General features: G+C 37.9%; 14 protein-coding genes and 1 long non-coding RNA gene across 23 annotated transcripts; 7 read left to right on the top strand and 8 right to left on the bottom strand.

The window, feature by feature from the left end:
- Positions 1-88,060: 88,060 nt before the first annotated feature.
- On the bottom strand, positions 88,061-93,476 carry LOC131687046 (uncharacterized). The gene is made up of 5 exons (XM_058971082.1): positions 93,035-93,476; positions 92,865-92,969; positions 91,892-92,608; positions 88,513-89,901; positions 88,061-88,449 (listed from the first exon to the last, which is right to left on the bottom strand). The coding sequence occupies exons 1-5, from the start codon at positions 93,474-93,476 to the stop codon at positions 88,337-88,339; spliced, it is 2,766 nt and encodes a 921-aa protein (XP_058827065.1). The 3' UTR covers positions 88,061-88,336.
- Positions 93,477-123,955: 30,479 nt separating this feature from the next.
- On the bottom strand, positions 123,956-661,465 carry LOC131689136 (uncharacterized). 6 transcript variants are annotated; one of them, XM_058974000.1, is made up of 7 exons: positions 661,400-661,465; positions 648,557-648,960; positions 647,691-648,456; positions 570,691-570,704; positions 500,101-502,442; positions 482,537-483,597; positions 388,295-388,582 (listed from the first exon to the last, which is right to left on the bottom strand). In XM_058974000.1, exons 5-7 carry the CDS (start codon positions 502,038-502,040, stop codon positions 388,350-388,352), a joined length of 3,234 nt encoding a protein of 1,077 aa, XP_058829983.1. In that variant the 5' UTR covers positions 502,041-502,442; positions 570,691-570,704; positions 647,691-648,456; positions 648,557-648,960; positions 661,400-661,465; the 3' UTR covers positions 388,295-388,349. The 6 variants fall into 6 exon arrangements, with proteins under 6 accessions (XP_058829987.1, XP_058829983.1, XP_058829981.1 ...); XM_058974004.1 differs by lacking the exon at positions 388,295-388,582 and adding an exon at positions 123,956-124,141 and having other exon boundaries at positions 647,691-648,960; XM_058973998.1 differs by having other exon boundaries at positions 647,691-648,960.
- LOC131689137 (phospholipase D1-like) lies at positions 477,288-477,953 on the top strand. Its single transcript, XM_058974005.1, has 2 exons — positions 477,288-477,660; positions 477,718-477,953. Exons 1-2 carry the CDS (start codon positions 477,521-477,523, stop codon positions 477,929-477,931), a joined length of 354 nt encoding a protein of 117 aa, XP_058829988.1. The 5' UTR covers positions 477,288-477,520; the 3' UTR covers positions 477,932-477,953.
- Positions 605,901-606,320, bottom strand: LOC131687045 (late histone H2A.3, gonadal-like). The gene has a single exon (XM_058971081.1). The coding sequence runs from the start codon at positions 606,318-606,320 to the stop codon at positions 605,901-605,903; it is 420 nt and encodes a 139-aa protein (XP_058827064.1).
- Positions 661,466-716,677: 55,212 nt separating the features above from the next.
- LOC131687044 (ceramide phosphoethanolamine synthase-like) lies at positions 716,678-717,811 on the bottom strand. Its single transcript, XM_058971080.1, has one exon. The coding sequence runs from the start codon at positions 717,809-717,811 to the stop codon at positions 716,678-716,680; it is 1,134 nt and encodes a 377-aa protein (XP_058827063.1).
- A 19,138-nt stretch (positions 717,812-736,949) lies between these two features.
- LOC131689464 (uncharacterized) lies at positions 736,950-738,155 on the bottom strand. The gene is made up of 2 exons (XR_009305401.1): positions 738,012-738,155; positions 736,950-737,354 (listed from the first exon to the last, which is right to left on the bottom strand). It is a non-coding gene; the product is annotated as an uncharacterized LOC131689464 (long non-coding RNA).
- A 3,505-nt stretch (positions 738,156-741,660) lies between these two features.
- On the bottom strand, positions 741,661-743,186 carry LOC131692342 (angio-associated migratory cell protein). The gene is made up of 3 exons (XM_058979327.1): positions 742,945-743,186; positions 741,994-742,891; positions 741,661-741,936 (listed from the first exon to the last, which is right to left on the bottom strand). Exons 1-3 carry the CDS (start codon positions 743,063-743,065, stop codon positions 741,735-741,737), a joined length of 1,221 nt encoding a protein of 406 aa, XP_058835310.1. The 5' UTR covers positions 743,066-743,186; the 3' UTR covers positions 741,661-741,734.
- A 6,618-nt stretch (positions 743,187-749,804) lies between these two features.
- On the top strand, positions 749,805-804,483 carry LOC131690179 (Y+L amino acid transporter 2). 2 transcript variants are annotated; one of them, XM_058975752.1, is made up of 8 exons: positions 749,805-749,935; positions 787,227-787,873; positions 797,449-797,667; positions 797,751-798,021; positions 798,084-798,204; positions 803,162-803,365; positions 803,429-803,578; positions 803,656-804,483. In XM_058975752.1, exons 2-8 carry the CDS (start codon positions 787,552-787,554, stop codon positions 803,890-803,892), a joined length of 1,524 nt encoding a protein of 507 aa, XP_058831735.1. In that variant the 5' UTR covers positions 749,805-749,935; positions 787,227-787,551; the 3' UTR covers positions 803,893-804,483. The 2 variants fall into 2 exon arrangements, with proteins under 2 accessions (XP_058831735.1, XP_058831734.1); XM_058975751.1 differs by lacking the exon at positions 749,805-749,935 and adding an exon at positions 786,884-787,074.
- Positions 804,484-825,366: 20,883 nt separating this feature from the next.
- LOC131689738 (zinc transporter foi) lies at positions 825,367-860,884 on the top strand. The gene is made up of 6 exons (XM_058975032.1): positions 825,367-826,243; positions 839,611-840,133; positions 859,328-859,657; positions 859,724-859,878; positions 859,941-860,547; positions 860,606-860,884. Exons 1-6 carry the CDS (start codon positions 826,067-826,069, stop codon positions 860,869-860,871), a joined length of 2,058 nt encoding a protein of 685 aa, XP_058831015.1. The 5' UTR covers positions 825,367-826,066; the 3' UTR covers positions 860,872-860,884.
- A 12,454-nt stretch (positions 860,885-873,338) lies between these two features.
- Positions 873,339-874,524, top strand: LOC131689549 (cytosolic Fe-S cluster assembly factor NUBP2 homolog). Its single transcript, XM_058974737.1, has 2 exons — positions 873,339-873,639; positions 873,847-874,524. The coding sequence occupies exons 1-2, from the start codon at positions 873,529-873,531 to the stop codon at positions 874,510-874,512; spliced, it is 777 nt and encodes a 258-aa protein (XP_058830720.1). The 5' UTR covers positions 873,339-873,528; the 3' UTR covers positions 874,513-874,524.
- A 71-nt stretch (positions 874,525-874,595) lies between these two features.
- LOC131688753 (probable ATP-dependent RNA helicase DHX35) lies at positions 874,596-909,433 on the bottom strand. The gene is made up of 5 exons (XM_058973240.1): positions 908,470-909,433; positions 906,637-906,854; positions 876,092-876,572; positions 875,727-876,029; positions 874,596-875,665 (listed from the first exon to the last, which is right to left on the bottom strand). The coding sequence occupies exons 1-5, from the start codon at positions 908,501-908,503 to the stop codon at positions 874,641-874,643; spliced, it is 2,061 nt and encodes a 686-aa protein (XP_058829223.1). The 5' UTR covers positions 908,504-909,433; the 3' UTR covers positions 874,596-874,640.
- LOC131688754 (ceramide phosphoethanolamine synthase) lies at positions 883,378-906,778 on the bottom strand. The gene is made up of 2 exons (XM_058973241.1): positions 906,637-906,778; positions 883,378-885,489 (listed from the first exon to the last, which is right to left on the bottom strand). Exon 2 carries the CDS (start codon positions 885,296-885,298, stop codon positions 884,156-884,158), a length of 1,143 nt encoding a protein of 380 aa, XP_058829224.1. The 5' UTR covers positions 885,299-885,489; positions 906,637-906,778; the 3' UTR covers positions 883,378-884,155.
- A 20,341-nt stretch (positions 909,434-929,774) lies between the features above and the next one.
- LOC131689696 (cytochrome c oxidase assembly factor 4 homolog, mitochondrial) lies at positions 929,775-930,215 on the top strand. The gene is made up of 2 exons (XM_058974949.1): positions 929,775-929,913; positions 930,080-930,215. The coding sequence occupies exons 1-2, from the start codon at positions 929,839-929,841 to the stop codon at positions 930,188-930,190; spliced, it is 186 nt and encodes a 61-aa protein (XP_058830932.1). The 5' UTR covers positions 929,775-929,838; the 3' UTR covers positions 930,191-930,215.
- LOC131689695 (peptidyl-tRNA hydrolase 2, mitochondrial) lies at positions 930,201-930,649 on the top strand. The gene has a single exon (XM_058974948.1). It carries the CDS (start codon positions 930,201-930,203, stop codon positions 930,591-930,593), a length of 393 nt encoding a protein of 130 aa, XP_058830931.1. The 3' UTR covers positions 930,594-930,649.
- A 10,740-nt stretch (positions 930,650-941,389) lies between these two features.
- LOC131688876 (long-chain fatty acid transport protein 4) lies at positions 941,390-975,631 on the top strand. Of its 3 annotated transcripts, none has more exons than XM_058973467.1 (11): positions 941,390-941,643; positions 954,711-955,017; positions 960,197-960,582; positions 963,463-963,564; positions 964,064-964,214; positions 973,871-974,072; positions 974,141-974,333; positions 974,414-974,492; positions 974,555-974,824; positions 974,892-974,982; positions 975,052-975,631. In XM_058973467.1, the coding sequence occupies exons 2-11, from the start codon at positions 954,821-954,823 to the stop codon at positions 975,358-975,360; spliced, it is 1,980 nt and encodes a 659-aa protein (XP_058829450.1). In that variant the 5' UTR covers positions 941,390-941,643; positions 954,711-954,820; the 3' UTR covers positions 975,361-975,631. The 3 variants fall into 3 exon arrangements, with proteins under 3 accessions (XP_058829450.1, XP_058829451.1, XP_058829452.1); XM_058973468.1 differs by having other exon boundaries at positions 941,390-941,647; XM_058973469.1 differs by lacking the exon at positions 941,390-941,643 and adding an exon at positions 941,725-941,743.
- The last annotated feature ends 5,462 nt before the right edge of the window (positions 975,632-981,093 follow it).

Genomic DNA, 981,093 nt, shown 5'->3' with positions numbered 1-981,093 from the left:
CGTGTCATCGCGCCGTGCCGCTGATTTCGGTTCAAAATTGTCGACGCTGACCATTTTTTACGGCGGCGCACGCCTCTACATCAATGGGAAAACGGTAATAAAAAGGTAAGCAAAATTATATAACGAAGAAAGGTGATTACATTGTGAAAAATATTAGAACTGCTATCTACGATGTTTATGTTAGCTGCCGAGAAAGAAATATTTATTGTCCGGAGGTTTTCATTGAACAAATTATTCTTGTTTTTTTGTTTTTGACGTAAGTGACAATACATGATTTATGACTTTTTGCCTTTCTCTCATAAAGAAAGGCTATGGAATCACTCCAAAAATCGATTTTCCAACCGAGGCCCTGAGGGCAGAGTGCCATATACCATTCGATTCAGTTCGTCTAGATCGAAAAATGTCTGTGTGTATGTATGTGTGTGTCAAATAATATCACTTAATTTTCTCAGAGATGGCTGAACCGATTTGCACAAACTCAGTTTCAAATTAACGGTATAGCGATCCCATAAGACGCTATTGAATTTTTAGTTGATCGGACTTCCGGTTCCGGAGTTACGAGTTGAAGAGTGTGGTCACACAGCAAAGTCCCATATAAACTGGTAACCCTATGATGTCCGAATGATGTAATACATATTCAAATACGTTCAACATTACTTGGATTTGCGGGTCTAGATCACTAATGACCAATTAAAGTAGTTTTGACCACATTGGTCACCTTTGGCGGATCTTGATGTTCCCTGGGAACTCGTCAAGTTCCCGAGCTAACACCTATTTTCCAGCAAACCCTTATCCGATATTTACAAACTTGATTTCAAATGAAAGATATAACACTCACATTGACTGCTATTGAATTTCATTCAGTTCTGACTTTTGGCTCCGGAGTTGTAGGTTGGTTATTGCGGTCTCATAGGAATTTCTCTTATAAACCGGTACAATCGTTATACCTCATAGGTTTAAAATCTATTGGAATGAACATCAAATTACTTTGATTCGCAGGCCTAGATTACTGGTGGCGAATCAAAAATTATTGGAATGTATTGTCCACTATCGATAATTCCGGAATTCTTGGGGTTTCGGGCAAATTCCAGATCTAAAGCCACTCGTCACCGAAGTGGCTTTAGATCTGAACCAAATTTCACTAACCTAGTCTCACATGGGAGGTATAATATGAAGTTCTGTGTTAAACCCTCCATATACCCCTCCACCTCTTACCGCTCAACCCGCCCCATGTCTCACCCCCACTCTCTCAGACCAACCTCCTACATGCATGCCCTTCATCCACCCCGTATACTAAAATAAGTTAAATCGTCGCTGTTGTGCTATCTTATGACAAGAGCCATTTAGCACATTTCGAGAAAAACGATTTTTAAAGTTTGATATTGAATATCTTGTAACTTATAAATGGTAAAACCTATTTATAGAATACAATTGATGCTTCTATCAATTCTGTATTGATCTTCCAAATATTACGAAGATCGGTAAACTACATTGCGAGTTTTTACTAAAAATGTAAACAAAAGTCGCACTCATACATGTCATAGGCGTGTATTGATGACAAAATTTGTATGGCGTGTCATAATAGTGCATGGAAAATTTTCCATAGAAAAAAAGCATCAATTACAAACTTTTATTCATATCTTTAGCTTAATTTGGTCTATAAACAATCGGTTAGATGCATTTTTAAGGAAAAGAATCAGTGAATCTAGAAAAAATATTAACTTTTGGTTACAGTGTTGCCAAAAATGCTATATTTCCAGTTAAAACTTAAAATGTGTTTTTCTAACAACTCGTGTATTTTTTCTTTTGAAAATTTTTATCCCATTGTGTTCCTCAGACATTTTTACATATAAAAACCTATTTTAATCCACCTAGCGGTGCAATTGTGCCTTTCTCAATCATGAATCACGAGAATGTGTGCGTTGTTTATATTCATTAAAAACTTTTAAATGCATATATTACATTTTATTATTGTACTTCACATGACAACTATATACAGGAAATTAAATCATTATTCGAGATCTAAAATTTTGAAAAAGAAGAAACAGCCACGGTAATATTGAACTGAAAAAAGGTGCGAAATCGGCAAAGTCCCAAAAAGTCGATTTTTAGAAAAAAAAATTTTTCGAAATAACATAAAATCTCGACGTTTCATGCATTTTAAAGATGTTTGTCATCAAAAATACGAATTCGATTTCTGAAATTTCATGGGGTCCTTCCTTTGAAAAAAAAATTTGAGTTCCAGCTTATATGGGAATTTCATATGTGACGTGACGATTTAGTCTATATTTCCGGACCCATATAAGCGATCCGTATGAAATTTTATACACATCTGTGGGGATATTATAGCTATCATTTGGGACTAAGTTTGTGAAAATCGGCCAAACCATTTCCGGGAAACTGATGTGTATTCGTAAATTTTTAAAGATGGCCGCTTTTCCCGGGCACTTCCGGAACCGTCTATGGTGGTTAATGTAGTCAACGAAAGTTTGTTTGGCTGTTGGTGACCTAGAATAGCAAATTTAAGTTGTTTGAGAGACATTTTAGCGAAATTTTTACCTTTTTTGCTTTCATCGGAGTATCGGTTTGAATCACAATTTGCTATGTGATCGCACGCCACAGCCTGTAACTCCGGAACCGGAAGTCGGATCGGGATGAAATTAAATAGCCATTTACGGGGACGCAATACCTTTCATTTGAGACCAAGTTTAGTCGAATCGGTCTAGCCATCTCCGAGAAACCGATGTGACTGTTATTCTGAATTTAGATACTTCCGCCGGGGCTTCCGGAACCGATGATGGTGGCCAATGTGGCCAAATAGACTTTGAATGGATGTTAGTGACCTAATACTACAAATCGAAGCAGTTGTGGTCATATTTTGGAAAAATTTTCACCTTTATACATTCATTGCAGAATTTCTTAAAATCGACATTTTCTGCGTGTTCGTACTCATCACCCTGTAATTCCGGAACCGGAAGTCGGATCCATTAGAAATTCAATAGCAGCCTATGGGAACGTTGCACCTTTCATTTGGGACTAAGTTTGTGAAAATCGGTTCATCCATCTCTGAGAAAAGTGAGTGAGATTGTGTTCGCGTACACACACACAGACGCACATACACACACACATACATACACACACACAGACATTTGCCGAACTCGACGAACTGAATCGAATGGTATATGTCACTCGGCCCTCCGGGTCTCCGTTAAAAAGTCGGTTTTCAGAGCAATTGCAATACCTTTCTATTGAGAAAGGCAAAAAGGTGCAAAATCGGCAGAGTCCCAAAAAGTCGATTTCAAAAAAAAAAAAAATTTCGTGATAACATAAAATCTCGACGTTTCATGCATTTTAAAGATGTTTGGCATCAAAAATACGAATTCGATTTTTGAAATTTCATGGGGTCCCCCCTTTGAAAAAAATTTTGAGTTCCGGCTTATATGGGAATTTCATGTGTGACCGGACCGTTCAGTCTATATTTCCGGAACCATACAAGCGATCCGTGCGAAATTTTATAGACATCTGTGGGGATAATAGAGCTATCATTTGGGACTAAGTTTGTGAAAATCGGCCCAACCATTTCCGAGAAACTGATATGAGTTTGCTAGTTATGAAAGATGGCCGCTTTTCCCGGGCACTTCCGGAACCGTCTATGGTGGTCAATGTAGTCAACGAAAGTTTGTTTGGCCGTCGGTGACCTAGAACTGCAAAGTTAAGTTATTTGAGAGACATTTTAGCGAAATTTTTACCTTTTTTGCTTCCATCGGGGTATCGGTTTGAATCACAATTTGCTATGTGATCGCACGCCACAACCCGTAACTCCGGAACCGGAAGTCGGTTGGGGATAAAATTTAATAGCCATTTACGGGGACGCAACATCTTTCATTTGAGACTAAGTTTGGTTGATTCGGTCTAGCCACCTCCGAGAAACCGATGTGACTGTTAGTCTGAATTTGGATACTTCCGCCGGGGTTTCCGGAACCGATGATGGTGGCCAATGTGACCAAAGAGACTTTGAATGGCTGTTAATGACCTAGTACTACAAATCGAAGCAGTTGTGGTCACATTTTGGAAATTTTTTCACCATTATACATTCATTGCAGAGTTTCTTAAAATCGACGTTTTCTGCGTGATCGTACTCATCACCCTGTAATTCCGGAACCGGAAGTCGGATCCATTAGAAATTCAATAGCAGCCTATGGGAACGTTGCACCTTTCATTTGGGACTAAGTTTGTAAAAATCGGTTCATCCATCTCTGAGAAAAGTGAGTGAGATTGTGTTCGCGTACACACACACAGACGCACATACACACACACATACATACACACACACATACATACACACACACAGACATTTGCCGAACTCGACGAACTGAATCGAATGGTATATGTCACTCGGCCCTCCGGGCCTCCGTTAAAAAGTCGGTTTTCAGAGCAATTGCAATACCTTTCTATTGAGAAAGGCAAAACATCTAAAACTTCAATAAAACTTGAGTAAATCCCAAGATACAGTGATTTGAAGCAAAAAACTCATAATTTCTCATCATGTTTCTCGCTATATCTTAGTAACCAAGTAGAATTTATAAATTCTGAAAACGCCACTTTGTAGAGATTTTTCAGACAAGTAATGTGGCATATCTAACTCAGTTTGCCCCAAAATGGCGTTTGTCATAAGATAGCACAACAGCGACGAAATGATTCCCGACACATCCTCCCCCTCCTACTAATTGTATCCCGTCCCTTCTCCACCATGAAGTTAACATGAAGACAACATTGAACTCACGCTGATTAAGCTATATTAATATTATATTTTTGTTTGTTTCAAGTGTGTCAGTATCGACATGTTGCTTATCAGGTTCGTGACAGTCGTGCACTTATATATGCTCATCAAGTGTAATAAGAATGAAATAGACATTTCTACAATGTTGTATTGAACATAACCAACTATTAAATCATAGTTTGGATAAATGAGAAAGACAAAATTGCACCACTAGGTGGATTAAAACAGTTTTTTTGGTATTCAACAAATAAAATAGATCAAAATGGTAAGTGAAACGAAAGCAATTTTATGAAAAAATCTCCCCAGATGAAGAATTCGAACTTGAAACCCTTGGAACTTGAGCTCAATGCACAAACCCTTATGCTATCTCTGGGCTATGATGACGTCCCAGGAAAAGCACATGATTATAGCATTTACGACAGTGGCTGTACCCTGTCTCTAAAACGAGATCACACACACACAGCCACAGCTGCCACCCAACACATTTGATCTATTTAATTTCCTTGTTAGATATCAAGGCTCGGATTTTTATTGGTGCATTGGGCCGGAGTCCCAAGGGTTGCAGGTTCGAATTCTGCCTCTGCAATGTTTCCAAATAGGCAAAAACGTGATCAATATTAGTTTGGTGATTAATCCCCCTAAAATTGAAAAGCAAATTTTGGTTTGATCAGTTATGAAAATAAAAAAAAATCTAAAAATTCAACAAGAAGAGTTATTTCGAGAAAAGTGGTTTTCAGAAGTGTTAAATAGAAAACTCCACAATTGTTCATTAAAATCATCAGATAGACACATGGTCTGTGTTAAGCCAAAGAAAACAAAGTGCGGTTTTGAGATACATGCTCTAAAAACGTAAACGGAAGTAAATAAGTGTTCCTTATCTTGCAATGTTAATGGTAAGTTATCTAAAAATGCATTATAACATTAAAAATGTTGTAAAAAAAATCGTGGCGCTCAGTTCGGTTTGGCTTAACGCAGGTCACATAGTCTCTTCAGCAAAGTTGTTTCTTATCATATTTCCTACAATTTTTCAGAACACACTTTTATCAATTTTCATAAATGATCAAACAAAAAATTGCTTCTTAACTTGGGAGAATAATCACCAAACTAATATTTTATAAAACGGGAAATCTATCTATATCTTCTATCTTCTATATTGGTTGGGGATTATCTGCCCGACAGATGGTTCTTCTGAAGAAATTGTGTTTTCCTCATATTTCGTTGAAAGTCGCAGCAACGCGCGATGGGTATTAGCTAGTCTATATATAGAAGTCAATGTTGGTATGTATGTGATATATGGACTCCCAAACGGCTTATCCGATTGCAGTAAAAATTTACACGTAGTAGACATTTGTTAGTGAGCGTGTTTGTATGCCATTGGTTGGCGATTGTGTGCCCGCCAGATGGCGAGACAAATTGTGTTTTCCTTCTATTTCGTTGAAAGTCGTAGCAAAGCTAGTATTTTATACACAAACTTTACTGAAGACGGTATAGCTCGAAAATCATTTTTGTGGTCAAATCTATTTCGATCACGTTTTTGCCTATTTGAAGACACTGTGCTCCGGGGAGATTTATTCACATAATTGCTTTCGTTTAACTCACGCCATTTTGATCTGAATTCCCCGTTGGATACGATCAAAGCCTTAAATAAGATTTAACAGAGTATTGAATTCAAACTCTATTTTCTTTGTTATTTATTATTTATTATTTATTATTTATTATTTATTATTTATTATTTATTATTTATTATTTATTATTTATTATTTATTATTTATTATTTATTATTTATTATTTATTATTTATTATTTATTATTTATTATTTATTATTTATTATTTATTATTTATTATTTATTATTTATTATTTATTATTTATTATTTATTATTTATTATTTATTATTTATTATTTATTATTTATTATTTATTATTTATTATTTAATATTTATTATTTATTAAGATGATTAAAGACAGATTGGATATAGATATTCTTTAACATTTAGCTAATATATTCAGAATATTTTGGGTTTTAAATTAGTATTAATGATCCATTGGATCCATCATATCGACAGAATTTAACGGCGATGATACCTCTATTTTTGATTTTTATGCCATTTTGAAGCATAGAAATCCGCAATATACTGTGATATGCTGGTTGTTGCATAATATTGATATATTTTATTTTGCAAACTTTCATTTCTTCGCCTTTCTTATTTACATTACTTCTTATCTTACCTCTGATTGCTATTCTCTCATTTATCTTACATTTCTCCCATGTCACCTCGTTTTTCTCAAATTTCAATGATTTGGCACGCATCGTATTTATTATATAAAATATTAATATATAAATTTAAATAAGTTTGCAAATAATAATGAGTTTTCAATTTTACTAGCTTTATTATTTCAATTTTATAAATTTTGTTAATTTATTAGACTTAAAATTTTTATTTTCTTTATTACCTGTTATGTGCCTGTAGTGGTGCCCGAGTAACTTTTCAAATTTTAATCGTTTTCTTTCCATAGCTTGTAAATTGATAATAAATGACATCTCAGAACATCATCAAGCATAGAATTTAGCTTGTGTCAACGGTTATCACGAGATCGAATATACTCTCTGGGCATGCGTCGAGTGCTGTTCTGCCAGATCTCAACTAGTCGATTCCCTTCGGGCCCGAGGAAGATCACCCAATGTCCTGGTTCGAGATGTACTGGCAAGCCGCGATCTCATTTAAGGTCCCTCATATACACCGTTTTAAAAACAATCAATAGCCAGATTTAACTGCCCCTACTATTTTCTTACCATTCTAAGAAGTGCCCTCTTTCACATACCGTACCCCAACGATGATTTGATGCGACTCCAAGACGAGACAAAACATCTCTGTCGAATGACCCAACAAACGCGAGATCTACAGCGCAACATTACCTGCGCAACGCGGTGTGTTGCCGATCCGCATCTGAGCCGTACTACGAAATCGTCTGGAGGAGGCTCGAGGAAGACCGCCCGGCGTACCAATACATGATGCATCCGTCCGAATCTGTAATCATTACCGTTGATTCCCGATACCGGAAACTAACAGCTTATATCTTCCCCTCCCCTGTCAGCCTTGTCTACCCTCTCTTCACTGTCTCTGATACACAGATGTAGGACTCTTCTAGATTTCAATATTTAATCTCGTTAAGAAATGCCCAACAGTACCACTACTTAAAAATAGCCCCTAATCTTAATAAAATTTAACCACTCCCTCTAGTTATTTTTAGTTAATAAGCTTGTCAAATGTTATGCTAAGTTAATAATCAATTGCTCCAACAATCTCCATTCTAAAAATCCTAAAGTGCATTACTATACAAAGAACACACAAAATGACCCGCCCCCCTAATCTTACGAATATAACATTATCCCCTCTTGTATATGTATAAGTCAGTTGTAATTTTTTTTAGTTTCATTATATAAACAAAATAATATTGAAATGGGTAACCCCCTAGTTTTAAGAAATTCAAAATGTAAAACAAATAAAAAAAGGCACTTTTAAGCTAATGCAAACGTGCCTTATCAAATAAACGAATTTAATAAAAAAGATAGCATTTGGGGGGATAAGATTGATAATAAGAGGACGGGTCGAGCTTGTGTTTAAGAGGGGTTTTCCGTTGCTTACCCCGTAATTCATTATTATTTAATTTTTCATTTTCGAATTTTATTATTTTAATAATAATGTTTTGTCCATTTCATTTTTAGTTTATTTAATTAATTTAATACACAATATTATTTGTTTTTTATTACCTATTTCAGTCTATTTTATCAATTTTCTAATTTTTATATGATATTATAGTTATATTAATTTGATTGTTCTATGATTTTAATATTTTAATTTTTTTTGCGTCGAATAAAGAGGAAGCTCAGTACAAGGCTAGCGGCATGCTCTGCCCTTAAATCAATTAAGAAGGTGTCGTAGATTAAAAGATCGCACAAAACGAGTTTTCTATTGCTGTCTGAGAACCCAAGCAAAGTCTAGTGGGCAAAACAGTGCCTTGAAAAGGCTATAAAATGATCCGTTCCCAAATTCACAACCACCGAAACACTATAGAATGGTCTCAATTACCCAAACATCGTGGGCATGAGGATATTATTGGCTTTTTACTTGCCTTTCTTGGGGTTCCTTGTTTAAACTAATCACACATTAATATTTTTTTGTTTTTGTTTTTGGATCCGAGACGTTCTAACTTCGCTCGGAACTGTCATTTGGAACTCATTCCTAAAATCTAAATCAACATAATTAACGCAACAGTCTTAAAGTGATTGATTCTACACTCTGAGTGCGGAACACAAAATTTTTAACATCCCCATAGAAAATTTGACAGTTCATAAATTTCCCAGTCGACCGACAAAATCGGGTGCTTCGAGGTCGACAGATTAATTAACCGACTAAGTTGGGTTTCGTCGGTGATTTATTAATTATTAATCTGTGTGAATCTGGTTCCAGTTTTAAACTATCAAATAATCGATCGATATAATTGGTAATAGACCGATTTGAACAGATTTCGTCGGACATATTCAATCGGTTGTCGCGTCGGTAGACGTTCATGTTAAACCGCCATAAGAGTCGGTCAATCGACCGATTAATTGGTGGAATAGTCAGCTGATTGTGCAGACGATTTAGTCGGTGCGAAAATCGGGAGGATTTTCTATGGGGAGGTTTCGAATCCCATATTTAGACTGCTGACAGAGTGATTCCGATGTGAGAAACTGGGCTCACTCAAACTGCGCTTGGAAGCTGGTAGCCGGATTTACTAGCAGCCTTCGACAAAGTTGTAGAGAATTAAATTATCTTTCCTCTTTTCACTTACTGTGATAATACGATGTATACAGTGCCACCTAGTGGCGAAAATACGAACTAGGGAGTTTTCTCCATGTAAATTGTTGAAAAATTCCATACAAACTTCAGGCACGTTGGTCCGGTAGTAAGACTTGTCCGATTTGCTTCAAATTTGGTGCAAGTACTCCTGGTGGGACTAGGAATCGGCTCAGGGGTGGGCCGATTGAGTTTTCAAAAATTCATCATTTTTCTGGGCAGTCTAGTCGGCATGTTATCTAACTCGCTTATTGAACCAAAAGGCATGCAGGTAAGCTAGATGTACTCGGCGTTCCGAGATTCGACAAACAAGTGCTTCGCATCTGAAGTTTCGGTTTACAGTTTATCAATATGCTTCAATATGAACTGAAGATGATGTTGAACAAAAGTTTAAACAGATTCCAGCGCATCAAAGTGCTCGATTTTCTATAAGTCAGGTTCATCCAGGTCAAATTTGTCACCGGGGTCAAAAAGGTCATTTGAACAGTCATGCTTAGTTAATGAAACCGTTTGTATGTATGTGTTGGGAACTAAGACTGGAACCGACAAACATCTACTCGCTAAAACGCCTATTTGCACCCTAGGCCATAACGACACACGATGAGTAGTCGTTCGAATAAGCTTATTTAGCTTCTCATTATTGCAGTAGGAATAACAAATGGACAGCGTTGGTATGTGTCATTAAAGTTATCTGTGCACTGTGTAGCCAACAGCGTGTAGCTATGGGGTACGATGTTGTATTGCACAAGTATGAGGTTGGTTGAACACAAACACATCATTTGGGAGCTTTTCGCTCACAATTCGAGAGCGAAAAAACATGAATTTCCGCTCCCAAGATTCGTTTTGGGTGTAGTATCGAGCTTTACAGGTTTCTACAGTAGAGGACAAAACAATTGAATACAAAATGAAGTATGCGGAATTGATAGATTTTTTTAATGTGGAATTGATAGATTTTGTCTTGCAGATTTACCGCAAACCGGGGTGATATTGATCACTTTTCGAAGTAATCATTACATATTTTTAGACGCAACACATTTTTAAATATTTTTAAACATTGTACTGATGTATGGAGAATAAGATTGGATGGTTTTACCTCAAATTGTCCGCTTACAGCTATTTTTCCAAAAATGATTTCAAGTTCAAGTTAGTTTTCGTATTCCGGGGTGACTTTGATAACCTGCATGTTCACCCACATTACGTTATTGATGTCAATGTTTTTCATTCAAATGTTTGTCTAAACTAATTCTGGAAAGATACTCATTGGTAAATAGATGTTAATTGGTATTTTGCAAAGTATTTCAATGTACTGTAAAATTCAAGTAACCAAAATTCGTATAATTTATTCCAACAAGAATAAAAGATTCTGAAAACCTTTAAAACTGCTAAAATGGTTTTATTTCAGTGCTTTATCAATGTACAAAAAGTTCCATCCATTTTAACACGATGGAATATTTTATACTAAAAACATGTTGCGAATTTTGGCTTAAAGTAATTTGAGATAATTCCCATCTAGCTTCACAAAAAATGTATTATGTTATAATGTTATTACTAACGTCTAAGATTGAAACCCGCAAGCACATATAGCTTGCCAAACAAGATATTTTTCAGAAAATTTTGTTATGTATTTGCATTTTATTTTTTTATTTCGATTATACAGGTTTTAACCATAAGGTCATTCGCCATTTCGGGTTAGAGAAATCTCTTATAAAAAGTTTCTAACCCTATGTGCAGGGTCGGGACTCGAACCCAGGTGCGCTGCGTACAAGGCAATCGATTTAGCAATACGCTACGCCCACTTCTCAGCATTTTAGTTGTATAGAAGCATCTTTTCGACTAATTTCAGTAAAAAAATTCAGATCGGTACAAGAACTGTTTGAAGGAATATGTCAAACCGTAAACTTGTGATTTTGTAAATGTTTGCGATAGATTTTCTGCATGCTGACTCAGATGACGCAATCTTAAAAACTAAAATCTCTTGTCAAATTTATGTTCACGATTTACATAATCGTCAAGAAAGAGAGAAAAATATATAATCGTAGTTTGACTGAATAACAATCCTAAAACAGTGTCCTGTTTATGTGAAAGCAAATTTAAAAATAAGAATATAATCAAATTGTATGACATTTTTATATTTGTCGAAGAAACAAATAACAATTTCCGATCGTGACCAGTAAGATAGCTGTACCGGTGGTGACATGAACGTGAACTAGAACGCAAGCGAAGGCAAGAGCTAATGTATCACCACCAAGAAAAATGATCTCAACACGTAACAGTGAAATGTGTCATCGTAGCCTGGCAAAGAGATAGTAAATAAATGTTTTTGTTATATATTGTATCAAAATAACAATTCGGTCCCGAGAAAATCCAAGGCGTCATTTTTTGTACAGAAAACCATGAAATGTTCTGAGCTTTTTGTTCACAAGGTATAGAAATCACCAAACCGTAATGAGAAACAACTATCATCGTAAACACCTGTGCTTGGACTTACTTTGGAGTTACTTCCAAACTGTTTTTTAATTTTTTTAAGCAGAGATATTTCTACGCAAATTATATGTTCAAAATAAGATAATGTCGAATTTCGTCAAAAGAAGTTGTTAACGCACATTCAAGCGTCTGTGGAGGTGTCGGATCTGTCTTTGTAGGGAAACTGTTCGGTCACGGCGGAGAGAAACTCGCGGGTACGATTTTCACTATAACGGTTTATTGGACGGACTAAACGATAACTGGCGGACTGGCGAATACATTATAATACGAATTAATAATTGACGACTAACATGTATCGCGAACTAACTTAAACGTACAATATATTAACGTTAAGAACTTATGATGAACAAACAGTATTGGCTAACTAACGATAAAGTGTAAACGTAAGAACGTGCCTGAACTGCTGTGAGCTAAGCTTTTATAGTCATGCTGTACCCTTTGATGACTGTAGATTAGTTCAACCGGAAACCCTTTTCTGATCGGAAACATATACTGACGACGATATATGACTGACAGAAAGGCAAAATATCCTCACTACCACTACGCTGAATCAATCTGATCTAAAGGGCATGCCGATGGCACTTATGTTGTGGGTACAGTGAAACCCTGTTACTGTGATGATATTGAATTGGACATAGGCGCAAACATACCGCCCGCCTTGAAAGACGTTACTTTCAACACTACATATTGCTAACCTGACTTGTATGCTTAACCTTACTGCTAATATATTTCAATGTGAATGCTGTACTTATTTTCTATATGCTGATCATGTGATCAATTGACCGAAGTCGCACTAAAGTTGCCTGCCTTGCGATCTGGTCCTCGATGTTCAGTGGTGTACCATGGGCGTCGAGGACGGGAGACTTGAATTCGACTCCGTCAACTGCTATGCAGCCGGCGTCGATAAGACAAGACCCGAGCGACTCCGCTGGTCTCACCACTCGTGGCTGCTTATGTTGATGCTGATGATTTTGATGGTTATATGCTGGACGCTGTAATCATTGGACCACGTTGCCAATGTTAGCTGTGACGCCTGCCGTATCCACACGGTAGCGATCTGATGACCTCGCATGCTATATGTTGAACTCCGCTGGGTTTCATACTGGACGGATCTGGATGAGTTGATGATTCAAGAATTCACTCGCAGTTGATTCCTTTCGTTGGCCTCCTCCACCCCTCGCAGTGAAGATCCATGTACTGAATCGACAGTGATTACGTAGTTCTGCTGTTTGCTCTTGTAGGCTGATGTGTCATAATCTGCATCAGTACCTATATGAGAAGGCGGATAAATGTCTGTTTTCATTACTACTTATCATTACATTAATACTTATCTCGGGATTATGTTGGGATGGCAGTCCTAGTCACTTCAACCAGAACCGCGCCATCCCTAATTGCCTTGTTGCTGGTACCTCGAAACCACTTCTAGCGTGTGGTTATAAACTGACAAACGTTGGCTGTGCTTGGTACTGGACGTTGTTTGGTTCGTGGCCATCGTGTAGATGCAGTGGAGGGGTGGAGCGGTAGCAATACTCCGATGCATCTGATTTGCATGCATGACTATTGACTGGTTACTGCCGCTGCTGGCCTGATTGATTGTGTGCACGCAGGATTATTCGGCTGAAACGGTTTCGTCATCGGTGATGCTTGTACTGGATGTTGTTATGCTGGATACAATTGGTCGCTCAACTTTCAGGTGTGATGGCTTGTTGACTTCATGAAACGAACTTCTTGTTGTTCAGTGGGTCTGTCTCGCTGATAGGATGACGTTGGTGTCCATGCTTCAGCGGGCTAATGCCGACTAACTCCGTATTTGATTTTCTGGTAATCCTGTCCAGCTGACTGGCTGATGACATTATATTCGCTGGAATATAGGAAAGGGTGCTTTTTAAAGAGTAAAAAGTTATAATAGAAGGACTTCCCTGGAACGGAGGCTTCGTGGCCTCCGCAGTCACCCTCGGTGACGTTGACCGCTGCGACAACGTTAACGAAACCTTAATCTTTAATGCGAGAGTGTTTCTCCTTTTTCTGCAATCGCGTCGGTTGTTTACAGATCTGCGATGTTTCAAAAAGGGCTTCGACTGATGATGATTTCTGGAGTGTATACTGTCTGCAGAAACAGTGTGACGTGGTGGTTCGGCTCGTTTCTCGTTGTTTAGACGTGAAGTTTCAAACGTATTGATATGCGAAGAGGTTCAATTAGAGTGTGTAGAGTCTGAGTGGTCCAGGCTTGGCTGAACATATACTCCAGTGTCACTCACCTGGACAAAATTAAACGAAGACTGCCTCTTCTGAATACCCGATTGCGATAGATCTCGTTGATTTCCTTTCTGTTGATTTTCCTGCGCTCGATGGTATATTGTTGTGCTACGACGATTTCATGAAGGTTCCGATGGTATTGACCACGAAGAGCTCCGAAGACTTGTTGCTGTATACGATGGTGCTTGGATTGGCCGGAACGAGCTCCGGCGGGTCTCGACCCCCGGACTCAATCCCAACGTTTCCTCTGTGTTGGAATCATCAACAGTAACTTGTTGATGCGATGTATACGTTGGCGGTATTGGGGGTGCATTTCCAATTTACTGGAACTCAGTCCAGCTCCGGTACACATCATGTGCAACGGACTGCAGGGGCATTCACAGCCGAAATGGTTCGACACCGAACCTGGTTGAATTGCGCTAAATTCAACCCGTGAAAATGCACCAGAGATGGGTGAGGACAAATATCACCAACGCTGTAGTACCTTCTGCATTATTCTAAACCAATGTATACGACAATAAAATTGATTCTATTTGCATTCTGCTGCGGATGGTTTGCTCTGCTGCTATTCAATTGTTGTTCCGATGTACCACGATAAGTTTCACGAAGGCTCCAACGGGTATGACCACTGGACTGCTGATGGTTACCTTCCGAAGAGCTCCGAAGGGTCTCAACCCCCCGGACTCAATTCCAACGTTTCCTCCACGTTGAAATTATCAACAAGCTGATTTGCTGATCTGATGGACCGATGGTGGTATGGGGATACATTTCGTATTTACTGGACCTCAATCCAGCTCCATTGCTCTCCATGCGCAATGGACTGTAGTGGCTCTGTTAGCCGTACCGATTCGACGCCGAACCTGGTTGAACTGTGTTTAATCCAACCCGACGAAATGCATCCGAAGTGGGCGAGGACGAATACCACCAACGTGTGGTACTGCAACATTGCAGCTAACTGTAGAGTGTCATAGTGGTTCATCCTTGAACCCCCATGCGAGTTTGGTACTCGGTCAGGTAGAGAAATATTGACATCAAGCACGATGAACAAACCATGGGAATCGAAGAGGAAAATATAAGTGGGTAGCATCTACAGTGTCCAGCATAGCTGAACACATACTGTATTTTTACCTGGACGAAACAGGCGTTGCACGACCTTTTCACGACATCTGACTGAGCTGGGAGACTATAGCTCAGTGGATTGCAGAAAAACTGCGATTTCACCAAATGTTGGAAGGACTGCTCCGAACGTATGTCATATGTTGGGGTGGCAACACCGATGTAAGTTGGTTTCTGCGGGTACGGTCCGAAGCTACAGTTCACTCCGGTTCATTTTGTCGGTGCATCACAAAGATTGTGACGAAGAGGTTTTTATATTACTCCTGCACTGTTTCTATTGATAGTTTGCTTCTGCAATTGCTATTTCACTCGAAAACGATCAACCCCGATGATTATGATAACTGAGCAGTAGCACAAAATAATATGTTGGCAGGTTATGCAACCCCGGCTGCCAATTTATTCCGTAGTTCACAGAGAAACAGACAATATTTTGCGGTACTTTTTACTGTTTAAGGCAAACCTTCATTCCGATTGCATGTACATTTCCGAATATCAGTCACTAACGATAGATTATCACGTCCCGGGAAACAATTAAACTGGCACAAGTAAACCATTTGTCGAATTTAACTCGCAACAATTTATATTCACTTAAACTCAATATTTATCCAAATATACAAAAAATTGACGTTAATTTCGCCCGCATCTCACTGACGTTTCACTATGCGGCGGAGACGGATTCTGAAGTCGGACGATCAAGACTTTGGCGTGAACCGAAAAGGTGGGCGTGTTTTCATACTATTTTTTAGCACATTTTTCAAACAAAATTGGGTTGTTTTACAGAAATGACGTATGGAGAATGTTTCACTGGCACAGTATTTAAATTCAAAATGGCGTCATAGCCATTACAGTTCACTTAGATCGAGCATTGAACAATTTTTTGCAGATGATTATTGAGTCGGTAGGATATTTCTTCACTCAATTTTGTGTAGTTTTGATTAGCAGTTTTCGGTACTGCTGTCCGTATTTGATTTCGCCGCAATTATGATGGCCAAGTATTGGCACCGAAATGCACTCAATGAAATACGATGTGACGCGCATCGTCACAGAAGTGGCTTCTTTTCGCCAGTCGAATTATAATTTCACTGAACCGTATGTCGTACTAAATTTTCACTGAACCGTATGTCCGTAAAATACCGCGAAACATCCGACACCTATTGAAATCCGGCTCGAAGGACCAAAAATGTTAACGCACATTCAAGCGTCTGTGGAGGTGTCGGATCTGTCTTTGTAGGGAAACTGTTCGGTCACGGCGGAGAGAAACTCGCGGGTACGATTTTCACTATAACGGTTTATTGGACGGACTAAACGATAACTGGCGGACTGGCGAATACATTATAATACGAATTAATAATTGACGACTAACATGTATCGCGAACTAACTTAAACGTACAATATATTAACGTTAAGAACTTATGATGAACAAACAGTATTGGCTAACTAACGATAAAGTGTAAACGTAAGAACGTGCCTGAACTGCTGTGAGCTAAGCTTTTATAGTCATGCTGTACCCTTTGATGACTGTAGATTAGTTCAACCGGAAACCCTTTTCTGATCGGAAACACATACTGACGACGATATATGACTGACAGAAAGGCAAAATATCCTCACTACCACTACGCTGAATCAATCTGATCTAAAGGGCATGCCGATGGCACTTATGTTGTGGGTACAGTGAAACCCTGTTACTGTGTTGATATTGAATTGGACATAGGCGCAAACAGAAGTCTCTAATCTGGCATGCGATTTACGGATGAGATGAAATTTATACGATCGGCTGTTGTGATGACAGCACCTTATAAACATTCGGAAGTAATTGGAAGTCACTTGATGTTGAAGAAAGATAGGATTAATACACTTAAAAATAGATTAAAAATCAGTTGTTCAAATTTTTTGTCTTGAGTCGGAGTAGAAGATAAAAGTTAGAAGCTGAAGGATGTCAGAAAATGTTATCATTACTGTTTGTAAAATTTTAACTCCGGTGGTCATTCGCCTAACCCACTTAAATAAGAGGTTAAGCAGGCTTGCCAATTGTAGTTTATGGTTTTGTGTCTGGGTTAATTTTGATATACTTGGTCGACCTTTAGCTCTTTAAGTTGCAAGTCTGCATGAGTATGAACAATTTCGCGTTAGGATTCTAAATTTTCGGGTTCGAGTCATTTAATTTTGCAATTCTCGGAATCGTGTTTTAAATTTTTATATCCTTGGATACAGCTTGAGTTCCGATATTTTACATTTTCTGGTTCGCAACATATTCGGGTTTTAAAAAAATGTAATTCGATCCTTGCTACTGTCTCGTAGGAGAATTAGAGTATCTTTAACCCTCAAAATGACAAGGGATCTCAGACGCCCAGCTAGTTACTGTTCTCAAGTTTCAATGCACTTGTAATTTGAAATACAAATGAACGAGCGTTATCGGGCCTTCGATTCTCTCACTGGTTTTTGATTTCAATGGGTCTTATGAGCGATACTTCTTGAAGTCACCATTTTAGCTTGCCTTTTTGAGGGTTAAAAAGGCTGAAAGCCTAATGTCTAGCGTGGAATCAAATTGTACCATATTAATAAACCTGTGGTGGATGAAATAATAATTTTCTCATAACTGTAAAAAAATTCGTAGCAAATAAAAAAGTATGTAGTATCACAAGCAATGTAAACATTTATAGCACACCTTCAGTAACAAGGTCGAGAACTGCTGCTCTACACAACTTTCATCTGGATCACACTAACGCCCCTCTACATCAAAATTATACTTCGTAAGATCATTCACCGAAGGTACTTCAAGAACATTATTTGAACATAAATCAAACAAAGAAACAATTTCACACCTTAACGAGCTACAATCATCGAAGAGGTCACACCTTGATATTCCTTCCAATTACCTACATCATTATCCTCCGGGCGGCACACGGTAAAGCGTCAAGCCAGTAATAGCGCCAGTTGTGAATTCAAATCATAACTGAACACGTAAGCTATTCCACGACAAACGAGGTCAAACTCATTTGAATTAATTTCGCCTAAGCTGATTACGCCTCGAACGGCGCAGACAAATATTTGCCACAGAAAAATTAACGAAACAGTTTAGCCAAAAAAAACCTGTAGGTAATAACGCTACGGAGAGCGAAATTACCCGAAAAAACCGACCGGCATTCCGAATGAATCTCAGCAAGCAAACGGAACTACGCGGTTTTGGTGTTGGTTCGCTGGTTGGTTGACTGGCAGCTACCGAGGCTTCTTCTGCTTTCTGTGCAGTGAATTTATAAAGAACGCGATCATGTTTTTTTCTTCTCATGACAACCGCCGCACCAAGATCGGAGCCACTCTTTTAATTAAGCAGAAGGTAGACCTCCCCTTCCTCTTACCACACCGCACAACGAAAAGTGTCAATTCGAATTCCGTTCATCCGTATCTCCTGAACCGTCACGAAACGATCATAAATTTCACCAACACATCATTTTGTGGCATGTTTTTCTTGCTGCAGTTTTGTTTCGTTTGCACAAACCATCCCAAGCCAAGATTCGCCCATTCCGAGACCCAGGGGTAGAATGTTTTATGAACCTCGGCTCTATGTATGGCCATTAAAAAATATTTGCAATAAGTGAGTGTCTCCCAGCTAACCGCGCCAGTGGCGCGACAAGCCGGCACAGAGCTCACCGGGGCACCTGGAAGCAAACAAACAACGTTCCCATGACTTGATGACATGAAAAATGATTTGTATTCCCGTGTCTTTTCGCTGCTCCGTTTGGGGCTTGTCGCAATGTTCCGACATGATGGGGATGACGACGGTCGTATGTGGAGTCCGTTTGGTTCACATCGTGTCCACGCACGGTTGACTGGACGGGACTGGACTGGACTGGGAATCACGGCGAGGTGCACATTCTAGGTCGCTCTACATCGGCGGGGTAAACAAGCGGTCATTAGAACCGGACTGGCATCAAACGTGTTCAAGCTATGCAAAGCATCCCGCTTTGATCTAGAACAATGAACACCATGCTGCAACAGGGTTCGCTTGTATGCTCCGACGTCTGGGTAAATATTGAAACCGATCTTGCTTGATCAAAGACATAACCCCTTTTATTGTTAGTGCGGCGGCCCATCAACACACCGACCGATCGTCGTCATCGTGGCTATAAGAATCGGAAGATTTAGCCAACTTCAGAAGTTATTCCGCGACATTGTCGCCGTGTGGGCAAGTGTAGTGAATGAGTTTTAAAGAATAATAAAAAAAATATAACCATCACTCCACCAGCCATCATCCACGACATCAAAAGGCTGGCGGCCGCCATTGACTGCCGTCGCGGATCGAGATGAATGCCAGCACCACACTGATTTGATACTGCGGTGGTACATGCAACGACCGAGCGGTTGGTCGGTCGGTTGGTTGGAGGAGCACGCCACCGATCTTGTTTCCGATCAGTAACAAATCTTTTTCTCGCTTCGCTGCACAAACTGAATAGGCGCCTGTTCTGCTAACCCGCGTCCCCGCGGCGGTTAAGTCACGAGCTGAGCTGAGCAGGCTGTACTGAAACGGCGAACCGGGGGCATCTGCGTGCTGCCAACACGGACAGGGAAGGGCCAGACCGTGATCGGATTTATGGGATGTTGTATGCGTTTAATGTTTCATGAGAAGGACCGAGATTTCGGGGGGATATTACCACGGCGCAGAGAATATTACTGCTAATGCCAGTTTTTTTCCTGGTTCAAAAAATATATGAGTTGTGTGAAACTATCTAGTTTAGCAAGCGATTTCCATCTGTGATAGAAGGAATTTATCGTAAAACACTTGAGCTATTTAACGCAAAATATTTAAAATAACACAAAATTAATTTTTTTAAAAAATGATTGTTGTCAAAAAATGAATTAAATGACCATTAGTCAGTTAGTAACCAAATGCTTCTGTAGTGGCTGAAGCTGACCTTTCCACTTAACTGCTATTGGGTTGATTTATTCATGAATCAAATCACGATAAAAAATCACATTACGGTCTAATTAATAAATGAAACTAGAAAGGAAATGTGTCAGCTTGGGTGCATAGGAAGCATGAAGAGGTGAAATTCTATTTAACGCAGTTTTTGTCCGTGCATGGATGCTTCCGGAAGTACTTGCATCAGTTTGGACATGCTTCGGTACCCCTTTGCCCGGAGCGTGCGAACGTGCAAGAGACACCGGAATACGTGGTCTTCGAATGCCCTACGTTCGGAGAAGTTCGTAGGGGTATGCCTGGTGTGACAGTTGACAATGTCGTCGAAGAGATGTGCCACGACGAACATAGCTGGGATGCTGTCAACAGAGTGGTTACGAGTATACTCTCCAAGTTGCAGAGAAAGTTGCGAAAGGACCAACAAAGTAGCGCCATTGGCAAAAAGTTGCTGTGAAGCCACAAATTCGGTGTCTAGACAAATTTCGCCGTAGGAAACGAGAGAGGAACCAAAGGGCTTAAAGGAGATGCGGTACTAAATGGCACCGGACAGGGAGCCAAAGGACTCAAGAAGTTGTGGTGCTAAAACCAAATAAGAATTGGTATCAGGTGAACTTTCTTCGTCGGGGAACTCTCTGTCGGTGTAAACTAGGTCCATCGCCGGCGACCAGTTGAGTAATATGCGACGTAGCATCGGGTTCGGGTCGAACCGGACGTTAGGCTTCATAGGAATCGCCGGACCTACCTCGACACCCTACTGGGTAACTCGTGAGTAGGGTAGATCAACCGACTGGATCGTGTCGAATAGCTAGCAGTGAGTCGTTGGGGCGCCAGTGAAGGCTAGATCCACCACCGGGGACTAGATCGAGTAGATCGGAACGAAGCGTGGAGATGAATGGCTCACGGAAATGAACATCGGTATCGGGAGGAATCTATCGCTCGGATTCGGGAGAGCCACTTTCGCCGGGGAATTCTCCGTCGTAGTAGGCTAGATCCGTTGTCGGGGACTAGACTGAGTAGTTCGCGAACAAGATTTTAGTGAAATCGAAACTGAATGGCTCTTCAGGGAAATGGGGAAAACTGTAACGAGAGAAGAACCAAAGAGCTTAAAGGAGTTGCGGTGCCAAATGGCACCTGACAGGGAGTCAAAGGGCTCAAGAAGTTGTGGTGCTAAAACCAAAGAAGAATTGGTATCGGGTGAACCTCCTTCGCCGGGGAACTCTCCGTCGGCGTAAGCTAGATTCACCGCCGGAGACTAGACTGAGTAGACCGCAACGAGACACCACTAGTTGCGGGTCGTCGCGGTACCAGCTAACCGGACGCCCTACTCCACCGGAATCGCCGAGCTGACCTCGACACCTGGCTGGTTGGTTGGCTCAGTTTCGGGAGAACTTCTCTCGCCGGGGAATTTTCCGTTGGAGTAGGCTACTTCCATCGTCGGGGACTAGACCGAGTAGTTCGCGAATAAGTCAGGAGCTCAACGAGTGTGTGGTGCGAAGAGGGAGTTGCGGTGCTGCATGGCACCAGGGAGCCGAGGAATTCGATAAATTAAACGATACAAAGTTTGCCACCTAGATTGTCTTCGTAGGGGAAGCGCACAGAGTCTTGAACCACAGCTACCTTTCTGACTGCCATGCAGAAATGCCAGCCTGTGTGGATGGCCGAGAAACGGTGGTGTGTCGAGGAGTGGTGCTGTAAGTCTACTGAAGGAATCTGTAATCATTACCGTTGATTCCCGATACCGGAAACTAACAGCTTATATCTTCCCCTCCCCTGTCAGCCTTGTCTACCCTCTCTTCACTGTCTCTGATACACAGATGTAGGACTCTTCTAGATTTCAATATTTAATCTCGTTAAGAAATGCCCAACAGTACCACTACTTAAAAATAGCCCCTAATCTTAATAAAATTTAACCACTCCCTCTAGTTATTTTTAGTTAATAAGCTTGTCAAATGTTATGCTAAGTTAATAATCAATTGCTCCAACAATCTCCATTCTAAAAATCCTAAAGTGCATTACTATACAAAGAACACACAAAATGACCCGCCCCCCTAATCTTACGAATATAACATTATCCCCTCTTGTATATGTATAAGTCAGTTGTAATTTTTTTTAGTTTCATTATATAAACAAAATAATATTGAAATGGGTAACCCCCTAGTTTTAAGAAATTCAAAATGTAAAACAAATAAAAAAAGGCACTTTTAAGCTAATGCAAACGTGCCTTATCAAATAAACGAATTTAATAAAAAAGATAGCATTTGGGGGGATAAGATTGATAATAAGAGGACGGGTCGAGCTTGTGTTTAAGAGGGGTTTTCCGTTGCTTACCCCGTAATTCATTATTATTTAATTTTTCATTTTCGAATTTTATTATTTTAATAATAATGTTTTGTCCATTTCATTTTTAGTTTATTTAATTAATTTAATACACAATATTATTTGTTTTTTATTACCTATTTCAGTCTATTTTATCAATTTTCTAATTTTTATATGATATTATAGTTATATTAATTTGATTGTTCTATGATTTTAATATTTTAATTTTTTTTGCGTCGAATAAAGAGGAAGCTCAGTACAAGGCTAGCGGCATGCTCTGCCCTTAAATCAATTAAGAAGGTGTCGTAGATTAAAAGATCGCACAAAACGAGTTTTCTATTGCTGTCTGAGAACCCAAGCAAAGTCTAGTGGGCAAAACAGTGCCTTGAAAAGGCTATAAAATGATCCGTTCCCAAATTCACAACCACCGAAACACTATAGAATGGTCTCAATTACCCAAACATCGTGGGCATGAGGATATTATTGGCTTTTTACTTGCCTTTCTTGGGGTTCCTTGTTTAAACTAATCACACATTAATATTTTTTTGTTTTTGTTTTTGGATCCGAGACGTTCTAACTTCGCTCGGAACTGTCATTTGGAACTCATTCCTAAAATCTAAATCAACATAATTAACGCAACAGTCTTAAAGTGATTGATTCTACACTCTGAGTGCGGAACACAAAATTTTTAACATCCCCATAGAAAATTTGACAGTTCATAAATTTCCCAGTCGACCGACAAAATCGGGTGCTTCGAGGTCGACAGATTAATTAACCGACTAAGTTGGGTTTCGTCGGTGATTTATTAATTATTAATCTGTGTGAATCTGGTTCCAGTTTTAAACTATCAAATAATCGATCGATATAATTGGTAATAGACCGATTTGAACAGATTTCGTCGGACATATTCAATCGGTTGTCGCGTCGGTAGACGTTCATGTTAAACCGCCATAAGAGTCGGTCAATCGACCGATTAATTGGTGGAATAGTCAGCTGATTGTGCAGACGATTTAGTCGGTGCGAAAATCGGGAGGATTTTCTATGGGGAGGTTTCGAATCCCATATTTAGACTGCTGACAGAGTGATTCCGATGTGAGAAACTGGGCTCACTCAAACTGCGCTTGGAAGCTGGTAGCCGGATTTACTAGCAGCCTTCGACAAAGTTGTAGAGAATTAAATTATCTTTCCTCTTTTCACTTACTGTGATAATACGATGTATACAGTGCCACCTAGTGGCGAAAATACGAACTAGGGAGTTTTCTCCATGTAAATTGTTGAAAAATTCCATACAAACTTCAGGCACGTTGGTCCGGTAGTAAGACTTGTCCGATTTGCTTCAAATTTGGTGCAAGTACTCCTGGTGGGACTAGGAATCGGCTCAGGGGTGGGCCGATTGAGTTTTCAAAAATTCATCATTTTTCTGGGCAGTCTAGTCGGCATGTTATCTAACTCGCTTATTGAACCAAAAGGCATGCAGGTAAGCTAGATGTACTCGGCGTTCCGAGATTCGACAAACAAGTGCTTCGCATCTGAAGTTTCGGTTTACAGTTTATCAATATGCTTCAATATGAACTGAAGATGATGTTGAACAAAAGTTTAAACAGATTCCAGCGCATCAAAGTGCTCGATTTTCTATAAGTCAGGTTCATCCAGGTCAAATTTGTCACCGGGGTCAAAAAGGTCATTTGAACAGTCATGCTTAGTTAATGAAACCGTTTGTATGTATGTGTTGGGAACTAAGACTGGAACCGACAAACATCTACTCGCTAAAACGCCTATTTGCACCCTAGGCCATAACGACACACGATGAGTAGTCGTTCGAATAAGCTTATTTAGCTTCTCATTATTGCAGTAGGAATAACAAATGGACAGCGTTGGTATGTGTCATTAAAGTTATCTGTGCACTGTGTAGCCAACAGCGTGTAGCTATGGGGTACGATGTTGTATTGCACAAGTATGAGGTTGGTTGAACACAAACACATCATTTGGGAGCTTTTCGCTCACAATTCGAGAGCGAAAAAACATGAATTTCCGCTCCCAAGATTCGTTTTGGGTGTAGTATCGAGCTTTACAGGTTTCTACAGTAGAGGACAAAACAATTGAATACAAAATGAAGTATGCGGAATTGATAGATTTTTTTAATGTGGAATTGATAGATTTTGTCTTGCAGATTTACCGCAAACCGGGGTGATATTGATCACTTTTCGAAGTAATCATTACATATTTTTAGACGCAACACATTTTTAAATATTTTTAAACATTGTACTGATGTATGGAGAATAAGATTGGATGGTTTTACCTCAAATTGTCCGCTTACAGCTATTTTTCCAAAAATGATTTCAAGTTCAAGTTAGTTTTCGTATTCCGGGGTGACTTTGATAACCTGCATGTTCACCCACATTACGTTATTGATGTCAATGTTTTTCATTCAAATGTTTGTCTAAACTAATTCTGGAAAGATACTCATTGGTAAATAGATGTTAATTGGTATTTTGCAAAGTATTTCAATGTACTGTAAAATTCAAGTAACCAAAATTCGTATAATTTATTCCAACAAGAATAAAAGATTCTGAAAACCTTTAAAACTGCTAAAATGGTTTTATTTCAGTGCTTTATCAATGTACAAAAAGTTCCATCCATTTTAACACGATGGAATATTTTATACTAAAAACATGTTGCGAATTTTGGCTTAAAGTAATTTGAGATAATTCCCATCTAGCTTCACAAAAAATGTATTATGTTATAATGTTATTACTAACGTCTAAGATTGAAACCCGCAAGCACATATAGCTTGCCAAACAAGATATTTTTCAGAAAATTTTGTTATGTATTTGCATTTTATTTTTTTATTTCGATTATACAGGTTTTAACCATAAGGTCATTCGCCATTTCGGGTTAGAGAAATCTCTTATAAAAAGTTTCTAACCCTATGTGCAGGGTCGGGACTCGAACCCAGGTGCGCTGCGTACAAGGCAATCGATTTAGCAATACGCTACGCCCACTTCTCAGCATTTTAGTTGTATAGAAGCATCTTTTCGACTAATTTCAGTAAAAAAATTCAGATCGGTACAAGAACTGTTTGAAGGAATATGTCAAACCGTAAACTTGTGATTTTGTAAATGTTTGCGATAGATTTTCTGCATGCTGACTCAGATGACGCAATCTTAAAAACTAAAATCTCTTGTCAAATTTATGTTCACGATTTACATAATCGTCAAGAAAGAGAGAAAAATATATAATCGTAGTTTGACTGAATAACAATCCTAAAACAGTGTCCTGTTTATGTGAAAGCAAATTTAAAAATAAGAATATAATCAAATTGTATGACATTTTTATATTTGTCGAAGAAACAAATAACAATTTCCGATCGTGACCAGTAAGATAGCTGTACCGGTGGTGACATGAACGTGAACTAGAACGCAAGCGAAGGCAAGAGCTAATGTATCACCACCAAGAAAAATGATCTCAACACGTAACAGTGAAATGTGTCATCGTAGCCTGGCAAAGAGATAGTAAATAAATGTTTTTGTTATATATTGTATCAAAATAACAATTCGGTCCCGAGAAAATCCAAGGCGTCATTTTTTGTACAGAAAACCATGAAATGTTCTGAGCTTTTTGTTCACAAGGTATAGAAATCACCAAACCGTAATGAGAAACAACTATCATCGTAAACACCTGTGCTTGGACTTACTTTGGAGTTACTTCCAAACTGTTTTTTAATTTTTTTAAGCAGAGATATTTCTACGCAAATTATATGTTCAAAATAAGATAATGTCGAATTTCGTCAAAAGAAGTTGTTAACGCACATTCAAGCGTCTGTGGAGGTGTCGGATCTGTCTTTGTAGGGAAACTGTTCGGTCACGGCGGAGAGAAACTCGCGGGTACGATTTTCACTATAACGGTTTATTGGACGGACTAAACGATAACTGGCGGACTGGCGAATACATTATAATACGAATTAATAATTGACGACTAACATGTATCGCGAACTAACTTAAACGTACAATATATTAACGTTAAGAACTTATGATGAACAAACAGTATTGGCTAACTAACGATAAAGTGTAAACGTAAGAACGTGCCTGAACTGCTGTGAGCTAAGCTTTTATAGTCATGCTGTACCCTTTGATGACTGTAGATTAGTTCAACCGGAAACCCTTTTCTGATCGGAAACATATACTGACGACGATATATGACTGACAGAAAGGCAAAATATCCTCACTACCACTACGCTGAATCAATCTGATCTAAAGGGCATGCCGATGGCACTTATGTTGTGGGTACAGTGAAACCCTGTTACTGTGATGATATTGAATTGGACATAGGCGCAAACATACCGCCCGCCTTGAAAGACGTTACTTTCAACACTACATATTGCTAACCTGACTTGTATGCTTAACCTTACTGCTAATATATTTCAATGTGAATGCTGTACTTATTTTCTATATGCTGATCATGTGATCAATTGACCGAAGTCGCACTAAAGTTGCCTGCCTTGCGATCTGGTCCTCGATGTTCAGTGGTGTACCATGGGCGTCGAGGACGGGAGACTTGAATTCGACTCCGTCAACTGCTATGCAGCCGGCGTCGATAAGACAAGACCCGAGCGACTCCGCTGGTCTCACCACTCGTGGCTGCTTATGTTGATGCTGATGATTTTGATGGTTATATGCTGGACGCTGTAATCATTGGACCACGTTGCCAATGTTAGCTGTGACGCCTGCCGTATCCACACGGTAGCGATCTGATGACCTCGCATGCTATATGTTGAACTCCGCTGGGTTTCATACTGGACGGATCTGGATGAGTTGATGATTCAAGAATTCACTCGCAGTTGATTCCTTTCGTTGGCCTCCTCCACCCCTCGCAGTGAAGATCCATGTACTGAATCGACAGTGATTACGTAGTTCTGCTGTTTGCTCTTGTAGGCTGATGTGTCATAATCTGCATCAGTACCTATATGAGAAGGCGGATAAATGTCTGTTTTCATTACTACTTATCATTACATTAATACTTATCTCGGGATTATGTTGGGATGGCAGTCCTAGTCACTTCAACCAGAACCGCGCCATCCCTAATTGCCTTGTTGCTGGTACCTCGAAACCACTTCTAGCGTGTGGTTATAAACTGACAAACGTTGGCTGTGCTTGGTACTGGACGTTGTTTGGTTCGTGGCCATCGTGTAGATGCAGTGGAGGGGTGGAGCGGTAGCAATACTCCGATGCATCTGATTTGCATGCATGACTATTGACTGGTTACTGCCGCTGCTGGCCTGATTGATTGTGTGCACGCAGGATTATTCGGCTGAAACGGTTTCGTCATCGGTGATGCTTGTACTGGATGTTGTTATGCTGGATACAATTGGTCGCTCAACTTTCAGGTGTGATGGCTTGTTGACTTCATGAAACGAACTTCTTGTTGTTCAGTGGGTCTGTCTCGCTGATAGGATGACGTTGGTGTCCATGCTTCAGCGGGCTAATGCCGACTAACTCCGTATTTGATTTTCTGGTAATCCTGTCCAGCTGACTGGCTGATGACATTATATTCGCTGGAATATAGGAAAGGGTGCTTTTTAAAGAGTAAAAAGTTATAATAGAAGGACTTCCCTGGAACGGAGGCTTCGTGGCCTCCGCAGTCACCCTCGGTGACGTTGACCGCTGCGACAACGTTAACGAAACCTTAATCTTTAATGCGAGAGTGTTTCTCCTTTTTCTGCAATCGCGTCGGTTGTTTACAGATCTGCGATGTTTCAAAAAGGGCTTCGACTGATGATGATTTCTGGAGTGTATACTGTCTGCAGAAACAGTGTGACGTGGTGGTTCGGCTCGTTTCTCGTTGTTTAGACGTGAAGTTTCAAACGTATTGATATGCGAAGAGGTTCAATTAGAGTGTGTAGAGTCTGAGTGGTCCAGGCTTGGCTGAACATATACTCCAGTGTCACTCACCTGGACAAAATTAAACGAAGACTGCCTCTTCTGAATACCCGATTGCGATAGATCTCGTTGATTTCCTTTCTGTTGATTTTCCTGCGCTCGATGGTATATTGTTGTGCTACGACGATTTCATGAAGGTTCCGATGGTATTGACCACGAAGAGCTCCGAAGACTTGTTGCTGTATACGATGGTGCTTGGATTGGCCGGAACGAGCTCCGGCGGGTCTCGACCCCCGGACTCAATCCCAACGTTTCCTCTGTGTTGGAATCATCAACAGTAACTTGTTGATGCGATGTATACGTTGGCGGTATTGGGGGTGCATTTCCAATTTACTGGAACTCAGTCCAGCTCCGGTACACATCATGTGCAACGGACTGCAGGGGCATTCACAGCCGAAATGGTTCGACACCGAACCTGGTTGAATTGCGCTAAATTCAACCCGTGAAAATGCACCAGAGATGGGTGAGGACAAATATCACCAACGCTGTAGTACCTTCTGCATTATTCTAAACCAATGTATACGACAATAAAATTGATTCTATTTGCATTCTGCTGCGGATGGTTTGCTCTGCTGCTATTCAATTGTTGTTCCGATGTACCACGATAAGTTTCACGAAGGCTCCAACGGGTATGACCACTGGACTGCTGATGGTTACCTTCCGAAGAGCTCCGAAGGGTCTCAACCCCCCGGACTCAATTCCAACGTTTCCTCCACGTTGAAATTATCAACAAGCTGATTTGCTGATCTGATGGACCGATGGTGGTATGGGGATACATTTCGTATTTACTGGACCTCAATCCAGCTCCATTGCTCTCCATGCGCAATGGACTGTAGTGGCTCTGTTAGCCGTACCGATTCGACGCCGAACCTGGTTGAACTGTGTTTAATCCAACCCGACGAAATGCATCCGAAGTGGGCGAGGACGAATACCACCAACGTGTGGTACTGCAACATTGCAGCTAACTGTAGAGTGTCATAGTGGTTCATCCTTGAACCCCCATGCGAGTTTGGTACTCGGTCAGGTAGAGAAATATTGACATCAAGCACGATGAACAAACCATGGGAATCGAAGAGGAAAATATAAGTGGGTAGCATCTACAGTGTCCAGCATAGCTGAACACATACTGTATTTTTACCTGGACGAAACAGGCGTTGCACGACCTTTTCACGACATCTGACTGAGCTGGGAGACTATAGCTCAGTGGATTGCAGAAAAACTGCGATTTCACCAAATGTTGGAAGGACTGCTCCGAACGTATGTCATATGTTGGGGTGGCAACACCGATGTAAGTTGGTTTCTGCGGGTACGGTCCGAAGCTACAGTTCACTCCGGTTCATTTTGTCGGTGCATCACAAAGATTGTGACGAAGAGGTTTTTATATTACTCCTGCACTGTTTCTATTGATAGTTTGCTTCTGCAATTGCTATTTCACTCGAAAACGATCAACCCCGATGATTATGATAACTGAGCAGTAGCACAAAATAATATGTTGGCAGGTTATGCAACCCCGGCTGCCAATTTATTCCGTAGTTCACAGAGAAACAGACAATATTTTGCGGTACTTTTTACTGTTTAAGGCAAACCTTCATTCCGATTGCATGTACATTTCCGAATATCAGTCACTAACGATAGATTATCACGTCCCGGGAAACAATTAAACTGGCACAAGTAAACCATTTGTCGAATTTAACTCGCAACAATTTATATTCACTTAAACTCAATATTTATCCAAATATACAAAAAATTGACGTTAATTTCGCCCGCATCTCACTGACGTTTCACTATGCGGCGGAGACGGATTCTGAAGTCGGACGATCAAGACTTTGGCGTGAACCGAAAAGGTGGGCGTGTTTTCATACTATTTTTTAGCACATTTTTCAAACAAAATTGGGTTGTTTTACAGAAATGACGTATGGAGAATGTTTCACTGGCACAGTATTTAAATTCAAAATGGCGTCATAGCCATTACAGTTCACTTAGATCGAGCATTGAACAATTTTTTGCAGATGATTATTGAGTCGGTAGGATATTTCTTCACTCAATTTTGTGTAGTTTTGATTAGCAGTTTTCGGTACTGCTGTCCGTATTTGATTTCGCCGCAATTATGATGGCCAAGTATTGGCACCGAAATGCACTCAATGAAATACGATGTGACGCGCATCGTCACAGAAGTGGCTTCTTTTCGCCAGTCGAATTATAATTTCACTGAACCGTATGTCGTACTAAATTTTCACTGAACCGTATGTCCGTAAAATACCGCGAAACATCCGACACCTATTGAAATCCGGCTCGAAGGACCAAAAATGTTAACGCACATTCAAGCGTCTGTGGAGGTGTCGGATCTGTCTTTGTAGGGAAACTGTTCGGTCACGGCGGAGAGAAACTCGCGGGTACGATTTTCACTATAACGGTTTATTGGACGGACTAAACGATAACTGGCGGACTGGCGAATACATTATAATACGAATTAATAATTGACGACTAACATGTATCGCGAACTAACTTAAACGTACAATATATTAACGTTAAGAACTTATGATGAACAAACAGTATTGGCTAACTAACGATAAAGTGTAAACGTAAGAACGTGCCTGAACTGCTGTGAGCTAAGCTTTTATAGTCATGCTGTACCCTTTGATGACTGTAGATTAGTTCAACCGGAAACCCTTTTCTGATCGGAAACACATACTGACGACGATATATGACTGACAGAAAGGCAAAATATCCTCACTACCACTACGCTGAATCAATCTGATCTAAAGGGCATGCCGATGGCACTTATGTTGTGGGTACAGTGAAACCCTGTTACTGTGTTGATATTGAATTGGACATAGGCGCAAACAGAAGTCTCTAATCTGGCATGCGATTTACGGATGAGATGAAATTTATACGATCGGCTGTTGTGATGACAGCACCTTATAAACATTCGGAAGTAATTGGAAGTCACTTGATGTTGAAGAAAGATAGGATTAATACACTTAAAAATAGATTAAAAATCAGTTGTTCAAATTTTTTGTCTTGAGTCGGAGTAGAAGATAAAAGTTAGAAGCTGAAGGATGTCAGAAAATGTTATCATTACTGTTTGTAAAATTTTAACTCCGGTGGTCATTCGCCTAACCCACTTAAATAAGAGGTTAAGCAGGCTTGCCAATTGTAGTTTATGGTTTTGTGTCTGGGTTAATTTTGATATACTTGGTCGACCTTTAGCTCTTTAAGTTGCAAGTCTGCATGAGTATGAACAATTTCGCGTTAGGATTCTAAATTTTCGGGTTCGAGTCATTTAATTTTGCAATTCTCGGAATCGTGTTTTAAATTTTTATATCCTTGGATACAGCTTGAGTTCCGATATTTTACATTTTCTGGTTCGCAACATATTCGGGTTTTAAAAAAATGTAATTCGATCCTTGCTACTGTCTCGTAGGAGAATTAGAGTATCTTTAACCCTCAAAATGACAAGGGATCTCAGACGCCCAGCTAGTTACTGTTCTCAAGTTTCAATGCACTTGTAATTTGAAATACAAATGAACGAGCGTTATCGGGCCTTCGATTCTCTCACTGGTTTTTGATTTCAATGGGTCTTATGAGCGATACTTCTTGAAGTCACCATTTTAGCTTGCCTTTTTGAGGGTTAAAAAGGCTGAAAGCCTAATGTCTAGCGTGGAATCAAATTGTACCATATTAATAAACCTGTGGTGGATGAAATAATAATTTTCTCATAACTGTAAAAAAATTCGTAGCAAATAAAAAAGTATGTAGTATCACAAGCAATGTAAACATTTATAGCACACCTTCAGTAACAAGGTCGAGAACTGCTGCTCTACACAACTTTCATCTGGATCACACTAACGCCCCTCTACATCAAAATTATACTTCGTAAGATCATTCACCGAAGGTACTTCAAGAACATTATTTGAACATAAATCAAACAAAGAAACAATTTCACACCTTAACGAGCTACAATCATCGAAGAGGTCACACCTTGATATTCCTTCCAATTACCTACATCATTATCCTCCGGGCGGCACACGGTAAAGCGTCAAGCCAGTAATAGCGCCAGTTGTGAATTCAAATCATAACTGAACACGTAAGCTATTCCACGACAAACGAGGTCAAACTCATTTGAATTAATTTCGCCTAAGCTGATTACGCCTCGAACGGCGCAGACAAATATTTGCCACAGAAAAATTAACGAAACAGTTTAGCCAAAAAAAACCTGTAGGTAATAACGCTACGGAGAGCGAAATTACCCGAAAAAACCGACCGGCATTCCGAATGAATCTCAGCAAGCAAACGGAACTACGCGGTTTTGGTGTTGGTTCGCTGGTTGGTTGACTGGCAGCTACCGAGGCTTCTTCTGCTTTCTGTGCAGTGAATTTATAAAGAACGCGATCATGTTTTTTTCTTCTCATGACAACCGCCGCACCAAGATCGGAGCCACTCTTTTAATTAAGCAGAAGGTAGACCTCCCCTTCCTCTTACCACACCGCACAACGAAAAGTGTCAATTCGAATTCCGTTCATCCGTATCTCCTGAACCGTCACGAAACGATCATAAATTTCACCAACACATCATTTTGTGGCATGTTTTTCTTGCTGCAGTTTTGTTTCGTTTGCACAAACCATCCCAAGCCAAGATTCGCCCATTCCGAGACCCAGGGGTAGAATGTTTTATGAACCTCGGCTCTATGTATGGCCATTAAAAAATATTTGCAATAAGTGAGTGTCTCCCAGCTAACCGCGCCAGTGGCGCGACAAGCCGGCACAGAGCTCACCGGGGCACCTGGAAGCAAACAAACAACGTTCCCATGACTTGATGACATGAAAAATGATTTGTATTCCCGTGTCTTTTCGCTGCTCCGTTTGGGGCTTGTCGCAATGTTCCGACATGATGGGGATGACGACGGTCGTATGTGGAGTCCGTTTGGTTCACATCGTGTCCACGCACGGTTGACTGGACGGGACTGGACTGGACTGGGAATCACGGCGAGGTGCACATTCTAGGTCGCTCTACATCGGCGGGGTAAACAAGCGGTCATTAGAACCGGACTGGCATCAAACGTGTTCAAGCTATGCAAAGCATCCCGCTTTGATCTAGAACAATGAACACCATGCTGCAACAGGGTTCGCTTGTATGCTCCGACGTCTGGGTAAATATTGAAACCGATCTTGCTTGATCAAAGACATAACCCCTTTTATTGTTAGTGCGGCGGCCCATCAACACACCGACCGATCGTCGTCATCGTGGCTATAAGAATCGGAAGATTTAGCCAACTTCAGAAGTTATTCCGCGACATTGTCGCCGTGTGGGCAAGTGTAGTGAATGAATTTTAAAGAATAATAAAAAAAATATAACCATCACTCCACCAGCCATCATCCACGACATCAAAAGGCTGGCGGCCGCCATTGACTGCCGTCGCGGATCGAGATGAATGCCAGCACCACACTGATTTGATACTGCGGTGGTACATGCAACGACCGAGCGGTTGGTCGGTCGGTTGGTTGGAGGAGCACGCCACCGATCTTGTTTCCGATCAGTAACAAATCTTTTTCTCGCTTCGCTGCACAAACTGAATAGGCGCCTGTTCTGCTAACCCGCGTCCCCGCGGCGGTTAAGTCACGAGCTGAGCTGAGCAGGCTGTACTGAAACGGCGAACCGGGGGCATCTGCGTGCTGCCAACACGGACAGGGAAGGGCCAGACCGTGATCGGATTTATGGGATGTTGTATGCGTTTAATGTTTCATGAGAAGGACCGAGATTTCGGGGGGATATTACCACGGCGCAGAGAATATTACTGCTAATGCCAGTTTTTTTCCTGGTTCAAAAAATATATGAGTTGTGTGAAACTATCTAGTTTAGCAAGCGATTTCCATCTGTGATAGAAGGAATTTATCGTAAAACACTTGAGCTATTTAACGCAAAATATTTAAAATAACACAAAATTAATTTTTTTAAAAAATGATTGTTGTCAAAAAATGAATTAAATGACCATTAGTCAGTTAGTAACCAAATGCTTCTGTAGTGGCTGAAGCTGACCTTTCCACTTAACTGCTATTGGGTTGATTTATTCATGAATCAAATCACGATAAAAAATCACATTACGGTCTAATTAATAAATGAAACTAGAAAGGAAATGTGTCAGCTTGGGTGCATAGGAAGCATGAAGAGGTGAAATTCTATTTAACGCAGTTTTTGTCCGTGCATGGATGCTTCCGGAAGTACTTGCATCAGTTTGGACATGCTTCGGTACCCCTTTGCCCGGAGCGTGCGAACGTGCAAGAGACACCGGAATACGTGGTCTTCGAATGCCCTACGTTCGGAGAAGTTCGTAGGGGTATGCCTGGTGTGACAGTTGACAATGTCGTCGAAGAGATGTGCCACGACGAACATAGCTGGGATGCTGTCAACAGAGTGGTTACGAGTATACTCTCCAAGTTGCAGAGAAAGTTGCGAAAGGACCAACAAAGTAGCGCCATTGGCAAAAAGTTGCTGTGAAGCCACAAATTCGGTGTCTAGACAAATTTCGCCGTAGGAAACGAGAGAGGAACCAAAGGGCTTAAAGGAGATGCGGTACTAAATGGCACCGGACAGGGAGCCAAAGGACTCAAGAAGTTGTGGTGCTAAAACCAAATAAGAATTGGTATCAGGTGAACTTTCTTCGTCGGGGAACTCTCTGTCGGTGTAAACTAGGTCCATCGCCGGCGACCAGTTGAGTAATATGCGACGTAGCATCGGGTTCGGGTCGAACCGGACGTTAGGCTTCATAGGAATCGCCGGACCTACCTCGACACCCTACTGGGTAACTCGTGAGTAGGGTAGATCAACCGACTGGATCGTGTCGAATAGCTAGCAGTGAGTCGTTGGGGCGCCAGTGAAGGCTAGATCCACCACCGGGGACTAGATCGAGTAGATCGGAACGAAGCGTGGAGATGAATGGCTCACGGAAATGAACATCGGTATCGGGAGGAATCTATCGCTCGGATTCGGGAGAGCCACTTTCGCCGGGGAATTCTCCGTCGTAGTAGGCTAGATCCGTTGTCGGGGACTAGACTGAGTAGTTCGCGAACAAGATTTTAGTGAAATCGAAACTGAATGGCTCTTCAGGGAAATGGGGAAAACTGTAACGAGAGAAGAACCAAAGAGCTTAAAGGAGTTGCGGTGCCAAATGGCACCTGACAGGGAGTCAAAGGGCTCAAGAAGTTGTGGTGCTAAAACCAAAGAAGAATTGGTATCGGGTGAACCTCCTTCGCCGGGGAACTCTCCGTCGGCGTAAGCTAGATTCACCGCCGGAGACTAGACTGAGTAGACCGCAACGAGACACCACTAGTTGCGGGTCGTCGCGGTACCAGCTAACCGGACGCCCTACTCCACCGGAATCGCCGAGCTGACCTCGACACCTGGCTGGTTGGTTGGCTCAGTTTCGGGAGAACTTCTCTCGCCGGGGAATTTTCCGTTGGAGTAGGCTACTTCCATCGTCGGGGACTAGACCGAGTAGTTCGCGAATAAGTCAGGAGCTCAACGAGTGTGTGGTGCGAAGAGGGAGTTGCGGTGCTGCATGGCACCAGGGAGCCGAGGAATTCGATAAATTAAACGATACAAAGTTTGCCACCTAGATTGTCTTCGTAGGGGAAGCGCACAGAGTCTTGAACCACAGCTACCTTTCTGACTGCCATGCAGAAATGCCAGCCTGTGTGGATGGCCGAGAAACGGTGGTGTGTCGAGGAGTGGTGCTGTAAGTCTACTGAAGGAACTAACTACTAAGTAGTTGAATTAAAGTGGGTAGTACCAGGAAGGAATCAGGTTCTGGGCAAGAGCAGTGGTTTATAGCGGGTCGGGTCGTTGCCCAAACCCGTTCCCTGAGACGTTGGGTTTTGTACATTTTTTCTTAGGGCTTTTTCTGCTTTTTTCTGCTTTCTAAAATATAAAATTAAGATAGAAACACACACACGCACAATACAAAACAGATTTCAAATCTTTTTACAGAAGCCGTTATTGATTCCCGCTAATTTCATGCACTGAGCCGCAAATCCCAAATGTCGTTATTGATTCCCGCCAATTTCATGCACTGAGCCGCAAATCTTGAACAGAAAGAATTGTGATTTCAGTTGGTTTCAGTAAGTCCACAAATCTTGTCAGATGTCTGGAGACTGCATTTCAACACAGGGAGAGAAGATGATTGTTGAGATTCATGCCCGTGGAAAAAGTTTTGCATCTCCGTGCTAGTAACCAGGACCAATTGAAACAAAAATCTTCCACCAGGGGAATGTGTTGTTTGGCAAACAAACTATCCCTTATTAGCGCCATCAAACCACTCAAAAAATTAAATTTGAAGATCTCTTTCTTCTATATCTGTGAGTTGTCAAAAATGTCAATGTATAAACCCGAAGATATATTACATACTTTTCACATCTCAGACCAATGCTTTCTTTAATTAATCCAGTGGTTTATTTTGCAATGTGAAATATACAACGCTTGGCAAAATTAAATTATAACCAGCTGACGACCTACACCCACACCAATCAAGTCAGAATCGCATCCAGGATAACAGCTAAGCCCGGAAATAGCACGAAGTCCGAAGCATCCAACGAGAATCGAATCCAGCGCATCTCCCTCACCGACGCCTACGACAATAACACCAACAAAAACAGTCCTTTTCAGGACCATCATCATTTTCATAAAGAATTATTTGGAATTTGTAATAAACATGTTTTGTTTGAAAATTCCGAGGAGTTTTAATACATTTGAAGTCCTTGTGTATTCTACATATCTCCTGTTATGTCTTAGGCATTACTCAAACAACTTTTGAAAACACAATTAGTTTGTTGTATGTAAGATTTATTTTTCATAATTTGAGGAATTTGGTCACGGTTTTCGTAATTCACCCAGTTCACGAAATCATCAAGTTTTCACGAAAATTAACGGATTTTATCCGAGTAGATACTATGCAATTGTACATAAGATTATTGTATCTAGTTATTGAAGGTCAAGATCTATTTTCCGATAGAATTAAGCTCTATTCGTATTTGATGTCCTGAATGATATTGGCATCACGTATCAATGATTTATGAGAGAGAATCTTGGTCTAAATTCTTGATCCATTTAGCGAAGATTAAAACAAAACTGATTGTGCCTATGCTGAACCTTCCACATGTAGCATCACACACTGAGTGTACAATGTTTTGAATTTCAGACAAAATTAACATTAGGCGGTCGTACAAATCGACATTATGACGCGACTGTTAGAGCAAATGAAAATGCTACATTGTTTCTGGAGTGTTCACAGTAACGTAATGTCTAGAAAAAATGTCTTCGCAAAACTTTTGAACGATATCGGTACTGTGACTTTTTGAGCACAGACGGGCGAACATGACAACGCTTGAAATCAGTCGCTACGGTGTTATTCCGAGATGGACCACTTTACGCTCTTAGTTTCGTGCATTGCAATTGTATAAATTAAATGGAAACAGTATCAAGTGCTGTGCAAAGATAAACAATCCGAAGCGTAATCGTAATAACTTACGTCCGGAAGTCGCCATTTTGGATTTCAACATGGCGTCAAACATAAATTTCTGGCACCTACTCGTCAAGACCATTCCGAAAATACCCAGTCAGTCTAGATTCTAGACTGTGAACTCTGGACTCTTCACTTTTCACGCTGGATTCTGGACACCGGGTGCTGGCTTCGACATTCTGTGCTATGGACTCTGAACTCTGAACTATGGTCTCTGGGGTCTTGATTCTGGATTCTGGAACCCGAACTCTAGACTCTAGACACTGACGACTGGATTCTGAACTCTGTAATCTGCACTCGGGACTCTGGATTCTTGACTCTTGGCTCTCCCTTAGGGACTCTGGATTCTGCATTCTGGTCTCTGGACTATGGACACTGAACTTTAGATTCTGGACTCTTCACTCTCATCGCTGAATGGTAGACTTTTGGCACTGGCCTCGAATTTCTCTCCTCGGAGCTCCGGACTCTGGATTCTAGTCTCTGTGCTCTGGATTCTGAGCTCTGAACATTCTGTGCTATGGACTCTGGACTCTGAACTATGGTGTCTGGCGTCTTGATTCTGGACTCTGGAATCCGAACTCTAGACTCTATAGTCTGACGTCTGGATTCTGAACTCTGTAATCTGTACTCGGGACTCTGGAATCTTGACTCTTGGCTCTCCCCTCGGGACTCTTGATTCGCGTTCTGGTCTCTGGACTATGGACACTGAACTTTAGATTTTGGACTCTTCACTCTCATCGCTGAATAATCGACTCTTGGCACTCGCCTCGAATTTCTCTTCTCGGAACTCCGGACTCTGGATTCTGGCCTCTGTGCTCTGGATTTTGAGCTCTGAACATTCTGTGCTATGGACTCTGGACTCTGAACTATAGTCTCTGGGGTCTTGATTCTGGACACTGGAATCCGAACTCTAGACTCCAGACTCTGACGTCTGGATTCTGAACTCTGTAATCTGCACTCGGGACTCTGGATTATTGATTCTTGGCTCTCCCCTAGGGACTCTTGATTCTGCGTTCTGGTCTCTGGACTATGGACACTGAACTTTAGATTTTGGACTCTTCACTCTCATCGCTGAATGATGTACTCTTGGCACTGGCCTCGAATTTTTCTCCTCGGGACTCTAGTCTCTGTGCTCTGGATTCTGGGCTCTGAACTCGGGATACTGGGCTCAATGGATTGAAAACTCTGGTCTCTGGATTGAAGTCTCTGGTCTCTGGATTCTAAACTCTGGTCTCAGTATTCTTGTCTCTGGACTCTGAGCTCTAGATTCTGGACTTTGAACTCTGAATGTTGCACTCTTCACGCTGGGTTGTGGACTCTGGACTTTCGCCTCAAGATTCGGGCTTTGGCTCTGCCCTCTGTGTTCTGGGTTCTATGCTCTGGAGTCTGGACTCTTGCCTCAGTATTTTAGGTTAAGTACTTTGGGCTCTGGAATCTTGTTCTCAGAGCTCTAGACTCTGACCACAGTAATTTGGGTTGAGGACTCTGAGCCCTGGACTCTGGACCCAGAATTCTCGACTCTGTTCTCTGCACTCTGAACTCTGGACTCTGGATTCTGAGCTCTCACCTCGAGATTCTGTGCTATTGACTCTGGACTGTAGACTGTGGTCTTTGGGCTATGGACTCAGGGTCATGATTCTGGACTTTGGTCTCTGAACTGTGAACTCTGGACTCTAATTTCTGGACTATGCACTATGACTCTCCTCGGGACTCTGGATTCTGGATTCTCGTCTCTGTGCTCTGGATTCTGGGCTCTGAATTCGGGACACCGGGCTCAGTGGATTGAAGACTCTGGTCTCTGGATTGAAGACTCTGGTCTCTGGATTGAAGACTCTGGTCTCTGGATTGAAGACTCTGGTCTCTGGATTCTAAACTCTGGTCTCAGGATTCTCGTCTCCGGACTCTGAGCTCTAGATTCTGGACTTTGAACTCTGGATGGTGCACTCTTCACGCTGGGTTGTGGACTCTGGACTATCACCTCGAGATTCCTTGTTACGAACTTTGGCTCTGGCCTCTGTGTTCTGGGTTATAGGCTCTGGAGTCTGGACTCTTGCCTCAGTATTTTAGGTTAAGTACTTCGGGCTCTGGAATCTTGTCCTCCGAGCTCTGGACTCTGGCCACAGTAATTTGGGTTGAGGACTCTGAGCCCTGGACTCTGGACCCAGAATTCCCGACTCTGTTCTCTGCACTCTGAACTCTGGATTCTGAGCTCTCATCTCGAGATTCTGTGCTATTGACTCTGGACTGTAGACTGTGGTCTTTGGGCTATGGACTCAGGGTCATGATTCTGGACTTTGGTCTCTGAACTGTGAACTCTGGACTCTAATTTCTGGACTATGCACTATGACTCTCCTCGGGACTCTGGATTCTGGATTCTCGTCTCTGTGCTCTGGATTCTGGGCTCTGAATTCGGGACACCGGGCTCAGTGGATTGAAGACTCTGGTCTCTGGATTGGTCTCTGGATTGAAGACTCTGGTCTCTGGATTGAAGTCTCTAGTCTCTGGATTCTAAACTCTGGTCTAGGGATTCTTGTCTCCGGACTCTGAACTCTAGATTCTGGACTTTGAACGCTGGATGGTGCATTCTTTACGCTGGGTTATGGACTATGGACTTTCGCCTCGAGATTCCGTGGTAAGGACTTTGGCTCTGCTCTGTAGTCTGGATTATTGCCTCAGTATTTTGGGTTAAGTACTTAGGGCTCGAAAATCTTGTTCTCAGAGCTCTGGACTCTGGCCACAGTAATGTGGGTTGAGGACTCTGAGCTCTGGACTCTGGACCCAGAATTCCCGACTCTGTTCTCTGCACTCTGAACTCTGAGCTCTCGCCTCGAGATTCTGTGCTATTGACTCTGGACTGTAGACTATGGTCTTTGGGCTATGGACTCTGGGTCTTGATTCTGGACTTTGGTCCCTGAACTGTGAACTCTGGACTCTAATTTCTGGACTATGCACTATGACTCTCCTCGGGACTCTGGATTCTGGATTCTGGTCTCTGTGCTCTGAATTCAGGACACTGGGCTCAGTGGATTGAAGACTCTGGTCTCTGGATTGAAGACTCTGGTCTCTGAATTGAAGTCTCTAGTCTCTGGATTCTAAACTCTGGTCTCAGGATTCTTGTCTCCGGACTCTGAACTCTAGATTCTGGACTTTTAACTCTGGATGGTGCATTCTTTACGCTGGGTTATGGACTCTGGACTTTCGCTTCGAGATCCCGTGGTACGGACTTCGGCTCTGCTCTGTAGTCAGGATTATTGCCTCAGTATTTTGGGTTAAGTACTTCGGGCTCTGAAATCTTGTTCTCAGAGCTCTGGACTCTGGCCACAGTAATTTGGGTTGAGGACTGTGGGTTCTGGACCCACGATTCCCGACTTTGTTCTCTGCACTCTGAACTCTGGATTCTGAGCTCTCGACTCGAGATTCTGTGCTATTGACTCTGCATTGTAGACTATGGTTTCTGAGCTCTGGGTCTTGATTCTGGACTTTGAACCAAGAACTGTGGACTCTGAACTCTAAACTCTGGACTATGCACTATGACTCTCCCCGGGACTCTGGGTTCTGGTCCCTTGGCTATGGAATCTAAACTCTCGATTATCGAATCTGAACTCTGGATTCTGGACTCTGAGCTCTAGAATCTGGACTCAAAACTCTGGGCTCACTATTTTGGGTTAGGGGCTCTGTACTTTGGGCTTTGGATTATGTGCTGAGGACTCTGGGCTCAGTATTTTGGGATAAGAACTCTAGACTCTGGTTTCTGCGCTCTGGACACTAGATTTTGTACTCTGGGCTCTGGCATCTGAGCTCTGAGCTCTGGGCTCTGAACTCTGCGTTCTGGACTCTGAACTCTGCACTCCGAACTCTAGGTTCTGGACTCTGAACCCTGTCTTCGGAACTCTGGGTTCTGATCGCTGCGCTATGGACTCTGGGCTGCATTCTCGACATTGAATTCTGGATTCTGGACTCTAGACTCACCTCAGTATTTTGGGTTAACCCATTCATGCCCATCTTGTTTGTGGACAACAACTTTTTCAAACAGCTATAACTTTTGATTAAAGAAAGATTTGCTCACAAAAACAAGTAAGGCTAATAAATGTGACTATTGGCTTTCATTTGAGTATTAACGGTTACAAGGATCAGCTCTAGAACTGAAGTTATTGCAGTTAGTCTGATTGAACTCCGATGGAGCAGTGCTGCCAGGGATAGTTTACGTTGACGACGGAAAATGTTTTTTTCATATATCTTCGTTATGTTGCAATATTATTGAAAGCTGATAAAACTTATTAATTTAGACTGTCGTTGGCTACGTTTTCTACGTAATTGGACTATTGTAATTATTCTAGGAGAACCCCACCGTTTTACAGGAAAAATAGTTTTGAAACCCTACATGCACTAGAAAAAAGTTGGGCATGAAAGGGTTAAGGACTCGCGACTCTGGATTCTGGTCTCTCTCTCTCTCTCTCTCTCTCTCTCTCTCTCTCTCTCTCTTCGAGACTCTGGAGTCTGGGTTCTCTCCTCGGGATTCTGGGTTCTGGTCTCTGGGCTATGGACCCTATATAAAAATACACTGAAAAAAAATTCTGTTTGGACAAGGAAATTTTTTTTCAAATAACTTTTTTTCCTTGAAAGTGCCCAACTTGAATTTTTGGCGGTAGGTAAGGAACATAATTACCTATCTTGGAAAAAAATTCATCCAAATTCAAATGGGTTTTTTTGTAAATCGACTTTAAATTTTTAAAATCGATTTTTTTCAGAGTAGAAGTCGGTGAGGAATTTTTTCAATATTTTTATTAAAAAATTTGACTAATTTTGTGAAATAGCCATAGCCATTTGAAAAAAAAAATGTTAAAAAAGTTTGACCCTTTTCAAAAGATAGTCTAGATTATTTTTGACAAAAAGCAAAGTATGCAAAGTGTTTTTTGTGACAATGTCTCCATGTACAGAAAGTTTCATTGAAATCTGAGAGGGTGCTGCCAGTTCTGAATACGATTTAGCGCGAAATTCATCAATACATATATCATAATCCTTAATTCGACCTCTGAGCCCTGTCACAATGTCGCTGAACCCAAACGTGACACCATCATCCGGGTCTGGATTTTCGTTAATCTTCGTTGATGTCCAACATAGCTCAAATTTAAGGTCACCCTTCTTCCGCTGGGTGTCAGTCGGGAGAAACCATCTGCCACACCGCCTCTTCTGCCTGCTAATCGTGAATGAGAGCACCTCCTGTCCGTGACTGGAACGCGCGAGGTTTAGCAGATTGATGGAATGTCGGATTGTGGCGGAATGGATGGAATGCGGTGAAAAAAGTTGCATCTCCAACAAGGTGTTGCTGGTGCAAAGAAGCAAGGCAGTTGGATGATCACTGACTGACAGTATTTAGCCGGCCGGCCGGCTGTTGGTGGTGTCAATCGGCTTTGGCGAGACTTAGGTGGGAACGGAATGCTGAAGATGATCGCTTTCCTGCAATGATGATGAAGATCGCACGAAAGAGAGTGCAGTGATCTACTCGGGAGCGGATGTACGTTCTTACGCCTTTTTTCCACCTGGCTCAGTGCATACCGATATACGAGTTTATCGTCTTAGAACGGCACCTCGCGGAGGAGTGGAAGAAATGATTAAGGATTTTATGTGCTGGCGAAGCTATGGATTTAGGTGCGCACGTTGTTCTTGGCGGGTTGGTGTCTGCTTGCTTCGCTCACTGGCACTGGCAGGGGCAGATAATTGTAGCGGGTAATGAACGAACTCTTCGCTATCAGTCAGTGGGAAAAAGGTGCAAAGGAAAATCGCTCCAATCAGAATGGGCCTGAATTAAGAAGTGCTGTGCTGGAGGAAAAGGAAGTGGGCATTTTCGGGATCACTTAGATGATGTTTCAAAACAGAATCGAGAGGGCGGTAGAAATTAAAACGAGGAGGAAGAGAAGAATTTCGATAATCGTCTTTGGTTTTTGCTCAAGGGGAAATGTTTGCTTTGAAGCTGTGTTCATAAAAATCGAATAAAGGATCGTAAAAAGCACAATTCAAAGGTTTCTGCACCTAGCGATTATGAAATCCGGCTGTAGGGAGCTGAAGAGTTTTTTTGTTTTGATGAAACGTTGTTAGATCTCCATTAATGAGTGCATCCCACATTCCCTGGGAATATGACGAACGAATATGCCAATCATTCGATGCTCATTTGTGTCTATGGTCGTTAAAAGTGTTTAGATAGCATTCGAAAATAAAAACAAAACTGAACAAATCATTTTAGATGAAGCAATCTGCCAAACAAGTTCGGTTCTGTTTAAGAATTGAATAAAAATCTGCTACAAATTTCTACTGAGACATGAATACAACTTAACCCACCTTTTGTCAGTGGGCAACTTTGTTGCTCCCCCATGCGATGGCCTACAATTGCCCCCCCCCCCCCCTCCTCCCCCGCAAGATGAGCTGCTTGTTTTAATAAGCATCTCCATCTGCAAATAAAGCAGCAACGGAGTACACAGCATCAGCGCCGGCTGACTGTGGGCCATACAGGGCGGACGGGCCGCTCATTTTGCGTGGTCTGCTCCAAATAACATTAATTGCCATTAAAAGCTCGGTAGGTGCACCGGAAAGATGGACGGCCTACGCTGTGTGGTTTGTCGTAGTAGTAGGTACCCCAACGGTGCGTTAGGTTCAGTTCAGTTGGCCACGGCGGCACTGTGCCAAAAGTTATAATGACAGAGTCGCGAAAGGAAAACCAGACCACTTTCGAGTAAATGGGCTTCCCCCGGCAGCGAGAGGAGCGAGCGCCGCCAAGTACCTATACACATACCCGTGCAGAAACAAAAATGCATATCTTCAATCTGAGTGCTGGTGGTTCGCATTTCACCGAACCCAGGCTGAAAGAAGCACCCCAGATCGGGCAGTAAACGGAAATGAGTAATAAAAGTGCACTCTTCATTTGAATGGGTTTAATTAAGGTGCAGGGAGCCGGTAAACTTGCCAGAATTGCCAAATGTTGCCCGAAGTGTGCTGAAAGAAAACAGTTGGACCATGGCGCGGGAAGTAAAATAATTGTTTATTTTTCGGTTCACGATGCGCTCCGAAAACAGTTTCGGGCAGACAGTTTATGACGCGTGCTTTTCTCTGTAACAGAGACTGTACGAAAGCAGACGTTGTGCTCCAAATTTCTCCCAGTTTCTCCGGTTACTGGAACAAAGCTTTAGGGACACTGAAATATGCTATCTATCTTGAATTTAATGATGATTACCGGAAAATTGGTCCTAATTTGTGGAATTTTACAAAGAGATCTAGCATCCACCTCCACCCGCATTATTGTCTTTGGTTCTCGCAGAAACAATCTGTTTTTTTTCGCAGGTTCACCGCTCTTTGACTACACTTCCTCCCCGGTATGGCATGACGTTGGTCTTATGCAAATTAAGTGAAGTCGGGTAGAGTAGTGTAATTGGAAAAATGTGCAGTCACCACCATCATCAGCATCTCGATGATTATCATCAGCGTCGGCTCCCGTTAAACCGGCGACGGTGATGGTTCAAGTCGTCAATCATAATCTTGATTTGCGAGTGGATTTATTTAAAAAAATGGAACGCATGCGGCAAACAAAAAAAAAGGAAGATGGAACTAAATAAACGCAATTTGATGAATGAAGGCTATTCTTGGTTTTCGCACAAATGGATCCAAAAAAAAGACATAAACATACAGTCTCGACAAATGACTGTAAGTGATCGAGAAAAACAGAGCACGTTTGAAGTCGTGGTATTTGGATTTTATTTTGCAATTGTTGAATTTAAATTTAGCGCACACAAATATGCATATGTGTTTTACTTTTTATTATACATTTATTCCAACTGGTGGTGTTTGTCAGTGAGTGCGCGGTTCGCCACGAAGTTGATGACCTCGTCTTTGATTATCTGATGAGCATCCCTTAACCCTTCGGAAGTCGCGCTCAAATTACTCACTGAACGAGCAGCTGCTGGTGCTCTGAGACGAATTCGCTACCCGACCAGGAGAAAATTACTGGCCAATAACCCATGCCTACTATTTTCTGGTATCAAACCAAAACCTGGTATTAATTGATTATATTATATTATATAATAATCACTAATAAATAATTAAAATATGTTGAGCAGCATATGCCCCCCCATAAATTTTGCCGCTCGGGGCGGCTGCCCTCTTCGCACTTCCCCCCTCTCCTAGCGCCACCACTGCTTTGAAATACCAATAACGACACCGACCACGTCATTACACTCATTGGGAAAGGGAAGGATTATTAGTGCAACACACGTTGTTATGGATACCGTGTATACCTCTGCATCTCCACGTTTGCCACGGGAAGGAGTTTTTGTTAGTAGGATGGGGTAGAGTTACGCTAATCTGGATTCAGCTTGATGAGTGATACGATCTATGCAACTCTCAAAAGTTTTATCATGTGTGTATTGCTCTGGGCAGCCAGCTGCCTAGAATTTATGATAGATTTATCGTTTATTGAACTAATTTTGAAATGCTCAGTCTGTAAAAAAATACCTTCAGCTCCGAACACTCGAGAGTCGGAAGTTTTGCTTACGTTGAATTGAATCAAGTGACAGCTTAACGTTTTTATTATTCCTTGCTTCTTCACTCCGGCGAAATACGGCATTCCAAAAACAATACAATATAATGAAAAGCGAGTACTTTTAGTGTCTCGAGACATTTGTCTCTATATCTATGCAATTAAAAGTTATGTAATACACGCATCATTTATCGTGTATAAATTTTGGAATTATTATTAATGATAATTATGTATTGGATTCTTCTTCTTTCACCGCCAAAATAATTTTTATTTGCTATTTTGCACACAAAAATGAAAAAAGGTCGATAACGTTTCTTCAACGTCAGTAAAGTAAAATACTTTAACTTTAACTTTTAACAGGCCCGTAGCCAGGTTTTTGTTTCGGGAGGGGTTTTATACTTGGTGCATAAACGTGTTAATTGTAATGAATTGAGATAGTTACTGGGAAAATTCATTTAATGTAATGCTGAAAAGTTCTTAGAGAAAATAGTTCCAAAGCTAAGGCAATAGACAATACGTTATCTGATACAAAAAGCCTATAGCACATCGACGAATTTTTGCTGAATTGAATTTGATTTTTAGTAATAATTTACAAGCTACAATTTTTACCATTGGAATTGGCAAACGTCATCTAGTGGAGGTCCCTATCACGCAACTTGGAGCCAAAGAATTAAAGCTGTCCAGTGCAGATACGATATGCGTTACGTCAAGTGCTTTGGAACGATCCACTGAACCTGCCACTATTCGAAGACCGTTGTCGATTGTTAGAACTACACACTTTAGAAGATCGCGTCGCAGGCCACCTTCACCTGACTGAATATGATGCTCCCGATCTCCTATCACACATTACCCTCTACGCACCAACCCGTGTCCACCGTCCTCGAACACTGCTTCAGACTTAAATGCGCAACCACGCTGCCAACAGACCCATACTGGATATGACCGGTCGCTTCAACGATTAAAGCGACATTTTCGACTTCGTCATAAGTTCTACACAGTTTCGTAACCTTTTTTGCCACTTTATTTCTTTTTTCGTTTAGTTCATCAAGACTCAGTGTCAGTTAGACTTCAATTATTTAAATACAAATACAAAAGAATGTCGAAAATCGCTACAAATCTTCTGATCAGGCAGGCGATTTATAGATGCGGAACGGTTGAACTCCTATTTAACTCAAATTTATAATATTTTTAAATGATAATACATTAAAGACTATTGCTGGCAATATTATCGGACAAGGGACAACAACTAATTATTTATCTATTTAAATATTCAGATTTGTTTACAGAGCCTATTTTTTATGAAATTGGTATCATTAGAAGGGCCAATTTTTCTAGGAAATTCTAGGATCCTTGAAAATTTAGAAAAAAGCAGGCCAGTAATTTGGCTTGCTATCTTGTAGGGTGCGTACAAAAACCAATGAATGCTACAAAACATGAATAAGCTCTATTGACTCACCATCTTGTAAAACCGTTGGGACTCGATAAAATTATCTAGGTTAAGTAAATATTATATTTAAGCACACGAAGCTTATAGGTTTTATTTCGAAATTCATGGATTTTTGAACAACGCAAAAGATATGTTTCAATAAATTGTTGTACTAAACTAACCGGAATTTTATCAACTAATCGACTGTGCACTAATCGAAAGGAAATTCCTTAGTACTGATTACTATTATTTTCTAATTTGCGTAATGTGATGCGATACCACAAAAATAATTAGAAACTAACAACTATGGGTGAGCTCACTAATTTTAGCATCACATTTGCTTCCGACAAATCAGAGAAAACACATCGCACTTGGTTCTCCCGTGCCGAATGGACTTTCCTTTGAATTTCTGTGTTTTTAAATTACTGAAAAATACCTTTCTGGGACATGCTTTTTTGCCTTTCTCAATAGAAAGGTATTGCAATTGCTCTGAAAACCGACTTTTTAACGGAGGCCCGGAGGGCCGAGTGACATATACCATTCGATTCATTTCGTCGAGTTCGGCAAATGTCTGTGTGTGTATGTATGTGTGTATGTATGTATGTGTGTGTATGTGCGTATGTGTGTGTATGTGACCAAAAATGTCACTCATTTTTCTCAGATATGGCTGAACCGATTTTGACAAACTTAGTCTCAAATGAAAGATACAACGTTCCCATAGGCTGCTATTGAATTTCTGATGAATCCGACTTCCGGTTCCGGAATTACAGGGTGATGAGTACGAACACGCAGAAAATGTCGATTTTAATAAATTCTGCAATGAATGTATAAAGGTGAATTTTTTTCCAAAATATGACCACAACTGCTTCGATTTGTAGTATTAGGTCACTAACATCCATTCAAAGTCTATTTGGCCACATTGGCCACCATCATCGGTTCCGGAAGCCCCGGCGGAAGTATCTAAATTCAGAATAACAGTCACATCGGTTTCTCGGAGATAGCTAGACCGATTCAACTAAACTTGGTCTCAAATGAAAGGTATTGCGTCCCCGTAAATGGCTATTTAATTTCATCCCGATCCGACTTCCGGTTCCGGAGTTACAGGTTGTGGCGGGCGATCACATAGCAAATTGTGATTCAAACCGATACTCCGATGAAAGCAAAAAAGGTAAAAGTATCGCTAAAATGTCTCTCAAACAACTTAAATTTGCTGTTCTAGGTCACAGACGGCCAACCAAACTTTCGTTGATTACATTGACCACCATAGACGGTTTCGGAAGTGCCCGGGAAAAGCGGCCATCTTTCAAAATTTAAGAACTCACATCAGTTTCCCGGAAATGGTTGAGCCGATTTTCACAAACTTATTCCCAAATGATAGCTATAATATCCCCACAGATGTCTATAAAATTTCGTACGGATCGCTTTTATGGGTCCGGAAATATAGACTAAATCGTCCGGTCACATATGAAATTCCCATATAAGCCAAATTTTTTTTTCAAAGGGGGGACCCCATGAAATTTCAGAAATCGAATTCGTATTTTTGATGCCAAACATATTTAAAATGCATGAAACGTCGAGATTTTATGTTATCTCGAAATTTTTTTTTTATAAAAATTTACTTTTTGGGTCTTTGCCGATTTCGCACCTTTTTTCAATTTTATATTAATGTAGCTGTTTTTTCTTTTACAAAATTTTAGAACTCGAATAATGATTTCTTTTCTTGTATATAGTTGTCATGTCGTGTATAATAAAAATGTAATATATACATTTGGAAGCTTATAATAAATATAAACAACGCTAAAATTCTCGTGTTCATGATTGAGAAAGCTACAATTGCACCGCTAGGTGGATTAAAACAGGTTTTGATTGAGATGCGACTTGAGTGGAAATGCAGCTTTTAATTTTTTGTATGTCATAGATATGCATGAAACGTCGAAATCTGGTGACAATGCGAAAAAAAAATTATTTTGATTTTATTTTTGAAAATTCAAAAGCACCCGAGAAGAACACCTTTACAAAAATCACGAGATGGTACATGATCCGCCGTTTCATACATTTCTATGAAATTTTGCATCGATTTGAAATTGCCTTTCCAAACTCCAATATTTTCCAAGTCCCACAAAGGCCCTCCACAAAAAATTGTTTTTTTTTCGATGTGACACTAGATCATGACGTTTCATAACCATCTGAGCCATTTTTGCATCAAATCTACGAACTCGATTAATTTATATTCTTGGTGTTTTTACAGGGGTGAAAATTTTCGCACATCGACCACTAACCCGCCACTTATTGTGTCTGAGCTAAAATTTAGCATAGTGACTTTTTTCGAAGTGTCTGGTTATAAAATTCGACTGGTACTTTTTTGCCATACGTGCCATTGGCACTGTCATATGCAGTCTCCTGAATAGATGAATATATGAAATGCGCGGGAGTCAAACATGAACGAACTTCGGTCGAATCTTTTCGAAATCGGGTCTTTCGGAATTTTTACAGCTTCCTATCATCGGAAATAAATATAACGCTTGGTGAAGGGTTGAACGGCAGAGGCAAGTCGAATTCGACGATTCAATCGTCAGTTCAGTAAACTGATTTGGACATTCAGTCTACCGGAACAATGCTCCGTCCGTCGCCTTTAAATAGCTAGGGTCTACTGATTTCCCAAAGTCGACAGAAAAAATGCTCCGTCCGTCGCCTTAAAACACCTAACTTCGAATGATAGTAGAGACAAATCTGCAGTGAACTTTTATAATTTAAAATTTCACAAAACTATAGTGCTCTGTTGGTGTTCCATACTGATGGCTTCGCCCGAAATAGGCTAAAAAATTCATTCTTCAAACTTCATGTCTTTCATGTACCTTGGAATATAGATTACTTTTCGGTTAAATTGTCTTACAGGTACAGTGAAACCCCGTTTTTATCAGCCCATTGTTGAATTTTGGGGTGATAAAACGGGAACATTGACATATATTTTCCTTTCTTTTTAATAAACCGAAGCTCTTAAAATATTTTTCTTTAGTCCCTAGATATAGCCTCATAACCTTTTCTGATTATTAGTTTAAATTTTCCTGACAGCGCAAAATTTCGAAAAAAAATATTTTTTTTTATTTTTTGTATTTTTCGGATCTCTAAGGTAAGAGAAATATGCTCACGAAAGGATTTACTCGAATTCAGCTTGGTTCATCTGCTAGAGCCCATCAAACTACCAACTATCAATTTTCCTATGAAGCTGATAAAATCGGGTCAAAAAGCTGATAAAATCGGGGGTAGACAAAATCGGGGGCTGATAAAATCGGGTCTTCACTGTAGTTAACTTTATGTTCACCGCGGCATATTCGCTGAGCATGCTGCTAGCGTAGACAAATGACGCAAGGGGCGCAAAACTGAGTCTCCGCCAAGGGCGCCAGAAGACCACACTACGGCTCTGATCATCATCAAGATTACAAGAGAGGTATAACTTCTTGAAGAAAGCGCTTTTTGATTACAGGTTTATTTTACCGTAATTTGGAAAACAATTTCAATTTAAGTTGTTGTGCCTAACGTTGTACGTTGTGCGGGTAACAAAGACGTGAGGTGGTTTCGAAAATGGTTTATTCAAACCGAATTGAGAGGATCAGAGCGCAATTCCGAAAGCACTCAAAAAGATAGAAGAGATGCTCTTGAGGCGATTTAGATTAGCTGATTTTTTCCTCCTCCGTGATTACTGATCATCTCTCTCATTTTACTCCAAAACGAACAAAAACAGACCAAGTGACTGCCATATACTGAGTTCGAAATGATTGGACTTATAGATTCAACCAGTCACAACATTTTAGTCGTTGCAGTGTTTTAAATACGGAACAAATTCCTCACATTTGAATGAAATGAAGTGCCAATGAAAATTATATTGTGTTAAAATGACGCGAAAACAGAAACTGTCGTCTCGGTTATATCGTTCTCAGTAAATTGGAATATATTTTTGCCTAGTACGCTTGAATGTGATGCCTAGTATTTATACTAAGAATACAGAGTGCACAGACCTACTACAAAAATTCAAATTGGGAACGATGCAAAAACATTTAAATTTAAAATAGAGTTGCCAATATCGAGTACTACATCTGAGTTTTGTTAAACGTGACAATCACTTGTGATGAAGCGTTCACTTTTGGAAAGTTTTAGTGCTCAGTCGTACATAAAACTTTTTTTATAATTCGTTTAGGGAACTCGGTTCAATGTTTTAGTGAATTTCCTCAATGAATATGCTGGCTGTAGATTTTGAGATACTTGACGCAGCTTTTGCCGTTGTCAATATTACCATTCTACCGAACAGGTACCACAGATTTGGTAATTGTTTGTGTTCAGCGATTTGTGATCAGGAAAGAATAAGGAAAGTGCAAAGAATACTATGTGAAATTGTACTTTCGCATTATGTTTTGTACTGCATTTCTCCCAAATGTCAGTGTAAGCGGTATCCGATCATGTAACTGAACATTGATTTTCTCCCCATCCATATATGCAAAGCTCTTAATTATAGCATTGTCATACACAACCATGTGTTTTAAATTATTCTAAATGAATGGTTTCGCCTGGGCTGATTTGTTGAACGTTATGAGCGCTGAATACCTGACATGGTAAAGCTCGATAAAGGCGACTATCGTCTAAGTCTAACCTCTATTTTCACCTTCAGAAAATGTTCCTCATCACGAATACTCGGTCTTATGGGAGTCATCAATAATCACATTATTTGACAGGAGCACCACTTCTTGCTTTTTCGGCTCACCTATAGCGACAGATTACTAGGGTAAGAAGTAGGCACAAATCCCCGACTATGTACGGGGAACGTGCCATTTGAGCCAATATATTCTGAAGAAGTATAAAGGGCGAACACGAAATTATTGCGACACATTCAACAGGGCATAACTTTTTTACCATTGGATAAAAATCAACCAAATTTTGCACACTTTCTCATTGATGTGTATTGTTTACATGCTGTCAAACTCGAAGTCGTGTTTTTCGATTCAACGAAAATAGAGGTGAACCAACGCGAGTCGAGAGAACAAATTATTTCCAAACACTTGGAATTTCCCGCACCGGCAGTTGGGAAAAATGTTGAACACTCACCATTCAACCGTCTCCAGAGTGTTGAAGCGGTTCCAGGAGCGGTTAACGTTGGACCACGGCAAAGGAGCTGGAAGAAAACCGGGACCGGAGAACAAAAAGACGGAGGGAAAGGTGAAGCGGATGATTAAAGCAAATCCCAACGTCTCAAGTCGTGATTTGGCTAAAAAGATCGGCATGTCGCAGAGCTACGTCCAGAATGCAAAGAAGAGAGCTGGACTACATACATACAAGGTACAGAACTTCCCAAACCGCGATGAGCGGCAACAATCGACGGCTAAAACTCGGGCACGGAAGCTCTACGAGAAGATGCTGACAAAATATGGCTGCTGTGTGATGGACGACGAAACGTATATAAAAGCCGATTTTAAGCAAATTCCGGGGTTGGAGTTTTTCACCGGCAAGATCAAGTTCTATGTGGACGACAAATTTAATAAGAAGAAAATGTCGAAGTTCGCCTCCAAATATCTCATTTGGCAGGACATCTACTCTTGCGGACTGAGGAGTGAGCCTTTCGTGACAAAGGGCACAGTAAATGGCGAGATCTACAAATCTGAGTGCCTCGAGAAGCGCCTTTTGCCGTTCTTGCAGCAGCACGACGAAGCTCCGCTATTTTGGCCAGATTTGGCATCATGTCACTATTTTAAAAGTGTCCTGGAATGGTATGAGGCCAATTCTGTCCATTTTGTTCCAAAGGACATAAATCCGCCAAACTGTCCGGAGCTGCGCCCGGCGGAGCAGTACTGGCAGGGTCGTCGAGAGCCGCGTCGGTCCCCAAGGCTTGTATTACTGCCGGACCCATTTAAAACTAAGCCTTTAGTTCAGCATGAGTTAATACCCCTTCAGCCATGGGAAACTCGTAAGTCCGTGGCTTCTATTAGTCTCCGGTTGACTCATATTGCCACATCCACAGATAGCGTGCCAGACAGATGAATTTTGACAGCTTCTTATTCCGTGTATTCGTACCTCGTTTGTGTCATCGCCTATATATACAGACAGAGGTACTGACTTCATGTTGCCACATCCAACGATATATTTCGTTTCGCGAAACAAACGCTTCTGCTTGATTGATGGTCTGGAACATAATCAGCACGCTATGTCCAACATGGTGAAATTGTAGGGTGTAAATATTGGCTATCTTTAGTTCTATTTGTACTTTTAACAATAGATCTTAAGGAACGTCTCGAAAAGTAAACAGGAATACAGTTTGACTACAAGAAACCCCTTTCTAATTGCAGATTTTATGTAGGTTTTGTTAAGGGGGTCTTCTACTCTCACGGTTTCAAGAAATCGATTTTTTTCTTTATTTGATTTCAATCTATATCTCTCAATGTCAATGTGATCAATGTTACGACTTATTTGGCAGTCAGTATTTTCAACCAAGGATTTTTCATATTACAAGCTATGGAGGTGATGGGAATTACCTTAGAGACTTAAGCTGAAAGATGTGCTACTCGACTCGACGGTGAACGTTTCACTCGCTCTGAGCGCAAAGTGGGTGTCGCGGCAAAACAGGCCCCAATTCAACAGAGGGAGCAAAATGTGGACAACCAAGAACATTTTCATAATGAGGAAGGTGAACTCTACGACCCTGTTATAGTAGATTAGCTAGTAAGGCTACTACAATCGAGTTATACACCGTACTTTATCTTTAAACGGGTTTTCCCAAAAGTAGGTTTTAAAAGGTCAAGTAAAACTTTTCATAAAAGTACTGGCCGATTTCAATATTTTTTTCTCTAATTGTTGAGAAATCGTACAGCTATGTTTTCCCGAGAGGGATTTTCAAAATGTCAATTTGTTCCATTTTCATAGCCCCTAATAGGCCAAAATAACGCATGTATTGGAAATTTTCACAAATCGTTACATAACTTTTACAAATTATAAAATAAATTGGGTTTTTACAGACATCACACGCATCTTTGGCGAGGCCCAAAATCGCCGTTCTAGCTCAACACAATGCATTTTTAGGAGACAAATTCCTTGAATGTGCTTTATAGCACAATACAAAAATACAAAAAATATCCATTTTAATCACCGGTTAATTAAGGTCAGTCTACCTTCGCCCAAAGTAGAAGCTAAAAATCGGTCCGTTATAGATACACGACAAAAATGACTACAGACGAATTGTGTTGCTATTGATTGCACCAAATGCACCATATCAAACATTAAGAAGCACAGTGGTTTGATTCGCAGAACAACGTGCAGCACACCAACGAAAGCTACCACGTTAACAGCATTAGCCCCGTATATATAGACAAGGGCTCTAGAAGTATATACTTACACGAATTATCTTCACACACCCCTGACATCTTTATTAACAAATTTATGTCAAGTTACGGATAAGTGGCCTCCATAACAGCTGAAACTTCGCATTTTCACGGCTATCCCTAACGTTGTTCTTTTGGTGAGAATGCTTCCGTATAAACCAACTCCTTCATACGTAACCATTTTATGCGGATCAACCGAAAATGGGACGTTTCATCAGACAACACAGGTTATGCATCCATGGTAGATTCCTATGCGTCAATTCTGCGAGACACTGCACCACGGAAAATATTGTACAAAAGCAGCTAAGAAAAACCCGCCTACTATAACCGTAAACATCACACCATTATCTTATGCCAAACCACAAACAGCTGCAAAAGCAATATCTACGGATCTGGCAGGAACAAATATTCACTCAACAACAATCAAACAAGCAAATAAGCGACCGTAGAAGAGGACGGATGCGTTTCATTTTTATATGCTTTCATCATATAACAATTTACTAAGGTGAATGATTACAAAGAAACTACTATTACTGTTTTTATTGCTCTTTTATGAATACCGGACGTGTTCGCCCATCTTCCGGGTAAAAACGCGGGTCCCCAAATACGATCCGGGCCCCAGGGCAATTGCCCTGGCTGACCTCCCCTCTCATCGGGCCTGAGTACTGGGCAATGATGAAGCGGGAACTTCGGAAGAGCAAGAAGACAGTCAAATACGAGAAGGACATGTTAAGAAAATGGAAAAAAAACTGAGAAACTGGTACCGGATGACACTGTAAAGACTTTGATGGAGGGCATCAAGCGAAAATGCGTTCAATTTTACACTCAAGAATCAGAATCAGAATATATTGGCTCAAATGGCTTGGACAGAAGCATAAACCACACTGATTCGTGACCACTGGTTTTCGTTGTTGGAAGCAGCAATCTTCCTCAATTTTTTCTCAATTATTTGATCACACCAAACGAGGTACAAAATTGTTAAAAGTCGTTGATAATAATGATTTTTAAAACATTTCGGGAGGGGCTTTAGCCCCCTAGACCCCCCCACCCTCTAGCTACGTGCCTGGCTTTTAAACCGCTCGTAGAAATAACCGCATATGTGAACAAACGTCAGTACAACTTAGTTAGTATTAAGCCTGCGTCAAATAAACGAATTGGGGAAAAAATCATGAACAACAAGAATATTTGTTACATACTTTAGTTTTACCGAAAATTTACTCTATATTTCATCAGCAATTTATTGACCCCTAATTACCGGCAGCTGAACCACCTCTATTTTTGAGCAATATTCTAAACCCGGTAGTAGCATCTCGCTTTGAACCTGAACTTGACGTCAAACTATCTTTGTCGTAAACGAAACGTCTAGCTCGAATCCTCACTCAAACAATCCACACACGAAAACAAACAACCACAACTTGGCTTATTCACCTTAGCCGGCCGTCCGACGTCCGGTTGACTGATCAGTCTCAATCATCCCAGTTTTCCAAAGGATCCCCAGGTGAATGGTAAACCTTGGTGAACAAAAAAAAAGCATACGGCCATACCCGTTCGCTCTCCAACCCATTTGGCGATTCATTAAAGTTTAATGATTGTTTTATGAGTTTTCTCCCCGGGTGCCGGGCGCGCGGAGGTAATGTGTATAAGAAACATTCTCAAGGTTACCCGCGACGGGTTGTGCATGTACAACAGACTTTTAAGAGCTCCGCGTTCTGCTGTTCCTTATGGATGGACAGCTATTTGAACTGGAATGGCCGTTGTGCAGAAAACTTGATAAAAATCAACAAATAGCCGTCGTGCACGCTGCGGGTCATTTCAGTTCGCGGAGTTAAACAATGGGATGGAATGGATGTGGTCTTTGAGCACTTTTTTTACGAGCTGGTTCTGATGATGGGAACATTGGTCAACAAACGTTGCACAGAACCAGTCCGAAAGGTGAGTGACATTGTTTTGATGTCGACATCGCTCGACACAAGGAACATCCGATTCGGGTTGACCTATAGTGTAACTGTAAAAACCTGATGACCGCGAAAAAGTAAATGCAAATTTGTGGTTAACCCATTTTTTTATAAGTTGCTCTTAACAGGCAGTATTTCGAGGATATCTCACCAGAAAATAATCTCCATTTTATTGGTGTGCTGTTAGCACCTTTCCTCGAAGTTATTTACGGCTGCCCGAATAAACCAGGTTGACTTGGTTTGAACTGCGAATCGCGCATGCAACAAAACAGTATTTATTCAGGTTTGCACAAACCACCGCTTGTATAACCGAAAGAGGGCTCTTTGATGGCTCAGCCAGTTAATCCGACAGGTTGCGTAAAACAATACATTTTACGATGAACTCACGGCATCAACCCCTGAACCGGAGAGAGATTCATTTCTCTCCACAGGAAAAAAAATAACAGTCGACGCCCCCTCTGGCACACTCTGACCGGTCGGTGGCGAGTGCGGGAGTGGGCGCATTGAACTGCACCATCAGTGCGCTACCAATTGTTGAAACGCACCCCGCACCCGAAGGCGAACAGTAGCAAGGAAGCGAGTAATCTAAATATTAAAATCCTTTTCCTTTTTGGAGTTCCCCGTTGCCCGAAAATTAGACCGGAGAGCATCGAAATTGATGCGGCGTCCGGTCCCCGTACTACCCAACCCAGAAGACTTTCTGCACCGCGGCCAACAGATCATGGCCCGGTAATGAGACGGGGTAGCAGCAGTCCAAGGCAAAATACCACTTTAAGCTGGCATCCGTTGTCTGGTTGGTTGGGCTTGTAGGCTTCGTAATACGCGCTTGACCAGCCCGGGGGTCAAACTGGATGCTTCTTTGTGAGGAGCCCTAGCGCTTCAATCAGAATCTATGAATGATCGGGAAACAACAACGCTTCGTATGAATGGAATCACTGGGTAATGGTCTTTGACTTTTTTTTTGTTTTCTTCAAAAGAAACATGAATTGAAAATAATAGCTGAATAGCTGCGTAAAATGCTAAATAATCAAATGTGTATGCTATTATCGGTAATTATAAGTTGAAAAGATTGGTTCGCGGTTTGGATCGGAGTGCGTCCAGCTTCACACATGGCCCTTGCGAGTGGCCGGTCGATTACATGGCTATAGGGCTTCGAGGTGCGATGGGTATTTCGTAATATTCATTATGTTCATAACGATCAAAGGAGATGCAAATTTGCTGACTTTGAATTGATTTCATTTAAGTTATTATTGAAGGGTAGAAATAAAATCCGCTTGAGAAATATTATCTAACGGTTTTGGGTGGTGTTGGATCTCGTAATTGAAATAGGCACTATATTGAACTGTATTGAATAATATGATCAGTTTTATGTGTAAGGATGATATTTTTGTTTGAGATTTGTTTTTTACGCAATCCACGGTTTGATTTAGAAGCAAAAACCATTTTATTCTATTCCACATAGCTATTGCCTTTTATACTGAAAACAGGAGGTGGTTGGTCAGTAGGAGCATTCGTGAAACTGTTTTAATGGATGCCGGTAAATTTCGAAAAGACTGGAAACATCGTAACCTTGATCTCGTGTAAGAAAGACGAAGAAAATTGTTTGACTCTACAACTTCCTGTATCCAATTCAAGCGGGTCCTTTGCCGTACGTAAAACCCAACTAGAGATAGAAGAACTGCTTCAGTTTTGAGGGCGAATAGTCTCTGATTCACTCACAAAAATGTTTCGATTCATTTGATCGATTCACTGACCCATTTAGCAACACTGAAGAAATATCTGTTTAAACTTAATTTGGAGATTATTTTTATTAGCGTATTCTTAATATCAAAACGTACTCGTGACATAATTCACAAAACAAGTTTTCGCAAATCAGTCACACGTTTATGATCCAGTCCATGTGGTGATGCTGCTCCGAGTAAAAAATCCGATAATAACAAAAATCGTGACAAAGATCCTTAAATCATGAACATAAGTCGCACTAGTCGTGAACAAATTTCAAAAATCGTTATAGTTACAAATCAAAATATCTAAGTAAAACATTCTAAACATTATTCTCCCTTAGGAATTTTATCATATTTCCCTCATTTTTCTCGCATTGCACAGAGTTGCTCACAGACTAGCCGACTCGAAATCGTGCTTCCTTCTACCGTCCTCGTATTTTCCTGCAGTGGAGAATCACATGGCGGATATCTACAGTGATCCCACATCAGTCGCACACCGGTGGGAAGTTTTCTTTAACAGGAAATCGTGTGTCAGCCGGGTATGCCCTATTCGTAGCCGGGAACTCGCTGTTCGGCCGAATTCTCGTGGTCCACTGTGTCGAATTTGTCGCTGATTTCGGATAGCTGTTTTTGTTTGATTAACGGCGTTTACACCCGGAACGGATATATCCAGTGGAGCAATACCCCTGGCTTATCCTGCGAGTCAGTCTACTTTTTCGTTGCCGTAGATACCAGCATGACCCGGAATCCAGCACAGCTTGATTGGATCCACGGGTGCTGGAATGTGCAAGCTTCGATTTCTGCTAGACAGCTAGCCGAATCTGACATTATCAGCAGGTCTCTGGACGTGTGGTACGCAGTTAGCGCTGTTCTTTTTGCGAAAACCTCGGCGGAGAAGACACTACATTGCGGCGGAAGGCCAACCGATTGTTGATAGTGTTCTCCAAATACTCCCGCGCCCACTGTGTTATCGTCTTTGGAACCATCGGTATAGACGACAATTGAGTGACTGAAACGATATGTCAGCATCCCCTGAACAATTGGACGAACAATTTCCGAACGGTCTCCAGCTTTCAAGGGCTTCTTTACTTCCCACATGATCTGGGGTTTGGGTTCGTACCACTTTCGGGCGGTTAACCGCGTGCGAGTACAAATGTTGGGAAAAGACGCTCCGACCCCCTCTGTCAAACGACCGGAAGCTCGATGCACCAAGGGAAGATCAGTATTATCCTTACTTTTACCATCATGCGGATTACCAATCGTGCAATGGTTTGAAGAACGAGTTGATCGAACGGCAGAGTACCTGCTTCAGCCATAATGAGCTCGTGACACATGCTCCGGATGCGAATCTTATCATCCTGCTTACGAGCCCGATGCCGTAGAGCAGTCGAGAGATAACAATTGCTGACACGATTTGCAGTAGAGACGCACGATGACCACGAGGTAACTTGGCACCGATCATCTTCAGGATACGCAGCCTGGATTCGCACGGCTTCTTCGTCATTTTACGATGCGCTTCAAAGTTGAGCGATCGGTCGAGAGTATCACCGAGAGTTTTCAGCAGCGTTTGTGTCGGAACGGTTACACCATCTACCTTTATCGCTTGCGTGGGTTTGCAGCGGGCATTCGGGCTGCAACAGAATATGCTGAATTTCGTTGCAGATATCGTAAATCCAACACTACTCGACCATTTATCGACGGTTTTCACTGCGGATTGAAGTTTTCGAAGGAGTGACTGGTCTTTCTTTCCCCATACTAGTAGTAGAATGTCGTCAACGTACAGCAAGATCCATACGGAGTTCGGAACCACGTGAAAGATAGCTTGAATAGCCACGAGAAACAGCTCAACCGAAAGCACTGAGCCCTGTGGAACACCATTTTCCAGCGGATATGCTGGCGACAAATGTCCCTCCACGTTGACCTGAAACGTTCTTTCGGCCAGAAAACTGTTCATGATGTTTATCATCCTTCCACATATCTGCCATTTCCGTAGTGTTCGTAGGATGCCATATCTCCAGGTGGTGTCGTATGCCTTAGACAATTCAAGCGAAGCCATCAGTGTTCGAAAATATCCGGTAATGATCTCTCCAACCCCGTAAAGTATGTGTCAGTGCCCCGGCCGGACTTAAAGGCATGTTATAATTTGTCGAGACGCCCGTTCGACCCTAGTTCGGTGGTCAACCGCCGGTTGACTATTCGCTCGAAAACCTTCGCCATACAGCTCGTTAAGGTGATTGGACGGAAGGCAGCTGGACCTGCGTCACTCGAGTTTGGCTTTGAAATTGGTCCGAAGATTCCAGTTCGGCAACAGGGTGGGAGTACGCCATTGCGCTATATTCTGTTGAAGAGTTCCAACATGGCAATTTTCACCGAAAATTTCTGTCATTGAAGCATTGGATAACCGATGCAGTCCAGTCTTGAAGAGCCACTTCGTCCTCTATCGAGCGCCCACAGCAGCTCATTCAGAGTGAAGTCAGAATTGTATATAACACCTGACGAGAAGTTTATGCGATTTCGCTCGGTCTTTTCCTTCCTCATCTGGAAGAATGTCGAATAGCTGGAGGTTGCAGATCTTACGCTGTAGTGTTGTGCCAGTTCTTCAGCTATTTCTTATGGTTTATCCGTGTAACCACTGGACCGTATAATGACAGTTGGGCGATGCTCACGTTTCCCTCTCAACGTGTTCACTGCGTACCGCATCTCTGAAGTAGTTGAACTTGGTGATATCTTCGCGACGAAGTATTCCCATGATCTTTCTTTGGCATCATGGATAGACTTTCTCGCTGCCGCCGGCGATTATTGAAAGTTTTTCAGTGCATCCGATTTTCAAGGGTCCTCTGCGGTCGTCAAATGGTGGGATAACAAAATTCTCACAAGTTTCCTATCTCATGCCTCCACGCGAGTCTAAGTCTATTGATGACATTTGGTCCTTAGACCGGCGACGACTGGGTGCTATCAGCCTTCTGCCAATAGTAGCAGAATGAGAGGGTGCGAACAGATCTAGTCGAGAAAACATTGCCGTAAAAATGAATAGTTGATCGGAAATTAGCCCCAATACGACTAATCTGACTAGTATCGATGATCACGGGTCAATACGTATTGAAAATTCGCCGCGTCTGTTTTTATGAACCTAATTTCAAGCTCCGTTATTGCTAACAAGCATCAGGTTAACAATCCTTTATATTTCCCTTCAGTGTTCGTTATTATCGCTCGTGTACTTGTATTCCAAAAAAAATCCGATATGGAAAATAAGAAATACTTTCCATGATTTATAACATCTCGCGCTATCTTTGCCTGTATAATGTGTTATCACTCGGTAGTTTTCAACCCAATAAATATATCGTAGAGAAGAAGTAACAAATTTCGTCTAAATACTGTTTCAATAAATAGTGATCCGGCCCATTACGCAGATAAGTTTAGCTTACCTAGGCAATACTCCCACGGTCGGCTGTGTGGAGTTCAAATTGCTTTTGTCTAGGGAACATAGAATACTCTCGGTAGCCGGCTGCCCAGAGTTTAAAAAGAACCAAAAACTAAACAAGATCTTTTCTTTTTCGAGTCATCGTCCACTCGCAGACTAACTAAACAACTACCTAATAAAATATGCTTTATAGGTCGCATCGCTTGCTTGGAGCGAATCCTAGACCTGATACCCTTCCAAACTACCAACTCCGCGACACCTATGGAAGAGTCTGATGAATCGTCGTCCTTCCGTTAAGTAGGTGGAGCATCAACACTTCCTGCCTACCTTATCCTTTATCCTTCCCCGTGAACGATGAAGATGGGGGCGGCCGGCAATGATGGCTATCATGCTGTTGAGGTTTTAATGTGGGTAGGATTGGTATGAATTCCTACTTACCATTTCCTAAGCAACTCTTATTAGATAATCAGCAGTCAAACATGATGAAGTCAGTGTGCAATCCGCCAAAATCATCGTCACAACGCAACGCAACGCAACGCATCCGATTTTCAAGGGTCCTCTGCATCTTGCTCCTCCGATGTTCGGCCTGATCCTTGCCAATACGTTATTTGTCCTCGCAGCCTTCTCGCATACATAGTAGACATGACATGACTGGTATAATTTGATCGATCGTCGACCATCACAACCAGGTGCTTCAGCGGACACATCAATGGAATTGAGTGTCCGCTGACGTTGATTACGACACCCTGGATTTTTTTTCGGTGGCTGACCAGCACTGCGTCCATCTTCTGGTGAACCAGCTGTAACTTGACATCAGCCATCCAGGTTTCCACCATGTCTATTGTCTCTGCCGTCAACATCTTCACTTCCTCAAGGGTCTCCCCGCTTGTCGTCAGGACAACGTCAAATGCAAATCCGACTTTGTTGACTCCCTTCGGCAGTTTCAGTTTTAACACTCCGTTGTCCATTATATTCCAGAACGTTGGGACGAGCAAGAAGCCCTGAGGCACTCCCGCCGTGACCCTGCCCCATGGTCGTCTCGTAAACCAGTACTCGTTTCTGGGAGTAACTTTTCAGAACCTTGCACAAATAATCCAGGGCCCGCATTTTGTGCAGCGCTTCGTCGATAGCTACCCAGCTGGCACTGACGACAGCGTTCTTCGCGTCGATTGTTACCACGGATCAGTAGCGATTACCCCCTTCTTGTTTACTTCGATGCTTTCTCCGCGCTCGCGATGAATGTGCGGGTGGCGTGCACCGTCGAGATCCGAACTGCCTCTGCGATAGTCCGTTCTCACTTTCAGCATAGTTCGTCAGCCTGTTGAGGTTGACCCTTTTCAGAAGGCATCTCCTGGTGACTTTCCTGGTTTTGACAGTAACACCAGCTTCTGGATCTTCCATATATCCGGGGAGGAGCCTTCGTCCTGGGATTTCTTCATACCTATCCCGAAAAAGTCCGGAAGCGGCAGGATTGCGGTCTTCAGTGCCACGTTGGGGACACCGTCCGGACCGGAAACTTTTTTCGCCTTTAGCCCTTTTGCCACTATAAGGTGCTCATCGTAGGAGACTCAATTTTCACCAGCATTTACACCGTCTGTATCGACGCACGGTGTAGGCGGCCATGCGGTTGGTTCGTGCTTCGGGAAAAGATTCACCACGAGAATTATCAGTTTGTCGCGCACATTTCAGCTGGCGTCTTTAGATTCTTGATCTTGGCCATCACGACACGGTAAACGTTTGCCACAGGAGTTAGCATCTACTTCTCTGCACAGCTTCTTTCAACAGGTAGTGTGGGACCTGTCACATGCCAAGATGGTCACTGATGTATTATACGACAGATTTAAATTAGCTCTGGAATTAGCACTTCGACTTCGTCTCATCAGAATCCGACACTAGCTTAGTGACAGGACTTAGCTAGCGCCGGATTGACGCTAGCTCCAAAAAACGGAAACACAATGTTCCTGAGCAAACCCCTAGGGAACCTGGTTGCAAACCCCGTTTTGCGGCACATCAAATATCATGATTTTGTAAAATAAGCACACTGAACAACATGTTGAGATCATTTTGGCGAAATGACCACACTCCGGGGTATTTCAGGAACCGGGTTCCTTCGGCAAAGTGGACACTTTTGGAGCCCTTTAAAGCCCTGTCTTGCGGCATGTCAAACTGCATGAATTTGTGAAACAAGTTCGCTAAAATACATTTTGAGCGTTTTTGATCTAATTGGCCACACTCCAGGGTATTTCGGAAACCTAGTCTCTCCGGCAAAGAGGACAATTTTCGACTGGTTGCAAAACCCGTCTTAAGGCAGGTCAAATTTCATGATTTTGCTAAGCAAGTTCACTGAAGGACATTTTGGGTGTTTTTTGTATCTAATTAACCACATCCTGGAGTATACCGAGAATCTGGCTCCTCCGGCAAAGAGGACAATTTTTAACCAGTTATAAAACCCTCCTTGCGACATATCAAACTTTTTAATTTTGCAAAATAAGTCTACGGGAAGTTTATTTGAGTTTTTGGGCGAATTGGCCACAACTCGGGGTATTTTGGTAACCTCGTTATCCGGCAAAGGGGACACTTGTGAATAGTTTATAAAATCCGTCTTGCGGGGTATCAAACTTCATAATTTTGCGCAACCAGTGATCTGGAGAATTTTTGTGGGTTTTTGGTCAAATTGGATACACTCCGGTATATTCCAGAAATCTAGTCCCTCCGGCAAAGTGGACATTTTTCGACCAGTTTTAAAACCTGTCATGCGATGTGTCAAATTTTATGATTTTGCAGAACAAGCACACTGTAAAATATTTAGAGAGATTTCGGTCTAATTGTCCACAACCAGGGATACTCCGACAACATAGTTCGTCCAGTAAAGAGCACATATTTCAACCCGTTATAAAACCCGTCTTGCGGCATGTCCAACTTCACAATTTTGGTCTACTTTCATGTTGTTTGACACGCGACACAAAACTGGTATCACAACGGACCGAGAAAACTTTTCTTTTCAGGAAGAACCAAATTCAGGTGAAAATTCGGGTTCGGTGCAATTTGAACAATACAGGTCGGACTCGATTATCCGGGGATTTGAAAAAAATCTCACCCCGGATAATCGAATCAAACTTTTTTTTTTGCGTTATTTCATGAATTTAAGCTTTATTCGTGGAGAAATTGGAAATAAAATGACCAGGGCAAATTTTCCTATTATGGTAAATGTACCTATTTTGGCCCTAGTCGATTTTTCTGACTTTCAGGGTGTGATTAGTATTTTCAGTTGGTTTTCATTTATTATTCATATTGGTAACGAGTTAACGATATGTATCAGTTGTTTATAGCTATTTGTACAAGAATTCTAAGATAAAATTTTTAATAAGGTGTATCTTTTGCAATAAAAGTCAAACTCGATTACCCAGGGCTTAGATTTTCCGAGGTAACTGATTCGATTACTCGAATACCAGGAAAAATAAAGTTAACTGGGGGTCGTCTGTTTCTTGGCTCCAGTTTAGTTTACGTGGAGTATCACATAGCACAGCTAACATGTCTAGTCATTCTAATTAGAAGAGTGCGTGTTGCGCACCCACAAAGAGATCATTGTCCTTGTCCTTGTAGCATCATTTAGTTGACCAATACTGGATTGTCAGCTAATAACTACGCGTGTAGTCTTCGCAAACTGTCCCACTCATACTTGTCACTAGCGAAGGACTACCAGGTTCCCGGGTGCCTCAGCGAGAAGTACTGCTGGCGTCCTCTTTACATAGCCTATCATCCATCTTTGCTTGAGCGACCCTAGAATTGAAATCACCTCCAGTGACGGCCGGGTCTCTTTTCAGAATCTCGTTAACCGTTTCTTGACCAACTTTTTTCTACCGCGTATAGGGTCCCAAAACTATTATTGAAGGGGATAATGGGAGAAGAGCAATATTGTTTGTGTCAAAGTCTACTGGATTTCAAAGTAGGATATTCATCAGAACATTACACCGGATTCCAATGATAATAGGACCATGATTCTGTCAGTATCTGGAATAAAGCATAATCTTCAGCGGAATTCTATCTTGAGAAAGATTCCACTAGACATTTAAGAAGCTTTTCTCTAGAACCCTGCATCAAAATTTAGAGAAAAATCCGTAGAAATACGGATAAATATTTAATCGAAGTTCTGAAATAGATTCCATTGGGATGCTAAGAAAACTTCGATTAGAATCTTGAAAAGTATCCCAAACAGAATCCTGAGAAGCATGTCATCATTATCCCAAGAGATAGGCAGAAACCGACCGAGCAATGTAGGTATAATGACGTTTTATATGGCCTACAGTAACCGATGTATTACGAGAAAAATGTTCTTTTACTGTAAAATTAAAAAGTTGCATATTTGGCAATATTGGCATTAAAAACTTTTCATTTTTTTGAAATTCCTAAACAAATCTTAAAAACAAATATCTCGCTGATTGATTCTAGTGCAAACAGTACCAGAGATATAATCCGAAGAAAAACATTTTTTTTAAACAATTTGTTGAAATTAACCGTTGTGTCCAACAAAAAAAACACCTATAACAGGCCAACGAGGGTGCCAGGGTACCCACAAATTAAAATGCTCATAACTATGGCTTCCTTCAACCGATTTTGACACTTTTAGATGTTTTAGATTCAGGAACTCGTCCACTTTTGGATTCTGTTACATTGAACACAATGAATGAATCTGGTTCTTGGTAATCCGGATTTTCCGGAGTAATGTTCCAGTACTAGGGTATGATTTGTAAATTTATATAATGCCCTAGCAAAATGAGTATCAAAACTCTTCAAATTGTCTCGGAAGTCTGTTATTTATTGTTGCGGGATCCTATGGTAGTTTGAAAAATGGAATTGGAGTGGAATGGCCATTCACGGCCCTACGGGAGCCTGCTCCGGAATGTCTGTTTCGGGGGGAAAACACCAAATGGTTCCAATACCACGAGGTACAGCCTATTGATGATATGCCAAGAATTTTGATACCCATATTGCTAGTATTCCATTGAAATTCATAAATAGTATCTAAGCACTGGAACATGCTTCCGGAAATCCGGATTCCCGGGAACCGGTTGGAACAACGCAATTCATTTTTACCAAGTCTAAAAGTGGATGAGTTCTTGAATCCAAAACTCCCAAAAGCATCAAAATCGGTTGGAAATTGCCTTAGTTATTGGCATTTCAGTTTTGGGGGTACCCGGGTATCCACGTCGGCCTGTGACATAGTAAAAAATTCAGGAGCCCCTCCTCACTCCCTTCTTACTATATCAAAAACATTATTATCCCAAAAGCTTGACTTAGTGAAGTTCTAAGATGTCACAAGGTTTCAATTTCCAGCTACGGATAAAACATCGGAATTTCATTATTTGTAACCTAAAAAGGTATCCGGGTACCGCGTCGGACACATAACAGTTTGTTAAGTGTGTTCCCATGGACTGAGGGGCTGTTTAAACGACACAATAATTTAGGTTATTATATATTATCTCTAAATGAACAATTTCTTCAAAACTGGTTCCAATCCATGATGGTCGATTCCAAGTTTTGTTTTTTTGGTCACTTTGCGCGGAATAACCCATATATCAGATATTTTTGAGGTAGGTTAAAATTTGAGAGGAGGTTAACCCTAGACCCCCCAATTTCCCGAAAAAAAACGTTCTATTGACTGCAATGATCGAATTAGCACTATAATAAGACATTATAGTTGAAATTTGATTTTTTTTCAAAACACCCGGATAATCGAATCATTTTCCCCGGATAATCGAATCACGGATAATCGAATCCCCGGATAATCGAATCCCCGGATAATCGAGTCCGACCTGTATAGCTTAAAATATAGTAATATATGCTTTATTTGAAAAATAATGACGTTTGACATGTCGCAAGGTGGGTTATATAACCGGTCGAAAAGTGTCCTTTTTCTTTAAGGAACCACTATTTTTACAAAATCAAGACAAGGTTTCAAAAGGGTCGAAAAGTGTCTTCTTTGCCGGAGGAGCCAGGTTCCCGAAACACCCTGGTAACGTGGTCAAATAGACCAAAAGCCCTCAGAATATCCATTCGTGTACTTGTTTTTCAAATCATGAAGTTTGACGTGCAGCAAGACGGGTTTTGTAATCAGTCGAAAATTGTCCTCTTGACCGAAGGGACCAGATTTCCGGAATACGTCGGAGTGTGTCCTATTAGACCAAAAACTCTCAAAATATCCTTTAGTGTACCTGTTTCGCAAATTCATGCAGTTTGACATGCCGCAAGACAGAGTTTCAAAAGGGTCCAAAAGTGTCCACTTTGCCGGAGGAACCTGGTTTTCCGAAATACCCCGGAGTGTTGCCATTTCGTCCAAATTCTCTCAAAACGTCTTTCAGTGAGCTTGTTTTGTAAAATCATGAGGTTTGAAGTGCCGCAAGACGGGCTTTGCTACCAGTCGAAAATCGCCCCTTTTTATCGGAGGAACCAGGTTCCCGGAAGATCCCGGGACAAACTCCAATTTGACCAAAAACCCTGAAAATTGTCCAGTGCACTTGTTTTGCAAAACTAAAAAGTTTGACACCCCGCAAGACGGGTTTTATAATCAGTCGAAAAGTGTCCTCTTTGCCGGAGAAACCAGGTTCCCGGAATACCCCGGGTTGTGGCCAATTCGACCAACCAACCCTCAGAATGTTGGTCAATGCGTTTGTTTTACAAAATTATAACGTTTTGTGCGTCGCAAGACTGGTTTGAAGACCGCTATGAAAGTTTTTAATTTTCGGAAAGGAGGGTAACCCCAGTACTTCTAACACTATATCCGGAACTACGGTCAGTTCCGGAAAGGTGGCCTCGGTTTCTAAAACTGGACAAATTTTGTGATCATTTCATGGACTTGTTAACTTTTCTCGGTGAAAATGAAATAAATATGTTGCGGTGACCATAAAATATCGTAAATTTTGTGAACGTTTCCAAAAAACCGCATCAAATTTGGTTGGAACGCGGCAGAGAACCATTATTTTGAAATTTAACATTTTCAATGAAATGGGTGTTGGGGACGTAAGAGTTAAAGAGCAATAGATCAACTGAAATCCCAAAACTTAAAAAAATGCATTATTATATGAGTATTACTCGTACCTCAACGATTAGTTGAATAAATAATATTTTTTTCTTGTATTCGAGAACGGTTTTCTTAAAAATTCGTTGTTTTAAGCTCTAAAAATTAAGAATTAAAAAAGGAACGAACGAGAAAAATTAATTACGATCAATTAAAAAAATGAATACAATCGGTTGGGTACTTTTTCCGCAATCGTGATCACCGAAAAAACATTTTTGGAAAAACGTTATTTCGAGATAATCGAGTTTTAAATGTCACGTTACCACTGCTCTTGGTAGACAAAGCGCACTTGGAACCGCTGTGACTTATGATATATTTCTTGGATTCCTATAAAAATTTGGGAAAATATTCTCAAGGAGTTATACTTTCAGATAAAATAATAAAAAATATCGAGTTTTTGAAAAATAAAATGGTATGTAACCCCTTAATGGAGAAAAAATAGTTTTTACCAAAGTTGTTCTCCACTAAGTAGAAATATAGTATAGTACGACAAAATTGTTTGCCCGGCGCTTCTTATCGAATACGAATACCCCTAGGTCGCACTACCCACGTAATCAATGGTGTCGTTATTGGATTACAGAGAACGTCCTACAAAGTTTGCTCCCTATTCAACTTTCATTTACCACGTTGCAGAAAACAATTAAATTTTAGTAATGCACTTAAAAACTATCGTTAGGATCATATGTGTCTGTTGATTTTTATTATTATAAATAAATAAATAACATAAATAAATAAATAAATAAATGAATAAATAAATAGATAAATAAATAAATAAATAAATAAATAAATAAATAAATAAATAAATAAATAAATAAATAAATAAATAAATAAATAAATAAATAAATAAATAAATAAATAAATAAATAAATAAATAAATAAATAAATAAATAAATAAATAAATAATTAAATAAATAAATGCCGTGCTGAGAATTTTTAAATAGTTAATCAAGGTGTACAAAAATAAATCGAGTTAGTAAAAAACGTAAAAATACGTTTGAGATCCCTTCTCAATATGCGATACGCCGACTATTTAGCGATTCCCAGCCAATACGATACCACCAGACACTGTCTAATTGATTCAATCAATCATCCATTTCGAAAAGCAAATGCCTTTTACTAATCGATAAACCAACAACTAAGTAACAGGCCGATACGATCGAACCAGCGAACGATAAAAGCAAGTTTGCTACACTAACTAATCGTACCGCAAAATTTATGATTAAAGATCAATTGTCACTAGAGCGACACATCGAAACGGAACCGAGCGGCCACAAGCGAACCGAGGCAGTAAGCAGCAGGGCCCGCGCAAACCCGACATTTTTCATTCCATACATACTTTCCTTCCGCCCGCCAGTGGTGGCTTCGATCCGAAACCAAAGCCATATCAAAAGCGATCGGACCAACGAACGCAACGGACCAACCGCCGACGACCGATGCGATGGGTAACATGCATAGCTAATTAATGAAATTGCAAGCTGAAAAATGAAAAATGAAAATGATACACCAGCGGAGAGCCCGCAGCGAGTAACGCAACCGGGAAACCGCAGAAAACAAACACACAGCTCTAATGATGGGTGGGTGGGTTGGTTGCCTGTTTGTGCCGGGACGATGGCGAGCGAAAAGTTAGGGGAAGCGGGGAAGGGGCTACGTTTAAAGTAAAAGTGATTAAGTAAGACTGGCGGCTGGTGAAAATTGGCGGTTGGATCGCGGCACTGCAAGAGGAAACCGGACTTCGTTCGGGGTGCCATATTTTCTCGAAATTTGTTTGATTTGCGCAGGCTTTTCGCCGTGGGTATATTTTAACTGCGCGGAAAGGTATGCTGGGATGGATGGTTTGGGTAGGAGCAGCCTGCTGTCAGCTCCGGTAAAAAATACTTTTCTTTTCAATTTACACGCTCCGGTTTTTTTTCTCTTCCTCCGTTTCATTTTCTCGTTACGGTGAAGCTGCACTGCAAGTTGCAACAATTTGCGCACAAATTGCACACCACACCCAGCCGCGAAACGCGTTGTGCCACCCAGCGAAATGTGGGAAATTGAATAAGATAACCCAATTTGCCTGCTACTTCGCCGCGACAAGGAAGTTTTCGACCCGTCCGTTGAAGCGAGTGCTTTGTCTTGTCGCTTGACCGATGGATGAGCGAAAAGGTCAACCTTGTTTCGTGGCAAATAAATTACATTAGCTCGGGCAGGTAGCTACCATGACGCACGAGTTCTTCGCTTCCGGATACTTTGTTGCATAGCGGTTCAAGGAAACAACAATGTGATTCGTTAGCTAAATGAACAGTCAAGTCTAGCGACGTCCCTCGGTAACCTACTTCTTGAGGGGGACCGGGTCAAATTCGCCGCTATCGCCGCCGCCGGTAAGATTTCACCCAGGTAGCATTTCTGTCGAGATGATAGATTTGTACCACCCAGTGTCCGATATAATCGGAAGTTCTATGCCGCGAGCGCGATCATAATGGTCATTAATTTGCACACAACTCACTGGACATCACAGAAACCGGCGCCGCTGCCACTGCCGTTGGCTCAGTGATTATCTACGCGTAACGCCCCCAACTGTCAATAGGACAAGGTCCCTTTTTCGCCGCTTCGGCATCGAGCACGTGATGCGCGGATGGATATCAGCGACCCCGATCCGGTGACCTCTAAGCCCAAGGGTGCGAGTCGTTGCCGTGTGCACTCAACCCATTCAACAGTGATTGGTCTGCTTGCAGCGGCAGGCATCATCGGCTTTGGCGGCTTGCTTTAAGATTATACCGAACCTATTCAATTACCAATGGACGCGCGAAAGGCACTCGCCTTTCCGAAACGAATCTGACATGTTGGGTAGAATGTGCGGGGCAGATCGACGCGTGTGCTAAAACGTGTCATTACGCGGAGGGACGTGTATAATGTGGGGTTATTTCATACCACTAAATATGATGCTTGACAGGCCAATGAGGTTGAAACAGGGAAAGAGCTAGGATTTCGAATGGTGATCCACTTTATAAAATATTTGTTCATGTTATTTGTGAAAGCTGTTTTTCGAAGCCTCCTTACCAGCGTAGTAGTCGGGGATTGTGGGTAGGATTTGGAAGGGATGATTTAAATATTGGGAGAATAGATAGGATGAAGATATAATTCGTGAAATACTCTGAATATCTGTATCTGCATGTTGTTATAACCCGAAACAGTACAATATCAGTTCTTAATCTTGTAGAACCAAACTTTCGATTTTTGAGTGAGTTACATCAAATTTATTTTTAATACAACTCCTAAATTTTTACATTCACCCGCTTATCCGAGATTAGGTGTAATCGTAGAGCAAACTAACTTAAACAGATATCCGTAGTATGTTTTTGTTATGGATTACATCTAATCTTAAAATGAATGAGTGGGTACTGTCAGAGACATAACAGCAATGAAGTAGAATATTTATGGGTTACACGAGCGTAAAACACGAAAAATTAGGCATGCTTCAGAATTTTTACTTGACGAAATAAAAAGGCGAATCTAGATCTTTTAAAATGAAATTTAACATACTAGTTGTGAAGCACAAAAAAAAATTGCGAGTGATTTTGACACAAGATGGCGGCTGTGCTGCATTTTCCCGTAGGCACGTTTTGCCTTTCTCATATAGAAAGATTATGCAATCACTCTAAAAATCGTCAACCTAATCCCGGCCGGGAGGGCCGAATGTCATATGTCATTCGACTCAATTCGTCGAGATCGGAAAATGTCTGTGTGTATGTGTGTATGTGGAAAAAAATGTCACCTCTGTTTCTCAGAGATGGCAGGACCGATTTGCACAAACCTGGTCTCAAATGAAAGGTACAACCTTCCTATCGGCTGCTATTGAATTTTTTGTTGATTGGACTACTGGTTCCGGAATTATGGGTTGAAGAGTGCGACCACACAGAAAATTCCCATATAAACTGAAATGAAAAATTCTCAAAGGGGGGAGTAGGGGAAAATTTCCAAATCGAATTTGTATTTTTGATGCCAAATGTCTTTAAAATGCATGAAACGTCGAGATTTGATGTAATCTTGAAAAAAAAAATGTGGGGGAAAAATTGACTTTTTTGGATTTTGGCACCTTTTTGCCTATCTCATACAGAAAGGTTATGCACTCACTCTAAAAATCGTCAACATAATCCCGGCAGGCGATTTTTTTTACTTTTTTAGGCGTAGGTAGGCGTATCCAGTGAGGGGTTGCTACTTTAAAATTGAAACTAGTTTAAAATTTCTTAACCAGTTGAAAATTTTCAGCAGTGTCCGGACCCCCCGGATCCTCTTCCTTGATCCGCCGCTGGTTTAAAACGATGTTTCACTGTCGACACATAGCATTTTAAGATCGTGGCTGTCGATCCATTGTATGTATGTGCAAATCGTACTGAATATGTAATATACATTTCCACCGTTGTGTGGAATGCCATGGAATCGTAGTTTGGACAAATGAGAAAGGCACAATTGCACCACTAGGTGGATTAAAACAGGTTTTTGTGAAAAGGGTCCACGGCCGTAAAACTATCCCCCGTAATTTTTAAACTAGCGCTTAATACTATTTTTTTCGATTCCTTGTAAGTATTTTTTCGAAATATTGATTTTTTGCGAAATGGTCCTCTTTTTAGTGAAAACATGCTAAAAATGTCATAAAAATCGATACAAAATGGAAGATCAAAAAATAACCAATAAAAGATAAAATCCTACGTACGTCGCTGGAGAAATTAATTTTAAATATGCTGTGAAAACTCCAAAACAATCACAAATCATTTGTTCAAGTTATGTTTCCGGCCAGCTCACAAAATTTGGTTTAGAGAAAAACGTGGTTAAAGTTATACGTGGTATACATAAGAAGCGTTCCGGTAGAATTGAAAATTTTAACAATGTCGCCGTCGATTTTTTGGTATATAATTTTCAAGACTCTAAGGTACATTTTAGAACATAAAAAAATCTATTTTTTTTAAATTCTACCGTGGTGTAACCCCTTAAGTTTAACCCTTCTAACTTGTGCGGCAAATTATTATCGAAATCTTCAAGTAAGTCGTTTGGGATTATTTTTATTCAAACTCGGAAAAATATAATCGCGTTTATCAATTAACTCTTGGCATTAAAAGATTACAATTAATAACTTTGTGAAAAATAATCTATCACTCAGACTGGCTAAACGGGGGTAAAATAGCTTTGAGTCCAGTAACGTTTATGACATGACGTGGCGAGAACTTTGAACTAAAACTACACCCACCTAAGCTGCCAATGGGAAAAGTAAGTTCTAGTTTTAAAATTTTCAGTTTTATGTTAAAGAACTGTCAAAATTATGATTCTAAAACTGACCCACTCTAGAACGGGTCATTACGTCGTTGCTGGACACGAAATTATTTTCTCCAATCTACCGTATCTGAATAGAACGGCGGCGTTAGTAGTTTTGAAGTTCGAAACAAACCTATTCGAAATAATAAATCTAAACCCTCTTCTAGAGATGTGATTACAACCGTGCTTTTGAAACTCATATATTAAACGCTAAGCTTCTATACCATAAAGAATTTGATTGATATAAAATATCCAGCTAACCCCGCCTTTCAGTAGGCGCAAATCTAGTTTAGTCCGCCCGTGCTTTAGAAACACCTACAGAAACATGCTGTCAGATGCCTTAGTTATAGAAAACGCATCACGTATATACGAAAAATGAAACGTGTGTGACAATAGGCTTATTACCCTACGTACCTACAAACTGACGAAAACATCAGATACGCATTAGAATTACCGGTACTCGTTCGTGTATGCAAAGTTTCAAATCGCACAGCAGGACACTGCCAGTACAATTAGCATCTGTTTTCTTTCTGTGCGCAAAGTTCATCGTGCGCTCTATGCGCTACTGTGCGATTTGAAACTTTGCATACCACGAATGATTGCAAATGCGTCCGCTCCAAACTAGCTGCTTAATATAGTTGCAGAAGAAAAAAAAATACGTTTATAGTTGAATGAAAATTTTTGTTTTCAAAACATGGGAGTAAGTTCGCAAATTGATTTAGATGCGTTATTTCGTTTCATGAAAATTAGCTTAAGTTAACTAACCATTAAAACGCTATCTAAGGCCTAAGCAAATACTTTTGGCCGTCTGTTTTGTAGGTTTGGGACACTGTGCGTCGGCATTTGCACACACTCTTTACCCAAGTGACTCAAAAAGATACGGAGAACTTTTAAATAGAGGTTCGCATGTCCGTTTGAATTATTTGTTGCTCGCATGCCAAACGAGCAACCTTATGATTATATTGTCCGGGCAGCCTGGAACCCGAAATATACGCACACGGATTAACTGTTACCTACCTAAGGTCTACCTAAAATCCAAAGGACTATATACTCCTGATGTTGCTCGCTTGAAATGCGAGCGACGAATGATTGAAATGGACAAGCGGCACATCTATTTATAAACTCTCCGTATTTGATTGAGTCACTTAGGTGTGGTGTGGGTGTGTGCAAATACCGACACACAGTGGTCCCAAACTCAAAACAGATGGCTAAAAGTATTTACTGATCGTAGATGGCATTTTCATACATCAGCAAATTTTCATAAAAAGTAATAACGCATCTAAATCAGTTCGCGACCTTACTTTTCTTAAGAAGGTATCTCATGTTATGCAATCACTCTGAAAAACGCCAACCTAATTCCGGCCCGGAGGGCCGAGTGTCATATCCCATTCGACTCAGTTCGTCGAGATCGGAAAAAGTCTGTATGTGTGTATGTGTGTGTATGTGTGTATGTGTGTGTATGTGTGTGTATGTGCGTGTATGTGTGTGTATGTGTGTGTGTTTTTTTTATGGTAAGGTTAAAAAAGCTTCAAAAGCCTGGCCTGTAGTGTATTGGCACTGTGTGGGACTCACGACTCACGTTCGTGCCTAACCACTAAAAACATTCCTTACTTTTTACGCCTTTCTTCCCCATGGAACTACGTCATCGTATTACTTCGTGGGGGGGGGGGGGTTCGTTGCGCTTTTGTCGCACCTCTTTCTGCTGCTCTATCTCGGAGCCTCGCTTGGTTCATGGAGTGACACGACCTATGAGCTTTGATTTAACTCTCGGTTCCTCTCCTGCTTCTTGTCTCCATCCATTACGTCGCCGTTTATTTCTCGTCCCTGTGGTGAGCCGTTTAGGTGCTGATTCTCTGAGCCATTCAGCTCATGTTTCCGTGAGTCATTCAGCTCCCGGCCTCATCAGGATCCGCTTGGATAGTGCTCAACGGTGGACTCACCCTACTCCGACCTATGGTTCCCTGACGGAGGAATTTCCTCCGACACCGATACCCGCTTTCTTGAGCCATTTAGCTCTACTAAAATCTTCCAGCTTTACCGCTTATCCTACTCCGATTGAGAGTTCCCCGAATTTCTTTCGTTACCGGTGTTTGTTTCGTGAGCCAATTAGCTCCCCTTTTCGTCACGATTCTGTCGGGTAGTCCACGGCGCCGAATCAGCCCTATCGTGAATTCCCCGGCGGCAGACCGCTCCCGATACCGATGTACGTTTTTGTGAGCCATTAAGCTCCCCGCCTCGTCTACTCGGTCTAGTCCCCGGCGGTGGACCTAGCCTACTCAACGGCCAGCCAGCAGATGCTGAGGTCCATCCAGCGATGTGTGTATGTGTGTGTATGTGTGTGTATGTATGTGCGTATGTGTCAAATAATGTCACTCATTTTTCTCAGAGATGGCTGGACCGATTTGCCCAAACTTAGCCTCAAATGTAAGGTGCAACCTTCCCATCGGCTGCTATTGAATTTTGGATCGATCGGAATTCTGGTTCCGGAATTACGGGTTTCAGAGTGCGGCCACACAGAAATTTCTCATATAAACTATAGGAAAAATTAAAAATAGAATTTTTATTTTTGATGCTAAATGTGTTCAAGGTACATGAAACGTCGAGATTTGATGCAAACTCGAAAAAAAATTTGACGACGATTCACTTTTTTGGATTTTGGCACATTTTTGCCTTTCTCATATAGAAAGGTTATGCAATCACTCTGAAAAACGTCAACCTAATCCCGGCAAATTTTTTTTCCGACTCGCATAAGGTTTCTGGATTTTAACAGGGGCGTAGTTGATGGTTTACGGAGAGGGGTTACACCCCCACTCTACTGTTCACTCTCCTCCTTTAAAAATCTCCTTAAATCACCCCTCAGACCACCACCCCATCTAGCCCTCATACCCCTCCCTTTCAACCCCATCATCTTTAAACCACCACTATATCACAAAGCATACCAATTTAAGCTGGGGAGTCGTTCGTTCATGAGACTTTCGCCCCCCTCACATACCCACCCCCGCATGACAAAATGAGTTAGTAAGTTTTTTTGTTTCAAGTTTTTCACCGTCGACACGTAGCTCATCAAGTTCGTGGCTAGCATGCCATTGTGTATAAGTGCAAAGTGTACTAAGAATGTAATGGACATTTCCACAATTATGTTGAACAGGCTCCGGCTTTTTACTCCGTGCCATAGTTTAGAGAAATGAGAAAGGCACAATTGCACCGCTAGGTGGATTAAAACAGGTTTTTTTCTTCAAATAAATAAACAAATAAACCATATTAGGCAGTTAATTCGGAGTAACTTTGCTGAAGATACTTTTTTCCCATATATTTTGCAGGCGATAAAGGGTAGGGGTACCTTGAAATCCGTTTTCTGCCGTTCTCTCTATACAGTAAACTTCCACTATTAAGGTCTATTCCAAAAAGTTTTGGACATTAGCGGATTGCATAACTTTCTCAAACACTTCAATAAATTTTGATGTCAATTTCGGGGATAAAAATTTTAGTAAATAAATGCTTTTTTTTGCAAAATGACTTTTCCAATTTTTTGAAACTTTGTGAACCAACAATAAATGCCATTGGATTAGTTCTAATGTGCACTGCCCATGATCGCATATTTATCCCGTTTTCTATGGGATTTTCTATGTTTATGAGACTGATTTGCTATCATGGGCAATATAAGTAGGTGAAAAATAACGATCGAGACCTTTTGGTCACCCAATCTTCTTTGTATTGTAGTATTCTCAATATTCCGCATAAAACTTCGGAGATTTCATAACTTGCCATCTAAATAAATTAGTATATTTAGTAAATTGATGTGATTTACTAGTGCCTGAAATTTTATAGAATATACCTATATTACAGAAATTCATTGTATGGACAAAATGTCAAAAAACTGGTTTTAAGGTACCTCTACCAATACATGGATACATATCCCTAAAATAAATTGAAAGGCCAACAGCCTATTCAGGAAAGTTACTCCAAATGGTTGCAAAAGAAAACTATTGTTTTTTACTGAATAAAAATAACCTTTTTAAAATTAGAAGTGCCCCCTTAATAAAAATTAAGATACTAATCACTTTTGAAGCGTAATCCTGTTTCAGGAAACTTTGCAGAACGGAAACGATAACAAAATCCAGAAGATACGTTAACCGTCTTTTTAGGGTTTGGAACAACCGTGCGTATCTAAGAAGTGACATCAAAACAAGATAGTGTGTTCCTGTAAGTTGTGTATTTCGTTGGTGTCTTATGCTTTCTAGAACAAGCCTGTGTGATAAAAATTCATTGTATATATGAAACGTAAAAACGGGTTTTAAGGTACCCCTACCAATATATGGGTATTAATCCCATAAATAAATTAATAGGCAAACAGTATCGTCAGCTAAGTAACTGCAAATTAACTTGTAGAAGAAAAAATATTTTTTCATTGCAGAACGAAAAAAAAAACCGCAAATGGGAGTACCGCCTTAAGCAAAAATTAATGTGGTAATATATTCACACTTGATCAAGTTTTATGAAACATTACTCAAGACACTTAAACACGAAAACAACACCGAAAGTCAGTTAATACTTTTGACCGTCATTTTCGTTTGGGACCACTGTATGACGTTGCCGAAAATCCACAGCATCTCCGGCTTATTGTACCATCTGGACAATACAGTCAACCTGTTGCTTGTTTGGCATGTGAGCATCGACTGATGTGAAACGAACACGCGGGAGCTATATAAATAACCTATTCCGTATATGATGAAATGAATAGTTGCTCCGTTTTGACGGCTCTATCTGAAACAGGCGACGAAAATTTCGCATTTTCTTCGTCGTTTCGAAAGATTTTATAAAAATCCGTTTTTTTTCTATATTTATAGTAGTCGTATCTTTTGAGAAAATGAACACAGACCACGTGTATAATGCACGTATTTCCGGTCAGATCGTGCAAAATTTTTAAGATTTCTTTCAGTACAATGGAAGTTATTCGCATTTAAAAATTGGGAAAATTTCTCAGCAGAAATTTTTGAAACGTACACACTTAGAAAAAATGAAAATTACATTTGACGCAAATAACATTGCGACATATTTTTCCGTCTGATAGCGCGATTTTACATGTTTTAATATGTGAAATAAAACATTGTGTCTCTTTTGATGTAGAACACGGTTAAATGGATATGGAGAATTGCGAACAAGACGCATTTTTACATGTTCTTGAATGTAAATTCAAGTGAATTGTGACGCTCCTTTTATGTGCATCTTGCGAGATGTAAATATTTTTAAGTGTGTAGTCCCATTATTGAATCATTCGAAGTATTCAGGCTTTTGCCAGGGATGAAGCGTGAAATTTTTAGGGTATGTAAATATATATTTTTGTAGTTGCCAGGTGGAAGAAACAAGTGAATTACTCCTGAATGGACCAGCGAGTAGAGAAGACAAACAGAATGGAGATTGGAAGATGGACAGCCTGTGCGGGTTAAGGCATATTCTGATGCAGATTAGTACCGTGAGTTAATATCTCAGTCCTTTTTCAATTTTTTGGCCCGAAACTATTGAAAAAAACATTTTTTAGTTTGTTTCCTTTTAGGACAATAACACATCCAAACCCATGCGACTTGCACGACCCTATAGGTTGCCTTATCAGATCTACCAAAGTTTGCAGATGAAACTTGGGATGGCAGGTTGCTAGCGGATTGACAAAGTACCAGATCATGTTGTGTGGGGTGCTGTCCCGGTTAACAATGAGGCGAACGAGATATTTGCAGATACGTCATTTAGTAGGACAACTGTCATTTTGCTGGTTGAGTTTAATTTGGTTTTTTTAAATTTAAAAATCATAAAAGAATAATTAAGGTTTAAGAATAATATGAGTGTACTCGTAAAGACACCCGCTACCAATCAGAGTCGGAAAATGTTTTTTTCATTTGCCAAAATCAGGCGAAAATGACGAAAGAACGAAGCTTCTTTCCATACCACTAGCACTTTGCGAAATCGAAAATGAGACAACAGGCTAGGACAAAGCAAGCATGTAGCAGAGCGTTTTCATTATTCGCTCCACACGCTCGTTTTCGCTTTGAGATTCAGAATGATATTGGTACATTCGATATTGAACTTACTGCTGGGGAAACGAACATACACTAGCAATGATATTTATTTGTCGGTGCTCGATTCTGTAGATTTGCGAGCTAATGATGGTATTGTAAGACGGAAGCCTGATCGGTGTGCATATTTCTCATTTTAACTATGTTCTAGTTGCATTATTAGATGCACATTGCATTAATTTCATTTAATGAATGAGAGTCGCAAATTACTGACCATGCATCAAAACGAAATTGCAACTTCGGATTCTCATAGGAAAACGAAAGTCGCTGCTGCTGCTACTCGTTTTCATAGAATCGAGAGAGGAGGGGACATCGCCTTTATTGTTTTATTTTTTCATGCAGTTAGCAACGAAAGAGGCAGGGAAAGGACGAAAATGAATTCTCTGAATTTCGTCGTTCATTGAATAGGTATGAGAATTTTAAGCTCTGCTACCAATACATATGAAAAACTGGCACAATTTTTCCAAATTAAAGATCCCTATTTGAATATTTCAAGTTTTATCAGATGATCATACGAAGTAACGTGACTCATGTTCGTGATTTAAAGAACTGAATCACAATTGTCGTAACTTTTCTGTAATATTTCAATCTTAAACGCAGAGTAATATTACTCATGTCTAAGATTTTAGGTGCTTTATCACGATGTTCATGAAATCAAGAGCATTGCCACGAGATTCTTATTTCTCAATTAGGACTTCCATTATCGTGATCAACCCAAGATTTTGACACGATTTACAAGGTTTTTTTACATTCCAATTAACGTGGTTTTTTTCTGCAAACCTAGTTTGCAATTTAAAGGCTTTTAGAAAAAAATAAGGGAGAAGGTGTCGCACTTAACACGGTTTTTGCAAAATTATTTCAAGTTCTCTTGAATGCCAATAACTAGAAACATTTGTGGAAAAGTGATAAGATGGCTCTTGAAAAAGATTTGTAACCCGCTCCTTAGCAATATGGGTATTTTAGAAAAGGGTTTGATGAGATCGATGTTTCACGCCATTTAAAAATCCAAGATCCATTCGTACGGTGACTCTCGGACCAACAAGACAATCTCCCCTGTTTGTGTAGTGTAACGCTATAGAGAATAATGCAAAACTTGCTAGTTGGCTTTTTAGGTTATTGTGCGCTCGCCACCTCTTCAAGGTTATGACATGTTTCACTTTCTTTTATATGAGCGCGTTAACCGTTAATCGACCATCAAAGCAGTAGCCATTTTTCTCTTCATCTGAGCTGCTTGGATACCGTTATATAAGATAAGTACCTCTGTTATATTACCTTCCTCATTCCTGATTCTCCTACCAACGTGCACTAGGCAATAAGCATGTGCAAAAATTACTGCTCCTGATAATGCTTCGCCTCAAGGCGAGATGGATGTCGAAAAAATATCGGCTCTCCGACTCAAGCTATGTCCATGCATCCAAAAAATAAAATCTCAAATATTTTTAAATCTTTTGCAGATTTCTCTGAACAATATTCGGCTATGACAAGAATATCAAAAATTCGTCCTGATAAGAGTGTCCCACATCAAATTGCATCATGGAAAAAACGCTGTAGAAAATAACCCATTGAGTATCTTCTCTTGAAAATTTGGGTAAAAGTAGTTTTGAGTGTATTGTTTACATTGTATTTTCACCACTGTCAGTTTTTCGAAAATTGGAAAAAAATGCGTCACCCGAAAAGCAACGTCGCGAATTGATTTTTGGCAAGCACCTGGATAATCCTCAACTCTCTTACCGGGACATCGGAAAACAACTCGGAATCGTGCAGTCGACGGTGATTCCAAGTAACAATTCTGGTTTTATAGCATACTACAAGTGCATTCTAAGTATAAAAGAAGGGCTTCAAGAGTGCCATAAAACCTCAATTGTTACTAGGGATTCGTGTGATTAAACGTTACTACCAAACTCCAAGCATCGATCGGAAAGAGAAATGCGGTCAGCATTGACGTTCTAATAGTGTAGTGAAAGCGTTTAAACGAAATCCCACTGCTTCGGTCAGGGATGTGGCCAAAAAGTTGAATCCAGTAACCGGGAGGGACTGCATACGTACAAAGTACAGAAGACTCCAAACCGTAACCAACGGAAAAATACGGGGGAAAATCACGGGCCCGGACACTGTACACCTAGATACTGACGAAGCCTCATTGTCTCATCATGGATTACGTCATGGCGGATTTTCGGCAGCTTACGAAACTACTGTTCTTCACTACCCAGCACAAGTTTGATGTTCCGGAGGATGTAAGGGAGCAGAAACTTTTAAAGTTTGTCATTAAATACATGATTTGGCAAGCGATCTGCTCATGTAGCGTGCGATCTTTTCAGATACATATGTTCTAAAAGAGCCTATTTTTTTAATCAACATTGCTCATAACTTCGGACCTGAAAGTGCTATCTAAATTTGAATTATTATTAAATTATGAAAAAAATGTCTCATCGTGCTTTCAAAGTTTTATGAAGACACTGTTTACGAGAAATAAAAAATGAAAAGCTTGTGTAATTTTTTTTAAGAAACACCTTAAGCTGTTAAATTAAAATAGCTATAAAATAAAAACCCTTGACGATATGATTATGACGTCTTCGGCAAAGTTGCATAGTTTAACTTTCTCTACAATGTTGCTGAAGACTGCAATATTCTATCTCCCCACATTCAGAAAAAAATATTTGGAATACCCTAACAATAAGAGCCACCCTAATACCATCTACATCTGGAAATGGTCTATTCGACACTGATTATTTGTTCAAGAGACATCATAGCTCTGAAATTCAAGATTAAGCTACTATTTTACCTATTTGTCATCCTAAATTATTGTGGATTCAGACCATTGTACGTCAACTAGCGGTGAGGGTTTCTCCATATAAATTGTAAAAAATCCCGTTCAAACTTCTAATATGTTGGCCGGAAGCTAGACTTGTCCGATTTGCTTCAAATTGAAGCTGATACTCCAGGTGGGACTAGGATTCGACTTGGAGATGGGCTGATGAGGGTCATTTTTTCCTTGTCTTTATAGTGTACAGTCTACTATTGGATCAACGATTGATATTCCGAGTCTTGTCAAATAGTTCAAATGCAAATATTTAGACCATTCACAAAAATTCACAATATATTATGAATTAGTAAGTTGTGATTAGATAGATTTAACCCCTTCATGCCCATCTTGACAACAAAAACAGCTGTAACTTTTGATTGGAGCTAGATTTCCCCACAAAAACAAGTAAAGCTAATAAATATGGCTATTACCTTTCATTTGAGTATTAACAGTTACAAACATCAGCTCTGAAAAAAATTGGACATGCAAGGGTTGAGATGAATTCTAGATGTAAACCTAATTGTACTTTTGGATTATTATTAAGTAGTCCTGAGGAAAACCATAATAAAGTAAGCTGAAACGTTAATTGCGACAATATTTTTAATATCATCATCATCATCATCATCATCATGAAAACTCAGTCAGCCACCAACGAGACTAATCACATTCAACGCAAGCGGCTAATAAAGTGAACAATAAACAGTTACTCGTTGTACGTTTAATCACATTCAATTGTTCAACCAGCAACGACGAACCAAACAAGGTGCAGACAACAAGGAGGAAGGCATCACTTTGTGTATCCTGGTCGCATTGCTGATTATGAGTATGACAGTGGTAGATGTTCGTATGATGACATTGCAACAGGCCTGACCAACGTGCCTCAATGAACACAAATACAAGCTGCGACCAATGGTCAGACTATTTGTTGGATGTATCAAATCCAGATCACCACGTACCCGTCCTATGAACAGACTGCACTCCACCGAAAGCCTTACTACTTCCAAGGATAGTTCATTAACATCAATCAAAATTAGTTCATTTCACTCTCTTATAGTGCTTTAAAGATATTCGGCGGTCTAAAATGTGCTTAGGGTCTTGAAAATCAAGTATCAACAAGTGAATTCGAAATATTCAAATTTTCAATTCTGTCGCAACGATTCTTATGTATACCCTGAACGTATTGGAACAATTTATTGCGTTTTTCCGAAATCACCTGAGCGGAAACATTACTTGAATTATTCATGCGTCTTGTAGAATTAGAATACCTCAATACCCCAATCTCTATTCTAGAAAAGAATAAACCGAATTCAATTTATACTTCAGACGTTTCCAATAAAATCCGTTTTTGGTTTTATTTGTTGAACGAGCATTGAAGTTATTCATACGATTCTTTGTTTTATTTCTTGCTCAGTTTACAACGAGTGCCAAACCAGTACACATTGAGTGAGTGCTGCACCTAATACCTCCAGACTAATAGCCAGAATCGCAAGCGGAAAAGTATATAGCAGAGAAGCGAACGCACAATCAGAATCCATAAGCACTACAAGCAAACAAGGACACCCGACAGGGCTACAGCGATGAGGACACAGATGGATACGTTTAAGAAGGAAGTTGTAGACCAAATGGTCTGTGTTAGGTCAGATCAGACTAAGTCGCAAAATCTAAAAAATGAGGTAATGATAGAACTGGATAAAGAATTTATTTAACTATATTCGACTTTTACCAGATTCGAAATGTGTTATAATTAGCAAGAATTACCGCAAAAATAATTTAGAAAGTTAATAAAGGATGCTGCGATTCAAACTTTAAATTAGTTTTTCTCGAATTCAATACAATGTCACTTAGTCCGGTCTGACTTAACATCGACCAAATGACTCCCAACTTTTAATTGCCATTGCTGCAAATGGTTCCCCGCCAATGATAATAACAAATGCTCCAATGCAATTGAGGTTTTATATGGGCATAATATTCGTAAGTTTATTTTCAAAATTCAATTTTAGAAGTCAGTAGATGATGGAAGGCCTAAAACAAAATTTAAAAGAATTAAAAATACTACATGCTTTTATTCTGTCTTTCAACCATTTCTTGTTTTTTTGTTTCACCTGTACAAATGAGCATATTATCTTTCATTTTATGGAAGCATTTTCCTTCCACATGTGTCTTACACCCTTCACAATTGAGACATTAACACCCATATTCGGAGGCTGTATTTCCTTACTAAATGATCCTGCGTTCGGGTGTGGTTCTGCTGCGTGTCACTTACCCATCAACTATCTTCGACAACTTTTAACAACAGAACAATTATGCATACGGTCGACTAAGCTGGACACGATATCTCAATTGCACTCCATTCCTTCCCCCCAACAGCACTTTATGACATATCGATGAATTGCAATCCATGGCCAAGGGTCTTAATTATCCCTTTCATAACTTCATGGCTGTTATCAAACAAGATCATAAATTCTACATTTCCTCCCAGAGTCATTCCTTTCCCGTGCCGTGGTGCGGCATCAGTGCGATTCATTTATAAGACAATTACCGATAAATGACTTAATATTGGCTCGTACCGCCGCCAATCAGCCGGCCGGGCGATGCGATCAAAACCCGAACCCGAAAGAGCGGTGGCGGCTGCTGCGGCTTAGCAGGGGTAAAGTTCTCTACGTTGTTGCCTGTGTTGGGCAGTGCACTCGGCCGATATGCACCGGCGATGGATGGCCGCAAGTAATGTGGTGCTATTTTTAACATCCTCATACACGCGATCCAGGAAACCCTGAATGATGCCTTTGTCTTATCCCCTGATCGCGCAGATCCGAGCGAGCGGGAGCTCAACCTTAAAAAACAATACAATTTCTGGATTGCGGCAACAGAACAGTTTATGATTTATTATTACTTCTGCTAGAACTTGTATTTATTCCCGCTGCGGGTCCCAACGGGCAGCGAAAATATGATAACCTGCAACAACGTGTCGGGGCAAAACGATACGATGCGAGAAGATGAAAACGGAAAATTTCGTAAAACAAACATCGATAATCGGGTGGTGGTTGGTTGGTTGGCAGTGGCGGCGCGAGGTGTTTTGGCGCTCGGGGCCAAAAATTAAATTTGCCGCCTCTTCAATAATGAATTTTGAAGAGTTCGATTATTTTCCACCTATTCATATGAAACAAATATGATAAAAGTATTAGAAAATGCCTGCATAAAAATCTTCACATTTTATTGTCAATATTTTGTTATTAATATTTATTGTGAAGCCATCACTTGTTTATATATTATTAAATATTTAAATCTTTCTTACTTTCGCTTCATGCAAAAGTTTTACCCTTTTTGGCTATTGTCAAATTGAGTTTGTTACCATTTTTCAATTGATACCACACCCCCCCCCCCCCCCCCCCCCCGAGGGATAGGCGCGTGAGTGAATAATTCTGAGGATGGCTGAAATTAAATAGGGAAGTAAGCTGAAACGTAAACGGAAAACTGTGGTTTTGATTAATTATCACCGAAAAATATCAACTGAAAAACGGTAACATTCATGAACGGTGACTAAAACCTGGAAACAAAAATGGAAGCTGCATTGTATAAATATTTCCGGCTTATCTATTAAATTTATAATCTTAAATTTACCTGAAATTGATTACTTAGAACAGTGGTTTTCAATCTGTTTTCGTTCAACGTACCTCTTTCTGAAATTTTTTGCCATCATAACCCTGTCAGAAAAAAATGATTTTCAATTGAACGAAAACATTAACTTCACAATCAGAAACCTGTTCCTGAGCACTCTCAGTAAGTATTTCAATTTATGACACACTGAAACGATATATGAAGACAAACATCCGACGGGAACGTATCAGGAATCAGAATATACTGGCTTAAATGGCACGTTCCCCGTATGTAGTCAGGGATTTAGACTGTCTTCGACTACCTTTTCCATTTTTGATTCATAGCAAAAAAAATCGTGTTTTTCGGGACCTTCAGCGTTAAAAACTTTTCTGCCCGGTCATTTTTAACCAATTTTCAATTTCTGTGTTCTGGAAAAAACGAGAAATGACCTTCCCAACAGTATGTGTTACGTTCTTTAAAATACTCTGATCATAACTTAACTGGCGCCATTCTCCATTTTCTACTGTGCTGCCGCGTATTGAACGCAGAATTCTTCTCTACAAACCGAGCAATCGATAACCTACTTCCTTCAACATCCAAGCTTCATGGTTGTATAGAGCAACAGGGAGTATCAGTGATTTGAATAAATCAAGTTTTGCGCGAGTTAAGAATAAGAGTTTGTGATACTCTTTTTAAAAAATACAACTACACTACTCTACCGTTCCACCTCGAATGAATTTATTTCAATTAATTAGCCCTAACTACAGTTCAATACTGCTAACTCTGCAATCCTCGCGGTGGTGCCATCCATCCGGTCACACGTTGCCATCGATTGGGTCGCACGTTGTCGTCGTCTAACAAAAATGCCTAGCTTGGCGATTGCGATGTTTGCCGGTTGTCTCGAGGAACTTCGACGTCAGCACCTGAGTCGCGTGGCTTCATCGTTAACTCGTCCTTCCTGAGAGATGAGGTTCCGTACGAATCACTTCTCTGATTGTCAAACGTCTAATGTTAGGTTGGATGTCTGGTACTGGATCTTCGACTGTTGTGGTCCTGGCTGCAGGTTGTATGTTTATGGTAGCTGATCTATGGATGAGAAATCTAAGGAGAAATGCTATACCGATTAAGCTAGGTAGGGACATAATTCCCCCGAAAATGGATAATTTTGGCCACTTTATACTGTTCGTTGATAGTCGGATAACATCCAGCTCCTTCCTCGTTTCCAGATGGAGTTTATGTAAATGGTCCAGGCTGATGTTTAGAATCTCTTGATGCATATTCACATCGATTCCGTCTAGGGGTAATTGTATTGGGTTTCCCGGTAAGGTTTTCACTCTTGAGCTATATAAAATATTATTGATGTATAACTGACAATTTCTGAAGAAAACGATGAATGGTCCGGTCAGGTTTCTGTTTGTTAGGCCACAATTTGATGAAAGGGTGAAATTTTTCATAGTGTTTATGAACAAGTGTTGGTTGTCTAGAAAAATAACTTCTTCTTCAACTGGGTTGGTGGTAAAATTACAAGTTGCCTGTTCTCCTTTCAATAGCTTCGGTATGCAGGTTGAATTGTCCAAATTGATTTCGTTTGCGTCGAATATAGTAGGTTCGACTGAGTTTATGGAGTAAATCTCGTCTTTGTGAGTTAGATAAAATCGATGATCTATATGAATTTGCTTATTTTTGTGAATGATTGGGTATAGACGTATTTTGTTGAATATTCTCGGGTCGAGTTTTGGCATTTTTATTATGAGTGCAATTTCCAAACTGTTCGTTGCCACTGATGTCGTCGCATAATTCATTGCCTCCAGAGCAGTATGAACCGTTATATTTTCCCTAGCTAAATCATTGATTAAAATATCAATTTCACGTTGGCTCAGAATTTTTTCGTTTACTATTCCTAATTTAGCTAACAAAATTGTATCAATTATCTGGTTCAATTTCTTTGATAAGTAGTTTAAATGAAATAAAATCTTAGTGGAATAAGTTTCGGCTGATCTTGTGTTAAACAGATTGATTGCCTTTTTCGTTTCAGACATTGCTTCCTTCAATTGTAGGTTTATCTCACGGTTAATCCTGATCTGCTCATTATTGTTCATAATTAAATTATTTATGGTAGAATTGATGATTCTCAAATCATTGGCATCTGGACTGCCAGCTATAAATTTCCAAACTGTGCCTAAGCTATCCCAACGTTTATGACGTCTGATAGGGTCTATGCTTTTTAATGCAAAATCTATTTCGTTAAATTTTTCTATTATTAAGTCGGAAAATTGATTTCTGCTAAAGTTTTCAAACTGATCTCTAAGGCTTTTTACTTGCATTCTAATAGTCGTTAGATTGAAGTGATGAATGTAATATGTGTGGTCAAGTTTGATCCGTGCCTCGCCTTGATCGAAGATCACGACTGGTTGACGTCCTACGTCCCGTAAGTCGAGTGTCACATCTTGTGTCGATTGAAGTTGGTTTGGTTGAATACATAATAGCAGTAGTAGTCTGAAACGTAGAAGTAGAAGTCACGTTTTATATTTTCCTAATTTTCAGGTCGTCTTTGTGGATTCGTCGGTTATCGTCAGTCGTAATTGTGCTTTTGTTAACTTTCGAAATTTTTATTTTTTTGAACCTTTTCTTGTGTTTAAGTCTTTGTCGGGTCGTCTCGTATGCGTCTTGATTTTCTTCGATCGGTACAGGTTTCTTTTTTTTATTATGGTGTTCCAACGCATTTTTCTGGGTTCGTAGTAGGTTTCTGTAAGTCTTTTCGATAATGTCCGGTGTACGAGGAGAGGGAAGAATTATTTCCAAAGGAGTGAAATTTGTGGAGGAGTGAATAGAAGAATTATATTTCTGTACGGATAGTTGGATCAGGTCTGGAGTTGAGAGATTCGGATTTTCAGTTTTTGTTATTCGGTAAATTTCTAGGAGCGTTGAGTGGAAACGTTCAACGGTTCCGTTCATTTCGCTCCGTCCGGTGGCGGTTACATATGGGTTGATTTTGTGTATGTTGTAAAAATTAACGATCTCTCCCGTCATAAAGGATTTTTCACCATCCATCACAAGTGTGTTTGGTGCTTTGTACTTTAAGAGAATATCCTTTATTGCTGGTATGAGGTCGACGGCTGCTCTTGATTCGATTTGTGTGACTTGAGCGAATTTTGAAAATTTGTCGACATATGTCAAAAAGTGAAGACTCTCTAAAAACATAATGTCGATGTGCGCTATTTCAAATGGAGCCTTTGGAATTGGTGTTTCTTGTATAGGAAACTTTATCGGGTTTCTATCATATTTGCACTCATGACAAATCTGACAGTTAGTGATAAAATCTCCTACCTTTTGAGCTAATTTTGGAAAGAAATAATTTCGAAATATTTGCTGTTTATTTTCCTGTGCACCTCTGTGGGCTCTGTAGTGCTCAGTGCGGATGATATTCCATTGGTCATCTTCCTCTGTTATGTCTTCAAGCATATTCTGAGTGAAACGAATTGTTAACAGATTTTGTTGTCCGAAATGTCTTTTATAGACCTCTTGCATTTTTCCCATTGTGTTCTCATCTGTTAACAAACCATTTACTTTAGAATAGTTAAAGTGGTTTTTTAGTACCTGTAATAATGAATCATCGTTAATTTCATTTATATAAATTGTAATTCTTGTGTATCCTGAAAATGGGGTTTCTGTTATTGTTTTATCAGGTCCTTTCTTTATTACCACTTGATGACGAAATACGTTGATTGGCGATTCGGTCGAAGGTATATAAAAGTCGTCGCTATTTTCGGCTGAATGTTGGGTTGCTGATAGGGAGCATACAATTCTGCTTAAGGCGTCTGCCACCACGTTTGCTTTTCCTGGCTTATACACTATTTCATAATCATGCTCTTCTAAATATGCCTTCCATCTTTTGAGTTTTGCATTTGTATTTTTTGGAGATAAAGCAAACGTTAACGGTTGGTGATCAGTTAGAATTTTAAACTTCGCCCCGTATAAATAGTTTCTAAATACTTGCAAAGACCAGAAGATCGCTAACATTTCCTTCTCTGGCACAGAGTATTTTTCTTCCGTTGAAGACAAAGTTCTGGAAGCAAAGTGAATCGGTTTGTCTTTGCCGATGTCACCTTGGGATAGGACAGCACCTATAGCGAAATCAGATGCGTCCGTTGTGAGAATAAAAGGTTTCCCATAGTCTGGGTAAATGAGAACGTCAGACGATTTTAATACGTTCTTCAACTTGTCGAAGTATCGTTTTTCATCACTCGAGAGCGAAATTTTTCTATTTGATGAGGGATTTCTTTCCCCCCGAAGAAGGTTTGTAAGAGGTTTTGCGATTTTCGCAAAGTCTTTTACAAATCTTCGATAATAACTCATCATTCCAAGGAAGGAACGAAGCTCTTTGAGATTCTTAGGCTCTGGGTACCTATTGATAACTTCAATTTTTTTGGTGTTAGGTTTGATTCCTTCAGCACCGATAATAAATCCTAAAAATTCTATTTCAGAATGCAAAAACTCGCATTTGTCCAACTGAATCTTGAGATTTGCATTATTTAGTGTTTCTAGAATTATTTTAAGATTTTTCAAATGTTCGTTTAGGGTCTTTCCAAACACGATGACGTCATCGATGTACACATAGCATATTTTCCCTATGTGATCTCTTAGCACGTCGTCAATTGCCCGCTGGAAGATCGCAGGAGCGTTCTTCAAGCCGAACGGCATTCGAGTGAACTCATATTTCCCGTTGTTGATGGCGAAAGCCGTTTTCTCGATATCTTTCTCCCTCATTTTAATCTGGTGAAATCCAGACGCTAAATCAAGGGTGGTGAAGTATTTTTGACCCTTTAGTTGATCTAAAACATACCCAATCTCGGGCATTGGATATTTATCGGGAATTGTCTTCTCGTTCACCTTCCGATAGTCTATCACCATTCGGAATTTTTTCTCTCCTGAGGCATCGGGTTTCTTTGGTACAACCCATACTGGTGCCGTCCACGCTGAACGAGATGGTCGAATAATACCATCTTCCAGGAGTTTGCTGATTTGCTTTTTGACCTCGTCTGCATAGGCAGCAGGGTAAGGATATACCTTCTGATGAACTGGAATATCATCGGTGGTATTGATTGTGCACTCAACGTTTGTTGAGCATGTTAATTTTGCATTTGTTTCATGAAAAACTTCTTTTGAGCTGTCGAGGACAACTCTTAGTTGATTCTGCTCCTCTTCAGTAAGATGAGCTGTTCGAAAAACGCTATTGGAAGTACAGTTTGTCTGAGAATATTCGCAGAGAGGAATGACAAGTTTCTGATTATCAGAATACAAGGTCAAAGTCCTATTAGGAAAATCAATATTTGCATTCAAGTCATTCAGTATTTCTGTCCCTATGATTCCGTAGAAAAATGAATGGAACTTATGTAACAGAAATTTAGTAACGTAATTAATTTTCGGATAAAAAAAAGTTTATATCTATCGCAGAGGTTGCGTTAAATTTACCGTTAGCACTAGTGATGCCTTCGGCATTGAAATCATACGGCCTGCTGTCCTTGTAGGCCCAGGCAAGTTTTGGATTGATTAAGTTAATGTTTGCTCCTGTATCTACTAAAAAGGGGAACTGTCCACTAGTAGTCTTCAAGTTGATGTAGAGCAATATAGGTTTCACCAACTTGAGTTCCATTCTAAAAAATGGGTGGCTGTAGCCTCATCTTGCTGCGGTTCTTGTTCTTGCGTATCTAATTTAGGTTCCGGTTCTGCCGGTGATTGCATATCATAATATGGATATGAATCGTCGTAATAATCATATTCGTAATTATAGAGATCTTCTGTTCGATCTTCAAAAATGGTATCGATAGGATGAGCGTGCTTTTTGAATGGGTACGGATATGCTTGCCCCGATATCGGCGGTGGTCTTTTAAGATTCATTGGTGGCCTGTTACCATAGTCCACATTGTGTGTTCTCATACTCTGGTCAATATCCATCGGCTCGGGTTTCGGTAATGGTTTCGCAGCCCAAGGCCGTGGGGGTGCCTGGAATGGATTAGGCTGGTACTGAGGTCTGGTTTGGGTGAAAGGATTGGCTTGAAAGTGTTGCCTGCCAAATGATGGCATCTGTGAAAAATTCCTTGGGGCTGGAATTGGTGGAGATGGATATCTCCTTGGAGGTGGTCTAGGAGGAAGCCTATTGATTTCCAAATCCCTTGGTTTGGGAGTTGGGGTGAAATGTTCATTTCGAAAGGGTGCCGATCTGGTATCCATATTGTGGTAGTCTAGGCAAAACTGATACGCCTGGTTTAACGTCTTTGGATTGAATGTTTTTAGTAAATGACACAGAGGTTTTTCTAACCCTCGAATAAATGCATCTATTGCTTTTTCTCGAAAATAGTCAATGTGTGAATTAGCATGGAGGAACAGTTTTTCCTCCGTTTGAATTTGAGCTACTATGGATGAAAGTAGTTCGTTCACCCTGGAGTAGTAACTGCCTAAACTTTCATTGGAGTTCTTTTTAATAGTTGTTAGTTCGAAGTCCAATGTTTTTATATCACGCTTATCCCTGTAATATAGAAGCAACGTCGATTTTATTTGTGCCCAATCATGCACAATGTTATTCGAATTGAGAATATCGGCTGCTTCGCCTCTAATTTTTCGTCTCACGGAGCGTTCAATTAAATCAATTTGAGCTTCCGTGGCTCCGGCATCTCTGTACATGCAGAAAATGCCCTCAACATCTGTAAGCCATACTAATAGTTCTGTTGGCTTACCATCAAAATTTTGTAAATCACGAATGAAATCTGGTAGTTTTCCTAATTCAATAAATTGTTGCATGGTCAACTGTGCAGCCGCAGGAATTGGGGCTGGGTGTTCCATTATTTTTTTGAAGTAAAAGTTTAATCTAGATTTTTTCTTACTAATTTTGACGGAAATTTATTTTTAATGAAAATTGATAATTAACACTTTTTCACTATACACCTGTACTCTGGATTTTCTTGGATTTTTTTGTCACTAACACTTAGAATGATAAAAAATTATTGGTACTTACATATAGGACCGTGTCCTCGGTTCGGCCGGCATGAGTTAATCCGGTCTTCTTTTTGGCGGTCCACCAAGTGTCGGGGGAGAAGAGGCAGATATTTTGGGTTGCTCCGTTTTGCTCTGCTGTGTTGCATCCACTACTCCGGACCCTACTATCAATTGGGATAATCCACGGTGTCCTCGCTTCTCGCTTTGTGTCGGGTTTTTTTAACTTGTATGTGGCTCCTTGGACCACCACTATTTAGATTTTTGCACTTTTTTGCTTGGCTCTAGAGACCAGGTTGTAAGATTTTTTCACAAGTCACTTCGAACACTTATACACTTCCCGGCACGAGATGGATCTCGCCGGAGCCTCCAGTTAAGAATAAGAGTTTGTGATACTCTTTTTAAAAAATACAACTACACTACTCTACCGTTCCACCTCGAATGAATTTATTTCAATTAATTAGCCCTAACTACAGTTCAATACTGCTAACTCTGCAATCCTCGCGGTGGTGCCATCCATCCGGTCACACGTTGCCATCGATTGGGTCGCACGTTGTCGTCGTCTAACAAAAATGCCTAGCTTGGCGATTGCGATGTTTGCCGGTTGTCTCGAGGAACTTCGACGTCAGCACCTGAGTCGCGTGGCTTCATCGTTAACTCGCGCATTCTTAGGCTATTGGTTTTTAGCTGACTACGCAAACCATGCTCGCAGCAACAACGTCCCTTTTTCCTTTGTGGCTAAAATCGTTATCATATGTAACTAGTATTTGAAGAAGCAGCAGAGGACGAAGGCGGTATGGCAACGGATCTTGGAGAATGCACAGAAGACGATAGGATGCCGGCCCCTGATCTCCAAGAAGTCAAAGAGGAGATCGGTCGGCTGAAAAACAACAAAGCTGCCGGTGTAGATCAACTACCCAGCAAGCTATTAAAATACGGTGGTGAAACACTGGCTAGAGCGCTACACTGATAATCGCCAATATTTGGGAGGAGGAGATTCTTCCGGAGGAGTGGATGCAGGGTGTTGTTTGCCAAATCTGCAAAAAAGGTGACAAGTTGGATTACTGCAACTGCCGCGCGATCACACTACTTAGCGCCACCTACAAGGTCCTGTCCCAAATTCTTTGCCGCCGATTGTCACAATTTGCAAGGGAGTTCGTGGTGCACTCCCAAGCGGGATTCATGGGTTCCCGTGCCATCACGGACTAAATATTCGCAATTCGGCAGGTTCTGCAGAAGTGTCGCGAATACAACGTGCCCACACATCATTTGTTCACTGATTTCAAATCGGCGTATGACACCATCGATCGAAATCAGCTATGGCAGATAATGCACGAGTACGGTTTTCCGGATAAGCTAACAGGATTAGTCAAAGCGACGATGAAGCGGGTGATGTGCGTTGTTCGAGTATCAAGGACACTCTCGAGTCCCTTTGAATCTCGAAGAGGGTTAAGGCAAGGTGACGGTCTATCGTGTTTTCTGTTCAACGTTGTGTTAGAAGGTGTAATAAGGAGAGCGGGGATAGGCACGAGTGGCACGATATTCAGGAAGTCCGTCCAGCTTCTTGGCTTCACCAACGACATTGACATAATGGCACGGAAATTTGAGGCGATGTCGGAAACGTACATCAGACTGAAACCAGCAGGATTGGACTTGCCATCAACGTTTCGAAGACAAAATACATGAGAGGAAGAGGTTCTAGAGACGACACTGTGAACCTCCCATCCCGTGTTCGGTTGACGGTGACGGATTCGAGATGGTCGACGAAATCGTGTATTTGGGCAATCTGGTAACCACCGACAATGATACCAGCAGAGAAATTCAGACACGGACTTGGCGGGAAATCGTGCCTACTTTGGACTCCGGAGGACACTCCGGTCGAACAAAATCTACAAGACGCTGATTAGCCCGGTGGTCCTCTACGGCCACGAGATCTGGACTATGCTCGTGGAGGACCCACGCGCCCTTGGAGTTTTCGAACGAAAGGCGTTGCGTACCATCTATGGTGGCGTGCAGATGGAAGACGGAACGTAACGCAGGCGAATGAACCATGAGTTGCATCAGCTGCTGGAAGAACCATCAATCGCGCATACCGTAAAAATAGGAAGTTTGCGGTGGGCTGAACAACGCTTGATTTTATCCTATCCGGTATCATACGAATCAGCTTAATCAGTTTTGTCGGGATACCACGCTCAAGCATTATCTGCCACAGTTCGTTTTGTTTTACTGTGTCGTATGCCGCCTTGAATACACAGATGGTGAGTCCGCAAATTGTTTTCCCGGAATATATCCAGAGTTTGTCGCTGGGTAAACATTTGATCCGTCGTTAACTGTCCTTCTCGAAACCCGCTTTGATATTCGTCGACAAAGCATTCAGCCAACGGGCGCAGTCTACCCAACAGAACACGAGAAACTACCTTGTAGGCAGCATTGAGGATCATTATTCCTCGGAAGTTTACAGCCCTTCTCCAAGATTGAGCATATGAGGCCATTCAACCAATCCGAAGGCATTTTTCCTTCCACGCATATCATCCCAATCACGCAGTGGATTGCTTCGCACAGCCAGTCACTCCTAATTTTTAGAAGTTCAGCCGGGATTCTGCCCTTCCCAACGACCTTATCGTTTTTAAGCTTTCGCATAACCTCCCGTCTAGGAATCACTGAACAAAAAGAAATTGCAGGTTTGTTTACCCCTCGCTAATGGCCGGGTCTACTTACTCAAAAAAAATCTTCGGTCGAACAACGTTCGCTACCGCACGAAGCTAAACTTCTATAGAACACTTATTAGACCGTTTGTCTTATCTACTATGCTGGTACCGTACCCGCAATTTAATAGCAAAGAAAACACCTCTCCAATGGAATTAAAACATTGAAAATACAATGTATTCTTTATGAGTTGGAGGCAATAAAAGAAAAACAAATAGTTCACAGAAAAGTTCAATAATTCCGTAACAATTGAAATTTGATTATTCGTGTAGAATGAGATATTCTTAACCATGGACCAAGTCACCTGTATATGATAATGCTCCCTGGTTTAATCCCAACAAATTAATCAGCATACTCCCACTACTACCTTACAATATGTATATAGTTTTGTTCTATCGCATCCATCATCCCGATCCTCAACCTATTTAATCGTCAATAGTTGCCAAAATGAAATAAATTGATTTTTATCGTGATTAATGAAACTTGAACAATTACTAAAACACTATAGAAATTTATTGAGTAGGAAATGCCGCCCCCTGATTTTGCGCTCGGGGCGATTGCCCCCTTCGCCCCCCCTTAGCGCCGCCACTGTTGGTTGGTTGATGGTTTGCTGGAGGTGGCGGACGGCAGCAGCTGCTGCTACTACCGCAGTCGGAACGATTTTGTTGCGAACCATGAAGATATTAACTTTACAACAAAAGCATCACAACTGTAACAATGCTTTCCGTACCCGAGGATTGCAGGCTCATTATCGAGTTAGTTGCAGTTGGGAGGTATATGTAGGTACCAGCCACAGACAACCATCATGGAATCAGAGGATCACCGCATAGTGGATCGCTGAGATTGTAGGAAGTGGGGTGCTTTATAAGGTCTGTGCTATGCAATGGTTGGGTGTGTGCGAGTGTGAGCGGCAAAAATACTATTGTTGTTGTTTGCAGGCAATTCAATTAGGCATTTTATGAAAATTGGAAACAAAGTTGTAATTGTTTCTTATTTGAGAAGGTTAATTGGATGACTGAACGTTTTAGCTTTATTCAATGAAGAAAAAGAATATGAAAGAAATTTGATTTTTTACATGTTTCAAGAGTTCGTTTCAATACAAACAAAACCGGTTAGTTTTCTGTAAATTATCACATTACAAATGCTAATTTAAAATGGATTTCAAGGCTATTTACATTTTAATCCAATATTCATAATAACATACAACTCAAAAAATTTTAGTATATTTTCAACATAATATATAAAATATAAGCCAAATTAGCAATGGAATTTGTGTTTCGACTTCGTCTCATCAGAATCCGACACTAACTTAGTGACAGGACTAAGCTAGCGCCGGATTGACGCTATCTCCAAAAAACGGAGAAACAATTTATGTTTCTGAGCAAACCCCTAGTCATGACGAGACGAAGTCGAAACACAATAACTATGATAGTATTTGGTTTCTTTGATGTTAATTCTTTCAAATGGCCACTGAAGAAAACTGGGCGGATTTTTCTACTAGGATTCTTGCATATTTTTTATCTTTTACGAATCTGTATTCTGTATTAGGGGCGACATTATGGAACCATTTCGAATCGACTTTTTTATACAAGTTTGCATACAATAAACCTTTCGTTTCGAGATGCGCAATGCCACCTCAGATCAGAGGCAGCGCTCGAGAATTTTTTTTGTAAAAATAAATTATGAATGGCTGCTCTGACCAATATTTTATTTGTATTTGCTTCATTAAGACACCATTGCAGCGTTTCAAAGCCGCAATGGTGTCTTAATTCTAAAACTTACTACTAACAGTCAAATAATTACACAAAGTGTTTAATTATAATAACAATGAACTAATAAAAACAATGATGTAGTAGATAATGAAGGTATCAGTCAAAGTTAGCGGTCCATTGAAGGTTCTGGAACATCGAAGACGCAAAGTTTTTCGAGACATAGTATAGTCGAAGACTGAAGCGACCCGGTTGAAGATCCTTTGTAGGCCTGTAATGGCTCCATGCATACTATAATTAGTGCGCCGAAATGGTAATCGGAGCATAAGTTTGCTACGCGTTGTTCAAGATGCGACATTTATGTTAAGCTGTTCCAAAATGGCCGGGGCAATCCAGATGACCTGGCAAAGCATCAGCAATGAACAAAGCCCTTGACGTATACCTTCGAACAAGCAGGGGTTCCAAATGAATCAGCTGGCACCGGTTTTCGTAACTGGGTAGACGAACAGAATCTCCCAACGGCAGTCTACGAAGCGTAAGTCGTAAAAAGCGCCGTTGCACGGACTTAATTCTCTCAACAACGTTATTATACTTTGGGTTCCAAATTTCATAGCAATACTCAAGAATAATTATTGTCCGCGACAAAGGGCAATACAGTAATTTAAGACAATAAATATCCGTAAAACTTGTGGCTATCCTGAAGATGCATCCCAGCATTCGGGATGCTTTTCTAATTGTATAGGAGACATGCTGTTTAAACGTAAGCTGCGAATCTAATATCACTCCTTAATGCTTCGCGTGACTAACGCGTTCAATTTCTGTATCCAGTAGATGGTAGTTAAAAGAAATTGGGTCTTTTTTTCGTGAGAATGAGATCACCGAGGACTTCTTCGGATTTACACACATGCGGTTCGTGCTATACCAATCAGCGAATGTTCCAAACTCCTGTTGGAGTAATCTGTAATCTTCAGTAAAGCGGATGATTAGAAACATCTTGCGACCGCCTGCGAAGGGCAGGCGTGGAGTTTTCAGAACTAGATGAACGTCGCTGGAGTAAAGCAGAAACATCAACGGTCCCAAGTGACTTCCCTGGGGTACTCCTGACTATGAAATAAATCCAATGACAATCACAATTTCTCGATCTGTAAGATAGGATCGAAACAGCTGCAGCAAACTACCGTTGATGCCATGTCGCTCCATTTTAGTGATTGCTATATCACGGTTCACTTTATCAAAAGCGGCAGATAGGTCTGTGTAAATAACATCGGTTGGAGCACGACGTTTCATACTCTCTGTTATGTAGAATGTTAGGCATAGCAGGTTAGTTGCAGTCGAACGCTCAGACGTGAAGCCATGTTGATCATCACTTAGGTACTGCTTGCAGTGAGCCTGAAGAGGTTCCATAATCACCAACTCGAACAACTTCGAGACAGCACTCAATGAAATCACAATATATACGCGAACGGAGGTCTTAGTGGAATGTACGTAATGTTTCAAAGATTTTCTATACAAACACTGAAGAAGATTACAAGTAGTAATCGAAATACCGGTATCTGTTAAATAGTGAAGTGCAAGTGCATCTAACTATAAAAACATAGTGGAATTAAATGGAAGAAAATCTTTGAAACATTACTCAATGAAATGATTCCGCGGTAGTGGTTGACGTCTCGCTTATTTTCTTTTTCAAAAGTACTGAAAGGAAACCGTCGGGTCCGGGATTGAAGAACGATTTAAGCCGAGAACAAGCTCTGGTAATCATCGTTTCGTTGACATCGAAATCACTTAGAGTTTAGCTCACGGACGGAACTGAACTAACAGCCAGTTCAATTAGATCAACCGTTACGGTCTCATCTGTTTGCGAATTTCTCCGAACATAGTCTGCACATATCTTGGGATGTGGTAGCAGTGCGGCCAATGAAAGTCATAGACGACGGCAATTCAGCAATCCTTGCGCTGCTCATGCTCATTCATATATTTCCAGAAACGGTTAGGGTGTGACTTGAGATTTCGCTGAATGTTTTGCTGATATCGGTAAGAAACAATCTTGACTGGCTCTTTTATAAACATGGTTGAGACTGGCGTAATAGTTTCTAAGGGGTATTGTGCGATACTTAGGAAACCTTCGCAGAGCAGCTCTCTTCATAGATTTCAGCCATCGAATCGTGCTCATTTGCCTACGAGGAGCGCTTTGTTGATAATGATAACTTTCTTTGGGACGTTCCTGTCAATTACATGATTCAAAACGTTGGAATGTTTGAATTGCGCTATCAACATCTATGCGAAACTGCGCGGTCATAATAGGCACATTACCTTATCACAAGAATTTCCCATCATATCTCCGATTCGAGTGAATGCTTGTTGTGCCGAGCACGTATACAATTTGTTCGTGTGCAAGTACTTCTCGAATTTCTACGCAGGATTGTATCCCAGTTCATTTCCTATAGGAAATGAACCGAGGAGCAATCTAATGTATAAGACCGAGGAGTACTTGCACGCAAATAGAAATTGTACACGAGTGTTTGAGCTCAAGCTTGTACATATCGAGTTTGTTGTTTTGTTTTTAAACCAGTGGCGGATCCAGGGGGAGTGTGGTCCTCAGAATTCAAGTTTTTTTTATTCTTCAATTTTACTTCATTTTTCCATTTTTCTTTTTTTATTGATTTTCAATTATTATTTTTCCTATTTTCTAACTCCTAATTTCATAGTTTTCAATTTACTATTTATAGAATATCAGTTTTTCCATTCTTAAAATTTATTCCTCCATTTATTCATTTTTAAATTTTCTATTATTCAACTTAATATTTTTTTATATGAATTTTTGTTTTTCGATCTCCCGATTCTGAATTTTTTAGGCTTCTCTTTGCGGTTTTCCTATTTTCCAATTTTTGACGTACCATCTAGAAAATTTCCAATTTTAAAATTCCCATTTTTCATAATTCTATTTGTCCTTTTCTCCATTCTTCTCTTATTTTCATTTTAATTTCTCAAATTGTCGCGTTTAAATTTTTCAATTCCAACTTTCCATTTGTCACTATTTTTATTAAGAAGTATGGTTTTTTTTGTTTTAGTGTTTCGGATTCTCCTCGTCAGTAACTAGCACCATCTGGGTGTCCAGTTAGACTATGTATCTGAACTAGTACCCAAATTAGCACTAGTTAGACACTAAATTCCAAAAAGTCACACGTCTTGCGTGAACACTAAACCACTGGCTTATACCGAGTGATGTCTCGATAGTAAGCACAGAGGTTCTGTTTGCCGACGAGGAATATGAACCGAAACTGTCTTTTGGTATAAGTACCAAACGCCTGGAACTTATACCAAAAGACAGTTTCGGTTCATATTCCTCGTCGGAAAACAGAACCTCTGTGCTTACTATCGAGACATCACTCGGTATAAGCCAGTGGTTTAGTGTTCACGCAAGACGTGTGACTTTTTGGAATTTAGTGTCTAACTAGTGCTAATTTGGGTACTAGTTCAGATACATAGTCTAACTGGACACCCAGATGGTGCTAGTTACTGACGAGGAGAATCCGAAACACTAAAACAAAAAAACCATACTTCATGTAAGGCATGTGCCCTCATGCACAAAGAAATTGGTCTTGTCCAAAATTTTCCCACTTGGGAATTTTGCACTATTTTTATTGTTTATGTTTCATTTCAAAATTTTTAATTTTTTAATTTTTCAGTTTTCATTTGAGTAATTCCACGAAGATCTGTCCGAAAATCTCTAAATCGTGACCGTCCATCTTAGATTCCGATAAAACTTTACATGTTTAACCGGCATGGAAAACTAAACATTTTCCGTAGTCAATAAGATTTTTTTGACTCAAGCGCATTTTTTAAAAGGACGTAGACGTTTCTACGTGCAATAATTTCAATTTTTTTTTTGCTCGATTACACTATTTTATACAGTAAAACTACCTGAGAACGAGTAACAGGGAATGAATACTTCCGCACGAAAAAAATATACACTGAACAAATTTTTGTGTCACTACTCACAAAAACAAAAATTCATGATAAAATTTCAAATTGCAAAAAAAGCTCATTTTGCTATTTTTAATATTTTGTCAACGAAAACCTAAAAAGAAAAGAAACATTTTGAATCTGATTTCATGATGGAGAAATTATCACCAAAAGAGTTTTTCTAACAATAACTTTATACATGTTTTTAAATTTCATACTAATTGTCATACAAAACTGTAATTTTGTTACAGAATATAATTCTAAATATTATTTAAAATCAAAATGCATTTAACAAATATCTTGCAAAATGCGATAGTTTTCGAGATATTTGGAATTTTGCTCCAACAAGAACAATTAATTCATGTAATTAAGTCCTTTTTAAAAATTATTCGCATTATTCCCTCATAAATTGTCAAAAGTCTAATTTTTATCATTTTACAGACATAAAAGAAACTTTTCCAGTGTTTTTGGATCATGGAGAAGCTTTAAATAAAAAAGTTTTCCTAACAACAACTTTTGACAAATTTTCATAATTCATACTATCTGCAGTCAAAAGTAAAATTTTATTTTTGAATATGATTTCAAACGCCATTTTAAATAGAAATTCGCATTAACAAAAATTTTCTGAAATGTAGTAGTTCTCGAGATATTTTAAATTTTGTTTTAACAACCCAATTATTTTGTTTTATTACGACCTTTTCAGAAGTTATTCGCGTTTCTCCATCAACAGCAATTAGTTTTTCGTAAGGCCCATAACTTTCCCATTGACATCAAGGCGATATTGTAAAACATTTGAAATCAATATAAAAACAATCAAAGTATTATTCAACCATAGGATCTGATGATTAAACTATATAGTTGAAAGTTTCGTTAGAATCGACGATGGTCATATTTTGCGATCTGTCGGTTTCTCGGAATTCCTCAGTTCCGATTGTGAATTTCCACTCTTCAATTTTTGATTCATATTTTTTTTGCAATTTTCCACTTTGAGGGATTCCATGAGAACCCGGCCGACCGCAAAATATGACCATCGTCGATTCGAACGAAACTTTGCAAGTGTGTTCACTGTATGAATATCCATGATATTCTCTGGCAATTGGAATATTTTGATGCAAGAGCAATTTTTCAAAAGGGCGTAAACGTTTCTACGTGTATGAATTTCAAATTTTTTTTGTTCGATTACTGTATTTTATGCAGCAAAACTCTCTGAGAACAAGTTACAGGGAATGAATACTTCTGTCTGTCAAAAATATACACTGAAAAAATGTGTTATTTAAAAAAAAAAACAAAAATTTAAGATAAAAATTTAAATGGCGAAAAAACCCATTTTTTAAAAAATTTTATATTTTGTTACCAAAAACCTAAAAAGAAAAGAAACATTTTGAATGTGATTGCATGATGGAGAAAAAATCGGTAAAAAAGTTTTTCTAACAATAACTTCGTATATGTTTTTAAATTTCATACTAATTGACATACAAAATTGTAATTTTATTACAGAATATAATTCTAAGCACCATTTAAAATCAAAATGCATTTAACAAAAATCTTCCAAAATGCGACAGTTTTCAAGATATTTGAAATTTTGCTCCTTCAAAACAATTAATTTGTGTAATTATGCTCTTTTTAAAAATCATTCGCGTTACCCCATCATAAAATGTGAAAAATTTAATGTTAATCGTTTTAAAGACGTAAAAGCAACTTTTTTAGTGTATTTGGATCATGGATAAGCTTTCAGTAAAAAAGTTTTCCTAACAACAACTTTTGACATATTTTTAATAATTCTTACTATTAGCAGTCAAAAATACAATTTTCTTTTTGAATATGATTCTAAACGCCATTCTAAATCCAAATGCTCTTAACAAAAATTTTCTAAAATGTAGCAGTTCTCGAGATATTTTAACTTTTGTTTTAACAACACAATTATTTTGTTTTATTACGACCTTTTCATAAGTTAGTCGCATTTCTCCATCAAAAATACTAGGAAACTTTCCTGCAACTTTCTTTTTGTCATGAAGGCGATATTGTAAACCATTTGAAAGTTACATGAAAACAACCAAAATATTGGTTCCAATATTGGTTTTTTCTTCAATTTAAATTTTTATCATAAATTTTGGTTTTTTTGAAAAATGACACATTTTTTTCAGTGTATATTTTTTCAGACAGAAGTATTCATTCCCTGTAACTCGTTCTTAGATAGTTTTGCTGTATAAAATATAGTAATCGAACAAAAAAAATTTGAAATTCATACATGTAGAAACGTTTACGCCCTTTTGAAAAGTTGCTCTTGAGTCAAAATAATCTTATTACCTGTGGAAAATATTTACTCTTCCATGACGGTGAAACGTGCAAAGTTTCATCGGAATCTAAGATGGTCGGTCACGATTTTAATGATTTTCGGACGGATCTTCGTGGAATTCCTCCTTTGCGTTATTAAATTTTTCATTTTTCAATAATGATATTTTGCAGTTTTATATCCGTCCATGTTTCATTTTGTAGGTATTTCTTTTGTTTTTGAAATCCCCATTTTTCCAAAATACTTTTTAAATGCGTTTATAAATTTAAATTTCCCGATTCCGAATAATTCATTTTTCTATTTGGCAATTTTTGACTTGTCTGTTTTCAATTTACTTTTTTCGAACTTAATTTTTTTCCCATTTTTCAATTTGCTATCGTGTTCCAATTATCCGTGTTTCAATTTTTTATCTTTCCATTTTTCAATTTGCTCATTTTTCTATTTTCAAATATTCCAGTTAAAGCTTACCCTGTTTTCTTTATTCTTCAATTTTACTCTATTTTTTGATTTCCTATTATTAATTTTCTTGTTTTCAAATTTCTAACTTTATAGTTTAAAATTTACTATTTTTTGAATGACAGTATTTGCATTTTCAATTTATTTCTTCCATTATTAATTTTTTGGTTTGCTCTTTATCAATCGAATATTTTCTATACCCGGTTTTTGATTTTTTGTTTTTCAATTTTATATTTTTAAGTTTGCCGATTTTTTATTTTTTCAGTTTTCAACTTTCCATCCTTAAATTTGCTATTTCCATTCATTAAATTTTCATTTTTTAATTTGCCGTTTTAATTTTTTCAAATTCTCCATTTTCCATTTGTCATTTTGATTTTCTATATTTCATTTTACAATTCTCCGTTTTCAGATTTTCCATTTCCATTTTTCTAATTTGTCATTGTCATTTTTCCAGTTTACCATGTACCAGTTTTTAGTTTGTTTTTTGAATTTTCACTTTTCGATTCAGATATCTTATTTAATTTTTGAAATTGCATCGTTCAATTTTTAATATTTAATTTTTTTTAAGGCTCTTTTTCTTATTTTTGCATCTTTCAATTTGACAATTTGCAGTTCTATAATTCTCATTGTTCCATTTTTCAGGTATTTGTTTCTTCTCTTGGTTTTCTATTTCCCAATTAGCCTATTTATCTTTTTTCATTTTCAATTTGTCATTTTTTCAAATAACCATTGTTCTAGATATTTTTTTTATTTTTGTGTTCTTAAATTTTATTTTTTTTAACATTGTTTCAGTTTTCAATTTTCGGATTTCCAATGGTTAATTTTCAGGTTTTCCAATTTCTAATTTTTGAGTTCTCAATGTATCTTTTACGAGCTTATTTTTTATATTTCATTTATTCAGTTTTTTTTAATAATTCGTTTATCAAATTTCCATTTTTCATTACTCAATTTGCCATTTTTCTATTTTTAAATTATCCAATTTCCATTTTTCTAGTTTTGAATCCTTTAATTTTTCATTTTCAAATTCCCATTTTTCGAAAATCTAATTTTATTTCCTTCCACTCTGTTAATTTCCATTTTTCAATTGTACAGTTTTTGATTTACCATTTATTAGCTCTTTTTCCATTTTTAAAAATTCTATTTCCCCTTTTTCAGTGTCTATGTCTATTCTATCTGGATTTCTGAATTTTACGTTTTTCAATTGCGCTAGCATTTTTTTTTTAATTTGGTTATAGAAGATTTTACCTTAGGGTGATTCGCCTCTTTTTCGGGTTAGAGAAATCTCTTTAGAAAAATCTCTAACCCTATGTGCTGGGTTGGGAATTGAACCAAGGTGAGCTGCGTACAAGGCAATCGATTTATTAACTTCGCCCTTTTTTCTTTTTTTTTCAGTGATCCTTTTTTCAATTTGCCATTCTTTCATTTTTACATTTTTGAATTTGCCATTTTTGCATTTTTATTTTTTTCAATTTCCATTTTTTTAGTTTTCAATTTACAATTAGGGTTGTGGTACCGGTAATACCGGTACCGAAAATCCCGGTAATACCGACCCATTTTTGGTACCGTAATACCGGTACTGAACAAAAGCCAGTACCGGTATTTTCGGTACTATACAATTTTTTATGACAAATATGTTAACTCTGTTTCAAAATACCGGTCTGCAAGTTAACGTTTAATTATATTAATTTACCTTCTAGATAAATCGTTGAGATAACACCTTTGTGTGGGAATGAGGTGGGGCCATCATCATAATAATTCTAGAAGTTAAAGTTTTATTAGCGACATTCTGTTGGTTTCCATTATTCACTGGGTGGCGCGTAATAAGACTATGGTCTAAGTCATGTCTGTATTTGGTTTGGTCTTAAACCTTTATCTATAAAAGAACGAACAGCGATTTAGTAGCTAACAGTTTTAGACTTGGTGAACTGCTTCAAATGGGGCGATTTGTAATTATTGGCGATCGGAAAATTCAGCAAAACTCCATAGTTTACAGGAAAGCAAGGAGCCTTGATATGCATTAGATAATAGTAGGCAAACGACATAAAGGTCGGAACCAATTTTCAGAAAAGCAAGGTAGGAAATGTGATTAACCTGCTCGGATTTACTGCCATTCTCGCTTTGATTTACTGTTGTTAATAGGGTTTCATACATTTACCATCTGTTCAAATCGACGAAAGTCGCACCACTTAGCAGTTATTGATTTCAAAGTTATTTATTGATTTCGAAATAAAAGAAGGTGCCCTATATGAAAAATATCTTCTGTGAAATAAATCTTGCGATTCCGAAGCAATTAAAAACAATAAACATGTTTTTTGATCAGCACAAATAAATCATCTGAGAATAAGATCATTAGTTTGAGCATTCAATTTCAGTTTCAAGCTTTTTACGATTTTTTTAAAAAAATATTCGAGTACCGGTACTTTACCGGTACTACCGGTACTGAGGGCTTCAGTACCGTAGTACCGGTTCTCGCCAAAAAGGGTCGGTACTGCGAACCCTATTTACAATCTTTAATTTTCCATTTTTAAATTTCAATTTTTTTCAAAGTACATTTTTACGTTCTTCTCTTAATTTTCATTTCACTTTGTCCAGTTTTCAATTTACCCTTCATTGGTTAAACAAATTACCGTAAACCGGGGTGACTTTGATCACTCGAAACTTTTTTCGTAGATCGCTTATTAAACCAGAATAGTCGACCGAATCATTTTAATTTAGAATGATTTTTACTCTAAACATATAAAATACTGATATGTTACACTTTTTGAGTATATTGTTCGGTTTTGGGGTACAAAAACTTCAAAAAGCCGAAATTTGACTTTACCTTATTTTTACGAAGCTTCGTAAAGTATTTTTTATAAAACAAATAAATCTCAGATTTGAGCAAAAGTAATAAATTACAAGCGAGTTTTTATTTTCCTTTAGATTGGGATATGCCAAATTTAGTTTTAAGAGATTGTTTATTTTAAATACATTTTTTGTAAAACTAGTTGGCAATTATTTTGAATTATTTTAATCTAAAATTCACAACATTTTTTCTATTGTTCAATATTCCAACATGTTAAAATGGATGAAACTTTTTGTACATTGATAAAGCACTGAAATAAAATAATTTTAGCAGTTTTAAATGTTTTCAGAATCTTTTATTCTAGTTGGACACAAATTATACGAATTTTGGTTACTCGAAATTTAAGTACATTGAAATACTTTGTATAATACCAATTAACATCTATTTAACAATGAGTATCTTTCCAGAATTAGTTTTGGCAAACATTCAATAACTTAATGTGGGTGAACATGCAGGTTATCAAAGTCACCCCGGAACACGAAAACGGACTTCAACTTGTGCTCCAGCCTGTGAAGTATAGTAGAAATTTTGACCTAAAATAAGGGCCTTTTTGTTTGTAAAAAGGTAGTGCTTTCGGTTCCCCCTTTGCAGAAGTAGCCAATCCACCACAGCAGGCGTCGGGAAATTTGTGTTCGATTTCGCTTGAGCGAATGTGTATTAGTGATCACGCAAATAAGAGTGATTCTGATTAGTGGCTCTCACTGACCGGTGCAACCAGTTTGATGGGCCGAATAGTTATTACACCTAGATTTACATAGACGAAGAGTTGAAGAGTGTTTTACTATCTTATGACAAACGCTATTTTGGGGTAAACTGAGATATGCCACATCACTTGTTTAAAAAATCTCTACAAAGTGGCGTTTTCAGAATTTTGACATTCTGCTTGGTTACTGAGATATAGCGAGAAACGTGCTGAAATTTTTTCAATTTTTTGTTTCAAATGACTGTGTCTGGTGATTGGCTTAAATTATCGTGATGCATAAAATGTTTTTATGTGTAAAACTATTTGAGAAACAAAATGGCATAATCATTTTCAAAACAAAAATACACGAGTGTGAGAAAAATAGATTTTTATATTTACACTGAGAATATAGCATATTTGGCAACACTGTAACCAAAAATAACTATTTTTTCTAGATTCCCTGACAAATTTCCTTAAAAAATTCATCTCACCGATTGTTTATAGACCAAATGAAGCCAAATATAGGAACAAAAGTTAATAATTGATGCTTTTTTTCTAAGGAAAATTTTCCATGCTTGACACGCCATATAAATTTACACACCTATGACACGTGTGAGTGCGACTTTTGTTTACATTTATAGTAAATACTCGCAACATAGTCAACAGATCTTCGTAATATTTGAGAGATTAATACAGAATAGATAGAAGCATCAATTGTCTTCATTGAATTCTTTCTACCATTTATAAGTTTCAAGATATTCAACGTCAAACTTTAAAAATCGTTTTTCTCGAAATGTGCTAAATGGCGCTTGTCATAAGATAGCACAACAGCGACGACTTAAGCCTGCCATAATTTATTTATGAATGTTGGTAGAGCAGAGTACTTTAAAAATGTGTTGAAAAATTGTGTTTTATTAGAAAATATTGTGAAATGCGACAATTTTGGAATTTTAGAAATAATATTGAAAAAATATGAATTCCGTTCCGTCCTTGACTAAACGTTCTTCACGTTCACAATTTTCGAACAGAATCTGAGATTATGTTACCAAGTCCCATACAAAAGATGATGCAAGACGCGTCGCGTAAGAGAGACAATTGCCGTTTAATTTTAGATAATTGTTTTACTTACAACGGTAAAAACTGTATCTAATTATATCAACAACAGCCCGCTAAAACTAAATTCCCCCAATTCCGCTTTCGACCAGGAAACGCATACCAAACAGTTACTCGCTTGACCTAGACCCCTAGACCCACTAACCGGACAAGAGAGAGAGAGACTGCGAGACAAAGAGATGAAATGTTTCCATCGTCGGAACGGCGGCGATGGGACTTCCTGCCTCGACTTATCTGCACACCTTGATCTGATCAAACACAAACCCCTGACATGGCGGTGCCGGCCCACAATTCCTTTCAACGCCTCCACCCGCGAACAATGTTCAAATTGTTACAACAAAGCTTACGAAAAGACCTCCACAACTCCAAACCGACGCCGCGCGGTCCACCAACTGACGGGACGCGCATACCGGATGGTAGCCAAAAGACCTTATTAAAATCACAAACTCATTGTAGTGTAATTTATTTGCTATTAGGAGTTATGCTGCCCGATAGAGATTTGGCGCACACTGCGCTGCTGGGAAGGAAATTATGCCGCCACCGACAACACCCTAGCAGACTGATCGAGCGTAGCTCCAAACCCACACAAAACCCACCGTTTTTTGAGGAACGAGGCGGAAGGACAGGAGGAAATGACCGTGTGTTGTGGAACCGCAAATTTGCATACACAGCGCTTGTAGAGCGCCCGGGGGGTGCTGTTGTTACACACTTTGGCTAGTCATTGCTCGAATCAACAAGCGAAGAAGGAAAGCGAAAAATTAGGAGAAATGCTCACCGGTCGGCGGCGAACGCGGCCTACGATGCCGCTTTCAGAGGCAAATCGCAGCGCGAGTGGCTGCGTGAATGGGTCGCTATGACGACGACGACGCGACGGTGAGTGCTTTATCACCTTCCGAAGGTACAGTCCTATACAACCGGGCCCACAACAGTTGAACGTCACGGTAATTGCAGAAACGATGATAAGCTTGATAAATTTGATTGATTTGTGACGGGCGGATTGATCAGATTGTATCGGCGGAATTTGTTACAAAAAAAAAATGTATGCATTTTTTGTTTGTGCATATCGCATACCGCAGACCAGTTACGTTCAATTAATTTCATATCAGCCAACTATTTAAGCCCATTAGCACTTTGTTCCTTTGAAGGGCGTCATCGGAGACAGCACGAGCCGCAACCTTGAACTGCTGCGCCGGCTTCGCCGCTGGTTTGTGTAAGTTCTCGGTATGCATAATTTTTTTTTACACCGACAAGGTAATAATAATATAACTACTTCCTTGTTTACATAAACTCGAAAAGCATACACATTACTGGTGCGGTTGGTTGGCTGACTGGTTGGCTGGCTGACTGGCTGGCGGCAATTTCGCACTGTCAACAGTTGCACAGTGCTCTCATTTCCGTTCCCAGGGAACACCGGCGTTGGTTGGAAGCTATCATCATCATTTTTACAAGCATCATCGTTTCGCGCTGGCTGCGTCTGCTGCTGGCCTGACTGACTGGGTTGGCTGGTTGGCCGGTGTCGTGTAACGAAGGTGTCCCATTCGAGTGGAGTTGAGGGTGCGTTCTGTCGCTGGATGTGTGACACTCGTAAATGGCTATAGTTTAGCTGCTTTTGTTTTTTTCTTATTCTCAAGACATATTTTTTAACGACAAGCTGCGACATGACGTGATGTGATCGAAGGAGTCGCTGAGGGCAAAACAATGCAGTGGAGTGAGAATAGCAAAGATACCCGATCAACGACTGATATTTGCGCGGAAGATGAAACAATCTCCATCTGTGTGTTATAACGGCATTTGTATAATTGTTGTTTAAGTTGCAATCGTAAGACTTACACTGTCTTGATAGTGGAACTGTAAGTATAGAAGGTTAAAGCTCCACATTGTAATTTCTTTTTATAATAAATTTATCTGGCACAGTCTACAAGCACATAGAAATCTGATCAGATAAATTAATATTAGCGTAATGAGTCTATTTTAACCCCATTAGGCAGAGTGCTGCACTATTTCGTTAACTGTTTGCCTTCAATTGTTAGAACGCCCATAAATGGGTGTCAATGTTTTTGCCAAGAGACATGCTGGCGAACTCGAGTGATTCGTAGTTATGCTGCCTAAGCTCGACCCCCATCAGCAGAGGACAAATATTAAGCCCATAAGATATTAAACCTGTTCTAATGACTCTGCCATCTTTAGTTTTCCGATCTGTATATTTCACATCCGCGCTCTCACTTGAGTACTATGGCTCTAATTTTCATAACTTTACCTACCCAGTAATCTTTAGCTAATTGAATGTTGTTAAAATGTAAAAAATAATATCTCGACTATTGAAGGAAAGCATTGGTTCAGCAGCCATACTTCCGTAAAAAAAATAATTTTGTATTGAAAAGTTACTTAACACTGCACAGTGGCTCAAAACAGCGTTTAGAGGTACTTAATTCATTGGAGTCAAAACTGTTCATATTAGCGATTTTACATATTCTACAATGTTTGTGTGTGTAAAAAGCGCCATGTTTTGGCAACATTGTTGTTTTAAAAAATTGATCATAGTAGGCTATAAAAAATTTAACTTTTGAACCAAAAGAGATAGCGCTTGGCCGTCTTCGACAAAGTTGTAGAGGAGGGCATTTTTATAAATTTTGCAGAAGACATGTTGTCTCTGTCACTCACAGTTATTGAGTTATAAGATATTTTCTATGATGCAGTCCTACAATTCTTATTTTTACTTAAAACTTTTTTGTTTCTGATTTTTCGCGTTAACAATGTTCGAAGGTATTTTTTATCATCACAAAACACACAACTTTTTCTAAGAAACAAAATAGCTGTGAATGCTGTGTAAAGACTTATGGCTGATTTTGATTTTATTTTAACCTGTTTTCGAACCCGTGTAACTTTCCTATCGGCAAAAACTGTAATTATACTATCAATCATTCCAATAGGACTAGGTTTCACCTACAAAACGAAGGCAAAACCGTTTGTCCATAATCACCCGTTCAGAAGTTATACCCTGTTGAAAGCTGTATGTCTGGACCTATTGAAGTCGTGCGTATGGTTCACTGAACGAGTAGGCGCTGGTGTTCAAAGACGCTTTCGCTTGTTTTTCTGGGTGGCGCGCACTCTGTGTACTAGTGCGTCTGCTGGAAGGTTAACATCGATATTGCATGATGTTCTAACGGGTTGCCATTTCCGTCCGGGTTGCCGTATGAATGTTAGCTTTAGAATAAAGAAGATGCACAAAATTGCTGCATTCACCATGGTATGAAATATTTGAAAATATTCAGCCGGTTAATAAAGCGATTATAAGGAAAAAGTGTATCTTTTACCTGATCTTCAATATCCAGAAACTAAAAATCATTCTATTCACTGGAAAAGTACATCACCCGTTAGAAAATAATTCAATATCGGTGTTAACCTTCCAGCAGACGCGCTAGTACACAGAGTGCGCGCCACTCAGAAAAACAAGCGAAAGCGTCTTTGAACACCAGCGCCTACTCGTTCAGTGAGCCATACTCACGACTTCAAGAGGTCTAGACATACAGCTTTCAACAGGGCATAACTTCTGAACGGGTGATTATGGACAAACGGTTTTGCCTTCATTTTGTAGGTGAAACCCAGTCCTATTAGAATAATTGATAGTATAATTACAGTTTTTGCCGATAGGAAAGTTACACGGGTTCGAAAACAGGTTAAAATAAAATCAAAATCAGCCATAAGTCTTTACACAGCATTCACAGCTATTTTGTTTCTTAGAAAAAGTTGTGTGTTTTGTAATGATAAAAAATACCTTCGAACATTGTTAACGCGAAAAATCAGAAACAAAAAAGTTATAAATAAAAATAAGAATTGTAGGACTGCATCATAGAAAATATCTTATAGCTCAATAACTGTGAGTGACAGAGACAATATGTCTTCTGCAAAATTTATAAAAATGCCCTCCTCTACAACTTTGTCGAAGACGGCCAAGCGCTATCTGTTTCGGTTCAAAAGTTAAATTTTTTTATAGCCTGCTATGATCAATTTTTTAAAACAACAATGTTGCCAAAAGATGGCGCTTTTTACACACACAAACATTGTAGAATATGTAAAATCGCTAATATGAACAGTTTTGACACCAATGAATTAAGTACCTCAAAACGTTGTTTTGAGCCACTGTGCACTGCCATTATTGCTTACAGCCAGACAGGCATGACTAATCCATGTGAAATTCCTCGTGCATACAGTCGTGTCTCATGTCGAAGCACATAACTCGCGATATCTACACTGTCACAGTGATTGTAACGATTGGTAATGTATGTTTTTCGGCATATCTGCCGCATAACGTGTCATTACCTTCTGATGATTTCAAAAGCTTTGGCAAAAATTGGCTTTAGCTCCTTATGACAAGGGGTACTAATACTCATCACATCATTTGAAGCAGCTTAGACATCAATCTGAGAGACTCTGAACTGATGAAGTACGTAAGTAGTACCAATCTTCATATTGTGGATGTGAGAAACCGACCAACTTTTGCGAAATCTGGGAGAGAGAAAGTGTTAGAAATAACGCTTTGCTCTGAAACATTTTCGCATCAGCTGAGAAAATGGCAGGTTCCAAATGAAACTGAACCGTCGCGATCCGATCATGAATATATATATTAGGGTGGGGCAAAATGATCGTTTTTTCAGCACAGCACTTTTTTGGTTCCTTTTGGGGTCCCAAACAACTGTGCAAAATTTGGGGTCGATTGGTGTTGACCCGACGTAGCGCATTGTGTTTGAAATTTGTATGAAGATTAGTATGGGAAAACCTACATTTTTCCATTTTTAATTCTATAGACTACAATTCTTCCTTAAGTATGCAAACAAATAGATAGAAGTGTAGTCCAGGATATGCTGAACAACTATGCCGAAGGATGTATAGTGTTAGAATGTCCCTAAGCCAAGTTATAGCTGTTCAAAGTTCGATACATCGAATTAAATGCCAAAAATCATTTTTATTGCCAACACTGCCGGTGTACCAATGGTATTTCATGTAGCATTCCAAAATAACATTATATATTTTAGTTTTACCACATTGGTATGTTTGGATGAATTATTCAAAAGCCTTAGCTCAATTTCATGAGCGTAGGTAGCTGAGCAATAGGGCGTAGTGGGGGGGGGGGTCTTTAATATGTAGAAATTCGAACTGAAATGTTGTCGAGTTGGAATGTTCAGATGAATTATTTCAAAACAATTACTCAATGTCCTACGCATAATAGTAACGATGAAATAAAACATACTGTATCCCTTTGCCTTGACTTTTATCAATAGAAGTTACGTTACAGACTGAATCAACTGATGTCGAGTTGATATGTCAGAGGATTATATTTCGGTTTAATAAGCATTATGATTTGATAGCATGCTCATTTCTATGCTGTTCGATCACGAAGCGTGAAGCTAATTTCTGGATTTCAATATGAAATCCACCAGATCCCTACAACAATTTTTGCTTCAGGTGATCGAACAGCATCGAAATGAGCATCCCATCAAATCATAGTGCCTATTAAACTGAAATATAATCAATGCAATTCTCTGACATATCAACTCGACATCAGTTGATTCAGTCTGTAACGTAACTTCTATTGATAAAAGTCAAGGCAAAGGGATACAGTATGTTTTATTTCATCGTTACTATTATGCGTAGGACATTGAGTAATTGTTTTGAAATAATTCATCTGAACATTCCAACTCGACAACATTTCAGTTCGAATTTCTACATATTAAAGATCCCCCCCATCCCCCCACTACGCCCTATTGCTCAACTACCTACGCTCATGAAATTGAGCTAAGGCTTTTGAAAAATTCATCCAAACTTACCAATGTGGTAAAACTAAAATATATAATGTTATTTTGGAATGCTATATGAAATACCATTGGTACACCGGCAGTGTTGGCAATAAAAATGATTTTTAGCATTTAATTCGATGTATCGAACTTTGAACAGCTATAACTTGGCTTAGGGACATTCTAACACTATACATCCTTCGGCAAAGTTGTTCAGCATATTCTGGAATACATTTCTATCTATTTGTTTGCATACTAAAGGAAGAATTGTAGTCTGTAGAATTAAAAATGCAAAAATGTAGGTTTTCTCATACTAATCTCCATACAAATTTCAAACGCAATGCGCTACGCTGGGTCAACACCAATCGACCCCAAATTTTGCACAGTTGTTTGGGACCCCAAAAGGAGCCCAAAAAGTGCTGTGCTCGGTTGATGTGGCTATGATTACGTTTTTCCATATAACAATGCCCCACCCTAATATATATATATATATATATATATATATATATATATATATATATATATATATATATATATATATATATATATATATATATATATATATATATATATATATATATATATATATATATATATATATATATATATATATATATATATATATATATATATATATATATATATATATATATATATATATATATATATATATATATATATATATATATATATATTTTCCGATTATCTTTCTTTTATTATTTTCTTTTTGATTATATTGTTTTGTTTGCATTACATTTCTAATTTAGTAAATTGGGTGTTCAGCCACAAGTGGTGACTTTTGATCCCTATTGTTTACATGATTCGGTTAATTATTATTCAGATATAATATGCATCCGCAGTTAAGTATTTTTTTCAGTAGGATGTTTTAAACCTGCTTGTCTTGGGAATAAGGAGCTAAACAAATCTTATAAACTAACTTATAAACTATAAAGAGAGCTAATCGTTGCAATTGAAGATTGCAACGATTTTTGTCGGAAGTTGCTTATAATACTGTTCGTCATAATTTCTAATGTTTCTTTGTTTGCAAGTCTGTGCAACTCATTTGTGCTAAACCAGGGAGGACGCTTCAAAATCATTTTCAGAATTTTATTCTGAATCCTTTGAAGCGTTTTCTTCCTAGTAGCACAACAACTTGCCCAGATTGGAACTGCATGTAGCATTGCCGGTCTAAATATTTGTTTATAAATTAATAGTTTGTTCTTTAGGCAGAGCCTAGAATTCCTATTTATAAGAGGGTATAAACATTTTATATATTTGTTGCATTTTGTTTGGATTCCTTCAATGTGATCCTTAAAAGTGAGTTTTTTATCGTAAATGAAACCCAAGTATTTAACTTGGAAATTTAGTGGAAATTTTCCATTTTTTCAGGTAATCATTGATAATATTCAAGCTTCGACTGCAGATAATACGAAGACTCCTCCCAGTGGCTGAGATGCTAGTATCATCACAGAAAAGTGACTTTTTACAGCCTGTAGGTAGATTTGGAAGATCAGAGGTAAAAATATTGCATAGTATTGGTGCGACGCTTGATCCTTGAGGGACGCTTGCTTTAACGGGTAGCTTATTAGATTTACAATACTGATAAGAAACCTGTAGGGTACGGTTAGTAAGATAATTTTAATTATCTTTATTATGTAAATTGGAAAATTGAAATCCCACATTTTGGCAATAAATCCATTGTGCCAAACACTGTCGAAAGCTTTTTCGATGTCTAGAAGAGCAACTCCAGTGGAATAGCCCTCTGAGATATTTGCCTTTATCATGTTAGTTACTCTCACAAGTTGATGAGTAGTTGAATGTCCAATACGAAATCCAAATTCTTATTGATATGTGACATCGTTCTAGTTAGGATGATTTTTTCAAATAATTTACTAATAGAAGAGAGTAAACTAATTGGTCGATAGCTAGATGCTTCTGCTGGGTTTTTATATGGCTTCAAAAAAGGAATAACCTTGGCATTTTTCCATCTTTCAGGGAAGTATGCTAATTCAAAACATTTGTTGAATATTTTGACCAAATATCTCATGGTGATTTCGGGAAGGTTTTTAAGAAAAATGTTTAAAATTCCATCATAACCTGGAGCTTTCATATTTTTTTAACTTTTTCAAGATGGATTTGATCTCATCATAGTTTGTTTCAACAATATCGTCTAGAGACAATACTTGATTTGAAACGTTTTCATATTTTTGTAAGACTTCGGTTTCGATAGGACTCACAATGTTGAGATTAAAATTATGCACGCTTTCAAACTGCTGAGCAAGTTTTTAAGCTTTTTCTTCGTTTGTAAGAAGTATGTGGTCACCTTCCTTCAAGGCTGGAATTGGTTTCTGAGGTTTCTTAAGAACCTTAGAAAGTTTCCAGAAAGGTTTATTGGCTTGATTTGTTCAACCTTTTTCGCGAAATTTTCATTTCTTAAGAGTGTGAATCTATGCTTAATTTCTTTTTGTAGATCCTGATAGATACATTTCATAGCAGGATCACGAGAACGTTGATATTGACGTCTTAGAACATTCTTCAAGCGTATTAGAAGTTGAAGATCGTCGTCAATAATAGGAGTATTAAATTTTTTCTGTGTTGTTGGTACTGATAAATTTCTAGCATCAACTATAGATATACTTAAATTTAGTAATGCCGTATCAGTGTCAGCTTTATTTTGTAAATCAAGGTCATGATTAAAATTATTCTCAATATAAATTTTGTGCCTTTCCCAATTCGCTTTGTGATAATTGAACACTGAGCTAATGGGATTGGAAACAGCTTCTTGAGAAAGTAAAAAAGTTACTGGAAGATGATCAGAATCAAAGTCAGCATGTGCAATCAATTCGCTACAAAGGTGACTTTGATCTGTCAAAACCAAATCAATTGTTGATGGATTCCTTTCAGACGAATAGCATGTAGGACCATTCGGGAACAAAATTAAATAATAACCAGCAGACCAACCATTAAAAAGTAGTTTACCGTTGGAATTGCTTTGAGTATTATTCTAGGCTCGGTGTTTGGCGTTAAAATCACCGATTATGAAGAATTTCGACCAATTTCTTGTAAGTTTTTGTAAGCCTCCTTTCAAGAAGTTAATTTGCTCGCCAGTGCACTGAAAAGGCCAATAGGCTGCAGCAATAAAAATGATACCAAGATCAGTTTCAACTTCAATACCCAAACGATCACCTTGGTGTCAAGAGACGACGTAACAGAATATTTGATCCTGCGATTAACCGCTATTGCGATTCCTCCGCCGAAACCAACAATTCGATCAAATCGATGAATAACAAAATTAGAGTCACTCTTCAATTAAATGTTTGGTTTTAAAAAAGTTTCGGTCACAACGGCTATATGCACATTATGTATCCTCAAGAAGTTGAAAAATTCGTTTTCGCACGTTTTTAATGAACGAGCATTCCAATTTAATAAATTTAAATGATTATTTAAAGTCATTGTTAAACTTTAATTTCATTACAATTTTGTTAGCAAATTCCAAACCCGCTTGAAAAGCTTCAAACATGGAGGTAGAATTTAACATGGCAATCATCATAGGTAACATAGAGTCTTGCATGTATTTTAATTTTTCTTCCGTTACGCTACCTAGACCCATTGGACTAAAGGAAGCATTGGGTGCAAACGATTTTGTGGGCGTGGTAACGGTAGCCGTTATTTTGGCCTTGTTACCTGCCACTAAAGCTTAAGATGACACACCATTGTAGGATGGTGTGATGGAGGTAGAAGAAGTTGTTAATCTATTTTGAATCGGATTAACACGTGTGGACGTGTTTTCTTTAAGTGTACCTGAAGAAGGTACATTTTTTTTATTTGTTGTTTTTGTTGCCTAGAACTAGAATTTATATTTTTTTCTCGAACAGAACAACCCCAGAAATTCGATTTTTGCTACAATTAGCGCATTTGAAACTTTTTGTGGTTTTTTCACCGGACAAGTATTTTTCGTGTGCGATTTATCACCACAGATCATACATTTGGAATCCAAATGACAATTTTTTGTGCTGTGTTCAAAGCCTTGGCATCTACGACACTGGGTCAGATTTTGAATTCTGCCCCCATGTCGTCTATAATGTTCCCACTTTACTCGCACGTGGAACATAAAAAGTGATTTTTCAAATACTTTCAAATTATTAACCTCATTACGGTTAAAATGAATTAAATAAAGCTCTTGGATAATTCCAGAGCGTACTGGCGTGTTATCGCCGCTAGCCTTTCTCTTCATAAGAATAACTAGTGAAGGAGAAAAGCCAAGTAAAATTTTTAATTCGTTGGATATTTCATCCAAACTTTGACCTTGTGGTAGCCCTTTCAAGACAGCCTTGAATGGTCTAGCTTTCTTGAAATCATATGAATAAAATTTATATAACTTCTCCGTAAGATACTGGAGTAGTCGTTGGTGGCCAATCAATTCTTCCGCTGTAATTCGACATTCTCCTCTTCGGCCAATCTGAAAAGAGACTTTCACGTCCGGAAGGAACGTCGAAAGCTCAGTTCGAAAGACTTTGAAGTCGGAGATCATCACTGTTATAGGCGGAGGTGATTGCGTTTTCTTCTCATTGGCAGTATGCGAGGAAGTTTAGAAATTTCATCAGCTTCACATTCGCATAAAACATCGAATGAGTTGCTGCAGTCAATTGAATTTTCGGGTGGAGAAGATACCCTTTTCCGTTTAGCTTTAATTTTTGGCACACGGTCTTTCTGGGAGGACCCAGGCATGTTGGAAGAATTAAATACTTCTTTAGGCTGAATTGTTCTAGAAAAATGTTTTAGTCTTGAAAAAGACTGATTGAGTAAAAAAGTAGGTAGTCTTGAGAAAGACTAATTGTCGAAAAAACATAGGTACTCTTGAGAAAGACTGTTGCTGTTGAAAAACTCTAGGTAAACCAGGAGCTATCAAGATTTATGACCGGTTCGAACGAAGGTTCAAGCCGGTATGTCGACCATCTTAATGTCACGCTAAATGCGGTAGCATATCGTTATCCTAAATCTACAAATTGTAACCACTTTTTGGAAAACTTGGCGACTAAATTTCATGGATATTTTCCAACAATTAGTCAACTAGACGGCTTGGAAGACGTTGTTGATACGACAAACTCGTTCATAGTAGTTCATTCTACGAAAAAGCTTCGTACTGTTAAATCGACTGGAGGACCCCTTGGTACAGAGCAGCGCTTACCAATCTTGCTACCGAATATATTCCGAAAGCATGGTGCAACGTAACTGTTAAAACTTATTCCCAAAGATGTGCACATCAGGAGCGTTAGCTTAGTCGAATATCCATTGCATAAAATGCTCCACGCATGTCTGAGTTGGCAATCCACGATCACTCTGCTCACGATGCTGTTTACAACATTGAAAAGCGCTTCTCACACAAGCAAACTTACAGTCTATTCTGGAAGGGACGCGTGTTTATGGAGTATCTGCATGTATATCGGATTTGATGGACGCAATGCTTAGTAACCGCATTCTTTGCTCATCTCTGAGACAGTGGAGTATTTGCGGTTGTCCTCAGGGTGACATTCTGTCACCTGGTTGCCGATGGCTAATTGAGGAAACTCAATGAGCTTGGATTGTCAACCGATGGGAATGCTGACGATTACCAAATAGTAATTACTTGTTATTGCAGCGGAACAATCTTTGACTTAATGCGACAAGCTCTAAAAGCTTTCAAACAGTGATGTCGAGAAGTTAAATTATCAGTTAACCTAAACACAACTTCAATGGTTGTTTTCACAAAGAAACAACAAACAACTAGGGTTCATCCCTTGCAGTTCTACAACTCTGAGCTACTGTATGCGGATCAAGCCAAGTATAGTGTAGTTATATTGGATTCCAAGCCGAACGTTATATTGGAAGTGCAGACGAACTTTTGGAAAGGCCTGGGTTCTCAAACCCAAATATACTCAGGCTTTCTTTACGCGGGGGATACAGGCCGCGTAAATGAAGACCGCGTAAATTCAAAAATCCGCGTAAATGAAGACCGCGTAAATTTAAGAATCCGCGTTAATGTAAATCTCATTAATGAATACCGCGTAAATTTCAAAATCCGCGTAAATTCAAAGATCCGCGTAAAAAAGCTACGTAAAAAATACCGCGCAAAAACAAAACCGCGTAAAAAAACCTATTGGATGCACACGATAATTGCACACCCAATACTGTCATACGGATGAGAGATGATTGAGATTTTATTTTTTGAGCCCGACCCGAACCCGATAGCTTTACAATTGAAAAACTCGCAGCCGATCCGAGCACGAAATTATAAAATTTGAAAAACTCGAACCCGACTCGAGCCCGAAAATTTTAAAATTGAGAACCCGAGGCTGAAAATTTTGTAAATCAGAACCTGACCAGAACCCGAATATTTAAAGTTTGAGAAACTTGATCCGAACCCGACTAGTTAATACGGAGAACAAACCAAAAATCTCGAAGATCTTGAATTTTTAATACTCGAGCCGAGAGCGATTATTGAGCGTCGAATTTATAATATTCTGAAAAACTTCCAAATCATCGATATCTGAACAGGAAAGAAAGATAAATCGGCGTCTAACTCACGAAGAAACATAAACCTTCATGATGATTGTTTCAAACAAGTTTGCCCGTCGAAATCAACCAAAATTTGTAATTCTTTTATCGAAAACCATTCCTGTAAGACCAGTTTTGCATAATTTTTACATATATTGAATTAAGCTATGATAATTGGCAATTTCGAATTCGACAGTTTACACGACGTCACCCGCGTTACGGGTTGGTACGGCCAAACTTGTGTCGAAGTTCATGTTTCGTAATGAAAAATTGAATCACAATTTTCCGACAAATTTCCTTTGATTTGGTTTATTGATGATTGGCAAGAAAAATGAAAATGAAAATGAAATGAAAAATAAATTGCAAAGAGATTTAAAATGTGAAAAACTTTTTATTGATTGCCCTCCCATGAGCGTTCGATTGGAAAGTAAAAAATTACAGGCCGTTTGTGCATCTGAAGAGAAAAAATTTATACATGCATAAAAATAGCACCGATTGAGCATCAGAAAATATGAAGAATTTTAGCGCTTAAAAGGTGACAAAATTGGTTACATGTGTCATCCATTCGTATCACGAAGTAAAGTGAATTGACCTTACTACAGAAGGCAACTCGGTGTAGTGCATAGACGTAAACAGCGACAAGACATTGTTGGGCTTGATTTGCTCATAACCCAAACCCGAGAATTCCATATTTGAAAAATTCGGACCCGACCCGAACCCAAACGTTTAAAATTTCAAAAACCCGAACTAACCTGTGAATTTCTAATTTGAAAACCCGGAACCCGACCCGACCTCGGCCCGAAACCCGTCGGGTTCGGGTTGGTACTGGGTTTCGGGTACAAAAACTGGAGCTCGACCGACCGTTAATACGGACTATCATGTGCATACAGAATGCAGGAATCATTGGAACAGATCTTGCTACCAATCATACTCAACTGTGGTCACAAACGGTTACCTAGGGTGAAAAAAATCTTGTTACCAGTGGAATTACACTCACATGTGGTTTTCCTTACAGAACATTCCATGTGAAGATTCCATCATGAAAGGAATGATTGTCTGGCTACACGGAGAGACAACAACTAACGCAAGTGGCCTGTTATACTGACGGTGGAAAGACGTGCTGTTGCTGGTGTCTACTGTTCTGAAATGAGATTGGAACAGTCTCACTCACTAGGTAGATACTGTACCGTATTCCAAGCAGAAATCTTTGCGATTATGTACGGGGTACAATAGGCCCTTCAACAGAGTTTGTCCGGCAGAGTTTAAGCTTCTGCTCCAATAGTCAGGCAGCAGTTAAGGTCCTTAGCTCAGACAAATCAAGGTCCAAGCTAGCATTGTCAACTCTGTATACCTAGTCTGGGTGCCCGGACATTCCGGTATTACTGGATATGAATGTGGTGACGAATTGGCCAGTGCAGGTGCAAGGGAACCGTTTTATAAACTTTTGCCATATATGAATTTCTATTCATTCACCATCGGCAGCTACCCGAACCAGGGAGGGAAGGGACTTTACGACATAGTAGTAATCAAATTTGAAAGAACCGAAGAGATAAAGGGGAGAAGATGGGGAGAAGCAATTTACAGTTGACCGTGCTTTCTTCAACGACTACATACACTGTACCGGCTCGAATCGGCTACGGCCCGGCGAATCTTCCGATAGACATACCTGGAAGTAGAGAAGGAAAAAAAAAACAAATGTAAGCAAGATTTATTATTTGTTATTATTGTTATAAAATTTTATTATGAAACATAAACGTAGAAATAATGATCACCAGCAGCAGTATCGACGTTATTTTCTTTTCTTCATTCACTCTCTTATCGTTTTGTTTTCGAGCTTAGACTGTATTGAAACCGAAGACACCGACGTAAATTGAATAGGTGTCTCATTTAATTTAGGAATCCATTGTTAATTAGCTGGGAGCATTTCTCAATTGCGGACAAAGAGACACTAATTTAATTGCTTTAGAATTGATTTTGAAACTGTAAATTTATTAGAGAATGGATTAATTCACTTGGCTTATTTTGACTCCGATGAAACGTTATATCGGACATGCACAGTCTGGGTGATCCCGGGATCTAGCTCAATTTCAAGTACCATACAAGATGCACAAATTCCTCCGGCATAGTCTAGATTTCAGGGCCAGGGTCCTACATGAAACAGAGAAGGTATTGGAAAGATATAATTACGGTTGTTTTTGCGACCCTCTCCGATCCACGATCGATAGTTCCCAGCGCATCTCTTCACTGTAGTTAAACGGGAGAAATAGAGAGCCAGAGAGTGCTCGTTAGGTCTCTCGTTGGGATCAATTTTCAAAGGTCGCCTGAACTTGGCACTTACACGCGTTCCCCTTCGCCTTCGACGACGACGTGCAAGACTAAGGTATTCGAGGGCCGACCAGTGTCAGCGTGACACGTATTCACTTGCGTGTGCGGTCTGATTTTCAAGAATTTCAACACGGTACCTAAACTACACCTCACCATACACCGTCACCAGTGGCCATTCCACAACCCGATGCGATAGTAATTCGATACAGGTTTGTTGAGTTCCCCTCTGATGATCTGCGCTTACGGATAGCGGCGACATATTTCACATTGGTGGCCTAAACCTCAACTGAAATGGGGGGCGACCATGGCAAACGGTCGGCAGCGTCGGTGGCGGCCAGGACATCGATAACAACAAAGCAAAAACAACAGAGACTTGCACCGCCCGCCATCCAGGAGAAGCTGGTGGTGTGTTATTCTTGGTACGACTGAAACAAAAAACCGCCGCGTTGACGGGCTTTTCTGTGTTGATCGCAGTGGCTGAAGGGGAAACCACCCCGTGAGCTTGAAAATTCTGAGAGAATCGAGTGTGAGAAATTTGTTTGCCTCAGATTTGCAGCATTTTATTAATCACTAACGGTTTTTCATCAACACCAGTTCAGGAGTGTAGGACTACGACGATGGGTGGATTGGGAGTCGAAAAGATTTACAGTCTAAAGAAGAATATATGTTTGAGAATTAAAAAACGTTCTAATTGAAATATTAATTGAATTGGAGATTTCAGAAACTTCTTAAGACAATAATGACTACTATTAAAAAATTACAAAAATCACAAAAATTACAAAAATTACAAAAATTACAAAAATTACAAAAATTACAAAAATTACAAAAATTACAAAAATTACAAAAATTACAAAAATTACAAAAATTACAAAAATTACAAAAATTACAAAAATTACAAAAATTACAAAAATTACAAAAATTACAAAAATTACAAAAATTACAAAAATTACAAAAATTACAAAAATTACAAAAATTACAAAAATTACAAAAATTACAAAAATTACAAAAATTACAAAAATTACAAAAATTACAAAAATTACAAAAATTACAAAAATTACAAAAATTACAAAAATTACAAAAATTACAAAAATTACAAAAATTACAAAAATTACAAAAATTACAAAAATTACAAAAATTACAAAAATTACAAAAATTACAAAAATTACAAAAATTACAAAAATTACAAAAATTACAAAAATTACAAAAATTACAAAAATTACAAAAATTACAAAAATTACAAAAATTACAAAAATTACAAAAATTACAAAAATTACAAAAATTACAAAAATTACAAAAATTACAAAAATTACAAAAATTACAAAAATTACAAAAATTACAAAAATTACAAAAATTACAAAAATTACAAAAATTACAAAAATTACAAAAATTACAAAAATTACAAAAATTACAAAAATTACAAAAATTACAAAAATTACAAAAATTACAAAAATTACAAAAATTACAAAAATTACAAAAATTACAAAAATTACAAAAATTACAAAAATTACAAAAATCACAAAAATTACAAAAAATTACAAAAATTACAAAAATTACAAAAATTACAAAAATTACAAAAATTACAAAAATTACAAAAATTACAAAAATTACAAAAATTACAAAAATTACAAAAATTACAAAAATTACAAAAATTACAAAAATTACAAAAATTACAAAAATTACAAAAATTACAAAAATTACAAAAATCACAAAAATTACAAAAATTACAAAAATTACAAAAATTACAAAAATTACAAAAATTACAAAAATTACAAAAATTACAAAAATTACAAAAATTACAAAAATTACAAAAATTACAAAAATTACAAAAATTACAAAAATTACAAAAATTACAAAAATTACAAAAATTACAAAAATTACAAAAATTACAAAAATTACAAAAATTACAAAAATTACAAAAATTACAAAAATTACAAAAATTACAAAAATTACAAAAATTACAAAAATTACAAAGATTACAAAAATTACAAAAATTACAAAAATTACAAAAATTACAAAAATTACAAAAAATACAAAAATTACAAAAATTACAAAAATTACAAAAATTACAAAAATTACAAAAATTACAAAAATTACAAAAATTACAAAAATTACAAAAATTACAAAAATTACAAAAATTACAAAAATTACAAAAATTACAAAAATTACAAAAATTACAAAAATTACAAAAATTACAAAAATTACAAAAATTACAAAAATTACAAAAATTACAAAAATTACAAAAATTACAAAAATTACAAAAATTACAAAAATTACAAAAATTACAAAAATTACAAAAATTACAAAAATTACAAAAATTACAAAAATTACAAAAATTACAAAAATTACAAAAATTACAAAAATTACAAAAATTACAAAAATTACAAAAATTACAAAAATTACAAAAATTACAAAAATTACAAAAATTACAAAAATTACAAAAATTACAAAAATTACAAAAATTACAAAAATTACAAAAATTACAAAAATTACAAAAATTACAAAAATTACAAAAATTACAAAAATTACAAAAATTACAAAAATTACAAAAATTACAAAAATTACAAAAATTACAAAAATTACAAAAATTACAAAAATTACAAAAATTACAAAAATTACAAAAATTACAAAAATTACAAAAATTGCAAAAATTACAAAAATTACAAAAATTACAAAAATTACAAAAATTACAAAAATTACAAAAATTACAAAAATTACAAAAATTACAAAAATTACAAAAATTACAAAAATTACAAAAATTACAAAAATTACAAAAATTACAAAAATTACAAAAATTACAAAAATTACAAAAATTACAAAAATTACAAAAATTACAAAAATTACAAAAATTACAAAAATTACAAAAATTACAAAAATTACAAAAATTACAAAAATTACAAAAATTACAAAAATTACAAAAATTACAAAAATTACAAAAATTACAAAAATTACAAAAATTACAAAAATTACAAAAATTACAAAAATTACAAAATTACAAAAATTACAAAAATTACAAAAATTACAAAAATTACAAAAATTACAAAAATTACAAAAATTACAAAAATTACAAAAATTACAAAAATTACAAAAATTACAAAAATTACAAAAATTACAAAAATTACAAAAATTACAAAAATTACAAAAATTACAAAAATTACAAAAATTACAAAAATTACAAAAATTACAAAAATTACAAAAATTACAAAAATTACAAAAATTACAAAAATTACAAAAATTACAAAAATTACAAAAATTACAAAAATTACAAAAATTACAAAAATTACAAAAATTACAAAAATTACAAAAATTACAAAAAATTACAAAAATTACAAAAATTACAAAAATTACAAAAATTACAAAAATTACAAAAATTACAAAAATTACAAAAATTACAAAAATTACAAAAATTACAAAAATTACAAAATTACAAAAATTACAAAAATTACAAAAATTACAAAAATTACAAAAATTACAAAAATTACAAAAATTACAAAAATTACAAAAATTACAAAAATTACAAAAATTACAAAAATTACAAAAATTACAAAAATTACAAAAATTACAAAAATTACAAAAATTACGAAAATTACAAAAACTACAAAAATTACAAAAATTACAAAAATTACAAAAATTACAAAAATTACAAAAATTACAAAAATTACAAAAATTACAAAAATTACAAAAATTACAAAAATTACAAAAATTACAAAAATTACAAAAATTACAAAAATTACAAAAATTACAAAAATTACAAAAATTACAAAAATTACAAAAATTACAAAAATTACAAAAATTACAAAAATTACAAAAATTACAAAAATTACAAAAATTACAAAAATTACAAAAATTACAAAAATTACAAAAATTACAAAAATTACAAAAATTACAAAAATTACAAAAATTACAAAAATTACAAAAATTACAAAAATTACAAAAATTACAAAAATTACAAAAATTACAAAAATTACAAAAATTACAAAAATTACAAAAATTACAAAAATTACAAAAATTACAAAAATTACAAAAATTACAAAGATTACAAAAATTACAAAAATTACAAAAATTACAAAAATTACAAAAATTACAAAAATTACAAAAATTACAAAAATTACAAAAATTACAAAAATTACAAAAATTACAAAAATTACAAAAATTACAAAAATTACAAAAATTACAAAAATTACAAAAATTACAAAAATTACAAAAATTACAAAAATTACAAAAATTACAAAAATTACAAAAATTACAAAAATTACAAAAATTACAAAAATTACAAAAATTACAAAAATTACAAAAATTACAAAAATTACAAAAATTACAAAAATTACAAAAATTACAAAAATTACAAAAATTACAAAAATTACAAAAATTACAAAAATTACAAAAATTACAAAAATTACACAAATTACAAAAATTACAAAAATTACATTAATTACAAAAATTACAAAAATTACAAAAATTACAAAAATTACAAAAATTACAAAATTACAAAAATTACAAAAATTACAAAAATTACAAAAATTACAAAAATTACAAAAATTACAAAAATTACAAAAATTACAAAAATTACAAAAATTACAAAAATTACAAAAATTACAAAAATTACAAAAATTACAAAAATCACAAAAATTACAAAAATTACAAAAATTACAAAAATTACAAAAATTACAAAAATTACAAAAATTACAAAAATTACAAAAATTACAAAAATTACAAAAATTACAAAAATTACAAAAATTACAAAAATTACAAAAATTACAAAAATTACAAAAATTACAAAAATTACAAAAATTACAAAAATTACAAAAATTACAAAAATTACAAAAATTACAAAAATTACAAAAATTACAAAAATTACAAAAATTACAAAAATTACAAAAATTACAAAAATTACAAAAATTACAAAAATTACAAAAATTACAAAAATTACAAAAATTACAAAAATTACAAAAATTACAAAAATTACAAAAATTACAAAAATTGCAAAAATACCAGAATTACAAGAATTGCAAAAATTTAAAAAAGGAAAGTATACAAAAATTACAAAAATTGACAATATTGACAAAATTGACAAAATTGACAAAATTGACAAAATTGACAAAATTGACAAAATTGACAAAATTGACAAAATTGACAAAATTGACAAAATTGACAAAATTGACAAAATTGACAAAATTGACAAAATTGACAAAATTGACAAAATTGACAAAATTGACAAAATTGACAAAATTGACAAAATTGACAAAATTGACAAAATTGACAAAATTGACAAAATTGACAAAATTGACAAAATTGACAAAATTGACAAAATTGACAAAATTGACAAAATTGACAAAATTGACAAAATTGACAAAATTGACAAAATTGACAAAATTGACAAAATTGACAAAATTGACAAAATTGACAAAATTGACAAAATTGACAAAATTGACAAAATTGACAAAATTGACAAAATTGACAAAATTGACAAAATTGACAAAATTGACAAAATTGACAAAATTGACAAAATTGACAAAATTGACAAAATTGACAAAATTGACAAAATTGACAAAATTGACAAAATTGACAAAATTGACAAAATTGACAAAATTGACAAAATTGACAAAATTGACAAAATTGACAAAATTGACAAAATTGACAAAATTGACAAAATTGACAAAATTGACAAAATTGACAAAATTGACAAAATTGACAAAATTGACAAAATTGACAAAATTGACAAAATTGACAAAATTGACAAAATTGACAAAATTGACAAAATTGACAAAATTGACAAAATTGACAAAATTGACAAAATTGACAAAATTGACAAAATTGACAAAATTGACAAAATTGACAAAATTGACAAAATTGACAAAATTGACAAAATTGACAAAATTGACAAAATTGACAAAATTGACAAAATTGACAAAATTGACAAAATTGACAAAATTGACAAAATTGACAAAATTGACAAAATTGACAAAATTGACAAAATTGACAAAATTGACAAAATTGACAAAATTGACAAAATTGACAAAATTGACAAAATTGACAAAATTGACAAAATTGACAAAATTGACAAAATTGACAAAATTGACAAAATTGACAAAATTGACAAAATTGACAAAATTGACAAAATTGACAAAATTGACAAAATTGACAAAATTGACAAAATTGACAAAATTGACAAAATTGACAAAATTGACAAAATTGACAAAATTGACAAAATTGACAAAATTGACAAAATTGACAAAATTGACAAAATTGACAAAATTGACAAAATTGACAAAATTGACAAAATTGACAAAATTGACAAAATTGACAAAATTGACAAAATTGACAAAATTGACAAAATTGACAAAATTGACAAAATTGACAAAATTGACAAAATTGACAAAATTGACAAAATTGACAAAATTGACAAAATTGACAAAATTGACAAAATTGAATAAAAAATTAACAAAATTAACAAAACTGACCTTTGCATTTCGTTATTATTGTGTTATTGTATTCTGATCGGGTTATGGGGAGAATGTGACATCGGCCATGTCCAAATGAAGAAAGAATGAATGTTAGTTCGATACCCGATCAGAATGAAATAACAAGATTATATCAGAACACATTTTTTGTATTATAAATTAGGTCTCGTTAGTAGTTTAAATAACAAAAATTTATAACAAGTAACAATGCGAGATATAGTTTTGAAATATTTCTGTTATGTGTTTCTGATCGGGTACCTACTGAAAACAAGAAATCTTCTGCAATTCCACGTGTGTGATAATGCTATGTATAATCTGATCTGGGCAGCCGACAGCAGAGAATTTTCATATGGCATAAAATTGAATGTTGCTCGGACGCTTCAAAAACTTCACAAACTGGAAAACGAACTCAATTTGCGGGTTGAAAAACGTGTCTACACTGGATGATAATTTATTGAATCTATTCTCTTTCTACGAACATAGACTAAACAGCTATCGATGGGATGTTCAAAATTAGACCTTGAGCATTTATCTTGTCCTACCAGAAGTGTACAATATATTTTATTTAATCGAAGAATCATAGCGTAAAAACAACATTTGTAGGGAAACCAACTAATTTTAATTTGGTAAACCTTTTATTAATTAGATTTATTTAATTTTTGTTCATACCGCAAAATACCTTGATTCCGTTTTAGCTCTATCACATACCTTAAGCAAACGCTTAGTACCACATATTATGTGATTTTTCAACCACATCAACCCACCACTCACCGTAAAGCACGGACATCAAATCCGTTTTTTATTACCGGAATCCCGCCACATTTGCCAGCCATCAATTTGTATTTGTGCGATAAACAACTAAAAAATGGCATACAATTTCACACATTTTTTGCTCAATTCCACCACATGAAGCGGACCTACCGATCGACCGACCGACGGTTAACAGCCCGTATCGGAGACGGCGAACCAAAGAGGGGGAAAAAGAAAAGTGACCCCGATTCGACCACCCAAAATTGTTATGTGCGGTTTTGAGGGTCAAAACAAACCGTGTGTCGGTTTCAATACCGCATCGAACGTGCAAAAAGGCAACAACAAATGGCATCAAAACAAATTTGCTTCCGAAGGAACGAAGCGGCGTGATGGGATGAAAATTGAAAATAAAAGTTGACCTTAAAAAATGCGGCCGGTGGTGTGCGCGGAAATGCTCAGCAAAAAATTAGTCTTAACTTGCACGGCAGCGAGGGTTGGAATGGAGGAGCTAACGGTGGTGTTAAGGTACATTTCCGGGTTGAGCGTACAGTGAGCATCCATGTCAAAAATCTGGCTTCACCGTGAATTCAATCTACCATATGGTTAGTTGAAATAACGCTTTTTTACCTTATTTTGTTGTATTTAGTATTATTAATTCGGAGATAGTTATTTTTTGCGGGAACTCTTTTGTAAACTACGCTCAAACCAAAAACAGCTGCTTTCATTCATTTGATAATAAGCAGTATTCAGCCAGTGCCTTGAACGGAAATTCAATGTATTGAGACTGAATTCGGTAGGAGTAGAAAATTAAAGCGCATTGAAGTACCTTCGGTTGAGTTTTGCTTTTCAGCTCGCAATAGCAGAATAATCGGGAAAGCGCAATCTGTTTGTTAGATTATTTTTTTCTGCGGATTTATGCCCATCCGTGATTGATATTGATGTCCGTCAAGTACCTTAGACCTTACGAATTTTATCTCTTTCATTGACTTTCTAATTCTGTCTGAGACCACGGTTATGGCTTCGAATCAGTGCAATAAAGCAGTAGGGCTGCGAAATGTTACCACAGCCTCAAATAGCTTGCCAGACTATGACTTTTTTACCTAATGGTTCAAAACAGTTCAACACCGGCCCTTCTCTTACTATATTGTAGTCCCGACGAAACCTACGTGAAATTCCTCACGTAGGTTTTGTCGTCCATGATTACACACACACCAAAAAAATCTGAATTTTCTCGCTGACGTAATTGCAAACATGACACAATTAAACAAGCCGCAATTCACTAAATGACGAAAAATAACCGTGTTCCGTGTAATTTTACATGAAACATAAACTTTACATGCTCAATGACATAAAATTACACTTACTACCATTCAGAACAAATGCCATATGTGAAGTAAAATTACGTGCTTTACGAAATTCATCGTCATGTAAAATTGGAATCAAACGTAAAACTAAGTCATTTTTTAAGCTCGTATATGTCAGAGTCAGGAGACGTAAATTTACACGATTTTTTCTAGGTGTGCAGTTCAAATTCCCGTCGTATCGCACAACATGCGTGTTTTTGACTTGAACCATGATTCTTGTTTTGAACAACATTTTGGCTACTTCTTCTTCTAGTAGGTTCAAGGACTCAAACGGGCTTTATCACGATGAACATTTGACTTGGGAATGCAAACATATTGTATCACATCCCGCACTGAATTCTTCTTTTTTGTTAAGGGTTTCAGTGTGAAAAAAACTTTTTGTGCGAATTTTTTTTAAAACTTTGCGTGAAGCGAATTAGTCAAAACTTTTGTACATTATACTATAGCATTTCAATAACATGCTGTAATTTTTCTTTGCAATATTATCAAAAAACAACTCGGTGACGAAGCTTTTTGTAGAACGTCTCAGGAAAACGTGATTTACCATTCCATTTGCCATTCAAAAACTACTTAACCGATTTCTTTCAAACTTTGCATACACATTCTATATAAAAATACCTAACCCCTACGTTGAGTTTATGAAATAAATTTTCAATTAAGGGGTATTTTTATTCATTTCAAATAAAAATCACTATTTTTCACGAAAAATTGCGTCTTTTTATGAGTAAACATCCCTTTAAATGAAAAATAATTCCAAAAACTCAACGTAGGGGTTAGGTATTTTAAACATAGAATGTGTATGCAAAGTTTGAAATAAATCGGTTAACTTACTTTAGTGTTTCGGATAGCTTAAGTTAAGTAGTTTTTGAATGGCAGATAACACCGCAAATCAGGTTTTTTCTACATTCTCCAAAAAGCTTCGTCACCGAGTTGTTTGTCGATATTATTGCATAGAAAAATTACAGTGTGTTATTGAAAGGATGCACTATAATGTACAAAAGTTTGATAAATTTCCTTCACCCAAAGTTTTAAAAAAAATCGCAAAAGAGTTTTTTTTTTCATGTTGAAAACTTTAACCCCCCCCCCCCCCCCCCCCCTCAAATAAATTCCGCGATGTCAGGTAAGTTATTTTGAGGATAATTTCTTGTTGATTCGAGGGTTACCGAAAGTAAAACTTACGGATACTAGGTCATCTTCAAAGGATTTTAAATGTCCTACAACAATTGTCAGAAAAGTGAAAATGGTTTGTAAAGAGAAATTTAATTCAATTCCAATAAGCCAATTCAATGAATATAGTACTATGCAAAAAAACCGACTGCGAGGTAATTCGTGAACAATTTATATTGAATCTCAATACAGAACCAAAAATAACGGATTGTTCAGGGGAGCGTCCTAGAGGTCCAGACTCCTCCCGAAATTTTTAAATTTGTTGAGAATTTTAAAATTAGTTTCAATTTTATGTTAGCCTCAAATTTAAAATCATTCCAAACCACAAAAACTGATTCCAATTAAAAAAGGTTACTACGAACAGCAAAAAAAATACTTGCAACTTTACATCTTGCCAGATGCACACGTCAAATGTAATATTCATTTTTTCTAAGAGTGCGTCTTACGGATTGTACAATGTTTATTTCAAAATCGAAATTTCGGACCCTCCCCGAAAATATTTTTTTCCAATGCCAGCATTGATCAAACAAGCTCACACTCCCATTGGACGCTGCGGACTTCAAGCTTCAATACGATATTTTAAAACAGCATTGCGCATTTAACCCATTCATGCCCATGTTGCTTGTGGACAACAACGATTTTAAACAGCTGTAACTTTAGATTGCGACAAGATTTGCTCACAAAAACAAGTAAGACTAATAAATTTGACTATTGCCTTTTATTTGAGCATTGACTGTTACAAGGATCAGCTCAATAACTGAAATTATTGTAATTAGTCTGATTGGATTCCGATGGAGCAGTGCTGCCAGGGACAGTTTACGTTGACGACAGAAAATGCATTTTTCATATATCTTCGCTACGGTACTGTATTTTTGAAAACTAATGAAACTTATCAATTTAGACTGTATTTGGCTACGTTTTCCAAGCAATTGGACTATTGTATATATTGTGGGAGCATTGTGTTGACCATTGGAAGGTAAAAATTATGCAGCTTCTAGCACTGCAAGGAAAGCACCTATCTTTATGAATAAAGGCTTTTCGCGTTTTTTGATCTCACCGTTTTCAAGGAAAAATAGTTTTGAAACCATACATGCACTAGAAAAAAGTTGGCCATGAAAGGGTTAAGGGCTAAACAGTGCACTGAACGCTGTATTTGAACACCGCAACCGTTATATCTTTATAACTGCACTCTGTTGAGAAACATGTCCCAGTAAACACCGGAGCAAACTATTCTAAAATGGAAGCAGTATTTTCAACTTTGGGGTAGTAGTGTCCGATTTTCGCAAATAATCGATTAGATGCTAATCGAATAGATAATCGATAAGCGAATAAGATCAATACTCGAGTTGGTAGTAAATATTAGTTTGTCCACCATAAAAAGTCGCTTGTCATTTAATTCAGCGATTTATACATTTGACGTTAGCAATCTCTTCATGAATTTCCTCGAGCCGGCAGGGGTTCCTCCAGACCATTTCGTAGTACGACTCAGATTTTGGTCGGCAACACATCGCGTTGCGCGTGTTATGTTGTGCTGTAGGTCTCGTGTTTGTTGGGTCATTCGACAGAGATATTTTGTGTCGTTTTAGAGTCGCATCAGACCATCTGGTGTACAGTACAGGCGGAAGGGGGTACTTCTGAGAATGATAAGGAAAATAATGGGGGCAGTTAAATCTGGATATTGATGGTTTTAAGGAAGGTGTATACGAGGGACATATAGAGGAGATCGCGGCGTACCAGTACATCTCGAATCGGGACATTGGGTGATCTTCCTTGGGCCCGAGGGGAATTCAATAGTTGAGATCTGGCAGAACAGTACTCGGCGCATGCCCAGACAATATGTTTGATATCATGGAAACCGTTGCCACAGGTGCAGATACCGCTATTTACGAGCCCAATACGTCGGAGATGAGCGTCCAGCGTGTAGTGATTGGAATGGAGCATTGCGAGGGAACCCAAATTAAGGTAAGCTTGTACGATCTTAGGGTGCTTACAGAGTGGCCGCGAGAAGCTGAGCAGGGGCTGGCACTGACATTAAAATGCGAGATGCGAGAAACCCCGAGATAATTGAATGTTGAAACCTGAGCAATAGTTTGACCCATTAATTGAAGCTGTAGTTGCGCTGGTTCACGCTTCCATTAAAATACGACTAGCTCAGTTTCCTCCGTAAAGAACTCGATACCCAGCTGGAGGGCCCAAGCAGATAAATTGTCCAAGGTATCTTGCAATGGTCCTTGCAGATCGTCAGATTTGGGTCCTGTAATAGAGACCACACAGTCACCTGCAAGCTGCCTTAGCGTGAAGAAATTGACAAGATATTAGTCATCGTCATTCACGTGAAAGTAATGGAGAAGGGGGCTTAGACATGAGCCCTGGGGAAGACACATGTAGCTAATTCGTGATGTCGATAAATTACCATGTGAAAAATGCACATGTTTTTCAGACAGCAAGTTTAGCAAAAAATTGTTCACAGTCGATGAAAGACCATGCTGGTACATACAGGACAGTATTGCAATCGGTCGATACGAGTTGTGGTCGGAAGCTGGTTTTCCTGGTTTTTCGGATGGCGATGACTTTCACTTGCCTTCAGTCATGAGGGACAATATTACCCTCAAGAAACTTATTAAATAAATTCAACAAGCGTCTCTTGGCAGTGTCTGGCATATTCTTGAGCAAGTTGACTCTGTCTGGCCCTGGGGCTTTATTGTTACATGATAAGAGAGCAAGTGAGAACTACACCATCGAAAACGGTGTTTCGTTCGCGTTATTGTGAGTGGACGCGGCGCGGTAGATCTTCTGTGCTGGGGCGGAAGCCGGACAAACCTTCTTGGCAAAATCGAATATCCAACGGTTTGAACGTATATCCAACGTTAACGCTCTCTTTGGTATTGTTTCGGTCTCGTGGGCGGCGGGCCGTATTCCAAAGAATGCTCATCGATGTTTCTCTCGTTAGTCCGTCGACGAACCGGCGCCAGTAGCTACGTTTTTTGGCTTTCATCATACTCTTCATGCGCGTTTCCGCCATCCTGTACTGTCGGTAGCTAGCTGGCAGCCCGTCGTACCAGAAGGTCTTACACGCAGCGGCCTTCTCCGCGTACACGTCTGAGCACTCTTTGTCCCACTATGGATTGGGAGGACGTCCACGTGAGTTCGCATCTGGTACGCGTTTAGTCTGAGCTTGAAACGCGGTATCGAGAACCAAACCAGCCAGGAACCCGTACTCTTCCTCCGTAGGAAGCTCTTGAGTGCACTCGATTTTGTCGGATATCGCGGACGCGTAGCTCTTCCAATCAATATTTCGTGTGAGGTCATACGAAACGTTGATTGTATTCGGTGGCCCTGAACCGTTAGCACTATTAATTATGATAGGCAGATGGTCGCTGCCGTGAGGATCAGAGACTACCTTCCACATGTTATCTAACCACAGCGATGGCTAAGGCGCTCGGACGCGCTTGAGGGGCAGGAATCCGTGTCATTCCACCCGTGTTCAAGATGGTCATATTGAAGTTGTCGCAAAACTCATGGAGTGAGGTAGATCGATTATCGTCATGAAGGCAACCCCATGCCGTACCGTGGGAGTTGAAGTCACCTAAAAATAGCCTCGGTGCGGGGAGGAGGTCCGCAATATCGCAAAGCCGTCGGTGGCTAACTGAGGCTCTAGGGGGGATGTAGGTGGAAGCAATGCAAAGGTCTTTGCCTTTAATTCTGGTTTGGCAAGCGACAACTTCAATGCCTGGTGTCGAGGGGAGGTCGATTCGATTGAAAGAATAGTATTTTTTTGATTATGAAAAGTACTCCTCCGTAAGAGTCTTCTCGATCCAAGCGTTAATGTTAAAATTGTGGAAGTGTAGGTTTATTTTTGAAGTGATATATGTCTCGCATAGTGCAAATGCATCGCATTTCAAGTTATTTAGTAAGATTTTAAACGAATCGATTTTCGGGATAATGCTTCTGCAATTCCACTGTAGAACAGAGATTAAATCCGTGACCTCGTTCGATGAATTAGCCATCAAAGGATACAATTGCTGAAAGGAGAGGCCATTTCGCAGTGAACTGCATCAAGGATGTTTTTACTGCGGGGAGAAAGCTTATCAAGATGCTTTTAAGGGGGTCAGTAATATTTAATACTGTAAGAATACGGTCCCATGTGTCATAGAAATTTATTAAGCCAGCGGTGGTTTCTTTCTCTGCTGAGATATGGGAACACTTGGGGTTTTTGATGTTTGATGGAAGTGCTCCTTTCCTGAGCTCAGGTTTCTGAGTTGCTTCGGTTTTGCACCAGTACTTTCTTGAGTGGTTATTTTAGGGGGGCCATGAAGAGACACCTTCTGGCCTTTATGGCGAAGCTTGGGAGAGGAAATGTTATTCCTTTTCCATTGCTTCTTGGCACACCATAAGGTGTCCGTCCTGGGGTTCATCACAGTCGCCTTCGTCAGTAGACAAGTTGGTATCGATGTTCGTAGAGAGAGGTGAAGTAGCTATCTTAAGTATTTCTGCAAAAGATCGCTTAGAGCGTACCTAAAGGGAGCTTAGATTCTCCTCGCGCTGTTTGTACACAGGACATGAAGGGAGATCATGTGGGTTTCCCCTACAGTAGAGACACTTTTCGACATCCCTTCCACAGGATACATCCGCACGATTCCAATCGCATTTCCCACAACAGCCTTTATTGTTACAATGGGAATCTGTGTGTCCCAATTGTTTGCAATTAGTACAGTTCATGACCCGCGGCAAAAAGAAGCGAACAGGTCGACGAACCTTGTCAATAGGAGGTAGTTGGATAGAGCAGAATCGGCGAAGGTCACTCGATAAGATAAGCACTCCAGTATCTTCACTGGCTTAAGCATGGGCTCTTTGAAACAACCAGTCCTATATTTCAGCAGGTCCTCGCAACTCAGACTCGAATCGGAGACTACCCCGCAGACTTCAACCCTGTTAGCTGGAATATACACCCTGTACTTCTTCGTAAAGGGCCCGTAGCCAGCAATATCATTTGCCTGATTTAAACTGTTAAAAACCACCCGAAGCTTATCAGGGCGAATTTTTGATATTTCTGTCACGGCCGAATACCGATCCGTCAGAACTCGAGAAATCTGCAATAGATTCAAACACTTTTTGTCTTTGGTCTGAAAGAAGATCACGAAGGGTCCGGCGGCCGTGCTTGGATATACTTTGAGCTGGGGAGCCTATTTTGGTCCATCTCACCTTGAGATAAACCGCCGTTAGGGGAAGCCATTTTTGCCCGGGCCTATCGCTCAGTATACTAACATACACGTATGAGAACCAAGAAGGGGAAATAATACTTAACTTTTGTATGTAATGGTTACTAGAAGAACATTGCTTCACTTGTCACTGACCGGCTAACGGTACTCATAATCAGAAACACAAAAGAACGGAAAAATACTGATGCGCAAGAAAACCTTGAACGCGGATTAGCACTATACTTTGTCATTATACACTGCACGGACTGGCAACAAAACATTTGTGTCTTGACCGAGCGCTCGAAATTGAATGAATGAAACTAATGCTTTTGTTACAAAATTTGGGGCGAATGCCGCTGGAAGATGGGTTAAGTAGGTTTTATAAGATATTGTGTGCTAGAAAGTGGAATCAACGCAACATTTTCCGATAACGCTAACGTTACATTCATCGAAGTGCGTTGACGGTGAACGATGAAATCAACGTCGCTGATTCAACGGCAAAAATATCGATTCAACGATATCGCGTTGAAACGATAACGATGAATTCATCGCATTAACAACCCTGGTCCCCGACATTACCCACCCCTAGTTTTTCAATTTGTTTTCGAAAAAATCGAATTCAATACAAATTACAGCGCAACAGGATGAAGTTTGTTTTAAGTACATTTGCATCGGCCTTCAGATAAAAAATATCGGAAGATTTTTTTAGAGAATATCGTTTAATGAATGAGTCTGAAACCATATAACTTTTGCATTACTAAATGGCTTCCTAAAAAATAAAAAAAATCAGTCTTCACGTTTTATCTATAAAAATTTCCCAGCTGCTTGATGAAATCGGATCTATTGAAAACTTGAACCTTGTTCATGCAAGAGTTCCTTGTGATAACTTAATACACTTTACACAGATCTCACACGTTAAATTGTTCGAAACACTAGTCTTTGTGATAAAAATAAATATTTGGAATCAATTCATGGCGGGATTAGATTCAGGGATCCATAGTTATGTACAACATTAAATAGAAATTTACACACCTCCTTTGGGTTATTGACAACTTTTGCACACGGAGCAATTACAGTGCATCGGGGAATCGATTGCCTTTCAACTTAGCCACACTCAAATTACGAAACGTGGGCAAACTTTTCTTTTGCCTCCTTACTTGTTTGTCGACTGATTGAACTGGAAACATGCCGCTAATTTTGCATGTTTTTATGGTTGCTTAAATTTTTTTTGGCTGGAATCGGTTAACGGGAGACGACGAGCATGTCCGGGTAGTAAAATATGTGTGCGTGTTTGTCTGCTTGGATGTTGTATGTGTGTACGGTCGTTATCACGATAATGATCAGGAAATCAACAGTTCGGTCGAAACAAAATGTTGACGTAATTCGATGGTTCGTTATTATGCATGTGGTTTATCATGATATTCGACCGAGGCCTCCGCGCAGAGCGAGATTAAAGCAAAGTGGATAAATGTGTCAGTGTAAGCAATCAAACCGAACCGATCCCATCCGATAGTGCTGCAGCACACAGGTCGCTCAGGTGTCGATTTAAAGCTCGGTAGCGTACTCAGTTGCAAGTTTGAATATCGTGAATCGTTGAACTTGGAGGTAAATACTTTGACGCCCCCCCTCGCAACAACACTGTAACTGTTGATTTTGCCAAATGAATGCTGGGGCTTTTTTTGGCGCTACCCAGCTACGGTTGATTCGACCGTTTTCACAGTTCCACCGAGCGACTGAATGGCGCTAAGCCGATTACTGGTTGGTGATGGCACTGATTGCTGCTTGATTGTTTTTTTTTTGTCGGGGATCGGATTTAAGTTTATTTTGAGATTTATAATTATGCAAACCAGATGATATCGGTTTCGAATTAAGCTTTTCGCTTAAGTACTGTTACTTCAGAGCGTACAAATTGCAAAGCTTCGCGAGTTACTCGGTGTAATAACAGGGTAAGCGATTTAAGAGACCTTGTTTCATCACGAATTTGAACTAGATTGCAGAATGTTACAAGCGTCACGTAGACCTATCCAAATGTGAATATGAGCTATCCCGCATTGGCAGCTGCAAAATGACACGTACGGTAGGTGGTCTAGCTTTCGTCTGCGTCTAGAGTAGGTTTTGTCCAAAGAGACAAATATCAGAAATATCAGACGACAATCTGGTGAACCAATCCGTGTATCCTAGATTGTTATCTTTTGAATTAGCAGCCTTTCAAGATGCTCCTCGGTTCCAACATTGCATTAGCCACCCTAACTTTTCAGAACATTTTCTTCGTGGCGTCTAAATCGTGCCTAGAATTCTTCAGAAAGGCAAAGTCAAGCCGCCGCACAAACAATATTTTATGTCTTGTTGGAGGGATATGACAATCTCGCCGCAGCGCACCCTCCACCACGGCAAAAACCGCCAGTCAAGAATGCACCCAAAGGCAACACGATTCCGCTAATAGGTCGGAAGATTATACGAAGCAATAAATTTATCCTCAATTAAGAGCACAAACTCGCCCCCGCAGCACAATCTTTCCACCCACATAAACGGTCTTAGGCCCCCCAATCCGAGCACCACCCGACTACTGCCAGCCAGGGCAGTAGAGGGCAGATTCTCGACACAGGCACGTTCTCAACCCGCCAAAGAGCACAAGCGTGATCGTGGGGGCATGTCACTGCATCGTCGAACCGGGGGGCCAGCCAGCTCGTACGGTGGCGTATGACATATAATGTCAAATAATTTACTTGTTTTAATTGCCCTCATATCAATCAAAGAATTAATTAAACGTGCTTCGGAGAGTTCTGAGCGGGCAGTTTAATCCGAAACAAGACGTGCCACACCTTCGAGGCCGGAACCGTTAAAAATGTAACTGCGGCTCGACAAGTTGGTCCGGTCGTTTTCGTCGGTCGGCGGCCTGCTGACCGACCATCGACGAGATCGTACCGGCGAGACTCAGGACAGATCAACATTCCGTTAGGTTTGGATTGGGCTAAACGGTTTCCAGTTAGTACTGTTGAAAGCGAAAGCTTTTGATTTAAGGCAAAATATAAAGATTTTCCTTGCAAATTGTGTTATAAATCAAGTTACAATAGTTCAACGTACCAACGAACGAGAGGTTTAATTTTGATTCCATTTTTAATGATCCTCAGATCGGATCTCGGAATCTATTCAGTTTTCAGCTTGTTTTCGGAGATTAAATACTTTCGAGAAACTTGTACTTGTAAACACTTTATGTGGAAATTCCGGACGAACCATTACTCGATAAGTATATTTTCTTCTTTGTTGATTGCCTATAACTATAATTGGACCAGGATTGTAGCTCGAATTACGTTTCGACAGTCTCTTTACATCATTTTCTTTTTCTAATTTATCGAAACTTATATTACTTCAATAGAAATTTTCATAGAAAAATCTTGTTGTAACGATGAAACACATTTTGTTCAGGCCCGTTTGTTGTTGTCCACTTATCTAAACTAAAACCTGAATTCAGTCATCCAATAAATCAGTTCGGTACTCGGATCAATTTGCACCCTGCCCCAATTGTTCCGACATGGGTCTCTGTCTCTCTCGCTCTCGTGTTGGCAGCACACTTTCGAGCGCGTGGTTCCCAATTAATTTCCAGCCAAATAACAACAAACAATACCCAAAGGGGTTCATTTTCTTCGAACCCGCCACCGTCCCGCCCCGGCTGCCCTCGAAGACCAGAAATGGGCGCGACCAAAATGGGCAATTCTGTGCGATCGAAATTGATATCGAAAGCTGCAGCAAATAAAAGCAATGCATTTTAACGACACTCTCGCGGGTGGAATGTACCCTTTTTAATTCGCATGTTAAATTGATTACCAGATGGTGTACGTAAATACCGGTTCAATATTGACCTGGCGCGACAGACGGCGGTTTTTAGTGTGGAGATCATTTCGGTTGAAATGTTTTCCAAAATAGGAACCTTTAGGGGAGATGGAAACGAGTGTTGAAATTGCGAGCCTAGCCTGCCTGCAGATGAATCATGCGAGAAATGTCGTAAGAGTATTGTCAGTGTTAGGTCCGATATTAGTTCCAGGTTTTTCGATCATGCAGGATTGTGAAAAGCCATTAGTTTTGGAACAGTATAACGATACAAACCCAATGATTCAACACATTCAATGAGACGATTCAATTAAAACTGTCTATCAATATCAGAAGGATTCAACACACTGTACAACAAACAACAGATCGTTCCATTCGTTTTCGAGCTCTCCATCGAGACAGAGGTTGTTTTTTCTAGTCCGTAGTGCTGTGTGAGGCGATAAAGAATAGTTTTAATCCGCATTCAAGGTTATTTTGCCAGTTCGGTTCGGTCCTCAGTCTTTTGTTCGCGTGTGAGGATTAAACAATAGCCAGCTGTATAAGCTGGATCGGTTCGTCGTTGGACACCAGTTTAAAGCTAAGTGGTTTTTGTCTTTTGTAACACATTTATTGCTTTCTTCCGTCTGCGCGGGCGCTGACCCCGTGCGTTGACGTTTTCTATGGTTCCCTCTCCGGATGGTCAAATGGAAGTTGAATCGGGTTCAACTTCTAAGGCTCCCCCCCGGCCCAAATGCTATCCAGAACTCTCAACTGGTCCATTTGTGGTCTTCTTTCGGCCCAAGACTAAATCACTGAATCTTCTTCAGATTTCTAGAGACCTGACGGAACGGTTCTCGGCTGTGACCGAAATTTCAAAGGTCCGCTCGGACAAGATAAGGGTGTTGCTAGCCAACTCAAAGCAGGCAAACGATATTGCTTGCTGTGAGCACTTTACGCGGGATTATAACGTGTATATTCCGGCTGTAAGAGTACAATCCGAAGGCGTCGTAACCGATGAGAGTTTGACGTGCGAGGATCTGCTGAAGTACGGGGTTGGCCGATTCAGAGACCGCTTACTTCAGCCAGTTAAAATACTTGAGTGCAAACGTTTGCACTCAGTAGTAGTTGCGGGGGATGGTTCAAAAACGTACCCCCAATCAAACTCTTATCGGGTGACCTTCGCTGGTACCGCTTTGCCAAATTTCGTCCTCTTGCACAAGGTTCGTCTGCCTGTGCGTCTGTTTGTGCCGCGGGTCATGAATTGCACAAAGTGTAAACAACTGGGTCACACAGCCACCCATTGTAGCAACAAGGCCCGCTGTGGAAAATGCGGGGAGAATCATCTAGATGATTCGTGCAGTAGGCAAGCCGAAAAGTGTCCTTACTGTGCGGAGAGTCTGCATGATATCTCGGCATGTCCCGCGTACAAACTACGCGGGGATAAACTGAAACGTTCCCTTGCGGGACGATCCAAACATTCTTTCGCAGAAATGTTAAAGAATGCTACGCCACCATCCTCAGCAAACATCTATACTCACTTGCCTCCTGACGAGGGCGAGGCTGGTAACCCACAAGAGGGAACATCTACTAGGGTGCCTAGAATTTATCGGAAGAGGAGGAACACTTCCTCTCGTAAAGTTCCTTGTAAAGGCCAGAAGGTGTCCCTTGAGGGGGCTCCGAAAGTCACATCTATTGGAAGTGTTGCAACCAAACCGAAGCAATTAGCTCCTGGTCTCGGAGGATTAAGCTCAGAGAAGGAGTTCCCAGCACTTCCAGGAACATCAAAAATCCCAAGTGTTCCTTTGTTTGAGTTCGAGAGTAATCACAGCACTGGAATTATAAAACTCTCGGACATAGTGGACTGGATAATAAAAACTTTCAATATTACTGATCCTATTAAAAGTCTTATGTTAGCTTTTCTCCCTACAGTGAGAACATTTTTGAAGCAGTTGACTGCTAAATGGCCCCTCCTCTCAGCGATTGTATCCTTCGATGGCTAACTCATCGAACGAGGTCACGGATTTGATCACTGTTCTACAGTGGAATTGCAGAAGTATCATCCCGAAAATCGATTCCTTCAAAATTTTAATAAATAATTTGAGTTGCGATGCATTTGCATTATGTGAAACTTGGTTAACTTCCGACATAGAACTCAACTTCCACGACTTTAATATTATTCGCCTGGATCGAGACACCCCCTATGGAGGAGTGCTTTTGGGGATCAAAAAGTGCTATTCCTTCTACAGAATTAACCTTCCCTCGATAACAGGTATTGAAGTTGTCGCTTGTCAAGTAACAACCAAAGGAAAAAGCCTTTGCATAGCTTCCATATATATTCCACCCAACACCGCGGTTGGGCACCAACGGCTACAAGACATCTTAGAATCCCTGCCAGCACCGCGACTAGTTTTAGGAGACTTTAACTCTCACGGTACAGCATGGGGTTGCCTCTATGATGATAACCGGTCTTCCTTAATTCAGGATCTTTGCGATAACTTCAATTTGACAATTTTAAACACGGGTGAAATGACACGGATTCCTGCTCCTCCAGCGCGCCCGAGCGCCTTAGACTTGTCCCTTTGCTCAACATCGCTGCGGTTAAATTGCACGTGGAAGGTAATTCCTGATCCCCACGGCAGCGACCATCTGCCGATTGTAGTCTCAATCAATAACGGTTCAAGGCCATTGAAATCAATCAATATTTCGTATGACCTCACACGAAATATCGATTGGAAGAGCTATGCTGCCGCGATATCCGACAACATCGAATCTACCCAAGAACTTCCTCCGGAGGAAGAGTACAGCTTTTTGGCTGGCTTGATTCTCGACAGCGCGAATCAAGCTCAGACTAGGCCAGTACCCGGCGCGAACATACAAAAACGTTCTCCCAATCCCTGGTGGGATAAAGAGTGCTCAGACGTGTACGCAGAGAAGGCCGCCGCGTTTAAGACCTTCCGGAACGACGGGTTACCCGCTAGTTTTCTACAGTACGCGACGTTAGACAAGCGAATGAAGAGTTTGATGAAAGCCAAAAAACGCGATTATTGGCGCCGGTTCGTCGACGGATTAACGAGGGAAACATCGATGAGCACTCTTTGGGGAACAGCCCGACGTATGCGAAATCGAAACAGTACTAATGAGAGCGTGGAATATTCAAACCGTTGGATATTCGATTTCGCCAAGAAGGTTTGTCCGGATTCCGCCCCGGCACAGAAGATTTACCGCGCCGCGTCTCCTCACGATAGCGCGAACGAAACACCTTTTTCGATGGTGGAGTTCTCACTTGCTCTCTTGTCGTGTAACAATAAAGCTCCGGGGCCAGACAGAATCAAATTCAACTTGTTGAAGAATCTGCCTGACTCTGCCAAGAGACGCTTGTTGAACTTATTTAATAAGTTTCTCGAGGCTAACATTGTCCCACTCGATTGGAGACAAGTGAAGGTCATCGCCATCCAAAAACCAGGAAAACCAGCCTCCGACCACAATTCGTACCGTCCGATCGCAATGCTATCCTGTATCCGGAAGTTGTTCGAGAAAATGATCCTATCCCGCCTCGACAATTGGGTCGAAGCAAATGGCTTACTGTCAGATACACAATTTGGCTTTCGCAAAGGCAAAGGGACGAACGATTGTCTTGCGTTGCTCTCAACTGAAATTCAAATGGCCTATGCTAGCAAAGAGCAGATGGCATCAGTGTTCCTAGATATTAAGGGGGCTTTTGATTCAGTTTCGATCAACATTCTTTCAGAGAAGCTGCACCAGCATGGTCTTTCAGCGACTTTAAACAACTTTTTACTAAACTTGTTGTCGGAAAAGCACATGCATTTTTCGCATGGTGACTTATCGACATCACGATTTAGCTACATGGGCCTTCCCCAGGGCTCATGTCTAAGCCCCCTTTTATACAATTTCTATGTCAACGACATTGATGAATGTCTTGACAATTCCTGCACGTTAAGGCAACTTGCAGACGATGGCGTGGTGTCTGTTACGGGACCCAAAGCTGTCGATCTACAAGGACCATTACAGAATACCCTGGACAATTTGTCTGCTTGGGCTATTAAGCTGGGTATCGAATTCTCCACGGAGAAAACTGAGCTAGTTGTATTTTCAAGGAAGCGTGAACCAGCACAAGTACAGCTTCTATTAATGGGTCAAACTATCGCTCAGGTCTTCACAGTAAAATATCTAGGGGTCTGGTTCGACTCGAAAGGTACTTGGGGATGCCATATTCGGTATCTGAAACAGAAATGCCAACAAAGGATCAACTTTCTTCGTACAATAACCGGAACATGGTGGGGTGCCCACCCAGGAGACCTAATTAGGTTGTATCAAACAACGATACTGTCGGTAATGGAATACGGATGCTTCTGCTTTCGCTCCGCCACGAACATACATTTCATCAAACTCGAAAGAATTCAGTATCGTTGTTTGCGTATCGCCTTAGGGTGCATGCAGTCGACCCATACGATGAGTCTCGAAGTGCTGTCGGGCGTTCTCCCGTTGAAAAATCGATTTTGGGAACTCTCATATCGATTGCTCATTCGATGCGATATCTTGAACCCGTTGGTGATTGAAAATTTCGAAAGGCTTGTTGAGCTCAATTCTCAGACCCGTTTCATGTCCCTGTACTTTGACTACATGGCGCAGAATATTAACCCTTCTTCTTACAATCCCAACCGTGTGCATTTCATAAATACTTCTGAATCTACTGTTTTCTTCGACACATCCATGAAAGACGAGATTAGTGGAATTCCGGACCACATACGCCCACAAGTGGTTCCAAACATTTTTTATAATAAATTCCGAGAAGTCGACTGTTCTAAGATGTTTTATACTGACGGATCAAACCTCGAAGGATCCACTGGCTTCGGTATTTTCAATCAAAAGTTCACCGCCTCCTACAAACTCAGTGACCCTGCTTCAGTTTACGCCGCAGAACTAGCTGCCATTCAGTATACCCTTGGAGTCATTGAAACATTACCCGCAGACCATTACTTCATCGTTTCGGATAGCCTCAGTTCCATTGACGCTATTCGCTCGATGAAACAAGGCAAGCACTCCTCGTATTTTTTGGGGAAAATACGGGAGCTACTGAGTGCTTTATCTGACAACTCTTTCCAGATTACCTTGGTATGGGTCCCTTCTCATTGCTCCATTCCGGGCAATGAGAAGGCAGACTCCTTAGCTAAGGTGGGTGCCTTAGAAGGAGACGTTTACGAAAGACCAATTTGCTTCAGCGAATTTTTCAGTATTACTCATCAGAGAACCCTCGAAAGTTGGCAAACTTCGTGGAGCAGTGGAGAGCTGGGAAGGTGGCTACATTCGATAATCCCTAAGGTATCGACGAAACCTTGGTTCAAGGGGATGGATGTGGGTCGTGACTTCATTCGTGTGATGTCCCGACTCATGGCAAACCATTACACGCTGGATGCACATCTCCGGCGTATTGGGCTCGTGGATAGTGGTATCTGCGCTTGTGGCGACGGCTATCACGACATCGAGCACATTGTCTGGGCGTGCACCTAGTACAGTTCCGCTAGGTCTCGGCTAATGGATACCCTGCGGGCCCGAGGAAGACCAACCAACGTCCCGGTTCGAGATGTGCTGGCAAGCCGCGATGTTCTCTATATGTCCCTTATATACACCTTTGTGAAAACCATCAATATACAAGTCTAACTGCCCCTTGTTATCTCCTTATCATTCTCAGAACGCTCTTCCACCTGTATCAAACCATCTGTATCGAATGAGCCAACAAACACGGGACCTACGGCACGAACATAACACGCTTAACTCGAAATGTAGCCGATCCACATCTGAGCCGTACTACGAAATCGTCTGGAAAAACCCCTGCCATCTTGAGGAGGACCACCCGGCGTCCCAGTACATGATTCCCCTGATGAAGGCCACCCGAGTTTGTAATCCATCCGTTGATCTCACGATGCCTGAAACTGAAATAATTTTCTCTCCCTGCCATCTTTGTCTACCCTCCCTCCCCTGACTCTTATACCCAGAAGTAACACCCCTACCCCCCCCCCCCCCCCAATATCATCACGAAGCATTTAGCTCTTCTTGTCTCTTCTAGTTTTAACTATTATATTATATAATCTCGTTGAAATTGCCTGACTCTACTACCCACAAAAATAACTATAATTACGAATCTTTACAAAATTCAATCATGCCCTCTAGTTATGCCTAGTTTTAAGTTAGTCGTAAAAAATTGTCCCCCTTAATTAAACATTATTTGCTCCAATAATCTCACTGATAAAAATGTCAAACCATATTGCCACAAAAACTAAATGACCCCCCTAATCTTACGAAAACAATATTATCCCCTTGTGTAGATATATAAGATAGCTATAAAATCGCATTAGTTTCATTTAAAAAAAAATCAATATGTAATCCCCTAGTTTTAAGCAATTTAAAATGTAAAACAAAACAAAATTGGCACCTTTAAGCTAACGCAACGTGCCTTATCAAATAAACGATTTGAATAAAAAAAAAAAACAGATCGTTCCAAAACAAGATCTTAAACATGACCTACGAAGAACAGCTCATGTTGTAAAGAAGGAAAATATAATGATAAACAAAATACAAAATGAACTGTTTTTTTATCTAATAATTTAATTGAAACGGCTCAATGCGTTAGCACAACTGAGCCGTGAATCTTTTAAGTTTTTACAATATAAGTAAAAATAAAAAGAATTAAGAATGTTTATCTGCCAGATCTTGTTAACGCAGTTGGCTGCTGCGTGTTGAGATCCTTTTCCTTGGCGGTGAAGCCGCTTGGGGGTCATTCAGTCTGCCTTCTCGCGCGTTATCGTTCCCGTGCATATCATCATCGGTACTGCTTTCTTGCTGTTCATGATCTGATGTTCTTATTTGTTTCTTGTTCTTACGGTTCGCTGTTGTAAATCCGTCTTCATCGGAATTTGCTTCTTTATTGGCGATGCTAGTTGTTGGTTTAGGAACTATTAAATTCGACCACGTGTTACATGTTGTTCTTTGCAATGAAGTTTTCGGCCTGTGCTAAGCTTCTAAACTTGATCAAAACACAGTTGTTTACGTGATGTAGCTGAATGTACGTAACTTCAGTGAGAATAAGCCCCATTTCCACTTTAACCAATTGTTCCACTTCCTGAACTGTGGGTCTAACACGAGTTTTATTAAAGTTGATCGAAATCGTGTTATCCCGTAGCACGGGCACTTTTATTTCATTTGGCAAACTCATTTCACTCCGCAGCCGGGGCAACGATACAATTTGTATGTGCACTGACATAGAACAATAGCTAGCTTGATTCACTGGTGCCTATAGCCTGCTATAACGCAGAGATTTTTTTTGTTGCTTCTGCTTTGTGCGATGTTAGAAGATAGACTGATGTTTGGAAACATAATATAATATTAATCATAATATTCTTTAATAATTTTAAATGGGGACATTTTTCGGAGCAGATTCAAAGTTTCTCTACAACATTTAGGTGTGAAGTTATGAGGAGTTTTTCGGCTAATCAGTCGTAAACTGGCGTTCTACGCATAATTGTCCCATGTATATAGGGAATCCTATAGAACATGGGACAGTTATGCTCATAACGGCAGCAAAGTAGATGGCGAAACAACAATATTGCTTTTGCTTCCAACAATTCAATGGAATTAGTCCCCCTTTATCAAGGATTAAAAATATTTTTGTTTCTTGTTCAGTATAATGTTGTGGGTTGAAAGTTGATTTTTCAATTAAGCTAGCTTCACAACGAATTGTTAGCATATATGAGAGCATCGGGGCAAGTTCGATGATTCTACTGTTGCTTCTTAAGCTAGTATCAGCATAATGAAATAACTAGCTAATGCAATGCGAACGAATTCTAAGAAAGCGATGTTTTAGATTTTTGTCAGTCTTCGGAAGAAATTACAGTGTAGAACACAATGTACAGTGTACACACACGAGGCGATAGGAGTCACGCCACAAAAAATATTTAGGGGAAGGTGGACTAAGACGGACAATGTGGGTAAGATGGACACCTTGTGTTTTTCACAAATTAGAAAAAAATCAATTAAATGTACTGAGACTATATCATTTTTAGAAGATTTCAAATGATTCTGAAAGATATTGATATTCTCGAATATGCCAATTATTGAATATTTAGGCAAAACAATTTTCTTTCTCGAGAGCACGCTTATGGATAGGGGAACCCGGGGCTATTCGGACCTACTTAGCAAATCGCCCTGTAAAAAAGTTACCGGTCATAAGTCCTAATTGTTAGTTTGAAACCTCAGCTACATTTTGGTTCATTTGCACCACTCAATAGCAGCATTAGGCGAGGATTTGCAAACCTCTACCTTTGTCCAGCCTTTTACAATGTAGAGGTAATTCGGACCTCCCTACGGGGCAATTCAGACCGTCATTTTTCTTTAATATTTTTACAATGGAATTATATTTACCTATGAATTAGTTTTAAGAGACACTCCTTAAGAAGCAAAAAAAATGCTTAACAAAAACCTAATCTGGTCTGTCGCAGCTGTCGATTGGCGGCCCGTGTATTTTCTTTGCTGTGGCGTGTGCAATGGTGTGCGCGGCCGCAAGCTGCTGAACGGTGGTCGACGGAATAGGGGGTCCGTATAGCCCCGAGCGCTCATATCGCACAAAAGTGGTGAGCGTCTCGAAAATCTCTGTTTTCACCCAAACAAAAATCATTCCATAAAATAGGATCCTCAAGCTTTACAAAACACTTACCTTTTATTTTTTCACTTTTATTTGTTGCTTTAATCGCGATTTTTCCATTATAATGATTTTTGTTTTGAGAATGGCAAAACAACGAAACACGTTGTATCTCCTTTCTACAAAGAACAAAAAATCAACTTCAGCTCTCAAAATTAATGTTTCAGAGTAGCGGTTTCACGAATATGTACGATAGTTAGAAAGTCTTGCTATTTTCTGAGAATTCGAGGGGGCCCGCATTACCCCCACTGTCTTAATAGCCCCGGGTTCCCCTATCTTTTTTACGCCAGAAAATACCGATTTATAACTGAAAACTGTTGATCTCCACAAATATTTCTAGCTTGACATAATGTACTGGTTATTATCGTTTTAATGAGCCGTTTTTTTTAAAATTTGGTATCATGATGGGTATGACGGACATAGTAGCGTAGGAAAAGATAAACACATTTTTGCTACGCGATTACGAAGCAGTATGCCGTGAATGGCATACCCTTGGGCTATTCTTTTATTATGGCAACATTGTGATGTACCGACAGAAAACAAAATGTATTGGTCGAGTAGCGTCTCACTTTGCCCTTGTTCTGTGTTCATCGTTACCAATACCGCATGTCCATCTTACTCATATCAGGTGCCCGTCTTTTCCATTCCAGTTTTAAAATAATGTATGAAAAATGTCGAAAAATGTATGAAAAATGTCGTATACCTAAAAATCTTGATTTATAGCAAGAAAACTATTTTTCGGGACTTTCCGCACTAAAAAATTTTCTACGCTGTCATTTTTAAGCTGATTTTTAATTTGTTGAGTATTTTGGAAAAGAGAGGAGATGACCTTTCCAACATTATGATATGGTCGGTGTTAAGTCAGACCGGACTAAGTCGCAATACATTAAAAAGTGAGATTATGAGAGCACTGGATAAAGAATTTCGTTAGCTACATTCGACTTTTACCAGATTTGAAATATGTAACAATAAACAAGAATTACGGCAAAAAATAATTTCCAATCATAATGTAAAAGATGCAGCGATTCAAACTTTAAACTCGTTTTTCTCGAAATCAATATTTTGTCACTTAGTCCGGTCTGACTTAACACCGACCATATGTTATGTTCGTTTGTAAAATAATATTATGTGGTTTTGGGACAACAATCTGAAAACAACTATTATTCTGCGATTTTTTCATGGAAATTATGAAAATTACTCAACATTCTTCTTAGAAAGTGAGTCTGGTTCAATAAAAATTTAGAAAATTTAGAACATTTAATACCGCATCTAAGGACCTATTTATCCTCAAAATCCGTTGTGAAATGACAGATTTGTAATTTTTTCCAAATTAGAAATTTGCTCGCATGAACCCTTAAGGGGTTAGTAAGTCTTTGTCGCGCACTATAAAATTCTACAATTACCTCTTCCGTTTCGTTTTTTCGATTTGAACTTTAAAGTTCACATACATACTTTTGACTGTACAAGTAATTAAGCAAAAAAATGGGTTTTTTGAAAATTTCATATGTGTAAAAAAAAGTTCATGCGAGCAAATTTCCAGTTTGATAAAAATTAATAACCCTGCCAATGTTATTATTAAATGTTCTTTTAAAAATTTTATTAAAACAAAGACGTTTCTGAATAAAAATGTTGAGCAATTTAATATTTTTCATGACAAAATCGCAAAATAAAGGTTGATTTCATATTGTTGTCCCAAAACCGAATAATACTTTTAACAAAGGAAAAAATAGCATACCGCTGAAAAAGGTAATTTCTCCTCCTTTCCAGAACACCCAAAAGTTTAAAAATCGATTGAAAAATGTCAACGTAGGAAATTTGTTAGTATCAAAAGCCCTGAAAGCCAGTTTTTTCGTTATAAGTCAAGATTTTGAGTGTTTATTTAATTGATCAAACGTGGTTTTGTTGTATTTGACTAGACCTACAACCTTCAAAAGATCACTTGAAAAGTACATTCATTTTTTTTATTTTATGGTACATTTATGGAAATATTGTAAAATTTTCTTATAAACATATACCAAACAAATTTGTATTTGTATAAAAAAAGTCCAACTGACAGTTTGTCTTAATGAACTATACTAAACTAAGGTAAACTAAACATAATTAAAATAGTGACAATACACGACGACGAAACTGCGAAGATTATATGACGAAGTGAAAAATTTCAGCAAACTCGTTGAAGCGACGACTCATTGCTAAAATTGAACTATTGGCAGCGTAGTTAGTGCTGCGCATTTCAGAATGCAGCAGGGCTCGAGGGCGAAGAGAACGGGTAGGCGCGTAGAGGTTGATTTGCGCTAGTAGCTCCGGATCATCATATTCAGCCAGCAGAATCTTTGACACGAAGGTAGCTTGCGCTGCATGTCTCCGGCGTGTTAAAGTATTAAGTCCTAAAAGACGACAACGGTCCTCGTATGGTGGCAGGTTTAATGGATCGTTCCACGGAAATTCACGTAACGCATATCGTATGAATTTACGCTGGACTGCTTCGATCCTAAGGCTCCACGTAGCTTGATACGGGCACCAAACGACGTTTGCAAATTCCAACTGCGGGCGAACCAATGAGCAATAAAGAGCCTTGAAGCATAGAGGATCCCGAAATTCGTTGGATATTTTGAAAATAAATCCCAGCAAATGATTGGCTCTGTCGATGGTCGCTGAGACGTGATGAGTATACGTTAGCTTATCATCAAGAATGACTCCTAGATCCTTCACGTGGTCAACGCGTTGTAGTAGAGTTCCTGCGATGTTATAGTTGAAGGTAACCATATTTCTCGTTCGATAATAGCTGATGACAAAACATTTTGCAACGCTAAGGACCATCATATTTCTTACACACCAGCTATAAAAGGTGTCAATAAGATGCTGTAGCTCACGGCAATCGGCTTCATTCCGTATAACAAGAAAAAATTTCAAGTTGTCGGCAAAAACAGCTTTCCTCCACGGCTTAGAACGAAAACCGCATCGTTCACGAACAGTGAAAAAAGTAATGGACCTAGCGTACTACCTTGAGGAACTCCGGAAGTGTTGAAAAAGGATTCTGAAACAATATCGCCAATTTGAACAACGAATTCACGGTGCACAAGGTAGGATCGAAGCCAATGGCAGAATCTAGTAGAACACCCTAGCTTATCAAGCTTTGTTAACAGTATCTCATGATTAACTCTATCAAAAGTTGCCTTTAGATCAGTGTAAATAGTATCCACCTGCAATTTCTTAGACATTTGTTCCGTGCAAAATGACGTAAAGCAGACGAGATTCATCTCGACTGAACGTCCTGGGAAAAATCCGTGCTGAGATGTACTAATGTAGTGTCGACAAGCAGAAAATAACGCCTCGTTGATAATTCAAACACTTTAGATTCGACTCCTAGCGAAATGATTCCGCGATAGTTCGCTATGTTGCGTTTGTCACCTTTCTTGAATACCGGAACATAACTGAGCATTTCCAATCCTCAGGAAACGTTTGCTGCTGAAGCGATAGGTTAAAAATATATGCAAGTGGTGTTACAAGTAAGTCCGAACATTTTTTCAATACAGTTGAAGGTATAGCACTGAGGCTGGGTGCATAAGATGACTTGGTTTTCTGAATTGCAGATATAACCATTTGTTCAGAGACAGTAAACACATCCAAATCAACAGCACAAGCAGGAACGTCGCGAGAGGCATTTTCGAGTTCGTTTGCGGTTGGCGAGTCAGTTGAAAAAACACTCGAGAAGAGTCTGGCAAACAGCGTACATTTCGCCACAGTTGTCGTAGCTTCTTCGTCGTCGTAAAGCATCCTTGATGGAAGTCCAGTTTCTTTTCGCTTCGTGTTGACAAATGACCAAAAAGCTTTCGGGTTTCGGCGTAGATTATTCTGGATGCGGTTTACATAGCGTTTGTACAGAAGCTTGTTGTAACAACGATACTCATTACTGGCTAAAGTGAACATGCGCTTAGAAAGAGGACACCGTCGATTTGTGTACGCATGTAGGGTTTTTGCTCGAGTACGTTTTAGCTTTCGAAGAGTGCTGTTTGACCAGGGCGGCTTGCTAGGAGGCTGACATTTAGGCACTGAGGTCTCAACACAGTTCAGTAGTAGTCGCTTGTAGATGGCAACTGCAGCATTAACACTCACTTGGGCATGCAGTACACTCCAATCAATTTGCGACAGAGAACTGCGCAGCTTTACAAAATCAGTTTTACGAAAGTTGAGACGGTCGACAGAAAGAGATTTCAAGCGCGGGATGAAAGTTGTCAAGTGGAACAATCACGCTGGATGCTTCATTGACGGAACATACAGGTATAATAGTTTCACTCAAATGTATATATAGAAAGAACAGCTCATGCTTAAAAGGAGGAAAATATCAACATCACGTTTAGAGTAATAAATACAGATATTGTTAATACGATAATAAATAAATTAATATAAAACAAAAAATACATTTGTTACTAAATAATGCATATTTATGCATTTCTCTATTACGGTATTCCTCTAACACTTTTGGCCAAAAAACTTTCGGTCCAAAAGCATGCGCTCTAATGGCCATTCTAATGGCCTTTCGGTCAAATGATCCATTCAGTCAATTGATACTTTCGACCAAGTGACACTCGTCCAAATAGTGTTTGGCCAAACAGCAGGCCAAACTGGACATCGTCGAACCTACTGACGCCGAGAATCCTTTCTGAGTGGGACTCGGCCATACGACGACTAGTTTATTAGACGAGCACTAACAAAATGTTCCGCCTCTGACACATGGTCCCCGCATTTGGAAAAATTCAACACTATCCCCTCGCTCGCCCCAGAAAGCAATCCATGCTTTAGTTGCCTTTTCAAGTCCTGCTACGCCATGCCGCTCTGTGGCGAAAAGTAATTGATTTTTCTTCAAATTTTCCACCATTTTGTTTAGAATTTTAAGTTTCGAAAACTTTGGGTCTTAGAAAAGATAACACTAGATTACTAATTTCCCAAAATTGTTGCATTTTCATCATTTTTTATCATTTTCGTGATAAAATGGCTCGAAGAAATCGAAAAAGCCCGTTGAAATTTTTTTTTGAGTAAATTTCGCGTTATCGAAAAAAAAATTTTCCGCAATTTAAAAAGAAGTATCTTGACTTCGTTTCAAATAGCTTCTGATCTACTGATAAAACAGTTCACGAATCCAGTAAGCATTATAACGTAGCCTTCTGTCTTCTTTAGATTTGCATATAGGGCAGTCTTTAATAGTCGTTAAGCCCAATAAGGTAGGTACATCACTAACATTCGAAAATATGTGGTCGGTATTAAGTCAGACCGGACTAAGTCGTAAAAAAATCACAAAATGAGATAATGATAGAACTGAATAAAGAATTTCGTGAGCTACATTCGACTTTTGCAATTTTTGAAATATGTAACAGTAAACAAAAATGATGCAAAAAATTAATTTCCAATCATAATGTAAAAGATGAAATCTATATTTTGTCACTTAGTTCGGTCTGTGTTTTTAAACACCGACCATGCATAGTTGTCAGATGACCACTGAAAACCTGATAAAATTGTGCAAACAAGTGATAGATACGTCATACACAATTTTCCAGCGATTGACGATTTGCTGGTGAAGTTTTTGGAACTAAAACATAATTTTAAGTTGAACACAATGGCTGTTGATTCTAAATATTGCGGTATTGATACACCTTAAAGCTGAAAATGGATTTTGGACGTTCAAAAAAAATTCTCGAAAATTGGAAGACAAAATTAATTGATATAAATTGGTGCTCGTACGTTCATCGGAAACGAGAAATTCGAAAAGTATCTTGAATTATCTTGTCTTTTACCCAGCCTTTTACAAAACATTCAATTATAAACAAACTGGTAGGTATTTAAACAAAATTGCGTCGTTATTTGCACCAATAAAATACTTAAAAAATTATAATATTCCAAGATGGGTCAAAGAAATGAATGAATTAATAAGCTTTCAAATGAAAAAAGTAAGGGCATCGCTTAAGCGGTTCTTGAGATAAGACATGGTTTCGAGAAAAACACGAATAAAGTACTCACACCAGCTTAAACCAAAATTCATTTATTTATTTAACTTCAAGAGGGAGGCCTAGCTGGGGCGGTCTAAAACATTGATTCCACCCATGTACGCATAGATTCTAATAATATCTACTAAACAACACGTTCCATGGCGACATGACCGGTAACTCTAGTGATATGAGTATTCAGCACGTTAACATACAAACGTTTAAGATCTTCGCGATAGTCCACACACACCAAAGCCCTCGGTCTTGCAAACAAGAAAACATCCCGGTGATTAAGTAATTGTTTAGCACTAATAAACTAATAAAGCGGGAACCTACAAACGCCCATGTTCGCGCGATAATGAATCCGTCACGTCCAGAAAACTCTACCTACGATCCTAGGTTCGTGCCTTAAGTTGGACCAATAAATAATGATTCTCATATCCAATAGACAAAACGTTCCATGGCGACATGACCGGGAACTCTAGTGAGATGGGAAAGCTTACTCTTTTTTAGTATCCGAACTATGTATTAAAAATTAAGTATAAGATTCACGGTTCGCCCGTCATTCAAGAATACACGCGAATATGCGAATGGCCACGCGGTTACAAAATCGAATTTATGTACGCGAAGTTACATACATGCTTGCGTACTCGACAAACACGTTAACATACAAACGCTCGAGCACTTTGCGATCATCCATGGGCGCCTACCGCCACGATCTCGCCAACAGGATCACTTTCCAGTGACGTTTTCGCACTTCTAAATTTACAAAAGCGGTCTCAAGCGTGACCCTACAAATACCTGTGTTCGCGCTACCATGAATCGGTCACGTCCGGAAATCCCTACTCTCGGCCCTAGCAGCCTAGGTCCATGCCTTCAGGTGGACCAATAAAAATGGCGACATGAGCGATATGAAAAAAAACTCACCCTCTTCTAGCATCTGATGTTTGTTTATAGTCGAAAACTGAAACTTAAGTATCAGATTCACGGTTTGCACGGGATCATCCAAGAACACACGCGAATATGCGAATGGACACATGATTATAAAATCGAATTTATACACACGAATTTACACGGTAGTCCACGCGACCTACAAATGCCCACGCGATTCGACACCTTAACTCACAAACGCACGAGCTTTTCGCAATGATACACAATGATGATGCGATTGCGATCCTCCACGCACAACTATGCCCAAGATTTGGCAAACACAAAACGCCCCGATAATTTAGTGAGCGACTTATAAGGCTTATAATCTGATTAGCGTGGTCTCAAGCACGCGCAAATCAACGCTCATCCCCACGCGATAGTAAAGTCCTACGCCTGCACATCTGAACCGTATACTCAATATCACAATCAGAATCACGGCTCGCTGCAAGTAGCCTTAACCTTCCGGTAGTCGCGCTAGTGCACTGAGTGCACGCTGCTCTGAAAATCTAGCGAAATCGTCTTAGAGCAGCTGCGGGTGCTCGTTCAGTGAGCCATTTATCGTCTCGTCTGCAAGTGATACTGACGGGGAGCCCTTCAGAGACCCAGGCTGTACAGCTCCAGTGGGATAAGTCTCGAAAAAAAATAGTTTTTCTGTGTGCGAATTAAGACGACGCCATTCTGAAAACTTAATGCTTTTGTCAAAATTATGTTAACGATTTAGGTTTGAACATGCATTGGTCAAGAGCAAATATTTAGCGGTAGTTTGACTGAGTAAAAATTCAGAAACAGAAACTGTCAACGGCCTTTATCGTCCCCATGTCTAGACTTAGTAGACTCTCTGCTTCTATACCCGTACCAGAATGCAGCGAACAACAAAGAACAGTTATTTTATCTAGCATGTCAGGCCGAATGCACGTTAGGCATAATGGACGATTGGCATAATTCGCAAAAAGAAATTAAAATAATCGTATAGATTTTTTCGATGCATAAATTTGGAGGCTTATTTTTTCGGGTTAGAAAAATCTGTGCTATATACAGACTTTTAGAAGTTTCAACCTTAAGCTGGGTCGGGTATAAACAAACACTATTTTTTTTCAAAATTTCCCAAGCGGGAGAATTTTTGGAAAAGACCAAGAACATTTTTCGTGCATAAAGACACAATACCCAATATAAAAGTTTGGATCTTTAGTGCTTTGGATTCTTCTCGTTAGTAACTAACGCCAACTTAATACTAGTTAGACAAGTCCAAACCAGCATCAAATTGGGACCAGTTAGATACTAAAATCCAAAAAGTCAGATGTCTTGCGTGAACGCTTAAACGACTGGCTGTTACCGAATGACGTCTCGTTAGTCAACGCAGAAGTTCATGTTTGCTGATGAGGAATATTGAAACGAAATCGTCTTTGGGGATGATATCCTTAGGGAGGTGGGCACAGCGCTGTTGGTAAATCGATTGCCTTATACGCAGATCACCTGGGTTCAATTCCCTACCCGGCACATAGAATCAGAGATTTTTTTTAAAGAGATCTAACCCAAAAAAGAGGCAAATGACCCTATGGTTGAAACCTCTATAATTAAAAATATATTATCCTAAGGTGATGTTTTTATTAAATTTGGACCACTTTTGAGGTTTTGTCCGATTTTTGTATGGAGGGTGATCACTGCGCGATACATTTTAAGTTTCGGCAACTCATCACCGCACACGGAAAATTCTCTCTCGCATCAGACAGTGTGCGTAGGTAACATCAGACAGTTTTCGAGGTAAAAAGAATATAATAATTGAACTGAATAATATGGGAAGAAATCATTGTAGCAGCCATACTTGTGTAATCGTTGAATGAATAATGAAACACTGTATCATTCTTCATTTCATGAGCTGTTCTTCAGGACAAATATTTTGTTCTTGGAGAATTGCAACGAGCATATATGCATCAAAGTATATGCAAATTTTGCATACCTAAATATATATACCCCATGCTAAGCGTTCTTTTCTTTTATTTTAGAAAAAAAAAGTTCTTCAAGTTATACAGGATAGTACAGAGCAATAAAAAGTATAAGCGATTTGTATCGAGTGAGTTTGAAGTGGTGGAAATTCTTTTCGCAGCAACAGCGACAAGCACCTTCGAATGCACTAATGAACATCAAAATAGAAAGTGTAGCGGTCTGCTTCAATCAGTCTAACGTCACAAATGAGTCCGATGTCTGCAGACTATTTTGACATGCAACGTCATACAATATAGCTTAAGGTTCAACTGAGAACGCCTTAATAAGCAGCCATCTTGGAAAACGAAAAAAGCACCCTGGAAAAATCTTCATGAAAATGAGTCAATCTATTCGGGGCATTGGTAGAGTATTAGTGATTGATTTTCATGAAGATCCTGGCAACGGTGTGAGAAAAAACTTCTTTTTTCGTTTTTCAAGATGGCTGATCTTCCAAGCTTTCTCAGTTGAACCTTTATCTGTTTCGCCGAAAAGTCATGTTCTAGCATTATCTGTCACATATCGTTACATTGCACTGGATTCGCAAACAGTTTTTGAGTCAGCAAGTTGTATTCCCAAATTTTAGCCAGGACTCGCCATCTGGACCGTTGAAGATCGTAACTTGCGATACTCACCTATGTATTCGCCTGTAAAAGATTCAGCCAAGGAGCGCAATTTGCTAAATAGAACACGGAAGAGGGCCTGATAGGTGGTATTGAGGTTCGTCATTCTTCGATAGTTATTATACTCGAGTCCTTTCTTGTAGATTCGGAATGAGGTCGTCCAACTAGATCAAAGGCATTCCGTCTTCCACCCAGATAATTACAATCTCACAGTACACAGTGAGTAAAAATCGACCCCTGAGGCACTTAATTAGCAGCCGTCAGATTTCTATCATAATTTATATATCAGAATCTATGGAATTTAATTAGAAAGCACTGCACGCATCAGTGGCCGGAGTTACTGGGATTAGTTGTTGTTGTTGTTTATTGTTAGGTTTTAACCCCGAGGGTCATTCACCTAAATTTTCGTAATAATTACAATTATTTTATAAAAAAAATTATATTGCTATTGTTTTTGCGTTCGTAATTCAAACTTCGGCCGGAAGAACTTCCATTAATCGATCTCCAGAAAGAGTATCCCATGCTGTAAAAAAAGAAAGTAAACAACGGGTATGTTTCATGGGAAATAATGCCGTGCTGGAGCTCGCTAGGAGATCGTCGATGTGGTGATACAACTTTCAGATCTGTTTAAATAGGTTGGTGTCCTTCAGAGAGTTGAGAAGAGCTTTCTCTCGGGCTGGGTCATTTGACAGATCGTCTTCAATGGAATCGATGTCATGGGATCGGCGGAGCTCCTCTAGCACGCGGCAACTGAGAATCTGAGGTGACAGGTATGACATGTCGATGGATCCCCGCCGGGCAGGAGGTTGGCGTGGGTTATTTTAGTGTGCCCGGTTCTAAGGCGAGAGAGTACACGTTGTTGCGGCTTTGGCATGCCAGCCGGTCGGCTTGGGTGTTGCCGTTAATGCCGCTATGTCCGGGGATCCAACATAACGTAGTTAGAGGATCCAAAACGTCTTCAATTGCTTGGACGAAGGGATGACGGGCTATCCCTTTGTCAAGTGCGTTGAGCACTGAAAGCGAGACAGAAAAGATGACTAGTGGAATATCAGGGGGCTTCTTGAGAGTGGCTAACAAGATAGCGGCTGCCTCAGCTGAAAAAACTGGAAGTTTGCGGGCGAGGTCAATATCAAGACCATGTACTCCGAAACCGACCTGATCGTCCAATTTGAATCCATCGGTGTACAGTTTTAGATGGTTGCCGTATTTGCTAGCTAGCTTGTTGAATTCCGCAAGAATTACACCAGGTGGATGTCCAGCCTTGATCTTTTTAGTCAAGTAAAGGTTGATGTTCGGTCCTCGATCGTACCAGTTTCGTCGGAAAACTCGAGGCACATTGGCGATTTCTGCTAAGTCGTTCCTGGCAGTGTTCAACAAGAAACAATCGTTTCCAGTGGTTTTCTCTAAGAACGCAACAGCACGTTTGATGATGCTGGAGGCTACAAACCAGGGGAATGGAAGCAGGCCCGATTCGACGTACGAAGCTTCCGTAGAAGAGCTGGGTAGGAGACTAGAAGCGGAACGGATGGATCCGTTGTATACCGGAGCAAACGTGCGTACAAGCAAGTCGGAGGAAGAGCTTGTGAGCTCGATTCCGTATAGAATTTTGCTGGTTATTAAGCTCTGACTTATATTAGGGAGTGCGTGTCGATTAGTCCTGCGGTGTCGGTTACTTATCGCACGAACCATATTGGGATTTAAGTACCAGGAGTATTCCCAGTATTAGGCAAAAGCGAAACTTCGCCCACAGATGCGTGCAGTGGACCAAACCAACGTTTGATTTCTAATTAAATTCCGTAACTTTTGATTTACAAATTGTCATAGGAGTCCGACAGCCATTAATTAAGTGGAGATACTCCGGGTACTTCCCCAAGCGCTCCGACCCAGTCGTGCTGCCACCCAGCGATCAGTTCAGTCGTCCCGGCTCTACGTTCAGAAGTTGTGAGAGCGTCTTCTGAACTCCCTTCTCAGGCCAGTATTGTGCTTTTAATGACTATCTGCTCCCTGAAATCCTTTTGGTTTCTAGCATGCCATCTGGTACATCACGTCCTTGCAATGTGTCGGGACGCTTGGCACGTGCCGCTGACGGTTTGCGGTTATACTACCAAAACGTCAGAGGGCTAAGGGCGAAAATCGACTACGATATTTTCGTTCTGACAGAAACTTGCCTTGATTATCGTATTACGTCGATACAGCTCTCCGGGGATTCTTACGCAGTTTATCGTGCGGATCCAGATGCGTGGAACAGTATCGATGGTCGCAGCGGAGGTGTTTTTATTGATTTGGCCTAATACTGAAAGTACTCCGGGTACTCAAATGTAACTCCGGCCACTGATGCGTGTAGTACACCAAACTAGTTGCGTTTGGTTTCTAAACGAGTTCCGCAACTTTTAATTTATAAATAATGATAGGAATCCGGCGGCGACTAATTGATTTCCTCGAGGGTCGCTTTTCACTCTCTGTGCAGTTGATTGCTTCGTAAAGCCGGTAAAGCCTTACCAATAATTGCACAAAATAATATTTCCTTTCCGATCTGTGCATTTGCGTCGCTGATGATGACAAATGCAATCATGAACGGTTTCAAATTTATGACTGCTTTCCAGCCAATAATGACTGCAAAAGCTGCATCCAGTACCTCAAGAGCAACAACCGGCACCATCATAGAATAAAAGGTTACTGCGCAACGCAAAAAGGTTTTCACGTGCATTGGCATGCGGAGTGTGCATGATTTGCTGAACACTAACAGCATTCCCCATCGGCATCGTTAATGCAATACATTGTCGTCTCGACTAAACGAATCAAACAAAACAGCCAAAGCTCGCTATAACGTGAATTCACAACTTTTTTGACGTGTAAGCAAATTAAGGAAGAGGTAAAAAAAGGCGAATTAAAATTGAACTGGAAATTCAAAACACATACAGCAACACGATTGAGCCAATTGTCGGAACCAGTCATTTTATTCAGAGTTTGATACTCATTTCGAAAAAAAAAAACTCAACTCGGATTATTTTTGCACGATTTCTGCTATGGTACGGACCCTGTATTAAGATCACCTCGTAATCAGCTCACTTGGTATCAGTTAACATATCTGTGGCTCGTTGAATGGGGTGTTTGTTTCCATCCGGCATGAGAACAAACCAGTTTTGCTTGACTAACCTAGCAGTGCTAACGCACCTGCTCTATATGAAACGAACGATTAATCGAACTCCACCCGATCGCATCTCTTAATTTTCTCCCGTTTATTCTATTACTAGCTGGATCGAACCTAAACACAAGTTCCCAGAACTGCTGGATAAGGCTTGAAAAGGCAGAGGCAGATGTGTACTTCTTCACAGGCCTACGAATAGCATGATTAATCGGTATATGATCATAAGTTACATAATATATCTTCCCTCCACATCCCTCATTCCATCCGGCCGTAATGGTTTCAACCGTTCCCAACGGCGATGTTTTATTTTTTCACTTTAGTACTTAGTCCTACACAACGCACCAAGTGTACATTCTACATCGATCGTTGCTGTTTTCACGGGCAAATCTTATAGCTAGCCCAAGGCGATCCAAGATGCTCTTGAACGCATCGTCGACGGGACCGATCTTTCTCCGGGTCGAATGTGTTTTCGTGTGTATGTTGTGTATGTGCGTTGGAGAAATGAGATTCTTGCTGCCCAGTTTTTGCACTGGTACTTTCAAAGAAAGCAATTTTTGGTTGGGCGGGGTAAAGCTCGGTTCCGGTCAAAATAATAATGAATTTGAAGAGTTTGGGGTCGGGGCAAATGGCAAACTTCATCTGCGAATGAAAAAGTAAGAACCATTTTGGTTAATGGGCACCGTTGCGGGAGAAGAATAAATGGCTTTAGTTGAACGATCTTCACTTGTTCTTATTTTTTTGAAATGGGTATGAGAATAATGGCCGTTGAAACGATAATTCAGAATGAATTCGAAGTCTTTAGGTTGATGATCTACCATAAACCTGTGGTAGGAACGGTAACCTATTTAATAATTGTTTCTCAACTTCACAAAAAATCGGCAGGTTGATATTATGAAAACCGTTCCGAAAGTAAACGACAGATTAAAAAATAATTGTGCTACTCAAACACCGACCAACAGTGCGGGATAATATTTTGACAGCACACGCCAACAGCTTACCCCACCACCAATCGCAACGTCATCGGTACGGGCGGTGTGTGAGAAGTGCCACGAGCTGGACACATCACGCGCGGAATCAAGCGAGGTTCGATGGCCAATATGAAACCGATATTGGTGATTGCGAAACAAGAGGGACAAATTGAAACTGCGTGGGCTGTCGAGGCGTGAAAGTGATCATGAATTGGTGTTGCTCGCGCGGACCGCATTAGTTACGGACTCCGGATCGGCTTCAGTACATAAATTAAATTCAAAAAAAAATCTCGCATACATACACACCAACATTGGCCGTAGGATTCGATTCGCTTCAAATGAGTTTAATGTTTCGGTTCTGGGCGTTTATTTGTTTCAAGCTCGTGGAATTATCTTGATTTGGTTTGATGGTCGTTTGCGAAAATGTCGCTCATTTACCATATTAATGAATTGATGTGAAAAATCAGCTGCCACGGAATGTTCCAAGAATCAGCGCGATTGCGCAGGAAACAGACAAACAGGTTCGCATTTACATTCAGCGGTGCATCCAATTAAAATAAAAATCATAAAACCGAACCGTAAATCAGGTGCCACAGTTTTTCGCGAACGGTGATGAGTCAAATTTTGCACACGTCTGGAAACGAGTTTACCAGGGCGTAGCTCACTTGCGTGTTAAAAGCTGCGACTGTGCGATAAGCATTGAATTTATTTGCAGCTCAGTTTATTGTAGGGACGGTTGTTATTTTCGGTTTCGGCGAAAGGATTCAGAGCAGCTCCCTTCAACCAACCAATAATAAAAAGTCCTGAGTGCAGTTCATGGTTGCGGAAGAGATTGTTTGGGTTGATTTTGGACGGCATCTGTCCACGCGAAAGTTTCAACTTTCACAAAACAAGCTCCCGGCGAGAGTTGACCCTACGGTGGAGGGCCCAGAGCAACTTGTTTTTTTTTTGTTGCTCGTTGGTTGAGATAACTTCAGGAGTTTTATCTGAGGTCTGCTATAAACCTGTCAGGATACGCTTATCGTCGCAGCGAACGGCTTGACAGATTCAATGTACTTTTTTATCTCCAGGATGTGCGGATGCGAAAGTACAGTTATTCCATCCCAAAAATTCAGGTTAAAATTTAACAACGTCGCTGAATATATTTCAGTTTGGATTTTGACCAAACCAGCTCTCGAATATAACTGGGAACCGAGATGGCAGATGAAATATCTTGAAACCACTCGGGATACATATCGAGGACATGTTTCTAATACTGCAATAATTTTTTTGCCACAACCTATCATCGCTTTGGACAGTGATTTCAAATGAACCCGATGAAGTGGTGGGCACTCGTTGGCCTCTTGAAATCCCTGCTGACCCATGCAATCGCCATTCAAGCTCCACTTAGCATATATCTCGGCACAGCGACGCACCGAAAGTGGATGTCAACTACTTTTTTGCCTACCACCAGTACCCTGCCCTGCAATGTATGGTTGCAACTTTAGATTATTTTATGGCACCAGTTTCGTTGCTGTTAGGCTGCATTCCAGAATGGATTCGTCATGGCAGACGCAGACCGTATGAAGAAAGTATTATATGAATTCCAAAGACCTTGCGGGGTGGATTGGTGCAAACATAGTGCAGGATCATGTTTTTAGCACCCTATTTCATGTTAGACTACATGACATATATTCAGAATATTCTCTGATGAATCAACTTCAAGCAAGAAATCCTGAAACACAAATTTATTGAATCAACACCCAAAATAGTGGTCGAAATTTCTGTTTTTAGGTTTATGATTGCATGGCCAGAATTTGCTTGAAAATATTTTTTTTTTAAATATCAAATCGACAATTTTTGACGGTTCACTGTATTTCCACCAATCTTGTCCAAATTGAATTCATTATCTTCCGTTATATTTATTGGAGCAATATCGCTTTGCATGTCTCAACAATTTGCGGTTCTGTTGATCTTTATCGCATATCCAATTTTCATATATCAGTACGTACGCGGTACCGTGCTAACTAGACTAACCACGACCCGCCATCGATTCTTCGTCGGGAGCTACTTGATCTAGTTCCCAACGGGGGATCTAGACTACACAAATAGTAGGTACCTCAGTCGGTTCGACTATTCCGGATGGACTGTAGCTTCCAGTTCGCTAGTGTCTCAAAGGACATTGGTCCCGAATCCAAAATAGACGGTCAAAAGTATTCGCCGATTTCAGATGACGTTTTTTTTGCAAAGGAGTTCCCAGCAAAGTTTTATGAAACTTGATACCACATCCTGTGCAACCTTACATTTCCTAAGGGAGTATTCCCATTTTTGGAAATCTGTTTTTTTTTTTCATTCAACGATAAATAATATTTTGCAATAATCCTGTGCAACATAACACAACATGCGCCGCATCGTGGAGCAACGCAACCACAGCCATTGTGTTGATCGCTTTTAATTGTGAAAGTGTATTAGAAAACTAAAAAGGGCGTATGTCTACATTCACCGCAATATCGAATTCCATTGTACTTACTTATAGCAGGTCGACTTATGTAGGTGAACATACCTGTGGAAGAGAAGAAAAAGAAAATGTTAATCTTAATCCTATTAATTCCTTATTACGTCTGAAAAACTACAAACAGGATGTTTCGGGAATTAAAATTATTATAAATATGGACAGTTCGCTACACTGATAATATAAATTCGTAAATATTATGAAATTGAACCTGAAATACACGAATTCATTCGTCGTTTTCTGCAACGAAGTATTTTCGTGCATTGTAAATAGTAGGCTTCGTTCATTTCATAAACAAGAATGGCCGCTTGGTGAACGAAAGCTTTCGTAAATTTTACATATTTCGTATACACTGCACGAATGTTATTGTTGATATCGACATTATTTTTCGTGAATTAAACGAAATGTTTGGTTTATTTTAATAAACGTTTTTCTATATTACGCCCGATTTCGTTGGTTTCACGAATTCATTTCGTTCATCATAGAAAAGCTTTCGTATTTATTAGCATATTATTTTTTTCAATCGATCTTTTGGGATCGATGTTTGACAACACCAATTTTTTTTTAATTTAAAAAAATCGCTCTGGCGAAATCGATTTTATTGTGGTATGAAGAAATGGTCGTCTGATGTACGAAAGATTTCGTAAATGCTACTTATTTAGTGTACATTGAACGAATATTATCGTTGATAGCGACATTATTTTCGTGAATGAAGCGAATAGTTTCGTTTATGTATATTACGAACGATTTCGTTGGTCACACGAATTCGTTCATCTTAGAAAAGTTTTCTCATTCATTGGAATATTATTTTTTTTCAATCGATCTTTTAAGATCGATTTATGACAACAACGATTTTTTAAACTAAAAGTATCGATCTGGCAAAATCGATTTTATTTAAACCTGCTCGCCTCTATAGAGGACTAGAAAGTTTATGGTGTGAAGTAATGGCTGCTTGATGAACGAAAGTTTTCGTAAATTTTACATATTTAGTATACGTTACACGAATGTTATTCTTGAAAACGATGTTATTTTTCGGGAATGAAACAAAATGTTTCGTTTATTTTAATAAACAGTTGTGAATATAACGAACGATTTCGTTGGTCGCATTCGATCTTTTAGGATCGATGTTTGACAGCACCGACTTTTTATTTTTAATTAAAGGGATCGATCTTGTAACATCGATTTTATTTCAACCTGCTCATCATTATTGATGACTAGAAAGATTGTGGTGTAAAGAAATGGCCGCTTGATGAACGAAAGTTTTCGTAAATTTTACTTATTTAGTGTACACTGCACGAATGTTATCGTTGATAACGACATTTAGTGTGCATTGCACGATTGTTGTCGTCGATAACGACGTCATTTTGGTTAATGAAACGAAATGATTCGTTTATTTTAATAAATGTTTGCGTATAATACGGACGAATTTGTTGGTTGCACGAATTCATTTCGTTTATCTTAGAAAAATTTTCGCATTTATTACCATATTTGTTCAATCGTTCTTTTAGGATCACAACAATGATCCATGACAACAACGATTTTTTTTTTATTTTTTTATCTGCCGAAATCGATTTTATTTCAACCTGCTCACCTCTATTGAGGACTAGAAAGATTGTGGTGTGAAGTAATGGCCACTTGATGTACGAAAGTTTTCGTAAATTTTACATATTAAGTGTGCATTTCACGAATGTTATTGTTGAAAACGGCAATATTTTTCCGGAATGAAACGAATTGTTTCGTTTATTTTAATAAACGGTTGTGTATATTACAAATGATTTTGTTGGTCGCACGAGTTCATTTCGTTCATCTTAGAAAAGTTTTCGTATTTAATAGCATATTATTTTTACATTGCTCCAGCAGAGAAAAACTCAAACTTCTCCATACAAAACCAACGAGCAGTTCGCGATGGCTCAACTGGATCCGAACTGCTCCGGATTATGGATCAACTGGAATCGAAAGAGGTTCAGGAAATCTTCCTCAAACCGGAGGACACGGATACGGTTACTAAATAGACCGAGATCGTCGTGATGATAAACAATTATTGACCAATATTCTACCTCTCTTTTGACGTTGACGGTTTGACGAATGATGCTCGTAAATATTACGAAAACTTTCGTATATAGCAGTGAACAATTCGTTTGCCTAATAAGCCAACGAAAGTCGTTTGGTGGTTTTCACGAAAAACTCGTAATAAAAAATAAAAGTGTTTCAATTGAACTACGAATAATTCATCATATGTTCGAAAAAATTCATATATTTTATGAAAATTGTCTGTACGAATCTAATTCGCAGCGATTAACGAATATATTCTTTCAGTGTACTATATAAGTTGATTAAATGAAATTTTTTGCCATGCAAAAAAGTTAATTCGGATAACATGGCCTCAGATGTAAAACTGTGATACAGTAAAGACCCGTTTTTATCAGCCCCTTGGCGAATTTTAAGCTGATAAAACAGGGACATTGATAAAATCGGGACATTTATTTTTCTGTCTTTCTAATAAACCGAAGCTTTTAAAATATTCTTCTTTGTTCCTTAGACATAGCCTTGCAACCTTTTCTGATTATTTGCTTTAAGTTTCCCTTAAGGGAGTCTGACAGCGCAAAATTAAAAAAAAAGCTTTTATTATTGCATTTTTTCGATCTCTAAGATAAGAAATATATTCCAGAGAAAGGATTTACTCAAATTCAACTTGGTTCGTCTACTAGAGCCCATCAAACTACCCACTATCAATTTTCATATGAAGCTGATAAAATTGGGTCAAAAAGCTGATAAAATCGAGGGTAAATAAAATAGGGGGCTGATAAAATCGGGTGCTGATAAAACCGGGTCTCCACTGTATTTTTAGTAATTTAAAAATATTGTTCCAGTAAACAATCTATAACTATCTCCGCTAAGATACCATTGGATATGTTTAAAACATTGAAATAAATTACCTATAGGATAAAAGCAATGTGCCGATACCTCGAAAATAAAAATAGATAGGGTGATGAGCCCATTTTCGCCATGTTTCTATTATCACCTTATCCATTTGAAGCCGTTGGTTAGAGCAGCCTCTGCCATCTTTGTTCAACGCATTGAGCCAAATGGTAGCGCAACAATAGGGGCTCTCGATTCGACTTTTCATTGCGCTCTAACACTAGAATTTCACTGTTTTCAGCGCGTTTGTTTTATTATCTTGGTTCTTAACAACGAAGCAAAGCTGTTGATGCCAATTTGTACGCATTTCAATGATTGTAGGCCAAGCAATTAATGAATTAGTGAGGTACCCTGCTTAGTATGGTTAAAATAGGCTCATCACCCTATTATGAAAAAATATTGAAATTCCATCTTATTGCGCATTCTTCGAAATGGACATAGTTTTTGATCCGTTGAAAATAATTTTTGACTCTATTGTTCCCTATAATTTTGTCTCAGACATTTGAATAACAGCTGTGCATTGAAATTACTTGCAGTTTTCTTACACTTTTGAAATATTTGTTTAGCATTAAACACGAAATGTTTCTAAGAACCAGAAAATACGCTTAGCAGAGTGATTTAACTAGAACTGTAGAGTTTGGTTCTCAAAAGAATCACTCACTACAATAGCAAACGACACCGTAAATGTCAACCATTAAACCACTGCTTAAGGCCTATTTCAGCGCACTACGATTCTGATTGTACTGAAACTGTCGGTGCGGTTGTCCTCGTTTCTTCCTCATTCAAGATTCAAAACGATTTATTAGTTAAATTATTCATTAGATGGATAAATTAATCGTCGTGGAATTTTGAAACATCTTCCAACGCAACTCTGCGCAGCTATGCTGCCGTTCTACGCATAACTGTCCCATGTATATATGGAATCTAATAGAACTAGGGTTCGTCGCGGTGCGGATATGGGCGGTAAATGGATTGTCCGCACCGCAACCGAAAAAAAAATAACAAAATCGCACCGCTTACCGCAACCGCACTTTATTTACCGCACCGCACCGCACGGTAATGCGGTAAATGCGGTAAAATTTTTATATTTAAAAAAAATAGTGTTGGAAAATTGTTCATTTGTGTAACAGTATATAATAAAATGTTATTTTTATTCACACAAAATTTAACTTTAAGAGACTCCTCAGAATGTAATGTTTATGAAAAAATCAACTTTTGCATTTTCTATTAATAAAATTCTGTTCATTTTAAGGCAAACATTATACATTCAAAAACGTTCTACTGCAGTAATAGGAAAACTTTTATTCTTGCAACCCTTCAGTTAATTGAAAAAAGGGGAAATAAAAATGTAATAAGAAATGAAGTTGCATATTTTTTACTTTAAATTTTCATATTTTCAATGCTTTCGACATATAAAAATAAAATGTATGATTTTCGCATTTACGTAGTAAAACCACCTTTCATTCTTAAAGGAATTTCACCAACAAAAATTTAATGTCGAAATACCAGTACTTCTATATAGTAGCGCATATATTCCAATACAGTGAAATAAAAACATATTGTATTTCATCAATAAGAACGACGCCATATTTGATGAAAAAATTGCTCTATACATTACATCTAATCAGGTGTCCGGTCTCAACCGGTACAGAATTATTGAACATTAGAAAAACTGCAAAAAAGTATGATTTGTAGCATACAGCAGAAATGATTTTTAAAAATAGGAGGTTTTACGGATAATATACCTCAAAACTCTAACTTCCGCATTCTTCAAGAAACAGATGTATTCTCATTCAAAAACTAAGATTACTCCCTTTAAAAATGTATGAAGTGTAATTTTCCTAAGGCTAGTTCGAAAGTTCTAACATTTAATGTATTTTCCTCTAATATTTTGCCAATAAGCCTAAGGCAAAAACTTCAATTGCAGTGAACGGGAGTCAAACTATGTGGTATTTGGCAAAAAAAGCTTCAAAAAAGCTACAAAATAGTCTTAACTGAAAAATATTAGGACTTAATTTAGTAGAAAATTATAGTAAATTTGAATGGAAGTACGCGAAAGAAAGTTATGTAGCATACTTTTTGAGATAGAGTCCATTAAAATTGACTGTAGAAAACTTCACCTTGAATTTACACAGCAATCAATGAAGATAGAAATACGATGTTGATGAATGAATGATAGAATAATCATCCTAATTTGGACCCCTCCTTATTTTGGACGCTTTCATACATTTGTATCCTTTACTGCCAATTATTGCAAATTCGTTTGGTTTGATGAAGTTAATTATATTCTTTGGGTTGTGTTTAAGTCCCAGCATAATTAGTTCATCTCTAATTCCTTTAAATTAGTCAAAATTCGCAATTGAAAAATTGATATCGAAAACGATTCATAACTCCACGATTACCAACAGAAATCGGGAGAAGTGATGCACTTTTAAATTGGATTTAAGAGCACATTTTTTTTGTTTTGAAATGATCTAATAGTTTCGTCTCTATTTGGATCTTGCATTTTATGTATTTGAAATAGTTAGTTTGTGAATTTTTACTTAGAAGTATGAAATAACTTGTCCAAAATAAGTCGTAAAAATAATAGCGTCAAAATATTTCGGACACAGCTAGATTTTCTTTCGTAATAGCAGTCTGTTTATCAATTTAGAATAATCAAAATTATCACTTTATCATTTTTTTTGCGGTGCGGTTGCGGTAAAACCGCGCGGTGAAAGCTCTTTCCCGCACCGCATCTGCGGGAAAGTGTCTCACCGCACCGCAAAATCTGAATACCGCGTGGTTGCGGTAATCGGCCTGCGATGGAAACTGGATATCAGATAACGCAAAATCAGCAGCGATTTTGACAACGGGAAGATACTCATTTCAGGAAGTGATTTATCGCACAGATAAAGGCTTTATAATCGCCAAAATCAATGAAGTCCATTTCTGATCCCTTTTCCCTATGTGGCGTTTAAAGAGCATCAGACAATCAAGCGGAGTGATGGTAGCGGTTACGAGGCACTGTATGACCAGGATTGTATTGGACCAATTCAAACGTCAATCCAACATTTCGAGTCAAGTTTCAATTCATTTTGAGCAAAAAACAATGAAATCTTTCCTACAATGAACAATACAATACAACAATGAAATCTATTCTACAACACGTATAGAAATTTGGCCAAGCAAGCTGTACAGAAAGTGGAAGAAGATGTCGCAATTCGATACACAATCCTTGTTTGGCAAGCGATCCGCGCATGGATGGACACATCTACATGAAAACCTCTAAAGGTGACTCCTGGACTTCTTGAGGTCTCACGATACTTTCGCGGTCAGATTAGGCGTTTTCCACTACGCCGTCGTAGTCTGGTACAGAACTAATTATGTTTGTTTGTTTTGTTTGTTTGTTTATTAAGGTTTTAACCCCAAGGGTCATTCGCCTTTTTGATTTCGTATTCAAAGATTACAATTCATAAAATAATAGTAAAAAAATAATCAAATATTAATGCTGCATTTCTGGGCGCACTGCTTTCCGCTTCTCGTGTTTATCTTCTTTCTTGGTGGTGAGCAATGGTCAGGTTTACCTACTTTCGCTTGCTGCTCAGTTCGTCTGCCCTCTCCCTCGCTCGTGTTTACGTCCATGTCTTCATCGTTGGAGCTTTGTTCGTCGCTGTTAGATTCTTGGTGCTCTTTGTGTTATCGCGTGACTCTGGTATAGCTGTCTTCCTTCTTGTTTATTTCTTCCTTGCGTACGTTAACTATTGGCTTTGGGATACCGTGGAATATTGTTTATCCGGTATGCATTTTTTGACCGGCTGTCTGTGGTGTATCAGTAGATGTCCAAGACTGTTTGGTGGTGTGGGTTGTGGTAGATGAATTTTCTTTAGTTGATTTGGCACATGGCTTTCCGTAGTGGGCCTTTTTTTTACAAAACTGGCACGTGGGCGTCTGTCCAGGGTATGTGCAAAGGGTTCTTTTTATGTAGTTAACACCTTGCGATGATCTGGCCTCGAAAGTTAAATAAGACGGTATAGGTTGGTTCAGTCGCATTCGCACAACCCGAACATCGTTGGGAATGCCAGGGAAAAAGTTTCTCCATGTGTCATTAGAGACTTATTCCACTTCTCCATACTTCGACATGAATCTTTTAATATATTCCGTGCCAGTACGAGGTGCCAAATCATGGAGTTTTATTTCAGTTAGATCGAGATCCATATACACAGGGATCTTGGTTTTGACGTTTTCATATTCGACGTCATGTTGCATGTTGTTCTTTGCTACGAAGCTTTCTGCCTCGGCTAAGGAGCTGAACGTTATTAGTACTACATTCCAGGTGTGGTGGGGCTGGACGTGTGAAACCTCTGTAAGATCAAGTTCCATTTTCACCTTGACCAACTGTTCCATCTCGCGCACTGAAGGTCTAAGACGGGTTTGCGAAAAATCAATCGCGATTGTGCTCTCCCGTAATGGGCGAAATTTATTTTGTTGTTCACTCATTTCACTTGAAGTTAGGTGCAACGGAACTTTCCTGTGTCTATATGTTACACGTACACGTTAGAACGACGCGGCGCGGATAGTATTTTTTGTTTGTGTGCTGTTCGCAAGCGGTGCGCTATTTGGCTTCTGATCTGTACGAGATGAGGAAGCAGATGGAACTAATTATGTTATTTTTGTACGACACTCCGCCTTATCAAAAATAGTTTTGGCCGTCCGAATCAGGAATCAGAATATACTGGTTCAAATGGAACGTATCCCGTAGGTAGTCGAGAATTTTTGCCTCACGGCAGCGTGTATTCGATGTGTTTCCTGTTTCGACTGTTTTATGTGAATGGTATTGAAATGAATTTTTTTAACTTTAATTTTTATTCATTTATGTTTGGGTTTTAACATTGCAGTTTAAGTGATATAGCATTTGCTTTTCGCCTTTGGTGAGCTTCGTTGGTACCGTAAACCGGGGTGACTTTGATCATCGGGGTGACTTTGAGCACTCGAAACTTTTTTCGTAGATCGCTTATTAAACCAGAATAGTCTACCGAATCATTTTAGTTTGAAATGATTTTTACTCTAAACTTATCAAATACTGGTTTGTTATACTTTTTGAGTATTTTGTTCGATTTTTGGGTACAAAAACTACAAAAAACCGAAATTTGCCTTTACCTTATTTTTATGAACCTTCATAAAGTGTCTATTTTTTATAAAACAAATAAATCTCAGATTTGAGCAAGAGTAATAAATTACAAACGAGAATTTATTTTCCTTTAGAGTGGGATGGACCAAATTTACTTTTAAGAGTTTGTTTATTTTAAATACAATTTTTTGTGAAACTAGTTTATACAATTTTTTGTGAAACTAGTTGGCAATTATTTCAAATTTTTTTAAGCTAAAACTCGCAACTTTTTTTATTGTTCAATATTCCAACGTGTTAAAATGGATGAAACATTTTGTACATTGATAAAGCACTGAAATAAAACAATTTTAGCAGTTTTAAAGGTTTTCAGAATCTTTTATTCTAGTTGGACACAAATTATATGAATTTTGGTTACTCGAATTTTACAGTACATTGAATACTTTGTATAATACCAATTAACATCTATTTAACAATGAGTATCTTTCCAGAATTAGTTTAAACCAACATTTGAATGAAAAACATTGACATCAATAACATAATGTGGGTGAACATGCAGGTTATCAAAGTCACCCCAGAACACGAAAACGGACATCAACTTGAAATCATTTTTGGAAAAGTAGCTGTAAGCGGACAATTTTAGGTAAAACCATCCAATCTTGTTCTCCTTATATCAGTACATGTTTTAAAAATATTAAACTTGAAAAAAATGTGTTGCGTCTAAAAATATGCAATGATTACTTCGAAAAGTGATTAATGTCACCCCGGTTTACGGTAGTTGCATTTCTGTTTGTGGCTGATTATGAATAATCTGCTAATAGTTGTGCTAGTGAATTATTGAACTAATTTTTGTGTTGCTCATATTAATAGGTTCGAGTAATTTCGATGTTTTACTATGTTTATTTGTTTTCGTACCAATATGGGTATTGATTTTGTACAGCTGTACTTTCGAAAGGTGTAAGGCTAATTATTGTTATTATTTATTTTTTTACTTTGGTCTCTTTCTGCACTGACACCAGAGAGGCGACTCTACCATCAAACCCTTAGACTTGCCACTTAACTACTGGCGCCGCGGCGTCGTTCAATGTAACTTTTGTAAATCACGTAGTCGTCATCTATTAACAAGTTGAGTTTTATTGGCTTATTGCTAAATATTTTTCCTAGATTTTTATAGTGTAAAGACAATGATTAAATGAATCGTCGACATTGTAGTGTTGACGTTTAACCCGCCTTACTCCATCAGTCCTCATTATTGACGGAGACACTCTTCAGTCTCAAACAACGTCTTGCAACAATTAACGTCAGATTACATCATATCGGGGGAATAGCGCAGCTGGTAAGTCCATTATACTGTACGCAGCTCACCTCGAACTCCCAGAACCGCATATAGTTAGTGTGCGAGGCTCTTTGCCTCTTTCGGTCAGACCGGTCAGAAATGCTAAATTTTTTTTAAGAAATGATAAATCTTTTTAAGATTTGTCAAAAATGGTCCAATTCATAAAATTCAAAAACTCATGACTCATGAATGAATCAAACCCAAATTCAAATAAGCATAAGTAACACTCCCGGTTCGTATTTGACGTTGCATGTTTACAAACTGATAATTTTGAAACTAATTCAACTAATTATAAATTCGATAAGGATTCTCGTCAGTCGGCTGCCCAGAGCAATCAACACATAGTAATACTTTTAAGCGTTGCATCGTTCGTATTACTTTTCAATGTGAATCCATGTTTTAGTAACTCCGTCCCTTGGCAAACGCGGACAATTATAGTTACACATGGTCTTCGTATCAACGTTTGTTATACTAATATTCCCTTCCTTCCCCGATGACGGCAATGACATGGCCGTCACCGATATTGGCATTTCAAAGAATAGAACTCTCTAAACGTGCTAACAGAGGATGAATAATTACTCCTAGCCCATGCGCGTTTTCCTTGATTCTCTGTACAATTTCGCTTGTTATGGTCGATAGTGGAATAGCAACTATAAATTGTAGGGTCATCATGCTCATTCTCAGAAGGGGGGAAAATGGTATACACTAATTTGTACCAAAAGGCACAACACCAAGCTTAGCTAATGTTTGATTTTCATGTTTGAAATTCATCTCACCAGTATCTGTGACATCAACCACTGATGACATAAATTAGAATCACAAGAATCCAATGATGGGTCAATCAAATTGAAGGGGACCTGGATAGTCTGCTTAATCTCAAAAACTGACGACGAACAACCACGAAACGGAAATTACTTCTTGATACACCGAAAGCACCATAGCTTCACACTGAAAGGCTGAGTTTAGTAAGAGTCACGACTTAATTCACTGCGATAAATTTATAAGAAATGTATCCTCGAGCTCACGCCAGCATTTATTCTCTATCAATTATTATTTCGAACAGATTAAGTAGCTTACGATTATGAAATGATTGCCGAGAACCAATTATAGAACTATTACTCCTATTTTAGCATCGTAAAAAACCAATTTGCCAACGGCACGATTCATATGTTATGATTTATTATTATTGAATGGAATTTTTATTGCATATAACGCAAATGTGGTTAATTTCATTCCCGTCATGGTTTTATTTGTTCAGGAATCAAATCAATTTAACGTTTACCTTGTTCTTATCCATTGGCATCGCAGTGATCATGCCAGTACAACACTAGAATATACGAAAAGTACAAATTCTAATAATTCCCACCGAATGTATCGAATCTACCCTCCAGCCTCGGGGCAGTGATTGACCCTGCCAAGTACCGAACTACACGATCGTAACCTTTTCCGGCATTCCTATATCGACGGCACTCGCGATCCGATAAAACAATCAATCACCGATTCGCTTCAAGAATTAATCAAACTCGCGCTGGCTCCATGATCTCGGTGAGTACATAAAACATCATAATTCAATTATTGACATGCAATTTTCACCTCTCCGAACAACGGCAACATGGCACAAAAGGTGATGTGATATACCTCGATGGGTTCGGAAATCGGAAAACATAGCACCACAGCGACCACGATCCCAGGCTGGCCAGGTTGATCGCCGGAAGGAAATTTGCATGCGATTATCACCTCGCTTGCAAGCGGCACTGTAATGAGGAGCGAAAATGTTACTCTCACAGGAGTTCGTGGTTGCAATTTGTGATTGATGCCTTATTGTTTCTTTTTTCCATCCACCGAGACGCGCGAGCCCCGGAGCAGCCACTTCCCGGCATCGATGCCGTGCAACTGCAGCAGTACCGAGAGCCTTTTTACATTATTTCATGTTTTATGAATATTTAATCGCATAACCTACATCTTTGGTTTATTTTCAGCACGCTGCCAGAGAATCACCCTGGTTGCCGCCCGGGCCCGGGCCTGGGATGGTAACGCAGGGAGCCCTCGCGCATTCATAGGTTTGCCGTTTGCTCACGCTCATTCATCATAATCGATTTCCTCCCTCACACTCGCGCCTAGTCATCGCCAGTCGCCAGTATGTAGCTGGTATTGGCCAATACCGGTCGCCGATCGCTGGGATGGTTCCATGTTTGCCCCTGCTCCCCCAGCCGTGGACCCTGAGCTCCCTTCGCTTCGACGACTCCTCCGAATCGAGGTCGTCAACAAGCGATGGACCAATCTATTTAGGTCTGGTCGCAGTGTATATTGATGAAAAATTGAATCCATTTAACCGCTACCAGCCGCCGCCATTCCCGGAGCTCTGGCCGGGGAGAGCGGGAGCATCGGATTGGTTCGACTTGCTGCTGTTCCCATTTCGCGCTGGAGACATTAATCTCTCTGACCGAGCCGGAGGACTTTGTTTCGTTTTTACTTTTCGCGGCGCGCCGGCCGATCGGTAGTTCGACACATCCTCGGACGATCGTCGGGCTGCCGGAAATGATCAGCATGTTTTTTGCAGGCAGGCTTTTAAAATGGCTCCGTCGACTATCTGATTGGAAGCGGTAATAAATAGGGACGGTTTATGGTGAATGGGATATTCCTGGGGATAAGGGTTTATTTCCAAATGAGATGAGCTACGAGTTGTTAGAGGGATGTTGACAGTCCAGGTTTGCAGGCTAAAGTGAGACTTTATTGCTGTGTTCTTTAATGTTGTGTTCAAGCTTTCCCCGCAAACCGAACTTAACACGCTCCACTATCACTTCAAATATCCATTCATACACACACATTCAGTATTGTTGTGGCAAATGCGCGGTTTCCGTCTATTCGCCGCTGGCGAAATGTTTTTCAGGTTTCGCCTTTGTCGATGGCTTCTCGATTGCGGTTCCCATCATCAACCGCCACAGTTCAGCAAAGGTGGCAACAAAACACGAAACCATTTATTGCTTCATTTATACAAAAAAAACCTCCGTATTGATAGCCGAGTGCTTTACTCCTTCGTCGAGGGGTTTTAAATACCCGCTGTAATGGTTCCTTAGCTTGAAGCTGTTCGACGGTCACTTTTTATTAGCAGCGTATGTATTATACTTTAAATCACCAGGCCGCCGCTTTTATTCAGAATATCCCTGGGGGACTATCCGCAGCGATCCGATAGGTGACGATGAGTGCGGTCCGTGTGCGCGGGGGGTAACCAAAGCTTAATGAAAATGTTAAACTACTCTTCAAGTTCTGTTGTTGGAGTCCTCAAGCATCCAAGAGCGGTGTGGCAAATTGACAATGAAAACCACGACCGCACCCTTAGCTTCCATGCCCGCTCCGGCCACCGGCAGCCGACGCGCACTGATAGGAAATAAGAATCAGCCTTCCAGTCAGCCAGTCAGCAAGCGACCGACCGACCTTCCGTGGGTACGGGATTGGCAGCGATGGGCCAGTTTCTTTTTGCTGAGAATCAAACCGACCACGACGGTGCGGCATCCACGCCAGAACCTACCGGCGGTATTGTGTATAGTGAAATTAAAGCGTAACACTTTTATTTACTTTTTACCTTTTACTTACCGCCCCAAACGATCAAACTCGACCGCCGTGTGATCAATGGAGCGTGCTGGATCGGAGGGTTGACGGAGGAAAGGGTGCTATTAAATTATTTTCAGACGCGCGAGTTTGCAAACTGCTTTCGAAGGGGGAAAAACGTTTGATTACACTTTAGGAGTGCACGGTCCATATCGGTGATGACTGCACAGGTGATGGGAACCGCCTCGAGGCTGTGCAAAGAAGCAGTTCAAGGGCTTAAGGAGTGAGGTGAAGTGAAGGTTGGTTTAACGCCTTATTTGCGATGATGTCATCGACTGATCTGTGCGTGCGTGTGTGTGTGTGTGTATGTGAGCGGTTAGAAGCCATTACACAAAATGATGTCGATCACCTTGCACTCGCGGTTACAAACGTGAAACTTAGCTGTGAAAAAGTTACTAAAGGGATACTGTAAATAACTTTTAATGTAGAAAAAATTTAAGCTTTTAATATAGGGGTCCCGTTTCAAAATGTCGGCAGCGGTAGCCGCGACAGTTTTTGAACAGTAATAATTTCCATTATACATAACAGAATGAATTGACGGGTCAAGCTGTTTTACCAAAAATATGTTCAGCAATGTAGTATTAAAATTTGGAGAATGCATAACATTCATTATTATCCAAAAAATTTAAAAAAAATTAAAAACCATTCAAAAACTAACTCGGAAATTATGAAAATTGTCAGCTCATCTCGGTCAGAGCCGTCAATATGGTGCACCAACCGAACACTTAAATGATGAATAGTTTTAAATGTAGAATCAGTTTGTGTCGTTACGTGCTACTAGCAGAGGCCATCATTTTTATTTCTGATGGCTGCACGGCAGCATACACAGACCGAAGATCGTTCGTGATTAGTTCCCACTAATTTCATGCACCGAGCCGCAAATCATGAACGGAAAGAATTGTGATTTCAGTCAGTTTTAGCAAGTCCACCAATCTTGTCAGATGTCCGAACACTGTATGTCACCACCGAGAGAGAAGGTGATTATTAGAATTTATCTGCGTAGATTAAATTGTGCGGCTCTCTGCTTGTAACCGGGATAAATTGGAACCGAATCTCCCACCTGGAGAATATTTTCATTGCCAAACAAATTAGCCGTCATCAGCGCTACCAAAACAATCAATCAAAAATTCTTTTCCTTCACCAACTATTATTTTTATTTCCGATGGGTTCAAAGATGCATACATATGGAAAAACCGGATTTCAAAGCACCCGACCGAAGCTCCTTCGTGGTTGGTTCCCGCTAATTTCATGCAGTGAGCCACAAATGCAGGGTGCACCACTTGGATGTATCCTATTTCAACATTGAACAACTACGCCATTATCCAGCTGATTTTGATAGATAATCACAAGTCTGAAACGTCATCTAATGATATGAGTCGATTTACACCTAAAGAACGCGCTAAACTGTTTGGGCCGGGTTTGGGTCGACCATCGACCACGCACGCTACCGTTGGATTTTGGCCCACTTTGTCTGTCTACAAAAGCAGAAAAAAGGTCTGAAAAACTTGTATTTTCAACCTTGCCACACCGCAGCTGCTAAAATCAAGTTCTTGCAGAGCAAATTCCTAGGACGCGTTGTCTCAAAAAATGGTGATTTGGAATGGCTTCGTTGGAATCGTTCTACGGAACTACCAAACCTTTTTTCTGTGAGGTTACTTGAAAAGTGAAGTTTATTCTGGAAGACCTAACAACCTTGATGAACTCAAAGCTAATATATGAGCTAAAATTGCTGTGATTAAGACGGAAATGCTGTCCAATATCATGTAAAATATCCGCAAAAGAGCTGCTTTTTGTGTATTAATGTGCATTATTGTATTATTGTGGGGGTGGTCCTTTAATCGACGTTCTATTCTAAACCTAATTTATAATAATTGGCATAAAATATACTAAAAAAAATGGTTTACTTGTGAAAATTTGCTGAAAAAACGGCGAAGTTGTTTTATGTTGAAAAAGGATACATCCAGCTGGCGCACCCTGTATTGAACAGCAAGAACTGTAATTGTAGTCGGTTGCTATTAGTTAACCTTGTTGGATGGCCGTAGACTAAAGTTCAACATCGGGAGAAAGGGTGATTGTTAGAATTCAGCCGGCTCAGAGAACTGAATGTAATAATTAGTTTGTACAGCACCGTGATAGTATCGACGGCCGATTGGAACAAAAATCTCCCACTTAGAGAACTTTTTCTTTGAAAAACTCATCAGCTCTTATCAGCACTATCAAACGGTCAACCAAGAATTACATTTGAACATCTTTTCCTTCACCAACTATTATTTTTATTTCCGACTGGTCTAAATTAGCTTACACCCGAAAAAACCCGATTTTGAATTATCTGACTGAAACACATTCCTGATTGGCTCCCGCTAATTACATGCTCCAAACCGCAAATCTTGAAAAGTTTTTGTTCGAAATTTCTTCTCCTTGATAATGGATGTAAACTGATTTCATTCGATGACCAGCCCATTCGGCTTCGAACACAAACTGAACTAAGTACGGGGATAGTATGCGAGTGCTGCAGTATTCGTGTGTTGCATTCGTACTGGCTACACCACACATACGCTCGCTATGCATGTATGCGGTAGAGCTGGAAAGCTGAAGGGAAAACCAATCCCACTCGTTTCATGTCGGTCTCCAGTTTCCTATCGGCCAAATCCACCGTCTGCTGAGAAAGAGCTACTACGCCGAAGCGTCCGAAATATTGGAGCCGGCAAGAAACGCAGCCCATGGATAGAAACAAACCAGGATTATCCCTCATCAGCTGCATCTGGCTATTCCAAATGACGAAGAGCTGAACAAACTGCTCTCCGGCGTGACCTTTGTCCAGGATGGTGTGTTGTCTAGCATCTTTACCATTCTGCCAACAAAGAATCGAAAAAATAAATTTTTCTTTGTTGGCAGATGAAACGATGCTAAGAAAAAACTGAACCTTGCACTTGCATGAAGAGTTTTGATTGGGTTATTCCATTTTTCTTATTAAATTAATTTAAATCAAATTAAATTAATTTTGATTAATTTTTGATTAAACTACAATTTTCTTGAAAACAACACACCTTTTAAAAATTCTAACAATTTTCAGTTCCACAAACATTCGTTTTCGTGGAAGCTTTCTTCAATATTTGATTCTTTCAAACAAATTTTATGAAAGCTGCACTCGTTTCTTTTATTTTTTCAATTGATTTAGTTTATCGTTTTGCGAAAAAATGAGGAAAGTTAATGGTATGGTATGGCAATAATTGTACTACATCAAAGTTATAGTTTTGTGAAAATACATTCCTCAAAGCAAAAGAAAACAGGTATTAATTTATAAAAAGTATTGATAATTGGCTGAGTAATGGCCCTTTCCCCGAAACCACTTTTATTTTACAGACTTGCGGTGATCACAACGGAAATCTAGCAAATCAACTAAAACCCTGAAACCCATAAAAAGCCATTAGAATAGGAGAATTCCGATTGGTTAAAAAAAATTCTGTACAGGAACATTTTTTTTCGAAAGTTATTCTACTGGAACTGTAAAGCTAGAGCTCGGAAGGACTCCCAGTCATCACTCACTACGATTGCAAACGAAATGTCACCCACTAAAACACTGCTTAAGGTCAATTGCAGAGGGTCGTGATTATGAATGTGATATTCATTGTACGGTTCGGATGTGCGGTCGTAGAGACTTCCAGATCGCGTGTATCATCGCGAAGGGCTCGAGCGTTTGTGCGTTAACATGTTCGATCGCGTATGTATGTTTGTATGTCGCGTTTCCTAGCGTGAAATTACAATCGCGTGTGTTCATGAATGATCTAGCGCGGAACGTGAATCTGATGCTTAACGTTTTGTCAAGTGAATATGAGCGTGATTTTTTATTGGTCCAACTGGACATAGGATGCTGATTTCTGAACGAGACCGATGCATTATCACGCGAACAGGGACGTTTATGGGTTCCCGCTTTAGACCTTGTTTATTATTGCTAAAACATTCGCTTAATCACCGATGTGTTTTCATGTTTGCGCGGGTTTTGGTGTGCGTGGTGAATCTCGAAGGTCTGAAGCGTTTGTATGTTAACGTGCTGACTACTAGAAGGGAGTGAAGTTCCCCATATCACTAAAATTCCCGGTCATGTTGCCATGGAAAGTGTTGTCTAGTAAATATGAGCGACATATTTTGATTGGTCCAAGTGAAGGCATGAGGTAAAGATGCTAGGACCGAGGATACAGACATCAGGACGTTACCGATTCATAATCATGCAAGCGGTGGGTTAATGCTTGTAAATTTATAGGTGCTAAAACGGTCACTTAAGGGGGGCGTCTGGTGTAGTGGGCAAAAAAATCGATTTCATTTTTATCCGCTTAATTGTTAGTTTTGAGCTTCTAGAAGAGTCTCTCGCAATCTCGGTAGCCACGCTGAGCTTCTTTTGTTTTAAACAGCCATGCATTCCTCGTGGGTATTTGCTATAACACACGCAGATTTCAATTTATCGGCAAAATTTCTCGAGAAACTGACAGCAATTAAATTACAGTATAAACAATACACTCTAAACTACTTCTACCCAAATTTTCAAGAGAAAATACCCAATGGGTTAATTTCCATAGCGTTTTTTGTGTGATGCAATTTGATGTGGGACACCCATTAATAGCGTTTTTCTCAAAACAACATTTTTAAAATTGGCAAACACGATAACTCAAAAATTATTCAACGCATTGACTAGATCCTTATGAGAATTTACAATATGTGTAACCTGTCGATGAACCACAGAAAACTAAATAATTTTTTTCTCCATATTATTTTGAAGAAAAGTGAGTGAATTTTATAGAAGAATATTAGATTTTTCGGTTTTCATGAAGCCATTTTCCGTTATTCTTTTTTTGGTATTCTTTGTTTTAAGTTCATTGGGTGACTTAAAATCTAAGCTTTACAAATCTCATTGAATTTCCTGTGTCAGATAATTTTATCAAAAGTTATCGTGGCGCTCCTCGACGTAGAAATGGTTGGACGTCTACTCTTGGAACGCTCGTATGTGTGGCTCTGCGTGACTGAAAATATTTTTTTCGTGCACAATGAATATATATATATATATAGATCTTAACATTACACATTAGATCCATTGTTGCATTGCCTCCAAAATCGTAAAACAAAATAACTATAGGTTTGAGCACTTTACACCAGACGCCCGCTTTAATAACCGGAGTGTTTTAATGTTGGCGAGATCGCAGGCGTAAATGCGTATGCAGATGATTACACCCAAGTAGCAATTAAAACATGTGAAGAAATTTAAATTAGCGAAAGATGTTTTGTAGAAGGCTTATATGCGGTTTTTATGTTTAACAAGTTCGAATTGTTTCAGACAAATAAGATACAACATGTATTTGTCCTACTGCGGTATTTGTAAAGGAATCTGAAACAAATCAACATTACTGTATCGATTTTGTTGGCTATTTTCGGCAAATTTGAGACTAAGAGAAACGAAAGCAATGAAATTGAAAGACGGATAGGTATTCTAGAGCGAATCAGTTATAAACTTAGAACGGAAAACTAGAACTAGGCAGGTTCATATGGGCATGATCGAAAGGAAATGTGAAGAATTTTTTGCCTTCTGCAGAGTAGGAGTTGGGCAGTAGTAACATACAAATCAACATTATGTTCCACAGTGATACCACAATAATCTTCAAAAAACAAGTTACGCTGGTACCATTTTTTTCATTTGATTCATAAGTTTTTTATGAGCTTATTTTACTGCTTGTAGAACGTACGGATCAAGTGATTTCGTTCAACGATACTACATAAGAACATATTGAACACATATTACAACCAAGTAATCTGTAAGTTGTGATTGAAAACTGTTGCGCTTGATTCGAGATTTCGTTTCATATGCGAATATTTAACATTTCTCAGTTCAATTTTATTCTTTATATTTGCCATTTATTGCGCTGGTAATTGACTGGTGGCTAGAGATGCCAGGTGTACAAATTTTCAATATGCTGCACAGATTTCTAAAACTGCAGACTTCCACAGTTTTCTGTTTAATGCACAAATTTCCAGCTTTCTGTTATAATGTTATAATTTCTCAACTTTTATTTCGCGCAAAAACTAAAACAAGTTGCCACTTCTTGTTTTAAAACTAACTTGTACTCTTTTCCTAATACAGATTTGCACAGAACTTTATATAGGCGGTGCCAGATTTCACAAAATATTAACTGGCATCCCTGCTGGAGGCCGAGTAATAAACAAAATAGTGCGTCGTTCTTTCAGGTTCCAACGATGTTTTACTGCGATCTCAGAAAAATTTTAATTCTGCCTAGGAACATATTGAACATCATAAGAACAACCACATGTTCTACATATGAAATCAAAAACTTGTTATAAAACTGTAGCACTCGATTTGAAACTTTGCTTCGCTTAAATGTGAGCATTTTTCGATTTTCGTCCTAGTTTTTTTTCATTGCATTGCTCACAAGGATAGAGCAAAACTTTTAATACCATTTGCCGCGCTGGTAACCAATTGTATGGTAAGCAGTGATGTACCAAATCGGGTTTTTATAATTTTGGGGAAAAAACCCAAGGTTTTTTCCCGGTTAAAACGGTTTTTTCGCGGGAAGATTGGGTTTTTTTGCAATTTTGTGATATATTAGTAATTGAAAATTAATGTATTGCTATCCAAACACTTTTATTTTATTTATGAGCATTGTTGTCATAAAGTTTTGCATGTATATGAATTCTGAATGGTTTTCCTCGATTGAATCATTGCTATAGCGGTGATCCAACATTTCTTTACAAATATTGTGGTTGAATAAGTGATAAAACTTTTCAACACGTTTTGGGCTAAGTCGATTGCGTTTCTTACTGTGAATCCACCTAAACGTACTAAACATTTTTTTCTACTGTTGCTGATGTAGTTGATGTCGAAAGAATTCGGATTGCGATTTTTGGTTCATACTAATGACGAATGTCAAGGCCACTCGCTTTCTGCATATTACTCACTTACTTTTCACCGAACTAAATAGGTATTTGCTAAATTTTGTATGAATACCTACCTCATTTAGCTAAAAGTATAGCAACCCCTAAAATAAGAAACAAGCAGAATAAAAGTAGTTTGGGCATCACACGACTATTCTAATTTTCACTAGTTTGAGTAACAATGACTATTGTTTCCAGTATTATATGAATCAAGTTGAAATATGGAATGGACCGAAATTAAAGTAGCAGGAACAGAAAATGCTTCGTAAAACCCGTTATAAATATAATAGAATGTGAAAATTAGATTTACAATTTTAAGTTTAAAAATCGGCCAGGAACTTTTCGATTATGTCCTACAGAATTAGAAACGAAAAAAAGTATATCCGGTTCTTAAAAACGACTTGTCTTTATACAACTTTTAATCTTGAATGTAACGTTGTGCGGAATTTCCCGTGAGCGAATTATACTGGATGTTCATCCTTGCCGACTTTTTCGGGTGAGAATATTCTAAGTGATTCTCATGCTCAAGGATCTCTGTCCGATTTTTACGCTTGATGTTTATATTCGATTTTTATATACTAAGATATCTGGAGTGGGTTCTACAAAGTATGTTTTATCCTTGCGACTTTTATTTTCGGTCTCTCAAATGTAAATGCAAAAATCTTTAACCCTCCGGAAGTCGCGCAAATGGCCCACTGAACGAGCAGCCGCTGGTGCCCTGAGACGATTTCGCTAGATTTTCAGAGCAGCGTGTACTCAGTGCACTAGCGCGACTGCCGAAAGGTTAAAAACATTAAATGAACATCATACATTCGATAAAACGAAAAAACCCATATTTCGTCCGGGTTAAAATGATTTGGGAAAAAAACCCGGTTAAAACCCAAAAATAAAAACCCGGGAAGAAGGAATTTTTCCCATCGGTACATCACTGATGGTAAGTAATAAATAAAATAATATAGTGCATCGCTCTTGCAAGTCTGTATGACGGTCTACAGTGATATTATAATCAGGCATTTCACGAGCCAGGTGTTTGACATTTCACAGAGGGGTTTGACAACCTATTTGTTTTCCCGTGTTTTGCAAGATTACGCAAACAGAAAAATATATCCACGGAATGTCGTTGATCCTATTCATTTGATGTTAGCTCGAAACGTCAATTTGAGTCCCACTGATAAACGTCAGAAGAGATATACAAAAATATCAGCTAATCACAAACGATTCATGGAATGTCTAATAAGAACATAATGATCAACATAAGAACTACTCATGTTCCACATAAGTAATCTAAAACTTGTGTATGAAAAACAAATCGCTCGATTCGATATTTCGTTTCGCTCAACCGCGCATATTTGTTCGTTTTCAGCCGATTTTTATTATGAAATTGTATCACTAGGACTTAGCAAAACAATTGAAAACAATTGATGCAGTGATAATTATATGTATATTGAGTAATAAACAAAATAGTGCGTCAAGTACCTACGATGTTCTACAGTGATACATACACAAGTGCCATTTGTACCGATGCCTCACCGGCCATGTTCAATATATAGGAAAAAAGCTATCAAAACATATATAATTGTTTTCAATTCATTACATTGAATTTTTTGCATGAATTTCTGCTATGTGTTTTAGGAATAGAAATTTAATTACGTTTTTTACATTTTGGTGCATTCACGGGTGCGTATTTAAAACAGAATTATTGGAATAAATTTTATAATTCTACAAAAATTGCTATTTTCAGAGGCGCGTTTAAATATTGGAAGTAAATTTCCATGTTTCACAGTAAATATACACTTCGTTTAGTATTTTCCCTCTACTGAAACCATGTTGATTGCATAATGTGAAATATATTTTCTTGAGTTTACATATTCAATATGGATTCAATGGTGGGATAAATCTTTTTTTTGTAATTCGACTATCATTTGAAAATAAACTTAGCTAGAACATGTTTCTATGAAATCGTGTTCAACTTGTTTTTGTAGTAAACTTTCTGCCATTGCCGTGTTAACATGTTCTATTCCGCAACTTTTGGATTGTAAATAATACTGCTTGTCAAACATCCTGGGCAAGTGTTTAATCGTGTATATTGATACTGCATGAGAATATATTATAAAACAAAACTTGTTCTATATCGCACCTCAACGTGCGCTTTTTGGGTCGTACAGTAGGTAGTGATTTAGGTATTCAAAATAAAATTCTTTGTTCCACATCTAGATAAGAATACTTCATATCAACAAAGTGTGCTACTTGGGCAATTAATTTACGTTTGTGACCAGGTAGGTGTTTTCGCGAAGGCCACGAGCGTTTGTTCGTTTGGAATGGAAGGGATTGTGAGTGTATATGAGATTATTTATGTATGTGTATATAATTGTGAATGTTAGTATGATTTTAATGTAAGATATAGCAATAAACATAACATGCCGAATAAAGAACCTGTTTTAATCCACCTAGTGGTGCGATTGTGCCTTTCTCAATTATCCAAACTATGATTCATTAGCTGGTTTTGTTCAATAAAGTTTAGGAAACGTATTACATTCTTATTATACTTAGTACGTATCCCTCGACTGCCACGAAAGTATACGCTGAGTCACTTTAACCCATTATGTCCTAGCGTATGAAATTTCATACGCAAAAACAACACATTTCAGGATCATAATTGTTATACAATAAAGGCGTTTTCAAACTTCTGGTCTTTTGTGAACGTTGAATAATACCCTATAGTTTATAATGTGTATGCTCAATAATCTTTTTTTATAAAATTCCATTATATTTTCGAATTTCAAAGTTGGACAAAATTCAAACCAAAATATGAACAATACATTTTATTTATTTTCTCTTCCAAATCACTCATTCTTGTTTCGGATTGTAAACGAATGGTCATGAGAGGTGTGAAAGATGTGGCTCAGTGCGAAAAAATGGAAGAAATTGGTGAAACAATTGCGAAAATTCTGCTGGTAGTTTAAGGTATGAAATTTCATACGCTAGGCTGAATCTTTTTTTCCTAAGGCGAAATTATTTTTTCTTTAGGACCAGGAGGTGATTCACAACATTCACGCTGATTTTAACGTTGAATCAGTGCATTCCAGGCTAACGAATGCTTAATACATAGCAAATCATACCTGATTCCACCCAGAATATTTTTTATATGAATTCTCGTAAGAAAATGTTCTTTTTCTTCAAATAATTACAAAGTTTGAGGGAAAGATGGTTTGATGCAACGAACCAATCATGAGACGAAACGACACGAGAGAGGAGAGAAGTGTTAAAATAATTCAAAAAAGCTGATAAATGAATGATCTCGCAAGGTTGAAGATATTATTCGATTTTAAGTTGAATATAAAGATTTTAGCAGAATTTTCTATGTAATGATTTTATGATACTCTATCAGCCCAGCGTATGAAATTTCATACGTTAGTTTTTTTTCGCAACAAAACGTTCCAAAGTGGATATTTCATTTTTCCCAAACTTAATTCGGCATAATATGAGGACTCACGAAATATTTTATAAATTACCAAAAGTTTTAACATAGCTGGGTTATAATGGGTTAAACAAAAAAGAAATTGTGAGATGTAAAAATTGAAATATTTTAAAAATATCAAGATTAAAAATTTAAAAAAAACGAAGGACTGAAAAATTAAGAAATTAAAGATTTAAAAAAATATGTGAAAAAAGGAATTGAAAAATTCTAACGCCAAAAAATTTAAAAATTTTGAAATTGTGTTTTATTTATAAATTTTACATATTTAAAGAAATGCAAAATTTGGAAGCCAAAAATTTAAAAATTTAAAGCATTCTAATCTTAAAATCAAAGCCATGTGAAAAAAAAATAATCTAGGAAGTTTAAAAACAAAATGATAAAAATAGGAGTACGAAAAAAATTAAAATTAAGTTCTCAATACTAAAAAAATAAATATTAAAAAAATTGAAATCGAAAATTTAAAAAGAAACAAGAAAGTTTACAGGCTTCAAAATTTAAAAAAATTTAAGATTTAAAATTAATCAACATTTAAGACAAATCAAAGAATTTGAAAATTTAGAAATTAATTCAATTTAATTGCTCTCATACTTTACACAGTAAATTTGGAACCACAAAAAACTCAAAAAGTGAGTCACTCGCTGATTAGAATAAATTTCATTTGTTTCCATACAACCTCGAGTCGGTCTAATAAGGAAACAATATCTAACATAAAGGTTTAATTTTTTATTCCAAAAAGTCAAACGTTTTGTGTGAACACCTGAACAACTGGCTGGTGCCGCGTGATGTCTTGGTAGTAAGCGTAGAAGTTCTGGTTCTGCTCACTGACGCCAATTTGGTGCTGGTTTGGACTTACCAAATTAGTATTAAGTTACTTATACCTAAACTAATAATTAAGCCGAAATTTTATTTTTAAAAATGTTAAAAGTCGCTGTCAGGAAAACTTTCATATTGATAGCGTCTCCATTCACTTGAAAAATCTTTTTCGTGTGTAAAACGATAAACATTTGATTTGTGGTGGTTCATGATAAAGAAATACAACAAACTTCACATAATTTCACGAAATAAAACCCAAATATCTCGATAACAATCACACTTTGGAAGATTATAGCAAAAAGCATTTTGATTTGAAAAGACATTTAGAAACGTATGTTATGATGAAATTATAGTTATGTCTTTTAATTAGTATGCATTTTAACCCTTAAATGCATGGAACTCATTTTTCCTTGGTACTCATTTTTTCTGGTTGGATACAATCTATACCTCTTGTTAAGGCTTTATACCACGGAATCCGGTATGTTGTCAAATGGCAACAGTATGCATTTAAGGGTTAAAAACATGTTTAAATTTATCGTCAGAAAAACTGCTTTACTGATAATTTTCATGATGCAATTAAAATTTAGGTTTTAGTTGACAACAAGTAAGATAATGAAAAATGGGGTTTTCCGGCAATTTTATGTTTTAATAAAAACTTGGGTTTTTGTAGCAAATGTGACAACTTTTTTCAATATATATTTTTTACGCAGAAGTATTCATTCCCTATAACTCTTTCGCGGATAGTTTTGTTGTATAAAAAAGGTAATCAAATATTTTTTTGGATGATGCATGCAAAAGTTCTACGTCCTTTTAAAACATTTTTCTTGAGTCAAAATAAGCTGATTTGCTGCGAAAAAGGTTTAGTTTTCCATGCTAGTAAAACGTGTAAAGTTTCATCGGGATCGAAGACTGTCGGTCGCAATTTTTAAGATTTTGGGATTCATCTCTTGTCAATTAGTACAATCTTTGCTATAAGCACTTGCCTTATATTGAACTATCCCAAAAAAGTAGTGATCTCAGCCTATAGTTCACGGTCCCTAGGGGGGTAGTAGTTGTTGGGGGTCCGCGAAGAAGAATACCGTTTCAAGATCGATTTTGGAGTGTTCAACATTTTTTTGTAACAGACTGGAAATAATATATTGATAGCATACAAATTAATATCGATTGTGATTTCTAAGGGGTCCATGCTACGGAAAAGGTTGAGAACCGCTGGATTAGAAGTTCGAGTACACATGGCTCAAGAACGCAGAGGATCTAAACGGCCTAATGTACGTAGAGAATGATCAGGCACGTAGCCAGAGGGGGGGCTAGGGGGCTAAAGCCCCCCCCGAAAATTTTCAAAAATAAATTTAAGAAACAACATGTTTTTCGGTGACTCTTAAAAAAATTGAATCTTGTTTGGTTTCAACAAATTAATGCGAGAATTGTGAGGAAGATTGCTATTTCGAACCACCGAAGACAGCGGTCAGGATATCTACTCAGTATGCTGAGTGTGATAAAACAGTTCCCTTCATATTGTGTGACTCGTCGGAAGACAAACGAAACTGTTACTTTAATTCTTGCTGTGGGGATCTGTCGAATGATTGAGTCGCAGAAGTAAGAAGTAGTGCTCCAGCCAAATACGGAGGCTATTGACTTCAGGTCTTTTCGCATAAGATCGATCTTATGCGAAAAGACCTGAAGTCAATAGCCTCCGTATTTGTCTGGAGCAACATTAATGATGTGAAATATTTGCTGAAGGTGATTATGAAGGTTATGCTTACGAATATCGCCTTTAACGAGTTTAACCATGTCAGGCGTTCAGTGCTGATGCCATTTAACAAATTAGCCCAGGCGAAACCAGTCATTTTGCATAACAACTTGTAACATGTGGTTGATCCTCATATATATGGACGATGAGAAAATCAATGCTCGGCTACAAGATCTGATACCACTTACTTGCACCGTGGCTATTAAAAGATTCCTGTCACATTTGGAAAAAATGGTATTCATTATAAAGGACACATCTAGGAAGTATATTAAATGGTGTTTTTGTGGTGAAAATCTAGGTGAACAGACATATTTCCTCCAACCTGACCCTGCACGTAAAAACTGAATGCGATAGTCTCCAAAACCATTTCCTGAAAAACAAACATTTGCCAAATTTTGGCTGCTGTTCGGATAATATTGACGACAAAAACTGCGTCTAGTATCTCAAAATCAACGGTCGGCACCATCATTGAGGAAGTCGACACTCGTGACCCGTCAGAAATTCGCGAACATGGACATGGCAGTAACCACTATGATGATAAGGAAGTGTACGAGATAGAAATGAACACCACCGCGACACTGTTGGTTAGGAAAAATATTTCTCAGCCTAGTAAATAGTTCTCCACATGCAATCGCTAGTTGTTCGCACGAGATCTGTAGGACAACCATTTACGTTTTATCACTTTCATTGTTCACATCATGGAAATATATTGAAGACACAAGGCTTCATTTAGCTAATGCATTGAACCGAATAAAATAAACGAAATATATAATAAAATTGCAGAAGTTTTATAGAAAAGTGAGCTCAAAAACTGTCCCAAAATGAGAACTTTATCGCTAGTGGTTGTGTCTAACAAAACTCAGATATTATGTTATATATTAGCCAGAATAAAGTTAGTTAAAGCATAAGCAGATTGAATTTCTGTAATAGGTTAGTGCACTGTACGCTTAGTAGAAACATCAGGCATCTCACTCAAGCGTGCTAGACAAAAACATTTCCGTTAGTTGATGACAATATAGTCGAGAAGACAGTTTTTGTTTTCGCGTCATTTTAATGCAATAGTATTTCTGTTGACACTCAATTTCATTTTATGCGGAGAATGCGGTCCGTATTTAAACATTATTAGTCCGCAAAGTAGTGATATTTTAAACAATCGAACAATAAGCAAGAAAAATGCCAAAAAATAAACAAGCCAAAAAGTGGTAAAACAGCGGTTTTTCTGAGGTGTTCATCAACCCAAGAATTGTATACCGTCGTATATTACTAATGTTGTTCACATACAGAAACGTACATAGTAGCGGTAGGACTATCTGTTGTGATTTTATCCTTACTTTTCAACGGATGTCAATAGATGCTAAACCACATATTAGTCAATCAATCATAATAAACTTAATGTTGTAAGCAGCAGCATTTCTGTCTCTTTCGATGGTTTCCAATTAATGTCCATGTAAGTCTAAAAACGACGTGACGATACAGTGAACAAACATCAGTAGCCTATCACGGAGAGCGACTAAAATGTTGTAACTAGTTGAGTCTACAGTCAATAAATTGGGATTAATGTTTCGATTTCATGTTTTCGTTTTATTTGTGTTCGTTATGGAATAAAATGAGAGAGATGAGCAGAGATCACGAAGAAAAAGAGAGAAAAAATAATAAATAAATTGAAATCGACCCAAGAGCAGCTGTTCTATATTTTCTGGGCACTCAACTACAGAACAACAGAAATCATCAAAGAAAGTTGGCCTTACATCTACGTTACTCTTCGACAGAGGTGAAGTAAGTGCGATGTATACCCGTCCATATGTCGGAATAAAGAGATGCTGAAATTATTGAGCTTGTTCATATTTATAATATTTCTTTTTTTTCAATCTAAAATTTTATTTGAAACGGCTCAATGCGTTAGCACAACTGATCCGTGGGTCTTTTAATTTTTTTTACAATAAGTAAAAATAAAAAAAATTCTAAGAATGTCGGTCTGCCAGATCTTGTTGACGCAGATCTTTTTCCTTGGCGGTGAGGCCGCTTGGTGGTCATTCAGTCTGCCTTCTCTCACGTTATCGTTCCCGTCCATGTCGTTATCGGTACTGCTTTCTTCCTGTTCACGATCAGAGGTTCTTATTTGTTTCTCGTTCTTATGGGTCGCTGTTGTATATCCGTCTTCATCGGTATTTGCTTCTTTATTGGCGATGCTAGTTGCTGGTTTGGGAGCGGTTGTCGTGGTCGTTGTACCTGCATTATTGGGTAATTGGATCGTTGTTTTAGGTTTATCTGAAGGTATCGGTGGCTGCGTGTTAGAGTTGGCTGTAGTAGATGAGTTTTGACTAGTTGCTTCGGCGCATGTTTTTCCGTAGTAGGCTGTATAGTTACAGAATTGGCATGTTGGGGTCTGCCCGGGATATGTAATTAGCGTTGTTTGCTTATAGGTCACGCCATCCTTCAGTGATTTGCATTCGATAGTCATGTAAGAAGGTATAGGTTTAGTCACTCGCATTCTCACAATACGAACGCCATTGGGAATGCCGGAGAAAAAATTTCTCCAGGTGTCATTCGTAATAGATTCTACTTCTCCATATTGCGACATGATTTGTTTGATGAAATCCTCCTTCGTGCGCGGGGCCAAATCATGGATACGCACGTCCACCATGTCGTTTTCCATATGCACGGGGATCTTGATTCTGGTGTTATTAAATTCGACCTCGTGTTGCATGTTGTTCTTTGCAATAAAGTTTTCAGCCTGTGCTAAGCTTCTAAAGGTGATCAAAACACAGTTTTTACGTGATGTAGCTGAATGTAGGTAACTTCAGCGAGATTAAGCTCCATTTTCACTTTAACTAATTGTTCCACTTCCTTAACTGTTCGTGTTATCCCGTAGCACAGGCACTTTTGCTTCATTTGGCAAACTCATTTTACTCCGCAGCCGGGGGCAACGATACAATTTGTATGTGCACTGATATAGAACAATAGCTAGCTTGATTCACTGGTGCCTGTAGCCTGCTATAGCGTAGCAATTTTTTTTGCTTCTGCTTTTTGCGACATCAGAAGGTAGACCTTCTAGTTCTTTTGGTAATACATTTAACAAATTTCACGTACCGTCAAGTCCCCAGTTACCGTGCGTTTAGGTGGATTTGACGTGACTTCAAATCCTGTTTTTTTTAATCAAAATGAAAACCGCCCTCATAGTCACCGTAAAAATACCTATCTAAATACGTCACAATTTAGAAATAATATAAAACTATTACCAACAAAACGAGAATAAGTAGTTGAGGACATTTGTTTGGCACCAGTGCACGTTATATGATCAACTTACGGTGTATTTAAAATTTTGATTCAACTTTAGTTGGAATGTTTCAATAAAACGATGAAACGAAAGGATTTGGGATCTCTCCGATGGATTTAGGGAGCTAGTTCTTTAAATTTCGTGATTTTGAAACTGCACGGTGAACGACACATGCACGGCGACTGGCGATTTGAAGGAAAATTAGAAGATATTAGTAATCAGTGTTTTCATTCGATTTGTAGACAATTTTCTTTAATCAATTAAATTGTGGGCAGTTTCCTTCAGTTGATTTAATCATTTAAATTTATATTTTGATCCTATTGATTACCAAAAATCCTTCCTAACTGGGGTTCTAATCTACCCGACCAAGGCTAGTCTTGAAAATAGTTTCATTTAAATAGAATATATCAAAAAATTGTGTTAGCATGATGCCTTGGAACTGGTAATACTCGCAGAACACCAGACAAAGAAAATAGAAGTTGAACCGTCTCTGCGCATCTACAAATCGCTTGCTAAATCAGAAGATTTTGTACGAATTTCGACATTCTCTTCGTTCGAACATTTTATGGATATTTTTCTACTCATTTCGGTTTAGCATCTTCTACGCCTTTTAAAGGTGTAGCTTGGAACACCTAGTGTTTTCCAGCACCGTCAAGCATTGTCATATTCGGTTAGCGCATAAATACTGTGAACTCTAGAGTATACTTTGTTGTAACGAGAGTAAGTACTATAACCTTTCTTGTGACAATGAACATATTTTTAGGATTGTCTTTGATTTGGAATTGATTTCATTATGAACTTTTCAAAATTTAATTTAGTTTCTAGTGACTATATCAAATTGTCAGAATTAAAAGCTTTATGCAAATTTTTTTAAGCCCCTCCCGAAACAAAATCCTGGCTACGGGCCTGAGAATGATGGATTACTCTTCACGAAGTAATACTTTGACGCAGTTTTCTTTAGAAAAAGATAGGAAGAAAAATTTTTGTTAAGCATGAAAATGAGTTTTACACAGTGCCAATACGCTAAAGGCCAGGTGAACGAAGCTTTTCAAATGTGATCGAAAATTCGTTTATTTATTTTTTTATTTGTTGTAACGTCACCAACAGACCCCTGAGCCCCAATTGTGGTTACTTAAACTACATAATCACCCCACTCCTTCTTTTGGTTTCATCACGTCCTTATAAACCTTTCGAGTGATAGCTATTTATTTTCAAAACATTCTACTGCTGACTTCATCATGTCAAACTTCCGAAACACTTCCTGAAAATGAAATTCTATTGCAGCTTATCCACACGACATCGCCGTTAAACGGTCGTGCACCAAATGGTCGCCGGTTTCCATCAGAATTTCACCTGGTTGGCCGTTGGTTTTCCCCGCGCTTTGAAGAACAACAATGCATCAGCTCAGGCATGCAGTAGTTGGTGGTTCATCATAAACCCCATGCAGACCATAAAGATCGGCAGTACCCACTAGCTCTATTTAGCTCCGCGCGCTAGTCTATTGTGAAGTTGAGTAAGGAATCGTGCGCGAAGCGAAAAAAAAGGAAACTGCACTCTGTAATAGGAGAAATAATCAGAGTGAAATGCAAATAAATTCATGCTGGAATCCCGTAGTCGGGCTGATTCGTGTCGATTTTTTTTCCATCCCTCAACCGATACCCCTCTAGCAGCGGGGGATGATCACTGCAATCTCACGCTGGCCGGTTGTTTGTCCTCGGCGTTTTGCCCTGGTGCTATCAAAATATATTATTTTTTAATTCAACTTCTTCCCATTCGAGCTGAATAAACATCAGCTGAACGATGTGAACCGCGCACGACAGCCTCTTAGTCTGGACCCGAAGAAAAAGCTCCGGAAACTTCTTGGCCCTCGGTACCTAAACCACTTTGATGCCGCGTTACCAGGCTTTGGCGGCGCTAGGAATGAACTCACTAAAACGGTGCATTTCATTTCCAGCTTTGCTTCGTGACAATCCGACAGCCAGCTGGGTCTTTTGAGCTACGGACCGTGCTCATCGAGGAAGTCATAATCGGTGAGGGCACCCCCGAGACAACAGGCGCATATGTTACACATTCCGAATCAGATCTTCCCACCACCACCGGGCGGCGTGGGGGCTGCTGCTGCAACTGTTGTTCGTCAGCTAGTGGGGCTCAAACCGCGAACAAAAATGCAATATGACAGCAATGAGTAGCTGCTGGTTGGATGGCTGGCTGGCTGGTTGGCGGGCGATTTGCGAGAAAGTTTGCTACACTTCTTCGTCAGCCCCGTTCAAGCTGTGATGCGACTGGCTAAGCTCTGGCAGCATCCCACCAGGCTCCTCCGGACAATGGAGAACTGGAGCGCATCGTAGTGAGATTAAGTAGAAAGCGATCACAGGCAGACAACCGTGGCAGGAAATCGCCGTGGGATGTCCCCCGGAGAAAATCGAAACACGACGTGTATGTTAATGGCCAAGTTTACTGCTGTCTTTATTGGTTTGGTGGAAATTTGATGGAAAAAAATGGCAGGATTCTTCAAAACAAACTATTTCAAACCTCCTAGTGGTGCAATTGTGTTTTTATAGTTTGTAAACACTAGGATTTCCTGGCTAGTTATACAGTGAGCATTGGCGCTTAAACCAAGGCATACATTCCACCCCCTCTCCCAAACCGCTTTGTTGCTTTTACACTGTTGATTCTAAGTTCGCCAGAAAACGTCGAAAACATTGCATTTTGGCAAGGACAAGTGGCATGCATACCGTATGACGGTATGCACATGTCACTTCCAAGTGAACAATGCTGGTTCAAGTCCAAGTGAACAAGGCTGGCTACAGTGTTGCGGATACTCCCCAAAACGCAAATTAAATAATGAGTATTCTTAGCAACGGCAATTTTGAATCATTACAAATCAAGCAAAGGCGTCATGTAGAAAGATGAAAGATGGACTTGGTTGTAATAGACACAACGGTTTTGCCTTTCTCAATAGAAAGGTATTGCAATTGCTCTGAAAACCGACTTTTTAACGGAGGCCCGGAGGGCCGAGTGACATATACCATTCGATTCAGTTCGTCGAGTTCGGCAAATGTCTGTGTGTGTGTATGTATGTGTGTGTGTATGTGCGTCTGTGTGTGTGTACGCGAACACAATCTCACTCACTTTTCTCAGAGATGGATGAACCGATTTTTACAAACTTAGTCCCAAATGAAAGGTGCAACGTTCCCATAGGCTGCTATTGAATTTCTAATGGATCCGACTTCCAGTTCCGGAATTACAGGGTGATGAGTACGATCACGCAGAAAACGTCGATTTTAAGAAATTCTGCAATGAATGTATAATGGTGAAAAATTTTCCAAAATGTGACCACAACTGCTTCGATTTGTAGTACTAGGTCATTAACAGCCATTCAAAGTCTCTTTGGTCACATTGGCCACCATCATCGGTTCCGGAAGCCCCGGCGGAAGTATCCAAATTCAGACTAACAGTCACATCGGTTTCTCGGAGGTGGCTAGACCGAATCAACCAAACTTAGTCTCAAATGAAAGATGTTGCGTCCCCGTAAATGTCTATTAAATTTTATCCCCAACCGACTTCCGGTTCCGGAGTTACGGGTTGTGGCGTGCGATCACATAGCAAATTGTGATTCAAACCGATACCCTGATGGAAGCAAAAAAGGTAAAAATTTCGCTAAAATGTCTCTCAAATAACTTAACTTTGCAGTTCTAGGTCACCGACGGCCAAACAAACTTTCGTTGACTACATTGACCACCATAGACGGTTCCGGAAGTGCCCGGGAAAAGCGGCCATCTTTCATAACTAGCAAACTCATATCAGTTTCTCGGAAATGGTTGGGCCGATTTTCACAAACTTAGTCCCAAATGATAGCTCTATTATCCCCACAGATGTCTGTAAAATTTCGCACGGACCGCTTGTATGGTTCCGGAAATATAGACTGAACGGTCCGGTCACACATGAAATTCCCATATAAGCCGGAACTCAAATTTTTTTTCAAAGGGGGGACCCCATGAAATTTCAGAAATCGAATTCGTATTTTTGATGCCAAACATCTTTAAAATGCATGAAACGTCGAGATTTTATGTTATCACGAATTTTTTTTTTTTTTTTTAATCAACTTTTTGGGACTTTGCCGATTTCGCATCTTTTTTCAGTTCAATATTACCGTGGCTGTTTTTTCTTTTTCAAAATTTTAGAACTCGAATGATGATTTATTTTCCTGTATATAGTTGTCATGTGATGTACAATAATAAAATGTAATATATGCATTTAAAAGCTTTTAATGAATATAAACAACGCACACATTCTCGTGATTCATGATTGAGAAAGGCACAATTGCACCGCTAGGTGGATTAAAATAGGTTTTATTGATACCTTTTTAGAAAAATAATCCAATATATTGCCGCATTACTTTATAGCTGAGCAAGTAAGCAAATACATCAAAAGCAAAAGCTACAAAAAAAATAAAATAAATTTTTGAAGAATTATTCTTTTGTTGTGCATGATGCAGTTCAAGATCTTCGTTACACGGAAAAAACAATAGTTTCCAAAATCGTGAATAAAGTGCCATGAATTCTGGAATGATTACGTTTTTACGGGGTACGACAACAGGATCATGAACAAAATAATGTGTTTTATTTTTACTTGGGGAGACGACCGGAGTAAGATTTATAGGATTTTTGGCTTTTGCGGTCTGATTAATTAGAACGGGTGATTTTACTGCCCGACGTTTCGGCCACTGGTTATGGCCTTTTTCAAGGGAAATACGTTTTCGTATTTCCCTTGAAAAAGGCCATAACCAGTGGCCGAAGCGTTGGGCAGTATAAATCACCCGATCTAATTAATCAGACCGCAAAAGCCGAAAATCCTATAAATGTGTTTTATGATTATGTTCCATTTTCATTCAAAAACGCCTATATAACGCATTAACCAGTGGAGATGTAGTAGTACGAGCCAGCTTAGGTAAAACAAGTCTACCTCACACGCAACGTAAGTTATCTCTATTCTCCTCTTCTCGAGACTAAACCACAGATACACCACAGACCTATCACCACAGGAGATATTTGTTTTTCTTTTGTGAACTTCAGTGACGGTTTCTGAGATACCATTACCAAATCGATTTTCTGTAGCTAATTCACAATTTTATGAACATTATTCATTAAACCAAAGATAGATTTTGGAACATTATTCAGAATCCGGCTATGCGACGTGAACTGGTTCATGATTTGTTACATCTTGAACATGACCTGATTTTCGTGGTTTTGAAGTAGTTCACAAAATCAAAACATATTTTCTCGTGAACTATTTCATGAAACCTGGAAAATTATTCATGATGTAAAGATTCATGAACAATTTTCCAGGTTTCATGAAATAGTTCGTAAACTAACTCGTGATTCTTAATATATCAGTCACGATTCAATATCCGTGCTCTTGAAATAGTTCACAAAATCACAAAACGTTATTCATGTATACGTGAACTGATTCCTGATTTCAAGCGAATTAGTCACATTTCATTCTCATGAAATAGCATAAAACTATGAAATAATTTTCATGTATTCGTGAACTAGTTCATCGTTCATAGTCATGACTTACCATTCAAGCTCATGCAATAGGTCACTATTAATTATATATACGTGAACTGATTTATGATTCCCAGCGGCTTACCATTCGTGCTCGTAAAATAGTTCACAAAATCATGAAATCTTATTCATAGAAATGTGAATTTATTCATGACTCCTAATAGAATAGTCACACCTGACCATGTGTGCCCGAGAAATAGTTCATAAAATCATAGAATATCGTTTATGTGTTCATGAGCTGGTTCATGATTCCTGGTATAATTTGCACGACTATCTATTCGTGCTCGTGAAATAACTCACAAAATTATAAAATATTATTCATGAATTCGTGAAATGGTTCATGACTCGTAGTACATGATTCACGATCTACCTGGAGTGCTTGTGATATTTAGAAATCATTCGTAATAATTTTCAATTTAATAAAACTCTGCACATGGTCTTGAAATTGTACCGTGAATAATTTAACAAAGTTTGTCATGAAATGTCATAGTTATGCCCAGCCTATAGCGCCTAGTTTTAGGTGCGAGCAGCAGATATAAGGATACTATTAGAACCTCAAACATCATAATTCATTCGATTTCGGGACCGAAAGCGGAAACTGTGCTGAGCACCAAAATTATATTATAGAGTCACAATTCGTGTTCGTGACGTAGTTCACAAAACGCGTATTTCACAAAGATATCGCGAATCAATTACGCTTTTGTGATCCAAATAATATTGTCACTTCACTCCAAGTAAAAGATCCGATAGCAATTGAATATGAACATGAGTCACATTATTAAACGTGTCAAATTCGAACGTAAACTAAAGAATAAACAATCACGATAACGTGCCTATAAATTACAAAAAAACGTAACTAAGTTCCTGCAATCATGAACATAAACCACTGTAATTGTGACAAAAATATTACGATAACGTGAATAGACATTACGAAAATCGCGAATGAGATCCTGAAATCATGAACATAAGTAACACTACTCAACTAGAAAAACTCAACACGAAAGTCGTGAATCAAATATCACGGAAACATGAACATTAATTACGAATATCGTGTCTAAATCCCTGAAATCATGAACACAAATCGTGCTACTCTGCCATAAAAATCCGATATTAAACTCATGAATAAAATATCACAGTAATGCGATGATAAATTACGAAAATCGCGACAAAGCTGCTGAAATCGTGAACATCGTTCTAGTAGATATACTACAAACCAGTGTATCCCCAAAGTATGAACAAGGATCATACCAAAAACTAAACATGTCCAGGGAACAACTACAGTAACCCAACCAAAAATTTCAATGTAATATATATGTACAGTTTTGCGCGAACTAGTTTTTTTTAACACACAAAGTTTCATGAATACGAGGTTTATTATTCATAATTTCAGACACTTGGTCACGATTTTCGTAAATCGTTCAGTTCACGAAACCGTACTTCTTACCCTTGTGCTATTTATTTTAATAACGAAAAATCGAACGATTTAAAGTTTGCAATGACTTCCATTCACTAAACATAATCCTGTCGCAGTTCGTTTATTTTTGACTCATTATTTGAACCAAGGCTACAAGAATTCATAATTTTTCGAGATCAAGTATTATCCATTGTTTCTTGAAAATACATTCAAAACCTAAAGGTATTAAAATTAAATTAAAATTCGATAATAACAATAACAATCGGATCAACGGTTCAAAAATTACGAATTTTTTATAAATTCAACTTTGAAAATTCTCGTTTTTGCTCCAGCCTAACGTGGAAAGTGACACCCTAATCACCAAATAAAAAAAATCGCATCTAATTATTTTCGATACGGAACAGTTCTACCAAAAACTACGAAGAGACCACTTTTTCATGGAATTGTAGTCCGTTGTAGTAATGCGTATGATAATACGTATTACAATCGTCATAAAAAAAGTATTCAGGCTCCACTGCTCTTCTTCATGAATTCAATAAATCATGATGAATTCATCACAATCTTGGAAATATCATATCAGTCATTAGCAGGAGTCATTACTCCTAACAGGTTCAGTGGGTTCAGTTATTGAGTCATTGAAAAGTAATGGCGTCATGGATATATTCGGCTACTTCACAATGATTGCTACTACTGACCATTTAAAACAACAGACGTGGAAACGATATGATAACGTGGAAACGAGCGTTTATATTTTCGCGTGGAAACGTCCGTTTATATGTTCGCACTTGAGACTGCATTTATAATTGTGAGTTCATCACCGGGTCATTTTTTTGTTTGCGAGGAACCGGGCGTAGGTGTGTGTGTGTGTAGTTGATTGCGAATGGTTCGAGCATTTGTATGTAAACGTCGTTCATCGCGTGGGCGCTTATATGTCGCGTGTGATACTGTGTATTTAATGTTGCGTGTTAAAGGAATTCTGTAAACCATGTGAGCAATTGCATATTTGCGTGGGTCATTGAATATTCGCGCGAACTGTGAGTCTAATGCTTAATTTTGTTTTTGTTCTAAGAGTGTGAACTCCCCCATATAACAAGAGTTGCAGGCAATTTCACCCCTGCAACAGTTTGTCTAGTGTCTATGAGCGTTATTGATTTTTTTTAACGAGAAGGCATGGATGCTGGGACCGAGGGTAGGGGTTTCCGAACGTGACCGATTCATGATCGCATTGGAACGGGCGGTGATAGAATCGTACTTGAGAGCGCCGTTATAAATATACGTAAGTACTAACAAATTGACATGATCACGATCGAGATCGCGGGCATATGTGAGCGCGGATGATGACCAGATTTGTACTATCACGAAGAGCACAAGAGTTTCTACGTTAATGTGCTTGATCGCGCGGAGGTTTTCATGTAACGTATGCTAGCATGAGTATAACTTCGGGTGTTTGAATTCGTTTGTATAACCATGCACCCATTTGCTCGTTCCCGTAGGCCGTCATTTTGAGGTTTTTAATTTTGATGGCACTGTTCAGATGAAGAGAGAAAGTGAGCTCACTTATCTCACTGGAGTCTGCCTAGTGTATTTACGGTCAGTGTTTTAGGATGGAAGCTCCTAGTCTATTTGTATATTGACAAGACAAATAACTTTCTGGAACCTGCTGAAGCTCTAACCATGACATTTTAGAGGTTATGTGAAAAACGATTTTAGAAGTCATTCACAAATAACGGTCTATAACTTCGAGTGTACTATAACGAGTATTAGTCTGCAGTAAAGATGATCGCAAAAATAGATTCTTTAATATTTGTGAAATTTCATCTTGTTTTACATACTTAAAAAAACTTGTAGCAAACATCTCATTTCATGGGATTATAAAACATTATACAATATACAATATAGAGGCAAAGGTAAAAACCGGTTGCGCTGAATGATAAACTTTTGATGACGAATTCTTCACCTTATTACAAGTTATTTTAAGCGTACCTTTAGATCCCCCCGATAGTTATATATGTACCGAAAGGGCTTATATTGCTGAACAATATGATATTAAGTTTAGCTACTACTACCTGATCCTCTACAAAACTGTAGCTCCTTAAATTTTGAGAAAAAACCCAAAAACTAACGTAAATCCTTAAAAAGAAAAGATAGCGAGTTGAAAGGTTCCGCCAAATCTGAGAATCTACGAGAAGATTTGACAAGATCTGAGAAGATCTGAGAGGATCTAAGAGAAGATCTGAAAAGATCTGAAAAAATCTGAGAATAGATCTGAGAAAAGATCTGAGAAGATCTGAGAAAAGATCTGTGACGATCTGAGAAAATATCTGAGAAGATCTGAGAAAAGATTTGAGAAGACCTGAGAAAAGATTTGTGAAGATATGAGAAAATATCTGAGAAGATCTGAGAAAAGAGCTGAGAAAATTTAAGAAAAGATCTGAGAAAAACTAAGGAAGATCTGAGAAAATATCTAAGAAGATCTGTGAAAAGATCTGAGAAGTGCTGAGAAAAGATCTGAGAAGATCTGAAAAGATCTGAGAAGATCTGAGAAAAGATCTGAGAAGATCTGAGAGAAGATCTGAGAAGATCTGAGAAGATCTGAGAAGATCTGAGAAGATCTGAGATGATCTGAGAAGATCTGAGATGATCTGAAAAGATCTAAGAAAAGATCTGAGAAAAGATCTGGGAAGATCTGAGAAAAGATCTGAGAAAATCTAAGAAGATCTGAAAAGCTCTAAGAAGATCTCAAAATATCTGAGAGGATATGAAAAGATCTGAAAAAATCTGAAAAAATCTGAGAAGATCTGAAAAGATCTGAAAAGATCTGAGAAGATCTGAAAAGATCTGAGATCTGAAAAGATCTGAGATCTGAAAAGATCTGAGAAGATCTGAAAAGATCTGAAAAGATCTGAGAAGTTCTGAGAAAAGATCTGAGAAAAGAACTGAAAAGATCTGAGAAAAGATCTGAAAAGATCTGAGAATATCTGAAAATATCTGAGAAGATCTGAAAAGATCTGAGAAGATTTGAAAAGATCTGAGAAGATCTGAAAACATCTGAGAAGATCTGAAAAGATCTGAGAAGATCTGAAAAGATCTGAGAAGATCTGAAAAGATCTGAGAAGATCTGAAAAGATCTGAGAAGATCTGAAAAGATCTGAGAAGAACTGAAAAGATCTGAGAAGATCTGAAAAGATCTGAGAAGATCTGAAAAGATATGAGAAGATCTGAAAAGAACTGAGAAGATCTGAAAAGATCTGAGAAGATCTGAAAAGATCTGAGAAGATATGAAAAGATCTGAGAAGATCTGAAAAGAACTGAGAAGATCTGAAAAGATCTGAGAAGATCTGAGAAGATCTGAAAAGATTTGAGAAGATCTGAAAAGATCTGAAAAGATCTGAGAAGATCTGAAAAGATCTGAGAAGATCTGAAAAGATCTGAGAAGATCTGAAAAGATCTGAGAAGATCTGAAAAGATCTGAGAAGATCTGAAAAGATCTGAGAAGATCTGAAAAGATCTGAGAAGATCTGAAAAGATCTGAGAAGAACTGAAAAGATCTGAGAAGATCTGAAAAGATCTGAGAAGATCTGAAAAGATATGAGAAGATCTGAAAAGAACTGAGAAGATCTGAAAAGATCTGAGAAGATATGAAAAGATCTGAGAAGATCTCAAAAGAACTGAGAAGATCTGAAAAGATCTGAGAAGATCTGAGAAGATCTGAAAAGATTTGAGAAGATCTGAAAAGATTTGAGAAGATCTGAAAAGATCTGAAAAGATCTGAGAAGATCTGAAAAGATCTGAGAAGATCTGAAAAGATCTGAGAAGATCTGGAAAGATCTGAGAAGATCTGAAAAGATCTGAGAAGATCTAAAAAGATCTCAGAAGATCTGAAAAGATCTCAGAAGATCTGAAAAGATCTGAGAAGATCTGAAAAGATCTGAGAAGATCTGAAAAGATCTGAGAAGATCTGAAAAGATCTGAGAAGATCTGAAAAGATCTGAGAAGATCTGAAAAGATCTGAGAAGATCTGAAAAGATCTGAGAAGATCTGAAAAGATCTGAGAAGATCTGAAAAGATCTGAGAAGATCTGAAAAGATCTGAGAAGATCTGAAAAGATCTGAGAAGATCTGAAAAGATCTGAGAAGATCTGAAAAGATCTGAGAAGATCTGAGAAGATCTGAAAAGATCTGAGAAGATCTGAAAAGATCTGAGAAGATCTGAGAAGATCTGTAAAGATCTGAGAAGATCTGAAAAGATCTGAGAAGATCTGAAAAGATCTGAGAAGATCTGAAAAGATCTAAGAAGATCTGAAAAGATCTGAGAAGCTCTGAAAAGATCTGAGAAGATCTGAAAAGATCTGAGAAGATCTGACAAGATCTGAGAAGATCTGAAAAGATCTGAGAAGACCTGAAAAGATCTGAGAAGATCTGAAAAGATCTGAGAAAATCTGAAAAGATCTGAGAAGATCTGAAAAGATCTGAGAAGATCTGAAAAGATCCGAGAAGATCTGAAAAGATCTGAGAAGATCTGAAAAGATCTGAGAAGATATGAAAAGATCTGAGAAGATCTGAAAAGATCTGAGAAGATCTGAAAAGATCTGAGAAGATCTGAAAAGATCTGAGAAGATCTGAAAAGATCTGAAAAGATCTGAAAAGATCTGAAAAGATCTGAAAAGATCTGAAAAGATCTGAAAAGATCTGAGAAGATCTGAAAAGATCTGAGAAGATCTGAAAAGATCTGAGAAGATCTGAAAAGATCTGAGAAGATCTGAAAAGATCTGAGAAGATCTGAAAAGATTTGAAAAGATCTGAGAAGATCTGAAAAGATCTGAGAAGATCTGAAAAGATCTGAGAAGATCTGAGAAGATCTGAAAAGATCTGAGAAGATCTGAAAAGATATGAGAAGATCTGAAAAGATCTGAGAAGATCTGAAAAAATCTGAGAAGATCTGAAAAGATCTGAGAAGATCTGAAAAGATCTGAGAAGATCTGAAAAGATCTGAGAAGATCTGAAAAGATCTGAGAAGATCTGAAAAGATCTGAGAAGATATGAAAAGATCTGAGAAGATATGAAAAGATCTGAGAAGATCTCAAAAGAACTGAGAAGATCTCAAAAGAACTGAGAAGATCTGAAAAGATCTGTGAAGATCTGAAAAGATCTGAAAAGATCTGAGATGGTCTGAAAAGATCTGAGAAGATCTGAAAGATCTGAGAACTCTATGCTATATGCCGAAACGCAACTAAATATGAGATCTGAAAAGATCTGAAACGATCTGAGAAGATCTGAAAAGATCTGAGAAGATCTGAAAAGATCTGAGAAGATCTGAAAAGATCTGAGAAGATCTGAGAAGATCTGAAAAGATCTGAAAAGATCTGAAAAGATCTGAAAAGATCTGAAAAGATCTGAGAAGATCTGAAAAGATCTGAGAAGATCTAAAAAGATTTGAGAAGATCTGAAAAGATCTGAGAAGATCTGAAAAGATCTGAGAAGATCTGAAAAGATCTGAGAAGATCTGAAAAGATCTGAAAAGATCTGAGATGGTCTGAAAAGATCTGAGAAGATCTGAAAGATCTGAGAACTCTATGCTATATGCCGAAACGCAACTAAATATGAGATCTGAAAAGATCTGAAAAGATCTGAGAAGATCTGAAAAGATCTGAGAAGATCTGAAAAGATCTGAGAAGATCTGAAAAGATCTGAGAAGATCTGAGAAGATCTGAGAAGATCTGAAAAGATCTGAAAAGATCTGAAAAGATCTGAAAAGATCTGAAAAGATCTGAAAAGATCTGAAAAGATCTGAAAAGATCTGAAAAGATCTGAGATCTGAAAAGATCTGAGAAGATCTGAAAAGATCTGAGAAGATCTGAAAAGATCTAAGAATATCTGAAAATATCTGAGAAGATCTGAAAAGATCTGAGAAGATCTGAAAAGATCTGAGAAGATCTGAAAAGATCTGAGAAGATCTGACAAGATCTGAGAAGATCTGAAAAGATCTGAGAAGACCTGAAAAGATCTGAGAAGATCTGAAAAGATCTGAGAAAATCTGAAAAGATCTGAGAAGATCTGAAAAGATCTGAGAAGATCTGAAAAGATCCGAGAAGATCTGAAAAGATCTGAGAAGATCTGAAAAGATCTGAAAAGATCTGAGAAGATCTGAGAAGATCTGAAAAGATCTGAGAAGATCTGAAAAGATCAGAAAAGATCAGAAAAGATCTGAAAAGATCTGAAAAGATCTGAAAAGATCTGAAAAGATCTGAAAAGATCTGAAAAGATCTGAGAAGATCTGAAAAGATCTGAGAAGATCTGAAAAGATCTGAGAAGATCTGAAAAGATCTGAGAAGATCTGAAAAGATCTGAGAAGATCTGAAAAGATCTGAGAAGATCTGAAAAGATCTGAGAAGATCTGAAAAGATCTGAGAAGATCTGAAAAGATCTGAGAAGATCTGAAAAGATCTGAGAATATCTGAAAAGATATGAAAAGATATGAAAAGATCTGAAATGATCTGAGAAGATCTGAGAAGATCTGAAAAGATCTGAGAAGATCTGAAAAGATCTGAGAAGATCTGAGAAGATCTGAAAAGATCTGAGAAGATCTGAGAAGATCTGAAAAGATCTGAGAAGATCTGAAAAGATCTGAGAAGATCTGAAAAGATCTGAGAAGATCTGAAAAGATCTGAGAAGATCTGAAAAGATCTGAGAAGATCTGAAAAGATCTGAGAAGATCTGAAAAGATCTGAGAAGATCTGAAAAGATCTGAGAATATCTGAAAAGATATGAAAAGATCTGAAAAGATCTGGAAAGATCTGAAAAGATCTGAAAGGATCTGAAAAGATCTGAAAAGATCTGAAAAGATCTGAAAAGATCTGAGAAGATCTGAAAAGATCTGAATAGATCTGAAAAGATCTGAGAAGAACTAAGGAAGATCTGAGAATAGATCTAAGAAGATCTGAGAAAAGATCTGAGAAGTGCTGAGAAAAGATCTGAGAAGATCTGAAAAGATCTGAGAAGATCTGAAAAGATCTGAGAAGATCTGAAAAGATCTGAAAAGATCTGAGATGATCTGAAAAGATCTGAAAAGATCTGAAAAGATCTGAAAAGATCTGAAAAGATCTGAAAAGATCTGAAAAGATCTGAAAAGATCTGAGAAGATCTGAGAAGATCTGATAATATCTGTTTCACTTTCTAACTTTTTCTCTTAAGAGATAAATATTTGTTATCTTCGACAAAGTTTCTCAATGTAAGTTTCTCTACTTTGCCATATTAATTATAAATTGAAAAGTATTTTTTTTATCTTATCTTTATCCTGTTAAAGTGGTGGTATAACCCCTTCAATAGGTGTAACCAAAATCTAAATCCGAATATAAAGTTTTGATTTTTTAGGCTAATGAAAATTGGAGAAAAGAAAATCTTAATTCAAACTCTGAATTATTCCATAATATATTAAAGACTAAACCGTGAAATTTTCTCCTTTCACAGTGAAATTTCACACTTGAAAGAAAGAGAAGAATTGTGACCATTGGTTTCTCAATTTTGCCCGTAAACTATGCATATGTTAGCCTTAATTGAATCTCATTATCTGCATTTATTAACAAATAAATTTACATTATTTAGGCGATACCACACCGTTTTGACTGCGGGCTCTCGTAATTTCGTAAAATCGAAACACGGAGAAAGTATCTTCCACAGGCATTCATCGAATCCAATCACCTTGAGCCAGAACTCGCCGAATGCGAATTACCAGTCGAAATGCGTTCAACAACAACAACACCAACAGCCATAACAACCGTAGATTCTATTCGCACCGGCATAAAAACCACGATGGCCATTAAACGTGCGATAATAAATCACCTGGCTGGAACGTTTACAGCCTCGTGTCATCCGAGCGTAATTTAAGTTCGTTACATCAAGAGCACGGATCTCAGCAGGGCGAAAGGTGCCTCGCTCTCTCTCTTTACAGGATCCGGCGACCGGCCGCCGAAATCGATTACTGGTCAGTCGGTTTCAGCGCAGAGCATTGGTTGATGATTTTTACGTCCCATTTGCCATGTCGCCAATGTCGGCTTGTGCGCACTGGTGACCGCGAGCGGTAATAATAATAAAAGTATATTTCATTTGCACCGCGGTACCCCGCTCTGTGGCCATTTCGACCGGTTAAATGCTTTGCTGAAACTCACCAGTCAACGATATTATGACGACGATCGGTACGGTGGAAGTTCGCGGTTTTCGTCGCTCGTTTTCAGCGTTGAAAGAAGAACCAGCATACATGTTTCCGAAAGGCTCAACGGATGCTTTAGAGCACTATCCGTCATTCACTCTGCAGCGGTGGGAGCACACTTCGGCAACCGCAGCGACCGGTAGAAGCACCCGGCAGAAGGTACAAGCAAGATGCATCTTCTGCCTCGGATCTTAATGGAGCCTGTCGTTGGGTAACAATAACTCTAAAAGAGAACTATAAACGGACTCCGGTACTACGGATCTCGGAGAGCCATTTCTTTTGTGTATCCATGTTATTTTTACGCCACGTTGTGGTTGCATATTGTTCAGATATAGCCAAAGATGTACTAAACTTTTAAATACTTTCGGTGCAAGGAAAAGTTACCTCACTGGAGGTTATAATGTAATTTATGTGGCCACAAACAAAGGTACCGAAACACAGCATCATTGGACACTGCGAACGGGTTAATGTATAATTTGTCTCATCATCAGTTCTGGTGCTTGAAGAAAGACGTTCTTCAACGAAAAAATAAGAATGCGGGCAAGAAGGAAACGACCATGAAATTACTAGCATCAATTCGCAACGTCCACAACTGGTAAAGCTACAGAATCCAATTCGGAAAGGTGTTGCAACTTTATTGACAGCAATCGCAGAGCACACGGAAGACAACAAATCTTCTTAATTACTCTGATTTACAGTAAGCGCGCCAATACATATCTCGTTCCACTGGGACGTCGATTTCCTCTGCGAACTAGATCAAGGAGATCAATAGTTGTTCTTGTACTTTTTTTTCTCCATTCACCTCAGCGTTCAATCCTGTTGTAGCTCAGCCACCTTCCAGACGAGCATTCCCTATTTGATGGTTTAAGCCATTTTCCAGCACACAAGCGTCAGGGCTACCGCTAACTGCTATCGGGACATAATCAGACGCTGGAGCTTCCACCGGTGGTCGGGCTTTGGGGGACTTCTGCTATTATTTTTTATTTGCACCAATGCCACAGAATAAGACGAAAGCCAATCGAAACTTCATTAGTGATTCGACCAACGACGATTGTCCGTGTATCGGTGTACAGTATATATGTCCTTATCGCTTCCCGGTCGTCGGGTGGTGCACAAATATAAAACATTGTTTTGCCATTATTTTAAACATCTTCGCCATCACTTGCGCAAGGGAAATCATCAGGGAAGTTCAGCCTGATAGGAATTGCTATCCAATATTCGATTCGTTGCGGAGTATTCGAAATCGTTTCAATGATACTTTACGGATATACGTTATCGTGAACTTGGAGAGCGCAGTGCGGGAAAAATGATTAGGAATCAGCAGATTTTGTTGTTTAAAGCCTAAACAATTAAGAAAAAGATCGAAAAGACCTGAAATGATCTAAGGGAAAGTGAGACCAGAGCTTAGAATATACTATAAGATATTAAGAAGATTTAAAATAATCTCTGCATCGGAAGATCTAAAGAGATCTAAGAAAATACTTCTCAGATCTTCTCAGATCTTTTCTCAGATCATCTCTCAGATCTTTTCTCAGATCTTTTCTCAGATATTTTCTCAGATCTTTTCTCAAATCTTCTCAGATCTTTTCTCAGATCTTCTCAGATCTTTTCTCAGATATTTTCTCAGATCTTTTCTCAGATCTTTTCTAAGATCTTCTCAGATATTTTCTCAGATCTTTTCTAAGATCTTCTCAGATCTTTTCTCAGATCTCCTCAGATTTCTCAGATCTTTTCTCAGATATTCTCAGATCTTTTCTCAGATCTTCTCAGATCTTTTCTCAGATCTTCTCACATCTTTTCTCAGATCTTCTCAGATATTTTCTCAGATCTTTTCTCAGAAATTTTCTCAGATCTTTTCTCAGATCTTCTCAGATCTTTCTCAGATCTTCTCAAATCTTTTCCCAGATATTTTCTCAGATCTTTTCTCAGATCTTTTCTCAGATCTTTTTTCAGAACTTTTCTCAGATCTTTTTTCAGATCGTTTCTAAGATCTTCTCAGATCTTTTCTCAGATCTTATCAAATTTCTCAGATCGTTTCTCAGATCTTTTCAGATCTTTTCTCAGATCTTCTAAGATCTTTTCTCAGATTTTCTCAGATTTTTTCTCAGATCTTCTCAGATTTTTTCTCAGATCTCCTCAGATATTTTCTCAGATCTCCTCAGATATTTTCTCAGATCTCCTCAGATATTTTCTCAGATCTTCTCAGATCTTTTCTCAGATCATCTCTCAGATCTTTTCTCAGATCTTTTCTCAGATATTTTCTCAGATCTTTTCTCAAATCTTCTCAGATCTTTTCTCAGATCTTCTCAGATCTTTTCTCAGATATTTTCTCAGATCTTTTCTCAGATCTTTTCTAAGATCTTCTCAGATATTTTCTCAGATCTTTTCTAAGATCTTCTCAGATCTTTTCTCAGATCTCCTCAGATTTCTCAGATCTTTTCTCAGATATTCTCAGATCTTTTCTCAGATCTTCTCAGATCTTTTCTCAGATCTTCTCACATCTTTTCTCAGATCTTCTCAGATATTTTCTCAGATCTTTTCTCAGAAATTTTCTCAGATCTTTTCTCAGATCTTCTCAGATCTTTCTCAGATCTTCTCAAATCTTTTCCCAGATATTTTCTCAGATCTTTTCTCAGATCTTTTCTCAGATCTTTTTTCAGAACTTTTCTCAGATCTTTTTTCAGATCGTTTCTAAGATCTTCTCAGATCTTTTCTCAGATCTTATCAAATTTCTCAGATCGTTTCTCAGATCTTTTCAGATCTTTTCTCAGATCTTCTAAGATCTTTTCTCAGATTTTCTCAGATTTTTTCTCAGATCTTCTCAGATTTTTTCTCAGATCTCCTCAGATATTTTCTCAGATCTCCTCAGATATTTTCTCAGATCTCCTCAGATATTTTCTCAGATCTTCTCAGATCTTTTCTCAGATCTTCCCAGATCATTTCTCAGATCTTTCCTCAGATCTTCTCAGATCACTTCTAAGTTCTTCTCAGATCTTTTCTCAGAACTTCTCAGATTTCTCAGATCTTTTCTCAGATCTTCTCAGATTCTCAGATCTTTTCTCAGATCATCTCTCAGATCTTTTCTCAGATCTTTTCTCAGATCTTTTCTCAGATATTTTCTCAGATCTTTTCTCAGAACTTTTCTCAAATCTTCTCAGATCTTTTCTCAGATCTTCTCAGATCTTTTCTCAGATATTTTCTCAGATCTTTTCTCAGATCTTTTCTAAGATCTTCTCAGATATTTTCTCAGATCTTTTCTCAGATCTTTTCTAAGATCTTCTCAGATCTTTTCTCAGATCTCCTCAGATTTCTCAGATCTTTTCTCAGATATTCTCAGATCTTTTCTCAGATCTTCTCAGATCTTTTCTCAGATCTTCTCACATCTTTTCTCAGATCTTCTCAGATATTTTCTCAGATCTTTTCTCAGAAATTTTCTCAGATCTTTTCTCAGATCTACTCAGATCTTTCTCAGATCTTCTCAAATCTTTTCCCAGATATTTTCTCAGATCTTTTCTCAGATCTTTTCTCAGATCTTTTCTCAGAACTTTTCTCAGATCTTTTTTCAGATCGTTTCTAAGATCTTCTCAGATCTTTTCTCAGATCTTATCGAATTTCTCAGATCGTTTCTCAGATCTTTTCAGATCTTTTCTCAGATCTTCTAAGATCTTTTCTCAGATTTTCTCAGATTTTTTCTCAGATCTTCTCAGATTTTATCTCAGATCTCCTCAGATATTTTCTCAGATCTCCTCAGATATTTTCTGAGATCTCCTCAGATATTTTCTCAGATCTTCTCAGATCTTCCCAGATCATTTCTCAGATCTTTTCTCAGATCTTCTCAGATCATTTCTAAGATCTTCTCAGATCTTTTCTCAGAACTTCTCAGATTTCTCAGATCTATTCTCAGATCTTCTCAGATTTTCTCAGATTTTTTCTCAGATCTCCTCAGATATTTTCTCAGATTTTCTCAGATCTTTTCTCAGATCATTTCTCAGATCTTCTCAGATCTTTTCTCAGATCTTCCCAGATCTTTTCTCAGATCTTCTCAGATATTTTCTCAGATCTTTTCAGATCTTTTCTCAAAACTTCTCACATCTTTTCTCAGATCTTCTCAGATCTTTTCTCAGATCTTCTCAGATCTTTTCTCAGATCTTCTCAGATATTTTCTCAGATCTTTTCTCAGATCTTCTCAGATTTTTAGATTTTCTCAGATCTTTTCTCAGATCTTCTTAGATTTTTTCTCAGATCTCCTCACAAATTTTCTCAAATCTTCTCAGATCTTTTCTCAGATCTTCTCACATTTTTTCAGATCTTCTCAGATCTTTTCTCAGATCTTTTCTCAGATCTTTTCTCAGACCTTCTCAGATCTTTTCTCAGATCTATTCTCAGATCTTTTCTCAGATCTATTCTCAGATCTTTTCTCAGATCTTCTCAGATCTTTTCTCAGATCTTCTCAGATCTTTTCTCAGATCTTTTCTCAGATTTTTTCTCATATCTTTTCTCAGATCTTTTCTCAGATCTTTTCTCAGATCTTTTCTCAGATCTTTACTCAGATCTTCTCAGTTCTTTTCTAAGATTTTCTCAGATCTTTTCTCAGATCTTCTCAGTTCTTTTCGCAGATCTTCTCAGAGCTTCTCAGATCTTCTCAGATCTTCTCCGACCTTCTCAGATCTTCTCAGATCTTCTCAGATCTTCTCAGATCTTCTCAGATTTTCTCAGATCTTCTCAGATCTTCTCAGATCTTTTCAGAGCTTCTCAGATCTTTTCAGATCTTCTCAGATCTTCTCAGATCTTCTCAGATCTTCTCAGATCTTCTCAGATCTTCTCAGATCTTCTCAGATCTTCCCAGATCTTCTCAGATCTTCTCAGATCTTCTCAAATCTTCTCAGATCTTCTGAGATCTTTTCTCAGATTGTCTCGGATCTTCTCAGATCTTCTCAGATCTTCTCAGATCTTCTCAGATCTTCTCAGATCTTCTCAGATCTTCTCAGATCTTCTCAGATCTTCTCAGATCTTCTCAGATCTTTTCTCAGATCTTTTCTCAGATCTTTTCTCAGATCTTTTCTAAGATCTTCTCAGATCTTTTCTCAGATCTTCTCAGATTTCTCAGATCTTTTCTCAGATATTCTCAGATCTTTTCTCAGATCTTCTCAGATCTTTTCTCAGATCTTCTCAGATCTTTTCTCAGATCTTCTCGGATCTTCTCAGATCTTCTCAGATCTTCTCAGATCTTCTCAGATCTTCTCAGATCTTCTCAGATCTTTTCAGATCTTCTCACATCTTCTCACATCTTCTCACATCTTCTCACATCTTCTCACATCTTCTCACATCTTCTCACATCTTCTCACATCTTCTCACATCTTCTCACATCTTCTCACATCTTCTCACATCTTCTCACATCTTCTCACATCTTCTCACATCTTCTCACATCTTCTCACATCTTCTCACATCTTCTCACATCTTCTCACATCTTCTCACATCTTCTCACATTTTCTCACATCTTCTCACATCTTCTCACATCTTCTCACATCTTCTCAGATCTTCTGAGATCTTCTCAGATTTCCTCAGATCTTACCGGATCTTCTTGGACCTTCTGAGATCTTCTCAGATCTACTCAGATCTGAAGATATTAATCCGTTTGAATAGGCATAAGATTATCTGAGAAATTCTAAGAAACTCATAGACGGTCTGAGAAGTTGAGGGATTCAATGATCTGATTGGGTTAGAAAAAACATGCGAAAAATAATTAGGAAACTTTGTCCTTTTTAACCAGGCACTACCTCGGAACCAACACCACTAAACCTGCCTCTTTTTTACCTGCGATCATGTACTTTGCCTTGGCTGAATTGATGACTAAGCCTATCCTCGCTGTCTCCCTCTTAGAAGGCACGAAAGCCTCTTCCACTGCGCTACGCTCGATTCTAATTACATCAATATCGTCCGTAAAACCAAGAAGCATATACGACCTTGTGATGATACACCAGCTCTTCTGATAGCTCCTTCAAGAACAATTTTAAACAGCAAATTTGAAAGTGCATCGCTTTGCTTCAGTCTATATAAGATCACAAATGAGTTTGAGTTCTCTTCTGCAATCCGAATACTTCATTTTTAACCATCCAACGTCGCACGTATCAGACTAATCAGTTTCACCGGAAAACTGTGTTCTGACATAATCTGCCACAGCTCATTTCTTTTCACTGAATCGTACGCCACATCAAAACCAATGAACAGATGGTGGCTCTGGAAGTTGTACTCCCGGAATTTGACTAGGATCTGCCGCAGGCTGAACGACATGATCAGCCCGCACGAGACCAACCTGGTAGTCGCCGACAAAGGACTCCCCCGAGCGGTCTCAGTATACTAAACAGGATACGTGACAGTATTTTGTACGCTGAGTTCAGATGAGATATCCCCCGTGTAATTAGCGCACTCCAGTCGGTGCTCTTTCTTGTAGATGGGACAAACGGGGTCCATCCAGCCAACTAGCAGGCAATTCTTCGTGCGTCCATAGTCTTGGAAGTTTATTGCTCACATGAATATGAACAGAGTTCATTGCGAAATATTATCACACCTAACGTCGCGAAGATATTGCAGTTCTTTGAAATAAATAATAAATAAATAAAAACAATTCGGTGTGAAAACATGCTTTAATCATTGCTGACATTGTAAGATAGAATTGAAAATAAGGAAACGTTTTCTACTATAACCAATTTTGTGAAGATAAATAACTATCAACAGAGTTCTGAGAAATTGTCTCGCACATGAATACGAACATGTTTGTGTCATATCAATAAATAATGATTGCGTAAATTTCAAGTCACACTTGAAAATAATGATATGTTCTGTACTACACGAAGGGTCGCCGAGAGGGGAGGGGGACGGGATGTTTCCCCCTGGGCCCAGAGTTATTCAGAGGGCCTGAACTTTGAACAGAAGCAATGTTTCTGTCAAATATTATTTCAGTGGCAATTTATTTGAAAATCCCATAAGAGTTTCAATATTGGTATGATTTAATTTCCTCCAATTTCTATCATAAAGTTAATCGTGAATTACACCATAAAGTTTATACTGCACGGAATACTGATCAAAGGAAAACTTCGAAACTTACAACTCAAAAACGATTTTAATGCGCAGAGGACAAAAAGACATAAGATATTTTTTCGTAAATTTTGTATTAGAACACTGAAATTTATTTTTTATCTCATATTTAACTATAACTTCCTCATGGATTTTGATCGACTCTTCAAAAAATTTTTAAGCGTGTTTGAGTTCCAGGCTCTCGAAATTGATTTTGATTAGTAATTTACCAAATAATTCGAACTTTGCTATCTGTTAGTGGGTTTCAAAAAACAGTAGCTTACTTTTTGGCTTAGGCTATACGGTTAAAATCAAACCATTAGTCCAATTGCGATTTTTTATCATTCCAGGACGATATGTGACTTCTATTTCCACTTCTTTCAATCCGTCGTAACTACTAAATGAATCACAAAAGAATATATTAAAAATAAAAAAGACAACTCAGTAACCTTTTCGTAGGAGAAATTTTATATTTTTCATATAATCTAAAGATTCTATTGTCTCCAATTCTTTCTTTTCCATTGTTTCATATTTCCTTTTTTGGTTCTTTTCCATTTCAACCAGGTTTGTCATGCTTTTCTATTTAATCTTATTTTTCTTTTATTGTGTATTTTGCTCCAAATTTTCTATTTCTCTTTTCACCATTTTAAAAATTTGTCCCATTTTCTTTTGTATTTGTCCCATTCTTTCCGATTCGTTTCATTTTTTCATGTTTTTTTTTCATTTTATCTATCGTTTTATTCGTTTCCTTTTTCCGTTTCGTCGTCGTGAATTGTCACTAGTTTAATTATGTTTAGTTTAGCTTAGTTTAGTTTAGTTTCATTTAGACAAATTAGTCAGTTGGACTTTTTAAATACAAATACAAATTCGTTTGTTCAATTGATTTGACTAACATTATTTTATTTTTATTCACTAAACTTTTGTTTTTAATTATTTTTCTATATTCTTCAATAAGCCTATATTAGTATTTCTCAATCCGCCCTCTTTCCATATTTTCCATCTTAGGTTTCTCGTATTTACTTAAAATCAGTTTTTATATTCATTTTTTTTTGTTTTTTCGCGTTGTGATTATTCATTTTCTCCATTTATCAGTTTTGAAATTTATGCTTTTCTTTTGTGGTTTTTTTCAATATTCTCCCGTTTCTCTTTATTGCTGTGTTCCATTCCCTTTAAAATTTTCCTTTTTACCCATTTAAACAATTTCCACGTTTTCTATTTTCTTAATGTTTTCATTTGAATATTTTTGCCGTTATTTTATTTTGATCTTTTTACGTTTCGTGAATGTTTTCTGTTTCCTATTTCATTATTTTTTTTTATTTTTACTTTATATAAATTTACTTATTATTTGACCCATTAACTTTCTATTTTTTTATTTTCCTTTATGGCAATATTCTTCTTATTCCCATTTTTCTAGTTTATTCATTCGTACTTATTTAAACCGTTTGCTTTTTATGATTTCACTTTTGCCTATTTTTGGGACATTTCTACTTGTTTCTGTTTCTATTTTTTCTAATATCCATTCCGTCCAATTGTTCCCATTTATTTCTATTTCCAATATTCTGAATTAGCTCGTTTAAAAAAGGACTTGTCTACTTTTTGATTTTCATAGTTATTTAAATTTAATCTGTTTATTCCTTTCTTGTTCATTACCATTTCTTCTATTTTGAAACCCTTTTATCACTTTCCCATTTTCTTGTTTTCATTCTTTCCATTTTTATTTTGATTCTGATTTTCATATTTCAAACATATTGTATACTACAAAATGTTTGAAATATAAAAATCAGAATCAAAATTTTATTTTTACGTCTAAATCAGTGGATCTACTTTGTTCATTTCTATATTTGTGTGCTTCTTTGTGGACTTGTTTTCATATTTTTTTTATCTATTAATTTTTCCTGCTTTTGCCGTTTTTCCTATTTTTCATGTTCATGATATTTTTGTTCATTTTTTTTGTTTACCTTTTTTCACTACAGCAAGCATTTTTTTATTTTGCTATTTCTTTAAATTGTTTAGACACTTTCAAATCTTAACTTTACCATTGTTTAAATTCGGTCCATTTTGTGTTGTTTCTACGCTTTGGACTTTTTTCTGTTTTTTTTATATTGGTAGGCATTCTTACTGTTTGCCTATTATAATTCTTTTTCCATTTCCATCTTCCATTTAATGCCATTTCTCTTTTTTCTCGTTTTGTTCCATTTTACCGATTTAATAGGTTTTTCTCGATTGTTCCTTTTTTGATTTTCTCTCATTAAATTTTACCTCCATTGAAAGTTCTTATTGTTTTTTTTTAATTTATTACATTCCTCTTTTGCTAATGCTATTTCGCAATTTGATCAAATCTTCGCAAAATCGACACCTGGATAATTATGAAAATATTAATAAGTCAGCTCCTTTCAAAACCACTGAAAATTACGTAGATATATTTGAAAGGTTTTACGATAAAAATTTAATCAGCTTAAACTTGTTTTTCTTTGCACGATATTTAACAAATCTGGAAGACCCTCATCTGCCTGCATACAGAAAGATGCCTCTTTATTTATTTTGATATTTGTTCTTCAGTTATAAAAGTGTCATCCAAGCAAGAGAAATTTTGCTCGCATATAACCTGAATCCGAACTACTAGCACGCCATATTTGCGAAATCGTTAAAAGTGACCTAATCCATTGTCCATTGTGATATTTTCAAGCATATAAAGCTGTCGAAATTCACACCAAAATATATGGTTTTGCAGGCTTTCTGTACTTGTGGTTTAAAAAGCGACATTTTTATTGCGACCGAAAGTGTGCATGAAAAACGTCTGGTACCTTTCATGAAGCAACACGATTGTTCCACGCTATTTGGCCGGATTTTGAATCCTACCATTACGGAAAAAGAACATGTAGTAGTATGACGTCTACTAGGTTCAGATGGCGCTGAACGACAAGACCCTTCCAGCACACTAGAGCTCGACCCAATCGAAGAAGATTGATTTATTGTCAAGCGGATCCTGAAGAAGACCCAAAACCGTCAAAGTAATCTGGCTGCGGTGAACGAAGTGGACGAGGTGGCTTTACAGAATTTGATGGGAGTAATTAAAAGACGCCCAACTGGAATTTTTCTATATTTTATACTAATGAGCTGATTAAAAAAAATATTTTAATAAAAAATTAATCATTGTGGGTTGACCAAATTTTTTGAAACGCTCAATCGCGGATGCTATCATTTTAACGAGAAATATTTTGGTTAACCCATTTTCAGAATTTTTTTTAGGTCTTAACTACACGGAAATACAGAAAACAGAAGGTTGACAGTACTCGGTGAAAGAGTTAACATTCCCCCAGGAATCGATTATCGAAGCCTGTGAACTTGAAGTAACCGTTACTGATATTCCAGGTGTTGCTTCCTACGGCTTCAATAGCGAGATGGAGCAGAAAGATAATCGCGGCGATGAGAATATTCCAACCGACGATTATTTCATAAAGTCCGTGCTTGACCAACAATCTGCAAACTACCTAACCACACACACACAGACACCAAATCGAGAGAAAAAGAATGTGCAGTTGTTAGAGAAACTAGTCGAAATAATCCAACAATTTTTGGGCACCTCCAGTGACGCCTTACAAAACAGAAAAAGTTCTCAGGCAGACGTGTACTTGCGAACACTAAACAACGATTTTTGAAAACTGACAGACCTAAAAAAAAGAGTAGGTATAAGGATAAAAATGATTATAGGAAAAAGAAATTGAAAGTCCTTGAAGAAAGTTGCCTTCAGAAAGGCGTATTGAATAATCAGCAATTGGAGCTCCTAAAATGGAACATCGAAATATTACAAACTACAAATGATTTAAAAAAGATAAAACTAAGCAGAGAAGACGAATAAATACTCATCAAGTAGATGAGTTAATGCAGAATCATCTACTTTAGTTATTTAAAAATTGGCGGAGGCAACAGAATTCAGGACGAAGAAAAAAAATGTACAGTATAGAATGCAGAGACATGAGATTGCGAAAGCCGCAACCAACAGTCGTGGATTTCCTCCAAAAATAACTAAAAAAATCAAGCGAAGTAGTACTAGTTACCAGACTTTTATATATCCACAAGCGAACCTTTGGCAGTACTGGCATTCCCTGCATCTACCATCATCAGGTTAAAGCCCTTGGCCAAATGCAACATGCGCTTGCAGCGAGGCTGTGCAATCATCGTGTAACAACAGCAGCCAGCTTATAACTTCAATGAGTCTCCTAGTTTCTTGTTCTGGTTGTCGCCAAAGACGACCCCGCACTAACCAACCAAACCATTCGGCCATGCGGGTCCCTCACCCAGCACGACAGCGACCCTTTTGGGTCGGGCTAAGACCATGAACGTGAACATGAGCCCGTGGTCGTCTTCGTCGTCGTCGTCAGGTTTCGAATCTCCACTCGTCGCATCTTTAAATTTGTTTCATTATTCTTTTTGCCATCGTTTCGCGCTCCATGGAACCAACAACCGAGGACGGAGAATGGTCTAACATACATACATTCATACACATATATCTATATATATATTCTTAACCTTAGAGCATAGATAAGAATTCATAGATTACTTATTCTATTCGTGGTCAGCTTGTTGCAATTGCGACTATAAGCTCGCATCAATAGCAATAACACAACCGACAACAACAACAACAACGCCATCAACAGGTTGGCCTGTTGCCAACAGCAGCCCAGCAGTTGGCACGGTTAACAAGAAGACTTCGACTAAGGAGGGGGGAAGAACAAAAACAACGGACGACCTATAATGGCTCCGGAGATGGTGACTCCTTTCGTGGCGATCAGTTTGCTTTCGGCTGCCATTTTCCATCCATTCTCTGGGGATGGTTGCTGCCTACTGGGAGCTGGCCGGGAATTACGTGAATCAGGCGGATTAACGTGCACTTTGAAAACTGTCACATTCATGATAATTAATTTTGGAACAATTAATTTAACGAGTGCTGTGTATGGCGAAACTTGCGAAAAATTCAAAATTTTAAGTTGCATTATAATCAAAGAACCGTTTGTCGCTTCTGAAAGTTTCTGTTGCCTTCAGTGTGTTGAATTTTAACAAGCCCTGTTTCTGGACGATCCCCAACTGAAAAGACACGGTTCCAGCATTGGACACATGAAAGTAGAACTTCTATCGAACAGTTCAATAGTCAGTACACTAGCATTCGGTTAGGAGTGTCATGTTATTGACCACAAGTGCTCTTCCCAAGATTCCAGGGTTGAAGCTGATCTAAAAAAAAACAATTATCACAACATCAGCTCTGTTTGGGTGGCTGACAGCAATCCAAAAACTGTTTGAAAGATTGTCACTATAACCTTTACAAAAATCCAAAACGCACCCTCGAATTCCCCCTTTGGAATCTCTAATCCGATCAGAGCACCGCGACCAACAGCTTCGGTTCTTTTCCCTCGCTGCCCATGTTTTCTCCCTGGCGAATTTATGTCTAGCTATTTATACTGTTATGGGCAGCAATTTTTCCTCGAGTGCTATTGCAAAAGAAATCTCACTGCAGCAACAGCATGCCATACAGACAACCTCTTCAGGTCCGCGCAGAAGAACCAGCTTTTCTTTATCTTGGAGCTTCTCCCGTCCGCATCCCATCGATTCCACCGCCCTACCACTCGTGATGCCTGCTTCGATAGTCTTAGATCTCAATTCATGCAGAATCACTGCTATTCATCATCTCATCTATGCCCGGCACACACGGCTCCTGCAGGACTTAAGCGAGAAGAAGTCACTCCTCCTGGGTCTCTTGCAGGCAATATACAAAAATAAAAAAAATCAAACGATATCGTTGTATTGCACCAGCTTTAAATATTCTCGTTGCAGCTGACACCCCCCGTCAACGGCAGCAGTGTTGCCAGAGTTTCCATCAACGGTCGCAGCTTTACCTTGAGAAACTGATTCGAAATTCCCGCGCACACTGCCCACACCCATCAAGAAGCTGATTAGAAAGCGAAGCATTCAGAGGAAGACCTTGCGCATTGGAACCGGACACCGGACACACCAAGAAACCATCACCATCGGATTCCTGCTCGGCTCGAGGCCTGCAATTAGTGACAAAAGTGCAGGAATAGCACGTAGCTTTGCGCGTCTTACCGGTTCCATTTTTGGACAGGACAAGCGCACAGCAGGAGTACAACCGACCAGCAAGAGTTGGCATTCCAAGTCTCGATAGTCTGCAGTCTAGTCTAGCTGAGCTGAGCTGAGCTGAGCCGAGCCACCCCGACACGACCTGTCGGTCGATACAAAAGTTGCCTCTCGATCATCGCACTCGTCGTGAATGTAGTAATCCTGCGGGATAAATCGACGACTCCACGGTTCACGTGCTCACGAGACGCGCAGAGCCGAGCGCAGCGATGCGTTTTTGAGAATGTTAGTCAAGTGGAAAATTGAATAGTTTCCTGTTTCCAAGCGAAACTTTAACACCTTAGAAGGGGAATGATGGTTTTGCCTTTCTCAATAGAAAGGTATTGCAATTGCTCTGAAAACCGACTTTTTAACGGAGGCCCGGAGGGCCGAGTGACATATACCATTCGATTCAGTTCGTCGAGTTCGGCAAATGTCTGTGTGTGTATGTATGTGTGTGTGTGTATGTATGTGTGTGTGTATGTGCGTCTGTGTGTGTGTACGCGAACACAATCTCACTCACTTTTCTCAGAGATGGATGAACCGATTTTTACAAACTTAGTCCCAAATGAAAGGTGCAACGTTCCCATAGGCTGCTATTGAATTTCTAATGGATCCGACTTCCAGTTCCGGAATTACAGGGTGATGAGTACGATCACGCAGAAAACGTCGATTTTAAGAAATTCTGCAATGAATGTATAATGGTGAAAAATTTTCCAAAATGTGACCACAACTGCTTCGATTTGTAGTACTAGGTCATTAACAGCCATTCAAAGTCTCTTTGGTCACATTGGCCACCATCATCGGTTCCGGAAGCCCCGGCGGAAGTATCCAAATTCAGACTAACAGTCACATCGGTTTCTCGGAGGTGGCTAGACCGAATCAACCAAACTTAGTCTCAAATGAAAGATGTTGCATCCCCGTAAATGGCTATTAAATTTTATCCCCAACCGACTTCCGGTTCCGGAGTTACGGGTTGTGGCGTGCGATCACATAGCAAATTGTGATTCAAACCGATACCCCGATGGAAGCAAAAAAGGTAAAAATTTCGCTAAAATGTCTCTCAGATAACTTAACTTTGCAGTTCTAGGTCACCGACGGCCAAACAAACTTTCGTTGACTACATTGACCACCATAGACGGTTCCGGAAGTGCCCGGGAAAAGCGGCCATCTTTCATAACTAGCAAACTCATATCAGTTTCTCGGAAATGGTTGGGCCGATTTTCACAAACTTAGTCCCAAATGATAGCTCTATTATCCCCACAGATGTCTGTAAAATTTCGCACGGACCGCTTGTATGGTTCCGGAAATATAGACTGAACGGTCCGGTCACACATGAAATTCCCATATAAGCCGGAACTCAATTTTTTTTTCAAAGGGGGGACCCCATGAAATTTCAGAAATCGAATTCGTATTTTTGATGCCAAACATCTTTAAAATGCATGAAACGTCGAGATTTTATGTTATCACGAATTTTTTTTTTTTTTTAAATCAACTTTTTGGGACTTTGCCGATTTCGCATCTTTTTTCAGTTCAATATTACCGTGGCTGTTTTTTCTTTTTCAAAATTTTAGAACTCGAATGATGATTTATTTTCCTGTATATAGTTGTCATGTGATGTACAATAATAAAATGTAATATATGCATTTAAAAGCTTTTAATGAATATAAACAACGCACACATTCTCGTGATTCATGATTGAGAAAGGCACAATTGCACCGCTAGGTGGATTAAAATAGGTTTTTGATTGGTGATTGATGGTCCTACACTTGACCCGCGGAGGGAGAAGGAGAGCAGCGACAGTGTTGCTCTTTATCGTACAAGAACTCCGTGCGGTTTATGCAGGCGAGTTTGGAATGGGTGACCGCGAAATCAACACAAAGTGATGGAAAACGCGGCATGGTGCTACTTTAAGTGAGGGTTGATCACGATAAAACTGGGACACATTAATTTTGACAAATTCAATTTTCAATTGAATATGTTAAAATTTAACGAAATAGCGCTATAAATTCTATTTTTTATTTCGATTGTAGAGGTTTTAATCTTAAGGTCATTCGCCTCTTCGGGTTAGAAAAATCTCTTATGAAAAATTTCTAACCCTATGTGCGGGGTCGGGACTCGAACCCGGGTGCGCTGCGGCATAAAGGCATAAATTCTATTTCAACGCCGGCTTTTGTCAGATTTCGTGACAGGACTGAAAATTTCCCCTTTCAAATTTGCTATGTATGATCTAGTTTAGCTTTGAAAATGCTAATTGTTGATGAATTTGCGTCATTTAATCACCAATCGATTTAGTAAAGTCATCCTAAAATTTATTTTTGCAACTGTATTGATAGCGAAAATGCATTTCGAATTATAACGATGCTGCGATTCAAACTTTAAAAACGTTTTTCTCGAAATCAATATAATGTCCGGTCTAACTTAACACCGACCAATTGTTCTCTCAGTTTGAGCTGCGGAAGAGCAATGTTCGTCGATGCATACTGGAAGGATTTTGCCGTTCGCAGGTCCGATCGATGATTGCACAACAGATAGCGAGATGCCGAATTGCTGAATCATATCTTGCGTATTCATTTCATAGGATAATCAACCCGAGTCACTAGACAAATCCACCAGCAAACGTCCTTATTCGAACGAACACATAAAGTAAAGAGAATTATATTAGAAAAATCCTTGTATTAACGTGGTTTACCTTTGAGCTTATTAATGATCCATTCTGTGCCTTTATCAGTGAATATTCCATAAATTGTTGAAAGTGAAAATCCACAAACCAAAATTTTTCCAAAATTATTAAAAAAAATCAGCGAATGTGGCAAACCTGTCATTTTGAAGAAGGTTATCTAAAAAGATGAGGGAAACATTTCGTTTGTTGTACAAACGACGGTTTTTCCGATTATATCGCAAATTTGATAAAAGAGGTTGCCGCGTTTCAAACGTGCTCATTTGACACGAGCTGCGGAAGGAGAAAGTTCGTTGATGAGTTCTTAAAGGATTTCGCCGTTCGTAGGCCCAAGCGATGATTGCAAAACAGATAACGAGATGTCGAATTGTTGGTTTATATCGCTCATATTAGGGTGGAAGTTATTTTTGCGATGCTGGAGTTTTGTCCATCGCCGATAAAAAAAAAAGAATTAAGGTATCAAAAAAGAATTTGGGCAACATTTGAGCGAAATAGGACCAACACGATTGAAGTTTTATATAGGAATCACATGCTTGTATGAAAATTCATAGCTTTTTTCACAGTGATTGAAAATTTTTGAAGCTTTATAAAGTTAGCGCATGGTTGTTGCCATAAATGCTGCATTTTCAATGTAACCGTGAACGTGTTTTGTACAAAAACCTTATTTTTTTGTTTCGCTTATTATACACGAGGATCTTATTTTTTTTTTCAATTATAGAGGTTTTAACCTTAAGGTCATTCGCCTCTTCGGGTTAGAAAAATCTCTTAGGAAAAATTTCTAACCCTATGTGCGGGGTCGGGACCCGAACCCAGGTGCGCTGCGTACAAGGCAAACGATTTACCAATACGCTGCGCCCACTCCCCAGAGGATCTTAATTCTAATACCCGTTTTAGGTCGTTCTGCAAAATATAACTTTCTATTTTACGACATCGATGCAGAATGTCATAGATGATAAAACTGAATGGAAGCATTTTTCAATTTCAATAAATGATCCACCTCGCGAATAGTCGGTCGAACAGAACATAATTTGAAGTTCACCACCACCGTATTGAATCTGAGAAGTGCTGTTCCGCCAACTTCACTGACGCTGGCAATAATAATAGCAATACTTCCTTTATTTACAAGACAATGTATACTTTATTGAGCTGGAGTTAGTTATCGTTCACATTGCCTGTTTGTAGCTCTAACTCGGGCAGAAATGGAAAGTAAATTGATTTTCTCTCAAGTCTGTTCGGATCTTCTTAAATAATTTTAGCTTCTCTTGAAACTTCTCATATCATCCCAAAAGGTTCGAAAAACTTTTTCGATCTCTCAAATCATATCAGATCTCTCAGATCTTCACAGATCTTGTCAAATTATTACATTTATGTCCTTTCAACGCCAACATTCTCATATCTTCTAACACAGTGTTTTTCAACCGGGGGTGAATTCACCCCCAGGGGTGAAATATTCCGGGTAAATTTCAACTTTTTATCCTAATATTTCCATCGAATTATTGACTCTATAATATAGAGACAATAATTCGATGGAAATATTAGTATAAAAATTTGAAATTTACCCGAAATAATTCATAATCTGACGTACCCCTGGGGGTGAATTCACCCCCGGTTGAAAAACATTGTTCTAACAGATGTTCAGATCTTTTCAAAATTTCTCGTTACCGAACTACACAGTATAGGATTCTTCTACATCTTGTTAAGGAGTCATTCGGGTTAGAAAAATCTTGGGTCTTTAGAAAAATCTCTAACCCTACGCGCGGGATTGAGAATTGGGCCCAGGTAGGCTGCGTACAAGGCAATCTATTTACTAGCTACGCTATGTCCACCCCTTGTCAGATCTTCTTGCATTATCTCAGATCATCACAAATCCTACCGATCTCTTCCGCACTTCTCAAATGTTGACATATTTTCTCATATCAACTTTAACGTTTTTTCGAACTCACATAAGTTCATTATTTTCTCAAATCTTCCTAGACTTTTCAGCATTTTTACGTATTTTCTCTGATACACAGCTAAATTTTCAAATCTTTTCAGCTCTTCACTGATTTTCTCACATCTGGTCCGCGTAGACCTTCTCATATCTTCTAAGATTTTCTAAGAACTTTTCGGATTATTTTGCATTTCTTCTCCAATTTTCATGCGTTTTCTCACATCCTCTAACCAGATTAAATCAAAACTTATCGCAAATTCTCAATTTTAAAAAAAGATCAGGTATAAAATTTATTTTTGATCTTACAGATTCACTGAGATCTTTCAAGATGTTCCTAGATTTGTAGGTAACCAGAATTTTTTCAACTGTGGTGAGATCTGCCTACATCTTCTTAGATCATCTCAGCTCTTCGCACATGATTTATAATTCTTCTTAGCAGGCGCGGATTTCTTATACAAAGAACGAAAAACCAAAAAAAAAATCATTTATTTTCTTTCAGATTTTTTTGACCCACTAAGACCATCTCAGATCTCACAAGTTTCCAGATGGTCTATAACTTTTCCAGATTTCCTCAGACAAAGTTAAATCATTTCACAGCTTCCCTCGATTTTTAACCATTCAAAATTTTTGGTGGGTCTTTTCAGATCTCATATTTCTTTGAGTTTTCCCAAATACTCGCCAGATCTTCTATCAACTTCTAGAATTTCCTCATATCACCTAAAAATCTTTAATATCTTCACAAAATTTCCAGTTCTTCTCAGATTTTCTTAGGTATCGTCAGAATACTCGCAACTTTTCAGAGTTTCGCAAATCATGATCTCGAATTTTCTAAGATATTGTCAGCCACACCCAACAATTTTATATTTTCAGATCTCAGATGTTCTCAGATCTTCCCAGATCTTCTCAGATCTTCTCAGATCTTTTCAGATCTTTTCAGATCTTTTCAGATCTTTTCAGATCTTCTCAGATCTTTTCAGATCTTCTCCGATCTTTTCAGATCTTCTCCGATCTTTTCAGATCCTCTCCGATATTTTCAGATCTTCTCCGATCTTCTCAGATCTTTTACGATCTTTTCAGACCTTCTCCGATCTTTTCAGATCTTCCCAGATCTTCTCAGATCTTCTCAGATATTCTCAGATCTTCTCAGATATTCTCAGATCTTCTCAGATCTTATCAGATCTTTTCAGATCTTTTCAGATCTTTTCAGATCTTCTCAGATCTTTTCAGATCTTCTCAGATCTTTTCAGATCTTCTCAGATCTTTTCAGATCTTCGCAGATCTTTTCAGATCTTTTCAGATCTTCTCAGATCTTTTCAGATCTTTTCAGATCTTTTCAGATCTTCTCAGATCTTTTCAAATCTTTTCAGATCTTCTCAGATCTTCTCAGATCTTCTCAGATCTTTTCAGACCTTATCAGATCTTTTCAGATCTTCTCAGATCCTCTCAGATCTTTTCAGATCTTCTCAGATCTTTTCAGATCTTTTCAGATCTTCTCAGATCTTTTCAGATCTTCTCAGATCTTCTCGGATCTTTTCAGATCTTCTCAGATCTTTTCAGATCTTCTCAGATCTTTTCAGATCTCCTCTGATCTTTTCAGATCTTCTCAGATCTTTTCAGATCTTCCCAGATCTTCTCAAATCTTCTCAGATCTTTTCAGAACTTCTTAGATCTTTTCATATCTTCTTAGATCTTTTCAGATCTTCTTGGATCTTTTCAGATCTTCTCAGATCTTTTGAGATCTTCTCAAATCTTTTCAGATTTTCTTAGATCTTTTTCAGATCTTCGCAGATCTTTTCATACCTTCGCAGATCTTTTCAGATCTTCTCAGATCTTCTCAGATCTTTTCAGATCTTTTCAGATCTTCTCAGATCTTTTCAGATCTTCTCAGGTATTTTCAGATCTTCTCAGATCTTTTCAGATCTTCTCAGATCTTTTCAGATCTTTTCAGATCTTTTCAGATCTTCTCAGATCTTTTCAGATCTTCTCAGATCTTTTCAGATCTTTTCAGATCTTCTCAGATCTTTTCAGATCTTCTCAGGTCTTTTCAGATCTTCTCAGATCTTTTCAGATCTTCCCAGATCTTCTCAAATCTTTTCAGATCTTCTCAGATCTTTTCAGATCTTCTCAGATCTTTTCAGATCTTCTCAGATCTTCTTAGATCTTTTCAGATCTTCGCAAATCTTTTTCAGATCTTCGCAGATCTTTTCATACCTTCGCAGATCTTTTCAGATCTTCTCAGATCTTTTCAGATCTTCTCAGATCTTTTGAGATCTTTTCAGATCTTTGCAGATCTTCTCAAATCTTTTCAGATCTTCTCAGATCTATTCAGATCTTCTCAGATCTTTTCAGATCTTCTCATATCTTTTCAGATCTTCTCAGATCTTTTCAGATTTTCTTAGATCTTTTCAGATCTTCTCAGATCTTTTCAGATCTTCTCAGATCTTTTCAGATCTTCTCAGACCTTTTCAGATCTTTTCAGATCTTTTCAGATCTTCTCAGATCTATTCAGATCTTCTCAAATCTTTTCAGATCTTCTCTGATCTATTCAGATCTTTTCAGATCTTTTCAGATCTTCTCAGATCTTCTCAGATCTTTTCAGATCTTTTCAGATCTTCTCAGATCTTCTTAGATCTTTTCAGATCTTCTCAGATCTTTTCAGATCTTCTCAGATATTTTCAGATCTTCTCCGATCTTTTCAGATCTTCTCAGATCTTTTCAGATCTTCTCAGATCTTTTCAGAACTTCTCAGATCTTTTCAGATCTTCTCAGATCTTTGCAGATCTTTTCAGATCTTCTCAGATCTTTTCAGATCTTCTCAAATCTTTTCAGATCTTCTCTGATCTATCCAGATCTTCTCAGATCTTTTCAGATCTTCTCAGATCTTTTCAGATCTTCTCAGATCTTTTCAGATCTTCTCAGATCTTTTCAGACCTTCTCAGATCTTTTCAGATCTTCTCAGATCTTTTCAGATCTTCTCAGATCTTTTCAGATCTTCTAAGATCTTTTCAGATCTTCTCTGATCTTTTCAGATCTTCTCAGATCTTTTCAGATCTTCTCAGATCTTTTCAGATCTTCTCAGATCTTTTCAGATCTTTTCAGATCTTCTCAGATCTTTTCAGATCTTCTCAGATCTTTTCAGATCTTCTCAGATCTTTTCAGATCTTCTCATATCTTTTCAGATCTTCTCAGATCTTTTCAGATTTTCTTAGATCTTTTCAGATCTTCTCAGATCTTTTCAGATCTTCTCAGATCTTTTCAGATCTTCTCAGGCCTTTTCAGATCTTTTCAGATCTTTTCAGATCTTCTCAGATCTTTTCAGATCTTTTCAGATCTTCTCAGATCTTCTTAGATCTTTTCAGATCTTCTCAGATCTTTTCAGATCTTCTCAGATCTTTTCAGATCTTCTCAGATCTTTTCAGATCTTCTCAGATCTTTTCAGATCTTCTCAGATCTTTTCAGATCTTCTCAGATCTTTTCAGATCTTCTAAGATCTTTTCAGATCTTCTCAGATCTTTTCAGATCTTCTCAGATCTTTTCAGAACTTCTCAGATCTTTTCAGATCTTCTCAGATCTTTGAAGATCTTTTCAGATCTTCTCAGATCTTTTCAGATCTTCTCAAATCTTTTCAGATCTTCTCTGATCTATCCAGATCTTCTCAGATCTTTTCAGATCTTCTCAGATCTTTTCAGATCTTCTCAGATCTTTTCAGATCTTCTCAGATCTTTTCAGATCTTCTCAGATCTTCTCAGATCTTTTCAGATCTTCTCAGATCTTTTCAGATCTTCTCAGACCTTCTCAGATCTTCTCAGATCTTCTCAGATCTTCTCAGATCTTTTCAGATCTTCTCAGATCTTTTCAGATCTTTTCAGATCTTTTCAGATCCTCTCAGACCTTTTCAGATCTTTTCAGATCTTTTCAGATCTTCTCAGATCTATTCAGATCTTCTCAAATCTTTTCAGATCTTCTCTGATCTATTCAGATCTTTTCAGATCTTCTCAGATCTTCTCAGATCTTTTCAGATCTTTTCAGATCTTCTCAGATCTTCTTAGATCTTTTCAGATCTTCTCAGATCTTTTCAGATCTTCTCAGATATTTTCAGATCTTCTCAGATCTTTTCAGATCTTCTCAGATCTTTTCAGATTCTCTCAGATCTTTTCAGATCTTCTCAGATCTTCTCAGATCTTCTCAGATCTTTTCAGATCTTTCCAGATCTGTTCAGATCTTTTCAGATCTTTTCAGATCTTCCCAGATGTTCTGAGATAATCTCAGATCTTTTATCAGATAAACTCAGATTATCGTATCTTTTCAGGGATCTTCTCAGATCTTCTCATCGATCTTCTCAGATCTCATCGATCTTCTCAGATCTCAGAGATCTTCTCAGAGATATTCTCAGATCTTCTCAAATTTTCTCAGGTGTCTTCTCAGATATTCCTAGAGATCTTTTTCGGAGCATCTCAGAGCTTCTCTGGGATCTTCTCAGAGATCTTCTCAGATCTTCTCATAGATCTTCTCGGAGACATTCTCAGATCTTCTCATTGATCATCACATATCTTCTGAGAGATCTTCTCAGAGATCTTCTCAAAAATCTTCTCAGATATTTTCGCAGATCTTCTCAGATAGCTTCTCAGAGATCTTTTCATAAATCTTCTCAGATTTTCTTACAGATCTTAGCAGATCTTCTCAGATCTTTTCATGGATCTTCTCAGATCTTCTTAGTGATCCTCTCAGATCTCAGAGATCTTCTCAGATATTCTCAGAGATCTTCTTAAATCTTCTCAGGTATCATCTCAGAGATCTTCTCTGATGTTCTCAGAGATCTTCTCAGAGATCTCCCAGATTTTCTCAGAGATCTTCTCAGATATTCTCAGGGATCTTCTCAGATCTTCTCTGAGCATCTCAGAGATCTTCTCGGATCTTCTCAAAGATCTTCTCAGATATTCTTAGAGATCTTCTCAGAGATCTTCTTAGATCTACTCAGATCTACTGAGAGATCTTCTCAGATCTACTCAGATCTACTGAAAGATCTTCTCAGATATTCTCAGAAATCTTCCCAAATAATTTCTCGGATCTTGTCACATCTTCTCAGATATTTTCAGATCTTTTCAAATCATCTCAGATCATATCGTATCTTTTCTGATCTTCTTCAGTCTTGTTACATTTTAGATTTTCTCCTATCTTCTTATAATTTTAACGTAGAACTACGTTTTTGATTTTGATATGGGGGAACACCTTGCAAATTCAACCAAAATGAAGTGTAACGAAAAGTGGTTAAGTTTTACAGTTGTGCTTCCCTAATCAGGGACGACTTATTTAGGCACCCGGTATGCTACGCTTCTACGAAGAACGTCACCATCGACTTTTTGAATAGTAGCATTTCTCGTGTGATCTCATTCTTCTATCGGAAGCCGGTTTGAGAACAACAGCAGCAATGGATCTGTTGGGTGTTAAAATAATCGCTCAAATACGCGGATACACGAATAGTAGGCACGTTTGGGTAAATCTTTCCAACTTTTTTTTGACGGAAGACATATTTTTTTTCAAAATAGAGACAAACGATGTAAAAATGCATGAAGTACTTGCAAACACACACTCAATTCAGTTCGGTAATTCCCGCAGTAAAGCAGTCAACAACAGTCAATAAAATTAAGGTAGCTTTATTTTATCCATTTTCAGCGATATATTTTCCGAGTTTCAACAAAACAAACATCACTTCTACTGAGATCTCGGTAAAAGATATGGGAGCTGAGTGCTCAACTGTGTAAAACTCGGTGAAAGTTGCGAAAAAGCTGGGATTCGGTAGAACAAAATTAAGTATGTATGTTGTATCCACTTCATATAGTCAAATCCATGTGTTGGGTTAGTGCGACGGTTGAGGTTAATAGTTGTCTTTTAAGTTGCGTTAAACTTTCTGTACGCACACATTCTCAATCCATCTAGGTACATGAACGCACATACAGTCAGTGAGCTTTTCATTGGCCTTAAATAACGCATTTGATTTTAAGAGAACCCGGCCGTATATTTCAAGACAGTAGATGCTCAATATTTGGTTATAATTAAATTCCAAATACACTAACACGTTAATTAATGTTATAATCAAAATATTGTATACTAAAAAGCTTAGTTCTTCGTTGATAGTTCGTACAGCCCCATTCGACTGTCCCTTGTAATTTTTAGATCTTCTCCAATCTTCTTGAATTTTCTTAGATCATGTTACATCTTCCTGAATTAATGAGACATTTTCAGATTTATAAGCTCTGGTCTGATCTTCCCACATCATACGAGCACCGAAGCTTTTTTTAAGAGGTTGAAGTCTCCACGAAACAACATACAGTTGTTTTCATGATGATAATCGCAGTCCCATTCATTCTCTACGATTCTCAAACGACAAATTATTATGACTATGACGCTAAAGTGTGACATAACTATCCAATCAAATGATCTGAAAACGATAATTTATTCCAAACGATCCCGACATTTGCAAAGTCCAAACAAGTTCCAGCACTTAAACCGTAGTCCAATGATCCAGTGCAGTAAAACCCAACTGAAACAAACCGGAGGCAAGCTCAAATCGAATGATATTTTGTGAGAATCTCGAGAACGGGAGGCGGGAAAAATTAAACCCATTAACGTTACACCTGAAGCTTTTTAGTAATTTAAATAAATTCAAAACACCCGCGGCCTTTTAATCAAAAAGTCGAAAATCCGATTTGCTTACTTCTTTCAGACTTCCCATATACATAAACGAACGGAGCGGCAAACCCCGATGGAGGCGGCCTTTTTCGCCAGTTTGTTTTTTTTTGCCAAACTCGCACAAGCTGGGAAGCATGTTGCTCGCAGATGTACCTACTCCTTCGAGAAGGATACCATTGGTTGTTTCTAATATGGATTAACGTCAGATTGAATCTAATGCTTACACGCATCCGCACATCGAGAGGTGACACGATTTCCGCCCTGTCTGCTGAAAACTCCAAACGAACTTTAATGATTGGCACACGACGTTACCTGAAACGAGAAAAGAGAAAAGGAATTGAAATTAATCAAACATAACCCAAAATGATGGAAAAGCTTTGCGGTTTAGTGCTGCGCAGAAATATAAATCAAGCAATTAGCATAAAATCGAATCGAGATTTACTATACTATACGGTAAGCTTGCGGCCGCCGATGTTCGTATCTTTGAAATTGATTCCCCGGTTCGATAAGCTTATCAATCAGGGTCGGATATTACTTAGGCTTAGCATAACTAAAATGATGAGTTGAAGTTTCGGACTTCGGTTCAACCGCGAACATGCTTTCAAGGTCTTCCGCCCGCCAACCTCAGACTCCCATTCATTCCCAATCACATTCGTCTTGGACTTGCTGAAAAATTTCCCAGCTAATCAAGTCGAATTTGCAGCTATTATGGCAGCTTTTGCGTAGGAAAGCATTCATTCGCCGTAGTTGCGCTCCATCAATCATCGCCCGTTTATACAATAGCTACCTGAAACAACCGAGCTCCCAATTAACTCCGCACTGGGTACAGCCTCCGTAGAAGGAAATCGTCACTTTTTCATCGCATTACTTTTTTTTTCTCGTCCGCTTCTTACTCCCAAATCCCGTGCTGAATAGACAATAGCAATAGAAACGAAGAACCATGAAGTTCTAGGTCTGTGTACCATGCAATAATCAGCTCTAAGCCACCCGATCCGATCCGAAGCAGGGCGGCAGGCGCCGGCGGTGCGGTTCGGTGCTTCGCTAATGACCGCAGGTGTATATGTGTGACCTTGAACACGCGTTGAAATGATTCGTTCGGCTTCCGGTTTCGACCGATTGCGGTGTCGAGTTTGGCTATAGATGCTCTTCAGCTTGTTGGCTCAAATCGCTAAGAAGCTGTTGAACTCGGTCGGATGGCTGGGGCCATCATACCCCACGAATGGGGGGCGAGAAGAAGATTAGGTAATGAATCTTGCGTTGCCGCGTGCCACTCCCCACCCGCTTGTAGCGGAGAGGAAATCCTGCTGTAGCTCTAAATGCTAATGAGCCCCTATTGCGCCTGTAGGTACTTGTGCTCTGCATATTCCCCCGAGTGCCGGCCTCGCAGGTCCGAATTGGACCAAGGTTTTCCATGGGTTTCATGGCGCTTTTCATTCTGCTGCGATAAGGGTTGTCATTGCTTGTATGGTATGTAGTATCGATGTGATAAAGGGTTATTTGAGGGAGCGTTTGGTCTCCAATCTAGACTAATTCAATGCTAATCGGATTACTCAGTTGACTGAAGTTCCACGGCTCAATTGTTAATAGTTAATTTAATTTCAATTTTGTTTAAAAACAACATAAAAATTTTATCACGTCTGTACTTAAGCCGCCACTGCATGAAAATCGTGAAACTAATTGTTATTTTAACTCTGAGTTGATCTCAGTCCACGGTAGTTTATTTAATTCTGCACCTATTAATTAGGACACGCACGGATCGTAATAACAAAACAACAAAAAAGTTATCTTCCTAATTTATCTAGCCCACACCTACTCGCAGTTCTACTTCAATTTGATTTCTCAACCAGACACAAGCGCTAAACAATCTCTTGAATTAAATTGTTCCGTTTTAACACCTAAATGTCAACGCGGTTCGTTAAATGAAAAGACGCCAATTTATTTGCTAAATATGCTATCGCCTCGGTCCCCCTAGCACCCTAGTTCACGCATCAGACTGTACTTTTATGTTTCTGTTTTAAATGGAGGTTATTTTTCATTCTACGCCTCTACGCTTCTTTGCGGGGAATGCGTTGCAACGACTAATTTCCGTGGGGCGTTTTCTCATTTGGCGCGAGAACTGTTGGTTGTGGGTCTCAGAGGTTGTGATTTTGAGCCAAATAGCTGTAGCGTTGGATTCAAAAAGGAGACTGCAAAACGAAACCCAAATTACATTTGGAAAAAAGGAGGGCGCAATTAGGTCCTGCTCTCTTTACAGGTAGAGATTACGGAACGTTGAAGTGTTGTTGGGGCGGCTGAAGGCTCCAAGCTGTTTCGCCGAATTACATTTACATTTACATTTCTTACAAAAGAAACGTATAGGATTCGCTCAAACTTTGACAACTTTTTCCGAGACCCGAGTCTCACATACCAATCGACTCAGCTCGATTGTTTCTATTGAATGTGTTTCTATCGAGGGAGAATCATCAAAAAAGACCATTACCGACTTGGCCGTGGTACTGTCGGATTCTTACTGCATAATACAGTTTGTATTATGAGAAAACCATAACTAATTTCAAATGTTCAAATCCTTATGATGAAATCCCGTCGAACCGTTGCACTACGAGGAGGCAGGTGACCAAAAAACGAAAATTACATAAACTCCAACTTAATTCAATTCTATTCAGAGGGATTCCATGAGAAACCGGCCGACCGCAAAATATGACCATCGTCGATTCGAACGAAACTTTGCAGGTGTGTTCGCTGTATGAATCTCCATGATATTCTCTGGCAATTGGAATCTTTTGATACAAGAGTAATTTTTCAAAAGGGCGTAAACGTTCTATGTGTATGAATTTCAAAAAAAATTGTTCGATTACTGTATTTTATACAGCAAAACTATCTGAGAACGAGTTACAGGGAATGAATACTTCTGTCTGAAAAAATATACACTGAAAAAAATGTGTCATTTTTCAAAAAAACAAAAATTTATGATAAAAATTTAAATTGCGAAAAAACCCATTTTTTTAATTTTTTTATATTTTGTTATCAAAAACCTAAAGATAAAAGAAACATTTTGATTGTGATTGCATGATGGAGAAAAAATCGGTAAAAAAGTTTTTCTAACAATAACTTCGTACATGTTTTTAAATTTCATACTAATTGACATACAAAATTGTAATTTTATTACAGAATATAATTCTAAGCACCATTTAAAATCAAAATGCATTGAACAAAAATCTTCCAAAATGCGATAGTTTTCGAGATATTTGAAATTTTGCTACTTCAAAAACAATTAATTCGTGTAATTATGCTCTTTTCAAAAGTTATTCGCGTTACCCCATCAAAAAATGTCAAAAATTTAATGTTTATCGTTTTAAAGACGTAAAAGCAACCTTTTTAGTGTATTTGTATCATGGAGAAGCTTTCAATAAAAAAGTTTTCCTAAAAACAACTTTTGACATTTTTTTTATAATTCTTACTATTTGCAGTCACAAATACAATTTTCTTTTTGAATATGATTCCAAACACAATTTTAAAATGTAGTAGTTCTCTAGATATTTTAACTTTTGTTTTAACAACACAATTATTTTGTTTTATTACGACCTTTTCATAAGTTAAACGCGTTTCTCCATCAACAATAATAGGTTTTTCAAAAGGCCCGTAAACTTTCATGCAACTTTCTTTTTGACATCAAGGCGATATTGTAAACCATTTGAAAGTTACATGCAAGCAACCAAAATATATTTCAACCATAGGGTCTGTTGATTAAACTATATAGCTGAATCATATGTTGGTTGTTTTCATGTAACTTTAAAATGTTTCACAATATCGCCTTGATGTCAAAGAGAAAGTTGCAGGAAAGTTTACGGGCCTTTTGAAAAACCTATTATTGTTGATGGAGAAACGCGACTAACTTATGAAAAGGTCGTAATAAAACAAAATAATTGTGTTGTTAAAACAAAAGTTAAAATATCTCGAGAACTGCTACATTTTAGAAATTTTTTGTTAAGAGCATTTCGATTTAAAATGGCGTTTAGAGTCATATTCAAAAAGAAAATTGTATTTTTGACTGCAAATAGTAAGAATTATAAAAAAATGTCAAAAGTTGTTGCTAGGAAAACTTTTTTTATTGAAAGCTTCTCCAGGATCCAAATACACTAAAAAAGTTGCTTTTACGTCTTTAAAACGATAAACATTAAATTTTTGACATTTTTTGATAAGGTAACGCGAATAACTTTTAAAAAGAGCATAATTACACGAATTAATTGTTTTTGAAGGAGCAAAATTTCAAATATCTCGAAAACTATCGCATTTTGGAAGATTTTTGTTAAAGGCATTTTGATTTTAAATGGTGCTTAGAATTATATTCTGTAATAGAATTACAATTTTGTATGTCTATTAGTATGAAATTTAAAAACATGTACGAAGTTATTGTTAGGAAAACTTTTTTACCGATTTTTTCTCCATCATGCAATCACATTCAAAATGTTTCTTTTCTCTTTAGATTTTTGGTAACAAAATATAAAAAATTTTAAAAAATGGGTTTTTTCGCAATTTAAATTTTTATCATAAATTTTTGTTTTTTTGAAAAATGACACAACATTTTTTTCAGTGTATATTTTTTTCAGACAGAAGTATTCATTCCCTGTAACTCGTTCTCAGATACTTTTGCTGTATAAAATACAGTAATCGAACAAAAAAAATTTGAAATTCATGCACGTAGAAACGTTTACGCCCTTTTGAAAAGTTGCTCTTGAGTCAAAATAATCTTATTACCTGTGGAAAATATTTAGTCTTGCATGACGGTGAAACGTGTAAAGTTTCATTGGAATCTAAGATGGTCGGTCACGATTTTAAAGATTTTCGGACGGATCTTCGTGGAATTCCTACAGAGTGTTTAAATAAGCTATAAATAAGGAAATCTTAGCAAACTCAAATATTTAAATGTTAGACTAGACTGGGTAATACGGATGTTTGAAGATGAAAATTGTGAAAAGAGACATTCCACGTGAGTTTTTTGGACTCTTAGCATCTCTATTGAATTTAAAATGAAATATGCTCAAATATGTCATGTGAAAACTCAAAAAACTCTGTATGTATATTCATTGTAATGGTATGAAATAACGAATCAGAGTCCAAAAATATTCACCAATTAGATCCCAGAAAGTCTCCCAAAGACCTTGTAACCTTTGCGCGTTTTTTAATCTATTAGCAAAGTTACAATAACAATTACAATTAATATGAAGAACAAAGTATTGTTTTGTGTCTCGGTCAAAGCCTTCGGCATTATCAGTACAACACTCCGTATATGATGGAACTGGATATGGGTGCGTATCATAAGCTCAAGTATCAGAAGGATTTCCAGTTTTTCAATAAGATCACATTATTAAATATAACAATTGACACTGATACAATAATAAAAATTCATCGATACTCTTTAGCTTTCTAATGATCCTACCTACCATAATCCAGCTAACTTCGAAGGACCCGGTCAAAAATTAGCTGCGCGAAACCGCTCATCAATCATTAGCTCCTTCGCAATTTGCGCAATACAGGTCAAGTTTGACTATGATAAATTGTCCGAAATGTATGTCACATTAGAACGCCCCACTTCACCTGCACACCTTGATTGATGTTTTTCTAACAAATTTTCAACGGTTGTGATTCAAATAAAATCCACCCCTACACCCCTCCCCTAATGAGCCGCCGGAGAAACGAGTGTACCTATTTTCTCGTAGCCCAATTAAGCGTATTTGCTATTCTTTACGTCTTTGACCCACGCCATCAGCATCATCATCATCATCATCATCAGCATGATCGCCGCTGACCTCTATCCGGCCTGTTTTGGAAGGCGCAGTGACCGTGTACCTGACAGCCCGCCGCCTGCCTGCCTGCCTACCACCGTGTATTGATGGAGCTTAAACCGCGGTCATCACCGACACCGACCAACCAAACGGCGAACATCTCTCGATCGGACGCGGGCAGCACATCAAAATGCCAAATTAAAAAAAAAAAGTTGAACCAAGAAGAGAAATCCGATTATTCCATTTCGGCGTAATGAACCATCACACACAAATTACCCTTATTTACTCATTTAATTTTTTGCTCCGAGCGAGTCGCGTGACGCGTCGCAGCTCCCCGCACCATCACTAGGCTTTATCTCATCCAAAAATTTACATTACGCCACCATCAAACGCAAACTTTTCTTATCGCGTCATACTTTTAGCAGCGGGATCGGGGCATTGTCCACTCAGCGGACGCGTATTGTGATGTGGTTGGTCGTGTATCTTCCGATTCGGGCTGAGCTGTGAAATTGTCTAGTTTTTGGCCACCGATTGCATGGCGATGGTGGCTTCGCTCGATAATTATATTTATTGTTTTTAAAAACAGGTATTGGAAAACATAATGGCAGGCCACTTGACCGTGAATCTGGTACGGTATAGTATCAATAAATCTTCTGACAAGAAATGAAATTAAAATCTGTTATCAGTTTGTGTCAAAATTAGCAGCACTTGCTGTTGACGTTTGTGTGCTAGAACGGAACCATTATTACGAGATCGCACTTCCTTCTTGGTTGCTCGGCCGATATCGATATCATTGGCGTTGATCGCAGAGCAGTGGAAGAGTCGTTAGCGCCTTTGCAAATGGAACAATCTGACTGAGTATAAACTCCGACAAGACAAAGTACATGGCAGTGGCAGCTGATAGAGAGCGAGGAGGTGATGGTTCCGAGATGAAAAGCAATTGGGTGGGGTACGATGTTGTTGACGAATTCATATATGTTGATATACTTATAACATATGTAATAACAATGTCGACTTCGAGGTAAAAAAGTGTGTTGCGCTGTGAATAGAAATTTATAGGGTCTGCGTAGTCAGCTAAAATTCTGTAGCCATCAGAGGCGCGTAAATCTAGTTCTATACAAATCGCTGATACTCCTCTGTATGACCATGAGGTGCGGGCGTTGAAGAAAGCAGACTGTCGAGTACTTGGAGTGCTTGAAAGAAGAAATCTGCGTTCAATACTCAGCGGCACAGTAAACAATCGACAATGACGCAGACGGTTGAACAGCGAGCTATAGCAAGTTTACAAACTTGCTGACATCGGAAACCTGTTAAAACACAGCAGTCTACGGTGGGCTAGACATGTAACTCAAATTTTTGACCGAGAACTTTCCATCTACTTCTGGACTACTGTTTCATTACATTTTTAAGAGGTTTTTACTCATTTTTGAGCTCCTACCTATTCCCAGCTTTGATTAATGTCTTTCTCAACGAAATCTATATCCATTTCCATGAACCAATTGAGAGTTGCTTCGGTATAGTGCGCCGATGCTAAATGCAACCAAAATATTGGAAGTGTACTATGCTTCTCATATAAATTAGGAAACCTCTTCTGTCACTACTCAGATAAATCCGCATTTATATATACGGTAGTGTAAAAAATAGTAGACATCAAAACTGCAGGAACGTATTGCTTGCCAAATCAACACTTTTAAAGCAAATTTCTCCAGGACAATTTCCGACCCGTTATAAAATCCGTCTTGCGACATGTTCAAATTCATCATTTTGCAAAACAAGTTCACTGGATTAAGTTTCAAAGATGTTTGGTCGAATTGGCCAGATCCCAGGGTTTTCCAGGAATCTGTTTCCACCTGGAAAGAAACCGTTTTTTTCAACTTATTTCAATGCTTTATTCTAATGGAACTAAACGGAAAACATCTCTTGTTAATTGCAACATTCCGCTATGTCACTCAAAAACTTTGTTTTTGCTTTATTTGTAACTTTAAAGTGTTCTCCAGCGCACTTGATTGGCAAAATCATGAAGTTAGACATGTCGCAAGACGGTTTTTGATATGGGTCGGAAATTGTCCTCCTACTCGGTGGAACCAGCTTCCTGGAATACCCCAGAGTGTAGCCAATTCGATCAAAAAACCTTCAAAATATGAGGAGATGGCTTTTCGCTCACGGTTTTCATACGACAATTACTATATTTCGTCTAATACCAACGTTTCGAAGGTCTACGCCTTCATCTTCAGGGCAAAAAACACGGTATCAGTGTTATTTAGTCACGTTATTTTGGACATTTAAACAGGTAACACAAAACGCATATCTACAACAGAAGATCACATCCACAATCCAGACTGAGCAATGTTGTAGATATGCGTTTTGTATTACCTGTTTAAATGCCCAGAATAACGTGACTAAAATAACACTGTTACCGTGTTTTTTGCCCTGAAGATGAAGGTGTAGACCGTCGAAACGTTGGTATTTGACGAAATATAGTTATTGTCGTATGAAAACCGTGACCAAAAAGCCATCTCCTCATATTAAAAATAAAGTGGTCGTCCTTCCTACCATCGAACCTTCAAAATGTTCTCCAGTGCACATGTTTTGCAAAATCGTGAAGTCTGACATGGCATAAGATGCAAGACAGCAAAATAGCAATTGCCCCTACATAGAAACAGTCCGTCTGGTCATGTCTGGGAAGCAAGACCTACGGTCCCGATCCAGAAACTTGTCTGAATCTAAACACCAAGTCTGGGCATGGCTTAGGTCCAAACTTGGTAAGGAGAAAGAGGATGGGTTTGATCCTAGAACTAATCCGGTTCCGGAAACTGATCCAGATTAAACTAGTTAGGATTCATAGACTAGATCCGGAGTCGGGGTCTGGGATAAAACCTTTGGTCACCATATCAGACGAGTTAAAACTCAGGGCAGCCATACGGGTACTCCCTTCCCCGCCGATGCAAGCTTAACTTGACTTTACTTCCCACTCGAATGGGCCTGCGCTTTTCGGCAGTGAAAAAAGGTCGCGTTCAACTTCTGTAGTTAATTAAAACCAACCGGGTCTTTTTTGTGAGAAGGATATCACCGTGCGCTTCTTTAGATTTACACGCATGTGGTCTTGTTTTCATTTCTTTGGTACATTAACCACTGCGACGAGTGTTTTGATCTACGACAATCTGCAAAGAATGGAAGGTGATTTTTATCGAAATCTTCAATCTTCGGTTGAGCGAATCAGACGAAATATAGTGAGATCAACCGCGACGGACAGCCGTAGAGTTTTCAGCACTAGATGTACATCATTGAAGTACAGCAAAAACATAAACGATCCAAAGTTCCTTCATGGAGGTATTCTTGACGTTGAAGTAATTTTACTTCAAAATATCTAGAACTAAACCACTCCAAACCATGTTCTTTGGTCATTACTTGACTCAATTTTTTCCCTAGTTGATCGAATCTGAGTGTATCGTGCTGAATACTCTTTATTCAAAACACAGTTCGAAATTTGTTTAAAATGATGCAACAAACAGAATGGCAGCATGTACCAGTTTCAAAGTTAACTGTTTGAAATAATAAATCAAATCGCTCTGCTTGAAATGTGATCGTTTCCGTTCCAATTTCACTTTGAAACTCCTATATAGAAACCTACGCTGGCGATTTTTTTCTGAGGAGTTTAGGCGGCATAAAAATGTAATGCTTGCAGACCTGTGATAAAAATAAAAACCATTCTTGGCTACTTCTAACACAACATGATCTCTTCACTCACCAAAACCTCTAACTAACCCCCAAATTTAAGTAAGCACAAACCCAGTTGAGTTCACCCGTACTTTAGAAATACCTACAGAAGCATGGTATCAGATGCTTTACTGATAAACACGCATCTCGTATATCCGAAACATGAAACATGAGTGTCTTTAGGTTCATTACCCTAGGTACCTACAAACTGCCAAAAGCATTTTGACATGAGAGTTATAAGCATAAAATAAATTATTGATTCCCAAATCTAACTAACAAGTAGTACACATTAGACCGGTAACAATTTGGACTTTTTCGGAACATTGTTGAATAAAACAGTAATTGGCCTTACATACCATTTGTCAAATATGAGCTTTTGTCGAAAACTCTAGGTCACTCACAAGAGTTTTCAAGTTTGTATGTGAAAATATATGAAATATAGGCAAAAGAAACAATAAATTCAGTAAAAAATTCCAGTATCGTCTTATGCATCCCATAATCTGTAGATATACAGCTTAACATGTAAGAATCAATATTGCCGAAGACTGCAAAATGATCCGATTTTGCAGTAAAAGGATATTCTCATTTAAAGTTATGTGTTGCCTCTCTTTCTCGCACATGCTTAGAATAGGAAATATTTTTTTGAAATTTGGTCTTCAAAGTTAAATAACTTTGTCGAGGAACCTTTTATCAATATGCTACCTGCAATAAATCTGTTCATTATAAAATAAGCTAAGCGACCAAAAGTTGTGATGTATGCAGAATTACTGTGGAATTTTTTATTTGATTATAAAATTTTATTTCCGAGTTTACACATATATATATATATATATATATATATATATATATATATATATATATATATATATATATATATATATATATATATATATATATATATATATATATATATATATATATATATATATATATATATATATATATATATATATATATATATATATATATATATATATATATATATATATATATATATATTTAACTATAGAAACTTGAAACCTCTTGTGGGTGAACTAGAGTTATCGGAAAAAGCTCATATTTCGCACATGAGTCGTGCATCCATTTACCACTTGAATTATCAGTGTTCCCAAAAAGTCAAAATTGTTGCCGGTCTAGTATACATTCGCCGCACACTGACGTATACTGAACTCAGTCCAAGCCCACCCTACCAATCAATTTTGCAAATGATCGAGTGTACACGACTCGAGACAAACCGTTGCATTTTATAATCTTTCGTTTCAAATCGCGCGAACGATAAGCTTCGCACACAGCAAAGAAAAAAGTGCAAATTCGAACACGGTTAACGACGTATAACCGCTTATTTTACCGTCCGGACGTTATAGTCATAATGTTACTCGTTTGGCAGACGAGCGACGAATGATTCCAACGGACACGCGGCATTTTTTTGACGTAGGACTTACGTCTTTCTTTACTATACTGGGTGTCATTTCAAAATTTTCAAAACGGATGCGTTACGTACACTTTGAACTCTAATAACTTTTCTCCTACTAAAGGAATTACTAATTTTGTTTCATAAATCGAAAGGAAAACGTTCAACGCTTGCTATTGATACCTTGTTTGCTATGTAAAACTTGTTTAAAAAGTTCAAAAACTACTTTTAATGCGAATCAACATTAATGCTAAAACCTATAAATATGGGTGTCACAGTTTTTCTTAAAGCCAGACGTGTGTAAGCCACAGAGCAGAACACACGTACGTGTGCTGCTCAACGAGAAGCTGCATTTTGACCACCAACCAAATCATAACTACTGCCTTATCGCTGCCAACCAAGAACAGTCGTCGCCCTGCGTGAAATTCATTGCTCTCAGAAGTGGACAGAGTTACTAATTCGCAAGTTTGTTGGAAAATACCAATCTGGAAATACCAATCATGCCTAGCGGGAAACGGCGAAATAATATTCACAACAAACGGTCCTTATTAGGACCACAAAATCGTTCTCAGAAGAATTACAATTGAAATTTCCATTTCGTGCTTTGGAAAATAACTTCCCTCTTATCGGGTTAGTTATTTTCTATAATAATATCCGAAAAATGTGCGATAAAACCAATAAACTGACCAATTGGACGGAAGCAATAAAATACCTACAACAATTTGAGTCAGAAAAGTGATATTAACGGAAAAATGCTTCGATCGTTTCTAAGTGTTTGGCAGCGGAAGTTGCCGATTTGTTTTCCAACGTCAATTATTTGCGCTGTGCTGTACGGAACAGATTTTTGCGTAGATTGTGTAGTAGATTCCGTAGATTTTACCGTAAATTTTGATAGAAATGATTTTGTAAAAGCATTAATTAGCCGTGCTTTGAATGGTGGTTTTTGCAAATCTTTCTAGAACATTAGTGAATGTGGAAACCCTGCTACTAAGCGAATGCCACGCCAAAATGAATGATGAAAATATTTTCATTTGTCGCACAAAGGGATGGACTACCATCTGCACTAAGAAGTTTATAAAAGAGATCGCATTCCGATATACAATGCTCATTCGATGTGAGCTGCGAAAGGGGAATGTTCGTGTATGTACGCATCTGGTGTATGTAATCGTTTAGTATCACCAAAAATAGTTATCTGCAAACCGTTCTTATTAGGATGAAAATATAATGGAGAAAGAATTTATTTAGAAAGCTCCTTTTAATAACTTGGATTGAGTTTGCGCCTGTCAAGTGTGCTGTACTTTATCAATGACACATATAAACCAATGTTTATCGAATTAATCTACAATGCAAATCTTTCTAGAACATTAGTGAATGTGGCAACCCTGCTACTAAGCGAATGCCACGCCAAAATGAATGATGAAAATATTTTCATTTGTCGCACAAAGGGATGGACTACCATCTGCACTAAGAAGTTTATAAAAGAAATCGCATTCCGACATACAATGCTCATTCGATGTGAGCTGCGAAAGGGGAATGTTCGTGTATGTACGCAGCAGAAGCGAATTCGGGCAAGGTTCGAATCGTTAGCAAGGATTCTCGTCTGGTATCACCAAACATAGTTATCTACAAACCGTTCTTTTTAGGATGAAAACATAATGGAGAAAGAATTGAATTAGAAAGTTCCATTTAATAACTTGAATTGAGTTTGCGCCTGTCAATTCTTCTATACATTTACCAGTGATTCATATAAGCAAATGTTTATCAAATTAATCTACAAACCCGAAGGTTTTTGCAAGTCCTAGAAAATCAGTGAATGTGGCAAGCTCATTCGACATGAAATTTCCAGTAAACATTCATTCAAAAAGTGCATTGGCTCAAATTATCCATGAATGTCATATGATATGCCCAAGTTTAGTCCTACGTCAACACCGCGGTTACGTCCCGGACATTACCCACTCCTAGTTTTTTTGTAAACACATTTATTCAGATCATTACACTATTTACAATTCATGGTACATACATTATACGAAACAGCTTAAAACATAACCGAGTGCCTCAGTTGACAGATCATTTTCTGCATCTGAAATATAATTTACATAAATAATAAATATCTTTAGAGCCCTATATTTCACGTCTGCCCTGCAATTTTTCATTTCTGGTAATTTAAGCGTACTAAATGTTATCCTCTTTCCCAAAATTCACTCCAATCGTGGAAGAAGATAGTCCCATAGATGTTTTATTCTGTTGCATTTTGAGAGCTTATGTTCTAGGTTCTCAACTTCATTTGGACAATACTGGCAACATGGACAGCATATTCGATTATATCTATAGAGAAGCGCGGCACAAGGGATCTTGTTATTCACTAGCATGTAATGCGTTGAGCGTTCTTCAGATGTGAGATTTTTACTCGTAATGTTCGTCCATATTTTATTACACAAAATATTTGGATATAACTGCATTACTTTTGGGGTTTGGAGCTGCCCTCTATAGTGGTCTTGAAGTGATGCTGGCGATGGAATATCCTCAGCAATGTATGGAAGATGTTTGGCGATAAATTTCAGACAGGGATACAGGGATGCACAGTGGTCGGAAACGCCTAAAACGTGAACTTAATTCACTAGAGGCCAAACCATCGAATATATTCACAGGGTGTCTTTGAAGGAATTGTTCGTATGAATATTCCCCACAATCCGATAACAATTGAAATTAGGCATGGCTTACTATGATCGAACTAAAAAAATTAACTTTTTATGGTGACGAGATAGAAAGTTGGTGTCTTCGACGAAGTTTTAGGAATGCTCATAGTGAAGAATTTTGCAGAAGAACTTGAGTTTGTAGGAGTAAAGGTAATCGATTTATAAGGCGTTTTCTATGGCAACCCCCTTAAATCTAGTTTTTTTTAATATAACTTTTTTCATTGTGACTTTTCGTGTAAACTATGTTCAAGACAAATATGTAGATAACAAAACTACATAGTTTAGAGAGTTAAAAAAGTTCGTGAATTTTGGTTTGCACCTTTCTTTCTTATACGTAGTTGAGGTTGGTGTAAAAAAATGTAAAAATCTTGAATAACTTTGAAACAAATGAGTATTTTTACATACAGTCTTCGACAATATTATGTAGTTTTGTTACCTACACATTTGTCTTGAACATAGTTTACACGAAAAGTTACAATGAAAAAAGTTATATTAAAAAAACTAGATTTAAGGGGGTTGCCATAGAAAACGCCTTATAAATCGATAACCTTTACTCCTACAAGCTCAAGTTCTGCAACAAAATTCTTCACTATGAGCATTCCTAAATTTTTGTCGAAGTCATCAACTTTCTATCTCGTCAGTATAAAAAGTTATTTTTTTAGTTCGATCATAGTAAGCCATGCCTAATTTCAATTGTTATCGGATTGTGGGGAACATTCATACGGGAATTCCTCCAAAGACACCCTGTGAATATATTCGATGGTTTGGCCTCTAGTGAATTAAGCTCACGTTTTTGGCGTTTCCGACCACTGTGGGCTGGTATTCCCGAGGGATCTGGGGGATTTTTTAGCTGACCTTCAAAAGAAAGAGCGAATAGTGTATGCTCCAATACTTTGATGTATCTGGAACATAGAAGTGCCTTGCATTTATGCATAGGAATATGCAAATTTAGTCCTCCCCTTGATATAGGCAGAGCCAATTGTTTCATTGGTACTCTGGTTGGATGACGGGCCCATATGAAATTTTCAATTTGGGAGGTCATTTTAGCCAGGTACACATTTGGAATACTAATCGCCGATGCTAGAAACCAAAGCCTAGAGGTTATATACGAATTTACCAAAATAATCTTTTGATGAAGAGTAAGTGTTCTTGGCTTATATAACCACATCAATTGTGATGTCTTTCTGATTGCGTTTTTCCAGTTGAATTCAATCGTTTGCTTCAACGAATTAAAGTAAGCTACTCCAAGAATTTTTACTGATTCTTTTATAATTAGCCATGAGAGAGTTCCATAATTACATTGCTGTGCAATGTTCATGGCGATCGTTTTTATAGGTTTTAAAACAGCTCCTGAGCATAGACCATACGCTAAAAATACTTGTTTTACAGTGTCTAGCTTTTGTTGTTCGTCAATTATAATCGAGATATCGTCAGCATAGGCAACTACCAATTTGAGGGGATGATTGCAGATAGTAATCAGTTTTTCTAAAAGCGGATGTAGGTACAACACAAATAGGTGCATGCTAAGGGGATCACCTTGTCGCACGGAACAATTGATTGGAAACTCAGTGGTTATGTTTCCATTTATTATCAAGCGAGAGTATGAGCTGCTGAAAATCTTTTCTTGGAGATTCACGAAACTAGGATTAAATTGCATACTTCGTAATGTATTCAATTGAAAACTTCTGTCCACACGATCAAACGCATGATCCAGGTCAAAGGAAACTAATTTTGCTGTTTTCCGTTTGCAATTAAGTTGCACTATCCGCTCTTTGATTGAGTGCACAGCCTCAAGTATGTTTCTTTTGGAATTTGAATATTTTTGGCATGGGTTGAGAATATTGTTATCTTCCAGTATTCTCCCTAATCGCTGTTTCAAGATTCGCACTAAAAGCTTGTAATCAAAATTCAAAAGAGAAATTGGTCTATATGCTTTAATGCTCTTATCTCCATTTAAAATCTCACGTATTTAATTGAGTCTCCCAGGTGCCGGCTCCGCCTAAGCAACCAGCGATCCACGTTTGACGAGTAACTGCAATCATGCTGTAGCTGCTACGGCGTCAAAAAACAAACTGTTGTTTTTTTTCTTCTATATCATGCCTCATACGTGTGTCGTAGTTCATTTGATGACAAAGAGACCGCTAATAACGCTGGTTGGCTCGGTCGAATAATACGGACCAATCATGGTGCAGATATTTACTGCATTCACAAAATCCATTATTTCCGTTATTTGCACTAATTGTACATTCTACGGGATTAGTTGAAAATTTTAAACGGGGCCCCTGTATTGAAACTCTGGAAGGATTCTATTTCACAAATACAGTATAAGGTGCCTAGTAAACTCAAGATTCTTTTCGGCACTAAATTTGCGCAGAAACTGGTCATCTAGCAATATTGTTTGATTTGGTTTGGTTTGGTTTATCAAGGAGTGATTATAAATCATCTAGCAAGGAATTTTTAGGTTGCGGACTCTAAACCAAGCTTTTCACTAAAAAAACGACGGAACCGTCACAATAAAGTGGATTTCGTCCACAGAAATATGATTCCATCTAACTGCCCAAATTGAAGAATACAGTAATGATTCGATTATATCACGCTTATATATCCATATATGTATGCATTTATCTGTGTATATACATATGTATAAGCACGTATCTATGCATACATATGTCAATCAGTATGTATATATTGTAATGAATATATATGCATGTACTTGTGTATTGTTTTATACATATATACATCCATCCCTATATATAACTAGGCGTGATATAATCGAAACATTACTGTATTGGGAAATTATCAAGCGGAAGTTAAAGAAAACTGGAAAGACTACGAAGGACACTGCACAAATAGCTCGATGTGAATAAATTATGTGTCCGAATTTGAAGTGAAGTAAACTTCATTTATTTTATGGTAAAAGATCTTTTAATTACTGTGAGTCGCGAGGAGTATGCAAGTAACTTTATTGGCAGAAAGCACTGGAAGGCAATAGCCAATTAAAATGATGATTGAAGTTTCATTCTCTCGAAATTCACATGATCTTAAAATTTTTAAAATATGTCAGACATTTGAGGCAAAATAAAGGACACTTCCCAAACTCGTCAAAATTAAGGACCTGTCCTTTAGAATAAGGATGGTTGACGAGCCGAGATTCACACATACTTTAAAACTATAAAAAAAAAAAAAAACTATTAGGTTATGTGATGCAATTGGTATTCTGAATGTACTTGTAGGCTTAGAGCATAATAAAATAATAATAAGAGTTTTCCTCGACACCACAAAACACCAGGACAGTTAATTAAAAACCAGAGCATGTCCTAGTAAACCAGAAAGTATGGTCACTCAAAATGAATTATTCCGTCGTCGTCCGTCGAAAGTGGTCGTAAGTATGTCAAAAACGGAATCTTACTGTAGTTGAATCATATTTTGATTATTTTCATGTAGCTTTCAAATGGTTTACAAAATCGCTTTTAGGTCAAAGAAAAAGTTACAGAAAGTTTTTTGAACCTTTTGAAATATCTATTGTTGCTGAGGGAGAAACGTGAATAACTTATGAAAAGATCGTAATAATTGAATTGTTAAAACAAAATTCAAAACCTCACGAGAACTACTACATTACGGAAAAATTTTATTAAGAGATTTGTTTTAATTATAAATGGCATTTAGAATGATGTTCAATAAAAAAATGCATTTTTGATTGCAAATAGTAAAAATATGGTAAAATTTGTGTTTAGAAAAACTTTTTTATTGGAAAATTCTCCATGTTCCAACTACATTTAAAAAGTTTTTTTCCATATCTAAAACGATAAACATTTGATTATTGATAGTTTATGATAAAAAATGCAGACAACTTTTTAAAAAGGCATAAATTCACGAATTAGTTGTTTTTGTTTGAGCGAAATTTCAAATATTTCATCAACTAACGCATTTTAGAAAACTTTTGTTAAATGCATCTTGATTTGAAAAGACGTTTAGAATCATATTCTGTATGGGTCAATTAGGAGGTATTGGAGGCTGCGGTGGTGACCACGATACTGCTGGGAATATGTGATGACATCATCACAGTTCCTCGATGGCGGAGTGGTTAACGCACCAAACTAGAGACTGGGAGATTGCAGGCTCGATTCTTGCTTGAGGACATATGTTTTCTCAGTGTTTCCAAAGTTTCTTCATTCCCACCGTTCCGGTCATTCTTTCTCTGTCTGTTTTCCAGTGGACACGTTAATAAAAATCCATGAAAAAGGAAAACACAAAGACTCACCTCCAAGACAAGGAATATACATATTCTGTGTTTAAATTATGGTACTGTATGTCAATTAATATGAAATTAAATAACATGTAGGTATGTTAGAAACTTTTTTACCGATAAGTTCTCCATCATGCAATCCATCTTTCTTGTCTCATTAGGTTTTTGTTGATAAAATAAAAAAAAATATATGTAGAAACTTTTACGCCCTTTTGAAAAACTGTGAAAAATGTGTAGTCTTCCATGCCAGTGAAATGTGTAAAGTTTCATCGGAATCAAAGATGGTCGGTCAGATTTTAAAGATTTTCGGACGGATATTCGTGGAATTCCTTTACTTGGATCGACAATCCTTCCCAGCAAGACAAAACTCTTACTACTCCATATACATTGGTACAACCAACTCAAAATCTTACCGAAACAGCTATCTTTCACATTTCTACTTCGGCTAACGAACGCGAAAAGAAGTGAAAATTATGATGTTGCAAAGCACTGGAAAAAAACGTAAAACTGAACAACAACCGCACAAAACCGGACAACTCGACAAGAAACGGGAAGAAAACATCAAAATGTATAACATGAAGAACAGCAAAACGATGATGAAGATGATGATGATAGCGATGACGTTTGGCAGTGAATAGAAAGAACCAGAAAACAACTAACTACCAAACAACAAACGCCAAACGAAGCTGAGGCAAACGGAATATAAAAATAATGATCTTGCAAGGTCGTTCGTTGAGTAGAAACCATAAAAAAATGCAGGAGGAAGCGAACAAAAAGGTAAGTGCCGATGGTTCGGGAATAAATATCCGACCGGAAAAAATGTATGTGTACCACAGTACCGCCACACCGCAACAAACAACGGCAATGACCGGGCTGGATGTGAAGAGATTTTGAGTTGAGGAACTGACTTTTCAAGCCTTTTCTTGTTGATGTCAATGGAGACTGACGGAGAGTTAGTTCTTTTGGGACACTATTTCAATGCTGGAGAGGCAATGCCATTCGTCATACACGCGTTGTTGTCGAAAGCGTTCTGAAAGAGCGACTCTGGAGAAAATTTAGAATAGGACGTAAGTTACGATGAGATATTCTCTGTGGGGTCTTTCTCTTCTGTTCATTACTCCGTTGTTTCAACATTTACTGCTCAACTCTTTGCATAATATTCTAGTAAAAACCGACGGCTTTCGATATGGTCGGTGTTAAATCAGACCGGACTAAGTCGCAAAACATAAAAAATGAGATAATGACAGCACTGGATAAAGAATATCGTCAGCTACATTCGACTTTTGCCAGATTTGAAATATGTAACAATAAACTAGAGTTATGGCAATAATTAATTTCCATTCATAATGTAAAGGATGCTGCGATTCAAACTTTAAACCTGTTTTTCTCGAAATCAATATTTTATCACTTAGTCCGGTCTGACTTAACACCGACCATATGTACTGGAAAATTCGTGATCCAATAATCGTCGTAATAATCGAAAGATAAAGTAAACAAATAGAGGCTCTCAATCTTACTTACGTCCTATTCTGCATTTTCTCCAGGAATATTTTTTACTTATCTTTCATGGACGATTATGTCCACAAAAACATAATATTAAAACATTACAGCGGGATTTCTGCAATGAGAGATTTTGCATTAATGTCACAGATTTATATAACCACTGCATTATGCGACGTAGATTCTTTTCAGTGGATCACAGATTTTTACAGACTATTGTTCTGATTCCAATATATCCATATAGTTTTTGGCACAGATTCTCATATTTTTTTAGATATTTTGAACATCACAAGTATGGAGTACAGATTTTAATATTAAAGAAAATAACTTTAAATTTAAAAGTTATAAGAACAATCGTTGAACTATCAAAAATGTGTGACACTTGGTATAGGTTCCCGATCAGAATGTTAAAACAGGACCATAACATAATGCTCGTTTTTCAACAAGTTTGGTCAAAATAATTTATTCAAAATTCGGATACAATATGCTTTTGACGCAAAATTCTACGGTTAGCGCGAATAACTAAAAATATTCAACCGTTATCGTTTTGAGAACCTAAAATATTACAAGACTCAGAGTGGCCGTCATCGAAGCTCATCGTGACTACGATGACAAACTAAACCCGTTCGAGACCTAATTCTCAACCGCAAACAGACCTCGTGTGCCTGTGGATTGGAAAACGACGGCACTGCTCTCCTGCCGGGAGTGAACGTAAAAACACATGTGAACCACCAACCACAGTTGCCCAGCGGCGGGCCAAACATGGTCCCCATAAATCAAATCGATCTATTTAAATGGGATTAATTGTCGATATCGAACGGATCGAGCTGCTGCCTGTTCGTGTGTCGTTCCAGTTTTCGACTTGGTTCGATCGACGACTTTTAACCCGCGCGATTGCGATTTTGGAAAGTTGAAAACATCTGCTTTCGAAATGGTAAAAGTAGTGTCGTGAGTTCCTGGATGCGAAACAATCGTTTGCTTTTATTTCCCCCCATTCGATCCGAAATGGTATTATTGGGAGGAAAATGGCTCTGCCCAAACAGGCTTTGGAGATGGCCTTTGTGATGGAATTGAAATTGAAAGAATCCGATCGTCGTTTGTTTCCTGCTGGTTTATTTTCTACCAGGCGAACAATAAGCAGACGATCGATATGCCGAAAATGAACGGGGCTTGCCTGTATTCGGTAATTTCTTTGATCTGATAGTCACTTTTTTGCACTGCTTTTGGCGAGTAGATTCCTAGGTAATTATGACCAAAATGCCAAACGTAGTTCATTGCCCCATAACAGTAAACTTGTATTTATGAAATTTACTTGCATCGCGTGGTTATTTTGAAGAAGCAGCGAATAGATTTAAACTATATGTAATCAAATCGGAACTTAGTAACGTTTACTTCCATTCCGTTTAGATCACAGCAAAGTAATACGGCACTTACCTCTTGTTATAGAGCACATTAATCGAGTGGATTCATGATGGTACCGAAAAACTTCAAATCATCTGCGTATAGTGGTTTGCTGGAAACAATGGTGTTGCAAAGTTCGTTAACCTTCCGACAGTCGCGCTAGTGCACTGATTGCACGCTGCTCTGAAAATCTATCGAAATCATCTTAACGCAGTTGCGGCTGCTCGTTCAGTGAGCCACTTTCGCAACTTCCGTAGGGTTAACGAGTAATATAAATATCAAGGGGCCCAGATGTCTTCCTTGTGGGACACTAGATAGAATCTCGAACAGGATAAAGTGAAATTCTTCAATGCTTACGAATGCTAAGCGTCCGGTTAAATAAGAGTACATATATCTATTCTGTAACCCAGAAGAACAGTCTTAAAAAAGTTGGATCTAATTTAAACTTCCAATAGAATGTTAAGAGCATTGAAATTACATCTATTGAAATCAAGATAGAGGTTTTCTGGCATATTCTGTGCGAAGAGTGTCCAAAGTGTCATATTTCAAAACAAAAGGTCTGTTACGAGTTTGAATTCTTGAAATAGAAAACAAGGTTGGGAGTCTGATGAAAGCCGAAGCAAAGAAATGCATTTGTAATTGCCAGGTCCTGTGCAGAAGTCGCCCGGCCAGAAGAAAATGAAGTAAAATCCGGCGTCTCTAGATAGCAACCCTATGTATCTCTTAATTCTTCTTCTGCACAAATACGCGTGCGAGTAATTTAATATTATTATGATTTATCAAATGTGTCTAAAACTACTGATCTCGCCTGAAAATGTGATAAAATACCAAAATATTCGTACTGTTCACGGCGGTTTGCTACAATTATTTTCCGGCAGTCACATTTGTCCAAAAACTTCTGCATTCTATTAATTCGGTGAACTTGTGTAAGTAATAGTAATTTGAAATGTCATGTGAAAAGGTGACTATCGATTGTTGATAGTTTCAATGCTTGGCTGTATTTAGCACATATATCTGATAGAAGATTTTTAACAAATTTGATCACTGCAGAGAATTCATAATATTTTTTCCGCCGTGTTAATGATTATTTACGAAGAAATGAGAAAGTTCGGATACTCTCTAGCGGAATTATTGGACAGCTTCTAAACTCGGGCCATCCTGCGACCTTTTCAACTGCCAGAAGGCCATTTAATAAAAAAGCTTTCATGCGCCGACTGGTGGGAGAATTACGCTTTTGGAAAACTATGATTTCGAGGTAATTGTGTTTAAAGATTCAAGTATAATCCACACTCCCGTAAGGGAGCGATTTGAAAAACGCTATAACTTTGCTTCCACTGCTTGCTTCTCTATAAAAATTTGGGATAATATTCCTGACAATCTATACTTTAAGATGACAGAATGATGTTTTTATTTATTTTTTTTTATCAAGCTCAATATAAACAAATTAAATATATCGACTAAAAAGACGAGAATTATACGATGTTCACGATTTTAGGATCTTAGTTACGGATTTCGTAATGAAATTACTCGTTATCATGATATCAAATCATTTTAATTGGACCAGTTTGATAAACATTATTAATGCCGTATGCCTGCTATGATGAAATCGACCAAATGCGACTTTCGTAAGTCTAACAAACGTTTTTGCATGTCATCAATGTTCTACACCGCACAAAATAAGACCGTATTTGTCCTGAGCTCCATTTGTTGCTTCTGCGATTACCACATCTCAATAGCTCGCAAGTGACCAGAAAAATTGGTTAGAAAAGCACGATTCCTAACTTTTTAAGGAGAGGAAACAGCGTAACATCTTCCTCTCATCAGTATCAGGCACTGATATAGTACAAGATAACGTTATAACGCATTAAAAACTAGTCAACTAGATTCCAAAACGAGAAACCGTTTATCCAGACCAAACTTTTACGAAGTTTTTTGATTGAATTCCCCTAATGAAAGTCCGTTGTAAATCTAAATATTTTGAAAACACTCGTTCCCTTTTACTTCTACTCAGTGTCGTAGCCATGGAAGGGGGGGGGGGAGGATTTGGGGTTAAAACCCCCACCAAACCAAAATTAGTTGGATTAAAAAAAAAAACAAATTAATTGATTCTGACAAATTTAATTAAATATTACACAATCATATTGTTGGAAGCATACACGGAAAAAAATCCGTTCGTAAATTCATGAACAAAAGATCATGATTTCGTGAACTGAACGACTTACGAAAATCGTGACCAAATTCCTGAAATTGTGAATAATAGACCTCGTATTCATGAAACTATTTGTGTTTCTAAAAAACTAGTTCACCCCAAGTATATACATGGCGTTACATTCGTATGTATGGTTGGGTTACTGTTGTTGTCCCCTAGACATGTTCAGTTTTTGCTATGATTCTTGTTCATAATTTGGGAATACAAAGCCGACAGTCAAACGATGTTCATGATTTCAGGAGTTTATTTGCGATTATTGTGATTTCTCATCACATTACCGTGCTATTTTATTCATCGGATTTTTCTGTCAGACTGGCGGGATTTACGTTCATGATTTCAGGATCATAGTCACGCATTTCGTAATTTCTATTCACGTTATCGAAATATTTTAGTCATGAGTCGAGGGATTCATGTGCATGATCTCAGGATCTTAGTCACGATTTTTGATATTTTTATCACGAGTAATGTGATTTATGTTCATGATTTCAGGAACTTTGCCACTATGCTATATTTCACCCTAAGGAAGAAAATTTGGTAAAAACCAAAATTTCTCACTAGGGTGAAAATTTGTTGGTAAAAACCAGTCTTTGTATAGGAGGGCACAAATCCTTATTTCATACTATGTTGAGTTTCGGCTTCGCCTCATCAGAAACCGACACTAACACATTGTCGGAATAGATTAGCGCCGGCGCTAATCTATTCCGACAAAACACACAAGTTTTCCGAAGAGACCAGATAGCTGTGAATGCTGTGTGAACTTATAGCTACATTTGATTTGATTTTGGCCTGTTTTTGAACCCGTGTAACTTCACTATCAGCAAAAAATGTAATTATACTATCAATTATTCTGATAGGACTACAAAACGAAGGTAAAATTGTTTGCCCATAATCACCCGTTCAAAAATTATACACTTTTGAAAACTTTATGTCTGGCCCTCCTGAAGTCGCGTAAATGGCTCACTGAACGAGTAGGCGCTGGTGTTCAAATACGTTCAAATTTGCTGAGTGACGCGCACTCTGTGAGTGACAGAGACAACATGTCTTCTGCAAAATTTATAAAAATACTTTCCTCTACAACTTTGTTGAAGACAGCCAAGCGCTATCTCTTTCGGTTCAAAAGTTAAATTTTTCCTGTAGCCTACTATGATCAATTTTTTTTGAAAAAATAATTGCCAAAAGATGGCGATTTTTATACACACAAACATTGTAGAATATGTGAAATCGCTAATATGGACAGTTTTGACTCCAATGAATTAAGTACCTAAAAACGCTGTTTTAAGCCACTGTGAACTGTGTTGATGAAAATCGTTAGATTTGTCGAAAATGCTCAAATTTCATATAAGTTTGATAAATTATTGATTTTTAAGTTCAGAAACAAAATTATCCTAACAGGTGCCTTTCCTAATGTCTTTAAAAATCAATTAAGTCATAGTATGAAACTACAAAATGCACTTTTGAAGTGGAATAAATGTTCGAAAACTTTCCTAACTGGCAAGGTCACATAATATCGAAAGTATCAGCTTTGGAGTTATAACATCCTCGAGGAAGCTTTTCAACATTAAAAATCGCATCTTTTCAGTTAATAATTTTTATGATTAAATCTTCTGGAAGTAATTATGGAAAATGAACTCTTCAAAAATAGTAAGAGACTTGGTGTCTTCAGCAGAGTTGTTGATGATGTCATTTTAAACAATTTTATTGAAAATCTGAAGGCTACATGAATGCACTAAATCGAGATATAAAACGCTATTTAATACATTTTCTTAAAGTCAGTTTTTTAACTTGAATTATATTGTTTATACAAATTGTTTGTTCCCAAAATCGTGAATAAAGTGCCATGAATTCTGGAACAATCACGTTTTTGCGTTACGAAAACAGGACCATGAACAAAAATCATGTGTTTTATAATTATGTTCAATTTCCATTCAGTAACGCCCGCATAATGCTTTTATTAGCGGAAACATTTGTTTTTGTTTTGTGAACTTCAGTCATGGTTGTCGCCATGTCACTACCAAATCGATTTTCCGTACGTGAACTAGTTCACAACTTTATGAATATTATTCAAAAAACCAAAGGTTAACTCATGATGTTGTTCATAGATTAAGGAACATTAGTTCACAAAATCGAAACATTCTGGATATTTTCACGTGAACTAGTTCACGAAACTCGGAATTTTATTCACGAATCCCTTCAATCCTCGTGAACTAATTCATGATTCCTAATATATTAGTCACGATCCATGCTCGTGAAATAGTTCACAAAATTTTGAAATATTTTTCATGTATACGTGAACTGGTTCCTGAATCCCAGTACAAAAGTCACTACTTACCATTCATGCTCGTGAAATAGTTCACAAAATCATCAAATATTGATCATGCATTCGTGAACTAATTCATGATTCCCAATATATTAGTCACGATCCATTATCCATTCATGCTTGTGAAATAGTTCACAAAATCAAGAAATATTGTTCATGTATTCGTGAACTGGTTCATGATACCTAACATAATAGTCACGACTTACCATTCGTGATCGTGAAATAGTCCACGAAATCATAAAATATCATTCATGTATTCGTGGATTGGTTCATTATCCCTATTATACGTCTGACAATTCGTGTTCGTCAAATAGTTCACAAAATTATGAAATATTATTCATGGATTCGTGAACTAGTTCGAGGTGAACGCAACGCTCACGAAAAAAATCGATAACACACACTCACACACAACGAGGCTTTGTTAGTATTTGGTTTCGTATCAAATTGCTGCTTACGAATCTCACAAAAGATTCCCTTCTTCTCCATCTTACACCTTACATGCCCCCACCCACCCATCCATTTAATGCGATCTCGTCGGTGCTGCTGTACTGCACTGTATTTTGTTTTGCTGCTATAAATAGCTCATGACCTGAAACTTCTAGTAAAAAAATCCAGTTCACAACTTTATGAATATTGTCACCACCAAAGGTTAACTCGTGATGTTGTTCATAGATTTAGGAATATTAGTCCACAAAATCAAAACATTCTGGATATTTTCTCGTGAACTAGTTCACAAAACTCGGAATTTTATTCATTAATCCTTTCAATCCTTGTGAACTAATTCATGATTCCTGATATATTGGTCACGAAATAGATTAGCGCCGGCGCTAATCTATTCCGACAATGTGTTAGTGTCGGTTTCTGATGAGGCGAAGCCGAAACGCAACATAGTATGAAATAAGGATTTGTGCCCTCCTGTACAAAGACTGGTTTTTACCAACAAATTTTCACCCTAGTGAGAAATTTTGGTTTTTACCAAATTTTCCTCCTTAGGGTGAAATATAGCATAGTGCTTTCGCATAGGCCTGCTAAGCCAAGACAAGTTTCGGCTTCACTTGTGTCTCATCGGCATAAACAGAACTTCTGCTCGAACGGGACATCACGTTTGATCAGTCGTTTGATTGAAACACATAGTGTGTTTTAGTTTTAAGGGATTTGCGTCAAACCGGCGCTAATCTATTCCGACAATGTGTTTTTTTTTATTCATTTCGTTTATTTGATAGGCACAAATGCGTTAGCTTGGCGGTGCCAAATTCTTTTGTTTTTACATTTTGGATATTTTAAAACTAGGAGGTTACAATGTTGAAATATTTTTTTTAAAAAAGAAAAATTTTACAGCTATCTTAAGACTAGAAATAAGATTCTATATACAAGAGAGGGGGCAAAAGATTTTTTTTATGAAAAAATTTTAAAACAAGGAATTCAATAGTAATAATTTTTAGGAAATATTTACAGTTATCTTAAAACTAACAATATAGTTTGGTACACAAAAGGGGGAACAAATATTTATGAGAAAATTCGCAGGTGTTTTAAGACTAGGGATACAATTCTATTTACAAGATGAGGGACAATAGTTTTAACAAAGAGGTAAAATTACAACTATCTTAAAACTAGGAATACAGAATACAAATTTAAACTTTTTTAGCGGAGACTTATGCTTGGTCCAGATATTCAGAGGGGGGCTGTAGAAGCAGTTGTATCAAGGACAGGGGAGAGAAAGCGTAGATGGTGACCGGGAGAGAAGAGCAAAACTTGCAACTTTCGGGCAAACGGGAGATCAGCGAAAGATTACCACCTCAGTCTAGTAGGTCGGATTGGCGGATGGTATTCTTCGGACCCGCGGGGAATCCTTCAAAAGTCATCGGACCTTGAGTCGCTCTCGCTTCAGTTTCCGTAGTGGTATGTGCGACGGCGGTTACATAGTTGCAGTCTGGAGCTGATCGGTCCCACAAGGCAGGAGAAAGCTTCTAAAACGAGAAATAAAAAGAGAGGGGCTAAATTGGGATATTTGTCGTTTTTATGAAAGTATAAATAAGGGACATATAGGGGAAATCACGATTGGCCAGTATATCTCGGACTGGGACATTGGGTGGTCTACCTCGGGCCCGAAGGGAATCCTTTAACTGAGACCTGGCGTCCAAGTACCCGTCGCATACCCAGACAACGTGCTCGATGTCGTGATAGCCCTCGTCACAAGCGCACAGACTACTCTCCTCAAGCCCAATACGCTGCAAATGCGCATCCAAGGTGTAGTGGTTGGACATAAGTCGGGACATTACACGAATAAAATCCCGACCCACATCCATCCCCCTGAACCAAGGCTTCGTTGATACCTTTGGGATAATGGAATGTAGCCATCGTCCAAGTTCACCATTGCTCCACGAGGTTTGCCAACTGTTGAGTGTCCTCTGACGACAAATACTAAAAAATTCGTTGAAGCAGATTGGTCTTTCGTATATGTCACCATTTAATGCGCCCACCTTTGCTAATGAGTCGGCCTTTTCATTGCCCGGGATAGAGCAATGAGAGGGGACCCAAACAAAGGTAATTTGATAAGATTTTTCAGATAACGTACACAAGGACTCCCGTATCTTGCCCAGGAAATATGGGAATTGCTTTTTGGGCTTCATCGCACGAAGAGCCCAGATAGAGCTGAGGCTGTCCGAAATGATGAAGTAGTGATCTGTGGGCAGAGTGTCGATGATCCCAAGGGTGTACTGAATTGCAGCTAACTCTGCGACGTAAACTGAAGCGGGATCATTGAGCTTGAATGAAGCGGTGATAGTATTGTTGAAGATACCGAAGCCAGTGGACCCATCGAGATTTGATCCGTCAGTGTAAAACATTTTGTCGCAGTCGACTTCTCGGAATTTATTATAAAATATATTGGGGATCACCTGCGGGCGTATATGGTCCGGGATTCCACGAATCTCTTCCTTCATGGATGTGTCGAAGAATACAGTAGAATCAGAAGTATCTAGGAAACGAACACGGTTGGGAATATATGAAGAAGGATTAATGCTCTGTGCCATGTAGTCGAAGTACAAGGCCATAAATCGGGTTTGAGAATTAAGCTCGACGAGCCTCTCGAAGTTTTGAATCACCAACGGGTTCAGAATGTCGCATCGGATGAGCAATCGATATGAGAGTTCCCAAAATCGATTTTTTTGCGGAAGAACGCCCGCCAGCACTTCGAGACTCATCGTATGGGTCGAGTGCATGCAACCCAAGGCAATGCGCAAGCAACGATACTGGATTCTCTCCAGTTTGATGAAGTGTATGTTCGCAGCGGAGCGGAAACAGAAACACCCGTACTCCATCACCGACAATATCGTTGTTTGGTATAACCTGATCAGATCTCCTGGGTGAGCACCCCACCATGTTCCAGTTATTGTTCGGAGAAAATTGATCCTTTGTTGGCATTTCTGTTTCAGATACCTAATGTGACATCCCCAGGTACCTTTAGAGTCGAACCAGACCCCGAGATATTTAAATGTGAAAACCTGGTTGATCGTTGCACCCATTAATAGAAACTGGAGTTGCGCCGGCTCACGCTTTCTAGAAAAAACAACCAACTCAGTTTTCTCCGTGGAGAACTCAATACCCAGCTGAAGAGCCCAAGCAGACAAATTGTCCAAGGTATTTTGTAATGGTCCTTGCAAGTCGGCAGCTTTGGGCCCTGTAACAGAGACCACGCCGTCGTCTGCAAGTTGCCTTAGCGTGCATGAATTGGCAAGACAATCGTCAATGTCATTCACGTAGAAATTGTAGAGCAGGGGACTTAGACATGAGCCCTGGGGAAGACCCATGTAGCTAAATCGCGATGTTGTTAAATCGCCATGCGAAAAGTGCATGTGCTTTTCAGACAACAGGTTTAGCAAAAAGTTATTTAAAATTGGCGAAAGACCATGCTGGTGCAGCTTCTCTGACAGAATGTTGATAGAAACTGAGTCAAAAGCCCCCTTAATATCCAAGAAGACTGATGCCATCTGCTCTTTTTTAGCATAGGCCATTTGGATTTCTGTAGAAAGCAACGCAAGGCAATCGTTCGTCCCTTTGCCTTTGCGGAAGCCAAATTGTGTATCTGACAGTAAGCCATTTGCTTCAACCCAATTGTCGAGGCGAAACAAGATCATTTTCTCGAACAACTTCCGAATACAGGACAGCATTGCAATCGGCCGATACGAGTTGTGGTCGGAGGCTGGTTTTCCTGCTTTTTGGATGGCGATGACCTTCACTTGCCTCCAGTCATGAGGGACAATGTTACCCTCAAGAAACTTGTTAAATAAATTCAACAAGCGCCTTTTTGCAGTGTCAGGTAGATTCTTCAGCAAGTTGAATTTGATTCTGTCTAACCCTGGGGCGTTATTGTTGCATGATAAGAGAGCAAGTGAGAACTCCACCATCGAAAACGGTGTTTCGTTCGCGGTATCGTGAGGAGACGCGGCGCGGCACGTTTTCTGTACCGGGACAGAGTCCGGACAGATCTTCTTGGCGAAAGCAAATATCCAACGGTTTGAATATTCCACGTTCTCGTTGGTACTATTACGGTTACGCATACGTCGAGCCGTACCCCAAAGAGTGCTCATCGCTGTTTCTCTCGTTAACCCGTCGACGAACCGGCGCCAATAACTGCGTTTTTTGGCTTTCATTAGACTCTTCATTCGCTTTTCTAACGACGCGTACTGTAGATAGCTAGCGGGTAACCCGTCTTCCCGGAAGGCCTTATATGCAGTGGACTTTTCCGCGTACAGCTCTGAGCACTCTTTATCCCACCACAGGGTGGGAGACCGTCCATGGGTATTCGCGCTGGGTACTGGTTTAGTCTGAGCTTGATTCGCACTGTCGAGAATCAAGCCAGCCAAAAACCTGTACTCTTCCTCCGGAGGAAGTTCTTGAGTGGATTCGATTTTAACGGATATCGCGGTCGCGTAACTCTTCCAATCAATGTTCCGTGTGAGGTCATACGAGACATTGATTGTTTCCGATGGTCTTGAACCGTTAGCAATTGAAATCACGATAGGCAAATGATCGCTACCGTGGGGATCAGGGATCACCTTCCACCTGCAATCTAACTGTAGCGATGTCGAGCATAGCGATAAATCCAACGCGCTTGCAAGTGCTGGTGGTGTAGGAATCCGCGTCATTTCTCCCGTGTTTAAGATGGTCATGTTGAAATTGTCGCAAAGATCTTGGATTAATGTTGATCTATTATCATCATGAAGACAGCCCCATACCGTACCGTGCGAGTTAAAGTCTCCCAGAACTAGCCGCGGTGCCGGTAAGGATTCCGTGATATTACAAAGCGTTCGGTGCCCTACCGAGGCTCTAGGAGGAATGTAGATGGAAGCAATGCAAAGGTCTTTACCTTTGATTAAAACTTGACAAGCGACAATTTCAATGCCTGGTGTCGAAGGGAGGTTAATTCGGTTGAAAGAATAGCACTTTTTGATCCCCAAAAGTACTCCTCCATAAGAGTTTTCTCGATCCAGACGGATTATATTAAAGCCGTGGAAGTTGAGATGTATATCAGAAGTTAACCAGGTTTCACATAATGCGAAAGCATCACATTTTAAACTGTTTAGTAAGAATTTGAAGGAATCGATTTTCGGGAGGATACTTCTGCAATTCCACTGTAGGACAGTGATCGAATCAGTGACCTCGTTTGATGACTTAGCCATCGAAGGATACGATCGCTGAAAGGAGGGGCCATTTAGCAGTCAACTGTTTCAAAAATGTTTGCACCATAGGGAGAAAATGTATCAGAATGCTTTTAAGAGGATCAGTAACATTGAAAGCTGTGAAAATTAAGTCCACTATGTCAGAAAATTTCATTAGTCCGCTACTGGACTGAGTATCTGTTTGAAAAAAGGGAACACTTGGGGTTTTTGGTGTCCCTGGAAGTGGTGGATACTCCTTGTTAGAATTAAAATTTCCAAGTCCTGGAGCAACTTGCTTCGGCTTTTGTGCATCACTTCCATTGGATTTATTGATTGTAATTGGCGCACTCTGAGTGGACGACACCTTGGCACCCTTACGAGGCAATCTAGGGGAGGCTAGATTTTTCCTCTTCCTGGACTCCCCTGAGTTAACCAAAGATGTTCCCTCTTGTGGATCGTCAGATTCTTGCTCAACGCCAGCCAAAAGAGCAAAGGAATTTTCGGAAGGGACAGATGGCGAAGCATTCTTAAGAATTTCTGCATAAGAGCGCTTCGAGCGTTCCTTAAGGGAGCGCTTAATTTTATCCCCGCGCTGTTTGTACGCGGGGCATGATTTAAGATCATGCGGAAGGCCCCCGCAGTAAATACACTTTTCAGTTTCTCCACCGCAAGAGTCATCCTCATGTTCTCCCTCGCATTTTCCGCACCTTTTCTTATTGCCACAATAGGTGGCTGTGTGGCCCAGCTGCTTGCAATTGCTGCAGTTCATTACCCGCGGTACAAACAGGCGAACAGGTAGACGAACCTTATCCAGGAGGAGATAGTTGGGGAGGGAAGACCCGGAGAAAGTCACCCGAAGCGAGTCTGACAATGAATAAGTTGTCTTATTATTCTCAGTTTTTGCGGAATACAATTGCTTGCATTCCAGAATCTTCACATGTTCAAGTGAGGGGTCCTTAAAGCAACCAACTCCGTACTTCAACACGTCTTCGCACTTCAAACCCGGCTCGGCGACGACCCCGTCGATCTCCACAGCTAAACAAGGAATATACGGTTTAAATTGCTTTGTAAAACGCTCGCTGCGTGCAATCTGGTTTGCCTGGTCGAGGTCATTCACTAATATGCGTATCTTATTAGCTCTAACACGTGTTATCTGAGCTACGGCCGGGTAGTTTTTAATACGGGGAGGACTGGGGGAATCAGGGGAGGGAGTAATTTCGGGTTTATCCGGTATATCCATGGGAATATCATTCCCATCCAATGTTACTTCGCCCTCGGCCATTTAGGCACGAGGATAGCACGTGGTGTAAACGAGAGATGAAAAAAAAAGGAAAGGGATCTAAGAAGTAGCGACCGATCGGGGGAAAAGGAAATGAAAAAAAAAAGATACTTAGCTTATTTAGCGGCTTGTCCGGTTATTCCACTATTCACTTCACCAACCTAGGCACCGGCGAACAAAGCCAGCCTCAAACAATGGTTGACCTTCACAACGTATATATAGTGATTTACTCTATGCACAGCACAAGAAAAACTATCTGCTTCGATCGAGAGCTCAGACGATTGTGACAATGTGTTAGTGTCGGTTTCTGATGAGGCGAAGCCGAAACGCAACATAGTATGAACTTTGCCACGATTTTCGTGATTTCTATTTACGTTGTCGTGATATTTTAGTCACGAGTAGAGATTTATGTTTATTTATGTCCTTGATTTCAGGATCTTAGATACGATTATTGACATTTTTATCACGAATAGTGTGGTTTATGTTCATGATTTCGAGATCTTAGTCACGATTTTCGTAATTTCTGTTCACGTTATCCTAATATTTTATTATAGAGCTTATTTTTGACTTTGACAGGTGACAAGACGTTGTTCGAGGCCCTAAAAGTTTTCTTATATCTACTGCTCGTACCTATTACTGGCCGCTAACAGCTGAACATTTCATGAAAAAGTGCATGGAACAATAATGATTCCACGAATATTACCCCAAATTTCATTACCATTCATTTCATTGCCATGTTGCATGAAATTGAAAATGATAAGGAATATATTTTAAATATTACAAGCACACAAAATATATCGTAAATCATGTACTATGAATCATGAACTAGTTCACGAATTCATGAATAATATTTCATAATTTTGTGAACTATTTGACGAGCACGAATTGTCAAACGTATACTAGAAATCATGAACCAATTCACGAATACATGAATAATATTTTATGATTTCGTCAACTATTTCACGATCACGAATGGTAAGTAGTGACTCTTATGTTAGGTATCATGAGACAGCTCACGAATACATGAGCAATATTTGATGATTTTGTAAACTATTTCATGAATGGTAAGTCGTGACTATTATACTAGGATTCATTAACCAGTTCACGTATACATGAAAAATATTTTATAATTTTGTGATTTATTTCACGGGCACGCATCCGTCGCTAGTTCACGAATACATGAAAAATATTGCATGATTTTGTGAACTATTTCACGAGCACGGATACAAGATCGTGACCAATATATCAGGAATCATGAATTAGTTCACAAGGATTGAAAGGATTAATGAATAAAATTCCGAGTTTCGTGAACTAGTTCACGAGAAAATATCCAGAATGTTTTGATTTTGTGGACTAATATTCCTAAATCTATGAACAACATCACGAGTTAACCTTTGGTGGTGACAATATTCATAAAGTTGTGAACTGGATTTTTTTACTAGAAGTTTCAGGTCATGAGCTATTTCTAGCAGCAAAACAAAATACAGTGCAGTACAGCAGCACCGACGAGATCGCATTAAATGGATGGGTGGGTGGGGGCATGTAAGGTGTAAGATGGAGAAGAAGGGAATCTTTTGTGAGATTCGTAAGCAGCAATTTGATACGAAACCAAATACTAACAAAGCCTCGTTGTGTGTGAGTGTGTGTTATCGATTTTTTTCGTAAGCGTTGCGTTCACCTCGAACTAGTTCACGAATCCATGAATAATATTTCATAATTTTGTGAACTATTTGACGAACACGAATTGTCAGACGTATAATAGGTATAATGAACCAATCCACGAAAACATGAATGATATTTTATGATTTCGTGAACTATTTCACGATCACGAATGGTAAGTCGTGACTATTATGTTAGGTATCATGAACCAGTTCACGAATACATGAACAATATTTCTTGATTTTGTGAACTATTTCACAAGCATGAATGGATAATGGATCGTGACTAATATATTGGGAATCATGAATTAGTTCACGAATGCATGATCAATATTTGATGATTTTGTGAACTATTTCACGAGCATGAATGGTAAGTAGTGACTTTTGTACTGGGATTCAGGAACCAGTTCACGTATACATGAAAAATATTTCAAAATTTTGTGAACTATTTCACGAGCATGGATCGTGACTAATATATTAGGAATCATGAATTATTTCACGAGGATTGAAGGGATTCGTGAATAAAATTCCGAGTTTCGTGAACTAGTTCACGTGAAAATATCCAGAATGTTTCGATTTTGTGAACTAATGTTCCTTAATCTATGAACAACATCATGAGTTAACCTTTGGTTTTTTGAATAATATTCATAAAGTTGTGAACTAGTTCACGTACGGAAAATCGATTTGGTAGTGACATGGCGACAACCATGACTGAAGTTCACAAAACAAAAACAAATGTTTCCGCTAATAAAAGCATTATGCGGGCGTTACTGAATGGAAATTGAACATAATTATAAAACACATGATTTTTGTTCATGGTCCTGTTTTCGTAACGCAAAAACGTGATTGTTCCAGAATTCATGGCACTTTATTCACGATTTTGGGAACAAACAATTTGTATAAACAATATAATTCAAGTTAAAAAACTGACTTTAAGAAAATGTATTAAATAGCGTTTTATATCTCGATTTAGTGCATTCATGTAGCCTTCAGATTTTCAATAAAATTGTTTAAAATGACATCATCAACAACTCTGCTGAAGACACCAAGTCTCTTACTATTTTTGAAGAGTTCATTTTCCATAATTACTTCCAGAAGATTTAATCATAAAAATTATTAACTGAAAAGATGCGATTTTTAATGTTGAAAAGCTTCCTCGAGGATGTTATAACTCCAAAGCTGATACTTTCGATATTATGTGACCTTGCCAGTTAGGAAAGTTTTCGAACATTTATTCCATTTCAAAAGTGCATTTTGTAGTTTCATACTATGACTTAATTGATTTTTAAAGACATTAGGAAATGCACCCGTTAGGCTAATTTTGTTTCTGAACTTAAAAATCAATAATTTATCAAACTTATATGAAATTTGAGCATTTTCGACAAATCTAACGATTTTCATCAACACAGTTCACAGTGGCTTAAAACAGCGTTTTTAGGTACTTAATTCATTGGAGTCAAAACTGTCCATATTAGCGATTTCACATATTCTACAATGTTTGTGTGTATAAAAATCGCCATCTTTTGGCAATATTATTTTTTCAAAAAAAATTGATCATAGTTGGCTACAGGAAAAATTTAACTTTTGAACCGAAAGAGATAGCGCTTGGCTGTCTTCAACAAAGTTGTAGAGGAAAGTATTTTTATAAATTTTGCAGAAGACATGTTGTCTCTGTCACTCACAGAGTGCGCGTCACTCAGCAAATTTGAACGTATTTGAACACCAGCGCCTACTCGTTCAGTGAGCCATTTACGCGACTTCAGGAGGGCCAGACATAAAGTTTTCAAAAGTGTATAATTTTTGAACGGGTGATTATGGGCAAACAATTTTACCTTCGTTTTGTAGTCCTATCAGAATAATTGATAGTATAATTACATTTTTTGCTGATAGTGAAGTTACACGGGTTCAAAAACAGGTCAAAATCAAATCAAATGTAGCTATAAGTTCACACAGCATTCACAGCTATCTGGTCTCTTCGGAAAACTTGTGTGTTTTGTGATGATAAAAAATACCTTAGAATATTGTTAACGCGAAAAATCAGAAATAAAGAAGCTATAAGTAAAAATAGGAAATGATGGAGTTCACCATAGAGAACTTCTCATAACTCGATTACTATGAGTGACAGACATGTTTTCTGCAAAATTTATAAAAAATACTTTCCTGTACAACTTTGTCGAAGACAGCCAAGTACTATCTTTTTCGGTTCAAAAGTTAAATTTTCTGTAGCCTACTATGATCAATTTTTTAAAAAAGTAATATTGCCAAAAGATGGCGATTTTTACACACATAAACATTGTAGAATATGTAAAATCGCTAATATGAACAGTTTTGACTCCAATGAATTAAGTACCTCAAAACGCTGTTTTGATCCACTGTGCAGTGTGGCAAAGAGCTATAGTTTTTAGCCGCATTTGAATGACAATATCTCTTCGGGGGTGTCGATATATCCACTCACCGTTTAAATAAAAAATCTAAATCCCTCCTTAAAATTTGATCCTTCTGCCAAATCTAATAAACATTTGAGAAAGTTTGCAAGGCACTTCTTTTCGTCTGAACAGAAGCTAGGGTGGTTCTAATTTTAGCAAAATCTAAAATTGTACTTTTTAACGGTTTGAGATAGAGCTTGACTTCCTTCGATGAAATTGTAGAACATGTTAGACAAATTTGTTAAGAAACGCCAGCTCCATCTTTCAAATTTTCCATTGCACGAGAAATCCAAGTTGAAGCTTTAGGTGTTCCTTTCAAAACGGTTTTATTTATATTATCTTTGGTTTTTTTTATTTTACAGTAAAGTAACCTTTGAACAACTCTGAATTTATTCCAGGGCTCATAATTTGTTCATATACAGTAACTACTGTACTGTTTCCGTTTCAAAGTAATGATAACTTTTACATGAAAATATAATTTTCTTCGATTATGGATAATCAAAAATGCCAAATGCGATATTTTCATATCTTGCAATTTTCACTCAAAAAAACTGTTTATTTTTAGTAAAAAGTATATATTACTTTTTTACGTTTTAACGACATTCAATTAGCTAGAGATTACTGGGCAGGGAAAGTTACGAAACTTAGAGCCATAGTACTCAAGTGAGAGCAAGGATGTGAAGTAAACAGATCGGAAAACTAGAAGTGGCAGGGTCATTAGAACAGGCTTAATATCGTACGGGTTTAATTTTTGCCTTCTGTTAATGAGGGCCGGTTGTCACGGTAAAGATAGATACGTCTACCTTTATCAAGGACACATGTTAGTGAACTCGGGTGATTCGTAGTTATTCTGCCTAAGCTCGACTCTCATTAACAGAAGGCAAAAATTAAGCCCGTACGATATTAAGCCTGTTCTAATGACCCTGCCACTTCTAGTTTTCCGATCTGTTTACTTCACATACTTGCTCTCACTTGAGTACTATGGCTCTAAGTTTCATAACTTTCCCTACCCAGTAATCTCTAGCTAATTGAATGTCGTTAAAACGTAAAAAAGAAAATGTGACTAACATAGTCGAAATAAAAAAAAAGGAAAAAAGTATATATTACTTAACGAGAGAAGCTAGAGGTTCGATATATTGAAAATGTTCTCCTTCAAAATATCTGAAAGTAATTCTTAAGTCACCTTAACGAAAATTCAAAACTGCATAAGTTATTAAACCATTTTTTAAGAAGCACCCAATTTTTTTTGGTAAATTTCTTGTAAAAATGAAAAGTACAAAACATGGAATTCCAGTGTTTTCGACAAAGTTTTTCCAAAATTTGATTTTCTTCAATATTCCCAAAGAATGCGAAACTCTATCTCGAACTAGTAAAATTTTCTGATTTTAATAAATTCAGAATTACCCTATTCACTATTTAAAATAATAGAAGAATCTTGAAAACAGCAAAATTTTATCATGCGAACGAAACTTGTCCTTTATATTGTCCACCGTAAAAGCAACTTAAGCATGCTACCAAGGATGAATGCACGAAAACCCAACAGTGATGATCCGGTTTTGTCAGCCCCCGATTTTATCAGTCTTTTGGCTCGATACATTGTCAAATACGCAACAGCCTAGTATGACGATAATGCATGAAAACAATGGTGTGCTTGACGATTATTGTGGTAACAAATTTAATCCCTTTAAAAAGATGCAATATATGTCGCCGAAACGTCGGATATACAGTATATAAACCGTGTTTGACATTTTCTCCAGACTGAAAGCCGAAATATATCCTCAAACTTTACCCATAGTCGAAAATCTTCCAAAAAAAGATAGAGTTTACATGTCTTCAGCAAACTTCTCTAAATTGTCGTTCTACAGCTTCACCGAAGAGCGTATGGTTCTATCTAGAATGATTAAATAGTTAAATTTTGGTCTTAGTAAAATTAGAACTATTCTATTTGTTGTTATAACAAAAAGAAGGGGCTTTCAAACTGGGCAAATTTTTCCAAAAACATAATACGTCTAAGTTGTTTAGTTATAGTAAAAACTTAAGATTATTGCTAAATTTGCATTCTGGGTCACTGTGCATTATAGTATTTTGAAGAAACTTAATTTTTTATTAGCCTACAATGTGCTTTAGGTCCTAAAATGATATATCAATAGATGGAAGGTGACACTAACATAAAAATGACTAAATTTTCAATTCGACTGTTAAATTGGGACTACACTACCAAATGTGCATCATTACTTCTTTAATATTCTAACAAATATGATTGGGTAATGCCTTGGTCATAACCAGAGAATTGACTGTTTTTATGATACTCATTTCATACAAAGTAGAGCCATTCTTTGAGGCAGCTAATCAGAACATAATTTCTAACAGTTGTTTTGATAATTGGCATTGTCTGTGGTATTTATCCAATTTTCCAGAGATATTATGTTGGTTGATAGTGGAAGAAAAATATTAAAAATAAACTAATAATAATGCTTTCGTTTTTTGGAGCTAGCGTCAATCTATCACCAAGTTAGGGTTGGATTCTGACGAGACGAAGTCAAAATGCAAATTCCATTACCAATTTAACGTAAAGTTCATTTGAGCATTCGAAATTTTATACATGAGATATTTTCATTTTCAAAACTATTTTAGGCGGTGTCTTTGTGTTTCTTAAAATTTTTGATACATTTGATGATAGAATTGAGATATCATTTCAGTTGGCTTACTTTAGAAAACCCGGGGTTATCATGGATTAAGTCTAAAGACAAGAGTTCGTTTTCGTTTTCTCGTCAGTGAAAGAGAGATTATGTGCTTACATTCAGAGACATCACTCTTAATTAACCTGTTGCATTAGGCGTTCACATATCTTGTGTAAAATGTCTGTATGATTGTCGCCTCCTTGGTGCTAGTTTAGATTAATCGTCTAACTGATCCCGAGTTAGTGCCAGTTACTGACGAGCTGCAGTCGAAACACCGAAATCCAACTTTTCTAGTCTGGCAATTTTTCGCTTTTCTTTAACATTTTACGTAAATTTTAGCGAATTCCTGAAAAGTGAAAATTGAACTGCTTGCGTTAGAAAGTTCCCACAGTGTTCTCAAATATGACATTTTCATTAATGAGCCATTATAATCTTTTCAAAATAACCCTTCTAAACCAAGATGTATCATTTCCATAATGTTGAATGTTCGACTCTGAATATTCCCTGGATACAGCTCTTCATTAAACTTAACCTCAAACTGTCTCCCGAGACAGCAATAATTTCTAAACTCAACTTAATAAATTCAACTAGACTTCACATAACTCCTCTACTCTTAAATTAAATTTCATCTCTCACCTTCAGATTCCCAGCAAGCGATGCTAAACGGCAAACTATTTTCTCCGCAAACAGCCTCTTCCTCACGAGGCAACCAACCAACCAACAAACTAAATGTGTCCGGGGGCAGCACACGGGAAAAACAAGCTCCAAAATTTGCTAATTGCTTAGAACAGCATCGCCACAATCAATTAGCCACTTAGCACAATCGGTTCCCACTTGTTGCAGTTGCGTTGTGGTGCGATGTACACAGCCACAGCAGCACAGCTCAACCAAGCTCCGCTCAGATACCGCTAGCCTAGGTAGGATAGGAATGCAGCCCACAGAGCGAAGAGAACCCCGCGGGAGGCCCAACCGAGCAGCAGCAGCAGCAAACAAAACGCGCCTGCGTACCCGCGTTCGATCCGACTAAGGTCACTGCACAAACCGTTTAGCTTTATTTTATTTTTGTACACTTTTACCCCTACTGCACATAACTTTTTTTTTATTTGATATTCTTATTTTTCTGTTTGCCTGTTTGTTTTGTATCAATTGCACCCGGCTGCAGCAGCCCCGACGCGTTTGGTAAGCTGCGACCGTGTTATTACCGATGCATTTGTTTATCTTCCACGCGCTCCTCCGCGCAGGTTGCACCTTTTACTCTGTTGCACTTTTTCGATATTTTTCCCCCGGTTCCCGGAATGCGCTTCCTTATTTTCTCATTTTATTTTTTATATCAGCAAACTTTATTTTTTTATTATACGAGCGCGGCTAAAAGGGGTCTCCGTATATCGTGCTGAAGTCTTTTTTTATTGTATTGGCACTCTCAATGTTCCGTGCACCGTGTCTTGTTATCGGTTTCTGACTTCTTGAGGGGTACCACAGCCTGTTTCGTGCTGCTAAAGTTCTTGAGTGCGCGCTAACAACGTCGGCAGCGCGGCACGAGACTTGGCCGAAAGATTGCGCGCACAACTCGCCGCGCAATCGAAGAACGAAACGAAATGTTGTGCCAGGTCGTGTCTCAGAACATTGCCCCCGGGACTTGGACACAAACGTGTACGTACACACCAGCAACCGCACGGAATCGTTCGTTTTCCACCTCCTCGCTTCGACCCACCCCCGAGCCACGGGAGCTGATGAAAAACTTATTTTTAGGTTGGTTACTTTTTGCACTCGAACTTTATCGAAATCAGCGAATCTACATCACTTTTTTGTTGTGTTCTTTTTTCGCGACCAGGCTATTCAGGTTTGCCCTTTTTTCGCACCTTCGGTTCGACGTAGCGGATCAGGCCATCCAATAAATCACTTCGTTCAGCGGGGAACCTTTCCAACAATAATCAGCTTCGAAAACTTTAGAGCGAAGCGATCTTCCCTCTCAGCACCCGCTATCACACTTACGAACTTTCAGCAGAAGTGTAACAGTTTATTGTTTCAGTCGCGCCACGGCCTTTCACGCCCGGAAAGTTGTTTATCATCACTTGTGATATTTATTGCTTTTTACATTGCCAGTTTACAGCAACAACAGCCAACAAAATTGTCGCCGGCTTTTGGTGGTTGGTATGACGCTTCTTTTCTCGTAGGTACAAGTTTTTCCGGTTAGGAAATAAAATAATCACAAAACCGATTTTTCAAAAAATGTTCTAATTTTCTAACAGCCACACGCGGGAGCAAAATCGCGAAAGACCTGAACGCATTAGACGACGAACCGTTTCGCTTTGACGATCAGGAGGACGACGATGGTTGTTCGCGCTCGCTCATCCGGCGCAGCATTCTGATGAATACTGACCGAGCATCGCGTCAGTGAGGCACATTAAAATCGAGCCAATAATAAAAAGAGTGTACACAGAGCGGGCGGCATGTATACCGCAGCGCAGCCACCGGTAAGCTCTCGCATGGCCCAGCCCGAGCCCGGGTCCGTGTGGCACAAGACGATGCTCCTTTGATCCGCGGGGTCCACCTTCCTTTCTTTATGCATGAGGATGACGCAAAACCGGCCGACGATGGCGACGACGACGACGATGAGTAGGTACGGGGTGGGTGGCGCACACGGGGGCTTATTCTCTCACCCTCTGTTATTTTTATTTTGTCTTTTTCTTGCAATATGTTTACGCTCTCCGTATTGTGCTGTGTATGTAGGTACACTTCTAACTGTTCGACTTTGCGATTGCGGCTGGGATTTGCGCAGATGAGCGTGGGTTAGGAGAGAGAGCAATTTTTTTTGCGGAGGCTCGTGCACCTCGGGAAAGACGCTAATCTCATCCGAAACTCCTAGAACGGGAGAGGATTCGGGATAATCGGTTTGATTACCTCTTGTTTGGCGCGGAGAGCTTTCGCAAACCATCTTGGAGCTTTTGCTGAATCGGAGGTGCAATTTGTGGAACGGGTATAAGTTCGTACATCGTAAGGTAGTGCTAGTTTTTATTTAATTTTTTTCACTATTTGTGTTTTCCAGTAAGATAGTTCTGCACTGCGAAAATAAATTCGTAATTCTGCTACATATACTTTCGTTAAATTTGAATTTTTCGTTTATTCGACGAATCATTCGTAAAAGTTCGGTTTCTAGTGTTTCGCATTCTTCTCCTCAGTAACTGACACCAACTTGAAGCCAGGGGTGGCATTACGCATCTCGATTCGATCAAAATTCTATCGACTCGACCTTGTTTCGCATTATGTATTTCGAACCGAGCTCGAAAGTAAATTTTCGTTCGAGTTATCTTGAAGAAGTACTAGATTATCGAGAAATTTTGGCATTACTGAACCATAACAATCGAACTCGAAAGCGACTCGAGTCGAACGTATTTGCTCGATAGTTTTATTGCTGTCGACTGTCGTTCGAGATTATGATTTGTGAGTTTATTTCGGAATATTTAGAGGATATAAAATTACCAAAAGGTGTAAAAAGCTCCCACGTACTTTGAGTTACTTTATGTTATATCTATTTTCCTGATAATGAAACTTACTTTTTTGGAAAAAGTCATACTAAATATTGATAATAAATTATCTTACACCAAGTAATAATAAAAAATGTTAAAACAAATCGATGGAACAAAGTGAAGACATCTTGACTTGTCTAATCGCTATTTAATAGATGTATAGAATTACAATCATTCTTGATTTCAAAGTGGTGATTTAAACAATTTTATATTCTAATTGATGCATTTGTTCCTGACTATACCTCAATTGTTTTCAATATCACAATATTGCCTTGAATTCAATGCCATAATGTACGTTTTATACACCAAGAGAATTAAGGCCCAAACGCAATGGCGACGGAAGCGGAACGGCAACGGTACGCGGAATTGTCGCGGTTTGTACTAAATAAAATCTGCGACCATTGCCGCGTATACAAAACGTAATGAACATCAGCGGTTAGAGCGCGGTTAGCGCTTGACATTTATTTGTTGACAAATTTGGACCAAATCAAAGCGACTTTCCTTTTACAAAGCTCATTGCAGTGAATGTCTGCTTTACCAATCGTGGTCGGTCCTCTCGTTTCCTTAATTAATACAGCAAAGATGTAGTAAATAATGGCACAACACTACCAAGAACTACAATGCGACAACCTTGTTCACGGATTCTAATACAAAAATTGGTTTAATCATTGCATGCTCGAATAATATAAACCTGGTTCAATCATGTGAAATATTTTTGTTAGACTGTCCTTGATGCTTTCACTGAAGGGGGAATAGATTAGATATTTGGTGATTGATTGCAATCGCTTCATCTGCTGCGGGGTCCAAATGTAGATTTGGATAAAAATATAAATTATGCAAATTAATGCATGACATCTATGTTTTTTAAAGAAAAACGGTTGTCAATTCTACCAAGTGGGTGCTATCGAAGGACATAGACATTCACATCACATTTTTCAAAATAGCTGGTCATACAACTTCTTTGCTGCGTTTGGGGAATCCGAACCTAAACTGATTAAAATAATGAAGAACGCCAATAAACAAACGAACCATGAAGAACGCCATCGATTCGAAAGCATCCAACGCACCGACTTCAGATCTTTTGACCAAACCTGTAACATTGAGAACATTAGAATCGCAGGTTTTATTATATTCAAAACTTTCTACCAATGACCCAACCATGAACCGGTATCTTTGATATACTGCTGATAAATGGTTTACGTATCGTATCCGGTAGCGGGTTTCTCCTTTTCAATCAATGTCAATTGGTTTATCCTGGCTAACGCTTGCTTTGTGCACTTGCTTGCAAAGTGGCTTAGGAAGTTGGTCTGTGCATCCAAATGGTTTTTCGCGTTCGTCAGAACGTAAACTGTGAACAAAACTAGAGTAACAAGAAACGTAGCTGTCTAGTAGATAAAATAACCACGGGTCCGTAGTGTACCCACCGACGTGCCAAACAGAACAAATAATGCGCCAGTTGTCCTAATTGTTTAAATTAAAATACGTTGTTATACTAGTGGCATCTGTATAATGGTTCGTGTGGTAGACGACGATAAATCAACAGTACGATAAATCCAAAGTGTATTGACGTTGTACCAGATATGCTAGAACGAACAAACTATTTTTTATTCTTGTTAAACAATCGTTTCTTATCTTTCCCAGCTTTTTATTATCTTTTGTATGCACTAATTCACAAAACTGTTCGTTAAAATAACAAAAACTAACAGAGCTCTTTTCTAATGCGTACAGTTTCAACAGTGAATTTCGTTCATGTTTTTCACGCCGCCATCTTTGAATTTCATCGGGTCCATTAGTACGGCACACGAAAATTGCTTACTTGGGTTCGATTCCCAAACCCGCACATATGATTGGAGATTTTTAGAAAAAAGCTTTTTCTACCCCACAAAAGACGAACGACCCTCAGGTTAAAACCTCTAAAATCGAACGAAACAAAAAAGCTGCTATTAAGTTCACTATCTGCCCAACCTAAATATCCGCAATACAATACGTTAGATTCCACTGAATATGGAATCCGGTGAATTTGAATTAAAACAGTCTGTTTACCGCGTTTTCGACTGCCGCTCTTTTTGAATTTTTTCAAAAAAAAACGCGGTTTTGTTCTTTTAGTACAACGCCGCGTTTAACGTTCTGCCATCATTGCGGACAACCGCATTGACTTGCATGTATTCAAAATTATAATTGACAGCCGCTTTCCGTTGCCGTTCCGCTTCCGTCGCCATTGCGTTTGGGCCTTTAGGAGTTATATCGTCATTTGTATTAAATGCATGAAAATACAGAATATTATCTTATATAGCAAAGAAATTTGAATCAAATTGAATTACTAACAAATTTGAAATGCATCAACCGATTGAAAATTATGCCATCTACAATGTCTGGAAACACTTCATTTTGATTGTGTTCTCCCTATCTCTAGTTGTGTGCTATAACAGAATAATTAACTAACAAGTGCACGGACAACACCGCAAACACGAAAACGCATTTTAGTCTTGACTATTTCAACTAAAAATGGCTATTTTAACGAACTAGCTTTTAAATTTTTGCGTCATCAATTGCTGAAAAAAATTGTTGCTTTTGGAAGCTTTACGTTTCCTGAAAAACCCTGAAAACCAAAATTTCAATGCAAAATTACGCATTTTTATTGAAAAGGGCAGTGTTCGCTATGATTATTTTCAAAAAGATTTGAAAATAATCATAGCGGTTTCGAAGTTGTGTTGTTTTAAACAATTATTTAGATATTAAATATGGTCTTTAATCCAAGAATAATTGTGAATAACTCATTCTGCAGATAATACATTCCATCATGCGACTGAGGTCCGAATAAGACACTACCAGCTAGGCATTTTGATGTTTCGGTGCATCAACTTAAACAGCGAGATATATTAAAATTTTGTGGTAAGAAGTTCAAGAATACAGTTATATCAAACTAAAATAATGCCCAAGCATTGAAAAAGGTGGCGAGGGAGAGTGAAGTGAACAAATTATGAACATGCTTGGGTCAATTTATTTACCACTATCACTATTTATATTAAGTGAATTTGACGCTCATCGGAAAAAAACAAAACAAACTGCAATTTTGTTTACACTGAAAAAAATCTTAGGTGGAATTAAAATTATCATACGATGAACAAAATCATTACACGTTTTATGTAACGAAGCATTTTCGTACATTGTAAATAGTTCGTTTCGTCTAATGGCATCTTGATGAACGAAAAGTTGAGTAGTTTTAATATTTAATGTACGGGTTATTCCATGTCAAATTTCCAACCAAAATTTTAATTCCCGCCAAAAAAATTTTCTTGCATTCTTAGCACAAAATAATTACCATCTTTTTTTGTTTTTGCTGAATGCGATAGATTTTTTTCAAGTTATGAGTTTTTGAATTTTATGAATTGGACCATTTTTTAACCACAGATAACTCGGAAATTTTTAGTTGCACGAAAAATTCATTAATAATAAAAAGTGCGTTTTCGAATGAACTCAAAAATCTGATATAGTTTTTTTGTTATTTATGTTATGAATTCTGCAAATGATAGAAACATATTGAAAAAACAAGCTTGGACTAATAAGTTTTTTATTCAATGAAAATATTTATAATTATATTGAGAACCTTATTACTTTAAAAGATATTTCAATTAAAGCTGGCCCATAACATGGCGTTTAATGTAAAATTGCCCTTTTTAATGTTATATTTGTAATATCTCGCAAAACATTTTGAGATCCACTGCAAAAATTTTACACAATATTTCTAACATGATTTTTATTTTTTAAAGAAAAAATAAGCAAAAAATTTGATTCAACTTTTAAAAAAATCCCAATTTTTCCGGCAAGCTCATGCGAAAACGTAACTATTTATATTTAATATTTTTCCATGCACCAAATACTTTACGAGCTATCAGCGATTGAAAAATGTTCAATTTTTCTAACTTCAAAAGTTGAAAGCTCATACCTTGAAGTAAATATTATATTCAGCCATAACAAAAAATGTCAAATATTTTTAGCTGAACAATGCAAGAAAGAAATTTGGAATGAACTAAAATTTTATTTGTAAATCTGACGTTGGTTGGCGCCTACGGTGCATAAAAGTTATCATCGATGTCTAAACTATTTTTCGTCAATGAAACAAAATGATTCGTTCATTTATCAATTGTTTTATATAGTATAAATATTTTTGGAAAGGGTAAATTTATTTTTCGTACATAAAAGGAAAAAAAATCGTATTTCCGTATTACATCGGATCTTTTTGGATCTATGTTTGACAACATCTATTTTATTTCAAAGAGCTCACCCCTATTGTGTACTAGAAAAAAATGTTATATTTGCGAAACTTAACCAAATATATTTCGATAACAAGCAACTAGAAACTAAAATTAAAACAATTTCTATATATTACCAAAGTTGGTTTTATGAAACTTATTGGTAGCATAATTAAAAATATTTTTCTCAGTGTATACTCTTATTTGACAGTTTGCGCTCGAACAGGCAGTCGAAATCTAGTACCGCAATCTAACAAGCTCGAACGCTTGGTCGAATGCGATACGCAATGCCGCAATTTAGTCGAAACGACTTCAAAACGTTTCGAATCGAGTCACTCGAATCGAGATGCGGAATGCCACCCCAGTTTGATACGTCCGAACCCGAACTGAACTGGTGCCAGTTAAACATTATATTCAAAAAGTCGCACGGTTTATGCGAACGAATGAACAACTGGATAGGTTCCAAGTGATGTCTCGGTAGTAAACTGAATCCTTAAAAACGCGTTGGTTAAGTCTTACCTTTCTGGCTCCAAGTTGGTGTCAGTTACTGACGAGGAGAATCCGAAACACTTAAAAACAAACTTTTATGTTGGGTATTGTTGCCTTATGTGCAAAATTAAGTCCAATATAACAAAAATATTATAATTGGGGAAAATTGTTAGCTTATAATTACTCGGCATTGCTCAGATATGCACAGTTTTTATTTTCTAATTGAAAAAGTCGTTATATTTATTAACTTGTTAATGACCATATATTTTCCCTTAACACGTTAAACATAGTTTTGCGACATATATTTTTTCCGAAGGAAAAAAAATTGCATGAACCAATTCTCGCAAGAGGGCACAACACGTAACTTAGAAATGTTGGACGTATTTCACTCGTCAGTAACCGACATCAACTTGCTGTCAGTTAGACTATATATCCAAACTACCACCGAAATTGGCGCCAGTTAGACACTAAATCCAAACAGTTCACGCAACGTATGCGAAGGCCTAAAGTAACTGGTTGGTACCGAGTGATGTCTCGGTTAGCCAAACACAGAAGCTCTGGACCGCTTACGAGTATAGGAAAAAATTCTGTCTTTTGGCATGAGATCCGAACGCCTGTAGGTATGCAACACATTTTTTCCTATGAAAAAAATGGACGAACCAATTTTCGCATCAGGAGACAACACCTATATTAGAAAAGTTCGCTTCCCAATGCTTGTCAGCGACCCAGAGCTTCTGTGCTTGGCTAACCGAGACATCACTTGGTACCAGCCAGTTACTTTAAGCGTTCACATATGTTGCGTGAACTGTTTGGATTTAGTGTCTAACTGGTGCCAATTTTGATGCTAGTTTGGATATATAGTCTAGCTGACAGCAAGTTGATGTCGGTTATTGACGAGTGGAACACGAAACATTCAAAACCAACTTTTCATAATTTTGCACTCAGTAAACAATTCGTAGTACTGAAAAAATATTTTCATAAAACAACTACGAATAGCTTTCGTACAACAAACTTTCGTAAATATACGTGGTTTTCGTACATGTGAGAGATCATTTTCGATCAACGCAACGTTTGTATATCGTACAATGACCACACGCAAAACTCATAATCAAACTTTGTTTACCTCGCAGTTGTGAATCTTGTCAATTGGCTCAGATCACTACCAAAAATATCGTCCACTTCCGGATCAGATTCGAGTTATATCTGAGGAATTGGTTTGGCGCTTACAGGCATGTAGCCAGCGTGGGACTAGGGTGCTCTATCCGAATTTTTGAAAAATAAATTCATGAAAAAATATGTTTTCCAGCGACTACTAACAAATTTGTATCTCGTTTGGTTTGAACGAAATACTGATAAAATGTTAAAAGAGATGGCTATTTAGAAATACCAAAAGTCACGATACTCAGTGTGCTTTCTGCTTCTGCCCGAGCCAGTACGAAGCGAACGACAAAACAGTTGAGTGCCTAATCGGATGAATAAAAGAAACTTTTATTTTAAGTCTAACTGTGGTGATCTGTCGAGATGAGTGAGTCGCAGAAGCAAGAAGTGGTGCTCTAGCCAAATACGAAAGCTATTGACTTTCAGCTCTTTTGCACAAGGTCGAACATTCGTGACGTGAAACATTTTCTGAATATGAAAATGGAGGATAGGCTTATGGAAGTCGCCTTTATCGAGTATGTGCCAGGTATTCTGTGCCCATAGCGCTCAACAAATAGACCCAGGCGAAACTAATCCTTTAACAGATCAACGTATAACACGTGGTTGTGTATACCAACGCTACAATCAAGATCCTGATATATATGGACGATGAGTAAATCAATGTTCGGCTACAAGATCTGACACCACTTACTTGTACTGAGACCCATTATTCCGTGTCGACCTGTGAACAAAGTTTGAACCGGTGCCATTCATTCGTTTTTAAATGTGTCGATTTCCTTCTGGCTTTATTGGACTCGTTCGAGTTTCCAGTTTACTGGGTCAGATCGGGTGAAAATTACTTTCTGTTGCAACAACGTGTACCAAATTAAACGTTATTAATTTGTTAACAATTAATGATATTCGTATATCCCTGATTATAGACAGTATATATCTTTTATATTTGACCAAAAGATATATCCAGGCGAGTTCCTGAAGCGGGTTCCAGCTGGAACCGATTCGAAAGTGGTTAAACAATGTATTCAATCGTGGCCATATGAATATTAATGACATGCTGAATACAGTCACAAGGTGTTAGCTAAAATCAGTGATGGTGATTGATGAAAATATTGTTGATCTAAAATGATGCATATCAACGTTGAATGTTGTATACTGAACCAATTGTCCTTGCTTATCAGGCCATTCTATTTGTAGTAGGCGATCAAATCCAAATACATAACGCGCCAAATAGATCTTTTCATTCGTCAATAAATGCTGTACTACGTGTTGTCAGAGGCAACTCAGCACTGAGTGAAGATCGGGCCAATATGGATATTTTCTCATCGCAATCGATAACTTTCAATGCTTGATGAATGAATCAAATAGCATTCGTTGCATTTTTTTGGGCATGAAAAGGAGGATGTTTTGGCATCAATAGTACTATCCGAGGCTCTAGTACCATAAAGGCCCGTAACTATATGTTTCAAATGCCCTTCTTATGCATTAAAGTGCCAAAACTGTCTCAATCACTTCGATTGAATTCGAAAAATATTATGAATCTCGTGCCTCACTTCTGAATGGATAAGAATCGAACATAGTGAAGCATACTCAGATTGAAAAATGATCACGCGGAATGAATGAATGGAGGGAATGCAAACAAGCGAACTTGGTTACGCATTTCATCAATGCTGATTTGTTTGCACCTTGAAAATAGGTTACCATGGAAGGTTTTCATCTGTATACATATTCGTGCATCGAAACCATGGATTACTATCAGTTTTGATTTGGTGATGAGTGTTCATTTTGATGAAAATTGGCTTCACTGGCTAAAATGGCTGCCGTCGTTTTTGATTCTTCTTTTTATTTCATCGTCAAAATCAAAACATTGCATTAGCGCCGCAAGACAAAATCGTTTGTAGCTTAATTGTCTTATCTCAGATTGCTTAAAAATTGTATCACTGTTTGTAAGCATGTTAGCACATGCTGATGAATAGATTCTTTTCACGGATTTTGATTCGTTTGGGAAATTTGTACCTTTTTATTTTTTTTCCTTTTTTATTTCGACAATGTTAGTCACTTAGCTAGAGATTACTGGGTAGGGAAAGTTATGAAAATTAGATCCATGGTACTCAAGTGAAAGCAAGGATGTGAAGTAAACAGATCGGAAAACTAGAAGTGGCAGGGTCATTAGAGTAGGCTTAATATCGTACGAGCTTAACTTTCGTCTTCTGCTAATGAGGATCGAGCTTAGGCAGCGTAACTACGAATCACCCGAGTTCACAAATTTCGTTCTAGCCGCACACAGATGCTGAATATAACCCGAACATACCCGAGCGTAACCGAGCCTTTGTTGTGATTTTGGCATCGCTTCACCTTAAACGTCTTTGGTTTTGGAGTCAACTTCCTTGTTAGTAATTTTGGAAACACCTGTCACCCTGGGATCAGTTCCGGATCCATGTCACCTTTAGAAGAAATGAAATTCATTTCAAATGTCATATTTAGGAACTACTTCCCAATATTTCAAATAGTATATTCGTGGTGAAAATCCGGGTGTATCTACCACCACAACTATACCATTTATTTCTATCCGGCCCTGCAATACAAACTATAATGCACAGTACCATTACACAGAGAAATATTTAAGGTAATTTAAGGTAATATTGACGGCAAAAGCTGTGTAAAGCACCTCCAAATCAACAGCCAGCACCAACATTGAAAAAACCCCCAAGAGGCTGTAGACGAGGAAAAAATATTTCCCTCGTCGTAAGCAGGTCTCCGTGCACGCACAACATCTGCCGGCAAAAAAAAACTCTTATTAATTTTGCTATATACATTATGGAAATTAATAAAACGGCTTCGATTAGCTAACACATTGAACAGAGCAAATAAACGAATTATACAATAAAAACCACTGAGCAGTAAAACTCTCCGAAAATAAGCACTTTATCGTTAGGGATTGCTACTTTTAATAAAACTCGAATATAATGCTATAGTGAATATTATGAGAAGTTGTTAAAAAATACACAATATGAATTTCTGTATTAGGCAAAACATTTTAATTTGCAGATAACAAGTCCTACGTCCTGGCTACGATCCTGAGTACTCTGACACTCCGAAACCTCCATTTACGAAGTCATTTGTACGTTATATGCAATAATTTTTTTATGAAAATTCTAATCAACATTTTTTCCGTTCCTGCTTTATAAAAAAGTTCGACTGTTATCAGTGCAATGGCGTAACCAGATGTTATGGAGTTCAGTAAATAGTTCAAATTTGTGCTATTTTAAAATGCTTATGCAACAGAAATAATGGAATTTGTGGAACCAACGTCATGCAATCACTACCAAACCTCAGTAATTACTTTCGTACTAGTAGACCGGCGAACTAGCATATTATTGCATTGCTTGCACCGCTCCATTACATCACAATGTGCAATGGCTCGCGTAAAAGAATTAAGCCTGTTGGGAAATTAATCAGTTCGTGTTTTGTTGTCGTACTGTAAGCAATAATCGGTCCTATCTGACCTATCTGATACCAGTTCAAAATAACTTTGACTGTTTCTTGACCTTCCTACCTATAAAGGCTTTTTTAGGATACCAATATAAATTTTTATTTATTATTTCTTCATCTAACTTAAAGTTTGAAGTTTCCGTTGGATATCCCATCAGTCATTTTTCAATGATTGGTGTCATCAATGTAATCAAATTAACAATAAGTTAAAAATATTATGCACATTAAATTGTACATAATGAAAGCTTAACTTCTATAGAACAAACATTTTAACATATCTTACATGCTAAATCAATCGCTTCTGTCTATTCTAAAATATATCAATAGATATAGTACAGTAAATAAATTCTTAAGGCTCTCAAATACATTAAAGGTCGATTTGGGCAACTAGAAGCTCTTCAACAAAAATGGCTTTGAATCTTTTAGTCAGGGTTTCCATATCTACCAAACGACAACGATCGACATAAGGTGGCAGATCCATCGCGTTACGCAACGGTAAAGGCCTTAGAGCGAAACGTAAGAACATGGCTAGCACAGTTTCGATCCAGTTAATCCAGATGTCAGTGTAAGCAGCTCAGATGATCAGGAATCGGAAATCAGAGTATATTGGCTCAAATGGTACGTTCCCCGTATATGGAATGTGTACCTTGCTGTCTATTCTTATCATCCCCTGAACGGAAAAAAAGAAGAGGAAAGAGGGAAGAAATTGAAGGCCGGGGAAAATGACAGCACAAAACCAAACAGTAGTTAAATTACACTAACAAGCAGCTCGAATCGCCTGCGAATAAGCCTAAAGCTCTTTACCGCACAGGATTAAAAACCTTAATATGTTACTAAGTTTCAGTCGTTCGAACCCAATTTCATCTATGTGATAACAGTTCGAAATCTCAATTGTGTCGCTGCTGAGCAGTTGCATATCTGATGATATGAGGTTTCGTAGTCGGACTCAGGAAGATCACATAGAAATGACTCAGCGCGCTGAATTGTATCCATGTGATTGAGTTTTCAATGGCCGATCACAACCCTGACTAGCACGCCACACTGTTATTTCAAAATTGTACGGGTTTTTTTCGAAATCACAGCGCACGGTTTTGCCAAAAGAGTTGTATTTGACGAGAGGTTTGTAGATTGCTCCAATAGTTGCAGCGTTCGGGTGAAGCCCAAGATCGGATGTTTTCCTTTTTCAACTTGTCGAAATTGGCAAAACAGGCTCAGGACCAACAAATTCAATCTCTGTACCCGCTCTGGCCAATTTATCGGCCCAATCATTGTCAGTAAGACCGGAATATTCGGGCACACAAACGGGGTTGATAGTACTGTCAATAATGAGTTCTTCTATTTGAATTCGACAGCTTGGACCTTGATTTGTCCGAGCTAACCCAAGTAGCATTTCTAGTTTTATAGCACAGCACACTGCATTCTAAGTTTTGATAAGGGCTTCAAAAGTGCCATAAAACATCAATTGTTACTAGAGAATGGCCTTGCAGTCTGAGTATCGAGTGGAAGATTTCTGCTTGGAATACAGTACAGTGTCCACTAATCGAGTAAGACAGTTCCAATCTCATTTCACGACAGTAGACACCAGTACCAGCGCGTGTAACAGGCTTCCTGTTTAAAGTGTATGTGTAGTAGTTTGATATTTAGAATGGCCTCAAGGGCAGCAGTCGGAGTTGTAGTGAAAGCACCATCCTTAGAAAAGCTCCGACTGGACTGTCACCACCTCTCCCCTCTACCACCATGCAAGGCATCCATTTGACAGCATTGGACGTACAGTTGTCGTGTAAATCCAATAGATTTATTTGGGCTTGAGACCCCAGGTCTTTCCAAAAGTTCGTTTGCACTGCCCGAAGGCCATGCACGATTTCTTGACTCTGAACTCAGTGTGAGCAGACCAATTCAGTTTGGAATCCAATATGTATAACTCAAAGGTATTTCAATTGATCTGCACACAGTAGCTCAGAATCAAAGAACTGCAAGGAACTAACCGCAGTTGTTTCTCGCTTCTTCGTGAAAAGAACCATAGAAGTTTTGTTTGAATTAGCTGATAATTTAACTTATCGAAACCTCTGTTCGACAGCCCTTAATGCATGAAGTCAGATAGTGTTCAGATGCAAAGTCCAGTAATTAGTATTTGATAATCGACAGAAAAAAACGTGTAGGTTGGAGATCCATGCTCATTGAATTTCCTCAACAAGCCATCGGTAACCAGCTAACATAGCAAATGTAACAGAACGCCACCCGGAGGACAACCGCAAATACTCTCAGCCTGCATCAGTGACGAGCAAACGATGTGGTTACTAAGCATTGCGTTATCCCTTGGCATGGCTACTAGTTTCAATTCTGTTAATCCAGACGTCAGTGTAGTGTAGGGCCCCAGATGATAGAATTGGTTTCGCGCACGTAACGGACAAGCGAAAAATACAAATTTTGGAAGCAATATGGATCGGTAAACCTCGGGCCTATATTACAATAAAGCCAAGGTTTCCATTTACCAGTGCTGCGATATGCAAAGAGTGATCTCCGAAAGTTATTGAGAATTTAGTCGGACAACAAGGTCACTGACAACGGACAGTCTCTCGAACCAACAGTCTAACCACTGATTTCGCAAAGACCAGAAGCTAAAAACACACCTCGCGATCACAGTAAGGCAAACGAACAAATTATGCCCGCTTGGCTTCGTTATTTCCACATGCCAGTTACAGAAAAGTCTCATTACTACAACAGTCAGCGAGAGGAGTGAACAACAAAAAATAAAGTGCGCCCATTAATGGAAAAATACTGCCATGATCTACTTTGCGCAAACTTACAGAAGACTCATAGTGCGTAAGGTGGAACCAGGCCTGTACGCAGAAAATTCTTAAAGGAGGGGTTTTGATTTCTCTGTTCCTTGAATAAGAAAGGTATAGAAACTCTCATACGTTCCAGTTTTTCCGGGTTCCGGAGGGCAGAGTCTTGTGTCGACTTGACCAGACAAATTGAAACAATGTCTGATATTGAGCCCACTGGCACATGGTAGTGCCGGATGCTTACTGTGGTAGTTTGTAGTAAGTCTACCGACTAAACCTAAACCTTTTGTTCTTCCCAATCCTCATCCTTCCAGGGCCACCGTTTGGTATTACTTCGGGATGGATTGTGCTCTTGCTCTTTTCATTTTACGTTGATCGTTCGCGTTTTTTTTGCATTTTGCATTTTTGTAACAGGTATAACTGACCTATTCAGGTCAGCTTCAAATATTGTCACCTGCCGCGACACGAGCAGGTACAGAGATGCCGAACATAACGACTTAAATATCTTTATCAAAGTTCCTTGTCCTTTTTGGCGATCCTGCTTGGGCGATCACCTATGGCGAAATTTCTCTAAAACAGGATATTCAGATTTTTTTTCGAGTTCGAGTAGAAGGTTCCTTAACTGCGGTTGTTAGCTCGATGACCGACCTTTGCTGTATAACCGATCTACACACAATTGTTGTTAATATCGAAACATGTTGAGACATTTTACAAGAATGATCAAGCTCAAATGACATTGTATATCCAAACAGCTCGAAGTAGAAAACTTTTATTCCTGTTCAGGAAGTTGAGGAATTTTCAGAAATAATTACAAACTCTCATGGGAGCGGATTGAACCACCAACCCCCCCCCCCCCTTGCCCACGGGCCTGGGTGGAACAGTCGTTAAAAGCGAACTAGGAGCTCGATGTTACGGTAGTGATCCACATCCAATTACATTATACAAAAATGTATTACCGATAATGTTTAAGATGCTATCCGATGCACAAATCCGTAAAGTGTTGAACAACATGCAACACGACGTCGAATACGACATTAAAACTCTAATCTATGTATATATGTACATGAACATTACTGAAAATCGCCAACATGAATTGGCACCGCGCACCAGCTCCAAGTACATTAAAATGCTTATGTCGAAATATGGAGAAGTGCCACTGAATCTGTCACCCCAGGAGAAACTTTTTTACCGGCATTCTCAACAGGGTTCGTGTGGTGTGCTGTTCCTTCCTATTTAACCTTCAAGTGCTCATCCGATTTTTGCTCAAGGAACCACCTCCATTCAAAAAACGTTAAGCACATACCGTGGGCAGACACCCACGTGCCGGTTATGCAAACAGATGGCATACTACGGTAAACCATATGCCAAAAACTCTAAGGAAAATATATCTCCTACAACACACACACACTGATAAACAGCCTTTCACTGCCAAACCACAGACAACAGGTCAAACAAAATTTCTCGATAACTCTAAGCCAGCATCCAGAACACCCAGCGAAGAAACAACCAAAAGAGAAGACGGATACACGAAGGTCACTCAAAAACACAAGAAGTACCAAAAAACAACCACAAATGAAAATGAAAACTGCTCTAGCGACAACGGCATGAACATTAGAGTACCCAGAAAAATAACGAATTTTTGAAAACTCAATCGGCCCACCCCTGAGTCGATTTCTAGTCCCACCAGGAGTACTTGCTCCAAATTTGGAGCAAATCGGACAAGTCTAGCTACCGGACCAACGTGCCTGAAGTTTGAATGGGATTTTTCAATAATTTACATGGAGAAAACCCACTAACTCGCTTTTTCGCCGCAAGGTGGCACTATATGCATCGTATTATCGCTGTAAGTAAAAATAAGAAAAATGATTTAATTGCCTACAACTTTGTCGAAGACTGTTAGTCAATCCGGCTTTGGTAAAAGAAGTTATTAAACTTTTAACGAAGTGATGTCTGAGTCAGTTTTGCATGGGGCCTAGCAGCGCATAGTTGTGGATCGGTACTCGATTACCACCAACTATACATTTTTGTGAGATAATGGTTACATTTAGCTGAATAGTATATTCACAAGAATTGTAGTACATAATACGAGTTATGGTTTGGTTAGAAACTTAGTCTGTTATAGATCGTTTAATGAGAAATCGCTTAAGGTTAGCTACATAAAAAAATTTGCAGCCAACCGAAATGACGAAGCAAACACCATTACAAAACAGAGCAAACAGTAACGGTCCGAGATCCGATCCGGACCAGCTGAAGACGACTACTTTAGCATTGTTATGCCAGCAAAAACATCACGCTTGAGAAGTGATTAGGGAACAGGTTACAGATGTCACTTGATGTACTTCAAGATTCATTTGATAAAAACGCAGTTGAAGGAATGCCGGTTCGTTTTTATAACCGATTAGACACGGCAATAAGCACACCCTCACCTCATTTTATAAAAAAAAATTCCAAAAGATGCACTTTTCTGCGTTTAAAACTTCTTAGTAGACACTTAACATTCATAGTTCAAGATTACGAAATTGTGTGATTTTGACCGAAAAAAATATGTTTGAACATTTATTTCAGTATTCTTAACGCTAAAAGTGAATAACTTAAGAACAAAACAAAATTATTTACACCATTCAACTACACATTAAAATGTACACCAAAATAATCTTTCTCATCTCCAGAGCTTTCACCATTCATTCAAATTCAATCCGAACGAACCACAATACAGTTCAGTAAAACGCTTGCCTTCACCCCAACCGAATGAATTGCCGCTATGGATACCGAAGCAACAACACGAGGAAACAGAAACAGGAACGAATATATCCACACACGCTTGCATAAGCACGTATCATTATAATGATGAACAGTTGTGAGTATCATTGAGAGAGAGGATATCAGTATTCTCTTCTCTCTTGAATAGTGGTTCCTCTTTGCTTGATTGATTATTTAGTGAAATTGGTTCAAGAACATACAAGCTGTTGAACCATTCAGATTCATTGTGTAATGCTGAATCTGAATATAAAATTCTTCTGGCCATATTAGCGGTTTTCAGCGTCTTTCGCTACGTCAGTTAAGAACATATGGCTTGTGAAGCGGACATTAGGCAACAGGTACCGCTTATTTGATTCTGCTGAGGTTTGAGGGTAAAAAATTGAAGAACTAGTTCAGTTCACGATGCATTATAAATTTAGGGAAATCGTGGATATTCAAACATCGATATGCATTTATCAGTTTTTTGGATGTTGGTTCCTCAGACGATTCAGCCCAACACATATAGGTTCATTTTTTTCTAACATTGTATCTCTAGCTAACGAATATTTGAAATTTTATAATCGTGAACCAAAACGAAGTGGTTATAAGCTTGGTTATAAGTTATTCGCATTTAACAAGGACAATATATGTTTCAAACTATGATGTACTACATTCTTTTCCTAAACGTTGTACAGACAGGTTAAATGTTAACAAATATAATATTAACCACAAATTCGATGAGCAAGATTTATGACTCCTGATTAAATTGGATACCTACTAACGGAGTGTCTAAAATGTACGGCATATTGTGGAATATTTAATAATCAAAAAATTACTTCGAGCTGCGTCTAAAGTTGAGCAGGAATAGCAAAATTACACATGCCTTTTAATCTTTGGGAAGAAATTAGTATCCCGCTTTAATGCTTTAGTGATCTGAACAGATTAGTTCGCTGCAATTATTCCGAGCTTGGCGAATAAAGTTTTATTCGGAATATCCTCCAAATGAGTCTTGACAGTTGACTTTAATGCCTTTATTCTAAGTTACCCGAGATTTTTATTGCAACCAGGCAACCAAAAATGTTTTCAAATTTTGTTTAAATGGAAAAAAATCACACTATATTTTTTTCCTATTCCATAAACATTATTATCCTATCATTCAAAATTTGTCAACTGGTTAATAAAAACAATTTAACAAATTGCATTCATTGATATTTAAATAAAACATGATTTACGCAATTGGTCGGTGTTAAGTCAGACCGGACCAAGTCGCAAAACATCAAAAAATGAGTTAATGATAGCACTGGATAAAGAATTTCTTCATCTACATTCCACTTTTACCAGATTGAGTTGAAAAAAAATGAGTTAATGATAGCACTGGATAAAGAATTTCTTCATCTACATTCCACTTTTACCAGATTTGAAATATGAAACAATAAACAAGAATAATGGTAAAAATTATTTTCCAATTATAATGTAAAGGATGCTGCGATTCAAACTTTAAACGCGTTTTTCTCGAAATCAATGCACTGTCACTTAGTCCGGTCTGACCTAACACCGACCAATTCATAGTCATGTGAAATTAAAATTAAATCTAAAACATTTTTGATGCTCGTATATGTCAGGAGCAGAACACGTAAATTTTTACGATTTTTTCTAGTTCTGTGTAATACTAAAAAAACCCCTGAGTTGAAGTTGAACAACGACTGGCTTATGAATATTTAAAAATATATTGTATTCCATAAGACAAATTGTTTTTGGTTTAATAATTGAATGTCTTCCAAAACTCGTTGAAATGTAATATGCAAAAGTATTCTGCGCATTAACGTTTTTTTTCAGAATTGATAATTTACTTTTTCAAAAGTTACAAAAGTTTTTCTGTGATCGTTTTTTCTGGTCAAGTCTACCCACCGCGGGAGCCTTGACCAAGGCTTGGGGAGCAAGAGAATTTTAAAATATCAGAACAAAAAACAATGGCATATAACATGCTGTTATCTTTTCTTCCCATGTTGTTGAGGTTCTTAGTACTAGTTAAAAATATAAAACGATTGTATTTCATGAGCTTTGATTTTTTTTAATGCATTGCTTTTTTGGATTAACTGTACTGATTACATTGCAGGTTCACGTGTCACAAAATCAGCCATAAAAATCATTAGTGTATCTATCTGTGGTGTCCTTGAAGGATTGATTGAAAAAAATTCTCTTCTTTTTGGAAACGGGAACGATTTTTCCAAAAAAAAACACCATTTTCACCTGAAAAAAATTATTAACAAATCCATAACATTAATATGAAAATTTTGACGAAAAAATGGAATCGTTCAAGGACACGGCAGTTAAATTACGAACAAGCAAAAATAAAGTTTTGAAATCCGTTGCAAACTCTTTCGGCACTCGTAGTCACCGCAAATATCGGGATAATCGCGTTTAAAGTTTCAAATATAAGCGTAAGGGAGCAAGATGAAAAACGAAATGAAGAAGATGAAAAATTAGCTGATGGGATCGAAACAAATATAAAAAAAATTAAGTACCAAATGGAACACGTTATTAATAATTGTTGAATTTCGTGCTTGGTAAAGTCTCCACATGTTCTCTTAACCCTATTTGTATTTTCACAATTCGACATATTCAATAGGTTGATGACAAAACTAAAAAAATATTGCATATGAAAAGCGCACAGAATATCTCGAATAAAAATAATAAAAGACAACAAACACATTCTCGTTATGAGTGCTGCTCTCCGCGGCAGCTGGGCGGCATCATTTTTCGTACCTACATTCGCACCCAGCAAGCAAAGAGAATCTGGGTGCCTATGTACAGCTTGCTATGGAGAACGAATGATGCATAGCAGTTGATATCTCTTCGAATGGGAGAGAGAATGAGCAACGGGTACTATTACGCTATGCTCATATACCTACACTATAGAACAGCAATGATTCACCAGCCTCGGTGGTGGTGAACCAAAGCCGTCAACTCCGCAGCTCAGTGGTGAATGGTTCAATAGGGTGTATGTTCGTGAAGCGAAGAACGAATGAAGAGTGTTCGTTCTTTTTCAGCTGATTCGTTTTCCAAGCTCTGGTGGTCACAGCACACTGAAGTTGTTTTTTTGTCAACAGTGTAATTCACCGCCTGCAGTAGTCTAATTTACCCATAGAGATGAATGCACCCCCGGTTAAAAACCACTGGACCAGCTCTCAAATGAATCGTTCTCCATGCCGCTCGTGGCGCATGACACATACAGACATTTGCTAAAAACTCAGCAAAAGCTCCCCCTCTCTCCCTCAAATTTCCCCCGCCCTAGTTATTCAGCAGAATCTCCACTGCCTGGGTGCCAAACATTCGCTCATTGTTATGGCCGCTCACGTACAAAGCTAGCGCAAGGAACGGCTTGGAAAACGAAAAATCTCGCTTCTCTTCGGAAACCCCCAAGCGACGAACCCGCATAACTTGTAACATTTGATCCGATCGCATACGTTAAAGAAGAGAGAACAAGAGCAAGAAAGTCGCTCTTTCGCCACTAACATTCCTCCAGTGCGCGGGGTATTTGAAATATGGTCCGACCTTGCACTGAGATTTCCGTTCTCCACAGCACTTATGCTTATACCAAATGGAACCCGGGAACACAGGAGGCCGCGCAGAAAACCATCATAAATAAATCGCCGCTCGGGTCACTTGGCGAGGTCCGGTCAATTTTGTAACCGTGCCCAGTTTTGGAAACCGGGACTGTCGAAATACCCTGAGACGAAAATAATCTCAGCTGAAGTTGTTCCTCTATGTAAGCTGGCTGGCACAGGAACAATCTGACTGCCGTTGGAATCGGAAGCCGACCGGTCGGTGGCGGGGAGATGCGGCGGACGACGTGATTGTAAACGTGAAAGAATTGAACAGTCAGGGACGATTGGCGAAACCTCATGCGTTCTGGAGGCTGAAGCCAGCCGCTTTAGCCGCGGTACATTTTTTTTTCGCAAGAAGGGAAAGAAACTTGCGAACCGTTACTTTTTCAGGTTTTCTTTTTACCCTTCCACGTGCAGCTGGAAGCCGTCGTGGGCTCGTTGACTCGCTTTCCGATAGGTTTTGCCGATTTCTCAGGAACATAACTGGTTTCCATGTTAGATGACATTTGGGAAAAGGGTAGAAGGCAGCAGAATCAATGAGGTCAATCGAATGCTGTTTGTTTTACATGCAACGGGGCACGATTTATTTCCACTGCCGCTGTCGGACCGGGGAACCGCAGATTATTTCGGAAAAATTAGGTTCGTCTCTTAAAATCAGCTCTTTTCGGAGAGCGGTTCATATTTTTTTTTCTGCGACTTTCCTACGTTTGATTGCTGCGTGTAATCAGTCGAGTGCTCACTCACAATGGAACGCTTAATAAGAACATAAACATCGTTATAAAAGCAATCGTCTCAGCATAGATCTTCTATTTCTCTCTGCCTGGTTCCGTACTGTCTCTAAATTCTTTCGCCCTTCGTGTGTCTATAGGTAGATATATGGCAATAGAAGAACGCCTCTTTCCATCCATCTGCTTCGTCATCGTGAAACGGACTAGTCATGGTTCTTCGGGCCGGGGAACTGGCGGTCATCCATGTTCGGACACAGTTTTTTTTGGTACAGTTCACACTCCCACTAGGCCAAAAACGGGCCAGTATTGACCCGGTCGGCCGGTGTTCATGAGGCGATGGTACTTCTAGCAACTTGGTGGATGTTTTTTCTATTTTTTCTACGGTTTTCCTGTTCTTTTTGTTTTTAAAACAAGTCTCTTTCAACCTTGACTTCAAACAAACGGAATTGGTACTTGCGGAAAAGCTGTTCAAATATGCGTGATTTTAAGCTACTGGTGAATATTACGCAAACTGTTTCAGTTTGATGCTGGTTGATTCAAGTAGTGTTAGTGTTTGAGCCAGTACCGCCTTTACGCGTGGGTACACTGGAATGGGGCCCCGGGATTTTCGAGTCCCCGTACTTAGAATAGATAACATCATACTAAGAGATTGTTAAAGACTATCTAAACACGTGTTGGATTATGTGCGAAGTCAATATACTCAAGTTGGATGTTTTATCGTTGTGCGCTTCGATCATATATCAGGAACTACGTCCTGCCGCTAAGTTAGTGTCGGATTCTAATGAGATGAAGCTGTAAATCAAATTTCAGAACTAATGTAGTTCTATGCTTTGTGCCCTTCACGCACAAATGGGCTTCTGAACAATTTTATCCGATTTCTGTTTAAAATGCATCTCGAGGACGGATTTCAGATTACTAGAAATATAATCAAGTTTCTATGGGATTTTACGACAAAATACATGGAGAAAACCTACTAATTTACCTTTTCACTGCTAGGTTGCATTGACAGGTAGTTATACTTTTCCAATTTTGTTCAAATTTGGAATAGAAACTCCTGGTAGACTAGATCATCTCTATCACCCTTGTCACCAATAAAAAACCCAAAAAATCACATTCAGATCACGGTCAAACGTTTGGCCCCTTTTCCGAGTACAACGCAATAATTGAGCATGTGGCCAACCTTCTGTTAATATTGAGTAACAATTTCTCAATATTTGAACATCCAATTATCTTAAATCCTTCAGGTCCAAACGAAGTGGACAGAGTTTCTCGACCTTCAAATTGAACAGTACTTCACCGTATAACCTTTGCTGTCTATATCACTTGCACAAAACTAGTCGTTATTAGTATTCTCAGTAAAAAGTCCTCAACGATATACCCATCATCATACACCACATCACCATAGAGCAACCCTTCGGATCGATCAGTGGCAACATGTGCCACCGCCACGTAAGCTATCCGTACGCTGCCGGCCGTATGTTTCTTCAGCGCAACACTATGCTCCTGACCTTGACGTATTTCTTAACAAATGTACAAATTCATATCGAAAAAAACTACGAAAACAGAGTTAGAGTACCTTTCCGAAGCTCATAGTGAAAAAGGTAGCCATTTTTTGGATATTCCTCCCTATCTGCTCATGACAACTATCTACTCCACAAACCTGCAAAACGCGAACGGCAGCCAAACTCTTGTTGAACATTGTCTGCGGACATCCATTTAATTTACCTGAAACCGAGAAAAGAAGAAAAATACACACTTTAGTAAGAGAAATGATAATAATGAAAACAAATCAATGTTCTTTTTTTGGCACAGACACGAATCCGCACTTGCAGCAAAGTGAAAGAAAAACAACAACTCTTCAAGCCGGCAGCAATAATAAAGATCATTAGGCTAATTTTCGACAGAGCACCTATACCAACCTATGTTCATGTAGGTATACCGCAAAGGCTGCATCTGCTGCCACATAGAAGCCGCGTCGAAAAAAGGAGTGCCCCAGGAGTGCAGTGCCTCTCAGCAGACGGACCTTTTGAACGCACGTACTTACCCACACACACGCGCGTATACACTCACTTAACGTCGGCGCCTTGCCATCATTAAGTATAATTACTTAATTAATTAAATTGAAATTTACATCGAGAAGCCGTGAGATTTTTTTCTGCTTTCTGCCTGTGCTAATGGTGTCTGATCTGCCGATGCTGCTGCTTTAGGACCCCCGTTAGCTGGATATCCGTCCAACGTTTTGTTTGTTTGTTTTAAATTTTGAATATTTGGAAGCACTTGAGAACGAACTTGAAACCATCGCCGGTTTGCGTGTTTTTTTGTTTTCGGGTGTACATACAATGATGGTTGAGCACGAGTCGAGGGGCTACTTAGGGCGAGGCTCCAGCCAGCAGATTGACTGGAAGGTTGCCAAGTTGAAAATCAATTGATTGTTTTCTGTTTGCAAAAACCAACCAGGTCCCACAATTGGCTCAAATTGAGAGCTGAGGATCGTCATATTGATTGAAGCACGTGACCAAGCTATCGAATATCGTGTGTTATCGTTGGCAATCTTCAGCTGTTTTTGTTTTTTTTCGCGTACAGGTGTGTTCGTCGTAATAGTGTGCTAAACGGTTGCTTTCGATGATTCAATTAACATACAGGTTAGCGATGATTTGCATTATAACCTTCGCTGTACAAATGATTCAGCGAAGTCTATTACTCATTCACCTAGCAATGGTCACTGCGACCGGAATATAAAACAGTGGGACGATGCAGTGGCATAGGCATGAGCGTGGCGAGGCAAACCTTTGAGCTAAGATAAAACTATACGGATCATTTCACGTCAGAATTACAACTCAATTTTGAATATTTTCGATTCTCGCATTTTTTAACAACAAATAATCGACACGCATTTTCAATATGATATTATTTTTCATTATATTTGAACTTCTGAAACACGCCAAATTAAACTTTTTTCAACTAGTAATATAACTCGTGAACTTTTCGACGTATGAAAACTTTCTACAACTAATAAAAATGTGTTTCTGTAATTTTAATAACAATTACTGAATTAATAAATTATGTAATTGTTATAACCAATGTCAATGTCTTTCAGTTTGGATCATTTTTTGCCACTCTTTTATTTTTTGTGAATATTTAGAATCATGTCGGGAAAAAATTCAGAGTGAATCTTGAGATACTTTACAACTGCGCTATATTAGTCAAATAACAAGTGGGCAGACATCTCATGTCCAGTCATTATACTTTAGTTGCACATCTCCGCCGTATTGGGCTCGCAGAGGGTAATCATTTTGCTTGTGGTGACGGTTACCACGACATTCAGTATGTTGTTTGGTCGTGCACTGAATATCGTGAAACCAGATCACAATTAGTAATTCTTTACAAGTCCGAGGAAGACCAATCCATGTTCATGTTAGAGACATCCTGGCTTACCGCGATACTCTATACAAGGAACTTATCTATCATTTTCTAAAAACAGTGTCTGTCAAAATTTAATTAGATTCATCTCCTCATACTCTCATCCAAGGCTAATCATTCACCAATTGAAGTGTCCTAGAATGTTCAGTTTTATTTTAAGTTCAGACAATAGCAAAAAAATGACAATAAATGCACTCGAAATACAAGATCATCATGAAATACAAAAATCTAAGAAAAAGGCAAACATTAAAGTGATTATAGTTTTAGTCAAATTACTAGTATAGTTAACATTAGTCTTAAGGATTTTTGTTACATGCTGTGTAAAAAAAGAAACTTCGACGTAAAAGCTTTCGCAAATGCCGTGTCAAATAAACGTAAGAAAAAAAGCATGTAGCGTTGTTGGTAAATCTATTGCTTTGTACACAGCTTACGTGGGTTCGATTCCCAACCCGGTACATAGGGTTAGATTTTTAGCAAAGAAGATTTTTATAATGCGATAACAGAGACAAATGATTTTAAATTTAAAACATACACAATCAGTATTAAAAAAAAAGTTAAATAACACAAAAATCCAGCGAACTTGTAAATAATTTTTAATATTTGAAAATATTTTTCATGCGGCGGTAATAGTTAACTAGTTATCAGTGATTGAAAATATGTACAACTATACAACATATGGTCGGTGTTAAGTCAGACCGGACTAAGTCGCAAAACATAAAAAATGAGATAATTATAGCAATGGATACAGAATTTCGTCAGCTACATTCGACTCTTGCCAGATTTGAAATATGTAACAATAAACAAGAATTACGGCAAAAATTAATTTCCAATCATAATGTAAAGGATGCTGCGATTCAAACTTTAAACTCGTTTTTCTCGAAATCAATATTTTGTCACTTAGTCCGGTCTGACTTAACACCGACCATATATACATAATATACCATCCATTAAAAAAGCTGGGTTGATAATTTTTCGCTGAAGAGCGCGAAAAAAAAACGAATTAAAGTTTGTGTTGTAAATTTAACCTGGAAAAACTCTTCAAAAGTATACAATCATTTCAATAAGTACTGCTGTCCACTTCTACCCTAGTCAGACCTACACTCGAGCTAAGTGCACGACAACTAACAGCCTTTCGATCTAGAGTGCACTGTCGCGAGAACAAAAGGAAAAACCGATTTAATCCACCTAGCAGTGAGATGAGACATTTCTTACACATTTCACTATTGGATTAGTTTGCAGAACTCACGAGAAGTAGGCACCCAATTAGAGGTGGGATGAAAACAGTTTCTAGTCTTGCACGAATAAAATCTCGAATAAACTGAATAAATCATAGAAATCAACAAAACGACCGAAATAAGAAAGTAAAGCAAAAAATGAAACAATAGGTTTTTAAATTCATAAAATAAGTAGAAAAATTAATGGAAATCATTATAATTTTGATCCAAATACACGAATCAAATTAGATTAGGTTATTACATAAAAATTAAGATTATATTTAGAAATAGTTATAAGATTAATAGAATAAATTGACTCATACTAACAAATTGAATGAAATAAAACGAATGACTGAACATGAAATGCATAAAATTAAAGATACGAATAAAATGAATCAGATAAATCAAATGAATCAAATGAATCAAATGAATCATATGAATCAAATGAATCAAATGGATCAAATGAATCAAATGGATCAAATGAATCAAATGAATCAAATGAATTAAATCAATCAAATAAATCAAATAAATCAAATGAATCAAATGATTCAAATGATTCAAATGAAATGCATCAAATAAATCAAATGAATCATATGAATCAAATGAATCACATGAATCACACGAATCACATGAATCAAATGAATCAAATTGATTTAATTCATCCAGTAAATACAATGAATCAAATTAATGAAATGGATCAAATGAATAAAAAGAATGGATCAACAAAATGAATAAAGTAAAAAATAAATGAAATGCATTAATAAAACAAACGAATCAAATAAATAAAATGAGCTGGAGTGATAAAATGAATAAAAAGAAGAAAATGAGTAGAATTAAATGCATTGATTGAAATGAAAAATTGAACAACAGTAAAAGGTTATAAATTAATATAAAGAAATAAATTGAATCAAATAAATTATTTGGATGAAATGATTAAAACTGAAAAAGTAGTCAGATTATTAAAATGAAGAAACTGAACAAAATGAATAAACTGGAATAAAATAATAAAATGCATACAATGAATGATATGAGTAAAATGCACAAAAAGAATAAACTGATCAGAGTGAATCCAAAGAATGAAACGAATAAAATAAGTAAAATGAACGCAGATGAACAAAACGAATAAAAAGATGCGGAATGAAATTATTAATTAAAATGAAATGGTCATATATTTGAAGCCAAACACATTTTTGAATAAAGATAATGAATAAACCGGATTGTACGAATATGAAAACCATTGCATCAGAAAATTTTGAAATGTTTTTGAAAATCCCATCTTCTGAGAAAAGGCTAATAAATATGCAATGGACTTTCTAGGGCTTCCATCTTTTTTTGGTTTTATTGTTTTTGTTTTCATGCTTCTTTACTTGACGAATTCAAAGTTTACTTTTTGGTCACATATTCCCGAAAAAAGATTTATGTGCAGAACAGAATTTACTGGTCCAGTATTTTAACGCGCAATTGAATATAGTAAAGTGAGACAAGGTCACATGTGCTTTCAAGCCCCTTGAACAGAGAACGACAGAGGGAGAATGCGATTCGTGAATGAGTCAGGTAGATATTTCAATGTTTTTATTTGCATTGAAGTAAATAGTGTGAAATGTCTAGGCTATGTCGATTGCATAAAAGCCGTGTTTGTATTGTTTCGTTCGGAATTCTCGTGTAGGAAATATGGATAAATAAGTCCTATACAGACCAATATTGTGAAAAAGAAATGGTTCAAACTACTCAGTATATCCAAATATGGACGACGATAAGTTAGAAGACACATTGTAGTTGCATCCCCCATCGAGAGTGGGTACTTTGGGGACTTCTTTTCCTGGATCTAATTTGTGGATATTTTTGGTCTTTGATCCGTTATTTTTCATGAAAGTTCGTACCAATACAACGAATGTGCAGCTGATACAACTCATGGTTCATTCGCCTGCGCCATGTTCCGTCTTCCATCTGCACGCCACCATAGATGGTACGCAACACTTTTCGTTCGAAAACTCCAAGGGCGCGTTGGTCCTCCACGAGCATGGTCCAGGTCTCGTGGCCGTAGAGGACCACCGATCTAATCAGCGTCTTGAAGATAATCAACTTCGTGCGGCGGCGAATTTTGTTTGACCGGAGCGTCCTCTGGAGTCCAAAGTAGGCACGATTTCCCGCTATGATCCGTCTCTGAATTTCTCTGCTGTTATCATTGTCGTCGGTTACCAGTGAGCCCAAATACATGAATTCGTCGACCATCTCGATTTCGTCACCGTCAATCCGAACTCGGGTGGGAGGTTCACATTGTCGTCTCTAGAACCTCTTCCTCTCATGTATTTTGTCTTCGAAATCCTGGCTTCAGCTTTAAATCTTTGAGCATATATTTCATTCAAAATTCAATAGAGATACGAATAGTTTAAATATCGCACGTGGAATGTCTCTTTTGAAATTTCCATTGTCATACTTTCATATTACCCAGTTAAGCCAAATATTTTTCTGATATAGCCATGAATTTCCTTAATTATAGTGTAGATACAGGCTTTGAATACAATTGAATTAAAGTTAAGTTGATGTAGCAGCAGACAAAAAATAGTTTTGTTTTCTCAAACCTTCGCAATTACAATTAATAAATATTTCAGATTGGCAGAAGATCTTATCACACAACTTAGAAATGCATACAGAAATAGCTAGATAGATGCGATAGAAGAGAGACAGAGAGAGAAGAGAGAGAGAGAGAGAGAGAGAGAGAGAGAGAGAGAGAGAGTGAGAGAGATGGGGGGGGGGCGTGTGAGAAACGGCAAATGATGGTTAATGCAGTGACATTATTTTTATAGTATATTATTATGATATATTGATTCTTACATTCTTATCATAAATAATGTAAGTAGTAATTTTTGCTCCATAACCAGTATAACCTAAATCTTGCAAAAGAGCTAAATTTTCGCTAGATTTTTGGGCTTCAAACATACAGTTGCTTTCGGTGACGCCACAAGTATAATTATATTAGAAATCTTTTATCTCACTACTAGGTGAATTACTTGTTGATCTGTGTATTGATATACCATCCAACATTTACCTCATGATTGAACGCAATGCCTAATCCAAGGAATAAATACTAAAACTCACTGTTTCTTTATCAACGCATTATTTTGTCTTTGAAGTGAACTTATATGTTGATTTTTGAGAAATAGTTCTTTTATTATAAAGGTAATTCACAAAATGTTCTCAACATCGAATTCCTTGAATCACGTAGATGTGTTTTCATACCCCGATATTCAAAATCGGTTTAGTTTTGCCCCTAAAACACCAGTAAAGCAATACTCTGTATGAAACAATCTCATTTTTAATTGGTGGAAATTGGTAAGCGAGAACTAAAAATACAAAATGTCTAATATCTCCGTCGCTCGTGCACGGATTTAGACAATCTATAGCTTGTTAGAAAGGTATTTTTACAAGTTTTCTATTTATGTGCAGTTTGTGGGACAATATTGTATTGTTCAAAAGTTATTTGCGAAAAACCTGCCGTGTTTTGACAAAATCGCCCATATCTCAGAAAATAAACAACTTATCGAAAGTCAAAAATAATAGTGTCAAATGGCAACGTTAGGCCTTTCATTGGAAACTAATTTCATTAAGATCGGTTCAGCCATTGCTGAGATAATTACATGACATTTTGTACATACATACATACACACACACACACACACACACATACAGACATTGTCTCAATTTGTCGAGCTGAGTCGATTGGTATATGAGTTTGAGCGAATCCTATACATTTCTTTTGTAAGAAATGTAAAAATGTATTAATTTGTGCCATCTTGGGTAAATTTGAGAAAAAGCGTTGTCACGACCTGACACCGTGGTCGTTGATCTAAAATTGTGTTATATACAACCGAGATTTCGTATAGTGGCATTTTTTCTGATGGTGAAAATGGAGCTTAGGCTTGCGGAAGTAGCCAATCTTCAGTATTCTCACCTCCGCGATGCAGTACTGAAGTTTTGCAGAATAAATTAATACACGTTATTGAAAGTGACAAAATTCGAATTAAGATGCTCGTGTATATGGAAAATGACAATATAGAGATAAAACCACATGACCTTTCACAAGGTACCTCTCCTAATCTAATTGCAACATGTTCATCGCAATACCAAGAACTAGAATCCATTTTATCTGATACTCGAAGAAACTTCTTCCGGGATATTCCTAGCGGTGTTTTGGGGTGAAAAAGCGGGCCGAAAGGCCTATTCCATTATATTTTATTATAAAATTGAAAACTCACGGAACTACTATTAAGTAAGACCCATGAAGGGATAAATCCTGTGTACAAGTACTGTTATCAGACAGGAAATCTTGCGCGAAAGACTCTTAGGAGAATGCAACTCAGCCTATTGCCCTGGCGTTCACGACAAACTAATCCAAAGCAGAGTTTTTAATACAAATGCCTGAACCACAAACTTTTTCCAAATTTTGAGGCAGCCGATCAGATCATGATGACAACTACAGAAGCTGCATCTAGCACTCCAAAATCAACTGCAAGTAACGTCGGCGAGAAAGAAAATAACAATGACGACGGCTATACACTGGTCACTCAAAAGTACAAGGTCTGAATATCTGGCACCCCGGCAACCTTAACGATGATGGCCTCGACATGAAAAACAAGAGGGAATTAGATGATCCCCATGATGCAATAGGCAATCAGACAAACGTTTTCGCGTCGCGAAAGAAAGTTGCGTGTACGAGATCCAATAGATAGACAATAATATTGATTTTAGATTTTTTTTACATATAGTAAACATATCAAAGGCCCACGGCTCCGTTAAACTACTGCCATGAATCATATCAAACAAACGAGTAAAAAACCAAGTATTACAGCACCCATACTGGAACGCGTCTAATATCGCTATCACGTGAATCAAGTATCCCACGATATATGAACTCGTCGACAACCTCGTACCGTACCCCTTCCGTTTTTAACTAAGACCCAACACCGATGGGACCGGCACACTATCTACCAGCTGCCATTTACTCTGTTTGGTTGGTGTTTAAAGTCAGTTAGAATATCGCAACCTTCCTTTTAAAAAGCACATACGCCTCTTCCACTGCTCTGCGATCGACACCAATGATGTCGATGTCGTCCGCGAAGCATGTGAGATCTCCTTTCTTTGCAATCAGGTCTTTGTATCGTAACTTAACTAGTATTATGTTGAACATCAAGTTCGAAAGTTCGTCGTCACCATGCCCAAACGAGTCAGATGCCTCTCCGATTAAACGAACGCTTGATTTGAACTAATCCAATGTTATTCAAATCAGCTCAATCAGACTTGTCATTTGAAACAGTAATTCAAATAACCTGCATGAATCACTGCACCTTTCGTTTTGTTTTCAACGGTTTTGTCAGTCTTTCAATAATGAGTAGAATGTATTTTACTATTTGTCTGACGTTTCGGTTCTGTTTGACACCATTTTCAGGGAGTTAAATATTTCAACATATTAGAGAAATATAGTCTGTTTCTAGATTTGGCAACGTATTTATAATTACTGTAGCGCATCCAGTTGCTGTGCTAGGTTTTAATGAGTATTTTGGCGGATATGATCCACTAGGAGGTTGACTGCAGCCTTTTATCCCTCTCTGCGGGCTTTGTCTTCTTCGACAACATAGGTTGATTGTCCATCCAACCAATACCATCCTAGCTGTAGTTGAGGTGCTCTCTAATGCTATATTACTCCTTAAGCAGAAAATTGGTTTAAAACCGTCTTTATGCATGAAGGGCACAAAACCTAATAATAATTAGTCCAGGTGTTTGCGTTTCAGCTTCGTTTCTTCAGAACCACGGCACTCTTATATCATCATTGGATGGTGAGGGAGGTAGCATCGTTTTTTTTCATGACAAGCCAAAGACACATTTACCTTACGCATGTTTCCAAGTTCCACATACTCTGCCATGCATCTGTTGTGCTAAGAACGAGGTTACCTAAACCTGACAAATACGGTTTCAGCCTTGGGAAGTGCGTTGCTTTTCCGGCAAACAATTATTAGGAGACCCTACTTATTCACCAGATCCGAAGCGGGATAATACTTATTCCAAACCCACGGCCACGGATGATTTTGCAATCGTTTTCGAGACTATTTAGCCAAATTCTGAATCGGTCAATATTACTATGCTTTGATTGCCGCAAATTTCTACAGTATCAAATTTGTTGGATATTTTCAGCAAATAAAAGACTAAGATGAATGAAATCTGCCGAAAATAGCCAACAAAAGCAATAGGGGAACATGCGGGCACTTGACCAAGCGCGAGATCCAACAATTATCCATAACGTGTTCTCTTTGGTTCCCAAAAAATTTTTAAAAGCATTTTTTAACTTGTTTTGATCGCATCTAGTAACGACTGAACTCAAACACGCTGGGTTGAGTGGCGGTCACGCTTACCACTCAACCTCTGGTGTCGTCTCTGATCAAAATTGGGCCTAACAAGAAAGCATGTTTGTAATTTTTTTGCAAAGGTTTTATTAGTATAAATACAGATAAATATTCAGCTAAGCTTTCGATTGACAGTCTCGGTGGCAATAAAAATGCCGATTTTCAAACCACAGGTACAGAAGACTTGCCAAATAAGATATTACCGTCTGAACTTCGACAGAATGATTTGCTTGAAAATATAGGCCACTTTTCCCTTACGGTTGCCATTACGCTGGTGCAATTAATTCGGATTCAGGCGATACGTGAGCAAAACTTCGCTGTGTTGCTTCTCCACGTTGGGTGACACTTTTATAACTGAATAGCAAATGTCAAAATCAAAAAAGAGGCATCTCTCTGCATGTGGGCAAATGAGGGTTTTCAGATATCCCTATGATATTGAAAGAAGCAAATTTATCAATAGTCCAAATTTTTGATGGATTTGTTCAGATCTTTGTCTGGTTCCACCTATAATTTGCTTGTCTACAACATTGCCAGTCTCTTAAAATAAAGTGAAACTGAATTTTTTCGGTTTCGGGGAAAACTGATATAGGTGATTATTGCGACTTTTTCATTTATGTATTTAATACAATATTGTTTAAAAGAACTCATGATTTAAACCTTGCACAAATGACAGCAAAATGGAAATGAATTATTCCAAAAAAAAACAAAAAGGGCATTCAGTGGAGAGAAGAGAGAAAAACAAAAAATAAAGAGCAAACAAGGAATGAATAATAGTTAAAATGAAACCAAACGGGACGGCTGAAAATGGCATTTAAAACAATTGAAAAAGATTAATAATATGTATATCGTCAAAAAATTACCGATATAAAAAAGCAAAGAAAATCGAAAGCGGAGAAACAACAGAAAATGGATAAAATTAAGACAATGGAAAAATTAAACTTTGCATTTACGCTAAATGTTTGCAGAAATGGCAAAATGAAACAGGTTGTATAGCTGAAATAATCAAATTAAACGAAAGAAATGATGAAGAAAATTAAACAAATTAGAGATAAAGGGAAAATGGTTAAAATAATGAAAAACAAATAAACGGAAAATTGAAAAATAAAATGAAGAAAAGGAAAAACGGCAAAATGAGTAGTTATTTTAGGGGGCCATAAAGAGACACCTTCTGGCCTTTATGACGAAGCTTGGGAGAGGAAAGGTTACTCCTTTTTCTATTGCTTCTAGGCACAGCAGAATATATTCCCTCCTGGGGTTCATCACAATCGCCTTCGTCAGTAGATGTTCGTAGAGGCCGGTGGTGTAGCTATCTTAAGCATTTCTGCAAAAGAACGCTTAGAGCGTCCCTGAAGGAAACGCTCAAGATTCTCCCCGCGTTGCTTGTACGCGGGACATGCCGGGAGATCATGTGGGTTTCCCCCACAGTAGAGACACTTTTCAACATCCCTTCCACAGGAATCATCCGCATGATTCCCACCGCATTACCCACAACGGACCTTATTGCTACAATGGGAGGCTGTGTGTCCCAATTGTTTGCAATTAGTACAGTTCATGACCCGCGGCACAAAGAGGCGAACAGGTAGACGAACCTTGTCAAAGGGGAAGTAGTAGGGTAGAGCAAAACCGGCGAAGGTCACCCGATAAGAGTCTGAGTTGACGTATGTTTTCTTCCCGTCAGCTGCGACGGATGCTGAATGCAAACGTCTGCACTCCAGTATCTTCACTGGCTTAAGCATGTGGTCTTTGAAACAGCCAGTCCCATATTCTAGCAGGTTCTCGCAACTCAGACTCGAATCGGAAATGACCCCACTGACTTCAATCCTGTTAGCTGGAATATACACGCCAGGGTTGCCACATTAAAATCTGTAATTTTTTGTGAAAAAATCTGGAAATCTGCATCGCGGGAAAAAAGTTCTATATCGAAAATCTGTGTTCAAAAATTAACTGGGACCTTCCCAAAATTTGGCACTTTCGTTCGACGGCTTATTGGTTTCTTAAAATCTGAACTTTACAGGGTGCCTTTTAAGTGTTATTTGAAATTCTGATGGGCTGAGTACTACATATCTACAGTGAAAATCTGTAAAATCCATATTTTAGCCAAAAATCTGTAATCTGTATATATAGAATCTTGGTCGTAAATTATCTAGAAAAATAAAATACAGAATAATCTGTATATGTGGTAACCCTGTATACACCCTGTAGGGGAACATGGGGAGACTTGACCAAGCGCAAAATTCTGTTTTGGCTATGGTGTCTTCTATTCGATTCTTTAAAAATTTTCAAAAATATTTTTATACTTGTTTCGATCCCTTAAGGTAATTTTAAAAGTTTGGAATGAAAAATCTTTTCCTCACAGAAAATATTACCTGATTAATAAATTTGCATTAATGGATGTAATTTTTTATCAAACTTTGTATGGACATATCTACTTGACTACTAATTACTATTAATGTACTAATATACCATCTTAATATTTGTGAAGTAGTGAAATGATTTTACATAAATTGGAACAATGGAATAGTTATTACTAGAATTTGAATGACATTGAACGCAATAACTAATGTTGGGGAGACTTGACCAAGATTTTATGGGGAGACTTGACCAAGTGGCAATTAGCTGAAGAAAGATACAAAATTCTTGATATTTATTATGCTTTGGTATCTACTGTTAATGTTAATCACGCCATAAAAAAATCCCACCTCAAACATAAGTCTTTATATTTTAGTATTAGTAAACAAAGTTAGCAATAGTAGGACTGATTTCGTGATGTGTGAATATGCAATGCAAGCAGTACAGTTAATCCTTAAACAGAAATGCATTAAAAAAAATCGAAATTTATCAAATGCAACCCTTTTATATGTTTTGCTGCTGCCCAAAGATCTTGACAATATGGAAAAAATAATTACAGTATGTTATAAGTCATTATTTTTTGTTAAGATTTTTCAAAATTCTCTTGGTCAAGCCTCCCCGCGCCTTGGTCAAGTCTCCCCGCAGTGGGGAGACGTGACCAAAAAAAACGATCTCAGAAAAACTTTTGTAACTTTTCGCAAATTAAATTAAAAATTCTGCAAAAGATCATGAAGACGCACAATAACTTTGCATATTATATCTCAATGACTTTTGAGGGATTGAAGGCCTTTTTAGAGATTTATGCAGTTTTAGCTGAAAACCTGGTCAAGTCTCCCCATGCCCCCCCTACTCCTTCGTAAAGGGCCCGTAGCCAGCAATACCATTTCCCTGATTTAAATTCATACTTAGTTGCGTTTCGGCTTCGTCTCATTAGAAACAGACACTAACTTATTGTCGGAAAAGATTAGCGCCGGCTTGACGCAAATCCCTTAAAACTAAAAACACACTTTGTGTTTCAATCGAACGACTGATCAAACGTGATGTCCCGTTCGAGCAGAAGTTCTGTTTATGCCGATGAGACACAGTGAAGCCGAAACTTGTCTTGGCTTAGCAGGCCTATGCCAAAGCACTATGCTATATTTCACCCTAAGGAGGAAAATTTGGTAAAAACCAAACGTTCGATTGAAACATAAAGTGTGTTTTAGTTTTAAGGGATTTGCGTCAAGCCGGCGCTAATCTATTCCGACAATAAGTTAGTGTCGGTTTCTGATGAGGCGAAGCCGAAACGCAACTAAGTATGAAATAAGGATTTGTGCCCTCCTGTACAAAGACTGGTTTTACCAACAAATTTTCACACTAGTGAGAAATTTTGGTTTTTACCGAATTTTCCTCCTTAGGGTGAAATATAGCATAGTGCTTTCGCGTAGGCCTGCTAAGCCAAGACAAGTGAAGCTGAGATTCTTCCAGATCAGGATGAAGAAATACGCTAACAGCTAATAAAACACATCCGCCTGAGGTTTTCCGGCTGTTGCGAGGACATCGATCGCATCTGAAGATTTCACAACCAGGGCCGATCACCTGATTTGATGGAGCCGAAATTTCGTGAGTGCATTTATATCGTAGCATTCATTGGAGCAAACCAGGTGGTATGCGTTAGCATTCACACCACCTACATTCTAGTAGTAAATTTGCACCGGCGACGGAACTACACCATTGCGTTGTCTGGAAGATAGATTGCATGACCGACTCTTCAGTTGATGAATGCTGGTATGACTGTACAAGTTGGAAAACCCTCTTTCCACTGCTGAGAGGATTCGTGGCTTCCGGATTGCTTTCTACGGTGCGTCTCGGTTGTTGAAAATCATCTACTCAGAATACGTTGAAATTCGATGAATTCACGGAACTAAATCCCATCAAGGTAGGTTACCGCGTTAAGTGACAATACTCGAAGCTTAGGAACGATTCCAATTTTGGACGAGATGAATTTTAGCCCATTCAAATCGGCGTCTTTTTGATTAGTTTTTTCACTTCAACCGGATCGTTCAAAGAAAGGCACAAGAGCACCGATATCGCCTATATATTAGCTCTTGTGTTGGAATCTACCTAGTAACTGTGGTGACGAATCACCAATTGATTGCCTTCGACTTACTCACAGCGAGAGTGTCTGGTGCTTTTGGAATCATTGCGATTAGCAGGGTAAGTGCAATTCTACACCTAAGTCTACCGCCAGATCAGTAAAGATGAATAAAAAAAACTCACCAGAGGTGGCCACCCTGGGCAATATTTTAAACCTGTAAGGCCCAGCACAGTGGCGGATTTCCCTGAAAACCGTGTCCACTTAACCAAAGATTACTCAAAAAACGGGCAAATTCGGGCAGGATTTCTAAAATGTTCCAAATGGCGAATCCAATAAGGAACACAAATTGCCTTAAAACATAGTGACAATATGTGTACAAAAAAGTAATTTAACGAAAACTTGTGGTGAAACCGGCTGCTACAAAAGCGTGAAAGTTGTTGACATTTCTTAAAAAAATACAAAATATCTTTTGACGTCAATACATATAAATAAAGCACATACCGTCAGTATAACTTTCCATTAGTTTAAGTTCGAAGCCGACTCTCTTATCAAAAATCCAACTACACTTGAATAATACTAATATTTCAAGCGCTTCATTAAAAAATATGTGCAAATCGCGACGGTTTAAGCTTTTTGGGTGCAGCTCAAATAAGACAATTTTGGAGCGTTTCACTTAAAATACCATGTGGCAGCATCATCTGAAGGACAATGTGTGTACTAGAACCCAAAGTATTACCATGCAATTTTCGACTTTTGGCAAGGTGCTTGGGGAAGTCTATTGCGATTCGTTCCACAAACGAGAGCCGCTCAGTTGGTAAATCTATAAAGTATTTAGTACGCTCGCACACAATTACCGAGCGGGTCGATAGAACCAATATTTGGACAATTTGGTGGATTGATACTCGATACTAATAAAATCGACATTATTTTGCTAATTAGTATGACCAGAACTTCAAGAAACCTTCGTGTTATTCCCTGTAAAGCGAATTCCTTTTCTGAAGATACACAACATTATAAAATTGATTACTTGTATTTAGATTTAAACGTATTTCTATCGATTGGAACAAAAACATTGCATCTTACACCGAGAATGGTAACCCCTTTCATCCATGAAATAGAGCCGCTTTTGAAAACCACACCAACTCGCCACAAAGGCTATGTCCTCTTAACTCAAGTGGGTATGATACATCGTAGATACTCCAACGAACCCCACCAACGCTAGCAGCTGGAGGCAGCAGACAGTCAGACGATAAAATTTGTAACCAATTCAGAAAAAAATGCCCTAAGCATCCGTCTGATTTCCGGTCAAGCCCCTCTTTGTGACCCCGTTTACGCTGTATCTCGATGTTTACAAACACACTAATCGATCACATCACCCCAGTGGAACATCATCGTCCGCTACATGACTCATCCGAAATGTGCCGTAATCGACCAGAAAGAATAAGGCAAAGTTTAGATGATTCAAACCAAACAACAGTTCGTCGCACCTTTCCGTTAGAGAACTCCAAAGACGCAATGTTTCCTCATTGAAGTAAATCTTAAATTGATTCTCTTTGCACGGCCATACCTTAGAATTTTATAATATTGCGTAGCACTTCGAAGCAAAAAAAACCGTATTTCTCTCAAACAACAAAATCAATTACAGTTACAGTTTTACCTGAGATTTCCGAGTCATGATTTAGGACGGCTCGGTTAAAAACAAGAACCTAATAGATCGCCACCTCCCGTTACTCCCCACTCCGGCATAGTTCGGAACGCGACCCCATCAAGCCCCCGGCCCGCCCGAATAAATCAACTCCCCATGACCGATGTGCCAAACAACGGAACGGTATCGAAACGGATGATAAATGTTGGTTCTAGATTTCCTACAAGCTCTTGCGCCAGTCGCTGAGATTATGTTGGGCTACGACGAACGACTCGCGACGCGGCGGTGTACAATAAAGCACCCGCGGCAATACCCGGCGGAGATGCTGGATGGCGCGGAAATCAAACGAAGACGAACGGATCTCCACGGAGCAGCTCGTTTGGGAATCCGAGGCAAAGTGGCTGTGACGAGTTGGTTGGATGACCGAATTTCCTAGTCTGTTCCAGGTTACGATATCTCCACGATCGATTATCGACAAGTGTTGCAAGTGCAATAAAATTGTTTTTTTTTCTGCTTTCCAGTGTCGTTCCCGCGGCCGTGAACAAACCAACTCACATGTTTCAAAACGGTGTTGTGCGTGTTATGTGATTGGAAAACTACACCGATGCTGTGTGTTAGAGAAATAATAAAGGGTCTAATGGAATTTCCAGGTGTAGACAGGAAACGGTCGTACCACAGATAAGGCGTCTGTAGATCAGTGGAGTTAAGATGAACATGTCTAAAGACAGACAGCTAGGGCGGTATTTCCAGGTAACATAAAAAACATTATATTGTCCTGGTAGAATCATGAACAGGCAATAAAATAAATAAATCTATGAACACGAACGATTAATACCTATTTGAAGGAAGATATAATGGAAAACCAAATTTGCCGTTAGATAAAACATTTCCTCTTACGAGACAACCATACTTGCTAGTAAACTCAACTCTTCGTTATATTTTTATAATTTTCCACAGCTCGCTCGATGCGAAGGAACAAAGTCTTGGAATAGAGAATAAATCTTAAACGAAACAATCGATAAAACGGTTTTCCAATAAAATGTACAAACACGGCAATTTATTAACTTCCATTGACAACTGACTGTAGGAAGATGCCGTTTTCGCGACGAGAAAAAAATAAAATAAAATAGTTCTTTACTGATTTGTTTTCTTCATTCTGAACGGTAAACATTGCACGATGTCCCTCTGGCGAAATTAAACCACAAGTTTGGTTTTGTTTCTCGAACCAAAAATGTTATGTTGAAATTCCACAAATTCACAGAATAACTTCTTTTATATCATAACTATGACCGGTGGACAACGTTCCGTAACCGAACTTACCTAATCCGGATCATCTCATTTTCTACCTCGTAATGGTCGATCCATGTTTAAAACTTTTATCATAATTTTACCCCTATTATTTATTACCCCGGGAACTGAAAAAGAGTATCAAACTTGACAGTTAAACAACTGATAGATCTCGCAGAGAGCAAACGGCGCTCAATTTAGCTATTAAACCAAGCAGGGAAAAACTGTAAATTATCGCAACACTTTCCCCGGGCGAAGCGAGCGAGTTCGGTATCGCATTGCCGAGCATAGCCCCCAACTCGGACCACAAAAGTGAGTCGTGAATTAATTATCATATTTATTTGTTTAGCATTTGCACACGATTTTCCATGCCTCGTTTGCTTTGGTGGAAGCAAATAGGGTTAATGTGCTAGTAATGGACCCCGCAGTAGACGGTGCTAACAATTTCAAAGAATTTGGATAAATCCAGTTGTACTTTTAATGTAATATTCTATCAATTGATGATACCAAGTCTTTCAAACAATATAATGCAAATTTAAAGCATTTCAACTTGATTCCTTTAGTAAAATTCAATATTTCGAACTGGTATCCATATCCCTATAATGGACCCGTTTTCCTATTATGGACCCAGGGTCGAATATGCGCATTATGGACCCGGGTCCATTATACGCATATCCAACAATTAATACATAAAATTGTATTTTTTCAGTTTTCTGGTAATACTAAGAGTCATTTTGGCACAGCATTATAAGAACAATATAAAATATGAAAAATAACAAAATCTTGTTGAAACCTTTGACTAATTAATTAATTTTTAATTGATCTGATGCTGAATTCAAAGGCAAACATGACTTTTATATCAAGTGATGTGATTTTTATGACGCTTATGAGTAAGGCGATGAGGTCTGCATTATAGAAAGTCTTACACAAGTTTGCGAAAATTGTAATTGGCAATTGTCTGAATCGATTGGTGGTCGAATTATGACAATCCATCAACAATACAGTGGAGTAAAGCATTTGCAATATTAACGAGTCGGCTCTAAACAGTGTCTAAAGACAACGAATATTTTGTTATTTAATAATATTTTAAGATACCAAATACAAATTAAAAACGACACAACTTCGTGCATCATTTTGATCAGTTCATACAATTGCTTCTACATTCATGTATGCTATATCCGAAGCGTTTTGAAGAAACCGTAAGTATTTTAGCTGACAAGGCCCAAGATTTACATGATTTAATCCCCAACTATTTAATTTCTACTATTTCCCTGAAAAAGGTTGTAGCTTTAGTTTTGTTTTATTCAGGGACGTAACAATAATGGACATGAAATTGCCTGGATATATGCAATTTATACAAAATTTCGAAATATATTATCTTATTTTAAAAATGAAATTAATTACAGCTCGTTGATTTCAAGAAAGTTATTCGAAACAGTAATCAATGCTACATTTTACGGTATTTATTTTAGTATTCCGTATAATCAAATTTTAGTAAAGCTTCTCGAACGTTTAGCACCACCTTTTTTCTAAATCAATATATTTATTATATTACTTTTCAATAGAAGGATATTAGTGAATAAATTGCAATCATTCTGCAAACCTGTGCACGACGAACTTACTAAAGTATTACTCCAGAATTTAATTTTTCGTGGTTATTAGATAATCTTTTCGGGCTATCCATGTCACAATTTTATTTTCTTCTATGGTGGAAAGCGTGGACCTTTTCTTATTCCTTCAGGCAAGTTTTTCCATATACTCCGCGATACTTCACAGTAGAGCGTGATACATCAAATTGCCTGCACGCTTTTTTTTGATAGAACATGGTTCTAGTCACTCGAATGAACTTTTGCGTGGCAGCCTTCATGTATTTGTACCTACTGTTATTAGTTTTTGTCTATTGATTGGTGTGGAAACCACAATTTTTATTGATCCAATACTGAGAAGCTGCAAAATTTTCAATTCGATGGTTTCAATCAATCTTATACTGAATCCTCAGAATGTTGATAACTCTTTTTAATTCTATTAGTTGATATTACAAGTTTCTAGTTATATTAATGTGTCAGGGGTCCATAATGCGCAGATACCTAGTTTCACTTGTTCCCATAATGGACCCCCAGAATTTCAATATAAATTTTGATTTTTTTAATTTGTTAGATGTACATCGCAAAAGATTGTGTTAGTGTTAGGTATTAACCAGTAAAACAATATCTTTTTCACGCGCAGTTTATTTACATCAGAGCGAAGTATTCTTTTTATAGTAGTAAAACAATTACTTACAAACCCTGTGTCATGCTGCACTGGATTGAAATTGAGTGCAAATATCAATTTTAAAATGAATTATGGTGACAAAACACATTCTAATTTCTGTCTAAGTCTTAAAACTGTCCTGTAACCAACAGTATACGTTAAAAACAGTTATTAATGAAGAATAATTGACAAAAAAGCGTGAGGGGGTCCATAATACGCAAAGGGTCCATTATAGGCATACAAACCCTAGGTACTGAGGAACCGATTTTTGTTTTGTTTTCGACGTTCAGCAAAAACCGTGGTTGTTCAGTGGGGAGGAAGTTGGGGTTGGGGCATATACCACGATCGGATTGATTCCCGGTGGTTTGCTCATTAAATTGTTTTATGTTCGAACCAGGCCGTGGCTTGCGGCGAACCGGTAAGCGCGGTGGCCAGGAAGCCGGGTTGTAACTGTCCGATCGGTTGTCGGTTCGCGAAATGAATGAGGCGCGATTGATCTGTGATTGACGAAATGATGAAGTACCATACCACCGGTACAGCGCTGCTGCGGGGTGAAATGTTTTAGGGGGAGGGGGTAAACGCGGTAACCCACACGACACTAACCATTTTAGGAAAGCAACGGAGGAATTTGTTTAGAAGTTTCAAGGTTGCTTAAAATTAAATTTGAGTGCATTTAAATTTCTCAAATCCTGAAATGAAATAATTTTCATAGCTGTCTAATTACTCTGGTGCAGGGGTTTTCAATTAACTTTTAAATATTTTACATAAATAAATAAATAATATTTATTTCGAACGATCTTTTCTTTCGATCGATATCATTTTGACCTTCACAGCATTTGGATACACTGTATTCGTCATGCCACTGATACACTGGACGAACGCATTCGTCATGCCTTTCCTCTTTTGTATAACGGTTTTTTTATTTTTTCTTGAAACTCTTCTAAACAGTCCAAATTTAGAGCAATCTCGGGAATCGAACTTTCTTGTTTAACGAAATTTTTGTAATCAGCACATAGGTCCAAAAGAGCCAAAAATAGCCATTTTTATACTACTCCCGACTTTCCATCACAAAAAAGCCAAGAATGACAAAGATCCATTATTTTGCATAAAAACATGAATTATTCATCAATAATGAGCATAATCAATGTTCTTATAGGAGGTAAAACTACTTCAATCATAGATCCCTAATACACCCAAAAAATAGCCATTCTAAGCAACAAATTTTTCAACTTTATATTACCACTGTCGAGTATTTATAAGTATTAGTTAATTCAAAATCGTGAAATTACTCAATTGAATATAAAATACTAGCTAATGCCCATCGCGCGTTGCTGCGACTTTCAGTGCAATAGGAGGAAAACACAATTTGTTCCGAAGCGCCATCTGGCGGGCAGATAATCTCCAATTAATAGCACACAAACACGCCCCATACCAAATACCTACTGTGTGCAAATTTTTACGGAAATCGGTTGAGCCGTTTGGGAGTCTATAAATCATATACATACAAACTTTGACTTTTATATATATGATAGATAGATAGATAGATAGATAGATAGATAGATAGATAGATAGATAGATAGATAGATAGATAGATAGATAGATAGATAGATAGATAGATAGATAGATAGATAGATAGATAGATAGATAGATAGATAGATAGATAGATAGATAGATAGATAGATAGATAGATAGATAGATAGATAGATAGATAGATAGATAGATAGATAGATAGATAGATAGATAGATAGATAGATAGATAGATAGATAGATAGATAGATAGATAGATAGATAGATAGATAGATAGATAGATAGATAGATAGATAGATAGATAGATAGATAGATAGATAGATAGATAGATAGATAGATAGATAGATAGATAGATAGATAGATAGATAGATAGATAGATAGATAGATAGATAGATAGATAGATAGATAGATAGATAGATAGATAGATAGATAGATAGATAGATAGATAGATAGATAGATAGATAGATAGATAGATAGATAGATAGATAGATAGATAGATAGATAGATAGATAGATAGATAGATAGATAGATAGATAGATAGATAGATAGATAGATAGATAGATAGATAGATAGATAGATAGATAGATAGATAGATAGATAGATAGATAGATAGATAGATAGATAGATAGATAGATAGATAGATAGATAGATAGATAGATAGATAGATAGATAGATAGATAGATAGATAGATAGATAGATAGATAGATAGATAGATAGATAGATAGATAGATAGATAGATAGATAGATAGATAGATAGATAGATAGATAGATAGATAGATAGATAGATAGATAGATAGATAGATAGATAGATAGATAGATAGATAGATAGATAGATAGATAGATAGATAGATAGATAGATAGATAGATAGATAGATAGATAGATAGATAGATAGATAGATAGATAGATAGATAGATAGATAGATAGATAGATAGATAGATAGATAGATAGATAGATAGATAGATAGATAGATAGATAGATAGATAGATAGATAGATAGATAGATAGATAGATAGATAGATAGATAGATAGATAGATAGATAGATAGATAGATAGATAGATAGATAGATAGAAAGAAGATAGAAGATAGATAAAGAAAATAAGGCATTTTGCGGTAAGAAATGCTAAGGTCCAACATGGTGACCACATTGCATAACAAAACATGCATAGGTGCTTTTATGATGTAGAAATTGCCCAACAATTTATTTTTTTTTGGGTTTTAGTTTTAGGAATTTCATGGACTTCCACTAAATAATTTTTATAAATTATCAACAGTGATAATTTAAAGTTGAAAAAATAAATGACTATTTTTTTAGTGTCTTAGAGATCCACGATTGACAAAGTTTGACTTCCAATACGAACATTTATGATGCACATCATGCATGTCAAATTCATGTTTTTATGCAAAATGAAGGGTGCTTTAATTGTAGAATTTTTTGTAGTGTTAAAAATTCAATAGTAGCTTAAAAATTGCCATTTTTAGCACTTTTGACAATTGTGCTCACAATCTCAGTTGGCAAAAAAATTTCAAATAAACCAAACTTAATTCAATAAACAAAATATATAACACTTTTGATACATTTTATCGGAATAAAACTTTGATAATTCAATCATGGAAAATGGTAATATTTTCGAATGACTTGTGCCAGCGATTCCGGTTGGAATTTCAATGAAAGAAACATATACTTTCTGTATATATTATATATATATATATATATATATATATATATATATATATATATATATATATATATATATATATATATATATATATATATATATATATATATATATATATATATATATATATATATATATATATATATATATATATATATATATATATATATATATATATATATATATATATATATATATATATATATATATATATATATATATATATATATATATATATATTCAAAATCCGGTTGGGGCATTATCGCACCGAAAAAATACCATTCTACTATGGAAGCTTCGATGAAACCCTTTATTTGAAGTCTACGGTGCCTTGCCATATCAATAGTTTTTGCCTTTCTTATACAAGATGCTAGGATCATGGTTAAAAACCTCCCGAAAGGTGATAGGGGATCATATTTGGAGAAAAATCGTCACATACCCTTAAATCTCAACCGTTACAGAGTTAGTGAAATTTCCTGTTAATAACTTGTTGTTCCTTCATTAGCCATTATGCAGAAAGTATACTGTGTATTTTCTATTTTTTCGCTCCATTCAAAAGATGAGAAAATTTCCTATTGAATGCATTGAATGCCTTACTTGTTTCGGTTAACGAGTTTAAATAGTATTGTAGAACTAATTTATTTAAAAATTGGTCGGTGTTAAGTCAGACCGGACTAAGTCGCAAAACATCGAAAAATGAGTTAATGATTGCGCTGGTTAAAGAATTTTTTCAGCTACATTCGACTTTTACCAGATTTGAAATATGAAACATCAAACTAGAATTATAATAAAAATTATTTTCCAATTATAACGTAAAGGATGCTGCGATGTAAACTTTAAACTCGTTTTTCTCGAAATCAATACACTGTCACTTAGTCCGGTCTGACCTAACACCGACCAATTAGCGTTCATTATCGATATTTCGTTTCTTTCTCGAAAATTTTGAAAGTTAATATAATAATTTTATTAATTCGATATGTTCGTCTGGGAAAGCTCCATGTATGTATATTAAATCAGCAACAATTTGGACTTTTTTCCTCGATAAAGATATTTAACTGAGAAGGTCAACCGATTTTCTGGAAACTTCTTATTCTAAGTGTGTGCGAAAAAGAGAGGCAACGCATAATTTTATATTATAATATCTCATTAGTGCAATATCAGATCAATTTGCAGTCTGCGGCAATGTTGATCTTTCCACCTTAAATTATATATCTGTAGACTTTTGGGCTGCACAAGATAAAATATAGGCATTTTTTTGCTTAATTCATTATTTTCTTTGCCAGTTTTTGTAAAAATGTATTTTCACATGCAAACTTCACAATTCTTGTGGGTTTGCCAGAAGCAACCATAAAGTTCCTATTTGGCATGAGACTTATGAAGCGAATCACCTATCGATTGAACAGTGTTCCAGAAAAAGTCAATTTTTGTGCCGGTCTAATGCATATATGGCGAATTTCGCGCTAAATTGTATTCAGAGTTGGCAGCACCCTCCCAGATTTCAATGAAACTGCATGTGAACATGTGAACTTTGTTACAAAAATCCACTTACCATACTTTGTTTTTCCAAAAATGATCTGGACTGTCTTTTGAAAAGGATCAACCTTTTTTACCATTTTTTTCAAATGGCTATAGTTTAAAAATGACAAATCTTACAAAAACAGTTGCAGGAGTGATTTTCACAAAATTATATAAATTTTTTAATGAAAATATTTTAAAAAATCTTGATCGACTCCTACACTGAAAAAAAAATATTTTAAAAATTTAAAGCGAATTTACAAAAAAAAACTCCATTTTTGATTTGGATGAAATTTTGTTCTAACATAGGTAATTATGTACCATACCTACCGTCAAAAATTAAAGTCAAAGTTCAAGGAAAAAAAGTTATTTTAAAAAAACTTATCCTTGTCCAAACTGATTTTTTGTTCAGTGTATTTTTATCGAAAACTAAACCAATGAAAGTCATTATCATCTCAGAATACGATTTCCCAACAACTAGTTGCCTGAAACATGCGAGAAGTACCAGTAACGAATTTGGTATATATTCATAACAAACTTGAATGAGGGCAAAGATAAAGCATTTATCTTTACCCTCATTCATCGATATATCGAGATTTAACTAAATACCACTTGGCCAAGTACGAAGAAGTATCTTGTCTATGTACCCGGCCGGGAAGTAGAGATTGATGGTGTAGTCTCCAACAGGGATCCTAATTGCGAAGTATGATGTTCGCTCCTTCAAGAACCCTTTGCTTCGGCCAGTGAAAAATCCGCTTCGCAAGCAATTTCGTCCAGGAAAAATCAAATAGTATATGAAAACAACTTATATTCCATTAGCCTCATTTCGAACCTTTCGCCGAATCTGCTCTTCCAAACTTTGATCTTTTGGATGGGGTGAGTCTACCTGTCCGCATTTTTGTGTCGCGAGTTCTGAACTGCCGTCGTTGCAAACATTTGGGCCTACAGCGACTTATTGTAGAAACAAGGCACGCTATGGAAAATGCGGAGAGAATCATGAAAAGTTTTCCTACTATGGAGAGACTCCGCATGATCTCTCGACATATCCCGCATATAAATTATGTGGGGACAAAATGAAACATTCTTTTAAATAACGCTCCGATAAGAAATGCAAAAGAGCGCTACGCCACCTACAACGACTAATTTCTACGTTTCCTTGTATATTAAAGAGCGACAGTCTGACCATCACATTGTGGGAACATCTTTCTCGTAAAGGCGTGAGAGTGTCGCTTGAAGGGTGCTGTTACAAAACCGAAATAAGTTGTTCCTGATCTCGGTAATCTTAGAAACTAGCAGGAATTTCCACATGGGATATCAACACCCCCAGGTGTCCCCATATTTAGTTCCTACATTTTCCCCCAGGTTTTACACAATACATTTGCACTACGATCAAGGGTCAGTCAAAAAGAGTACCCGACGCAAACAACCGTGAACAGTCTCCTACTTCGTGGTGGGCAGAGATTGCTGAGAATTGTACGCGAAAGGGACTTTTGAACGTCGAATCGCCCGAATGTTTCCCAATATACGCGACGCTACAAATGCAAATGAAAAACTTGTTGAATGCTGAAAAACGCGATTATTGGCACCGGTTCGTCGACGGATTAGCGGACGGATCATCGGAGAAACAATGTAGCTAGGGCCACCGTTGTGTATTCGATTCATCCTATGATTGGAATACACGGGACGTTCGCCATATGATGACAGCTATGCATAGCTTTTATGCTAATTATTATACTTATCTGAAAAATGATAGCAGATTACCTTAGTTTGAGTTCTTTCGCAGTGCTCCATTCCGGGCTATGAGAAGGCGGACACTTGGATTAGAATGATATTGAGAAGGTGGATTTAGGCATTAGAAGGTGATATTTATGGAAAATCGCGTAGCTTCAACGAGTTTTTAAATATTTCTTCTCAGAGGACGCTCGAAAATTGGCAAATTTTGTGGAGTGATTGAAGTTCAGGAATCCCAAAGGTATCAATAAACCTTGGTCCAAGAGAATGGATGAGGCTCATGACTTCATTCGAGTGATATCTCGGGTCGTGTACAATAATTATACGTAGAAGGCCCATCTCCGGGGTATTGGGGTCGCGGAGAGCGGTCTCTGCGCTTGTAGTGGCGGTTATTGCGATATTGAACATGTTGTCTGGTCGAGCGCTAAATGTTCTAGTACCAGATTTACATGCTATACCAAATTCGTTACTGATACTTTTTGCATGTATCAGGCAACTAGCAGTTAGGTAATTGGACTCTGAGATGATTATGACTTTCATTGGTTTAGTGTTCGATAAAAATACACTGAACAAAATTCAGTTTGGACAAGGAAAAGTTTTTTTAAAATAATTTTTTCTCTGAAAATGCCCAACTTGAATTTTTGACAGTCGGTGGGAAATATAATTAACTATCTTGGAACAAAATTTCATCCAAATCAAAGATGGGTTTTTTTTGTAAATCGACTTTAAATCGAATTTTTCAATGTAGGAGTAGGAGTGAAGAATTTTTCAATATTTTTATTAAAAAATTTGACTAATTTTGTGAAAATCACTCCTACACCATTGTTTGTGACAAAATTCTCATGTACAGAAAGTTTTATTATAATCTGAGAGAGTTCTGCCAAAATTCGTTCGAGTTGGCGCGAAATTCGAAATGGCTATCCTTATAATAAATCTAAGGTTCCTGCTGGTCAACGACACGACTGGACACTTGTATTTCAAAACTGTATCGCAAATCGGACTACCCCTCAGTGACTCAGGTAACTCATACTGTCAAATATGAAAATTGGTTGAAAAATGTATGAAGCCTGCAACACTGAATAATCTGTTGTTATTTTTTCCAAATAAGGTTAACCTTCCGTAGCAACCCCTGGTTACGTAGGAAAAAAAGTTTTGAAACAAAACAAACCGTTAGTGGTCCAAAAGCAACTCAATCGAAAAATAGGATTGTCGTAAGGATTTGTATATTGGAACCATGGTAAGAACCAAAATATGAGCTATTGTACTTACAGTTGAAATAAAGAATCCGTTTTCTTTGCAGATTATCGAAGAAATATCCAAGGGTGGAATCACGTAAGGTGATAAGTGATTATGGATGAATCTTACTTTTCTATACAAAAGGGTTTGCATGCATATAGATGTAAAAAAGTATTTTTCAAACACAATGATGTAGCTGACCTAGAACGTCTGCCGGCGGAACAAGCGGAATCCAAAATTAGCGATGAACTGTAGGCGGTTTAAGATTACGAAAGCTATCTATACGAATACGAGAAGTAAAGGCCGTCCGCATGAAAATGTTGGCATTGCGAAAATGCTACAATCTTCGGATGTTTTTCAACGAGAGTCTATTATGGCGTATGGGTGAGAATGGACGAGGACTGGTGGAACATTTCAATGTAGATGTATGTTTGTGCTGTGTGTGATATCGTAGTATATGTAACTATTTTACGACTTAGGCTGCCATCAATAGGCTCGATAAATTCAAAACCGAGCCAAAAATCTTTGTCGTATTTAAGGATTGCTATCGAAAGTGTCGCAGTAAGTTTAGCTCCAGTGTTCTGTTGGAATTTGTATTGCTGAAAACAAAATCAGCGCCGTTAGTTGTGTTACCAAAGGAGATGACTTGGTCAGCGTTGTGCTTAAGGATGCTCTTCAGGAGCGGTTCATAAAGGTAGAAGAAATTTCCCGTCGTCTGGCCGTTGCCGAAAGTGCCCGTTTGCTGATGTACTTCCTTTCGTTCCTGCAGGCGACCCTCATCGTCCGTCTCAGCGATTCCATTTCAAAGAAAAAACTGAAGGACAAACCATTCGATTTCAGTATGTTGGACACCTATGACATTCTGAATCGGGCCCGGTATTGGCTTGAACGAAGCGATTTGGTTCGCACCGTGCAGTACATGAACTTGATCAAAGGTGCATCACGAAAAGCTGCACTTGATTGGCTGGACGAGACACGTATACTATTGGAAACCCAACAAGCTACCAACACTCTGATGGCCCATGCAGGTTCAAGTGGTATTCGATTTCTGTGAAAAAATGTGTACATCCTCCCTATGTTATTACATGAAAGAATTAAAATTCAAATATTGTATCGCGTATGTATTGCTGAAATCTTTTTCGGAAAACAAATCTACATATGCTTGACGAAAATAAATAAATAAATTAGAAGCCCGTGGATATGAGTGCAGGGCTGGCGACTAAGAGATGGGTTATTATTCAGGACTTGTTTTAATGATTGTTTAGCTCGGCCAAGCACACTGGCTCTTAGAAATGCTCAGTAGCCCTTTTGGGTAGGTGTGGTCTGTTCGAGTCGATCCAGATGGACGTTCAGTTCAAGCAAACTTTATGGGGGATCGTGGATAAATATTTCTCGTGTGCTTTATGGGTAGAGATTCTTTTTGCGAATCTCTAAAGCCCTTGACAAAGCATGGTACTATGAAGCTTGAAGTTGCCAATTTTTTCGTTATACATTTTAAATCTAAATTTTTTGAAAATTGCGATGTGAACAATTTATAGACTATCTTAAAAATATTTAACAATTTTGGACAAATTAAACGAGAAATACAATTAAAGATCAATGGAACGATGAAAAAATAATGGAAGTTGACGCCGTACTTGACCTCATCCCAGTCAAATTTATTATGGGAGCGCATGTGGTTCGAAAGCTATCAACCTAGTCCGTTTAGTTCTGGTTATTATGTAACAAGTTCTTTATCAATGGTTATTATTGAAATTAAATCAATCACACATAGAAACTCTGTAAATGCGGATAATCTAGCTCAACAAATCGAAGGAATCCTGTATGGCTTCAGTAAAGGCCGAAATAGTAATGACATCAGGTACCACATATGTTAAACTCGGAAAGCAGCGGTAGAAATAGTTTGCAGACTATGGTCATGGATTCATAGATCAATACTTCACCGTCAATGTCATTAGCGGCGAATCATGGTAAACCTTTTCTGCTCAGTGATGACTTGCTATCCTCGATTGGACTTACATTACCTTAGTTATTTTATTTGTTTCATAGTGGTTCTAAAAAAGAAAAATAAGTAAATTACATATTTTAGTTAACCAGTGCCCGCCCAGCGAATCCCGCAAATGGTCATCGGGTAGGGTTATTTGTGGACGGCGATGGGTTAGATGCAGAGTAGCCATTGTCATACGACACGATCGGATTGTAAACCAATTCCACACTTATTCCAAACACTCGTTCAAATCCGCGGTTGCCTTTGGATAGTTTTTGAATGGTAGTGCATTCAACGGTAGCGGTAAAAATCAACTTGAGAGCCTTATTACCATTCAAATAGAAAAAAAGTTTGCTCCTTTATTTACAACGAATAACATGGTTGCTATGAAAGCAGCTGAAAATAATAGGTAAACAAAGCAGTGTTGTTAAAGAAATTTATTTTCCGACCTTACCAAGGGGTTACTCGATGTACTGGTAACTGGCGGTAAATGACTCGGACACTTTTTTCTTCAAAATATTTCATTGAGTTTCAGGTCGTGTCGTTGTGCTGGTTGTGGAATCATCTCTGGAAAACTATTTAAAATTCAACCAAGGTCCCTAACTACGGACACATTTTCAAGAGATTTTCCAGACCTGGTGTAGAATCGGTTTGTTTTATGTGAAAGACATTGGGATACACTGATTTTCAACCGGAAACAATTACACACTCATCTAGTTGTCACTGTAGTTCAATGCAGTCCGATTCAGATCGTATAATGAGAAACAGTTTGAGGTTATCACCATAGATTAGTTTGCTTCTTTGGGGAAGAGAATAGCGAATGTCGTTGAAGAACACAGAAAACAGCACGGATTTGAGATTACTACCTTGGGGCACTGAAAATTCATCGAATCGCCATTACAAACGTTTTTAAGAGGATAATATAGGTGGTATAATAGGGACATGTTCTGAAGAATTACTGAAAAATGCCTGTTCTACAACTTTGTAGAAAATATATACTTTCTATCTCTCACCGTTGAAAAGTTCGTGTTGGCGCCATCTATGCAGTGTACTGTGAAACTAATATGTTATAAACAAATAACAAATAACACTAGATACAAGTACTTCCAAGCACACTACTCAGTTAGACCTAACCATCATACCCCAACTAAATTTAAGTTAGTTATAACCTCCATGCGCTATTAAGCCACTGTTATCGGACATACAAGTCAAGTTTTCAATTAGTGTAGTGCACCCTATCGGAGTAAATGCGAACTAATGGGATACTCATATAAATTGTCTATTCCATACACACTTCAAGCACGTTAGCCCAAATGCTAGGCATGTCCGAACTGCTCAAATTTGAAGCAGACACCTGGTGGGACTTTTAAATCGTCATTCGCTAATTTTTTTGTATTAGGCGCATATTTCTCTATGCTATATTCCTCCCTAAAGAGGAAAAAATGGGGAAAAACCAATCTTTCTCCAAAAGGCGAAAATTTTTGGTGAAACCACTCTTTGTACGTTAAGGGAACAAATTCTCGTTCTACGAAGTGAAGTTTGACGTGAAATTGGGAGCCTTGGAGCTTATGTATCGAGGTGATAAAAGAAGAATTTAGACAAAAAACAGCAGGAAAAGTTCAGAGTCAAAGCAAAGGCTAGAATCGTTGAAAAACCGTTTCCATTCCAAGTTCCCAAAATACTAAATAGATTCCGGAACTCAGTGAGTCACCCTTAATCTGCAAGATTTTAATTGGTATCACACTCGTAATCATACTTGAAATGCCTATATGTTTCAAACAAGGAAGTCATTTAGTACAACTTTTCTTTCGTTTATTCTTCAACGATCTCTGTTAATGCATGGTGATGTCCTGAAAATATTTAGTTCCAATACATGCCATCTGATGGACTTCAAGATGGAATCGTCAATATTTTTTTTTAATTTTTTTTTAAAGACCTGTTCGTCTGTTAATTAAACGTGTAGTCACCTTTATCTGCATTCCCCATTAGGAGAATTTAGTGCTTAGATTGTTTAAAAGTATAGGTTAGAAGGATTTTCTCTGTGTATCCTGGTAACTTCGCTGAGTATGATGTCCTCGTGCATACGTATGATTACAAAATTGAGATATAAATACGCGATCTGACACTAGACAGTAAAGCGGAGACTATTAGATATAGCGTATCACAATAAAGCGTTCTCAACAGTATCCTTGTAGATAGAATATGGCATGTCAAACCAAACCTGACTCAACGAACTCAAATGCATCATTTCTATCCTTGCTCAGACAACGTTTTGTACGCAGCAAAGACAGATCCGCACGTGCCAATAATATAAACACACGACACCTTACTCTAGACAGCTGCTTCTAGAAAAAGTTCATTAGAAGCAATCAAAGCCACCACAAAGTTTTAACAGTTTCGTAAATACCTAATGCACACTGAGGGAAACAGTGGCAAAATGTAGTGAAATTCAATTAATTCTAATACTATTAGACCAAAATAAAGACATTCTCAATTGGCCAGTTTTAAACAATCTAATTGCATCTAGTTGGGCACATTAGTTTAGTTCGGGGTTTTGAGGTAAAATATGCTATTTGAAAAATATCAGTCGAGTTCAATAAAAATGGTTCCATTTTGTTTATCTCAGTCCGTTTCGCTAACCTTTCTATAATTTGAACAAAACTTAGACTAAAATCAAAACTTTGTTAGAACGGCTTAAATGAGACTGTTTCAAGTAATTTTAAATATCTGAACTCATTTTAAATGTTAAAATGTATTTATGATTATTCATTAGGGTAGTAAATTATAACTAGAAGCTTTTGAATATTTGGTTCGCTGAATTAAATTCTATCAAACTGAACACATTAAAGTTTACCTTTTCTCTCGGGGTTTTTTCAATGGTCCTTCTTCGTTCATAAATTATTTCGTAAACTTGACCGAAAAGTGTCTGTTTCTACTGAATACTTCGTTTAAAGTCCACTCTTAAATATTGCTCATTTAAAGAGTATTTCTACGTTACGTCAAAAGATTATTGCACATTTAACCGAAGATATTTTTTCCTGTACACTATATTTATATCACACCCACAATATTTTCTTGCGACCGATCTGAACGTTTCAGAACAAGCCATCATTGCCTCCATTGCACCATGAAAAAAGCCGCCAATAACTCTCGCGGACAAATACCTTTTCACAGGCGCATGTCCCATAAAAAAACCAACATCATCGCCAGCTGCAAAAATTGAATATCATCAAAGTAAAGGATTATTGCAACTGAATAAAAAGTGTGATTTACGAGAATGTTGACTCCTCTCATTCATTGGGTGATCAATCCCTCACACGCCGGCCGTTTAAGAAGGTGCCGGCTAAGAACCTCATTAAGGTATAAAAATCATACTTATTATTTATCACCACACCCCCCTCCCGCAACCCGGGCGGCCCGGAAAGAAATCCATTTCTAGAACGTCCCAATCCCTACGGTCAATTCTAGCTCCCAGAGTGCCCGAAGACTCGCGCCGGGCATAATCAATCGGCCTGACCCCGCAGCTCATCGCTCTTGTGGCCGGGAAGAAATGGTGTTCAATTTTTATTGCGGCAGCTGCTGCCGTCGATGCGCCGATGCGAAATGAATAAGTGCATAATTACCTCTGGAGGTTCGGCTCATCCTTGTTGCAGCGGTTGGTGCCGGCCAACAATGTATTCAATCCCCCCGGCTTGCGGTCATGGTGCGTCAATTTGCGCCGGCTAATGATGGCGACTTTGGTAAAAAAAAGTAACTAAAGATCGGATCCCTTTCCTCTTTTCCCCCGTTCTTCCGGAGGGAACCCTTGCGCGGGGTAGGGTTTTAGTGGCGAATGAGGGCTCTAACCTTTGGCGAAAAAAGTGCTTTAGTTTATTGCACCCTGCTTCGATGCGAACCCGCTTCGTATAGAGTCATCTTCGTTAGTTGCTTACTTCTTTGGCTTTGGTGAGACTCTTTTCATCCGGTGGTTGAAACGTGCAGCAATGCTCAGAAGGTTAGGTCTCATCTATTCGGTTTAGCATTGTCGATTTAGCACTTCTATTCGTGGAGATGCCTTGAGTGCCTGCCGGGATCAGAAACTCATTTTTTCTGTAATTTATTGTACACGATGCAATTGGCGAGGATTTATTTTTTTCAGGGAGTGAAATCAATGTTGGTGCAGCAGGGGAAAAAAACGGCGAGCGAATTAGCATCACCTGGTAGGAGCTTTGATGTTTTCTACAAAGTCTTCTGATAAGTTCAAATTGAGGTGGATGAGGAATCATTCCGGTGCGGGTAAAATTTGCTTCGTGTGAATTAAAATCACACGAAGCAAATTTTACCCGCACCGCATTATTAAGCTGAAATCTAGGGTGAACGCCGATTTCTCGATGTTCCCAAATTTTTTGTTCTTCGCTTGGTAAGATAGCCATAATATGAAATCAGTTTGCTCACACGATTCCATATTTTTCCGGCCCCATGTGTCCATTCTTTCTTGATTCTTTACTCACTTGAACTTTTTATTTCTAGATTCCATAATTTCTCGATTTTTTAATTGTTCGATTCCGTTTCCACGATTATTTGATTTATTCTTGACTTCCATAATTCCACAATTGAAGGTTTTACGATTCAAGCCTGTGTGGCCAAGCCGAATCGCAAATTCAAAACTACATAAAGTTGAGTTCATAATTTCTTAAATCTTTAATTCTATGATTTCATATCTTGGTGAATGTACGATTTATTTATTATTGTAAGCCTTTTTTCTATAATTCCGCGATGAAAGGACTCATTGATTCCAGGATACTGCGACCTTGTGGTTCTATGATCTCATGATTGCATGATTCTATGATTCCATGATTCCAAAGTTCCATGGCTCCATAATAATATGACTTCACGATTCCATTATTGCATTAATCCATTATTCCATTAATCAATGATTCTTTAATTGCATGGCTGAATGATTCTATGACGGAATGACTACTCGCATTCCCGATTCATTGATATTTTTCCCACTCCTTCAATCATTTAGAATTTTTTTTAAATATGTCAATCTATATAATTTTTGTTAATTTTTAATTTTTTTTCAATATATAGTATTCTTTATATTTAAAAAAAAATCCGATAGCTTTTTTATTTTTTTGAGCGTTTTTAATTTTTTAGTTATTTTTTTTTGAGTTTTAGTTGATTTCTCAGATTTCTTCGATCTTTCGATACTCAAATTATATTTTTTTATATTCCGAATTTTTTTTTTTGAAATTCGACATTTTTTATTTTTTAATTGTCTTGATTTTTTAATTTTTTTGATTATGGAATATTCGAAACTTTTTATTTTTTTGTTTTTTTTTCTTTTTTATTTGTTAGTTTATTTGTTTTTTATTATTTGCGATTTTTTAGATGTTTTCGACTTTGGATTGCTTCGATTTCTTAGATTTTTTATTTTCTCCAGTATTCCGATTTTTTTTTAATTGGAAGTGGTCAAAAAAAGATGCAAAATTGAAATCGACCTTCACGGAATTGAACCAAATTTGGAAGAATTGTTTATTTAGGGCTAATATAAAACAAATCCCAAATATTTGTGTCACCTCTCGGATTATGGAAGCACCCTCCGTTTTGATAAAATGCCAAAACCCTTAGTTTTCGTTTGATCATATCTCCGGTTCTATTTACTCTAGAATCAAGCCGCAAGATGGCTTTTGAAGAAAATATTCAAGGAGTCTAGAAAAAATATTAATTTTTGACAACAATGCTGCCAACTATGCGATTTTTCAGTTAAATATTAATTTTGAAAATTCTAATGCCATCGTGTTCCTCAGACATTTTTACATGAAAAACACTGATAATCTCAATATAATTTGAGCGCATCCTGCGAAACACCGTTCTGAAGGAAAAAATCTCAGATAAAAATCAATTTTTTTTGGCCAAAATTAATAAAATCTTCAAACGGTCATAAAAATCGACCCTGATCTGCTAGAAGCATATTAAAAACCTGTTTTAATCCACCTAGCGGTGCAATTGTGCCTTTCTCATTTCTCTAAACTATGGCACGGAGGCTTTTTATGTTCAACATAATTGTGGAAATGTCGATTACATTCTTAGTACACTTTGCACTTATACACAATGGCATGCCAGCCACGAACTTGATGAGCTACGTGTCGACGGTGAAACACTTGAAACAAAAAAATATCATTATCTGCTTGCTAACTCATTTTGTCATGCGGGGATGAGTATGTGAGGAGGGCGAAAGTTCCATGAACGAACGACTCCCCAGCTTAAATTGGTATGCTTTGTAATACAGTGGTGGTTTAAAGATGATGGGGTTGAAAGGGAGGGGTATGAGGTGGTGGTCTGAGGGGTGATTTAAGGAGATTTTTAAAGGAGGGGAGTGAACAGTAGAGGGGGAGTGTAACCCCTCTCCGTAAACCATCAACTACGCCCCTGTTAAAATCCAGAAACCTTAAGCGAGTCGAAAAAAAAATTTAGGTTGACGGGATTAGGTTGACGTTTTTCAGAGTGATTGCATAACCTTTCTATATGAGAAAGGCAAAAATGTGCAAAATCCAAAAAAGTGAACCTTCGTCAAATTTTTTTCGTGTTTGCATCAAATCTCGACGTTTTATGCACCTTGAATACATTTAGCATCAAAAATAAAATTTCTATTTTTAATTTTTCCTATAGTTTTTATGAGAAATTTCTGTGTGGCCGCACTCTGAAACCCGTAATTCCGGAACCAGAATTCCGATCGATCCAAAATTCAATAGCAGCCGATGGGAAGGTTGCACCTTTCATTTGAGACTAAGTTTGGGCAAATCGGTCCAGCCATCTCTGAGAAAAATGAGTGATATTATTTGACACATACGCACATACATGCACACACACACACACATACACACACACATACACACACACATACACACACATACATACACACATATACACACACACATACAGACTTTTTCCGATCTCGACGAACTGAGTCGAATGGGATATGACACTCGGCCCTCCGGGCCGGGATTAGGTTGACGTTTTTCAGAGTGATTGCATAACCTTTCTATATGAGAAAGGCAAAAACTGTTTTAATCCACCTAGCGGTGCAATTGTGCCTTTCTCATTTCTCTAAACTATGGCACGGAGGCTTTTTATGTTCAACATAATCGTGGAAATGTCCATTACATTCTTAGTACACTTTGCACTTATACACAATGGCATGCCAGCCACGAACTTGATGAGCTACTTGTCGACGGTGAAACACTTGAAACAAAAAAATATCATACTCCATTAGCCTAATCAGCATTAGATCAATGTTATCTGCTTGCTAACTCATTTTGTCATGCGGGGATGAGTATGTGAGGAGGGCGAAAGTCCCATGAACGAACGACTCCCCAGCTTAAATTGGTATGCTTTGTAATACAGTGGTGGTTTAAAGATGATGGGGTTGAAAGGGAGGGGTATGAGGTGGTGGTCTGAGGGGTGATTTAAGGAGATTTTTAAAGGAGGGGAGCGAACAGTAGAGGGGGGTGTAACCCCTCTCCGTAATCCATCAACTACGCCCCTGTTAAAATCCAGAAACCCTATGCGAGTCGAAAAAAAATTAGGTTGGCGTTTTTCAGAGTGATTGCATAACCTTTCTATATGAGAAAGGCAAAAATGTCCCAAAATCCAAAAAAGTGAATCGTCGTCAAATTTTTTTTCGTGTTTGCATCAAATCTCGACGTTTCATGCACCTTGAACACATTTAGCATCAAAAATAAAAATTCTATTTTTAATTTTTCCTATAGTTTATATGAGCAATTTCTGTGTGGCCGCACTCTGAAACCCGTAATTCCGGAACCAGAATTCCGATCGATCCAAAATTCAATAGCAGCCGATGGGAAGGTTGCACTTTTCATTTGAGACTAAGTTTGGGCAAATCGGTCCAGCCATCTCTGAGAAAAATGAGTGACATTATTTGACACATACGCACATACATACACACACACATACACACACATACATACATACACACACTCATACAGACTTTTTCCGATCTCGACGAACTGAGTCGAATGGGATATGATACTCGGCCCTCCGGGCCGGGATTAGGTTGCCGTTTTTCAGAGTGATTGCATAACCTTTCTATATGAGAAAGGCAAAAGTAGTTTTACATCATTTGTTACTACTTCACGAAAAATTATGTGTGAGCTCAGAAGACTAAAGTTGGTTTTTTATTGTTGTGCGTTTGTGATTTTATATGGGAAATAATTTTTAATATTTAACTGAAAAAATCGCATAGTTGGCAGCACTGCCACCAAAAATTAATACTTTTTCTAGACTCCTTGAATGATTTTTTTTCAATAGCCATCTTGCGGTTTGATTCTAAAGGAAATAGAACCGGAGATATTATTAAAAGAAAATCAAGGGTTTTGGCAATTTGTCTAAACGGGGGGTACTCCCATGACCCGAGGGGTAGTTCAATTGACACAAAAAATTGAGTTTTTATATATTGACCCTAGATGAACAGTGCCTCCAAATCCCTGTTAATCCCTGAAGCTCTATTACACGTACCTAGATCACTTCGCGTGGAATGACTCATATTTTTTTTAATTTTTGTATGAATTTTTTTTTTAATTTTTGTGTGTATTATTTTTATTTATTTTTATTTTTTTTTCTATTTCTGATTTCTTCAACTTTTTTGATTATTTGATAATTTCTAGATTCCTTTCTACGAGTTACTTTCAAGTTAATCGATATGAATCTTTTCTTTTGTGAATTCTTAATTACTTTCGCTTATGCTACAAAAATTTCCGATTTATTCAGTATTGCCATTTTTTCAAGTATTTATATTTTGTTTGTTTGATTTCTTTTTAAAATTTGACGACATCTTCGTTTTGTATTTCGTTTTTTTATGCACGTGTTGATTTTTTTTTTCGACGTGCTTGATTAATTCGTTAATTTATGTGATTTTTTCGATTTCTTTCCATTTTTTCAACTATTAGATTTCTTTTTTCTATTTCTTGGATATTCTTTGCTTCGTTGATTTTATGATTTTCTCGATTATTTTGATTTAATTATTTGTTTGACTTTTACAATGTTTTGATCTCATTGATATTTGTTTTTTGTTTGATTTCAATTTATTAAATATTTGTTCAATATTTTGTAGACTTAGTTTGTTTTTTTTTTGTTTTTAATTTACTTGATTTCTTTTCGATTTATTTAATTTCTAATTTTTGATTTTCTCGATTATTCTAATCCATTTTTGACTTATTCAGCATTTCCTATTTTTCATTTTCTCTTTACTTTACGATTTACTTAATTTATTTCGATTATTTTCATTTTTTTACGATTTCGACGCAAGGGACTAGTTTTTTTCATTTTTTTGCTTTTTTCAATTACATTGCTTGTTTTGAATTCTTTGCTCTACGCGATTTTTTTTCAGTTTTCCATTTTATCAAATTGTTTAATTGTTTAAATTTCACAGAACATTTTCATAAGTTTTTTTAGTTTACTTCTTATTTTGCTGATTCATTTTAATTGTTTTGGTTTACATTTGATTTAAACAAAATCCTTTGATCTCACCTTTTTATTTTTTCGATGTTTCTAATTTATTTGATTTTTGTAATTATTCATTCATTTTTGCATTTTCACTCGCTCACATTTTGTTTGATTGCTTCGATTTTTTACTAATTTTGTGGATTTTGTTCATTCTTTCTTTTTTTATTAATTTGATTTATTCTTTCTTTTATTTTCTTGACGTTCTTTATCTTTTCTTTCTTACTTTTTGATTTGTTTTCATTTATGTGATTTTTTCGATCTTAATTTTTTAAACACCTATTTTTTTATTTCTTTGATTTTTTTGACTTTGTTGATTTTAATGGCTTTCTTGATCTTTTCATTTTATTATTTTTTTTTATTTTCCCAAATTTCGGTTTTTTTTTTTTCGATTTATTTCAATTTATTGAATATTTTCCCAATCTTTTAAAGACAATTTTTTTCGTTTCTTTATTTATTTTATTTTTCACGATTGATTTGGGACTGGTGATATCGAACGGGGAAAAACGATCGAAAATGGTGAGTGAAGCTAAGCAATATTGTGAAAAAATTCCCCCCAAGGGCGAGATTCGAATCCGCAACCTTTGAGACTCCGGCCCTGATGCACTAACCCGCCGGAGTCTCAATGTTCGAATCTCGTCTCTGGGGGATTTTTTTTCACATGATTGCTTAGCTTCACTCACCATTTTCGACCGTTTTTCCCCGTTGGATAGCACCAATCTTAAATAAAGTATTGGCGCTTAAGTCAAAAACCAAAAAAAATGAATTGTTAGTTCGATTTATTTGGTTTCTATTTTCGATTTTTTCAGATTAATTCAATTTTTACTTGCTCGATTTTTTATGCTCTGTATTTATTTCCCCAATTTTTTAGAGGTAGAATTTTTCGTTTTTTTATTTATCTATTTTTTTATGGTTTTTATTTTCGATTTTTCCCGATTCATTCAATTTTTGCTTTCCAGATTTTTTTAGTTAGTCGACATTTCAAATTATGCGATTATTTCATTTTTCCTATGTCGACTTCCGATTTTTTTTATTTTTTATACATTTTCCTTTTTTATGGTTTCGAAATACGTATTTTTTTAGGTTTCTTAGATTATTTTACTTATTTTGAATTTTTGCTTGACGTGATTTTTTCGGTCCTGTAATTGTTCGAATTCCGCCGTTTGCTTTCCAGTTTATCTATTTTTTAAATCAAGCAATTCATTTTTTGTTTTGTTTTTCCTGATATTTTTTTATATTTCAATTTATTCGATTTATTTGATTTTCTTCGATGTATTTGTTCATTTTCGCATTTATTTTTTGTGTTTAAAAAATCAATTTCTTCAACCTTGGCCCCAACCAATTTTTGCATTTTAATTTATTATTTTTATATTATTGATGCGAATTTTTAAATTTGTTTGATGTTTGATTATGCTTTTTTATTCATTCAATTTTTTCGGTCTCTTTCGATTATTTTCAACTCTTTAAATTTTTATCGATTTCATGTTTTATTCCTTTCGGTATGGCGTATGTCGTAGTTTGTGCACGAATCTTATAGCTGCTTTGAAGGATTCCGAGTAGGCTTTGGCTAGGGATGGATGTAATTTTTCACCTGTCACGTTTTTGCACGAGTAAAAATTTCTGTTGGACAAATACAAAATAGTTATGGAAATGGTTCATAAAGCTGAACTAGCCAGTAAATAACTGCATCAATATATTAACCAGGAAGCCTGTGCCTGAACCTTGAAGATCCTTCGATGTCCTATCAATGATAGTAAGGGTTTCTTCTGCCTACTTATTGCCAACAGAGGAGGAAAGAAGGCTTTTCCGGATTCGTTTGTAGTTCAAGAGGTTTGGTCCAACTGTTGAGTCCGATGGCCGGCGCAACAGCGGTGAAGGCGCTTTACAGCTGTTATATCGTCTTAAAATCTTTATTGGCGCGAAGCATTCAGTAGCAGTCGAGTACGGCACAATAACGGAAGCATTGATGGTGACAGTGGCGCTATCGGAGTCTACGCCAGCTTCTGTCAGCTGAAACAGGTGTGTCAGCTCTGGTGTTCCATCGCTGGAAGTGGCTCCGTCCGAAGCTCTCTGATTCTCAGTCGCTTTGACGTAGGACTTTTTGGGACCCCAGATTTATTGTTGGTGAGCTCGTTCTGATTTTTTTATTATATAAATAGTGTTATCTTTATAGTTATCTAATTCTTTTCAAATTGGAAGCGCTTTGAAGATTTATTGAAAAACATTTTTTTGTTTTTTTGTTGTTGGTCTAAATCCAGTGAGAAATGTGTAATGTGTGTCGACCACATGTATATTTTCAGAGTTACATGCGGCTTAAGTCGAAATAAAAAAAAATATTTTCAAAAAATTACGAAAATTATTCTTGTCAAACTTTGGTCGCTTGAAACATCAATAAATTTATATTTGGTTTACACATTTTGCATAGAGCGAGTAAAGGCGCTTTAACCTAGGCTTAACGAGCCAGGGCAAGGTGTAAATATCTCTGTCCGATCCCAAAGGACCAAAGGAGTGACATTAACCTTCTTAGCCAAGTCACTCCCAACGATTTATCATATCCCCTTTAAACTGAAACGGTCGGTACGGTTGTCCTTGTTTCTTCCTCCTTCGAGATTCAAAAGGACTCTGCACAGTAGGCCTGGCCGTTTTAATATTTGCGACAAATTACATAAAATTTGCTTCAAATGTTAATATTGACAAGAAAAACACTAAAGTGTAACTGCAGTGTTTTCCAGGATGCTTTTCAATACTGGCTGTGTAAGAGTTAGAATAGAATAGAATAGATTTCATGTTTTATTCCTTTCGTTGATTTTTATAATTTTCTCAATTTATTCATATTGTTTATTCTTTATATTTTTTGACTTTTTTTAATTTATTCCAATCCATTAATCATTTTTACGATTTTCTGGACTCTTGATTTTTTATGTTTTAATTTATTTTGATTTATTTGATTTTTCTAACTTGTTTAATTTCGATCTTCTCGATTTTTTGATACCTTTTGATTTTCTCGATTTTTTAAATTTTTTCGATATTTTTTCTATTTAATTGACATTTTCTTAATTTTTTATGCTTTTGACAATTTTATTTCTTTAAATATTTTTTTTTATATCTTCGATTGTATTCATCTTTTTTATAATTTTCTGATTATTTCGATATGCTAGATTTTATTTTTTTTTATTTTATTAATATTTACATTTCTTTAAATGTTTTGATTCTTTTATTTCTTCGATGTTTTATATTTATTTAATGTCATTTGATTTTTTTCGATCTATTCGTTTTTATCCATGTTTTCGATTTATGTATCTTCTCTCGATTTTTTCGTTTTTCTCGATGTTGCAGCGCAGCCTCATTTTCGGCGAGTTTTAATGTTTGTGTTTGTAATTTTTTGTATTTATATTTCTTACTTTTAATTTCGTCGTTTTTTCCAATTCTTTCGTTATTTTTTTGGTTTTTGCATTTTGTTCGATTTTATTTTATTTTCTTTCAGATTTTAAATTTTTATTATTCTTTTTAATTTTTTTATATGATTTTTGTTTCGTTTTCGATTTATATAATTTTTGTTCATCCTTTCTTCAATTTTTAGATTTTCTTCGATTTATTTGATTTATTTCGACTTTGTCAATTTTCGGATATCTTCGATTTATTTTAATTTTTTCGATCAATTCTGATTATTCGATGTTATCAATTTTTCTTTAATTCTACAGTTTTTTGAAATTTCCGATTTTTTTATTATTTTGCATTCTATGATTTTTTTTACTTTGTAGTTCGTTGAATTTCAGGTTTCTATTTTGTTTTCTTTTATGGATTTCTTCCATGAATTCGATTTATTTCCACGCTTGAATTGTCGGATTCATTTGATTTTTTCTTGAATAACTATTATTCTTCCAATTCTTTGTAAATTTTTCGACTTTTTGGTATATTTTAATTTTCAGTTTTTTCGACCTTTTGGTTGCTGTCGGTTATTTCATGTATTATTTTCATTTTTACAATGTTTAAGATATTTCGAAGCTTAGTTTCATTCGATTTTTTTTTCTATTTTTCGATCAATCGATTTTAAAATTATTTCTTCATATTATGTTTTTGAATTTTTTACTCATTTCAATTGTTTAGAATTTATCGATTTTTAAAGATTTTCCAATATTTGCGAATTAAGCGATTTTTATTGTTTCGATATTTTAATTTTTTGATTTTATTCAATTTTTTCAGACTCACCTCATATTACTGTTGTTTATTTATTCTTTCCATTTTTTGACTTCTTAGAGCTCATTAACTTGTTAAATTCTTTTGACTTTTAATTTTTTTCGATTTCATCGAGTGGTTTTAATTTTTTCTTAATTTTTTCGAATAATGCGGTTGTTTTTTCTTCTTTTCTTAATTTCTTCAATTGTATAGATTTTTTCGGTTTCGTCAATTCTTTAGTTTTTTGATCAGTTCGATATTTTTTTTTATTTTTTTCGATTCGTCAAGTGTTTTGTATTTTCCCGTATTTTTTATGGAAATCATCGATCGTTTTCCTTATTTTTAAAAATTTCAATTTATTTGCTTTGTTTAGAATTTTTATGTTTGTTGATAGACTTAATTATTTTTCTATATTTACGATGATACCGATTTCTTAATTTTTTTCGTATATTTGATGTTTCGATTATTTGTCGTACTCTATTTTCTTCGATTCTTGTTCAAATTTTAAATTGTTTGAATTTTTTGAGTTTTGCGATTATTTTGGCTATTTTTTTATTTTTTAATTATTTTATTTTATTCTCAATTTCAATTTCTCTGTTCTGTAGCGTAGTTGGTAAATCGATTGCCTTGTACGCAGCTCACCTGGGTTCGATTCCCAACCCCGCACATAGGGTTGGAGATTTTTTCAAAAAGAGATTTCTCTAACCCGACAAGCGGCGAATGACCATAAGGATAAAACCTCTATAGTCAAAATAAAAAAAATCATTCAGATTCTTTCGCTTTCACCGAATTTTTACCTAATAGATTTTTTCCATATTGCTGATTTAATTTTTTTCGATTTTTCAACTTATTCATTTTATTTAATTTTCGATTCTATTGGGCGTCTAGATTTTCCATTTTAGTGACATTTGTTTCTCAAGATTTCAGATATCATAATAATTGGTTTTGTTTCATTTCTAAATGAAAAATCCATAGCCACGGAAATTATCCCGAGTCCTACAATAAATCCTTTCCTCCGATCAACCAATAATTGTCAATTGCCATAACTCACAAAGAAAATAATCGTTTCTTGGGTATCAAACAAAAAACAAACAAAAGCGGACCACTTCCGCTTTTCACAGCCCTCGAAACTCCAACAATTGGTTCACAATCGCAACATCAGAGTCGTGATTGAAATTGACGTAATTATATCATATTTTTATTAAATAATTTGATCGGTTCGGCGTATTTTCACTGCTACTCGAGCACTGACCGCCTGCTCTGCTCTGTGAAAACATTCGAAACCTTCGACCGCTTTGTTCTACATTTGCCGAAGCAGATTTGGAATGAGCTTTATGAATTGATCGATTCGCTCGATGGTGGCTGGGATGCTTTTGTGTCCCGGTTTGATTGGCACACGAGCCAAACATAAAAGTGAGCTCTCGATTCACGACTACGATCTGCGCTTCACGCGATTCATCAATAAAATCTGTACGAAAACCAAACCACCAATGCTTTCGGATTTTTTTCCTCCATTGTGGACAGCTAAATACATGAAAGTGTGTTATTTTTTCCTGCTCGAATTGTTCAAATTACCACCAAACCCCGTCCGACGCGACGTCTAGATCTACAGAGCGACAGCAACGGCTAGCCAGTATTTAGTATCTATATATGTATATTGAAAGAGTTTAGACCTGTTGCAAAACGGCACACGACTGAAATCACTTAAACGACACGATTTAAGATGATTGCATTCGGTTCGGGTGAATGCACCACATGAGCGCTGCTGCCAACTTCTCTGCCAAAGTACTCACAGGATGAAAGGTCTACCGAGGCGTGGTGACCTATGGGTGACAGTGACAAATTGTGCGCCAGATTACGCGAGTGCACGGAGTCAACGAGATGAAGCACGCCAAGCAAACCACCGCTGCGCGGCGGCGTGCGCCCAGTTACAGGTATTATTACACCCAAAGGCGTGAGCTTTCCAAATGTCGCGTAAGACCCGCGCGAGTGTCAATCGGATTGCACTGGATACTGGTGAAATAATTGTGTATTTTTTATGAAGGGATAATGATCACTTTTTCGGCTGTCTAGGATATTTCGAAATTTAAATGTTTTATTTCACAAATTTGTGTTACATTTGATGAGTTTATTGGATGCTAAAATTGACCTTTTTGTTATAGGCTTAGGGCAGGTCATTCAATAAATCTCTGGTTTCCCAACTAAAAGAAGCTGCAGATACCCTAAGTACAACTGTTCCAGAGGTTGACTGACATTGCTTATTCATACATATTTTATCTGCCAATCCGGTTCAGAGGGCTTTAGTTGGTAATATGTCACGCATATTAGTTCAAGTTATTCAATTGGTCAATAGAATTGATGCAAATTTGGATTTCAAAATCGTGTCCATGATTACGTCAGGTCAATCAATAACTAGTTTTTTCACCACTATTTATTCTGGGTATTTATGCAAACTTTTCCAACACCATCTGAGTAATCTATAGTCTAGATTTCAAAACCAACGCTAAGGAAAACGGTTTCACTCGCAATCATCCAATACTGGAATTCGACTATGATAAATCGTCTGTTATTCTCCAACGAGAATGTATTGCTGTGTGTACAGTTGTCAGCGTAGCTATCGAACTGTTCCATTCTTCTAACTTTCCATTGATGAAACCAATTACGGTTATAAATGAGCTATAATGAGCCATTGGCCAGTAGGGCATTGCAAAATTTTTTTTTGTGTTCTCAAAGGCCCCCCCTCTCACATTGCGACAAATGTCAAAGTAAGCTCAGATGCCAAATTTCACATCATTTGGACAATTCTAGACTCCCGCCCACTTCCTTGAAATTTTTGAAATTGGTAATATGGGAAAATATGGAGGAAAAATATATTTAATAACTTTTGAAGTAGCAATCAGAAAATTACAATTTATACCTCTTTTTAAAGGAAATAACCTTAGTATTTGAATGGAGACATTTTTGTTACTAAAAAATAAGCGAAAGTAGGGTACTGGGCCATTTTGGCCCCAAAATCCCCTATCTTGAATATTTTTTCTGCTCCGTAATGCTAATCATACATATTTTGCAGTTTTTCTAATGTGAAAAAATCTCAGAAATCAAACGGAATCTTTTTGACTTTTGTCCGAATACGAGAAGTTGGGGTTATAGGACCTTTTGTCATTCTTATTAAATTTTATCATTTTCTCTATCATTCTTCAATCAATGTTAATAAATTGTTCATTGTTGGCGGTTGTTGATATAATTACATGACATTAGTGCACATATATTAGGGTGACAATAAAACGACCATTTTTGAAATCACTAATCTACACCCCCTAGCGTCGTTCCAAATCATGAAAAAATGACACTGTCCAAATTTGAGCGAAATCGGTTAACCCTAACCCTTCCCCCAAAGAGCTTAAAGTTTGTATGGGATTTTTGGCCAAAATGTATGGGGAAACACTCGCAGTTCACAAAATCGCCGCTAGAGGTCGCTGTAAACTTCCGATCACTGACCTAGGAAGGAGTTAAGCTTATGAAGATATGCTGAACAAGTTTGTCGAAGACTGCAAGACAATCCAATCAACCGTTAAAGAGTTATTAACGTTTAAAGTTGGATACTGCTGCTTAACATTCGCAAAGGGCGTACTCCGCTTATCTCATGTAAGTGAACCACGAGTGAAGGTGGGACAAAGTTAGGAAAAACTCATATATCTCTGAAACGATAAGATATAGAAAGTTATGATGTTCCACAAAGTTGTAGAGGAATAAATGGACTTTTTGGTTTCACTGGAAAGTTTCAGGATTTCTCCGCAAGGTGGCGGTAGTGAGCCAAGCAATTTAATGGGAATACTCCTATCTGTACAACTTTGTAGAACATCCAAATGCTCTGTAGATGGAGCATTTGGATGTTCTACAAAGTTGTAGAGAAGCAAAAAATATTTTCTTTTCTCATTTGAAAAATGCAGAATTCTACCACATGGTGGCGCCAGTGATCAAAATTAATTCAAGGTAATACTCCTATCCATACAATGGTAAGAGCTAGTGCAATCTGATGTTCTGCGAAGTTATACAGTATTTCAAAGGCTTTCGTGTCTCGTTATTAAAATTGGAATAAGGACGCATATATACTGTGTGTATGAAGCTTAAGGGGTTACATACCTTTTTTTTTATTTTTCAAAAAATCGAATTTATTATTACTTTATCTGAAAGTACAACTCCTTGAGAATATTTTTCCAAATTTTATAGAGATCCAAGAAATAGATCGAAAGTTACAGCGCTTCCAAGCGTGCTTCGTCTACCAAGCGCAGTGGTAATTTTAAACTCGACTATCCCGAAATACCGATTTAAAAAAATGGTTTTCCCGTGATCACGATTCCTGAAATACCACTCAACCGATTGTCTTAATTTTTTTTTTTAAATTGATCGTAATTAATTTTTCTCATACCTTAACAATTCCTTTTTTATGTTTGTTTTGTAGATGAGAATTTTTTAATATAATTTACAAATCCTAAAACAGCGATTTATTAGGAAAAACATTCACGAATGCAGGAAAAATATTGCGGGTTATTCAACTAGGTCGACTAATTGAAACCGACTAAAATTACAATTATTTTGTTCAAGATGTGTGGTTCGCTGCACGAAATTAGCGGTAACCAATCACGAACTGGTTTTAGTTGGGTGTTGTAAAATCCGTTTTTTTCGGCTCGGTGCATGAAGTTAGCAGTAAAGAATCACGAACTGGTTACGGGCGGGTGTTTAAAATCCGGTTTTTCGTCGTGCATGCTACTCTCTAACTATCAGAAATGAAAATAATTTCCTCTGCTAGTATTAGGTAACGACACAAATTGATTCATCCACCAGCCGTGTACAGTTCACAAATATTTTTTTCCGGTATTGTACAGCCCTTGGAGAACCCTGTACGCTCTAAACAGCTCTACACAAGAAATTGAAATAAAACTACATTTAAAATTTCTCGTCATTTCAGTGTCCGGTTGGTTCATCATATTGAAGGCTCTGACCGAGATGAGCTGAAACTTTTCCCCATTTCCAAGTAGTTTTTTTCGAAAGATTTTTCAAAACAGATTTTCGTTATTAATGCATGTCATACATACCTTAATATTTTATACAACATTGTTGAACTTATTTTCGACAATTTCCGAAAATTGATTAATTCCATACAGTATGATATGAAAAGATATGAGCGTTCCAAACCTTACACGACTTTCATCCCGAAATTTTGAAAAGGGCCCGTATATTAAATGATAAGTCGTTAGCCACGACAAAAACGGAACAGCACTTCATAGTATAATGGGTTCCGCCGCGGTACAATTTTCGAAAAAGTACACTTTAATTGGCTTACTTTGGGGTCCTAGAAATAATGTCACTGTTGAGTAACTTAGTACTTTGGAATGGACAGGACTCCAGAATGTAAATTTAGCAGGAATTTTATCTTTTTGCTAAAATTAAATGATTTAGCCTTACAATATGTTTGGCAAAGTTGTTGTACTTTACAAGCCCTTTATTTTGCTTTAAACAGAAGCTAGGGTGGTTCTAACTTTAGCAATATTTAAAATGAAACTTTTGAACGGTTCGAGATAGAGCTTGACTATTATCGATGAAGTTGTAGAACAACACATTTTAGCCAAATTTGCTGAAAACACGCAAGCTCTAGCTTTTATACCTTCCATTACCCGACCAATCCATATGTAAGCTGTAAGGTGTTCCTTAAAAACGGTTTTATTTCTATAAAAAGTTTTCATTTTACGCTAAAGTACCCTATGGACAGGGGTACAAGATTATTTTAAGGTGCATAATTTTCTTTAAAACTCCAACTACCAAAAATTTGTCGTTTGAAAGGTATGAGAATTTTTTGACGTAGTACTACGTCTTTGTTTTCGATATGGGGCAAATTCTACAAAAATGGTATGTAACGAAAAGTGGTCCAATTTTAAACGCATATAATTCAGCCATCTCACGATAAATTTTCAATTTTTTTGCACAAATCGACCCGAAATACTTCTAAGAATAGATTCCAATAGATAAACTCAAAGATTTTTGATATCATAGCATTAAAAAATTAAATAATATACAACCTTGTCAAAATATCGCGCATTAACACACAGAAGATAGCGCTTCCCAAGCCCTGTACGACAGATTGGTGTACCTAGCGCGCTACGCTTCTATGAATGACGTCATCATCGACTATTTAAAGAACGAACTTAGCCAGACACGCTCAGTTCCCTGTTGAACGGCTGGCGAAGCAGATCACTGCGCTGTGTTTTTTACAGCCAGTGTAGCTGAGTTAGAAGTCCGTTACACTGGCTGTGGAGGGACGCTACGCTGTGTCGTCCAACAGGCGACAACTCCAACTGCTTCCTAAATGCCACTGTAATGTTGCCAGTAAATTTTTGGTTTAACTAGCACATGTATTTGCTACTTGCGCTTGAAATTAAGTAATGTAGTGGTAGTAATAAGCTTCCCATTTTGGTTTAAACGCAAGGACAGTTTTTAAAACAGTATTTGATTAATTAGTTTAGCTCATCTAAGCAATTTTATCAATTCTATAATTTAAAAGGAATTTTACGGAACTTGGTGAATTTGGCCCCACTTGCAACTAGTTTAAGTGTTGCATAACACAGGGCTGTTTTTGGAACAAAATGGCTTATCATTCAGCCCTTCGCTATGCAAATCACGATATTATGACAGATGGGCTAAGCGCAGCCGTTCCTTTCAATCGGGAAAGGCCGCGTGGAATTTTGGTGAAATGCGCTAATAGTGTCGTGGTGGTACTAGTAGTCTCTTTCGCTCTACCCATCATCATCAGCGTTGACTCATTCTGCATTGTGCGCTTGGGTTCAATGTTTTGGGGCGAATGTGTTGGTAGGTAGGGGAACTGGCGGTAAAATTAACACGTTAAGCAAAGTCATTATTTTCTAACTAATAAGTGAATGAGATATTACAATCACCTTATATGTTTCTTGTTAGACATGTTTTGTACATATCTGGTAAAAATACTTCGTCATAAACACATTTTTTTCAAACATGATTCTTGATTTCTAAACATGTCCAAAAATGAGACATGTTAGCGAGTGAGTAAAATGAACATGTGGCGGTGGTAAAATGAATAGCTTCTGGTGACCTGCAAAATGTTCAGTATGTATGCAATGCGCAGCGTTGGAAAGCATTTTCAAATCAATGCTAATATCCCATCAAATCATGAGCTTTGCATACACACAGGGCATTTTGCAGAAAAAAAATTATCACGGAAGAATTGAATTTTCATGACGTAATATTAACCATTTTACAATCCTGTGGCATCGAAACACATCTACAAACTTGGGGTTATCCATGGGTGTTTGAACTTTTAGGATTTGTTTGAGAGCAACTAGAAAGCTTGGTCTATACATGAGATGTGATTATATTGTCTAAAATTTGATTTTTCTTCACCGGTTCGGGTGTTTTTTTCCACACATTAAGTACTAAGAAAATAAATATTTTACATTAAGTAGTATAGTCCTACGTCTACAATTCGTGCAACCTCATAGGGCTGCCCCCTGTAGTTTTTACAAAAAAAATATAACTTTTTCATATAACATTATCTTCGATTAGGACACTTAACATTAAATACCGTTGTTGTCATATGATATAGCATGCTTTGTAGTATAGATCGCAAAAAATGGCAAATACAATATTTTTTACGTCTTGCAATATTTACTCATAAAAGAGTTTATTTTTAGTAAAAAGTATATATAACTTTCTAACGAGAGATGCTAGAGGTTCGGTACATTGAGACAAAATGCTCTCCTTCAAAATATCTGAAAGTGTTTCTTACGTGATCCTTATGAAAAATTAAAACTGCAAAAGTTAAAGAAAACCATTTGTTAAGAAATATCCTATTTTTTGGTAAATTTCTTGTAAAATGGAAAATACATGGCATAGAGTTCCAGTGTCTTCGACCAAGTTTTTTAAAATTTTATTTTCTACGAAGCTCTATCTCGAACCATTTAAAAGTCAATTTTAAGATTTTAAAAAATTAGAACCACCCACATTAAAACGCTAGGTTTTATTATTCAAAAGATATAAGACCTTATAATATCAAAAATAGAATTTTTGTAATCAACTTTATGAACTTTTAGAAAATAACGTATTCGTTATTTTTTGCTCAATTATAACTTTAGTAATGACCTTAGTTATACTTGAAAAATAATTATTATATGTTTGCCCCAACGAGTGATATTGTTATTGTTGGCGAAAAAGTGCTCATAACTCATCAGCAAAAATAGTTAGATATAATAGTTGCCATGAAACAAATTATTTTCCTTAAAACAATATTAAAGTTGTCTGTCGACTACTTCACTTTTAAATCAATACCGCAAAAGTTATTTGACTAAAACAGTTTTTCTGTTAAACACTAAGAAACACCCTAACCTTCAATTTTAAAATAAAAGTATAAAATGAAATGTATGATAGGTTGAGCTCACATGTCTTCAGCAAACTTTTCCAAGATTTGTCGTTCTACAACTTCGTTGAAGGCCTCATTTGGCTCTAGCTGGAATAATTAAAAAGTTATTTTTTGATCTTGGTACAATTACCCTATCTGTTTTTTCAACAAAAAGAAGAAACCCACAAACTACGAAAACTTCTCCAAAGACTTATTAAGGCTAAGTTGTTTAGATTTAGAAAAATCTCAAAATTCCTGCTAAATTTACATTCTGGACCACTGTGGAATGGTAATCCTTATTTCTATGACCTCACATGAACTACAATTCCAAAGTACACTGAAACCTCCATTTACGAACTCTTTTTTTACGTAATGTTCGATTTACGTAACTTTTTTACGAACTAAATTCGAAATAACGAACTCTTTTTTTACGAACTAAATTCGAAATAACGAACACTTTTTGGAAAGTTTGAGTTCGTACATTACAGCATGAAGTTATATACTTATGTATTCTTAGTTAATTGTTACTCATATAAGTTGGGTATTTTCGAGATAGGGTTGACGAGTGCATTACGGAAATCGATGTCTTGAGCCATTTTGGAATCCAAGATGGCGACTTCCGGTTTAGATAAATTCTCTATAACCACAACAATATGGGTATTTTCGGAATGGGGTTGACGAGTGCATGACGGAAATCGATGTCTTGAACTATTTTGGAATCCAATTCTCTATAACCTCAACAATATGGGTAGGGTAAGGTGGGGCAAATCCGACCGTTGGGTAAACCCGACCCCGCTCTGTTACCGAAAATCAGAAGCACTACACGAACTAATATGAATGTTGTCGTGTAGAGCATCAAAAATAATCATAATGGTGGTATGACAGCATTTTATTAGTCTACATTGAGATGCTGATACGACAAAAAGATTGTTTTTATAACATTTGATTTGACTTTTGTGCCTCATTGACTACATGATATTTCTGATTGTTAAAGTGATTGCATAATAAATGTAAGTGGATTTAAATTCTTTGATTTAAGTCCTACAAAGTGCATAGATGAATTTAGTTCAACCTTTTTCATATTTTTTTTTTATTGCATCTTAATGAAAAATGACGCGGTGGGGCAAATCCGACCTATAAATATTGGGGTTTTTTGCTAAGAAAATTCGTATTTATCAAACTGAAATATATTTTTATTGTTGTTATTTATTATTGTTATGCAAAACGGTTCATAAATACAAACGAAAGACACAAAAACATGATGATTATAGTATTCGTCGAGCAATTGCTATGATGCAAATGGGAATATCATTACGTGCTACTGCTCGTGAGTTTAGCATTCCAAGATTGATATTGAACTCAATTTTCTTCATATTACAATTTTATAACACAACATTCATTGATTTATCATTGAAAAACCAAAAAAAATTGAGTAATATCTACACTAAATAAACCAAAAACATAGGGGGTCGGGTTTTTGAAAACAGCAAAAATGAACATTTTTGTAAAACGCTGGTATCTCAAGATATTTCAAAGATCCAAATAAAGTGCTATATACAGAAAGTTTCCCAGGAGTTTAACCTTTAATTTGGTATATAAAACGACTTGGTATATAAAACGACTGTAAAATGAGCATTTTACAGCCAAAACCATTTACCTGGTCGGATTTGCCCCACCTTACCCTATTTTCGGGATAAGGTTGACGAGTACATGACGGAAATATAACCCATATTGTTCGTTATCAAGTATAATGCTTAACCGGCAATCCTCATATTGAACTTGGAAAAGTTTCCAATTGTCAATTTTCATCATCTACTTGTCAAGCCCGTTCCAAAAATACCCATATGGTTAGGGTTATCGAGAATATTCCTCAACCGGAAGTCGCCATCTTGGATTTCAAAACGGTTCCAATTGTACATTTTCAGCATCTACTTGTCAAGCCCGTTCCAAAAATACCCATATTGTCAGGGTTATCGAGAATATTGCTCAACCAACGAATATTAATAAGAATGTGAAGCAAACTTTTTTTACGAACTAAATCCCAAATAACGAACACTTTTTTTTACGAACTAATTCAATTTACGAACCCCCGGCTTGGTTCGTAAATGGAGGTTTCAGTGTATTGATTTGAATTGTTCAGTTTGGAAGTTTTGTGTGGTATCAGATACGACGAAAAATTGACCATCGGGTCTTCAAATGGGCGTAGTATCCTTTGCCTACTACCAAAATATCAGTCCTGTTCTCGTATAACCAATATCATTTGAATTGGGTTCGCAGCACATGGAGCGCTCTTAAAGTTAGTCAACAGTTAGTTAAAAACATTAAAAATGCTATATAAATGAGTGCAACAGGAGAAATATAAATGGGGTTACGAAGAAATTTAAGAATATAGGTTTTATCATGGCATGATAGTCTTAAGAAAACTTTGTAACATGTTATGTACAATAAACGAATTCTGCACAAGAAATAGGAGTAAAAATTCGAAAAAATTAGAAAACTTTCAAAAGGTGTATTAAAATATATTCATACTCTACGCTGTTTGCACCACTAAGCGGCCTAAATTCTATTTTTACAACGAGACACGAAAGCCTTTGAAATACTGTATAACTTCGCAACATTCAAATGCTCCATCTCTTACCGTTATACAGATAGGAGTATTCCCTTTAAATTGCTTGGCTCACTACCGCCACCTTGCGGAGAAATCCTGAAACTTTCCAGTGAAACCAAAAAGTCCATTTATTCCTCTACAACTTAGTGGAACATCATAACTTTCTATCTCTTATCGTTTCAGAGATATATGAGTTTTTCCTAACTTTGTCCCACCTTCACTCGTGGTTCACATACATGAAATAAGCGGAGTACGCCCTTTGCGAATGTTAAGCAGCAGTATCCAACTTTAAACGTTAATAACTCTTTAACGGTTGGTTGGATTGTCTTGCAGTCTTCGATAAACTTGTTCAGCATATCTTCAAAAGCTTAATTCCTTCCTAGGTCAGTGATCGGAAGTTTACAGCGACCTCTAGCGGCGATTTTGTGAACTGCGAGTGTTTCCCCATACATTTTGGCCAAAAATCCCATACAAACTTTAAGCTCTTTGGGGGAGGGGTTAGGGTTAACCGATTTCGCTCGAATTTGGACAGTGTCATTTTTTCATGATTTGGAACGACGCTAGGGGGTGTAGGTTGCGAAAAAAATTTTTCATATAAATCATTGTCACCCTAACATACATACATACCCTCATACACACATACAGGCATTGTTCCAATTTCCCGGGCCTCGGAAAAAGTTTTCAAAGTTTGAGCGAATCCTATACATTTATTTTGTAAGAAATATGAAACATTGGCGAACTTGAACCGTCATTGATTAAATTGACATTATTTTCCATTATCATAGTCGCAGGAGAAAGTTGGGTCCATTCGGCACGTTAATCGAATGGGATAACTCCAGTATACCCAGCGGTGTTGACAAAAGCATATTACAACCGAATAACATACAAGCATCTGCTCGGCCCTCTTTTTAACCACTTAGGTGAACGAGGACGATCCCGTGTCCCAGTTGACGTAGGTGTTTCAGCAAGATTGTGCCTACAACTTCGTATTGCCACCATAAACACACCACCCACGATTCACGGTGGTGGTGGTGGTGGCGGTGGCGACCGCGCGGAGTTGCTTGAAGCAACTAGTAGGGTCGTCCCTACAGCACACAAATTAGCAAGTGCAGTTGTTGGAGCGGTATGGTTCACCACGGGGAAGCTACTTTCGCGAGACCGCTTTCGTTAGGCTCGCGCAGTCTCGGTGTGAAATCTATGACAAATGATCACCTTGTAAGACGCAAACAAATGCAGTCGTTTGACTGTAGCGACAGTAAAAAAAATTAACTCCGCTAGTGAAGCGTATACAGCATGCTGGCAAGATGTGGCTGGATCGTGCTGTGTGCTCCACAATTAGTGCTACGCTATTTTCCATGACGCAGCCCAACATTGTTTTGACCAAAGATTTTTCAAAGCTGTAATTTAAATTACAATGTTTACTAAGCGACATTGAAAAGGTATAATTTTCATGTGTTTTTTTAAATATGGATTATGACCAACTTTTGTTGAGTAACAGTGCTGGAAGTGGTGACCTCGGATCGAGCGATTTTTGCAATGCTAATAGCTAGGGCATAAATCAGTATTAATTGATAAAATACTAGTTCCCGTTTGAAGAGAGTTAAATGCTGGAATCCAAATTTCTACTGAAAAGAGTTTTAACTTTTTTCTAGCAAGTGCACTATACAGTATAAATAATCTGATGTCATTCTGTACAGTCTAAATTTACATCAAGTCACCAACGTGATTTTGTGGGAAGCCAACAATTGTGTCTCTACTGATCAAGTTTCAAACTGAGAACGGGAACGACACAGAATAGCGTAATTTGCCCCTCAAATGAAGTTATTGATACAACCCACACCGCGCGCATGCCTTCTTTTTTCTATTTTCTATGTTCATTCTTTGATCGCGCATGAATAAATTCGTTTGTTATGCAACCCCAACATCAGCAGCATAACGTAGAGTAACGAGATCAAACCCTAGGAGCATCATCCACCATCAAGACGAGTGGCCTCTTCGCACTGCAGCCACCATTCATCACTCACACCGTAACCCTTCTCCGATGCTAAGGGTAACCTCGAACACTTCAACCGACAGAATGACGAATGATAATCGGGTAATCGTTGAGCTTCAATCTGTGAAACACCATGCCGTAGCGCTATCGTTCTGGCTTAGATACGATCCAGATCCCATCGTGATCATATTACATCACCAGCCAACCGTCGTCGTCTTCGTCGTCGTCATCGAATAGGCTCCGATGCCAAGGAGACCGTTATCCGGCGTGATCTGAAATCGAGCATGACCTCCGAGTGCAATGGAACCTCTTATCTAGTCATACCACTAGCAAAAGAAACAATTCCCTTTCTTGTTACTGGAACAAGAAGAACATGAAACCGATAGCCGGGAAGTGGAACTGAAAGAATGCTGGTTGTTGGTATGCTTGCAGGCGGGACTAAAGCCCTTCAATCAACTCAAGTATCACGGCCGGCCGAAGGTACTCAATGACAACTCAATCAAAGGTCCCTTAAGAATGAACTTTCTCTCTCTCTCGTATACACACGCCGCGTCGCGGCCGTCGCGTCCTGAGCCGCCGAGCGACAATAATTAATGTCGGACGACGATGGTGAAGGAGTTAGTTCTTGGAAAATCACCTAACCATAGGCAGCGTGGCTTAGCACTCGACAGTTGACCCGTTGATGAACGAAAGCGAAAGTGTGCTAGTGGCGCGGTAGGGAACAAAGATTGACGTCCCTTTCGATGGTTTGTTTTGTTGAGTAATCAATTGATTGACGTTGTACATATCACTCCAGGAAGTGAGATGCGGGTTTCATTGAGCAATAGTGAATTGAATAGTATAAATGGTATCTAATATGTTTTTTAAAGAATTTTATGTTAAGAAAAAAAGCTTGGTAACAAACTGTCAATACAAACTGCAAATAAACTTTCTAAGTTGATACTTTTAGGGAATAGAGAGAAATGCTTAGATGAAGTATTTCATTTTTCTTTTCTCTTTCGAGAGTTGTCGAAAGGGCTCTCCGTCAGAATCACACACCACAATTGCAGACGAGACAGGCAATGGCGCTCACTAAAACACTGCTTTAGGCCAGTTACAGCAGGCCGTGATATGTACGGTACGGTTTAGGTATGTGCGGACGTAGTCTTCGCGATCGCGTGTATCATCGCGAAGGTATCGAACATTTGTACGTTAACGTGTTCGATCGCGTGTGCGTTTGTATGTCGCGTGTGCTATCGTGTATGTAACTTCGCGTATATAAATTCTACATTAAAACAGTGCGTATATTCGCGTGTATTCTAGAATGATCGCGCGCGGACCGTGAATCTGATACTTAATCGTGTACGGTTCATATTCAAGTAGAAGTGGGTTCTTCCATATAACTAGTCATATCGCCGTGGAACGTGTTGTCTAGTGGATATGAGCTTTATTTTTTGATTGTAATAACTGAATGTATGGACCTAAATTTCTAGAATAGAGCGCAAAAATTTCCGGACGTGACCGATTCATGAACACGCGCGTTTGCAGGTTCACGTTTGTGACCGCTTTTGCAACTTCGTTAGTACTAAAACGTTCCAATTATTACCGGAGTTTTATCAAATTTGCGCGATCGCGGGCGTAGATGATCGCGTGTGTAAATTCAATTTTGTAACCCTGTAACCATTCACATATTCGCCTGTGTTCTTGGATGGCCACGCGGACCGTCATTCTGATATTGAGATTTCAGTGTACGGATCACATTCTGACAAGGAGTCAATTACCCCATATCACTAGAGTTCCCGGTCATGTCGCCATTCAACGTGTTGTGGATACGGTATTTATTTTTTCTTAATTTTTCAATTTTTTTTTTTTGTTTCTTTTTTTACCTTTTTTTATTGACATGGACCTAGACTGTTGGTGCCGAGGATAGAGACTTCCAGATGTGACCGATTCATGATCACGCGAGCGCGGGAGTTTGTAGGCGAACGCTTGAGATCGCGTTTGTAAGTTTATGAGTGCTGAGACGTCCACCTTATCACCGCGGTGTTAACATGTTTGCGAGATCGTGGGCGTAGGTTGCTTGGATAATCGCGAGGGGCTCAAACGTTTGTATGCTCACGTGACTTTGTAACATATTTGCGTGTGTTCTTGAATGGTCGCGTGAACCGTGAGTCTGATATTAAATTTTCGATGTGCGCCTCAGATTCTAGTTGAGGTTCCTAGACTTCTAGGATCGAGGACAGACTTCCGAACGTGACCGATTCGTGATCGCGTGCGCGAGAGCATTTTTGTAGGTTTTGAGACCGCGTTTGATAATTTATGAGTGTTAAAATGTTCACTATTACCGCGGTTTAATCATGTTTGCGAGATCGCGGGAGTCGGTGTGCCTGGGTGGTAGCGAAGAGCTCAAGCGTTTGTATGTTACCGTGTGCTCACGTGTGCTCGTGTGTATGTAACTTCGCGTGTATACACGCGATTCTGTGATAGTGGTACCATTCACATATTTGCATGTGGTCCTGAACGATCGCGCGAGCCGTGAATCTGATAATAAATTTCAGTGTACGGTTGCTAGAAGGGAATGAGTTTTCTCGTATCAACTGTAGTTCCCGGTCATGTCGCCATGGAACGTGTTATCTTTTGGATATGAGCGTCATCTTTGACTAACCCAGCTGAAAGCGGATGTAGAATGGCAGTATAAGACTCGAAGAGAAGAGATAAAAGACAATAGATGAGAGATGTAACAGATTAGACAGGTACAAGATACAGCTGAAGTTATGATCATCACATGAGAAATATATATGAGTACTTCAAACACTACTAATACTTAAAAAGCTAACCACCACACATAGCACATCCTTTCTCAATATTTATTCAGATAACTCTATTGAATATATTGTGCCTCGATGATGTTTACAATACCGTCAATCCCATCAACCTGCGAGAGGGAATATTTCAGACCGTTTTACATAAAAAAAACATTTTTCCTGGTAAACGTTATCTAGCTTTTTCAAAAAAGCACGTTTTGGATCTATCTTTTCGCACTGTGCTACGTTCGTAAATTTATAAGTGCTAGTTGTTTAACTCCGCTACTGAATGACAGATCTTAATAGTAGCACGTCCGTAATAACCTACGAACTTGGAACTATTGAGAACCAGAGCTACAGGTCCAAAGACCTGGTAAAAGAGGATGGTTGTGATGATCTGGGCCGCGGCCATCACGTAAAGCAACAAAGGTCGTAACCCCAAGTCCAAGGCGTGAAGCGACCCGTGTCGAGGGATGAGTGGTCGAGGAGGTGAAAAAGATGCTCGATCGTTAACGGAGCCTGTGGGGTACCTGGGCAACCCTCACAGTAAGCGTCCCTTACCACGTTACTGCGGAGCTCTGGCGTGCCGGACCTTTCTTTTTCGCGCAACTCGTGGGAACCCCTTTGCCAAAGGTGGTTTAGCGAGGTCTCTCGCCAAACCACCTTTGACAAAGGTGTTCGGCACCTCCGTTTTTTGGTTTTTATTTTTGTTCGCTTCGCTCATTGTTCCCAGTGGGGTAGTGGAGCGACGGGGACTGCATCCGACAGCACCAGTGACTTCCCAGCGGTGGTAGGAAATAGCCCTACCAACGCGCTGGAAGAGCCACTGCCCGCGATGCTTAAAGTTGTGGAGCAACTCGATAGCATCATCGAGTTCGCAAATGCGAAACAAAACATCAAACTCCGCAAAGCTGTTCAAGTCGCAAGACAAGAACAGCAGGCATACGTCAAGATGGCAGACAGTGGCCTCCAAGAGGGTGGAGGGAGAGAAGGCCGACATTGGAACCCACACAGGATCCTTCCCCTTACCCTTCTATGGAGCAGCCAAGTCGCTCCAAGCGGCGGCTGAGTTCCCCTCGAAGGCCAGAGGCAAGCGCAACTTGAAGCGACCTAGGAAGTCACCAGGCGAGGGTGCAAAAAGCAACGCCAAACGGCGTATAACCGTGACGGCCAAACGCGATGTAAACCGGGGTGCAAATGACCCCGCCGGGCAGAAAATAGGTACCAGCAACTCGGCGCAACCGGGACAAAAGGGCGAAAGCCCCTGGAAGTTGGTCAGTAGGAGGAAGCCGACGCTGAACGCACCTCGACCCGCACAGAAGGCCAAGAACAGAAGCGAGGCCTTGTGGGTAAAGACTGACAAGGACAAATATGCTGTCGTCCTAAAGTCAATGCGAGCGGCCGAAAGCCTCTCGGCCCTCGGGCAAGACGTGCGCAGCGTGAGACGCACCAATACAGGCGAAATGCTCTTGATGTTGAAGCGAGGCGCACAATCTAGTGCGTTGTATAAGGCCCAAGAGGTCCTGGGTAAAGGCACCGCTAAGAAGCAAGCTCGTAACCATGCTATGGGTGGACCTTCGTGTCCCTTCGGTGAGGCCAATAAGAGGAAACCGTGAACGTCACACAGGTAAATCTTAACCATTGTGCAGCTGTCCAACAGCTGTTGTGGCAGTCGGTCTCCGAGTCGAGGACAGATGTCGGCATTCTATCCGACCCGTACAACATCCCTGCCGACAACGGTAATTGGGTGTCGGATGGGTCTGGGATGGCGGCAATCTGTGCAACGGGATGGTTCCCGGTTCAAGAGATAATACACTCCTCCGTCGAGGGTGTTGCGATTGCCAAGATCAATGGTGTGTTCTATTGTAGCTGCTACGCTCCACCAAGGTGACCCATAGATCAGTTCAACCAGATGATCGACAGGCTCTCGTCCGACCTAGTGGGCCGGAAACCGGTAGTCATAGCGGGAGATTTTGATGCTTGGGCAGTGGAGTGGGGCAACCGCTGTACAAATAGCAGGGGCCAAGCGCTACTGGAAGCGCTCGCGAAACTCGACGCTGTGTTAGCCAATAATGGCTCCGCTAGCACATTCCGTAGAAACGGGGTGGAGGCATGGATTGACGTAACATTTGCCAGCCCGGGTCTGGTTCCAGGCATGGAATGGAGGGTAGACGAAGGCTACACCCATAGCGATCATTTAGCAATTCGCTTTAGGATCAACAATCCAATCACTTCGACATCGAAGCTTTCACCGCGGCCAACACTGGAGGCCAACACCGACAGCCTATGCACGAGTGCGACACCGCTATGTCGAGGAAAACCCTGCCAAGAAACGGCAGATGCCCGGTATACTGGAGGAGTTCCGAGATTGCAGCTCTACGATCAGCCTGTCTCAGAGCTAGACGTAGGATGCAAAGAGCCCGCACAAAGGATGCAAGAGAGAACCGCCGTGAAGTGTTTAGAGCTGCGAAATTGGCCCTTAACAGGCCATTAAAAGCAGCAAGAGAAATTGTTTCGACAACCTGTGTGAGAGTGCCAACGCGAATCCATGAGGTGACGCCTACAGAATCGTGATGGCCAAGACCAAAGAAGCTCTCCACCCCCCAGAACGGTCTCCGAACTGGTTGGCGACGATTATCGAAGTACTTTCCCCGTCTCGAGTCACAAGCCACTGGCCACCTGCACTACGAGACAGTGTGGGCGCGACCGAAATGGTGGCTCCGGTGACGAATGAAGAACTACCCGGACGGAGTTCCAAACAGCGCTCTCAAGGCAGCAATCATAGCGAACCCGAAGATGTTCAGGCTAGTTATGCAGAGATGCCTTGACGAGTGCCGCTTCCCCGATAGATGGAAAAGGCAGAAATTGGTGTTGTTGCCGAAGCCCAGGAAGCCGCCAGGCGACCCATCGGCGTACAGACCAATCTGTCTAATCGACACGACTGGCAAATTACTTGAGAGAATCATCCTCAACAGGCTAACCCCGTACTCAGAAGGCACGGACGGCCTGTCAAGCAACCAGTTTGATTTTCGAAAGGGTAAGTCCACGGTGGACGCTATCAACTCAGTGATAAAGACTGCCGAGATAGCGATCCAATGAAAAAGACGAGGCATTCGATACTGTGCGTTAGTGACACTTGACGTGAAGAACGCATTCAACAGCGCAAGCTGGGATGCCATCGCGCTCTCATTACATCGGCTTAGCCTATCGGTGGGTCTGCACCGGATCCTGGAAAGTTACCTCCAGAACCGCGTACTGCTATACGAGATCGATGCCGGTCAGAAAAGGGTTCCTATTACCGCTGGAGTCCCGCCCAGTATTATGAAACCTCATGTATGACGGGGTTCTGAGACTGAAGTTCCCTCCTGGGTTCAAGATCGTCGGCTTTGCCGACGACGTAACTTTGGAGGTCTATGTGGAGTCAATCCCTGAGTTAGAACTAACCGCAGAACACGCGATCAGCACGGTGGAGGAATGGATGAGCGCGAGAGGCCTGGAGCTCGCTCAGCATAAGACGGAGGTAGTTATCGTCAACAACCGCAAGTCGGCACAACATGCGGTTATCCATGTGGGAGAAGCCGTGATCACTTCACAGCGGAGGCTGAAGTCTCTCGGAGTCATCATAGACGACAAGCTGACCTTCGGCAGCCATGTAGACTATACGTGCAAGAGAGCTTCGACTGCTGTTGCGGCATTATCGAGGATGATGTCCAACAGCTTAAAGGTGTGCGCCAGTAGACGTAGGCTACTGGAAGGCGTTGCCGTATCTATACTCAGGTACGGCGGCCCGTCATGGTCAAGAGCATTGAGGGTAACCAGTTACCTACAGAAACTGGAGAGCACCTACCGCGTGATGTGCCTCAGAGTGATATCTGCTTACCGCACGGTATCACACGATGCATCCTGCGTGATAGCGAGCATGATGCCAGTCGGGCTGGTCATCCGGGAAGATGAGGAGTGCTTTGAGCTACGTGGCAATAGAGGAGTCCGCGAGCGCTCCAGGGTTGCTTCGGTCGCCAGATGGCAGCATGAGTGGGATAACTCCTCGAATGGTAGGTGGACCCACCGGCTGATACCTAACATATCGAGCTGGGTGGGTAGACCCAACCGCCCCCCCTCCACTTCCATTTGACACAATTCCTGTCAAGCCATGGCTGCTTCCGACAGTACCGCTACAGGTTCGTGCACGCGGAGTTCCCCGTCTGCTCTGACTGCCCAGGTACCCTTATTCAGCGGATGTATCAAGCGGCGAAGAAGTGGAACACAGTCTCGACTGCAACCACCCAGATTCCCTGCAGGCTACAGGGAATCTGGCGCACCGAGCAAAAGACGACGGGTACAACTAACTACTGATTGGTTAGTTGGAGCGGAAAGGGCCGAGCGCAAAAAAAGTGAGTGAATGGTCTGTTCATGCTGAGGCAGGTTTGGCGCAGCGACTGGCAACCGCGTAAGGGGTAAGCCCAGCCATCCCGAAGCAAGGCAGAAGAGTGTGTGTATAGGCGTATATGTGGACTACCTCATGCCAAGATGGGAGGGTCGTAGCGTAGTATGTTGGGACTTCGCTATTGATACCTCGTGACGGAGCAGAGGAATGAAGGGTGAGCATCCAAGTCAGCCTCACACGGAATGTTAGGGGTGAGCACAAAAGAAAGCCTCACATGGCGTGACAGAGGTGAGCACAAAAGTATGCCTCATGTGGAGTATTAGAGAGTGAATCAGGGTGTGACAGGGAGAGCACCCAAGTAAGCCTCATACAGGATGTATGAACGCGTGAACGAGAGTGAGTGAGTACATCAAGTACAGCCATCCCCCTAGAAGTAATACAGAGAGGTAGTCCCTGGGGGGAAAAATGGCGGTGCCCAATGGAGTTTAGTCGGTAGTACCCATGACTAGGTAATACCGACTAAACTTCATTGGGCACCGCCATTGTGTCACCATGAGAGCCCGACACTCCAGTGCACCCCGTGTGGTAGCTTGGCATCTACTAATAGCACGTGTACTGGGTTAGTGCGTAAATTGTATTCTCCATAGTAAAAAAAAGTGCTAGTTGTTTCATTTCGTCATATGGGTTGGGTATTACAATGTAGCTCAACCCTCCGGAAGTCGCGCAAATGGCCCACTAAACGAGCAGCCGCTAGTGCGCTACGATGATTGTGCTAGATTTTTAGAGCAGCGTGCATTCAGTGCACTAGCGCGACTTCCAGAAGCTTAATAAAAGAGGAACTAGTCCTAACCAAAGTTTCTATGTGATACAATGTAATGCTGCTTTAGTACAATTCCACGAAGATCCGTCCGAAAATCTTTAAAATCGTGACCGACCATCTTAGATTCCAATGAAATTTTACATATTTCGCCGTCATGCAAGACTAAATATTTTCCAAAGGTAATAAGATTATTTTGACTCAAGAGCAACTTTTCAAAAGGGCGTAAACGTTTCTACGTGTATGAATTTCAATTTTTTTTTGTTCGATTACTGTATTTTATACAGCAAAACTATCTGAGAACGAGTTACAGGGAATGAATACTTCTGTCTGAAAAAATATACACTGAAAAAAATGTGTCATTTTTCAAAAAAAAAACAAAAAATTATGATAAAAATTTAAATTGCGAAAAAACCCATTTTTCTAATTTTTTTATATTTTGTTACCAAAAACCTAAAGAGAAAAGAAACATTTTGAATGTGATTGCATGAAGGAGAAAAAATCGGTAAAAAAGTTTTCCTAACAATAACTTCGTACATGTTTTTAAATTTAATACTAATAGACATACAAAATTGTAATTCTATTACAGAATATAATTCTAAACACCATTTAAAATCAAAATACATTTAACAAAAATCTTCCAAAATGCGATAGTTTTCGAGATATTTGAAATTTTGCTCCTTCAAAAACAATTAATTCGTGTAATTATGCTCTTTTTAAAAGTTATTCGCGTTACCCCATCAAAAAATGTCAAAAATTTAATGTTTATCGTTTTAAAGACGTAAAAGCAACTTTTTTAGTGTATTTGGATCCTGGAGAAGCTATCAATAAAAAAGTTTTTGTAACAACAACCTTTGACATTTTTTTATAATTCTTACTATTTGCTGTCAAAAATACAATTTTCTTTTTGAATATGATTCTAAACGCCATTTTAAATCGAAATGCTCTTAACAAAAATTTTCTAAAATGTAGTAGTTCTCGAGATATTTTAACTTTTGTTTTAACAACACAATTATTTTGTTTTATTACGACCTTTTCATAAGTTAGTCGCGTTTCTCCATCAACAATAATAGGTTTTTCAAAAGGCCCGTAAACTTTCCTGCAACTTTCTCTTTGACATCAAGGAACAGTTATTACTCATTAAAAAAAGTACTAATTGATTCCCTGACTGACATGAAGAAACTAATGATGAAAATCAATTAAAATATACAAATCATACAGATATGTAGCAAAAATAAAAATTCAACTTAAAAGAGCAAATTTCGTTTTGCTTGTTATGTGGCATGTTACAAAATAAATTAAGCCCCCACAATATTTCACAATTTCTACATTTCACTATTACAATTTACATTGGCCAAGAATATCATACTGTCCGCGGTGGCTATTGGGTTGTCACTAAATGACCAAGTTATCACGCTGTGTTGCATGAATTTCCGTTCAATAATTTTACCACAACTATTCCTCAATATTGCACAACTGGACTTTTGAATAATACTAAAATAATACCGCTAAATAATGAGCCGAAAAACTGAAACACAAAACATACTTAATGCGGATCACGCAATAAATTGTGCTTAACCCACGTTGAACGAGTGTCCTTTGTCACAGTTGTCGGGGGGACCGCACGATGATAAATTTCCAGCCTTTTTCTCGGCGATTGTCTTGAGCGCTCATTATATTACAAACTGTAAAAACTGAGCAATCTCCTACATTTAAATGGACACAATTGTCTCGCTGATAAATGACACTTCCTATTTTTAAACAGCACTAATTTATTTATTGGTACAACCTCCCTCGCCACCTTCACCGCCGCAGATTCCCCCTCCAGGATCCACCAGTCCCGAAGTAGTTCACCGATTGTTGGCGGCTGATGGGTTTACGTTTTTGCTATCCTGCCTGGTAATTAATTTAATTTAGAATCTATTTAACGGATCTGCCTTTCTTTTGTCGGTGTTTGTGAGATTTTCCACCAGCCGTGGATTTATTTTCCTATACAGCAGTTGTATCTGGCAGTGCTAAAAGGCCGCGCGGACTAGATTTGCTTGAAAAACGGCAAAAGAGTCCTCCTGCCGATGAACAGTCGCAGAGTAATCAAGCTTCGTCGTACTGGTTCGTAACTGTTTCGCTCTAATTATGCGACTTATGGACGGGGATCTGCGCAGCAGGGTAGTGAACTGGGAAAAGGGTTAGGTGAGTTTTTATTTAATTACCTGTATAATTCTTTTTCTAACGAGCGTGAATGTTGGTTGCTCTCGGTACTGTGTTGAATCTAGTTAGTCGGGTTTATAAGCATTATTCTAGCTTCTATTAAGCTGAGATTGATTACCTTGAATAATCCAATAGCAACATTTCAAATACTGTGATGGACACATTTTGAAAATTGACAAACTGATACTCGGTTTCTCAAGCGATGAACCGACTCTTACTTCGAGGTGTCAAAAGCCAATTGTAATGCCATTCACGACCTTGATAATTAATTATTTATAGCTAGTCGAGTTTACAGTTAATCCCCGGGTTGGGCACCTTCTCTGCTGGTCTGGTACCCCCTGGGCAATGGCTGCTTACACTTTGCAGACCGCGGCAGCACTCCGATGGATGGTCACGCCAAACCGTGTTTTCAACTAGCCCAACCATAGCGTATAAAAGAACACCAATCAGCTTGTTGCCAGACTCCACCCTATCGGTACGATCGGTATCTAGACGAGCACCAGAACGAAACGGTGCTCTGGCGAGCCTGAAAGCGCACATAAATCAACATCAATTTCTAATCAAATAAATAAGCCGAGAACGATCAATCTAGCGTGTGTTCTGATGAACCGAAGGGTGCAAGTGTGAAGAATGAATGTACGGCTGAAATGTGAATGATGCTCGAAACTCAAAGAACTGATTTGTTGAGGGGAAAGTTTTTCATGAACCAAGCAGTAGGACGACAGATTCCGAATAATCCATAAGCGTCAAACATCAATTAAATAACACTAAATCACTCAATAAAGTTACATCGCGGTGTAATTGTTATATACCTTAGAAGGGCGATAACGGGTGTCGTAGGTTCGTACGTCTCATTCGTTCCGAATGGGGACGCATAGCATCCATTGTTATTGGATCCATCGTGTCTTTTGTTCGAGAATTTCTTCTTTCGATGACACCAAGAATGGAGACGTATGAAAACGTAATTCTGATTTTGGTCACTGAACTATTCGTCAAATGATTGATGACCACTGGCAATCAATTTCAAGCCAACAAGTGTTAGAGAATCACGTACTTGGTTAATCCTTTCTTTATGTACACGAATTTTCAACTGTAGTATCAAATGCTTGTTGTTGAAGAGTGCAAATCTGATAGAAAATGTAAGATTGGCGCATATAACTCACAACGCCATATGCTACACTAAAACTCCGGTTTAGTCCGACCCACTTACAGCCACGGGAGGTGGCTTACCTTTCGCACATCTGCTCGAATTCGTGCGCCACACACCCATCATTAGTCTCGTCAGTTTGGCAACTGAAGGAGTTTCCAGCTCGTCCCGTAGAGTCCAACAATCCTGAAATGGCCCACAAATGTAGCTCTGCAATCAACTGGCCTGCAGCTGTGAATTACGCAAATGCCCCATCGCGAATGATGCTGCGAAAAGTCGACGACTTCTTCATCCTTTCATACCGAGTCTCTGATGGTTGTAACGGAGTAACGATCATTCGACCACATTTAGTTGAAGGAGCCTGCCTACGAACTTATACAATTCCAAAGAGACAATTGCACATCAACCTACCTACCAACCAACCAAGCTAGCTACTCAAAAGAGCAGAGCAAGCATGCTGTCGGTTCGGGTCTCGTGAACAATTAACAACGCTTGCGATGATTGTCACTCGTCAAAGTGCATCGGTTCAAGGCACTCAACCCGCACTAAAACAGCAATCAATTAGCAACAAGAGGTTCGCCCGGTGAATGATTTATTTAGATTATTTATCCATGCTGTCGGTGAATCATCATTCCTGCTGCTGGGAGCTGAGATGACTATGCTTGAGTGAGTTTCAAAGCTGCTACGGTGTAGCCCAGTCCAATGTTTGGCATTCATTTTGCCGTAGCACTACGGCTTTGAAAATTCAACAGGAATGATGTGTAACTGAAAATGATTAGTTTCTAAGAACTTATAATTATGTCATTTCAGAACAAATTTTCGATGTGTTTGCACATAACGCTTAGAAATACTTCTAAGAAATGATTTAAATAGATAAAATTATAATTTTATTTATTATGTGGTGTTGAAAACTGGAAAAAGTAAATCACACATGGGCTCACTGGGCTAGCGCCAGAAACTGCGAAGTTTGGGCCAGCAATTAGAATAGATATGAAATCATATTAGCTTACTGCATTGAAGGAACAACGAAAACTATAAAAAATGAGCGCTCCTATTTTTTCAGTTACAATAAATAGATGAGTGGGTACTAGAGTGACAGGAAAAAAATGACCCCTCTGCGCCTACCCCTGAGTCGATTCCTAGTCCCACCAGGAGTACTTGTTCCAAATTTGAAGCAAATCTGACAAGTCTAGCTACCGAACTAACGTGCCTGAAGTTTGAATGAGATTTTTCGACAATTTACATAGAGAAAAGCCACTAGTTCACATCTTCGCCGCTAGGTGGCACTGTTCGCATCGTATTATCACTGTAAGTGAAAATAAGAAAGATAATTTAATTCTCTTCAACTTTGTCGAAGACTGCTAGTCAATCCGGCTTTGTTAAAAGAAGTTATTAAACTTTAAGCGAAATGATATCTGAGTCAGTTTTCCATAGGGCCTAGCAGTGCATGATTGTGCATCAGTACTCGATTCGCACAAACTAGTCATTTTTGTGAAATAACCGTTAGATTTAGCTCAATAGTATGTTCAGAAGAATTGTAGTAAATAATAAGGGTCATGTTTTGGTTAGAAATTTTTAGTTCCACATTGTACCGCATAGAGGGCGCCAACACTAACTTTTCAACGGAGAGAGATAGAAATTAGGTGTTTTCCACAAAGTTGTAGTACAGGCCTTTTGCAATAATTCTTCCGAACATCTCGATATTTTATCTCTCTTCTATGAAAAGTTAGTGTTGGCGCCCTCTATGCAGTCACAGTTGGAACTAAAATTTTTCAACCAAAACATAACTCGAATTATATGGTATAATTCTTCTGAACATGCTATTGAGCTAAACCTAACGGTTATTTCACAAAAATGCATAGTTCGTGGGAATCGAGTACCGTAAACTGGGGTGACTTTGATTAGCGGGGTGACTTTGATCACTCGAAACTTTTTTCCTAGATCGCTTATTAAACCAGAATAATCTACCGAATCATTTTAATTTGAACTGATTTTTACTCTAAACTTAGAAAATACTGATTTGTTATACTTTTTGAGTATAATGTTCGGTTTTGGGTACAAAAACTACAAAAAACCGAAATTTGACTTTACCTTATTTTTACGATGCTTCGTAAAGTGTCTATTTTTTATAAAACAAATAAATCTCAGATTTGAGCAAAAGTAGTAAATTACAAGCGAGTTTTCATTTTCCTTTAGATTGGGATGTACCAACTTTAGTTTTAAGAGTTTGTTTATTTTAAATACATTTTCTTGTAAAGCTAGTTGGCAATTATTTCAAATTATTTTAAGTTAAAAATCGCCAAGTTTTTTTTATTGTTCAATATTCCAACGTGTTAGAATGGATGAAACCTTTTGTACATCGATAAAGCACTGAAATAAAACAATTTTAGCAGCTTTAAAGGTTTTCAGAATCTTTTATTCTAGTTGGACACGAATTATAGGAATTCTGGTTACTCGAATTTTACAGTACATTGAAATACTTTGTATAATACCAATTAACGTCTATTAAACAATGAATATCTTTCCAGAATCAGTTTAAACAAGCATTTCAATGAAAAACATTGACAATGATAACTTAATGTGGGTGAACATGCAGGTTATCAAAGTCACCCCGGAATACGAAAACGGACTTCAACTTGAAATCATTTTTGGAAAAACAGCTGTTAACGGACAATTTTAGGTAAAACCATCCAATCTTATTCTCCATACATCAGTACATGGTTTAAAAATATTAAACTTGAAAAAAATGTGTTGCGTCTAGAAATATGTAATGATTATTTCGAAAAGTGATCAATGTCACCCCGGTTTACGGTACTGATACACAACCATGCACTGCTAGGCCCCATAGAAAACTGACCCAGACATCACTTCGTTAAAAGTTTAATAACTTCTTTTAACAATGCCGGATTGACTAGCAGTCTTCGACAAAGTTGTAGGCAATTAAATTTTATTTCTTATTTTCACTTACAGTGATATTACGATGCGAACAGTGCCACCTAGCGGCAAAAATGCGAGTTAGTGGGTTTTCTCCATGTAAATTGTCGAAAAATCTCATACAAACTTCAGGCACGTTGGTCCGGTAGCTAGACTTGTCCGATTTGCTTCAAATTTGGTGCAAGAGCTCCTGGTGGGACTAGGAATCGAATCAGAGGTGGGCCGATTGAGTTTTCAAAAATTAATTATTTTTCTGGGCAGTCTAGTGGGTACTGTCAGATATATGACTGGAATGGAAGGTAGAATGCCTTTTAGGATGTCAGTTCGAATGCAAGAATTTTACGTGCTTCTAGAAAACAGTATTAAAATTTGCGGTATTCAAGCAAGGCGAAAAGCTTCGAATTTTAATATAGATTCGACAACCAAAAATGTTCAACCTATCTTCTCATCTCGGTTAGAGCAGAAGCTAAAAAATAGTTCAGCAAATATGGTACCAGTTGAACAGTCAATTCTACCTACAGGCCTGTCATTGCGGATTCCACAAGCAGTACACCTAGAAATATAATGTTTCAAAAAAGTAGTAGTCCCACTGCGGGCAATTCATGTTAAAGTTGATTATTTTTCAAAACGTCTCATAAGACTAGTTATTCGTGAAATGATAGTTGCTAAAAGTGCAAATGCAGTTCAATGTGACAGAATTGATCACCCTACAAATACACCATATGAAGCATTTCGTGCTGATTACGTTCAAGAATATTAACCAAGCTGAATCGTTCGTTTCATGAATCAACATACAACACACTACCGAAAATGGCAACGTCAAATACAGTATTCCTGTGAATATAAAGAATGACACTATAGAAGTTCGCTTACATGATTTGGCTTCGCCTACTCCTGATGGCGTGATTAAAAGATACATGCAAAGATACACGGAAAAAATGTTCCCAAACCCGTGATTAAAGTGTAATAAATTCTGGAACTGTCACGAACAAAACTTGTGTGTTTTGTAAGTATGTTCGATTTCTCTTTAGTAACACCTGCATAACGCTATTGTTTGTGAGCTTATTTGTTTTTGTTTTGTGAACTTTTATCACGGTTTCCCCCTTGTCATTACCAAATTGATTTTCTCTACGTGAACTGGTTTACAACTTAATGAATATTGCGTTGCGTTGCGTAAGCACGGTATACTTCGTAGATTGCAGATTGATGACTCTCATTTCCAGCCAGACTACTTGAGGTGCATTGTTTGGGAATAACAATTGATCCTGTTCAAGCGAGAATTTCGCCTGAGAACCACCATTGCGGGCCATGGCCATCTTTACCGTAACTGTGGTACTTACTTAACGGAAGGCCCCGACTCAGTGACACTCTCATAAGTACCATGGATTGGGTAGTGGGTGGGTTGTTAGTCAGGATTCGCCTCAAACAAGCGATGCCACTGAGAATATATTTTCGTGAATAAAAAGTTTGAATAGTTTATTGACTGCAGGGTACGTAAATGTTCTAGATGTGAAGGCGTTTAAACTTTGGGTAATCGATTATCGAGAATTGGTTTCATCGAAAACAACTTGAGCTCAGGGCAGCCGACTGTTGGGAGTGTTGTCGACAATATAAAATGGACCATAAACAATGAGTTTAAAAGTGGTATTAAGGACCATTCATAAATTATGTCACGCAAAGATTGTCCAATACTAAGTTTCTCTCATATTTCCACGCTCTTCATCCCCTTGGTGTAATACGAACCAAATTATTTCAGCTTTTCCTTTGGAATTTCCTATATACATCGTACATCAATCCCTTTTTGAGTCACTATTAGTCATAGCTCTTCCCCCTAATAGCTTGGCAGAAATTATAAATGGTCCTTTATAGGTATTATTTTGTTTATTTGTTTATTTATTTGTTTATTTGTTCAATACATCAACAGGCATATCAAAGCCCCAATGATGTTGACTTAAATACTAGTCTAATTTCTAACAATCAAGTACACAAAAACAATAGTCATACAGTAATTAAAAACTAATAAAAAGATCGAGTGTTGTTAGCTAATTGATTAAATAGTCTGGAAAAACGTATACGCAGATTTTGTCGAGAAACGTTGAAATCAAACGTCAGGCAGCTGGTTAAAAATTTGTTGCAGACCAGTGATGGCTCCATACATACTATAGTTAGTGCGTCGGAATGGTAATCTGAGCATAATGTTGTTGCGTAGTGTTCGAGGAGCGACGTTTATGTTGATTTGTTCCAGAATAGCTGGGGCATCTATACGACCTTGCAGAGTGTCAGCGATGAACAAGGCTCTTGCAGTATTCCTTCGAACATGTAGGGGCTCTAGTGCAATTAGCTGACACCGGTTTTCATAGCGAGGTAGTCGGGAAGGATCTCTCCACGGCAATCTACGAAGCGCGAAACGTAAAAAGCGACGCTGAACGGACTCTATTCTCTCAATGCCATTATTGTAGTTTGGACTCCAAACTTCAGAGCAATATTCTAGAATTGATCGCGATAAAGAGCAGTAGAGCGCTTTGAGACAATAGATATCCGTAAAATTTTTAGCTATTCTGAAGATGCATCCCAGTGCTCGAGATGCTTTACCAACTGCATAGGAGACGTGCTGTTTAAACGTAAGTTGAGGATCCAGAATCACTCCCAGATCTTTAACGTGACTGACGTGTTCAATGTCTGTTTGTAGTAGACGGTAGTTAAAATGAATCGAATCTTTTTTCCGTGAAAACGATATTACCGAACACTTCTTCGGGCTCACGCACATGCGGCTCGTGTTACACCAATCAGCAAAGACATCAAGCTGCTGTTGGAGAAATCTGCCATCTTCAATTGACCGAATTAGGCGGAATATCTTGAGGTCATCTGCGAAGGACAATCGTGGAGTCTTCAGAACTAGATGTACATCATTGAAGTATAGCAGAAACATCAACGGTCCCAAGTGGCTTCCTTGAGGTATTCCTGACGTAGAAATGAAGGGGGCCTAACAATCTCCTATGATAACCGCTATCTCTCGGTCTGTGAGGTAGGATCGAAACAACTGCAAAATGCTACCATTTATTCCAAATCTCTCCATTTTTGCGATTGCGATATCGTGATTTATCTTATCGAAAGCGGCAGATAAGTCGGTGTAAACAACGTCGGTTTGAGCACGATGTTCCATACTCTCTGTTATGTAGGATGTTAAACACAGCAGGTTAGACGCTGTTGACCGCCCGGACGTGAAGCCGTGTTGATCGTCACTTAGGTACTGCTTACAATGAGCCTGAAGAGGTTCCATAATCACCAGCTCGAACAACTTTGAAACTGCATTCAATGAAGTTATTCCACGGTAGTTATTGACGTCTCGCTTATTACCCTTCTTGTGGACAGGGAACATGTTCGCGTATTTCCAGCAAGACGTGAAAACTCCTCTAGCAATAGATGCTCGAAAAATATGAAGAAGCGGACTAATCAAAGCTTCAATGTGCCTTTTCAGGATAACGGAGGGGAACCCGTCGGGTCCCGGATTGAAAGATGACTTAAGCCGAGAGGAAGCTCTGGTAATCATCGTTGCATCGACATCGATAGCACCCAAAGCTTGGCCTACAAGTGGAGCTCTGCTAGCGGCGAGTTCGATGTTGGAAAGAAGGTCTGCGATACTGCGATGATTAGCTTTACGGAAATTGTAGGAGACAGAAAGCGGTAATATATCGAAGTCATGCACCGCAGAGCTATCAATCGTGGCGATCAGTGGAGGATGATGTGCCACTGGTTTTACTAGGGAAGAGGGAGCCGTCACTATTGATGTGGCGGAAACCTGATCGCTGACAAAACAAAGCTCGAGATGGCGGCTATTCTCATTGGAAAAAGGATTGATTTGTAGTAACGTGGCTGAGCTATAGCTGTCAAGTAGCCTCACTGCACATGGGTGGAGAACGGAACGGTCCGAATCCGGATAAAGAAATCCATTAGGGGAAGATTTCCATGAAATGGCAGGAAGATTAAAATCTCCTAGTACCATGATCTCATCATTATCACAAGCATGTTGAGATTCTGTAACTTTATATTTTCCACCTCGTTCGAGTAAACGTTGCGATATTACAATGAAGACGCGAAACAAAAAAAATATCGATGCTGCGTTCTTAAACGATATTAATATCATACACGAATCAAACACACTCCGTCTCCAAATAGTACGTACTTATTTTTAGCTCAGTACAATTGATTGACCATTTAATGGACTAAAAGTAAACCATTAAAGATGACAATAAAATATTTGTTCCTCGTGCTGAAATGATTGCCGCAAATAGGTTATTGGTTTTGAATTGTTCTTGCGAATCGTCAATTCTTAACCCTCATACATAATTCAAAAGTCACCATTCACTCAGACACGACCATGCGTATTTCCCACGCGCATTAAAGACCCAGTTGATTCGTTTTCTAGTTGGTCAAATAAACACTAAACAAACCAATAAATTAGTTTGCTCAGTCTAAACAAATGTCAGCTCGTTTGGCATCAACCGGCGGATACGTGTTCCCTTACAATGCCATCAAATCAAAGAACATTTAAAATCACATTCAGCAAAACATGTGCAATTCAGAATATAATGAAATAAAGTCGAAAAAAAAAATTAGTTGCATAACCAAGGTGGTTCATTTTCAAAGATAGCACTGATGAATCACTTTATAAAAATAGGGACGCGGACGAAAATAGCCCACAACTTCATGAATATTATTCATAAAACAATGGTTGTCTCGTGATGTCATTCATAGATTTAGGAACATTATTTAAAGTCTGACTGTATGACGTGAACTGATTCATGATTTATTACAACTTGAGCATGATCCGGTTTTCGGGGTTGTAAATTAGTTCACAAAATCGAAACAGTATATTTTTTCGTGTAATATTTCACCATACTCGGAACAATATTCACGAATGCTTTCAATCCTCGTGAACTAGTTACGATTCAATATCCGTGAAATCGTGAAATAGTTCACTAAATCATAAAATATTATTCATGTATTCGTGAACTCATGATTGCTAATATATTAGTGACGACTCACCACTTTCACTCATGTTGGTGAAAAAGTTCACAAAATCATATTCCTGGATACATGAACTGATTCATGATTTCTAGTATAATAGTCACGACTGACATTACGTGCTCGAGAAGAAGTTCACAAAATCATAAAATATTCAAATATTCGTGAACTGGTGCTTGATTCCTAGTATGTAAGTCACGACTCACCATTCGTGCTCGTAAAATGCTTCACAAAAGCCTGAACTATTGTTCTTGGATTTGGGAACTGCTTTTTGGTTCCCAGTATCACGTCTCACTATTCGTGCTCGTGAAATAGTTCACAAAATCCAATAGTATACAATCCAAGAACTTAATTCACAGTACATTATTCACGATCTACCTTGCGTGCTTGTGATATTTAGAAGATATTCCTATTCATTTTGAATTTTATGCAACTCTCCACATGGTCATGATATTTACAAGTAAAGTATTCGCATAGCATAGCGTAGCATATACGATTGCACAAATCGTGGGTGGCTGTATAATGATCAACTAATATTTAACAAGATATCCACCATACCGTGTCGCAAGAAAAACATTTGGGATTAACGCCTTTTCTTCATAGTGGAAAAGCATCACAGTGCACAGTGATGCAAAGCTGGCCAAAATTAAAAATATGAAATTCAATTTTTATCATCAAAAATATTTTTCTTGTGGTCCGAAATAGTTAAATTAAAAACCTGCGAAAAATTGTGATGTTTGAGGATTTTTTTTTGTGTTAAGATCTGATTAGAAATGAGTTATTTTCAGGTTTCAAGCTTCTAACTTCTAACTTCTAACTCATAATTGAATTTAGAACATATTCATCACAAGTTAATTCCCAATATCTTTAAAATTCATGCATGCTACCTTAATATGCAACGAAAATAAACTTTGGGTTAATAAATACTTGAAAATTTGGAAATTTTAGCATTTTATGATAATGAATACCGTTTCAACATACAACCTTGATAATTCATCATAACTTTTACTAAGGAAGGAAAAATCGGAAAAGGACGCCATTAGTTGCATTTTATAGGAAATTTCATCATCCTTCAGAATATTATAATGGTGTATTACGCCGTTTTGCGCCAAGCTTGATAGGTAACTATTTTTCGTCAAAGGTTTGATGAAAAAACAAGAGAAGCAAGAATTAATTGCAATTACGCATATTTCCTATCGTATTAATTTTGCATAAACCAAGCTGGCGCTGCAATAAGCTGCTTCGATACATTCTAGAGTACAATATCCGACTGCGTCCACAAGTTCATGATGCGTTTTACTGTTTAGTATGTTGAAAAATCCTACTATAAATATGTTTAGTAATGTTTTCTAATTAAATAATAACATAAGATGAAACGCGTCTATGGCCTATAATTATTTTTGAAACTAATCAATATTTCGAGGCTGTGGAGGTAATGGACGCGCATTTGAAAGCTACCCTTTGTTCGTTGACAGATTGAAAGAAACAACATTTGGAGGAGTGTTCAGATAGAAGCTTACCGCAGAAGGTGTAAAATATTCTTTTAAATTTTCACTATTGAAAGAAGCTGTTTTTTTCTGATTGGTGCGAATTTTCATTTTTGAGGATAACTTCGAATAATAATAGTAAGAATTGATGGGTTTTATTTATTATAATCATTTGTTTACTTGGTTATATAGAAATATTCTTAAAAAGAAGAGATGTTTTACATGACTTATATAATATATCTATCACAGACGAAAAAATGGAAGTGGTTTAACGATATATGTATAAACGGATAGAAAGCACAAACGATATTCGCAAAGATCAGGAAAATGCCTGAAATTTATTGGTTTTGAATAATATACCGTTCAACCAGATTGTAACACCAATCAAAACTAACCTTCTCTATGTTGGCAGGAAATTTCATATTTGTATGTTAGGACCACCCTAATCAATCCAAAACCATTTTTTATGAAATCGTATATACCGAATTATCCAGAGTACTAAAATAACCTAGTTTAGTGATTTCGACAGATTTAGAGATTTTGGCCAACTTTTGTTCTGAGTGGCATCACTGTGCAGTGTACACCTGGCCACGTCCTTACAATCGCCGAGGAAGGGAAGGAACGTTAGTTCAACATCTACTTGCGAAAGTGCAGGGAACCCATACTACTTTCATACAGATTTCAGGAATAGGAGTTTGGGTTAGTAGGACGGGTTATTTATGAAGAGATTATTCAACAACATTTCAGTGCAAAATTAATGTAACCTACCTTGTTTAGCCTATTTTTTTTTCATAAAACTTTTATTTGACACGGCATTTGCAAAAGTTTTTTTTACGCCGGGGATTTTTTACATAACATATTACAAAAGTTCTTAAGACTATCACGCTATAATAAAAATTCACTTTCTAATGCTAACACTGAGGATAATCATCATTTTGAATATTTTTATTTATACTCTATTTTCTTGAATTTCATTGCAAACCTATTGATAGTTTTTCTGTAATCTTTGTTTATTTTTCTTTATTTATATCCTTTTATCTAACTTAACTAGCAAGGGGAAAAAAACTAGAAACATTGTGGGAATAATTATATTTGAATATTTAATGTTTTCAGGAAATAGTAAATGTGGCCATGTATGTGAGATCTCGTAAAGCGAGGATATCACGAACAGGAACATAGGGTGGTTTTCTTCTGGCTCGTAAGAAGTCTATTAATTGGGATCTGGCTTCACGATATTACCTTGTTTAGCCTAGTTTAGTATTTACAGTAAGAAAATTATTTGGATAAAAAATATAAACATTGAAAAAATAACATAAAACAATTTCACCTGATCTTAATTAATTGAGGGGCAAGAATTCTCTTCCATCATCAGTAAAATCGTTGTATCCACTAGTCATTTATAGATGGCGCTACGCGGAACGAGCGGGTGTATTTTTGGCGGCTAGATCTACGCGCGTGCATTGCAAAGTTAGCAGAACGTGATGAAAAAATCGCTACGTATAATCTATCTATTCTCACGATATTCACACCTATTTACACTTAACTGTACAGAAGAAATGACTATGTGAAGGATTGACTTCGATTATCCATAAAACACATTATATACTATAGGGAAACTTTGGAAAATACCGGACGAACAGAAAGACACGTCCGAGCGGTTCCTCAAAGTTGGCTCATTCTGGTCATGAAATTTACAAGTAAAGTATTCCACAAAGTTAATCCACTGGGTATTTAGTGTGCGTGGAGAATACGGATGGTCTTGTCTGGGTGAATGATGACTTTTGAATTATGTATTAGCGTTGAGAATTGACAGTTCGCGAGAAGAATCTAAAACCAGTAACCCCATTGCGGCAGTCACATCAGCACGAAGTACAAATTTTTAATTGTCATGTTTACTTTTAATCCATTAAATCATCAATCAATTATATTAATTCTTCTCATAGCATTGAGTACTTTCATATGCTTTGGAATACTACATGCACTATATAATTGTCAAGTTCATCATGTTTCTTCATGAGTATAAAAATATTATAGCTTGATTATTGACGAAAAATGTTCGCGAACATCTGATTTCATCCTTGTTTCTTGCCCTGACAGGTTACTAGTGTAAACTTTCTCAATGAGGGTGCTGGCTGATTATTTTGAGATTCTTGACGCAGCTTTTGACGTCAATATTACCTGAACAGTAACCACAAATTTGGCAATTGTTTGTTTTTCAGGTAATGGCATTGGAGACTATGGATGTGCAAATATGTAATGTGTGTAATAAGGAATAAGTGACATGAATCTTTCAATGGCCACGGTGCATATAAGTGGTTGGTTTCTCCTGCACACCTAGAAAAAATAGTGTAAATTTACGTCTCCTGACCCTGACATATACGAGCATCAAAAATGACTTAGTTTTACGTTTGATTTTAATTTTACATGGCGTTTAATTTCGTAAATCATGTAATTTTGCTCCACATACAGCGTTTGTTCTGAATGGTAGGAAGTGTAATTTTATGTCATTGCGTATGTAAAGTATATGTTTCATGTAAAATTGAATGGAACACGCTAATGTTCCGTCATTTCGTAAATTACGGTTTGTTGAATTGTGTCATGTTTTCAATTACGTCAACGATAAAATTCAGATTTTTTTGGTGTGTGGGCTAATTTTTTGCACAACATGCACTGAATGCCTGACATGGTATAACTTGTTAAAAACGACTTTGGTAAGCATAACCTCCATTTTCACCTTCAGCAAATGTTTCAAATAACGAATTTGGTTAGAGCACCACTTTTGCTTCTGCGACTCACTCATCTTGACAGATTACCTCAGCAAGAATGAAACTGTTTCTTTTACTCTTCCGACGAGTCACACAATATGAAAGAAACTGTTTTTGTCACACTCAGCATACTAAGTAGGTATCGTGACCGGTGTCTTTGATGGTTCGAAATAGCAATCTTTCTCAACATTCTCTCATTAATTTGTTCAAACCAAACAAGATACAAATTTGTTAAGAGTCATCGAAAAAAATGTTTTTACTTAAAATTTTCGGGGGGGGGGGGTATTTTACCCCCCTAAATCAACGTGAATGGTTCCTTTCTCATCAAAAAAATTTCAATTCTGTGCAAAGTATTTTTGTTTAAAATTTTGAACACCATAAAGCTCAGTTTTTTGGTCAACATGTTTTTTTTCGTAAGAAAAAAAAATCTATTGGGAAACCAATCCGTTCAAGTACACCACAATACATTTTTCTACAATAATCTCTTTAGTTTTTAGATTTCTGTTGAGCGGTTCGGCCTGGAGAGCGTTCACCGCAAACCTCTGCCAAAAACACGCTTCGGGGGATGGGCCGTAACACCGGCAACCTTGATTTTTTTTTAATTGAACTTGTTTTTTTTCTATCTCTGATAGTGCTACCAACGAGCTGTCTTTCGCTTTTTCAAATAAAATTTTCATAAAAAACTGTAAAAAATTACGAACTTAGCTCACTTTTTCGCCACAACTTTATATATAACCCCTTAAACAATTAGGCAAACATTTTGCTGTTTTCTTTCGGTTATTCAAATCTCGAAATTTAATTCAGATTACAGAATGGTACCGTTAAATTAAGAATATTACAGTTTTTTGATAGCCTCGATAAACCGCTATATCTAATATATCCATACTATCGCTAGCTCAATCTCTGTAAGTAATGGACGGTCTCGTTTGAAACGAAGACCACACACATTCGAAAAGGGCCGTATCAGTTCCCGCATAATCAGTTCACATCGCACTGCTGCAGCAACTGTAAGAAGGAATCAAAGCTCAGATCAACGTGTGCGATTAGTGTGGAATTCATGAAGGGATTAACGGCCGAACGTGCGATTTAGCAATCGTTCATTAAACATTCGCAAATCCCGAGCATTGCAGGCATCGCTGTAGATTGACCGGCGGTTCTGATCTTTGAATAAGATCAGCAGCTCCCCGTCGAGTAGCTCAGGTGCTGGATGCAACCGGGAGGAAAGAAGACGCAACCCCGGCCCTAATGATAAATGTCTATCTGGTGTAACATAAATCCTCCGGTCCGATATCGGGTTGATCAAAGAATATCACGCGAGTCATCCACCCGGCGTCGGTCGTCGACGTCGTCGTCGTCGTAGTCGGCAGCGGCAGCGGCGACCGTCAGTCAACAGACAGGGCCGAAAACCGCTACCATTTTCTTCATCCTGGTCGATTCCGGAACTTCGGGAACGTGCGATGTGCAATCGACGATATCAAATAACAAGAGTTTTTACTTAGGTCTTAAGTCCTTTCTTTCCCGATTCCGCGCGGTGCGGTTGCTTCAATTCTTGACAGCTCGGCCGGCTACTTATTTTCAAGACAGCGCCCGTTACGCCGCGCAGCAAACGGAAAAATAATCTTTCCAACGCGTTTCGCAAACATCTCATCTCTAAGATATGATTTACTGTCAGGCCGTCCTCAGCGATCCTGCCTATTCAAGTCTGACATTCGCCATTTCGCAGAAACGGCTCTTAATTGATTTTCCTCTCTATCAATCGCTAATCTGCTTTTCCAAACGATAAACTCTCACGAAAAAAATCTACCAGCAATTGAGTTGTTTAATTGCCCCATTGGTTTCCGCCTGCGCTGTCCCGGCCTCGGGGAGGCCGCTGACAATTGGTTGAGTTGGCGGGGGGAGGCAAGAGGATCGTTTTGAAATTCGAACGGTTGGACGCACTCGGAATGCATTCCATTCTATCGAGAAAACCTTGAAAGCCTCCACAACCGGCAAAATCTTCCACCTCCTTCACCAACCAGCAAGGCTGATTATACGTTCGGCCCTAATCAACGTCATCATCTTCCCGCGCATGCCGGCTTGAAGCTTGATAGAGAAAATGGTTTAAAAATAGCATATCAGTCCCCGCGGAGCTGCCGGCTCTTGAAAGTCTTAAGCTGCAGTCTCCTCGGCGGCAAAGTGACTGGAAAAACCCGTTCCATCTCGGTATCTCCAAATAGTAGCTGCACGCGGCACATACTGAGAGCCACCGCTTCCAATGTGACCGTGCGCCAGTGCGCCCGCGCCGGCTGCTACTACCGACTGGGACAGGAAGACTCCGGCTATAGTGAGGGATGGGCGCTGTGACGACGGCAGCGACGGCGGCGATGGCAGCCCTGCAACGAAGATAATCGTTCGCGGCGATGAAAAATCGGTTGATCGCTGATTAAATTGTAATTTGCTGGTTTAATGGGGTTAGACTAACCGCGCCGGTCGTGTGCGAACATGCGACTTTCGATGCCATGCCAGCCATGACATGTCTGTGCGCGCCAACCCTTCCGACCGACGCCGACGGATGGCATGCCGATGGTCACTTAATTTGGTCGACCCGATCGTGCGTGTGCAATATCCCTAGAAATCGAGTGGGAATTAGCGGTCTAGTTTTATCTATAATTGTAGCGATGACGCTAAGCGCAGTTATAGTCGGATGCGAGCTGCTGAAATAGGGTTTTTGGAGTGCTCGAAATGGGCTTTCGAGTCGATAAGATGTAGGTGAAAAAAGGATCTAAATAATATGGAATTTAATTTGCTTAGATTTTAAAATTTCAAGTTCAAGTTGAAATCATAAACTAGAAAAACGGATCCTGGTCCAACATTTAAGCCTAGAATAAATCTAGCATAACACAATTAATAAGGTAGTAGGACAGTTTATTAGAACTTTTGCAAAGCAACTATTCTTATAGAAGGCATGAGCGGCACTATAAGGAGTTATGTCACGCTTATGTCAACTGCCCGTCACAAGACTATTCGGGACCCCTGGGCAATCTTGACAACCGAGCCAAGTGAACGACAACTAGCAGACTTTCGATCTAGTGTGCGTTGTCTCGAGAACAAAGAAAACATTGTTTGCCTTCTTGCCATCATTAGTAAAGTCGACTAAAAAACTTAGCTTCGATCCAACGTGACTGTCTTTGACTTCAAATTTTGATCAATGCGACCCAGTTTTAGTGAAATGGAATATCTTCTTAAGGTGAAAATGCAACTTAGGCTTACAAAAGTCGCGTACCTTCATTATTATCATCACCACAATACAGCATTAATAGACGAATTTCGCGCCAACTCGAATAAATGTTGGCAGCACCCTATCAGATTTTAATGAAACTTTCTGTACATGAAGACTTTGTCACGAAAAGCCACTTTGCATACTTTGTTTTTTTCCAAAAATGATCTGGACTGTCTTTTAAGAAGGGTCAAACTTTTTTTCATCAATTTTTTTCAAATGGCTATAGTCCAAAAACGACAGGAGTGATTTTCACAAGATTAGTCAACTTTTTGAATAAAAATATTGACAAAATTCTCCATCGACTCCTACACTGAAAAAAATAGATTTTAAAAATTTAAAGTCAATTTACCAAAATCCCTATCTTTGATTCGGATGAAATTTTGTTCCAAGATAGGTAATTATGTTCCCTACCTACCATCAAAAATTCAAGATTTTTCAGTGTATTTATGTCGAAAACTAAACTAATGAAAGTGATAATCATCTCAGAATCTAATTTCCCAACTGCTAATTGCCTGACACATGCAAAAAATATCAGTAACGCATTTAGTATATATTCATAACAAACTTGAATGAAGACTGGAAGACTGGAAGACTGGAAGACTGGAAGACTGGAAGACTGGAAGACTGGAAGACTGGAAGACTGGAAGACTGGAAGACTGGAAGACTGGAAGACTGGAAGACTGGAAGACTGGAAGACTGGAAGACTGGAAGACTGGAAGACTGGAAGACTGGAAGACTGGAAGACTGGAAGACTGGAAGACTGGAAGACCGGAAGACTGGAAGACTGGAAGACTGGAAGACTGGAAGACTGGAAGACTGGAAGACTGGAAGACTGGAAGACTGGAAGACTGGAAGACTGGAAGACTGGAAGACTGGAAGACTGGAAGACTGGAAGACTGGAAGACTGGAAGACTGGAAGACTGGAAGACTGGAAGACTGGAAGACTGGAAGACTGGAAGACTGGAAGACTGGAAGACTGGAAGACTGGAAGACTGGAAGACTGGAAGACTGGAAGACTGGAAGACTGGAAGACTGGAAGACTGGAAGACTGGAAGACTGGAAGACTGGAAGACTGGAAGACTGGAAGACTGGAAGACTGGAAGACTGGAAGACTGGAAGACTGGAAGACTGGAAGACTGGAAGACTGGAAGACTGGAAGACTGGAAGACTGGAAGACTGGAAGACTGGAAGACTGGAAGACTGGAAGACTGGAAGACTGGAAGACTGGAAGACTGGAAGACTGGAAGACTGGAAGACTGGAAGACTGGAAGACTGGAAGACTGGAAGACTGGAAGACTGGAAGACTGGAAGACTGGAAGACTGGAAGACTGGAAGACTGGAAGACTGGAAGACTGGAAGACTGGAAGACTGGAAGACTGGAAGACTGGAAGACTGGAAGACTGGAAGACTGGAAGACTGGAAGACTGGAAGACTGGAAGACTGGAAGACTGGAAGACTGGAAGACTGGAAGACTGGAAGACTGGAAGACTGGAAGACTGGAAGACTGGAAGACTGGAAGACTGGAAGACTGGAAGACTGGAAGACTGGAAGACTGGAAGACTGGAAGACTGGAAGACTGGAAGACTGGAAGACTGGAAGACTGGAAGACTGGAAGACTGGAAGACTGGAAGACTGGAAGACTGGAAGACTGGAAGACTGGAAGACTGGAAGACTGGAAGACTGGAAGACTGGAAGACTGGAAGACTGGAAGACTGGAAGACTGGAAGACTGGAAGACTGGAAGACTGGAAGACTGGAAGACTGGAAGACTGGAAGACTGGAAGACTGGAAGACTGGAAGACTGGAAGACTGGAAGACTGGAAGACTGGAAGACTGGAAGACTGGAAGACTGGAAGACTGGAAGACTGGAAGACTGGAAGACTGGAAGACTGGAAGACTGGAAGACTGGAAGACTGGAAGACTGGAAGACTGGAAGACTGGAAGACTGGAAGACTGGAAGACTGGAAGACTGGAAGACTGGAAGACTGGAAGACTGGAAGACTGGAAGACTGGAAGACTGGAAGACTGGAAGACTGGAAGACTGGAAGACTGGAAGACTGGAAGACTGGAAGACTGGAAGACTGGAAGACTGGAAGACTGGAAGACTGGAAGACTGGAAGACTGGAAGACTGGAAGACTGGAAGACTGGAAGACTGGAAGACTGGAAGACTGGAAGACTGGAAGACTGGAAGACTGGAAGACTGGAAGACTGGAAGACTGGAAGACTGGAAGACTGGAAGACTGGAAGACTGGAAGACTGGAAGACTGGAAGACTGGAAGACTGGAAGACTGGAAGACTGGAAGACTGGAAGACTGGAAGACTGGAAGACTGGAAGACTGGAAGACTGGAAGACTGGAAGACTGGAAGACTGGAAGACTGGAAGACTGGAAGACTGGAAGACTGGAAGACTGGAAGACTGGAAGACTGGAAGACTGGAAGACTGGAAGACTGGAAGACTGGAAGACTAAAAGTCTGAAAGACTGGAAGACTGGAAGACTGGAAGACTGGAAGACTGGAAGACTGGAAGACTGGAAGACTGGAAGACTGGAAGACTGGAAGACTGGAAGACTGGAAGACTGGAAGACTGGAAGACTGGAAGACTGGAAGACTGGAAGACTGGAAGACTGGAAGACTGGAAGACTGGAAGACTGGAAGACTGGAAGACTGGAAGACTGGAAGACTGGAAGACTGGAAGACTGGAAGACTGGAAGACTGGAAGACTGGAAGACTGGAAGACTGGAAGACTGGAAGACTGGAAGACTGGAAGAATGAAAGACTGAAAGACTGAAAGACTGAAGGACTGAAAGACTGAAAGACTGGAAGACTGAAAGACTGAAAGACTGAAAGACTGAAAGACTGAAAGACTGAAAGACTGAAAGATTGAAAGACTGAAAGACTGAAAGACTGAAAGACTGAAAGACTGAAAGACTGAAAGACTGAAAGACTGAAAGACTGAAAGACTGAAAGACTGAAAGACTGGAAGACTGGAAGACAGGAAGACTGGAAGAGTAGGTGCCCAAAGGAAATGCTTGATGGCGTTTTGAAATCCAAGATGGTGCCTTTAGGTTTTGCAAAATTCACTCTAAACCTATAAATAAGGCGATTTTCGGAATGATTTTGACGAGTTGGGACCAAAGGCACATGTTTGACGTCCATTTAGAACCCAAGATGACATCTTCAGGTTTAGTGAAGCTCTATAGCCCAATCAGGTATTTTCGAAATGGTTGTGACGAATAGGTATCAGAGGTCGATGTTGTTAGATTACGACAGATTTGAAAGACGGAGGATTATTAATAATTTTTGTCATAGTTTGTGGTAAAAACCCTATAAAACAACTAGTCATATGATAAAATAAAAATAAATCTATACACCTCACATAAGAAAATCAGTAATTATTTTTGTGAAGTTGTGTAACTTATACAACTTCTACTCATTATAAATGAAATTTCAACGGTTGTAGCTGACGAAAGATCGCGTGAATCTTTTCTTGTGTACATTATTTTCATTTTACGGATGCAAAGTTTGCAAAATAAACCCTTCCAAGCTTTTGCACTGGAAGACCCTCTTAATGGAAATATATTCCGAACAAAAAGCATTGGTTACGAGCCAAGGATAGGAACATATGATAAGAAACTACAGGCATCAATTTGTCAAGACCATTCAGAAAACTACAACATTGGATGTGTTATAGAGATTTTGACTCCAAAACTGTGTTAGATATCGACCTCCAACATCAGCTTGTTAAGTTTTTTTAAGAAGATACCCAATTTTCGCTAAATAAAATTCGGCTGACACATTCTTTTGGAAGTGGTCGAACTGGAGCTGTAGAGCTCGATTCTCGGATGGACTCTCTGTTAGAATGGCTCATTGTAATTGCAGGCCGTGACTCTGATGGTGATATTGAGTGTACGGCTGAGATGTGGGTACGTGAAGTTCGCATGATCGCGTGGGAACAAGCGTTTATATGTTAACGCCTGAGCCCATGCTTTTAAACTTATACGTGTTAGAACGTTCACTTAATTTCCGGGGCGTTTTCATATATGCGAGACAACGGGTGGAAGTAAGGGTGGATGATCACGAAACCTTCGTGCGCTTGTATGGTCACGTGTTTGATAGCGTGGGCGTTTATATGTCGCGTGTACTAGTGTGAATGTAAATTCGCGTGTTTAAATTCTATTTTATGACCATGCGGTCATTAGAATTACATTCGCGTAAATTCTTGAATGTTCGCGAAGACCGCAAGTCTGACGTTTAATTTTGAGTGTACGGTTCAGATGCTAGAAGAGATTGAGCGAACTAACCAACAATGCAATTTGCGTAAGACACAGATTGTTCGCGATGTTTTCCGATCCGAAAAGTTACTATTTTGTATATTTTTTAAACAATTATTTATAACAAAACGAAATAAATAAGTGTCTTGTGTCGCGGATCCCTAGAGGGCAGTTAAATAGTTGCTGGGGGTTCGCGAAGGAAAGCATCTTTTCAGGGTAGATAATGAAAATTCACGCTTTCGGATAATTATTTGAAAATCAGTTTTTTCGTTACTTAAAAATCGAAACTCACTTCAATAATTGTGAACCTTTCGGGATAAAAGTGTAAAAATTATGTTATTTCGTTCCGAAAATTCATTCATTTTTTCCTAAACTTTCATATGAGATCCTATACTGAGCTGTTGGAAGTATTCTACTTCATAAAACACCATAGCGCCAAAAATTGAAGCCAAGTCAAACATGGAACACAAAGTAAAGCGTAACGCTTTGGCTTGTTACATCATAGTCATATACTAGAGAATGATGCAATTCATTTTCAGTGAAAATTATTCTTGTTATTAAACGCAATTCAAGAGAACACCAATTGACATTTTCAAAACTATACCCTTATATCGATATACCAGAAAGGTCTCATCACACAAGTAGGTAAATGTTCTCTTTTCTAATCAAATTAGACGAAAGCATCGTGACTGAAGCAAAAAAAAATCCTTCGTAGCCGAGAACAATAAATATTAGCGGAAAAATAATTTCGCTAATCATACCAACTCTGATTAACACCTTGGTAGGTATAAATTTACTCCCGTTAAACTTGCCTTGCTGCCTTCCTCCCATTCTTATTCGCCTTCTCTGGCTACCACAAGTCCCTGTTCACCACTACTGTTGGGGGCGTTGGAGGTCATGATTTCTGTTCGTTCGGTTGTTCGTCCATTTGTTCGTTTCGTTTGTTCGGTCAGCATCCTCCTTCAGTTCCTCCTAAAATTTCGCTTCCATTTCTCCAATCCATAATGAATATTTTCACGGCCTACAATTACGCATTCGCGTGCGCTGGTTCTGCGTACCCCACACCCCAACCATCGACCGAGACCCAGCAGCTACGATCGACAATAAACAAAACTCGCGGAAATTGGAATGTTTACCTTTGTGCCCTGCAGACACTAGTTAGAGCGACGGCTCAACTCAATTTAGGGCTAGGATTGGTGGTTAGCGAGTGAGAGAACACGCAAAGTTGAACTGTGCGACTTCGAAATGGTTCGAAGAGGCGCGATAGAGGGCCAACCGCGTGCACGGTCCGATGAAGGGTAGGTACGAATCTTCCGGGATGACGTTCGCAACTCGCCGCAGCTGACGACGACGATGCTGTTGCTGCTGCTGCTGTTGCTGTCGTGTCTCGAAAGGTGAAAAATGATGCAGATATGGTTGTAAATCGAGCTTACCTGTGAATAAATAAGAGAGGAGAAAGAAATTATTATAGACTAAACAACAACTAAATGCAAACGCCTCTCGTGGACAGGGTGGAAGTTAAGGAAGCGCGATGAAAGTAGATGTGGGGATTATTGGTATTTCAGAGTGTTTTAAGACTGGAATAAATACAAATAAGTCGTAGTTCTGCTACACAGATAGAAGAAGATTGGCGATAAACTTGTGTTTGATATTTAAAGACCGTGACCAAATTGAAATAGAATAATTTGGAATCTTTCAAAATATTGAAAAGCATTAGACAAAACAGTCAATCACCTAGCATCAGAACTATTGGATATTTACAGCACCGCAGGTCTAGGACAAATTTATAACATCCTTAACAGTAACAGCCGTGTACTTGACCTATGCTTTGTTAGTTTAGACTTAATTAATGACTGCTCGATTTCTAAAGTACCATCCCCGCTTGTAAAGAAATGCCGCCACCATCAACCTTTACAGTTTTCGGTTCGCGATTGCTCGCCCATCGTCTTTCGAGATATGTCTTAATTTATCTATTATGATTACAAGAATGCAAATTTCCTCGCTATGAACCAATTCTTGAGTAGCATCATCTGGAGCAATGTCGTTGATGGGAGAGAAGTCAACGAATCTGCAACCGTTATATCGAACGTTCTACTATACGCTACAGACCATTCATTTATTTAGTTCAACATCAATTTTATGATAACACTGAATCAACAATTTGCCTCCACAATACTCGATTTGCAGCTGCAGCTCTCCAACGTCGATTACGCCCAACACTCGCCAAATCACGTTCCACCTGGTCCGCCCATCGTGCTCTCTGCGCTCCTCGCCTTCTTGTACCAACCGGATCATTAGCGAACACCATCTTTGCAGGATTGTTGTCCGGCATTCCTGCAACATGCCATGCCCACCGTTTCCTTCCAGCTTTGGCCACCTTTTGGATACTGGGTTCGCCATAACTCTCGTGGTTCATCCCTCGCCGCCACATACCGTTCTCCTGCACACCTTTCGAAAACTCCTAGCGCTTGCAGGTCCTCCTCGACCATGGTCCAAGTCTCGTGCCCGTTGAGAACCACCGGTCTTATAAGCCTTTTGTACATGGTGCATTTGGTGTGGGGCATATACTTTGTTTTGGACGCATTTACCACCAGTCCGACCTTCGCTGCTTCGCGTTTCAGGCGGGTGTACAGGTCTGTCACCGTTCCAAATGTTCGGGCGATAATGTCCATGGCGTCTGCGAAGCATACAAATTGGCCGAATTTCGTGAAGATCGTGCCCCGGCTGTTGAGCCCGGCTCGTCGCATCACACCTTCCAGAGCGATGTTGAATAGTAGACACGAGAGTCCATCACCTTGTCTAAGTCCCCGTCGAGATTCGAATGGACTGGAAAGTTCACCCGAAATCCTTACGGGAACGGGTTTTCGTCCATGATTTTCCATAGCTCTACGCGGTTGATACTGTCGTATGCCGCCTTAAAGTCGATGAACAGGTCACGCGTTGGGACCTGGTATTCACGGCATTTCGGGAGGATTTGCCGTACGGTGAAGATCTGGTCCGTTGCCGACCGGCCATCGATGAAACCGGCTTGATAACTTTCCACGAACTCATTTACTTTAGGTGATAGACGACGGAAGATGATCTGGGATAGCACTTTGTAGGCGGCATTCAAAATGGTGATCACTCGGAAGTTCTTACATTCCAAATGGTCGCCTTTCTTGTGAATGGGGCAAATCACCCCTTCTCTCCACTTCTCCGGTGGCTGTTCGGTTTCCCAGATCCTGACTACTAACCGGTGCAGACAAGTAGCCAACTTTTCCGGGCCCAACTTGATGAGTTCTGCTGCGATACCATCTTTGCCAGCTGCTTTATTGTTCTTGAGCTGTTGGATGGCATCCTTAACTTTCCTCAGCGTGGGAGTTGGTTCATTCCCGTCCTCAACTGCATTGACGTAGTCAAATCCTCCGTTGCCTTGGTCATCTGTACCTACATTCTCCTCGCCGTTCAGGTGCTTGTCGAAGTGCTGCTTCCACCTTTCGATCACCTCACGGTTGTCCGTCAGCAGGCTCCCGTTCTTATCCCTACATATTTCGGCTTGCGGCACGAAGCCTTTTCGGGATGCGTTGAGCTTCTGGTAGAACTTCCGTGTATCTTGAGAACGGTACAGCAGCTCCATTTCCTCGCACTCCGCTTCGTCCAGGCGGTGTTTTGACATTAAAAATGTCTTACTCCACTATCTGGGGCTAGGTGTCATTTTAAAATCTAAACTATCTCCCATGTAACGAAACTATGTAAGGTTTGCACGCTTATAACTCCGATATTACTAGATGGATTTTAATCATTCATACACCAACCGATTCAGAAACACCTAACTTAAATATTGATAATAATTCAATATCTCCCCAATAAAAGTAGACTTTTGGAAATTGGTAAAATTAAAAAGTTGACGAAAAACGGGAAAATTACCATTCGTGAGGCAGATTTCTCAGACACAGCCGTCAAGAGAGGACAGCTTAGTTGCTCAATGAAATACGAAAAGTCATAAATCAAGCAAACTTATTGAAAAGGTCCTATGTGCAAATGAGAGCTTCTCTTTGTTTACTTTCTCTTCCGCTAATAAAATGGTAGCATTTGCGTTTGCTGCTTAACTCTTTGCATAATATACTAGTCGAAATCATACTCTACCAATATGTACTGGAACATTATTGGAAAAATTAATGGTGAAGCCATGATAATCGAAAGAGGAAGCAAACAAAGAGAGGCTCTCTTTTGCACATAGGTCCATTTCAAAAAGTACGCGAGAAATAGAAGCAACGCATGTCCGTTTAAATCAGTTGTTGCTCTTATCCCATACGAGCAACATCGTCTCCGGGCGATGCAATAAGCGCTATCGATTTTCGGTAACATTGGCATTTGCACACACTCGCATCTAAGTGACTAAACCATATACGGTTAGTTTATAAATAGGGGTGACGCGTACCCGTTTGAATCAGTTTTTGTTCTTATGTCGAACGGGTATGATCATGGCTGCAGTGTCTGGGCACTACAATAAGCGGTAGACGCTATGCATTTTCGGCAGCAGTGACCGTGTGCGGATTTTTCGGGTACCAGCACGGTGTCACAGAATGATTTGCAAAGTGGGTGGGCGGGGTGGTTTGGATTTAATTCAATACGGTGTGTGCTGCATAAGAGTGTTGCGTTTGAAAAAAATATATTTATTTTTATGCATGCGTGTGCGTTGTAACTTGTTAATCCATGTATACGGCGCTTTGTAGCTGCGTAGGGTAAAGAGCCTATTGGTTTTCATGTTTCATATTTCGGTTATATGTTTTTTATCAGTAAGGCATCTGACAACGTGCTTCTGTAGTTATTGCACTGTTCAGCAGCGTAGTATTTTATATAGGAGAGTACACTCAGGTTTTTTACGTGGATTTTGAAATTTACGCGGTTTTCATTAACGCGTTTTTTTTAAATTTACGCGGTGTTCATTTACACGGCCTGTAACCCCTGCGTGAAAAATCTGAGTGTAATTGCATCGGAAACAATCACATTCCCAGCAGAACTTTTTGTTTTCTAATTTCAAACACTTTTGTTTCGTACTGCACACAACGGAAAATTTTAAAACAGAACTTACCGTCCCAGCAGCAGTTGAAGCGGGTGTTCTTTTTCGATTCAAATTCAAGCCATGTCTTAAGCGTTACTTGACTTAAAATGGTTTTCCCAGTTTATTCAGTCAGAATATCTGTCCTACCCTATGTATTCAAAACACAGTTCTAATTGCGTTTTAAAGTATACAACAAATAGAACGGTTGGGTATACTAATTTAAATTTTAAAATAAATCTGTTTTAAATTATGAAACGAACCGCTGTACTGAAGATATAATTATGTCAGTCCTATTACCACATAAAACACCTATATAACATAAAACGCTGCAGAATTGGTTTAATAATACAATGTTTACACTACAGAGTTATAACACGTTTTAATAATTAGCAACAAGAAAAATGTCGCCAAGAGAGCATAAAAACCCGTTTTAACTGGTAGTGCGAACGTTGCATAACAATGTAATTTATCAAATAATTTCATTTTTTCCACCACTAATCGATCAAGAAATACTTAAACTTAAGATTGTTTACTTAAGTTCATTAGTACATTATTGAAAATTTAAATGGAAAATGAAATTTCATATTTCATGGAGAATCTGTATATTTCCGTTGGCGGCCGTGGGCTTCCTCATCACAGCTCTCAATATGGAACTTTTCTTTTGAATATATTTTCTGGACAGACCAGCCTATTTTTACTAGATGGATCAGCCAAATAATGCCAATCACCTAGTGAGATACTTGATTAATTAATAGATTACCGTTAAAAGACCTTCAATAAACTATATTTTGATGGGGAGGGTATATAGCAAATTGTAACATATGAAAACAGGCGAGTGAACAAGAACGTCGATATGTGTGATAGATAAAATTCATTTGCACGCTCTTGAAAAAAGACATTTTTAATGTCGCCGTGGTCGTGTCCTGTACACAACCCTTTAAATTTTTTTCTCCCGGAAGAGGCGTGTCTGCTGCCTCCGCTTCTGTTCGTATCGTTCCACATTCTGTCGGGTTCCATGCTGCAGCTTGACCGCTCGCGCTGCTTTCTTCTCCTCCAAAACCGCTCTGCACTCCTCGTAGAACCAATCGTTCCGTTGTCTCCGTTCCTCGAACCCGACAATGTCCTCAGCTACGTTGTTGATGGCTGCTTTTACTGTTCTCCAGCAGTCCTCTAGAGGGGCCACGTCGAGCTCTCCCTCGTCCGGTAACGCTGCCTCGCTATAGACCAGTACGTACCCGAAAAGTTAGAAAAAAAACTCCCTGGACAAATAGAACATTGCAACGTTTGAAATTTTCCCATAGGTCTGCTTTGAAAAAAATCCTCGAAATTTCACACGCATCCATTGAAAATTCGTTACATTATTTCTAATAGGGGTGGGCGTAGCGTAGTTGGTGAATCGATTGCCTTGTACGCAGCGCACCTGGGTTCGAGTCCCGACCCCCGCACATAGGGTTAGAAATTTTTCATAAGAGAATTTTCTAATCCGAAGAGGCGAATGACCTTAAGGTTAAAACCTCTATAATCAAAATAAAAAAAAAATTATTTCTAACGACAGATGTAAACGTCGTTTAAACAAACGTCTCTCTCGTATCCATGAACAATAGACCTCTCCACATTTTGAAAAAGTTTTGAAATATGCATCGGTCAGCTCAAATTTTTGTTCTAGGTGTGAATTTAAGAACTTTCGCCAAAAATGGCTTAATTTGGACATGATTTAGAGGTGTCTCCAATCAAAAATCGTGTTTTTGCTATGTTTCCATAGGAAGATCACTTACACTCTGAATTAGTACGCTCTACATGCCCACATATCATCAAAGGTTGTTCCTTAGACATATCTTAACATGTTTTAACAGGTGAATATAGCTCCAATCGCAATAGAAAATTTGTTAACTGGATTTTCATATAGAAAAATATATCAAAACCAACGAAAATTAGTAATATTTTTTCTTGGTTTTGGTGTTCTTTTATATATAAAAATCCAGTTAACAAATTTTCTATTACGATTATAGCTATGTTCATCTGTTAAAACATGTTAAGATATGTCTTAGGAACAACCTTTGACAATATGTGGACATGTAGGGCCTATTGAATCAGAGTGTAAGTGATCTTCCTATGGAATCATAGCAAAAACACGATTTTTGATTGGAGACACCTCTAAATCATGTCCAAATTTGCCATTTTTGGCGAAAGTTCTTAAATTCACGCCTAGAAAAAAAATTTGAGCTGACCGATGTATATTTCAAAACTTTTTCAAAATGTGGAGAGGTCTAATGAACAACGTACTCAAAATCACCTAAAGTCCAATCCAAAGGCCTTTCGGGATTATATAAATAATCAAAGGAAGGAGTCAGGTTTACCGTCGGTCATGATACGTGATGCAAATGAGGCTTAATCCACCAAAGATATTTACGATTTATTTCGTAAGCAATTCAGCAGTGTTTTTAACTGTGATAAACTGAACTCTTCACAAATCTCTAGTGCTGTTCTTGGAGTTCCATGTGGGCTCCCCATTGGTCAACAGCTTCGCATCACTTCTGATACAGTTACAACTGCATGTAGAAAGCTAAAAAAAATCATGCGACGTCGGTCCTGATGGGATCCCGGCGATTGTTCTAAAACTGCTAGTCTCGCTACACCTTTATCGTACCTCTTCAAGGACTCTCTGCGATCAGGGATTTTTTCTGACTGTTGGAAGCGATTATTTGTTTTCCCGGTTTTTAAAAAAGGATGTAAACGCGACGTGCGCAATTATCGCGGAATTGCAGCCTTGTGCGCTACATCCAAACTATTCGAGTCAATCGTCCTAGAGTTTGTCAGTCACAACTGCCATAACATAATAGCTGAAGAGTAACATGGATTCATTTCGAAACGATCTACCAGTACAAACTTAGTTTCATACACATCCTACATAACTCATGCACTCCAACAAAGACATCAAGTCGACGCGATTTATACAGACCTTACTGCAGCTTTCGTCAAGATCAACCACCGTATTCTGTTGCCAAATTTGAACAGCTGGGTTTTAATGGACCTTTTTATAGTTGGTTACCTATTTGGTCGTCAAATGAGCGTTAAAATTGGAGATACTGTTTCCCTACCATTTGCTGCTACCTCCGGAGTTTAACAGGGTAGCCGCCTGGGACTCATAATCTTTCTGTTATACATGAACGATATTCACCCTTTACTAAAATGTGTCAAGCTTTCGTATGCCGACGAGCTATTCACCACCGTAAAATGTCTCGATGATGCAAGACTTATTCAATGCGATCTAGAAAACTTCGCCAAATGGTGCAGCTGCAATCAGATGATCTGGAATGCATCTAAGTGCTCCATAATATCCTTTGCTCGTAAGCATTCATCAATTATTTTCAATTATGAACTTTATGGTAATAATCTTCGGAGAGACTCTTCTGTTAAGGATCTAGGTGTAATTCTTGACTCATACTCATACCTTGTTTCATACGTCTCATCAAAAGCTTCCAGAACACTTGGCTTTATCTTTCGTACAAATGTGCACTGTTTAAAGTCTCTCTATTGCTCTCTAGTACGCTCGATATTAGAATATGCATCAGTGGTCTGGGCACCATTCTATCAAAACAGCATCAGCCGAGTCGAGACCGTTCAACGCAAGTTGTTACGATTCGCCTTGCGCCATCTTCCCGGGAATGACACGGTAAATTTACCCGCATACGAAGACAGATGTAACTTGATCGGTCTAGACTTGCTCAGTTGTCGTCGCAATGTCGCAAAGGCTTTATTTGTCTCCGGTTAATATTCAAGGTAATATCGACTGCTCCATATTACTTCAACAGCTGAACTTCAACATTCATCGTCGTGTTTTGCGATCCCATACTTTTTCCAGCCTTCCTATTGCTAGAACTAATTATGGTCATAACGAACCCATAGCCAGTATGAGCCGTATGTTTAACCAACTCTCTGATGCCTTTGACTTTAATTTGTCCCGAGCCACCATAAAAAAGAAGTTTTTTGAATTCATATTCACTGTCTAGTTGCTTTCGTTTCAAATATTTTTTGAATTATGTTGTAAGTAGTACTTAAGTAAATTTCTCTTTTCGAGTCAGTGTTATACATAGTTATTAGGTAGTGAACTTACTTGTATGTTCTATCATTGTATATTATTTATATTCTATGTATTGTATAGTAATTAGCTTTTTTGTCATTAGGGTTAGCATATTGCCTGTTGACAATGAAAAGATGTTAAGGTTTTGTGCCTACTAGAAAACAGGTGAAAATGACCTTCACTCCAGCGGGCTTTTCCCTGCTTCGCAAATAAGCAAATAAATAAACAAATAAACACGTATCCGCCGGTTGATGCCAATCGAGCTGACATTTATTTGAACTGAGCATAGTTTAATAGAAATACAATGGGATGGATTTGTGGTCCTGGGCAATGAAGCAGTGCCTCTCCTTAAAGTTGTAGCAAAGATCGTGGAGTATGCTAGATCAATAGAAATCGAGAAGACAACCCTACGACGTTCCGTGAGAATTGAAGCCTACTCGATGCCGTGAAGAGTTTCGCAATACCCCAAAATTGTCGATCATCAACGAGCTCTGCACTAAGTTGAGTCTCGGGTTGAAATGTCACATGAGATTTTTGATGTTCCTGGAAGCACCAAAAACTCCTTGACTTATCTCATATTTCTAATTTCAAGAACTATTTACTTCGCTTGCTCGAGCTGGCATATTAGGTAGTCTCTAAAGAGAAGCTTTTGTAAGAAATCTCATCTCCCTATAATTTTTGGGAACATGTCTCCACATGGGGATCATCAGAATCACACTCCTCAGCCAAAAGAGCATAATGATTTTTCGTGGTGAGTGGTAGTAGTTCTTTTTAATATTTCTGCAAATTTCTTGGACGCTGTTTGTACACGTGGCGTGGTTATGTGGAATTTCCTGTCAAAGGTTACTTGACATGAGTTTGAAAGGATACACCATTTTGTCCCGTCGAGTGCGATTGCCATTCAAAATTTTTGTTCGTTAGAGCAAAGAGTCACTGAAATAGCCAACGTTGAATGCACCATCGATCTCAACGTTGTGAGCGGGCATGTAGACACGGTAGTCCTTCATAAAAGCTTGTCACTAGTAACGTAATCTGCTTTCTTTAGTCAGGATAACACAATTCTTAGCTTATCTGGACGCAGGTCTTTCGAAATATTTAGAGTATTTAGTGAATTGTCTATCATCCAAAGGGATCAGCGTTCAATGTGTATGATTCAAACGGGGAATCAGTGTCTGATACTAGGGGAAGATCACTCTAGAAATGTATATCAAACATGCATCGGATTTAAAAAAAAATGCATCATTTTTATAATTATATCTGATTGAGCTGAAATTTTTTCATAGAGGGGCTAATAATTTCAAAGTGTGTCTAGTTATAAAATTCGATGGTTATTTTCCTTTCATAAAAACTATTGGCATACTAATTTACAGTCTCTTGAATAGATGCTTCATTGCCTACCATTGCCTACAAATACCTAGCGTCAACTGATTTCATGCATATTTTTGGCTGGAATTTACATGAAATGAGCGACAATCAAACTCGAACGAACGTCGGTCGAATCTTTCACAAATCAGGTTTTTCTGTATTTTAACCAGTTTCCAAGCATCGGAAGTAAATCAGTCTTATTCTGCATTAAGATGGATCGATTCTTCGTACGAATGTAATTTGTATTCTTAATAACGGCAGCAAGAGTAAACGGAAGAGTCAGAGTCGATCGCACTACGTTCGTCCGAAAAATTTCGTCGTAATGCAGAATAAGGCTGAATATACCGACGGTTGGTAATGGTACAAATATTCAAACTAAGTCTTCGAATTATTATGTGATGAAAGCGGGTTGGATTCCCTAATAAATCGTCAGTTCAATCAGGCACGTAGCCAGAGGGGGGGCTAGGGGGCTAAAGCCCCCCCCGAAAATTTTCAAAAATAAATTTAAGAAACAACATGTTTTTCGGTGACTCTTAAAAAAATTGAATCTTGTTTGGTTTCAACAAATTAATGCGAGAATTGTGAGGAAGATTGCTATTTCGAACCACCGAAGACAGCGGTCAGGATATCTACTCAGTATGCTGAGTGTGATAAAACAGTTCCCTTCATATTGTGTGACTCGTCGGAAGACAAACGAAACTGCTACTTTAATTCTTGCTGTGGGGATCTGTCGAATGATTGAGTCGCAGAAGCAAGAAGTAGTGCTCCAGCCAAATACGGAGGCTATTTACTTCAGGTCTTTTCGCATACGATCGATCTTATGCGAAAAGACCTGAAGTCAATAGCCTCCGTATTTGTCTGGAGCAACATTAATGATGTGAAATATTTGCTGAAGGTGATTATGGAGGTTATGCTTACGAACATCGCCTTTAACGAGTTTAACCATGTCAGGCGTTCAGTGCTGATGCCATTTAACAAATTAGCCCAGGCGAAACCAGTCATTTTGCATAACAACTTGTAACATGTGGTTGATCCTCATATATATGGACGATGAGAAAATCAATGCTCGGCTACAAGATCTGATACCACTTACTTGCACCGTGGCTATTAAAAGATTCCTGTCACATTTGGAAAAAATGGTATTCATTATAAAGGACACATCTAGGAAGTATATTAAATGGTGTTTTTGTGGTGAAAATCTAGGTGAACAGACATATTTCCTCCAACCTGACCCTGCACGTAAAAACTGAATGCGATAGTCTCCAAAACCATTTCCTGAAAAACAAACATTTGCCAAATTTTGGATGCTGTTCGGATAATATTGACGACAAAAACTGCGTCTAGTATCTCAAAATCAACGGTCGGCACCATCATTGAGGAAGTCGACACTCGTGACCCGTCAGAAATTCGCGAACATGGACATGGCAGTAACCACTATGATGATAAGGAAGTGTACGAGATAGAAATGAACACCACCGCGACACTGTTGGTTAGGAAAAATATTTCTCAGCCTAGTAAATAGTTCTCCACATGCAATCGCTAGTTGTTCGCACGAGATCTGTAGGACAACCATTTACGTTTTATCACTTTCATTGTTCACATCATGGAAATATATTGAAGACACAAGGCTTCATTTAGCTAATGCATTGAACCGAATAAAATAAACGAAATATATAATAAAATTGCAGAAGTTTTATAGAAAAGTGAGCTCAAAAACTGTCCCAAAATGAGAACTTTATCGCTAGTGGTTGTGTCTAACAAAACTCAGATATTATGTTATATATTAGCCAGAATAAAGTTAGTTAAAGCATAAGCAGATTGAATTTCTGTAATAGGTTAGTGCACTGTACGCTTAGTAGAAACATCAGGCATCTCACTCAAGCGTGCTAGACAAAAACATTTCCGTTAGTTGATGACAATATAGTCGAGAAGACAGTTTTTGTTTTCGCGTCATTTTAATGCAATAGTATTTCTGTTGACACTCAATTTCATTTTATGCGGAGAATGCGGTCCGTATTTAAACATTATTAGTCCGCAAAGTAGTGATATTTTAAACAATCGAACAATAAGCAAGAAAAATGCCAAAAAATAAACAAGCCAAAAAGTGGTAAAACAGCGGTTTTTCTGAGGTGTTCATCAACCCAAGAATTGTATACCGTCGTATATTACTAATGTTGTTCACATACAGAAACGTACATAGTAGCGGTAGGACTATCTGTTGTGATTTTATCCTTACTTTTCAACGGATGTCAATAGATGCTAAACCACATATTAGTCAATCAATCATAATAAACTTAATGTTGTAAGCAGCAGCATTTCTGTCTCTTTCGATGGTTTCCAATTAATGTCCATGCAAGTCTAAAAACGACATGACGATACAGTGAACAAACATCAGTAGCCTATCACGGAGAGCGACTAAAATGTTGTAACTAGTTGAGTCTACAGTCAATAAATTGGGATTAATGTTTCGATTTCATGTTTTCGTTTTATTTGTGTTCGTTATGGAATAAAATGAGAGAGATGAGCAGAGATCACGAAGAAAAAGAGAGAAAAAATAATAAATAAATTGAAATCGACCCAAGAGCAGCTGTTCTATATTTTCTGGGCACTCAACTACAGAACAACAGAAATCATCAAAGAAAGTTGGCCTTACATCTACGTTACTCTTCGACAGAGGTGAAGTAAGTGCGATGTATACCCGTCCATATGTCGGAATAAAGAGATGCTGAAATTATTGAGCTTGTTCATATTTATAATATTTCTTTTTTTTTTCAATCTAAAATTTTATTTGAAACGGCTCAATGCGTTAGCACAACTGATCCGTGGGTCTTTTAATTTTTTTTACAATAAGTAAAAATAAAAAAAATTCTAAGAATGTCGGTCTGCCAGATCTTGTTGACGCAGTTTGCTGCTGCGTGTTGAGATCTTTTTCCTTGGCGGTGAGGCCGCTTGGTGGTCATTCAGTCTGCCTTCTCTCACGTTATCGTTCCCGTCCATGTCGTCATCGGTACTGCTTTCTTCCTGTTCACGATCAGAGGTTCTTATTTGTTTCTCGTTCTTATGGGTCGCTGTTGTATATCCGTCTTCATCGGTATTTGCTTCTTTATTGGCGATGCTAGTTGCTGGTTTGGGAGCGGTTGTCGTGGTCGTTGTACCTGCATTATTGGGTAATTGGATCGTTGTTTTAGGTTTATCTGAAGGTATCGGTGGCTGCGTGTTAGAGTTGGCTGTAGTAGATGAGTTTTGACTAGTTGCTTCGGCGCATGTTTTTCCGTAGTAGGCTGTATAGTTACAGAATTGGCATGTTGGGGTCTGCCCGGGATATGTAATTAGCGTTGTTTGCTTATAGGTCACGCCATCCTTCAGTGATTTGCATTCGATAGTCATGTAAGAAGGTATTGGTTTAGTCACTCGCATTCTCACAATACGAACGCCATTGGGAATGCCGGAGAAAAAATTTCTCCAGGTGTCATTCGTAATAGATTCTACTTCTCCATATTGCGACATGATTTGTTTGATGAAATCCTCCTTCGTGCGCGGGGCCAAATCATGGATACGCACGTCCACCATGTCGTTTTCCATATGCACGGGGATCTTGATTCTGGTGTTATTAAATTCGACCTCGTGTTGCATGTTGTTCTTTGCAATAAAGTTTTCAGCCTGTGCTAAGCTTCTAAAGGTGATCAAAACACAGTTTTTACGTGATGTAGCTGAATGTAGGTAACTTCAGCGAGATTAAGCTCCATTTTCACTTTAACTAATTGTTCCACTTCCTTAACTGTTCGTGTTATCCCGTAGCACAGGCACTTTTGCTTCATTTGGCAAACTCATTTTACTCCGCAGCCGGGGGCAACGATACAATTTGTATGTGCACTGATATAGAACAATAGCTAGCTTGATTCACTGGTGCCTGTAGCCTGCTATAGCGTAGCAATTTTTTTTGCTTCTGCTTTTTGCGACATCAGAAGGTAGACCTTCTAGTTCTTTTGGTAATACATTTAACAAATTTCACGTACCGTCAAGTCCCCAGTTACCGTGCGTTTAGGTGGATTTGACGTGACTTCAAATCCTGTTTTTTTTAATCAAAATGAAAACCGCCCTCATAGTCACCGTAAAAATACCTATCTAAATACGTCACAATTTAGAAATAATATAAAACTATTACCAACAAAACGAGAATAAGTAGTTGAGGACATTTGTTTGGCACCAGTGCACGTTATATGATCAACTTACGGTGTATTTAAAATTTTGATTCAACTTTAGTTGGAATGTTTCAATAAAACGATGAAACGAAAGGATTTGGGATCTCTCCGATGGATTTAGGGAGCTAGTTCTTTAAATTTCGTGATTTTGAAACTGCACGGTGAACGACACATGCACGGCGACTGGCGATTTGAAGGAAAATTAGAAGATATTAGTAATCAGTGTTTTCATTCGATTTGTAGACAATTTTCTTTAATCAATTAAATTGTGGGCAGTTTCCTTCAGTTGATTTAATCATTTAAATTTATATTTTGATCCTATTGATTACCAAAAATCCTTCCTAACTGGGGTTCTAATCTACCCGACCAAGGCTAGTCTTGAAAATAGTTTCATTTAAATAGAATATATCAAAAAATTGTGTTAGCATGATGCCTTGGAACTGGTAATACTCGCAGAACACCAGACAAAGAAAATAGAAGTTGAACCGTCTCTGCGCATCTACAAATCGCTTGCTAAATCAGAAGATTTTGTACGAATTTCGACATTCTCTTCGTTCGAACATTTTATGGATATTTTTCTACTCATTTCGGTTTAGCATCTTCTACGCCTTTTAAAGGTGTAGCTTGGAACACCTAGTGTTTTCCAGCACCGTCAAGCATTGTCATATTCGGTTAGCGCATAAATACTGTGAACTCTAGAGTATACTTTGTTGTAACGAGAGTAAGTACTATAACCTTTCTTGTGACAATGAACATATTTTTAGGATTGTCTTTGATTTGGAATTGATTTCATTATGAACTTTTCAAAATTTAATTTAGTTTCTAGTGACTATATCAAATTGTCAGAATTAAAAGCTTTATGCAAATTTTTTTAAGCCCCTCCCGAAACAAAATCCTGGCTACGGGCCTGAGTTCAATAAACATCCAGTCTTGCAGAAAAATCCGTCGCCTTCAAGTACCTGGCGTCAACTTATTTCCCAAAGTCTTCTTTCTTCATTCGCAATCTTAAAACACCTGACTTTGAATTATATTAGATCAAATCTGCCTCGAGCTTAAATTTAAAATTTAGCAGAACTATAATGTTTTTGGCGCTTCGTATGGATGGCATTACTTTCCGACTGGATTGGTTAGACAAATGCCGCAAAGGGCGCTAGACTGAAATTATGCCAAGGGCCCCTGAAGGCCTTGTTAGGGCTCTATCCATAACACCCGGTAAAATTTTTGATGGAATACAGTAAACGTTCAATATCCGTTTACTTCTAAATTTTGCCCTTTTAAGTCACTAGTGCAAATCACCTGCCAAACTAGTTTTTTTTATTAATTGTGTTGACTAATTCTCTTTAATTATTTGTATTTGGATTTGTATTTAAAAATTTGTGTTCAACTGACAATAAGTCTTAAGGAACTAAACTAAAAATAATTAACCTAACAGCAAACGGTGACGAAATTGTGATGAATTGGTATCGAAGCCGAAGTGTTCGGCAAACCCGTTGAAGCGAAGAACCATCGCTATAATTGGACTATTGGCAGCGTAGCCAGCGTTACGCATTTCGATGTGTAGCCACTGGCGGCTCCAGGGAGGGGCACGTGCCCCACTTATTCAACAAGAGGCTATTTTGGTAAAACGATATTTGCAATTTCCTACTTCAACATGCTAATATTTTCGAAGTGACCAACAAGGTAATCAGTTTATTTTGTTCTTTGTAACACCTTTGTTAACCCAGTAAAAGACAATTAATTAAATTTGTTAACAAAAGTAGTTTCGAATTTGTTAATAACAAGCAAAGTATAGGTGCTTCTAGGGTTATGGTAATACCCGTAACGAAAATCCGGGAATCTTGACGGGCTCGTTGTTGCCCATCTGCTGTACGACGTGTCCTGTCGTGCGTTGCGTTTCTGTAAAATATATCAAACCTAGACATAAAACTTGACAAGAATTTAAATGCCATGGTCTCCAGGAATCTTTCCGGAGATAATGGAAGCTAAACGACACACTCATCAGTAGAATGAAGCAGTATAAGTAAGCACAGTGGTTACACGGGACGTCAAAAAGACATTCGACAGTGCTAGTTGGGTTACAATCACCGATTCGGTGCACAGACTGAGAGTTCCCGAGTACCTCTGTAGCATTATGAGGAGCTACTTGTAGAACCGCCAACTGTTCTACGAAACTGACGCCGGAAAAAAGAAGTGTAACAGCGGGCGTTCCTTACGGTTCCATACTCAACCCAACTCTTTGTAATTTGAATTGTTCGGCGATTAGCAGCAGCAAAAAGCGACTACTGGCGAGCGTCTCCACATTGGTACTCAGATACGCAGGATCTGCTTGGGTGACGGCACTGCAGACGAAGAGGAACACACCTCGGCTAAACAGCACGTTCAAGCTGATGGCCATGCGGGTGTCTAGCACGTATCGAACTATCTCGTCAGAGGAAACCTACGTGATAGCTGAGACGAGTTAAATCTTCTACTCGAAGAAGATAGCGAGTGTTATAGGGATCGAGACACGCGAGGAGTCCGTTATCAAGCCCGAGCTGATACCTTAAGCAACTGGCAACAGCAGTGGGATAACGCAGTAAACGGTAGATGGACCCATCCGCCAATTCCATACCTGTCGGTGTGGGTGAACAGAGCGCATGGTGAAAAGAACTTCCACATGACACAGTTCTTGTCTGGGCATGGCTGTTTCAAGAAGTATCTTAATAGGTTCGGCCACACGAGATCGTCGTTCTGCATTGCGTGCGGTAATGCAGAGTAAACGTCTGAGCACGTGTCCTCGAATGCCCGCGATTCGCGCACTAGCAAAACGAAATGAGAACCATTGTCGATGAGGACGTTAACATGAACAATATTGTCCAAAGAATGTGCGGGGACAAACAAATATGGGACTCCGTGAACAGAATAGTTGTTCAGATCATGACAGCGTTGCAACGAGAGGAGCAACGTAGCAGTACACGGCGTCGGGCCGCCGAGGCACCGATGAACCGGAAGTCACACTCTAACCAGAATCACTGGATCGTCCTTGGCACTCGACTACTCAGTCCGTTTAATAGAGATAAAGTAGACCAGCAGGTGCGACCGGAGTAGGCTAGATCCACCGCCGTGGAGTAGACTGAGCCGATACATCGTCATTCTCCCCCCGGAATCGCAGGACTGACTTTGGCTCCTAACCGACCAGCATCGTGGTAACGGTTACGAGAGAACTTTCGGCGTCGGGAAATTTCTACGATGGAGTAGGCTATGCCCACCGCCGGGGACTAGTTCGAGTATATCCTGAAGTAGCGCCGGCAAATAGTTGTCGAGGCCCTCCACCCTGAATCGGACCAGGACCGACCTCGGCACCGGACCTCGGTTTCGCAAGATCTTCCACTGTCGGGAAACTATTCGTCGGAGTAGGAAAGATCCACCGTCAGGGACTATTCCGAGTAGTCCGTAGAGAATAACCGGCTTGAATCGTTGGGGCAGCAGTAAACCGGACGCAATCCTCCACCCGAGATCGCCGGACAGAACTCGGCATTCTTCCGGACTGCATCGAAGCAAGATTAACGCGTGCGTCAATGGTTGCGGGAGACATTCTTTCGTCGAGAAGCTCTCCGCCGAGGTAGGCTAGTTCCACTGTCGGGGACTATGCCGAGTACCACCGAACGCGACAAACTACCAGTATAGGGTCGTTGGGGCACCAGTAAACCAGAAGGACTGATCTGCCGGTTATGAGACTAGCAAACTAGCACGGCCAACTAGACCTAGAATCAAGTGAATTGTATGAGCGCAGCCTCCCCCCGAAGTAGTCATTTCAAATAGAATTCGGGGAATCAGGAAAATGTCAGATCCTTAGTGGAGGTTAGAGGAGTAGGGTTCAGAGTTATCTTTTCTGTTCAGATTGCCTCACTCTGGCACACGATGGATGAAATAACTCGAATTGGATGAGTATGGTCTAACTATTGAACGTGTGCTGGGTCGGCGTAAAAACTTTACCAACAAGTTAAAAAACACACACACAACTGGACCCCATTGTCGACCATTGAAGCAACCCGTTGCTGTTGTGACAGCTGGCTAGATTTGGCCATAACGTAATTAAGCAATCATATGACTGCTGATGCTGATTTTCTTGCCACAGGTACAGTTCCCTTGCCAAACCATTTGTTTCGAAAACAAACTTTATTCTGTTAGAAACCGTGAGCAGTTGTAAAATCTGAACCCCTGCATTAAGTTGGTTTTCACACAAGTTCCATCGTCGATCACGACACATCCACCAAATTTTGTCAACCTGGCCGTACAGCTAACGGGTTCAGGCTCTGACCGGTTTCTATTGTTTGGGGCTACTGTTGTGTTGTTTATTTGCTCGGTGACATTTGTAGCCTTCTCGAAAACGGATTCACCACACAGTTCAGTGTTCACTTTTTTCGCCATAGTGGCATAGATTTTTAACGAATAAACCAAAAATCAATTGTCCTAAGTGACTTCCTTGTGTGAAACCTATCGGTATTTCAACTAGAAGTGAGCCTAATGTACCAACCCTTCAAAGGCTGCATTAAGGTATTGGATTTCAATCAACTATGGTCAACGAGTGAGAAACGGCGCTTCTAAATAGACTGATCTTTATTTAATGTGGTTGAATCACCACTTGTACTTGGACTCTTGGACTTTCTGGTTTGTTTTACGGATATGTGCTTTTCGTGGAACGAGAAATTCGGCTTAATCAGTGAAATGCAAAAGATGCCAATTTAAAGGATGTCTTCACCGAATAGACGTCAACTGACTGACAGGACTGTATTTGTTTGAAAAAATGGTACCTTCGCAACAACTCATGAATCACACAAGGAAGCAATATGGGCACAGTACTGTACATGCTGTTCTTCAAGGACGAAGAATTTATATGTGGTTGGGGCAGAAAAATTGGATCATCACATCGAACAGAATATCAATTTATTTAATCAGTGAAAGTAAATTGAAAATTTGGTTGCGTAAAATTGGAATTGATTAACTGGAATACAAAAACATTCACCATGTGTTGTTTATGTTAACAACATCAGTAGTGAAATGGACTCCCTGACGATTAGTAGAGAAAAAAGAATAGTGATTGCATTCAAGGTGATGTGATTTGTATTTGTCTAACTATTTGCCAATCTGTAAATACAAACCGTGTTAAGAAATAAGTTTCCAAAATTCGTCACTATTTTGTCAGAAAGGTGGCAGCCGGCTGGAGCCGCCTATGTGTGTAGCAATATCCGAGGGCAAAGAACTCGGGTTGGAGCGTGGAGGTTGATTTGTCCAAGATGATTAGGTACATCGTACTCAAACAACATAAGCTTTGATATGAAAATGCCTTGTGAAGCGTGTCTGCGTTCTTGCAAAGTATGTAGTCCTAATAGCCTGCAGTGGTTCTCATATGGTGGCAGGTTCTGCGGGTTATTTCAAGGCTATTGACGTAAAGCATATAGCATAAATTTGCGCTGGACAGCTTCAATCCTTTCACTCCACGTTGCATGATAAGGGCACCAGCCAATGCTTGTAAATTTCAACTGCGAGTGTACCAGTGAGCAATATAACGCCTTGAAACACAAAGGATCTCGGAATTCGCTGGAAATTTTAAACATAAAACCCAGCAATCGATTCCCCTTGTTAATGGTCACTAGAGTGACAAGAAAAAAATACCCCTATCGGCCCATGCCTGAGTCGATTCCTAGTCCCACCAGGAGTACTTGCTCCACATTTGAAGTAAATCGGACAAGTCTAACTACCGGACCAACGTGCCAGAAGTTTGTATGGGATTTTTCGACAATTTACATGGAGAAAACCCAATAACTCCCATTTTCGCCGCTAGGTGGCACTGTATGCATCGTATTATCACTGTAAGTAAAAATAAGAAAGATAATTTAATTGTCTACAACTTTGTCGAAGACTGCTAGTGAAACCGGCTTTGTTAAAAGAAGTTATTAAACTTTTAACGAAGTGATGTCTGAGTCAGTGGGGCGTAACAGTGCATGGTTGAGTATTAGCACTCGATTCGCATGAGATAACTATTTTTGTGAAATAATCGCTAGATTTAGGTCAATAGTATGTTCAGAAGATTTATAGTAAGTAATACGAGTCATGTTTTGGTTGGAAAATTTTAATTCCCTCATTTTACCGTATAGAGGACGCCATCACTAACTTTTCACCGGAAAGAGATAGAGATTAGGTGTCTTCCACAAAGTTGTAGAACAAGCATTTCTAAATAATTCTTCCGAACATCTCGATATTCTATCTCACTTCTATAAAAAGTTCAGCTGAATCTAACCATTATCTCACAAAAATGTATAGTTGGTGGGAATCGAGTACCGAAACACAACCATGCACTGCTAGGCTTCATTCAAAACTGACTCAGACATCACTTCGTTAAAAGTTTATTAACTGCTTTTAACAAAGCCGGATTCACATGCAGTCTTCGACAAAGTTGTAGGCAATTAAATTATCTTTCATATTTTACTTACAGTGATAATACGATGCATAGAGTGCCATCGAGCGTCGAAAATGCGAGTTAGTAGGTTTTCTTCATATAAATTGTCGAAAAATCCCATACAAACTTCAGGCACGTTGGTCCGGTAGCTAGACTTGTATGATTTGCTTCAAATTTGGAGCAAGTACTCCTAGGAATCGACTCAAGGGTGGGCTGATAGAGTTTTCAAAAATTCAGAATTTTTCTGGGCATTCTAATGGTCACTGATAAGTGATTGATATAAGTAAGCCTTTCACCAATAATAACGCCTAGGTCCTTTACGTGGTCAACTCATTGCAGCTGAGTTCCAGCAATATTGTAGTTGAAATTAAGCACATCTTTTGTACGATGAAAACTGATGACAAAACATTTCGCAAATCGCATTACTAAGAATCAACATATTTCTTTGACACCTGTTGTAAAATGTATCGATGAGACACTGTAACTCACGGCAATCTGCATCATTCCTTATGATAAGAAATATTCTCAAGTCATCAGCGAAAAACAGTTTCCCTCCACGCATTAGAACGAAAAGCGCATCATTTACGAATAATGAAAATAGTAACGGACCTAGTGTACTACCTTGAGGAACTCCGGAATTATTAGAAAAGGACTCAGACACGTTGTCACCAATTTGCAGTGTACAAGGTAGGATCGGAGCCAGTGGCAGAATTTCGTGGTACATCCTAGTTTATCAAGCTTTGCTAGCAGTATCTCGTGGATAACTGTTTCGAAAGCGGCCTTAAGATCAGTGTAGACCGTGTCCACCTGGAGTTTCTTGGATATTTATTCTATGCCAAACGATGTGAACCTAACTAGATTATATTATTATATTTATCGAAAGCATAGTCCAAACACTATTTACCGGTCCTTTCTCAATCGCATGTGGAAATAGTTATCCAAAAAGTTGATGAAAAACTGCAGTTCTAATATAACACTAATCCAATGCCACTTTATTTCTTGCCCTAAATGATATACTGCCCCCCCCCCATACATCCCTGACGCAAAGGGCAGCGCTTCGTAGAAAAAGTGCAAAATGTACCACTTTGTAGCACGGTTGTCCATCCACCTTCTGCCAGCCGTGAACACAGTCGGAAACAAAGTCAGCCAGCGACACTCGGAATCATTTGGCGCACCGCAATTAGCGATAAATTTATTAACCTTTTCACGCCCATAACTCAAATTTTACGACATAATAGTTCGAAGTTTGCCTGCCAATGCGCAGTTAATTGTCCCCTGGATTGGTGTTATTTATTCTGTTTTCTGTTTTTGTTTTATGTTTTACTGCCAACGGCAGCCGCTGTTTTACAATGAAACTTCACCTTCTATGTATGAGATAGTGCGGATTGGACGCGATTGCGATTATACAACCCTCTCGGATGGCGTGAATTGAACAGCCAATAAATTGTCATACAAACTAGGGAGCCCAATCAAACCAGCTCCTCCATCCAGGCTCTTGACTGGGGCGCAATCTTTGCTCGATCCGTCGAACCACCAGCCAGTGCAGTGGTAGTAGGTATTTACAAATATTCGAATCGATTGTATTGTTGTTCACCGCGCTAAATTGGTAGCACCGCAGTCATGCGGCAGCGGTTTCGTTTGTTCCGAGCGGGCGGGCTCAATTGAACTATTTTGAAGCCGCTACAGCAGGAAAGGAGGTGATTGCCAATTGAAAAACCATATAAGCAAATTGTTACAGCGATTCGCGTGGCGCAAAAGAATAAACTAACAAATGGCCAAACCGGGACAGGGGGGTTTATTGGCACTTGGTCATATATTGTGCTGTTAACACCGAATCAGTCTGTTTGTACTAGACTTTTCCATGTATCGTTTAAAATAGCGGAGTTAGAATTTCCGAAGGCGGCGCATTTGCAGTAGACTTTCGTGTGCTGCAGCAGCTGCGAGAACTTTCCACAGTCACATTCCTTTGCCGCAGCTTCCCATTAGTTTGATTAGCATTCCTTTCATCTAGATTTTTCCGCTTCTCCATTCCAAACGGAGCGGCCATTTATTTTCCTCGCTGTTCTTGTCTTATTCTATGCTCTGCAACTATTTATGATTTCAATTAGAGACAAACCTGGCATAAATCAAAGCTGCATCACTATTTTAAGAATTTATTAAATTGATGTAGAATGTTACCATGCCGAGTTCTGGCCATAAAACCAGCGAAGAGCAGCTACTGGTTGCGCGGTAAAATGACAACGTCGGAAAAGTATTAGACAAATGGGGCGAGGGAGGAGGGGAAGTATTCCGGTTAGCGAAAACAGGGAAAGAAACAAGCTCACATATTTGTCCTAACGAGACGGATGGCTTCGCCCCGGCGGTGCAGGGAACTAGTTGTGCAAGTGGTTGCGGCTGCATAGACGGTTCCAGTGAATGGGTAAAGAGGTGGTACTCTCCTAATATCTTATTCAAGTGCCCCCTGTGCCTCCTTGGAGCCGCCTATGATTGTGAGGAAAAAAGACAAGGTCAGTGCAGCCGATTGTTCGCTTATTGTGTACGTACTAATTGTATTTGTGGTCTTTTTCCAATTCTTACTTGCAACCATTTGATTTGAAGAAAAGAAGCAATTGGTTGAGTCTATTTTGGAAAATACCCGGTTAATTAAAACAGTTGATTTAGTACGAAATTATTAAATCTCAATCCATCGAATGTCCAACCGATGGTACTCGACGTACGAAGAAAAAGTGAACAACTCAAACTAGTAAATCTGAGGTAGGCAACACTGTTCCCACACCATACCTAGCGTGCCCTTGCCCGAGGACACACATCCATCTTTCAACCATTTATCACTGTAATGGATAAGAGAACAAGTTACCCTCCTCCACCCTTCTTTCAGTTTGGAAGATATAGCCGGATCTTGAGTCCACACAATCTCGGCCAAACTAGCTGACCAGCCGGTGTGCGTCGCCGCCACCATCGAACAACGAGGCAATGAAGATGATATAATTAAATCGTAATAAAAGTAAATTTTTCACACAATTGGAAACCGTACAGTCTGATGGGCCGTTGGAATGTTGGTACCTCGAGGCTAAACGGTTTTCGCTGGACCCCCCTCCCTGACACCACCACCACCATCATTCCGGTTGGATGACAAAAGATCGATTCCGATTGCCCCAACCTGCAACCGCTGTACCCGCGATGGCATGTGTGAAAAGTAGTGTTCCAGGGGACAGGTACCGATAAATAGTAAAACTGTTCTTTTGATTGCTTTCGAGCAACGCCAGACTAGTGAAGATGTTTGCTGTTTTACTTATTTTTTTTTGCCGCCTATTATAGAGGGGCCAAACAAGTCTTGTCTCGTCCCCATACTTCGGTTCATCACGAATTGATAAATGCGATGTCGCACCTTCTGATAGTGCTACTGTGCTACCGGAAAAGCAAAACAACTCCACCGGCGACCTGTGCACGAGCGACGACGGTAGCAAAACTTGGCTAACTGACAAGCGGGTTCATTTCGCCGGCTGGGCTATATCGTAGGAACTGTTACTATCGCCGATAACATGAAATCGACCTTCGAGAAGTAGAACTGTGGCCGACGGCACGTCCGCCGTCGCCGGTAGCCGTTAGATTCCGATCAATCATGCTCTGCATGTTTCCGGTACTGCCAACGTGATTGAGAGATTTGTCGAACTTTGAACGATGTACTCGAATTGAACTTAAAATAAATTAAGTTAAGAAATTAAATTTCATGGCTTCAAAAATCTAAGAACCAAGAATTAGCGCTTAAGCGCTGTGGGCTTCTAGAAAAAAGGAAAAATATTAAAAATGAAATTTCTGAATTTCTTCATTGCGATTCCCCAAAAGAAGAAAATAAATTTCGCAGAAATGTTGATCACAAATTGTCACATTTGTCACAAATATTTTCCAGAAATTTCTGGTAGCTCCAATTAATAATACGACTTCCTATAATGAAGTTGAAGCTCCAAGTGAACTTATGAGACAGGTGAAATGCATAAAAACGAATGAAAAGTTTATTGCCAGTTTATGTAGCTACTCTCTCAGATGCTTATAAACTAACTTTCAAAAAACTTTGAGAAATCACAATGAGGAATTTTCGAAACAATGACAATCGTTTTATTTTATTTATTTGACTCATTTAACTCAGTTTCCTTATTTTGTTTATTTTTCTTATGTCACTTATATTTTTTAATTCTCTTATTTGCCTTTTGTAAAAATATTACTAATTTTACTCATTTTACTAATTTTTCTCGATTTGCCCATTTTACTCATTATACTCAATTTACTCAGTTTACTCATTCTCTTTACAAATTCTAAAATTTGTCAAATTTATTTAAGAAACTTTACGAAAATTTACGAAATTTTACGAAACTTTACGAAATTTTACGAAATTTTACGAAATTTTGCGAAATTTTACGAAATATCACAAATTTTACAAAATTTCACAAATATTACGAAATTTCACAAATTTTACGAAATTTCACAAATTTTACAAATTTTACGAAATTTCAGAAATTTTACGAAATTTCGCAAATTTTACAAAATTTCACAAATTTTGCGATATTTCACAAATTTTATAAAAATTCACAATTTTACGAAGTTTTACAAATTTTACGAAATTTTACAAAATTTTGCAATTTTCCGTGATTTTACAAAATTTTACAAAATTTCACAAATTTTACAAAATTTCACAAAATTTCACAAATTTTACGAAATTTTACAAATTATACAAAATTTCACAAATTTTACGAAATTTCACAAATTTTACGAAATTTTTCAAATTTTACGAAATTTCACAATATCTACGAAATTTCACAAATTTTACGAAATTTCACAAATTTTACAAATTTCACAAATTTTACGAAATTTCACACATTTTACGAAATTTCACAAATTTTATGAAATTTTACAATATCTACAAAATTTCACAAATTTTACGAAATTTCACAAATTTAACGAAATTTCACAAATTTTACGATATTTAAAAAATTTTACAAAATTTTACAAAATTTTACAAAATTTTACAAAATTTTACAAAATTTTACAAAATTTTACAAAATTTTACAAAATTTTACAAAATTTTACAAAATTTTACAAAATTTTACAAAATTTTACAAAATTTTACAAAATTTTACAAAATTTTACAAAATTTTACAAAATTTTACAAAATTTTACAAAATTTTACAAAATTTTACAAAATTTTACAAAATTTTACAAAATTTTACAAAATTTTACAAAATTTTACAAAATTTTACAAAATTTTACAAAATTTTACAAAATTTTACAAAATTTTACAAAATTTTACAAAATTTTACAAAATTTTACAAAATTTTACAAAATTTTACAAAATTTTACAAAATTTTACAAAATTTTACAAAATTTTACAAAATTTTACAAAATTTTACAAAATTTTACAAAATTTTACAAAATTTTACAAAATTTTACAAAATTTTACAAAATTTTACAAAATTTTACAAAATTTTACAAAATTTTACAAAATTTTACAAAATTTTACAAAATTTTACAAAATTTTACAAAATTTTACAAAATTTTACAAAATTTTACAAAATTTTACAAAATTTTACAAAATTTTACAAAATTTTACAAAATTTTACAAAATTTTACAAAATTTTACAAAATTTTACAAAATTTTACAAAATTTTACAAAATTTTACAAAATTTTACAAAATTTTACAAAATTTTACAAAATTTTACAAAATTTTACAAAATTTTACAAAATTTTACAAAATTTTACAAAATTTTACAAAATTTTACAAAATTTTACAAAATTTTACAAAATTTTACAAAATTTTACAAAATTTTACAAAATTTTACAAAATTTTACAAAATTTTACAAAATTTTACAAAATTTTACAAAATTTTACAAAATTTTACAAAATTTTACAAAATTTTACAAAATTTTACAAAATTTTACAAAATTTTGCAAAATTTTACAAAATTTTACAAAATTTTACAAAATTTTACAAAATTTTACAAAATTTTACAAAATTTTACAAAATTTTACAAAATTTTACAAAATTTTACAAAATTTTACAAAATTTTACAAAATTTTACAAAATTTTACAAAATTTTACAAAATTTTACAAAATTTTACAAAATTTTACAAATTTTACAAAATTTTTCAAATTTTACGAAATTTTATAAAATTTCACAAATTTTAAAAATTTCACAAATTTTATAAAATTTCAAATTTTACAAAATATCCACAAATTTTACGAAATTTCACACATTTTACGAAATTTTATAATATCTACAAAATTTCACAAATTTTACGAAATTTTACAAAATTTTACGAAATTTTACAAAATTTTTCAAAATTTTTCAAAATTTTTCAAAATTTTTCAAAATTTTACAAAATTTTACAAAATTTTACAAAATTTTACAAAATTTTACAAAATTTTACAAAATTTTACAAAATTTTACAAAATTTTACAAAATTTTACAAAATTTTACAAAATTTTACAAAATTTTACAAAATTTTACAAAATTTTACAAAATTTTACAAAATTTTACAAAATTTTACAAAATTTTACAAAATTTTACAAAATTTTACAAAATTTTACAAAATTTTACAAAATTTTACAAAATTTTACAAAATTTTACAAAATTTTACAAAATTTTACAAAATTTTACAAAATTTTACAAAATTTTACAAAATTTTACAAAATTTTACAAAATTTTACAAAATTTTACAAAATTTTACAAAATTTTACAAAATTTTACAAAATTTTACAAAATTTTACAAAATTTTACAAAATTTTACAAAATTTTACAAAATTTTACAAAATTTTACAAAATTTTACAAAATTTTACAAAATTTTACAAAATTTTACAAAATTTTACAAAATTTTACAAAATTTTACAAAATTTTACAAAATTTTACAAAATTTCACAAAATTTTACAAAATTTTACAAAATTTTACAAAATTTTACAAAATTTTACAAAATTTTACAAAATTTTACAAAATTTTACAAAATTTTACAAAATTTTACAAAATTTTACAAAATTTTACAAAATTTTACAAAATTTTACAAAATTTTACAAAATTTTACAAAATTTTACAAAATTTTACAAAATTTTACAAAATTTTACAAAATTTTACAAAATTTTACAAAATTTTACAAAATTTTACAAAATTTTACAAAATTTTACAAAATTTTACAAAATTTTACAAAATTTTACAAAATTTTACAAAATTTTACAGAATTTTGCAAAATTTTACAAAATTTTACAAAATTTTACAAAATTTTACAAAATTTTACAAAATTTTACAAAATTTTACAAAATTTTACAAAATTTTACAAAATTTTACAAAATTTTACAAAATTTTACAAAATTTTACAAAATTTTACAAAATTTTACAAAATTTTACAAAATTTTACAAAATTTTACAAAATTTTACAAAATTTTACAAAATTTTACAAAATTTTACAAAATTTTACAAAATTTTACAAAATTTTACAAAATTTTACAAAATTTTACAAAATTTTACAAAATTTTACAAAATTTTACAAAATTTTACAAAATTTTACAAAATTTTACAAAATTTTGCAAAATTTTACAAAATTTTACAAAATTTTACAAAATTTTACAAAATTTTACAAAATTTTACAAAATTTTACAAAATTTTACAAAATTTTACAAAATTTTACAAAATTTTACAAAATTTTACAAAATTTTACAAAATTTTACAAAATTTTACAAAATTTTACAAAATTTTACAAAATTTTACAAATTTTACAAAATTTTTCAAATTTTACGAAATTTTATAAAATTTCACAAATTTTAAAAATTTCACAAATTTTATAAAATTTCAAATTTTACAAAATATCCACAAATTTTACGAAATTTCACAAATTTTACGAAATTTTATAAAATCTACAAAATTTCACAAATTTTACGAAATTTTACAAAATTTTACGAAATTTTACAAAATTTTTCAAAATTTTTCAAAATTTTACAAAATTTTACAAAATTTTACAAAATTTTACAAAATTTTACAAAATTTTACAAAATTTTACAAAATTTTACAAAATTTTACAAAATTTTACAAAATTTTACAAAATTTTACAAAATTTTACAAAATTTTACAAAATTTTACAAAATTTTACAAAATTTTACAAAATTTTACAAAATTTTACAAAATTTTACAAAATTTTACAAAATTTTACAAAATTTTACAAAATTTTACAAAATTTTACAAAATTTTACAAAATTTTACAAAATTTTACAAAATTTTACAAAATTTTGCAAAATTTTACAAAATTTTACAAAATTTTACAAAATTTTACAAAATTTTACAAAATTTTACAAAATTTTACAAAATTTTACAAAATTTTACAAAATTTTACAAAATTTTACAAAATTTTACAAAATTTTACAAAATTTTACAAAATTTTACAAAATTTTACAAAATTTTACAAAATTTTACAAAATTTTACAAAATTTTACAAAATTTTACAAAATTTTACAAAATTTTGCAAAATTTTACAAAATTTTACAAAATTTTACAACATTTTACAAAATTTTACAAAATTTTACAAAATTTTACAAAATTTTACAAAATTTTACAAAATTTTACAAAATTTTACAAATTTTACAAAATTTTTCTAATTTTCCGAAATTTTATAAAATTTCACAAATTTTAAAAATTTCACAAATTTTATAATATTTCAAATTTTACAAAACATTCACAAATTTTACGAAATTTCACAAATTTTACGAAATTTTACAAATTTTACGAAATTTCACAAATTTTACGAAATTTCACAAACAAATTTCACAAATTTTACGAAATTTAACAAATTTTACGAAATTTAACAAATTTCACAAATTTTACGAAATTTCACAAATTTTACGAAATTTCACAAATTTTACGAAATTTCACAAATTTTACGAAATTTCACAAATTTTAAGAAATCTCACAATTTTTACGAAATTTCACAAATTTTACGAAATTTCACAAATTTTACGAAATTATACAAATTTTACGAAATTTCACAAATTTTAAGAAATTTCACAAATTTTACGATATTTTACAAATTTTACAAAATTTTACAAAATTTTACAAAATTTTACAAAATTTTACAAAATTTTACAAAATTTTACAAAATTTTACAAAATTTTACAAAATTTTACAAAATTTTACAAAATTTTACAAAATTTTACAAAATTTTACAAAATTTTACAAAATTTTACAAAATTTTACAAAATTTTACAAAATTTTACAAAATTTTACAAAATTTTACAAAATTTTACAAAATTTTACAAAATTTTACAAAATTTTACAAAATTTTACAAAATTTTACAAAATTTTACAAAATTTTACAAAATTTTACAAAATTTTACAAAATTTTACAAAATTTTACAAAATTTTACAAAATTTTACAAAATTTTACAAAATTTTACAAAATTTTACAAAATTTTACAAAATTTTACAAAATTTTACAAAATTTTACAAAATTTTACAAAATTTTACAAAATTTTACAAAATTTTACAAAATTTTACAAAATTTTACAAAATTTTACAAAATTTTACAAATTTTACAAAATTTTTCTAATTTTACGAGATTTTATAAAATTTCACAAATTTTATAATATTTCAAATTTTACAAAATATTCACAAATTTTACGAAATTTCACAAATTTTACGAAATTTTACAAATTTTACGAAATTTCACAAATTTTACGAAATTTCACAAATTTTACGAAATTTCACAAATTTTACGAAAACAAATTTCACAAATTTTACGAAATTTTACAAATTTTATGAAATTTCACAAATTTTACAAAATTTCACAAATTTTACAAAATTTCAAGGATTTTACGAAATTTCACAAATTTGATGAAATTTCACAAATTTTACGAAATTTCACTAATATTACGAAATTTCACAAATTTTACGAAATTTCAGATTTTACAATATTTCCCAGATTTACGAAGTTTCAGAAATTTTACGAAATTTCACAAATTTTATGAAATTTCGCAAATTTTACGAAATATCACAAATTTCACGAAATTTCACAAATTTTACGAAATTTTACAAATTTTACGAAATTTCACAAATTTTACGAAATTTAACAAATTTTACGAAAACAAATTTCACAAATTTTACGAAATTTAACAAATTTCACAAATTTTACGAAATTTCACAAATTTTACGAAATTTCACAAATTTTAAGAAATCTCACAAATTTTACGAAATTTCACAAATTTTACGAAATTTCACAAATTTTACGAAATTATACAAATTTTACGAAATTTCACAAATTTTAAGAAATTTTACAAATTTTACGAAATTTTACAAATTTTACAAAATTTCAGAAATTTTACGAAATTTCACAAATTTTACGAAATTTCACAAATTTTACGAAATTTTACAAATTTCACGAAATTCCACAAATTTTACGAAATTTTACAAATTTTACGATATTTCACAAATTTTACAAAATTTTACAAAATTTTACAAAATTTTACAAAATTTTACAAAATTTTACAAAATTTTACAAAATTTTACAAAATTTTACAAAATTTTACAAAATTTTACAAAATTTTACAAAATTTTACAAAATTTTACAAAATTTTACAAAATTTTACAAAATTTTACAAAATTTTACAAAATTTTACAAAATTTTACAAAATTTTACAAAATTTTACAAAATTTTACAAAATTTTACAAAATTTTACAAAATTTTACAAAATTTTACAAAATTTTACAAAATTTTACAAAATTTTACAAAATTTTACAAAATTTTACAAAATTTTACAAAATTTTACAAAATTTTACAAAATTTTACAAATTTTACAAAATTTTTCTAATTTTACGAGATTTTATAAAATTTCACAAATTTTATAATATTTCAAATTTTACAAAATATTCACAAATTTTACGAAATTTCACAAATTTTACGAAATTTTACAAATTTTACGAAATTTCACAAATTTTACGAAATTTCACAAATTTTACGAAATTTCACAAATTTTACGAAAACAAATTTCACAAATTTTACGAAATTTAACAAATTTCACAAATTTTACGAAATTTCACAAATTTTACGAAATTTCACAAATTTTAGGAAATCTCACAAATTTTACGAAATTTCACAAATTTTACGAAATTTCACAAATTTTACGAAATTATACAAATTTTACGAAATTTCACAAATTTTAAGAAATTTTACAAATTTTACGAAATTTTACAAATTTTACGAAATTTTACAAAATTTCAGAAATTTTACGAAATTTCACAAATTTTACGAAATTTCACAAATTTTACAAAATTTTACGAAATTCCACAAATTTTACAAATTTTACGAAATTCCACAAATTTTACAAATTTTACAAAATTTTACAAATTTTACGAAATTTTACAAATTTTATGAAATTTCACAAATTTTACAAAATTTCACAAATTTTACAAAATTTCAAGGATTTTACGAAATTTCACAAATTTGATGAAATTTCACAAATTTTACGAAATTTCACTAATATTACGAAATTTCACAAATTTTACGAAATTTCAGATTTTACAATATTTCCCAGATTTACGAAGTTTCAGAAATTTTACGAAATTTCACAAATTTTATGAAATTTCGCAAATTTTACGAAATATCACAAATTTCACGAAATTTCACAAATTTTACGAAATTTTACAAATTTTACGAAATTTCACAAATTTTAAGAAATTTTACAAATTTTACGAAATTTTACAAATTTTACAAAATTTCAGAAATTTTACGAAATTTCACAAATTTTACGAAATTTCACAAATTTTACGAAATTTTACAAATTTCACGAAATTCCACAAATTTTACGAAATTTTACAAATTTTACGATATTTCACAAATTTTACGAAATTTTACGAATTTTTACGAAATTTCACAAATTTTACGAAATTTTACGAAATTCCACAAATTTTACGAAATTTTATAAATTTTATGAAATTTCACAAATTTTACAAAATTTCACAAATTTTACAAAATATCAAGGATTTTACGAAATTTCACAAATTTGATGAAATTTCACAAATTTTACGAAATTTCACTAATATTACGAAATTTCACAAATTTTACGAAATTTCACAAATTTTACGAAATTTCAGATTTTATAAAAATTCCCAGATTTACGAAATTTCAGAAATTTTACGAAATTTCACAAATTTTACGAAATATCACAAATTTTACGAAATTTTACAAATTTTACGATATTTCACAAATTTTACGAAATTTTACGAAATTTTACGAAATTTTACGAAATTTTACGAAATTTTACGAAATTTTACGAAATTTTACGAAATTTTACGAAATTTTACGACATTTTACGAAATTTTACAAAATTTTACGAATTTTTACGAAATTTCACAAATTTTACGAAATTTTACAAAATTTCAGAAATTTTACGAAATTTCACAAATTTTACGAAATTTTTGCAAATTTTATGAAATTTCACAAATTTTACAAAATTTTACAAATTTTTCAAAATTTCAGAAATTTTACGAAATTTCACAAATTTTACGAAATTTCACAAATTTTACAAAATTTCACAAATTTTACGAAATTTTACGAAATTTCACAAATTTTACGAAATTCCACAAATTTTACGAAATTTTACAAAATTTCAGAAATTTTACGAAATTTTACAAATTTTATGAAATTTCACAAATTTTACAAAATTTTACAAAATTTCACAAATTTTACGAAATTTCACAAATTTTACGAAATTTCACAAATTTTACGAAATTTCACAAATTTTACGAAATTTTACAAATTTTACAAAATTTCAGAAATTTTACAAAATTTCAGAAATTTTACGAAATTTCACAAATTTTACGAAATTTTACGAATTTTTACGAAATTTCACAAATTTTACGAAATATCACAAATTTTACGAAATTTCACAAATTTTACGAAATTTCACAAATTTTACGAATTTTTACGAAATTTCACAAATTTTACGAAATATCACAAATTTTACGAAATTTTTACAAATTTTACGAAATTTCACAAATTTTATGAAATTTCAGAAATTTTACGAAATTTCTCAAATTTTACGAAATTTCACAAATTTTACGAAATTTTACGAAATTTTACGAAATTTTACGAAATTTTACGAAATTTTACGAAATTTTACGAAATTTTACGGAATTTTACGAAATTTTACGAAATTTTACGAAATTTTACGAAATTTTTGAAATTTTACGAAATTTTACAAAATTTTACGAATTTTTACGAAATTTCACAAATTTTACGAAATTTTACAAAATTTCAGAAATTTTACGAAATTTCACAAATTTTACGAAATTTTTGCAAATTTTATGAAATTTCACAAATTTTACAAAATTTTACAAATTTTACAAAATTTTACAAATTTTTCAAAATTTCAGAAATTTTACGAAATTTCACAAATTTTACGAACTTTCACAAATTTTACGAAATTTTACGAAATTTCACAAATTTTACGAAATTTTACGAAATTTCACAAATTTTATGAAATTCCACAAATTTTACGAAATTTTACAAATTTTACGAAATTTTACAAATTTTATGAAATTTCACAAATTTTACAAAATTTTACAAATTTTACAAAATTGCACAAATTTACGAAATTTCACAAATTTTACGAAATTTCACAAATTTTACGAAATTTCACAAATTTTTCGAAATTTTACAAATTTTACAAAATTTCAGAAATTTTACGAAATTTCACAAGTTTTACGAAATTTCACAAATTTTACAAAATTTTACGAAATTCCACAAATTTTACAAATTTTACGAAATTCCACAAATTTTACAAATTTTACGAAATTTTACAAATTTTACGAAATTTTACAAATTTTATGAAATTTCACAAATTTTACAAAATTTCACAAATTTTACAAAATTTCAAGGATTTTACGAAATTTCACAAATTTGATGAAATTTCACTAATATTACGAAATTTCACAAATTCTACGAAATTTCAGATTTTACAATATTTCCCAGATTTACGAAGTTTCAGAAATTTTACGAAATTTCACAAATTTTATGAAATTTCGCAAATTTTACGAAATATCACAAATTTCACGAAATTTCACAAATTTTACGAAATTTTACAAATTTTACAAAATTTCACAAATTTTACGAAATTTCACAAATTTTACGAAAACAAATTTCACAAATTTTACGAAATTTAACAAATTTCACAAATTTTGCGAAATTTCACAAATTTTACAAAATTTCACAAATTTTAAGAAATCTCACAAATTTTACGAAATTTCACAAATTTTACGAAATTTCACAAATTTTACGAAATTATACAAATTTTACGAAATTTCACAAATTTTAAGAAATTTTACAAATTTTACGAAATTTTACAAATTTTACAAAATTTCAGAAATTTTACGAAATTTCACAAATTTTACGAAATTTCACAAATTTTACAAAATTTTACGAAATTCCACAAATTTTACGAAATTCCACAAATTTTACGAAATTTTACAAATTTCACGAAATTCCACAAATTTTACGAAATTTTACAAATTCTACGAAATTTTACAAATTTTATGAAATTTCACAAATTTTACAAAATTTCACAAATTTTACAAAATTTCAAGGATTTTACGAAATTTCACAAATTTGATGAAATTTCACAAATTTTACGAAATTTCACTAATATTACGAAATTTCACAAATTTTACGAAATTTCAGATTTTACAATATTTCCCAGATTTACGAAGTTTCAGAAATTTTACGAAATTTCACAAATTTTATGAAATTTCGCAAATTTTACGAAATATCACAAATTTCACGAAATTTCACAAATTTTACGAAATTTTACAAATTTTACGAAATTTCACAAATTTTACGAAATTTTACAAATTTTACAAAATTTCAGAAATTTTACGAAATTTTACAAATTTTACGATATTTCACAAATTTTACGAAATTTTACGAATTTTTACGAAATTTCACAAATTTTACGAAATTTTACGAAATTCCACAAATTTTACGAAATTTTATAAATTTTATGAAATTTCACAAATTTTACAAAATTTCACAAATTTTACAAAATTTCAAGGATTTTACGAAATTTCACAAATTTGATGAAATTTCACAAATTTTACGAAATTTCACTAATATTACGAAATTTCACAAATTTTACGAAATTTCAGATTTTATAAAATTTCCCAGATTTACGAAATTTCAGAAATTTTACGAAATTTCACAAATTTTACGAAATATCACAAATTTTACGAAATTTTACGATATTTCACAAATTTTACGAAATTTTACGAAATTTTACGAAATTTTACGAAATTTTACGAAATTTTACGAAATTTTACGAAATTTTACGACATTTTACGAAATTTTACGAAATTTTACAAAATTTTACGAATTTTTACGAAATTTCACAAATTTTACGAAATTTTACAAAATTTCAGAAATTTTACGAAATTTCACAAATTTTACGAAATTTTTGCAAATTTTATGAAATTTCACAAATTTTACAAAATTTTACAAATTTTACAAAATTTTACAAATTTTTCAAAATTTCAGAAATTTTACGAAATTTCACAAATTTTACGAATTTTCACAAATTTTACGAAATTTTACGAAATTTCACAAATTTTACGAAATTTTACAAAATTTCACAAATTTTACGAAATTTTACGAAATTTCACAAATTTTACGAAATTCCACAAATTTTACGAAATTTTACAAAATTTCAGAAATTTTACGAAATTTTACAAATTTTACGAAATTTTACAAATTTTATGATTTTATTTTATTTATTTTACAAAATTTCACAAATTTTACGAAATTTCACAAATTTTACGAAATTTCACAAATTTTACGAAATTTCACAAATTTTACGAAATTTTACAAATTTTACAAAATTTCAGAAATTTTACAAAATTTCAGAAATTTTACGAAATTTCACAAATTTTACGAAATTTTACGAATTTTTACGAAATTTCACAAATTTTACGAAATATCACAAATTTTACGAAATTTCACAAATTTTACGAAATTTCACAAATTTTACGAATTTTTACGAAATTTCACAAATTTTACGAAATATCACAAATTTTACGAAATTTTACAAATTTTACGAAATTTCACAAATTTTATGAAATTTCAGAAATTTTACGAAATTTCTCAAATTTTACGAAATTTCACAAATTTTACGAAATTTTACGAAATTTTACGAAATTTTACGAAATTTTACGAAATTTTACGAAATTTTACGAAATTTTACGAAATTTTACGAAATTTTACGAAATTTTACGAAATTTTACGAAATTTTACGAAATTTTACGAAATTTTACGAAATTTTACAAAATTTTACGAATTTTTACGAAATTTCACAAATTTTACGAAATTTTTCAAAATTTCAGAAATTTTACGAAATTTCACAAATTTTACGAAATTTTTGCAAATTTTATGAAATTTCACAAATTTTACAAAATTTTACAAATTTTACAAAATTTTACAAATTTTTCAAAATTTCAGAAATTTTACGAAATTTCACAAATTTTACGAACTTTCACAAATTTTACGAAATTTTACGAAATTTCACAAATTTTACGAAATTTTACAAAATTTCACAAATTTTACGAAATTTTACGAAATTTCACAAATTTTACGAAATTCCACAAATTTTACGAAATTTTACAAAATTTCAGAAATTTTACGAAATTTTACAAATTTTACGAAATTTTACAAATTTTATGAAATTTCACAAATTTTACAAAATTTTACAAATTTTACAAAATTGCACAAATTTTACGAAATTTCACAAATTTTACGAAATTTCACAAATTTTACGAAATTTCACAAATTTTTCGAAATTTTACAAATTTTACAAAATTTCAGAAATTTTACGAAATTTCACAAATTTTACGAAATTTTACGAATTTTTACGAAATTTCACAAATTTTACGAAATATCACAAATTTTACGAAATTTCACAAGTTTTACGAAATTTCACAAATTTTATGAAATTTTACGAATTTTTACGAAATTTCACAAATTTTACGAAATATCACAAATTTTACGAAATTTCACAAATTTTACGAAATTTCACAAATTTTACGAAATTTTACAAATTTTACGAAATTTCACAAATTTTACAAAATTTCAGAAATTTTACGAAATTTCTCAAATTTTACGAAATTTCACAAATTTTACGAAATTTTACGAAATTTTACGAAATTTTACGAAATTTTACGAAATTTTACAAAATTTTACGAAATTTTACGAAATTTTACGAAATTTTACGAAATTTTACGAAATTTTACAAATTTTGATTTTACTTATTTCACACAATTGACTCATTTTACAGATTTTACTTATTCTTTCTCATTATACTAATTTGCTCATTCCACTCATTTTATTCATTATATTAATCTTACTTATTCTGCTCATTTCACTCATTTTACTTATTTTGCTCATTATACTCATCTTGCTCATGCTGCTCGTTTTACTCAATTCACTAATTTTAGTTTACTATTTTTTTAATATAATTTTTATCATTTTCATTGCTCGATTCGCTCGTTTCATTCAGTTCACTCAGTTCATTCAGTCCATTCCGTTCATTCCTTTTATTCCGTTTATTCCGTTCATGATTCGTGATTTCACACGGAATTTAACAAAGAATTTCGCCAGGAATTTGACTAGGAATTTCGCACGGAATTTCTCTCGGAATTTCGCATATAGTTTCACACGGAATTTCACGCGTAATTTAGCACGTAATTTCACGCTGAATTTTATTTGAAACTTCGCACGGAATTTCACACCGCATTTCGCGCGGATTTTCTCACGGAATTTCGCACAGAATTTCGCATGGAACTTCACACGGAATTTCGCACGGAAATCGTTCGCTCTATCCAGTGTTAGACTGGATAGAACGAACGATTTCCGTGCGAAATTGTAGCTGCTTCGGTGTGTGATCATGGGCCTCTTCGAACTTGTTAGGCTTGACCTTGAGCTCATTTTTCAATATACGCCGGATGTTGCGGACGGATATTTTCAGTTCTTTAGATATTTGATTGACACTTCGTCGTGCATTTCTACAATCACAAATTTTGGCAAAAATCCTTAATTATCTAAAAAAAGTTGAATTTTTGTGTTTCGACTTCATCTCGTCCGTAACTTAGGGTAAATTGAACAATCAATCCAAACTAGCACCAAATTTGTCTCAATTGGACAATAAATCGAAACAGTAACACAACTTGTTTGAAGGCTTAGAAGAACTGGCTGGTTCCGGGTGATGACTCAGAAAGGGATCACAGAAGCTCTGGTTTTCTGATGGGAAAACGAACTTGAATTCTTGTTTTTTGACCTGAGAATTAAATACCTGGTGGGATGAGACGAATTTGAAGCTTGACGTGCTTTATGGCTGAACCATATAAAACCCATAGTAACCCCAAAATTCAGGGAGCTATGATCACACCAATTTAATTGAAAATGATCGATTATTGTAAATCTCAAACATGGTTCCTTTTCGTTAAATTTCCTGCTACAAGTTATTAGCGCAGTGATATTTGAATTCCAGTTTCATGAACCTGTGACATTTCACTTCCATTAAATGTTAAAACGTGTTTATTTATAGTAGTTCGAATTTAAAAAAGACCGCCCGAAGCATCAGAAATTACCCAACTTTCCGGCAGTCGCACTAGTTTAGTCTTTAGTCTTTGAACTTCAGCGGCAGCCCGTTTAAAGACGTACTAAGCAACTTCCGGAAGGACAAGACCTTGCAAACTATCGACATAATTCAGAAAAAAAACAAAGAACGAACGACGAAAAAAATAATTGGCTCCGATCGTTGCGACAAAAGCGACCACACGTTCCAGGAGTTAATTTCCATAGTAACTTTAGAATTATCAACATAAGATTATTCACTCGTCGTACCATTCTCGCTCCGTTTTTCTCATTTCAATCATTTCCGCCGCTTACGAAACGGTTCATTATCAAAGGAAGCCCGTCTCACGGTTACGACAAAAGTAACTCACGGGGACAGGAGGGGGAACTGTTCAAGGCCGTTTTTATCTTCACAGTACTTATTTTAAAAAATGTATTCCATCCGCCAGTGATTGCCACATAAATCAAAACCGTTGGTCACATAAATTCTTGCGAAACAGAAATAAAAGCACGATTCGCAAGTTTGTTACCGGCTGACCAGTTCATCGTCGTCGCCGTGGCAGCCGTCGCCATCTTTGCCGTCGCCGGGAACCGGCTCATCCACTTTGGACCGCGTCCACGGTTTGGCCAAGCAATGTCCCCATGCGAGGCCAATTCAATATGACAAAGAGGGAACATAAATATGTCATATTTTCCCTTCCAGTGACATATTATCTTCAATCCCGTGGCACTACTCACACATGGAAAACTCGCATATATAGATTACGGCGAGTTTCTTGCACGACTGCGCGACTTGATGGAACATATTTCATACAGTCAACACGTTCAGTTTCTGACGTTCCGCGGAGGTTACAGACCTGGCGAGATTTCCGCGGATGCAGCATTCCGAACGTGAGATTATTTTGTCCCTGGACCGACCGAACCCTACAAGGATTGCTGCATTTGAGGAATGAGCTGCCAAGAATAGCAAATGTGCATATGATCACGAAAGGATTCCCCGCCATTGGAAAAGATACGAACGTACAAAACAGTTCAAAACAAAGCACCACCCACAAAGCCAAACATGGGGACCTAATTTCTCCGTGCTGCGTCGGTACCGCGCTTCGTCACCGTGTGGCACCCATCAATCTAAATTATCGCCAATCAGTTACAATGCATCGACAAACATGCAAAACCTTGCAAACCGACCTAGTCGAAACTTGAGTCACTGTCAAACGTCGAAGTCAGTCGTTCGGCGGTCGCCACCAATTTGCCCTGATCGGTTGATAGAGCTTTGTCTTGGCTGTTCAGTAGCGTCGCCAGGTTAGCCATTGCCTCCTACCAACAATGTTTAGATGTAGATGCGGTTTGCCACGCTTCGACAAACTGGCATTCGCTGAGGTAGGTAATTGTCTCCTTCGAAAAGTGCCTTGACTTATTTCGCTCAACGTCGCCAGCGCTGCCGACCTGGAGAAAGTATTGCAATGCGGGATGGGGAACACTCGCTGCACAAATTAACGAATCAATCTCAGGTTGAGCATTCCAACCAATGGTAATCGATATCGATCTCCTCCGTAGGGAAAACTTACGGGCGAGTGGATTATTTCACCGGAGACATTCAGATCTCGTGAGCCCGAAAGTGAAATTGACACTCCGGCCGGAACCCGTGTACAGTTTCTACGATTTCGCTAAGATTAGAATCATCATTTTCCCTTTCGTTCGCCTATTCACTCCAATTATCCTAGCTTCGGGATTGATCACAGTATGCCGAAATGGTCGGTACTTTTCCGTCAAGTACACCATTTGAAAATCGAACGAATTACACAATAATTCATCCCTGAAGGTTCGAATCGAAGCGAGCTGGCTTCGCTGCACGACGTTGACAACGAAACAGGAAAACATGAGCCTGAACAATTGACAACAGACAGTGCCTTGCCCCGCCCAAGGCGGACTTGCACTTGGCAACGTTCTGGCGGTAGGCAATTGGGATCATGTTTTCGGAACGAGACATTTTCTCGAGATGTTTTGGATTATGGTGAATCGGTTTGGTTGCCGATAAGAAAGTAGGAGCTCAGTTCAGTGATTCATAACACTGTTCGACAAAAAACCAACTTGAGTATGCTGTGAGTGCATATTGCTTTTCGGAAATAATGATTAAAAATGGCTTTTCCCGTTTGCCTCTAGTACGTCAGGATAAGTTTTTATGAGCATTTGCAATATTTTTCGGCTTTATAAATTATAAAAATAACCACCTAGAAAAGATTTAAAATTTAGCAAAATAATAAAAGTAACATTAGTACCTATTTTTGGTGTACATTAGTGAGTAGAATGGCGTAATTAAATTTGGGGACAGTCATTTTCTTATTTAAATTTTGTACACAAGTTTGCTTTTCAGTCAAGAATATTGCAATATATGTTAATAAACAGTTTTTTACAGCCAAGATCCATAATATCGGCACCGTCAACTTTTATTTATTTAGTTATTTCTTTATTTTCGGAATACATCATTGAGACACCTATTAAAACATTATATTTATTATTAATAACTTATATCTATGCTTGGAAATGTTAAAATCAAACACTGAAGAAGCTTCGTTAAATCTGCGGCAACATCTTTCCATTGGATTATTTTGTCTATATGAAGTACGGTGTCTAGGGACCCACACCAGAGTAGGGTTACGAAGAACACGGGGAGACGCATACAAATTAACGCCCGAGAAAAGATCTGGACTGTCGATATTACCTGACAGCAAGGTGAAAACAAAAACTCTTTGCAGGAAGATACGGCGAGTCGCCAGAGTCTGCAGATCGAGTAGCTTACATCAATCGGCATAAGGAGGCAATACAACTGGATCATTCCATGGAAGTTTTCTGAGGGCGAATCGCGCAAAACATCTTTGTACACGTTCTAGTCGGTTACTTTGAACGGCATGGTATGGTGCCCACACTTGCACAGCATACTCCAGAACACTTCTGATCAGGGCACAGTTAAGTGTTTTTAGTGCCAAGAAATCATCGAAGTCCGCCGTGTTCCGCTTTAAAAAGCCCAGCATTCCGAAAGCCTTAGCAGTTGTCGCGGTGATATGGTCGGAAAAGCTCAACTTCCTATCGAAGAGCTCTCCCAATTCACGGATCGAGTCGACACTTTTAATTGTTCTTCCGTGTAGGCTGTATTCATAACGTCCTGCAGTAAGCAAGCGTGCACCATTCTTAAATAATACAAACATCTTCCTGAAAAACTACGGCGTCAAGTGCCGAAGCGATAGTTCGGAAGATTTTAAGATCGTCTGTGTATAGCAATTTCCCAAACTTGATCCGACTACAGATATCGTTAATAAAAAACCTATTTTAATCCACCTAGCGGTGCAATTGTGCCTTTCTCAATCATGAATCACGAGAATGTGTGCGTTGTTTATATTCATTAAAAACTTTTAAATGCATATATGTATTACATTTTATTATTATACATCACATGACAACTATATACAGGAAAATAAATCATTATTCGAGTTCTAAAATTTTGAAAAAGAAAAATCAGCTACGGTAATATTGAACTGAAAAACCTATTTTAATCCACCTTGAGGTGCAATTGTGCCTTTCTCATTTCTCCAAACTATGATTTAATAGCTGGTTCGTACAATATATCATTATGGAAATGTACTTATTACACTTGGTAAGTATATATAAGAGCACGTTTTTGCATTCATCGCGGTATCGGTTTGAATCGAAGTTTTCTATGTGATCGCACTCCACAACCCGTAACTCCGGAGCCAGAAGTCGGATGGAGATGGAATTTAATATCAGTTTCGGGGACGCAACACCTTTCATTTGAGACTAAGTTGATCAAATCGGTCTAGCGATTTTCGAGAAACCAATATAACCGTTATTCTGAATTTGGATACTTCCGGATCCGTCGATGGTGGCCAGTGTGGCCAAAGAGACTTTGAATGACTGTTGGTGACCTAGATCTACAAATTCAACAGTTGTGTTTACATTTTGGAAAAAATTTCACCTTTTTACATTCATCGCAGAATTCGTTAGAATCGGGATTTGCTGCGTGATCGTACGTATCACCCTGTAATTCAGAAACCAGAACTCGGATCCACACAAAATTCAAATGCAGCTGATGGACCTTTCATTTAAAATCAAGTTTGCCAAATCGGTTCAAAAAATTCCGAGAAACCGATGTGGACAAATCAACAAATTTTGTTTTGTAAGCATACTCTTCAACTCGTAATCCGGAACAAGATGTCGGTTAAAAATGAAATTCAATAGCAACCTATGGGAATATTATACCTTTCATTTGAATCTTAGTTTGTAAAAATCCGTTCAGCCATTTCCGAGAAACCGATGTGGACATTTTGTTAACAAATCTGCACATACACACATACATACATACATGCATACATACACATATACATACACACATACATACACACAGATATTTTGCGATCTCGGCGAACTGAGTCAAATGTTATATGAGACTCGGCCCTCCGGGCCTCGGTTAGAAAGTCGGTTTTTGGAGCAATTGCATAAACTTTCTATATGAGAAAGGCAAAAGAATAATATTTGATTAGCTTAATCAGCATGATTTCAATGTTATCCTCATGTGATTATATTTTGAAATGTTGGTGGAATGGGTTTGAAAGTGGAGGGAATGGGTACAGTGGGAGTGGAGGATGCGTCAGAAATCCTTCATCTTATTTCGGTATACGGGGTGGATGAAGGAAATGCGGGCGTGAGGGTGGTCCAAGAGGAGGGGAGTGATGAAGGAGGGAGATGTAAGGGCAAGGCGGGGGAGAGGGGCGGCGACGCAATACTCAACTACATATTTTGCCTTCCATTTGAGACTTGGTTTGAGAAAATCGGTTCAGTCATCACCGAAGAACCGATGTGACTTTAATTGTAGAATATGCCCGGAATTCCGGACTTCCGGAATCGTCGATAGTGGACAATATATTCAAAGAATGTTTGATTGGCAATCAGTTATCTAGATCTGCGATTAGAAGTAATTTGGTGACCATTTCAATAGTTTTTAGCCTCTGAGGTATTACGATTGTACCGATTTATATGGGAAATTCCAGTGTATCCTTACTAACACCCCTGTAACTCCGGAAGCAAAAGTCAGAACCGAATGAAATTCAGCAGCAGTCAATGGTATTACTGTATCTTTCATTTGAAATCAAGTTTGTAAAAAATCGGTAGAGAATTCGTTGGGGAATGGGTGTGATATTAGCTTAGGAACTTGGCGGGTTCCCCGAGGGCGTCATGAACCGTCATAGGTGGCCAATGTGGTCAAAGCTGCTTTGATTGATCATTAGTGATCCAGACCCGCAAACTAGAGTAATGTTACATCAATTTTAATATGTTTTACATCATTTGAACATCATGGTGGTACCAGTTTATATGGGAATTTGCTGTGTGACCGCACTCTTCAACCCGTAACTCCGGAACCGGAAGTCGGATCAACTAAAAATTCAATAGCAGCTTATGGGAGCGTTATACCTTTCAGATGAAACTAAGTTTGCGAAAATCGGTTCAGCCATCTCTGAGAAAATTGTGTGAGTTTAAATGACACACACACACATACACACATACATACATACACACACAGACATTTGCCGATCTCGACGAACTGAATCGAATGGTGTATGACACTCGGCCCTCCGGGCCTCGGTTAAAAAGTCGATTTTTACAGTGACTGCATAGCCTTTCTTTATATGAGAAAGGCAAAAAGGTGCGAAATCGGCAGTCACAAAAAGTCGATTTTTATAAAAAAAAAAAAATTCGAGATAACATAAAATCTCGACGTTTCATGCATTTTAAAGATGTTTGGCATCAAAAATACGAATTCGATTTCTGAAATTTCATGAGGTCCCCCCTTCGAAAAAAAAATTGAGTTCCGGCTTATATGGGAATTTCATATGTGACCGGACGGTTTAGTCTATATTTCCGGAACCATATAAGCGATCCGTACGAAATTTTATAGACATCTATGGGGATATTATAGCTATCATTTGGGAATAGGGATAGTTTGTGAAAATCGGCCCAACCATTTCCGGGAAACTGATGTGAGTTCGTAAATTTTGAAAGATGGCCGCTTTTCCCGGGCACTTCCGGAACCGTCTATGGTGGTCAATGTAGTCAACGAAAGTTTGGTTGGCCGTCGGTGACCTAGAACAGCAAATTTAAGTTGTTTGAGAGACATTTTAGCGAAATTTTTACCTTTTTTGCTTTCATCGGAGTATCGGTTTGAATCACAATTTGCTATGTGATCGCACGCCACAACCTGTAACTCCATTTACGAGGACGCAATACCTTTCATTTGAGGCCAAGTTTAGTCGAATCGGTCTAGCCATCTCCGAGAAACCGATGTGACTGTTATTCTGAACTTGGATACTTCCGCCGGGGCTTCCGGAACCGAGGATGGTGGCCAATGTGGCCAAATAGACTTTGAATGGATGTTAGTAACCTAATACTACAAATCGAAGCAGTTGTGGTCATATATATCACCTTTCATTTGAGACTAAGTTTGTCAAAATCGGTTTAGCCATCTCTGAGAAAAATGAGTGACATTTTTGGTCACATACACACACACACATACACACACATACATACATACACACATACATACACACACATACATACATACACACATACATACACACACAGACATTTGCCGAACTCGACGAACTGAATCGAATGGTATATGTCACTCGGCCCTCCGGGCCTCCGTTAAAAAGTCGGTTTTCAGAGCAATTGCAATACCTTTCTATTGAGAAAGGCAAAAAATAAAAATAAGCGGGCCCAGATGACTGCCTTGCAGGACACCTGTGGATGTTCTGAATGTGCTTGAGCGCGTGTTTTTTACACTCATGAATGCCGAGCGATTGGAAAGATAATCATCGTAATCGTCGTAATCAATAGAAGAAAGCGCTAGATGGAATTCTTGTATTTTCGTTCTCATTCCTATCACGTTCTGGTAGTAAACGGAAAGCAACTGCTCGTAATGTGCAACAACTTCGGAAACAGGCGATAAATAAGGTAAACCAGGCGATGTAACTAGTTGGGAGGGGGGGGGGGGGGGGGGTGGAAAGCAATGGAGGTCAACGTTGCTAAGTCAGGCGCATTAGATTTCCAAAAATCTTTCTAGAATCCGACTTCTCTTCGAACTCACGATAAGCAACCCCCCATGTTGGCGCCGTTATAGCCTTATCTTTGAAATCCGTGGGCATGCCAACTTTGTAGAAAACAAAATTCAGCGTTCTGGGATCTCTGTTACGAGGAACCAACTTAATGACAGTGATGTCTGAATTTCCGAGTTTATCCACCGATTGCTTGGTGACACTTTCATCATGAACATTCTACGAAATTCCTGACAGGTACAACCAAAACTTTTTACCTTCACGCTTCACAGCGGTCGATGATGTCAATGAACCGGCGGCATCAGTACCATAGCAGCTTAGAAGGATTGGAATATGTATCGTCGTTATCTCTTTCTTTTAGCAGAATTAAAGGAAAATTGCCGTGGTCCAGGAACCGGCGTTTTTGGTACAGCGTCGATCAACGCTTTGAAGTTGGTCCGAATTTCCACCTTTAATTCCTCCAATATGTCGTTGCGAATTGTATTTTTAAGTTCCTCGATCACCATTTGGTTTGTGGACTCAACCAACACTAATACGTTACGAAAACGTGCTTTGTCCATGATATTCTTGTTACACATCTAAAATAAGTTAGACTTGTTAACAACAGCGGCAAATAATTACAACAGCATTACAACCATCGGAAAAATTATCAATGGAACTCTCACAAAATCCAGGCATTTTACGATATGTGGTAGTGTAAGAGGTTACTAGTTGGAGTGCTCAGTAATAGATGGCGCCACTTACACCACACAAGCTCCGCTAGCGAATGACGGATCTCAATAGTAGCATGTCCGTAATAACCTACAAATTTGGAACTATTGAGAACCAGAGCTACAGGTCCAAAGTCCTGATAAAGGAGGATGGTTGTGATGATCTGGGCCGCGGTCATCACGTAATGCAACAAAAGTCATAGCCCCAAGCCAATGGCGTGAAGCGACCCGTGCCGAGGGATGAGTGATCGAGGGGGTGAAAAATATGCTCGATCGTTAACGGAGCCTGTGGGGTACCTGGGCATCCCCCACAGTAAGCGTCCCTTACCACGTTACTGCGGAGCTCTGGCGTGGCGGACCTTTCTTTTTCGCGCTACTCATGGGAACAAATATGAGTGAAGCGAACAAAAACAAACAAAAACCGGAGGTGCCGAACCCCTTTGTCAAAGGTGGCTTGGCGAGGTCTCCCCCCAGTGGGGAGGGTAGTGGAGCGACGAGGGCTGCATCCGACAGCACCAGTGACCTCCCAGCAGTGGTAGGAAATAGCCCTACCAACGCGGTGGACGGGCCACTAACTGCGATGCTTAAAGTTGTGAAGCAACTCGATAGCATCATCGAGTTCGCAAATACGAAACAAAACATCAGCAAGGATCTGAAGCAGAGCCTTCTGGTGCTCCGAAAAGCTCTTCGAGTCGCAAGACAGAAACAGCAGGCTTACGTCAAAATGGTAGAAGGAAGAGAGAAGGCCGACAGAGGAACCCAGACAGTGGCCTCCAAGAGGGTGGAGGGAAGAGAGAAGGCCGACATAGGTACCCAGACTGGGGCCTTCCCCTTCCACTTCTATGGAGCAGCCAAGTCGCTCGAAGCGGCGGCTGAGTTCTCCTCGAAGGTCAGGGGCAAGCGCAAGACGGCGTCGAACTTGAAGCGTCCTAGCAAGTCACCAGACGAAGGTGCAAAGGTGACACCAAACGTCGTGTAACCGTGACGGCCAAACGCCGTTTGGTCGAGGTAAACCGGGGCGCAAATGACCCCGCCGGGCAGAAAAAAGGCATCAGCAACCGGGACAGGGGGCAAAAACCCCTGGAAGCTGGTCAGTAGGAGGAAGCCGACGCAGGACGCACCTCGACCCGCAAAGAAGTCCAAGGGCAGAGGCGAGGCGTTGTGGTTAAAGACCGACAAGGACAAATATGCTGACGTCCTAAAGTCAAGACAGGCGTCCAAAAACCTCTCGGCCATCGGGCAAGACGTGCGCAGCGTGAGACGCACCAATACAGGCGAAATGCTCTTGGTGCTGAAGCAAGGTGCACAATCTAGTACGGTATACAAGGCCTTGGCCCAAGACGTCCTGGGTGAAGGCGCCCAGGTGAGATCGTTAGGGGCGGAAATGACTCTCCAGTGTAAGAAACTGGACGAGTTCACGACCGCAGATGATGTCGTCGCTGCCGTCACAGAACAATGTGGCGCAGCAATTGAGCGGGCCTCTGTGCGCTTGAGAGCGGCATTTACTAATAGCACGTGTATTGGGTTAGTGCGTAAATTGCATTCTTCATAAAAAAACACCCCACAAGCTGATGACAGGTATATTTTTGGGTACGAAATTCACGTAGGTACAAGATTGAAGGAGCGCAAGAAAGAACTGATCAAACAAATATTTTTTGAAACAAAAACCCGAACTTCTTTGAAAAAGAAATTGAGTATGATTTTCGTGTTCAGCGACCCAAAATGATATGTGAAAAATAGAACCATTTTAACTTGGTGCTTAATGACATCAACAGTTTCCTTCGGATTTTCGTAATCTTAAGCTCAAAATTCACGTGAGAAGTTTGTCTGTTTGATAAGATTTTAAAAGATATTTTTTGCCGAATTATTTTTTTTATGAAAAATCAACTAAAAATGAGTAATTTTACAAAAAAAAATACTTTTTTTAGTTTAGTTGCTCTTAACCCTAAATTGTTGATATTGAATCCAAATATGTAATACATTTTTGGAATGGACACATCAATACCTTTCGAATGATGAGTTGATTGTGTAAATCGGAAGATTTGTTCCTGAGATAAAAGTGCTCAAAAACACGTTTTTCGAAAAATTCCAAAAACGATTCTTTGAAAAAGAAAATAGTTACGATTTTCATGTTCAGCGACCCAAAATTGGCTTGAAAACTACCTTTTTTCTTAACTTCATGCAATCACCCCAAAATTTGTAAACTAGTGTAATAAACCTCGCATTCATGAAACTATTTGTATTTTCTAAAAATCAGTTCGTCCCGAATATATACATAGCGTTACCTTTGAATGTTTGGTTGTGTTACTGTTGTTCTCTGGACATGTTTAGTTTTTGTTGTGATTCTTGTTCATGATTTGGGAATACATAGTCGACAGTCAAACGTTGTTCATGATTTCAAGAGCTTAGTCGCGATGTTCGTAATTTCTATTCACGTTATCCTAATATTTTAGTCACGAGTAGAGAGATTCATGTAAGATTCAGGATCATTGTCACGATTTTAAATATTTTCGTCAAGAGTTGTGTGATTTGTGTTCTTGATTTCAGGATCTTAGTCACAATTTTTATAACTTCTGTTCATGTTATCATGATATTTTATTTTAGAGCTTACTTTAAAATTGAGTATTGTAACTAATATTCATGATATCAACAGTTTCATCATGGTATTCGTAAATTCTTTTCACCTTATCGTGATCTATTATTTTTGGCTACTAACGGTTTTTTACTCGGAATAACGTGACAATATGAACTGGATCATCAAAATAAGACTCATTCGCGATATTTTGTTCTGTGAACTACATCACGCACACTATTTGGGATTCTCAGTGCAGTTTTCATTTTCTGTCCGGACATCACAATGAACTTTATCATATGAATAACAATGTTCGAGGTCCTAATAGTTTTTTGCATGAAATTGTAAATGATTGGGGATATCTTTTAAATATCTCAAGCATGCAAATAGATACTAGATAGGTCGTAAATCATGTAATAGGAATCATGAACCAGTTGACGAATATATTTTGTTATTATTTCGTGAACTTTTTCACGAAAACGTTTGGAAAGTTGTGACTATTATGCTAGGTATCATGGACCAGATCACGAATGCATGAATAATATTTCATGATTTCGTGAACTATTTCACTTTTTTTAGTAATCACGAGCCAGTTCACGAATACATGAATAATAATTTATGATTTCGTGAACTTCTTCACGAAAATGAATGGTAAGTCGTGACTTTAATGCTAGGTATCATGAACCGGTTCACGAATACATGAATAATATTTGATGATTTTGTGAACCATTTAACGAGAATCGTGACTAATATATTAGGGATCATGAATTAATTCACGAGGACTGAATGGATTCATGAATTTCGTGAAATAGTTCACGAAAAAATAGGCAGAATACTTTGATTTTGTGCACTTGGGTTCCTATATCTATAAAAAAATCATGAGTCAACCGTTGGTTTTATGAATAATGTTCATAAAGTTGTGAACTAGTTCGCGTACTGAAGTTCATAAAACAAAAATATTTCTACTAATGAAAGCGTTAGGACGGCGCTACTAAAGGGAAATTGAACATAATTATTAAAGCCATGATTTTTGTTTATGGTCCTGTTTTCGTAACATAAAAACGTGATTGTTACAGAATTCATGGCACTTTATTCGCGATTTTGGGAGCAATTTTTTCCCTGTAATAATAGAGAAACTTCCAAAAACAATATTTAAAAACTTGATGTCTTTAGTAAAGTTGTAGGGAATGCTATTAGGATCAACTTGTTGAAAGCATATGAGCTCTGTGTATGTAGCATAGCAAGATATAGAATACTATTTACGAGATTTCATTAAATCAAATATTCTTCAATATAACTTTTCAACAATCAATAAAAATACGTCTTGCCATTCTAAACTATCTTACAGAAGGTCAAACAAATATAGGAGGCACCGTTAACATAAATAACTTAATATATCCCGATAATCTGAATACAAAAAGTATTCATGTCTTCAACAAAGTTGTTTCTCATGTAATTCTCAATGACTTTGCGGAAGACAGCAGCCTCTAAGTAGTGTTTCTTGAATAGTTGTCTCTCTATTATTAGTTCTAGGGGGATTAATCACCAAAATATTGTGCGGAATTATGTTATAGATACGCTGTACTATGTTTTAAAACTTCCAAGCAGATACGAAGTCGACGGTTTCGAAATTATATGATCTTGACCGTAAAAACAGTTTTACATTGTTCATATAGAAATGTTATGCAATCACTCTGAAAATCATCAACCAAATCACGGCCCGGAGAGCCGAGTGTCATATACCAGTCGACTCAGTTCGATAAAATCCTGTGTATGTGTGTATGTAGCAGAAATGTCATATCTGATTCTCAGAGATGGCTGAACCAATTGCACAAACTTAGTCTCAAATGACTTAGTTCTCATCGACTGCTATTGCTTTGTGTTGATCGGAGTTCCGGTTCCGGAGTTACGGGTTGAAAAGTGCGGTCAGACGGCAATTTTTCATATAAACTGGTACCACCATGCTATCAAAACTTATTTAAAAGGGTGCAAAATTACTTGATTTTGTCAGATCACTAATAATGATCATGAAATTCTTATTACTTCAGCACACCTCCATTTTCGAACTACCTAAAACGCAAATTTTTCCCTACATCAATTAGCTTCAAAATTCCACATGATATCCGCTGAATCATTCGTATTCGAACAAAATCAAAACAAAACGATCAATTTGCTCCCGAATCATTCCAATGATGTCACTGTATGACCAGTACTTTATACAAAGACACAGCGCTGTAAGGAAAGTGATGGATCGCTGCCGGCATGATGCCCTGTTCCCTTGTCATGTGTGTCAGAGCACAGAAAAAAGAAAACAAAAAGCGACACAGAGTTCAACGAAAATTCCGCCCAGACAGAGACAGAGACAACCGGAATTTCGTTGGCAATCGCAATCGCCATTTGGCCACTGATTCAATTATTTTTTGCTGCTGTTGTGTTCCTATCAAATCGGGGCGTTGAAGTCGATTAGTTCGCTGCTACGGCCGCCATCCTGCTGAAGCAACGAGGGAAGGGAGACCACGTTCATCGCGGAATTCATGTAAACACTGGCAACGATCAAGATTGATTGCGTTGATTAGATTCTGGCGAGCGCGCGAGCATTCAGAGACGGGACGCACGACGGCATCGGTAGCAACCCGGGAGGAGGCGGGAAAGTGTCGCGAGGGCGAAACATTTTTCTAACACACCGGATATCTGATTGAATGATTACCTTCACTAAAATACGGGGCAAACTACAACTGACGGATGGTCGACGACGGTGTGCGCAGATTATTTTCTGCGGTTGAATAGAAACACTTCTGCTTGGTTTTCGGAGGCATGATGTCGCCCCAGGTACAAATTGACATAATGAGGCTGATGTGATGAAATCTGATGCTGGGCTGTTTGATGGGGGGCATCCAGGATGAGACATACAAAAAAACAAACATGAACCTTGTTAAACGTAAATAGTTGCAAAATCGAAGATGGTTTAGGTAATTTCGTAACCGGTCCGGCAGATTTGGTGTCGTGGTCTGGAGTGGTCATAGCATGAATCGCTACCATGTTACGATGACTGATTGTATTCGCTTGAAGTAATTCCGGGTGCTAATTGAGCCGATTATGCCGAAATTACATATAAGGGCAGTTATGTGTTGCTAAATTATTTCCGCCCTGCTGTTTTTTTACCAAACCGGATAACGTGGAGTTAATACAGTGTGCACAAACGAGTGCTTTTTAATTCTTAGTACTAAAGATCCGAAATGTTTTTCATTTTTCATTTTTTAAAAACCTTTGACGAATTTCACGCCAGCTCGAACAAATGTTGGCAGCACCCTCTCAGATTTTAATGAAACTTTCTCTACATGAGAAATTCGTCAGAAAAAGCCACTTTGCATACTTTGTTTTTCCAAAAACGATCAGGACTCTTCTGAAAAGGGTCAAACTGGTCTAAAAATCACAATTTCTACAAAAATGTTGTAGGAGTGATTTTCACAAAATTTGTCAAATTTTTTAATAAAAATATTGAAAAAATTCTTCATCGATTCCTACACTGACAAAAATCGATTTTCAAAATTTAAAGTCGATTTACAAAAAAAGCCCAGAGGAAAAAAAGTTATTTGAAAAAAACTTTGCCTTGCGCAAACTAAATATTTTTACAGCGTATTTTTATCGAAAACTAAACCAATGCAAGCCATAATCATCTCAGAATCCAATTTCCCAATTGCTAGTTGCCTGATACATGCATAAAGTAGCTGTATCGGATTTGGTATTCGTTTGGCATATTACCCTGGTTACCTGTACCTTACCTGCATCAATACTCATTTTACCAAATAACAGCACTATAAAAAGCAGCCTTAAAGCAGTCTACTAATAACAGTTGTGAAGAGTAGTTCTAGTAAAATTATCATTATAGATCAACTGTATAAATCAAAGTTAAACAATATAAATTGCTGTGCAAAGATAAACAATCCGAAGTTTAATCGTAATAATTTACGCCAGGAAGTCGCCGTCTTGAATTTCAACATGGCGTCAGAAATAAATTTCTGGCACCTACTCGTCAGGACCATTCCGAAAATACCCAGTCAGTCTAGATGTTCATATTCTGTGCTATGGACTCTGCACTCTGAACTATGGTCTCTTGGATCTTGATTCTGGACTCTGGAATCCTAACTCTAGACTCTAGACTCTGATGTCTGGATTCTGCACTCTGGATTCTGGACTCTTTGCTCTCCCCTCGGGACTTTGGGTTCTGGTCTCTGGACTATAGACACTGAACTTTAGATTCTGAACTCTTCACTCTCATCGCTGGATCATGGGCTCTTGGCGCTAGCCTCGAATTTCTGTACTATGCATTTTGAACTCTACACCGTGGGCTCTGGTGATCCTTAGCTCTGAAATCTGAACTCTAAACTATGGACTCTGAACTTTAGGCTCTGCACTCGGGTCTCTGGATTCTGGACTGTGGGTTCTCTCCTCGAGATTTTGGATTCTGGGCTCTGGACTCTGAACTCTGGGCTCTGAACTCGGGACACTGCGCTCAGTATTTTGAATTGAGGACTCTGGTTTCTGGGCTCTGAACTCTTAGGATTCTCGTCTCTGGACTCTGAGCTCTTAGATTCTGGACCTTGAACTCTGGATGCTGCACTCTTCGCGCTGTGTTCTGGACTCTGCACTCTCGCCTCAAGATTCTGTGTTATGGACTCTGGATTCTGGCCTCTGAGTTCTGGGCTCTATGCTCTGGAAACTCAACTCTTGCCTCAGTATTTTGGGTTAAGTACTTCGGGCTCTGGATTCTGGTCTCAGAGCTCTGTACTCAAGCCACAGTAATTTGAGTTGAGGACTCTGAGCTCTGGACTCTGGACCCAGGATTCTCGACTCTGTTTTCTGCACTCTGTACGCTAGACTCTGGATTCTGAGCTTTCGCTCGAGATTCTGTGCCATGGACTCTGGACTGTGGTCTCTGAGCAATCGGCTCTGGGTCTTGATTCAGGACTTTGGACTCTTAACTGTGGACTATGCACTCGGGACTCTATATCCTGGGCTCCGAACTCTGCGCTCTCTCCACGGGACTCTGGGTTCTGGTCGCTGGGCTATGGAATCTAAACACTGGATTATCGAATCTGAACTCTAGATTCTCAGTATTTTGGGATAAGAACTCTAGACTCTGGTTTCTGGTCTCTGAACTCTAGACTCTAGGTTTTGAACTCTGGGCTCTGACATCTGAACTCTGAGCGCTGAACTCTGCGCTCTGCACTCTGAACTCTGCACTCGGAATTCTGGATTCTGGACTCTGATCTCTGTCGGAACTCTGTATTCTGATCACTGTGCTATGGACTCTGGACCTTGCATTCTCGACACTAATCTCTGGATTCTGCACTCTAGACTCACCTCAGTATTTTGGGTTAGGGACTCGCGACTCTGGGTTCTGGTTTCTCTCCTCGGGACTCTGGACTCTGGGATATGGGATCTGGAGTCTTGGTTTTCTCCTCGGGATACTGTGTTCTGATCTCTAGGCTATGAATCCTGAATAAAAATACACTGAAAAAAAAACAGTTTGGACAATGAAAAGCTTTTTCAAATAACTTTTTTTCCTTGAAAGTTGAAGAAGAATTTTCTCAACATTTTTATTCAAAAATTTGACTAATTTTGTGAAAATCACTCCTACAGCATCTTTTTGTAGGATTTGTCATTTTTAGACTATAAAAATGGGGAAAAAAATGGTAAAAAAAGTTTGATCCTTTTCAAAAGACAGTCTAGATAATTTTTGGAAAAAAAAAATCGCAAAGTGGTTTTTTGTGACAAAGTCTTCATGCACAGAAAGTTTCATTAAAATCTGAGAGGGTGCTGCTAACTCTGAACACGATTTAGCGCAAAATTGGTCTATTTTAATTTGTAAAGTTTGTGTTTGATGTTTCTGTATGTGTTCAATCATTATATTAGCAAATATTTTTTCAAATTAAACTTCAACCCGAAGGTTTTTGCAAAACCTTCAAGAAAATTAGTGAATGTGGCAACCCAACTACTAAGCGAAAACCACACAAATAAGAATGATGAAAATATTTTCATGTATCGTACAAAAGGTTGGTCTTCCATCAGCACCGAAAAGTTGATAAAAGAAATCACCTTGTTTCAAACAATTCGCGCATGGTGTTCATTAATCATACTGAATTTTCATTGTAAGTGTGGTCGCGTCTTGTGCACAACCCTATATTTTTTTGTAAATTAAATTAAAAAGTATTTATTCATAAAAATGTTATTACGATTTAAAATTGAAGGCTCAAATTATTCACAAATAATGATTGATTCTGTCAGCACTGCTAATGTACCTACATTTTAATACGAAATATCTCAAAACATATTCATTACAGACACTTGGAATCTTTGAGAGATTTTTTCAGGAACACAAAGTTCGAATACAGTGATCGACGAGACTATGACAATTTGTAATCATATACCATCTTTGTTTACCTCAAATATGTAGTCCCAAGAAATAATAAGGAACATTGTACTGGGATATCAACCACTTCATTGTAACTGTTTCACAACTCCGTCAGAATGTATACGCTTGGCAAATCCCAAGTGACTAAGTGTATATTCCAATAACAAACTCGACCTGTTTTCACACTATCCTGAATCGATCCAGCGTTGGTTGCCAACCACAAGCCCTTTTTCTTCCCACGACAGCTGATCCAGCATACAAAGTGCCAAAGAAAAACACTTTATATCCGGTGAAGTATTATGTTTTCCACCCGTCAACTACCGGGAAATTGCGATTTTTTTTAAATCTATAGGAAAGCTGCAACAACCGTTTCACTGCGCTCGACTGCACTCAACCCGCTGCACTTGAGGCTTGATTGCGCGCGCACATCGTCCATCTCATTCTGTTTCACTGCAGGCTGATGCTGGGATTGGCGTACGATTGATGAGGTAAATCAAAACAGACTCTTCCCTACGGGAAACGGTAGTCGAGCTGCCAGGAAAATAGACGAAGCCTGAATACCACGGCACCGATCCGGAGCGCACTTCTCCGGTGCTCATTGCTAGCGATTTGTTGCCTTCCAGCAGGAGCGCGTGCAGTCGGATTAAAAATTCTGGGAAAATACGAACCGAAGTGTTTATGTTCGCTTGCTTGATTCCTCAGCCTTATCCAGACTTACCGTCATTTGGAAGGAAGGATAGATGAGTGGGTGTGAATAGCGTTGTAGATGAAATAGTAAGTATGGAAGGCAGCAAGCTACGGACGATGCTGTAAAAATATTGCTGTAAAAATGAAGTATAGTTCAATCTTTGCCAATCCCCCGGCGAAGATGGAACTCGGTCGATTGGCCCGCTCGAGAAAATATTGAATGACGTGTATAAATGTTACATTCGAGAAACAAAGGATTTTATTTTTTTACATGCGTCAGTTGCCTTTTCAATCCAAGATGAAACATTATCCCTACTCAGGATAGATTTGTTGAGGTATACTTAATCAGGTTGGGCTGGTATTGATAATGGACGGCTCAAGGAATGGATTTTTGTCTAATTGGATGTGGAATATTTTTGTATAGCATAAATGAAAAAAACGGCCACTCTAATATTGTTAGCTTGGCTTGTTGTTGAACTCTCAATCGAAGAAATTCAACCAACACAAATTGCGCTGTAATCTATGTACTTAGTGGAAGGCATTAGGATTATTTTCTCAGACTACGACACCCACATTCCCAAATCAGGCGAGCAGTGTAATCCATTTCTCGAAAAAGCTATGCTTTCTCACAGCTGGCCTCAATTTATGGCTGTCTTTAATCCTAATGAATGCAGACAACACTATTTCGCAGTGAATACTTTGTGTAACACCAGAAACGATAATTACAATCCAGGAAATGAAATTTCTCCGCGAAGTTCCAGCCCCCCACGGTACGGAGGGTGCTGCCACAATCCTAGAGTATAGTGTCCCGGGAGTCAATCGACAGTTTGTTGTCAAATTCCGCACAGATTCCCATATATATTCTAGCCTACTAAACGTTATACGATCGACAAGTCGCACGGTGGCATGGCGGGATCCAGCTTCCAACAGAGCTACTGTCGCCATATCGTCCATCCACTCTCTAAAACAGCCAACCACTGCTGCGCGGGATAAGTGAAAAAGCAAATCATCCGGTAAATAACATTTTAGTTGGCGTGGAATTTTTATATCTCTCATTAACCCTAATGAAGAACAAGTACCCATCGACGCGCGGGAAGAGAACCCCATTCCCATCATCCCCCCTCCCAAACGAGAGAAGGTGTTGCTGGTTCCACGTCAGCCTAGAAGGTGCGTTGGTCATAATGCCAGCAAACAATCACATCAAACAGCGACACGCAACTAGCGTCCCAATAACAAGAAAACCGATCGAACGTGTAAATGTATTTAGAGAACAATTTGAGTGCTTCTGTCTTACCCATCCAAGACACGGTGTCCTTATAGCTAGCGTGTGCTTTATTTAACATTTAGACGAAGTGCGTCGATCTCTTGGGCTGATAGTTTGTTGAAAACGCGATATGCACTGGCTGGTTAAACTGGCGAATCGTTTAAGGTGGCAAGATCACTTACATGCTTACTGCTATTTAGAGGCCCATGTAGCATTATTGTTATTGTTATGACACCCGGAGAGGACGATTGTATTTTCAATGCACCGCCGGGTTCCAATCGAGTCCAGACGGTCGGTGGTTAGTTGGAAATATGAAGCCGTGTGGGGGTACAAACAGTAACTTTGCTACTGATTACTGTGAATTGGGACGATGTAGAGGCTCTATTGGGTGTTTCATACACAGGGCTTTCATCTGTCCAAGCAGAGTAGTCGATTCGGATCTTACGACCTGTATGATGACAGTTCGGTAGGGAGTGCGAATGGAAAATGGATGTAGCCTGTGTGTCGGTATAGTTTTAGGTGATGTTTTAGGAAAAAATAAAGAAATGCATACAAGACACGACAGTTTGACACAATTGAAATTATTGTTTTTTTTTATTTCGATTACAGTGGTTTTAACCTTAAGGTCATTCGCCTCTTTGGGTTAGAAAAATCTCTTATGAAAAATTTCTAACCCTATGTGTGGGGTTGGGACTCGAACCCAGGTGCGCTGCGTACAAGACAATCGATTTACCAACTACGCTACGCCCACCCCCGAAATGATTGTATCATCTCATCTAATAATAATGAGTAAGGTAATTGCCGGTGGTTAAGTGGTAAGCTTGACCGCCACTCAATCCAGTGGATCTGGGTTCACTCCCAGGTCGTTCAGATTTTCTGAGGTGAAAAATCTGTGATCATGTCTTCCTTCGGAAGGGAAGTAAAACCGTTGGTGCATATGCTGATGGGCCTAGGATCCTAGGTAGATCCTAGGATCCAGATGGTGGAGTCACCTCTTTGGCGTCGGTGATTGACACTCCGTGCGGACAGAGGTCGACGGAAAATAATCAAAAAGAAAAAAGTGAGTAAGGTAATGTATCCAGAAATTGACAACGTTGTTTACCATAAGCCATACTTTGATGTCTGTGTTGTAATCAGGGTTATGAGACTATGTCTAGGGACTAAAGATGAATATTTTAATAGACTCGGATCGTTAAAAAAAAGAAAAAAGAAATTGTTGAAACTTAGAAAAAATATTGTTACTGAAAAAATCAATATCTCGTTTATAAAATTGGTAATAAGTTAGTCCCTAAAGAAAAAATTGGTACTTATCAGAAGAAAATTTCAAAATTTTTGGGAAATTCACTTCAAAACTATTCTACTGAAAAAATATTTTTTTAAGGGTCACGCCAAACCAAATAAAGGAAATCGCCGTAAAATAAAAGCCAATGACAATAGTTTAGGAATTGTCAATAAAATTACCCAAACATGATTACTTTTTAATTTTCAGAAGGGCTTTATACTTCTATTTTTATTGTTCAGAAGAAATTATTTTTATTTCAAAAATGTTGAGACAACCCTATTTTTACACTGACATAAAAATTGTCTGGCACTTACGAGATATAAGAACTAGATCTTCAACAAACAATCGACTTTTGACCCTTGGACAGAGGTAGTTTATACGCAATCATTTCACGTAAAGAGTCACTAGGATACAAACGATGTACCTCTTATTTTGTAGCGTTTTTATAGTACTATCAGACGGTCATTACATTGATTGTCACTTTTTGCCACCTTCGGAGTTATTTACCTTAGAAAATGTCGAATTTTGAGCAGAAAATCGTCAATAGCTCTGTTTTGTGCAAAAGTTAATGAATTGAAGAAGAAGAAATGTGCACATTTGTAAGAGCTAACTGTTATTAGAAGTCGACATTCACGAAAAATCATCCTCAAAGGTTTTATATTAAAAATACTGATTTTTTAAGAGTCACTCTAAACGAAACAAGAGAAATAAAAACCGTTGAAGATAAAGTTTCGACATTTTCAACAAAATTACTCAGAATTGATTTCTCTATATTTCTTTAGAAGGTTGTATTCTCCTATCTTTTTTCATTCAGGAGATAATATTTTTTATTTCAAAAATTGAGAGGGGCACCCTAATTTTGTTTTCCCCAAAATGAAGGGCACTTATTGCAGAGAATTTGTTCCAAAGACACGGAAAGTCTAGCACTAACGGTTTATAAGTTTTGGATTTTCAACCAAAAAAATCTATTTGTGGCCTATGGTGCAGTAGGCTGATGAAAAGGGATATTCACTAGAGTGCCAAAAAATTTAAGTTCTATGATACCCCAGCGGAATTTCGAAAGTAGGGTAATTTCGGAAGAGATGCCTCACATTTCCAAAAATCAGTGCTGCATAAAAGTAAACCATACAGTGGATGATTAAAACATTTTCATCAATTTTTTTCTTGCGAGTGTTGTCCTACTAGAGCTGTTGAGCTAGGGTCTCGGAAGGGCTTCCCGTCTGAATCACTCACTACAATTGCAGAAGAAAACGGAAATGTCACCCACTAAAACGCTGCTTAAGACCAATTGCAGCGGGCCGTGATTCTGAATGTGATATTAATTGTGCGGCTCAGCTAGGGACCTCGCGATCGCGTGTATAATCATGAGGGTCTCGAGCGTCTGTACGTTAACATGTTCGATCGCAGTGTACGTTTGTATGTCGCGTATGCTAACTTGTATGTAACTTCGCGTGTATAAATTGGATTTTATAACCGTGTGCCTTTCGCATATTCGCTTGAGTTCTTGGACGATCACACGCGGACCGTGAATCTGATACTTGGTGTACGGTTCGGATGCTAGAAGAAAGTGAGTTCTTCCATATCATTAGAGTTCCCGGTCATGTCACCATGGAACGTGTTGTCTAATGGATATGAGCTTTATTTTATGATTGATCCATCTGAATACATCGACCTAAGTTGCTAGGACGGAAGGTAAAGATTTCCGGACGTGACCGATTCATGGTTTCGCGTTTGAGACCGGGTTTGTAAGTTCGTAGCTTTTAAAACGTTCACCTTATTACCGGGGTTTTATCAAGTTTGCACGATCGCGAACGTAGGTGTGCATGGATGATTTCCAAGGGCTTAAGCGTTCGTATGTTAACGTGTTTGTCACGTGTGCTCGCGTGTGACTTCGTGGACCGTCATTCTGCTATTCAGTTTTCGGTTCACATTCTGACAGAGAGTGAATTACACCATATCACTAGGGTTCCCGGTCATGTCGGCATGGAACGTGTTGTCCACTGAATATGCGAGCTTTCTTTTTTTTTTTTTTTGATTGGACCAATTGAAGGCATGAACCTAGTCTGCTAGTACCGAGGATAGAGATTTCCGAGAGACAGATCCATGATGGCGTTAGCGCGGGAGTTTGTAGATTTACGCTTGAGGCCGCGATTGAAAATATTATCATGTTTGCGAGATCCAGGAATAGGTTGCCTGGATGATCGCGAAGGGCTGAAGCATTTGTATGTTAATGATTTTGTCGCGTGTATGTGACTTCACGTGTATAAATCGATTTCATGGCCGTGTGGACCTGAATCTGATACATAATATTTAGTGTACGGTTCAGATACTAGAGGAGGGTGAGTTCTTCCGTAGTAGGGGGGGGGGGGGGGAACCGAGGATATTTGAAACGGAGGAGAGTTGAAACAGTGCCCATAACTAGCGAAACAGTACCGTTAGGGATAAAACAATAATGCATTTTGCTATATTTTTTTTAGGCCTGCTAAGCCAAGACAAGTTTCGGTTTCACTGTGTCTCATCGGCATAAACAGAACTTCTGCTCGAACGGGACATCACGTTTGATCAATCGTTCGATTGAAACACAAAGTGTGTGTTTAGTTTTAAGGGATTTGCGTCAAGCCGGCGCTAATCTATTCCGACAATAAGTTAGTGTTGGTTTCTGATGAGGCGAAGCCGAAACGCAACACAGTATGGAATAATGCATTTGTTTTATTTATATCGTGCCCACAAATCCTCCAATATACGCCAACTACGTTACATAAGTGGTTGAGTATGTACGGTAAACAAACTACAAAAAAATTAGCAAAAGTAAGTTTTCGTTATTTCCTTCAAATTGGTATAAATAGGATATTAAGTGATGTTCGATCACGAAAATATCACTATTATGTAGTCTAAGCGTTAACATTTATGAATTGTATGCGTTTCTTTCTATCTTTGGGATTTAAAAATTGTAAATAGTGGATCAAGCTTTACTTCTCGACCTAGGAGAGTGAAAGACCTTGTTTTGACTCTCCTCGATAATGAACGTTCCCGAACAAATAATAATAATCAAGATTCTTCTTTACTGAATTGACAACAGTGATCAACGTTCTCAATTTATTAGATCTAGGTCATTAAAAACCACGGAAAATGCATTCATTCTAATTGTTTACACATATCAGCTTCTTGGAAGCTTGGAGCGAAGAGACCATAATCCAAAATGAACTAAATACTACCAACACGGATAGCAAATTACCTGTTTTCATGAACCCGTACCACTTTTAGTCATAAATAGTATCACTGGTCATATCAACCATTTTAATAAATGTAGAATGTTCTAGGGGAAGTGGTTGGAAAATAATACATATGAAAAATGGGTATCAAATTTCTTGATTTTACAGTTATAGTTAATTAGTGGTTAGCTAAAGTAACTTACTGTTATTACTATTGGAATAAGTGCAGAAATTCTTGCATTTGTAACCAAAATCTAACATTAATTTTCAAAACAAGTGTCTGTTTTTACATAGATATACACTGTGAAAAATAATGATAAGAATGTCATTTTAAAGAATTATCTTAGCGTGAACGAATAAAAATGACACAATTGTAACATTTTATGCTATAGAAAACGTTTTGATAATATTTAAAGAAATTGGTTTCTTGTTTCAACTCACATTCATTGTTGTTTCAACTTCAACTCGGTATGAGGAGAGTTGAAACAAAGAGAACACTGTTATAAAAATCAATATATTGATGCTTTGTTATTGATTTGTACCAGTTATTCTAATGTAATTTTAAAAAGCATAAACAGAAGTAAGTAATTTAAAAGTAAGCAATCATCTGATGGCAGTTTTTGTCAATTTTTCTAACAAAAACAAAAAAAAATTGTTTCAACTCTCCTCGGTTTCCCCTACTTGAGTTTCCAGTCATGTTGCCATGGAACGTGTTGTCTAGTGAATATGAGCGTCAAATTTTCATTGGTCCAACTGAAGGCATGCGTCTAGGTTGCTAAGACTGAAGGTGGAAACTTCTGGATATGACCGATTCATGATCGCGCTAACGGTAGATTAATGCTTGAGATCGCGTTCGTAAATTTATAGGTGCTTAAACGTTCACTTAATTACTCGGATATTTTAATGTTTGCGAGATCGTGGGCGTGATTATGAGAGGATGATTGCAATGATATGTTCACGTTTGTGACCAGGTTTGTGTTATCGCAAAGGCCACAAGCGTTTGTACGTTTGAAATGGGAGAAATTGTATGTGTGTATGAGAGAAGATGCAACTGATTGTGTTAGTGTTAGTATGAATCTAATTTCAGATATGGTAGTAGAAGGAAACATGACGTGCTGAATAAAGAAAGAAAGGTTCAGGGATTAATAAGAAATGTACAAATTCACCAATATTATTTTTGGTATACATTAGTACTCGAAAGCTAGACTAATAGAAGCGCAACAGACTCATGAAGTAGACGATAATAACACAGGTAACATGCAACCAAACTACTTGAACTTATCTAAATACCAGCAAATGCTATTTATTTGCGATTAACGACAATTGCAGAATTTCATCATGCTATGCTGAACGAAAACTGATGACGTGCGTCGGTAAATTAATCGTACCTTAATTTATCCAATCCCATCTTCCCGAATGAATCGAATCCAATGCAAGAATTGAACACCGGAAAAAAGTGCCCAAGGAATCCAAGGAAGGAAAAAAAATGCACGCGAGATGATAAATTACCCACTCCTCCATCATATACGCCAGCTTTGCATCCATTCCTTGACCCAGCTGTCACTAATACTCAGACGAACACATATACCGATAGACATACGATTAGCACATAACAATTGTACATTAGTACTAAAAACAACAATTATTGCAAAACGACCACTAATAGGTTTCTACTTTTACGTGAATTTAATAATAATAGCCTGTGCACGATGACGAAGTCGACCGAAAAATCGACACACAGTTACCCCCACTGCGAGCCGTGTTTACCAACACTGCCATTAAACTGTGGAATACTCCAGCTTGGCGAATATGTTTTTTTTTTTGGGAAGGTTGACAGTCGTGAAATGTCAGCAAACATGACAACAAAACGTGGTTGCTCAAAACTATACCAGGGAGCAGTACAAGCATGTTCTGACCAAGTATAACGCATGCATGACTCGTAATCGTACTAATTCATCGCAATAATGGACTTTGGACAAATCCTCGGTCCAACAATTTAAATAAAACTATGAATCTTAGTGAATTTCACTTGTTTTCGTATTGTTGTCAATTTTCACTCCAAGCATTCCGTCGCAGAATCGGCATATTTTCTATAATTTAAAAAATACTATTTTTCGTTCTTTGAGAAATATGTGCATCGGACAGCAATTGAATAATAATCGTACAGAGAGTTGAAGAGTTTTATAATTATGTTGTATAATATTTCAAAATACATAGTTTGAAATGACTAATAACATTAACCCATTATAACCCAGGGGTTTCAAAAAGTGAACCAAATGCAGTGATATCTTCAATTCCACCAAAAAATGTATCAAAGATTATGGGAAAAATAAAATCACCGCTTAAAATGGTTTTAAGAATGAAAATATCTCGTGCAAAAAATTTTGAACACTTAAATAAAAACAACAAATTTTAAGTTGTTTGACATATTTCTTCGGATTTTCTGATCAACAACACTTCTTTTACACCTGTAAGAACGTTTTGTTACATAATGGAATTATTAGCACGAATTCCAACAATAAAATTCAATTAAATGTATTGCTTACTTTTTAGCCGCCATTTGCCCCAACTATACACGGTTCAAAAATGTAAACAAAATTATAAAAAATGGCAGTTGTCTTGTTTCACAATGAAATATGAGGTGCAATGATCCCATTAGAGCAATAATAAAGCAGTTAGATGCCAAAATTCTGCGGTAAATACGCGTTAAACGATGGATAGTTCTGCGTATGAAATTTCATACGCTGGGATATAATGGGTTAATTCTTATAAAAGCTACATCATCTAGACACCCAATCTTATTGCGTACAAATTAACAAATTCTATCATTTATCTACACACCATTTAAAATTCGATACATTATGAACGTTATTGGCATACACTGGAACCATTGAAACCATTCATTCGTAAAAATTTACTTATATTTATATTAAAATGTTTTATATCCGCCATTTTGAATTTTGAAAATCTGACATCAAAATCGTAATCTGCGCCCCAAAAAAACGTGCCACATGCCTTTGCAGGTCAATCAAAACTATTTTCGACTTTTGGTCAGGTTTTTAGGGAAATCCGCCACTGTGAGTGGTCCCGAACAAAGGTATGTTCTGACTCTTTTTCATGTTTCCGTAATTATTTTGAAATATGTCTAGTGTTGCCGCGCAAACGAGATTATTATTCATTGCCATTCATAATGTAAGAAATGCATCAATGCATCGCGTAGGGAAGTTTGATGTTGATCTTAAAATCCCGAAAATGGAATGATAGAACGCGGAAAATCGGTTACTCTGACTATTTACCGACCTCCCGCGCCTAATTTACATAACCATGCCACATGCGGTCCAACTAGCTAGCTTTGGTTTTTTCTTCTCACTTTCTCTGCAATTATGATGGTAATAAAATCTTAGAAAACGTTAAAAATGTAACCACACATTTGTGAACCCGTACGGGACTGGACTAGGATTGTAAACAAAAATCTGTAATTTGGTCAGATACGACAGTCTTGAAGAGACAAGTCCAAATATATAAGTAAACAAATAGGAAACTAGCCCTTTTAAGGCCACAGGGAATTTACGCCAAAAAATAGGAGAATAGGAAAAAACGTTAAGACTAAAAGGGACATTTTTTTCCGCGACGATATATGAATCGCGCGGGCAACACGTAGCTTTAAGATAACTATTGTAAATATTTTCCAATAAACCAAGTTTGAAAGTGGCACAACTCCAGAGTTCTTAAACAACAAGAGGAAACCACACCAAGGAAAGTCAACGGTGAACCAAGGTAAAACTCCCTTTGATAGGTTCATAAACCACATCCGATCTACTTTAAGATCTTTCGCATCATCGTCGTTGCACCGTTGTCCCCTGCCGTGCTAAAATCGTATCCTCCTTGTCGTCGTGGCAGCGCTGAACTTGTTTTCCTGAAAACCGTCTCTCCGCGTCGTGACAGTCTAGGTTTGAGACTAAAATTCCGGTTCGGTTCCGACAGCATAAGTCATTAAATTGACTTTACGCTCGTCCGGACAAGCCGCAGACTCAGGTGATTCGCATTTAATGCCAAAAGATCCTGACTCCTGCGTTGCAGAAGACAAAGAGTTAAGTAGCCGGGAAACTCTAAGCTTGTTCATTGACCCCACTCCACGCTTTTTTAAACTTTCTTACTTCAAATCCTTGAATTTGAAGAATACTTCACCTTCCAGTCCCTTGCTAATTATATGTCGTTACAATATAAAAAAGGAAAAAGATTGACTCACTATAAATCGTTAATAAAAAAGGAAAAAAAACTAAAATTAAGAACATTTCAGGTAAAATTAGGGACGCTTCCCAAACTCGTCAAAATTAGGGACATGTCCTTTAAGGACGGTTGGTAACCCTACCCAATTAGCCAAAACCCATAAGCTATGAGATTCATTATAACCGAACTTAGCGCAATAGGAATCCGCGTAGTAAGAGGCCCGACTTTACTTTGGTGTAGTACCGTTGGGAAAAAGGCAGGAAGAAGAGTTCGGAGTATTTTGAAAAGTTAGCCACGAAAGTGTGTCCCACACAGTATCACACCCGTTTTCCGATTTCGACAATCTGAATCAAATGGTTGTTGTTGTTGTTTATTCGTGACTTTAACCTCTGTGGGTCATTCGCCATCACTGAATCGAATGGTAAATGAAATGAGATCGCTGATTTTCAGAGTGATGGCGTAGCTTTTCTGTATGAGAAAAGCAAAACATTCGTACACCGATGCAAATACTATGTTTTTGTAACGTTTTCGTGGAACGCATTATAAATTTTCGAATAACAATTTCCAACAAATCGCACTCTCGCTATTATGTAGAAACATTGTGCACTCGATCCACTGCAGTACTATCCTTTTTTCGCTAATTTATCTAAGGTGCAAATCGCAGTCGCTTTTGAACCAAGCTGATCGTTCGAAATATGTACCGTAAACATTTCAACAAAAGGTCCCGTTTATAAACATCGCACAAAACATCCGAATACATAGAGATAGGTGTATGAATTTAACATGTGCACAACTTCCATATCGGGTGTGCGGTACCGTTTCGCTAGAGAGTCTGCCACAGTCCTATATGTTTGTTTATACCACGGCACCAGTGTCGCCGTTTCCGCAACACAAACCATACCGTTCAACGCATTGCTCCAGCTCTACTGTCGTCTGCAGCCACCTCGCTGTCTTTGTTTTTTTTTCTAAAGGTGCAAAATAAGGCATAAAAATATCATTTAAATCAATTTAGAGTCAATTTCTGCTACTTAACTACAAGGAAATACACTTATTATTATTGTAAATATCCCGTACAGCTGAACAAATCTCAGCCCCCTCCGGTAGTAGGGCAGAATGGCGTTGGAGGGACGGAATGGAATGGTGTGAAAATATTTTCACACCATCATCATCACCGCCATCATCTGCATCGTTCGCCCGGGAGAAACCGTGTTATGCACAGCCAGGCAACTGGGCCGGCTGACAAGCAGCTCTCACACTAACTGCACTGCGATGCAATTTCTGCGAACCAGTTCGAATTGCGCGAATTGCAATCGGATGAGAGCGCGCGAGTTTATCTGACTCTGGAGGACACGAGAATTGGTAGAGAAATTAAAAAATAAAATAAAAGCATGCCCCGTTTTGATGCCTGCATCTTTGCGAGCTCGAGGACGCCAAGAAAACAGTCGTCGCTAGTACGAACTGGTGGTACTAGGAAAAAGTAGTTCACCGGTTCCCATCATCGGTTTCGGGCAACAAAGGATGCCTGGAGGTAGCTGATGGTAGGGTAATGTGATACATAATCTTTTCCGAGATTTTAAAACTCGCTGTGACAGCTAGACAGTGAAGATCGAGCGATTTTCGGGCGAAATGGCAAACCATTGGTCATGATGTTTGCGCAGCTGAGCTAATTCGGATCGAAAGTAGCTAAGCGATGGATGGAGATGGTCTACAGTCTGTGGTATTTTTCCTTTGTTCTATTTTCATAGTTACTGACTAATCCAGAGTCAAATCATGCATATAGCTTTATTTAAACGACATTAAACTAGCTAGACATTACTAAATAAGTCGGGAAATGTACAGCTCTCGGGCATGCTACACGAGACTCCAACCGTATGGGTTGATGAGGTGCCTTCAGTGGCGTAGCCAGGGGGGGGTTTTGGGGGTTAAACCCCCCCCCCCCCCCAAACCAAAATTAATTGGATTGAAAAAAAAATTGATGCTGACGAATTTAATTTAATATTCCACAAAATATTTTTGGAAAAATATTCTCTGATCACTACATTGATAACTGTGTTTAGAGCGTCATGAGAACTTTTGGAAAATTATGGGAAGGGGATTTTGTAACTTATCTCTTAGCCAAAATCCCATAGTTGTCAAATTTCTTCAATGTAAAATAAAATAACTGTCTGAATTATTATGAGCTCATTTTTGGAAAGATGCTTCAAAATATGGATTAGAGACAATTTTTCGAATGGGAATCTAAATTTGAATAGGTTGATTGCATATAAAACATAAGCTTGTTTACCGAAAACTTACATACATTTCAACATTTGCTGAAAATGTATTTTTTTAGATTGTGTAGAGTTTAGACAAGAATTCAATATGGGTTACAACAAGAATAACATTTCAGAAACTAGTTGAAAGCTGATGTAATTTTGTCTCTAGCAGGTCAGGATCGGTTTTATGAGCATTGGATTTTTGTTGTATTATCAACTATATGAATAGCCTCTTAGCAGGATGCAATGAATGGCGTACTAAAATTTTGTGTACTACGTTCTAGTACTGCAAGTTGTGAGGTTGACTAATAAAAAAAAGTAAAATTAATGCTCGATAAATTTTTAACGGTCACGATCACATTCATTCGAAACTGCCAAATTTCGATGTTAAGTAACATTGAAGAATTTCAAAACGTAAAACTGTTCATCTGCTGATAGAAAAATTTTGACGGTTAATCCTCCTAGAAGTAATTATAGACAAGAATTACTCTTCAACCAAGTTTGGGTCGAGACTTAATGTCTCCAGCAAAGTTTTCGAAAGTGCTATTTCAAACAACTTTGTCAAAGACATAAATATCCCACATATTCAGAGTATCGAAATATAGTAGTAGAAAACCTTTACAACAAGCTATTCTGAAATTACTGTATTTGATAAATCTCTTCTGCGGTAATTAAATAATAAATTCACATTGCGTTCAAGGTGCCTTTGAAGCTTACAAAAAAAATAAGGGAATTGGATATAAAACAAATAATTCCCAGATATTAAAAGGACTCAAAAACACAAAGAGTGATTCCATTTTCAGGAGCTAGCATCAATTCGGCGCAAGCTTAGTCCGCCCACCAAGTTAGTGTCGGATTCTGATGAAGTCGAAACGCAAGTTTCAGTTCCATCCATCCATAATTTAGTTATAGGTTTTGTGTTCTCAACTCGCAATGATTGTTTCAAACAATTTTATCCGTAGCGCAGAAAAAAATAGTTTTCACCTAAATTTTTATTCACTAAGAAGAAATATAGCAGGCCCAGTCCATTTAAATCCCTATATGTTGAATTCATGTAGCCTTCATGTTTTCAACAAAATTGTTTGAAATGACATTATCAAAAACTTTGCTGAAGGCACCATGTCTCTTAATATTTTTGAAAAATTAATTCACCATAATTACCTCTATGAGAATTAATCACTAAAATTTCTATATCAAAGCAGGCGCTGTTTTATGTTGATAACTTCCCGAAGTTGTCAAACCTTCAAAGTCAAGGATTATTATATTAGGTGATCTTGAACGTTGAAAATTTTTTAGATCATTTATCGCACTTTAAAAGATCGCAATTTTCGACTTCATTGACATATTATACAAGAAAATAATCTATAGAGGTTTGAAAACTGTTTCATGTTGATCCTTCTTGTTTTTAGACTGGAATGTCATCTGTTAGACTACTTATGTTTTAGAGTTTTCAATAATTTATCAAACTCATATTAAATTTTAGCATTTTTTCAAAAAAAATGCGATTTTCATCAAAACCCCCTCCAAACCAAATTTCTGGCTACGCCACTGGGTGCCTTAGTTCGACTTCCGCCGTAGAAGAAAAATGTTAGGTTATAAAGATATTACACCTGTTCGTATGTCCCAGCCGCTTCTAGTTTTCGTATTTCACTCTCACTTGAGAGCTATCCCGATCAGAAGATCATGCGAAGAACCCAAAAAAATTACCAACCATTTATACATCTTATATGCTTATGATGTTATTGTAACAACTAAGGAGACTGAATTTACAACACAGTTTAGAATGAAGGTTGTGCTTTGCTCCGACTTTTTTGAAAAATCCGACCAATATTTAAAAAGAATTTGTTTAACCAATTTATTTATTTGATAGGCACGAATGCATTAACTTGACGGTCCAATTTTTGTTTTCATTTTAAATGTTTTAAAGCTAGAAGAAAACAATTTTGGTATGTTTATTTTTGTATATGATCCAAGATTCCACGAATCTCTTCGTTCATGGATGTATCGAAGAATACAGATGAATCGGAAGTATCTAAGAAACGGACATGGTTTTGGCATCATACGAGAAGAGATTGAGACTCCGTACCATGTAGTCGAAATACATATACTCAAAACGCGACCCGTATGATTTACATGCAAATAAGCTTGATTTTAATGCGTAATATGTATGCGTTCAAGTGTTATTGATCCGGGACAAAAATGGATTATGCTGTTATTACACCGTAGAAACTTACACAATCCCACAGTTAGAAATGTATTGATGAATTCAACGTTATCAGAGTATTTATTTTTTTTCAAAAGTTGCCCTACTGGAGCTGTTCTCGGAAGGACTCCCTGTCACAATCACTCACTACAATTACAGACGAGACAGGCAATGTCACCCCCTAAAACGCTGCTTAAGACCAGCGGGCCGCGATTCTCAATGTGATATTCATTATACGGTTCAGATATGTGCGGGCATAGGGATTTCGCGAGCGCGTGTATCATCGCGAAGGACTCGAGCGTTTGTAGGTTAACGAATGCAATCGTTAACGAATGCATGTGACTTCGCGTGTATAAATTCGATTTTGTAACCGTGTGGCCATTCACACTTTCGCATGCGTTCTTAAATGGTCACGCGGCCCGTCATTCTGATATGACGTAGCATTATATGGGGGAGTTTTGTATTTTGTGATGGTGTGTGACGACAGGGGGTAGGGGATCATGTCATGCTACCTAGCCTTAAAGGGGAATAACTAACATCGTTTTTTATTTTTTTTAATTTTATGGGGACAAGGGGGAGAGGGGGGCGGAGAATTACTGTCAAGCTACGTAATTACCAGGGGGGGGGGGGGGGGGTATTTAGAGGTTTGTGACGAAATGCTACGATGGGGGAGGGGGGTGTTTAAAATCACTCAAAAAATGCTACGTTATTTATGGATCGTCCCATAGCTAAACCGTTCACTTAGTCACCGAGGTGTTCTCCTGCTTGCGAGATCGTGGGCGTAGGTGTGCGTGGATGATCGAGAAGAACTCGAGTATTTGTATGTAGACGTTTTTGTCGCGTGTGCTAGCGTGTATGTAACTTCGCGTTTATACATTATTTTTTATAAACGTGTGATCATTGGCATGTTCACATGTTCTTGAATGATTGCATGCGAACCGTGAATATATTTAATTTTTAATGCATGGTTTAGATTCTAGAAGAACGACTTCTCCCATTTCACTATAGTTCATGTCTAGTTTTTTTGTATTGGTCCAACTGAAGGCATGAGATTAGGCTGCTAGGATCGAGGGTAGAGATTGCCGGACGTGACAGATTCATGATTGCGCGAGCGGTGGGTTGATGTTTGAGACCGCGTTAATAATTTATATGTGCTAAAACGTTCACTTAATTACCGTGATTTTTTAATGTTGGCGAGATCACAGGCGTTCGCGTTTGCGATCAGATTTGTGTTATCGCGAAGACCACGTTTGTACGTTTGGAATGAGAGAGATTGTTAGTGTATATGAGAGAATAAGTAATTTATTGTTTAGAGAGTGTTAGCATGGATCTAAATTAAAATATACGATAAAAGAAAAAATAACATGAGAAATGAAGAAAAAAGGAAAAAAATAATTAGAAGCGAAATTGATCGATATTATTTTTGGTACACACAAGTAGTGGAAAAGCAAAATACTACAAATACAAAAAAAAACAGACTAATGAAGTAGAAGAAGAGAACACATGTAACATGCAATCAAACTACTTGAATAATGTCAGCAAATGATACTTTTTTACCGTCAACAACAATTTCGTTTTAAGAAATGAACGATTCACGTGCGTCGGTAAATTAATCGTACCTTGATTTATCCAATCCGATCTTCTCGAATGCACGAATCGAACACCGGTAAAAAGTGAATAACGAATCCCAAGAAAGATTACCCATTATTCTATCATATACGCCAATTCTGCATCCATTCCCTGACCCATCTGTCACAAATATGACTAGAACATAACAATTGTAAACTAGTGCTAAAAATTACAATTGAAAAAGCAGACCAATAAATCGCCGTGCTCACAAACACTGCCATTAAGCTGTTGAACAATGTCTGCAAACACAACCCATAGAAAAAGTCAATCCAGGCTGTTGGCTGACCGTTAGTTTGGGCTGATGCAAAGTATGAAAAAACACAAAACATAAAAAAGACCCATAAGCCTTCTCGGTCTCCTCGGTGCACCACTATTTAAAACTGATGAACAAATATGCTTGATGTTGTTTGCAATGCCGTCACCTTTCTATATGAAAAAGGCAAGAAGGTGAAAATTTTTACTGAACGGAATTACACCAGGAATACCACCATGTTTGCATGCACATGGTGTAATTCCGTTCAGTACATTGAAAGTTGCTAAACTTCATAAACTCTCCCTTTTGTTCCTTTCAACATTTTGAAAAGGTTGGAATGTTAGTCGTTACGACAAAAAAGGGAAAAAATAAAAAAGAGATCCTAATTCGCTGCTGGCGACGCTAGTATTAATAGGAAAAGGGAGATTTGAGTGCCTTTTTGAATTCACCTTGCTCATTCACGGTAATGCACCACTTTCGGAGCGATTCGGTACAACACTGAGTTTATGGGTTGGTAGAATGATGTTGATGTCGTGGTCTGAGCTAGTTGGTTTGCATGACAAAGTTTTGTGCTCACTGTGGGCATTTGTGATACGTGCTACATTGACTTCGGCACAGGGGATTTATGAGAATGAGTTGAGCGAGAACCAGCAATGCCAGATTGTCGCAACGTCAATTCCGTAGATTTGCCCTGCACGAAAAAAAAACAAAAGAACACCATTTTGGGATTGTGTGGCAAAATCCAATTTCGAGTTAAATGCACTGGTATTATGGGCCGGAAAGGAGGGAAAAAACTATTGGATTAAATATCAGTTCGTTTTGTTTCACTGAATTGTACGCTGTCTTGAAATCCACAAACAGATAACGAGTCTATAATTCGTTTATCCGAAATTTATCTAAAATATGTCAAACATCTGGCCCGGCGTTGATCATCTGCTTTTGCTTTCGCCGTCGAGAGATTCAGCAAACTTGTGTCTTGTTAATCTTATTCAGTCCCTTCCTTATTGTATGTGTGCTTTCTCTGATTGTTTGTCCGTTCATTAATAAACGCTTTTCCTTCTTGTGTAATTGATGGCTTTACCAAACATCCATGCGTCGTTGTCCTTATTGGTAAAGCTTTCCTCTGACTCTGCGAGTACATTTTCATCGTACCCTCATTTCTTTCTTTGAAGTAGCTCACCACATCGCTCCCTGTTCGACTTGTAGCCGCTGCAAGCATTCGGCTTTTACATAGATAGAAAACTTTCCGTCTTGCAATATGCAAGTTCAGGAAGCGTACCAATTAACATGTGAATTATTCGCCTTTCCCTAGGTCATTTCTCTTTCATTAACTGCTGAGGAATTCCACGAAGATCCGTCCGAAAATCTTTAAAATCGTGATCGACCATCTTAGATTCCAATGAAACTTTACACGTTTCACCGTCATGCAAGACTAAATATTTTCCACAGGTAATAAGATTATTTTGACTCAAGAGCAACTTTTCAAAAGGGCGTAAACGTTTCTACGCGCATGAATTTCATTTTTTTTGTTCGATTACTGTATTTTATACAGCAAAACTATATGAGAACGAGTTACAGGGAATGAATACTTCTGTCTAAAAAAAATATACACTGAAAAAAATGTTGTCATTTTTCAAAAAAAAAAACAAAAATTTATGATAAAAATTTAAATTACGAAAAAACCCATTTTTTTAAATTTTTTATATTTTGTTACCAAAAACCTAAAGAGAAAAGAAACATTTTGAATGTGATTGCATGATGGAGAAAAAATCGGTAAAAAAGTTTTTCTAACAATAACTTCGAACATGTTTTTAAATTTCATACTAATAGACATACAAAATTATAATTCTATTACAAAATATAATTCTCAGCACCATTTAAAATCAAAATGCATTTAACAAAAATCTTCCAAAATGCGATAGTTTTCGAGATATTTGAAATTTTGCTCTTTCAAAAACAATTAATTCGTGTAATTATGCTCTTTTTAAAAGTTATTAACATTTTAAAGTTACATGAAAACAACCAACATATGATTCAGCTATATAGTTTAATCAACAGACCCTATGGTTGAAATATATTTTGGTTGCTTTCATGTAACTTTCAAATGGTTTACAATATCGCCTTGATGTCAAAGAGAAAGTTGCACGAAAGTTTACGGGCCTTTTGAAAAACCTATTATTGTTGATGGAGAAACGCGACTAACTTATGGAAAGGTCGTAATAAAACAAAATAATTGTGTTGTTAAAACAAAAGTTAAAATATCTCGAATATTTTAGAAAATTTTTGTTAAGAGCATTTCGATTTAAAATGGAGTTTAGAATCATATTCAAAAAGAAAATTGTATTTTTGACTGCAAATAGTAAGAATTATAAAAAAATGTCAAAAGTTATTGTTGGGAAAACTTTTTTATTGAAAGCTTCTCCGTGATCCAAATACATTAAAAAGGTTGCTTTTACGTCTTTAAAACGATAAACATTAAATTTTTGACATTTTTTGATGGGGTAACGCGAATAACTTTTAAAAAGAGCATAATTACACGAATTAATTGTTTTTGAAGTAGCAAAATTATAAATATCTCGAAAACTATCGCATTTTGGAAGATTTTTGTTAAATGCATTTTGATTTTAAATGGTGCTTAGAATTATATTCTGTAATAAAATTACAATTTTGTATGTCAATTAGTATGAAATTTAAAAACATGTACGAAGCTATTGTTAGAAAAACTTTTTTACCGATTTTTTCTCCATCATGTAATCACAATCAAAATGTTTCTTTTCTCTTTAGGTTTTTGGTAACAAAATATAAAAAATTTCAAAAAATGGGTTTTTTCGCAATTTAAATTTTTATCATAAATTTTAGTTTTTTTGAAAAATGACACATTTTTTTCAGTGCATATTTTTTCGGATAGAAGTATTCATTCCCTGTAACTTGTCCTCAGATAGTTTTGCTGTATAAAATACAGTAATCGAACAAAAAAAATTTGAAATTCATGCACGTAGAAACGTTTACGCCCTTTTGAAAAATTACTCTTGTATCAAAATATTCCAATTGCCAGAGAATATCATGGAGATTCATACAGCGAACACACCTGCAAAGTTTCGTTCGAATCGACGATGGTCATATTTTGCGGTCGGCCGGTTTCTCATGGAATCCCTCTGACTGCGAACTGTGTTCTTCCAATAACGGTTTGTCCGTAATTTCCCTTCAAAAAGAATTTTGACGATTGGCTTATACGCCCCAAATCAAATGATTGTCGAAGTCTTTTTTAGCTGTGTTTATTTAATAATATTCCGTGTCCAATAAGATTTATATACATTTGTTCTCCATCGGTCTCTGCCCGCACCGCCTATCACGGACACCAAAGAGGCGAGTCAGCCATATGGACCCTCAGCCTATTTTCAACTATCGAGGTTTATGATAGGTTTCATCATCCTGTAGAATGCAATCAACTTTCGTCAGCATTTTCATGTACAGCTCCGGGATCGTTCTTTAGTCAACTTATTTTTTTTTTTTTCGTCAAGATTTGGAGTCGCCATCTACTTGTAAGTCGTCAAACTGGCACGTTTTTCAGCACGTTGCATGGCTGTAGATGACACTCTCAGCTTGCTCGCGACACTTGAAACAGCTGGCCACTCTTTTAGTTGTTTTTGCGGCCTCCGGTTTTCGATTTTCCCCCGATTTAGTCTTCCTGACTGTCGACAAACATTTTTCGAACACTTTTACATTCAACAATTTTGTCAATTCGACGTGCAAGCAGTTCTGATTTTCGCGATGCACGAGCAAAATTTTGCTTCACAACTGAAGAATAAATGTAAAAATCAAACAGTAGATATGATGCTACATACATACATTTTCAAAATGAGGGGTGTGCAGTAGGGTGGGACAAAAAATAGAATCCTGCTCCGAGAAGCTTTTTGGGTACTTTTTGGGTCCTGAAACAGCTGCGCATTTTTTTTTTCTAGCACCACTGTTGTTGGCTATCCAATTACATACAATTTTGTTTTGACCTGCTCTTATTGTATCTAAATCAATGATCTGAACTATTTGGTCACTTCACAAGAGTTTTGAGGGAGTGATCCTATGAAAATTGAAACTCAATCTTCAGAGTATCAGTTGATTTTTGTTTAATAACTCTTTCCCCAAGCATCAGATCGTTTCGCGGTCTTCGAGTCTGTGTTTTCTTGTTTACACAAGTCACTGTATTTTTAGGAGGTAGTTAACGACTCTTGGAAGCGGTATTTTGTAAAGTCGATTTCTCCACACGAAATCCCATGTAAACTTTAAACCGAGGGTGCAAAAATGTAGTTTCACCTACAGACACTTTATTCACAGACTTGCGGAGAGAAAACAGTAAAACTAGCAATTATTAATGTAAACTAGCATCACGGAAGATCCCCATAAGCTTTGCATGGACTTCCTTCTATACTTCCCCTCCCAAAACCCTCATGCTCGTTTGGCTGCAACCTTTGACACTTCGCTAATCTGTGTATAAAGTGTCTGTAGTTTCACCAATCGAGTCTAGAATTTGCGCAGTTATTCTAGAACCCAAATGGAACCCAGAAAGTTGCTCGCAGCAAAATTTTATTTTTTTCATTTAACCGTGCCCCACTCTAGTGTACAGGTTATTTTAATACACAATGAAAAAATGCGTCAAGTTAAAGTTGACCGATTTTCGATCGTAACACCCTTTATTATTATTACTACCAGGTATGCGGATATATTAGACAAGTATAATTGAGATGCGTTCTGTTAATTTCGATTCCAGCAATAAGCAAACCCAACCAAACCAGGAAGACACGGTTATCACCCTATTCTGTGTAAAATACCTCATAACGGTTGCGATTTCATGCCTAATTGCAGGTAAACTTCTCATTACATTATTATCATTGCCGCTCATTTCCCTTAATATCCGCGCACACATAATTTACTGCGTTGAACTAACAAATTCGACCCATTTCCCTGACGGTTCCGAGAGCTGAAACTTTCGCTCAAACAGATGACAAATGTAGCAACCTTCCCTTCGTGTTATTTTTCCCAGCCCAAGCCGAGCGTATAGGACGACGAGATGTTCATGGCAAATTGGAGCACTAAACCTAATCTCCTAGCATATCTCCACGCCGTCCATACCCTATGCTGGACTGGACCAAGATCTCGCTCATATTTATCACCCATAACGTCAAAAAGTTTAATTGCTCATTCGACACAAGAAACCCGCTCCTGCTCCTGCTGCCAGACGGGGTGAGCTTTCTCGTTTTACACACGCACAACACAACACAACACAGCACCACACAGCCAAGACAGAGCTGAGCTGAGCGGGTGAATCCGGTTCCCGAACACGATTTGACATTTTCACTCTCCCTTCGGCCATCAGGTCCAATAAGGCGCGTCGGGAAATGGATTGGCTCCTCCGGTTGTCAGCTTGTCGGTTTGGCTGGAACGCGCAGGGTTGAAGTGGGCGTTTAGGGGGACTTCAGAGCTACGAAAACTTTTTTCAAGCTGTCAAAACATTTGATCACTTTTACAATGATATTCGGCAACTACTACCCAGTCACCGTGACAAGCAGAGACTTAGCAAAAGTTGAGCAAAGCGAAATTGATTCTGGCAGAGTTTCTGCCAGTATTTTGGGCGATTTGTGCAAAAATTCTGGCAAAAAATTCGCTAAAATGCAACAACTGTTTCTGACAGAAGCGGTTAAACTAACCGATGATGTTCACTTTTAGCCAGAATCTAGCCAGGAATGTACGGCCACGATTTCTGTACGCTTCCTGCCACAACTTTGTCATATGCTTTGCTTGATTCGTGCTGAAATTCTACCAGGTAGAAATTGCCAGGATCTTTGCACGGTTCCTGTCACAATTTGCCAGAAAACCCGAGCGAAACCGAGTTCGCCCTAGTTCAGCTAACCCGACAGGGTGCGCGCAAAAATTTGGCAGGGCTGCTAAACCAAGACTGACAGAAATCTGGCAGAACGGTCTCTGTCAGAAAATTGTTGACTCGGTACTCTTACCGTTTTAAGCTCCAGTCGAACAACACCATCCATTACATCCGCAAGCAAACTTCAAAACAATGAGACATTTAACTTATCATTAACCTTACAAGCTAAAGACCACTTATTTGCTTTCGTTTGATATTTGTGTTCCCAAAAATAATTAGATGTGGCTGTTGCTGGTGCCATGTTGGATGCGATAGGGATTTTAGAGCATTTATCTCTAAATGGCGCTTGGTCCTCTTTGGCTTAACACAGGCCATATGAGCACAAAATCAATAACTGCATTAGTTATGAAATTTGCATTTTGACTTCGACTCATCAGAATCCGACACTAACTTAGTGACAGAACTAAGCTAGGGCCAGATTGACGCTAGCTCCAAAAAACGAATTCAATCCGGCGCTAGCTTAGTCCTGTGACTAAGTTTGTGTCGGATTCTGATGAGACGAAATCGAAACGCAAATTCCATAACTAAATTAAATATAGGTATTGTGCTCTTGACGCGCAAAAATGATTTTAAACAATTTTCTTCTTAATGTAAAAAATTGTTTTACCTAATTTTTTCTCCAAAAAGTAGAAATATAGCATAGTACAAGTTTTTATTATATTATCTTTTCCATTTAATATACATTTCTTGTAAATCAATAATAGATTTATTGTGTCAATTAAGCTCATGCATTGATCCAAGTTAAATTAATGAGTTCATAAAAACATAGGTAATGAAACAATTTCCAATATAAGTCACCCCCGGAAATTCAACCCCGTTTCTAGTGGGAGTCCAGCTGCAGTACCTTTTACATACTTGTTGGCGCGCGAAGGAGTCCCATGTGCGCAACACCACGTCAGTCTTCCACCCGAATACACCTCATTTGCCTTTACTTGGCACGGCGCGGTGGTATGCAGTATCGGCAATGGGTACGGGGTGCGGTCCTGGGGACAACATGCTGATTTGCGTGATCATTTCGTGTAAATCGTCCGCAGCTCAATGCCACAGCCAGTCGCGGTGGTCGGTCGGTTGGTCGTAGGGAAGGAAGCCTACCCGGAGTTGCAACCAGAGCGAGAGTGATTATTATTATTATTAATATTATTATTCTTAGTGGTGTCGTATCGCGTTATTGGGATAGGCTCTCGAAACCGGCTGACTTAAAGTGTCGTGTCCTCAAAAAAAAAATAAAGCGTTCACCTACTCGGAACCTGACAGCGAAAATCAGGCTGCCTTCGTTTTCTACACGAGCTTCGGAATGAAACCGAGATGGTCCATATAAAAGTCATAGCACCTTTTTTGCATCTTCGGTTCTGCGCGTATGGGTGCTCGTGTGGCGAAGAATCAGCCTCCGCGCGGAATGTACGCAAAAGTCAAGTTTGGTGCTGATTGTGGAACAGTGCAGCTTAGCTGTCAGCAATTAAGTCATTTGTTTGCTATAAAGATTTACTGTGGCTTGGTCCGTTCCTTCTAGCTCGTTGTACCTGCGTTGAAGAACAACAAAAGCCACAGAGCAAGTACCCTTCTGTGAGTGTATTACTTGAGTCCAAGTATCACGCAAGATCTTGAAAAATCTACCGAAAGTGGTTTATTGATCAATGGAGGTGTAGCACACACGGTTGGTATTTTGATCGAGTGGATTTGGATAGATTACAGTTGATAGGGCATGTCGAGTCTCGTTCTTAATTTTATATTTTACTGTAACAAAGAATTATCTTTCTGTACGACAAGATGGAGTTGAAAACTGTCTCCACATGACTCGTACGATTTTCATGCATTTTCTATATCGAAATCAATATAATGCGCATTATGCATAATTTGCTCCGCGCCTTAACGTTGCTTGAGTGCATAGCTCAAATTATATTCCGTGACAATTATTTGTATTTCTAGCCAAACATGTCAAATAGGCCTAAGTGAAAATGACAGTTTCTCTTTGTTTACTTTCTCTTTCGCTAATAACTCGTCCGTTTATACGTTTGTTAATTAACTCTTAGGATAATATGCTAGTCGAAATCAGCGTTTTTCAGTATATCCTGAAACAATATTGAAAAGTTTTATGCTGACGCCGTAATAATCGAAAGAGAAAGTAAACAAAGAGAGGCTCTCATTTGCACCATTTGGACCATTTGACATATTTATCGAGATTTGGTAATTAAAAACTAGGCTTTGCATCTCTCTTTCAGCATTGCCTCGATTTGCTGGTTGACAGCAACGATCGAACGTGTTAATGCTATCCAACTATTTGTAGCAACATCTGAAGAAACTCAATTTACATTCGTCAGTTCTGAGACGACTGAGATCCTTGGGGAATGAAAATTGGCAGAGGGGGAGGATATGAAAGGTTAAACGATCTTAAAATGTAACTTGTTACTGTGTTTTAATTGCCGCAATGTTCTACTGTATCGATTTTGTTGGCTATTTTCGACAAATTTGAGACTAAGAGAAACGAAAGGAATGAAATTGAAAGACGGATAGGTATTCTAGAGCGAATCAGTTATAAACTTAGAACGGAAAACTAGGACTAGGCAGGCTCATATGGACATGATCGAAAGGAAATGTGAAGAATTCTTTGCCTTGTGCTGAGTAGGAGTTGGGCGTTGCACCCAAGTCTACCGCATGGTCTATGGTAGAACATAACTCATCATCATGTTTTACCGCCGACACCGGTGATCCTGTAAATGTAAATAGAAAATCTTTTTTAATTAATAATTTTAAACGACAATTTTGAGCTGCATCTGCTACCTTCTCATTTTGCTTACAACAAAAGCTAAAAACTGCTCCACCGCTACCAGCAAATAAATCAATCCATGTGTCGCTTTATCTGCACAGTAGAAGCAAAATATGATGTTCAGCTACTGTGTCGAAAAAAATGAATGACGATTACAAGCAGAAAGTGGCCTATTGTGGTCAAAATGTATTCCTATTTACTTTTCGAGACGTTCCTTAAGATCTATTGTTAAAAGTATAAATGGAGCTAAAGATAGCCATTGATAACACTGATAATATATATTCGTAAATATAATAAAATCGATCATGCAATGCACGAATTCATTCGTCGTTTTCTGCAACGAAGTGTTTTCGTGCATTCTAAATAGTAGGTTTCGTTCTTTTCATAAACAAGAATGGTCGCTTGATGAACGAAAGCTTTCGTAAATTTTACACATTTAATGTACACTGCACGAATGTTATCGTTGATAACGACATTATTTTTCTTGAATGAAACGAAATGTTTCGTTTATTCTAATAAACGTTTATGTATATTACAAGCGATTTCGTTGGTCGCATTCGATCTTTTAGGATCAATGTTTGACAGCACCGATTTTTTATTAATTAAAGGGATCAATCTGGCAAATTCGATTCTATTTCAACCTGTTCATCATTATTGAGGACTAGAAAGATTATAGTGTGAAGAAATGGACGCTTGATGAACAAAAGTTTTAGTAAATTTTACCTATCTAGTGTACATGGCACGAATTTTATCGTTGATAACGACATTATTTTTCGTGAATCAAACGAAATGAATCGTTTATTTCAATAAATGTTTGTGTATATTACGAACGATTTCGTTGGTCGCACGAATTCATTTCGTTCATATTAGAAAAGTTTTCGTATTTATTTTCCTCTTATTTTTGAATTCGATCTTCTAGGATCGATGTTTGAAAACACCGATTTTTTTAATTAAAAAAACAGATCTGGCAAAATCGATTTTATTGTAGTATGAAGAAATTGCCGCTTGATAAACGAAAGTTTTCATAAATTTTACTTATTTAGTGTACATGGCACGAATGTTGTCGTTGGAATGCAGTCAAGCTGGAAAAATGTCGAGAAAATATTCAATATCCATATATTTTGCCGAATATCTACAATGACATTTGGATCATTCGTTATCGAGCACTCAGTCGAGAGTCTTTTGTTGTCGGTCCGTACACTCTATAGCGACAAATAGTGTTAATCCGCGTTCAAGGTTATTCGCACACTCTACGCCTAGTCGAGGTTTCAGTATTTTTCCCTTCTTTTGTGTTTCTGTTTCTGAATACCGTTAACCAGTTAGTGACCAGTGAAGCAACGTTCTTCTAGTAAGCCGTCTGGATACCGTTACATACACAAGCTAAATATTAGTTTACGTTTGCCCTTCTTGGTTCTCTTACCAACTTGCACCGGGCAATAGGCCCGTGTAAAAATGACTTCCCCTGACGGCGTGGTGAGATGGACGTCGAAACAAAATCGGCTCCCCGGCTCAAAGTATATCCAAGCTCGGCCACCGGGCCATTCGTGATCTTCTTTCGGACCAAAGATAAAAAGTGATTGAATCTGTTGCAGTTTTCTCGAGTTCTGACGGATCGGTTTCGGCCGTGACAGAAATATCGAAAATTCGCCCTGATAAGCTTCGGGTGGTTGTTAACAGTTTGACTCAGACAAACGATATTGCTGGCTACGAGCCCTTTACGAAGGAGTACAGGGTGTATATTCCAGCTAGCAGGGTTGAAGTCAGTGGGGTCGGTTCAGATTCGAGTCTGAATTGCGAGGACCTGCTAAAATATGGGACTGGCTGTTTCAAAGACCCCATGCTTAAGTCAGTGAAGATACTGGAATGCAAACGTTTGCATTCAGCATCAATCGCAGCTGACGGCAAGAAAATATACATCAACTCAGACTCTTATCGGGTGACCTTCGCCGGCTCTGCCCTATCCAACTACCTTCTCTTTGACAAGGTTCGTCTACCTGTTCGCCTCTTTGTGCCGCGGGTCATGAACTGTACTAATTGCAAACAATTGGACACACAGCCTCCCATTGTAGCAATAAAGCCCGCTGTGGGAAATGCGGTGGGAATCATGCGGATGATTCCTATGGTAGAGATGTCGAAAAGTGTCTCTACTGTGGGGGAAACCCACATGATCTCCCTTCATGTCCCGCGTACAAACAGCGCGAGGAAAATCCTAAGCGTTCCCTTCAGGGACGCTCTAAGCGATCTTTTGCAGAAATGCTTAAGATAGCTACGCCACCTGTCTCTACGAACATCTTTACCAACTTGTCTACTGACGAAGGCGACTGTGATGAACCCCAGGAGGGAACATCTTCTTCTGTGCCTAGAAGTAGTAGAAAAAGGAAGAACATTTCCTCTTTCAAGCTTCGTCGTACAGGCCAGAAGGTGTCTCTTCATGGTCCCCCTAAAATAACTACTCAAGGAAGTACTGGTGCAAAACCGAAGCAAGTCGCTCCCGGTCTCAGTAACCTGAGCTCAGAAAAGGAGTTCCCAGCACTTCCAGGAACATCGAAAACCCCAAGTGTTCCCATATCTCTGCCAGAGAAAGAAAACAGTGCTGGCTTAATAAATTTCTCTGACATTGTGGACCGTATTCTTACAGCGTTAAACATTGCTGACCCCCTTAAAAGTATCTTGATATGCTTTCTCCCCGCAGTAAAAACATTTTTGATGCAGTTCACCTCCTTTCAGCGGTCGTATCCTTCGATGGCTAATTCATCGAACGAGGTCAAGGATTTAATCACTGTTCTACAGTGGAATTGCAGAAGCATTATCCCGAAAATCGATTCGTTTAAAATCTTACTAAATAATTTGAAATGCGATGCATTTGCCCTATGTGAGACATGGCTCACTTCAGAAATAACCCTACACTTTCACGATTTTAATATTATTCGCTTGGATCGAGAAGACTCTTACGGAGGAGTACTTTTGGGGATCAAAAAGTGCTATTCTTTCAATCGGATCGACCTCCCCTCGACACCAGGCATTGAAGTTGTCGCTTGCCAAACCAGAATTAAAGGCAAAGACCTTTGTATTGCTTCCACCTACATCCCCCCTAGAGCCTCAGTTAGCCACCGACGGCTTTTCGATATTGCGAAACTCCTCCCCGCACCGAGGCTAGTTTTAGGTGACTTCAACTCCCACGGCACGGCATGGGGTTGCCTTTATGACGACAATCGATCTACCCTACTCCATGAGCTTTGCGACAACTTCAATATGACTATCTTGAATACGGGTGAAATGACACGGATTCCTGCCCCTCCAGCGCGACCGATCGCCTTAGATCTATCCCTCTGCTCGACATCGCTGCGGTTAGATTGCATGTGGAAGGTAGTCTCTGATCCCCACGGCAGCGACCATCTGCCAATCGTAATTAATATTGCTAACGGTTCAGGGCCACCGAATACAATCAATGTTTCGTATGACCTCACACGAAATATTGATTGGAAGAGCTACGCGTACGCGATATCCGACAAAATCGAGTGCACTCAAGAGCATCCTCCAGAGGAAGAGTACGGGTTCCTGGCTGGCTTGATTCTCGATACCGCGATTCAAGCTCAGACTAAACGCGTACCAGACGCGAACTCACGCGGGCGTCCTCCCAATCCATGGTGGGACAAAGAGTGCTAAGACGTGTACGCGGAGAAGGCCGCTGCGTATAAGACCTACCGGGACGACGGGCTGCCAGCTAGCTACCGACAGTACGCGATGGCGGAAACGCGCATGAAGAGTTTGATAAAAACCAAAAAACGTAGCTACTGGCGCCGGTTCGTCGACGGACTAACGAGAGAAACATCGATGAGCACTCTTTGGAGTACGGCCCGGCGCTTACGAAACCGAAACAGTACCAATGAGAGCGTGGAATATTTAAACCGTTGGATATTCGATTTTGCCAAGAAGGTTTGTCCGGATTCCGCCCCGGCACAGAAGATCTACCGCGCCGCGTCCCCTCACAATAACGCGAACGAAACACCGTTTTCGATGGTGGAGTTCTCACTTGCTCTCTTATCATGTAACAATATAGCCCCAGGGCCAGACAGAATCAAATTTAACTTGTTAACCCTTTCATGCCCAACTTTTTTCTAGTGCACGTAGGATTTCAAAACTATTTTTCCTTGAAAACGGTTGGGTCACGAAACATGAAAAGCCTTTTTTCATAAAGATTGGTGCTTCCCTCACAGTGCTAGAAGCTGCTCAATTTTTACCTTTCAATGCTCAATGCAATTCTCCTAGAATATTTACAATAGTCCACTTACGTGGAAAACGTAGCCAAAGATACTCTAATTTGATAAGTTTTACCAGTTTTCAATAATATTGAATAATAACGAAGATATATGAAAAAATTATTTTTCATTGTCAACGTAAACTGTCCCTGGCAGCACTGCTCCATTGGAATCCAATCAGACTAATTGCAATAACTTCAGTTCTAGAGCTGATCCTGGTAATTGTTAGTACTCAAATGAAAGCCAATAGTCAGGTTCATTAGCCTTTCTTGGTTTTGTGAGCAAATCTTGCCTCAATCAAAAGTTATAGCTGTTTAAAAACGTTGTTGTCCACAAACAACATGGGCATGAATGGGTTAAAGAATCTGCCAGACTCTGCCAAGAGACGCTTGTTGAATTTATTTAATAAGTTTCTTGAGGGTAATATTGTCCCTCATGACTGGAGGCAAGTGAACGTCATCGCCATTCAAAAACCAGGAAAACGAGCCTCCGACCACAACTCGTATCGACCGATTGCGATGCTGTCCTGTATCCGAAAGTTGTTCGAGAAAATGATCTTGTTTCGCCTCGACAATTGGGTTGAAGCAAATGGCTTACTGTCAGATACACAATTTGGTTTCCGTAAAGGCAAAGGGACGAACGATTGTCTTGCGTTGCTCTCAACAGAAATTCAAATGCCCTATGCTAGCAAAGAGCAGATGGCATCAGTTTTCCTAGATATAAAGGGGGCTTTTGATTCAGTTTCTATCAAAATTCTTTCTGAGAAGCTGCACCAGCATGGTGTTTCACCGACTCTAAACAACTTTTTGCTAAACTTGCTGTCTGAAAAACATATGCATTTTTTGCATGGTGATTTATCGACATCACGAATTAGCTACATGGGTCTTCCCCAGGGCTCGTGTCTAAGCCCCCTTCTCTATAACTTTTACGTGAATGACATTGACGAATGTCTTGTCAATTCCTGCACGCTAAGGCAGCTTGCAGATGACGGTGTGGTCTCTATTACAGGTCCCAAAGACCATTGCAAGATACCTTGGACAATTTGTCTGCTTGGGCCCTCCAGCTAGGTATCGAGTTCTCCACGGAGAAAACTGAGCTAGTCGTATTTTCAAGGAAACGTGAACCAGCGCAACTACAGCTTCAATTAATGGGTCAAACTATTGCTCAGGTTTCAACTTTCAAATATCTCGGGGTCTGGTTCGACTCTAAAGGAACCTGGGGATGTCACATTAGGTATCTGAAACAGAAGTGCCAACAAAGGATCAATTTTCTCCGTACAATAACCGGAACATGGTGGGGTGCCCACCCAGGAGACCTGATCAGGCTGTACCAAACAACAATATTGTCGGTGATGGAGTACGGAAGTTTCTGTTTCCGCTCCGCTGCGAACATACATTTCATCAAACTAGAGCGAATCCAATATTGTTGTTTGCGTATTGCCTTGGGTTGCATGCACTCGACACATACGATGAGTTTACAAGTGCTGGCGGGCGTCCTTCCGCTGAAAAATCGATTTTAGGACCTCTCATATCGATTGCTCATCCGATGCGATATCTTGAACCCGTTAGTAATTGCAAATTGAAAGGCTTGTCGAGCTCAATTCTCAAACCCGATTTATGTCCTTGTACTTCGATTACATGGCACAAAATATCAATCCTCCTTCATACTATCCCAACCGTGTCAATCTCTTTCATGCTTCTGATTCAACTGTATTCTTCGACACATCCATGAAAGACGAGATTCGTGGAATCCCGGATCACATACGTCCGCAAGTGATCCCAAGCATCTTTCATAGTAAATTTCGAGAAGTCGACTGCAACAAGATGTTTTACACCGACGGGTCAAACCTCGACGGCTCCCCTGGCTTCGGTATATTCAATCAAAACCTCACCGCCTCATTAAAACTCAATGATCCTGCTTCAGTTTACGTCGCAGAACTTGATGCTATTCAGTATACCCTTGGGATCATTGATACTTTGCCCACCGATCATTACTTTATTGTTTCGGATAGCCTCAGCTCAATCGAGGCTCTCCGTTCAATGAAACCTAAAAAGCACATTTCATATTTTCTTGGGAAAATCTGGGAACGCCTGCGTGCTTTGCTGTAAGATCGTACAAGATTACCTTAGTTTGGGTTCCCTCGCATTCCCATTCCAGGTAATGAAGAAGCGGACTCTTTAGCTAAGGCGGGCGCTTTACAAGGTGACATATATAAAAGACCAATTAGCTTCAGCGAATTTTTCAGTATCACTCATCAGAGAACCCTCGAAAGTTGGCAAACTTCATGGAGCAATGGTGAACTGGGAAGGTGGCTACATTCGATAATCCCTAAGGTATCGACGAAACCTTGGTTCAGAGGGATGGATGTGGGTCGGGATTTCATTCGCGTGATGTCTCGGCTCATGTCCAATCACTACACGCTGGACGCACATCTCCGGCGTATTGGGCTCGTGGATAGCGGTATCTGCGCTTGTGGCAACGGTTATCACGAAATCGAACATGTTGTCTGGGCATGCGCCGAGTACTGTTCTGCCAGATCTCAACTATTCGATTCCCTTCGGGCCCGAGGAAGATCACCCAAACCCCTGCCGGTTCGAGATGTACTAGCAAGCCGCGATATTCTCTACATGTCCCTTATATGCACGTTCCTCAAAACCAGCAATATCCAAATTTAAATGCCCTATCTTTTCTCTTATCATTCCCAGAAGTGCCCTCTTCCGCCTACCGTCCCCAACGATGGTTTGATACGACTTCAAGACGAGACAAAACATCTGTCGAATGAACCAACAACATGAGATCTACAGTACAACATCACACGCGCAACGCGGTGTGTTTCCGATCCGTATCTGAGCCGTACTACGAAATTGTCTGGAGGAACCCCTGCAGGGCTCGAGGAAAACCGCCCGGCGCCCCAATACTTGATGCATCCGTTCGAATTTGTAATCCTGGCCGTTGAATCCTGATGCCGGAAACTGAAAGTTTATATCTCCCCCTCCCCCTCCCCCTGTCAGCCTTGCCCACCGTCTCTCCCATGTCTCTGATACACAGATGTATGACTTCACCCCCTTCTCCCCTTGAATATCTTCTCAACACTTATGTGCCCCCCTATCTTCTAGTTTTAGTTGATCAATATTTAATCTCGTTAAGAAATGCCCAACAGTACCACTACTTTAAAATAGCCCTAATTAATTCCCCCTAACCTTGAACCACTCTCTCTAGTTATTTCTAGTTAATAAGCTTGTAAAATGTTCCGCTTAGTTAATAATTATTTTCTCCAACAATCTCCCTTCTAAAAATCATAAAGTGAATTGCTATACAAAGAACACACAAAATGACCCGTCCCCCTGATCTTACGAATATTATATTATCCCCTCTTTTATATGTATAAGTTAGCTGTAAAGTTTTTTTTTAGTTTCATTATATAAAACAAAATAATATTGAAATGTGTAACCCCCTAGTTTCAAGAAATTCAAAATGTAAAACAATGAAAAAAGGGCACCTTTAAGCTAACGCATACGTGCCTTATCAAATAAACAAATTGAAAAAAATGACATTTGGATAGATAGACGATTTCTGGATGTACCGCTACATCATGTAACCTGTTAAGTATTAAGATCTGCTTCCAGCTGGAACTGCGGTTTCATTGAGCAGGATTGTATCGAGCAGAGTATTCATGAAGCATATGTGCAAACCATTTCAAAAGCGCAGCATTACATCTACATTGAAAATCAGTTCTTTATTAGTTTAGAGCTCGGTAATCCAACTGTGAAGAACCAGATTGCAGGGTACTTGTTGAAGCGAATAATGAGAGCCTTCCGCGAGAAAAAGGTGTTCCGGGTGTACGTAGTTATGCCACTTCTTCCAGGTTTCCAGGGTGACGTCGGGGGTGCTAGTGGAATCTCGTTACGGGCTATAACTCACTGGAACTATGCGTCTAAATGCAGGTTAATATGCCTTAAATTTCTCTGAAAATGTTCTTAAACCATAAGCCACTCTTTCAGAGGAAAGAACTCGATACTTTCTCGATTGAGCTCGGCCGGTATTAGGAATCCTTTTGAGTACATCTCCTTCCACAGTTTACGAACGCACTCTACACTGAACGGAGTGCTGGTAACTGAATTGATTTACGTCCACTCCAAACTACTGATTGCCGACGATAGAGTAGTTATCTGCGGATCGGCGAACATTAATGACCGGTCGCTGCTTGGAAAATGAGACTCGGAGGTGTGCGTTATGATAACCGTAAGTAGGCAACATCTTATAAGTGATAATTTCCAAACTTATTTGCTTTTAAACCATTTTCAGGATGAAAGCTTCGAAGAAGGTTGTATGAATGGTGAATCTTACCCATGTGGAGTGTACGCTGGGAAGCTGCGTAAATACTTGTTCAAAGAACACCTGGGTTTGCTGGAAACTAATGTCAATCGAAGCCCGTAGATTTAACCGATCCGGTAATCGATTCGTTCTGGAGCGGTAGCTGGCGCTGGACTTCTCGCAAGAATACACGTCTCTTTGATGAAATCTTCCTCTGTATACCGTCCGATAATGTGCAATCGTTTGTGATGTTGAAGAAGTTTCTTGAAGAGAAGAGCCTAACTCTAACAGACCCGGAGGGAATTCAGAAAGCGCTGCAGAGGATCGAAGGAAATTTGGTGGATTTTCCGCTAAAGTTTTTGTGCAACGAAGTGCTGACACCTCCTGGAACCAGCAAGGAAGGCATTATGCCGACCTACATGTGGACCTAAATGCGATCGTACTCTAATCAGTGTCTTTTGGCCGCTTGTTAGTGTTTATTATTTAGTTAGATTTTTGTTCATTTTAGTTAAGGAAAGTGACTACACCCTACCTAGAGGTAAAGGGTAAGTTCGTTAAAAGCATTCCTTCGAGAAACGTACAATTTTAGCTGTTTACCAATCAAGCACAATTAAAGTACTGTAGACAAACAGAAAATAAAGTTTGACTTTTTATTTTAGAGCCTATTTCTCTGTTATCCGATAGTAAAGATCCACTTCTTCATGATACCAACTTAATAGGGGCTTTTAACTAAGAAGTGAATAATAACCGGAGCTCAACTCTGTCAGTTTTTTTACTCTAAGCTATTGTGTTTGGATAAGGTTATGTTGGGTTCCAATCTGAATATTTCTGCTCATATTGAGTTCGGAATGAAGAAAGCGTTCATCAGTCCGGTTTGAACCTTCGTTCGATTCGGTTACACAACTTGATAGTTCCGTGGTGAACATCAATTTACTTCGACTCGCAGGCCTAGATCACTGATGGCGAATCATAGATTATTGGAGTGTATTGTCCACTATCGATAATTCCGGAAGTCCCGGGGTTCCGGGCAAATAGGGATCTTTAATTTGGAAAAAAAATGTGTCAGTTTTTCATATGTATTGATAGCGGGTGTCCTTACGAGAACATTCATATCATTTTTAAACCTTAATTGTTATTTTCTGATTTTTAAATTAAAAACCTGTTTTAATCCACCTAGTGGTGCAATTGTGCCTTTTATGTTTCGTGAATGAAACGAAATGTTTTGTTTATTTTAATAAACGTTTGTGTATATTACGAACAATCTCGTTGGTCGCACGAATTCATTTCGTTCATCTAAAAGAAGTTTTCGTATTAAGTAGCATATTATTTTGGCTTTGCTCTAACAGAGAAAGCTCAAACTCATTCATACAAAACCAACGAGCAGTTTGCGATGGCTCAACTGAATCCGTACTACTCCGGATTCTGGAACAACTGGAAGCGAAAGAGGTTCAGGAAATCTTCCTGAAACCGACAAACACGGATACGGCTACTAAATAGTCAGACCGAGACCGTCGTTATGATCAACAATTATCTGACGTATAGAGACAATATTGAAGCTTTTTGACGTTGACGGTTTGACGAATAATGCTCGTAAATATTATAAAGATATTCGTATATAACAGCGAACAATTCGTTTGCCGAATGAAGCTGTTTCGTTATAATCCAACGAAAGTCGTTTCGTGGTTTTCACGAAAAATTAGTAACAAAAAATAAATGTGTTTCAATAGAACTACGAACGATTCATGATATGTACGAAAAATTCGTATATTTTATGAAAATTTTCTGTACGAAACTAATGCCTAGCGATTTACGAATATATTCTATCAGTGTACACAATACAATTTCACCATGTTAGACATAGCGTGCTGATTATGTTCCAGACCATCAATGGAGCGGAAGCGTTTCTTTCGCGAAACGAAATATATCCGCACACTGTTAAAAATTCTAAATCCCTTCATGGGTTGGAAGTATTATTCCTGCTATTGTGGCACGTGCAGATTCTATTTTCCTTACCCCTAACCTTACCACTTTCCCAATCCTTGCCATCAGGGAAATTATGAAAAACAAAAAACGATTCATGGCAAGGCACAAATCTCCGATCTATATGGGGAATGTGCCTGATTCCTGAATACCCACAAATTAAAAAATTTGTAACTATGGCAATTTTACCCTATTTGGATACCGCAGAAAGAGAAGCTGTTGAAATTCACCTGTCTGGCACGCTATCTGTAGATGTGGCAATATAAGTCAACTGGAGTCCAATAGAAACCACGGACTCACGTGTTTCCCATGGCTGAAGAGATACTAACTCATACTGAACTGGAGGACTTAGGTTTAAAAGGGCCAGGCAGAAATACAAGCCTTGGGGCTCGACGCGGCTCTCGACGGCCCTGCTCTCATGGGAGGGGTTTGAACTCCCAAAACCCTCCTCTTGTGCACGGACCTGCAACCCAATAATTTTCACGCCCGGGGTTAGCCCCCCGAATTACGGAAATTCTCGTGAACTGAAAAGTAGTACATGTAATGATCTTATTTTTTCTAGACAACATGGGTCAATGAACTGGTAATAAAGTAATGTATTTTTACTTTAAAAACAATGTTAATTTGGAAATGCGCAAGTTCTTTCCATTTCCAGTAAAAATGCAAAATATGGGTTAGCCCCTTTTGGACGCCAACCATTCATTTGTGCTTCAGTCTTCCCAAAAGAGATAAATAATAGATAAATAAATATGCTCACGTTGAACTGCACGGGCGACAGCAAGTAAACAAACCGAATATCTTATGCACAATCCTAGAGAGGGCGTTAAATGTTGTTTTGTTAGCCATCGCAACAACCAAACTATGGTAGATGCGGTGTGAGAATATTTTCGTGTGACAAAATTATTTTGCTGTGAGTCTATTTGGGGGTAAAATTCGCAATATATTTTTAATAGTATGTTTTTTACATGTTCAATCAGAAATTGTTAACATCGAGACAATATTGTTTGCACCTAACCTTAGACAGAACGTCGCCACAGGCGCCATTTTGTTTTTTTTTTTCGTCATGAAAAAAATTGTAAATGATGACGAAAATATAAGATTTATATATTGTTGTTGATATAATGGATTGAATGTAGGTATAATCCGTAAACTCAAACAACATTGAAACCACCAACCTATTCGGTCTAAAATGAAGAGACAAAAAATAATGGTTTCCTTTGTTCTTCAGGCAATCCATATAAAATAAAAGTTACTGCTTTTGTCGTTCGCGTTGCGCTAACTCAAGTTGAAGCAGAAGCTGAGACTGAGTATCGTAACCATTGTTTCGGTGCTTAAAACAGATTATTTTTAGATCACTTCTTCATGCAGCAAAAAAATTAATAAATGGTTTTAAATGTGCAGTCAGCAGATACTTTAAATTAAAATAAAGATTGATATCATATCTTTTTGAATTTTCCTATCAAAGAATGACTATTGCCGTCAAAATCGCAAAGCTACGACGAACTTAAACCTGACATATTCCTTTTAGTTCTGGAGCATTGCACCAGAGCACTATCTAATCGAGAAACATTGGGCCATCGTCAAGGAGGATCGGAAAAAGACTCAAAAAACGGTTGGACTGCAAGAAGCAGTTTAATTTTCAAAAAGGCAAGCTAAAATTGCGACTTCAAGAAGAATCGCTCATAAGACCCAATGAAATCAAAAGCCTCTTTTTTGTCGTATTATCAGTGAGTGAATTGAAAGCCCGAAAACGCTCGATCATTTGTATTTCAAATTACAAGTTCACTGAAACTAGAGAACTGTAACTACCTGGGGCTCTGAGACCACTTGCCTTTTTGAGGCAAATACGAACGAAATGGGCGAAAATATAATATTTCTAAAACTAAAAGATTTCTATGTCCCAAAATATTGCATTAGTCACCAACCAATCAGAAACAAAAAAATCGGAATTCCTCAATCAACACATCACATTTATCGCAACAATATTTCCGAACAAGCACAGCAAAAAGTTGCTCCACAAATAATTTGAGTTATCTTATCGGTACCGACTAGTGGTGTGGTCATGTAAGCCTAATAGCCCTACCATTTGCCTCCTAACCAAAATGAGCTGGTGAAGTTCAATGCGAATAGGGTGCTGAATGTAAATATTATAGCCACGCCCTTATTGTCACCTTACCTATTCGTTCTAGAAGCTTCTGTTATCTCTGTTCAACGCTTTGGCTCAGATAGTGGGATGAAAGTTAGTGTGCTCAATGCGAATTTTCGCTTTTCCTAAATACGAATTCTCACGACATTTTTGTTATTATGCCATTCCTTAACAGCAAGGAAAATATATTGATACAGTTTTCATCATGGCTGAAATAAGCAAATCACCCTTTATTTTGATGGGTACCATGGGGCAGCTGTTCGTCAGTAGTACCTACTCATTGAAAAATGATAAGAGCAGACATGCCTGCTGCATCCGAAATAAAAAAAAAAGCAAACAAGCCTCTTCCACCGCTGATAATGATAAGCCCAGGCACTTACCTTGATTATTTTCGACCTTCTGCTCGCCGGAATAAGCCGCGACTGAAGTCATCTCGCCATCCGGAACATCTCCTGGAATTGCCTGTTCATTTCCAGCGATCACTGAAACACTAACGTTCGAATCTTCGATCTTTTGATCAACACTATCCTCCCGATCACTGTTGCTATCACCGCTGGTGCTTGAGCGTTCAATTCCAACAATGATTCTCTCATGAATCAGTTGTATTTGCTCTGAATTGTCACCGTCAAGCTGCGATTTGACCAGTTCTTCAAAATCACTATCCACACTATCCCCCACGGCTGCCAGAAGATCCATGTCTTCGTCACAAACATCCCCAATATTAGACTTTTTCTTCTCTTCCTTATTCCCCTCCTCTTTCAGATCTTCATTCGTCTGTTCCATTGACACGTGCCCTTCAACCGCCACCTCCAACGGGGGAATCCCCGACTTTAGAACCTCAACACCAGGATCCACCTCCATCGCCACAATTAATTCAGAAATGTTCGCACTGAAACTCTCGTTATCATCAACGAGGTCGTTCATCAACTGATCTAAACGCTTTTCGGCATCTCCCGGTGAAACAATCTGCTCGGTTCTGTTTGGTTCGGTGCGAGCTGTTGCTGCTGTTGGTAGTTCCGAAGCAACACCGTTCGCCTGCACGCCTGCGCTCTTATCAGCCGCAATGATAGTAGTACCTGGCTTGCTGCGCATTTCACCACTGGCAGCTGGTTCAGTTTCTCCCGCTTCGATGACATCACATTGTTTACTATTGATCGCTGCTTCTTGTACCGCCGTACCGGAGGACGGAAAGCTACGATTGGGTACCGGCGGTGGATTCCGAGACAATTGATGGGGTGGTGTGGGATTTACGAGTTCGGTTTGAGTCACCGGGAAGGAGTCAAAGTCGTCCGAAGGTAGCGAATCTGGGGTCATAGCCGGCGAGGTAGGACTATCTTCAGCCCAAAAGTGGGCATTCCGTTTGATTTTGGGCTCACGATGCTGATTGTTGTTGCTGTCGTTGAACAGAGTTTCCTCGGCCGTGTCGATGATGACAATGGGACTGGGGATAGAAAAATTGTCGTAAATATTATACTTCAATGATTAAACTTGTAATGTAAAACTATTTAACGTTTAAAAATTTCCATAAAACATGGTCAATTTTCATATAATTGGAAACTTTTTTCAACAGAAAATATTAATATTAACGAGAAAAATTTACTCCTTTTACTCATTTCGATTCTGAGTGATCATTCAATTGTATGTAGTAGATAAGGAACGAATATAGGCTGAATAGAAATGAAGGTATGTGGTGCGAGTTTCTAGCAGTTTTTTTCATAAAATTTCCATATCATACTATTTTTGAGATCTTGATGACAAATAGTGTATAGCGCATATAAAGATCTTAAAATTCTGAGATTTGTGAGATTTTTGGGCTGCGGTTGGCACAGTCACGTGAGCGACTGAAAATAAAAGTCGCAGAACATGCTTCGTAAAACCCGCTTCAAATATATTAGAATATAAAATAACGGATATATACTTCAAGCATCAAAATCGGACAGGGACTTTCCTTTGTAGTAATACTACGTGCACACTACGAGTTAAAACGTGTTTTAACGCTATCTTGATGGCATTTTTCTTGTTGCCAATTGTTATAACATGTTTTAACTCTGTAGTGTGAACATGGTATGAGAGTTGGATAAAAAAATCTTCAGTACAAAAACTGGAAAAAAATATATCCGATTCTTATAAAGCCGTTTTTGTTAGCCGACTTTTAATCTTGAACATCACGATATACGGATGCTCCTGCTAACGATTTATTTATTTTTAACCGATCCTTGCCGAGTTTTAAATGTGAACATTTTTTAAGCAGTTCTTATGCTGAAGCATCTCTGTCCGATTCTTACGCTTGATGTTTATTTCCGATATTTGTATTCGTATATATTTGAAACGGGTCAGTGGCGGATCCCGGGGGAGGGTCTTGGGGGTCCAGACCCCCCCCCCCCGAAATTGTTTAACTTCTTGAGAAATTTTAAAATAGTTTCTATTTTAAATTCATTCTAAATTCAAAATCATTCCAAACCAGATTCGACCACCAAAATTGATTTTAATTAGATGAGGGTATTACATATTACGTAGGGGAACTGTGGGTAAGACGGACAGGTTGGGTAAGACGGACACATGGTTATTATATAACATATATAGTTAAATTGAATTATATGAGTACTCTCTCTTCATGGATATCCTTGAATTATGAAGCACTCAGTAGGCCTTGAATATTGTTAAAAGCGAAAAATGTAAGTAAACATTGATAATCAGTAGTGCATCTTCGTGCGGATGTAATTTTTACGTATCTGATTTTAAGGTTTATCGAGGAAAAAATCAATTTTTTAGCGGATTTTTTCTTTTATTTCGAAAATGTAACTCTTAAATGAAATCTTCGTGGAAAATAACAGGTAAGTTCTTATACGAGTAAATAAGTACAAGCGTTTAAAAAATATGTGTACTGGTGGGGCAAGACGGCCTGTCTTGATTAATTCTATTGATTCATCCTTATATGAATGTCTCGCGTGTAGAAACGAAATTCTAGCAGTCAAACGTGGAGAACCATCCAGTTAGCTGAAGTCTCACATGTAGTAGACCGCAAGATGTACGTTAATGTGACCGAGGCTGAATACGAAATTCCTAGGACCTGGAAAAGGTAGAAGACTTTGTGCAGGTCCCATATTCTGGCTATGTGTAACCGAGGAACTGATGTTACCAATTGCGTATTTAATATGTAACTTTCCAGTTTTGTATAAATAATTTGTCTGATCATTGGAAGTGACTGTATAGCTCTCTTTATGACAACGGAAAAAATGATATTAGAAAATACATCATTTGCATCAACTTTAAATTGAACCCCAAAACGTTATTTTTCACCTCGAATTGAACATATATATTAAGAAAAACCACAAACTATCCAAAACATCCGTTAGAAACAGTAAATTTTAATATTTTGTATTGTGATCATCCTTTCGGCGACATGTCCGTGTTACCCCCACCATATGTCCGTTTCATCCGCAGTCTGGAAAAAGTTCAGATATTTCTTTGTTTTCTATTTCTTTCAAAAAAGATACTTGTTGATTTTTGTAACATAATCCCTCTGGGCACTCGAAAGCCAACATATGGAGCTACAACATAGAGTATTTCATGTTGAAAAAAACATGCTTTTACTATGTTTTATTTGAGTATAACCTTAACATGTCCGTCTTACCCCCAGTTCCCCTATTGTACAAGGAACATTTCAAAATCGAAATTTCGGACCCCCTCCGAAATTTTTTTCTGGATCCGCTCCTGAAACGGGTTATACGAAGCAAGTATTGGGTAGACCATTTTAAATTTTTTTATGCACCATTAGCCATATTTCATTTTACAGCAAAGATATTTAAGACATCTTGCAATGAACAGAAATTAAATTCATTTCGAATATCGGATCGCTTGACAAGAAAGTTAGCACCTGATTCCGACGCATTTTCAATCAATCGGATTCGCTTGATTTTCAAAACTGCTCGAATCAGACTAGGCATCTATATCGTAGGAAGAAAGCGCCTGCAGAGCAGGCAACCGAGTAACAAACCATACATCTAAGAATGAACCAACTGAATGATAACGTGTCGGCTACATGCAACAATGGCACAAGTCTAAATTTTCACTCTCTAAGATTTTGATGGAGATTAGTATAATGTTTAGTACAAAAACCTATTTTAATCCACCTAGCGGTGCAATTGTGCCTTTCTCAATCATGAATCACGAGAATGTGTGCGTTGTTTATATTAATTAAAAGCTCTTAAATGCATATATTACATTTTATTATTATACATCACGCGACAAAAAAATTTTTTCGGGATAACATAAAATCTCGACGTTTCATGCATTTTAAAGATGTTTGGCATCAAAAATACGAATTCGATTTCTGAAATTTCATGGGGTCCCCCCTTTGAAAAAAAATTTTGAGTTCCGGCTTATATGGAAATTTCATATGTGACCGGACGGTTTAGTTTATATTTCCGGACCCATATAAGCGATCCGTACGAAATTTCATAGACATCTGGGGACTAAGTTTGTAAAAATCGGCCCAACCATTTCCGGGAAACTGATGTGAGTTCGTAAATTTTGAAAGATGGCCGCTTTTCCCGGGCACTTCCGGAACCGTCTATGGTGGTCAATGTAGTCAACGAAAGTTGGTTGGCCGTCGGTGACCTAGAACAGCAAATTGAAGTTGTTTGAGAGACATTTTAGCGAAATTTTTACCTTTTTTGCTTTCATCGGAGTATCGGTTTGAATCACAATTTGCTATGCGATCGCACGCCACAACCTGTAACTCCGGAACCGGAAGTCGGATCGGGATGAAATTAAATAGCCATTTACGGGGACGCAATTCCTTTCATTTGAGGCCAAGTTTAGTCGAATCGGTCTAGCCATCTTCGAGAAACCGATGTGACTGTTATTCTGAATTTAGATACTTCCGCCGGGGCTTCCGGAACCGATGATGGTGGCCAATGTGGCCAAATAGACTTTGAATGGATGTTCGCTTAGGCAGTGTTGTTATCCTTTCAGCTGGAAAAGGTCAGTTATGTTTCCTGTATTCAAAAAAGGAGATCGGCGAAATGCTGAAAATTACAGAGGAATTACATCGTTGTGTGCTCTCTGCATACAGTCAAAGCTACATTTCTCCTGATCAACAAGGATTAATCCCAAAAAGATCAACCTCCACGAATCTCGCTCAGTTTGCTTCATACTGCTTGCGTAACATGGACGCTGGTGCTCAGATCGACACTGTACATACCGACTTTAAATCAGCATTTGACAGAGTTGATCACGCAATACTTCTGAAACGGTTGAAATTATTAGGAGTGTCTTTTGATCTGATTCGTTGGCTCGAATCATATCTGAGAGATCGAACACTTGTAGTAAAAATTGGATGTGTGTTCTCTGCCCCATTTTCGAACAACTCGGGTGTTCCTCAAGGAAGTAATTAGGGCCCACTCTTATTCACACTCTCGATCAATGATCTAGCAACAGTATTACCACCGGGTTGTCATATATTCTACGCTGATGATGTTAAATTATACATGATCGTCAAGTGCATCAGGGATTGCTTAGCTTTACAACAGCTCTTGGACACTTTCAATGACTGGTACTCCTTAAACTTGCTTACAATTAGTATTCATAAGTGCAGTGTAATATCGTACCATCGCAAGCACAAACCAATTTCATACGACTACTGTATTGGAGAACAGCGTCTTGAGCGTGTACTACAAGTGTGTGACCTTGGAGTCACTTTGGATTCTGCACTCACTTTCCGACCTCATTTCGACTATATTATTAACAAGGCAAACCGCCAGATGGGATTCATGTTTAAAATTTCTAATGAATTTAATGACCCTCTCTGTCTCCGTTCACATTACTGCGCATTGGTACGGTCAATATTGGAATCTAACTCCGTAATATGGTGTCCGTATCAAGCAACATGGATAGCAAGAATTGAAGCAATTCAAAGAAAATTCATTCGACGCCTTCCGTGACAGGACCCTATTAATCTTCCGCCATACGAAGACCGCTGTAGATTATTAGGTCTACACACGCTTGAAGCGAGAAGGAGAGTAGCCCAAGCTGTTTTTGTCGCTAAGATTTTTCTAGGAGAGTTAGATACGCCGGAATTGTTGGGTCTCCTCATCTATGCACCGAAACGTGTACTCCGTCAAAGAAGCTTTTTGCTGTTGGAACACAGGAACTCCCTTTATGATAGCCATGATCCAACTCGCTTCATGTCTGCCACATTCAACGAAGTGTTTGCGGATTTCGATTTCAACGTGTCATTTACTACCTTTAAAAACCGGCTATTGAGTAGTTTCTGACTTACCAGATATTTCCTGACGACATTTTAATCTGTATTTGCTGCTTTTGTTTATATTTTTTTTACATTGTTTATTTTATTGTATTAGTTTGTTTTTCTTGTATTTATTTCTGTATTAATTGTGTATTGTGTATTCATTTGAAAAGATATGGGGTTTTTATGCCAATTTGAGTATAGTTAATGTTTCACTCAAATTGGCTTTTCCCCATCCCTTCATATTCATTAAGACCAACTAGGTCAGATGAAAAATAAATAAATAAATAAATAAATAAATAATTAGCATAAGAACTTAATTACAAGTAATGCAAGTGGAGAAAGGACTCCGGAGTAAATTTCTAGGCATCGCATTAACGTCGAGAGATGCAGGTAAGTGGAATTGATGAATGTATTTGTTACTATTATTAAAAAGGCGAACGGTTATTTTTCATATTTGGTCTTTGCGTAAAAAGTACTCAAATTTGACATTTTCGTACCGTAACTCAAGACCAGGACAGAAAATATTCGAACCGAACCTATGTTCGAATACTTTCAAAGCGCGAAGCTTTGCGTTACTGGTTCGTATTCACAAGCTTCGCATCACAATCGCTTACCATCGTAATTGCGGACATTTGGGCGATACTTTTGCATGCTCTTCGGCGAGGACAAATGAAGCTTCTTGTTCATTTCATTGATGTTCGGAAAGATATGTAAAAGCTTTTGCGTAGTTTTCGACGAACACGAGCTAAGCTCTTGGTTCGTGTGATCGATATTTTTGAAACAGTTACACGGAGCTTCGAAGCGATGTTCGCGAACACAGAAAAAAGATTACCTCGAAGTATTTCAGAATCGCGAACACCGAAGGATTATATCAATTTAGCATCGCGAGGGCCATCGCTAACATGTTCGCTGGACGATATTAGTTTTCTTTATTCAAATACATACCTACTAGTTATGCAAAAAAAGTATATTCTAGACAGAGGCCTTGTATTAAGGGTGGAATAGGTGAAAAATAATTGTGACAATGTGTAGCTTATGGATGCTGGGGTTAACTGAAAAGTGACGTAACAAGTTTATTTAAGATACCCTACTGATATATTACCAGTAGGGATAAAATCAAGATTTCGTGACAGGGCGGGGATAAATTTTCAAATGAAATAAATTAGGGCTAGAAAATGAAGTTAAACACAATGTACACAACGTATTGAGTGGCTCGCTTATCTTAGTCATGTTCCTGTGTCAGTTTCTTGAGGATCCAGTTATGTCAGTTTCTTGAGGATAAAGATATCGATATCCATTCAAAGGAAAAAATCGATTATCAGTTAAATAAATAACGTCATGATGTGTATGATGAATCCTAGAAATAAATAGGGAATGTCAATAAACTCGACCATTCCCGATTCATATTTGGCAGTTCTGGTCTTGTTTTCGACTAACAATAAAACCATTTTGATTCAGAAGTATGTTTTAGAAGGGCGCATGTTTTTTCGTGCACTTATTTAAAAAAACGCTTTGAATCCATCTACCAGTGTGATGAGACATTTTTATAACTGTTTTCGAATATTATATCGGTTGAGAACTTTTAGAACATAATATTTCGAGAAATTTTGAAAGTGAAATTAAATCAGTTGTAAAGTTATAGAAAATAGCCTTTTAAAATGAACGGACAATCGAATTATTACTAATACTTTATGAATACATTATCTAAGTTCTTCATTCAATGCAATATGTATGCAAAAAGTTAAAAACTGGATTTCCCTTGAGAACTGGGCCAAAAAATCGAAAAAAATGTGTTGGCGATCCGAGAACTAGAACAGAAATTGTAACCCTTGGACCTCTGAAGTGCATGCGTACAAAATGCTATAGTCTAATGTTTGTTTTCATTCATTTCATTTAATAATTTTCAGTTGAGCAATTCTGTCGCAAACTGCATTGTGGAGCGAGGGTCATAACTTCCTAAATTTAAGTGTTCCTATTAATTTAGTACACTCTCTTTAACATAAACTACTCTAACGAATGAACGAATGGGAGTAGGTTCGATAAATTTTGAAAGAAGCCGTTAAATCAACCACTTAACCACTTACACCACCGCAAAATTAAAAAAAATCGAAATTGATCTTGATTGATTTTATTATTCCATATCAACATTTGAATAGGGCTAATAAGATTTGTGAACAAACTTTTGTTTTGCTGATTTCTCTTAACATTTGAAACATTTGAAATCGGTTCTACCAAGGGCAAAGATGTTGATTCATGTGTATTTTTCATAAAATTCAACTCTGTAGCGGAAAAATGAGCGAAATAAGTTTGTTTACAAAAGTCTCATTAGCCCTTTTGAAGAATTACTATTGTATTGATCTTAAATATGATGCTTCAAAATAATATATCAAAATATGGAATGCGACAAAAAGCGAATAATAATGGAAAGACAGTATTCGAAAAAGTTCGAGTTTAGAACGACTTTCATTCTACTTGGAGTTATTTATTTCGCTTCTCATTTTCCGAGATTTCCCTTACATAAAGCATTTCGGCTATAACTGATTCAAAAAAAAATACAGGGGGCCCTAAAGATTTCTTTCTTTTATTTTTTATTAGTAAAAGTCAAATAAGGGAAGATTACATCATGGAGAAGATAAACCAAATTTTGTCCTTTTCAGAATTGTTTTTGGATTTCCAACAAAAAAAATCACTAGAACATTGTTTGTAAGTTCTTTGCGTTTCTCCATCAGTAATTAGTTAACAAATACAATACAAACAAGTTGGAATATCCTTCTCATTATTAATCACAAAACACATGTACAGGAGTCAGGAAAAAAATTTCATAAAAGTGGAACATGTAATAAGTTTGACATTTCATTTATTAAGTGAACAGGTTCTGTCGAAAATGTTTGAAAATAAATATTTTGTCTCTTGTGATTAGGTAATCAACCAATAAACTTATAAAACAATATTATAAAAATCATTTGGAAGCTTTCCTCTTGGTTTGGTACAGATGCCAAGAAATTATAATTCAATTAATGACAATAATAATGGATTCAAGTATGTAGGTATTTGTTAATAAATTCATTTGGTAAAATTAAAAATAACGTTTAACACATAAATCATCGCATATTATTGAGTGAATATGACTAGCCGATTTAGGAATGTTGCGCAAGAACGTTAGAAACCGCAACAAGTTGAAAACAAAGGCCAACGGACTACGCCTAACTACCCCTCAGTGGATGCAAATAACTGAAGTTCGCCGTCTAACTGAACTCAGACGTCAGCAGTGAGATTCCATCCGAAAATTGTTCTTTTTAGGAAGAATTTGTTTTAGATAGGGAGATTATTAAGAGAGGGGTAATGGTTCTAGCGTTAAAAAACACTATTTGCGATTTTTTTTAGAAAATTTGGGCGAAGCGAATTGATCAGAACTTTTGTACATTATAATGTATCATTTCATCCAAAAGAGTCATTTCACCAAAAAACATTTTTTCACGCTGAAACCCTTACCCCCTTAAACATACTTTATACATCTTCACCTAAACTCCTTGGCAGGGAAAATATATTCCGATTGAAGAAGAAAAGACGAGTTTGCAATCAAAGTAGCTAGTAAACATAATTGTATTCCGAAAAAAAGAATTTGAATTTCACTACCACTACGCTCATTCAAACTCGTGGCTCATAAATTGGTAAGGTATGCGACGCACCTAATCCCTAAATACTAAATTATAATCTTAAAATAATCCATTTTATTTATACTCAAAATAAGATTTACAGTTTATGATTTTAAGACAGATAGTCACGTAGCGAACATGTTCGAGGTGGCCTCATGATGCTGATGCTTGAAGCGATATAAAACTTCGATGTTCGCGATTCTCAAATAAACGAGGCATTCGCTTTATATGTGTTCACCGAATATCGCTTCGAAACTCTGTGGAAATGTTCCAAAAACGCAAAAACAACGAGCCAAGAGCTTACCTCGTGTTCGACGATGTGTGCTTCTAAGGTTAATGTAAACTTTTTCGAACATTGTAAAGAGCGAACTAGATGCGAAGCTCGCTTCGTCCGAGCAGAGATAAGTTTTACCCCTAAATGTTCGCAGCGATTGTGTCAAACTCATCGATTGCATGTGGTATGCTTGAGAAGGTGCTTCGTGAAGCTTCGAACAGTAATCAATTCATTTTTCGAAATTTTCCTGCCCTGTGCACTGTTTTAATTACGCTGAAAAACAATATTCGAAAAAGGATTCGCTTTCTAGATAGCCGCTCTCCCAATCAAGTGGTACAACGATAACGTCGCCAAATAATTAGGCGTGTTTCGAAATTCAACATTGCTCAACAATTGGTCATTGATGACCAAATTGTTGAGTTAAACATGGCCGCCGCGATTTTTTTCGGTGAGCAAAAGAGAAAGTTTTGCTCTGTTGTGATACAAAACTTCGGATGCAACATTGCACGTTGGAGAGCTGCGACACCCATTCCCCTCTCGCTGCTGAGCGGCAAAGAGAAACTAAAATAAGCTGTTACCAGTGATGCCACATTTTATATTATTTAGCGGGAATAAAAAAAATCGCACTACTTTTTCAGAAAATTTGTACCGAAATTTACAGCAATAAGTTAATGTAAACGTTTTGCTAGTTGAATAATATTTGGTTAATTTGGGTGTTTTATACATCAAACTTTCCAATCTCACTTTATTTTTCCGTCAATAATAAATAAAAAAACACTGAGTTCTTAGTGCAAAAATCATTTGTTCTATTGTTAAGGTTTCAATAATAAGTTCATTCGCCAGCAAACCATTTGTTTGGAGTAGTCAAATTACAAAATATATTTGTATTACACACCAAAGAAAAACAGTTTCCGTAAATTTATATATCCTATATACACTCTCAATATTACTAGGTATTAGAAATGTCAAATAAAACTATTGTTTTACCATTTTATCTCCAAAAATATGTACCATGCTGTAGTTTCCTTAGACATCATTTTAATCTGTACCTATACAATTCAAATAATCTGCAATAATAGAAACATCTGTACTTTTGGTAGCACTGCGCGGTACGCATACAGATCTGTCAATCGCGCTTCTCATTCGTTCTTGAAATGATGGTGGGGGCATGCAGTCGGCTGAAATAAATTCCCATTCTCACAACATGTGGTCGGCACCCAGGCATGCTATCTCTTTCGCTTCTTTTACCTGTTGTATAAGCTTCTTTCAAGAATGCGTGTACCACCGTCAACGAAGTTTTGGCGTCAGTGTGCTCTTGGGCTCGCATCTGGTAGGATGGTTGCTAATTGATGCGCGCAGTTGTATGATAAATAGGGCATTCAAGTTTTCATTGCGCTCAAATACAGTTTTTCACTATTCTCGGGTTATTTTTGCTATTATCAGTTTCTCGGTGATGGTTTGGCCGATTATCACAAATGCCTCAAATTAAAGGTATGTTTTCCTGCTACAAAAATTCGTACGGATCCGTTGTATGGTTCCGGATAGGGTTCGTCGCGGTGCGGATGTGGGCGGTAAATGGATTGTCCGCACCGCAACCGCAAAAAAAATAATAAAACCGCACCGCTTACCGCAACCGTACTTTATCCACCGCACCGCGCGGTAATGCGGTAAAACTTTTGTATTTTTAAAATTAGTGTTGAAAAATCGTACATTTGTGTAACCATATATAATAAAATGTTATTCTTATTCACACGAAATTTAACTTTAAGAGACTCCTCAGAATGTAATGCTCATGAAAAAATCAACTTTTGCATTTTCTATTAATAAAATTTCGTACATTTTAAGGCAAACATTATACATTCAAAAACGTTCTACTGCAGTAATAGGAAAACTTATTTTAGCAACCCTTCGGTTAATTGAAAAATGTGGAATAAAAATGTAATAAGAAATGAAGTTGCTTGGTAAAGTCAAAATACCAGTACTTCTATATAGTAGCGCATATATTCCAATACAGTGAAATACATAAAAACGATTCATAATTCCACGATTTCCAACAGAAATCGGGAGAAGTGATGCACTTTTAAATTGTATTTAAGGGTAAAAATTTATTGTATTTAAATGATCTAATAATTTTGTCTCTATTTGGATCTTGCATTTTATGTATTTTTTTATTTCGATTATAGAGGTTTTAACCTTAAGGTCATTCGCCTCTTCGGGTTAGAAAAATCTTTTATGAAAAATTTCTAACCCTATGTGCGGGGTCGGGACTCGAACCCAGGTGCGCTGCGTACAAGGCAATCGATTTACCAATACGCTAGGCCCACCCCACTTTTTATGTATTTGAAATGGTTAGTTTGTGATGTTTTACTTAGAAGTATAAAATAACTAGTCCAAAATATGTCGTAAAAATAATAGCGTCAAAATATTTCGGACACAGCTAGATTTTCTTTCATTATAGCAGCCTGTTTATCAATTTAGAATAATCAAAATTATCACTTCATCAATTATTTTTTGCGGTGCGGTTGCGGTAAAACCGCGCGGTAAAAACTCTTTCCCGCACCGCATCTGCGGGAAAAAGTGTCTCACCGCACCGCAGATTTTACGTTGCGGGTGCGGTAAATACCACGCGGTTGCGGTAATTACCGCAACCGCGACGAACCCTAGTTCCGGAAATATAAACTGTTAATCGTCCGGTCACATGAAATTCCCATAGAAGATGGAACTAAAAAATTCAAAGAAATCGAATTTGAATTTGGGATGACAAATATCTTTAAAATGCATGAAACATCGAGATTTTAACCAAACCATTTTTGGTGTTTAGATCATATGGGCATCCTTCCTATACATTATGCGAACATTATCCTGTTTCTCCTATCAGCTGATCAAGACGACCCAGCTCAAACCGCTGATTACTGGTTCAAGTTATCGATTTGGTCTTTTCTTTTACAAAATTTTAGAACTCGAATATTGATTTCTTGTATATAGTTGTCATGTCATGTATAATGAAAATGTATTACACTCAGGTTTTTTTTACGCGGGGGATACGTACCGCGTTAATTGGAAAATCCGCGTAAAAAGCCGCGTTAATTCGAAAATCCTCGTAAAAAAACCGCGTTAATTCGAAAGTTCGCCTAAAAAAACTCTCAACACAAGACTTAGAATATTTTTAAAAGTTTTTTTTTGCACGGATTTCGCAATTAATACGGTTTTTGCAAAAATAAGTCCTTTTGAATGCAAAAGACTTAGACTTTTTCCTACAAAAATGCTGAGTTCTTTTAAATCCAAAGAACTTAGAAGAATTTTGGCAGTTTGCGCGGATTTCGCAATTATCTCGTTTTTTGCAAACAAAATATGTCTAGTCCTTTTGAATGCAACAGACTTAGAAGATTTTCGGAAAGATGGAAGAGACGGGTCTGGACTCCTTATGTCCCGCACCTCAACAATATGGGTATTTTCTGAATGGTCTTGACGAGTAGGTGCCAGAAATTGATATTTGACGCTATTTTGAAATCCAAGATGGCAACTTCCGGTTTAGAGAAATTCGCTGTAACCCAATCAATATAGGTATTTTCGGAATGGTGTTAACGAGCAGGTGCCAGGAATAAATAAATAAATAAATCAGCATCTTCAGCCCAAGGTTGTCCATGAAAAATTGATTTTGGAAGCCATTTTGAAATCCAAGATGGTGATTTCCGGCTTAGCGAGATTCTCTACAACTTAACCAATATGAATATTTTCAGAATGGTTTTTAACGAGCAGGAGACGAATGTCGATGTTTGACGTCATTTTGAAATTCTAGATGGCGACTTCCGGTTAACCGAAATTCCTGAATGGAAAATCTGGGCGATCATCCAAAACATCCTCGAATATAAGATCTAATCATAAACCAGCGAAATGTAAAATATTTTTATGTGTGTATCCTGAAGAGTGCGGTGAGAATGGAAATGAGAGAAGAAAGAGATGTATGTAATGTGAGTTGGGGTTTTATTTGATTCAAATTAAACACATTGCTAAAATTCAACTGCTTTATTAAAGCTATTTGTACATCCCATACTCATTGGGTTATAGCGAATTTCGCTAAACCGGAAGTCGCTATCTTAGATTTGAAAATGGCGTCAAAATCAATTTCTGGTACCTACTTCAAGACCATTCCAAAAATATCCATATTGTTGAATTGCGGGCAATAAGGAATCTTCCAGACCCGCGTCTTCCAGCTTTCTGAAAATCTTTTGTCTTTTGCATTCATCGTAAGACTAAAACAAAATGGCCGCCAGCATAAAATATTACCGCTACAAAGCTTGGCATGGCAGATCGGGACGATCGCATTGTATTCAGCTGAATGTCATAGGTAAGACGTGCTCCTGTGATCAAATTCTCAAATTTTGGTCTACGTGGTTTATGAATGGCCCCTTGTCTTTCTGGTCGTGACAATTTGGTGTATACAGTGCTACCCAGCGGTGAAAACACGACCCATGGGCTTTTCCCATGTAAATTATCAAAAACGGTTCACCAGAAGTTGCAATCTTGGTTTTCAGAATTGCATCCAAAATCGATCTCTGGTATTTACTCGTAAAGCCTGTTCCGAAAATACCCATATTGATTAGATTAGAGAGAATTAAGCATTTGCCACAAAGATGGGTTAAAATAAATAAAAACAATTGAGGCGAACGTTTCAGTGGCATTCAATTTTTGAACCACAATATAAAATTAATTCACTTCGTAAATATTCTATGGGCATACTTTTTCGATCGATCTGATTCTTTCTATAACACTCAGCAAATGATCAAAAAACTTTTAAGCAGGTTTTCACTTGTTCAACAAATATTTTGGTTGTAGTACAGAACCTACGAATCAATTGTCGACAACCGACCAGTGACGGCAACCGACCAGTTTCCCCTACTTACTACGAAACTATATGAAGTGAAACAAAGAGAAAAATATTAGCCTTCGTTAGGTGTAACATTTTTGTAACAATTAATTCAAAATTATTTTAAGCCATATTTAAATGTTTTTGAAACCAAATTGTTTGTTAGAAATTCAGAGTTTGGTAAATAATGTCTTTGATGCGGTTGGCCAACACGAATCGGTGCCGAAGTGGATCATGTGTGGTCTCAATAATACTGTACAAAGATAATGTGGTCAATCGCTAAAACTGATTCAAAACCTTTATAATAATTTTTAAAGCATGTAGAAAATCACAACTAAAATAATATTGAAACTTCATGAATCCAGTACTAAAACTTAGAGTTTTTTCGGAAGCATTTTTAGTAGATTTACTGATATTAATATATACTGGTGACTGGATTAAAGTCCATATAAGTTCTAGAATATGAATTGACCAATTTTACACAAACTCGAATTCAAATTCCAATTAGTTCCAATTAAAGTTAAAAAATTCCTTTCGACAAAAACAACACCGCATTTAATGTAAAATTTGTGAATTTTACATTCATCAAGCAGTGACCGCTGGCTTATTCTTTGTTCTGGAACTCTGTGGACTCTCGAAAGTATTTTCAAAATAGCATTGCAACTATTGCGCTTTTTATCTGTTTTGCCTATACAACTTCAAGGCACCGAAGAGAGGCAGTAAAGCAGTTTTTGCATGTCGCTAAATATTGTATTTAAACACTAAAGTGTGTTTTTAACTACGCATGAGACCTCAATATATTTCACATTCTCGTGTTCGATGATTTTTTTAAGACTGGTCAGAAAACGTAGAAAAACATCTATGGTCCCTTAAGTGATTGGTATACATCAGCAACATTGAACGTATTATTGTTTGAATTATTTTCCAACAGTAAATATGCTGTTTGTTTAGGCTTAGGTGCTTTTCTGATCTAACAGGTAGGGTGATAATAGAAACAAGGAGAAAATCTGCTCATTACCTTATATTTTCATAAAAATATACAGGCATTTTCCAACGTCAACGAAATAAGCAGATTGGAAGCTACACCATTAATTTTGTTCTACCGACTCCCACTTTTTCCGTACCTTTTACCAAGTTTTATGCAGCCGAGCTAACCAAGATCTCAGTACAAGTGACGTTTGTTTAGCTGAAACTCGGAAAATATATTACTGAAAATCAGTAAATTGAAGCCACGTTGCTGAACTATCAATTGAAAAAATTAACTGACCGTTCAGCTGTGCGGAAAACACCGAACTGAAGATGAGATATTCAAATTTTGAATCTTCAAAAGCGCGAACAATTTTGAAGAAACTACTTACCACCGAATCAAACTTAAATTATAAATGCTAATAACAGTTTTGGTTTCATCTCAATTAATGCCTGAAGCATTGAGACGAGTACATATAGACCTTTTTAGTAGACCCAACACGAAAAAAACTCAAATAGCTATATAATTAGCTGTAGGAAGCTAAAAAATGCATTTAAAGTATAGTCCATAAAGGAAGAGTATTCTGATTGCAATTGAAAAGCAAGATAGTGAACTTGTTCTTTGTTTATTGTCTTATTTTCAGAGTGCGCAACTAGTGTTTAGGATAAGCAATTTATTAATTAAAATGTACATAAGATGCGCATAAGTTACCCAGGCCGAAAATAGGAAAAAACGACAGGCGCAAGTCCAATCATTTTCTAAACTGCTCACTCGACTGACACGCAGAAGTGAAACTTATTCACCAGCAATTCAATACTAGCGCATGCCAAATAACTGGTGTATTGGTATGTGTACTTTAAAAGTCTCTTTCCTCTCGACGCCGTTTGTTGACCAAATCATCGGCCCTCACCGTACGATGGATTGTTGAGCTGTCTGATGTGATGATCTCTCTCTCGCACAACATAATCAAGCTTTGTTTATGTTGCACACTGGTGTCACAGCGCGTCGCTTTACTCTCCCGCAACAAAAAGTCATCAAAATACCGATGAGTTGTTGGTGGATTTCAGAACGCGGCTATTGTAACGCAAAACAGGTATTTAGGCGTTTGACTTCATATCACTACGCATATTCGTAAGTGCTCGAAAAGCAGCGCTTTTAAAACATCCTAAATGTAAGCAATACACATTACACCCATCACTGCATGTTCGTCATTGCGTACAACATTACTGTTTGTTTGCAGCGGTACAGTTGTCCATCCTGCATACTGTACCGCATGGAAACGCCGTGAATGCTACGTAATATGCAAGCTTGTATGCAACCTGTGGGCGCAAGGCTGATTTTGATTCAAATATCAATTACGAAGCAAAAAATTATGCAGCGCGCATAGTTTGAAAAGCAAGCATGTTTTATGTTCGCGATTGTTGAACATTTAACATAGGGAACGGTGAATTTTACCAATATTTTCATAATTAACTTTGAGATAGATGATCTTTTTGTACATAACAGAAAAAAATGCAGCTTGTTAATATAGATTATACAGGCATATTTCTAAAACAACACGTGGAAGTATACTATAAGTTTAAGTGATCAAACGACCTGGATCGAACAGACAACCCGTAAATTGTCCTGCATGTTCCAATACACTGATTTTCTCTTCCACACCAACACACAGCTTAGCAGAAGATTTAGCAGACTTTGGCTTCAAAAATTTTGATTTCTCAAGAATATTTGAAAGGAAAATTATTTAAGTCATTCATTCTCTTCATCCGTTTTTTAACGGTGTCCCACATTCGTTTAGTCACCTTACTATTTTAATTATAATGAACATATTGAAAGATCGTGAAATAATTTCACTGAACTCGACAAACAATCGAACAAAACTTAATTTTCTCATACCCATTAAAAACCCCAAAAACCCCGCACTCACCCGCTCTGTTGATTCTCCAGTGAGGAAAACTCCTCCTCCACTTCCCCGATCGGTGGTAGCAGCGTTGTCGACCAGTGGAAGTTAAAGTACGCCTCCGATGGGCCACCGTCCACAATTTCCGGCGGTCCGAGCTTTTCACCGTCCTCGTCGCTGTAGTTATCGAAACCGCCGAGATCGTCATCGCACTGCCTCTGCTGCCGTTCCCTTTCCATCTGGGAAGGTTCGTAAATTTTTTCCTCCTCTTCGTCGCTGGAACTTTCGAAATAGTTTTCCATTTCACCCACCCGGTTGGCGACAATTTTGATGCACTTTTTCACCATCACGGATTGGTCGGCCGGTGACGGAACCAGCTGATTGTCGTTATTTTCATTTGCTTTTACATCTTCGATCGTTACGATTGTTGGCTGCGGTGGAGGGGGTGTTGATTTTAAGGGACTGGAAACTTTCGGATGAAAATCGATCAATCGAGGAAGGTTTTCATTGCTACTAGCACTTCGAAGGGGTTGCTTGTCCTCTTTCGAAGGCTCACCGGTGCTGTTGGTACCGGCAGGGGTTAAGGCACACTCGTGAATGACTTCGGTGGCTTCCTGTAGCCAGCTGTGAATGGTGTTGAACTCATGAGGCAGATGGGGTGGAATTGGCGGTAGTTGAGCAATTTTCGGCGATTTTTGACGTGGTGGCGGAATAACGTTGGCTGCTGGAGCAGCCCGCTTCTTCAGTTCCACTGCAGCGGTACCGGCTTGACGCGGCAGAGGTTGTGGGGGAGCCTTTAAATCAATGTTTTCGTACACGATCGGTTCATGTTTGCTGCTGGAGGTAGTCACAGTGACGTTCTCGTACGGCTGAGGTTCCGTAACGGCTTGGATGGTAACGTTTTCGTAGTTTTGAGGTTGATGGTCACTGGCATGGATCACTATGTTTTCGTAATTTTTGTTCTCATCCACCTTGGCGATGGTGATGTTTTCGTATTCGTTCGAAAGCGGTTCGGGTCCCACTTCAAGCTGAACCACGTTCACTGCAGCAGGTTGAAAGGTGAACAAATTGTTTTCCAACTTATTTTCTAGGTTAAACTCTTTCTCCAAAAGCGTGAATGGCTTAAGGGCTTTCGCCAGTTCTAAACTGCTTGGGTTTGAAGAAATGGTGTAGTCCTCCGACGAAAGACTAGAACAGATTGAGTACTTATCTATGACTGTGGAAATTGTACTGGCAGTGTCGTCGGATTCACTGATAAGGTCACTAATATCATCTGAGAATAGGTTTGAGTATATCTCCGCACCGGGAGGGTGAATAATTTCTACGATTTGCTTCGTAGGCGGATCAACGATTTGCAGCTCCGCACTTTTTCTTTTGTTCAGTTTCCGCGGCGGTACTGGCGGCGGAGGTGGTGGAACACTTTTCCTCTCCGGAATATCTCCATTGTCATCGTAGAAATTTTGTACTTTTCCTTCACCATTCCGCACGAGCAGCTTAATGGCCAAATTACTCTCCTTCAAACACTTGACGCACTCGATTCGGGTCATCCGTGTCACACTGACTCCATCAATTTCAAGAATCTCATCGCCCTCCCTGAGGTAACCCCAACTGGCCTGCACTCTCGAAGCGGGACTATTCTCCGCACATGACTGAATAAACAGTCGCTGAATTTTCTCATTATTTTTCGTCCCTCCCTGAAACTTAAGCCCGAAGCCTAACCTTTCACCGGGCAGCCGGTACACCAGTACCACTTCTGGTTCGGTTCCTTCCACCGCTTGGCCATGGTTGATCGACAGCACCGTCACAAACTGTGAATCAACGGTTGCATTCGAATCCACCGACTGCGGCACGCCCCCTGTCGGCACTTCCTTGATGTCTACATTCGGTAGCTGACTGCCCTCTCCTTCTATTCCCAGGGTGGCAGGCTGATTATTATCAACCGATACGACGGTTACATATTTCTCCATGTTTTCACTTTTATTTCTCCCGCGCTACGACGAGCGCGCAGAGGCCAACCGTCACGATCTAGTTGCAGTTCAAAGGCACTGACTGACTGGCGGCGCTGGTAGCTGGCAGCTGGCATGCAGCAGCAAGACTAGCAACCGTGTTTGACGGTGAGTTTTTGTTTTCTTCGCTGGTTTCGGTGCAAGCTGCATCCAACTCCCGGCTTCACCCACTCGACGGCTGATGATTGCGCACTAAATGCTCATAAATTATTAATTAGATTGTTACATTTTTGGAATTCATCTCGTTCGACTGGTTTAGCCGTAGCTTGTGCCGTATAATTCAATTCACATTCACTGCTTATGGAGGTCGGCGATTAGATCAAACAGCAGCTTCCTGGTTGTTTTTCTTCTACAGCGAGCAATCTGGAAGAAAGTAGAGAGAGAATTGTTTTAGAAACGCAGGGCAGGCAAATTGAATCATTGGTGTGAGGTAGATAAATGATGGTACGTAGGAGAGATACCACTTTTCGGGGCAGAGAACTTTTCGAGAGTATCTGATATTTACCGTCAGAGATAAATTTAATGTCGCGGCAAAATACAAAGAAACAATAAATCGAAATTGTCCATTTTTTTTGGACTGGCAAGCAATCTGCAGCTGCGGAAAACGAAGGTAAATTTATATCACAATCGGGATTATGAACCAGGGAAGGGAACTTATCACAAAGAGTGCCCTCAAAACGTCGACTACCTCTTTAGACAACACTGTGGTTCTTGTTTTTTGCCTGATTTGATATCGTGCCGTTATGCAAAATCAATTTTTGAGTTGTATAGAGCTATCAAGATAAATTTTGTGCTCAAAGACTGCAATACGTCAAACTGTCCGGAACTTCAGTTAATAGAAAGATACTGAGCAATTACGAAGCTGCCGCTAAAAAATCAGATGTAGTTAAAAATGAAATGAAAATGTAATAAGAGTAAAAGAAAGCTGGGAAAGAAGCGCATGTGCATGCCTATTCCAATTGACCATGCACGACAATAGAGCTGACATAATACAATAATAATCGCCGAAAACCAAGTAACAATATACCAATAACATTTCATTTTTTTAAATATACTTCATTTACGATCTCATCACAACTATGTTTTTAAACGAATGAAATTCAAAAAAAATCCTTATTTTTAAATTAAAGAGCTTGAATGTGAGCAGTACCACGTTCCTGAGGTGATGAAACTGGACATAATGTGGCTTTGGAAAAGCCACATTTTGTTTTTTTTAATAAACATACAGCTTCGCTAACAAAAGGCTTTGAAATCAATTAATATTGCCGTGGCTTCAGATGATTTAGAATCAGGATGATTCATTTTCAAGGCTTGGCGTTTCTTGCTGCAAAATAGGGAATAACAATTCTTTCGTTGTTGAAGTGTCTATCGCCGTAATTTGTCTTTGTGTTTGACATTAATCTTCTTTAACCAAAACTGAAATCAACACCTCAGCGCTACCGTCAGCTACTATCATCGCGGGGCCCCTAAAATGCTGGGGCCCCTAACCCAGTCCCAGTGTGCCTATGCGTAATGATGGTACTGCCGGAGACAGAGCATGCAGTTTTACATCGACTGATCTTCAAAGTACACGGGAGTCTTGGCTCTAACATTCTCGAACTCTATAGTGTTCCATATTGTTTGTGAAAAAAGGATTTGTGGGCCACCAGAACTATCGAATCCAATAAGTACAAATTTTGTACATGTCGGAACTGAATTGCCGGAACGTAATATTTAATATCCAAGTGATTTTGTACAAATATCTCACTTCTCAACGAATAAACAAGTCACTTTCGAAATCGAAAGACTTTTATGTCAGTTCGATTAGACCTGTAAATGGTAAATACTCATCTGACGAAGATGAGGTAATCAACGGTCTTTTGACACACACTTTCCAGGCTGTACGGAGTCATATGGCACGAACTGGATACACGCAATGCTTAGCAAGCGATATCTGTGCTCTACGTCAAAACAAGTAGAGATGTCGGATGTCCTCAACGTTGTGTGCTGTCACCACTTCTATAGAACCTTGTTGCCGATAGCTTGTTGAGGAAACTCATTGAACTTAGGTTTCCGACATACGGGTTCGCCGGCGATTATTATATAATTATCACCGATATTTGCATTAACACTTTTTTTTTATTTGATACAGCCTACCCCTAATGTGTTGTTGGTTGTTGATGATTGTCGAACGTTCGTACCAAAAGATGCCCCGAATCCAAAGAAATTTGAGAAAGGTGTACAGGCATTATAAAAAACACTCACTTGACAGCTAGACAGAAAGATTTCAAAATGGTCGACTTAGTTATAGGTCTAGTTGGACTAAGCTGATAGTAATATACCAACACAAAATAATATCTAAGTGCGCATCAACTTTGCTTTCGTATGTTTTATTATTTTTATGTTTAAGTAGCCAATATAACATTAATGTTGCTCGGAATTCTCAAAATATTAGTACCTGTAGTACCTCATTGATTGTTTGTTTTCTGGGGAAAGTAAGGAGTAATTGGGCATTTATCCTCACTATCCCTAATGCTACATTCCCAAACTCCAAACAGGAAACCAGGTTAGTTGCTTCAAACAAACATGTCTCAGAAAAAACGGCGATGTAAGAATAGAAACTGGCATCATACGAACGGTTTAACAGTATTTAAAGAGTGGTACGATCAATAATTTTTCTACTCAACTTAAGGGAATTTTGTGTTGTGCAGTGATTTGGTTGTGACATTTCTCTCTTCAGTTGTAAAAATGGAATCGAAGCAAGAGGTGCAACGCACAGTGGGAAAAAATAGTTCTAAAACGCAACTGGATAGAGTGTTTTAAGGTAAAATGGCCTGAAAAATTTATTGTTGCTATTTACAACGACCGCACGGTAAGCTATCATGTTCATTTTGCACCGATTCCCCTTTTTGTTTGAGTTTATATTCAAGACTAACTATATAACCCGGAAGAAAGTAGAATGCGGCTCACCAAAATTAGTATTTCTTATGTAAAAAAATCGAAAAATCCACTGAAGATAGTTATAATAATCTCAAGAAACGTGTATACGCATTTTATTATTATTATTATTATTATTATTATTATTATTATTATTATTATTATTATTATTATTATTATTATTATTATTATTATTATTATTATTATTATTATTATTATTATTATTATTATTATTATTATTATTATTATTATTATTATTATTATTATTATTATTATTATTATTATTATTATTATTATTATTATTATTATTATTATTATTATTATTATTATTTATTTATCAATCAATTTTATCCCAATTCTTCTTCCATGAAGTTTGAAGTTAATTCTTGCTCTATATTTCAGGGAAAGGCCAAATACGATTATTAAAAAGTGGTAAATTTTATGTACAAATGGATAGGTTATCATTTGAATATAGTTAGAATTACCGCCCGAAACGTGTAAACCCGTTTTACCCCAATTCCTCCCGTAACTCAAGTATAAAGTTAGACATGGCTCTGATCAAAAGTAGTAACTCTTAGACAAAAATATCAGAGGATTCGATTGAAAATAGTTAAAATGACCGCAAGAAACGTTTCAAGAGAGGACTCACCAAAAGCAGTTTTTCTTATGCAAAATTGTCCAGAGAATCAATTGAACATACTTAGAATTACCGCACAAAGGTGTGTACCCCAACTCTTCCCATAATACAAGTGTGAAGTTGTACCTTATTCAACATTTCAGAATGAGGCTGAAAGATGCTGGTATTTTGCGTTAAATATTCCAGGTAATCGATTGAACATAGTTAGAATGTACCTCCATTTTACCACAATTCCTCCCATAACTCACGTAAAAAGCAAAACCTGGTCCCACGTTTCACAAAGAGGCAGAATCCGACTGATCAAAAGTTGTAATTTGTATGTAAAAATGCCGTGGAATCGAGTGAAGATGTTTATAATAATCACACGAAATGTGTAAACCCATTTTACCCCAACTCAATATTGAAGCTAATCCTGGGTGTATTTCTCGGAAAGGGTTTTCTTAAATAACAAATATTAGTATTGATATGGTCAAGGCTTCTGTCTGTCACGTTACATTTTTACGCATATTTCATAAGATAAGTCAGCAAAAACGATAAAACCAGATTCTATCACAACTGCACATTATTAAGGTCACTAAACCGCACATTTTTTTCCACAGAATGTTTTTTTTTTCTATCATGAGCCGTTTTCACTTTATTGTCATTTTGATACGTCTGTCACGTTACACGATTTTCGAGGAAGAATATGGCGAAATCAACGTCTGTCTACAGATAGGAAGACTGGATCGGAGTGAAATCAAAAGCCGGATGCCGCGTGGTGAGAGTTTCAAGCGGAACCAGTGGCGGATCCAGGGGTAGGGTCCCGAAAAATTTTGACTTCTTGAGAAATTTAAAAAAAAGTTTCTATTTTAAATTCGCTTTTAACTCCACATCATTCTAAACCAGATTCGACCAACAAAACTGATTTTAAATAAATGATGGGTATTTCATATGACGAATTTCGCGCCAACTCGAACAAATGTTGGCAGCACCCTCTCAGATTTTAATGAAACTTTCTGTACATGAAGACTTTGTCACAAAAAGCCACTTTGTTTTTTCAAAAATGATCTAGCCTGTCTTTTGAAAAGGGCCAAACTTTTTTTACCAATTTTTTTCAAATGGCTCTAGTCTAAAAATGACAAGTTCTACAAAAAATGTTGTAAGAGTGATTTTCACAAAATTAGTCAAATTTTGGAATAAAAATATTGGAAAAATTCTTCATTGACTCCTACACTGAAAAAAATCGATTTTAAAAATTTAAAGTCGATTTACAAAAAAAACCATTTTTGATTTGAAAGAAATTTTGTTCCAAGATTGGTAATTATGTTCCCTACCTACCGTCAAAAATTCAAGGCACTTTCAAAATAATTTGAAAAAAACTTTTCCTTGTCCAAACTGAATTTTTTTTTTCAGTGAGTTTTTATCGAAAATTAAACCAATGAAAATCATAATCATCTCAGAATCCATTTTCCAGCTCCTAGTTGCCTGATACATGCAAAAAGTATCAGTAACGAATTTGGTATATATTCATAACAAACTTGAATGAAGACTGGAAGATTGGAAGTTCGGAAGACTTGAAGACTGCAGTACATTTATTCCTCTCAAAACTGATAAATTTTATGAAACAATTGACAAACTTTTCTAAATGTTATTTTATGTCTGATGGAGCAGCAACACAATACAAAAATAAGCAAAACTTCGCAAGCTTGTGTAGATTCCAGTCAAAGTATGAGTTAAGCGCAGGATGGAATTTTGTGGCAGCACCCCATGGAAAAGGACCCTGTGATGCTATTAGTGGCACTTTCAGGCGAATGGTAAAAAGAACCAGTCCTGCTCGCGACTATGGAAATGCCATAACAACTCCCCGAGAGTTATATAACTGATAAAATATCACAAAATTAATTTTCTGCTACATATTCAATGAACAGTACAACAAAATATCAGAAGAACTCGAAGAGTTGTATAATAACGCCAAAATAATATCAATAAACTCAAAAATTCCACAGTTTTGTGCCTATTCCTGGTGGCAAAGTAAAGACGAAAACGTATTCTAATTCAGAGGATGAGCCAAAAATATATTCCTTGTTAAGAAGTAATACAAAATAGCATGCATGAAGATTTGAGCCAAATGTTAAATATAAAAATAAATAAATAAGTATGTAAAATTCAAAAGAAAGAAATGTCAAGAAAGTTTGAATTTAAGTAAACGAATAAAGCAATGATTTCATTACATCAAATTTATAATATTTTGGTAGTACATTTTTCAGTGAAATAAACAAGGATAAGTTTATAAAAATAAATTAATAATTGGCGGAGTTATGGCTTTTTCCTTTTTCATTTAAGAGGTTTGCGGTGATCACGATTGAAGACCAATAGATCATCTAAAATCCCAAAATTTAAAAAAAATCCATTAGTATATGAGTATTCCTCGTACCTTAGCGATTAGTTGAATAAATAATATATTTTTTCCTACATTCGAGAACGTTTTTAGTAAAAAAATCGCTGTTTTAATATGAAATTAAAAAGGAACCGTTAAAGTACGAGTTAAAGTTAATTACGATCAATCGAAAAAAAAAATGATTGAGTAGTTTTTCGGCAATCGTGATCACAGAAAAACCATTTTAGTAAGACGACATTTCGAAATAATCGAGTTTAAAATTTCAAATTACTACTGCTTTTGGTAGACGAACTTCCGAACTATTTCTCGGATCTCTATAAAAATTTGGGAAAACATTCTCAAGGAGTTTTTCTTTTTTATTCATTTCGATTATTTGATAGACACCAATGCGTTAGCTTGGCGGTGCCAAATTCTTTTGTTTTTACATTTTGGATATCTTAAAACTAGGAGGTTACAATGTTGGAATGTTTTTTACAATAGAGAAACAATTTTACAGCTATCCTAAGACTAGAAATACGATTCTATATACAAGAGAGGGGCAAAAGATTTTTTTTATGAAAAATTTTAAAACAAGCTATTCAGTTTGATATACAAGAGGGGGAGTAATAGTATTTTACGAAATATTTTACAGTTATCTTAAAACTAACAATGTAGTTTGGTATACAAAAGGGGGAACAAATATTTATGAGAAATTTCACAGATATCTTAAAACTAGGGATACGATTCTATTTAAAAGATGGAGGACAAGTGTTTCAATAAAGAGTAAAAATTGCAGCTATCTTAAAACTAGGAATACAGAATACAAATTTGATTTTTTTTTAACGAAGACTTATGCTTGGTCAAGATATTCAGAGTGGGGCTTATTTCCACATCAGTGTGACAGCAGTTGTACTTTCAGATAAAGTAATAAAAAAATTTCGATTTTATGAAAAATGAAAAAGTATTAACCTTTTAATAAAAATATGCTTAGTTGCTAAATTAGAGTATATCTTCTCATAAATTGAGTTTTATTGGATTCTGAGATGATTATGACTTTCATTGGTTTAGTTTTCTATAGAAATACACTGAAGAAAAAAATCAGTTTGAACAAGGTAAAGTTTTTTTTCAAATAACTTTTTTGCCTTGAAAGTGCCCAACTTGAATTTTTGACGGTAGGTAGGGGCCATATTTATCTATCTTGGAATAAAATTTCATCCAAATCAAAAATTGGTTTTTTTTGTAAATCGACATTAAATATTTAAAATCGATTTTTTTCAGTGTCGGAGTCAAGATTTTTTTCAAAATTTTTATTCGAAAATTTGACTAATTTTGTAAACACCACTCCTACAACATTTTTTGTGGCATTTGTCATTTTTAGACTATAGCTATTTGAAAAAAAAATAGTGAAAAAAGTTTGGCTCTTTTCAAAAGACAGTCTAGGTCATTTTTGGAAAAACAAAGCGTGCAAAGTGGCTTTTTGTGATAAAGTCTTCGTGTACAGAAAGTTTCATTAAAATCTGAGAGGGTGCTGCCAACTCTGAATACGATTTAGTACGAAATTCGTCATATTAGGTATCGTGCAATAAACAATTCAAAATCGAAATTTAGGACCCCCTCCGAAATTTTTCTCTGGATCCGCTCCTGAGCGGAACACCTACTTTTCTATCCTAGTGTACAACCGTGCATCTAGCTAAACAACGATTCGGACTGTCAACTTTAAAGACACGATAAGCAAAGCAAGTCGGACGGAGAACGATTGCGGAAGCTGTGCTTGTGAAACAGGATGACGAAACCTACGTCAAGATAAATTTTGAACAGCTGCCTGAACAGAAATATTATACATCGACTGGAAGAGGAAAAGTGGCAAATAATTTCAAACACATTAAGCTGTCGAAGTTTGCAAAGAAATACCTCGTGTGGCAGGCCATCTGTTCCAGTGGCTTGAAGAGCGACATTCACATCGCAACCGGGATCATCAACCAGGAAATTATTGTGCTGGATTGCCTGGAAAAACGGTTGCCTGGAGTGGTATGCAGCGAACAACGTCCAGGGGATGCCCAACAACATGAACCTTCCCAACACGCGCAGAGCTCCGCCCAATAGACAATATTGGGCAATCGACAAGCGGAACCTCGAGAAGACGCAAAATCCAATTGTCAGCGAGATGCAGCTCAAAGCGAACTGGCGTTCTGCGGTGAGGAAAGTGACTAAGGAGGCTTATTAAACTTGATGGAAGGAGTCAAATGAATGTCCCGGCGATTCGTATTCGCTAAATGAATGTCCCGGCGATTCGTATTCGCGATTCGTATTCGCTACGCTTCGGAAGCTTAAGCAAATATTTTTTCTTTATTCTGTATGAATTGAACTTGCAAAAAAAATATGACCTATTTGCACACATTCTTGTTTGGCCGATTTTTGAACACCCTTTAGGTTCGAAATTAGTTTTTGCCTAAAAAGTAGCATAAGTCTCCACACAATATATCCAATATTTACATTGTGTCACAAATCATCTGTATGGATATGCTTCACAGCAATGCAATTAGTATGTTTATGTTTATTACCTTCACCAACAAGCCCCTTGGCCCCAATGGCGGTTGCTTAAACTAATTACATTTTAAAATTGACAACATTTTCGCTTTTATAGCATTCCGCGTCCGGTTGAAGTCGAAGGCCGTCGCCACACTGTTAAAAATTCGTTGGAGTCCGGTTACAGCGCTCTGGCAACCATAGTATTGACAATAGAATTCATGGTGTAATGAAAAAAGTCGAATTGACGATGTGCATCCAAATGAGATTGACGTACGCAATGGGATACGATGTTAGTTCCACCAATCCGTCAATAATATTGATCGAGTAAGCACCACTAATAATCACCGATCATTGCTACTCGATTACGCTCTGTCACCGCGAATTAACATACCGCACCGTCACGATGATGCGCGCAACAAAACCAAAAATATAACACGTTATCAATGTAACAAACGCAATAGAATCGATGTACGGTACGATACGGTGTGTATTTAGCACACTACCCCAGAAACGGATTAATGACGCTTGATTTACTCCAATTATTGCTGCCGGCATCAGTCGGTGTGGCTAGGCACGCTGGCTGGTGCTAAAACAAGTGTGGCTGTGTGAGAGAAGAGTGCACCGCTGATAGCGATGATGATGACGAGACGAAGTTGGACTCGCGATCGGCGCGATCCACATAAACAAGTAATAAAACAATCACGGCGGTATCAGGCAGCAATGAACGCGGAGAAGAAATAACAATAATTGAACCAATAATTGGAATATATTGTGCGTAATTGGAATTGGAAATAATTAACTGGGTGTGTGTGGTATATGTGCGGTGCATTGAAGGAGGATTCAAAGTGAACGGCGCACTACTGGAACACAAAAACTGTGCTGGCATTCACTCAGAATGGGTTTGATAAACAGCAGAGAATAGGGAAAGGAAAACGTGAGGGAATCGAAGACGATCATAGCGATGATGGGCCAGTCAATACCGGTAGCGATCGAATCGGGCGGTGCTGACCGCATCAAAGTAGGCGATTGTTATTGCTGTTTCCCTTTCGGAAGGTCGTTTCAAGGCTGAACAGTACCTGCCTATAAACAAAATTTGATACATGATTTTTTTGTTTGCTTCACTTTCCTTTTCGTACAGGTATCCGTGTCAGATCGAAGGAAATCGGTGGTGGTAATTTTTGATATTAATTTTTTTTGACAATCCGGTGCTAGGTTGCATTTAAAAATATGAAAAATCTCCTATGTAAAGAAGTTATGTAAGGTTTGCACGGCTATAACTTCGCAATTTGTCGACGAATAAAGACCTTATTGGAATATTGTTAACAATTTGTTTTCTGAACTATAAGTATATTAAAAACGACATAAAAGTATTGTAAAATCAATCAAATTGTAAAGTTTACAGAAAAATAAAGAGATGTGCACGAGATAGGGCCATGGTGTCATTTAAAATGCAGCAATTTCCAAGAGCGTGCAATATAATTTGCTAATGAATGTCTATTTACCAAAACCTTTAGCCCAGTCCATATTTGAAAAGTATATAGTCTTGATTGAATCATATAAATTCGTTGCACTGTTAATGGCACCGTCATGACGCGTAGTCATGTCTATTCACGGCCCATTAATTTTTTTTTTGTTTTGAGAATCCGAACTCGAGAATTTGAATTGATAAAAAAAAAACCTTACGAGAGAAATCGAAACTCAAAAATTAACCGTTGAGAATAAAAAAAATTGAAAAGGCCTGAACCCGATTCGAACCTCAGATAGTGTGATTCAACCTAGGAGTGGTAAATTTTTCTATTTGGCCAACTATCGATTTGAAATCGTAGGAGTATCGATAAAAGTAAATTCACGAAAAGATGACAGTTCGGGTTTGCCTAAAATTCTAGGGTCAAAGACTTGCCACTCCAAAAAAGATAATCCATTCGTGTTTGATGACTCATTCATGTAGATTTTTCTCCCACTGTTGCTGTGGGTCAAGTTGTTGTTCACTACTGACGGGTGACGGTGGTAGCAAACCTGTTTTCGATATTTTACTGTTTACACCGCCAAGCGGGTTAGCATAGCAAAAAAAAAAACAAATCAAATGTGAACGAATGCACTTGTACACGGCGGCCTTAGGAATTGGGACAAGTCGGTGACGACCAGTTCCGAGAGCGCAGGGTAGAAATCCGACCAACAACCCGAAACAAATTGTCGATAGCTCGTAAATCGGCGGACATCAGAGTCGTTGGTAAGTGCGCATTACTTTCGGTTAGCCTGAAGAAGCTCATAAGAAGTGATCATAAATCAACATCCGCTTACGAGTGGAATCAAGTCGAGAAATTTCGCAAAGGTTGTTTGCTCTCGAACGAGACTTCTGCCCCATAGGGCATCCATCCGACGACGTCGTCGTCGTCGGTCGTTATGCTGGGGCTTCGGCACATAGTGCATAGCAGGAAAATCAATAGTTCAACTCGGTGGCAATCAGACTCTCTTCTTCGGAAGGTCGGGCAGAAACTAGTCGTTAAGAGGAGAACTTGAAATGGATTAGAGCGAGGCTTGGCGATTTTATGACTTTTGAAAGTGTGTCGAGTTGTGTGTTCGGTCCGTTTCGACGCGACGGAGTTTTGTGACCGCCCGACGACGGCCCGCGGTGATAGTTCAAATGGTGATTCCGAGACAGAGATGATCGCTGATCGTAGCTGTCTTGGAGCCACCAACTAACAATCGTGTGCTGGTGAAAGTAGAAGTGATAACAATTTGCATAATTTAGCGGGAATTTGAAATCGGTTGGTATGTTGAGGGCTAGACTTGTGAAGGTTGCCGGAAGTGTTAGGTCAAATGCACTTATAAATGAGTATTCAGTATAATGAATTGAAGCTTTTGATTGACGAAGATACAAAACAAATATTTCAATCCGCTATTTTTCTCACTGGAGAATAAATCAGACCAAACCATTTATGCTGCTGCGCATAAAGCTTATATGTAAGTGAATATTACTAAGTCGGAGATGTAACGCTATATTCTTGAAAAATATAACATTTCAAGTGTTCGAGATAAACTTTAATATGAAATAAACTGGCCTTCAAACAGTTTGATTACTCAAAGAATGATGAAAAATTTTGTACTTTTCCTTTCTGTAGATCTATTACACAAGAACAGAATGTTTCCAGTGAAACCTAAAACGAAACACACCCAGTACAAAAATAATTTTATTTTATTAATCTTTTCTATCTAGCAGGGAAATTGAAATAGTTCAAATTTATTGGGTGGTTGTTATGTGTGACGTTCAACTCACCATTTCGATCGTTTTGACGTAGGACTACTTCGTTGTTTTCGATATGGGGGTGCACTTTGCAAATTCAACAAAAATGATATGAAACGAAAAGTGGTTCAGTTTTTTACGCTTATAATTTAGTCATTTTACGATAAATTTTCGAAATTGTTACACATATCGCACAGAGATACTTCTAAGAACATATGGACCCAAGAAACAATTATGCTGGATAATGGCTTGTCCAGTTCTTGTTCGGCTTGTTCCTTCGTAATAAAGGCTTGTTCAGCTTTCGTTGTTTGCTGGGGATAAACCCATAAAAATTTAAATAATGTATAACATAGTCAAAATACCACGCATTTGCACAAGGTACCGCTTCTCAAGTTCGGCACGATAGATTCATATACTTAGCGCGCTACGCTATGGGTAGGACAAGCTCAGTTGCCTGTTGAACGACGAGCAGGCAACTGCGCTGCGGGCTTCTACAGCCAGTGTAGCAGACTGTACAATCTCGAACGCATTATTCAATTGTAAGGTCGAGCTTCATGTGCAGACACGGTTTACATATGGGATTTTCGATTTATAGGCACTGGTGTAGTGGAGTGCACTGGTTTTGCACTTTTTTGCACTTCCGAGTAGAAGTGCAGAAAACTGGGTATGTTCCATTGACACTTCTGCTCGGAAGTGCAAAACCAGTGCAGTCGACTACACCGGTGCGTCGCCATCGAAAACGGTAATAGCGTCGTGGTATTAGTTGTCTTCTTCGCTCCACTTATCATCACTAGCGTTGACTCATTGTGCTCGGTGCGTATCTTCCACTCGTGTACGGTACGATGTACTCACACAGCTGTTTGATTCGAGCATTGTTCAACTGTACACCGTTCGATTGGGTTCAACGTTTTATTTTTCCTTTGCTGTGTCAAATAATTGTAAAAAAATGTATATCTAATTTGTTTGCGGTTGCATGCGTGCAGCAGATAGCAATTTCGTTGTGCAAAGACTTTCTTAGCAACAAATATACGCGAATCGATGGAAAGCGCAATGAAGTTCTATAACTTTTACGTTCGTTTGGTTCCTCGTGATTCATTTCCGCTCAGCCTGTCCTATTTTGATTCTGATAATACAAACTACAAAGCTTATTTATGAATGAATACACTTCCACTACACTCCTGTATAATAATAATTGCTTCGATGTATGATAAAAACCGCTGCATTCACTACATGTATATGTGTACTTTAAGAAAATGACAATAAAGACAAAAGAAATCTAGAAAGCTTGTTCTATATAAGGTGAACATATTAGATTTAAAACAGTTTCACATATTACAGTTTCACATATTACGGTTTTCGGTCGCAGTTTTTTGTCTTCTTTCTTCAGATCTTCTCAAATAGTTTTATCTTAATTCGATCACCTGCTACAAATAAAATTACCTGATAAGCAAGAAGGATTGGTTCAATATGTAACATTCGTTGTTGATTGGTTAATAATAGACCGGCAACTTTTTTCGGAACACTGCTAAATCAAATGAATTACCACTTGAGCTACAAGCCATATACCAAATATGAGATTTTTCCTATCGCTCTAGCTCACTCACAAGTGTTTAGAAGTTTCCATGGTGAAATATACGGAAAATTGAAAATAAAAAATCAAAATTGAATAAAAACTCCTATAGTTACTCTGAATACCCTCAAAACTTCAGGTGGTGTAGCTTTTTCAATAACGACCAACTTTGTTGAAAGTTGCATAATCATTGGAGGTTACTGGACAAAGTTATTTAACTTCGAAGATTAGAAGAATTGTTGAAAATGTCCTATTCTACGCATGTGCGAGAAAGAGATGCAACATTTAACATTATATTAGGTCATCTTTTTACCAGAAAGTCGGATCAATTTGCGGTCTTCTGCAATATTGATCTTTTCATCTGCAGCTATACATCTGAGGATTGTAGGATACATAAGATGATGCTGGCATTTTTTACTGAATTTATTGTTTCCATTGCCGATGTTGCATACAAACTTAAAAATTCTTGTGAGTGAACCAGAAGCATCCGAACAAGTACGTGTGGGGATTCTGGAGCCAATTACCATTCGATTGAGTGGTGCTCCGAAAAAAGTCAATTTTTGTGCCGGTCTATTGGTTATACTTAATCTGTACGAAGAAATATATTTGATTTAGGCTGTCCTTTCTAGTTTTTGTTGAATACCACCAAAAATCTTTACTGTCAGGATGTATATTTAGGACTATTTACGATGGTAGAATATACAATAAGTACAGGGTGGAGAGGATTATTGATTGAAGTTGTAGTCGTAGACATAACCAGTTCAGAAGAAAAATCTGTGCTAATTGAATTTCATGATATTGTAAAACTTAAAATAAAATTACATACAAGGCTCGTTTGTGCTTTCTCATAAAATGCTAGGCAATTTTGTCAGATAAGCATGGGAAATTCATTCACGTGCACGGCAGTTGATAACTGTTGATAACAAAGTAGCCTAAACCTTGTGCTCTTTGCTAACCTTGAATAATGAACACTGATACACCATTTAGAGGTATTGTAAGGAAACACCTATCCACCGTTTGACGCCAATTTATACTGAGCAAACTAATTTCTTTGTTGTTTAGTGTTAATTTGGCCAACCAGGGAACTAATCCACGGAGCATTTAATGTGTGTGGGGAATACGCGTGGTCTTGTTTGAGTGAAATGATGGCTGGTAAACTGAGATGAGAATTGAAGAATCAAGAACCAATTAGCAATTTGCGTTAATCATATCTACACGAAGAGCAAATGTTATATTGTCATATTCATTGCTTTACTTTTAGTTCACCAAATCATGTTCATTATATTAATTGATCTCATTGTATTGCATTCTTTCATATACTTTTAAGTAGCAAATGCACTATATATGCATTATAGCTTGATTATTCCAGTAAAAGGAGACAAAACCAGGAATCCCTTCTTCATTTCTTGTATCTTTTGCATATTATGGCTTTAATACATTGGTGTATCAACTTGATATATTAGTTTCCTCTCGTTCTAACTATCCCCAGATTTCTTCTAGTAATTAGGACAAAAACACGGTTGTGTACAATTATCATAACAACGCGTGAGAATATTAAATTAATAAAAATCGGTTTCTTATTCAATTCTTATTCGTGGAAAAAGAAAACATAAATAGTTGTTGTTTCATTGCTTCCAATAATACCAAAGTTGGTGAGATGGATGTCGAAATAAATTCGCCTCCCCGACTGAAATTGTACCCACCGTCCGTAACCGGGCCATTTGTAACCTTTATCCGGACCAAAGACCAGAAATGTTTGAATCTATTGTAGATTTCTCGAGCTCCTATGTCGAAAATTCGACCGGATAAGCCTCAGGTGGCAGTGAATAGTTTAAATCAGGCAAATGCTGTTGCTGGCTGCGATCTTTTACGAATGAGTACAGAGTATATGTACCAGAAAACTGAGTTGAAGCCTGTGGGGTCGTCTCCGATTCGAGTTTGAGTTGCATGGATCTGCTGACACATGAAGTTGGCTGTTTTGAAAGCCCCACGTTTAGCCAGTGAAGATACTGGAGTGAAAACTTTTGCATTCAGCATCAGTCGCAGCTGACGGGAAGAGGACATATGTATCAATTCAGACTATCGGGTGGCTTTCGTCGGGACTGCTTTACCCAACTTCCTCCTCTTTAACAAGGTTCGTCTATCTGATCGCCTTTTTGTGCCGCTGTTCATGAAATATATGAATTGCAAGCAGCTGGGACATACAGCCTTCCACTGTAGCAATAAGGTTTTATGAGGGAAATGCGGTGGGAATCATGTGGATGATACCTGTGGAAGGGATGCGGAAAAGTGTCTCTACTATGGGAGAAATCCGCATGATCTCCCGACATATCCCACGTACAAACAGCGCGAGGAGAAGCATAAACGTTCCCTTCAGAGCCGCTCAAAGAGATCTTTTGCAGAAATGCTAAAGAGAGCTACGCCATCGGAACATGGTAGCATCTATACTAACTTGTCTGCTGATGAAGGCGAGTGTGATGAACTCCAGGAGGGGGGGTTCTCCTGTTGCGCCTAGAGGTAATAGAAAAAGGAAGATCATTTCCTCTTCTAACCTTCGTTGTAAAGCCAAAAAGTGTCTCTTCAATGTGCTCTGTCGAGGTTGTAGGACGTTGAAAAAGAGTAATGCCGATTGGACAGCGTATTTATTGGTCATAATGTAGCTTCTGTAATAAGATTTACGGTTAGATAACATAATTTTATCCACCGTCTCTACTTACAATTCGGTGTCCTTTCAAGGGTTATGCCCTCTTATTTAATCTCAATTGCTTTCAAAGTAACTAATTAAGACAATTATAATTAATCATAACCATTACCTTTTTAATAAGTTTTCTTACTTTTTAGGATCTTCTAGCAATATAACTAAATTTTAACTCTTTTGACTGCTTCACTCTATAATTTATTTTCAGCAGTGGCGGATCCAGGGGAAGGGTTTTGGGGGTCCGGACCCCCTCCGAAATGTTTTAACTTGGTGAGAAATTTCAAATTAGTTTTAATTTTATATTAGTTTTAAACTCAAAATCACTCCAAAATAAATTTGTGCACCAAAACTGATATTCATTATATAGGGTTATTGCGTATTACGAATTGTACCATGTTCATTTTGAAATCGAAGTTTCGGACCCCTCCCGAATTTTTTTTCTGGATCCGCTCCTGATTTTCAGGTTTTTTGACTGGTTTTCAGGTTCACTTTCAGCTGCCGTTCAGCTTAACGTTATGCGTGGAATGTCGCCGTGTTCCTCTTGACACTGACGCGTTCCCTTTGCCAGGCAGTATTGCCAGCTCAACGGTTTCTGCGCTGACAGTCTTCCTCGGATGTAGTCCGGAGTCCGCCGGAGCTCCCCTATCCTTGACGTCGAGCAAAGCCAACCGCGACACCGGCCAAATACTACTCTTGTAGCCTATCTTCACGACCGCTCGTCGACTTCTTTCATCCGCATGTTGCTTCAGGCGGATTATTCGCCCTCGCTCCCATCTACTCCGTCTCGTCGGTTCCATGACCATCGCTAGGTCGCCTGGTTCCAGTGATGGTGTCTCGCTGAACCCCTTCGGTTGACGGCAGATCACCGGCATACCCAGAAGACGTTTAATTGATGCTGGGTGTGCTTCCAGGAATCCCTCGGGGTTTGTCGACGAACTGCTTCACTAAACTGCCTCCTTCTTGCATCTTTGTCGTTTATTTGCTTCATGTTGTTCGAACTTAACAACAGGAAGTGGCTCAAGGTGGGAGCCTCGGTCTCCTCACTCTCCAGTGGCGGATACGTCAGAGGTCTTGAGTTTTCGGCACTTTCAGACTCCACGACCCACATTTGCAACCCCTCGTCGTCAAGGTTCCCCTCGAAGTACGCTTCCATCATTGCAGCTTTCACGGACTGTACTAGGCGTTCCCATGCTCTGTCCATGTGTGGCGCTCCTGGTGGTATGAAATTCAACTTCGTTTTGGCCCTGGTGAACTTTGCGGACAGTCCCTGGCTTATCTGGTGCTGCAGTATTCAATCGACACGTTGGAAATTCGTTCCGTTTTCACTAAAAAACTTGGCAGGTGGCTCACCCCGGTCGACGAATCGGCGGACGCACAAAATGCAGGACTCTGTTGATAGTATGTATGCAATTTCTAGGTGTATAGCACAAATCGATTCACAAGCAGCGGTTCTAAGTAATCCACCTCTGTGTAGATGAAAACTCGCCCGTGATGGGCTAAGCGGGCAGGTGGCAGTGGCACATTGTAAGGATCATCAGATGGGCTCTTCGTACATTGCAGGACGGGAATTCTTGGCCCACTTTCTTGACCGCCAATCGAAGCCTCGGGATAGGGTACAATTGGCGAACTTCGTTTACGACCATTTCGGTATTGCCATAATGAAAATTGCGGTGGAATCGATGCCCCAGGAGTTCTGTGACGCGCTGTCTGCTGGTTCTTTGCGACAGTCCAATCTGCTTCCGGGAGACTCAGAAAGTGCGGTCCTTGGAACAACTTGTGTCGCGGTTGAAGTACGATCCACTGCCCCATTTCGTTGCTTCTCCAGCAGATTAGATTTGAAAGGCACACACCGCCATTCGCTTACCGAAGTACTCTACCAGACACGAACTGTCGATAGTTTCGAGGGTCGGCATTAATTCAGGATAGCGCTATCCTGGAATCGGTCCAGAAAATGTTCTTCGAAATTGGGACTTCGGGGTCTTCCTTAACAAATTTTGACCACCGTACGCCCAGTGCACACGCCTACAGTTCCAGCCTGGGAAAAGACTACGATTTCAGAGGATTTTGCCGCTACTAAGCTGCACTGTGGTTTATTGTGTTCGTTGAAAGTGCGTAAGCAGATCGCGCAAGAATATGCCACTTCGCTTGCGCCGACAAACACATGAATTTCAGCCTAGTGGTAGGTCCTTCTCGTGGCCTGGGGGAAGTAACAACAGGGAATTCGGATCTCCGCAACATGGTTAATCATCTCGATCCACCTCTGCCACTTAGACTAAATCGTCTACTTGTTGGTTCCAATTGGTGCCTTCCCGCTACAAATCCTGGATCAAGACCATTCTGTGGATGATAAACGGCGAGAGTAACCCTTGCGGATCAGTCAGTCGAGTCATGCCGCAACGTAGAATCCGCCTCTTCGTCGGTCGGGTTGCCGTTAGAATCAGCGTTTGTACCTCGTCGCTCATTTGGGTAGAGAAACTCTGATGGGCTCCAAAGCATACCGGGCACTCTCTCGGTTTTCGCCCGTCGATCAGGTTCAGCTGCTTATGAGTTCCGTCTGCTACTTCCGCCAGTTGCTCGAGGACCATGCTGCTATTTGACCGCCAATTGTGAAAATTAAATCCCTTTGGCCATGAATATATCGCACGTCACTTACTACCTTTCTCGCCTGCTCTACGGATCCGAAGCTCGACAGGTAATCGTCAATATAATGGTCGTGGACAAATCGCTTTCGATGCCTCAGAAAACAGCTCAGCGTGATGTACTGCTTTCTGGTTTTTGACGAATCTCCGATGGGCAAGCACGCCACAAGAAGTACTAGGAATTCTAGTCTGCCTCTCGGATACGGATACTGTCGAAAGTGGAATAGTACGACAGGAAGTGAAGAGAGTTGATCCGGACCTTTGACAAAAGCGGTATTGAGTTAGACTCCATCGACGCAGACCTTTCCCGCTTTCGTAGGGTTTATTACCGCTCCCACCGGTAGGTACCATATCCTTCTTGAATTTGCTGCGTCGATCTCCGCTTTCGCAGCCTTGTGCGCGTAACCCTTTGCTTCGCATTCGCACATATGTCGATGGAGGTTGTCTTTTAGTACCGGATCGCGATCCATTCTGCGTTCGAGACATTCTAGACGACGTACCGCCATCGCATAGTGGTTCAGGAATTTTACATTATCTTCTTTCCACAACAAACCCGTTTTGAAACGGTTATTTACTCGTCGGGGTGTAGTTTCCAGGATAGTTAAGAGCTCGTTGTTCTTCCTTAGTCGTTGAAATGATTGACGGATGCACGGCTACTTTTTCGATGGCGAAAAACTGGTTCACCGTATCGTGAAATTCTTCGTCGCAATCGCATCTGTTTACGTGGAAATTATAAGCTTCGGTGCTACCGCTTTCTCGTGGACCGTAAACACACCAGCCCAATCTGGTTTTCGCAGCGATCGGACCGTAGGCCTGGTTCACTTCAAGTAGTAGCGCGAGTCGTAGGTTGTCGATTCCTATGAAGATCTTAGGCTTTGCGTTATGGTAGCTGCTAATCAGGATCCCTCTTAGGCGCGCGTATTTCGTCGCTATTTCTTCCACCTGGAAACTCTGAGTCGGCAGATTGAGACATCGAACTGTTCTTGCGTTCACTATCTTGTGCCGTTTGTATTGCCCTTCGCTTGCGATCTCGAAGGTGATTCGTTTCGATTTATTTTACGTGCGGGAAGTATTTCCCGTACAGTGTAGACACAAAGGCCCAATGATACAGTCAGACCATATTCCATTTGCGTCAGATCTGATCCCTCATCCAAGAATGCAAAGGTATCAATCGAGACGTTACTCCCATGTAGGGTACCGGAAATTATCCGAAACAGCGTCTGACAAGAGAGTGAAGCAGCGGATGATGACGGAACTGACAACCCTCGATATAACAACTACTACGAATACGGCAAGCCCTGCGTCCTTGGATGAATTGACCATTTCTTACAAATCCAAAGCTCGCGCAATTCACCAACGGTCGTCGACATGCAGCACTTTGAATGCAATACACTCGTGCACTCGATGACCAGTTGTGCTGCAGTGTGCACAGTCAAACTGTATCGCTGCGCCGGTTTGCCACGCTCCTTGACTGTACAGAACGGTCTGCTTATCCCATGATGTGATAGTTCACGAATGCTTTGTTCTTCGGACGATCTCTTGGGCTGTTCCTACTAGACTCAAGTTCGAACGTTACTACGCTAGACGCGTCCTGCACTACCGACGTCATGCAATCGCCGAAGATTTTTAAACCGACGACTTGAAAACTACGCTTATATCCTGCCCACACCATCCTTTCATTTTAGGGAAGCTCCGCGACGAGTTCCTGTAGTAGTATATGATTCGATAAATGAGCGCGTTCATTCGGCGCATTGATGTGGTCGCATAACGCTTGCACCGCTATCCCGAAATCAATGAGACCATCCAATCTGTCGGACCGTGGTGCTGGGATATATCGCACCTTGCGTAGCAGAGAGTTGATCAGCAACTCAGGACGTCCAAATCGCATACAAAGTGTGTCGATCACTTGGAGAACCGCTGCTGGTAACACCAAACGACTACGAACTGCCTCAAGCGCTAGACCAGACAAGCATCGTTGCAGGCGAAGCATGTTCTCGCCATCCGAAAAAAAAACCATAGGTTTCTGTTGTGTATTTTGAAATAAAGATCGGCCAATTCGTTGGGTCTCCAGATAATTAGAGAAGTTCCATTGTCAGTGACTGCCGTGCCGCTAACTGCTGCTGCGTTGGGCCTTCCGGAGTAATAGATTTTTAACATATGATCGTAACGGTGTATATGAGAAATTCCTATGTTACCCCAATAACCAACCTGTAACTCCGGAATCAAAAGTCAGAACTGAATAAAATCCAATAGCAGTCAATGGGAGTATTATGTCTTTCATTTGAAATCAAGTTTGTAAAAATCGGTTTAGAGTTTGCTGGGAAATAGGTGTGATATTAGCTCGGGAACTTGGCGAGTTCCCCGGGGGTATCAAGATCCGTCATAGGTGGCCAATGTGGTCAAAGCTACTTCGATTGGTCATTAGTGACCTAGACCCGAAAATCCAAGTAATATTGAAGGTATTTGAATATGTATTACTTCATTCGGACATCATAAAGTTACCAGTTTAAATGAGAATTTACTGTGGGACCGCACTCTTCAACCCGTAAATCCGGAACCGGAAATTCGATACACTAAAAAATCAATAGCGTGTTATGGGAGCGTTATAACGTTCATTTGAAACTAAGTTTGTGCAAATCGGTGTAGCCATCTCTGAGAAAATTTAGTAAAATTATTTGACACACACATACATATACACTGCCATTTTGCGGTCTCGACGAACTGAAATGGTCGGTGTTAAGTCAGACCGGATAAAGTCGAAAAACATCGAAAAATGAGCTAATGATAGCACTGGGTGAAGAATTTCTTCAGTTACATTCGACTTTTGCCAGATTTGAAATATGTAACAATAAACAAGAACTATGGCAACAAGAATTTGAAGCTATTCAATCTCAAACTTTAAAAGTCGTTTGTTTCGAAATGTGCTAAATGGCGCTTGTCATAAGATAGCACAACAGTGACGAACTATGTTGATTCAACAAATACTTTTCGACACGCAATAGAACATTCTACCAAAACACTTGCCATTAGACTATTCCCGTTCCAACCAAACGAGCTTGCAACCATTTTCCCCTGGAGGTAAACTTTTCTTTCACTTTACCACTTTCGATTACTGTTTATTTATTAAACATGTGTTGTGGTTACATCATCACAGGCTACTGGATGCCTTTCGGGCAGTCAGTCCGTGCTTCTCCCCGAATGGCGAACTATGGAATTTGGTTCAAAACAAGAGCATCGCGAATACTGGAAACAATTGCCGCCGCTACCATCGACCGACCAACCGACCGGTGCGGTAATTCCAAAGTGTATAAATTAATACCTATAAACTGTTGAATAATTTCGAAAAAAAGGAAAAGTACGAAAAAGGGTAATGAAGAAATTGGGCGTACAATAGCAGCAGTGATATCCGCACACCGTGATGCGGTGGTACGAGGAGGGTCTTCTATTTGAATTTCCATTTTACAACCGACCACGTTTTAGGCCTTCCATCCAACTGAAGCGCATCCAAGTGTGATGCGAGTTGTATGGCAATCAAATGGATCTCGCACACAGACACACAGATGCTACTATTTGAAAGCCCGCATACAAATTTATAATGCCACTTCAAATTAATGGCCGGTATGAGATTTCACACATGCAATGACAGAAAAAAGGCTTTTCATCTTCCAAAACGGAGGGAAATGTTCATGGCTTGTGGCGATGGAAATGTTAGCGGAAATAAATTTAGATAATTGACATGCACGAAATACATAATTGCGTTTATGATTATATTAATAATAAATTAGAAACACGCGTGCGCAAACAATGAACTCACTCCACGGATCGACAGTAAATAATTAAAAACTATTGAAATATTACCGTTGAGTGTATCTTGAAACGCGATAACCAATTACCGTCGGCGTTTGTGCATCTTCGCGCGTCTAATTAAACAGGTGAGTATGGCAATCACCGATCAACCGTATTTTATGGACGGAAAAACCTCGACTTAAAACTCGCTGATGCTGTTACCAAATCTGGCCGTGGAGACTGCAACGTGTTGGTGCCCCAAAAAAGGTGCAATACAACACAGCAACAATGGAACTCGAATCTGATCAAAGCAATTCACAAGAAAGACTTTGATTTTTCACCTTGCCATCACTGTCCGACGGATTGAGGAAAAGGAAACTAATTACAGCATTGGAAATGGAAGTAAAACAAGCAGACAGGCTGGCTAACCAACAACAAACAAACATGCAAACCATATGCCGCGCTTGTGTACCTGCGATGATTGGCTCAGATGTAATCAACATCTTCATGGGTCCCTCATCGTTACAAGTGTGTTACGAAGAATGATTGTTGTTGTGAAAAACAATCATACTCCAGTAAGTTAGCCTAACTAAAGCTAAGCTTTTAGATTGATCGTGCCAGATAAGGTAACTTGTTGGTTACGGTAGAGTGTGGATGGCTGCCGTAAAAGGAAGCCACTAACTGCGTTTCTCTTGACTAATTTGCTCAGTCATGAATGAATCGTTTTAGGATAGTGAATAGTAGAATTACAAAGGCTGTGAATGCAAAGTTTCACGGTATTTGTCAGTCTCGGGAAGATTTTTGCCCAAATACAGAGCAATGGAAATTTTCATACAGCCTTCGCAAACCTCTCTGCTGCGGTGGAGCCTACTTTTTCACAATATTAGGGTGCTTAGCCTCTCCCGTACCCGATCCAAAATCAATCCGTATCAATATTTGTCCATTCCATTGATCACGTTTGAACAAAATGAAACGATTAAATCAATTCGTTTAAAACTTTAACTCGCCAGTTCAAATTAGTAACCTGGAAAGAGGAAAATGGCAAAAATGGGTTCCATACCCTAGCTCAACTACTGCCACTCACGATGCAATCACCTCCCCATTTCGCAAAATCTAAGGCGAGAGAGTTAGGTATCACCTCGGGTAACACCTAGCTTATAAATATGCAAAAAGACCCATGCGAAGTTCATGGCCGCGATATCAAAATACGGTCCGTCGTGACCGTTCCATCTGTTATATGAGTAATGAACGTGACTTTTGAAAAAATGAACAGGGGTTGAAGTGTAACATTTGGGTCATCGGGTTCGCTGCCTAAATCCATAGGTCTTTTGTAGTCTTCTCTTTCAGTGAACGCTTTCCAATTGTGTGTAGTGCGAATGGCATTGTTTGATACTTGGATGTTGAGTTAAGGTTATCGCGTTAACTACAGTGAAAAAAATTATTTATTTAATTGGCTTGAAAAATGCTTGACCTCTCCAGAATGACGAAAAAAAGTTACGGTACGGTGCACAGTGTTTCCAAATAGGCAAAAACGCGATCGATAAAATGATTTTTGAGCTATAGTGTCTTCAGCAAAGTTTTTCTATAAAATACTAGCAAACATCCATCGCGCGTTGCTGCGACTTTCAGCGCAATAGGAGGAAAACACAATTTGTTCCTAAGCGCCATCTGCGGGTAGATAATGTTCAACCAGGGGGCGGGTCATTTCGCCGAAGGTCATTTTGCCGAAAGTCATTTCGCCGAATGGGTCATTTCGCCAAATGGGTCATTTCATCGAATTAGCCATGTCGTATCAAAAGTAATTTCAATGGTTAAATAATATTAAGGGTATGTCACAGAGGAATGAACACGCTCAGAAGAATGAACGACTCCGCAAAATTAACAATTTTAATACCTAAGCAATTCAGGATTATATTACTGCTATTGTAGCAAATTTATTCAATTGAATAATCATTCCCGAAATTAAATATAAAGTTCTATTTACGATGTTTACTACAATCAGATGGAGTCCAACGTGGTTGTAAAACTTTTTGCCAAAACATTCTCTAGAAAATATAATGTCAAAGAAATTTCCCTAGTAATTATAATTACCACACAAAACTATTCTGCTAACAATTTCAATATCCGGAAATAATTCTTCAGAATGTTCACCAGAAAATCAACCCCGAAGTATATTGCCCTTGATTAATATTTTAAAATTAAATCACATTTATAAAAAGCATAGATAATTAAAGAAAATTAAAATAAAAAAGTCAGTTTGGCTTTACCATTTTTCGGTTATTACACTGCCCTTGCATGTGCATGTCGCATGCGGCGAAGCCAGTGTGATGCGGCCCAGCCGCATAACCGAGGACAAGGATCCGAAGCGGCGCAAAGCCGCTGAGTATCCGCAGGACGAGGTGGCCGCCGACCCGCCGTCGGAAGCGGCGGCCTCTCGCAAGCAAACCTGTGACCCACTCGTTTTCCCGGATTACTCAAACATAGGGGTTTCTTTTAAATTTAAGTCCGACGGAGCGGAGCGATGTCGGACAGCACTTGACTTGAAGCGATGTGGCGTAGCCACATTAAGCGTCGCTGTTATTTATTTATTCCATTACAGCGGCAAATATGCAACGAAAAAACTGTCGTAAATATTCCAAACAAGAATATTTTTAACTTTTTGCAAACTAGGTAATTCATTACGCCTACGCGACATCGCTTTTATTCGTGTGCTGTCCGACATCACTCCGATCCGTCGGACTTGAACTAATTGAAACCACTAAGTTTGAGCAAACCGGGCGACGAGTGAATCAATGCTTTGCGGGTCAGCGGCCACCTCATTACAACATTTTATCAAATTGTGAATAAAATATCATAAACAACATACAACATAACACTTAGTGATACCATAGTTACCACATTTGCCTTTCGGCTATCGTTTCTATATTATTCCTAGCGAGCCATGAAAAGTTCACTTGAAGAAAATTATTTTCGTCTCACGTTCAAAACGAAATAGATCGTATAACATTCCTCACAATGGAAGCCTCACCGGAAATTTTGAAAAGTTCCAGAGGAGGCGATATTCTTTACTGGAAAGGCTTTTTGTACTGTTTAAATATGTAAGTTAAATACGACTTTTTAAATGTCCAAAAGTGTTAAAAATGTTTCGTTACTTAGACGGACGATACTTTCTATTGGGATTGTCGGAACCGAAACAGACGAAATGAAGAACGCAGTAGCTGCACGGCAAGAGTTGTAACGAAGAAACGTGGAACGGCACATGTTGTCATGACAACCGGATCAGATCATTTTCATGCACCGGATCCAACAGAAGTGGAGGCGATTAGACTGCGGATATCAATAAAGCGCCATGCGGCAAACGATAGTGGTCCACCAGTGAGAATTGCTAGAACTGCCGCAATTGGGTTATCAAAAGAAGTCCAACTGCAGGTTTCTTCGAACGCTCAGAGGAAGCTTGTGCAACGAGCGCGGTCAAAAGTGTCTCGAAGTGCTGATGACGAGAACTCGGGAGATTTGATAATACCTGAAGAGTATCAGCGGACCGTCGACGGAGATCAATTTTTCAGGGGAAAAGTCAGTATCGAAGAGGGCCATGCCATATTATTCGCATCAACCGAAGACATAAAAAGACTGCATCAAGCTCGATACTGGATCGCAGATGCAACGTTTGATACTGTCCCCGGGGATTATAGACAACTATTCTATGCCATATTATTCGCATCAACCGAAGACATAAAAAGACTGCATCAAGCTCGATACTGGATCGCAGATGCAACGTTTGATACTGTCCCCGGGGATTATAGACAACTATTCTCCATTCATTCAAGTATTGCACCAGCACACACGCATACCATTCCAGCAGTTTTCGTGTTGATGACCAATAAGACGGAGGAACTTTACAAATAAGTTGTCGAAAAGCTAACAGCTGTTGCATCTGAGATAGACATTGAGTTAGCTCCAGAAATGATCCTGACAGACTTCAATGCTTTTCATCACGAATATTCTGATGCTTCGCAAATTGGATGCTTTTTCCACTATAGCCAGAATATTTGGAAACACATCCAAAAGCTTGGTCTGGTTCCAGTGATTTTGACAAACAAAAATGCAGCACTTTTGTTTAAAAAGTTGCGTGCTTTGTCTTTTTTACCATCAGAAGCTATTTCTCTCATCCAGCAGACAGCTCCGACAGATATGGCTCCGCTAATAAAGTATGTAGAAGAAACATACGTTCTAGGCCGCAAAAAACAAGGAAGATCTGGAAAACGAAACCCACCACTTTTTCCGCCCCAATTGTGGTCCATTTATGAAAACACAAAAAATGGACTTCCGAGGACAACGAATAATGTTAAATCTTGGCATAACCGCTGGACCGCATTGGTAGGAGGACGACATGTTAGCAGTATTCGAATTATAAAGGAGATGCAGTTGGAACAAAAAGCTGCAGCAGGTCGCGCTGTTACTTTTCTGGCTGGAGGCGGTGGTATAATAAAAAAGCACGTTGAACTGAAGAACCAAAAATTGAAGAAAATTGTACTCAACTACCATGAATATGAATTAATGGATTACATCAATGCTATCTCAAATACAATTTAAATTGTATATTCATTAAAAAGATTGTGCAAAATATTATCTCAATATAATATATTGAACCTACGAATTCTCAAATTTCAAATTACTTCTATTAATTTTTTGTTCTTTTTTTGAGATTTTTTTTTAATTTCTATTTATGTTGTTTGGTATACAGTTACCAGCGAACTGGTTGGACCACTACATCACGCCACTACTAACAAATTCAATTTTTTATTTGGGACGATCGATAGTTGTCAAAAACTAACCAAGGAAGATGGTATTAGTGTAGCATGGCATTGAAAACATGTTTGATCATTGTCTTTAATTTTTAAAGGCCGATTGATATGCGGTTTTAACAACAGCAGAATCCAACTAGCGTAGTAGTTCTTTGAAATTGGTATGCCAAGTATGTATATTTTTACTATATGCCTTGTTCATTGTCCAAAATTTGCGTATTGAATCAATATTTGATCGACTCATATTGTTTTTTGGATCAAAAGATTGAATTTACCTTTTATTTATAACCATTGAAATCGTTTTTGGTAAAATATCAGTCAATTAAAATTTAAATCGGCGAAATGACCTTCGGCGAAATGACCTTCCGCGAAATGACCTATTCGGCGAAATGACCTTCGGCGAAATGACCTTCGGCGAAATGGCTTTCGGCGAAATGACCCAGACCCCTTTTTGGCACTAAACTTTCAATAACTCTACAAATGTAAGAGAAAGAAAGACACATTTATTATAAAAACTGTACTTTTTTATGACGAACAAAATCTTAGAATATTTTAAAAATTTAAAAAATCGCTACATTTTTTTTAAACTTCAAAAAATCATCAATATTTTGTAAAAAAATGATTTTCAGGGGCGTATCATAGAAAACTCCACAAATGTCTATTAAAATCAATAAATACCTTCATTGTCTTATTATATTACCCACGATTTTGCTAAACAAAATTTTATTTTTATTTTCATAAATGATCAAACAAAAAATTGCTTCTCAATTTTAATCAATAAAATGGGAAATATTTTATAACCAAACATATCTGTTGATCCTATATTTCAAAAATCGTTTTTTTGCGATCAAAAATTTTTGTTCTCGTTTTTACCAATTTTGAAACACTGTGCGGTGGATGGATAAAGGAAATTAAATGTTTTTCTCAAAGTAAAATTTAAATGGTCCAAATACGATTTTTCGTGATCAAATAACGATTCTACTTGAAATTTGGTACTTTTTATAGGAAAGAGTGCCTCTCTAGCACTCTAATTTTAATTCTTGAATTTTGTATTGTTTACTTTTTAACGACATTCAATTAGCTAGAGGTTACTGAGTAAGGAAAGTTATGAAAATTTAGAGCCATAGTACTCAAGGGAGAGCAAGGATATGAAATATACAGACCGGAAAACTAGAAGTGGCAGGGTTATTAAAAACAAGCTTAAAATCTTACAGACTAATCTTTTGTCTTCTACTGGCAGGAGTCGAGCTTATGCAGCATTTCTACGAATCGCTCAAGTCTACCAACATATCTTACGGCAAAGACAGGCTTCTCCCTCTTTACCATGAGAACCCACAAAAGAGAAGTTACGTAAGATCACCACGCGTCAACGATTAGCATCAATGCAATTTCATCTCTGTTTGCCATTCGAATACCGGGGTAGATTTTTATTAGACTATTGCCATTGCTCTGGCAGGGGTTGGTAATTTTTGAAGACCAGATTTTTTTTATTTTGTCCCAAAAATTGCTCTACTATCATTAACAAAAATTGGACAAGACATAATATGGAAAAGCGACCTGCATACAAAAAGCACTTGTTTCTTAAAATAAGTATACTAAATTTCAAATAGGTCAGTTGATTTTATTTATTTTATTTATTTATTTATTTGTATTTCAACATACTTGTAGAGTAAGGGAACACCCTTATAAAATTTCTACAATCGGATTCCACGTTGCTCACCACAATCTTTTTCATATGAAATAATAAAATGATATGCTACAACTAAGCACAGATATGTAAACTCTATTCTTAACTTTATTGCTCAGCCCACTCAAGTTAGATCCCTTCATTTTGCCAGGTCATACATTCATGACGGAATCTTGCTGCTGAATTGACAGATTAGATTCTAATTGGAAGAAGATTCTACTGGATTTTCGTGAAATCATATATAACACGGAGAATGATCGTGTAGTCGTACCTCTACCGCATCATCCTCCATATGCACGGGTACATTAACATTAACGTTATCGTATTCAATAAAGTGTTTCATGTTGTATTTGAAGATGAAGGTTATATCCCGAAAGCATGACGAGATTCATTATTATTTTTTAATTTCAAAGCGGCGCTAAAGAATCCAAGAGTTTTGGGCCTATAAGCTTAGATTTTTTTCTTCTAACAGATTTGGAACTGATAATCTATCATCACATCAGAAACGTAAGCTTAGTTGAATATCCACTGCACAAAATGCAACGTGCATAACAGTGTGGGATATTGACGAGCACTCTGCCTCACGATGTTGTTTACAACATTAGAAAGACACAAGCAATCTAGCTTGGGTGTATTCCTGGATATTGAGAGTGCTTTCGACAATGTGTCTGTTCTGGAAGCGACGCACTGTCATGGAGTATCTGCATGTATGTCGGGTTGGATAAACGCAATGCTTAGTAACTGCATTAATTGCTCGTCACTGAGACAGGCAGAGATAAGGAAGTTGAGTATTTGCGTTTGTACTCAGGGTGGCATACTGTCACCTTTGCTATGGAACCTGGTTGATGATATTTGAAAACGTTTTATTTTTTATGTGAAATTTCTGATAACTTTGAAACGAAAATAGTTCAGTAGTTGGCGAATATGAACAAATCGTGCGCCCTAAAATAAAGTTCAAGTTGTCCTAACGTTTCCATAAAGCTTCCCTAATAAAAAAAATTATGCACGAATTTTAACCCATATAATCCAACGATTCCACATATTGTTTGGATTATACCCTGAACAGGTCGTTAGGCTCTTGGATCATAAGATGCATATTAGGGTTTCATTTAGATTACTATTGGTATGGAAAGTATGGAAAATAGAGCATGCGTGTCACCAGTAACTTTATCTAAAATGTCTTATTCTACAACTTCATTAAAAACGAACCGTTAAAAAGTTTTTGATCTTGCTAAAATTAGAACCACCCTAGCTTCTATTTAAATAAAAAGGAAGGCCTTAAATCAACTTTCCTAGACAAATTGTAAGGCTAAGTTATTTAATATTCGCAATAGGTTAAAATTCCTGTTAAATTTACATTCCGTACCACAGTTCATTGCTATACTAAAAAAAGAATTTTTTTTTAACTTGGACCATTTTCTTTATTTCTTCATTGTGAACATTTAGAATTTGTTGGGAAGATAGTCTAAAGATTTCGGAAAGGATCTCGACATAGTTTGCAAGATATTTCAATTATAACTTGCCTATCACTTGCCATCTATTATAAAGCTCGCTTTACACAACCGAACAATCCAATTGCAATTTTTTGCCTAAGAACTTGAGCACTTAACGATGGATGTTTCCATGATTACTTTCATGAAATTCAGCATCCTTTTCAAATTGATAGTTCGGTAACTGAGCTCAGAAAGCAACTCATAATAATTGCACAAGATATCACCTATTTTATGTTCGAACTATTTTTCTGACCTGGCTGGCAAATTTCTTCAGTACTTGCTGTTCCGCAAACAACTTGAAAGTTGAAGTGCCGCTTTTTGCAAGATCCACACCATATAGCCATACAAGCGAACCTCGCTAATGTAATAGCTGCTGGTTTACCGCACGCCAATCTAGGCACAACGAAGAAATTCGAGCCATCCGTAGACGCTGCCAAGGCGCAACCCGCGAGAACAGCCTTGGCGCGATGTGGCGCTTTCAAGATGTATGCATAGTAGATCGATATCTAAACTCTCATCCAATCTCATGCCTATTACTTGTACCTACCTACACCTACCGTGGTCGTGGTTCGGTGTCTCACTGGCGTGGCGTGGCAGTGTTGTTAGTTATACGAGTAGGCTACACCAGATGGTAGGCGATAGTTTTTCGGTTAGTGGTACGCAACTTTCAACAAAGGGGCCTGATGTGGATGATATAACTCGACTGGACTCTGCACTGCCACTAGGCTCGTCACTTCTCACCTTAGCAGGTGGTAGTACCGATGTATTGGTCAGGCGGGAGGAGTCTTACAGAGAATTATCAGAAATGGAAGCTATTGTGTTCAATTCCCGATTCTATCAAGTATCTTCCCGGAATGGAAATTTTCTCGATGGACCCTGGTTGTTGATGGAATATTCGAAATATATCTGGTTACGTTCTTTTGAAGGAAATGCTATGTCTGCAAATTGAACCAGTCCGTTTTTTTTGTTAACTGGTCTTGTCATGAGTTAAACTATTAACTATCTTCTAGATAAATCGTTCAGCTCACACCTTTGTGGAGGTATGAGGTGGGACCATCATCATCATTTCTATTTGGAATTTCTTCATATTTAATTTTCAAAACAATGTGACAGATAATAAACAAAGTGTTTAAACAATTGGATTTTCGTTTACAGAACCTATAATGTTATTTACCAAAAACCTAAAACGTTAAGGTTAAAATTTTATTTGAAAAATATGTGATTTCCACAAAACCTCACAAAAGAGAATGGATTTTTTAAATGACTCCTATTCCTTCCTAAACTTTTCCCGCTAATTAGGTACTCCAATAGCGATTTGCTTAACTGATCTTTTCAATTGTTGTGATCTTTGTAACGAAGATTTATTGCGCTTTGCAAACGTTTAAATGTTTCAAATTCAAGTTCTTGTATTTCCCTTCAAAAAAAGTTGCGAAGACAACTTTTATTTTTTTCTATTTCTATCTCATAAGTTAATTCATAAAGGTATTATTTCAGTCACCACCATTTCTGTCGGTTTATTAAAAATATTAACACTAACTGAAAATGCAATAATAAAAATATCTTCCTGATTTATTAATAGTTTTGTGACAATATTATAGTGAACAATAAAGTATGTTGCTAGGATTTAGTTAGTGCTAATTTGGGTACTAGTTTAGATAAATCGTCTAACTAGACATCCAGTTGGTTCTAGTTACCAACGCGATGATTTCGAAACACAAAAATCAAACTTAAAAATTTCTGATTTTTAATGAAATAATTGGACAAAAATATTTACGGTTTCTAAAAACCTGATCAGTTCAGTTATAGTTGATAGATTTCATGAATACACAAGATGCAGGAGAGTTGTGTCATTTAAAATTTAATTTTGTGTTCACAAAAGTTACATTAAATGACGCAATAATCATTGCTGATAGAAGGTGAACATTAGAGATGGTCGGGTTCGGGTTCTGTAAATTTAAGCTTCTCGGGTTCGGGTCGGGTTCCGGGTTTTCAAATTTGAAATTCTCGGGTTCGGGTCGGGTCCGGGTTTATGAAATTTTGGACTTTCGGGCTCGGGTCGGGTTCAGGTTTTTCAAATTAGAAATTATCGGGGTCGGGTCGGGTTCGGGTTTTGAACAAAGCAACCCATCCATTTCATGACACTGTTTTCGTCTACACACAAAACGCAGTCTTTTTTGTAGTAGTGAATTATACTTCGTAATACGAATGAATGGCACATATAACCGTACCAAATGTTAGCACCTCTGAATCGCTAGAATTCGTCGTATTTTCTGGTGCTCAAATATTGTATTTTTTGATTCTTGCATAAAATTATGTCTCTTCAGATTCGCAAACTGCCTGAATTATTTAATTTTTTAAACGAACATTCATGAAAGATCATTCAATAATACGTGTTTCACATCTAAAATCTCTGCGTATTATTTTTCATGATAATTAGTAATAAACCAAGTCAACAGGAATTTATCGGAAAATATCGGTTCAACTTTCTATAATGGAATATAAATTTCGACAGGTACTTTAAAACCGATACTTAGGCCGCGGCGACTTGTTCTCTACGTAAACGGTTTTGTGGGGTACATTCGTACCCCCGAACTAAAATCGCTCTAGTATGTCTAATTTTTATTAAATTTATAATTAAATTGGATAGTTTTATTCTAAAATCATTCGTAAAGTAACCTGTTTAAAAATATTCATGTTTTGACTATTTAAGTATGTAATATTTAATTTTGTATAGAACAGTCAAGAAAGTCCTTGAAATACGTCAAAATTCCCTTGATTCTTCATATTGCTATAACTCCGGTAGTTTCAAATCGATTTTGACCATTTATACGACGTTGTAAAGCTTATTAAATATCTTTTTGAACATTTTTTTTTCAAAAACTGGTCAAAAAGTATATTTATTCCGATGCTTTTTTGAAAACCAAATGCCAACACAAACGTTAAATATACAGCAATATGCAGTAACAGAGATGAAACAGGAAGGCGTTGAAGGAATAGGCAGAGCCGGTGCATTGTACGTGTATATAAAGTAAGTATGTTTCAGAGCCTGGGCAGCAGAAGATAATGAATCGAATGATGCGTCTTGCATACTATATACAAATCATATTCACGAATGTGTTTTGACTCTTTCATCCGCAAAAGCAAAAATTACGATACCGATCCAAACGCATTTTCTAGTTACTTTGCTATAGTGCTTTGTTATACCAAATAACAGATACTATTATTCAGCAGAGTTGGAACTTATACAATTTTTCACAAGTTTCTCGCTTACTATGTATCGATATTTTGCTTTTAAAAAATATATAATTTTTTTTGAATAATGTACACATGATAAAACACTAACGCTAACGGTTTTGTGGGGTACATTTGTACCCCAAAAAACTTTAAGCAAGCACTGTTAAATTGGTCAAATGAAACAAATAGGTTGTACCTGCATTCACGTAAGTTTAATAATCAAATTGGTTTATGATAAAGATTTCTTGCAATTAAAATAAACTGTAATGGAAAAATAAGGATTTGGACTCACAAATTTGGTGGTACTTTGGTGTCATTATGGCAGCTCAAAAGGGCACATTATTTTTTTTAAAAGCAGATAGTTTAGGCCAAATTTATTTTGTAGAGACTGTCTTTGTTCCATCAGACCTAAACCTAGCTTCACTTCCGCCAGGTTTCGTTGTTCATGACACTCATATGGTGATGGGATAATAGCACCATTATCAAATCAGTGGTACATATATGATACAAGCACTTTTTGTCAGATTGTTCCCGGGTTGAGCTGTTGCATGATCCGGATTCCTTCATGAAAATACATGAATTTCCACGAACTTAACGAAATGATCGCAAAAATTTTATGTGTTCGGTTGAAGCCATTAACGGATTTTTAAAAGTTTGGAGTCGTTCCGAGAGCTTCATTGGAGATGTCGAAGCATTTCTATTGGCGCGCATACCGTATAATCTGAAGCATAAAATTACTTAGATACCCAATCATAGATCGTCCTAACGCTAATGATGGGACATCAAGAACACGTCAGAAAATGATTGATACCCTTCGATACAGGTTTGACCGTTCCAACCAGTAACGTGGGTGACGTCATGTAAACTGTCGAATACGAATTGCCAATTGCCATAGCTTAATTTAATACATGTAATAAATTATACGAAACTGCCTTGCAGGAATGGTTTCTGATAAAAAATCAGAAATTTTGGTTAATTACGACGGGCAAGATTGTTGGAAACTATTAAGCTTTCTGTTTCCCCATGAGTTGGCCGCCGATTTGACTTAATTTCCGGTTAAGATATCAACGATTTATCAAGTTTCTCAGCACGTTACAAATTTTACGTCCAATAATAGTAAATATAAATGCGGATTCTACTCGGTAGTGATTTGTTTTTCCATATGCAGATATAACTCAATGCGTATGGTGCTACTTCAGATTCGAGTGAGTCCAGCTCGGGCGCCTCGAATTAAAAATCTTCGAGATCTTTGGTTGATTCTCCGTATCAGCAAGTTGGATTCGGATCGGGCTTCTCAAATTTTAAATTTTTGGGTTCGGGTCGTGTTCGGGTTCTCAAATTTTAAAATTCTCGGGTCGGGTCGGGTTCGGGTTTTACAAAACTTTCATTCTCGGGTACGGGTCGGGTTCGGGTTTTTAAGTTTTAAAATTTTCGGGATCGGGTCGGGTTGGGGTTTTTCATATTTTATAATTTCGGGCTCGGGTCGGGTAGGGGTTTTTAAATTTTTATGCGCTCGGGTTCGGGTCGGGTTCGGGTTCGAAAAAATCCATCTCTACTGAACATGTTTAGAATTGTTGTATTTGTTAGAGGGACTCATCTTATTTAACGTTAGTGAGAAAAAGTCCCTCATGAACAAAGATATCCCGTTTTACAATAAAAGTCATAGTTTGGTGTGGATATTAGCCACATATTCTAATAATAACATCCCAATAGAATTTAGATGCAAAGAAAAGGAATACACATTTTTCTCTCTTTTCAAAATTGGATAAGTTCATGTTACCAATCCGTCCCAGTGAAAATTCGTACATCAAAATAAGACCCATATCTTATTGTTTTAAAAGCGTAGTAGATTGTAAGTCGAGTCATATATGTTTGAAATACAACTACAGCTTCTATTGAGGAATCAAACTATCGCACAGGTTTTAACGTTTTAATATTTCGGAGCCTACTTGGACTCTAAAGGACGTCCCATTAAATATCTGAAACAGAAGTACCACCAAAGGATCAACTTTCTCCGTACCATAACCGGATCGTGGTGGGGTCCCCACCCAGGAGACTTGGTCAGGCTGTACCAAACAACGATATTGTCGGTGATGGAGTACGAGTGCGAATATTCATTTAACTAAACTGGAGAGAATCCAGTATCGTTTTTTTGCATATTGCCTTGGGTGACATGAAGTCGACCCATACGATGAAGCGCAAAGTGCTGGCGGACATTCTTTCGTTGAAAAATCGATTTTGGGATCTCTATTTTCGATTACTCATCCGTTGCGATATCTTGAACCCGGCAGTGATTGTACATTTCGAAAAGCTAGATGCTTCCGATTCCACTGTATTCTTCGACATATCCATGAAGGAAAAAAAATTGAAGGAATCCCGGATCACATACGACCGCAACTAACCCCAAATATGTTTAAAATATTCTAAACTGACGGATCAAATCTTGACGGGTCCACCGGCTGCGGTATCTTCAATGAAAATATCACGGCTTCACTCAAGCTCAATGACCCTGACCAGTCTACGTCACATAACTAGCTGCTACTCAGTACACTCTTAGGATCATTGATACATTGCCCACAGATCATTGCTTCTTCGTTTCGGACAGCCTTAATTCTATTGAGGCTATCCGTTCGACGAAACCTACAAAGCGCTCCCCATATTTTCTAAGGAGAATATGGGGTCTTTATGCTGTTTATCTGAAAGATCATACCAGATAGCCTTAGTAGAAGTCCCCCTATATTGTCCCATTCCGGGCATTGAGAAGGCGGATTGCTTAGCGGCTTAGAATTCGTCATCTACAAAAAACCAAGCTGCTTCAATAATTTTTTCTGTATTTATCGCCAGACACTCGAAAGTTGGCAGAACTCGTAAAGCAATGGAGAACTTGATCGTTGGTTACATTCTATTATCTCGAAGGTGTCGACGAAAACTTGATATAAAGAGAAGGATGTGGGACGGGATTTTATTCGTGTTATGTCTTGGATCATGTCAAATCATTATACACTAGACGCTTATTTTCGGTGTATTGCACTTGTAGAATGCGATCTAAGCGCTTTCGGAGATGGTTTTCACGACAGCGAACATATTGTCTGGTCGTGCGCCGAATATTGTGGTGCCAGGTCTCAGTTATTGGATTCTTTTAGGGTTCGAGAAAAAGCACCCAATGTTCCGAGTCGGGATGAAATGGAAAGCGATCTACCCTATTTGTCCCTCTTGTACCTCTTCCTGATTCCAATTAATATACAAATATAGCCACTCTTTTTCTCTTTTTCTCAGAAGCATCTGTCTATACTGCCTTTGTAGTTTCGACTCGCACCAGAGCGAAACTTCGTGAACGCCTTCCTGTTCACTACTGTGCTGGTAAAACTCGAAATTTAAATCGAAAACGACCTGAAAAACTGACCCATTTCGAAGGATTTCCTGCGTGTCCGAGGAGGACCACCAGATAACCCGCTGCGTACTATTGTGGCAGCTGTCATTAAAGTCGTCAATTCTGTGCTGGCCATAAACTGAACAAGCTGATTGCTCTTCTTTACGCCGTCATCATTGTCCACCCTCCTTCCCCGTACGCTTTCAACCTGACGCTGGGCTCAACCCCCCCTAAAAATGTGTTTCTCAAGAAAATATGCCTTCTTTTTAAAAACTTAATTTGAAACTGTTTCCTTTTGTTCTTTTTATTTTCATTAAAAAGTTAAGAAAAGCAAAACTGTATTTCTATCCGATCACTGTCACCAATGAGATAAATGTGTGTTCTGCCTGGGACGTCATCATAGCCCAGAGTTAGTATAAGGGTTTGTGCATTGGGCCGATGTTCCAAGGGTTGCCGGTTGGAACCCTGCCCCTGTGGTATTTTTTTCAAATAATCAAACTCACCATTTCAATCTGTTTTATCCTATTGAAAACACCCAAAAAAGTCGTAAAAAATGTTTCTTAGTTTTAAATGTGATTAAACTTAATATTGTAACCTTCTACTTTTAAGAAATTTATAATGTATAACGTGAAAAATTGGCACCTTCAAGCTTCACTGTACCGTGCCTTACGAAATAAACAGACTGAATAAAAAAGCATACCGACAGACCCACAAGCTGCATTTTGTGACGCAGTAAATGTTTCCCCACGTCGAAAAAAGATTTCCACATGCAAGTTGTAACTTTTTTCTACTGGACAGACATCAATCCAATTTTGCACAGTTTCGCTTGGAACTTCATTGTTTTCATGTTGTGAATTGCGTGAAAGCGTAACAACATTTTTTTTGATATAGGCGTATTAAAAAATGTTGTGAACGCACATGGAAAATCATACGTCGTACGATATACATATATCAATGCTTACTCCAATCAAATACCAGAATAAGAAGCTTTACACCTGAAGTTTAAAGTGATCATATCAAAAAATAAGATCTTCGCCGATTTCCAAAGATACATATTCTCAGATATCCTAAGACATAATCGGATATAGTTGGATCATCTCAGATCATCTAAGATTTTCCTATACATTCTCATAGCAATTGCAGTCATCTTCAATCTCCTCAAATTTCATACATTTACATAAACTAGGGTCGCTACTTGAGAACTACACTCTGTTTCTTTGAGAATTTTTCTTATTATATTTCTACATAGTCTCCTCAACGGTCGGACTATATCTCAATGCGTTGATTTTCTGCGATACTGTTCTAAGCAACCTGCTGATATTCGAACACTGTTGCATTTTTGTTTACCTTTGAGCAACTGCAGCACTCATCTTGCACAAAGTATTTTCATATCCAACTCATTATGTAAAACATGAATCTTTTATGGTTCTGATATGTCTATCGCTTTTTCAATACCATGCACTTTAATTCGACTATCGGCTAAAACCAAATCATGTCGAAGTTTGTCTGCTTTATATCATATTAAAATTCATTTCCGAAACTCGAACTGTTTCGTAGAAACCAAGAATTATTTCTACAAATTTCTATTTCACTACGTGTTTCCACAGAAAATAATTGGATAACAGCCTGAATTTCTATTTTACCAACTGTCACGAAATAAAAATTTGAAAATATAGCCCAAACTTTAGAAATCGGGTTGAAGTAACCAAAACAGAACACGTAATACGGGGCTATATATGAAGCTGCGCACTTTTTGTTACTTTAAGTAGGCGATGCAGGACACCTATTCAGTGGCCCTGGTATTCTTAAATCTTCTGCGATCTTCGCCAATATTCTCAGATTATCTCAGCTCTTCCCAGATTCTCATACTTCATTTAGTTTTCTTGAGAAAATCTACAAATAAAGAACAGATCTAAAATGATATGGATAGATCAGATCTGATCTTTCTTTTTAAATTTTCTTAGACCTTCGTATATCTTCTCAGGCTTTCTCGGATCTTCGCCTATGTTTTCAGATATTTTCCCATCACCTTGAATCTTCTCCGACATTCCAAGATCCTCTTCCATATTCTCAGAGAATCTCAAATCTAAGCAGATCTTCTCAAATCATTCCATGTATTCTCATATCTTTTAAAAAAAAATTTCCGATCTTCTCAAAACTGGTTAGACTTTTTTGTACATTTTCGTATATTCGAAAGCCTTCTCCTAAATTCTAAACTCATGAAAGATCTTCTCTGATATACTCTGGATTTCCGAAACGTTCAAAAATGTTCACAGATTAGCCCAAGCCATTTAAGAACTATTCAGATGAAGATCTTCTAAATAATTTTTATATGTTCTCAGTTTTGAATATATGAGAACGTATAAGAAAGTCTAACCAATTTTGAGAAGATCGGAGAAGATTTTAAAAGATATGAGGATATATGAAAAGATTTGAGAAGATCTACTTAATCTGTGATTCTTTGAGAATATGTAAGAAGATCTTGGAATATCGGAGAAGATTTGAGTTGGTCGGAGAATCTGTGAAAACATATGCGAAAATCTGAGAAAGCCATATAAGATATTAGAATGTCGGAGAAGATCTAAAAAAGCGTTTCATCTTGATCTATTCAGACCTTTTTAGATCTGTTCTTTATTTTAAGATTTTCTAGAAGAATTACAATAGATCTGAGAAGGCTTTTTATATGTTCTCAGATCATTTCATACAATTTTCGCAAATATTCAATGACCTTTTCAGATCATCACAGCTCTTTTTTTCAATCTTTCCACATCTGCTCAGAACGCCTAAGATCCAAGATCTGCCAATACTTTTAAAGACCTTCTAGTGCTATTGCCCCTCGTTATTTTCGTACAAACCTGAACAGTGTAATGTTGAATATTTAGTTCTGATTTTCGAATCGAAACACACACATGTATCTAAATTAAATAAGCCATTCCATAACGGACAGCTAATCCAATTTCGGCACTGACCGTTGATTGGTTGGTTGTGTAATGGACAGCGTCTTCTTGCCCTTGTATAGAATCGTACGAGGACGGAGCCGAAAACATTAGACCGCGAAGTTGGATAATTCATGCGGTTGTTTGGTACCACTATTGCCAACAGCCCAAAAACGGATTGACCGCGTGCCTGGGCACAAATATAAAGCCTAATTAAGAGTGGATTGGTTGCGGTAGACCACTTAAACCCAATCGATTGAAAGGTCACGTCGGTCACAGTTCAACGGGATTCCCATTAGCGAAGTAAGGTTGATTTATTGCAATGTTTAATATAAATCGTGTTTCGAGACTTTATCTACGATAAGTAAATCATGCACATCGTTTATCACCCGGAGTGGGTGGCAAACACTCGCATGCCACTCGATTATTTATGAAAATAAATGCAAACAGGTATTTGTATTAACCGACAGCGACTGAAGGAATACTTTCACTACACGAACTTATCTCGTTCATCCTTTCGCCGCCATCAAAACAGAGTGCATAAAGACAAATCAAAAGTGAAAATGAAAATCAAACGAAAGGTAAAAAGGGAAATTTTCTAATTACAACCTTTTTCGGCTAGTAAATTGAGGGAGTAGAAAATCCCCGCAAGTCTGGTGGAACGCGAGCAAAACGAAGATCCTCAAAGCGCGCTCGTGATAAACGGACGATAGGCGGGAGCAATTGTAACAATCACCACAACAACAACGAGAACGGCAGTAGTTGAAGCAACATAATCACCTACTTCATTATCTTTCCTACGGCAGGGTGACTCCCATTGATACGATACGCGCGAGGTGATGATGTTTATGGTGGTATGGGGCGGTAGTGGGCGTTAATCGATTTCTTACACTAATTAACACCTGCGGTTCTCATTCCTGTCTGGATCATCTTGCTATACTCTCGAATTAATTGAGTGGAGATAAATTTGCATGCAGTAATTGCTTACCGAATGGAGTAACCTCGTTATTAGCGCAGCTGAACGGATGCTGAGCGTGGATGCTGGTTGTCCAAGGCGGTATTATTACCTACAGACATACGTAGTGTGAGCAGTAGCACTTGGTTGCGCTTGTTGCAAGATACTAATATATTTGTAATTATAAGTCAGTCCCATGTGGACAAGGGATAACGTAGGACATGGGACAAAGCTGAGATTATGAATAGTATAGATCTTATATTACAAGATGATAAAAAGGCCAGAAGAAAAATAGTATCATATTATTCGAAGCAGGTTCAAATTATATATGTACTTAACAGACATCTTTACCTTCTCGGAATTTGCGTAGGGCATTGAGTGTGCCACGTTCAGAAGGGCGTGCGGAACCGTCGTTGAACTTTAGAAGGTCACCTAAATTTAGCCATTGACAAGCCTTCCGGATGGCTAAGGGTTGTCCAATTCATATTTATTATATTCATGATCGAAAATTAATAGTTTAATTTATAACCTTAAGGGCCTCTTTTTGGGTTAGAGACGTCTCTTTTATAAAAATCTCTAATCCTATGTGCAGGGTTGGGAATCGAACCCTGATGAGCTACGTATAAGGCAATCGATTTACCTACTACGCTATACACGCCACAAAAACCAGTAGTTGAAATAAGTTGTAAAAATGATAATCGTAAAATTTGTAATTCGAAACCAATGAAAAACAACATAATTCAAACGAATCAAGTTTTTACTGTGGTGTGCTTCCAAGGTACAATCTAGGTTTTTTCAATATGTTTCACTTGTACAAATAATAGCACACGGAATTCTCTCACCGAAGACGATGCTTCGATATGTTGATGATTTTTTTTCTTATTCCTGCAATGTACCGTTAGGTTTGGTATCTTCCCAGGTAACATGTTGCTAGAATCATTCGCGCAATTAGCAGACATGTGCAAATAAAAACTACACGGACGCCTACCGACTCCACCCTAAGTCCATCCGGAGACGAATGGTCAACAACAGTGTTAACGTCGCCCCTTTTCATGCTGTTTATGCTAATCGAGCTAACCATTGATTTGAACAATCCAACAAACAAAAAACAAAAGGCAGACCACGAGGATATAAGATAGAAACATTACGTCTAATTTTGTGCCCTAATAGCAGCCGGTGGTACTTTCCAGTCGGCTCAGTCACGTTCCGCGGGCAGTAGCAATCGTATTCGCATAGAAAGCATAATTCGCAAACGTTTAATTAACAATTAGCACCAGTCCGCGTCGATACACAGAGCGCCCGAAGTAACGCACGCGGTGGCCTCTCAACATCAATCGTGTGCCGAGCTGACAAGCACGGACAGATGATGGTGGCGTCATTCTGAGATAGCAGTTTCTATAAACGGTAAAGAAATTTGGTAAAAAATTCTCATGGTTGTTTCTCCTGATAACTTGTCGACGAACCGGTGCCAATAATCGTGTTTTTAAACCAGATTTTTAGGGTAAAAATCTGGGATCGTAAGTCCGAGTTAAAAATGTTGTAATTTTTAACTCGGACTTACGACCCCAGATTTTTTATGTAATTCGTTTATCTAACACGGCTTGATGCGTTAGCTTCGCGGAGCTGAGGGTCTTTAATCTATTTACAAGAGGTTGAAAAACAAAAATAGAAAATAGTTTGTCCAATTATATCCACCTGCGCGATTTTTTCGGTGTGGGAAAATCTTATTTCTCTCCCCAATTGTATCTTGTAGAGTCATTATAGTCTATTTTGTTGCCATATACGGCTTTGCTCCCAGTTAATAGTTCAAAGCAATCAACGACGGATTTATAAATTCATCAACGAAAAAAAAGTCAGCGATTGAAAAATTAAAAATTCCAATAAACTGCACAAAAATTGACCCCGCCACATTTCGCCATTGGCGTCAATAACAAAATTTTCACGAATTATTTTACGTACTCCACAATTACTGAACCATGCGATTCAAGGTAGGCGCACACTACAGAACTCACGGCACTGCTTCTACATACCGTATCTTGATCTGCAGTCGGAACATTCGTCGGAAGAAAGTTTCCCTCCCCTAGCGGCGATTATTATCGACTACCGACGAGGAGCGTGTAGTTATCCATTATCGCACACCGCGACTAGACGGCGTACTTCGATAGGTTGGATTGCTTTGGAGATTGCGGCTTCGGGGCTATGTTGCTGAAGGTTTCCCGGAAACATGTACTTACAACTTGTAAACATGCCCTCATGGTAGCCATCGATTGGTATAGAGCAAACCGGGGGGGGGGGGGGGGCGAATTTTAAATACGAGGTGATCGTGATGGTGATTCTAGTCTAGCTTTGCTCTCGATCAGCGTAACAATCAAAGCCTGGCTGCGGCGGCTTCTGATTGGAGTCACTAAATATAATATTTACAGTCATCCGGAAGCAGTGAGCCGTCAATATGTTGCATAATGATTTTTTAATATTTTAGGACAACATATAAGCCCTAAGATTTTTTTAAAATTTTGATTATTTATATATACTTAAGGTTTATCAAATGAGTTCAATAAAGATACCTAATCATCCCAGAACTTCCTGGAGTGTACTAAAACAGATCTCTTGGAAGTTTATGGACACCATGTATCATATTGTAAAATCAGAAAATTATGATAATAAAAATACTGAAATCAACTGATACTCTAGGCGATATATAAACATCATGAAGTACAAGTTTTTAGATCTACAAATTCTAATTTTTTTTTTTAAAGCGCACAAATTTATATACATATTTATCATGAAATCACTAACTGCCAGTGGCGTAGCCAAAGGGGGGTTTTGAGCGTTAAAGCCCCCTCCAAACCAAAATTTATTGGATTGAAGAAAAAACTTATTGATGTTGATTTATTTAATTGTATTTTAAAATACATAGTTGTTAAATCATGTAAAATACCTACATGAAAAGATTCTAATAGAAACTAATTTCGGCATTCTGAAACTAATCATAATGGTCAGATTTCTAATCAATCATGACATGAAAAATGACGTTTTCCGTTTGTCTCTAGCAAACCAAGTTTAACGAGTTTAATGAGCATCTGATTTTTGTTATTATTAATGGTATCACGTCATTTCGAAACCGCCAACTTTGAAGGTTTGGCATCTTCGAGAAATTTTACAACGTGTGAAAGCACCTCCTCTGATAAAAAATTTTTGGCCTTGAGTCCTCCATGGAGAATTTTTTGTCAGAAGTTGTCCTACTGGAGATGTAAAGCTAGGTTCTCGGTCCCCGTCAGAATCACACACTACAATTGCAGACGCGACAGGCAATGGTGCCCACTGAAACACTGCTTTAGGCCAATTGTAGCGGGCCGTGATTCTGAATGTGATATTCATTGTGCGGTTCAGGTATGTGCGGGCATGGGGACTTGGCGATCGCGTGTATCATCGCGAAGGGATCGAGCATTTGTACGTTAACGTGTTCGATCGCGTGTGCGTTTGTGTGTCTAGTGTGCTAACGCATATAAATTCTATATTAAAACGTGTATAAATTTTATATTAAACCGCCTTTAGCATATTCGCGTGTGTTCTAGAATGATCGCGCGTGGACCGTGAATCTGAAACTTAATTTTTCGTGTACGGTTCAGATTGTAGAACAATGTGGGTTCTACCATATCACTAGAGTTCCCAGTCATGTCGCCATGTGTTGTCTAGTGGATATGAGCTTTATGTTTTGACTGGTATAACTGAATGTATGGGTCTAAGTTGCTAGAATGGAGGGTAACGATTTCCGGACGTGACCGATTCATTATTGCGCGCGTTTGTGGGTTTGCGTTTAAGACCGCACGTTTGTTACTTCGTAAGTGATAAAACGTTCACATTGTTACGTATGCGTAGATGATCGCGATGAGCTTAAGCCATCGTTTGTTTGCGTGTTTGTCGCGTGCGCTCGCGTGACTTCGTGTGTATGTGCCACACGGACCGTCATTCTGATATTTAGTTTTCGGTGTACGGATCACATTATGACAGGGAGTGAGTTACTCCATATCACTAGAATTCCCGGTCATGTCGCCATGTGTTGTCCAGTGGATATGAGAGCTTTCTTTTTAATTGATTCAATTGAAGGCATGCATCTAGATTTCTGGAATCGAGGATAGAGACTTCCGGACGTAACCGATTCATGATCGCGCGAGTGCGGGGGACTGTAGGTTCACGCTTGAGACCGCGTTGGAATGTTTATGTGTAGGTTGCGTGGAAAGTCGCGAAGGGCTCAAGTATGTGTATGTTTGTTTGTCGCGTGTATGTGACTTCGTGCGTATAATTTCGATTTGTATGTCGCCAAGGAAAGTCTAGTTTAGAGGATGTGAGCATCATCTTTTTGATTGGTCCACCTGAATGCATTGGACTTACGCTACTATAGCCGAGAGTAGGGGTTTCCGGACGAAACCGATTCATGATCGCGCGAACACGGGCATTTGGAGGTTCACTCTTGAGACCGCGTTTGTTAGTCACCGAGGAGTTATCCTGTTTGCGAGATCGTGGGTGTGCTTGTGCGTGGATAATCGCGAAGGACTCGAGCGTTTGTATGTTGAGATTTTATCGCGTGTGTTAGTATGTATGTAACTTCGCGTTTCGCGCCTTCAGAGAGAATTGGGCCGTAAACCCATATTGTATATTATTTGACCGTGGCAGTGGATAATAAAGGTCGCCAAGTTAAGTACTAAAATTGATTACAATATAGCATAACTAAAAAGAAAATAATCGTATCCCAAGTTTCTGTGATATTATCACTGTAATACTGCTTTGGTGGAAAAGCAACCGGACCACATCAAGGTACAGTATCAGTTGTGAAGCACAAAAAATATTTTTTTTTTCAAGTAATTCTGCCACAAGACGGCGGCTGCGCAACCTTTTCCCGTAGACGCGTCTTTTTGGAAAAGGCCCACGGCCGGAAACCTAACCGCGGTAATTTTTTACCTAGCTTTTAAAACTAAAATTTTTCTAATAAAAATGACAATAGCAAGCGATGGGATATAACAATGGCAAGCAATGTACATCGGCTTTTTTCGATACATTGATTTTTCACGAAATATTGTTCTTTTAAATGAAAAAACGCTGAAAATGTCCTAAAAATCGGCACAAAATCGCAGATTAAAAAAAAATGCAACGAAAAAGCAAAAATTTCAAAGCGATCAAAAATCGTTACGTTACGTTTTCGGCTAACTCGAAAAAATTGGTTTCGAGAAAAACGCGCTTAAAGTTTCCAGTACACTTGGGGTATACATGAGAGGCGTTGTGATAGAATTGAAAATTTGGACATTTGCTACCGTCGCCTATGGTTTTTTGGTATATCATTTCCAGACCTTAAAGCACATTTTAGACCAATAAAAAAATCGTTTTTTTAATTCTACGGTGATGTAACCCCTTAGCGTAAGTTATTCTAATATTACTGTGTATGATAAATCTTCTCTGTCGTTAATAAACAATAGAATTCACATTTTCTCGAAGGCTTGCGTTTCTGAAGCTTAAAATAAAAAAAAATTGTTGAGAAAAATGTGATTTATGAAAATTTCGTAAATATCGGTATATAGCTCGATATGTTGCATACATATCTTCAACAAAGTAGTTTTAAATGACATTTTCAACAACTTTGCTAAAGACACGAAGTATCTTATTTTTTTCTTTCATTACTAAAATTATTATATCAGAATACGCGATGTTTTATGTTAAAAAATTTCTTCGAAGTTTTAAATCTTTCGGAATTTTGTTATTCTAACTGTAACAAAAGTTTTCGAACACTTTAATAGTACATATTCCTTAATTATTAAAACATATTTTAAAAGAATGGTATCTATGGGGGTTTGAAAGTTGTTCTATATTCATTCTTCTTATTTATAGAATATTTTATTAAAGTTACATAGAATTCTAGCATTTTCGAAAAGTTAGTGAGGTCATGATAAATGAAACTGTGAGTTTGTAGGAAATTATGAATATTGCAATATGTCTATTATCGTGAACTGAGATTGGGCTAATCTCATTCGCTTGGTAGATACTGCACCGTATACCAAGCAGAAATCTTCGCTTTTGTGTGTGGCGTCAACAGGGAAATTGAGGTAAAAGAATTGGCCTTTGCTCTGACAGTCAAGCTGCCCTGAAAGCACTTAGTTCGGCAGATTCGAAATCGAAATTAGTAATCGCATGTCGAACTAAAATCGAAGAACTTAGCATTTCAAATACTATCTACCTTTTAGGGGTACCCAGTCATTCTGGTATTACTGGAAATGAATGGGTGGACGAATTGGCTAGAACGGGCGCTGGGACTGATTTTGTTGGTCCAGAACCAGTTCTACCACTGTCGATAAGTTGAATAAAGTACAAGATTCGCTCTTGGGTCGCATCCGAGCATGCCAACCATTAGCGTAGCCTACAAATTAGATCATATTTTTGTGTTTCAGTTTCTTCTCGTCAGTAGTTAACAGCTGGCTGGGCCGCTAGCTAGACACTAGATCAAAAAAAAATTACACATAACTTATGTGTAAACGACTGATCGAGACTGATGTCGCGGTTTGCACAGAAGTTCTTTTTTACTAACGCGAACCAAATTGAGCTGAAACTGTTTGTGGCTTACACGTCAATGTGTCGGTTGTCACGGTAAAGATGGACACGTCTATCTATACTAGGACACATGCTAGTGAACTCGGGTGATTCGTAGTTATGCTGTCTAAGCTCGACCCTCATTAGCATAAGACAAAGATTAAGCCCATACGATATTAAGCCTGTTCTAATGACCCTGCCACTTCTAATTTTACGATCTTCACATCCTTGCTCTCACTCGACCACTAATTGAATGTCGTTAAAATGTATAAAAAATAATAGTAATGTCAATAATGTCTAACAGACTCCAATTTGGAGTTAGTTTGGATATACTCTAACTGATAGCAAGTTAGTGTCAGTTACTGACGAGTGGAACACGAGACATTAAAATCCAACTTATTTAAGATAGGTTTTGTGTGCTTAAGCGCAAATTGGTACATCCATTTTTTTTGTTCCTTTAGGAAAAATAAAGGTGCATACTCACAGGGGTTTGGCTCTAATTCCAAAAGACAAGAGTTCGGTTCCCTATACTCGTCAGCGACCCAGAACCTCTGTGCTTGGCTAATGGGGACATCATTCGGTACCAGCAAGTTGCGTAAAGCGTTCACATATGTTGTGTCAACTCTTTTGCATTTAATGTCTAACTGACGACAATTTGGTGTTAGTTTGAATTTAGTCTAACTGGTAGCAAGTTGGTGTCAGTTGCTGACGAGAGGAACCCGAAACATTCAAATATAACTTATTTACACTAAATCAAAATAAACAGCTTCCTCCAAATCAATTTGAAATCCACAACATTAAATTCTACTACTTCAATTAAAGTATACACTATGACTAAACTGCTGAGTTTCGTTGGAATGCTTTTAAGATGGTAATTTTGGTTTTTGAAAGATCATAAAAGATCTGAGATGATCTTAGAAGATCTGAGATGATCCTAGAAGATCTAAGGCGATATGAGAAAATCTGAAAGCGTTAAAAAATTCTGAAAAGATCTGAGCAGATTAGAAAAGATCAACCTAGTTCTGCGTATATCTAAAAAGGATGAAAGTATCGCTGAAAAGGCCTAACAGTACTTGTGATAACCTAAGAATAACTTGTTATATACAAGTAATCCGGTTTACGCTTCTGAGAAGATCCTAATACGTTTCAAAAGATCTAGAAGGATCAAATATGTATTGAAAGGATCCGAAAATATCTGATAAGATTAAGCAAGAAGTCAGTAGCGTTGAAAAGATTTTTGGAGATGATTTTAGAAGATTTGAGACGACCTGAAAAGATCTGGAGCTTGCAAAAAGATTCAAACAACTCTGAGAAGATCTTAGCAAAGCAAAAAAGATATAAATAGATCTATGTACATCTGAGAAAATCTGAACAGGTTTGAGAAGATCGAAGGACTGAGAATTTCTAAAGAAATCATCAAAGGTTATCTAAGAAGAGCTAAGAAGCTCTTACAATATATTAGTAGTTCTGTGTACGCTTTGGTCGTCAAATGGTGAAAACTGTAGGCCGGCGTCAGCTGGGCAGCATCGCCTTCTGAAGTAGTAGTGAAATGAGAAGACGCGAGTTAACATGGACGCTTTAAACTTACCGTAGACAGAACTAAATACCTGTCGTAGGTCTCAGTTATGTTGGATGGCGGACAACAAAGAAACCCCACACGGAAGTCCTCCGACGAGACAGGGGCTTCTCGCAGGTCCAAGAAACATAATGTTTTCCACGCGACAAAAAAGGACTACAATTGAAAACTTGAAAAATGAACCTACAATTCGCTTGACTTCCCATTGAAGGAACTTTGCTTGGCGGTGCAGAAAAGTGAACATCGAGCAGCTACATTTTATCAAAGCGGTGGAAAAACAAAATCGGCTTTATAGTGCTGGGTAAGATGCACCAACGTGTGGTCAAACGGTAGGCGATCAGCGAAAGGATGTGTGTAGTCAGCATCAAAGGCAATTTCTACAACCACAGAATCATCAACGTGCATTGCCCGCACAAAGCGAGATCGGAGGACGAGAAAGCTTCATTTAACGCACATCCAGAGCGTGTCTATGACGGCCCGTGGCGGGTTGTTAAGCTAGTCTTCGGCAACATGAGCTCCCAAATCGACCATGTTATAATCGAAGGAAAATTCTTCTCCGACATCACAAACGTTCCCACCTACCGCACTGCGAACATAGATTCGTATTACTTTCTGGTAGTGGTCTGCAGCTGAGCGCGGTACTCTATATGGTAGAATTAGGGGGAATAGTATGTCACATAGGGTTCTACATCTACAGAAAGGATAGTAGGTCGGATTGCTGCAACTACCGAGTAATCACATTGCTGAACGCGGTCTAGATGATGCTCGCTTTGTAGCCGTCTATCACCGTTAGCAAGGGAGCTGCATATGATACAATCGATTGGGATCAACTATGCCATATAATGTACGAATACGGGTTCTCGGACAAACAAACACGACCATCAAAGCAGGCACGTAGCCAGAGGGGGGACTAGGGGGCTAAAGCCCCCCCCCCCCGAAATTTTTCAAAAATAAATTGAAGAAGCAACATGTTTTTCGGTAACTCGTAAAAAAATTGTATCTTGTTTGGTTTCAACAAATTAATGGGAGAATGGTGAGGAAGATTGCTATTTCGAGCCACCGAAGACATCGGTCACGATATCTACTCAGTATGCCGAGTCTGATAACACACTTCCTTTCATATTGTATGATTCGTTGGAAGAACAAAAGAAACTGTTACTTTAATTCTTGCTGGGGTGATCCGTCGGATGATTGAATCGCAGAAGCAAGAAGTGGTGCTCCAGCCAAACGTGGAGGCTATTTATTTCCGGAATTTTTGCATAACCGAATTTCATGATGGGAAATATTTGCTGAAGGTGAAAATAGAGGTTTTGCTTACGAACTTCGCCTTTAACGAGTTCTACCTTGTCAGGCATTCAGTACTTATGTTATTCAACAAAATTTGATTCTCATATATATGGATGATGAGAAAATCAATGTTCGGCTACAAGATCTGATACCACTTACTTGAACCGCGGGCGAACGACTAGGAGGTTAAAGCCCCAATAAACAAACTTAACTTATTTGAACCGTGGCCATTAAAACATTCCTGTCACATTTGGAAAAAATGGAATTTATTATAAAGGACACATCTAGGAATTAGACGGGCAGGGTCAGCTAGGATTTCGTCCTAGCTGACCCTGCACGCACAAAACGCAATGCGATAGTATCATTGTACACGTTACATCTTTGCACATCCAATACGATTACCTGAAAAACAAACAATTGCCAAATTTGTGGCTGCTGTTCATATAATATTAACGGCAAAAACTGCGTCTAGTTTCTCAAAATTAACAGTCAGCATCATCATTGAGGAAGTCGACACTGGTGGCCCGTAAGGGGACAAAACAAAAATGAAATCAGATATTCGCGAACATGGACATGGCAGTTACCACGATAATAATACGGAAGTGTACAAGATAGATGTGAACTGCCACCAAGACGCGGTTGGTTATGAAAAATTTTTTTCAGTCAGTAAACAGGTCAATCGCACGAGATCTGTTGGACAATCATTAGCGTTTTATCATTTTCATTGTTTACATCGTGGGAATATATTAAAGACTCAAGGCTTCATTCAGCTAATGCATTGAACCGACTCAAATAAACGAATTGTATAATAAAAATCTAGAAGTTTCATAGAAAACTGAGTACAAAGACTGTCCCAAAATTAACATTTATGGCTAGTGATGGCATCTAACAAAACTCATTTTATGCTAGATATTGGCCTGAATAAAGAAAGTTAGTTAAATCATATGCAAATTGGATTTCTGTAATAGATTAGAGCACTGTACGCTTAATATAAACATCAGGCATCTCACTCAAGCGTGCTAAACAAAAACATTTCAATTAGCTGATGACATAGTTGTAGCCGAGACGATAGTTTTTTTGCCTTTCTCATATAAAGAAAGGCTATGCAATCACTGTAAAAATCGACTTTTTAACGGAGGCCCGGAGGGCCGAGTGTCATACACCATTCGATTCAGTTCGTCGAGATCGGCAAATGTCTGTGTGTGTATGTATGTGTGTGTGTATGTGTGTGTGTGTCATTTAAACTCACACAATTTTCTCAGAGATGGCTGAACCGATTTTCGCAAACTTAGTTTCATATGAAAGGTATAACGCTCCCATAAGCTGCTATTGAATTTTTAGTTGATCCGACTTCCGGTTCCGGAGTTACGGGTTGAAGAGTGCGGTCACACAGCAAATTCCCATGTAAACTGGTACCACCATGATGTTCGAATGATGTAAAACATATTAAAATTGATGTAACATTACTCTAGTTTGCGGGTCTGGATCACTAATGATCAATCAAAGCAGCTTTGACCACATTGGCCACCTATGATAGTTCATGACGCCCCCGGGGAACCCGCCAAGTTCCTAAGCTAATATCACACCCATTCCCCAACGAATTCTCTACCGATTTTTACAAACTTGATTTCAAATGAAAGATACAGTAATACCATTGACTGCTGCTGAATTTCATTCTGTTCTGACTCTTGCTTCCGGAGTTACAGGGGTGTTAGTAAGGATACACTGGAATTTCCCATATAAATCGGTACAATCGTAATACCTCAGAGGCTAAAGGCTAAGGCTAATGACTATTGAAATGGTCACCAAATTACTTCTAATCGCAGATCTAGATCAATGATTGCCAATCAAACATTCTTTGAATATATTGTCCACTATCGACGATTCCGGAAGTCCGGAATTCCGGGCATATTCCACAAATAAAGTCACATTGGTTCTTCGGTGATGACTGAACCAATTTTCTCAAACCAAGTCTCAAATGGAAGGCAAAATATGCACAGCTGAGAATTGCATCAGAGCGCCTCCGCCCCCCCCCCCCCGCCTTGCCCTTACATCTCCCTCCTTCATCACTACCGTCCCCTTGGACCACCCTCACGCCCGCATTTCCTTCATCCACCCCGTATACCAAAATAAGATGAAGGATTTCTGACGCATCCTCCACTCCCACTCAACTAACCCCCCATTCCCTCCACTTTTAAACCCATTCCACCAACATTTCAAAATATAATCACATGAAGATAACATTGAACTCATGCTGATTAAGCTAATTAAATACTATTCTTTTGCCTTTCTCATATAGAAAGGTTACGCAATTGCTCCAAAAACCGACTTTCTAACCGAGGCCCGGAGGGCCGAGTCTCATATAACATTCGACTCAGTTCGCCGAGATCGCAAAATATCTGTGTGTATGTATGTGTGTATGTGTGTATGTATGTATGTATGTATGTGTATGTATGTATGTATGTATGTATGTATGTATGTATGTATGTATGTATGTATGTATGTATGTATGTATGTATGTATGTATGTATGTGTGTGTATGTGTGTGTATGTGACCAAAAATGTCACTCATTTCTCTCAGAGATGGCTGAACCGATTTTGACAAACTTAGTCTCAAATGAAAGGTGTAACGTTCCCATAGGCTGCTATTGAATTTCTAATGGATCCGACTTCCGGTTCCGGAATTACAGGGTGATAAGTACGAACACGCAGAAATTGTCGATTTTAATAAATTCTGCAATGAATGTATAAAGGTGAATTTTTTTCCAAAATATGACCACAACTGCTTCGATTTGTAGTATTAGATCACTAACATCCATTCAAAGTCTATTTGGCCACATTGGCCACCATCCTTGGTTCCGGAAGCCCTGGCGGAAGTATCCAAATTCAGAATAACAGTCACATCGGTTTCTCAGAGATGGCTAGACCGATTCGACTAAACTTGGCCTCAAATGAAAGATGTTGCGTCCCCGTAAATGGCTATTTAGTTTCATCCCGATCCGACTTCCTGTTCCGGAGTTACAGGTTGTGGCGTGCGATCACATAGCAAATTGTGATTCAAACCGATACTCCGATGAAAGCAAAAAAGGTAAAAATTTCGCTAAAATGTCTCTCAAACAACTTAAATTTGCTGTTCTAGGTCACCGACGGCCAACCAAACTTTCGTTGACTACATTGACCACCATAGATGGTTCCGGAAGTGCCCGGGAAAAGCGGCCATCTTTCAAAATTTACGAACTCACATCAGTTTCCCGGAAATGGTTTGGCCGATTTTCACAAACTTAGTCCCAAATGATAGCTATAATATCCCCACAGATGTCTAATTTTTTTTTATAAAAATCGACTTTTTGGGACTTTGCCGATTTCGCACCTTTTTGCCTTGCTCATACAAAGAAAGGCTATGCAATCACTGTAAAAATCGACTTTTTAACCGAGGCCCGGAGGGCCGAGTGTCATACACCATTCGATTCAGTTCGTCGAGATCGGCAAATGTCTGTGTGTGTATGTATGTGTGTGTGTATGTGTGTGTGTGTGTATGTGTGTGTGTATGTGTGTGTGTATGTGTGTGTCATTTAAACTCACACAATTTTTCCAGAGATGGCTGAACCGATTTTCGCAAACTTAGTTTCATCTGAAAGGTATCACGCTCCCATAAGCTGCTATTGAATTTTTAGTCGATCCGACTTCCAGTTCCGGAGTTACGGGTTGAAGAGTGCGGTCACACAGCAAATTCCCATATAAACTGGTACCACCATGATGTTAAAATGATGTAAAACATATTAAAATTGATGTAACATTACTCTAGTTTGCGGGTCTGGATCACTAATGATCAATCAAAGCAGCTATGACCTCATTGGCCCTTATGACGGTTCATGACGCCCCCGGGGAACCCGCCAAGTTCCTAAGCTAATATCACACCCATTCCCCAACGAATTCTCTACCGATTTTTACAAACTTGATTTCAAATGAAAGATACAGTAATACCATTGACTGCTGCTGAATTTCATTCTGTTCTGACTCTTGCTTCCGGAGTTACAGGGGTGTTAGTAAGGATACACTGGAATTTCCCATATAAATCGGTACAATCGTAATACCTCAGAGGCTAAAAACTATTGAAATGGTCACCAAATTACTTCTAATCGCAGATCTAGATCACTGATTGCCAATCAAACATTCTTTGAATATATTGTCCACTATCGACGATTCCGGAAGTCCGGAATTCCGGGAATATTCCACAAATAAAGTCACATCGGTTCTTCGGTGATGACTGAACCGATTTTCTCAAACCAAGTCTCAAATGGAAGGCAAAATATGCAGCTGAGTATTGCATCAGAGCCCCTCCGCCCCCCCGCCTTTCCCTTACAGCTCCCTCCTTCATCACTACCGTCACCGTGGACCACCCTCACGCCCGCATTTCCTTCATCCACCCCGTATACCAAAATAAGATGAAGGATTTCTGACGCATCCTCCACTCCCACTCAACTAACCCCCCATTCCCTCCACTTTTAAACCCATTCCACCAACATTTCAAAATATAATCACATGAAGATAACATTGAACTCATGCTGATTAAGCTAATTAAATACTATTCTTTTGCCTTTCTCATATAGAAAGGTTACGCAATTGCTCCAAAAACCGATTGTCTAACCGAGGCCCGGAGGGCGGAGTCTCATATAACATTCGACTCAGTTCGCAGAATCGAGATCGAGATCGCAAAATATCTGTGTGTATGTATGTGTGTATGTATGTGTGTATGTATGTATGTATGTATGTATGTATGTATGTGTGTATGTGCGGATTTGTTAACAAAATGTCCACATCGGTTTTTTGGAGATGACTGAACCGATTTTTACAAACTAAGATTCAAATGAAAGGTATAATATTCCCATAAGTTGCTATTGAATTTCATTTTCAACCGACATCTTGTTCCGGATTACGAGTTGAAGAGTATGGTTACAAAACAAAATTTGTTGAATTGTCCACATCGGTTTCTCGGAATTTTCTGAACCGATTTTAAATGAAAGGTCCATCAGCTGCTGTTAAATTTTGTGTGGATCCGAGTTCTGGTTCCTGAATTACAGGGTGATACGTACGATCACGCAGCAAATCCCGATTCTAACGAATTCTGCGATGAATGTAGAAAGGTGGATTTTTTTTCAAAATGTAAACACAACTGTTGAATTTGTAGATCTAGGTCCCCAACAGTCATTCAAAGTCTCTTTGGCCACACGGGCCACCATCGACGGATCCTGAAGTATCCAAATTCAGAATAACGGTTATATTGGTTTCTCGAAAATGGCTAGACCGATTTGATCAACTTAGTCTCAAATGAAATTTGTGGCGTCCCCGGAAACTGATATTAAATTCCATCTCCATCCGACTTCCAGCTCCGGAGTTACGGGTTGTGGAGTGTGATCACATAGAAAACTCCGATGCAAACCGATACCGCGATGAATGCAAAAGGTGCTCTTATATATACTTACCAAGTGTAATAAGAATGAAAAATATTTCCATAATGTTATATTGTACGAACCAGCTATTAAATCATAGTTTGGAGAAATGAGAAAGGCACAATTGCACCTCTAGGTGGATTAAAATAGGTTTTTTTTTTATTTTCGCATCATTTTAATGCAATAGTATTTCTATTGACACTCAATTTCATTTTATGTGGGAATGCGGGCCGTATTGAAACACTGTTAGTCTGGAAAATCGAACAATAAGCAAGAAAAACGTGAAAAAGTAAACAAGCCAAAAAGTGGTAAACCAGCGGTTTTCCTGAGGTGTCATCAACCCACGAATCGTATATTACTAATTTTGTTGATATACAGAAACGTACACAGTAGCGGTAGGACTAACTGACGTGATTTTACACTTACTTTCCTTCGGATGTCAATTGATCAATTAGTCAATCAACCATAATAAACTAAATGTTGCAACCACCAGCAGCATTTTAGTCGCTTTCGATGGTTTCTAATTAATGCCTATGTAAGTTTGAAAACGACGTGTCAATAGATTGATCAGACATCAGTAGGTTATCACGGAGAGCGACTAAAATGTTGTAACTAGTTGAGTCTATAAGTCAATAAGGTGGGATTATTGTTTCGATTTCATGTTTTCATTATATCTTTCGTTTTATTTTTGGTCTTTATGGAATAGGATGATAAGACATCACGGAGAAAAAAAGCAAAAAGGAATCAATAAATTGAAATCGAGGGGAAGTAAGTGCGATGTATTCCCTTCTATGTGTCGAAATTAAAAGATGCTGAAATTATTTAGCTTATTCACATTTATAGTTTCTAGTTATGTTGTCAGCAATGAAGCATTTAGTAAAATTTTACGTAAATTAGAAGATAGTAGTAACAGTGTTAAGTGATTTTCATTCGATTTGTGGACAATTTTCTTGAATAGATTAAATTCCAGGCAGTTACCTTTAGTTGATTAAATCATTGAAATACATAAGTCATTCCACGTCAGTTTTACAACCAAAATTTAAATTCCTTCCAAAATGTTTTCTTACATTTTAAAAATAATTGACACGTATTTTTGGTTTGGCTAAATATTACTATTTTTTTCAAGTTATTCGCTTTTGAATTTTTGAAGTCTATAAAATTGAACATTTTTCAATCACTGATAACTCGGAAACGACTCGATACATGGAAAAAATATTAAATAAAAATGTTGCGTTTTCAAATAAGCTTACCAAAAAAAAATCACAATTTTTTTTGTTATATAACCTATGAAATTTGCAATTACTTGAAACAAATTGAATTTTTTTAGGTTGGCCCAATTTTTTCATTTATTATTTTCTTTAAGTATTAAAATCATGTTAAAAAGATTGCGTAAAAATTTGGCAGTGGAATTTTTTGCGAGATATTACAATTATAAACATAAAACAAGGCAATTTTACACTAAATGCCCAGTGAAAGGCCTGTTATAACTGAAATATCTCGTAAAACACTTCGAGTTCCATTCTGAAATTTTCACATGATCTTAATATAGTTATGTAATCAAAATAAATTTGATTTCGGGGGACTTTAAAAAATATTTGCTTTTAACATTAGAATACCCCCAAAAAAGTCTTAAATTTGCAGAATGCGAGTCATTTTACGATTTACAACTATAATTTTAGTTCCTTCCAATTTTTTTGCATTCTTTAGCTGAAAATTATGGACACGATTTTTTTCTTTGGCTGAATTTGATATTTTTTTTCAAGTTATGAGTTTTTGAACTTTATAAAATACTAGCTAATACCCATCGCGCGTTGATGCGACTTTCAACGAAATAGGAGGAAACCACAATTTGTTCCAAAGCGCTATCTTGTAGGCAGATAATCCCCACCAATAGCACACAAACACGCTCCATAACAAATTCCTACTATGCATAAATTTTTACGGCAATTGGTTAAGACGTTTGGGAGTCCATAAATCATATACATACAAATATCGACTTTTAATAATATAGTGATTTTTTAAAGTTTTATGAATTTAATAGAATTGGACATTTTTCATTCTCTGATAACTGAGAAACTATTAGATTTCTGTAAAAAGCATTAAATAATAAAAGCTGCTTTTTCGGAAGATCTCGGCGGATTTTTTTGTAATATTTGTTTTTGTTAAATAATTTATGTATTATGCAAATATTAGTAGCAAATAATTTACCAAATAAATACCCTGAGAGCAAAAAAAACTTTTTAGTTTTTTCAAATAATTTATAATTATATCGAGAAGATTGTGTACAAATTTCAGAAAGAAATTCGAAGTATTTTACGAGATATTTCAATTACAATACGACTATCACTAGACGTTTGGTGTAAAATTGCCTTGTTTTAAGTTTATAATTGTAATATCTCGCAAAGTATTTTGATATCCACTCCCAAATTATTTTAACATGATTATTAATATTTAAAGAAAATAATAAGTAAAAAATTGGTCCAACTTTAAAAAATTCAATTTGTTTCAAACAATTGCTAATTTCATAAGTTATATAACAAAAAGAAATTGCAATTTTTTCCAGTAAGCTCATTGAGTACACAACTTTTTTATTTAATATTTTTTTCCATATATCGAATCGTTTCCGAGTTATAAGTGATTGAAAAATGATCAATGTTATAAACTTCAAAAATTCAAAAACTAATAACTTGAAAAAAATCATATTCAGCCAAAATAAAAAATACGTGTCAATTATTTTTAGCTAATGAATGCAAGAAAAAAAATTTGGAAGGAATTCAAATTTTGATTGTAAATCTGACGTGGAATGACCCATATATTTTGATCACCAAAGATCCTCCTTCCTAACTGGGGTATGCCAAAAAATTATGTTAGCATGATGCATTAGAACTGGTAATAGTTATAGGACGCCAGATCAAGAAAATAGAAGTTGAACCATCTACAATTCGTTTGCTAAATCAGAAGATTTTGTGCAAATTTCGACATTCTCTTCGATCGAACATTTTATGGATATTTTTCTACTCATTTCGATTTAGCGTTTTCTACACCTTTCAAACGTGTAGCTTAGAACACCTTGCGTTTTCCAGCACCGTCAAGGATTGTCATATTCGGTTAGCGCATAAATACTGAGAATCTCTAGAATATCCATTGTTGCAACGAGAGTAAATTGTAACTTGTAATTAAAAATAATTAATAAAAATCAAATTAAACATCAGCCTTTCTTGTGACAAAGAACATGGATTGTCTTAGATTTAGCTTTGTTTTCATTAAGAACTTTTCAAAATTTCGTTTAGTTTCTAGTGACAATATGAGGTAATTAGAACTAAAAGCTTTATGCAGGGGCGGGTAAAGCGTAGTTGGTAAAACGATTGCCTTGTACGCGGCTCATCACGGTTCGTTCATCAATCCCGCACATATAGGGTTAAAAAAATTTCTAAAGAAATTTTCTAACCCAAAAAGAGGCGGATAACCATAAGGTTAAAACCTCTATAATCGAAATAAAAAAAAGCTTTACACAATAATTTTTTAAGCCCCTCCCGAAATAAACTCCTGGCTGCGGGACTGCATCAAAGCCACAATGGAATGAGTAATGTGATATATCCGAGTATCAAGGGACATTCTCGAGTCCACGAATTTCACCAGTTACATGGAGAACCATCCATCGCTGACACAGCGAAAATTGGGCGACTGCGAAGAATTGAGCGTATCGTCAGAACGGCGAACGACAACTCGGCGACAATGGTTCTCGAAACTAATCCGACCGGTGTAAAGAGGAGAGATGCATAGCGAGCTAGGTAGAACGACCAAGTTGAAGGGTACACGAGGAGTCTTAATGATATGTGAGGCTGAAGACAAACAGCGATGGACCGAGTGAACTGGAGATGAATTCTTGATACAGCAAAAGATATCACTGATTGGCAAGGTTTTGCAATTTGTAGGGATCTGAGAATATCAAAATGAATTTCAACAGATCTAGCATGTTCAAAGTAGTTGTGAGATGATATGAAAATATAAAAAAAACTTTGAGATCTCAAAACAATTGAAAATATACGAATATGTGTGAATTGGTCTAACATTAGCTGTCAAGACATGGACCTTAGAAGATCTGAAACGTTTCGAAAAGATATGAAAAGATATACGGAAAATCTGAGCAGGTCTGAGAAGATCTGAGTAGATTAGTGAAAACCTGAAAAAAACGGATGATATATGATTACACATAAGTAAATTTAAAAAAGACAAGATGAAAAAAGATTTGAAAATATCTTGGGAGACCGCAAATTATGTAAATGGTCCGAGAAGATCAAAAAAGATTTGAAAAGATCAAAAAAGATCACAGTAAAATTGGCAAGATCTGAGGATATCCGAAAGTTGAAAAATCTACAAAATTTAGAGCTGTTTTGATCCGATCGAAGAAGATTTAAGAAGATTTAAAAATCTTATATGGAATTACTACAAAATATTTAAAAAGACCTGAGATTTAAAAATATATGAGCAGTTTTGAGTACACTTCAAAACTATGAAAAGATCTTAGAAGACTCGTAAAGGTAAGACCTGAGACAAAAAGTGAGGATCTGAACAGACTGTGAAGACTAGAGAAGATCTTAGAAGATACCTGGAAAGATCTGAGTATTTCTAAAAAGGTTTACGATGATATGTGCGGATACCAGAATGTCTGAGAAAGTTCTAATGATATATGAATAGAGCCACTTGAACAATTCACAATAAGAAAAAAGAAAGTTTGAAAAAATCTAAAAGGATTGACGAAAGCTAAGAAGATTTGGAAATATGTGAGAAAATTTGAAAAGGTTTGCGTCCAAAAAGGTTTGTGGTGAGTTGAGTAGACACAACATTTCAAAGCAATTCTTATATCAGTGCCGAGTAGAAACAAGAAAAGAAACGCTACGGTGATATACTAGCAGGATCGTTACTAGATCATATAAAATCTTAATAGATATTGCAAATATTGTCGACAGTAAGTTTACACGGTCACAACAGTAAAAAAAAGTTATACTAGTAATTCAGGATCTTATTTTGAAAATATGCAAAATCAAATATTATTTTATTAAATGTCTTCAGAATGACACAAATCATTTGAAATTGGCAACACCAAATACCGAACAACTCCAAATTTTCCAGTAAGTGGGCCATAGCTTTGTAAATGTTTTAATGTTAGATTTTATTGACACTAACACAATATCCAATTTTGGCGAACAAACTCATTCGTTAAATGCTGCTCAATATTAATTATTCGCAACAGGATGGCCCATAAACCAAAAATAACATTCCATGTGTTAATCATAAAGCAATAAAATTCAAATCTCCTGATGCGCCGTTGCCGATCGTCGACGAGGTAAGATGACTACCCCGCTGAGTGGGCTCTAATCCGCCATCAGTTTTGACACAAAGTGCCAGCAGTCTGTAACCACAAAAGGAGTGAAGCCGAACATCTTTTCATTCTGCCAACACGCCTCATCAGTTTCGACCACTCAAGCGCGCGATCTCCGATTACAAGTTTATAACTGTACCTGCCTTACCGGCTGCGGTCAAATCAGCCAAGCAGCGACTATCGCATAAAATCCGTTAGGATCGGAGTAATATTTGAGTTGTTGGAAATAGTTTGCGCATATTTTCATTGCTTTATTTTTTTTTTGGTCCGCCAACTTTTTAACGACTCTCTTCTATCGCCGGTCGATTTGTAGCAAAACGGCCGGCATTGCAATAGACAAATTGGTTGTGATCCCGTTTCCCGTTGATCAAGCTGATGAACCTGATGCCGATCGGCGATGACAGATTCCGGTTTTTGTTTTTATTGCGTTCGTCACCCGGTTTTTTTGCTAGGTAGTTGTTCTTGTTGTTGCTGTTGAGGTTGCGGCACACATTAGCAAAACTGTGACAAACCGAACCGGATTGACTTGTCGGTGAGAGATAATCAATAATAAAACATGGCAAATACGGTTGCAGTAGGATCGAACTTATTTTATTGTGACGTATCGAGGCTAATTGGTAGCGTCGGTCAATGCTGTTGAGTTTAGCAAGCTGAACGACACAAATTAACTTTCGATGAATGAAGTTCATGTTTGAAATTTTTGTAGTGGTTAGTTTACTTTCCCAGTAACGAGGATTGATTGCAATGAATAATACAAAATGACGAAACTTCTATGTAAACAAAACACTGACAAATATCAAACGTAGTTCAACTGGCTCAGTTTATAAGGTTATGTTAGGTTAGTATAAAACTTAAGTGCGTGTTCTTCAGCTTTTTTAATTTATGTAGGAATTTCATCGTAGAACTGGAGCTAAAATGATTATAATCCCAGCAGAGCTTTTCTTTATACAATTTCGAACAGTTTTATTTTTAAATTTAAAACTGTTATATGCCGCCGTTCCATTTCTCGCTTAATTTAAAACACGTTTAGAACTGTATTTTTAATGCATAGAGGATATTTAGCGCAGGTATGCAAACTCCACAGACTACGGAGAATAATTTTGAGTCCGGTAACCAGACTTCACATGAACATCGACAAGTTTGTAGCTGTGTACAAAATTTCGCGCACGCGTTCAACCTCAAACATGCTTCGTGTCTATATACAGGTTCGCCTCGCACATCGAACCCAAGCGAACGATGTGCGAACTCTACTTCAAACATTCGTGTACGTACATCGGGTGCGTACACGAGAACGATTCGCACAAGGCAAAAAGAGTCAACGCTAGTGATGATGAGAGTGAGAAAGAGAAAACTAGTGCCTAGAAACTACGTGTACGCACACCGTACGTACACGGGGTTCGGTTGTGCATGCGAATATGTGCACGTGTTTAGGTACGAAATAGCGTGTTTGAGTTCGTACACGAAGTGTGCGATGTGCATATGGGAAGACTGCCAGTAACGCTGAAGTCATGATATGATTTTTAAACTAAATAGAAACTATTGCTAGGGAGAGCAAGTTCTAGTTTTATAGTTTTTTAGTTTCAAATTTTAGAACTGTCCAAACTACGAATCTAGAACTAAACCACTCCTGGACATGCCCTTAGAGCAGTAGTTTTAACAGGTGTTCTATTTAGTTAAAAATTTATGTCACGTCATGTCTTCAGCGTTACTGGATTCAAAATTATTCTTTTTAGGTTCTTGGAATCTAAATATCTGTGTTGACACTCTCTAAGTATTTAAAATGCAGTTCTAAACATCTTTTAAATTAGGCAACAATTAGAACTGCAGTGTGTAACAGTTTTAAAGTTTTAAATTTAGAAATAGAGAATCGACAAAGTTAACGTTGAATGTCCGTTTCGTGGTGGTAGTTGAGATACAGGGTAAGAGAGAGCGAATGACCATAGCTATTATCTACTACATACTGGTCATGTAGAGCTAGGTGCACGGAAGGATTCCCTGTCAGAATCACATCTGCAGACGAGACGGGAACTGTCACCTATTAAAACACTGCTTAAGACTAATTGCAGCTAGCCGTTATTCTGATTGTGATATTGAGCGTTGTACGGTTCAGACGTGCGGGCTTATGGACGTTATGATCGCGTGGGAATGAGCGCTTATAAGTTCACGCTTGAGACCGCGATAATCAGATTATAGGTGCTATAGCATTCTCTAAATCATCGTGCGTTTTTGTGTTTGCGAAAAGATGGGCGTTTATGATCGCGACTGCATTCGTCTTCATGTATCAACGCGAAGGGCTCGAGTGTTTTTATGTTGAGGTGTCCGATCACGTCGTCGATATTATAAATGTGTGGTATACTGGCGTGTGTTCTTGAATGATCGCGAGGCGGAAGTTGAATCTGGTACTTTCAATGTACGGTTCAGATGCTAGAAGAGAGTGAGTTTACCCTATCAGTTCTTGGTCATGTCGGCGTGGAACGTGTTATCTAGTGGATATGGGCGTTTTTTATGATCGGTACAGCTGAAGGAATGGACCTAGGTTGGAGTAGAGCCTTCCGGACGTGGTCTATTAATGATCGCGCGAGCCTCGGAACCTAGATTGAGACCTTTTCGTTAGTATATATGTGTTCAAGCGTTTAGTTAATTACCGAAGTGTTTTCATGTTTGCGAGATTCGCAAAGGGTACAAACAATTATATGTTAACGTGCTGGTCGCGTGTGCTTGCGTGTGTGTATAAATTCGATTTTATAACCGAGTGGCCATTTGAATATTCGTGTGTGATCTTGAAAGATCCTGCCAATCTGATTCTTAAATTTCAGTGAACGGTTAGTGAGAGTGAGTTTACTGCTCAGATTTTTGAACTGAAGACAAACACCATGTTCACTAGATCCTATACGTTTCTTTGTTTGCGAGATGGCAGGCGTACGTGTGCACAGATAATTGTGTTGACATGATCTCCTGCGTGGTTTGATATGTCTTATCGTGAAGGACACGGAAGTAATATCGTGGGTGATTTGATGCCGCGTATGCTAGCATGTTTATCACTTCGCGTGTTCGAAATCATTGATATTATCGAGAAGCCATTTGGGCATTTCAATGTTCGCATGTGTCGTCATTCTGATGTTTAATTTTGAATATACACCTTAAATGAAAGAAGAAATTGAGCTCCCTCATCTCACATGAGTTTCCAACTATGTTTTATTTTCTAGTGTATATAAGTTTCGTATTTAACCCTTTGCGACGCTGTGGGACGTATACGTCCCACCTACTTCACCTAAGTTTTTATTGGATTTCTAGTTAGCGTTGACATATAAATACGAATTCTTTCTTTTAATCGACTCTTAGGGATGTAAGGAGTACAACTAGCTTAAAACATTATGTGAATTTGTTAATTACTTATTAGTTATAACAATTTAAATTCGAAAATCTAGTTTTTTACATTAAATTCGGCTGTGCCTGAACTAAAAGTCCTACAAATCAAAAAAAAAAATTGCAAGTTGAGATAACCATTGAACTAAATAATAGATTTTTTTCAGAATTTTTCGTAGGCCAGTTTTTTTCAAAAAAAAATCAAAATGTACAAAAATCGAGTTCATTATTATGTTGGTCTATAAAAGATTCTGAAAGACAGGGTTAACTTCACAACCAGCATAAAAATAGATTGTGTGGTTTTTGAGGTCGCTGATTCCGATTCTGATAACAGAATTGGAAAATTAAAAATGGCGGCTGCACAATGGCAGCCATTTTTTACGAAATTGCGAATTTTGTTGCAATGAGCATAAAACAGTCGTAATATTAGATCCGCCATTTTGAATTTTAAATGTTCGACTCAGAATCAGAATCAGCGACCCCGAAAACCCCCTTGAAAAATGTTTTAGGCCAATAAGAAAAAACATGAAATTTAGCCAAGCACAGTCGCCATATTGGATCCGCCATTTTAAATTTAAATTAGCGACACCAGAATCAGAATCAACGACGCCGAAAACGTATATAAAGCTAAAAATAACAGTATTTATAATGAAAAAAATTCGCGTCTCAAAGGGTTAAGAGTGACAGCTCCCGAACGAGTACGATTGTTTCCGCGCGAGAGCGGGCGATTGTATTTTGGCACATGGGATCATGTTTATAAATTAATTAAAAGCGTCCCACATCAAATTGCATCACGAAAAAAAACGCTGTAGAAAATATCCCTTAGGGTATTTTCCCTTGAAAATTTGAACAGAAGTAGTTTAGAGTGTATTGTTTACACTGCAGTTTTATCGCTGTCAGTTTTTCGGAAATTGGAAATCACCCGAGAAGCGACGTCGCGAATTCATCTTGCGCATGCACCTGGTATATCCTAAACTATCTCCTCGGGACATCGGGAAACAACACGGATTCGGGAGGGAAACCGGTGAGTCTTGTGATTAAACGTTACAACAAACTCTAAACATCGAACGGAAGGAAAAATGCGATCACAATGGGTGTTCCATTAGTGATCAGGATCACAAGCGTGTTGAGAAAGCGTTTAAGCGGAATCCCAATGCATCGATCAGAGATATAGTCAAATAGAAGAATCTGTCCAAGTCTTTCGTGCAGGGAGCCAAGGACCAGGAGAGACCGCATACGTACAAAGAGCAGACAGCTCCAAATCGCGACGAACGGCAAAATACGGTGGGAAAGTCGCGGGCCCGTAAACTGTACACCCAGATGCTGACGAAGCATCATTGTCACATCATGGATGATGAGCCTTACGACAATGGGGACTTCCGAAAGGTTCCGGAGCTACTATTCTTCATAGCCCAACACAAGTTTGATGTTTCGGAGGAAGGAAGGAAGCAGAAGCTTTCGAAGTTTGCCAATAAATACATGATTTGGCAAGCGATCTGCTCATATGGTAGACGGAGTGCGCCGTTCGTGAATACCAGGATTGTAAACGGGGAGATCTACCTCAAAAAGTGTCTTCAGCAGCGTCTGTCACGAAGCAATACGAGGGCCCTACGATCTTCTGGCTGGATCTAGCCTCGTGCCACTATTTAAATATTGTGGTACGAAGCCCAAGGCGTCCCTTTCGTGTCCAAGAATATGAACCCAGCATCCCAAGGTGGTCAAATCTGAGTAAGACACGAGGAAAAAATGGGTTCCCGTACAAAAAAAGCTGCAGCCAGGTGTTGTATAGTACCTAATGAATGGAGTTGAGCGTATGGTGCGGGCGTACGGTTATGGTACTGAAGTTGAATGAAATAAATATAGCAAAAGCTTACTAATGGATCATATTTTATTGCCAGGATCGGTCCTCTCCCAGCCAACATTTTGATTCACTTTAATAAGTTGCAATTTGATTAACTGCACTCTTCAACGATATGAATTGATTGTATAAAATGCGCAGATCTCTTCTATGTGAACAAAAGTGGAGGCCATATACGTACAACAAATCGGTATAGTAGAACTATGTGATTTACGACGAATTTTGATCTCATAAGAAGCATTGTACAATCATCTAGCTTATCATTTTGAGTTTATATGTGATCAACTTTACAATCACACATGAAGGTTTATGCAACTTAAGGTCCCCAATGTGGTAACAAGAAGTATTTTTTTAAAAATAATATTATGAAAATAAAAAAATCAGGATGGAATTTCCATAAATCCTTCATAAGACACAGTTATGCCCACACTAGTAGATATGTTTTTCATGGGTAAGGTTGGAGTTACTGGAACATCAATTATTAAAATTACCTGATACGATTTACTTCCAGTTTCGAACCTGAGATCTTCGTATTCCCAGCATAGCCGCTATGTACTCATCTATTTATACACTGTCAAGCAACGATTATATTTGATCATTTTTATCGCTTTGGGATTACGATTTGAAATACCATAATGCAATTTAAATATGGCACTCCAATGATACCTTCTATACCTGTCAAATCACAACCTACATTCTGTACTCAAGCCATTTTTTATTGCTCAAATATTGGACTAGTCTGGCAGAGAATTTGCGAAGTGCTATAAGGAGGTGACTATTTTTTGAACGATTTTGCAGTTTAATCCAATTGCAAATTAATTTATATACAATGCTTCAAAATTGTCTTTATTATTCCGCATATACAATTTTGTTTTAAGTTGTAGTGGACTAATAAATAACTTCAAGTCAACATTGTATTTCGATCACAGATTTGCATTTTATGTGAACTTTTTACAACAAAACATAATTTTTGCTTGCACTATTTGTAATTTTGATTTAGTCTGTCATTATTTGTAATTTATTGTAAACTTTTATATACGATTGCTGGTTTGCTGGGCTGCAGCGTTTTTAAGTGCTAGGACGTTGACATAAACGCCGGAACATTCATATGATTGCAAGATGCTGGGCGGAGGAATACGTGAGTGATTACTTTTGCGACAGGTGTTGTATTATTGCGAAAGATTCGAGCGTTTGTATGTCATTGCACAGTATTTTAAAACGTTGTTTTCGTGCTCAAAATATCGACTAAACCGTTACCTTTAGGAGTATAGTTTTTTCAGAGAAGTTCTTGCCTTTATAATTGCACATCTACAGAAATATATTGTTCAGTGATTAAGTCACCTTTAAGTGATATAAGAAATTTATTTCCTGCACTAACATAGACACTTTGTGTCTTCGGCAAAGTTGTAGAAAATATTGCTATAAAAGAAAATGCTGACGACATCATATATTTAACTGTAATAGTTTTCGAGTTATGGAACATGTGATATGGAAGGCGCCATAAAATTAGTTTTTTATGATAACTGTTTTAGTGCTACGTTCTTGGATTGGAATCTTCCGCAAAGTTGTTTGCGGTTTCGAATGGCATATTTTTGCGGTTCAAAGTAACTTCCTTTCCGTTATATTTAAAAAAAATATATTCCAAATTTTGCGATATTTTTAGGGTAACATCCACCTTAAATGACACGTTAAGGAGCAAACAACATCATAAGATGCTGAAAGTTCAAGCTTTTTACTTTCATATAGTGGCTCACTTGTTTGTCGACTCCATTCTCCCCGAGTGTTATATGCAAAACGAAATGCCATCGCAGGGATATAAAATGAAACTGCGACAAGCAGCTCCATCTTTTCATAGTAAATAACATAGAACACATTCATCGATAACATGCAATGTATATGATTTTCTTTTAAAGAATCGAAGTATAGATTTAAATCTGTGTAATAATGTTAATATTTTCTTTTTAAATTCACTTTATTTTGATTTGATTTGAATATTAACAGTCACTTCCATCCACCACCTGAAGCACGCGCGATGTTGCTACCAGATTTAAAGACCACCAGAATCTAAGAACTCCACACTGCAAATCTTTAAGCATAAAAAATGAAGACTGGAGCCCACCATTGCGAAGACAATTAAAACTGTTCGAAATTATATAACAAAAAGTGCTGCCGGAGATGGCATTGTTTCAGTTTCAGTTCTACTTTAAATCTTGTATATAAAACAAAATGCTGCTGTGCTGTCTCTTATTCGAACACTTACCAGTTATTTTGTATCTGAAATGAAAAAAAAAGTTTTATTAGATTATAATACTGTTACTTTTTTCTTTTTTTTTAATTCTATTATAGAGCGCCTCTTCGGGTTAGAAAAATCTCTTATGAAATATTTCTAACGCTATGTGCGGGGTTGGGACCCGAACCGTTTTTCTTAATTTAATATCGTTTCAATATTTCCATCTGTATTTTGTGGTATAATATAATTCAATACCTCCGCTACTAGGGCAACTTCCGGTCGAAGCTTTCTCTTAATTCGCTAAAAGTTACGCAACTCAAACGGAACTAACAGGTCAATCCACTCCATCATCTTCCATATGACACGAACGAGTGCACAAAATAACTAATGGTTTTGTTGCCATACATCGTACCACTCGACTCAGTAATTTATCTCTCCACTAGCAGACTAGTATGTAAATGATGTGGCGTCACCGTTGAACTTGCAGCCAGCCAGCAGCATACCAAAGCCCAACGCTAGGGAACAATGTGATAATACGCACGGGCAGTATCGCTGAGCAAAAATTACCCTTCCTCACTTTTCATCTCACTTGTCAAATTATGTTGCTATGGTTGAAAAGGAAAACTCAGCCGCATCAATTCTGCGGCGCCTGCTTGTCGGTCAAATATAGCTGCTAGCAGACTAAAAAGTGTTCCCATCAACTATCCGCCACAAAACTCACCACTACGCGCCGCATTCAACAATTCATTGTGCGTTTTATGAGAATTGTTAATACATAATTGCATTTTGATGTTGTAAAAGTGCACTCTCGGAAATGCATGCTCCCGACTAGTCAGCACAGGCAGTGGCGGAGCAGCCATCACCGTTCCCTTTGCCCCTTTGATATCATTACGTTGGGATGCTTGGGATAATTAAACGGAACCAGCGTGCATTTGAACGTTGTTAGGGGGAGAAAAAGTTGAATGGAAAATCTCACTTTCTATTCATTGGTGTTTTTATTTTTTCATTTCCCTCTCCCTCGCTCTAACTCACTGTTAAACTTCCGAGCGCCGGGGATGTCTCTAAATCAATTCCGATGGCAACGAGCCATCAGCCACAAACTATTCAGAAGATGAAAGTTTAATCGTCTAATCGCAACCTTTCTTCGATTCAGCTCACATTCACGATCTACTCATCATGAATGGATGCCCTCGAAGCACTGCATTCGTTTATTTTTTCTCGCTCTAACTCGGTGGCTTTCGTATGTGGACCTGTGATTTTTTGTCCATTTGCAGCAGATCGACTAGCTTGCATTAGATGTAGAGAGGAAGAGAGAGAGAGAAGAAGGTAGCAAAAAAATGTGACAGCTTTGGTAGTCGTGCGTTGGATAGAGTTCACCGAACTGGGTATGCTAATTGGTGGGATGGTTTGTTATGGAATGATTTACTGATTTCTTCCGTTATGATTGCAGTTCGGTATTTTGTATTTTGTGAACCGGAAGCCCTTCCAGATTCTAAAGCACACAGCTTTTTTAGTTTGAATAAATAGATCATCATTCTTCTCAATAACTAGGTAAAAAGGCAAAAATGCAAACTGGTACTACAATCCTGCGGCTGAATTTTGATCTTTCATTTTAAACCTCTAGCTTACAGGACATTTCAGGTCAAAAAAACTCTCAGGTTAGAACTTCATCATTTTAACCAGACTAGGAAAGTGGGTCCAGGTTAAGGCAGTACATGCGATAACTGATTCAATGGGAAATTTATTGCCGACAAATTTCCATATTTCAAAACAAATTGCATTTCAAATACCGAAGGAGATTCATTATACTTTATTGATAACAAATCACCGTGCGATTCCATCCAATCAACGAAGATCTTTTGGAAGCGAAATTGGTAATGTAGCTGCTATGTGTCGAAATAAATTGAACCGTTTTACTGCATGGGCATTCGACAAGCTTCCAGGTAATTGAAGCACAGAAGGAGTTTGCGAATGCGGGAAAACTTATAAAATGTTGGGTCCGAAAAATTAAACAATTAACCATGCGTTCCCGTTAAGATTGAAGTGGGAACAGGGTAAATACTTCGACAGAAACCATACGACACGCTAGTTTTTTTAGGACCGAGTAGTGCAATATTGTCAAATACCATTTAGTCGAATTTCGGTGAGACAAATAGCGTGATCCACACCTTATAACTGAAGATATTCCTGATCAATGAGTTTTTGCAGTGCGCGTGTCATGGAGGTTACTCTATACGGGCAAATGTCTGACAGTATATTTATGATTTTTCATTACGATTTTAAAACGACACAAAATTACGTAAATCGTACTGGAAATTCCGATCTCGTGGCCATTATTCTCGATCCGCATTGTGAAACTGCGGTTGGTTGCTGTACCTCGTATTTTAGGTTCAAGATTTAGAATCGATTATATATCTGAAACTGGATGCTGTTATTTAGAGACAAAAATGTTTTCGTGTTCATTTAGGGATGGTCATTTTATCGGTTTAGGTATAAAACGTCGAAAAAACAAAAGGTCGAAGGGACAAATGATCGAAAAGGAAAAAAGGTCGAAATGACAAAAGGTCGAAAGGTACCAACATTCACAAATGATTGAAGGGACAAAAGGTCGGAAAGAACAGAAGGTCGAAATACAAAAGGTAGAACGGACAAACCGTCGAACACAACAAAAGGTCGAAAAAATAAAAACAATAACCCACATATATGAACAAATGTACTTATTTTAGAGAAAAGGATTAGTAAACAAAAGCAAAGGAGTTGGGGGCGGGCATAGCGTACTTTGTAAGCAGCTGACCTGGCTTCGATTCCCAGCTCCGCACATAAAGTTAGAGATTATTCATTAAGAGATTTTTCTAACTCGTAAAAAGAGGCAAATTACCCTAATAATAAAACCTCTATAATCCAAAATAAAAAAAGAGTGACTGTGACCCTTAACTATATGTTAAAATGAAAGTGCCAGTGAAAAATGATAAATTAAAACTAAGAGTTTAGCAAAATCGTATCATAAAATAAAATGTTGATTCAAACAGATATTTTTTTCTTCTTTATAGTATGTTCTTTAAATGATGATTAACCTTTATCGAAATTGTTGATTTCACAAATATACAAATAAAAAAATGAACTCAACAAAATACATGTTCAAAGACGTGCTATGCGTGAAAAGGAACTGAAGTAGTAAGGTTGTCGAAGTAACTATGTTCAAGCTAATGGATATCTGGATAAGGGGGTAGAGTCAAGTTAGTTAATTCCACTTATAGTAATTAGAAGATGCTTTCTCTCATCTAGGAGTTCAACTTTAATGGCAATCCCCAAAAGGTTTTGATTTATCTCTTACCACGCTTATTATATTCCAGGAATCATACATCCATCTGAAAGCTGTTAGCTTTATCATTTCTGATACGACCAAGAGCTAAAAATTATAATATGCACAATGTAATTTCACAAACGATACCTTCTTTGGTGATAGCACTGTCCTAATATGAAAGGTGAAAACAGTTTAACAGATATCCCAAATGAATGTGAAGAAATTCACTGCGAAATGTTAATTACAAGTTAGCACTATTCCTATCTGACGCGTTTCCATAATTGGGTCAAGTGCCAAATAGCAATCGACACTGTTTAGAAAAGCAAAAGAAGTACAAAGCTAGTGTCAGATCTTCATGAGACCTCAAGAAGAAGTCACTTTTGGAGGTATTCGTCAATATAGATTCGTCGGTAGATGGCTCGAAATTTAATAAAAAAAAAATTGGCTTATTTTGATACATCTACAGTTCGCTTGCCACACAAAAAAAAACATTATGTGCAATTCGACAGCTTTATCTTAGGCCAATTTAATAAACTTCCTATATGAAAGTTTGTTTTTTGCATACGGTTTTTAAACCAAAGTTTTACATAAGCGTGGAAGAGCCGGTGTATTAGTATATTCTGAGGGATTCCATGAGAAACCGGCCGACCGCAAAATATGATCATCGTCGATTCGAACGAAACTTTGCAGGTGTGATCGCTGTATGAATCTCCATGATATTCTCTGGCAATTGGAATATTTTGATACAAGAGTAATTTTTCAAAAGGGCGTAAATGTTTCTAGGTGTATGAATTTCAATTTTTTTTGTTCGATTACTGTATTTTATACAGCAAAACTATCTGAGAACAAGTTACAGGGAATGAATACTTCTGTCCGAAAAAATATACACTGAAAAAATTGTAACTTTAAAATGTTTCACAATATCGCCTTGATGTAAAAGAGAAAGTTGCAGGAAAGTTTACAAGCCTTTTGAAAAACCTATTATTGTTGATGGAGAAACGCGACTAACTTATGAAAACGTCGTAATAAAACAAAATAATTGTGTTGTTAAAACAAAAGTTAAAATATCTCGAGAACTACTACATTTTAGAAATTTTTTGTTAAGAGCATTTCGATTTAAAATGGCGAAGAAAATTGTATTTTTTACTGCAAATAGTAAGAATTGAAAAAAAAGGTCAAAAGTTGTTGTTAGGAAAACTTTTTTTATTGAAAGCTTCTCCAGGATCCAAATACACTAAAAAGTTGCTTTTACGTCTATAAAACGATAAACATTAAATTTTTGACATTTTTTGATGGGGTAACGCGAATAACTTTTAAAAAGAGCATAATTACACATATTAATTGTTTTTGAAGGAGAAAAAATTTCAAATATCTTGAAAACTATCGCATTTTGGAAGATTTTTGTTAAATGCATTTTGATTTTAAATGGTGCTTAGAATTATATTCTGTAATAGAATTACAATTTTGTATGTCTATTAGTTTGAAATTTGAAAACATGTACGAAGTTATTGTTAGGAAAACTTTTTTACCGATTTTTTCTCCATCATGCAATCACATTCAAAATGTTTCTTTTCTCTTTAGGTTTTTGGTAACAAAATATAAAAAATTTAAAAAATGGGTTTTTTCGCAATTTAAATTTTTATCATAAATTTTTGTTTTTTTGAAAAATGACAACATTTTTTCAGTGTATATTTTTTCAGACAGAAGTATTCATTCCCTGTAACTCGTTCTCAGATAGTTTTGCTGTATAGAATACAGTAATCGAACAAAAAAAATTTGAAATTCATACACGTAGAAACGTTTACGCCCTTTTGAAAAGTTGCTCTTGAGTCAAAATAATCTTATTACCTGTGGAAAATATTTAGTCTTGCATGACGGTGAAACGTGTAAAGTTTCATTGGAATCTAAGATGGTCGGTCACGATTTTAAAGATTTTCGGACGGATCTTCGTGGAATTCCTCGTTACTTAGTGTAGAATTAGACTTCATCCTTTACGGCTATTGTACAACCGGCAGAAGAAACCTAAAAAATTGGTGCACTATTAGGAATAGCGAATTAGAAAAAGTAACTATATGTCGGTGATTCACTCAATACAGAAGGGATAAAGGCTATGATACAAAACTTTAAGGTCCGTTCAGGTTAAGTCTTAGGTTCATCTGTGCTTTATTTCGGTGATTAAAATTAGTTTGAATTTTCACTTAATAGGTGACGCTGCGATGATAATATTCTAATTTCTTCTTAACTTATAGAACGTTTAATATTACGACAAACTCGGTATCTACAAACAGCAAAGTTATAGCGTTTTTATTTGGGGCGTTTTTGTACTATTTTAGGGATAATGCGGAAGCTGTGGATACACCCACCGAACTTCTAAAAATCGGGAATGACCGACTGTACTGCGTGATCCGGATGATCTGAGTGGACGAAAGAATGCCTTCGGTTTGGTTGAGTGGCCTTCTGACGATAGTAGCAGAATGAGAGGGTCCGAACAGATCTAATCAAGAAAACACTCCCGTAAACCGAATAGCTGGTCGAAACTCAACCGCAACAAGACTAGCTATCTGACTAGTATCGATGATCGCGGGTCAATAGGGGAGACCGGGGCTAGTTGGCGGAGTTTTCAGTTTTCAATTTTTACCGTAGGTAGATCTCGCAAAATAGAATACGCGGCATGAAAGAGCAGACTGTTGGCAACATCTCTGATTTTTTTTAAAGTGTTAAATACATTGTCTCCATTTTTAGAGACAAAAATATGTGACGCGGAAAACCCGCCAACTTACCCCGGCTCCGGGGTAAGTTGGCGGTATGTGTGGATACTCCAAAAACTAAGCAATTAAATGGAGATTCAATTACTTCAAGGGTCCACAAGAACGTGCTGAATGTCTTTTCAAGAAAACTATATTAACCGACATTTGCTATTATATTTCAGTTTCAATACCCCGGTATTTTGAGCTTGACGCGTACTCCCTATTCAAAAGCAAATTTTCGAAATTCTTTATGCGATTGGCCGGAATAAATGACCGGAAAAAGATTTACTTACTTTCGAGGGAATTCCAGAAATAAAATTATTTGATGACTTTTTTTGGACTGTAAATAATACCGCCAACTTGCCCCGCGTGCAGCACCGCCAACTTACCCCAACCGCATATTTTTATTAAAAACTATTTAAAAAAAAACTTTTGTTTGTTGATAGATGTAATATCTATACGGATACTGAAAGCACTTTTCACGCGCTATCGAAAAATATAATCATTCGGGAAATAGATTGAAAATCACCCTAAATAACGCGAAGTATTTAAAATTTAGAAAATTTACTTGGTATGCTCGAAAACACAATATCACCCACAACTTCCATCAAACAAATCGTTTTGCAACAAAAATACATTGGATAATGGGTTTCACATAACTAGAGCTACATAAGAAGAGGCAGCGCTATATGTCTAATAGAAGCAGAGAAAAAGGGATTCCGCCAATTTACACCAACCGCCAACTAGCCCCGGGCTCCCCTACGTACTTAGAATTCGCCGCGTCTGTTTTTATGAATTTAATTTCAGTTCCGTTATTGTGAACCAGCCCGTGTATCAAGTTAATAATCCTTTGTATTCCAATGAACATTTTGCAACCTAATTTGGTTCTGGTCAATAACGGAGTAGCAACTACGGGCGATCTCTTATGCTTATGCTTATGCAATTTCAAAACGACAGGTAATTACGTAAATCGTGCTGGAAATTTAGCTTTCATGGTTATTGTTCTCGGTCCACATTATAAAAGTGTTACATATCGCGCATTTGTTTGCTATACCTCGAATTTAAGGTTCATGATTTGGAATTGATTATAATCTGGATGCTGTTATTTAAGGGTAATAATGCAGATTTTTTTTCTTTTGGGACATGTGTCATTTTTTGAGTTTCCCCGTCTACAGTAAGGGACCGTGATTTTATCGGTTTATGCACAAAAGATGGAAAAACAAATGGTCGAAAGGCAAAAGGTCAAACGGACAAAGGGTCGAAAAGGGTAGAATGTTGAAAAACAAAAGGTAAAACGGACAAAAAGTCGAATACAACAAATGTCGAAAAAGAAAAATGAATCACCAACATATATGAACAAATGCACTTATTTTGGAGAATTAGAGTAGTAAACAAAAGCAAGGAAATGATTGACCCTTAACTGTATGTTTAAATAAAAATGCCTGAGAAAATTATAAATTAAAAATTAAAACTAATAGTTCACAAAAATCATATTATAGAGCAAAACGCTGATAATTTTCCTTCTTTATAGTATTAGATGTTCTTTAAATGATGATTGACCTGATGATTATCTCTTTATCAATTTGCGGTGCAGTTTTGAAGACTTTTCCCATCTTTTAAATGTGAGTTTTTCTACGAGTTCACAAAGTCTTAATAAAAGGATCGTCTAATGCAATGAAGATAGTAATAGAAAATTGCATTAGAAGGCATGTAAGCGGTTGTTAAAATAGGATTGAAATATGATGACGTTCATTAGACACAATAACCAAGAATATCATGAAGATAAACAAATATTAAGCGGATTTTCACAAAGAAATCATATTTATTTTTTGTTTATATCGATCATGAATTTTAAAAAAGGGCATGTGAAAATTATTGTTGAGCCCAACAAAGTACGTCTTCAAAGACTTGTCACTCGGTGTAAAGGCGCATTTCCTAACAGTAGTAGTAGTAAAGCATTCGAGGCAATTTTATTCAAAGATTTCTGGGTAATGGGATAGATTCAATGGAACTTTATTTAATTCCACATATAGTAATAAAAATGTTCTGTCTCGTCTAGGAGTTAAACTTACATGGTAATTCCCAAAAGGTTTTGATTTAACTCGTACCAAATGTGCAATTCCTTATTTTATTTCAAAAATCATATAGCCAGATGAAAAGGGTCAGTCATTTCTGATACGACTAAGAGTTAAAAACTGTAATTTGTCAGTTTGATGCAGTTTGACCGCATAAATTAGGTCCAGGAACCGAAGCGGTGCGAAGCCGCTGAGGATTCACTGAATAAGGTGGTCACCGACCCATCATCGCAAGCGGCGGCCCCTCGCAAGCAAACCTGTAATCCACTCGTTTGCCCGGCTACTCGGCAAGGGGCTATGCATTAGTTTTGGTCTAACTGAGCGGAGCGACGTCGGACTGCACACAAATGAAACTCACGTCGCTACGTTAAGCGATACTATAAGTACCAAACTCCTGGAATTACGCAAAAATCTACAAAAAATTCGCAGTTCCAGGCATTTGGTACTTAAATCAAAAAAACTGTCTCGGCTTCCGGTTTTCCCATCAGCTAACCTGAACTTCTGTGCTTGACTTCCAAGACATTACAAGCCAAGCCATTCGTTTATGTTCATGGAAGATGTATGACTTTTTGGATTTAGCGTCTAACTAGTGCCAATTTTGGTGCTACTGTCGATTTAGCATCTAACTGGTACCAAGATGGAGCTAGTTACTGATGAAAAGAACAAACACTAAATACAGTCATTATGATAAGCTCCGAAAAAGATGATTCTAACTCTGCGAAAAAATACGAGATTTCAATAATATTTTCAAAAATACAAATTAAATCTGCTTTGAAAAATGTTCAGTCTTTAAACTGTCTTTATATGCATAATTGTCCCATGTGTCCCATATTTTCATTTCTTCATAAGTTATAGAACATTTACAATTGCGGCAAGTTGTTGAAGCTCTGTCTCCATAAATAGCGATTTTTATACAATTTCACGGATGTTTGCATTTTTGTATTATTTTGTAGAAAATCGAGAGGCTCTTTTCCACCCATACTAGACAAAGGCAATTCGAAAGCTTTAAACGGAAAAGACATTGCGAACGACGATATGTCGGCCAAAATTCTTAAAATCGAGAATGACCAGCTCTACGCAGCAATCCACTACGTGATCGGGAGGGGTCTGAAATTTCAATTTTAAAATGAACTTTGTAATACATAAAAACCTTTTTTAATAAATGTACGTTTTGTTGGTCAAATTTGATTTGGAATGACTTTGAGTTTGAAACCAATTTAAAATTTAAACTAGTTTAAAATTTCTCAACAATTAAAAACATTTCGGAGGGGGTCCGGACCCTTAGGACCCTCCCCCTGGATCCGCCACTGTCGGGATGATCTGTGTTGAAGAAAAAATACCTTCGGATTGGTTGCCCCAGCAGCACTTTTAGTTCCGGCCACCACTTCATAACCTGTTTGCAACAAAAATGTATGGGGTTTTTGTTGCCAACTGGTTGTGAAGTAGTCACCGTAATAAAATAGCTACTTTGGTGGAAGGCCTTATATACTCTATCTTCAAGAATGGCCAAACACTCGAATGTAACAAAGATCCTCAATGCCGCCTCTCTCGTGTTCTATTTAACGAACTCAGCTCATTTTCTAATTCCTTTGTCGGCGAGTAACAAATCGGATTACGAGAACGACAATCAACGACGAATCAAATGTTCAACCTGCGACAAACTCTGGATATCCTGGCGGGATCACCTTCTGTTTGTGGATTTCAAGATGGCGTACGATTCAGTGAAACGAAATGAATTATGACAGATATTGCTTAAACATGGTTTTCCGACAAAACTAAAAAAAAATAAAATCAAATCAACAAAGCATTGTTTATGTATTCTGATGCGGAAATTAATATTGCGTTTTATTCCAGATATGAACTAAATCAGGTAGGGTTAGCTACCGGACTAACGTGTTCGGGATTTGTCGGCAATTTACATGCAAAAAACTGGTATTTTAACTGCTAGTTAACACTATTTGCATTAGTTTATCATTTCAAATGAGATTAGATATTAGTAATTTCACAGAAAAACGAAAGTCTGCTACTCATTTCCGTAGAATTGAGATAGAGGGGTTTGGCTTTATTGTTTTGTATGTATTAAGTAACGAAGGAAGCAGTAAACAGACGAAGGTGAATCTAATTTCATCGTTCATTAAATAGATATAAGAATTTTAGGCCCTTTACCTATATGAAATCTCTGAAAAAGGCTTTCGACGTCAATGAAAGAGTTCACTCGACAAAAATGCTGCATTCGTCTGACATTCCAAATGGTGTTTGTTATCCAGTTTGCTACGTACCACGATGGCGGCCACGTATACCCTGTTCGTAATAAATTCGAAATCTCCAAAATCGTGACCGATTCCGATAAAACTTTACAGATTTGACAGGCATGGAAGACTAAATATTTTCCACAGTCAATAAGACTATTTTGACTCAAGCGCAATTTCTTAAACGGTAGACGTTTCCTACGTCTAAAGATTTGATGAGGTCGGTCAAAAAGTCGATATTTTTTATTCTTTTATCTTAAGGTATAGATTCTTAAGAAAGTATCTGAAACTTTTCTAGAGGTCTAAGTAGTAGAAGCAAAATTATAGCGCTGTTCATCTTGTTCCTTTAAGTGAATGGAGGGCGTGGCGCGAAACTTTAAACGGGAATAATCTCGAAATCATGTTTTACCAAGACGTTGTTGCAATTACTAGGATTGCCGAAATATCTTTCGGCCGATTTCAATTTTAGTTTTAAATTCTTCGTAACTTATTTGCCGTGTCCTTAAGGGACCGTCTGGTGTAGCAGGTAAACAAATCGACTTCTTTTTTAAATTGTTAGTTATTCGCAGGAAAATCTAACAAATTAATGAGAAAAAGAATACACAAGATATGGTTGGTATGCCGAGATATGCATTTTCTCTTGAATCGATGTGAATACTTTTCTTTTGAAAGGACAACATCAACTATTGGAGATGGGACTATTTCTATGGATGTTGAAACAACGAGAACTGAATCATAGTCTCTTCGAATACACTGATTTTAATAGTCAAGATATTTGTCCAAAACCTTAACGTGCCAGATTCCTTCAAGTTTAGCTTTGGATGGTTCAACAATTTTAATGGGGTTTTCGATTGATATGCACCGGTGTAGTGAAGTGCACTGGTTTTGCACTTTCTAGCAGAAGTGTCAATTGAACATACCCAGTTTTCTGCACTTCTGCTAGAAAGTGCAAAAATGGTTCAGTTTCAGTGCACTCCACTACACCGGTGTCAATCAATCTAAAATCCCATAAGTAACGGTACGGGATACGTAAAGTGAAGCTGTGCGGGGAAAAATTATCTACTGATGCCATACCGTTTTACCTAATGCGTTTAACAAATATGGCAGACGCTGCTCTAACCAACGGCTTCAAATGGGTAGTACAAGCATGGCAAAATAGGCTCCTTACCCTACTATGATTTATCATTTTGACTAACTTTAACTTTTTATTACTTTTGTTCATAGAAATACATGGGTTAATGCTTGAATGTATTTTTTTGTTTTGTTTTGAATATATCACGCTTCAAATATATCACGCTAAAATACAGACCGACCGTGATATAATCGAAACATCACTGTATTTGCAATACACAAAAGTACTTCAATTCGATAATACCGAAATAACAACTAACGGCTGCAAACCTATTAAGCGCCTTTGTAACAGCACTCGTTTATAATCGCTCAAACATAAAAATCGATTTAATACCTATTGCAAACACCATACTTTTACCTTGCCAATCGTTACCACTCACTTTACCGTATTTCTTTTCTGCTCCGTTGTATGTGTATTTACGTAACATTCTTATTTTAATTTGCCAGTATAATTAGCAGTTTCTGTTTACTGTACACTGATGCGTTTGTTGACTCACAATTGACCGGTGTGTAGTTCCGCGTTGACGACGACCGTAATGTCCCAAACCAATTCAGTGTGACCGGGGCGGCGATGGCGAGTGAATCTTGTTCCCGTCATCGCAGTATCTCTATGGGAGACCGTTTTGGTATGTGGCTGGAATTACGAACCCAAATCAGATGGCGAGGCAGATTGTTGACAGAATAATGCAACCCATCGTCGCATCGGTCGTGCGATGCATTGTTATACTGTATAGGTACCAATGCGAGTTCTTTTTTTATTTCGCGTGGCGCAAACCAGTTCCGCGATGTGATGAAGTCACCTTCATTCTTGCAAGTGTCACCCGCGTGCCATCGAGGGCAAAGCTAAAAGCGCGGTAGGTCGATATGATCATCAATATAATACGTACCCTTACCGAGTCAATCTGATGAAATCGGTTTAGATTTATGTGAAGGCAAGTTTATTTTTCGAGAATTGGTCACAAATGACAGTTATTTTTGGATTGCACAGCCGGAGATCACGATCCGATTGTTGCCTGTTTCTCATTGTTGATGCAAGAGCGATTTTCGATAAGTTGGCCGATTGAATTGTGAATGTTCTGAACTCGTAGAATCGTTTTTTTATTGGCCCTGATTTGTTTCGAAGTTTTATTGATTATCACTATTTTTAATTCAGTTCATTCTTGAGTTTTTTTGCAGCTGCGTTCAGTTTAACACGAATGAACGTGAGAGAGATTCGTGAGTTTGAACTACATTGTCTTTAACTCTGAATTAGTTAGGTACTAGTTGAGTTCTACTAGTAAACCACTAACTGTACCCTGCGGTGACGTAAATCAAACCAGCTTGCAAAAGAGCGGTACATGCATATAATATGTCACACTCGCTACGAAAACCCCAAACAGCAACCTCATTCGCCACATCTCTGCGATCGCATTTTGAGTAGCGGTACTTTTCTGGTGTTTCGTTTTACTGCACTTGTCAGTTCTGATTCTTCGGCAGCGACAGGGGAGAAATGAGATACGCCACTTTGTCGAAAGAAGTTTCTGTTCAAATAATGCCGGTAGGTAGGTTGTCGCCGTGCTTTGCTGAGCTGAGCTGAGTGCGCGATGAAATGGGCTAAGCGAAGCAAACAAACAATATTTACACAAACACACACACACAACCAGACACAGCGAAAAGAATGTATGCCTTCAAACGGTATTTATCTTTGGTTCGGACCAAAGAACCGATTTTCATTTGGCTAATAAGAAACAAAAGTGAAAAATAAATAAATCTTACCGACGTCGAAGTGCAGCCTTTAGATTTAGAAAGAAGAAAAAACAAGTTGCTGTAGGTGGCACGAACTGCACTCAGAAGCAAATGCATCAGACGTGATGCTGAGAGATACATGAGTAGCTTGAAATGGGATACTGGGGCCCGGAACGATTGCCTACCTAATGGGACTAGATTGAATGTAAACAAACGTTACGGAATATGTATTGTATAACGGCGTGTTGTTATTTTGTGGCATTTCAGAATACCATAGGTATGCAGTGCATAGGTTTTTGAATGGATTTCTGAGTGAAAAACTATACAAGTGTTATTTTCCGCCTTTTGTGCTGTTAATCAACTTTACCAGGACTTTGAGATTTTCCCAAATTCACGAAGAACTAGCCATGGAACCCCAGTGTGTGAATAACTTACATGCAGTAGGTTCAATAAAAACACGGATTAAATTCAATAAAATTATTGGTCGGGAGACAATGAACAATCTAGACAACATCGTTTTTCCACCAATGACCAATACCAACACCAATACTACTATAATGTGATATTATGTCACACTCTTTATCTCATCCGATCGCCAACGCATCTATGGCAAATCAACCCGTAACAGAGTTTTCAATACCAATACCTGAACTAGAAATGCTTGTCAAGTTTGTGGCAGCTGTTCAGACCATAATGACAATCGCAAAAGCAGCACCCAGCATCCCAAAATCAACTGTTAGCAACATTGCACAGTGGTCCAGATCGCTAATTTAGGAGGAATTTTTACTTTCTGACAAACCTGTATAATTTAGCCGTATCATGTCTTAGGATGAATTTGTGTACTTTAGAAGATGCTTCTTTTTATTGGAATAGTTATTAGGGTGGTTCTTATTTATCTAAAATACGAAAATAAACTTTTTACTGATGAAAGATAGAGCTCCACAGTCTTCCACAAAGTTGTAAAGTAACTTATTTTGAATAAATTTGTTGAACATATTAAAGCTCTATCTCTTTTAGTTTTTGTTATACAAGAAATTTAAAAAAAAGATTAGGGTGTTCCTGAAAAAAACGTTTTTTTAGTATAACTTTCGTATCTTTTACTTTTTGTTAACACAACCTTTGAACAGCTTATTGAAAACTTCAAGCCGAGTATTTTTCTCCAAGACACCGAAGGTCTAACTTTTTTCTTTAAAAAGTTATGGACACTTTTCGTTAAAAAAATAGCCTATTTCAAGGCTCAATATCGCTGATGCGGGCACCTAAAATTGAATTCTGTTTCCACCACATGAAAGACCATACTTATTAGTATATTTGAGCAAAAATTGGCGAATACGATATTTTTTTAAAATTTGCAATTTAGATTTAAAGTTTGTAGTTTTGCAGGTTCAACGCATTAAAGCATTTACACACATATCGTTGTATTATGAAAAAAGCCACTTTCAAATATCATTCTCTCATCGCAGCAAGCTTTGCATAAGTGAAACGACTGTCAAAAAAGGTTTCTGATTTTATTCGTTTTAAATAAAACTAGTAAATATGGATATTAGTCGAAGAGAGTTGGCGAATTTGCTTATTGCTGGTAAAAAGACAGATGAACTGCTTAAGTTCATTACAAGTAGTAATCCAAATGTAAAATTGAGACTTGTTAATGTTCGAAAGAAATTTTATATTTTGTTAAAACAACCTTTGAACAGCTTTTAGAAAACTTCAATCCACGTTTTTTCATAACTCTGAAAGTCTAACTTTATACTTTCAAAAGTTATGGAAACTTTTCGCTCATAAATAGCCCTTTTTCAAATGTCATTATCTCTGATTGGGGCAAATAAAAGTAAGTTCGGATTGAACCATAGAAAAGAACATACTTTTAAGTATATTTGAGCAAAAATTGGAAAATATTATTTTTTTTTTAAGCATGTAATTTTAAATTTACTAACCAAAGTTTTAAATTTTATCGTATAGCGACATAAAAGAAATTGCCTAAAGCCTTTGTATTTCCTTTTCTGTTTTGCTTACATATCAACAATACAGAATGTGTTCATTAAAAATAATTTGGCTATGATAACAATTTATGATTTATATAAGGAGAATTTATTCAATGCCAATTAATTCAAAAGTAGATGCATTGCATTTTCAGGTATATCCAGCGGTGCTCGTTGAATTTGACGTTTACATTTAAGAGAAATTATAGGATCTGATGAAACAAGAAGTCTCTTGAAAACGTCATCAAGATTGACGAGTCGATCGAATTTGCGTGCGTGGAATTCTCGGAATCTGCGAATACTTTTATTCCTGGTTTCTTGAACTTCTTCACTGCACATACCTACTGGCAGCATGTTATGTTGAATAATGCTTCCTCCATGGACCAGGAGTTTATGCACGGTTGGTGAGAGAGCGTACCAACCATACAGGCGTACATAAAGCAATCGTGTATCTTCGGCGTAACTCCGGTAAGCATCCGCGTTAATTCCCAATTTGCTGTTGATGATTGTTAATAGCACACACATACGTTCTAGCAACATTTCGTCCAACCCGGTTTCTTCTGCAACGACATCTCGGTTTCTGAAAATTTTTCGAGCTGTGTTACCATCGTTAGAATTTCCGCCACCTGGCAAAGGTTCGCTAATACGAAGACCTAAACGGTCACGTAACGCTTGTCGAATTTTAATTTGTCGTTCCTTAAGCTCGCTGGTATTTTTGCCTACGCGCCAACGCGGTTTTGCTAGAGCTAAACGGTAAGCAATATTCAATAGTAACTCCATTGCTCGTATTAATGCATGTAAAGGTGAAAAAACATATAAACTATCCGGTGGATCGCTGGCTTCCAGTAAAGGATCATTCAATCGCTTTCCGGAGCGTTTGCATATATAACACGCTTGAGACGGTGTGCCTGTTACGTCATTCACTACCTTCGTATCAACCATGGAAAATATGAAGCTTGAACTAATCGGAATCTTGCGCATATTAACATTTACTATAGTCGGGACTAATTCATCGATTTGCTTGTTCATCGCGGCAACTTCATCCTTTGTTAGTTCAGGATTTTCCTTCTTGAAAATTAATTTTACTGGTCGGCACAGGGATACTGAAGATGGAAAATCATTATTCCAAAGAATGCAATCTCTTGACTCATCTTTCCGGCGACTAACTACACGTAAAGGTACTATAGATAGAGCAAATATATGCGAATCGTTATACTCGAATAGTTCTCCATTTTCATCTTCGTCAACGCACATTTGCTTGTATCTATGTTCAAGTGGAAAAGAGACTGTCAGTCAAAGTTTAGAAAAAAAATAATGTTGCCTACCGGGAATGGTTGCTGCTTCCATCGCAGCCCCACTTAAAGATAACAAACGTATTATCCTCAGGATGCAGTGGTAGAACTCCAATATTCAGAAACGAGATGAGTCGTTCCACGGTATGGTTAACAAGAGCTTGAAGGGGAACATACGCACAAGAAGGCTGAACAGAAATTCCTGAAAAAAATTGTTGATTCAGGGACGAATCTTTGAGAATAGTACATACCGATCGGATAGCATAGTTTCTTTTCTTCAACTATTTTATTATACGCGGGATAAATGTCCAAACCCTTCTGCATAACTGAGCTGCGTATGTTTTGGTACTGCGCCTTAGAAAAATCATTTTCACAAATAAATCTAAGTGCCTCCTCCGCAGTAAACGCTTCTGCAATCGGGACAGCCATAGATCCTAAATTCTCTACGGTAGATCTGACGGGACTTTTCGACAATCGTTCGATTTGTCTGCCAACTAAACGGAAACCAGTAGAATTAGCGTTGACGGCTGACGCTAAACCAAGTTCTTCCGTGGAATACTTATCGCGCAACTTTCCTAATCTTTTTATTTTGGCTCTGCGACATATTTCGGAAAATGGTTTCCTCTTTTGGCCTTTACCTTTACCTTCGACTTCGAATCTTAGCTTTCCTTCAAGCCACACAAAATTTTCCAGCTCAAACCGAATTTGCGTGCGCTTACTCCGAATCCACAACCTTCTAAATTCCAACATGAAGATTTTTATTTTCTTCCGAGCACTAACAAGTCTCAATTTTACATTTGGATTACTACTTGTAATGAACTTAAGCAGTTCATCTGTCTTTTTACCAGCAATAAGCAAATTCGCCAACTCTCTTCGACTAATATCCATATTTACTAGTTTTATTTAAAACGAATAAAATCAGAAACCTTTTTTGACAGTCGTTTCACTTATGCAAAGCTTGCTGCGATGAGAGAATGATATTTGAAAGTGGCTTTTTTCATAATACAACGATATGTGTGTAAATGCTTTAATGCGTTGAACCTGCAAAACTACAAACTTTAAATCTAAATTGCAAATTTTAAAAAAATATCGTATTCGCCAATTTTTGCTCAAGTATACTAATAAGTATGGTCTTTCATGTGGATGTGGTGGAAACAGAATTCAATTTTAGGTGCCCGCATCAGCGATATTGAGCCTTGAAATAGGCTATTTTTTTAACGAAAAGTGTCCATAACTTTTTAAAGAAAAAAGTTAGACCTTCGGTGTCTTGGAGAAAAATACTCGGCTTGAAGTTTTCAATAAGCTGTTCAAAGGTTGTGTTAACAAAAAGTAAAAGATACGAAAGTTATACTAAAAAAACGTTTTTTTCAGGAACACCCTAATCTTTTTTTTAAAATTTCTTGTATAACAAAAACTAAAAGAGATAGAGCTTTAATATGTTCAACAAATTTATTCAAAATAAGTTACTTTACAACTTTGTGGAAGACTGTGGAGCTCTATCTTTCATCAGTAAAAAGTTTATTTTCGTATTTTAGATAAATAAGAACCACCCTAATAACTATTCCAATAAAAAGAAGCATCTTCTAAAGTACACAAATTCATCCTAAGACATGATACGGCTAAATTATACAGGTTTGTCAGAAAGTAAAAATTCCTCCTAAATTAGCGATCTGGACCACTGTGCATTGGAGAAACAAGTCAACAACACTGACGACGGATTCACACTTGTCAATCGTAAGTGCAAGAAGCAGGAAAGAATATCTGATAGCGAGCACCAAAACAGCTTTAATGATGACGATATTGAAGTGAAAGACAGGAGAGAATTAAATGGACCCCCTGACGCAGTATGCAAATGTTTCCCCGCAGCGAAAGAAGGTGTCCGCGCGAAAAAAAGGTTGCCTGCACGAGATCCAATGGATCTTCAACATTATAATAATCGTTTTTATATTTATTTTTTCCATTTTGTAAACATTAAAAAACCACGGTTTTTTTAGGCTACCACTTGTAGTCGCATCAAATAAAAAAACTTAAAAAATATAGCATATCAGGCCAAAGAGGTTCTATGAACTTCAGAGAAATGCTACGGCGCCCAAGAATGTTGTGAGAAATTCTTCTAAATTAAGAGAGTTCACGCAAATACCAAGGAACTCTTAAAAAATTCCGGGAAGTCTTACGCCTTCTAGCGTTTTTTCGAACTTCTGAAATCCAACAAACGTCAAAGACCTCTACGAAACAGAGGCTATGATGGCTATGCCTTTCCAAATGAATTTCAGAGGCTATGCCTTTCTAAATGAATTTCATAACCCATAACAGCCAATACGGTTTCATGCCTAAACGATCAACTTCTACTAACTTAATATCCTATACATCATTCATCATCCGTTCCTTGCAAGCAAGACTACAAGTAGACGCCATATACACCGACTTTTCGGCAGCCTTCGACAGGATCAACCACCAGGTAACTGTTTCTAAACTAGACAGGCTTGGATTCGCTGGCTCTTTTCGAATTGGCTTCACTTCTATCTATCTGGATGAGAAATAGAAAAATCTGTCAACCGATTTGCGAAAACTTATGTTTTTCTGAAAGCTCGACCGACTGCGCATTTTTTTTGTCAAGACAACGTTCAAATGGTGGATGTCGTTCGTTTTCGAGCACTCAGTCGAGACAGAAGTGTTTTATTGCCGTGCAGTCTATAGCGACAAACAATAGTGCAAATCCGCGTTCAAGGTTATCTTGCGCACTCTCCGCCTCGCCGAGGTTTCAGTATTTTTTCCTTTCTTTTGCGTTTCTGTTTCCGAGTACCGTTAGCCGGTCAGTGACTAGTGAAGCAGTGTTCTTCTAGTAAGTCGTCTGAATACCGTTACATACACAAGTTAAATAATACTTTACGTTTCTCCTTCTTGGTTGTCTTACTAGTGTGCACCGGGCATAAATGAGTTCCCCTGACGGCGGTTCATCTCAAGGTGAGATGGACGTCGAAACAAATTTTGCTCTCCGGTTCAATGTATATCCTAGCTCGGCCACCGGGCCCTTCGTGACCTTCTTCCGGACCAAAGACAACAAGTTTTTGAATCTGTTGCAGATTTCTCGAGTTCTTGCGGATCGGTATTTGGCGGTGATAGAAATATCGAAAATTAGCCCTGACAAACTGCGGGGTGTTGTTAACAGTTTAAATCAGGCAAAATTATTTCTGGCTATGGACCCATTACGTAGGAGTACAGGGTGTACGTTCCAGCTAACAGGGTTGAAGTCAGTGGAGTCGTTTCAGATTCGAGTCTGGGTTGCGAGGACCTGCTGAAATGTGAGACTGGCTGTTTCAAAGACCCCATGCTTAAGCCAGTGAAGATACTGGAGTGCAAACGTTTGCATTCAGCATCAGTCGCAGCTGACGGGAAGAAAATATACGTCAACTCAGACTCTTATCGGGTGACCTTCGACGGCTCTGCTCAACCCAACTACCTCCTCTTTGGTTCGTCTACCGGTCCATTTCTTTGTGCCGCCTGTCATGAACTGTACTAATTGCAAACAATTGGGTCACACAGCCTCCCATTGTAGCAATAAAGCCCGTTGTGGGAAATGCGGTGGGAATCATGCATGTCCCGACATGTCCCGCGTATAAAACAGCGCGAGGAGAAGCTTAAGCGTTCCCTTCAGGGACGCTCTAAGCGATTTTTTACAGAAACGCTTAAATAGCTACGCCACCGACCTCTACGAACATCTATATCAACTTGTCTACTGACGAAGGCGACTGAGATGAGCCCCAGGAGGGAACAAATTCTGCTGTGCCTAGAATCAATAGAAAAAGGAGGAACATTTCCTCTCCCAAGCTTCGTCGTAAAGACCAGAAGATGTCTTTTCATGGCCCCCCTAAAATAACTACTCAAGGAAGTATTGGTGCAAAACCGAAGCAAGTCGCTCCCGGTCTCAGAAACCTGAGCTCAGAAAAGGAGTTCCCTGCACTTCCAGGAACATCAAAAACCCCAAGTGTTCCAATATCTCAACCAATGAAAGAAACCAGCGCTGGCTTAATAAATATCTCTTACATTGTGGACCGTATTTTTACAGCACTAAATATTTCTGCCCCTCTTAAAAGCATAGCGATATCCGACAAAATCGAGTTCACTCAAGAGCTTCCTCCGGAGGAAGAGTACGGGTTCCTGGCTGGTTCGATTCTTGATACCGCGATTCAAGTTCAGAGTAAACGCGTACCAGACGCGAATTCTCTCGGGCGTCCTCCCAATCCATGGTGGGACGAAGAAGGCTCAGACGTGTACGCCGAGAAGGCTACCGCGTATAAGACCTTCCGGGACGACAAGCTGCCAGCTAGCCACCGACAGTATGCGATGGCGGAAACGCGCATGAAGAGTTTGATGAATGCCAAAAAACGTAGCTACTGTCGCCGGTTCGTCGACGGGCTAACGAGAGAAACATTGATGAGCACTCTTTGGAGTACAGCCCGGAGCTTACGGAACCGAATAAGTACTAACGACTATATTCAATCAAAACCTCATCGCCTCATTCAAACTCAATGATCCAGCTTACGTCGCAGAACTTGCTTCTATTCAGTATACCATTGGGATCATTGATACTTTGCCCACCGATCATTACTTTATTGTCTCGGATACCCTCAGCTCAATCGAGGCTCTCCGTGCAATGAAACCTAGAAAGCACATCCCATATTTTCTGGGCAAAATCTGGGAGCGCCTGCGTACTTTGTCTCTAAGATCGTACTAGATTACCTTAGTTTGAGTTCCCACGCATTGCTCCATTCCAGGTAATGAAGAAGCGGACTCTTTAGCTAAAGGCGGGCGCTTTACAAGGTGACATATATGAAAGACCAATTAGCTTCAGCGAATTTTCAGTATTACACATCAGAGAACCCTCGAAAGTTGGCAAACTTCATGGAGCAATGGTGAACTGGGAAGGTGGCTACATTCGATAATCCCTAAGGTATCGACGAAACCTTGGTTCAGGGGGATGGATGTGGGTCGGGATTTCATTCGCGTGATGTCTCCGCTCATGCCCAATCACTACACGCTGGACGCTCATCTCCGACGCATTGAGCTCGCGGATAGCGGTATCTGCGCTTGTGGCAACGGTTATCACGAGATCGAACATATTGTCTGGGCATGCGCCGAGTACTGTTCTGCCAGATCTCAACCGGCCGATTCCCTTCGAGCCCAAGGAAGATCACCCAATTTCCCGGTTCGAGATGTACTGGCAAGCCGCGATCTTCTCTACATGTTCATCATATATACCTTACTAAAAACCATCATTATCCAGATTTAACTGCCCCTATCATTTCTCTTATCATTCCCAGAAGTGCCCTCTTCCGTCTACCGTACCCCAACGATGGTTTGATGTGACTCCAAGACGACACAAAACATCTCTGTCGAATGACACAACAAACACGAGACCTACAGTCCAAAATCACACGCGCAACGTGGTGTGATGCCGATCCACATCTACAAAATCGTCTGGAGGAAACCCTGCCGGCGCGAGGAAGACCGCCACAGATGCATCCGTCCGAATCTGTAATCCTTACCGTTGATTCCTGATGCCGAAAACTGAAAGTTTGATTTCTTACCCCCCCCCCCCCCCCTGTCAAACTTTTCCACCCTCTCTTCCCTGTCTCTGATATAACACACACTCCCTCTTCAGACCCTGGAATATCTTCGCAAAACTTATGTGCCCCCTGTCCTCTAGTTTTAGTTGATCAATATATAATCTCGTTAAAAAATGTCCAAAAGTACCAATAGTACTTAAAAATAGCTCTACTTAATGCCCCCTAACCTTAATAAAATTGAACCATTGAACCATTTAGATATTTCTAGTTTTAATATGCTTGTAAAATGTTAATAATTAATTGCTCCAATAATCTTCCTTTTAAAAATCCTAAAGTGCATTACTATACAAAAAACACAAAAATGACCACCTAATCTTACGAATATTATATTATCCCCTCTTGTATATGTATAAGTTAGCTGTAAAATTTGTTTAGCGTCATTATTTAAAAAACAAAATAATATTTAAATGTGTAACCGTCTGCTTCCTAATCTCGTACAGATCAGAAGCCAAAAAGTGCGCCGCTTGCGAACAGCACATAAACAAAAAATACTACCCGCGCCGCTCTAACGTGTACGTGGAAAATATAGACACAGGAAAGTTCCATTACTCCTAACTGTGAGTGTAATGAGTGTACTACAAAATAAATTTAGCCCATGACGGGAGAACACAATCGCGATTGATTTTTCGCAGACTCGTCTTAGACCTTCAGTGCGCGAGGTGGAACAGTTGGCCAAGGTGAAAATGGAACATGATCCTACAGAGGTTTCACACGTCCAGCTTCACCACACGAGGCAAGTAGTTCTTATAACGTTCAACTTCTTAGCCGAGGCAGAAAGCTTCGTAGCTAAGAACAATATGCAACATGACGTTGAATATGAAAACATCAAAACCAGAATCCCCGTGTACATGGATCTCGATCTAACTGAAATACGCCTCCATGATTTGGCACCTCGTACTAGTGCGGATTGTATTAAAAGATTCATGTCGAAGTACGGAGAAGTGGAATCCGTCACAAACGATATTTGGAGAAACCTATATCGTCTTACTTGACTTTCGACGGCAGATCATCCCAAGGTGTTAACTACATACAAAGAACCCTATGCACATACCCCGGGCAGATGCCCACGTGCCAGTTCTGTAATCAGACGGCACACTACGGAAAACCTTGCGCCAAACCAACTAAGGAAAACTCATCCACAACCACCACTACCAAACAGCCATCAACATCTGCTGATACACAACAGACAGCCGGCCAAAAAATGAATGCCGGATAAACAATATTCCACGGCATCTCAAAGCCAACAGTTGACGTACGCAGGGAAAGAATAAACAAGAAAGAAGACAGCTATATCAAAATCCCTCGAAAACACAAAAAGCACCAAAAATCTAACAGCGACAACCAGAGCCAAACTAGCGATGACGATATGGACACAAACACGAGCGAGGGAGAAGGCAGACAAAATGATCACCAAGCGGCAGAGACCCTGTCAAAAAAAATGCTGACGAACATGGTCAGGCGATTTAAAAAGTTTGACGGTTGACTCAACTCGCCTGTGCTAATTGCCCCTAGGAACAAATGCAATTTGTCAATGCGATTTAAAAGCAATTTCAATACTTAGACAAATTTTCTGGCGGCTGAAATGGACTTCGTTGTTTTTGCGTTTTTCAAACATGACGGTTCATGTTTGGCTTAAACTTAAAATAGTTTTTTTTAACGATTGGCGTGTTCTCGCTTGTATTTTGTTTGTCTAGTGCACTTCATTTAGCCAACGAATGTGGGAAATTGTGAAATCGTGTGTAAATATAGTGGAACAAGATATCTGACCTAAACTCTCAATAAAAGTAAGATTGGTGTGCAATGCCAATTTCACCATTGAGTCTTCCTATAGTTCCTAGTGTAGTGATAAGTATATGTGAGTAGATAATGAATCCGAAAATAAGTAATATTTGTAATTTTCATATTAGGCAATTAAGGGCGATTAAATGGCGCGTTCCCTGGGCGATTTGGGGGCGATTTAAGGGCGGGTAGAGCGGCTAAAAATGACGGCGGCAAATCGCCCAAATGTTGCATTTGAAATAGCCCCCTAATTGCCAGCAATTTACTGGCAAATTGAAGGGCAATTGGCGCATCCGAGTTGGCAAATAGCCCCCCGTTAGCCAGCAACTTGCCCTTTTTGACTGGGGAGTATACCCGACTATCGCTCACCACCAAGAAAGAAAATCAAAACAACAACATAATCCAACCATTATTTTGAAGGGATTTGACACATAAGATTTAAGTTTCAAGCCACACTGAGAATTTATTAACTTTCCATTTAACCCTTAATAAAATATACCTTTATGTGACGAATTATGTTGCTGAAACTGCTAGTCAACAATCGGTGTTGCTCGGGTGTACTACCCTATGACATGATCGACTGTCCTCACATTTAAATTTTAAGTGTAAGCGTAGCTTAAATGTGTTGCCCATGAAATCTATGTTTTTGACAATTGCGGAAACATTAAGTGTCACGTCAATTAATTTTGAGAGCTGAATTCGATTCTTTGTTTTTTGTAGAAAGGAGCTACAACGTGTTTCATTTTTTGCCATGCTCAAAACAAAAATCATTATAATGCCAAAACCGTGATTAAAGCAATAAATAAAAGTGAGAAAAATAAAAAAGAAGTGTTTTGAACAGCTTGAGGCTTCTATTTAATGGAATGATTTTTGTTTGGGTAAAAACACAGATATTTTCGAGACGCTCACGACTTCTGTGCGAAATGAGCGTACGGGGCTATTCGGACCCCCTATTCTGTAAACCACCGTTCAGCGGCTTGCGGCTGCACACGCCACCGCCAAGAAAATACATGGGCCTCTAATCGACAGCTGTGACTTACCAGATTAAGTTTTGGAATTTTTTTTCTTCTTAAGAAGTGTCTCTTATAAATATTTCATAGGTAAATATAATTCCTTTGTAAAAAAAATAAAGAAAAATGCAGGTCTGAATTGCCTCGTAGGGAGGTCCGCATTACCCCTACATTGTAAAAGGATGAAAAAACATAGAAGTTTGCAAATCGTCACCTAGTGCTGCCATTGAGTGGGGCAAATGAACCTTTTATGGCACCAAAATGTAACTGAGGTTTCAAACTAATAATTAGGACCTTTGACCGGTAATTTTTTCACATCTATCCACCTAAAACAGCGATTTGATTAAGTAGGTCCGAATAACCCCGGATTCTTGTATATGTATAAGTTAGCTGTAAAATTTCTTTAGCTTCATTATATAAAAATAAAATAATATTTAAATGTGTAACCCCCTAGTTTTAAGAAATTCAATATGTAAAACAATGAAAAAATGGAACCTTTAAGCTAACGCAAACGTGCCTTAACAAATAAACGAATTGAATAAAAAAAACCAATTGTGGTTGTCAGAGCGCTGTTACCGGACTCCAGCGAATTTTTAACAGTATGGCGACGAGCTTTGACTTCAACCGGCTTGCCTTCTACAATATTTTTGAATGGTGAAGCTGGGCATGATTCACAAGCCATATGCAAATTGTTCGCCTCTAAATTTGCGAGTGTGTTCGTCAGTGAGATACTGTCCTCGCAGCAGATTGACGTTGCAGCTAGCGGCGTGGCCCAATTCGAGTGAGTGAGATTCGTGTGAAGCACTCGGATATTGTATCACAGAGTCCCTGCTGTATTTTTGAAAAAGTGTGTATCTGGTTTAGTGGAACCACTCCGTCAACTATTCAAAATGTCACTGACAACCGCGATTTTTCCTCAATTGTGGAAAGCAGCTTTCATCTTTTCTGTCTACAAAAAAGGTGATAAGAGGAACATTGACAATTATAGAGGAATTTCTGCGCTCTGTGCCATTTCCAAGCTCTTTGAGTTAGTCGTGGTGGAGTCAGTGTTTTTTCACTGTAAGGAATATATTTCTAAAGACCAACACGGATTCATGCCGAATCGATCGACGTCGACGAATCTACTATCTCTAACCTCGTTTGTGTCTGAAGGGTTCGATGCGAATCAACAAACTGATGTTATATATACTGGCAATCGCTAAATTGGAAAAACTTGGCTTCAGTGGATCACTCCTGCGATGGTTCCAATCCTATCTCGTTGGCCGTCAACTCAGTGCGAACATAGGTGATGCAAACTCCAAACTGTTCTCCGTAACGTCTGGTATTCCGCAAGGAAGTCATCTCGGACAATTCCTATTCTCTTTCTATTTCAACGATGTAAACTATCCGCTGAAAGGGCCACGGTTGTCGTATGCAGATGACCTAAAAATTTTCAACAGAATTAAGAGCCGAACGGACGCACTTTATTTGCAGTAGCAATTTGACACTTTTAGCAGATGGTGTGAAAACAACCGAATGATTTTGAATCCGGCAAAATGTTCTGTGATATCGTTCTCCAGAAAAAAAGATCCCATTGAGTTTGAGTATAACTTGTCTGGAGCTCTTGTTTCCCGGGTGAGCTGCGTTAAGGATCTTGGAGTGCTGTTAGATTCGAAACTTACATTTAAAAATCACATTTCGTATATTGTTGGTAATGCATCGCGAAGCCAGGGCTTCATTTTTCGTACGGCTAAATCCTTCACAGACATTTATTGTCTCAAAAGCCTCTACTGCTCTTTAGTGCGCTCCACGCTGGAGTATTGTTCGGCAGTCTGGAACCCGAATTACATGAACAGCAGCGATCGAATTGAAGGCGTTCAACGAAAATTTATACGGTATGCTCTTCGATACCTGCCTTGGCGCGATCCTGTTCGTCTACCAAGCTACGAGAGTCGGTGTGAACTCATCCAGCTCGACACCCTTCAGCGTCGTAGAGAAACTGCAAGAGACTTATTCATCTCTGATCTTCTGTCAGGACGCATCGATTCTCCAGATTTACTAGAGCGAGTCAACATCCAAGCAAGGTTCAGAACGTTACGCGGAAACGTTCTTCTGAGAGTTCCGTTTCGACGAACTATTCAAACAGCTAATGTCGCTATCACGGGACTACAATCTGTTCGACTCTCATTTGTCTCGGATGCCTTTAAGAAAGCGATTCCTGCAGTTTTTTAGATGTAATTAGTTTAAGTTTGCATCATTGGGGCCGAGTGCGGCCTGTTGATGTGTGCGATAAATAAATATTGTAACCGTAAAAAAACGGACGCGGAATTCGATAAATGCGAAAGTATTGGCAATTTTCAAATGTAATTAATTTAAGCAACCACCATTGGGGCCAAGGGGCCTGTTGGTGAAGGTAATAAACATAAGCAATAAACAATAAACATGAGTTTGTCGAGCTTCACTTATTCTTAAGGGTGAAAAACATTATACTGTAATTCAACTTTCTGATTCGATAGTGCGTACGTTTCGATAGTACGCACGCTAAACAAAGCGCTGGCGTATAATGTATATTAGACTGCCCAGTAAAAAAAAATAATTTTTGAAAACTCGATCGGCCTACCTCTGAGTCGATTCCTAGTCCCACCAGGAGTACTTGCTCCAAATTTGAAACAAATCGGACAAGTCTAGCTACCAGACCAACGTGCCTGAAGTATATATGGGATCTTTCGACAATTTACATGGAGAAAACCCACCAGCGCGCATTTTCGCCGCTATGTGGCACTGTATGCATCGTATTATCACTGTAAGTGAAAATACGAAAGATAATTTAATTGTCTACAACTTTGTCGAAAACTGATAGTCAATCCGGCTTTAGTTACAAAAAGTTATTAAACTTTTAACGAAGTGTTGTCTGAGTCAGTTTTGCATGAGGCCTAGCAGTGCATGGTTGTGTGTCGGTAATCGATTCACACCACATTTTCGTGAGATAAGGGTCAGATTTAGCTCATTAAAAAGTTCGGAAGAGTTGTAGTACATAATACGAGTTATGTTTTGTTTAGAAAAATTTAGTTGCACCTATGACCGCATAAAGGGCGCCAACACTAACTTTTCATAGAAGAGAGATAGCATATCGAAATATTCGAAAGAATTACTGAGAAATGTCTGTTCTATAACTTTGTAGAAGACATCTAATTCCTTTCTCTCTCCGTTGAAAAGTTAGTGTTGGCGCCATTGTACATACTATCGAGCTATATATACCTATATTTTAAACTCCAGGAAGCATGCCAGCAGATCGCTGAAATCTTTCAGCCACATCTGCCTACAGCTGAGTGGCGTAACATAGATGAGATCTTAGTGTTCAACACAAACTATTAATCACATTATTTACAACATTTTCTTCTAATTGAGAGGCGTTTTGTCCATCCTCCAACTGGCGTCCAATGAATTATGATGTTCAATTAATTTTACCTTTCGCTGTCTAACGATTGCATACCTGAACGACAGTTTAAATCGTGGATGCTAACCGCACACATATGCGTTATCGCGATTAACCGCAATCTGGGATTGGATATCACACTCATACTCGCGGTCGTCGTTTTCGTTCCTGTTTCAAGTGTCGTGAAAGGTTGGTCTTGAAAGGAAGACCATAACCGGAGATTGGGGACCGGGTACTTCGAACGCTAGGTTCACATTTTGTTCCCCTCGAATGGACCGTGCTTTTACTTCTGTCTGGTATTTACACCCGGGTGCAAAATAGAGTGATATGATCGGATCTTTGTTGCAGTGGAAGTCTGTCAACTGCCTACCTACCGTGCTTTCAAGCTACCGCTTGTACGTGGAAAGAGATCTATCGTTCAAAGTTCCGGCTTCACGTTACACCACTATGCTCTGCGCAACAGCCTCCGCGCAGATATTAGATTAATTTTCCGCTGCTGTTGGAACTACAATGGAATGAGTAGAAAGTATAAGCAAAATGAATCAAATCATGTCGGTGCGTTTCTGTTCGCTTCCTGCACTGCATTGTCGTCATCAAGTACCCTCAATCATACCGGGTCTTATGCGCGCACGTAATTCATTAGTTGACAAACACTGCTGTGGGAAGAAACCAAGCCTCTGCTTCGCCGTGGTACCGTTCATCTGTAGTAGATTTTTTTTCTCCTTGGCCCTAGCTAGCACAAAACGATACAAACAGATACTGCCAAGCTTTCGAACTTCTCTACAACAAGGAACGGTTCGAGAAACAAATACTCGCGACCAATCCCCTGGAATATTCACCGCCCGAACCAAAGATGCTGGGCATCAAATCCAATTAGGTTCCGATTGGTCGGAACCGTACCCAAATCGTGCAACCGTCCGAAGAGGGGTTTATTGCAACGTTGCAACTTTGTATGGCGCCCGTCATGGAGACTAAATATCGCCGGATCAAATCGTGCCTACGCTAAAATGCTCTGACACTTTCGCTCGAATTACGCTACGCTTCGGTATGGTAATGGGCAAAGCTCAACACTCCAGCGGCATCGGAATCGGCCGGCCGTTATTGGTACCGACAAAAGGTTCGATGGTGCAGTATGAACGGCGATCCGACGAAGCTAAATGCGTCATGACACGACTGATCCGCAAGGAAGGAGGGCAGTCAAGGTTGAACCATGTCGCCACGAACGATCAAGTCTAACTGGATGGGCTTGTGGGGAGGGAATAATTTGCTGTAATTTACGCCAAATAAAGAAATAATTACATGATGCGGTGGGGCCGCGTAAGGAATTTCAAGAGATGATAATCGCCCGAGGGAGCGTACAGATATGTGCAGAAGATTATGTAACACCAATTAACTGTTGAAAAAATAGATCGCTCCCCTGTACAAATTCTAGCACATACCGATCAGAACAGTTGAAGGTGGTCAACTATTTGTAGTCCTGTTTTAGGATAAATTCGCAATAAGACTATAAAAGTCTTCAAATAAAAACCGATATTTTGCACAAGCGTCACTTCTGACTAACACTATCAATTCAACAAACGAGAATGCGAGCTGGAGCTCACGAGACACGTAAGAAAGTTTAAAAAATGTGTATGATATATCGCACTTCACAATGTGAGGATATAACTTTTCCACTGTGAGTACAACGCCGTTGACACCAGCATCGCTTCTGGATCCAAACACACGTGCGATCACGCAAACTGCGTGCCTTTCCGCGCAGGAATGATCATCGCAGATCAAGCTCATAACCACCCAACTAATAATAATCAAAAGCTCCGGCTACGAGCGGACTGCTAAAATGCAGCGCTCGCTGATTGGCGCCGTCATTCGGGAGGGCCCGTAATCATTCGGAAAAAGAAAGTTCACATAAATCGACAGTTTTTTGTTTTGTTGCCGCCCGCCACCGCTCACGGAGTTCATTGGACATCCAATTGATCGTTGTCGAGTTCCGTGCGGAATTAATCTGTTGAAAGGTAGTTTCGAATGTTAACCGAAAAATATGGTCACATTGTGCATACCTCCTGCCTGCCTGGCTAATAGCTTGAAATCGGGAGTGTACACTTGTCGGCGCTGTTCGACGGAATCAAGTTTAAAACATTTAGCTAATTGTGACTTACGATCCAATATGGTCTTATGACGGATCAATGGGTTAGGCCTCCAAAGAGATTGGTGGATGCCGCTGCTGGTGCCTCTGCTTTTCAGCGTATTAATTTAGCTCATAATCATCTATTATGGTAGGAAAAATTTCTCGTCTGTATGACCTAAAGGGCATTTGTCTAAATTTGTCACAGATATTAATTCTGAATCTGAATATAATTTCAATCCTTTTGATGTTGTCCTACTAACGGGGTGAGATAAATAAAAAGAAGATGAAGAAACAGAGAAGCAGGCCATAGGAAAATCTTCTCTCTCTCTCTCTCTCTCTCTCTCTCTCTCTCTCTCAAAGATGTCAGTTTTGTCTTCGTTTCTCCCGGATCGGTATGCATCATTGCTGATTCATCCGTCCATGATGTCACGGTGTCAACGAGCGATGGTATGAAAGTATTATTTTTGTTATTTGAAGAAACGGTAAAGTTGCCTTGTGTTGTTTCGGATGCGTTTGAGCAAAGTTCAACCGGTTCCGTTAGCATGGTGTCCCGTAATAGAATATTAAGAAGAAAACGTGGGTAGGTAATGTCAGAGACATAACCGAGGTGAAGTAGAATACACTTTAGGCTGTTAATTCGAATGTTGCAAATTATACTATCTTCTGAAAGGTTTACTTAAAACCAGTTATTCCGGTATTTTCTGCAGTTGCCAAATGAATTGTTTCGCCATCATTAAATGCCCATTTCAGGGTTGCCATATGATAATCCATATGTTCGAATATGGTTGAATATTCTAGATTCCGATTTGCGTATACTGATATTTCGGTATTTCCATTAGAAATACCGAAATAACTGGATTTAATACAACCTTTCAGAAGATAGTAAAAATCGCAGTATTCATATTAACAGCCTAAGTATATTCTACTTCAATTCTGTTATATCTTTGACATAACCCACCAATCTTTTTATTGAAGCTAAAGATACATTACAGTTGTTTATTGAGGAGGGGATTCCATGAGAAACTGGCCGACCGCAAAATATGACCATCGCCGAATCGAACGAAACTTTGCAGTTGTGCTCGGTTTGTGAATCTCCATTATTTCCATTATTGGCAAATGCAATATTTTGACACAAAAGCAATTTTTCGAAAGGGCGTAGACGTTAGTACATTAGTTTCAAAACATTGTTTGTCCGATTACTGTATTTTAAACAGCAAAATTATCTAAGAACGAGTTGCAGGCAATGAGTACTTCTGTAATTATATACACTGAGAAAAATATTGCATCATTTTTTTTCGAGAGTTGTCCTACTGGAGCTGTAGAGCTAGGTTCTCGGAAGGGCTCCCTATTAGAATCACATACTACAATTTGCAGACGGGACAGGCAATGGCGCCCAATAAAATATTGCTTAAGGCCAATTGTAGCTAGCTAGGGTGATGAGCCTATTTGCGCCATGTTTCTATTATCACCCTACCCATTTGAAGCCGTTGGTTAGAGCAGTGTCTGCCATCTTTGTTCAACGCATTGAGTCAAATGGTAGCGCAACAATAGGGGCACTCGATTCGAGCTTTCATTGTGCTCAAACACGAGAATTTTACTGTTTTCAACGCATTTGTGTTATTATATTGGTTCTTAACAACGAAGCAAAGCGGTTGATGTCAATTTTTACGCATTCCATTGATTGTAAGGCAAGAAATTACCGAATTAGTGAGGTACCTTGCTTAGTATGGTGAAAATAGGCTCATCACCCTATAATTCTGAATGTGATATGTGATTATACGGTTCAAATATCTGCGGGCGTAGAGACTTCACGATCGCTTGTATCATCGCGAAGGGCTCGAACATTTGTGCGTCAAACTGTTCAATCGCGTGTGGGTTTATATCTCGCGTGTACTAACGTGTATGCAACTTCGCGTGCATAAGTTCAATTTTATAACCGTGTGTCTTTTGCATATTCGCGTGTGTTCCTGGATGATCGCGCGCGGACCGTGAATCTTAGAGGCTTAGATGCTATAATGATAGATGCTATAAGAAAGTGAGATCTTCCATATCACTATAGATCCCGGTCATATCTCCATGGAAGGTGTTGTCTAGTGGATATGAGATTTATTTTTTAATCAGTCCTTCTGGATGTATGGACCTAAGTTGCTAGGTCGGCGAGTAATGGTATCCGGACGTGACCGATTCAGAATCGCGCGAATACCGCCGTTTGTAGGTTGGCGTTTCAGACCGCGTTTGAAACTTCGTAGGTGCTAAATGTTCACCTTATTACCGGGGTGTTATCAAGTTTGCACGATCGCGGGCGTAGGTGCGCGTTGTTAATCGCGAAGGGCTTAAGCGTTCGTATGTTAACATGTTTGTCATGTTTGTGCTTGCAACTTTGCGTGTACAAAACTAAATTTTGTAACCGTGTAGCCATTCACATATTCGCGTGCGTTCTTGGATGGTCACGCGGACCTTCATTCTGATAGTTAGTTTTCGGTGTGCAATTCACATTCTGACAGGGAGTAAATTACCCCATATCAGTAGAGTCCCCGGTCATGTCGCCGTGTTGTCCAGTGGGTAAGAGTTTGCTTTTTTTTAATTGGTCCAATTGAAGGCATGGACCTAGTCTGCTGATATCTAGGATAGAAACTTCCGGAAATGCGGGAGTTTTTAAGTTCACGCTTGAGACCGCGTTTGAAAATTTATAGGAGCTGAGACATTCACTTATCACCGGGATATCATGTTTACGAGATCGCGGATGTAGGTGCCGTGGATGGTTGCGAAGGGCTCAAACATTTGTATACAAACGTGTTGGTTCAACTAAAGGCATTAGTGCAGACTGCTAGGACAAAGGTAAGACTTCCGGATGTGACCGTTTTATGATATAGCGAGTGGTGGGTTAATGTTTGAGACAGCGTTTGGAACTTTAAAGGTGCTACGTTTACTTAACTACTGGGGTGTTTTCATGTTGGCGAAATCGCGGGCGTAAGTATGTGTGGATTATTGCAATTGCATGGTCGCGACGGTGACAAGTTTCATGTTATTGCGAAGGCCACGAGCGTTTGTACCTATATGAGTATAGATACCGTATAGTGGAGATATACTGATAAAAGAAATCATAACATGCCGAATAAAGAAAAAAAAGATGCAGAGAGCTTGATTAAAAATATATAAATTGATCAATACTATTTTGGTACACATCAGTAATGGAAAAGCAAACTAATAGATGCACAAAAGAAACAGATTAATGAAGTAGAATGGAAAAACACATGTAACATGCAATCAAACTCGTCTAACTACAGCAAATGTTTTATATTTACCATTAACGAAAACAGCATTCTGTTATACTTTCATCATGCTATGCTGGCCGAGATGATTCACGTGCTTCGGTAAATTTATTGTACCCTAGTTTATCCAATCCGACCTTCCCGAATGAATAGAACCAAATGCACAAATTGAATACCGGAAGTATTAGCCACTATTCTATCATATACGCCAGTTCTGCATCCATTCCCTAACCCAACTGTCAAAAATACTCATACGAACACATACACAGATAGACATAGACTAGCACATAACAATTGTACACTAGTACGAAAAGCTACGATTATTACAGAACGATAACTAGTAGATAAATGGACACACATTGACTCCCACTGTGAGCCCCGTCCAAGAAAACCACCATCAAATTGTGGAACAATGTTTGCAAACACGGCACACAGCGAAAGTCAATCCACGTCGACCCACCAGTCGGCCACGACACCGCGCACAGACTAGTGGTTGAGCGTTGGTATGCGCAGGTGCAGAGTATGAAAAAAACATAGAACATAAAAAAGGCGCATAAGCCCTCTCGGTATCCTCGATGCACTACTATCGAGGTGTAATGCAATAACCATCTTAAAGCAATTGTCTGTTATTGGTTCTGTAGCACTGATACACGCAATATGCTTGATGATATTTGCAATACCGTCAAACCCCTCAACCTAGGGGAGGGCTGAGAAAAAATTTGCACAAAAAGAAAAATTTATGTTAAAAAATTAAATTGCAGATAACCCATTTTTTATTTTTTTATATGTTGTCAACAGAAACTTAAAGAGGTATGAAACATTTTAAATGTGATGGCATGATGGAGAATTGGGCATAGCAATTTTTTTTTACTCTCAAAATCTCACCTTTTATACTGTGACAAATGTGAAAGTAAGCTCAGATCAGTTATGTTGTATAAAATACGCTAATGGAATTTTTTTTCTTAAATACCACATGTGTCATCTTTCGCGCTCTTTTAAAAAAATTCTCTTCCGTCAAAATAATCTTGACTGTGGAAAATGTTTAGTCTTCCATGCCGCAGTGAAACGTGTAAAGTTGCATCGGGATCTGAGGTGGTCGGTCACGATTTTACAGATTTTCGGACGAATCTTCGTGGGATTCTTCTAAAGGCAACAGAAAACCGGCAAATTATTAATAGGTTTGTGCGTTTATCAGAGCCAAATACCGTTTTATTGATTTGTTTATTTATTAACGTGTATTAAGTATAGTGCACTAAGTACACGCTGCTCAGAAAATCTAGCGAAATCGCCTTAGGGCACCAGCGGCTGTTAGTTCAGTGGGCCATAAGCGCGACTTCCGGAGGATCATATAGTGATTTTTATTTATAACTTTTTGGAATGGGTGTACTGTTGCTCATGGTAGAAGATTCATGTGAAAGACCATTACGGAAAACTAGCACCAATAACTCTTTACAAGTAGATTTTGTTGGTCCTGAAAATGACTTTTTGGAGACATTGAAGACGCGTGAATTTACTTCTTCCCGACGGTTGTTTTTCTTCGCGAAGCTTTCTTGGCAGGTGTAGCGGGTTTAGGGGTTTTCGGTTTGTTCGCTACAGCCTTCGATGATTTAGTGGCCATCATTGGCCATCTTCGCATCCGGTTTCTTAGCGACAGCCTTAAACTTTTTAGCCTTCTCACACCACTCCCACAATTTTTCTTCTTCTCTCTTGTTGTAGCCGATTTCTTCGGTTTCTTTTTGGTCTTCTTTGGCAGCAGAATTGCCCGTATATTAGGCAACACACCACCCCGGGAAAAAGTCACGCCGGAGAGCAATTTCTCCAGCTCTTCATCATTTCGAATGGACAACTTCAGATGACGGGGGATACTCCTGGTCTGCTTGTTATCACAGGTAGCGTTTCCTGCCAGGTCCAATACACCAAGATATTCCATCACTGTTGCTAGGTAGAGGAGTACTCCTTAACCGACACGCTCATCGTGTTGACCCTTTCTCAGCAAACGATGGATTCGGCCGACAGAACGTGCTGGTCTATCCAGCACGAGTGTAACACACGAATAATGCCGCTCTCGAATACGACCCCCGGTTTTATATTGGGTTCAGTTTACGTGTGAAGCCAAAGGGGCCAGAAATCGAACAAAAACAGTTTACTTCCATCGTCAAAGATTTCCAAGTTTACTTCCATCGTCACCGATTCGAGTTTGTCATGTGTGGATCTACTGTAGTACGGGGTTGGCTATTTCAAAATCCCTTTACTCCATTGAACGAAACATTTTCGAATTGCAATTGCTCTTGTGGGAACAAAATTGTGTGCCCCATCAAATTCATGTAGGGTGGTTTGGTGTTTAACTATATTTTTTTCGACAAGGGTCGTCTGCCTGTTTAGCAGTTTGTGCCGCATATCATCCATTGCAGGTATGTATTAAACACAAGCAAATGGGTCATTATAGTAATAATGCTCGGTGTGCAGAGAACCATGAGGATGACTCTTGCATTGAGAATACAGTAAAGTGCGCCTATCGTGGGGACAATCCATATGGTCTATTAGCATGCCCCGTGTATATCTGCAGCGTAGCCTTAAAAAAAGTTCTAAGCACCCTTTAGGGACCATCCATAAATGACGTAGCATTATATGGGGGAGGGGGAGTTTAGTATTTTGTGATGATGTGTGACGACAGGGGGTAGGGGATCATGTCATGCTGCGTAGCTTTTTAAAAGGGGAATAGGGGTTGACCTGATGTCATGGTAATCTTACCTGTTTCTTCCAACTAACATTGTTCTTTATTTTTGTAATATTTTTTACGAGGACAAGTGGGGGAGGGTTACAGTCAAACTACGTAATTACCAGGGGGTATTTAGAGGTTTGCGACGAAATGCTACAATGGGGGCGGGGGGTGTTAAAAATCACTCAAAAATGCTACGTCATTTATGGATGGCCCCTTAACAGAAACACTAAAAAGAGGTACGTTAATCACCATGACACATCATTATGTTCTCTTGGCTCAAGCAGAGTGTGACTCTGGCGCTCCCCATATGTAAACACCTTTGCTCCTAAAAGCAATAAGCAAATGAGATTAAATTAAGCCCAAAAAAATTGCAACAAGTCTTAGATATTTGGGTTATTTTCTCGATGATAACACGGTGCTACAAAAAAACCGCTGAACAAGCCTTTTTTCTTCTTTCCAGAACTGTAATTGAAAAATCGACTGAAAAATGACAACTTTGCTAATTTGTTGGTCCTACGATATACATTTCCTTAGTCGAGAAAAGTGTAGGTTAAAACTATTTTTTCTACTCTGAAGAGAAAAATGTTTTAAACCACATTTGATGTAGGGCACAGAATCTATAACTAAATTATTTACGGTATTTGCGTTTAGAATTCGTGTCATCAGAATCCAACACAAACTTAGTGAACCAAGCCAGCGCTGGATTGACGCTAGTTCCAAAAACGAAAATACTATTTGTGTTTCTAAGCAAAGCTTTAGTCCTGCGTCATGTTTCGCAGCGTCAATCCAGTGCTAGCTTAGTCCTCTCATTAAGTTAGTGTCGGATTCTGATGGGACGAAGCTGAAACGCAATTTCCATAACTAATTTTGCTATAGGTTTTATGCTCTTCACGCGCAAAGATGGTTTTGAACAATTGGTGGCAAAACCAGCGTCAAGTATCTCAAAATCTACGATGAGTACTGTCATTGAAGAAGACGACATTCGTGACTCGATAGTACAAGAAACAAAAATGAAATCAGTTATTCACGAACATGGACACGGCAGTAACCACGATGATGAACACTTTATCGCTAGTGATTGCGTCTAACAAAACTTAGATATTATGCTGGATATTGGCCAGAATAAAGTTACTTAAATAATACGCAAATTAAATTTCTGCAATAAGTTAGTGCATTGTACGCTTACTATAAACGTCAGGCATCTCACTCAAGTGTGCTAGACAAAAACATTTCAATTAGCTGATTAGAATATTACCGAGAAGACAGTTTTTGTTTTCGCGTCATTTTCATGCATTAGCATTTCTGTTGACACTCAATTTCAATTTATGCGGGGAATACGTTTCGTATTAAAACACTGTTAGCCCGGGAAATCGTGATATTTCAAATAATCGAACAATAAGCAGGAAAAACGTGAAAAAGTAAACAAGCCAAAAAGTGGTAAAACAGCAGTTTTCCTGAGGTGTTCATATATACCCTTGTATATTACTAATTTTATTGACATACAGAAACGCACAGAGTAGCGGTAGGACTAACTGTCGTGATTTTTCCTTACTTTCCATCGGATGTCATTTGATGCTAATCCACAAATTAGCCAATCAATCATAATAAACTTAATGTTGCAACCAGCAGCGGCATTTTAGTCGCTTTCTATAGTTTCCAAATAATGTCTATGTTTGAAAACAACGTGACGATTCAGCGAACAGACATCAATAGACAATCATGCAGAGCGACTAAAATGTTGTAACTAGTTAAGTCTTTAAGTCAATAAGTTGAAATTATTGTTTCGATTTCATGTTTTCAGTATATTGTTTGTTATGGAATACATTGAGAGAGATGATCAGAGATCACGCAGAAAAAGAGAGAAAAATAAATCAATAAATTGAAATCGACTCAAGAGCAGCTCTTGAGGGATTCAATGAGAAACCGGCCGACCGCAAAATATGACCAACGAACGAAGTTTTGCAGTTATGTTCGGTTTACGAATCTCCATGAATTTTTCTGGCTTCTTTTTTCACAAAAATAAAAAATTATGTTAAAAATTTTAATTGCAAAAAAAACATTTTCTAATTTTTTATAGTTTGTCAACAAAACCTAAAGAGAAAAGAAATGTTTTGAATGTGATTGCATGATGGAGATCTTATCGGTTAAAAAGTTTTTCTAAAAATAACTTTATACATGTATTCAAATTTCATACTGACATACAAAACTGTAATTTAATTAGTATCATTTCAAATCAAAATACATTTAACAAAAATCTTCCAAAATGCGATAGTTTTCGAGATGTTTGGTATTTTGCTCCAGCAATAATAATTAATTCGTGTAATTATGCCATTTTTAAAAGTTATTCGCATTGCCCTATCATAAAATGGCAATAATCTAATGCTTATCGTTTTAAAGATGTAAAAGAAACTTTTTCAGTGTATTCGGATCATGGAGAAGCTTTCAATAAAAAAAGTTTTCCTGACAACATCTTTTGACATATTTGTGTAATTCATAGAGAGAAGTGGGCCAATTCGGACCCCCATCTGTTTCTCAGCTATGGTAATGTTATGAAAAGCGTATATATAATTTTCATGGCTGTCATGTTTCGTTTTTCGGTTCTTTGTTTTCCCTCCCCTCCTTAATTAATATCGGGGTGAATAAAGCTCCTATTGCTAAAAAACATCGCTTGAAATGCTCTCAAATTTTGTTCCATGAAAATTCCTTTCTTTCAAATTTTCGAAACCAAACCCGTGCAGAAGAAAAAAAATGCGAAATACCAAATTCAGGTGTTCCATGCCAACAACTTTATATCACAATATGGTATTAATAAGCTCTACATTAAAGGTGAAATACCAAAAATAATAACACAGGCATGTTCTACGAATAACTATTTGATAATGAAACGAGTTATCACAATACCTGAATAGTAATAAAACATTTTTCAACCTTCCAATAACAAAATCAACTGTATGGAGGTATTCAATAAGATTACTAATTTGGTACGAAATTCGGCAACGCTTTGACAATAATGATTTTATGCATGGCTTAATATTTTTCAAGCTAAATCCAATAGGCGAAGGTACTTTCTTCGATGTTTTTAAAATCTGTGGGTACGATAGGTTACTATATTCGAGATTAAACAGAACAATGTACACACCTATAAAATCAGTGATTCAACTTTTATTTGAAGAGTTTGAATACTGCAGATTATTTAAAAATTAATAACAAAAATAATGAATGCAAACCGTTGATGTCATTCAGGTAAGAAAATAAGGAAGTGGCAAATGATGTAAAAAATCATGAAACCGCGGAAGAAAATGTTAATGTGTATGTATATGTATGGAAACTTCAACGAATCACCGATCGATTCAAAAAAGCTATTTTGAATATCGAGATTAATCAAACATTCCACAAAATCAAGAGTTTGAAACACGAGCTCAGCAAAATACAGTTGCGTCTCACAAACGCCACGAACAACGACATCGCAACACGATTCATAACAACACAAAACCAGTCGTTTGAGAGTCGCAAGGAATCATTAAAACACAAATCCACCGCTAAAATCAACTTGCTGATCACCAGGTCAGCATCACCGAACAACAGCATTCCTACGCTCAACGAAAAAGCCATATTTAACGTTAAAAAAACATTTTTTCAGCAGCTGCGTCTGGTTTTATACTTGCAAATAACTTCTTCGGTGTCCTCGTCGTCGCCAGAGTGTGGAATTGAAGTTGTGTATTCAGGCTCACGTGGTAGCTTAACTGTGCAACGATTACGTTTGCGCTTCGGAGCATTTTTTAAATTCCTTTTCCTTTTCTTTTTCGATCATGTTCTATTCGATTATTACTGGCGCCATCTTGAACAGAAACAATTGCGTTCTTCATGTCCTCTTCACTTCGTTTTGGCGTTTTTCTCACGAAATTACGCACTATTTTCCTGGTTGGCAAAGCTGTATTATCGTGCAACATGAGGCCAATCTATGTCGCCATTCACCTCTGATACAAAACTCCTATCACTTACCTCCTTGCGGTGCAAACTAGTGTACAAGTGTTCTTTTGCTGTTTTTGCTTAAACTCGGGACTGGGTGAGGTTCTATTCCCAACCGCTGTCAATTCGATTACTTCGACAGCTTGACGGATTGGAGCCTGTCTCAGTTTCGTTTCGAGCGGGAGTGGCATTAGTGAAGATCGTCTAGGATATGTGGTCATATGCTGACAGGGAAGGGGAACAAATAACGCGCGCGTGAAACTGCTAGTGTATCCGTCTTGCAGAGTGAATCTTTCGGTACAGCTAATGGTTGTTTTGTGCGCTCAAAATTATTTCTTGATTTTCTTTTGTAAGTTCGGTCTGTATACAACCTTCTCAATTTTTTCTCAATAAATAGTTTTTACGGAAATCAGCCCCAATAAGACTTCAATCTGACTTGTATCGATGATCAAGGGTCAATACGTACTGAAAATTCGCGGCGTTTGTTTTTATGAATCTAATCTCGAGTTCCGTTATTACTAACAAGCCCGTGCATCAGGTTAACGATCCTTTGTATTTCCCGTCAATGTTCGATACTATAATTCGTATACGTGTATTTCACAAACAATCCTGAGTTCCACGTAGCCTTCAATTTGATCTGAGTGATTTTGTGTTCCTCCCATAGTTTACAAAGTTTTGCAGTGAAGTGCAGTATGTTTAGTGGGAAATCGAAGTTGATCGCTCGGTGTGTCGTTTCTCCTGTTGTGTTGTGTGTTGGTAGGCAAAAATATCGTTGGAATAGTGTAATTTGACGTAGTGATTTTATCGTCACATCACAATTATTTTACTATGTATGTGCGCGACTCGAGCGAGCTACCAAAAAAATGTTCCCACTTAGCATCGACAGCGACATCTGAACTTGACTAGTTGATGCAACGATTTCACTGATTCCCACAACAGTTATATATATGAGAGGTGTCTCATCCCACTGATGGGTGGATTAAATCGGTTTTATGTATACATGTGTGTATATATGTGTATGTGTTTATGTGTGTATATGTACATATAAATGTTCAAAAAATGGTTGCATTATACACGGGATTGTTTTGTAGTGTACACATATAATCTATTAATGTGAAAAACTGATACTTCTGGATAGAAGTCAGATCTTCCTCCAATTACAGCTCCTTGGAGATCTCCAATGGAACAACTTACAGAAGTCCAACAGGCAGTGACACCAGACTAGGAGAAACGGAAGCGCTGAGGAAAATACGGAGTCTATCGGTTCTTTTTTTATTATTTCCCCTTTTCTTTCTTAAATAAGCAGGAATTCAAGAAATGTGGATGAGAGTTAAAGGAGACATAAATGGGAGATAGGAATGCAGGTAGAAAACTGAAAAAATGGTAAGTTCTAGTACACATGTGTTATGTTATATATACAAATTGAACCATTATAATAAATACGCGTCGATTTCCTGCTTAAATGGAATCGAAAGTTTTACTGTAATGTTACAATCCAATTGATACAAACATTACAGTAAGGCGGGGCTAGTTGATGGAACGATGACCTCGGAACATGTCTGGCACTGTACACGAAATGGGTCATCGGAAAGTCAATTGAGCTAACACCTTCCTAAATCCGTGAACCAAGTTATTTGCATGAATGTTTAAATACATGCAAACATCTTTTTTCTGTAAATCACTACCAGCTAGTGGGAGATAGGAAGGTTAACACACACACACACGTGTATTTCACAAACAATCCTATTTGCAAAATATGATTTATAACATCTCGAGCTATCATAACTCTGTACAACGTGTCACTCGGTAGTTTTCAACATAATAAATGTACCGCAGAAAAGGAATAGCGATTTTTGTAATACAGCCGCAATAAATAGTGATCCGGCCCATTACGTAGATAAGATTAGCTTTCCTAGGCAATACTCCCACGGTCGGCTGTGTGGAGTTCAAATTGATTTTGTTTAGAAAATGTGATCAGAGCCTAAAATTCTCATACCTATTGAATGAACGACGAAATTCAGAGAATTCATCTTCGTCCTTTCCTTGCCTCTTTCGTCGCTAAATGCATGAAAAAATAAAACAATAAAGGCGATGTCCCCTTCTCTCTCGATTCTACGAAAACGAGTAGCAGCAGCAGCGACTTTCGTTTTCCTATGACAATCCGAATTTCAATTTCGTTTTGATGCATGGTCAGTAATTTGCGATTCTCATTCATTAAATGAAATTAATGCAATGTGCATCTAATAATGCAACTAGAACATAGTTAAAATGAGAAATATGCACACCGATCAGGCTTCCGTCTTACAATACCATCATTAGCTCGCAAATCTACAGAATCGAGCATCGACAAATAAATATCATTGCTAGTGTATTTTCGTTTCCCCAGCAGTAAGTTCAATATCGAATGTACCAATATCATTCTGAATCTCAAAGCGAAAACGAGCGTGTGGAGCGAATAATGAAAACGCTCTGCTACATGCTTGCTTTGTCCTAGCCCGTTGTCTCATTTTCGATTTCGCAAAGTGCTAGTGGTATGGAAAGAAGCTTCGTCCTTTCGTCAGTTTCGCCTGATTTCGGCAAATGAAAAAAAACATTTTCCGACTCTGAACGTGATACTCTCGATAGCCGGCTACCCAGAGTTAAAAAAAGACCAAGATCTAAGATCTTTTCTTTTTCGAGTGACCGTGTACTCGAAAACCAACTAAACTACTACCTAATAAACCATGCTTTACAGGTCGCATCGCTTTCTTGGAGCAAATCCCAGACCTTATATCCTTCCAACCCACCAACTCCGCGACACCTATGGAAGAGCCTGCTGAGTCGTCTACCTTCCGTTAAGTAGGTATAGCATCAACACTTCTCGTCTACCTTATCCTTTATCCTTCTGCGATGGCTATCATGCTGCTGAGGTTTTAATATGGGTCGGATGGGTATGAATTCCTACGTACCACTTCCTAAGGAACTCAGTCAAACATGATGAAATCAGTGTACAATCCGCCAAAATCATCGTCACAACGCAACGCAACGAAATTACGTACAATTTTCCTGTCAAAATAATTCAAATTTACATTATATTAGTGGCCTATTGTGCCCCCAAACGGCTAACCAATCGTGTCCCCAAGCGTATATTTCATGTTGATTTTATCAAAAACAAAAATACAACAAAACCAACACGAGTACTCAATTGACATTTTTTTTTACATTGATTAAATGTACTGTACTAGGACGAAAGACAATGCGTTTTCGCAGAAAACATAAACGACGTCGTAACTAGGGTTGTGGTACCGGTAATACCGGTACCGAAAATCTCGGGAATACCGACCCATTTTTGGTACCGTAATACCGGCACTGAACAAAAACCAGTACCGGTATTTTCGGTACCATGCAATTTTTTATGAAAAATATGTGGGCTCTATAGGGGGACCTGTCTCAAAATATCGGTCTGCAAGATGACTTTTAATTGTAATAATTACCTTCTCTAAATTAAACATTACTAGCTCCCGTTGAACTGAACGATATGTTTAAATTCCTGCTTTATTTTGTCGAAATTAAATTTTAACGATCTTTTACTAATTTTCAAAATATTCACATCTAGCGTAAGAGACGTAAAAATTTGTTATGATTTTTTTATTAGCGACAATCTGATTGGTTTCCATTATTCACTGGGTGGCGCGAAATAAAACTATGGTCTAAGTCATGTCTTTGGTTTGCTCTTAAACCATTATTTATAGAAGAATGGATAGCAATTTAGTAGCAAACAATTTTAGACTTGGTGAACTACTCCAAATGGGGCGATTTGTAATTATTGGTGATCGGAAAATTCAGCAAAACTCCATAGTTTACAGGAAAGCAAGGAGCCTTGGTATGCAGGTCTAAACCAATTTACAGAAAATCAAGAGAGGAAATGCGAGCAACCTGCCATTCTCGCTTTGATTCACTGTTGTTAATAGTGTTTCTTACATTTACCATCTGTTGAAGTCGACAAGAGTCGCACCGCTTAGCTGTTATTGATTTCAAAGTGGCCTAGATTTCGAAATAAAAGAAGGTGCTGCATACGAAAAATATTTTCTGCTGAAATGAGTCGTGCAATTCCGAATCAATTAAAAACAATAAAAATGTTTTTTATCAGCACAAATCAATCATCTGAGTATGAGGTCATCAGTTTGAGCATTCAAATTAACTTTGAAGCTTTTATCAAATTTTTAAAAAAAAAATTCCAGTACCGGTACTTTACCGGTACTACCGGTACTGAGGGCTTCAGTACCGTAGTACCGGTTCTCGCCAAAAAGGGTCGGTACTGCGAACCCTAGTCGTAACTAATACAGCTGATCCATGGTAACAGCCGAAATGACAGTCGCCCACGATGTTCTTTACCGTGTATCTAATTCAGGAAACATGAGCGACCTCTACAATAACATAGCAAAGGTACCTATTGTACCCCCATACCTATTTGACCCCTTTCTACTCTACTTTGCCATGTCAACAAAAAATCTATGTAATGTTACGATTTTGAAAGTTTACATTTTTATTAATCAATTTTCGGAATGTTTGCACATATTGCTCATGGAATTCCAATTCCAATGGCACAACACAGCCAGCTAGCAGACGGTCAAGATTATCAGCTATGTTACTGAAGAGACGAACTCGAAACACAAAATCGAACTATATTTAGAACAGATTTTTATTTCAATGGTATTCCAGATTCCTGTATACTGTAGCACAAGAAAAAAAATTCTTAAGGATAATATTTTGAACCTTCATTTCAATAGACAATCTCAAAATACAAACCCAAAATGCATTCAATAATGACTGTTTTAAATGCTTACGATTCACAAACTATTACTAAACCTCCACCTGAACCAGTCGAATCAAATATCAAAATATTAGCAAACCACAATGGCTCAACTCTGTGTCGGCGAACCACAAGTAACCGACCGATGAGATACATTGTATATATGCCAAAACCTGCAACTCAGCGCCCGCTTGGTTTGTTTCTTCTATCAAACCACCACCCGAAGGCTAATGGCGCCTCACTGCCATCTCCATCCCATCGCTCCATCGTCTGCATTTTCGCCACACAGCCTCCAAATCTGCTGCTGCCATAGCGGCACTGTGTTCACCGCAAATGTCAACGGAGGAAAAAAAAGTAGTTGCGAAAAAAAACAACATAAAAGGTAAACATTTCGCTCTTGCCCGAGTAAGCTTACTGGTGCCCAAAGGTGAAACTGTCTGACAGAGCCAATCGCGGACTGATGCTGCTCCTAAGCGCGGGCACGGATAAGTTATGCTAGACCAGGCATACCGCTGACATGTTCGAGGCTCGGGTCGGCGTCTGCTCGGCTAACCTTGGAACTAGGTGACGGTTTTACGTTCTTAGGTGGGCAATTGTTCGCCATAGGAACCTGTTACTATCGATCCTTTCGCACCAACATGCCGGCCGAACATTCGCTGTTTGGTGGAATTTGAAAGTGTTCGCTGCGTGAGTGGGTTCATGTCATTTTATAGCCCTGAACCGCAGTTACCAGATTGTATCTACGAGTATCTATCTTACTGAATTTGCAGTGCGAATGACGGATCAATGGTGAGCAAACGAAACCCGTTGCCCTGAATTTAAGTTTAAAGGATTATCCCACCAACAAATTCATATTAATCATCTAACACCAATATTTCCTGCATCAACAAATTTGTTACAGCTTCTCTAATTTCCCACATCCTACGCCGGCATCTCTCCACTCCGTTGGTTGGCATCACGACGGACGTCGTCGAGCTGGGAGCTACAATCTTTCGATCGCACCTATAATAATCATTTGAAAGTTTCCGCCCAAATACGGTTTGAAGTGAACGCGTTCCGGTCCACGTCCAACTGCACAGAAGGTTTGCTGTGCCACCAGCACCAGATCCCAGAAGTTGGGTTGGGGAATCGGCGTTCAGTTTCGGCTCCAATGGCATTTCCATACCGCAGAAGTGTCGTCGTGTGAAAAGTGATCCGTCCGGTTGGAACAGGTTTTTGCGGATTTTTTTTTCTGCTGCTGCATTCAATGTTTGTAGCTTGTGCTTTCCACAGACGGTGTTTTCAGTTTCTGAAACCAATCTATGTTGATAGGAGTAGTGCACGATTCAGAGTTCGTACTGTATAGCGATATACTTGGTGGGAAGTAGTGATGTCAGATTTGGATGGATTTTGCGGATTGTAGAAACGTATGTACTTTAAACCACGTTTCTCTAACCATCATTTCTCAAATCAATCAACCGCGGCTATAAGTCGATCGCTATCAAAATTTAAAAGTATTGGTGGTGGTCAGCTATTTTCATCCGCATCTCTTATCATCTATTTTTATAAGTTGATTCATCAAGAGTTCTTTTTTTTAAACCAGCCACCTTTGCGACTAATTTCTTATCCGAACTTATTTTATTGGAAATAGTAGTAGTAGTAGTTTCCATTTAACTATTTCCAAAATTGCACATATTTTGTCGTATGTAATTCTAAATCTTCGTTGATTTGATGGCATTGTATCCACCGTATCCGCCGGGTGGTGCCAATAGAGCTGGCGTTTCTATAGACTGAACAAACGAATTTTCTTGTTTATATATGGTTTATTTTACCAACTAGGGACTTAATCCACAGGACATCAATGTGAATGGAGTATACGCATGGTCTTGTCTAAGTGGAATAATGACTGTTGAATTATTTAGGACTTAGAATTGTCGGCAACTTTTCTCAGGAAAAATTTATCCTTTAAGTTTCCAGTAAAACTGAGCGACATTTTGAAAGGTCCCGTCCTTCATCTCGAAAGATATTCAAAAAAAAAAATTGCGGCATCTATCCTTAGGTAAAACTGGGACACAAAATGAGCATGCCTATATTTTTATGGAATAGTAGCTTCCTCTACTACTGATGTGTTCAACACTTCTTCTCTATCATCATGACCGCATCTTATTTCCGACCGATCTTTTAAATTTTGTTCGAATTAATTTTCATTTCCATAATTAGATGCGCGAGGGTCAGTGCTTTCTGATTCGAACTCATTCGAATATTTTCCGGATCACCATATTTCATGCACTGCCGATAAATCTAGTTGTACTACAGCTTCCAAATTGCCACAAATTATCATTGCCTTAAAATTTTCACGAATTTACTGCTTAAACTCGGTTGATAGTAATTTTTAGTCACCTAAGAGTGTGATGAGAAAATCGTTCTTATCTTGTGATCCTCAGGTCAATCACAATCGACCATATAGACCAGGTTTGATCACTCGTTTAGCAATATACTAAGGTTTTTTTATACGGACTTTGGACGGATTTCGCAACATGGTTTCTGCTTTTATTCCATGTTCAAGGAACTTAGAAGATTTTTGGAAAAGTGTTAAGACGGATCTTGTAGAATACTTTTGGACCGCACTTCAACAACATGGTTGTTTTCGGAACAGTAATAACGAGCAGACTTCAATTTACGGGTCATAAGCGTGAACCCGCTGTGTTTGGTATTAGCTCAACAATAGTGCTGGTTGTTGATTTGGAGGTACCGGGCGCAGCTTTAGCTATTGTCAATATTGCCTGAATCGCAGCCACAAATTTGTCTATAGTTTTTGGCTTAGATTCAGATATTATTGAATGTGTCTTACTGAATGGCCATCGATGAGTTGTTCTTGACGGTTCCTGTGTATAGTTTCTTGTAATGTGCAGTCTGATAATAGAACGGGGACGAATTTCGTGTATCCTGAATATGTGCATCGTTGGTTTTGGTTTTTTGAAACCGACTGATCTATGCTGATTCAATGACGCACCATGACTGCATGTACATGACCAATCATGTAAAGCGACTAAAATGTTGCTACTGGTTGCAAAACGAAGTTCCTTCCGACATTATTGTTCAAGAACATAAAATGAAAGTAAATGCATGCATTAATTGATTGATTGATCTGCTGAATCTAAGTATTTTGTTCAATACTACTGTATACGTACTCAATTCATATTGAATGCCCTCGTCACTAGAATCGCATATCGTTTAATTTTTATTGAACATTTAAATATTGTATTGTATTGGCTCCGGATCTCCAAGAAATCCAGGAGGAGATTAGCCGGCTCAAAAATAATAAAGCCGCTGGGGTTGACCAAATACCAAGCGAGCTACTAAAACACGGTGGCGAGCCACTGGCTAAAGCGCTGCACTGGGTGATTACCAAGATTTGGGAGGAGGAGATTTTACCGGAGGAGTGGATGGAAGGTGTCGTGTTGCGTTGCGTTGCGAAGCACGGTGCTATTCGTAGATTGCATACTAACGATTATCATGTTGCCTATAGGTAGCTCAACTCATCTTGCTTGTGAGATAAATGATCGGGAATGAACTTTATCTCTTATGAGTTCAGTAAACCAATAGCATGAGAATCGTTATTGCCGGCCACGACCATCTTCACCGATACTTAGGATAGGGTAGGAAATGTTGATGTAATACCTACTTAAGGAAGGCCCCCGACTCAGCGACGCTTCCATAGATATTACGGAGTTGGATTGAAGGACAGGTACAGGTCTAGGATTCGCCACAAGCAGGCAATGCGACCACAAAATGAATATGTTTTATGTGGTGGGATGGTTAATCTCCGAGTACACGTATACTCAGAGCAAAAAGATATTTAGTTATGATTTTTCTTGTATTTAAACTCTGGATAGCCGGCCATCAAGAGTGATTTAGTTTTTCCCTAAACTACAGCAATTTGAACTCCAAACAGCCGGCCGTAGGAGTATTGCTAAAAGCGCGAGCTAGTCTGATATAAATATTCGTTTGAGAATTGGGTAGCAGGAACACAAGTCAAGAGTATTTTTAATGTGCACTTTCAAATAAAACCACAACTTAGTCTATCCTCATATCGAGTCATAGCCACCGCGGGCTGAACCTACCTCCAACCTCTAAGGCAAAGTTTCGTCGGACCACCGATCGCGATCTACTTTCAAATATCCAGTGTATGCACATATATACACACATGTGTGCATGCCTGTAAACATACATATGAAAAGACGCATGTATACATTAGGGTGGGACAAAAATTAGATTCCAGCTCCGAGCAACTTTTTAGGTACCATTTGGGTCCTAGAACAACTGTGGAAATTCTTAGCTCGATCGGTGAAACTATATTTTTGCGCCCACTGTTTAAAGTTTACATGGGATTTTGTATGGGAAAAAGAACTTTTACAAAATAATTTCTCCAGAAGTCGCCCATTACTTCTTAAAAATAAATCGTTACGTGGCTTTTATAGGAAATTTAACAAAGAAACAAAGTCTCGAAAACCACGAAACGATCGGACGCTCGAGAAAAAAGTTATTAAGCAGAAACCGATTGATGCTCTGACGATTGATAAAATATTCATTTTTTCTATCACCACTGCTGTTGGTTGTCCAATTATACGTAATTTTGTTTTAATTCTCTCTTAATGTGTCTAAATCGTTTATTTATAGTATTTGGCCACTTCGAAAGGTTTTGAGGGATAAATTGAGGCTTCTTTTGTTCATAATAAGAGAAAGTTAAAATTTTTGTATATAGTTAGATCGTCAAAAGCAGTGATGCTATGAAAAGTGAAATTTTCATCAATCTTCAGGGCATCAATCGGTTTTTGCTTAATAACTTTTTCCACAAGTATCAGATCGTTTTGCAGTCTTCTAGACTTTGTTTCCTTGACAAATTTCCTATAAAAATCAGACATCTACTTATTTTTAGGAGATAACGGGCGACTCTTGGAAGAATTAATTTGCAAAAGACAATTTCCCCATAAGAAATCCCATGTAAACTTTAAACAGTGGGCGCAAAAATATAGTTTCACCTATCGAGCTAAAAATTTGCAGAGTAGTTCTGGGAGCTTAATGGAACCCAAAAAGTTACTCGGAGCCTAATTTTATTTTTTTCATATAACCATGTCCCACTCTAGTATACATGCATACATACGCACTCATGCACACATTCACACACATATATCTGCACACACACATATTTGCACATATACATGTATACCCATACGCGTTTAACAGCGCCAGATGAGAAGCCATCGCTGCAGCGCTGTACAGAATATGGGTCCTCGATCTATGACCGATCCTGAAGAGCTATTAATTGTATAACGGAACGTGAGCTTTCACTTTGTTTCTATACACGACATTCAAAGAACTGTAGAATACAACGAAAAGCGACTATTTTTTCTGACTCATGAGTTTTTTTTATGGTAGGAACCATGTAGTTAGTCTTCGTAATATAGCTAATATAACAATAATCGCACGCGTCGTTATGCTAACCGGAGTGCATCCTGCGAGGTATAAAATAAGTATAACCGATGTGTCTGAACCGAGCGACCCTGTATGTCGGACACACAACCGACGACACACGCGTGTTTTATTTCTCAGCCTAACACTAGAAATAGAAACAAAACTAGAGACAAGAAGAACGACAAGAAACCAATTTGCCAATTAAATGTGAGCATAAAGAGACCGGCCGTGTCGCGCCACTCCGCTACTGACCAGTGTTTGGTACTTTTAAAATGATGCTTTAAAAACTTGTATGCATGTATAAAAAAACTTTAGAAGTCCTCCGAACTATTTTCCCACAAACAACTCCGAACCATCTTCCAACTCCGAACTAACAAAGCATGATTTGTTGAGAAATATTTAAGAGAAGCTTGCTACGTAGAGAACAAGTAATATTGGCTGAAATTTTTTAGAAAATGATGATTATGCATAGTGTAGTTGTTACTCGCATTGCCCCTATGATGTAATCCAATATCAACAAAAACGTTAATAATAAGCATCGAAATTATGCCCATAATAATTATCTCAATCAGAACAAATTGAACTCCAGTGTATATTCCATCGAGGTTGTGCGCGTGACGGTGCCTTGACGCATTAGATTTTGTTGAAACCTGTCCTACCCGCACTGAACTAATTAAATCATATCTCGACAAACTACACCGTGTCCAATAAATTCTCATACACTTCTTCAAAGGCATTGTTGTCGTGTACGCACAACACATATATTAGCTATGTATTGGTGACATGTTGTACTATGTTTGCACTATTACTGACATGATAACATACATTCTTTCATTCAGTTTACATTTTCTACCGACGATGAAGGAATTCCGTGCCGTGGTGATAAAAAATTTTTTGGCTGGTGAGCGCCCGGGCGCTATTTTCAAAATTTTAAAGAGTGTTGGAGTAAAGCGCGATTATGTTTACCGGACCATCCAAAGGTACCGTGACACTTGCTCATTGGATGACAGAAAAAGATCCGGCCGCCCTCGTTCGGTAAGGACTGGACAAGTGGTTAAAGTCGTGAAGGAACGGATTAAGCGAAAATCTCAGCGCTCTGTTCGGAAAATGGCTGCTGATCTGAATATGTCGAAATCATCGATGCACAATATTTTAAAACTCGACCTGGGACTGCAAGCTTTCAAGAAACGTAAAGTACACGGAGTTTCGGAAGCTTCCAAGGAAAAAAGACTTGAAAGAGCAAGTGCTATCCTATCACGGCACGCTGGGGAAGAATTTATATTTTCTGATGAAAAATTATTTGTCCTGCAGCAATCTCACAATGTCCAAAATGACCGATTGTGGGCTGTCCCTTCCAGGAATGTGTCAGATAGTGACAGGAATATTCCTCGATTCCAAAGCGCCGGTGCAGTGATGGTTTGGGGAGCAATTTGCAAGCGTGGCAAATTTCCGCTTGTTTTCATCGACAGAGGCGTTAAAATTAACGCTGTGTATTATAAAACTGAAGTTTTAGAGAAAATCGTAAAGCCAAGTGTGCAAACAATGTTTGGAAATGACCATTATGTGTTTCAGCAGGACGGAGCGCCTTCCCACACAGCGAATGTCGTTCAGAGCTGGTGTCGGAACAATTTGAACGACTTTTTGGCGAAGGACGAATGGCCTCCCAGCTCTCCGGATCTTAATCCCTTGGACTATTTTGTGTGGTCATACATGTTGTCGAAGATCAACGAATACAGAGTGTCCAATATAACCCAATTCAAAACCGTAATTCAACGGATTTGGGACGAAATGCCGATGGAAGCCGTGCGTGCCGCTTGTGATGGTTTTGAGAAACGTCTGAAGCTGGTGAAGAAATTAAAAGATGGTGTCATTCCAAAACATATGCTGTAAATGATCAGTATTATATAGCATCACAGTATAAAAAATTTCAATAAAATTTGACTTACCAATACACAATAATTTGGGTTTCATTTTGTATGAGAATTTATTGGACACGGTGTACGTAAAAGCCATCCGCCAAAACTCCCCCCGAAGGGGAACCCCGGAAAAACCATTGCCGATTCCGTTTCCAGACCGGAGCCGCTCTAGGTCTGTTCTAATATTTACAAAATCCGTATAAAAATGACAGCTCCGAGCGAACCCAGGGCGACTCCGATCCAAAAACGAAACAAGCATATTACTGCTTGAATACAGTTCCCATCAGTTTATGAAAGAGAAAACTTTTCTCTTTTGTTTACTTTTAATATCTGCGATTAGCGAGCAGCGGCTCGTCCGGAATCCCCATTCAAAGTGAATTCCGACAGTCGGCCCGCAATCATATCCATACTAAATTCACAAAAGGGCGAATAAGATTTGTAAACAAACTTTTATTTTGATGATTTCTCTTAATTTACTATAATTTCAAAGCAGAAAACAACTGAAATCACTTCTACGAAGGGTAAAAATTTACTTTTACGCATATTTTTCATGAAATTTCACTCTGCAGCAGACTAATGAGCGAAACAAGTTTGTTTACAAAAAACAGTTTCGCCCCCTTGACGAATTAATACTGATATGTTTGTCGAGATATAGGGTTACTGCTCCCTAATTCATCTTAGCTCCTTTATTCATCTCACCCATTTGAACACGTTAGTTAGAGCAGTATCTGCTATCTCTATTCAACGCATTAGCTTAAATGGTAGGATGAATAAGGGTACGTTGTACTCGACTTTTCGCTTCGCTCAAACGGGAGCATTTTACATTTTACAGGCAAATTTTTTAACTGTACTTCTTCTTAGGTACGTAGCAAAGATGATGATACCTATTTAAGCGCAATCCAGTCACTATAAGTCGAGTTATCAATTGAATAATGTGACATACTGACTAATGAGATGAATAAGGGCACGTCCACCCTATTTGGCATTATATAAAAATCCTATTGGAAATTTCTCACCCGAATACATGAACGATGCCATAGCACGACACACAATGCCATTCCCATGACAACACATATGCCTTGTAGTTGTAGTGGTATTTACACCAAACGGAATTTAGTAGTGCACACACATTATCATGTTATTTTCTTCACTATTCTTCCACAATCAATACTTTTGCTACACATGAAGGAATTCGATTTTCAATATCGTGAAACTTTTCTAGTGGTAATTTCTCCGATCGACGATGTCACTAAACACTAGCGCAGACTCAACGCTAATCCACCAAGGCAAAAGATTAACCTCCCATACTAGTCGTATGCAACTCAGTTCCGCCGTAATCACACACACAGAGTACCAACTGAGGCTAGAGGTACGCCACCCAGCCACATCACCATGCACAAGAGCCAAACAAAATCTGAACCGTCTCCTTCGGCATCTCGATTCGAACTCCTAGACCACGCAATTGCGCATTGCGGTATTAAAACTCATATTACCGTAAACGTAGTCAGGAAGGTGTCGTGTGTCCTATCTACAGAAAGGGCGACAAGCTGGATTGCTGTAATTACCGAGCAATCACCCTGCTGAACGCCGCCTACAAGGTACTCTCCCAAATACTATGCCGTCGACTATCACCAATTGCAAGAGAGTTCGTGGGGCAGTATCAGGCGGGTTTCATGAGCGAACGATCTACCACGGACCAGGTGTTCGCTCTTCGTCAAGTACTGCATAAATGCCGCGAGTACAATGTGCCCACACATCATTTGTTCATCGACTTCAAAGCCGCATACGACACTATCGATCGAGATCAGCTATGGCAGATTATGCACGAGTACGGATTCCCGGACAAACTGACGCGATTAGTGAAGGTGACGATGGATCGGGTGATGTGCGTAGTACGTGTCTCAGGGACGCTCTCGAGTCCCTTCGAATCACGCAGAGGGTTACGGCAAGGTGATGGTCTCTCGTGTCTGTTATTCAACATCGCGCTGGAAGGTGTAATAAGAAGAGCAGGGATCGACACGAGTGGTACGATTTTCACAAAGTCCGTTCAGCTACTTGGCTTCGCCGATGACGTTGATATTATTGCACGAAACTTTGAGAAGATAGAGGAAGCCTACATCAGACTGAAAAGAGAAGCCAAGCGCGTCGGACTTGCCATCAACACGTCGAAGACAAAGTACATGATAGGAAGAGGTTCACGAAAAGAGAATGAGAACCGCCCGCTTCGAGTTTGCATCGGTGGCGACGAAATCGAGGTGGTTGAAGAGTTCGTGTACTTGGGCTCACTGGTGACCGCCGACAATGATACCAGCAGAGAGATTCGTAGACGCATCGTGGCAGGAAATCGTGCTTACTTTGGCCTCCGCAAGACACTTCGGTCGAACAGAGTTCGCCGTCGTACGAAGTTGACCATCTACAAGACGCTGATTAGACCGGTAGTTCTCTACGGGCACGAGACCTGGACCATGCTCGTGGAGGACCAACGCGCACTTGGTGTCTTCGAACGGAAAGTGCTGCGTACCATCTACGGTGGAGTGCAGATGGAAGACGGCACATGGAGACGGCGAATGAACCAAGAGTTGCATCAGCTGTTGGGGGAGCCGCCCATCTGTCATACCGCGAAAATCGGACGACTACGGTGGGCCGGGCACGTAGCCAGAATGTCGGACAATAGCCCGGTGAAAACGGTTCTCAATTGCAATCCGACCGGTACAAGAAGACGTGGCGCGCAGCGAGCACGATGGATCGACCAGGTGGAAGACGATTTGCGGACCCTTCGCAGACTGCGTGGCTGGCGACGCGCGGTCATGGAGGAGGAATGGAGGAATCTTTTGTATACGGCACAGGCCACTTCGGCCTTAATCTGTTAATAAAAAAAAAATAAATTGTATTGTATCTAGCCACCAATCCGAGCTAGCACTGATTTCAGAGTGTTTTATTGTAAAATTTTCTACAGAATGTCTTCTAAAACATTTACACATAAAGTTGTTCGGACATTTTCTGGCATATGCACTCAAAAAAATTTTACCATTTTTATAGGATAAATCTAAATTTTTCCGTTATCTTTCATACTTGTTTACTAATTACAGTATTTTTGATTTATTACTTTTATTGTCACCTTTGGCTGTGCAGTCTTTGACCTACAGTACATGACGCTGAAATGTTACTAAAAGTGAAAACGGATCTTAATCTCAAGGAAGTGACATCAATAGAAGTTACACCACGTGAGAAACTGTGTATAGATAACGTTAAAAGTTTAACCCAAGCAGAAAGTTTCTTTGCAAAGAATAACATGCAACACGCCGTCGAATACAACAGCGTTAAAAACAAGATCCTATGTAAATGGATGACGATAAAATTGAACTGCACCTACACGACCTAGCGCGGCGTATTATACCAGAACACATTAAAAGACTTATGTCAAAATACAGATAAGTGGCATCCGTTCAAAACGATTCTTGAGGAAAATGGTTCAGTGGCATTTCCAATGGCGTCGTGTTGTTAAAATGTTGGCAAATAATGCTATGCACCTTCCCTGGTCAGATTCCTACATGCCAGTTCTGCTATCAGACGGCAAATTACGGAAAGCAATCGTCCGATATTAACAAGAAAAATCAAACTACTACAACCAATACCAAAAAACAACCTTTAACAGTTGATTTTTAACAGTTGAATAACACCCCTGTACTCACAACGAAAAAACAATGATTGGTTTAGTATCTTCAAACCAACAACCAGCACAATAAGTGTCGATAGAGGGGGATTAACAACAGCGTGAATTCCGACAGTCGGCCCGCAATCATATCCATACTAAATTCACAAAAGGGCGAATAAGATTTGTAAACAAACTTTTATTTTGATGATTTCTCTTAATTTACTATAATTTCAAAGCAGAAAACAACTGAAATCACTTCTACGAAGGGTAAAAATTTACTTTTACGCATATTTTTCATGAAATTTCACTCTGCAGCAGACTAATGAGCGAAACAAGTTTGTTTACAAAAAACAGTTTCGCCCCCTTGACGAATTAATACTGATATGTTTGTCGAGATATAGGGTTACTGCTCCCTAATTCATCTTAGCTCCTTTATTCATCTCACCCATTTGAACACGTTAGTTAGAGCAGTATCTGCTATCTCTATTCAACGCATTAGCTTAAATGGTAGGATGAATAAGGGTACGTTGTACTCGACTTTTCGCTTCGCTCAAACGGGAGCATTTTACATTTTACAGGCAAATTTTTTAACTGTACTTCTTCTTAGGTACGTAGCAAAGATGATGATACCTATTTAAGCGCAATCCAGTCACTATAAGTCGAGTTATCAATTGAATAATGTGACATACTGACTAATGAGATGAATAAGGGCACGTCCACCCTATTTGGCATTATATAAAAATCCTATTGGAAATTTCTCACCCGAATACATGAACGATGCCATAGCACGACACACAATGCCATTCCCATGACAACACATATGCCTTGTAGTTGTAGTGGTATTTACACCAAACGGAATTTAGTAGTGCACACACATTATCATGTTATTTTCTTCACTATTCTTCCACAATCAATACTTTTGCTACACATGAAGGAATTCGATTTTCAATATCGTGAAACTTTTCTAGTGGTAATTTCTCCGATCGACGATGTCACTAAACACTAGCGCAGACTCAACGCTAATCCACCAAGGCAAAAGATTAACCTCCCATACTAGTCGTATGCAACTCAGTTCCGCCGTAATCACACACACAGAGTACCAACTGAGGCTAGAGGTACGCCACCCAGCCACATCACCATGCACAAGAGCCAAACAAAATCTGAACCGTCTCCTTCGGCATCTCGATTCGAACTCCTAGACCACGCAATTGCGCATTGCGGTATTAAAACTCATATTACCGTAAACGTAGTCAGGAAGGTGTCGTGTGTCCTATCTACAGAAAGGGCGACAAGCTGGATTGCTGTAATTACCGAGCAATCACCCTGCTGAACGCCGCCTACAAGGTACTCTCCCAAATACTATGCCGTCGACTATCACCAATTGCAAGAGAGTTCGTGGGGCAGTATCAGGCGGGTTTCATGAGCGAACGATCTACCACGGACCAGGTGTTCGCTCTTCGTCAAGTACTGCATAAATGCCGCGAGTACAATGTGCTCACACATCATTTGTTCATCGACTTCAAAGCCGCATACGACACTATCGATCGAGATCAGCTATGGCAGATTATGCACGAGTACGGATTCCCGGACAAACTGACGCGATTAGTGAAGGTGACGATGGATCGGGTGATGTGCGTAGTACGTGTCTCAGGGACGCTCTCGAGTCCCTTCGAATCACGCAGAGGGTTACGGCAAGGTGATGGTCTCTCGTGTCTGTTATTCAACATCGCGCTGGAAGGTGTAATAAGAAGAGCAGGGATCGACACGAGTGGTACGATTTTCACAAAGTCCGTTCAGCTACTTGGCTTCGCCGATGACGTTGATATTATTGCACGAAACTTTGAGAAGATAGAGGAAGCCTACATCAGACTGAAAAGAGAAGCCAAGCGCGTCGGACTTGCCATCAACACGTCGAAGACAAAGTACATGATAGGAAGAGGTTCACGAAAAGAGAATGAGAACCGCCCGCTTCGAGTTTGCATCGGTGGCGACGAAATCGAGGTGGTTGAAGAGTTCGTGTACTTGGGCTCACTGGTGACCGCCGACAATGATACCAGCAGAGAGATTCGTAGACGCATCGTGGCAGGAAATCGTGCTTACTTTGGCCTCCGCAAGACACTTCGGTCGAACAGAGTTCGCCGTCGTACGAAGTTGACCATCTACAAGACGCTGATTAGACCGGTAGTTCTCTACGGGCACGAGACCTGGACCATGCTCGTGGAGGACCAACGCGCACTTGGTGTCTTCGAACGGAAAGTGCTGCGTACCATCTACGGTGGAGTGCAGATGGAAGACGGCACATGGAGACGGCGAATGAACCAAGAGTTGCATCAGCTGTTGGGGGAGCCGCCCATCTGTCATACCGCGAAAATCGGACGACTACGGTGGGCCGGGCACGTAGCCAGAATGTCGGACAATAGCCCGGTGAAAACGGTTCTCAATTGCAATCCGACCGGTACAAGAAGACGTGGCGCGCAGCGAGCACGATGGATCGACCAGGTGGAAGACGATTTGCGGACCCTTCGCAGACTGCGTGGCTGGCGACGCGCGGTCATGGAGGAGGAATGGAGGAATCTTTTGTATACGGCACAGGCCACTTCGGCCTTAATCTGTTAATAAAAAAAAAATAAATTGTATTGTATCTAGCCACCAATCCGAGCTAGCACTGATTTCAGAGTGTTTTATTGTAAAATTTTCTACAGAATGTCTTCTAAAACATTTACACATAAAGTTGTTCGGACATTTTCTGGCATATGCACTCAAAAAAATTTTACCATTTTTATAGGATAAATCTAAATTTTTCCGTTATCTTTCATACTTGTTTACTAATTACAGTATTTTTGATTTATTACTTTTATTGTCACCTTTGGCTGTGCAGTCTTTGACCTACAGTACATGACGCTGAAATGTTACTAAAAGTGAAAACGGATCTTAATCTCAAGGAAGTGACATCAATAGAAGTTACACCACGTGAGAAACTGTGTATAGATAACGTTAAAAGTTTAACCCAAGCAGAAAGTTTCTTTGCAAAGAATAACATGCAACACGCCGTCGAATACAACAGCGTTAAAAACAAGATCCTATGTAAATGGATGACGATAAAATTGAACTGCACCTACACGACCTAGCGCGGCGTATTATACCAGAACACATTAAAAGACTTATGTCAAAATACAGATAAGTGGCATCCGTTCAAAACGATTCTTGAGGAAAATGGTTCAGTGGCATTTCCAATGGCGTCGTGTTGTTAAAATGTTGGCAAATAATGCTATGCACCTTCCCTGGTCAGATTCCTACATGCCAGTTCTGCTATCAGACGGCAAATTACGGAAAGCAATCGTCCGATATTAACAAGAAAAATCAAACTACTACAACCAATACCAAAAAACAACCTTTAACAGTTGATTTTTAACAGTTGAATAACACCCCTGTACTCACAACGAAAAAACAATGATTGGTTTAGTATCTTCAAACCAACAACCAGCACAATAAGTGTCGATAGAGGGGGATTAACAACAGCGACCTGTACTTCGAACATCATAAAAGCTGTTTCACTGCAGACTGAACGAACGATACTGCGAGAGAAGGCAAATGATCTGACTCCCAAGTTGTTGGGGACAGCACAGATAATGTATCACCGACCAAAAAGAAAGTTCTCAACACACAACAGCAATTGGCATCCACAAGACCTTCTTGCCCGCATTGTGTAATTGTTTTATCGTTACACAATGTAAAGCATGAAAGCTTTAGGGCCCAGTTATTCTAATGCATTGAGTTGGGTCAAATATAACAAAAATAAATATGAACATCTATGTTAAACCGTGGGGGTCCGCAAAAACCCAAGGTAATTTTGGAGGGGTCCGTGATACGAAAAAGGTTGGGAACCGCTGCTCTAAAACTTATTCAATATGGGTATTTTTGAAACGTCTACTCATCAATCAGTAGATGCCAAATATCGATTTTTGATGCCATTTAGAAAATCAAGATGGCAACTTCCGGTTTATTGGAATTTTCTAAAATACCATAAACATGGGTATGATTGAAACGGGATTGATGAGTAGACGTCAGATATCGTTGTCTGAGGCCCTTTTTCCCCCGATTCTTTCGATGCTCTAGCAGACGAGCCAACTCAAATTCGTGTAAAGTATCTTTTTGTTTTACACTGGAAGACCCCCTTATGGGATATTTATGCTAAATAATCAAAACCATCTTGGATATTAAAATTACATCAGACCTCTGAATATTTTCAAAACACTTCATGTTGTCTTTGTTATACAGAATACGCTAAGCCGGTAGTTGCCATTTTGTATTTCAATCGATATCTTGCATCTACTCATTAATCACGTCCCATAAATACCCACATTTATGGAGTTTTAAAGAATTCTACGAATCCGGAAATCGCCATCTTGTTTTTCAAAATGGCGAAAGACGTAGACATTTGGCGTCTACTCGTCAATTATGTTCCGAAAACAACCATATTGTATGAATGCGGACCAAAAGAAAACTTCAAGATCTACCTTTTCCACTTTTCCGAAAATCTTGTAAGTTCTTTGCATTCAAACGGATTTGGAATAAAAGTAGAAACCGTGTTAATTACATAATCAGTGCAAAAAAACATGATCAAATATTGTTTAAATCTTAAAATATTTTCAATAAAGCCAGTCACGCCTTTCACATTATTATTCTATAAAAGAACGAACGCCAACTGTGTACCTAACCTTAATCCGAATAGGACACGTAGGAATCGTACATGAATATGTGATCAGCTTTGTTTGACTATATATCATTTACATCCAAAGCCAGGTAAGAAGGAATGTGTTTCGTCATTTGGATTTTCATAACATTAACTGTTGGAAATACATGGGAAAAAGTTTGTTCTCCTTATTTCGATATGATTCCTTTAACGAAACTCCAAGTTAGTGCGCGGTGCAAATCGACGTACTTTGATTTCATCATCAACCATATACACGGGAATATTAACGCTTCCAGGCACGGTTGAACTACTGTGATCGTTGGCAGTGCTACATTATGCCCACGATGTAGCCACTTCCTTGGGATTATCGCCGTTATAACCTCTTGGCATTGTTCCACCAAGCGCACACTTGGTCTAATACGAAATTGTTTAAATTCAGTCGCAATGGTAGTTCCCGCAGTAAAGGTACGTTTCACTTTGATAGTTTTCCGATTTCACTGCTCAGCCGGAACGATACTGTACTGTTTGTGCAGTGGATAAGCAACAAAGTAGTAGAAATTGATTGCTTTGTTTATTGAAAGCTATAACAGAGTATTTTTTCGCTTCTTCTCATAATTAGAAGGTATGCTGAAGCATATAAAAGCTTACCGGTAAAAGTATATTTTTTAACATTTTATGTCGCACTGATGATTTGCAGTTTTTATTATAAAAATATTTCAATACCGGTATTTACTGGCATCGAGGGATACAGTACAGAGGGAACCGGTCGTGGTCAGGTATCCAGAATTTTAACACATGAAAAAACTAACTAAATATCCTCTTACTTTGAATATTCGCGTGCTCGGAGACTAACCAATCCACCACATAACAACACATTAATTGTGTGGTCGTATTGCCTGGTTGTGGCGAGACCTAGACCAATACTTGTCCTACAATCCAGCTTCGTGATACTTATGGAAGCAAGTAGGAATCACATCAACATTTTCTATCCTATCCTTAGTACCGATGAAGATGGTCGTGGCTGGCAAGGACGATTTTCATGCTATTGGTTTATTGAACTCGAAAGACGGAGCGCTCATTGCCGAACATTGATCTTGCAAGCAAGATGGGTTAGACTACTTATAGGCAACATGATAATCGTTGGTATGCAATCTACGAAAGGCGCCGTGCTTCGCTACGCAACGCTATCAGAATTTATATGTAATTTTTTTTTCGAGAGTTGTCCTTCTGGAGCTGAAGAGCTGGGTTCTTGGAAGGGATCCCCGTCAGAATCCCCTCACTACAATTGCAGACGAGACGGGAAATATCACCCACTAAAACACCAATGTTGTATATACAGGTGTGACTAAGATGGCACTTTGGTATTCGTAAGATGAATCTTACATGAATGGTGTGAGTGATCGCAGAATAAATCGACTTGCTTTCGTCATACCGTTCGTTCCGCTCCCATTGAATCGTGTGAACGCTATGACGTCGGTTGTCACGGTAAAGATAGACACGTCTACTTTTATCAGGACACATGTTAGTGAACGCGTGTGATTCGTAGTTATACTACCTAAGCTCGACCCTCATTAACAGAAGACAAAGATTAAGCCCGTACGATATTAAGCCTGTTCTAATGACCCTGTAACTTCTAGTTTTCCGATCTGTTTACTTCACATCCTTGCTCTCACTTGAGTACTATGGCTCTAATTTTCATAACTTTCCCTACCCAGTAATCTCTAGCTAATTGAATGTCGTTAAAATGTAAAAAAGAAAATGTGACTAACATAGTCGAAATAACAAAAGGAAAAAAGAATGCTGGATTGTTTGGCAAACCGCGTGTTCTATATATACCACATTGCTAAAACACTGCTTAAGGCCAATTGCAGCAGTCCGTGTTTCTGAATGTGATATTCATTTTACGGTCCAGATATGAGCGGACGTAGGGAAATCACGATCGCAAAGGGCTCGAGCGTTTGTACGTTAGCGTGCTCGAACGCGTGGGCTTTCATATGTCACGTGTGCAAGCATGTATGCAACTTCGCGTGTATAAATTCGATTTTATAACCGTATGTCTATTCGCGTGTGTTCTTGGATGATCGCACACGGACCATGAACACATAATTTTCAATGTAGGTTCAGATGCTAGAAGAGAGTGAGTTCTTCCATATTACTAGAGTTCCCAGTCAGGTCACCATGGAATCTGTTGTCTAGTTGATATGAGCGTCATTCTTTATTGGTTCAACTGAAGGTATGGACTTTGGGCCGAGAGTAGCGACTTCAGAAAGTTGAGACTGCGTTTGTAATTCTATAGGTACTAAAACGTTCACTTAGTCTTCGGGGGCTTATCCTATTTGTGAGATCGAAGGTGTGCTTCAAATATCGCGAAGGGCTCGATCGTTTGTATGTTAACGTATATGTGGAATGTGCTAGCTTGTATGTAACTTTGCGTGCATACTTTAGAGTTCCCGGTTATGTCGAATGAATGCGCGAAATTTTTTTGGTCCAATTGAAGGCATGTACCTAGGCTGCTAAGACCGAAGAAAGATGTTTCCGGGCGTAACCGATGCATTATCGCTCGAACATGGGCGTTTGTAGGTTCCCGCTTGAGACCGTGTTTATAATTTTGTTAGTGTTAAAACATTCACTTAACCACCGGGGTGTTTTAATGTTTGCGAAATCGCGGGCGTAGTTGTGTGTGGACGAAGCTCACGAGTTTGTATGTCAACGTATTTGTCGGGTCTGCCAGCGTGTATGTAACTTTATGTGGATAAGTTTTGTTTTATAACCGTGTGGCTATTCGAATATTCGCGTATGTTCTCGAATGATCGCGCGGACCGTGAATATGATGCGTAATTTTCTGTATACGGTTCAGATATTAGAAGAGCGTTTTCCCATATCACTTAAGTTCTCAGGCATGTCGCCATGGAACGTGTTGTCTAGTGGATTTGAGCGACATTTTTTTATTGGTCCAACTGAAAGCATTAGTCTAGGCTTCTAGGACCGAGGGTAAGGACTTCCGGACGTGACTGATTCATGATCGTGCGAGCAATAGGTTATTGCTTGAGACCGCGTTAGTAAATTTATAAGTGCTGAAACGTTCTTTTAATTAGGGGGTGTTTAATGTTGGTGAGAGCGCGGGCGTAAGTACGTGTGGACGATCCATTGCACGTTCGTTTTTGTAACCAGATTTGTGTTATCGTGAAGGCTACGAATGTTTGTACGCTTGGAGTGAGAGAAATTGTGAGTGTATATGAGACAATTTGAAAACTCTTGTGTATTAGTATGAGTATTAGTATGAGTCCAATTTAATATATAGTAAAAAATAACATGCCGAATAAAGATAGAAAAGGTGCCAAAAGATAAAGTAGAAGCGTATAAAATAACCGATATTATTTTTGGTATACATGAGTAGTGGAAAAGCAAACTAATAGAAGTACAACAAAAGAGGACTACACGAAAACAAAATGGTTCACAAAATCGTGAATAACGAAAACAGGACCATGAACAAAAATCATGTGTTTTAAGATTATGTCCAAATTCCTTTCAGTAACGCCCGGGTAACGCTTTGATTAATGGAACTATTTGTTTTTGTTTTGTGATCATTAGTCGCGGTTTCTGCCATGTCACTATCAAATAGATGTTCAGTACGCGAACTAGTGAACACAACTTTATGAACAATATTCATAATACCTAAAGTTGACTTAGTGTTATTCATAGATTTAGCAGCATAAGCTCACAAAATCAAAACAATCTGGATACTTTCTCGTGAACGATTCAATCTTCGTGAACTAATTCATGATTCCTAATATATAAGTGGCGATCAAATATTCGTGCTCGAGAAACAGTTCACAAAATCACCAAATTTTATTCATGTATTCGTGAACTGGTTCGTGATTCCTAGTACAATAGTGTACCTGAAGAGCTTGAGCTTGATGTTGTGCTTGAGCTTGTGCGACCACCCCTGGATGCTACTCCGTCATCGGTCTGGACTGGCTGAAGTTGCACAGGGAATAAGTAGATAATTTTGCTTGGGAGTAGCGAAACATATTTCAATGTGCAGCTCCTGGTAATCCTAAAGTGTTAGTTGATCAATAACGGCGCCGACCAGGCCCGAACGTAGATTACGGAAAGAAAGGAAGGAATGGCTAGCCCGATACTTGCTTTTGCTAGGGGGCGTATATACTACTGCGCACTTCACAAGTATCACGGGAGGTGGATATTTGTTAGTAAGTATAGAAATTGGATTGCACTTCTTCTTTACCGAAGCCAAAGAGGTGACTCAACTATCCGGACTAGGTATCGATCCATCAACTCATGGACGGGGGACCAACGGGTTTACTTCCCTTCAGAAGGAAAACGTGATCACAGATTTTTAACAATAGTACAATAGTGTACCTGAAGAAGTTCACAAAATCATGAAATATTACTCATGGATTCCTGAACTAGTACGATCTATCTTGCGTGCTTGTGATATTTAGAAAGTATTCCTAATATTCTTCAATTTCATGCAATATTGTTATGACGTTTTCACGTGAACTGTTTCACAAAATTTGGAATATTATTCTTGCAATCATTTTAGTTCCATGCACTATTCCATGAAATGTCATATCGTCGTTGTTGTGCTATCTTATGACAAGCGCCATTTAGCACATTTCGAGAAAAACGATTTTTAAAGTTTGAGATTGAATATTTTGAAACTTATAAATGGTATACACAATCCAAAGAAAACAATTGATCTATCTATTCTACATTAATCTCTCAAATATTACGAAGATCGATTGACTGTGTTGCGAGTTTTTACTATGAATGTAAACAAAGGCGCACTCACACGTGTCATAGGCGTGTATTGATGACAAAATTTGTATGACGTGTCATAACCGTGCATGGAAAATTTTCCATAGAAAAAAAATCATAAATTTTTAACTTTTATTCATATTTTTGCGTTCATATGGTCTATAAACAATCGGTGAAATGCATTTTGAAGGAAATGAGTCAGGGAATCTACAAAAAAATGTTATTTTTGATTACAGTGTTGCCAAATATGCTTTATTTCCAGTTTAAAACTAAAACTGTGTCTTTCTCACAACTCGTGTAATTTTCCTTTGAAAATGTTTATGTCATTGTGTTCCTCAGACATTTTCACACTTAAAAACACCTAAAACTTCAATACAACTTGAGTAAATCTCTAGATACAGTGATTTGAAGCAAAAAACTCACAATTTCTCATCATGTTTCTCGCTATATCGAAGTTACGAAGTAGAATTTCAAAATTTTGAAAACGCCACTTTGTAGAGATTTTTCAAACAAGTAATGTGGCACATCTAACTCAGTTTACCCCAAAATGGCGTTTGTCATAAGATAGCACAACAGCGACGATATGTCCAACTGCTAGCGACTGTAAGTAAGAGGCACGAGCAGTAGGTATAAGAAAACTATTAGGACCAAGAACATCGTTATTCATTTGATAAGAAACAGAAAACTTCGCTGAGCTCCCAAAATACAATATAGAGCCACAAATCGTGTTCGTGATATAGTTCACAGGACAAGATACCGCGAATCAGTCACACTTTTAGGTTCCTGTTCATATTGTCAGGTTACTCCGAGTAAAAAAACGATAATAATAGAAAATGACAAACCGCATCATGTGAGTCACATCACTCCATGTGTCCAAAGTAAGCTCTAGAATAAAATATCAATATGAGTAAATAAATTACAAAAATCGTGACGAAGATCCCAAAATCAAGAGCATAAATCACACTGCTCGCGACGAAATTATCAAAAATTGTGACTAGGATCCTGAATCATGAATATAAATCACTCAGCTCGAAACTTAGAAATACGATAACAAGATTACAAATTACGAAAATCGTGACTAAGATCCTGAAATCACGAGTAATGAGAATATTAATCACATTACTCGTAATTTATCAAAAATCATGACTGCCCCTCTCTTTTATTTCTCGTTTTTAGAAGTGTCCTCCTGCCTTGTGGAACCAATCAGCTTCAGAGTGCCATTATGTAACCGCCGTCGCCCTTACCACTACGGAAACTGAAGCGAGAGCGACTCGAGGTCCGATGACTTTTGAAGGATTCCCCGCTGGTCTGAAGAATACCATCCGCCAATCCGACCTACTAGACTGAGGCGCTAATTTGTTTCGCTGATCTCCCGTTTGCCCGAAAGTTGCAAGTCACCATCTACGCCTTCTCTCCACTCTCCTTGATACAACTGCTGCTACACCGATTTTGGAAATAAGCCCCCCTCTGAATATCCTGACCAAGCATAAGTCTCCAATAAAAATTCAAACTTGTATTCCTTATTTCTAGTTTTAAGATAGCTGTAATTTTTCTTTTTTGTTTAAACTATTGTCCTCCATCTAGTGAATAAAAAAGTATCCCTAGTTTTAAGACATCTGTGAAATTTCTCATAAATATTTGTTCCCCCTTTTGTGTACCAAACTATAATGTTAGATAACTGTAAAATATTTCGTAAAAAACTACTCCCTCTCTTGTATATCAAACTGAATTCCTTGTTTTAAAATGTTTCATTAAAAAAATATTTTGCCCCCTCTTTTGTATTTAGAGTGTTATTTCTAGTCATAAGATAACTGTAAATTTTTTCTCTTTTATAAAAAAAAATTCAACATTGTAACCTCCTAGTTTTAAGATATCCAAAATGTAAAAACAAAAGAATTCGGCACCGGCAAACTAACGCATTTGTGCTTATCAAATAAAGGAAATGAAAAATTATGACTATGATCCTGAAATCATGAATAAAACTAAATATGTCCAGGGAACAACAACGGTATCCCTACCAAACATTCGAATGTAACGCCATGTATATATTTGGCACGAACTAAATTTTTTGAAAGCACAACTAGTTTCCTGAATACGAAGTTCATTATTCATCATTTCAAAAACACAGCCACGGTTTTTGTAAATCGTTCCGTTTTCCGTATAGTGAGGTAGAAGAAAATAACACATGTAACATGCAATAACACAGCTGCATTCTATTAGGATTTCGTCATACTATACTGACCAGATTGATGCACGTGCGTTGGTAAATTAATCATACCTTAATTTATCCAATCCAATCCCGAATGAATCGAATCGAAAGTTCTAAGTGACCACCGGAGAAAAGTGACTAGTGAATCCTAGGAAAGAAAAAACTCACTGTTCTATCATATACGCCAGTTCAGCATCTCTTAACCAACTGGTTGTGGTTATTTAATGACACTTTCACCTCAAAATTATCGTTTCAATCAAATGCTATTAAAAAATCGATATTTTCGAATACATATTCCTACGTTAGTCAGAAGTGGACGATATTCCTTTAAGATTTTTTTTGCCTGTTTCAAAGTACTTCCGGTTCGCCCATTTTGGACCTCAAAAAACCTCACTGAAATTGAAACGGTAATTTTTTTGCGAAAAATTTCAAAATATGTATTTTTGCACACTAAAATACACTTGATTGAGAACTTGAAAATAAAATTCCCGAAAAAATTCCATGTTTGCCTACCCTTTAAGTCGTATCATAAATACTCCATTTGTCACATATCACCCAGCTCTATGAACCTGAACCAAATCTGTAAATTAGTGTACAAATAACGAATGTACACGTACAGAAAAAATGCACAGATCTGGCCACTCTGACATGGAGAAAGATTCTCGGAAGAAGCCTGGTAGACGCGGGTACAGCAAAACGAGGCATTCACATGAACCTTAAGCGTTCATAAAAAAATAAAACAAAACAGAAAATAAGGTCAACCAGAATTATGTAGCAACTCTTCGTCTTTCCATTTTAGTGCAGGTCAGTGGCGTAGTCAGAATCGGATGTTCGAGGTATCTTACACTTGATTTTTACTTTGACCAAAAATTTCCGCATCGCGAAGAATTCATATTTTTTCTTTATTAACCGTTTTGTAGTGTGGTTGTAAAATGCAGTGTCAACATTTTATAATTTTAAAAGGAACTGTTAAACTGATGTTATCACCGTTTATTCTCACATAAATTCTGATAACCAACGAAAGATCCATTACTGTTTTCAGGTTGTCCAGCCGATTTTGTATATTAATTTGACACATTAAAGTCATATGCAATCTCGCTACGTCCCTGTGACGATCGAGCGGCTATAAGAATGTTTGCCGGTAATGTGAGATGGTGTGATGGCCGTCATCTGTACCGGTTACCGGGTCGGGTATGATGACGCGATATAAAAAATACACTACCTCGCAGTGAGGCACAGGTGAATGAAGAGAAAACAGACACATCAGATAGCATCGATTGACCACGGCACGGCATAAGGGCGGGAACTGGCCCATCGGTAGTACGTAACAGTCATCGCAAACCTTTGCTTTTCTTTGAGGTTGTGGTGTCGTGAGAAACAAGTGGGTTGATTGTCGGAAGATTTCGAGACTATCTACAACATCGCGTCCGGATTGGCAATAATCATAGTCATTCACGTGATTTTAATCGCGTTCTAATTTCCACATTACCTTTTATTTGGCCGTTAACTAATGGTAGAGCTTAACAAATAAGTTGTAAGAGTAAATATTTTCACAACACCTCCGAACTCGATCCCTACGATGGCTAAGTACTCGAGCTGCTGTCTTTGCCGCAGTTCCGCATAATATGCTGCAGCCATGTATCAACTGACCCGTTTGTGATGAGCTTGCTAAACGGACTTCGCTGTTGCTACAGTAAAAAACCCCGGCGCTGTCAGTCACCGATGATGGAGAGAAAATAACTTTTCCGCTGTTACACTTACTTACTTCATTCAAGTAGGCCGGCCTAGTCTACCACACTCTACACAGAGCCATCACTTTCCGTCGATTAGTAGCATTTTAGAGCGTGGAATCCGCCCGGTGCTTGCATAACCCCACCATATATAGGTATCTCGGCTTATTAGCGCGATGGATGTTGGAGCTAGCCCACAATCGCACTTTCCGCCACCCAGCCATCCTTACCTGAAGGTAGCTAGCAATTGGTGGAACCAACCGGCAACGGATGACCACACATCGCTCACTGCAGCCGAGGAGGACGAACTGAACAACACAGACGTGTGGTTACACTTTCTGCACCGCTGATTCGGGATGAAACGTAATGCGATCGGTCACTGGTTTTTTTTGTTTTAGCAGATTGTTGTTGTTTTTTGCAATGTTTTGATAGCTTGTTACGGTGTAATCTCCGATGCTCAATGAAACTCAATCTAGCGTGTCGTCAAGTTGATGGGATTTCGCTGCTGTCCGATTATGACGCTTTGTTTTAATTGCTCAGCATCGGCGAACGGCGAAGGTCGATCATAATTTTCATTGTACGTTGGACAAAAATCCGCACTTTACGTAATAATGGAAGGACACGAACATCTGGAGTAAACTTTCAAGAGAGTAGACACCTAGAAAAAATCGTGTAAAATTACGTCTCCTGACTCTGACATATACGAGCGTAAAAAATGACACAGTTTTACGTTCGATTTTAATTTTACACGAAACTGAATTTCGTAAATCATGTAATTTTACTCCACATATGGCGTTTGCATTAAATGTTGATACGTGCAATTTTATAGCACTCCACATGTAAAGTACAGCTTTCATGTAAAACGGAAAACGGAAAACGTTTATATTTCTTCGTTTCATGAATTACGGTTTGTTAAATTGTGTTACGTCAACGGTATAATTCATATTTTTTTGGTGTGTACATAATAATAAGACCTCGTTTTGCACCTTGTTATTGCGGCATGGTAAAACTTCTCCAATAACTTTTGGTATCTGGAATTGTGTTTTTTCCGCTTAAAGGTGGGATTTCGTTAGCACTCAAGCTCTTCTAAACACACTGTTAAAATAAGGCAAACCATTTTTTTACAAATGAAAATATTTTTGGCAAACGGTTTCTTAATCCGTAAGCCCCGTACGAATCTAGAAATATTGATAACATTTTAATAACTTTCTCGGGCGATTTTTGATTTATTTGTATGGATATTTTTGAATGTCTATAGTACCTAATAAGAGTAAACCCGTGCGAACCAATTTTATTGTAACACTTAAGTTGTCAAACAAAAAAAAATTAAAATAAAAAGTTGTTCTGGAGCCCCCGACAGAATATTTTACTTTTGGTTGCAAATGAAAGGGCAAAGTCAATTCTATCACATACTGAAGTTTTGGAGATGGTGTTTTTTTCGAATAACTTTATTCTACCAAACACACCGTAGTTACATGGAACGAAAACTGTACAAAAAATATACACTGAAAAAATGTAACAATTTTCACAAAAACAAAAATTTATGATCTATCAACAATGAAATGTTTGTCGTTTTAAACATAAAAAGAATCTTTTTCGGTGTATTTGGATGATGGATAAGCTATCAATAAGACTGTTTTCCTAAAAACAACTTTTAACATAATTTTAAAATTCAAACTATTTGCAGTACAAAACACTATTTTTTATTGAATATAGTTCTAAATGTCATTTCAAATCAAAATGCTCATAACAAAAAAAAGAAAATGTAGTGGCTTTCGAGATATTTTTAATTGTGTTCCAACAAATAAAATTATTTTGTGTTATTACGACCTTTTCGTACGTTAGGTTTTCCAAATTACTCATAAAATTTTCTGTAACTTGTTTTGACATCAGGGTGATGTTGGGAACCACATGAAAGCTACGAGAATACAATGAATATATGATTCAACTATAGGGTCTGTTGATTAAACTATATTTTTATTGTTTTCATGTAGTTTTCAAAGGGTTTACAATATCACCTTTGTAACAAAAGAAAAATCACAAGAAATGTTAAGAGCGTTTTCACAAACCTATTGTAAAGAAACTTATAACTTATGAAAAAGTCGTAATCAAACAAAATGTTTTCTGTTGAAAAAAAATTCAACTAAATTTTTGAATTTTTTTGTTATGAGCATTCCGATTTGAAATGGCATAAGAAAATAGTATCTTTGATTGCAAAAAGTATGAATTTTTAAAATATTTTTAAAAAATGTTGTAGGGAAAACTTTCTTATTGTTAGCTTGTCCATGACCCAAATTCACTAAAGAATTCCTTTTATGTTTAAAGCGACGAACGTTTGATTGTTGATAGTTCAAGATGGAAAAACACGAAAAACTTATAAAACCGGCAAATTTTTACAAATTTATTGTTTTTGTTGAAAGAAATTCCCAATATCACGAAAACTGTCAATTTTTGGAAGATTTTCGTTAAATGAGTTTTGATTTGAAATGACATTCAGAACCATATTTCATGATAAATCATAGTTTGTCAATTTGTACGAAATTATAAAACATGTTTAACTTTTTATTAATAGTTTATCTATTCAGCAATTAAATTTAAAATCTATCTTTTTTCTTTAGGTTTTCATTCACAAAAGATAAAAAATTAGAAGAATTGTTTTTTTGTAATTTAATTTTTTAGCACAAATTTTAATTTTTTTTTAAAAATGTAATATTTTCTTCAGTGTATATTTTTTCGTGCAGAAGTTTTCATTCCCTGAAATGGTAATCGAACAATTATTTTTGGAAAAAAGCTGCATGCAAAAGCTTCTCCACCTTGCCAATTTTCACATCCTTTTGATACTCGCTCACATCGATCGAAATCTTCGTCATCGCCTTATGGGAAAATATGAAGGAAAAATACGATTAATGGGTGTTCGGTTATTTGGCCTGTTTAACCGAAAGCTATTTGGCTGACTTGGCCAAAAGGGCCAATAGATTGCATGGCCAATTGGCAGAATGAGCCGTTTGGCCGAATGCTGTTCAACCGAATGCTGTTTAACTGAATGCCGTTTAACCGAATGCCGTTTTACCGAATGCCGCTTAACCGAATGCCGTTCAACCGTTTGGTCAAATACCGTTTGGCCGAATCCGGTTTGGCCTAATGTCGTTTAGCCAAATCCCGTTTGGCTGAATGTCGTTTAGCCAAATCCCGTTTGGCTGAATGCCGTTTGGCTGAATGCCGTTTAGCAGAATGCCGTTTGGCTGAATGCCGTTTGGCAGAATGCCGTTTGGCTGAATACCGTATGGCTGAATTCCTGTTGGCTGAATACCTGTTGGCTGAATTCCTGTGGCTGAATTCCTGTTGGCTGAATTCCTGTTGGCTGAATGCCTGTTGGATGAATGCCTTTTGGCTGAATGCCTGTTGGCTGAATGCCTGTTGGCTGAATGCCTGTTGGCTGAATGCCTGTTGGCTGAATGCCTGTTGGCTGAATGCCTGTTGGCTGAATGCCTGTTGGCTGAATGCCTGTTGGCTGAATGCTTGTTGGCTGAATGCCTGTTGGCTGAATGCCTGTTGGTTGAATGTCTGTTGGCTGAATGCCTGTTGGTTGAATGTCTGTTGGCTGAATGCCTGTTCGCTGAATGCCTGTTGGCTGAAAGCCGTTTGGCTGAGTGCCTATTCGTTGAATGTCGTTTGGCTAAATGCTGTTTGGCTGAATGCCATTAGGCCGACTAGTTTTGGTGCAAGCATTATTTGGCTGTAAAGTAATAATAATAAGGGGCCATCCATATACAACGTTGACAGTTTAGGGTAACGAAAAAGTCCACGCTTGTCTATGGAGAGGGGGGGGGGGGTAGGGGTACGAAAATTGTCTACGGGGACTTTTGGCAATTTTCTTTCTTTTTTAGAATGTAGAACAAATTTGCTTTTTTCCAATATGTAATAAGAAACGCTCAATTCGCTTAAATTCTGCAACTGACATCATACAATTTTGCTCTCCGAAACATTTGATCCATTCTTCTGTAAGTCAACTCCCATTATTTTTTCGATTTGATAACTTGATACAGGCCCTATTCCAAGAATGTATGAGTTAATTCCATTTTGCGTTATTATGATGGATGCAAAATGTGTTCTTTGGATACAAAGTTTGAAATACTTTTTTATATCGATTTTGTTAAAAAGGAGACAATTTACAAAGTTTAAACAAAATATATGTTTTAAGGACAACATTCAAAATCACAGTAGTCCAAAGCATTGAAAAAATCCATAACTTCCTGGAACATAAAACTAAAGAAACAAATGTACACTCAACAAAACAATGGGAAAAGTTCACGTGGACTTCGAGGGTAGGGGGTAGGAGTACAAAGTTTGTCCACGAAAGGGGAGGAAGGCGTCAAAAACCAAGGAATTTCTGTCCACGTGGTATATGAACGGCCCCTCATGAGATGTTCTTTCTACCAGAACAATGGGCTATATTTTCCATATTCTGCATAGAGCTCTGGGTCTAGTTTTCAGAAATAGCAAGAAAGAAGTATTGATGGACGAGGGGGGGTTTTGAAGCACAACGTTTTAAAAAACATTTATCCCTTGTAATATAATTTATTAAGACAATTTTCATTTCTCATCGCAAAGCAGTTTTTTGCTAACGAGATGGTGGACTTCTTCAACTAAAACATTTTAGTTATGAAAATTGACAAAGATTTCAAATTTATTCGGTTTTTTGGTTAGATTGAAATTGAGAATACGAACTTGAAACTGGCGTCAGCGTGATAACTCCAGGGTTTTCAGGTCAGCTCGTAGTGCATATAAGAAATGTCTTGAATCTGCAAAGCTGCTGGCAAGATCTATGCACTAATGTCTCTGGTCTGAACGAGGTTACCAGGTTAAATAAAATTCTCTCAAAATCTAAAGAATTTCTTTCGAACTCCTTAAAAACCAGCGATGGTGTTTATGTAACGGACGAAAAAGAGGTTCTCAATTGATACACACTTTCCGAGAGTAGTATCGATCCGGAGCTGGTCAATGTTCACAGATCTCATTCTGGTCATTCGGACTATTCTTGTGTATTGAGGGTGCTTCTAGTCTATTCTGGAAGCGACGCGCGATCCAGGAGTATCTGCATGTGCCTCGGGTTAGATAAACGCAATGCTTAGTAATCGCATTCTTTGCTCGTCACTGAGACACGCTGAGATAAGGAAGTTAGTATTCTCAACTGTTATTATGGTGGCGTTCCGCCACCTTTGCAATGGAACCTGGTTGTCGACGACTTGTTGAGGAAACTCAATGAGCTTGGATTTTCAACCTACGGGTTTGCTGATGCATACTACTCACATACAAAAAGACTCACAAAGATTCCCTTTCTTCTACTGTTTACATTCCCCCCAATATTCCCACGCAATCTTATTATTGCTGTGCTGCATTTTTTGTCCCATTCTCTTCTTCGCTGCTATAAATAACTCACGATTTGAAACTTCTAGAATAAAATCCGGCCTTCAGATTCCTATATTCCAGCCGACAAACCTTTTTTTGCGAAAAACACCTTTTTCTTATCCATGCTATGACGACAAAGACTAGTTGTGTCGTAAAATTGCTTATACAGACCAAAATCTCCGATCAACACGGGGAATGTGCCATTTGAGCCAGACGGTACTGATTCCTGTGTCGTAAAATGGCATATATGAGCTTCAAACTCGTTTTCATCTCCGTTGCCGGCGTTTCAGCATCGTCAATAATATCCCGTGTGTATGTTTGTGTTGGAAACTAACCCGATCAGAAACATATAACAGAAACATAGCTATATCTCGCACTGTTACTTGTTATAATTTTCTGTTATTTTAAGTAAAAACTCTAATTACTAACGAGATCAGATTTATAGCACAGCTTACTACGAAAATTGCATTCTGTTATAATCTTGTTTTTTTTTCATTCTGATCGGGAAGCCTTACTAAAAAAATACTAGCGGGTAGCACCAGGACTGGAACCGACCAATATATACTGGGTAAAAACGCCTTTTTGCACCATAAGCCATAACGACACTTGATTGCTAGCTCTTCGAATGAGCGATATAAACTTCTTATCATTGAAGTAGCGATCACAATCTCTGTTATCTCTGCACTGTGTAGCCAACAACGTCTAGCTATTTTGTTCGATATTATATTGCACAAGTATGAAGTTGGTTGAACACAAACGAATCATTTGTGAGCTTTTCGCTCACGGTTCGAGAGCATCAAAACAGATGCATTTACACTCCCGATCATTTATTTTGAGTGTACGGACATGCATCAAAATCGAAAAAATGATTTTAATTCAATCTTCCAGAAACACTTCAAAAATGTTAAATTTGAACTAACAGCCTAAAGTGCATTCTACTTTTCAATCCGGTTACACATCTAACAATACCCGCGCATCAATCTTTGTAGTGGCAGAAAAAAATGGAAACGCTGATTTTCTGCAGTTTAATTAGCTCCGCCAATACAACGAAATAGTGCGATTTTATGCGGGCCCCCAACCTACCGGAGCCCTCGACCTTACCCCAGTGTACATATGCGTGAACACGGTGGTGTTTGTATAAGCAATACAGACTAAAACAAAAAACATATAATGCGCGCAAATCAATTTAACTTTAAAATTGTAATTAAATTTTTAACGACATTCAATTAGCTAGAGATTACTGGGTAGGGAAAATTATGAAACTTAGAGCCATAGTACTAAAGTGAGAGTAAGGATGTGAAGTAAACAGATCTGAAAACTAGAAGTGGCAGGGTCATTAGAACAGGCTTAATATCGTACGGGCTTAATCTTTGTCTTCTGTTACTGAGGGTCGAGCTTAGGCAGAATAACTACGAATCACCCGAGTTCACTAACATGTGTCCTGATAAAGGTAGACGTATCTATCTTTACCGTGACAACCGGCAAAAATTAAGCCACGCAAGATCACCACTGAAAACCTGTCGACGATTAGCATCAATCTTAATGATGATTGCTGCTGTTCATCTCTGTTTGCCTTTTGAATGTCGTTAAAACGTAAAAAAGCAAATGTGACTAACATAGGCGAAATAAAAAAGGAAAAAAATTGTAATTAAAATTTCAAATTTCCGCTGTTGCTCAAAAGTTTGCAAAAATCATCAGGCCTTATTTATTGAAGAATGTTGAGCAAAGCACCGACTACAAGCTGTTTTTTGGTCTGAATCCAAATCGGTTAACTCAACTTTTAGTAGCGTATTCGAGTATATCCGTATATAGTCAACTAGCTGAAGCATTTATAACCGAATTCCTGAGTTTGATTCCTGAATCCTTTGAATTACCAGTACTCGTAAAAGCTGCATAAATGATCTATAACTAAGCCAGCAATCACCATAATAATAAATAAAGAATTTACAATGTGCTCGAATGTACCACTTACCAGTAATCACTTTCAAATGAATTCCTCAGCTGCTCACTGCTCGCGACTCCAACTCTGCTGATTTGTTCTGTTTGACGCCGAAATTAATCCCCATTCACTCGTCAGCCTCGGAAGTATTCGAACGGCACCAATTACAACTGCGAACATCAAAACACTGTGCCGTTCGTTTGTGGCTGGTAATGAATCAATTATCTGTACAATTCCCAGACACGAATTCTCAAACTAGAACGATTAATTAGCTACGGTTTCCTTCCTTCGGCCGTACCTTTCGTTCGGGTTTCTTCCACACTAATCAAAATTCACCATCCCACCCGATTACGAATGGAGAAAAAAAATCACTCCCATTGACCTTGTTTCTCGCTTCAGAAATAGCTTGACGGCATCAGCCGAGCCTTTCTCACCGGGCGCACTCGCCGCACACACGTTTGCTGGAACCGGTCACGGGAGGGCCTGAGATTCAGGGTCTGTTGGGGGGGGGGGGGCTATTATGCTGCCTTTATTCCACTCCACAATTTATCACTGATCCGTTAAATCTTCTCCTAATCACACTTTTTTCTCTCTCTTCTTCGTCAACCTTTTCGCGTTGGTTAACAATCGCCGATTGCCATCAGTCAGAAAAGGCAGAGGAAAAAAATCTGATGTATTACACCACACGAATACTCACAACCATACACATACACATATACGAACACAATTGATGTCAAATGAAGGTTTTTTTTCGGGCTGTATATATTTCAACTTCTATCTCTCACTGGGATCTTCGCTGCTGGAGTGAAAACAAAACACTTAGAGCACCTTTCTGGCGGAGGGGTTTCGTGGATAGTAAAATATCATTAAAGCATATAATTGCTAACTTTAGCACTGACTTTTTCCTGCTTAGCAAGTTATAGATGAGCTGTTGCAGAGGCTGGGAAGGAAGTACTTCACCGCACACGATCACCACCACCACCACCACTACCGACGGAGAACGTAAATATTAGCGCAAACACTCGATTTTCACCTTCTTGTGGGCGCGCACACACACACTGTAAATGCTATCTTGACCTTTAGAAGATATCCGCAATTACCGCACTTGGCACATCGGCTGGACCTGACGCAGAGCAAGAAGTGCACATCGAACAGCATCGATCATAAATACCGACTTTTTATGAATGCACCACTGCGCCGACGGAACTCTTTCCTACACAGAAGCTGAATAGCAGAATTGTTAATTATATGTGCGCAGCCTGACTGATTGGTACCGCGTGTATGGGTTCGATCGTGCGCTGGGCTGGAATTCAAAATTATATTAATAACCACAATTCGATTAGAAAACAACAATGCCATCAGCTGTGTGCTAATTGTTTTAAATCGCGGCGTTTGATGATGAACTTGAGTTTAGACGACAGTAAATAATCGGGTTCTTTTTGTATTGGATCATTGAGGTCTTTGCTATTGCTCTGAAGCGTCCTACCGATTTTTCACTGAGATACGATACCGTGCGGTGACTAACCAATGCGATTGATGCAAGCGAGAACGAGAGTACCAACACGCTAGAAGAAACGATTACTATATTTAACTAAATTAATTAAGACGAATTTTATTCGAAAAACTAACACACATAGTAATAGATGATGGAGACGCATCATTTTCTATTAATATATCAGCGATGTCAATTTGTGAAGCGACGAACACGTGCGAAATAAAAATTTTAAATTAGTAGAATTTGAAATTTCTTTGATATCTAAACCATTCGCTGTACTTGAAGCTTGTCGTTCAAGGAATTTAGGTTTCAAAGAAACGGTAGCAGGATGAGCATAAGAATAGAATACTCTTTGGTGCGCGCGTAGGGTAATAAGTGATGTGTAACTCGACTCGACTCGAATTAGCCAAAAATATACCTGTCTCACACTGAAAAAATAAAATGGTAAATAGAACTAAAATGATCGTACAATGCACGAATTCTTTCGTTGTTTTCTGCAACGAAGCATTTTTGTGCATTATGAACAGTTGGTTTCGTTCATTTGACGAACCGAAAAAATGGCGACTTGATGTACGGAAATTTTCGTAATTTTGCCTTTCAAACTATCGGCAGTGATGCAAGTGCTCACCACATAATTTGGGGTAGCACAGATATTAATTTGAGAGGTACTGAGTAGAAAGAATGCTTAAGCAGTACAAATCTACATATACTCAATAGAGAAAATCACCCAACATTTGCACGGTCTGTAGGGGAGATGTGTTCAGAGCCGTAGCGTGCGGTTGGCCAGGTTGGCCCCCGCCAAGGACACCAACCTGATGGGGGCGCTAAAACTTTGAGCTGCTGTAAAAAATAAGTGAGGTTAAGTCATCAAATAAGTGATGATAAGAATATCATTCCCAGATACAGACAAAATTATTGTTTGAAAGTCGAACTGAAAAAGAAAGCCAATGTAGACAGGCAAGAGGCACATAGCTGGAACTCTACCGAAGGTACCAGAAGACTACGCTACGGTTATGTTAGTCCAGAATAAACAACTGACAACACAAGGACTTCAAATTTCATCAAAAATAATGAAAAGTTTTGCAAGCTTTTTCCGCTCTTTTTCTCAGTTTCATAGAAGCAAAGGGAACGGGCATGTGATCATGGGCAGAAAAGCAGATCACCTTTTTAAAACTGCATCAATTATCATCCAGAAGGTAATCGCATGCTGCACCATGAACATTGAAGCCTCCTCGACGCCAGTAGTCCCGAAATATCACAAAGTTACCGGCCCAACCTAGGTCCAACCAAACCTGCACTTAGTTGAATCTCTGGTTGATATGTCACATGAGACTTTTGGTGTTCCTGGAAGCGTTATTTCTTCTCAAAAGTCCAAGATCAGGTGCTGATTGCTCGAATTTGTGCCAGAGCTCCCTCTTGCTAGTATATTTGGCGATCTTTCAAGAGAGAAAAAAATATTATAACAAAGACCAATATGCTTGAAATTTGTGCAATACTACATGCATGACGCGCGGGATTAATAACCGATAATGTAGACAATCCTTGTCGAAGAAGACGCAAAGCAGCCTCGCCAAAGCCGACACTAGTTTGAAGGGACACATAATTTTGTCCCGTCCGATGCTATTTTCATTCCGATTAGCTCACTGGAGCAAGAGGTTCTTGAAACAGTGAATCCCGTCCTTCAGTAGATCCACTCGTACCAAGTTCGAATCGGTAACTACTCCTTCGATCTCAACTTTGTGAGCGGGCATGTAATCGCGTTAGTTCATCTTAAAAGTCTTGTCGCCAATAACGTCATTTTTTTGCCATAGACAACATATCACAATTCTGAGCTTATCTACGCAAAGTTTCGAAATATCTGGCACAGCTAAATATTTCTGCGTCTTGCGGAATAATAGAATATTTAGTTCAATGTGTTTGATTTGAAATGGAAACACGGATTCTTTGATGACGAACCTTGTTCGATATCTTAGAATCATTTGGGTCATTTCATGAGAGTTTTTTATGAACGGGCTTAGATCTAGACGCACAGTGAAAATTAAAAAATATGAAAGAAGACACAGCAATCATAGGAAATATAATTTGAAAGACACGTCTGAATTTTTTAGTGGATGAATAATGTGGTTCACAAGATATAGCGCTCGATGCAACCTATTTTATTAGAAACTGGAACGAAGAATATGTCAGAAACTAAATCAGCAATAGATCATAAAAGCATCAACAACTTTGCTTGTGTAAAAAGATGGTTGGGTGCTGTCTGGAATATAACGGGAATGCCGTGGCGGCCCTTGGACTGTTAATGCAAATCTAATGATATGCACCGTAATCGAAAATCCACCAATCAGTTCAACGTTCCGTAGAGCAAACGTTTGTCAAAACAATTTTTTACGAGAAGATACAAGATCCGTTGTTTCATGCATTTCTAAGACATTTCACATTTTTCCTTTTCAAACCCCAGCTTCAACTCAAATCCAAAATTTTTCAAGTTCCATAAAGACTGTCTTAAAAAAATATTTCAGTGTGGCAATAGATCTCGACGTTTCATTATATCCTTAACCATTTAGCATCAAAAATTTGGCGCAACCCCTTAACCGTTTCCGATTGAGCTAAAATTTCGCAAAAAGATTTTTTCGAAGTGTTAATGCTGTAGAGGTGCGTTCAGTTATTAAATTCGATGGTCACCTGTTTCCCATATATGCCATTGTCACCCTAATATACAGTCTTCTGAACAGATGCTCCCTCCGTCGCCTTTAAACACCTAGCGCCAACTGATTTCATAAATATACAGTAAAAGATTTGTGGCAGAAATTTACGTGAAATTAGGTAGGGAGTACGTGTGATATTTCCATGTACATAAATTATTTTTTGAAAGTCGAAATGAAAAACAAAGCCAAAGTTAACACCACAGGGGCGCAAAACTGAGACTCCGCCAAGGGCACCAGAAAACCATGCTAAGGCTCTCGATGTGTTAGATGTAACTCTCTGCTTTGACAGTACTGCACATGAGTTAGGCAACTGGCTCGTCCGAACAAGTTCGAACCGTAATCATTTGACCATAAATCCTTCATCTTAGATAATTTAAACGGTTCGCTAGATAACGTTACATATCGTAATCCCGAATTCACGAACTGGGTCCTCTGCGAAGAGAATTTGGCAACTAGATTTGACGGGTATTTTCAACGATTGAAGCTCCAAGTGAGTTACAGTTACAGTTAAAACTAACTCACTCATAATAGCAGCATACAAGAGGCTCGTTCTCTTCGGGTTATGCATGCTTCTAGACGAACAGCTTGGTTCCGAAATTTCGAAATTCACTCAAAAAGTTATTTGTTTGGCGAAGATGAAGTACTCAATTGACTTTTTGACACACACTTTCCAGGCTGTACGGAACCATGACAGACCCTGAGTTCTTTTCAGGTAGTTCTAGATCTTGAAGGGCATTTGCTTGTAGAGTTATAACAATCGATCAAATGAGCACTTGGACGTTTTGCTCCGTAGAAGTCTACGGGAAGAAAAGCACATGATTCGCTTTTGAACTGCATCTGAACATGTCAACCATTGGCGTGGCTGGCAAATTTTCTTTCCAACACAACCTTCTCTGTCGGATGTGCGTCCACTAATGTCAAAGAATTTGTTGCATTTTTACAAGTACAATTGCAATATTCTAGTCAAGGCACTGGCTGGACATTACAAACTCAATTATCACATAGCTATTATTCAGCGTGCTGAGCATTTTTCGTGTGACCTTTGTGAATCCGAGTACGGATCTTCATATCATTTGATATGTAACTGCCGTGCAGTAATGTATTTGCGTATGTGAATGTTTGGACCCATACATAGATGGACTAGAACTAGGAGATGGACTCAAAGGTATGTTATTATTGCTTTTAATTCAACATGTGTTTTAAAATGTATAATCTGCAAAAGTATGTCGAGCGTTAATACATACGAGCAATCGAAAATACAATTCGAAAGAGCACAGCGTACTTTACAAAAAACCTTTCCTTTAGCTTTATTTTGGTTAAAAAAAACCTTTCGGTGATAATGAGGTTGGCTTTTTAAGTTGCGCAGGCCTTTTCTTGAGCTTTTTGTTATCGCGGGCAGCATTACCTGCTAGCTCCAATACTTCGGTGGCAAAATATTCACTGCTGCTAAGTAGACGAGTGCTCCGGCACCGACACGCTTGGCGTAGTGACCTTCTCTCAGCAAACGATGGACAGGAAACTTGAGACAGGTACGAAACAAGCTTTTCCTTTACCTTTCCGTCTATACCGCGTCCGCGAACGAGTGTATGTACGATGCTGCCAGTACGAGTGTAACATACAAATGATGCCGCACTCGCATACGAGCCCTGACTTTGTACTCGGTTCAGTTTACGTTCAACACAAAAACTGGCTGGCCATGGAACGGAAAGAAAATCAACGCTCGCGTCTTTCGAACACAACCCATTGCCCTCTTGCATGTTCTGTGTAGGGTTCAGCTTACATTGAACAAAAAATGTATCGACCATCGAAAGAAAACAGTTTATTTCCATCGTAAATGAAGGTTCGAATGAAAACTAGTCTGGCTCCTTGAGCTCGATCGAGTAAAGACGAAGGAGATTGTTTTAACATTTCCAAACTCTCCCAATTAATCTAGGATGTTACCAGATAGGTATATCGCTAAATTGGGTTAGTGTGAGTTGGTTATCCAAAAAGGGGTGGTAGATGGGAATACAACATGTGAAACTCGTCGTACTTGAAACTATAACGAAATTATAAACAATACAACGTTTCTTTTTCGAAAACACTTTAACAATAGAATGAAGAAACATCTTTCCTTTACCTTGAGAATGCAGTCTGTATTGTGAATTTGCTTTCAACCCGTCCCCTTCACCCTCAAACAACGCTATGAAACTATGAAAGTTAGATTGTCATGTGCCAGATATGTTAGCATACTACTATCCTCATAGCACAGATGCAGAGAAATGTATTGCAAATATATTTTGTCTTTCTAATTGTCTTTATATTTGAGAACATGATACCGGTATTACAATGGACTTTTAATTTTTTTTTGTGATATGTACAACTAGCACCCATATACCACTTAGAAAATTCGGTTCTAAGTTTATAACTGATTCGTTCTAGAATACCTATCCGTCTTTCAATTTCATTGCTTTCGTTTCTCTTAGTCTCAAATTTGCCGAAAATAACCAACAAAATCGGTACAGTAGAACCTTGCGACAATTAAAACATAGTAACACTTTAGGGGAGGGTGGGGGACATGCAAAAGTCTATGCTTGTCCATGGATTGTGGGTGAGAATATGGCAAATGCCCCGTTGAACTCTAAGTAGTATTTTTTTCCTTAACTAGAAGAAAGTACTAAAAATGGAGAGCACCGTTTTCGATTTGCGAGAGAGTGTGAGTTTTAATTTAAAATTACGATGTTATTATATGGGTCATTCCACGCGAAGTGATCAAAAAAGATGGAGATGGAAATTTTTGTGTCAATTGAACCACGCCTCGGATCATGGGAGCACCCCCCGTTTTGGCAAATTGCCAAAACCTTTGATTTTCTTTTGATCATATCTCCGGTTTTATTTACTCTAGAATCAAACCGCAAGTTGGCTTTTGAAGAAAATGATTCAAGGAATCTAGAAAAAATATTGTTTTTTGCCGGTAGTGCTGCCAACTATGCGATTTTTTTAGTTAAATATTTAAAGGTAATTTTCATCTCAATACATATATTTTAATTTTGAAAATTTTAAGGCCATCGCGTTCCTCAGGCATTTTTACTTAAAAAACAACTATCATCTCAATATAATATGAGCGCATTCTGAGATATACTGTTTTGAAGGGAAAAACTCCCATTTTCTCATATAAAAATCCATTTTTATTGGCCAAAATTGAGAAAATCTTCAAACGGTCATAAAAATCGACCCTGATCTGCTAGAAGCAAACCAAAAACGTAGTTTTTCATCATTTCTCGTCTACTTCACGAAAAATTATGTTTGAACTCAGAATACGCAAGTTGGTTTTTTAGTGTTGTGCGCTTGCGATTTTATATGGGAAATGGTGTTTTTTTTTTTTTTTATTCAAAACGGTGTATCTCAGGACGCGCTCATATTATATTGGGATGATAAGTGTTCTTTATGTAAAAATGACTGAGGAACGCGATGGCATTAAAACTTTCAAAATTAAAATATATGTATTGAGAGAATTATTAACTTTAAATATTTAACTGAAAAAATCGCGTAGTTGGCAGCACTGCCGGCAAAAAATAATATTTTTTTCTAGATTCCTTGAATCATTTTCTTCAAAAGCCATCTTGTAGTTTGATTCTAGAGTAAATAGAACCGGAGATATGATTAAAAGAAAATCAAGGGTTTTGGCAATTTGCCAAAACGGGGGGTGCTCCCATGACCCGAGGGGTGGTTCAATTGACACAAAAATTTGGGTTTTTATATATTGGCCCTAGATGAACAATTCCTGCAAATTTGGTTCAAATCCATGAAGGTCGATTACACGTGCCTTGATCACTTCGCATGGAATGACCCATATGCAGAGTTCGACTGTGACGGTTTACTGTGATTTTTTATTTATTTGTTTCCAAAAATTAAAATACGCTCTACTTATTTTTTTTTTGGCATGGAGAACAAAAAAAATAGATTTATTAAAAATATATGCAAAATTTTATTAAATTATCTAAAGTAGTTTTTAAGAAATAACGAATTGAAAACCGACCTAATCCACCTGGCAGTGAAATGAGACATTTCTTACTCATATCACTGTTGGATTATTGATTAATTTGCAGAACTCATGCGAACTAGCTCCCAAATAGAGGTGTGATGAACACAGTATTTAGTTCCACACGAATAAAACTTCGAATAAATTGAACACATGATAGAAAATGAATGAACGATGCAAAAAAATTAAAAAAAGTTTTCAAAAAAGGAGTAGTATGAACCAAATTAATAAAAAGAATAAATCAAATTAGTTCAACCCATTCAATAAAAAAATAGAAAATTTCAAAAAAAGCAACAAAATTAATATACTAGATTAAATTGAGTCAAATTTGGATGAAATGAATAAAAGAAATCACTGAACATCGTCTAGAAAATTAATAAATGTATGAACTTAAAATAAGAATAAAATGAATGAAGTGAATATAATGAATAAAATTAATAAAATGAATAGAATGAATAAACTGATTGAAATGTAAGAAAATGAAAACAATGAATATAATGAAAAACAAATAACTGAAAAACAAAGAATGACGAATAAAATTAAAAAAAGGAATAAAATGCATTAAATTAAGCGAAAAAAATCAATAAAATGAATCAAATGAAGTAAATGAATTATATTAATTAAATGAATAAAATTAATAAGTAATAAAAGTATTATAATTAACGAAATTACCCAAGCAGCACTTGTAACAAGCAACGACAGTGATTAGTTGCATAAGCAAAGGCTTTTACACGTGCGCTTTTTGGGTTGCTAAACCAGCGCAATAATGGTTGTCATATACCTTTATGTAACGAACTATGTTGCTGAAACTCCTAGTCAACAACTGGTGTTGCTAGGGTAATGAAACGAACAATATGAATGAAATGAATAAAAATAATAAAACGAATAAAATCAATGAAATGGATAAAATGAATAGAATGAACAAAATAAATAAAATTAATAAAATATATAAATAGATTAAATGAATTAAATAATTGAATGGATGAAATTAATACATTAAATTAAATTTAAAAAATAAACGAAATAAATAAAATAAATAAATAATACGGATAAAATTAAGAGAATCAATAAAATGAATACATAGATTAAAATTTAAAAATGAATAGAATTGTAAAATGAATAAAAATAAGAAGAAAGAAACAGAATAAAATGAATTCAATAATAAAAAAGAAAAATTAAAAAAGGCAAAAAAATAACAAAGCAAATTCAATTGTGTTAAAATACCAATTTGGATGAAATGATCAAAACAAATGAGTGGAAAATTTAGCAGTGCTAAAATGAATAAAATGCATGAACTGAAAAAAATTGAGAATACAAAAGTGCATAAAATGAAAACAGCAGATAAAATAAGATAAACGGATGAAATTAATAAACTGATCAGGCGAGTAAAAACCCAGGAAATGTCGATAAAGAAGGCCCCACATTATCAATTCTTTTTTGCGAACAATCTGAGAGAAAACGTTAGCACTAAATGCAGAGCATTGAAGTAAAGCAAAAATATAAACGGCACAATTAGCTTCCCTGGGCTATTCCTGACGTAGAAGTAAATGTGGGTGCTTTCCAATCTCCAATGACAACCATTATCTCACGATTTGTGAGCTAGCTTTGATGCAACTGCAAAACTACCATTGCATTACGGTCCCAAAGCTGTATTTAGGAACACAAAACTGTTTTCGCTGAAACCGTCGGTTTCAGACATAAAGTATGTTCAGCAAACTTTCTTCGAACTTGTCGATTTTTTTATATTAGTTGAATTAGGGTGGTCCTTGTGGTTAGGGTATTCAAAGTATCAACTTTTCTGATATGTAAAATTGAGCTACATAATGTTCTACAAAGTTATAAATCAATCCAATTGAAGCAACTTTTCTGAAGAAACTGTATGGCTATCTCTAATGGTTCACGTGCTATGATTTTTGCAATATTTATGGTAGGGTGGCTCTTGACAATTTGGTTTTCTATTAATATCTTTTTATGTGTTAATTTCTCGCAAATACTTTGTTCTAGAAGTTTTTAGAAGAGTTATAATGGCATATTTTTGTTGAAGCAATGAAGTTTCTATCTTTTGCTTGCATAGTTACAGGCGATTTTCAAAACAAAAATTGGTTTTTTCAAAGCTATATATCTTCCAAAATTTAATTGGTATCTTTTCAACCAGGACATCAGGACGTGGTTTTTCAAAAGGCCCAAAAAAATCTTGTCATTTTAATTTTGACATCAAGGCGATATTTTAAACCACTTGAAAGCTACACGAAAACAATCAAAATATTAATCAACCATAGGGTCTGATTATTAAACTATGCAGTTACATCATATGTATTTTGGTTGTTTTCATGTAGCTTTCAAATGGTTTACAATATTGCCTTGATGTCAAAGAGAAAGTTATAGGAAATTTTTTGGGCCTTTCGAAAAAGCTATTGTTGTTGATAGAGAAATGCGGATAACTTATGCATTTTGATTTGAACTGATATTTAGTTTTTTATGTCAAATAGTATTAAATTTAAAAATATGTCTAAAGATATCGTTAGCGCTTTTAAAAAATGGCTCTCGTATTAAAATATTGCAATTTCCAGAGAAACTCACTGATATTTATAAACCAAACACAACTGCAAAGTTTATAGCTATGGGGTACGATATTGTATCGCACAAGTATAAGGTTAGTTGAACACTAACGCATCACACGCTCACAGTGCGAGAGCGAAAAAACAGATCATTTCCGCTCCCAAAGATTCGTTTTGGGTATAAAGTCATGGTACTAGCAATGTGGCTTCAGATTTTGCTAAATTTTAATGCCATTGATTCACATTGTTAGCAGCGGTTTTATTACCGAATTTTGTGCTAGTTCACATATTTAGAATCATTATTTATGATTTGAATAATTTTACGATTCAATAGTCTATTCTTCGCGTTTCAATTCATGTGCTCGTAAATCAAGCGACATTTTGTCTAATTTGAAAATATTGTTCATGGTTCGATCGATGCATCATAAACAAACTCCCAAATCATAAAAACATATTTTTGAACGGAGTTATTCTTTTCTCATTGTAATAGTAAGAATTTGAAACCGCAAGCAACCTTAACCCATACATGCGCATTGTTGTTTTAAAACAACATTGCGAAAACCATCTCAAAATTAACAAAGCAACGTAATAAAGCTGTGAAACAATTTTCAGAAAATTTGAAAAAAAAATTGCTTTGCGCCTTTAAGGTTAAACATTCCTAAATACTGCATTCATAATTCGAATTATGTCAATTTGACAGATTCACTTTGCTGAAAATCAGCAATTAAAAGTGTCAAATTGACAGTGCAGCTGCCGAATTCTCAGTATTCCGTGCTGGATTACTGCAAATTTAACAAATTGAATTGCTGAATTTTCAGCAAAGTGAATCTGCCAAACTGATTCAGTTCAAATTACCGATCTTTTGGCATCTTCGATTGCAGAAACTTTCAGCTGATGAAAATTCAGCAAAATTTTACTGAAATCGACAACCAAATTTTGGTGTGTTTGTTCGATCAGAAAATGAGAACTTCTGTGCTTCCGGAACTTCACTGAGGATAAAATGTTTGCTTCATAAGCACAAGTTGTGTTACGCTTTGGCATTCAGCGTCCATCTGTTGAAAGGTGAGTGATAAGACAAAGTCCAAACGTAACTTCAAAATAGGTGCTCGGATTATTTAGAATTGGAAGAGACGAAACGATTTCGAGGGAGCTTAGGAAAACACCTTATTGTACGTTTCTATAATCATAATTAACCTGCAAATGTATTGCAGAGGTTGTTGATAGTGTAATAAAATTTCACTGTGGATCCCAGGGTTTTTCGTGATATAAAAATTCCCTGTTTTCCGTGTAGTAAACACTTTGTAATACAAGCCTCATACAGCCAGCCACGCCACTATAATTTAGAAACATTGAACAGTTTTGACTAAAACTGTGCACATCCACGATAGCGGTAGCATGTTTTTATGAAAAGTGAAAACAAGCGCATGAACTTCAAACACCGTTTGTACACCTGTAGGTAACCACTTTTTTGTTTGCCGTTTCGTGCTTCCTGACGGAAACAGTGGTAGATATACAACCATACTAGTAAATGAGGTTGCATAACGGAAACGAAAAATACTCCCGCGTTATCAACACCAACCATCACGAGTGTTGTGATAAACAAATATAACGTGTTGATTACCATTTCATGGCCCTGATGCAGCACCAAACAATACCAAGTCAGCTTGGCGGTGAAATAACGCGAGTTTGTCTTTCTTGGATTTCTAGCATACCCGTATTTTGGGTAATTCTTATAAAATCAATCGAGAAAAAACTTCGAACTCGATTAGTACTGCGATTACTAAATTAGTTATGGAATTTGCGTTTTAACATCGTCTCATCAGAATCCGACACTAACTTAGTGACAGAAAACGTAGACAAATTCCATTACTAATTTAGTTATAGGTTTTGTGCTATTCACGAGCATAGACGGTTTTAAACAATTTTCTCTTTAATGAAATAAGAAATAGTTTTTATTAAAATTGCTCTCAACTTAGGAAAATAATAGCATACTTCGATTACCTGATACTGATTCTAATGGATTAGAGACGAACCAATTCTTATCTTATTAGATAAAGATATCTATCATCTATTTCAGATTAGTTCAGGATCTTCCGTAATGTGCAGCTTTGTACATTCACGGATTTACATTTTCAAAAAGTAGTAATATAATTTTTTCCAATATTTGATGATAGAGCAAAGTGAAATTCCGAACAGTTTGATGTTTATAAGAAGTTTTTCTCTTATTTCATATTCATTCAACCCAGAAGTATGAGATGAAACCATAACCATTATCATCGCATGTTTCCGCAGCAATATCTTATTTCGCACAGGTCGATTGTAAAAGTTGAATTCGCCTTGAAGTCGCACTAGTGAAAAAAAACCCACACGGGCTCGATAGCATCTATCTGTTTTGCTTTCTCCACCATCGGTAAGCTAATACATCGCCTATCAATGTTCGCTCGATTCACTCAATTACGAAAAACCATAGAAGTTTTTCCCGTTTGCACGATATATCCGCCACTTTCTACACCGCACTCGGGCAATGTTTTTTTTATTCCGCATAAACATATCTCCAATTGCACATGGGCTCTTGCAGGCCCGAATTCAGCACGTAGTAGGTTCCACGTTCTGCAGCAATCCGGCATGCAATTCCGCTTCCTCGTAAAACCACAAGCACACACGCTATCGATTGCACTATCCAGAGCAGATCAAACACGCCAGCAACGTTTCTATCTATCGTTGCGCCGCGGCGGGCCACTTTAGCAAGCATCAAACCGGGAAGGCGTAGAAAATAAAAATAAAAACCGGGAGAACCACTCCGCCCTGTTCGATTGGGGATACCGCGGCAAGGCGCGCGAGGTACACGCACTCCAAATTCCAGTCCCCGCGTTCCGCTCTACAGCGGCTGCTGGACCGAACCAAGCTATACACACACACACACGCCGGCCCCAGAATACACGCCTAGGTACATGATATTTTACCCAAAACTTGCCTCCAAAGACGACGCACGAGAGAAAGCGAAATACAAGTTTTCCGAACGAACGAATGTAAGTCACTGATCGAGCCGGGCGTGTTGGAGATCACCGTTCGTTCCCCAACGAAAACAACGGACCGATCAGTGGAGCTCAGTGCGGCGTTGCTCTCCCCACGAATTCAATGAGTTACCTTCAGCTCTCACTCGCGCGACTAAATGCGAACGATCGTGCACGTGCTCTTCTCGCATTCTCTCCGTGTCGAACACGATCTGGAACTGATAAGACTCTCGCTGATCACTTCAACTTTGGGGAGCATGAGTGATCAAAACACATTCGGTGCAGTGGCATGCCGGTAGGATAAAAAAAATCAGTGACAGTTGCTATAATGCGAAAGAGAACAAGTGGATGGGCATAAGAAGGCATGATATTTACAAAATGTTCATTTTAATGTGAAGGTACCGCAAAATGTCAATCGAAAGAAATTTCTAGGCAAACATGTCAAATGGTCGTAAGTGCAAATGAATGCTCTTATGTTTATTTTCTTTTTCTATAATTACGGCGTCATCATCAAACTTTTTGAATTTGTTTCAGTATATATCGACTTTGATGTCGACTAGTATATCTTGCTAATATAAAAGCGACCGAGTTATTAAGTAATAGTAGAAAGTAAACAAAGAGAGGCTCTCATTTATACTTAGAATCTTTTGGTATGTTTGGTCTTTGTTCGTTTTCAGAATGTGAGTTTTGCAGGAATTTTAAATTTTTGCCAAAATTAAATGACTTAGCCTCACAATATGTTTGTTCTACTTTGCAAGGCCCTTCTTTTTGTTCAAATATATGCTAGGGTAACTCTAATTTTAGCAATATTTAAAATTGAACTTTTCAACGGTTCAAGATAGAGCTTTACTGTCTTCGATGAAGTTGTACAGCAACACATTTTAGACAAATTTGCTGAAGCTCTAGCTTTTATCCTTTCCATTGCACGAGAAATCCAAGTGTAAGCTTTAGGGTGTATCTTAAAAAACGGATTTATTTCTATAACTTTTGTAGTATTTATTTTACACTAAAGTACCCTTGCAACAACTTGAAGATTATTTTATGGGGCATAATTTGCTTTAAAACACCAACTACTCAACTTTTTTCGTTTCAAAGTTATGAGTACTTTTATATAAAAAAAAATATAACTTTTTCAAATAACATTATCTAGATTAGGGCACTTCACATTAAATACCGTTGCTGTCATATGAAATAGCATGTTTTGTAGTATAGATCACCAGCAAATGGCAAATACGATTTTTTTTCTATTTTGCAATATTTACTCAAAAAAAAAAGTTTATTTTTAGTAAAAAGTATATGTAACATTCTAACAAGAGAAGCTAGAGGTTCGATATATTAGGACAAATTGTTCTACTTCAAAATATCTGAAAATATTTCTAAAGTGATCTTAATGAAAAATCAAAACTGCAAAAGTTTTAGAAAGAAAACCAACAGAAACACTATTTTTTGGTAAATTTATTTTAAAATGAAAAGTATACGACGTAAACTTTTAGTGTCTTCACATAAGTTTCCTAAAATTTTATTTTCTTCAATTTTCTATAAGACAGGGAAACTTTCTCTCGAATCATTAAAAAGTTAATTTTCTGATTTTAAACCCACTATTTGAAATAATAGAAAAAGTATTGTAAAGTGCACCCTTTTCCGACTGAGAGTTCCCCGACAGATAAATTTCTATTATCTATTATATTATCCGGCGGTGAACTACCCTACTCCGACTGAGAGTTCTCCGGCGGCGGAATCGCTCTGGATCGATGTTTGTTTCGTGAGCCAGTTAGCTCCCAGCCAATTAGAATCTACCCTACTGTTAATTCCTCGGCGGTGGATTTCTCCCGATAGTGATGTTCGTTTCCGTGAGCCATTTAGCTTCCCGTTTCGTCCTGATCTACTCAATCTAGTCCCAGGCGGTTGATCTAGCATACTCAACGGGCCAGCCAATAGGTGCTTAGATATGCCCGTCGTGGCACATCTCTTCGACGAAACTGTAAACTGTCACACCAGGCATATTTCTTAGAACTTCTTCGAATCTAGGGCATTCAAAGACCACGTGCTCCTGTGTCCCTTGCACGTTCACGCACTCCGGGCAAAGGGGCGACGAAGCATGTCCAAACTGATACAGGTACATCCGGAAGCATCCGTTTCCGGACAAAAACTGCGTCAAATGGAAGTTCACCTGACCATGCTTCCTATGAACCCAAGCCGATACATTTGGGATGAGTCGGTGGGTCCACATTCCTTTCTCCGCGCTATCTCACTCCTGCTGCCACCTCGCCAACGAGGTCGGACCAGTCTCCTTGCATTACGTGCATTTATCCGCTGGTAGCATTCCACGTCCTTAGCCAAAGTGATGCAGATGGGGATCATCCCGGCGATATCGCATGCTGCCTCCGACAATATTGTTCTATACGCAATCGCGACTCCTACGGTCATCAGCCTGAATGTCCTGTTAAACCTTTCACGGTTCCGCATGGTTTCCAGCGCAGCACCCCAAGTAGAAACACCATATCGGAGTATCGATGACGAAACAGTAGATAGATGATGTCTCGTGATGTTTATTGGACCGCCGACGTTTGGCATGATTCTCGATATTGCGCTCGTTGCCTTCACCGACTTTTCGCAGGTGTAGTCGACGAGGTTGTTGAAGCTCAACCGGTTGTCGATTATCACTCCCATTGCTTCACTGCACGCTTCGGTGCAATCACGTGCCCTCCGACGTCAATCGGCATCCGCTGAACCGCTTTGCAGTTGCTGACCAACCACACTTCCGTCTTGTGGTGAGCTATTTGCAGTTCATCCAGCACTCTGCTCTGGAAGTAGCTCTCCAATAGAATCTGGCATAGATAGTCGGGAGCCCTAGTTCTGTGCAGCACTGCAGCGATGGCTTTTCAGCTGGCGCTGTTAAATGCATTCTTAACACATATCGTGACTACAGCGTAGTATCGATCTCCTCTTCGCTTTTGTTTAGATGCCTTCTCAGCACTCTCGAGCACTGTTAGAATTGCATCCACTGTCGATGCTCCTTTGCGGAACTCGAACTGCATCTTGGACAGTCCGCGCTCACCCTCCGTGCATTTCATTAACCTGTTAAGGATGATTCAGTCCAGAAGTTTTCCGAGTGTATCTAGCAGACATATAAGCCTTCCTGGCTTTGGCAGCAATACCAGTACTTGTCACATTTCGGGGAAGTTGCCTTCATTTAAACACTTCTGCAGCACCATCTTGAACATGTCCGGATATGTCAGGATCGCAGCTTCCAGCACCACGTTAGGTATTCGATCCGGACCGAGGATTTTCCTTGATTTCAGGCGCTTCGAGGCCTCTGCGAGCTCATCGTTAGTCACTTACCGATCGTCCGTGTTTGCTTCTTATTCTTCGCCGTACAGTGTCGGTGGCCAGATATTTGGATCGTTCTTCGGGAAAAGACCCTCGACGATTATCTTCAGCCCTTGACTTGCTAAGACTGATGTACCGTTTTAAAGCAGCTCTAGTTCCTCGAAACGCTGCCTTGCGCTCTTCTCTATATGGCTCCGATATTACTCTATGAGACCGCATTCAGGCTCTGAGACAATCAGCGCGTAGCGTACTAAACGTTTCGTTCCACCAGTAAGCTGGACGCCGTCTATTGCGTGGTTCCAGTTTCCGCGGCATTTTTTTTTTTTGTCGCAAGCCGCCACAATCCTTCAAAATAGATCAGCCGCCGTTCAGTGGAAGTGCCTCAACGAAGAAGTCTTTGTTGAAAACTTTCGTCTTCCACCTTCGCTCACCGGTCATCCTTTTCCGTGCTGCAGCAGTGTTTCGTTTACCGATACGGTAGCGAATCACCTGATCACACTACTGTTCCACTCCACAGCCTGGGCGTCGAAGTTACCACCAATGACCACCAGCTTCCGACCGATCAACTTCTCGGTTAACTGATCCAGCATTAGGCTGAACTGCTCCACCTTGGAGAAGCGTAACAGTTGCACACGAGGACGCCGTTGATTTTGGCGATTATGAAGCCCTCGTATGAGCGTTCTACCACTTCTTGAATGAGGAATCTGCCCGTAACGTGTATTACAGCCATTCCCGATATATCCGCCACCCAGTTATCTTTATCAGAAAGGACTTGATACGGCTCTGCAATCAAACTGACAGCACACATAGCTTCTGCCGTAGACTCCCACAACAGTTGTTGTACGGTGTCACTGTGGTTCAGGTTCATCTGGGTTATATCCATTACCGTTGATCTGCAGTTGTCTTCTTGAAGGCAGGGCATTTAAAGCGACTCGTTTGATGGTCGTTTCCGTTCGCTGGAGTGTAAAGCAAGCACTTCGTCCTCTGCGTGCAGTTTCACGCAAGATAGCCCATCTTCGGACATTTCCAACACATCCCGGATCTATCAGGTACTTTGCAAGCCCTGCCAAATGTTCAAAGCCAAAACAATTGAAGCATTTCTCCACTTTTTCGACGGGGTATGTGAATTTGCACGTGTATCTTCCACTTCTACTGACCAGAAGTTTTGTGTGGAAGTTTTTTTTTGTGTCCGCATCTATTTATACATATATTTATCAAATTCAGAGAGATACACATTTTTGCCCTGGAGATGGAAGGTGATAGCTCTACCGTATATCCTACGACCTAATACAGGAATATCGCGTACATTTGAGGTCGCCTTCATATACAATAAAATCGGTATGGATACGGCTACGTATAAACAGAATACGTGTAATGCACTCACACTTCCACAATCATAATGTTCAGTTTTAATTCTTCATGTAAATAAAGTAATGTTTATCATTCTTGTTTTGCAAAATACGTTTTTTAAACTTTTTGCATCCGATCTGTTTCAAGAAATGGGAATCAGATGATACGAACAAAATGGAACTCTAGTCTCTCAATTAAAATTAGAACTGTGCAGAAAAAAATGGTCGGCTTATCGAAGGCATATTTTGATTAAGGGTTAGAAGACTGGCACTTACCCAGAAAGCGTCGAACAGTCAAGTTGATTAAAAAGCAGCTATTGGAGCTTAAAATTTATAAGTGAAATTTCTATCCTGGGAAGAACAAGTGGACAACAGGTAAAGTCCCAAGATAACATCATTGCCCATAAAAACCCCGAATAACCCGTTAGGTCACTGAACCATTCTTGTTCTGTTACTCACAGGACACCGCAGTTTTTGCTAAAAATGTATAGGACACGCAGTACGTTCGTTGGCGGTACGCTTTATATCACGCCACGCCATTTTTCCGGGCATTCCAGCTTGCCATCGATTAGCCGAGGAGCAAGGCCGCAACAATCCTTGGTGTAACCCAACGACACCGAAGATCGCCACCTCTTCATCGGTTCCAGTGGACGGCAAAGGCCGTTGACGCGGTGGAAAGGAGAACGGGAGCTTGACAGTAGAAGGAGAATCAGGTGGTTAAGCAGCGAAAAAAGGTCTGATAGAATAAGAAGTGGAAGAGATAGAAGAAGGAGTTTATGAAAGTGAGGAGAATAAAAGTAGAGCTTGAATCAGCTAAACGGGCATTTCTATGCGACCTGCGAAACTTCAGGATTAGGGTGTCCCAAAATGACATCATGTTAAAAAAGTCATCGGGCTCACTTCTTAAATGAAAGGTTAGGGTATCAGGACCACTTTCTTCTTCGGAGTGAATTTGTTAAAACGCTCCCTACTAGTGGCGAATTTTGATTTTATGTAAAATGGGCCGATTTTGGGTAAAATTTCAAATTCATGCTTGTTGAAGTGCTATTGAACTGTCTTAGATTTTTTGCAGCATTTTTTATTTTTCTGGAGTTCCAAATAGAGAAGTTTGGTTAGTTAGTTTGTACAAATTGTGGATTATAAGAGCATCAGAGCCTTTAAAACTTAGTAAAAAGTTTAATTTTTGGTGTTTTTTATTAGTTTTTCTTCAAAACTGGGTATCTACAAAATTTTAAAAGTATAGGAAACATTTCAAATAGTTGAGTCAAATATAGGGGCGTATTTTTGCTGAAGAAAGTGTATAGCTACGGCTAATGGGGTATGAGTTATTTAAATTTTTGCTAGATAACCTTTTGATATTTTATGCTATTCATAAAAAATAACACTGTTCTACAAAATAAAACAATTTCAGTGTGCTTAGTCCGCATTTTGTTTTTCGTAAAATAGGAGGAAAATGATGAAAAATGGCATTTTCTGCTTGTCTCTACTACATCAGAATCGGTTTTTATTAGCATTTGACGATTTTTTTTTTAAATCATTTAGTATATTAATAACCAACTAGTGCGGTTGAAAATCATGAAAATTAAACAAATATGTCCAGTTAGTGGCATGTTATGGCGTATATTTGTATGCCGAATTGGTTAACGCATTCAGATTTTGTATATAAAGTCTCATTTCCATGTTAAGTACCTTAGAGTGAAAAAAATGCAGAAGGGTGGGGTGAATGGTAAAAAACTGATCTTTACGTTTTAGATCACGCAATTCCGAAACAGTCAATTTTGAAGGGCTTTGTATTTTCGAAAAAGTTTCACAACAGAATACAGCGCATCTTCTAGTACAATAATTTTGGTGAATAAGCCTCCAAGAAGTAATTATGGAGAATTAACTTTTCAGAAAATAATTAAAGATTTGGCATCATTAGTAAAGTTATCATTATTTTTATAATTGATGGTACAACAATTCATCAAATTCTCATTAAACCCGATTCTGACGCACTAAAGACAAACAGAAAACGCCGTTTTAAATCATTTTCCTTCTATTTTCAAAAAAAAAAAACAATATGTGGTCTAAGCATATTTAAATTGTTTTATTTTTTTGAACATTATTATTTTTGATGAATTGCTAAAAATGTCGAAGGTTATATAACAAAAACTTATATAACTCATAACCCATTAGCGGTAGCTATACACTTTCTTCAGCAAAACTACGCCGCTATATTTGGCTCAACTATTTGAAGTGTTTTCTACACTTTTAAAATTTTGTAGATACCCAGTTTTGAAGAAAAACTAATGAAAAGCACCAAAAATTACACTTTTTACCAAGTTTTAAAGGCTCTGCCGCTCTTATAATCCACAATTTGTGCAAACTAACTAACCAAACTTCTCCATTTGGATCTCCAGAAACATAAAAAAATACTGAAAAAATTAAGACAGTTCAGGAGCACTTCAACAAGCATGAATTAAAAATTTTACCCAAAATCGGCCCATTTTACAAAAAATCAAAATTCGCCAGTAGTAGGGAGCGTTTTAACAAAATCACTCCGAAGAAGAAAGTGGTCCTGATACCCTAACCTTTCATTTAAGAAGTGAGCCCGATGACTTTTTTAACATGATGCCATTTTGGGACACCCTATTCAGGATACGCGTGCCAACCCTGAAGTCTTTGTTTCAGGGAGTCTCAGAAGTGCTCACGACTGGGGCTGGCCAACACTTACAATATTGAGAATGTGGCATCTCACCCGACGCGGCATCTCTCCTGAAATTACCCTATCGATTTTATCACGATTTGTGCATCCATGCATTTAATGTCGCTTACGAGGATGCGGATGAATAGCCTTGAAATCTCGCAATTTGGATATTCGCACGAATATAAACATGAAATACCTGGTACACTTCTTTTCTAGCTGCGTAGTGCATTCATTATTAGCTTGATTTTAAATCAATCTTAATTCGGAGAGGTTCTGATCCTACTATGACGGAAACGAATTCAATATATATCGTTTCCACTTGATTGGAAATAACCGTACACTACCCAGGAGCACCTGAATCATTTTATCCAATGTATAAGATGACTAAAGGCGTTTTGCATTGAATTGACCAAAACCCATCAAAATGCTCTACCACGAATTCTAATTTTTTCCACCAAATCGACATCTTTTGAAAACTTTTTTTAGCAAAGAAATACATATGCAATCAATCGGGTTTGACCGTTTGAGAACTTTTCAATTCATTCTTTTGTTTACAAGAATACGATTCATTTTCATGTTTCTTCTGCATTCCAGGTATCCCGAGATTTCCCGAGAAATATCTTATTTATTTCCCGAATCCCAGGAAGCTGAAAACCGTCGAAAAATTGAAGCTCCACCTTGAACTTGCTACAGCGACCGTGGAACCATCTTCCAACACGTTAAAGAGGAGCTACAGCTGACTTTATCGGAATCACGACCAGTTGAGGCACCAGAGTTCACCACGGCTCAAACTGATTGGACTTTCATTCACTAACCTCCCCCGCATAGGTATAGCGTGGGAGTGGCTGGTACAGTCCGTGAAGCGGAACCTAAGCGTGCTACAGCCAAGTGCACCACCAACTCACGAAGTACTCCGGGACGCTTTAGAGAAGATTGAGAACCATACTAGTAACTCCAATTGTAGTCGCTGACTTCTTAGGCATCGTGAACTCAAAATTACCGCGGAACTGCTAGACGAACGGTCGAGTTATCTGCGTCAAACCGGTCGAGAATAGTACGTCGTTTGGCCGCAATCAGCTAGATATACATTCAGTATTGCTACGGTTCTACGCTAACCGCAAAGGACTATTATAAGCCTGTAGTAGTTTGTTCCAGGTATTTCACTAATCTCGAACTATCACACAACAAGCGGCATGTTGAACGTAAAAAAGAAGACCATTTGATTGAAAACAGTTGAAGACAGTTTTGTACTTCGAATGAAAAATAGAGCGAAGCTTATCGGTTGACAATAACACTTGAATTACAATTCAGCAATCCGCAGGCTGACGCACTAATCCTCTATAAACTACATGTTTAGATTGTTTGGATTTTGTCTCGATGTAACAGCTAAACGATGCAGATATTTTCACTTTTCACTACACTGATAAATAATGTAGCTTTAGTCACACGAACTTTAAGTCACTAGCGTTTAAACAGTGTGTATTTCAATTACCACGTCGAAGAACTGTGAAGACAAGAAAGTCGACTGTTTGTCAATAGCTCGGATATTCTACTACCTTCAACTGGTCAATAGAGCAAATTAACCATCATAAAACGATCAGTTGAGTAACTTAGCCTTCTATCAATCATTTTTGGTGGCACTGGCGACGTAGAATTGAAAATCAAGTTCAGCCATTGTTCCGCCTTTCAACGCTGAACGGTATCTCTTCGCGCCTTTGGCTTCGGAATGATCACCCTTGTGGAACAGCGGGCAGGTCGGAAATATAAACCAGAGCTAGCTTCACTAGCAAAAACCGACCTTGACGAGTATTTGACGCATTGATGGTCTACTGCTCGTTGAAGCTGACTTCCGCCAAGGACAATCAACGATCCGAAGAAAACGATGAATTCCTCACCTAAAATATCCACCTGTCCCTAATTCAATACGGACGAATTATATTACCTCACCTCTCAAAGTAAGAAACATTACGCAAACGTACCTAACACAGCACAGCCAAATGGTTCATAAACCACAAAATATTGATCACGACCATCGATGAATGGAAACGATCCGGGGGTGCGCTGCCTGGAAATGCAAACCTTACGTTCCGATCACCGACCAACACTGCTGGTTACACTGCTGGAGCACCTTTCGTGTTTGTTAATGCAAAAGTTTTGGTGCCATAACAAGTCTCAATAAAAAAAAACCGAATGTGGTACCTACCAAACCAACCCTTACCGAGATTGGCATGAATTGGCATGATTTATTGCGCGAGCAAACTCCCCCCGACTAGAGCCCCCACCCAAAAGTAGTTCAAGCACCAGCGGACCCTGGCGCGAGGGGACTTTTCATTGCACTGCAGCACACCACACCGCGCCGGCCGGGGCGGTGATGGGCACTAATTGATTGGGTCGTTATGCCAAAATCTACCGGTTAGGTACTTTTGGGTAAGCACATGGATAAACACTGGAATGGAAAGGTGTTTGCATAATGCGAATCATTGCCGATGTCTGTTGTTTAATGTTTTAATTATGGTGTTTTGACTAAACATTTATGTGATCGACATATTGTAACGGCACGTCGCTCGAAATTATATTTTTAATTAGGTTCTCATTACGGAAAGTTTGTGGAGATACAAAAAGGTTACCACGACACGGTGCTATAGTGATTTTTTTCATGTGACCTAGTATAGGTTGTAGATTTCATCAAATCCAACACAAAATAATGTATGAAAAATGTTGTATACCCTCAAAATCTTGATTTTTATCAAAATATATTTTTCGGAATTTTCGGCATTAAACAAAATTCTACGCGGTCTCTTTTCAACCGATTTTCAATTTTTTGAGTGTTCTGGATAGAAGAAGAAATGATCTTTCCAACAGTATGCTATGTTATGTTCTTTTATTAAATGACCTGTGTTAAGCCAAAAAGGACCATGCACCATTTTAAGATACGTTTTCTAAAAACGCAATTGCATCCAACATAGTTTTAAAAAAATTATCTTGTCTGGTTCAAAATTATATATAATTTTCACCGAAAAATACTCACTTTTCAAATGTCGATATCTCAAAGGGGGGCAAACGAAAATTGATGATTTTGATTGCATTTGAAAGTCTGTACTTGTTTCTATAATATATTAAAGAATTGGAGAACGCTTTTTTGTCTTTCTCATATAAACCAAAATTACGTAGAAGCATTTTTGCATACGTTCCTACAGCGCACATATAAAAAAATAATTGTTTTCCGCATATTCTGTGAATTCTTGCCAAGACTTTTCAAGAATGCAGGCTGTTTCAAATTGTAGATAGGGTCATTCTATTTTGTGGCGTATTCGTTAGGGTGCCGTTCTATATCACTAATGAACACCTATAATTTGCTTCCAATCATTGCCAAGGTTTCTTAAAATCTTCACACATTTACAATATTTTAGAAATACAGATATGTTCCGATCTACCGATCCGATTACAGATATATACGAAGATGTACAGATGTATGTCTATATCATTCACTGAAATTTGATTTGGTGCAGGATCAAGGGCCGTTTCTTCAACATCAGCATAATAAACGTGCACAGCCCTCACCCCGGAAGCACCGATGATGACAAAGACGGTTTCTACGAGCAGCTCGAACGAGAATACGACCGCTGCCCAAGCCACGACGTCAAGATCATCATTGGTGACTTAAACGCTCAGGTAGGAGAAGGAATTCAGACCGACGATTGGAAAGTTCAGCGCTCACAAACTGACAAATGAGAACGGCCTTCTACTCATTCATTTCACCGCCTCCACGAACATGGCCTTTCGTAGCACCTTCTTCCAGCACAGCCTACCTTATCGTTACACCTGGAGATCACCGCTACAGACGGAATCGCAAATCGGCCACGTCCTGATCGATGGACGGCACTTCTCCGACATTATCGACGTCAGGATCTATCGTGGCGCTAACATCGACTCTGACCTGTTGATGGTTAAATTGCGCCCAAAACTATCCGTCTTTAATCATGTACGGTACCGACGACCGCCTCGGTACGAGCTGGAGCGACTAAAGCAACCAGATATCGCCACTGCATACGCGCTGCCGGACGAGGGAGAGCTCGACGTGGCCCCTCTAGAGGACTGCTGGAGAACAGTGAAAGCAGCCATCAACAACGTAGTTGAGGACATTGTCGGGTACGACGGAACGGAGACGACGGAACGATTGGTTCGACAAGGAGTGCAGAGCGGTTTTGGAGGAGAAGAATGCAGCGCGAGTGGTCATGCTGCAGCATGGAACCCGACAGAATGTGGAACGATACAAACAGAAGCGGAGGCAGCAGACACGGATCTTCCGGAAGAAAAACGCCGCCTGAAAGAAGCAGAGTGCGAGGAAATGAAACTGCTGTGCCGTTCTCAAGATACACGGAAGTTCTACCAGAAGCTCAACGCATCCCGCAAAGGCTTCGTGCCGCAAGCCGAAATATGTAGGGATAAGGACGGGAGCCTGCTGACGGACAACTGTGCTAGAAGCAGCACTTCGACGAGCACCTGAACGGATAGGAAAAGGAGGTACAGATGACCAAGGCAACGGAGGATTTGACTACGTCAGTGCAGTTGAGGACGGGAATGAACCAACTCCCACGCTGAGGGAAGTTAAGGTTGGACAGAGAAAGGGTAAAATTCGCAAACGAAAAAAGCAGTTTTTTTCCACACCGTATGTCAGATCTTCATAAAAATCAATCAGCGTATGTAGAATGTTAATACAGTACTACTGATTGATTTTTATGAAGATCTGACTTACGGTGTGGAAAAAACTGCTTTTTTCGTTTGCGAATTTTACCCTTTCTCTGTCCAACCTTAAGGATGCCATCCAACAGCTCAAGAACAACAAAGTAGCTGGCAAAGATGGTATCGCAGCAGAACTCATCAAGTTGGGCCCGGAAAAGTTGGCCACTTGTCTGCACCGGTTAGTAGTTAGGATCTGAGAAACCGGTCCAGCTACCGGAGTAGGGGAAAGAAGGAGTGATCTGCCCCTTTCACAAGAAAGGCGACCATTTGGAGTGTGAGAACTTCCGAGCGATCTCCATTTGGAATGCCGCCTACAAAATGCTATCCCAGATCATCTTCCGTCGTCTATCACCTAAAGTAAATGAGTTCGTGGGAAGTTATCAACGGACCAGATCTTTTCCGTACGGCAAATCCTCCGGAAATGCCGTGAATACTAGGTCCCAACGCATCACCTGTTCATCGACTTCGATAGTATCGACCGCGTAGAGCTATGGAAAATCATGGACGAAAACAGCTTTCCCGGGAAGCTGACTCGACTGATCAAAGCAATGATGGACGGTGTACAAAACAGCGTAAGGATTTCGGGTGAACTTTCAAGTCCATTCGAATCTCGACGGGGACTGACACAAGGTGATGGACTCTCGTGTCTACTATTCAACATCGCTCTGGAAGGTGTGATGCGACGAGTCCGGCCAATTTGTATGCTTCGCGGACTACATGGATATTATCGCCCGCTAAATCAATTGCCTTGTAGGCAACGCACCTGGGTTCGAGTCCCGATCCCGCACATAGGGTTAGAAATTTTTCATAAGAGATTTTTCTAACCCGAAGAGACGAATGACATTAAGGTTAAAACCTCTATAATTAAAAAAAATATCGCCCGAACATTTGGAACGGTGGCAGACCTGTACACCCGCCTGAAACGCGAAGCAGCGAATGTCGGACTGGTAGTAGATGCGTCCAAAACAAAGTATATGCTGGTAGGCGGACCCGAAAACGACAGGATCCGGCTAGGAAACAGCGTTACGATCGACGGGGATACCATCGAGGTAGTGGAGGATTTTGTCTACCTAGGATCGCTATTAACGGCTGACAATAACGTGAGCCGTGCAATCCGAAGACGCATCATCAGAAGAAGTCGGACCTACTATGGACTCAAGAAGAAACTGCGGTCAAGAAAGATTCACCCCCGCACCAAATGCACCATGTACAAAACGATTATAAGACCGATGGTTCTCTACGGGCACGAGACTTGGACCATGCTCGAGGAAGACCTGGAAGCGCTAGGAGTTTTCGAGCGACGGCTGCTAAGGACGATCTTCGGCGGTGTGCAGAAGAACGGTGTGTGGCGGCGAAGGATGAACCACGAGCTCGCTGCACTCTATGTAGAACCCAGTATCCAAAAGGTTTCCAAAGCTGAAAGGATACGGTGGGCAGGGCATATTGTAAGAATGCCGAACAACAATCCTGCAAAGATGATGTTCGCTAATGATCCGGTTGGTACAAGAAGGCGAGGAGCGCGGAGAGCACGATGGGCGAACCAGGTGGAACGTGATTTGGCGAGTGTTGGGCGTAACCGACGTTGGAGAGCTGCAGCTACAAATCGAGTATTGTGGAGGCAAATTGTTGATTCAGTGTTATCATGAAATTGATGTTGAACTAAATAAATGAATGAAGATGGTTTCAAGTGGTTGTGGTATGTTGAATACATTAAGGGCCGTTCATATACCACGTGGACAAAAAACCTTCATTTTTAATCCCCTCCTCCCCCTCCGTGGATAAGCGTGGACATTTCCTGTATCCCTACTCCTCTCCCTACAATGTCTACGTGGACTTTCCATTTTCTTGGTAATTTCAGTCAAAAAATGGGTTTTCAAAAAAAATTCCTTTATGTTAAACTACTGTGGCGAAGAAGGGCAATGAAAATCGTTCAAACTTTAACACTGATTTTTAGCTGATGAAAAAAATTGGCTATCTTTTATGTTCGACCGCAACGAACGTTCTGTGACTCTCGGACTGATCGATCTATCTTTCCAGTTCGTGCAGTGTAACGTTAAAAAGAATATCAGGAGTATAGGGTATATGAACCATAAAAATAGTGTTGAATATACCGGGGTAGTCTCCGATGCGTGTTTTAATTACGCGGATCTGCTGGCACATGGAGCTGGCTGTTTTAAAGACCCTATGCTCCAGCCAATGAAGATGTTGGCGTGCAAACGTTTGTATTCAGCATTAGTTGAAGCTGACGGAAAGAGGACAGGTCAACTCAGACTCTTATCGAATAAATCACCAGGTCTGCCCTCACTAACTACCTCCTCTTTGACAAGGTTCGTCTACATGTTCGTCTTTTTGTGCCGCGGGCCATGAACTGTACTAATTGCCAACAATTGGGACACACAACCTCCCATTGTTGCAATTCGTTGTGGGAAATGCGGTGGGAATCATGTGAATGATTCCTGTTGAAGGGATGTTGAAAAGTGTCTCTACTGTGGGGGGACTCCACATGATATACCGACTAGTCCCGCATACAAACAGCGCGAGAAGAAGCTTAAGCGTTCCCTTCAGGGGCGCTCTAAGCGATCTTTGGCAGAAATGCTAAAGATAGCTACGCCACCTATCTCTATGAACATCTATACTAACTTGTCTACTGACGGAGGCGACCTCAGAAGGGAACATCTTCTTCTGTGCCTAGAAACAATAGAAAAAGGAGGAACATTTCCTCTCCTAAGCTTCGTTATAAAAGCCAGAAGATGTCTTTCCAAGCTTCTCCAAAAATAACTACTCAAGGAAGTAACTCCCCTAATATAAATTAGAAGTGATTAATTAAACAACCAAAGCACTAGAGAAATACTACTTACAGTTTAGGTAATTTGCATTCTGATGAGGTCCAAAATATAAGAAATAAGCTGTATTCGTTTATGTTGAAGTAACTAAAAGAATTTTTTTTTTGTTTTTTATTCGCCCAGGTGCCCAAGACCTTACTTATTTTATGGCTTTAATGAAAAATCCATTACTTACAAGAATTATCAACATTATTTTCGTTTTTATCATCACGAAGCCCACCTACAAAAGTTTTTTCAAGTCAAAAAAAAATTTGGGCACTAGAGGGTTAAAAAATTTCTTTAGACAAATCTCTAACCCTATATACGGAGTTGGGATTCCAACCCGAGCAAGTAATGGAAATCATTTTTTTACTTCTGCATGCGTTGGGTTGAAATTCTTATGTCAATTTTTTTTTTGGTTTGTAGGTACGTAGGGTAATAAGCCTATTGACACACATAATTTTTATATTTCGAATATACGTGATGCGTTTTATTACTATGTCATCTGATAACATGCTTCTGTAGGTATTTCTAAAGCCCGGGCAGACTGAACTTTATTTGCGCCTGCTGAAAGGCAGATGTTAGTTGGAAATTTTAGTTAGCGAGGAAAGTAAGTTATGTTAGATTAGTTAGTTAGATCCTGAGTCCTGATCAGTTCCAGTTTTGATTTGTTTTCAAAAAATTGCGATGCTAATCTATAGCGTTTCTTGATAATTATCCCATAAGTAATCGGCAATCCATTTACCAACAACGCTATGTCGCACCTATTTATGGATGTTTCCTTAAGTAGAACGTTTTACACTCTGGACATTGGCAATGATAAAAGACTTAAATCGGCAAAATCACTGACAAAAGCGCTCTATCAAACTAGGATATAACTAACACAAAACAAAAATTAAACCAATTAACCATAAGATTTCTACTTGATATATTTTGAAATGGTAATTTTTTATCGTGCCATTTTCAATATAACCTGGTACAATATTGGTATAAAGTGAATAAAATTTATAATTAGACTTTAATTCCTAAATAATCTGGTGTGAGCCTAAACTTTTTTCTTCCACCTGTCTTATATGACACTTCTACGTACAGGAGGAACGGAGAAAGTTCAGTAAAACAATCTCAAATTTCGCATTCAGTCAACACATCGGGTTGCTAGAATCAATCACAACAGACACTTTTTTTCTATAATTTTGAGTCTAAGTTACAGGAACTATCAATGTAGGCCTTCTAACTGGAAGCTGGAATATTTGATTTATTTGTCTCTCATTGTATTACGGATTTCAACGACCTTCTTCCTGCACCAAGACTCAACTCTCCATGCAATCCGTTAACCCATCGACCTATAAATGAAACTAAAATCATGGAACAAACGACCAATTACAACCCCCGGATCGAAAGCACGCCGTTGACCTGTGATGCGAGACTGCGCTCACCATATATAGGCTCACTATTCGGTCAGTGATTCCTTCGTTCCCGACGCATACAACTTTCCCAACCCTGCACCACCCAGTCCCATCAAATGAACACGAATCAAGTGGATAAAACAAAAGACCTCAATCAATACTCAATCGAAGGCTTAGTCGCGGAACACTACCTCGTGAAACGTACATCAGGCAGGCGACGAACCTGGTACGACGTCGCGTCGGTCGGTACCATGCCAACCGGTCCACCCGTATGCGGACGAACGCGATGTGGCATCATTTCTTCTTATCTAGCACAGACCCTTCGCACCGCCAGCAGCATTCTTCGCCCGGCCGGTTCTTTTTTCGCGGGTCCATATGATGTCTGCACGCGTTTTACCTTGAAGCTATATTCTCGCGAGCCGTAGCGTTGTTGCAGCCATTGACTGCCGGAGGCAAACACTTTCCTGCTTACCCATATAGCAGCGAATGAGAGCCGTCGTCGCAGCATAGTCGAAGCATAGCACGATCGCGTGTTTTCGATTCATTCCTTCCACTCGATTGATCAACTGACCCATATTGAAGAAACCGGAGGCCTTCATTCTTCCTTCTATGGTTTGACTGACTTGCTGGCTGGCTGGATGTTGGTCTGTGTTATGGCACAAATATATCGACAGAAAATAACAATTCTGCTGGCTTTCAAGACCGAATTGAACGTGCAATTATTTTGTTTAACTTAGCAACACCTCAAACTGAGCCTTGGCCAACAGATATATACCGCATCAGACTCAGACACCGGCACCGCAGAGAAAATCGTTAATTTTCTAGATGACGACTAGCACGGTTCGGGCCTTTCTCCCCATTCGAATGGATGCTGCTGTTGTTGACTTTGTTATAAGGGAGCGTAGGTACATACTTCTGTGAGCGATGACAGTGGCGTAGCTGACAATAAGTTTATGGTGAGTATAAAGTCTGCAGGGGTCAAATTCTTCCATTCATTATGTCACGCTTGTTGGTATACTGAAGTACAAGGCAGCTCTCTATTAGATGGAATGATGGGAAAACAGTTGATTAACAGGCAATCGATCATTTTTTTATCTCTTGAAATTTTACACGAGTGCAGTTATAATAAAATTTTATAGGACGTGGGGTTCTTTCCGGATTCAAGTCACATATAAAGCACACACAGATAATAAAAACCATATAAAATAGAGTACAATAAAATTCATTTACGTAAGCCGAATTGAAGTTTGTTTCCATTTATCTACAGTACAGACTTTCAAATATTACATTTTTATTACACAAGTCAACTATGCACATGAATACAAATCAATATTCGAGCTGCAAAATTTTGTAAAAGAAGACACACCAAATTGAAAACTCGAACCATCAGAATCATCTGCTGGTGGAAGAAAGCAAGGATACTTTGTATTACAGGTAGGACACATCGGAAACCACCTAACTCATTCTGATTTACTGGGTAAATGCGGTTATGGGGGTGGCAAGGTGCCCAACCTAAGCCCACTCAGTCCTGCGCTCAGTTGAAATGGTGAGCCACTTGAAGTTTTAGGTGTTCCTGGAAGCTCTAGAAACTTCTCGCTTGATCTTGAATTACTATGATCAGAGGCGGTTTTCTTTTCTTAAAATTTCAGCCTTCTCAAGCAATCTCCACTGCCTAAAATTTTTGTGTGCAGTTACAAGGGGATGTTAGAGTCGCCCTCTTCCTGAGCCAAGAGATCATAATATTTTGTCATGGTTTTTCTGTGAAGGGTGCATTAGGGTTTCGTATACTTAACCGCTTTTAATCGATATTCAATAATCTATTTAATAACGTCTTTTTACTAAACAGTATTTTGACTGCACTATATCAGTAAAAAAGAATTTTAATGGCAGTGCAGTAAGGTATCCATATATTTTGACCAAAGCGGCTTTTTAATGACACTAAAATTAGTGATGACGTCGTCGATCTCTACTGTGCAGACGGGAATGTAGGCATGGAAGCTCATTATAAAACACTGGTCGTCAATAATATCATTTGCTTGCTTTAGATATGGTATTGCAATGCTAAACTTATTTAGGCGCACTTTCGTGATATCTGTTGGGACCGAATATTTCTGTGTCAGGTCTATTCCAAGCCTTTTTCAGGATAGTTCAGTTATGCACGGTCCAAGAGCCCGCCGCAAATTGAAAAGTTGAAGATATTACGGGAAGAATAAGAAATTGGAAGAACCAGGTGATAGTACAACAAAAATATTATCACCTATTTTGCCCGATGAATGACAGGATACTACCGATACCAAATGACAAAACCGATATTAAATGGCAAGAAAAATGTGTAAAAAATTTCAACAGCAGCAGATCATAAATTTTTTTTCTCGTTTGTGGAAAAATAATGTGACGGCGTCATGACTGGTAATTCAACTTTAATATTATACACCGTAAACAACAACCACCAACCAATTCACAGCCCCTAAACAATCATTATGCTATATTTCTCCTTAGTGGAGAAAAAATTATCTAAAACTATTTCTCCACTAAGGAGAAAATTGTATAAACCACCTTTGCGCATTAAAAGCACAAAACCTAGAACTAAATTAGTTAAGGAATTTGCATTTCGACTTTGTCTCATCAGAATCCGACACAAACTTAGTGACAGCATAAAGCTAGCGCCGTATTAACGCTAACTCCAAAAACGAAAACACGATTTGTGGTTTTTAGCAAACTCCTGGTTAGAGTGACAGGAAAAAATGACCCCTATCGGCCCACCCCTGAGTCGATTCCTAGTCCCACCAGGAGTACTTGTTCCAAATTTGAAGCGAATCGGACAAGTCTAGCTACCGGACCAACGTACCTGAAGTTTGTATGAGATTTTTCGACAATTTACATGGAGAAAACCCACTAACTCACATTTTGCCACTAGATGGCACTGTATGCATCGTATTATCATTATAAGTGAAAATAAGAAAGATAATTTAATTGTCTACAGCTTTGTCGAAGACTGCTAGTCAATCCGGTTTTGTTAAAAGAAGTTATTTAACTTTTAACGAAGTGATGTCTGAGTCAGTTTTCTATGGGGCCTAGCAGTGCATGGTTGTGTATCAGTACTCGATTCCCACGAACTAAACATGTTTGTGAAATAACCGGTGAATTTAGCTCAATAGAATGTTCAAAAGAGTTGTAGTAAATAATACGAATCATGTTTTGGTTAGAAAATTTTAGTTCCACATTGTACCGCATAGAGGGCGCCAACACTAACTTTTCAACGGAAAGAGATAGATATTAGGTGTCTTCTACAAAGTTGTAGAGCAGGCATTTTTCAATAATTCTTCCGAACATTTAGATATTCTATCTCTCTTCTATGAAAAGTTAGTGTTGGCGCCCTCTATGCGGTCACAGTTGGAACTAAAATTTTTCAACCAAACCATGACTCGTATTATTTGCTACAACTCTTCTGAACATACTAATGAGCTAAATCTAACGGTTATTTCACAAAAATGTATATTTCGTGGGAATCGAGTACTGATACACAACCAAGCACAACTAGGCCCCATAGAAAACTGACTCAGACATCACTTCGTTAAAAGTTCAATAACTTCTTTTAACAAAGCCGGATTGACTAGTAGTCTTCGGCAAAGTTGTAGACAATTAAATTATCTTTCTTATTTTTACTTATAGTGATAATATGATGCATACAGTGCCATCTAGCGGAAAAAATGCGAGTTAGTGGGTTTTCTACAAGTAAATTGTCGAAAAATCCCATACAAACTTCAGGAGCGTTGGTCCGGTAGCTAGACTTGTTTGATTTGCTTCAAATTTGGTTCAAGTACTCCTGGTGGCACTAGTAATCGAATCAGGGGTGGGCCGATTGAGTTTTCAAAAATTCATTATTTTTCTGAGCAGTCTACTCCTGGTGCTGCGTGATGTCCCGCAAGAAAAGGAGTTCAATTTTAAACTGATGAGAACTAGTTAAATCGAAACATTTGGTTCGGCTTAGCAAGCTAATGCAAGATGCAATATGCCTTATTATCGATATTGGTCCTGTCCCTAAGTTAGTGTCGGATTCTGATGATACGAAGTCGAAACGTAAACTTCACAACTAATTCCTAAAACATGTCTCCTTTACTGGTCTTGATATGAAGTTTTCTGAATAGGTACATGCCCCCTCTGTTGCCTACAAACACCTAGCATTAACTGATTGCACAGTCAAACAGTCTTTTGGAAATCAGATTTTCTGTCTTTTTAAAGTTTCCAAGCATCCGAAATATTTACAAATATTCATAAATGTATTATATATAAATATTCATTAAATTAAAAATAAGCATCGGAAGTATTTACAACAACAAAATAAAATCAATTCGAATTTTTCTATGATAGAGGCGGATTGCTTTCCCCAATAAATCGCCTGCTCAGTTAACCGACCTGCATGTACAGTAGGGTGGCGAAATTTTAGAATTCAGTGGAACCGATCTAAAACTACTCGCTATACGGCAACCATGCAAATTTTTGATTTGATAGGTTGCACTATATTTTAGCACAAATGGTTTAAAGTTTGTATGTGATTTAACATGGATAAACGCTCCACATTATTTAATATTTCGCAGACACGTTTTTATGTATTCTGAAAATATATGCTATGCTAATTTCGAGATACGAGCACCGTGTATAACTTCCCCGAAGAGTGTAATAGGCTACGACAATAGGCTACGACTTCTGGTTCAAAAGTTATTCTTTATACAATGCTTAAGTGTCTACATCGTTGGTGAAAATTGAATTTATCTGGATACTCTGGCTGATACTTCAATCAAGTTAACCGTGCTATGCTAGCTATAAACCGAATTAGGCAGCTATCAACATAGGCGGTTTTATAGTTCAGATGCGAGCATCATAAATAGACAATCTGAAGGACTTGAGTACGATTCTTACTTTTAATATTTTTTTTGTTGCCTGTAAAGCGAGAACGTTATTACGTAGAATTGTTAGTTTCAAATGAAGTAATAAGGGAGATCATAAGCCGCTGAAAAAGTATCACAATATAAACACCAAAAGTTGCGAAATTTTTTAGGTAATAAAATGCAATCAAATTTGTTCACCGCACGCAACTGTGAACGGAGATATAAAGATCCGGAATATTGCCTGTTTTCTTCAAATCTGAGGCCTAATTCGGAAGCCGCTGAAAAAGTTTAAAAAATTATTCCCCTAAAGTTGTGGAAAATTCCAGCGATCAAAATGCAATCAAATTTGTTCACCGCACGCACCTGTGACCGGAGATATGGGGCTTTGAAGATCCGGAACATTAGCGGTTTTCATCAAATCTGAGGTCTAATTAAGAAGCCGCAGTAAAAGTACAAAGAATTATTTCCTTAAAACTTTTTAGCGGCTTCTGAATTAGGCCTAAGATTTGATGAATAACGGTAAAGTTCCGGATCTTCAAAGCCCCATATCTCCGGTGACAAGTGCGTGCGGTGAACAAATTTGATTGCATTTTGATCGCGGGAGTTTTCCACAACTTTAAGGGGGTATAATTATTTGTACTTTTACAGTGGCTTCCGAATTAGGCCTCTGATTTGAAGAAAACCGGTAATATTCCGGATCTTTAAAGCCTCATATCTCCGGTCACAGTTGCGTGCGGTGGACAAATTTGGTTTTCTTCCTCTGTGCAACGGTTTAAACGGTGACCACAACAAATACGCCAAGGTTCACTGGATTGAAGGCTCAGCTCGCCGGGTAGCCAGAGACAGCACTATTTTGATAACTTTCAGGGCAACGCAAGTTTAATTTTGCAATAACTCATGAACCAGTTGTCATAGCTATGAACTGTCTTCAGAAGAAGTTGTTATACTTGACTGAATCTAAAGAATGTAGCATACAATATATTTTTCAGGGGCACTAGGCGGCATATTTATGAATTTAATGAAAATGTATTATTTTCTCATAGAAAACTCCATACAAATTTAAAATCATTTGTGCTGCAACATGCTCCAACAGATATGATTCAGATTTAGCGTAGGAGTTCGTTGACGAATTACGAATTTTTCTAACTGGGTTCTGCGGTATCCAATGTTTTTCATACATCTTCGTGCCACCCTAATATATATATTTTGTACGGAGAACTCGGTAATAAAATTGATTTGCTGAATTCATTACCGAACGGGATACTGTTCTAATCCCCAGAAAATCTTTACTGAACCCCGTAAATCAAACTTAATGTGTAACTTTAGCCGCTTGAAAGATATACAAGCAGAATGTTAATAATATGATAGCCAACGAATAATTCTACGTCAACAGAGCGATTATATCCCGGACATTACCCACCTCTAGTATTTTTGCCTAATTATATGCATCAGTTCATGTTTTTTTCAATTGAAAATGAGACTTTTTAGGGGTATGCTTATGTGGTGCAATTTGATCACTTACTTGGTTGTATTTTGATGTTGATTACCAAAGCGCATCAATTAGCCTCCACCATCTGTCAAATCGTACCGATTTTTCAGCATAAAAGTCTGGGGGCAGGTCAATTGTGATGCATTTTTAAAAATCAGCGAAATAAAATGCAAAATAGAAATTCATAATGTGTTTTGCGTTGCGTGTAAGATGTCAAAATCCCACAAAAAAAAACTAACCCTACATTCAACAAAACGTCAAACAAAGTGAATCTGTATAAAACGTTTGTTGAACAAACGTTTCTGCCAGGCAAAACTGAACATTAAATGCATTTTTTACGCAAATTTGTTATACATTCCTAGAGTGATCTGCCCTTAGGCTTTAGGGCTCACTCCTGCAAACCAGATGTGATGCGATCTCTGAGAGTAAATTCTGTAAAGTTATCAAATTGGTCTAATTCAGCTTGAATCTTATTGGATTAAATATTCGCCTGTAAATTACGCCCCATACAGAAGAAGAAAATAGAGCTTACCAACTTACCCCTACCGCCAAGTGAACAGCTGGCGTCTCAAAGGGGCTAACCCACATTTTGCATTTTCCAAATTAGCATTGTTTTTTTTTTGTTAAAATACACGATTTTATCAGTAGTTCATTGACCCATGCTGTCTAGAAAAAATAAGATCATTGCATGAATTACCTTTCAATTCACAAGCATTTTCGTAATTCTTATACCCTTGAACTACCAAAATGCTTGTGAATTGAAAGGTAGTTCCTAGCGGGGGTACCTAGCGTCCAAAAGGGGGTAACCCACAATTCACACGTCCTTTCCTTATCTTTCATTTTAGAGTTATTGTGTCTTTGACAAAGTTGTTGCATGCCATTTAGCGGTTCTGAGAATCATTTCATATTAGTTCGGAATTCAGTCGCTAGAGCGGCGCGGTTATCAATTTTTATGGAACGAAATAGAACGGTGGTTTCTACAATCAAGCTGTATGTCAGATAATTATGTCTTCTGAAGGGACTAACTTTGTAGGTCCTAAAGGTTCTGAAATATGGCGCATTTTTGAAAACATAACCTGTTAGTGAAATGTTTAACCAAAGCATGCTCTAGCTCAAAACATATAGAAACAAAGATTGCATCTTCAGAAGATATATTTAAAAGGTCTTACAACTTTCTCGAAGAAACCACATTTCTATCTAGCTATATTAAAAACTTATAACAGAGCCACCCTAGCGACTGACTTCTGAACTAGTATAATTCAACCAAATAAAGCACTAGGTGTCATACAGTAACTTTTCCGAAGACATCTTAGCTCTATAAATAAAGATAATGATTAATTCAATGTGGTTTTTAATTTTCCGACAAAGTACCGTTATTCTCTTGATCCCTTATTGCTCGGTCAATTTTCGAAAAATTGCGCTCAACATTACACATTCGTGCGAGAAATATACATTAGATAGGAAATAGCCGTACATAGCAAGTATGTGAGCGGCACTTATCTTCAGATATGTGAGCTACAACATAACATTTGTTGATGGCAAATCGATAGACTACTTTTTCTTAAAAGCTCGGAAAGGAAACGAGAGGACTCGAATTTCCATAAGCACAATGTAGGGTTAGCCCCTTTTGGACGTAGGCTAGTACTGAAGTTATCTCCATGGTCAACTTTGACTGCATATAGCAAACTTCTTAAATGACTTAAATAGACAACTAAAAATGCAAAAATGTCAATTTCGAAAAAAATTGGGTACCAGCCATTTCATCTTCACAATCACCCCAGAGTTAGGAAAGCGAGCATCAATCTCCAGGTGGCTCAGCACAACCAGAATATCGCAACAAACCAGCGGTAAAAAGCATTTGCATTAAAGGAACCATACCAACAATGCATCGTTTGCCAGCAGAGTACTTTCGAAAAATTAATAACGACATAAAAAATGCTAATCTACTCATCACCGGCTGCAGAGCTCTGTTCCATAAAATAGAAGCCAGTAGCCTACCTATTCAGACAAATCGACGAAGAACAACGCGGTTGTCGGAAATTTACCTTAATTTTGAGCGAACCTCAATTTCACCGATATAGAACCCCCCACGGTGTGTTTGGTAGAACAATTTTATTCGAAAAAATCGGCATCGCTAAAACTTCAGTATGTGATAGAATGGGCTTTTCCCTCTCATTTGAAAGTAAAATTAAAATATTCTGTCGGGGGCTCCAGAACAACTTTCTATTTTAAACTTTTTTTTGTTTGAAAACTTAGGTTTTTCAATGAAACAATTGTTCACATTTTTGCCCCTAGGTAGTACTTTAGACATTCAAATATTACCAAAAGTGAGAATCTGATGCACAATATTGTGTACAACTCTGTAGAAAACTACATCGCGATCTAAAATCGCCAGAGAAAGCTATTAAATTTTTATCAAAGTTTCTAGATTCGCACGCTTTATTCCAAAAACATTTTTATTTGTAAAAAATGGATTGCCTTATTCTAACAGTGTGCTCAGAAGAACCTGAATGCGAGCAAAGTCCCACCTTTAAGCGTAAAAAACATAATTCCAGATTTCACCGTTTTATGCGCACCAATGACATTTTAGACTCTTTTGAAAGATGCTGGGTAATGCAGCAAAATGAAACAGTTTTTTCTGTCACATATATATTTGTTTCTTCTTTTTTTCTTCACTCACTCTGGAGTATGCTTGATGTAATCTTGAATCGACCTTTTTGCTCGTTAGCATCTTGTGGGATATATTTGGCCTAAATTTTAACTTTATATTTGATCAAACTTGATTAGATATTCAGTCATTTGATTTGATTTCGATTGAGAATCCTGATTGACAGTTTCATGAAGGATAGAAAAATAATTCGATGAGATTTATGTTCAAGTTGGTTAACTTTTGCGAATTGCTGCACATTGAACAGAAATCGCAATAGTAAATGAGAAATAAAGGTTTTGTCTATTGTACGAAGGTAGCGACCTCAATATAATAGTAGATATAGAAAGTATCACCTTTACCCGAAAGACGTGTTGCTGTTAATGTTTTCAGATTCTGAACTGAACTGGCAACTCTGTCTTCTTGATATGTTGTCTTTGCTCTTGTCCCATATTATGAGTGAAATCTTCAATAAACAGACTTGTATTACTTTGAGAATTCACTGAATGTATGGTCCAGCCTGATATTTTCTTGTTAGTTTTCTGTTGTGATCCGCATATAACGAGTAACGACTCCGGAATTTCTTCTTAAAGGAAATTATAAAACATGGTTTTGTTCTTTTTTCGAAGATTATGTGAAGTGTGTTCGATTTTGAAATAAAATTTGAGGACAAGCAAAAATCTGCATCTATAAATTCTGATGAAATGAATCTACCCCAAAATATAACAAACATGGATCCAAAACTCGAAGAGCTTTTTTGCTTTTTCAATCATCTTTCTTTTAATGTTGATAAAGACAAACAAAGATTCTCAACCCAAAATTGCAATAAAATCCTTCGTTTATTACAATGACTCGAACTGTCTACTTTAGTTCATTCAAATATAAAGCTTTGATTTTAAGCCAATTGCATTTTAATAGGCAGGTTAGGATTAGGAAGAAGGGTACTTCTAGTTTACATTAGCCATCCCCTAGAGTGAGAAAAGAAATGAAAAAGGCATAATAAAATCCGTTACTACATTAATCAACATCTTGAACAGGTATAAGATTATCCAATACATTTGGTCAACACCTTTCCACACCTCCTTGTCCATAAAGTGTCATTTTTGCCCAAGACCCGGAGAAATCTGAAAATATATTTTTCTGCTGAGAACTAGTAACATTGAAATTTATCTGAATTTACTGTTCATTTAAACCCAACATTTTTTTTTGTAAGTCCTTGTTAATCCACTTCTTAATCCATAGGCCCCGCGCACACTTAAATACTGGTAAAATTTTAATAACTTTCTCGGGTGATTTTATATCGATTTATAGCATTCTACGAAGTTATAGACAATGGGATTGTTCATCAGATTCTCACTTTTAGTATTTTTTGAATGTCTATAGTACCAATTAGTAGCAAAAATGCGAATTAATTTCATTAAAAAACTTAAGTTTTTAATCAAAAAACTTTAAAATAAAAAGTTGTTCTAGACCCCCCGACAGAATATTTTAATTTTACTTTCAAATGAAAGGGAAAAGTCCATTCTTTCATATCACGAAGTTTCACAGATGCCGAATTTTTTTTGAATAAAGTTCTCGACAAACATATGATTACGGCCTAAAAGGCAACTGTCAAAATCTACTTTGAATGGAAATTCCGGACAAACCATTACTAGCCGAACACAGTTCACAACAGTTTAGAAAGATAAAAACTTGTCTCTTTCGTTTACTACCAACATCTGTGATTGGCGTGTAACGGTTTATCCGGAATTTCCATTCAAAGCGGATTTTGACAGTTGGCTTTTAGGCCGTAATCATATGTTTGTCGAGAGTTGTTCTACAAAGACACCATGCCCCCATTGTTAATGACGTTATCTCAAATTATTCCGTTACAGGAACCCCCATAAACGTACACCCACAATACGCCAATGATCACCCGGAATGATCAAGTGCTCGCTCGGTCATCGGCCACAAAAACAAGACGCACTTTGAGACAAGTTCAGCTTGGATTGGACCCCAATTCGTACTTCCCCTCCAAAGTGATCACCTTCGACAAGTCCAAAATAACAGTTATTTCTCGTTTTGTGTTGTTCTCTTCCCTTTCGTCATTTTTATATATTTTATTATTTTTGTGCTCCAATAAGAGCGAAGTATTTTTTATCACTCCAAGCTCCTCTCCACTTGTACGTACCTATACATATAGTCGAAAACCAGCTCAACCGAGACAATCTGGTTCTGACTTGGACTGGCTAGCGGTACGCCGGTGACTGCAAAACGAGAAACGAATGACCCAAAACATGACCCAACTCAATCTTGATCTCCGCCTGTGAGATCTACCGACTGTATTTTCGACACTGAGCCGGCTTGTTGACCCTTTTTTCCCAGCTGCATCCGTAGGATTCCGAGAACAATTAGGCGGCTAGCGGCCACACGGACGCTTGTGCTGCTCCACTACTGCTGGTGGTGCGGTCTGTCTGCATCTAATTGTACGGTTAGCTTACTACAAATTGTATATGAGCCATTCAATGTTAAAGCCGTAATCATCACTTAGTGAAGTTAACTAGCTATTGGACATAATTAATGTTTTCTTTTGCCGAAAAATTTTGAGAGAAATCGTCAAAGAAGGAGAATTTGGAACATACATGCTTACGATTTATTTAGTTATCTGGTAAAAGAAATAAATTTCACTGAGTAAGTATATTATGTACCCACTACGAAGCAATCAAAATTGCAGATCAAAGCTCATCGAATGTTTCCAGCATCAAAAGTTCATCGCTCGTGTTTCCCGTCTCTTCGCGTCAAAAAGTCAAAAAGAAAGGAGGCCAAAATTCTTGATCGTCGAAAAAATGGTTCCAGTTTTTTATTACAGTGAATACCTATAGGAACCTGCTCACGTTAACCTGTTTCGCAAAAATTCCAGGAGAAACAAGAACGAACATTCACGATGATGATGATGATGATGATGCGGATGATGATGATAATGATGGACAACCAATTCTTCAGCGTTCAGTAAAGTTGGTTTTAATTCAATGCGTACAATACATAAATAAGTGGAAATCGCTTTAAACCGCACACCATCCATCGGCATCGCGTGAAGGGAAACAATGGAAAGGAGAAAAATCTTTGTACTTTTTGTGGCGGTTCTTGCCTTGGTGCGAAATTTCTTCGCACAGGAATGCAGCCGTTGATGATTAAATTAGCATTTTTTATTTTGTTATTAATTTTTTGAAGGTACTCTGCTGGTGAACGATGCAAGCTTGGTATGGTTCCTTTAGTGCACTTGCCTTTTACCGCTGGTTTGTTGCGATATTCTGGTGATTCTGAACTACTTGAGATTGATGCTCGCTTTCCTAACTCTGGGAGGATTGTGAAGATGAAATAAATAATAATAATAAGATTATAATCTTATTATTATCGATGTTCAGTTCAAGATGTACTGTTTAAAATATTAAATATGGGTGTTTGAATATTCTGTTTGAACCAGGGGGTGTCACGCCTGTCAGCCACTATGGAGATATACAAACTTTTAGTATCATGACGACTTTTGGGAAATTGTGGGAAGGGAATCTTGTAACTTATCTCTTAACCGAGATCCCATAATTGTCAAATTACATCATTGCCTGAATTATTATGAGGGTTTTTGGAGAGATGTTCCAAAATATGGATTAGTGACAATTTTTCGAAGGGGAAGCTAAGTTTGAATAGGTTGATTGTCTATAAAACATAAAGTTGCTCACCAAATACGTGGATACATTTCAACATTTGCTGAAAATGTATTTTTGAGATTGCGTAGAGTTGAGCCACAAAATTCATATGATTAAGAACAAGAGTAACATTTTTTAAAGTAGATGGAAGAGGATGAAAAATGACGTTTACTGTTTGTCTCTAACAGGTCAGGATCGGTTTTATGAGCGTTTCATTGTTGTTGTATAATCAATTATATGAATAACCGCTAAGCAAGATCGAAGTTAATAAAAAATTCAATATATTAGCGCATTTACCCAAAATTCCACGCGGCCTTTCCCGATCGAAAGTAACGGCCGCGCTTCCCCGTGCTTAGTCGATCTGTCATAATATCACCAATTTGCATAACGAAGGGCTGAATGAGAAAACAAGTTGTTCCAAAAATCAGCCCTGCGTTGTGCAACGTTTTGTGCAGGTTAATGTTGAGATCTATCTGATCACTAACTATTTAGAGTGCAACATTAGAATATGACTACACCTTTCTATGAACACCTTGAACAGTTTGACAAGTTATTCGGTTAATAAATCTCATATAGTGGATGTGTTTCTTTTCGTCCGCTCTGCGCTGTTCTGAGTTCAATCCGAATCTTCTCAGTTAAGTATACCAGATTCAAGTGGTGCCAAATTCACCACATTCAGTAAAATTCAAAAATTCTTTCTGGATTACAGAATTGATAAAATTGTTTTAATGAGCTATACTTATCACTTAAATTCTGTTTTAAAAATTGCCCTTGCGTTTAAAGCAAAATGGGAGGCTTATTACTACCGCAAATAGCAAATACAAGTATTAGTCACACCAAAAACTTACTGGCAACCTTAGAGCGGTCTACAATAGAATAAAGAAGCTAGTAAATGTCTCAATATTTCAAGCTATTAATGGTGCATATGTGAGTGCTGAATTGAATGGCGTAATAAAGTTTTGTGTACTAGGTACTACGACTCGTTGCCAATTTGTGAGCTTGAATAGGGAAGAAAAATAAAATAAATTCTCGATAAGCTTCATACGATCACGATTACTTTACTTCGGAACTGTCAAATTTCGGTGTTATGTATTATTGAAGAATTTTACAACGTAAAACAGCACAACATCTGTTAAAATAATTTTGGCGGAAATTTTCCTTCTAGAAGTAATTATAGAAAACTGATTCTTCAAAAAAATTTAGCTCGAGACTTAATGTCTTCAACAAAGTTTTCGATAATACTATTTCAAATAACTTTGTTGAAGACATGAAACCTTTACTATTTAGAGTATCGACATATAGTAGTCGATTACTGTGTGATCTTCGCCTACATTACGATTCCAATATTGGATCAAGCCCTGATGATGATCCACATGCAATTCACATTGCATTCAAGGTATAAGTATCGGAAGCTTACAAAAAAGTAATATTGAAGAGAACTAGCTTTAAAAAATTTTCTAAATACGGTGAAGACCCAGTTTTATCAGCATCCGATTTTATCAGGCCCCGATTTTGTCTACCTCCGATTTTATCAGGTTTTTGACCCGATTTTGTCAGCTTTATATGAAAATTGATAGTTGGTAGTTCGATGGGCTCTAGCGGACCAACCAAGTTGATTTCGAGTAAACCCTTTCTTAAGCATATTTTTCTTATCTTAGAGATCCGAAACATGCTATTTTTAAATTTTGCACTGTCAGACCTCCTTGAGGAACATTTAAACTAAATAATCAGAAAAGGTTGTGAGACTATATCTAGGGACTAAAGAAGAATATTTTAAGAGCTTTAGTTTATTAAAAAGAAAGAGTCCCAATTTTGTCAATGTCCCCGTTTCATCAGCCTTAAATTCATCAAGGGGCTGATAAAAACGGGTCATTACTGTACTATCCATGATCGCATATTTGTCCCGTTTTCTATGGGATTTCCTATCTTTATGGGACTGATTTGCGATCATGGGTAGTGTATTGTTTTATAAATTGTTGTAAATGGTACTATCAACAACTTTGCTGAAGGCACCAAGTCACTTATCATTTTTGAAGAGTCAATTTTCCACAATTACTTCTAGAAGAATTAATCACTAGAATTTGTATATCAAAATATGCGCTGTTTTATGTTGGAAAACTTCTTGGAAGTTGTTAAACCTTTAAAATTTGTGATTAGGTATTTTTAACATAGAATGTGTATACAAAGTTTGAAATAAATCGGTTAAGTAGTTTTTGAATAGCAGTTAACACCGCAAATCAGGTTTTGCCTTTCTCATATAAAGAAAGGCTATGCAATCACTGTAAAAATCGACTTTTTAACGGAGGCCCGGAGGGCCGAGTGTCATACACCATTCGATTCAGTTCGTCGAGATCGGCAAATGTCTGTGTGTGTATGTATGTGTGTGTGTATGTGTGTGTGTGTGTCATTTAAACTCACACAATTTTCTCAGAGATGGCTGAACCGATTTTCGCAAACTTAGTTTCATATGAAAGGTATAACGCTCCCATAAGCTGCTATTGAATTTTTAGTTGATCCGACTTCCGGTTCCGGAGTTACGGGTTGAAGAGTGCGGTCACACAGCAAATTCCCATATGAACTGGTATCACCATGATGTTCAAATGATGTAAAACATATTAAAATTGATGTAACATTACTCTAGTTTGAGGGTCTGGATAACTAATGATCAATCAAAGCAGCTTTGACCACATTGGCCACCTATGACAGTTCATGACGCCCCCGGGGAACCCGCCTAGTTCCTAAGCTAATATCACACCCATTCCCCAACGAATTCTCTACCGATTTTTACAAACTTGATTTCAAATGAAAGATACAGTAATACCGTTGACTGCTGCTGAATTTCATTCTGTTCTGACTCTTGCTTCCGGAGTTACAGGGGTGTTAGTAAGGATGCACTGGAATTTCCCATGTAAATCGGTACAATCGTAATACCTCAGAGGCTAAAAACTATTGAAATTGTCACCAAATTACTTCTAATCGCAGATCTAGGTCACTGATTGCCAATCAAACATTCTTTGAATATATTATCCACTATCGACGATTCCGGAAGTCCGGAATTCCGGGCATATTCCACAAATAAAGTCTCATCGGTTCTTCGCTGATGACTGAACCGATTTTCTCAAACCAAGTCTCAAATGGAAGGCAAAATATGCAGCTGAGTATTGCATCAGAGCCCCTCCCCCCTGCCTTGCCCTTATATCTCCCTCCTTCATCACTCCCCTCCCCTTGGACCACCTTCACGCCCGCATTTCCTTCATCCACCCCGTATACCGAAATAAGATGAAGGATTTCTGACGCATCCTCCACTCCCACTCTACTAACCCCCCATTCCCTCCACTTTTAAACCCATTCCACCAACATTTCAAAATATAATCACATGAAGATAACATTGAACTCATGCTGATTAAGCTAATTAAATACTATTCTTTTGCCTTTCTCATATAGAAAGGTTACGCAATTGCTCCAAAAACCGATTTTCTAACCGAGGCCCGGAGGGCCGAGTCTCATATAACATTCGACTCAGTTCGCCGAGATCGCAAAATATCTATGTGTATGTATGTGTGTATGTGTGTATGTATGTATGTATGTATGTAAATGGATGGTATGATATGCAGATGGGTGTTGCATCGTTCGCCCCTCTCCTCCTTACAATTGCACCTCACCCCTTCATCACCACCCTCAGACCACCCTTACACTCGCATTCTCTTCATTGACCCCGCTACCGAAAGTGTATGTGTGTCATTTAAACTTACACAACTTTCTCAGAAATAGCTGAACCAATTTACACAAACTTAGTTTGAAATGAAAGGTATAGCACTCCCATAAGCTGCTATTGAATTTTTAGTTCATCCGACTTTCAGTTCCAGTGTTACGGATTGGAGAGTGCGGTTACACAGCGAGTTCTCATATAAACTGGTAACACCATGATGTCTAAATTATTAAAATGGGCTAATTAGCCGCTAGATTAGCCTGACTCCAAAGCAGATTACGAGTTGTCTTGATATAAGTCTACCTCATTAATATTTGTATGATGAGATAAAACATCAAATTTAAAGCATCTAAGCACTCTGGGAGTACAACAGAAAAGTCTTTTCATCAAAAGATAAAAATTGTTCGAGGAGGTTTGTGTACTGCTTGTTTCTGCAAACTGTATGTTTTTAAAGCGAGTGTTGACGGAAAACCCGTACGAATATAGCTAACTAGGTGTTGATCGGGTAAGTAAAATTATAATAATATAGGAGATCGAGTGAGTCAAATCGCCTTTTGCTATAACTACTTTTCTACCAATTTCATTTAGCAAAGGAAAATAATCGTTTCTAAAAAACGTCACAGTAACAACGTGACGCTGATGTTGGAAGCTAATTTTTGTATATTCGTGCTTTGACCAGGTAAGATTTCTTTTTATTTGGGTTGTTAAAACTAAACAAATTAGATGGATTTATCCAACAATACCGAAACATAAATCGGGATCTATCTAATTTCATTGTTTGAAACGCACTTTAAATTATTTTATTTCTACTTCCAGTTGAGTGTGGTGTTCAAAAGTGTAGTTTGGTTTTGATAAATCATTCGTTGTAAGTATCTAATAAGAAATCGCTTTTGGTAAGTAAGTTATACTTAATCACCTGCAAAAGTAATGTTCCCTTAAAAAGACGAAATTTTTGTGCTTTTTACTGATTTTTTGGGCAAAATGGGATAAAATACAATTGGGAAAAGTGGGACAATATGCGTACCCTAAGGTCTAGATCACTATCTGTAGCAAAACGTACAAATAATCTCAAATTTCTCTCTATTGGTCTCTGTATTCTTCACATGTAGTTGTCCAACGTGCTGAAGAAATTTCAAAATCTTTGAAAATATTTTTTTTCCTTTTTTATTTTGACTATGTTAGTCACATTTTCTTTTTTACATTTTAACGACATTCAATTAGCTAGAGATTACTGGGTAGGTAAAGTTATGAAAATTAGAGCCATAGTACTCAGATGAGAGCAAGGATGTGAAGTATACAGATCGGAAAACTAGAAGTGGCAGGGTCATTAGAACAGGCTTAATATCTTGCGGGCTTAACTTTTGTCTGCTACTGGTGAGGGTCGAGCTTAGGTAGGTAACTACAAATCACTCGAGTTCTCCAGCATCTTTACCGTGACAACCGAGAAGAAAAGCCACGCAAGATCACCACTGTCACAAACCTGTCGACGATTAGCATCAATCAATGATGATTGCTGCTGTTCATCTCTGTTTGCCTTTCGAATGTCGGAATAGATTTTTATTAGACTATTGTCACTGCACTTACAGTCGTGGCGGGTTTGCCACATTGTGTAAGTTAATGGCTGTGTCTACAGCGGCTACCCACCGCTGCCAGTGGATTCCCATCAAAAATAATCATTGTAGGTAATGACTGACTTTTTGCTTGCTATTTTACCTTGTGGGGCAATATGACCAATCTTGAGGGGCAAAATGACCATGTCGCATAATCATTATATTTTATTGAACATTTAAAATTAATTTCACTTAGTTTACTAAGTATCTTATTTATCATTGATTTAGATTCAACATTATATCTTGATCAAATGTCTTTCTGAGTAATTTGTTCATGTAAATTTTATTATTCGTCAGTCGTAACATGAGGTATACGTCCACATGAAATAAATTGATAAATGGCCCATGTCGTAGAGTCATTTTCGTAGATTTTTTTAGTACAAAGTTTTTGGTAAAGTATTTTTTTGGTAAAGTATTGTTATGTCTGAAATAGTTAGGAAAATGTGAATTATTTTTTTATTTATTTCTTGTGACCTAAGATTTGCTCAATTTTTTTTGAAAACAGGGCTGCTCAATTTGATCCACATGAGGATATTGTGTCACTTTTTCCTAACGATAATAAAACATTAAATATTTACAGTTTCTGTCAGTCTTTAGAATTACAGGGACCATCATTTATATTTATTTGTGAGCCATTCGCTTGCTATTAGGGATCAGAATTTGTGGGATGTTGAATTGTATTTCTGTGCGACAGCGTAAGTGATCACTAATTAAATATTTGATGCACACGTAATTAGTAGTAGGGGAAGTGCGTCAAAGGCGGTGACCCCAAGCAAGATGACCATCCTCGTACTTTTAAAATTATTGGTCTAATACAGCTTTGTAACTAATAGAACACAAATCCTTCGGAACCACACATCACGTATGTACTTATTATCTTAACTGTCAAAAATATCAAAAATTCAAAACAAAGATGAATAAACATGCTCGTAGATATATTTTTTGTCTGTATTTTTGTCTGTATTACTTTATGCCGATTCCAGCGTCGAGTATTTCTATTTCTCGTTAATTCATTGTGATGCTTAAGGTGTTCTTCGAAACCTGGCTAAAAAAACTTGAAAATCTATAACTTAATGAAAAAGTGTTCACTTCGAGTAAGATGGGTGCTTCCTTGATAAATTTTCTATAAAAATGATCTATCAATTGAGTTTTAGTAGGCAATGGACCATTCGTGGAGGAATTATTTTGTTAATTTGTAAAAGTCTCTTTCTCCATACGAATTCCTATATAAACATTAAACCTTGGGTACAGAAATATAGTTTGACCAATCGACCATAGAATTTGCACAATTTTTCTAAGACCTAAATGGAACCTTTAAGAAAAATTCAAAATTAATAAAGTTTTAGTTGGCTGATATTCTAACTCGTCTCGCCGCTAACATCTAAATTGGCGAAAGTGATACTGGTCGCAATTCTGACCTAAAATCATAAATCGCTCTCGTAGTTCTCATACCCAAAGCGTTTGAATACGTCAAATTCAACTTGTCAACACTCTACCTAGAGGACTTTAATGTTGCTGAAGTCTATATTTATACAAAGATTCGTTACGGCTAAACTTATTGTTCCAGCTTGTTTACCGAAAATGCCAAGAACTAAAAAGAAGACCTTGTTAAAGAAAACAGGATCAAGGCGCTCTTATGATAGAAAAAGGAATGAAAATAAAAATGAATCAACAGAGTGTCATAACAACATTGCAAAAGATGTATTATGTGGATTTGATAATAAAAAAATAATGCGTAAGAAAAAAAAGCAAGAAAATATAAAAGAAAAACGATGCGACTCCACATATAAAGAGAACGAGAAAAGGAAAAATATTGAGCGAATGCAACTATTACGTCGTAGAGATACCTTCTCCATGGAGCGAAGAAAGAACAAACAAAGGATGCAGATGAAACGAATTGAAGATAAGAATTATGCAATCCAAGAAAAAGTTAAAAACACTCAAAGGATTAAACGAAAGAGAGCTAGAGATGAAGATTATACAGCGCAGGAAAAAAGGAAAAATATAAAAAGAATGAAAATCATGAGAGAAGTAGAACATTATCAAGCTCAGGAGAAAATCAATAATACACGAAGCATGGAACGAACAAGAAACGAGGATGAAATTTATGCAATACAAGAGAGATATAAATATGCTATAAGAATGCAAAAGAAAAGAAAAAGTAATGAAGATTATATAACACAGGAAAAGGATAAAAACAAGCGGAGAATGAAAAGGAAAAGAACGGAGGATGATAGTTATGTAACCCAGGAGAAAATCAAAAATAACCGGAGGATGGAGAAAATGAGAACAGAGAATGAAGATTATAGAACACAGGAAAACGATAAAAACGGTCGAAGAATAAAAAGAAAAAGAGCGGATGATGAAAATTATGCTACTCAAGAGAAAATCAAAAACAATGAGAGGATTCAGAAAAAAAGGGCCGAGGATGAAGGTTATAAACGAAACGAAAGAATTACAAATAAAGATCGAATGAAAGTCATTCGTTCTGAACAAAACTACACACAGAAGGAGAACGAAGCTAACATCTTACGAATGCACACCTTACGCGATGAAAATTCGTACAGAGAATCGGAAAGAAATCATGATAGAATGGCCAAACGTGTTCAGCGAGGATGTGCAATTATTACTCATCGTAATACCGTGTACAACCATCTGAATGAAGACAAGTCAAATATACAATCACGATTACTGTTGAAATTTATTGAAAATAGGCAACAAGTTCCAAATTACATGTGCTGTTGTTGCGAAGGAGCCTTTTTTGAAGCAGGTGTTGTGAAAATTACTCGTGAAAAGGTAAAATTAAAACTGAAGATCAAAGCCCGATTCAGTGAATCGATAATCGACTCTCGAATTTTGAATAGTTATGATGAACGAATGCAAAATTATGCTTGTCATACATGCATCAGATATATAGAAAATGGGAAAGTACCAAAACTGGCGAGTAGCAATGGATTGAAATTACCTCTAGTACCTGAATGCTTAAAAATTCTTAACGATATTGAAGAGAGATTGCTGGCTCCATTTGTTCCATTTATGAAAGTTATTCTAATGTCCCACCGAGCTTCAAACCCGCAAGTAGGAATGAAAGGCAGCGTCGTATACATTCCTGTAGATGTGAATGAAATGATTTTATCGCTTCCAAGAAATCTTCACAATGTTAATATTATGGCAATTCCCGTAGATTTTAAAAGAAATCTAGGACATTCTTCCAGTTATCTCCGCGGATATGTTCGTCCAGAAGTACTCAAAAATGCGGCAAATTATTTGCGGAGCACAGAGCTGTACCAAAAATATGGCATAGAATTCGCAAATAATTTTTCGGATGAGTATGAAAATGACGCGAACATCGATGACTTAATCTCATTAAAAGATGGAAATGAAAATATTGCGTATGATGATGATATGGATAGTGAAAACGAATTTTACCAACAACTGAATGATGGAGATGATGAATGTCTCTTATTTGATTTCAACGAAATTGTGGCAAATAACTCGGTGGTTGTGATGGCCCCAGGGCAAAACCAGTGCCCCGTATCACCATACAGAAATCCTGACATAGAATATCTATGCTTTCCCAAGATTTTTGGGGGACAACCTCGGAAACTTCTTGATAAAAATATTACAATCTCAGACATTATTAAATGGGAAGTTCGATTTTTCGGAAATAAAATGGACCCCAAACGCGTATTATATTTAGCAAAAACTAAGCTGTTCCATGAAGCATTCAGCTCAATAAAAACTACGATGAGAAAAAAAAACGAACGCGAGGGGAGTAACTGCTGTCGAAGCGTTAAACCCAAATTTCATAGCTGAATTGAGACAACATAATGATGGACTAAAATTTATGAACCACATACGCTGTACACCTGCTTATATGGAACATATTAAGAAAGTTGTCTTCGCGTTAATAAGACAACAAGGACCTCCCACATTTTTCGCCACATTTTCTCCTGTTGAGACCAACTGGCCAGAGCTAATTCAAGGATTAGTTCAATACACTTCTGGGGAAAAAATTTCGTTGCTATCAGCAATAAATATGTCCTACCAAGCAAAATCTAAGCTGGTGAATGATAATCCCATATTCTCTGCTATGTATTACAACAATAAAATTAAACAGCTGATGAAAACAATCAGAGAAGGAGGAATTTTTGAAGGACATGTAGTATCAGATTTTTTCCGGAGACGAGAATTCCAACAACGAGGATCGCCTCATGACCATGTCCTTCTGTGGGTGAAAGGAGCCCCCAAACTCGATTCAGACAATCCGGACAGTTTTGCTAAGGTTGTTGAATTTACCGATAAATTTATTAGTTGCCAATATGACGAAAAGAATCCATTTTGTAAATATCTTCGCCATAAACACACTGCAACTTGCAGTAAAGGCAAGCGTAACAAAAATTTATGTCGTTTCAATTTTCCAAAAATTGTTATGCCGAAAACAATGATTCTTGAGCCATTACGCCCAGAAGAGAAAACTGTAAATGTTAAGGAAAATCTCAAGAAAATCAGAGAATTAATGGACCAATTCTATACAAATAAAGAACGTGTTGATAAATCTTTCGAAGATATTTTGAGAGATCTTAAAATGACACAAGAGGCATATATAATAGCTGTAAGATGTTCTATTGGCAGATTAACAATATTTTACAAGCGAAGAAGCTGCGAAGTAGATATCAACACATACAATACAACAATCCTAAATTTAATGGAATCAAACGTTGATTTACAAATAGTTAAAGATGAGTATGGAGTCGCACAATATATTGTTGATTATGTTGCCAAAGCGGAATCTGGCTTGTCAAGAGGGTTAAAAAATCTGCAAACAGAATTGGATAAAGGAAACCAAAGTTTGCATGAACGTTTTCGTTGTATTGCCAACAAATTTTTAAATAGCCATTTAATGTCAACATCCGAAGCTGTTTATCATTGCTTGGGAACTCCTCTCACTGAATTTAGTCGTGCGTCCATTTTTATAAACACTGGTAGACAAAATGACAGAGTGGTGTTTTTAAAATCTACCAAGGAGCTCCAGCAACTTGATCCCGATTCAACTCAAATTGCCGGAAAGGATGTCATTACCCATTACGCTGAGCGAATAGGACTAGTAAATGTATGCCTAGCGGAATATGCCGCTTACTATTTCCGTACTGCAAATAGACCACGAAAGGATAAAAATTTAGTTTCAGATGACGAGGCTGAAATTGAAGTGGAAAATCAGTTCGATCATCACCGTCGAACAAAGGCTCGAATAATCCGATATGTACGGTATAAACTTGGGCAAGACCCTGATAATTATTACCGGGAACAATTATTACTGTTCTATCCTTGGCGGAATGAAAATGATGAAATTGAATCAGTGAACTGGTATGAAACATTCGTTAAAAATACTGAAGAAATCGAAAGAAATCGTTCTAAACTATTTGCCTTGACAGATGATAAACTTGATAAAGCTATTCAAGCAGTTAATGTAAATAATATGCTACTAAAGGAAGAAGAAGCTGAAGAATTCGAAGCTGAAACAATTCCGAAAGACCAGGAAATTGATATTCTAGTGCAAGGCGGAATAGATCGCCCGAAAAAAATGTACCTTTTACATACTCTGCGCCTCCAAAAGTAGATGTGGTTAACCTTTTCGATAATATAAGTAAATTGAACTCACGACAGTTGGAGATACTTATGCATGTATTTAAATGCTTTACAACTCGCAAGTTACCTCTAAGAATATTCATTTCTGGGTCTGCTGGGGTTGGTAAAAGTATGGTAATATCAGCAATATTCCAACTTGTTACATACCACTTGGAATACATGAATACAAATACAAAAGATCAAAGCTTGGATTCTGTCAAGGTATTACTATGTGCCTTTTCAGGAAAAGCAGCTTCCTTGATTGGAGGCAACACTTTGCATTCTGCCTTTGCTCTTCCATTACAGGAAAGTGCTAATATGCCTGACTTGCCGATGGATATTGCCAACAACTTAAGACAACAATTAACGTATTGTAAACTTATAGTAATAGACGAAATATCTATGGTAGGAAGTACAATATTTGGTCGGATTGATACTAGATTACGTCAAATCACTGGGGTGAACGATAGTTTTGGAGGAATGTCAGTAATCACGGTTGGCGATTTTCTTCAGTTATCGCCGGTTAAAGATTCGTCAATTTTTAGTGTTCCAAAACATAGTTTGATTAGGATGGAACTCTCACCACTTTGGGATGAATTTCAATTTTACGAGCTTACAGAAGTGATGCGGCAAAAAGATGATAGAAGCTTTGCTCTTGCACTCAATAACTTTGCTCGTGGAGAAATGACTGATGAAGATATTGACTTAATCAGAACTCGAGAAGTCGAAGAAAACGAAAACAAAAAACAAAAAAATATTAAGCTAGAAATGTGGAAAAGAAAGCCTACTAAGGATTGTGGAGGTTACCCATACAAACTACGTTTAAAACTTGGAATTAAATACATGATTACAGCGAATCTAGATGTATCTGATGGCCTTGTTAATGGTGCTACTGGTGTGCTAGAGGAGGTATATCATGATCCAGGAACGAATAAACCGAAAATTGCATTCCTAAGTTTTTCATCCAAACTTGTTGGAAAAAAAATTCGCGCGCGATATAACGGCTTTATGATAAATGCTGGTATTAAAACTTCATGGACGCCGATCATTAGAAAACAGTATAACCTTACTACCCATTTTCAAAGAGATTACCAACTGGTACGTGATCAATTTTCTCTGGTTCCTTGCGAGGCGTTAACAATTCATAAAAGCCAAGGGCAGACTTATGCTAACGTTTGTGTCGATTTCCGGAAATCTTGCAACTTAACCCGTCAGTTAGTGTATGTAGCGCTAAGTCGTGTATCGAAGCTTTCCGGCTTATATATATTGGGTAGGTTTTTCGGAAATATGAAAAGTAACAATACAATTGAAGCAAGTTTAAAGGAAATGCGAAGATTGCGATCGGAACGACAATTAAGTCTGGCATTCAACAACTTGACAAATGTAGATGGATTGGTAATATCTTATTTAAATGTCCGATCCTTACGTACAAGTATTAAACATATAATTTCTGATAAGTGGTATTTGAGGTGCGATGTTTTAGTATTCTCGGAAACTTGTACATATTCGAATGAAAAAATCATCATTCCTGGATTTGAACTCATTTATCGTTCTGATACACTTGGTCATCCTGAATATGTGAAGAAAAATATCGCAAAAGGTGTCATGTGTTTTGGAAAAGCAAACTTGAAAATGACAAACATTGAACCAGTAATATACTACAAACCGAACAAAGGAAAATATCATAGTCATATAGATTTAGTACACATGGATTTGAATGGAGTATCAATCATTACTGGATATAAATCACCAAAAGCTAGCTTTTCTGACTTCAAAGCTCAGCTAACGAAAATTAATAACTTCGAGAAACAGCTAACTATAATTATGGGCGATTTTAACTTCAATATTAATGACACTACAAGTGATGACGTGATGCAATTCAAATCTTTAATGCAAACTATGAAATTGACGGATAGTTTAACTGAAGCTACAACTATTCTTGGATCAAGACTAGACGTTCTATATTCTAACATCAATGAGCTGAAGGCTGGTGTATATGAATGCTATTTTTCTGATCACAAACCAATATTTTGTATAATACCAGAGAGGGAGAAAATTAATATTAATTCATCTGTGTTCAGAGGTATACCAAAAAATGATCACAGGGCTTCTGTAAGTAGTTGCTCAAGGGACATTTTATCTGGTAAAATAGCTTGCATGTCAGTGCAGTGCAGTGATAGTGATTTGAGCATTGTTGACCAAGATTTACATACAAAGGTTCTCGAGTGGTCGACTGAATCAGTCGAATCGGTATCAACTTTCCATAATTTTGACCAAGATGCAAGTAATTTGCTATTTGATTATCTTGATACATTAGACGTTTGGAATGGATCATGCATAGAAGAGATAAAACAGCTGCTTAAACCATACCATCGCTGTATAGATTTAAATTCACAATATTTTAAAACAGCTCGATTGCAAGTATATAATGCTGAACGTGATACATTATTCTCAGAGCAAATCCTGCCAAACTTTCGAGAAATCCCAATCACTGGTGACGGCAATTGCCAGTTCAATTCTATCTCGTATGCTCTAACTGGAAATGAGAGTTTCTCTGGCGATTTACGCATTTTAGCATTTAAAAGTGTCATAGAAAATATACAATTTTTCTCATCATTGTATTCAAGTGGTTTTATGGAAACCGATAGTATGGTAATGTTGTTGAAACTTTGTTGTGGTAATGGTCAATGGGGTAATCAAGATTCGTTATTTGCTCTGTGCATGAAACTTGAACGATGCATTTATGTTCTCGAAAAGACTGAGATAGCTTATAAAATGTATGTTATTAAACCGCGTGTTTCCTGTGCATCTCCTATAGTGCTACATCTTCGTAACGCTGGTTCTGGAAATGCTCATTATAATCTTATGCTTCCAATACAAGAAAACGTTACCTATGATTTTATCAATCTCGAGACATATGATTTGGCTAATTTGTTTACACACTGAAACATTACAAAACATAAAAAAATAAGTTCAAATAAAATGGCTCACTAGCTAAAGACTACTAAATTAGTAGAAGAGGCTGAATAAGAATTTTCATATTAGCTTAAATCTTCTACAATAGAGGTGGCTGAGTGTGCACATACCTTATTGAACGGTGCATATATCTTCTCGAAAAGACTGGCAGAGCTTATAAAATTTATGTTATTAAACCATGCGTTTCTTGTGCATCTCCTACAGTGTTACATATTCGTAGCACTGAAAGAATACAAGAAAACGTTACCTTTGATTTCATAAACCTTGAGACATCTATGAAATAAAAATACGTTGACATAAAAATGCACACTAGCTTTAGACTTCAAAAATTAGTAGAAGAGGCTGAATAAGAATTTACATATTAGCTTAAATCTTCTACAATAGAGGTGGCTGAGTGTGCACATACCAACGCATTTTCCACCCATATTCATATCACCAAACACTGTCGTGCCTGGTCAAACCATTAAGAAATCGGCACGAAATCCCGAATGATTTCTGAATGTATTCCAGCTGTATAAAGTTGGGATCGAATTTTTCTTTGACCTGGAATTCATTCAGAAATCAATCAGGATTCCGAATCAATTTCTGAATGTATGGTTGGGGATGCGTTATTGGTTATGGTGGTAGTTTATGAGGCTGAATATCAGTACTAGCTAATTTCTTCAACTGAACCAATGATTTTATGCTAGCAAAATATTCATGCACATGAGTTGAAAAAAGAAACTGTATGTAGAAAGATCAGTAGTTTAGATTATAGATTCATGTTGTAGTTTTCTCAAATATAGATCTCTCTTATACTCATGCTTATGCTTGTGTTGTAGTTTTCTCAAATATACTGTATTTGTGTTTACTTGTGTTAAAGTTTTCTAAAGAGTGTATCCCAGTAAGTCAAGCTGATATTCTGACTCAACCCAGGCCATGTGACGTTGCCAAAAAACTCGATGAATACATATGGCCTCCGTTAAGCCAAACCGAACTGAGCGCCATAATTTTTCTCTAGCATTTTGCATGTTAAAATGAATTTTTAGATAACTTACCATTAACGTTAAGTTGAGGAACACTTATTTGCTTTCTTTTGCTATTTGTGTTCCCTAAAATAAATAGATGTGGGTCTTGCTAATGCTATTTTGGATGCGAAAGCGTTTTTAGACCATGTATTTCAAAATGGCGCTTGGTCTCTTTGGCCTAACACAGGCCATATCGTGTTTGATGATCCTCGTTTATTTCAAGATTAACGTGGGTTCGGATGCAACACATGAACTCTCAAGAGAACACACTATCGAAACTTGTTAAACGATATTCGTTCGCTTCATTTTTCGTCGTTATGTTAGATTGTGCTTAACCTTCCGGCAGTCGCGCTAGTGCACTGAGTGCACGCTGCTTTGAAAATCTAGCGAAATCGTCTTAGGGCACCAGCGGGTGCTCGTTCGAGCCATTTGCGCGACTTCCGGAGGGTTAACCTAATACACTCTGGTTTGCATGTTTTCTCTCCTAGGTCTCGTATGTAACCTAACCAATCTCCTACACCTCTCTCTTATTTATAACCACACACTTTTGCAAACTTATCCCTATTTCCTGTGTTCCTATCCTTGCATGTAACTCCGCCAGTATATATTTCTCTTTAGTGTACTATTTGGAATGCATGATTTAGCAATCAAGTGAGTAAATAGCATAGTATTGAGAAATGTAACTGCCGGTCGCAAGCCCGAATAAAGGAGGAGTGATGCATTTCTGTTGTCTTTCACCAATGAGAGATTTTCTTTGATTACTTTTTCTTTTGTTCATTACTCGTTCGTTTCGACATTTACTACTAAACTCTTCGTATAATATTCTAGTGAAAACTGTCGGTTTTCGATATGAATTGAAAAATTAGTGCAAAGTCGTAATAATCGAAAGAGAAAATAAACAAAGAGAGGCTCTCAATGTTACTTACGATTTAATCTAAAGTTTTTCCAGAATAATTCGAACCGATTAGTTCTCTTCTGTAGTTATCAGATAAGGCGTGAACTTCTTTTCTACGGATTCTCTCATTCGACAAGGTTCTAGTTTTGATCCTTCAGCAAGCATTCTCTCGATATCTGGTAACCTTTTATTCCCCGATCGATAACAGCAGCAATATTTGATTCAATGTTACTCGACATTGGGCAAGTATACCAGTAAAGTATTTATTTTGATGCGCTACTCATTTTACTGAGTAATGTTTGTTTTAAACCATGATTAGTGTCAAACGAGTGTGTAGTCATTGACGAGTAACATTACGCCTTATTATTGTTAATGGGGTTCCAGTTCAGCCGGAATTTAAATTTCAGGTTGCTTTGACGCAGAAAAAGATAACGGTCGCCTAGCAATAAATAAAACAAACTGTTTCGTTGCATCGGCCAGATAGGTAGTGTTTTTCTACGAACCGGTGATTTTTGCAACTTTAAGAAGGTTACGGGTAAGTCTCTTCTTAAAACCGGATCTCAGAGTGAAATTCTCTTTCCCTTTCTGGTTTGGTGTAGATTTATTCAAGATGAGTGAGCAAGAGATGGATATGCTGGACATAGAAGATGATCTAGTGGAGTTGTGCGAGGAGCAGAACGAAGAGCAGCGGAAGAAAATGAGCATTAAACAACAACAACAGCAACATCAGCAGCAACAACAACAGCCACAACATCAGCAACAACAGCAGCAAAAACAACAGCCACGACAACAGCAACAACAGCAGCAACAACGGCAGCAACAAAAACAGCAGCAGCAACAACAGAATAACAATCGTCGGAAGCAACGAAACCAGCGTGACCAACGGGACCAAGATCGGGCACGTGGAATTAGCCTGGTAAATATGTGCATATTTAACTCTAAGGCAAAATACTTATGTCATCTAAATTCACAGGAAACTCGTATGGAAACGTTCGAGCGACTCGCTCGTCGTACAACTGCTCTCGGAAAGAGCGTACGACGAGCAATTGAGGCAGAGCGGTTGCCCGGCCACCGTATGTATGACATTATATTTAATTTGATTTTCATTAATATTCCCTATTTCTTGCAGTCATTTTGGGATACATGAACCGATATAAAAATGTTTGTAAAAATATGGATTATGAGCTTAATAAAGAATGAAATTAATAAATAAAAATTAACCTGTCGTATTCCATTTGATTCAATTCGGCGAGATTCGAAAATATTTGTGTGCGTTTATATGTGTGTATGTGGGGGCATATTCTAGAACTAAAGCCACATCGGTTCTTCGGTGATGACTGAACCAATTTTCACTAACCTAGTCTCAAATGAAAGGTATAGTATGCGGCAGGGTGTATCACCCCTCCATTTACACCCCTATCTCCTTCCTACAACAAACCACCTCCCTCCCACACCATGGCATGGGTGGGAGGGAGGTGGTTTGTTGTAGGAAGTGTGTCCCCCTCCCCATCCCACTAAAAGCCCACCCACCACCCAGCATTCCAAAACATGTTATCATGTAGACAAAATTGAACTCATGTCTGCTGATTGAATATTATATTTGTATTTTTGAAGTGTGTCAGCCTTGACATGTTGCTCATCAGGTTCGTGGCAGTCGTGCATATGTATATACGTGCCAAGTATGATAATAATGTGTCATTTCCACATTTATATTGAACATAACCAGCTTTATTAAATGATTGTTTAGATATATGAGAAAGGCACAATTACACCACTAGGTGGATTAAAACAGTTTTTTCCAGAAACGTTGCTTAAAAAGGTTCGCCACCGAATCGTTTGTCGATATTTTTGCATAGAAAAATTACAGTATGTTATTCAAATGATACACTATGATGCACAACAGTTTTGATAAATTTGCTTCACACAAAGTTCAAAAAAATTTACCAAAAAAGTTTTTTTATTTTTCACCCCCCCCCCTCCCCCAATAAGCATTTGAAGAAGAGACTTTGTATATTCAGTACAGATATTTGTGAAAGCAACCTACTCAACTTTTCCAAAGACGTTAGCTCATTTCTTTTACAAAAAAAAATAATTAGTTGAAAAATCTCACTTATAGGAGGATCACGAAAATCATAGCAGCAGCTCAATTTCTGAAAAGTATCCCAAAAACACCACCACTGTAAATAGTCAATCACTATTTAAAGCATAATTTTTTTAAACTGCCGAATTACTCCGAAAATAAGCCAATAATGTAACGCAGAAACTTATCCATTTTAATAATTCAAACCTCCAGAAAATTTTCAACTTCACAAATTTTAAATTAGTTTCAATATTATATTAGTTTTAAACTCAAAATCTTTTCAAAACAAATTTTAACCCATTCATGCCCATGTTGTTTGTGGACAACAACGTTTTTAAGCAGCTATAACTTTTGATTGAGGCAAGATTTGCTCACAAAAACAAGTAAGGCTAATAAATGTGACTATTGGCTGTCATTTGAGTATTAACTGTTACAAGGATCAGCTCTAGAACTGAAGTTATTGCAATTAGTCTGATTGAATTTCGATGGAGCAGTGCTGCCAGGGACCGTTTACGTTGACGACGGAAAATGAATTTTTCATATTACTTCGTTATGTTGCAATATTAGTGAAAACTGATCAAACTTATCAATTTCGACTAATTTTGGCTACGTTTTCCACGCATTTGGACTATTGTAAATATTCTAGGAGAATTGTAGTGAGCATTAGAAGGTAAAAATTGAGCAGCTTCTAGCACTGCAAGAAAAGCAAATAGTTTTGAAACCCTGCATGCACTAGTAAAAAGTTGGGCTTGAAAGGGTTAACCCACTACTGATCTTCATAAAAAAAGTTTTTACGTATTACCACTGAGAACTGACATACAAGTAAAGTTTTCAACTTGTGTAAGAAATTAAACTGTCGCTTTGAAATGACAACAGCATGTAGCAACTTGCCACTGGTCAGCGCTTCGATCGGTCAGAAATCGCAATACGGAACTTATATGCAAGCTTGGATACAATGGTGACTCACGGATGCGATCCTGTATGCGATGGTGATTTTCATCGTATTTTCATTTAAATGTTTACACAGATTTTTTGGGAAAGTTTGTTCTAGCTTATATGTCTGTTCTCTGTGGTATTACAGGGTTGTTAATACGATACATTTTTCACGATAATTTATCGGCGTTACTCGTTAACGATAATGTATCGTCATCGGAAACTCCGCTAACGATAATGTATCGTCGCCTTCATCGTCATCGCCGATAATTGTATCGTCGTATTCATCGTCATCGTCGGTTAATCGGTTATCGCGATATATTTTGCGTTACTTTCCAGTTTATTGGAGTTGAAGTTGATGCGGTTAACTTTAAATTGTTTAGAAATAAATACCTATTGAAGGACATGTTGTTGGCAGTTGAAAATCAATAGTTTTGGACAATTTCTATGTACAGCGGGGTCCGACGATGCGCCAAAATGAAATTTTTTCAACTTTTCGGAATTGTATTATATTGAAGGGAAAGTTGTTGGCAATTGAAGATCAATAATTTTGGACTTTTTCAATACGCAGAAGGGTCCGACGATGTGTCAAAATGGAATTTTTTCAACTTTTCGAGTAAGCCGGTGCACAGAAGTGTCCCAGGTGCACAGTGTTTCCAAGCGACAAAAAGGTGATCAAAGATGTTTTGACCATGAAGAAAACAAATTTTGAGCTATTGTGTAATTAGTAATGTTTAGAACGCAAAAACATATATTGAAAAATCTACTATACCACTATTATTAGGCCTTTCACAAATTACACTACACATTTAAAAGGTGTGGTGATTAACAGATTTCATTATAATTTTAATTTAAACTAGAAGATTTTGGATTTTAAAAAGGAGAATATGCATATTTCCAATCTTTGTTTTCCTTTTCTAGTTGGTAAGCTTTTAGCCCCCTCCTCCGTTTCTTCTTTTCACTATGTAACAAGATCCTTCATGCTTTCTTGTTTTACTCTCAAATATGTAGTGTAATTTATGAACGGCCTCATAATAGAGCTTTAGTCGTTTTTTGAATACAGTGAAGACTCGTTTTTATCAGCCCCTTGGTGAATTTTAGACTGATAAAACGATGGACTGGACTAACATATTTTTTTCTTTTTTTTTAATAAACCGCAGCGGTTAATATATTCTTCTTTAGTCCCTCGACAAAGCCTCATAATCTGTTCTGATCATTTAGTAAAAATGTCCCTTAAACACGTCTTACAGTACAGTATTTTTATTTTTGTATATTTTGCATCACTAAGATAAGAAAAATATGCTAAAGAAGGAATTTACTCGAATTTGACTTGAACGTAGGCTAGAGCTCACCAAACGTTTTTGATAGTGTTTGTTTTACAGATTCGTATTGGTATAGCTTCGTCGGCTTCCATACCAAAATATTGCTTATTGAACACTAAAACATTCGACAACTTCTAAAATGTAAGAGATACAAATAAACTAGCATTACAAAAATTCTGTATTTTTTATGCATAGTAAAATCTTGGAACATTTTGAAATTCTACAAAATTACCAGGGCAAGTATTTTGAAAACAGCAATTTTCAGGGGTATATCAAAGCTATCTCCACAAATGTATATTAAAATCGACAGATAGGCACATTGTCTCTTCAGTAAAGTTAAAGCTCAACAACTTTGTCAGAAAAAGTTTTTTTTATTTTCATAAATGACCAAACGAAAACTTGCTTCTCAGCTTCAGAGGGATTAATCACCCAAATAATACTTTTTAAATGCAAAAAAATATAAATAAACATTGCGGAAGACACAATAGCTAAAAAATGTTTTTTCGTGGTTCAAAGAATTTCTTTCACCTTTTTGACACTTTGGAAACACTGTGCACTGGTGGATCCTCCTGTAAATTGAAAATGTTCAAAACTATCGATTTTAAACTGCCAACTGCCAAACTTCCCCTTCAATATAAAACATTCCCGAAAAGTTGACAAAAATCCATTTTGGCACATCGTCTTACCCCCCCCCCCCCCCCCCTGATTTCTGATTTTCAACTGCCAACAATAGTTATTTATTTCTAAACAATTGAAAGTTAACCGCATCAACTTCAACTCCAATAAACGGGAAAGTAACGCAAAATGTATCGCGATAACCACCGATGAATTATCGACGATGACGATGAATCCGACGATACATTATCGTTAACGGAGTTTCCGATGACGTTGAAAGGTGGTTAACGTTATCGACGATGACGATTAATTATCGATTAACAACCCTGGGTATTACGTACTTGTTCATTTTAAAATTGAAATTTCGAACCCCTTCCGATTTTTTTCTGAATCCGCTCTGTGCCATATGAAAGGGCTTGTAAAGTCCACAAATTCCTCCGAAGATATCAAGAAACGATTTAGGCGTAATTAATAGATTGCACGATTTTTAAACCAAAAAACCACTGTGGATCGCCATGAAAATTTGAATACACGCTATTAAATGTATGTACTTTAGATATACGCCATATTTTTTTGATTTTTGGAGCTAACATAACATATATATTCCTTTAAGAGAATTGAGTTTTTCCATTAATAATGCATTGAATGAAAAACTTCAACATTTTATTCACAAAGCTTTAGTAATAAGTCGCTTGTCCGCCTATGGGTTTTTTACTCCACCTTTGATTTGATTTGACTTTCAAAATTTCTTGCAATGATGTTGTCCTACGCTAATTTGATCGATATAATATCCAAAGAGGGAGTTCTAAGAGTTATAACAAATATCTCACAATCCACCTATTAAAAGCCTTTTTTTAATATAAACTTAAACTGTTTCAGTATTCTTCTTTAATCACAAGATATAGCCTGATAATCATTTCTCATTATTTAGTAATATAAATTTCTTTCAAGGCAAAGCACAAAATCCAAAAAATTGATTGGGTGATAAAATTGTCTTCGGTCTTCACTGTATCATATCGGAAAAGTAAACATAGTGCGACTGTAGTGAAAGTGATTATATTTCGTTACAATGTGTTATGAAGTTATGAAGGTTTATCAATTTCTGATTCAAATTAAGAAAAACAAAGCTTTTTTTAATCAAAAGTTTTAAATGCCGGCTGAGAAAATATTTTCGCCTGGTTTTTTCTACATTTTTTTTATTCATCGTATATAGAGGGCACCACAATATATTTAAAGGTCCCTATGCGTTATACCAGTTAGCGGTATACGTTATTGTCGATAGAGTGTTCATCTGTGTTTCGTTTTCCACTGGTTTCTCCCGCCTATTTACGCGCGTAATGAACGTAGAAAAGACAAACGTTCAATCGAGACCTGAAGGCTCTGAAAACTGCGATTTATATCTCACTCTCTCCGAGCGAGGGAGAATGCATAAAATGTTACCGGCAGTGTTACCACAAGTGCAGATTTATCTACAAAGTGCAGATTTTTCGATTTTTATTGGTACAGGTTCTGGACGGTACCGATTACTGAGTTTTGTGAAAAGTACTAATTCATCACGTCGGAAGTAGAGTGCATTATAGAACATCATTGTACGAATAATGCGCACTACTTCCTACGTGATTCCATTATTTACAACAAGAGAAAACACGATAGGATTTTCCAGTTTTCAACTGCAGCCAGAATACACCCATTTTCTTCTACCGGTACACCGAGATAAAAAAAGTATGGAAATCCATAAGTACCATTAATGAATTTTCGCCACAAGTATCCCATATTTTTTATTTTTAGTGACCCTCTGCTCTCCCCCACACCAAAAAGCTCAATGTTGAGACTTCTGGTAATGGACATTCAATTCTCAGCTATGGTTAACGCGAAAACTTTAAGATGGCTGAAAATATTTTTATTTTAAATCAATATAGCGAGAGAGAATATTGTTGACAAAACATGTGCTTTTAGTGGGTACGCTACCCGAATGGAAATGTACAGTAACAAATCCATGATGTTCACTGTGACGGTACAGTAATTTTACAATAATTTACGGCACGTTTTGGTATTATGCTATAATACAAAAACAGTAAATTTTAACGTTTTTACAGAAAATTTTAATGTAAAATAGACTTTTACAGTAAAAAGGGGGGTGGTTATGTATCTTACCATTTAAAAAAATCTATTTTTATCCATGCATTTTTTTTTTCGAAAACGGTAAAATTTAGTGTGAATTTACTGTATCAGTTTTTTGTTGAACAGTAAAATTTATTGTTACATGAAATTTTATCGTAAATCCATTGCAAGAACTCTGCATCGAACAATGTTGCAACAGTAATTACTATAATATTTATTGTTTTATGATTGTTTGTAGGGTAAATGGTATTGTAAAATTCTATCCGGGTATCCTTTTAAAGAAGCTCAGGTTAATCTTGCTGTACACACTTGGAAAAAAAAAAATGAAAATTTCATTTGACGTAAACACCATTGTGACCTATTTTGCTGTCTAATAATTGAATTTTACATGTTTTGATACGTGAAATAAAATATTGTGTCTCTTTTGATGTAGAACTCGGTTTAATGGAGATGGAGAATTGTGAACAAAGCGCATTATTACATATTTTATTTTTTTATTCAGTTCGTTTATTTAATAAGCACAAATGCGTTAGCTTGGCGGTGCCAAATTCCTTTTTTACATTTTGAATATCTTAAAACTAAGAGGTTACAACGCACAAATATTTTTTAATATTGAGAGGAACATTTTCATTATTATATGTTCTTGAATGTAAATTTAATTTAATTGTAATGCTACTCTTATGTGCAAGCGAGATGTAAATATTTTTAAGTGTGGCTAACATTATCATACCACACCCTTACTCAATATATCTGTGTGCGACTCATAGACATCGAATGACTCGATCAATTTTTGACAACCCGGTTGACAATCAAATGACAGCTACTATTCTAGCGACTACTCGACCGAACGAACACTTTAACCAACCGTGTTCAGTTAGAGAGTGAACGTACAATATATTGTATCTGTATGATATATACTCGATGGAAGTCGGATTCCTGCAAGATTTTACGAGAGCTTCAAGAAGGATTCACGAAGAAACATTATTGTACAATCAATTAAAAACTTTAATTTTTATTCGTATGCATTCTAGTTTATATTGATTATTCAAATCAATTTTAAAATATCTTCGCCTATTTCATTCCAGATTCACGAGACGATACGATAGGGATTCAAGATATAACTGGAATGTTTATTGTTACATGAAGAAGTGCTTCCACTTTTTGACAGTCCATTTGGCTGCAATTTTTGACACTTCGCTAGTCTGTGTATAAAGTGTCTGTAGTCCGGACCACCTTGACTCTTCCCCTGGATCCGCCACTGGTCTTAGTCAATGACACATTACTCCAGAAATCAAAGATTATTTCCAGTTTTTTTGTTCGTTTAAAAATCATTCATACTGGACAGCTCCATCGGCGACTCGGCAAACACCAAAGAAAACGGATTCACAATAATGCCATGGAAGTGATAGAAGCAAGGAAGAACAGAATCCGACACTAACTTAGTGCCAGAACTAAGCTAACACCGGATTGACGCTAGCTCCAAAAACGGAGACACATTTTGCGTTCCTGAGCAAACCCCTAGGCAAACGTGGAACTCTGACAAAGCTGATGAGAACTAGTGGCATCGAAATTTGGTCTGGCTTAGAAAGCCAACGCAAAATCCACTATACTATATTTTCTGCCTTAGGAGAAAAATTTAGATGAAAAAACTCTTCCGTTATAAACCTAATGTGTGTATTTTCAAGACATATTAATCTTACATTCACAATTCATAACTATAAGGCACATAAAATATGATCTTATAACAATACGCATATATAACTAGTGTGTGCGCATACATAGTTTATACAGTTGACACATAGAAGGTATGTGTGCGCGTGATAGCATTATCATTTCTTCTTCATATGGATTTTAAGTGGTTTGAAGCAAATAGAATTAACGTTTGGATTTTTTCAGTGTGGTCAATCCAGTACTAGCTTAGTACTGGCATTAAGATTCTGATGAGACGAAGTCGCAACGCAAATTCCATAACATATTTAATATAGGTTTTGTGTCATTCACAGGCAAAAATAATTTACCTACTCTACTTCTTAGTGGCGAAAAAATGGTCTTTATCTAATTTTTTCTGGTCTGCGCACCGTGCAATCTGTATAATGTTGTTGCCCACCAGTCGCGTAGTAAAATGAGTGTAGCGCAGATGTAATCCCTGCAAGAGAAGACCATTGTGATTAGTTTACAAAAAAACAGGCGTAAGACCAATAATTTGCGAGATAGGACCATTACTAAAAGTGTACGTTGCGCTTAAGTCAGAAATCATACAGAAAATTCATTAGCCAGAACAATATGCAACATTTCGTCGAAAACCTACTTTCAACACGAATGCCATTGAGAATACCGGTGAAAAAGTTTGTCCAAGTGTCACGGATCGGTTTCTCAGCATTTCGACCCAATTCGTACGCTGCAATCTGTTGTAATGTGGTGCCAGATCGTGTTAACGAACATCTGATTTATCATTTTCCATATACATTGGGACATCTTTGTTCTGATGACATTGTATTCGAAACCTAGGATTATCATCTAAATACAGTCAAAATATAGTTCTTCGCAAGGTGTAGCTGTTTGCCACCTCTAAAGTAATTGAAATGGTGATGACCCGTAGTATAAGAACTTTCCCGTAGCTAACTCATTTCACTCCGCAGTCGGATACAACGATACTCTTTAGTATGTGAAGATAAGTAACAACGCGCGGCAGGTAAGATTGCTTGCTTTCTTTACTATAGCAGAGTAATATTTAGCTTCTGTTCTGCATGAGACGAGAAGGTAGACTGAAGTGCAGAGTGTGTTATACCCCCAACAGGCCTTCTGCCGGCCCTGGGAAACAATTTTTTTTAAACATTTTTGAATGTCTAAAGATTTTAATGAAATATGACAGCGTATCTTTATCAATAGTTTTATTTTTACTTTTATTTTAATTAGGAGAGCGTACTACAATTTCATCAATTTATTTTTATCAGTGTATCTCAATTTCGACCGAAACCCATATAAAATCTATGAACTTTCTAGTATGGAAACAACTCAGCTCTTTTTGAGCTTGACATGAAAAGTTGTAAATGATAATCATTACTGCAGAATATTTCTAAAGTATTCGGAGATGCACGGAACGATGGCGCATGATGCTATGATGGCAAACCAATTATAATTTGGTTTCATAAATTCGCACTACCATTCAAATGAAAAAACTGACCTAAAACCGATCAGAACGCTAACAGAAGGACTCTAAGTTCAAGCACTGACAAACACACATAACACTCTCTGTACTTATCACTCACATTGAATTCAAAGTATTGTCACACAGTCACCGATTTGCAGATAAATTGTTTCACCTTAAGAAAATGCATCTCGGTCACACTTATGATAACCAGCAGCATCACAAGACCCGCGTACTGTACCATGCGCAAATACTCCCACAGTTTATCACAGAAGATGCTCAGCAGCAGAAAGTGAAGAAGGGCGTGTACATTGAACATTCGCCACACCCAACATATGACGAAGAACCCGATCGACCGAAACACCGACTCCTGGTGAAGGAACTCCGTTGGAGTGACGTCCTCTCGTTCGAGCACATCCTGATAGATGGCAATATATCGGTTCCATGTGAGGCCACTCAGTACCCAAATTGCGCTGTAACACGAAACCTTCTGGACGACCTCTCTGGTAGTCGCATTCAGATTATAGTTTACGTGAGTGAATGAACTCTTAGATTTCTTCGTCGTCGGTATGATCGACTGCAGCTGCGTGTATCCTGTTCGGGGAAGATTGTTCGTCAGAAAGATAAACACTCCAATCATGAGTGCGATGACACCCAGAACATCGCAAATTGCATCGATGTAGAACCCCAGCGAACCAATATCCGATCGTTCGCCGTGGACATGTTTTTTATCTCGCGCCACGTGTCCATCCAAATCGTCCAAAAACGTTCGAAATTCAAATAGCACTACTCCAATTCTGCGATAGCTCAGTGAATCGGAAGCAATCATTCGTCCTGATGCAATAGCCACGAATACGTGGAAAATGGATATCATGTTGGGCGTTATCAGATTCCCCCTGGAAATGCCGACCAGATTGTCCGCAATAGTTACCATCGGCGCAAACAGGTAGTGATTAACATGATCCAGTATCATCGCCTTCGCGGTAACATCACAAAGTGGATTCAGATCGCAGGATACCCAGGTCACATCATCGTACCTGACAGTTGAAACCGGCTGCCCGAGTGAGATCGAAGAAGTTTCATACGATGCTACAGCTACCGGTACGGTTGGTTTCAGCACCGCACTACTATTCAGCAACCGCTTCTCATTGTCCCGGATTGGATAGTCATGGATACGAATGTACAGGTTCACATCCATCCAAATGAAGAAGATTGTTAGTAGGAAGAACAACGTCAGCATACAGTTTCTGGTTTGCGAACTACGTATGAGCATGGTGTCGTTTGATTATGATGATACGGAAACAACCCAGCTAACGTCAAAGTCTGGAACGGAAAAGAGGAAAAGAAAAACCATCATCAGTACGAGATACGCATCCTGCTTAAGAGTATTTGGAGCAATTGGGCTCTATCGATCTAAGTGGCCGTTAAAATTGAAAGTAAATAGATGAATATTCGAGGAACATGGATAGGTAAATAAATGACTAAGTGCCTCACATCATGTTTAAATCATTATTTTTTAAATGAAATATATTGTACTGACAATTGAACAGATATCAGAATAGTCGAAGGCTAGAAATATCTTTGCGTTGCGTTTTTCGTAACTGCACTTGTATAAAGTATTAGTCAATGTCCAACCACCAAAGACAATGGTTACGATACTCAGTGTGCTTTATGCTTTTGCCCTAGCCAACGCAAAGCGAACGACAAAAACAATTACTTTAATCTGTGCATTGTCTGAATAACTCCTAATTATTTTTTCGACATTATTTACTGGTTTTCCTATTGCTAGTTTGTCTTCAGTAAAAGTAATAGTTTGGTTAAGCATGTTTCTAGACATTTTCTCGACATTCACCATTGCGATATTTATGGTCGGGCGCCCAGATACTTCCAAAATCTTGAATCGTGTGTCAATTCCAATTCAATTTCAAATCGAATCACTAACCCTAATAACTAGGGATTACCAAGAGTTATACATTGAATAAGGATTCGTTTTCCCAAGTATAATAATCATCTACTGATTCTCTGTACAATTTCAGCTGGTTTCGATCAATAAGGGATCATCCATAAATGACGTAGCATTATATGGGGGAGGGGGGAGTTTTGCATTTTGTGATGATGTGTGACCACGAGGGCGTGTCAGGCTACGTAGCTTTGTTAAAGGGGAATAACTAACATCGTTTTTAATTTTTTTTTTAAATTACGATGAAAGGGGGCGGGGAGAGTTACCGTCAAGCTACGTAATTACCGGGGGGTATTTAGAGGTTTGTGACGAAATGCTACGAGGGGGGAGAGGGCGTTAAAATTACTCAAAAATGCTACGTCATTTATGGACGGTCCCTAACGGAATCGCACAAGCTCAAGAAAAGGCGTTGTTCCAATCGGCCTATCGTCCTCAGGAGGAGAATTTTTTTCAGCTGAGTTTAATCTTTGCTGTACTCTGGTGGAGGACAATCCCTTTTCAAAATTTGCTTTATAAGAAGACTTTTACTTCAATTTGCGCAACAGGTGCATTAAGTCATTTTATGTGGTTTGACTAGAATTAAAGATTTATTCTGCTCACTAATCCGCAAATGTTTTCTATGTTAGAAGCACAGACCAATGCGAAAAATCAATAAAATGATTGTTTCCAAAACCTATTATCCCTAATATGAAAAGTTATTATGGAATTATAACAGCCCCTATTATTGAACTGCTATTCAAAAATAGAAACATGCATTTGAATAAGAACTTTAACAAAATTATTTATTCCCAATCATGTTTCTTCACTAATATATGCATCTTGGGAAGCATTTGCCTGGTTACTGCTTCGTGAAGTTGGCAAAATTAGCCTGAAGAAGCCCTTTTTGCGCGAGTCTCTTCGGTGTTTTTTTTTGATGCATCAGGAATCAGAAATCAGTAGCAAATGGCTCAAAAGGCACGTTCCCCTTCTTGATTGGAAAACTGTGCCTTGCCGTGGTTTGTTTTTTCAACATTTCATGATGGAAAGGATTAACGACACAGAGAACGTAGACAATACGGAATTATTCTTCACTCTCAAGGAAATAAAAGATAATTAACAAGCATTGTTGTATGCAGTAAAGTAGCAATGGCCTAACAATTGTTTTGGTTAAATGATTGTTGTATTCCGCTGAATGTACTTGGGTTTAATCCCCAAGATTTACCGAAAGGCCGTTTACATTGGCCGAAGGCCATGCAAGCATTCTGAAATCGATGTGAGCTGTCTAATTAAGTTTTGAGTCAAGAATTATCCCAACGTACTTAACTTGATCTGCAACACTAATTTCAGAGTATAAAAACTGCAACGGACGGCTTTGGTTGTAATCCTTCCTTGTGTGATATTGATGTTTTATTGTGATTAACTGATAGCCCAACAGGAAGACACTATTGCTCCATAACATGTAGTGCTTGTTGCATCAAATTAAAACGTTCATTAATGCAAATACCATTGATCAATATATGATAATCATCGGCGAAACCATATGTCGGAAACCCAAGTTCATTAGGTTTCTTCAACAAGCCATTGGCAAAAAGGTTTCATAATGGTGACAGCACACCACCTTGAGGACATTCACGGACACTCAGTTTCCTTATTTCTACTTGTCTCAACAATAAACACAGATGTCGGTTGCTAAGTATTGCGAAGTCGATTGAACGTTCCACTGATTTTAGAAGGAAGGAGGATCGGTTAAAACTCTTTGCCTCCTTTGCAGTTGAGTGCTATATCTTCGTCAGACGATTATTCACCAGTAGCAGTTCTAATAGAACTGACATGAAAGTCTTTCGATTTCTGAAGTAACTTATTTGATCTTCTAGTCTCGTTGAGACATGAGACATTGTTGCAATGCCTTTTCCAACTACTTCGCTCAGAAGAACGAAGGACATTTCTGTATGCTTTGCAAGCCAACTTAAATACCACTGACCCGTCACTGTGTCTGCGATTCCAAGCGCTTCCACATAACTTTTTTACAAACAAGTCGAACAAGTTCAGTATTCAAGGTGTTCCTCCAAAAGCACGCATAACTCGAAGCGAACAAGCCTCTCGGTATGCTGCTACTATGAGTGCTTTTGTTTTATCGACGACTTCATCCAAGTCACTTGGTGTCGTCGGAAGGTACCCATAAAACCTATTCGCAAAGCCCTCTTCGTAGAGGTCCCATTTCGTAGATTTGGGATTACGATATGTGATGATATCTAACGAAAAGTTTAAACGATCAAAGACGATGTACATATGATCAGATAACGGCGGACCGTGCCCATTTTGGTAAGAGCCAGTTTCCTAACTCATCCGTAATACCGTCAGAGCAGAGAGTTACATCTGACACCTCTTCTCTGCTAGCACGTGCAAATTTCGGGCTATTTTCTATATTAAGTATGTGCAAATTCGTACTACTTACGTATTTCAGTGCCTCTCAAGTTGATATCTGAGCTGCCCCAAACTATGTGGTGGGCATTCGCTTCACTGCCGATTATGAGAAGAAACTCATTTATGCCACAGTGTGATACAACTCTTTTGAAATCATCAGAAGGTTCATTATGTGGCAAATATGCCGAACAATAGACGTATTTTTTGTTTATGTTATCAACAGCCATATTGACCGTGACAACATAAATGTCGCGAGTTGTGAGGTCGGATATAAGACATGCGTAATCAACACGATTCACAAGTATATATGCACGTAACATTTCACGTGAATTTGTCATGCCATTTTTGTTGAAAGCTACGAATACGGGGTAAAGTAGCTTTTCAATATAGAAGGTTCCTTCGTGGAAATTTAGCTCTTAAACCAAAGCTAAGGAAGCTTTTCCTTTTTGCACAAGGCGTGATAGATTCATAGTTGCTATTCATTTATGTTGAAGATTAATTTGTGCTACTTTAACCGTACTCGATCACAGCACTACACATGTTATCACAGCACTTGTTGTACAGCAACTACAAGATACCAAACACGTTGGCTTATATTCGCCTATAGCGAGTACCGAAATGGGTATTAGAGAATCCCACGATTTGCGATGAAACAAACGTCCACTGTGTCAGAGATTCGCGTAACACAGCAAGGATACGGCCTACGTATATTCGCGTCTTCAGCAAAGTTGTTCAAAAGTAAATGGCCGTTTCTTTAGTTCGGTATACTGCTGCCATGTGGCGCATTATAAAATTTTTCAATCAATTGATCCTGACTACCTAGAACGTTTGATAGTTCAGATAAGTTTTTTACAATACAAATACCGTGTGGATAGCGATTTGTTAATTTGGAACTCTGTCACCACGGAGCGCTAATGCACATATGAAAAATGAACTTTTGAAATTGTTAAATCCAGTATTTCACACATCATTCCTAACATAGACTATGCTAAAAACCTCGAGAGCAACCAGCTCAATCACTCGATCTAAATCCCATAGAGCTTCTTTGGGATGCATTGTATTTTGAAGTATTAACTATGCTACTACTCAACCATAAGTATTTTCGCAGTATTTACAAGAATGTCTGTGCAATTCAATTGAGGAAGCTTGAAAAACTCGTAGGACAACGCTGTACAAGGCAGTTATCAATTCTGATGTAAGGGACGGTGGGGAGTTGTGAACTATGGGGAGTTTTGAACACCGCTAAGCTATAAATGATAATAATTGGGTAACTACTGTTAAATGTTTCTACCGTCATGATATCACTTTCTCATTAGCAATTTTATGCGAAGAACGGGATTCTTCCACAATTTTAATCGCCCCGTGCCGTAACTGTGAATTCAGGTGATTTGGCGTGAATGAATTATCACTTATCCATTGCGAATCAGATCACTTTTCTAACTACTCTTTAGTTTAGAAACTTATCGTCTATAATCCCATCATCCTATAATATTGATTATTTTAAATTGTTTCAACCCGTGGATGTATTAAGGAGCGCTCTAAAAATATCAGTTGAAATATAGCAAATCGACCAATGTGTATGGTAGTTAACCCCCGAAAACAAAGCTATGTTCAGAACTCCCCACCGTCCCCTAACTACTTTGAGGAAATATTTCAATATGAATACACCACGGAGAAAACAAATTTGGCCTATTCAGAATTTATATAAGATCTTTTTCACTATATTTTCAGGTTAATCTAACCTTTTTGCGAGACATGAATTGGATGTTCTAGTGATTTCAAGATTTTCAGATTTGATTCACTTTATTATCTAGGAAAATAAAATTTCACATTAAAATTTTTTCACAAACACACAAGCATCATGTAGTGACAGAATCAGACATAATAGAGTATTCATTATCACAATACATTGTATTGCTTGTACACTACTACAACGTCTTTCTGCTTTGCTAAAGAAGCGAGTTTCAATAAACAATTCGATTCTAAAATGCATGATTTCACATATACACTAGCACCACAAAATGCACAATATTAAAATGATTGTTAATTAAATGGCCATAATCTGATGAACTATTCTGCTGAAGACACAAACTTTGTAGATCTTTATTGAGTCGAAATAAAACAAGTTAAAGATGCACAACTTAATATGCCTACTAGTACTACGTAATGACTAAGTTTCGAACCAAACATACCACCACGGCTTTCGCGTTATAGCAAATTCGCTGAGAACACGAACATTCAGGGGGGTCGCGATCATAAAATAAAAGAAAATAAAATTCCCAATAATAAATAAACATCACTTCGCTGAAAATGCCGACTTTCTAGGCAGCCAGGATCAATTGATAATTCAAGTTCAAAATCCAATATTTCGTATGTATGTACACTAGCGCTACTTAATGACAGAATTCCAAATCAAACAGATTATGTGTTTATACATAACTTCACAAAGAGGGCGAATCTTCTAGAAAATCAGGATCAGGATATTTTTTTCCATACACACATATCTTCAGGATGTTTCACGTTCTACAGTAATTCATATGCAATTCCATTTCCTCACAACACATATACACATCGGTTGTATGTACATTGTACAAAACAAATCAAACCTGTCAGCATCGTTTATATCTGGCCATTCAAAACATGGTCGGTACAAACTCATAGCAACTGCATATGATATTTCAAAAATAACATTCGGCTTTATTCTTTTATTTGCTAGTTTTTTCATCAATCACAAAACGTAACAAATGCAACGCACTGAAGTTTGTTTTTTTAAAACCGAGCGAAACATTCCGAATACCACATGAAAACCGTTGATAACACTCGCCCATTCCACCCAAACTTGCCTCCAAAGACGCACTCGATAGAAAAAGGTACGAGTTTTCCGTACGAGAGAATGTAAACCACTGATCGCCCTGGGAGTTGGTGACCACCGTTTTCACTCAAAACACAATCCGAAACCAGCGGTCCGGCACTGATAAGACTCTTGTCGATCGCCTTAACCAGTTGATCAGTACACAGGAGTGTTACTGCGTGTTGCAAGCGGGCAGTTAAAACGTTATAAAATGTTGCCTTATGATCCGAAGTCGCCGTAACGATTGTGTTTACCGTAAAGCTTGGTAGGACCCTTTAAACAACATTTAATACCCATTGAGTATACGACGAATACGACGAATACGCGCGAAATCGATATTTTTTCGAGAAACCGTGCAAAGAATCCTCATTATTTTGGTAACACGCGAAAAGGAGATTTTAATGAAAGGCATGACCAAATTAGTTGACGTTCAATGGTACTGTACCATTTGAATGCCCATGGAGGCCCGCCAATGTGTTAGAAGGAAAAATAAATCAACTTTTCCGGAATCACTGCAGGGCTTGGAAAGTTAAGCAATGAATATGAGCATGGGAGTTTCACGGCTTGTGGGCTTTTTTATTTCTTTAGGCTCAGTGCATTTGGATATGCGCAAGCTGAATGCTGGGTCTTCGTGAGGCAACAACGACGTGATGTTTTATGGGTTACAGATAACACAGAATTAATAAAAGTATCATTTATAAAGCAAATAAAACGTTGCATAATAATGCATACACTACCGGTCAAAAGTTTAAGTTCACCCTACAATGTTAATGTAATATTAAGAATGATATAGTTACTTCATAAATTGTAACTAATTATTATTATTTACAATTATTTTTCGACCCATTTGTCTACGATTGATACATAAAATATGTAGTTTTTTCACTTTTCAATAATGAGATGATAATCTTCGAATTAGGTCTATTTGAATAGATATTTTTCTTCGACAGTTACGATTTTCAATATAACTTTCTACTTGTCTTTTAATAAATTTAATTTGAAATATAATTTTTGGAGTGAGCTCTTACTGTACTAAGATGTTACGCGTATTATGTACTCGATGCATCGAAAGAATTCAACCTAGCATAACAAGTTTGTTTGTGATCTACGCGTCACCCAAAGGCGTAAAACTCCCTCATACACTTTGACCAGTAGCGTGTAGCAACATTATATAGTCAAGACACACGCGCTTGACAAAGTCTAATGAGAAAGCCACTCAAAAGAATAGCAGGTGAACTTGAACTTTTGACCGATAGTGTATATTTATTTCAAACCAAGTTATTTGACTTAAAACCATAATTAGCCGTTTTCCAAAAGCGTAACTAGTATTGAGTTAACACACGATTTTTTTCAATTTACCTCCAATATTAAACCACGAAAATTTATATAAGGTGATGTGCCTATTATGGATGTAGAGTAGACTGGTTCAATTTCTGAATTTTAGCTCCACCAAGCTCTACTGATTCCTTTTATGGCCTTTAGTAATTGTGCAAATTTTGGTACCGATCGGTTGTGTCTATGGACCGTCCAAAATTTTTAAAGTTTATATGGAAGTTTGTATGGAAAATCGGTTAACATTAAAAATAAATTCTTAAAAAATCACCTCATCAATCAATTAATCAGAACACTATTTATTTCTAAAGGTATTCTTCTACTGAACACATTCGGGGAACATTGTAAGTTTATGAAAATTCACTGAGAAAAGTTATTAACTAAAGGAGCAGCATGACTTCAAAACTAGTAGATTTTATTATTAATAATAGCAACCCTGTTTGAATAGCTCCATCGTTATACAAGTGCAAACTAGACTTGCCATCCACCGTTCGCGTATGGCAGATGCAGCTATTTAAACAGGGTTGCTATGATTAATAATAAAATACACTTGTTTTGAAGTCATGCTGTTTCTTCAGTTAATGACTTTTCTCAGTGAATTTTGATAAACTTACAATGTTCCCCGAATGTGTTCAGTACAAGAATACCTTTAGAAATAAATAGTGTTCTGATTAATTGATTGATGAGGTGATTTTTTAAGAATTTATTTTCAATGTTAACCGTTTTTCCATACAAACTTCCATATAAGCTTTGAAATTTTTGGAGGGTCCGTAGACACAACCGATCGGTACCAAAATTTGCACAATTACTAAGGGCCATTTAAGGAATCAGTACAGCCTGGTGTAGCTAGAAGTCAAAAATTGAACCAGTCTAATGTAAAGCCTATTGCGACCCTATTTCGCGACTCCTGGTTTTGAACCAAACATATGATATAATGACAATATCTATGTAGCTGAAAGGTGTTCAAGAATAAGTAAAAGTTAAATTCTTTATTAATTTTCCACATATTTATTCAGAACTATCGACTAAATCTAACTTTTGGTTAAAATAAATTCACCTTTTTGCAATGGCTGCCAATTCGCCATTGATTGATTCACATGGTGAATCTAACGACGCGGAACCCCCTGGATAAAGACTCGACACGTCTATCGTTTGTTTACCTTTGTCTGTCAGTGCCATTCCAATCGAGCACGAGATCTGTCAATGGCCCTCGTTTCAGAAGGATTCGAAGTGATCTTCTTCGGATTGAGTACTTTTGACAAGTCTCGTGCTCGATTGGAATGACACTTACAGATAAATAATAAGAATAATTTCTTATTATTTCTCAATAAATGTCATTCCAATCCGCAATTTGAAGTACAGTGGCGGATTTTCGGAATTTGCGGATCATTCATGAATGAATCAAATAGTTGGCCTTAACCCCCGGAAGTTGCGCAAACGGCTCACTAAACGAGCAGCCGCAGCTGCCACAAGACGATTTCGCTAGATTTTCAGAGCAGCGTGCACTCAGTGGACTAGCGCGACTGTCGGAAGGTTAATTTTAAAATTTTAAATTGCATGTTTAATCACAATATGTACATTAAATTATATTTTTAAATTAAATTATGCAATAATTGTTGTACGGGGATGTAACCGACTTCCACATATACTCACTTAACTCAGCTAGGAATTTTGCGGAACAATCGAGTAAACAATTAATTTTAAAACTGATATAACGGCAAAGTAGATTTTGATTGCTAAATTTCAACGAAATAGTTTTCGAGTTTCAGCAACCATTGAGAATTCAATAAAAATACATTAGGTGCTGAAATTCGACAATAATTATTATAAACTGAGATTGTTTCATCGATCCGACTTTTCTGTCTTTTTTGTTTTTTTTATACGATAATTTTTTTTTAATTTTTGAACCTTCAAATTTAAAAGTTTTAAAATTTTAGAGATTTGAAAGCCCAAAGTTTTGAAACTTAAATGCTTTAAAATCAAATTTACAAAGACTTAATTTATTTTTTTTGAATTCATGAATTTTTTTTTTTTTGATCTTCGATCACTAAAATTTCAATTTTTTGTAATCCTAAATTTTTAAATTGAGAAGAAAATGAACTTTAAAATCTTTGAATCTAAAAGTTTTTGAATGTTTAATCCTTTAAACCTCATGCTTTTAAACTTTTCAAATTTTTAAATTTTAACTTCGTGAGCTCCCAAATATATCTGTTCTTGAATTTTCAAATTTTTATCCATCATATTTTTAAATTTTGATATTTTTAGATTTTTTAAATAAATAATTTAAAATTTAAAATTAAATTTTTAAACTTCCGAATAAACCTGTAAAAATCTTTTAACTCTTAATTTTTGCTTAGATTTTTATATTTTTAATTTTTTAAATTTTTGGATTCCAAATTTTTAATTTTTCAAATTTTTGAATCCTTAGATTTCATTTTTTTTAATTTTATATTTTTAAATTTTTAATTTTTCATATCTTTAAATTTTTTACCTTTTGAACTTTGGAATGTTTTTATTTTTGAAGTTTTAAAAAACATTTTTTTTAAATTTCTTAGTTTTTGGATTTTTGAAGCATTCAATTTTAAAAACTTTTAAAATTTAATTATAATATTATTCTTGAAATTTTGAAGCACTTTGATTATTAAATTCGTGAAAATTTGGAATTTGACTTTTTAATACTATTTTAACCTTGGGGTCACTCGCCTCTTTTTTCGCGATAGAAAATTCTTTTTAGAAAACTCTCTAACTCTATGTGCGGGATTGGTAATTGAACCCAGATGAGCTACGAACAAGGCGAACGATTTATCAACTACAAGTTGCCCTCCCATTTGAACTTGACTGATGCTTCCTTAAATTTTTGTGTTGTTTATCCTCATTTTTCCAGTTCATGTTTTAATAAATTTTTGATGCTTGCATTTTTAATCTTGATTGTTTTTTTTTTGGAATTAGTTAGTTAGTTAGTTGGAATTTTTCGATCATTTAATTTTTAATTTTTAAGTTTCCAATTATTGATTTTTTTAAATGTTCTGTTTTAAAGATTTCAGGAACAAGGTGCGCAGAACTAAATATGCGTCTGGTCGAATTTCCCCGGCTTCAGTTGATTGAGAAACTAGATTTCTTCCAACATCCAGCGGCGAATGTGGAAAATTTTCAGCCAGGCATTCGAAAAACAAAAGTTATTCATACATATTGTTAATAGATTTAAAAAAATCTCGAAAAGTCCTTAATGGGAAAAAATCAAGCAATTTAACTTGCGGATTTTTACGTCAGCCAGAGATATTACATTTACGGATTCTCAAAAAAAATAATGGCAACGCTACAGTCAATGCTTGCATTCCAAACCAGCAACATAATGATTGTACCGTCCGGACAGTACAATAAGCGGTACACGCTATGACATTCCTGCAACCCGCACACAGTTAAAGCTTAGTGTGCAGTTCTTGCGAAATGAGTTCGCGAAATATTTTTTTTCCATGTGGAATTTGGGAATTTTTACATTTGCTCACGAAAATTTGACAGACTAATCTCTACGCGTTTGCTGTCAGATGTCGCTTCTTTGATTTGGAAGTTGACACAACAGCTAACAAAGATATTAATCAATTTACTTAAAGTTCGATTTAATTCTGGATCAATTTTTAATGCATTATTTTTTATTTGGATTTAAATATGTGTGTAATATGTTACCATTGCACAACTATTGGCCATTTATGAAGCCACGAGGGAAGTGACCCACTCCGCGTAAATTGTAGCGCTCATCCAAAATAACAATTAAGGTTTTATGGTGCTCTTGAGATACCTCTTAAAACTTAGATTGCACTTGTAGTGTGCTATAAAACTTAAAATGTTACTTGGGATTCATAACGCATACGGATGTTCCGGAAAAGTCAATGTCAACAATCTAAAACTTAAATTTAATTTAAAACAACCGTTTTAAAGACGAAAAATAAACTTTTTTAATGTATTTTGATCATAGAGAAGCTTTCAATAAAAAAGTTTTCCAAACAACACCTTTTGACACATTTTTATAATTCATACTATTTGCAGTCCAATATAATTTTTTTTTGAATATGATTTTAAATGCATTATGAATTAAAATGCTCATAACAAAAAAAAATGAAATGTGGTAATTTTCGAGATATTTTTAATTTTGTTGTAAGAAAACAATTATTTTATTTCATTACGACCTTTTCATAAGTTATCAACAACAATGAGGTTTTAAAAAGCCCATTTCCTGTAACTTTCCCTTTGACATCAAGGCGATATTGTAAACCGTTAAAAAGCTATACAAAAACAGTCAACATATGATTGAACTATATAGAATATGCACTGAAAATTCTCACAATTTAACATCTTCCAAAAAACCGAAAATTTATGTTGACCCTTGTGTGTCCAACAACAAAACACCACTGGCTCCCGGTAATCCGGATATTCAAACAGATGTTATAGTACGAGGATATGATTTGTAAATTTTAATGAAATCCCAGCAAAATGGATATCAAAATTATTGCAATTGTCTCAGAAGTCTTATTGATCGTTACGGAACCATATCACAATTTGACCTCGAATTTCTGTTTCGGGATAGAATCATCAAGTGGTCCCATGACCACGAAGCACTCTGAGGTAATTCCAAAAATTTTGATACACTTTTTTCATTGAAATCCACAAACAGCTTCCATTTGTCGAATTTGTACAAACTGTTTGAAATAGATATCCTTCTCTAAAAATATTATTACTTTTTTTTAAATATGCAAAAAGAAAAAAATCGGATTTTTATGAAAAAAATCCTATGCCTTCCCTTTCATGCACAACTTTTTTCAAGGGCACGTAGGGTTTAAAAACAAATTTTTGCTTGAAGACGGTGGGGTCAAGAAACACAAAAAGCCCTTTTTCATAAAGATAGGTGCTTCCCCCCGCTGTGCTAGAAGCTGCACGATTTTTACCTTCCAATGCTCAATACAATTCTCTTAGAATATTTACAATATTCCAATCGCGTGGAAATCGCAGCCAACGACAACCTAAATTGATAAGTTTTATCAGTTTTCAATAATATTGCAACATAACGAAGATATATGAAAAATTCATTTTCCGTCGTCAACGTAAACTGTCCCTGGCAGCACTGCCCCATCGGAATCCAATCAGTCTAATTGCAATAACTTCAGTTCGAGAGCTGATAATTGTAACCGTTAATACTCAAATGAAAGGTAATAATCACATTTATTAGCGTTACATGTTTTTGTGAGAAAATTTTGCCTCAATCAAAAGTTATAGCTGTTTAAAAACGTTGTTGTCCACAAACAACATGGTCATGTATGGCTTAATACCGGAACTTGTTGATTGCATGACAATTCTATATGGTCGGTGTTGAATCAGTGCAAAATAATTTAACAGATCGCAAAAATTAAGATAACACAATCCAGCTCAGTTTTACGAAGAGCGCAGTAAAAATACTGGTCGCTGGGATCTCAGCTCTTCAGATCTCGGTAAAAGACCCAAAAAATTGATATTCGGCAAAAGAATAAGAACAATTTTATCAGCTACATTTCTTTTGTTAGTTTGGTAAAATGTCACTGGAAATCAAAATTCACACTTTTTCGATCCGATTTAGTGTCGGCTACGAAAAGCTGTAAATAGTGCTTAAGCAAGTATTACGGTATAAATTTGTTTTGAGGAATAATAAAAATATAAAAAGAAGAAATGTTTTCCTTTTAATTCCACCAGGTATGGAAAGGAAAACATTTTTTCTTTTTATATTTTTATGTTTCAGAATTCTACTGAGACGCTCAAAGAGAAACTATTTTCGTTTTGTGTGTTAACGTTTTCAGGGCTTCAAATTTTAAACGCATTTTTTTCGATATTAAAATGTTACATAGTCCGATGTGACCAAGCACTAGAAAAACTCTAGTAAGAGAACTGCGGAGATAAAAACAGCATTTTTGGCAACGTATGCCCCGGCATTGTATGGCAACACGTCCAATGTTATAAGGATAGGCAATGTTCGATTGGATTCGTTTTTTGACAGCTAAACGCGAATCCAATCGATCCAAAATGGAGTCTCCGCAGTTCTCTTTCTAGAGTTTTTCTACTAAACACTGATCATATAACAAAGGCAAAAAAATCTAATAAAATTTTTATTCAAAACTAAACCGCTGTCTTGCTAGAACATCCGGCAAGATTTCTTGTTTTCCGGCACCCTGCATGACTGACACGGCCAATATGGTATTATGTCATATGGTAGGAAGGCTACTCCTGCACTCTTTCTTTCAGCTACTTCAGCAAAAGCTGATACTTAGTAATCAGACAACGCCGGTTTATGAACTGAAAAGCATTAGTTGTCTCATGAAATACGATAGTAACTTGTGGACACTAGCTTATCTCATCGTTTGACGACTCACGCAATAAAGTATGTCAATCAATTCAATCTCGGCTAGGGTTGGTACCGTTTTCTTTTTATTTAGTCTTGTAATTGAGGTTTTTTTGCAGTTACAAAACGAAAGATGCTCACCGTAACTAGTATTGATCGGTGAATGTAACGAAGCGTATACACTATGTAGCAGACACCGTCGTGATACATATTTTGTGGTTCATGAAGCATTCGGTCGAGCGGATTAAGCATGCGTGCAGAAAGGCTCTCTTCTCATGTTTGCGTACTACGTGTCATTCTGAAATCAAAAATCTATCACGTCATAGTGGAAGAAATCAAAGGAAAAACTGTCACACAATGGCATTTTCACGCAATGACACTTAGAAGACGACGGAATTATTAAAAGAAAGCGTACAAATGATCAATGAAGATCAATTGTACGAGAAAGCCTTTTCTATAAACAATGTTCAGTGTATTGTATTTGAATAACTGTATGAGATCAGAAGAAGTTCTTAGAATCTTTTTGAAAAATCTAAAACAATATCAGAAACTCAACCGTTTCACTATGTTCATACGAAAGAAGATTTCCAATAAAAAATGAAACTCTTTTCTTCCAGACCAACTGTTCAAATATTTTTTGTTAATTTGCAGTTAAATTAAAATACAAATATAAATAGTAAAATAAATTGCAAATGTTCGAAGAGCTAAATAATCAATTCCACGAAAAATCTGTGTGCGCGACAATGACTAAATCAATTCCTTTGAATTTAAGTTTTAATATTTTTACAAATACGACGATTTCGTTTCCATAAACGCACCGCGAGATATATAATATGATTGTAATACAAGCGTATGTATTACAAAAATGCATCAAGTTTCTAGTATTATATACCACTACTCTATGTTTACTTTCAACCCATTCGGGCAAGAAGGGTGACGCCGGCCTTGTCGTTAGTACTTTATTGAAGAATTGCGAATTCTAACGAATTCTAAGGAAATGGGGTAAAATATTTTCCCTATACACAGCCATTTTCCGGCGAATTACATCGAATAGTATTGAGACTCTCCAGAGCTCATTGCATTTCGGAGCGGTTGCATGGCCTTTCATTATAGGGGAAGGTGGGGTAAGTATTTCACATCCTGTTGTCTAACATATCAAAGACCGGTAATGTTACTGCAGCCAACAATTATTGATCGAAAAGTTTGTGTTCATGATGATTATGACGTTTCTTGCAATTACGTGTTACAGTAGTATACTTTGAAACGATAGAAACATATCCTAAATACATTATGTGCTTAACTTTTACAAAAAAAAAATAAAGAATCCTTATGGAAGATTCTGGTTTGTTTTATCCCGCCGGGTTCTCAAACATCGTCTTCTGCTAAAAGAAAAGTAAACAAGATAATAAATCTCCTAAGTTCGAAAAGTCGCTTTTCATGACGTTCCATACATTTTTGGATGTAGGAAATACCAAAAAAATAATATTGCGAGTGAGCGAACAAGACGCAGATTTTAAGGGTTCACTAGTTACACTACAGAGAACAGACATCCATGATCTAACAAAAATATTTAAAAAACGTGTGAAAACATTTAAATTAATATACGATAAACACTAGTGCCGCCACATCAACTTATCCCAACTATCCGTCAAATCCATTCCGGAACCGGTTTGAAAACCTGAATGGATTCAGTATGGAATCTTGCTCAAAGAAAACAACCGATTCCGACTCTATCGGTTGATGCGTTTAAGCTGGAATTCATACTGGAAGTCCGAACCGGTTCCGGACTAGTTTGACTGGGTAAAGGTATAACTGCTGTCAATTCAGTCGAACTCAGCCACAAAAAACATGACGATAGTAGCGCACCTGTTTTGGATATCCCAACTACCTTCGAAACCGTTAGAGATTTTTACACAAGTTTAATGCTGAAGATGGACGTCTGTTCCCTTATGGTTACACTAACCACTTCTCACGTTTGAAAGCCACACCGGCATGCATCCCGAATAAAAATGTACAATAACAAAACCATAATTTTCACTGTGACAGTACAGTAATTTTACAATAATTTACAGTGAATTCTAGTGTTATGCTACAATACAAAACCAATAAACTTTAACGTTTCTACAGTAAATTTCAATGTAAAATCGACTTTTACAGTAAAAAAGGGGGTGGTTATGTATCTTAATATTAAAAAAATCGATTTTTCTCCATACATTTTTTTCTCGAAAACAGTAAAATTTAATGTAAATTTACTGTATCAGTTTTTTCTGAACAACAAAATTGATTGTTACATGGAATTTTATTGTAAATCTACTGCAAGAACTCTACGTTGAACAATGTTGAAACAGTAATAACTATAATATTTACTGTTTTATGATTGTTTGTATGGTAAATGCTATTGTAAAATTCTATTCGGAATACTGCCATACACTATTCAATCAGTTGATCTCAGCTGGCCTACTTTCGCTGAAGATCTTACAACTGACCTATTAAGGGGACGATGCAGTATAGCAGACACAAGGCTATTCAAATTACTTGCAAACCTAACGACATCAACTGATTGACAAAATATTTCTTCAGCTACGAATGGTGGTCTGCTTAATGATCTCTAATAGTCACTGGGGATCCGCAGTACCTAACTGTCTACTGCCTAGAGGAACTGAAAGTTACCCAAAGCATTTCCAAGTTCGAAGAAATCAATAAAATCGATAAAAAATTTAACAGCGCAATAAACCTAATGTCTACAGTTTTGCGAAACGAAGCGAAGTGGTTAAGTCATACGTTTGAAAAACTAGCCTCATAAACTTATTTTGGCTCTATTAGGGAGGGTGTCGCCCTAATTCGTTAATTACGTGACCTATACAATCGATAAGAGTGCGTAGGAGTTGGTATCAATATTTTTGCTTCTCCTCGTCATGCTCGTGTGACTCCGGATTTTGACAGTCTTTTTGGCTCGATAAAAGTACCTTCGCTGGTCTATTACTATGAGTGTCTATAGATCGTATTGAGTTCTTGTCGCCCGGCCTCACGAACACTTCTGCAGCTTCCTGGTTGAAAACAATCCCATTTGATTTTGCCGTCTTTGTTTATTACTTTCCACCAGCTAGTGATGTAGTGTTTGTGTCATGTGCCGTGTACGTACATGAGCCGTAGAAAAGTCTATGGGACTGTTTACTACACGGAAAACCGATTCAACACAATTTCAACCAAAAAAAATAGGTGACCTTTTGATTTCGTCTAGTAACTATAGTTTTCAAATTGGAGTGTCAAAACAGTCTCAATTACTTCGATTAAATGCGGAAAATATTATGGAGCTTATGCCTCACTTTTGAATGGATCAGAATCGAAAATGGTGCAGCATACTCAGATCTAAAAATGATCACGCGAGATGAATGAATGGAAGGAATGCAAACAAGCGAACTTGGTTACGCTTCTCGTTGTTTCAGATTTGTTTGCAACTTCAAAATAGGTTACTATGGAAGGTTTCCATCTGTATTAAGGTGTCCCAAAATGACATCATTTTAAAAAAGTTATCGGGCTCACTTCTTAAATGAAAGATTAGGGTATTAGGAGCACTTTCTTCTTTGGAGTGAATTTGCTAAAATGCTCCTTACTGGTGGCGAATTTGAATATTTTGAAAAATGGACCGATTTTGAGTAAAATTTGAAATGTATACCTCTTGAAGTGTTCCTGAACGACCTTAGATTTTTTTTAGCATTTTTTTATTTTCTGAAGGTCCTAATGGAGAAGTTTGGTTAGTTAGTTTGTACAAATTTTGAATTATAAGAGCGGCAGAGCCATTGAAACTTAGTAAAAAGTGAAATTTTTGGTGTTTTTCAATAGTTTTTAATAGTTTTTTTCAATGGGAAATAGGAAGATTTTAACAATTTTCGATAGTATTTCAACATTCAGTAGTATATATGTATAGAAACAAAATGTCAACCAAAATCATTTCTTCATTGAATTATTTTTAAAGAAACACTAGCTAAAACAGCATCTTGGATAGTTTGCTGTCTTTCGTATACTATGCGTCTTGAACCAAAAGCAATAATAATTTTCAATAACTGTTATTTGAGATTTTCGCAAATTGTAAGGAAAATTTAGTTATTTTTGTTGAAACAAGGATTTGTTTTGTTATATTTTTCATCAAATGGCTTTCAGTGTGGTAGTGGGACAAAAAATCACGATCAATATTTTTTCCAGCAACTATTTCACCTAATTTGAATTGTGATGATCTAATAAATCGACTGACTGTTTTAGTGTTTTCAAAGGTTTTTATATGGATAAACCGGTGGCAAAGCTGAATAGAGCTGAATTTTCCGACGCCTTCAATCAAGCGTTCAATTCCTATAGACGTTCACCTAAAATTCCTCAAACCTTAAAACTGGCATATCGTCAGCTGTAAAATATTCACAAGAATCCGTAAGTTATCAGCTTCGATCGAATCTGACTCCCATTAAATTTTGCTGTCATTATTGCGAATGCGATTCACATTTGTTCGAAAATGCGATCAGCCGTAAGTCGTAAAGAATAAGGCTAATAATGTATTGAATACCGAGATAATATAGTATTTTGTCGATTTATTACTAGATGCGGGAAAGACTCCAGGGCGAACCAAACAAAACTAACACTTGTATCGCTTATACTAATGCAAGACGAAAGGGCGCGTAAATTTACGCACGGCATGATGGTGCATAGCTGAAAAGTTAAGTTACACCCTCGGTGAAAATGAACGTGAACTCGATGCGCACCAAATTGTTTTTTCCAATATCTCACTTATTAGTGCATAGAAATTGGGGAAACTGGAACTAAACGATAATACATTAATATACTTAGCGAATCCATGTACAATTATTCGATATAATTGAATCAATGCAATAATATTCATAATCCCCGATCATTTTGAAAATTCCACGGTGAAATATGTACGCAGTGGATATTTCACTTGTTCGCCGGGAGTGTAAACGCAGTGATGGACGGAATTGATGCGAAGTGGTGAATATAAATGTCATCGCTGTTCACGGTGAACGTTCGCCTTCGAATACCAGATTGCATTCTGACAAACCGTAAACTGCCAGTTGAGCGTGAAATCGTTGTTCGCTGATGAAACTGTTCACGACGTCGTCCACCGTGAACAATGGAAGGTATTCAACACAAGTTCACGTTCATTTTCACCAAGAGTCTAAATAGTGCTTTACGATGTAGATTTTGGGAAAGATTCATGATATTGACAATGCGCAGGACAGTAGTATACAGAATACAAAGATTTCGCTTGTGATAGTTTGCTTTCTTTCGCTCTCATAGAGCGACAATCCTAGTCTATTGATTGGATTCTACTCGCCAATTTTTCAAACGACTGCTTTTCAACATCGCAAAAAAAATCATTTTATTCGACAAATCAGAATAATCGAGAAGACGGATTATTTTTTACCCATATAGACAACTGCATTATCTGAAAAAAGTGGACTTCGAATCTTTTGAACATCAAAAACTCAAAATACAAATTTGTTACACTATAGGTTATTTTATTGTTATACATTTAAGAAATCGTCACATTACTTCGTCTCGTCCGTCCATAGTCCTTACAAGCTACTTCCAACTGGGGCAAAAGTCACCACAGGGAAAGGGGGTGGCTTCCGAAAGTCACCGAAGATTAACTCCGAATTCCTTCGTCGGCCGAATAGCAGAGGAACTGCGTTAGAGTTGCTGAACGCCTCCAAAACGCCACTACTGATGGCAGACGTTGTCGTCGCTTCCACACATCTCTATCGCGAAGATACCAACCACTGTAATTTCTATTAAATTTGTTGCCAGAAACAAAACGCTTAGAGCGTCGGTTTATGGCAACAAATCGGGTCGGTGCGATAGAGTAGGGTTCCATGATCGGTTAGCTGCATAGCTGTGGTTTTCTGGAAATTAAGAGAAAAAAGACATTAGGTTAATCTTAATTACAAATTACAAAAAATGGATTGACTATGTGCTTTTTTAAATATGAATGACGGATTGAAGCAGTATCGTTAATACTGTGTATTGACAAAAGAATTGAACGTGTAAAGTGTACAGTACAGTGCACGGACGCCAATATTTTTTCACATGCTTCAAATACAAGCCTTCACACTTGTGCCGGAATGCTCGCATTTGAATTGTATGAATGAATATTGGTGTCATTGAATCGAATCGGAAGATAAGCATTTGGCTTGAATTATACTTTTTACAATCATCCATCAAAAACACGTGGTAGCGTAATTTTTCAATAAAATCGGTGAAACAAATATACGACTAAAATCGACGCCGTTTTATCAAATGAAACTGTAATTTATTAGCTCACGGTACACTGTTGGCTACATTTGTATACTTTATGCCAAGTTAAGGACTACTTAAATGAAACATACTTGAAATACAATTTTGCATAAAAAATGAAAGCTAATTTTCTAGAACGCAATACCACAAAGACGCCATTTTGGGAATCAGGCACATTTGGAATTTTGTAAATTTAATTTAACTATCACAATCACAGTTTCACGAAATCATATAATACAGAAAAAGCACAATAAAGAAATACTTACATTTTAAAACAAATTCACTAAATTTAGTTTCAGCAATTGTAGAAAAATCGATATCAATTAGGGTGCCACCAGACTCACGATATAATTTTAACGACAATCTACGATTTATGTGGAATGAAAATGAGACCGAGCGTTGTTTGTTCGTCTGCTTTTATACCCTCAGCTCTCGCAATAACGGTCGAATTCTTGTATGCTCACCTCTCAGGTAAGGAACGACTCACAAACAGCGTTGCCAGCTGGATTTATACGGTACCGGAAAATTCCACAATCCGCCCCATACCCACAGTTTGCCATAAATTACAAACACATAATTGATTGTGGATTGTACAGTTATTTTGGAAAAAAACGTAAGAAAAAATCATGGAACTCAATCGGTTTTGGAATTATTCGTTGCATTTGTGATGGAGCTTGGACGTAAATGTAAGGCCGAAGTCTGAATCTATTACCGGATGGTTTGACGGAGAAGGTGAAGACACTTCTTAGAAGATACAGTTTAGTAACTTTTAAACTTCATGTCATATTAAGCAGTTTTTGTATCAAAAAATTGATATTTATCGGTCAGGTCACTGGTAATGAAAAAGTAATTATGTTTAAAGTTAGTTGCTTTTGAATACATTATTAGTATTTCTGGGAACGGTGATCAGATACGCTCTCTTAAGCGCTCTCAGAAGAAAAATGCTCAACCCGTTTCGCCCATTATGGAATGAGCCAAGGGAAATAAGAATAAGAATTGGCAGGAAATCGATTTTAACATGATGTGAAGCGCGACCGTTACGGCCCTAAAATGCGTTTTAATTGAATTTTAAATATTCAATTACAGCAGAAAACTACGGTTGAAATAGATACAGATTTTAGAGGAGGGATTCATTAAAAAGCTTTATTAAAATTGTCGTTTAATACATACAAGTAGTATCAAACATAAAAATTGAGAGAAGTATTTTAGGAGATATAGACCACCTTTTGGAACGGATTCTCCGAACCGAACATTCATTACAGAGAGAAATATTCTATTTTCTTCTCTTGTTCATCCTAGTTTCATTTTCCAATTGATCCATCAGCCAGAAAATCCTCCGCATATAGATTTTGTGGAAAAATACCGTCCGATATGTGCGTATGTCTTTTCCACAAAATCTTTGCGGAGGATTTTATGGCTGGTGGAACAATTGGAAAATTAAACTAGGATGAACAAGAGAAAATAGAATATTCTCTCTGTAATGAATATACTTACCAAAACTGCAAACAGCAGTGCAACCGGATTTGGATTTAACAGGATTTTTGATTGAAAATGTACTTGATCAAGGATATAACTATGTGATGGTCAGATTTTCTGACATGCCTATAAATATATTTACTCAATATTAGACTGTTTTTGTGATACTGATGTTTATAGATGTTCCACCAATTTTTTTTAATAATTTTCTACATGAAACGTCAACAACACGATGCATTATGGGGAAGAGAAAGTAATAAATGTAATCATTGATAAAAAAAATTGGTTTCAATAATGTCAATCATTTTCGTTCCGTGTACAGCGCAAATTCGTTAGTTGGGTCCCTACTGCGCCCCAACTAGCGAATCGTATCCGTTAATTGGGGCAACTGACAGCTGACAAAAATTACCCAAGGGAAACGCTGATTTTTTGTTTTCTTTCATAAAAAACAAAATGTTTTACGGTTCACAAGGCTGTTTCCTTCCAGTGTAAAGTTTTTTTTGTGACAAAGTATGTCATTAGTGCACACAAAAAAAATATTGGTGAAAGTAAGAGTGTTCCGCTCTTAGCAAAAAACAACCAACGCTTACTATTAGGTTGAAAGTAAAACTTTTAAAATAATCAAGAATAATAATCAAAATAACAGTTTTCCCTTTAAGCTAATGAAGAATAGTAATCAAAATAAAAGTTTTATTTTCAAACTATGAGTATGCGTTGGTTGTTTTTTGCTAAGAGTAAAAAACTTATTTTTACCAACATTTTTTTCTGTGTGTGTTCTTATTGCCATCAATTATTTTTTTATGAATACCTTCACATAAAACAGGAAATGAATACACCGTCGGGAAAAAGCCGATAAAGCACAAACATACTACGTTGTCACTAGCTAAAAAAGATTGGATAGTGTGATTGAATACATCAGACTTTCAAAAGTTAGTAAACTAACCTCTCTGCGACACAAACTAATTGATGCTGAATGTAAGAAGCGAAATATTTACCACATTTATTTCACTATTCACATTCCGGAATATGAATTCAAAAAATAAAATTCCATTGAATTTCAAAGTATGCGCAACAGAAATTAACCAATGAACCCTTTGAAATCAATGACATTCAAACGTAAATCAGTTTTTGACTTTCAGTTTTGTCATAAGAGTGTCTTTTAGTTGGGGCATGCCCCAACTAGCGAACACCCAACTAACGAACAGCCTAACTAGCGAACCCCCAACTAACGAATTTGCGCTGTATAACCAGCCAAACCTACATACTTGATTATACATCACAGTATTACCCTCTTCATGTCCGTGTTGTTTGTGGACAACAACGTTTTTAAGCAGTTATAACTTTTGATTGAACCAAGATCTGCCCACAAAAACAAGTAATGCTAATAAATGTGACTATTGCCTTTCATTTGAGTATTTACAGTAACAAGGATCAGCTCTAGAACTGAAGTTATTGCAATTACTCTAATTGGTTGTTGATGGAGCAGTGCTGCCAGAGACAGGGTACGTTGACGACGGAAAATGAACTTTCCATATATCTTCGTTATGTTGCAATATTATTGAAAACTGATAAAACTTATCAATTTACACTGTCTTCTGTTATGTTCTACTGTCTTCTGTTATGTTTATGTTTTTTATGATTGGAGTATTGTAAATATCCTAGCAGAATTGTATTGAGCAATGGAAGGTGAAAATTGAGCAGCTTCTAGCAAGGAAAAAATAGTTTTGAGACCCTACATACACTAGAAAAAAGTTGATTAAAGGGCTAAATATCATTAATAAATAGTATTCAAAATATCTTTCAACTCATTATTTGGACACTTAGCTTTTAAAATAATACGAATTTCCTAGTCATTAATGAAAAGTTACTAAACCCATTCATGCCCATGTTGTATGTGGACAACAATGTTTATAAACAGCTATAACTTTTGATTGAGGCGGGATTTACTCATAAAAACAAGTAAGGCTCATTAATGTGATTATTGCCTTTAATTTGAATATTAACAGTTAGAAGGATAAGCTCTAGAACTAAAGTTATTGCAATTAATCTGATTGGATTCCAATGGAGCAGTGCTGCCAGGGACAGTTTACGTTTTCCACGTAATTGGACTATGGTAATTATTCTAGGAGAATTGTATTGAGCATTGTAAGGTAAACATTTACCAGCTTCTAGCACTGCCATGGAAGCACCTATCTTTATGAAAATAAGCTTTTCGAGTTTCTTGACCCCACCGTTTTCAAGGAAAAATAGTTTTGAAACCCTACATGCACTAGAAAAAATTTGGGCATGAAAGGATTAATTTTATGTTCCAGTTTATAGAAACTACATAGAACATGTTTCTTCTCTACGTCATCATCCCAAATGTTCCTGTTGCTTTGCGTGTTACACCCATAAAATAGAAGCTATCGCATTAACAATGTGAAGAAAAAATAGATGTGGTTTTTATAAAAATAATTACTACGAACAATAGTAAATTTATTACATTTCAATTCTACACAGACTTTAAACTACCTCTAATGCAGTTGGAAAACTTTTGCCGTTCCGTCCTCTGAAGCTGAAAGTAGCAAATTTCTAGACTTATCGTAGCGAATATCTTGAATATCGTTTCGATGACCAAGCAATTCATACTTTAGCGATCCGCTCCGCAGATCCCAAACTTTTATAATTCCACCCAGTGTACCGCCAATTAAGCTGCAGTCTTTCCCCCAAAGCAACCTAAAACACAAAAAGATTTACAAATTTGATGCAAAGTGAAAAACATTGCTTTTATACCTGGTTATACCCGTCCGATAGGAGTCTTCACACTCAACCCGTGCTGTTTGCCTGATTACATCCCAAATGGTAACTTTGCCGTTTAACGTCCCGGTCGCCGCTACTTTCACCTCAAAATCTGGATGATCAATTACTACCGCTTCGACTGGTCCATCGTCAGGTTGCAGTAATCCTACCAATCCTGATGGTCCCATTATAGCTGCCTTGCCTTCCTCGCTTCCTGTTACTATCAGCTGACTGTCTCGATCCAGTGACATACAGGTGATGTTGCTTGTATGTCCGGTAGCTTCGTTCGGTGCTACATCCAAACACGGAGCATTAGCTTTTATGTCCCATATTTTAATGGCACCATTCCCGTATCCAGCAGCAATCCTTTTGCCATCATGAGTAAGTCTCGCAACCTCACACTTTGCTCCGAAACCTTGCAGGACTTTGCAATCACCGGAGGGTATACGCCAAACATAAATCTCCCCGGTTTCTGCACCAGCCATCAAAACATGCGCCCCAAAGTGCCATTTCATCCAGCACATATCACCCATTGCAAAATCCCAAATTTTCTTGTAGTCTTGTGTAGTTTTAAAAACCTGAATCTGTCCAGACATGTCCCCGGTTGCTAGGAACGTGCCGTCGTAGCTAAATTCACATGCTACCACCGAATCCGTATGTCCGGGAGCAACAAATACTACGTCACCGCTTTTAATGTTCCACACGAGAGCCCGGTCATCTTCTCCTCCGGTTACGGCCAAATCCTCTGAGGGATGTAAAGACCCACAAAATACCGGACCGGTGTGCTTGTCAAACGTAACTAACGCGTCGTCACGTTCCGGAATGTACACATCTTCGGAATCATGCTCGTCGTCAGCAAACCCATCATCACCATCAAAGTCTTCGTCGTTTTCTAGAAATGATAACATAAACATCGGATGACAACCAACTTCATTCGCTACTCACCGTTGGCTTCATTTTCCCATTGCTCCAGAACTTCATCTGCATCGCCGACGAAGATAAGCTCATCTTCTGCGTCCTCACTGTTCAGGTCATAGGGGGACATCGGAGGCGTATTGTCCTTCATTTTGGTGATGACCTTTCATCAACTAACTATAATAATAATCGCGAGATTGAGCTAGAACACCGAACAGCACAGACCCAAGAGACCAAAACAAGACGGCGACCGTGAAAACATGTGCTTTTGACAGCTTTTACGAGAGCGTAAGCATCGACCACCGTGCAGTTTTATATTCACCATTCGGATTCATTCATTATTCTTCTTCTCTCTCGCGCATGCGGCGGGAAAGCACTTTTCACCACGCATAACGGTACTAGTGGGATCAGCGTTGTCAGATGGTTTCACAGGATATACATGTTAATTTAAATAAAAAAATCGATATGAAAATTTAATCTGTTTGCAAACCTACTGTCACATGTCAAGTAATTACAAATACATACAATAATATGTATTTCATTCAAGACACCAAGTACCTGCTACGCCGCCATGATTTCAAAGTCAAGATCTAAAACGTCGTGTTGAGTTTGATCCACAATGAATAGGTAGAATCGATTCCATTCGAGCTTCGAGCCAGTGTAGCCACTTTTGCATGGGTCAGATCCGTAGATTTGCTTGATGGAACACGAGAACAGAAAATTGATCCAGCACACACCCACACCTTAAATCTGTTTCCGCAGACTCCCGAACACAAGTTTTATCTGGCTACAGTACGATGTCGCCAGAAAGTTCGAGCTTTGGTTTCGCCTATAAATTTGCCTAAAAGCTGATGATCTGACAAGTACTTTGCAGCTGTGGATTTATTAGCAGGAGTGTTCGGAGAAATGTATATTGCTTTTCACTAATGCTCACAGAGGCCCAATGAATTTCTAGCTAGATTTGGAAAGCCATCACTCAAGCCGGTAGGTGCTACAATGATACAGTGACGATAAAGTGGATTTCGTCTATGAGTAGGGGAACATGGGGAGACTTGACCAAGCGAAAAATTCTATTTTTGGCTATGGTGTCTTCCATTCGATTCATAAAATTTTTTCAAAAATATTTTTATACTCGTTTCGATCCCTTAAGGTAATTCTAAAAGTTTGGAATGAAAAATCCTTTCCTTACAGAAAATATTACGTGATTAATAAATTTGCATTAAATGATGTAATTTTTTATCAAACTTTGTATGGACATATCTACTCGACTACTGATTACTATTAATATACTGATATACCATCTTAATCTTTGTGAAGCAGTGAAATGATTTTACATAAATTGGAATATTGGAATAGTTGTTACTAGAATTTGAATGACATTGAACGCAATATCTAATGTTGGGGAGACTTCACCAAGTGGCAATTAGCTGAAGAAAGATACAAAATTCCTGATATTTATTATGCTTTGGTATCTACTGTTAATGTTAATCACGCCATAAAAATCCCACCTCAAACATAAGTCTTTATATTTTAGTATTAGTAAACAAAGTTAGCAATAATAGGACTGATTTCGTGATGTGTGAACATGCAATGCAAGCAGTACAGTTAATCCTTAAAAAGAAATGCATTAAAAAATGGAGATTTATCAAATCCTTTTATATTTATATCAATCCTTTTATATTTTTTACTGCTACCCAAAGATCTCGAAAATATGGAAAAAAATAATTACAGTATGTTTTATGTCATAATTTTTTGTTATGATTTTTCAAAATTCTCTTGGTCAAGTCCCCCCATGCCTTGGTCAAGTCTCCCCGCAGTGGGGAGACTTGACCAAAAAAAACGATCTCAGAAAAACTTTTGTAACTTAAATTAAATTAAAAATTCTGCAAAAAATCATGAAGACGCACAATAACTTTGCACATAATATCTCAATGACTTTTGAGGGATTGAAGGCCTTTTTAGAGATTTATGCAGTTTTAGCTGAAAACCTGGTCAAGTCTCCCCATGTTCCCCTACATTAAGGGCTTAGATATGTTGAGATGCGGGAAAAAAGGGAAAAGTTTGAATTTTTATAAAGGTATGTAGCCATATTTTTATGAAATACTTGTTATACGTTTAGCGTAGTACAATGTCCAATTTGCAAAATAAAAAATATTAATAATTGTCGAAGCTATAGCAATTTCGGCAAAACGTGTTTTTTGAAAGAGGTTTGCCGTGACTACGATTCCAGCCCAACAGCTCAACAGAAACCATCAAACTAAAAAAAATCATTAGTATATGTACCTGTGGTGTCCTTAAAAGATCGAATAATTTTTTTTTTCTTTTTGGAAACGAGTTTTCCAAAAAAAAATCACTATCTTCACCTGAAAAAAAATATTAAACAATTCATAACAATAATATGAAAATTTTGACGGAAAAATGGAATCGTTCAAGAACACGACAGTTAAATTACGAACAAGTCAAAAAAGTATTGAGATCGGTTGAAAAAAATTCCGGCAATCGTAGTCACCGCAAAGACGCTTTTGGGAAACATGATTTCGAGATAATCGCGTTTAAAGATTCAAGTATAAGCAACACCTCCATAAGGGAGCAAGATGAAAAACGCTATAACTTTGCGTCCACTACTCCGATTTCTATAAAAAATTGAGGTAACATTCTTAAGAAACTGAGCTTTACGATAGAAGAATAAAAAAAAAATCGATTTTTTGAACGACTCAACATACAGGGTGTTTGGTTCATGATTAAGAATCTCTCTAGGGGTGATTTACTGTCATATTTGGAGAAAAAAAATCGTTCTACACATACCATTTAATTTATGCCATGCCATGCCGATTACTTGCAAAACGTGCAACGTAAGTTGAAGTCCGAACCTAACACATTCTGGAAGCATGTAAACGAGCAAAGAAAGGAATCCGATGAGCTATGGAGGTCGTATGAGCTTTAGTTTACAGGAGATTTGCCAACTATTCTCTGAAAAGTTCGCGAGTGTTTTCTCCAACGAGAAACTGACACCGACCCAGGTTTCACGGCTCTTAATGTACCTCAATCATACCAGTATTTGAACTCTATCAATATCGACAATAATATGGTACAACTGGCGATTGGCAAAATAAAGGCTTCAACTTCGGCAGGCCCAGATGGTATACCAACTATTATTCTAAAAAAATGCTCAGCCGGTCTAATTGAACCTCTTTGTCATCTGTTTCAATTGTCGCTAACAACCGGAGTATTTCCCGAACTCTGGAAATCCTCCTTCATGTTTCCAGTTCACAAAAAGGTGATAAAAAGGTAGTTGACAACTACCGTGGTATTACAACGCTAAGCGCAGTTCCTAAGCTGTTTGAAAAGGCAGTGTTGGAACCCATCTCCAGCCACTGCAAACAGTATATCTCCGAGACTCAGCATGGATTTATGCCGAAACGTTCAACATCTACGAATCTTCTGTCGTTCACAACATATGTTACAAATGCCATGTCGGACGGCCTTCAAACTGAAGTTATCTACACGTACCTTTCAGCTGCTCTAGACAAGATTAATCACGCTATTGCAGTGGCAAAGTTGGATAGACTTGGCTTTGGTACTAATATTCTCCGTTGGATGCAATCGTATCTCAGTGATCGTCGTCTAGCAGTCAAGATAGGTGATTGTGTATCCGAAGAGTTCTTTGCTTCATCTGGTATTCCACAAGGCAGCCATCTCGGTCCATTGATTTTTCTTCTGTATTTCAACGACGTTAACTTTTGTTTAGAAGGACCACGGTTGTCTTTCACCGACGACCTCAAGTTATTCCATAGAATCCGGAATACTGATGATGCAGCTTTCCTTCAACGCCAACTGGTAACCTTTGCGGAATGGTGCGAGTTCAACCGAATGATCCTAAACCCCAAGAAATGTACGGTCATTACGTTCTCGAGGAAAGAAAACGTCAATTCGATTCGATTACTGTCTAGCTGAATCCACGATTGACAGACGAATTGTGTCAAAGATCTCGGAGTTTTTCTCGATGAACAACTGACGTTTAAACAGCATATCAGCTATATTGTCGCAAAGGCACACTGTTTGGGGTTCATAATGAGAATATCTAAGCACTTTTCAGATATTTACTGCTTGAAATCTCTCTACTGCTCACTCGTTCGACCAACTCTGGAATATTGTTCAGTTGTGTGGAAACCTCATTATCTTAACGGTGTCCATCGAATTGAGACAGTACAGCGCAGATTTGTTCGATTTGCCCTTCGTCGATTGCCTTGGAGCAACCCTCACCAGCTGCCAAGTTACGAAAGCCGGGATTTGCTTATTGGACTCGATACATTGCAAGTGCGGCGAGATCTATTCCGTGCTATGACGATTTCGGATATTTTGAAAGATCGAATTGACTGCCCCGAGCTTCTCAGTGCGATAAATATGAACGTTCGCCCTCGCGCCCTTCGCAATAATTTATTCCTCCGATTACCTCTTCGCCGGACTAACTATGGAGTAAACGGTGCCATCATTGGTGTGCAACGGACCTTCAACAGAGTGTCATCCGAGTTCGACCTTCACATTCCACGTAGCAGACTACAATTTGACTTTTTAAATAGATTAAGAAATTATCATTAGGACCACACTGTGTCTGTTGATACCAATTACAAATGAATATAACCCCTTAAACCATCCAACTACCCACAATTCCGATAATCGAAATATAACTCAGAAAAAAATCAACTTTCTCCATACAATAACCGTAACGTGGTGGTGTGTTCAGTCAGGAGACCTGATCAGATCAATACTGTCGGTGATGGAGTACGGATTTTCCTGCTATCGATCCCCCTCGAACATACACTTCATCGGGAACGTTCTTCCGTTTAAAAATCGATTTGGGGATCTTTCACATTGATTGCTCTTCCGGTGACGCATTGAATCCGTTATTAATTGAATATTTCAAAAGGCTTGCTGACCTTAACCCAAGCAACCAAAAGTATAAGGGAGCTGTATAAGCTTCTCGTTTTAAATAATTTTGCGATACGTTTTATGTTCTGATAGCGGCTTAAGCAGCTTTCAATTTCCATTCAAGCTTAAGCAGCTTGAAAGTTCGCTAAAAACTTTATGTGAACTTTAAAGTGTGCTTTTTAAGTATTATCCGAGCTGCTGGTTGCTTGGGAATTCTCGAACCCTACTACTTTAACCACAAGTCACAAAACATTAATCCTTTTTCGTATAATACCAACAATCCATTTTTGGCAACAAATGGGTTCCGTTTTTGGCAACATTGTTGTTGTACATAGTAAATCTTTTAAAAAATGCTCGATGCACATTTTGTTGTAATAATTGATATCGCTTTTGACTTTATTTTCAAACATAAGAGTCATATTTACAACATTTTATAGGGGCGGGCATAGCGAATAAAAAACTAAATTTGCTGATTTTTTTTCTATCATTTCATCCATTTCACATATTCTTATATATGATTAAAAATTCTTGTATCATTTTTGATGTCAGAAATTGAAAATAAAAGCTTTAAAAATAAGATTCCATTTTTGGCACGGTTCCAGTTTTGGCAACCGAAAACGTTACTATAACACTTTGCATTTATTTTCCAATATATCTCAAAGGCCGACAAAATGATGTTACGATTGAAAAGTTTTCACTTGTATCTATGTATATTTTTTTAATTACCTCATATTGGAAATGTTACATAACACTCCTTTCTCTTCTCAACATTTATTTAGTTGGCTCGGGAACCGCTAAGGTGTTAACAAGCCGAGTTTATATTTGTTCCATGTCCTACGATTTGATATATTGTTACATATCAATAAATGTGCATTTGAAGTGCTACTCATCTCAAGATCCAAAACGAAACAAATCGTCGCTGCTGTGCTATCTTATGACTAACGACTAACGAAATACACAAATTGTGAGAAAAATGTAGTTTATGTTTAAACTGGAATTATAGCATATTTGGCAACACTGTAACAAAAAATTGTTATTTTTTCTAGATTTCCTGACTCATTTCTTTCAAAATACATTAAACTGATTGTTTCTGGACCAAATTAAGCCAAAAATATGAATAAAAGATTATAATAGATGCTTTATTTGTATGAAAAATGATCCATGCACAATTATGACACACCATACAAATTTTGTCATCAATACACACCTGTAACATGTGTGAGTGCGACTTTTGTTCACATTTTTAGCAAAATCTCTAGTCAACCGATGCTCGTAATATTTGAGAGATTAATACAGAATAGATAGAAGCTTCAATTGTCTTCTCTGTATTGTTTCTGCCATTTATAATTTGCAAGATACTCAATCTCAAAGTTTAAAAATCGTTTTTTCTCGAAATGTGCTAAATGGCGCTTCTCGTAAGATAGCACAACAGCGACGAAATATATTTTTAATGAAAATATTGACGACATTGGTTCAATTCACAAATACCATTTGAGCCAATATTTCGAGATGTCTTTGCACCATCAGTATATTGAACAATTAGTCAATAGTTTTGCCCGTGTATATTGTCCGTCTCAGATATGAACCATCTCACTGAATCGCCCATCTACTGGATGGCGGTCAAAACTTGCTCAATGTTTCATCGCTTGAAAGCACACAACCGTAAAAATGATGTTGCACTTTCACAGCTGCTCGTCGCTTGCAACAATTTTTTTTTTTTTAATTAAGAGAAGAGAGGAAAAACTTTGTATGCTGCGAAAGTAGCATATCTTCAGTTGAGCGCGCCCGCTGTGTTCCGCTTGTAAATAAAACAGCATGGGTGGGTCGGGTGAGAGCGTCCTACCCATGAGGGCAAACGATGCCTGAGCGTATAGATTGAGAGAGCGCGATTCAGTATACGTGTGCAGTTCGACCGGCAAAGTTGTGGAATTATTTCTTGGATTTCTATTTTCGGGATCAAACGGATAGTGTGCCGTCCAGGTATATCATCAGTTAAGAGGAAAAAATCTTAGTGTTTTTTATTCAAAAAGCTGTAAAGTCATATGATTGAAATAGCAGTTCTAGTGAAATTTGTTTAGTTTTTTGTTTAATGGTGAGTACAGAGTTTATACGTTTCTTAATCGATGGCTAGAATGATGCCTGGCTGTCGGCGTGTTTCGTCATTCATTCTAACCCACCAAATGTGAATTCTTATGTGCTTTGCGAGGCAGGGTGAAGGTAAACATAAGCAGTGGGAGTGATGGGGAAAATGTTGCAGCAGATGATCTCAAAAACACGTGGAGCAAGCTCCACCACACATGCACCATAGTAGTGATATGACATACATTGATAATGTATGTATTGATATAGAGCTGGTGTAAAATGTCCAAATTTTATAGTTACACGATACTTAAGAAATCAAAATTGATTTAAAAATGACATTTTTCTCAATGGTTAATTTTTTTCATTCAGTATATTTTCCTATTCGTGCAATGTAAATCCTGGGAAAAAATCACATTGCTAACCTATATTATTTTGCTGTAGAAAAATACACGTTAGCGTCATTTTAAATTGTTCCCAAAGAAATTGTGCTTTCTCCGCTTTATAAGTAATTTCTATGAAATACTTAAGGGCACACTATGCCATTAAACATATAGAGCACAACGATTTCTAATGTGCATAAGATAGAAGACATCCTGTTGCAGTTTGATGACTAATACTTCGAATTGATGCAACTGTACCAAATTCCTATTACAAGAAGAGTTTCATTTGAAATTCCTTTTATGCTATTTTTCTTAGCTTTTTATACTTGCCGCCTATTTAAACTGACAAAATAATCGTTTCATTTTGCTTGAATAAACTACCCATAAAAACACAATAGTTCCAAATGCAATTTGCAAATGCAGAAACTATACCAGTTTTGTTAAGAACATGTTAAGTCAGACCGGACTAAGTGACAAAATATTGATTTCGAGTAAAACGAGTTTAAAGTTTGAATCGCAGCATCCTTTACATTATGATTGGAAATTAATTTTTGCCATCATTCTTGTTTATAGTTACATATATCAAATCTGGCAAAAGTCGAATGCAGCTGACGAAATTCTTAATCCAGTGCTATCATTATCTCATTTTTTGATCTTTTGCGACTTAGTCCGGTTTGACTTAACACCGACCAATATTAAGAAAAAAACACCAAAACATGTTCAATTAATCCGAAATAAACTTTTTCTCTCGGCTTGCTGTTTTTCATTATGGGACTGATATGCATTTTTGGGCGGCAAATCTCGTGAATGTAAACGTAGGCCATCGGTAAAAATTGGCGGAAAATATTTTTCATCAATTACCCTTTTGCCACACAGCCGTGGATATACTGTGCTGGACATAACTTAAGCAACTGGGTAATATAAATGCATTTTTAATATAACTGTGCGGATTGTAATTATTTAAATACATGCTATTATTTATACACAACCAATCGCCAGTAAATCATGAGAAGTGCCGACAAGCTAACTATAAAAAGCGACTTTGAGCAAAAATTCCCAGTGTCCCGATACTTGCAGAGAACACCAGTCAATTCAGCCGGAATTGTGGATGGCTTCTACCAGAATTCCGACTTATGGCCACCTAAACGTAAGATGCCTAACCCATCACATAGTTGGTGTGAAAATTCAACTTAGCAAAAACAAATATATACCTTTTCTTTACTACCAACGTAAAAAATTCAAATTCCCATCTCCAATCGACACAATTCGCCTACCTGATTTCAACTATATCAAACATACGCGGCCTTACAGTCACGACCATGAAACGAAAGCATGTGGGGAAAAGGGATTACGGTCATTATCATTTTGAAAGCGTTACACGACCCTGTAGTAATCATTGCACTGCGTTTCGATTTTCGGCGGTTCAAAGCACGATCTGCGGGTTTAACATCTGCGTTGGTACGATTTATAACCCTTTTTGCTTTAAGGGGTTATGTTATGGTGAGATCCGCCAAAAAATCAATTTTTTTATTCTTCTGTCCTTCAGGCTTAGCGCATCAGTAGACGCAAAGTTATAGCGTTTTTCATCTTGCTCTCTTACGGAGGCGTGGCTTATACTTGAAACTTTAAACGCGATTATCTCGAAATCATGTTTCCCAAAAACGTCTTTGCGGTGACTACGGTTGCCGAAAAAGTTTTCGACCATCTCAAAAAGTTTGGACACATGATGGTTAACAAATAAGATTGTCAGTTCCATAGCACTTTGTTCTCCAGATGGCTATACATTAGACAGGCAGCTTTCAAAAAACATTTCTGGAGCACTTCTAAATCAAATAGTAGTTAACTCCACAAATCATATGCCAAACATTGCGCACTTCCCATCAACCTAGACTCCGCACTTTCAATGTGCGAGTGATCAAACTGCTACCGCAAACGGCGAGCTGTCAAAACACATGTATTTCAAATGATAGAGATGGTACTTCCATCACTTTCATAGACAGCCCGGTAGAAATAACCAGTCTATGAGAAGAAGTTAATAGGAGAATACTAGAGTCTGTATACAATATAGAGTCCCGTACAGAGGAATGCGCAACACTGCGTAGAATACAGACTATTTATTTTTTTTTCTGGCAACCGGAATAGTTGCTGTAACTTTGAGTGACTTTGATCAAATCTCAAAATTAATTCATACTGAATGAAAAATTAAGCAACTTTATCGTGGCAAACGGAATATCCCAGAGAAAACCATTTCAAACGTTATTTCATCTGATTTATTGAATGCTAATTAATCAATGAATAAAGTGTTTAAATATATTCAAAGAAATCGAGCCAACGCAGGATTCAGGTTATTATAAGCGATTTTTTCTCGGATGAACTTGACACTCAAATAGAACAGTAACAAACCCATGTCACTGTGACAGAACAATAAGAACCATTTGCAGTGAAGTTCAATGTTATACTACAATACCAAAACAAGACTTTTAGTCACCAAGGGGGTTGGTTATGTATTGATTTTTATGTTATTTAACAAATCATTTTGTTCCACGCATTTTTTGCAGAAACAGTAACATTTAATGCTAATTTACTGTATTATTTTTTGTTGAAAAATGAAATTAATTATTTTTTGAAATTTTAGTGTAAATTTATTGCAAGAACACTCCTTTGAATAACGTTCAACCGCTCTTCAATTTAAAGATAACTTGAAGTTGCTTTCTGTATCACAGTTAATATCTGATCATCATCTTATAAGTCGGACGAAAGAAAATTATTAATGGACTCAACCAAAGATATACTTATATTGAATACAACATCAACAGATCAAAAAGTGTATAATGAACCGATGAAAGAAAAAAACCAGATGGATAACACCAAATATAGTCTAAGTCTAAAATGTCTACCTTTTTCCAGGTGTACCTCGTGGAGTTGGAGTATTCTAAACAGGTTTCTGACGATAGCGTTTTCGACAACTCAGAAAGAAATCTAGTGTACTATATTGCAGGATGCATTCATAAAAGTGTCACGAAAAACTATACTGTTTGTGAGGCATGCTTTAAACCATGTATTAGTATGACCCCATTTTTAAAACAATTACTATACTATACGTAAAGAATTTAGTGGGGAAGCACTATTGCATGTAACAGAAGTTTATTTGTTTTTTTATCGCGCTGGAGGGAATATTTCTAGACAACGTCACTAGTCTCGTCACTTGTAATGAAAACGTTTCATCAAAGCTGGCAACACTCACGAAATCACTTACTATAAATCTCGCGAACTTTTTGGAATGGACCTATGTGCAAAAGAGAGCCTCCCTTTGTTCACTTTCTCTTTCGATTATCACGGATTTACCATTAATCTTTCCAATGATGTTCCAGTACATATTGGAACAGAATAATTTCGACTAGCATATTATGCAAACAGTTAAGCAGCAAACGCAAATGCGACCGTGATATTGGCGGAAGAGAAAGTAAACAATGAGAGGCTCTCATTTGCACATAGGACCTTTTCAATAAGATTGCTTGAAATATCTGTGAAGAAGAATGTCATAATATTATAATAAGATAATCGAGCGTTTTGTAAAGTTCCGTTTGCGAATTTATTAACCATGCAAAAAAAGGAAAATAAGCCTAATATTCGTTCAATGGCACTGTAGAGGCTCGGCGAATCAATTAAAATATGCAATCATCGCGTTCTTTTTAACTTGTTGATTTTTGTAAGCAATATATGGAATAAGAACAGGTAAATATATAAAAAATAGTTTTTCACTCCAATTATTGTAATATTTTTCCTGCCAATAACAATACTCCCCTTGCGAGCATGCATGGGGGCATAGATAAAGAAATATGTTTGTTTACTTTGCACGATAGGTGCCGGTGACATGTTCGATAGGTAGATTTGGTTTCATTCTGTGCGAGCCTTTACATAAGTAAACAACACCTTTGGAGAATACAATATTAATTCTTCAAAGGGGATAATGAGATTTTTGTAAACAAACTTATTTCGCTCATTATCCCGCTGCCGAGTTGAATTTTATGAAAGATACACATGAATCAATATCTTTACCCTTGGTAGAATCAATTAAGAGAAATCAGCAACAAAAGTTTGTTTACAAATATTATTAGCCCTATTCAAAAGTTGATATGGATAGTAAGTGCGCAGTGCGGTTATAATTTAGTTTTTAGTGCCACAAGCTAAAGAGACTAGAATAACAAAGAGACGCCATGATCCGTTTGGAATTCCAATTTTACTGTCATTGTCATTCCAAACGAACAAGAGAGTTGTCAATCGTAAATGTTTAGCATACCAATTAGCACGCTTTGTTACTGTAAAGTATTTGTAGCTCTCTTGGTAACAACTATGTTATGGTAAAAGCGCACTTTGTTTGTATGTTGTGCAACATGTTCCTAATTGCAGCAAAATAATGAAAATAATTGCTGTGCCATTTGTCGAGCACTGGGTAGTTGGACAGTTCTGTTTTAGGGTGGAATGCAAACAAAGAGGCAATTGCAACTTGTTAGACTGTGCAAGTTAGCAAAGTTTCTGATTAGTTTCACAACTGTTATTGATGTTTGCATACTTAACCCTATTGGCCAGTTCTATAGTTACATAGTTGCACAATCAGTTTAAAAGCCCGTGGCAATTCTTTTCAAATATATCCAACAATAAAAAAATATTGTGTAGCAGTTGTGCAACATTTAAAACTTTCAACAAGCTGCAATTGCTACTTGGGATTATGTGGCATTGTTTTTAAGGAAGTATTGTTATGCAATGCATTAAAATTACTAAAGATTTTAAAGATAAAAATGATATCCTCAAACCAAATTTGTTACAATACCATCGTGTTTAGAAACGCTAAAGATAAAATGGCTTGGTTTGATAGGAGCACGAAATTCTGCACGATAGTAACGAATACCAAATGATGCAAATAATAAATTTTGGCCTAATATGGTTTTGCTGCTGCAAAATACGATTCCTGCGGATATAACTGCCCACAGAAAAAAAATATTGGTAAAAGTAAGAGTGTTCCGCTCTTAGCAAAAAACAACCAACGCCAACTATTAGGCTGAAAGTGAAACTTTTAAATTAATCAAGAATAATAATCAAAGTAAAAGTTTTCCTTTTAAGCAAATGAAGAATAGTACTCAAAACAAAAGTTTTGTTTTTAAACTAAGAGTATGCGTTGGTTGTTTGTTGCTAAGAGTGAAAAACTCTCATTTTTACCAACATTTTTTTCTGTGTGTATGCTTTAGCTGGTCGAGGCACTCAGCAGACCAGAAGTCGCATCGGATTTTTATATTGGTTAGAAGAAACAAACGGAATAACAAACAAGTTTGGTCGAGGCTTGCACATTTGCAGTGCTGCCTGTGACCTGTAGCCTTGTTGCTAGTTGAATTGTTTTCACTGAATTAAGATGGCGTCTCTTTGTTATTCTAGTCTGTTTACCACAAGCAATATAAGCATTTTCCTTTAGCTCTAGTTCACTCACAAGAGCTACGCGGTTCCGAAAAGTAATCAATTTTTGTGTCGGGCTACTGAAGATAGGGTGATGAGCCCATTATTGCTATGTTTCTATTATCACGCTACCCATTTGAAGCCGTTGGTTAGAGCAGTGTCTGCCATCTTTGTTTAACGCATTGAGTCAAATGGTAGCGCAACAATAGGGGCACTCGATTCGTGTTTTCGTTGCGCTCAAACACGAGAATTTCACTGTTTTCAGCGCTTGTATGTTATTATCTTGGTACTTAGCAACGAAGCAAAGCTATTGATGCCAATTTGTACGCATTCCATTGTTTGTAGGCCGAGTAATTAATGAATCAGTGAGGCGCCCTCCTTAGTATGGTGAAAATAGGCACTTCACCCTACATATTTACATTTCTTGTGAACCGCTCCTACTCCTATTACCACAAACAGAAGAAAAACAATCCGAAAATTTTAAGTTGTCATCTGAATAGTTGTATCTGAATGATGCAGCTCAGTTTCCTGCAGTAACCCTTGAAAGTGGCACCCTTATTTGAGCTTATAGGTAGCACCCCACATGAAGGACGAAACAGGATTTCCAAAACAGGTAGATAATACCTGGAGAAAGTTGCTCCTGCATTGGCTTCTTCTCAATTCTTGCCTCCGATAGTAAACGGAAAGGAAATTTTGTTAGCTACGTGAAATAAGAAGTAGAAGTGCTTACTCCTTCTTGCCTGTAGTTCGTGAGCAACGAGAGGCACAGTAACACCGGCAAACCGACGCACAGTGGCTGGAGGCTGGCCAAAACCTCAAAAATTATTTTTGAAATATTATATATATATATATATATATATATATATATATATATATATATATATATATATATATATATATATATATATATATATATATATATATATATATATATATATATATATATATATATATATATATATATATATATATATATATATATATATATATATATATATATATATATATATATATATATATATATATATATATATATATATATATATATATATATATATATATATATATATATATATATATATATATTATATTCATATTTTATGATCATTGGATAAGAACACGATTTTTAACATGAGTTTAAACGTAGCAAAGTCCGAACTTTAGTGATAAAATACATTTGGTAAATTTGCTTGGAACTATGACTTTTTCGTTTAAATATGCTTGAGGTGGTCAGATCAAAAATACTTTTTTCACTAATGTATTCTGTACAAATTTCGGAATCATTTCGGAACGGTCACATAGTATACATTCTATGGGAAATAACCTCTACTTTTCGAATGTGGCTTTTCTCGGAGTCGGAAGTCGACTTTGTCGAGCCGCCTAATTTCTTTATATTTCCTTTCCGGCAAAGGTTATCCGTGCGTCTAACATTGCTTCTGTCAACATAGTGCTAAATTCGAATTACATTATGCGAATGTTATGAAGAGGAATTCACGCAGATATTTCTAGCTATCAAATACTTTATTATCTTTTCATTTGTCTTTAAAATATGTTTTACTTTAGATATTTTGGGTTGAAATATGGTATGCTGAAATTATTCATCTCTGTGAAAAGATACTTAATCATTTTCAAAGAATGTACCCCTGTTTCACACTCTGTTCTGATTTAAAAGCCATCGCGTACTGTCCGATATAGTTCCGCTTTGTCAGACTTACTCTAATTCAAATCCCTAAGTTTGAGTAAACCGACAAACGAGTGTATCACAGGTTTGCTTGCGAGGGGCCGCCGCTTCTGACGGCGGGTCGGCGGCTTTACGCCGCTTCGGTTCCTTGATTTCAGTTATGTGGCAAAATTACATCACATTGGATTGGTCGTACACATTATTCTAAGTAACAATAAGCATTAATCCTTATATCCAATATAAATTGGCACACAATTAGCACTAATATTAGATTCAAAATCCTACTACAGAATATGTAACGCAATGAAGTGCGATTCTAAATAGTATGGTATTTTTCTTTCAGTTTTGTGTATCTTAACGGAATAGCAAAAAAATGAAAACATTCAACAAATACTTCACACAAAATACTTTTTTCCTAATTAATTCAATTATCATATTTATAGGTATTTTGATGGTACCATTAAAAATAACTGTTTCTGAGTAAAAAAGCATTCGACGAAATAACCCATTCGGCAAAATTACCTTCGGCTAAGCAGCATTCGGCAAAATGACCTTCGGCGAAGTGATCCGCCCGCTTGTCTAACATAAACTTTATTCGTCATGGGTTCATTAGCGTCGTCGTCTTGTAATACTCAATTCTTCTATTTAAAAACTACTTTACCAATTACCGCCTCCTACGCTTATCAAGGTAGCGAAATTTTAAATTAGAGATTTAACCAGAATTCGGCATTTATCGACCTGGGACCCTAACCATAATTCAATTTAAAGTTCCTAGTAAGAGTAGGAAAAGGTGGTATAGTCAGTTTGCTTATAGCCTTCGTGAAAGCAGGTGTCAAAGCTGGCGTGGGGTATATTTGTACCCCAGTTTACGATTGCCGTTAGCGTTTCGTCAGGTTTTGTGCTGTCAGTGGAGATGTGACTCGCGACAATACCAATTTAAATACTTGGTTGTTTCAATATGTAAGTAACAATTAGTGTTATAAAATTGTTTTTAATCATTTATTCAATTAATTTAATTAAAAGTTGAAGCATTAAAATCGTTCTCATTTTTGCTGAATCGTATTGTTATATTGTTTAATTTTTATAATTTTTCAAAACAATGGCTAGCAAGTATAGTTTCCGTACAGTAACTGCTGTAACAGTAACGTTGCGTGTTACCAATGTATTACTGGTTAGAAATATTTTTTGCATTTCAATTTCCACCCATTTCGTGGTATTTTGCAAAACCCGATTTTTAAACTTGCACTCTTCCAAATAATTGCACTTTTTCAAAAATATCAAAATTCCATTTAGTACAGCTTCTAGACCATTCTTTTAACTTTTGGAATCATTTAATTTTTTTCAAATCGGTTGAAAATTCGCAAAGTTATAGTAATTTTTGTGGAAAAAGTCAAAGCCGTGATTTTTTCACTTTTTTGTTCATACTAATTTATGTATCATTAATTCCATAAATTCCGTACTTTCACCTACACAACTGTTTTCGCAATTAAAAAACGAAGTAATACATTTCTTTTATTTGCATTTTTACCTGCGAAAATTGCGATCAAAGCGTGGGGTAAATTTATACCCTAGTGGAACGTTCTAGGGTGGAAAACGCAAGTGCAACGTTTTAGGGTTAATATTCTCATTTTTTGTAGCCTTTAGTTGAGGGTCGAGCGAATTGGCCCATACCTTGCAAAAAAGCACTATTTCAACAAATTAGCTCTGTAATAGGCGCTAAGAGTTCATAAACATTTGATCAAATATTTGTTTTGCATTCATAAAAATAAAAGCAATATTCCAGGGGTGGTTCATTTTTTTCTGTTCACATACTCGTGCGAATACTCGTATACGTCATATCGTCAGGTTCGATTGCTGACCGACGAATGGGGAAAACATGTACTAATTTAGTTTTCGGCCATATTTCATTCGTTATCTATCGTATCTGTTGGTGTTTAGATAGGCTGACTTTATTATTGAAGTGTTCGGTGAAGTAATGGAGTCATCCGATTGAAAGAGTTACTTTTTATGATATCATCGAAATGAATATTAGAAGTTTTCAAACAAAATTTTAAATTTTCACGATAAATTATTTCTTCCTTACACTTTCCCAAAAATTTTTTCAGATGATGAACAAGCTATGGATAAGATCAGGAGAATTTTTCCTAGATCTTGTTACGGGCGATGTCAGGAATATTTTTCCGAAGACACCGATATGTTTTTGGCAATTTTCTTAAGAAGAATGTTATATTTCCGATTTTGTGAAAGATTGATACCCCAGCGATTTTTACCTACATTTTACCATATGAAGCCGTTCTACAGAAATGGAAAAAAACACTGTCATACATAGATTTACCATCATGTTGCAGATATATTTAATTTTTTTTTATTTATCTACTTATTACGACAAGCAAAATAACTTGATTTTTGCGGATCTCTCGGTTACAGCTACACTTTCGTATACGAAGGTAAAATTAATCTATTTCGGTGATAGCTGATGATTTTGTGCATTTCTTTCTCCACCACATTTAGGCAATTACCTGAAGCACTACGACGATTTCGCTTGAACTTCAAGATGTCCATGTAGTAGCTGATGAATTTTTAACCCTCAAGGATGAGTAGCTCGATAATTCTTTTCCTTTCAACCTAATAACAAAAAAAATGGAATTTTGTGCAAACAACCAGAGTCAACCAAGAAAACGTCCATTCCGGGAAGATACTTGGTGGAACCAGGAATTGATCCCAATGTGTTCTCCGACAATAATCAACTAGTTTTTTCTTGCCAGACATCGCTACTACCACCTGCTACGATAAAAAATCATAAGTTTGGTGGCTGCGCAGAGCCAAACTGATTGGGAACTATCAAAAGTTGAAGGGTAATGAAAAATTAACAAATACCTATCCGGATAATTTCCTATCTAGGATCAACCTAGATTGATTAGGAATTGAGCCCGACGTCTTGTTAGTTAGAATTAACTAAGTTCGATATTAATCCTATCGTACCGATAATCTAGATTGTACCTAACACTAAAATGAAAAATGCACGAAGAAGTCTCCGTTCCGAAACGAAAAATACGAGCAAACATCTCGATGGGAACAGCATATTTGCACAGCTTTACCGTTGCTTTTTTCTCCAATCATACAAAAACCTATTCCTTCACAAAGCATCGTTTGTTCGTATCAGCTTATATCTGTTCTGCAAATTCTACGGTTCTACAGTAATCGTTTACTTTGCAATTCCCTCATATTTCCTTTCAGAAAAGTCAATAACTCTTTAACTTTGAGTGCCCGTGTCGCATGAGACAAGACTCGGAACAAATACCTGTACATCCGATAGTAATTGGTGATTTCATTTTGGGATTTTTATTAGGGTGTATGTTGAAAGCTCAATCATTATAGCAATATCCAATCTAAACATATCTGAAGCACAAAACCATCTGCAGCAGTGGTGTGATACTGAATTGAAATGAAACTAAATAATTTATCATATTTCTCCGGATTTGGAATTAAATTATTGTCATGTACCATCTATTCGCAATGCTTGCTTCAATAAAATGACTCGTTTTGCACGCTACTTTAACAAAACTCCCATGTGTCTGAGGAACAGACTGCGTATAGCCAAATTCGGCTAGCTTGAATCACAGAACTTAGTACTTAACGCTTGTGGTATATGTCCCATTCCGAACGAACATTGCACGCACTGTCCTAACATTTTTTAAGCTGAGGCAACAGTTTGACGATTGTTGTTATTTATGTAAGCACTACCAGTGCGGCATAGTCAAATTTTTGTTGTCACCTTAATGACCCACGATAGAGGACAATTAACGTACCCGTACCCGCTTTATGAATTAGATCTGTGAACCGATCAAATTTCACCAATTGGCGGTATTTTGTGACGTGTTCGCCAACGGCGAACGGCGAGAAGTAATTAATTAATCAAAAAAAAAATTTCACGCGGAGCAGAAGACTGTTTTTAAAATGATCCTTCTGATTTTAACAAGGTCAACGCTGTTGCCACCGTTGTTTTGTCAGACACGTCACCGACCTTTAAGCTATCCGTCGAGGTTTTAAATGACTAATTTTTAAATTTTATTTGCTTTTCCGCTGTAGGTCCTCTCAACATTTCAATCATCGCAGTTAATCGGACTAGGCAAAAATATGTTTGTCGAGAATTCTGTAGCATTGAAGTCAGTTTTTGCGCCAATTTTTTTCGGACATTTTGAACTGTTGTCATTTTGTCACTGTTGTGATAGCTTATATGCAGCAAACGACATTTAGCACATTTAGAGAAAAAATGTTTTTTAAAGCTTGAAAATGGTAGTAACATTTCGGAGAAGACAATCGATACTATTCTGTATGAATGAGAGTTTTTACTAAAATGTGTGTTGATGGCAAAATATGTACATAGAATATTTTATATAAAAATGAGGTATCAACTTTTCTTATGCTAACATCACTAATATTACTCCGTCAATCCGCAAGATGCTTTTGGAAAGAAATTGGTCAATGAATAGTACTATGAATTCTGGAACAATAATATTTTTACGTTACGAAAACAGGACCATGAACAAAAGTCATGTGCTGTACAATTATGTTCCATTTCCATTTTTTAAAGCTTATATAACGCTTTTAGTAGTGGAGATATTTGTTTTTGTTTTGTGAACTTCAGTCACGGTTCAGTCGGTAATGAAATGGCATTGAGAAATCCATTTTTTTGTACGCCATAGGAACATTATTCAGAGTACGACTATTCGACGTGCATCTTGAACATGATTTGGTTTTCGATGTTGGGCATTCATTCACAAAATTAAAACATATTTTCTCGTGAACTATTTGACAAAACTTGGAATATTATTCATGAATCCCTTCAATCATCGTGAACTAGCTCGTGATTCCCAATATACCAACCGGATTCTCACGATAAAGAGGGACAAGTCTGTCTTTGCCAGAAGACGTGTTGGTAGGCTTGAGTGATTCGTAGTTATGCTGCCAGCGGAAGACAAAAGATTAGCCCGTAAGATTTTAATACTGTTTCTAATGACTCGGCCACTTCTAGTTTTCCGATCTATAAATTTATAATATTTGTATATTTCCTCCTTGCTGTCACTTGAGTACTATGACTCTACATTTTCATAACTTTTCCTACCCAGTAATCACTAGGTAATTGAATGTCGTTAAAAAGTAAAAAAGGAAATGTGACTACATATTAGTCGAAATAAACAAGAAAAAAGAAAGCTCTTAATATATTCAAACGATCTGTAATAATTTGGAGAATAGAATAGAACAGGTTGAAGCATCAATTGTCTTCTCTGAATTGTTTCAACCATTTATAAGATATTGAATAACTTTAAAAATCGTTTTTCTGGAAAGGTGCTAAGTGGCGTTTCTCATAAGATAGTACAACAGCGTCGATATGTCGACATAAATTAGTTCTGGAATTTTCGACTCATCTAATCTGTCAGCACAGCCAAAACGGTAAAACAAACAACATTCAACAGCTTTCGCTTTCTGTGCACATTGTTTCAACGTGCACCTAGTTCAACGATTTTCCTGCCCTTTTGATTCGAATGATTAATTTTCAATACTAATTTCATCAGTTCCTCTATTCTTGAAGCGTCTTGAAAGAGAAAAAAAAAACATTGTTTTTATTCCACCAGGTGGTATTTATCAAATTGAACTCAAACGCATTTCATCGACATCTTGCCGAATTTCTTCAGTGCTCGTACTGTTCAGTTTTGAAGGAAACTGTAGCAGTGACAATATGGATAGGTAGTAAAATGGGTGTGTTATTTAAAGCTAATAAGCTTAACGGTAAAAAAGAAAATAAAACAAATTTTGCTAGTAGGTAAGAGGTATCTTGCTGTTTTCTATTGCTTGTAGCAGCGATTTTAGTAGAAATTTGAAGAGCCACGAATATCCGTTGCCATGAACTCTACAGAGCAGAGTAGATGGGCCGTGTTTGTGTGATGTATTTCTAAACTTTCAGCTGCATCCAGTTTCCAGGGGTTAAAGGATTCGTTGTAGAATGCGAATATCTTCGATGGTTAGTTGATAGTATTCGTTGCAAACGTGTTGTGCTACTTTTGACTTGAAGTGTAGTTTTTTGGCCTTTGTTGTTTCTGCGAAGTGTTATTTGAATATGTTTTTCTTTTGTTTAGACAATATATATTTTGGTACAGTGTGGCCAAATAGTTTTATTGGTTCCTTATTTGTTTATTTCTTCGATCGAGTCATTCATGTGGCATCCTAATCTTGTTTTGAGTTAGTTATTTTTGCTGCCGAAGACGAGGTCTATACCAAATTTCCTCGTTTTCGTGTGAAGTGCTCTTGTTATAGTCCCGTTATACTCTCGTCATATATCCAGCTTAGTTCTTCCGTAATGGGACTCACTGTGGTCAGGTATTTTTTTACGTTGGATTCTGGCCCTCTCGTCGATGATTTATTTCATTGGGAAGCTTCAATTTTGCACGGCCCTTTCGTCGATTGCTCGACCTTTCTACGGGATAACTAAAAAGTGGCGCGTTAGTTTTGTATTTAAATAGGAATGCATCTCTGATAAGCAAAGACTCATACAATTTGAATTATTTTGTGTTTACTGTAGAATACAATCAGCTAACATGAACTTTTGTTATTATATGAAAGAAAACCGTAAGTTTCATCGCCGAACAAAAATTTCTTGCCGCTGATTTGGTAACCGATTTGTAAATGGAGCCAATTGAGCATCCTCTATTTCGATTCTGAAAAAAAAACCATATATTGGTATGAGTATCGTCAGAAGCTGTATCTGACAATCATACGGATCTGCCAATATTTTGGGCTCATTTCGTCTGATGGGGAGTAGAAGGTCAATCATATGAATTTCCTTCTAATAGACATGAATCTATTTATTCAAATTTCTTCCTATTTTCCGTCGGCCTCTGTTTGCATTGAGTGCCTTTCATCGACGCCAAAAAGGCAACTTCACCATATGAACCCTCGATATCGGCCCATTAACACAACGTTTGACCCGGAACCAAAACTTTATTTCTCTTCAAAAAGAAGACGTGACCAGACAGTTATCTCGCCTCAAGAAGTCCAAATGACCTCGGTTGGAGCAGGGATGTAATGCACCTCAGAGCAAATAAAGAGAAGAATTAAAACGCTCTTTGCACTTTTCATGCGAACCACCGCTCTTCTCTTTCACAATAAACCTCTTCACTTCGATTTGTGTTGCTCCCATATGTGCATTTCACTCCATGGCTGCACACCTCAAAGAGTGAAATAAAGAGGCTCTTTAGTGTAAATCTCGGCCCCACGCGCACGGAAGCAGAGAAAGCAACCAAAAAAAAAATTAAAAACGTTCTTCCGATGAATATTTCTGTAGAAAATTTAGAATAGGACGTAAGTAACAATGAGAGATTCTCTTTGGGGTCTTTCTCTCCTGTTCATTACTTCGCCGTTTCGACATTTAGTACTCAACTCCTTGCATAATATTCTAGTAACAACTATCGGCTTTCGATATGTAGTGGAAAATTAGTGCAAAGTGTTATAGTAACGTCGTAATAATCAAAAGAGAAAGTAAGCAAAGAAAGACTCTCAATGTTACTTATGGCCTATTGTAAATTTTCTCCAGATTTTTCTGAATTCTAATTCGATTCGTCTTTCTAGCTGTTTGCCAGTAGGGGAGGCACAAAAAAGTATCTCTTCAAGGTGACTTTTTGTGTGAATTTGTGCAGCTCTTGCTCTTTTTCGTTGTCAAGTTTCTCTTTGTGCGGTCGTTCTGCACACCGCAGTGTTGTTATGCTGCTCTATTTTTCATCGGTGTATTTCGCTCTTTGCGCACATTGTGTGAGCAAATAACAAGCCCGGGTTGGAGTTGAACCCAGACCCACTGGGGTGAGAACCCAGTCACGCTTTTTCTCAAGCACTGGCGGCTCCCAGGAGAGCTTTGTAAGATTTCCAAATAATCAATAAATTAGCAAGTTTTGAACATAATTGTGGCTAAGGGGAGGTTCTCATTCAAATGATCAAAAAGTAAGCAAAATTTGGATTATTTGTGGGCCAATGAAAAAATATTAAAGGAATCAGTTTAAGGATTCAACAAGCTTATATTTTCGTCTTCATTTACAAATTTCTTGAAGACGAAAAAGCAAAATGATGTTCGTGGAGACGTTCTGTCTAAGTTTAGGTGCGCGTCCAAAATGCGTACAGCCTGCTGCCTCAGGATCGATCTGAAACACAAAACTAATAATAAGGCTTTAAAGTAAACTAGATTTATTTAGGAAGGAGGAATGATCTAAGAACTGAAAAAGCTACAAATTTGACGTAGTAGTTTGGTCTTTATCTTTGAGATCGATTGTTTAGCCCGTTTTCCACCTTAAGGCTTCATTAAAATAGTCAATACAAGAATTTGTAGGTTTTAAAGGTCATTCCTACAATGAAAAAGTTTTTCTTTTGAAAGGTCAAAAGATAAAGTCTTTTAATTGAACCGCTTTTAAATGAGATTAAACGCAGTTTTGAGATAAACTCGTTTAAGGTTTTGAGAACACTTTCGATTAATTATGTGTGGAAGAACAGCGGTTTTCAACCGGGGGTGAATTCACCCCCAGAAGTAAATTGGACTATTGTAGGGGGTGAACTATGCGGTACAAATTTTAACTTGTTGTCCTTAAATTCACTTCGGATATTTATCAGTTTAGAATTGAGATGCTTACTGAAAGTGCTCAGGAACAGGTTTCTAATTGGAAAACTATGGTTTTCCTCCAACTGAATCTTTATTTTCTGGCAGGGTAATGATGGTAAGCAATTTTCAGAAAGGGGTACATCATAGGGATCAATATTCGGAAAAGTGTACATGGAACGATAAAGGTTGAAAACTACTGTGATAGAATGTTTAATATTTTGGAAAATTACATGGAATTATGGGTTTTGGACATCGCTGATTGCGAATAAAATTAAGTGGTATTTCAGCCAAATCCGAGAAAAAAAATTTGAATTTGAGTTAATATGCATCAAAATCAAAATCATAGAAATTGTAATTCCAATATGGCGGACTAAAATGTGACTTCAACAATTTCGACCAACATTTTTCGTTTTTCACCGTTTTCTGTGGTTGTTTGATAATTCACGATTAGTCTGCGATGCCTATACAATTCAAGCTGTGAAATACATTCTCGAGACCTGTACACACGTACAGTGCAATGCGAAGCATTCTGGGAGCGTGCATACTACCATGAAAAGATTTCTAACTGAGGTGTGCGTCTCGAGCCGAGAGCGTCTCATGGCAGCCAGGACTCCGCTTTGAACAATGGCCGGTAGAAACTTTTTTGATGCGCGGATCGAAAACCCAGTTTGACACAATGTAGTAGACACTTCTTAAATCAATTTTTTGAAAATTTTGAAAGAAAACCTCTACTTCAAGTGCCAGTATAATTATTATTATCAGTACTGGTCGTTTGGTCTTCGTTGGAGTTGTTTAAAACTGTTAAAGTTTTAAATTATAGACGAAAAATTATTGCTTTATTGTGCTTCGTTATGAGGAATTTATATTAATATAAATAAGGTTTTTATATTGCCCCTAAAAGGGTTACAAAAAAAAAGATTTTGAAACATTTTGACACCACCCTATAGTTTTACTTTATAAATACTAAGAAAGGTGAGAAAAGATAAAAAGAAATATGGTACTAGTCAGCGATATTTTGGACAAATGATGATTATGCTCCAGTTTAGTTTCTCTAGCTGCCACCACGAGACGCTACTGTAACTTGTCAGTGATTCGCATTGCATTAACCTTCCGGCAGTCGCGCTAGTGCACTGAAAATCTAGCGAAATCATCTTAGGGCACCAGCGGTTGCTCGTTCAGTGAGCCATAAGCGCGACTTCCGGAGGGTTAAAAACAAGCCAACGGCACAGCACACTAACCACTTCTGTTTAAGGGCTACACCACTGTAGAGAACGAAAAATAGGAATATATCAGATATTTTCCTTGACGCAATCAGGAGATGAATTGAGATCTTGTTAAATAGGATTTTTAACAAAAAAAAAATAAATTTCCGGGTGATTTCATCTCAAAATAGCGGCTGTTCAGCATTTTCCCATGCGCGTTTTTTGGAAGGAGTCCGCGGCCGGAAAATTATCTCCCGTGATTTTAACCTAGAGCCAAAAACTAATGTTTCTCTGATTGCTCATGATAATAGCAAACGACGTACATAGGATTTTTTCAAAACTTCGATTTTTCGTGAAATAGCACACTTTTGAGTGAAAGAAATGACGAACATGTCATAAAAATCAAAATTCTTAATTAAAAAAAATCAAGCAATAAAAAAAATAAAATTTCACGTACGTCGCTAAGTAAATCAATTTCGAATATATGTGAAAATTTTGAAAACGACCAAAAATTATTTATTCGAGTTACATTTCCGGCCAGCTCAAAAAAGTGATTTCAAGAAAAACGCGGTTAAAGTTTTCAGTACACTCGTATACATGCGAGGCGTTGCAGCAGAATTGAAAATTTGAACGTTTATGTATTGTTTTCGTCTTTCACGTTTTTGGGATATTATTTTTATCATCCTAAAGACATTTTAGATAAATAAATAAAAAAATCGATTCTTTTTGCCTTTCTCATATAAAGAAAGGCTATGCAATCACTGTAAAAATCGACTTTTTAACCGAGGCCCGGAGGGCCGAGTATCATACACCATTCGATTCAGTTCGTCGAGATCGGCAAATGTCTGTGTGTGTGTGTATGTGTGTGTGTGTGTGTGTATGTGTGTGTGTATGTGTGTGTGTCATTTAAACTCACACAATTTTCTCAGAGATGGCTGAACCGATTTTCGCAAACTTAGTTTCATCTGAAAGGTATAACGCTCCCATAAGCTGCTATTGAATTTTTAGTTGATCCGACTTCCGGTTCCGGAGTTACGGGTTGAAGAGTGCGGTCACACAGCAAATTCCCATATAAACTGGTACCACCATAATGTTCAAATGATGAAAAACATATTAAAATTGATGTAACATTACTCTAGTTTGCGGGTCTGGATCACTAATGATCAATTAAAGCAGCTTTGACCACATTGGCCACCTATGACGGTTCATGACGCCCTCGGGGAACCCGCCAAGTTCCTAAGCTAATATCACACCCATTCCACAACGAATTCTCTACCGATTTTTACGAACTTAATTTCAAATGAAAGATACAGTAATGCCATTGACTGCTGCTGAATTTCATTCGGTTCTGACTCTTGCTTCCGGAGTTACAGGGGTGTTAGTAAGGATACACTGGAATTTCCCATATAAATCGGTACAATCGTAATACCTCAGAGGCTAAAAACTATTGAAATGGTCACCAAATTACTTCTAATCGAAGATCTAGATCACTGATTGCCAATCAAACATTCTTTGAATATATTGTCCACTATCGACGATTCCGGAAGTCCGGAATTCCGGGCATATTCCACAATTAAAGTCACATCGGTTCATCGGTGATGACTGAACCGATTTTCTCAAACCAAGTCTCAAATGGAAGGCAAAATATGCAGTTGAGTATTGCGTAGCCGCCCCTTCCCCCCCCCCTCCCCACTTTGCCCTTACACCTCCCTCCTTCATCACTCCCCTCTTCTTGGATCACCCTCACGCCCAGATTTCCTTCATCCACCCCGTATACCGAAATAAGATGAAGGATTTCTGACGCATCCTCCACACCCACTCTACTAAACCCCCATTCCCTACACGTTCAAACGCATTCCACCAACCTTTGAAAATTATAATCACATGAAGATAACATTGAACTCATGCTTATTAAACTAATTAAATATTATTATTTTGCCTTTCTTATATAGAAAGGTTATGCAATTGCTCCAAAAAGCGACTTTCTAACCGAGGCCCGGAGGGCCGAGTCTCATATAAAATTCGACTCAGTTCGCCGAGATCGCAAAATATCTGTGTGTATGTATGTGTGTATGTATGTATGTGTGTATGTGTATGTGTGTATGTATGTGTGTGTATGTGCGGATTTGTTAACAAAATGTCCACATCGGTTACTCGGAGATGGCTGAACCGATTTTTACAAACTAAGATTCAAATGAAAGGTATAATATTCCCATAGGTTGCTATTGAATTTCATTTTCAACCGACATCTTGTTCCGAATTACGAGTTGAAGAGTATAGTTACAAAACAAAATTTGTTGATTTTTCCAAATCAGTTTCTCGGAATTTTCTGAACCGATTTTGACAAACTTAATTTTAAATGAAAGGTCCATCAGCTGCTGTTGAATTTTGTGTGGATCCGAGTTCTGGTTCCTGAATTACAGGGTGATACGTACGATCACGCAGCAAATCCCGATTCTAACGAATTCTGCGATGAATGTAAAAAGGTGATTTTTTTTTCCAAAATGTAAACACAACTGTTGAATTTGTAGATCTAGGTCCCCAACAGTCATTCAAAGTCTCTTTGGCCACACTGGCCACCATCGACGGATCCGGAAGCATCCAAAGTCAGAATAACGGTTATATTGGTTTCTCGAAAATGGCTAGATTTGCTCAACTTAGTCTCAAATAAAAGGTGTTGCGTACCCAGAAACTGATATTAAATTCCATCTCCATCCGACTTCCAGCACCGGAGTTACGGGTTGTGGAGGTCGATCACATAGAAAACTCCGATTCAAACCGATACCGCGATGAATGCAAAAAAATGCTCTTATATATACTTACCAAGTGTAATAAGAATGAAAGACATTTCCATAAAGTTATATTGTACGAACCAGCTATTAAATCATAGTTTGGAAAAATGAGAAAGGCACAATTGCACCTCTAGGTGGATTAAAACAGGTTTTTAAATCATACAGTGGTGTAACCCCCTAATAACGAATTTTTCGGCGATAGCGACTCTCAGATCTACAATTAGAATTCATAACTGAAGAGAAATCGAGAAGAAGATAAAGTTCTATCTGTTTAGTCATTACTCATCGTCGTTTGGGTGCCGCCTTATCTCTAGTTTCATAATCAGGTTTGCATGGCCATCGACAACTTTATATTTGAATGCCTATCTACTGCAAATAATTCTATTCAATTTCTTCTACCAACTACAAACCACTTTAATTGTAAACCTAAGTCTGCCAAAACGTAGATTATTCTCAAGCGACAAAACCTTCTACTACAGCAACGCTAAGGCGAACGGATGAAGGAGGAAGACATGCCGGAGGTAATGGCGCGTTTCTTTCCAGCATGCTTGCTTGCACATATATAATTTGCATTACACCACACAAACCGACCGGTTCCCTGAAAGGGAACAATACTATAATCTAATCCTCAGCAATTGGCCCGTACGGCTCCGGTACAGCTCTAATCCCACTCGTTGCCACTTATCATGAAACCAACTAGTTTCCAGTTTTTTTCCCTCAAGGTATTAAGAACATACTCTACACTACTATTACTGTGTGTGCGTGGATAGAGAGTTGCAAACACAGGAACTGCTTAGGATGATTTATAGAAGTGTTGGCGAAATGGATGAGCTCTTGATTAGATTATCTGGTACTTTTGTGTGACACTTGTAGCGCAAATTTGGTCTTTGGATTGATTCCGACGGAGGGCAATTTGGAGCGTATGCGAATCAAGACGGTCGAGGTGGTTCGAACGCCAGCGTGACTCGTGTACTGTCGGGTGTGATTTTAAATGATGCCGCCGCTGCCGCCGCCACATGTGCACAGCGCGGTTCGATAACCTTGGAGGGATTCAAGATTTTTGCGAAGTTGGCCTGAACTTAAACTCTTTAGTCCATTATTTTGGTCGGTTGGTACAAGCATATTCAAATGGTTGGTAGCTTCAGTCTTCCAAAAAGTAGACACAATTAGCCGTCGCTCAGGCCCAGCATGATTTGAACTGTTTTTGTTTCTTTTCGCCGTTCTTATACCTACTTTCGTTCGGAGTAATCTCCCTAATTTCATTTCCATGTATTGCAGTGCATGAGAGTGGTTCAAAAAACAAAACAAAAATGTACGATAATGCTGCATCCGGATTTTGAAAATTGAAGAACCATCCACATACTTTTGCTTATTTTTGCATTCTGTTTTACGTTGGACATTAAATTGGCACTTACATCAAAACATATGTGTCGAATTGTATATTTCAATGCTGGACCTTGGACCATTCGGCCAGCCTCAAAGTTTTACAAGATTTTCTGCGTCGGAGTATCCGAAAACCTCGTTATTTGCTTGATAAAGCATCTTCATAAGCCCACTTCTCAGTATCAGTTAAGTCCTGATTGGCCCGGTACTCTATTTCTTCAACCCGTGTGGAGTTGTAATTTCTGATCAATTGTTATCAGCACTCCGAGCAAATATCTTCTCATTGGATTCTGTTCATAAGCCATATCATGTAATGGTATATTATTTGTAATAAATTTGATTTGTAATTGATTCCTTATACAATTTTGAGTTATCTGAATTGTTTGATTTTGCCAAGGTATTGTAGGGCAACTGGGGGTGAGCCTGATACCATAAGCTTAATTAGTTTTCTAGAATACTTCAAGGATACTTAAATTATATAGATTGTGCGTAATCCTTGTTTATATAGTTTATATATATTTTTAAATGGAAATGGAAAGAATGGAATTTTTCAAACGTTACGGGTAAAACTAGCATTCTTTTTAATTTTGTTTCAGTTCACTTTTTTTTTTTTTTTTTTTTTATTCATTTCGTTTATTTGATAGGCACAAATGCGTTAGCTTGGCGGTGCCAAATTCTTTTGTTTTTACATTTTGTATACTTTAAAACTAGGAGGTTACAATGTATTTTTTTAAAAAAGAAAAATTTTACAGCTATCTTAAGACTAGAAATAAGATTCTATATACAAGAGAGGGGGCGAAAGATTTTTTTTATGAAAAAATTTTAAAACAAGGAATTCAATAGTAATAATTTTTAGGAAATATTTACAGTTATCTTAAAACTAACAATATAGTTTGGTACACAAAAGGGGGAACAAACATTTATGAGAAAATTCGCAGGTGTTTTAAGACTAGAGATACAATTCTATTTACAAGATGGGGGACAATAGTTTTAACAAAGAGGTAAAATTACAACTATCTTAAAACTAGGAATACAGAATACAAATTTGAACTTTTTTAGCGGAGACTTATGCTTGGTCAAGATATTCAGAGGGGGGCTGTAGAAGCAGTTGTATCAAGGACAGGGGAGAGAAAGCGTAGATGGTGACCGGGAGAGAAGAGCAAAACTTGCAACTTTCGCTCAAACGGGAGATCAGCGAAAGATTACCGCCTCAGTCTAGTAGGTCGGATTGGCGGATGGTATTCTTCGGACCCGCGGGGAATCCTTCAAAAGTCATCGGACCTTGAGTCGCTCTCGCTTCAGTTTCCGTAGTGGTAAGTGCGACGGCGGTTACATAGTTGCAGTCTGGAGCTGATCGGTCCCACAAGGCAAGAGAAAGCTTCTAAAACGAGAAATAAAAAGAGAGGGGCTAAATTGGGATATTTGTCGTTTTTATGAAAGTATAAATAAGGGACATATAGGGGAAATCACGATTTGCCAGTATATCTCGGACTGGGACATTGGGTGGTCTACCTCGGGCCCGAAGGGAATCCTTTAACTGAGACCTGGCGTCCAAGTACCCGGCGCATACCCAGACAACGTGCTCGATGTCGTGATAGCCCTCGTCACAAGCGCACAGACTACTCTCCGCAAGCCCAATACGCCGCAGATGCGCATCCAAGGTGTAGTGGTTGGACATAAGTCGGGACATTACAAGAATAAAATCCCGACCCACATCCATCCCCCTGAACCAAGGCTTTGTTGATACCTTTGGGATAATGGAATGTAGCCATCGTCCAAGTTCACCATTGCTCCACGAGGTTTGCCAACTGTTGAGTGTCCTCTGACGACAAATACTAAAAAATTCGTTGAAGCAGATTGGTCTTTCGTATATGTCACCATTTAATGCGCCCACCTTTGCTAATGAGTCGGCCTTTTCATTGCCCGGGATAGAGCAATGAGAGGGGACCCAAACAAAGGTAATTTGATAAGATTTTTCAGATAACGTACACAAGGACTCCCGTATCTTCCCCAGGAAATATGGGAATTGCTTTTTGGGCTTCATCGCACGAAGAGCCTCGATGGAGCTGAGGCTGTCCGAAATGATGAAGTAGTGATCTGTGGGCAGAGTGTCAATGATCCCAAGGGTGTACTGAATTGCAGCTAACTCTGCGACGTAAACTGAAGCGGGATCGTTGAGCTTGAATGAAGCGGTGATAGTATTGTTGAAGATACCGAAGCCAGTGGACCCATCGAGATTTGATCCGTCAGTGTAGAACATTTTGTCACAGTCGACTTCTCGGAATTTATTATAAAATATATTGGGGATCACTTGCGGGCGTATATGGTCCGGGATTCCACGAATCTCTGCCTTCATGGATGTGTCGAAGAATACAGTAGAATCAGAAGTGTCTAGGAAACGAACACGGCTGGGAGTATATGAAGAAGGATTAATGCTCTGTGCCATGTAGTCGAAGTACAAGGCCATAAATCGGGTTTGAGAATTAAGCTCGACGAGCCTCTCGAAGTTTTCAATCACCAACGGGTTCAGAATGTCGCATCGGATGAGCAATCGATATGAGAGTTCCCAAAATCGATTTTTTAGCGGAAGAACGCCCGCCAGCACTTCGAGACTCATCGTATGGGTCGAGTGCATGCAACCCAAGGCAATGCGCAAGCAACGATACTGGATTCTCTCCAGTTTGATGAAGTGTATGTTCGCAGCGGAGCGGAAACAGAAACACCCGTACTCCATCACCGACAATATCGTTGTTTGGTATAACCTGATCAGGTCTCCTGGGTGAGCACCCCACCATGTTCCAGTTATTGTTCGGAGAAAATTGATCCTTTGTTGGCATTTCTGTTTCAGATACCTAATGTGACATCCCCAGGTACCTTTAGAGTCGAACCAGACCCCGAGATATTTAAATGTGAAAACCTGGTTGATCGTTGCACCCATTAATAGAAGCTGGAGTTGCGCCGGCTCACGCTTCCTAGAAAAAACAACCAACTCAGTTTTCTCCGTGGAGAACTCAATACCCAGCTGAAGAACCCAAGCAGACAAATTGTCCAAGGTATTTTGTAATGGTCCTTGCAAATCGGCAGCTTTGGGCCCTGTAACAGAGACCACGCCGTCGTCTGCAAGTTGCCTTAGCGTGCATGAATTGGCAAGACAATCGTCAATGTCATTCACGTAGAAATTGTAGAGCAGGGGACTTAGACATGAGCCCTGGGGAAGACCCATGTAGCTAAATCGCGATGTTGTTAAATCGCCATGCGAAAAGTGCATGTGCTTTTCAGACAACAGGTTTAGCAAAAAGTTATTTAAAATTGGCGAAAGACCATGCTGGTGCAGCTTCTCTGACAGAATGTTGATAGAAACTGAGTCAAAAGCCCCCTTAATATCCAAGAAGACTGATGCCATCTGCTCTTTGTTAGCATAGGCCATTTGGATTTCTGTAGAAAGCAACGCAAGGCAATCGTTCGTCCCTTTGCCTTTGCGGAAGCCAAATTGTGTATCTGACAGTAAGCCATTTGCTTCAACCCAATTGTCGAGGCGAAACAAGATCATTTTCTCGAACAACTTCCGAATACAGGACAGCATTGCAATCGGCCGATATGAGTTGTGGTCGGAGGCTGGTTTTCCTGGTTTTTGGATGGCGATGACCTTCACTTGCCTCCAGTCATCAGGGACAATGTTACCCTCAAGAAACTTGTTAAATAAATTCAACAAGCGCCTTTTTGCAGTGTCAGGTAGATTCTTCAGCAAGTTGAATTTGATTCTGTCTAACCCTGGGGCGTTATTGTTGCATGATAAGAGAGCAAGTGAGAACTCCACCATCGAAAACGGTGTTTCGTTCGCGGTATCGTGAGGAGACGCGGCGCGGTACGTTTTCTGTACCGGGACAGAGTCCGGACAGATCTTCTTGGCGAAAGCAAATATCCAACGGTTTGAATATTCCTCGTTCTCGTTGATACTATTACGGTTACGCATACGTCGAGCCGTACCCCAAAGAGTGCTCATCGCTGTTTCTCTCGTTAACCCGTCGACGAACCGGCGCCAATAACTACGTTTTTTGGCTTTCATTAGACTCTTCATTCGCCTTTCTAACGACGCGTACTGTAGATAGCTAGCGGGTAACCCGTCTTCCCGGAAGGCCTTATATGCAGTGGACTTTTCCGCGTACAGCTCTGAGCACTCTTTATCCCACCACGAGGTGGGAGACCGTCCATGGGTATTCGCGCTGGGTACTGGTTTAGTCTGAGCTTGATTCGCACTGTCGAGAATCAAGCCAGCCAAAAACCTGTACTCTTCCTCCGGAGGAAGTTCTTGGGTGGATTCGATTTTAACGGATATCGCGGTCGCGTAACTCTTCCAATCAATGTTCCGTGTGAGGTCATACGATACATTGATTGTTTTCGATGGTCTTGAACCGTTAGCAATTGAAATCACGATAGGCAAATGGTCGCTACCGTGGGGATCAGGGATCACCTTCCACATGCAATCTAACTGTAGCGAAGTCGAGCATAGAGATAAATCCAACGCGCTTGCGCGTGCTGGTGGTGTAGGAATCCGCGTCATTTCTCCCGTGTTTAAGATGGTCATGTTGAAATTATCGCAAAGATCTTGGATTAATGTTGATCTATTATCATCATGAAGACAGCCCCATACCGTACCGTGCGAGTTAAAGTCTCCCAGAACTAGCCGCGGTGCCGATAAGGATTCCGTGATATTACAAAGCGTTCGGTGCCCTACCGAGGCTCTAGGAGGAATGTAGATGGAAGCAATGCAAAGGTCTTTACCTTTGATTAAAACTTGACAAGCGACAATTTCAATGCCTGGTGTCGAAGGGAGGTTAATTCGGTTGAAAGAATAGCACTTTTTGATCCCCAAAAGTACTCCTCCATAGGGGTTTTCTCGATCCAGACGAATTATATTAAAGTCGTGGAAGTTGAGATTTATATCGGAAGTTAACCAAGTTTCACATAATGCGAAAGCATCACATTTTAAACTATTTAGTAAAAATTTAAAGGAATCGATTTTCGGGAGGATACTTCTGCTGTTCCACTGTAGAACAGTGATCGAATCGGTGACCTCGTTCGATGACTTAGCCATCGAAGGATACGATCGCTGCAAGGAGGGGCCATTTAGTAGTCAACTGCTTCAAAAATGTCTGCACTATAGGGAGAAAACGTATCAGAAGGCTTTTAAGAGGATCAGTAACATTGAAAGCTGTGAAAATTAAGTCCACTATGTCAGAAAATTTCATTAGTCCGCTACTGGACTGAGTATCTGTTTGAAAAAAGGGGACACTTGGGGTTTTTGGTGTCCCTGGAAGTGGTGGGTACTCCTTGTTAGAATTAATATTTCCAAGTCCTGGAGCAAATTGCTTCGGCTTTTGTGCATCACTTCCGTTGGATTTATTGATTGCGGTTGGCGCACTCTGAGTGGACGACACCTTGGCACCCTTACGAGGCAATGTAGGGGAGGCTAGATTTCTCCTCTTCCTGGATTCCCCTGGGTTAACCAATGATGTTCCCTCTTGTGGGTCGTCAGATTCTTGCTCAACGCCAGCCAAAAGAGCAAAGGAATTTTCGGAAGGGACAGATGGCGAAGCATTCTTTAGCATTTCTGCATAAGAGTGCCTCGAGCGATCCTTAAGGGAGCGCTTAATTTTATCCCCGCGCTGCTTGTACACCGGGCATGACTTAAGAGCATGCGGAGGGCCCCCGCAGTAAATACACTTCTCAGTTTCTCCACCGCAAGCGTCATCCTCATGCTCTCCCTCGCATTTGCCGCACCGTTTTTTATTGCCACAATAAGTGGCTGTGTGGCCCAGTTGCTTGCAATTGCTGCAGTTCATTACCCGCGGTACAAATAGGCGAACAGGTAGGCGAACCTTATCCAGGAGGACATAGTTGGGAAGAGCAGATCCGGAGAAAGTCACCCGAATCGAGTCTGACGGAGAATAAGTTGTCTTATCATCTTCAGTTTTTGCGGAATACAATTGCTTGCATTCCAGAATTTTCACCTTTTGAAGTGAAGGGTCCTTAAAGCAGCCAACCCCGTACTTCAACAGGTCTTCGCACTTTAGACCCGGTTCGGCGACGACCCCATCGATCTCCACAACTCTACAAGGCACATACACTTTGAATTGCTTCGTAAAACGCTCGCTGCGAGCAATCTGGTTTGCCTGGTCGAGGTCATTTACTATAACGCGTATCTTATTAGCTCGAACACGTGTTATCTGAGCCACGGACGGGTAGTTGGCAGTCAGCTCCCGTGAGATTTCTAGAATATTGGGCGATTTCGTGTTGGGCCGGAAATACACCACCCAGGGTCCAGTCGAACTGGCTGGGTATGTTTTAATACGGGGAGGACCGGGAGAATCAGGGGAGGGAGTAATTTCGGGTTTATCCGGTATATCCATGGGAATATCATTCCCATCCAATGTTACTTCGCCCTCGGCCATTTAGGCACGAGGATAACACGTGGTGTAAACGAGAGATGAAACTTATATTCAGAGGAAAGGGCAGAAGTAGAGACCGATCGGGGAAAGGGAAATGAAAGAAAAAAAATACTTAGCTTATATAGCGGCGATTCCGGCTATTCTGGTATTCACTTCACCAGCCTGGGCACCGGCGAACAAAGACTGCCTCGAACAATGGTTGACCTTCACTGACAATTTATTCTTGTTCACTTTATGCACAGCACCAGAAAACGAACTGCTTCGATCGAGAGCTCGGAGGGTTATGAGACTTTTTTATTTAACCCCTTCATGCCCATGTTGCTTTTAGCCCTTTTTTAACGTTTAAAACATATATAACCTTTGATTCAGGCAAGATTTTCTCACAAAAACAAGTAAGATTAACAACTGTGACTACAACCTTTCATTTGACCTCGAACTATTGAAAGTATTATATACAGAACTGAAAGTATTGAAATTAGTGCAATTGGATTCCTATGCAGCAGTGCTGCCAAGAGTTAAGTTAACGATAAAAAAATCTATGAATCTCGACTGTTTTGGACCACCTTTTCCAAGCAATTGAATTATTGTAAAATATCTAAGAGAATTGTATCGAGCACAGAAAGCCAGAAGTAGAGTAGCCTATAGCACTACAGATGAATGCCTATCCTGATCAAAATAAGTTTGATTGTCAACCCTAACAGTTTTACAGAATTATAGATAGTATTGAAACCCAATATGCACAAGAAAAAAATTTGGCATGACTGGATTAAAAATGTGATGAAGTGTAATTATGTGTATATGAGTATTTGTATTGCTAATAGTGCGGATATTCTTAAATAATTTGTTGGTGTTCGTGGCAACCTTTAAGACAATTTCATGTATAAAGTACAGGTTTTTAATCGCCTCACAATACCTGATTCATTCACTTAGAAGACACGTTTCGTTCAAAACCATCCGGTTCGGGTTTTGATTCAATATCCAATTAGTAACACGGAATTGTTCATATTCATTGGCAATGCCCCAAGATGATGATATGAAGAGTGGATAAGAATGTGTCTTAAAAAACTAATAATTTTGAACGATTTTGTGTTGTCAACAAACATTAAAATGTTCCAACACAAAATAACATTTACGCGCGCATATTTTTTTCGCATTTTTTATGTTTTTTGGGGTTTCGTGAACCCTTATGGCATCGAAATACTTCAAATGGTCATACCAATAATATTCTGTCATTATTAAATGATAAAACTTTTGATTTCTGAGAAAAGTCGTGCTATGTCGGGCATATCCCCGCTTCTTCTATTCCTATTTTTGTTTCCATAATTTTTTAATTCAGTTCTTATAGGCCTCGTCAGAAATGCAGTGTGTGGATACTTTGCTGAGAATGAAGCTATCCCAACACACAGTTTTGCTAGATATTGATTTGAACAATTATTGTTCAGCTTATTCTCGAGGATCAAAAGCTAGCTTCAGCTTTGATTGTTTGTTGGGATATTTGTAAAACTTCGATCAGTACCGTCTTTTTGTAAGGGCTCAATAGGCTAGGACCAGGAGCCCCGAGACTTTACGACGAATATACAATCGAAGTAGCTACCAGCACTAGTGGCACTAAGAAAATTACAAAAAAATGCGTTCTTATTATTCACCAAAAAATAAAATGGATGGGCAATGTTAGATACACAACCACAAAAAAGTAGAATACACTTTGGGGCGGTATTCTTCACGAGCTATTGATAGATGGTATTAAGGTATTTTGTTGATATTTATGCAGTTCCAGGCCACCTAAGTAGTGAAATGTTCCTGGCAATCTATGCATAACGCAGTTCAATTATGCATGAAAATGTAAAAGCTGGAACTTCTGCCGTCAATCGGCCTACACATAACAAAATGAATACTATGGTCAATAAATTCAGTCAATTTGGAAGCGAAAGAATGAGACAAGTGTTAAAATAGCATGCTAATTGCAGTAAAATCATACAAAAATAGGTATTTTAATTTGAGATTTCCAATATCTATACAAGTCTATAACAATCGGGTTGGAATAGTTTTCGGCAATAAAAACATGTTGATATAGCTTCTTTAGATTTTCATATATTTATTCCCAAAGGGAAAAAACTAATGAACAAATATGATCACGAGGGCAAACTTTAAAAAGTTGGATTTAAAAAAAATGAAAAAAAGAATGTTTCGTGTTTCACCCGTCTTCACCAACTTGCTGCCAGTTAGACTATGTATCCAAACTAATAGCTGTTTCAAAATCTCTAAGTAGTTTTTAGATGTTGAGATCTGATTAAAATTGAGGTATTTGCAGGGTGCGAGTTAATATAACACGTGAACTCATAATTTAATTTAGAACATGTGCATCCAAAGTTAATTCCAAATATTTTTATAATTCATGCATGACACATCAATATGCATCAAAAATAAAAATTGGATAAAAAAATTCTTGAAGATTTGGAATTTTATTATATAGAATGCAGCCTTAACACATAATCTTGAATATTCATCATAACTTTTACTAAAGTAGGAAAAATCGGAAAAGAACACCATTAGTTACACACTTAATCTTTTGCCGAACCTCAGCTTTTTTCATCTTTTGCCAAAATCTCAACAGCTGAGATTCAGCAAACATTATTGTTTGCTAAATATTAAATATTTCACCGAAAATCAGCAAACTAATTTCACTTTACTGATATATCAGTTTCTAAATTTGCTGACTACACAGCTGTTGGGAAATTACCGAGCCTAATTGAGTGTGTACATATTCTACTAAATTTTGTCCTCTTGTACCATTTTGCACGAAGGTTGATAGGTAGCTATTTTTCATCAAGGGTTTGATGAAATAGCAAAGATTCAATGCTGTTACGTGTGTCTTCTATTGCATTAATTTTGTAAAAACCCAAGCTCAGGATAGTCTTAAGACCACTTGGGGCCCCTGGGCACAACTGAGCTTGGGGCCCCTATAATTGAACAGGTATAAACTGCTGTAGAGTAGGATGATCAAAAAATTATCCCCAGCATGAGGGAGCCATTTCGATCAACTTGAAATTTAACATATTATATGTGGTTGTGGGAGTTCGAACTCAGGTGGGCTGCGTACAGTGTAATGGACTTATCGGCTGGGCTATTCCCTTCCCAATATATAATCTGACCTTCGTAGTTGTAAGAAGTTGTTTGAGGTTGAAGAGGGCCTCCGTTAATAATGAGGAATGATGGAGTAAGGTGCGTTAAACGTCAACACTACAATGTCGACGGTACATTCAATAATTGTCTTTACACTATGACAATCAAGGAAAAATATTTAGCAATAAGCCAATAAAATGCAACATGATAGGAAAACAATCGTTTCGAATAAATTATTTGGATGAAATGAATAAAACTGACAAAATAATCAGATTATTAAAATGAAACTGAACAAAATGTTTGAACTGGAAAAAATAATAGAATGCATAAGTTAAATGAATGGTATGAGTAAAATGCACGAAAAGAATAAACTGATCAGAGTGAACCCAAAGAATGAAACGTATAAAATAGATAAAATGAACGCAGCTGAACAAAATGAATTAAAAGATGCTGAATAAAATAATTAAAATGCAAATGCAATCATATTTTTAAAGCTAAAAAATCTTTTTGAATAATGAAACTGAAAATCCCATCTGGTGAGAATAGGCTAATTAATATACAATGGACTTTCAAGGGCTTCCATCCTTTTTTGTTTTAGTCTTTTCGGTTTCATGCTTCTTTACCTGTCGGTGTCGTTTTAAGATTATCTGGAGTTTCTACTTTATTGATGCACCTTAATTAGTTATCAGGAACCTGGAACGTTCAATTTGCTTTGGAATTCAAAGTTTACTTTTTAGTCACATATTCCTGAAATTTTGTACAGAATAGAATTTGCTGGTTCAGTATTTTAACGCGCAAATGAATATAGTAAAGTGAGAGAAGGTCACACGTTCTTTCAAGCCCCTTTAACAGAGAGCGACAGAAGCAGAATGCGATTCGTGAATGAGACAGGTGGATATTTCAAAGTAGCCTTCAGAATGATTCAATATTCACCCTCAGTTGGGGCCCCCTAAAAACCCGGGGCCCTGGCCCTGGCCCAGTGTGCCCATGCGTAAAGACGGTACTGACCAAGCTGGCGCAGCTATTGGTTGCTTCGATTCATTTTAGGATAAAGTATCCGACCGTATTCACAAATCCATTATGCATTTTACATTCTAGTATGTGAAAAATCGTGCAATAAATTAGTTTAGAAATATTTACTAATTAAATAACAACAGAAGATGAAACGCATCTATGACCTATAATTGTTTTTGAAACTAACAGAAAGGATCACGTACATTAACGAACGAATAAGGCATATTTCACTGGATTAATGGTAGCTTCCGGCCTTATTATATCCACTTTGAGGCGAGAGCGAGCGAGTGATAAATTAGAATATCCACAGGAAGTACGAACAGGAAACAGATTTTCAATTTAATATTACCGAAGATGGTTCGAAAAAATTGTGTAAAAATGCTTTGAATCCACCTAGCAGTGTGGTGAGGTATTTCTTATAACTTATAACCACTCTCTTCGAATATCGATTGAGAACATTTAGAATATGATGGTTCGCAATGTTTCATATACCATTCTATTCAGTTCAACGAGATGTATTTGTGTACCTGGCCAAAAATGTCAGCTCCGTTTCTCAGAGATGGCTAGACCAATTTGCTTAAACTTAGTCTCAAATGATAGGTACAAACTTATCATCGGCTGCTATTAATTTTTTTATGGTTCGGGCTTCTTATTCTGAAGTTACGGGTTGAAGAGTGTGGTCACACAGAAAATTTCCAGCACGATGGCCAAATGATGTAGTCCATCTTAGAATGTATGCAACATTACATGGATTTGCGGGTCTAAATCACTAACGACTAATCAAAGTTGATTAAATCACATTGGCCTCCTAAGACGTTTCTTGATGCACTCGAGGAACTTGCCAAGTTTCTAAGCTAATGTTACCCCTATATTCCACTAAATTCTTGACCAATTTTTAAAAATTTGTTTTCAATTGAAAGATACAATACTGATATTGAATTTCATTCAGTTCTGACTTTTGATTCCGGAGTTTCAGGCTTGTTATTGCGATCAAATAGGAATTTCTCAAAAATCTATTGAAATGGACAACAAATTACTGTTTTCGCAGATCTAAATCACGCAAAGATTTTTGGAATATAGTGTCCACTATCGACAATTCCGAAAATTCCGAAAATCGAATTTATTTCGGTTTCGGGCACATTCCACAATAAAAGTCACATCAATTCTTCGGTGATGACTAAACCGATATTCTCGAACCTAGTCTTAAATGGATGCGACTTAGCCTTACACCCTCCTTCCTTCATTACCCTCTCCACCCTTGGACCACAAGCAAACCCGCATACCCTTCATCCACCCCGAATTATAAAATAAGATGAGGAATTTCTGACCCTCTCGTTCTAATGCCGAATTCGGCCGAGGAAGTATCGAGCTTTTGTGAGATCTCAAGAAGTACAGAAGTCATTTTTGAAGGCTTCCATGAAGGTTTATCGGTTGATTGTCCCTATAGTGACGAAGAATTGAATATTTTCCACATCCGCAGTTCGCTTGTCAAACAAGCATTTTGTAGCAAATTTCGAAACCTTTTTTTTTACTTACTGTACAGCTTCTTTGTGCAACTTTTGTCACCATGTCCTGGTTGCCGCTGCTGTTCAGTGCCTTTCGAACTTTGTATACGTGTTGTAGAAACGTGTTTGCTCAAACTAATTTGAAACATTAATCAACATATTTGATTGCCATTTAAATTGGTCCCATATCATTCCTCCAATTGCTTGTCTGACGCACTTTAAACGTCTTGATCACATAGGATACGATGCTGTGTGCTATCCCGATTTGTTGTCCATTGTTATCCATACACTGAAGAGTTATAAACAATTGAGTGTGACTATTTTTTTGAATATGGCTTTTAGAACGATGTTATATTCATCAAAAGTTCGGCCCCCAAAATTTCTGAGCGTCTGGCCCAGCCGATCCAATCGGAATTATTTATTTACTTATTTTTGTCAAGCATTTTTAGACTTCATAGAATAGTATTACCATATTTACTTATATACTATGCATTATTTCTACGGTTAAGTTTAAATTGAATTCGTTTTCAAAACATGGAATGGTCGAAAATTTCACAATTCTCATTATAATGACGCATCATTCTATTGACGGGGAGCTATTTTTAGCATTGTTTGTTCTAAAAGATTGTTCTTGGAATAAATCACGAGTTTTATTAACGATCGTAATGATGCGGATTGTACACGTTTAGAAATAATGTCGTTAATAAAGCAAAGCATGGCAACTTCGCGACGTTTTTTGAGTGTTTGTATATTTATAAGCATGCAACGTGCTTTATATGATGGAAGAGAAAATGTCGTCCAGTAAAGTTTACGAAGTGAGTACTAATTAAATTGTTTTCTGGCTGATTCGATACGTTCTTCGTACAGGACAGTGTATGGGTTCCATACTACGCTGTAATATGCCAAAATTGGTCTGACATATTTATTGCATAATGATTTAATTGTGAAAGTGTCTTCAAAATTATAGCTGAAGCGTTTAATAAAGCCCAGCATACTATTTGCTTTATTTATTATTGTATTGTTATGTTCCACAAATGTGAGCTTGGAGTCTAAAATTAGGCCTAAATCTCATACAATTTTGCATTTTTCTACATGTTGGTTGCGTAAGTGTAGGGTAAGGTGGGGCAAATCCGACCTAGTAAATGGTTTTGGCTGTAAAATGCTCATTTTACATCGGATCAAGTCGTTTTATATACCAAATTAAAGATTGGACTCCTGAGCAACTTTCTGTATATAGCATTTTATAAGGATCTTGGGAATATCTTGAGATACAAGCGTTTTACAAAAATGTTCATTTTTGCTGTTTTTTAAAATGGTGGGGTAAACCCGACCCCCTATGTTTTTGGTTGATTTAGTGCAGATATTACTCAAATTTTATGGTTTTTCAATGATAAATCAATGAATGTTGTGTTATTGAATTGTAAAATGAAGAAAATGGAGTTCAATGTCAATCTTGGAATGCTAAAATCACGAGCAGTAGCACGTAATGATATTCCCATGTGTATCGGAGCAATTGCTCGACGAATACTATAATCATCACGTTCTTGTGTCTTTCGTTCGTAATTATGAACCATTTTACATAAAAATAATAAATAATAACAATAAAAATATATTTCCATTTGATAAATAAAAATTTTCTTAGCAAAAGAGCGGTCGGATTTACCTCAATATTTAGAGGTCGGATTTGCCCCACCGCGTCATTTTTCATTACGATGCGATTAAAAAAAATATGAAAAAGGTTGAACTAAATTCATCTATGCACTTTGTAGGACTTAAATCAAAGAATTTAAATCTACTTACATTTATTATGCAATCCTTTTAACAATCAGAAGTATCCTGTAGTCAATGATGCACAAAAGTCAAATCAAAAGTTGTAAAAGCATACTTTTTATCGTATGAGCATCTCAATGTAGACTAATAAAATGCTGTCCTACCACCATTATGATTATGTTCGATGCTCTACACGACAATATTGATATTAGTTCGCGTAGTGCTTCTGATTTTCGGTAACAAAGGGGGGTCGGGTTTACCCAACGGTCGGATTTGCCCCACCTTACCCTATGTCAATGGGAATATTTGAAGTTTTTCTGCTGAAGGTTATTGAGTTACATTTCTTTACGTTACGTTGGAGTAGACTTTTGCTACACCATGTGTGGAATAGATTGATTTCGTTTTGGAATATTTCAGTGCTTTCGACATTTCTTATTTCCCAGAAAAGTTTCATGTCGTCTGCATATATAAGCACTTTTAGAGGTTTGAGTCTAAAGGTAATGTCATTTACGTACAAAATGAAAAGAAGAGGGCCTAAGTGGGAACCCTGGGGAACGCCATAGGTGACACGAATAGGTTTAGAGAATATATTCTGAAAGCGAACATACCAAAATTTTATTGTAGATTTCAGCAAAATTTTGTTGAATTTTCATCAGCTGAAAGTTTCAGCTACCCAAGATTCCGAAAGATTTTTAATTTGAATTGAACCAGTTTGGCAGATTCGCTTTGCTGAAAATTCAGCAATTCAAATTGTCAAATTGGCAGTGCAATTACGGGATTTGCAGTAATCCATCACGGAATACTGAGAATTCGGCAATTAGACTTTCAATTGCTGCTTTTCAGCAAAGTAAAACTGTCAAATTGACATCATTGGAATTACTGAGCCTTCGGTACTTTAAATTTCTGAAATCTTCAGCTGATGAAAATTCAGCAATATTTTGCTGAAATTCGGCGAAAAAAATTGTGTGAACTGTTTGTTCGCGTTTCGTTAAATATGATTCGAGCCATTTCATGAGTTTTTTTTTCTATTCCATATTTATATACCGTGAAGTGATAAACGTATGTTAATACGAATGCTTTACTAAAGTATGTGTAGAGAATTTCCATATGGTGGCCATTGTCCATTGTATTTACAGTAAATGTTATAAATTTTAAAAGGTTTAATGTTGTTGAGCGGCTTTTATAAAAACCCTGCTGTTTGCTCTTAATTTGATTTTTGATTCGCTGAAATATTTTGTCATATAATAGTTTTTCGAATAATTTTGGAATGCATGAGATAATGGTAATCCCACGATGGTTTTGGATGTCCGATTTAGTGCCTGATTTAAAAACTGGCGCTGAAAAGGATGATTTCCATATTTCTGAGAATGATCCATTTTTCAGTGACGTGTTGATAATATGTAGTAAAATATAGATTGGAAGGTCATTGTCAACCTCAAAACTATGTGACCACTTCCTCCAGCCAGGAACACAATACCATTCTCAATCATTTCGACACACCACCGCAGACAGGGAGAAACAATTTCGCAAACGACGGCCGATTCTCGTTCGACCGCACTCGAATCAGTTTCAGTACCACTTCATACTTCGCCAGTGGAGCAGGCCCATTGGCATTTCGCGCGATTCGTTCGCGTTTCGTGTGATCGCTCGCAAGAACTTTTAACTTTTGGTGTATCTGTGCTGGACTTTCGGGAATCGTGCAAAAAGAAATTGGAATAAATAATTTGCAGCGCGCCCAGACCAAACCGAACCGCCAAAATGGTATGCCTGTTTCGCATTTTAATTTGCTTCCTACGTTCGTTGGTGTTCGATTATAATGATTATACCTCGATAGTTTTGGCGTGCCTTCTGTTACCAGTATTTTTTGGTTTATTAGGAAACTCTTCATCCGTTGTGTTTTTTTCTCTCTTCAGGTCTCAGGTCGTTGATTGCATCGTGTACCTGCCTACGTGATCAAACCGCATGGACTGTAGTTGATTACGACGCTCTTCAGTACTGCAAATTGGTTCATTATGGTATGACCCAGAACACGTGGATTAGATCCTGATCTCGATGCAGCAGCAGTTTGTGATAAACCAAAGTGCAATTATTGTGAGTAGTCAATTAGAAAAAGTGTATAAAAAGTGATCTGAAATCCAATTAGAAAGTAAACGGCGGCGTGAAGAAATTGTAAAGATAAAAGTGGTGAGATCAGTTCCGTTGCCTCGATACAGAGTGTAAAGTGGCTAGGCGAAGATAATGGCGAAAGTGGCCGCCGTTGATGTGTTGGCCCCGGTGCAGGGTTTCGGCGAAACGGCACCCCGAAATCGACAAGGGAGCAATGCTAGCTCCCGACTACAACCAGACCAATCGGATAGCGACGATGGTGGCATTAAGCTGAAAAAGGAACTCGGTCTTATGGACGGAGTGGCCATTATTGTGGGAGTGATCGTTGGTGCCGGGATCTTTGTGTCCCCGAAAGGAGTGCTGTTGTATTCCGGATCCATCGGGCAGGCCATTATCGTTTGGATTCTATCGGGAGTACTTAGCATGGTGGGCGCGCTGTGTTATGCTGAATTAGGTAAGCTATTTATTTGGTAGTATACACTTGGTAGGGGGCTCAACCTTCTTGACAGCTGACAGCTGTCAATTTTTATTTGGCGAGTGTTCAATCCTCGTATTGTGAACGATGTGTGGATGAGTGTTCATGACCATTTCGCCAGTATTATTCCTACCTTTCACTTTTCTACCCGTATTCCATTTAACAGCCTTCCAAAGATAAACATAAACAAGTTGCTAATTCAAACTTGAAACAAAATGGTATTCAAACTGTAGTAAAATCTGTAGTAGTTTCTCAGTATTTTCTTTTGAGCAGCTAGAAACTTGTTGGCCTCATTCATACATTTAAAAAAACTGGTTAACCGATTTGTCTCAAAGGGTACCCGGGTACCTTGTATACTTAATTGCATCTTATGGCTAATAGTTGATGTAACTTGAGCTCTATGACAGCTCAAACAAACAGAATAAGAAGAATGGCATCTTAAAACTACGTCAAGCATAGCTATTGAGAAAATAAAATGGACGATATTGTAAAAGGGGTCCGAGGAAAGGTTTCTGGATGTTTCAGCCTTAACAGGCTAACCCGTGGGTTGCCGCAAAATTGAAAAACACATAACTATAGCATTTTTATCCAATTTGGACATTTTTGAATATTTTGTATTCAGGAACTCGTCCACTCTAGATAAAGAATCGGATGAATTCATCTGGTTCCTGGGAATCTGGATTTCTGGAGGTATGTTCCAGAACTGGAAAACTTTCCAATTTGCGGATACTCAGGGGGCCCGGATTGGTATATTTACAGTATTTTTGTTGGACACATGACGGTTTAACATGTTTGGATGTCAACATTGATTTACTGCTTTAGTTTTATTTTGAACAACTATAATTTGCAAAGTCAAATATTTTGACTGAATCTAATTTTTATGATTAAAAGAAATATTGTGCCTATTTTAGAGACGATGTTTCATACTGCCACCATGACTGTTTTGAACATCCACCTAGTACTTACATAAGTCCATTAAATTAATATTCATTGCTTCAAATATACAAATATCAAAATAATGTGCTATGCTTAAAACAGTAGAGCTATATACTATCAATCTCTTTTGATAGATGAATAATTAGTCATTCGCTACTTCACAACAAATTGATAGCGGACACATTCTGCGGGCTTGTACAACAGAAGAATGTTTTCGTTTTAGTAATATTAGTTTTCTTTTTTACCATGATTGTAGTGATCTCAGTCAAGGATGTCGTTCACGCGATTTGGGCAGCTTACAGGGCCATAGCCAGGATTTTGTTGCAGGAGTCGCTTTACAATTTGATGTGTAATAAATTAGTATTTTGATAACTGACTAACCGATCGAGTGAAAAATATTTTTAAAAATTCCTAATGAAGAATTCCAAAATAATTATAAACAAACAAATAAAAATACTTGTCTGTCACCATAAAATCGCCAAACATTTTGGACTCACGTTTACAAGGTGCACAGGAAACACCAAACTGAAATGTTATTGCACAAATTCGTGTCTAGAAACTTTACCCACAGTATCAGAATAAATTCGTTCGATAGGCCATTCCTTGCCATGTAGCCTCATCATTATCATGATGAGAAGGGTAAACCAGGTTAAAGAAAAATATAGGCAATTGCAAAATGACAATACAAAATAATCACAACACGAAATAGTAAACAGCCTGGATTCTTTACACTCGAAGAATAATGAACTCTACTGATAAATCATACATTGATTGATTTCAAAGCCATCTGTTAGCAAAGTGAAATTTTTAATGAAAAACAAAATGTCTTTTCTTCCGAAGCTGGAAGCCAGTCCAGCTTCATCACATCCGGAACGTGAGGCTGCTCATAGTCAATACGTCAACCCTAATAACGGCAAAGGGTCTCATTCTCTCAGTGATAAAACGACAAAAAAGAGGTTTTTAATTTTACCGGGTCTTAGGTGTAAAGCTTGTTGAAGTCAGGATCTTAGTTTGCCTGTTTTGAAGTTAAGAATAAGCCCCGCAGTTTAGAAAATAGAGATCAAATTTGTGAAATATCACCGTCTTTCGTGTTGAATTTGTAACTAAGATATATTTTGAAAAGTTGAATTTTATTGGCATATTGGTATTTTACTTTCGTAGATTGTCATAGTGTAATGTCAGCCCAAACGAATCCTCCGCACATGTACTTCCGATTTGAATTAGATCAGTTCGAAGTAAAATGCTTCAAACTGAGTGGTATTGATATTCCTGGGATTTAGAGCGGGTTTCCAAAAAAATATTACACATGCAAAAAATCGTTATTTAAATTTATTTTATTTGGTTATTTAGGTACATAACCTAATATTAAAAAAACAGTTTTGAATGTTTAATTGGGTATTTTCAATAACCGAATACAGGCTTTTTTCTCCTAATGGTATTCAAATACTTTTACTCAGCAGTATCTTCAACTTCTCTCCCGGCTTTCTTCTACTTCTCGACAAGCATATGATTACGGCGTAAAAGGCAACTGTCAAAATTCACTTTGAGCGGAAATTCTGGACAAACCGTTACTCACCAATCACAGATGTTGGTAGTAAACAAAAGAGATAAGTTTTCTCTCTCATTAATTGCTGTGAACTGTGTTCGGTCTATAACGGTTTGTCTGGAATTTCATTTTAAAGAGAATTTTGACAGTTGGCTTTTACGCCGTAATCATATGTTTGTCAAGACTTTCTCTACATTTTTATTTAATTTTTAGAAACATCTGATTTTTTTCGACTGCTGTTTCGTAATTACCTTAACGGGAGGTTCTTTCAGATTTGGTCAAAAATACATCGACATTTGGGGATTTCTTGTGGGATAATGAAATGACTTAGGAATATCCGGTTTTGATTGTCAAATGAGTTTATTATTTCTGAACGCGCAATCTGCAAAAATGGCGGCTCGCGTCAACCTCTGCACGCTGAATATCGTCTCCGAACTTCCCGCAATCTAAAATGAGTGATAATTACCATTTCTTCGACTTTATAAATTTCTAAATGACTTATACCTCATAAGAAAAAATTAACTACTATAGACATTTAAAAAAAATTCTTTACTTCGTTTAGAAACTATACTTATTTACGCATTTTAGGTATTTTAAGTCATAGAGAATATAATAAATTTTAGAAAATGGTAATCATCGCTCATTTCAGTTTACCACAAGAGACTGCAGACGTTAAGTTCGGAGACGATGTTCCGCGTGCAGATGTTGACGCGTGCCACCATTTTGCAGCAGCAGTTTTGAATTTCAGCATAATAAAAGTATCAGCATATTCAGAAATAATAAACACATTAGACTATCAATCTATGTCATTTCATTACCCCACAAAAACTTCTCAATCTTCGATGTATTTTTGACCAAATCTTAAAGAAGGAGGTTCTTTAGTTTAGTGTATTTCAGTCTGGGCACAAAATTGATCTTAATGGCTCTCTACAACGCCAACCACAGTCTTGTTTAACAAGAAGTAGTCGACGTTTTTGAAGGTACTCTTTGTGATAAGTTTCCTGGTTCATATTCTCGGTTGGAACATTCACCTGACTTGGTTTTCCGGGACTGCTAATTGCTTACCAGACCAAAAATTTCGAATTACAGTTTGTTTGCATTTTTCTCTAGCGGTAAAATATCAGGTGCTCACGAAATTGTGGCGTGCAGTCGTTTCCAAGTTCGCGATAAGAAAAAGCGGTTTCTTGCGATGTGCGAGCTGAGTTTTCTTACGTTTGCTTGGTTGAATTTTCTTATTATGTTCAAATTAATATGGAGAATGTTCATAAAATTTACGAAATATGAACATTGCACGTTAGACTGTATTTCTACAAAGTTCCAAATGTGATACTTCAGCGAAAAACTTCTAAACTAGTAAGGTTTGCCCATCTGTCAAATCTATTGACACAATAGATGTTGTATCATTGAAGAAGTTATACACAGTCGTGCGCATTGTTAACGGGAACAGTTTACGCTAAATCTATCCTGCTCCATTATTCTTCCCTTTTAGCCAAAAAACTTCATCTTCAAACAATGCAATGTAACTACGAAAGTCAAATTACTATTGATAATTCTATCAGTATTCTGCAAACTGCGTATTTAATGCTTTTAAGGGAATCTCAACCCATGTTCCTAGCATTCAAAAGTTTTTTTTATCTAATTTTCAATTGCCATTACAAATTGTCCCATTTTGGTATCCTTGAAATAAAACACTGATCTTATCTCTGCGATGTCACGCTTAATCATCTGTTTGTATCTGTTTAATATAGAAGCCCCTTAGTTCAACAGTGCCCAGGGGCTCCGAGTGGTCTTAAGACGGCCCTGGTTGCATATCTTATGATATAAAGTTCCCTACGAATAATATTCAGCACGCTGAGTAATAACAATGTGATAATGGAGACGTCCATTCAAATTTTGCTTGGAAATATATGTGTGCAAAGTTTGCTCGGAAGATGTAATTAATTCAGCGACATTTTCGGATTCACATCCGGCAGAAATGATTTTTCGTCGAACGCAAGTTTGCAAGTTACGTCAATGGTTGACAAGTTCGGATGTAGTCCAAGAGTAAATCTTATGCTTTATACATATATCCCGTTGACTTGTATGGAGCAAAACTGTTATCGCCAATACGATCGATTCAGTTCAGTTCCTCTTCGCACAGGTTTCAATTCGTAGATTTCGGATAACGATACATAACGATATCTACTGAGACGTTTAAATAATCAAAGATGTAGTAAAAAAAATAGCATAAAGATGTAGTATTTATGATCGGATAATGACGATGATGAATTTATGATCAGATTACGGTACGAGTCAGTTAACCAACTAATGATTAATGCAGTTAGAGCAGAGAGTTACATATAACACCTCTTCCCCTGCCAACACGGAGTTGCGTATCTTTCCAACATAGAAGTATCCTTTATGAAAATATGCTTATTTAACTGAAACTATGGGAGTTTTTCCTTCCTACTCAAGGTAGGATATATTCATAGTTGCTGTACGTTCATGCTGAAGATTAATTTGTGTTACTCCAACCATTGTCGATCAGAGCACTACACATTTCATCACCAGCAATAATTGTACAAAAACTAGAAGATACCGAATACATTGGCCTATAATGGCTTATAGCGAGCCCGGAAATAGGTATCAAGAGGGGATTAAAATATAAACGGTCAATATAATACTGAGTCTTTGTGCGCGGTTAAAAAAAAGTTTCTATATCAAAGACTTTGGCTTTTTTCTTATTTCGAGAACTTAATAATAAAAATCTTAACTTTTTTATCTTTAAAATATATTTATTTGGGAGATATTAACTCGCAGTCGATATGTTTTTTTCCAGTTGGCGTCCCAAAAGAACAGCTTGATCAACTTTAATCAGTGATATTAATATTAAATTAAAGATAATTTTAAACTCTTTAATGTTAACATAAAAGAATTGAATTTTGGTTTGCTTAATTAAAATAGTTATGGAATTTGTGTTTCGATTTCGTCTCATCAGAATCCGACTCTAACTTAGTGATAGGACTAAGCTAGCGCCGGATTGACGCTAGCTCCAAAAACCGAAAGCACTATTTATTTTTGCCTTTCTCAAATAAAGAAAGGCAATGCAATCACTCCAAAAACCGATTTTTCAACCGAGGCCCGGAGGCCCGACTGTCATATCCCATTCGATTCAGTTCGTCGAGATGGCAAAATGTCTGTGTGTATGTATGTGTGTGTCAAATAATGTCACTCAATTTTCTCAGAGATGGCTCAACCGATTTGTACAAACTCAGTTTCAAATGAACGGTATAACGCTGGACTTCCAGTTCCAGAGTTACGGGTTGAAGAGTGTGTTCACACAGCAAATTCCCATATAAACTGTTAATCTTATTATGTCCGAATGATGTAATACATATTCATATACGTTCAACATTACTTGGATTTGCGGGTCTAGATCACTAATGACCAATTAAAGTAGTTTTGACAACATTAGTCACCTATGACGGATCTTGATGCCACCTGAGAACTCGCCAAGTTCCCGAACTAATGTCACGCCTATTTTCCAGCAAACCCTTAACCGATGTTTACAAACTTGATTTCAAACGAAAAATATAATACTCCCATTGACTGCTATTGAATTTCATTCGGTTCTGACTTCTGGTTCCAGAGTTACAGTTTGGTATTGCGGTCACATAGGTATTTCTCATATGAACCGGTACAATCGTAATACCTCATAGGTTAAAAATCTATTGAAATGCATATCAAATTACTTCGATTCGCAGGCCTAGATCACTGATGGCGAATCAAAGATTATTGGAATACATTGTACATTATCGATAATTTCGGAAGTCCCGGGTTCCGGGCATATTCCAGAACTAAAGCCACTTCGATGATGACTGAACCAATTTTAACTAACCTAATCTAAAATGGAAGGTCAGAAGGATGTTGGACCCCCACCACCCCGCGTTTCAACATATGGTAACATGAACACAACATTGAACTCACGCTGATTAAGCTAATAAAATATTTTATTTTTGTTTGTTTGAAGTGTGTCAGCGTCGCCATGTTGCTTATCAGGTTCGTGATAGTCGTGCACTTATATATATATATATATATATATATATATATATATATATATATATATATATATATATATATATATATATATATATATATATATATATATATATATATATATATATATATATATATATATATATATATATATATATATATATATATATATATATATATATATATATATATATATATATATATATATATATATATATATATATATATATATATATATATATATATATATATATATACTTATCAAGGGTAATAAGAATGTAATACATTTCCACAATGTTATTTTAAACGTGGCCAGGCTTTAAATCATTGTTTGAGTAAATGAGAAAGGCACAATTGCACCACTAGGTGGATTAAAACAGGTTTTTTATTCAGTTCGTTTATTTAATAGGCACAAATGCGTTAGCTTGGCGCTGCCAAATTCTTTTTTTTACGTTTTGAATATCTTAAAACTAAAAGGTTACAATGCACAAATATTTTTTAATATTGAGAGGAACATTTTTTACAACAGATAAACTAAAAATACGATTCGATATACATAATTGAACAATAATTATTTTTTACAATTTTTTTTTACAGCTATCTTAAGACTAGGAATGTAGATTAATATAAAAGAAGGGGAAACTTTTATGAGAAATTTCACAGCTATCTTAAAACCAGGAATACAAATAGATATACAAGATGGGAAACGAAAAAAAATGAAAGGCTATCTTAAAACTAGAAATATAATACAAATTGGTTTTTGTAACAGCAGCAGGAGTTGTATCAGGAACAGGGGGAGCAGGCGAGCACGATGACGGGGAAAGAAGAACAAAACTTGCAACTTGCAGGCAAAGAGAAGAACAGTGACATGAGTTAGAGCCTCGGGCTGGTAGATGGAAACACTATTTATGTTTCTGAGCAAACCCCTAATCATGCGTGGTATTCCGCAAGAAAAGGAGATTTGATTGAGCTGATGAGAATAAAAAATTTAAATAATAGAAATATACATAAATAAATGAAGTCGTTTCGATAATTCCATTGGCGATATCAAAGAAGCTTTACTGGTACCTATCCCGATCATAATGAAATAACAAGACTATAACAGAATGCAATTTTCGTAGTAAGTTATGCTTTAAATCTGGTCTCGTTTGTAGTTAAAATAACAGAAAATTATAACAAGTAACAGCGCGAGATATAGTTTTGAAAGATTTTTGTTATATGTTTCTGATCGGGATATCATCCTATCTGTAGCGAAAAGAATTTATGTGCCATATCACAGATGAACATTGTATTCTAAAAATCTAACGAGGCTGTTTGCCGAATCCTAGCAGAAATGCTAATTATAGGCTCATTGAGAGCATGCCAGATAACCTTGATAAATCTTCTTAGACGCCAGTTTATCCGTGCTAAAGCGTTACGCGGGTGAAGTCGTGAACACTATCGAACGGGAGCTGATGATAACTTAAAGCTCCAAATGTGCAGGTTTTTTGTTTTGTTTGCAACCCAATTTTTGCAAAATTCATATAAGTAATACATCATACTGCTCTTGTAGGTTTGTGACAATAAATAGCAAAATTTGGGTTGAGTATGACCGGTAGGGTTGATTGAAACTGTCAACATGTAGCGCCATGTTTCTCCACAAGTTAACAGCCAATTGACCAACACTTTCGTTGCTTCCCAGAACAATTCAAATTCGGCATGCACGAATGCTAAACATAAAGCGATTTCCCCTCGCCAGTAATTCAATTCGTCATAGGCTGACATGAAGTGCATGCGTAGGGTTTTATTTCAGGTTGTTAGTCAAAACTCAAAATCTTCCGGAGTGTAATGTACGCGGAATAAAATTTGGACAAAATTCAAAAGGCAATTTTTTTGTAGAAAAATCTTTATTAAATGTTGTCTCTATATGAAAACATTTGTTAGCTTATTAACTTAAAGTAGAAAAAATTTGCAAATTAGTCGAAAAAATTGATGTTGGCATTTGCATTACTTTTTTTATCACGTGAAATGTTGTTTATATGTAATTTTCGCAACAAACTTTGCTGAAAATTCTTAATACTGTATTAAAGCATCTCAATTTGTGAGAGATTCATAGAAACCAACAAGCAACATTATTTTTGTCGAGCTCAATAGGCCTAAAAGATCGAACTAAGTCATGTCTGGGTGATCGTTGAATAGAAATTTCACTGCTCGCTAAACATATTTATAAAATTAGATTAGTTTAGAGTATATTGTGACTGATTTTAATACACACTTGATTCCTGTTCTCAAGTATATGCCGTCAGGGTCAAACCCAAAAGGCCCTCTGCCCACGGCCCCAGCGACGTGTTATCAGTAAAATATTCCATTCAATTTAGGTGTGTGTGTAACAAAAATCTTTCGGATTTTGTCGTATTACCACAACGCAAGTCACAAAGGTTAAATCCAAGTCACATTCGCTATTTACAAAACATGCCATCGTCATAAGTATTGAATAATTGCGTGCTTGTATGTTTGTTTGTTTTTTTTCTCACTTCAAGCTAGATTACACACGCCCATACCGTATACAACATCTTCCTGTGGGTCGCGCATGACTCTGTAACCCCGGTCAAGCTTTCAAAAATTGGTTTATAGTCAATTAGCTCTTATCAGTCAGTCAGTTCCTCTGTTGTGGAGGCGCAATTGTAATTCCCGCGTGCTTAACGACTGAGTTAAACTCTGCGTAACAACAATCGATGTTTTGTGAATGAATCAGTTTCTGACTAAGGGGTAAAGGAAGGATTGAACGAAGAGTGTGGAGGTTAAGAATCAGAATTGATTATATTAGCACTACACCGGTGTAGTCGGAACTACATTCATTCAAGCTTGGGTTTAGTCAGTCTTTCTCTTTTTTGCACTACACCGGTTTAACACCATGCAACAATCAAAACATTATAAATTATATTTCTTGAGCTGTTCCAAAAAACTTCCCGTTCTTAAAGAAACATGTCTGAGTTCACAAAGTATACTTTAAAGAACATTATCAAATATGAATAATAATAACATAACTTTCTTATAGGTACCATGATCCCCAAATCGGGAGGCGATTACGCATACATTGGTGAAGCGTTCGGACCACTACCAGCCTTCCTCTATCTGTGGGTAGCGCTAATGATTCTAGTTCCAGCCGGTAATGCAATCACGGCCATCACATTCGCTCAGTATTTGCTACAACCATTGTGGCCAACGTGTGAGCCACCGTACGAGTCAGTACGACTGCTGGCCGCACTAATAACCTGTAAGTTTGGCTACACCTTTAGGGGTTCTACCGTATTATTAAAATGCAAAATTTATTCATTTTTTTTTCTTCGCAAAAAACAGGTCTTCTTACGGCCATCAACTGCTACAATGTGAAATGGGTGACCCGAGTGACGGAAACATTTACCGGGATGAAGGTACTGGCTCTGTTGGTGATCGTGGCCGCCGGTGCGTGGTACCTGATGAGCGGGAATACAGAGCTGTTGGAAAACCCGTTCGAGAATTCTAAAGTTCAACCGGGCTTCATTGCGCTGGCATTCTACAATGGGCTGTTTTCGTATTCAGGCTGGAATTATCTGAATTTCGTCACGGAAGAGTTGAAAGATCCCTATCGGTGAGTTTTGAGTACACAAAGTTGCATCGATACATGCTTACGATGGGAAATCAATATTCCAGGAACCTCCCGCGAGCCATCTGCATCAGTATGCCAGCGGTCACTATTATTTATGTTATCACCAATATCGCATACTTTGCTGTTCTGGCACCTGATGTTATGCTGTCTTCGCAGGCTGTCGCGGTAAGTGTGATTTTCTGCTTTGAAAGTGTCGATTCATGCATCGTAACTATTCGAAATAATATCGCTTTTGTTTTGGTCTGGTTGCGACGTAGCAAATCAATTTAAGGCGAACGAACAATCGTTTCGTTTTTTGTTTGGTTTGAAAATAAATCTCGAGAAGATGCATTCAGATTTGTATGTAAAAGCAAAATTATAGTGTTTCTAAGTTTACTGGAAATAAAGTAAAAATTTCGAAGAAACGGAAAGCTAGGCGATAATAAAATGCAGCATACGTATAGCCTGCTTCTACATACAAATGTATTTTTAAAATTATGAACTATCGTGTTGTTACCTTACAAAAATATAATCGTAAACAATGATCTAACGAGAAAAACTTTGATGAAAACCAATTTTTCTCCACTAGGGAGAAAATCACAAAACCTAGAACTAAATTCGTTATGGAACTTTCGTTTCGACTTTTTATTTTGAAATTTCGTGAATAGTGTGCCTATGCTTGTGGAAGTGTTAGCATTGACAGCTAATAAAATTGAAATGAATATTTCTAGTATAATGGACATAAGAATTACTACAGAAATAAACTATTTATCGAGTTTGCGATTGGCCTTCACCTCTTTAAATTCCGACACTAACTTACGAGTCAAGGCTAAACTAGCGCTTAACCGCTAACCTCTTAGGGAGGAAGAATATAGTCTAGTGCATTGACTAGCTACTCCGAACCAAATTCCGATTTCACTAGTTCTCATCAGCTTAATTAAAACTCCGTGAATCATCACGCAGGAGTTTGCTTAGGAACATTAATTGTGTCGCCATTTTTGAAGCTAGTGTCAATCCAGCGCTAACTTAGTCCAGTCTCTAAGTTAGTGTTATATTCTGATGCGACGAAGGCGAATAGCGAACTCGATAAATAATTGATTTATTTGGTAATTCATTAGTTAATTTTACTAGAAATATTTCAATTTTATTAATTGTTAATGTGAATACGTCCACAACCATAGACACATTATTCACGAAGTTTCGATTGTTGGAAACACTTTTTTGAAGAATTTATGAAAATTACAGTTCTCGAAAACAATGCCTTCTCTAGATTTAGTGTTAATACATCATATACATAAATTCATGAAAAAAGAACACTTTTTCTTGAACTGAACGATTTATGAAAACCGCGACCAAGTACCTGAAATTATGAATAATAAACCTCGTATTCATGAACCTATTTGTGTTTCCATAACACTAGTTTGCCCCGAATATATACATGGTGTTACTTTCGAATGTTTGGTTGAGTTACTGTGGTTGTTCCCTGGGCACGTTTAGTTTTTCTTATGATAATGGTTCATAATTTAGGAATACACAGCCGACAGTAAAATGATGTTCATGAATTCAGGAGCTTATTCGCGATTTTCATAATTTCTCATGTAACAACAGTCATGAGTTTACTGTCGGATTTTTCTGCCAGAATACCATGTTTGATGTTCATGATTTCAGGATCTAAGTCGCGATATTCGTAATTTCTATTCACGTCATTGTGATATTTTAGTCATGAGTAGAGTGGTTAAGGCTCCTCATTTCAGGATCACGATTCCTGATATTTTAGTTACTAGTGGTGTGATTTATGTTCATGATTTCAAGATTTCCGTAACGACTTTCGTAATTTACGTACACGTTATCGTGAGATTTTATTTATGAACTTACTTTCGAATTTAATACGTGGCGTAATAGGCTCATTATCATAATATCAGCAGTTTTATCATGTTATTCGTATTTTCACTTCACCTTATCGCGATATGTTATTATTTGGTTGCAATCGGATATTACTTCCGGTAACGTGACAATATTAACTGGACCATAAAATTGTAACTGATTTGCGTTATCTTGTTCTGGTAACTATATCACGAACACGATTTGTAACTCTTCAATGTTTTTAGTGCTCAACGCAGTTTTCGTTTTCTGTTCAGACATCACACTGAACCTTATTTGGATTTGGTGGAAACCGTGACTGAAGTTTACAAAACAAAAACAAATATTTCCACAAATAAAAGCGTTATGTGGGCGCTACTGAAGGAAAATTGAACATTATTATAAAACACATGATTTTTGTTCATGGTCCTGTTTTCGTAACGTACAAATATAATTATTCCAGAATTCATGGTACTTTATTCACAATTTTGGGAACAATTTTTTTGTTTATGAACCTCATTCAAGATGCAAGTTACCTATATTTTTAAAAGGATGTTTTCGAGCTATCTCTCTCTCTCTCTCGCTTATTTTCATCCACCTCATTTCTTCATACCGATTTGAGCCAGTTCAACATAGGGTAAAGTGCCTATTTGCACAATATAAGGGAAGAGCCTCACAATTTTATTAACAACTCATTATTATTAATAATACAGTGACGTAGCCAGGGAGAGGTTGGTTTAAGAGATGTTCCGAAATATGTATTAGATACAATCCTTCGAATGGGAAGCGAAGTTTAATTTGATTGTATCTAAATATAAACTTGCTCACAGAAAAATTGCACACATTTCAATATTTGCTAAAAGTGTTTTTTAGAGAATACGTAGAGTTGAGACAAAAACTCAATGTCATTAACAACGACAATATTATTTTATAAAATATAAGGAAAATCGTGGAAAATCACATTTTCCGTTTGTCTCTAGCAGGTCAGGCTCGGGTTTTATGAGCATATGATTTTTGTTGTATTTTAAATGATAAAAATAGCCTCTAAGCAGGATTGGATATAAAAAAATTCAATATATTTCAAGTTAGTTTCTATTAATGGTGTTCATTAGGGTGGTCAATTGAATGGAGTAATAACATTTTGTGTACGAGGACTCTTTCTGGAGTTGTGAGTTTTAGTAGTGAAGAAAAGCAAAATTAATGCTCTAAAACATTTTTTTCGAGTCACATTATTTCGAAACTGTCAAATTCGGATGTTTAGTGTAATTGAAGAATAGGCAAAACACAACGTCAAACTTATTGATATTCATCAATACTCAAAGACAAAGATCAAACTATTTTGTTAGTACAAAAACAATATAATATTAGAGGACCGCGCTTGTGATTGAGTGGTAAGCGTCACTGCCACCCACTCCGGTTGGTCTTAGTTCAATCCCAGCCAAGGTCGTTGAGATTTTTCTGAGGTGAAAAAATCTGTGAAACATACTTTACTTATTATTATTTAAAGGCTGACAAAGCCGTTAAAGACAAATCAAAAGGTATAGTAAACGTAAACCGTCACAGTCGAGCTTTAAGTAAAAATTTGAAAAATATTGCAACGCAAAGCAGCACCTCTTCTAATAAAATAATTGTGGAGGTTAATCCTCCTATAAGTAATTATAAAAAAATCACTCTTTAAACAAATTTTGTTCGAGATTTAATGTCTTCAGCAAAGTTTTCAAAAATGCTATTCGTGAACTGATTCATGATTCCTAATATATTAGTCACGATCTAATATTCGTACTCGTGAAATAGTTCACAAAATCGTGAAATATTATTCATCTGTTCGTGAACTGGTTTATGATACCTGGTATAATAGTCACGACTTACCATTCGTGCTCGTGAAATGGTTCACGAAATCATAAAAGATTATTCATGCATTCGTGGACTCGTTCATCATTCCTAGTACAATAGCCACGTCTGACCGTTCGTGCTCGTCAAATAGATCACAAAACCGTGAAATATTCATATATTCGTGAACCGGTCCATGTTTCCTAGTAAATGATTTACGATCTATTTTGCGTGCTTGTGATATTTTGATGATATCCCTAATCATTTTCAATCCCATGCAACATGGTAGCGAAATTTTTGAGTGAACTTTTTCACAAAATTTGTAGCATTATTCACGAAATGTCCAGCTGCTATTGACCAGTATTAGGTACAAACTGTATAAATAAGAAAACTATTAGGACCTCGAACATCATTATTCATTTAATAAAGTTCAGTGCGATGTCTGGACAGAAAACCGAAAACTCCGCTGAGCACCACAAATCGTGTCCATGATGTAATTCACAGAACTAAATACCACGAATCAGTCAAACTTTTATGATCTAGTTCATATTGTCACGATACTCCGACTAAAAAACCAATGGAATTCAAAAAATAACAGAACGCGAATAGGCGAAGAGAAATTACGAATACCATGATAAAACTCCCATTACTCCATGTGCTAAAGCTAAGAAAGCTTTAGAATAAAATAACACGAATTATTAAATTATGCAAATCGTTCATGAAATCATGAACATAAATCCCGCTCCTGAAATCACGAACATCGTTTGACTGTCGACTTTGTATTCCTATAATGTGAACAAGAATCATAACGAAAAGGAACCTACAACAGTCACCCAGCCAAACATTCGAATCTAACGCCATGTATATATTCGGACCGAACTAATTTTTTGGAAACACAAGTAGTTTCATGAATACGAGATTTATTATTCAAAATTTCAAGAACTTTGTCACGATTTTCGTAAATCGTTCAGTTCACTAAATCGTGATCTTTTTTCACGGATGTTATGACACGGTGCCGGGTCTGCATCACTCCATAATCTCTATTGTAGCAACCCAGTGGTTTGTTGTTTCGCGTACTTTTTGTATCCAATTGAAGACACCTGCTGTACCGTCGTATCTTGGCCGATTTCACCTCATTGTATTAGTCTGATTTTGGAAATTAGCATCTTTAGCGAACCCGGCACTATCTACTCTATGATACACTGCCGCTATACGCATAAATGTCCTACGTGCTATGGGATTCGCTATACACATGGAACAATTATGCGTAGAGCGGCAGTACAGTACAGCACTAAAAATACTAAATTCGAATCCTGCCAACAGAATGAAAAACTTTCACTGGTTTTCGTTCCCTCTGATCCACTGCCGTTTCCCCATTACACTGCTCCATAGTGAAATAGTATGAATTGATTAATACCTTGAGCTAACCACCGAACTTCATCCTTAATTACAGGTCACCTTCGCGGATAAGATGCTCGGTTTCATGGCATGGATTATGCCACTGTTTGTCGCTTGCTCCACATTCGGCTCTCTCAACGGTGCAATTTTTGCCTCGTCACGACTGTTTTTCGTAGGAGCCCGCAACGGCCACCTTCCGGCAGCACTTTCTCTAATCAACGTGAACTGCCTCACTCCGATCCCTTCACTGATATTTTTGGTAAGATTTGATCTCCTATAAAAGTTATTCTCGATTAATCAACCTTTCTCCTTATCACTGTAGTGCCTTCTGACGCTAGTGCTACTGTTCATTCGGGACGTTTTTACGATCATCAACTACGTAAGCTACGTCGAAATTCTGTTCATATTTATCTCCGTATCTGGACTGCTTCGGTTACGTAAGAAAAATCCGGACGCCAACCGACCTATCAAGGTGATTATTGTTATTATCTGGGTTATTATGTATACAACCTTCCCAATATAAAATATTCCAACTTCAAATCATTACAGGTATCTCTGGTTATTCCCATCATATTCCTGCTGACGGCGGGTTTTCTGGTGATATTCTCCGTGTTTGAATCTCCTACCGAGGTAGCAATCGGCACGGCAATCATCGTACTCGGTATACCGGTGTACTACATAACCATCCATAAACCGTGGAAATGGCTGACGGGGAAATCCCAAGCAATTAACACATTCTGCTCGAAACTGTTCGTCTGCATGCCCAACAGTGACAAGTTGGAGTGAGAACGTAAACAGAGACGAACACTGGCGATCGGCAACGGTTGTAAATAGATCTTTCCAGTACAAGTTAAGGCCTGTGTAACGATGCGCACACTAAACACTAGTTAGATAGGTTCAGCGATAGTTTACAATCAACCTTGGAATGCCTTAGAGGTTTGTTTACGCAACATATCGAATGCATGTGGAACGTGGAAGAAGAGAGCTTCGTTACGGACTTATTTTCATGCGGATTTTACTAGGAAAAAATCGGTTTTGATTGCAGCTAATCCTTTAGGTATGAACGATCCCCAGCTGTACGCGCAAACAAGCTCAACTGAGTTAACAGGTAGTATAGACATCTCTCCGAATTTAAATAAAGAAGGCTGTTCAATAGGACAAGGCAATGTGCATTTTTGTATTTTCTAGGGAAATGTAAGATTCAGTTGTTCAATTATATCAGATCAATGACAGAATAGAATTTAAGACTGTTTCAGGAAAACATCTTCACAGTTTTTTGTGTATCAATATTCGTTATACAATGACCAATTGTATTAGTACTGCTAAGCAATTTTCTATGTAATACTTTTATGATGTTAAAATACATTTTGGAAATTATGCTTCCCGAAGTTTTTATTTAAGTATTTATTTTATTGAACAAAACATCAACTCGAGCAGCTATGACAATATTTCAGATTTTCAGTAATCTTCCAGGTTGTTCTCAAAGGAAGATATTTTGAGATAATTGGGTTTGGGTCAGACTTCCTGGACACATTTTACGGGGAAGAGTATCGATTTATGATGCTTGGATCAACTCATTCAAGAACCCATATTTCTGACACTTGACTTTGCGAATACGTTGAAAAGGTTAGGGTGCTACTTGGTATAGATGGCAAATTGTATCCACGGTTGTGAGCCGGGTTTAGTTTTCTACCCACAAAATTCGATTCGATCATTCGAATGCTATGTTCTATATACCGTTTGAAAAGCGTAACAAATTTCCGCTGAAGATAACTTATTGATTCTGCTTGTAACAAAAATTTATAGGGAGTTTTCCAATTAGATGTTTTCTGACCAACATTTTGTTTTGTTCCCGCTGGTCCTCCTAGGAGAATCCACTAAAAATACAAAAGTCTCATGAGGAATAATTAACCTAATTAATATTCTAAGCTTCTTTCAAATATACGATTAATTATGCAACGTTTTAATAATACGACACATCCAAGTCAAATTTCAAATGCACTGACTGATTTCATGTGTTACAGACACATCTGAAAATTATCGGTCACATCACAAGAATATGGCAAGGATGATCGTCATCGTCTCCAGGTATCAATCCTGTCATACCAGAAATCAAATGAGACTCACCAGTAGAATAACGCAGTATAAGTAAACACAATTCGTGACAGTAATGATTTTGTTCTTCTCCCATCCACACCAGATACTGAAGAGTGTTTGTAGACAGTGAACTCAGAATACACCGTTTGTATGGGATATGTTGTGCCAGGAGCACAAATCTGGAACAATGACACACTCAGGTCAGTGGCGTAGCCAGTTGGGGGCTTGGGGGTTAACCCCCCCCCCCCCAAACCAAAATTAATTAATTAAAAACTTTACATTGACGTCACAAATGAACTCAACCGTTCATTTTTGACAGTTTGCTTGTACTGTTTACATGGACTTAGAAAAATTCTTTGCGAATTGCTTCGAGCGAATCTAGTCGCCCACAAATTTTTCCAAAAGTCCATGTAAATAGTACAAGTAAACTGGCAATAAAAGTGAGGTTAACTGTGTCCGTAAAGAACCTAATTTAGAAAAAAATATTAGTGATGACTAGTTTAATTTCCAAAATTATTTAATATTTAAATAAGAATTTTGGAAGCTTATTATCTGATCATTATATTGAGAACTTAATGGTTTAAACACCGTTGGGACTTTTGGAAAAGTGCGGGGATGGGATTTTTTAACTGATCTCTTAGTGAAGAGCTTATAATTGATAAATCATGTCAATATCAAATGAAATATCTGCATGGAAACATCCACATAGAAACTGATGCAAAAAGCAATTTTCCGCTGGGCTCTAGTAGCCCAGGATCAGTTTTTATGTGTATTTGATTTTCTTTTGTACTATCAATTATTTGAATACCAACTATGCAGGATTGAAAATGAAGAAAATTTTTGAAAAATCAACTTAGTGACTATTTATAAAGTACATTTGAGTACTGAATTAAATAGCGTAATACAATTTCGTATACAAGGACTCGTTCTTATGTTATGAACTTTAATAGCGAAGAGAAAGTGGAATTAATAGCGAAGAAAAGTAAAATAAATGTCGTAATCAGTCATTCCACTTATTTATTTCATTCAATTTGTTAGTTTGAGTCAATTTAATTTGTTCAAATCTATAACTATTTTTAAATTTGCTTAAGCTTCCATTTAATGAGCTAATCTAATTTGATTTATGTAATTTATTAATATGATTTATATTATTCATTGTACTCATTTAATCATTTTGAAAACATTTAGTTTTTAATGTTTCAAAGGTTTTCTTCCTTTAGTTTTTCATTCTTTGCTTTATTTTTTCATTTTGCTCGTTTTATTTTGATTTTCTATATTTTATTCAGTTTATTAGAGGTTTTATTGCAGGACTAGAAACTGTAAAATAATGAACGAGTTCTGAAAACTAATGAATTTTTCAACAGTGGCATGTGTAAGAAATGTCTCATTTCACTGCTAGGTGGATTAAGTTAGTTTTTCCAAGTCATGTGCTTCTGAAGTATTGAAGAAAACTGGATTTGAGAATAATATCGATTTACATCTCGATATGCTATATTCATAGAGCGTTCAAATCTTCAATGAAGATATTTTAAGTTAAACTTCGCAAAAACTTTGCTGAAGACATTACTATTTTTTTAAAGAGTTGATTTTCCATTATTATTTCTAGAGGATTTATCACTAAAATGATTATATCTGAAGTGTTATTTAATATTGAAAAACTTGTTGCTAAACTTTCACTTAAACAATTTAGTTACCAATCGGTCTAAGACCGCGTTATCCTTTGCTGTATCAAGAAGTTGTCTCCAGTTCACTCAGTCCATGGCTGTTTGTCTCCTCGCAGGGCACGAAGACCCCGCAATCCTGCTTAACATCCTTTTTATAGATGGGGCATACTACTTCCTCTATCGAATCCTCCGGTAACATCTGTTTCTTCAAGATCTTCAAAACCACCCATTGGAATGCTCTAACCAACGCTTCTCTTCCATGTTTCAGCAGTTCACATGGCAGTTGATCATTGCCAGCGGCTTTATTAGTTCTCAACCGTCCGATCTCCTCATAAATCTTAGGTAGATCTGGCGCTGGAAATCTGTCGTCGGCTACGCATGTCCCCAGGCTGATTCTTGCGATACTCTCGTCGTCTACTGCTATTTCGATGTTCGTAATAATACACTTATCGATCAGCTCACACTCGGTCGTGAGAAGGTTTCCATTAGTATCTTTGCATATGTCGGCCTGTGGCACATAGCCTTTACTCGAGCGATTTACCTACTCATAGATTTTTTGTAACTCTACAGATGCTCCATCGCTTGGGTATCCCGATCTTCCTGAAGGGATTCTGAATCTATATTCATACTGCGCAATCCTTCTTTCTCGTTTTCGGATCACACTTCGCGAGGTCAGTGCACGTTGACGATGCTGTAGTTGTAGAAATGGCCGTTGATCGACACACATCATTTTGCTGATCGTCTGCTACTTGATTACGAGTTGGCGCATCTTGCCCAGCACTACAAAGCGGACAACAACAATCGAAGTTCCTACAATGCTACGACTTTCAAGTTGCAAGTTTTCAGCTCATCGTTTAGGATTCGCATATGCTGCAGAAGACGGAAATACCCAGTCGATGCTGGCCTATAGATTAAAAGTCATCTCGACACAGGGAAGCATGAGATAGGAGCTTGTGAACACTGGGAAGTATTCACTATTTGACGACCAACCTTCGAAGTTGATTTCGAAATTATGTGACCGTAAGAAAAATGTCGAATATATATTGTGAAAGTTATTCTTTATTATTTTTACTCATTTGTTTTTGTTTCTGAACTTTCAATATTTTATCAAATTTACAGTATATTGAAGCATTTTCGGAAAATTAACGATTTTTATCAAAAGCCCCCCCACCCAAACAAATTTCTGGTTACGCCACTGTTCACGTGTGATCGGATTCTTTTACTCAACTCCGGAACCAATACTTCGTTCATATGAAATTCGATAGCAATCAATCTGAATACTATACCTTTCATTTAGGACTTAGATTGTTAGAATCGAGTTAGCCATATATGGAAAACAGTTGTGAATCTATTTTCGGAACATGGCCATTTCCTCGAATTTCCGGAATCCTCAACAGTTCTCAATGTGGTCAAAGAGACTTTGATTTGCAATTAGCGATCTGGACCAACAATTTCAAGCAATTTTGAACTCGTTTCAAGTTTTGCATTATTCAGATATAATCATCAAACCGGTATGTACAGGAATTCCGCATGTGACCGCATACTTCAACCCGTTACACAGCAACCAGAACTTCAACTACTTTCCGACCACCTACCGTCATCACGCCACTACGCCATCCGTAGACGAACCGACCGAAGAAGCAGCAAGACAGGATTCGAAGAAATAGGAAGAATCCTCTTCTGTAGAGTGTAGAAAAAATGAGTAAATTACATATTATATTGTTAAACTCGTAGTAGGTTTCCTCCCTGAACCCAGATTCGAAATTCCCCCACAACGTAATACGACCCTGGGAAACGAACACCAAAAGAGGCATTGAGTGCTCACCCCGGAACGCGTATACTACGCGGCGTTGGGGCTTTGGACCAGTTCCCCTCCGGAGCTGGTTAACATCATCCTTGGGGGCTGAGAGCAGCCGCGTCCAAAAACGGCAACAACCTGAATTATTGAAGGAAATAGATTTCGTAACTCACTATTAGGGGGATCAATCTTCAATCCGATAGACGGAAAGAAGGGGAGTACTATTCCAAGAAACTTTCCCAAAGACAGCACATTACTCTAAAGTTAACAGTTTTGACGCAATCTAAAAAAACCCCTTTTGGCATTTCTCATATAGAAAGTTTATGCAATCGCTCAAAAAATCGTCAACCTAAAATTTTTTTTGGCTTGTATTAGCTTAGGTAGGAGTATGCAGTAAGGGATTTCTACTTTAAAATTATAACTAGTTGAAATTTCTTAACGGATCTACATACAATGGATCGTGGCAGTCGATCCATTGTATGTAGGATGTGCAAATCGTACTGAATATGTAATATACATTTCCACCATTGTACTGAACCTAAACAGCTATGGAATCGTAGTTTGGACAACTGAGAAAGGCACAATTGCACCACTAGGTGGATTAAAACAGGTTTTTTCTCTTTGGAACCACTGTGCATTGCTGAGAAACATGAGTGAGAGTTTTGTCCTTTATATACACACACAGACATTGTCACAAATCGTTGAGCTGAGTCGATTGGTTTACAAGACTCGGCCCTCCGGGCCTAGGAAAAAATCTTCAAAGCTTGATTTAGTTATATATATTTATTTTATAGAAATGTAAAAATAAAGAAGATAGGTTGAATAGTTTTTCGAAAAACGTGATTATGAAAGACATTTTCGGAAATACCTTTTTAAGATAATCGAGTTTAAAGTTTCAAGTTATCACTGCTCTTGGTATACGAATTGCGTTTCGAAGTGTTGTGATCTCCGTGCAAATTTAGAAAAAATGTCTCAAAGAGTTGTTTTCAGATAGAGCAAAATTTTTTTTTTCGATTTTTTGAAAAATAAAACTGTGCACTGTGCAGATTTCTCATTCACCCCGTTGAACTTACTGAAAGACAGCAATCATGGCTCATCTTCACCTTTCGCAACTCTCGAGCAAGCAGGGTGACTTATGCAAGCTCCAACACATGTAACGTTCCAAGTTTAAATTCTTCAATCAAATTCCGTCAACATCAAGCTACTATCTAACTGGCACTAGTTTCGTCGGCTGTCGCGGTAAAGATGGACACGTCTGTCATTCCAGGACACATGTTAGTGAACTCGGGTGATTCGTAGTTATACTGCCTGAGCTCGACCCTCATTAACAGAAGACAAAGATTAAGCCCGTACGATATTAAACCTGTTATAATGACCCTGCCACTTCTATTTTTCCGATCTGTTTACTTCAAATCCTTGCTCTCACTTGAGTACTATGGCTCTAATTTTCATAACTTTCCCTACCCAGTAATCTCTAGCTAATTGAATATCGTTAAAATGTAAAAAAATAAAAAAAACTGGCACTAGGGTGGTGCTAGTTACTGATGAGAATCCGAAACGACGCTAAAAACTAAGTTAAAATTAGGTGTTGTGCCCTCTCCTACACAGATTTGGTGTCTGTTTCGAACTCCGTATTCTCATCAACAAACCAGAGCTTGTCAGCAAACCAGAGCTGGCACCATTTAGATTCTCCGAGTTGCTTAGTTCATGCAAGATGTACGACTTTTTGAATCTAGGATTGAGCATCTAACTAACGCTAGTTTAAATTTATCATCTGACACCAAGATGGCGCTAGCTACTGATAAGCAGAATGCGAAACGCTAAAAACTAATTTTAGCAATAGTTTTATTTTGTATAGTCTTTTACGTTTCATTGCGGTAGTTGGTCGAAGGAATATTTCCATACCACAGCTCTTTGTGTTTTCTGAAATAGCTAACGACGTGCGCATTTCTCCTTATGCTATCCACTCATTCTTGTAAATATTAAAATTAGTGATACTTCGGCTCACTAAAACATCCAGGACATTGGGTCAAATAATAGAGTTGAACTGAATTGTTTCTATTGAAGAACAAAATCGACCGGATGTGGAACAACCGTTCATACTAATTAATCTCATTATAGAAGGGGATACTGAAGTCAGGTGGTATAATAGTGCATTGAATATACCGACTGAATCATTGCAACGAAATACTTGACATCGCTATGATAGGTACTGACGATGCTAATGCATTTAATTGCGACTGCAATCATGTTTATGTCATAAAAATTAACATAGCGCATAGAAATAATGTGCCAAATAAATCGCAGGCATAATCCGTTCATTCTACAACGCAGCACAGCTGACACAATATCCGCGCGCTGATCCGAGCAAGTAAACATACGACTGCGAAAATTCTGCAATAAAATTAAATCATATCATCACATCTAATTAAGCCAAATCACTAAAACCGACACCTTGTCGTGCGCGATCTGCGGAGTACCACAAAGGCCAAGTCAAAGGCCGGTACTAATAGAGTGTGGAATATACTGATTGCTTTTGTTTGGGTATTTGTTGAATGCAGTCAATAAAAGAATGAACTGAAAACAATGCAAACGGAACATGGCGGTTTAGTTCAGTTGAAAACTGGGCCGGTAAAGAGGAATAGACGATAAAAAGCAAAATATGCAAAATTTATAAGATCTACGCTATCTGTTAATTGTTCGTAGCTGGACCTCAAATGAAATGATTTTCCACCTACGATAAACAGCTGGTTATGCGAGACGCAGACGACACGAATTTGAATTAAGACAGACGGAAAAAGTGCAATTCGCTTTCGTTGGTCTAATGCTTTGAATGATTATGAGCACGTAACAATGTCCTAATTCCTATGATTCAACCATGAATGCAGAATTTTATCAGACCTAATCTAACTTGTTAAAGTGTCTAATTCAATCGACTCTCTGGTAAATTATATTAGCCGAACACTGATGACTATTTGCACTGAGTGCAGGGGTTTCTCAGGAGGACAACCTGTACACTCGCATAACTTCGTGATCGGTAAAGTGAAAGACGAGTTTTTGTTCAGACTTCGTTTTAGGTAGTTACTTTCACTTCCTATTTCGTTCTGTCATTAGGGTAAGTGGTGCATCGCTCGATCAACTTCGAACAGAGGGACCGTAGGCGTGTGCAGTCAAATGAATAGCTATATGTAATCGCAAACAGTATTTTTGGAAGCCTTTGGATGCATTTTTATTGTATAGAAAAACATGCACGATTTGAAACTACTACTTAAACGAAAAATGTGTTTTCAAATTTGTGAACAATCACATTTTTAAATTAAGGAAACAGGACCGTGAACACGAATCATGCGTTTTGTAATTACGTTAATTTGTTCTTCCAATAAGGCTGCAAAACGCTTTTATTATTTAGAATACACTCAAGTTTTTTTTTACGCGGTTTTTTTTTGCGCGGTATTTTTTTACGCGGTATTTTTTATGCGGATTTTGAAATTTACACGGTTTTCATTTACGCGGATTTTGAAATTTACGCGGTTTTCATTTACGCGGATTTTGAAATTTACGCGGTTTTCATTTACGCGGTTTTTGAAATTTACGCGGTTTTCATTTACGCGGATTTTGGAATTTACGCGGTATCCATCAATGAGGTTCCCTTTATCGCGGATTCTTAAATTTAAGTGGTCTTCATTTACGCGGATTTTGAAATTTACGCGGTTTTCATTTACGCGGATTTTGAAATTTACGCGGTTTTCATTTACGCGGATTTTGAAATTTACGCGGTTTTCATTTACGCGGATTTTGAAATTTACGCGGTTTTCATTTACGCGGATTTTGAAATTTACGCGGTTTTCATTTACGCGGTTTTCATTTACGCGGCTCGTATCCCCCGCGTAAAAAAAAACCTGAGTGTATTTCGTTTTCTATCCGTGATAAAAGGCTAACTTTTTCCGTTATTATTGTGCTTGGCCCTTGCATTAGGCATTGCGATCAACCGTGAGTTTGATGTTTGATAGTATATCAGTAGACAGACATATAATCCTCCTAGTAGTTAGGTAAAAGCTCTTTAATATAATTTATATTCATATTATACACGTGGCATCATCGAGGGCAACTGTCTTTTTGAATCCACGACTTATAGGCAAAACTTAAAATGCACATGATACTTCCTGGGGTAATGATTCCAATTTCGGCTTGTTTCTATTATCACCCTATTCACAAGAAGTCGTTAGTTAGAGTAGCATCTGCAATCTTTATTAAACGCATTGGCTCAAATGGTATTGCGATAATTGGGGCAATCGATTGTCAAAATTCACTTTGAGAAGAAATTCTGGAGAAACTATTTTTACCCAAGCAAGGTGCATAGCAGTCAACGAAAGTGAAAAATATCTTTTTGTTTGTTATCAACGGCTGTGCAGGATGATTAACGGTTCGTCTGGAATTTCCCCGTAAAGTGAATTTCGACAGTTGGCTTACGAGCCCTAATTATATGTTTGTCGAGAATTCCACCATTCTCAGGTCATTTTACATTTATCACACATAATTGTCCATGATTAATGTAACTAAAACATGCATTTTCAAAAAATTAAAACTTGTATTACAATTATTTACAGACTTCAAAAGCAGTTTATATGTCCAGGGACTTTTTCAATGGCGATCATAAGTTTTTTTTAACTCTGTAATGTTTAATAGTTTCTTAATGAGTGTCGCTCAATATAATCACTTCAAACGAACTTTTTGTGCAATAATATGAGAAAGAATATTGTTAGTCACCTGTTTTTATTAAACCTTCTCACAGTGCATTGACCATTTCAAGCAAAAATTTGTGACCATCTCAAAATTCTTAAACAAGTTAAATGATCCAGTATCCTTGTAACTAATTAAGGTCAACCAATAAAGTAGAAATACCAGATAATCATAAACGACGCCTTCAAGAAAAGAAGAACAAAGATGAAAAGGTGAAAACCAAAAAGAATGGAAACACTAGAAAGTGATTTTTTTCAAATAATAAGTTTTTATCAAACATTTCGGAACTTTCGAAAACAATGGTTCTCTAATTCGACTGATTTTTAATATATGATCATTTCATACTATTAAATTATTTTATTCTGTATTCTTTTTATTCAATTGGTTCATTTGAGTTCATTTTATCCATTTCATCAATTTTATTCGTTTCATTATTTGGGTTCATTTTGATCAGTTTATTCATTTCATGCATTTTTCTTATTGTAATGCGTATTTTAGTTTTATGCTTTTTATTCATTTTTCTACTTCATGGATTTTATTCAGTTTCTTTATTTTAATTTGATATGAAAAATGTTCGTTCATTTATTTAATTCATTCAATTCATTCAAATTATTAATTTGACCCAAATTAATTTACATTATATTACTTATATTATATTACTTGTATATTCATTATATTACATTTTGAACATAGTTTATTTTTTTATTTTATTCATTTACTTCCTTTTATTCTGTCTATTTTTTCTTAATTTTGTCCCCTATTCATTTTTTTCATTTATCAATTCTATTCATTTTATCGATTTTTAATAATTATATTCAGATTGTTTAATTTATTTAATTTATTATTTTATTTTATTCAATTCATTTATTGCAATCATTTCGTAAATCTTATTCATTTTATTCATTTCGTTCGTTTCATGCATTTTAGTTATTTTAGTCATTTTAATTATTTTATTCATTTTCTTAATTTCATTGATTTTACTTATTTAATTCAGTTAATTCATTTTATTACATTTATTATTTTTACACTTCCTGATTTTGTTTATTTCGTTATTTCAATAATATTTTTAATTCTATTCATTTCGTTTATCTTTTATTTCATTCAATTTATTCATTTGATTCATTTTTTTTATTATTCATTTTAATCATGTCTTTAATTTTATTATTATCTCAATTTTAATAATTTTATTACGTTATCAATTTTATTACTTTTGTGATTTTCATCAGTATTTGCAATTACATTAATGCTATTCATTTAATTATTTTTATTTATTTTATTCCTTTCATTCATTTCAATAATTTTACATTCAAATATGTACATTAACGTTAAACGGTTACGTTAAATCGAAACATAAATGTAATATTTCGATTTCAAAAATAATTATTTTGTTTATTCATCATGTAACCTATATATTTATAACTAAACAAATTAATTGTTCTGCTGAACATAAGCATGTTTTAATTTCCGCAAGGCTCTACTGTATCGAATTCAAGACCAAGAGAAACTCTTTTCGCTTAGTCTTGAATTTACCGAAATTAACCCACAAAATCGGTACAGTAAAAATCGTTAATTCTAACAGACATCCGTTTCCAAAAGTTCGTTGTTATTACGCAAAATTTCGTCAGAGTTCAGGATAATTTATAGGAATTAATATTTGAAAGCTCAACTACATTTTGATGCCATAAAAATCATTTGCACCTCTCCAAGAGAGACGCTAGGCGACGATTTGAAAAACTCCAAACTTTTTTTCATCTCTGTACAATGTAGGGGTTATTCGGACCTCCCTACGGGGTAGCTCAAACTGTCATTTTTATTTTTTTTACAATGGAATTAGGTTTACCTATGAAATCTTTATTGGAAAAATTCCTTACGAAACAAAAAAAATGTTCAAAAAAATTAATCTGGGTAGTCAGAGCTGTTGATTGGTGTATTATGTATTTTCTTTGCTGTGGCGTGGTTAGAATAGGGGGTTTCGCACAAAAGTGGAGAGCGTCTTAAAAATATCTGTGTTTTCATCCAAACAAAAATCATTCCATAAAATAGGAATTTCAAGCTTTTTAAAATACTCATCTGTCATTTTTTCATTTTTTTTATTACCTTAATCGCGATTTTGCCATTATAATGATTTTTGTTTTGAGGATGGTAAATAAATGAAAGATGTTGTATCTCCTCTCTAAACAACCCAAAGAATTAGCTTCAGCTGTCAAAATCAATGTTTTAGAATAGCGGTTCCACAAATATGTACGATAGTCAGAAAGTCTTACGATTTTCTAAGAAATCGAGGGAGTCCGAATTACCCCTATTAACTCTTAACTAGGGGGTCGTCTGGTGTGAAGTGCCCAAACAAAAAGTTTTTCTTGTTTTACGATTTTCAAGCCAAGCAGAAATGGATCTTTTGTGTATTGTTAAGATTTATTTATACATTTATAGTGCACAAAAATAATATTCTCAGTCACGCAGAGCCACACATACGAGCGTTCCAAGACTAGACTCCCAACAATTTCCACACCCAGGAGCACCGCAGCGAGCACGATAACTCTCGATAAAATTGTCTGATACGTCAAATTCAATAAGATTTGTGAAGCTTGGACTTGTAGATAGTCGATGAACCACAAAAAATAGAAAAAAGTTCTAGTTTCGGAAAATGGTTCCATACAAACCGAAAAATCCCATGTTTTACTGCACAATTTACTCATCTTTCTTCAAAATTAATTGATAGGCTGGGGTGGGCGTAGCCTATTGGTAAATCGATTGCCTTGTAAGCAGCGCACCTGGGTTCGAGTCCCGACCCCCGCACATAGGGTTGGAAATTTTTCATAAGAGATTTTTCTAACCCGAAGAGGCGAATGACCTTAAGGTTAAAACCTCTATAATCGAAATAAAAAAATATATAGGCTACACATATTGCACATCATCATAAAAAATCAAGTCAATTCGTTGGTAAATTTTTGAGTTATCGTGTTCGTCAATTTAAAAAACGCGGTTTCAAGATAAACGCTAAAGCTGTCGATAGATTGAAATTTGCGTATGTTACAGCATATACGCGCAAAGAATGCATGGCTGTTTAAAACATAAGAGATACAGCGTGGCCACCGAGATTTCGGGTGACTATTCTTGAGGTTCAGGTTAAACGAATAAAAAAGATGTCGATTTTTATTGCCCATTACACAGACGCCCCCCTTAACCCCGGGTTTTCCATATATATATTATCATTCTACTAATTCTATGAATTTGATACGCCTTTTTCATTTTTTTTTCGTTTCGTTAATATTTTAATTATTTTTAATTAATATTCGTTTTATTGATTTTCTATAATTTAGTTGTGCGAGATTAGAAAGTATGTTCATTCCAGCTCTAGTTGGGGATATGCTTCACATGAGTTCTGAGTTCTGCCAACTCATGAATGATCCAACTGTAATATGTGTAAGAAATGTCTCATCTCACTGCTAGGTGGATTAAGTCGGTTTTTACAATAATAGGGGAACTGTAAAATGAACACGTTAAGCAAAGTCATTATTTTCTAACTAATAAGTGGATTTGGTTTTCATCATATTTATTTCACATTCGACAGCTTTTTATCAAAAGAAAATATTTCAATATCCTTTGAATACTTGGCAGGTCACGTTTCTGTGAAGTTTGTTCTAAATTTAACTAACATTGACTTGATTTGGCTACCTGTTCATTTTACCCCCCCCTGTTCATTTTACCCACAAGTCCCCTATATTTTTGTTCAGCGCAGTTTTCGGCAAACAATTACTTTTCTGCAATTCTTTCTAGGATAATTTTGTTTAAAAAATTACTTTTCTTAAACAATTTTTGCCTTTCTCCTATAGAAAAGCTATGCAATCACTCTGAAAATGTCGATTTTCAACCGAGGCCCGGAGGGCTGAGTCTCTTATACCATTCGACTCAGTTCGTCGAGTTCGGCAAATGTCTATGTGTGTGCGTATGTGCGTGTGTGTGTATATATGTATGACATACTATGTATGTATGTAACCAAAAAATGCACATCGGTTACTCGGAGATGGCTGAACCGATTTTATCAAACTTAGCCTCAAATGAAAGGTACAACGTACAATTTTATTTAATTCCGACTTCCGGTTCCGAAGCTGCGGGTTGAAGAGTGCGATCACGAATGAAATTCCCATATAAATTGGTATCAGCATGTTATCGAAAAGATGCACAATTCTATAAAATGTCTTCTAAATTGCTTGAATTTATAGTTTCATCTCACTGGCTCCCAATCAAACCCACATTGAACACTTTGGACACCTTCGGCGGAAGCGGAAGCATCGGGAAAGCGGCTTAGTTCCTGAAATAAATTCACATCTGCTTTTTAAAAATGTCTTACTCTATATTTTCAAATTTAGTCTGAAATGAAAGCTAAAACTTTATTGGAATCGGAGTACTAGCTCTCGTGCTACGGGTTGAAGTATGCGGTCACATGTGAAATTCCCATACAAACCGGTATAGTCATTATATCTAAATGATGACTAAATGAAGAAATGAATGACTAATTTTTTTTTTGTCCATCAAGTGTAGACTACATTATACAAATATTAATTGCTTATATACTATCCTGTAAACTATTTCTATGTACTATGATGCCGTAAAGAGTTGAAAAACTGTTTTAAACTTGTTCGGGGCATAGTAAGGTCAATACTTTCACAATGCTCGTTATACTCAGTTATCATCTGGTTTAGTGGTCCGAATTTAGCATAGTCTGTACGGTGATGACCTATCGCGAACAAATTTCTATTGCGTAATTGACGAGTAGGAGCATATAAATTTAATTTTGACAATATGTAAGATGAGTCAATACGCTGCATGACGATATCGTTTAGAAACGAGATCATAGCATAATCCCGACGTTCTTTCAATGTTTGAATATCCATCAACATACAACGTGCTTCATAAGATGGAAGAGGGAATACTGTCCATCTTAACTTGCGTAGTGCATATAATAGAAACTGTTTTTGGATTGACTCAATCCTCACTTCGTGTTTTTTTTTATGAATGGTGACCAAACAATACTACAATATTCTAAAATAGACCGAACATACGCTACGTAAAGAGTTTTAATTGTGTAAGGATCTTGTAAGTGATATCCGAATCGTTTTATAAAATTAAGCATATTACTAGCTCTATGAACAATTGTGTTGTAATGTTCCAATAATTTTAATTTTTTATCTAAGATAACTCCTAAATCTCTTATTTTATCGCATTTCTGAACGGTTTGATTACCTAATGTAATTGACACGGAAGCCGTGATTTGTTTTCTGCTAAAAGTCATGAGATTACATTTTTTAACATTTAATTCCAGTTAACATTTACGACACCATGTATAAAAGATTTGTGTTTCATTGTGAAAAACATTATAGTCATTATTATTTCTAATTTCTAAAAATAGCTTCATATCATCCGCATATATGAGAATTTTGATGTTTTTTAAAATAAGAGAGATGTCGTTGACATATAAAATAAAAAGAAGAGGTCCTAAGTGTAAACCTTGAGGAACCCCCGAAGTAACTTTAATTATATCAGATTTCATCTCATAGAATTTTACTATTTGCTGACGATCTGTTAAATACGACTTAATCCAATTGAGGAGTCTCATCTCGATTCTCATATTTGTTCCCCCTTTTGTGTACTAACTATATTGTTAGTTTTAAGATAACCGTAAAATATTTCGTAAAATACTATTACTTCCCCTCGTGTATATCAAAGTGAATCCCTTGTTTTAAATTTTTTCATAAAAAAATTTTTTGGCCCTCTCTTGTATATTGAATCTTATTTCTAGTCTTAAGATAGCTGTAAACTTTCTTTTCCTTTGTAAAAAAAATATTTCAACATTGTAACCTCCTAGTTTTAAGATATCCAAAATGTAAAAACAAAAGCATTTGGCACCGCCAAGCTAACGCATTTGTGCCTATCAAATAAACGAAATGAATAAAAAAAATCTCGATTCCGAATTTTTCAAGTTTGAATATTAACATGGGAATGTCCAGCTTATCAAAAGCTTTGCTGAAGTCAGTGTAAAGAGCTTCTATATGATTTCCTTTATCCATGACATTTAACGAGTAATCAACAAATTCTAAAAGGTTTGTACTAGTTGAACGGCCTTTAAAAAACCCATGTTGTGAATTTGTTATTTTATGTTTGACTTGGTTGAAAATGGTTTTATTTATGATGGATTCGAAAAGTTTGGGAAAGCAAGACAGAATGGCAATTCCACGATAATTGCGAATATCAGATTTTTTACCCGATTTATAAATAGGTATTAAAAAAGATTTTTTCCAATCTTTTGGGAAAATACCAGATTCTAGTGATTTATTGAACAGCCAGAATAAAGGTGACGTAAGCTCAGTTGCTAAATTCTTTATGAAAGCAGGTGGAATTCCATCAGGTCCTGAGCCTTTAGTGGCATCTAGACCATTGAGACCAGACAAGATATCTTGAATATTAATGTGACTGACACCAACATCCCTTGAATAATCAGGAAAATAAGAAAAATATTCAAACTCACGATCATTGTCTGAATAGTTAGAATAAGTTTCTTGAAAAAATGTTGCGAAGAGATTACAAATATCTTTTGAAATTTCACCCTCTTTCCCATCTAAAGACATTTTTGATGGGAAGTTGCACCAATCCAAGTGCTGCAGAATAAGGCAATTAAAAATTTGTTCGAATATAATCAGAGAACACCTACGGAACACATTCACAATAAACACCATTTACTACTAGTTGAACATGTGTATAGTACTGTGGCATGTTTGCACATACACAAAATGTTGCACAACAGTATCCACACAAACACAGCACTATCCAGAGTCTTCGAGCAGCATCAGCACTACACACGCGGAAGAGATCGCCTAGTTACTTGGAGAAGCAATACTCGGAGATATGGGCAGAACGCAGTCCTCTACAAAGCAACTGCACTCTACAACAATCTTCAAGATGAATTAAAGGAACTTCCTGTAACTAAATTCAAACATCGACTGAATCAGCAAAAGCTCTCTGAACAAATAAACGTTTTTTCTTAGGCTTAAATTAGCGCTTTTAACTTTGTCTCTATAATAATTTTAATTCAAATTTTAATTAATAATTTGGATAATATTGTCATTTTTATGTCATAATTAATATTTTTATAAATTATTTAGATGAAATCTCCTAACTTACAACGATAAAAAGTATTGTTTGCAAATTAAAACTAGTCAGCCACTAAGAGCTTTAAGCTCAATGGCAAATGTTAAGTGAATAAATAAAATAAATAAATAAATAAAATTCAACTTAGTTTTAATGTAATTAAAAAAGTTTTTTGGGCATGACTTGATCTCATTTTCAGTTTTTGCATTATATACAGTTAGTGCCGAAGAAATACCCAAAGTTAGTTGGTCACGAATGTTAAGATATTTTTCCAAATTATCCTGATTATTGTGTTTTCTGTAAATTTTGTGAACTTTTTGCTTCCGATTTTTCAAATTAATAATTTCCTTGTTGAACCAAACTGGATTTTTGGATGCATGATTTCGTCGTTTTTTCGTGAGTGGAACTTCCTCCTGTATTATTTGCCATAAAATATTATAAAAGATCTCCACTGCACATTCAACGTTCACTTGATTCTTTAAAAGGGATTGCCATTTAGCACTGCTTAATTTATATTTAATATTTTCATAATTTGCTTTTCTATAATCGAAGACGTCCTCGAGGTCACAATCAATGAAATTATGATTCTTGTGCACAAAAATAGAGAATTCTATTGCTGTGTGAAACGTTTCATTTTTCCATAAGGGAGAATGAGATTCATCAACACAGAAATCTTCATTAATGTTTGTTAATAGCAGATCTAAATAACGATTGTGTTGATTTTTTATATGGTTTATTTGATTGAGTCCTAGCAATGCAATTTTTTCAAACATATATGGTAATGTTTCGTTTTCACCAACGACAGGAAGTAGAATGCTCTCATTTTCAGAGTCAGGAATAAAATCCAAATTGCGCTGATTCACCATAAATATGAACTTTAAATTCTGGAGGAAAATTAGAGATTATTTCTTCAGCTGCTTGAAAGAAAATCTCGTATGTTGATTTGCAAGCTAGATCCGGTGGAAAGTACACTGAGACATAAATGTGGATTTCATCAGCGATATGTTCTTTAACCCATACATGTTCAAATTCTTTGAATTTTGGTGAGACAATAAGATCGGAATTAAATATAGATGAAACTGCGATGAGAACTCCTCCGCCTGACATTCTTTGGGTTAGTCGTAAATCATGATCATCTCTAAAAGCATTATAGTCACTACCAAAAACCTCTTCACTTTTACATCCTCATTCCAACTTGTTTCGGTACCTAGAATTATCGAAAATGAGGAAGTGGCTTTCGAAGAAGTTGGTTGTGATTCGTTATTCGTAAAAATATTGTTTAAAACTATTGTACTGTTACCAGCTGCGTCATGCTTGTCCTGGTCTGCCTCTGAGAAGTGCGTTAAAATTGGCGAAAACACGAGCGTTCACAGGAGCAAGATCAATGATGTTGATTGTTATGGTGATTGTTGTTAAGACCATTGTTGTTTCTATTGCAAATGCTGTTTCTGTTATTGTTGTTGCTGTAACTGCTGTTTCTGTTTTCGTTGTGGTTGTTGTTATTTCTGTTGTAGTTGTTGTTGATGCTGTTTCTGCATTGTAGTTGCTTATTCTGTGATTATTGTTGTTGTTGTTGTTGCTGTTGTTGTTACTGCTGTTACTGCTGTTAATGTTGTTGTTTCTGTTTCCGTTGTGGTCGTTATTGTTTATGTTGTGCCTGTTTCTATTGAAGTTGTTGGTGATATTATTGGACTTGTAACTGTTGTTTTTGTTGCTATTGTTGTTGTTTCTATTTTGGTTGTAGTTGTGGTTATTGTTATTGTTGTACTTATTGCGGTTTGAAATGAGTTCAAAATTATTTGAAATTGTTGGCCCAGATCACTAATCGCAAATCAAAGTCTCTTTGACCAAATTTAGAACTGTTGAGGATCCCAGACACTCGAGTAAATGACAAAGTTCCGAAATTAGATTCACATCTGTTTGCTGATTCGATTTTCGCAATCTTAGTCTTAAATGAAGGGTATAGTATTCACATTGATTGCTACCGAATTTCATTTGAACGAAGTATTGGTTCCGGTGTTAACCGTTGTGTGTCCGACGCGGTACCCGGGTACCTTTTTAAGTTTCAATTAATTAAATTCCTATGTTTTATTCATAGCTGGAAATTGAAACTTTGTGTCATCTTAGAACTTCACTAAGTCAAGCTTTTGGGTTAATAATATTGTTGATATAGTAAGGGTGAGAGTGAGGAGGGGCTCATGATTTTTTTTCCTTCGTAACAGGCCGACGTGGGTACACGGGTACCCACAAAACTAAAATGCCCATAACTAAGGTAATATACAACCGATTTCGATACTTTTCGCCGTTTTGGATTCAGGAACTCAACCACTTTTGGACTTGGTAAAAATTAATCGGGTTACTTGATTCGGTTCCCGGGAATCCGGGTTTCCGGAAGCAGGTTCCAGTGCTGGGGTACTATTTGCGAACTTCAATGGAATACTAGCAATATGGGTATCAAAATTCTTGGGATTGCATCAGTAGGCTGTATCTCGTGGTTTTGGAACCATTTGGTGATTTGACCCAGGAACGGACATTCCGGAGCAGGTTCCCGTGGGGCCGTGAGTGGCCATTCCATTCCAATTCCATTTTTCAAATTGCCATAGGGTCCCGTAACAATAAAAAACAGACTTCCGAGACAATTTGAAGAGTTTTGATACTCATATTGGTAGGACATTATTAAAATTTACAAATCATATCCTAGTACTGGAACATTACTCCGGAAAATCCGGATTACCAAAAACCAGATCCATTATTCCGGTTCTATTGTACAGAATCAAAAAGTGGACGAGTTTCTGAATATAAAACATCTAAAAGTGTCCAAATCGGTTAAAGGAAGCCATTGTTATGACTATTTCAATTTGTGGGTACCCGGGTACCCTCGTTGGCCTGTTAAAGGTGTTTTTTGTTGGACACATAACTGTTAAGTAAAAGAATCCGATCACACGTGAATTTCCCATACAAATCATTTTACCTTTCTCATATAGAAAGGTTATGCAATCACACTGAAATTCAACTATTCAACTCAATTCGTTAAGTTCGGCTAATGTGTGTGCTTATGAGTGTGTATGTGTGTATGTTTGTATTCAACAATCGCACATCGGTTAGTCGAAGATAACCGTATCGATGATTTCAAACTTAGTCTCAAATGAAGACATAGGTTGCTATTGAATTTATTTCTGATACAACATCCGGTTCCGGAGTTACTGGATGAGAAGTGCGGCAATACAGTAAATCCGCATATAAACTGGACCACCCTAAGTATCCTATGCAATACTGATTAAAATTGGTGTCAAATTACATAGAATTGAACTTAGACCCACTAAGCCGCCGGCGCCGTTCACTGCACGTTATAATGTAATGAAGATAACAATCTTTTTAGACATCCAGAAATTGCTGGCCAGGCCAGTTATTTTTAATGGATTTAAAAAAAAAATTATCACACGATCTGAAACAGAAAATTTAAAACGATGATGTAATATTGATCTGCGATCTAACCCTAGTTAGCCATAATAGAATTGTCATCGTCCATCACAATGCCGCCCGGTTTTTGTATGTTATGTTTCTTTGCACGAGTTTGGCGGGAATATTTCGCGTCTTCGTTCACATTTGGAACCATTAATTCAAATTGATCCGAAGATTTTGCTGACAAAACAGATTGCCGAATTCACCTTTTCCAAGAGATCTCGAATCGATAGGTTGTGTTAGTGCAGGAACTGGTTACTTACTTCTTTGACATTTTTTGAATTATCTGTGTTTCGTTTCAGACCGCTTTCGTTTTTTCTAATTGCAAGTCTGGCGGTTTTTCATTTTTAAGTGTCAAAAGTATTATAAATATCTCAAGTAAGTTGCGAGAAGGACGGGAATACCAATAGTCAAAATTCGCTTTTAAGAATCATTCCGACCGTACTGTTGCTCGTAGAGTAAAGGTTACTTATATTATCTGCCAACAAATGTGTACAGCAAAGCGTTCTTTGACACTTGGCTTTTACGCCTTAATGAGACGTTACTCAAAACATGAGTCACTGAAATTTTTATTTTCTGCTGCTATTTTCTTCAATCTTCGCTAGGACTTTTAATTTTCTTTCAACACTTACCCTCACACTATTTTCATAACAAAGCAGGTAAGAAACGAACAGTGAGAATTCTGTGAAACTGTTTGACTCACTGTTATGTTTAGTGACGATCGATCGTCAGATTCAGCCTTCCTGATACGCCAGGTTGTCATATATTCGAAGTCTTATCAGACAGATGCGTAAATAATTGTTGCAGCTAGAAATAACCGTACTTCGGAAGTACCATCTGTAAATGATAAGATGATCTCCATAAAACCTCTTATCGCTCATCCAACATATGAAGAAGCAAATCATATCTTGACGACAGGCTAATCTTCTTTCTGATTCTCTCTGAACCTAAATTAACCCTATCATGACACATTGGACACGAGCGAAATTATTTTCGCAATTTTTTGTTACTTTAAAAGCGATGTAAAACTTATAAATGGTAGACAACTGAATTCTACTGTTTAAAGTATGAACAAATAAAATCTAAACTAAATAATTGATTTCTTTTTTCAATAAAATAGTACAAACCCATTATACCCCACTTATCCGCACTGGTATCAATGTTAAAGTCGCACCGAAAGGGTTAACACGATCACGAATCTCTCGGCTAATTTCACCCGATCCAGCCGAGATACCGGTTCCTCATCCCAAAGTATGTGTGTGTGTGCGTATGGAATATATGGCACTTAATTTGAATAACTCTGCTCGGTCGCTATAATCTCAGTGTCCACAAAGGGAGGACACGACGATGTTGCACGGGTAACCCACAACAATGGAGAAACTTCGACTTAGTACTTCTCAGGTTGGATATCAACGGTACATTCGGACCCAACTGCAGTCAGTAACGATCGAGACGGCAAGGTGGTAGGACTTGGAATACCGTACGAGCGCGCGATCCACGCTCGGAAGCGATGTGGACAACACCTGCGCAAATTAGTGGACGCGATCTGTCACAGAGAAGCAGACGGCTATTTAAAGCCGTGTGGTGTTCATTCTTGTAGCGCCGGTGCTTTGGAAAAAGTGTTTTCTATTTTAGTTTATTTTGTTTGTACTTGTGCTGAGTATAAATTTTACGCTTCGATTGACCCGGAAATAACTTTAATTAGCGACTGAACGGTCGTTTGTTTAAGCGACTATACCAGCAATTCAAAACAAGATAGAATAATAAAGTGATAGTGTGACAAACAATCCTTTGTTTGATATTTGTAAGCAATAGATGGTTCTATCACTAGAAAGTGATATTTTATTGTGTCAAACACCTTCAAGCAATAAACATCTTATTCCTATCACGGTGTGCAGAAGATGCAAGTGTAAATTGTCAGTGCAAACAGCAGTCCCAGCGAAGTATCAGTGATTTATGACTAGTAAATTGGTATTTAAAAGGTGTAACTACTGATGCTAGGAGCCACCATCAGTTGAAAAACAATAGAGGAACTATTGTCACTGCTGTCACCATGGGCTGTGCTCTACGTATGAGATTAGCCGTTTTCGGTGCCTTGCTAGTGGTTGGCAGTTTACCATCCATAGCCCCTGAGGTTGATGGTATTCAACAGGCTGCATCCGCCAGTGAAAATAAGTTTCTCAAATACCTGTTCAACAAATATGGTAGTAAGGGAGTGATTTCGTTCGAGGTGAGTTGTTTGTATATAAACTAATCCACATGTAAAATAAAGTTTGCTGAAGGCCCGTCATTTTTTCGCTACGTTTAGCACTTCGCAAATCGCGTTATTTCTGGTCATTTTTTGCCAAGCGAAACACGTCCTTCAGTCTCTTAGTACGAACAGGTGGTCACCAACAATTGCTGTTGCGTTCAACATCAACGGCAGTCGGGTATGCACAAAGTCATCGACCTAGGTGAATGTTCAAAAATTATAGATTGTAGCGGGAATTCAAACTTATTTGTATGCTTTTGTGTTCCCATAGGAATTTGTACGGAGTTTAACTCTCACTACGCACTCATCGCAGTGCTGTTTAAAATACACTCCTTTGCTATGATTGCGATGACTTCGTGGGTGTTACGGATCCCACGATTCGTTAAATTTTTGCGCTATTTCAATTACCAGTTTTCGCACAATTTTCAAAGCAACCAAAAATTTTGGTAAAAACCAAAATTTCTCGTTAATCTATTCCGACAATAAGTTAGTGTTGGTTTCTGATGAGGCGAAGCCGAAACGCAACACAGTATGAAATAAGGATTTGTGCCCTCCTGTACAAAGACTGGTTTTTACCAACAAATTTTCACCCTAGCGAGAAATTTTGGTTTTTACCAAATTTTCCTCCATAGGGTGAAATATAGCATAGCACCATCTTGGTTTGCACCTTTCTCTCTTATATGCAGTTGAAATTCTTCAATAACTCTAAAACGAATGAGTATTTTTACAAGAAGTGTGCGCCGCGCCGCCGATTTCAGGTGAAATTTTTATATGCAGCTTTCAACAATATTTGTACATGCAGTCTTCAACAATAATTTAATTTTTACTTGCAGTCTTCAACAATATTATGTGGAAAAAAGCTATATTAAAAAGCTAAATTTAAGGGGTTTGCCTTAGAAAACGCTTTATAAATCGATAACATTAAGTCCTACAAGCTCAAGTTGTTCAACAAAATTTCTTCATTATGAGCAGTCCTAAAACTTTGTCGAAGACACCAACTTTCTACCTCGTCAGTATAAAAAGTTAATTTTCCCAGTTCAATCATAGTAAGCCATGCCTCAATTTAATTTTTACCAGATTTTGGGGAATATTCTTACGATCAATTCCTCCAAAAATACCCTATGAATATATTCAATGATTTGGCATCTAGTGACGTTTTTGGCATTTTCGACCACTGTGCGTCGCCTGCTGGCTCGTGGTGGATTCGGATTGATTTGTAGTAGTTGTTAAGCCAACCGACTAAACTTAAACCTCTTGTATCTCGTAATCCTCATCCATCCGGGGCAACCATTAAGTACTGCTTTAGTAAGGATTGTATTCTTGCTTATTTTGTTTTGTGTTAATCATGTTTTTATCCATAGCTACTTTTCCTTACTTGCTGTCAAACCTTCGCGATATATCTCACCAGCTCAGGTCAGCTGCAAATATCGTACCCTGTTGAGACATGAACTGATCCGGGGGTGTCGACCATAAGAATTTACATCTGTTTACAACCACCTTCGCCGGGTTTCTTATCCTTCTTGGTGCTAGTCGTTCCTATTTATCTGCTAGCTGGTGCTGAGAACTTCTTGGCGGCAGTATTTTACCCTATACCGATGCCCATTTTCGCGATCCATTTCGCTGCTACTCTAACGGAATAATCAGCGGCGGTAAAATTTCTCTAGACAACGATATTCCGATTTTCTCCAACTTCGTGTTTTTCCTCCATAACTGTCGTTGCTAGCCCGCTGATCGTCATCTGCTATCTACTCACTACTTCTGCTAATATCGAAGCTTGTCGAAACGTTAACCGATCCTTCAGAGAAGCCGTCCAACTTGACATACATCCCTTTCTAGCAACCCTTGCAAAGTTTCGTCCTTGGTTTCTTCATTGATTTGTTTCTAGAGTGACCGAACTCAAATGACATTTTATGTGTCCAAACGGTTTGCAGTATATTTTTATTCCTGGATAGAAAGATAATAAATGTTTAAAAGTAAAACGCTCATGGGGGGGTTTGAACCCTCAACCCCCCCCCCCCCCCTGCCCGTGCGCACGGACCTGAGTGAGATTAAACATTTCTTAAACATATTACAGTTGGATTCTTCATTCATTGCACAACTCCTACGTAGTATGCCCCAACTAGAGACGGGATGAATACAGTTTCAAGTCCTTCACGAAACAAAACCACGAATAAACTGACTAAATTATAAATAAATCAACAAAATAAATCGAACTAAAAATTAATATATCACAAATAACAAAAAATAACAAATTCATAATATGAGTAGAAAGATTAATGAAAATTAAATCAAAAAGATTAGACAATGTTAAAGAAAGTTATAAAATGTATATAATAAATTAAATAATCTCATTCTAACAGATTGGATCAAATAAATAAAATGAACACAATGAATAAAATGAATACAATGAATAGATTAATGAAACGTATATAATAACTAAAATGAAAATATGTATAAATTAACAACATTAAATTAACAAATTTAAATGAACAGAATGAGTGAATGAAATAAACTAATCGAATAAAAGTAAACTGCGTAAAAAGAAAAAAAACAGAATAAAATTAATTAAACTACTCAAATGAAAAACTAAACGATACACACTCAATTCGGCTTGGCAGTTTCCCAACAGCTGTGTAGTCAGCAAATTTAAAAACTGATGTCTCAGTAAAGTGAGAATTGTTTGCTGATTTTCGGTGAAATATTTTCCGAGACTCAGCTATCAAACGTCACATTTACTGAGATCTCAGTAAAAAGTTGTTTGCTGAGATTTCAGCTGTTGAGATTTCGGCAAAAGATGCGAAAAAGCTGAGATTCGGCAGAAAAAATTAAGTGTGTATTAAAAAATTATATGAGTAAAAGAATAAATTAAATTGTTTCAAATTAAAATTGTGAAATGAATATATGGAATGACTGGAAAAATGAAGAAACTGAATAAAACGTATGAACTAGAACAGGGTTGGGGTAATTCGGACCTTTCATGTACTTTTGCGCAGAACCGTTTATACACAATACAGTATAAAATCGGACAAAGTTGCCTTAGAAAAAAATGTGCGCATGGCTTTCAGGAAAAAAATGTGATCAGGCTTTCAGGAAAAAAATATTTATTTGTGTATCGGTTGACGCGTTCTAGTTCTATAGCTCATAAGCCTTTACTAGGTCCGAATTTGCCCAGTTCCCCCTACTAAAGGACCGCTTGGAAGTGTTATCAGATATTGTCATATAAAACATAGAATTGTTTTCAGTGCTGTTTTTTTGTTTTCTTGAGATTTCGCTTTCTTTTTATAACATCCATCTGTAAACAACGGAAACTGAATATGAGGAAGTTTTTTTTAAAAGATATTATCAGTTCCATTATTATGCGCGCAGAAACAATTGGGCTGAAAGTGCGTTTCTGCGCTTCATATTCTGGATTGTAGAATCAGAAGTTCTGATGGAAAGACTTTGGTGTACATTTTGCTAAGGAAAATGTACACAATGATCTTGCAATGATCGCCGATTGGAAATTGTGCCAGATCCAGTCCATTTGTTTAAAAATGTAGTTAACGATAGGCTCAACGAGCCCTTTTTCATCTCATTAGTTAGGATGTCACACTATTTTGACTGTAACTCAGCTTACAGTGATTGGATTGCGCTAAAATAGGTATCAACAGCCCTGCTTCTAAGAAGCAGTAACATAAAAAATCTGGTTTGAAAAATGTAAAATACTCGCTTTTGAGTGGAACAAAAACTCGAGTACAGCCCACCCTTAGTCATCCTACCATTTGACCTAATGTGTTGAATAGAGATAGCAGACACTGCTCTAACTAATGTATTTAAATGGGTGGGATGAATACAGGAGCTAAGATGAATAAGGGCACAATACAAAAAGATGCGATTAATAAAATTTCAGAGCACCTATTGGATATTGGAGCCAAGGAAGTTTTATCAACCTCTAATTTACATAAACGTGCCATATGCGGCCCGGCTAGCCAACTTTGATTTTTACAGAAACGGGAGAGAATATTTTGATCTAAATAAATGAAGTTTTGGACACAACCGAAACAAAACTAATATTTTGGCAACATTAGTCGGGAGGGGTGTGTCATTTTCAGCAGGGATTAGCAAAATATAAGAAGAGGTGAAAATCTGGTGGATCCTAACCTAGGTAAAATATAAGAAGAGATGCAAAAAGAAGTCAGCTGGCGAATCCTATCCTAGCAAACCATACGTCATTTTACTGTTTGACTGTCAGATTTGAAACCAGGGAAAAACCAAAGACGATGTTTTAAATATTAAGACGCAGAGAGAAAAACAGTGAATTTGGCTGCACGGTTTACCAAGTTATTTTGTCTTCTAGTTTTGGCAACCAGGAGTTTTGTGTAAACAGCGAGTAACTGAATACCATGCAATCAAGGAGAGGAGAGGGCGCCCGGCAGATTATACTGCAGCATTGGAATATCCACCAAAACTCCTTAAAATTATTGAAGATAGTGTATACCAGCCAGACCAGGTATTCAACGCCGATGAAACCGATCTGTTTTGGAAGAAGATGCCATTCGGACTCAAAGCTGCGAAGGATCGGTTCACTTTATTGTTGTGTTCAAACGCCTCTGGAGATAAAGTATTAAATCATCTAATTTTTCACCGAGCAATGAGACCAAGATCGACGAAAGTTGATTTTAATAAGCACCAGTTAACTGGAGAAGTAACCCGGAAGCATTGGCTACTACAACGATATTCAAAGAATGGTTTAAGGAACTTTTTATGCCAGAGATGTAGAGATATTTGGAGGAGAAAGAACTCAAATATAAAGATCTTTTAATAATCGATGAGGCACCAGAACATGTGACTATAGACCACCCTCAGGCTCATATGATTTTCCTGCCACCCAATACAACTCTGATCTAGTCACTAAATCAAGTAACAATTTCGACATTCAAAAAATTATACATTAAGCAAACATTTAAATATATCATGGATCAGTTGGAAAACGATTCATCTTAGACGGTGATAACCGTTTGAAAAAAAAATGAAGTTCAGTGCTCGAAAGTGTTAGATACTTCGGCATAGCGTTGACGGCAATGAAATCTTCAACATTAAATGCTTGTTGAAAGCCACTGTGGGCAAGATGTGTTCGATATGGCACAGAGCCTTAGTTTGATGATAACCAAATCATAGTCCTGGCTCATGCAGTAGGTGGAAAAGACTTCGAATACTTAATAGTGAAAGACGTGGAGGAGTTAATGGCAGACACCGTGCTTGAACACGAGGACCTTTGCTGCTGTGCTGTAAATCATGATATCGAAGAGGATCAAACCGGCGAACTAGATCCGGAACAAGTCAAAAAAGGCATTACTATGTCTAATGCAGTAGTTGATCACTTTATAAACATCGACCAGAACACCGCACGAGCAACATCATTCAGAAATGATATATCGTATTGCGTGGATCGATACCAGGAGGAATTATTAAAATTGAGAATACCATTGACTCCTGTGGCCGAGCCACAGACAGTACGGAACCCTTGATCAAACGACGACGAAAGCGTACATGGCGAACATATATTGTACACTGCTTCAGAGCGAAAGCGACGTTGTGTGATTTACGACAGCAATTAGTAACCGATAAGTAGAGCGGACGAAAATATTGAATAGAACACGACTGAATTAGTATGATTTTCAAATGAACTTTTTATTAAATTATGAAATTGGTGTTTCCCGCGGGCAGATGATTTATTTTTCTACGATCCCGTTATCCTGAAAATGTAGCTTTTTGCTTTAAATATCCATTGAGTTGTTACTGTTTCCTATTTGTTTTTGTTTCAATTCTAGAAATTTTAACATTAGGGTCTTTTGACGCCTTTTTTGGGTTAGATCCATCTTTTTTTAAAAAAAGCTAAACCTACGGGGTTGGGATTCGAACCCAGATGAACTGCGTCAAATTCAATTAATTTACCAAACTATGCTAAGTCCCCCCCCCCGCCGAAAAATTACGAAAAAATTCTTTGTAACTATTTGTGAATGAAACTCGCTTTTTCATTTTGAGCATTTATTCGTGCATTGATTGGGTTAATGAGAATTTCACTAATCCGGATGTCGCCATATTGAATATCAAAATGGCACCAAACATCGATCACTAACACCTACTTGTCAAGTCCATTCCAATAATACCCATATTGACTGGGTTATTGTGAATTTCTCTAAAGCGCAAGTCGCCATCTTGGATTTCAAAATGGCACCAAACATCGATCTCTAGCTCCTACTAGTGAAAACCATTGCGAAAAAGCTCATATTGATTGGGTCTTTATCCTAACCGGAAGTCGCCATTTTTGTTTTCAAAATGGTCTCAGACATCGATAGTTGGTGTCTACTCTTCAAGCCCGTTCCAAAAATTCACATATTGATTGGATTTTAAAGAATTTCACGAAACCGGAAGCCGCCGTCTTGGTTTTAAAAATGACGTCATATATGTCGTCTACTTGTTAATCCTGTTCCGAAAACTCCCATACTGTGGAAGCTTGCTCCAAAAACGGCGACACTAATTGCGTTCCTGAGCAAACCCTTAGTCAAGCATAATGTGGCGAAAGAATCAATCCGGCGCACAGTGGAACGAAATAAAAAAGCCGGATATTGATATTTGCGACGAAACTATTAGTTATAGCACTTTTGATGTCTTCGGAAAGGTTTCTTTATTTTTTGATCACTTTAATATGATTGTGGTAAATTTTAATTTGAGGGGTATATACTCAGATAATAAAATCAACTTTTTCATTTATTGTTGAAATGGTAAGGTGTCTATGGAAAGTTTGTAGTGAAACTCTTTTCGAGAAACTTTGTCGAAAGATGCAAAATATTTATGTTTTTAGAGAGAAAAATTTATAAAGTGAAACAGATGTACATGTCAACATACCCCCTTAAAAATAGTTTTCTTTGCTATAACTTTTTTATTTGACTTTTGGAATTTTTACCATGTTTTACAAAGTTGTAGATGATTCAAAAATACATTTTGTTGGTCAAACATTCCAACTCAGAATCTCTTCGCATTAAATATTTATGACGGTTTTTTGGATTTTTTTACTCTAACTTTAAAAGACTACAGTTTGCAGAGTAGTGAGTAGTAGCAACTAAACTTATTATATTTTTGATTAATAATATATGCCTTATCAATACATATATAATTCATAAGAAGATCTAGAGGGATTCTTAGAAAAACTTCGAATAAAATACCTTAACTTTTTGCATTACAATGTGTCGCACGTTTATACGTTTACTGCACATTATTCTTAAAAATTGGCTACATTTTACATTGAAATTTACTGAAGAAACGTTAAGCTTGTTGTTTTGTATTGTAGCTTAACATTTGACTTGACTGTAAATTATTGTAAAACTACTGGCAACTCTTCTTATTACTTTTCATTGAGTTACAGTGAAAAGTGTTAGATTGGTGAAGAGTTTTTTGAAAAAAATGCAGCGATTTTATTTTGGACAATAAAATTAGCTGGATTTTGAAAAAAACCTCTAGACCCTTTAAGTTGGTGATGCAAATTTGTAAAAACATCTATTTTTAGTCCGAAAATTTGGTTTAAGAGTAGTAAAAATTGCAAAGAAAAAATAAAATGAATAAATGAACGTCTGTAATCTATGATCTCATTTTTCAACTTATCCTCAGAATCAAGGGGTAATTTACTGTTAATCAGGTAATAACCAGTAACCCACCTTAATTTCTTTCTGAATTTCTGATTCAGCTCGATTTGTCTTTATATTTGAACCAATCTCGTTGGAAATACATCAAACATTACAAAGACGGACGTTTTCTAACGGACGGTAGGTAGTATATTTTCAAAATAGTTTTTGTTAAAGGACCATATTTCTATTAATATAACATTCATTAATAGCCCCAAACTCTGGGCTTATAAAGGGTTAAATCAAATTTTCTTCAAAATAACTTTATATTCAAGGATTAAGAAACTACTCTCATACTTCGACAACATGTAAATTTTATTGTTTATATACAACAGAAGAGATATATACAGGAATATCAGAACTTATTTTAAAGGATTTCTTACACAAATGTATTACGGTACCCTACACACATGAAGCATTGATGTCTTCAATAAAATTATTTGTACTAGCACTCTCGAAAACTTTACTGAATATATTCAGTCTCGAACTAAATTTGTTTGAAAAGTAAATTCTCCGTGACTACTTCTAGGAGGACATAAGGCCATTGCCAGGAACACAATTAGTGTCTCCGTTTTGGATAACTAATTTAGTTGCAGGTTTCGTTCGCTTAATGCGTAAATATGGTTTTTTACACAATTTTTTTTTTGATGGAGGAAAACTGGTTTTTACCACAATTTTTCTCCACAAACAGAAATATAGCATATGAATATGAAACTACTAATTTCGTTTATACCGTCAAATACTTCACGCTTACGGTAGATGGTCAATGTAATAACAACTTAAGACATTGCCTAGTATATATTAAAAACAACAAGCCATGGAATCATAGTGTGGCTAAAATGAAAGGCTCAATTGCACCTGTAAGTGGATTAAAACAGGTTTTTTCTGGTCATATAGTTTCAAAATAAAAAATAAATGTTCAAGATCTATTCATTAGATAATAGACCTTTCTCGTCCGACCTACCCCCTTTTTTTCTTATTTTTATTCAGAAGACTACACATTTTTAAGAATATTTCCGTTGAAATGAGACTTTTTAGAGCTATCGTGATTTTTTAATGATTTTTTTAAATTTTAAAAATGCAAGAATGTTGAGTATGTTTTTCACCTTTGCAAGAATGGTGGGACTCAAAATGTGTGTTTGGGCAACACTGTTCTGTATATTTTTTCTTGAGTTCCTGGCAACGCGGCAAATGAAGTGGTGAGTCGCGGTACAAAGTTCATTGGTTATGTAAACAAACAAAAGTGAACCTCACGGTGGAGAACATTGCATGATGATGTCTAACCTCACTTTTTGACAGTTCAGAGAGATTGTTTACATGGTCTTGAAATTTTTGTTGATTCGATCATAGTATGAGAAACTTGGTTTGGTTCGCTGCCAAATGTTAACACTTTCCAAACAAGGTCGCTCAGCTTTAATTTTTTATTTGATGTCGGCATCATACATTGTTCCGTTAAATTTAACATTTTTACTTTTCTTGTACATGATTCATTGAAGAAGTAAGGAATTTCTAGCCAAACATTTGAAAAAGGCCTACTGCCCAATGCAAACAAATCGAATTTTCATGTTCTCTATTAAAATCCTGGGACAGAACATGTAGATAGATGTTTTCTTTTTCTTTTTTTCTGTTCATTTGATCTCTTGTCTTGCATAGCCACTCTTTCTTCCTCACATATTTTAAATGGACTGGCTACATTTGACAGTTCCCCCTGACTGCATTTGACGGTTCCCTTTGGCTGCATTTGACAGCTCCCCCTGGCTGCAATTGACATTAGGTTTTTTCGTATCCACACGTCCCGTCCCAGTTAAAAACTATCTATCTGGCCATGTACATTAGACCTCTCCACATTTTGAAAAAAAAAAATTGAAATATATATGGGTCAGCTCAGATTTTTGTTCTACGTGAGAATTTAAGAAGTTGCGCCAAAAATGACTCAATTTGGACATGATTTAGAGGTGTCTGCAATCAAAAATCGTGTTTTTGCTATGTTTCCATAGTAAGATCACTTACACTCTGATTTAATAGGCCCTACATGCCCACATATCAGCACATGTTGTTCCTTAGATATATCTTAACATGTTTTAACAGGTGAACATAGCTCTAATCGCAACAGAAAATTTGTCAACTGGATTTTTATATAGAAAAGTATATCAAAATCAAGAAAAATTAGTAGCAATTTTTCTTGGTTCTGAAATTCTTTTCGATATAAAAATTCAGATAACAATTTTTCTTTTGCGATTAGAGCTATGTTCACCTGTTAAAACCTATTAAGATATGTCTAAGGAACAACATTTGATGATATCTGGGCATGTAGGGCCTATTAAATCAGAGTGTAAGTGATCAAGAGGCAAGCCATACTGGAACGCAGCGAAATTCCTCACAATGAATTGATCTCGTTAGATGAAATTCCAGAAAGTACAATTTTCATAGCATAATTTAATCGACCGAAATTGTAGTCCTCAGTCGAGAGAGAGACTGATAGAGTAGCAGCAGTTAGGAATTTTCTTTCAAAAGCTAGGAGCGGTTTCGCGTATCCTGCGCTAAGTAGAGAGCGTTAAGAGAGATCTCCGAAGCATGTCAAGTGCTATCAGATGAGAAAAAACCTCGCATCTATGACCAGTACGACAAGGACGGTCTGCTGACCAGCGGTTCCGTCCGGTACCACCATAACACATGGCACCGACGACACATATATATTCACAACATACTAATTACTTATCCTTCCGAAAAAGTAAATAAATTGACTATGCAATTTACCATTCGCTTCCTAGTTATTTCCTGCCACTTTGAGCAAGACAGCAGTTGCAGAAGCTTTATTGCGGTGCCAAAATGATTGCAACTCGGGATATAATATAAATTTACATATAATTTCTCCTCCCTGATATTCTTCCAGAATGTATAATGCCCTGCATTCTTACCACTCCTATCAAATCCTTCTTACTCCTTATCGTCAGTGCCGAGCACTGTTTTGCATTTGCCGGTTAAATCAACGATAATGCGATAATCGACGAAACTTTTGCTGTAATGGAATTTGAACACGAATAATAAATAATTGTTCCATTCGAAAGCGATAACCTTATTGTCCTCATGTTTGCAGCTATCATACGCTAGTAGGCATTCTGACCAATGGAACCGTTTGTCGGTATGGGCATTGAACGAATTCGTTACCTATAAAGTTTAGGTAAACTTCACCACCTAAAAATTTGTAATCAATCGGATCATCTTGTTAGGACTTAACCCACGATCAAACAATCAAAAGTGTACAAATCCTTATCCATCATCCAGAAAGCAATCGTTTTATAGCCCAATGTTTGATCTTGCGATTCAGCATATGCCACCGGGTTTTACATCTAGCGCCGATTGGTCAATGTATGAACCAGGTTCCCATTGGTCCAATCCTCATCCCTCTTGATTTGATATTCTTTCAAAGAGCATCGAAAGTATTCAAGAAATGTAAATTTTAAAAGTCCATGTAAACAAGTCTTAGATAAACAAGCACACTGAACTGTCAGAAAAGTGAGGTTATACATTTTTTTTAGAGTACTTGACAATCTGTAACTGTATAAGTGTGTTCGACGATTTGTTTTCCTCCACCTGTCATAGGTGGAGATAAACAAAACGAAAATAACTTTTCAGTCGGATGATTCTCATGATGGAATCTGACCAACCGGCATTGTACGTCTTCGGAATGACTTTTACAGCGACAAAGAGAATTTCAGCACCATTATAAATACTTTATGCGAACTATATCAAATGTTTAAATTGGCTGACTGTTTTACATATGACAGCTGGAGGAAAACAAACTACCCAAGTGGTGTGAGTGAAATGATTTGCATAGAACTCTATACAATGCTCTATGTTTTTGACAGGTATATGAATGAATCATTCAGCATCAGTGATGCCAGGTCTATTTAAACAATAGCCTGCAGTAAAAATATAAAAGTCTGGTGATTGCTACAAAAATCTTCAATAAATTTGACATAGAAATGTAGTATTTATATATTTTAAATGATCGGAAATGTTGAAGGCTGGTGTATAAATTGGCTGGCATAGGCTTTGTTCTGCTAAATATTTGTAATTTGCAAAAGATCTGCAGTGAAAATGCTAAATCTGCAGATTTACTAATATATATGCAGATCTGGCATCCTTTTAGTATTCCCCACAGGAAATTCATCCAAATGGTGTAAAAATACGAGGAAACAAGGTAAGATAGGTATTCAGAATATGGGGTTAAATGAGCAACTTGCACTATTTTTGATTTTTTCAATAGTTAGAGGTACCAAATCATCGCGGCAATAGGCAGTAACGAATTGGAGATAAAAAAGGAAGCATCCTATCATTTAAATTTTTTTGACGAGAAAGGTCTATTGGTTATTTGTTCTCCAAAAAACAGCACAAACTCAGGTTTTGAGTGTAGGGGATAAACATTTTGGGATTCCCCAACGAAGAACTTTTAAGATGCCCGGGAAAAATCACCTCCAATGTACAAACATAACGGACTCAAGGCTTTGTAGCAGTGTACAGTGGATCAGAAAGGGATGAACTTCCCAAATTAGGAATTCCATATTTTGTTTATCGTCAAAGTTAAAGCGAGTGGGAAAATGGTCAGATACTGTAACAGAGCAGCCGGCGAGGTTGACTAGTAGCTTATATTGAGTTCTACAAGATGACGACACGAATGAACTCATGATGAATGAAGTTCATGTTTGACAATTGAATACTTTACGCTGACGTTACAAATGAGTGTTCATTTTTGACAGTTCGCTTGTACTGTTTACATGGACTTAGAAAAATTCTTTACGATTTCTTTCGAGCGAGTCCTGCGAAGAAAAGTGAGGTTAACTGTATCAGTAAAGAACCTAATTCTCGGTGGTTTGTTTACTGTGTCAGTTGCGTGAGTTCGAGTGCAACGGGTGGTCATCTGTTACATTCTAACCACGTAATTCCTATGTAAACAAACCACCGAGATTTGTCAAACGAAGTTCAGCCGGCTGATTTTGTGGGGTTATGTCGGTTGGTGTAAAACCTAATAGAAGTTTCAAGTCTATAATTCCATATCAACATTTGAATAGGGCTAATAAGATTTGTAAACAAACTTTTGTTTTGCTGATTTCTCCTAATTTGTTATCATTTCAACACAGAAAACATTTGAAATTGATTCTACCAAGGATAAAGATGTTGATTTATGTGTATTTTTCATGAAATTCAACTCGGTAGCGGAATAATGAGCGAAATAAGTTTGTTTACAAAAGTCTCATTAGCCCTTTTGAAGAATTACTATTGAATTCAAAAAAAATCGCAAAAACCATATTGTATCTTTGAACTATACAAAAATATATAACATTTACTTCGACGCTTTGTTTTAAACCAAACAGATTCTGAAACATTTTCGATTAAAAGCGTACCGATTCTAAATTGGCAGGACCTGTTAGTATTATAACAAATATTATGTATGAATCTTCATCTCAACGAAAGTTCACCGACTGACAAACAATGTTTATAATCTCTTCCGAAGTGCAAGTCATCCGGAATTACTCTAGTAGCATCAAACAATGGAACAATCTAGTGTCAACACTCAGCCGCACTGGCTTGATTTGTTTTGCACACTACGCAATATTTGAATAAGTCGTGATTGCCACAGACAAATCAAATAATAGAGTTTATTTCTCTTTTCTTCCTCACCAGGGCCTAGAGCATTTGATGCACAGTCTCGGACTCGGCGGTTTGGACTTTATCCCGACGCACACGCTTGACGAGCACCGGCCGGAAGGGTTCAAAACCGAAAGTCTGGTGAATTCGTTCACCAATACTGTCGGTGATACTAGCGATAAAGTAACCGTTTCATTCCCCAACATAGCCGATGATCATGAGACTAAACCCGACCGGCCATGGTATGAAACGGTGGTGACCAATACGCAGTCTCCTGCTAGTACGGCTGAACTCACGCAACGGAGCAGCGACGTCGATTCCGGGCAAAGTACACCCGATTCCCGCCAAGATGCAATCATCAACAGCTCGTACCAGATTCGCACTTTGAACGAAGTGCGGCCGGATGTTGTTCATATCGGCCAGAAGGAAAATAAAATCAACCGTCTGAGCAGTGACGAAAGCGATGATAACACGAATAGCAAGTGGCACAATGAAGTATGGCAGGAAATTATCTTTAAAGAGATTCACGACCCACAGCATCGTCATCCGCGCCGAGACGGTAAGATATTGCGCACAGTCTCCATTAGCTTTTAGTGGCGGGATTACGGTCGCGGAGATGTGACAATCCTGTAAATAGTGTAGGTATCATCATCACCTACTAACTACAAAAATGGTCACGTGCTCTTGACTGAGTTGTTGATATGATTCCGGGGCCACTAATTAAACAAGATCATTCAGTAGCGCACTGCACAACACCTACACGGTGATATGGACAGATTGTCCAAAGCAGGCTGATCTTTACCAGCCTCTCGCATAACAAAGCACCATGCGCACGTCACGACTTATGAGACGTGAACTGAATGCATTACGAAGCGACAATTTGTGGGCACATACCGACCTACGCAAGCGTCACGGATTGAGACAAAAGCTTTAGTAATTTGCTCGCTTTTGCAGTGTATGGCATAAAATACCAATTGATATACTGAATACCGATAGTTTGTCGGCCCTTTTTTTTTCTCGCGATGTGGCATCTGATGGAGAGCAAATATGCGATTTGATAGATGAATCCCCCGTCATTGCAATTGTTTCGCATGTTCCACAGATTTCACTAACTGTGTACAAGAAACAGATTTGTAATTGGTAGTGTTGCATGTTTCCAGTTCTAACTTGTCTTTGAGCTTCGCCTAAAACCTAGCGATAGTTTATATTAGATTATTCTTAAAAAGATTGGAGTGGTTTCACGATGTCGTTTTAAAAAAACTGTTAACCTGTCCATAATTTTAAGCATTGAAATAATTTAATTTGTACTTCATTTTCTGCTAGTGATACCACTTTTGCGAGAATACTCGGTAAAAAAATTATTGTCGAAAAGCATCTAGTTTATTACACCATTCTCACAACGACAGGATTTTAAAATCTGTATTGTTTTTTAGAATTCACCAACAAGAAACTCATAAGAATTGTGAAATAAAATTTAATTCGCTTTCATCCACTATGTACTACCCTACCACAAGGTCTAACAAATAATACTAAAATGATCAGTTGGTTATATCAAATGGAAAACTTTCAAATGTATTTAACACATGACTCATATTTTTTTAAATGTTTTAGTGTTTGCCATGTCAAATCGTTTTCTGACTGCTCGATAACCAAAGTAAACACCGCAGAGAGATAACCAAGGGTATTATGTGTGCAATAAGGGAATGATTAGTTTCTCATCTTCAAGATCGCGTATTATTTAGTTTGGTTCAATTCGTCGTCTGCAACACGAAAAGTATGCAGCTGAAAAAAGTACAAAATCCGTTTTAGTTTTGTTCATTAGTTGATTGCTGTATCAACGACAGAACAATAACTACACTTTTTTTAATGGATATAGTGATTTTTGGAAATTATTCTTATTTATAATTCAAAACCAGCCATCGCGGATTAGGTAGGACAGATTAAATGAACTCGCCCCGTATGGCCAGACGAAAGTGTGCCGCTTAATCCAAATGATTTATCCAAATTATCACCACATGAAACGGAACCTCAGTTATTACTGCAATTCACAAAGAATAGTAAAGAGTGTTACGAAAAAAATAGTCAAACAAAAATGTTTGTAATTCGGTCAAACTTTTAATTAAAAAAGTAAATTATGTTGCCTTTGGAAGATCACTAAAGAATGAATAAAAATATTCACTCAAGCTTCCTTTTTAGCAAATGCAAATTACCGGGTCTTTCTTTTGACTACTTCCAACAAATTTTGCACAGCTCATTCGGTCACTTTCCTCGCTGCAGAACGCCAGTTTGCTTTCAACTGCATCTCGCTGACAACTATCATCCGCGTTTTTTTCGAGGTTCCGCTTCACGATTGCCTAAAATTTGTACATTGGGCGGAGTTCTGGCGTGTTGTGAGGGTTCATGCCTTTGGGTCACCTGTACGTTGTTCGTGGCATACCACTGCATGGCTTTTTCCGTAATAGCAAGATGTCAAATCCGGCCAATACAGAACGGAACATTTGTGTTACACGATGTAAAGCAATAGACGTTTTTCCAGGCGCCATATTGGACAAAGATTATGGGGTTCCACTTGCACCAGCTGGCCACTATTTTCATCATCTTCGCGGCCTTTGATTTTCGATTCAAACTAGCTATCGAGAAACGTTTTCTTAACACTTTTACTAAGTTGGTGACAGTTGATTTGGCCATATTAAGCAATTTCGGCAAGGTACCATGCAAGTAGTTCAGATTTTCAAAATCAAACAATGGGCATGATGATACACACATACAACATTAAAATGAGGAGTGTGTAGGCGTTTTAATGCACGATGACAAACACATGCAACAAGTTGAAGTGGACTAAGTTTAGATCGCAACACCCTTTATGTACAGCCAAAATGTTGTGCTTCTGTCTTTGATCTCTACTCTTCTTAGAATTTACAACATTTTTCTGCTACTTTTTTCGATTGAAGCCTCTATTTAACCGTATGTGCAGGGTTGAAAATCAAACACAAATCAGCTCCGTACAAAGCTTACCAACTGGTCGGTGTTAAGTCGGACCGGACTAAGTGACATTGTGTTCATTTCGAGATAAACGCAGCATTCTTTAAGTCGTAATTCGGAATGGTCCTTGCCATAATTCTTGTTTATGGCTACATATTCCAAATCTGTCGAATGTAGCGGAAGAAATTCTTCATCCGGTGGTATCATTATTTAACTTTTTGAGCTTTTGCGACCTTTTTTATTTATTTATTAACAGATTAAGGCCGAAGTGGCCTGTGCCGTATACAAAAGATTCCTCCATTCCACTCGGTCCATGGCAGCGCGTCGCCAGCCACGCAGTCTGCGAAGGGTCCGCAAATCGTCTTCCACCTGGTCGATCCATCGTGCTCGCTGCGCGCCACGTCTTCTTGTACCGGTCGGATTGCAATTAAGAACCGTTTTCACCGGGCTATTGTCCGACATTCTGGCTACGTGCCCGGCCCACCGTAGTCGTCCGATTTTCGCGGTATGACAGATGGGCGGCTCCCCCAACAGCTGATGCAACTCATGGTTCATTCGCCGTCTCCATGTGCCGTCTTCCATCTGCACTCCACCGTAGATGGTACGCAGCACTTTCCGTTCGAAGACACCAAGTGCGCGTTGGTCCTCCACGAGCATGGTCCAGGTCTCGTGCCCGTAGAGAACTACCGGTCTAATCAGCGTCTTGTAGATGGTCAACTTCGTACGACGGCGAACTCTGTTCGACCGAAGTGTCTTGCGGAGGCCAAAGTAAGCACAGTTTCCTGCCACGATGCGTCTACGAATCTCTCTGCTGGTATCATTGTCGGCGGTCACCAGTGAGCCCAAGTACACGAACTCTTCAACCACCTCGATTTCGTCGCCACCGATGCAAACTCGAAGCGGGCGGTTCTCATTCTCTTCTCGTGAACCTCTTCCTATCATGTACTTTGTCTTCGACGTGTTGATGGCAAGTCCGACGCGCTTGGCTTCTCTTTTCAGTCTGATGTAGGCTTCCTCCATCTTCTCAAAGTTTCGTGCAATAATATCAACGTCATCGGCGAAACCAAGTAGCTGAACGGACTTTGTGAAAATCGTACCACTCGTGTCGATCCCTGCTCTTCTTATTACACCTTCCAGCGCGATGTTGAATAACAGACACGAGAGACCATCACCTTGCCGTAACCCTCTACGTGATTCGAAGGGACTCGAGATCGTCCCTGAGACACGTACAACGCACACCACCCGATCCATCGTCGCCTTCACTAATCGCGTCAGTTTGTCCGGGAATCCGTACTCGTGCATAATCTGCCATAGCTGATCTCGATCGATAGTGTCGTATGCGGCTTTGAAGTCGATGAACAAATGATGTGTGGGCACATTGTACTCGCGGCATTTCTGCAGTACTTGACGAAGAGCGAACACCTGGTCCGTGGTAGATCGTTCGCTCATGAAACCCGCCTGGTACTGCCCCACGAACTCTCTTGCAATTGGTGATAGTCGACGGCATAGTATTTGGGAGAGTACCTTGTAGGCGGCGTTCAGCAGGGTGATTGCTCGGTAATTACAGCAATCCAGCTTGTCGCCCTTTTTGTAGATAGGACACACGACACCTTCCATCCACTCCTCCGGTAAAATCTCCTCCTTCCAAATCTTGGTAATCACCCAGTGCAGCGCTTTAGCCAGTGGCTCGCCACCGTATTTTAGTAGCTCGCTTGGTATTTGGTCAACCCCAGCGGCTTTATTATTTTTGAGCCGGCTAATCTCCTCCTGGATTTCTTGGAGATCCGGAGCCGGTAGTGTAATGTCTTCCGCGCGTGCTCCCAGGTGCGTTACCGTGCCATCCTCGCCGTCTGCTGCATCGCCGTTCAGATGTTCTTCGTAGTGCTGCCGCCACCTCTGGATCACCTCACACTGGTCCGTGAGAAGATTCCCGTTTGTATCTCTGCACATGTCGGCCTGTGGTACGTGGCCCCTGCGCGAGCGGTTCAACTTCTCGTAGAATTTCCGTGTGTCTTTAGCGCGGTACAGCTGCTCCATTGCTTCGCGATCTCGGTCTTCCTGCTGGCGCTTTTTGGTCCGGAAAACCGAGTTCTGCCTGTTCCGTGCCTGTTTATATCGCGCCTCGTTCGCCCTCGTGCGGTGTTGCAGCATTCTCGCCCATGCTGCATTCTTCTCTTCGACTAACTGCTCGCATTCGCCGTCATACCAGTCGCTTCTTCGGTCCGGGCCCGCCGTACCTAGTGCAGTGGGTGCGGTGCTACCTATGGCGGATCGGATATCTCTCCAGCCATCTTCAAGGGCAACTGCGCCTAGCTGCTCTTCCGTTGGTAGTGCCACTTCCAACTGCTGCGCGTATTCTTGAGCCACTCTGCCATCTTGTAGCCGCTCGATGTTTAGCCGCGGCGTTCGGCTTCGACGAGAGCTATGCACTGTCGAAAGTTTTGAGCGCAAGCATACTGCAACCAGGTGGTGGTCCGAATCTATATTCGCACTGCGATAAGTGCGGACGTTTGTGATGTCCGAGAAGAATCTACCGTCGATTAGAACGTGGTCGATTTGATTTTTTGTTACTTGGTCCGGTGATCTCCAGGTGACTTTGTGGATATCTTTGCGAGGGAAGAAGGTGCTTCGGATTACCATTCCACGGGAGGCTGCTTTTGCGACCTTGTTCGATCTGATTTATCGCCGACTAAGTACGTTAAGCTCGTCCCCTATGCAATCACTCCAAAACAGAAGCGTTCGACCAAAGCCCAAAGGACTGAGTATCACATTCCAATCATCTCAGTTCGTCGAGATCGCGAAATGTTTATGTGTGCGTGTTTAGCGGTAAACTCCAGATTGTCTAATTTACTGAGCCATTCAACTCCCTTGTTCCATTCAACACTACGACTCAGCTGCCTTGTGCCATTTAACGCTGCAACTCCTGTGGTTCCCTTCTCGTGCCAATTAGCACCACTTCCTCGATGATCCATTCAGCTTCGGACTTTTTCGCGAACTACTCGGTCTAGTCCACGACGATGGACCTAGCCTACTCCGACGGAGAATCCCCCGACGAGAGAAGTTCTCCCGAAACCGAGCCAAGCAGAAAGGTACTTATGTCTGTTCGGCATTAGCGGTGGAGCAAGGCATGCGGTTAGCTGGCGCCCAACGACCCGAGACTGGTGGTATCTCGTCGCGGTCTACTCAGTCTAGTCCTCGGCGATGCAGCTCTCTTCTTTGGTTTTCGTTATATGTCTCTCGGGCCAACCGGTAGGGTTCCGTGGTCTGACCAGTGATTCCGGATGGAACGTTGTGTCAAATTCGCTGGCGCGCCGACGACCCATACCCGGTGCTCTGTTACAGTTTACTCGACTAGTCCCCAGCGGTGGATCTAGCCTACTCCGGCGAAGAGTTTCCGGCGGTATCGATAATGAAACACTAGATATGTTACTAAGTTTTAATTTCCGCAAGATTCTACTGTATCGATTTTGTTGGCTATTTTCGGCAAATTTAAGACTAAGAAAAACGAAAGCAATGAAAGTGAAAATAGGTATACTTAAGCTGACCAACTCTGACGAAAAAATCCGGACACCGGAAGCGTAATCGTTCACCACGTCCAGGTAGATAGTTCGTATGGTGCTCGGATTTTTTCGACAGAGTTGGTCAGCTTAGGTATACTAGAGCTAATCAGTTATAAACATAGAACGGAAAAGGCAGCTGGCTCATATGGACATGGTCGACAGGAAATGAAAGGATAGCTTGGTGTCGATTGAATGCATACGTCACGGCTTGATGCTAGCTTGGGGAAAAATAATCGTATGGTTGTTCTACGCGAGGATTTCTGATACGATTTTTGGCGGTGTCGGCATCCAACGAACCGCTTTGCAGTTAATGACCAACAACGCCTCCGTCTTGTTGTGAGCTATCTGCTCTTGACTCCGTTCATCTAGTTCTTGATCGCGTCTATTGTCACCGTCACCGACACCTTCACTTCTTCAAGTGTCTCACGTATCACCGTTAGAGACACGTCATTCACGAAACCCACGATTTTCACTTTCCTGGGCAGCCACAGTTTCAAGACTTCATCGTACATCCTATTCCAAAGAGTTGAACCGAAAATGGAACCCTAAGAAACGCCCACTGTGACTCGAATTGACTTCTCTCCTTCATTCATCTCGTACAGCCGCACTCTGCTCTGGAAGAGCTCTGCAGGATCTGGCATAGATGATCGCAGACGCTCATTCTGTGCCGGCGGGGTGGCGAGCACACGGTAGACTGCACACAGCAGGGAAACGTTTGCAAAGTTTACACGGTTTAACTGTGCGCGAGGTGATGCCGCCACTGCCGAAAATTTATAGCGCCTGCTTTTTTGGAGTTTCGGTAGTGGTGGTATTGACTCGCACAGAAGTGTTTCGAGTGTATCCAGCAAACATATAGGCCTATACGTGGTCGGATCGCCCGGTGGTTTCTCTAATCTTGCTGACGAAAGCAGTTTATTCACCATCTTATGTCTCTTCTACCTTGGCTAATTTTGTTACTTTCGGCAATGCATTTTGCTTCTGCTGCCACTATTGCTGTCGCTGCTGTTGTTATTGCGGCTGAGGTCACTGTATTTGCTACTCACCTTCAAGCGTACCACCGCTAGTACTCAATGAGGCCACCAAATTCAACGCTAATGATCCCTTGTCCGTGACTGCTTCCTCCTTGGGCCCCAGTAGCGCGTTCACGAGTGCGCCTGCAATCCAATCTGTTGTCTCTGCTATCTGTGCCGTGCCGCTTGGCGAAGATTTGATCACTATCGGCCTTCCTTGACAATGGATTTAGCCATGTGGGTTTTTTATTGTAATTGGTGGCTGGCTCTGTTTGCTCTACAATGAGTCTACATGTTACAAACTGCCCGAAACCAATGTAATTGGAAGCGAGTTGTCCACATGTGTTAGCCATGGGTTAGCTTTGTTAGCTTTAGCAGTGAACCCAGCAAAATGATAGGAGTCAAGGTGCTTCAATGGAAGCGGGAGTCATATCAACTCAATTTCATAGAATAATTTTTATTTTGAATTTTGAGTAGGGGAACATGGGGAGACTTGACCAGGCGCAAAATTCTATTATTGACTATGACGTGTTCTATTAGGTTTACAAAAAATTTACAAAATTGACATTGAAAGCAATGACTTATGTTGGGGAGACTTGCCCAAGATTTTATGAGAAGACATGACAAAGTGGCAATGAGCTAAAGAAAGATACAAATTTTCTGATATTTACTATGCTGTGGTACCTACAGTTAATGTTAATTACTTCACAAAAAAATTTCACATCAAATATCAGGCTATATCTTTTAGTACTAGTAAACAAAGTTAGCAGAAATATGGCTGATTTCGTGACGTGTGAACATGCAATATAAGCAGTATAGTTAATCCTTCAAAGAAAATGCATTAAAAACAGTCGACTTATGAAATGGCAACCCTTCTATAATTTTTTCTGTTACCTAAGGATCTCGACAATATGGAAAAAAAGATCACTGTATGTTTGTTATTTTTTTTGCTTTGATTTTTCAAAATTCTCTTGGTCAAGTCTCCTCAGGTCTTGATCAAGTCTCCCCGCAGTGGGGAGACTTGACCAAAAAAAACGATCACAGAAAAACTTTTATAGCTTTTGAAAAAGTAAATTAAAAAGTCTGCAATAAATCATGAACGCGCACAATACCTTTGCACATTATATCTCAATGGTATTAAAAAGTTTTTCTAAAAACGTGGCCAAGCCTCCCCATGTTCCCCTACCGAAAATGGCTCCATATCTTTAGGGGAACAGGGGAAAAAATTGTTCCCAAAACCGTGAATAAAGTGTAATGAATTCTAGAACAATAACGTTTTTACGTTACTAAAACAAGACCATGAAAAAATCCACTTGTGTTATAATTATGTTCAATTTCCCTTCAGTAATGCCGCTTTTATTGGTGGAAATATTTTTTTTTTACATTTTAACGACATTCAACTAGCTAGAGATTACTGGGTAGAGAAAGTTATGAAAATTAGAGCCATAGTACTCAAGTGAGAGTAAGGATGTTTTTTTTATTCATTTCGTTTATTTGATAGGCACAAATGCGTTAGCTTGGCGGTGCCAAATGCTTTTGTTTTTACATTTTGGATATCTTAAAACTAGGAGGTTACAATGTTGAAATATTTTTTTACAAAGGAAAAGAAAGTTTACAGCTATCTTAAGACTAGAAATAAGATTCAATATACAAAAGAGGGCCAAAAGATTTTTTTATGAAAAAATTTAAAACAAGGGATTCACTTTGATATACAAGAGGGGGAGTAATAGTATTTTACGAAATATTTTACGGTTATCTTAAAACTAACAATATAGTTTAGTACACAAAAGGGGGAACAAATATTTATGAGAAATTTCACAGAAATCTTAAAACTAGGGATTCAATTCTATTTACAAGATGGAGGACAAGAGTTTCAATAAAGAGTAAAAATTATAGCTATCTTAAAACTAGGAATACAGAACACTAATTTGAATTTTTTAACTAAAACTTATGCTTGGTCAAGATATTCAAAGGGTGGCTTATTTCCGCATCAGTGTAGCAGCAGTTGTATCAAGGACAGGGGAGAGACAGGGAAAGAAGAGCAAAACTTGCAACTTTCGCTCGAACGGCGGGGGGGGGGGGGAGGGGGATCAGCGTATCAAATTTGCGCCTCAGTATAGTAAGTCGTCGAGTACCGGATTGGCGGATGGTATTCTTCGGACCCGCGGGGAATCTTTCAAAAGTCATCGGACCTCGAGTCGCTCTCGCTTCAGTTTCCTTCTATGCAGGCGTAGTGGTAAGGGCGATGGCGGTTACATAGTGGCACTCTGGAGCTGATCGGTTCCACAAGGCAGGAGGAAACTCTAAAAACGAGAAATAAAAGAGAGGGGCTAAATTGGGATATTTATCGTTTTTATGAAGGTATAAATAAGGGACATATAGGGGAAATCACGAGTTGCCAGCATATCTCGGACTGGTACATTGGGTGGTCTACCTCGGGCCCGAAGGGATTCCTTTAACTGAGACCTGGCGTCACAATACCCGGCGCACACCCAGACAACGTGTTCGATGTCGTGATAGCCCTCGTCACAAGCGCACAGACTACTCTCCGCAAGCCCAATACGCCGCAAATGCGCATCCATGGTGTAGTGATTGGACATAAGTCGGGACATTACACGAATAAAATCCCGACCCACATCCATCCCCCGAACCAAGGCTTCGTTGATACCTTTGGGATAATCGAATGTAGCCATCGTCCAAGTTCCCCATTGCTCCACGAGGTTTGCCAACTGTTGAGCGTCCTCTGACGACAAATACTAAAAAATTCGTTGAAGCAGATTGGTCTTTCGTATATGTCACCATTTAATGCGCCCACCTTTGCTAATGAGTCGGCCTTTTCATTGCCCGGGATAGAACAATGAGAGGGGACCCAAACAAAGGTAATCTGATAAGATTTTTCAGATAACGTACACAAGGACTCCTGTATCTTCCCCAGAAAATACGGTAATTGCTTTTTAGGTTTCACCGCACGAAGAGCCTCGATAGAGCTGAGGCTGTCCGAAACGATGAAGTAGTGATCTGTGGGCAGAGAGTCGATGATCCCAAGGGTGTACTGAATTGCAGCTAACTCTGCGACGTAAACTGAAGCGGGATCATTGAGCTTGAATGAAGCGGTGATAGTATTGTTGAAGATACCGAAGCCAGTGGACCCATCGAGATTTGATCCGTCAGTGTAAAACATTTTGTCGCAGTCGACTTCTCGGAATTTATTATAAAATATATTGGGGATCACCTGCGGGCGTATATGGTCCGGGATTCCACGAATCTCTTCCTTCATGGATGTGTCGAAGAATACAGTAGAATCAGAAGTATCTAGGAAACGGACACGGTTGGGATTGTACGAAGAAGGATTGATGCTCTGTGCCATGTAGTCGAAGTACAAGGACATAAAACGGGTTTGAGAATTAAGCTCGACGAGCCTCTCGAAGTTTTCAATTACCAACGGGTTCAGAATGTCGCATCGGATGAGCAATCGATATGAGAGTTCCCAAAATCGATTTTTTAGCGGAAGAACGCCCGCCAGCACTTCAAAACTCATCGTATGGGTCGAGTGCATGCAACCCAAGGCAATGCGCAAGCAACGATACTGGATTCTCTCCAGTTTGATGAAGTGTATGTTCGCAGCGGAGCGGAAACAGAAACACCCGTACTCCATCACCGACAATATCGTTGTTTGGTACAACCTGATCAGGTCTCCTGGGTGAGCACCCCACCATGTTCCAGTTATTGTTCGGAGAAAATTGATCCTTTGTTGGCATTTCTGTTTCAGATACCTAATGTGACATCCCCAGGTACCTTTAGAGTCGAACCAGACCCCGAAATATTTAAATGTGAAAACCTGGTTGATCGTTGCACCCATTAATAAAAGCTGGAGTTGCGCCGGCTCACGCTTCCTAGAAAAAACAACCAACTCAGTTTTCTCCGTGGAGAACTCAATACCCAGCTGAAGAGCCCAAGCAGACAAATTGTCCAAGGTATTTTGTAATGGTCCTTGCAAGTCGGCAGCTTTGGGCCCTGTAACAGAGACCACCCCGTCGTCTGCAAGTTGCCTGAGCGTGCATGAATTGGCAAGACAATCGTCAATGTCATTCACGTAAAAATTGTAGAGCAGGGGACTTAGACATGAGCCCTGGGGAAGACCCATGTAGCTAAATCGCGATGTTGTTAAATCACCATGCGAAAAACGCATGTGCTTTTCAGACAACAGATTTAGCAAAAAGTTATTTAAAATTGGTGAAAGACCATGCTGGTGCAGCTTCTCTGACAGAATGTTGATAGAAACTGAGTCAAAAGCCCCCTTAATATCCAAGAAGACTGATGCCATCTGCTCTTTGTTAGCATAGGCCATTTGGATTTCTGTAGAAAGCAACGCAAGGCAATCGTTCGTCCCTTTGCCTTTGCGGAAGCCAAATTGTGTATCTGACAGTAAGCCATTTGCTTCAACCCAATTGTCGAGGCGAAACATGATCATTTTCTCGAACAACTTCCGAATACAGGACAGCATTGCAATCGGCCGATACGAGTTGTGGTCGGAGGCTGGTTTTCCTGGTTTTTGGATGGCGATGACCTTCACCTGGAGATTCATAAGGGACAATGTTACCCTCAAGAAACTTGTTAAATAAATTCAACAGGCGCCTTTTTGCAGTGTCAGGCAGATTCTTCAGCAAGTTGAATTTGATTCTGTCTAACCCTGGGGCGTTATTGTTGCACGATAAGAGAGCAAGTGAGAACTCCACCATCGAAAACGGTGTTTCGTTCACGGTATCGTGAGAAGACGCGGCGCGGTACGTTTTCTGTACCGGGACAGAGTCCGGACAGATCTTCTTGGCGAAAGCGAATATCCAACGGTTTGAATATTCCACGTTCTCGTTGGTACTATTATGATTACGCATACGTCGAGCCGTACCCCAAAGAGTGCTCATCGCTGTTTCTCTCGTTAACCCGTCGACGAACCGGCGCCAATAACTGCGTTTTTTGGCTTTCATTAGACTCTTCATTCGCCTTTCTAACGACGCGTACTGTTGATAGCTAGCGGGTAACCCGTCTTCCCGGAAGGCCTTATATGCAGTGGACTTTTCCGCGTACAGATCTGAGCACTCTTTATCCCACCACAGGGTGGGAGACCGTCCATGGGTATTCGCGCTGGGTACTGGTTTAGTCTGAGCTTGATTCGCACTGTCGAGAATCAAGCCAGCCAAAAACCTGTACTCTTCCTCCGGAGGAAGTTCTTGAGTGGATTCGATTTTAACGGATATCGCGGTCGCGTAACTCTTCCAATCAATGTTCCGTGTGAGGTCATACGATACATTGATTGTTTCCGATGGTCTTGAACCGTTAGCAATTGAAATCACGATAGGCAAATGATCGCTACCGTGGGGATCAGGGATCACCTGCCACATGCAATCTAACTGTAGCGATGTCGAGCAAAGCGATAAATCCAACGAGCTTGCGCGTGCTGGTGGTGTAGGAATCCGCATCATTTCTCCCGTGTTTAAGATGGTCATGTTGAAATTGTCGCAAAGATCTTGGATTAATGTTGATCTATTATCATCATGAAGACAACCCCATACCGTACCGTGCGAGTTAAAGTCTCCCAGAACTAGCCGCGGTGCCGGTAAGGATTCCGTGATATTACAAAGCGTTCGGTCCCCTCTGGAGGCTCTAGGAGGAATGTAGATGGAAGCAATGCAAAGGTCTTTACCTTTGATTAAAACTTGACAAGCGACAATTTCAATGCCTGGTGTTGAAGGGAGGTTAATTCGGTTGAAAGAATAGCACTTTTTGATCCCCAAAAGTACTCCTCCATATGGGTTTTCTCGATCCAGACGAATTATATTAAAGTCGTGGAAGTTGAGATTTATATCGGAAGTTAACCAAGTTTCACATAATGCGAAAGCATCGCATTTTAAACTATTTAGTAAAAATTTAAAGGAATCGATTTTCGGGAGGATACTTCTGCTGTTCCACTGTAGAACAGTGATCGAATCGGTGACCTCGTTCGATGACTTAGCCATCGAAGGATACGATCGCTGCAAGGAGGGGCCATTTAGTAGTCAACTGCTTCAAAAATGTTTGCACTATAGGGAGAAAACGTATCAGAAGGCTTTTAAGAGGATCAGTAACATTGAAAGCTGTGAAAATTAAGTCCACTATGTCAGAAAATTTCATTAGTCCGCTACTGGACTGAGTATCTGTTTGAAAAAAGGGGACACTTGGGGTTTTGGATGTCCCTGGCAGTGGTGGGTACTCCTTGTTAGAATTAATATTTCCAAGTCCTGGAGCAAATTGCTTCGGCTTTTGTGCATCACTTCCGTTGGATTTATTGGTTGTAGATGGCGCACTCTGAGTGGACGACACCTTGGCACCCTTACGAGGCAATGTAGGGGAGGCTGGATTTCTCCTCTTCCTGGATTCCCCTGGGTTAACCAAAGATGTTCCCTCTCGTGGGTCGTCAGATTCTTGCTGAACGTTAGCCAAACCAGCATAGGGATTTTCGGACAGGACAGATGGCGAAGCATTCTTTAGCATTTCTGCATAAGAACGCCTTGAGCGTTCCTTAAGGGAGCGCTTAATTTTATCCCCGCGCTGCTTGTACGCAGGACATGATTTAAGAGCATGTGAAGGGCCCCCGCAGCAAATACACTTTTCAGTTTCTTTGTCGCAAGAGTCATCCTCATGCTCTCCTTCGCATTTGCCGCATCGTTTCTTATTTCCACAATATGTGGCTGTGTGGCCCAACTGCTTGCAATTGCTGCAGCTCATGACCCGCGGTACAAACAGGCGAACTGGTAGGCGAACCCTGTCAAGGAGGATGTAGTTGGGAAGAGAGGACCCGGCGAATGTCACCCGAAGCGAGCCTGATAGAGAGTAGGTAGTCTTACCTCCCTCGGTGTTTGCGGTATACAATTGTTTGCATTCTAAGATCTTAATCTGTTCAAGAGAGGGGTCCTTAAAGCAGCCAACCCCGTGCTCCAACAGTTCTTCGCATTTCAGGCCCGGTTCGGACACTACCCCATCGATTTCACAGGCCACACAAGGCACGTACGCTTTAAATTCCCGCGTAAAGCGCTCACAGCAAGCAATCGCGTTTGCCTGGCCGAGATCACTCACTAGAACACGTATCTTGTTTGCCCGAACACGTGTTATCTGAGTTACGGCCGGGTAATTAGCAGTCAGATCTCGAGAAAGTTTTAATATATTAACCGGTTTCTCTCCGGTCCGAAAATATACCACCCATGGCCCAGAGGAACCTTCTGGGTACTGCTTTATACGGGGAGCAATGCGAGTATTAGGGGGATCAGGGACTTCCATGATTGCATCAGATGGTATTTCGCCCTCGGCCATTTAAGCACGAGGGCAGAGCGTTATATAAACGGGAATGTGTCTTATTATTTGATTACAAGGTAGAGTAAAAGTAGGGAAAAGGAAAGAAAGCAAACGAGGAAAAAAAATAAAGCAAAACTTATCTGCAAACAACGTCGATTGTTCCGCACCAGCGAAAACAATGTACTGGATTTACTGTCGGCACCAGCAGAACGGCAGCTAACGAACGAACAAAGGATGACCTTGATTCACTAAAATTTACACACCGAACACCACTGTGAAATATAACGATCCGTTCCGTTCAAAGGTTGGGAGACGTATGAGAGTAAGGATGTGAAGTATACAGATAGGAAAACTAGAAGTGGCAGGGTCATTAGAACAGGCTTAATACCTTAATTGGTTGCTGTGTCTGCAGTAGCTACCCACCGCAGCAAATGGATTCCCATCAGTTTTTTTCTTTTTTCCTTTTTTTAATTTCGACTATGTTAGTCACATTTTCTTTTTTGCATTTAATCGTCGACAGGTTTTCAGTGGTGATCTTGCGTGGCTTTTCTTTTTTCGGTTGTCACGGTAAAGATGGATAAGTCTGTCTATGCCAAGACACATGCTGGTGAACTCGGGTGATTCGTAGTTATGCTGCCTAAGCTAGACCCTCATCAGCAGAAGACAAAAGTTAAGCCCGTAAGATATTACGCCTGTTCTAATGACCCTGCCACTTCTAGTTTTCCGATCTGTATACTTTACATCCTTGCTCTCACTTGAGTGCTATGGCTCTAATTTTCATAACTTTCCCTACTCGGTAATCTTTAGACATTCAATTATGTCGTTAAAATGTAAAAAAGAAAATGTGACTAACATAATCGAAATAAAAAAAACCTATTTTAATCCACCTAGCGGTGCAATTGTGCCTTTCTGAATCATGAATCACGAGAATGTGTGCGTTGTTTACATTCATTAAAAGCTTTTAAATGTATATATTACATTTTATTATTGTACATCACATGACAACTATATACAGGAAAATAAATCATTATTCGAGTTCTAAAATTTTGAAAAAGAAAAAACAGCCACGGTAATATTGAACTGAAAAAAGGTGCGAAATCGGCAAAGTCCCAAAAAGTCGATTTTTATAAAAAAAGATTTTTCGAGATAACATAAAATCTCGACGTTTTATGCATTTTAAAGACGTTTGGCATCAAAAATACGAATTCGATTTCTGAAATTTCATGGGGTCCCCCCCTTGAAAAAAAAATTGAGTTCCGGCTTATATGGGAATTTCATATGTGACCGGACGATTTAGTCTATATTTCCGGACCCATATAATCGATCCGTACGAAATTGACATATTGACATCTATGGGGATATTATAGCTATTATTTGGGACTAAGTTTGTGAAAATCGGCCCAACCATTTTCGGGAAACTGATGTGAGTTCGTAAATTTTGAAAGATGGCCGCTTTTCCCGGGCACTTCCGGAACCGTCTATGGTGGTCAATGTAGTCAACGAAAGTTTGGTTGGCCGTCGGTGACCTAGAACAGCAAATTTAAGTTGTTTGAGAGACATTTTAGCGAAATTTTTACCTTTTTTGCTTTTATCGGAGAATCGGTTTGAATCACAATTTGCTATGTGATCGCACGCCACAACCTGTAACTCCGGAACCGGAAGTCGGATCGGGATGAAATTAAATAGCCATTTACGGGGACGCAATACCTTTCATTTGAGGCCAAGTTTAATCGAATCGGTCTAGCCATCTCCGAGAAACCGATGTGACTGTTATTCTGAATTTAGATACTTCCGCCGGGGCTTCCGGAACCGATGATGGTGGCCAATGTGGCCGAATAGACTTTGAATGGATGTTAGTGACCTAATACTACAAATCGAAGCAGTTGTGGTCATATTTTGGAAAAATTTTCACCTTTATACATTCATTGCAGAATTTATTAAAATCGACATTTTCTGCGTGTTCGTACTCATCACCCTGTAATTCCGGAACCGGAAGTCGGATCCATTAGAAATTCAATAGCAGCCTATGGGAACGTTGCACCTTTCATTTGAGACTAAGCTTGTCAAAATCGGTTCAGCCATCTCTGAGAAAAATGAGTGACATTTTTGGTCACATACACACACACACATTCGCACATACACACACATACATACACACACATACATACACACACAGACATTTGCCGAATTCGACGAACTGAATCGAATGGTATATGTCACTCGGCCCTCCGGGCCTCCGTTAAAAAGTCGGTTTTCAGAGCAATTGCAATACCTTTCTATTGAGAAAGGCAAAAAGTGAATATAATTATTTTTGTTTTGTGAACTTCAGTCACGGTTTCCGCCATGTTATTAACAAATCGATTTTCTGTACGTGAACTAGTTCACAACCTTTATAACCATTTTTCATAAAACCGAAGGTTAACTCATGTTTTATTCATACATTTAGGAACATTAGTTCACAAAATCAAAACAGTCGGAATTTTTCGCTTGAACTATTTCACGATTTTACTCATAAATCCATGAAATGCTCGTGGTCTAATTCATGGTTTCTAATATATTAGTTCAATATCCATGCTCATGAAAGAGTTCACAAGATCATCAAATATTATATATGTATTCGTGAACTGGTTCATGATTCCTAGTATAGTAGTCAATACTTACCATTCGTGCTCGTCAAATAGTTCACCCAATCATCGAATATTAATCATGTTTTCGTGAACCATGATAATAATGTAATAATGAATAATCCATGATAATAGTGTAAGCACGGCTTACCATTCGTGCTCGCGAAATAGTTCATGTTTTCGTGAACTGGTTCATGATGCCTTGTTCAATAATCACGACATGTGCTGGGTAAAAAGTTCACAAAATCATGAAACATCAGTCATGGATTCGTGAACTAGTTCATGATTTCTAGTGTATGATTTACGATCTAACTTGCATGCTTGTGATATTTAGAAGATATCCCTAATAGTTTTAAATTTTATGCAACATGCTCATGATTTTTTCACATGAACTGTTTCACAAAATTTAAAGTATTATTCGTGGAATCTACAAGCAGTAAATATAAGAAAACTGTTAGGACCTCGAAAATCGATATTTATTTGATAAGGTTCAGTGTGATGTCTAGACAGAAAACAAAAATTGCGCTGAGCACTAAAATACATGCAATCGTGTTTGTGATGTAGTTATTAGAACAAGATAATCAGTCACACTTTTATAATCCAGTTAATATTGTCACGTTACTTCGAGTAAAAGATCCGTAAGTAACCAAAAAACAATAACGCGATAAGGCGAAGTGAAATTTCAAACATCATGATAAAACGACTGATATCACGAACATCATTCCACGTATCAAATTCGAAAGTAAGCTTAGGAACAAAATATCACGATAACGTGTATATAAATTACAAAAATCGTGGCTAAGATCCTGAGATCATGAACATAAATTACTCTACTCGTGATAAAATATCACGATAAGGTGAATAGAAATAGCGAAAATCGTGACTATGATCCTGAAATCGTAAACAAATTTTCTCTTCTCTGACAAAAAGATCCGACAGTAAACTCATGACGGTAATGTGAAGAGAAATTACGAAAATCGCGAATTAACTCCTGAAATTATCAACCTCGTTTAAATGTTGGCTGGGAATTCTTAAATTATGAACCAGAATCATAACAAAAACTAAATATGTCCCGGTAACAATCACAGTAAATCAACCGAACATTTGAATGTAACGCAATGTACCTATTCGAGACGAATTATTTTTTAGGCCCACAAAGTTTCTTGATTTATAACTCACAATTTCAGATACTTGAACACAATTTTCATAAATCGCTCAGTTAACGAAATCGTGATTTTTGTTCATAAAGCTATGAACAGATTTAGTTAGTGCAGCTGCATCGCAAAAGACCAAAAACAGCATATGACTTAATGACCCAATTCAGGTTTACGCATCTGAGAATAATCCCGTCCAGTTAACGCAACTAAGTAGTGAAGTTTGGAACGTACTGAGGACCTGCTTTGGTTTTAGGGGACAGAGATAGCCTGTGCTGCTATGGGCCTTCCATTTGAGGTCGGTGTCATCCGACCCTATCTAGAGAGAGAGCGGTACATGTACCAGTCAAACGACGTCTCAAAAGTTATGAACAATTCAAGATTCGTAGCAACCAGTTGCCATGATTAGGACTTTACTAGTATCAGTCCCAATGTACTCAACGGTGCTCGATGTTGGGCTAAGGTGCTTGAAGCGGTTTTGTTGTGTGTCTGACTGGCACCAACTTAGCATCAGTTACATGTTTAATCCAAACTAACGCCAGCTAACCGCTAAATCCAAATAGCTCACACAAGTTATGGGAACGTCTAAACCAACAGGTTGATCCCGAGTGATGTCTCAGGAATCTATGGTAAATCCGGTCCCTTTAGAATTAAAGAATTCTAAAAAAGTTTTAGAACCCAATATGAGCTAGAAAATAGTTGGGCTTGAAACTGTCATTAATTTTTCACGACTAATCCCTAATCTCTATACCAGATTTCTGGTAAATATTCAATGATAAAACAATGACTACAGTAATCTTAAACGTGTGCAAGATGTATTTCGCGCAGTGATATGATTTCCTCATGTCAGTCATTTTAAGACAGCTTAATGCACCTCACATTGTATCATTTGTGATAAGAAACTGCATCCACTTGAGAGTAACATATTTCTGGGCTGTTGTAAATTATTTTATCATAAACATGAATATTTATAACTCAACCAAACAAATTCCGCTTCTATCTTCTATGTAATTTGGTGGAACCAATTCAAACACAAAAATGTGTACAGTGTAAGCACGATAAGCAACATTGTTTTAATTTCAACTCTTCTGTTGCAGATCACCGAAAGTCATGCCTTTCCCCCATGTCCATGGTGCACTTAATCCTCGAGGAACCAGCCGTTTCAGGGGATTTTTTGCACTCCAACTTCAACTACGATCTGGATCCAGGCAATCGACATCGTCGTTCGCTGCCACACCCACACGACCATGAACATGAGCAGCTGGATCAGGAAGTGGAGGAAATCATCGCCGCAAGGATTAAGATCACTCCGTCAACGTTCAAAGATCTGTGCCCTGCGCTGCTAGCTCAAATCGACCAAAGAGCGTGCAACCAAAAATATCAATTAAATGATCAGCCTCGCGTGGAGAAGCAGGTGTTTTCTTCTGGTAAGTTAAAACGAATCAACACAATGATAATTGATTTGAATTAGAACACTTTTCATTTCATTTCAGCGTGGTTGTACGCCACGATCTGTGTTACAATAATATCGGTGTGCGGCCTAACGGGTGTCGCAATGGTTCCTCTGGCCAAATCGGTTGCTTACGATGAAATTCTTCGCTTTCTGGTAGCTCTCGCCGTAGGAACTCTTTGTGGGGACGCGTTGATGGTAAGTTTGCTATTCAATTACACCACAAGCCACAACCGAACAATCCCTATAAATCCTTCCAGCATTTACTGCCACACGCCTTAGTATCGCCGGCTGATCACGAAAATAAATTGGAGACTGCTACAGGTGGACACAAACACAGCGATGAACCCGTTTGGCTATGCTTTTGTGCCTTCCTCAGTGCTCTCTTCATGTACACTTTGGAAACATTGTTGCCTTTGTTCAGATCTGAAAAGGATGAGGGCCATCATCATCACGGCCACCATCATCGCGGACACTCGCATGCGAAAGTGGCCGCGGTGACGGAGCCGGAACCTCCACAAACGCGAAGAAACACCAACATCACCGATGATATTGAAATGGATCTGCAGGATAGTAAGCGGAAAGAGTTGAACACAATGCTGGAGAAGCAAAAGAAGGCCAGCAAACCACTGAGTCCGGTGGCTTTTATGGTCATTCTCGGTGACGGTTTGCATAACGTTACCGATGGTCTAGCTATCGGGGCAGCATTCGCTGCGGATCCTGTCACTGGAATGGCCACTGCTTTTGCCATTCTATGCCACGAGCTACCGCACGAGCTAGGCGATTTCGCACTGCTGCTGCGGACGGGTGTCAGCATTCGACGAGCAATGCTTCTCAATGTTGTTTCCTCTGTTTTGAGTTTCTTAGGTAATTTGATAACATATTCAAATGAATCTAACAGTATTATTCGGAACATAAATTTCAGGTATGGCCATTGGTCTTCTTATAACCGGGCTCCATGAATCGGTCGTACGATGGATTTACGCAGGAACGGCTGGGACGTTTCTCTATATTGCACTGGCTGATTTGATACCGGAGATGAATCGAGGCCACGTGGAGGCGTCTCAGGTGGAGCAAAAGTCTTGTAAATTAAGAATAGTTTGGTCGCAAATTAGTGGCATGTTTTTGGGCGGCATTATTATGCTAGGAATAGCACTCAACGAAGATCAATTACGGTTATTGTTTGAATAAATTATAAATTGTTTTTCCTAGTGTTTATTCGATGTCAGAATATTATTCGAGAATTCCAAGGTCTGCAATTTTGCCAACTCAATCACTTTAAAATAGAAAAAAAAACCTTGCTTTAATCACCTGGCGGTGCAATTGTGTTTTTCTCATAATACTCATGATAAACTTTCAAATACAAAGGAATCAAAAACAATATTTGATTTCTTAAATGATGTAAAAAAGAAATGCGCAATCGAAAACTCGAACCATTAGAACCAACGATCGGACCGCATATTATATTTTCCGTTTGAAACTTAGTTTGTGAAAATCGGCTCGGTCATCACCAAAGACATATTTGATTGGCCAAACCTGCTAGACCTGCAAATCAAAGTAATTTGAAATTCATTTCATTAGATTTTACTGATTTTTGGGGAAAATTCCAATGTGATCGTAATCAACATCAACCAAGAATTCGCTGGGAACTGCGCGATGATAACTAAGGAATTTTACAAGCTCGGGACACCAAGAATCGACATAGGTGGCTGATGTGGTCCAAGCTACTTTGATTGGTCATTAGTGATCTAGACCCGCAAATCCAAATAAATTTGCACCCATTTCAATATGTACTGCGTCATTTGCACATCATGGTGGTGCCACTATATAATGGGGCTTTGCTGTGTGATCACACTCTTTAACTCGTAACTCCGGAACCGGACGTCTGATCAACAAAAAAAAATCAATAGTAACTTATGGAAGCATTAGACCGTCCACTAAGTGCGTGCAAATCGGCTCAGCGTTCTCTGACACACATACATGCCTTGACTATATGAGGGCGTCTGCAGGCTAACAGGGCGTCTGCAGGTAATGTATTATTCAGATTCCCCCTGATAACGATAACTGGGATTCCCCATTCAAGAAGTGGTAGAACGCTCATATGAAGGCTACTTAATCGCCAATTCAACGGCGTCTTCATGTGCAGCTGTTACGCACCTCCAATATAGTAGACAGTGCAGTAGTTCAACCTAATGCTGGAGCAGTTAACCGAGCAGTTGATTAGCAGAAAGTCGGAAGTCAGTGGCAGTGACTTCAGTGCCTGGGCTGTGGAAGGTAGCATTAGAGGAACCAACAAAAGAGTGTGGATCCTGCAGAAAGCTCTAGCGTAGTTATACGTATGATTGTGCAATGAAGGTTCCGTTAGCACATTTCTGAGAGACGGGAGGAAGTCTATCATCGACGTCACATTTTGTATCTCTTCACTGACGGCGAACATGGACTGGAGAGTATGCGAGAAGTATATTCATAGCGATCAGGCGTTTCGCTACCGTATCTACCGTATCTACGAAACCCTAAGGCTGTTCGCAATGCTGTGATGTAAATTTGTTTCAAAATGACAAGCCTTCGAATAATTTGGATCTGTCAAAATACGTATAGAACACGGTGTTCCCAATGCGATGATTTAGGCACGTGTTGTAAATGTTGTATATTTGATTTTGTTATTGTTTGTCACTTATATGACACCTAGGACATTGCAAGATGACGTCATAAGAGCAAAAATGCTCGAAAAAATTACAGTTCAGCGAGCTTGTTTACATGGTGTTAGAAATCGAACAAAGATTCTTGTACTGGGTGGGATCAAAAATTTTCTAAGTCCATGTAAACAAGCTCTCTGAGCTGTCAGAAAAGCGAGGTTATACATTTTCATGCAATGCTCTTGTTTTTTCTGTTATCAGTCGTCACACATACTAATGAAAAAAATTTAGAACAGTGTTCTATTCGTGTTTTAAATTATGGAATATTTAAAACAAAATAGTCGAGCTGTTTTAAATCTTATCCAAAAAAGTGCTCGAAAAATAGAACTGCATCTCAGCATTGTGATCGATATGTTTTAGTCGGTGATGTGAAATTGAACATCTTATATAGAATACATCAGCGTTGCGAACAGCCTAATGTGGATCGGAGAAAAATGACCGGCAAGCGAAAGTGAAAGACGAAAACATTCAACAAATACTTCTTCGTTGAGGTATTTCGGCCGAACAGTGGAACTGATAACGTAGATGCGGAAGGATTGTGACGCCACTATGCCGTGAAAACTGGAGTCGCGCAATAGACGGTGTCCAGCTTGCTGGTGGAACGAGACGCTGAGTACGCTACGCGCCACTTGTTTCATAAACAGAAGGTGGACTCAGCAATATCGGAGCCACAGAGAGAAGAGCGCAAGGCAGCATTTCGGGAAGCTAGAGTCGCTATAAAACGGGAAATCAGACTTAGCAAGTCAGATTGCCACAAGGTGTTGTGCCGAGAAGTAGACGTCAATCCTTGGGTCGACGCGCGCCGTGTCGTCATAGCGAAAATGAAGAGCTCGACGATGCCAGCCGAAATGTACACAGATAAGCTGAAGATCATCGAGGGCCTTTTTCGAATCACGATCCAAGTATCTGGCCACCGACACTGTTCGGCGAAGAAGAAGAAGCAAACACGGACGATCGGCAAGTGACTAATGATGATCTCGCAGAAGCATCGAAGCACCTGAAATAGAAAGAATAGACACCAAACGTGGTCCTGAAAGCTGCGATCCTGGCATATCCGGATATGTTCAGGATGGTGTTACAGAAGTTTTTAAATGAAGGCAACTTCCCCGAAATGTGGAAGCTGGTCTTTCTGTCCAGGGAAGCCACCGTGCGATACAGCCCCATATAGACCTACATGTCTGCTGGATACACTCGGAAAACTCCTAGAAAGAATCATCCTTAACAGGCTAACGAAATGCACGGAGGGTGAACGCGGACTGTCCATGATGCAGTTCGGATTTCGCAAAGAAGTATCGACTGTGGAGGCAATTCGGACAGTGCTCGAGAGTGCCAAGCATGCATCTAAACAGAAGCGAAGAGGAGATTGATAGTGCGCTTGGCTCACGATTAATGTGGATAATGCATTTACCAGCGCCAGTTTTGTGAAATAGTGCATACATAAAGGAATAAAAAGCTGGATAAAACGATCTTTAACATGAACAAAAGAACGTTTGTTCATTCGATCATACCTGGTTCAACATCGACACACTTTGTATTTTGCGTATTGTTGTTTTATCGGCGAAAATTACCACGCGAACCATTATACAGATGCCGCTAGTGTAACAACGTATTTTAATTTAAGCAATTAGGACACCATCTGACGCACTTTTTGTTCCATGGCGGTTCGTCGGTGGTCAAGCTGCAAATAGCTAACCACAAGACGGAGGTATTTTAGTCAGCCACTACAAAGCGGTTCAACGGATGCAGATCGACGTCGGAGAGCTCGTGATTGTACGTGAGTGTACTGAAGCAATTGGGAGCAGGGATGCCAACGGTACCGATAAACTACATTTTTTTCGATATATTTACATTTGCACAAGCCGTACAGCCCGCTACAGCGACGCATCACTACAGCTCTTGCCAGAACAGTAGTCAAACCGAGTACATTTTGCCGTACAGCAGTAGAATACATTTTTGTTTTGCTGCTGTACTCCGACTGCTCGGTGAGAGTGTGGCGTAGTAAAGTTTGTTCTCTCGCTTTGTACATTTTTCTCTGCATAGTCAAAGGGAGAGTCCCGCACACGAAAGCGTTGATGCCGGCCGTGGCGTAAATGAGCCGCATTCATTGTAGTCATTTTTGAATAAAAATATTAAAAAGATTGAAAATATTAAAAAATGTAAAATAAGGAAAGCGAAGCTGTACCGCTCGCGTCTGGTGGCTGTACTGGGGACAGTAGTTTTCTGTCATGTTACTGCTTTACACACAGGCAGCCGTACAGCGCTGGGCGTCCTGCACTAGCGAATGACAGCAGCATCGAGAGAGAAATGAGAATGTAGGCAGAAAAATTACAGCCGTGGAAAAGGTAGGCATTTTGCATCCTTGATTGGGAGTGATAATCGACGACCGGTTGAGCGTCAACTACGCTTGCGAAAAGGCGTCGAAGGCAACAAACGCAATAGCAAAGATCATGCCAAACGTCGGAGGTCTTAAAAACAGCACGAGACGTCTGCTATCTAGTGTTTCGTCATGGATATTGTGATATGGGATTCCTGTCTGTGGTGCGACGGAGAAAACCAAGCGGAACCGCTAATACCTGAACAGGACGATACGGCTGATGGTCGTACGAGTCGCTAGGGCGTACAGAATAATATCGTCGGAGGCAATATGCTTTGTTGCCGGGGTGAACACCATCAGCATCACCATGGCGGGGGATATCGAGTGCCATAATCGAAAAATCACCAGAAACGTGAGAAAACCTGCGAGAATCGATGCGATGAAGTGGCCGCAGGAATGGGACAATACGAAGAAAGGAAGGTGGATCTACCGGCTCATCCCAAACCTGTCGATGTTGGTCAATAGAAGGCACGAAAATTTGACCTTCCACCTGACTCCCCTTTTGTAGGGACTGGGCTACTTCAGGAAGTACCTTTATCGGTTCGGCACGCAACGTCACCATTGTGCCCGAAGTGTGAAAACGTCGGGGAGACACCGGAGCAAGTGTTCTTCGAATGTCCGAAGTAAGAAACGACACGCAGGGAGTTGCTTGAAACGAGAGGAAAGGACACGGATAATGTCGTCTACAGAATGACAAACAATATAAACACGTGGAACGCGGTCAACAGAGTGGTGACGCAGATCATGACTACCTTACAGCAGAATTGGCATGATGATCAGCGAGCAACGGTTTCGGGAGAGCAAGATCCACCGCCGGGGAATAGTCGAGTGGACTGCAATCCAGCACCGGGTATGGGTCGTCTGGGCGCCAGCGAACCGGACGCCACGCTCCAACCGGAATCGCCGGACCGACAACGGCACCCAACTGATTGGCCCGTGAGAAATATAATGAAAACCGGACAATCGGTATCGGGAGAACTTCTTTCGCTGGTAGCGACAAGACACCACCAGTGGCGGGTCGTTGGAGTACCAGCAAACCGAACGCCTTGCTCCACCGAAATTGCTGGACCGACCTCGGCATTTGGCTGGTTGGCTCCGTTTTGGGAGAACTTCTCTCGCCAGTCAATTCTCCGTTTTTCTATTCGCAGGAGAAGAGTAGAAAAACTCTAGAATGAGAACTTCGGAGATTCCATTTTGTATCGATTGGATTTTGGTTTAGCTGTCAAAAAACGAATCCAATCGAACACTGGCCATCCTTATAACATTGGACGTGTTGCCATATAATGTCGGGGCATACGTTGCCAAAAATGCTGTTTTTCTCTCCGCAGTTCTCTTTCTAGAGTAGAAGAAAATAAACTTGTTGACAAAACCCACCACTGAATTGCCAAACAAATGTCTCATGGATTGCCTAATTTTGAATGACATCAGCAAAGTAACCAACTGTGTGGCAATATTGTTGTTTCTCACCAACGGTATTCTCGCGAAATATGTTTTTCTAGTTTTACGAAAACATCTAACGTAGATCACAGCCTTTCGGAGTTTTACGATTGTGTCCCTGTCAAAAAAAATGCGGACGAACATGGTCAGGCGATTTAAATAGTTTGACGTTTGACTCAACTCGCCTGTGCTAATTGCCCCTCGGAACAAATGCAATTTGCGAATGCGATTTAAAGGCAATTTCAATACTTAGACAAATTTTCTGGCAGCTGAAATGGACTTGGTTGTTTTTCGCGTTTTTCAAAAATGGCGGTTCATGTTTGGTTTAACTTTAATTTTTTTTAACAATTGGTGTGTTTTCACTTGTACTTTGTGTAGTGCACTTAATTTAGCCAACGAATGTGGGAAATTGTGGAATCGTGTGTATGTATAGTAGAACAAGATCTCTGACCTAAAGTCTTAATTAACGTCAGATTTTGATAAGTTTTGAAATGCAATACCAATTTCACCACTGATTCTTCCTATAATTTGGTGGTGATTACCTAGTATACTGGTAAGTATATGTGAGTAGATAATGAATCCATTATTTTTAATTTTCATATTAGGCAATAAAGGGCGTTTAAATGGCGCGTTCCGTGGGCGATTTGGGGGCGATTTCAGGGCGGGTTGGGCGGCAAAAAAATGACGGCGGCAAATCGCCCAAATGTTGCATTTGAAATAGCCCCCTAATTGCCAGCAATATGCTGGCAAATTGAAGGGCAATTAGCACAGTCGAGTTGGCAAACAGCCCCCCGTTAGCCAGCAACTTGCCTTTTTTGACTGGGGTGTTTTGCAAAATACTTCAAAAAAGGAATTTTACATAAATCTCCTGGTTGCCAAAACGAACGGGCAAAATAACGAAAATAACTCTTAGAAAATAACTTAGTATGCCATGCAAATTTACTTTTATTTCTCTCCGCGTGTCTTTCTATATAAAATCGTGTCGTGATTCGCTGGTTGGGCCACACCTTTGTCCAACTAGCGAATTTGATTCGTTAGTTGGAACGACTGACAGATGTCAAAAACTCTCCGAAGGAGACGTTAGTGGTGTAATTGCATCTATTCACATCTCTAATAATTGTCAGATTGATTGTCAAAGTAAATTTGACATAAGATTTTGACATTCAGCTGCTTTTAAGTTGAACAATGGTCCAACTAGCGGAGGTCCAACTAAAAAGCGGTCCAGTAAAAAAGTGTCCAACCAGCGAATCACGACTGAATCGTCTTTGCTTCCAACAACTCAAAAGAAAGGAAGGGCCCGACTGAGTCTAATCTCTCGTTTTGTTTTTCACAACACTAAAGACGCTGAATTACTGAATAAAAACTCACCATCTTATCCCAACTAAATAAAATGGTTTGGCAACATTATTTTCTGTAAACTAGCACCACTTTCACAGCGTTAACTTCAGCTGACTCGTATACTACAGTTACCGCAGAGTTGCAACGTCGATAATTTTTTCATCATGAAGTGCTGTGTGAAGTTTTGCACCAATAAAACTACTGCCGGTTTTAAAAATATTGTTTTTTTCGCTTCCTGGTAAACTACGACCTTCGTGCGGAATGGGCCCGGTTCTGTGGTTTACCAGAAAATTATAACATTACGGATAGCTGCAATGGTTGAAGCAACTTTTAGAAGGCACCGTAATGATAAAAGTTATATCGACATAGATTTTTCATTAGGGCTTAAATCGCAAATGTAAACAAACTGCGTTTTCGCTATTACGACATTATGCAACAAAAATACTACAAGATTGAGGTGAAAATTAGTTAAAATGGTTTTTAGTTCGATGTATAATTAAAGAAAACAAAACGGCGAAACATGCATTTTCTTCGAGATTTCGACTTAGGCCCTTCTTCTCATATGGAATATAAAGGCCAAACTTACATTTTTAGACAGAAGCGGGCGTACGGTTATTATTCACAAATAAAAGAATAAACGGCGATTCTGTTATATAAATGATAAGCAATATCTACTATGATCATGTCTACTCGATAGTTGTTGCACATAAACATTCGAATATTTCGATATTTTCATGAAATTTGAAGAAAAGATTCACGCGCCCTTTCTTTTACATAAAAAGTATACTGTCAAGCTCGCCCATTTACTCAGCCCTACCCAGCAAGACAGAGTCAGTTTAGCCCATTTACCGCGCCCTTCTGAAAATTATGTACATGGTTTAGCCCTTCCGCAAATGGTGGTTGCTGAAGGGCGAAATCACGACTGGGATGCAAATTGGGCGTAAGCATTTTTTTAGTTTCTACCCACTAAAAGCACATAGGAATTAAATTCTTTGTTATATTGTCATAAGGTTTAACGAAAAATTCTTCCGGAAAAACACGGTCATAAAGTAATTTATACCTACAATAAAAACTACATTTAGAAAACCTTCGCCGAATATTGAAACTGATTTTTCTCCATTTGAGTACATTGCGACTTAGGCCCTAATGAAAGATCTGTGTCGATATGTTTTACCTTGCCTTAGAGATTCGATTCAGAAATTTTTTCAAAATATTTTAACTCACTATCACAATACTTTCCAAAATTCATTCATCAGATTGCAACATTTGACAAGTCTTCTGCTCGATTGGAATGATATTGACAGGTCTCGTGCTCGATTACACGCTCATTCAAAACTACTCAAAATTTGAGTTTCCACTACTCAATTTCAAAAACCGGGGCAAACTGTCAAAAAATGAGTATCGATTTGAGTAGAATGGACTGAACTCTGGAGTAACCATTAAATTATCAACTATTTGAGTGAAAAAAAACTTACTGGTGCACGAAGTGGAACAGCCCGCACACAAAAAATTGAAAATAGTTTCAAATGTTGATTCAACAGAAAAAAAAATCAACGAGGAGACATTCGGAAAACTAAAAGGTAAGTTTTCGCAAGTGTGGTTTCTTTTTAAAATAACATACCTTCTTATTTTGTATATCCAGTAGCACGAGATCCTATTTACAGGAAAAAGGAGAAAGGACCTCGGAATAAATTTATAAGCATCGTATTATCAACTAGAGATACAGGTAAGTGGAATTTTATATGCAGATTAATGCGTTTGTTAGTATTATTAAAAATACAGATCGGTTAAATTTCAAATTTTGTCTTTGCGTAAAAAGTACTCAAAATTGACATTTTGTACCCGAACTCAAAACTGAGTAAGTGAGGAAAACTCAATTTTTGACCATGTGCACTTTTTATGGAATTGAGTGGCTGGTCACTCACTTTTGAGTTATTTTCAATGAGCGTGTAGAATCACACTGACAGATAAATGACAACACAAACGATTGACGTGTCGAGTCTTTATCCAGAAGGATTCAGCGTCGTTATAAGACAACACTGACGGCGCCGATGGTTGGGTGGTAAGCGTGACCGCCACCCACCCCAGTTGGTCTGGGTTCAATCCCAGTCGAGGTCGTTGAGATTTTTCAGAGGTGAGAAAAATTTGAGGTCACGCCTTCCTTCGGAAGGGAAGTAAAGCCGTTGGTCCCCGGTCCATGAGTTTGATGGGTCGATATCCAATCCAGACAGTGGGAGTGTCACCTCTCTGGCGTCGGTGTTTGGCCTCGTAGCGGAAATAGGCCGACGGAAAATAAACAGAATTGGAAGAGGAAGAAGAATAAGACAACACTAATAAGTGTGAAAAGACGCAAAACTCAAAAGTACCTAGGTTTAAGTTAAAAGAACTTATGCTTTGGGTTGTTTTATTTTTCTGTGCAAGCGAGTTGGGGGCAAATGAACACATGTTTTATTGACATCTTAAGGCCCAACCATAGATAACAGACGTTTAGGCTAGAACAAAATTTCTTCAAAAACCTGTGTAAACTTTCAAATTGATAAACGTTGGAAAACCGTGTTTCACTATTGCCATCTGCGCAACTGTTTGCTATACGTGTTTGACAGCTGCACTCTAACTGCATTGCGTCGATCATTGCGCCATCTACAAACGTTTGCCAAACGTGTTTCAGCCGTCTGATTTATTCGGAATCTCAGTAGCGGGTATTTACACATGATTCAAATCGAGCCTAAACGTCTGTTATCTGTGGCCCAACCTACTATCCCATTAATCAAGTAATAATGCAAAACCTGCATTACCAACTATAGTTAATATTGTGCATACTTACTGAAGGCGTGTAGACAACCCAACAAACATTTCGTGGTTTTATAAACGTTTTAACAGTTGCTTTATTCAGCTCTAGCCGAACATTGGAAGTATACGTGTAATCATATATCGTTTATTCCACCCTTAAACATCCGGGATTTGGGGAATTTATTCAGCTTGTCTGATTAAGAAACATGAAAGAACAATTCTTCAGTACGTATAAAGCCTGATGAAAACAACAGTTCAGCTTTATCAATAAACCTTTTCGTTACCGCTATTCAGCTGAGAGAATTATCATAGGAAAATTGTTAAAAAAGACATTTATTTCAAGTTACACACGCCATCAATCTCTTTGGAAGCCATATTCTTTTATTTGTGTTACGCTACAGTTAGAGAAAAATTGTATTACCTTGTTGGATATCACATCACGTACCTGGATCCGAACCAGCAACCTGTTGAATACTAAGCACTTACCTTACTGTCTGCACCAATCTTGCATACATTGAATGCTTAAGATTTCACCGATGTACCGACAAGTCTAGGCTGCTGAATAGAGTCTGTACAAAGGCTTCAGTAGGCTTCTATAGATTTGAGTGAACCTAGTTGGCTTGGGTTCGAATCCCAACCTACGATAATTTTTTTATTTCAATTTTTTTTAATTAATAATTTTTAGAACATTCGGGAATTTTAAATTAGATAATTTATTTCAAAAATGATGATTATAGTCGTTTTTGTTTCCAAGGTGAGGATTTATGGTTGTCACAAAACATTTAGATAAGGAAAAATGGGTGTTATATGAAAGTGGTGGTAGCTGAATGATGGATTGAAGTCATTTATAATTCTAAGGTGGCAATCTCCTCAATTTATTTACCACTCCCTGCCAAATGATTTTCTTTGCATTGTGATTTTTTTGGTAAGCGGAAGTCGCTGTTCGAATTCAATAGTTTATTTATTTATATCAATAAAGTTCGCCAGCGTGAATAATCATTTCATTGTACCTTTGTTTGCAAGTGGATGGATAGAAAAAAATCATGGTAACAATGCTGGTGTCAAAAATTTATAGCAACGTTGGAAAAAAAAAGTTTCTCTTGTGTTCAATATGAGAATATTCATGTTTCACAAGTAAACAGATCGTTTCGAATTAAAAGGTAAATTTACATAAACGAGGGCGCGTGTGATTGGTAAACTTGTACATTGAAAAACTGTAAATCGTGTATTTCCCGTGGTGAAAACTTAGTAGATATAAAAAAACTAAATAAACTTTCTTTATTTCTTTATTCATTTATTGATCTATTGCTCCTTAACTGTAATATATGCAAAACATCTCAATTTAAATATACCGAAATAATAAAAAAAATCCTTCACTTAATAGTAAAAAAATATTGTGTGTGTATTGGGACGCGAACCCAGGTCGGTTGCCATTCCTCATGATTTGCTAATCGCGCCAATTTTTGTAGTGGTTACAATAACCTTTGTTAAACACATAATTCAGCTAAAAGTCAAAGGTGGTATAACGGCAAATGTAAAGGTAGAAACAACCTTTTGAAGACATGTAGTGCAGCTTAATGGTTAAAGGTAATAGTATTGGTAACAGCATCGTTTGTTCAACTTGCAATTCAGTCTAATTAAGATGGTTGAATAAAAGCTTTAATATTGTCGCTATTACATTTATTAGTAGTATAGTTCAGCCTAGTTGGAACTGGCGAATACTGGATTTTAAATAGGCTGAATAAACTGTTAATGTTTAAATAGTTCAGCGAAAGTTTTATTCAGCTTACATAACCTTTAATCTGCTTTAAATCAACACGTAGTCTTATAGTTCAGCTCCTAATGTTTGTTGGGAAGTTAAAGTGTTTGAAGCAGCGTTTATGTTCTATATAGGTTCAATTTTCTGTTTAGGGGTTACAAATTTGTTCAAATCCCGAATAGAAATGTACAATAACAAAACCATGATTTTCATTGTGACAGTACAGTTATTTTACAATCATTTACAGTAAATTATAGTGTTATGCTACAATACAAAATCAATAACGTTTCTACAGTAAATTTCAATGTAATATCGACTTTTACAGTAAAAAAGAGGGGTGGTTATGTATCTTAACATTGAAAAAATCTATTTTACTTCTCGAAAACAGTAAAATTTAATGTGGATTGTCTGTATTAGTTTCTTACTGAACAATAAAATTGATTGTTACATGAAATTTTATTGTAAATCTACTGCGAGAACTCTGCGTCGAACAATGTTGATACAGTAATAATCATAATATTAATTGTTTTATGATGATTTGTAGGGTAAATGCTGTTGTAAAATTCTATTCGGGATGGAACCAAAGCAGATTTTCTAAAGCTAGATTATTCTGAAAGTACATCGTTGAGCAAAATTCTCTCAAAATTTCATTAAAATCGGAGCACAATAAATTGAATTTCAACTATTTATAAACTGGTAGCTGTTGACCATTGAACCGTCAACTTGCTGCACCGACCGTTTAACTCAATTATTTTGCAATCGTATTTTTTGAAAAGTTCCTTTGAAGCGGTCACTATATCTCAGGAAGCAGTTCCTTAACAGTTACTTTGTGTACAAAAATATTTTTATTTGTCTATTTTTTTCGACCGAAAAGGTCGATTTTGTGCTGCTCCCTGTGCCCAAAAAATGTGGTGGGCAATAATGGGTTAAATGTTAAGATATTTTGAATATACCCGGCATCCCTAGCACTTACTCTAACCGTGTATTCAATTCACCACGGGTAACGCTAAAATGTCAGAATTCAATAACTGTAGTAACCGTAGTAACAGTAACTGTAGTGTTAAAGGAATCCCAATCAGGGTGGCCAGACCTACCGATTTATCGGTAGTCCTACCGATTTTGGTCTTCCCTACCGATTCACAGACGACGAAGGCAAAACTACCGATATTTTGTTATTCCTACCGAAAACTACCGATTTTTATTGATTTTGGACACATCCTACTCAACATTTAATTTTTTGGTTGGATTTGGCATGATATGTGTTGTCAGTATTTTACAATTCTATGTCAATACTACGTTTTTGGGACAACAACCCGGCCTACCGATAACTACCGATAAACTTTTAGTGACCCTACCGATATTAAGGAATTCTATCTGGCCACCCTGATCCCAATCAGCTGTTGTTTGTTTATTCGCTGACTTTCCAAAAATAATATTTTAATTTTGTTCCTAAAATGCTCGACAAAGTAAAACACATAATCCTTGTCCTGTCAGGAAAGGGTGGCGTGGGAAAGTCCACTGTGAGCACCCAACTTGCACTGACGTTATCAGAATCCGGTTTTAAGGTGAGTCATCGAACACAGAGCTTTTGTATAATTTGTTTATCACACTGTAACGTTTTTCCTTGTCCTGATACTAGGTGTAAACCAACAGAATACCGTATGCAATAAAATTACAATTACAATTACACTGTAACGTGTGAACTATAGTACACCGGCTCAAAAAATCTACTATCGTACATTTACAAAGATTTGGTATCACTCCCATTTTAGGTCGGATTGCTGGATATTGATCTATGCGGTCCTAGTGTGCCATACCTGCTCGGCCTAGAAGACCACGACGTACATCAGTGTGATGAAGGATGGGTTCCCGTTTACACCGGTGCAGACAAGACGCTGGCCGTTATGTCAATTGGTTTCCTATTGAAGAACAGAACCGATGCTGTTATCTGGCGAGGACCCAAGAAAACGGCAATGATCAAGCAATTTCTAGAGGACGTAGCGTGGGATGAGTTGGACTATTTGATAATTGATACCCCTCCAGGGACTTCGGACGAACATATTACAGTAATGGAATGTTTGAAAGCGGTCAATGCAGACGGAGCGATTATTGTTACGACGCCGCAGGAAATGGCGCTGGAGGACGTGCGAAAAGAAGTTACTTTTTGCAAGAAAACCGGAATTCGAATAATTGGCATTGTGGAAAATATGAGCGGGTTTGTGTGTCCGAATTGTGCTGAGTGCACAAATATTTTTTCCTCAGGCGGTGGGGTGGCGTTGGCTGAGTTGACCAATGTTCCCCACTTAGGCACATTGCCTATTGATCCACGGGTGGGGGGATTAGGTGGTTCCGGTAAGGCATGTGTTAAGGAATTTCCCGAGTGCACCACTTCTCAGGTATTAAACAGCATCGTGAAAAGCATAACTGTTGAGAAATAAAATTGAAATTCATTTCAGAGTGAAAATATTGGTATCCGAATTTCTTTGTAATGCACTTTAAAGTGAATTTTTAAATACTACCATTTATTTGAATGCGAATCTTTATTAGAAGCTTAACGAATTAGTTTTTAGTAATCATCTCTAACTGTAACCTTATGGTAATAATGAGGTGCCAATTCGGTCAGCCACTCCTGTTTGATGACTGTGATATCTTTCATAAAGAGTTTCGTTGTGTGCAAAAGTTCACAGAAAATTACCCACTGCGGCTGCTCAACCGTGTACAGCGCCGAAAGAGGATGAACCGCGAGCTCCGTGTTACCTCTAACCGTTCTATAAACTCCGGAATGATGCAAATATGCGGCATACGGGAAAAATCCAGACAATATACAACGGCAAATAACTTCCACGTTTCCATTGCAAGAAAGCAGCGGTATATTCAATTCCCTCTCCAGCATGCTACACAACTGAGATTTGATTTCGTGAGCTCGCTTCAGGTTACGGTAAATTAGGAAGTTTTGACCACAGAACTCTTTCGTGCGGCCATTCTCAATAAATGCCGTATAAACGTTTAAAAGTGTGATCAGATCTCCTTCAGCTACTTCAAAATTTCGTTTAGCGATCCGCGCCCTTATCGAAGCCTGCCCGCTGACCGGCTTCGAAAACACCGATTGTACTTGCAGCATGGCAATTACGATAAGAATTTCTTCAGAGCATCCCATTTCTCCTGCCTTGTATAGCATTTTTGCCATCATTGGGTTGATAGGCATTTCAGCTAGGAAGTAACCAACCGGACTGGTCAGGTTGCCTTCTGTGTCTAGTGCTTCCAATGCGTAGAGCGTTTCAATTGACGCCAGCAGATGCTTCGCTGGTGGTGGCGAAGGAAAGGTAAACCTTAAAACATTGTCGATTCCAAGAGCTTTCAGGTACAGAACCGTACTGCACAGGTCAGTTCGGCGCATTTCCGGTGGAGTGAATTCGGGTAGTTTCTCCCAAGCTTCCTCCGTGTAGAGACGATAAACTTTACCACTGCGCACTCGACCGGCACGGCCTGCTCGCTGTTCTGCGGCGGCCTTGCTTGTGGGAACAATCACTAGGCTGTTGGTGGTGCTTTCAGCCGAATACCAATTCAGTTTGACGAATCCACAGTCGATAACTGAAAGTGAAGGGTAAAAACTCGGCTCAGGAATATTGTTACATTAGCAATGTACACTTACCGTAGACGATTCCAGGGATAGTAATAGATGTCTCGGCAATATTCGTAGCTAGTATAACCTTACGTACACCCTTAGGAACGTTGAAAAACACCTTCAGCTGGTCTGTATTCGATAATGTTCCGTACATGGGAAGTATCATCAAATCGTCCTTTCCACTAGCTTCTTTGTGCTCCCGTAGCAAATCAAGTGCCTTCAGGACCTCTTCTTGACCAGTCAGAAAAGCGAGTATGTCTCCTGACTGTTCTTTTCGGTGAATTTTCATTACCGTCTCAACCGTAGCTTTGACGTAATCTGGACAAGGTTCTGAAAATATGTAACATGTGAGATATAACTGTTAAAAGAATTTTTACAAATCCAGCTCAAACCTTGTAAATAGAAAACGTCGTACGGAAACATTCGACCTTCCACGGTCAGTGCTACCGAGGTGTCAGTTTCGTCCTTCTTTTTCTTCAAATTGAAAAACTCCTGAAACAACTCCGCATCAACTGTCGCAGATGAAATTATGATCTTCAGTGCGGACCTTCGGCGGGCAATTTTCTTCAGTAAACCCATCACCGTATCGGTTAGTACACTCCTCTCGTGCGCCTCGTCAACCATAATCACACTGTACTGCGTGAGCAGAGGATCGGCCAACATCTCACGCAGCAGAATGCCCTCCGTCATGTACTTAATCTTAGTAGTGGCAGGATCACACTTCGTAATGAATCGAATCGAGACGCCCACGGTTTCCCCACTCAACTCGCCACGTTCCGTGGCTACCCGGTCCGCCAGTGTGATGGCTGAGATTCTCCGCGGCTCGGTGATGCCTATCAGGCCTTTGTGGTGCCATCCGAATTCGTAGAGGTACTGGAAGATAGATTAAAAAGGATAGCGTCAATGATGCGTTTATTTTTTATTCCTAATTAATAATCAAATCTGGGATATAAGAAGTCTTGTTAATCAAAAAGATATTAATGAAACCTTTTCTACGGTCTACCTTCTCATCTCGCTCTGAGCGATAAATCGCTACGCTATAGACTTCAGTGAAACAAGCAAACAATTTTATTCGCTTTGTTCTTTATCAAGTGCATAAACGGTATTGTGTCGAATGAAGTTTACATGATGGATAAGTATTCGGATCGAAGGGGGAATTAATACATTATTTAGTGCTTTTCTAATCTAACGAACGAAATATGTAAATGCCAAGATTGCCATTTCCAAAACGCTGTTTCAGAATCATCTAATTTCAATATTTGTGGTCCGATTAATACTACAACGCCAGTCGGGGGTTGGTGCAGCTAGGACTTTTGGGATTTGGTTGAGGTGTGACAATGAGCTATGGAGTTTTTGCCACTGTTGCGCAAATTCTTCGTCGGCCGGGTTTGCCTTAATGCTCCACAGATGTTGCGCTTGTAGTTTGGCGAGGACAATAGTCGGTGGGTACAGTCCGAGAGTGTCGTAAAATTTGGCGACTTCGGCGTAGATCAACCGCTTGGTCACAACGTCTCTTGTCACTGGCTTGATCTGGTTAGCGAGGAGTAGTGCATCTTCGGGTGACACGTGTTGGAGGAACTCTATGGAATAGCTCTATGGATAGCTTCCGACACCGAATCGGAACCAGATAGCGTATCGTCCATGTAGACCTCATTTTTTATTATATCGAGTGCTATAGGGTAATCATCATTTTCATCCGCAGCCAATTGTGTCAGGCACCGCGTTGCTTGGTATGGCTCCGATGCTGTGCCATAAGTAACGGTGGCCAGTTCCAGTACCCGCAACGGTTTTGCGACGTTCGTTCACGCCAGAAGATTCGTTGACAGTGTTTATGTTTAGGTGCCACCAGAATCTGATGATACATTTTGGAAATGTCTGCTGCGAACGCTACTTTATGGGTGCGAAATCGAAGCAAGATGGAGTACAGCTCGCTTTGCGCTACCGGACCAACGAGGAGTACGTTGTTCAACGCAAGATTGGATGGGAACGACTTCGCGCTGGCATCGAATTCCGCACGACATTTAGTAGTTGCGCTGAAGGAACGCAATACGGCGTGATGTGGCAGGTAGAAAATTTTCTGATTCGATCACTTCATGGCACTGACCGAGAGTCTCGTATTCTCGGATGAACTCAATGTACTGGGTCTGGAGCCAGGGGTTACGTAACAATCTCTTCTCTAGCATCAGAAATCGCTTTAGTGCTAAATCTCGGCAATCGTCCAGCTTGGCAACGGTTTCCTTGAATGGTTGTTGTACCACAAACCTCCCTGTCGCACCTCGTTTATGTGTGGACAGGAAGTCGGATTTGCAGGCTACTTCTTCTTTGGAGAGCTTGGGGATGTCCGGCAATTGCTTGACTTGCCAGAACCGCTACATCATGGTTTCGACCTCTTCGATAGAGAATAGGTTGGAGTGCTGCATTGGATCATCGCGGACGTACGACTATTTAAGGACACCGGCCACGATCCATCATAGATGAGTTTCTTGCAGCTGTGGCAACTTGTCGATTGCTGATGGTTTGCTCGTAACTTGGAAGCCTTTCCTTTCGTTGTGTGGACACCGAAGCCTTTCGTGTCGACTTGTCGAGGGCATTCACAACCAACAACACTCCGTCATGTGCTCCGACACGGCGCGCTAGTCATCTTCTGCTTAAGGTAGCGTAGGCGGATAACCTCGTTCACCAGTGAACGCAGCTCTTTGTGAGATTCGGACGTCATCTTCTTGAGCGATAGCCAACCTCGGAGGTGTGATTCCACAATCGCACGCACATTTTCGAATCGCTTGGTGAGAACGGCCCAGGTTTGTTGATAACTACCGCTAAGTGCCTTGGCGTCCAGTGGCGTAGTAAGAAAATTTGTTGAGGGGGGGGGGGGCATGAATGTTTTTGTATATATCTATAATATATGCTTTTTTGTAAATATGTTTTTAGAGAACAGAACAAAATGTTTAAAAACAACCCGAGCAGGAAAAAATGTACAAAAACCGACCCGCTAATACAACTACTCTTGCACGTAACCTGATTCCTCCCCAATATTATTTCGGGAGGATTTTTTTATGTGCACAGCACACATCCTATCCAACTACTTAGTAGTTAGTTCTTTCAGTGTTTCACACACTACCAGTTTTCGACCATCCACACGTGGCAATTTTTGTATGGTATTAGGAAAACCAGCTGTGGGTCGAGAATTACTGCTCTTCCCCTACTAGGACAATCTGGGCGGCAAACTTCAGACTGTCTAATTTATACCCTTCGCTTCTCTTGTGCCACTTAGTACCACTTCCTCGTTGAGCTTCCGACTTGTTCGCGAACTACTCGGTCTAGTCTCCGACGATGGATCTAGCTTACTCCGACGAAGAGTTCCCCAGCGAGAGAAGTTCGACAGCGAGCCAACCAGCCAGGTGCCGAGGTCAGTTCGACGATTCCGGTGGAGGACCCGAGCAAACTATAAGCCCATAATACCGCATGGTAATGGTTCACCCTCATTATATGGTATTTTGATAGTGTTTGTAATGGAATCAACCTTTAGTACCCTTCTTGTGCCATTTAGCACCACTTCCTTGATGAGCCATTCAGCTCCCCGAGTTATTGGCGAAAGAAATTCTCCCAATACCGATTCTTCTTTGGTTTTCTCTATATTTCTTTTGGAATAAACGGTGGGGTGCAGTGGTTGGTCTCGTGATTCCACATGGAGCGTGGCATCCGGTTCGCTGTCGTTGCGATGACCCATACTCGGTGCTTTGTTGCAGTCAACTCGACTATTCCTCGGCGGTGGATCTAGCTTATTCCTGCGGAGAGTTCCATGGCGGTAATTGCTCTCCCAAAACCGTTGCTCGATGTTTATCACACCGTTTTCGCTGTAAGACGGCCATGATCTCCATCATAACTCTGTTGACTGTGTTTCACGTCTTTACGTCGCTTGTCATTCTGTAGGCTATATTATCTGGGTTAATGTATGGTCCTCCCGTATTAAATAGCTCCTTGAACGTCGCTTCAAACCTCGGACATTCGAAGACCACATTCCTCGATGTTCTCAAACTCCGGGTACAATGGTAACGTTGCATACCAGAACCGATCAAGATACTTCCTGGAGCAGCCGTGGCCCGACAGAAGCTGTTTCATGTGGAAAATCATCTCTCCGTGATCTCTATTGGTCCAGGTCGACTGGTTTGGGATGAGCCGGTAGGTCAACTTTCCTTTTTCCGCATTGTCCCATTCCTGCTGCCACGTCACTATCGAATCGATTCTCATCATCTACCTCACGTTTCTAGCGTTTCGTTGATTGTAGCACTTGATATCCTCCGCCAGGGTGATGCTGATAGGGATTATCTCGGCGATAATGCATACTGCTTCCGAAGATATTTTTCTGTACACAATCGTAACTCTTTCGACCACCAGCCGGAACGTCATGTTCAGCTTTTCGCGGTTTCGCTTGGTTTTCAGCGCCGCACTCCAGACAGGAACCCCATATCGCAGTACCGATGACGAAACACTAGATAACAGACCGACTTTTCGCAGGTGTAATCAATGGTCGTCGATTATTGCTTCCAATTGCTTCAGTGCCCTTCGACGGTGTATCCACTGAACCGCTTTGCAGTTGCAGTTGGTGAGCTATTTGCAGCTTGACCCCGTTCATCCAACTCTCGATTGCGTCTATTGTCTCCTTCACTGGCACGGGCACCTCCACTTCTCAAAGTTTCTCACTCATCACCGTTAGTGACACATCGTCCGCGAAATGCACGATTTTCACTTTCCCGGGCAGCCGCAGTGTCAAGACCCCATCGTACATCTCGTTGCAAAGAGTATGATCAAGAATGGAACCCTGAGGAACGCCCACTGTCGGTAACCAGGTAGGACCCTCAACGATTATCGTTAGCTTACCCGGGCAAATTTCTACTGGTTTTGATGGGCGCTCATCTTCGTCTTGACGGGTCAGTCCCCTCGGGATTGACGTCTATTTCTTAGCACAGCTACTTATGGCAAACTGGCCTGCTAAGCATGATTTCTCGTTTTAAAGCGTCCCTACCTTCTCGAAACGTCGCTTGAGCTCCTCTTTCACTCTCCGATCTTGCTCTCTGAGCCCGTCTGCTGGCTCTTATTTAACCAGTAAGCTGCACGCCGTCTACTGCATGGCTCCAGTTTTCGTGGAACGTCACAAGCCGTCACAATTCTTCTTGTTAGAGCAGCCTCATCAACGTACTTGGTTCTGCGGTTCGCCGAAGTGACTCAACAAAGAGGTTTTTGTTAAATACTTTTGTCTTACACTTTAGCTTGCCGGTCGTCCTTAACCGTGCTGCAGCAGGGTTCCATTGGCCGATGCGGTAGCGAATCGCTTGGTGGTCGCTATGGGGATACTACTCGCACACTCTCCAGTCCATGTTTGCCGTCACTCAAAGACTACAGAACTACACAGAATGTGGCAGAATTTCTCCTGGTACCGATGTCTGCATGCAATGAGATGTAGATACAGTTATGTTATAAAACTTCTCCCCTCGTAAAAACATCCTTATTTAATTATTTAATGCAAACAAATACAAATTCAACTTTTGTGGAGGATTAATCACGCGGCTAGAGTGCCGTAAGTTTTGAGGGCTAACAGCAGCAGCAATTTGACGAGTCCCATTAGTTGGAGAGACTTCAATCAGATCTAGAATCACTTTTGTAGGTGTACTCGCATCTTGGCCAGATAACTCCGGTGTTGACCAAGTTTGTTCCATACCAATATTACCAGCAGTTTTCGCCAACGACTCTCCAACTGTAGGTACTGCTTGAATGTAGTGGTGGTCAACGTCTAACTTCTCTGGAGAACTGTCCGCCGAGCCTTTAAGCGAGACATCGAGCAAATTGGCAGCAACGCCAACAACTTGGTCGATATGACGTTCCCAAACTCTGTCTTGGATGATGGCGTACAGCATATCGTAATTTTCCAGTCTTTTCAGCAATTCTGCTGAAAGGTTTCCGAAGTGGATTGAACGCAATGGTCGCTTACTAATACGGACGGAATACCGAACGTAATGAAGATTTCACGACACATCTTCATCGTGTTCTCGGCTGTAATCGACCTACAAACTTTGATCTCCGACCACTTGCTGTGAGCATCAACCAGCGTGAAGAAGTATGTGTCCAGGACCCGCAAAATCCACGTGAACTCTCTGAAAAGGTTCCGTAGAAGTTTCCCAGTAGTGCAGTCTCATCTTCGCAGGTTCTGGTCTCACCGATTAACAATCAGCGCAGTTTGAAACCATTTCTTCGATTTTTCGATCCATCCTTATCCACCAACAGTAACGATTTCGTACGGTTTGTCCCAAACTGTGTGGAATGTAGCTTCTCCAACACTCGTTTTCGCAAAACAGCGAGCACATATACACGTATTCCGCTTAGTAGACATCCGGGTAAACTTCCGACCGTATAAGAATTGAAAAAACTTCTTTACGCCGAAAATAATAGCGTACGCTTCTTTATCCACCTGCATGTACTTTTGTTGTAATCGGCTCAAGGTTTGAGACGCGAGCTGTGTTGGGCGCTCAGTACCGTCGGGGTGTACACATGACTTAACACGGCACCAACTCCGTAAGGTGAAGCATCCGTGGCAAGCAGCAATGGTAGTTCGGGCAAGTAGTGGACAAGGAAACTGTCGGACTGCATTTGTTCCTTAACTTTCTGGAAGGACACTTCGCATGTTTCAATAGGTTATTCAGAGGATACAACACAGTGCTCAGATTTTCGAAGAACCGAGCGTAGTAATTGGTCAATCCGACGAACGACCGAGCTTCGTCCTTATTTTTCGGTCGTGGCATTTTCTGGATCGCTTCAATCTTCTTACGCAGTTTATGGATACCATCACACTTATATATCAGGTACCCGCAATATACAATCGTGTCGACAAAGAAGTCACATTTCTCCTTGTTCATACGAATGTCATGTAAATTTAGTCGCCGAAGAACCTCCCCTCCAGCCGACGCGAGTGGCATTGTGAAAACTGTCGAAATTGAGTTAAGAACAGCATCTGATGTTGTTCCAAATGTATGAGCCAGGAGAATGTGTCCTGAATCCGCCATCGAGCCTACTACCTGTTCTTCATTTACCCTTATTTTTTAACTATCGTCATTTCAACTTTTCCTTCAATTTCAAGATATAGAGAAGACTGTAGTATAGAAGTGTGTTAACAATAGAATGACGCAACTACTGTTATTTGTATTTTTATTGCCATGACGTGATCTACTACAAAGAGCTCACAAGTTGTAAACGGCATATCTGCGTAAGAATAATTATTTGTACTGAGCCAACAAAAGATCGCTTTCAGCTTAATTTTGTTGAAATCAGCCGCTAAATTCACAACAGTCTTGTAATGAAACGTTCAGATTACAGCATTGACTTATCTTGTTTGTCTATCGCAACCTTTAGGACTGATAAAGTGTCACTGTGAGACGGATTGACACACATTATTTGACTTTTTTCAATACGCAATACCAACAGATATCAATATTTGTGCGATAATCTTACGGTTAACATTGGAAGGCCAACCTGAACGTGATTGAAACTTGCTCGATTAATACTAGATTAAACAAAAGCGTTCAGAGAAAGATAACAGCAGAATACGAACAGATAAACAGCAGTATCAGTCTGTTATCTAACGGACGAAATTCCACGGTACATACGACAATCCAGTAATACGGCATGATTCAAACTTTGGATATACACATATATTTTTGCATCTCTTTTCATTTTCCCGTGAGTAGAATAAAAGCTGCTTCAAAAGGACTGTATCTTTAAACTGACATCAGAACATTTTTTTTCTCTTCGTACAGGCCGGTTAACAGGTTGTTTACATACCTACTAATAACTCTCGCGTAACCTGTTTGTATTATTTTTTTTTCTTGTGTAGCGATTGCTCAAGCTTAAAGATTTCGTCGTCCATATGTTCGCGGTAAATTTGATATAGTTCCGGTTTCTTTTCTGTTAATAGAATATACTAACATCTAAATATAGAGCTATTTCACATATCTTTCTCTCTTGCTTAAAACCTACAAATAGAAAAAGTGTTTCAGTTTCCGATTTCCAACACTAAACATAGTTTCATCTCTTTATTGTTTGTTATTTCACTTCGTTGAAGTTTTCCATTTTTTCCACAGGGTCTCTCAATTGGGTTAAAAATAGTTCGCCTTCACCGTTCATTTTCCCAACGATTAATCAACGGTTAACGGATAGACTCGCTCGTACTGTACATAGGTGTGATGGGTGTCTCATAGGACGAATCAGATTTCTCCTGCAGCAGCTTCTGTCGCTTTTTTTGTCTAACATCTAAGGCATGCTGTGTGGCATTCCCTACTACAATACAGTATAATCAATGCTTTGTAAAAAGTCACAAACGAATAATATTAATTAGTGGGACGTAGGGAAATTTCTTAATCTTCAGGACGCCGAATGTTAGATTTTCGCTTTATATCTCCTTATTTTAATCACAACGATGTATTGTTACCAGTCAGCGATTTATAGATAAAATTTTGCACCCCAAGGAGGTGCATCTCAGCCACACTGATAATAACCAGCAGCGTGACAAAACCGGCGTACTGGATCATTCGCAGGTACTCCCACAGTTTATCACAGAAGATGCTCAGCAGCAGAAAGTGAAGCAGGGCGTGTACATTGAATATTCGCCACAGCCAACAGATGAAGAAGAAACCGGTCGACCGAAACACCGACTCCTGGTGAAGGAACTGCGTCGGAGTGACGTCCTCTCGTTCGAGCATATCCTGGTAGATGGCAATATATCGGTTCCATCCGGTGGAACTTAACAACAGAATGCCGCTGTAGCAAAGGACCTTTCGAACAACCTTTTTGGTTGTCACCTTGACCTTGTAGATCACGCCCGACTCCGAGCTCTTCGATTCCGTCACCGGGATAATCGACTGCAGCTGCGTGTATCCTCTTCGTGGAGGATTATTCTTCAGAAAGATAAACACCCCAATCATCAGTGCGATGCAACCTAGTCCATCACAGATTCCATCGATATAATAACCGGCCGAGCCAATGTCCGATCGTTCGCCTCGGATATGCTTCTTAGCTCGGGCCACGTGCCCATCTAAATCATCTAGGAACGTTCGAAACTGGAACAGCACTACTCCAATTCTTCGATAACCCAGTGAATCAGAAGCAATCATCCGTCCTGATGCAATAGCCACAAATACGTGGAAAAAGGAGATCATATTAGGCGTTATCAGATCACCCTTGGAAAACCCGGCCAGATTGTCCGCCAGAGTTGCCATCGGCGCAAACAGATAATGGTTGGTGTGATCCAACATCATCGCCTTCACCGTCACGTCACATAGTGGATTCAGATCGCAGGATACCCAAGCGACTTCCTCGTACCTGGCAGCAACGTCCGGCTGTCGGTGTGGTATCGCCGATGTTGCGTAGGGTGATGTTACCGGCAGGGTTGGTTTCAGAACCGTACTACCATTCAGCAGCCGAATCTCATTGTCCCGGATGGGGTAGTCCTGGATGCGAATGTACAGATTCACATCCATCCAAATGAAGAAGATAATCAGTAGGAAAAGCAACGTCAGCAGAAGTTTGCTGATTTGCGAACTGGGACCGACCATGGTGCCGATTTGTTTTCAGGGTCACCGGAACACTGTACGGTAAATTGGTTCAACTGGTTGTGTAATTTCCCCTATCGGTAGGTGTTGTGTGTGTGCTGATGCAATCGCAATTCTGCAACTGTCGGTGGTGACTAGCAGTGCTGAATGAGCGCGAAGGGGAATTGATTTTACAATCCGGCTATGGCCACAGTCTGAAACGGAATAGAGAATAAGAGAACAACCATCAGTTGGGTTTGCCGGTAGTGTGTTCTTTTCGCTAATGCCATTATGCGAACTGAGATGGTTATGGGATCAGTTTATGAAAATTAGTAAACATTATAGACAACACTCAAATATTCATACGCATATAGGTTGTTTTATATTTGGGCGGAAATATTGAGACATTTAGTACCCAATGCAAGTGCAACACAAAACACCTGAACTCATAAAGGAAACTAGTCTAACCATTCACCAATTTACCGTAAGTGTCGAGTGTACTGAATCTTACCGATCTTATCATGAGTTGAGTTACAAGTAATAAGCTTTGTTCCATTACCAGTAGAAACTGGAACTACTCCAGAATAAACTAAGACAAAATATATGCCTATACAGGAATGGTGCATTAAAAAGGTGGGTGGATAGTGTCTGACATAACCGGAGTGCCGTGACTACACTTTCGACTGTTTCATTTCATATTTCAAATCTAATTATATTAAACGGACTTACGCATGAATGCGAAATTTTAAATTATTGATTCGGAAAAAACATTGATGATTGCGTTGGTTTTTTCCTTTTTGTTTATTTGACACGGCTCAAAGCTGAACCATGGGTCCTTTATGAATTTTACAATATGTAAAAATTAAAATTACTTTCAAGGGACCATTAATAAATTACGTAACTCTTTTAGGGGGGAGGGGGTACGACAAGTTGTGACATAGGGGGGAGGGGGTGTTAACTAGATCGTTACGTAACATGTTTTCATCGAAGAAAAAAATATTTTTTCTTGGAATTTGTTACGTAACAGGGGAGGGGGGGATGGAAAAATTTGTGACAATTTGTTACATAGGGGGAGGGGGGGTCAATTTTGGGCAATTTTTGCGTTACGTGATTTATGAATGGTCCCCAAGATGCCTGTCCATCCGATCTTGTTAACGCAGCTTGCTGCTGCGTGTTGAGATCCTCTTCCTTGGCGGTGAAATTGTAGCTACGTTGTCTGCCGCACCTTGGCAGACATTCGGTCCGTCTTCTCTACGTTTTCGTTCACGTTCATGTTGTCATCGGTACTGCATTCATGATGCTCACGGTCGGTTGTTCTTATTTGTTTCTTGTACTTACTGGTCACTGTTGTAAATCCTTCTGAACCGTCATTTTATTCTTTATTGGTGGTATTGGTTGTTGGTTTGGAGGCGTTTGGTTTAATCGCTGTTACCTCACTGTTGGTAATGATAGTTGGTTTAGTGGTACTGGGCCCGATCGTACCTCGCACGGATTTGCATTGGATGATCCAAGTAGGAGGGAATAGGTTTTGTAGGACGCATTCTCACCACACGAACGCCGTTGCGAAGTCCTGGGAAAAAGTTCCTCCAAGTATCTTCCTCAACACTATCCACCTCTCCGTATTTTTACATGAGTTGTTTGATAGCGACGGAACTAGTGCGTGGTGCCAGGTCATGTAAGCTACATTTCAATACTGTCATTATCTATATATGTTGGGATGATGAATAAATATCAATACATTCGACAGCTTGTTTCAAGTTATTCTGTGAAGCAAAGAATTTGAACATAATCAGTACCGCATGACGTAAATGGTGGAATTGCACGATTTGGCATCGAAAGGCTGAAAATCAAAGGCCGAAAAAATAAGCCGAAAACCCACAAGGCCGAAACTCTTAAGGCAAACTATTTTTATTATTTCACATTTTGTTCTTCTTGACTCAGTCGGGGAAGAAAGCATTTAAGGGCAGCGTCTGGAGTAGAAGGCATAAATAATCGACTCCCGCAATCTCTTGTTGCCTTGCCTTCAAAATCGTAAAACAAAATAACATTCGTGTTGCACTTTACACCAGAAGCTCCCTTAGGATTAATACAATCAGTACTAATTTCTATTTTTTTGTATTGCTTTATGGGCAGCTAGGGCCGAGGGTGGTGGCTATAGCGGGTTCCATACATCCTTGAACTGACAGACGAAGCTATGGTACCTCCATAATTTAAACGATAAGATGAGAGGTATTTTCCCCGGATGAAAGACCTGTAATTATTGCGTATGACTTTGTATGTATAAGTCTAATTGTGAATCCTACTGTGGTGGAGAGTGTGTGGAAGGTGTGAGTTTTTAGCGTTCGAGGACAGGAGTGCATATCTGTCTAAGTTGGCGTGGGTGTTCACTAGTTGCGTGATCGCGAAAGGCTCGAGCGTTTGTATGTTAACGTGTTTGTCGTTTGCATTAGCGCATATATAACATCGCGTGCATAAACTCGATTTTAGTTTCGTGTGGCCATTCGCATATTCGCATGTATTCTTGAATGATCGCACGCGGACACTGAATCCGATACTTTATTATTAGTGTATGGTAGATATGCTAGCGGTGAGTCATTATCCCCATACCACTAGAGTTCTCGGTCATGACGCCATGGAACGTGTTATCTAGTGAATACGAGTGTCATTTTTTATTAGTCCAGCTGAAAGCATAATTCTAGGTGTTTATAAATTTATACATGCAACAACGTTCACATAATTACCGGGTGTTATAATGTTGGCAAGATCGCGGGGGTAAGTGTGCGTAGATGATTGCAATTGCATGTTCGCATTTGTGACCAGGTTTGTCTTATCACGGAGGCCACGAGCGTTTGTACGTTTGGAATGGGAGAGATTGTGAGTGTACATGAGAAAATATGCAATTAATTGTGTTAGTAAGTGTTAGTATGAATTTAATATAAGATATAGCAATAAAAGGAATCGTAACATGCCGAATAAAAAAAATGCCGAGGTTAATTAGAAATGTATAAATTGACCGATATTATTTTTAAAATCCACCAGTAATGGAAAAGCGTACCAATAGAAGTACAACAAAAACAGATTAATGGAGTAGAAGAAAAGAACACATGTAACATGCAATCAAACTACTTTAACTCGTCTAGATGCAAATGTATACTAGTACTAAAAACTAAAACAGTGAAGACCTGTTTTCATCAGCCCCTTTTTTTACAATGGAGAAGACCTTTACGTCCTAGCCCAGTACACGTGCTATTGGTAGGGTCCAAGCTACCGCACGGAGTGCACTGGGGGTGTGTCGGGCTCGAATGGTGACGCTGCCATTAATACCGACTAAACTCCATTGGGCTCCCCCATCGTTCCTCCCAGGAACTACTTCTCGGTATTACTTCTGGGGGGATGGCTGTACTTAATGTACTCATTCACTCTCACTCGCGCGTTCATACGTCCTGTATGAGGCTTACTTGGGTGCTCTCTCTATCGCACCTTGACACTCTCAAACACTCCCACATGAGGCTGACTTTTGTGCTCACCTTTTTCGTTCCTTGCGAGGCTGACTTGTGTGCTCACCTTACTCATTCCTTGCTAGGCTTACTTTTGTGCTCGCCCCACCCATACCATGTGAGGCTGACTTGGGTGCTCACCTTTTTCATTCCTTGCTAGGCTTACTTTTTGTGCTAGCCTCTACCATACCATGTGAGGCTGACTTTTGTGCTCACCCTTAACATGCCATGTGAGACTGACTTGGATGCTCACCCTTTCACTCCTCTGCCACGCCATGAGGCATCGATAGCTAAGTCCCAACATACTACGCTGCAGCCCTCCCGTCTTGGCATGAGGCAGTCCACTTATACGCCTATACACTCACTCTTCTGTCTTGCTTCGGGGTGGCTGGGTTTACCCCTTACGCGGTTGCCAGTCGCTGCGCCAAACCTGCCTCAGCATGAACAGACCATTCACTCCCTTTTTTGCGCTTGGCCTTTTTCGCTCCAGCTAACCAATCACTAGTTAGCCGTGCTCGTCATCTGTTGCTCGGTTCGCCAGATTACCTGTAGCCTACAGGCAATTTGGATGGTAGCAGCCGAGACTGCGTTCCACTTCTCCACCGATTGACACATCCGCTGAATAAGGGTATCAGGGGTTGTGTCCCAGCCACAGAAGTCAAGCATTACTCTTCTTTCGACGTCGAACCGAGGACATACGAACAGTATGTGTTCGGCAGTTTCGTCTACACCTGGGCAGTCCGGGCAGGCTGGGACCTCCGCGTGCCCGAACCTGTGGAGGTACTGTCGGAAACAGCCATGGCCTGACAGAAATTGTGTCAGGTGGAAGTGACCTTCCCCATGGGGTCTTCCCACCCAGCTTGATATGCTAGGTATCAGCCGGTGGGTCCACCTACCTTTCGAGGAGTTGTCCCACTCACGCTGCCATCTGGCGACCGAGGTCACCCTGGTGCGCTCGCGGACTCCCCTATTTCCACGTAGCTCAAAGCACTCCTCATCTTCCCGAATGACCAGCCCGTCTGGCATCATGCTCGCTATCACGCAGGATGCATCGTGTGATACCGTGCGGTAGGCAGATATCACTCTGAGGCACATCACGCGGTAGGTGCTCTCCAGTTTCTGTAGGTAACTGGTTACCCTCAGTGCTCTTGACCATGACGGGCCGCCGTACCTGAGGATAGATACGGCAACGCCTGCCAGTAACCTACGTCTACTGGCGCACACCTTTGAGCTGTTGGACATCATTCTCGATAGAGCCGCAACAGCAGTCGACGTTCTCTTGCATGTATAGTCGACATGGCTGCCGAAGGTCAGCTTGTCGTCTATAATGACTCCGAGAGACTTCAGACTCCGCTGTGAGGCGATCACGACTTCTCCCACATGGATAACTGTATATTGTGCCGACTTGCGGTTGTTGACGATAACTACACACTTAGAAAAAATGAAAATTACATGTGACGTAAGCAACATTGCAACGTATTTTGCTGTCTAACAATGGAATGTTACGTGTTTTGAAATGTGAAATAAAATATTGTGTCTCTTTTGGTGTAGAACTCGGTTGAATGGAGATGGAGAATTGTGACCAAAGCGCATTTTTACATGTTCTTGAATGTAAATTCAAGTGAATTGGGACGCTCCTTTTATGTGCATCTTGCAAGATGTAAATATTTTTAAGTGTGTACCTCCGTCTTATGATGAGCGAGCTCCAGGCCTCTCGCGCTCATCCATTCCATCCATCAGCCCCTTGGCGAATTTTAAGCTGCCAAAATCGGGACACATATTGTTCTGTCTTTTCAATAAACCAAAGCTCTAAAATAAACTTTTTTGGTCCTCAGATATAGCCTCACAACCTTTTCTGATTATTTACTTTAAGCTCCCCTTAACTTGAAAAAAAATATTTTTATTTTTGTATTTTCAGATGTCTAAGATAACAAATATATGCTCAAGAAAGGATTTACTCGAATTCAACTTGGATCGTCTGCTAGAACCCATCAAACTACCAACTATCAATTTTCATATGAAGCTGTTAAAATCGGGTCGAAAAGCTGATAAAATCGGTGGTAGATAAAATCGGGGACTGATAAAACCGGGTTCTGATAAAATAGGGTCTCCACTGTAATAGGTTTCTACTTCTACATATATGTAGCCTTTTCAGCATGACGAAGTCGACCGATAAATCGACACACAATGACCCCACTGCGAGCCGTGCCCACAAACACTGGCATTACGCTGTTGAACAATGTTTGCAAACACAGCCCACAGAAAAGGTCAATCCACGGTGACCCGCCAGTGTGCACAGGCTGTTGGCTGACCCTTTGTTTAGGCTGGTGCACAGTATGAAAAAACACAAAACATAAAAAGGTCCATAGGCCCTCTCGGTCTTCTCGATGCACCACTATCGAGACGTAATGCAATTAACCATCTTAAAGCAGTTGTCTGTCAGAGGTCCTTTAAAACTGATACACAAATATGCTTGATGATGTTTGCAATACCGTCAAACCCATCATCCTAGGTGAGGGGAAAAATTGAAAAATCTCACTTCTTGAAATAAAAACCTGTGGTAATCCATCTAGTGGTGCAATTGTGCCTTTCTGAATCATGAACATTAGGATTTCATGGATGGTTATGTTCATCATAAACTTTCAAATGTATGTTACAATTTTTATACATATAAACAAGATTAAAAATCAATAATCGATTTCTGCAATTTTATAAAAAAGAAAGGAAAAATTAAAAATTCGTACCATCAGGAATCGGAGGTTTGAGATTTAATTTTCCCATCATGATTTGTTGATGAACGAAGAAGGGTACTGACCACACTACGTGTAGGAAGAATACTTTATGCCGAAATTATCCAAACGCCTAAAATTGTTTGCAAATTTTTTTCGATGCTGCCACGATAATATTGTATTGAACCCCTGTTTTAATCCACCTAGTGGTGCAATTGGGCCTTTCTTAGCTGGTTGTGTTCAATATAATTGTGAAAATGTCTTTTACATTCTTATTACTGTTAGCAAGTATCCCACGACTATGAATGTCGACGCTGCCAAACATGAAACAAAAAAAAATATATTGATTAGCTTAATCAGCATGAGTTCAATGAATGTGAATGAATGGAATGCGTGTGTGAGAATGGTGTAAAGGTGATGAGGGGGGGGGGGGGTAATAAAGAATCGGGGAGGTGTAGGGGGGGGGGGGGTAGGTTCAAGACTCAACTGCATATTATATCTTTAATTTGAGACTTGGTTTGTAAAAATGGGTTCAGTCAGCACCTAAAAACCGACTTTAATTGAGAAATATTCCGAAATCTGGGACTTCCACAGCTGTCTCCAGAACTAAAAGTCAGTCCTGCATATCATTCCATAACAGCCAATGGAATTATTGTATCATTCATTTGAAATCAGGTTTATGGAAATAGGTCAAGAGTACGTTGCGAAATAGCAGTGAAATTACGTTAGGCACTTGGCAAGTTCCGCGGAGGTATCAAGAATTGTCATAGATGGCCAATGTGGTCAAAGTTACTTTGATTGGTTATTAGTGATCCAGACCCGCAAATCCAAGTAACGTTGCACCCATTTTAATATGTATTACATCATTCGGACATCATGGGATCATTAATTTAGGAAAATATAACCCAAAGTTTAAAAATGTATGCTATCGGTTTAGTTACATTATAATTTGTGTGTAATAGTTTCTACGATATCAGAATCTGGTAGAATGAGAGGTTTGTTTTTTGTATGGAAGCTGCAAAAATTCTGTCTGTATCAGATAAATCTAACATAATACCACCCCCGCTCTCTACCACCCCACTCGTTCGAGTGTGTAAAGTTAAACTTCGCACATCAGAATGAAGAGCGCTCAATAAACTTTGCATACACGCATGCTCAATATAGTTCTGCCGACTCTCACCTTCTTTCGCAACTTTTGCCGAGTTTTACACAACTGAACAATCAGAAAACAAAGCTTTGCCTATATATCAGTGCAAGTAACGTTTGTTTTGCTGAAACCCGGAGAATATATCGCTGAAAATCAGTAAATTATTGTCATTTTGCTCAGATAAGTTACTGCAGTCAGAAATGAGACAAATAATTTATTGCTAAATCCCTTTTTGTTAGAAGTTATTAATGTTTTAACGAAGTGATGAACACATGTATAAACCACCATAAAACCTCATCTTTAGTAGGGCTTTGGTTTTAAAAAAACTTGTGAATAATTTGAAAAAACTTACATGGCACTTTTATTCATGTTGGATGCATCTTGAGAATGCGACCATAAAGCTTTCTAAAGAGAAAACACTCTTGTATTTGAGCGTTCTATAATGCATAAACAAACTGTCACAAATGACGAAATATGTGAACTGACCCAAGAGAAAATACGTAAAGTATTGCTCGACCATAAATCAATCTACCTGAATGAAATAATCTATCATTATATGATTTATTTACCGAAAACTTTGATAACACAAACACATAAAGCGAATTTGTTTGAATAGCTCTATTTAAAATGCATACTAAAATTTAAATGAAAAACCCGTAATTTTCGTGGAAATTTTATATACATCCCTGTGAAATTTGTTTAATAAAACTTTGCATATTGGTGACAGTTTTATAAATCTATCCAGCAGTGATATCTACAGTTTCAAAACTGAGGCGCCTGACTCCAATGTCGAATTACTCATTGTAATTTACGTCATTTCTATGCCCTTACATCTCTTTAGTAAAACTTAACAACGTTCGTACAAAAGGAATATAAAAATAAACCTTCCGGTTCCGATCTAAACGTTCAATATTTAATGTGACTCAACGCTATTACTCGCCAGTGTTTAGCATACAACTCAAACAGCGAGTTAAAATATGCATATTTGCGCCATAATAAATGTGCAGCCTAAGACACTAACAAACAAGCAAATAGGTTTTGCTCACCTTTTTTCGGAATTTTTCATGAGCGTTATCCAATTTTTTTATACAGATGTCCGTAAATTTAACAACAAAATCATCCCACGCAGGTAGGTACCTAGATTAAAGTTGAATATGTTGTTACGAAAATAGTGATAATGCTGTAAACTTTTCAATCGAGAACCTCTTCCGTTCACTATAGCACGGAACCGAATTCTATTTCCCAAACTCAAATCTAGTCAACTGTGCAATCCTACCTGCTCAAAGCTTTGCCAGTGGCGTGTCCGTAAAGTGTACCGTTGACCGATGTATACAATTTTTAACGACCTCGCCTACGGCCGCCCACAGGTACGAAGGATGAAAAGGCTGTTTGTTGTTCTCGCGCGGAAAGTTATTCATACACAGTGTGTTTATGTGTTACCATTAATAAAATAGGATCCTTGTCCCCTATTCTGGTCCCAGCGAAAAATCTGCACTTACAATCGGTCGAAAGGAAAACAAAAACTAATATTTTCAAGATACAAAGAAATACGCTTTGACGTGAATCTTTGAACAGGTGAATTGAAAAATGTACCACTCAAAAACTCTGACCACTTACCCTTAGATCCGGCCTGGTCAAATTTACTGGCTGAATAACAATTTTCTGCATCCGGTCGAAGGAAGTCGGAATAGAGAATTGACACGTGTGTCAACAGTGCTGTCACTCGGATAATTTATACCTAGCACTGGGCACTGGGTAATTTAATAGGAAAACAGGACTAGCCCCGTACCCTTTCCATTTACAAACTATTTATAACCAGTGCTTATTATTGCTCAGCAGCAAATCACGTTCGTTATATAGAATCTATAGAATACACAAATGACCAAGAGAAGTTTACTTTTGCATGCCGTCAGATTTCGTGATGCCGTTTGCAGAGAATTGACGAAGTCGAAAATAACTTAAACATGCACTAGGTGGCGTAAATGGGTATCTTATTAACTATCGTGTGAACTATGAAACGGTGATTGAATAAACATGCAACGGGTGCAGTAAAGATTTGAAGATTTTTCATTGGCTGTATGGAAATTGTATGAAAACGTCATTGCAGGGTCCGGCACTCGAAGTGAAACCAATTGAAAAGGCCATAAATTCGGTTTGGCAAATTATTTTTATTCACTTTAAAGAGCGGAATGTGTGAACAGTTCAGGAATAATTCACCTTTCCTCAATATGAGCACGTTTCACCTTGAGACGGCCAAAAAACGAATCGCAAGCTACCCGAACGTCACTTGCCAGTATTTTGGCCCTCTCACGGACAGCGTCTCGAGACTGGTGTATTTCTTACTTCGGACCTTGCTCTCCAGAATAGCTCAGAGAGAATAATCCATTGGATACGCATCTAGTCAATTCGGGAGCCATTGCGTGGTCGAAATTAAGATCGGAAGGTTGGTTTTTAGCCATTCCGGGTTCACTCGTGCTTTGTGAGACGGTGCCAAGTGTTGTTGAAACGTCCATGATTTGCGATCGAACTGCTTGTCTGCCCACAGCTTCAAGGCAACCTCCAGAACACTTTACCAATAATATGCCGAGTTTACTTTAACGCCAGTCCCGATGAAAACAATTGGAGAGCGCCCATCTGCGGTTATAGCGGCTCAAACCACTATTTGTGATGGGTGCTACCTCCTGATGGCCAACCGATGACTCAAATTCTCATATGAACTGTAGGTCAAGTAAACCCTATCGTTTTGAGAGCTTACGAATCGCTCAATTTGAAAAAAAAATCATCAGGAAGAGGAAACACGATGTTCGAGATTTGGCCGCTTTCGGTCAAGCGGAGCAACTTCTTTTGAATTCTATCACCAGTGCGACAGCTGCGCGAACAGCCCGATGTTGGTTACACTTTTAGTACACGCAGAATCTTATTTATCCATCGATAGCATACTTTTCTATCTGCCTCTCGTTTCTTCTGCTGTAAATTTTATGCATTGGCCAGGGTTGTTAATCGATAATTAATCGTCATCGTCGATAACGTTAACCACCCGTCAACGTCATCGGAAACTCCGCTAACGATATTGTCAGATTCATCGTCATCGTCGATAATTCATCGGTGGTTATCGCGATACATTTTGCGTTACTTTCCCGTTTATTGGAGTTGAAGTATGTATATGCGGTTAACTTTCAATTGTTTAGAAATAAATAACTATTAAAGGACATATTGTTGGCAGTTGACAATCAATAGTTTTGGACATTTTCAATACACAGGGTGTTCGACGATGTGTCAAAATGGATTTTTTCAACTTTTAGGGAAAGTTTATTATATTGGAGAAGTTATTAATAAGTGAAAATCAATAGTTTTGGGCATGTACCGTCGGTGCGTCAAAATAGAAATTTTTTCAACTTTTCGCGAACTTTTTATATTGAAGGGCAGGTTGTTGGCAGTTGAAAATCGATAGTTTTGGACATTTTCAATTCACAGGAGAATCCACCAGTGCACAGTGTTTCCAAAATGGCAAAAAGGTGAAAGAAATTCTTTGAACCACGAAAAACATTTTTAGCTATAGTGTCTTCAGCAAAGTTTATTTATATTTTTTGCATTTAAAAAGTATTAGTTGGGTGATTAATCCCTCTAAAGCTGAGAAGCAAGTTTTTGTTTGGTCATTTATGAAAAGAAAAAAAAACTTTTTTTGGCAAAGTTGTTGAGAATATCTTTAGTATTAACTTCGCTGAAGAGACTATGTGTCTATCTGTCGATTTAATTATACGTTTGTGAAGATTTCTTTGATGTACCCCACAAAATTGCTTATTTCAAAATACTTTTCCTGGTAATTTTGTAGAATTTCAAAATGTTCCAAGATTTCGTTCAGCATAAGAAAATACAGAATTTTTGGAATGTTAGTTTATTTGTATCTCTTACAACTTAGAAGTTATCGAATGATTTAGTGTCCAAAAAGCAATGTTTTGGTATGGAAGCCACAAATTTCCGCAGGTATAGCTTCACCAAGACGAATCTGTAAAACAAACACTATCAAAACCGTTTGGTGGTCTCTAGTCTACGTTCAAGTCAAATTCGAGTAAATTCCTTCTTTAGCATATCTTTCTTATCTGAGAGATGCAAAATATACAAAAATAATACTACTGTACAGTAGGACCTCCTAAGGGAAATTTTTACTAAATAATCAGAACGGGTTATGAGGCTTTGTCGAGGGACTAAAGAAGATTATTTTAACCACTGTGGTTTATTAAAAAGAAAGGAAAAAATATATTAGTCTTGGTGTTTGCGTTTCGACATCGTCTCTTCAGAACCAGAAAAAATATATGCCGATTTGGTCAATGTCAATTCACCAAGGGGCTGATAAAAACGGGTCTTCACTGTATTCAAAAACGACTGAAACTCTATTATGAGACCGTTCATAAATTACACTACATATTTGAGGGTAAAAGAAGGAAGCATGTAGCATCTTGTTACATAGTGGAGAGAAGAAACGGAGGAGGGGCTAAAAGCTTCCCAACTAGAAAAAAATATACATTGGAAATATGTATATTCTCCTTTTTAAAATTCAAAATCTAGTTTAAATTAAAATTATAATAAAATCTGTTAATCACCACACCACTTAAATGTGTAGTATAATTTGTGAATGGCCTAATAATAGTGGTTTAGTAGTTTTTTCAATATATGTCTTTGCGTGATAAAAATTACTAATTACACAATAGCTCAAAATTTGTTTTCTTCATGGTCAAAACAATTTTGATCACCTTTTTGCCGCACTGTGCACCTGGGACTCTTCTGTGCACCAACTTACTCGAAAAGTTAAAAAAAATCCATTTTGACACATCGTCGGACCCTTCTGCGTATTGAAAATGTCCAAAATTATTGATTTTCAACTGCCAACAACTTTCCCTTCAGTATAATACACTTTCCCGAAAAGTTGAAAAAAAAAATTCTCCGCTGTGCATAGAAAATGTCCAAAACTATTGATTTTCAACTGCCTACAACATGTCCTTCAATAGGTATTTATTTCTAAACAACTGAAAGTTAACCGCATCAACTTCAACTCCAATTAAGGTTGCACAGAGAATGCGTAAAATTCGCAAACGAAAAAAGCAGTTTTTTTCCACACCGTTTGTCAGATCTTCATAAAAATCAATCAGCGTATGTAGAATGTTGTTACTGTACTGCTGATTGATTTTTATGAAGATCTGACATACGGTGTGGAAAAAAACTGCTTTTTTCGTTTGCGAATTTTACGCATTCTCTGTGCAACCTTAACGGGAAAGTAACGCAAAATGTATCGCGATAACCGATGAACCGGCGATGACGATGAATACGATGATACAATTATCGACGATGACGATGAAGGCGACGATACATTATCGTTAACGAGTAACGCCGATAAATTATCGCGAAAAATGTATCGTATTAACAACCCTGCATTGGACATATTCGGTCTATCCACTCATTGAATGCTTACTAGAAGTATAAAAATTACAGCAGAAGAAAAGAGACGGGAATAAAAAGTATGCTAACTATGCATATTTTTGTTTCTCAGTGTACCGGACCCTGTATCAACAAACAATTATCTGCTTTTCTCATTATCTACAAGATTAGAGGGATTCACTATTTAGAATTGAGTCATCCTACGTAATCGATACAAGAATGATTAGATTAGATGTGTTTGAATCGGGATTAGCTTTGACATATTCAACGAGGTATGATTAACACATTTGTTGATTGAACATAAATTTTATTTATACTAGAATTAGGTCGCACCAGAAAATTTACTTACAGCACTGCGGGAGTTCAACGTAATCTAACCCGACCAGAATGCAATACCAAAATTATATCAGAATCTAGTTCTCACGTAGTAAGCTAGGTTATACATTTGGTCTTGTTAGTAGTTAAAATAACAGAAAATTAAGACAAGTAATAGCGCGAGATTGTTTTGGAATCTGAAATCTGTAGATTCTGAGTACATTTTCCGTGTACCTTGTGCCTCATAAAGTTTCTTGATCTATTCAGCTTATATGATCCACGAGGAGTGATACCGCAAACAGCTCACCATTTATTTGGGAAAAGTTTACCAAATATATGGACTGAGAAGCGTGTAACCCGTCAGGGTAACAATTTAGCACTGGGTGGAAATATGCCCTTTTTGTGTGTACACTCTGTAGAGTGTATTTGTTTACGTAAAATTATGCTCACCGCTGTTCGGTACCGTTCACAATTAGTTGTAAATTTTTGTTCATTTTCGCGTTTGTGAACGGTTTTATTCGTGCAGGTTAGATAATTCCTCCTCTTGCTGCAAAAGTGTTGTGAGTATGCTGTACCATAACGATGACAGCTGTGCGATTTTTTGGTGTTGAACGTTTTGTTTTGATCGTGACGAAGGCGGCCATCGAGTTTTTAGTTAGATAATGACAGACCACGGAAAAATACTGACGTCCCCGTTACACCAGTTCGGGACAGTTTCGAGCCACAATAGCCGTAGTGCAAAGCGCGTGTGTGACGGAAAGTTATCCGTCGTAAAGTTCTGGCCCGTGGTTTGGGCGCTTGTTTATTTTGTTGTGCTGGATTGCCGTCGGGGGAAGCTGATCATCAAGGAATTTCTGCTTCCCCGGCTAACCGCAAGGGATCCAGACGCACCAATCCGCCCTCGCTGGGAAGGATAAGCCGAACGAGCTTTGCTCTCCTTCCCAGCTAATAGCCAAGGAGGGTGAAGCCCGGTGGACAACGGCTCCCCTTGGGAAGAACACTGCGGTGTCTTCCGGGATTCTGTGCGGGGAGCAAAGAATCCGGTGATTCGTCACCACCGTCGCTAGGGAGGTTCTGACAGAGGAACAAAGCTCATCTCCCTAGCTAATTGTTAAGGACCGCTGCCGGAGCAGCCAACGTAAACAAGGAGAACTCGGCCGTTGCTGTCCCGGCCGATCGGATGAAATCGCCCGCCTTTCCGTCCGCAGCAGTGACTCACCAACAGCAGCAGCAGTGAAGTGGAGAAAATATAAAGTCGGCAAATTTAATTTATTTGTTTTTTTTTCCTTTTTGTTTGTTGTGTAACGAAAATCCGAAATTCCGGTGGAGGCACATCGGCCGCCCTGACAAGAAGAGTACGCCGGGCGAACAAGAACCCGAGAAGTGGGTAAACCGCTACTTACAAGCGTCATCGTGCTTTCGGCTCTAGATGGAGCTATATTTTTTATGATAAAAACACTATTAGGCTATGGTAAGGCGAATCGTTAGTGTCTTGCAAGCTGTCTATTGTTTTATATTGTAGAAACTCAAAACTCTAATCATAAAGTGTCGAGAGTTCGATAGAAAAAATATTCCATTTTTTATATTGAAAGGCTATGACTTGCGACACGCAGTCGCGATGTTATCATTCGGTGGTGATTTAATCTCTGATATTGTAACACGCTAAGTGCGGTGGTAATTCGGTGTCATCCCGGAGGAAGAAACGTTTGTTACTCATCACAATGACTCGACTAAATGACAGGTAAATGGTTTATTTGATAAATTACCTCAATAAACAGGTGTTTTACATTGTTTCAAGTGCCATACCACCATGGATATTTTCAACTAACGGAGTAAAATTTACGATTGTCACAGGTTCCGCAGGTTTTGTGCATCAGAAGGTGGAGCGTTCAACGCTCATTACTGATAACTCACTTTTTATGAAACAATTGATTAAATACTTAAAAAAAATTCATGCCATACTTTTTGTGTTCTTTCTGGGACGTCATCATACCCAGGGATAGCATAAGGGTTAGTGCATTGAGCCGGAGTCTCAAAGGTTGCGGCATCGAATCCTCGGCTCTGGAGAAATTTGTTACACATAATTGCTTAGCTTCATCTCACCATTTCGATCGTTTTTCCCCGTTGGATACCACCAGTCTTAACCCTTTCATGCCCAATTTTTTTCTTGTGCACACAGGTGTCCAAAACTATTTTTTCTTGAAAATGGTGGGGCCAAGAAACACGAAAAATATTTTTCCATAAAAATATGTGCTTCCATCGAAGCTGCGCAAGTTTTACCTTCCAATGCTTAATACAATTTTCCTAGAATTTTTACAATAGTCCAATTACGTGGAAAAATGTAGTCAAAAACAGTCTAAATTGATAGGTTGTATCAGATTTCAATAATATTTCAAAATAACGGAGATATATAAAAAAATTCATTTTTCGTCGTTAACCTAAACTGTCCCTGGCAGCACTGCTACATCGGAATCCAATCAGACTAATGGTAATAACTTCAGTTTTAGAGCTAATACTTGTAACTGTTGGTGCTCAAATGAAAGGTAATAGTCACATTTATTAGCCTTACTTGTTTATGGGAGCAATTCTTGCATAAACCAAAAGTTATAGCTGCTTAAAAACGTTGTTGTCCACAAACAACATGGGCATGGGGGTAGGCGTAGCGTAATTGGTAAATCGATTGCCTTGTACGCAGCGCACCTGGGTTCGAGCCCCGACCCCGCACATAGCGTTAGAAATTTTCATAAGAGATTTTTCTAACCCGAAGAGGCGAATGACCTTAAGGTTAAAACCTCTATAATCAAAATAAAATAAAAAACATTGGCATGAATGGGTTAAATGAGGTATTGGCACTTAGGTCAAAAACAAAAATAAATGAATTATTAGCCTACAAATCCCCCAACTCTGATAATATTCTCCCAATATTTCTTAAAAAATCGGTAGCCATAATTCTTCCGGATTTATTCCGGATTCCGGAACATCCTGAGATCCAGTCTTATGCTTGGGCACCTATCTATAAGCTGGAGAGAAGAGTAATATTTATTCCAAAAGCAGGTAAAAAATCTTGACGCTAGACCTATACCCTAGTAAAAATTGAGGTTTTATAGTAGTTTTATAGCCACTGAAAAAACTTAGATTGCACTTGTAGTGTGCTATAAAACTTCAATTGTTTCTTGAGTAAGTTTGGCACCAACACTTCTGAAACTAGTAGACCGCTATATTCAAACGGAGTCCTTATCGGAAGTTCCGCTAAACAAGAACCAGTTTTCATATCAAAAAGGCAAATCTACGGAAACAGCCTTAGTGACACTTATTAAGAAAACCCTTCATTTCAAGGAAATATCAATTTGACATCGTGAAAAATCTATAGGACAGTGGGTTCTTGCAATGCTCAAGAGTCGAGAGACCACAGTCACGTTGGGAGACACTAAGGCAACTAACTAACACCTAAAAGAGGCTATCCCATGGGAGGTGTGATATCCCCTATACCCCTGCTCTGGTCACTAGTGGTGAACGATCTTCTCAATGATCTGACGGAAAAGGACTTAGAGATTGTTGGATATGAAGGCTCCATTGTCCTAATTGTGAGGGAAAAATATAAATCTGAATTAAACGATGAGAGTAAATTAGCCCTGAATTTCGGCGGGATCAGTGTTCCAAAGAGGGATTCAACGTAAACCCTCTAAAAACGATCATACAACTGTTTTGCAATAAGAAAAAATTAAAGTTGATTCCTTTAACTCTTAGTAGAACGTGAAAACATGGGTCTCAAACCGAGGTCGGCTTATTGGTCCTGCACGACCATCGCTAGGCCACGATTAACTTATTCCTCCATTGTATGGTGGCCCAAAATTAAACAAAAGGCAGTCCAAACAAAATTAACTTAAATTCAGAAGCTAGTCTGCCTCTCTCTCACAGATGCTATGAAATCAACACCCACTACAGCTATGGAAGCCATGCTTCATCTACCTTCATTGCACAAACATGTTATGGGGGAGGCGAAACTTGGCTCTCTGATAGTGCTACAGGGTAAACCGCTATTTGATGGAGATTAAAATTATTACATGAGTATAATAAATAACTGACTGGCTCAGACCAAGACCAAGAAGAATCTTTATCAATGGGACAGTGGCCAATGGTTTTCCAGATAGAGGTATAAGCAATGTACACCTGCTCGGAGGTCTATAGGAAACGAAACTACAGGCATGCATAAATCGCAATCTTCTCGGACAGACAAGCAGTACTATTGATAATAAGGTCGTCGAAATGTGAGTCCAAACTAGTTTGGGAGTGCATCGCATCTTTACAAGAACTGCCAACTCGAAATAAAGTAATGATATTTTGGGTATTATGGCACCAAGAAATCTCTGGTAACGAAGTGCCCGACGAATTAGTCAGGCGTGGTTCTTCAAACATGTTTATTATACCAGAACCATTTCTAGACATATTTAACTGTGCCATCAAACTGGTACTTTCAGCTTAGGTAAGAGGCCAACTACCGAACGACTGGCGTAACGAGGTAGACGCTCGACAAGGTAAGAAATTCATAAAGCGAGAGGCAAAAAACTAATGGATCTTAAACGAAAAATCTTACTAAAATCATAGATTTATTTACAGGACATTGTCCTGTCAAGTATCACCTGACAAAATGACAAAATTCAAGATGACAGCTATCGATTCTGTTACTACGAGCCCGAGAGCTAGGAACATATTCTCCATTGTGTAGTAGGTTATTTTTTCGAAGGAAACAATACTTTGGAAAAAATGCTGACATGCCTTCCACCCGTTTTAAGCGCATTTCGCAAACAGTGCATTGCGTTCGGTGGCGATATACTTAAAAAGCACCAACAGATGCGAGTACCCAAAACCATATGAAAATCTCAACGCTTTCTGTTTCGGTTTGACTAGTACGATCTGCCATATGTGCGAATTATGGACGTCACAACTTTTGGCTGCTGAAACCGAGGGATTGCCCTCCCTATAATCATTATCAGGGATAGACCGTTCCAACATCAAATTATGGTCTTGTCAAATTTTGGTCTTGTCAAACTGCAAATGACGTGAAAACCCAAGATGATACCAGATAAGGTATAGGCGTACGCAAAGCGAGAGTTTTAGTTTTATAAAATTCGATTTCTAACTCAGAAGTTTTGCGACGCTTGGAAAACAATCGACAACGAACGAGTCCTTGGGCTAATATGGTATACACGGCGAAAGGAACTAGCGTTTTGTACGCAACAGAGCAAATCAGCCTAATATTCGCGGACTGTTCCAACGAATTTTCGATCGCTGGAAGTAGGATGGTGATGTCAGGCAAGAGCGCCCCATGCCCTCCCCATCCTTTGTCTACGACTACATTTTCCATAAAATAAGACTATTGTAAATATTACGAATCTTTTCTTAAATCTACATTGCGACTTTTCAGCCATACGCCACCGGCCCGTGCGTTGAGCTCCGCGCCCATCTAGTTCGCATAAGGGCGAGTTAAAAAAAAGTTTTGACGTTTGTTTCTGTTTCGATCGCACTCGTGTGTATCCCATATAGCAAGAACTCGATGAAATGCTAGATTATCTCGAAATAGACAATATTCCACGTGAATGTCGTCGGAAGGTAAAGATTGAGCAGCTTCTATCACAGCTAGAAAAGCACCTATCTTGTTCAAAACAGGTTTATTGTATTTCTTGACCCCTTATCCTAGGCATATCGCCAGAATAGCATGTCGTAAAAATGGTTCTCGAAGCTAATCCGACAGGTACAAGGAGGAGAGGTGCACAGCGAACAAGGTGAATCGGCCATGTTTCAGGGGAACTGAGGAGTCTTCGTGTCTCCTCGCAGGGCAACCAACCATACGAAATCTGACAGTCACTGGCAACGACCACCTTGTAATCGTGGAAAGATGAAGCCTACACTGGGTGATTTAAAAGATTTGAGAGGAAGTTGGTTTACCTGAAGATTTGAGAGGTGGTCAGTTTACCGGAAGATATGATGGAAGCAGTAATTCGTACCATCTAGAAAAAGAGTTGTGAGCCATTTGGCCTCAATTATCGAGCAATCATAAAGCACTGAATTCCTCTTACATGGCATTAATACAAATTAATTGTCAACGTGTATTACCAACACTAACTATACTAAATCCTTTTCAAGTAACATGTTTGATATGGAATCAATCCGCTAGCTTTTTGAGGCGTATTGCTATGGTCATTTAAAAAATACCTATTTATGGTGACATGCTAAATATACCAGTTTTACAGTTTAAAATTGAAAGACAATTTTTCTCGCAATCTGCTATAGTTTGTTTCGTTTCACTGAATATTACCCCACCTCAAACTCCACAAACAGGTGGTGTATGCACAAGTCGTATGTTTGGAATTTATCCAGATTTTCTTGCGGGGTAAACATCTGGTCCGTCGTTGGTCGTCCTTCTCGAACCTCGCTTTGATATTAGCTTACAAAGGATTCGTACAGTTGGCCACAGTTGCGGAAGTGTACTTTCCAACGACCTTCCCGATTTTGGTTCTCGAAAAGCCTTTTGCATTTCGGATAGTTCCCAACTTGATCACCAATAATCAATTTGTTCGTGCCTTGCCTATTCAACAGCAACTCAAAGTTCTCCTTTCACCAGGCAACCTGTTCCTGTTCGATCGGTCAACAGATTTCTGTGCCGGTCGGTAATCATAACCAGCGCCAGGATGCTCTTCCTCCTCATTTGTGGATCGTGTTGTAAAACTTTCGCGCATCGTTCCTAGCAAAGCTACCCTCCACCTCAATGACTATTTCATCATAGCACATATCTTACGCCGATGATGTTTTCCTTGGTTGCCCTCAGCTAACCATATTGTTCCCTATTATAGCGTGTAGACGCTGCAAGCAGTAGGATTCTGACTTGGTTTTTGTTGTCCGTTGCCTTTAGTAATAATTATTCTATCATTTCTATTTATAAAAAAGCATTTTACTGTTTCATAAGGAATAATGATAAAAGAGATTATAACTACTAGAGGGAGCAAAGCGCTACTGTCTCCATGTATTCACGGACTGAAACATGGGGTCTCGCTCTAGCATATTGTATCCTATTACTTTGACATGTATGTACCCGGGGCAATATGTGTCAAACTAATGGGCCTAGCATATGTAAGAGCGAGATACTAAAATAATCAGTGTTAGCAGCGACATGCGACCTCTAGTAATTATAATCTCTTTTATAATGATACATGAGCACAAATTATTACCTCGAGTAACTTTACATAGTCTGATCCAGCGACGCCAGATTTGTTGATAGCCTCCCACTGTAACAGACGTAGCCAGAGATCTACAGACTTTTAAAAGAGTAATCATGTTTAGCAAAATTGCACTAGAATAGCTGTATTCGAATATGCATAATTCTTTTTTGATAGAATTCTATTTTCAATCTAATTTTAAAGTAACATTCTAGTGTAACTAGGATATACACAACCTACAGACTTTTAAGACATTTTAATTATTCTTCTAGACTTTTCAAAAACATGTGGCATCACTGGTTTGATCGAACATAACTTTAAATGTCAGTTTATTTTTTGCTGAATATTTTCATTCGTTTCATTCCGAAAGTTGAAAATTAAGGATACAACGCATATTTTTTTTTAATATTAGAGATAAAATAGAACACGCTTTTGCCGATTTGAGAATCACCCACTCGGTCAAGAATATAAAAGCAAGCCTTACTACTGGCATAATCTCTAAGTTTGAATTTCATGAAACCCCACGGCAACAAGTAAACGAAACATGTTTTCACCAATGTCATAGCACACTACAATGCAGAAACTCGCTGCCTGAAACTTTTTCGCCAACCTCGTTTGAACAATATTCAATTTACAACAGAGCATTTCTCGACAAACATATGATTACGGCCTAAAAGCCAACTGTCAAAATCACCTTTGAATGGAAATTCCAGACAAACCGTTACTGGTCGAACACAGTTCACAACAATTTATGAAAGAGAAAACTTTTCTCTTTCGTTTACTACCAACATCTGTGATTGGCGTGTAAAGGTTTGTCCGGAATTTCCATTCAAAGTGGATTGTGACAGTTGGCTTTTAGGCCGTAATCATATGTTTGTCGAGATTTTAGCGCGCAAAAGCACGCACTATCTCAGCACACACCCATAACAGACAATCTATCAACCCATCGCTAACCAGTGATAACAACCGATAATTACTCACAACACCCCCAAAAAAACCGCAACCCCCAGAAGCAACGGAGACTCACCTGTGGTACCTGTGTGCTCTTGCCGGAACCGGTTTCACCGACCAGCACCAGCGTTTGATAGCGCTCGAGACAGTAGAGGATCTGGTCGCGATACTGCCGGATCGGAAGACGTTCACGCTGGGCGGCTAGGTTGAGTGAGTGGTGCGCGTTGAACACGAACGAGGTTACGTGATCATCGGATGGGGCTGCGTCACGTTCTGATGAGAATGATTCGTCATCTGGAAGAAATGCGAGAGATGAAAACGTTTTGGTGATTGGTTACGCAGGCGGCAATGGTTGTAAGTGTGTATGAATTATGGACCGAACGATATTGGTTCAGGTGCGTCGAAATTGACAGGCGAACTAATTCAACATTCATGATAAGGTGATATATTTCGCCCAAACGACCCGAAGTAGGTGGCTATACAATGATAAGAACTCGTGTTGAAATGGTGACTGTCTATTTCAGTTACGCGTCCACTAACACGCCGGTAACAAATGTGGATGGGACTTGCTGTCTCAGGTCAATGCGCAGCAGACCTCTGGAGAGACAAATTCCTTTGTGGCGCAAATATTCTACGAAGAACATCCAACCCCAACTTCCAATGGTCAAGGTTGATCAAATCAGAATTTAAATGCAAATAGTTTTTTCTCAGCCAACGACCAATCGATTCGTGACCAGTGTGCACAATTCGTTATACAAAGTCATTGCCCTGGTATGTCAATGGAATCAACTGATGAGGCCTAACAGGAAAGGGGACAATAAAGTATAGTTCGCCGTCCACTGTCACGACTACCACGATTTCAAATGCTGCATCGTTCGATGTTGATGCGACTGTAATGTTTACATACACACAGTAACCAGTGCTATAGCAAAACGTTTGAAAACCGCGCCAAGCTCTCAGCAGATTACACTTTGAACAATGGGCTCCTAAACGACTGATCTTTCGACAAACTTTCTCGGCTACATGAAATAACTAGCCAACTAATAATTGAATCCCATTGATGGCATGACTTGCGTTATTTGAAAGGATATAAACAGGAATTGATAGATGAATGCGGGGAAGGTATTGAATGTACACTAAACACAGGTTTTATGTCATTTAATTCAAGTTAAATGGTAGGAAGCCTGTGTTGGGTGCTAAATTAATTCCACTAAGACCCCAGTTCGCCTGTATATTGTAAAAGAGTTGTGTTTAAATTGAGATCTAATCATTCTCTTTTTTGTCCTCGCAACTTAGCACATTGTTACATTATACAGTTGTACTAATACATGAGTTGCGCCTAGGCATTCAAAAGCGAGAGGCAACTCAATGCGATACCGGTGATAATGGAATTCATTAGAGTGAGAGCTATCTTGGCCGGTTTGTTGATATGCTAGCTTCGGCTGGTCATTCGAATCTGTGTGCGTGTGTACTGTAGATTAAGCCCAGTGAACAATCATAAATTGGCGAAGGCGGTTGCTGGGTAGGAACAATGAAAAATCTATATTTAAGTGGACAAATGTTTGACAATTCTCGAGTATTCCGTTTAGAAGCAAGACTCTCTTGTTTACTTTGTACAAATATTATACCGCTTGGTAAGGCAGGTCTATGTGCATTTTATGACCAAATAAACGGTTTGCCATTCCCATTGTTCCATCCGACTTCACACGCTCCGCAGTGGTGACGAATTCACATTGAACAGCAGACACAGTCAAGGCTAGAAGCTTCGACCGAGGATGCTAATAACTCGTCAGGCGGACGCTAACTAATGACTTCTAATTGAATCCCCTTCTACACAAACTCATAGTATGCCTAGTACAATATATAACCAACACAACAGCTGCTTAACAGTAAATCAAAATCCACTCACCCGGTTTCAAAAACTTCGGAAACCTCGCGCTCATAATCCACAGAACAGAGCTCACTGTTTGTTTTGCAGGTAGATACCCCCGTTGAAGTATAAATCAGAAAAAAATACGCTGCACAACGCCTTGATTAATATAGGCACATACTTTGCAAAGAACTGAATCTTTTCTACTATTCACTCTATCGGCAGCCCGCCGTTGCTTCCGCCGTAACTGGAGCAATCATTGAACATTTTCTCTGACCTCAAAAGTCAACACTGAACAGAAGCGCTTGTTTTGTTTTCCTACACGTAGCACCCTCAATCGTATCGAATTCGAGCAATTTTTATTGCTTCACGTCGTCAGCCAGGCACCGCGAGCAGTAGGATGAGCAACATAAAGCGGAAAAAACTTCTTCAAACGATGATATCATAGGAGCACAATCACGTTTGCCTTTTCGGTGTCCAAGTCGATGGACGGTATTTTTTTTTCTATTTCAGGGTTGTTACACTTCCGTTCCGCAGTAATCTACCTCCTCTACTGCCGCAGGCCGTTTCCTTGCTACGGTACGCCTGGAAGTTATAGAGCTTCCTTTTTGTGTGGAAGGTCGAGCTGGTGATTCCACTGCACTATATTTAGATATCTACTACAACGACAAAAACAAATTTGTACACTTTTCCTTCCCGCTAGTGTTGTCGTTACAGCGGGAGTTTGGTGCTCTACGCCATTCAGTGAAACTAGTCACTTTGTGCTGTGATGAAAGCCACTAGATTACAGATAATTGTTTCATGCCTTTTCAACGCGTAAGCAACGAAAAATTTGTTTCAAACGTCCAGCAACCAGTTTAATTTACGAAATCTACGTCGGTCTAATCTAGGAATTTTATAAAATAATCAACTAAAAACTTTTGTATACATGGACGCCAAAGAAACCGAAAGCGAAAACAAACTTCCGTCTCGTACGAAGATTACCGACGAACTAATCGGTTCTGTCACTGAAGTGGTGAATTTTTCCTGATCGTTGTGGCAGTTGTCAATTTGCGCCCTTGTGGTGCTTAATAATTTTAGCGAACGCTAACCATACACTGAAAAGAACGATGTGTACTTCTAACCTACACTGAAAATAATCGACACAATAAAACCATATGCAATTAAATATCACCAAATCTCGACAAACATATGATTACGGCCTAAAAGCCAACTGTCAAAATCCACTTTGAATGAAAATTCCAGATAAACCGTTCCTAGTCGAACACAGTTCACAACAGTTTATGAAAGAGAAAACTTTTCTCTTTCGTTTACTACCAACATCTGTGATTGGCGTGTAACGGTTTGTCCGGAATTTCCAATCAAAGTGGGTTTTGACAGTTGGCTTTTAAACCGTAATCATATGTTTGTCGAGAAATGCAAATTTGTATTTGATATCACTTTCATGTGCGGTTCTCCTATAATAAAAGTAAAAGAAATTTGAATTTAACATGAAAATCCATTAAAACGCATTTCATGTGGTGTTTCAAATTAAATTCAAACAAATTCCATGTGAATACGACATATTTATCCATTGAATATTCATTGCCATGCTATTGAGTCGTAAAGTATGACTTTTCCACATGATTTTTGCATGAAAAAAATGTAGTGCATTTCTACATGTAAAACAATTGAGTTCACTGATTCTTCTGTTAATTAAAGGTATAAGCAAATACAAATATGTTAATACGGAATGCTCTGATGATTTTTCAAGGACACATTTTATAACCCAGGTACACCAATAAAGGTACACTGTCAGAGTGACAGTGTACTTTGATGAAATAGTGCTGAAATTGGCTGCACTGATTGAATTGTTGTTGTATTTTTGACATTTGAAATTGTTTTCGTCCGGTGCTGAAGAACATTATTAATATTTGATATTGGACGGAATTTCAATCATTTTATCTGCTGTAACGTTATAAATTAAAATGTTTTTACTTCCACAAATTTTCGTTTTCTACAAATGTGTAAAGTAAGCTAAAATTAATTTCTGAAATGAGCGGATATGAACTTCTAGTAAGGAACAGCATCCGATCGAGCTACGATCTGCCGAACTGCCTCTATTAATATCCGGTCAGGCAATAATGATGCTTTGCCGCGGATGCGGTATCGTCCAGCAACACGACAAAGCAATTAATGTACTGTATATATTAAATCAAGCCCATCCAGTTTAGAATGACGATTGCGAAACGTATACGTGAAAGTTCAGTAGTGTTTTGAACGAAAAAAATCTAAAGCAGATGCCGTAAGTACATAAACCGCTTTGGCCAGTTGACGAATAAAATTTTTGGTACTGTATTTGCAGCAAAGGCACGGGTACTATGCTGATGCATTAACTACGTTGTACATCTTCTGGACGGATCTTAGAGACACCTGAGATGCGCTTGTATCCGGATGTTACGCTCAAACGGCTCTAACGATTTTATAATATTTTAAGAACGCACTGTAGCAGTTGATAAATTATGGAAAAGCCGTATGCAAGACAGTACATGTAAATAATTGACAAGCAGGAAAACCTGCTGCTGTCCCGATGTTACACTTCCTATCTGTAAGTGATATGCAGCTCATGGCTCGGTTCTTTCGACTACAGTTTAAATTTAACAATATTACTGACTCTTAGTATCCAGATTCGGCTTTTGTTTGGCGAACACAAATGATTCTGCTGTACAGACCATAAAACTTTACAAGCTTTGAAAGTTATAAATATTATGAGGAATAATTCTTTTTCGGCTGTAAATTATTGAAATTTTTTTGTTAGCACGTTTATTTGATAAATATATTAGTAAACCATGCAGCTTAACCAGTAGTCCATATCCATGTATGTTATCTTTTATTTTTACTGTATATATATATAGCCAATGTTATCTGATCAACGAAATAACACAAATTCTCTGGAGTAATTAGCCTGAACAGTGAATCCTATAGACGGGATCAAATCTTCGCACATACTCGATAGTATTTTCACGTAGCTTTACATTCAATTTGAATGTTTTCCAGAATGTTTTGTTTGTGTACAATCCGGGTGTTCGGAGATATGGCCAAATTTATTGCAGATTTCCAAGATGCCTCGGCATTGAGTCGCTACTCTTTAGTTTCCTCGGGTGCCCATAGTGCGTCCACAACGGTTCGAGTGTCAACTGGCCTATGCTCCTATCATATGGTATCATGTGTGCAGAATAAGTTCAAAATTGTTGATCGATTCAAAGAGAAGAAAACACCGAACAACATACTCATTCAAGATATCGAAAAGACACTGTGGTATATTTAGGCTCGCATTTTGTGTCGTTTTTCAATTTAAAACACCGGGGCTGTAGATTGCACTGGTTTTGCACTTTCTAGCAGAAGTGGGAATGAAAAACACCTTGTGGCCTGTTCTTCTGCTAGAAAATTCAACACCAGCGCAATCCACTGCTCCGGGGTTTTTTAATGAAAAAACTCATTGCAAAAATTTATTCCGAAAGCATGGATTACAGTCTTGTCATCATCATTTCAATTCTAGCAAAATACAACAATATTTTTGAAATACTGGTAAGCTATTTTAAGCAATGGTTATTCGCATATACTCGATGAATAGAATGTTTGGTTTTAATTGATAATTAACTATTTCTTTAATAATATCGTCGAAATGATATCCTGTACCGATTCATTTCGTGGAATGCGGTATGTGTGACTTGCAGTTTCGTCGAACAGCAATCAGAATGCCCGTTTACTATATCGTTGACCTTGCACGAGACTCGTCTAGCCTATAGTTTTGTCTCTTACGACGATGGATGTAGCTTAATCTGTTGATTCCGATTCAGTGTTCCGTTTGATTCACTGTGACATATCGCCTTAAACCTCGCATCCTGTGCCAATTTTTGAACCTAACACAATGAAAAAGAACAACCATAAAACAATGCATGTAACACTTTTTACATTTCTTATAAAAGAAATGTATAGAATTCGCTCAAACTTTCAAGATTTTTTCCGAGGCCCGGAGGGCCGAGTCTTATATACCAATCGACTCAGCTCGACGATTTGGGACAATGTCTGTGTGTGTGTGTGTCTGTGTGTATGTAACGGACAAATTCTCATTCGTGTTTCTCAGCAATGGCTGAACCGATCTTATCCAAACCAATTTTAAATGAAAGAACTAAAAAACAGTATGAACGCTATTAATTTGTTTTTGATTCTGATCTTTAGTTTCCAAGATATGAATTTTTGAATGCGCAAAAATGGCCTTTTTTGCAGTTTTTTTTAAATTATCTGCCAAAATTGACAATATATTCACAATTTTATATGTTTTTAGACAGCTTTAACGAATACCTTTCGAACAAGCTATAGATTGTTGAAATCGGACTATTATCAAAAGAGATATTAAACATTAAATGCGGACGAAAGATTTTTATCATTTCCCATTGCCAGAAATATGACCAAAAACATGTAATCTATTATTAACGCCAAAACGGCTTATTTTAGGTCAATAGTATCTTCAGGGAATATAATGGAGGCAATATGCTCTTTCTTTTGGTATTGTGCTTTTGCTGATTAATTACCCTACAAGTGAGATATTTTCACAAATTTTCTTGGAAGTGATTATATCGAATTGATGTCTTCAGCATATTTGTAGCTCTTACTTTTGCGAATAACTTTACTGAAGACTTCAAATATCTATTTTGAATACTTTAAAAGTTATGGCTTGTTGTTTGTGGATTACTCTTTGTCGCCTATTTATTGTTCAATATAGTAATAATCCATTGAAATAAGCCAAACATTATTTCGATAAAACGAATTTTGTATTTAATTTTTCTATCTACAACCGCTAGAAATAATCACCGAACACTTCCAAGTTGTCTGGAAGGAACTTGATAACTTATCAGTGGAAAAATGTTCATTTGTGCGAACCTTCTGACTGCAATTTTTCTAACTTATAACCATCGGATAGATCTGAAACATATCGGAAAATGAAAGCGAAATAAATAACTCCAAGCAACGGCATAGCCAAGAGAAGGTTTTGGGATTTAACACCATACAACCCCCCCCCCCACCACACCAAAAAAAAATTGAATCGAAGTTGAAAATTTATTGATGCAGACTGATTTAATTCAATATTACAATAACAATTATCTGATCCGTAGTTTGATAACCTGTTGTTGTAAACATCATGAGGACTTTTGATAAATTGTCGGAATGGGGTCCTTCTGATATGTAACTGATCTATTGGTCTTGATTTCTCAGTTGTCTAATAGCATCAATATCAAATTCCTGCTTGAAAACATTCCAATAGAAAATTCTAGAGTTCTGTAATCAATCATAATCCTCAGATTTCTTTTCAAATTGAGCTAGTTTTTGTAGAGATGTACTGTAATAATGGTCTTTATTTAATAGGAAGCGAAGTTAAAATTGATTTAATGTCTATGCAACATAGAACTGCTCACCAAAAAAATGCATAACTTTCAATATTTGCTAAAAATGTTTTTGTCTTTCTCATTCACTCTAAAATTCGTCAATCTAATCCCGACCCGGAGGGCCGTGTCATATGCCAATCGACTGAGTTCGTCGAGATCGGAAAATGTCTGTGTGTATGTATGTGTGTATGTGGAAAAAATGTGACCTCTGTTTCTCAGAGATGGCTAGACCAATTTGCACTAAGTTAGTCTCAAATGAAAGGTACAACCTTCCCATCGGCTGCTATTGAATTTTTTATTGATTGGACTTCCGGTTCCGGAGTTACGAGTTGAAGAGTGCAATCACGCAGCAAATTCCCATATAAACTGACATGAAAAATTTTCAAAATCAAATTTGTATTTTTGATGCCAAATGACTTTAAAATGCATGAAACATTGAGATGTTTGACAAAAATTGACTTTTTTAGACTTTGGTACATTTTTGTCTTTCTCACAAAGAAAGGTTATGTAATCACTCTAAAAATCTTCAATCATACCGGCCCGAGGGAGGTATGCAGTGAGGGGTTGCTACTTTAAAATTAAATCTAGTTTAAAATTTCTTAACAAGTTGAAAAATTTCGGCAGGACCTGGACCTCCCGGATCTTTCTCCATGATCCGCCGCTGGTTTCAAGCGATGTTTCAGTATCACATAGTATCTCAAGATCGTGGCTGTCGATCCATTGTATGTATGTGCAAATCGTACTGAACATGTAATATTCATTTCCACCATTGTATTGAACATAACCAGCCATGGAATCGTAGTCTGGACAAATGAGACAAGCACAATTGCACCACTAGGTGGATTAAAACAGGTTTTTATTTTGGGAATGCGTCGAGTTGAGACGAAACGTAATATGATTAATAACGAGGATAACACTTTCCGAATGTAGAGAGAAATTTATGAAAAATGACGATTTCCATTCGACTCTAGCAGTTCCTGATCGATTTTGATGAGCATTTAATTTTTGTTATATGACCAATTATACGTATAGGTCAAATGTTTAAAAACAGTAATTTAAGGTCAAGATAGCATCATTTTGAACCCGCCAATTTCGGAGGTTTAGTATCTTCGATGAGTTTTACAAACGTCAAACAGCGCATCATTTGATAAAATAATTTTGACGGTATATCGTCCAAGAAGTATTTATGGTGAATTTTCTCAGGTTAATATTCATGACTACAATAAAGTCTCAACAAATTCGCTAAAGACACGAACTCTGTTACTATTTTCTGAAAAATTAATTCTGCATAATTTTTAAAAACTTCAAAAATTACGGTTTCGGAATTATGCCGTTTGGACAGTATGATCGATTTTCACCAAACCCCCACCAAACCGAATTTCTGGCTACGCCGCTGACTTCAAGTAAGTAGAAACAAAGTCGTTCTACACTCGTTCACAAGAAACTTCTTCGAATTCTGAATATCTATTAAAATACATTGCAAATCCGATTTTATCAGCCAAATATGACATATGTTTGATGGGCTCTAGCAGACGAACAAGACTGAATTCGAGTAAATCCTTTCTTGAGCATGTTTTCCTTATCATGAAGATGGAAATATGCAAAAATAAAAAGTTCATCATAATCAGAAATAGTTATCAGACTACATCAAGGGACGGGAAGAATATTTTAACAGCTTCAGTTTATTATAAAGAAAAAAAATTGCCCGATTTAGTCAATGTCCCCATTTTGTCAGCCTAAAATACACCATGAGATTGATAAAAATGGGTCTTTATTGTATGTATTATTCACTGTGTTTCACATTAATAGATATATTTCATTTTTGGGGATTTTTATTGCATCGAACTACAACAATTTTTAGGTAGCTTTCAAGGGGTTATTTTATAGACTTCTTCCAAAATTTGGCGAACCTATTCCAATTCGTATACTAATTAATTGGTATACTTGAGGGTTTATATGTTGCAGATAGAGAAAATACTGAAATTTTCAGCTTTTTTCCTACACAATATTACGAAAGCTTATTAATACATTTTTCCTAATAAGTTTGTGAAAATTATAAACTATTTGAAATTTTTTAATAGTTTAATTTTTTATTTAACCGTGATTTTTTAATAAATAGTGACCATCGTTTCACAACGTAGTCTATTTTTCATGGCTTGCGGTGAGCACGATCTCTCGAATTGCTGAACTGAAAATTATGGAATAGAAATTAATTTTTAGTATTCTTTACAGATTAAACTCGCCGCGCAGCTCTGAATTATACCCGCTGGTGCCCTAAGACGATTTCGCTAGATTTTCAGAGCACTGTGCACCCAGTGCATTAACGCAAGTGAGGAAAGGTTATCGAAAAGTTTCGTGAAAATGAAAATTCCAGTAATGATGATGATATTCCCAAACGGTTCGTTTTCGAGAGGTTTTTATTTGTTCTTTGACATTAGGATTAGCGATAATAATTCAAATCAAGGATACTACTGGGAAGTCACCTTTAGAAAAAGTCGATGTCGAAGTAAAATTTGGAACTATGCACGCATGCACTTCACAGATAGCGTGATATCAGAAGCTGCGATTTCATTTCAACGCTTTTTTGTGAAAAGGGCGATACTTACAAATGTAAACATATGGCTTTTTTCATACATGCGAATAAGGGCTTTGAAACGCAACAAATTAACCTAAAAATTTGGATTCTACGATATTGCTTTCTTAAACTACAGCAAAAAATACAACTGGCGAAACTGTATTTTTGTTTGTTTATTTAAAGTTTCGCCCTCCACGCTCCATGCAAACAAACAGGGCAATACTTTTTTTGCTAGCAGTTTAGAGGCGAAACCGTTTTTTTCGTATTTTTTTAGGATTATCAAGCTGATACCAGCTGTAAATAGTAACAATGATCGCTATTGAAAAAACACGGACGAAATCGGTGGTGTAGAACGGTAGTTATTGTAAAAAACCGTAATTCAATGCTGATAGGTGGGACCGAAAAAGTAAACAATCGCCAAAGGAGCGATACTATCATTTTGTCAATTTCAATAGCAAAAACAAATTTTAATTTAATATTTTCAAATACTTTATGAAGTTTTGGGTTTCGATCACTGAATCATGTAATCTAGGATGTAAAAGCACAAAAGTTCTTTAATATGAAATAAAACCAAGTCTGGAAATATTCACTGTTGATTTTCTTTGAATGGTATCACTGCTAGTATCGCCCTTTTCAAGGAAAAGCGTTGATTTCTTAGATCTCAGTCGCGTTGGAAATTTGAGTAAAGTATAAACTTCAAATCGATTAAAAAAATTTCGATTTTTTTGGCTCAGTACAATATATAACCCCTTTAGGAAAATTCAGTTTTCCCACCACAATTTAGATATTTTATTAACAGAGCATTAACAATAGTTCGTTGGTATGTGTATTTTATGGGCCATTTTTTCGCTTTCCCATTGATTTGGTTTGAGATTTCTAGCACTGATGTTGTCCTATACTGATTTGAGCGATTCTCTGAGTCCTGCCACTATCCCATGTAGTATGTGTTATCAAAAACATCGCGAAGCATCAAGTTCTAAATGTTCTCAAACGATATAATATCCGAAGAGAGTGATAAGAGTTATAAGAAATGTCTCATCACACTGTTAGGTGGATTAAAAGCGTTTTTACTGACACAACCTACCAGGTGTCATATTGTAACAAATGCAGTATAATAAAACGGTTCGTCTGTATGTCCCGGTGGTTTGATTCCCGTATTTAGTAGGGGATTGTACATCTTCCTTGAACAAACATCTCGCACTGGCTGCCATAGCCGACAAATCGAATTGCTTCTGGGTAAATAAGATAAAAATGTTTGTAAAATTAGTTCGCATATAGTCAATCTCACTTACCGGTAGTTTACAAGAAAATTTTCAATATTGCTAATAAACGAATTTGCATTAGCATTCACAACGATCGGTTTCGTCAACCGTCACTTTCTGAATTTTTAAGCAGTAAGTAAAATTAATTTTCTGCAGTTGTTAGGAAGCCTGTCTGGTATGAGATCATCATTAGAGCAGTGTTACATGTTTTTCAGAGTACTCACCGTATTTTCATTTTGTTAATTGCATGCAATTCACATTGTCTTGTTCCTTGCTTAAATTTCTATTTTAAATCTATTTTCCGAATCCATAAAACCTCTACAATCCTCAAAGTTGGTAGTTTCCGTGTCAGCGCTTCAAGAATTTTGCATTCCAAATTGGATACAACTGGAGAAAGCAGAGAATATAGTTAAAAATTAGCTAGATTGCTGAATCATTGTTTAGATGTCTATAAAACTACACCATACCCACCGTGTTACAATCATACAAAATAAAATCAAGCTATAGATGGAGTGTTGCAAAAATTTTCGATTTCAAACTGCTCTCGGCGTTTTATATAGTTTAATGCTTGAACTCTATCTGGGAACTCGTGTTCTTGGGTGAATATTCTCAAGGCCCATTCCCCTAAGAGCACCGAGTCTATGAACTCCGTGTACTGTAAGATACATTATCAATAGCTTACTTCACTATGGATTAAGTAATACTTTTTTATTACCATGCCCAGTTCTTCGTCAGAACATAAATTGCGCTCGAGAAAACGCGCCATTTCATACATTTGTTCATCCGTCATGATCACTATAACATCTGACCACAGAACAAGTGTGTTTTTTCCAGTTTGGCGCGTTGTCGTTCACTGAAATTTCTGTACCGATTGTACACGTCCTTCAGTTCAGATCTGGATATTTTTTTAAAATATCGATTACCGAGATATGTTTTAAGTCCCTAGAATGGTATCAAGGTTCAAATTAGTATATTGTGATTGTTGCACACAAAACATTACTTTTTAACGACATGCACTGCCTCTCGTTCCGGAAGTAGATCAGCCAGTTGCTCCATTATTTTAGAGCATTGTTCTATTCCTGTATCTTTGCTTGCCTTATGTCTCGAGCTTGTCGGCAGTTCTATTACATTTTCGATCTTGTTCTGATTTTGAATTGGCTTATCGCACAAAATATTTAATCTCCTTGCCTTACTGCGCCTAATACTACTTCCAGAAGCTCGCCGTTTTTTGTCGCTTTTAATTTGCATTTTTGTTACCTGTACTTTTATTAGTGTGTTAAGTAAGCAATTTACAAATTTATTGTAGCAAGTCATGCACATTTTTGTTTTGTAATTGTCGTATTCCACATAGTCCTTTAGTCGTGTTTTAACGCCTTGGCGGGATTCGCGGAAAAATGCGTGAAACTTTTCTTTCATTGCAAACATTAAATTTGTACCAATATCCAATGCAATGCTATTAGGGTACACAAATCTCTCCGCGTTCGTGTATCGTTTCAGTTTGCAGAATGTGTAGTTATTATCCATTACTTCCCAATCTTCCTGTGGTATTATCAGTTGTTTTCTGCATTTTTCTTCTATTTTGGACAAAGCAAATCCTATGACGTACACTAGGGCATTCATTTCACTTAGATCAGGAGTATTGGTACATTTAATAATTAATGGGTCGAAATTGTGCTTAGTGGTAATCTCCAGTGGGTCTATTTCCATGTCTGGATCATCATCTACATCATCGCTTACCAGATTGGGTACGTTTTGGGGTAAACAATTCGAGATATCCGCATTTAGCATTCGTTCCACGCAACTGTACTTTATTGCTGCGGAGAATTGAAGTGCAGTTGGTGTATCATTGCAGACGCATGATCGTCGTACTCTGGCAAATTCGTTCTCCAACGCATCTTGACATACTTTATTCACACTCAAAGATAACAATGAGTGGTCAGTATCAAGAGTTTCCCACAAAACGCGCAATGCTTTGATATTATGTAGATATCCTTTAAGACATGGAGGTTTTCTTTGGATTGAATACAGTAACTCATCAGCTTCTGTAGCGGCCTGAAAGTGTTAAAATGGAAATATTTGTTTTTTTTAGCAAAAATTGTTGTTTTTTCGGTTAAATGTTTTCATTTATGCTGTGACTTACTGTCGCAGGATCAAACGATGTGCTTGGAACAAAGACTATTCGTTCTAAAATATCGATAGTAGTCTCCAGAAATGCCCAATGCTTAGTGTTATTTCCGATAGCAGCATGCAGTGGCTATAGTAAACAAGTAAAAATTCATTGAATATATTTATATTAACAGATAAAATATACTTGCCTTTACAGCATCATATCTAAAACGTGAATTGAAAACATCAAACAATGAGTCCATTAATTCTAGAAACTGCTGTGTGTATAGATTCCTGAGGTAGTTGGTCTAGGCTAGCATAAAATCTTAATGCCTTCGCAGTCGTTCTGCTCATCGTTCGGGTAGCTGTGCTTACATGCATCTTGGCGAATGTATTTAGAGTTATTGCTTTTTTTGGTAAACCTGCAACGCGTGGAACGTTCTCGCTGTCCTTGTAATATAGGTCTCGTATATACTCGAATGATATTATCTTATCATTTAGAAGGATGTTCTTTGTGAATAAATTATTTCTCATTGATTTCAGCAAGTGTAGGTTATCGTAAAACAACACAACTGGAATTGAATCAACTAAGAAGAATTGCTGATCAGTTGATATTCCCAATTGCTCGGCCGTTTTAACGTTTGTTGTATGTTGATCCATGATCAGAACTTCCGGATAGTAACCAGACAATCGCAATATTTGTACGGCTTGAGTAATAATATCTTTTTGCTTCGAACTCCCGAGCGTGTTGTAGGCAAAGAAAACGCCAATTACCTACAAGCAGAACGATTTAAAATTGCGTCGAATAGTGGCGTTTCTTAGAACCTTAGCAAAGATAATAAAACCAATATACATGCACTCAATTGATTAAGTAACTAAACACTCAAGTGAATATTCTGGTTGGATTTTCCAGGTTTCACTGTAACGATAAAAACCCTCCGGAAGCCGCGCAAATCGCCCACTGAACGAGCAGCCGCTGGTGCGCTAAGACGATTACGCTAGATTTTTAGAGCAGGCGACTTCCGGAAGGCTTTTTGTGTAAAAATGTCAAGAAAGTTGAATTTACGTAAAGGCATAGGCATTTCATCACATCGAACTTATAGTATTTTTATAGTACATTTTTCAGTGAAATGAACAAGCATTTTTTCATAAAAATATATTAATAATTGGCGGAGTTATTCCTTTTTCCCTGAAACCCTTTTTTAATTAAGAGGTTGCGGTGATCACGATTGAAGACCAATAGATCAACTAAAATTCCAAAACTCACAAAATTCAATTAGTATATGAGTATTCCTCGTACCTTAACGATTGGTTGAATAAATAAAAAAATTTCCCGCGTTCAGGAACATTTTTCTTCAATAATCGCTGTTTTAAGCTATAAAAAATGTAAAATTCTCATCCGCAAAACAAAAATTCATGCATAAAAAAGGAATCGTTAAGGTGCGAGAAAAATTAATTATGATCAATTGAAAAAAATGAAGAAAATCGGTTGAGTAGCTTTTCGGCAATCGAGATAATCGAGTTTAAAATTTCAAGTTACCGCTGCTCTTGGTAGACGAATCGCGCTTGGAAGCGCTGTAACTTACAATCTATTTCTCGGATAAAAATTTGGGAAAATATTCTCAAGGAGTTGTACTTTCAGACAAAGTAATTTTTCGATATTTTGAAAAATAAAAGTAAATTAAGTAAATAAATAATCTATTACCATCCTAATATGGTCTAACGAAGAACTACCCCATTTAATGATTCATTTGCCTATTAAAACCTGCTAGATAAGAAGCGAGCAACACTATTTTATCAGTTACTCTTCCTTCGAAAAAAAGCATTGCACATTAATGAGTAACAGTATCATTGCAAATAGGGCACCTGCGCCAAGAGAAAATATTCGTTCTCTATATAATGCAAAATAATATAGGTAAAACAATTTAAAATAAGGTAGCAATAGTTACAGGCACCGATTATACGGAAAACTCACTTGTTTGTAATTTCCATAGATGCTTCTAACCATTAATGTAATGGCTTCAGTAGCTAGCATAAAAGGAGAATTTTCCTCGCACTCCTTCCTCGGCCCGATTGCTTGCATCCATCGTTTAGCCCTGAAAATTGTGAAAAACTCATTTAGCCTTTTGATGTGCACTTTTAGTATAAGTAATGCTTACCCGATTTCATCTTTGGGGAACCGGTGCAGTGTAATTCCGGTTATCCCTGCACGCGAATCACACCCTATTACACAGCACGTCCTCATTTTAGAATTTTTTTTCACAAATTTGACACAAACATACCGTAACTAAGAAAAGCACACTTTGATCACATAGCGTGGCCAGATTCATTTTTTTCTACAACACTGACTTGTCAACGCCAAACAGAAGAATTGGGTTGTGTAATTTGATTAATCACTGAGCCAAAAAATGGAGACCCTTTTGTATGGGACCTTGGCGTATTTAATTTGTATTTGGTATAAGTAAAACGAAGTGATATTCACGTGCAATTTATTTGTAAATTTTAGTATATCAATGGTGTGTCTTATGATGTTCATGTGCTTTTCACACATTGTTCGCATGAATTCCATTTGAAAATCATATTTTCCACGCTTGAATGGGTATTCAAATGGAAACCGTATGCATTTCATGTGTTTGTGGATTGAAATAATTTCACAGATTTCCACATGATGTTAATGTGTTTAGTTTTTCTTATAAGACGACGTGCCAATCGGCTTCTTATCTTCAACATTCTTCTTTTCGCACATTTTCACCCTGCTGAAATCTTCCGAACAGTGTAACTATTTTTATAAATGAAAATGGAATCTTGTTAATTTATTTTCTGCCGGCAATATTTTGTATCTTGGATCCACTATATTGATAAAGGGCACCGTTTTTCCATGTCATTGCTGTTTAGTAAGGTTTGATGAAGCCATTTTCTGAAAAAAATTAGATCATGGTGTGGTTTCTGTCTTATTTTTGCTATAGTTAATCAACTACGTATACGGTAAATGCATGATAAATACTTACTTAACTTTGCCCCACAATTTCTGTTCAATTTAGTCATTTCTACTTTTTTAACGATAACAATTGAATTTGTCAAAAGTAATGACAATCTTTTCCTATAAATATACACACTAAACCAGCCAAAAGTTGTTCAGTAATTTCTTTTGACGACTTGAACAGTAAAGTGATATTCTTACGGAGCTATCAACAAATTGCTTAAAAAATTGCGATAAAGTTTTAATTTTTTTGCGTTTTTCAGTAATTTTTTAAATAATTTGCTGAAACCCGCAATATTTTTCACTGAATTTATCAGCACTTCGGTTTTTTCGGCACATAAACATTATCCAGTAAAATACTGACTGATTGCTCGGCAAATTTGTACCAACATTACCGAACCTTGTCAAAAACTTACAAAACAGGTACAGCAAATCATCTGTCAAGTCGCGATTTTCAGAGGAAACTGCTGACAGACCAGTATTTTTTGACATTTGGAGAGAACGGATTGCGGAGAGTTCGGTAACCGAATTGTTTTACTGAATTGATTACCGAACGGTTTGCTGTTCAAAATCCCAGCAAAATTTTACTGTACACAGTAGTTCAAATTAAGTGTGTAGCAACACTTCCACACATCATTTCGCTATCCCTGCAGTAACATTGCAACTGTGCAAAAAGCTAGAATCAACCAATCAGGAGCTGGACCATGCAGACGTAAAATTGGAACAAAAAATCCTCCCCACCCTATTGTCACGTCTTGTCCTAGCTTCTAACTACTTAGTCATAGTAGAAGAAACCATTTCCAATTAAAATTAAAATTTACCATCAATTATTTTCAAATTACTAGAAATTGCATGAAACTACTATGCGGGTCGAAGAAACACTCATGGTGGTTTTCATTATCTTACGTATTTGACTTAATCTTTAATGCATGGTTGAAATAACTGCTAACATTTTCAATTTTAATGTGCTTCTGGCTTCGATTTGCTACAGTTCTGCTGTCTTCTATCAGTTTTACTACTAGCATGGTAATAGTAATAGAATTCACCAGTTTTGACGTAGGACTACGTCTTTGTTTTCGATATAGGGGTGCACGTTGCAAATTCTACAAAAATGGTATGTAACGAAAAGTGGTCCAATTTTAAACGCATATAATTCAGCCATCTCACGATAAATTTTCAAATTTTTTGCGCATATCGCCCTGAAATAGTTCTAAGAATAGATTCCAATAGATAAACCCAAATATTTTTGATATCATGGCATTAAAAATTTAAATAATGAACAACCTAGTCAAAATATCGCGCATTTACACACAGAAGATAGCGCTTCCCTAGTCCAGCACGACAGATTTGTGTACCTAGCGCGCTACGCTTCTATGAATGACGTCATCATCTACTATTTAAACGGACGGATTTCGCCAGTGCAGCTCAGTTGCCTGTTGAGCGGCAGATGAAGCAGGTCACTGCGTTGTGTGTTTTCACAGCCAGTGTAGCTGAGTTAGAAGTCCGTTACACTGCCTGTGGAGGTACGCTACCCAATGAATGCGACTGTGCTTGCCGTTCAAACACTATGCTATCTTTTGTGTTGTGCTCGTTTCCAGCACACTTTTATGTATAATTATTCGTACACAAAATAGTTGTACATGGAGCTCATTTGCAAACACGGTTAACATAGTGTCGTGGTATTAGTAGTCTAGTTCATTTCCCCTTCACGTGATTCATTTCCACTCAGCCTATAGTATTTTGATTCTACTAATAGGTACATAATACAAAGCCTATTTATGAATGAATACACTGCCACTTGAAAAACCGTTGCAAAAACGCATCTTGTCCATATATAGAATTGTTTTCGATTCTTGTATATTTATAGTTTCGATATATGATTAAGACCACTGCATTCGCTATATGGGTCATTCCACGCGAAGTGATCAAAGAAAGATGCAAACTTGAAATCGACTTTCACGGATTTGAACAAAATTTGGAGTAATTGTTCATCTAGGGCCAATATATAAAAACCCAAATTTTTGTGTCAATTGAACCACCCCTCGGGTCATGGGAGCACCCCCCGTTTTGGCAAATTGCCAAAACCCTTGATTTTCTTTTGATCATATCTCCGGTTCTATTTACTCTAGAATCAAACCACAAGATGGCTTTTGAAGAAAATTGTTCAAGGAGTCTATAAAAAATATTATTTTTTGCCGACAGTGGTGCCAACTATGCAATTTTTTCAGTCAAATATTAAAAGTTAATTTTTCTCTCAATACGTATATTTTAATTTTGAAAATTTTAATGCCATCGCGTTCCTCAGACATTTTTACATAAAAAACACTTATCGTCCCAATATAATATGAGCGCATCCTGAGATATACCGTTTTGAAGGGAAAAACTCCGATTTTCTCATATAAAAATCCATTTTTATTGGCCAAAATTGAGAAAATTTTCAAACTGTCATAAAAATCGACCCTGATCTGCTAGAAGCAAACCAAATCCGTAGTTTTTCATCATTTCTCGTCTACTTCACGAAAAATTATGTTTGAACTCAGAATACTCAAGTTGGTTTTTTAGTGTTGTGCGCTTGCGATTTTATATGGAAAATTGCGGTTTTTTCTCTTCAAAACGGTGTATCTCAGGATGCGTTCATATTATATTGGGATGATAAGTGTTTTTTATGTAAAAATGTCTGAGGAACGCGATGGCATTAAAATTTTCAAAATTAAAATATACGTATTTTGAGAAAAATTAACTTTTAATATTTAGCTGAAAAAATTGCATAGTTGGCAACACTGTCGGCAAAAAATAATATTTTTTATAGACTCCTTGAACAATTTTCTTCAAAAGCCATCTTATGGTTTGATTCTAGAGTAAATAGAAACGGAGATATGATCAAAAGAAAATCAAGGGTTTTGGCAATTTGCCAAAACGGGGGGTGCTCTCATGACCCGAGGGGTGGTTCAATTGACACAAAAATTTGGGTTTTTATATATTGGCCCTAGATGAACAATTTCTCTAAATTTTGTTCAAATCCGTGGAGGTCGATTACACGTGCCTTGATCACTTCGCATGGAATGACCCATATTTGTATGCGTACTTTAGGAAAGTTACAATAATGGCAAAATATAACTAGACCAAGCATTCTAGTCTATACATGAAATGTGATTATATTGTCTAAAATTTGATTTTTCTTCACTGATCCGGGCTTTTTACCACACACAATCGAAAGGTTTTTACAAGCTAATCTTATGCTATAAAGATTTAGTTCCAGATATTAGTTCGGTCACAGTGTTCTGTTCTTTCTTCAGATCTTCTTAAATAAGTTCAATCGGATTCGATCACCTACTACAAATGAAATGATCTGATAACCAAGAAGGTTTGGTTAAATATGAAATACTCGATGTTGATTGGTTGTGATTAAACCATACGTAAGAAATATATTTGATTTATTATTACTATAAATATACTAAGAAAATAAATATTTTATATTAGGTAGTATAGTCCTACGTCTACAGTTCCTGCAACCCCCTTGTAGTTTTTTCAACTGAACACGGCTTACTTTAAAAATTAATGGGAACATGGTGATTTGTTCAATACTGATCATTAGGGTGGCACGAGGATGTATGAAAAAAATTGAATAATGCAGAACCAAGTTAGAAAAAATCGTAATTGTTCAACGAACTCCTACGCTAAATCTGAATCAAATCTATTGGAGCATGTTTTAGCACAAACCATTCCAAGTTTGTATGGAGTTTACTATGAGAAAATAATACGTTTTCATTAAATTCAGAAATATGCCGCTGAAAAATATATTGCATGCTACATTCTATAGATTCAGTCAAGTAGAACAACTTCTTCTAAAGACAGTTCATAGCTTTGACAACTGGTTCATGAGTTATTGCAAAATCAAACTTTCGTTACTCTGAAAGTTATGAAAATAGTGCTATATCTGGCTACCCGGCACGCTGAACCTTCAATCAAGTGAACCTTGACGTATTTATTGTGATCACCAGTTATACCGTTGGTGTAAAACGGAAATATAGTCCAGATGGTATCATCCGCAACATGTGATCTAAAGGACTTGGGATCGAATTGTAACAGAATTGTTTTTATTTATTTTTTTAATATACGTTGAGTAAATTAAAATTGAAACGAGACTGAAGCGGGAAAGATTCCCGTTATTTTGAAGCTCAACTATTGTTCAACACATCGCTGTGGAACTGAAACTGGAACTGCTATGGAGTGCCCCGTAAACTGAAGGTAGGTTAATTGAGTATGTCGGTCAATATCTATTACTATACACCAGCAAGAGTGTCTCCGGCAATGAAGCACAATTTGATTTTAACCAAAACTTTTGAACGAATCATCCAGGGATTAAGATTGGAGTAGCAACGTAAATATAACGTTAGAACATAACATTGCTAAAATAAAATAACACGTCCGAAATAACGGTAACCATCTCCTTTATTACTTTATTTGAAACTAACAATTCTACATAATATCGTTCCCGCTTTACAGACAGCAAAAAATAATTCAAATATTAAAGAATTAAAAATCGAACTCATGTCCTTCAGATTGTCTATTTATGACGCTCGCATCTGAACTATTAAACCGCCTATGTTGATAGCTACCTAATTCGGTTTGATTGAAGTCAAATCATCCAGCCAGAGCATCCAGATAAATTCAATTTTCACAAACGATGTAGACACTTAAGTATTGTATAAAGAATAACTTTTGAACCAGACGTCGTAACCTATTATACTCTTCGGGGAAGTTGTACGCGGTACACGTAACTACAGAAATTGTCATAGCATATATTTTTAGAAATCACAGGAACGTGTCTACGAAATATTAAATAATGCTTTTCGCTTATCCATGTGAAATCATATACAAAACTTTAAACCATTTGTGCTAAAACATTTTGCATGGTTGAATTAGGTCGTATAGCGAATAGTTTTAGATCTGTTCTACTGAATTCTAAAATTTGTGCCACCCTACTGATCATGTGCCCGCCATGTTTTTGAGTAAAATTTGTTTCTACGCGGGAATATATGCTAGCCAGTTTGTTTCTCAAAGTTGTTCAGAAACGAATCGCAATTTATCATTGGTAAGTATAATAATGATTAAAAAAGATCCTAATGAAATTTTCTGATGAACTGTCTATTACTAATTTCATGTTTTAGGTCACTATATTTTACAATTCCGTACCCGAAACACTGGTATGAAAAAGTTCTCAATAATTTTTTAAGCAATTTTTTTACGTGATTATTAGACCTTTTTCACTTGGTGGTGTAACTGTGAGAATATGGTTCACGATTTTTACAAACGCATTTTTAGTGTAATAAAAGAAATAGTAGAGAATAAATAAAACATTTCAAATTTAATTTAAAAAATACTCATATTCCTCATCCTATGCCGTATCTACTATAGTCGTGATTCGCTGGTTCTTCGTTTCTAACTTTGCTTACATAGGCTCTCATTCTGGTTCACATATTGCTCACAAGCTTTCTCATTCTGGCTCACACTGGTTCAAAGTGACGTTTCATAGCTGGATCAATTTGACACTCGTTTTTTTCCTATCCGCATGTCCCGTCCCAGGTTGGGCCACACCTCTGTCCAACTAACGAATTTAATTAGTCAGTCCGACTGACAGATGTCAAAAACTCTCCAAAGGAGAAAATGAGTTATCTGTTGGATTATATTCTGTATCACCACTGAATCACAATGAACAAATAAGATTACCAGGTTTGTTATGAAAATACCGAAAAAAAATACCAAAACATGGTTGTCCCATCCATAAGGCTCAATGAGAATGTAAATCTTCAATAGTGTTTTTTCTCGGCTTGCTGTTTTTCAAGTTCTTCAATCCCACCGCCTGATTTTATTTCGTTTGTACGGAAACCACAATTTTCGCAAACCATTACCATAACAACCTCCTTGAAGTGCGGAATATTGGTCAGTTTCATCAAATACAAATTTGTATTTGGTTTCATATTGATCTCACAAGTCGCCGAACATTCCGGACAAGTTGTCTTAAATTGCAGTACTTCTTCGTGGAATTCCTCTAGCGGCCATGAACCTTCCATTGTCGGTTTCATTATTTTGTCGTCTTCTTCTGGAATGGTTTCTGGCCGTTTAGAATTGGACAAACATGCCTCCGTCTCTGTTATCTCAACATGTGTGAACTAAAGACGCTGAATCCCTCTGCATAAAGACTCGCCATCTCTATCTTATTCTTCTTATTTATCTGTAAGTGTCATTCCAATCGAGCACGAGACTTGTCAAAAGCCCTCAATCCGAAGAAAATCGCTTCGAATCCTTCTGGAATAAGGGCCACCCGGATAGAATTTTACAATAGCATTTACCCTACAAACAATCATAAAACAATAAATATTATAGTTATTACTGTTTCAACATTGTTCGATGCCAAGCTCTCACAGTAGATTTACAATAAAATTAATAATTAATAAACAATAAATTTCACTGTTCAGCAAAAAACTGATAAAGTGCATTCACATTAAATTTTACTGTTTTCGAGAAAACAATGTATGGAAAAAAATGGTTTTTTTTAAGATACATAACCACACCCTTTTTCACTGTAAAAGTGCATTTTACATTACTGTATTTACTGTAAAAACGTTAAAGTTTATTGTTTTTGTATTGTAGCATAACACTAAAACTTACTGTAAATTATTGTAAAATTACTGTACTGTCACAGTGAAAATCATTGGTTTTGTTACAGTACATTTCTATTCGGGCATTGACAGGTCTCGTGCTCGATTGGAATGACACTGACAGATAAATGGTAATCAAACGATTGACGTGTCGAGTCTTTATCCAGAGGGATTCAGCGTCGTTAGCGTGAACACTCCCAGCGCGTGCTTCTGAAATTTCTTTCCATTTTGGCCAAATCTTTTCTTTGCGTGCAGATTTCCTTGACAGTGGTGGAATTTATTGGGCGTGGTGAAAATCTGAGGCTGCTGTGTTTACTTGGTTTACTTCATAGTCATGCCGTAATAAAACATTTTTTGTGTAAAATATACTGTTACTGTTTAAGAAAATAAATGTATCATGAGTGATATTGAAGATCCAGTGGAGCAGATGCTGAAACGAACAGGTTGTATCAACCTTCATTATAAAGTACAGGTAATTTCAGTTAATTAGAATCGACTGAGTCGTTTGCTAGTGTAGATCTAAATAAAAATATACTATGTAATTAGATACCCATTGAAGGCTCAATGAAGAATTCGAATTCTTTTATTTCGAGAAAGGTTCCAAAGCCTTCGTAATTGTAATTTGTTTTCCTTTCCAGGAGTGCATTGCTGAAACCGGCGACTGGCGCAAGTGTCAGGCAGTAGTGAAAGAGTTCAAAACTTGCATGCAAGACTACACGGAAAGACAACGGCAGAAATACGAAAAGTAATGCTAGCCAAATGAATTTCCTTAGAAAGCTGGTATCGTCCGCCGGTGGAGGTTCTATGAAAATGGTTCTAGTCGTACGTTCAGATTTAGGGTTAAGCAAGGGCAAAGTTGCCTCCCAATGCGCACACGCTGCCATCATGTGCTATATCCGTTCGGCCAACCTCAACAAGCAGAAACTCCAGAGGTGGTTGCTGCAAGGTCAACCGAAAATCGTAGTTAAAATAGAGGATTTAGCGCAACTGGAACATATTGCAGCGCTGGCTCGAGAGAGTGGTGTTGTAGCGGAAATCGTCAGAGATGCTGGCAGGACACAGGTTCGGAGTGGAACGGAGACAGTGCTAGGACTGGGTCCAGATGCTAGTGAACTGATCGACACGTTAGTTGGGCGTTTGAAGTTATTATAGATGCCCGCTTAGAAATAATGCGTTGAAATAGTCTATTTGATAGTACATGCGATAAACATATAAATATAAAAAAATGAAAATGGTTCTTTTTTCTTTGAAAGGCCTACTAAATTATATCTTGTTGAATTTGTCGGTGTTAAGTCAGATCGGACTAAGTCGCAAAAACTTAAAAAATGAGATAATGGTAGCACCGGATAAAGAATTTCTTTAGTTACATTCGACATTATGCCAGATTAAAAATGTTGAAATAAGAAAGAATTAATTTAAATGTAAAGTATGCTGCGATCCTAACTTTAAACTCGTTTTTCTTGAAATCAATCCAATGTCACTTATTTCGGTCTGACTTAACACCGACCAATTGAAAATGAACTAAATGAAAAGATAAAATGTACTAAATGAAAAGAATGTTCGAAGAATTTTCTACTCCCTTTCTCCAAGCAATCATTGCGATGTGGATTGATTTGCTGAACTAACTCATTTGCTTCGAGAACACAAGTTGTATTACGCTTTTGGATTGAACGTTCGTCTGGTGTTAAGTATGTGCAGATACTAATGAGCCGAAGTACCGTCTTTACGGAATGTTCTAGCGGAACCATCGTTGCACAGTCTTACATCCAGCTTAGCCAGGGCTCCCAACAAGCTGTAACCTCTTACGTTGGTCAGCCTGCTACCCTAATCCACGGCCCAAGAGTCAATTGGCGCGTCCAGCATCCGATTGTACTGTTCTGGTGTCCACAGTGGGATAGCATAATAGCTACATACCAATAAGCGGTTGATCCTGGCGATCACGAAGCCTTCGTGTATGTTTCGTGTGTGTATGTTACACGATACGGCTCTGCAATAATTGCAACGTCGCACTTCGTTTCTGTTGTTGACTGCAACAACAGTTGCTGTGCAATGATTGAGATTAACCCTCCGGAAGTCACGCTTATGGTCCACTGAACGAGCAGCCGCTGGTGCCCTAAGACGATTTCGCAAGATTTTCAGAGCGGCGTGCACTCAGTGCACTAGCGGGACTGCCGGAAGGTTAAGCTGGTTTATATCCATCATTGTTGCCCTGCTTTTGCCTTTTCGTACACAGGGCCCTTGCGGCCGCCCGACGTGCGGTCGTTTCCTTCCTGAATGCGCCTCGTTTTAACAACATGCTCTCCTAACTGCTTCAGCTCTGGGTCCTCTTTCACTTTCTTTAGAAGAGCGGCTTACGACGTCTTATCGCTCGCTTCGATGATCAGTGCATCGCTCTTGTACCTCTCCCGAGGAGGCTTACGATTTTCTTGCTTCTCTTGTTCCTTTTTCTTTTCTTTCCGCTCCTTCCGCTTCGTCTGCTGAGTTCCCACGATGCACCAGCCACGGTCTTTCCCAACGTTCCTCTGCTCGCTGGTGCCCTCCAGGTCGCTAACGGGTCCTCTTGCTCCCCTGGCATCCCCCTCACTTTTCTCTCCGAGCGAGTATTGTGGTGACTCTTCGGTGTCACCTCAGTTTCTTCCGTCGTATGTTGTGCGGCTTCCGTCAGAGCTATTTCGACTGATTCAGCTCTCTTATAAAGAGCGCCTTCTGTTCGCGTTCAGAAGCTGTTACGGCCGATTTAATACTCGTCGCTAGCTGCTTCACCTTGGTGTGCACATTGGGCTTGTCCCACAGTATCTAGTTGACTTGTCGCTGCAGCTCATTACAGTCGGTTGTAGATCATAATGAGAAACAGTTTGAGGTCGTCAGCGCACACAAGTTTGCATCCAGCCGGAATAACAAAGCAAACGTCATTGAAGAGCAAGGTAAACAGCAAAGATCCAAGACTGCTTCCTTGTGGCACTCTCGAAAAATTGGTGAAGGTATGTGACTCATTGTTTCCTAATTTCACAGAAAGGAAACGGGTTCTGAGGTGCGATTCAAGCCATTCGATGAAATTAGGCGATGCTCCAGGTGCTCAATTTTTGCCAACAATAGAGAATGATCAACACAATCAAAAGCTGCTTTTAGATCATTGTATACGGAGTCCACCTGTGCACTACATTTCTATGTTTTTAATGCAATGCGATGTGAACTGAGCCAAATTAGTAGTTGTTGACCTACCAGGAAAAAAAACCATGTTGCTCACTTGAGATGTATGCCTTAGTTTCGCGAGGAAGAACATTTTTATTCAAAAGATGTTCTGATTTTCACCTTTCCCGTGACGTTACCAAGCGATTGTTTGTTCATTCTTTGCCTAGCTAGCTTTTGTCCCAGTGTTAGTTATTAATTACGAAAATCTTAATGTTAGTTTTGGTCGTAGAAATAAGTTGTGAAATGTATCATTTGGATGTTTGTGATCTGTTGGTACAAAGATGAGGAGGTTTTATGCCTTCTGCAAGAAACCCATTTTCCTTATATTTTCCATTCACAAATGACCAGAAACGTTTTGGATTCCGCTTAAAGTCAGGTTGGGTCTGCAATACGTGCCCAGAGTAAAGGAAGTGGTTGTATGATTTATAGTTGTTACTGGCGTTACGTACGTTGACCCAAAGTTGTTCGAGGTTGCAGACAATACCGGTTTTTCGGTCGGACGATAATCGATTGGACACAGCGATGAGCACACCTCACCCCGGTTTGTTTCAGCACTGGTCGTGTTATGATCGTTGCGATGAACCGTTTACATAGGACCAAACAGTTGAAGCGAATTTATTTCATCGTTCAGCAAAGTCTTAGTAAGAACAATAACATCATGTTCATCATCAGAAACAGCGACGAAAAAGTCATCAACGTTTTGCGCAGTCCTCTAACATTCTGGTAGTATATCTCAAGTTGTTGATGTCGGCAATCATCTGATGAAACAGGAACGTTCTTTCTCAGTTGACTGGTGGGCAGAAGAGAAACGTTACTGTCGGGTATGTTACATCCGCCGCATGTCTGAAATTGGGACACACTTTGAGGGTGCGCAGTACCTCGCATAGCTTCAAGAGGACATATACAGCTCGTGATTTTACCTGATGCTACAGTAACAAATCCTCTCTTCGAGTTGCCTGGTGTGTTGAAGAGATATCTCGTTGCCATCTCGAATTGTTGCGTATATCGGTTGTCTGTAACTGGGACATACTTTGAGGGTGCGCAGTACCTTGAATAGCTTCGGAAGGACATATATAAATTCTATATAATATCAATAATATGGGCTAATCGATGTCTAAAACCATTTTGGAACCCAAGGTGGCAACTTCCGGTTTAGATAGTCTCTGTAGAATATACGCTTTGGTTAGTTTTTCGCTATTATAGCATTTATTTGGTTCTAAAGTTCATAATGTGTTAAAGAACTGCGAAAATTTTTTATTAGATTTTCATGAACAAAGACTTAGGGATCATCCATAAATGACGTAGCATTATATGGGGGAGGGGGGAGTTTTGTATTTTGTGATGATGTGTGACGACAGGGGGTAGGGGGTCATATCATACTACGTAGCTTTTCCCATTTCATCTAACTAACATCGTTTTGTTTTTTTTTAATTTTTTACGGGGTCAAGGGGGGGGGGTTTACCGTCAGGCAACGTAATTACCAGGGGGTATTTAGGGGTTTGTGACGAAATGCTACGATGAGGGAGGGGGGTGTTAAAAATCACTGAAAAATGCTACTTCATTTATGGATGATCCCTTACTATAACTTTCTAAAATACCTAAAATTATAATCTACATAATTTCGTCAGAGGTTCATTGTATTAAAATTTTGCTTTTTACGGAAATACCACTTATTATTGATATAGTGTGGCTTTATCGGAGGGCCATCAATGGCATTAATGTTGTGAATACAATATTTATCGCCTTTTTCTTTAATGTCATATGCTAACAACTGAAAACCCTGAAACACGAGAATTGTGGTTATCAGTTTACATTGTTGCATCAGCTTTCATAACCTTACCTGTTACTGCCTCCAATGGGTAAAACGAGCGAGTATTTCGTAAATGCTCCACTGTTGCGGATTGAAAACTTCAACAATGCACAGTGGCTCAAAACAGCGTTTTGAGGTACTTAATTCATTGGAGTCAAAACTGTGCATATTAGCGATTTCACATATTCTACAATGTTTGTGTGTGTGAAAAGCGCCATCTTTTGGCAATATTATTTTTTTTTAAATGATCATAGTAGGCTACAGAAAATTTAACTTTTGAACCGAAAGAGATAGCGCTTGGCTGTCTTCGACAAAGTTGTAGAGGAGATATAAATTTTTATAAATTTTGCAGAAGACATGTTGTCTCTGTCGCTCATATTAATCGAGTTATGAGAAGTTCTCTATTGTGAACTCCTTCATTTCCTATTTTTAATTATAACTTTTTTATTTCTGATTTTTTGCATTAACAATGTTCTAAGGTATTTTTTATCATCATAAAACACACAACTTTTCCGAAGAGATCAGATAGCTGTGAATGCTGTGTAAAGACTTATAGCTGATTTTGATTTAATTTTGGCCTGTTTTTGAACCCGTGTAACTTCACTATCGGCAAAAATTATAATTATACTATCAATTACTCTGATAACACTAGGTTTCACCTACAAAACGAAGGTAAAATTGTTTGTCCATAAGCATACGTTCAAAAGTTATACACTTTTGAAAACTTTATGTCTGGCCCTCCTGAAGTCGCTTGGATGGCTCACTGAACGAGTAGGCGCTGGTGTTCAAAGACGCTTTCGCTTGATTTCTGAGTGACGCGCACTCTGTGTACTAGTGCGTCTACCGGAAGGTTAACACTGATATTGAATGATTTTCCAATGGGAGATATACAATTTCATCTCGGTCCGGTTTATACCGTATGAATTTTAGTTTCAGGATATGGATAAAGAAGCAAAAGATACACATTTTCCATATATTTGCTGCATTAACCGGCTGGATATTTTCAAATAATTCAGACTGTGGTGAAAGCAGCAATTTTATGCATCATCTTTTTTGCCCTGAAGCTAACATTCATACGATAATCTGGACCGAGATGAAATTGTATGTCATCCGTTGGAAAATCATTCAATATCAGTGTTAACCTTCCGGCAGACGCGCTAGTACACAGAGTGCGCGTCACTCAGGAAATCAAGCGAAAGCGTCTTTGAACACCAGCGCCTACTCGTTCAGTGAGCCATCCAAGCGACTTCAGGAGGGCCAGACATAAAGTTTTCAAAAGTGTATAACTTTTGAACGTATGCTTATGGACAAACAATTTTACCTTCGTTTTGTAGGTGAAACCTAGTGTTATCAGAGTAATTGATAGTATAATTATAATTTTTGCCGATAGTGACGTTACACGGGTTCAAAAACAGGCCAAAATTAAATCAAAATCAGCTATAAGTCTTTACACAGCATTCACAGCTATCTGGTCTCTTTGGGAAAGTTGTGTGTTTTATGATGATAAAAAATACCTTAGAACATTGTTAACGCGAAAAATCAGAAATAAAAAAGTTATAAGTAAAAATAGAAAATTAAGGAGTTCACAATAGAGAAATTATCATAACTCGATTAATATGAGTGACAGAGACAACATGTCTTCTGCAAAATTTATAAAAATACTCTCTACCATAACTTTGTCGAGGACAGCCAAGCGCTATCTCTTTCGGTTCAAAAGTTAAATTTTCTGTAGCCTACTATGATCAATTTTTCAAAAAAATAATATTACCAAAAGATGGCGCTTTTTACACACACAAACATTGTAGAATATGTGAAATCGCTAATATGGACAGTTTTGACTCTAATGAATTAAGTACCTCAAAACGCTGTGTTGAGCCACTGTGCAATGGCGTCGTTACTTATAGTTCGCAATTTCGCCAAATCGATATCATTCTCTGTAAGTAAACACAAGATTAGACTGGATTTAAATATAATATAATCAAATTTACTCAAAAATATTTCCAATATTTCCTCGGCAGCTGCAACTTCTCAATCACAACGGATGATAGAGACGCCATTTTGAATATTTTGTTTCAATTAAAAAAGTATTAATGAAAACTAAAAACTAATGCATTTTCGCCATAAGATAAAACTTATACTTTTGAATGGGAAACATAATACACTGTATATGCACACTAAATGCGTTTTATTCAAACAGATTATGAACAATGGTCAAGGCTCCGAAAATGGCAACCACAGGCGAAATTTTTTTATCAATTTTTGCCCCAAACTGTTTTCTTTCCGTATGTATATATTCTCTAATATTTAACAATAAGAATGGCGAGCCCAAAAATATTTTGCATATTTGTCATTTATTAACACTTTTTGATACTTCTTGCAAGACTTGAAAAAGGCTAAAAACTGTAAGGGGATAACAAGATAAAAAATCCATATTTTCAACTTTTTGCCTGAAACCTCATTTTTCCATCGTAGATTAATATAAATTTGACGATATTGATTGAAAGTTTGACCTGAAAATGGATAAATGCTTATTTTTAATTGTGGAGTAATGAAAAACAAACAACTTGTAACGTGACAGATCGAAAATCCGAAAAAGTTTTGTGGAGCACACCAACAGCTTGCATGCAATGTCTAACCAACATTTTGAGTCTAGCTTTTTCAAACAGTATTGTGAAATTCTTAAAGTTTTATTCATTTTTGAGAAGACACTGATTAACTTATGTAACGTGACAGATATTTTCTGCTTTAAAGCAATTCCATTAATGGCGATTTCGCTTGAACCTGAAACTGAGTAAGGTTCTAACCCCAACCGCTGTCAGTTCATACATTTTGATAGCAGTTTGGGGTAGGAACTGACTCAGTTTCGCTTCAAACAAAAACCACATAAGTATTTTGCACAGTTAAACAAAACAGTTTTATTCAAGGGAAATATTTGAACAGGGCGTATCCGACATTGATCGCACAACTTTCAAAAAAATGTTGATCGAAAATCGCCATTTGTGCAGCAAAATTATATGATAGCGAGTTCTAAGGTATTAATTCTTTTATGTGAATATTTTTTGGAGAATCAAAAAAAAAACAAAAAAAGATCTATGCTATATTTAGTGTTAGTGTTATAAGTTAGTGTCGGTTTCTGATGAGGCGAAGTCGAAACGCAACTAAGTATGAAATAAGGATTTGTGCCCTCCTGTACAAAGACTGGTTTTACCAACAAATTTTCACCCTAGTGAGAAATTTTGGTTTTTACCAAATTTTCCTCTTTAGGGTGAAATATAGCATAGTGCTTTCGCATAGGCCTGCTAAGCCAAGACAAGTTTCGGCTTCACTGTGTCTCATCGGCATAAACAGAACTTCTGCTCGAACGGGACATCACGTTTGATCAGTCGTTCGATTGAAACACAAAGTGTGTTTTAGTTTTAAGGGATTTGCGTCAAGCCGGCGCTAATCTATTCCGACAATAAGTTAGTGTCGGTTTCTGATGAGGCGAAGCCGAAACGCAACTAAGTATGAAAAAAAGATGTTGAAAAATTCCAGTACAAAAAACAATGATTTTTTTTGTTAACGCAAGCCTAAACATAGAAGAAACTGTAATTGCATTATGAAGAAGCTATTAGTAAGAAAGCATTTTTAACGACGAATTCAAATGTGCTTCTAATATTCTTAGTATATGCCAGTCATTAATATATATTTTTTATACAATAATAATACTAAATGTCATTTCGAAGTAAAGTGCTCTTAAGAAAAAAATTTCCAAAATATTTTGTTTTTCTTTGAACAAGAATATCAAGTAGTGAAAATACGCCCATTTAATAGGTTATTCATAAATACCGAACGCACAAAATATAACACGTTTAAATTATAACTGCAAATAAAAAAAGTTTGAAATAAAATTACATTATGGATATAATAATAAATACTAAAGAAAATTATAACAAAAACTAGAATCAGTTAAATTATAAGAAAAATTACAACAAAAACTAGAATGTTTTTTTTTTCAATTCCAAATTCCCATTAAAAATTGTCCTTCCAACTTCAGCTGTTTTCAAGTTTGAGATTTTTTTCGGCATAAAGTGTTACTTCGTGAAATTTCAACCTTTTCATAAGTTATTCACGTTTGTTCATCAAAACCAATATGTTCTTCAATATAAACATAAAATTACTCCTAAATTCTCAGCTCCCAGATCAAGAATGATTTGTGTACCACTGTCCCGATATCCTTGCTTCATTACAAATACACAACTGTAACGTGACAGACGTTGATTGTAACGTGACAGATAATTGAAAATAGTTTTTCTTCAAGAAAACTATATTTCAAACTCTTCTTTGCTTTCCAAACTTCAACCAAAAACTGCGTTCACGCAAATTTGGGGGCCGACGGAACAGACTTTTTTAATTTAGTCGGGCCACCTCCAAACTCACTGCGAAAATTGTGTAACGTGACAGACGTATTAAAATGACAATAAAGAGAAAACCGTTCATGATAGAAATAAACTTTCCGTAGAAAAAAATGTAGGGTTTAGGGACCTTAATAATGTGCAGTTGTGATAGAATCTGATTTTATCGTTTTTGTAGACTTATGGAATATGCGTAAAATTGTAACGTGACAGACAGAAGCCTTGACCAATATGTCTCACCTTATGAAGTATATGTTTTTCAATATAATAAATTTTATGTATCAAATCTAATAAATAAAATAATTACTTTTTTTATGTGTATAACCTCAATAATATGGGTATTTTCGGAATGGGGTTGATGAGTAGATGACGGAAGTCCATATCTGAAGCTATTTTAAAATTCAAGATGGCGGCGACTTACGGTTTAGATTTAGTTCTCTATAAGCTCAACAATATGGCTATTTTAGGAATGGGACTGACGGAATCGATGTCTGAACCTATATTAAAATTCAAGATGGTGAACAATATGGGCACTTTCAAAATAAGACACTTATAGAGTAGATGAAGTGATTAGTGACGATATGGTTTTAGAAAATTTTGCTCAACCGGAAGTTGCCATCTTGACCTTCAAGACGACGTCACTCATCGTTTTCCGTCATCTACTCGTCAAGCTCATTTCAAAAATACCCTTATGGTTACGGTTATAAAAAATTTCGCTCATCTGTAAGTCGTCATCGTGGATTCCAAAAAGGTTCCAAATGGCCGTTTTCGTCATGTACTTATCAAGCCCGTTCCAAAAATATCCACATTGTTAGTGTTACCGTGCACAGTGAAGACCCGTTTTTATCAGCCCCTTGTTGTGTTTTAGGCGGACAAAATGAGGACATTGAGAAAATCGAGACATATTTTTTTTTGTTTCTTTTTAATAAACCAAAGCTGTTCAATTTTTTAAAGTCCCTAGACAAAGCTTCATAATCTTTTCTGATTATTTAGTATAAATTTCTCTCAAGGGGTCAAGGGTCAAGGGACCTCTTCACGGTAAAGAGGGACAAGTCTGTCTTTGCCAAGAAAAATGCTGGTGAACTCGAGTGATTCGTAGTTATGCTGTCTAAGCTCGACCCCTTCAGCAGCAGAAGACAAAAGTTAAGCCCGTAAGATATTAAGCCTGTTCTAATGACCCTACCATTTCTAGTTTTCCGATCTGTATACTTCACATCCTTGCTCTCACTTGAGTGCTATGGGTCTAATTTTCATAACTTTCCCTGCCCAATAATCTTTAGCTAATTGAATTTCATTAAAATGTAAAAAAAAGAAATGTGACTAACATAGTCCAAACAAAAATGGAAAAAATAAATTTTAATTTTTGCGTAATTTGCATCTTTTAAATAAAAAAAAAAGCTCAAGAAAGGATTTATTTTTATTCAACTTGGAGGGTTTTCGTGGAAGGCTGATAAAATCAAGTCAAAAGCTGATAAAAAATAGGGGTTAGACAAAATCGGAGGCTGATAAAATCTAGTCTTCACTGCTTACTATTTAACCGGAAGTAACCATCTTGAATTTTAAAATGGTTCCAATCGTCCATTTTTATCTACTACTTGCCAATCCCGTTCCCAACATAGCCAGATTGTTAGGGTTATCGGGGATATTGCTCACCCGAAAGTTGCCATCTTTGATTCTAAAAATATTTGTTAGGGTTATCGAGAATATTGGTCAGCCAGAAGTCGCCATCTTTGATTTCAAAATGGCGCAATATTCATTTTTATCATCTATTTGTCAAGCTCGTTCCAAAAATACCCGTGTTGTTGGGATTATCAAGAATATTGCTCACAAACGAATTTTAATAAGAATGTGAAACGAACTTTTTTTTACGAACTAAATCACAAATAACGAATTTTTTTTTACGAACCAACTCAATCGACGAGCCCCCGGTTTGTTTCCTAAATGAAGGTTCCAGTGTATTCAAATGTAACGCTACGCTTGTTTCTGGCGCTAATTAGCTTTTTGGAAACACAAATAATTTTACGAATATAAGGTTCATTATTCATGATTCCAGAAACGTGGTCACGTTCAGTTCACAAAATCGTGATTTTTTCATGCATTTATGAAAAGATTTTTTCCGAGCAGTGTATCCCAATTTCAAATTTTTATTTCATGTTTATCAATACTATTTTGTTGATATAGCCTACTTTAACACTATCTACCGAAAGCATTGAAGAAATATAGAATCGGTTATTCTTCGTTTCAAACATTAAAATCTTCCATTTACTTTTCCATCATCGCTATTCTTCGATGTAGCTATCCATCGCTCAACTATCATAGTTATGTATACTGGTTCCATTTGTCTTTCTAGAACATATGCTCTTGAATGATGGAATACACTAACATACACTGGCAGCCTGTGTACTTCCTCTTCTGTTGTGTAGCAATGTAAACTGAACTGACACATCACACAAGCAATCAGCCACGGAGGGTATTGTAGTGTAAATATATAGCACACTATACTGCGCATCGGACTCAACCCGGCGGACCGCCTGCGCTTGGCGACTTCGGCTTTGGTGTCAGTCAGTCTTGAAGCGGAATCAGTTCGGAACGGTTTATCACAGCTGTCGCGGGTGCTCGGTGTTTAGGCGATCAGCCGTGAACAAATTGCAATCTCCATCAACAATTCGTGTCTCGTTAGTGCCCAATTAGTATTTCGATCAAGGCACGGCAAGTGTAAATTGGCCCGTCGTCTATGTTTCAAGATAATACGGACTGATTAGCGTAAAATGTGATAAGCGACAATAACCGAATCGTCGACGAAAAAGTGAGTATGTGCTGATGAGATAACGCTGGCGCAGGCTGAGTTCTAAATCATCAACCGGTCGTTTCCCTTGCATGACCTATCTTAAATTTAACTATATAGGGTAATAGTTCCCTAAGTCATCATAGTTCCTCTATTTATCATATCCATCGTACTCTACATAGAGCAAAGATTTGCATTATATATCCACCGCATTTGTTCATTTGAAACAGTTTGGCACCATGACTAATTAACAGCATAAGTGGCCATCTACCCTATCTCCCTCCTGTAACACCACGCTGTTGCTCACTAATCGACATGCAGAAGGGAAACAATAATAAATAACAACAGCACGACTCGTGTTTTCGTGAGTTGCTTACCCATACGGGCTTCCGATGACATACCAAAACAGCCTGCGTGAAGGCAAGTGTTGAGGGTTGTTTGCTTTGTCTGTAAATTTGCCTCAATCAAGGATAAATGCGGGATTCCGATCAATAGGGGATATGATTCGTAGATATAACAAGCTTGTGAGAGTGTTAAATCTAAGCGAAAACCACTAGCATAATATCCTGGTTTAGGATTTTTATTTCTGTTTATAAACTACAACTGATCTCAGACAACGTGTTATTTGTTGAAGCACAGCATACCAGTCCATTAAATGTTTCGTATTAATCTTTCGTAAATCGTCGCTGTTGTGCTATCTTATGACAAACGCCATTTTGGGGTAAATTGAGTTAGATATGCCACATTACTTGTCTAAAAAATCTCTACAAAGTGGCGTTTACAGAATTTTGACATTCTGCTTGGTTACTGTGATATAGCGAGAAACGTGCTGAGAAATTTTTAATTTTTTGCTTCAAATGACTGTGTCTGAGGATTGGCTAAAATTATCTTGATGTATAAGATGTTTTTATATGTAAAACTAACTGAGAAACACAATGGCATAATCATTTTTAAAACAAAGATGCTCGAATTGTGTGAAAAATGCAATTTTAGTTTTAAACTGGAAATATATTATATTTGGCAACACTGTAACCAAAAATAACTATTTTTTCTAGATTCCCTGACTCATTTCCTTCAAAATGCATCTCACCGTTTGTTTATAGACCAAATGAAGCCAAAGATATAAATAAAAGTTAATAATTGATGATTTTTTTCTATGGAAAATTTTTCATGCACGATTATGACACGCCATACAAATTTTGTCATCAATACACACCTATGACACGTGTGAGTGCGACTTTTGTTTACATTCATAGTAAAAACTCGCAACATAGTCAACCGATCTTCGTAATATTTTAGATATTAATACAGAATAGATAAAAGCACCAATTGTCTTCTTTGAACTGTTTATTCCATTTATAAGATTCAAGATATTCCATCTCAAACTTTAAAAATCGTTTTTCTCGAAATGTGCAAAATGGCGCATGTCATAAGATAGCACAACAGCGACGAAATGTGTTTCTTTTCATTCATACCAGATATGATCTGAATACGCGCATGTGATAAGTCATTAGGAGAAGTTTTTGTTGAGACCTACGATACTAGTGATCGTGTTCAACATCTTATTCTATCAGCGAGTGAAAATAAAAGAAGTTAATTATTCCCATTGACAGAACCGAGGAACAATGCCAGAATTACACATTTTGCATTTAGTCCCCATTAACCCCAGATTATCGTACACAAATTAGTTACCTGTTACATCCACAGCGCGGCAGCAAACACGGGGTTCAGAACGCTGCGAGGCACGCGATCGAGTAACTTTTCTTCATGCAAATTTTATTCAATTTCCATGCAAACGACGGCCACGACAGTGCACAGTTCTAGTTTTTTTATGACCGTATCATCACATGATAATTTGTTCCGTGAACTGACTAGGTTATTCGAACCCCTTTTAAATTCCCTCACATGTTCTGTTGCGATGCATAGTCGCGGTGCAATGCGCAGTGGTCGTAGAGTGTGTATAGTAAGACCGGGTCGAGCACAGCTAGGTATATGTATGCAATCTTTGTTTATTTCGGCGATAAACATGCATACGCTGTGTAACGGGATGCCTCATGATTAACATATCTAATTGGTAGATGCAAATATCCAGCGGTTTGAATACTCCACACTCGTTGATATTGTTTGGCAACCTATTCGTGTGATCATCAATATTTCCCTCGTTAACCCGCCAACGAATCGGCGCCAATAACTAAGTCTGTTGGCTTTTATCAAGTTCTCCAGTGTCTTTTCGAACATCGCTAAACTCAGGTGTGGGAGACCGTTCGCGTGTATTAGCACCGGATACTGATTTAGTTTGTGCTTATTTCGCGGTGTCGAGAATCAAACCAGCCAAAAAAGGTGTTGATCTGTCACCATCGTGAGGGCAACCTAATACCGTAACTCAGTTACAGTTCCTAGAACTAGCAGTGGTGTGGGTAGGAATTCCGTGATATTACAAACGAGTTTTAAATCTATTTAGGAAAATTTCGAAAATTCGATTTGCGGGAGAATACTTCTGCAATTCCGCTGTTAAACAGTTATCGAATTTGTGACCTAGGGCATGATCGAAGATCATGCAGAGTTTCCCCGCACTAAATGCCATTTTCAGAATATTTGCTGCAAAAATCATCCACATGGTCTCCCCCGCATTCAGCTATGCTACATGTTTTGGAGAAATGTCTTTTATGGTTTTTCATATTCATGATTCTCTACGCACGGGCTTGTATACGGTGAAACAACGACGCACGGTACGAACTTTATGGAACAGCATGTAATTAGGCAAAGAATTCGCACTAAAGGCGACCCGATACGAGTTTGAAGTGGCATGCAATTTTGTCCTATTCTGTGAAATCTTTTAAAATGTTCACTCACTGGATAAAGAGGTGATACAGTCAACCCCATTCACCCACGTATGACCATCAGTATCGCTAACCACAACGTCAATCTCAACTATGTGAACGGATATGTAGACGAGGTAGTCCTTCATAAATGGCTTGTCGCCAGTAATCTTGCTTGAGACAGGAGAATATAATTTTGAGCCTATCTGAGGAACATTCGAGATATCTGTAATGAATAAATATTTCTTTCGAAATCCTTGAAATACTTATCTTTGATCTGAAAGAAGGTCGGATATGGTTTGACCGTGTTCAATGCGTATGATTTTGAACGAGAATGTGAAAAAGTATACGAATTGTAAGACAGATCCGCACGTGCAGTCCCCCGAAAAAATCCTCTTTTCGTCGTCTTCAAACATTCAAACGTCCATTGATTTCACGATGTCACATGAAAAAAAAACTTCACGTCAGTCACTTTCAAACACTTAACTTCAAATGATATTACAAACAAATCTGCAGTGTTTTCTTGGTACTCCATATTTATGGTATTGATTATCGTGTCGCTTTCGAAAGATTTTCTCAAAATTAGTTTTTTTTATGAAAGCTATACATACTTCGAAATTGATTGAAAATTGATTAAAATTTCTTCGACTGAGTGAAGAGAAGTCACAAAATAAGTCAGGATAAGTGTGTCATTTCCAAGTACACACTAAGTTATTGTTCGAAAATCAAACTGAAAAATAAAGCCTAAGTAAACTCCAAAGCGAACAAAACTGAGACTCCGCCAATGGCGTTAGAGAACCACGCTACGACTCTGCATGTGACTCATATATTTACAATGACTCGCGGAATAAACAGGCAAATAGGTAAACTAACCTTGTCCAAAAGGATGTGGTTAGCACCAGAAAACCCAGCGAAGGTCATCCGAAGCGAGTTTGTCAGATAATAAGTAGTCTTCTCTCCTCGGTTTTTGTTATGTTACTTGTATCTAAAATGCTCCTGTTGAATCAAAAGTTATAGCTGTTTAAAAATGTTGTTGCCCACAAACAACATGGGCATGAATAGGTTAATCATGCCCATGTTGTTTGTGAACAACAACATTATAACACAGCTATAACTTTTGATTGAGGCAAAATTTGATCGCAAAAACAAGTAAGGCTAATAAATGTGACTATTGCCTTTCATTTGAGCACTAACAGTCACAAGGATCAGCTCTAGAACTGACGTTATTGCAATTAGTCTGATTTGATTCCGATAGAACAGTGCTGCCAGGGACAGTTTACGTTGACGACGGAAAATGAATTTTTCATATATCTTCTTTATGGTTCAATATTTTTGAAAACTGATAAAACTTATCGATTTAGACCGTCTTTGGCTACGTTTTCCATGCAATTGGACTATTGTAAATATTGTAGGAGAATTTTATTGAGCATAGGAAGGTAAAAATTGAGCAGCTTCTTGCACTGCAAGGGAAGCACCTATCATTATGGAAAAAGACTTTTCGTGTTTCTTGATGTCACCGCTTTGAAGAAAAAAAATATTTTGAAACCATACATGCACTAGAAAAAAGTTTGGTATGAAAGGGTTGAAAGCTCGATCGCATTTCATACCCGGTTCTTTGACAACACCTTTCATTTTCATAGCCCTGACAGGTACGTAGACAAAATAGATCAGCGTAAAACGGTTGCAGCAAACAATCTTGTTTGCCTGGTCGTATATTATTTGCTCAAATTCGTGTTATCTGATTCACTGCCGAATACTGCTCAGACAGCTTCCAAGAGATTTCTTATAAGTTTGTTACTTTGTGCTCATTCCGAAAACACACCACCCAAGGCCCAGCTAAGGTACGAGAATAGAATGTTATGCGAACGAGAATATATAGGAGGTGAACAGAATAAGACAGAAAAGAAAGAATACTCAACATCACTGGTTGCATGATCGATTTCTCTCCGCATCAGCGAGAATAATCGAACACCTTCGAAAGTAAGCAGCGTTATGATGAAAAATTGGTCAACTTTAACTTGACGCATTTTTATCGTGCATTAAAAAACACCACACCCTCGATTTTAAAGATGAATGTGTGTAGCATTATGCTAACTACGTTGAAGACCCGTTTCTAATAGCCCCCGATTTTATCGATTTTTTTACCCGATTTTATCGGCCAGCCAGGGTTAAGGGGCTATGTCTAGGAATTAACAGAAGAATATTTTAACAGCTTCGGTTTATTAAAAAGAAATAAACAAATATGTTTTGTCATTGTTCCCATCTTGTCAACCTAACATAAACCAAGGGGCTAATGAAAATGGGTCTTCGCTGTATTTGATTTTGATATTCGCTCTTTAGTTATGAAAATGGTATCAAAGCAACAGAGCAAAATTATGCTTGAACATTGCGGCACTCCGAAGTACTTGCACGTTAAGATGACGAAATTGTTAAATGTGACGAAGTCAGCTGTTACCAACGTATTAAAAGGGCTCGGAAACCGTTTGTCGACAGACGACAGTCGACAGCCGATAAATAAATTCCATCCAATTCCGTAAGTCTGTACCAAAAACATTACAACCAAAAACAAACATACACATGGAAACCAATAAAACAAATTTAAACTGTAAAATTTGTTGACAGCCTGGAAGACTGGATCGCGGGGAAATCAAAAGCGGGAGATCGCAAAAACCGATGTCGCAAACAAGCAACAACTGTGCATCGAGCTAAAAAACGAGCGGACTGTCGACTTACAAGAAGCTGATGACTCTAAATTGTGACGATAAGCAAAACAAATCGGTCAGAGAACGATCGCGAAAGCTGTACATGTAAGAAGATGCAGATGTGGTTCAGAATGACGAAGCCGACGTCAAGACAGACTTGAAACAGATTCCTGGACAGATATTTTATAACTCGACTGGAAGAGAAAATGTGGCAAAGATTGTCAAACACATTATGCTGTCGAAGTTAGCAAATAAATATTGCGTGTGGCAGGCCATATGTTACTGTGGCTTGAAGAGTGACATTTACATAGCAACCAGGACCATCAACTGACCATGGGAAGAATGGCGTCGATCTGTCTTTGCTGTGAGATATGTTGGTAAACTTGAGCGATTCGTAGTAACACTGCCTAAGATCGCCTCCTACCAACAGAAGACAAAAGATTAGTCCGTAAGATTTTAAGTCTGTTTCTAATGACCCTGCCACTTTTAGTTTTCCGATCTGTATATTTCACTTACTTGCTCGCACTTTAGTACTATGGCCCTAACATTTCTATAACTTCGCCTATTAAGTAATTTCTAGCTAATTGAAGGTCGTAAAAAGGTAAAAAAGAAAGCGCCATTACATTAGTCGAAATAAATAATGAAGAACAAAAAATATACACCACTTTTTTGTCACCGCATTAGCATAATTGAGCCGTGGATATTATATTTGCACAAAATGAACAAAATGAAAGAAAGAAAATTACATCTCATGACCGTCGTTGGGTCTTTTTGACGCAGTGTACTGCTGCGTGTTGAGATCTTCTTTCTTGGTGGTGAAGTTGCGTTGTTCGGTGCACTGCACTGTGGATCAATCAGTCTTCCTTCTCCCGCGTTATTGTTAGCGTCCATTTCGTCATCGGTACTGCTTTTTTATGGTCTAGGTCGATTGTTCTTGCTTGTTTCTTGTTTTTATTCATCGCTATTAATAATTTGTCCTCTTCGGCGTTCGCTTTTTTGTTGGTGGTACTGGTTGTAAGTTTGGAGACATTGGTCATGGTCGTTGTTGAGCGAGTATTTGTTCCTGTCAGATCCGTAGATATTGGGTTTGCAGCCGTTTGTGGTTTAGCATAAGATGATTGCGTGCTGTTTTTGATTGTAGTTGGTGTGATGTGATTTTTCTGCTCGGTGCGAGTTGCGAAGCGAGACTGAAATATACATTAGTGTTAGTTCAATAATGATCTTTCGAAAAGTAAGTTGGTGGAAAAAGTGTTGGCGGATTCACACAAAACAATAATGAGTGTTATAATCAACTCATCTTCAATATTGGAGGGGTTTTACCAGTTGAAATCGCATCTTTGACCTCCGCTGGCATTTTCAACGAATGGAATGTTTCAGTTTGGAAGATTTTTCAGCATTGGTATCTTGAGAAAAGGACGAAACTAGAGGCTACTAAAAAGGGAAGAATGGCACATCATCAACATCAAAATGACATGCTTGACATTACAGTGGCCTCATAAAATAGTCAGTATGACTCAGGAATAGATGACTCTATGTGAGTAAAATAATACTCATTTTAATATTGCGCAATTATCTTAAAATCGTATTTTTTTCTAAAACGGCTTTGCGGTGACAACTATTCTTTAGCAACAACTAAACCGATCGATTTGAAACTTTCACCCTATCATTTCATATTAGAATGATTTCTTTGTGAACAAAGGAATTTTTATTTTGAGTATATTTCTGTTTTTAGATTAACAAACCAGTTCATTAAAGTCAAAAATTCCAGAATTTTTTTTCACAATTTCATAAAAACAGAAATTGGCTCAATCCTTCATTCACGAATGGCGTCCAGACATGTACTAAAGAAAAAGTGCTGGTTTTTGCATTATAGATAAGCTGTTCTAGATTTATTCCGGTCACCGCGCGGTAAAAAATCAGGTTATCCGTGGCAACTGTTATATCACTGTTATTCTGTAAGCTTTTTCAATATAAAATTAGTACGATATCTTTAGAACATGTACTGTACCTATATGCAAAGTAGCATCACAAAAAAGTAATAATTTTAAAATTAAAACCTTGTGAGTAATACCCTATATGAAATGGATAAAAAATATTAGAAATATTACAAACATTTTTACATCTTTCGTCAATACTTTTACAGTTCGCACCCGTGTATAAGATTCGCGTATCCCCCGTATTTGATCAATTAGTTTACGGTAAGAATAGAGCTAACTAGGGCTCAACCTTTTCGAAACGTACATACTAAACAGCAGTGATTTAAATTTACTTCTAACGCAGCAAACGGGAGTAAGACTAGTTCGCTAGAATATGTGTGCCAGTTTCAAGGTGTTCTCCAAAACTGAAAACAGTCGACTGAGATGCTTCCCACATTTGAGAACAGTCCTGATTGTGTAAGCTTCTCAATTAACTGACCGGCACAGAGCAGGGATGCCACATTATATTCTGTGTTTCAGTCAAAAAATCGTTTTACCATCTGTTATGACTAAAACCGAAAAAAATCAGAGTAAAATCTTTGTGAAGTTGGCAAAGAATTCGCGAAAATCGCTAAATTTCCAAAAATACGTGGAAATCTGTAGGAAGGAATATGTAACGAAAATTGCGAAATAAAGCGGTGACATTACGGAAAAAATTGAGAATATGGTAACCCGGGCACAGAGTGTCGGCCGGAACAATGCTGTCGATGATGTTGTTATTTATAGAAATGTATCTAGACTAGGGAAATACAATCTTCTGTGTGAAATTTTGTGGTATTTTAACTATGCTCTATTTTATTCAAATGTTTATTGTCATACTATCTGAAGACTATAGTTGTATATATTGCAATCTGTTCTTAGTATTTCTGAGCGATATGCGCAAAAATATCGAAAATTTATCGTAAAATGGCTGACTTATAAGCGTTTAAAACTTAATTACTTTTCGTTACACATCATTTTGCTGAATTTATAATGAATCCCCATATCGAAAATGTAGTTATGCGTTAAAACTTAATGCAACGATGTGAAAGAATTGCAGAAATCGAAAAATCTAAAGCTATTGTGATTTTATGATTTAATAATAAATTATCCAAAAGCCATTTCAATAATCCAAACATACTGAAAAATTCGAAAATTCTATAAGATTAAAATATCTAATAACGTTATAATCCAAATATACCAATTATTCTTTCCAATGATCCAAAGATTTGAAAGATCCAAAAATACGATGATCTAATCCGAAAGATCCGAATGATCAAAGACCAAAAATTCAATAATTCTAAAGATACGAATGAGTCAAAAAAATTCCAAGAATTCAACAGTACATAGATTGGATTGAAAAATCCAAATATCTGAGCATCTAAAATAAGTCCAAAGTTTTACATATCAAAAGATTCATTTCAAAGATATTCTGAGTCCAAAATCTTCTTCTTCCTCTTCCAAAGCAATTAACCATTAACAATTGTCTGGAGCACATTTCAATGCTGGCAATCGAACAATCGCACAAAATATACTTTAAATTGTCCATTTTAAATTATTTCACACTTACACAGACTATTTGCTTCCGCTCGATAAAATGGCTGACACTTGTTTGTAGCTCTGGAAAGGATCATTTTCTTAGTTAAACCTTAAAGATATATTTCTTCTAATGTAAAATGCAGATTATTAGGTTTTCATCTAATAATCTACATCTACATCTCACAAGACTCCGTATATGTGCATTATACAGGGTGTTTGGTTCATGGTTAAGAACCTCTCGAGGGATGATTGACTGTCATATTTGGAGAAAAAAATCGTTCTACACATACCTTCAAATCTCAATCGTTACTAAGTTATTGCATTTTTTGTGTTAAAAATTTTGTTGTCTTAAAATAGCTCTAACTCAAAAAATATACTTTGTATTTCAAATCTTTTAGATCCATTGGATAGGTGAGAAAATTTTCCATTGAAAAATGTTCGCAAATGTTTCAGCTAATGAGGTTAAGTAACCTTTTCACAGTAATTTATTTAAAATTTAACAATTTCGATCGATTTTTCGTTCATTTCGCGAAAATCTTAATAGTTAACATCACCATCTTAATAATTCAAATTTTTATTCTTGAAGAGTTGCATAATTTGTTCCTTGACATGATACACTTATCTTTTCTTGTTTTCATGTGTTTGGGTTATTGAACTTGGATATTTTTATCTCATATTCACTTATACTAGCTCTTATTGAACAAGTATGGCACTTATTGTACCTTTTCTTATTTTTATTCGAAAGCTAGGAAAATTTTGCATAGAAAAAGGTATAAATACCTTTCAGTTAAGTGAATTTAGTATTCTTTTAGAAGTTAATTAATTTAAAGTTAGTGTTTTTATTAGCATTTTCGTTATTTTCCTAAGATAGTAAATAAGAAACAGCCCCATTATTATCATGGATTTAATGCATCTCAGCAAGTTATACAATTCTTTCTTTGGCTACATTCAGTTATCCCTATTAGTTTTGAAGTAAAATCATTTTTATCACCTCGTTTCATATCCAAAAAAAAAACGAATTCGAGTAAACTACATTTGTTATGAGGTCATACTGTGTTAACTATTAAATTGCAGCGAAATGAAAAGCGATGGGGATAAAATGTCAAATAAGTTGTAGAGAATATTAAGAGGCACCAAATGAACAATAGTGATGATAAATTTAGTTGATTTATAATTATAATAATTACAAAACTCCAAAAAATGCAAATTTTGAGGTATTTTACTAGGAAACAATCATTTAGTACACTTGACTAAAAGATATCTGTACATACATTGAAAGGAAATTTTCTCAACTTTCCAATGAAGCCCTGGAAACGATATAAAGCATATTTTTTAGATTAAAGTCTTTTAAGCACTTGCAGGTCGATTACAGGAAAAATTAGAAGTGAAGTTACAAGGAAACGAGAAGAGATAGGAATGTCATGTTGAAGAACAAACTATAAATCGTCCTCAAACCCATCTTGCGGATAATAGATATTGCTATAATCATAATTCATTATTTTGAGAAAATTAACAAAAACCTCTCAAAAACACCAACTTTTAACTACTTTACAACTAAAAGGTAAATAAAACTAATTAACTGAAGGATATGAGAACACCATTCAATAGAAAATTTTCTCACTTTTCCAATGGAAATAAAAGATTTAAAATACGAGGTATACTTTTTGAGTTAGAGGTATTTTAAGATAAATAAGTTTTTTACACAAAAAGTTCAATAACTCTGTAACGGTTGAGATTTGATAGTATGTGTAGAACGATTTTTTTCTCCAAATATGACAGTCAATCACCCCTCGAGAGATTCTTAATCATGAACCAAACACCCTGTATGTAATATAGAATTACATTCGAGTTATATAATTTTCTGCTTAAAGTGATAAAAAGCTACAAAAATATTACGTAATTGTGGATACAACGGATAACGGAACATCAAATCGAATTTGATATTCAATTGAATATCATGTTACATGTTTATATTTTGATTTAAATTTATGTGTGTTGTAAATTTAATAATTTCAAGCGGTGATACAACAAAACAGTTTTTGATATGATATAAATAGACAGGATGACGTAAATGTTCATGTTCCGTGTGCGATGTACCGCTTTGAAAATTGTCATAGTAGCACGATTATGACACACGACAAATCAATATTTTACCTCACAAAACTAATATAAAATTTGATTCTCCTTGATCAATAACTTCCTCTCCTCTCTTTTAGGTGTCTTTTTGATGCAGCGTTTATTCTTGAGATAACTTTAGTTATATAATTTTCGAACCCATGGTTTCACGTTGGAAATCTGCCTTAAAGACTCTATTAGATAGTTATCGATCGTTAGGTTTGAGTTTCAAGCAAAAGATCCATGTACAAATACAGCATTAGTAATAGCAGAGTTAGCATTCCTCAATTGTATGCAGCTATTAGTATACCTCATTTTTGTCCCACGGCTAATCTGATAATAAGTCATGCGTTCCCACCAAATGTGCATTGCTATAGAACGTCACAATATTGTCAAACTTTTCGTGCAAATTATCCACAAACTACGCGGAATGAAACCTACCGACAATAGCGACATTTCTCGCAATAAAATTTAATTGACTGCACTGTGTCAGCGAAGGTCAAGTGATTTATAATTATCTTTCCACTCGAGGGGCCTATAGAGTTACGTACGGTATTTCGCGTGTCCGAATCCAGTCCATCACTTTATCAACCGGTCACACGTGCTGTACAGAGCTGAAACTTGCCTTCTGCAATCAGCTGTTTCTCAAAGCATTCAACACCATATCGATTCAAATGGTGTGTAGAGTAAATGTATAGAACACGGGGACAATAGTGCATGTAAAGTTAGGAGAATTGCATTTATTATAAAAGAACGGAATGGAGACGGCCCACGAATGGGGCACATGATGCAAATCGTAAAAGCAACATATACCGGTACAAAGTACAACGTATCACCAATTGACTGAAGCTGCTAGTGGCTGTACAACACATAGGCCTTATCTACTTTCTTCGGAAATTTTGTTTGAGGGTATTTAGATTGTGTTTTGTGTATAGATGACACAACAGAACAGTTTTGTTGGTCAATTTTCTTTTGTAACTGAAACTATCAAGTCATTTCTTTGCGTGTATAGGCAAAATAGTCATGGGTTTTGAGCCAACGGGTCACGAGCTACTTCGAAACACATAGCACAGACAACCTACTGGAATCAAATTTTCTTGTTCTATGAATGTGAATCACCCTAGACCTCATGCTACAACATATGGACGTTTGACGTCACACGTATAACAACACATGGTGCGATAAGCAACTGGTAGTTCTAAATCAAAGCAGAAGAGAGAATGGGATTAAAGTACACTTGTTGAGCATTTGTTTATTGGGTAATCTGAAATTTTAAAGTTAAGATTACAGCAGCGAGTGGATGATTATCGAAAACATTTCTCTCGATTTTGATAAGTTCTTTGGTGGTGTATTGGTTTCATTAATGTTCATCAGCGGATCCATTGGCGAATCTTGAACTTCTCCTGAAATTATGAAATAATGGGTGTGGATTCAGCCCACTCGAGATCGGTGGGATTATGTGAGGTGATAAATCCCTTGTTTGGTTTTTTTTCGGGAGGCAAATAAAGCCATGGAACAAGATGGTGAGGTCGCCTCTCTGACATCGGTGGTATTCACTCAATGCGTACACAAAACCGGGAAAAATATTTCGCTTTAGAAAGGACTCTTTCAAGTTCAGATGATGACTGTTGGCACATGTTGTTGCTTTTGAACTTTCATCATTTCATGGAGATTCTAAATGCTCCACATTTTAAAGCGAACCAAATTTCTGGCTATGAAACTGAGCGGATCGAATTGCATTTGAATTTGAAGGCAGACATAACTCGAATGAACCTAATTCATTATTCTTGCGTATATGAAGGGTACTCGCATTACACAGGTCGACTTATATGTCTGCCTGTAGTGCAGAATCAACAATCTAGTTTAAGAATATATGCTTTGTTATAGGGTCGATTTCTGTAACAGAAGTTACCTACTATCCAATCATATTCAAATATCAAATATTCATCTCATTCCAGGTTAGCAATCCAGTGGCAGCCCTTCATCCCGAGACTCTTAGGATCATATTCTATGTCTGAGACCTGAGGCACTCTCCAGGTGATAAAAAATTGAAAAACAACCCGGCAAAATGATTGTGGAACTCACGTTGAAGCAAAAAACGGCGACGCTGGCATGCATCACAGCTGTTGGCTGCGCGATGTCATTACTGATCGGGCGGCGTACCATTCCGCAAACGTTGCTGTCCGGAATCGTACTGTATCTGCTAAGCGGGGACAGGCCAACGATGGTGTATTCGATGTTTCGGACTCTTCCCAGGGATTTGAAGTGAGTATCTTCACAGATAAAAATATTTTGTCATTTTCCATTTATTTTCGTGCACATATATGGAGCATGAATATAAATGTAAAATTAAGCTCCACCACAAATATACACAACTTTGATTCTGACTATTGGTTCCGGAGTTACATGTTGGTTAGTAAGGTCACACTGGAATTTCCCATATAAACCGTTACAATGCTAATACCTTAGAAGCAAAAAAACTATTGAAATGGTCACCAAACTACTTCGATTCGCAGGTCAAGATCATTGATTGCCAATCAAACATTATTTGAATATTTTTTCCACTATCGACAATTCCGGAAATCCCTCTTTCATCAACCCCCTCCCCCCACCCACCTGATCAACCATCACACCCGCATTCCCTTCATCCACCACGCATACCCCTAACTAACCCGTCTTCATCGTCAATTACTTTTTTACTGTCTGTGCTGGATGTTGGTTTGGAAAAACTAGTCGCAATCGTTGTTATTTCGTTTTTGATACTGCCAGCTGGTTAACGCACAACCCTCGTCTGGCATCCATAATTGAGTTTGTGCATTAGTTTGCTATCATCACTTTGAGATAACTTTTCTTCAATAAAATGCTAACAACTTTGCTGTAACTTTGTGTGACTTCAACCGAGATATAGAATAGATTCATACGAAGTGAATTGGAAACTGCCTGTTTCGCGGCTTTTACAGAACTTTATTTGTAATATTCTTTCATGAAATTTATTGTACATTGTTACAAAAGAGTATAAAAAATGAATAAAGTGTTTTGTTTAGTCGACTGCCATAATATTTTTTCTATTAACACTAATACTTTTCTTGCATGTTCTCCGAAAGAAGAATGTTTGTTTATTTTGCACGATAGGTAGCCATTAACATGTTCGATAGAAAGATTTGACTTCACCTTTAAGCATAAACAATGCTTTTGGTGCAATCCTGTTTTTACCAAAATACGATTAGACGTTAATTGAATAATTTTCGAGTGTTTGACTAATTGCCCCGTCAAAAAATAACGCATAATTCGACCTTTTTCAAATGCGCGAATTTTTTCCTATATTCAGTAATATTTTACGAAACTACTACTCCTCTTTCCAAAGACATGTCCTGGTTTTAACTGACTGTCCTGGTGATCTGGGATGTTGAAGAAAACGCTTGATTTGTCCAGATTTTTCTTCTCTAATCCTAAATATTTCTTTTATTGCGCCTTCGCTTTATTTACTACAGTCCAGGTCGCAATTAAGGCCGACCACAACCATAACTGCAACGTGAAATCACTCTCAACCAGAGTAAGAGAATCGAAACCTAATACACTCGAATCTCCCAATTGTATACGTTCCTTAGAGTTCTTTTCATAACTACATCGATGTCTCTTTTTAATCTCTCAATAATGCCTTCGTTATTTCATTTTTAATGAGCTGGAGAGCTGGAAGAAAATCTTGCAGCAGCAGATATCCGTCAAGATTTCGGTAGTTGTCAAAATTTTCAAAATGGCGCTGTAAGAAGTCTGCTACAATTCTGTCAGCTATGACGGGCAGATTTACCGCACCGATTCACCTTTGTTTCTCTTTGTTTGAATTTCGCCATGTTTACGTTTTAGATGTTTAATTTAAAAGATGGATGGCAGCTCGAAAACAAATATGATAAGAAATTCAATTTTATAATATCATGTTCCTATTATAAGATTTTAAAACAAAAAAAAAATAAGAACAATTCTAACCGGTTCCGGTTTTGGGCTAAACTTTGGGCGCTACCGATGTCGATGAATGGATGATTATTAAACCGACATAAATTGCCTTTCAATACGGACCCCGACAGATTCCCTTCAATGCTTGTGAAAAGACTCGTAGACGATTATCAAATACTTCGTTTCATGTATTGAGTTGAGGATTACAGATTCCCCCAACAGCTTGAAACTTTTGCAGATTGTGGTGTAGCAAGAGCCGCGTTTGTGTAAATCCGAAGAAGTGCGAATTCTTACGATATGCTTTGCTTGCCAAATCCCAGACATTTTCGAAATACTTCTAACGTTTCAATACAGGGACGGCATTTCAAAATTTTCGACCGAAATTTTACCCGATTTTAACACGAATATCTGCCGTTGTACTGACTGAAAAAATCAGATTTTTGCTCTATCTGATTGGAAATATGCTGAACAATTTTGTAACATATTCCGTAGAATGTACAATTAGTAAGTATAACGAAAATAAAGGATTTTGTGAAAGCAGTAATTATCTGCGCCATGATTGGTCCGTACTGTTCGACCGAGCAAGCTAGCGTTACTAACGTAACCTCTTGGTCGTCAAATGAACTGCGACACACGTAGATTATTGAGCCTATTTTCGTCTTGTTGCCCTACCAATTTGAAGCTATTGGGCTAGAGAAGCCCCTGTCGTCAATATGGGGCACCTAAGAGACTCAAATCAAATCAAATACATGAAGTTATAAATAGAGGTGCCGCGTGTCATTTTGAATCATTTGTCGCTCAAGCAACATCATGACTATGACGTTCGGATGGTACAATAAGGGACCATTCATAAATTACGTAACGCGTTTAGGGGGGGGAGGGGGTACGAGAAGTTGTGACATGTTGTTACATATGGGGGAGGGGGAGTGGGCTAGATCGTTACGTAACATGTTTCTACTGAACAAAAAAAATTTTTTTCGAGGAATTTGTTACGTAATAGGGGAGGGGGGGATAGAGAAATTTGTGACAATTTGTTACATGGGGGGAGGGGGGGAGTCAATTTTGGGCAATTTTCGCGTTACGTAATTTATGAATGGTCCCTAAGCGGTTAAACACAGTTAACCGTCTACAAATGTGAACCCGTTGCTTTGTTTTACTTCGTGCGCTCTCCACACTGCTGTGCTGTGCGATTTGAATCAAACAAGTATAGAAATGTGACAGGTTCGAGTGGTGTAAACACGATAATTGTCAATGTTGGGAGTAGGGTGGGTTTTGAATTCAGTTCAACCTACTGCAGGGTGCGACGTGTGTGTGTGCTGCTTGTGAGTTTGCGATGGAGAAAATTATTTAATTTTTATGCTTGTGTGTGTGGTGGACTGGTAATTCTCATGACAGAAATATTTTTGATGGTTTGTAGGTACCTAGGCCTATTGGAAAACACTTTTCAAGTTTCGGATACACGTGATGCGTTTTTGATACTGAAAATTTCTTACTGCACTATCTGAGGTTGGGTGTTATAATACCTCTGCTCTTTATGGATAGATTTCAATCTTTTTACACATCAATTCGGAATTAACTGTAATAATGCTCTATTGCTATATAGTTTATATATTTCAATAGTACATAATTGAAAACCCTTAAAATGAATATATATATATATATATATATATATATATATATATATATATATATATATATATATATATATATATATATATATATATATATATATATATATATATATATATATATATATATATATATATATATATATATATATATATATATATATATATATATATATATATATATATATATATATATATATATATATATATATATATATATATATATATCGGAAATCGGAATCGGAAGCACCTAGCGGTTCAATCGCGTGTCTGTTTAAGTCAGTCGATGCTTGCATTCCAAACGAGCAACACCATGACTTTATCGTCCGAACAGTACAATAAGTGGTAGACGCTATGATATTCCTGTAACCCGCACACTGTTAAGCCGTGTACAATGTGCACCTGTTTTTTGCTGTGTGTTAAGCTTATCGAGTTCTGCGCGAGTTGAATCTTTGCATACACCAAAGTGGAAATGCGATAGGTTCGAGTCGTGTACACACAATGATTAGCAATGTGGGTGGGAAAAGAAAGTTGGTAGGATGAGTTTGAATGGAATTCATCACTGCAGGGTGTGACGTGTGTGTGCTGCTTGTGAGTTTATGAATTGGGATAATTTTATTTTCATGTTTGTGTGTGCATTGGGTTGGTGATGTGTTGTCGGGAATTTGTAGGTACGTATGGTAATGAGCCTATTGACACACACGTTTCATATTTCGAATATACGTGATGCGGACTCGACTTGATTTGTGCGTACTGAGAGGAGTGGGTTCGTTGGAAATTTAAGTGGACGAAGAGATTGAGTTATGGTAGATTAGTTGCAGTTTTGATTTCTTTTCAAAATGTAGCGAAGTTAATCCATAGCGATTTTTGGTGGTTAGCCCAAAAGTAATGCCATCAGATCACGAGAAATCACTGATTGGTTTTTATTGTTATCACAGGTTTTTGCAAGCATAATAATTTTATGACAATCAAATTCTTTAGAGCATCATCTTTAGTGTTGTATTTAATATAGGTATTATAATTGGAATGAAAACAATCATATCTCCAGAAGAAAGTTTTGATTTATTGTTTCGAACAGTAAACAGTAAAATTCTATGAAATTATAAAACAAAACGCTATACTGTGAATGTAATTGATTCAGTTCTAGTTTCACTTTGAAATATTTCTATAAAATGTATCGCTGCTGAACATTCACTCATTGTTTTAGTTTAATTCTAAAATTTTCAAAATTTCAGATGCGCACGGTATTAACACTATAATTTATTAGTACATTATTTAAAATTGAATTGCAAATTTAAATTTAATATTTAATAGATGGATCAGCCCAATAATGTCATTTTTTCAGTGGATTGAATAATAGCAAATAGATTATTTTCACATATTTGCTTAATGTAATCGATTCATACCATGAGATAATTTATTTATTTATTTATTTATTTTATAATTTTCGAAGTTGGTTACTGTTACAGGACCATCAATAAATAATGTATTAAGGGGGAGGCTGTATAGCAAATTATAACATATGGAAGCTGGAGAGTAAGCTAGAACGTGACGTAGCATGTTTTTAGTGAAGGCTATTTAGTATTCAGCCCTGAGTCGATAGTGTTGTTATATTAAAATTCATTCGCGAATTATGTTGCATGCTTTTGAAAAACACTACATTTTTAATGTAGCCCTGGTCGTGTCCTGTACGCAACCCTCAAATTTTTTACTCCATGTTAATTCCTAATAGAAGGTCTATTATTGAATTGGCATCCATCTATCCAGTATTTAGATCAACGAAAGTGTATTGTACACATTCAAATCATCATCATATCGAACTCCCAACGATTCACTCACAGTTCTATTGTCCCGTTTCCTTCCAGCGCCATCGTATGCTTCCTCCGCCTCAACATCGCTCTGCACCGGTTCGACAACCGTAAGACGGTAGTGAAGGCTTTCGAGCATGTTGCCGCCCGGCAACCGGCCAAGGTGGCTCTACTCATGGACGATACCCGGCTAACCTTCGGCGAGGTAAAGCAGCTCTCGGATCGCATTGCCAGTTATTTCCACTCGAAAGGATTTGCGAAGGATGATACGATAGCACTGATGATGGAAACTCGCACCGAGTACCCGTGCGTCTGGCTGGGACTGGCCAAGCTCGGTGTCGTGACGGCACTGATCAACACCAACCTGCGGCGGGAAACGCTGAGGCACTCGATTGCGGTGGCTAATTCGAAAGCTATCATTGTTAGCTCGGAACTGGCTGGAGGTAAGAGAATCTATATAGTGGTTTGCTGGTCGGAAATGGCATTGAGGGTTGGTGAGGGAATTAGTATTTAGCGGAAAATGGAATCTGTCAATCATTCGGTGCGTACTGTAATAGACTTGGGCTCGTCTTGTCTTTCTGAGGAGTTTTCTCTTGACCCGCCGATTCGCATCACACCGAACAGCTGGTGAATATCTGCAAATGATGGTTTTAATGTAGTGTTGTTGTTGTTCCATAATAAGAAAACATTGCAGGATCCATTTTGGAAGTATTGATGTTTCAATCGAATGAGTGACCAGAATGCTGATTTCCTGTTAGATGTTGCAGGCAGTTTAAATTTGTGAATTACAAAGACGACGTACACCTAAAGCATATTTTTGACAAAAAAGCATGCGAGTAGTCATAGAATTAAATGAAACTTTTTGTTTGTTAGAAAACATGGAACTAGGAAGTTTAGTGAAGTGTATTAGGAGTTAGACAAATAATAAGTATTGGAATTCCACAAGACCAATATCAAAAGATGTGAATATTTTTTATGCAAGTATCAGGAATCAGTAGCGTCTGGCTCAAATGGCACGTTCCCCACATTGATCGGAGATTTGTGCCTTGCCAAGAATCGTCTTTTCATCATTTTCCTGATGAGAAGGATTGGGGAAGTGGTAAGGTTAGGGGTAAGGAAAACAACGACACAGAACAATTAAAACAGAGCATTCTGCACCCCCGGAGTGATGCTGAACGATCTGCAGGTGTTACAACAGCAGGAATAAAACTTCCAACCCCCGGAGGGATTTAGAACCTCTACCCAAACAGTGAGCGGATATATCAACACCCCCGAGGGGATATTGAGATAACAGAACGACAACACCCCCGAAGAGATATTGTCATTCAAATACGGCTAAAAAAAACTATAGCCCTTTACCACACTGGGTTAGGAACAAAAGCATATCCTTAAATTTCAGCTCTCTGTACATAGGTTCATCTATGTATGGAGAACCAAAAAACCGGATGCGCAATTGCATTAATACAGGGCAATTGCATATCAAATGATATGATGTTCCGTAATCGGATTCACAAAAATCACATGAATAATACTCAGCGCGCTGAATAGTAGCCATGTGATAATTGAGTTTGCAATGTCCAGTCAGTGCCCTGACCAAAATACTGCAGTTGTGCTTGGAAAAATGCAACAAATTTCTTGACATTTTCGGACTCACATCCGGCAGAAAAGCCTTTGTTTGAACGCAAGTCTGCAAGCTACGCCAATGTTTGGCATGTTCGAATGCAGCCCAAGAGCGAATCTTGTGCTTTATCTAACTTATTGACGATGGTAGAACTGGTACTGGACCAACGAAATCAGTCGCAGCGCTAGCTCTAGCCAATTAGTCCGCCCATTCATTTCCAGTAAAAACCGGAATGACCGGGTACCCATAGAAGGTAGATAGCATTTGAAATGCTAAGTTCTTTGATTTGAGTTCGACATGCGATTACTAATTTCGATCTCGAATCTGCCGAACTAAGTGCTTTCAGGGCAGCCTGACTGTCAGAGCAAAAATAGATTCTTTTACCGCAAATTCCCTGTTGAAGTGCGGATTGTACGCCACACAGAATCGCAAAGATTTCTGCTTGGAATACGGTACAGTATCTACCAAGCGAATAAGATTGGTTTAATCTCATCCCATGACAATAGACACCAGCACCGGCTCGGCTCCCCAACAAAGAACCGTCCGTATAACAAACTACGTATTATTCAAGTTGTCGCTCCATCCAGCCAGACCGCCATTCCTCACGAAGAGGAATTCTCACATTGAAAGTTTTAAAAGGAAAACTACATGTGAGTGTAAGGTCACTGGGAGCAAGTGTATATTCATCCCAAGTAACCATTTGGGGCCACAGTCTTGTGTGGCTAGTTACACCACCTTGAGGACATCCGCAGACACTCAGTTTCCTCATCTCTACTTGTCTTAACGATGAGCACAGATGTCGGTTGCTAAGCGTTGCGTGTATCCAGTTCGTGATATATGAAGGTACTCCATGATCTCGTGCTGTTTCCAAAATGGATTCGAAAGACACGTTGTCAAAAGCACCTTCAATATCGAGAAAAACTCCCAAACTTGATTGCTTTTGTGAAAAAGCTTTATCAACGTTGTAGACAACATTGGGTAACAGGGTGGTAATAGACTTCCCCCGCTGATATGCATGTTGCATTGCATGCAGCGGGTGCTCGCCCAAGCTACCATCCCGAATGTAGTGGTCGATTAAACGTTCCACTGATTTGAGAAGGAAGGAGGTCAGACTGATCGGTCTTAAGCTCTTTGCCTCCTCATAAGTGACGCGGCCACCTTTGCGAATGAATTTGACTGTTATTTCCATAACTGACATACTTCAAACCCACCGGATGCCACGCGGCCTCTAGGCTGGTGTTGTCCGGAGAAAGATAATAGAGTTATCAACCTCCTGGTGGACCACAGCCAGTTACTGGGGAGTTCGCCCGGCTCTTCCCAGGCTCCGTTCGCCATTGAGAATATTTTAAACCCCCTCAACAATTTTACCCATAGCACGGGTCGCATGACACTATGGAATTGGGGTTCCCTGTTTGGTGTTACCACCGGAACAGGTAGTCCGTAGTGTAATTCTTAGCCGGTTGAAACAACCACTACCGACACTACACGGCTTATCTAGGCTGTTCGGAGAAAGAAGCTGACATTTATGGACAGCTCCCATAGATGGCCGAACAGCCACAGTTTGTTAGAAAACATGGAACTAGGAAGTTTAGTGAAATGTATTAGGAGTTAGACAAATAATAAGTATTGGAATTCCACAAGACCAATATCAAAAGATGTGAATATTTTTTATGCAAGTATTGTAATATTTAATTTATTTTAGCCATCGCCGAAGTGATTGATCAAGAAGGAGTGAAAGGTCTCCCCATTTTCGTATACGGCTCCGAGCAGTCTTCAGACCCGATTAAACTGGAGCAATTGCCAGGTAAATATTGTTCACCTCAAACACATACTAACTCTATAGTAGGGAACTGAACCGATCCGACAACAGTAATCCTCCGAACCATTCTATTATCCACACTGTCTGAAACGGCTGCCATTTTCCCATAAATTGCAAACACGCTCAGATGATGTATTTCCTCTCCGGTTCGGTTCATTTCCTTTTCAGTCTTTTTCTTTCCCGAAACCTAAAAGACTCGCAGTCCAGCTCAATTACTGGTCAACCTAAACATTTCCCATGAATTTCTCACCTCATCTAAAAGGTATCTCTATGCTCTTTCTTGTATGACTGAAAGTTTGCAACAGAAGCACACATGGTGTGTATTTTGCCACCTTCCTTTCCTTTCCTGTATAGTGTATAATGGATAATCATAAATCATTTTCGCACGGGGAAAATCGTTCCTGTTTTTTTTTGTGTGTGAACTGCTTCTGATGAGTGAGACTGTATGTTTTCCCTTTCCCCGCCCGTTGTTGTTTCTTTTCAGCTGCCGAGGACTTGCGGCACGCTCTGAATGGCGTACAGAATGTAGACTTAAGCGCTATCTGGGATGATGTATCACCGAAAGATAAATTAGTTTACATCTACACGTCCGGCACGACCGGGATGCCCAAGGCTGCTGTGATCACCAATTCCAGGTGAGTTTTTGATTATTTACTACGGTAACCCGTACGGTATCCCTAGTGCAGTCGTATAGGGTGCCACTAGCAGTCAATTGCACTTGTCGTTTTTCCCGCGCTCTCTATGGTTTGCTATGGGAAAATGTACTTTTGCATATAAAATATTTAAAATAATCCATAAAGAATTGTAAAACGATCCATAAAAAAGTTGTCAATGTTCCATAAAACAAAACTGAAAATCCATAAAACTGTGTGAATGATCCATAAAAAAGGGTGATTTGATCCATAGATTATGTAAAATTGAACCATAAAATAATCGCAAAAGAGCACTAAAATAGTAATAAAAGAGCAATTAAAATGAACTAATGCCCCATAAAAATATTGGAAATGTTCCATAAAATGATACATTTTGCGCCATAAATTAACTGACATTGATCCATAGAATATTAACAATGTACATTAAAACACGTCGATATGTTCCATAATATCGACAAAAATGTTCCACGGTATTACAAAATGGAGCAATAAAATGTTAGAAAAAGTTCCATAAATTTGATGTAAATGTTTGCTAAATAATTTTTCTTGGTCCATAGAAGATGTAAAAATGAACATTAGAAATGATTCATATATTGAACGTTAAATTATGGTTCATGGATGTTTACAAAACGATCTATAAGAAAAGAAAATGTAAAACGATCCATTAATATGTGCTTATGCATTAGAAAAAATAAATTTAATGAATTCATGCGAAATTTTATGGTAAACTTAAAAAATAAGTTGTGCTTAATAATTCTCATAACAGTGACAGTGTTTTAACAAGTGAGCTTATACTGGGAGCTAGTGTGATGCGGCTTGGCCGCATATCCGAGGCCAAGGATCCGAAGCGGCGCAAAGCCGCTGAGGATCCGTTGGACGAGGCATTGATTAACCCGTAGCTGGAATTGCAGGCAAACCTGTGGTCCTCTCGTTTGCCCGGTTTACTTAAACATAGGGGCTATAGCTCGTTAAAAGCCGACTGAGCGGCAGCGAAGTCGGACAGTGCACAAGAAAGCGATGTGGCGTAGCCACATTAGACAGTGTTCGTGTATAAAGTGTCCGTTTTCGCTTCAGATAGTTATTCAGATAGTATTTGCGACTCATGCCAGCCTGTATAGGTGGTCTAATAACACTCAGCGCTCTAATATCATAAATACCATGACGTTTAAAGAGTTGCCATAATGATTTCAGGTTAGCTAAGGTCAGTTAGCTGACTAGTTGGGTACGGAAGCTGAAGTTTAACTATAAAGTATGTTACCGTTCTGGTACTTTTGCCCTATAAACCGATCACGAGCAAGCAAGAGTGGTGAGAGATAGAGAGAACTTATTTACTCTCTATCGTGGTTACCAATATTATGGCTAGCTAAATGGAATAAATATATAGATATGTATCTACTTATCGTCTAAAATCACGTCAATTTTCTCTGCTATGATTAAACGTTAAATTGTATAGCATATTTTGTTTGTATCTAAATTATGTTAAAATAGGAAGCACTAAAAATAAAACTAAACGGTCTACTAGGATAAAATAAATAAATATTATAACAACACATACACAAAACACACAAATTCTAAAAATCGCGGTAACAGGAAACGGATGGGAAAGCCGCGGAAAAAGAGCACTGGAAGGTGAAAGGGTTGGGAAAATGAAAGAGAGAGAGAGAGAGTGAGACTACTGGGCCTCTACAGCAAATATTAAAATCACTTTCGATTATACCATCAACGAGTTCAGATAGACCAACGGAAAAAGTTATATATAAAAATTTAAAGTTTTAAAAGCAAGAAGTAGCATTGGTAGAAACTACTACACCATAGGAAAGGATCAAGACCCAGCAAGTGTTGCCCAGCAGCCATTGGAGTGGCTTACTGTCCGGGATCAGCGATTCCCCACAGGGTCCACGGCGTATCCTCAATCAGCGAAAAGCCATTATACGTGGCGATCATCTCATCGAGTAACCGAGAGATACCTCGACGGTTTGCGAAAACCCCACAAACGCGCGGTAGCACCGCGAGGAGAAACCCCAGCAAGCGAGGTCGCCCAGCACGCGGAGCCAGCCAGGCCCGAGTAACCCACCTTAGGGGGCAGCAACGACGAGTCCGTTACGAGTCCACCGACAACGAGTCAACCGTCAACGAGTCACCGCCCACGAGTTTCCCACCCACGAGTCCACCGTTTCCAACCGCAATCCCGCATTCGCCGGCCGGCCCGTAGTTTACTATTCTACACACCCACACATACACACGATTGTAAGTAGATTAAAATAAAAAAGTGTAAAAGATAAGACCGTGCATTTTGATCCTTTGATTGGTGTCCATGTCCGTGAGCCGACCTTGAGCCTCCGAACCTCAAGCTCGTGCTAGCCAGCAAAAGAGACCTTTGGAGTCCACCCCAGACGGTCCCCGTGGCTCTGACCAGGGACTAGGGGCAACGTAATAGCGGGTCCTTCTGATCCGCCAAGTAACAAGTATGCATTGTTTGTTGTAGTTTGACATTACAACCAAATGTAATAAACTTTATTATTAGTTCGAATAGCAAAAATTTCGCATGAATTCATTAAATTTAATTTTTCTGGTGCATAAGCACATATTAATGGATCGTTTAACATTTTATTTTCTTATGGATCGTTTTGTAAATATCCATGAACCATAATTTAACGTTCGATATATGAATCATTTCTAATGTTCATTTTTACATCTTCTATGGACCAAGAAAAATTATTTAGCAAACATTTTCATCAAATTTATGGAACTTTTTCTAACATTTTATTGCTCCATTTTGTAATACCGTGGAACATTTTTGTCAATGTTATGGAACATATCGAAGTGTTTTAATGCACATTGTTAATATTCTATGGATCAATGTCAGTTAAATTATGGCGCAAAATGTATCATTTTATGGAACATTTCCAATATTTTTATGGGGCATTGGTTCATTTTAATTGCTCTTTTATTACTATTTTAGTGCTCTTTTGCGATTATTTTATGGTTCAATTTTACATAATCTATGGATCAAATCACCCTTTTTTATGGATCATTCACACAGTTTTATGGATTTTCAGTTTTGTTTTATGGAACATTGACAACTTTTTTATGGATCGTTTTTCAATTATTTATGGATCATTTTTGTTGTTTTAGTGGCGCAAACTTAGGGCTGCCGTTTGCTATTTTGATGTGGTTTTACTCGAATGATATGGTTGTTTTATTTCTTTTATTTCTGGCGTTTCGTACTTTTATTGAATCGTTGGACGACGTTCGACAGTTTCATTTTACTATAATTTGATATTAAATATGCTATAATTTCTTATCCAGAGCTGGGTTTCTTTTAAAACTCTGCAATCAATCGATGTTAAATTTTTTGTATCATTATTTTCTCATAGTTCATATTACGATTTTTTATTAATATAGAATACATTGAAGCTTTCAATATAGCGGTCCCGTTTCAAAATATCGGCTGTGGCAGCCCAGTCAGATTTTGAACGTTCATACCTTCCATTATACTTAAGAAGAATGATTTGAGGATTAAGGTCATTTTGTCGAAAATATGTTCATCAATGTAGTATTAAAGTTTGGAGTATGTATAACATGCATTAATAACGAAAAGGCTGTGTTTTGAAAAATGTTTCTAAAACTACTCGGAAATGGTGAAAATTTTCAGCGCATCTCGGTCAAAACCGTCAATATGGTGCACGCTTAAATGATGAAAAGTTTGAAATATACTGCCATTAAAAGCAAGCCGAGAAAAACGCTAAAGATTTACATTTTCTTTGAGTCTTATGGATGGAACAATCATAGTTTAGTATTTTTTCGATATTTTCTAAACAAACGTGGTAATTTTATTTTTGTCAGATATCCGAAGACTGTAAGTCAACACCGGGAGCGAAGGTGATTATTACCCTAGTAACAATTGAGGTTGTATGGTACTCTTGGAACCCTTCTTAAAATTCTGTAGTACACTTGCAGTGTGCTATAAACTAGAAATGCTACTTGGGTAGAATTCATCTCCGTGGATTATTTTATGCAGCTTCGTGCTAGCAACCAAGACCAATTCGAACAATAATCTTCCACCCGGAGTATAATTTCTTTGGGAAACTAATTAGCCCTTATCAGCGCTATCAAAACACTCAAAAGAATTAAATTTCAAAATATTTTTCTTCGTCAACTATTATGTTTATGTCCAATGGGTGGAAAGATGCATACATATGGAAAAAACCGATTTTAAAACACTCGACTGAAACTCGTTTCTTACTGGTTCCCGCCAATGCACCGAGCCGAAAATCTTGAACAGAAGGATTGTGATTTTGGTCGGTTTATACTAATCAACCTTGTGAGATGGTCGGAGACTACATTTCGACATATGGAAATAAGGAAATTATTAGGAGTCAGCCGGCTCCGTGGACTGACTGTAATAATTATTTTGTACAGCTTCGTGCTAGTAACGGGGGCCAATTGAAACAAAAATCTCTCACTCGGAGAATATTTTCTTTGGAAAACTAATTAACCCTTATCAGCGCTGTTAAACCATCAGCCAAAAATTTCAAATTTAAAAATCTTTTCCTTCATTAGCTATTATTTTTATTTCCGATGGGTTGAGATTAGCACACACACACACACAGCGGAATCGCCGGACCGACCTCGACACCCAACCGGGTAGCTCGTAGACCGTGTCGAATAGCTAGCAGTGGATCGTTGGCACGCCAGTGAACTGGAAGCTACGCTCAACCCGGAATCGTTGGACGGACCTCAGCACTTACTAGCTGGCCCGTTGAGTAGGCCGGGAACTAGACCGAGTAGACGGAGCGGGGAGCTAAATGGCTCACAGAAAGGTACATCGGTGTCGGGAGCAATCTACCGCCTGGGAATTCATTCGGCACCGTGGACTACCCTACAGAACTGTGACGAAAGGGGAGCTAATTGGTTCACGAATACCGGTACCGAGAGAAATTCCGTTGCAGGGGAACTCTAAGTCGGAGTAGGATAATATCCGAGTTGATCTCGGTGAAGCTGGGAGCTAAATATCTCAAGGAAGTGGGTATCGGTATCGAGGGAAATCCCTCCACCGGGGAACTATCGGCCGGAGTAGGGTGAGTTTACCGTTGCGGACTATCCATGCAGATCGTATGAGGCCGGGGGCTGAATGACACACGGAAACAGGAGCTAAATGGCTCAAGGAATTAGCACCTAAACGGCTCACGGAGACGAGAGCTAAACGGGAACGTAATAGATGAAGACAAGAAGCGAGAGAAGAGTCGAGAGTTAAATCAAAGCTCATATGTCGAGCCACTCCATGAACCAAGTGAGGCTCCGAAATAGAGCAGAAGAAAGAGGTGCGACGAAAGCTCAACGATCCCCCCACGAAGTAATACCTTGTCGTAGTTCCGTGAGGATGTAGGGTGTAAAAAGTTAGGATTGTTTTTAGTGGTTAGGCACGAACGTGAGTCGTGAGTCCCACACAGTGCCAATACACTACAGGCCAGGCTTTTGAAACTTTTCACACCTTACTATTAAAACCCGATTTTAAATCATCTGACTAAAACTAGTTCGTGATTGGTTCCCGCACCGAACCGCAAATCTTGAACAGATTTTGTTCGAGGCTTCTCCTCTTTGTCGACGGAAATAAACTGATTTCATTCGATGGCCTGCCCATTTGGCTTCGAGTGCAAACTGAACCAAGTACAAAACCGGGTGTCGCATTCGAATGCGGAATCATTCGTGTGTTGCACTCGTACTGGCAACATACGCTCGTCTACCGCTCGTGGTATAGGAGGAATGGTGAAGAAAAAAAAAACCCGTTTGGTTTGTGCCGGTCTCCAGTTTTCTTTCGATCGTTTGCCGAGAAAAAGTCACTAGGCCGGGTGTGTTGGTGCCGGAGCATTCGTCTACCTGGCGTATTTGAGCTGGCAGGAAATGCTGCCCGTGATAACAAAAAGATCAAAAGAAGACCTGTGCAACTTAAGGACATCTTTTGATTCTTTTGGAGGATTTGTACCTTTTTGTTTTTCAAAAAGCAAATGCGTGGTAAAAAATCAGATAGCTGATTGCTGAACGATACACTTGCCATCTTCTACACGCAGAGAAATGTATATTGAATTCCAAAATAATCCGCTTTGAATTCAAAAATATATTTTTTTGAACCACGGCCTAATTTCAATTTTTTTAGATTCAAAAATATTTATTTTTACCTTCAAAAAAAAGTTTGTTGTTTCTATTATAGGACTATTTTAGATTTAATAATGTTTTTATTTAAATCTATCATATGTTTATTTTTGAAACAACGCAAGTTTTTTTGCTTGAAATGCGCTTTTTATTTGAAAACAATGAAAAAATATATTTAATCCAAAAAACATTTTTCTTTTGTTTTAAAAAAAGGTTTTATTAATATTAATATTCTGATTATCATATTTTTTTGGAATCCGTATGTGCTCATATTTTGCGCCGATTCCTAATTTCGCTCATTGTGATCTAAACCAAGATTTTCAAAAAATGTCATAACTTACAGAAAATAAGTAATATTTGAATTTTTGTTTTGAATTTTGCGATTAGATCGTGAACAGAATTAGAAACCCGCGCAAAATATTGCAGCATCTCGTTATAGATTAAACGCAGGTCTGAGATTTTCGGCTTTTATGCTATATATATATATATATATATATATATATATATATATATATATATATATATATATATATATATATATATATATATATATATAATATTTACATAATTACAGTTTCTAAGGAACAACTTTCATGGATGCATTTCGTCCTTTCCGCCAGAAAAAGTTGTTGTGTGTCCCTCCACATCCTTACGTTCGATGAATTTTAGGGCATCAATAGTGTCTCCGTTTTCTGAAATATTTATATATATTAGGTTTATATTACATTATTAACAATTAATTTACTCACCTATAAAAGCACTCACTATCACATCGCAATAATCAAACGATTTTAATATTTTAAAAATATCCATATCTTCTAATACTAGTGTCTCGACCGCAATATCTGCCCGATGCGTTCATTTTTTCGTTTGCGTAATGTAACAAAATGGCGGAGATCTAACCATACACGGACATTATTTTAAGCAATATTTTTAAATCTAAAGCAAGTATTTTTGTTTCAAATGGTATTATTTTAAAACCAATAAAATTTTCTTTTGGCTCAACTAATTCCTTGAATTTGAATCAAAGTTTCAATATATTTGATACGAATATTCCTTTTTTCCCTAAAAGATTTTTGAATCAAATTGCAGTATTTTTGTTTCTAATATGAATATTTTAGAACCAACACTGTCCGGTATTTGAAAAAAAAAATATTTTTATTTCCGCTTCAAATTTTTTTTTGAATTTGATTCGAAGTCGCAAAATATTTGAATCCAATATGCCTTATTTCTCTGCGTGTATCGGTATAGTAATTTCTAGGCGTATACAGATGCTGTAACGTAACCCGAAAATGTCAAAATATAACCGAATCTTTGTTGTGATTTGGCGTCGCTTCTCCTTAGAAAGCAAGCTATCTTTCCGAAACAACAAAAAAAACCGTTTGTTTTCAGGGCGACTATTTTCTTCGCATAAATAATTAAATTGTTTTCACTACGGGCCATGGCGCTACTACTGCTGATGCTGGTTGGTAATACAACAATCAAACGAATGGCGAGAAAAACTGATTCGCGCGAATATGCACTTTAATCGCTCTCTCGTTCGTTTTCTTGCCATGTACCTGTTCATTCCTTTCAGCTACTAATAGTAGCATAACCAAGACGAATGTGCGTCTTTCCCCCACTATCCATTTAGTGGACAGTGTTGCCAAACGCATTTTCAGCTTTTCATCAATAACATTCTAACAAAATTTTCAAACAATGTTGCAGATTTGAAAAGAAGGAAAATAGTTGATGAAGGCAACGATTTTCCAATTTTCATTTTTAACAATATTATTTTATTCTAACGAATTATTTGAAAATTTCGCATTTAAATGTGTAATGCTAAATGAAATTATCGCGTAGGAATACAGTGAACGTTTAATTTCTCGCTGTTGACCCGGCAATTGGCCGCCTAAATAGCCTCCAGACTTTTTTCTAGGTGTCTGAGTGAAGTCAAAAGTCTATGTGCACGGAAACGAAAAACTACCTAAAATTGAGTTCCTTTGACTCAATCTCGTGGTATCGTGGGGGAACTTAAAATTAGGTAAACCGTGTTGAAGGTAGTTTCCATTTAACCCATTCATGCCCATGTTGTTTGTGGACAACAACGTTTTTAAACAGCTATAACTTTTGATTAAGGCAAGATTTGCTCACAAAAACAAGTAAGGCTAATAAATGTGACTATTGGTTTTCATTTGAGTATTAACGTTTACAAGGATCAGCTCTAGAACTGAAGTTATTGCAATTAGTCTGACTGAACTCCGATGGAGCAGTGCTGCCAAGAACCGTTTACGTTGGCGACGGAAAATGAATTTTTCATATAACTTCGTTATGTTGCAATATTAGTGAAAACTGATAAAACTTATCAATTTAGACTATTTTTGGCTACGTTTTCCACGCAGTTGTACTATTGTAAATATTCTAGGAGAATTGTAGTGAGCATTGGAAGGTAAAAATTGAGCAGCTTCTAGCACTGCAAGGAAAGCACCTACCTTTATGAAAAAAGGTTTTTCGAGTTTCTTGACCCCACCGTTTTAAAAGAAAAATAGTTTTGAAACCCTACATGCACTAGAAAAAAGTTGGGCATGAAAGGGTTAACCACGGCAAAAATTGCAACTCATTGATAGGTTTTTTATACTCAAATTTAAGTTGAATTTACCTAATTTTGAGTATACCTCAAACAACTCAAAAGTACGTTCCTCCACGGAAGACCTCGACTGAGTCGAATCTCTCGTTTTGTTTTTGACAACACTAATAAGTGCGAAAGCGACGCACAACTCAAAAGTAAGTTAAAAGAACTTATTCTGCAGGTTGTTTTATTTAACCTTGTGGATAAATCTACAGTGATTGAAGCATTGGAAGCCAACATTACTTAAGTACGTATACAGATGTCACTTGACATGAGCGAATGCATCATCAAAAATTGGACCACTCGAATGGATCAAACAATAAATGGCAAAGAATGATCTTTCTTTTAAAAATTTTGCGAATATATTCATTTTTTTAATTTTTGTGTTGATTTAAAAAAAAGCTTCATGATGAATCATTCAACCCCTTAGCCGAGGCAGAATACTTCGTAGCGAAGAACAACGTGCAATGTGACGTAGATTACGAAAACGTGAAAACCAAGATCCTCGTGTATATGGACAATCATCTGACGGAAATTCGCCCACACGATTTAGCACCGCGAACTAGCACGGATTATATTAAAAGAAAGTGGAATCCGTCATATATGACACTTAAAGAAACTTTTTCCCTGGCATTCTCAACGGTGTTCGGCTGGATCGAATGTGACAGAACTAACCTATACCTTTTCAATTGCCCTACGAGGGCAGATCATCTCAAAGTGTTAACTACATCCAAGGAACGCTATGCACATACCTAGGGCAAAAACTTACGTGCCGGCTCTGTAACTGGACGAATCAATTTCTGCCCCACAATTGATCACTCTTAATTTCACAGAAGATCACTTAACGTTGCATTTTCATGTTCCGACCTGCTTCCAGATTCATCATGATGGGCAGCGGAGCCTACTACATGCTGAGCTTACGCGACGATGATGTCATTTACAATCCGCTGCCACTGTATCATTCCGCGGGCGGAATGGTCGGTATGGGCTCTGTACTACTGTGCGGTCTGACGATGGCACTGCGGAAAAAGTTTTCGGCATCTAACTTCTTCGTGGATTGCTCCAAGTACAACTGTACGGTAAGTTTTCTAGTAACCTATAACTATATAGATTAGCTGATTTTTGACTTATCGAAATTTATTTGAAGGTCGCCCAGTACATTGGGGAGATCTGCCGGTTCGTTTTGGCAACGCCTCCGAAACCAACCGACACTCAGCACCAGATTCGAGTAATGTTCGGCAACGGGCTTAGGCCGCAGATCTGGACCCGGTTCGTTGCGCGATTCAATATCAAACAAATTGCCGAGTTTTACGGATCAACCGAGGGGAATTCCAATTTGAGTGAGTTGTTTTCTCATTTCGGAGCAGGTCGGCTGACGGTGACTGATGACTGTTTCTGTTTTCTTTGTACGTTTTTGCAGTGAACACCAATAATACGGTTGGTGCGGTTGGATTTGTACCGGCATTTGCTGGAAAGATCTACCCAGTCACTTTGGTTAGGTAAAAATCCACTCCAAGTCCTATCTACAGTATAATAATTCAATAAATTGTTACCATTACAGATGTGAGGAAGACACCGGTGAAATAATTCGAGGCAGTGATGGTTTCTGTATTCGATGCAAACCCGGAGAGCCGGGAGTTTTCATTGGAAAAATTAATCTGAAAAATTCACTCAACTCATTCGTTGGTTATGCCGACAAAAAGGCCTCCGATAAGAAAGTGCTGCGTGATGTGTTCGCTAAGGGCGATATGTTCTTCAATTCTGGCGATATTTTGGTGGCGGATTTGTTCGGATATTTCTATTTTAAAGATCGTACGGGAGATACTTTCAGGTTAGTCTGACCAGAAATGTATGTATGCACTGGCATTCTGACCTCAAAATTTATTTTTTTTTTTCAGATGGCGCGGAGAAAATGTCGCCTCGTTTGAGGTCGAGAACGTCATCGCTAGTATCGTCGGGTTGACTGGATGCGCCGTTTATGGAGTTGATGTAGGATAAAATCTTTCTTGACCCCTAGCCAATCTACTAAATATTTCGACTGTTACTCCCTTCTTATAGATCCCCGAAATCGAAGGAAAAGCAGGTATGGCGGCGATTGTGGACGCCGAAGGCAAGCTGGATTTAGAGCAGCTTGCGGCCGGTATTCGGGCCACTTTACCGGCATATGCGAGACCTCTGTTCATTCGAGTGCTGACCGAAGTCCCTATGACGACAACCTTCAAGTTAATCAAACGTGACCTGCAGCTCGAGGGCTACGATATTACCAAAATCAAGGATCCGATCTATTTCCTGCAGAGCAATGGTAGCTATCGTTTGTTCAGTCAAGAGGATTACGACATCGTGAGTAGTGGCAGGGGCAAGTTTTAGATGACCTAGCACACTGTTTGAAACGCGGTAAACTGATTAATATAGATAGCTCGATGTGCCAAAAACACACTTCCCCACTATTCCAAATCGACTGATAGTTTTGTCTAGTTTCTAAATTTAGCTGTTTAGTTGAATAGCTTTAGCGTATGAATGTTATAGTAAAGATAATTTATTTTTAGTTCAATTATTTTTTTTTTCAAATCCATTTATTGTTCGTCATACCAAATGTTATTTTACATAAGAAAATAAATGAATAAATAATTAAGTTTTATATCTCGTATTGTAATTAATATCAATGTTTTCAGTTTTGGTCAGCGTTGGATTCTGCTCACAGGTTTTGGGTGATGTGTTTCGGCGAATATAAAAAAAAATAAAACCATTTATGAGGGCATGTGGCTAACGTTTCAGTTCACTTCTGCCCTAACTTTATTTGAATAGTTCCGCTAGTGTGAAGCAATCAGATTTTTAATTTCTGAGAGTGGCTGAAGAAAAAGTAGGCCGAAACGTTAGCTACAGAAATGGTTTTATTTTTTGATATTCATTTAAACACATATATCGTTGAAAATGGTAGTCTACTTGGTTGAATCGCTTACCGGTTCAAACAAATTCCTCTAGTGTAAAGGGTGAACTCAAAATTATTGCAACACAGTTAATTTACTCTCAAATATCAGGTATTTATCCTATAAACCAAAAGCCTAATTCGTATTGAAATACCAAATAAGGTATTTTAATACGAATTTCAACATGTTTTTTTTGCCTTTCTCAATAGAAAGGTATTGCAATTGCTCTGAAAACCGACTTTTTAACGGAGGCCCGGAGGGCCGAGTGACATATACCATTCGATTCAGTTCGTCGAGTTCGGCAAATGTCTGTGTGTGTGTATGTATGTGTGTATGTATGTATGTGTGTATGTATGTATGTGTGTGTATGCGTGTGTGTATGTGACCAAAAATGTCACTCATTTTTCTCAGAGATGGCTGAACCGATTTTGACAAACTTAGTCTCAAATGAAAGGTGCAACGTTCCCATAGGCTGCTATTGAATTTCTAATGGATCCGACTTCCGGTTCCGGAATTACAGGGTAATAAGTACGAACACGCAGAAAATGTCGATTTTAATAAATTCTGCAATGAATGTATAAAGGTGAATTTTTTTCCAAAATATGACCACAACTGCTTCGATTTGTAGTATTAGGTCACTAACATCCATTCAAAGTCTATTTGGCCACATTGGCCACCATCCTCGGTTCCGGAAGCCCCGGCGGAAGTATCTAAATTCAGAATAACAGTCACATCGGTTTCTCGGAGATGGCTAGACCGTTTCGACTAAACTTGGCCTCAAATGAAAGGTATTGCGTCCCCGTAAATGGGCTATTTAATTTCATCCCGATCCAACTTCCGGTTCCGGAGTTACAGGTTGTGGCGTGCGATCACATAGCAAATTGTGATTCAAACCGATACTCCGATGAAAGCAAAAAAGGTAAAAAATTCGCTAAAATGTCTCTCAAACAACTTAAATTTGCTGTTCTAGGTCACCGACGGCCAACCAAACTTTCGTTGACTGCATTAACCACCATAGACGGTTCCGGAAGTGCCCGGGAAAAGCGGCCATCTTTCAAAATTTACGAACTCACATCAGTTTCCCGGAAATGGTTGGGCCAATTTTCACAAACTTAGTCCCAAATGATAGCTATAATATCCCCATAGATGTCTATAAAATTTCGTACGGATCGCTTATATGGTTCCGGAAATATAGACTAAACCGTCCGGTCACATATGAAATTCCCATATAAGCCGGAACTCAATTTTTTTTTCAAAGGGGGACCTCATGAAATTTCAGAAATCGAATTCGTATTTTTGATGCCAAACATCTTTAAAATGCATGAAACGTCGAGATTTTATGTTATCTCGAAAAATTTTTTTTTTATAAAAATCGACTTTTTGGGACTTTGCCGATTTCGCACCTTTTTGCCTTTCTCAATAGAAAGATATTGCAATTGCTCTGAAAACCGACTTTTTAACGGAGGCCCGGAGGGCCGAGTGACATATACCATTCGATTCAGTTCGTCGAGTTCGGCAAATGTCTGTGTGTGTATGTATGTGTGTATGTATGTATGTGTGTGTGTATGTGCGTATGTGTGTGTGTATGTGACCAAAAATGTCACTCGTTTTTCTCAGAGATGGCTGAACCGATTTTGACAAACCTAGTCTCAAATGAAAGGTGCAACGTTCCCATAGGCTGCTATTGAATTTCTAATGGATCCGACTTCCGGTTCCGGAATTACAGGGTGATGAGTACGAACACGCAGAAAATGTCGTTTTTGATAAATTCTGCAATGAATGTATAAAGGTGAATTTTTTCCAAAATATGACCACAACTGCTTCGATTTGTAGTATTAGGTCACTAACATCCATTCAAAGTCTATTTGGCCACATTGGCCACCATCATCGGTTCCGGAAGCCCCGGCGGAAGCATCTAAATTCAGAATAACAGTCACATCGGTTTCTCGGAGATGGCTAGACCGATTCGACTAAACTTGGCCTCAAATGAAAGGTATTGCGTCCCCGCAAATGGCTATTTAATTTCATCCCGATCCGACTTCCGGTTCCGGAGTTACAGGTTGTGGCGTGCGATCACATAGCAAATTGTGATTCAAACCGATACTCCGATGAAAGCAAAAAAGGTAAAAATTTCGCTAAAATGTCTCTCAAACAACTTAAATTTGCTGTTCTAGGTCACCGACGGCCAACCAAACTCTCGTTGACTACATTGACCACCATAGACGGTTCCGGAAGTGCCCGGGAAAAGCGGCCATCTTTCAAAATTTACGAACTCACATCAGTTTCCCGGAAATGGTTGGGCCGATTTTCACAAACTTAGTCCCAAATGATAGCTATAATATCCCCATAGATGTCAATAAAATTTCGCACGGATCGCTTATATGGGTCCGGAAATATAGACTAAATCGTCCGGTCACATATGAAATTCCCATATAAGCCGGAACTCAAATTTTTTTTCAAAGGGGGACCTCATGAAATTTCAGAAATCGAATTCGTATTTTTGATGCCAAACATCTTTAAAATGCATGAAACCTCGAGATTTTATGTTATCTCGAAAATTTTTTTTTTCTAAAAATCGACTTTTTGGGACTTTGCCGATTTCGCACCTTTTTTCAGTTCAATATTACCGTAGCTGTTTTTTCTTTTTCAAAATTTTAGAACTCGAATAATGATTTATTTTCCTGTATATAGTCGTCATGTGATGTATAATAATAAAATGTAATATATGCATTTAAAAGCTTTTAATGAATATAAACAACGCACACATTCTCGTGATTCGTGATTGAGAAAGGCACAATTGCACCGCTAGGTGGATTAAAATAGGTTTTTTATTTTTATATTTATTCATTTCGTTTATTTGATAGGCACAAATGCGTTAGCTTGGCGGTACCGAATTCTTTTGTTTTTACATTTTGAATATCTTAAAACTAGGAGGCAACAATGTTGAAATATTTTTTTTTATAAAAGAGAAAAAATTTACAGCTATCTTAAGACTAGAAAAAAGATTCTATATATAAGAGAGGGGGCAAAAGATTTTTTTCATGAAAAATTTTAAAACAAGGAATTCAATAGTAATAGTTTTTTAGGAAATATTTACAGTTATCTTAAAACTAACAATATAGTTTGGTACACAAAAGGGGGAACAAATATTTATGAAAAATTTCACAGGTGTTTTAAAACTAGGGATACAATTCTATTTACAAGATGGGGGACAATAGTTTTAACAAAGAGTAGAAATTACAACTATCTTAAAACTAGGAATACAGAATACAAATTTGATTTTTTACCGGATACTTATGCTTGGTCATTTCCAAAATCGGTGTAGAAGTAGTTGTATCAAGGACAGGGGAGAGAAGGCGTAGATGGTGACCGGTAGAGAAGAGCAAAACTTGCAACTTTCGGGCAAACGGGAGATCAGCGAAACCAATTAACGCCTCAGTCTAGTAGGTCGGATTGGCGGATGGTATTCTTCGGACCCGCGGGGAATCCTTCAAAGGGAATCCTTCGGACCTCGAGTCGCTCTCGCTTCAGTTTCCGTAGTGATAAGGGCGACGGCGGTTACATAGTGGCAGTCTGGAGCTTATCGGTTCCACACGGCAAGAGGAAACTACTAAAAACGAGAAATAAAAAGAGAGGGGCTAAATTGGGATATTTATCGTTTTTATGAAAGTATAAATAAGGGACATATAGGAGAAATCACGATTTGCCAGCATATCTCGGACTGGGACATTGGGTGGTCTACCTCGGGCCCGAAGGGAATACTTTAACTGAGACCTGGCTTCCAAATACCCGGCGCATACCCAGACAACGTGCTCGATGTCGTGATAGCCCTCGTCACAAGCGCACAGACTACTCTCCGCAAGCCCAATACGCCGCAAATGTACATCTAAGGTGTAGTGGTTGGACATAAGTCGGGACATTACACGAATAAAATCCCGACCCACATCCATCCCCCTGAACCAAGGCTTCGTTGATACCTTTGGGATAAACGAATGTAGCCATCATCCAAGTTCACCATTGCTCCACGAGGTTTGCCAACTGTTGAGTGTCCTCTGACGACAAATACTAAAAAATTCGTTGAAGCAGATTGGTCTTTCGTATATGTCACCATTTAATGCTCCCACCTTTGCTAATGAGTCGGCCTTTTCATTGCCCAGGATAGAACAATGAGAGGGGACCCAAACAGCATTTTCAACATGATGCTCCAATTTCAACCAATTATTGAACTTGTGACGTAGGCGTTGAGGCGGTGGAGATCAGTATTTTCAGCATTTTTTCCGAATTACTATGTGGGAAGTTCCAAGTTTTCGTTGTGGTTGTTTTTCGCGCGGTCTCAATTCATTCACTTCTATCTTGGTCGCAACAAAGAAAACAATTATGCAAATCACAGGATATAAACAGTAACCCTAAAACAACTGCAAAATTGGATTAATTTCTGTCCAGGTTGCAGTAATGTCGTGTCAGCTCTTTAGCACCATTTTTGTCATGATTTTATGCTGAATGATGTATATAAGCATGATTTTGAGTAGTTAATTTTGAGTAGGGAATACTCCTTGATCATATGACAAGAAAACCATCGTTTTTGTGACGGATAAGACTACGAATTTAGAAGGGTTCCACACACTAACCCAGCCCAAACTTGTTCAGTAATTTCTTTTGACGACGTGCTCAGTAAAGTGATATTTTTAAGGAGCTGTCAGCAAATTGTATAAAAATTTGCGGAATAGTTTTAATTTTTTAGCGATTTTCAGTAATTTTTCGAATAATTTACTGAAACCCGAAATATTTTTCACTGAATTTATCAGCTCTTCTGTTTTTTTCGGTACATAAACATTATCCAGTAAAATACTGACTGATTGTTTGACAAAATTATACCAACGTTACCGAACCTCGTCAAAAACTTACAAAATAAGTACAGCAAATCATCTGTCAAGTCGCCATTTTCAGAGGAAACTGCTGACTGACCAGTGTTTTTTGACGTTTGGATAGAACGAATTGCGGAGAGTTCGGTACCAAATTGTTTTACTGAATTGATTACCGAACGGTTTGCTGTTCAAAACCCCAGCAAAATTTTACTGTAACCAGTAATTTAAATTAGGTGCGCAAGAACTTTTTCGGAGATCTACACACTTAATTTAAATTACTGGGTACAGTAAAATTTTGCTGGGGTTTT

Source organism: Topomyia yanbarensis, chromosome 3, assembly GCF_030247195.1.
Source record: "Topomyia yanbarensis strain Yona2022 chromosome 3, ASM3024719v1, whole genome shotgun sequence".
Classification (NCBI taxonomy): domain Eukaryota; kingdom Metazoa; phylum Arthropoda; class Insecta; order Diptera; family Culicidae; genus Topomyia; species Topomyia yanbarensis.
This window is presented reverse-complemented; position numbering and strand designations above follow the sequence as displayed.

Bases quoted from the DNA above. Each gene is read 5' to 3' on its own strand.
- LOC131692342 (XM_058979327.1), bottom strand. From the start codon at position 743,065: ATGAAGGACAATACGCCTCCGATGTCCCCCTATGACCTGAACAGTGAG. The intron at 742,892-742,944 runs GTGAGTAGCGAA...TATCATTTCTAG, and splicing joins ATGGGAAAATGAAGCCAACG to AAAACGACGAAGACTTTGAT. The intron at 741,937-741,993 runs GTATAAAAGCAA...TTTGTGTTTTAG, and splicing joins TATCGGACGGGTATAACCAG to GTTGCTTTGGGGGAAAGACT.
- LOC131687044 (XM_058971080.1), bottom strand. From the start codon at position 717,811: ATGCTCATACGTAGTTCGCAAACCAGAAACTGTATGCTGACGTTGTTC.
- LOC131688876 (XM_058973467.1), top strand. From the start codon at position 954,821: ATGATTGTGGAACTCACGTTGAAGCAAAAAACGGCGACGCTGGCATGC. The intron at 974,073-974,140 runs GTAAGTTTTCTA...ATTTATTTGAAG, and splicing joins GCTCCAAGTACAACTGTACG to GTCGCCCAGTACATTGGGGA. The intron at 974,493-974,554 runs GTAAAAATCCAC...TTACCATTACAG, and splicing joins TACCCAGTCACTTTGGTTAG to ATGTGAGGAAGACACCGGTG.
- LOC131687045 (XM_058971081.1), bottom strand. From the start codon at position 606,320: ATGGAATATCTTGGTGTATTGGACCTGGCAGGAAACGCTACCTGTGAT.
- LOC131688754 (XM_058973241.1), bottom strand. From the start codon at position 885,298: ATGGTCGGTCCCAGTTCGCAAATCAGCAAACTTCTGCTGACGTTGCTT.
- LOC131689696 (XM_058974949.1), top strand. From the start codon at position 929,839: ATGAGTGATATTGAAGATCCAGTGGAGCAGATGCTGAAACGAACAGGT. The intron at 929,914-930,079 runs GTAATTTCAGTT...TTTCCTTTCCAG, and splicing joins ACCTTCATTATAAAGTACAG to GAGTGCATTGCTGAAACCGG.
- LOC131689738 (XM_058975032.1), top strand. From the start codon at position 826,067: ATGGGCTGTGCTCTACGTATGAGATTAGCCGTTTTCGGTGCCTTGCTA. The intron at 840,134-859,327 runs GTAAGATATTGC...CTTCTGTTGCAG, and splicing joins TCGTCATCCGCGCCGAGACG to ATCACCGAAAGTCATGCCTT. The intron at 860,548-860,605 runs GTAATTTGATAA...CATAAATTTCAG, and splicing joins CTCTGTTTTGAGTTTCTTAG to GTATGGCCATTGGTCTTCTT.
- LOC131689136 (XM_058973998.1), bottom strand. From the start codon at position 502,040: ATGGAGAAATATGTAACCGTCGTATCGGTTGATAATAATCAGCCTGCC. The intron at 483,598-500,100 runs GTGAGTGCGGGG...TTCTATCCCCAG, and splicing joins CTGGAGAATCAACAGAGCGG to TCCCATTGTCATCATCGACA. The intron at 388,583-482,536 runs GTAAGTGCCTGG...ATTTATTCACAG, and splicing joins GAAGGTCGAAAATAATCAAG to GTAAGCTCGATTTACAACCA.
- LOC131690179 (XM_058975752.1), top strand. From the start codon at position 787,552: ATGGCGAAAGTGGCCGCCGTTGATGTGTTGGCCCCGGTGCAGGGTTTC. The intron at 797,668-797,750 runs GTAAGTTTGGCT...CGCAAAAAACAG, and splicing joins GCTGGCCGCACTAATAACCT to GTCTTCTTACGGCCATCAAC. The intron at 798,205-803,161 runs GTAAGTGTGATT...CCTTAATTACAG, and splicing joins TGTCTTCGCAGGCTGTCGCG to GTCACCTTCGCGGATAAGAT.
- LOC131689695 (XM_058974948.1), top strand. From the start codon at position 930,201: ATGAATTTCCTTAGAAAGCTGGTATCGTCCGCCGGTGGAGGTTCTATG.
- LOC131689549 (XM_058974737.1), top strand. From the start codon at position 873,529: ATGCTCGACAAAGTAAAACACATAATCCTTGTCCTGTCAGGAAAGGGT. The intron at 873,640-873,846 runs GTGAGTCATCGA...CTCCCATTTTAG, and splicing joins TATCAGAATCCGGTTTTAAG to GTCGGATTGCTGGATATTGA.
- LOC131687046 (XM_058971082.1), bottom strand. From the start codon at position 93,476: ATGCCATCATTTGGCAGGCAACACTTTCAAGCCAATCCTTTCACCCAA. The intron at 89,902-91,891 runs GCGAGTTTTTGC...CGTGACTTCTAC, and splicing joins CAAGATTCAGTTGGACAAAT to TTCTACGTTTCAGACTACTA. The intron at 88,450-88,512 runs GTATAGCATTTC...TACAACCTGCAG, and splicing joins GTCCCTACCTAGCTTAATCG to CCAGGACCACAACAGTCGAA.
- LOC131689137 (XM_058974005.1), top strand. From the start codon at position 477,521: ATGAGAGCCTTCCGCGAGAAAAAGGTGTTCCGGGTGTACGTAGTTATG. The intron at 477,661-477,717 runs GTTAATATGCCT...CCACTCTTTCAG, and splicing joins AACTATGCGTCTAAATGCAG to AGGAAAGAACTCGATACTTT.
- LOC131688753 (XM_058973240.1), bottom strand. From the start codon at position 908,503: ATGAGCGCGAGGTTTCCGAAGTTTTTGAAACCGG. The intron at 906,855-908,469 runs GTGAGTGGATTT...CATTTCTTCCAG, and splicing joins TCCGAAGTTTTTGAAACCGG to ATGACGAATCATTCTCATCA. The intron at 875,666-875,726 runs GTAAGTGTACAT...CTTCACTTTCAG, and splicing joins TATCCCTGGAATCGTCTACG to TTATCGACTGTGGATTCGTC.